This window comes from Pseudophryne corroboree, chromosome 5 (genome assembly GCF_028390025.1).
Source record: "Pseudophryne corroboree isolate aPseCor3 chromosome 5, aPseCor3.hap2, whole genome shotgun sequence".
NCBI classification, from domain to species: Eukaryota; Metazoa; Chordata; class Amphibia; order Anura; family Myobatrachidae; genus Pseudophryne; species Pseudophryne corroboree.
Window position 1 is genome coordinate 374903031 of NC_086448.1, and position 928176 is coordinate 375831206.

Below are 928176 nucleotides of genomic sequence, written 5' to 3' on the forward strand. Positions count from 1 at the left end.
GGGAGGACACTCACTACCAACTGGCCTGAGGGGAGACAATTTTGGAACTTACCGTACTTACTTTCAGGTTATCGGGGGGACACTTCTTACCATTGGGTTATTGAGGGCTTGAGAAGCCAGCATCTTGCTGCAAGGACAGTGCTTACAGGGGGTTGGGTATGGGTGACCGGCGCTTGGGATCCCGTCGGTCATCATATCGACGCCAGGGCAAGTGCAATGAAGCCCCTTGCAGGCTTGCCACGCTGTGGGCTCAGTGGCAAGCTGTGCTCCCCGCAGGTTCCATTCCCACTCTATAGGTGCCGTGGTCACCTACGAGTGGGAATAGTCTCTGCTAGTCAGCATGCCGACTGCCAGGATGTTGAGGGGGTGGGATGTAGGTGTCAGTATTGTGACCACTGGTCACATAACTACATCCGCTTACAGGACACAATCCAAGGTTTCCTGAGGCGTGGCTAACCCCAGTATGCAGGTGTTATAGATGGGACACACATCCCCATTATTGCCCACTGTGACAACCCTGTGGATTATTACAAAAGCTGGAATTCCATAGACTGTAGTGGAACACAAGTATTGGTAAGCATTTTTTTGGATAATGTGTATTTTAGATCCTCTGCAAATGTATATAGTCTTTTTTGTTTTTTTTCATTGAAAACTAATCTGCTTTTATTTTAGCTTCACAGATGTGTTCATTGGCTAGCCAGGATGAACACATGACCCCAGAATCCTTGTCAATTCGGATCTCTTCCAGATAGCAAAGACCAAGACATCAGGTGAATATGCTGTGACTTGTAAATATAATTCGGTTTTAGAAAACTTATATTATCTTCTAAAAATAACCATCATGTGTATATTGTTTGTGCCCATGTATTAGGCAATATACAGTAGATCGGATGCTGGACTGATGTAGCAAAATATTACGTGGAACGTGCTCCATAACATGTGCACTAAAGACTCAATGGACGTATTTAGATTGTGCAATGATTTACATAAAACATTTCAGTTAGCCCCATGTGATCATGCTTATGCCACCTCTGTAATATAGTATTTTTTTTAACAGTATTCTAAGACTGTGGATGGAGTGGAGATCCCATTTCACCTCATTGGGGATGCAGCATACCCTTGATGTCGCTGGCTGATGAAGGTCTACACCAAAAATCTACAGCTGAGCCCAGATAACATAGCCTTTACCCACACACTCAGTTCTGCACAGACAGCAGTGGAGAAAGCCTTTGGCCACTTAAAAGGACAATGTCGCTGTCTGATAAAGCAGAATGATGTGGACCTAAAGATCATCTCTGATGTTGTAGCTGCTTGCTGTATACTGCACAACACCTGTGAGCTACAAAAAGACCAATTCCTGCCAGAGAGGACTCGGATTTAGCAAACCCTCCTGTAGAATCTGCAGCTTATGTTGAGGAGCATAACTCCACAGAACACAGTCGTGCCACTCAACAGCCAACCTTCTGTCATTATTAATATAGATGACACAAAATTATTGGTTTGAAAATAAATCTGATTTATGTTAGTTCAATCACTGTTCACAATTTTAAACAAGCATACATTATAAGCATGTGTGTGAAAATTGGCAAAAGTGCTTTTTTTTTTGAAAGCACGTAGAATAGGATAAACACCAAATGAACAAAAATCTCTCCATACTTATAGACTAAAGACAAAAATTTGTATAAAAACATAAATAAAAAGGCCTACTATATTGTAGGATTCAGACTAAAGACAAGATTCAGTATGTGTTGCATTAGCTGGGTGGGTGTGTCGGCAGAAATGTGGGTGAGTTTGGGGCAGCTGCGTGACGTCACATATGGCTGCTGCGACCCTGGAAAATGGTTGCCCCGTGCCTGCCTTCGCAGCCTGGCTGTGGAGGCATCGGGGCTTCCACAATTCAAAAAAGTAAAACATTTTTTTTTTAAATAAAACTGTTGCATTTGTTGTACTGTGCACTACACCCCAGTATGCTGTAGTACCCCAGTGCATGTATGTAAAAGTGGTCTAACTCAACACAAAAATTGATGAGTTGCCAGTTAAAAAATGGATAACAATCAGTTTAGAGAAGAGCAGAAGCAGATAAAGGAAAATGTGTATAAGCTACTATACCGTTGGTACTATGTACCTTCTAGTTTAAAAGTGATGTATCCCGACATTTCAGATAGATGTTGGAGGGGTTGCACTACTGAAGGGACCTATATGCATATTTGGTTGACTTGCCCAATACTAGCGCCCTTATGGAGAGACATTGTTTGACTTCTCTCACTCCTCTTTGCCACTCCAATCCCACTGGACCCTAAATACCTCCTTCTGCCTTTAAAACTCCCAACTTTAACTAAGCATCAGAATAAGTTACTACGCCATGTAGGTACTGCTACAACATGCCAAATTGCAAAGGCATGGAAGCTGCCCTCCCCACCTTCCCTGCAATGTCGTCGCTTATATTTGCAACGTCTATAGAACGGAATATATAACTAGAATCATTAAGAAATCTGCCACGGCATTGATAAAGTCTGGGCACCTTGGCTTGCTTCTCAAAACGCCCCCTCCCCATTCTATAGCTAATTAATTTGTATTTCCCCCTTTTTGTGTAAGCTGCCCAGACCCCGCTACTTGGACCCCCCTCCTTTCATCTCTGTATGCCTCATTGCTCTTCATCTTGCCACACCGTAAACTTAGAGGATGCTCTCTTTTCTCGTACTAATCCTGTAATACTCAAAAAATAAAAACTTTACTCATATACTAGCTATATTTTTTGTGTATATCAGGGTACTGCAATTTTTCTGTTATTATGTGTCACACTGACTTGTCTATAATTGTGAATCGACCTGTCACGGACCTGTCGGTTGCTTCACCAGATAGGCCAATCTGAGAAGCGCCGTCTGTGATGTGGGGTTCACATTGGACACACGGGGTTATACAAACACATTTGCCACCACCAGCAACAGGGGATTTAGTGTCTAAACGCAAGGTAGCCTTTGCTTCTACGTGTCACACACACTGCAATAATTAGAAAAAATAGGTAGACATGGGCCACACGAGGCCTTGGTTTTTTTTTTTTTAAACAGAATCAGTACTAGAATTTAAATTTTAATTCCAAGAATACTTTAGAGTTTTAGTTACAAAAAGTGTTAAAGATTATTAAGAATATTTTAAAAAATACACACAAAGTACGGTACAATCTCAACAAAAATAAAGGGAAATAATAATGCAGAAGCCTAAACTTACAGACAAATCAAGGATCCGGCTGTGGGGATGACAAAGGTGTGTTTATCGGTTCACTGCTAGCCGCAGCTACATCCCGTGAAAATGAACACACAATGGGCCTAATTCAGACCTGATCGTAACTTTGTTAGCAGATGGGCAAAACCATATGCACTGCAGGGGGAAGGGGGGGGGGGGGGGAGAGAGATATAAAATGTGTAGATATTTTGGGTTGGTTAAATTGTTTTTGTGTAGGGTAAATACTGGCTGCTTTATATTTACACTGCAATTTAGATTTCAGTTTGAACACACCCCACCTAACTCTAAACTCTCTCTGCACATGTTATATCTGTCGCCCCCTCCATGCAGTGCACATGGTTTTGCCCATCTGCTAACAAAGTTGCTGCTACGATCAGGTCAGAATAAGGCCCCATGTACAGTGGAAGGGACAGTTATACCCTTCAGCTGCACTCACTTCCCCCCACCCTTGTGATTTTTAACCAGCTCAATGTCTTCCAAATACATTGGAGAGGAATTGGAAGGGGGGGGGGGGACACGGACATTCCTCTTTGCTTTATTATCTGACCCCAGATTGTTTGAAAATGTGAACTGACTGATACAGTCTTCCACCCCCAAACATTTATGATAGGATGAGAGACCAGAAACTCGAACATAAACTTCCTCTCCCACTTTATTGCTGGGTTTTGATCTTGTCCCTACTAAACACAGTGATGGCCTCAGGACATAGTGGCCTGGTGAAATGCACTCAGTGATAACCTCCTAGCTCTCCTGGGGTTATGTCCACAGTATTTACAACCTAGCAGAGGGAAATGTCACGCAGTTCACAGGAAATACATTTTATATCACACACAATAGGATAAATATATTCTGGGATCCGATCATGTGATGAATCCTGACACAACCAATAAAACGAAAACACCTACAATAAAGTAGCCCCCCTGGCGCTAATATAATTGAATTTAATTCATTCAAGTTCAATTAAATGTATATGTCCCAAATCTACATGCAGCTCACTGTAAGCAGGGGGACTTCTCAACCCCCTACCCGCACTAGAAAAGAAACCAAAAGAGAAAAAATACTGACAGCGCTTGTAGATTTCTTATTATAATAAAAAATTTATTTATTTTGTTCTATTTTTATTTTTCTGATAATACCATTGTAAGAATAAAATAAAATCCTTCCCTTACCTCTACAAACTAGTTTGCATGCAAAAATATATATAACTAAAAACCACAATGATGTATAATAAAAGGATGATCATAACACATCTAATATAACCATTCAGTGCTCTGCTCTTTATAGTAGCTTATCTAACCTTCTTAGTGCACATAAAATACAGCTGGATACAATTATTTCACAATGTTTCACTTCAATGCTACAAGCTGTATCAGCTACAGTCTGATGTTCAATCCCTTACTTTCACTCAGGCTGATACTGTATCCTTTCCTTAATGGATTAATAGTAAGGCATTTATTGTAAAAGCACTTAATCAGAAGGAAATCAATATTGTGGAAACTTGCTTTCAAGAGTTCATCTCACATGAAAATTTTCAGTAGCTTTTTATCCCCCTTTGAATTGACGCTGGTTTATTATTCAGCAGCAATAGATTAGTCACTTATGCATGCATGCATTTGGATTACTTATCTCGAAGCGGCAGAGTTGTTCCAATCTCACAGCGGATATTTTAAACATGGCCATGTTATGATTACCACTACTCCTCCTGGGTTCCGTTTTGTAGTACTCCCGGCTCTGGTGCCAAATACCCTTTTAAGGCGGGCCTTATCCGGAGACCATTCAGATTTTCTTCCCAGCACTGGAGGCAAGTAGATGGTAGAGTTGTCACAGGCAGGTCAGGTAAAGAGACGCGTTTCACCGCCTACATACATCGGTGGCTTCCTCAGTCAGATGTTTGAAGTCTGCCGCCCTGCTCCCTTTTATCCCCGAGATCTCTCTAGTGCGCCAACGCGCCTTTCTTGCGCTCCACGCCTCGTTCTCTAATTGTTCAATGGTAGTGCTCACAAATTTATCAGTGCATAATTACATGCAGCTCATTCGATTCACAGCTTATCAGCAACAGCTGCATATACTCCACTAATATCACACATTTATTTACTTCGGCAAGTAAGACTATATAGAGACTCAGCGGGCTCAAATTCCATTAATACCATGTGGGGTTATACACTCAAATTGATTATAATATATCACATTCATCTATCTAGGAGCAGAGCATCATTTAGCTAAAGTTACATTTAGATAAAATAACAACAGTACTTTCATATGGAACATATACACATAAATATATGAAGCTCATAGAGCTTCCTATTATTACACCATATATACCAATTTCATAATTCCTATTTCTCATCTAGGTGTATATATAGATATATAAATCTATAGATCTACATACCATTAAAACATTTAGATGGGGCAATAATTATACCCAAATTATTAACTCATTATACCTATTATATCAGGGATTCTACACATAAAAAAATCAGTTTCTATTTTGCACATCCAGTTAATCTTACTACTAGCTTTACCATAAATAAAATACCAACTAATAAATTATTTATATATATTTTTATCTACCATTTCATAATACAATCAATTTATTTAGGATGAGTCCCCAAAACTAAAGAGCAGAGCACTGAATGGTTATATTAGATGTGTTATGATCATCCTTTTATTATACATCATTGTGGTTTTTAGTTATATATATATATTTTTGCATGGAAACTAGTTGTAGAGGTAAGGGAAGGATTTTATTTTATTCTTACAATGGTATTAACAGAAAAATAACAATAGAACAAAATAAACAAATAAAATTATTATTATAATAAGAAATCTACAACCAATAAAACTCTTCTAAAAAAAAAAGAAAAAAAAAAGAGCAGAGCAGAAGCAGCACCCAAGTACTATCACTACAGCTGCTGCAACAAGTCAAGATGACGATACTAGTCATGAAACTTAATAGAAATTGGGGATGCTTGTGTGGAAGTGGAACAGAATGAGGGGGATGTGTGTGTACTACTACTCTCTGACAGTGAAGATGAGGATGTTGATAATGTTTGTGTAAGTCAGCCACCAGTGGCTGCAGTTCTTGCCTGTAATAAAAAGAAAGCCATTGTGATGCTTGGGCATAAGACCCAAAAAGCCACCTCTTGGGTGTGGAATTATTTTTAGCCAAATCCTGAAGGTATCCGCTCTATTTGTGAGGCTAAAGTTAGTAGAGGTAGAGACAATAGCCGTGTATACACCTCCATGTCACCTAATTTGTGGCGAGTTCATGAAATTTTTTCTAAAAGATTATAATGTCATTAATAACCTCATCTCAACAAAAAATGAGAACATTTCAGTTATAAACTTATGGGCAGAAGGAAGCAATAAGTTTACTTCTGCTTTCCAATGTTATATGCTAGGTATTCCTGTTACTTTGAGCATTGCAGAGATATTAACCAGCAAATTGGATGAGAGAGTACAAGACATCAAATACATAGATAGAAAAGTATCAGAAGGAGGAACTGCACCTTCCCTGGCATCAAACAATAAAAGAGCGAGTTCCAATGTCAGGTCCCTGATAGAAGAAAGTATTAGGTTTATTCCTATCCAACCGATTGGATTAGAAATACACCTGGAACAGTGTGTAGTTAGAGTACAAAGGAGTCACGATTACTCAGAATGCTTGTGATGAGTGTTTTTAGACTTGCAAGTGGGAGTAATCGATCTGTTTTCACTTTTTTCCACTTAAATGTCCCCTAAAATGACCCAAATATATACTTATACACATTTTTATGTATCTACTAATGATAGACATTTGGATCAGCCAATCTTAGCTGAATAATATTAAATGATTGTGTTATACACTGAAAGTTTGTGGAATTGTTCTAGTCTGTGTAAAATCTGGTTGTGGATTTAATTGGGAGAGGAATTCACTAATGTAGGGGGAAAATGAATAAATGTTAATTAATTAATTAATGGAAACAAAGTATAATGTTATAAATAGTTTTGGAATTTTGGCAAGATTATGTTTCTTTTAAGTATGGCAAACCAGAATTGAATACCTTTTTTACTTCTGTTTGTTGTCTTACATAGAACTAAAGCACCTGATATTTCCACAAGGTCTCCCATCCAAGTACTAACCAGGCCCAACTCTGCTTATCTTCCAAGACCAATGTGGCAAATAGAATGGAGCGCTTGTACATGTGATGTTACTGTAATGTATCTAAAATGTATGTAAAAATGTGTCTAAATGCAATACCTGTAAAAAAAAAAAAAAAAAAAAACCTATTGGGTCAGTTTTAATACACGTTTCAAGCTCTTTTGACGGAGTTATTGTAAGTCTGTATAATGATGCTGGGGGTTCTGATGTTTGGTCGGCTAGGATGCCTGCATGGTAGTGCAGTGGGTAAACTAATTTTCCCTATTGCTGCCTACCTTAATGGGTGAATCTCTGTCCCGCCAGCTGGTTCCCTCCGAGTTCATCTTGCAAGACAAACTCAGAGGGAACCAGCCCGCGGGACGGAGATAGACGGATATAGCACCCAAAATGTCAGCATCCGGGACCTTACCTTGTTGCCAGGGCTGCGGGTTCTGCTGTGCAGGCAGCGGCAGTGGAGGGCTGTTGCGGCGAGTCCACTTGCGGTGGGTAATAGACTGTGGTGGTCCACTAGCAGTGGTGGGATGCTGCTGGATGCAGGTGCACAATGAATGCAGGTGCCGGGAGGCCAGGGACAGGAAGCTGTCTAAACACTAGAAGTGTCTGCCTTACAGGAAGCCACCATGTTGGAGACCAATTCTGAAGTATGGTGCAGGCTCCTTGTTTTGTCCAGCCATTCCAGGGAGATCTCTCATTATAAAAGGGAGCTGGTACATGACAGGGGTGCCAGTGCTTCAGGTTACTACTTAGGTGTAGGTGCTACAGCTCTGTGCTCCCAGGATTACTTCTGTGTCTTGGTTACTCCCCGGTCCTGCTCTGCCATCATTTATAAGTTGCAGCAGCCCTGCCATTTCTAACCTACTGCCGCTTGTGAGAGGGCACCCGAGAACCCCGATCCAGTAAGGGTCACAGACAGTTCCCATGCTCTTTAGCCTCGTCTTTTAAACCACAGTCACAAATCTGCAGTTCATTATCTTCACCCTCGTCTTTCAAACCGCAGTCACAAGTCTGCAGTTCATTATCTTCAGTCTCGTCTTTCAAGCCACAGTCACAAGTCTGTAGTTCTTTATCCTCAGTCTCATTTTGTAACTACAACTCACTGACTTCTAACTCCACCTGTGTTCTCCATTGAGCTCTTGTTTCATGAGAAGGAACTATGGGGGTCATTCTGACCTGAATGCTCGCTGCAGTTCTTTGCAGTGCAGCGTTCAGGTCAGAACTGCGCATGCGCCGGCGCATGGCTGACAGCCAATGGCTGTCTTTGCCTAGCGATCTCCTCTGCCTGATTGACAGGCAGAGATGGTCGCTGGGCGGGAGGAGGTGGCACGACGGCGTTTGGCTGCCATTTTGTGGGTGCAGTCCGACCAACGCAGGTGTGGCCGGACAGTGCGGGGGGCGGGCCGCAGCAGCTGCGTGACGTCACGCACAACTGCTGCGAGCCGGGCAGTGATGAGTAGCTCCCGCCAGCACGCAAAAGCTGCGCTGGCCAGGAGCTACTCCTGAAGTACAAAAGCATCACCGCTGTGCAATGTTTTGTACTGCAGCGATGGGCAGGGACTGACATGCGGGGCGGGCTAGTCCTGTGCTGGGCATACCCCCGCATGTCTGTGTTTCTGATCGTAGCTGTGCTAAATTTAGCACAGCTACGATCAACTCAGAATGACCCCCTATATTCAGCCCCCACGCCTTCTTTATCCACAGGCAATCACTTCCTTCGGCCAATCTCAGTCGCCAGATCCTCAATTCCAGCCGAGCGTGACACAAAAGACTTAACAAAAACATTGGGTGGTATTGTGTCCAAACTTGGACTTTTTTTTAAAGGGGTAATCACTTACAAGGCAAAACCATACCCCTTTAAAAAAAATGTCCAACTTCGGACGGAATCCTGCATGTCGGCCAAACTTGGGCGGCATTACATCCTGCCCATTAACTTCAGTGTCTTCTTGGTGGAATGAACATCAGAACAGTAGGGGTATCATAAATAACAGTTAATTGTATACATTGTTTCCCTTTTGTTGTTCAATATTTTATTATTAGAAAAGGAATTGAACAACAAAAGGGAAACAATGTACACAATTTAGTTAGTACTTGGATGGGAGACCTCCTGGTAATACCAGGTGCTGTAGTTCTATGTATGTTAACAAACAGCAGAAGTAATGGAGCAACCTCCACTTTGGGGATCTATGTTTGTCGAATAATATCTAAATTCTGTGATATTTACATAATGTCAACTATTTTGGTCAGACCCAAACATAGGTGACAACGTGTGAGTATACAGGGCTGCCATCAGGGGGGACTGCTGGGTCCTGACCACGAGGGGGCCTGCATGGCAGTGGTGTGTATTGTATAGCACCGCAGGCTGTCAGAGGTGCAGCGCTGGCGGCATTTTGAATTTCAGTTGGAGCTCCTAAATGGCTGCCAGTCCATGTGCTCCGATTGGCTCATGGTCTGCTCCACAAAATACTACTGGTGCTGTCCTTCTATGGCTGTCTGTTTCGGACTCCTTCCCTGTGCTACTGCTATTGTCCCAGCACACCGCAGTTGTGCCTAGGGGGTTACACCCGCCATTCTGTGGCCTTGTCCCGGTAGCGGAAATCAGTACCTACAATGGTAAATTGTGGGAGCTGCAGGGGGAGCGGAAGGTGAAGGTTGGTCCTGCCTATTCTGGCTGTCCCGGACCCCACAATTTCTAATGGTAGAGTGAGTATGCACATGAAATAACAGTTTAAGAGCACACATTTTTTTACATTGTTACAATACATGTGGATTTAATGTTGATGGTGTTTTTATATGGTTAAGCGACTTATATCTGTGTTACAGAATAGTAAAATTACAATCTTACACATCACTATCAAAAGGAGGCCAGTCTCTAACCCTTGAAATTAGTGCTAGGATTAAAGCCAGATTAAATATGTCTATTTCTAAAGGTTAATTTAATATTTCACTAATATTCACTGATAAATAATACATTATGTGGAAGAAATCATACTTAATTTAAGAAAATCAACAGTTTATGTTTAACATGCTTTTTATCCTATTTATACATCGCTATATAATTTTAGAGGTATAACCATAAAAAAAATTTATGGTAAGAACTTACCGTTGTTAAATCTCTTTCTGCGAGGTACACTGGGCTCCACAAGGATTAACATCGGGGTGTAGAGTAGGATCTTGATCCGAGGCACCAACAGGCTCAAAGCTTTTGACTGTTCCCAAGATGCACAGCGCCGCCTCCTCTATAACCCCGCCTCTATGCACAGGGAGCTTAGTTTCGTAAACCAGCCCAATGCAGTAGCAGGTGCCAGAGACGACAATCGCTCGTAGCCAATTACACCACACCCTCACCGCAGGAGAGGGTGTCAGCGGCTATAACAATACCAACCCAAAGAAGCTAAGTGCGTCAGGGTGGGCGCCTTGTGGAGCCCAGTGTACCTTGCAGAAAGAGATTTAACAACGGTAAATTCTTACATAAATCTCGTTTTCTGCTGCAGGGTACACTGGGCTCCACAAGGATTAACATCGGGGATGTCCTAAAGCAGTTCCTTATGGGAGGGGACGCACTGTAGCGGGCACAAGAACCCTGCGTCCAAAGGAAGCATCCTGGGAAGCGGCGGTATCGAAGGCATAGAACCTATAGGCACAATAGTTCAAGGGTCGCAACACGGTGGGGGCGCCAAGAAGGTCCAACCGACCGAGTAGAATGGGCTTTATTGGTAGCAGGAATCGGACGACCAGCCTGTACATAAGCATGTGCAATCACCATTCTAATCCATCTGGCCAGGGTCTGCTTAAAAGCAGTACAGCCACGTTTGTGAAAACCAAACACGAAAAGAGAATCAGATTTCCTAATGAAGGAAGTTCTCTTCACATAGATACGGAAAGCCCATACTACATCCAAAGACCGCTCTTTGGTAGACAACTCAGGAGAATTAAAGGCCGGAACCACAATCTCCTGGTTAAGGTGGAAGAAAGATACCACCTTGGGTAAATAACCCGTCCGTGTTCTAAGAACCGCCCGGTCACGGTGAAAAATCAAATAAGGAGACTTATAGGATAAGGCACCTAAGTCCGAGACCCTTCTAGCTGAAGCAATAGCCAGCAAGAACAACACCTTAAGAGAAAGCCACTTAAGGTCAGCAGAAGAAAGAGGCTTAAACGGAGACTCTTGTAAGGCCTCCAAAACCACCAATAGATCCCAAGGGGCCACAGGTGGCACATAAGGAGGCTGAATCCATAACACACCCTGAGTGAACTTATGTACATCAGGCAGGGTAGCAATTTTTCTCTGAAACCAAACCGACAAGGCAGAGATGAGAACCTTGAGGGAGGCCAGGCGCAGGCCTAAGTCCAGGCCCTGTTGTAGAAAAGTCAATAGTTTGGCCGTACTAAACTTGAAAACGTCATGATTGTGAGGCGCACACCAAGTAAAGTAAGCATTCCAGACTCTATGGTAGATCCGAGCAGAAGCCGGCTTACGAGCCTTCAACATAGTTTGAACGACCGCCTCAGAAAAACCCTTGGCCCTCAGGATGGAAGCCTCAAGGGCCATGCCGTCAAAGCCAGACGGAACAAATCCTGGTAAACACAAGGGCCCTGAACGAGGAGGTCTGGTCACTGTGGAAGGAGAAGGGGACGTTCCCACGAGAGACCCAGGAGATCGGAGAACCAGTGCCGTCGGGGCCACGCTGGAGCAACCAGAAGCAGGTTTCCTCCTCCTTGCTTGAACTTCTGTAGTACTCTCGGCAGGAGTGACACCAGAGGGAACACGTACTTGTAGCTGAAAGGTCCATGGAATTGCCAGAGCATCCACAAACGCATCTTGAGGATCCCTTACCCTTGCTCCGAAGACCGGAACCCTGTGATTGTGTCGAGACGCCATCAGATCCACATCTGGAAGACCCCACATGTCCACTCTCCTGCATGCATGTCCTGACGACTGAGATAGTCCGCTTCCCAGTTCAGAACGCCCGGAATGAACACAGCGGATATGGCCGGCAGATGGCGCTCCACCCACTGAAGAATCCGTGACACTTCCCTCATTGCCATGTGGCTTCGAGTGACACCTTGATGATTTATGTATGCCACCGTGGTGGCGTTGTCCGACTGTACTTGAACAGGTCTGTTCTGTATTAGATACTGGGCCATTGTCAACGCATTGAAAACTGCCCGCAGATCCAGAATATTGATCGGGAGCAGAGACTCCTCCTTGGTCCACCGACCCTGAAGAGAGTGTTGTCCCAACCTCTCAGACTGGCATCCGTTGTCAGAACGACCCAGTCTGATATCCAGAAGGGATGGCCCCTGCTGAATTGTTGGTCCTGAAGCCACCAGCTGAGTGACAGACGGAACTCCGGAGACAAGGAGATCATGTGAGATCTGATCCGGTGAGGCAGACCGTCCCACTTGGTCAGAATTAACTTTTGCAGAGGGCGAGAGTGGAATTGAGCACACTCCACCATGTCGAAAGCCGACACCATGAGACCCAGCGCTTGCATTGCCGAATGTATCGACACTTGCGGATGAGATAGGAAGCATTGAATTCTGTCCTGGAGCTTCAGGACTTTCTCCTGAGACAGGAACAACCGTTGGTTGTGAGTGTCCAATAATGCTCCCAGATGTAACATGCTCCGAGCAGGAACCAGGGAGGATTTCTTCCAGTTGATCAGCTACCCGTGGGCTTTCATGCACTGGACAATCAGATCGAGATGACACAGGAGAAGTTCTGGGGAATTTGCCAGGATCAACAAATCGTCCAAGTACGGTAGGATCCTGACCCCTTGATGGCGGAGTGTAGCCGTCATGACCACCATTACTTTGGTGAAAACTCGCAGAGCCATTGCCAAACCAAAGGGTAATGCCCGAAATTGGTAATGAAGGTTGCCCACCGCAAACCGCAGGTACTGCTGATGAGATACCGCAATAGGAATATGTAGGTAGGCATCCTGTATATCCAGGGAGACAATATAGTCCCCAGGCTCCATGGCCAGAACAGTAGAGTGCAGCGTTTCCATACGAAACTTGGAGATCCGTACATGCTTGTTCAAGGACTTCAGATTGGGAATGGGCCGCGAGGACCCGTTCGGTTTCGAGACTAGAAACAGCGGTGAATAGAACCCCTTGCCCCTTTGAGCCAGAGGCACCTGTACTACCACTCCTGTGGTCAGGAGGGAATGTGCCACCGAGTGCAAAGTGTTTACTTTTGCCAGATCCAGAGGCACATCTGTCAGGCAAAATCGATGAGGGGGACAATTCTTGAAGGGTATGGCGTAACCTCGAGGACGAAAGAGCCGAGGGAAAGTACTTTTAGCCTTCTGTGCGGAAGGTGCCGTACTCGGTAGGCAAGCTGTTTTAACAGTAGCCAGGTCAGCCACAATCTTATTGAGGTCTTCTCCAAAGAGAATGTCTCCCTTGAAAGGAAGAACCTCCAGGGTTTTCATGAATTCCATATCCACCGACCAGGATCTCAACCAAAGAATACATCTAGTGAAGACGGACGTAGTAGCAGCCTTGGCCACGAGCACCTCGGCATCGGAGGCCACCTCCTTAAGGTACAGAGAAGCCGTGGCAATATTGGAAGGCAGTTCCGCCTCAGGTTCCTGAGCCCACGCCTCAACAGCTTCAGCAGCCCAAGTAGCTGCAATAGTTGGCCTACGCACAGCCCCCATTAGGGTATGAATTGCTTTTAAACAGCCCTCCACACATCGATCCGTCGGTTCCTTTAGAGAAGTGACGGTAGTTACTGGCAGAGCAGAGGAAACAACCATACGCGCCACATGAGAATCTACAGGCGGAGGGGTTTCCCAATTTTTACATACCTCCACAGAGAGAGGATAGCAAGCCAACAGTCTCTTATTCGGTGTAAATTTGGTCCCTGGATTTTCCCAGAATTCCTGCCGTATGTCAACCAGATGTTTAGAATGGGGTAAAACTTGTTTAACCACCTTCTTACGTTTAAACCTATCCAGTTTCTTGGAGACAGTCTCAGGCTCAGAATCATCCGACACCTGAAGAATGAGCCGTATTGCCTCAATGAAATCCGGACATCCACGAATGACTTCCCTTCCCCATCCGAAACATCAGTGTCATTGTCCATGGGGTCAGTATATGCACCGTCCTCATCAGAAGACGTGTCTGGAATAGCAGTGGATTGGGAGGAGGTAATGGCCCATTTAGCAAACGACTTAGTCTTAGGCGGGCGAGAGTGACACTTAGATTTAGTCATAAACCGGTTCAAATGCTGTAACTGAGTGGAAAGTTGATCCGCCCATGGCGGGTTCACAGCAGGGACCATAAACTGTTGCAGTGGCACAGCTGGTCCCACAGGGGGCTTCAATTTAGTCACAAGCGTGTTTAACAATGTGGCAAATGTAACCCAAGGTGGGACTTGTGATGCCCCAGGTGCTACCGACCCACTGAGGGGTAAGGAACCCAGTGAACCTGAACTCTCAGCTGCCATATTATCCTCCGTTACGCCCGCGGCCTCACTACCACGCAGTGTGGGAGAAGCCCCAGTGTCGTTGCCACGTGTAGCAGACATAACTATGTGCAAACCTGGTACAACGTGTAACAGCACTATACCTAGCAAGAACTCTCAGAAAGGGTGCCTAAGATAGCACAGACCGGGAGTTCAAGAGATATAGATTATATGGCGACTATAAATCACAAGTAAAAATACACCGGCAGTATATCTTGTGATACAATCCTATATTAACAAAGAAAAACCTGAAATACTTGGCCCCCTCAGGTATAGCAATATAGGAATAGCCCACTGAGTGAAATACCCTGCAAAAAGGCAACCACGCAGCAGCTACAAAAGCTACATATAGTCACAAGCGTACCATGCAGAAATTATGTACCATAAAACTGCACTGGACTAGCAATACAAAGTAATACTCAGTATGGCTATATGTGATAACAATAGATATAACAATGCACAGTAAGCACTGGATGTATATAACAGGGTGTTTGTACCACACAACCCTGAATATATGCACTCTAACACTGTCCCAGTGACAGGTAGAATACTTAAGTGTCCTGTAGGAAGTACAGCATTGGCAATTAGGCGGTTCCACAGAGGAGGATTTGCCCTAGCAGTCCCAGGAACAGCAACGGCTGCTGGCCGGGAGTGAGGGAGAAGGAAGCAGCTCCAGGGCGGGAACATTGCTGAAATGGCGTCCTAGGGATGGGGCCTCAGGTCCGACCTGCTCTCCCTGCTGGCATCCCCACCGGATGCTTGCGGGCAGTGTAAAATCGAAGGTTTATATTAAAATGTCCCCCTGACCTGTGCCCATGAGTCGACCCTGGTGGCTAGTGGAGCGGCTGGCCAGTATTCAGTGTCCATGCGCGGCCCACCTCCTACGGCCGCGCTGGATCGCGGTAAAAAGCGGGAACAGGAGCCCCTTACCTGCGGCCCCGTGATCCGGGAGACGGCAGCGTTGGAGTGACTCACTTTTAGAAGCAGCCGACACCTCCGCTGCAGTGACCCGGCTACCAGGGCGCGGGAGTATACAGCGCCGCTGGAGGTGATGGAGCTGAACGCAGGGAAGTCTATGAGACCTTGCCTGCAGCAGCCCTGTAGTATTCTTGTACAAGAATCTTCTTTTTCTGTAAAATGAAGCTCTGAATAGGCTGCCTAAGACAGCCTCCTCTGTTAAGTGCCTGCATACTGCATGGCACCAACTTACAAACTAAGCTCCCTGTGCATGGAGGCGGGGTTATAGAGGAGGCGGCACTGTGCATATTGGGAATAGTCAAAAGCTTTGAGCCTGTTGGTGCCTCGGATCAAGATCCTACTCTACACCCCAATGTTAATCCTTGTGGAGCCCAGTGTACCCCGCAGCAGAAATTATGTTTTAAATTACAACAATTATTACACATAGTGCCCCAAAATAAAGTAGCCAGTATTTATCCTGCACAGAAACAAAATGACCCACCCAAATCTAACTCATGTTACATCTGTCCCACCTGCAGTGAAACATGGTTTTTGCCCATTAGCGAAAGATTTTGCATTTTCGATCAACCCTGAATTAGGCACCAAGTTGCCGTGGGTTAATTTTTCCATTGAGACAATTAGTACTTGCTTCTGACTAGAGCTCATTCCTCCCAACAGTCCTCGGTAACTTTTAAGTGTGGATATTACCCATTGGTTCAGGAATATTCCCCTTGGTTCTCACTTGCAAACCGAGATCCAGTAGCAGCAGGGGTATATCCAGGGTTCCAAAAGAACAGCACTTGAGGGGATCCTGTAGGAGTATAGAAGTCAATTCCTGATTACAGACAGAGCCTTCATTCCCGGCCACAGGCATTGTACCCACTGCTATCTCTATCAATCTGGCAACAATTGGAACTCTATACTCCTACAGGACTATTCAGGGGACTATTCCTTAACCAATGGGTAATATTCACACTTAAAAGTTACTGAGGACTGTTTGGAGGAATGAGTCCTAGTCAGAAGCAAGTACTAATTGTCTTAATTGGGATATAAGTGGTCGAATCTAACTATCTGAGAGACTCTCAACTCCTTTTTTTTATATATATATATATATATATATATATATATATATATATATATATTTTTCTGAAGCCTATACTTTTTATGTATTTAATAATTTTTAGTCTTTACTGTAATAAATTCATGAAATAATCTTTTATTGAAAACTTTTATCCGTTTATTATTTGAAATTCAGCCAGCGCCAGTATACCTTTTTTTCCTGGATCTCTATTCCTTTAGGGACTAACCATCCCTATACAGGCTGCCGTTGACAGCGCACTCACTTATATTTAATTTTCTGTATTTTAACTTTTCCGTTGGCACACTTCTCCACTCTTACAACTGCTTTATACATTTACCTCTATAGTGTGTTATATTTAATTTTTATACTTACTGTTTCTCTGCAATGCCAGTAGGGGCTTGGCATTTTGCGATGTCGCACGGTCACTGACCTGCATCTCTACAACCTCCTCAATGGTGGCAGATATGCTGTCATCATGGGTGGCTGTTTTGTGCTCGCTGGTCTGTTGTCTCGTCAGCTATTAACAGGTGACGATGGACAGACTTAAATGCTTAGGAAGCTTATTTGTGTTCTGGCTGCTTTCACCAGCACTGAAGTTTAAACTGGATGACAGGCTAATAGGACTGCAGAGAGCTGTGTGTCCGGAGACATTTGTGCACAGGTCGTAATATTGCCATTCTATGCGGCCCGCACTGCTTTTCTGTCTGTTGTGGTCATGGACTCTCATAAAATGCTTTTGCAGGCCTTTCAGCTTATTTACAACCTGCTATTGTGTTCGGGTGACTCGACTGTGTGTCATCTGTCTGCAAATTTCCTCCCCCCCTAATGCACAGAAGCTCTTGGACATGCTGGGTATGGGTCCTTGGATAGACACAACTTAGGTCGACAGTCATTAGGTCGACCATGGAAGGTCGACAGGGACAATAGGTCAACATGTACTAAGTCGACAGGTCAAAAGGTCGACATGGTTTTTTTAAATGTTTTTGGTGTCGTTTTCTTCGTAAAGTGACGGGGAACCCCAACCATGTCCCCTCGCATGGCTCGCTTCACAATCGTAGTCCACGTGGATCGTTAAGTATGAAAAAAATCCCCAAAATTTGAAACTCATGTTGACCTAGTTGACCTAATGCATGTCGACCTTATGACTGTCGACCTAAGCTGTGTCAACATAATGACTGTATCCCGACATGCTCATCAATCCAGTTCACCATGCTGTGTCTCTGTGCAGTGTTTTCCTGGTCTCTGGCTGATGACATCATGTCAGAGTGTCCCAGGAAGCTCCAGACAGCTGCATTGTCTGAGTCCCAGGTTGGATAACCCAGGTCAGGTCCATTCAGACTTGCATTGGGACCTGGATCGATCCCAGGCTCAACCCTGGTAACTAACTGGGTAGAAATGGCAGGTTGCCAGTTTATTACTTTAGGATCCTTTCAGACTAAGCTAAATCCCAGGTTGCTGCACATTCATATGAAATAACCCGGGATTTTTAGGTTAGCCTGAAAGAGGTATAAGGAAACTCCTCCCTTTGTTTAGGTTTTCCGAATAAGTCCATCACCTAAGCGACTGTCTTGTTTCTGGGGACAGAGTAATGAATTGACTCAACAGTTGATGGTTGGACCCTGACCACTCAGAATGTTTAACTCAGTGGTTCCCAAACTATTATGTATCACAGAGCCCAAGAGTATCAGAATAATTTTCACGGCACCAATAGGCCAAAGGTTTTTTAATGAGAAATTTAGAAATAAATACGTAAATAGTGTCTATATGTCATCATTAGGTTTAATTGTGTGGTGAGAGACAAGATTAACTGCTGTTTGTCCACGTATTGTATGACTGACAGCCACCAGCATTGGTTTGGTCTATTACACGGACCATAAATAATTTGAATTGGTCCTGGACAACCAACCCAGGGCGCTCCAGGGGGCCTAGGTACACAGTTTGAGAACCACTGGTTTAACTTGAACAGCTTGAAATGGAATTCTGCATATTAAATTCTATTGAATAAAAATCCAATTTTCCCTAGGAGTTTCATACAACAAAGAACTGACAGATCCGAGTCCTAAAATTCTTCTGTCTTCTGAATGTCTTTTTTTTTCAAAAGGAAAAAAAAAACAAAAACAGAAACAACTCTGTCCAATTCTGTTTTGAACTTCAGACCCAAAAATTTGATCTGCCAACTGAGAATCAACCTGGGCTTTTTCCAGTTGATAACCGAGCTGTGGCACTGCAGCACTTTTAGTGCCCTTAAAAGATCTGTCTGGAGCAAAAATTATGACTCTGCTTTGAATAATAAATAGTCTAAATCGGAAATAATCTTTATTCTCTTTTTCCTTAAGAGACCTGTCATGACTACCATGACTTTTGTAAATACACAAGGAGCTGTTTGTTGCTAGACCAAAAGACAGGGTGTCAAGAAGTGGAAATGCCTTTCTCGGGCCACAAATCTTAGGAGACTCTGATGTCCTCCCAAACAGACATGATGATAGCAATCCTTGGTATCTATATATATATATGCCAAAACCTAGTCTGTCTCCTTTCTGTTTATAACGGACCTTACAGACTCCTTCTGAACTGGTCTATCCTTAGTTTTGTATTTAATTCCTTTAGATTTAAAATGGGTCTGTGTTACTCCCATGTGGATTTTGGACTAAAAATAGATTGGAATAAAAACCAATTTTTCTTTGACAAATAGGTACAGGGATGATTACCCCTGAATCCCGAAGGCTTTTTATGGCCTCACCTAACTAGAATGTCTGTCGTTTGCCCACTTTGTTGCAAAGAATCTTTTTGGGGATGGGCCCACGAAACGGATAACATAACCTTGTTCTGTTATATTCATTACCCACTTGTCTGTGAAAAACATCCTTCAAATTGCATCTGGAGGACAGTTCAATCCCTCCCTCAATTAAATATAAATTTATGAGTAAGATGATTAGAGTTCAACCTATAGTTCAGGCATTTTAAGTTCAAATATGAGGAGGGGTTTTTATAGTGCTAATTATTAGTTCATTAAGTGCTGGCACGTCAATACCACCAGCGCATAAAGTGGTCCTAGAGAGGTGGTGGTGGAACTCTTTCCCCCCCCCCAGCGCCCATGTAATGAAGGGATTGCGCGCACCCCAAAAAGGGGACGTGGTCTCAAAAAGAAAGGGGCATGGTCACACAATAGTATCCCCAAATAAAATTATTCTGCACAGTAGAACAATCTTATTCACATTACACCACATAGTAGTATCCCTTGTTCATGTTCTGACACACATTAGTGCCTCTTATTCACAAAGCCCAGAGTAGTAGCACCCCTAATACACATAATGCCCACAGTAGTAGCACTCCTAATACACTTAATGACCACAACAGTAGCACCCCTTATACAATGCCCACATTAGTAGTGCCATGTCCATTGTAGTGGTAGTGTCCATTATGTATAGCCCATAGTAGTGGAGCCCCTTAAGCAATGCCCCCAGTAGAAGTGCCCCCATACAATGCCCTTGTTAGTGCCACCAGTAGTAATACCCTTAGTGGTAATGCTCCTGTGTAGTATTACCCCTGTAGTAATTACCCCCAGTCATTTAGCCGCCTGTAGTTTAGCCCCCAGCAGTAATGCCCCTAGTAGTTATAGCCCCAGTGTAGTTTATCCTCCAGTGGTAATGCCCCCTGTAGTTATGCCTCCAGTAGTTTAGCCCCTCCCCCCTGTAGTTATGCCCCAGTAGTTTAGCCACCCTGTAGTTATGTCCCCTGTGGTAATGCCTCCAGTAGTTTAGCCACCCTGTAGTTATGTCCCCTGTGGTAATGCCCCCTGTAGTTATGCCCTCTGGAATTTAGCCTCTGTGGTAATGCCCCCTGTAATTTAGCCCCTGTAGTTACAGTCCTTGTAGTTATGCCCCCTCTGGTTACAGCCCCTGTATAAGCCACTTACACACACAAAAAAAAAAAGGATTTTAATACCTACCGGTAAATCCTTTTCTCCTAGTCCGTAGAGGATGCTGGGGACATCAAAAGGACCATGGGATATAGACGGGATCCGCAGGAGACATGGGCACTTTAAGACTTTAAATGGGTGTGAACTGGCTCCTCCCTCTATGCCCCTCCTCCAGACCTCAGTTATAGGAACTGTGCCCAGGGAGACAGACATTTCGAGGAAAAGGGTTTTTTGTTAACCAAGGGTGAGACACATACCAGCTCACACCATACACACCGTACAATATGGCTTTTAAGTAAATACCAGTTAACGGAATGAACTAAAATCAGCAACAGGCTGACCACAACCGAAACACAACCTTTGTGTAACATAAGCAAGAACTAAAGCAAGTACTGCAGCTAGAGTCCGCACAGAGACGGGCGCACAGCATCCTCTATGGACTAGGAGAAAAGGATTTACCGGTAGGTATTAAAATCCTATTTTCTCTTACGTCCTAGAGGATGCTGGGGACTCCAAAAGGACCATGGGGTTTATACCAAAGCTCCACACCGGGCGGGAGAGTGCGGACGACTCTGCAGCACCGATTGAGCAAACACGAGGTCCTTATCAGCCAGGGTATCAAACTTGTAGAACTTAGCAAAAGTGTTTGAACCTGACCAAGTAGCTGCTCTGCAAAGTTGAAGCGCCGAGACTCCTCGGGCAGCCGCCCAAGATGAGCCCACCTTCCTGGTAGAATGGGCATTCACAGACTTCGGTAACGGCAATCCAGCCGTAGAATGAGCATGCCGAATCGTATTACAGATCCAGCGTGCAATAGTCTGCTTGGAAGCAGGAGCCCCAAACAGAGCCTCTGATTTCCTAATCTGAGCTGTTCTGGCGACATAAATTTTCAAAGCTCTGACTACATCGAGAGACTTTGAAACAGCTTAGGCTTCCGTAGCCACAGGCACGACAATAGGTTGGTTTATGTGAAACGAAGAAACCACCTTTGGCAGAAATTGTTGACGAGTTCTCAACTCCGCTCTATCTTCATGGAAGATCAAATAGGGGCTCATGTGAGACAAAGCCGCTAAACACCCGCCTCGCGGACGCCAAGGCCAAAAGCATGACCACTTTCCAAGTGAGAAATTTCAACTCAACCTTTCGCAAAGGTTCAAACCAGTGTGACATAAGAAATTGCAACACCACGTCAAGGTCCCATGGTGCCACACAAACGGAGGTTGGATGCGCAGCACTCCTTTCACGAAAGTCTGAACCACTGGAAGGGCGGCCAATTCTTTTTGAAAGAAAATAGATAAAGCCGAAATCTGCACTTTAATGGAGCCTAATTTTAGGCCCGCATCCACACCTGTTTGCAAAAAATGGAGGAAACGACCCAGCTGAAATTCTTCCGTAGGAGCCTTCTTATATTCACACCAAGACACATACTTTCTCCAAATATGGTGTTAATGCTTCGCCGTAACCTCCTTTCTAGCCTTAATCAGAGTGGGGATGACTTCCCCAGGAATACCCTTGCGAGCTAGGATTTGGCGTTCAACCTCCACGCCGTCAAACGCAACCGTGGTAAGTCGTGGAACACGCACGGCCCTTGCAGTAACGGATCCTCTCTCAGAGGAAGAGGCCAGGGATCTCCTATGAGTAATTCCTGAAGATCCGGATATCAGGCCCTCCGTGGCCAATCTGGAACAATGAGTATCGCTTGAACCCTTGTTCTTCTTATGATCCTTATCACCTTTGGAATGAGCGGAAGTGGAGGGAACACATATACTGACTGAAACACCCACGGAGTTACCAGGGCGTCCACTGCACTGGCTTGAGGGTCCCTCGACCTGGAACAATATCTCTGAATCTTCTTGTTGAGGCGAGACGCCATCATGTCTATTTGAGGAATTCCCCAACGACTTGTCACTTCTGCAAAGACCTCTTGATGAAGAACCCACTCTCCTGGATGGAGATCGTGGCTGCTGAGGAAGTCTGCTTCCCAGTTGTCCACGGCCAGAAGGAAAACCGAAGACAGAGCGCTTACATGTTTTTCCGCCCAGCTAAGAACTTTTGTGGCCTCCGCCAGCGCCGCTCTGTTCTTTGTTCCACCCTGGCGGTTTATGTACGCCACTGCTGTTACGTTGTCCGACTGAATCAGGACAGGCAGACCGCGAAGAAGGTGTGCCGCTTGTAGAAGGCCGTTGTAGATGGCTCTTAATTCCAGAACGTTTATGTGCAGACAAGCTTCCTGGCTTGACCATTTTCCCTGGAAATGTTTTCCTTGTGTGACTGCTCCCCAGCCCCGGAGGCTTGCATCCGTGGTCACCAGGACCCAATCCTGGACCCCGAACCTGCGTCCCTCTTGGAAGTGAGAACTGTGAAGCCACCACAGGAGAGATATTCTGGTCCTGGAACATAGGCTTATTTTCCGGTGCGTGTGCAGGTGAGACCCGGACCACTTGTCCAACAGGTCCCACTGAAATACCCGGGCATGAAACCTGCCAAATGGAATGGCTTCGTAAGCTGCAACCATCTTCCCCAGCACCCGAGTGCATTGATGAATCGACACACTTGCCAGTTTCAGAATCTGCTTGACCATGGTCTGGATTTCCAGAGCTTTTTCCGCTGGGAGAAACACACTCTGCAGTTCCGTATCCAGGATCATGCCCAAGAAAGACAGCCGAGTTGTCGGAATCAACTGTGACTTTGTCAAATTTAGAATCCAACCATGTTGTTGCAGAACTGTCAGGGAGAGCGCAACGTTTCTTAGCAACTGCTCCTTTGATCTCGCCATAATCAGGAGATCGTCCAACTACGGGATAATTGTGACACCTTGTTTGCGTAGGAGCACCATCATTTCCGCCATCACTTTGGTGAAAACCCTCGGAGCCGTGGAAAGAGCAAACGGCAACGTTTGAAATTGGTAATGACAATCCTGAACAGCAAACCTCAGGAAAGCTTGATGTGGAGGATATATAGGGACATGTAAGTAAGTAGGCATCTTTGATGTCGACTGACGCCATAAAATCCCTCCCTTCCAGACTGGCGATCACTGCTCGAAGAGATTCCATCTTGAACTTGAAACTTTTCAAATATAGATTGAGGGATTTTAGGTACAGGATCGGTCTGACCGAGCCATCCGGCTTTGGGACGACAAACAGGCTCGAATAAAACCCTTCTCCCCGTTGTGACGGGGGTACCGTGACAATGACACGCTGTTGACACAGCTTTTGTATTGCAGCGCACACTACTTCCCTTTCTGGCAGAGAAACTGGCAAGGTTGATTTGAAAAATCGGTGGTGGTGGGGGGGGCACGTCTTAAAACTCCAGTTTGTACCCTTGGGACACTATTTCTAACACCCAAGGATCCAGGCCCGAGTGAAACCAGACCTGACTGAAGAGTTGGAGACGTGCCCCCACCGGTACGGACTCCCGTAGAGGAGCCCCAGCGTCATGCGGTGGACTTGGCAGAAGCAGGGGAGGACTTCTGCTCCTGGGAACCTGCCACAGCAGGTGATCTTTTTCCCCTTCCTCTACCTTTAGAGGCAAGGACGGACGACCCTCTTCCTTTCTTGTATTTATTGGGCCGAAAGGACTGCATCTGATAGTGAGGCGTCTTTTTCTGTTGTGCAGGGACACAAGGAAGAAATTATGACTTACCCACGGTAGCTGTAGACACCAGATCAGCGAGGCCGTCCGCAAACAAGACACCACCTTTATAGGGGAGAGCCTCCATAGCCTTCTTAGAGTCGGCATCAGCATTCCATTGATGAATCCACAGTGCTCTCTTGGCCGAGACTGCCATGGCATTGGCCCTTGATCCCAAGAGGCCAATATCCCTTGCTGCATCTTTTAGGTAAGCAGCAGCGTCCCTGATATAACCGAGAGACAAAAGAATGCTATCCCTATCCAGGGTATCCATGTCAGATGCCAAGTTATCTGCCCACTTACCAATAGCGCTACTCACCCATTGCGAAGCCACGGCAGGTCTGAGCAGCGCACCCGTAGTGACAAATGGATTTTAAGGTAGTTTCCTGCTCACAATCCGCAGGGTCCTTTAGGGCAGCCGTGTCCGGAGACGGAAGCGCCACCTTTTTGGACAGTCGTGAGAGAGCCTTGTCCACATTGGGAGATGACTCCCACTTTTCCCTGTCCTCAGAGGGGAATGGATATGCCATTAGAATTCTCTTGGTAATCTTCCACCTTTTGTCAGGAAATTCCCAAGCTTTTTCACAAAGAGTGTTCAGCTCATGAGAGGCGGGAAACGTCACCTCAGGTTTTTTCCCCTTATACAAACAAACCCTTGTATCAGGAATAGTAGGTACTTCTGTAATATGTAAAACGTCTTTAATTGCCACAATCATGTACTGAATACTCTTGACCAGTTTCGGATTTAAACTGGCCTCACTATAGTCGACACTGGAATCAGAGTCCGTGTCGGTATCAGTATCCGCCATCTGGGTAAATGAGAGCTTTTGTGACCCTGAGGGGATCTGGACCTGAGACAGGGCGTCCTCCATGGATTTTCTTCATGTTTGGGTCTGAGAATCAGATTTATCCAGCCTTTTAGTCAATAACGCCACATTTGCATTCAACGTGCTCAACATATCCACCCAATCAGCAGTCGGCGGTGCCGACAGTCACTCCCAGTGCTTTATCCGCCCCCACTGTAACCTCCTCCGGGGAGGAGCACTCAGCCTCAGACATGTCGACACACATGTACCGACACTCACCAACACACTGGCTATAGGGGACAGACCCACAGAAAGCCTGTTAGAGACACACAGAGGGAGTTTACCAGCTCACACCCCAGCGCCTATCCCAGTACTGAGACCAAATACACACTGCCTCAGACCTGTTTGCGCGATTTTTATCAAGTGATAATAGCACCAATTTATTGTGCCCCCCCCCCCGTTTTGCACCCTGTTACTTGTGCAGGAGTGTGGCGGTCCGGGCCAGCGTCTCTGCATCCTGTGAAGAGAAATTGGCGCTGGTAAGCTTTGAGGGCTAAGCCACGCCCCCTCACCGGCGTGCTTCAGTCCTGCTCAAATTCAAATTATTTATACTGGCGGGGGCTATATCGAGTGCCTAGGAACTTCCAATATATATATTTTGGCCAGTTATACTTTAAAAACTTCAATAATCATGCTGCCCAGGGCGCCCCCCTGCGCCCTGCAAGTGCCGCCGTATGTGTGTGTGGGAGCATGGCGCGCTGCGCGGTACCTCAGTACTGAAGTCTTCTGCTGTCACTGAAGTCTTCTTGTCTTCTTAATACTCACCCGGCTTCTATCTTCTGGCTCTGTGAGGGGGGTGACGTAGCGGTTCCGGGAACGAGCAGCAAGGCGCACCAAGTGATCGGACCCTCTGGAGCTAATGGTGTCCAGTAGCCTAAGAAGCAGAGCCTTTGAACTCACAGAAGTAGGTCTGCTTCTCTCCTCTCAGTCCCACGCTGCAGGGAGCCTGTTGCCAGCAGTGCTCCCTGAACACAAAAAACTAACAAAAAGTATTTTCTAGAGAAACTCTGTAGAGCTCCCCTAGTCTGTGTCCAGTCTCTCTGGGCACAGAATCTAACTGAGGTCTGGAGGAGGGGCATAGAGGGAGGAGCCAGTTCACAACCATTTAACGTCTTAAAGTGCCCATGTCTCCTGCGTACCCCGTCTATACCCCATGGTCCTTTTGGAGTCCCCAGCATCCTCTAGGACGTAAGAGAAAATAAGAATTTACTCACCGGTAATTCTATTTCTCGTAGTACGTAGTGGATGCTGGGAACTCCGTAAGGACCATGGGGAATAGACGGGCTCCGCAGGAGACTGGGCACTCTAAAGAAAAGATAAGGTACTATCTGGTGTGCACTGGCTCCTCCCTCTATGCCCCTCCTCCAGACCTCAGTTAGGGAAACTGTGCCTGGAAGAGCTGACATTACAAGGAAAGGAAATTTTGAATCCAAAGTAAGACTCATACCAGCCACACCAATCACACCGTACAACTTGTGATAACCTTACCCAGTTAACAGTATGAACAACTGAGCCTCACTCAACGGATGGCTCATAACAATAACCCTTAGTTAAGCCATAAATATATACACGTATTGCAGAAAGTCCGCACTTGGGACGGGCGCCCAGCATCCACTACGTACTACGAGAAATAGAATTACCGGTGAGTAAATTCTTATTTTCTCTGACGTCCTAGTGGATGCTGGAAACTCCGTAAGGACCATGGGGATTATACCAAAGCTCCCAAACGGGCGGGAGAGTGCGGATGACTCTGCAGCACCGAATGAGCAAACTCAAGGTCCTCCTCAGCCAGGGTATCAAACTTGTAGAACTTTGCAAATGTGTTTGAACCCGACCAAGTAGCCGCTCGGCAAAGCTGTAAAGCCGAGACCCCTCGGGCAGCCGCCCAAGAAGAGCCCACCTTCCTTGTGGAATGGGCTTTCACCGATTTTGTATGCGGCAATCCAGCCGCAGAATGAGCCTGCTGAATCGTGCTACAGATCCAGCGAGCAATAGTTTGCTTTGAAGCAGGAGCACCCAGCTTGTTGGGTGCATGCAAGATAAACAGCGAGTCAGTCTTCCTGACTCCAGCCATTCTGGAAACATATATTTTCAAAGCCCTGACTACGTCCAGCAACTTGGAGTCCTCCAAATCCCGAGTAGCCGCAGGCACCACAATAGGTTGGTTCAAATGAAACGATGACACCACCTTTGGGAGAAATTGGGGACGAGTCCTCAATTCTGCCCTGTCCATATGGAAGATCAGATATGGGCTTTTACATGACAAAGCCGCCAACTCCGACACACGCCTAGCCGATGCTAAGGCCAACAGCATGACCACTTTCCACGTGAGATACTTTAGTTCCACAATCTTAAGTGGCTCAAACCAGTGGGATTTCAGGAAATCCAACACAACGTTAAGATCCCAGGGTGCCACTGGTGGCACAAAAGGGGGCTGAATATGCAGCACTCCCTTAACAAATGTCTGAACCTCAGGCAGTGAAGCCAGTTCTCTTAGAAAGAAAATGGATAGGGCCGAAATCTGGACCTTTATGGACCCCAATTTTAGGCCCATAGTCACCCCTGACTGTAGGAAGTGCAGGCAACGACCCAGTTGGAATTCCTCTGTAGGGGCCTTCCTGGCCTCACACCAAGCAACATACTTCCGCCATATACGGTGATAATGCTTTGCTGTCACGTCTTTCCTAGCCTTTATCAGCGTAGGAATAACTTCATCCGGAATGCCTTTTTCCGCTAGGATCCGGCGTTCAACCGCCATGCCGTCAAACGCAGCCGCGGTAAGTCTTGAAACAGACAGGGCCCTTGTTGCAGCAGGTCCTGTCTGAGAGGCAGAGGCCATGGGTCCTCTGCGCGCATTTCTTGCAGTTCCGGGTACCAAGTCCTTCTTGGCCAGTCCGGAACAATGAGTATTGTTCTTATTCCTCTCTTTCTTACTATTCTCAGTACTTTTGGTATGAGAGGAAGAGGAGGAAACACATATACCGACTGGTACACCCACGGTGTCACTAGTGCGTCCACAGCTATCGCCTGAGGGTCTCTTGACCTGGCGCAATATTTTTTTAGCTTTTTGTTGAGGCGGGACGCCATCATGTCCACCTGTGGCCGTTCCCAACGGTTTACAATCTGCGTGAAGACTTCTGGATGAAGTCCCCACTCTCCCGGGTGGAGGTCGTGCCTGCTGAGGAAGTCTGCTTCCCAGCTGTCCACTCCCGGAATGAACACTGCTGACAGTGCTTGCACGCGATACTCCGCCCATCGCAGAATCTTTATGGCTTCCACCATTGCCATCCTGCTTCTTGTGCCGCCCTGGCGGTTTACATGAGCAACTGCCGTGATGTTGTCTGACTGAATCAGCACTGGCCGGTTTTGAAGCAGGGGCTCTGCTTGACTCAGGGCGTTGTAAATGGCCCTTGATTCCAGTATATTTATGTGTAGAGAAGTCTCCAGACTTGACCACAGCCCTTGGAAGTTTCTTCCCTGAGTGACTGCCCCCCATCCTTGGAGGCTTGCATCCGTGGTCACCAGGACCCAGTCCTGAATGCCGAACCTGCGGCCCTCGAGAAGGTGAGCACTGTGCAGCCACCACAGAAGAGACACCCTGGCCCTCGGGGACAGGGTGATCAGCCGATGCATCTGAAGATGCGATCCGGACCACTTGTCTAACAGATCCCACTGAAAAATCCTCGCATGGAACCTGCCGAAGGAAATGGCTTCGTATGAAGCCACCATTTTTCCCAGGACTCGCGTGCAGTGATGACAATCACTTGCTGGAAGTACAGCTTGTGAATTGCCGCCAGCACTACCTCCCTTTCCTTGGGGGAAGCTGGCAAGGCTGATTTGAGGTAACAGCAGGGGGGAGTCGCTTCGAATTCCAGCTTGTATCCCTGAGATACAATTTGTATAGCCCAGAGATCCACCTGTGAGCGAACCCACTGGCTGCAGAAGTTTCGGAGACGGGCCTCCACCGCACCTGGCTCCGCCTGTGGAGCCCCAACGTCATGCGGTGGACTTAGTGGAAGCAGGGGAGGACTTTTGTTCCTGGGAACTGGCTGCATGGTGCAGCTTCTTACCTCTACCCCTGCCTCTGACAAGAAAGGACGCGCCCCTGACCCTCTTGCCTTTTTGGGAACGAAAGTACTGCATTTGATAATACGGTGCTTTCTTAGGCTTTGAGGAAACCTGAGGCAAGAAAGTCGACTTTACAGCGGTCGCTGTAGACACGAGGTCCGACAGACCGTCCCCAAACAATTCCTCACCCTTATAAGGCAAAACCTCCATGTGTTTTTTAGAATCAGCATCTCCTGTCCATTGCAGAGTTCATAAGACCCTCCTCACAGAGATGGACATAGCATTAATTCTAGAGCCCAGCAGGCAAATGTCCCTCTGAGCATCCCGCATATATAAGACGACGTCTTTGATATGGCCCAGGGTTAGCAAAACAGTATCTCTGTCGAGGGAATCTATGTCGTCTAACAGAGTATCTGTCCACGCTGCTACAGCACTACACATCCAGGCTGAAGCAATAGCAGGTCTCAGTAGAGTACCAGAGTGTGTATACACTGACTTCAGGATAGCTTCCTGCTTTCTATCCGCAGGCTCCTTAAGGGCGGCCGTATCCTGAGACGGCAGGGCCACCTTTTTAGATAAGCGTGTCAGCGCCTTGTCCACCCGAGGGGATGTTTCCCAACGTAACCTGTCCGTTGGCGGGAAAGGGTACGCCATCAGTAACCTCTTAGAAATCACTAATTTCTTATCAGGGGAACTCCACTCTTCTTCACACAATTCATTTAATTCATCAGATGGGGGAAAAGTCACTGGTTGCTTTTTCTCCCCAAACATATAAACCCTCTTGGTATTAACAGGGTTACTCTCAGAAATGTGTAATACATCTTTCATTGCAATAATCATGTATCGGATGGCCTTGGTCATTTTAGACTGTAAATGTGCCTCATCATCGTCGACACTGGAGTCGGACTCCGTGTCGGCATCTGTGTCAACCATCTGAGATAGAGGGCGTTTATGAGCCCCTGACGGTTTCTGAGTCGCCTGGGCAGGCGCGGGCTGAGACCCCGGCTGTCCCAAGGCTGCAGCGTCATTAAACCTTTTATGTAAGGAGTTTACATTGTCATTTAAGACCTTCCACATATCCATCCAATCAGGTGTCGGCCCCAACGGGGGCGACACCACACTTATCTGCCCTTGCTCCGCCTCCACGTAACCTTCCTCAAACATGTCGACACAGCCGTACCGACACACCGCACACACACACAGGGAATGCTCAGACTGAGGACTGGACCGCACAAAGTCCGTTGGGGAGACAGAGAGAGAGAGTATGCCAGCACACACCACAGCGCTATATAACACAGGGATTTTCACTGCTAATAAGTGATTTACCCAATAGCTGCTTTTTTTGTATTATTTGCGCCTAAATTTGTGCCCCCCCTCTCTTTTTAACCCGTCTTGTACCTGGATACTGCAGGGGAGAGCCTGGGGAGCTGCTTCCAGCGGAGCTGTGAAGAGAAAATGGCGCTGGTGTGCTGAGGAAGAAGGCCCCGCCCCCTCAGTGGCGGGCTTCTGTCCCGCTTTCCATGTAAAAAAATGGCGGGGTTTTTTACATATACAGTGCTAGACTGTATATATGTATGTTTTTATGCCAAAGGTACTTCAATTGCAGCCCAGGGCGCCCCCCCCCCCCCCCAGCGCCCTGCACCCTACAGTGACCAGAGTGTGTAAGTGTGCTGGGAGCAATGGCGCACAGCTGCGGTGCTGTGCGCTACCTTAATGAAGACAGGAGTCTTCAGCCGCCGATTTCGTCGTCTTCAATCTTCTGTTCTTCTGGCTCTGCAAAGGGGACGGCGGCGCGGCTCCGGGAACGGACGATCGAGGACAGGTGCCTGTGTTCGAACCCTCTGGAGCTAATGGTGTCCAGTAGCCTAAGAAGCACAAACTAGCTGCAAGCAGGTAGGTTTGCTTCTCTCCCCTTAGTCCCACGTAGCAGTGAGTCTGTTGCCAGCAGAAGCTCACTGAAAATAAAAAACCTAATAAATACTTTCTTTACTAGTAAGCTCAGGAGAGCCCACTAGGAGCACCCAGCTCTGGCCGGGCACAGATTCTAACTGAGGTCTAGAGGAGGGGCATAGAGGGAGGAGTCAGTGCACACCAGATAGTACCTAATCTTTTCTTTAGAGTGCCCAGTCTCCTGCGGAGCCCGTCTATTCCCCATGGTCCTTACGGAGTTCCCAGCATCCACTAGGACGTCAGAGAAATAATAATACCTAAGCCCCGTTTCAAAATCGCTGCCGCCACCTGGCGCCCGCTCCTCGGAATTATGGGAGAGACATCACGACACTCTCCCATAGTGCACAGCCGCACACTGCCTGAGCCGGAGATCAGTAGTGAGCTCTGGCCTCCGTCTGCCGCTATGGAGAGGGAGCCGGGCGTCCGCTGGTAACACAATCTCAGTGGGCGCCTGGCATCTTCCTGCAGCACATATCGGATTAGGTGAGCCAGAGGAGACGGAACTGCAATCAGCCTCCAAATGGAACTGACGGCACACAGTTCCAGTTCACTTTTACCCCTGCATACCACACTAATCCCATGTGTAAGGAAGTATCCTCAGATGGAGTCAGAAAAAGAGAATTAACAGGTAAGAACCATAACTTGTTTTTACATTTATAGTCTGCGCCATCTTTAAGGGAGGCTCCGTCCAGAATAGGGAGGGCTGTGGCCTTAGATATTTGTTCTATAGGAACATCTACTCTTTGTGGACTGCTCTGTATGCAATATCATTATCTGGAATAGGATACATAAAAGGAAACCTGCACAGCACCCGATTCTCCCATGGTTCTGCAATTAACACAATTGCAGCAGAAGATAAAAACACTTCAACGTATTAGTTTTAAACAAATCATTAGATACATTTTCCTGATTATCACCATCACCTTGATAAAGGATCTGATAGACCGCTTTAACCAAATCATCTACACTCTGAACACCAGAACCTTTTTCAATACTCTTCTGGAGCAGAATCCTCAATACAACCTTCCTCTTCAGTGAAGACAGATTCAGAAAAACCACTTACTCTACACAATGCTACTTATGCAACTTAAGCCCTGCTGAAGCCTATCATTTTTCTAGTGAAAAGGACATCCTTTTTAAACTTAAACCTGTCCTTTCCATAGACTTAGCCCAGGATGGAACTTCCACAGGTGCTAATGCTAGCTGTGAACCATGTGCCACAGGGTGGCTCGTTTCTCGCGGATCTGTATTCTTGCTCAACTTTCAGATTTGGACACCTTTATATTACCTGCGAACATGTCATGGGTGCGATTTTGCATTGATTACGACTATTCGCGGCACCTACAACTGCTCAATGCATTTTCTATGAATCGCGGTTGCAACTATACGCACCCATGAACACGTATCATGGCAAACCTACTGCGAAAACTCGCAACCACAGGTAAGCTGAAGCGTGTCACATCTATACCTCAGTGTGTTACTCTTTTGGTTAAGGGTAGGCACAAAGCATCTACTCCAACTCTCAAACTTTCCAATAGGGTGAAAGAGGAGACCACTGCCGTTAACCCAAACACCCCCCCTTCAATAAGCAGGCTGGAATAGCCTGGTTCTACTTCCAGGTAAGCCAGATCCTAAGCGCGGCTCTTGCATGCCGCTGTTTCGCACACCCCATCCCCCTCCTGAGAGTCTCTGGTCCCCCCTTCATCTGCTGCCCCACCACACTCCTGTGCAGTGCCCCATTGACTTGACACCAGCCACCTGACCACCGCCCTTTCAGAAAGCTCACTGCTGCCAGCCTGATGCCCGGTATATGCCAAGCACATAATGAAACCTGTGGAAGAGTTTTTTTTTTTTTTTGGGGGGGGGGGGGGGGGGCTTATATACTCATACCTCCCAATATGACCCTCTCCAGGAGGGACAAAATGCTCTGCTTCTGGTCTTTATTCTTGATTTATGATTGCCGGCACCTGTGTTGAACAGGTTACTGGATAAGAAAGGTGTTTCAGGACAGGTGATGACAATCATAAATTAAGAGGGAAGTCCAGGAGCAGAGCATTCTGTCTGGAGAGGGTCATGTTGGGAGGTATTTATACCCATAAAACAGTTAGCTCGAATGCTGGCTCCTCAATCCCTCACTAACCCCATGGTAAAAAGTGTCCCCTATATGAAGGAGAGAGAAATGTTATAATTTCCCCACCTACCACAATCTAGCTACCGCAACTAATCCATCCAGCACTAGTATACCATGACAATAATAAAGGGGCAATAACCTGTGTTTTCAAGTGTATTGGTGACTAGGAACCGCTCTTCTGTCACCTGTGTATGCTGTGACTGCAAAGCATTGAATCTGTCTGGTATTTGTAACGCCACATGTCTGTATTACCATCTACAGAATAAACTGTGTTTTGCTTGCAACAATCTGCTAGGTGGTTTAAAAGAACCCACTAGGTGCCATTACGGCATCAATTCAATTATTGTCATGGTATAACCAAATGATTTTAGCTGATTAAATTCCTCCATTTTGTTTTACAGGTCGGATAGTCATTATCCGAATACCCAAAACCCGTATTATTTCGACCCTGTAGAGACATCAAGACGCGGCTGGCATCATAACGCCACTGGAGTCTGCGGCCAATCACATGCAGGAGGGGGAGTGGCTTTGCAACCAATCCCTCACTGTCACTGCTGCCAGGACCCATCGTAAACACGCCGGGTTCCCCGCTGATGTGCTGTTCCCACTGCTAACGTCCTGGACCCTTCCAAATAACAGTCGTCATTATCTGGAAATCCCATATCCGGAAAGCTCCTGGTCCTGAACATTCTGGATATGGGATACTTAACCTGTATTCATTTTATATAATCTGAAGTTGTGACGCTGACCCCACTCCACCTCTGAAACTCTGGTATGCTTTTAATAGTTATTCATGGTTTCTCCTTTAATTATTGTTGCATAGTTCTGTTGAGTTGTATGTTACCATGGACCAAACCCACTTCTTCGCTACTTTATTGCCTTTTTATCATACTAATTTCTACGTACTGTATTTTTTTTTCCATTTTTCCGAACCTTTCAATAAACAAATATGAAGCAAAAAACAAACAAAAACCCCCTAGGACGTGCGTTCCTCACATTTGATGGCAGCTACACTGGAATCACCTAGTGCTGGATGAAAATGTGATATTCATACCAGGCTCTGCAAGTTACTATACACAGACACCCATGGCCTGCAATATCACTGAGGAATGACACAAGGGAAATGGCAAGACTGAAACAGGAGTACAAAATATGCAAAAAGGACACTTACAGAAAGTAACAAAGAAAGTGACACAAAGGATGTGTTATTAGGCAAGTTGCTATAATGGGAGTGAGATAACTCAACAGATCAATCCCAAGAGGATATGGGCGCAGATGTATTAAGCCTGGAGAAGTGATAGAGCAGTAAACAAGAAGTGATAAGTGGAAGGCAATAACGCACCAGCCAATCAGCTTCTGTCATTTTTCAAACCCGTAATGATTGGCTGGTGCGTTATCACCTTCCACTTATCACTGCTTTATCACTTGTCTAGGCTTAATACATCTGCCCCAAGGAGGGTCTGAGACCATGAATGTGCTAGGGTTTGCACCTGGAAGCAGTGAAAATTAGGGCAATAATATCTGACCCAAGTTGAACAGAAGTAGCCATCTTTAAAGTCCTGGGGCTGGATGTATTGAAGTCCGAGTTTGCCGGAGGTGCGTGTTCACTGCTGAACTCTTTTTTTTAAAGTTGCAATCATGTACAAGGCAAAACCATGAATGCCTTTTTAATGATTGACATTTTTTTTAAAAAGTGGCTGAGTTCGGCCAGGAACCCATACCTTCGGCCAACTCGGACTCAATTACATCTGGCCCCTGGGATGCAAACCTAAGGACCATGAAAGGGCCTGTGTAATGGAGGAAGCACTGCATGTGCCAGTATGGTTGCTTGAGAGGATTACAGTACAGATGACCCTGGGCCTAATTCAGATCTGATCGCTGGGCTGCGTTTTTTGCTGCCCTGCGATCAGATAATCGCCGCCTACAGGGGGAGGGTAAAATCATTGTGCAAGTGTGCGTTCCTATGTGTAGCAGAAATGCTAAAAATCAGTTTGTGCAGTCACTGTGCAGCACAGGACTTACTTATCGAGTGTGATTGAATCCTGCTGATCGGGCCAAAGCTGACATCAGGCACCCTCCCTGAAAACGCTTGAGCCCGTCTGCATTTTTCCGGACACTCCCTGAAAACTGTCAGTTGCCACTCACAAACGGCCTCTTCCTGTCAATCATCTTGTGAATGCCCATGCGAATGTATCCTTTGCACCGTCCCGTCGCTGACCGCCGATGCCCGTTGTAGCCGTCCCACTCATCTGTGCATTGGTGCTCATACGCATGTGCATTTCGGATCTGATCGCCCGCCATGCGAAAACGCACAGCAGCAATCAGATCTGAATTAGGCCCCCTGTTTGCAATGTGCCAAGCTTTAAAAGAAAACAGGATTTTAATACCTACCGGTAAGTCCTTTTCTCTTAGTCCGTAGAGGATGCTGGGGATGCTTCAAGAACCATGGAGTATAGACGGGATCCGCAGGAGACATGGGCACACTATAAGACTTTGATTGGGTGTGAACTGGCTCCTCCCTCTATGCCCCTCCTCCAGACTCCAGTTATAGGAATTGTGCCCAGGGAGACGGACATTTCGAGGAAAAGGATTTATTGTTAACTAAGGGTGAGATACACACCAGCTCACACCACAAACACGCCGTACAACATGGCATTAACAGAATTCCAGTCAACGGCATGAACAAAATCAGCAACAGGCTGACCATAACTGAAACACAACCTTTGTGCAACACAAGCAATAACTATGAAACAAGTACTGCAGATAGTGTCCGCACTGGGACGGGCGCCCAGCATCCTCTACGGACTAAGAGAAAAGGATTTACCGGTAGGTATTAAAATCCTGTTTTCTCATACGTCCTAGATGATGCTTCAAGAACCATTGTGTTTATACCAAAGCTCTAGAACGGGCGGGAGAGTGCGGATGACTCTGAAGCACTGATTGACCAAACAAGAGGTCCTCCACAGCCAGGGTCTCAAACTTGTAAAACTTCGCAAAAGTGTTTGATCCCGACCAAGTAGCAGCTCGGCAAAGCTGTAATGCCGAGACCCCTCGGGCAGCCGCCCAGGATGAGCCCACCTTTCTGGTAGAATGGGCCTTCACCGATTTCGGTAACGGCAATCCTGCCGTAGAATGAGCCTGCTGAATTGTATTACAGATCCAGCGTGCAATAGTCTGCTTGGAAGCAGGAGCCCCAATCTTGTTGGGAGCCCATAGGACAAACAGAGCCTCTGTTTTCCTAATTTGAGCCGTTCAGGCGACATAGATTTTCAAAGCTCTGACCACATCGAGAGACTTCGATTCCGCCAAGGCGTCAGTAGCCACTGGCACCACAATAGGCTGGTTTACGTGAAACAATGAAACCACTTTTGGCAGAAATTGCTGACGAGTCCTCAACTCCGCTCTATCAGCATGGAAGATTAAATAGGGGCTTTTGTGAGACAAAGCTGCCAATTCAGATACCCGCCTTGTGGATGCCAAGGCCAACAACATGACTACTTTCCAAGTAAGGAATTTTAACTCAACCTTACGTAAAGGTTCAAATCAATGAGATTGCAGGAACTGCAACACCACATTAAGATCCCATGGTGCCACTGGGGGCACAAAGGAAGGTTGGATGTGCAGTACGCCTGAACTTCTGGAAGGGAGGCCAATTCTTTCTGAAAGAAAATTGATAAGGCCGAAATTTGTACTTTAATGGAGCCCAACTTTAGGCCCGCATCCACACCTGCTTGCAAAAAATGGAGCAAACGCCCCAGCTGAAATTCCTCCGTAGGAGCCTTCTTGGATTCACACCAAGATACATATTTTCTCCAAATACGGTGGTAATGCTTTGCCGTTACTTCTTTTCTAGCCTGAAGAAGTGTGAGGAAGTCTGCTTCCCAGTTGTCAATTCCTGGAATGAAGACTACTGACAGAGTGCTTGCATGTCTCTCCGCCCAGCGAAGAACTTTCGTGGCCTCCGCCATCGCCGCTCTGCTCTTTGTTCCGCCATGGCGGTTTATGTACGCCACTGCTGTTATGTTGTCTGACTGAATCAAGACGGGCAGACCGCAAAGAAGATGTTCTGCTTGCACAAGGCCGTTGTAAATGGCCCTTAATTCCAGAATGTTTATGTGCAGACAAGCTTCCCGGCTTGACCATTTTCCCTGGAAATTTCTCCCCTGTGTGACAGCTCCCCAGCCTCGGAGACTTGCATCCGTGGTCACCAGGATACAATCCTGAATCCCGAACCTGCGTCCCTCCAGAAGGTGAGAACTGAGCAGCCACCACAGAAGGGAGATCCTGGTCCTGGAAGATAGGATTATTTTCCGGTGCATGTCCAGGTGAGACCCGGACCACTTGTCCAACAGGTCCCACTGAAACACCCTGGCATGGAACCTGCCATACTGAATGGCCTCGTCGGCCGCCACCATCTTCCCCAGCAACCGAGTGCATTGAAGAATCGACACTCCTGCCGGTTTCAGAATCTGTTTTACCATGTTCTGTATTTCCAGAGCCTTTTCCAGTGGAAGAAAGACTCTCTGTAATTCTGTATCTAGAATCATACCCAGGAACAACAACCGCGTCGTAGGAACCAATTGTGATTTTGGCAAGTTTAGGAGTCAACCGTGTTGTTGCAGAATTGTCAGAGAGCGCAACGTTTTTTCAGCAGTTGCTCCTTGGATCTCGCCTTTATGAGGAGATCGTCCAAGTACGGGATAATTGTGATTCCCTGCTTGCGCAGGAGAACCATCATTTCCGCCATAACCTTGGTGAAAAGTCTCAGAGCCGTGGACAGACCAAACGGCAAAGTCTGAAATTGGTAATGACAATCCTGAACCGCAAACCTCAGGTAAGCCTGATGTGGAGGATATATAGGAACGTGTAAGTAGGCATCCTTTATGTCGAGCGACACCATAAAATCCCCTTCCTCCAGACTGGAGATCACTGCTCGGAGAGATTCCATCTTGAATTTGAATTTTTTTTTAGAAAGAAATTGAGGGATTTTAGGTTCAGAATCAGCCTGACTGAGCCATCCGGCTTTGGTACCACGAACAGACTCGAATAAAAACCTTCCCCCGTTGCGACGGGGGTACCGTGACAATGACTTGATTTTGACACAGTTTTAGTATCGCAGCGCATACCACCTCCCTTTCTGGAAGAGAAGCTGGCAAGGCTGATTTGAAAAATCGGTGAGGGGGCACGTCTTGAAACTCCAATTTGTACCCTTGGGTCACTATTTCTAATATCCTTGGATCCAGGACCGAGCGAGACCAGACATGAGTGAAGAGTTTGAGACGTGCCCCCACTGGTGCGGACTCCCGCAGAGGAGCCCCAGCGTCATGCGGTGGATTTGGTAGAAGCCGGGGAGGAATTCTGTTCCTGGGAACTTGCCACAGCCTGTGACCTTTTTCCCTTTCCTCTTCCTCTCGCAGCAAGGGAGGATCCTCGTCCTTTTTTGTATTTATTGGGCTGAAAGGACTGCATCTGACAGTGGGGCGTTTTCTTTTGTTGCGCAGGAACATAAGGTAAAAATGACGACTTACCCGCAGTAGCCGTAGATACCAGGTCAGTGAGGCCGTCACCAAACAAGACACTACCATTAAACATACAGACCCTTGTATCAGGAATAGCAGGGTCCTCCGTGATATGCAATACGTCTTTTATCGCCACAGTCATGTACTGAATGCTCTTAACCAGTTTAGGATTTAATCTGGCATCACTATAGTCGACACTGGAATCCGAATCCGTGTCGGTATCTGCTATCTGGGTAAATGCACATTTCTGTGACCCCGAATGGGTCTGAGCTTGTGACAGTGCATCTTCCATGGATTTCCTCCATGTCTGGTTCTTAGACTCTGATTTATCTAATCTCTTAGTCAACCGAGCCACATTTGCATTCAAAACGCTCAACATATTTACCAATCCAGCAGTCGGCGGTGCCGACAGAGTCATTCCCACAGATTTTTCTGTCCCCATTCCAGCCTCCTCCTGGGAAGAGCACTCAGCCTCAGACATGTCGACACACACGTACCGACACCTACAATCACACTGGGCTATAGGGGACAGACCCACAGCAAAGCCTGTTAGAAAGACACATAGGGAGTTTGCCAGCTCACAACCCAGCGCCCAACCCGGTACTGAAACTTTACATAAAATGCCTCAGACCTGCTAGCGCTTTTTTAATATATAGATAATAGCACCAAATCTACTGTGCCCCCCCTCCGTTTTGCACCCTGTTACTTGTACAGCAGTGTGGAGGTCAGGGCCAGCGTCTCTGGAGTTTATGTGAAGAGAAAATGGCTCTTGGTCAGAGCTGTGGGGATTAAGCCACGCCCCCTCACTGGCGCGCTTCGGTCCCGCTCAATTTAACATTTTTATACTGGAGGGGGTCTATATTGAGTGCCTAGGCACTTTACATATACTTTTGCCAGTCTTTCAGGTCCCCATGCTGCCCAGGGCGCCCCCCCTGCGCCCTGTCAGTGCCGCTGTGTGATCGGGAGCATGGCGCGCAGCGCAACCGCTGCGCGGTACCTCAGGACCTGAAGTCTTCTGCCGTCACTGAAGTCTTCTTTTACTCACCCGGCTTCTTTCTTCTGGCTCTGCAAGGGGGGTGACGGAGCGGCTCCGGAAACGAGCAGCTAGGCACACCAAGTAATCGAACCCTCTGGAGCTAATGGTGTTCAGTAGCCTAAGAAGTAGAGCCTTTGAACTCACAGAAGTAGGTCTGCTTCTCTCCCCTCAGTCCCTCGAAGCAGGGAGCCTGTTGCCAGCAGTGCTTCCAGAACATAAAAAAACCTAACAAAGTCTTTTTTTTTTTTTTACAGAGAAACTCAGTAGAGCTCCCCTGTTTGTGACCAGTCTCCCTGGGCACAGAATCTAACTGGAGTCTGGAGGAGGGGCATAGAGGGAGGAGCCAGTTCACACCCAATTAAAGTCTTACGGTGTGCCCATGTCTCCTGCGGATCCCGTCTATACCCCATGGTTCTTGAAGCATCCCCAGCATCCTCTAGGACGTATGAGAAAATACCACAAACATTGATATAGATGGGTCCACGTTTATCTTGACCTTTAATAGGATTAACTGAGACTGGACAGTCTGACTTAATCCCCTGCTGTATTGTTCTCTGTATTGTATTGCATCTGAGAACAATAGATGAAGGGTTTATGTTAATAAACCATGTTGTGCCTAGGCGCAGCAAACTAGCCAAGATAACCGTGGACCCATCTGTACATTTTTGAAAACATGATGGTTGTCCATGGTATCAAAGTGGAAGACTGGCCATGTTACTTGGTCCTTAACCTAACTGGATGGGTCCTCATAGCATGTCAGATGCTGAGCCCAACAGCATGTCAGCTATAAACAGAGGTGCACTGTATATTATTTGCATGATAAGCAGTAGACCTACTGACTGAAGAGGCGGCGCTTAGAAAAAAGTGAGATAGCTCCCACAAGGAATTTAATATCCAATAGCGGATAGCATTCTCCGGATGGCGGGAATGGAAACAGATTTCTTCCATGAAAGAGATGCAGGACTTATTAATACTGGAGCAATTGCTTTCAAAACTGGCTCCAGATGTAAAAGGAATGGCGAGGGATAGATAACCCCCCCCCCCAAAAAAAAAAATAGGTAAAAATAGGATGCTTAGATGGGAGAATCCCAACTGCAACGACCAAGAGGAACAATCAGATCCTGCTCAGTCAAATTACAGCAGCCGAGGAAACATCACTGTGGCACTTTGGTCACATTCAATGGGACTGTCCTAGCAGTCGTAGCCCAGCTCCTGGTCCGCAGCCTTTGGCCACAACCGTGGCTGCTTGTTAGGAGTTTACATATACTGCTGAAGTATTCTACCCTACCCAGAGGCAAAGGGAGTAGTGCATCAGTTTGAGACAATTGCGGGTGTGGGGATAGTTGCTGCAGCCACTATGCATATACTGTACATCTCCAGACCATGTGGGTAGGCTAGGCATAAGTGCCAAGGGCTGAGGGGTGCCGAAGCATTCATCACATTGGTTCAGTCTAACAGTCCAAGGTATTGTTTACTTAATAAGCAAAGGATTCACATTTCTACAATTGATGTTGGACATGCCTATGGCTGGAATTTGTTTGGATTGCAGCTAAGTGGAAAAAGTACTTATGAATGGACTCCAAGGAGAAGTTGTTTTGGGAAATGATTTAGACCACAGACTAACAAACCACTTTACCAGCGCCATAACACACAGTCAAACTAGAGTTGGCCAGTTAGATACCAGCCAGACTGGCACTGGAAGTATTAGAGGTGTTACCCAGTGCTGCCTCTAAATCGTTGCCAGTAAGTACACCCGATTCAAACCTGGCTTTGAGGTAAGGGGGATGTGGGGGAGGTGGACCAGATACAATTTAGATGTGCCCAGTAGACAGAGCCTTCTTTAGCGACCTTACACCGCTTAGCTAACCAACCCATAAGTAAAGGGCAACAGGCACAGGTAGCGTGGAAGAATTTGTTGTATCAGATAGATGAGGTGCCAATAGAAGGCAAAGCTCACAAGCAGTTTGTGGTGTCCCAAGAGTACAGGCTCTAGTTACTTAGTACTAGCTTATAATACACCAGTAGCTGGGCATATAGAAGTAAACCAGAGCCTGTTTATTAGTCAGCTTTTACTGGCCAGGCTTGACCCAGGATATGCTTAAATACTGCAACTCCTGCGAAGTTATGTTAGAGACTTGATGAAGCCCCTAGCAAAGTCCCATTAATATGTATACCAATCATTGAATAGCCTTTCCAGAGAGTAGTCATGGACATTGTTGGCTCAGCCGGACTGCAGGAGAAAATGGACTGATTTTGTGATGAGTCTAGTACTGCAAATGTATTATTTTACCATATCCCACTTAAAGAGCTACCAATAATAGGATTTTAATTACCTACCGGTAAATCCTTTTCTCGTAGTCCGTAGAGGATGCTGGGGTCCATTTAGTACCATGGGCTATAGACGGGTCCTTTGGGGGCCACTGGCATTTTAAGAGTTTATTAGTGTAGGCTGGCTCCTCCCTCTATGCCCCTCCTACCAGACTCAGTCTAGAAACTGTGCCCGAGGAGATGGACATACTGTACTTCGAAAGAAATACACAGATAGTGGTGAGATTCACACCAGCTCACACATAACAAAATAAAGCCAAGCTAACCAACTTGGAACAATTCAGCAATGGCTGAAACAACAATACTGAACCAAGTAACAATGCATGAATACGAAGCACTGGGCAGGCGCCCAGCATCCTCTACGGACTACGAGAAAAGGATTTACCGGTAGGTAATTAAAATCTTATTTTCTCTTGCATCCTAGAGGATGCTGGGGTCCATTTATTACCATGGGGATGTACCAAAGCTCCCAGTATGGGAGGGAGAGTGCCGAGGTTCCTGCAGAACAGACTGACCAAACTTTAGGCCAAAGTATCGAACTTGTAGAACTTAGCAAACATGTTCGACCCAGACCAAGTAGCTGTTTGGCAAAGCTGTAAAGCCGAGACACCCCGGGCAGCCGCCCAGGAAGAACCCACTTTACGAGTAGAGTGGGCCTTAACAGATTTTGGACACGGAAAGCCTGCCGTCAAATAAGCATGCTGTATAGTAAACCCGATCCAGCGAGAAATCGTCTGCTTAGAAGCAGGACACCCAACCTTGTTGGGATCATAAAGTACAAATAAAGCGTCCGACTTCCTGTGACGAGAAGCCACTGGCACTACAAATGATTGGTTGATATGAAAAGCCGACACAACCTTTGGAAGAAATTGCTGATGCGTTCTGAGCTCATGGAAAATCAAGTAGGGGCTCTTGCATGCTAATGCCCCCAGTTCTGATACACGTCTAGCAGAAGCCAATGCCAACACTGTGACCGCCTTCCAAGTAAGAAACATGACGTCCACCTCCTGTAAAGGTTCGAACCAATCCGATTGTAGGAACTGCAGCCCACATTAAGATCCCAAGGTGACGTAGAAGGCACAAAGGGTGGTTGGATGTCCAGAACCCCTTTCAAGAATGTCTGAACCTCAGGGAGGGCAGCCAATCATTTCTGTAAGAAAATGGACAAGGCCGAAATCTGGACCTTAATGGAGCCCAAGCGTAGGCCCACATCCACACCTGCATGCAGAAAGAGGAGAAACTGTCCCAGTTGAAACTCCACCGTTGGAAATTTCTTGGATTCACACCAAGACACATACTTTTTCCAAATCCGATGGTAATGTTTAGACGTAACCTCCTTCCTAGCTTGTATCAGCGTAGGAATGCCCTTTTTCGGAAAACCCTTCCGAGCTAAGATCTGGCGCTCAACATTCATGCTGTCAAACGTAGCCACAGTAAGTCTTGATAGGCGAACGGCCCCTGTTGCAGAAGGTCCTCGCGAAGAGATAGAGGCCCTGGATCCTCCAGCAGTAATTCCAGAAGATCCGCGTACCAAGCCCTCCTTGGCCAGTCCGGAGCAATGAGGATCGCCTTAACTCTTGTTCTTTATTAGTTTTATAATCTTTGGGATCAGTGGAAGGCACACATACACTGACTGGAACACCAGTGCGTCCACCGCCACTGCCTGTGGGTCTCTCGACCTGGAACAGTACCGGTGAAGCTTCTTGTTGAGGCGAGAGGCCATCATGTCTAACTGAGGTACGCCCCATCGACTTGTCACCTCTGCGAACACCTCCGGGTGGAGGCCCCATTCTCCTGGATGGAGATCGTGTCTGCTGAGGAAGTCCGCTTCCCAGTTGTCCACTCCCGGAATGAAGATTGCCGATAGCGCCACCGCGTGTTTTTCTGGCCAGGGGAGGATTCTTGTTACCTCTGACATTGCCGCTCTGCTCTTCGTTCCGCCCTGTCTGTTTATGGAGAACACTGCCATTACATTGTCCGACTGATCCTGAATGGCCTGATCTTGCAGAAGATGTGCCGCTTGTAGAAGGCCGTTGTATATGGCCCTTAGTTCCAGAATGTTTATCGGAAGGATGAATTCCAGCTTTGACCACTTTCCTTGGAAGTTATTCCCCTTGGGTGACCGCTCCCCAACTTCTGAGACTTGCATCCGTGGTTAGAAGGATCCAATTCTGAATCCCGAACCTGCGGCAACCTGCGGCCCTCGAGTAGGTGAGAAGTTTGCAGCCACCACAGAAGTGAAAATCTGGCTTTTAGCGACAGGCGTATCCGTCGATGCATGTGAAGATGTGATCCTGACCATTTGTCTAGGAGATCGAGTTGGAAGGACCTTGCATGGAATCTTCCATACGGAAGAGCCTCGTAGGGGGCTACCATCTTCCCCAGAAGGCGAATGCACTGATGACCTGATAACCGGGCTGGCTTCAGGACATACCGTACCATTGATTGGATCACCAACGCTTTCTCTACCAGTAGAAACACACTCTGCAGTTCCGTGTCGAGTATCATCCCAAGGAAGGGCAGTCTCCATGTCGGCTCCAAATGTGACTTTGGAAGGTTTAGGATCCACCCATGATCCTGGAGTAGTCGAGTTGAGAGAGCAATACTCTGCAACAACCTCTCCCTGGAAGATGCTTTTATCAGCAGATCATCCAGATATGGAATTATGTTCACTCCTTGCCTGCGGAGGAGTAGCATGACCTTGGTGAACAATCTCGGTGCTGTGGAGAGGCCAAAGGTAGTGCCTGGAACTGATAGTGACAATCCAGCAGCGCAAATCTGAGATAAGCCTGGTGAGGTGGCAGATCGGAAATTGAAGGTATGCATCCTTGATATCCAGGAATTCCCCCTCCTCCAGACCTAAGATCACCGCTCTCAGAGACTCCATCTTGACTTTGAATTCCCTCAAGTAGGGGATTAATTACTTTAGGTTTGATATCGACCTTACCAAACCGTCTGGTTTCGGTACCACAAACAGGTTTGAGTAATAACCCTTGTGTTTTAGGTGAGGTAGAACTGGAACAATAACATTTGTTTGGACCAATTTTCGAATGGCTTCCTGCAGGATAGCACTTTCTGTCAGCGAAACTGGTAAGCCTGATTTGAAGAATCTGAGAGGTGGGAGTTCCTGAATCTCCAGTCTGTAGCTCTGGGTATAAATTTCTGTCACCCAGGGGTCTAGGCAAGATGACGCCCAGATGTGACTGAAATCTTTTAGTCTCGCTCCCACTTGCACGATCTCCAGGCTGGGAGGTCCATCGTCATGCTGAAGAGTTTGAGGAAGCAGAACCTGGTTTCTGTTCCTGAGAACCTGTTGGTGCAGGTTTTCTGGATTTTCCCCGACCACCCCTAAAGAAGGTGGAAGGGCATTTGAATTTTTTAAATTTTGCGGTCCGAAAGGACTGCAGTGTAGACGTAGGATAAGATTTCCTAGTCAGTAGTGCTGTTGAGGGAAGAAACAGTTGCCGTGGAGATCCAAGCATCCCCAAACAGAGCCTGACCTGTGAAGGGTAGGTTCTCCACACTTTTCTTGGATTCTGCATCCGCAGTCCATTGGTGTAGCCAGAGTTCTCTGTGTGCAGAGACCGCCATGGAAGTAGCCCTTGCATTCAGCATGCCAAGATCCTTCATGGCCTCCACCATGAAGCCAGCAGAATCCTGTATGTGACGTAAAAATATACATTATGGTAAGAACTTGATAACGGTATTTCTCCTATGTCCACAGGTTTCCACAGGATAACAATGGGATATGATGGAGCGACAGCGGATTGGCACCAAACGATCACAAGCTTTTAGTCCTCCCAGGATGCAACGGGCTCGTCCATATATTCCCGCCCACTGGCTCAGGCAAATCAGTTGGATTCCAAAGCATTTAGGCAGGAGCATTATGTAGAACCCTATTCAGGGAAGAACACCACACATGCACACCCTTCCATGCAAGAGGGAAGAGTTTAGTGAGTATAAAGATCCTCAAATCAGGTGCGTCAGGGTGGGATCCCTGTGGAAACCTGTGGACATAGGAGAAATATGGTAAGAACTTACCGTTTATAACTGTAACGTATATTTCTCCGGCAGGGTCCACAGGTTATCCACAGGATAACAATGGGATTTCCCAAAGCAATTTTTAGTGTTGGGGACGCTCCTGATTAGACAGGAGAACCTTACGACCGAATTCAGCATCATGAGAGGCAAAAGTATCCAAGGCATCATGTCTAATGAATGTGTTAATGGAAGCCCATGTGGCTAGGGAGCGAAGCTTGAGAATATGCTTCTGAAATCGTCATTCGAAGCCATCTCGCTAGCGTCTGTTTAGTAGCAGGCCATTCCCTCTTGTGAAATCCGTAGAGAATGAAGAGAGAATCTGTCTTTCTGATGGCACTGGTACGATCCATGTAGATTCTTAATGCCCGGACTACGTCTAGCGACGCTTCTCCCGCAGAAGGTCCCGATACCTGAAAAGCCGGGACTACAATTTCTTCATTAAGGTGGAACTTAGATACCACTTTAGGAAGATAACCAGACCTAGTTCTGAGAACTGCTTTATCTGGATAAAAACTCAGAAAAGGAGATTTACATGACAGCGCTCCTAAATCCGATACTGTTCTAGCTGATGCAATAGTATGTAGAAAGAGAACTTTAGCTGTCAACCATTTAAGATCCACTTTATCGAGTGGTTCAAATGGAGCACCTTGAAGGGCTTTGAGAACCAGATTTAAATCCCAAGGCACTGAAGGAGGAACAAAAGGCGGTTGAATGCGCAGCAGTCCCTGGAAAAAAGTATGCACATCCTGTAAATTTTCAATTATCTTTGGAAACCATACAGTCAATGCTGATACTTGCACTCTCAAGGAAGCCACTTTCAGACACTTATCCATTCCTGCCTGAAGGAAATCTAAGACCCTGGATACTCTAAAAGATTTTGGGTCCATACTTTTTTCGCTGCACCAATGAATATAGGCTTGCCATATTTGATGATAAATGCGAGCTGAGGAGAGTTTCCTTGCTCTGAGCATAGTTTGAATTACCTGTTGTGATAATCCTCTTGACTTTAGGATAGAGGTTTCAACAGCCAAGCCGTCAAAGACAGTCGATACAGGTGCCTGTGATAACAAGGACCCTGCATCAGTAGATCTGGAGTAGAATTGGCGAATCCATCGACATCCTCTGCAGATCTATGTACCAATGCCTTCTGGGCCAAGCCGGAGCTATTAGAATCACGGCACCCTTTCCTTACTTTATTTTTCTCACCACCCTGGGTAACAGGGTGAACGGAGGAAACAGATTAGCCAGATGAAAGTCCCATTTCACTGACAAACGTCCACAAAGATCGCTCTGGGATCCTTTGTTCTTGACCCGTATACGGGTACTTTGTTGTTCAGACGGGATGCCATGAGATCTATTTCTGGCAAACCCCACTTGTCTACTAGAGTCTGGAAGACCTCTGGGTGTAGTGCCCATTCACTCTTCTGTCATTTAATGATGTTGACAGTAAAGGCAATATAGATTTTCGCACCAATCGAATGACGTGCGTATCTACCTTAGGAAGCACTTCTCTTTTTAAACAGTCCCCAGTTGGGAAAGGGTAATAGGAATCCCATTTTTTTTGGCATTTTATATTTTTTATTGGGTGTAGCCCAAGCGTCCTCCATGATTTCAGTCAGTTGATCTGACCCTAGAAACTCAACCCTAACTGTTTTGGGACGTTTAAACACAGGTGCCTTAGTTTTTAACATCGGCTCTGCTGAATCCTCTAAAGACAGAATAGCCTTCATTGCTCCAATTATCCTCTACTTGTTCTTCATATGCTGAAGCAGAGTATATAGATCTATCATCATCCTGTGTAGCCTGTGAAGTTGAGGATATATTTACACTCGGTTTATCAGCTTGCTTCCTTGGAGAAGCTGTTGGTGCTATACCATAAGAATTAATAGTGTATGGTTTTGAAGCTGTAGGGATTACCCGTTCAGTTATACTGGACAAGGTCTGTGCAAACACAGCCCAAGGTGGATCTACCTGCTGTTGAACAGGAACCTGCCTTGCAATACATTGAAACGCAAAACTATTTGTACACAACCCATCATGTGCCAGATCCTGAGAGGGTAATCCCACTTTGCAAGACAAACATGTTATGCGTGTTGGTGTTACTGTTAATGTAACCTCGTCACCTTTGCTGCTCTTAAACATGATAATCAGTTTTTCACAGAAAGCTACACGATTTGTGACTGTAATCACTTTACTTATATTTAAAGTGATATCAATCTGACCCCAACCAATGCACCAGCTCAGAAGAAACCACTGACAAACATACTGTATAAAAAGTCAGCATTCACACTAGCAGTCAGTCACGTTACATATATTAGTCATATGAGCATATTATCAACTACAAACACATTTCAAAGTATATAGGAGTACATAATCCTGAATTCTGTTCTATACAGATCTTTAACGTATTCAGATGCATTGCGAAGAAAACCACAGTAATGTACACAGACTCCTATGCAATAGGCACTAAAACTTAACTATTCATACTGACAAAGGCAGATAGAAATGCTGTATAACCCGTACTCAGTAGAGTGTGATACAGGGAGACTCACCCGACTTCCAACATTGATCAATACGCTGAGTGGATCCAGACGCTACTAGTGTACACTGCCACTCTGGTTACTTTTAGTGAACACAGACGCACTGTGTATGCAGATGCACCGATCATACAGACGCCTGTACTGCGACCGGGTCTCCTCACGGTAGCGCTTAGTGTATACAGACGCAGCGGCCTATGCTGTGACCGAGACCCCTCGTGGTAGCGTCTGAGACGGAAGTGAGGCAATCAGTTCATGGCAGGAGACCGACGGACTCTGGTCATGAACTGGGGGGAGGGGCGACCAGGAGAGCATCTGAATCCCCACCGCTGACATCAACCCTAGGGATCGCAGCCTCATGCTAATCCTGGTGCCTTATGATCCCCAAGGCCTAGCGCTGGAGCACCCGTGGTGGCGGCGTGCCAGCTACTGTTTGGTAGTCTCCTCCCAATATAGTGCGGCTGTGTCCGTTATTCCGCTTCTAAGTGGAACCGATGCCTTACCTTCTCCTCGTGCTCCGGCCACATCTGCTGGACATGCTAGTATATCCGACACAGACGCCAGTGGAGACAGCACTTTTACTGTGGGTAAGCGTTGTTGCGACCCGGCGGAGAGTTGTTGGAGCGACTCTTTCCCATATGCGTGTAAGACACTGTTAGGAAAGATCACTCAGAAAACGTAGTAAGACTATAAAAATAAATTAAGAAAGCTTAGGGCTGCCAAAAACAGCAGCCCTGCGACCATGGTCCGGCTCCTGCCGCACCAAAAAACTGATTTGCCTGAGCCAGTGGGCTCATATATGTATACATATATGGACAAGCCTGTTGCATCCTGGGAGGACTGAAAGCTTGTGATCATTTGGTGCCAATCCGCTGTCGCTCCATCATATCCCATTGTTATCCTGTGGATAACCTGTGGACCCTGCCGGAGAAACAAGTCAATGTCACTCCTATCCATAGTATCTAAGTCCTCTAGTAATGTGCCTGACCACTTTACTATGGCTTTAGAAATCCACGCAAAAGGAATAGTGGGCCGTAAAGACACGCCTGTATCAGTGTATAGTGATTTGAGCGTAGTCTCAATCTTGCGGTCAGCTGGCTCTTTTAAGGCGGTTGAACCAGGGACAGGTATAACCACCTTTTTAGACAACCTAGGTACAGAAGTATATACTATAGGTGGGTTTCCCCACTTCTTTCTATCCTCTTCAAGGAATGGGAAAGCAATGAGAATTCTTTAAGGGATCTGGAAATTTTTCTCTGGGTTTTCCCAGGATTTTTCAAATAAAGAATTTAACTCCTTAGAAGCAGGGAAGGTAAGCGAGAATTTCCTATTTTCTGTAAAAAAAAGGATTTTGATAACCTACCGGTAAATCCTTTTCTCCTAGTCCGTAGAATATGCTGGGGACGACATCAAAATCATGGGGTATAGACAGGATCCGCAGGAGACATGGGCACTCCAAAGACTTTTCATTGGGTGTGAACTGGCTCCTCCCTCTATGCCCCTATTCCAGACCTCAGTTGGAGGAACTGTGCCCAGGGAGACTGAAATTTTGAGGAAAGGAATTACTTAACTAGTGGTGAGATATCTACCAACTCACACCCTCAACCATGCCGCACACATGGCATTCAACATAACACACGCCAACAGACATGAACTAATTGCAGTAACATGCTGAAACCAAGATAACACAACTTGTGTAACTGTAATAACTAAACTGCACGTAAAGTACGCACTGGGACGGGCGCCCAGCATCCTCTACGGACTAGGAGGAAAGGATTTACCGGTAGGTTATCAAAATCCTATTTTCTCATACGTCCTAGAGGATGCTGGGGACGACATCAAGACAATGGGGTCTATACCAAAGCTCCAGTACAGGCGGGAGAGTGCGGATGACCCTGCAGCACTGATTGACCAAACTTTAGGTCCTCATCGGCCAGGGTGTCAAACTTGTAGAACTTAGCAAATAAGTTTGACCCTGACCAAGTAGCTGCTCGGCAAAGTTGTAATGCAGAGACCCCCCGGGCAGCCGCCCAGGATGAGCCCACCTTCCTAGTGGAGTGGGCCTTTACCGACGTCGGTAACGGCAATCCAGCCGTAGTATGAGCTTGCTGAATCGTATTTCTAATCCAACGTGCAATAGTCTGCTTGGAAGCAGGACAGCCTATCTTGTTGTGATCATACAGGACAAACAGAGCCTCTGTTTTCTGTATACGAGCTGTTCTAGCAACATAGATTTTCAAAGCTCTAATCACATCTAGAGACTTTGAATCATTGAATGTGTCAGTAACTACTGGCACCACAATAGGTTGGTTTATGTGAATAGCAGAAACCACCTTTGGAAGAAAATGTTGGCGAGTTCGCAACTCTGCCCTATCTTCATGGAAAATCAGGTAAGGGCTCTTGTGAGATAAGGCCCCCAATTCAGACACCCGCCTTGTGGATGCCAATGCCAAAAGCATCACCACTTTCCAAGTGAGAAACTTCAACTCTATCTTTTGTAGAGGCTCAAACCAATCCGATTGAAGGAACTGCAATACCACGTTAAGGTCCCATGGTGCCACCAGATGCACGAATGGAGGCTGGATGTGCAGAACCTCTTTCACGAAGGTCTGAACCTCTGGAAGAGAGGCCAATTGTTTTTGGAAGAACACGGACAAGGCCGAAACCTGGACCTTGATTGATCCCAATCGTAGGCCCGCCTCCACACCATCCTGCAAAAAATTGAGAAAACGTCCTAAGTGAAACTCTTCTGTAGGAGCCTTCTTGGATTCACACCAAGACACACATTTTCTCCAAATACGGTGGTAATGTTTTGACGTTACTCCCTTTCTGGCCTGAATAAGGGTGGGGATGACCTCCTTAGGAATACCCTTCCTGGCTAGGATACGGCGCTCAACAGCCATGCCGTCAAACGTAACCGCGGTAAATCTTGGTACACACACGGCCCCTGCTGCAGCAGGAGGAAGAGGCCGAGGATCTCCTATGAGTAACTGCTGAAGATCTGGGTACCAAGCCCTTCTTGGCCAGTCTGGGGCAATGAAGATTGCTCGAACCCTTGTCTTTCTTATGATCCTGAGTACTTTTAGGATCAGCGGAAGTGGAGGGAAAACATACACTGACGGAAACACCCAATGGGTCACCCGTGCATCCACTGCTACTGCTTGAGGGTCTCTCGACCTGGAACAGTATCTCTGAAGCTTCTTGTTGAGACGAGACGCCATCATGTCTATTTGAGGACCTCCCCAAAGACTTGTCACCTATGCGTAAGACTTCTTGGTGGAGGCCCCACTCTCCTGGATGGAGATTGTGTCTGCTGAGGAAGTCTGCTTCCCAGTTGTCTACTCCCGGAATGAATATTGCCGGCAGAGCTTGTAGATGTTTTTCTGCCCAGCGGAGGATTTTTGTCGCCTCTGCCATTGCCGCTCTGCTTTTCGTTCAGCCCTGCCTGTTTATGTATGCGACTGCTGTTACATTGTCCGCCTGGATCTGCACGGGACGGTCTTGAAGATGTACCGCTTGTTGAAGGCCGTTGTAAATGGCGCTTAGCTCCAGAACGTTTATGTGAAGGCAGGCTTCCTGTTGTGACCAACGTCCCAGCAAGTTTTCTCCCTAAGAGACTGCTCCCCAGCCTCGGAGACTTGCATCCGTGGTTACTAGGACCCGGTCCTGAATCCCGAAACTGCGTCCCTCTAGCAGGTGAGAGCTGTGCAACCACCACAGGAGCGAAATCCTGGTTTTTGACGACAGGATTATCTTCCGATGCATGTGTAGGTGGGATCCCGACCACTTGTCCAACAGGTCCCACTGGAATACTCTGGCATGGAACCTGCCAAACTGTATGGCCTCATAGGCCGCCACCATCTTCCCCAACAACCGAATGCACTGATGGATTGACACACTTGATGGTTTCAATATCTGTTTTACCATTTTCTGGATTTCCAGAGCCTTTTTTCAGCGGAAGAAATACTCTCTGGACTTCTGTGTCCAGAATCATCCCGAGGAAAGACAACCTTGTCGTCGGTTCCAACTGTGACTTTGGGTAATTTATGATCCACCCGTGTTGTTGGAGTATTGACAGGGAGTGGGATATGTTTTGTAATAACTGCTCCCTGGATCTCGCCTTTATCAGGAGGTCGTCCAGATAAGGGATTATATTGACTCCTTTCTGACGAAGGAGGACCATCATCTCCGCCATCACCTTGGTGAATACCCTCGGCGCCGTGGAGAGACCGAAAGGTAACGTCTGGAATTAGTAATGGCAATCCTGAATCACGAATCTCAGATAAGCCTGGTGAGGAGGATAAATGGGAACATGCAGGTAAGCATCCTTTATGTCCACCGACACCAAGTAGTCCCCCTCCTCCAGACTGGCAATCTCCGCCCGAAGTGATTCCATATTGAACTTGAACCCTTTCAGAAAGAAATTCAGATTTAGGATCGGTCTGACCGTCCGGATTCGGAAAAACAAAGAGGCTTGAATAAAAACCCCGCCCTTGTTGTGACAACGGTACCAGGACTATGACCTGGTCTTGACATAATTTTTGGATTGCCGCTGTTACTGCTTCTCTCTCTGGCGGAGAAGCTGGCAGGGTCGATTTGAAAAATCGGCATGGGGGAACGTCTTGAAACTCTAGTTTGTATCCCTGGGATACTATTTGCAACACCCAGGGGTCCAGGCCAGACAGAATCCAATCCTGGCTGAAGAGTTTGAGACGTGCCCCCACCCGAGCGGCCTCCCGCAAGGGAGTTCCAGCGTCATGCTGGGGATTTGGCAGAATTAGGGGTAGACTTTTGCTCTTGGGAACCTGGAGCCGGTGTGGGCTTCTTTCCCCATCCCCTACCTGCAAAGAAGGGGGAGCCTCTCGTCTTTTTGTATTTATTGGGCCGAAAGGACTGCATTTGCGGGTGATAGCTCTTTTTTGCCGGTGCAGAGGGCAAAAATGTTAACTTACCTGCGGTAGCCGCCAAAGCTAACGCATCCAGGCCATCGCCAAATAAGGCCTCACCTTTATATGGGAGAGCCTCCATGTTTCTTTTGGAATCTGCATCCGCGTTCCACTGGCGAATCCATAAGGCCCGCCTAGCCGATACTGCCATGGTAGCGGCTTGTGAATTTAAGAGTCCAATATCCTTCATTGCTTCCAGCATGGCAGTAAAGTATATAAATACCTACCAGATCACTGAGTCTATAATGCTGTATATTTGATTGTGTTGAATTATTTATTATTTAATATTTATTTATTAGTGTTATCTGCTTTAAGTTTTGAAATGTACTATACTAATTTTTAGAAAGTGAAAGGGTTTACTTCTTATCTTATAAATAGTAATATACACTTTATAGCACCCTGTACTTGTCAGAAGTGGAGGAGAGGACCAGCGTGTTCCCTGCAGCCCGAGGAGAGAGAGAAAATGGCGCTGAGTAGTGTGCTGGCTGCCTGAGGAAGAAGCTCCGCCCCCACAATGGCGCGTCCTTGCACAGTGTATTGACTTATTATTTATACTGGCGGGTGTAGGGCTGTGCCAGCGGCATCTTATGCCCCCTTTTAGCCAGTTTGAGGTATTTTTTTACTTGCTGCCCAGGGCGCTCCCCCCCGCGCCCTGCCTGTGTGTGCGGGCAGCAATGGCGCGCTGCGCTCCCGCCAGCCGCGTCGCACCTCAGCCGTCACTTACTTGATTGAAGATCATTCTTCTCATACTCACCTGTCTTCTGACTCTGTGAGGGGGGTGACGGCATGCTGTGTGAGTGAGCATCTAGACACGGCTAGCGTTCAGTTCCCTTCAGGAGCTAATGGTGTCCTGTCAGCCAGAAGCAGAGCCATGAAACTCTGAGGAAGTTGGTTCTGCTTCTGCCCCCTCAGTCCCACGAAGCAGGGAGTCTGATGCCAGCAGATCTCCCTGAAAATAAAAAACCTAACATAAGTCTTTTCAGAGAAACTCAGTAGAGCTCCTCAGAGTGCATCCAGTCGACCTGGGCACATTTCTAAAACTGAGGTCTGGAGGAGGGGCATAGAGGGAGGAGCCAGTTCACACCCAATGAAAGGTCTTTAGAGTGCCCATGTCTCCTGCGGATCCTGTCTATACCCCATGGTCTTGATGTCGTCCCCAGCATCCTCTAGGACGTATGAGAAACAGGATTCTTCTACTTCAGGGGTGGCCAACCAGTCAGACGAAAAGAGCCCGAAAGTATCTGCAGCTAAACCAAAGAGCTGGACATCATGTGCGCGCCGAAGGCGCGCGTGCAAAAAATAGGGTGTGGCCTGACGTTTGTAGGAGAATGATCATGTGTCGCACAGATCTACATAAAATACACTGAAACAAGCCAGCCTCCCCCCTTCACTCTGTGCTTCTCAGCATCCCACCTGTCTTTCAGCCTACCCCCTTCACGGCCTCACAGCGTCCCCATTCACTCTGTGCCTCTCAGCCTGCCCCCCTCATTAAATTAATTAATTGATAGAAGCCCCATTTAAATGACAAACTTGTGCCGCTATTAGTGCCAGCATGGATGGTCATTAATTATTAATATTGCCTCAATTAATATAAAAATATTACTTTCTATATAATTTAACAAGGAGACAAGGAGAGGGTGACTGGGAGATAGTGGGTGACAAGGAGAGGGTGATAGGAAGATAGTGAAAAGGAGAGGGTGACAGGGAGATAGAGGGTGACAAGGAGAGGGTGATAGGGAGATAGAGGGTGACCAGGAGAGGGTGATAGGGAGATAGTGACAAGGAGAGGATGACAGGGAGATACTGGGTGACAGGAGATGGTGAGTGACAAGGAGAAGGTGAGTGACAGGGAGAGGGTGGGTGACAAGGAGAGGGTGACAGAATTATAACTACAGTATAACACTCTCAAAATTGGGACAGTCCCTGTCTCTCACCTTGAACTCACAGCTGTGCTGGGGAGTGTACTCCAGGTTCCAGAGTGAGCGCAGGATCTTGGTCAGTCACCTCCTTCCGGTCCTGGCAGCGGTGTTAATGATGCAGGTGTTGTGTGGCTGCGGAGGCCAGGCCTGCCAAGCACACTGGGGCTGGGAGATGAGAGCTGCAGGGAGGCCGGCTGGCTGCGGAGTATGATTTGTCCCCGGGTGAAGGCTGCAGCAGACTAACCTCCCTCCTGCCCGAATAGCTTCTTCCCCAGGGAGATCTTCCTCTCCTTCACCCCGCTGCCACTTGCCGTGGCAGTGCCAGACAACTGCTCCTGCTTCCGCTCTGGGGACACCGCACACACAGTGCTACCCACAGCAGCAGCTACCAGCTCACGTGACTCTTGCTCACAGCTGCAGAGACCCAACCAACCAGCAGCACCTCTAAGTTCTCAGCGGCACACCAGGGTGCTGCAGCACACAGGGAACCACTGCAGCTTGTTCAGCAGTCCAGATGCCCTAGGCAATGGCCGGCTCTGTGAGGCTGTCAATTTCAGTGGGAGCCGCGCATACAGTATCGGGGAGCGGGAGGCAGGAGCCGCTGCTCAATAAAGAAAGAGCCGCGGGTTGGCCACCGCTGCTTTACTTGTTCAGGTACCTTCTCAGAAATATGTAAAACATCTCTAATGGCTTCAATCATTAGCTGCACCCCTTTAGCAAGGGATGCATCACCCCCCTGCATATCCCCATCACCGTCCCCTGTATCAGAGTCGGTATCAGTGTCAGCTTGCATTATCTGGGCAAGTGTACATTTTTCGGGTATGTAGGTGGGGTATTTGAAGAAGTAGTGGGAGCTGAATACTTAAAACCCTCTACAGATTTTCTCAAAAACTGCGTCTTTCTCATTATGCGACATCCTTGATGAATTCTGGGATATCATTCCCCTTAAAGAATCCACCCATGGGGGTTCGGATTCAGAAGGTTGGGAAATCACATTGCAGTCCTGAGTACATGGAATAGACTCCTCAGGAAAAAATACACACTCTGCAGTACACAGAGCCGTTAGACATGGTAATGTGGATATATACACTTATTCACACATACAGGAAAATGTCAGACACAGTTTCCCCCAGAGTACCTTCAGAGAGTCACAGAGTATGAGGAGCCAGCCACACAGAGCCCCTGTGGGCAGTTATTATGATAAAAGCCTGGCGCTGACTAACCAACCTTAATAGGTTAATTAGTATTAACTACACTCCCCCCCCCCCCCCCCCCCCTCCTGTCTATAATACCCTGGTACTGCAGAGGATAACTGGAGTTATGTGGGGGTCAGCACTCCCTGTCAGCGTCCTGCTTCAGTGATCTGCAGGGAGAAAATGGTGCTAATGAGTGCTGGATCCGCTCTGAGAAGCCCTGCCCCCTGTAATGGCACACGGCTTTCCGCACAATTAGATTATACTGGTCTGATGCTAGCAGCGGGATTAGCCCAATAGCAGTATTTACCAGTCTTAGGGTGATTGCGCTGGCCCAGGACGCCCCTCAGCAGCGTCTACATATGCATGTTGCTGAGCCTTCATGGAGCGCTTCATGTTAGAGCTGCGCTCCCACCCTTGTGCCGCCATTCCAGCCGGCGACCCGCTAACCGGGCCGCCGGCGCTGTACTCACCACTTTTCTTTCTTTGGGTTCTGTTAGGGGGTGGCCGCCGTGCTGTGGGAGTGAGCGGTCGCCTCATGGGCTTGCGAACAGCACCCTCAGGAGCTCAGTATCCTGTCAGCGGAGATAGAGAACTATTAACTTCAAGGAGTTGGTTCCTACTCCCCCCCCCCCCCCCCCCCCCCCCCAAGTCCCACAAAGCAGGGAGGCTGTTGTCAGCAGCCTTCCTGTACATAACAACTCTTAGAAAAAAAATAAAACTAGAAAAACTGATAGGAGCTACCCCAGCTATGACTGGCTCCTCCAGGCACATTTTCTAAACCGAGTCTGGTAGGAGGGGCATAGAGGGAGGGGCCAGCCCACACTATTAAACTCTTAAAGTGCCAGTGGCTCCCAAAGGACCCGTCTATACCCCATGGTACTAAATGGACCCCAGCATCCTCTAGGCTAGGACGTAAGAGAAATAGGAATGCGTAGGCACCTTCTTCAGAGAGCCAAAAGTCACTAACTGCCATAAGAGGACACTCACCGCCAACTGCAATGAAGGTAGGTCACAGAGAAGTCTGATTTCCCCACCTATAACAATCTGGCTACCACCCATAATTCATCCACCACTATTTACAACACTGGGAATAACAGAGGATAGAACCTGTGTTTACAACTGTATTGGTGACTATGAACTGCTCTTCAGTCACCTATGTATGATGTATCTGCAAAGCATCGCACCTGTCTGGTGTTTAACTCCATATCTCTGTACTGCCATCTACAGAATAAACTGTTGTATGAAACAATCTGCCTAGGTGATTTAAAAGAAATTACTCGGACTTACAGTCCTCAAAACGGTTTGATGCTGTCCGTATTATATAAATTTGGTACTGCAGCATAATATAGGTTTAATATTGGCTGCATTATAGGAGTTTGTTACTGGCTGCATTATAGTTTATTGAAGGTGGCAATATGGGTGTTTGATACAGGTTTTATCATGGAGGTTTGAAACTGCATTATATGGGTATGATCTGGCGGCATTAAAATAGGTTTAATACTTGCTGAATTATAAGGGTATGATACCAGCAGTATACTGCAAAATTGGATTGACACTGGAAGCAAGATGTAGGTTCATACTAACTGTATTTTAAGAGTTAATACTGATGCATTATATCAGTTTTATCAGACCACAGATTACTATTGCTGTGTTTAGTACTGGTGCTCAAAATAATTACCCTGATAGTTATTGATAGTTCGGAAATGGATATGACTTCATTAGTAAAATGGAAATTTGCTAATATGACCCTTTCTACCAACTATGTTTAACCAGACAACTTCTCAATTCTATGTATCCGTCATTAACATTAAATTACCAGCTTGCAGGCACATCATAATGATAACCCCCAAAAAGAGTTTCCAATGGGCAGTTAGGAACCCCTTAAGATTGTAATTGTTAATATATTATTTATAAAAAAATATCAAATAAAGTGTAGTGGTAGTTAGAAAAAACAAACAAACAAACAAACAAACAAACAAACAAACAAACCCCAAATGTAAATCTAAATGCCAGAAAACGTAGGTTTCAAACAGTACCACTATCATCCATCTCCCCATCAAGCAACTAAAGTTCCATCTCACTCCTTGAGTAGTTCCCAAAGGACCACAATCCTTTGTCTAAGTCAGTCATATGTACCTAAATAAAGCAGAAACATACAATACAAAATATATAAACAAGAATATATTGAAAATAATAAAATCATAATACACTATTGAAACAGTACTTTTTTTTTTTTTTTTACACAATAAAAAACACTGAAAGAACAAAGTTTTGAATCTCCTCCAGAAGAACATTCCAACGGCTTTAAAGGAACTGCAGTGTTTTTCTTTCTTCAAACTGTTTGTCCACTGCCAGTGAAAGTGCTTGGAGGAATTTTTCAATAGTAACTGCAGGAGACTTACAAGAAACATTAAAGAATAAAACAAAACCATTAGGTTGATTCCATTTCTAGATAGATAAATTTATATATATATATATATATATATATATATATATATATATATATATATACTCATTAAAAATGAATAAATAAAAATAAATTATATATATAAAAAGTTCCAAGAGTAACCACCAGAGGGATCAAGCTCAGATAGACCAGCACACTGCTTGAATGAAAGACGTTTTACTTATTTCAAAAAAGGTGCAAACTAAAATAGCAAGCATGTAGCACACATATCTGTAGCAGCATATGTAAATGAACAGTAGATACTTAACATTCCGACAGCTGTTTCGATTATCTTCTTCAGGGGAATGAATAAAGTGTCATAGTGCCGACCACTGCACACAATGCAGTGTCAGTTTTCAAAGTGTCTTGTGCCTAATGAGCCTGCCACAACAATACAATTTATAGTGAGAAGTGCTTACCTGGGAACTGTTTCTCCCGCCCGGTCACACGTGGACGCATCTGACGTCATCCAGAAGCGCCACCCAAGGACGCGCTCAGGAAATGGCGTCAGGGGAAGTGCATACCCGCAGCACCTCCTGTGTGAAACACCAGAAGGAGTTGGCCAGCCATCCCCCACACGGAAGTGAATACCTCCGAGAGTGCGACCACGTGACCCATGTCGCCAGGTCTCGCGCGTCATAACAGACGCACAGTAAATTACAACGTGCGGGAAGTGTCCGATCGGTCAAGAGTCCGAAAACCCGGAACCAAAAGTACACCATCCCAATTCCCGGGAGTGGAGAAAAGGTTCCCAGGTGTAAAAATACAAATCATAAAAAAAAAAATAACTACACAAACAATTAATCAATATATAAATAAATATTGGGCACATGGAGCGTATTAATGGTCAATCAAGAATGTATCAAATAACCCTAGGTAAGTACCGGTTATTACAAATTGACTATCAATAACCCTAAAGTCAAAAAGTGTGGCCTCACCTAATAAAGGGTAGATCCACAGCTCCATGTGTACCACTAAATAATACATAATAAACAATACATATATATGTATAGACATGAATACAAATACAACCTATTGAAACTATTAAGACTCAGGTAATGGATCCCATGCGATATCATAAAGAGGTCAAGGTTCACATGTGTTATAAACAAAAAAGAAAAGAAAAAAACACTAAATAGGTCACCAAGATCTTATTACAAAAATGGCACAAAAGAAAAATCTTCATTGAGACCAGCTGGTGTAACGGTATCCAGGCGACGGATCCACCGGCACTCTTGTTGTAGTAACAGTTTGTGGCGATCACCGCCTCTCTTGAGAGGAGGTACATGATCAATGGGCATAAATAATAGATCTTTAATATGATGTCCATGGTAAACAAAATGTTTTGCGACTGGTGGTGTTGAACTTTCAACTTTGGTGAACGCCTTTTTAATTGATGAACGATGTAAGGCTATGCGCTCTTTCAGCATTCTGATTGTCTTTCCAACATACAGTTTTTTACAGGGGCATTGGATCACATAAATCACATATCTCGTTTCACATGTTATGCGATACTTCAATCGAAACGTGTTGCCCTTGGTTGGATGCAGAAAACTGCTGCCTGTGTGCATATGCTTGCAATTAACACAGGAGCCACATTTGTGTGCTCCTGGTTTCAGTTGTAACCAACCGATTCCATGTTGTGACATCGGCACTATGTCAGAGTAGGTAATCTGATCCTTGAGGTTTGAGCTACGTTTGTAGCTAAACAACGGTAAATTGCCACAAAATTCCCCCATCAAGTTCATTGTCTCTAGTTTAGGGGTTTACCCTTTTCGCAACTTGTACGAGTAACACGAATAACCTCTGATGACGGAACATTACCAGGTGCTCTGGCTGATATGGGTAATAAATTCATTGAGAGGGGCTATGATCCCAAAAAGGTACATGAAGCAATTTCTAAATGTTTGAAGATCGGTCGGACAGAACTGATGAGATCTTAAACTAGAGACAATGAACTTGACGATTAGTCTTCTCTAGTACATACTCTATTGCTTCTGGTGTCACGAGACGAGCGATCTCAAAATACTGGCATATTTTGCAGGCTGATCCGACGATGGGGGAATTTTGTGGCAATTTACCGTTGTTTAGTTACAAACGTAGCTCAAACCTCAAGGATCAGATTACATACTGTGACAAGAACACTGGGATAGTGTTTGAGGGCAGGTATATTTGTCCCAGGTTCTTGTCTTACATGTTTTAGAAAATGTTAACTTCTAGGAAAAATGCTTTTTGTTTTGTCTGAACCTTTTCAGTTTGCTGTAAAAGCTGGGAAAAGGCTCTGAGAGAGAGATAAGGCGAGTTCTAGACATTGGGCCCAGTTCGGGTCTTTGGCCTCACAGAGGGCTAATCAGGGTTTCAGCTGTGTAAGAGTGATATAGTGCTTCTAACCTGATTAGTATGGGCAGACTGCCTGGGAAGGCTGCAGGATCTGTGTGTGAGAGACACGCTTTCTGATGCAAGTAAGCTATACAGTATGTACTGAAGAACTCTGTGTTTTGTTTAGTGACAGTTAGGAACATCTTATGTTTAGTTAGTGCCGGACAGGCAAGGTATTTTTATTTTGGGGTTTGTTTTATTTTCTGTTTCAATAAAACTGGCCGGGGTCAGTTGTACCAGAAACTGGACTTGTGTTGTTCCTCAGCTGCTGCGGGCTGCCATATTCCCCAGGAAAAGGCACCTTGCACCCCTACAGTGTTACAACTTGGTGGAGAATGCGAGCAGGCCGTTCTGCGCATAAGTGAAAGCAGCAGCTTTGTGAGGCCTGCAGAAAACGGTGGTTTATGCAGATACAGCCCAGTGTGAAGTTACTGAGACTCACCCCTGAGGGTTTGATATATGTCCTGGGTGAAAGCAGCTGCAAAGCCGCCTGAAAAATCTGTCGACATGGAGGATCTGCTTAAAGCCTTGCTGCAAGCTACAGCGGCTCAGCAGGAGGCCAACCGACAGCAGCAGGTGGCAATGGAGGAAAATTGGAGACTACAGCAGGTGGCAATGGAGGAAAATAAGAGACAACAGCAGGCAGTTGTTGATGAACTTTACAGGCAACAGCGTCAGGATAGAGAGGCCTTAACAGAAGTGGTGCAGAGACTTGCAGCTCGGGTTGGAGATGTGGCCGTCAGTGCTCCAACCAGCTCTAGTTCTATACGAGCCAGTCACTTCCTGCAGAAAATGACAGAGGCTGATGATGTGGAGGCCTATCTGACCACGTTTGAAAGGACTGCCGAGCGTGAGAACTGGCCGAAAGCACAGTGGGCCAGTCTGCTGGCACCTTTCCTGTCAGGTGAGCCCCAAAAAGCTTACTTTGATTTAAGCCCTGCTGAGGCTCGGGACTATGATAAACTAAAGACTGAGATCCTGACCCGCCTGGGAGTCACGCTGTCAGTACGAGCACAACGGGTGCACCGTTGGCTGTACGCCATGGAGAAGCCTCCGCGCTCCCAGATGCACGACCTTATTCAGCTAACAAAAAAATGGCTGCAGCCAGAGACATTAACTGGTCCCCAGATGGTGGAAAGAGTCGTCATGGACCGCTACTTGAGATCTTTGCCCATGGTCCTGCGCAAGTGGGTGAGCCATGGAAACCCGGGTACTGCTGACCAATTAGTGGACATGGTAGAGAGGTATTTGGCAGCAGAGGAACTACTGATGACCACCCAGCAACCCATAGGTCCTCGACAGCGCCCTTCAGTAAAGACTGGTAAGACTGTTCCGTGGGAAAACGTTGCTGGGCGGTTAAGAGAACGCAAGGCTGGAGAGACTGTAAACACTGGCCCTGGAAACAGGCCAATGGGGCTAGAACGGTCTATGCTGCCCAAATGGGTTGATAATCGTGTGGTTAAATGTTTTAGGTGTGGTATGCCAGGTCATGTTATTGCCAATTGCCCAGTCACGCAAGAACCCATGCAATGTGATGCTGCCTTTGAATGTCGCAGAATGTCTTTCTTTGCTAGGTTAGCTTGTACTGTGGTACCTTCACCTGAGCTGGAAAAACAAATGTGTGATGTGTTCTTAGAAGGTAACCGGGTAGAGGCCTTGCTAGATTCAGGAAGTTTAGTTACCCTCGTGAAAGCTGGGTTAGTGAACCCCTTAAAGGTCCAGCAAATACCTATTGGGGTAACTTGCATACATGGGGATACCCAACATTATGCCACTGCTGAGGTGAATATAGAAACTTGTTGTGGGTCAGCAATGGTTAAAGTGGGACTGGTCCCTACCTTGGTGCATGAGGCCATAATAGGGAGGGATTTTCCTCATTTTTGGAAACTGTGGGAATCACGGTTATCAACAGATGTGAGAAGTAAAAAGCCAGTTGATAATACCGGTGATTTTATGGATGTACGTGGGTCTTCGGAACTTTCTGGCCCTTTGCCTTTTGCTAGTTTGGCTGGGGAAGTGACAGATGGGGAGTCCAGTGAGGACCCTCTTGCCGGGAACAGAGACATAGTAGTTAGAACTGAAAGCGTGCCTGACCTGGAGGTAAAGAAGGATCTGTTTGCGTCTGAACAGTTAAAGGATCCTACCTTAATAAAGGCTAGAGAGAATGTTAAGATTGTTAATGGGGAACCTGTGGTACCAGGTGACAGGGTTACGTATCCCCACATGGCCATCTGTAATGAGCTCTTGTACCACATTGTCAAAAGGGGTGAGGATGTGGTGGAACAGCTGGTAGTTCCCCAGCCTTATCGGAGAACGGTACTAGATTTAGCTCATAGTCACGTTACCGCAGGACATTTAGGGGCAGAAAAAACCACTGAAAGAGTTTTACAAAGGTTCTTTTGGCCAGGGGTTTATAAAGAAGTGTCTGAATATTGTTCTTCCTGTCCTGAATGCCAGTATCATGCCCCTAGACCCCATTTCAGGAGCCCACTAGTTCCCATGCCTATTATAGAGGTCCCGTTTGACAGAATAGCCATGGATCTCGTGGGGCCCTTGTTAAAGTCTGCTCGGGGCCATCAGTATATCCTGGTAATTATGGACTATGCCACTCGATATCCTGAGGCTGTCCCTTTACGCACTATCACAACCAAGGCGATAGCTAGGGAGCTGGTGCAGGTATTTAGTAGAGTGGGAATACCAAAAGAAATTTTGACTGACCAAGGTACTCCATTTATGTCAAGGATCATGAAAGAATTGTGCAAGTTATTTAAGGTCACTCACCTCAGGACGTCCATCTACCATCCCCAAACTGACGGGTTGGTGGAAAGGTTTAATAAAACATTAAAAAGTATGTTAAAAAAGGTTGTTGAGAGAGATGGGAAAAACTGGGATTGTTTGTTGCCCTACTTGTTAATGGCCATCAGAGAAGTCCCTCAGTCCTCTACGGGGTTTTCTCCATTTGATTTGTTGTATGGTAGACACCCCAGAGGGCTGTTGGATATTGCCAAAGAGACGTGGGAAGGACAGCCCACTCCTTATAGAAGCGTTATTGAGCATGTAACACAAATGCAGGATAGGATTGCAGCCGTGGTACCTGTTGTCAGAGAGCACATGGAACAGGCCCAAAGTGCTCAACAGAGGGTCTATAACCGGAGTGCCAAGATACGGGAATTTGCTCCTGGAGATAGAGTTCTTGTTTTGGTACCCACTGTGGAAAGCAAATTCCTAGCTAAATGGCAGGGTCCATTTGAGATTAGGGAAAAAGTGAATGAGGTTAATTACAAAGTATACCAGCCGGGAAAGAGAAAACCCGAACAGATCTACCATGTTAACTTAATCAAACCCTGGAAAGATAGGTTGTCTCTGTCAGCGGAGCCTTGCCCTTCGGTGTCTTCACCCCAGTTGCTTCCCGCAGTGAAGGTGTCAGAGACATTATCAGCTGATCAGAACAATCAGGTTAAAGAATTTCTCATCCAAAATAGGGAGGTATTTTCAGAGCTGCCTGGCCGAACGACCATAATAAAACATGACATTGTCACAGAACCAGGGGTCAGGGTTCATTTAAAGCCATATAGGATTCCTGAAGCTCAGCGAGAAGCTATTTCTAAGGAAGTTAAAACCATGTTAGAACTTGGAGACATAGAGGAGTCTAACAGTGAGTGGTCCAGTCCCATAGTGCTCATCCCGAAGCCCCACGGTAGCATACGCTTCTGTAATGACTTTCGTAAGTTAAATGAGGTGTCCAAGTTTGACGCATACCCCATGCCCCGTGTGGATGAGCTTGTAGAAAGGCTGGGAACAGCCAGGTTTCTCACCACATTGGACCTGACCAAAGGTTACTGGCAAATACCTTTATCTGATAGCGCCAAAGAAAAAACAGCCTTTTCGGTTCCGGAGGGGCTGTACCAGTATAAGATGTTACCCTTTGGGTTGCATGGGGCTCCAGCAACCTTTCAACGGGCGATGGATAAAATTTTGAGGCCCCATAGAAAATATGCAGCTGCCTATTTGGATGATGTGGTAATTCACAGTACAGACTGGGGGTCCCATTTGGTTAAAGTACAAGCAGTACTGGACTCAATCAGAGAGGCAGGGTTAACTGCTAACCCAAAGAAGTGCTGCCTCGCAATGGAGGAGGTCAAATACTTGGGCTTCACCATAGGCAGAGGTCTGATTAGGCCCCAAATGAATAAAGTTGATGCTATTCAAAACTGGCCTCGTCCAGTGAATAAAAAACAGGTAAGGGCTTTTTTGGGAATTACTGGGTACTATAGACGGTTTATTCCTAATTTTGCGACCACAGCGGTGCCGTTGTCAGACCTTACCAAAGGGAAGCAGTCAAAGGTGGTGAAATGGAACCCTGATGCAGAAAAGGCGTTCCAAGCATTAAAAGTGGCTTTGTGTTCACAACCGGTGTTGATAACACCAGATTTTTCAAAAGAATTTGTGGTACAGACAGATGCCTCAGAGGTAGGGATAGGTGCTGTGCTGTCCCAAACCAGAGATGGGGACGAACACCCTATCATTTATTTGAGTAGGAAACTCAATGAGCATGAAAAAAGGTATGCCATTGTGGAAAAGGAGGCTTTGGCCATTAAGTGGGCACTAGATACCTTGAGATATTACCTCTTGGGTAGACAAATCAGACTAGTGACAGACCATGCCCCTTTAAAATGGATGTATGTAAATAGAGGCAAGAATGCTCGTGTAACTAGATGGTTTCTAGCGTTGCAGGACTTTAAGTTTACTGTCGAACATAGACCGGGAACACAATTGGCAGATGCATTGTCTCGCATCTTCTGTTTGGGGGCTACAAGTGTTCCGGCCCCTAGGTCGAAACAGGGGAGGGGGATATGTGACAAGAACACTGGGATAGTGTTTGAGGGCAGGTATATTTGTCCCAGGTTCTTGTCTTACATGTTTTAGAAAATGTTAACTTCTAGGAAAAATGCTTTTTGTTTTGTCTGAACCTTTTCAGTTTGCTGTAAAAGCTGGGAAAAGGCTCAGAGAGAGATAAGGCGAGTTCTAGACATTGGGCCCAGTTCGGGTCTTTGGCCTCACAGAGGGCTAATCAGGGTTTCAGCTGTGTAAGAGTGATATAGTGCTTCTAACCTGATTAGTATGGGCAGACTGCCTGGGAAGGCTGCAGGATCTGTGTGTGAGATACACGCTTTCTGATGCAAGTAAGCTATACAGTATGTACTGAAGAACTCTGTGTTTTGTTTAGTGACAGTTAGGAACATCTTATGTTTAGTTAGTGCCGGACAGGCAAGGTATTTTTATTTTGGGGTTTGTTTTATTTTCTGTTTCAATAAAACTGGCCGGGGTCAGTTGTACCAGAAACTGGACTTGTGTTGTTCCTCAGCTGCTGCGGGCTGCCATATTCCCCAGGAAAAGGCACCTTGCACCCCTACAGTGTTACAATACTCTGACATAGTGCCGATGTCACAACATGGAAGCGGTTGGTTACAACTGAAACCAGGAGCACACAAATGTGGCTCCTGTGTTAATTGCAAGCATATGCACACAGGCAGCAGTTTTCTACATCCAACCAAGGGTAACACGTTTCGATTGAAGTATCGTATGACATGTGAAACGAGATATGTGATTTATGTGATCCAATGCCCCTGTAAAAAACTGTATGTTGGAAAGACAATCAGAATGCTGAAAGAGCGCATAGCCTTAGATCGTTCATCAATTAAAAAGGCGTTCACCAAAGTTGAAAGTTCAACACCACCAGTCGCAAAACATTTTGTTTACCATGGACATCATATTAAAGATCTATTATTTATGCCCATTGATCATGTACCTCCTCTCAAGAGAGGCGGTGATCGCCACAAACTGTTACTACAACAAGAGTGCCAGTGTATCCGTCGCCTGGATACCCTTACACCAGCTGGTCTCAATGAAGATTTTTCTTTTGTGCCATTTCTGTAATAAGATCTTGGTGACCTATTTAGCGTTTTTTTCTTTTCTTTTTTGTTTATAACACATGTGAACCTTGACCTCTTTATGATATCGCATGGGATCCATTACCTGAGTCTTAATAGTTTCAATAGGTTGTATTTGTATTCATGTCTATACATATATATGTATTGTTTATTATGTATTATTTAGTGGTACACATGGAGCTGTGGATCTACCCTTTATTAGGTGAGGCCACACTTTTTGACTTTAGGGTTATTGATAGTTAATTTGTAATAACCGGTACTTAGCTAGGGTTATTTGATACATTCTTGATTGACCATTAATACGCTCCATGTGCCCAATATTTATTTATATATTGATTAATTGTTTGTGTAGTTATTTTTTTTTTTATGATTTGTATTTTTACACCTGGGAACCTTTTCTCCACTCCCCGGAATTGGGATGGTGTACTTTTGGTTCCGGGTTTTCGGACTCTTGACCGATCGGACGCTTCCCGCATGTTGTCATTTACTGTGCGTCTGTTATGACGCGCGAGACCTGGCGACATGGGTCACGTGGTCGCACTCTCGGAGGTATTCACTTCCGTGTGGGGGATGGCTGGCCGACTCCTTCTGGTGTTTCACACGGGAGGTGTTGCGGGTATGCACTTCCCCTGACGCCATTTCCTGAGCGCGTCCTTGGGTAGCGCTTCTGGATGACGTCAGATGCGTCCACGTGTGACCGGGCGGGAGAAACAGTTCCCAGGTAAGCACTTCTCACACTATAAATTGTATTGTTGTGGCAGGCTCATTAGGCACAAGACACTTTGAAAACTGACACTGCAGTGTGTGCAGTGGTCGGCACTATGACACTTTATTCATTCCCCTGAAGAAGATAATCGAAACAGCTGTCGGGATGTTAAGTATCTACTGTTCATTTACATATGCTGCTACAGATATGTGTGCTACATGCTTGCTATTTTAGTTTGCACCTTTTTTGAAATAAGTAAAACGTCTTTCACTCAAGCAGTGTGCTGGTCTATCTGAGCTTGATCCCTCTGGTGGTTACTCTTGAAACTTTTTGTATTATTTCTCTGACCTGGCACCGGCCTCAATTATATTTGAAAGTGTGAAGTGGCTTCTTCTGTGGATTTTCTATATATATACATATACACACACAATAGGATTTTAATACCTACCGGTAAATCCTTTTCTCCTAGTCCGTAGAGGATGCTGGGGACTCCAAAAGGACCATGGGGTATAGACGGGATCCGCAGAAGACATGGGCATTTTAAGACTTTAAATGGGTGTGAACTGGCTCCTCCCTCTATGCCCCTCCTCCAGACCTCAGTTATAGGAACTGTGCCCAGGGAGACGGACATTTCGAGGAAAAGGATTTTTGTTAACTAAAGGTGAGATACATACCAGCTCACACCACAACACACCGTACAACATGGCTTTTAAGAAATACCAGTGAACAGCATGAACTAAAAACAGCAACAGGCTGAACATAACCGAAACACAACCTCTGTGTAACAAAAGCAATAACTATCAACACTTACTGCAAATACAGTGCGCACAGGGACGGGCGCCCAACATCCTCTACGGACTAGGAGAAAAGGATATACCGGTAGGTATTAAAATCGTATTTTCTCATACGTCCTAGAGGATGCTGGGGACTCCAAAAGGACCATGGGGTTTATACCAAAGCTCCAGACCGGGCGGGAGAGTGCAGATGACTTTGCAGCACTGATTGAGCAAACATGAGGTCCTTATCAGCCAGGGTATCAAACTTGTAGAACTTAGCAAAAGTGTTTGAACCCGACCAAGTAGCTGTTCGGCAAAGTTGAAGCACCGAGACTCCTCGGGCAGCCGCCCAAGATGAGCCCACCTTCCTGGTAGAATGGGCCTTCACCGACCTCGGTAACGGCAATCCAGCCGTAGAATGAGCATGCCGAATCGTATTACAGATCCAGCGTGCAATAGTCTGCTTGGAAGCAGGAGCCCCAATTTTGTTGAGAGCATATAGGACAAACAGAGCCCTCTGATTTCCTAATCTGAGCCGTTCTAGCGACATAAATTTTCAAAGCTCTGATTACATCGAGAGACTTTGAATCAGCCAAGGCTTCCGTAGCCACAGGCACCACAATAGGTTGGTTTATGCGAAACGAAGAAACCACCTTTGGCAGAAATTGTTGACGAGTTCTCAATTCTGCTCTATCCACATGGAAGATCAAATAGGGGATCTTGTGAGACAAAGCCGCTAATTCAGACACCCGCCTTGCGGACGCCAAGGCCAAAAGCATGACCACTTTCCAAGTGACAAATTTTAACTCAACCTTTCGCAAAAGTTCAAACCAGTGTGACATAAGAAATTGCAACACCACGTCAAGGTCCCATGGTGCCACTGGAGGCACAAATGGAGGTTGGATGTGCAGCACACCTTTCACGAAAGTCTGAACTTCTGGAAGAGTGGCCAATTCTTTTTGAAAGAAAATAGATAAGGCCGAAATCTGCACTTTAATGGAGCCTAATTTTAGGCCCGCATCCACACCTGCCTGCAAAAAATGGAGAAATCGACCCAGCTGAAATTCTTCCGTAGGAGCCTTCTTGGATTCACACCAAGACACATACTTCCTCCAAATACGGTGATAATGCTGCACCGTAACCTCCTTTCTAGCGTTAAGCAGAGTGGAGATGACTACCCCGGGAATACCTTTCCGAACTTGGATTTGGCGTTCAACCGCCACGCCGTCAAACGCAACCACGGTAAGTCCTGGAACACACACGGCCCTTGCAGTAACAGATCCTCTCTCAGAGGAAGAGGCCAGGGATCTCCTATGAGTAATTCCTGAAGATCCGGATACCAGGCCCTCCGTGGCCAATCTGGAACAATGAGTATCGCCTGAACCCTTGTTCTTCTTATGATCCTTATCACTTTTGGAATGAGTGGAAGTGGAGGGAACACAAAGACCGACAGAAACACCCACGGAGTCACCAGGGCGTCCACTGCACTGGCTTGAGGGTCCCTCGACCTGGAACAATATCTCTGAAGCTTCTTGTTGAGGCGAGACGCCATCATGTCTATTTGAGGAATTCCCCAATGACTTGTCACTTCTGCAAAAACCTCTTGATGAAGAACCCACTCTCCTGGATGGAGATCGTGTCTGCTGAAGAAGTCTGCTTCCCAGTTGTCCACGCCCAGAATGAAGACCGCTGACAGAGCGCTTACATGTTTTTCCGCCCAGCGGAGAACTTTTGTGGCCTCCGCCATCGCCGCACTGCTCTTTGTTCCACCCTGGCGGTTTATGTACGCCACTGCTGTTATGTTGTCCGACTGAATCAGGACAGACAGACAGCGAAGGTGTTCCGCTTGTAGAAGGCCGTTGTAGATGGCTCTTAATTCCAGAACGTTTATGTGCAGTCAAGCTTCCTGGCTTGACCATTTTCCCTGGAAATTTTTTCCCTGTGTGACTGCTCCCCAGCCCCGGAGGCTTGCATCCGTGGTCAACAGGACCCAATCCTGGACCCCGAACCTGCGTCCATCTTGGAGGTGAGAACTTTGAAGCTACCACAGGAGAGAAATTCTGGTCCTGGAAGATAGGCTTATTTTTCGGTGCATGTGCAGGTGAGACCTGGACCACTTGTCCAACAGGTCCCACTGAAACACTCGGGCATGGAACCTGCCAAATGGAATGGCTTCGTAGGCTGGAACCATCTTCCCCAGCACCCGAGTGCATTGATGAATCGACACTCTTGCCGGTTTCAGAATCCCCTTGTCCAGGATCATGCCCAAGAAAGACAGCCGTGTTGTCGGAATCAACTGAGACTTTGGCAAATTTAGGATCCAACCATGTTGTTGCAGAACTGTCAGGGAGAGCGCAACGTTTCTTAGCAACTGCTCCTTTGATCTCGCCTTTATCAGGAGAACGTCCAAGTACAGGATAATTGTGACACCCTGCTTGCGTAGGAGCACCATCATTTCCGCCATTACTTTGGTGAAAATCCTCGGAGCCGTGGAAAGACCAAACGGCAACGTCTGAAATTGGTAATGACAATCCTGAACAGCAAACCTCAGGAAAGCTTGATGTGGAGGATATATTGGGACATGTAAGTAGGCATCTTTGATGTCAACTGACACCATAAAATCCCCCCCTTCCAAACTGGAGATCACTGCTCGAAGAGATTCCATCTTGAACTTGAAACTTTTCAAATATAGATTGAGGGACTTTAGGTCCAGGATCGGTCTGACCAAGCCATCTGGCTTTGGGAGGACGAACAGGCTCGAATAAAACCCTTCTCCCCGTTGTGACGGGGGTACCGTGACAATGACACGCTGTTGACACAGCTGTTGTATCGCAGCGCACACTACTTCCCTTTCTAGCAGAGAAACTGGCAAGGCTGATTTGAAAAATCGGTGGGGGGGGGGGGGGGGGGGCACGTCTTCAAACTCCAGTTTGTACCCTTGGGACACTATTTCTAACACCCAAGGATCCAGGCCCGAGTGAAACCAGACCTGACTGAAGAGTCTGAGACGTGCCCCCACCGGTACGGACTCCCGTAGAGGAGCCAAAGCGTCATGCGGTGGACTTGGCAGAAGCCGGGGAGGACTTCTGCTCCTGGGAACCTGCCACAGCAGGCAACCTTTTTCCCCTTCCTCTACCTTTAGAGGCAAGCACGGACGACCCTCTTCCTTTTTTGTATTTATTGGGCCGAAAGAACTGCATCTGATAGTGAGGCGTCTTTTTCTGTTGTGCAGGGACATAAGGAAGAAATGATGACTTACCCGCGGTAGCCGTAGACACCAGATCAGCGAGGCCGTCACCAAATAAGACACCACCCTTATACGGGAGAACCTCCATAGCTTTCTTAAGAGTCGGCATCAGCATTCCATTGATGAATCCACAGTGCTCTCCTGGCCGAGACTGCCATGGCATTGGCCCTTGATCCCAAGAGGCCAATATTCCTCGCCGCATCCTTTAGTTAAGCTGCAGCATCCCTGATATAACCAAGAGTCAAAAGAATGCTATCCCTATCCAGGGTATCTATATCAGATGCCAAGTTATCTGCCCACTTTTCAATAGCGCTACTCACCCATGCCGACGCAACGGCAGGTCTGAGCAGCGTACCCGTAGTGACATAAATGGATTTTAAGGTAGTTTCCTGCTTACGATCAGCAGGGTCCTTTAGGGCAGCCGTGTCAGGAGACGGAAGCGCCACCTTTTTGGACAGCCATGACAGAGCCTTGTCCACATTGGGGGATGACTCCCACTTTTCCCTGTCCTCAGAGGGGAATGGATATGCCATTAGAATTCTTTTGGGAATCTGCCACCTTTTGTCAGGAGTTCCCAAGCTTTTTCAAAAAGAGTCTTCAGCTCATGAGAGGGGGGAAACGTCACCTCAGGTTTTTTTTTACCCTTATACAAACAGACCCTTGTATCAGGAATAGTAGGTACTTCTGTAATATGTAATACGTCTTTAATTGCCACAATCATGTACTGAATACTCTTAACCAGTTTCGGATTTAAACTGGCCTCACTATAGTCGACACTGGAGTCAGAGTCCGTGTCGGTATCAGTATCTGTCATCTGGGTAAATGAACGCTTTTGTGACCCTGAGGGGGTCTGGACTTGAGACAAGGCGTCCTCCATGGATTTTCTCCATGTTTGGGTCTGAGAATCAGATTTATCCAGCCTTTTAGTCAATAACGCCACATTTGCATTCAACGTACTCAACATATCTACCCAATCAGCAGTCGGCGGTGCCGACAGAGTAACTCCCGGCGCCTCATCCGCCCCCACTGCAACTTCCTCCGGGGAGAAGCACTCAGCCTCAGACATGTCGACACACACGTACCGACATGCACAAACACACTGGCTATAGGGGACAGACCCACGGAAAGCCTGTTAGAGAAACACAGAGGGAGTTTACCAGCTCACACCCCAGCGCCTATACCGGTACTGAGACTTTATACACACAGTCTTAGACCTGTTAGCGCTTTTTTATCAAATGACAATAGCACCAATTTACTGTCCCCCCCCCCCCCGTTTTGCACTCTGTTACTTGTACAGAAGTGTGGAAGTCCGGGCCAGCGTCTCTGCATCTCCTGTGAAGAGAAAATGGCGCTGGTAAGCTCTGAGGGCTAAGCCACCCCCCTAACCGGCGCCTCAGTCCCGCTCAAATTAAAAATATTTATACTGGCGGGGGCTATATTTAGTGCCCAGGCACTCCTAATATATCTTTTTTTTTTTACCAGTGCCGACTTCAATAAACATGCTGCCCAGGGCGCCCCCCCTGCGCCCTGCAAGTGCCGCTGTATGTATGTGTGTGTGGGAGCATGGCGCGAAGCGTGACCGCTGCGCGGTACCTCAATACTGAAGTCTTCTGCCGTCACTGAAGTCTTCTTTTCTTCGTAATACTCACCCAGCTTCTATCTTCTGGCTCTGTGAGGGGGGTGACGGTGCGGCTCCGGGAACGAGCAGCTAGGTGCACCAAGTGATCGGACCCTCTGGAGCTAATGGTGTCCAGTAGCCTAAGAAACAGAGCCTTTGAATTCACAGAAGTAGGTCTGCTTCTCTCCCCCCAGTCCCGCGATGCAGGGAGCCTGTTGCTAGCAGTGCTCCCTGAACACAAAAAACCCAACAAAAGTCTTTTTTACAGAGAAACTCAGGGGAGCTCCCCTGTGAGTGTCCAGTCTCTCTGGGCACAGAATCTAACTGAGGTCTGGAGGAGGGGCATAGAGGGAGGAGCCAGTTCACACCTACTTAAAGTCTTAAAGTGCCCATGTCTCCTGCGGATCCCGTCTATACCCTATGGTCCTTTTGGAGTATATATATATATATATATATATATATATATATATATATATATACACACACATATACACATATATACACACAACCTGGGTTTAGAACTGGACCAAGAGGAAGCCCAAGGGAGGTGTTAGGACACACATATATATATATATATATATATATATATATATATATATATTGGTAGATGCTCAATTAGCTTAGTGATATCATTCAGGGGCTCGAAAGGGAGGGGTATTTCTAAGCAAGAAAAAAAGGCATTTGTTTCCCCCAGCACACTGAATGATAACCGTACCAAGATATAAATTCCACATAATAATAGAATTCAGAGATCTTCGTTACACATATTTGCGCAAATGTGTGAATAAGCCCCAAAGCCGCATCAAGGCGTCTCTGTATATTTGGGGTCCCTAGCGCTTTATCTAGGTGCAGGGTGTGGCACCCCAGGTGTTAGGACACAGCAGGTTGTCATTCGGCCTTAGCACGGCCGATTTTGGGTCCCTGGGGTTTGGATGGGAGTGTGCGGGCTCCCATCCATGCAGATCCGGGCCAGGTTTTGGAGCAAGCGATCCCAGCAATCAGGCACATCTGTGCCATACCTTTATAAAGTCCACTAGGGCAAGGGCTCAGCAGGACTCCTGATGCCAACAAGTGGCCAGGTGATAGAGGGCGCGCCAGTGGGATAGAGACAGGGAGCCTGAGATTTGTGTATATGCGGTTTGTGGACCGATGCCTGGTTAAGGTAACCGGTAAAATTGCTGTGATAAAGACCTGTTTACTGTGCTGTGGAAGTAAACAGACTTTTCCCTACAACTGTGTCAGCGTCTTGTCTGGTGGAAGGTCGCTTGTTACAAATTGGCACGCGCAGCGGGAACCCAGCGGCTGCAGGAGCCGGCGGAGCCGTGACAGTCTCCACAGACTCTGCAAACTTCCTCTGGTCAGGTTAGTAACCAGCCAGGGTGTGTGTGTCAATTGTTTTTATTTATTTTTTTTAAAAAGTGTTTTGTTTGTTTGTTGAATTGTGGTTTGGTGGTTTGTTAAGAGACACGAGGTTCATATATCGTGCATCCATCCCGTCTACGATGGAGGAGTTGTTAAGGGCCCTAACTAATGTGGCTGCGAGGCAACAATCCCAGATGCAGCTTCTCCAAACATAAGTTCAGCAGGAAACCCTGCACCTGATTCGTGATGAAGTGGGTCTCCTGCGACAGGATCACCAGGAGCCTAGGCCGTTGCAAAAGATGTGTCCCTCAGACGATGTAGAAGCCTACCTGGGGACCTTTGAGCACGCCTAGGATGGCCAGAGGATAGCTGCGCGAATAAGCTGGCCCCATGTAGAAGCCTACCTGGGGACCTTTGAGCGTGCGGCCGCGCACCTGGGATGGCCAGAGGATAGCTGGGCAACTAAGCTGGCCCCATATTTGACTGGGGATCCCCAAAAAACGTACCATGACCTCTCGGCGGACCAGGCATCCACCTATTTGCAGCTTAAAGCTGCCATACTGGGTGTCACATCGGCGTAACCAAGGCCTGCAAAGCCCAGCGGTTCCAGGACTGGTGTTGGACCGCGGCAGAGCATTCTCAAATCCAGCTGGCTGAACTTCTAAAAATGGTGTTGGCTTCAGCCGGAGAGGAATGGACTACTGTGTGCGGGTCTTACACAGAGGCGGGTTGTCCAGGCTGAACCCCAAAATATGGAGGACATAGCCGCCGCAATGGAGAGAGAGATATGCTGCACTGGGGAAAATAGCTAAGCCCTTAAACCGAGAGACTTGACCAGTTTCAAGACCCCGGACCTGTCTATCTCCGGAAACGGGGCCCCGGACCAATCCGGTCACCTGCCGTCCCTCTACGAAATATGAAGACAGCAACCACTGCCAAAGAACTATTGCTGATCTTCTCCTGCCTGGGCATACCCAAGGAGGTCCTCACTGACCAGGGGACCCTCCATATGTCCCAGCTGATGAGCGACTTATATCGGGTGCTGGGGGTTAGAGAGATTCACACCTAAGTGTATCATCCCCAGACTGTTGGCTTGGTGGAGAGATTTAACCATATACTCAAGCAGATGCTCAGGAGGGCAGTCACCCAAGACAAAATGGATTGGGACCAGCTCATACCTTTTCTAATGTTCGCCATCCGAGAGGTTCCCCAGTCCTCTACAGGCTTCAACCCCTTTGAGATGTTGTACAGCAGACAGCCCCGGGGAATCCTGGACCTCCTAAAGGAGGGATGAGAACAACAGACGTCCACGGAGCCAAATGTAGTACAGTTCGTCCACCAGCTCTATGGGCGGTTCCAGCAGATAGCTCCATTGGTCATGGACCATATGAATCAGGCCCAGTCTACACAGAAACGTCATTATGATGTCCCTGCTGAGAAACAGAGTTTTAACCCTGGGGGACAAGGTCTTGGTCCTGGTACCAACAGTGGAGGGAAAGCTGTACGCCCATTGGCAAGGGCCATATACAGTGCTTGAGGCTGTGGGGCCAGTGACTTATCGTGTAAGCCAACCGGGAAAGCAGAAGCCTACACAGATCTATCATACAAATCTGCTGAAGCCTTAGAAGGAAAGCTAAGAGTCAGCAATTGCAAGAATGGCCAAGCTCTTGGCATGTGCAGTCCCAATGGACAGATTTCTCGATGAGGTCAAGATGCGTCAAGCTCAAGACATGGTCAGGAGAAATTTAGATGTATTTTCGGCGATTCCAGGGAGGACTAAGATCATTGAGCGCGACATTGTTACTCCTCCGGGGGTAGTGGTCAATCTGCAGCCATACCAGATACCCGAGGCAAAGAGGAACGCAGTACGCAAAGAAGTGGAGGACATGTTACACCTGGAGGTTATTGAAGAATCCACCAGCGGGTGGAATAACCCCCATAGTGCTGGTTCCCAAGCTGTCTGGAGCATTGCGGTTCTGCAACGACTTCCGCAGGCTGAACCAGGTATCTAAATTCGATGCCTATCCCATGCCACGTATTGATGAGATGATCTAGCAACTGGCCCAAAGCCAATACTTAACCACTCTTGACCTTAAAGGCTATTGGCAGATTACCCTCACCGAGGCTGCAAAGGCGAAAACGGCATTTTCCACCACAGATGGCTGTTTCAGCATCAAGTTTTGCCTTTTGGTCTTCACGGGGCCCCGGGCACATTGCAGCGGGCTATGAATAAGCTCCTTCAGCCCCACCTAAAGTACAGAGCCACGTACCTACAGTAGATTACAATGTTGTCTTCAGCGATAACTGGGTGTCTCATCTGGCCAAAGTTAAAGTCGTATTAAAGACTCTGCGCTTCCACGGCTTCACGGCCAACCCAGAGAAGCGTGCGATAGGTATGTCGGAGGTTATGTACTTGGGGTACGTGGTGGGCTGGAGCCAAATCAAACCTCAGGTCAATAAGGTGGAAGCGGCTGCCACCTGGCCAAGGCCTGAGAGGAAGACCCAACTCAGGGTCTTCTTAGGCCTGGTGGGATATTACCGCAAGTTTGTCCCGAACTTTGCCACCAGAGCAGCTCCGCTCACTGATTGCTTGAAAAAGCAAAGTACGGACAAGCTTGTGTGGACGTTCCAGGTACATGAGGCCAGGAAGGACTTAAAAAGTGCCCTGTGTAAAGCACCAGTGTTGATAGCCCTGAACTTCGTAAAAAGGTTCATCCTGCAGACGGATGCTTCGGGAACAGGCCTCAGAGTAGTGTTGTCTCAGGAGGTAGGGGAGGAGGAGAGACCAGTCCTCTACCTCAGCAGGAAACAACTGACTAAGGAACAGCAATGTGCCACGGTGGAACAGGAATGCCTAGCTATCAAGTGGCCAGTAGAGACTCTGAAGTACTATCTCCTGGGATGGGAATTCACCTTAACCACCGATCACGCTCCGCTCCAATGGATGTGCCTAAATAAGGAGGCCAATGCCCGGGTAACATGGTGGTTCAAGGTCCAGCACAGAGCAGGAGGATTACAGGGCAACACTGATGCCCTTTCAAGAAAAGTTCCTCTCCTCAGAAGTTGCAGAGCCCTGTGGGGTAAAGACAGAGGAGGGGGGAGGGGAAGAATACTCAGAGAGGCCGACCCAAAAAGGGGTACGCCTGCTGATATTGGCGAGCAGGTACTGTATGTGCACCAAAGAAGAAATCAGCTTCACCCGTAGACTCAAAGCTTAGGGGGAGGATATGTAGCAGTCCAGTTCGGATGCCACCCTGGGTGTTTGCAGGACAGCAGGGCACAACAGTTCGGGTGCCCTGGGCTAATGCGATCTGGGTTTAGGACTGGACCAAGAGGAAGCAAAAGGCAGGTGTTAGGACACAGCAGGTTGTCATTTGGCCTTAGCACGGCCGATTTTGAGTCCTTGGGGTTTGGTTGGGAGAGAGAGTGGGCAGGCTCTCATCCATACAGATCGTTTTGGAGCAAGTGCTCCCAGCAATCAGGCACACCTGTGCCATACTTTTATGGATCCGAAACTCTGTGGGACTCTAGAAAGCCGGTCAACTCGATGAGTATATGTTACCTCTACAACCAGTGACTCTATATGTTTTAAACATTTTTTTGTTTGTGAGTGCATTTTTATTAAATTATTTTCCTTTAAGTGGGAGTCTGCACTATTGCTCTGCTTTATTCCTTACAGCAAAGCATTGAAAAGGTGTCAAAGGAATTTGTTTGAAACTGCTTATCCATTCAAGGCAGAGACCCAATATATGCTTCCGCTTCATTGATCTATTGTGAGTGCGGTGTGGAAATAAAAATTATATTTTATTGAACTGGATGTCTGCACTATTGCGTATATATTCTCTTTTTCAGTTTTATGATCTTATTGTTTGATGGTACTTGAGGAGCACATTTTTCCAAGTTAAAAAAAGGAAGTAACGCCAATTTACTATATATTTATTTATGTAAACATATCAACAGTTTTTGCGCAATAATACATTTAAACTTTTTGCTGTATCTGTGTGAAAAATTAGTGAATTTTTTCAGAAGTGTATATGCTGCAATTTTCTACTGTTTATTCAGCGCAGAAAATAAGAATTTACTTACCGATAATTCTATTTCTCATAGTCCGTAGTGAATGCTGGGGACTCCGTAAGGACCATGGGGAATAGCGGCTCCGCAGGAGACTGGGCACATCTAAAGAAAGCTTTAGGACTATCTGGTGTGCACTGGCTCCTCCCCCCATGACCCTCCTCCAAGCCTCAGTTAGGATACTGTGCCCGGACGAGCGTACACAATAAGGAAGGATTTTGAATCCCGGGTAAGACTCATACCAGCCACACCAATCACACCGTACAACTTGTGATCTGAACCCAGTTAACAGCATGATAACAGAGGAGCCTCTAGAAAAGATGGCTCACTACAGCAATAACCCGATTTTTTGGTAACAATAACTATGTACCAGTATTGCAGACAATCCGCACTTGGGATGGGCGCCCAGCATCCACTACGGACTATGAGAAATAGAATTATCGGTAAGTAAATTCTTATTTACTCTCACGTCCTAAGTGGATGCTGGGGACTCCGTAAGGACCATGGGGATTATACCAAAGCTCCCAAACGGGCGGGAGAGTGCGGATGACTCTGCAGCACCAAATGAGAGAACTCCAGGTCCTCCTCAGCCAGGATATCAATTTTGTAGAATTTTACAAACGTATTTGCTCCTGACCAAGTAGCTGCTCTGCAAAGTTGTAAAGCCGAGACCCCTCGGGCAGCCGCCCAAGATGAGCCCACCTTCCTTGTGGAGTGGGCATTTACAGATTTTTGGCTCTGGCAGGCCTGCCACAGAATGTGCAAGCTGAATTGTACTACAAATCCAACGAGCAATAGTCTGCTTAGAAGCAGGAGCACCCAGCTTGTTGGGTGCATACAGGATAAACAGCGAGTCAGATTTCCTGACTCCAGCCGTCCTGGAAACATATATTTTCAGGGCCCTGACAACGTCTAGCAACTTGGAGTCCTCCAAGTCCCTAGTAGCCGCAGGCACCACAAATAGGTTGGTTCAGGTGAACGCTGAAACCACCTTAGGGAGAAAACTGAGGACGAGTCCTCAATTCCGCCCTGTCCGAATGGAAAATCAGATAAGGGCTTTTTCAGGATAAAGCCGCCAATTCTGACACGCGCCTGGCCCAGGCCAGGGCCAACAGCATGGCCACTTTCCATGTGAGATATTTTAACTCCACAGATTTAAGTGGTTCAAACCAATGTGACTTTTGGAACCCAAAACTTCATTGAGATCCCAAAGTGCCACTGGAGGCACAAAAGGAGGCTGTATATGCAGTACCCCTTTTACAAACGTCTGAACTTCAGGGACTGAAGCTAGTTCTTTTTGGAAGAAAATTGACAGGGCCGAAATTTGAACCTTAATGGACCCCAATTTCAGGCCCATAGACACTCCTGTTTGCAGGAAATGTAGGAATCGACCCAGTTGAATTTCCTCCGTCGGGCCTTACTGGCCTCGCACCACGCAACATATTTTCGCCAATTGCGGTGATAATGTTTTTGCGGTTACATCCTTCCTGGCTTTGATCAGGATAGGGATGACTTCATCCGGAATGCCTTTTTTCCTTCAGGATCCGGCGTTCAACCGCCATGCCGTCAAACGCAGCCGCGGTAAGTCTTGGAACAGACAGGGTCCTTGCTGGAGCAGGTCCCTTCTTAGAGGTAGAGGCCACGGATCCTCCGTGAGCATCTCTTGAAGTTCCGGTTACCAAGTCCTTCTTGGCCAATCCGGAGCCACGAATATAGTGCTTACTCCTCTCCATCTTATCAATCTCAGTACCTTGGGTATGAGAGGCAGAGGAGGGAACACATACCCTGACTGGTACACCCACGGTGTTACCAGAGCGTCTACAGCTATTGCCTGAGGGTCCCTGGACCTGGCGCAATACCTGTCGAGTTTTTCCCAACGGTTTATAATCATGTGGAAGACTTCTGGATGAAGTCCCCACTCTCCCGGGTGGAGGTCGTGCTGAGGAAGTCTGCTTCCCAGTTGTCCACTCCCGGAATGAATACTGCCGACAGTGCTATCACATGATTTTCCGCCCAGCGAAGAATCCTTGCAGCTTCTGCCATTGCCCTCCTGCTTCTTGTGCCACCCTGTCTGTTTACGTGGGTGACTGCCGTGATGTTGTCCGACTGGATCAACACCGGCTGACCTTGAAGCAGAGGTCTTGCTAAGCTTAGAGCATTGTAAATGTCCCTTAGCTTCAGGATATTTATGTGAAGTGATGTCTCCAGGCTTGACCATAAGCCCTGGATATTCCTTCCCTGTGTGACTGCTCCCCAGCCTCGCAGGCTGGCATCCGTGGTCACCAGGACCCAGTCCTGAATGCCGAATCTGCGGCCCTCTAGAAAATGAGCACTCTGCAACCACCACAGGAGGGACACCCTTGTCCTTGGTGACAGGGTTATCCGCTGATGCATCTGAAGATGCGACCCGGACCATTTGTCCAGCAGGTCCCACTGGAAAGTTCTTGCGTGGAATCTGCCGAATGGGATTGCTTCGTAGGAAGCCACCATTTTACCCAGAACCCTTGTGCATTGATGCACTGAGACTTGGCTCGGTTTTAGGAGGTTCCTGACTAGCTCGGATAACTCCCTGGCTTTCTCCTCCGGGAGAAACACCTTTTTCTGGACTGTGTCCAGGATCATCCCTAGGTACAGAAGACAAGTCGTCGGAACCAGCTGCGATTTTGGAATATTGAGAATCCAATCGTGCTGCCGCAACACTACCTGAGATAGTGCTACACCGACCTCCAACTGTTCCGTGGATCTTACCCTTATCAGGGAATTGTCCAAGTAAGGGATAACTAAAATTCCCTTCCTTCGAAGGAATATCATCATTTCGGCCATTACCTTGGTAAAGACCCGGGGTGCCGTGGACCATCCATACGGCAGCGTCTGAACGGATAGTGACAGTTCTGTACCATAAACCTGAGGTACCCTTGGTGAGAAGGGTAAATTTTGACATGAAGGTAAGCATCCTTGATGTCCCGAGACATCATGTAGTCCCCTTCTTCCAGGTTCGCAATCACTGCTCTGAGTGACTCAATCTTGAATTTGAACCTCTGTATGTAAGTGTTCAAAGATTTTAGATTTAGAATCGGTCTCACCGAGCCGTCCGGCTTCGGTACCACAACAGTGTGGAATAATACCCCGTTCCCTGTTGCAGGAGGGGTATCTTGATTATCACCTGCTGGGAATACAGCTTGTGAATGGCTTCCAAAACTGTCTCCCTGTCAGAAGGAGACATCGGTAAAGCCGACTTTAGGAAACGGCGAGGGGGAGACGTCTCGAATTCTAATTTGTACCCCTGAGATATCACCTGAAGGATCCAGGGGTCTACTTGCGAGTGAGCCCACTGCGCGCTGAAATTCATTGAGACGGGCCCCCCACCGTGCCTGATTCTGCTTGTAAAGCCCCAGCGTATACTGAGGGCTTGGCAGAGGCGGGAGAGGGTTTCTGTTCCTGGGAACTGGCAAAATTCTGCAGCCCTTTTTTCTCTCCCTCTGTCACGGGGCAGAAATGAGGAACCTTTTGCCCGCTTGTCCACGAAAAGACTGCGCCTGATAATACGGCGTCTTCTCATGTTGAGAGGCGACCTGGGGTACAAACGTGGATTTCCCAGCTGTTGCCGTGGCCACCAGGTCTGAAAGACCGACCCCAAATAACTCCTCCCCTTAATAAGACAATACTTCCAAATGCCGTTTGGAATACGCATCACCTGACCACTGACGTGTCCATAACCCTCTACTGGTAGAAATGGATAACGCACTTAGACTTGATGCCAGTCGGCAAATATTCTGCTGTGCATCACGCATATATAGAAATGCATCTTTTAAATGCTCTATAGGCAAAAATATACTGTCCCTATCTAGGGTATCAATATTTTCAGTCAGGGAATCCGACCACGCCAACCCAGCACTGCACATCCAGGCTGAGGCGATTGCTGGTCGCAGTATAACACCAGTATGTGTGTAAATACATTTTAGGATACCCTCCTGCTTTCTATCAGCAGGATCCTTAAGGGCGGCCATCTCAGGAGAGGGTAGAGCCCTTACAAGCGTGTGAGCGCTTTATCCACCCTAGGGGTGTTTCCCAACGCACCCTAACCTCTGGCGGGAAAGGATATAATGCCAATAACATTTCAGAAATTATCAGTTGTTATCGGGGGAAAACCACGCATCATCACACATCTCATTTAATTTCTCAGATTCAGGAAAACTACAGGTAGTTTTTCCTCACCGAACATAATACCCCTTTTTGGTGGTACTCGTATTATCAGAAATGTGTAAAACATTTTTCATTGCCTCAATCATGTAACGTGTGGCCCTACTGGAAGTCACATTTGTCTCTTCACCATCGACACTGGAGTCAGTATCCGTGTCGGCGTCTATATCTGCCATCTGAGGTAACGGGCGCTTTAGAGCCCCTGACGGCCTATGAGACGTCTGGACAGGCACAAGCTGAGTAGCCGGCTGTCTCATGTCAACCATTGTCTTTTATACAGAGCTGACACTGTCACGTAATTTCTTCCAACAGTTCATCCACTCAGGTGTCAACCCCCTAGGGGGTGACATCACTATTACAGGCAATCTGCTCCGTCTCCACATCATTTTTCTCCTCATACATGTCGACACAAAAGTACCGACATACAGCACACACACAGTGAATGCTCTGATAGAGGACAGGACCCCACTAGCCCTTTGGGGAGACAGAGGGAGAGTTTGCCAGCACACACCAGAGCGCTATATATATACAGGGATAACCTTATATAAGTGTTTTTCCCCTTATAGCTGCTGTATAGTTAATACTGCGCCTAATTAGTGCCCCCCTCTCTTTTTTAACCCTTTCTGTAGTGTAGTGACTGCAGGGGAGAGCCAGGGAGCTTCCCTCCAACGGAGCTGTGAGGGAAAATGGCGCCAGTGTGCTGAGGAGATAGGCTCCTCCCCCTTATCGGCGGCCTTATCTCCCGTTTTTCTATGTATTCTGGCAGGGGTTAAATGCATCTATATAGCCCAGGAGCTATATGTGATGCATTTTTTTTGCCATCCAAGGTGTTTTTATTGCGTCTCAGGGCGCCACCCCCCCAGCGCCCTGCACCCTCAGTGACCGGAGTGTGAAGTGTGCTGAGAGCAATGGCGCACAGCTGCAGTGCTGTGCGCTACCTTGTTGAAGACAGGACGTCTTCTGCCGCCGATTTTCCGGACCTCTTCTGCCTTCTGGCTCTGTAAGGGGGCCGGCGGCGCGGCTCTGGGACCCATCCAAGCTGGGCCTGTGATCGTCCCTCTGGAGCTAATGTCCAGTAGCCTAAGAAGCCCAATCCACTCTGCACGCAGGTGAGTTCGCTTCTTCTCCCCTTAGTCCCTCGATGCAGTGAGCCGGTTGCCAGCAGGTCTCACTGAAAATAAAAAACCTAAACTAAAACTTTCACTAAGAAGCTCAGGAGAGCCCCTAGTGTGCACCCTTCTCGTTCAGGCACAGAGATCTAACTGAGGCTTGGAGGAGGGTCATGGGGAGAGGAACCAGTGCACACCAGATAGTCCTAAAGCTTTCTTTAGATGTGCCCAGTCTCCTGCGGAGCCGCTATTCCCCATGGTCCTTACAGAGACCCCAGCATCCACTTAGGACGTTAGAGAAACACACAGTATTTTTTGGTTGTATCTTTATCCATTCCTGCCTAAAGGAAAGCGAAGACCCTGGAATCTCTGAAAGACTTAGGGTCCATTTTCCGATCACTGCACCAATAGGATATATGAATATAGGTTTGCCATATTCGGTGATAAATGCGAGCTGAGGAAAGTTTCCTTGCTCTGAGCATAGTTTAAATTACCTGTTCTGAGAATCCTATTGACTTCAGGATAGAGAGGTTTCAAGAGCCACGCCGTCAAAGACAGTCGATCCAGATGTCTGTGATAACAAGGACCCTGCATCAGTAGATTTGGACGTTGAGGGAGCAGAAGTGGAGCATCCATCGACATCCTCTGCAGATCTGTGTACCAATGGCTTCTGGGCCAGGCTGGAGCTATTAGTATCAAGGCACCTTTCCCTTGCTTTATCTTTCTCACCACCCTTGGTAATAGGGTGATTGGAGGAAACACATAAGCCAGATGAAAGTCCCATCTCATCGACAGGGCATCCACAAAGATCGCGCTGGAATCCTTTGTTCTTGACCCATATGCGAGCACTTTGTTGTTCAGACGGGACGCCATGAGATCCATCTCTGGCAACCCCAACTTGTCTGCTAGAGTCTGGAAGACATCTGGGTGTAGATCCCATTTGCTTGCCCAAATGGCATGTCGACTGAGAAAGTCCGCTTCCCAGTTTAGGACTCCCAGAACAAACACTGCGGACAAGGCTGGAAGATGAAGTTAGTTCTGCCCACTTTAGTATGTGACTTACCTCCTTAATCGCATTTCGGCTGCAAGTTCCTCCCTGATGGTTGAGGTACGCTACTGCCGTCGCAATGTCTGAGCGGATCTGGACCAGTTTTCTCCGAAGAATGTCCTTTGCCTGAATCAGTGCCATGTATATGGTCCATTGCCCCTGGAAACACAACCTTCCTGACACTGCTCCCCAGCCCTGGGGACTGGAATCTGTCGTCAGAATTTCCCAATCTGATATTCAAAAGGGTCTCCCCTTGTCCAGATGGGATGTCTATAGCCACCAGGCTAATAACCTTACTTCTAACGTAAGAACTATAGTCTGTGTTTTTTGTCTGATGCAACCCATTCCATTTGGCAAGAATTAGACGCTGCAGAGGCCTCGAGTGGAATTGTGCATACTCCACCATGTCGAATGTTGACACCATCAAACCCATCACACGCATTGCTGCGTGAATGGATACCTTTTGACTGTGTAGCAAGTACTGAATCCTTGATTGAACCTTGGATATCTTGTTCTAAGGTAAAATTACTCTCTGAAGACTTGAATCCAGTACAGCCCCCAAGTGAGTCATCCACTGTGACGGAACCAGAGACGATTTTGCCCAATTTATGAGCCACCCATGCTTCTGCAGACACGCGATTGTCTGTTGCAGATGACATAGGAGCAATTCCTGCGACTGTGCCAGGATTAAAAGATCGTCGAGGTATGGAAAAATTCTTATCCCCTGCTGTCGGAGATAAGCTGCCATTACCACCATAATATTCGTAAATACTCTGGGGGCTGTGGCTAACCCAAAAGGTAGGGCCTGGAACTGAAAATGCTGTTGGAGGATAGCAGACCTGAGATAGCACTATATGCTATAGGAACATGTAGGTAAGCATCCTAAATGTTTTTTTGGGGACACTCCAAACTGGCGCAAAGCAGCTACGATGTTTCAGACTTCAGAAAATGTCACCACATTTAAACATCAATACAACATACCGAATTGTTAAATCTATATACACCATAAGCGCTAATGAACTATGTATCACATATAAGATATCACCATTACATCCCTTTTGATGAAATGAGGCGGTCTTTTGGCCGATCCTTCCAGTACGGAATGCCTTATAAGGAATCTCCAACATATGAAAACACAGAAAATGAGGAGACAAAAACAACCAATGTGTAGTAAATTCCTTCTCTTTTGCACACATATATGAATAATTACTATTAGTCACTATTATTCATATATCTGTGCAAAAGAGAAGGAATTTACTACACATTGGTTGTTTTTGTCTCACGTAATGGTGAAATCTTATATGTGATACATAGTTCATTAGCGCTTATGGTATATATAGATTTCAAAATTCGGTTTGTTGAATTGAGGTAAGCATCATGTATATCCAGGGATACCATATAATCCCCTGGCTCAATGGCCAAAATGATGGAACGTAAGGTCTCTATGTGAAACCGAGGTACCCAAATGTATTTGTTCAGCACTTTGAGATTCAGAATGGGCCGAAATGACCCATTTGGCTTCTGAACTAAAAACAAGTTGGAGTAAAAACCCTGTCCTCATTGTGCAGGAGGAACTGGAATGACTACTCCTGACTAAAGCAATTTCTGAACTGCCTCTTCAAAGCCCTGGCCTTCGTCTCTACCCGAGACGGCAGGTACAAAAAAACCTTCAAGGAGGGTACTTCTTGAAGGCAAAAACATAACCTAGAGATACCGCTTCATGCACTGAGGAATCTGTTGTAGACTGCGGCCAGATCTGTGCAAACTAAAGTCGTCGGCCCCCCACCCTGGGGTCCCCCAGGTGGAGGCACGCACCATCAGGTTGATGGCTTATTATCGGTTTTACCAACCAGTCCTCTGGTAGGCTTTTTAGTCTTACCAGACTTGTTGTATTGGGACTGCCTGCTATCACTTTTACCTTCAGCATTTCCCTGAAACCGAAAGGGCCGCAAGGCCAGAACTTTAGGTTTGAAATTGTATGTGGAAGGAAACTTGACCTTCTTGGAGTCTGCTTCTGACTTCAAAATATCGGTCAATTCTTTACCAAAAAGAATATCTCCAGATAAGGGCAAATATTCCAAAACCTTCTTGGATTCTGAATCAGCTTTCCACGTATGTAGCCATAGTGCTCTGCGAGCAGCTATTGTTGAAGCTGATGCCCTGGAGGCAATAGTACTCATATCCAATGCTGCTGCTTCCAAGAACATTGCAGCCTGTTTTATATGTGCTATATGGGATTTTTGCTCTCTAGATGCTATTGAAAAATCCCCCTCCAATGCATCAGCCCAGACAGCGACTGCCTCTGCCATCCAAGCTGAAGTGATGGCTGGCCTTATGACTGGCCCAGACAGGGAAAAAATGGTTTTTAGAAAACCATCCACTCTCCTATCCGTGATAGGATTTAATGATGTTGAAGGCAAAGTTAATGTATAGTTTCGCCCTAATCGAATCACATGCGTATCTACTTTAGTAACCACCTCCCTTTTTAAACAATCCCCAGCTGGAAAAGGATAATTGGAGTTCCAAACTTATTAGGCGTATCCCAAACCTGTTCCATGATTTCGGTCAGCTAATCTGACCCTGGAAACTCAGTCTTAACTGTTTTGGGACGTTGAAACACAGATGCCTTGGTTTTTAACACAGGCTTTGCTGAATCCTCTTAGAATGGCTTTCATTGCTTTAATTAATTTAGATATATCCATTGATCGGAGACCTTCCTCCTCCTTTTCACATGCCGAAGTAGAATTAATTGAGCTCTTATCCTCCGATTAATCCTCATCTGAACCATGTGTAGCCTGTGAGGATGAAGATTTACTTACCACTGGCTTATCAGCCTGTTTCTTTTGAGAGACTGCTGCTGGAAGTGATACACCACAGGTGGGAAGCTGCATGTAAGGGTTAATCGTGTAACCTATCCCCGGTACAGGAGTTGGAGGAATTATCTGTTCAGCTATACTGGATAAAGTCTGTGCAAACATAGCCCAAGGTGGTTCATCCTGCACCTGAAATTGCCTTGTATTTTTCAAGAACCCCTGGTAAAAGCTAAAATAATTTGCACACAAACCATCCTGAACCAGATCCTGAGAGGATAACACAGCTTTGCAAGACAAACATGATATGAGTGTTGGTGTTGCTGTGAGTATATCTTCTTCACCTTTGCTGCTCTTAAACATGATAAATAATCACTTCCACAGTGTACTACACAATTTGTGACTGTAATCACTTTAAGTTTTTTAAAGTGACATACAATCCGACCCTACCCCTGCACCAGCATTGAGTATCGGAATAAACAAAACTGACCGAATATAGTAAAGTCAGCAATCACACTAGCAGTCAACACACATGTTATACATTAATATAATAAGCAATATGAGCACATAATCAACTACATTTCAAGTATGTAGGAGAACATATTACTGAATCATGTTAAACAGATCTACCGTATTCAGACGCATTGTGAAAGAAAAAAAACTTTAAGTGTATGCAGACTCATATGCAATAGGCACTTTAACTATTCATACTCAAAAAGGTAGATAGATACTTTGTGCTGTATTACGCTTATTCAGAGTGGGATACAGGGAGACTCACCTCGCTTCCAGGACCGATCAATACGTTAGCGAACGTTGAGTGGATCCAGACGCTACTAGTGTACACTGCCGCTCCATGAACCTATAGTGAACACATACACTCCGTGAACACAGATGCACCAGTCACACAGCCGCCTATGCTGTGACTGGATCCCCTTTGTGTACAGCGTCTGAGACAGAAGCAGGAAACAGTTCATGGCGGGAGACTCGGAGGATACTGGTCATAAACCAGGGGGAGGGACGACCAGGAGAGCATCTGACTCCCCACTGCTGACATCAACCCTAGGGATCGTGGCCTCATACTATTCCTGGAGCCTCTGATTCCTACGGCCTAGTGCTGGTACACCCGAGGTGGCAGCCGCGTCAGCGACTGTTTGGTAGTCTACTCCCAAAACAGTGCGGCTGTGTCCGTATTCCCCTTCTAAGTGGAACCGATGCCTTACCTCCTCCCCATGTTCCAGCCACAGCCTGGTAACGTCTGCTGGACCTGCTAGTATATCCGACACAGACGCCCGCCAAAACAGCACTGTACTCATGGGTAAGCGTTGTCGCGACCCGGCGGAGAGTTGTTGGAGCAACTCTTTCTAAAGGTACGTATAAGACGCTGTTTAGAAAGATTGCTCAGAAAAAATAGTAAGACCATAAAAATAAAATAAGAAAGCTTAGGGCTGCTAAAACCAGGTCCGGCTCCCGACGCACCAAACAAAAAACTGATTTGCCTGAGCCAGGAGGCGGGGCTATATGACCGATTGGTGAAAATCCGCTGTCGCTTCATCAAATCGCATTGTTATCCTGTGGATAACCTGTGGACTCTGCCGGCGAAATATCAGCTGCTTTGAAGGTCCCAATGAGCACAGTGGCCTCCATAATCTGTAAATGGAATAAGATCGGAACCACCAGGACTCTTCCTATAGCTGGCCAGCCATCTAAACTGAGCGATTAGGGGAGAAGGGCCCTAGCCAGGGAGGTGACCAAGAACCAGATGGTCACTCTGCCAGAGCTACAACATTCCTCTGTGGAGAGAGGAGAACTTTCCGGAAGGACAACCATTTCAGCAGCAATCCACCAATAAGGCCTGTATGGTAGAGTGGCCAGATGGAAGCCACTCTTTAGTAAAAAGCACATGGCAGCCTGTTGGAGTTTGCCAAAATGCACCTGAAGGACTCTCAGACCATGAGAAACAAAATTCTCTGGTCTGACGAGACAAAGATTGAACTCTTTGGCATGAATGCCAGGCGTCATGCTTGGAGGAAACCAGGCACCACTCATCACCAGGCCAATACCATCCCTACAGTGAAGCATGGTGGTGGCAGCATCATGCTGAAGGGATGTTTTTCAGCAGCAGGAATTGGGAGACTAGTCAGGATAAAGTGAAAAGTGAATGCAGCAATGTACAGAGACATCCTGGATGAAAACCTGCTCCAGAGCGCTCTTGACCTCAGACTGGGGCGAGGGTTCATCTTTCAGTAGGACAACGACGCTAAGCACACAGCCAAGATATCAAAAAAGTGGCTTCAGGACAACTCTGTGAATGACATTGAGTGGCCCAGCCTGAGCCTAGACTTGAATCTGATTGAACATCTCTGGAGAAATCTGAAAATGGCTGTACACCGACACTTCCCATCCAACCTGACGGAGCTTGAGAGGTGCTGCAAAGAGGAATGGGTGAAACTGCCCATAGATATGTGTGCCAAGCTTGTGGCATCATTCAAAAAGACTTGAGGCTGTAATTGCTGCCAAGGGTGCATCAACAAAGTATTGAGCAAAGACTGTGAATACTTATGTACATGGGATTTCTTATTTTTTATTTTTAAAAAATTTGCAAAAATCTCAAAAAACTTTTTTCACATTGTCATTATGGGGTATTGTGTGTAGAATTTTGGAGAGAAAAAATATGACTTTATTCCATTTTGGAATAAGGCTGTAACATAACAAAATGTGGAAAAAGTGAAGCGCTGTGAATACTTTCCGGATGCACTGTGTGTGTACATACAGTACATTACAATTATGTTATGCTGAGGCAGTGCAAGAATACTAGTAGTAACATTTTATTTTCCTACAATGAAACAGTTCCTTTTTTGGCTACATCTACTAAAGCTGCTCTATGAATTACCACTTAGAGTGCCAATCATATGAACAGATGTTTGTATTTTTAATGATCCTTGAAGATGGATGAATACAACGCCTGTATTATATTTTTGAAATACTCTTTTTTTTTTTTGGTCTTAAAGAGATACTGTTGGTTGACCAGTGTATACAAGTGTTCTAAACCTCTATTTAGAAACAAAGCATTATATATTTACATATGTAATTATATACTTACTTGTACAAAAAGTGCATGTGCTAGAAAGGGAAGCTTCCGAAGTACTCTACCACTAAGACCTTCGCTTTTCCTGCACAAAACACAGAATTGGCAAAACTATTTTAATTAACTTAGTTAATTATGGATTAAAGTGAATGATTTCAAGTGTTTAATTTCTTTGGGAGTTATGGACATGGAATAAAGCTACTTCTATTAGTGTACATCATATTACTCAGTCTACCACAGAAGTTTAAGAGGTACATGTTAGGCCACATTGTGGCAAATCAAACACTTGTCATTTATACATAAGACATCAGTCATCCATCATGTTAACATTCTTCAGTTAATGCTGGTTTGATTAGCAGCAGCGGGAGAATGTGGTTTGGAATTACTCTAGTTTTGTAATAAGAAATGTAACTAAATGTATCTGTTATCCCATAGCAAAATTCTACAAAGGCCCCCTACACCCCAAGACTAGCTACTCACACTGCACAACCTATTGGTCTGTTATTAGGGTCTATCTGGAAGCTCCCACCTCTTAATCTACACATACATGGCTTTGCATCAATTATGAAGCTGTGAAGTGTAATCCTATAGGTTTATTCACGTAAAAAAAAATAGCAATTTAATACCTGCCGGTAATTCCTTTTCTCGCAGTCTGTAGTGGATACTGGGGAATACTAGATTACTATGGGGTATAGATCGAGTCCACTGGAGCCTAGCACTTTAAGAAACTAATAGTGTGTGCTGGCTCCTCCCCTCTATGCCCCTCCTAGCAGACTCAGTCTAGAACATAGTTTCTCAAACTCGGTCCTCAGGACCCCACACAGTGCATGTTTTGCAGGTCTCCTCACAGAATCACCAGTGAAATAATTAGCTCCACATGTGGACCTTTTAAAATGTGTCAGTGAGTAATTAATACACCTGTGCACATGCTGGGTTACCTGCAAAACATGCACTGTGTGGGGTCCTGAGGACCGAGTTTGAGAACCTCTGGTCTAGAAAACTGCCCGAGGAGACGGAAATACTTTGAGAGGATATAACACAAAAGCGGTGAGGTAATGAACCAACACACAAACAATAAGGAAAGCAACATTAACTAAAGGAGGATAGCAACGCTAATCAAATATGGAACAAGCAAAGCAACAGCAAACCCAACCATAACACTTACAACTACGGACTACGAGAAAAGGAATTGGAGGTAGGTATTAAATTCCTATTTTCTCTTACAGCCTAGTGGATACTGGGGAATACTAGATTACCATGGGGACGTCTCAAAGCTCCCAGAACAGGTGGGAGAGTGCTGAGACCCCTGCAAAACCGCCTGACCAAACTGAAGGTCATCTTTGGCCAAGGTGCCAAACCTGTAGAATTTAACAAAGGTGTTCACACCAGACCACGTTGCTGCACGGCACAACTGGAATGCGGAGACGCCCCAAGCAACCGCCCAGGAAGACCCCACCGACCTTGTGGAGTGGGCCTGAACAGAACTTGGCAGCGGCAGATCCGCCGAAGTATAGGGTTGTTGGATAGTCAATTTGAGCCAACGAGCAATGGACTGTTTGGAGGCAGGACGACCAATTTTCTTAGCATCATAAAGGACGAAAAGGGAGTCAGACTTCCTGTGACGAGTCGTCCTTTTGATGCAAATCCTCAAAGCCCGTACAACACCCAGGGACTTTGGAGCAACTGAAGCGCCGGATAGGACTGGAACCACAATAGGTTGATTCACATGAAAGGCTGAGACCACTTTCGGCAAAAAACGCGGGTGAGTTCTAAGCTCCGTTCTATCCTCGTAAAACACCAAGTAACGGCTCTTAGAGGAAAAGGCCCCCAATTCCGACACATGTCTTGCCGAAGCCCAGTAAGAGAACAGTCTTCCACGTCAGGTATTTCAAGTCCACCCTCTGCAAGGGTTCAAACTAATCCGAGTGGAGAAAGATCAACACCACACTGAGGTCCCACGGAGCAGTGGGAGGAACAAAGGGTGGATGAATGTGCACCCTTTAGAAAGGTCTGTACTTCAGGAAGTACCGCCAGTTGTTTCTGGAGGAAGATAGAGAGACGAAATCTGAACCTTAATGGAGCCTAATAATAGGCCATTATACGCTCCTGCTTACAGGAACAGTAGAAACCTGCCCAGACGAAATGCCACAGGAGAAAGTTTTTGACCCTCACACCAAGAAACATACTTCTTCCAAATACGGTGGTATTGTTTGGAGGTAACCACCTTACGGGCCTGAACCATAGTCAAAACTACTTTGGATGGAAGACACTTTCTGGTTAAAATTTCCCTCTCAACTTCCAGGCCATCAAACGTAGCCGCTGTAAGTCTGGATAGACGAACGGTCCTTGTTGAAGAATGTCCTTGAGAAGCAGCAGAGGCCAGTGTCCCTCCAACAACAGGGTCAGGAGGTCTGCATACCAGGCCCGTTGAAGCCAATCCGGGGGAATGAGAATTGCCTGAACCCTTTCCTTTTTGAGTTTTTATAGAACCCACTGGTGAACGAGTTGTTGAAACACCTGGGAGTGGAGGCCCTATTTTCCCGGATGGAGGTCATGCCTGCTTAGGAAATCAGCTTCCCAGTTGTCCACGCCTGGAATGCAAACGGCTGAGATGGCCCTTGTGTTGGCTTCTGCCCAGAGGAGTATTCTTGACACTTCTCACATTGCGGCCCCGCTTCTTGTTCCTCCTTGTCGGTTGATATACCCTACTGCCGTGGCGTTGTCCGACTGCACCTGGATGGCCCGATTCCGAAGGAGGGATGAGGCCTGTAGTAGAGCATTGTAAATTGCCCTGAGTTCCAGGATGTTGATCGCAAGAGCAGATTCCTGAAAGGACCATCCCCTGGAACTGCGCTCCTTGAGTCACAGCTCCCCCAACCTTGGATGCTGGCATCTGTTGCCAACAGCGTTAATGACTGGGTGTTGAAACTATGACCCTCCACCAGATGGGGGACTTGTAGCAGGGATATGTGGACTTAGGAGAAATACCGTTATAAACGGTAAATTCTTACCATAACGTATATTTCTCCGGCAGGGTCAACATGTTATCCAAGGATAACAATGGGATTTCCCAAAGCAATTTAGTGGTGGGGACGCTCCTGATTGTACAGGAGAATCCTTTGCCCGAATTCAGCGTCATGAGAGGCAAAGGTATCCAAGGCATAATGTCTAATGAATGTGTTAATGGTAGTCTATGTGGCTGCCTTACATATCTCTTCTGCTGAAGCACCACGTTGTGCTGCCCATGATGGACCTACCTTACGAGTAGAGTGAGCCGAGACATTAGCCGGAACCAGGAGATCAGCCTGAGAAAATGCTTCTGAAATAGTCATCCGAAGCCATCTTGCCAGCGTCTGCTCATCAGCAGGCCATCGTCTTTTGTGAAATCCGAAGAGAATGTAGAGAATCTGTCTTTCTGATGGCACTGGTACGATCTACATAGATCCTTAATGCACGGACCACATCCAGCAATGCACCTCCCGCAGAAAGGCCCGACACCTGGAAAGCTGGGACTACAAATTCTTCATTGAGGTGGAATTTAGACACCGCCTTCGGAAGATACCCAGATCTAGTTCTGAGAACTGCTTTATCTGGATAAAAATCAGAAATGGGGAATGACATGATGATGCCCCTAAATCTGATACTCTTCTAGCTGACGCCACAGCCAGTAGAAAGAGAACTTTAGCGTCAACCATTTAAGATCCACTTTATTAAGTGGTTCAAACGGGGCAACCTGAAGAGCTTTCAGCACTAGACTTAAGTCCCAAGGCACTGTAGGAGGAACAAAAGGAGGCTGAAAGCGCAGCAATCCCTGGAAAAAAGTACGCACATCCTGTAAATTGGCAATTGTCTTTTTGAACCATACAGTCAATGCCGACACTTGCACTCTCAAGGAAGTCACCTTCAAACCTTTATCCATTCCTGCCTGAAGGAATGCTAAGACCCTGGAAACTCTGAAAGATTTGGGGTCCACTTTACACTCACTGCACCAATGAATATAGGCTTACCATATTCGGTGATAAATGCGAGCTGAGGAAGATTTCCTTCCTCTGAGCATAGTTTGAATTACCTGTTGTGAGAATCCTCTTGACTTCAGGATAGAGGTTTCAAGAACCACGCCGTCAAAGACAGTTGATCCAGATGTCGGTCATAACAAGTACCCTGCATCAGTAGATCAGGACATTGAGGGAGCAGAAGTGGAACATCCAGCGACATCCTCTGTACTAATGCCTTCAGAGCCAAGCACCTGTTCCTTGCTTTATCTTTCTCACCACCCTGGGTAATAGGGTGATTGGAGGAAACACATAAGCCAGATGAAAATCCCATCTCACCGACAGGCCATCCACAAAGATCGCTCTGGGATCCTTTGTTCTTGACCCATATGTGAACACTTTGTTGAGACGCCATGAAATCAACCTTGCTTGTCTACTAGAGTCTGAAAGACCTCCGGGTGTAGAGCCCATTCGCTTGCCCGAATGGCGTGTTGAATGAGAAAGTCGGTTCCTAGTATAGGACTCCCGGAACGAACACTGTGGACAAGGCTGGATGATTAAATTCTGCCAACTTTAGTATGTGACTTAACTCCTTCATCACTTTTCGGCTGCGAGATCCTCCTTGATGGTTGAGGTACGCCACTGCAGTCACATTGTCTGAGCGGATCTGGACTGGTTTTCCCCGAAGAATGTCATTTTCCTGAATCAGTGCCATGTATATGGCCCGAAGTTCCAATATATTTAATGGCAGGCAACTTTCTTTCTTGGTCCATTGCACCTGGAAACACAACCTTCCTGACACTGCTCCCCAGCCCTGGAGACTGGCGTCTGTCGTCAGAATTTCCCAATCTGATATCCAAAAGGGTCTCCCCTTTTCCAGATGGGATGTCTGTAGCCAACAGGCTATTGACATTCTTAGTTCTATCGTAAGAAACAGTCTGTGTTTTCATCGTCTGATGCAACCCATTCCATTTGGCAAGAATCAGACACTGCAGAGGCCTCGAGTGGAATTGTGCATACTCCACCATGTCGAATGTTGACACCATCAAACCCATCACGCACATTGCTGCGTGAATGGATACCTTTTCACTGTGTAACAAGTCCTGAATCCTTGACTAGACCTTGGATATCTTGTTCAGAGGTAAAATTACTCTCTGAAGACTTGAATCCAGTACAGCCCCCAAGGGAGTCATCCGTTGTGACGGAACCAGAGACGATTTTGCCCAATTTATGAGCCACCCGTGCTTCTGCAGACACGTTATTGTCTGTTGCAGATGACATAAGAGCAAATCCTGCGTCTGTGCCAGGATTAAAAGATCATCGAGGTATGGAAATATTCTTATCCCCTGCTGGCGGAGATAAGCTGCCATTACCACCATAATCTCGGTAAATACTCTGGGGGCTGTGGCTAACCCAAAAGGTAGGGCCCGGAACTGAAAATGCTGTTGGAGGATAGCGAACCTGAGAAAGCCCTGGCCTTCGTCTCTACCCGAGACGGGCTGGTACAAAAAAAAACAACAACCTTTGAGGAGGGTGCTTCTTGAAGGCAAAACCATAACCTAGAGATACCGCTTCCTGCACCCAGGCATTTGTTGTAGACTTCTGCTAGATCTGTACAAACTGAAGAAGTCGGCCCCCCACCCTGGGGTCCCCCAGGTGGAGGCTTGCACCATCAGGCTGATGGTTTACTATCTGTTTTCCCAAACGGTCCTCTGGTAGCCCAGTGCTTTTTAGTCTTACCAAACTTGTTGTTTTGGGCCTGCAGGCCATCAAATTTTTCTTTAACTTTTCCTTGAGACTGAAAGGGCCGAAAAGCTAGAACTTTAGGTTTGAAATTGTATGTGGAAGGAAACTTGACCTTCTTGGAGTCTGCTTCTGACTCCAGAATATCGGTCAATTCTTTACCAAACAGAATATTTCCAGAAAAGGGCAGAGATTCCAAAACCTTCTTAGATTCTGAATCAGCTTTCCACGTACGTATCCAAGCTGCTCTGCGAGCAGCTATTGTTGAAGCTGATGCCCTGGAGGCAATAGTACCCATATCCAATGCTGCTTTTTCCAGGAACATTGCAGCCTGTTTTATATGAGCTATATGGGATTTTTGCTCTCGTGAAGCTATAGAAAAATCACCCTCCAATGCATCAGCCCAGGCAGCCACTGCCTTTGCCATCCATGTCTGGCATTATGACTGCCCCAGACAGGGAAAAAATGTTTTTTAGAAAACCATCCACTCTCCTATCCGTGACATAATTTAATGATGTTGAAGGCTAAGGTAATGTAGATTTTTACACTAATCGAATTACATGCGTATCTAAAGGAATTTTAAACTTCTTATTGGGCGTAGCTCAAGCCTCTTCCATAATTTCCGTCAGCTGATCTGACCCTGGAAACTCAGTCTTAACTGTTTTGGGACATTTAAACACAGGTGCCTTGGTTTTTAACACAGGCTTTGCTGAATCCTCTAAGGATAGAATGGCTTTCATTGCTTTAATTAACTCAGCTATATCCACTGAGCTGAGACCTTCCTCCTCCTCTTCATATGCCGAAGTAGAATAAATTGAGCTTTTCATCTTCCGATGAATCTTCATCTGAATCATGTGTAGCCTTTGAGGGTGAAGATTTACTTACCACCGGCCTATCAGCTTGTTTCTTTTGAGAAGCTGCTGCTGGAAGTGATACACCATAGGTGGGGAGCTGCATGTAAGGGTTAATAGTGTAACTTATCCCTGGTACAGGAGTTGGAGGAATTATACGTTCAGCTATACTGGATAAAGTCTGTGCAAACATAGCCCAAGGTGGATCCATCTGCACCTGAATCTGCCTTGTATTTTTCATTAACCCCTGGTAAGAGCTAAAACAATTTGCACACAAACCATCCTGAACCAGATCCTGAGAGGATAACACAGCTTTGCAAAACAAACATGATATGAGTGTTGGTGTTGCTGTGAGTGTACCTTCCTCACCTTTGCAGATCTTAGACATGATAAATAATCATCACTTCCACAGTGTACTACACAATTTGTGACTGTAATCACTTTAAATTTCTTAAGGGCCGTATAGACGGGCCGATGCGGGAGAGATGTGTGCTGAGCGAACCGCTTAGCACACATCTCTCCCGCCGCTCAGCACAGCGCGATCTGTGCTGAGCGTGCGGGGGGGGGGGCGCTCATTTCACCCAGCGGGTGAAGTGAGCGACCCGCTAGGCCAATCTAGCACCAGCGATAGCAATGAGCTGGGCTGCGCATCGCTATCGCTGTTAGGGCTACACACGGAGCGATCTTGCTGAAAATCTAAGCAATCTAGTCAGATAGCTTAGATTATCGCTCCGTGTGTACCTCCCTTTAAAGTGATATACAATCCAACTCTACCAATGCACCAGCATTGAGGATCGGAATAAACAAACTGACAGAAATATAGTAAAGTCAGCAAGCACACTAGCAGTCAGTCACATTTTATACATTAGTATAATAAGCAATAAGAGTACATCATCAACTACATTATAAGTATGTAGGAGAACATATTACATTGCAACATGTTTAAACAGATCTAACGTATTCAGACACAATGCGAAAGACACAGTAGATGTATACAGACTCATATGCAATAGGCACTTATCTAACTATTTGTACTCAAAAGGGTAGATAGAGACTTAGTGCTGTATAACCTGTACTGAGTAGAGTGGGATGCAGGGAGACCCAACTCGCTTCCAAGACCGATCAATACGTTAGCGAACGTCTGACTCCCCACTGCTGACATCAACCCTAGGGATCGTGGCCTCATACTATTCCTGGAGCCTCTGATCCCTAAGGCCTAGCACTGGTGCACCCGAGGTGGCAGCCGCATCAGTGACTGTTTGGTAGTATCCTCCCAAAACAGTGCGGTTGTGCCCGTATTCCCCTTCTAAGTGGAACAGATGCCTTACCTTCTCTCCGTGCTCCAGCCACAGCCTGCTAACGTCTGCTGGACCTGCTAGTATATCTGACACAGACGCCCGCCGAAACAGCACTATAGTCGTGGTTAAGCGTGGTCGCGACCCGGCAGAGAGTTGTTGGAGCGACTCTCTTTTAAGGTACGTATAAGATGCTGTTTAGAAAGATCACTCAAAAAAATAGTAAAACTATAAAAATAAAATAAGAAAGCTTAGGGCTGCTAAAACCAAAAGCCCTCTGACCATGGTCCGGCTCCTGCTGCACCAAACAAATAACTGTTTTGCTTGAGCAAGGACGCGGGGATATATGGACGGGCCTGTTGCATGCTGGGAGGCCGGAAAAGCTTTGACCGATTGGTGCAAATCCGCTGTCGCTTCATCATATCCCATTGTTATCCTGTGGATTACCTGTGGACCCTGCCGGAGAAATCTGTGCTTTCGGTGACAGGGATATATGCTGATGCATGTGCAGGTGAGATCTCGACCATTTGTCCAACAAATCTAGTTGAAACGGTCTCGCATGGAACCTGCCGTACTGTATCACATTGTAAGAGGCCACCATCTTGCCCAGTAAGTGGATGCAAAGATGAATCGAGACCACGTGAGGTTTTAGCACCGACCGGACCATAGACTGAATAATCAAGGCCTTGCCAATGGGAAGGTAGACCTTCTGAGACACCGTATCCAGGATCATCCCCAGGAACTGAATTCTCTTCCATCTTGAATTTGAACACCCGAAGATACGGGTTCAGAGTTTTGAGGTTCAAGACCGATGGTACAGAGCCGTCCGGCTTTGGAACCACAAAGAGACTGGAGTAAAACCCCTTTGTGTGCAGTTGAGGAGGCACTGGAACAGTAACTCCTGCAGAAAGCAGTTTTTGCACTGCCTGCTGTAAGGAAACCCTTGCTTCCTGTGAAGCTGGTAAGCCTGACCTAAAGAATCTGAGAGGAGGGAGTTCCTGAAATTCAAGCTGGTATCCTTGGGATATGAGGTCCTCACCCAAGGATCCTGGCATGACTCTGCCCATATGTGGGCGAAGTGTTGAAGGCGAGCACCTACCTGAAAGTCGCCTTGCTGCTGGGGCCAACCGTTGGCTTTGTGGAAGAGGATCTTGAGGCCTGTTCCGCAGGTCCAGCAGCTGCTGGCTTACGGGACTTACCGCGAGAACCTCTAGCAGCATTGGAGGCACCTCTGGCCCTGCCTCTGAATCTAGCCACCCAAAAGGACTGCAGGGGGAGGTCCAGGATAGGGACGCCTGGCAGGAGGCAGATACGTAGATTTACCTGCAGTTGCCTGAGATATCCACTTGTTCAGTTCTTCCCTGAACAAGGCATCACCTGTAAAAGGAAGGTTTACAGCTCTGTTTTTGGAATCGGCATCCACTGACCATTGACGCAGCCACAGGGCTCTACAAGCCGATACTGCCATAGCAGTGGAACGGCCATTAATGATACTAAGTTCCTTAAAGGCCTCACTCAAAGTTTGCAGCATCCTGGATGTGTTGTAGTAATTGTACTCTCTTCTTGAGGTAGTCTGAGCAACCCTTTCAAAATGTCATCAGACCATTTCAACATGGCTCTAGAAATCCAGACGCATACTATGGTATGGCGTTGGGCTACACCTGCTGCTGTATAAATTAATTTAAGAGTGGATTCAATTTTGCGTTCAGCTGAGTCTTTAAGGGAAACAGCTCCAGGTACAGGTAAAACAATCTTACGTGACAGCCAGGACACAGAGGTATACACTGTTGGCGGGGTTTCCCAGACTTTCCTATCCGCAACAGGGAAAGGGAATGAATTTAACACCCGATTAGGGGTAATAACAGGATTTTGATATCTACCGGTAAATCCTTTTCTTCTAGTCCGTAGAGGATGCTGGGGTCCACTTCATGACCATGGGGTATAGACGGTTCCGCAGGAGCCATGGGCACTCAAGACTTTTCAATGGGTGTGAACTGGCTACTCCCTCTATGCCCCTCCTCCAGACCTCAGTTATAGGAACTGTGCCCAGGGAGACGGACATTTTTACTTTAATACTAATGCTGAGATACATACCAGCTCACACCTCAACCATGCCGCACAACATGGCATTCAACATAACACACGCCAACAGGCATGAAGCAATTACAGCAAACATGCTGAAACTAATAAAACAGAACATGTGTAACTCTAATAAACAAAACTGCAGGTAAAGTACGCACTGGGACGGGCGCCCAGCATCCTCTACGGACTAGGAGAAAAGGATTTACCTGTAGGTATCAAAATCCTGTTTTCTCATACGTCCTAGAGGATGCTGGGGTCCACTTCATGACCACGGGGTTTATACCAAAGCTCCAGTATGGGCGGGAGAGTGCGGATGACCCTGCAGCACCGATTGACCGAACTTGAGGTCTTCATCGGCCAAGGTGTCAAACTTGTAGAATTTTGCAAATGTGTTTGATCCCGACTAAGTAGCTGTTCGGCAAAGTTGCAATGCCGAGACCCCACGGGCAGCCGCCCAGGATGAGCCCACCTTCCTAGTGGAATGGGCCTTCACCGACGTCGGTAATGGCAATCCAGCCGTAGTATGAGCGTGCTGAATCGTACTTCTGATCCAACGCGCAATAGTATGCTTGGAAGCAGGACACCCAATGTTGTTGGGAGCATACAGGACAAAGACTCTGTTTTCTGTATTCGCGCTGTTCTTGCGACATAAATCTTCAAAGCTTTAACCACATCTAGAGACTTTGACTTAATGAACGTGTCAGTAACTACTGGCACCACAATAGGTTGATTTATGTGGAAAGATGAAACCACCTTCGGAAGAAAATGTTGACGAGTTCTCAACTCTACCCTATCTTCATGGAAGATCAGGTAAGGGCTCTTGTGAGACAAGGCCCCCAACTCAAACACCCGCCGTGCGGATGCCAATGCCAAAAGCATCAAAACTTTCCAAGTGAGAAACTTCAACTATATCTCTTGTAGAGGCTCAAACCAATCCGATTGAAGAAACTGCAACACCACATTAAGGTCCCATGGTGCCAATGAAGGCACAAATGGAGGCTGGATGTGCAGAACCCCTTTCACGAAGGTCTGAACCTCTGGAAGAGAGGCCAATTTTTTTGGAAGAACACGGACAAGGCTGAAATCTGGACCTTGATTGACTCCAATCGGAGGCCCGCCTCCACACCAGCCTGCAGAAAATGGAGAAAATGTCCCAACTGAAACTCTTCCGTAGGAGCCTTCTTGGATTCACACCAAGACACATATTTTCTCCAAATACGGTGGTAATGTTGCGACGTTACTCCTTTCCTGGCCTGAATAAGGGTGGGGATGAATTCCTTGGGAATACCCTTACGGGCTAGGATCCAGCGCTCAACAGCCATGCCGTCAAACGTAGCCACAGTAAGTCTTGATACACGCATGGCCCCTGCTGCAGCAGGTCCTCGCAAAGAGGAAGATGCTGAGGATCTTCTATGAGCAACTCCTGAAAATCTGGGTACCAAGCCCTCCTTGGCCAGTCTGGGGCAATGAAGATTGCTCGAACTCTTGTTCTCCTTATGATACTGAGCAACTTTGGGATCAGCGGAAGTGGAGGGAAGACATACACCGACCGGAACACCCACTGGGCCAATAGCGCATCCACTGCTATTGCTTGAGGGTCTCTCGACCTGGAACAATATTTCTGAAGCTTCTTGTTGAGACGAGATGCCATCATGTCTACTTGAGGAACTCCCCAAAGACTTGTCACCTCTGCGAAGACTTCTTGGTGGAGGCCCCACTCTCCTGGATGGAGATCGTGTCTGCTGAGGAAGTCTGCTTCCCAGTTGTCTACTCCCGGAATGAAAATTGCCGACACAGCCTTTACATGTCTTTCTGCCCAGAGGAGTATCTTCGTCACCTCTGCCATTTCCGCTCTGCTTTTCGTTCCACCCTGCCTGTTTATGTACGTGACTGCTGTTACATTGTCCGACTGGATCTGCACGGAATGATCTTGAAGAAGATGTACCGCTTGTTGAAGGCCGTTGTAAATGGCTCTCAATTCCAGCACGTTTATGTGAAGGCAGGCTTCCTGACTTGACCATTTTCCTTGGAAGCTTTCCCCCTGAGTGACAGCTCCCCAGCCTCGGAGACTTGCATCCGTGGTTACCAGGACCCAGTCCTGAATCCCGAACCTGCATCCCTTTAGTAGGATTTAGCCACCACAGGAGCAAAATCCTGGCTTTTGACGACAGGATTATCTTCCGATGCATGTGTAGGTGGGATCCCGACCACTTGTCCAATAGGTCCCACTGGAATACCCTGGCATGGAACCTGCCAAACTGTATGGCCTCGTAGGCCGCCACCATCTTCCCCAACAACCGAATGCACTGATGGATCGACACACTCGATGGATTCAATATCTGTTTTACCATTTTCTGGCTTTCCAGAGCCTTTTCCACCTGAAGAAATACTCTCTGAACTTGTGTGTCCAGAATCATCCCGAGAAAAGACAATCTTGTCGTTGGTTCAAACTGTGACTTTGGATAAATTTATGATCCAACAGTGTTGTTGGAGTATTGACAGGAAGAGTGTGAGGTTTTAGAAGAGTGTGATGTTTTGTAACAACTGCTCCCTGGATCTCGCCTTTATCAGGAGATCGTCTAGATAAGGAATTATGTTGACTCCTTTTTGACGCAGGAGAACCATCATCTCTGCCATCACCTTGGTGAATACCCTCGGTGCCGTGGAGAGACCGAAAGGTAACGTCTGGAATTGGTAATGGCAATCCTGAACCGCGAATCTCAGATAAGCCTGGTGAGGAGGATAAATGGGAGCATGCAGGTAAGCATCGTTTATGTCTACAGACACCATGTAGTCCCCCTCCTCCAGACTGGAAATCACTGCCCTCAGTGATTCCATTTTGAACTTGAATCGTTTCAAGTAGAGATTCAGATTTTTCAGGTTTAGGACCGGTCTGACCGAGCCGCCCGGCTTCGGAATTACAAAAAGGCTTCAATAAAACCCCTCCCCTTGTTGTGACAAAGGTACCAGGACTATGACCTGATCCTGACATAATTTTTGGATTGCCGCTGTTACTGCTTCCCTTTCTGGAAGAGAAGCTGACAAGGTCGATTTGAAAAATCGGCACGGGGGAACGTCTTGAAACTCCAGCTTGTATCCCTGGGACACTATTTGCAACACCCAGGGATCCAGGCCAGACAGAATCCAACCTTGGCTGAACAGTTTGAGACGTGCCCCCACCCGAGTGGCCTCCCGCAAAGGAGCCCCAGCGTCATGCTGAAGATTTGGCAGAAGTAGGGGTAGACTTCTGCTCCTGGGAACCTGAAGCTGTTGTGGACTTCTTTCCCTTTCCCCTACCCGCAAAGAAGGGGGAACCTCTCGCTTTTTTGTATTTACTGGGCCGAAAGGACTGCATGTGCAGGTGATATGTCTTTTTTGCCGGTGCAGGCGCAGAGGGCAAAAATGTTGACTTGCCTGCGGTAGCCGCCGAGACTAACGCATCCAGTCCATCGCCAAATAAGGCCTCACCTTTATATGGGAGAGCCTCCACATTTCTTTTGGAAACTGTATCCGCGTTCCACTGGCGAATCCACAACGCCCGCCGAGCAGATACTGTCATGGTAGCGGCTTGTGAACTGAAGAGTCCAATATCTTTCATCGCTTCTAACATGTATGCGGCAGCGTCTTTGATATTCCCTAACTTAAGGAGTATCTCAACTTTATCAATCGTGTCAATTTCTGATGACACGCTTTCTGACCATTTTTCAATAGCGCGACTCACCCACGCACAAGCAATTGTGGGCCTGAGCAGCGTACCACTGGCAACATAAATGGATTTCATCTTTCGGTCTGCCGGCTCTTTTAGTGAAGCCGTGCCAGGTGCAGGGAGAATTACCTTCTTTGTCAACCTGGACAGTGCACTGTCTAACACAGGGGGTGACTCCCATTTTTTCCTGTCCTCAACCGGGAAAGGATAAGCTATCTGAATTCTCTTGGGAATACGAAATTTATTTTCGGGATTCCCCCACATCCCTTCAAAGAGTGTATTAAGCTCGTGGGAAGGAGGGAAAGTGACCTTAGATTTATTTTCTTAATAGAAATAAGCCTTCTCCTGAGGTACAGGAGTGGCTTCCGTGACTTCCAGAACTTCCCTTATAGCCACAATCATATATTGCATATTTTTTGCCAGTTTATGATCTATTTCTCTGGAGTCACTATCGTCGACACAAGAATCGGTGTCCGTGTCGGTATCAGTATTCACAATATTCGCAAATGGTCTCATATGTGACCCAGAAGGGTCACCTGCGGATGGAAGAACAGAGCCCTGAAAAATCACATCCTCCACAGATTTTCTCCAGCACTCAGCATGCGATTCAGACATCTAATTTCCTATTGATATGATGCATACTACCACCACATTACACTTCTGTGTCCCTAAAATGGTTTCCTCTGGAGAGGAACTCCCTGCCTCTGACATGTCTTACACACGTGTACAACACAGACACACTGGGACTTATATGGGACAGAACAACAGTAAAATCTGTCAGAGGGACACAGTTTAGGAGCAGCCAGTTCACAACCCCAGCGCCAGTATTGAATGCCTGTGAACACAGAATGCCCACTGACATGCAGCGCTTTTTACACAGTAAAACACACTTGTAAAGCACCAAATTCGCTTGGGCCCCCCCGTTTTGCACCTTGATACTTGTAGTCAGAAGTGAAGGAGGACCAGCGATGTCTCTGCAGCCTGAGGAGACAGAAAATGGCACTGAGCAGTGTGCTGGCTGCCTGAGGAAGAAGCTCCGCCCTTTTACCTCAGAAACTTTTCATAATATTTATACTGGCGGGGGTAGGGATGTGCCTGGGCATCTTATGCCTCCTTTTGCCAGTTTATAGAGGTGTTTTTGCTGCCCAGGGTGCCGCCCCCGCCCCCCCCCCCCCCCCGTGCCCTGCAGTGCCTGTGTGTGTGGGCAGCAATGGTGCGCTGTGCTCCCGCCAGCCGCGTTGTACCTCAGCAGTCACTTTTCTTGATAGAAGATCTGTCTTCTTCTACTCACCTGTCTTCTGACTTCTGGCTCTGTGAGGGGGGGTGACAGCGTGCTGTGGGAGTGAGCATCTAGACACGGCTAGCGTTCAGTACCCTCCAGGAGTTAATGGTGTCCTGTCAGCCAGAAGCAGAGCCATGAAACTCTTGAGGAAGTTGGTTCCTACTTCTGCCCCCTCAGTCCCACAAAGCAGGGAGACTGTTGCAAGCAGTTATCCCTGAAAACAAAAAACCTAACAAGTTTTTTCAGAGAAGCTCAGTAGAGCTCCCCTAGAGTGCATCCAGTCTGCCTGGAAACATTTCTAAAACTGAGGTCTGGAGGAGGGGCATAGAGGGAGGAGCCAGTTCCCACCCATTGAAAAGTCTTAAGAGTGCACATGGCTCCTGCGGAACCGTCTATACCCCATGGTCATGAAGTGGACCCCAGCATCCTCTAGGATGTATGAGAAAAATTTATTTTCAGGATATTCCATGATGCCCTAACTAGGGAATCTAATTCTTTAGAAACCGGGAAGGTTACAGAGGACTTTGGCTTAACATTAAAATACAATTCCTTTGCCTGCTCTTCCTCCTTATTAGGGATATTAAGCTCCTCTCTAATGGCATAAATGAGGGCTTCAACACCCGGGGACAGGTAATCATCCTGGTCCACCTCAGCCTCTCCCTCATAAAGTTAGTTCAGAATCACTCAGATTGTAACAATTGAGGGAGAGTGCATTTGTGAGAGACCAACAGGGGGGGCTGAAGAGCCTGTCTGTGGTCGGCAGCAGTTACCATAAACGTGTCCGTAGTTTGTTTCAGGGCTTGCCTTTCTTGCTTAGCCGTAGCCAACTCTGAATTAATATTGGAAAATAGGATTTTAAATCCTTTTCTCGTAGTCCATAAGGGATATTGGGGACAGATTAGTACGATGGGGTATAGACGGGTCCAAAGGAGCCAGTGCACTTTAAATTTCTTCAGCTGGGTGTGCTGGCTCCTCCCCTCTATGCCTTCTTCTACAGCTCAGTTATAGGTAAACAGTGCCCGAAGGAGAAGGAACATAACAAAAAGTGTGGTGAAAATTTCACACCAGCACACCAATATATAACTTAGCTATCAACAGCTGGCAACATTAACAGCAACAGCTGAACAGGAACACATACAGAGAACCTGCAGAAAGTCACTGCACAGAGGCGAGTGCCCAATATCCCTTATGGACTACAAGAAAAGGATTTACCGGTAGGTATTTAAAATCCTATTTTTTCTATCATCCATATGGGATATTGGAGACAGATTAATACGATGGGGATGTCCCAAAGCTTCCAGAACGGGCGGGAACGTGCAGAGACATCTGCAGCACCGCCCGCCCAAACTGGGTATCCTCTTTAGTCATCAAACTTGCAGAACTTCACAAAAAGTGTTCTTCCCCGACCAGGTGGCAACTCGGCATAGTTGCAGGGCCGAGAATCCACGTGCAGCTGCCCAGGAAGAGCACACCGATCTTGTAGAGTGGGCCTTCAGATACTGTGGAACCGGTTAGGCTGCCGACACACAGGCCTTTTGGATAGTAAGCCTAATCCAACAAGCAATGGATTGCTTAGAAGGGCAACCCTTTTTCTGCCCATCATAGAGCACGAACAAGGAATCCGTTTTTCTGATCCGAGCCGTCCTTTTGATATAAATTTTCAAGGCTCGCACAGCATCCAGTGCCTCAGGAGGAGCAGAAGTGTCAGAACTGGACGGAATCACGATAGGTTGACTCAAGTGAAACGTGGAGATCACCTTCGGCAGAAACTGCTGTCTAGTCCTGAGCTCCCCTCTGTTCTCGTAAAAGACCAAGTATGAACTTTTGCACGACAAGGCCTCCAATTCAGAGACACGCCCAGCAGAAGCCAGGGCCGGTAACATCACAGTTTCCACGTGAGGTACTTATCTTCTACTGTCGTCAGAGGTTCAAACCGGGGGGACAGTAGAAAACGTAACACTACATCCAGATCCCAAGGTGCCGTAGGCGGCACGAATGGAGGCTGTATGTGAAGCACCCCTTGCAAGAAGGTCTGAACTTCTGGCAAGAGAGCCAACTTCTGCTGAAAGAAGATGGGAAGAGCTGTAATCTGGACCTTAATGGATCCCAGACGTAAGCATTTATCCAATCCAGCCTGCAGGAATCGTAGGAACCTTCCCAAATTGAATTCTGCAGAGGGATATGTGCGTTTCTCTGCCAGATATGATGATAGTGTTTCGACATCACAGGTTTTCTGGCTTGCACCATAGTGGCATTGGCCTTTTTAGAAAGCCCTTTGTGAGCTAGGATGTTCCGCTCAACTTCCATGCCGCCAAACGAAGCCGCCGTTAGTCCGGGTAGACGAGCAGTCCTTGTTGAAGATCACTTTTTAGTGGTAGAGGCCAAGGGTCCTCTACGGGCATGTCCAGAAGAGCCGCGTACCACGTTCTTCTGGGCCAATCCGGGGCAATCAAGATTGCTTCCATTCTTTGATTTCTGATCCGCTTGAGCACCCTTGGGATCAGCGGAATCGGAGGAAACAGGTAGACCAGCTGGTAAGGCCAAGGCAATGTCAGCGCATCCACTGCACTTACCTAAGGGTCCCTGATTCGTGAGCAAAAGCAGCAAAGCTTCTTGGTGAGACGAGAGGCCATCAAGTCGATCTGTGAGCATCCCCACCTGTCCATGATTTGCTGAAACACCTGAGGGTGTAGTCCCCACTCCCCCCGGATGGTGGTTGTGGCAACTTAGGAAGTCCGCTTCCCAGTTGTCCACTCCCGGAATTAAGTTCGCAGACAGTGCTCTTGCATTTCTGTCTGCCCAGAGGAGTAGTCTTGACACTTCTCACATGCAGGTCCTGCTTTTTGTCCCTCCTTGTCGATTGATGTATGCCACCGCTGTGGCGTTGTCCGACTGCACCTGGGTCGCCTGATCCCAGAGTAGAGGGGATGCCTGAATCAGAGCATTGTAGATAGCCCGAAGTTCCAGAATGTTGATAGGAAGTAGGGCCTCTTGGGCAGACCACCTGCCCTGGAACTGCACCCCCTGGGTGACAGCTCTCCATTCTCTCAAGAGTCGCATCCGTCGTAAGGAGGATCCAATCCTGAATCTCAAAGTGTCGACCTTCCAGCAGGTTAGAAAACTGTAGCCACCACAGGAGAAAGATCCTGGCCTGGGGTTACAGCCGAATCTTCCGGTGCATCTTAAGATGGGAATCGGACCACTTGTTCAGGATGTCCAATTGAAACGGTCTGGCAGGAAACCTTCAGAATTGAATTGGCTCGTACGAGGCCACCATCTTTCCCAACAATTTTATGCAAAGATGAATAGAGACTCCAGCAGGTCGGAGCACCATGCAAACCATTTCTTGAAGTGTTCTTTTTCATCTTGGAGGAATACTTTCTGAGCTACAGTATCCAGTAGCATTCCCAGAAACAGGAGCCGTTGAGACGGTTCCAGGTGGGACTTCTGCAGAATGAGGATCCACACGTGGTGTGACAGAAGTTGGATAGTGCAATCTATATTGAGCAATAGAAGCTCCCTGGAGCTTGCTTTTATCAGGAGATCGTCCAGGTATGGAATTATATTGACTCCCTGGACCCCGAGTTGAAACATAATTTCCGCTATCACCTTCATGAACACCCTCGGAGCTGTAGATAGGCCTAAGGGCAATGCCTGAAACTGGTAGTGATCGTTCAGCAGGGCAAACCTCAGATAGGCCTGATGGGGAGGCCAGATTAGGATATGTAGGTAAGGGTCTTTGATATCCAGGGACACCAGGAATTCCTGTTCCTCTCTCAAAGATTCCATCTTGAATTTGAAAACCATCAGGTAAGGATTCAAGGACTTCAGATTCAGAATGGGTCTCACAGAACGGTCAGGTTTTGGTACTACGAACAGACTGGAGTAGTAACCTTGCCCTTGTTGTAGAAGGTGTACTGGAACAATGACCTGAGATTGGACCAACTAGGATTTGAAAAATCGTTGGGGAGGAGTATCGTCGAACTCCAGCTTGTAACCCTGAGAGATAAAGGTCCCTTACCCAAGCATCTTGGTAGGAACCGTCCCAGATGCAGCTGTAGTGACGTAACATTGCTCCCACTATGATATCCCCTCGGGGTGGGTGGGCACCGTCATGCTGAAGTCTTTGCAGAAGCAGAACTGGTGTTCTGGTCCTGAGATCCGGCAACTGCTGGTTTCTTAAGTTTACCTCTGGAGCCTCTAGCTGCGTTTGAGGCCCCTCTGGCCCTAGATCGAAATCTGGAGGACCGAAAGGACTGAGTAGACGTCCCGGGCAGGTACGTCTAGCAGGCAGAGCCCACGAAGGGAGAAACATGGATTTTCCAGCAGTAGCTTTGGAAATCCATGCGTCCAATTCACCTACAAAGAGCCATTCACCTGTGAAGGGAAGAGATTCCACATTATGTTTGGAGTCAGCATCAGCAATCCACTGATGCAACCATTGGGCTCTGCGCGCAGACACAGCCATAGCCGTGGTCCTAGCATTAATATGGCCAATCTTTTTAAGGGGGTCAGAGGACTCTTGCCATGTCCTGATTGTGATTCAGGAAAGTAACAGTATTAACTAAGGTCATATCACCCGAAAAATCTTCCTTCATTTGATTAGCTCAGGAATGAATTGCATGCGTCATCCAGCAACCTGCAATGACCGGCCTTTGAGCAACACCTGCAGCAATGTAAATAGATTTCACAGTGGTCTCAAATTTCCTATCTGCCGGGTCCTTTATCGTAAAGGAGCCCAGAGCAGGGAGTCTTATTTGCATTTGCAGTGAGCTAAGAGGACATATCAGACATCATACTTTTGATAGCCCCCAATCAGGAGGGCTCTAAACTCTCCCACACATTGATATCAGCATTCTGAGATGGCTGACTACCATATTGAAGCAGAACACAGTAAGAATACACAAAAAAAAAAATAATAAAAAAAAAAATATATATAACAAATATAGACAGAAACAAGCGCTGATTGTTACTTTGAAGTACAAATAGACATTAAAAACCACAAATGTGCTTGCAAAATCAAGTGCATTAAAATTAATGCTTAAAATTTCACTAGGTCCACCTTCAGATTTTTAAGGACCGCTGCTCCCCTTTGGTCAATCCGAATTCCCACGGATGTAATGTATCTGTTAAAAAAGCATATAAAGGGGGCGCTCCATAGTGCATAAAAGTATTTAATAAAATAACATGAACAAACGTACACAATGAGATTCAACTCGTACCGAAAGGCAACCAGTGTGGGCTGGTTACCACATGATTTCACAATGATCTCCCGGCAAAGGCTGGAACCAGAAGTCAACTAGTCCGTATTGGAATCCTCACCCCGCCGTCTGCCGCTGGAGGGCCGCGAGTAGGAACACACCAGCCGTGGACTTCGGGATTCAACAGCCCCAGGGAGTGCAAGCGTCAGTTGACTCCGCCTTAACGCGTTTCGTCATCGACTTAGTCAGAAGGCTGGAGTACCTGACGCTGTGGTCCTCTTTTATAGCTCAGACCCGTGATGTTCTACATGATTACAATTCATTTTACCTGAATAGCGGAATTGGACGCCCTAATCAAATCACATCCTTATTAGCTGACAAGTATTAATCATTAAAAAGAATTTTTAAACGTCACTTACATTCAGATAATATCTCCAAGGCAATAAATATGTAACTTTAGGTAAATACCAAGCAGCCATTAGGATTAATATAATCAATGCCTCCAACCCGCATTTCAGAATAACATTTATTAATTACATACAATAATATTACCTATATATACAGTATTACAATATTGCACTATCATCTGGATCCTAAACCTCTTTAGTAAACAATATATATTTTTAATAATATTATTTACTTTTTGTTCCTATGAGTATATTCCTGATCGACTAATTGAGAAATATTGCGGCCCACACTGTTTCCTAGGGAGCCTACAGGGAAGTGGACCTCTAATACAGTGATGCAGGCCAGACCAGGATGTTTCTCCTGTGGTAGTTGTACCACATGTCGATCTATGCTGACTGGGTCCTTTTTCAACCATCCCCATACAGGAAGAGTAATTAAAATGAGGTACCATTTACATTGTAAATTGGACCACAATGATTTACCTCCTCAAATGTCCATGTAGATTATGCTATGTTGGGCTCACCACACGGAACTTTAGAGACCGTATGGCAAATCACAGGTCATCCATCCACACAGCATTGCAGACTGGACAGACCGACAAACCGGTGGCTCGGCATTTTCTGCAGGCACGACATCAGGTAGCAAGCCTGAAATGTAGGCTTATAGATTGGATACCACCGAGATCCACCGGGGGCGATAGAACATTGGCCCTTAAACGCCGTGAAAGCTATTGGATACATGTTCTAGACACCGTGACTCCAAGAGGCCTTAATGAGGGTAATCCCCTCAATGTATTTTTATAGACCCCTGTACTGGGTACTGATTGGGTGGAGGGTGGTCTGTAGGTGTTACGCTTAACCATCAGTGACTGTAAACACTGGTGATTTGGTCACTCATGTTATAACTATATTGGGGTGATAGTATAAATACTGATGCCTGATATATTCCTGTGTATAATATTTAAAGTACATAGTGGTTCAGTACATCTTAAAAAAAAAATTATAATTTTTTTATCATTTATTATTCACTATTTTTCATTTTATATAAAAATTTTTTTTTTGAGTTTATGTATTTGTTTATTTTGTTTCAATAAGGGATAGTATGCATACATGGTTCGCACTTTCTGTGAACTTACCGGTCCTTGGTTGACTACACCTTCTGCATATATGCAGGTTATTTAATCATTGAATATGGGTACTTTTTCCAATCAGGCGACTAACCACAGGAGTCAGTCTTTGAATACTAACTTGCCAGTATATGGTCAGTCGAATGACGGAGGCTTTATTGTCAACGTCAGACAGTTAATGGATATTAGGACCGTTTTTGATTTGAGACATATATGGTACCCCTATTAATTGTACCTGAGGATTCCTTATGTATATATATATATATATATATATATATATATATATATATATATATATATATATATATATATTCCCCATGTGGCATATTTATTTTAGAGTTGAATTTTTCCTGTTGATGGCCGTAGAACCAGATTTGTAATATGTTGATAATGTAGCTAGTCTGCTTGTGAGGGGGGCTCGAACATGACGGCGCCCACGTTGCTGTGGAACGCATTTGGAAGCATAGTTCCGACCTGATGGAACGCACGGCGACGCGACTTCCGGTCGCGTATTCGCCGCTGTGGAACGCACCGCCACGTCACTTCCGCCTTGGTGGAACGCAGGGTGATGTGGCGGCCGGTCTCCGACCTGCGGGTGTCGTTGCCGGCGGTGTCTGGTGATGTGTGGGGACAGCGTGACTCGGGCTGGCTCTTGGCCCGTGTCTTTGGAGGGGGTTGCAGCTGTGGGTGGTTGGTTTATGCAGTCCTGAGGACCTGATGGTTTTTTCCCCCAGCACCGCGTCACTTCCGGCCGGCACGCTATTTAAATTCACTCTGTAGTCAGGAGAGTCATGCAGCTACACGCATGATGTCTCCAGTTCTGAGTAAGTTGATTATTACATTGTGGGTTGTTCTGAAGACTAATTTTGGATATGAATTAACCCTGGACCTCCTTGCAGCATTGTGAATTACTACATCCTTGGCTGCATCCAGGTGTGAGGATGGCTGTCTAATAGGTAACTTTTAAGTCTCTTTGTTTATGTATAAATTTGATGATACACCAGTTGGTGTTGGTAGAGTGGTAATTTCAAATTATATTTGTATTCCTTGTGTGTTTTAGTGGTATGGACAATAAGTCCTGTGTGGCCTGTCAGAGTTGTCCAATTGTAATATCATATGCAATTGATATTGTATAAGGCGGACGATATGTTACAGGTATGGGTCATCAACAATTGATTAGGTGGAGGTGATTCACCAGGGTGATAACTTTATATAGTGTACACACCCAGTTTTATCAGAATTTTAAATAAAAACTTTTTTTTCCATATTGTGGTGTGTGGTTTCCCAGGGACCGGTGAGGCTTGTAATTCTGATTGTGATTATTGTCTTTGCAGATATTTATCTTTTCTACTACTATCATTGAATATTTGACATGCTGTATCACCGGTCTTGAGAAAGGCCTATCAATAGGCCGAAACGTCAACATTAAAAACTACGGTGACATGTGATTGTTTCTGATTGATTGGTACTTATACAGCGAGAGTGCATCCCCACTTTGTGGACACTTTTTCTATATATATATATATATATATATATATATATATATATATATATATATATATATATATATATATATATATATAAAACAGGGGGGCTAGGGATACCGGCGACTAATGTGGCTAAAAGACCGTGTTTTAAAAAATGTTTTTTAAAAAATTGAAAGCCAAAAAATATATAAAAGCAAAAAGTTTTTAATACATGAGAGTAAAAAATGTTTGTAGTAAAAACACAGATTTCATATAAAACAAAGTACAAAAATATAAAAGGATAGGAAATTAACTTAACTTGAAAACACTGGGTGGTCAGTACAGGTCCAACGCGTTTCTTCTCAACAGACTTCTTCAAGGGGTAGGGACAGAATGAAGCTGTATGTCTATTTATACCCATATCACTTCGGTATGAGGTGATGACATCATAATGGATCATGTGATATGATCTGACAATAAGCACTGAAAGAACGTACAAAGCTCATTTTAAAACACATTTTAAAACATATCAGGGGTGGGATCCTCATCTGGCATGTCCATTATTGGTGAAAACGAGTTAGAAATAGTGTAAATAACGTTTAAAAACGTCCAGAATGCGGACGGGAGTTATTTCCACCACACTTCCGGTGACGGAGGACTCCATTCGTCACTTCCGCCCCACTTCCGGCGGCGATCGTGGCAGCTCCCGGCTTCCTGGATCTCAATGCGCATGCGCCCACGCGTGTTCTGTGTTGCTCATAGAGAGGGATGTTTTGTCTCTTCCAGCTCACTCGGGGAGAGTCCATTTTACATGGGTTTCTTGCCATATATTTCAATGAGGCTGCGGCGGCCATCTTTAAGTAGTCATGCAGACATTCCCAGAACACAGGCCACTCGGTTCCCATGGCGACATGTTGCATATATGGAATAATAAAAAACAAATGATAGAATCACCATAATATAATATAAATATTCAAATAAATACAGTTTTCATGGCTGCAGTTAAAAGTAGACATAGTCATAATAAAAAATAGACATAAGTCATTTAATATATTTTATAGTGCCAGTGCAGTGAAAGTGAATATCTTTAAGTGTTGTATCATTAAAGGTGATATTGGGCTCATCTAGATAGTGATGCCCGTGAGGGAATTAACAATATAAAAAATATATAATAAATTATATATATAAAATATATATATATATATATATATATATATATATATATATATATATATATATATATAATGTAAGATAGGTGCAAGGGAACGGGAGTGTGCAAATGGTAATCCAACGTGTTAGAATTAATTAATATCAAATGGGTGACAATAAAATACTGCAGTGCTTGGTCAATTATTTATTGGTGCTCGTCTGTCATCATTACAGTACCTGATCTTCCCAGGTAGTCTCCCTCCCTGGTATTGGTCAGGCCCGAACACTGCTTAGCTTCCAAGATCAGACGAGATTGGGCGTACCAGCGTGGTTTGACTGTATGTGAATTTTAACAGACATCAAAGTGCCAAAGACCCGGTTAAAAAATGTTTTGATTCAATAAAAGTGCTCATCAATAGGTCGATATGTATTATGCAACAACTGTTATCCTTACAGTACCTGATCTTCCCAGGTAGTCTCCCTCCCTGGTACTGGTCAGGCCCAGACACTGCTTAGCTTCCAAGATCAGGCGAGATTGGGCGTACCAGTGTGGTTTGACTGTACGCGGATTCAAACAGACACCATGATAACAAAGACCTGGTATTTTGAAACACTTGTTTAATATTTTTTAAAGTGCAAAACGTGTCTTATTGGATGACGTGGAATACAAAACAAGAAGGAAAGAAAAATGGTATGCAGAGGATAAGAGGAGTAGCGGATACTGCACCTTATAAAAAAGGTGCAATTTCATATCCCTCGTTCAGGCAAGCTGGATGTAGAGTACGCAACTGAAAGATCCAGTAGATTTCACGTCTGGAAAGTTTATTAACGAGGTCCCCTCCTCTTTCACCCAGGACCACGTGTTCAATAGCCTTGAACGTAATTTCCTCTGGATTGGAATCATGTTGTACCGCAAAATGTCTGGAAACTGCATGGCTCTCTACTTTGTTTTTGATATTTCTTATGTGCTCCTGGATCCGTAATTTCCGGGGTCTTTTTGTCTTTCCCACATATTTCATTTTACAGGTACATTCCAAAAGGTAAATCACAGATGTTGTATTGCAGTTCATAAAGTCCTTTATGTTGTATTCCTTTTTATCATCCGTATCACTAAATGTTTTCCTGTTTCGATGTAAGTATCTGCAGATGTTGCACTTTCCACATTTATATGATCCTGTACATTTCAGGCTCGGGGTCTTGTACAATGCTTCCTCTCTTAGCATACTTGGTGCAACAATGTCCTTCAAATTTCTTGTTTTTTTGAATATGAGTTCAGGTTGTGGCGGCAGAATCTCCTTAAGAACCGGGTCCATTAAAAGAATGTTCCAATGAGTTCTGAGTGACTTCCGTATTATTTTCTCATGCTGACTGAATGTGGTAATGAAGGCGACCGAGTCTTTTTTCTCCTCTCTGGTTTTATACGTTAATAATTCCTCTCTGTGGAGGCTTCTTGTCTTTCCCAGAGCTGCATTTAGAATGGGCTCAGGATAACTTTTATCCTCAAATCTTTTTCTGTAGACTTCAAGTTGGTCATCACAGTCTTTGGAGCTAGTGCAATTCCTTTTTATCCTTGAGAATTGGGATGCCGGGATATTGTTCTTCCACCTTTCCAGGTGGTTACTGTGATAGTGCAAGTAACTGTTCATGTCCACTTCCTTGATAAAATTTCTCGACGTGACCCTCCCATTCTCTCCAGATAAAATCAGATCCAGGTACTCCATAGATCTACTATCGACAGTTGAAGTAAAAGCAAGGTTCAAGTCGTTGGTTCCCAGAGTCCTGAGGAAATCATTAAAAGTTTCTGTTGAGCCGTCCAGATTATTAAAATGTCATCAATGTGTCTTTTGTACAATACCACATTCTCTTTAAAAGCTCTTGAGTTGTAAACATGTACTCTTTCCCAACTTCCCATAAACAAGTTGGCAAAACTCGGGGCAAACGTTCCCATTGCTGTACCGCAGCATTGTAAGTAAAACTGGTTTAAAAATGTTAAATAATTATGACTGAGGATAAAATGCATAAGATCACATATAAAATCCCTGTGGGTGCCAGTGAGGGAAGGGTTGCTTTCCAAAAACTCCCTACATGCGGATATGCCTTTCGAATGCTCAATACATGTATACAAAGATTGGACATCTACAGTCGCCCAAATGTATGAGTCTTTCCACTCCACCGTTCTTATTATATTAAGTACCGATGTAGTATCTTTCAAAAAAGATGGAAGCTCCTTCACATGTTTCTTTAAAAACACATCGACATACTCCGACAAGTTTGCGGTAAGCGACCCGATCCCTTTTTTTGAAAGATACTACATCAGTACCTAATATAATAAGAACGGTGGAGTGGAAAGACTCATACATTTGGGCGACTGTAGACGTCCAATCTTTGTATACATGTATTGAGCATTCGAAAAGCATATCCGCATGTAGGGAGTTTTTGGAAAGCGACCCTTCCCTCACTGGCACCCACAGGGATTTTATATGTGATCTTATGCATTTTATCCTCAGTCATAATTATTTAACATTTTTAAACCAGTTTTACTTACAATGCTGCGGTACAGCAATGGGAACGTTTGCCCCGAGTTTTGCCAACTTGTTTATGGGAAGTTGGGAAAATGTACATGTTTACAACTCAAGAGCTTTTAAGGAGAATGTGGTATTGTAGAAAAGATACATTGATGACATTTTAATCATCTGGGAAGGCTCAACAGAAACTTTTAATGATTTCCTCAGGACTCTGGGAACCAACGACTTGAACCTTGCTTTTACTTCAACTGTCGATAGTAGATCTGTGGTGTACCTGGATCTGATTTTATCTGGAGAGAATGGGAGGGTCACGTCGAGAAATTTTATCAAGGAAGTGGACATGAACAGTTACTTGCACTATCACAGTAACCACCTGGAAAGGTGGAAGAACAATATCCCGGCATCCCAATTCTCAAGGATAAAAAGGAATTGCACTAGCTCCAAAGACTGATGACCACCTTGAAGTCTACAGAAAAAGATTTGAAGATAAAAGTTACCCTGAGCCCATTCTAAATGCAGCTCTTGGAAAGACAAGAAGCCTCAACAGAGAGGAATTATTAACGTATAAAACCAGAGAGGAGAAAAAAGACTCGGTCGCCTTCATTACCACATACAGTCAGCATGAGAAAATAATACGGAAGTCACTCAGAACTCATTGGAACATTCTTTTAATGGACCCGGTTCTTAAGGAGATTCTACCGCCACAACCTGAACTCATATTCAAAAAAATCAAGAAATTTGAAGGACATTGTTGCACCAAGTATGCTAAGAGAGGAAGCATTGCAGACCACGAGCCTGAAATGTACAGGATCATATAAATGCGGAAAGTGCAACATCTGCAGATACTTACATCGAAACAGGAAAACATTTAGTGATACGGATGATAAAAAGGAATACAACATAAAGGACTTTATGAACTGCAATACAACATCTGTGATTTACCTTTTGGAATGTACCTGTAAAATGAAATATGTGGGAAAGACAAAAAGACCCCTGAAATTACGGATCCAGGAGCACATAAGAAATATAAAAAACGAAGTAGAGAGCCATGCAGTTTCCAGACATTTTGCGGTACAACATGATTCCAATCCAGAGGAAATTACGTTCAAGGCTATTGAACACGTGGTCCTGGGTGAAAGAGGAGGGGACCTCGTTAATAAACTTTCCAGACGTAAAATCTACTGGATCTTCCAGTTGCGTACTCTACATCCAGCTGGCCTGAACGAGGGATATGAAATTGCACCTTTTTTATAAGGTGCAGTATCCGCTACTCCTCTTATCCTCTGCATACCATTTTTCTTTCCTTCTTGTTTTGTATTCCACGTCATCCAATAAGACACGTTTTGCACTTTAAAAAATATTAAACAAGTGTTTCAAAATACCAGGTCTTTGTTATCATGGTGTCTGTTTGAATCCGCGTACAGTTAAACCACACTGGTACGCCCAATCTTGCCTGATCTTGGAAGCTAAGCAGTGTCTGGGCCTGACCAGTACCAAGGAGGGAGACTACCTGGGAAGATCAGGTACTGTAAGGATAACAGTTGTTGCATAATACATATCGACCTATTGATAAGCACTCTTATTGAATCAAATTTTTTTTTAACCGGGTCTTGGGCACTTTGATGTCTGTTAAAATTCACATACAGTCAAACCACGCTGGTACGCCCAATCTCGTCTGATCTTGGAAGCTAAGCAGTGTTCGGGCCTGACCAATACCAGGGAAGGAGACTACCTGGGAAGATCAGGTACTGTAATGATGACAGACGAGCACCAATAAATAATTGACCAAGCACTGCAGTATTTTATTGTCACCCATTTGATATTAATTAATTCTAACACATTGGATTACCATTTACACACTCCCGTTCCCTTGCACCTATCTTACATATATATATATATATATATATATGTGGGATTTCCCATAGTGACGAAACGCGTTGGGCGTGGCTTGCATCTGCAGACGAAGTCGGTCTCCAGTCTGGAACAGAGCAGACGGTCTCTCCGTGAAAAATACGCCGCCAGCAGAAGGTTCAGCCCGAGGCGACAGTTATCGGAGGACTGGCTAAGTGCATCAATTTTAACTTTCATGTACGTGGATATTTACATAGTAAAGTGTTACCTTTTATTACCATTCACCGGTGCGCTCTCCTTATTCTTGATAATATATATATATATATATATATATATATATATATATATATATATTTATTATATTGTTAATTCCCTCACGGGCATCACTATCTACTTCTAGATGAGCCCAATATCACCTTTTATGATATGACACTTAAAGATATTCACTTTCACTGCACTGGCACTGTAAAATATATTAAATGACTTATGTCTATTTTTTATTATGACTGTCTACTTTTAACTGCAGCCATGAAAACTATGCATTTATTTGAATATTTATATTATATTATGGTGATTCTATCATTTGTTTTTTATTATTCCATATATGCAACATGTCGCCATGGGAACCGAGTGGCCTGTGTTCTGGGAATGTCTGCATGACTACTTAAAGATGGCCGCCGCAGCCTCATTGAAATATATGGCAAGAAACCCACGTAAAATGGACTCTTCCCGAGTGAGCTGGAAGAGACAAAACATCCCTCTCTATGAGCAACACAGAACACCCGTGGGCGCATGCGCATTGAGATCCAGGAAGCCGGGAGCCGCCGCATGCGCGATCGCCGCCGGAAGTGGGGCGGAAGTGACGAATGGAGTCCTCAGTCATCGGAACTGTGGCGGAAATGACTCCCGTCCGCATTCTGGACGTTTTTAAACGTTATTTACACTGTTTCTAACTCGTTTTCACCAATAATGGACATGCAAGATGAGGATCCCACCCATGATATGTTTTAAAATGAGCTTTGTACGTTCTTTCAGTGCTTATTGTCAGATCATATCACATGATCCATTATGATGTCATCACCTCATACCTAAGTGATATGGGTATAAATAGACATACAGCTTCATTCTGTCCCTACCCCTTGAAGAAGTCTGTTGAGAAGAAACGCGTTGGGCCTGTACTGACCACCCAGTGTTTTCAAGTTAAGTTAATTTCCTATCCTTTTATGTTTTTGTACTTTGTTTTATATGAAATCTGTGTTTTTACTACAAACATTTTTTACTCTCATGTATTAGAAACTTTTTGCTTTTATATATTTTTTGGCTTTCAATTTTTTTAAAAACATTTTTTAAAACACGGTCTTTTAGCCACATTAGTCGCCGGTATCCCTATCCCCCCTGTTTTATGTATTTTTAACAACATTATACCATTGTTGTATTTTTAGGGTTTGGCTGACACCTTTTTATAAGGGAAAATGGGCTTTTAGTATTTTTTGTGTGGTGAAACTTTTAACGTTTACATAGCCTTACTGAGACTTTAATTTCACAAGTGGCGCTGTACTATTTTCTTGTGCATATATATATATATATATATATATACACTGCTCAAAAAAATAAAGGGAACACTAAAGTAACATCCTAGATCTGAATGAATGAAATAAGAATTTACTTACCGATAATTCTATTTCTCATAGTCTGTAGTGGATGCTGGGGACTCCGAAAGGACCATGGGGAATAGCGGCTCCGCAGGAGACTGGGCACAAAGTAAAAGCTTTAGGACTAGCTGGTGTGCACTGGCTCCTCCCCCTATGACCCTCCTCCAAGCCTCAGTTAGGATACTGTGCCCGGACGAGCGTACACAATAAGGAAGGATTTTGAATCCCGGGTAAGACTCATACCAGCCACACCAATCACACCGTACAACTTGTGATCTGAACCCAGTTAACAGCATGATAACAGAAGGAGCCTCTGAAAAGATGGCTCACAACAACAATAACCCGATTTTTGTAACAATAACTATGTACAAGTAATGCAGACAATCCGCACTTGGGATGGGCGCCCAGCATCCACTACGGACTATGAGAAATAGAATTATCGGTAAGTAAATTCTTATTTTCTCTAACGTCCTAGTGGATGCTGGGGACTCCGAAAGGACCATGGGGATTATACCAAAGCTCCCAAACGGGCGGGAGAGTGCGGATGACTCTGCAGCACCGAATGAGAGAACTCCAGGTCCTCCTCAGCCAGGGTATCAAATTTGTAGAATTTAGCAAACGTGTTTGCCCCTGACCAAGTAGCTGCTCGGCAAAGTTGTAAAGCCGAGACCCCTCGGGCAGCCGCCCAAGATGAGCCCACTTTCCGTGTGGAATGGGCTTTTACAGATTTTGGCTGTGGCAGGCCTGCCACAGAATGTGCAAGCTGAATTGTACTACAAATCCAACGAGCAATCGTCTGCTTAGAAGCAGGAGCACCCAGCTTGTTGGGTGCATACAGGATAAACAGCGAATCAGATTTTCTGACTCCAGCCGTCCTGGAAACATATATTTTCAGGGCCCTGACTACGTCCAGCAACTTGGAATCCTCCAAGTCCCTAGTAGCCGCAGGCACCACAATAGGCTGGTTTAAGTGAAATGCTGAAACCACCTTAGGAAGAAATTGAGGACGAGTCCTCAATTCTGCCCTGTCCGTATGAAAAATTAGGTAAGGGCTTTTATAGGATAAAGCCGCCAATTCTGAGACACGCCTGGCTGAAGCCAGGGCTAACAGCATTACCACTTTCCATGTGAGATATTTTAAGTCCACAGTGGTGAGTGGTTCAAACCAATGTGATTTTAGGAATCCCAAAACTACATTGAGATCCCAAGGTGCCACTGGAGGCACAAAAGGAGGCTGTATATGCAGTACTCCCTTGACAAACGTCTGAACTTCAGGAACAGAAGCCAGTTCTTTTTGGAAGAATATTGACAGGGCCGAAATTTGAACCTTAATGGACCCTAAATTGAGGCCCATAGACAGTCCTGTTTGCAGGAAATGCAGGAAACGACACAGTTGAAATTCCTCTGTAGGGGCCTTCCTGGCCTCGCACCACGCAACATATTTACGCCAAATACGGTGATAATGTTGTATGGTTACATCCTTCCTGGCTTTGATCAGGGTAGGGATGACTTCCTCCGGAATGCCTTTTTCCTTCAGGATCCGGCGTTCAACCGCCATGCCGTCAAACGCAGCCGCGGTAAGTCTTGGAACAGACATGGTCCCTGCTGGAGCAGGTCCTTTCTTAGAGGTAGAGGCCACGGGTCTTCCGTGAGCATCTCTTGAATTTCCGGGTACCAAGTCCTTCTTGGCCAATCCGGAGCCACGAGTATAGTCTTTACTCCTCTCCTTATGATTCTCAGTACTTTTGGTATGAGAGGAAGAGGAGGGAACACATACACTGACTGGTACACCCACGGTGTTACCAGAGCGTCCACAGCTATTGCCTGAGGGTCCCTTGACCTGGCGCAATATCTGTCCAGTTTTTTGTTGAGGCGGGACGCCATCATGTCCACCTTTGGTTTTTCCCAACGGTTCACAATCATGTGGAAGACTTCTGGGTGAAGTCCCCACTCCCCCGGGTGAAGATCGTGTCTGCTGAGGAAGTCTGCTTCCCAGTTGTCCACTCCCGGAATGAACACTGCTGACAGTGCTATCACATGATTCTCCGCCCAGCGAAGAATCCTTGCCACTTCCATCATTGCCCTCCTGCTTCTTGTGCCGCCCTGTCTGTTTACGTGGGCGACTGCCGTGATGTTGTCCGACTGGATCAACACCGGCTGACCCTGAAGCAGAGGTCTTGCCTGACTTAGGGCATTGTAAATGGCCCTTAGTTCCAGGATATTTATGTGAAGTGACGTTTCCATGCTTGACCACAAGCCCTGGAAATTTTTTCCCTGTGTGACTGCTCCCCAGCCTCTCAGGCTGGCATCCGTGGTCACCAGGACCCAATCCTGAATGCCGAATCTGCGGCCCTCTAGGAGATGAGCACTCTGTAACCACCACAGGAGAGACACCCTTGTCCTTGGATACAGGGTTATCCGCTGATGCATTTGAAGATGCGATCCGGACCATTTGTCCAGCAGATCCCACTGAAAAGTTCTTGCGTGGAATCTGCCGAATGGAATCGCTTCGTAAGAAGCCACCATCTTTCCCAGGACCCTTGTGCATTGATGTACTGACACTTGGCCTGGTCTTAGGAGGTTCCTGACTAGGTCGGATAACTCCTTGGCTTTCTCCTCCGGGAGAAACACCTTTTTCTGTACTGTGTCCAGAATCATCCCTAGGAACAGCAGACGTGTCGTCGGAATCAGCTGCGATTTTGGAATATTTAGAATCCATCCGTGCTGTCGTAGTACTACTTGAGATAGTGCTACTCCGACCTCTAACTGTTCTCTGGACCTTGCCCTTATCAGGAGATCGTCCAAGTAAGGGATAATTAAGACGCCTTTTCTTCGAAGAAGAATCATCATTTCGGCCATTACCTTGGTAAAGACCCGGGGTGCCGTGGACAATCCAAACGGCAGCGTCTGAAACTGATAGTGACAGTTCTGTACCACAAACCTGAGGTACCCTTGGTGAGAAGGGCAAATTGGGACATGGAGGTAAGCATCCTTGATGTCCAGAGACACCATATAGTCCCCTTCTTCCAGGTTCGCTATCACTGCTCTGAGTGACTCCATCTTGAACTTGAACCTTTTTATGTAAGTGTTCAAGGATTTCAGATTTAAAATGGGTCTCACCGAGCCGTCCGGCTTCGGTACCACAAACAGCGTGGAATAATACCCCTTTCCCTGTTGTAGGAGGGGTACCTTGATTATCACCTGCTGGGAATACAGCTTGTGAATGGCTTCCAATACCGCCTCCCTGTCGGGGGGAGACGTTGGTAAAGCAGACTTCAGGAACCGGCGAGGGGGAGACGTCTCGAATTCCAATTTGTACCCCTGAGATACTACCTGCAGGATCCAGGGGTCCACTTGCGAGTGAGCCCACTGCGCGCTGAAATTCTTGAGACGGGCCCCCACCGTGCCGGAGTCCGCTTGTAAGGCCCCAGCGTCATGCTGAGGACTTGGCAGAAGCGGGGGAGGGCTTCTGTTCGTGGGAAGAGGCTGTTTGCTGCAGTCTTTTTCCCCTTCCTCTGCCCCGGGGCAGATATGAGTGGCCTTTTGCCCGCTTGCCCTTATGGGGACAAAAGGACTGAGCCTGAAAAGACGGTATCTTTTTCTGCTGCGAGGTGACTTGGGGTAAAAAGGTGGATTTTCCAGCCGTTGCCGTGGCCACCAGGTCCGATAGACCGACCCCAAATAACTCCTCCCCTTTATACGTCAATACTTCCATATGCCGTTTGGAATCCGCATCCCCTGACCACTGTCGCGTCCATAATCCTCTTCTGGCAGAAATGGACATCGCACTTACTCTTGATGCCAGAGTGCAAATATCCCTCTGTGCATCTCGCATATATAGAAATGCATCCTTTAAATGCTCTATAGTCAATAATATATTGTCCCTGTCCAGGGTATCAATATTTTCAGTCAGGGAATCCGACCAAGCCACCCCAGCACTGCACATCCAGGCTGAGGCGATTGCTGGTCGCAGTATAATACCAGTATGTGTGTATATACTTTTAAGGATATTTTCCAGCTTCCTATCAGCTGGTTCCTTGAGGGCGGCCGTATCAGGAGACGGTAACGCCACTTGTTTTGATAAGCGTGTGAGCGCCTTATCTACGCTAGGGGGTGTTTCCCAACGCGCCCTAACCTCTGGCGGGAAAGGGTATAATGCCAATAATTTTTTAGAAATTAGCAGTTTTTTATCGGGGGAAACCCACGCTTCATCACACACCTCATTTAAGTCATCTGATTCAGGAAAAACTACGGGTAGTTTTTTCACACCCCACATAATACCCTTTTTTGTGGTACTTGTAGTATCAGAAATGTTCAAAACCTCCTTCATTGCCGTGATCATGTAACGTGTGGCCCTACTGGAAAATACGTTTGTTTCCTCACCGTCGACACTGGAGTCAGTGTCCGTATCAGTGTCTGTATCGACCTGAGGTAACGGGCGTTTTATAGCCCCTGACGGTGTTTGAGACGCCTGTACAGGTATTAACTGATTTGCCAACTGTCTCATGTCGTCAACAGTCTTTTGTAAAGTGCCGACACTATCACGTAATTCTTTCCATAAGACCATCCAGTCAGGTGTCGACTTCATAGGGGGTGACATCACTAACACAGGCAATTGCTCCGCCTCCACACCATTTTCCTCCTCATACATGTCGACACAGCGTACCGACACACAGCACACACACAGGGAATGCTCTGATAGAGGACAGGACCCCACTAGCCCTTTGGGGAGACAGAGGGAGAGTTTGCCAGCACACACCAGAGCGCTATATATATATATACAGGGATAACCTTATAAGTGTTTTTCCCTAATATAGCTGCTGTATATATTAATATGCCAATTTAGTGCCCCCCCTCTCTTGTTTTACCCTGTTTCTGTAGTGCAGGACTGCAGGGGAGAGTCAGGGAGCCTTCCTCCAACGGAGCTGTGAGGAAAAAATGGCGCTTGTGTGCTGAGGAGATAGGCTCCGCCCCTTTTTCGGCGGCCTTTCTCCCGCTTTTTTGTGGAAAACTGGCAGGGGTTAAATACATCCATATAGCCCAGGAGCTATATGTGATGTATTTTTAGCCATTTAAGGTATTTTCATTGCGTCCCAGGGCGCCCCCCCCCCCCAGCGCCCTGCACCCTCAGTGACCGGAGTGTGAAGTGTGCTGAGAGCAATGGCGCACAGCTGCGGTGCTGTGCGCTACCTTATTGAAGACAGGACGTCTTCTGCCGCCGATTTTCCGGACCTCTTCACTCTTCTGGCTCTGTAAGGGGGCCGGCGGCGCGGCTCCGGGACCCATCCATGGCTGGGCCTGTGATCGTCCCTCTGGAGCTAATGTCCAGTAGCCTAAGAAGCCCAATCCACTCTGCACGCAGGTGAGTTCGCTTCTTCTCCCCTTAGTCCCTCGATGCAGTGAGCCTGTTGCCAGCAGGTCTCACTGAAAATAAAAAAACCTATTTAAACTTTTACTCTAAGCAGCTCAGGAGAGCCACCTAGATTGCACCCTTCTCGTTCGGGCACAAAATCTTAACTGAGGCTTGGAGGAGGGTCATAGGGGGAGGAGCCAGTGCACACCAGCTAGTCCTAAAGCTTTTACTTTGTGCCCAGTCTCCTGCGGAGCCGCTATTCCCCATGGTCCTTTCGGAGTCCCCAGCATCCACTAGGACGTTAGAGAAATTCTTATTAAATACTTTGTTCTTTACATAGTTGAATGTGCTGACAACAAAATCACACAAAAAATAAGATTTTACTTACCGATAAATCTATTTCTCGTAGTCCGTAGTGGATGCTGGGGACTCCGTCAGGACCATGGGGTATAGCGGCTCCGCAGGAGACAGGGCACAAAAATAAAGCTTTAGGATCAGGTGGTGTGCACTGGCTCCTCCCCCTATGACCCTCCTCCAAGCCTCAGTTAGGATACTGTGCCCGGACGAGCATACACAATAAGGAAGGATAATGAATCCCGGGTAAGACTCATACCAGCCACACCAATCACACCGTACAACTTGTGATCTGAACCCAGTTAACAGTATGACAAACGTAGGAGCCTCTGAACAGACGGCTCACAACAATAACAACCCGATTTTTTTGTAACAATAACTATGTACAAGTATTGCAGACAATCCGCACTTGGGATGGGCGCCCAGCATCCACTACGGACTACGAGAAATAGATTTATCGGTAAGTAAAATCTTATTTTCTCTGACGTCCTAAGTGGATGCTGGGGACTCCGTCAGGACCATGGGGATTATACCAAAGCTCCCAAACGGGCGGGAGAGTGCGGATGACTCTGCAGCACCGAATGAGAGAACTCCAGGTCCTCTTTAGCCAGGGTATCAAATTTGTAGAATTTTACAAACGTGTTCTCCCCCGACCACGTAGCTGCTCGGCAGAGTTGTAATGCCGAGACCCCCCGGGCAGCCGCCCAGGATGAGCCCACTTTCCTTGTGGAATGGGCCTTGACAGATTTTGGTTGTGGCAAGCCTGCCACAGAATGTGCAAGTTGAATTGTGCTACAAATCCAACGAGCAATCGTCTGCTTAGAAGCAGGAGCACCCAGCTTGTTGGGTGCATACAATATAAACAGCGAGTCAGACTTTCTGACTCCAGCCGTTCTTGAAATATATATTTTCAATGCCCGGACCACGTCCAACAACTTGGAATCCTCCAAATCGTTAGTAGCCGCAGGCACCACAATAGGCTGGTTCAGGTGAAACGCTGACACCACCTTAGGCAGAAAATGAGGACGCGTCCGCAGTTCTGCCCTGTCCGAATGGAAAATCAGATATGGGCTTTTATAGGATAAAGCCGCCAATTCTGACACTCTCCTGGCTGAAGCCAGGGCCAGTAGCATGGTTACTTTCCATGTAAGATATTTCAAATCCGCCGATTTGAGTGGCTTAAACCAATGGGATTTGAGAAAATCCAAAACTACATTAAGGTCCCACGGAGCCACTGGGGGCACAACCGGGGGCTGTATATGTAGTACTCCTTTTACAAAAGTCTGGACTTCAGGAACTGAAGCCAATTCTTTCTGGAAGAAAATCGACAGGGCCGAAATTTGAACCTTAATGGACCCCAATTTGAGGCCCATAGACAATCCTGTTTGCAGGAAATGTAGGAATCGACCCAATTGAAATTCCTCCGTGGGGGCCTTCCTTGCCTCACACCACGCAACATATTTTCTCCAAATGCGGTGATAATGTTGTGCAGTCACCTCCTTCATGGCTTTTACCAGTGTAGGAATGACCTCTTCCGGAATGCCTTTTTCCCTTAGAATTCGGCGTTCAACCGCCACGCCGTCAAACGCAGCCGCGGTAAGTCTTGGAATAGACACGGTCCCTGCTGAAGCAGGTCCCGTCTTAGAGGTAGAGGCCACGGATCCTCCGTGAGCATCTCTTGAAGTTCCGGGTACCAAGTTCTTCTTGGCCAATCCGGAGCCACGAGTATTGTTCTTACTCCCCTTTGCCGTATAATTCTCAGTACTTTTGGTATGAGAGGCAGAGGAGGGAACACATACACTGACTGGAACACCCACGGTGTTACCAGAGCGTCCACAGCTATTGCCTGAGGGTCTCTTGACCTGGCGCAATACCTGTCCAGTTTTTTGTTGAGGCGGGACGCCATCATATCCACCTTTGGTTTTTCCCAACGGTTCACAATCATGTGGAAGACTTCTGGATGAAGTCCCCACTCTCCCGGGTGTAGATCGTGTCTGCTGAGGAAGTCTGCTTCCCAGTTGTCCACTCCCGGAATGACCACTGCTGACAGTGCTATCACATGATCTTCCGCCCAGCGAAGAATCCTTGCAGCTTCTGCCATTGCTGTCCTGCTTCTTGTGCCGCCCTGTCTGTTTACGTGGGCGACTGCCGTGATGTTGTCCGACTGGATCAACACCGGCTGACCCTGAAGCAGGGGTTTTGCCAGACTTAGAGCATTGTAAATCGCTCTTAGCTCCAGTATATTTATGTGAAAAGACATCTCCAGGCTTGACCATACTCCCTGGAAGTTACTTCCCTGTGTGACCGCTCCCCAGCCTCTCAGACTGGCATCCGTGGTCACCAGGACCCAGTCCTGTATGCCGAATCTGCGGCCCTCTAACAGATGAGCACTCTGCAACCACCACAGAAGAGACACCCTTGTCCGTGGTGATAAGGTTATCCGCTGGTGCATCTGCAGATGCGATCCGGACCATTTGTCCAACAGATCCCACTGAAAAGTTCGTGCGTGGAATCTGCCGAATGGAATCGCTTCGTAAGAAGCCACCATCTTTCCCAGGACTCTTGTGCATTGATGCACAGACACTTTTCCTGGTTTTAGGAGGTTCCTGACAAGTTTGGATAACTCCTTGGCTTTCTCCTCCGGAAGAAACACCTTTTTCTGAACCGTGTCCAGAATCATTCCCAGGAACAGCAGACGTGTTGTCGGTGTCAACTGAGATTTTGGAAAATTCAGAATCCACCCGTGTTGTTGCAGCACTAATTGGGTTAGTGCTACTCCGTCCTCCAGCTGTTCTCTGGACCTTGCCCTTATCAGGAGATCGTCCAAGTAAGGGATAATTAATACGCCTCTTCTTCGAAGAAGAATCATCATTTCGGCCATTACCTTGGTAAAGACCCGAGGTGCCGTGGACAATCCAAACGGCAGCGTCTGAAACTGATAATGACAGTTTTGCACCACGAACCTGAGGTACCCTGGATGTGAAGGGCAAATTGGGACATGCAGGTAAGCATCCTTTATGTCCAGGGACACCATAAAGTCCCCTTCTTCCAGATTCGCTATCACTGCTCTGAGTGACTCCATCTTGAATTTGAATTTCTGTATGTACAGGTTCAAAGATTTCAGATTTAGAATAGGTCTTACCGAGCCGTCCGGCTTCGGTACCACAAATAGCGTGGAGTAATACCCTTTTCCTTGTTGTAGGAGGGGTACCTTGACTATCACCTGCTGAGAAAACAGCTTGTGAATGGCTTCCAATACCGTCGCCCTGTCTGAGGGAGACGTTGGCAAAGCAGACTTTAGGAACCGGCGAGGGGGAGACTTCTCGAATTCCAACCTGTAACCCTGAGATACTACCTGCAGGATCCAGGGGTCCACCTGTGAGCAAGCCCACTGTGCGCTGAAATTCTTGAGTCGACCCCCCACCGCTCCTGAGTCCGCTTGTAAAGCCCCAGCGTCATGCTGAGGGCTTTGCAGAACCCTGGGAGGGCTTCTGTTCCTGGGCAGGGGCAGCTTGCTGTCCTCTCTTACCCCTTCCTCTGCCCCGGGGCAGATATGACTGTCCTTTTGCCCGCTTGTTCTTATAGGACCGAAAGGACTGCGGCTGAAAAGACGGTGTCTTTTTCTGTTGGGAGGGGGTCTGAGGTAAAAAGGTGGATTTTCCGGCAGTTGCCGTGGCCACCAGATCCGATAGACCGACGCCAAATAAGTCCTCCCCTTTATACGGCAATACTTCCATATGTCGTTTAGAATCCGCATCACCTGACCACTGTCGCGTCCATAAACTTCTTCTGGCAGATATGGACATCGCATTTACTCTCGATGCCAGAGTGCAAATATCCCTCTGAGCATCTCGCATATAAAGAAAAGCATCCTTTAATTGCTCTATAGTCAATAAAATACTGTCCCTATCCAGGGTATCAATATTTTCAGTCAGGGAATCCGACCAGACCACCCCAGCACTGCACATCCAGGCTGAGGCGATGGCTGGTCGCAGTATAACACCAGTATGTGTGTATATACTTTTTAGGGTAGTTTCCAGCCTCCTATCAGCTGGATCCTTGAGGGCGGCCGTATCAGGAGACGGTAACGCCACTTGTTTTGATAAGCGTGTGAGCGCCTTATCCACCCTAGGGGGTGTTTCCCAGCGCGCCCTAACCTCTGGCGGGAAAGGGTATAATGCCAATAACTTTTTTGAAATTAGCACTTTTCTATCTGGGTTAACCCACGCTTCATCACATACATCATTCAATTCCTCTGATTCAGGAAAAACTACAGGTAGTTTTTTCACCCCCCACATAATACCCCTTTTTGTGGTACTTGCAGTATCAGAGATATGCAAAGCCTCCTTCATTGCCGTGATCATATAACGTGTGGCCCTACTTGAAAATACGTTTGTTTCTTCACCGTCGACACTAGATTCAGTGTCCGTGTCTGGGTCTGTGTCGACCGACTGAGGTAAAGGGCGTTTTACAGCCCCTGACGGTGTCTGAGACGCCTGGGCAGGTACCAACTGGTTTTCCGGCCGTCTCATGTCGTCAACTGATTTTTGTAAAGTGCTGACATTATCACGTAATTCCATAAACAAAGCCATCCATTCCGGTGTCGACTCCCTGGGGGGTGACATCACCATTATCGGCAATTGCTCTGCCTCCACACCAACATCGTCCTCATACATGTCGACACACACGTACCGACACACAGCAGACACACAGGGAATGCTCTTATCGAAGACAGAACCCCACTAGCCCTTTGGGGAGACAGAGGGAGAGTTTGCCAGCACACACCCAAGCGCTATAATATATATGGGAACAACCTTATATAAGTGTTGTATCCTTATAGCAGCTTAAATATATAAAATATCGCCCAAAAAAGTGCCCCCCCTCTCTGTTTTACCCTGTTTCTGTAGTGCAGTGCAGGGGAGAGTCCTGGGAGCCTTCCTCACAGCGGAGCTGAGCAGGAAAATGGCGCTGTGTGCTGAGGAGAATAAGCCCCGCCCCCTATTCCGGCGGGCTTTTCTCCCGGAGTTTGAGATATCTGGCATGGGTTTAATACATCCATATAGCCTCAAGGGCTATATGTGATGTATTTTTTAGCCATAAAAGGTATTATACATTGCTGCCCAGGGCGCCCCCAGCAGCGCCCTGCACCCTCCGTGACCTATGGTGTGAAGTGTGTGACAACAATGGCGCACAGCTGCAGTGCTGTGCGCTACCTTCATGAAGACTGAAAAGCCTTCTGCCGCCGGTTTCTGGACCTTCAATCTTCAGCATCTGCAAGGGGGGTCGGCGGCGCGGCTCCGGGACGAACCCCAGGGTGAGACCTGTGTTCCGACTCCCTCTGGAGCTAATGGTGTCCAGTAGCCTAAGAAGCCAATCCATCCTGCACGCAGGTGAGTTGAACTTCTCTCCCCTAAGTCCCTCGATGCAGTGAGCCTGTTGCCAGCAGGACTCACTGAACATAAAAAAACCTAAAAACTTTTTCTAAGCAGCTCCTTAAGAGAGCCGCCTAGATTGCACCCTGCTCGGACGGGCACAAAAACCTAACTGAGGCTTGGAGGAGGGTCATAGGGGGAGGAGCCAGTGCACACCACCTGATCCTAAAGCTTTATTTTTGTGCCCTGTCTCCTGCGGAGCCGCTATACCCCATGGTCCTGACGGAGTCCCCAGCATCCACTTAGGACGTCAGAGGAATGATCAATGGAAATCAAATTTATTGACCCATGGAGGTCTGGATTTGGAGTCACACTCAAAATTAAAGTGGAAAAACACACTACAGGCTGATCCAACTTTGATGTAATGTCCTTAAAACAAGTCAAAATGAGGCTCAGTAGTGTGTGTGGCCTCCACGTGCCTGTATGACCTCCCTACAATGCCTGGGCATGCTCCTGATGAGGTGGCGGATGGTCTCCTGAGGGATCTCCTCCCAGACCTGGACTAAACCATCCAACTCCTGGGCAGTCTGTGGTGCAACGTGGCGTTGGTGGATGGAGCGAGACATGATGTCCCAGATGTGCTCAATTGGATTCAGGTCTGGGGAACGGGCGGGCCAGTCCATAGCATCAATGCCTTTGTCTTGCAGGAACTGCTGACACACTCCAGCCACATGAGGTCTAGCATTGTCTTGCATTAGGAGGAACACTACTGAGCCTCATTTTGACTTGTTTTAAGGACATTACATCAAAGCTGGATCAGCCTGTAGTGTGTTTTTCCACTTTAATTTTGAGTGTGACTCCAAATCCAGACCTCCATGGGTTAATCAATTTGATTTCCATTGATAATTTGTGTGTGATTTTGTTGTCAGCACATTCAACTATGTAAAGAACAAAGTATTTAATAAGAATATTTCATTCATTCAGATCTAGGATGTGTTATTTTAGTGTTCCCTTTATTTTTTTGAGCAGTGTATATCTATATCTATATATGTACACATCATAGGAGCAGATTATCAACTACGAACACATCTCAAAGCATGTAGGAGTACATATTACTGAATTCTGGTTCTATATAGATCTTTAAAGTATTCAGGTGCATTGCGAAGAAAACCACAGTATTGTACATAAAACTCATATGCAATAGGCACTAAAGTTAACTATTCATACTAACAAAAGTAGATAGAAATGTAGTGCTGTATAACCCGTACTCAGAGTAGGATACAGGGAGACATACCCCACTTCCAGGATCGATCAATACGTTAGCAAACCGCTGAGTGGATCCAGACGCTACTAGTGTACACTGCCGCTCCGGTATTTTTATTGGACACAGACGCCCAGTGAACATTAGTGCATGCAGACGCTCTGTCTGCGACCCAGTCTCTTAGCGGTCAAACTTTAGTGTATACAGACGCAGCGCCATGCTGCGACCGAGTTCCCTCGTTGTAGCGTCTGAGACGGTAGTGAGGCAATCAGTTCATGGCGGGAGACGCGACCAGGAGAGCGTCTGACTCCCCACTGCTGGCATCAACCCTAGGGATCGCAGCCTCAAACTAATCCTGACGCCTTCTGATCCCTACAGCCTAGCGCTAGAGCACCCGTGGTGATGGCGCGCCAGCTACTGTTTGGTAGTCTCCTCCCAAATCAGTGCGGCTGTGTCCGTATTCCCCCTTTAAGCGGAACAGATGCCTTACCTTCTCCCCGTGCTCCAGCCACAGCCTGGTAACGTCTGCTGGGCCTGCTAGTAACATCTGACACAGACGCCCGTCGAGACAGCATTTGTACTGTGGGTAAGCGTTGCTGCGACCCGGCGGGGAGTTGTTAGAGCAACTCTTTCCAATATGCGTGTAAGACGCTGTTAGGAAAGTTCACTCAAAAAAAGGTAAGACTATAAAAATAAATCAAATAAAGCTTAGGGCTGCCCAACACAGCAGCCCTGTGACCATGGTCCGGTTTCTGCTGCACCAAACAAAAACTGATTTGACTGAGTCAGTGGGCGGGATTATATGGACGAGCCCGGTGCATTCTGGGAGGCCTGAAAGCTTGTGATCGTTTGGTGCCAATCCGCTGTCGCTCCATCATATCCCAATGTTTTCCTGTGGATAACCTGTGGACCCTGCCGGAGATAAACTAAAATACATTTCTGAAGAAAACTCTCTGGAGAGTACCAGAATGCACCCGGCTCCTTGGGCACATTTTCTAAACGGAGACTGCTAGGAGGGGCATAGAGGGGAGGAGCCAGCACACACTGTTAGTTTCTTAAAGTGTCAGGCTCCAGTGGACCCGATCTATACCCCATGGTAAGCTAGTATTCCCCAGTATCCACTAGGATGTAAGAGAAAATAGTTTTTCTTTCTTTCTAACACTATTTTCCTATTGTCTCTGATCAATTACTTTACTATCTTCATCACTATAAAAAGTATTTCACATAAGGTGGATGAAAGGTCATTTAGTTTCCAGGCCATTTTCATATTGAATATAATACAAATCTATAAAGGCAGCCCTAGGGGTAATTAAGTTGTTCCTCTTTGGGGCAGGGTTCTCCACATTTTATATCTCCCTCATTTTCAGTGAGAATACTGTGAGTATAAAGTGCTAAAAACAGAAAGAAGATTGCTGCAGAGTATTTTTTTATCATTTCTATGTAGGATCTCAGCAGCAAAGTTTGAAAAAAATAGCGAGCACAAGCTTAATAAGTCTCTGCTGTGTAGTCAGCCAGACATGCAGTAAACAGAGAATTAGTTTAGTAGAATAGCTGGTTTTAGTTTATGCGTAACAGTCCTAAAAAGACATTTGCATATGAAAACTTTATCATGACAGACACATATGTACTTACTTGGAAATATCATTTAGCATTAAACTAAGTTTGGATACATTGTTTTCCACATAACCAATCATTTCCAGGTCTCTCAAAGTCAGCAGCTGCTGTCTAGGATAGATTATCTGACACTAAGTAAAACAAAATGAGGGACACTTATATTGTGCAACATCACAATATTCTTTATCCTTAGTAAAATATTTGTATAAAAAAAAATATGTAACAGCCATTAAGTACACTACATAACATAATTCTCCTTTATTTATATGGTGCCACAAGGGATCCGTAGCGCCCAATTACAAAGTACATAAACAAAACAAGAAAACAGTGACTTAAGATGGCCATAAATTAGAACTACTCGCAAACGACTCGCGGTACCACGCATTCGAGCATAAGTGAAATGTACACTATTTGCACTTTTACTAATATATTGTTCTGATGTGTCAAAATCATGCAATCGTCCCTAGAATTGTTCTTATGTATGGCCAACTTTACAGTTCAAGACAAAATAGGACAAGTACAGGGTACAGTATATAAACATATAAGTTTAATTTGCCGGCTGTCGGGATCCCAGCATTCAGAATACAGACAGCCAGCAATAGCAGTAGCCGGAATACCGGCGCAACAGGACTATTCCCAGCCCGACACACAGAGTGGGAAAAGAAGCTGTGGCAAGCGCAGCGAGCCACTGAGCCTGTAAAGGGACTCCTTGCGCTGTCACTGCTGCCAGCATACTGGTGGCCAGGATGCCGCTGACGGTATATTGACGGCCAGCATCCCAGCCACCGGTAAATCGTACTGAACCCAAACATAGCTGCATCAGCAGACAACACTGAAATAAAGTATCAGAGTGGCAGAAAACCGAGGGATCTGGTGCCATCGAAGGGAGTATGGAGTAGAAGATAGTTTAAGAGAAGGAAAAGCACATGGGATAATTACTATGCTCATCGGTTTACTGCAAGGTTTACTGAGATTTTTACCTTCATGAGTTCTTCTATGCAAGAAATAAAAATGTTGAAAATGGCAGCAGGAGATGGTGGGCCAATATATTGTTTTATATCTGCTCTGTCAACAAAAGCCACATCGATTTTCTCAGTAATGTTTGACGTTGTCAAGATAACTACATTTGGGTACCTAAATTAAATACAAAACATACACGTGTAAACCAAATTTGTTTGTGCTATAATTTACCAATATTCAAACAGATTTTTTCCAAATACTAAGGCCAGTGAAAGAAAATTCAAATGATTCCAGTAGAGGTTTGTTTGGGGTGGGTCCACCTCAGAGTACTAATGGGGTACATATGGTTTCGCTCATTCTCTGCATGCATCTGACCTGGTGGTAGTCATCCTAATGTCTATTAATTGCAGCCGTGTTGCATTTAACACATTACAGTACCTATCAGATTGTGGAGGTGGGGTTTTCTAAGGAAAAAACAAGGTAATTGTATCAGAGGAGTGGGCAATGGAGTGGGAATAGAGAAGCAGCTGTAATGATTAAAGTGCAGCGCACCTTACGTAAAAAGAAGGGAAGAGCTGACACAGTAAGTGTTCAGCTGGAGGTATGGAGTCTAGCTGGGGACAAACTTGGTACAATCACGAAGCAAAGGGATTCCCCCATGTACAGGATCATTAAAATATTTATGCTGTTGTAGGCATTGCCGTAACTAGACATTTTAACGCTGTGTGCAAGAAATGGCATCGCCGCCCCCCATTAATGTAAAATAGGGGCAGTGCGCGGCGTAGGCACACGCAAAAATTATAGGGGCATGACTTCATGGGGAAGGGGTGTGTCCACAAAATAATACCAATTCATATTACGGTACACAGTAGTCTTCATTATTCAAATTACGCCGCACATTAGCATCACTACACCAGCTAGAGCCCCTTTTACACATTACAGCGGATAGATTCCCCTTTTTACACATTACGGCAGACATTGTCCCCTTTTTACACATTACGGCAGCCAGACCCCCTTTTTATACATTATGGCAGACAGCGTTCCCCTTTTTACACATTATGGCAGACAGCGTTCCCCTTTTTACACATTATGGCACACAGCGTTCCCCTTTTTACACATTGTGGCACACAGCGTCCCCCTTTTTACACATTGTGGCAGCCAGCGCCCCCCCCCCCCTTTTTACACATTGTGGCAGCCAGCGCCCCCCCCCCCTTTTTTACACATTGTGGCAGCCAGCCCCCCCCCCCTTTTTACACATTGTGGCAGCCAGCGCCCCCCTTTTTACACATTATGGCAGCCAGCCTCACCCTTTTTACACATTATGGCAGCCAGCCTCACCCTTTTTACACATTATGGCAGCCAGCCTCCCCCTTTTTACACATTATGGCAGACAGCGTCCCCCTTTTGACCCATTATGGTAGCCAGTCTCCCCCTTTTTACACATTACTGCAGACAGCGTCCCCTTTTTACACATTACTGCAGACAGCGTCCCCTTTTTACACATTACGGCAGACAGCGACCCCCTTTTTACACATTACGGCAGACAGCGACCCCTTTTTACACATTACGGCAGACAGTCCCCCTTATTACACATTACGGCAGACAGACAGAATACATAGGGTAGCGCAATTACAATGCCACTGACTTTATGGAATTCGGGTAGTTGCACCCTCAGGGCGACTGCGCTGTGTGCCAGGTACACCTGGCACACACATAGCTACGGCCCTGGTTGTAGGAAAAGGGAAGCTAGGAACCTGAGGGTAACAAATATCATGGGTCAAATTATGTGGATATGTGATTGGGAGTGAGTGTTAGGGGTGAATAATTTTTCCTTCAAAGGAGCAAATCCAGTTATCTGTGAGGTGCTGCCAGAACGGATTCTGGCGCCATGTGTTTTTCTAGACTATTTCTGCTTGCAGGCTATGGAGGTGTGAGAAGAAATGAGGCCACTGTAATTCACCTATAGTGCAAGGGTCTATCTATAACCCCAAGGTCCAGATTTATCAAGCCTTGGAGAGTGATCAATTGCACTGTGATAAAGTACCAAACAACCAGCTGCTAAGGATTCAGTATGGGATCCCGACAGTCGGGTTCTCGGTGGTCATAAGAGTCTCGGATCCCGACGGCAAGCACAGCTTGTCCCCTCGTGGGCTCGCCGCCATTCAGGCTCGGTAATTTATTCCCCCTCGGTGAGTGGCGTGGACCACTCCCCGAGTGGGGAATCCGGGCCCCTGTTGGGATTCCCTTGGCTGTCAGGATTCCGGCGTCGGTCTCCTGACCACCGGGATCTTCAACAGCCGAGAAACTAACTGCTTCCCGCTTCAAACTGCCATGTTACAGGCTGTGTTTGAAAAATGACAGTAAGGAGCGGATTGGTTGGTACTTTATCATTGTGCAATTTATCACTCAAATTTTTATGACCCCAAGACTTTACTAAAATAAACTGCTGTAGAGGAAAAATGGATATATGGTTGACAGCAATATATACACTGCAGTGCAATAAAAACTACAGTACAGTATGTAGCGATTTCATAATACACAGAAGGCCACTGTTTATATTGACAGATACAAATGTTCATGCAATTCTTACATTTGTATCAATACTGAAATAAACAGCAGAAATAATTTCACCTGATTCAAACAGCTCAGTTATATCAACAGCTGTTTGCTATGGGTTGGATTCAAAACACCTATAAATAAAACTACATTCAAAACAGATACCAAAAACTTAGACAAGCAATATGACGACAGTCAAAATATCTAAAAGGACATGACAGAGTCAAAAGTTAGACCATCAATACTTAGATTGTTTGAAAAATCAACATGGTCAAAACTCAAAATGTTGACGTTACAAAACTGAGTGTCTAAATATAGACAGGTCACAATGTCGGCATGTATATCATTTAGTGTTCATTCTAGCACCCTGCAACTAATCAGTGAGGAGGGCATATTATAATTTTTAAGGGCAAAATTTTATACGTGATTTATCGCTACAACTACAGTAAAAAGGATTCAGATAAGCCTTACTGATGTATGGGCACATTATTTTAGTGTTCACGCAAGGCTGTTTTAGCAGGAGCGACGCATCCTGCCCGATTTTTAAATGGCAAAATGTGCCCTGTCCCTTTAGCGGCGCCTTGCTGAAACAGCCAGCCGCCACGTGAATAGATCTATTCACATTGTGGGTAGAGCTTGCCCAGCACCTTCATAGATACAGGGCTAGCCCCAATCAGTTATGCCGCGGGGTGTGGCATGCTACCATCAGTGATGTCGCAGGGACTGGCACGTCCCCATTAGTGACGTTGAGAGGGCTGGGCCTACCCTCATTATTGATGCTGATGGGCCTGCACTCCCTTCCCAGCTGTCTGCGCCCCCTTTCTGTGCGCACATGCAGCATACTGGCTATCGCCGCCCATCCCATCTACACTCCTGAGGTGAACACTAGGGGGGTCATTCCGAGTTGATCGCACATAGCAACTTTTTGCTGCTCATGCGATCAACTTGAAACCGCCTATGGGGGAGTGTATTTTAGCATAGCAGGGCTGCGAACACTTGTGCAGCCCTGCTATGCTAAAAAATATTCACGTAAAACTAGACTAGCCCTAGACCTACTTACCATTTGCGACGGATCCAGCGATGCAGGTCCCGGATTTGACGTCAGACATCCACCACCCAAGTGGGGATTCCGGGCGGCGGTATTTCACCGGGTGTCGGGATTCTGAGGTCTGTATGGAATCCGGTCTGAAGATCGGCAGTGCCTAGGTCGACAATGTTTAGGTCGAACACTATAAGTGGACAGTCACTAGGTCGACAGGGTTTCTAGGTCGACATGTTCTAGGTCGCAGGTCAAAAGGTCGACTTGAGTTTTTCACATTTTTTTTCTTTTTTGAACTTGGTGCACTAATTGGGCTTCCCGGCCACTGTACGGAGAAAACGACACCAAAACCCCCATGAAAAACTCATGTCGACCTTTTGACCTGTCGACATAGAAACCCTGTCGACCTAGTGACTGTCGACCTAAACATGTCGACATAGACACTGTCGATCTAATGATTCACACCCGACTGCAAACCTCTTTAGACCGAGAAGGAAAACAGCAGCAACACCTGTTACAACAACATACATGTATGCAGTTCTTATATAGTATTTTAACACAACTTAGTTTATACAATCCGTGTAATAAAAGGGGTGTAGTATGGTATGCCGGCGGCCAGGCTCCCGGCGACCAGCATACCGGCGCCGGGAGCCCAACCGCCGGCATACCGACAGCGTGGCAAGTGCAAATGAGCCCCTTGCGGGCTCGCCACGCTGCGGGCACGGTGGTGCGCTACGCGAGCCACACTATTTTATTCTCCCTCCAGGGGGGTCGTGGACCCCCACGAGGGAGAAAAAGTGTCGGTATGTCGGCTGTCGGGATTCCGGAGCCGGCATACTGTGCGCCAGGATCCCAACAGTCAGCATACTGAAGACCACCCTAATAAAACACCTTCAGAGTTCAGATAGAGGTGTCTAGACCTCCAGATGAATCCTAGATGTAGCAGGGGACCAGCGTTTAGCAGTCCCTGATAAAACTATACTCACAGGAGTACAGTTATATTTTAAAGAGGACCCATCATGTTTTTTTATTAATCTAAAATAATGATTTGCTGAAGTGCCGGTATGTGCAGTATGCCCATACAGTCACACAGTCTAAAGAGTGGCATTTTGCTTCAGAATTTGATAGTTGGAGAGTGACATAATATTTGTATAGGCTCTTTATGGTCCAGGTGAGGCAAACATTTTCTTCATTCCAGCAACAACTTGACATAATTAAAAAAAAAATATTGTTTGGTTATGTACAGTATAGAGAACGGAATCCTAAGAAAGTCAGGGAGACTGGCAAATGCCTATGGGGGTCATTTCCGAGTTGATCGCTCGCTAGCAACTTCTTGCAGCACTGCGATCAGATAGTCGTCGCCTATGGGGGAGTGTTTTTTTTAGCTTTGCAAGTGTGTGAACGCTTTTGCAGCAGACGGCACAAAAAAGTTTTTTTGCAGTTTTTGAGTAGCTCTGGACTTACTCAGCCGCTGCGATCACAGTCTTTTTGATCCCGGAATTGACGTCAGACACCTGCCCTGCAAACGCTTGGACACGCCTGCGTTTTTGCAAACACTCCCGTATGCGCAGTTTGCTGAGAATTAACCTGATCGCAGTGCTGCAAAAAGTTGCTAGCAAGCGATCAACTCGGAATGACCCCCTATTTCTCCAAAAGCAAATGCACTACCGGGCTATTTGTTAAGAAGATCTACCTTAGGAATAGAAATAGGGTAAAAAATAATCACTTTGGTAATAAACACATTTCATTGTCTGATCAGTGAACACAAATCTTACCTCTTGATCTGATCTATCTGTGTCAGAACAGCGTTCACTACACGAATAGCATCAGAAGGTTCAGTACCAGCTCTAGATGCACTCCGTGCTGCCGTGAGGCTTTCAACCTGCATGGAAACAATGTAATTAGTTCTGCAGATAGTAAATGACAAAACTAGTAGTTGTACCTTAATTCTACCTTTAAACAATATCTATAATAAGGAGATTTATGGTAGACTTATCATAGTTAAATCTCTTTCTGCGAGGTACACTGGGTTCCACAGGTAAAACATCGGGGTGTAGAGATGGATCTTGATTCACAGGCACCAACAGGCTAAAGCTTTAGACTGTCCCAGAATGCATTGCGGAGCCTCCTCTATAACCGCGCCTCCAGGCACTGTGAGCTCAGTTTTGTTAACCAGTCCAATGCAGAAGCAGGTAAAAGAGAAGGCAGATGTTAGTCACATAGAACCACGTTCTCACGAAGGGAGAAGGGACTAGCAGCTAATGCCATACAAACCCAAAGAAGCTAAGTGCGTCAGGGTGGGCGCCCTGTGGAACCCAGTGTATCTCGCAGAAAGATTTAACCATGGTAAGTCTACCATAAATCTCCTGTTCTGCAGCGCGGTACACTGTGTTCCACAGGGAATACATCGGTTATGTCCTAAAGCAGTTCCTCAAGGGAGTGGACACACCTTAGCGCAGGCCTGGCCAACCTGTGGCTCTCCAGCTGTTGTGAAACTACAATTCCCAACATGCCCTGCTACAGTTTTGCAATTAGAAAATGCTAAAATTGTGGAAGGGCATGCTGGGATGTGTAGTTTCACAGCAGCTGGAGAGCCACAGGTTGGCCAGGCCTGCCTTAGCGGGTATGAGAACACGGCGTCCAAAGGAAGCAACCTGGGAGGCGGAAGTATCAAAGGCATAGAACCTAATAAACGTGTTCACTGACGACCACGTAGCCGCCTTGCACAATTGTTCTGCGGACGCGCCATGACGGGCCGCCCAAGAAGGTCCAACAGACAGAGTAGAATGGGCTTTAATAGCAGCAGGAGCTGGGCGTCAAGCCAGCGCATAAGCTTGTGCAATCACCATTCTAATCCATCTGGCCAAGGTTTGCTTAGCACAAAGAGGGTATCTGACCTCCTGATAGAGGCAGTCCTCTCCACGGAGAGCCCGTACCACATCCAAAGACCGTTCTTTTGAGGAGAATTCAGAATAAATGAAGGCTGGAACCACAATCTCTTGATTAAAAGGTGAAAAGATGACACCACCTTAGGTAAATAACTAGGGAGAGTTCAAAGAACTGCTCGGTCACGATTAAATATCAAAAAGGGTGGACGACAGGACAAAGTGCTCAAGTCTAGCAGAGGCAACAGCCAGCAGAAACAGGACCTTGGCTGTGAGCCATTTAAGGTCCACTGACTCAAGAGGTTTGAATGGAGACTCTTCCAGGGCATTCAGAACAACAGACAAATCCCATGGAGCCACAGGAGGGACATAAGGAGGCAGAATCCGCAGTATGCCCTGAGCGAATGTATGAACGTCAGGTATAGACGCAATTTTTGTCTGACACCACACTGACAAGGAAGTACTAAACTTGGAAGCATCGTAATTCTTAGCAGTACCCCAAGTTAAGTAAGAATTCCAGGCCTTATAATAAGTCCGTGCAGAAGCTGGTTTGCGTTCCTTTAGCATAGTTTGGATAACCGCCTCGGAGAATTTTTTGGTCCTCAGGAAAGAAACTTCAAGAGCCACGCCACCAAAGCCAGTCTGGCCAGGTCTGGGTAGACACAAGGGCTCTGAACGAGGAGGTCTGGGCATTGAGGAGAAGAGAACACTCTATCGATAGACCTTGCAGGTCTGAGAAAATGCCGCCTGGGCCACCCTGGAGCGACTAGAAGTAGTATTCCTCCTTCTTGCATGAACTTCCGTATTACCCTGGGCAGAAGTGACACTGGAGGGAACATGTATGGCAGCCGAAAGTTCCATGGAATTGCCAGTGCGTCCATGAACACTGCTTGAGTATCCCTTGTTCATGATCTGAAGACCGGTACTTTGAGAGTGTGTCGTGACACCATCAGGTCTACATCTGATAAACCCCAATTGTTCACTAGGAGTTGAAAAACTTCTGGATGAAGACTCCACTCTCCAGCGTGTACGTCCTGACGAATGAGGAAATCCGCTTCCCAGTCGAGGACTCCTGGAATGAACACTGCCGATATTGCTGGCAGATGGCATTCCGCCCATCAAAGGATTTCTGACACTTCCATCAATGCCATGCGGCTTCGAGTGCCGCCTTGGCATTGTATACCACCGTGGTGGCGTTGTCCAATTGTACTGGAACAGGCCTGTTCCGTATCAGTGGCAGGGCAAGAGTCAAAGCATTGAACACTGCCCGCAATTCCAGAATATTTATCAGGAGGAGTGATTCCACCTTGGTCCACCGACAACGGAGAGAGTGTTGCTCCAGCACCGCTCCCCAACCCCTCAGACTGGCGTCCGTAGTCAGTAGGACCCAGTTGGGGATCCAGAAGGGAGGGCCCCTGCTCAACCGCTGGTCCTGTAACCACCAGCTCAGTGACAGACGAACCTAAGGAGTCAAGGATATCATTGGAGACCTGATCCGATGAGGCAGGCCATCCCACTAGGAAAGGATTAACCTTTTTTAGAGGGCGGGAATGAAAATGAGCATACTCTACCATGTCAAAAGCCGACACCATGAGGCCTAGTACTTGCATTGCCAAGTGTATCGACACTCTTGGGCGAGAGAGGAAGTATCTGATCCTGTCCTGAAGTTTCAGGACTTTCTCCGGAGACAGAAACAGTCCTTGGCTGTGTGTGATAGTGAATTGATAGTGAAGGATGCCAATAGCAAACCGCAGATACTGCTGATGCGATATGACAATAGGCATATGCAGGTAAGCACGTATATCCAGGGAAACCATATACAGTAGTCTCTGGGTTCCATGGCCAGTACAATTGAGCGCAGCGTTTCCATACAGAACTTGGACACTCTCACAAACTTGTTCAGAGATTTGAGGTTGAGAATAGGCTGGAAGGACTTACTGAGTTTCGGGACTAGAAACAGGGTCGAGCAGTATCCTCTGCCTCTCTGGGACAGAGGTACCAGCACTACCACTCCTGTATCCAGGAGGGAACGCACAACCATCTGTAGAGCTTGCGCCTTTAACGTATTCGAAGGGATAACCGTTGTGCAGAACTGGCGAGGGGGACGTCTCCTGAAAGAGACTGCGTACCCGTTAGAGACAACTTCTCGCATCCATGCATCTGAAGTGGTCATTAACCAAACCTGTATGAATCATAGAAGTCGGCCCTCCACCCTGGGATCCCCCAGGGGGAGGCGTGTTCCGTCATGCAGCAGGCTTGTCATTAGAAGCAGGCTGACGAGCAGCCCAGAATTGTTAGGCCTTGGGCTTAGTGGTTGTTGGGAGCACGAGACAATCTCAGGTATGTCTGACCTTCGCATTCCCTTAAGGCCGAAAGCAGAGAAAAGTGATACCTTTTGCCTTCTGCAGAAGGAGTAGCATTTGGGAGAAAGGCAATCATAGCAGCCGCCGATTCAGACCAAAATTTTAAATTTCCCAAATAAGATGTCCCTAGTAAAGGGGTAAACCTCCAAGGACTTTTGGAGTCCAGGTCCACCTTCTATGACCTCAACCACAGAATACGGCAAGCAAGGACAGATGTATTCGACGCCTTGGCAACTGTCAAAGTCAAAAATATTACATAGAGAGAACATACAAACTGCACACATTTAAGTCGCTATACTTGCAAATATGCGCAGCGAGCACAGCAATATATAGTAACACACGCATTTGCTCGGACATGGCACGGAGATGGATTCGGCGCTTGTTTCATACAGTACATGGTTATAATAATGTCGGGCACCAGACATCATGGAGATTTAGAATTGGCTGATGAATTGATGTCATGAATGTGTATTATTTGAACAGAACCAGATGCGCCCGTCATGTTTGGTATTGAAGCAAGCAGAATGATGTGTGGGTTAGTTTGATGCTTGTTGTGAAGTTGTGGGACATTGCAGCGGATAGATATGATTATATGCATAAAAGCTAAGATCACTTAGTTAGAACAATGAATGATCAAGCCAACCATTTACTAAGTTTTCAGGGCTGAACCTGATCAGCATATACAAAGAGAATAGTGACTCAATCATAAAGGAGAGAGAGAGAGACCCCTCCCCCAGGAACAGACACACAGGAGAATAGTTCCTGTCGGGGGGGGGGGGGGGGGTCGGGGTCAGTTGTGGGGGCCTCTGAGGACAGATATACTGTAACTCACTCACACAGCTACCTTACACACAGCAAGCATGGCTGGATCATCACCAGGCTCCTTACGAAAGGCTAAGTATCATAATCTCAATATCTCATGGCTGATTGGCATAGATTAGTTAGTTTGGAGATACAAATGGCTTAAGGTTAACGAGGTTTGGGCAGTTGTGTGATTGTTGGGTGTTTCTGTTGATACTCTGTGAAGTCTGTGATGAATTGGAACAGTAGACAATCTGTAGCATAGTATTTGTGGTATTTGTTTGCCTATGGTGATTTAAAATGGATTGTGCTGGTTTGTTATAATATATCTTGTAAATCATGAATAAGACCATGCAGTACTTTTGAATATGTGCTTGTAGCAATGGCAGGCTGATACTTGTGGGTACCTGGTGGTCTGGTCTTGTGATAGCTCATATGCTCTGGTTATTGAGATACTGTGTTTGCTTGAAATTGTGAAAGGTGATTTAGATGGTTTGGAATTGTAAAATCAGAACATATGCATTGTTTTGAGGCTTGGACATTTTGGAATAAAATGGAGTCTTGTGTCTTCTGCTATGTGATTGTGGTGTAGCAGAGAGTGCCATGTGTTTGGACCTGCAAATCTAAAATGGCTGCTGCCGGGTGTTTTCCCCTCCCCCTTTCAACCATGTGTTGCAGTCTTTGGAATCATGGGAGTTTTCTCAAAATGGAGTCTAGCTTCCATCCCATGCGGTATTCAGCATTGACTAACTGCGCAGCGATTGTCTCTCACATGTGTAGTTTTATCTGCAACCATATTGTTCTTACTGTTATTGTGAGCCATTTCTCTCTCTCTCTCTTCTCCTCTTTCTCACTTATTTTCCCTTAAAACGTAATTGTATTGTATTGTATTTCCTGTGTAGTTATCTGGTTAGGTAGTCTATGTTATATTGTAGTGTATGACTTGTATTGTATTAATTCTTTTGCAAGTATAACATTCATAATATATATATAAGGCGTTAGACCCTAAGCACGATATCTGTGTATTTCTTATAGTGTTAAGTATTCTCAGAGCGTCGGTGACGCTCGAACAGCATTCGAGTTAATAAGGTTATACTGTGTTGCATTTACACTCTATCACTACACTAAGGTTTTACTGCATAATATACTGTTTATGGTTTAGATATAAAGGTTTAACATTGTGAGCGTCAGCGCCGCTGGTGATCTCCTCGTGGTCCCGAGCGTCCGCTACGCTATAGCGAATCATTACTTTAGACGGCAGCCAATAGCGTGCCTGCCTGTGATCTCTTGGCCGTGAGCGAACGTGACGCTTGAGCGTCTCGACTACGGCTAAGCGATTGCTACGCAACGAGCGTACCCTTACGGTACTCCATACGTGAATAGCGTACAGTGTTCTTAGACCTCATAAAGGGTTTTATATAAGATAAATATTTAGCTTTATCAATTGGCGGCTCGCCCGTCCTTCACATATCTGCACTAGGTAATTTCAGCAGACATTATCCAGCAGCAAAGGGCGGGAGGTCATATTCCTCGTAGTGCTGTTTGGATAAGCGTCTGCTCCGCTTAGTAAAGGGTGCTGAAGGAATCCGGGACCGGAGGTAAGAACAAAACGATAGTGTCTTTTTAAAAACTGTTCATTTCTGTCTTGCGTACACACGCACGCATATCTGCATTTCTTTTCATTCGTGTATTTTCATATATCACTCTCCTGTTTGCCATTGTATAATTGATAAACGTACTAAGAGAGATTTGCCGCTATTTCATAGTTAAAGAGTAAAGGTAATACAGTTAAGGTATAGAAATACACACAGCTCTACCTAAAGGTAAAAGGAGAGATTGGTGTGGTGTGCGGTAGATGATCGAGGATCATCTACATTGATAAACGTGTTAGTTGTGTTACGGTGGACATTGGTTTTGTGTACACGTGTCTCTAACAAAGGGCTGAGACTCGCGTACGCAAAGGCCGACGCACGCAGCGTAAATTACGCAACGGAGCGTCTGGGTACGCCCACGTAACTCAAGTCACACGATAGTGTTGATTTTTAAATAGCGCAACAAGCGATAAATAGCGCAAACAGGCGATAAGTAGCGCAAATCTATTTTAAATTCGAAATTTAAATTAACAGATCCTTCTCCTAATTTGTAACACATCTGGTCTAAAGAGAAATTTCTGCGCAGAAATAGAAATAGAAACAAAAGTGTATATGTGGTGAGTGAGTGTTTGTTTTTACAATTTTGAGGATTGAACCAAAAGAAATCATCGAGTTCTCGTGAAGGTACATACGTGTAAGTGACATGCACGGTGGCTAGGGAGGCATCCTTGGTTAAACATAAAATTTGAGCATTAGAGTATAGCAGACCAGGAGGTCATACTGTAGCAGACCAGGAGGTCATAACAGACCAGGAGGTCTAGGTACAGCAGACAAGGAAGTCCGCTATAGAGTTCACAGGCACAACACCAAAAAAAGGGTTGGTGCAACACCCATATAGGCCATACAAGCTCTTGCTGAAGGAATTCGCAGCCGCAATTTTCGATTCCGCTGGTCGCTCCGTACATAAGATTAGTTGCTTATGTGCTGAACGATTGTACCGCACGTAATTGTGTGCATTAGTAAACCTGACCGGTACTATTTGTGTACGAAGGTCATAAACGCTATTTGTACATTCTAACGTGATTTGTGTAATTTTTTATTTTTTCAAAAAGGGAAGTTCGCTGGTCACTCAGGAATTATCTGACAACCACACCTTTACTGGAAAGGGTTAATGCTCTGCGGATCACACTCACATGTTCCATTAAACAAAGGTTAATAGGGGCCCTGGGTCGAGTACGCCAGCACTATATCAGTGTGATCAGGTCGTATTGGTCGGCGTGGGCGAGTGAGTGAGGTGCTCGGTAAACTTCACCGCCAACCTATCGTGAATATCTTGGTTTTTTGTAAGGGTCCGTAACACCTGCAAATTATGGGGGCCAGTTGTTCAGGAAGGGGGCGATCAACCTCGGTTCGGGTTGATTCTATAAACCGACCAGTCGGGTCGGCAAGGTACGTAATGTGTGAAAAATACGGAAGGCACACAGAAATTTTATGTGATGAATGGGAAAGAATGACAATGCATGACGGGGAGAAATTCCCAAGAATAGGTAGCTTCAGCCCAGAAGTGTTAATGAATTTAAGGAGAAGGATAGGTCTTATTAAACCAGCAAAGAGACGAATCAAACATTATGATTATTTGCAGTTATGGCAACAGGAAAGTGAATTGCAAAGAGATTTAATTGACTTATCTGACTCTTATCTTGAGAGGAGAGACATGGCAATGGAGAGGATTATGGTTGCGGAGAAAAGCACAAGGTAGAACAATAAAAACGCTCTTAGCAACTGTAGTATAGATGATAAGAATAAGTGTAATAAATGTAACAATGATAATTGTAATACTGTTAAATGTACAACTATTAACCTATGCAAGTTGCACCCCATGTCAAACTTCCCTCAGGAATACAAACAAGAAAGTGAGCCCAGAACAATGTCGGCACCTCTTCCAGAAGCCATCCTACAAGACATCCAGGTGGACGCGACCAAATCGGTAAAGGCAATAATCAAACCCCCTAACGGAGGGTCAGGTGAGGTCGTGTCCACAGGTACGTACAATGTTTTCTATCACGCACAAACAGATGTACCCCATATTGTAAGATCAACACAAAATGATGTAGTTGAGTTTGATCCGGTCAGGGTGATCGCAGTCCCCAATGGGAAGACTGACGATCAGGGAATCATTCCCGTCAAGGACAGTGCAATGCGCTGTCTCTGGTCCCGGACCGAATTGAGATCAATTATGTCTGAATTTCCTGATCCTAGGAAAAATCTAGTAGCATGTCAAAGGTTTGTTAAAGAACTAGGAAACTCCACAGAACTCACCAACAAAGAGTGGCGAGCAGTGCTGAGGACATGTTTGCCCTCCAGTGTTGACCCTGAAAAGTTCATTGCTGATTGTAAATTAGACACGGAGGCACCTTGTACGGAGGAACACAATCAGGAATGTATTAAGCAGATCAACCGACAGTTAGAAATATATTTCCCCGCCATTGTCGAGTGGAACAAAATCTTCTCCATAAGACAAAACGAAGGGGAAAGTATTTCCAATTATTTTTAATCGAGCACTGCAAGTAATGGCTAGGAACACTGGGATCACAGACATCAAAACAAGTGCACCACACAGAGAAGTAGCAGTATCTGTGCTAATGGATGGTTTAAAGGAAGTGTTGAGAGCAAAGATACAGATCACCAATCCATACTGGAGAGATAAATCAGTAACTGCATTAAGGGACTCTGCTGTTGGGCATGAGCAAACCAGCATCAAGCGAAGGGAAACAAAGAAGCCTCAGATCCCTGTGGTTAAGCCAAAGGTGACAAGGTGTTATAACTGCCAAAAGGAAGGTCATTTTGCAAGAGATTGCAGATCAGGAAGTAGACAAAATTCACATAAACCCCCTAGACAAAGATATGAGCAGGGTTATGACACACAAAATTATAAACAGGGATCATATAGAAAAAATTTTGAGCCACACCCATAATGTGCAATCAGGAAAGGTGATCATTAGGACTGATGGTAAGCCTGAGGTTATAGTTAATAAATTGGGAGGTCATTCCCTGAAGACACAGGAATGACCGGGTGAAACGTTGTAAATGTATCTGTGAAATGTTTCTTTTTTTCTCTCTCCCCATCTCTGACGATTATTGGTAGGATTCAAACATTGCATATATACTTGGTCTTTGCAGAAGTCTACCAAACCCCAGCATGACCTATCCGCACCAATGTATTCTGGCCAGATACAGACAATGGAATATGGAAGTGCTGGGGGGAGGGACTGCGCAAGGAAACCATTGGACATGTAGATATGACAGCCTGATGATCTGACAATGTTTTAGAAAATGTTTATGTTTGAAAAATGTTTTTTTTTTTTTTTTTTCTTTTCTGTTGTTTATTGATGTGTTATGTTATATATACATATATGAATTGTTCTCTCTCTCTTTTGTTTTTTTTCCTCTCCCTCTTCTCACTCATGTTTTATGTTTTAAAGACGGTATGTCACACCTCAGTTAGACAAATGGTAATGCAAGATTTTTTTTTTTGCTCCTTACAGAAAGATCGCTGGTTTGGAGGGAATATTGCATCACCGGAATGTTCGTTTGGAAGACTGAGAGGCAGCACCTTTTTGAGATGACAGCAGAACAAGAAGAACAACAAGACTAGAGAACTTAATTATCGTAACAAGTTTCTCTCCCCCTCAAACTGTTTTTCTGTACCCCCATTACAAATTTCTTCTTTTCTCCTCCTGTAAGATGGACTTGCCCCAAGAGACTGTGATATGGATTTTCCTGTTGACCATGATGTTGACCAGAGCAGTCTGTTCCGGCGAGAGTACCAGTGAGGTCGAGAAAGGATCCAGAAAGGTCCCGATGACTGAGAGACGGAGGTGTAAATTTCCAATAGCAATACAACCACCAAGCAAAAGGCGAGTACCAGAAACGATCTAGCCATGTTATTTGTAAACATTTTTCTTTTAAGGATTGTTAGCTGAAGAAAACTGTATCTGTAGGCTCTGTGACCATGTAGTTGAGGATGGGTGCATTAAGAAATGCCAATCCAATTTTAATATCCACATGGACCGTCATCCCTTGAGTGACTATCACTCTTTAGTGGGTAGCGTGTTAAATCAAACAGATTGTTGGGTATGCTCTCAAGTACCTCAAGGTCATAGCAAATCAGGACTAGTACCATTTCCTTTAACGATAGGGGAGGTACTTGAGCTAAAGGGTGGGAGACCGGTGGACAGGAGGTTTAATATCTCCAGCCCTCCTAGTTTGAAGCTCCACCAATACCATGTGGATAGGTCCCTATTATGTTTTAACATCTCCAATCCCCGAAAGCCGGGAAATTGGGAAGTGTCATGGAGTAACCAAACCATGACCTTTTCATATAGAGCAGATAGAATGCCAACAGATACAGAGCTTATACGCCACATAGCCGGTAAGGAAAAATCTTTCCGATATAGGTATACCCTAGGAAATAGGATCACGAGAGTTGGAGAGGTATCTCTAGGATACAGTGCACAGATCGTACAAACTGATAGGTGTACTAAACAGATGGGAGAATTAGGGTTAGGAGAGTTCACATGGAAGATGTGTAATATGGTAATGTCCTACTCCGTCCATATGTTCTCCCCGATGATGCATATTTCATATGCGGGAGGAAGGCGTATAAAGTGGCTTGCCCCAAACTCTGAAGGATTGTGTTATATTGGAAAAGTACTGCCTGAAGTAATGACTATCACATGACAAAATGAAAGACATACACCGTGGTGCCCAAGCTCCTTATACTCATACCCATTACGAGCACGTAGTTAAAAGGCAACTGACAGAGAGGACAGAGCATTTGGCCTCGGATATGATCCATGAATCCACCGGGATTCAGGTTCTACTTGCGTTAGACTTCACTCGCACCGCTCGAGAAGTGATGAACTATAGATACATCTCTGCGCTTGCAAATTTGTTAGATAATATCACTGAAATGTATGATGACACGTTTAGGTATACTGGAAGAGAACTTCAAGCTTATAAAACAGAACTGGTACAGCATAGAATGGTTCTCAATTACCTCACAGCAGTGACAGGCGGATATTGTGTCACACTGGCAACACAATACGGCGTGAAATGTTGCACATATATTACGAATAGCACCGAGGACCCGGTCGAGGTCATAGACCAAAAGATGGACGATATTCTCCAACTGAAGTGGGAATTTCGCAGGAGACACAATCTCACTCTTGCTGCTGTAGGTAATGAGCTGACTGGTTGAGTGTCATGGTTGAACCCGCGAAATTGGTTTTCTGGTTTAGGAGAATGGGCTCAAGGAGTCATAATGGATGTTGGGAAGTTTCTCCTATGTATCTTAGGTGTTGTCATATCAATTGGTTTGATATTTAGATGCGGTCAGGCTTTAATGAAGTGCAATCGTCGTACTAGGGTAATGAGTCTGAGGAGTGAGGAAACTGTAATTCCAATGGATTTGATTTATGACCCAAATGTAGAAACAATGATGTGATGAAAATGCGATTTCTACGGTCCGTTTCTTTCACCTGTTTTTCCGTTTCCTCCAAGGTAAAAAGACCCACTTGGACGAGGAATTTGATGAGCCGATATACAGACAACAGATGGATTAAAGAAGAAGTTTTGACAACCCGATACACAGATTTTTGATGAACTTTGCCATAGATCCCCAGTTTCCCTAGAAATTTTAAAATTACGCTAGCCCAACACTTTTGTAAATCTATGGACATTGACAAAGCTTTTGCTCGCACCTTATGGGCAAAAGCACAAAGAAGACTGCATTCAACAGACACCGAACAAGACTTCAACCGACAAATGTACATTAACCTGACATAGAATACCACTGCATTTACCATAAGTGTTCTTTATCTTCATCTCTACAACCTTCAGGTAATTACACACATAGTATAGGGAATACAGGCACAGATATCAGCAATCACATATTCCCCCATTCATGTATCATCAACTAAAATGTGCTCCCCATTTTGTTACAACCAAAATCCGAAAAGAGCTCGGTAAAGTTTGACAGCCCATCCACAGACCCGTACCACGGGATAAGAAGGAATTCAAATGTATACTTCGCAATACCTCGAAGCTTGATTTAAAACATGTACGGCACGATGATACATGACCCCCAAACATGGATTCATACACACATGCTTCTGCTATCTCACTAGGTCATACCCTCTTCACACCTTCTCTTCTCTCCTCCCTTACCCAATCATAGAAATGTATTTACATATGACATATATTTTTCTCTTTTTGAAATGTTTTAGGAAGTGGCAGTTATTGGTGACTGCCAAAGGGTGGACTGTCAAAGTCAAAAATATTACATAGAGAGAACATACAAACTGCACACATTTAAGTCGCTATACTTGCAAATATGCGCAGCGAGCACAGCAATATATAGTAACACACGCATTTGCTCGGACATGGCACGGAGATGGATTCGGCGCTTGTTTCATACAGTACATGGTTATAATAATGTCGGGCACCAGACATCATGGAGATTTAGAATTGGCTGATGAATTGATGTCATGAATGTGTATTATTTGAACAGAACCAGATGCGCCCGTCATGTTTGGTATTGAAGCAAGCAGAATGATGTGTGGGTTAGTTTGATGCTTGTTGTGAAGTTGTGGGACATTGCAGCGGATAGATATGATTATATGCATAAAAGCTAAGATCACTTAGTTAGAACAATGAATGATCAAGCCAACCATTTACTAAGTTTTCAGGGCTGAACCTGATCAGCATATACAAAGAGAATAGTGACTCAATCATAAAGGAGAGAGAGAGAGACCCCTCCCCCAGGAACAGACACACAGGAGAATAGTTCCTGTCGGGGGGGGGGGTCGGGGTCAGTTGTGGGGGCCTCTGAGGACAGATATACTGTAACTCACTCACACAGCTACCTTACACACAGCAAGCATGGCTGGATCATCACCAGGCTCCTTACGAAAGGCTAAGTATCATAATCTCAATATCTCATGGCTGATTGGCATAGATTAGTTAGTTTGGAGATACAAATGGCTTAAGGTTAACGAGGTTTGGGCAGTTGTGTGATTGTTGGGTGTTTCTGTTGATACTCTGTGAAGTCTGTGATGAATTGGAACAGTAGACAATCTGTAGCATAGTATTTGTGGTATTTGTTTGCCTATGGTGATTTAAAATGGATTGTGCTGGTTTGTTATAATATATCTTGCATGCAGGTACTTTTGAATATGTGCTTGTAGCAATGGCAGGCTGATACTTGTGGGTACCTGGTGGTCTGGTCTTGTGATAGCTCATATGCTCTGGTTATTGAGATACTGTGTTTGCTTGAAATTGTGAAAGGTGATTTAGATGGTTTGGAATTGTAAAATCAGAACATATGCATTGTTTTGAGGCTTGGACATTTTGGAATAAAATGGAGTCTTGTGTCTTCTGCTATGTGATTGTGGTGTAGCAGAGAGTGCCATGTGTTTGGACCTGCAAATCTAAAATGGCTGCTGCCGGGTGTTTTCCCCTCCCCCTTTCAACCATGTGTTGCAGTCTTTGGAATCATGGGAGTTTTCTCAAAATGGAGTCTAGCTTCCATCCCATGCGGTATTCAGCATTGACTAACTGCGCAGCGATTGTCTCTCACATGTGTAGTTTTATCTGCAACCATATTGTTCTTACTGTTATTGTGAGCCATTTCTCTCTCTCTCTCTCTCTCTCTCTTCTCCTCTTTCTCACTTATTTTCCCTTAAAACGTAATTGTATTGTATTGTATTTCCTGTGTAGTTATCTGGTTAGGTAGTCTATGTTATATTGTAGTGTATGACTTGTATTGTATTAATTCTTTTGCAAGTATAACATTCATAATATATATATAAGGCGTTAGACCCTAAGCACGATATCTGTGTATTTCTTATAGTGTTAAGTATTCTCAGAGCGTCGGTGACGCTCGAACAGCATTCGAGTTAATAAGGTTATACTGTGTTGCATTTACACTCTATCACTACACTAAGGTTTTACTGCATAATATACTGTTTATGGTTTAGATATAAAGGTTTAACATTGTGAGCGTCAGCGCCGCTGGTGATCTCCTCGTGGTCCCGAGCGTCCGCTACGCTATAGCGAATCATTACTTTAGACGGCAGCCAATAGCGTGCCTGCCTGTGATCTCTTGGCCGTGAGCGAACGTGACGCTTGAGCGTCTCGACTACGGCTAAGCGATTGCTACGCAACGAGCGTACCCTTACGGTACTCCATACGTGAATAGCGTACAGTGTTCTTAGACCTCATAAAGGGTTTTATATAAGATAAATATTTAGCTTTATCACAGCCGACACACGTGCCTCAGGGCCGCCTCCTGGTATAGAAAAAGGTGGCGGTGGTATTGTGAGACAGGGAATGTCTGGCATTGACAGATATATCCTCAGGCAGCTCTTCCTCTAATGCCTGATACGGTCATCAATCTATTTTGCAGCCCCAAGAGGACGCAACCGTGGTGTATATACAACACCCGTAAGAGAGTAATAGACTTCAGGCATCCCTCTACGTGCTTATCTGTCGGTTCCTACAGTGAGAGGACTGTGGTGAGAGGCAGAGTGGACGACACCCGATGGGTGACACATGAGTTCACTAGCAGTGAATTACCTACTTGTTATATAACACTGCAGGGGGAGGAAATCGAGCTAATACTCGTTGTAGACAGGGGGAATGTCTTCCCTGGATTAGACCAGGAGTCTTGTCTGATGTACACTTAATGGTCAGATCGTGGTAACAGATTTATTTACCCTCTGACATGTGAACATATCAGTTTGCTTAACCACATTAGGGGAATCCGCTTATCAGTGATTTGCAGGATTTGCTTCCCAGTAACCACAAGGGCAGTGGTGTAATTTAGCAATGGAAAATCCTTGTCAGAAACCTCTAATATAGGACAGGACAGCATGATCCCCTCTCTTCAGATAAAATATCAGAGAGCTTACTGGATAGGGAGGAGGAAGCAGCCCACTCAGATGACCCAGAGACACGATAGTGACCTGGAATAGGGTTTTGCCTGACCAAGGGATGAGTCATACACTACAACCAGAGAGGCAAAATTTTCCCGCCCAAAGCGGAGTAACCATGGGGACATCAGTGACTAATGTTACAGGTGGTCCCATAGGAGGCATAAAGCGTGCAACTAGAGTATCCAGTAGGTATGAGTACGCAGCCCAGGATGGCTCCTGATTGATTACAGGAGTTGCGGACTGACTGGGAGATGTATGAGACATAGTACACAGACCATCACACAAACTTCCCCCTCAGGTAAATCCGTTGCGCATGCTCTGCGGGATGCAGGAGTGCCCCCAGATTTACTGCCCTACATGTTACACATTATACACAAATGCAACAGAGCAGTTTAGTACGGTGAAGCCAGAGGGAGTACAATACCTGCAAATAAATCTGTTAGCATGTGACTGAGTACCCAGTACACAACACTTGCGAATAAATCCGGTAAAATGTGACTGAACACACGTAATAGGTAAATACTGTGACGCACCTAGTCCCCTAGGGTACAGTATATACAGTGATTGATATATGTGGAAAACACAGCAGATACAGGCACACAGTCACGAGATTATATATATATATATATATATATATATATATATATATATATATAGATATATATATAGATATATAGATATCTAACAATGCGCGGTCTGAGGCCGGAAATATATATCAGAAAACTCATTCAATATATTCTGGCACAGGTACACTTGTTCTTAACTAGCGCTGTCTTAATATTGACATGCAGAATACTTTAGTGTTTGTAAAACCACGGCGCTGATGTACAGGCGGGTTTACAAAGGAGACCTTGCCCTGCAGTTCCGGAGACCAGTCGCATCTATTTTAGAAAATGGCGCCCAACGTCTCAGTCAGGGATAGTGTGAGGCAGCTCCAGGGCGAGAACACCAGCAGTAGATGGCGCCCTGGGCCGGGGAAGAGGCTACAGATCAAGTGCCGGCTCCCCAATGCTGGACTTCACCACCTGGTACTATGGAGTCTTACTAAAATAGATACAAGTATACCCGACCTGTACTCCTATGCCCTGATGGATACAGTGGGGTCCCTGCCCAGTTACAGTGTCCACGCCAGCGTCACAGCACGTCTCCCTAGACTGCAATCGGAACGCGATTTAATGGCGGGTGATACTTCCTCCCTTCTGTAGCAGCCACGCGAACAAGGAGAGTGTCTGCGACCGTGTGCCTAGAGCTGGAGCATCTTCGCCATAAGTAGCCGGGAACAGAGCCAGCAGTTGTATGCGTCGCCGCAGGGGAGGTGATGGAGCCGCAGCACAGTATGTCACACTGACATATGAAGTGCTGCAGCCCTAAAGTCTTCTAAAAAGCTTTTTCAGGACTGCCTAGCGCAGTCCCCCTGTTAAGTGACCTGCTTCATGCAGGCACCAACTCTAAAACTATAGAGGTGGCCCCGGAATGCATTCTGGGACAGTCTAAAGCTTTAGCCTTTTGGTGCCTCTAGATCAAGATCCATCTCTACACCCCCAGATGTATTCCCTGTGGAACAGTGTACCCCGCTGAAGAAATTCCTTTTTTCCCTCAAGATTCTACACACAATACCCCATAATGACAACGTGAAAAAAGTTTTTTGAGATTTTTGCAAATTTATTACAAATAAACTAGGAAATCACATGTACATAAGTATTCACAGCATTTGCTCAATACTTCGTTGATGCACCTTTGGCAGCAATTACAGCATCAAGTCTTTTTTTGAATATGATGCCACAAGCTTGGCACACTTATCTTTGGGTAGTTTTGCCCATTCCTCTTTGCAGCACCTCTCAAGCTCCATCAGGTTGGATGGGGAGCGTCGGTGCACAACCATTCTCAGATCTCTATAGAGATGTTCAAATCGGATTCAAGTCTGGGCTCTGGCTGGGCAACTCAAGGACATTCACAGAGTTGTCCTGAAGCCACTCCTTTGATATCTTGGCTGTGTGCTTAGGGTCGTTGTCCTGCTGAAAGATGAACCATTGCCCCAGTCTGAGGTCAAGAGTGCTCTCTGGAGCAGGTTTTCATCCAGGATGTCGCTGTAGAATGCTGCATTAATTTTTCACTCTATCCTCACTAGTCTCCAAGTTCCTGCCGTTGAAAAACATCCCCACGGCATAACGCTGTCACCACCATGCTTCACTGTATGGTATTGGCCTGGTGATGTGCGGTGCCTAGTTTCCTCCAAACAATACGCCTGGCATTCACGCCAAAGAGTTCAATCTTTGTCTCATCAGACCAGAGAATTTTGTTTCTCATGGTCCGAGAGTACTTCAGGTGCATTTTGGAAAACTCCAGGCGGGCTGCCATGTGCTTTTTACTAAGGAGTGGCTTCCGTCTGGCCGCTCTACCATACAGGCCTGATTGGTGGATTGCTCCTGAGATGGTTGTCCTTCTGGAAGGTTCACCACTCTCCACAGAGTAATGGTGTAGCTCTGACTGAGTGACCATCGGGTTCTTGGTCACCTCCCTGACCAGGGCCCTTCTCCCCCAATCGCTCAGTTTAGACAGCCAGCCAGCTCTAGGAAGAGTCCTGGTGGTTCCAAACTTCTTCCATTTATGGATGATGGAGGCCACTGTGCTCATTGGGACCTTCAAAAGCAGCAGATATTTTTCTGTACCCATCCCCAGATTTGTGCCTCGAGACAATCCTGTCTCAGAGGTCTACAGACCATTCCTTTGACATCATGCTTGGTTTGTGCTCAGACATGCACTGTCAAGTGTGGGACCTTATATAGACAGGTGTGTGCCTTTCCAAATCATGTACAATTAACTGAATTTACCCCAGGTGGACTCCAATTAAGCTGTAGGAACATCTCAAGGGTGATCAGTGGAAACAGGATGCACCTGACCTCAATTTTAATGCTTCATGGCAAAGGCTGTGAATACTTATGTACGTGTGATTTCTTAGTTTTTTTATTTTTAAAAAATTAGCAAAAATCTCAAAAAAAAACTTTTGTTCACATTGTCATTATGAGGGAAAAAATAGGATTTTGGTTACCTACCGGTAAATCCTTTTCTCGTAGTCCGTAGAGGATGCTGGGGTCCACATTAGTACCATGGGGTATAGACGGGTCCACCAGGAGCCATTGGCACTTTAAGAGCTTGAGAGTGTGGGCTGGCTCCTTCCTCTATGCCCCTCCTACCAGACTCAGTCTAGAAACTGTGCCCGAGGAGACAGACATCTTCGAGAGAAGGATTTAATACAGATAGTGGCGAGATTCATACCAGCTCACACATACAAGGCACAACAAGCCAACTAGCTTGAAAAACTCAGCAACTTCTGAAACCGTACTTACCAAGTAACAATGCAGTACGTAACTAAACAAAGTTGTACTGCACCAGATAATGGTTGCAGGAAAACGAAGGGCTGGGCGGGCACCCAGCATCAACGGACTACGAGAATAGGATTTACCGGTAGGTAACCAAAATCCTATTTTCTCTTACGTCCTAGAGGATGCTGGGGTCCACTTTAGTACCATGGGGATGTACCAAAGCTCCCAGAACGGGAGGGAGAGCGCGGAGGCTCCTGCAGAACTGATTGACTGAACTTCAGATCATCAGAGGCCAAAGTATCGGACTTGTAGAACTTAGCAAACGTGTTCGACCCAGACCAAGTTGCAGCGCTGAGACACCCCGGGCAGCTGCCCAGGAAGACCCCACCTTACGAGTAGAGTGGGCCTTAACAGATTTTGGACACGGCAATACTGCCGTAGAATAAGCGTGCTGGACAGTGAACCTGATCCAGCGAAAGATCGTCTGCTTAGAAGCAGGACACACAATTTTCTTGGGGTCATATAGGACAAACAGAGAGTCCAACTTTCTGTGACGAGAAGTTCTCTTCACATATATCTTCAGAGCCCTTACAACATCCAAGGACTTTGATGTAATTGAGGAGTCAGTAGCCACTGGCACCACAATAGGTTGGTTGATATGAAATGCCGACACAACCTTCAGAAGTAACTGCTGACGTGTCTGGAGCTCAGCTCTATCTTCGTGGAAGATCAAGTAAGGGCTTTTACAGGATAAAGCCCCCAATTCAGACACGCATCTAGCAGAAGCTAAGACCAACAAAGAAATTTGACCTCAACCTCCTGTAGAGGCTCAAACCAATCCGACTGGAGGAACTGCAACACCACGTTAAGGTCCCAAGGTGCCGTAGGCGGTAGAAAGGAAGGTTAGATGTGCAGAACTCCCTTCAAAAAAGTCTGAACCTCAGGGTGGGCAGCCAATTGTTTCTGGAAGAAAATGGATAGGGCCGAAATCTAGACCTTCACAGATCCCAACCTCAGGGCCATATCCACACCAGCTTGCAGGAAGAGGAGAAAACGTCCGAGTTGAAACTCAACCGTAGGAAACTTCTTGGATTCACACCAAGAGACATATTTCTTCCAAACACGATGGTAATGTTTAGACGTTACCCCTTTCCTAGCCTGTATCAGGGTTGGAATGACCATTTTCGGAATGCCCTTCCGAGCAAGTATCAGGCGCTCAACTTCCATGCCGTCAAACATAGCCGCGGTAAGTCTTGATAGGCGAACGGTCCCTGCAGCAGCAGGTCCTCCCGAAGAGGAAGAGGCCTCGGCTCTTCTTGTAGTAGATCCAGAAGATCCGCATACCAAGTCCTTCTTGGCCAGTCTGGAGCAATGAGGATCACTCAAACTCTTGTTCTCCTTATGAGCTTTAGGATCCTTGGGATGAGTGGGAGTGGTGGAAACACGTACACTGACTGGAACACCCACGGAGACACCAGGGCGTCCACTACCACTGCCTGTGGGTCCCTCAACCTGGAACAATAGCGTCGAGGCTTCTTGTTGAGACGAGAGGCCATTATGTCTATTTGGGGTAGTCCCCGATGGTCTGTTATTTCCTTGAAGACCTCCGGATGGAGACCCCACTCCCCCGGATGGAGATCGTGTCTGATGAGGAAGTCTGCTTCCCAGTTGTCTACTCCTGGAATGAAGATTGCTGACAACGCCAAAGCGTGTTTTTCTACCCAGAGGAGGATTCTTGACACTTATGACATTGCAGCTCTGCGCTTCGTTCCGCCCTCTCTGTTTATGTAGGCCACTGTTGTGACATTGTCCGACTGCACTTGAATGGACCGATTTCTTAGAAGATGGGCCGCCTGAAGAAGACCGTTGTATACGGCTCTTAGTTCCAGAATGTTGATCGGCAGGCCGACTTCCAGAATTGACCACCTTCCTTGGAAGGTCTCCCCTTAATGACTTCGCCCCATCCCCGGAGGCTTGCATGCATGGTTAGAAGGATCCAGTCCTGAACCCCGAACCTGCGGCCCTCCAGAAGGTGAGGCAATTGGAGCCACCAGAGGAGCGAAATCCTGGTCTTTAGCGACAGACGAATTCTATGGTGCATGTGAGGATGAGATCCTGACCACTTGTCCAGGAGATCCAGTTGGAAGGCCCGAGCATGGAACCTCCCATACTGGAGAGCCTCGCAAGAGGCCACCATCTTCCCCAAAAGGCGAAAGCATTGATGAACCGACACCTGGGTGCTAGGCGCCGAGGGTCCGCCCGTCAGTGCGGCCCGGCGCCTAGCAACTAGGGACGCCGCATGCGGACAGCCGCCGGCTCCCTAGCAACGCTAGACGCCGGGCGCACAGAGCCGCTCAGACCCTAGCAACGGGGACGCCACTGTCGGACCGCGTTCCCCGTTGCTGGGTCTAGATTAATCACCTCATTGGTATCCTGGCCGTGCAGCATGCAGCTGCACGGCATGATTGTTAATTACCCTGTCTGGCTCCTGATTGGAGAGCTCCCAGTTAAAAGCACTCTCTGGACTTCTCACAGACGCCGGTAATAGCTTCCTGTTTGCTGTGTCTGTTGCAGAGAGTTTTCCAGTCCTGTCTAGCCGGTCGTTCCTGTCCTCAGTGGTCCAATACTCGGAAGTTGTCATCTTTTCCTGGAGTCCTGACCGAGCACCTTTAACATCCTGTGGTGTTCGTGAGTCGCGGCGTAGCCGTGTGTTGCGGCTTGACCGCTTACTATTTATTATTTGGTTACATTGTGTTTCGGAGCTTTTGCGGAGGATTCCGCTCCCACAAATCCACTCTGGTATCCAGCGGTGCTGGATAGGAGTAACGGATTCGTGGATTTTTGGTTGTCCTTTTCCCTGGCGGTTTGTCCGCACATACTTCTGGTTTAAGTTAGTTAGCTTGTAGCCCCTGGCCTGGTTGCTTAGTCAGAGGGCCCCTTGTTATCACCCTGTCTCGGATTTCCCTTTGTCTCCCATTAAGACCTGAGGGGGCATCGGAGTTGGGCAGACATAATCCGCCCTTCAAACGCGGCTGCCATGGGCTCAAGCAACCATAGTCTCGCAGGGGATTTCTGATAACACGGGCGAGACAACGGAGTTAGGGCGCCAGGGGTTACTAGGCTTTCCTGCTCCCGTAACCAGCATTCCATTCCAGTACTCTGACCTCCGTCATAAGATCACCTCTGGTCAGACGTACTGGTATCATAACACTGGGCTGGCTTCAGGACATCCCGTACTATTGTCTGTATCACCAACGCATTTTCCTCTGGAAGAAATACCCTCTGTACTTCCGTGTCGAGGATCATCCCCAGAAAAGACAACCTCCTGGTTAGTTCCAAGTGTGATTATGGAAGGTTCAGAAGCCAACTGTGGATTCTGAGGAGATCGGTCGTAATAGTAATGGACCGCAATAGTTTCTCCCTGGACGCTGCCTTTATCAGTAGATCGTCCAGATATGGAATGATATTCACCCCCTGCTTGCGAAGGAGAACCATCATCTCTGCCATCCCCTTGGTGAACACCTTCAGTGCTGTTGAGAGGCCAAATGGCAGGGCCTGGAAATGACCGTCCAACAAATCAAAGCGGAGATACGTCTGATGCGGCAGCCAGATCGGAATGTGGAGGTACGCATCCTTGATATCCAGGGATACCAGGAATTCCCCCTCTTCCTGACCTGATATTACCGCCCTTAGAGACTCCATCTTGAACTTCTTCAGAAAGGGGTTCAGTGATTTTAGGTTCAGAATGGGCCTGACCGAACCATCCTGTTTCGGTACCACGAAAAGGTTTGAATAGTAACCCTTGTTGTGCATATAAGGTGGTACAGGCACAATGACTTGTGACTCTACCAACTTCTGGATGGCGGCCTGTAGAACCGCCCTGTTCGCCAGCAGAGCTGGTAAAACCTGATTTGAAAAAAAAACGGTGAGGGGGGAGAATTTTAAATTCCAGCCTATACCCCTGGGTCACAATATCCAGCACCCAGGGATCCAGGCCGAATGACACCCAGACGTGACTGAACTGCCTGAATCTCGCTCCCACTGGCCCCACCTCCGGGACCAGCAGTCCACCGTCATGCGGAGGACTTGGGTGTACATGAAGTAGGTTTCTGTTCCTGGGAACCTGCCGTAGCAGGTTTCTTGGACTTGGGCCTACCTCCCCGAAAGAAGGTGTTGGACGGCCTGGCCTGTCTGGGCTTCGTAGTCCGAAAGGGCTGAGATGCGGGCGAAGAAAACGGTTTCTCGGAGCAGGTGTAGATGAGGGATGAGGGAAGAAAAGGAGACTTACCCGGTGTAGCCGTGGAAATCCACGCATCTAGCACTTCCCCAAAGAGAGCCTGACCTGTATACTGTAAGGACTCCACACCTTTCCTGGATTCGTCGGCAGACCATTGACGTAGCCACAGTCCTCGCCGCGCTGAGACCGACATGGAAGAAATTCCTGCAGCCATGGAACCCAGATCTTTCATGGATTCCACCAGAAATCCTGCGGAATCCTGAATGTTGCGCAAAAATAAGCCAACATGCTCCTTATCCATAGTATCCAAATCTTCAAGTAAGGTGCCAGACCATTTTACTATATGTTCCGGGCAACATCACCTTTTTTGAAAGTCTGGATACCGACGCGTCAACAATAGGCGGGTTTTCCCATTTTTTCCTATCCTCAACAGGGAAAGGAAATGCCACCTGGAATCTTTTCTCAGGGTTTTCCCAAGCCTTTTCAAAAATAGCATTCAATTCTTTTGACGCAGGGAAGGTTAGCGATGCTTTCTTATTTTCAGTGAAGTAAGCCTCCTCAACCTGCTCATGTGGTGTATCATTAATATTCAACACATCCCTAATGGCCTCTATCATCAACTGCACCCCCTTAGCAAGAGATGCTGTCCCTCGTACTCCCTTATCACCGTCAGAATCTGTATCGGTGTCATCCTGCATAAATTGTGCTAAAGGACGTTTATGGGAGTACACAGCAGGGAGACCTGAGGTACCAGAACTGGGCCAGACAGCTATATTCTGCAGCACCTGGGTAGCAGATTCATTCTGAGCAACCCATTCTGAAATCTGAGAAATCATAGTTTTCATAGAGGATAATTTCGGCTCCCTTGCTGGAATATGTGCTAAACCAGTGCTATCCTGATTACATGGAATGGGATCATCCTGAGAGGACATATCCTCTGCAGCATATGAGACAGAGTCCCTGGACATTGCTAGTGGTGACCACAGACACTCCACACAGACACACAGGGGATACAGACAGAGTTTCACCCCCAAGAATGGCAAGAGAGACACAAAGATTGGAGCCAACCCATACACAGCGCTATTATTATACTAAGGGAGACCCTTTATAAGCGCTGGCTGTGTAACTTAATAGGTTACACAGCCGTTTTGCAGCCCCCCCCCCCCCCCCCCCCCCCTACAACACCATGGTACCGTGTAGGATAGCTGGAGATTGCTTTGGAGGGACTTGCTTCCTTTCCTATACAGCGCTGTGCAGGCAGGAAAATGGCACTGAAACGCTGCTGGGTCCGCTCTGAGAAGCTCCGCCCCCCGTAATGGCGTCGTCTTCCCGCTCCTCCTAGGATTATACTGGCCTGAGGTATAATTCTGGCTGAGATTTGAGATCCCGACAGACTGTGGTGACCAGTGTAGGGTTAGGCGCTGATTCAGGGCACCCCTCACAGCGCCGCATTATTGTACCGCTGAGCCTCCCGGAGCGCAGTTAGTACTGCACTCCTAGCCTTATGCCGCCATCTTCACAGCGGCCCCCTGCTTGTCAGGGGGGTCGCTGTCTCACTCGCCACGATCTTCAGCTCTTTAAGGGGGTGGCGGCAGGCAGCTGGTGTGAGCGAACCCCTGTGGCGGGGAACGATCTATCCCCTCTGGAGCTCAGTGTCCAGTCAGCGGAGATGGTGGCTCAGACCCCGCAGAGCGGTCACTGCTCCCCCCCCTTAGCCCCACGCTGCAGGGAGGCTGTTGCCAGCAGCCTCCCTGTAAAATAAAAAAACTCTAAAATTAACCGTACTAGAAAAGCTCTGTAGAGCTCCCCTAGCTGTGACCGGCTCCCCCGGGCACATTTTCTAAACTGAGTCTGGTAGGAGGGGCATAGAAGGAGGAGCAAGCCCACACTCTCAAACTCTTAAAGTGCTAATGGCTCCTGGTGGACCAGTCTATACCCCATAGTACTAATGAGAACCCCAGCATCCTCTAGGATGTAAGAGAAAATGATTTATTCCATTTTGGAATTAGTCTGTAACATAACAAAATTAGAAAAAAAGTGAAGTGCGGTGAATACTTTTCGGCTGCACTGTATGGTAAGAAGATAACGAGATTTGATATTGGAATTGATTGTGGATTCCAAACTCCCATATTAGATTATATACTGCTCAAAAAAATAAAGGGAACACTTAAACAACACATCCTAGATCTGAATGAATAAAATATTCTTATTAAATACTTTGTTCTTTACATAGTTGAATGTGCTGACTACAAAATCACACACAAATTATCAATGGAGATCAAATTTATTAACCCATGGAGGTCTGGATTTGGAGTCACACTCAAAATTAAAGTGGAAAAACACACTACAGGCTGATCCACCTTTGATGTAATGTCCTTAAAACAAGTCAAAATGAGGCTCAGTACTGTGTGTGGCCTGCACGTGCCTGTATGACCTCCCTACAACGCCTGGGCATGCTCCTGATGAGGTGGCGGATGGTCTCCTGAGGGATCTCCTCCCAGACCTGAACTAAAGCATCCGCCAACTCCTGGACAGTCTGTGGTGCAACGTGGCGTTGGTGGATGGAGTGAGACAGGATGTCCCAGATGTGCTCAATTGGATTCAGGTCTGGGGAACGGGCGGGCCAGTCCATAGCATCAATGCCTTCGTCTTGCAGGAACTGCTGACACACTCCAGCCACATGAGGTCTAGCATCTTCTTGCATTAGGAGGAACCCAGGGCCAACAGCACCAGCATATGGTCTCACAAGGGATCTGAGGATCCCATCTCGGTACCTAATGGAAGTCAAGCTACAGTACCTCTGGCGAGCACATGGAGGGCTGTGCGGCCCCTTAAAGAAATGCCACCCCACACCATTACTGACCCACTGCCAAACCGGTCATGCTGGAGGATGTTGCAGACAGCAGAACGTTTTCCTTGGCGTCTGTCACATGTGCTCAGTGAGAAATCTGTGAGGAGCACAGGGCACCAGTGGCGAATTTGCCAATCTTGGTGTTCTCTGGCAAATGCCAAAGGTCCTGCACGGTGTTGGGCTGTAAGCACAACCCCCACCTGTGGACGTCGGGCCCTCATACCACCCTCATGGAGTCTGTTTCTGATCGTTTGAGTAGACACATGCACATTTGTGGCTTGCTGGAGGTCATTTTGCAGGGCTCTGGCAGTGCTCCTCCTGTTCCTCCTTGCACAAAGGCGGAGGTAGCGGTCCTGTTGCTGGGTTGTTGCCCTCCTACAGCCTCCTCCACGTCTCCTGATGTACTGGCCTGTCTCCTGGTAGCGCCTCCATGCTCTGGACACTACGCTGACAGACACAGCAAACCTTCTTGCCACAGCTCGCATTGATGTGCCATCCTGGATGAGCTGCACTACCTGAGCCACTTGTGTGGGTTGTAGACTCCGTCTCATGCTACCACTAGAGTGAAAGCACCGCCAGCTTTCAAAAGTGACCAAAACATCAGCCAGAAAGCATAGGAGCTGAGAAGTGGTCTGTGGTCACCACCTGCAGAACAACTCCTTTATTGGGGGTGTCTTGCTAATTGCCTATAATTTCCACCTGTTGTCTATTCCATTTGAACAGCAGCATGTGAAATTGATTGTCAATCAGTGTTGCTTCTTAAATGGACAGTTTGATTTCACAGAAGTGTGATTGACTTGGAGTTACATTGTGTTGTTTAAGTGTTCCCTTTATTTTTTTGAGCAGTGTATATAAAAATGTACTCATAAAAATAAAGAGCAAAAAACGAATATACAGCATGACAGACCCCTAATAAAACCACCTTCTTCAAAAACAATTCTGAAAGCATAAACTGATTAAGAATTGTTTTTTTTTTCAATTCTATTGTTTGGCCAGTTAAAAATTGAAGCCCACCTCACCTCATAAGTAGCACAACCCACAATTGTACACACCCCAATACACACGCCAATGTTTTATCTAAAAAAAATTGGTCTCATCTGATGATCTGGTTTTATGAGAGTCCTAAAAGTTCTGAGATGAGATGGTACAATATCTGGTAAACCTGGAAGTGTGAACTAGTGATGTGCACCGGAGATTTTTCGGGTTTTGTGTTTTGGATTCGGTTCCGCGGCCGTGTTTTAGATTCGGACGCGTTTTGGCAAAACCTCCCTGAAATTTTATTGTCGGATTCGGGTGTGTTTTGGATTCGGGTGTTTTTTTACAAAAAACCCTCAAAAACAGCTTAAATCATAGAATTTGGGGGTCATTTTGATCCCATAGTATTATTAACCTCAATAACCATAATTTACACTCATTTTCAGTCTATTCTGAACACCTCACAATATTATTTTTAGTCCTAAAATTTGCACCGAGGTCGCTGGATGGCTAAGCTAAGCGACACAAGTGGCCGACACAAACACCTGGCCCATCTAGGAGTGGCACTGCAGTGTCAGACAGGATGGCACTTCAAAAAAATAGTCCCCAAACAGCACATGATGCAAAGAAAAAAAAGAGGCACACCAAGGTCGCTGTGTGACTAAGCTAAGCGACACAAGTGGCCGACACAAACACCTGGCCCATCTAGGAGTGGCACTGCAGTGTCAGGCAGGATGGCACTTCAAAAAAATAGTCCCCAAACAGCACATGATGCAAAGAAAAAAAAGAGGCGCAATGAGGTCGCTGTGTGACTAAGCTAAGTGACACAAGTGGCCGACACAAACACCTGGCCCATCTAGGAGTGGCACTGCAGTTTTCTAGTGAGAGGATGAGTGCTTCCATCCTCATGTGAATCTGAACCACTAGCCATGAACATAGGCCAGGGCCTCAGCCGTTCCTTGCCACTCCGTGCCGTAAATGGCATATTGGCAAGTTTATGCTTCTCATCAGACGCTTTCAATTTTGATTTTTGGGTCATTTTACTGAACTTTTGTTTTTTGGATTTTACATGCTCTCTACTATGACATTGGGCATCGGCCTTGGCAGACGACGTTGATGGCATTTCATCGTCTCGGCCATGACTAGTGGCAGCAGCTTCAGCACGAGGTGGAAGTGGATCTTGATCTTTCCCTATTTTAACCTCCACATTTTTGCTCTCCATTTTTTAATGTGTGGAATTATATGCCAGTATCAATAGCAATGGCCTACTACTATATATACTGCGCACAACTGAAATGCACCACAGGTATGGATGGATAGTATACTTGACGACACAGAGGTAGGTAGAGCAGTGGCCTTCCGTACCGTACTGCTATATATACTGGTGGTCACTGTCAGCAAACTGCAAAACTAAAATGCACCACAGGTATAGAATCTAGATGGATAGTATACTTGAGGACACAGAGGCAGGTAGAGCAGTGGCCTTCCGTACCGTACTGCTATATATACTGGTGGTCACTGTCGGCAAACTGCAAAACTAAAATGCACCACAGGTATAGAATCTAGATGGATAGTATACTTGATGACACAGAGGTAGGTAGAGCAGTGGCCTTCCGTACCGTACTGCTATATATACTGGTGGTCACTGTCCGCAAAACTCTGCACTGTACTCCTCCTATATAATACTGCTGGTCCCCAGTCCCCACAATAAAGCAGTGTGAGCACAGACATATGCAGCACACTGAGCACAGATATGGAGCGTTTTTCAGGCAGACAACGTATAATACTGGTGGTCACTGGTCAGCAAAACTCTGCACTGTACTCCTCCTATATAATACTGCTGGTCCCCAGTCCCCACAATAAAGCAGTGTGAGCACAGATATATGCAGCACACTGAGCACAGATATGGAGCGTTTTTCAGGCAGAGAACGGATAAAACTGGTGGTCACTGATCAGCAAAACTCTGCACTGTACTCCTCTCCTATATAATACAGCTGCTCCCCAGTCCCCACAATTAAGCAATAAGCACAAATATTTGCATCAACATTAATAAACGGAGAGGACGCCAGCCACGTCCTCTCCCTAACATTTCCAATGCACGAGTGAAAAAGGCGGCGACGCGCGGCTGCTTATATAGAATCCGAATCTTGCGAGAATCCGACAGCGGGATGATGACGTTCGGGCGCGCTCGGGTTAACCGAGCCATACGGGAGAATCAGAGTATGCCTCGGACCCGTGTAAAATGGGTGAAGTTCGGGGGGGGTTCGGTTTCCGAGGAACCGAACCCGCTCATCACTAGTGTGAACACACTTCCAACCATCAACACAACTGATGAAAGCTCCTCCAGTCACAATTTTTCAGCAAGTGGTTTTGAGAAATAAGGATCACGGATAGACAGGTAGATTGTAATAATGTGTATGCATGAATCTGCACGTCCATCTGGACTTTCAGTCCAACGTGTAATTTTAAGTAGAAATGCATCTCAAGCATAACTGTACAAGTGTGTGTCTAGCTGCATCTGTAGGAAGACTGCAGCTGCTTTTTGGCATATCTGGCTTGTTGTGAGCTACATTACCATCTGCAGAATTGGTGGACCTCCTAAAGTTTTACTAATTTAAAACAATTATAATCTTCTATATGTGGCCCACTGTTTTGGATTAGCGTTATGACAATCCTAGAAGTTTATCTTAATTATTTTCACGTGTAGTGACTATTTCCCCTTCACCACACATTTAGCAGTTACAAATGGCTGTGCAACATTCCTTTTTCTCTTGTACATCCCATTTTGCACAAGGCATTACACCAGTTTCCACCGACAACTATCTTGCTAAGGTGATCCAGAGGGAATGTACAGTGCGTAATTGTAGGTATTAACTCTTTACCAATTGTAAAAAGAAAGGAAACACACAAATGCGATTCATGCATTCCCATCCGATTCTTATCATCTGCTCTTAGTACCGCTTAAAGAAGAGAATCCTACAACATTGCTACTGCCGAAAGTATTGACAGTGTTATAAAGTTGATCTTTCTGGCCTCTAATTCATCTATATGCCCTGCTTTCACAACAGATTTCATCTATGTGAGGACTGGAATATAGACTGCAGAATCACACCCCAAATCTGATCTGTAAACAAAAAAGGCATCTCCAACACATTACACTCTTGAGAGTAGGTATTTCTTTTGAACTGTGAGTGATGATTACCTATAAGAAGGCATGCCATGTCAAAACAGGTTAAGTACTCCTCCCTTATCTTAAAATACATACTTTAGCTAGACCAACTTTCCCAGTAACCAAAGACTGGACCTTAGCAGGTGGATGACTCAGAGGTCAGAATATTACAGGTAGAGTACAGATCTTCAGAAACCTTTTGTCTTTGTCCCATTTGTATAAAAGAGCCTAGATAACAGGTGTCTGCCATTTCTATCAGAGAAATACGTAGACTACTTTTTCAAATATAACATTTTTCAGCATCCTATTTCGGGTTTCCCTAATTTACTCTTTTCGGCTATAGTCTGTCGCATCACCGCTTGCAGATGAGAGGGCATAACTGTGTGGTAACGGGCTTTTGGAAATGTTTAGAAACTGCAATCTATGCAGAGTTGAGAATATGTAGAGATGCACCTATTTTCAGGGGCATCTCTTCTAACAAGGAAGGGGCTGGTGCAATTGTAAATAATGATGGCCTGCTATTGCACCATTTCTATGTATATGGGCAAATATCTCGATCTTTCATCAAGCACTAAAGACAGCTGACTTGCCTTCATCTCTACATCAGTCCCAGAGGCTTTAAAAAAATCTTTAACAAAGACAGTCCTGTATCAAGAAATTACATACCTCATCAATCAACACAAATACTAAAACATCTTTGTCAGCTGTCAGTTCATGAATCTTCTGAAACATCTTCGTCACCAACTTGCCACTCTGAAAAATATAAGAAAATTTAGATCAATGTATCTTCCAACTGAAAAAGCAAACATATGATTTGATCCAGATGTCCAATCATCAATACAGAATATAAAGGTCTTTTTACTAAGCCTTGGAGAGACAAAGTAGAAAGAGAGACAAAGGGGGTCATTCCGAGTTGAACGCTAGTTGCCGTTCGCAGCGATCAGGCTAAAAAACGGCATTTCTGAGCAGGCGTGTCATACGGGTACAATGAGTATCGTGGGTTTGCACAGAGTGTAACGAACATTCCAGTCGCACGCCCGAACGCAGGAAGATTGACATGAAGTGGGCGTTTCTGGGTGTCAACTGACCGTTTTCAGGGAGTGTTTAGAAAAACGCAGGCGTGGCAGAAAAAACGCAGGTGTGGCTGGGCGTTCGTTGGGCGGGTGTGTGACGTCAAAAGCCGTCCCTCCGTCGTTAGAATCAACGCACACGAAGAGTAAATAGAGGGCTGGTCTTGTTTAGAACAAAAAGATTTTGCAGGAGCTCTGCTGCACAAGCTTTCGCACTTCTGCAAAGCGAAAATACACTCCCCAGTGGGCGGCGACAATGCGTTTGTACGGTTGCTAAAAACTGGTGGTCATTTCGAGTTGATCGCTCGCTAGCAAAGTACCAACCAATTAGCTCGTAAGTGCCATGTTACAGGCTGTTTGTTGAAAAATGACAGGAGCTGGTTGGTACTTTATCTCTGTCCACTTTATCTTCTTCCAAGGCTTAGTAAATAGACCATATAGCAAAATTATAACACCTACAATTCAAATCAATGGTATAATTCAACAACCACACATATATTATTTACTTTAGAGCATAGGTTCTCAAACTCGGTTCTCAGGACCCCACACAGTGCATGTTTTGCAGGTCTCCTCACAGAATCACAAGGGAAATAATTAGCTCCACCTGTAGATCTTTTAAAATGTGTCAGTGAGTAATGAATACACCTGTGCTCCTGCTGGGTTACCTGCAAAACATGCACTGTGTGGGGTCCTGAGGACAGAGTTTGAGAACCTGTGCTTTAGACTGTCCCAGGGTGCATTGGGGCCTCCTCTATAACCCCGCCTCTAGGCACTGGAGCTCAGTTTCGTTAAACAGTCCAATGCAGTAGCAGGTAAAAGAGAAAGTAGATGTTAGTCACATAGAACCACATTCTTATGACAGGAGAAGGTACCAGCGGCTAATGCCATACAAGCCCATAGAAGCTAGGTGGGTCAGGGCGGGCGCCCTGTGAAACCAATGTACCTCGCAGAAAGATTTAACAATCGTAAGCCAACCATAAAGCTCATTTTCTGCAGCAGGGTACATTGGGTTCCACAGGGAAAACATAGGGGATGTCCTAAAGCAGTTCCTCATGGGAGGCGAAGCGCCGTAGCGGGTATGAGAACCCGGCATCCAAAGGAAGCAACCTGGGAGGCGGAAGTATCAAAGGCATAGAACCTAATGAACGTGTTCACTGAGGACCACGTAGCCGCTTTGCACAATTGTTCAGCGGACGCGCCTCAGCGGGCCGCCCAAAAAGGTCCAACAGACTGAGTAGAATGGGCCTTAATAGCAGCAGGAGCTGGCAGACCAGCCTGTGCATATGCTTGTGCAATCACAATTCTAATCCATCTGGCCAATGTTTTCTTCTTCGCAGGCCAGCCACGTTTGTGAAAACCAAAAAGTACAAAAAGATTATCTGACCTCCTAATAGAGGCAGTCTTCTCCACGTAAATACAGAGAGCCCGTACCACATAAAGACCGCTCTTTGGAAGACAAACCAGAAGAGATAAAAGCCGGAACCACAATCTCTTGGTTAAGGTGAAAAGATGACACCAGCTTAGGCAAATAACCAGTACGAGTTCTAAGAACTGCCCGGTCACTGTGAAATATAAGAAATGGTGGACAACAGGACAGAGTGCCTAGGTCTGACATCCTCCTAGCAGAGGCAATAGCCAGTAAGAACAGTACCTCGATTGTGAGCCATTTAAGGTCCACTGACTCAAGAGGTTCAAATAGAGACTCTTGCAGGGCATTCAGAACAACATGGAGCAACAGGAGGGACATAGGGAGGCTGAATCCGCAAAACACCCTGAGTGAAAGTATGAACGTCAGGAATAGATGCAATTTTCTCTGAAACCATACCGACAAGGCAGAGATATGAACCTTGAGGGAGGCAAGACGAAAGCCCAAGTACAGGCCTTGTTGCAAAACAGCCATAAGCATGGAAGTACTGAATTTGTATGCATCATAATTCTTAGCAGTACACCAGGTGAAGTAAGAATTCCAGACCCTATAATAAATCCGTGCAGATGCCGGTTTGCGTGCCTTCAGCATAGTTTGGATAACTGCCTTAGAGAATCCTTTGGCCCTCAGGAGTGAAGAATCAAGAGCCACGCCGTCAAAGCCAGTTTGGCCAAGTCCGGGTAGACACAAGGGCCCTAAACAAGGAGGTCTGGGCGTTGAGGAAGTAGAAGAGGTGGACAACAGGACAAAGCGCCCAAGTCTGACATCTTTCTAGCAGAGGCAATAGCCTGCAGAAAAAGGACCTTGGCTGTGAGCCATTTCAGGTCCACTGACTCAAGAGGTTCGAATGGAGACTCTTCCAGGGCATTCAGGACAACAGACAAATCCCATGGAGCCACAGGAGGGACATAAGGAGGCAGAATCCGCAGTACGCCCTGAGCGAATGTATGAACGTCAGGTATAGACGCAATTTTTCTCTGAAACCACACCGACAAGGCAGATATGTGAATCTTGAGGGAGGCCAGGCGCAATCCTAAATCCAGGCCTTGCTGCAAAAAAGCCAGAAGTCTGGAAGTACTAAACTTGGAAGCATGGCAATTCTTAGCAGCATACCAGGTTAAGTAAGAATTCCAGGCCTTATAATAAATCCGTGCAGGAGCTGGTTTGCGGGCCTTTAGCATAGTTTGGATAATCGCCTCTGAGACTTGTTTGGCCATCAGGAGTGAAACTTCAAGAGCCATGCCACCAAAGCCAGTCTGGCCAGGTCCGGGTAGACACAAGGGCCCTGAACGAGGAGGTGTGGGCGTTGAGAAGAAAAGAGAACACTATCGAAAGACCCTGCAGGTCTGAGAACCAATGCCTTAAACAACGTGTTTGTTGCAAAGAGGCAACAAAGAGAATAGATTGCTTTTTGGAGCACTCTTTTATAACAAAATGTAATATGTAAATCGATATATGATATGATTATAATAGTTTAAAACGTAACCTTTAATTATTCCTCCTAAAATAAAAGGGGTATTTTGAGTGGCATAAACTTATATGTATATGTCACTCTGTAAATGCATACATTCAATTGCATCCCCTGTAGAAGATATATCTATGTCTTAAATTAGATCAATATTATATATGTGGTGAAAATATTAGTCAATGTAATCAGGATATACCCCTCTGTATCTCAAATACAGACCAATAATTCATACCTGATAACCCACAATTAAATAATTGCAAAATTTGTTCATAATTTAAATTGTTAGTTAACACAGAATTATTCATAAGTTTCAATATGTTAATGAATCGCAGCCAACAAAAAGCATTTGATATTATTTCCAGTGAACAGATCAAAAATAATTTCTCTCTAAATCTGTATCTTAAACAGTCATGATTCAATTCCAGCTATATTTTCAGCTCAGTGCACTTGTGACATAAAGCCTATGTCTGAAATGTGTTACATTCCTAACTTGTATCATTCTTCACCAGGTTCCTAGATACATGTGTCAAATATGTTACATTTCTAGCTTATATCGTTTTCCAACAGGTTTCTGAACCAGTGTGTCAAAGTGATTTAATTCTGCTACCAATAATCCTAAATGACATTCCTCATGATAACATTGGTTATTCCACTCTGCCTGCATGTGTGGTTTCACATCCCTGTTGGTTTAAACAAAGATAATTCCTCCTGTCAAGTACTAACAGGTACACATGGGAACTTTTTGGTAAATTAACCGGTGTACTAGTAGCCCTAATTTTGCCCCCAATGTGGGCCAGTTTTCACTACCTCTACCATATTTAATCAAACACTTTCTACAAAAGAAACATGCATGGAATATTTTCAGAGAGTATTGATTCAGTGGTTCTACTGCAGTTCGTTATCATCTTAATGTAAACTTATTCATTTGATCAGCATGTGTCATATCCATTAACAAAATTAAGATGGACAACAAGGGCTATCCGGCATGGGGAGTTTGCATAGCAATGCTTCTTAATGCCTCTGCAGGTCAAACACTTAATGAATCATAAAGTATCACAGACACAAGGTATCATACTAAACTGCTGCACTGCAGTGTTGCTTTTTCTGATTACCATACTAGCAGTTTCATAAGTAATGTACTAATAGCAAGTCAAACACCAATTAATTCAATATTCTGGGGTACCCCTATAATAGGTGCAACAGCAAATGACCAACAGTGATCTTCATCAACTTTTGTCACTGTGTAGTAAGCTATTGCTATAGTTTATGCACTGTTCGTCTAAACCATAGGCAAAATGTGTCTTATGATAACATCACATATCTATATAGGACAATTGTGTCCATAGAACACAATTGTCAGGCTGACTGGTGATACGTACGTTCAGTCTCAGTCTGAGGATCGCAGCCGAACGGTCACGGCACCTCACAGCAGGGGGAATCCGCGTATAAAACACTGAATGAATGGTTAATCTGAGCTGCACTGGTAACATTGGTAGCTGAATATTGACGGATTGGTACTATGTCCCGCATTTCTGCATTACATACACCTGTTTGGGACATTTAGCTTTTGTTCACAGGCAATGAATGAAGCCTTACAAATTGCGATCATGTCCTATGTCTCTGACAGAAATAACCCTAACCTGTAACTGATTATATATGCAGCTTGGGTCCTCTGTATCATATATCCAATTGGCAGCCCCAATCTGAATTACGTCATTTTAGAGAACGTTGCCTGAACATTATAATCACATCAATACTAAGTAATTCCATCTAGGGGTTCATGATACATCTTGCACTATTGATCTGTTTTTCCTAGCGTTCACCTGTCTCCTGCTGGCGAATCTGGACCCTGCAATGCCAGTGGTAACAGGATCCACCTAACACCAGGTACAGGATGACAAAGTGACGCTGAATCTATTTTTCCATCAGCCCGGCAATCACCCTTACTCTCACCCAGTATCCGCTCGATGAAGATATTGGGCAGCAGATGAGGAAGACGACATCTCGGACTGTACTATTTTCTATGGACACAATTGTGCTATATAGATATGTGATGTTATCATAAGACACATTTTGCCTATGGTTTAGACGAACAGTGCATAAACTATAGCAATAGCTTACTACACAGTGACAAAAATTGATGAAGCTCACTGTTGGTCATTTGCTATTGCACCTATTATAGGGGTACCCCAGAATATTGAATTAATTGGTGTTTGACTTGCTATTAGTACATTACTTATGAAACTGCTAGTATGGTAATCAGAAAAAGCAACACTGCAGTGCAGCAGTTTAGTATGATACCTTGTGTCTGTGATACTTTATGATTCATTAAGTGTTTGACCTGCAGAGGCATTAAGAAGCATTGCTATGCAAACTCCCCATGCCGGATAGCCCTTGTTGTCCATCTTAATTTTGTTAATGGATATGACACATGCTGATCAAATGAATAAGTTTACATTAAGATGATAACGAACTGCAGTAGAACCACTGAATCAATACTCTCTGAAAATATTCCATGCATGTTTCTTTTGTAGAAAGTGTTTGATTAAATATGGTAGAGGTAGTGAAAACTGGCCCACATTGGGGGCAAAATTAGGGATACTAGTACACCGGTTAATTTACCAAAAAGTTCCCATGTGTACCTGTTAGTACTTGACAGGAGGAATTATCTTTGTTTAAACCAACAGGGATGTGAAACCACACATGCAGGCAGAGTGGAATAACCAATGTTATCATGAGGAATGTAATTTATGGTTATTGGTAGCAGAATGAAATCACTTTGACACACTGGTTCAGAAACCTGTTGGAAAACGATATAAGCTAGAAATGTAACATATTTGACACATGTATCTAGGAACCTGGTGAAGAATGATACAAGTTAGGAATGTAACACATTTCAGACATAGGCTTTATGTCACAAGTGCACTGAGCTGAAAATATAGCTGGAATTGAATCATGACTGTTTAAGATACAGATTTAGAGAAAAAAATATTTTTGATCTGTTCACTGGAAATAATATCAAATGCTTTTTGTTGGCTGCGATTCATTAACATATTGAAACTTATGAATAATTCTGTGTTAACTAACAATTTAAATTATGAACAAATTTTGCAATTATTTAATTGTGGGTTATCAGGTATGAATTATTGGTCTGTATTTGAGATACAGAGGGGTATATCCTGATTACATTGACTAATATTTTCACCACATATATAAAATTGATCTAATTTAAGACATAGATATATCTTCTACAGGGGATGCAATTGAATTTATGCATTTACAGAGTGACATATACATATAAATTTATGCCACTCAAAATACCCCTTTTATTTTAGGAGGAATAATGAAAGGTTACGTTTTAAACTATTATAATCATATCATATCGATTTACATATTAAAATTTGTTATAAAAGAGTGCTCCAAAAAGCAATCTATTCTCTTTGTTGCCTCTTTGCAACAAACACGTTGTTTAATGTTTGGTCTATTTTTGATTGCAGGAGCACCTCCAGCATCCCAAAGTTAAATCCCTGAGGAGGAATATAATTATTAGCTGGTTTTTGTTTCTAATGCACTATCGTAATTGAATAATGTGTGTCTGGTGCGGGACATAGAATACAATACCACTGAGAACCAATGCCATCTGGGCCATGCTGGAGCGACTAGAAGTAGTTTTCCTCCTTCTTGCTTGAACTTCCGTAGTACCCTAGAAGGAACACGTAGGGCAGCCGAAAGCTCCATGGAATTGCCAGTGCATTCATGAACGCTGCTTGAGGATCCTTGGTTCTTGATCCGAAGACCGGAACTTTGTGATTGTGTCGAGACGCCATCAGGTCTACATCTGGTATGCCCCACTTGTTCACTAGGAGTTGAAAGACTTCGTGATGAAGACTATACTCTCTGGCGTGCACGTCCTGACGACTGAGGAAATCTGCATCCCATGTGAGGACTCCCGGAATGAACACTGCCGACATTGCCGGCAGATGGCGTTTCGCCCAACAAAGGATTTTTGACACTTCCATCATTGCCATGCAGCTTCGAGTGCCGCCTTGATGGTTTATGTACGCCACCGTGGTGGCGTTGTCTGACCGTACTTGAACAGGCCTGCCCGCAAATCCAGAATGTTTATCGGGAGGAGTGATTCCTCCATGGTCCACAGACCCTGTAAAGAGTGTTGCACCAACACCGCGCCCCAACCCCTCAGAATGGCATCCGTAGTCAGTAGGACCCAGTTGGGGATACAGAAAGGATGGCCCCTGCTCAACTGGTGGTTCTGTAGCCACCAGGTCAGCGACAGACGAACCTCCGGAGTCAAGGAAATCATGTGAGACCTGATCCGATGAGGTAGGCCGTCCCACTTGGAAAGTATTAACCTTTGTAGAGGGCAGAAATGAAATTGAGCATACTCTACCATGTCGAAAGCCTAGTACTTGCATCGCCGAATCTATCAACACTTGCGGACGAGCTGTGGCTGTGTGTGTCCAGTAGTGCCCCCAGGTGCACCATGCTCCGAGCAGGGACCAGCAAGGACTTCTTCCAGTTGATGAGCCACCCATGGGCTGGTAGGAAGTTTACCGTCAGTTGTAGATAACTGAGGAGGACATCGTGGGAGTTTGCCAGAATCAGCAAGTCATCTAGATACGGCAGGATCCTGACTCCCTAGCGACGGCGATGAGCCGTCATCACGGTCATAACCTTGGTGAAGATCCGAGGGGCCGTGGCCAGTCCAAACGGCAGAGCCTGGAACTGATAGTGAAGGTTGCCAATTGCAAACCACAGATATTGCTGATGCGATATGGCAATAGGAATATGCAGGTAAGCATCTTGTATATCCAGGAATACCATATAGTCTCCGGGTTCCATAGCCAGGACAATTGAGCGCTATGTTTCCATACGGAGCTTGGACACTCTCACAAACTTGTTCAGTGATTTGAGGTTCAGTATAGGCCGGAAAGACCTCATGACTAGAAACAGGGTAAAGTAATATCCTGTGCCTTTCTGGGACAGAGGTACAGGCACTACCACTTCTGTATCCAGGAGGGAGTGCACAATCAGTTGTAGAACTTGCGCCTTCAATGAATCCAAAGGGATAACCGTTGTGCAGAACTGGCGAGGGGGATGTTTCTTGAAAGAGACTGCATACCCGCGAGACAACTTCTCGCACCCATGCGTTTGAAGTGGTCTTCAATCAGAACTGGGTGAATCGCAGAAGTCGGCCTCCCACCCTGGGGTCCCCCAGGGGGAGGTCCGCCCCGTCATGCAGCAGGCTTGTTATGTTTAGAAGCAGGGTGAAGGGCAGCCCAGGATTGTTTCGCTTTGGGCTTTGTGGTTTTGGGAGCATGAGATTGTCTCGGGTATGCCTGACCTTTTGCTTTCCCTTGAGGTCGAAAGAAGCGAAAAGGGGTACCTTTTGCCTTCTGTGCAGAAGGATTAGTATTTGGAAGAAAAGCTGTCTTAGCAGCCGCTAAGTCAGTCACAATTTTATTGAGATCTTTCCCAAATAGGATGTCCCCCTTAAAAGGGAGTACCTCCAGGGTCTTTTTGGAGTCCAGGTCCACCTTCTGTGACCTCAACTACAGAATATGGTGAGCTAGGATGGACGTAGTCGATGCCTTAGTCGCCAACACACCTGTCTCAGAGGACGCCTCCTGAATGTAATAGGTGGCGGTGGTAATATGAGACAGGTATTGCCTGGCAGTGTCAGACATATCCTGAGGCAGCTCCTCCTCTAATGCCTGAACCCATGCTTCAATTCCTTTTGCAGCCCAGGAGACTGCTATAGAGGGTCTAAGTACAGCACCTGTAAGGGAGTAAATAGACTTCAGGCAACCCTCCACACGCTTATCTGTCGGTTCCTTCAGTGAGGTGACAGTGGTGACCTGCAGAGTAGATGACACCACAAGGCGGGTGACACGGGAATCCACCGGCAGTGAATTTTCCCACTTGTTACACAACTCTGTAGGTAGAGGATAGCGAGCTAACATCCTTTTAGCTGGTAAGAATTTCTTCCCTGGAGAAGCCCAGGGTTCTTGTCGTATTTTCACAAGATGGTCAGAATGTGGTAAAAATGCTTTAGTTACCTTCTGACGTTTAAATGTATCAGGTATCTTAGACACCGTAGTGGGATCCACATCATCATCAATTTGTTTAATAGCAAACACTAGGTCAGGGACATCAACCTGAGTTATAGATTCCTCGTCAGAAGCAGCTGAGTCAGTGTCTGAAAGGACAGTATTCACCCCATCATCATCATCATCATCATCATCAGAGGAGGAATCCTCTGAGATATTAATGGATTGTGAGGAGGAAGTAGCAGAGTGTGACTTGGGGCTTATATCTAACCATGGATTGATTTAATTGCTGCAACTGGGTAGACACAAATTATCCACCCAAGGTGGGTTTACCATAGGGACAAGATGTGGCTGCAATGGCACAGGGGATCCCATAGGAGGCATAAGGTGTTGCACAAGCGTATTGAGCATAGTTGAGAACACCGCCCAAGGTGGCTCCTGATTGGTAACATGAGCAGCGGACAGACTGGGAGATGCATGGTACATAGTACACAGACGGTCATGCAAAACTTCCCCATCAGGCAAATCCTTGGCGCATGCACTGCAGGATGCTGGAGTATTCTCGGATTTTCCGCCCTTTGTGTTAGACATTTTTACAGTGAATGCAACCACAGAGCGTCTCAGTATGAAACAGCCAGACAGAGTACTAATACCTGCGGATAAATCCCCTAGTATGTGACTACGTACACAGTACACAAACACCAGTGACTAAATCCGGTAATATGCGACTGAGGACACAGTATAATACACTGTAATCGGTAAATACTGTGAAGCCCTATATGAGACCCTAGATATAGCTGGGATACACTGAAAGTGAGATCCACACAGCAGATACAGGCACACACAGTCACAGTAACAATGCATATAATTATTTTAGTCAGACAATAAAACTGCACTGGACTAGTGTATGTATGTATGTATATATATATATATATATATATATATATATATATAAAAAACAATGCACGGTCTGAGACCGGATGTATATATCAGAAAACCCGTACAATATATTCTGGCACATGTACACTTGTTCTTAACTAACGCTGTCTTAATAACGACATGTAGAATATTTAAGTGTTTGTAAGACCACGGCGCTGATGCTGATTGCAGAAGAACTGGGGGAAGGTTGGGTTTGAAGTGAGGTGAGTGATAGGGGGAGGGTGGTGAAAGAGACTAGGGAAGGGCAAGTCATAATAAGGCAGTGAAAAATAGGATTTTAATACCTACCGGTAAATACTTTTCTCTTAGTCCGTAGAGGATGCTGGGGACTCCGTAAGGACCATGGGGTATAGACGGGATCCGCAGGAGACAAGGGCACACTATAAGACTTTGAATGGGTGTGAACTGGCTCCTCCCTCTGTGCCTCTTGTCAAAGTCAGAAAAATATCTCTATGCACACTACCATATTTGCACCTCACACAGGTCCGTGCTGCGCATGCGTACGCTCTCCCGTACGTGCGCATACTCACAGTCGCGGGCACCCGCAGGCGCATGGTATGCGTATTTACGGTAGAGTTTATGCGATCGTAGCGTGCGACTCAATCATTACATATTTTCACTATATAATGTATTTTGTAGATCATGGTCCCTTTGATAGATTCTGCAAGTTTGGTTAATATAGAATGTTCATGAACAGAGAAATCCCTCTTTGTTTGATACGAAGGGTCAGACAGGAGTAATACAGTGGTGTTTAGTATCCATCGGAAGAATATTTAATTAGAAATATTCCGGTGTTGGTTTGAAGCAGATCAATCACTCGTGCGAATAGTTATGGACATAAGAAGTATATGAACATTTACTTTATTTGCACTTTATTACCCATGCGGCGGGAAACCCAGTTTCCCTCCCACCTGAGCTGTTGGAAATAGTCACAGCCCACCTGTATGAATCAACCTATGACCTTTTGTTATAATGCGAAGCCGAATTCCTGTGTCCAATGAACAATAAGATTGTAGGGACCATTGAATTGCATTGTGTGTGGGGCATAAATAGGCAGGCCGACCATATCCAGTTCACTCTCTTCAACGGTTCTCATTGCTGATAATCGGGAGCTGGATATCGAGGCGCATGCGATCGTTTCCCCTTGTGCGTAAGTGTTTCTCCGCAACTATATTGATCTTCTTGTTATTGTGGGCCAATCTCTCTCAATTTCTCTCTCCTTCTCTTTCTCACTCATTTTCCCTTAAATTGTATTGTATTGTATTTCCTGTGTAGTTATCTGGTTAGGTAGTCTATGTTATATTGTAGTGTATGACTTGTATTGTGTTTAACTCTTTTGCAAGTATAGCATTCATAATATATATTTTAGGCGTTGGACCCTGAGCACGGTATCTGTGTGTTTCTTATAGTATTAAGTATTCTCAGAGCGTCGGTGACGCTCAAACAGCTTTTAAGGTAATAAGGTTATACTGTGTTGCATTTACTCTCTAACATTACACTAAGGTTTTACTGCACAATACACTGTTTATGGTTTAGATACAAAGGTTTAATATAGTGAGCGTCAGCTCCGCTGGTGATCTCCTCGTGGTCCCGAGCGTTCGCTACGCTATAGCGAATCATTACTTTAGTTAACAGCCAATAACGTGCCTGCCTGTGATCTCTTGGCCGTGAGTGAACGTGACGCTTGAGCATCTCGATCACGGCAAAGCGATTGTTACGCAACTAGCGTACCCTTACGGTACTTCATACATAAATAGCGTACAGTGTTCTTAGACCTCATAAAGGGTATCATATACGATAAATATTTAGCTTTATCAATTGGCGGCTCGCCCTGTCCTTCACATATCTGCACTAGGTAATTTCAGCAGACATTATCCAGCAGCAAAGGGCGGGAGATCATATTCCTCGTAGTGCTGTTTGGATAAGCGTCTGCTTCTCTTAGTAAAGGGTGCTGAAGGAATCCGGGAACCGGAGGTAAGAACAAAACAATAGTGTCTTTTTAAAACGGTTTATTTTTCTGTCTTGCGTACACACGCACGCACACATATATATCTGCATTTCCTTTTCATTGGTGTATTTTCGTATGTCACTCTCCTGTTTGCCAGTTCTATAGTTGATAAACGTATAAATTGTGTTACGGTGGATCTTTGCTTTGCGTACACGTGTCTCTAACAAAAGACTGAGACTTGCGTATGCAATCCAAGGGCCGACGCACGCAGCGTATATTACGCAACGGAGCGTACGGGTACGCCCACGTAACTCAAATCACAAGTTTTTTTTCTCTCCTCTCAACGCGATAAGTAGCGCCACGCGGTAAATAACGCCAGGCGATAAATCGCACAAAATTTTTTTTAATTCCAAATTTAAATTAATAGATCCTTCTCCTAATTTGTAACACATCTGGTCTAAAGAGACATTTCTGCGCAGAAATAGAAATAGAAACAGAAGTGTATATGCGGTGAGTGAGTGTTTGTTTTTACAATTTTTAAGGTTGAACCACAAGAAAAGTCGAGTACTCGTGAGGTACATGCGTGTAAGTGACGTACATGGTGGCTAGGGAGGCATCCCTGGTTAAATATACAATTTGAGCATTAGAGTGTAGCAGACCAGGAGGTCATACTGTAACAGACCAGGAGGTCATAGCAGACCAACAGGTTCAGGTACAGCAGACAAGGAAGTCCGCTATACAGTCCACAGGCACAACACCAAGAAAGGGTTGGTGCAACACCCATATAGGCCATATAAGCTCTGGCTGAAGGAATTCGCAGCCGAAATTTTCGATTCCACTGGTCGCTCAGTACATAAGATTAGTTGCTTGTGTACTAAACGATTGTACCGCACGTAATTGTGTGCATTAGTAAACCTGACCGGTACTATTTGTGTACGAAGGTCATAAACGCTATTTGTACATTCTAACGTGATTTGTGTAACTTTTTTTATTTTAAGGGAAGTTCGCTGCTCACTCAGGAACTATCCAGCAACCAATAGTTACTGGAAAGAGTAAGTGTTCTTCGGAGCACCCTCACAGGTTCCAGTAAATAGAGGTTCAGGTCGCAGGGGCCCTAGGTCGAGTACGCCAGCACCATATCGGTGTGATCAGGTCGTATTGGTCGGCGTGGGCGAGTGAGTGGGGTACTCGGTAAACCGCCACCGTCAGCCTATTTTGGACATTTGGTTTGCGTAAGGGTTGGTTAAATAAAGCAACACCTTCGAACTATGGGGGCCACTTGTTCAGGTAGGGGGCGATCAACCTCGGTTCGGGTTGATTCAGTGAACCGACCAATTGGGTCGGCAAGGTATGTAATGTGTGAGAAATACGGAAGTCACACAGAAGCTTTATGTGATGAATGGGAGAGAATGACAGTACATGACGGGGAGAAATTCCCAAGAGTAGGTAGCTTCAGCACAGAAGTGTTAACGAATTTAAGGAGAAGGATATGTCTCATTAAATCAACAAAGAGACGAATCAAACATTACGATTATTTGCAGTTGTGGCAGCAGGAAGGTGACATACAGAGCGGATTGGCTCAGGCGGCGGGATCTGGCTCAATCAGAAAACTGATAGCCACGGCCCCACCGCCACCATACATATCAGGAGAGAAATTGGTTGCGGAGAATGACGCACTAAGGTGTAACACACAAACACTTAGCAACTGTATAAATGTTAAAGATAATGTTAACCAATTAACCAACACAAGTATTAACCCGTGCAAGTTGTACCCTGTTTTGAACTTTCCTCAGGAGTGTGATCAAGAAGACGAATCGGCAACAATTTCAGCGCTCTCTCTAGCAGCCACCATAGCAGAGACCACAGTAGGCACAGCTCCACCCACGAGATTAGTAACAAAGGCCCCTAGCGGAGGGATAGGTGAGGTCGTGTCTACAGGTAAGTACGGCACCATACACTATGCTGAAGCCATTTCACCACAGGCTGTAGAACCCACACAGAGTGATGTTGTTAGAGTTAATCCTGTTAGGGTAATAGCTGTTCCAAATGGGAAAACTGACACAACAGGGGTCACCCCTGTGAGGAACATTGCCATGTATAGCCCATTTTCCAGAATGGAATTAAGGACCATCGTGTCTGAATTCCCTGACCCTAGAAAAGATTTAGTTGCCAGTCAAAAATACATCAGAGACTTAGGTAACACTGTAGAGCCCAACAATAAAGACTGGCAGATATTGCGGAGAGCATGTTTACCCTCCAATGTTGACGCAACTCAATTTTTAGCTGATTGCGGATTAGATCAGGATGTACCTCTTACAGATGTGTACAACAAAGACAATGTAAAAAGAATAAACTTACAGTTAAAAGAGTATTTCCCAGCGGTAGTCAGATGGAACAAGATATTCTCCATTAAACAGAAGGAGTCAGAGACAGCTGCAGAGTATTTTCACAGAGCATTATCAGAAATGGCAAAATACACAGGCATAGAGGACATTAAAACAAACATAAACCATCGAGAAGTAGCAGTATCGGTACTGATGGATGGTTTAAAAGAGTCATTGAAGACTAGGGTACAGACCACACAACCATGTTGGCGAGGTCTGTCTGTGGCTACTTTGAGAGAGGCTGCTATTGATCACGATAGGAACATCACCAGACAAAGTGATAAGTTAATGGCCGTAAGTATACAGGCCCTGACCACAAGGCAGCCTTTGTTTGTATCACCAAACCCTGTGGGTAAGTCAAGTGTGGTTACTTGTTATTCTTGTCATAAACAGGGACACATGGCACGAGATTGTAGAGTAAAGAATGTGCGAAACTCATACCAACCCCCTAGACAACGACACGACACACGACATTGGGAGCAAGGTCCGCAGAAACGGAGTAATGAGCCACATGCAGGGGAAACAAAAAGATACCCCCCAAACAGAGATTGGCAAACCTCTGGTAGTTCCCAGCTAACTCCCTCACAAGTAGTTGCTGCCAGCGGGATTCAGGGAGGTCACCATACCCAATAGGGGTGTGGCCATACCTGTAATCTGCAGCCAGTAAAATTGATTGCAAGTCTTGGAAGTGAACCGGAAATTGCAATCAATGTAGCTGGTAAATCATTAAACTTTCTTGTAGACACAGGGGCGGCCAAATCAGTGATAAATTTGACAGTGGGCATGAGGACCACTGGTAGGACAATTCCAGCCGTGGGAGTAACAGGAGTAGTCCAGCATTACCCTGTTAGCAAACCAGCAGAGATTACAATAGGGCCTTTACATACCAAGCATTCCTTTTTGCTGGCTGCATCGGCACCGACCAATCTCCTGGGAAGAGACTTACTGTGTAAAATGGGGTGCGTCATTTATTGTACTCCTGAAGGTGTATTCTTGGACATACCTGAGAATCACGCTCAGGAAGTACGAGACATGTTAGACTCCCCGTCAAAATTAATGTCACATACCACTATGACAAATAGGACTCCCTCCCAAGTAGAAGAAATGACATCTCAGATACCAGAGTCACTTTGGACTAAAGATGGACAGGACACTGGATTAATGGCAAACGTAGCTCCGGTAGTTGTACAAGTGAAAGATGGTAGGATAGCTCCAAAAATCCCACAGTACCCTCTGAAGCCAGAGGTGGAGTTAGGAGTTTACCCAGTAATAGAGCGCTTGCTACAACAGGGCATTCTGGTAAGAACGTCCAGCACTGCTAATAGTCCCATCTTCCCTGTGAAAAAGAGTGGGGGGAGGGGTTACCGGCTAGTGCAGGATCTAAGGGGGATTAACAAAATAGTTGAGAGTCAGTTCCCCGTAGTGCCAAATCCAGCTGTCATCCTAATGCAAATCCCTCCCACTGCGAAATTTTTCACTGTTATTGACCTCTGCTCTGCTTTCTTTTCGGTACCTCTGCACCCTGACAGTCAATATTTGTTCGCATTTACATACAGAGGAGTCCAATACACATGGACTCGATTACCACAAGGATTCATAGATAGCCCAAGTATATTTTCTCAGGCTTTGCATGATTGTTTACAGTCTTTCCAACCAGTGAGTGGATCAGTATTAATACAGTACGTGGATGATCTACTACTGTGTTCTGATTCATTGGAGGCATCCCTGAAGGATACGAAACAGCTCCTGTTTCATCTTTCAGACACAGGACACAAGGTTTCCAAAGACAAGTTGCAATTATGCCAAACTAAGGTAAAATATTTGGGACACTGTTTAACACAAGGACTGAGACACCTGACCGCTGATAGAATTCAAGCAATTAGAGACATGACTCTGCCACAAACCCAGCAACAGATCAGAACATTTTTAGGAATGTGTGGGTATTGCCGTAATTGGATCCCAGGGTTTTCCATTTTAGCGTTACCTTTGCAGGAAATGGTCTCCTCAAACAAACCTGATCGGATTTCGCATACAGACGAGTCTGAGGCAGCATTTGAGAGACTTAAACAGTGCCTAACGCAGGCACCAGCATTAGGTATGCCGGACTATGGGAAACCCTTTGAACTATACGGAACAGAAAGTGCTGGTTGCGCGGCAGGCGTACTAACCCAAAAGCACGGTGATGCCAGCAGGCCAGTAGCATATTACAGCGCTCAGCTAGACACGGTAGCGCGATCCCTCCCCACATGCTTGCGCAGCGTTGCTGCGATAGCATTGCTAGTAACGAAAAGCGAAGACGTCGTGCTAGGTCACAACCTCACAATTCATACACCGCATGCAGTGTCAGCCTTGTTAAATTCTGCCCAAACCAGGCACGTCTCATCAGCGCGGTTTACAAGATGGGAATTGGCACTAATGGCCCCCGTAAACATCACCATAAGGAGATGCAGTGCATTAAATCCTGCAACATATCTCCCAAGTGTGTCTGGACAGACCCAAAGGGTGGAGGATGAGAGTACTGGGGAAGGAGGATTTAATACAAAGGAAGATACTCATGATTGTATAGAATATTTGACCCAAAATTTTACCGCAAGGCCTGACATCAGTGACAACCCACTGGAAGATGCAGAACTTACGTTCTACACGGACGGTAGTTGTCATAGACAGTCAGACTCGGGAGACTTGTGTACTGGATACGCAGTCGTAGATGACCAAGGCACCATAGAAGCGGAACCACTAGGCCCACCTCACTCAGCCCAGGTTGCTGAACTGGTCGCCCTAACCAGAGCATGTGAATTGGCTAAGGGCAAATCAGCCAATATCTACACCGATTCTAGATACGCATTCGGGGTAGTCCATGATTTCGGAGCCCTATGGCGCCTCAGAAATTTCATGACGGCAGCTGGTACACCGGTAGCGCATGCAGCTCACATAAAAAGGCTTCTAACAGCGATACAGGAACCCGACAGAGTGGCTGTTATCAAATGTAAAGCACATACATATAGCCAAGACCCAGTATCGCTTGGTAACAGCCGAGCAGACGAAGCAGCTAAGTTAGCAGCTGCTACCCCCAGACAGACAGACACCACACAACTGATGGTATTTAATACCATCAACACACAGAAGTTGTGTGAGATGCAAAATTTGTGTTCCACACAGGAAAAGGCAGTCTGGAAGGCAAAGGGATATGGCCAGGAGTCCTCAGGACTCTGGACGGATGGACATGGTAAACCAGTGGCCCCCAGAGCATATCTTCCATGTTTGGCTGAAGCAGCTCACGGGCTGACTCATCTAGGCAAGGAAGGGATGTGCAAGTTGGTAAGAGCATATTGGTGCGCCCCAGGATTCTCCTCTCATGCGAGTAAAAGAGCCATGTCATGCCTTACCTGTTTGAGAAAGAATATTGGAAAGGCAATACCTACAGAACCATCCCATATCCCACCTGCCGGCGGCCCTTTCCAGGTAATACAGATTGACTTCATTCAATTACCCCCTTGTCGAAATTTGAAATATGTACTTGTTTGTATAGATGTTTTCTCAAATTGGGTCGAAGCATTTCCGGCGGCCACAAATACCGCTATGTTTACTGCTAAGAAAATTGTGCAGGAATTTGTATGTAGATATGGTATCCCTAGAATTATCGAAAGTGATAGGGGTACCCATTTTACAGGTGATGTCTTTCAAGGAATGTGTAAATTGATGGGAATTGATAGCAAGCTGCACACTCCATACCGTCCACAGGCGAGTGCGAAAGTGGAAAGAGTGAACAGCACTATTAAAAATAAACTGAGTAAAGTGATGGCAGAGACAGGATTGACATGGCCAGAAGCTTTACCCATTGTACTGTACAGCATCAGAACCACTCCCAGGTCCCCTCTTAATCTGTCTCCCTTTGAAATCTTGTTTGGTCGACAACCGCATGTTATGATTAACCCTCAGGATGATTTGAAGTGTAACAATGAAGTAACTGTAAAATACTTGATTAACATGAGTAAACAGTTGAGGAATCAAAATGATAATCTGAAGTTAGTGATTCCTGATTTACCAGATAGTAATTGTCATGACATTGAACCTGGGGATTATGTAATGATACGGAATTTTCTACGCTCAGGTTGCCTTATTGACAGATGGGAAGGACCATACCAGGTCTTATTGACTAGCACTACAGCATTGAAGGTTGCTGAGAGAGAGACTTGGGTTCATTCGTCCCACTGTAAGAAGGTCGTTGATCCAGAGAAGTCCTGTGATAAGGAACAGACGGTAGAGGTTGTATCACTAGAGTGTCTGTTCCGGGAGGACTGAGGCGGCACCTGAGCATTGAAAATCACAAGACCAAAAGCAGTTGTCGATCCCCTGTTCCCTTTTATTGTTTTTCTCCAATTTCCCATCCCATCTCCCTCAATTATTTTTTCCCCCCTCTCATTTTTCTTCGTCTCCTCCTATAAGATGGACTTGCCCCAAGAGACTGTGATCCGGATTTTCCTGTTGACCATGATGTTGACCAGAGCAGTCTGTTCCGGCGAGAGTACCATGGAGGTCGAGAGAGGTTCTGGAATGGGTTCTGATGATAAAGATGGAGGCGTAGTTTTCCGAGAACAACATAATCAACAAGCAAAGGCGAGTATCAGAAAACGATCCGATAGCATTGACCATAGAAGGAATTGTGAAGGATTGTTAGCTGAAGAAAACTGTATCTGTAGGCTCTGTAACAATGTCATTGAGGATGGGTGCATTAAGAAATGCCAATCCAGTTTTAATATCCATATGGACCGGCATCCATTGAGTGACTATCACTCCTTAGTGGGTAATGTGTTAAACAAAACGGATTGTTGGGTATGCTCTCAAGTACCTCAGGGTCATAGCAAATCAGGGCTAGTACCATTTCCTTTAACGCTAGAGGAGGTACTTGAGTTAAATGGTGGGAGACCGGTGGACCGGAGGTTTAATATCTCCAGCCCTCCTAGTTTGAAGCTCCACCAATACCATGTGGATAGGTCCCTATTATGTTTCAACATCTCCAATCCCCGAAAACCGGGAAATTGGGAAGTGTCATGGAGTAACCACACCATGACCTTTTCGCATAGAGCAGATAGAATGCCTACAGATACAGAGCTTGTACGCCACATAGCCAGTAGAGGAAAATCTTTCCGGTATAGGTATACCTTAGGAAATAGGATTACTAAAGTTGGAGAGGTATCACCAGGATACTGTGCACATATCGTACAACCTGATACGTGTACTTAACAGATGGAAGAATTAGGGTTAGGAGATTTCACATGGAAGGTGTGTAATATGGTTATGTCCTACTCCGTCCCATATGTTCTCCCCGATGATGCATATTTCATATGCGGGAGAAAGGCGTACAAGTGGCTTGCCCCAAACTCTGAAGGATTGTGTTATATTGGAAAAGTACTGCCTGAAGTAATGACTGTATCACATGACAAAATGAAAGACATACACCGTGGTGCCCAAGCTCCTTATACTCACACCCATTACGAGCACGTTGTTAAAAGGCACCTGATAGAGAAGACAGAGCATCCGGCCTCTGATCTGATAAGTGAATCCACCGGGATTCAATTCTTAATCGCGTTAGATTTCACCCGCACCGCTAGAGGAGTGCTGAATTATAAATACATTTCTGCGCTCGCCAATTTGTTAGATAATATCACTGAAATGTATGATGACACGTTTAGGTATACTGGAAGAGAACTTCAGGCTTACAAAACAGAACTGGTACAGCATAGAATGGTTCTCAATTACCTCACAGCAGTGACAGGCGGATATTGTGTCACACTGGCAACACAATACGGCGTGAAATGTTGCACATATATTACGAATAGCACCGAGGATCCGGTCGAGGTCATAGACCAAAAGATGGACGATATTCTCCAATTGAAGTGGGAATTTCGCAGGAGACACAATCTCACTCTTGCTGCTGTAGGTAATGAGCTGACTGATTGGGTGTCATGGTTGAACCCGCGAAATTGGTTTTCTGGTTTAGGAGACTGGGCTCAAGGAGTCATAATGGATGTTGGGAAGTTTCTCCTATGTATCTTAGGTGTTGTCATATCGATTGGATTGATATTTAGATGCGGTCAGGCTTTAATGAAGTGCAATCATCGTACTAGGGTAATGAGTTTAAGGAGTGAGGAAACTGTAATTAACCTGGACTTGATTTATGACCCAAATGTAGAAACAATGATGTGATGAAAATGCGATTTCTACGGTCCGTTTCTTTCACCTGTTTTTCCGTTTCCTCCAAGGTAACAAGACCCACTTGGACGAGGAATTTAATGAGCCGATATACAGACAACAGAGGGATTAAAGAAGAAGTTTGACAACCTGATACACAGATTTTTGATGAACTATGCCATGGATCCCCAGTTTCCCTAGAAATTTTAAAATTACGCTAGCCCAACACTTTTGTAAATCTATGGACATTGACAGCTTTTGCTCGCACCTTATGGGCAAAAGCACAAAGAAGACTGCATTCAACAGACACCAAACAAGACCTCAATCGACGACTGTACATTTACCTGACATAGAATACCACCGCATTTACCGTAATTATGTCTTTTCTTCATTTCTACAACCCTCAGGTAATGACACACATAGTCGATAGGGAATACAGGCACAGATATCAGCAATCACATATCTCCCCCATTCATGTATCATCAACTAAAATGTGCTCCCCCATTTTGTTACAACCAAAGCCAAAAGGAGCTCGGTAAAGTTTGACAGCCCATCCACAGACCCGTACCACGGGATAAGAAGGAATTCACATGTATACTTCGCAATACCTCGAAGCTTGATTTAAAACACGTACGGCACGATGATACATGACCCCCAAGCACGGATTCATACACACATGCTTCTGCTATCTCACTAGGTCATACCCTTTTCCTACCATCTCCTCTCCTCCCTTACCCAACCATGTAAATGTATTAACCCCTAACATATATTTTTCTCCTTTTGAAATGTTTTCAGGAAGTGGCAGTTATTGTTGACTGCCAAAGGGTGGACTGTCAAAGTCAGAAAAATATCTCTATGCACACTACCATATTTGCACCTCACACAGGTCCGTGCTGCGCATGCGTACGCTCTCCCGTACGTGCGCATACTCACAGTCGCGGGCACCCGCAGGCGCATGGTATGCGTATTTACGGTAGAGTTTATGCGATCGTAGCGTGCGACTCAATCATTACATATTTTCACTATATAATGTATTTTGTAGATCATGGTCCCTTTGATAGATTCTGCAAGTTTGGTTAATATAGAATGTTCATGAACAGAGAAATCCCTCTTTGTTTGATACGAAGGGTCAGACAGGAGTAATACAGTGGTGTTTAGTATCCATCGGAAGAATATTTAATTAGAAATATTCCGGTGTTGGTTTGAAGCAGATCAATCGCTCGTGCGAATAGTTATGGACATAAGAAGTATATGAACATTTACTTTATTTGCACTTTATTACCCATGCGGCGGGAAACCCAGTTTCCCTCCCACCTGAGCTGTTGGAAATAGTCACAGCCCACCTGTATGAATCAACCTATGACCTTTTGTTATAATGCGAAGCCGAATTCCTGTGTCCAATGAACAATAAGATTGTAGGGACCATTGAATTGCATTGTGTGTGGGGCATAAATAGGCAGGCCGACCATATCCAGTTCACTCTCTTCAACGGTTCTCATTGCTGATAATCGGGAGCTGGATATCGAGGCGCATGCGATCGTTTCCCCTTGTGCGTAAGTGTTTCTCCGCAACTATATTGATCTTCTTGTTATTGTGGGCCAATCTCTCTCAATTTCTCTCTCTCTCTCTCCTTCTCTTTCTCACTCATTTTCCCTTAAATTGTATTGTATTGTATTTCCTGTGTAGTTATCTGGTTAGGTAGTCTATGTTATATTGTAGTGTATGACTTGTATTGTGTTTAACTCTTTTGCAAGTATAGCATTCATAATATATATTTTAGGCGTTGGACCCTGAGCACGGTATCTGTGTGTTTCTTATAGTATTAAGTATTCTCAGAGCGTCGGTGACGCTCAAACAGCTTTTAAGGTAATAAGGTTATACTGTGTTGCATTTACTCTCTAACATTACACTAAGGTTTTACTGCACAATACACTGTTTATGGTTTAGATACAAAGGTTTAATATAGTGAGCGTCAGCTCCGCTGGTGATCTCCTCGTGGTCCCGAGCGTTCGCTACGCTATAGCGAATCATTACTTTAGTTAACAGCCAATAACGTGCCTGCCTGTGATCTCTTGGCCGTGAGTGAACGTGACGCTTGAGCGTCTCGATCACGGCAAAGCGATTGTTACGCAACTAGCGTACCCTTACGGTACTTCATACATAAATAGCGTACAGTGTTCTTAGACCTCATAAAGGGTATCATATACGATAAATATTTAGCTTTATCACTCTCCTCCAAACTGTGCCCAGGGAGACTGACATTTCGAGGAAATAATTTATTGTTTAAGCACGGTGAGTGCCATACCAGCTTACACCTCGAACATACCGCAGAACGTAGTATTCAATAGAACACCAGCCAAGGGTATGAAAAATTACACAGCCACATGCTGAGAGAATATGTAACACAACCTGTGTGTCACCAATAAGAAGATACCGCATGCCATGGCATGAACAACGTCAGCAACAGCCTGACAGAAAAGAAACACCACAAAGTGTAACCATAACCAATAACTGCAGACAGTACGCACTGGGACGGGCGCCCAGCATCCTCTACGGACTAAGAGAAAAAGATTTACCGGTAGGTATTAAAATCCTATTTTCTGATATGTCCTAGAGGATGCTGGGGACTCCATAAGTACCATGGGGTTTATACCAAAGCTCCAGACCGGGCGGGAGAGTGCGGACGACTCTGCAGCACCGATTAAGCAAACATGAGCTCCCCATCAGCCAGGGTATCAAACTTGCAGAGCTTAGCAAAGGTGTTTGAACCCGACCAAGTAGCCGCTCGGCAAAGTTAAACCGCCGAGACACCTCGGGCATTCGCCCAAGAAGAGCCCATCTTCCTAGTATAATAGGTCTCCCCCGACTTCGGTAACGGCAATCCAGCCGTTGAACCAGCACGCCGAATCGTATCACAGATTCAGCGTGTAACAGACTGCATAGACGCAGGCGCCCCAATCACGCTGGGAGCATACCGGACAAACAGAGCCTCTGTTTACCCAATCTGAGCCCAACTGGCGACATAAATATTCAAAGCCCTGACTACATCGAGAGACTTTGAGTCAGCCAATGCTGAAGTTACCACAGGCATCAAAATAGGCAGGTTTCTGCGAAACACAGAAAACCCCTTTTGTCCGAACTATTATCCGAGTTCTCAATTCCGCTCTATCCACATGGAAGATCAAACAGGGGCTCTTGTGAGACAAAGCCGCTACTTCTGGCACCCGCCTTGCTAACGCCAAAGCCAAAAGCATGACCACTCTCCGAGAGAGAAATTTTAACACAACCTTTCATAAAGGTTCCAATCAGTGTGACACAAGAAAACGCAACACCACGTCAAGGTCCCAAGGTGCCAATGAGGGCACAAATGGAGGTTGGATGTGCAGTACTCCTTTCACAAAATCCGAACTTCCGGAAAGGTGGCCAATTCTTTTCTTGAAAGAAAATTTATGAAGGCCAAAACCGCACTGAAATGGAGCCTAACTTTAGGCCTGCAGCCACACCTGCTTGCAAAGAATGGAGAAGAACAACCCAGCTGAAAGTCTTCCGTAGTAGCCCTCTTGAATTCACACCAAGACACATATGTACGCCAAATACGGTGGTAAGGCTTTGCCGTTACTTCTTTTCTAGCCTGAAGAAGTGTGGAAAATGACTTCATAGGGAATACCCTTTCGGATTAGGATATGGCGTTCAACGCCACGCCGTCAACGCAGCCGCGGTAAGTCTTGATACACGCCCGGATCTTGCCGTAACAGTTCCTCACGTAGGGGAAGAGGCCAGGGATCCTCTATGAGTAAATCTCGAAGAACTGGATACCAAGCCCTCCTTGGCTAGACCGGAACAATGAGGATCGCCTGAACCTTTGTTCTTCTTACGTTTATCACCTTCAGTAAGAAGGAAAGCGGAGGGGACACATAGACCGACTGAAAACACCCAAGGTGTCACGAGGGCGTCCACTGCTATAGCTTGAGTGTCCCGTGACCTGGAACAATATCCCTGAGGTCTCTCGTTGAGGCGAGACGCCAACATGTTTAATTGAGGCACTCCTCAAAGACTTGTCACTTCTGTGAAAACTTCTCGATGACGACTGTATTTCTCCCGGATGGAGATCGCGTCTGCAGAGGAAATCTATTTCTCCGTCGTCTACATCCAGAACGAAGACTGCTAATATATCGTTTACCTGTCTTTTCGCCCAGCGGAAAACTTTTGCGGCTTCTGCCATTGCAGCTTTTCTCCTTGTTCCGCCCTAGCGGCTTACTTACGCCACTGCTGTCAAGTTGTCCGACAGAAATAACATGGGCAGATTACGAAGAATATGTTCGTCGAAAATAGCTCTTAATTTAAGAAAGCTTACTGCCGACAAGCTTTCCAGCTTGACCTTTTCCTCTGGAAATACTTCTCGTGGAAATACTGCTCCCCAGCCTCGGAGATCTTCATGCATGGACACCAGGATCTAATCCTGGATCCCGAACCTTCGTCTCTCTAGGAGGTGAGACTGTGCAGACACCACAGGAGCGATATCCTGGCCATTAGGATTATATTCCGATGCATGTGCAGGTGAGACCCGACCACATTTCCAACGGGTCCCGTGAAAACCACTGACCTGCTTACCGAAAAGGCCTCTTAGGCCGCACCCGTCTTCTTCATCAACGGAACATATTGATGGATTGTCACTGCAAATCTGATCCGACTCCGGATCCTCAGACCTCTTTCCACAGGAAAACACAGAACCTCAACCGTTCAGTATCTACTCTGATACCCACCTCCGACATCCTCGTCGTTGGGAACAACAGCCATTCCCTGTGTTGAAGAACATTCAGAGAGAAACAACGATTTGGAGCACTTGTTTCTTGACCTCGCCGTAATCAGGGGAGCGTCTCAGTACAGAACAACAATGGCTCTTACTATTGAAAGAAAACCATCATACTGCCAACACTCCGGTGAAATGGCAAAGACAATCCTGGATATTAACCCAGGTAGGCTGAATGCTGAGAAAAACGCATTTAAACCCTTTTTCTACCTTTACGTGCTGGAGATCCCTGGCCTGAGAGATTCCATCCTGTAGTTCAACTTCGTAAGTAGAAGTCCTTGTTTTTTTTTTGTTTTTTGTTTTTTTAACAGGGACAGCAGGACAAAGTCCTGAACCTGACGCAACTCTGGTATGGCGTTGCGTACCACCTCCCCTTCCAGAGGGGAATCTGTAAGATCTATTTGAAAAATCAGTGAGGGGCATCATCTGTAAACTCCAGTATGTCCCCCTTTGGATTCTATTATCAACTCCCAGGTCCAAGTCCATTCCCGGACTGACGGAAGAGTATTAGACGAGTTCCCAACGGTGTGGGCTCCAGCCAGATAGACCCAGCGACATGCGGTGGATATGGTAGAAACAGAAGACAATATCCGCTTCTGCGAACCTAACAAGGCTGCAGAGCTCTTACCTTTTCACCTTCCACTATCTGCACAGAAAGGGAAAAAAGAACGGCATCGAACCGGTTAAAATGACTGCATCCCACAAAAGAATGCGTCACCAATCATTGCGAGGGTATCTAACTCACGAAGGTAGACTTACCAGTGGTATTCGCAGAGAGTGACTTAACTGAGGCATCCCCAAACAGCGGTACACCGTCACAGGGAAAAACTCCAATCTCTCGGAGTCAGCCTCAGCATTCATCCGGCCACACCTACTGTAGACGCACGACAGCTTGCCGCAATGTTATAGAGAAGAACCAACATAAGAAACATCCCCTCTCTATCTAGGGTAATTCTATCGGATGTCTTTCCGAATACAAGCACTCCCCCATGCGCATGTAATGCAAATAACTTCAAAGCATAGAAATAAAATTTCTCTTACGTCCTAGAGGATGCTGGGGACTCCGTAAGGACCATGGGGAATAGACGGGCTCCGCAGGAGACATGGGCACTATAAAGAAACTTTAGAATGGGTGTGCACTGGCTCCTCCCTCTATGCCCCTCCTCCAGACCTCAGTTGGATACTGTGCCCAGAGGAGACTGGGTGCTTTCAGTGGAGCTCTCCTGAGTTTCTCTGTAATAAAGAATTTTGTTCGTTTTTTTATTTTCAGGGAGTCCTGCTGGCAAAAGGCTCCCTGCACCGTGGGACTGAGGAGAGAGAAGCAGACCTACTTTAGTGATAGGCTCTGCTTCTTAGGCTGCTGGACACCATTAGCTCCAGAGGGATCGGAACGCAGGTCTCACCCTAGCCGTTCGTCCCAGAGCCGCGCCGCCGTCCTCCTTGCAGAGCCGGAAGATAGAAGCCGGGTGAGTATACGAAGAAAGAAGACTTCACAGGCGGCAGAAGACTTCGGATATTCACTGAGGTAACGCTGCGCGCCATTGCTCCCACACACAGGCACGGATGGGTGCAGGGCGCAGGGGAAGGGGGGGGGGGGCGCCCTCGGCAGCAATAATCCTCTTGGCTGGCATAAACGGTATATTCAGCTATGGCATTATAATATACAATCCCCCTCCAGGTTTTTTTGTATTTTGAGTGGGACCGAAGCCCGCCGCTGAGGGGGCGGAGCTTGATCCCACAGCACTAACCAGCGCCATTTTCTCCACAGCACGCTTCTGAGGAGCTGGCTCCTCGTACTCTCCCCTGCTGAACACGGTGGCAGAGGGCTTTGAAGGGGGGGGGGCACATAATTTGGGCGCAGTCAATATATATATATATATATATATATAATGAACGCAGCATAGAAGGCACTCAGACTGTCACCAGGTAGAATTTTTTTTTCAATGTATTGGAAAATGTGCAAACATTTTCGAGGCCAAAGCCCCGTCCTCAGGCCAATAAACAAATTTACAGCAAGTGATAAAACATACTCACCCACCTAAATACCCGAAACCAAGTCCGTCTCTTGCTCCACGCCGTCCTCCGGAGCCACGTCCTGCGGAAGTCACCCCAGCCGCACTTCCGGTCACGGAGCCGCCGTCACCATAGAGACGCACAGTGTGCGTTCCACCAGGCCGGCTTCCTTCCTCCCCTGTGTTCAGCTGGGGATAACCAGCGCGTACCCGGCACCAAAGGCTGCGGGAATCCGAGAGGGACTAACAGAAAAAGAAAAACATAAGACATAAAAAACATACTAATTAAAAACAATTGAAGAAAAAGAAAAAATGCAGGAATGATGGAACAGATCTCTAAATCATAGACTAAGTGGAACTAAACTTTATATAAGACTATTCCAATTAATTTTATATATAATATAAAATGATCCCCAGTCTGCCGGCACTCAAATAACAATATTCAGCTGTTCCGGTGCCACTCCAAGAAATATCACATAATGAACACAGCATAGAAGGCACTCAGAGACTGTCACCAGGTAGAATTTTTTTTTCAATGTATTGGAAAATGTGCAAACGTTTTCGAGGCCAAAGCCCCGTCCTCAGGCCAAATCACAAATCTACAGCAAGTGATAAAACATACTCACCCACCTAAATACCCGACACCAAGTCCGTCTCTTGCTCCACGCCGTCCTCCGGAGCCACGTCCTGCGGAAGTCACCCCAGCCGCACTTCCGGTCACGGAGCCACCGTCACCATAGAGACGCACAGTGTGCGTTCCACCAGGCCGGCTTCCTTCCTCCCCTGTGTTCAGCTGGGGATAACCAGCGCGTACCCAGCACCAAAGGCTGCGGGAATCCGAGAGGGACTAACAGAAAAAGAAAGAAAAACATAAGACATAAAAAACATGCTAATTAACAATTGAAGAAAAAGAAAAAATGCAGGAATGATGGAACAGATCTCTAAATCATAGACTAAGTGGAACTAAACTTTATATAAGACTATTCCAATTAATTTTATCATTAAGTCCTCCAGGTTTAGTGGTCCCTAACCTAATAATCCACTCGGATTCTTTAATAAGAAGTTTACCAACAGATTTTGTTGTTTACCCGTTATATAGATGATGTATTTCTTTTGTGGACTGGGGGTGAGGAGAGCTTTCTTCAATTGATGTCTGATATTAACGGTTTAGAATCTCCTATCAAATTTACTTTCAGTTGTAGCCCTAGTGGTGCTAATTTTTTGGATGTGAATTTGTCAGTTGTGGAGGGTAGAATTGAGACCAAGGTTTTTGTAAAAACTACAGATAGGAACACATTACTTAGGGCTTCTAGTCATCATCCTCCGGCCCTCAAAAAAGGTCTTCCTTTGTCCCAAATGATGCGAGTTGCTCGCATCACAAGTGACCCTTTACTTCTTCCTGAAGCATTAGATCTTCAAGTAGCTAAATTTTCTAGTCGTGGTTATAATTTAGCCACGTTACAGGAACAAAAACTTAAAGTTTTGGGAATGGATAGATCTATATTACTTAACCCTGTTAGACGTAAAACTAAAAATATAATTCCATGGGTGAGTGAGTTTACGACGGCCAGCCCTATTATCCGTAGGCCCACTACTGCCCTTTGGCCCATTGTTAGTACAGACAAAGACCTTCCTATTTTCAATAAAATTAAACCAATGGTAGCCTATAAACGTGGAAGTAATCTCCGGGATAGATTGGTACATGCGGACATCTCTGGGTTGGGTAAGCCCAAACCCACCAATACTTATGTCAAGCCCCCGGGTTGTTACAGGTGCAATAATTGCATTACCTGTAATTATATGGTTGCTTGTAAACAATTTAAGCATCCCCATTTGAATAAGCTATATGATATCAGATTTGTCTTAACATGTAACACCCCTTATGTTGTCTATGTGGTGGTATGCCCTTGTGGGCTTTATTATATTGGTCAAACAATTCGAAAATTTAAGGAAAGAATGAAAGCCCACAGGTCGGCCATCAACATGACACTTAAGGGGAAGGATATCGATCAGCCGGTATCTCGACATTTCAAGGAAGCTGGACACCCCTTGGAATCCCTGAAATATGACATAATAGATTATGTACCTGAATCACTACGTAGGGGGGATCGGGCCAAAAAACTTCTTATTAAAGAATCCGAGTGGATTATTAGGTTAGGGACCACTAAACCTGGAGGACTTAATGATAAAATTAATTGGAATAGTCTTATATAAAGTTTAGTTCCACTTAGTCTATGATTTAGAGATCTGTTCCATCATTCCTGCATTTTTTCTTTTTCTTCAATTGTTAATTAGCATGTTTTTTATGTCTTATGTTTTTCTTTCTTTTTCTGTTAGTCCCTCTCGGATTCCCGCAGCCTTTGGTGCTGGGTACGCGCTGGTTATCCCCAGCTGAACACAGGGGAGGAAGGAAGCCGGCCTGGTGGAACGCACACTGTGCGTCTCTATGGTGACGGTGGCTCCGTGACCGGAAGTGCGGCTGGGGTGACTTCCGCAGGACGTGGCTCCGGAGGACGGCGTGGAGCAAGAGACGGACTTGGTGTCGGGTATTTAGGTGGGTGAGTATGTTTTATCACTTGCTGTAGATTTGTGATTTGGCCTGAGGACGGGGCTTTGGCCTCGAAAACGTTTGCACATTTTCCAATACATTGAAAAAAAAATTCTACCTGGTGACAGTCTCTGAGTGCCTTCTATGCTGTGTTCATTATGTGATATTTCTTGGAGTGGCACCGGAACAGCTGAATATTGTTATTTGAGTGCCGGCAGACTGGGGATCATTTTATATTATATTATATATATATATATATATATATATATATATATATATATATATACACATACACATATATATAAAAAAGCGCTACATATATCTGGGAATTGTGTTTCCAGGGTCATTGGCGCTGGGTGTGTGCTGGCATACTCTCGCTCTGTCTCTCCAAAGGGCCTTTTTGGGGAACTGTCTCCAGATTAGAGATTTCCCTGAGTGTGTGGGGTGTCGGTACATGTGTGTCGGCATGTCTGAAGCGGAAGGCTCTTCTAGGGAGGAGGTGGATCAAATGAGTGTGGTGTCTCCGTCGGCAATGCCGACTCCTGATTGGTTGGATATGTGGAATGTTTTAAATGCAAATGTGAATTTATTACACAAAAGGTTGGACAAAGCGGAGTCCAGGGTAAATACAGGGAGTCAATCCCTGCCTTTCACTATGTCACAGTGCCCTTCTGGGTCTCAAAAGCGCCCACTATCCCAAGTAGCAGACACTGATACCGACACGGATTCTGACTCCAGTGTCGACTATGATGATGCGAGGTTGCAGCCGAGATTGGCAAAAAGTATTCATTATATGATTATTGCAATAAAAGATGTGTTGCATATCACAGATGACCCCTCTGTACCTGACACGAGGGACCACATGTTTAAAGAAAAGAAACCCGAGGTTACTTTCCCCCTTTCACATGAGCTAAATGAGTTGTTTGAAAGGGCTTGGGAAACTCCAGACAAGAAACTGCAGATTCCCAAAAGGATTCTTATGGCGTATCCTTTCCCGGCTAAGGACAGGATACGGTGGGAATCCTCCCCGAGGGTGGACAAAGCATTGACACGCTTATTCAAAAAGGTGGCGCTGCCGTCTCAAGATACCGCAACCCTCAAGGATCCCGCGGATCGCAGGCAAGAGACTACCTTGAAGTCAATTTACACACATACTGGTACATTACTCAGACCGGCGATAGCGTCGGCTTGGGTTTGTAATGCTGTAGCAGCGTGGACAGATACCTTGTCTGCTGAAATTGATACACTAGATAAGGATACCGTTTTATTGACCTTGGGTCATATTAAGGATTCGGTCCTATATATGAGAGATGCTCAGAGAGACGTTGGCCTACTGGGTTCCAGAGCCAACGCCATGGCGATTTCTGCTAGGCGAGCCATGTGGACCAGACAATGGACGGGTGATGCCGACTCAAAGAAGCATATGGAGGTTTTGCCTTACAAGGGTGAGGACTTATTTGGGGAAGGTCTCACGGACTTGGTTTCCACAGCTACTGCAGGTAAATCCACTTTTTTACCTTATGTTTCTTCACAGCCAAAGAAAACGCCACATTATGAGATGCAGTCCTTTCGGCCGCATAAATCCAAGAGAGTACGAGGATCTTCCTTTCTCGCCAGAGGTAAGGGCAGAGGGAAAAAGCTGCCAACTACAGCTAGCTCCCAGGAACAGAAGTCCTCCCCGGCTTCTACAAAATCCACCGCATGACGCTGGGGCTCCGCTGAGGGAGTCCGCCCCAGTGGGGGCACGTCTTCGACTTTTCAGCCATGTCTGGATTCAATCACAGGTGGATCCCTGGGCAATAGACATTGTTTCCCAGGGTTACAAGCTGGAATTCGAAGAGGTGCCTCCTCGCCGGTTTTTCAAATCGGCCCTACCAGCTTCTTCCCCAGAGAGGGAAGTAGTTTTAAATGCAATTCAAAAACTGTGTCTTCAACAAGTGGTGGTCAAAGTTCCCCTGCTTCAACAGGGGACAGGGGTACTACTCAACCCTGTTTGTGGTCCCGAAACCGGACGGTTCGGTCAAACCCATTCTGAATTTAAAATCCTGAAACCTATACTTGAAAAGGTTCAAATTCAAGATGGAATCGCTCAGAGCAGTCATCGCCAACCTGGAGGGAGGGGGATTATATGGTGTCCCTGGACATAAAGGATGCATACCTTCATGTCCTCATATATCCTCCTCGTCAGGCGTTCCTGAGATTTGCTGTACAGGATTGTCATTACCAATTTCAGACGTTGCCGTTTGGGCTTTCCACGGCCCCGAGGATTTTCACCAAGGTAATGGCGGAAATGATGGTACTCCTGCGTAAGCAGGGAGTCACAATTATCCCGTACTTGGATGATCTCCTAATAAAAGCGAGATCGAGAGAACAGTAGCTGAACAACGTATCACTCTCCCTGAGGGTGTTGCAGCAGCACGGCAGGATTCTCAATCTACCAAAGTCACCGTTGGTTCCAACGACCCGTTTGCCTTTCTTAGGCATGATTCTGGACACGGAACAAAAAAGTGTTTTTCTCCCGATGGAAAAGGCCCAGGAACTCCAGAACGTGGTAAGGGACTTGTTAAAGCCAAAAAGGGTGTCGGCCCATCAATGCACTCGAGTTCTGGGAAAGATGGTGGCGCCTTACGAGGCCATTCCATTTGGCAGGTTCCATGCGAGGACCTTTCAGTGGTACGTTCTGGACAAGTGGTCTGGGTCACATCTACATATTCATCAGATGATCAGCCTGTCCCCCAGGGCCAGGGTATCTCTCTTGTGGTGGCTGCAGAGTGCTCACCTTCTAGAGGGTCGCAGGTTTGGCATTCAGGACTGGCTTCTGGTGACCATGGACACGAGCCTCCGAGGATGGGGAGCAGTCACACAGGGAAGAAACTTCCAGGGTCTGTGGTCAAGCCAGGAGGCTTATCTACAAATCAACATACTGGAATTGTGGGCCATATACAACGGCCTACGTCAAGCGGAGAATTTTCTTCGCGATCTACCGGTTCTGATTCAGTCAGACGTCACGGCAGTGGCTCATGTAAACCGCCAAGGTGGAACAAGGGGCAGAGTGGCAATGGCGGAAGCCACCAGAATTCTTCGCTGGGCGGAAAATCATGTAAGCGCTCTGACAGCAGTCTTCATTCCGGGAGTGGACAACTGGGAAGCAAACTTCCTCAGCAGACACGATCTCCATCCAGGAGAGTGGGGACTTCATCAAGAAGTCTTTGCAGAGATTGCAAGTCAGTGGGGACTGCCTCAAATAGACATGATGGTGTCACGCCTCAACAAAAAGCTCCCGAGGTATTGTGCCAGGTCAAGGGACCCTCAGGCGGTAGCAGTGGATGCCCTGGTGACTACGTGGGTGTTTCAGTCGGTCTATGTGTTCCCTCCTCTTCCTCTCATCTCAAAAATATTGAGAATCATAAGTCGAAAAGGAGTACAGGCAATTCTCATTGTTCCAGATTGGCCTCGAAGGGCCTGGTATCTGTATCTGCAGGAAATGCTCACAGAAGATCCGTGGCCTCTTCCTCTCAGAGAGGACCTGTTGCAATAGGGGCCCTGTCTGTTCCAAGACTTACCACGGCTACGTTTGACGGCACGGCGGTTGAACGCCGGATCCTAGCTGAAAAGGGCATTCCGGATGAGGTCATTCCTACTCTGATAAGGGATAGGAAGGAGGTGACAGCGAAACATTATCACCGTATCTGGAGGAAGTATGTGTCTTGGTGTGAGACCAAGAATGCTCCTTCGGAAGAATTCCATCTGGGCCGTTTTCTCCACTTCCTACAGACTGGAGTGAATTTGGGCTTAAAATTAGGTTCCATTAAGGTACAGATTTCAGGCCTGTCCATTTTCTTTCAGAAGGAATTGGCTTCTCTACCAGAAGTCCAGACTTTTGTGAAGGGAGTGCTGCATATCCAGCCCCCTTTTGTGGGACCTTAACGTGGTGTTACAGTTCCTTAAGTCTCACTGGTTTGAGCCTCTTCAAACCGTGGAATTAAAGTATCTCACTTGGAAAGTGGTTATGTTGTTGGCCTTGGCATCTGCAAGGCGAGTGTCTGAGTTGGCGGCTTTATCTCACAAAAGCCCCTATCTGATTTTCCATGTGGACAGAGCTGAGTTGCGGACTTGTCCTCAATTATTGCCTAATGTGGTTTCCTCTTTTCATATGAACCAACCTATTGTGGTGCCTGTGGCTATAAGGGACCAGGTGGATTCCGAGTCCCTTGATGTGGTCAGAGCATTGAAAATTTATGTAGCCAGAACAGCTAGGGTTAGGAAAACATAGACTCTTTTTGTCCTGTATGCAGCCAACAAGGTTGGCGCTCCTGCTTCTAAGCAGACTATTGCTCGCTGGATCTGTAACACGATTCAGCAGGCTCATTCTACGGCTGGATTGCCGTTACCTAATTCGGTGAAGGCCCATTCCACTAGGAAGGTGTGCTCTTCTTGGACGGCTGCTCGAGGCGTCTCGGCATTACAGCTTTGCCGAGCGGCGACTTGGTCGGGTTCAAACACTTTTGCAAAATTCTACAAGTTTGATACCCTGGCTGATGAGGACCTCATGTTTGCTCAACCGGTGCTGCAGAGTCATCCGCACTCTCCCACCCGTTTGGGAGCTTTGGTATAATCCCCATGGTCCTTACGGAGTCCCCAGCATCCTCTAGGACGTAAGAGAAAATAAGATTTTACTTACCGATAAATCTATTTCTCGTAGTCCGTAGTGGATGCTGGGGACTCCGTCAGGACCATGGGGAATAGCGGCTCCGCAGGAGACAGGGCACAAAACTAAAGCTTTAGGATCAGGTGGTGTGTACTGGCTCCTCCCCCTATGACCCTCCTCCAAGCCTCAGTTAGGATACTGTGCCCGGACGAGCGTACACAATAAGGAAGGATATTGAATCCCGGGTATGACTCATACCAGCCACACCAATCACACCGTATAACTTGTGATCTAAACCCAGTTAACAGTATGACAAACGTAGGAGCCTCTGAACAGACGGCTCACAACAAATAACCCGATTTTTTTGTAACAATAACTATGTACAAGTATTGCAGACAATCCGCACTTGGGATGGGCGCCCAGCATCCACTACGGACTACGAGAAATAGATTTATCGGTAAGTAAAATCTTATTTTCTCTGACGTCCTAAGTGGATGCTGGGGACTCCGTCAGGACCATGGGGATTATACCAAAGCTCCCAAACGGGCGGGAGAGTGCGGATGACTCTGCAGCACCGAATGAGAGAACTCCAGGTCCTCTTTAGCCAGGGTATCAAATTTGTAGAATTTTACAAACGTGTTCTCCCCCGACCACGTAGCTGCTCGGCAGAGTTGTAATGCCGAGACCCCTCGGGCAGCCGCCCAGGATGAGCCCACCTTCCTTGTGGAATGGGCCTTGACAGATTTAGGCTGTGGCAGGCCTGCCACAGAATGTGCAAGTTGAATTGTGCTACAAATCCAACGAGCAATCGTCTGCTTAGAAGCAGGAGCACCCAGCTTGTTGGGTGCATACAGTATAAACAGCGAGTCAGATTTTCTGACTCCAGCCGTCCTTGAAATGTATATTTTCAATGCCCTGACAACGTCCAGCAACTTGGAATCTTCCAAATCGCTAGTAGCCGCAGGCACCACAATAGGCTGGTTCAGGTGAAACGCTGACACCACCTTAGGCAGAAACTGAGGACGCGTCCGCAGTTCTGCCCTGTCCGAATGGAAAATCAAATATGGGCTCTTATACGATAAAGCCGCCAATTCTGATACTCTCCTGGCTGAAGCCAGGGCCAGTAGCATGGTTACTTTCCATGTAAGATATTTTTAAATCCACCGATTTGAGTGGCTCAAACCAATGGGATTTGAGAAAATCCAAAACTACATTCAGGTCCCACGGAGCCACTGGGGGCACAACCGGGGGCTGTATATGTAGTACTCCTTTTACAAAAGTCTGGACTTCAGGAACTGAAGCCAATTCTTTCTGGAAGAAAATCGACAGGGCCGAAATTTGAACCTTGATGGACCCCAATTTTAGGCCCATAGACAATCCTGTTTGCAGGAAATGTAGGAATCGACCCAGTTGAAATTCCTCCGTGGGGGCCTTCCTGGCCTCACACCACGCAACATATTTTCTCCAAATGCGGTGATAATGTTGTGCAGTCACCTCCTTCCTGGCTTTAACCAGTGTAGGAATGACCTCTTCTGGAATGCCTTTTTCCTTTAGAATTCGGCGTTCAACCGCCATGCCGTCAAACGCAGCCGCGGTAAGTATTGGAATAGACACGGTCCCTGCTGAATCAGGTCCCGTCTTAGAGGTAGAGGCCACGGATTTTCCGTGAGCATCTCCTGAAGTTCAGGGTACCAAGTTCTTCTTGGCCCATCCGGAGCCACGAGTATCGTTCTTACTCCCCTTTGCCGTATAATTCTCAGTACTTTGGGTATGAGAGGCAGAGGAGGAAACACATACACTGACTGGTACACCCACGGTGTTACCAGAGCGTCCACAGCTATTGCCTGAGGGTCTCTTGACCTGGCGCAATACCTGTCCAGTTTTTTGTTGAGGCGAGACGCCATCATATCCACCTTTGGTTTTTCCCAACGGTTCACAATCATGTGGAAGACTTCTGGATGAAGTCCCCACTCTCCCGGGTGTAGATCGTGTCTGCTGAGGAAGTCTGCTTCCCAGTTGTCTACTCCCGGAATGAACACTGCTGACAGTGCTATCACATGATCTTCCGCCCAGCGAAGAATCCTTGCAGCTTCTGCCATTGCTCTCCTGCTTCTTGTGCCGCCCTGTCTGTTTACGTGGGCGACTGCCGTGATGTTGTCCGACTGGATCAACACCGGCTGACCCTGAAGCAGGGGTTTTGCCAGGCTTAGAGCATTGTAAATTGCTATTAGCTCCAGTATATTTATATGAAGAGACATCTCCAGGCTTGACCATACTCCCTGGAAGTTTCTTCCCTGTGTGACCGCTCCCCAGCCTCTCAGACTGGCATCCGTGGTCACCAGGACCCAGTCCTGTATGCCGAATCTGCGGCCCTCTAACAGATGAGCACTCTGCAACCACCACAGAAGAGACACCCTTGTCCGTGGCGATAAGGTTATCCGCTGATGCATCTGCAGATGCGATCCGGACCATTTGTCCAGCAGATCCCACTGAAAAGTTCGTGCGTGGAATCTGCCGAATGGAATTGCTTCGTAAGAAGCCACCATCTTTCCCAGGACTCTTGTGCATTGATGCACAGACACTTTTCCTGGTTTTAGGAGGTTCCTGACAAGTTCGGATAACTCCTTGGCTTTCTCCTCCGGAAGAAACACCTTTTTCTGAACCGTGTCCAGAATCATTCCCAGGAACAGCAGACGTGTTGTCGGGGTCAACTGAGATTTTGGAAAATTCAGAATCCACCCGTGTTGTTGCAGCACTACTTGGGTTAGTGCTACTCCGTCCTCCAGCTGTTCTCTGGACCTTGCCCTTATCAGGAGATCGTCCAAGTAAGGGATAATTAATACGCCTCTTCTTCGCAGAAGAATCATCATTTCGGCCATTACCTTGGTAAAGACCCGAGGTGCCGTGGACAATCCAAACGGCAGCGTCTGAAACTGATAATGACAGTTTTGCACCACGAACCTGAGGTACCCTGGATGTGAAGGGCAAATTGGGACATGCAGGTAAGCATCCTTTATGTCCAGGGACACCATAAAGTCCCCTTCTTCCAGATTCGCTATAACTGCTCTGAGTGATTCCATCTTGAACTTGAATTTTTGCATGTACAGGTTCAAAGATTTCAGATTTAGAATAGGTCTTACCGAGCCGTCCGGCTTCGGTACCACAAATAGCGTGGAGTAATACCCCTTTCCCTGTTGTAGGAGGGGTACCTTGACTATCACCTGCTGAGAAAACAGCTTGTGAATGGCTTCCAATACCGTCGCCCTGTCTGAGGGAGACGTTGGCAAAGCAGACTTTAGGAACCGGCGAGGGGGAGACTTCTCGAATTCCAACCTGTAACCCTGAGATACTACCTGCAGGATCCAAGGGTCCACCTGTGAGCAAGCCCACTGTGCGCTGAAATTCCTGAGTCGACCCCCCACCGCTCCTGAGTCCGCTTGTACAGCCCCAGCGTCATGCTGAGGGCTTTGCAGAACCCTGGGAGGGCTTCTGTTCCTGGGCAGGGGCTGCTTGCTGCCCTCTCTTACCCCTTCCTCTGCCCCGGGGCAGATATGACTGTCCTTTTGCCCTCTTGTTCTTATAGGACCGAAAGGACTGCGGCTGAAAAGACGGTGTCTTTTTTTGTTGGGAGGGGGTCTGAGGTAAAAAGGAGGATTTTCCGGCAGTTGCCGTGGCCACCAGATCCGATAGACCTACGCCAAATAATTCCTCCCCTTTATACGGCAATACTTCCATATGTCGTTTGGAATCCGCATCACCTGACCACTGTCGCGTCCATAAACTTCTTCTGGCAGATATGGACATCGCACTTACTCTCGATGCCAGAGTGCAAATATCCCTCTGAGCATCTCGCATATAAAGAAAAGCATCCTTTAATTGCTCTATAGTCAATAAAATACTGTCCCTATCCAGGGTATCAATATTTTCAGTCAGGGAATCCGACCAGACCACCCCAGCACTGCACATCCAGGCTGAGGCGATGGCTGGTCGCAGTATAACACCAGAATGTGTGTATATACTCTTTAGGGTAGTTTCCAGCCTCCTATCAGCTGGATCCTTGAGGGCAGCCGTATCAGGAGACGGTAACGCCACTTGTTTTGATAAGCGTGTGAGCGCCTTATCCACCCTAGGGGGTGTTTCCCAGCGCGCCCTAACCTCTGGCGGGAAAGGGTATAATGCCAATAACTTTTTTGAAATTAGCACTTTTCTATCTGGGTTAACCCACGCTTCATCACATACATCATTCAATTCCTCTGATTCAGGAAAAACTACAGGTAGTTTTTTCACCCCCCACATAATACCCCTTTTTGTGGTACTTGCAGTATCAGAGATATGCAAAGCCTCCTTCATTGCCGTGATCATATAACGTGTGGCTCTACTTGAAAATACGTTTGCTTCTTCACCGTCGACACTAGATTCAGTGTCCGTGTCTGGGTCTGTGTCGACCGACTGAGGTAAAGGGCGTTTTACAGCCCCTGACGGTGTCTGAGACGCCTGGGCAGGTACCAACTGGTTCTCCGGCCGTCTCATGTCGTCAACTGATTTTTGTAATGTGCTGACATTATCACGTAATTCCATAAACAAAGCCATCCATTCCGGTGTCGACTCCCTGGGGGGTGACATCACCATTACCGGCAATTGCTCTGCCTCCACACCAACATCGTCCTCATGCATGTCGACACACACGTACCGACACACAGCAGACACACAGGGAATGCTCTTATCGAATACAGGACCCCACTAGCCCTTTAGGGAGACAGAGGGAGAGTTTGCCAGCACACACCCAAGCGCTATAATATATATGGGAACAACCTTATATAAGTGTTGTATCCTTATAGCAGCTTAAATATATAAAATATCGCCAAAAAAGTGCCCCCCCTCTCTGTTTTACCCTGTTTCTGTAGTGCAGTGCAGGGGAGAGTCCTGGGAGCCTTCCTCACAGCGGAGCTGAGCAGGAAAATGGCGCTGTGTGCTGAGGAGAATAAGCCCCGCCCCCTATTCCGGCGGGCTTTTCTCCCGTAGTTTGTAATATCTGGCAGGGGTTAAATACATCCATATAGCCTCAAGGGCTATATGTGATGTATTTTTTAGCCATAAAAAGGTATTTACATTGCTGCCCAGGGCGCCCCCAGCAGCGCCCTGCACCCTCCGTGACCGTTGGTGAGAAGTGTGTGACAAACAATGGCGCACAGCTGCAGTGCTGTGCGCTACCTTCAAGAAGACTGAAGAGCCTTCTGCCGCCGGTTTCTGGACCTTCAATCTTCAGCATCTGCAAGGGGGGTCGGCGGCGCGGCTCCGGGACGAACCCCAGGGTGAGACCTGTGTTCCGACTCCCTCTGGAGCTAATGGTGTCCAGTAGCCTAAGAAGCCAATCCATCCTGCACGCAGGTGAGTTGAACTTCTCTCCCCTAAGTCCCTCGATGCAGTGAGCCTGTTGCCAGCAGGACTCACTGAAAATAAAAAACCTAAAAACTTTTTCTAAGCAGCTCCTTAAGAGAGCCACCTAGATTGCACCCTGCTCGGACGGGCACAAAAACCTAACTGAGGCTTGGAGGAGGGTCATAGGGGGAGGAGCCAGTACACACCACCTGATCCTAAAGCTTTAGTTTTGAGCCCTGTCTCCTGCGGAGCCGCTATTCCCCATGGTCCTGACGGAGTCCCCAGCATCCACTTAGGACGTCAGAGAAAATAAGATTTTAAACCTACTGGTAAATATTTTTCTCCTAGTCCGTAGAGGATGCTGGGCGCCCGTCCCAGTGCGGACAACATTCGGCAAGACTTGTATATAGTTATTGCTTGCATAAGGGTTATGTTACAGTTTTGTTCAGTCTTTGACTGATGCTGTTCCGTTTCATACTGTTGACTGGTTCGTATATTCCAGGTTATACGGTGTGGATGGTGTGGGCTGGTGTGAATCTTGCCCTTGGATTAACAAAATCCTTTAGTCGTACTGTCCGTCTCCTCTGGGCACAGTTTCTCTAACTGAGGTCTGGAGGAGGGGCATAGAGGGAGGAGCAAGTGCAAACCCATTCTAAAGTTTCTTTATAGTGCCCATGTCTCCTGCGGAGCACTTCTATTCCCCATGGTCCTTACGGAGTCCCCAGCATCCTCTACGGACTAGGAGAAAAAGATTTACCGGTAGGTTTAAAATCTTATTATCACTTAGCTTCCTGTATACGATCCTTTGTGACAGGGCCCCGTGCCGATCAGGAGTTGACTTTCACAGTATTCTATCCACAGCAGGAAAAGAATAAACACTCGGACTCGTCGTGAGGATCTGAGACCAACTCGTCACGGCCGACCTAGAGCTTTATCAACAGAGCGACCAGCACATGAGAAGGAATACTTTTACTTCAGCATTCATTAGAACTTGCAATATGAATATACATATTTAAATACACATATACACACATATCCTCTATATAAACTATATATCATACATATAAGTATTTTGTCCAGAACCCCAGGGTCCCTAGTGACATTAATATGTGCTGAATGTGTACGACCATGTACCGAATGCCCAAGATGTGGATCTGACCAGGAAACCTTATGGTCGACATAAAATATAGAATTTTTTCGACAACAGGGAGTGGTAATTAGGTAAAAAACATTCTTACAACCCCGAGGGGTCCGAGGGAAGTATATACACATAAATTGAATATCATTCCCCCACAAATAAAGCACAACTGTGCCAGAGCTACAGGCCCATGGAACCGTACCCTATACAGGTATAGGTTATTGACTTCATGTTAATTTACCCCCAGTAATAACAGATGGTGCCGACAGGTCACCCACATACTACTGTGTCACCCATACAGTGTTTACTTTCGAAAAAGTATACAACTACCGACCTGTTGACACTTGATGTACAGACCCAAGTACCACCAGGAGTCGGCAATGCCGACAGAGGGATTCCCATAGCCAGCTCGTGGCAGAGCACACACACATGTCGACACATGAGTACTATAAGCTATCATGGGTATATGTGACAGGGAAAACACAGAATACCAGTACAACTCATTAACTAACACGCCCATTATAGTGTATAGTGCTATATTCTCTCTTTTGCACTAAAACCACCTTGCCCCCCCCCCCTCGTTTTCCACGGTTAGCTGCCTAACAGTGCTTTTTGGCGGGGACATGAGGAGAAAATGGCGCTGTAACAAGTTGTGAGGGCTAAGCACCCGCCCCCTCTCGGCGCGCTTCAGCCCCTCTAATAATATTCATATTTATACCGGCGGGGGTCCCTATACAGTGCCTATGCACTGTATACATCTTTTGCCAGTTGCAGGAAAGCGGTATATTGCTCCCAGGGCGCCCCCCCTGCGCTCTGCACCCTTGTAGAACAGTTGGTGTGTGGGTGCAATGGCACGCAGCGCGACCGCTGCGCTGTACCTCCGACCTGAAGTCTTCTGCCGTCACGGCTCCGGGAACAAGCAGCTAGGCGCACCAAGTGATCGAATCCTCTGGAGCGAATGGTGTCCAGTAGCCTAAGAAGCAGAGCCCTTAACTCAGAAGAAGTAGTTCTGACTTCTCTCCCAGTCTTTCCAGAGAAACTCAGTAGAGCTCCCCTAGTGTGTGTCCAGTCTCTCCTGGGCACAAAGTCTAACTGAGGTCTGGAGGAGGCGCATAGAGGGAGGAGCCAGTTCACACCCATTCAAAGTCTTATAGTGTGCCCATGTCTCCTGCGGATCCAGTCTATACCCCATGGTCCTTACGGAGTCCTCAGCATCCTCTAGGACGTATGAGAATCAACAACAGTGATACAGAGGCAAATTCTTAAAAGCAAAGACAGTAGTACAGAGTGGTATAGCAACTAAAGCAGAAACGTAAGCATAGACATAGACTTCAGCATAGACACCAAGTAAAAAAGGCAGCATGATAAAAAAATAAGATTTTACTTACCGGTAAATCTATTTCTCGTAGTCTGTAGTGGATGCTGGGGACTCCGTAAGGACCATGGGGAATAGACGGGCTTCGCAGGAGACAGGGAACTTTAAGAAAGAATTAGGAATACTGGTGTGCACTGGCTCCTCCCTCAGGAAACTGTGCCCGGAAGAGCTGACAGTACAAGGAAAGGATTTTGTAATCCAGGGTAAGACTCATACCAGCCACACCAATCACACCGTATAACTCGTGATAAACTTACCCAGTTAACAGTATGAATAACAACAGAGCATCAAATAACCCTGATGCAACCATAACATAACCCTTATTTAAGCAATAACTATGTACAAGTATTGCAGAAGAAGTCCGCACTTGGGACGGGCGCCCAGCATCCACTACGGACTACGAGAAATAGATTTACCGGTAAGTAAAATCTTATTTTCTCTAACGTCCTAGTGGATGCTGGGGACTCCGTAAGGACCATGGGGATTATACCAAAGCTCCCAAACGGGCGGGCGAGTGCGGATGACTCTGCAGCACTGAATGAGCAAACACAAGGTCCTCCTCAGCCAGGGTATCACACTTGTAGAACTTTGCAAAAGTGTTTGAACCTGACTAAGTAGCCGCTCGGCAAAGCTGTAATGCCGAGACCCATCGGGCAGCCACCCAAGAAGAGCCCACCTTCCTTGTGGAGTGGGCTTTTTCTGATTTTGGAAGCGGCAATCCAGCCGCAGAATGAGCCTGCTGAATCATGTTACAGATCCAGCGAGCAATAGTTTGCTTTGAAGCAGGAGCACCCAGCTTGTTGGATGCATACAGGATAAACAGCGACTCCGTTTTCCTGACTCTAGCCGTTCTGGCTACATAAATCTTCAAAGCCCTGACTACATCCAGTAACTCGGAATCCTCCAAGTCACGAGTAGCCACAGGCACCACAATAGGTTCATATGAAAAGATGACACCACATTTGGCAGAAATTGCGGACGAGTCCGCAATTCTGCCCTGTCCATATGGAAAACCAAAATAGGGGCTTTTATGTGACAAAGCCACCAATTCTGACACACGCCTAGCCGAAGCCAAGGCTAATAGCATGACCACCGTCCACGTGAGATATTTTAACTCCACGGTTTTAAGTGGCTCAAACCAGTGTGATTTCAGGAAACTCAACACCACGTAAAGATCCCAAGGTGCCACTGGAGGCACAAACGGGGGCTGAATATGCAGCCCTCCCTTTACAGACGTCTGAACTTCAGGTAGAGAAGCTAGATCTTTTTGAAAGAAAATGGATAGGGCCGAAATCTGGACCTTAATGGACCCCAATTTTAGGCCCAAAGTCACTCCCGACTATAGGAAGTGAAGGAAACGGCCCAGCTGGAATTCCTCTCTAGTGGCATTCCTGGCCTTACACCAAGCAACATATTTTCGCTGCATATGGTGATAATGTTTAGCCGTCACGTCCTTCCTAGCCTTTATTAGCGTAGGAATAACCTCATCCGGAATCCCTTTTTCTACTAGGATCCGGCGTTCACTGCCATGCCGTCAAACGCAGCCGCGGTAAGTCTTGGAACAGACAAGGTCCCTGCTGCAACAGATCCTGCCTTAGAAGCAGAGGCCATGGGTCCTCTGTGAGCATTTCTTGCAGCTCTGGATACCAAGTCCTTCTTGGCCAATCCGGAACAATGAGTATTGTTCTCACTCCTCTTTTTCTTATCATTCTCAGCACCTTGGGTATGAGAGGAAGAGGAGGAAACAAATAAACCGACTGGAACATCCACGGTGTCACCAGTGCGTCTACAGCTATCGCCTAAGGGTCTCTTGACCTGGCGCAATATCTCTGTAGCTTTTTGTTGAGTCGGGATGCCATCATATCCACCCGTGGCAATTCCCACCGACCTACAATCTGCGCGAAGACTTCTTGATGAAGTCCCCACTCTCCCGGGTGGAGGTCGTGCCTGCTGAGGAAGTCTGCTTCCCAGTTGTCCACTCCCGGAATGAACACTGTTGACAGTGCTCGTACGTGATTCTCCGCCCATCGAAGAATTCTGGTGGCTTCCTCCATCGCCACCCTGCTCCTTGTGCCGCCTTGGCGGTTTTCATGAGCCACTGCGGTGAGGTTGTCTGATTGAAGCAGCACCGATTGGTTGCGAAGCAGGGTCTCCGCTTGACTTAGGGCGTTGTATATGGCCCTTAGTTCCAGGATATTGATGTGAAGGCAAGTCTCCTGACTTGACCACAGCCGATTGGAAACTTCTTCCCTGAGTGACTGATCCCACCCTCAGAGGCTTGCATCCGTGGTCACCAGTACCCAGTCCTGAATGCCGAACCTGCGGCCCTCGAGAAGGTGAGTACTCTGCAGCCACCACAGAAGAGACACACTGGCCCTGGGGGATAGGGTGGTCAGCCGATGCATCTGTAGATGCGATCCGGACCACTTGTCCAACAGATACCATTGAAAAGGTCCTCGCATGGAACCTGCCGAAGGGAATGGCCTCGTATGACGCCACCATCTTTCCCAGGACTCTCGTACAGTGATGCACCGACACCTGTTTTGGTTTTAAGAGGTCACTGACCAGTGTCATGAGTTCCTGAGCCTTCTCCGTCGGGAGAAAAACCTTCTTCTGGTCTGCGTCCAGAATCATGCCCAGGAAGGGCAGACACGTCGTAGGAATCAGCTGCGACTTTGGAATATTCAGAATCCAGCCGTGCTGTTGTAACACTTCCCGAGAGCGTGCTCCACTAATCAGCAACTGCTCTCTGGACCTCGCCTTTATGAGGAGATCGTCCAAGTATGGGATAATTGTGACTCCTTGCTTTCGCAGGAGCACCATCATTACTGCCATTACCTTGGTAAATACTCTCGGTGCCGTGGACAGACCAAACGGCAACGTCTGGAATTGGTAATGACAATCCTGTACCACAAATCTGAGGTACTCCTGATGAGGTGGATAAACGGGGACATAAAGGTAAGCATCCATTATGTCCAGAGACACCATAAAATCCCTCTCCCTTGCGATGACCGCTCTGAGCGATTCCATCTTGAACTTGAACTTTTCAAGTATATGTTCAGGGATTTTAAATTCAATATGGGTCTAACCGAACCATCTGGTTTCGGGACTACAACATGGTCGAATAATACCCCCCTCCTTGTTGAAGGAGGGGAACCTTGACCACCACCTGTTGAAGATACAATTTGTGAATTGCAGTTAACCCTGTTTCCCTCCGGGGGGGGGGGGGCGGCAGGGCAGTCAGTGAGGAGGCATCTTCTCAAAGTCCAGCTAGTATCCCTGAGACACAATATCTATTGCCCAGGGTTCTAACAGGGAGTGAACCCACTTGTGGCTGAACTTCCGAAAGCGTGCCTCCACCGGGCCTAGCTCCGCCTGTGGAGCCCCAGCGACATGCGGTGGATTTTCGTAGAGGCCGGGGAGGACTTCTGTTACTGGGAACTAGCTGTGTTGTGCAGCTGGTTTCCTCTGCCCCCGCCTCTGGCAAGAAAGGACGCACCTCGGACTTTCTTGTTTCTTTGTTCGATAGGCTGCATTTGATAATGACGTGCTTTCCTAGGCTGTGCAGGAATACAAGGCAAAATATCAGAATTACCAGCTATAGCTGTGGAGACCAGGTCCGAGAACCTTTCTCCACACAATCCTCAGCCTTCCATATGTCACTTAAGTTGGCATCATCTGTCCATTGCATATTTTACAGGATACGTCAAGCAGAAATCGACATAGCTCCTCTGGGACCAAGTATACTCATGTCTCTTTGGGAATGTTTTATGATATATATCTCTTAAGACAGCATCTTTAATATATATATATATATATATATATATATATATATATATATCTATATATACATATATATATATATATATATATATACACACACACACACACACACACACACACACATACTAGGGTCTCAATTTCTGCTGATAAGGTACCTGTCCACGCCGCCACAGTGCTATAAACCCATGCCGACAATCGCCGGTCTGAGTAGTGTACCAAAATGTGCACGCTATCTGCAGGATCCCTGAGAATAACTAGGGCTACCTTTTGGGCAAACGTGACACCCTAGGGGAAGATTCCCATCACATCCTGGTCCTAGTGGGGAAAGGATACTGCCTGAGAATTCTTTGTGGGAAGCTGTAGTCTCTTGTCTGGAGATTCCCGCTCTTTTTCCTCATGAGAGGAGGGAAATTTACCTCAGCTTTCTTCCCCTCAAAATGTGTACCCTTGTGTCAGGGACAGATGAGTCATCAGTGATATGCAAATCATCTTTATTACAATAATCATATATTGAATACTTTACTGCCATTTTGGCTGTAACTTTGCATTATCGTAGTCGACACTGGAGTCAAACTCCGTGTCGATATCAGTGTCCATTATTTTGGATAGTGAGCATTGTGAGACTCTGAAGGTCTCTGCGCCATAGGGACAGACATGGGTAGATTTCCTGTCTGTTCTCTAATCTTTTGTGCAATAAATTCACCTTAGCACTTACACATATCCAAACAGGTGTCGGCGTTGTCGACGGAGACACCCTCTCACACACATATTAGCTCCATCTCCTCCTTAGTGGAGCCTTTTACCTCAGACATGTCGACACACACGTACCGACACACCACACACACAGGGGATGCTCTATTTGAAGACTGTTCCCCCACAAGGCCCTTTGGAGAGACAGAGAGAGAGTATGCCAGCACACACCCAGCGCTATATGACCCAGGAATCACACAGTAACGTAGTGTTAACCCAGTAGCTGCTGTATATATTGTTTTTACGCCAAATTTATGTGCCCCCCCCCTCTCTTTTATCGTGCTTCTGCAGGGGAGAGCCTGGGGAGCTTCCTCTCAGCGGAGCTGTGGAGAGAAATTGGCGCTGGTGAGTGCTGGGGAAGAAGCCCCGCCCCCTCAGCGGCGGGCTTCTGTCCCGCGATTTTGTGTAAAATAATGGCGGGGCTCATGCATATATACAGTGCCCAACTGTATATATGCTGCTTTTGCCAAGAGGTACCTAATTGCTGCCCAGGGCGAGCCCCCCCCTGCGTCTTGCACCCTACAGTGACCGGAGTGTGTGGGTTTAATGTGGGAGCAATGGCGCACAGCTGCAGTGCTGTGCGCTACCTCATATGAAGACTGGAGTCTTCTGCCGCCGCTTTTGACATCTTCTTGCTTCTCACGCCGGCTTCTGGCTCTGCGAGGGGGACGGCGGCGCGACTCTGGGATCGGACGACCAAGGGTGCGTTCCTGTGTTCGATCCCTCTGGAGCTAATGGTGTCCAGTAGCCTAAGAAGCATGACCTATCCGTAGTTAGTAGGTCTGCTTCTCTCCCCTCAGTCCCACGTAGCAGAGAGTCTGTTGCCAGCAGATCTCTCTGAAAATAAAAAATCCTAACAAAATACTTTCTTATTAGCAAGCTCAGGAGAGCTCACTAAAGTGCACCCAGCTCTGTCCGGGCACAGATTCTAACTGAGGTCTGGAGGAGAGGCATAGTGGGAGGAGCAGTGCACACCAGTATTCCTAATTCTTTCTTAAAGTGCCCTGTCTCCTGCGGAGCCCATCTATTCCCCATGGTCCTTACGGAGTCCCCAGCATCCACTAGGACGTTAGAGAAATAGGATTTTGGTACTTACCAGGTAAATCCTTTTCTTTGAATCCATAGGGGGCACTGGAGTACTCTAGGGATATGGACGGTTCCACAGGAACTAGGCACTGAATAAATTAAAATTTGAGAGTACTTCCCCCCTCCATATCCCAGAGTACCTCAGTGTTTTTTTACTGAGCCGAACAGGAGCTATAGAGGTTAATGGAGAATTACATATAACAAACGGACAACAATAAAGTTGACACAACGTTACTGACAACTATCAGTTGACACCAACCCGATAAACTTGCTAATTTGAACCAGTCGGTGAGAGTGTGTTACCATAAGATCCCCTGAACTTACCACAAGCCAGGTAAAACTGCTCTGGGTGGGCGTCCAGTGCCCCCTATGGATTCAAAGAAAAGGATTTACCTGGTAAGTACCAAAATCCTATTTTCTTTTTCATCCACTAGGGGTCACTGGAGTACTCTAGGGACGTACCATAGTTTCCCCCCTGGGCGGGAGAGCTGTTTGGCACCTGTAACACTAGACGGCCAAAGCTAGATGCTGATGCCGCAAAAGTATCAAACCTGTAAAAACGCACAAACGTGCACTGAAGACCATGTAGCCGCACTGCAAAGCTGTGTCGTAGAACTCCACGACCAGCTGCCCATGACATTCCCGAAGAACGTGTGGAATGAGCTGTTACTGATGTAGGCGGCTGTAACCTAACATGAAGGTAAGCCTGACGTATGGTCAGTTTTATCCATCTGGATAAGGTCTGCTTAGAAGGTGGCCAACCCATCTTGGCCGCATCATAGAGAATAACAACGTATCCGTCTTAGAAACTGTAGACGTTCGGAATACATAAACGCGTAATGCGCGTACCACAACCAAAATTCCAGAATCTCCTGTTAACACAGGAACTACTATTGGATGATTGATGTGAAAAGAGGACCCTACTTTTGGCAGGAAAGCGGGATTCGTCTAAAGTTCCGCTCTGTCATTATGAAACACTAAATACGGTGGCTTGCATGACAAGGCACCCAAAACTGAAACCCGCCCTGCCGAAGCTAAGGCTAGGAGAGAAATTGTTTCCCAAGTGAGAAACTTAATATCCACTTGTTGTAAGGGTTCGAAACAAAAAGACTATAAGAAATCTAAAACCAGATTCAAGTCCCATGGCGCAGTAAGTGGAGTGAAATGGAGGCTGTACTTTGAGGACACCCTGCATAAAGGTGTGTACCGACGGCAATAGAGCCAATCTTCTTTGAAAATAAACTGACAACGCAGATATCTGCACCTTTAGTGTGGATAAACGCCGACCTCCATCTAACCCCATCTATAGACATAACAAAAGACAGGATAACTTGAAAGATGATGTCGGAAACTTCCGAACTTCACACCAACCTATATAGGCACGCCAAATTCTGAAATAATGAGCTGCCGTAACCGGCTTCCTAGCTCGTAACATGGTTGCTATAACCTATTCTGGAATGCCCTCTCTTTTTAAGAGGGCTGTCTCAACAGCCACTCCGTCAAACGCAGCCGCGCTAAAATCGGAGAAAAAGAACGGAACCTGTTGTAACAGGTCCGGACGCAGTGGGAGCGGCCAAGGAACGTCCGCGAGTAGCCCGCGGAAATCCGAAAACCAAGCTCTCAGAGGCCAATGAGGCGCCACTAGTATGACTGTGACGGACTCTCTTTTGATCCGTTTTAGCAACAGAGGGAGCAGCGGAAAACGGTGGAAACAGATACACGAGACTGTATGGCCACGTGATTGTGAGAGCATCCACCGCCACTGCCTTCGGATCTCTCGTTCTGGACAAGTACTGGGGCGTTTGATAATTGTGGCGAGATGCCATCAGGTCCACTTGCGGGTAACCCTACTTCTGGACAAGCATGTGAAACACTTCTGGATTTAATGCACATCCAGTTGTCCACTCCCGGAATGAATACTGCCGACAAAATCACCTCGGCCCAATTGAGGACTCGAGCTACTTCCCGCATTGCCATGCGGCTTTTCGTTCCTCCTTGTTTGTTGATGTATGCGACCACCGTCGCATTGTCTGACTGCACCTGAACAGCCTGAGCCTGCAGCATGTGCACTGCTTGTCGTAGCGCATTGTAAATTGCCCGGAGTTCAAGGACATTTATAGACAGCACTCTTTCGTGATCCGCCCAGAGACCCTGGAGCTGAAATTTTTGAACTACAGCTCCCCAACCTCTGAGACTCGCGTCCGCCGTGAGAATTATCCAATTTCAGGCGCTGAACCGTTTCCCTGCGGTTAGATTCTGTACGTTGAGCCACCAGAGTAGAGACACCCTGGCCCTTGGAGACCACCTCACCCTGCGGTGAATCTGCAGAAGCGAGCCCGACCATTGTTTTTGGCATGCATTGCAGGCAGACACTGTACTCGTTAGGCCACAGCCAACCATTGCGAGCACATCCAGTTAAAAAGGACGTGAGTGAAGTCTTCCGAACTGAGGCGCTTCGAAAGCCGCCACCATAGTGTCTAATAGGCGAATGTACAAATGAACCGAGATTGTGCGAGGCTTGAGCACATATTGTACCAGATGACGAATGACCTGTACTTCTGTTCCGGTAGGTAAATTATTTGATTTACCGTATCGAGAATCATACCTAGGAATTGAAATCGTTGAGACGGAATCATTCAGGAATTCGCGTAGACAATGGTAGGAAATCAGATTTCCCCCCCCACTTGGTCTGCGATCTATTCTCGTTTGGAACGTAGCCAAAGTGGACGTTGTGCGCCACTAGCGAAGCTGAAACGCAAGAACCAACTGCCAACTTCACAGAAGCTGTAGGCAGCAAGAAGTGTAAGGTGGTCTTTATTTAGGGCAAACCTGAACTGGAGCGCCCTGCCACTAACAGCCTTGTTACCTCAAACCCTTACTAAAGCAGGGCGAAGCAACAGCCCTACTGCTGTGTAGGGTACACTCCGATAGGTAGTTAAACGCCCAATAATTGCAATTGTCTCTCATTGGAAATTGTTCAGCCTTCGCTGAGAACCTGACGTACTGGCCTGGTGCTATGAGGGCTGGAGGTGAATCGACCGCAACAATCTAGCTGAAACAGTAAATTTTTCCCTCTCAGGCAGTACATGCGCCCTCATTCCCCCCAAAGAGGACCGGTAAGGGTCTGTCTGTGCAGTCGAATTTATCCGACACACTGTGTGACCGACTCTGCAGTGAAGCTGCTTGTTTGATTATGCATTAGACTTAGTGATCATGTACCCCGACCAGTAAGTACACCACGGAAGTAATCTGTGTATAAACCTGCATTATCATGCATGTGGTTTCCAGCAGTAGTGAATCTTCCTGTAGAGACATGCTGTCAAAAACAATTAATAAATTAAATTCCTAACAACCCTCCGCTCCCCCAGAGGCTGAGTGTTGTAGGGCAGCAACCTCCAGCAAAGACCCAGGAAGTAACGTTAAAAATGGTGTCCTACCATGTTGTTGTTTTTTTTTATTATATATATTACACCTGTTAAACCAGGATCTGAACCAGTGTCCATGCAATCACAATGTTCACTGTGGGCGGGAAGCCTAACCACTTGGCTACAGAGCCACCTGTAAAAATAATAAGCAACGCTGCTGTTTAAACATCAACTCTGGTGATGAAATGGTTGATGTAGTGTCTTGCAATCCAGATGGTACCTGAACCCACAATCCCTGGTTTAGGAGGGCAGTGTCCTATCCATTAGGCCACTGGGGATCTGGGGAGGTGAGGCCTGAACTCACAATGTTTGCAGTGCTCAACAGATACTGTTTAATAAGCACTGTGTGCCGACCAACTGCGCCACTGTAGTCTTGCTTATTGCAAAATAGATTTTTAATGTCAGCATATTATATATATATATATATATATATATATATATATATATACACACACACACACACACACACACAACAATGTATATTCACACATACTCAGACCTTGTAAATATATATATATTTCATATATGCATACCATACACACATATATATTATATACCCATATACATATATCCAGATATATTCTGATTCAGAGGTATAATAATTCTTAGAAGTCTGAAACTAAATGTGACCACTCACAGGCATAAAAACCTGAGAAGTCTGCTGCTTAACCGCAGCTTAGTTAATGGGTCTCGTATACAGTGTGGCGTGGCTGTAGATTTAAAAATACCTACAGCACCTTGTATTCCCAGGTGGCTAACCAGGCCCAACACTGCTTAGCTTCTAAGATCAGATGAGATCGGGCGTATCCAATTGTGGTGTGGCTAAGTGAATTAAGCAAAGCTGCTGCAGGTGAGCCTGAACTCACAATGCTTGCAGTGCTCCACAGATACTGTTTTATAATCACCATGTGCTGACCAATTGTATAACACATCTTACTTTACAACAGTGAACAAAGCCAGTATTTGGCTGACCACAGCCATGATTCAGATTTGCAGTCTTTGATAATATCATTATAAACAGTTATGATAAAAATAATAGTAAGAGAAGTGAGTGTAGATCCATGTAATACACTGTTACAGACATGGTAGGGAAACTGCTTATTAGTCTTTGCTGGTGTCTTACTCATTATGCAGACAGACAATGCAAAATACAACTTGCGCGACTCAGTAAATAGCACTAAGGCACAGGTTCTCAAACTCGGTCCTCAGGACCCCACACAGTGCATGTTTTGCAGGTAACCCAGCAGGTACACAGGTGTATTCATTACTCACTGACATTTTAAAAGGTCCACAGGTGGAGTTAATTATTTCACTTGTGATTCTGTGAGGAGACCTGCAAAACGTGCACTGTGTGGGGTCCTGAGGACCGAGTTTGAGAACCTAATGCACTAAGGTGTCTCTATAAATATATATCTGGCCAAGTGCAGTGCACGCCAGCAATATGCCTGATCCCAAATTCCCCTTAACACCCCTGCCCCTTCAATGGAGGAGAGATGTAATACAGGAAATTCTGGAAATACAACAGGAAAAACAACAGGTAGCATGGTTAAATATGTCCTCATGCTTACAGTATAACACAAAGTGCAGACTTATAATTATGTAAGCAGATTTAATAAACATACTATGTTGCATTCAAATCTGCACATATAACATGTATCCTGTTTAACAAAGACTTAATAGCCTATTGTAACACATATGCAGCGCTGCTGTATTCTAGAAACATACTTCTTTTATCAACAAGAGTTGAACATGAGATTTTATCCAGTGACCCTGACATTTTCAGGGAACATCACTGTGGCAGCAAAGTTACTCACTAGGCTATGGAGCCTGCCTTTTACAAAAACTCTCATTTGTGTGCCCCCCCCCTGTGCTCCGTGTACCGTTCTCTATACACAGAGCCGGGCTATGGTGGATAGGGAGCCGGAAGCGGCATCGAGGGCCGGGGAGCGCACTGCATAGAGCCGTGGAGCGGCCTATGCATAAATCAACGTGGCCGGCGCGGCTCAGAGCGGCGGGGGACACAGCATAAACAGCGGCGGCGGGCGGCTGAAGGCAGCGGCCGGCGGCCACACACACACAGTATCCCACACAGTGGAGCGGCAGCGTGAGCCGACCGCCCCGTTAAACAGACCTGGACCCTGTGGTGAGGGCTATGACTGGGCTTCTCTGTAAGTTCCGTCCAGCCTTTACTGCAGGTTTTAGTCCTGCATGTGGTGGTGAGAGAGCTCTTTCAGAGAGGTCCGACACCCACAGCTGCTTCAGCAGCTTCCACTATCCCGGACCCTCGCCTTTCTGGAAGGGGGGAAGGGATGTGGAACATTGAAAAATCAAAAATAAATCCAATAATTGTGGAGAAACTCGACAGGCCTAGTTGCTCGGTGAGCACCGAAAAAACACTGAGATACTCTGGGATATGGAGGGGGGAAGTACTCTCAAATTTTAATTTATTCAGTGCCTAGTTCCTGTGGAACCGTCCATATCCCTAGAGTACTCCAGTGACCCCTAGTGGATGAAAAAGAAATGTAGCAGTAAAGTAAAGTAGTCATATTAATGATGCTGGCAGTTAAAATCAAAGGCAGGAGACTACCAAAGGTAAAGGCTGGGAGTAGCACAGCCTAGACAGATGCCACAAGATTGGGCAACAGAGACTCCTCAGGCCATGTCTGCTCTGACTAGCAGCTTGAACCTACTGTAATTTTAATTAAACACACTTCATATATACATTTTATTTACAGAATTTTATTATTTGCATATGATTGCTTATCTATGTGACTCATAACCATGCCTCCACTACACTGAGATTCCTCTCCTTAATGATTTCTGTATGTCTTTAACGCAAATATTACATATCATGGCTAACACAGTTCATACATTTCTATAGGTTTATTCACCCTGTTCTGTTCTCGCATCTCAAACAAACACATCAAATTCTGATATACTCATTCTTATTTACGGGTTTACGGAACAATATTGTAAGTGCTACTTTCTCTTTGATTTTATACAGAGGTGATATTTAAATAGAACCTATGTCCAGCAGAATACACTATAATGTAAGGGGAGGGCAAGAATAAAAATGTAGATTAAATGAAAAAAAAAATAAAAAAAAAATAGGATTTTAATATACCTACCGGTAAATCCTTTTCTCGTAGTCCGTAGAGGATGTTGGGGATAATCATAGACCATGGGGGTATAGACGGGTTCTGTGGAGCCTTGGGCACTATAAAATTTGAATAGTGTGGGTTGGCTCCTACCTCTATGCCCCTCCTTCAGACCTCAGCTTAGGAACTGTGCCCGAGGAGATGGACAACCTCGAGAGAGGATACTACAATGTTGTGTGGTGAGCTTTCACAAACTCACACTGAATTTTTTAACATGCAACCACATGTAACTCAACGAAAAAACATGTCAGTATACATGAACCAAAGAAGTGGCAGCAATGCGGTCATTACTTAACAAGTAACAACCGTGCAGGAAAACATCAGCACTGGGCGGGCGCCCAAAATCCTCTACGGACTACGAGAAAATAAGAATTTACTCACCGGTAATTCTGTTTCTCGTAGTCCGTAGTGGATGCTGGGAACTCCGTAAGGACCATGGGGAATAGCGGGCTCCGAAGGAGGCTGGGCACTCTAGAAAGATCTTAGACTACCTGGTGTGCACTGGCTCCTCCCACTATGACCCTCCTCCAAGCCTCAGTTAGGTACTGTGCCAAGACGAGCGTACACAATAAGGAAGGATTTTGAATCCCGGGTAAGACTCATACCAGCCACACCAATCACACCGAACAACTCGTGATATGAAACCCAGTTAACAGTATGAAACGATAGAGCCTCTCAACAGATGGCTCAACAATAACCCGATTTAGTTAACAATAACTATGTACAAGTATTGCAGATAGACCGCACTTGGGATGGGCGCCCAGCATCCACTACGGACTACGAGAAACAGAATTACCGGTGAGTAAATTCTTATTTTCTCTAACGTCCTAGTGGATGCTGGGAACTCCGTAAGGACCATGGGGATTATACCAAAGCTCCCAAACGGGCGGGAGAGTGCGGATGACTCTGCAGCACCGAATGAGAGAACTCCAGGTCCTCCTCAGCCAGGGTATCAAATTTATAGAATTTTGCAAACGTGTTTGCCCCTGACCAAGTAGCTGCTCGGCAAAGTTGTAAAGCCGAGACCCCTCGGGCAGCCGCCCAAGATGAGCCCACCTTCCTTGTGGAATGGGCATTGACAGATTTAGGCTGTGGCAGGCCTGCCACAGTATGTGCAAGTTGAATTGTACTACAAATCCAACGAGCAATAGTCTGCTTAGAAGCAGGAGCACCCAGCTTGTTGGGTGCATATAGGATAAACAGCGAGTCAGATTTTCTGACTCCAGCCGTCCTGGAAACATATATTTTCAGGGCCCTGACAACGTCTAGCAACTTGGAGTCCTCCAAATCCTTAGTAGCCGCAGGCACCACAATAGGCTGGTTCAGGTGAAACGCTGACACCACCTTAGGGAGAAACTGGGGACGAGTCCTCAATTCTGCCCTATCCATATGAAAAATCAGATAAGGGCTTTTACATGATAAAGCCGCCAATTCTGACACTCGCCTGGCTGATGCCAGGGCCAATAACATGACCACTTTCCACGTGAGATATTTCAGATCCACGGTTTTTAGTGGCTCAAACCAATGTGATTTCAAGAAATTCAACATCACGTTGAGATCCCACGGTGCCACAGGAGGCACAAATGGGGGCTGAATATGCAGCACTCCTTTCACAAATGTCTGAACTTCAGGTACTGAAGCTAGTTCCTTTTGAAAGAAAATCGACAGAGCCGAGATCTGTACTTTAATGGAGCCTAGTTTTAGGCCCATATTCACTCCTGCTTGCAGGAAATGCAGAAATCGACCCAGTTGAAATTCCTCTGTTGGGGCCTTTTTGGCCTCGCACCATGCAACATATTTCCGCCATATGCGGTGATAATGTTTTGCCGTAACATCTTTCCTGGCTTTAATAAGCGTAGGAATGACTTCCTCCGGAATGCCCTTTTCCTTCAGGATCCGGCGTTCAACCGCCATGCCGTCAAACGCAGCCGCGGTAAGTCTTGGAACAGACAGGGGCCCTGCTGTAGCAGGTCCTGTCTGAGCGGCAGGGACCAAGGGTCCTCTGAGATCATCTCTTGAAGTTCCGGGTACCACGCTCTTCTTGGCCAATCCGGAACCACGAGAATTGTGTTTACTCCTCGCTTTCTTATTATTCTCAGTACCTTTGGTATGAGAGGTAGAGGAGGGAACACATACACTGACCGGTACACCCACGGTGTCACTAGGGCGTCCACCGCTATCGCCTGAGGGTCTCTTGACCTGGCGCAATACTTCTCTAGTTTTTTGTTTATGTGGGACGCCATCATGTCCACCTGTGGACGACCCCATTGATTTACAATCATTTGGAAGACTTCTGGATGAAGTCCCCACTCTCCCGGGTGGAGGTCGTGCCTGCTGAGAAAGTCTGCTTCCCAGTTGTCCACTCCCGGGATGAACACTGCTGACAGTGCTAGTACATGATTCTCCGCCCATCGGAGAATTTTTGTGGCTTCTGCCATCGCCGTCCTGCTTCTTGTGCCGCCCTGTCGATTCACATGGGCGACTGCCGTGATGTTGTCTGACTGGATCAGCACCGGCTGGTGTAGGAGCAGGGATTTTGCTTGACTTAGGGCATTGTAAATGGCCCTTAGTTCCAGAATATTTATGTGAAGGGCAGTCTCCTGACTTGACCATAGTCCCTGGAAATTTCTTCCCTTTGTGACTGCCCCCCAGCCTCGTAGGCTGGCATCCGTGGTCACCAGGACCCAGTCCTGTATGCCGAATCTGCGGCCCTCCAGAAGATGAGCACTGTTCAGCCACCACAGAAGAGACACCCTGGTTCGTGGAGACAGGGTTATTAAACGATGCATCTGAAGATGCGATCCGGACCACTTGTCCAACAGGTTCCACTGAAAGATTCTGGCATGGAACCTGCCGAATGGAATTGCTTCGTAGGAAGCTACCATCTTTCCCAGGACTCGCGTGCAGTGATGCACCGATACCTGTTTTGGTTTTAGGAGGTCTCTGACTAGAGAAGACAACTCCCTGGCTTTCTCCTCCGGGAGAAACACTTTTTTCTGGGCCGTGTCCAGAATCATTCCCAGGAACATTAGACGTGTCGTGGGGACCAGCTGTGACTTTGGGATATTCAGAATCCAACCGTGCTGGCTCAGCACTTCCTGAGATAGTGCTACTCCCACTAACAACTGTTCCTTGGATCGTGCCTTTATTAGGAGATCGTCCAAGTATGGGATAATTAAAACTCCCTTTTTTCGAAGGAGTATCATCATTTCCGCCATAACCTTGGTAAATACCCTCGGTGCCGTGGAGAGTCCAAACGGCAGCGTCTGGAATTGGTAATGGCAATCCTGTACCACAAATCTGAGGTACTCCTGGTGAGAATTGTAAATGGGGACATGTAGGTAAGCATCCTTGATGTCCAGGGATACCATGTAATCCCCCTCGTCCAGGCTTGCAATAACCGCCCTGAGCGATTCCATCTTGAACTTGAATTTTTTTATGTATGTGTTCAAGGACTTCAAATTTAGAATGGGTCTCACCGAACAGTCCGGTTTCGGTACCACAAATAATGTGGAATAGTAACCCCGGCCTTGTTGGAGTAGGGGTACCTTGATTATCACCTGCTGGGAATACAGCTTGTGAATTGCCGCTAGCACTGCCTCCCTGTCTGAGGGAGCAATCGGCAAGGCGGATTTTAGGAAACGGCGGGGTGGAATTGCCTCGAATTCCAGTCTGTATCCTTGAGATACTATTTGAAGGATCCAGGGATCCACCTGTGAGCGAACCCACTGATCGCTGAAATTCCTGAGGCGGGCCCCCACCGTACCCGGCTCCGCTTGTGAAGCCCCACCGTCATGCGGCGGACTTGGAAGAGGAAGCGGGGGAGGACTTTTGTTCTTGGGAACCTGCTGTTTGCTGCAGCCTTTTTCCCCTGATTCTGCCTCTTGACAGAAAAGACCCTCCTTTTCCCCGCTTATTTTTCTGGGATCGAAAGGACTGAACCTGATAAAATGGCGCCTTCTTAGGCTGCGAGGGGACATGGGGTAAAAATGCTGACTTCCCAGACGTTGCTGTGGAAACTAGGTCGGAGAGACCATCCCCAAATAATTCCTCCCCTTTATAAGGCAAAACTTCCATGTGCCTTTTGGAATCTGCATCTCCAGTCCACTGGCGAGTCCATAAGCATCTCCTAGCAGAGATAGATAGTGCACTTACTTTAGATGCCAGCCGGCAGATTTCCCTCTGTGCATCTCTCATGTATAAGACTGAGTCTTTTATATGGTCAATTGTTAACAGGATCGTGTCTCTGTCTAGTGTGTCAATATTTTCTGACAGGTTATCTGACCATGCAGCGGCAGCACTGCACATCCAAGCTGACGCAATTGCTGGTCTGAGTATAATGCCTGAGTGTGTATATACAGACTTCAGGATCGCCTCCTGCCTTCTATCAGCAGGTTCCTTAAGGGCGGCCGTATCCTGGGACGGTAGTGCCACCTTTTTTGACAAACGTGTGAGCGCTTTATCCACCCTCGGGGGTGTTTCCCAACGTAACCTATCCTCTGGCGGGAAAGGGAACGCCATTAGTAATTTCTTAGGAATCACCAATTTCTTATCAGGGGAAGCCCACGCTTCTTCACACACTTCATTAAATTCATCTGACGGGGGAAAAACTACAGGTAGTTTTTTCTCCCCAAACAGAATACCCTTTTTTGTGGTACCTGGATGTAAATCAGAAATATTTAACACCTCTTTCATTGCCTCAATCATGCAGCGAATGGCCTTAACGGGCATTAAATTTGACTCATCGTCGTCGACACTGGCGTCAGTATCCGTGTCGACATCTACTTGTGCCACCTGAGATAACGGGCGTTTTAGAGCCCCTGATGACTTTTGAGACCCTTGGACCGGCACGAGCTGAAGACTCGGCTGTCCCACAGTCGGCATGTCGTCAAATTTTTTATGTAAGGAGTCTATACGTGCACTCATTTCTTGCCATAATACCATCCACTCAGGTGTCTGCCCCGCAGGGGGTGACATCTCTGCTAAAGGCATCTGCTCCCCCTCCACATCATCATCCTCCTCAAACATGTCGACACAGCCGTACCGACACACTCCACACACACAGGGAATGCTCAAATAGAGGACAGGACCCACAAAAGCCCTTTGGGGGGACAGAGTAAGAGTATGCCAGCACACATCAGAGCGCTATATATATACAGGGACTAACTGAGTTATGTCCCTAATAGCTGCTTATACTGTATACAATGCCAATTTAGTGCCCCCCCTCTCTTTTTCCCTCTTACTGTATTGTAGAAATGCAGGGAAGAGCCAGGGAGCTTCCTTCCAGCCGAGCTGTGAGGGAAAAATGGCGCCAGTGTGCTGAGGAGATAGGCTCCGCCCCTTTTTCGCAGCCTATTCTCCCGCTTATTTTGGGATTCTGGCAGGGGTATTTACCTCATATATAGCCCCAGGGGCTATATATTGAGGTATTTTAGCCAGCCAAGGTGTTTTTATTGCTGCCTCAGAGCGCCCCCCCCCAGCGCTCTGCACCCTCAGTGACCGGAGTGTGAAGTGTGTATGAGGAGCAATGGCGCACAGCTGCAGTGCTGTGCGCTACCTTGGTGAAGACAGGACGTCTTCATGCCGCCGATTTTCCGGACCATCTTCCTGCTTCTGGCTCTGTAAGGGGGACGGCGGCGCGGCTCCGGGACCGAACATCAAGGCTGGGCCTGCGGTCGATCCCTCTGGAGCTAATGGTGTCCAGTAGCCTAAGAAGCCCAATCCGGCTGCAAGCAGGCGAGTTCGCTTCTTCTCCCCTTAGTCCCTCGCTGCAGTGAGCCTGTTGCCAGCAGGTCTCACTGAAAAAAAACAACAAATTCTAAGACTATAACTTTCTAAGAGCTCAGGAGAGCCCCTAGTGTGCATCCAACCTCGGCCGGGCACGAAATCTAACTAAGGCTTGGAGGAGGGTCATAGTGGGAGGAGCCAGTGCACACCAGGTAGTCTAAGATCTTTCTAGAGTGCCCAGCCTCCTTCGGAGCCCGCTATTCCCCATGGTCCTTACGGAGTTCCCAGCATCCACTAGGACGTTAGAGAAAAAGGATTTACCAGTAGGTATATTAAAATCCTATTTTCTCTTACATCCTAGAGGATGTTGGGGATCATCATAGACCAGTGGTTCTCAAACTCGGTCCTCAGGACCCCACACAGTGCATGTTTTGCAGGTAACCCAGCAAGTGCACAGGTGTATTAATTACTCACTGGCACATTTTAAAAGGTCCACAGGTGGAGAAAATTATTTAACTTGTGATTCTGTGAGGAGACCTGCAAAACATGCACTGTGTGGGGTCCTGAGGACCGAGTTTGAGAACCTGTGTCATAGACCATTGGGTCCATACCAAAACTCCCCCTAGAGGAGGGAAAGTGCTGAAGTTCCCTGCAACACTGACTGACTACACTGGAGGTCATCAGAGGCCAAAGTATCAAACTTGTAGAACTTAACAAATGCGTTTGAGCCTGACCACGCAACTGCTCGGCAAAGATGAAGCGCAGACACACCCCGGGCACACGCCCAGGAAGAGCCCACTTTACCAGCACCCCCAATTTTATTGGGATCATGAAGCACAAACAATGCTTTCGACGTTGTAAGAGGAACAGTCCTCTTCAGATACCTTCAAAGCCCAGACCACGTCCAAGGACTTACTGAAGTAGAAATGTCAGTAGACACTGACACCACAACAGGTTGGTTGATATGAGAAACAGACGCAACCCTTGGAAGAAATAGTTGACACGTCCATAGCTCAATTCAAACCTCATAAAAAAATAAAGGAGGGCTCTTGTGAGACAGATCCTCTTTCACGTTCCCCCTGTTGACATCAGTCGACTTGCAATATACATGTAATAGCATGCTGCGAGGGACATGAGGGGTCTGAAGAAGTGTACAGATGGTATAAATATATCCTTTAACTGAGAAATTATAACTTAACTTCTCTAAATCCACGTCCTGGGGACCAGGAAACATGACACCGTCCTGTCTTTACTGACATGAAATACATTCTGCATTGTCTGACAGATATATATATATATATATATATATATATACACACATACCTTATATACGGTAATGTCACACACACACAGTTATACAGGGTATGCAAACAGTTTATATACGGATTAAACAGATAATTAGCAAATAGTTATCTCAGAGAATAATCAGAAATATACAGAAATATGAACCAGCCGAAGCTTTTTTATAACCTTATCGATTTGTTAAGAAATACATTAACATCATCACCAAATTACCTCCCCCCTTTACATAAAACACCCTGTTATCACAGTGAGTTATGAGGAGGAGGAGGCCAGCAGCTCTGCAGCACGTCCTGTGCGGCAGAGCTGCTGGCTTCTAAAATGGCGCCGGCGGGGCTGGAGCTGAAAAGAGAAGAAGGTCCACCCCGAAAATGGCTGGGACTCTCCCGCATTATTATTTATACTGGCCGGGGTTAATGTATACAGCGGCGTCTAACCGCTGTATACTGCATGACCAGACTTATAGGGAATATGTAGCCAGCTCAGAGCGCTCCCCCCCCCCCCCCCCAGCGCACTGCACCCAAAGGAATGCCTGTAGTGAGCCAGCGGAGCAGAGCCTAATACTGCTGTGCTCCGTCCCTTACTGCCGCCATAGAACCCCGGTTATCCCTTATGGATACCTGGGGTTTGTACTCACCACTCGACGACTTCTGGCAGTTTCAGGGGGTGGCGGCTGGTGCTACGGGAGTGAGCGTTCGCCATCAAGGGCTATGCGATCAGCACACTCAGGAGCTAAAAGTGTCCTGTCAGCGGGAGCAGGAGCCATGAAGTCTTTAGGTACTTGGTTCTTGCTACCCCCTCTGAGTCCCACAAAGCAGGGAAGCTGTTGCCAGCAGCTTCCCTGAAAAACTAAATTTAGAAAAAAATCTTCTTTCCTTCACTCCTCTCAGGAGCTCACAGGAAGTGCGTCCGGCTCTCTCGGGCACATTTTCTAAACTGAGGTCTGGAGGAGGGGCATAGAGGGAGGAGCCAAAACACTATTCAAATTTTATAGTGCCCAAGGCTCCACAGGACCCGTCTATACCCCCATGGTCTATGATGATCCCCAACATCCTCTAGGACGTAAGAGAAATAGGTGTATGAAATATATGCAATGACTAATAATTGATTAGGAGACTGAGCCGTTAAAATCTGAATACATAATGCCCCCCAAGGTTTAGCCAAAAAGTGGTGAAGTATTTGACAACAAACACTAGCGCATGCTATCAAGGATATATACCACCGAGTAAAGGTGCGTACACACCAGAGCGATATCGGAACGATGTGCCGATTCAGACACATCGTTCACAATATCATTCAGTGTGTACTAACAATGTCGCTGATGATGCATGCCTCCCGAATCATCAGTGATATCATCCTTCGACGTTGCATGATTTCGTATGGGACGGGAACAGACATCGGCAAGTGCATACGAACTTGCCGATGTCGGGAGCAATGGTGTGACAGAGAGGAGGAGCAGGGCCAGCTGACGACATGGAAGTGCGCATCATCAGTGACATTGTGCATGCACACAGGACGATATCGTGAACGATGTGTCCGAATTGGGAACATTGTTCCGATATAATTCCGGTGTGTACGTGCCTTAAGAAAAGCAGCACAAGATGCCCCACATATCCACAAGTAATAAATGATTAAAGCACTATCGTCTTCTGCATACTGCTAATTGGCAAGCAACCTCGTTTTCAGGTTGACAGCCAAAAGATAACGAGATTTATGGTAAGAACTTACCATTGTTAAATCTCTTTCTGCGAGGTAAACTGGGCTCCACAGGGAATGACATTGAGTGTAGAGTAGGATCTTGGTCCGAGGAACCAACAGGCTCAAAGTTTTGACTGTTCCCAGAATGCCTAGCGCCGCCTCATCTATAACCCCGCATCCGTGCACAGGAGCTCAGTTTTTGTTAACCAGTCCAATGCAGTAGCAGGCAAAAGAGACGACAACTGTTAGTAGCCACATACACCACATTCTCATGACAGGAGAAAGTGTCAGCGGCTAATGCCATACCAACCCAAAGAAGCTAAGTGAGTCAGGGTGGGCACCCTGTGGAGCCCAGTGTACCTCGCAGAAAGAGATTCAACAACGGTAAGTTCTTACCATAAATCTCGTTTTCTGCTGCGGGGTACACTGGGCTCCACAGGGAATGACATTGGGGATGTCCTAAAGCAGTTCCTTATGGGAGGGGATGCACTGTAGCGGGCACAAGAACCCAGCGTCCAAAGGAAGCATCCTGGGAGGCGGAAGTATTGAAGGCATAGAACCTTATGAACGCGTTCACGGAGGACCACGTAGCCGCCTTGCACAATTGTTCAAGGGTCGCACCACGGCGGGCCGCCCAAGAAGGTCCAACCGACCGAGTTGAATGGGCCTTTATGGTAGGAGGAGCTGGAAGGCCAGCCCGTACATAAGCATGTGCAATCACCATTCTAATCCAGCCATGTTTGTGAAAACCAAACAGTACAAAGAGAGAATCCGACTTCCTGATGGAGGCAGTTCTCTTCACGTAGATACGGAGAGCCGTACCACATCCAAAGACCGCTCTTTGGATGACAATTCAGGAGATGCAAAGGCCGGAACCACAATCTCCTGATTAAGGTGGAAAGAAGACACCACCTTAGGTAAATACCCGGGACATGTTCTAAGAACGGCCTGATCACGGTGAAAAATCAGATATGGTGACCTACAAGACAAGGCAACCAGATCTGACACCCTTCTAGCAGAGGCAATAACCAACAGAAACACCACCTTAAGAGAAAGCCACTTAAGGTCTGCAAATTCAAGAGGCTCAAACGGAGACCCTTGCAATGCCTCCAAAACCACCGACAAATCCCAAGTGGCCACAGGCGGGATATAAGGAGGCTGACTCCGTAACATACGTTCGTATGTACATCAGGTAAAGTCGCAATTTTTCTCTGGAACCAAACCGACAAGGCAGAAATATGAACCTTGATGGACGCCAGACGAAGACCCAAGTCCAGGCCCTGTTGTAGAAAGGCCAAAAGTTTTGCCGTACTAAACTTGTAAGCGTCATGATTGTTAAATGCGCATCAAGCAAAGTAAGAATTCCAGACCCTATGGTAAATCCGAGCAGAAGACGATTTCCGGCCCTTCAATATCGTTTGAATGACCGCCTCAGAAAATCCTTTTGCCCTCAAGACGGAAACTTCAAGAGCCATGCCGTCAAAGTCAACTGGGCTAAATCCCGATATATACAGGGACCCTGAACAAGGAGATCTGGGCGCTGCGGAAGTAGAAGAGGACGCTCTATCGATAGACCCTGAAGGTCTGAGATCCAATACCGTCTGGGCAACGCGGGAGCGATCAGAAGTAGGATTCCTTCTTCTTGCTTGAACTTCCTTATTACTCTGGGCAGGAGTGACACCAGAGGGAAAACATATAGAAACATAAACATAGAATTTGTCGGCAGATAAGAACCACTTGGCCCATCTAGTCTGCCCCTTTTTTTTTTTTTATATATTATTTTTTTTTTTATCACTAACCTTATTTGATCCTTATTTCTTTGTAAGGATATCCTTATGTCTATCCCATGCATGTTTAAATTGCTCTACTGTCTTAGCCTCTACCACCTCTGATGGGAGGCTATTCCACTTGTCCACTACCCTTTCTGTGAAATAATTTTTCCGCAAATTTCCCCTGAACCTCCCCCCCTCCAGTCTCAGTGCATGTCCTCGTGTCCTATTGCTTCTCTTCATTTGGAGAATGTTTCCCTCCTGGACTTTGTTAAAACCCTTCATATATTTGAAAGTTTCTATCATGTCGCCCCTTTCTCTTCTCTGCTCCAAACTATACATATTGAGATTTCTTAGTCTTTCTGGGTATGTTTTGTGATGTAGGCCATGCACCATTTTAGTTGCCCTCCTTTGTACAGTTTCTAATGTATTAATATCCTTTTGAAGATATGGCCTCCAGAACTGAATACAGTATTCTAGATGAGGCCGTACCAATGACCTATACAGTGGCATTATTACTTCTTTCTTTCTGCTGCTGATTCCTCTCCCAATGCAGCCAAGCATCTGACTAGCCTTCCTCATTGCCTTGTTACATTGCTTACCTGCCTTTAAGTCATCTGAAATAGTGACTCCTAGATCCCTTTCCTCCTCAGTAGTTTCCAGTATAGTGCCATTAATACTGTATTTAGCTATAGGATTTTTGAGACCCAAGTGCATGATTTTGCATTTTTTGGCATTAAACTGTAATTGCCAGACTCTTGACCATTCCTCTAGTCTACCTAGATCCTCAATCATTTGTTTTACCCCACCTGGTGTGTCTACCCTGTTGCATACCTTTGTGTCATCTGCAAAAAGGCATACTTTCCCTTTAATCCCATTTGCAATGTCACCAATAAAGATATTGAAAAGCACTGGTCCAAGTACAGATCCCTGGGGTACTCCACTGGTAACATTTCCCTCCTGTGAATGCACTCCATTTACCACAACTCTCTGTTTTCTATCCTTCAACCAAGATCTTATCCATTCAATAATCCTAATATCCAATCCCAAACTTTCAAGTTTATTTAGCAGTCTGCGATGTGGAACTGTGTCAAAAGCCTTACTAAAGTCAAGATAAGCTATATCCATGGCTCCACCTTTATCCATCACTTTAGTCACACAATCAAAAAAGTCAATAAGATTTGTTTGACATGATCTTCCCCCAGTGAATCCATGCTGTTTGGGATCCAGTAAATTGCCGGATTTGAGATGATCTACAACTCTTTCTTTTAAGAGTGTTTCCATCAATTTCCCTACTACTGATGTAAGACTCACTGGTCTGTAGTTGTTTGCCTCTTCCTTGCTTCCACTTTTGTGCAGTGGGACTACGTTTGCTCTTTTCCAGTCCCCTGGAATTTCTCCTGTAGCTAATGACTGGTTGAATAATTCTGTCAATGGTGCTACCAGCACCTCTTTAAGTTCTTTTAGTATCCTTGGATGTATCCCATCTGGCCCCATAGATTTGTCCACTTTCAGCTTTGAGAGTCAAAAGTTCCATGGATTTGCCAGTGCGTCCATGAATGCTCCTCGAGGATCGCTTGTCCTTGCTCCGAAGAACGGAACCTTGTGATTGTGTCGAGACGCCATCAGGTCCACATCTGGAAGGCCCCACCTGTCCACGAGAAGTTGAAACACTTCTGGGTGGAGGCTCCACTCTACGGCGTGTACGTCCTGACAACTGAGAAAGTCCTCCTCCCAGTTTAGGACCCCCGGAATGAACACTGCCGATATGGCTGGCAGATGGCGTTCTGCCCACTGAAGAATCTGTGATACTTCCCTCATTGCCATGCGGTTTCGAGTGCTGCCTTGATGATTGATGTACGCCACCAGGGTGGCATTGTCCGACTGTATTTGAACAGGTCTGTTTTGTATTAAATGCTGGGCCAAGTTCAGAGCATTGAACAACGCCCGCAGTTCCAGAATGTTTATCGGGAGGAGAGACTCCTCCTTGGTCCACCGACCCCGAAGGGAGTGTTGCTCCAACACCGCACCCCAACCTCTCAGACTGGCATCCGTTGTCAGAAGGACCCAGTTGGAGATCCAGAAGGGATCCCGTACCCAGGCATCAGAAGTGGTCTTCAACCATTCCTGGGTATACCCTAGAAGTCGGGCCCCCCACCCTGGGATGCCCCAGAGGGAGGCCCGCCCAGTCATGCGGCAGGCTTGTCAGTCTTAAAGGCAGGTTGACAGGCGTCCCTAGCCCGTTTGGGTTTGGAAGTGTGAACCTGTTTCGGGTACGCCTGACCTTTTGCTTTCCCTGAAGGACGAAAGGAGCGAAAAGGAGTACTCTTGGCCTTCGGCACCGAAGGAGTAGTACTAGGTAGACATGCCGAAAAGAATGTCTCCCTTAAAAGGGAGTACCTCCAGGGTTTTCTTAGAGTCCATGTCCACACACCAGGACCGTAACCAGAGAATCCGGCGAGCCAAAATGGACGTAGTAGAAGCCTTGGCCGCCAGAAGACCGGCATCAGAAGCCGCCTCCTTAATGTATTGAGACGCTGTGACAATATATGAAAAGCTTTGTCTAGCATGATCAGAAGCGTTGGAAGGCAACTCCGCCTCTAGCTCCTGAGCCCACGCTTCCACAGCCCATGTCGCTGCAATGGTGGGCCTATGCGCAGCACCGGTTAGGGTGTAAATTGCATTTAAACATCCCTCCACACGCTTATCAGTCAGCTCTCTCTGGGACGTGACGGTAGTTACAGGCTGAGCGGAGGATACCACCAGCCGTGCAACCTGCGAATCCACTGGCGGGGGCGTTTCCCAATTTTTACATAGCTCCACAGCAAGGGGGTAGCGAGCCAGCATCTTCTTGTGAGGCGTGGATTTCTTTCCTGGATTTCCCCAGGACTCCTGACGTATGTCAACTAAATGGTCAGAGTGAGGTAAAACTTGTTTAACAACTTTCTGACGTTTAAACCTGTCCGGTTTCTTAGGGGCAGCATCAGGCTCCGGGTCATCATCAACTTGAAGAATGAGCCTGATAGCCTCCAACAAGTCAGGAACATCCACCTGTGAAACAGCTGCATCAGAAGCATCGGGATCAGAATCTGTGGGGTCAGTATAAATGCCATCCTCATCAGATGAGGTGTCTGGGACGTTGGTGGATTGTGAGGAAGTAATTGCCCGCTTAGAGCACCTCTTGGACTTGAGCGGGCGAGGGTTAGACTTCTGAGTAGTCAGTGATTGGTTCAATGGCTGTAACTGATTGGACAGTTGATCTGCCCACAGCGGGGTTAACCGCGGGGACCATAAGCAATTGTACCGGTCCCATAGGGGGCGTTAGTCTAGTTACCAGCGTATTCAATAGCGTGGAGAAGGTAGCCCAAGGTGGATCATTTTGAACCCCCGTTGCTACAGTCCCACTGGGGGGGTAAGGAACCCCCAGAACCTGAACCGTCAGCTGCTATGTTATCCTGAAATGTGTCTGCAGCGTCAACACCATGCAATGTGGGATCAGCCAGAGAACAGTTGTCCTTTGTAGCTGACAATCAAAAGCTCAATGCAAGGCAACACAGTACAATAACAGCAGCACAGTACCTGACAAGAACCCCCTGTGCAGTGTATTTCAGCACAAACAGGGAATTCTAGAGGTATATGGTGACTAAAAATCACAGAGAAAAATACACACTGGAGTAAATCCTGTGAACTACCTATATTCAAAGACAAACCTGACGCACCTAGCCCCCTCAGGTTATAGAATATAGGGATAGCAATCTGAGTGAGATGCACGAAATGGAGGTCACACAGCAGCTATATGCACGCGCACACACACAGAGTCACAGTTTGTACAATGCAGAAATTATTACATGCAATAAAACTGCACTGGACTAGCAATACATAGTAGTACTCAGTATAGCTATACACTTAATAGATATAACAATGCACAGTAATGACTGGATGTATATATACTTGTACTAAATAACCCTGACTAAAAGCACTTTTTCTTAACTAACACGGTCAGCAGACATGTAGAATACTTAAGTGTCCTGTAAAATGCACAGCGCTGACAGGCAGGCGGCTTTACAGAGGAGGATTTGCCCAAACAGTCCCAGGATCAGCTCAGCTTGTCCTAATGGCGCCCAAACGCTGACAGGGAGTGAGGGAGAGAGAGAGTTATGCAGCTCCAGGGCGGGAACATTTACTCTAAATGGCGCCCTGGGGCTGGGGGATGGGCTACAGGTCAAAGCCTTATCCCCCTGCTGGATTTCACCACCGGGTACTGGGGGCTTAAATAAACTGTTTTATGAGAGAAAACTGACCTGTGCCCATGCCCTGGTGGTCTAGTGGGGTCCCTGTACTGCCATAGTGTCCATGCCAGCGCGCGGCCCGCCTCCCACCGGCCGCGCGGGATCGCGATTCGCAGCGGGTCCCGCCGAGGGGATCCACTTACCTGCTCTCTGAGTGCGGCCACGCGATCCAGGAGAACAGCGGTCATGTGTGTGACTAATTGGAAGAAAACCGGAGCCTCCGCTGTAGATACCCGGCAACCAGGGCGCGGGAGTGTACAGCGCCGCTGGGGCAGGTGATGGAGCTGGAGAAGGAGATGTCTGACTGACTAACACAGTCAGTGTCTCTACTGCAGCCCTTGAAGTCTTAATTTTTCTTTAAAAGCTTCTTCTCAAGGCTGCAGGAGCAGCCCCCCTGTTGTACGCCTGCTTACTGCATGGCAACAACTACAAAACTGAGCTCCTGTGCACGGAGGCGGGGTTATAGAGGAGGCGGCGCTAGGCATTCTGGGAACAGTCAAAGCTTTGAGCCTGTTGGTGCCTCGGATCAAGATTCCTACTCTACACCCAATGTCATTCCCTGTGGAGCCCAGTGTACCCCGCAGCAGAAATACACATTAAATAAACAACATACCTCTTCCCTAAACAGGGAGTAAATACTGAATGCAAATGGCCTCAACCCTAGCAAAGATATTAGAGGAAACAAACCTCTGACTAGGTCAGTCTGTGCAGTCTAGTCTTCTGATTCCTCACTATGGTGAGCGAAGGTAACCAATTTTGAGAAATACCTACCTAAGTGATCTGAACCTAGTAGAAGATCTCTTCTCAGTACAGGGCCCTTAATACAAACCTATTAGGCTACAGCAGGAGCAAAGTTTACAAAAGACAGACACTGTCTCAGGAAGATCCAAGCCCTCTGTGTGATGTCTATCATTTTAAGAAGTGCAAACACAGCCAGTTACTCTAGTTTTCCAGTAATTATTTTAACCTCCATGCATCTATACACAATTTGCCAGCACCTCCCACTGGAACCCAGACAGGTCACTGCAGCATTTTTTTGAATAAATGAAAAAAATACCTCTGAAAACCACTTTGAGAAAAGACTGTGGCTGTTGATTTCTACCAGCTGACCATATCTGTACCTACACAAACAAAACATTGAGAACAGAAATGCAGTAAGTTAGATGTTGGAACATAACTAATCATTTAATACAAACAATTTGTGCCAGGAAATATTCAAATAATGCGCTCTTGTTCAATATAACGCAGTTCTGATTAATATTATTTCAAAAGAAGTTCTTTGGGCTAGACTTATTAATCAGTGGATTAACAAGCCACCGCTTCTTAGTGGTTTGGCATGATAATTTTCAGCAATGATATTACTGTAAGTACAAAGTGCAGCTTGTTTTGCATTTAATATTATAGGTCAATGGTTCCCAACACTTGCTCAGATGCCCTAGGTTGGTAGTCTAGTACCAATTCATATTACTTATGGTCACTGTAAGGGATGCGGTTAATTTACTAGCAGTTGGGATCCCGGCTGTCTAAATCCAGACATCGCTCACGATCCCGAAATGGTCAGGAGAGACAGACACTGGAATTCCAACACGACCTAGCGCCGCGGTTAAGGCGTAGGAGAGAACAGAGGACCAGCTCACCCCTGTCGGCATATACACATTTGGGATCCCGGCATCTGTATTCTGACCACTGGGATCCCAGCTGCCGGCATTTCATACTGATTTCCATTTTAACAGGCGAAATCAGTGCTTGTAGTTTCCCATCATAAAATATGTAAACAAACAGAAGCAAATGCTGTTGACTATCTGTGCTTGAGATTGTCTATGTACGATTTTGACTAAGTGACAATTTTGACTATACTTTGTACTAGATAGTACACTAGATAGTCAAGATTTACTTGCCTGCACAGTCTATCTAGCCTTGCGATACCGACCCCACGGGAGCGTGCATCGGGACTGAACCTGTATCGCAAGCTGCCTGTGTACACACAGATATTTTCTTTCGATTTTGACTATATAGTCAAAATCGCAAGAAAAGTTAGTGCAGATCTTGCGATCCCGATGCGCGGTCCCGCAAGAAAAGATAGACTGTGCAGGCAAGTCAATCCTTGCTAGATCGGTGTACTATCTAGTTCATCTCACATGTCAATGACATCTCACATAAGCCAAAATCGTAAGCACACAGTCCATATCTCAAGAAAAGTTAGTCAAAATCTGTGCTATATGGGCTGTGGGGAGTTCAAGGGAAATCGCAAGTGAAAATCGGGCATAGCAAGGAACTCACCGTGTGTACACACCCACTTGAGATATGCACTAACTTTTCATAAGATTTTGACTATATAGTCAGATATCAAACTAAAGATCTTTCAACTTGCATTTGTTTCACTGAGCCTGTCGCTATAGTACATTATATACTGCTCAACATATCCAATCTCGCACTAAGTGGCCCTAAGAAAACTATCTGTAGGAGAATATTTTGCTAGTATAGGCTATAAGTTATTAGAAAATTAGTCTGTCTGCACTGCTTATCCTACACCAGGGGTGATCAACATGCGGACCTCCAGTTGCTGTGGAACTACATATCCTAATATGCCCTAATAGCAAAACTGTAGCAGGGCATGCTGGGATGCAATGTGTAGTTCCACAGCAGCTGGAGGGCCGCATGTTAAATAGCCCTGTCCAGATTAAATGCTGCATGGCACTACAAATGCCCTACATGTATATAAACAAAAATGTTCTCTGCAGTTATCCTCACTTCTGAAAATCTGTGCATATGTCTAGCATAAAAGTATGAGGCATTTGTTCATATTCTAACTAAAATATTTGAGTTTGCCAACCTCATATTTGCTCATTACTAGCAAGTAATGAGGAACAGTGATGAAGCATGCAAGTATAAATGTTCTTTTGTAGCAAGGATAAGCACTTACGAAAAATTGTATCCCAGATCCAAAATGCTTGGGACCAGAAGTATTTTGGATATCGGATTTTTCCGTATTTTGGAATAACTGCATACCATAATGAGATATCATGGCGATGGGACCCAAGTCTAAGCACAGAATGCATTTATGATTCATATACACCTTAGCCTGAAGGTAATTTTAGCCAATATGTTTAATAACTTTTTGTATTAAACAAAGTTTGTGTACATTGAGTCATCAGAAAACAAAGGTTTCACTATCTCACACTCGCTGAAAAAATTCCGTATTTCGGAATATTTGGATATGGGATACTCAATCTGTATTTGTCTGTAAGTATCGGTTATTAACCATTTTCAGTCAGGACTTGTACTAACAATAAAAATGTGAATATATTAATCACTTGGGGCGTGTTTATGTACCTCTACAAAGACCACATAAATAGACTTAAAATACAAAATGTATAACAAAAAACCAAAACCTGTGGTAGTAAATACACACATCCAATTTATCTTAAAATTACATAAAACTTACAAAACTAACTTACTAACTAAACATACTAAGCATGTGTTTTGTAAACTGTGGATCAGCTAAGTAATCATGTTCAACCTCCCAAATTAATTTTTGTTTTTTTACAAATGAAGAATTTTCGTTTAAAAATAATACATAATAAATAGTACAAGTAGAGTTTTTTCTTTATAAATTAAATTATGATTAATTAAAAAGTTAGGCGCTGTCAACTGCCTTTTTGGACTGTATCCATATGGAGCATTTATTTTGCAATGCAGCTGGATACATATATAATGTGAGATATATTGAGAGCAAGCTTATGTCTTTTCTGTTAAAAAACTTATTAGTTGACTATACAGAATTAAATTGCAATGAAATGGACTTCAGAACACATTAAAATGGTATAATTAATTCTCATTTATTTAGTGACTGCATATTACTCAGGGCTTTACAGAAAATATTTAACAATTCACAAGCCCCTGTCCCAACAGAGCCTATATGAGCTTAGAGGGGTTTTGTTTTATAGAAACAGAAAATATTTAAATTATTAGTAGTGTTTATTTTTAAAATACAACATAAAGTAGCTGCAAGGGAGTTTCATATTTATATTTTTCCCTGGAAGAGGATACCTATAGGACAGTCTGATGCTCAGCTTTTGAGCCAGTGCTTTGCACAGAGAAGTTTTCCCTGTTCCAGGTGGTCCTAGAGGAAAAAGAAACAAAACATCAATTACAAAACTTTCAGACGCTAATTTAATTGACCGTGGAAAAGATATTACAATGCTAGTTTGCTAAAATCATAGTACTACATGTAATTGTCATAAATAAACAAACAGATTCTTCAGATAATTGTTTTAAGATGAAGGTATATTTTAGCTATGTACATACTATTACTTGTACTGAAGGCGTAGTAATTGACCGTTCCAAAAAACAGTAAGGCAGCACGCTATATCCAAATCTGAAAGCATTATGAGCCACCACAAAAGTGACATGAATAGCTATGTAATTCGCCACCCTGCCTATTCAATTGAGGACAGTTTTTAAAACATTTTCACCAATGCCTTTTCACCTTTTTTTTTTTGTAAAAACGTAATTGCAAAAAATGCCTCAAAACAGTCGAAAACGGCCAGCATTTTCGCCGATGCAGGTTAGAAAACATGTGGATTTTTCTTCCTGCTAAATTTTCTGCCTAGCCGAAAAAACGGCCCTGCTGTTGAATAGGGCGAATACCCATTTGCCCTAAAAATTGTGAAAAGTCCCACTGTTTCCCCTAGGCGAAAAAGCGGACCTAATTGAATACCCCCCATAATGCGGATGCAGTCATGCCAGATAGAGAACATAGACAGATTTTAGTTATTCCAGAGATGCATAAAACAAGCAACACATTAGGTATATTACAGGTATATAAACTTAGTTTATTGTCTTATGCAGACAATTGGGCACCCCTGACTGATGTTAAGGCATTCTTTGATTGCTGTCTTGTTGAAATATTAAACTTTTTTAAGCATCAATTTCCTCACTGACTGGAACATCAATTTATTGATATTTAGCTGAATCCCTTTGTGTCCTTCTTTCTTGACAATATATCCTGTGGCAATGCCATAAGAACCAGAAATCAGAAAAAAATCACCCCAATGCCTAACAGAAGGTTTTCTATTCCTACAATATTATGCATCAAATGTAACATTTGTTCATAAATACAAAAGCACTTGGTACCAAAAAAAAGGATTTTGGCACCTACCGGTAAATCCTTTTCTCGTAGTCCGTAGAGGATGCTGGGTATAGATTAGTACCATGGGGTATAGATGGGTCCACCAGGAGCCATTGGCACTTTAAGAGTTTGAGTGTGTGGACTGGCTCCTCTCTCTATGCCCCTCCTACCAGACTCAGTCTAGAAACTGTGCCCGAGGAGACGTACATCTTCGAGAGGATTTAACAGAGATAGTTGCGAGATTCATACCAGCTCACACATATAAGGCACATCAAGCTAACTAAGCTTGAAACCTCAGCAACCGCTGAAACATTACTTACCAAGTAACAATGCAGTTCTCAACTAAAACGAAGTTGCACTGAACCAAATAACGATAGCAGGAAAATGAAGCGCTGGGCGGGCGCCCAGCATCCCCTACGGACTAAGAGAAAAGGATTTACCAGTAGGTAACCAAAATTCTATTTTCTCTTACGTCCTAGAGGATGCTGGGGTCCACATTAGTACCATGGGGATGTACCAAAGCTCCCAGAACAGGAGGGAGAGCGCGGAGGCTCCTGCAGAACTGATTAAACTTTAGGTCTTCAGAGGCCAAAGTATCGAACTTGTAGAACTTAGCAAACATATTCGACCCAGACCAAGATGCAGCTCGGCAAAGCTGTAAAGTCGAGACACCCCGGGCAGCCGCCCAGGAAGACTTCACCTTACGAGTAGAGTGGGCCTTGACAGACGTAGGACAATGCAATACTGCCGTAGAATACGCATGCTGGATAGTGAATCTGATCCAGCGAGAGATCGTCTGCTTAGAAGCAGGACACCCAATTCTCTTGGGATCATACAGGACAAACAGAGACCGATTTTCTGTGACGATCAGTCCTCTTCACATAGATTTTCAGAGCCCTTACAACATCCAAGGACATTGATGAAATTGAGGAGTCAGTAGCCACTGGCACCACAATAGGTTGGATGATATGAAATGCCGACACAACCTTTGGAAGAAACTGCGGACGTGTCCGGAGCTCAGCTGTATCTTCGTGGAAGATCAAGTATGGGCTTTTACAGGACAAAGCTCCCAACTCCGACACAAGTCTTGCAGAAGCTAAGGCCAACAACGTGACAGCCTTCCATGTAAGAAATTTGACCTCAACCTCCTGTAGAGGCTCGAACCAGTCCGATTGGAGGAACTGCAACACCACGTTAACATACCAAGGCGCCGTAGGCGGTACAAAGGGAGGCTGGATGTGCAGAACTCCCTTCAAAAAATCTGAACCTCAAATAGGGCAGCCAATTGTTTCTGGAAGAAAATGTATAAGGCCGAAATCTGGGCCGTCACAAATCCCAACCTCAGGCCCATATCCACACAAGCTTGTAGGAAGAGGAGAAACCATCCCAGTTGAAACTCCACCGCAGGAAATTTCTTGGACTCACACCAAGACACATTTTTTTCAAAATTTGATGGTAATGTTTAGACGTTACTCCTTTCCTAGCCTGCAGGAATAACCTTTTTTGGAATGCCCTTTCGAGCTAGTATCAGGAGTTCAACCTCCATGCCGTCAAACGTAGCTGCGGTAAAACTTGATAGGCGAACGGCCCCTGCTGCAGCAGGTCCTCCCGAAGTAGATCCAGAAGATCCGCGTACCAAGCCCTTCTTGGCCAGTCTGGAGCAATGAAGATCGCTTGAACTCTTGTTCTCCTAATGAGCTTTAGGACTCTTGGGATGAGTGGAAGTGGAGGAAACATGTACACCGACTGGAACACCCACGGAGTCACTAGGGCATCCACCGCTACTGCTTGCGGGTCCCTCGACCTGGAACAAAACTGCCGAAGCTTCTAGTTGAGACGAGAGGCCATCATGTCGATTTGGGGTACGCCACAAAGATCTGTTACCTACTTGAACACCTCTGGATGGAGACCCCACTCCCCTGGATGTAGATCGTGTCTGCGGTGGAAGTCCGCTTCCCAGTTGTCTACTCCCGGAATGAAGATTGCCGACAGCGCCAACGTGAGTTTTTCTGCCCAGAGGATGATTCTTGTTGCCTCTGACATTGCAGCTCTGCTCTTCGCTCCGCCCTGTCGGTTTATGTAAGCCAATGTCGTCACATTGTCCAACTGCACTTGAACGGCCTGATTTTGCAAAAGATGGGCCGCTTGAAGAAGACGGCTCTTAGTTCCAGAATGTTTATCGGCAGGCCGGTTTCCAGACTTGACCACCTTCCTTGGAAGGATTCCCCTTGAGTGACTGCGCCCCAGCCCCGGAGACTTGCATCCTTGGTTAGAAGGATCCAGTCCTGAATCCCGAACCTGCGGCCATCCAGAAGGTGAGGCAGTTGCAGCCACCAGAGGAGTGAAATCCTGGCCTTTGGTGACAGACGTATTCTCTGGTGCATGTGTAAATGGATCCCGACCACTTGTCCAGGAGATCCAGTTGGAAGGACCGAGCGTGAAACCTCCCATACTGCAGGACCTCGTAAGATGCCACCATCTTTCCCAGAAGGCGAATGCACTGATGAACAGACACCCGATGAACAGACACCCGGGTTGGCTTCAGGACATCCCGGACCATTGTTTGTATCACCAACACTTTTTCCTCTGGAAGAAACACCCTCTGCACTTCCATGTCGAGGATCATTCCCAGAAAGGACAACCTCCTGGTTGGTTCCAAATGTGATTTTGGAAGATTCAAGATCCAGCCATGTTCCCTGAGAAGCTGGGTCGTGAGAGCTATGGACCGTAACAGCTTCTCCTTGGACGATGCTTTTATCAGCAGATCGTCCAGATATGGAATTACGTTCACCCCCTGTCTGCGGAGGAGAATAATCATTTCCGCCATCACCTTGGTGAATACCCTTGGTGCTGTGGAGAGGCAGAATGGCAGGGCCTGAAACTGAAAATGACAGTCCAACAGTGCGAATCGAAGATAAGCTTGATGCGGCAGACAAATCGGAAAGTGGAGGTACGCATCCTTGATATCCAGGGATACCAGGAATTCCCCCTCCTCCAGACCTGATATCACTGCCCTCAGAGACTCCATTTAGAACTCGAACTCCCTCAGAAAAAGGTTCAGTGATTTTAAGTTCAGAATGGGCCTGACTGAACCATCCGGTTTTGGTACCACGAAAAGGTTTGAATAGTAACCTTTGTTTTGCATATGAGGTGGTGCTGGCACAATGACCTGTGCCTCCACCAACTTCTGGATGGCTTCTTGCAGGACAGTCCGCCAGCAGAGCTGGCAAACCTGATTTGAAAAATTGGTGAGGAGGAAGATCTTGAAATTCCAGGCTGTACCCCTGAGATACAATATCTTGCACCCAGGGGTCCAGGCTGGATGACACCCAGACGTTACTGAAATGCCTGAGTGTCGCTCCCACCGGCCCTACCTCCGGGGCGTGCAGTCCACCGTTATGCCGAGGACATTGGTGTACCTGAAGCAGGTTTCTGTTCCTAGGAACTTGAAGCCGTAGGTTTCTTGGACTTGAGCCGACCTCCCCGAAAGAAGGTGTTGGACGGCTTGGACTGTCTGGGCTTGAGAAAATGAAAGGACTGATGTAGCTGAAGAAAAGGGTTTCTTCGGAGTAGGTGTAGCTGAGGGAAGAAAGGATGACTTACCAGCCGTAGCCGTGGCTATCCACGCATCGAACGCTTCCCCAAATAGAGCCTGACCTGTGTAGGGTAGGGTCTCGCACTTCTCCTGAATTCCAAGTCGGCCTGACCACAGTCCTCGACGAGCTGATACAGACACGGAAGAAATTCCCGCAGCCATGGAACCCAGGACTTTCATGGATTCTACCAGAAATCCTGCCGAATCCTGAATGTTACGTAAAAACAATTCAACATCACATTTCTCCATGTATCCAAGTCTTCAAGTAACGTGCCTGACCACTTTACTATAGCTTTGGCAAACCAAGCACTGGCAATAGTGGGACATAATATTGCCCCAGAAGCCGTGTACATGGATTTGAGCGTATTATCAATTTTACGATCAGCCGGCTCTTTCAAGGCGGTAGATCATGGAACAGGTAAACCAACTGTTTTGAGAGTCTGGATAGTGACGCGTCAACAATAGGCGGGTTTTCCCATTTTTTCCTATCCTCTACCGGGAAAGGAAACGCTACCAGAAACCTTTTTGGTATCTGGAATTTTTTATCCGGGTTTTCCCAAGCCTTTTCAAAAATAGCATTTAATTCCTTTGACGCAGGGAAGGTTAGCGAGGCTTTCTTATTTTCAGTGAAGTAAGCCTCTTCAACCTACTCGGGTGTTGTATCAGCAATATTAAACACATCTCTAATAGCCTCTATCATCAACTGCACCCCTTTAGCAAGAGATGCTGCCCCCCCGCAACACATCCCAATCACCGTCTGTAGTATCAGAATCGGTATCATCCTGCATGATCTGTGCAAGAGCACGTTTATGTGAATATACAGCGGGGAGCCCTGATCCGAGGCACCAACAGTATAAATATTTGACTGTTCCCAGGATGCACCGCACCGCCTCCTCTATAACCCCGCCTCCAGGCACAGGAGCTCAGTTTCGTTAACCAGTCCAATGCAGTAGCAGGTAAAAGAGACGGCAGATGTTAGTCACATAGAACCATATTCTCACGACAGAAGAAGGGACCAGCAGCTAACCCAAAGAAGCTAAGTTTGTTGGGGTGGGCGCCCTGTGGAATCCAGTGTCTCTCGCTGAAATATTTAACTATGGTAAGTCTACCATAAATCTCCTTTTCTGCAGCGGGGTACATTGGGATTCCACAGGGAATACATGGGGGATGTCCTAAGGCAGTTCCTCATGGGAGGGGACGCACCGTAGTGGGCACAAGAACCCAGCGTCCAAAGGAAGCATCCTGGGAGGCGGAAGTATCAAAGGCATAGAACCTAATGAACGTGTTCACGGAGGACCACGTAGCCGCCTTGCACAATTGATCAGCGAACGAGCCACGGCGGGCCAACCAAGAAGGTCCAGCAGACAGAGTAGAATGGGCTTTAATAGCAGCAGGAGCTGGGAGTCTAGCCTACGCATAAGCTTGTGCAGTCACTATTCTAATCTATATGGCCAAGGTTTGCTTATTCGCAGGCCAGCCACGTTTGTGAAAACCAAAAAGAACAAAAAGGGTATCAGACCTTCGGATAGAGGCAGTCCTCTCCACGTGGATACGGAGAGCCCGTACCACATCCAAAGACCGTTCTTTGGAAGGCAAGCCAGAAGAGATAAAAGCCGGAACCACAATCTCTTGGTTAAGATGGAAAGAAGATACTACTTTAAGAAGATAACCGGGGTGAGTAGGAATAACTGCCCGGTCACGTTGAAAAATCAAAAAGGGTGGACGACAGGACAAAGCGCATAAGACCGACACCCTCCTAGCAATAGCCAGCAGAAACACAAACTTAAGCGTAAGGCATTTAAGGTCCACAGACTCAAGAGGTTCAAATGGAGACTCTTGTAGGGCATTTAAGACAACAGACAGATCCCATGGACCCAGAGGAGGGACATAGGGAGGCTGAATGCATAACACACAGAGTTAAAGTATGAACATCAGGAATAGACGCAAGATTTCACTGAAACCACACCAACAAAGCAGATATGTGAACCTTGAGGGAGGCCAGCCGAAGGCTTAAATCTAGGCCTTGTTGCAGAAAAGCCAAAAGCTTGAAGTTCTGAACGAATAGGCATCATAATTCTTAGCAGCACACCATGTGAAGTAAGAGCTCCAAACCCTGTAATAAATATGTGCAGAAGCCGGATTGCGGGCCTTCAACATAGTTTGAATAACCGCCCCGGAGAATCATTTGGCCCTTAGGAGTGAAGCTTCAAGAGCAAAGCCGTCAAAGCCAATATGGCCAGTTCCGGATAGACACAAGGCCCTGAACGAGGAGGTCTGGGCATTGAGGAAGTAGAAGAGGACAATATCGATAGACCCTGCAGCTCTGAGAACCAATGCAGCCTAGGCCACGCTGGAGCGACTAGAAGTAGTATTCCTTTCTTGCTTGAACTTCCATAGTACCCTGGGCAGGAGTGACACTGGAGGGAACACGTATGGCAGCCAAAAGATCCATGGAATTGACAGTGCGTCCACGAATGCTGCTTGAGGATCCTTTGTCCTTGATCCGAAGACCGGAACCATGTGATTGTGTCGAGAAGCCATCAGGTTTACATCTGGTAGGCCCCACTTGTCCACTAGGAGTTGAAAGACTTCCGGATGAAGACTCCACTCTCCGGCGTGAACATCCTGACGACTGAGGAAATCTGCTTTCCAGTTCAGGACTCCGGGAATGAACATTGCCGATATTGCTGGCAGATGGCGTTCCACCCAACAGAGGATTTTTGATACTTCCAACATTGCCATGCTGCTTAGAGTGCCACCTTGATGATTTATGTACGCCACCATGGTGACGTTGTCGGACTGTACATGAACAGGCCTGTTCTGTACCAGAGACAGGGCAAGCGTGAACGCATTGAACACTGCCCGCAATTCCAGAATGTTTATCGGGAGGAGAGATTCCTCCCTGGTCCACCGACCCTGGAGAGAGTGTTGCTCCAACACTGCGCCCCAACCCCGCAGACTGGCGTCCATTGTCAGAAGGACCCAGTTGGGGATCCAGAAGGGACGGCCCCTGCTCAACTGTTGGTCCTGTAGCCACCAGCTCAGTGACAGACAAACCGCAGGAGTCAAGGAGATCATTTGAGACCTGATCCGATGGGGTAGGCCGTCCCACTTGGGAAGGATTAACCTCTGCATAGGGTGGGAATGAAATTGAGTGTACTCCACCATGTCGAAAGCAGACACCATGAGGCCTAGTACTTGCATCGCCGAGTGTATCGACACTCTTGGGCGAGAGAGGAAGCAACTGATCCTGTCCTGAAGCTTCAGGACCTTCTCTGGAGACAGGATCAATCTCTGGCTGTGTGTGTCCAGCAGTGCCCCCAGGAGCACCATGCTTCGAGCAGGGTCCAGCGAGGACTTTTTCCAGTTGATGAGCCACACGTGGACCTGTAGGAATTGGACCGTCCGTTCCAGATGACTGAGGAGAACATATTGGGAGTATACCGTGATCAGCAAGTCGTCCAGATACGGCAGGATCCTGATTACCTGACGGCGGAGAAGGGCCGTCATCATGGCCATGACCTTGGTGAAGATCTGAGGGGCCGTGGCCAGATCAAATGGCAGAGCCTGGAACTGATAATGGAGGTTGTCAACATCAAACCGCAGATATTGTGGATGTGAAACGGCAATAGGTATACGCAGGTAAGCATCCTGTATGTCCAGGGTTACCCATATAGTCTTCGGGTTCCATGGCCAGTACAATAGAGCCCAGAGTTTCCGTACGGAATTTGTACACACTCAAATATTTGTTCAGTGCTTCGGAACTAGAAAAAGGGTTGAATAGTATCCCCTGCCTCTCTGGGACAGAGGTACCGGCACTACCACTCCTGCCTCCAGGGGGTATTGCACAACCAAGTGTAGAGCTTGCGCTTTCAACGGATCTGAAGGAATAACCGGCGAGTAGAACTGACGAGGAGTGTGTCTCTTGAAGGAGATTGCGTATCCGTGAGAGACAACTTCCCGCACCCAGGCGTCCGAGGTGGTCTTTAACCAGACCTGGGCGAACTGCAGAAGTCGGCCTCCCACCCTGGGGCCCCCCAGGGTAGGCCTGCCCCATCATGCAGCAGGCTTGTCTTGTTTAGAAGCAGGCTGACGGGCGGCCCAGGATTGTTTAGGTTTGGACTTAGTGGAATTGGAAGTACGAGCCTGTCTGGGGTATGTCTGACCCTTTGCCTTCCCTGGAGGTCGAAAGGAAAGAAAAAGTGGTAGTCTTTGCCTTCAGTGAAGAAGAATTAGTACTTGGGAGAAATACACAGTCTTAGCAATTGCCAAGTCAGTCACAATCTTATTCAGATCCTCCCCAAAAGAATGTCTCCCATAAAAGGGAGCACCTCCAAGGTCTTTTTGGAGTCTAGGTCCACCTTCCAGGACCTCAACCACAGCGAGACAGTATAGACGTAGTAGACGCCTTGGCTGCCATTACACCTGCCTCAGAGGCCGCCTACTAAATATGCTGGGAGGCTGTGGTAATATGAGACCGATATTGTCTGGCAGTGTCGCGGCCCAGGAGATTGCTATAGTGGGTCTATGTACAGCACCAGTAAAAGAGTAAATAGACTTCAGGCATCCCTCCACACGCTTATCCGTTGCTTTCTTCAGTCAGGTGACAGTGGTGACAGGCAGAGTAAATGACACCACAAGATGGGCGACATGAGAGTCCACCTGCAGTGGAGTTTCCCATTTGTTACTCAACTCCACAGGGATAGGATAACGAGCTAGCATCTCTTTAGATAGGGAAAATTTATTTCCTGGAGACGACCAGGATTCCCGATATATGTCAATTAAATGGTCAGAATGTAGCAAGACTACTTTAGTAACCTTATGACGTTTGAACTCATCAGGTTTCTTAGACGCAGTAGTGGGATCGATTTCATCATCAATTTGGAGAATCAGCTTAATAGCCTCCACTGGGTCAGGAACATCAACCTGGGTTGAAGATTCCTCATCAGAAGCATTATCCTATATATTAGTGGATTTTGAGGAAGAAATGGTTCACTTAGATGACCCCAGAGGGGCATGGGGTAGACTTCTGGTTAACCAAAGATTGATTAAAGCGGTATGAGGTGACCGAAATACACAGTATATAATGTGTAGAACTATCTATCTCCCTCTATATATCTAAATCTCTCTATCTATCTACTAGGCGATTCATCACGCCCTACGGGCACTCTTCACACCGTCGTAAGGGGCTTCGCCCCTATAACCTGTACATAAAGGTGAAGGGGTAGAATAGTAGTTGTATAATGTATTGTGGTGGAATGTGGCTTTTGGAGTTGTTGAAATTTTGCATGGCAAAATATTTGTTGGATTTGTGTGTGCGGGGTACAGGTGGTCAGGGTAGGTAGCTGGAAGTTGGGATGGGTGGGGGAGTTGTTCATGTGGAGTGTGTTGGGATGATGGAGGTAATTTGGGGTAGTGTGTAGTCATGTAGGAAGGGGGGGTTGGGAGTGTTTTGGGGGGGTGTAGAATGGGGGTGAAGGTGTATGGGGTAATGGTTGGGTTATGTATGTGTGGGTGATAGGTTAAATGGGGGTTGTGATTGTGAGTTGCAGGGGTTGTGGTGGGTTAGTTGTAGGTGTGGGTGGGGTTTGTGTTGGTGGGTAGGGGGTTGGTTGTGGTAGGAGTGTTTTATGATGTATGCAGTGACAGTGTATAGAGTGGGATGGTATGCTGTGTTGTGAATGTGGAGGATGTTTTTTGTGGAAAGCGGGGTGGGGATGGGTGTGATGTTTTAGAGGGACTGAAGAAAATGTAGTGTGTTAATGATGTGAGTGGTGGGAGGTTGATGGTAAAGTGTGTGTGAGGTAGGTTGGGTTTGCGTACAGGTAGGGTGAGAGGGGGTGTAGGGTGTGTGCATGGCACGTTTAAGGGGGAATTGATGGTGGTGTTGGGGGTGGGTGTATGTGGTGTAATGTTAGTTGGAATGGTTGGATGTTGTAGGTGTAGGTTGGCATTGGTCTGGAATGCGGGGGGGTGGGGGTGGAGGGATGGTGTTTGGTGGAGTGTTTTGTTTGAAGGGGTAGATGTGTTAGGCTGTATGTCCGTAAGAATATGTGGTTGGTGGGTGGCCAGAGTAAGGGTGGATGGTGTATGTGGTGCCGCAACTGTATTTTTTGGTGTAGGGGTGAGGGTTGGGGGAGTGGGACTGTGGTGCTGCACTTGGTGGAGTTGTATGTGTATGGTAAAGGGGTTGGGTGTGCAAAGGTGGGATGGTGTAGGAATGTTTGGATAGGGTGGTGTGTGCATTGAGTAGGCTAGGTGGTTGTGGAAGTGTACATTGAAGTGCAAGGTGGGATGGATTGATGTAAGGGGTGTGTTAGGTATTGTGCATGGTTGTTATATGGATGTGTTTATGAGGTGTGGTGGTTGAATAACAGTGGGGGGTGTTGTAGTGTGTTGAGTTTGTGGGTGTTTGTGGTTTGTGTTGAGAGGTGTCATTTGGCAGATGGTGAAGGTAGTGCTGTTGTGCAGGGGGTGGTGGATGGGTGTTTGTGTTTTGTAGGCTGTGTGGGAGATATGTGGTTATTGTGGTTGTGGAATGTCTGTGGTGTGCGTGTGGCTGTTGGGGAGGTGGTTGTGTTAGAAAAGAATGCAGCTGCATGGGTTAGGTTTTTTTTGTGCTGCTGGTGTAATTAGAGTAGTGATGTTACGATATGGTGGTAGGGTTGTGGAGTTACTGCAGTTTTGTTGGGTTGAGACAATTTATTGGTAGTAGAGGGATGGAGGTGTGTGTTTTCGCTATAGACTGCGGGTGGAGTTGGTTTTGTTTTGTGAGGGTTGTGAAGGGAAGGATTGTGGTGGAGTGTTACTTGTAAGGGGTGTGTAGTGTATGATGTTTTGTGATGTATGGAGCTGTGGTAATTGTGTGGAGTGGGTGTGCTGGGTGTATATGTTGTGTAGGAGTGATGGTGGTTGGAGGTGTAGTGTGGGATGTAGATGTGGGTTGGTAGGAGGGGGATGGAATTTGAAGTTTGCATGGGTGGAGGAGCTGCACATTGGATGGTTGGGTGTATGGTGGAGTGTTTTTTGGGTCTTGTGGTTTGTGCAGGGGAAGGGATGGGAAGGGTAGGGAAGGTTGTGAGCGTGTGGATTAGTTAGAAGGAGAAGGTTGTGTTTGGGTGGAGGGGTTTTTGGATGGGTGTTGTATTTGTGTTGTGTGTTTGGGTGGTAAGGGTTTATTGTGGGTGGGTGATGGTGTAGTGGTGTTTGGGGGGGTGTTGGAGAGGTGGTTGTCTGGGTTGTAGTGTGTGTGTTACATGTAGTGTTGGTGTGTTGTTTGGTTTATCGTAGTGAGCCGAGGGTGTTGGGGGCAGGAGTGGTGGTTATTGGGTGGTGGTGTATTGAGGCTGGGTAAGGTGTTTTGTGTGAACTGGGGGTGGGGAAGAAGGGTTGAGGGTGAAGAGTCTGGAGGGTGAGTGCGTGTGTGACAGGTAGAAGTGGTAGGAGTATGTGTGTGATGATAGTGACTTTGTCGTGCGTTGGGTGTACATAGTGTGTGATGTGTGTGGTCCGTAGTGGGGGTTGTAGGTTAAGGCACATGCATTAGAGGGATTTGTGGGCAGCAGACATCGGAGGCGGGTAGAGATGGTCTGAGGGTGATGGGTGCAGGAGTGGTGGGTGTTGGCTGGTGGTGTAGTCAAGATGGTTAAGGTGGTTTGTGTGAGGGGGGGCAGCATAAGGGGGAAGGGTGAAGAGGCAAGAGGGTGGTGCAGAGTGTGTGTGTGTGTGCTTTAGAAGTGGTAGCAGTATGTTGTGATAGTGAGTGTTTAGCTGAGGAGGGTGTGCATATTGTGTGGTGTTTGTGGTCATTTGGGGTGGGGGGAGATAAAATATAGTCATTTGAGGGGTTTAGGGTCAGCAGACAGCGGAGGCTGGTAGAGATGGTGTGAGGGTGATGGGTGTAGGAAAGCTGGTTAGTGGGTGCTGTTGTAGTCAAGATGGGTAAGGTGTTTTGTGTGAGGATGGGGGGGTGAGAAGGTGGAAGAGTGTGGAGGGTGAGTGTGTGTGTAAGGTTGAGGTGGTAGGAGTGTGTGGTTGATGATAGTGAGTGTTTACGTGAGGTGGGTGTAGAGATGGTTTGATGTTTTTGATCTGTTGTTGGGTGGGGTGGATGGGGTGTGGGGTGGGGTAAGCCACATGCATTAGTGGTGTGTGGGGGCAGCAAACAGAGGAGGCTGGTAGAGATGGTGTGGAGGCAGGTAAATAGGCAGGTGGGTATTGTGTGGGGCATGTTGAGCAAGGGGAGACCGGTAATTAGGATGGTGGGTATGGTGGCCGGTATTTGCAGAGAGCAGAGGGTGGGAAATAGGCAGGTGGGTATGGTGGGCGCCATGTCCATACAGCGGAGGGTGGTACATGTTCTGGTGGGTGTCATGTACACAAAGCGAAGGCAGGTAAATAGGCAAGTGGGTATGGTGCGGGGCATGTGTAGATAGCGGAGGGTGTAAATAGGCAGGTGGGTATGGGGTGCGGTATGTCGAAAGATTGTAGGCTGGTAAATGGGCAGGTGGGTATGGGGGTTGGCATGTTGAGACAGGGTAGTCTGGTAAATAGGCAGGTGGGTATGGTGTGTGGCATGGTGAGACAGGGGAGGCTGCTAAATGGCCAGGTGGGTATGGTGTTGGGCATGTTCAGACGACGGAGGCCTTGAAATTGGCAGGTGGTTATGTGGGTGGGCATGGCGAGAGAGCGGAGGATGGGAAATAGGCAGGTGTTATGTTGGGGGTCATGTTGAGTGGAGGCTGGAAAATAGGCAGGAGGGTAAGGTGGGTGGCATGTCCAGTAATGTGTAGCTCCAGTGTAGAGCAGCGTGTCTGTGGGTCCCGGGCAGCATGTACATGTGGGTGTAGGGGAGGGGGGGTTGTGTTTGCAGGGTGTGGGGTGTGGTTGGGTGCTGTACAGTGGGTGTTGTGTGGGGATGGTGGTTGGAAGGTGGTGGAGGGGGGGTTGTGGAGGCAAGCTGTGGTGTTGTGGGGTGTGGGTGGGTGCTGTAGAGTGGGTGTTGTGTGGGGCTGGAAGGTGGTGGAGGGGGGTTTGTGAAGGCAGATTCTGGTGGTGTGGGGTATGTGTGGGTGGTGTACAGTGGGTGTTGTGTGGTGCTGGGGGGGGAAAGGTGGGGGAGGTGGGGTTTGCTGCGGCAGGCTGTGGTGGTATGGGGTGTGGGTGTCTTGCATCTCCCGTTCTGTGCTGGATGTGAGCTGCTTCAGGTGGGAGGTGTGGAGGGGGGTAGCGGAGGCAGCGTGTGGCGGAGCAGCAGGCGCTCGGGCAGCGGGTCTTATGTGCGGCAGGAGGTGGGAGCTGTGGAGGAGGGCAGCGTGTGGCGGTGCGGGTGGCTGCCAGGCAGGGTTTTGTATGTGCGGTGGGAGATGTGTGGGGATATGGGGAGGGGGTAGGGTAGGCAGCGTGTGGCTGTGTGGGGGGTGGGCTGTTGGGTAGCGGGTGTTATGTGTGGCAGGAGGTGTGAGCTGTGGAGTGGGGTAGTGGAGGCAGCGTGTGGTGGTGCAGCAGGCTCCCGGGGCGCGGGTGTTATGTGCGGTGGGAGGTGTGGAGGTGTTTGGGAAGGCAACGTGTGGGGATAAGGCGTGCTTTGGGGGGTAGTGGTTTTTCTGTGCGGGTGAATCTGTGGAGTGGGGTAGCGAAGGCAGCATGTGGCGGTGCGTGTGGCTCTCGGTTAGCGGGTGTTATGTGCGGATGGAGGCGTGAGCTGTGGCCCCCCGCAGAGGCAGCGTGCAGTGGTGCGGGTCTGTGGATGTTATGTGCGGCAGGAGGTGGGAGCTGTGGAGGGGGGTAGCGTAGGCAGCGTGTGGGGTGCGTGAGTCTCCCGGTTAGCGGGTATTCGATGTGGAGGGGGGTCACTGCGGGTCCCGGCCAGCGGGTGTTTAATGCAGCAGGAGGGGGAAGCTGTGGAAGGGGGTGGCGTAGGCAGCAAGCGGGGTGCGGGCGGCTCCCGCCCAGCGGGTATGACATGCGGCAGGAGGGGGAAGCTGTGGATGGGTTTGTGGAGGCAGGGAGCGGGGTGCGGGCGGGTCTAGGCCAGCTAGTATAACATGCGGCAGGAGGGGGAAGCTGTGGATGGGTTTGTGGAGGCAGGGAGCGGGGTGCGGGCAGGTCCCGGGCCAGCGGGTATGACATGCGGCAGGAGGGGGAAGCTGTGGATGGGTTTGTGGAGAGAGTGATCGGGGTGCGGTCTGGTCCCGGCCAGCGGGTATTACATGCGGCAGGTGTTATGTGCGGGAGGAGGTGGGAGGTGTGAAGGGGGGTTAAGGAGGCAGCGTGTTGGGGTGGGGGGTGCGGGCTGCTGGCGTCCAGCGTATGATGTATGCGGCTGTAGGTGGGAGGTGTGGACGGGGTATTGCGTTGGCAGTCTGTGGGGGTGCGGGTAGTGGGATCAAGTTGGCAGTCTGTTAGGCAAGGTGGGTTTGGTGCGGGAGGGGTGTGTGGTACCGTGCACGGTGGGGCGTCTGTCCAGTGATGGTTGCCTCTGATGATGGATTGAGCCTGTTGTCCTGGGCAGTGGTCAGAAGCACGTGACTCCGGCCAGGGCTGTGACTCCACCCAGCGTTACGGCCAGGCACAGAATCAAGGAGTTAGCCTAATATATAGGAGATAGATAGAGATATATATATATATATATATATATATATATATATCTATATATCTCTATCTCTCTCTATCTATCTATATACACACATACACTGCTCCAAAAAATAAGATTTTACTCACCGGTAAATCTATTTCTCGTAGTCCGTAGTGGATGCTGGGGACTCCGTAAGGACCATGGGGAATAGACGGCTCCGCAGGAGACTGGGCACATCTAAAGAAAGATTTAGGACTATCTGGTGTGCACTGGCTCCTCCCCCTATGACCCTCCTCCTCAGTTAGGAACTGTGCCCGGAAGAGCTGACACAATAAGGAAGGATTTTTGAATCCCGGGTAAGACTCATACCAGCCACACCAATCACACCATATAACACGTGATAGGAACCCCGGTTAACAGTATGATAACAATTGGAGCCTCTGAAGAGATGGCTCACAACAAAACCCGATTTTTGTAACCATAACTATGTACAAGTATTGCAGACAATCCGCACTTGGGATGGGCGCCCAGCATCCACTACGGACTACGAGAAATAGATTTACCGGTGAGTAAAATCTTATTTTCTCTGACGTCCTAGTGGATGCTGGGGACTCCGTAAGGACCATGGGGATTATACCAAAGCTCCCAAACGGGCGGGAGAGTGCGGATGACTCTGCAGCACCGAATGAGAGAACTCCAGGTCCTCCTCAGCCAGGGAATCAAATTTGTAGAATTTAGCAAACGTGTTTGCCCCTGACCAAGTAGCTGCTCGGCAAAGTTGTAAAGCCGAGACCCCTCGGGCAGCCGCCCAAGATGAGCCCACCTTCCGTGTGGAATGGGCTTTTACAGATTTAGGCTGCGGTAAGCCTACCGCAGAATGCGCCAGCTGAATAGTGCTACAAATCCAGCGCGCAATAGACTGCTTAGAAGCAGGAGCACCCAGCTTGGTGGGTGCATACAGGATAAACAGCGAGTCAGTCTTTCTGACTCCAGCCGTCCTGGAAATATAAATTTTTAGGGCCCTGACTACGTCCAGCAACTTGGAATCCTCCAAGTCCCTAGTAGCCGCAGGCACCACAATAGGTTGGTTCAAGTGAAAAGCTGAGACCACCTTAGGGAGAAACTGAGGACGAGTCCTCAATTCTGCCCTATCCATATGGAAAATCAGATAAGGGCTTTTACAAGACAAAGCCGCCAATTCTGAAACCCGCCTGGCCGACGCCAAGGCCAATAGCATGACCACTTTCCACGTGAGATATTTTAATTCCACAGTCTTAAGTGGTTCGAACCAATGTGATTTCAGGAATGCCAAAACCACATTGAGATCCCAAGGTGCCACTGGGGGCACAAAAAGGAGGCTGAATATGCAGTACTCCTTTGACAAAAGTCTGAACTTCGGGCAGTGAAGCCAGTTCTGTCACAACTGAGGGCCTGAGCTGACGGGAGGCAGCCTCAGTTGTAGTGGCTGAGATGTAACAGAACCTGGGAGGTTTGTATCAGACCCCTAGACATGTAAGTAACATGTAGAATAACTGCCCGAAGGCGTGACCATGACAACCAGGATAAAAGTCAATGATGTTTATTATGACAAACTCCGTAACACAGCAGCAGTAAAAGGAAACATAAAAGTCAACAGAGGATAAATACAATTCCTGGGTACTACAGGGTGGCAAGGGCCACAGGCACTGGTAGTGTGAGACAGTTCTTATAATCTTCTAGTTGGAAAGTCCTTACCAGGCCTGACTGTAGCAATGGAGAGAACCCAGGATCGTACCAGCTGATGTTCCAGGAAAGGCTGGGCTGCTGAAGGTAAAACGGCTGCTGTGGATACTGGCTGGAACCAGACTGTTGTTGGTACGGAGTGGATCCTGGCTGGAACCAGTTAAATAATAAACGAACTTGAGAGCGATGAAATAATAATGAAGTTTGGAGTTTGAGAGCGGTGAAGTAATAATACCGGTGGAGAGTGGTAAACTGCAGAAAAGGACACCGGCCCTTTAAGAGAAGCTATACACTGCTGGAAGCTGGGCTGGAAGCAGGTGATTGTTTGAGAGCGGTGAAATAATAATACCGGTGGAGAGTGGTAAACTGCAGAAAGGACACCGGCCCTTTAAGAGAAGCTGTACACTGCTGGAAGCTGGGCTGGAAGCAGGTGATTGTTGTAGCTGGAAACAGGTGAGTCCAGAATGGATCGGAGAGTCAGGCTACACCGCAGATGGAATGCTGGTGCGGGTCTCTATAGCAGAAGTCTGGAGACAGGAGCTGGAACCTGGAAGACAACCACAGGAGAGAGACAAACTGGAACTAGGTTAGACAACCAAAGCACTGACGCCTTCCTTGCTCAGGCACAGCATACTTATACCTGCAGCAAGGAAGGGGTTGGCTAGGCAATTATGCAAATCAACAATACAGACAGCAGATTGGTGGAAATAATCAGATGACAAAATCCAAGATGGCTGCGCCCATGCAGACACTTGGAGGGAAGTTTGGTTTGTAATCCATGTGAGAATTGAAACAGTAATGGCGACGCCGGCCACAGGAGACAGGAGACGCCAGACTGACAAGCGCACATTTAACCACGCGGGCACAGCGGAGGCCGCGGCTGATGAAATCACCACTCTGACATTCTGCATGTGGAAACTCAGGAACAGCGGGATCCGGTCCTGGAACGCTGAGCCAGCCTTAGGAGGCATCTGAAGGGTAAGTAATGGCGTCCAGATACCCGGATCGTGACAAGTTCTTTTTGGAAGAAAATCGACAGAGCCGAAATCTGGACCTTTATGGACCCCAATTTGAGGCCCAACGTCACCCCTGCTTGCAGGAAGTGCAGGAATCGACCCAGTTGAAATTCCTCCGTCGGGGCCTTCATGGCCTCACACCAAGCAACATATTTTCGCCAAATGCGGTGATAATGTCTTGCGGTGACATCCTTCCTGGCTTTGATCAGGGTAGGGATGACTTCCTCCGGAATACCTTTTTCCTTCAGGATCCGGTGTTCAACCGCCATGCCGTCAAACGCAGCCGCGGTAAATCTTGGAACAGACAGGGTCCCTGCTGCAGCAGGTCTTGTCTGAGCGGCAGAGGCCAAGGGTCCTCTGTAAGCATCTCTTGAAGTTCCGGGTACCAAGCTCTTCTTGGCCAATCCGGAACCACGAGTATGGTTTTCACTCCTCGCCTTCTTATTATTCTCAGTACCTTGGGTATGAGAGGTAGAGGAGGAAACACATAAACCGACTGGTACACCCATGGTGTCACTAGAGCGTCCACCGCTATCGCCTGAGGGTCTCTTGACCGGGCGCAATATCTTTTCAACTTCTTGTTGAGGCGGGACGCCATCATGTCTACCTGTGGTTTTTCCCACCGGTTGACCAGCATTTGGAAGACTTCTGGATGAAGTCCCCATTCTCCCGGGTGGAGGTCGTGCCTGCTGAGGAAGTCTGCTTCCCAGTTGTCCACTCCCGGAATGAACACTGCCGTAAGTGCTAACACATGATTCTCTGCCCATCTGAGAATCCTTGTGGCTTCTGCCATCGCCATCCTGCTTCTCGTGCCGCCCTGTCTGTTTACATGGGCGACCGCCGTGATGTTGTCTGACTGGATCAGTACCGGCTGGTGTTGAAGCAGGGGTCTTGCCTGGCTTAGGGCATTGTAAATGGCCCTTAGCTCCAGGATATTTATGTGAAGAGAAATCTCCTGATTTGACCACGGTCCTTGGAAATTTCTTCCCTTTGTGACTGCCCCCCAGCCCCGAAGGCTGGTATCCGTGGTCAGAAGGACCCAGTCCTGTATTCCGAATCTGCGGCCCTCTAGTAGATGAGCCCTCTGCAGCCACCACAGCAGCGACACCCTGGTTCTGGCCGATAGGGTTATTCGCTGTTGCATCTGGAGATGGGACCCGGACCATTTGTCCAACAGGTCCCACTGGAACGTCCTTGCGTGGAACCTTCCGAATGGAATTGCTTCGTACGAAGCTACCATTTTTCCCAGGACTCGTGTGCATTGATGTACCGACACTTTTCCTGGTTTTAGGATGTCTCTGACCAGAGATGACAATTCCTCGGCTTTTTCCAGTGGAAGAAAAACTCTTTTCTGGTCTGTGTCCAGAATCATTCCCAGGAACAGAAGACGTGTCGTCGGGACCAGCTGTGACTTTGGAATGTTTAGAATCCAGCCGTGCTGTTGTAGCACTTCCTGAGAAAGTGCCACCCCCACTATCAACTGTTCTTTGGACTTCGCCTTCAGCAGGAGATCGTCCAAGTACGGGATAATTAAAACTCCCTTCTTGCGAAGGAGTATCATCATTTCGGCCATTACCTTGGTAAAGACCCTCGGTGCCGTGGATAACCCAAACGGCAGCATCTGGAACTGATAGTGACAGTCCTGTACCACAATCTGAGGTACTCCTGGTGCGGAGTCCAGGCTCGCAATAACCGCCCTGAGCGATTCCATCTTGAACTTGAACCTTTTGATATAAGTGTTCAAGGCTTTTAAATTTAAGATGGGTCTCACCGAACCGTCCGGTTTCGGTACCACAAACATTGTGGAGTAGTAACCCTTTCCTTGCTGAAGGAGGGGTACCTTGACGATCACTTTCTGTGAATACAGTTTTTGAATAGCCACCAACACTGCCTCCCTGGCAGAGGGAGTTGCCGGCAAGGCAGATTTTAGGAAACGGCGGGGGGGGGGGGGGGGGGGACGTCTCGAATTCCAGCCTGTACCCCTGAGATACTACTTGAAGGACCCAGGGATCCACTTGTGAGAGAGCCCACAGTGTGCTGAAAAACCTGAGACGTGCCCCCACCGATCCCGATTCCGCCTGAGCAGCCCCAGCGTCATGCTGTGGACTTACCGGACGCAGGGGAGGACTTCTGCTCCTGCGAACTAGCTGTGTGCTGCAGCTTTTTTCCCCCTTCCTCTGCCCCTCGGCAGAAAGGATGAGCCTCTAGCCCGCTTATTTTTCTGGGGCCGAAAGGACTGTACCTGATAATACGGTGCTTTCTTTTGCTGTGGGGTAGCCTGTGGCAAAAAAGTCGATTTCCCAGCAGTAGCTGTGGAAACGAGGTCTGAAAGACCTTCCCCAAAAAGTTCCACCCCTTTATAGGGTAAAACTTCCATATGCCGCTTGGAGTCGGCATCACCTGACCATTGCCTAGTCCATAACCCCCGTCTGGCGGCAATGGACATAGCGCTTATTTTTGATGCCAGCCGGCAATTATCCCTCTGTGCATCACGCATGTATAAGACCGCGTCTTTTATATGGTAAATCGTTAGCAAAATATTGTCCCTATCCATGGTATCAATGTTTTCCGACAGGGAGTCTGACCACGCAGCAGCAGCACTGTACATCCAAGCTGATGCAATAGCGGGTCTCAATATAATGCCAGTGTGTGTGTATATAGCTTTTAGGGTACTTTCCAGCTTTCTATCAGCAGGTTCTTTTAGGGCGGCCGTATCCGGAGACGGTAGTGCCACCTTCTTTGATAAGCGTGTCAGCGCTTTATCTACCCTAGGGGGTGTTTCCCAGCGTGACCTATCCTCTGGCGGGAAAGGGTACGCAGCCATTAACCGTTTAGAAATGATCAATTTCTTATCTGGGGAAGTCCACGCTTCCTCACACACCTCATTTAATTCGTCAGATGCAGGAAAAACTACTGGTAGTTTTTTCTCACCAAACATAATACGCTTTTTTGTGGTACCTGGGGTATCATCAGAAATGTGTAATACATTTTTCATAGCCTCAATCATATAACGGGTGGATCTATTGGAGGGTACACTCGTCTCATCATCGTCGACACTGGAGTCGGTATCCGTGTCGACATCTGTATCTGTCATCTGAGGTAGCGGGCGTTTTACAACCCCTGATGACATTTGAGACGCTTGGACAGGCACAAGCTGAGTAGCCGGCTGTCCTATGTCGTCAAACCTTTTATGTAAGGAGCTGACACTGTCACGTAATTCCTTCCATAAGTCCATCCACACTGGTGTCGACCCCGCAGGGGGTGACATCACATTCACAGGCATTTGCTCCGCCTCCACATCATTATCCTCATCATACATGTCGACACAGCAGTACCGACACACAGCAGACACACAGGGAATGCTCTTAGAGGACAGGACCCCACAAAGCCCTTTGGGGAGACAGAGGGAGAGTATGCCAGCACACACCAGGGCGCTATATAACACAGGGATATCACTATACAGAGTGTTTTCCCCTATAGCTGCCTATAATATATATATATTGCGCCTAAATTGTGCCCCCCCTCTCTTTTTTACCCTTTCTGTAGTGTATTGACTGCAGGGGAGAGCCAGGGAGCTTCCCTCCAACGGAGCTGTGAGGGAAAAATGGCGCCAGTGTGCTGAAGGAGATAGCTCCGCCCCTTTTTCGCTGACTTTCTCCCGCATTTTTATGGATTCTGGCAGGGGTTAAAAAGCACCTATATAGCCTCTGGGGCTATATATGGTGCCAGTTTGCCAGCCAAGGTGTCAGTATTGCTGCTCAGGGCGCCCCCCCCCAGCGCCCTGCACCCATCAGTGACCGGAGTGTGAGGTGTGCATGAGGAGCAATGGCGCACAGCTGCAGTGCTGTGCGCTACCTTGGAGAAGACAGAAGTCTTCAGCCGCCGATTTTCCGGACCACCTTCTTGCTTCTGGCTCTGTAAGGGGGACGGCGGCGCGGCTCCGGGAACGGACGACGAGGTCGGGTCCTGTGTTCGATCCCTCTGGAGCTAATGGTGTCCAGTAGCCTAAGAAGCCCAAGCTACCACCACTTAGGTAGGTTCGCTTCTTCTCCCCTTAGTCCCTCGATGCAGTGAGCCTGTTGCCAGCAGGTCTCACTGAAAATAAAAAACCTAACAAACACTTTCTTCCTAGGAGCTCAGGAGAGCCCCTAGTGTGCATCCAGCTCAGCCGGGCACAGAAATCTAACTGAGGCTTGGAGGAGGGTCATAGGGGGAGAAGCCAGTGCACACCAGATAGTCCTAAATCTTTCTTTAGATGTGCCCAGTCTCCTGCGGAGCCGTCTATTCCCCATGGTCCTTACGGAGTCCCCAGCATCCACTAGGACGTCAGAGAAAATAAAGGGAACACTTAAACAACACATCCTAGATCTGAATGAATGAAATATTTTGTTCTTTACATAGTTGAATGTGCTGACAACAAAATCACACAAAAATTATCAAAATTTTACATTAATTTAAATTAACAAAAATGTATTAACCCATGGAGGTCTGGATTTGGAGTCACACTCAAAATTAAAGTGGAAAAACACACTACAGGCTGATCCAACTTTGATGTAATGTCCTTAAAACAAGTCAAAATGAGGCTCAGTACTGTGTGTGGCCTCCACGTGCCTGTATGACCTCCCTACAACACCTGGGCATGCTCCTGATGAGGTGGCGGATGGTCTCCTGAGGGATCTCCTCCCAGACCTGGACTAAAGCATCCGCCAACTCCTGGACAGTCTGTGGTGCAACGTGGTGTTGGTGGATGGAGCGAGACATGATGTCCCAGATGTGCTCAATTGGATTCAGGTCTGGGGAACAGGCGGGCCAGTCCATAGCATCAATGCCTTCGTCTTGCAGGAACTGCTGACACACTCCAGCCACATTGTCTTGCATTAGCATTGCATTGCATAGCATTGTCTTGCATTAGGAGGAATCCAGGGCCAACCGCACCAGCATATGGTCTCACAAGGGGTCTGAGGATCTCATCTCGGTACCTAATGGCAGTCAGGCTACCTCTGTCGAGCACATGGAGAGCTGTGCGGCACCCAAAGAAATGCCACCCACACCATTACTGACCCACTGCCAAACCGGTCATGCTGGAGGATGTTGCAGGCAGCAGAATGTTCTCCTTGGCGTCTCCAGAATCTGTCACATCTGTCACGTGCTCAGTGTGAACCTGCTTTCATCTGTGAAGAGCACAGGGCGCCAGTGGCGAATTTGCCAATCTTGGTGTTCTCTGGCAAATGGCAAACGTCCTGCACGGTGTTGGGCTGTAAGCACAACCCTCACCTGTGGACGGCGGGCCCTCATGGAGTCTGTTTCTGATCATTTGAGTAGACACATGCACATTTGTGGCTTGCTGGAGGTCATTTTGCAGGGCTCTGGCAGTGCTCCTCCTGTTCCTCCTTGCACAAAGGCAGAGGTAGCGGTCCTGCTGCTGGGATGTTGCCCTCCTACGGCCTCCTCCACGTCTCCTGATGTACTGGCCTGTCTCCTGGTAGCGCCTCCATGCTCTGGACACTACGCTGACAGACGTATTGATGTGCTATCCTGGATGAGCTGCACTACCTGAGCCACTTGTGTGGGTTGTAGACTCCGTCTCATGCTACCACTAGAGTCAAAGCACCGCCAGCTTTCAAAAGTGACCAAAACATCAGCCAGAAAGCATAGGAGCTGAGAAGTGGTCTGTGATCACCACCTGCAGAACAACTCCTTTATTGGGGGTGTCTTGCCAATTGCCTATAATTTCCACCTGTTGTCTATTCCATTTGCACAGCATGTGAAATTGATTGTCAATCAGTGTTGGTTCCTAAGTGGACAGTTTGATTTCACAGAAGTGTGATTGACTTGGAGTTACATTGTGTTGTTTAAGTGTTCCCTTTATTTTATTTTGAGCAGTGTATATCTATATATGACCCTGATGCATCTAGCCCACCAGGGGTACAGAATACAGTGATAGCAAGACGTGCAATACACTAGAATGAAATCCACACAGCAGCTACAGGCACACTCAGTCACAGGTACAATGCAGAAGTTATTACAGATAAACAATAAAACTGCACTGGACTACTAAAACTACATATAGATAGGTATGTATATAGATATAACAATGCACAGTAGATACTGGATGTATATCACAGAATACTTGTACTAAATATTCAGGTAGCAGTGCACTTGTTCTTAACTAACACCGTCTAAAATGACATGTAGAATACTTAAGTGTCTGTAAATAAACAGCGCTGATGAGACAGGTGACTTTACAGAGGAGACAGTGCCCTGCAGTCCCGGAGATCAGCCCAGCTACTTGTGTGAAGATGGCGCCAAAATCTCTGTCAGGGAGTGAGGGAGAGTGAAATGCAGCTCCAGGATGAGAACACCAGCAATAGATGGTGCCCGGAGCTGGGGGAGGGGCTACAGGTCAGTGCCTTATCCCCTATGCTGGTCCTCACCACCGGGTACTGTGGAGCCTATGTTAAATGGATTTTAGTAAATCCAATCTGTGCTCCCTACCCTGGTGGATATAGTGGGGTCCCTGTGCAGTACAGCGTCCACGTCAGCGGTGCGGTCCTTCTCCTGGGACTGCGATTTACCGGCGGATCCCACCTGGAGAACCCTCTTAACTCTTCCCTGATGTGCAGTCACGCGATCCTGGAGAGCGTCAGCGGTTGTGTGCCTGAAGACCGGTGCACATCCGCTGCAAGTACCCGGGAACCTGGCCGCGGGAGTATGCAGCGATGCTGGGGAGGTGATGGAGCCTCAACACAGAATGTCAGAATGACAAACAGTGCTGCGGCCCTTGAAGTCTTCTTAAAAAGCTCTTTTCAGCGATGCCTAGCGCAGGCCCCGTTAGGGACCTGCGCTGCAGGCACCAACTTACAAACTGAGCTCCAGTGCCTGGAGTCGGGGTTATAGAGGAGGCGGTGTGGTGCATCATGGGAACAGTCAAAGCTTTAGCCTGCTGGTGCCTCAGATCAAGATCCAATTCTACACCCCGATTTAAATCCCTGTGGAATCCCACTGTACCCCGCTGCAGATAGGAGATTTATGGTAAGAACGTACCTTTGTTAAATCTCTTTCTGCGAGGTACACTGGATTCCACAGGGAATTACATTGGGGTGTAGAGTTGGACCTTGAGCCGAGCCACCAACAGGCTAAAAGCTTTGACTGTTCCCAGGATGCATAGCACCGCCTACTCTATATCCCTGCCTCCAGGCACTGGAGCTCAGTTTTGTTAACCAGTCCAATGCATTAGCAGGTTAGAGTCCAATGCATTAGCAGGTTAGAGAGACGACAACAGTTAGTAGCCACATACAACCACATTCTCACGAAAGGAGAGTGGGCGCCCTGTGGGATCCAGTGTGCCTCGCAAAAAAGATGTAACAAAGGTAAGTTCTTACCATAAATCTCCTTTTCTGCAGCGGGGTACACTGATTCCACAGGTAATTACATCGGGGATGTCCTAAAGCAGTTCCTCATGGGAAGGGACGCACTGTAGCAGGCACAAGAACCCGGCGTCCAAAAGGAGGCATCCTGGGAGGCGGTAGTATCAAAGGCATAGAACCTTATGAACGTGTTCACTAAAGACCACGTAGCGGCCTTGCACAATTGTTCAAGGGTCGCACCACGGCGGGCCGCCCAAGAAGGTCCAACAGACTGAGTAGAATGGGCTTTGATAGTAGCTGGAGCTGGAAATCCAGCCTGTACATAAGCATGTGCAATCACCATTGGAATCCAAAAACAAAACAATAGGAGCACGGCAAGTGATCTCAGGGATAAGAATTAAATAACACACTCTACTAGCGGCATGTACTGCAAGAAAATTTTAATATCACAATAAACACATAATTATCCCCCAATATAACAAAAAAATATAAAAAAACTAAATCTTTTTGTCCGTGTAAAGGACTAATGGATAATTTTTTTTGTTATATTGGGGGATAATTATGTGTTTATTGTGATATTAATATTTTCTTGCAGTACATGCCGCTAGTAGAGTGTGTTATTTAATTCTTATCCCTGAGATCACTAGCCGCGCTCCTATTGTTTTGTTTTTGTTTATTTACATATGAGAGGGTTTGCAAATACCTGTGTCTTGGAAGCAGAGGCAGGTTATCCAGAGATTGGAATATTTACATATAGAAAATTATATATTTCCATCAGCAGGTTAGCGCAAAACCTTTATATTTATTTGTTGTGACCATTCAAATACCATCTGGTCAAGGTCTGCTTATTAGCAGGCCAGCAACGTTTGTAAAAACGAAAAAAGAACAGAGAGAGAATCAGATCTCCTAAGCGAAGCTGTTCTCTTCACATAAATACAGAGAGCCCGTACCACATCCAAAGACCGCTCTTTGGAGGATAAATAAGGAGAGGTAAAGGCCAGAACCACAATCTCTTGGTTAAGGTGGAAAGATGACACCACCTTAGGCAGATAACCAGGGCGATGTCTAAGAACCACCCGGTTACGGTGAAAAATCAGAAAGGGTGACCGACAGGACAAGGCATCCAAGTCTGAAACCTGTCTAGCAGAGGCAATACCCAGCAAAAACAAGACCTTAAGAGTAAGCCACTTAAGGTCCACAGACTCGAGGTTCAAATGGAGACTCTTGTAGGGCATCCAGAACAACAGAAAATCCCAAGAAGCAACAGGAGGAACATAGGGAGGTTGAATCCGTAAAACACCCTGAGAGAAAGTATGAACGTTAGGCAGAGTCGCAATTTTTCTCTGAAACCACACAGACAGCCGAAAATATGAACCTTGAGGGAGGCCAGACGAAGGCCTAAGTCCAGGGCTTGTTGCAGAAAAGCCAAAAGTTTGGCAGTACTGAACCTGTATGCATCATAATTATTAGTCGCACACCAGGTGAAGAAAGAACTCCAGACCCTATAATAAATCAGAGGCGAAGCTGGATTACGGGCTTTCAATATAGTTTGAATGACCGCCTCAGAAAATCCCTTGGCCCTCAGAACTGAAGCTTCAAGAGCCACGCCGCCAAAGCCAGGTGGGCCAGATCCCGGTAGACACAAGGGCCCTGAACGAGGAGGTCTGGGCGTTGCGGAAGTAGAAGAGGACGCTCTATCGAGAGACACTGCAGGTCTGACAACCAATGCCGTCTGGGCCACACTGGAGCCATTAGAAGTAGTATTCCTCCTTCCTGCTTGAACGTCCTTATTACCCTGGGCAGGAGTGACACTGGAGGGAACACGTATGGCAGCCGAAAGTTCCATGGAATCGCCAGTGCGTCCACGAACGCTGCTTGAGGATCCCATGTCCTTGCTCCGAAGACCGGAACCTTGTGATTGTGTCGAGACGCCATCAGGTCTACATCTGGTAGGTCCCACTTGCCCACGAGGAGTTGAAATACTTCTGGATGAAGGCTACACTCTCTGGCGTGTACGTCCTGATGACTGAGGAAGCCCGCTTCCCAGTTGAGGACCGCCGAAATGAACACTGCCGATATGGCTGGCAGACGGCGTTGCGCCCATAGAAGAATCTTTGACACTTCCATCATTGCCATGCTGCTTCGAGTGCCGCCTTGATGATTTATGACTGTACTTGAACAGGAGGCAGGGCCAGTTTGAAAGCATTGAACAATGCCCGCAACTGCAGAATGTTTATCGGGAATAGAGATTCCTCCCTGGTCCACTGACACTGAAGAGAGTGTTGCTTGAACACCACGCCCCAAACCCACAGACTGGCATCCGTTGTTAGAATGACCCAGTTGGAGATCCAGAAGGGACGATCCCTGCTCAATTGCGTGTCCTGTAGCCAGCAGGTCAGCGACAAGCGAACCTCCAGAGTCAAGGAAATCATGCGAGTCCTGATCCGGTGAGGCCGGCCGTCCCATTTGGAAAGGATTAACCTCTGCAGAGGGCGGGAATGAATTTGAGCGTACTCCACCATGTCGAAAGCAGACACCATGAGGCTTAGTACTTGCATCGCCGAGGGTATCGACACACGTGGGCGAGATAGGAAGCATTTTATCTTGTCCTGAAGTTTCAGGACTTATACTGGAGACAAGAACAACCGTTAGTTGTGGGTGTCCAATAATGCCCCCAGGTGCACTATGCTCTGAGCAGGGACCAGTGAGGATTTCTTCCAGTTGATGAGTCACCCGTGGGCTTGCAGGAATTGGACCGCCAGTTCCAGATGACGGAGGAGAACCTCTGGAGAGTTTGCCAGGATTATTAAGTCGTCCAGATAAGGCAGGATCCTGATACCCTGACTGTGGAGAATAGCCGTCATGACCTTGGTGAAGATTCTTAAAGCCGTGTCAGACCAAAAGGTAAAGCCTGAAATTCCAGGGATACTATATAGTCCATGGGCTCCAAGGCCAGAACAATAGAGCGAAGAGTTTCCATACGGAATTTGGAAACTTTCACAAATTTGTTCAAAGACTTGAAGTTGAGAATGGGCCGGGAAGACCCATTCGGTTTCGGAACTAGAACAACGTTGAATAGTACCCCCTGCCTCTCTGAGCCAGAGGCACCGGCACTATCACCCCTGTGTCCAGGAGGGATTGTACCACCAGATGTAGAGTTTTTGCCTTTACCGGATCCGAAGGGATGTTTGTTGAGCAAAATTGGCGTGGGGGACGTTTCTTGAAAGAGATGGCGTATCCGTGAGTGACGACTTCCTTTACCCAGGCGTCTGAATTGGTCTGTAACCATACCTGAGCAAACGGCAGAAGTCGGCCTCCCACTCTGGGGTCCCCCAGAAGGAGGCCTGCCCTGTCATGCAGCAGGGCTTGTCTGTTTTGGAAGCAGGCTGACGGGCAGCTCAGGAATGTTTAGGTTTGGGCTTAGTGGATTTAGAAGTCCGAGCCTGTTTTGGGTAAGCCTGACCCTTTTCTTTACTTGGAGGTTGAAAGGATCGAATGGAAGTACTTTTAGCCTTCATAGCCGAAGGATTAGTACTAGGCAGACAGGCAGTCTTAGCGGATGCTAAGTCAGCAACAACCTTGTTGAAATCTTTCCCAAAAAGGATGTTTCCCTTAAAGGGGATCACCGCCAAGGTGTTTTTAGAGTACAGATCTACAGACCAGGACCGCAACCAGAGAATCCGGCTAGCCAGAATGGACATAGTAGACACTATGGCCGCCAGAACACCAGCATCAGATGCCGCCTCCTGAATATAATGAGAGGCTGTAATAATATTTGAAAGACACTGTCTAGCATTATCAGGAAAATCAGACAGTAGCTCCGCTTCAACTTCCTGAACCCAGGCTACAATAGCTTTTGCAGCCCAAGAAGCCGCAATAGTGGGCCTATGCACAGCTCCAGCAAGAGTGTAAATAGACTTGAAGCAACCCTCCACGCGCTTATCCGTTGGTTCCTTCAGAGAGGTGACAGTAGTGACAGACAGAGCAGATGACACCACCAGATGCGCGACCTGTGAGTCCACCGACGGCGGTGTTTCCCAATTTTTACTTAACTCGGCAGCGAGGGGATAATGAGCTAGCATCTTCTTAGACAGTGAGAATTTCTATCCTGGATGTTACCAGAATTCCGGACGTATGTCAATCAAATGGACAGAATGGGGTAAAACTAATTTAGTAACCTTCTGACGCTTGAACTTATCATCGTTTCTTAGAGGTATCTGGAGGTTCTGCATCATCATCAATTTGAAGAATCAGTCTGATAGCCTCCAAGAGGTCAGGAACATCCACCTGTGTAATAGATTCCCCATCAGAAGCATCTGCATCAGTGTCTGAGGGCTCAGTACATGCGCAATCTTCATCGGATGAGGTATCCGAAACGTGTGGATTGTGAGGAGGTAATGGACTGCTTAGAGCAGGCATGTCCAAACTGCGGCCCTCCAGCTGTTGAGAAACTACACATCCCATCATGCCCTGACATAGCTTTAGCATTCTCTGACAGAAAAACTGTGTCAGGGCATGCTGGGATATGTAGTTTCACAACAGCTGGAGGGCCGCAGTTTGGACATGCCTGGCTTAGAGGACCCCTTGGTCCTAGGCGGGTGAAGGTTAGGTTTTTGTTTAGCTAAAGACTGATTTAATTGCTGTAACTGAGTGAACAGATTATCTGCTCATGGCGGATTAACTGCAGGGACAATATGTGGCTGTAATGGCACAGGAAGTCCCACAGAGGGCGCAAGTCTAGTTACTAGCGTAGTCAGTAAATTAGAAAAGGCAGCTCAAGGTGGGTCTTGGTGCACCCGGTGCTGCAGACTGACTGAGGCATATAGACGCCCCAGTACCTGAACCCTCAGCTGCAATGTTTTCCTCCGAGCAATCCGTGGCGTCAGCACTGCATGGTGCAGGATCAGCCATGGATCTACCGCCCTGTTTAGCGGTCATTATTTGTAAGCGTAACCTTAGGGCGTAATAGTACAATGAAAGCAGACACGGTACCCGAAAAAAAAACCCTGTATAGTGCGACTGCAAAGCAGAGCACAGACAGAGAATTTAAGAGGTATATGGTGACTGAAACACACAGAGAAAAATACCAAAGTAGTATATCCTGTGAGACACTATATCATATGAGAACCCGGATGCACTTAGCCCCCTTCAGGGTACAGAATATAGGGATAGCAATATGTGTGAGATACATGGAATAGAGACCACACAGCCGCTATTGGCACACACAGTCACATGTACAATGCAGAAATTATTCCAAACAATAAAACTGCACTGGATTAGCAATACTAAGTAACTGCACTACTAAGTAAAGCTATGTATATATACAGATATAACAATGAACAGTAAAGACTGGATGTATATCACAGGGTACTTGTACTAAATAACCCTAGGTTATGCACTTGTTCTCAACTAACACTGTCTAGACGACATGTAGAATACTTAAGTGTCCTGTAAATGCACAGCGCTGATGAGGCAGGCGGCTTTACAGAGGAGACATTGCCCAGCAGTCCCAGAATCAGCTCAGCTTGTGTGTAATGTCGCCCAAACGCTGACAGGGAGTGAGGGAGGGAGAGAGAGAGAGATGCAGCTCCAGGGAGGGAACATTTGCAGTAAATGGCGGCTGGGGAGGGACTACAGGGCAGAGCCTTATCCCCTTGCTGGACTTCACCACCGGGTACTGCGGGGCCTATTTGAAATGGATTTTAAGAAATCCGACCTGTGCCCCTTGCCCTGGTGGTCTAGTGGGGTCCCTGTACGGGCACAGTGTCCAAGCCAGCTCGCGCAGTCCGTCTCTGGAGACCGCGCTGGATTGCGATTTCAGCGGGTCCAGTCTGGGGGACCCTCTTACATCCTCCCGAAGATGCGGACACGCGATCCAGGAGAGCAGCGGAGGGTGTGCGCCTTGAAGTGACCGGAGCCCTACACTGTAAGTACCTGGCAACCAGGGCGCAGGAGTATACAGCGCCACTGAGGGAGGTGAGGGAGCCGCAGCACGATATGTCAGACTGACATATAGCACTTCTAGGTGCCTGTGCTGCGGCCCTTGATGTCTTCTTTTCTTCAAAATGCTCTTATTAGGGTTGCCATGCACAGCCCTCCCTGTTTGCTGCCTGCACTGCAGGCACCAACTTACAACCTGAGCTCCAGTGCCTGGAGGCGGGGATATAGAGGAGGCGGCGCTATGCATCCTGGGAACAGTCAAAGCTTTTAGCCTGTTGGCGCCTCGGATCAAGATACAACTCTACACCCCGAAGTAATTCCCCGTGGAATCACAGTGTACCCCGCTGCAGAAAGTATCTTATATATAAACATTGTTTTGAATACTTGAAGCGCAGAGTTCTGTGATGAAGCTGCATGAAAACAGATAATGTTTGTGTCAACATTGCTGGTCTTGTGGACTCTGCATTCTGTTTATTTATTGGATTATGGAATGGTCTTTAACTCACTTAATTTAAGGACTAATGAACCAAATCGGTTTTGGAAGCCTTGAAGTGTTGATAGACCAAATCGAGTGGTGCCCAAACTTTTGGCCAATATATTCACCATTTTATATTTGCCATCTGTTAAATGTAACAAGTAATTGGTGCATTCACACTGCAGAATCATTGCGTGTCATTTCAGTGCCTGCAGTGCGCAGGTGTAGTACAGAACTTTCTGTATAGAGATTTGTGACTTACAGATTGAATCTATGTAAACGTCCTCATGTATCTTATGGTTAGAGGGAATTCATACAGACAGGGCCAGTTACAAACCACTCTAGCTACCTGTGACCAACAAGCTTTATACTTTTTCAAAATGTAGATGTGCAAGATGTGCTGGTAACACTGTACTATGTAAAGACAGTGCATACCTTTTATAAACTGCAATAGCAAGTTTAAAATAAACCTAAGCCTAAAATAAACTAATCAAAGTGTTTACAAAGACCGACCATGTAAATGTCAAGATAGGAAAAACAAAAAGTGATTTTTGCTGTATTACCCTTTCCACAAATTAAAAACAGAAAACTCAATACAAAAAGATAATACCAGAATTTACCATGCAAGAGGACCACTCTGTTCCAGGCAATCAAATTGTTATCAACGTTTTTGTCAGAAAAGAGAAGTGTTGTTGTGACATAATCTAAAAGCTAAAGAGAATATATTAATGTATATGGTTCTTAAACATATCTCCACTCTCGTTTGTTGTGATAACCTGCTTACATGCTTAGATATTTGCACATTTTAGAAAGACAGCAGAGTTCTTAACGACATTGTTCCCTATGTTTACTTAATAGATCACAAAGATATGACAATTATAAAAATAGCACAATGAATAATACATTTTTTTATAAACTGACACAATACTAAATAATTATCTTGGGATCAATCATACTAGGTGCCATTGCAACAGCTTGGAAACATAAGCAATGGCACCGCAAATGGCTTTTTTCACGGCCTGTTCTCGCTGATTTTTGTACGCAGCCCTACAGGGTTGTGAACAAATGTCATGAGAGTCTGGAGGTACCACAAGTGTAGCATATAGCCACACTTACTGACAGCTAATATCTTTGACCCCCTATAGTTTTGCCATCATTTGATGTTTTAATTGCAGATTTTAGTAGACACTACAAGGTTAAGCTGGTCACACATGACATATTAATGCCAATCTTATTGGGAAATTGGGTCAGTAGATATGCTTTTGGCCTGTTTGTTCAGTAAGCTTCTGACCATACTAACAGGTCCTAGTCATGCTAGGGCTATATGAATATCTTTCTTGATCATCAATGCCTTCACTCTCCTTATCTGTCAAAAATCCTAGTTACTTGGGTATAGAAGTAAAAATTCTTCCTTTAACAACTGACACGTTATTAATTGGGCAAAACAAATATGATTAACTTAACAGGTGTTCTATAATACTAATGTAGAGGCCAAGTCCAAAGTACTATCACAGCACAATGATCATCATTGCAATACAATATGCATATTACACCTCTTCATACATTGAACTCACATTTGATTTTACTTCACTGTCATATATCAAACTCTCCCACAGGCCATGAAAATCCACTGAAAGAAATAAAACATTTACTTACATTTAACAGATTCATTTGCACATATGTTTTGAAAAAACAAAACATTGCATTATTCCCTGCATTACACATTGTAGATCAATCATTCTCAACCCCGGCCCTCAAGGCACACTAACAGGCCAGGTTTTAGTGATATCCATGCTTGCACACAGGTGACTTAGGGGGTAATTCTGAGTTGATCGCAGCAGGATTTTTGTTAGCAGTTGGGCAAAACCATGTGCACTGCAGGGGAGGCAGATATAACGTGCAAAGAGTTAGATTTGGGTGGGTTATTTTGTTTCTGTGCAGGGTAAATACTGGCTGCTTTATTTTTACACTGCAATTTAGATTGCAGATTGAACACACCACACCCAAATCTAACTCTCTCTGCACATGTTATATCTGCCTCCCCTGCAGTGCACATGGTTTTGCCCAACTGCTAACAAAAATCTTGCTGCGATCAACTCAGAATTACCCCCTTAATTAGTACCTCAATCATTTTGATGTAACAATCTGAGCTGAAACCTGGATATCAGTAAAACCTGCACTGTTAGCGTGCCTTTAGGACAGAGGTTGGGAATGTCTGTTGTAGATAACGGTGAGTAACTTCAGTAAGACTTCCTAACTTAAATCTTTGTTATTTAATATATCCTCTTCATAGATAGATCTGTATGAATAAACTACACCTATGCCTTCCAAAAGAAATTTGTTTCATTTAACTTTTTAATAATAGCTTAAAATCTGTAGACATTAAATAATTGTGGTCATTTTAGCTTTGTACAGGATACACTAAGGCGTGTATTTACTAAGAGTACTGTTCTAAAACACAGCGCTTCCAATTGGGTTTATAAAAGGGCTACGCTTTTACTACCAAAACATAGGCGCTTAACAGAAGAGGGTCCATGTGCAGTCGCCATGTGGGTCCCCCCTCTCACAAGTACATATTCTAGCAGACTGTCACTGAGCTTTACCAATTCAGTTGGCTCCAATACACACTACTGGATGTAGTTCCAGACATTTCGATTTACACTTTTTGCACTAAGTCCTATGCAAAATGAAATACACTACATACAATTAATTTCAATACACCAATAGATAAGTAAATTTCTCTGTAAAGGATGGTATTCCCCGGAAAGCCACGCACCTAACAGCGAGGCCACACTCTCTAGCAATGAGGCCACGCCCCTTAATATTGGGCACGCAGGGCGCAAAAGTCCCTTTTCCTGAGATAAAGAAGTTGGAAGGTATGTTACAGTTGGATAATGTCTGATCCCTGAATATAAACAAATTACAACAACAAGGTTATGAGTTGCTCGCAGTGATATCAGACACATGCTCAATGTGGTTTTAAAACAGATTTATCAACACCGACTGTACACAGTTGAAGAACTCTGGTGTTCACCTTGTATCGTGATACTGTGAACATTTGTGAAAACATGTAAAGTAATCTTGTAAATGGCTCCCAGGAAGGCATTATAAACTGAAAAGTGATCTGCCATAGTCACTTTAAGAAATCCAGGGCATAGTTTGCGTAAACTTGCTTGCCTGGAGGTGGATTATCTTGGTGGTATACAGTGTACCCTCAAGAGATAGGCAGTAAACCGTGTACATGATAGCCCATGACATGGACAACGAGTGAACGCAAAACAGGAGGACAAATTTATCAGTGTGTTCCAACGGCTCATCAGCTCTGTGCTGCTCTGCCAAGGAAGAAAAGAATGTCAATTGCTACCATAAAATGCCACCTTGTATCCGGTGGATTGAAGGGATGTGTTGTAGCCCAAAAAACATTGCTTAAGCACATAAGCAAAAAGAAAAGGCTATTGTGGGCTAAAAAGCACAGGAGCTGGACCAATTGTCAGTGAAATAAGGTTCTTTTCACAGAGGAATCGACTTTTGAGTCTAGGAGGCACAAATTTGTTTGTCATGCGATAGACAAGCGTATGCTTCCTGCGTGCAATCAGCCCATGGTGAAGCACGGAGGAGGTTTCATTATGGTCTGGGGATGTTTCCCCTTGTTTCATGGACTCCAAATGCTACCACAACATCCTGGTGCTCCATGCTATCCCTTCTTTCATCTACCTAATTATTTGTGGTTTCACACTACGACAAGATAATGACAAAAAACATACCTCCAGTTTTTGCGAACAGTATGTTCAGTCAAAATGAACGTTATGGTAAGAACTTACCGTTATGTCCACAGGTATCCACAGGATAACATTGGGATATTGTCGAGCGACAGCGAAAATGGCACCAACATGGTCACAAGCTTTCTGGCCTCCCAGGATGCATTGGGGCCTCCACTATATAGTCCCGCCCACTGACTCAGTCAGATCAGTTCTTTCCACAGATATTTTAGGCAGGAACATTAGGGAGAGACCTGTACAGGCGATAAGAACACACATGCACACCCTTCCATACAAGGAAGAGGTTTTAGTGATTGTCTAGATCCTCAAATCAGATGCGTCAGGGTGGGATCCCTGTGGACATAAGAGAAATCACGTTATCAACGGTAAGTTCTTACCATAACGTTCATCTCTCTGGCTGGGTCCACAGGATTATCCACAGGATAACATTGTGATTTCCAAAGCCATTTTAGTGGTGGGGACGCTCCTGATTGCACAGGAGGACCTTTCGCCCGAAGTCTGCGTCATGAGAGGCAAAAGTATCCAAGGCATAATGTCTGATGAATGTGTTTATGGAAGACCATGTGGCTGCCTTACATATCTGTTCTGCTGATGCACCCTGTTGTGCTGCCCAAGAAGGACCTACCTTACGTGTAGAGTGTGCAGAAACATTAGCCGGAATAGGGAGATCTGCATGAGAATAAGCTTCAGATATTACCATTCGGAGCCATCTCGCCAGCGTCTGTTTACTAGCAGGCCATCCTCTTCTATGGAATCCGTAGAGGATGAAGAGGGAATCTGTTTTCCTGATGGCACTAGTACGATCTATGTAGATTTTTAAAGCACGGACCACGTCCAGCGACGCTTCTCCCGCAGATAGTCCCGATACCTGAAAGGCTGGGACTACAATCTCTTCATTCAGGTGAAACTTTGACACCACCTTTGGAAGATAACTAGATCTCGTTCTGAGAACTGCTCTGTCTGGAAAAAAAACTTAGGAAAGGAGGCTTACAAGATAATGCTCCTAAATCTGACACTCTTCTGGCTGACGCCATTGCCAGTAAAAAAAGAACTTTAACCGTTAACCACTTAAGATCTGCTCTCTCAAGTGGTTCAAATAGAGAACCCTGGAGAAATTTAAGAACTAAATTCAAATCCCAGGGTGCTGAAGAAGGAACAAATGGAGATTGAATATGTACTACTCCTTGGAGAAACGTACGTACATCCTGTAGGTCAGCAATCTTCTGCTGAAACCATACAGTCAACGCTGAGACTTGCACCCTCAAGGAAGCAACTTTCAACCCTTTATCCAATCCTGCCTGAAGGAAATCCAAAATCCTAGCTACTTTAAAAGATCTTGGATTGTAATTTTTTCCAGAACACCAATGAATATAGGCTTGCCATTTTCTATGATACACACGGGCCGAAGAAGGCTTTCTTGCTCTAAACATGGTTTGGATTACTTGATTTGAAAATCCTTTAGCCTCTAAGATAAAGGTTTCAACAGCCACGCCGTCAAAGACAGGCGATCCAGATGACTGTGACAACAAGGACCCTGCATTAATAGATCTGGACGTTGAGGGAGCAGTATCGGTGCTTCCACGGACATTCTCAACAGATCTGTGTACCAATGCCTTCTTGGCCAAGCTGGAGCTATTAGAATGATTGCTCCTTTTGCCTGTTTTATCTTTCTCACCACTCTGGGTAACAGAGATATCGGAGGGAACAGATATGCCAGCTGAAACCTCCATTCTACTGACAGTGCGTCTACTAGGACCGCTCCTGGGTCCCTTGTTCTTGATCCGTACCTCGGAACTTTGTTGTTTAGACGAGACGCCATAAGGTCTATCTCCGGTAGACCCCATCTGTTCACCAGTGTCTGAAACACTTCTGGGTGTAGTGCCCATTCGGTTTCCTGAATGGTGTGCCGACTGAGAAAATCTGCTTCCCAATTTAGTACACCCGGGACAAATACTGCTGACAATGCTGGAAGATGGAGTTCTGCCCATTTTAGAATGGGGGTTACTTCCTCCATCAGACTCTTGCTGTGAGTTCCTCCTTGATGATTGAGGTATGCTACTGCCGTCGCATTGTCTGAGCGGATCTGGACTGGTCTTCCTTGTAGATTGTCTTTTGCCTGAACCAGAGCCAAGTAAACGGCCCTTATCTTCAACAGATTTATCGGCAGGCGACCTTCCCTTGCGGTCCATTTTCCCTGGAACCATAGGCTTCCGAGTACCGCCCCCCAGCCTTGCAGGCTGGCATCTGTTGTCAGGACTTGCCACTCTTTAATCCAAAAGGGTCTCCCTTGTTTAAATGGTCTGTCTGTAGCCACCATGCTAGAGACCTTTTTACATTTACTGGAATCTTTATCATCTGCTTCTTCATCGTTTGATGATTTCCGTTCCATTTAGTCAAAATGAGATGCTGCAACGGTCTGGAGTGGAATTGCGCATATTCCACCATGTCGAAGGTTGATAACATCAGACCCAACAGTCGCATTGCTACATGGACTGACTGTCTGGGCTTGCAACGCTTCCTGAGCCATGACCTGCACCTTGACTATTTTCTTCTCTGGTAAGAGAACTCTCTGTAGGTCTGAATCCAATATGGCTCCCAAATGAACCATCCGCTGTGACGGATTCAGGGACGACTTCTCCCAATTTATGAGCCACCCGTGTCTCTGTAAACAAACTATCGTCTGATGGAGATGGCTCAACAGTAAATCTTGCGACTGTGCTAAGATTAATAGGTCGTCTATGTATGGGAATATTCTTATCCCTTGTTTGCGCAGACAAGCTGCCATAACCACCATTATCTTGGTAAACACCCTGGGTGCTGTAGCTAGCCCGAAGGGCAGAGCTTGGAACTGGAAGTGTTCCTTGAGGATGGCAAACCTGAGGTAACACTGATGTGATAGTGCTATAGGCACATGTAGGTAAGCATCCCGTACATCCAGAGATACCATATAGTCTCCCGGTTCCATAGCCAACATTATAGAGCGTAACGTCTCCATGTGGAACCTCGGGATCCATATGTAGTTGTTCAACATCTTCAGATTTAGAATTGGTCGATATGACCCATTTGGTTTCTGGATTAGAAACAGATTGGAGTAATACCCCTGTCCCTTTTGTGATGGAGGTACTGGGACAATCACACCTGACTGCAGTAATTTTTGGACTGCTTCTTGCAGGGCATTGGCCTTCGACTCTATATGAGACGGGCTGGTGCAAAAAAATCTTTGAGGAGGCTGCCTCCTGAATGGGAACCCATAACCCTGAGATACTACCTTCTGCACCCAGGCATCTGCTGTGGACTGTTGCCATATGTGTGCAAATTGCAGGAGTCAGCCCCCAACCCTGGAATCCTCCAGGCGGAGGCCCGTCTCTTCAGGCTGAGGGTTTCTGTTCAGGTTTGGAAGCTGGCTTTTTGCTAGCCCACTGCTTCCTACCCCTGGATTCAAACTGGGGTTGTTTAGGCTCCTCTTTAGCTTTCGCTTTGCTTTGCCAGCGAAATGAGCGAAATTTTAAACCCTTGGACTTAGGGTTATAGGTAGCCGGAAATCTGACCTTTTTCGATTCAGCCTCTGATTCTAGGATATCCGATAAAGGTTTTCCAAATAATATATTACCCACGAAAGGCAATGCTTCCAATTCTTTCTTGGACTCCGCATCCGCCTTCCAGGTCTGTAGCCAAACTGCTCTGCGAGCGACTACTGTCAAGGCTGAAGCTTTAGAAGCAACAGTGCCTACATCAATTGCTGCTTCTTCTAAATACTGGGCAGATTGTCTTAAACGGCAAAGACGATCCTCTTGCTCCCTAGTAGGAGAGGGGATGTCATTCTCTAGTTCCTCTATCCATTCGCCCATTGCCTTTGCTACCCAGGCCGAAGCCATAGCAGGTCTTACCACTGCTCCTACAAGAGAAAAAATATTTTTCAATAGGCTATCTACCCTTCTGTCTGTGACATCATTCAAAGAGGTAGATGACAGTGGTAAAGCAGATTTATGCACGAGTCGCAGAACATGTGCATCTACTTTTGGAGGAACTTCTCTCTTCGAACAATCCACAGCAGGAAATGGATAATAAGAATCCCATCTCTTAGGAATCTTGTACTTTTTACTGGGCACTGCCCAAGACTCATCCATCATTTCCGTCAACTCATCTGACGCTGGAAATTCAGCTTTCACTGATTTTGTTCGTTTGAATACAGGTGCTTTTGCTTTTAACGCTGTCTTGGCTGGCTCTTCCAGAGAAAGCACAGCCTTCACTGCATTAATAAGTTCAGCTACATCTTCTGAACTAAAGCTCTGCGACTGATCATCATACGGAGTTGAATCTATTGTTTCCGCATCATCATCCGATGTATCATCTTGTGTAGTCTGCCATACAGACGTATCTGTCTTAGTCTTACCTACCCCCTGGTTGCTTCTAGAAGCTACTGGAACCAAACCATAGGAAGGGAGCTGCATGTATGGGTTCATAGTGTAACCTAACCCTTGAGGTGGTGCTACCGGAGCTAACCTGTCCGCTATTGAAGACAGAGTCTTGGCGAACATATTCCATGGTGGCTCTACTGGAGGTTGAACTAACTCCTGTTTTTTACTTCGCTGAAAAGCGAAACAGTTTGCACACAAACCCTCATAAGTGACCAATTGATTCATATCAATTACCCCGGATTTACAAGATAAGAATGTTAGGGCTATGGGAGTGCTTGACAAATTCTCCTCATCACTTTTGCCGCTCACAGACATTTTATCTGATATTGACCACACAATTTTGTGACTGAAAAACACCCTATAATCAGTATATAGAGGTGAAATCAATCTGACCACAGTGCACCTGATTTGAGGGTCAGAACAGGACTGACATTACACAGAAAAGTCAGCACGCATACTAGCCGTCAGTCACATGTTAAAGCATTAGACATCGTCATATGAGAATACAACCTCCAAAATAACTTATACATAAGTAGGAAAATTGTACTTCTGTTTAACTGGTTCTTTTTTCAACATAACATGCAGAAAACACAGTAATATACAGGTCTAATATGCAATAGGTACTAAAAATTAACAATGCATACTAAGAAGTAGAAGGAATTTTTAGTACTGTAAACTCTGCCTCCGGAAAGCGGGATACAGGGAGACTCACCACACTTCCATATCCAAGCAAAGACGCTCATAAGACGCTGAGTGGATTCAGACGCTACTGATGTACACTGTCGCTCTTGATAACCGATAACGGACACGGACGCTCACTGACGGACACGGACGCTGAGCGAGTCCACGTGTATGCAGACGCTAAGGCCTGCGACTCGGTCGTGCGGGCTTTATCTCCAGTGTACACAACCGCAGCGTCTAAGCTGCGACCGAGTACCCTCGCGGTAGCGTCTGAGCCGGAAGTGAGGTCATTCAGTTCATGAAACGAGAGACACGCGGGAACTGGCCATGAACTCTGAGGAGGGACGGCCAGGAGAGCGCCTGAAACCCCCTGCTGACTTAAACTCCCAGGATCGCGGCCTCACCTAGTTCTGGCGCCTATGATCCCCAGAGCGTAGCGCTGTCACACCGGGATGTTCGGCGCATCAACACACTATTTGTAGTCTCCACCAAATCAGTGTAGCTGTGTCCTGACCCCTCTAGTAAGAGGAAGTCCATAGACTCACCGTCTCCCCATGCTCCGGCCACAGCCTGGTTACGTCTGCTGGACCTGCTAGAACATCCGACACAGACGCCCGTCGAGACAGCACTGATACCCGAAGGCAAGCGTTGTTGCGACCCGGTGGGGAGTTGTTAGAGCGACTCTTTCTAATATGCGTTTAAGACGCTGTTAAGAGAAGTCGCTCAAAAAACCAAAACAGTAAGTCTATAAAAATAAATTAATGAAAACTTAAGGCTGCTTTCACAGCAGCCCTGTGACCATGCGGCTTCCTGCCGCAACAAGCAAACAACTGATCTGACCGAGTCAGTGGGCGGGACTATATAGTGGAGGCCCCAATGCATCCTGGGAGGCCAGAAAGCTCGTAACCGTGTTGGTGCCATTTTCGCTGTCGCTCGACAATATCCCAATGTTATCCTGTGGATAATCCTGTGGACCCAGCCAGAGAAATAATCATTGTGGTAGACTTACCGTTGATAACGCTATTTCTCCTAAGTCCACAGTATCCATCAGGAAAACATTGGGATATGAGGTAGCGACAGCGAATTGGCACCAAACGATCAAAGCTTTCGGCCTCCCAGCATGCAACGGGCCCGTCCCTATATCCCCACCTCCTGACTCAGGCAAATCAGTTGTTTTTCCAAAGCTTAAGGCAGGAGCATCATAGAGAGCACTAATCAGACGAGCAGAACACACGTGCACACCGTTCCATACAAGAAGGAAGAGGTTAGTGAGTGAAAGGCCCCTCAAATAAGGTGCGTCAGGGTGGGATCCCTGTGGATTCTGCTGACTTAGGAGAAATAGCGTTATAAAACGGTAAGTCTACCATAACGATTATTTTTCTGGAAGGGTCCACAAATTATCCACAGTGGTGAGGACGCTCCTGCTTGGACAGGAGAAACCTTCGCCCGAATTCAGCGTCCTGAGAGGTAAAGGTATCAAAGGCATAATGTCTAATGAATGTGTTAATGGAAGACCATGTGGCTGCCTTACATATCTGTTCTGCTGAAGCACCACTTCGTGCTGCCCATGATGGACCTACTTTACGAGTAGAATGAGCAGAGACATTAGCCGGAACAGGGAGATCAATTTGAGAATATGCTTCTGAAATAGTCATTCGAAGCCACCTCACCAGTGTCTGCTTATCAGCAGGCTATCATCTCTTGTGAAATCTGTAGAGAACGAAGAGAGTATCTTTTTCTGATGGCACTGGTACGAACCACGTAGATCCTTAAGGCACGGACTACGTTCAACGATGCATCTCCCACAGAAAGGTCCAGCCTTTGGAATGCCGGGACTACAATTTCTTCGGTAAGGAGGAATTTAGACACCACCTTAGGAAGATAACCAGATTTGGTTCTAAGAACCGCTCTATCTGGATTAAAAAAAAAATCAATCAGAAAAGGAGGGCGACATAACAAAGCCCCTAACTATGAAACTCTTCTAGCTGAAGCAATAGCCAGTAGAAAGAGAACTTTAGCTGTCAATCATTTAAGATCCACTCGTTTTAATGGTTCAAATGGGGCAACCTGAAGGGCCTTTAGGACTAACCTTAAGTCCCAAGGCACTGTAGGAGGAACAAAAGGAGGTTGAATGTGCAGCATTTCCTGGAAATTAATGTGCACATCCTGTAGGTTAGCATTTTTCTTTTGGAACCATACAGTCAATGCTGACACTTGTACTATCAATGAAGCCACCCTTAGACCTTTGTCCATAGCTGCCTTAAAAAATGCGAGGACTGTGGAAACTTTAAAAAAACCTAGGGTTAAATTTCCGGTCACTGCACCATTGAATATAGCCTTTCCATATACGGTGGTAAACGCGAGGTAAGGAAGTGTTCCTTGCTCTGAGCATTGTTTGAATTACCTGTTGTGAGAATCCTATTGCTTTCAGGATGGAAGTCTCAAGAGCCACACCATCAAAGAGTCGATCCAGGTGATTGTGATAGCAAGGACCCTGAGACAGTAGATCTGGATGTTGAGGGAGTAGGTATGGAGCCTCCATCGACATCCTCTGCAGATCTGTGTACCAATGTCTTCTGGGCCAAGCCAGAGCTGTTCGTATCACGGCGCCCTTTCCTTGTTTTACCTATCGCATTACCCTGGGTAACAGGGTGATAAGTGAAAACACATAGGCCTAATGAAAGTCCCATCTCACTGACAGGGCATCCACAAATATCACTTTGGGATCCTTTGCTCTTGACCGTATGCGGGAAATTTGTTATTCTGACGGGACGCCATGAGATCTATCTCCAGAAACACCCATTTGTCTACCAAAATTTGTTAGACCTCTGGGTGTAAAGCCCCTACATTTGCATGAATGGCGTGTTGACTGAGAAAATCCGCTTCCCAGTTGTGTACTCCCGGAATGAACACTGTGAACAAGGCTGGATGATGAAGTTCTGCCCTCTTTAACATGTGACTTACCTCCTTCATTGCATTCTGGCTGCGAGTTCCTCCCTGATGGTTGAGGTACGCTACTGCCGTTGCATTGTCCGAGCGGATTTGGACTGGTTTCCCCTGAAGAATGTCCTTTGCCTGAATAACTGCCATATATATGGCCTGAAGTTCCAATATATTTATTGGCAGGCACTTTCTTCCTTGGCCCACTGCCCCTGGATGCAACTCCTTTCTGACACCGCTCCCCAGCCCTGAAGACTGGTAACCATTGTCAGAATTTCTCAATCGGATATCCAAAAGGGTCTCCCTTTGTCCAGATGGGATGTCTGTAGCCACCAGGCTTATGGCTACCTCAACCTTCAGAGAGAAACACGCAGCTAAACAGCAAGGAAGAAGGTAAGTCACATATTAAAGTGGACAGAGCTCTATCTTCCAGCCTTGTCCGCAGTATTCGTTCCAGGAGTCCTAACCTGAAGAGCAGACTTTCACAGTCGACACGCTATTCAGTTAAGCGAATAGGTTCTACACCCAAAAGTCTTTTCAGATTCAGGTAGACAAGTGGGGTTTGCAAGAGATAGATCTCATGACGTCCTATCGGCAAAAGACCCATATACGTGTCAGGAACAAGAGATCAGGTAGTGATCTTTGTGTACGTCTTTTTTTGACAAAATGGGAAATTCTTTTCACTTATGTGTATCCTCGGATCATCCTGCTACCCAGGAAAATACGCAAAAGTGCCGTATCTTTTTCCTGCAATCATCCTCCTAACAGGGTAGTGAGGAAGATAAAAGAAGCTAAAGGTGCCGTGATTCTAATAGCTCCAGCTTCGCCCAGTAGTCGTTGGTACACAGATGCGCAGAGAATGTCGATGGATGCTCCACTTCTGCTTCCTAAACGCCCAGATCTGCTAATGCAGGGTCCTTGTTATCACAGACATCCGGATCAACTGTTTTTTTATGGCGTGGCTCTTGAAATCTATATCCTGAAGTCAAGAGGATTCTCACAGGTAAATCAAACAATGTTCAGGGCAGGAAAGACTTCCTCGGCTCATATTTACCACTGAATATAGCAAGCCTATAATCACTGGTGTAATGGAAGAGTTATGGACCCAAAATCTTTCAGAATTCCCAGGGTTCTAGCATTCCTTCAGGCGGGAGTGGATAAAGGTTTAAGGATGGCTTCCTTGAGAGTGCAAGTGTCAGCATTCACTGCATAGTTACGAAAGAAAATTGCCAATTTTCAGGATGTGCGCACTTTTTCCTGGGAATGCTGTGTGTTCAACCTTCCTTTGTTCCGCCTGCGGTGCTTTGGAATGGCAGTCTAGTCCTCAAAGCTCTTCAAGTTGCTCCATTGGAACCACTTAAAAGAGTGGATCTTAAATGGTTAACAGCTAAAGTTCTCTTTCTGCTGACTATGGCATCAGCTAGAAGAGTATCAAATTTAGGAGCACTGTTATGTAAATCTCCTTTTCTGATGTTTATCCAGATAAAGTAGTTCTCAGAACTAGATCTGGGTATCTTCATAAGGTGGGGTCTAAGGTCTACCTTAATGAAGAAATTGTAATCCCGTTTTTTTCAGGTATCGGGACTTTCTTCGGGAGATGAGTTGCTGGACGTAGTCCGGGCATTAAGGGTCTACGTGGGTTGTACCAGTGCCGCCAGAAAGACAGATTCTCTCTTCATTCTCTACGAATTTCACATGAGAGGATGGCCTGCTACAGACGCTGGCAAGATGGCTTCGAATGACGATTTCAGAAGCATACTCTTAAGCTGATCTCCCTGTATCGGCTAATGTCTCTGTTCACTCTACTCGTAAGGTAGGTCCTTCATGGGCAGCACAGCATGGTGTTTCAGCAGGAACAGATATGTAAGGCAGCCACATGGACTTCCATTAACACACTCATAGACATTATGCCTTGGATACTTTTGCCTCTCATGACGCTGAATTCGGGCGAAGGGTTCTCCTACCAATCAGTAACGTCCCCACCACTAAAAATTGCTTTGGGAAATCCCATTGTTATCCTGTGGATAACCTGTGGACCCTGCCGGAGAAATATACGTTATGGTAAGAACTTACCATTGATAACGGTATTTCTCCTATGTCCACAGGGATCCCACCCTGACGCACCGGATTTGAGGATCTTTCTACTCACTAACCTCTTCCTTCTTGTACGGAAGGGTATGCATGTGTGTTCTTCTCGCCTGATTAGGGCTCTACATCATGCTTTGGAATCCAACTGATTTGCCTGAGCCAGTGGGCGGGGATATATGGACGGGCCCGTTGCATCCTGGGAGGACTGAAAGCTTGTGATCGTTTGGTGCCAATCCGCTATCGCTCCATCATATACCATTGTTATCCTGTGGACATAGGAGAAATACCGTTATCAACGGTAAGTTCTTACCATAATATATATTTTCCTATCCGTGACATCATTTACCACTGACCTGAGGCCTTCCTCCTAGTCTCTGTATGCAGACCCGGAGTGCGATGAGTCCTCATCTGAAACAGGTCTATGTGATTTATTTCCCACCGGCCTTTCAGCTTCTTTTGTTGAGAGGCTGCTAATTTCTGAGCTGGATGTGATAAACCAGAGGTGGAATGTTGCATGTAAGGGTTACTAGGATAAGCTATCCCTAGTATAGGAGCTGGCATTATCCGCTCAGCTATACTGGATAATGGGGGTCAATCCGAGTTGATCGCTCGCTAGCAGATTTTAGCAGCCATGCAAACGCTATGCCGCCGCCCACTGGGATTTTATTTTAGCTTAGAAGAAATGCGAACGGTTGTATCGCAGAGCGGCTACAAAAAATGTTTGTGTAGTTTCAGAGTAGATCAAAACCTACTCAACGTTTGCGATCACTTCAGACTATTCAGTTCCGGATTTGACGTCACAAACCCGCCCAGCCACGCCTGCGTTTTTTCTGGCACGCCTGTGTTTTTCCGCACACTCCCTGAAAACGGTCAATTGCCACCCAGAAACGCCCACTTCATGTCAATCACTCTGCGGCAAGCAGTGCGACTGAAATGCATTGCTAGACCCTGTGTAAAACGACATCTTTCGTTGTGCCCGTACGTAGCGCGTGCACATTGCGCTGCATGCACAGAAATGCCATTTTTTAGCCTGATCGCTGCAAACAAATGCAGCTAGCGATCAACTCGGAATGACCCCCAATGTCTGTGCAAAAGTAGCCCATGGGGGTTTAACTTGAACCTGTGCCTGCCTCGGATTTTTTAAGAGGCTTTGGTGAAAGCTAATACAATTTGCACATAATCCATTTTGAACCAGATCCTGAGAGGATAACCCAGCTTTACAAGACATGAACATGAAATGAGTGTTGGTGCTGCTGTGGAGAGTATCCTCCTCTCCCTTGCGTCTCTTAGACATGATAAATAAATCACACACCTTTACAGTGTTACTACACAATTTGTTACTGCAATCACTTTAAATTTTGTTGAAGTGACATACAATCCTTGCTTGGAACCAGCATTGTGGATCGGAATACACAGAAGACTGACAGAATTATTAGTTAAGTCAACAATCACTAGCAATCAGTCACAGGTTATACATTAGTATAATAAGCAATATGAGCACATAATCAATTACAGATACATTTCAGGTATGTAGGCGAAACATATTACTGCATTACCTTATATAGGCGTTTAAACGTATTCAGTCGCACAGCGAAAGAAACAGCAGTAATAGTTTATAGACTCATATGCATCAGGCACTTATCCAACTATTTGTACCAAAGGTAGATAGAGACCTAGTGCTGTGTCACCCGGCTCAGGAGAGTGGGATACAGGGAGACTTCACCCTGCTTCCAGGATCAATCAATACTTTAGTGAACGCTGAGTGGATCCAGATGCTATTAGTGTACACAATCGCCCGTGAACCTACAGTGAACACAGACACCCAAGTGAACACTGACGCACCAGCCACACAGCCACCAATGCTGCAACTGGGTCCTTTTAGATACAGTGTCTCAGACGGAAGCGGGAACTCAGTTCATGGCGGGAAACTCGGAGGAAACTGGTCATGAACCGGGCGGGGGGGGGGGGGGCAATAAAGGGAGCGGCTTACTCCCCACTGCTGAAATCAACCATAGGTATCGCGGCCTCATACTACCCCTGGAGGCTATGATCCCTGCGGCCAAGCGCTGGTGCACCCGAGGTGGCAGCCACGCAGCGACTGTTCGGTAGTCTCCATCCCGAAACAGTGCGATTGCATCTCGCACTTCCCCTTCTAAGCAGAACAGATACCTTACCTTCTCCCCGTGCTCCGGCCTGGTAATGTCTGCTGGACTTGCAAGTGCATCCTACAGAGACGCCCGCCGAAATAGCACTGTACAGGTGGGTAAGCGTTGTCGCGACCCAGAAGGGAGTTGTTGGAGTGACTCTTTCCAAAGTACGTTAAAGACGCTTTTTAGAAAGATCGCTCAAAAAACATAGTAAGACTATAAAAATAAAATCAAAAAGCTTATGGCTGCTAAAAACCAGCAGCCCATTGACCATGGTCCGGCTCCTGCCGCACCAAACAAAAAACTGATTTGTCTGAGCAAGGAGGCGGGGATATAGAGGCGGGGATATAGGGACGGGCCCGTTGCATGCTGGGAGGCTGAAAGCTTAGATGATTTGATGCCAATCCGCTGTCACTACCTCATATCACAACGTTATCCTGTGGATAACCTGTGGACCCTGCTGTTGAAATAATTATAACAGGTGCTAAAGAACAAGGTTTGGCCACCTCAGAGTCTTAACTGCAATCCAGATGAACTCCTTTGGGATCATCTGAACAGGTGTGTTAAAGATGTGCAAGTAACAGGCCACATTTGGGAGTTGCTACAATACAAGTGGGCTGCAATCAGAACTGAAACTTAAGACAATCTGACCAACAGAATGCCCCACGTTTGCACTGCTGTGATAGCTGCTAAAGGCAGATATTTTGAGGTCAGAAAAAAGGAAACCAAAACTAAATTTACTTGTAAAGAATGTGTACGAGTACAAAAAATGTTTTGTGTGTGAAAATAAATTCACTAGAAAAACTTTTTTTGTTCATTATTCCCGAAAAACCAACGTTTTGGGTAGCGTACTGAAATTAATGAGCTGTAGTGTAGATCTACTGTCGAGCAGTTAACTGTATAAAGACTTATTCCATCAATACAAACTCTACAAGCTACTTACTACTGCATGGATTTTCAGAAAAACTTATATATATGGTTTTTAAACCAACAGCATTACCAGAACACCTTTTGCCGTGAGTGGGCAGCGCCTCTTAGGTTTTAGACATGAAAGAACTAAGTTTAAAAAGAGATGAAATGAAATAGACGTTATGGTAAGAACTTACAGTTGATAACGTAATTTCTCTTATGTCCACAGGATAACATTGGGATATGCCGGAGCGACAGCGGAAATGGCACCAAACGGTCACGAGCTTTCTGGCCTCCCAGGATGCATCGGGGCTTCACCATATAATCCCGCCCACTGACTAAGTCAAATCAGTTCTTTCCACAGCGATTAGGCAGGAGCATCAGGTAGAAACCTATTTAGGCGATAAGAACACACATGCACACCCTTCCATACAAGAGGGAAGAGGTTTAGTGATTGTCAAGATCCTCAAATCAGGTGCATCAGGGTGGGACCCCTGTGGATACCTGTGGACATAAGAGAAATTACGTTATCAACGGTAAGTTCTTACCATAACATCTATTTCTCTGGCTGGGTCCACAGGTTATCCACAGGATAACATTAAGATTCCCAAAGCCAGTTTTAGTGGTGGGGACGCTCCTGATTACACAGGAGGACTTTTCGCCCGAATTCAGCGTCATGAGAGGCAAAAGTATCCAAGGCATAATGTCTACGAGTGTGTTAATGGAAGTCCATGTTGCTGCCTTACAAATCTGTTCTGCTGAAGCATCCTGTTGTGCTGCCCATGAAGGACCTACCTTACGTGTAAAGTGAGCAGAGACATTAGCCGGAGTAAGGAGATCTGCATGAGATTAAGCTTCTGATATTACCATTCGGAGCCATCTCGCCAGCGTCTGTTTACAAACAGGCCATCCTCTTCTATGAAATCCGTAGAGGATGAAGAGAGAATCTGTTTTTCTGATGGCACTAGTGCGATCTATGTAGATTCTTAATGCTCGGACTACGTCCAGCGACGCTTCTCCCGCAGAAAGTCCCGATACCTGAAAAGTTGGGACTACAATCTCTTCATTAAGGTGAAACTTTGAAACCACCTTTGGAAGATAACCAGATCTAGTTCTGAGAACTGCTCTATCTGGAAAAAAACTTAGGAAAGGAGACTTACACGACAGCGATTCCAAATCGGATACTCTTCTGGCTGACGCCATTGCCAGTAGAAAAAGTACTTTAGCCGTTAACCATTTAAGATCTGCTCTCTTAAGTGGTTCGAACGGAGGTCCCTGAAGGAATCTAAAAACTAGATTCAAATCCCAGGGAGCTGCAGGAGGAACAAATGGAGGTTGAATGTGTACAACTCCCTGAAAGGAAGTACGTACATCCTGTAAATCAGCAATCTTTCGCTGAAACCATACAGTTAACGCTGATACTTGAACTCTCATGGAAGCTACTTTCAACCCCTTATCCAATCCTGCTTGAAGGAAATCCAAAATCCTGGATACTTTAAAAGATCTTGGATTCAAGCTATTTTCAGTACACCAATGAATATAGGCTTGCAATATACGATGATAAACACGAGCAGAAGAAGGATTTCTTGCTCTAAGCATAGTTTGGATTACTTGTTTTGAAAATCCTCTGGCTTCTAAGATAGAGGTTTCAACAGCCACGCCGTCAAAGACAGACGATCCAAATGGCTGTGACAAGGACCCTGCATTAGCAGATCTGGACGTTGAGGGAGCAGTATCGGTGCTTCCACGGACATTCTCACTAGATCTGTGTACCAATGCCTTCTTGGCCAAGCTGGAGCTATTAGAATTATGGCTCTCTTTGCTTGCTTTATTTTTCTCACTACTCTGGGTAACAGATATTGGAGGGAACAGATACGCCAGATGAAATTTCCATTCTACTGACAGTGCGTCTACAAGGACCACTCTAGGATCCTTTGTTCTTGATCCGTACCTCGGAACTTTGTTGTTTAGATGAGACGCCATGAGATCTATCTCTGGTAGACCCCATCTGTTCACTATTGTCTGAAATACTTCTGGGTGTAATGCCCATTCTGTTTCCTGAATGGTGTGTCGACTGAGAAAATCCGCTTCCCAGTTCAGTATACCTGGGACAAACACTGCTGACAATGCTGGAAGATGAAGTTCTGCCCATCTTAGAATGGGAGTTACTTCCTCCATCAGTCTCTTGCTGTGAGTTCCTCCCTGATGATTGAGGTACGCTACTGCTGTCGCATTGTCTGAGCGAATCTGGACCGGTCTTCCTTGCAGACTGTCCTTTGCCTGAACTAGAGCCATATAAATGACCCTTAATTCCAACCGATTTATTGGCAGGTGACTTTTCCTTACGGTCCATTTTCCCTGGAACCAAAGGCTTCCGAGTACCGCACCCCAGCCTTGCATACTGGCATCTGTTGTCAGGACTTGCCATTCTTTTATCCAAAAGGGTCTCCCCTCGTTTAAATGGTCTGTCTGTAGCCACCATGCTAGAGACCTTTTAACGTTTACTGGAAACTTTATCATCTGCTTTTTTATCGTCTGATGATTTCCGTTCCATTTGGTCAGAATAAGGTGCTGTAAAGGTCTGGAGTGGAACTGCGCATATTCCACCATGTCATAGGTTGATACCATCAGACCCAACAGTCACATTGCTGCATGGACTGACATTGCCAGGGTGTGCAATGCTTCCTGAGTCATGACCTGCACCTTGACTATCTTTTTCTCTCGTAAGAAAACTTTCTGTAGACCTGAATCCAATATGGTCCCCAAATGAACCATCCGCTGTGACGGATTCAGAGACGACTTTTCCCAATTTATGAGCCACCCGTGTCTCTGTAAACAAACTATTGTCTGGTGAAGATGGCTCAAAAGTAACTCCTGCGAATGTGCTAGGATTAACAGGTTGTCGAGGTATGGGAATATTCTTATCCCCTGCTTGCGGAGATAAGCTGCCATAACCACCATAATTTTGGTAAACACCCTGGGTGCTGTTGCTAGCCCGAAGGGCAAGGCTTGGAACTGAAAATGTTCCTGGAGGATGGCAAACCTGAGGTAACACTGATGAGACCGTGCTATAGGCACATGTAGGTAAGCATCCCGTACATCCAGAGATACCATGTAATCTCCCGGTTCCATTGCCAGCATTATGGAGCGTAATGTCTCCATATGGAACCTTGGGATCCAAATGTATTTGTTTACCATTTTCAGATTGAGAATTGGTCAAAATGACCCATTTGGCTTCTGGATTAGAAATAGATTGGAGTAAAACCCCTGTCCCCTTTGTGATGGAGGTACTGGGACAATCACACCTGACTGCAGTCATTTTTGGACTGCTTCTTGCAGGGCATTGGCCTTCGACTCTATACAAAACGGGCTGGTGCAAAAAAATCTTTGAGGAGGCTGTCTCCTGAATGGGAACCCACACCCCTGAGATACCACCTTCTGCAATCAAGCATCTGTTGTCGACTGTTGCCATATGTGTGCAAAATGAAGGAGTCGGCCCCCAACCCTGGAATCCTCCAGGCAGAGGCCCGTCTCTTCAGGCTGATGGTTTCTGTTCAGGCTTTCTACTAGCGCATTGCTTCCTACCCCTGGCCGATCTATTGGACTGGGGTTGCTTAGACTCCTCTTTAGCTTTCGCTTTGCCTTGCCATCGAAATGGCCGAAACTTTGAACCCTTGGTCTTAGGGTTATAACTAGCCGGAAATCTGACCTTCTTTGATTCAGCTTCCGATTCTAGAATATCAGACAATTGTTTTCCAAACAATATATTACCAATGAAAGGCAATGCTTCCAATTCTTTCTTGGATTCCGCATCTGCTTTCTAGGTACGTAGCCAAACTGCTCTACGAGCGGCTACTGTCAAGGCTGAAGCTTTAGAAGCAATTGTACCCATATCAATTGCTGCTTCTTCCAAATATTGGGCGGCTTGTCTTAAACGGCTCAAATTATACTCTTGTTCCCTATTAGGAGAGAGGCCATTCTCTAGTTCCTCTATACATTCGCCCATTGCCTTTGCTATCCAGGCCGAAGCCATAGCAGGTCTTACCACTGCTCCTGAGAGAGAAAATATATTTCAAGAAGCCATCTACCCTTCTGTCTGTGACATCATTTAATGAGGTAGATGACAGTGGTAAAGCAGATTTATGCACAATTCGCAGTACATGTGCATCTACTTTCGGAGGAACTTCTCTTTTCTAACAATCCGCAGCTGGAAATGGATAATAAGAATCCCATCTTTTCGGAATCTTATACTTTTTACTGGGCGTCGCCCAGGATTCATCCATCAATTCCGTCAGCTCATCTGACGCTGGGAATTCAGTTTTAACTGTCTTTGTTAGTTTAAACACAGGTGTTTTAGATTTTGACACTGTTTTGGCTGAATCTTCCAAAGAGAGTCAGCCTTCATAGCATCAATAAGTTCAGCTACATCCTCTGAACTAAAACTCTGCGACTGATCATCATACGGAGTATTTGAACATACTGTATCATCTGTTGTATCATCTTATGTAGTCTGCCACAAAGATGCATCTGTCTTAGTCTTACCTGTCCTTGGTTACTTGTAGAGGCTACTGGTACCAAGCCGTAGGAAGGGAGCTGCATGTATGGGTTAATAGATGTAACCTAACCCCTGGGGTGGTGCTGCCGGAGTTAACCTGTCCGCTATTGAAGACAAAGTCTGTGCGAACATACTCCATGGTGGCTCTGCTGGTTGTTGAACCAAATCCTGTTTTTTACTTTGCTGAAAAGCAAAACAGTTCGCACACCACCCCTCATAAGTGACCAAATGGCCTATACCAATTAACCCTGTTTGCAAGATAAACATGTCAGGGATGTAGGAGTGCCTGAAAAATTCTCCTTGTCACTTTTGCCGCTCACAGATATGGTAATATTCTGTTAATGACTACACAATTTGTGACTGAAAATCGCCTATATATGGATATATAGAAGTGAGATCAATCTGACCACAACCGTGCACCTGAATTGAGGTTTAGAACAGGACTGACGACATAAAAAAGTCAGCACACATACTAGCAGTTAGTCACATGTTAAGGCATTAAACATTGTCATATGAGAATACAACCCCCATAACAACTTACAAGTAAGAAAATTGTACTTCTGTTTTTAACGGGGGGTTTTTCCAACCATAACATGCAGAAACAACAGTAATATACAGGTCTCATATGCAATATGCACTAAAATTAACAATTCATACTAACAAGTAGAGATAATTTTTAGTCCTGTATACCCTTCCTCCATAGAGAGCGGGATACAGGGAGACTCACCACACTTCCATATCCAAACAAATACGCTCGCAAGACGCTGAGTGGATTCAGACGCTACTGGTGTACACTGCCGTTCTGATAACTGATGCAAGACACGGACGCTCACTAACAGACACAGACGCTCAGTGAAATGCCACGTGTATGCAGATGCTAAGGCCTGCGACTCGGTCCGGCAATCTCTAGTGTACACAACTGCGGCGTCTAAGCTGCGACCGAGTACCCTCGTGGTAGCGTCTGAGACGGAAGTAAGGTCATTCAGTTCATGGACGGGAGACGTTCGGAAACTGGTAATGAACTTGGGGGAGGGGCGGCCAGGAGAGCGTCTGATTCCCCCCGTTGACTTAAACTTTAAGGATCGCGGCCTCAACCTAGTCCTGGCGCCTATGATCTCTAGAGCGTAGCGCTGTCGCACCAGAGAGTGTTCGGCGCATCAACACACTGTTTGTAGTCTCCACCAAAAGCAGATAGCTGTGTCCGGAACACCCTAGCAAGAGGAAATCCATAGACTTACCTTCCCCCCATGCTCCGGCCACAGCCTGGTTACGTCTGCTGGACCTGCTAGAACATCCGACACAGACGCCCGTCGAGACAGCACTGTACAGCGAAGGTAAGCGTTATTGCGACCCGGTGGGGAGTTGTTGGAGCGACTCTTTCTAATATGCATTTAAGACGCTGTTAAGAAAAGTCACTCAAAAAACATAGTAAGACTATACAAAAAACATAATAAAAGCTTCAGGCTGCTTTATTAACAGCAGCCCTGTGACCATGGTCTGGCTCCTGCTGCACCAAACAAAAAACTGATTTGACTGAGTCAGTGGGCGGGATTATATGGTGAAGACCCGATGCATCCTGGGAGGCCAGAAAGCTCGTGACCGTTTGGTGCCATTTCCGCTGTCGCTCCGGCATATCCCAATGTTATCCTGTGGATAACCTGTGGACCCAGCCAGAGACACAAGAAATTGTCCATAATCCACTACGTTTTCCCAGGTGGCATATTCCATAAGAACCTTGGTTGGGTTTATTCTGTTTGTGCTATATTTTAAATAAACATTTTTTGCACTGATGTTTCTTCATATCCGTTTGTTATAACATTTTTTATTAATTAATAACTGCCACTTTAAGTCATACTAAATCACATTTATTAATGTTCTATCTTTGTTTTCTGTATTTAAGGGTGAAAAAGAAGGTACACAACAACTATTCAGCGCTAGAGGGAAAACCACATTCACCAAGTGTAGTAAATTACACCACCACTTCAAACTCCTATGAATGTATTACCACTTATTATACTTATTTAAAATTTGATAATACAGTCCTGTTCGTCCTTAAGGTACCATAATTCATCTAAAGGACAAGAAACATACAATAATGGTGCAGATTGATTTAAAATTGAATAATTCGTTTTATTGCACGATGTACACTTACAAACAAGTGCTTTTTATAGTGTATTAGATCCACACAGGCAATGCAGCAAAGGACCTCAGGAGATTGCATTGGTAACTGGCTTGGAGTTCTTCAGCACACTGTGCTGCACTGTGGAGGGTGGAGACACATGACCAGTGCTGAAGCTCCAAGCAAGTGTGGCACAGTGTGCTGAAGAACTCCAAGCACTTGTTTGTAAGTGTACATCGTGCAATAAAATGAATTATTCAATTTTAAATCAATCTGCACCATTATTGTATGTTTCTTGTCCTTTAGATGAATTATGGTACCCTAAGGACGAATAGGACTGTATTATAAAATTTTAAATAAGTATAAATAGGATTTTGATAACCTACCGGTAAATCCTTTTCTCCTAGTCCGTAGAGGATGCTGGGGACGACATCAAGACCATGGGGTATAGACGGGATCCACAGGAGACATGGGCACTCCAAAGACTTTTCATTGGGTGTGAACTGGCTCCTCCCTCTATGCCCTTCCTCCAGACCTCAGTTGTAGGAACTGTGCCCAGGGAGACTGACATTTCGAGGAAAGGAATTACTTAGCTAGTGGTGAGATATCTACCAACTCACAGCCTCAACCATGCCGCCCACATGGCATTCAACATAACACACGCCAACAGGCATGAACTAATTGCAGCAACATGCTGAAACCAAGATAACACAACTTGTGTAACTGTAATAACTAAACTGCAGGTAAAGTACGCACTGGGACGGGTGCCCAGCATCCTCTACGGACTAGGAGAAAAGGATTTACCGGTAGGTTGTCAAAATCCTATTTTCTCATACGTCCTAGAGGATGCTGGGGACGACATCAAGACCATGGGGTCTATACCAAAGCTCCAGTACGGGCGGGAGAGTGCGGATGACCCTGCAGCACCGACTGACCAAACTTTAGGTCCTCATCGGCCAAGGTGTCAAACTTGTAGAACTTAGCAAATGTGTTTGATCCTGATCAAGTAGCTGCTCGGCAAAGTTGTAATGCCGAGACCCCCCGGGCAGCCGCCCAGGATGAGCCCACTTTCCTAGTGGAGTGGGCCTTTACCGACGTCGGTAGCGGCAATCCAGCCGTAGTATGAGCTTGCTGAATCGTATTTCTAATCCAAAGTGCAATAGTCTGTTTGGAAGCAGGACAGCCAATCTTGTTGTGATCATACAGGACAAACAGAGCCTCTGTTTTCCGTATACGAGCCGTTCTAGCAACATAGATTTTCAACGCTCTAACCACATCGAGACTTTGAATCAGTGAATGTGTCAGTAACTACTGGCACCACAATAGGTTGGTTTATGTGAAAAGCAGACACCACCTTAGGAAGAAAATGTTGTCGAGTTCGCAACTCTGCCCTTTCTTCATGGAAAATCAGGTAAGGGCTCTTGTGAGACAAGGCCCCCAATTCAGACACCCGCCTTGCGGATGCCAATGCCAAAAGCATCACCACTTTCCAAGTGAGAAACTTCAACTCTATCTTTTGTAGAGGCTCAAACCAATCCGATTGAAGGAACTGCAATACCACGTTAAGGTCCCATGGAGCCACGAATGGAGGCTGGATGTGCAGAACCCCTTTCACGAAGGTTTGAACCTTTGGAAGAGAGGCCAATTGTTTTTGGAAGAACACTGACAAGGCCGAAATCTGGACCTTGACTGATCCCAATCGTAGGCCCACCTCCACACCATCCTGCAAAAAATGGAGAAAACGTCCTAAGTGAAACTCTTCCGAAGGAGCCTTCTTGGATTCACACCAAGACACATATTTTCTCCAAATACGGTGGTAATGTTTTGACGTTACTCCCTTTCTGGCCTGAATAAGGGTGGGGATGACCTCCTTAGGAATACCCTTCCTGGCTAGGATACGGCGCTCAACAGCCATGCCGTCAAACTTACCCGCGGTAAGTCTTGGTACACATACAGCCCCTGCTGCAGCAGGTCCTCCCGAGGTGGAAGAGGCCAAGGATCTCCTATGAGTAACTGCTGAAGATCTGGGTACCAAGCCCTTCTTGGCCAGTCTGGGGCAATGAAGACTGCTCGAACCTTTGTCTTTCTTATGATCCCGAGTACTTTTGGGATCAGCGGAAGTGGAGGGAAAACATACACTGACGGAAACACCCAATGGGTCACCCGTGCATCCACTGCTACTGCTTGAGGGTTTCTCGACCTGGAACAGTATCTCTGAAGCTTCTTGTTGAGACGAGACGCCATCATGTCTATTTGAGGAAATCCCCAAAGACTTGTCACCTCTGCGAAGACTTCTTGGTGGAGGCCCCACGCTCCTGGATGGAGATCGTGTCTGCTGAGGAAGTCTACTTCCCAATTGTCTACTCCCGGAATGAAGATTGACGACAGAGCTTGTAGATGTTTTTCTGCCCAGCGGAGGATTTTTGTCGCCTCTGCCATTGCCGCTCTGCTTTTCGTTCCGCCCTGCCTGTTTATGTATGCGACTGCTGTTACATTGTCCGCCTGGATCTGCACGGGACGGTCTTGAAGAAGATGTACAGCTTGTTGAAGGCCGTTGTAAATGGCTCTTAGCTCCAGAAGGTTTATGTAAAGTCAGGCTTCCTGTTGTGACCAACGTCCCTGGAAGTTTTCTCCCTAAGAGACTGCTCCCCAGCCTCGGAGACTTGCATCTGTGGTTACTAAGACCCAGTCCTGAATCCCGACCCTGCGTCCCTCTTGCAGGCGAGAGCTGTGCAACCACCACGGGAGTGAAATCCTGGTTTTTGATGACAGGAATATCTTTCTGTGCATGTGTAGGTGTGACCCGACCATTTGTCCAACAGGTCCCACTGGAATACTCTGGCATGGAACCTGCCAAACTGTATGGCCTCATAGGCCACCACCATCTTCCCCAACAACCGAATGCACTGATGGATTGACACACTTGATGGTTTCAATATCTGTTTTACCATTTTCTGGATTTCCAGTAGAGATGAGCGCCGGAAATTTTTCGGGTTTTGTGTTTTGGTTTTGGGTTCGGTTCCGCGGCCGTGTTTTGGGTTCGACCGCGTTTTGGCAAAACCTAACCGAATTTTTTTTGTCGGATTCGGGTGTGTTTTGGATTCGGGTGTTTTTTTCCAAAAAACCTAAAAAACAGCTTAAATCATAGAATTTGGGGGTCATTTTGATCCCAAAGTATTATTAACCTCAAAAACCATCATTTCCACTCATTTTCAGTCTATTCTGAATACCTCACACCTCACAATATTATTTTTAGTCCTAAAATTTGCACCGAGGTCGCTGGATGACTAAGCTAAGCGACCCTAGTGGCCGACACAAACACCGGGCCCATCTAGGAGTGGCACTGCAGTGTCACGCAGGATGTCCCTTCCAAAAAACCCTCCCCAAACAGCACATGACGCAAAGAAAAAAAGAGGCGCAATGAGGTAGCTGTGTGAGTAAGATAAGCGACCCTAGTGGCCGACACAAACACCGGGCCCATCTAGGAGTGGCACTGCAGTGTCACGCAGGATGGCCCTTCCAAAAAACACTCCCCAAACAGCACATGACGCAAAGAAAAAAAGAGGCGCAATGAGGTAGCTGTGAGAGTAAGATAAGCGACCCTAGTGGCCGACACAAACACCGGGCCCATCTAGGAGTGGCACTGCAGTGTCACGCAGGATGTCCCTTCCAAAAAACCCTCCCCAAACAGCACATGACGCAAAGAAAAAAAGAGGCGCAATGAGGTAGCTGACTGTGTGAGTAAGATAAGCGACCCTAGTGGCCGACACAAACACCGGGCCCATCTAGGAGTGGCACTGCAGTGTCACGCAGGATGTCCCTTCCAAAAAACCCTCCCCAAACAGCACATGACGCAAAGAAAAAAAGAGGCGCAATGAGGTAGCTGACTGTGTGAGTAAGATAAGCGACCCTAGTGGCCGACACAAACACCGGGCCCATCTAGGAGTGGCACTGCAGTGTCACGCAGGATGGCCCTTCCAAAAAACACTCCCCAAACAGCACATGACGCAAAGAAAAAAAGAGGCGCAATGAGGTAGCTGTGAGAGTAAGATAAGCGACCCTAGTGGCCGACACAAACACCGGGCCCATCTAGGAGTGGCACTGCAGTGTCACGCAGGATGTCCCTTCCAAAAAACCCTCCCCAAACAGCACATGACGCAAAGAAAAAAAGAGGCGCAATGAGGTAGCTGACTGTGTGAGTAAGATAAGCGACCCTAGTGGCCGACACAAACACCGGGCCCATCTAGGAGTGGCACTGCAGTGTCACGCAGGATGTCCCTTCCAAAAAACCCTCCCCAAACAGCACATGACGCAAAGAAAAAAAGAGGCGCAATGAGGTAGCTGACTGTGTGAGTAAGATAAGCGACCCTAGTGGCCGACACAAACACCGGGCCCATCTAGGAGTGGCACTGCAGTGTCACGCAGGATGGCCCTTCCAAAAAACACTCCCCAAACAGCACATGACGCAAAGAAAAATTAAAGAAAAAAGAGGTGCAAGATGGAATTGTCCTTGGGCCCTCCCACCCACCCTTATGTTGTATAAACAGGACATGCACACTTTAACCAACCCATCATTTCAGTGACAGGGTCTGCCACACGACTGTGACTGAAATGACGGGTTGGTTTGGACCCCCACCAAAAAAGAAGCAATTAATCTCTCCTTGCACAAACTGGCTCTACAGAGGCAAGATGTCCACCTCATCATCATCCTCCGATATATCACCGTGTACATCCCCCTCCTCACAGATTATCAATTCGTCCCCACTGGAATCCACCATCTCAGCTCCCTGTGTACTTTGTGGAGGCAATTGCTGCTGGTCAATGTCTCCGCGGAGGAATTGATTATAATTCATTTTAATGAACATCATCTTCTCCACATTTTCTGGATGTAACCTCGTACGCCGATTGCTGACAAGGTGAGCGGCGGCACTAAACACTCTTTCGGAGTACACACTTGTGGAAGGGCAACTTAGGTAGAATAAAGCCAGTTTGTGCAAGGGCCTCCAAATTGCCTCTTTTTCCTGCCAGTATAAGTACGGACTGTGTGACGTGCCTACTTGGATGCGGTCACTCATATAATCCTCCACCATTCTTTCAATGTTGAGAGAATCATATGCAGTGACAGTAGACGACATGTCCGTAATCGTTGTCAGGTCCTTCAGTCCGGACCAGATGTCAGCATCAGCAGTCGCTCCAGACTGCCCTGCATCACCGCCAGCGGGTGGGCTCGGAATTCTGAGCCTTTTCCTCGCACCCCCAGTTGCGGGAGAATGTGAAGGAGGAGATGTTGACAGGTCGCGTTCCGCTTGACTTGACAATTTTCTCACCAGCAGGTCTTTCAACCCCAGCAGACTTGTGTCTGCCGGAAAGAGAGATCCTAGGCTTTAAATCTAGGATCGAGCACGGTGGCCAAAATGTAGTGCTCTGATTTCAACAGATTGACCACCCGTGAATCCTTGTTAAGCGAATTAAGGGCTCCATCCACAAGTCCCACATGCCTAGCGGAATCGCTCCGTGTTAGCTCCTCCTTCAATGTCTCCAGCTTCTTCTGCAAAAGCCTGATGAGGGGAATGACCTGACTCAGGCTGGCAGTGTCTGAACTGACTTCACGTGTGGCAAGTTCAAAGGGCATCAGAACCTTGCACAACGTTGAAATCATTCTCCACTGCGCTTGAGACAGGTGCATTCCACCTCCTATATCGTGCTCAATTGTATAGGCTTGAATGGCCTTTTGCTGCTCCTCCAACCTCTGAAGCATATAGAGGGTTGAATTCCACCTCGTTACCACTTCTTGCTTCAGATGATGGCAGGGCAGGTTCAGTAGTTTTTGGTGGTGCTCCAGTCTTCTGTACGTGGTGCCTGTACGCCGAAAGTGTCCCGCAATTCTTCTGGCCACCGACAGCATCTCTTGCACGCCCCTGTCGTTTTTTAAAAAATTCTGCACCACCAAATTCAAGGTATGTGCAAAACATGGGACGTGCTGGAATTTGCCCATATTTAATGCACACACAATATTGCTGGCGTTGTCCGATGCCACAAATCCACAGGAGAGTCCAATTGGGGTAAGCCATTCCGCGATGATCTTCCTCAGTTGCCGTAAGAGGTTTTCAGCTGTGTGCGTATTCTGGAAACCGGTGATACAAAGCGTAGCCTGCCTAGGAAAGAGTTGGCGTTTGCGAGATGCTGCTACTGGTGCCGCCGCTGCTGTTCTTGCGGCGGGAGTCCATACATCTACCCAGTGGGCTGTCACAGTCATATAGTCCTGACCCTGCCCTGCTCCACTTGTCCACATGTCCGTGGTTAAGTGGACATTGGGTACAACTGCATTTTTTAGGACACTGGTGAGTCTTTTTCTGACGTCCGTGTACATTCTCGGTATCGCCTGCCTAGAGAAGTGGAACCTAGATGGTATTTGGTAACGGGGGCACACTGCCTCAATAAATTGTCTAGTTCCCTGTGAACTAACGGCGGATACCGGACGCACGTCTAACACCAACATAGTTGTCAAGGCCTCAGTTATCCGCTTTGCAGCAGGATGACTGCTGTGATATTTCATCTTCCTCGCAAAGGACTGTTGAACAGTCAATTGCTTACTGGAAGTAGTACAAGTGGGCTTACGACTTCCCCTCTGGGATGACCATCGACTCCCAGCAGCAACAACAGCAGCGCCAGCAGCAGTAGGCGTTACACGCAAGGATGCATCGGAGGAATCCCAGGCAGGAGAGGAATCATCAGAATTGCCAGTGACATGGCCTGCAGGACTATTGGCATTCCTGGGGAAGGAGGAAATTGACACTGAGGGAGTTGGTGGGGTGGTTTGCGTGAGCTTGGTTACAAGAGGAAGGGATTTACTGGTCAGTGGACTGCTTCCGCTGTCGCCCAAAGTTTTTGAACTTGTCACTGACTTATTATGAATGCGCTGCAGGTGACGTATAAGGGAGGATGTTCCGAGGTGGTTAACGTCCTTACCCCTACTTATTACAGCTTGACAAAGGCAACACACGGCTTGACACCTGTTGTCCGCATTTCTGTTGAAATACTTCCACACCGAAGAGCTGATTTTTTTGGTATTTTCACCAGGCATGTCAACGGCCATATTCCTCCCACGGACAACAGGTGTCTCCCCGGGTGCCTGACTTAAACAAACCACCTCACCATCAGAATCCTCCTGGTCAATTTCCTCCCCAGCGCCAGCAACACCCATATCCTCCTCATCCTGGTGTACTTCAACACTGACATCTTCAATCTGACTATCAGGAACTGGACTGCGGGTGCTCCTTCCAGCACTTGCAGGGGGCGTGCAAATGGTGGAAGGCGCATGCTCTTCACGTCCAGTGTTGGGAAGGTCAGGCATCGCAACCGACACAATTGGACTCTCCTTGTGGATTTGGGATTTCGAAGAACGCACAGTTCTTTGCGGTGCTACTGCTTTTGCCAGCTTGAGTCTTTTCATTTTTCTAGCGAGAGGCTGAGTGCTTCCATCCTCATGTGAAGCTGAACCACTAGCCATGAACATAGGCCAGGGCCTCAGCCGTTCCTTGCCACTCCGTGTGGTAAATGGCATATTGGCAAGTTTACGCTTCTCCTCCGACAATTTTATTTTAGGTTTTGGAGTCCTTTTTTTACTGATATTTGGTGTTTTGGATTTGACATGCTCTGTACTATGACATTGGGCATCGGCCTTGGCAGACGACGTTGCTGGCATTTCATCGTCTCGGCCATGACTAGTGGCAGCAGCTTCAGCACGAGGTGGAAGTGGATCTTGATCTTTCCCTAATTTTGGAACCTCAACATTTTTGTTCTCCATATTTTAATAGGCACAACTAAAAGGCACCTCAGGTAAACAATGGAGATGGATGGATACTAGTATACAATTATGGATGGACTGCCGAGTGCCGACACAGAGGTAGCTACAGCCGTGGACTACCGTACTGTGTCTGCTGCTAATATAGACTGGATGATAATGAGATGTAGTATGTATAAAGAAGAAAAAAAAACCACGGGTAGGTGGTATACAATTATGGATGGACTGCCGAGTGCCGACACAGAGGTAGCTACAGCCGTGGACTACCGTACTGTGTCTGCTGCTAATATAGACTGGATGATAATGAGATGTAGTATGTATAAAGAAGAAAGAAAAAAAAACCACGGGTAGGTGGTATACAATTATGGATGGACTGCCGAGTGCCGACACAGAGGTAGCTACAGCCGTGGACTACCGTACTGTGTCTGCTGCTAATATAGACTGGATGATAATGAGATGTAGTATGTATAAAGAAGAAAGAAAAAAAAACCACGGGTAGGTGGTATACAATTATGGATGGACTGCCGAGTGCCGACACAGAGGTAGCTACAGCCGTGGACTACCGTACTGTGTCTGCTGCTAATATAGACTGGATGATAATGAGATGTAGTATGTATAAAGAAGAAAGAAAAAAAAACCACGGGTAGGTGGTATACAATTATGGATGGACTGCCGAGTGCCGACACAGAGGTAGCTACAGCCGTGGACTACCGTACTGTGTCTGCTGCTAATATAGACTGGATGATAATGAGATGTAGTATGTATAAAGAAGAAAGAAAAAAAAAACTACGGGTAGGTGGTGGTATACAATTATGGATGGACTGCCGAGTGCCGACACAGAGATAGCTACAGCCGTGGACTACCGTACTGTACTGTGTCTGCTGCTAATATAGACTGGATGATAATGAGATGTAGTATGTATAAAGAAGAAAGAAAAAAAAAACCACGGGTAGGTGGTATACAATTATGGATGGACTGCCGAGTGCCGACACAGAGGTAGCTACAGCCGTGAACTACCGTACTGTGTCTGCTGCTAGTATAGACTGGATGATAAATAATGATATAAAAAATATATATATATCACTACTGCAGCCGGACAGGTATATATTATATAATGACGGACCTGCTGGACACTGTCTGTCAGCAGAATGAGTTTTTTATAGAATAAAAAAACACCACACAAGTCACACGACGAGTGTTTAACTTTTTCAGGCAGACAATCACAATATACTGGTGGTCAGTGTGGTCAGGTCACTGGTCAGTCACACTGGCAGTGGCACTCTGGCAGCAAAAGTGTGCACTGTTTAATATGTACTCCTGGCTCCTGCTATAACCTATAACTGCTCCCCAGTCTCCCCCACAATTAAGCTGTGTGAGCACAGTCAGATATTATACATAGATGATGCAGCACACTGGGCTGAGCACAGATATGGTATGTGACTGAGTCACTGTGTATCGTTTTTTTCAGGCAGAGAACGGATTATATTAAATAATAATAAAACTGCACTGGTGGTCTCACTGGTCAGTCACTAGTATAACTAACTAACTACTATCAGCAAAATTCTGCACTCTCTGAGTATTCCTCCTAAGCTCCAGTAAATGAAGTGTCTCACTCTCACTCTCCTATCTATTTCTAAACGGAGAGGACGCCAGCCACGTCCTCTCCCTATCAATCTCAATGCACGTGTGAAAATGGCGGCGACGCGCGGCTCCTTATATAGAATCCGAGTCTCGCGATAGAATCCGAGCCTCGCGAGAATCCGACAGCGTGATGATGACGTTCGGGCGCGCTCGGGTTAACCGAGCAAGGCGGGAAGATCCGAGTCGCTCGGACCCGTGTAAAAAAACATGAAGTTCGGGCGGGTTCGGATTCAGAGGAACCGAACCCGCTCATCTCTAATTTCCAGAGCCTCTTCCACCAGAAGAAATACTCTCTGAACTTCTGTGTCCAGAATCATCCCGAAGAAAGACAACCTTGTCGTCGGTTCCAACTGTGATTTTGGGTAATTTATGATCCACCCGTGTTGTTGGAGTATTGACAGGGAGAGGAATATGTTTTGTAATAACTGCTCCCTGGATCTCGCCTTTATCAGGAGGTCGTCCAGATAAGGGATTATACTGACTCCTTTCTGACGAAGTAGGACCATCATCTCCGCCATCACCTTGGTGAATACCCTCGGCGCCGTGGAGAGACCGAAAGGTAACGTCTGGAATTGGTAATTGCAATCCTGAATCGCGAATCTCAGATAAGCCTGGTGAGGAGGATAAATGGGAACATGCAGGTAAGCATCCTTTATGTCCACCGACACCAAGTAGTCCCCCTCCTCCAGACTGGCGAAGTGATTCCATCTTGAACCTTTTCAGGAAGAAATACAGATCTTTTAGATTTAAGATCGGTCTAACCGAGCCGTCCGGCTTCGGAACAACAAAGAGGCTTGAATAAAAACCCAACCCTTGTTGTGACAACGGTACCAGGACTATGACCTGGTCTTGACATAATTTTTGGATTGCCACTGTTACTGCTTCTCTCTCTGGCGGAGAAGCTGGCAAGGTCGATTTGAAAAATTGGTATGGGGGGGGGGGGGGAACATCTTGAAACTCTAGTTTGTATCCCTGGGATACTATTTGCAACACCCAGGGGTCCAGGCCAGATAGAATCCAATCCTGGCTGAAGGGTTTGAGACGTGCCCCCACACTAGCGGCCTCCCACAAGAGAGTTCCAGCGTCATGCTGGAGATTTGGCAGAATTAGGGGTAGACTTTTGCTCTTGGGAACCTGGAGCCGGTGTGGGCTTCTTTCCCCTTTCCCTTCCTGCAAAGAAGGGGGAACCTCTCGTCTTTTTGTATTTATTGGGCAGAAAGTACTGCATTTGCGGGTGATAGGTTTTTGTTTTTTTTTGGTGCAGGCGCAGAGGGCAAAAATGTTGACTTACCTGCGGTAGCCGCCGAGACAAACGCATCCAGGCCATCGCCAAATAAGGCCTCACCTTTATATGGGAGAGCCTCCATGTTTCTTTTGGAATCTGCATCCGCGTTCCACTGGCGAATCCATAAGGCCCGCCTAGCTGATACTGCCATGGTAGCGGCTTGTGAACTCAAGAGTCCAATATCCTTCATTGCTTCCAGCATGTAGGCGGCAGCGTCCTTGATATTCCCTAACTTAAGGAGTATCTCATCTTTATCAATCATGTCAATTTCTGATGACACGCTTTCTGACCATTTTTCAATAGCGCGACTCACCCATGCGCAGGCAATAGTGGGCCTGAGCAGTGTACCATTGGTAACAAATGGATTTCAATGTCGTTTCCATTTTGCAGTCTGCCGGCTCTTTAAGAGAAGCCGTGCCAGGAGCAGGGAGAATTACCTTCTTTGTCAACCTGGAAAGTGCACTGTCTAACACAGGGGGTGACTCCCATTTTTTCCTGTCTTCAACCGGAAAAGGAAAAGCTATGTGAATCCTTTTGGGAATACAAATTTTTTTTAATCAGGATTCACCCACATTCCTTCAAACAGAGCATTTAGTTTGTGTGAAGGAGGGAACGTGACTTTGGATTTCTTTTCCTTACATAAATAAGCTTTCCCCTGAGGTACAGGAGTGCTTTCTGTAACCTCCAACACGTCCCTTATAGCCACAATCATATATTGTATACTTTTTGCCAATTTATGATCTCTCTCTCTGGATTCACTATCGTCGACACGAGAATCAGAATCCGTGTCGGTATCAGTGTTTACAACATTTGCAAATGGTCTCTTATGTGACCCAGAGGGGCTGCCCGCATAAGGAATAACAGCAACCTGAAAAATCACATCTTCCACAGATTTTCTCCAGCATGCAGCCTTAGATACAGACTTATCCAATCTACGGTTAATCAGATGCATACTGTCACGTAGCTCTTTCACCCATGCAGGCTCTCGGTGTGCCGGTAGCTCCACCACATTACAACTCTATGTCCCTAAAATGGCTTCCTCCGGGGAGGAACTCCCTGCATAAGACATGCCTCACACTTGTACAGCACTCACAGACACACTGGGACTTATTTGGGGACAGACCCACAGTAACAGAGGGACACAGTATAAGAGCAGCCAGCTCACAACCCCAGCGCCTGTATTTAATGTCTGTGAACACAGAATGCCCACTGACATGCAGCGCTCTTTACACAGTAAAACACATTTGTAAAGCACCCAAATCGCTTTGTGCCCCCCTTATTTACACCCTGAATACTTATAGTCAGAAGTGGAGGAGGACCAGCTATATCTCTGCAGCCTGAGGAGAGAGAGAGAAAATGGTGCTGAGCAGTGTGCTGGCTGCCTGAGGAAGAAGCTCCGCCCTTTTTACCTCAGAGACTGTTTGTAATATTTATACTGGCGGGGGTAGGGCTGTGCCTGGGCATCTTATGCCCCCTATTAGCCAGTTTATAGAGGTATTTTGCTGCCCAGGGCCTGTGTGTGGGCAGCAATGGAGCGCTGCGCTCCCGCCAGCCGCGTCGTACCTCAGCCGTCACTTACTTGATTGAAGTTTAATCTTCTCATACTCTCCTGTCTTCTGACTTCTGGCTCTGTGAGGGGGGTGACGGCGTGCTGTGGGAGTGACACGGCTAGCGTTCAGTTCCCTTCAGGAGCTAATGGTGTCCTGTCAGCCAGAAGCAGAGCCATGAAACTCTGAGGAAGTTGGTTCTGCTTCTGCCCCCTCAGTCCCACGAAGCAGGGAGTCTGATGCCAGCAGATCTCCCTGAAAATAAAAAACCTAACATAAGTCTTTTCAGAGCTCCTCAGTAGAGCTCCTCAGAGTGCATCCAGTCGACCTGGGCACATTTCTAAAACTGAGGTCTGGAGGAGGGGCATAGAGGGAGGAGCCAGTTCACACCCAATGAAAAATCTTTGGAGTGCCCATGTGTCCTGCGAATCCCGTCTATACCCCATGGTCTTGATGTCGTCCCCAGCATCCTCTAGGACAGGGCTGGCCAAACCAGTCCTCGAGATCTACCAACAGTTCATGTTTTCCAGGCCTCCTGGAGATCTGTAGAATTGTCAGTTAGGAATGAATGCAGCACATCTTAATTAGTAATGACTACACCTGTACACCAGCTAGGTGGTCTGGAAAATGTGAACTGTTGGTAGATCTCGAGGACTGGTTTGGCCAGCCCTGCTCTAGGACGAATGAGAAATAAGTGGTAATACATTCATAGGAGTTTGTGAAGTGGTGGTGTCATTTACTACACTTGGTGAATGTGGTTTTCCCTCTAGCGCTGAATAGTTGTTGTGTACCTTCTTTTTCACTCTTCGTATTTTGAGTAAATTGGTGCTTACTCACACACAGAAACTACAGCTGCATTGTGGGGGAATTTTGTGGCGCACCATTGTTGTAATCTTTGTTTTTCTGTATTTAAGACATTGTTTAGTTTACAGTAAATGATTATATTAGGTTGACTCCATTTTGGACCTGGGAGGAACTAACGACTTTCTCAGCGTAAAGAGGATAAAAAGACGCCGTACTAGACCTACAATACGTATAAGATCAGGTGTTATAATCAGAGAGAGAGCAACAAGCTCATAAGAATCTCCACTGAGGGGCAGAAAAGACAATAGCGGTAGCTTGCTGTGCTACCAATATTTATGAGAAATCTACAATTAGGGGTAGTCTGAGAACCATAGTTAGAAAGGACAAATTCAATACAAATACATATAATATACAATTGATATACACATATAGGGCCTAATTCAGACCTGATCGCAGCAGCAAAATTGTTCTCTAATGGGCAAAACCATGTGCACTACAGGTGCAGAGTTAAATTTGGGTGGGGTGTGTTCAATCTGAAATCTAAATTGCAGTGTAAAAATAAAGCAGCCAGTATTTACTCTGTACAGAAACAAAATAACCCACCCAAATTTCTCTGTACATGTTATATCAGCCCCCTCTACAGATAAAGGACTATGTGTAATTCCCTGTGCTTCCCTGTTTAAACATGTGACTGGGACAGCTTCACCACAGTGACATAACATGCAACGTAGGTCACAACAAAGATAAAAAAACTGAGCTTTATATTATGATGAAATGGTCCAGCGTCTGCTCCAGATTATTCATAAATTGCGAGATAGCAAATCCATTGGATGGATATCTGAAACAATATATGTGCTGCCCTCCCACAGGCTTAGTCAGCAATGTAGGGAAAAGCACACAAATAAAGAAGATAGTGCAGCAGTCTTCAATAAACAAGAATTTGCAGTGAGAATAGTAAGGATGGTGGTAGTGAGCTAAATGACCCCCATTTAGCTCACTACCACCATCCTTACTATGGAGGAGGGAGGAGGGAAAGAGCAGCCGGCAATGGTATTTACATGGGTTCTAAAAAGGGTATTTTTTATTCCCACTCAATGCTTGAACCATTTCAGTCTGGCTTCCGTCCTCAGCACTACACTGAAACTGACCTCATGAAAGTGTGCAATAAGCTCCTTGCTGCTAAATCCAGGGGCCACTACTCTCTGCTTATTCTCCTTCACCTCTCTGCTGCTTTTGACACTGTAGACCACCCTCTCCTCCTGCAAATCCTTTACTCCCTTGGTTTGTGCGATACTGCTCACTCCTGGGTGTCCTCCTATCTTTCAGACCGTTCCTTCTCTGTCTCCTCTCATGACTCTACCTACCCCCCCACTTCCTCTACCAGTAGGTGTCCCCCAAGGTTCTGTTCTTGGGCCTCTCCTTATCTCTCTCTACACATCCTCATTAGGCGAGCTCATTAGCTCTTTTGACTTAAAATATCATCTCTACGCTGATGATACTCAAATCTAACTGATCAAGAGCAAACCATTACGCAACTGAGGGAGATTCACAATCTCGAGCGAAGTTTAGACAGAACGGTGGAGGAGTTGCGGGAGGGGTCACTGGTAGAAAAGGATGATGATCAGGTAGCCAGCTGGGTCACAGTTAGAAGGAAGAAAAAGAGGGGAATGTTCGACATCTCCGAACTATCAAACCCAAACAAATTTTCCCGACTGGACAAGGAATCGGAGGATGATAGTGAAGAAATGACGGTGCCGGAGGAGCGGTCCCTCAGGCGCAGTTGGGATAAAAGATAGTGAGGTACCTAGTCAGATGGTGGTAGTAGGGGATTCTATCATCAGGAAGCCAGATAGGGCTATCTGCTACCGGGACAGTGATCGCCGTACAGTCTGTTGTCTCCCGGGTGCTCGGGTACGGCACATCGCGGACCGGGTAGATAGATTGTTGGGAGGGGCTGGGAAAGACCCGGCGGTCTTGGTGCACGTTGGCACCAATGACAAAGTTAGCAGAAGGTGGGATGTCCTTAAGAAAGACTATAGGGACTTAGGAAAGAAACTTAAGGCAAGGACATCTAAGGTAATATTCTCAGAAATATTACCCGTGCCACACGCTAGTCCAGGGAGGCAGTTGGAGATTAGGGAGGTAAATGTGTGGCTTAGGGATTGGTGCAGGAAAGAGGGGTTTGTGTTCCTGGAACACTGGGCGGACTTCTCAGTCAGGCGCCATCTCTTTTGTCGTGATGGATTGCACCTGACTGAGGAGGGGGCAGCAGTGCTGGGGGGGGGGGGGAAGGATGGTTAGAAGTTTGGAGGAGATTTTAAACTAGGAGCCTGGGGGGAGGGTTTAGCTAGAAACTACGGGTCATGCAGTGAGAATAGTGGGGATGGCGGTAGTAAACGAAATGGGGAAGAAGTTGGGGGGAGGGTAAGAGCAGGCGGTAAGGTTACTAACATGGGTACTAAAAGAGATTTTACCAAAGCACTAACCAATGACGATTAAAGGTCATCATTGCTACATAAGGTGAAAGATGTCCCTAACGCAAAAGAAAATACTTATCTTAGTTGTATGTATGTAAACGCTAGAAGCATTACTGGTAACAAGGGCGAACTAGAAATACTTGCAGCAAGCAAACAGTATGATATTATAGGCATTACTGAAACTTAGTAGGACGAATCTCATGATTGGACAGTCAATCTAGAGGGCTATACACTGTTTAGGAGAGACAGACTAAATAAAAAGGGTGGAGGGGTGTGTCTTTACGTAAAGCTGTTTTTAAAACCTGATATACGGGAAGATATTCAGGAGGGGACTGTAGACACTGTCGAGACATTATAGGTAGAAATTGCTTGCAGGGAAAAAGGAATAAAAAAGTTAGTATTGGGTGTATGCTATAGGCTGCCTGGTATTAACGTATCTGATGAGGAATTGTTACTAAAGCAAATTGAAAGAGCAGCAGGAGTAGGAGACATAGTAGTGATGGGAGATTTTAACTATCCAGAGATAAACTGGAAAAACGATTCATGTGACACTGCTAGGGGCAATATGTTTTTAAACACACTTAATGATAACTACTTAGTTCAACTAATTGAGGAACCAACTAGGTACAATGCAATCTTAGACCTGGTATTAACAAACAATGGGTATTTGGTATCAGGTATTATAGTAGGGGAACCCATAGGAAACAGCGACCACAATATGGTCACATTCAATATCAGTTTTCATAAACAGCCCTATACTGGCTCAACTAGGACTCTAAACTTTAGCAAAGCGAATTTTGAAAAGATGAGGGTATTTTTCAGGGATATTGAATGGGAAGGTTTGTTTTTGGGAAAAAATACTACGGAGAAATGGGAGGTACTAAAATTTCTGCTAGCTAAAAATACTATCAAATTTATTCCTACGAGCAGCAAAAAATAGGATTTTGGTACTTACCAGGCAAATCCTTTTCTTTGAATCCATAGGGGGCACTGGAGTACTCTTGGGATATGGACGGCTTCCACAGGAAGGCGGCACTGAATAAATTAATTTTGGAACTACTCCTCCCCTCCATATCCCAGAGTATCTCAGTGTTTTTTACTGAGCCGAACAGGAGCTATAGAGAGGTTAATGGAGAATTACATATAACATAACGGACAACAATAAAGTTGACACAACATTACTGACAACTAAACAGTTGACACAATAACCGATTAGAACTTGTTAATTTGAACCAGTCGGTGAGAATGTGTTACCATAAGATCTACTGAATTTACCCCAAACCAGGTAAACTGCTCTGGGTGGGCGTCCAGTGCCCCCTACGGATTCAAAGAAAAGGATTTACCTGGTAAGTACCAAAATCCTATTTTCTTTTTCATCCACTAGGGGTCACTGGAGTACTCTTGGGACGTACCAAAGTTTCCCCCGTGGGCAGGAGAGCTGTTTGGCACCTGAAACACTAGGCGGCCAAAGCTAGCTGCTGATGCCGCAAAAGTATCGAACTTGTAAAAGCGCACAAACGTGTGCACTGAAGACCATGTAGCCGCCCGGCAAAGCTGTGTCGTAGAAGCTCCACGACTCGCTGCCCATGACGTTCCCACAGCACGTGTGGAATGAGCTGTTACGGATGTAGGCGGCTGTAACCTAGCATGAAGGTAAGCCTGACGTATGGTCAGTTTAATCCATCTGGATAAGGTCTCCTTAAAATCTGGCCAACCCATCTTGGCAGCATCATAGAGAACAAACAACGTATCCGTCTTACGAACTGTAGACGTTCAAGATACATAAACGCGTAATACGCGTACCACACCCAACGTTCCAGAATCTCCTGTTAACACAGGAACTACTATTGGTTGATTGATGTGAAAAGATGACACTACCTTTGGTAGGAAAGCGGGATTCGTCCGAAGTTCCGCTCTATCATCATGAAACACCAAATACGGTGGCATGCACGACAAGGCACCCAAATCTGAAACACGCCTTGCTGAAGCTAAGGGAAAAAATTTTTCCAAGTGAGAAATTTAATATCCACTTGTTGTAAGTGTTCAAAGTGTAAGGACTGTAAGAAATCTAAAACCAGATTCAAGTCCCATGGCGCTGTAGGTGGAATGAATGGAGGCTGTACTCTGAGGACACCCTGCAGAAACGTGTGTACCGACGGCAATAGAGCCAATTTTCTTTGAAAGTAAATTGACAACGCAGTTATCTGCACTTTTAGTGTGGATAGACGCAGTCCTCCATCTAACCCCATCTGTAGAAATAACAAAAGACGGGATAACTTGAAAGATGATGTCGGAAACTTTCGAGCTTCACACCAACGTAACATGGTTGGTATAACCGATTCTGGAATGCCCTCTCTTCTTAAGAGGGTGGTCTCAACAGCCACCCCGTCAAACGCAGCCGCGCTAAATCGGGGTAAAGGAACGGACCCTGTTGTAACAGGTCCGGACGTAGTGGGAGCGGCCAAGGATAGTCTGCGAGTAGTCCGCGGAGATCCGAGAACCAAGCTCTCCGAGGCCAACTAGTATGACTGTGACGGACTCTCTTTTGATCCGTTTTAGGAATAGAGGGAGCAGCGGAAACGGTGGAAACAGATACACGAGGCTGTACGGCCACGCGACTGAGAGCATCCACCGCCACCGCCTTTGGATCTCTCGTTCTGGACACATACTGGGGCATTTGGTGATTGTGGCGAGATGCCATCAGATCCACCTGAGGGTAACCCCACCTCTGGACCAACATGTTAAACACTTCTGGGTTTAATGCCCATTCTCCTGGATGAAAATCCCGACGACTGAGATAATCCGCCTCCCTGTTGTCCACTCCCGGAATGAACACTGCCGACAATATCACTTAGTGATACTCGGCTCACCTGAGGATCCGAGCTACTTCCCGCATTGCCATGCGGCTTCTCGTTCCTCCTTGCTTGTTGATGTATGCGACCACCGTCGCATTGTCTGACTGCACCTGAACAGTCTGAAACCGAAACGTGTGCACTGCTTGTCGTAGCGCATTGTAAATTGCCCGGAGTTCCAGGACATTTATAGACAGCAATCTTTCGTGATCTGCCCAGAGACCCTGGAGCCGATAACTTTGAACTACAGCTCCCCAGCCTCTGAGACTCGCGTCTGTCGATAGAATTATCCAATTCCAGACACCGAACCGTTTCCCTGCGGTTAGATTGTGTACTTTGAGCCACCAGAGAAGAGACACTCTGGCCTGTGGCGACAACTTCACCCTGTGGTGAATCAGCAGATGCGAGCCTGACCACTGTGCTAGCACATCTAGTTGAAAAGGACGTGAGTGAAATCTTCTGAACTGAAGCGCTTCGAAAGCCGCCACCATTGTGCCTAAGAGGCGAATGCACAAATGTACCGAGACTGTGCGTGGCTTGAGTACTAATTGTACTAGATGACGAATGACCTGTACTTTCTGTTCTGGTAGGTAAATTCTTTGATTTACCGTATCGAGAATCATACCTAGGAATTGAAGTCGTTGAGACGGAATCAGATATGATTTCTTGAAATTGACTATCCAACCGTGCCGAACTAGTACATTGTATGTTAGCAACGCCTGTTGGAGAAGCATCTGTTGAGACGGAGCCTTGATGAGCAAATCGTCCAAATACGGAACAATTATTACTCCCAGGGATCTGAGATGAGCTATCATCACCGACATCACCTTGGTGAATACCCGAGGCGCTGACGAAAGGCCAAATGGTAGAGCCTGAAACTGGTAATGGTCTTGCCGTATTGCAAACCGCAAGAACCTCTGATGAGGTGGCCAAATCGGAATGTGTAGGTACGCATCTTTGAGATCCAGTGCAATCATGAATTCCTGTGGCTCTAAACCTGAAATTACTGACCGCAGAGATTCCATCTTGAATCTGTAGTAAGTGACGTACTGATTGAGACCTTTTAAGTTCAATATTGGCCTGACTGAGCCATCCGGCTTTGGTACCACAAACAGACTGGAATAATAACCCTGCACCTGTTGTTGTACAGGGACCGGAATCAAAACAGCTGCATTCAGCAGAGACTGAATGGCAATCTGCAGAACCGCCTTCTTGTCGTCCGACACAGGCAGACCCGTCTTGAAAAACCGCATTGGCGGAAGACAATTGAACTCTATTTTGTAACCCTTTAACACTAAATTGTGGATCCACCCATCTGTGGACGTCTGAAGCCACGCCCCCTGGAACGTCTGAAGGCGTGCTCCCACAATTGGAGATCCGAGATGGGCTGGGAGCCCGTCATGCCACTGGCTTGTTGGCGACCTTAGCGTCCTGACGACTTGTGTTGGTTTATTGGAAACCACGTCCCCGACCTCTTCTACCAAGTGTGGCCGCTCCTCTGCCGCGCCCACAAAAGGACTGAGGTCTAAAGGATTTGAACGCCGGACCAGAGTATTTGCGTCTAGGTACCGTTGGAGGCAATGGTAAGAAAACAGACTTTCCTCCCGTGGCCTCAGAAATCCATCTGTCCAATTCAGGACAGAACAACTTCTCGCCACCGTAAGGTAACGCCTCTATATCTTTTTTGACCTCCGCCTCCGCTTGCCAAGAACGTAGCCAGAGTGCTCGTCGTGTGTAACTAGCGATGATGAAAGGCGAGAAGTGAGCTGACAGACGTCAGTAGAAGCTGTACATAGATAGTCAGCAGCTTCCCAGATTTGATCAGCGAGAAGTATAAGATGATCGTCCTGTAGAGCAGACTTGAGCTCTTTTATCCATACCATTAGCGCCTTAGTTACCCAAATGCCAACCAACCCAGGTCTCAGCAGCACTCCTGCTGCTATATACATGGACTTTAGCATAATTCTATTTTACGGTCTGAAGGGTCTTTACGCGTAGTAGCAGTTGGTACTGGTATGGTTAATTTCTTTGTAAGTTTAGATACGGACGAATCCACCAATGGCGGATTCTCCCATGTAGCTGTCATGGACTCTGGAAACGGGTAACTCCACTTAAATCTGCGAGGTATAGAAAACCGTTTATCCGGATTCTTTCTTGTTTCTAGTAACATTTTATTAAGAGATTCCGAAACAGGAAAACACATTGAAGATCTCTGTCGTTTACTAAAGACGACTTCATCATTTGTCAAAGGCTCCTCAGTTTCTGTAAACTTCAGAGACTGACGCACCGCTCTGATGAGATTATCAATGCCTGGGCTGTCAAATCGTCACTATCTGACTGCTGGTCTATTTCGCCCTCCTCACCCTCATTCGCAGTGAGGTCTAGCATAGCAGAAACGGGCAAATCATAAGACAAAATAAACTTATCCTTTCCACCCAAGGTGGACTTGGACTTTTGGCAAGATTGAGACCTCTCCGGTAACTCCAGCGGTCTCATCTTAGACTCAGATCTTGCCGCTTCCCGCTCTTAACGAGTGGCAGCCAATTCTGATTGCAATCCAACCAGGACATTTGCAAGCATAGCTCATGGAGGGTCCGGGGATGAAACTGGCTTTAAAACCGGAGTGGAAATTGTATTTGTAGCTGAATTCACAAAATATACTGTTCATGTGGTAGATCCATCAGGCAACACTTTTACAGACATGGCAAGGAAATTGCTTTTTAGTCTTTGCTGGTGCCTTACTCATTATGCAGACAGACAATACAAACTACAAACACAGACAATTTGCACGACTCAGTAAATAGCACTAAGGTTCTTGTATGTATGTATATATATATATATATATATATATATATATATATATATATCTATCTATCTATCTATCTATCTGGCTATGTGCAGTGCACGCCAGTAATATGAAAAACCTGATCCCAAATTCCCCTAACACCCCTGCGCCTTTAGTGAAGTAGAGATGTAGTATAGGAACTCTGGCAACAGACAGGAAAAAAACAGGAAGCATGGTTAAATATGCCAAGTTTCCAGTATAACACAAAATGCAGATTATCCCCACTAAACTGCATATATATATCCTGATACCAAGGCTTAATAGCCAACTAAAAACCCCTGCAGCACTACTGCTGCTAATTGCATCTTCTATGTGCCGCCCCCCCCCCCCCCCCCCGTGCTGCGTGTACCGCTCAATGTACACGGAGCCGGGCTTACATGCGCTGAGAAGAGGCCGGGGAGCGCACAGCATAGAGCCATGGAGCGGCCTATGCACGCGCGGCTCCGGGTATCGGCGGGGACTTGGAAGCGGCGGCAGCGCTGGAAGCGGCGGCAGCGCTGGAAGCGGCGGCAGGCGGCTCTCTCCAATGCAGTTCCCCACACAGCGGGGCGGCAGCGTGAGCTGACCGCCCCAACCCAACATACCTGGACTCCCTGTAGTGAGGGCTATGACGGGGCTTCTTGTTCAAGCTCCGTCCAGCTTCCTGCAGGCAGTCCTGCACGTGTAGCAGCTTCCACTATCCCGGACCCACACCTATTGGAAGGGGGGAAGGGATGTGGAAATTGTTGAAAAACTTAGAAAAAATTCCAATGAATGTGGACAAACTCCCCAAGCCTTCTTGCTGCGTCGAGCACAGAAAAAACAATGAGGTACTCTGGGATATGGAGGGGAGGAGTAGTTCCAAAATTAAGTTATTCAGTGCCTTCTTCCTGTGGAAGCCGTCCATATCCCAAGAGTACTCCAGTGACCCCTAGTGGATGAAAAAGAAAAAGGAATAAAAATCATAAACCGATGTAGCTTAACAAAAAGATAAAGAAACTTATGGGCAAGAAAAGGCGAGCATTTAAAAAATACAAATCTAACGGGGAAGCAGAGTCATTTCAGCACTATAAGGAATGTAACAAAATATGCAAGAAGAAATAAGAGCGGCTAAAGTAGAAACAGAAAAACTAATAGCAAAGGAAAGCAAAGCGAATCCCAAAAAATTATTTAAATACATTAATAGCAAGAGATTAAAGAAGGAGAGTATAGGCCCTTTAAAAGACAAGTTGGGAGTCTTAAGCAAAAATGATAATGACATAGCGGACACACTGAGTTTTTTTCAACAGTATTAACTAGAGAAGACCCAATTCAGGGACTAACACATAATCTCAATAATGAGAATATCTCACTGATAGGTACTTATTTAAGCGAGGAAGTAGTCTGTGACCGATTAAAACATTTAAAGATTAATAAGTCACCAGGTTCCAATGGTATCCACCCAAGGCTTCTAATGGAGCTTCACTCTGAACTGGCAAAACCGCATTTTTTTTATCTCTAAGGATTCAGTAATATCAGGTATGGTTCCCAAAGACTGGCGTATAGCGGAAGTAGTGCCTATATTCAAAAAGGGAAGTAAAGCTGAACCAGGTAATTATAGACCAGTTAGTCTTACATCTATAGTGGGGAAAGTATTGGAAGGTAGAGATAGTATTCAGAAGTTCCTTGAAGTCAATAAGGTAATTAAAAGGAATCAACATGGGTTTATGAAGGACAGATCCTGTCAAACCAACGTACTTGGCTTTTATGAAACAGTAAGCGCAAACCTAGATCAGGGTAAAGAGGTGGATGTAATCTTTTTAGATTTTGCCAAAGCATTCGACATTACCACACATGAGACTTATCTACAAGCTACAAGAAACAGGGCTAGGAAGCACAATATGCACTTGGGCCAAAAACTGGTTAGATAATAGAGAGCAGCGTGTTGTGGTTAATGGATCTTTTTCAAATTGAACTGAAGTGCTAAGTGGTGTGCCGCAAGGCTCAGTATTAGGACCGCTATTGTTCAATATTTTCATTAACGACCTAACAGAAGGTCTAGAGAGCATGGTGTCAAGTTTTGCAGATGATACCAAATTGTGTAAAGTTATAAAGGCAGAGGGGGATGCCGAGTCGCTTCAGAACAACTTAGTTAAATTAGAAGCTTGGGCAGCGAAATGGAGAATGCACTTCAATACAGACAAGTGTAAGGTAATGCACTGTGGTAACAAGAACAAAAATAACACCTACCTACTAAATGGGGTAAAATTAGGGGATTCTGTACTGGAAAAGGACTTAGGTGTCCTCATAGATAGCAAACTAAGCAGTAGTACCCAAAGTAGGACTGCAGCAAAGAAGGCTAATAAGATATTAGCATGCATAAAACGGGGAATTGATGCTAGGGACGAGTGTATTATACTGCCATTATATAAATCACTTGTGAGGCCACACCTTGAATACTGTGTTCAATTCTGGGCACCTTACCAAAGGATATCCTGGAGCTAGAAAAGGTTCAGAGGGTGGCGACCAAACTAATTAGGGGTATGGAGACGCTGGAATACGAGGAACGGCTTGCAAGACTAGGCATGTTTACACTGGAAAAGAGGAGATTAAGAGGGGACATGATCAACATTTACAAATATATAAGGGGACAATATACAGATCTTGCGCAGGACCTGTTTTTGGTTAGATCAACACAGAGAACTCGTGGACACTTGCTCAGGTTAGAGGAGAGGAGATTCCGCACAATACGGCGTAAAGGCTTTTTTACGGTAAGGACGATACGTGTTTGGAATTCCCTGCCTGAGGGAGTTGTAATGGCCGACTCAGTCAACACCTTTAAGAATGGGTTAGATAAATTCCTAATGGATAAGGATATCCAGGGTTACGGGGCATAGTCACGCACTATGGTTATTATAAAAAAGAGGGGTAAAACGTAACGGCAGTCATCAACATCAGTCAAAATTTTATACAAAATAATCCTGCATAGGAGACCACAAATAGAATGAACTCGATGGACGTTTGTCTTTTTTCAACCTTAGATACTATGTTACCTTTCCTCCCCTGACCTCTCCCCTGCTCTCCTCTCTGCTATCTCCTCCTGGATGTCCCAGCGCTTTCTAAAACTTAACATGTCTAAGACTGAGATGATCATCTTCCCTCCCTCCCGCATAACCTCACCTCCCACAATTTCATTATCCACTGATGGCACAACTATCTCCTCTAGCCCCCAAGTGTGATGTCTTGGAGTAATCCTTGACTCCTCCTTCTCCTTCAACCACAAATTCAGTACCTTTCAAAAACCTGCCATTTCCATCTCAAAAACATCTCCAGGATCAGACCCTATCTCACCCAGGATGCTACTAAGACCCTCATCCACTCACTGGTCATCTCCAGATTGGACTACTGCAATCTCCTCCTATCTGGCCTCCCTCAAAAATGCCTATCTCCACTTCAATCTTTCCTCAATGCTGCTGCCTGTCTCATCTTCCTCACCAAACGTACTACATCCACATCCCCTCTCTTGCAGGACCTTCACTGGCTACCCTTTTCAAGCTTCTCACACTCGCCTACAAAGCCCTCACCCACTCTTCTCCCTCTTACATCTCTGACCTTATCTCTCTTTACATTCCCACCTGTCCTCTTTGCTTTGCTAATGCACGCCGTCTCTCTTGCCAACTGACTACCTCCTCCCACTACTACCTAGAAGATTTTGCATGTGCTGGTCCCTATCTCTGGAATGCTCTACCTCTCCTCATCCGACTCTTCACCTCTCTACAAAACTTCAAACGGGCTCTCAAGACCCACTTCACCAAACCCAGCCAAATCTTCTAACCCTCTTATCTATGCTCACTGTCTACCCCTTCTATGTCACTCTGGTCTGTTAGCCCCTCACCTTTTAGATTGTAAGCTCGCAAGAGTAGGGACTTCTTTCCTCATGTGCCTTTCCTTTTCTTACTTACACTATCTTATACTCCATACTCCCTTTGATGGCACCTAACCCTGGGTTTTCTATACCTGTCCTATATTGTCTTGAACTGTAAGTGCTTTTGTCTGTTTTGCTCATTTGATTATGTACTGTGTAATGGGCGCTGCGTATCCCTTGTGGCGCCATATAAATAAAGGACAATAATAATAATAATAAGTTATTGCCAAAACATTAACTAACAACAACAATTAAGTGTCATCATTACAGCATATAGAAAATGATGTACGTAGCATAAGGGAAAATACTTACGTCGGGGCGGAGAGTTTAGGCCGAAACATTGGGTTGATCAAAGAGAAGAGTTAGGTGGGCAGTATTAACTATGGTGGGAGCGAGAAGGACAGTCAGTAAGAGTAACTCTAGGCAGGTACTAGTAAACCATGATAGGATGGGGACTCCAAAAGGACCATGGGGTGTATACCAAAGCTCTAGAACGGGCGGGAGAGTGCGGACGACTCTGCAGCACCGATTGAGCAAACATGAGGTCCTCATCAGCCAGGGTATCAAACTTGTAAAACTTAGCAAAGGTGTTTGAACCCGACCACGTAGCTGCTCGGCACAGCTGAAGAGCCAAGACCCCTCGGGCAGCTGCCCAAGATAAGCCCACTTTCCTGGTAGAATGGGCATTTACTGACTTCGGCAACGGTAGCCCAGCCGAAGAATGAGCTTGCTGAATCGTATTACAAATCCAACGTGCAATAGTCTGCTTAGAAGCAGGATTTCCAATCTTGTTGGAAGCATACAGGACAAACAGAGCCTCTGTTTTCCTGGTAAGAGCCGTTCTGGCGATGTAAATTTTCAAAGCTCTTACAACATCAAGAGACTTTGGAACCGCCACAGCATCTGTAGCCACAGGCACCACAATAGGTTGGTTAATGTGAAACGAAGAAACCATCTTCGGCAGAAATTGTTGACGAGTCCTCAATTCCACTCTAACTGTTCATTTACATATTGGAGCTGATTGGCTGGTGCCTTTATCACCTTGCACATATCACTGGTTTATCACTTCCTTATGCCTTCTCCAGGTTAATACATCTGCCCCCGGACTCTTGTGAGACAAGGCCGCCAACTCTGACACTCGCCTGGCAGACGCCAGAGCCAAAAGCATGACCACTTTTCAAGTGAGAAACTTTAACTCAACCTTACGCAAAGGTTCAAACCAGTGAGACATAAGAAAGTGCAACACCACTTCAAGATCGCACGGCGCCACAAATGGAGGATGGATATGCAGCACTCCCTTCACGAAAGTCTGAATCTCTGGAAGGACGGGCAATTCTATTTGTAAGAAAATAGATAAAGCCGAAATCTGCCCTTTTATGGAACCCAATTTCAAGCCTACATCGACGCCTGCTTGCAAAAAATGGAGAAACCAACCAAAGTGAAAATCCTCTGCAGGAGATGCTCTGGTTTCACACCACGAAACATACTTTCTCCAAATACGGTGATAATGTTTCACCGTAACCTCCTTCCTAGCCTTAAGGAGAGTGGGAATGACCTCCCCAGGAATACCTTTTCGAGCTAAGATTTGGCGCTCAACTTCCACGCCATCAAACGCAGCCGCGGTAAGTCCGGAAACACGCAGGGCCCCTGCAGTAACAGGTCCTCTCTTAGAGGAAGCGGCCAAGGATCTTCCACAAGCAATTCCCGAAGATCCGGATACCAGGCCCTGCGTGGCCAATCTGGAACGACGAGAATCGCCTGAACTCTTGTTCGTCGTATGATCCCCAGCACTTTTGGAATGAGAGGAAGCGGAGGGAACACAGACACCGACTGAAACACCCACGGAGTCACCAGGGCGTCCACTGCACTGGCTTGGGGGTCCCGTGACCTGGAACAATGGGATCCAGTCTGAAGATCGACAGTGTCTAGGTCGACAATGTTTAGGTCGACCACTATAGGTCGACAGTCACTAGGTCGACATGGATGGAAGGTCGACATGTGCTAGGTCGACAGGTCTAAAGGTCGACATGAGTTTTTCACTTTTTTGGGGGGGATATTTTCATACTTAACGATCCATGTGGACTACGATTGGAACGGTAAAGTGTGCCGAGCGAAGCGAAAGCACCATGCCCGAAGCATGGCGAGCGAAGCGAGCTATGCGAGGGGACGTGGTGCACTAATTTGGGATCCCGGTCACTTTACGAAGAAAACGACACCAAAAAAAAAAAAAATCCTCATGTCGACCTAGAAACCCTGTCGACCTTCCATCCATGTCAACCTAGTGACTGTCGACCTATAGTGGTCGACCTAAACATTGTCGACCTAGACACGGTCGATAAAACGAACCACACCCGGAACAATACCTCTGCAGCTTCTCGTTGAGTAGAGATGCCATCATGTCTATCAGGGGAATTCCCCAACGCCTTGTCACTTCTGCAAATACCTCTTGATGAAGAGCCCACTCTCCCGGATGGAGATCGTATCTGCTGAGGAAGTCTGCTTCCCAGTTGTCCACGCCCGGCAGGAAGACTGCTGACAGAGCGCTCACGTGCTGTTCCGCCCTGCGAAGAATTCTTGTGGCCTCCGCCATAGCCGCCCTGCTCCTTGCTACGCCCTGGCGGTTTACGTACGCCACCGCTGTTATGTTGTCCGACTGGTGCAGGACAGGACGACCCTACAGAAGGCTCTTCGCTTGTAGCAGGCCGTTGTAAATGGCTCTTAACTCGAGAACATTTATGTGGAGAGAAGATTCCTGGTTTGACCATTTTTCCTGGAAATTTCTTCCTTGCGTGACTGCGCCCCAGCCTCTGAGACTTGCATCTGTTGTCAGCAGGACCCAGTCCAGGATTCCAAATAGGCGCACCTCTAGAAGGTGAGAGCTTTGCAGCCATCACAGGAGAGAAATCCTGGCCATGGAAGATAGACTTATTTTCCGGTACATGTGCAGGTGAGACCCGGACCATTTGTTCAGCAGATCCCACTGAAACACCCGGGCATGAAACCTGCCAAACGGAATGGCTTCGTTAGCCGCAACCATCTTCCCTAGAACCCGAGTACATTGATGAATCGACACACTTGTTGGCCTCAGAAGCTCCCTGACCATTGTCTGTATTTCCAGAGCTTTGTCTTCCGGAAGAAACACTCTTTAACTCCGTGTCTAGAATCATGCCCAGAAAGGGCAGCCGAGTGGCCGAGATCAACTGAGACTTTGGCAAATTTAGAACCCAACCGTGTTGTCGCAGAACCGACAGAGTAAGATCCACATTTCTTAACAACTGTTCCTTGGACCTAGCCTTTATCAGGAGATCGTCCAAGTACGGGATAATTGTAACCCCTTGCTTGCGAAGGAGAACCATCATTTCTGCCATGAACTTGGTGAAAAACCTCGGGCCCGTGGAAAGCCCAAACGGCAACGTCTGAAATTGGTAATGACAATCCTGCACCGCAAATCTTAGGAAGGCCTGATGCGGAGGATATATCGGGACGTGTAAGTAGGCATCCTTTATGTCGACTGACGCCATAAAATCACAGCTCGAAGAGATTCCATCTTGAACTTGAAAGTATGGATTTAGGGATTTTAGGTTCAGAATCGTTCTGACCGAACCGTCCGGCTTCGGTACGACAAAGAGGCTCGAATAGAACCCCACCCCCCGTTTGGACGGGGGAACGGGAACAATGACCCTCTGTTGACACAACTTTTGTATCGCAGCATTTACCACATCTCTTTCCGGAAGAGACACTGGCAAGGCCGAAATGAAAAAGCGGTGAGGGGGCATCTCCTGAAACTCCAGCCTGTACCCCTGAGACACTATGTCTAGGACCCAAGGATCCAGGGCTGATTGAACCCAGACCTGACTGAAGATCCGGAGACGTCCCCCCTCCGGCCCGGACTACCGCAGGGGAGCCCCAGCGTCATGCGGTGGACTTGGTAGAGGCGGGGGAGGACTTCTGGTCCTGGCTGCCTGATCCTGCAGGCGACTTCTTTCCCCTTCCTCCTCTACCCTTTGAAGCGAGGAAGCACGAGCCTTTTCCTCGTTTGTATTTATTAGGTCGAAAGGACGGCATTTGCTGATGGGGTGCCTTTTTCTGTTGTGTGGGACCATAAGGAAGAAAAGATGACTTACCCGCAGTCGCGGTAGACACCAGATCAGCCATGCCGTCACCAAACAAGACACTACCTTTGAAGGGAAGAGCTTCCATATTTTTCTTGGAGTCGGCATCAGCATTCCATTGATGGATCCACAGCGCCCTCCTGGCCGAGACAGCCATGGCATTGGCTCTTGATCCCAAGAGGCCAACATCCCTCGCCACATCCTTCAGATAATTTGCAGCATCCTTGATATAACCAAGAGTCAAAAGAATATTATCTTTATCAAGGGTATCCATACCAGAAGCTAAATTATCAGCCCATTTAGCAATAGCACTACTCACCCATACCGACGCCACAGCAGGTCTGAGCAATGCACCTGTATTTACGAAAATGGCCTTCAAAGACGTTTCCAGCTTGCGATCCGCCGTATCCTTGAGAGCCGCCGTGTCAAGGGATGGAAGCGCCACCTTCTTGGACAAACGGGATAGAGCCTTGTCGACATTCGGAGACGACTCCCATTTTTCCCTGTCATCAGAGGGGAAAGGATACGCCATGAAAATTCTCTTGGGAATCTCTTGTCCGGTGACTCCCAAGCCTTTTCACAAAGAGCATTCATTTCATGGGGGGAAACTTCACCTCAGGTTTTTTCCCTTTAAATAAGCAAATCCTTGTTTCCTGCTGTCAAAGTCGAAAAATATTGTAATGCATATACCCTGTACAAACCCCATGCACATGCCCGCTGCTCGTGCAATCAGTCCGCCGTACGTGCACATATCCGCAATTTGCGTAGGATCGCTCCTGCGATCATGCGCGTGGTATGGGTATTTACGGCGGAGTTTGTGAGCGCGTAGAGGGTTAATAGAACATTACATATTTAACCCAAATAGTGCATTTTGTACCCATAGTCCCCCTACACCACATCAGCGAGTATTTACAGTTTCAACAGTTCCAGGACTAAGGGATTCGCCTTTGCATGATAGGAAGGGTCAGATAAAGGTTGGAAGGTGATGTCTAGTATCCAGCTGTAGGGTATTTAAAGGGTAACATTCCGGTATTGGTTAGAGAAAGATCGCATGTTCCAGCGTATAGTTATGTGCAAAAGTAGAATATAGATATTAACTGTATTTACTGTATATTATGTATGCGGCGGGAATCCAGTGGATACCACCCACCAGAGCAGTTGGGGAAAGACAGCGCCCATCTTTTCAAATCAACCTATGATCTCTCCTGTAATGAATAGACACATCTCTGTGTCCAATGGACAATGAGATTACAGTGACCATTGTATTGTGTATGTAAGTTGTGTATAAAAAGCCCATTGTTGCCTGGCCGGTCAGAAGACTCTGAACGCTTTCTTCCTGACAAGCGGAGGACCGGCCGGGTTGCGCATGCGAACATTCTCACGTATGTACATTCTCTGTAGCCATTACTCTGTTTCAGATTTATCTTGTTAGCTTGTAGTGTATGATTTGTACTGTTTTACCTTTTGAAATAATCCATGGTGGCCTTAGAACCCTGTGGTTTCAACTACAAATCGGTGTTGTGTCTTCACTTTCCTGCTAGGGTTTAAAAGCATAGTTATCTGTATAAAGTTTATAAGTATTGATAAGGTGTACGCACTGCGGGTACTTTATACCGTCAGCGCTACTTAAGGGTTAAGGTATAACATCGTTGCAGTACTTTGCTGCTAAGGGTTTAAAGTGTAATCATATCATTGCATAGTATCACTAACAAGGTTTAAAAGTTATCAATTGTGTGTGCGCACGCTGTGCGTACTCTGTACACTCAGCGTGCCGTGTGTACGCCAAGTACGTACCACGTGCGGGACTCTGTACGCAAATAGCGTACAAAGTGCGTAGCACGTGTATTCAGTCTAGCGGCCATAGCGGCTCCACGGTAATAATGTATCTAGAGGTATAGCTTTATGGTTTAAGATAATATCGACATTATCAATTGGGTTATCGTCCGGTTTTTCCTCATACCCGCAGCTTAGCAGCTTTACGCAGACTTTATCTATCAGCAAAGGGCGGAAAGGTATCCCACGTAAGCCTTCTCTTGGTTGGTGGATACACTAGTGCTGATTAGATAAGAGTCTGCTCTGCATGGTTTGTAGGGATGCTGGTGGGACCCGTAAGGTAAGAACGCAAAGCTATTTTTAAAATCTGTAAATTTCTGTTTGGCGCCAAATGCGCACACAACACACACATACACCTGTATTTTGTACTTTGCATATCTGCTCGCATTATTGCCATAAGTATTGATTATTAGATTCATTTTGACCTGTACTGAGAAAATTTGTTGCTATTTAGTTAAAATATAGAGTTAATAGTTAAGGAAGTAAGTGTAAGACGCACACGCAGCCTGGCCTAGTTGTAAAGGTTTATACAGAAGAAATTGTGTGTTGTGTTAAGTGAGCGATTATAGTTAAATATCGTTTACATTTATAGAAGTGTGGGATTTGTAGTACTGCGGACGTACGGCCTTTGTACACGTGTCTCGGACAAAGTACGGGACTGCGGACGCAACATAAAGGTATACACACGTGGCGTGTTTACGCAACGTGCGTTAAAGTACGACCGCCAAGTACAAATCACACAATAGCATTGTTTTAGTTTAGGCGCGAGACGGTAGCCACGCGATAATAGCACAAATCAGTTTCCAATATTTAGTTTAAAAATCTTTTTTACTGTATTACCTCTGGAACTAAGGCTGTTTTATCTGAATGAAAGTTAATTTTCTGTACAGAAAAACCAAAGTGTATATGAGTGAACGAGCGTGAGTGTGCAAACAATAAAGGTTTTGTGGACCCAGGGAATTCGGGATCCCGTAGGAGACCGCACCAGGTGAGTGGACACTTGGTGGCGTGAGAGTGGCTTGCTCACGTTAACATTGATTAAAGTACAAAGGAGCAAAGTAGTAGATATCGCAGACCAAAGGTCAGCGAAGGTATAGAGTACCGCAGACCAAAGGTCAGCGAGGTTTTTGTTTAGAGAGCGCAGCCCAGGTGGTTGGCGTAGAACCCATATAGGCCCGTTCAGATACGCTCCGGCTGAGGTTTCGCAGCCTGAAAAACAATTCCGTTGGTCGCACGGCAGATAAGTAACAGTTACCTATACGCTGTGCGATTGGACCGCGCGTTCGTGGGTGCAAAACTTAGCTCAATGTGATACCCTTTTACGAGCTTTGCGTAAAATCGCGGGATCATTAGCGCTGGGTGTAGCATACGCAAGCGTGATTTGTGTAAAAAGTTTTTTTGTTTTAAGGGAGTTTCTCTGGTCACTCAGGAAATATCCAACAACCAATATTTACTGGGAAGGTTAAGTCACTCCCATACATTTCCAGTAAATAGAGGTTACACAGGGGCCCTAGGTTGGGTACGTACCGACGCTGACGACAGTGTTTAGGTGTATTGGCCAACGTGGGCGTGAGTGGGTGAGAGCACTCGTTGAACTTTCACCGTTGCCTTATTATTGAGTATTTTGTTTTTTTGTAGGAATTAGCTGAGAAGGCAATACCTGCAAAAGATGGGGGCCAGTTGCTCAAGTAAGGGACGATCAACCAGGGTTCAGGTTGATATTCCGCGGCCCAAGGGGTCGGCAAGGTAAATAATGTGTGAGAAATATGGATCACACGCAGAGGTTTTATGCAATGAATGGGAACGTATGACTGCGGAAGATGGGGAACCATTCCCTAAGGTAGGCAGTTTTAAACCAGAGGTGTTGCAGAATTTAAGGCTTAGGATATGTCTGTTAAAATCCCGAAAACAAAGGATCAGACACGCAAACTGTTTACATTTATGGCAACAAGAAGGTGATATGCAGAGGGAACTAGCTCACGCAGCCGGTTCCAACCCTAGCAGGAAACTGATTGCAACTGCACCACCACCACCATATATTACAGGGGAGAAAGTGGCTACAGACAATGGCATACTAATATATGATAAGAGTGAACTTGATAAATGTATTAATGTTAACCCATGCAAGTTGTATCCCGTCTTAAACTTCCCTCAGGACTGCGACCAAGAAGATGAGCCCAGCACGATATCGGCACTCTCTCTAGCAGCCACCATACAAGACACACAAGTGGGCACGGCCCAACCAGTAAGAACAGAAGCAAAGGCCCCTAGCGGAGGGACAGGAGAGGTCGTGTCCACAGGTAAGTACGGTACAGTACATTATGCAGAGACAATTGCACCTCACATTGTAGAAGCACCTCAGAATGATGTAATTGAACTAAATCCTGTCAGGGTGATCGCAGTCCCCAATGGGAAGACTGACGCTCAGGGAATCACTCCCGTCAGGAATATTGCTATGCATTGTCCTTGGTCCCGGACAGAATTGAGGACAATTATGTCTGAATTTCCCGATCCCAGAAAGGATCTAGCCACATGTCAGAGGTTTATCAGAGAATTCGGTAACGCCACCGAACCCACAAACAAAGACTGGCGGACAGTGCTACGGGCATGTTTGCCCTCCAATATTGACCCTATGAAATTCATTGCTGATTGTAAATTAGACGCAGAAGTACCTCTCACTGATGAGTACACTCAGGAGAATGTACGACAAATCAACCTGCAGTTAGGAGTATATTTCCCTACTGTTGTCAAGTGGAATAAAATCTTTTCCATAAGACAAAAAGAAAGTGAAACTGCTTCTGAATATTTCCATCGAGCACTGCAGGAAATGGCTAGATACACTGGGGTCGAGGACATTAAGGAAAATGTACATCATAGAGAGGTAGCTGTGTCAGTATTAATGGACGGCTTAAAAGAAACGTTGAGAACAAGGGTACAAACCACTCAACCTAACTGGAGAGGTATCTCGGTGGCTGCATTAAGAGAGCCCGCTATCGAGCACGATCGGAACATCATTAAGCACAGGGAGTCACAGGGGGATACGCTGATGACAGTAAGTATAAAAGCCCTGACAACAAAGCCACATCAGCCAAAACCCCAGACCCCTGATGGTAAGTCATATGTAGTAAAATGTTATAATTGCCAGAGGGAAGGACATTACGCACGGAACTGTAATTATAAAAACACACAACGTATATTCGACCCCCTAGACCAGAACATAACTCACAGCATAACACACGTAATTGGGATCAGGTATCGCACAGGAGGAATTATGAGCCACACGCAGGGGAAACAAGGAGGTACCCACCTAGGAGGGACTGGCAGACCTCTGGGAATTCTCAGATACCCCCCTCACATATTGTAGCTGCCAGCACGCTGCGGGAGGGTCACAACATACAATAGGGGTTAGGCCACACGTGTAGTTTGCAGCCAGTGAAGTTGATTGCTAGCCTTGGAAATGAACCCGAGGTTACAGTTGATGTAGCTGGTAAATCACTACCTTTCCTTGTAGATACAGGGGCGGCCAGGTCAGTGTTAAATTCAACGGTAGGTATGAAAAACACGGGTAAAACAATTTCAGCAATGGGGGTAACAGGAGTAGTGCAACACTACCCTTTAAGTAGACCAGCGGAGATTACGATAGGGCCTTTGCAGACCAAGCACTCCTTTTTGCTAGCTGCATCGGCTCCGACTAATCTACTTGGGAGAGATTTATTGTGTAAAATGAGGTGTGTCATATATTGTACTCCTGAGGGTGTCTTCTTAGATAAACCCGAGAATCACATTCAGGAAGTGCAGGATATGTTAGACACCCCACAAAGGTTAATGTCACACTCTGCTGTTATAGACAGATGTCCATCCAAGGTAGAGGAAATGATCTCCCAGATACCGGAATCCCTCTGGATCAAAGATGGACAAGACACTGGATTGATGGCAAATGTAGCTCCTGTAGTAGTGCAAGTAAAAGATGGTAGGATAGCTCCAAAAATCCCACAGTATCCTCTGAAGCCAGAGGTGGAATTAGGAGTGTACCCAGTCATAGAGCGCTTGCTACAACAGGGCATCCTAGTTAGGACGTCCAGCACTGCCAATAGTCCCATCTTCCCTGTGAAAAAGAGTGGGGGGAGGGGTTACAGGCTAGTGCAGGATCTAAGGGGGATAAACAAGATAGTTCAGAGCCAATTGCCCGTAGTGCCAAATCCAGCTGTCATCCTCATGCAAATTCCCCCTACTGCAAAATTTTTCACTGTCATTGACCTCTGTTCTGCTTTCTTTTCGGTCCCTCTGCACCCTGACAGCCAATATTTGTTTGCATTCACATACAGGGAAGTACAGTACACCTGGACTCGCCTACCCCAAGGTTTCATTGACAGCCCAAGTATTTTCTCCCAGGCTTTGCATGACTGTTTACAATCCTTTCAACCTGAGAGCGGATCAGTATTAATACAGTATGTAGATTACTTACTGCTGTGTTCAGATTCACTCGAGTCGTCCTTGAAAGACACGAAACAGCTTCTGTTTCACCTTTCTAATACGGGAAACAAGGTTTCAAAGGATAAGTTACAGTTGTGCCAGACCAAGGTAAAATATTTGGGACATTGCTTGACACAAGGACTTAGACATCTCACCGCTGATAGAATACAGGCGATTCGTGACATGACTCTGCCACAAACCCAGCAGCAGATCCGCACTTTCCTTGGAATGTGTGGGTACTGCCGAAACTGGATCCCAGGGTTCTCCATACTGGCTTTACCTTTGCAGGAAATGGTCTCCTCGAACAAACCAGATCGGATCTCTCACACAGATGAGTCCGAACTGGCATTTGAGAGACTTAAACAATGCCTATCACAGGCACCTGCATTAGGCATGCCAGATTATGGGAAACCTTTTGAGTTGTACGGTACGGAAAGTGCTGGGTGTGCGGCAGGTGTCCTAACCCAGAGACATGGTGATGCCAGCAGGCCGGTAGCTTACTACAGTGCACAGTTGGACACCGTAGCACGATCTCTCCCCACATGCTTGCGAAGTGTTGCAGCGATAGCCTTGCTAGTGAGTAAGAGCGAATATGTAGTGTTGGGAAAAACCTGACCATCCATACACCTCATGCAGTATCAGCCTTACTGAACTCTGCCCAAACCAGACATGTCTCATCAGCACGGTTTACAAGGTGGGAATTAGCACTAATGGCACCTGTAAACATCACCATAAAGAGATGCAGTGCACTAAATCCTGCAACTTATCTCCCAGGTGTGCCTGGCACAAAAGGGTGGAGGATGAGAATGATGGTGAAGGAGGATTTAGTATAGACACTGACACACATGATTGTATGGAATATCTGAACCAAACTTTCACTGCAAGACCCGACATTAGTGACAACCCACTGGAAGGCGTAGATTTTACTTTTTACACTGACGGTAATTGCCACAGACAGACGGACTCGGGAGACTTGTGTACTAGATACGCAGTCGTAGATGACAAAGGTATCATAGAAGATGAGCCCCTGGGCCCACCGCACTCAGCACAAGTTGCTGAGCTGGTCGCCCTAACCAGAGCGTGTGAATTGGCTAAGGGTAAGTCAGCCAATATAAATACAGATTCTAGGTATGCCTTTGTAGTGCATGATTTCGGGGCCCTATGGCGCCTCAGAAATTTCATGACGGCAGCTGGCACACCTGTAGCGCATGCATCCCATATAAAAAGGCTTCGAACAGCGATACAGGAACCTGACAGAGTGGCTGTTATCAAGTGCAAAGCCCACACTTACAGTCAAGACCCAGTGTCACTTGGTAACAGCCAGGCAGACGAAGCTGCTAAATCAGCAGCCAGCACCCCCATACAGACAAATATCACACAACTGACGGTATTCAATACCGTCAACACACAAAAATTTAAGTGAAATGCAAAATTTGTGTTCTCCACAGGAAAAGGCAGTCTGGAAGTCAAAAGGATATGGCGAGGAGTCCTCAGGACTCTGGACAGATGGACAAGGTAAGCCAGTAGCCCCCAGAGCATATCTTCCAAGCTTAGCTGAGGCGGCACACGGTCTGACTCATCTGGGTAAAAAAGGTATGTGTAAGCTGGCGAGAGCCTACTGGTGTGCGCCAGGATTCTCTTCTCATGTGGGTAAGAGAGCAATGACATGTCTTATCTGCTTGAGGAAGAATATTGGAAAGTCAATACCAACAGAACCATCCCATATCCCGCCAACAGACGGCCCTTTTCAGGTAATACAAATTGATTTCATACAGTTGCCACCCTGCAGAAATTTAAAATATGTGTTAGTTTGTATTGACGTGTTTTCAAATTGGGTAGAAGCGTTCCCCGCTGCCACAAATACTGCTACGTTTACTGCAAAGAAAATTGTGCAGGAATTTGTGTGCAGATATGGTATCCCTAGGATAATTGAAAGCGATAGGGGTACCCATTTTACAGGTGAAGTCTTTCAGGTAATGTGCAAACTGATGGGAATTAATAGTAAGCTGCATACTCCGTACCGCCCACAGGCAAGTGCGAAAGTGGAAAGAGTAAACAGCACTATTAAGAACAAGTTGAGCAAAGTGATGGCTGAAACTGGATTGTTATGGCCAGAAGCTTTGCCACTTGTATTGTACAGCATCAGAACCACTCCCAGGTCCCCCTTAACCTATCACCCTTTGAGATTCTTTTTGGTCGACAACCCCATGTAATGATTGACCCCCAGGATGATTTGAAATGCAATAATGAGGTGACTGTAAAATAAATGGTTAAGATGAGCTAGCAGTTGAGGAATCAAAACAGAAATCTAAAACTGGTGATTCCTGACCTACCAAACAGTAATTGTCATGACATTGAACCTGGGGATTATGTAATGATTCGAAATTTTCTACGCTCAGGTTGCCTCATTGACAGGTGGGAAGGACCGTACCAAGTCTTACTAACCAGCACGACAGCATTAAAAGTTGCTGAGAGAGAGACTTGGGTCCACTCGTCCCACTGTAAGAAGGTCGCTGACCCAGAGAGAGCCCGTGACAAAGAACAGAGTGTAGAGGAAATCGTATCACTGGAGTGCCTGTTCCGGGAAGGTTGAGAGGCAGGACTGTTGTCACGGCACCTGAGCACGGAGAACTACAAGACCAGAGGCGGTTGTCGCACCAAATTTCTTTTTCCTTTTTATTATTTTCTCCATCTCCCATTACCCTCCTTTCCCCCCCCTTCCTTGCTCCTTTTTCTCTCCCCTTAACAAGATGGACTTACCCCAAGAGACTGCATTCCAGGTTTTCCTGTTGACCCTGTTGTTGACCAGAACAGTCTGTTTCGGTGAGAGTACCAGAGAGGTCAAGAAAGGATCTGGAATGGGTTCTGATGGCAAGGACGGATTTGTAGAATTCCAAGAGCAACACATCCACCGAGCAAAGGCGAGTATCAGAAAACGATCTGGTAGTCAAGAAACTAGGAGGCACTGTGAAGGGTTATTGGCTGAGGAAAATTGTATTTGTAGAAACTGTGAAAACATAGTTGAGGACGGGTGCATCCAGAGATGTCAGTCCAGCCTTAATATCAACATGGACCGTCATCCATTGAGTGATTACCACTCATTAGTGGGTAAGGTTTTAAACCAAACAGAATGCTGGGTGTGCTCACAAGTACCTCAAGGTCAGAGCAAGTCAGGACTAGTACCGTATCCTTTAACAATAGATGAGGTACTTGAATTACAGGGTGGGAGACCGGTGGACAAGAAATGTAATATTTCTAGGCCCCCTAGTTTGAAGCTCCACCAATATCATGTGGATAGATCCTTAGTATGTTTCAACATTTCCAATTCCCGAAAGCCGGGAAATTGGGAAGTGACATGGAATAACCAAACCATGGCATTTTCACACAGAGCTGACAGAATGCCCGTAGACTCTGAACTTATACGCCAAATAGCCGACTGTGGAAGGTATTTTCGGTATAGGTATACTCTAGGAAGTTAGACCATGCGGGTTGGAGACGTATCACCAGGGTACTGTGCGCATATCAAACAGCCTGATACGTGTACTAAACAGATGAGAGAGTTAGGGATAGGATTTTTCACTTGGAAGGTTTGCAATATGGTAATGTCATATTCTGTCCCATATGTTCTCCCCGATGATGCATATTTCATATGTGGGAGGAAGGCTTATAAGTGGCTTGCCCCAAACTCAGAGGGATTGTGTTACATTGGAAGAGTGTTGCCAGAAGTTATGACCATAACCCATGATAAGATGAAAGACGTTCACCGCAATGCTCAAGCTCCTTACACTCATACTCACTATGAACACATCGTTAAGAGACACCTTATAGATAGGACAGAGCAGGCAGCCTCTGATTCGATCCACGAATCCACCGGGATTCAATTCCTACTCGCGCGTACCGCCAGAGGAATTATAAATTATAGGTATATCCACACGCTAGCGAAAATAATAGAGAATATCACCGAGATGTATGATGACACCTTCAGGTATACAGGGAGGGAGTTGCAAGCTTACAAAACGGAACTGATCCAGCACAGGATGGTCCTCAATTATATCACAGCGGTGACAGGCGTGTTCTGTGTCACTTTGGCAACTCAGTATGGTGTGAAGCGCTGCACGTATATCACAAACAGCACTGATGACCCAACTGGGGTCATAGATCAAAAAATGGATGATATCTTGCAGTTGAAGTGGGAGTTCCGGAGGAGACACAACCTTACCCTTACTGCTGTGAGTAATGAACTGACCGGCTGGGTCTCATGGTTGAACCCACGAAATTGGTTCTCAAGTTTAGGAGAATGGGCTCAAAATGTTATCGTGAGTGTAGGAAAGTTTCTCCTTTGTATCCTGGGCGTCGTCATAATGATTGGTTTGATATTTAGGTGTGTTCGAATTTTAACGCGGCGTAAGCACGGTACCAAAGTGATGAGTTTGAGGAGCGGGGCATTGTTACAGCAACTGATTTAATTTATGACCCATCAATAGAGACAATATTGTGATAAAACGTGATTCCACGGTCCGTTTCTTTCACCCGTTTTTCCTTTGTTTTCCCTCAGCAAAAATACACCCATCCGGAGAAGACTTCAATCAACACCCAAGAATGATTACGCAAATGTTATGTGAATGTATTTTTGATATGTTTCTTATCTTCATCTCTACAACCTTCAGGTAGTGACACACATAGTCGACAGGTGATATCTATATATTAGCATTCACATATGTTCCCCCTCCATGTATCATCATCTAAATGTGCACCCCATTTGTTGGAACAAGAAGCCGAAAAGAGCTCGGTAGTGTTTGTTGGCCCACTTGCAGACCCTTAATACGGGATGAGAAGGATTTAATGTATACTTCGCAATACCTCGAAGCTTATCTAGAACAGATACTGCACGATGATACATGCCCCTCAGACATGGATTCATACATACATGCTTTTACTATCTCACTAGGTCAAACATTTCCCACCTACACCTCTCCTCATACCATCCAATCATCTGTAGATATTGTATTGTATATTTTTCTGTTTAATGTTTAGATAGTGGCATTTATTGTTGACTGACAAAGGGTGGACTGTCAAAGTCGAAAAATATTGTAATGCATACACCATGTACTAACCCCATACACATGCCCGCTGCGCGTGCACTTATTCCGCCATGCGTGCACATATCCGCAATTTATGTAGGATCGCTCCCGCGATCATGCGCGTGGTATGGGTATTTACGGCGGAGTTTGTGAGCGCATAGAGGGTTATCAGAACATTACATATTTAACCCAAATAGTGCATTTTGTACACATAGTTCCCCTACACCACATCAGCAAGTATCAACAGTTTAAATGATTCCAGGACTAAGGGATTCGCCTTTGCATGATAGGAGGGGACAGACAAAGGTTATAAGGTGATGTCTAGTATCCAGCTGTAGGGTATTTTAAGGGTAACATTCCGGTGTTGGTTAGAGAAAGATTGCATGTCCCTGCGTATAGTTATGTGCCAAAGTAGAATATAGATATTAACTGTATTTACTGTATATTATGTATGCGGCGGGAATCCAGAGGATACCACCCTCAAGAGCAGCTGAGGAAGACATCGCCCACCTTTTCAAATCAACCTATGACCTCTCCTGTAATGTAAAGGTGGATCTTAGTGTCCAATAGACAAAGGGATTACAGTGACCATTGTATTGTATATGGAAGTTGTGTATAAAAAGCCTGCTGTTGCCTGGCCGGGCAGAAGTCTCTGAACGCTTTCTACCTGATAAGCGGAGGACCGGCCAAGTTGTGCAAGCGAACATTCTCACGTATGTACATTGACTGTAGCCATTATTCTGTTGTAGATTTATCTTGTTAGCCTGTAGTGTATAATTTGTACTGTTTTACCTTTTGAAATAATCCACGTGTGGCCTTAGAATCCTGTTGTTCAACTACATATCGGTGTGGTGTCCTCATTTCCCTGCTAGGGTTTAAAGCGTATTTAACTGTATAAGGTTTATAAGTATTGATAAGGTGTATGCACTGCGGGTACTTTATACCATCAGCGCTACTTAAGGTTTTAGGTATAACATCATTGCAGTGCTTTGCTGCATAAAGGTTTAAAGTGTAACCATATTATTACATTGTATTACTAATAAGGTTTAAAGGTTATCAGTTGTGTGTGCGCACGCTGTGCGTACTCTGTACACTCAGCGCGGAGTGTGTACGCCAAGTACGTACCACGTACGGGACTCTGCGCAAATAGCGTAGAGTGCGTAGCGCATGTATTCAGTCAAGCGGCTCCACGGTAAAAGTGTATCTAGAGGTTTAGCTTTATGGTTTAAAATATCAACATTATCAGGATCAACAAATCGCCCAAGTACGGTAGGATCCTGAACCCTTGACGGCGTAGTACAGCCGTCATTACCGCCATTACTTTGGTGAAAACACGGGGAGCAGTTGTCAAACCAAAAAGGTAACACCCGAAATTGGTAATGAAGGTTGCCCACCACAAACCTCAGGTACTGCTGATGAGACACTGCAATAGGAATATGTAGGTAGGCATACTGTATGTCCAGGGAGACCATATAGTCCCAAGGCTCCAAGCCAAGAACAACAGAGCGCAGAGTTTCCATACAAAACTTGGAGACCTGCACATACTTGTTCAAGGATTTCAGATTGAGAATGGGCCGCGAGTACCCGTTCGGTTTCGGGACTAGAAACAGCGGTGAATAGTACCCCTTGCCTCTCTGAGTCATAGGCACCTGTACTACCACTCCTGTGTTCAGGAGGGAATGTACCACCGAATGCAGAGTGTTTGCCATCGCCGGGTCCAGAGGAACATCTGTCAGGTAAAATCGATGAGGTTGATGATTCTTGAAGGGTACGGCGTAACCTCGAGTGACGACTTCCCTTACCCAGGCATCGGAAATGGTCTTCAACCATTCCTGGGCAAAACCTAGAAGTCAGCCCCCCACCCTGGGATCCCCCAGAGGGAGGCCCGCACAGTCATGCGGCAGGCTTGTCAGTTTTGGAAGCAGGCTGACGGGCAGCCCAGGCCCGCTTCGGTCTGGGCTTGGCAGGTCTGGAAGCACGAGCTTACTTTGGGTACGCCTGACCTTTTGCTTTACCTGGAGGACGAAAGGGCCGAGGGAAAGTACTTTTAGCCTTCTGCGTGGAAGGAGTCGTACTAGGTAGGCAAGCTGTTTTAGCAGTAGCCAGATCAGCCACAATCTTATTGAGGTCTTCTCTAAAGAGAATGTCTCCCTTGAAAGGAAGCACCTCCAGAGTTTTCTTGTAATCCATATCCACCGACCAGGATCTCAACCAAAGGATTTGTCTGGCCAAGACGGACGTAGTAGCAGCCTTGGCCGCCAGCACCCCGGCATCAGAGGCCGCCTCCTTAAGGTACAGAGAAGCTGTGGCAATATATGAGACACATTGTCGAGCATGCTCAGATGCGTTGGAAGGCAGCTCCGCCTCCAGCTCCCGAGCCCACGCCTCAACAGCTTCAGCAGCCCATGTTGCTGCAATGGTTGGTCTATGCACAGCCCCCGTTAGGGTGTAACTCGCTTTCAAACAACCCTCCACACGTCTATCCGTCGGCTCCTTCAGAGAGGTGACGGCAGTAACTGGCAGAGCAGAGGAAACTACCATGCCTGCCACATGAGAATCTACAGGCGGAGGAGTTTCCCAATTTTTACATAGCTCCGCAGAGAGAGGATAGCGAGCCAACAGTCTCTTATGCGGTGTGAATTTTGTTCCCGGGTTTTCCCAGGATTCCTGATGTATGTCAGCCAGGTGTTGAGAATGAGGTAAAACTTGTTTAACCACTTTCTTACGTTTAAATCTGTCCGGATTTTTAGAGATAGCCACAGGCTCAGGTTCATCAGAGACCTGAAGAATGAGCCTGATAGCCTCAATCAAATCAGGGACATCCACCATTGACTTCCCATCCCCATCAGAAACATCTGAGTCCGTGTCTGTGGGGTCAGTATATGCACCATCCTCCTCAGAGGATGTGTCTGGAACAGCAGTGGATTGTGAGGAAGTAGAGGCCCATTTAGAAGACGTCTTATTCTTAGGTGGGCGAGAGTGAGATTTAGACAGTGACGGGTTCAAGTGCTGTAACCGAGTTGAGATTTAATCCGCCCACGGCGGATTGACTACAGGGACCATAACTGCTGCATTGGCACAGGTGGTCCCACAGGGGGCTTCAGTTTAGTTACTAGCATATTTAACAGCATGGAAAAGGTAGCCCAAGGTGGGTCATTTGTTGCCCCCGGTGCTACAGACCCACTGGGGGGTAAGGAACCCCCTGAATCTAACTCTCTGCTGCCATATTTTCCTCAAAAGTGTCTGTAGCATCACCACCACACAATGTGGGAGAAGCCCCAGCTCCATTGCCTCGTGTAGCTGTCATAATAATAAGCACAATATCAGGCATAATCTTAGCAGCGTGAAGAAAAACTACCAAGGTAGAATTGGCGCTGACAGGTGCTGTGAAACTTCCAGCTGCTGAATATAAAGGGCTAGTCAGACCCCATGAGTGAAACAGAGAAATAGAGAAATTCAGCACTAAAGATAATAACAATCAATATTTATTAGACAAAGGTATTCCTAATCATATATATGGCATACATATAGGAAAAAATATATTATGTGTATAAATATACTGTTGCAACAGAAAAAGTTAAAAAATAAATATGAATAAAAAGCACCAATAGTGGTAGGGCAAGGAGCAACACTGCTAAATATTTTATAAAAAACGTTGTTAGAATTGCTGGGAAAATAATTTGAAAAAGCCTGGTTCTTAGGGAAATTTTTGTACCAAGATTACCAGTTCCACTTGAATGGATCCTCCAATAGGTTAGCACTCCTGTATAGCAATGGAGATCCTCTCACTGGTTAAATTTTCCCATGTTGGTACTAGGCTGCAAGTCAACCACAGCAGGGTCTTTCACAGAGGCTTGCCAAAGAGTGTCCCAAATGGACCGTGGTTCCCTATCGATGGGCAGCAGGCGGATAACAAAAAGTATAGGTCTCAGTCTGGTCACCGACGCGTTTCACTGCCTAAGCAGCTTTTTCAAGGTATAGGTGCAGTGTGCCATAAGCCCTTTATATAGCAGTGTTGATCACAATACCCCACAGGTGTGTAGAAATTAATTAATTCAAACATCATTCAAATTTAAAAGCTAACCTAGCTGTATTGAAGTATTAGTAGCTAGAAAGACAGTCCTACTAGATAATTACAAAAACGAAATTCAGAAAGTATTAAAAACTAACATTTTAATAATCCTAATATGGTCACATGATCGCTGATCCCGGAAGTAGGAAGCATTACAACATTCTATTTGGCCTGAGTGTCAAGACTCCTTTCATATTCTGAAAATGAACACACAATATAGCTAGTCACATACCAATCACATGATCTAGTTCCGGTCACGTGATCGAGCACCGATCACGTGATAAAGCAAATCCCACAGTTGCCTAGCAGCAGTGGTTGCTGTTAAACAATGGAGACGTTTGTTTTTTTTTACACTGAGCCACTTTATAAATTTTACCTGATGTTTACTTTATGCACCTTTAATGTTAAGCCAGGTGGCTTCCAAAAGCACAAGATGCACTTTCTATCCCCAGAGTGGGTCTTACTCTAAATAAGGTTTTTTTGATGAATTATAATATAGAATAAGACATAATGTCTTGGAAATTTCTGTCACGGAGTGCGGATTATTGGTCCCATTGTTGATCCTCTGTTTTGCTTACAGCATCACCGTGGTTACCAGCCAGGGACCCGTTTTGTCACTTCCGCAGAAAGTGACATACCCGGAAGTGAGGGAGGCGGAGCCAGGTATGCTGGTACTGCGGTGATGTGCAGTGGGAAGTCTCCTTGGGTGAGTGTCTATATATTCCACTTTCTGCACTGTTTGTTCATCCTGATGAAGGGGATTTGTTCCCCGAAACGTTGCTGTGATGTGACGATTTGAATACACACCTGTTTGCTTTTCAACAAATCTCTGAGTGCCGCCTCATTTTTATATATATATATATATATATATATATATATATATATATATATATATATATATATATATATATATATATATACACACACACATACACACACACACACACATACATATATATATATATATATATATATATATATACACATACATATATACATACATACACTGTCACAAGCAGACCAAGCAGAAATTACACAACCATAAAACTGCACTGGACTAGCAATACAGAGTAATACTCAGTATAGCTGTATATTTAAACAGTAGATATAACAAAACACAGTGGATAACGGATGTATATCACAGGGCGTTTGTACCACACAGCCGTGAATGTATGCACTCTTTCTTAACTAACACTAACCCTTGACAGGTAGAATACTTAAGTGTCCTGTAAAATGCACAGCCCTGGCGAGCAGGCGGCTTTACAGAGGAGGATTTGCCCCAGCAGTCCCAGGAACAGCGCAGCTCCGTCCGATGGCCGACAGGGAGTGAGGGAGAGATATGCAGCTCCAGGGCGGGAACATTTACGGGCTGGGGGAGGGACTACAGGTTAGGCCTTATCCCCCTGCTGGCTCTTTTATAAGAGAAAACCCCCCACCTGTGCCCCGGTGACTAGTGGAGCGGCTGCCCTTTACAGTGTCAATGACAGTGCGCGCGGCCCGCCTCCCACGGCCGTGCCGGATCGCGGTAATAGCGGTCCAAAGAGCCTTACCTCCCCTTGTACCTGCAGCCACGCGATCCCAGAGGGCAGCGGCGAGTGTGTGTGACTAACAGAAGGACACCGGAGCCTCGGCTGTAGTTACCCGGCAACCAGGGCGCGGGAGCATACAGCGCCGCTGGGGGAGTGATGGAGCTGCAGCCCTTGAAGTCTTCAAGTTTCTTCTTTCTTCTGAAATTTAGCTTATAAAATGGCCTGCAGGAGCAGCCCTCCTGTTGATTGCCTGCGTACTGCATGGAACCAACTTACAAACTGAACTCTTGTGCACGGAACAGGGTTATAGAGGAGGCGGCACTGTGCATCTTGGGAACAGTCAAAGCTTTGAGCCTGTTGGTGCCTCGGATCAAGATCCTACTCTACATCCTGATGTTAATCCTTGTGGAGCCCAGTTTACCTCGCAGCACAAAAATAATAATTGGGTTGTTTTTATGTTGTTTATGTGCCGCTGCCTTGCACCCTGTAAGACGGCTGAGGTGTTGCACTGTTAACCACTGGTGTTCTCCCAGGGCTGCAAAGCTGTATGCACTGAGCACTGGCGACCAGGAGCTTAGCTCCCAGTGCCCCAGCACTTCAGGCCTGTGGCGTCACATGGGAGCCTTTGTACCAAGAGCTATTACAACTGGGACTTGGATCCGAGGCTGCAGGACTGTGCGCCGATAGCTGGGGACCGGGAAATAAGCACCCAGCACTGAGAGGGGAATTGTGCATGAAGCTGCCTGCTGGGGGAACAGGGAAAGCTGGCTCCCAGTAGGGCGAATTGAGCCTTTAACCCACATGGGGAGAGCACAAGCACTTTTTAGGTTGCAGGAGGAACAACCCAGAACTGTGCTGCAGAGTGTTGAGTACCGGGAGAGAATCTCCTGGCCCTGCTAGCACTGGAAGGGGTAATCCCAGCACTGGGACAAGTGTAATAACTGTATAATTATCTAAATAAAATGTATTGTAACAGGTATGTACAGCACTGAGCTGGGAAAGCAGATCAGTGCCCACTCCTAGGTAAACAGAATGCCTTACCCTTGCAGCTTAAATATAAAAAAATGGTATGAGGAAATGCACAAAGGGCTCAATAACACAGCCAGCTTATTGGGTCAAAAGAGCTCCAAAGAGCTTCCATTCAGTGACCAGGAAACTTTGCCTAGGAATCTTGCTTATCCATCTCTGGTGCTCATATACGGCAACAGAAGGTGCTAGGAGGCCCCTAGTAGACTCCGGGAAGTAAATTTTGGCAGGAACTATTAACCCACTGTAAACGTGCCGGCACCTGGGCGGCAATTATCACTGCAGGTGGTCTTGTGCACAGAGGAGTGATCTCCTCTCTCCCCCCCCCACTGTTCATTAGTGACAATGTTAAAAGGTGTGCATGCCAGGCACATGCACTCTTCTTGATTAGGTAAAGACCACATGGTGTACTTACCCTCTGTTGTACTGTGTACTGGAACATGATAAAAATAGGGCATGTAACCCTTGAGTTGTATACATCTTCTGTTATATCAAGAATTGTACTTCTGCTGAACTTCAATATACTGTGGTACCAAAAATAAGAATTTACTTACCGATAATTCTATTTCTCGTAGTCCGTAGTGGATGCTGGGGACTCCGTAAGGACCATGGGGAATAGCGGCTCCGCAGGAGACTGGGCACAAAAGTAAAGCTTTAGAACTACCTGGTGTGCACTGGCTCCTCCCCCTATGACCCTCCTCCAAGCCTCAGTTAGGATACTGTGCCCGGACGAGCGTACACAATAAGGAAGGATTTTGAATCCCGGGTAAGACTCATACCAGCCACACCAATCACACCGTATAACTCGTGATCTAAACCCAGTTAACAGCATGATAACAGAGGAGCCTCTAGAAAAGACGGCTCACTACAGCAATAACACGATTTTTTTGTAATAACAACTATGTACCAGTATTGCAGACAATCCGCACTTGGGATGGGCGCCCAGCATCCACTACGGACTACGAGAAATAGAATTATCGGTAAGTAAATTCTTATTTTCTCTAACGTCCTAAGTGGATGCTGGGGACTCCGTAAGGACCATGGGGATTATACCAAAGCTCCCAAACGGGCGGGAGTGTGCGGATGACTCTGCAGCACCAATGAGAGAACTCCAGGTCCTCCTCAGCCAGGGTATCAATTTTGTAGAATTTTACAAACGTATTTGCTCCTGACCAAGTAGCTGCTCGGCAAAGTTGTAAAGCCGAGACCCCTCGGGCAGCCGCCCAAGATGAGCCCACCTTCCTTGTGGAGTGGGCATTTACAGATTTTTGGCTGTGGCAGGCCTGCCACAGAATGTGCAAGCTGAATTGTACTACAAATCCAACGAGCAATAGTCTGCTTAGAAGCAGGAGCACCCAGCTTGTTGGGTGCAAACAGGATAAACAGCGAGTCAGATTTTCTGACTCCTGCCGTCCTGGAAACATATATTTTCAGGGCCCTGACAACGTCTAGCAACTTGGAGTCCTCCAAGTCCCTAGTAGCCGCAGGCACCACAATAGGTTGGTTCAGGTGAAACGCTGAAACCACCTTAGGGAGAAACTGAGGACGAGTCCTCAATTCCGCCCTGTCCGAATGGAAAATCAGATAAGGGCTTTTACAGGATAAAGCCGCCAATTCTGACACGCGCCTGGCCCAGGCCAGGGCCAACAGCATGACCACTTTCCATGTGAGATATTTTAACTCCACAGATTTAAGTGGTTCAAACCAATGTGACTTTTGGAACCCAAAAACTACATTGAGATCCCAAGGTGCCACTGGAGGCACAAAAGGAGGCTGTATATGCAGTACCCCTTTTACAAACGTCTGAACTTCAGGGACTGAAGCTAGTTCTTTTTGGAAGAAAATTGACAGGGCCGAAATTTGAACCTTAATGGACCCCAATTTCAGGCCCATAGACACTCCTGTTTGCAGGAAATGTAGGAATCGACCCAGTTGAATTTCCTCCGTCGGGCCTTACTGGCCTCGCACCACGCAACATATTTTCGCCAAATGCGGTGGTAATGTTTTGCGGTTACATCCTTCCTGGCTTTGAGCAGGATAGGGATGACTTCATCCGGAATGCCTTTTTTCCTTCAGGATCCGGCGTTCAACCGCCATGCCGTCAAACGCAGCCGCGGTAAGTCTTGGAACAGACAGGGTCCTTGCTGGAGCAGGTCCCTTCTTAGAGGTAGAGGCCACGGATCGTCCGTGAGCATCTCTTGAAGTTCCGGTTACCAAGTCCTTCTTGGCCAATCCGGAGCCACGAATATAGTGTTTACTCCTCTCCATCTTATCAATCTCAGTACCTTGGGTATGAGAGGCAGAGGAGGGAACACATACACTGACTGGTACACCCACGGTGTTACCAGAGCGTCTACAGCTATTGCCTGAGGGTCCCTTGACCTGGCGCAATACCTGTCGAGTTTTTCCCAACGGTTTATAATCATGTGGAAGACTTCTGGGTGAAGTTCCCACTCTCCCGGGTGGAGGTCGTGTCTGCTGAGGAAGTCTGCTTCCCAGTTGTCCACTCCCGGAATGAATACTGCTGACAGTGCTATCACATGATTTTCCGCCCAGCGAAGAATCCTTGCAGCTTCTGCCATTGCCCTCCTGCTTCTTGTGCCACCCTGTCTGTTTACGTGGGTGACTGCCGTGATGTTGTCCGACGGGATCAACACCGGCTGACCTTGAAGCAGAGGTCTTGCTAAGCTTAGAGCATTGTAAATGGCCCTTAGCTTCAGGATATTTATGTGAAGTGATGTCTCCAGGCTTGACCATAAGCCCTGGAAATTCCTTCCCTGTGTGACTGCTCCCCAGCCTCGCAGGCTGGCATCCGTGGTCACCAGGACCCAGTCCTGAATGCCGAATCTGCGGCCCTCTAGAAGATGAGCATTCTGCAACCACCACAGGAGGGACACCCTCGTCCTTGGTGACAGGGTTATCCGCTGATGCATCTGAAGATGCGACCCGGACCATTTGTCCAGCAGGTCCCACTGGAAAGTTCTTGCGTGGAATCTGCCGAATGGGATTGCTTCGTAGGAAGCCACCATTTTACCCAGAACCCTTGTGCATTGATGCACTGAGAGTTGGCTCGGTTTTAGGAGGTTCCTGACTAGCTCGGATAACTCCCTGGCTTTCTCCTCCGGGAGAAACACCTTTTTCTGGACTGTGTCCAGGATCATCCCTAGGAACAGAAGACGAGTCGTCGGAACCAGCTGCGATTTTGGAATATTGAGAATCCAATCGTGCTGCCGCAACACTACCTGAGATAGTGCTACACCGACCTCGAACTGTTCCCTGGATCTTACCCTTATCAGGGAATCGTCCAAGTAAGGGATAACTAAAATTCCCTTCCTTCGAAGGAATATCATCATTTCGGCCATTACCTTGGTAAAGACCCGGGGGGGCCGTGGACCATCCATACGGCAGCGTCTGAACCGATAGTGACAGTTCTGTACCATAAACCTGAGGTACCCTTGGTGAGAAGGGTAAATTGGGACATGAAGGTAAGCATCCTTGATGTCCCGAGACATCATGTAGTCCCCTTCTTCCAGGTTCGCAATCACTGCTCTGAGTGACCCAATCTTGAATTTGAACCTCTGTATGTAAGTGTTCAAAGATTTTAGATTTAGAATCGGTCTCACCGAGCCGTCCGACTTCGGTACCACAACAGTGTGGAATAATACCCCGTTCCCTGTTGCACGAGGTGTACCTTGATTATCACCTGCTGGGAATACAGCTTGTGAATGGCTTCCAAAACTGTCTCCCTGTCAGAAGGAGACATCGGTAAAGCCGACTTTAGGAAACGGCGAGGGGGAGACGTCTTGAATTCCAATTTGTACCCCTGAGATATCACCTGAAGGATCCAGGGGTCTACTTGCGAGTGAGCCCACTGCGCGCTGAAATTCATTGAGACGGGCCCCCCACCGTGCCTGATTCTGCTTGTAAAGCCCCAGCGTCATACTGAGGGCTTGGCAGAGGCGGGAGAGGGTTTCTGTTCCTGGGAACTGGCTGATTTCTGCAGCCTTTTTCCTCTCCCTCTGTCACGGGGCAGAAATGAGGAACCTTTTGCCCGCTTGTCCACGAAAAGACTGCGCCTGATAATACGGCGTCTTCTCATGTTGAGAGGCGACCTGGGGTACAAACGTGGATTTCCCAGCTGTTGCCGTGGCCACCAGGTCTGAAAGACCGACCCCAAATAACTCCTCCCCTTAATAAGGCAATAATTCCAAATGCCGTTTGGAATCCGCATCACCTGACCACTGTCGTGTCCATAACCCTCTACTGGTAGAAATGGACAACGCACTTAGACTTGATGCCAGTCGGCAAATATTCCGCTGTGCATCACGCATATATAGAAATGCATCTTTTAAATGCTCTATAGGCAAAAATATACTGTCCCTACTAGGGTATCAATATTTTCAGTCAGGGAATCCGACCACGCCAACCCAGCACTGCACATCCAGGCTGAGGCGATTGCTGGTCGCAGTATAACACCAGTATGTGTGTAAATACCTTTTAGGATGCACTCCTGTTTTCTATCAGCAGGATCCTTAAGGGCGGCCATCTCAGGAGAGGGTAGAGCCCTTGTTCTTACAAGCGTGTGAGCGCTTTATCCACCCTAGGGGGTGTCTCCCAACGCACCCTAACCTCTGGCGGGAAAGGATATAATGCCAATAACATTTTAGAAATTATCAGTTGTTATCGGGGGAAAACCACGCATCATCACACACCTCATTTAATTTCTCAGATTCAGGAAAACTACAGGTAGTTTTTCCTCACCGAACATAATACCCCTTTTTGGTGGTACTCGTATTATCAGAAATGTGTAAAACATTTTTCATTGCCTCAATCATGTAACGTGTGGCCCTACTGGAAGTCACGTTTGTCTCTTCACCGTCGACACTGGAGTCAGTATCCGTGTCGGCGTCTATATCTGCCATCTGAGGTAACGGGCGCTTTAGAGCCCCTGACGGCCTATGAGACGTCTGGACAGGCACAAGCTGAGTAGCCGGCTGTCTCATGTCAACCACTGTCTTTTATACAGAGCTGACACTGTCACGTAATTCCTTCCAACAGTTCATCCACTCAGGTGTCGACCCCCTAGGCGGTGACATCACTATTACAGGCAATCTGCTCCGTCTCCACATCATTTTTCTCCTCATACATGTCGACACAAACGTACCGACATACAGCACACACACAGGGAATGCTCTGATAGAGGACAGGACCCCACTAGCCCTTTGGGGAGACAGAGGGAGAGTTTGCCAGCACACACCAGAGCGCTATATATATACAGGGATAACCTTATATAAGTGTTTTTCCCCTTATAGCTGCTGTATCTTTAATACTGCGCGTAATTAGTGCCCCCCCTCTCTTTTTTAACCCTTTCTGTAGTGTAGTGACTGCAGGGGAGAGCCAGGGAGCTTCCCTCCAACGGAGCTGTGAGGGAAAATGGCGCCAGTGTGCTGAGGAGATAGGCGCCGCCCCCTTATCGGCGGCCTTATCTCCCGTTTTTCTATGTATTCTGGCAGGGGTTAAATGCATCCATATAGCCCAGGAGCTATATGTGATGCATTTTTTTGCCATCCAAGGTGTTTTTATTGCGTCTCAGGGCGCCCCCCCCCCCCCAGCGCCCTGCACCCTCAGTGACCGGAGTGTGAAGTGTGCTGAGAGCAATGGCGCACAGCTGCAGTGCTGTGCGCTACCTTGTTGAAGACAGGACGTCTTCTGCCGCCGATTTTCCGGACCTCTTCTGTCTTCTGGCTCTGTAAGGGGGCCGGCGGCGCGGCTCTGGGACCCATCCATGGCTGGGCGTGTGTTCGTCCCTCTGGAGCTAATGTCCAGTAGCCTAAGAAGCCCAATCCACTCTGCACGCAGGTGAGTTCGCTTCTTCTCCCCTTAGTCCCTCGAAGCAGTGAGCCTGTTGCCAGCAGGTCTCACTGAAAATAAAAAACCTAAAAACTAAACTTTTCACTAAGCAGCTCAGGAGAGCCACCTAGTGTGCACCCTTCTCGTTCGGGCACAAAAATCTAACTGAGGCTTGGAGGAGGGTCATAGGGGGAGGAGCCAGTGCACACCAGGTAGTTCTAAAGCTTTACTTTTGTGCCCAGTCTCCTGCGGAGCCGCTATTCCCCATGGTCCTTACGGAGTCCCCAGCATCCACTTAGGACGTTAGAGAAAGTAACATTTGTCAGGGGAAGTCATTTTTTAAGACTTTGAGAAATAAACATCTTGCCTTTAAGAATACTGCATCTGTATCTTGTGACCAACAGAATTGTGCAAAATGCTATTCCGTTCTACAGCTCTTCTGGATTGAGCTTAATGTCGCCAAGCTCAAGCCCTCTGCCAGCTAGGGACTGGTCTATGGTGAGGGACCAGTGGGAATCAACTGACACCAATAAGGAGAAGTGGCAGTGCAGCGTGTCAATACATACACAGAAGTAGGCTGTTTTAAGTGCACATGGTAGGAGCCTTAATGTAGTAAGAGGTTCAAAGTGCCAATTGTAGGAGCTTGGTGGCATTACCCACCCCCCTGCCCAGTGGGTGCAGTCAGTAACAGGGGGTAACTGATGGTAAGAGGGAATCTCCTAATATCACAAATCGAGTGACATCAAACAAATCTGCAACGGGGTGCATCCAGTTACAGTCACAAGTACATATTGAAATGTATATTTAATATATATATATATATATATATATATATAATTTTTTTTTTAGAGAGAGAGAGAGAGAGAGAGAACTAAGATATAACACATGTTTGAAATTAATGAAAAGACTAGAGAAGAAAAAACAAAAAAAATAAATAAAATTTTAATTATCTACCGGTAAACCCTTTTCTTGTAGTCCATAAGGGATACTGGGGTTACTTAGTACGATGGGGTATAGATGGGGTCCAAAAGGAGCCGGTGCACTTTAAATTTCTTCAACTGGGTGTGCTGGCTCCTCCCCTCTATGCCCCGTCCCACAACCAGTCTAGGTAAAACTGTGCCCGAAGGAGAACGGACATACTTAAGAGAAGGAACATAACATAATAATGAGTGGTGAGATTCACACACCAGCACATTACAACATAAACCGACCGGCAACGGCTGGTAACAAAACAACAGCAACAGCTGAAACAGGTAAATTTTCATACATGAAAAACCTGCAGAAAACTCAACGCATTGAGGCTTGCGCCCAGTATCCCTTATGGACTACGAGAAAAGGATTTACCGGTACGTAATTAAAATCCTATTTTCTCCAGCATCCATAAGGGATACTGGGGTTACTTAGTACGATAGGGACGTCTCAAAGCTTCCAGGAGGGAACGTATGGAGACGTCTGCAGCATGGCCTGCCCAAACTGGGTATCGTCTTTGGCCAGGGTATCAAACTAGTAAAACTTCACAAAGGTGTTCTTCCCCGACCAGGTAGTAGCTCTGCATAGTTACAAGGTCGAGACTCAACGGGAAGCTGCTCAGGAAGAGACCCCACGGATCTTGTAGAGTGGGCCTTCAGAGAATGTGGAACAGGCAAGGCTGCCGACACATAGGCCTGTTGGACAGTCAGCCTAAGTCAATGAGCAATATACTGCATTGAAGCAGGGCAACTATTTTTCTGCGCACCATCGAGCACGAATAGGGAATCCGTCTTGCTGATCCGAGCCGTCCTCTCGATATAGATCTTCAAGGCTCGCACAGCATTCAATGCCTCAGGAGGGGCAGAAGTGCCAGAACTTGACGGAACCACAATAGGTTGGTTCAAGTGGAATGCAGAGACAACCTTCGGCAGGAACTGATGCCTAGTCCAGAGCTCTGCTCTGTCTTCGTAAAAGACCAAGTATGGACTTATACACGATAAGGCCCCCAATTCTGAGACACGCCTAGCAGAAGCCAGGGAGAGTAACATCACCGTCTTCCATGTAAGATACTTGTCTTCTATCATCATCAACGGTTCAAAACCAGGAGGACTGAAGAAATTCCAATACCACATTCAAATCCCAGGTGGACGGTGGCACAAAGGGAGGCTGTATGTGAAGTACCCCTTGCAAGAAGGTCTGAACTTAAGGCAACACTGCCAACTTCTTCAGGAAGAAAATAGAAAAGGCTAAAATCTGGACCTTAAAGGGAGCCCAGACGTACGCCCATATCCACTCCAGCCTGCAGGAAATGCAAGAAGCATCCCAGGTGAAAATCCACAGAAAGCTATGTGCGCTCCTCGCACCAAGAGACATATCTCCTCCAGATATGATGGAGGTGCTTTTATGTCACAGGCTACCTGGTCTGAACCAAGGATACAATAACCTTTTTGGAAAGGCCTTTGTGAGCTAGGATGTTCTGCTCAACGGCCATGCCGTCAAACGAAGCCGCCGTAAGTCCGGGAAGACGAACGGGCCCTGTTGAAGGTCTCTTCTCATGGTCTCAAGAGTCTTTGACGGACATGTCCCGAAGATCCGCGTACCATGCCCACCAAACCAAGGCCAGTATGGGGTAATCAGAGTTGCCTTGACTCTTTGATGCCTGATTCTCTTTAGCACCCTCCGGAGCAACAGAATCAGAGGAAACAGGTGGACCAATTGGTAAGACCATGTCGTTGTCAGTGAATCCACGACTTCGAAAAAAGGATAGAAACAAGTTTGAAGAAAAATGAGAAATTGTTAATAGAAAGAAAAGTAAGAAAATTTAATAGGAATAAGAAAAGAGAAGAGAATGATAGGGTAGAAATTGAAGAGGAAGATAGGGAGGAAGAAAATATGGATGAGGAATATATGTCACCGGCTAACTTTAGCGCCGTTAAATCTAAGATCCAACAGAGAGCACAGAATTTTCGTAAAAGAAGGACAAGTAGAGATTATGTACAACAAAGACTAAGGAGGAGTCCCAGTAGTGGCAGATATATAGACCCCCATCTAAGGCCACTATCACGCAACCAAAGGGATAATGTATATCAACCGAGAAATATCAACAAGGATTGGAGAAAAAAGGAGTATAATGAGGGAAGGTATGGTCAGAGAGATGGAAGAAACCTTCATTCATATACAGCAAATTACCAGATGAGAGAGGAAGAGAGGCCCTATAGAGATTTTAAATTGAAAAATAGATTTGAAATGTTACAGAATGGTACAGAATCCTCTCCTTTTTTGTTCAGGGAGAGGAGACGAGGTTATGCAAGATAAAAAGAAGGGGTTGCAGAGGGGGAAAACCTAATAAAAGAAGAAAGAAAAGGTTAAATAAGAGAAACAAAAAAAGAAAATGTTTATCCCTCCCCATACCCGAACCCCCAGTTCAAAATGAGAACATTAATAAGGGTAAAATTAGGATATTTAACCTCACTAGTCATCTATTAGAAAAAGAGGAGATCTCCCTCCTTGAAAAAAGGGCTAAAATTTGCCCCTTCGGTTTCACTGAATCAATTCAGTACATTTGTGGACCTTCAAAAGCTCATACGACAATTACGTTGAAATTTTTTTTTTTTTGAGAAAGGATCAGACAGAACCGAAGGAGTTAGAGACAACCCCATTTAGGCCTAAATCCGTCTTTAACCCCATCCATATGAGAGGAAATTTCCTAGAAACATTTCTTAAATTAGTCTCAGACGACTTAAGAGAGATAGATACCAAAGTACCAAAAAATAATCCCACTTTTAAGGAAAGGAGGGCATTAAAAAACCTACAAGGGAAAGAAGATTTAGTCATAAAACTGACAAAGGGGGGCGGGGGGAATAGTTGTTATGTCAAAGGAAGCGTATGATACAGAGGTAATGCGCCAACTAAGTGATGGAGAGACATATAGAAAGTTAAGGGCAGACCCCACCAATAGAATAGTTGACCAATTAGGCCTTTTGCTGAAAGAATATGAACAAAATGGTACCTTAGAAGAAAAGGAAGTCAAGTTTTTATTTAATAATGAACCGGTAATTCCAGTCCTCTATATTCTGCCCAAAATAAACAAAGACCCAGTGAACCCACCTGAAAGACCTATCGTATCTGGTATTGGGTCAATAACATTGAATTTATCGGAGTTTAATCGACCATTACTTACAGCCACTAGTAGCTAACTTTCCTTCGCATCTGAAAGATACCAGAGACTTCCTCAATGTTATTGAAAAAATAAGTTGGGAAGAAGGATACATTATGGTAGCGGCAGATGTCCGCTCACTTTATACTATTATTGCACATCAAGATGGCATACAGGCTATATCTAAAGCACTGCTACAAAGCGGACTAGATAATTCCTTACAAGATTTTATTAAGAAAGGAGTCCGTTTTATTTTAGAAAATAATTATTTTTCTTTTAATGGGATTTTTTATCAGCAAGAGGTTGGCACAGCTATGGACACCAGGTTCGCTCCAAGTTATGCCAACATTTTTAATGGGACAGTGGGAGGATATTACCATTTGGAATCACTGTCCCTTTGGAGCGAACCGGATGTCCTGGAAAAGGTATATAGACGTCTTTTTTATTTGTAAAGGAGGTGAAGAGAGTCTTAATGAATTTTTTAACTATTTAAACAGTATTGATCTTAACATCGGTTTTACTTTTGATGGTAGTAAAGAAAGGATGAATTTTTTAGATGTGACGGTGTTTGTAGATCAGGGACAGTTACAAACAAGGAATTTTAACAAACCGACGGATTTGGGGGCTTTTATTCAAGCCTCAAGCTGTTATCACCCAGATTGGCTGGGCTCAATTCCAGACGGACAATTTAGACGTCTGAAACGTAACTGTACAAATATGGAACTTTACCAGGTTACAGGCAGAATAGCTAAAATCTAAATTTGAAGCCTCCGGTTATGCTGCTGAAAAATTAGAATATACCAAAAACCATGTAGCAGGTATAGACAGAAAAGTATTATTAGAACCAAGGAAGAATAAAGATGAGCAAACTACTTCAAGATACGATTGGGCATTTGTGACTACATTTAATAGTATAAAGTTGTGGAAAAAAACACTAAAAAAACACTGGGGAATTGGGAAAAAAAAGACCCAGTCATAGGGACATTATTACCAAAAAACCCTAAATGTATTTTCAGAAGAGCACCCACCATTAAAACACGCCTGGTGAAAAGTACACAACCTCCAAAAAAAACAATGTGTACGATTAAGTCTAAAGGTTTTTTTTCGGTGTGGGTTATGCTTAGGATGTAGGGGAATAAAAGGGGAAGGTAGTAAAACTATGGAATTAAAAATAAATAAATAAACCTTTTAAAATAAATGATTTTATTACATGTAATACTTCTAATGTTGTATATGCTCTGGAATGCACTTGTGGATTGTGGTACGTAGGTCGCACGTCCAGGTCCCTAAAAATAAGAATAGGCGAGTACCTAAGAAATATAAGGAAAGGACTGACCACCCATGCACTTTGAGCATTTTAGAGTTCAACACAATAGCTGTACATCAGGTATCAAATGTTTTTATGGCTTAAGGCACATAAAAGGGATCATGGAGAAGAAAAGACTTGGATAAGCAATTGGCAATAGCAGAAATGAAAGCTATATATGAATTAGGGACCCTTAAACCAGAAGGCCTAAATGCCGATTTTGAAGTCAAATGGTTCCTTTAGTTTTTTTACCTTTGAATATGTGCACTTTATATATTTTTATATATTTTAGTATTATTACTTCCGTATTAGTTTAAATTCATTAATATAATTAGTTCATTCGTCTCTCCATTATGTATTGTCGTTTTTACCATATTATACCCTTTCATTATAGAACCTGCCAGCTGGATTTTTATTTTTTTAATGACGTCACCGGAAGTGACGTGAAGTTCTAGACAAAGGACTCCAATTGTATCCCTTTTTTATGACAATTCTGTATGAAACCGATGCAGAAGGATTGAGACGTTGATTCTGCTATATTAAAGTACATCCAGGAACTTCTTTTATTACTACTATTGAGATCGAGGACGGAAAGAAAGTGACGCAAGCGGGAGGAGGAAGTTCGGGTTTCTATGGTTACCGGCGAGACACGGACCACGGAGGAGTCGCGGTTGTCATAACTACACATTAGGCACGCAAGACGGAGACACGCCCGCTCTCAGTAAATGAACCATGGGACATGTAGTCAATGTTTGTATAGGGTTCAGCTGAGGATGGAGCGTTGTCATTGGACAGAGTGGATTTAAATAGTTAGGATTACAGAGTCAGTGTCAGTTGTTACTTGCACCTTGAAAAAGACCCTAGCAAAGGGTAGAAACGCGTTGGTGGATATCTGGAACTTCTAGCTTACCCAAAACAGTGGCGATTACCTGGATAGCTGCTTGCCTGTGGGGATATCCCAGGAATCTTTTCCCACGGACTTTCATGCTGTTATTGAACTGTTTTCAGTTCCAACATCTCCAGTAATTTGCTCTCTAAATTGGATATCTGACGGACTGCCTATTTCTAAAAGGGCTATTGCACATTTTATTCTGAATGTTATTTTAACCTATGCGTGTTCTTATATGTATTAAGCTATACTTCACTATATGAATCTTTCTCATTTTGCATATCGATACAACTACTCTGCAATGAGGAAATAATTGTTGGAGTCCAGCAAAGAACAGACTACCAAAGAGCGCTAGTTGAGTAATCCCTCTGCTTGTATTGTTATTTACACTTTTGTGTGAAGGGTGAAGGAAACCTTCAAAGGGGAATTACTAATAAGCAGCACTTCGTGCGCACGGAACTCACCACTATTGTATTTTTGCACAATCCACTGCCATCGCCTGAGGGTCCCGGGTTCTCAAACAATACCGGCGAAGCTTCTTGTGGAGCAGAGATGCCATCAAGTCGAACTGCGGGCAGCCCCACAGATCTGTGATCTGTTGAAACACCCGAGGATGGAGGCCCCAACTCTCCTGGGTGGAAGCCGGGACGATTTAGGAAGTCCGCTTCCCAGTTGCCCACCCCCGGAATAAGGATGGCTGACATTGTTCTTGCATTTCTTCCCGCCCAGAAGAGTATCCTTGACACTTCTAGCATGCAGGCTCTGCTCTTTGTTCCTCCCAGTCGATTGATGTATGCCACCGCCGTGGCGTTGTCCGACTGAAATTGAATGGCCTGATCCCAGAGCAGAAGAGAGGCCTGAAGTAGAGCATGGTAGATCGCCTGAAGTTCCAGAATGTTGATCGAAAGTAGGGCTTCGTGAGCTGACCACCTGCCGCGGAACTGAGCCCCACGGGTGACAGCTCCCCATCCTCTGACACTCGCCTCCGTTGTGAGGAGAAACCAATTCTGAATTTCGGAATATTCGACCTTTCACTAGGTGTGAGGACTGCATACACCACAAGAGGGAAATCCTGGCCTGAGAGGAGAGACGTATGATCCGATACATCTAAAGATGTGATCTGGACCACTTGCTCAGGAGATCCAATTGAAATGTTCTAGCATGGAACCTTCTGTACGTACTGGCATGACTCGTATGAGGATACCATCTTTCCCAACAGTCGTATGCAAAGATGGATAAAGATCTGACTAGGCCTTATAACCGCTCGGACCATCTCCTGGAGCATTGTCCTCACCTTGTCTTCTGGGAGGAATACCTTCTGAGCCTCCGTATCCAGAATCATTTCCAGGAACAGGAGCCACTGAGTTGGCTCCAGGTGATACATCTGCAAATTTAGAATCCACCCATGATGTGACAGAAGATGATAGTGCTGTTGATATTGACCAATGGAAGCTCCCTGGATCTCGCCGTTATCAAGAGATCCTTTAGGTCTCGGAGATGAAACTTCATTTCCGTCATCACCTTCATGAAGATCCTCGTAGCTGTGGACAGGCCAAAGGGCAGTGCCTGGAACTGGTAGTGGTCGTTCAACAGGGCAAACCGCATGTAAGCCTGGTGAGGTGGCCAAATCGTGATATGGAGATAAGCATCCTTATATCCAGCAAAACCATGAACCTGTTCATCCAGACCCGAAATCACTGCTCGCAAGAATTCCATCTTGAACTTGAAGACCTTTAGGTAAGAGTTCAAGCATTTTAGATTCAAAAGGAGTCTTACCGAACAGTCCAGCTTTGATACCACAAATAGGTTGGAGTAGTAACCCTCTCCCTGTTGTTGCAGTGGCACTGGAACAATGGCCTGGGACTAAACTAACTTCAGGATGGCCTGTGCAGTGTAACTCGCGTATCCTCCAAAACTGGTAAGCTTGATTTGAAAAATCGGTGGGGAGGAACACTGTCGAACTCCAGCTTGTAACCCTGAGAAATCAGCTCTTTTACCCAAGCATCCTGGCAAGAGTTTTTCCGGATGCGGCTGAAGTGACGCAACCGAACTCCCACCTCAAGGGTGGGGGGGACACTTTCATGCCGAGGCCTTGGTGGAAGCAGAGCTGTTGCTTTGTTCCTGAAAACTTGCAGCGGCTGGTTTTCTTGTCTTGCCTCTGGGGCCTCTTGCAGCATTTGAGGTGTCTCTGGCGTTTGACCTAAAGCTAGCGGCCCGAAAGGACTGCAAAGATGGCCCCAGGTAGGAGCGCCTGACCGGCGGGGCCCCCGAGAGGAGAAACGTGGATTTCCCAGCAGCAGCTTTCAAAATCCACAAATCCAACTCAACCCCGAACAGCCACTCTCCTGAAAAAGGAAGAGACTCTACACTGCGCTTAAAATCCGCGTCCGCTACCCACTGACGCAGCTACAAAGCTCTGCGCGTGCACACTGCCACGGCAGTAGTCCTTGCATTCATAGCACCTATCTCCTTGATAGAATCACACAGGACGCGTGCAGTATACTGAATGTGTTCTATCAGCGTAACCATATTCACTAGAGACATATCTCCCCCGCAAGGCCCTCTTAAATCTGGCCCGTCCAGGTGTGAATGGCATGTGTTATCCAGCAACCCACTGGATAACATGTCTTTGTGATACACCAGCTGCTGTGTAAATAGACTTTAATGTAGTCTCTATTTTCCAATCTCCAGGACCCTTTAAGGCAAAGGTGCCAAGGACTGGAAATACCACCTTTTTAGATAGGTGTGAGACTGATACGTCCACACCAGTGCGGTTTTCCCAAATTTCCTGCTTCTGGGGTAAATGGGAAAGTGCTTAGAAAGATTATTTTCACCTGGAACTTTTTATCAGGGTTCTGCCAGGCTATCTTAAACATGTCACCTAGTTCCTTTTTATCAGGAAAGGGGAAGCGAACCCTTTTCTGTGAGAAGAATGACTACTGTACTGCAGCGTCTTCCGCTGGGATTTTAACATATCCCTGATAGCAAGTATGAGGGATTCAATCACCTGTGCCGGAAATGGATCCTCCATAATAGGTTCCAGCTCCTCCCCCTTCATCAGATTTCGAGAGTAAGTCAGGCAGCCCACACTTATGTGGCCCTGAGCTATGGAGAGGGGTCTGTCTGTCATATGCCTTTTTAGACAGGACTGCTACAGCCTTCTGCAGCTGCTGTGTCTTTTGACTATTTGCAGAGAGATGAGAGGACATGTCCGCCATCATGGATTTTATAGAAACTACCCAGGATGGCTCTTAAAACTCCCCCCCCAGACTCCTCACTACGTTGAGTGGACAGGTGTAGGTAGATAGACAGTGTCTAGTTAGACAGTCAATAGATAGTTACCATTGGGTATATTTACTAAGATGGGAGTTCTATTTAAGATGGGATGTTGCCCATAGCAACCAATCAGATTCCAGGTATTATCTTCTAGAAGGTGCTAGATAAATGAGAAGTAAAATCTGATTGGTTGCTATGGGCAACATCCCATCATAAATAGAACTCCAATCTTAGTAAATTTACCCCCATATGTTAGACAGACATTAGGTCGACAGGGTAAAAAAGGTCAACAGGGTCTAAAGGTAGACATGGAAAAGGTAGACAGTACAAAAGGTCGACCGGGTCAAAAGATCGACACCATGTTTTATTGCATTTTTGTGGTTTGTGTGGATAGTTTTGTCATCTCGGACCCCCCCAATTGTAGAAAGGCATACGCTTGCCACACTTCAGGCTCGGTGGCTCTCTGCACTTGCCACAAGGTTTATAACCAACTCTAAAGGTGGGTACACACTATTAGATATATCTGCAGATCAATTGATCTGCAGATATATCTATGTACGGATCGGGCAGTGTGCTGTGCATACACACTGCCCGATCCGTCGGGGGACTGACGTCATGAACTGGGCGGGCGCTCGTGCCCACCCAGTTTACCTGTCAATCACCGCCGGCCGCCGCAGCATGTGTACGGGCGGTCGGCCGACCGCCCTGTACACACAGCGACGCGCCAATATATCGTTATATATATTGGCTGTCGGCTGTGCTGCGCGGCCAACGCGATACGTCTGTGAACGACGGAGTTCACAGACGTATCGCCCGTACACACTGGCCGACGGTCCCGCGATGTATCGGCCGTTCAAGAGAACGGCCGATATATCGACCAGTGTGTACGGGCCTTAAGAAGAAACTTGCACCAAGCACTAATAAATTGTAACAAATAATCATATATCCAAATTGATATTTTAATTTTATTAATTAACTGCGGGAGAGCCCTTGATTTGGGGTTAGCAAGTAAAAAAAAAAAAGCACCTGGACTCCCAAGTACAATTGACCAGAAAAACTCCAACAAATAGCCTCTTGCGCTATACTAAACATATGATATGGCTGAAAAAAATCCAATACATCAAACTTTATGTTGTATATGTATTATAAATTTATTCATATAAAAAAATCACAAGCTAAAGAGCTAGACCGGTCTTAATAATGAAAAATCTTATGCACTAAAATATATATTATTAAACTAAACGGAGGTGGATCTAAGCTTATTCTGTGCACAGTGTCACACACCAGAGGCGGCGTTCGCCGCGCTTACCCCTGCTGGTCGGTGTTGCGGCCTCTGCCTTCGGTGGGCCACGGGCTCCGGCGTCTGGTTGGCGCGGCTACCGGCAGTTCTCCGGGGCATGGGCGCCGCCATAACACCCGGCATCACGTGGACGGGGGGCAGGTGACGTCATCAGACTGCTCCGCCAATCCAGCGCTGGCGGGAGATTCAAAGTCAGACGCCGGACAGAGCTTCAGTGCCTGAGTATCGTCTTTCCCTGACGTAGATGCCAGTGCTCTTGTTCCCGGCAAGGATCTCTGCAGTTGTACTCCAGTGTCTCCGGCATTTCCAGCTGCCAGTTCGCTACACCGGCTCCAGTGTATTCAGCGGCCGGTAAATCTCTCTGCGTACCAGTCATCCGTGCTCCTAGAAATCAGCGTCTCAAGTCTCCGTTCTCAAGTTCCACAAACCCAACAGCGTCTCAGTCTCCGTTCTCAAGTTCTACAAACCAATAGCGTCAAAAACCCCTGCACTTCAGTTCTCCACACCATCAGCGTCTCAATCTCCGTTCTCAAGTTCTACAAATCCACAGCGTCTAAAACCCCTGCACTTCAATTCCTCACATCATCAGCGTCTCTGTCACCACTCACAAGTTCTTCAATCATCTGTGCTATTAATCATCATTCATAAGTTCCATAAGTTATCAGTGACTTTCAAACATCACCCACAGTTTCCTCAATTACCAGCATCCCCAATACTGCTCACTAAACTCTACAGTGGGTCTGGACATTTTCTCATTTATTCCTTTTTGGCATTTGACTTTAAGTTTTTCCTTTGCAATAAAGCAATTTAATATTTCATCAAACTCCACTGTCAGCGTCCTGTATGAGGAAATCCTATATCAGGCCTTCCCTTTTCCAGCTCAGTTGTGGTTCGCAACACCCTCAGTCTAGGCCAGTGACACACAGAAATGTATGTAATCTATAAACACATAAAACTCAGTCCATGAATTCAAGTCAATGGATAAAACCAATATCAGATGCTATAGAACCCATATAATAATCAAGTATCCATAGAAGATTACTTTGTATCACAGTTCCTTGTTAAATTACCACTCAGCAATGGGTGATACGCTACGTGTATACCGCTCCACGCTGGAGTCTTACATGCGGCTCCAGCCGGCGACGTCAGCGGGGGAGAGTCCCAATGTTTAGCGAGGTGGTCTCTGACTGCAGGAAATAGCACCAGTGCTGGCGCTTGTCAGTAGCGATCCTGCCCGACCTCAAAGCTCTGTGAGTCCACACCTCTCTGTGCCGCATGCAGGCACTTCCATACGGTTTCTCTTCTCCCAGTGCTCAAGCTGATAGCAATAACCGATAGCTGGTGCAGCATACGGGTCCAATAATATTGCAGGGGTCCGATATATAGTGAGAAGTAGGTGGAATTATGAAATTTCTCTTACGTCCCATTTGGTAAATAATGCTGCGATGAGACTGAGGAGTATGCGCTACATAGATAATTATTGAAGCAAAAACCCCACCTCCCTCAGCTCTTTAGATTTTAAATTTAGTGCCCGCAGAAGAGGCGCAAAGTATTTATGCTAGGTATTAATAGGTTTTATATCTAGTCCTTTTTTACCTGCAACTTAGTCACCTGAATCCCCTAATGGGAAAGGCACTGGAGGAGAGGGCTTTATGTTTGGCATAGTGTTGGTCATCAACCACCTATGTCTGCAACTATGGCAGAACCAGATGGTTTCCTGCCATAAATGGTAGCCATGGGCCCGACTCTTTGCAGTTCATGCACAAAAATACAGATGGTAAATCCAGTGATGCCAATACTGAATAGTCATCTACTATTGATATTTTTTCACCATCACCATTGAAGACGGACACCAATGGCCATCCCTAGTTTGGCACTATCATCTTGCCACTCTCCTAGCAGCCCAAGGGACACAAGCTTCTCCTGACTGGTTTGGAAATGTCACACGTCAGAATCTTCTGCTTGCAGCCATGCCAGAGGCTGGAGAGCGTAGTACCTATTTATCTCTATGTACTTAGTGAAGGTCATTGTAGGCAGCGATTTAGTAGTTAGTTTAGCTAGATTAGTTAGGATTTGTGTAGTAAACCTCACTTGCGCTCTCTATGTCCTGTTCAGGGTAGTTTTTGTATCTGACCAAAAAGTTGAGATTATTTTTCTAAAGTCTACTTTTTACATTACAGTACTAAGGTTTGTTTTTTTGTTGCTAGTGTCTTCAGTATGGTTTAAAAAAGAATAAAAAAAAATAAAACACAGAAGACATCTAGGTCTTGCACAGAGGTTTTTAATTATCCTTATTCTGTGAATTAACAGTATGTCTGGTAAGGGAGACAGACCTCCCAAATCTAAGCAGGGGGCTGAACATTTGGTACACTATGCTTGCTGAAATTGTTCTTCCAAACTTCCCGAAGGTAGCAAAGAGCTGGAGCCCCTTTTGTGCAGCTTCCAAGAATGAGATACTCTGCCTGAGGAGTTGTTACCATTCTGGGCGAAGGTGATGGCTTAATCCATTGAGAATCACGCACAAGAAGGTATGCGATGTACGCAGCCCGTATGAGGTTAGTGCTTCAGTTCCTCTTGCCCCACAACCAGCCCCCTACCTCTGAGGTAGTCCCACACATGGATAGACTTACTAAAGTCTGATCCCCATTAGAAACTTTTTTGAGATCTTCAATGGACGGTTCATGGAAACACCAGTCTCCAACTATGGCAGATGCCATACAAGCAGGAACAGATAATGCAGACTTTTTGATTCTGGTGGACAACTTGAAACAGACATTCATCTATGTAGGCCATTCATATTTGAATGTGATTTCTCTAATTTCAGGTATCTCTGCTCTATCTATTTTGGCCAGGAGATCACTCTGGCTATGCTCTTGGGAAGCGGGTGTGAATAAAAAAGAACAATGAATAGGTCAACCCCATATGGTCAACATGCATTAAGTTGTCAGGGTCAAAATGTCAACATGGAAAAGGATGACGGTATAAAAGGTAATTTTGTATATTTATCCATATCTAAGCCATACTATTGGAAACATTTTCCCTTTAAGAGCTTGCTTCGCTCACCGAAATTTGGGCAAGGTGACTTACTATGCTACAGCTGCACTGAGCACAGGATACTATTTGCTAATCGTAATCCATGTGGATGGTCATTTATGAAAAAATTGAAAGACAATGCAATAAAAACTTCAGTTGAACATGTGTGTGTTGCCCATTGTTATGTCAACCTTTAGCACATGGTGTCGACCTATTGACTACAGATCACCCAGAACCCTTGGCAAGCATATACAGAGTCTAAGAAGGCATTGGAGGCAGTCCTTTTTGTGGGGAGTCTTTGTTTGGGCCAGAACTTAAACGTATCATCACTTAGGCGACAGGAGGGAAGTTCCCTCCCTAGTGGTGTGATTCTCCCCCCCCCCCCCCAATTTTTTTTACTGTGTGTTGTTTCCGGGTGTAGTATTGTATGCCGGCGGCCGGGCTCCCGGCATACCGACAGCGTGGCGAGCGCAAATAAGCGCCTTGCGGGCTCACTGCGCTCGGTGGCACGCCACGCTATTTATTCTCCCTCCAGGGGGGTCGTGGACCCCCAAGAGGGAGATAAAGTGTCGGTATGCCGGCTGTTGGGATTCCGGCGCCGGTATACTGTGTGCCGGGATCCGACAGCCAGCAAACTGAAGACTACCCGTTGTTTCCACCTTTCGTAGGTTGTTTTTCTTTTGGCTTTGTAGATAAATAACAACTGAAGACCTGGAAGAGGTGGGCGGGTTTAGAGGTAGAGTTTCAGCTTCAATAGTTAACTATTCAGTGGCTACTCCTCAGTCTCTCCCTCACAACCCATTGTAGCAGTGTTTCTCGGACAGATGATTTCAAAGAATTGATTTTACAGAGATAACAAAAAATCAGTGTGTGTGTGTGTAAGCAGAATATTTTTATGAAAGCAATAGAATTTTTTTTTATAAATAATTGAAAGACATGTAATAAAATGTGCCATGTGTATACTGTAGGTCCTTAACATACAAAAGTGGAGACTTAAATTAGCCCAATTCATTAAATGGGGTTGAAAAAAGGTGTTAGCCTCAGGCTTTAACGGCCAGTACTAACAGGAGAGATGTGTGCTGAGCGATCTTAACACAGATCGCTCAGCACACATCTCTCCCCCCACTCAGCACAGCGCAATGTGTGCTGAGCGAGGGGGACGGATGGACGGGCCGCTCATTTCTCAGAGCGGGAGTAATTAGCGATGTGCTAGATTGAGCCTTTATGCAGGCCAATCTAGCATCAGCATTAGCGCCGCACGGGGCCGCGCATAGCTACCTCTGTGGAGGGTACACACGTAGAGATCAGTACTTAACTTCAAAGCAATCTAGTCAGATTGCTTAGAATTTAAGCACTGATCTCTCCGTGTGTACCTCCCTTAACAAATGGGGCTTTTCAATTACAGCCCTTTTTTCCCCTCGCCTGATAAATTTATGTTATCAAGTGTTAAAACAGAATATAGGATACACTCCCTCTATGTGTTAACAGGTTTATGGGAGCAGATAACAGGGATTTCTTTTCAAGTCTGCTCAGACACCCCCCCAAAAAAAATCCCTTTTAAGTGCAGCCTGCAGACTGCCTTTGGGATTCACTGAATAGCCCCAGGGAACAATTAGTCTGCGGTAAATTATGACATCCAATTGAATTCCTCCCTTAGAGAGCTTGTATTTAAATAACTGGTAGAGAATATGGCAAGAATAAATTGGTCATTCATATGAACATAACATATACTATATCCTCGAATTGGGCTCTTCATGCATTCTAGTTCGATATATAATTTGTGAAATGTAACTAGAAATCAGGAACAGTATATAAAAAGATAAATAAATTACTCACTGGCAGGCAGAAGCCAGTGGTTAGCTGCTACAATCTCCTCATTCCCTTCTTCCAAATTCTCTGCACTTGGTCCTTCCTCATTTAATTGAAAAATATGTACAAATACATTGCACTTGCTGAGATCAATAGGCTGCAACACAATAATAAAACAAATAGCTTTAGGAAATGTATTAAGTTACTAGCTTAATACAATGAACAGATTTAAAAATGAAAAAGTATCTGTTGAAGGCATATAAAAAACATTTGTCCAAGTGTGCTAAGTTACATCATTCAGGCAAAAAAAAAAAAAAAAAGGAGATTTATGGTAGACTTACCATGGTTAAATATCTTTCTGTGAGGTACATTGGTTCCACAGGGAAACATCGGGGTGTAGAGATTAATCTTAATCTAGGTACCAAAAGGCTAAAGCTTTAGACTGTCCCAAGGTATAAGAACCCGGCGTCCAAAGGAAGTATCTTGGGAGGCGGAAGTATCGAAGGCAAAGAACCTAATGAACGTGTTCACTGAGGACCATGTAGCCGCCTTGCACAATTGTTCAGCGGACGCGCCACGGCGGCCTGCCCAAGAAGGTCCAACAGACCAAGTAGAATGGGCTTTGATAGCAGCAGGAGCTGGGAGTCCAGCATGCGCATATGCTTGTGCAATCACCATTCTAATCCATCTGGCCAATGCTTGCTTATTTGCAGGCCAGGCACGTTTGCGAAAACCAAAAAGTACAAAAAGGGGACCTGACCTACTGATAGAGGCAGTACTCTCCACATAAATATGGAGAGCCCTTACCACATCCAAAGACTGCTCTTTGGAAGACAAATCAGAAGAGATAAAGGCCGAAACCACATTCTCTTGGTTAAGGTGAAAAGATAACACCACCTTAGGCAAATAACCAGGGCGAGTTCCAAGAACTGCACGGTATGGTGAAATATCAGGAAGGGTGGTTGACAGGAAAGAGCGCCTAGGTCTGACACCCTCCTAGCAGAAGCAATAGCCAGTAGGAACAGGACCGTGACCCATTTAAGGTCCACTGACTCAAGAGGTTCAAATGGAGACTATTGCAGGGTATTCAGGACAGACAGATCCCATGGAGCCACAGGTGGGACATAGGGAGGCTGAATCCACAAAACACCTTGAGTGAAAGTTTGAACGCCAGGAATAGACGCAATTTTTCTCTGACACCACACCGACAAGGCAAAGATATGAACCTTGAGGGAGGTCAGACGAAGGCCTAAGTCTAGGCCTTGTTGCAGAAAAGACAGAAGTCTGGAAGTACTGAATTTGTAAGCATTGTAATTTCTATCAGCACACAATGAGACATAAGAATTCCAGACCCTGTAATAAATCCGCGCAGATGCCGGTTTGCGGGCCTTCAGCATAGTTTGGATAACCGCCTCGGAGAATACTTTGGCCCTCAGGAGTGAAGATTCAAGAGCCACGCAGCCAAAGCCAGTCTGGCTAGGTCCGGGTAGACACAAGGGCTCTGAACGAGGAGGTCTGGGCATTGAGGAAGTAGAAGAGGATGCTCTATTGATAGACCCTGCAGGTCTGAGAACCAATGCCGTCTGGGTGATGGAGCGACTAGAAGTAGTATTCCTCCTTCTTGTTTGAACTTCCGCAGTACCCTGGGCAGGAGTGACACTGGAAGGAACACGTAAGGCAGCCGAAAGTTCCATGGAATTGCCAGAGCGTCCACGAACGCTACTTGAGGACACCTGGTTCTTGATCTGAATACCGAAACTTTGTGATTGTGTCGAGACGCCATCATGTCTACATCTGGTAGGCCCTACTTGTCCACTAGGAGTTGAAAGACTTCCTGATGAAAACTCCACTTTCCGGCATGCACGTCTTGACGAGGAAATCCGCTTCCCAGTTGAGGAATCCGGAATGAACACTGCAGATATTGCTGGCAAATGGCGCTCTGCCCAACGAAGGATGTTTGACACTTCCAGCATCGCCATGCGGCTTCGAATGCCACCTTGATGGTTTATGTATGCCACCGTGGTGGCGTTGTCTGACCATACTTGAACAGGCCTGTTCCGTATCAGAGGCAGGGCGAGAGACAAAGCATTGAACACCTCCCGATAAACATTCTGGATTTACGGGCAGAGTGATTCCTCCCTGGTCCACCAACCCTGGAAAGTGTTGCTCCAACATCGCGCCCCAAACCCTCAGACTGGCATCCGTAGTCAGTAGGACCCAGAAGGGACGGCCCCTCCTCAACTGCTGGTCCTGTAGCCACCAGGTCAGCAACAGACGAACCTCCGGAGTCAAGGAGACCATGCGAGACCTGATCCGATGAGGCAGGCCATCCCACTTGGCATGGATTAACCTTAAGAAATTTTCATTAGAAACTTCATATGTACATTAGTGAACTTTAGCCACATATACATTATATGTATTTGCATACAGTGGATTTTTGAGTCACTGTAGGTCAACATTGACCAATCTGTGTTTGTTTATGTCTGATTTTGACCACATTATTTTAAATGTATCTAATAAATGTTAAGTTTTAATTCCCTAATTATTACATATTTGATTATAATAAAAGAGTGCGCCACAAAGTAAGCTTTCTTTGGTAGATGACCGTCTTATGGTCATTCCCCTCTCTGTTCCCTTTTAGATACTGTATAATGCTTACAAGCGCACCTCCAGCTTAGTTATATATAGGTAAGGGCACTCTGCCCTTTTGATCTTCCTTTGAAGGCTGGTTTTTTAATTAATATCTTTTTTAATTTTTATTCTCATTGATAGAGCCTGTGCATAGCCCCATGGACTATACGTCTTTCTCCCTTTAAATATGGATTAACCTCTGCAGAGGGCGGGAATGAAATTGAGCGTACTCTACTATGTCGAATGCAGACACCATCAGGCCTAGTACTTGCATCGCCAAGTGTATCGACACTCTTGGGCGAGAAAGGAAGTATCTGATCCTGTCCTGAAGCTTCAGGACCTTCTCTGGAGACAGAAACAGTCGTTGGCTGTGCATGTCCAGCGATGCACCATGTTTTGAGCTTGGACTAGCGAGGACTTCTTCCAGTTGATGAGCCACCCATGGGCTTGGGGGAAGTTTACCGTCAGTTGAAGATGACTGAGGAGGACATCTTGGGAGTTTGTCAGAATAAGCAAATCGTCCATATACGGCAGGATGCTGACTCCTTGGCAATGGAGATGAGCCGCCATCACGGCCATAATCTTGGTGAAGATCCGAGGAGCCGTGGCCAGTCCAAACGGCAGAGCCTGGAAATGAAGTGTAGGTTGCTAATAGCAAACCGCAGATATTGCTGATGCGATATGGCAATAGGTATATGCAGGTAAGCATCCTGTATATCCAGGGATACCATATTGTCTCCAGGTTCCATGGCCAGTACAACTGAGCGCAATGTTTCTATATGGAACTTGGACACTCTCACAAACTTGTTAAGTGATTTGAGGTTGAGTATAGGCCGGAAGGACCCATTGGGTTTCGGTACTAGAAACAGGGTCGAGTGGTATCCTCTGCCTCTCTGGGACAGAGGTACCAGCACCACTACTCCTGTATCCAACGGATCCGAAGGGATAACTGTGGTGCCAAACTGGCTAGGGGGACGTCTCTTGAAAGAGACTGCGTACCCGTGAGACAACTTCTCGCACAAATGCGTCTGAAGTGGCCTTTAATCAGACCTGGGTGAATCACAGAAATCAGCCTCCCACCCTGAGGTCCCCCAGGGGGAGGCCCGTCATGCAGCAGGCTTGTCGTTTTTAGAAGCAGGCTGACCGGCAGCCCAGGATTGTTTTGCTTTGGGCTTTGTGTTTTTGGAAGCACGAGATTGTCTCGGGTAAGTCTGACCCTTTGCTTTCCCTTGAGGTCGAAAGGAGCGAAAAGTGGTACATTTTGCCTTCTGTGCAGAAGGAGTAGTATTAGGGAGAAAGGAAGTCTTAGCAGCCACAAAATAAACTACAATTTTATTGAAGTCTTCCCCAAATAAGATGTATCCCTTAAACGGGAGAACCTCCAAGATCTTTTTGCAGTCCAGGTCCACCTTCCATGACCTCAACAACAGAATACGGCGAGTCAGGATGGACACAGTCGATGCCTTGGCTGCCAACACACCCGCCTCAGAGGATGCCTCCTGAATGTAATAGGCGGCGGTGGCAATATGAGACAGGTATTGCCTGGTATTGTCAGATATATCCTGGGGCAACTCGTCCTCTAATGCCTGAACCCATGCTACAATTAATTTTGCAGCCCAGGAGGCTGATATAGTGGGTCTATGTACAGCATCTGTAAGGGAGTAAATAGACTTCAGGCATCCCTCCACATGCTTATCTGTTGGTTCCTTCAGTGAGGTGACAGGCAGAGATGACACCACCAGACGGGTGACATGGGAATCCACCGGCGGTGAATTTTCCCACTTGTTACACAACCCTGTAGGGAGAGGATATCGAGCTACCATCCGTTTAGACAGGGAGAATTTCTTCCCTGGAGTAATCCAGGGTTCTTGTCGTGTGTCCACTAAATGGTCAGAATGAGGTAATAATGTTTTAGTTACTTTATGACGTTTAAACTTATCAGGTTTTTTTTAGACACCGTAATGGAATCCTCATCATCATCTGATATTTGCAGGATCTGCTTAATAGCAATCACTAGGTCAGGGACATCAACCTGTGTTGTAGATTCCTTGTCAGAAGCAGCTGTGTCAGTGTGCTCCCCGTCCTCTTCAGAAGAATCTTCTGAAAGACTAGTGGATTGTGAGGAGGAAGTGGCCCGCTTAGATGACCCCGTAACACGAGAGTGGCTTGGGGCCGTCTTATGTCTAACCAAAGATTGATTCAATTGCTGCAACTGGGTAGACAAATTATCCACCCAAGGTGGATTTACCATAGGGACAATATGTGGCTGTAATGGTACAGGAGGTCCTATAGGGCATGTCACAAGCGTATTTAACATAGTTGAGAACGCCGCCCAAGGTGGCTCCTGATTGGTTACAGGAGCTGCAAACTGACTGGGAGATGTATGGCACATAGTACACAGACCATCATACAAAACTTCCCCCTCAGACAAAGCCTTTGCGCATGTGCTGCATGATGCAGCAGTGTCCTCGGATTTCCCGCCCTTTGTGTTAGACATTTTCAGTTATGCAACAGTGCGTTTTAGTATGATACAGCCAGACAGAGTACAATACCTGCAAATAAATTCCCTAGTATGTGACTGCGTACACAGTACCAGCGAATAAGTCCGGTATTATGCGACTGAGTCCCCAGTACACGACACCAGCGAATAAATCCAGTATAATATGACTGAGTACACAGAAGTATACACTATAATCGGTAAATACTGTAAAGCACTATATATGTGACCCAGATGCACCTAGTCCTTTAGGGTACAGAATACAGTGATAGACGAAGCTGGGATACACTGAAAGTGAAATCCACACAGCAGATACAGGCACACACAGTCACAGTGACAATGCATATAATTATTTTAGTCAGACAATAAAACTGCACTGGACTAGTGTGTGTGTGTTTTATATATATATATATATATATATATATATATATATATATATATATATATATATATATATATACATACACACACACACACACACACACACAGGTTGAGTATCCCATATCCAAATATTTCGAAATACGGAATATTCCGAAATACGGACTTTTTTGAGTGAGACTGAGATAGTGAAACTTTTGTTTTTTGATGCGCAATGTACACAAACTTTGTTTAATACTCAAAGTTATTAAAAATATTGTATTAAATGACCTTCAGGCTGTGTGCATAAGGTGTATATGAAACATAAATGAATTGTGTGAATGTACACACATTGTTTAATGCACAAAGTTATAAAAAATATTGGCTAAAATTACCTTCAGGCTGGGTGTATAAGGTGTATTTGAAACATAAATGCATTCTGTGCTTAGATTTAGGTCCCATCACCATAATATCTCATTATGGTATGCAATTACTCCAAAATACGGAAAAATTCGATATTCATAATTCTACTGGTCCCAAGCATTTTGGATAAGGGATACTCAATATATATAAATATATATATATATATATATATATATATATATATATATATATATATATATATATATATATATTTTTTTTTTTTTTTTGTTTTTTTTTGTTTTTATATATATATATATATATATATATATCCAGTTATTTATATAGCGCACACATATTCCGCAGCGCTTTACAGAGAATATTTGGCCATTCATATCAGTCCCTGCCCCAGTGGAGCTTACAATCTATATTCCCTACCACATGTACACGCACACATTCACGCTAGGGTTAATTTTGTTGACAGCCAATTAACCTTGTTTGTGGGAGGAAACCGGAGTACCCGGAGGAAACCCACGCAAGTACGGGGAGAATATACAAACTCCACACAGTTAGGGCCATGGTGGGAATCGAACCCATGACCTCAGTGCTGTGAGGCAGTAATGCCAACCATTACACCATCCGTACTGCCCAGTATATATATATATAATCTCAAAGCGCGGTCTCAGACCGGATGTATATATCAGAATACTCGTACACTATATTCTGGCAGAGGTACACTTGTTCTTAACTAACACTGTCTTTATATTGACATGTATCAGCCATGCGAACCAGGAGGGCGCAGAGACCGTTTGCCCAATGCCAGAGCGTCAACACCACAAGGGCTGCCCAGTGCAGCCCCCCTGTTAAGAGCACAAACTCTAAACTGAGCTAACAGTGCCTGGAGTCGGGGATATAGAGGAGGCCCCAATGCATCCTGGGATAGTCTAAAGCTTTAGCCTATTGGTGCCTGGATCAAGATCCATCTCTACACCCCGATTTTTCCCTGTGGAAACCAATGTACCCCGCTGCAGAAAACACACTGATACATATATCAGAAAATTTATAAAACCAAACAGCTATTAAATTACAGAACATCCATGGTTGACCCCTTTGTCTGTGGTGGAGGAGCGGGTCTCTAAATCATCTCTCACCTCCCTGGTGGTACTTGGTACACACACGTCTCTGAGAAATGTATTGCTCCGCCTCATACCAGTGTTGGAGGGTATGTGGCATGGTAAGTACCTCGCGAATACCTTTTACATTTTTGTGGCTCTCTCTATAACAGGATGGGGTTACCCATCTCCTATCAGAAGTTCTTAAGGTGCCATTCACCAAGACTCCCTGGTCTTTTCTTCTTGGATGCACACTGGAGGGATTCAATTAACACACTGATAAGCTTTCCCGACACATTTTGAATGTAGCGCTGTGTTTAATAGTAGTGTATTGACCCTCCTTCCAATCGGCAACTCATGAATAAAATCTGGCCCTGGGCATCCATGGATCAAAAATCTGTTTATTGAAATACCTGCCATAATTTTCTCATAGTTTGTATACAAATAACTCTACATACTATAGTGCTCCCCACTCTGGCTTTTTGGACCTCTTGATTTAATGGTGGTAGGACATCTCATTACTATTGTACTTTCATAGGAATTTTTACATATCACCCCTAGTCTACATTGTGGCCCCAGACTAGTCTTCTCCTTCTTCCCTCCCACTATCCACCTTTTCCTTTCCCTACTCTTACGTCCAACTCACATTTTATTTTGTATGTGTCACCTCTGACCTTTGCAGCCTTACATCTCAGTATTGAAAGATTTCCTTAGGGAATGTAATAGGGTGTGAGAATCAGGATGTGAGAGATTTTGTGAGTTTCCCTGTTTTAAAGTGGCAATCATTTACATGGCAAAATGAACCTGGTTTTGCCATGTAAATGATTGCCACTTTGAAAAATAAAAACAGGAAAACTCTCAAAATCTTTCACATTCTGATTCTCACACCCTATTACATCCAATGCCCTGGGGGAGGTAACAATCACACGGAAATATGCATATCTCTGGATGCCGGGTGTGCCAAGTGGGACCCCCTGTACCAATGTGTACTACACATCATACTCCCATTATAGATACACTGCTGAACCAACATTGGTTTAGTACTACTTACCTATCTCTGGCCTGTAAATTCCATTACAAACAATATTAGTTTCAAATTATGTGTTCGTTACATTCAGAGATTAGTCTGGACAAAGAACACTTCAATATGCGGCTAGTAACTTTTTTTTGTAAAACTTTAATGTTTTCAAAACAAATAAACACTGCTGTGCTAGTCTGAGTTTTTGTTTGCTATTAACACCACTTTATTGTCTTTCTCCTCCTGCCGTTTTGCATTTCTTTTGTGCAAGATACTGAATAGGCTCATGTGCAGAGATTAATTTGGGGATGTGCCTGAAAAAGTGTGTGTCAATTATCCTCAAATCACGATCTTTGCGCACCATACAACCTTTTCCTTAAAAGGAGTCTTAGGGGGGAGATTCAAATGTTTGAAAAGTCAGTTAGGAGTCTGTTTTTTCCTATCTAATAGACAGGAAAAAACAGACATCCAACCGATTTTCAAACATTTGAATCTCCCCCTTAATCTGCTACTTTAAAGCTTACATTTGTAAGTACTTAGTGCATCAATCTGCTAATAATTTAACATTAATGCGTTAAGACATAAAATGCTGGAAAAAGTACTGCGCATGCGTGGGTCATGTTCAGAGAGATCGCTTGCCGTCCCGCATTATTGACATGCTGCTGTGTTTGGAGGGTGGAGCAAGGGCAGCGTCGGGGGAAAGTTCTACAACATAGAGACATGCCATGCCGGGTGTAGTATGGTATGCCGGCGGCCTGGCTCCCGGCGACCAGCATACCGGCGCCGGGAACCCGACCGCCGGCATACCAACAGCGTGGCGAGCACTAATGAGCCCCTTGCGGGCACGGTGGCGCGCACTATTTTATTCTCCCTACAGGGGGATCGTGGACCCCACGAGGGAGAAAAAGTGTCGGTATGTCGGCTGTCGGGATTCCGGCGCCGGTATACTGTGCGCCGGGATCCAGACAGTCGGGATACTGAAGACCACCCGCCATGCCCTGCATCTTAGGACGCAAACTTCCAGAAGCAGCTGAGCAACTACGCCGGTCATTCTAAGTAAGCTGAGGCATACTCAAATTGTCAAGGACTTTGACCATTGCAACCGAAGGTACCAGTCGTGATCCAATGCGGTGTCTTCGGACACAGACCTCGGATCGGCAATGATGTCAGAGGTCTTCTGTCCTCAGAAGTCTCCCGTAGCACTAGAATATTTTCTCATCATAGCAGCAATAAGAATAGCATCCATCTCTGAATCAGGCTCTAGTAGCGGATTAATATGCAAAATTCTGAAATTTATTTTTAAGAATGGCAATTGCTTCCCGTGGTAGAGAACCCAAGAGACATCTGGGTGCAAAATGGATTAGTGTATGAGGATATATCTGGGTGTGCATTTGTGATGAAAATGTGACATTTACACACAGTCAGCAATATCAGAATTATATCATACCCAAGTGTATGAACGACCCTTGCATGGAACAACATGGCTGCTAAGCGGTGTCCCAAAGTTGACCCAAGTTTATCCAGGGAAATGGGGAAGGGGAAAATTATGTTCAGGGGCAGATAGGGATTTATCATCTTGTACCAGTCGTAACTGTTTTGGGGTGGAAAACAGCATCCTTCATTCTCAAACAAGACCTGGTCACGCTAGGCCAGGAGTAATAAGAGGACAATTACGGAGAATGGAATGTCTGTGTGCCATTTGGGCTAACGCCACCTCCTCAATCTATTGCAAGACAGCTATATGTAGATAGCACATAATCCCTGACATACCCAGTGTCCACCTGTGAGCTAATTAGATTTTTTTTTTAAAGTGGGAGGGAGGAGTGGAGCAGAACAAAAAGTATAATTCCCCCTCTCTCCGAAAGCTGGGTATTGATTTTCATGGGGAATCGGATTCAGCTACATTGGAGGTAAATCGATAAGCTCAACTGTGGAATCTTCCACATCAGAATATTTATTTCTTGTGTAAGTGTCTCCTATTATTTTTCTGAGATTTGTACTGTATTTCCGTCCATATTTGTAAACTTATTATAATCAAACCTTGATTATTTTGTTTGAATTAAGATAATGCTAGCGTATTCTCAGTATCTCTTGGTAAATCTACGAGCCTGTGCGGCCACAGCTACCAACGCAGTGTAAGTGTGTGTGCAATTAATAATTCTGGATACAGATAGCTGCAAAAGACTGTCTGGGGTCCATAAGTTCATGTTTTTTTTGCTGGTGGCAGTTACAGTGTTTACATTAACCAAACGTGCTGAGGTAATCATAAGTCACTGGGGGCGATTCTCAGATTGATGTATCTGGAAAATAGGCTGGCCAGTCGTAACAGCATTAAATGTTATCACTGATATTTAGTAAAAAGAAAACATTTTCATTTTGAGGCTGGAGTCGGAAACATTTATACAGACTCTCCAGCCCTGACCAAAAGTACTGAAAAATCTCAGGTTAAGAGAACACTGCTCTGTATATATTTAAATGTACTGTGAGATTTACATTAAAATGTTTATGTGCACATACGAGTGTATTAGAACACAGAGAGAAATAGACAAGAAATGAGATTGCGCTTCTAACTTTGACATATATTTATATAATCACAAATTAAAACCAATTACAATACATAGATACCAGCCAGTATCATAAAATGCACATATAATACATAAAAAAATATACAATATTATATTACATACCCCAGCTGCAGCAATATAATAATCACAGATCTAAGCATAGATAATCCGCACTAAATACTAGTACTTAGAATAGTTAATTCAATAGCAGTCCCAATAAGGCTTCAGCTAGGTAAAAAACTGGAATCCATGTTTGGAAATTAAGTAAGCAAAGTTAGTATAGCAACAAACTTTCTTCAAAGTGTTAGCACTTCCACAATGGTTAGTAGTTAGAGTTTATAGTTCATGCAATACAGCACATACGTGGAATGCAGCAGTAGAATGAAAATATCAGAACCAGCAGATATATAGAAAGCACCATGCGATGCAATCAATTAAATAGCTCTCCAAGTAAATAATTTCAGCAGGCAGCTTTTCTCCTGGGCTCATATGCTGGTAGGTAAAAGACTGGTTTCCTCCCCTTTGCATTGGGGTCTGCTGGTAACACTGTGGCCAGCCGTCTCCAATATGTTTAACAGAAGCAGATAAGTGCTGCTGTGTCGGCATTAGTGTCCTCTCTGAAACGCGTTTCTCCACCTCCAAAGGGGTGTCGGCGGCTTTCTCAGCCAGTATCTATGTATTGTAATTGGTTTTAATTTGTGATTATATAAATATATATCAAAGATAGAAGCGCAGTCTCATTTCTTGTCTATTTCTTTTGCAATTTGGGGATATTGGGATTAATTCCCAGAGATTAGCTGCTCTGACTTTGATTAGCGATGGCGCCAGAAAGAGATGGACAGAAGACGCTCTATATTAGACATACCAGAAACATACAGTAAGTGGCCCCTTGTTTGAAGTAGGGGCACACTCAAAAGAGGCCACTGATTCTGTTTTTCTTACTGCGTTATGACAAAAATATGACCAAAATAAGAGTCATGGTCTCTTTGAAAAGCTGTAACTGATTCTTTAAACAACGAATAGAGAAAGGAGAGGGAACAGAAATTCCTATTAATACATAACTAAATTGGTCTACCAAAAAGAACAAAACAAGGATGGACAAAGCAATCCAGCTTAGGGACAAATGCCATGACATTGGGTAGTGTTCGGCCGAAATCCGAAACACGTCCAGAACCCTCAGTAATAACACAAACAATAAAAGTAAAATTAGAAAACAGCTAGGAGGTAGTGCAATATCCTCAAGATGGATTAAGAGGAAGGGATTGCATGGCGAGTACAAGAATCAAGTATCCTCCTTTATCCATGTTTGGGCACACTGCTATGACATTAGAACTTTCCAAAGCAAGTCTAACAAAGAGGGAGCACGGTATCTTGCAAAGAAGTACGCAAAACCTTACGCCCAGAGCTAGCATTGCTAGAAGCAAAATTGTGAAATCTGTAAAATTGTGAAAGCGTGCACAGGTTGCAGGCCTGTGCAGCTATAACAGTGAGGCTCTATGGCGCACTGTCCAAAAAGGCCCAATTGCTGATGAAGAATGAGACCAGATGAAAGACAGAACAGGCTTATCTGAAAACTGACAGACCTGGCGGCTAGCAAAAATAATCTATCTAGCAATGGAACACTTTAATGCTGGCCAAGCCTACTTTGGGGCATCCACTAACAGAAAAAATGAGCTTTATGGTAAGAACTTACCGTTTTTTAATCTTTCTGTAAGGTACACTGGGCTCCACAAGCATTAACATCGGGGGGTGGAGAGTAGGATCTTGATCCGAGGCACCAACAGGCTCAAAGCTTTGAACATGTTCCCAAGATGCATAGCGCCGCATCCTATAACACCCTGCCTCCGTGCACAGAAGCTCAGTTTCGTTAACCTGCCAAATGCAGCAGCAGATACCAGAGACGACAACCGCTCGTAGCCAATTACACCATACACTCACCGCAGAAGAGGGTGTCAGCGGCTATGCCAATACCAACCCAAAAAAGCTAAGTGCGTCAGGGTGGGCGCATTGTGGAGCCGAGTGCATCACGCAGAAAGATTTAACAACGGTAAGTTCTTACCATAAATCTCATTTTCTGCTGCGGGGTACACTGGGCTCCACAAGGAATAACATCGGGGATGTCCTAAAGCAGTTCCTTATGGGAGGGGACGCATTGTAGCGGGCACAAGAACCCGGCGTCCAAAGGAAGCATCCTGGGAAGCGGCAGTATCAAAGGCTAAGAACCTAATATACGTGTTCCCCGAAGACCACGTAGCCGCCTTGCACAATTGTTCAAGGGTCGCACCACGGTGGGCCACCCAATAAGGTCCAACCGACCGAGAAAAATGGGCTTTGATGGTAGCAGGAACCGGACGACCAGCCTGTACATAAGCATGTGCAATCACCATTCTAATCCATCTGGCCAATGTCTGCTTAGAAGCAGGCCAGTCACGTTTGTGAAAACCAAACAAGAAAAGAGAATCGGATTTCCTAACGGAGGAAGTTCTCTTCACATAGATACGGAGAGCCCGTACCACATCCAAAGATCGCTCTTTGGAAGACAACTCAGGAGAATTAAAGGCCTGAACCACAATCTCCTGGTTAAGGTGGAAAGACACCACCTTGGGTAAATAACATGGGCGTGTCTGAAGAACCGCCCGGTCACTGTGAAAAATCAAATAGGGGGACTTATAGGATAAAGCACCCAAGTCCGAGACCTTTCTAGCTGAAGCAATAGCCAGCAAAAACAACACCTTAAGGGAAAGCCACTTAAGGTCAGCAGAGGTAAGAGGCTCAAACGGAGACTCTTGTAATGCCTCCAAAACCACCGACAGATTCCAAGGGGACACAGGTGGCACATAAGGAGGCTGAATCCTCAGAACACCCCGAGTGAAAGTATGGACATCATGCAGGGTAGCGATCTTTCTCTGAAACCAAACCGACAAGGCCGAGATGTGAAACTTGAGGGAAGCCAGACGCAGGCCTAAATCCAGGCCTTGTTGTAGAAAGGCCAATAATTTGGCCGTACTAAACTTGAAAATGTCATGATTGTGAGACGCACACAAAGTAAAGTAAGCATTCCAGACCCTATGGTATATCCGAGCAGAAGCCGGCTTACGGGCCTTCAACATAGTTTGAACGACTGCCTCAGAAAAACCCTTGGCCCTCAGGACGGAAGCTTCAAGAGCCATGCCGTCAAAGCCAGACGGGCCAAATCCTGGTAAACACAAGGGCCCTGAATGAGGAGATCTGGTCGTTGTGGAAGTAAAAGGGAACGATCCAATGAGAGGCCCTGTAGATCAGAGAACCAGTGCCGCCTGGGCCACGTTGGAGTGACTAGAAGTAGGTTTCCTCCTTCTTGCTTGAACTTCCGTATTACTCTGGGCAGGAGGGACACCGGAGGGAACACATATGGCAGCCAAAAGTTCCACGGGATTGATAGAGCATCCACGAACGCTGCTTGAGGATCCCTTGTCCGTGCTCCGAAGACCGGAACCTTGTGATTGTGTCGAGACGCCATCAGGTCCACATCTGGCAGACCCCACTTGTCCACGAGAAGTTGAAACACCTCCCGATGTAGGCTCCACTCTCCGGCGTGCACGTCCTGACGACTGAGATAGTCCGCCTCCCAGTTCAGAACGCCCGGAATAAACACTGCGGATATGGCCGGCAGATGGCGTTCTGCCCACTGAAGAATCCTGGATACTTCCCCCTTTGCCATGCGGCTTCGAGTGCCGCCCTGATGATTGATGTACGCCACCATGGTGGCGTTGTCCGATTGTACTTTAACAGGTCTGCACAGTATCAGATGCTGGGCCATTGTCAACGCATTGAACACTGCCCGCAGTTCCAGAATGTTTATCAGGAGTACAGACTCCTCCTCGGTCCACCGACCCTGGAGAGTGTGTTGTTCCAACACCACGCCCCAACCTCTCAGAGTGGCATCCGTTGTCAGCAGCATCCATTTGGATATCCAGAAGGGACGGCCCCTGCTCAATCGTTGGTCCTGAATCCACCAACTCAGGGACAGACGGACCTCCGGAGATAGGGAGATCATGTGAGATCTGATCCGGTGAGGCAGGCCATCCCACTTGGACAGAATCAACTTCTGCAGAGGGCGAGAATGGAATTGAGCATACTCCATTATGTCGAAAGCCGACACCATGAGACCTAGCACTTGCATCGCCGAATGGATCGACACTTGCGGACGAGATGGGAAGCATATGATCTTGTCCTGAAGCTTCAGGACTTTCTCCTGAGACAGGAACAACCGCTGGTTGTGGGTGTCCAATAACGCTCCCAGGTCAGAAAAAGGGAGGATTTCTTCCAATTGATCAGCCATCCGTGGGCTTGCATGCACTGGATTGTCAAATCAAGATGACACAAGAGAAGTTCTGAGGAACTCGCAAGGATCAACAAATCGTCTAGGTATGGTAGTATCCTGACCCCTTGACGGCGTAGCATGGCCGTCATGACCGCCATAACCTTGGTGAAGACTCGCGGAGCCGTTGTCAAACCAAAAGGTAACGCCCGAAATTGGTAATGAAAATTGCCCACTGCAAACCGTAGGTACTGCTGATGATATACCGCAATAGGAATATGCAGGTAGGCTTCCTGTATGTCCAGAGAGACCATATAGTCCCGAGGCTCCATGGCCAGAACAATAGAGCACAGCGTTTCCATACGGAACTTGGAAATGTGCACGCTTGTGCAAGGACTTCAGATTGAGAATGGGCCGCGAGGATCCGTTCGGTTTCGGGACTAGAACCCCTCGCCCCTATGAGTCAGAGGCACCTGTACCACCACTCCTGTGGACAGGAGGGAATGTACCACCGAGTGCAACGTGTTTGCTTTTGCCGGATCCAGGGGCACATCTGTTAGGCAAAATCGATGAGGTGGGCGATTCTTGAAGGGTATGGCGTAACCTCGAGCAACGACTTCCCTCACCCAGGAATCCAAAGTGGTCTTCAACCATTCCTGGGTAAAACCTAGAAGTCGGCCCCCTACCCTGAGATCCCCCAGAGGGAGGCCCGCCCCGTCATGTGGTCGGCTTATCAGTTTTTGTAGCTGGCTGACGGGCTGCCCAAGCATGCTTCAGTCTGGGCTTGGCAGGCCTGGAAGTACAGGCTTGCTTTGGGCACGCCTGACCTTTTGCTTTACCTGGACTATGAAAGGGCCGAGGAAAAGTACTTTCAATACTTACAATATCACAATGCTGTGTGTTATACTACATTAAGTCCGGGAGGATGCGATAAATAGTATTGGTGTGTGACACAAAGCTGGTATCAGTCATAAGAAACATTCCAAAGGGAGAGATCTCTGGGTATATGTCTGAATTTGTAAACATTAAAGTAGCAATATAGAACACACAGCATTGTGATACTGATCTGAACCAAGTCCCGCAAATACGGACAGTGTTGAATGAATACTCTAAGAGGGAATGACCCCAAATGCACTGCACAGACATTTACCTTACTGACATAGTGACTGACACTATAATCGGAATCATCCTATAGGTGACAGGAAATTTGATGCATCTATATAGAATATCATACCATTGCTCTGTATATTGCATTAAACAGTGTGAATATAGGTGTTGTGCATTACCTGTGGGAGGATTATAATCCCACTGGAGAAAGTGACATCTGTGTTATACAACATTAAGTCCGGGAGGATGCGATAAATAGTATTGGTGTGTGAGACAAAGCTGGTATCAGTCATGAGAAACATTCAGATACTGAAAATGTCAGAATTACCAGCACCAGATTGACTATTGCACAACTCACCTAATGTAAGTACAGACACTAAAAACAGGACACAAATTGTACGTATATAATTTGTTTATTGTGACAAGCATGTAGTTCAGTGGACGTATGCAACGCAGGAGTTCACATTTTTAACCACTTTTCCTAACTTTATTAACTTATTCTATAGTTTTAAGCAATAATAAGAATTTACTCACCGGTAATTCTATTTCTCGTAGTCCGTAGTGGATGCTGGGTACTCCGTAAGGACCATGGGGAATAGACGGGCTCCGCAGGAGACTGGGCACTCATAAAAGAAAGATTAGGTACTATATCTGGTGTGCACTGGCTCCTCCCTCTATGCCCCTCCTCCAGACCTCAGTTAAGGAACCTGTGCCCGGAAGAGCTGACATTACTAGGAAAGGATATGGAATCCAGGGTAAGACTCATACCAGCCACACCAATCACACTGTACAACTTGTGATAACCATACCCAGTTAACAGTATGAACAACAACTGAGCCTCAGTCAGCAGATGGCTCAAAACAATAACCCTTTAGGTAAGCAATAACTATATACATGTATTGCAGAGAGTCCGCACTTTGGGACGGGCTCCCAGCATCCACTACGGACTACGAGAAATAGAATTACCGGTGAGTAAATTCTTATTTTCTCTGATGTCCTAGTGGATGCTGGGTACTCCGTAAGGACCATGGGGATTATACCAAAGCTCCCAAACGGGCGGGAGAGTGCGGACGACTCTGCAGCACCGAATGAGCAAAGGCATGGTCCTCCTCAGCCAGGGTATCAAACTTGTAGAATTTAGCAAATGTGTTTGAACCCGACCAAGTAGCAGCTCGGCAAAGTTGTAAAGCAGAGACCCCTCGGGTAGCCGCCCAAGAAGAGCCCACCTTCCTCGTGGAATGGGCTTTTACTGATTTAGGATGCGGCAATCCTGCCGCAGAATGAGCTTGCTGAATCGTGTTACAGATCCAGCGCGCAATAGTTTGCTTTGAAGCAGGAGCACCCAGCTTGTTGGGCGCATGCAGGATAAACAGCGAGTCAGTCTTCCTGACTCCAGCCGTCCTGGCTACATAGATTTTCAAAGCCCCGACTACAACTAGTAACTTGGAGTCCTCCAAGTCCCGAGTAGCCGCAGGCACCACAATAGGTTGGTTCAAATGAAACGCTGATACCACCTTAGGGAGAAATTGGGGACGAGTCCTCAATTCTGCCCTGTCCATATGGAAGTTCAGATAAGGGCTTTTACACGACAAAGCCGCCAATTCTGACACACGCCTAGCCGAAGCTAAGGCCAATAGCATGACCACTTTCCACGTGAGATATTTTAGTTCCACGGTCTTAAGTGGCTCAAACCAGTGGGATTTCAGGAAATCCAACACAACGTTAAGATCCCAAGGTGCCACTGGAGGCACAAAAGGGGGCTGAATATGCAGCACTCCCTTAACAAACGTCTGAACTTCAGGTAGTGAAGCCAGTTCTTTTTGAAAGAAAATAGATAGGGCCGAAATCTGGACCTTTATGGATCCTAATTTTAGGCCCATAGTCACTCCTGACTGTAGGAAGTGCAGGAATCGACCCAACTGGAATTCCTCTGTAGGGGCCTTCCTGGCCTCACACCAAGCAACATATTTTCGCCATATACGGTGATAATGTTGTGCTGTCACATCTTTCCTAGCCTTTATCAGCGTAGGAATCACTTCATCTGGAATGCCCTTTTCCGTTAGGATCCGGCGTTCAACCGCCATGCCGTCAAACGCAGCCGCGGTAAGTCTTGGAACAGACAGGGTCCATCTGAGAGGCAGAGGCCATGGTTCCTCTGAGATCATTTCTTGTAGTTCTAGGTCCCAAGTTCTTCTTGGCCAATCCGGAACGATGAGTATAGTTCTTACTCCTCTCTTTCTTACAATCCTCAGTACCTTGGGTATGAGAGGAAGAGGAGGGAACACATAAACCGACTGGTACACCCACGGTGTCACTAGTGCGTCCACAGCTATCGCCTGAGGGTCTCTTGACCTGGCGCAATATTTTTTTAGCTTTTTGTTGAGGCGGGACGCCATCATGTCCACCTGTGGCCGTTCCCAACGGTTTACAATCTGCATGAAGACTTCTGGATGAAGTCCCCACTCTCCCGGGTGGAGGTCGTGCCTGCTGAGGAAGTCTGCTTCCCAGTTGTCCACTCCCGGAATGAACACTGCTGACAGTGCTAGCACGTGATTTTCCGCCCATCGGAGAATCCTTGTGGCTTCTGCCATCGCCATCCTGCTTCTTGTGCCGCCCTGGCGGTTTACATGGGCGACCGCAGTGATGTTGTCTGATTGAATCAGCACTGGTTGGTTTTGAAGCAGGGGCTCTGCTTGACTCAGGGCGTTGTAAATGGCCCTTAGTTCCAGTATATTTATGTGTAGTTAAGTCTCCTGACTTGACCACTGTCCCTGGAAGTTCCTTCCCTGAGTGACTGCCCCCCAGGATCCAGTCCTGTATGCCGAATCTGCGGCCCTCGAGAAGATGAGCACTCTGCAGCCACCACAGCAGAGACACCCTGGCCCTTGGGGACAGGGTGATCAACCGATGCATCTGAAGATGCGATCCGGACCATTTGTCTAACAGATCCCACTGAAAGATCCTTGAATGGAACCTGCCGAAGGGAATTGCTTCGTAAGAAGCCACCATCTTTCCCAGGACTCGCGTGCAGTGATGCACCGACACCTGTTTTGGTTTCAGGAGGTACCTGACCAGCGATGACCATTCCTGGGCCTTCTCCACCGGGAGAAACACCTTCTTCTGTTCTGTGTCCAGAATCATGACAAGGAAGAGCAGACGCGTCGCAGGAATCAGCTGCGACTTTGGGATATTCAGAATCCAGCCGTGCTGTTGCAACACGTACCGAGAAAGTGCTACGTTGACTAACAACTGCTCTCTGGACCTCGCCTTTATAAGTAGATCGTCCAAGTACGGGATAATTATAACTCCCTTCTTCCGAAGGAGTATCATCATTTCGGCCATTACCTTGGTAAATACCCTCGGTGCCGTGGACAGACCAAACGGCAACGTCTGGAATTGGTAATGACAGTCCTGTACCACAAATCTGAGGTACTCCTGGTGAGGTGGGTAAATGGGGACATGCAGATACGCGTCCTTGATGTCCAACGACACCATAAAATCCCCTTCTTCCAGGCTTGCAATAACCGCCCTGAGCGATTCCATTTTGAACTTGAACTTCCTTACATAAGTGTTCAAGGATTTTAAATTTAGAATGGGTCTCACCGAACCGTCCGGTTTCGGTACCACAAACATTGTGGAATAGTAACCCCGTCCCTGTTGAAGGAGGGGAACCTTGATAATCACCTGCTGAAGGTACAGCTTGTGAATAGCCGCCAGCACTACCTCCCTTTCCCTGGGAGCCGCTGGCAATGCTGATTTGAGGTAACGGCGAGGGGGAGTCGCATCGAACTCCAGCTTGTATCCCTGAGATACCACTTGTAGAACCCAGAGATCCACCTGTGAGCGAACCCACTGGTCGCTGAAGTTCCGGAGACGCGCCCCCACCGCACCCGGCTCCACCTGTGGAGCCCCAGCGTCATGCGGTGGACTTAGTGGAAGCAGGGGAGGATTTTTGTTCCTGGGAACTGGCTGTCTGGTGCAGCTTTTTTCCTCTACCCCTGCCTCTGGGCAGAAAGGATGCGCCTCTGACTCGCTTGCCTTTCTGAGGCCGAAAGGACTGTACTTGATAATACGGTGCTTTCTTAGGCTGTGAGGGAACCTGAGGTAAAAAAGTCGACTTCCCAGCTGTTGCTGTGGATACGAGGTCCGAGAGACCGTCCCCAAACAATTCCTCACCCTTATAAAGGCAAAACCTCCATGTGCCTTTTAGAATCAGCATCACCTGTCCACTGCCGAGTCCATAATACTCTCCTGGCAGAAATGGACATTGCATTAATTCTAGATGCCAGCCGGCAAATGTCCCTCTGTGCATCCCTCATATACAAGACGACGTCCTTTATATGCTCTATGGTTAGCAATATAGCATCCCTGTCGAGGGTATCAATGTTGTCTGACAGGGTATCAGACCATGCTGCTGCAGCACTACACATCCATGCTGAGGCAATAGCAGGTCTCAGTATAGTACCCGAGTGTGTATAAACAGACTTCAGGATAGCCTCCTGCTTCCTATCTGCAGGCTCCTTTAGGGCGGCCGTATCCTGAGACGGCAGTGCCACCCTTTTAGATAATCCTGTGAGCGCCTTGTCCACCCTAGGGGATGTCTCCCAGCGCAACCTATCCGTTGGCGGGAAAGGGTACGCCATCAGTAACATCTTAGAAACCACTAGTTTCTTATCAGGGGAACACCACGCTTCCTCACACAATTCATTTAATTCATCAGATGGGGGAAAAGTCACTGGCTGCTTTTTCTCCCCAAACATAATACCCTTTTTAGTGGTAACTGGGTTAATGTCAGAAATGTGCAACACATTTTTCATTGCCGTAATCATGCATCGGATGGCCCTTGTGGACTGTACATTTGTCTCATCCTCGTCTACACTAGAGTCAGACTCCGTGTCGACATCTGTGTCTGCCATCTGAGCTAGCGGGCGTTTTTGAGCCCCTGATGGTCTCTGAGACGCCTGGGCAGGCGCGGGCTGAGATGCCGGCTGTCCCAAGGCTGTTACGTCATCGAACCTTTTATGTAAAGAGTTGACACTGTCGGTTAATACCTTCCACATATCCATCCACTCTGGTGTCGGCCCCGTAGGGGGCGACATCACACTTATCGGCTCCTGCTCCGCCTCCACGTAGCCCTCCTCATCAAACATGTCGACACAGCCGTACCGACACACCGCACACACACAGGGAATGCTCTGAGGACAGGACCCCACAAAGTCCTTTGGGGAGACAGAGAGAGAGTATGCCAGCACACACCAGAGCGCTATATAACACAGGGATTTCCACTATACTGTGATTTTTCCCAATAGCTGCTAATACACAAATTGCGCCTAAATTTATGTGCCCCCCCTCTCTTTTTTACCCTTGTCGTACTGGATACTGCAGGGGAGAGCCTGGGGAGCGTCCTTCCAGCGGAGCTGTAAAGAGAAAACGGCGCTGGCTGTGCTGAGGAAGATAGCCACGCCCCCTCAGCGGCGGGCTTCTCCCGCTTTTTATAATGTTAATGGCGGGGGGTTTTGCACATATACAGTGTTATACACTGTATTATGTGCTAATTTATGCCAAAAGGTAAACTAATTGCTGCCCAGGGCGGTGCACCCAACAGTGACCGGAGTGTGTGGTGTGCTATGGGAGCAATGGCGCACAGCTGCAGTGCTGTGCGCTACCTTAATGAAGACAGGAGTCTTCAGCCGCCGTTTTTCATCTTTATCTTCCGTCTTCTGGCTCTTCCGTCTTCTGGCTCTGCAAGGGGGACGGCGGCGCGGCTCCGGGAACGGACGATCGAGGTCGGGCCCTGTGTTCGATCCCTCTGGAGCTAATGGTGTCCAGTAGCCTTAGAAGCACAAGCTAGCTGCAAGCAGGTAGGTTTGCTTCTCTCCCCTAAAATAAAATAAATAAAAAACCTAACAAATACTTTCTTTTCTAGTGAACTCAGGAGAGCCCACTAGGTGCATCCAGCTCTGGCCGGGCACAGATTCTACCTGAGGTCTGGAGGAGGGGCATAGAGGGAGGAGCCAGTGCACACCAGATATAGTACCTAATCTTTCTTTTAAGAGTGCCCAGTCTCCTGCGGAGCCCGTCTATTCCCCATGGTCCTTACGGAGTACCCAGCATCCACTAGGACGTCAGAGAAATTTCGCTAACATCTCCTTTTTAATATAATATGAATTAAAGGTTATTTTTTAAACAATTTAACATAAGTGCACCACTGTAAAGCAAAATTCCTCTGCTTTCCTCTCTTGGTTACTGTACAGAAACTGCCCTAGCTCCAGACACGCAGCAATTGCAATCAAATAGACTGCACGCTTGTCATCCTGATCTATGTAATTACAGCATAAGCTATAATCACATATGTAGAATCCTTAAACCTTGAAAGAGACTAGGGCATCACATCCTACCAAAATCAGCCTTATGCCAACCTACTGTAGTATACATATGATAAACACCATACCTCATTATCATTATGCAATCTTGTATTGTATAGAATATGTAAGACAGATGTCCATTCATTCTGGAAGGAGATGTAGTACATCATCAGCATTATATAACATAATACTGTATATAATCTTTTCTTCATGCATACTAGCCATCCAGTTGCTCATAGATGAGAAAGAATATGTAACATACTATACACATGATGTACTGTATACCATATAACATCAGTGTTATAACAGGATTTTAATACCTACCGGTAATTACTTTTCTTCTAGTCCATAGAGCAGGGATGGGGAACCTTCGGTCCTCCAGCTGTTGTTGAACTACACATCCCAGCATGCCCTGCAACAGTTTTAGCATGACCAAATGGCAAAACTGTAGCAAGGCATGCTGGTATGTGTATTTCAACAACAGCTGGAGGACCGAAGGTTCCCCATCCCTGCCATAGAGGATGCTGGGGTCCACTTCAGTACCATGGGGTATAGACTGTTCCGCAGGAGCCATGGGCACTTTAAGACTTTTCAAGGGTGTGAACTGGCTCCTCTCTCTATGCCCCTCCTCCAGACCTGTTATAGGAACTGTGCCCAGGGAGACGGACATTTTGAAGAAAGGATTTACTTTTATACTATTGGTGAGATTCATACCAGCTCACACCTCAACCATGCCGCACAACATGGCATTCAACATGACACATGCCAACAGGCATGAACCATTTACAGCAACATGCTGAAAACAAATTTAACACAACTTGTGTAACTATAATGAACAAACTGCAGGTAAAGTACGCACTGGGTCAGGTGCCCAGCATCTTCTACGGACTAGGAGAAAAGGATTTACCGGTAGGTATTAAAATCCTATTTTCTCATACGTCCTAGAGGATGCTGGGGTCCACTTCAGTACCATGGGGTTATACCAAAGCTCCAGTATGGGCGGGAGAGTGCGGATGACCCTGCAGCACCGATTGACCAAACTTGAGATCCTCATCGGCCCAATGTGTTTGACCCTGACCAAGTAGCTGCTCGGCAAAGTTGTAAAGCAGAGAATGAGCGTGCTGAATTGTCCCTCTGATCCAGTGCGCAATAGTCTGCTTAGAAGCAGGACACCCAATCTTGCTGGGAGCATACAGAACAAACAGAGCCTCTGTTTTCTGTAACCGAGCTGTTCTTGCAACATAAATCTTCAAAGCTCTAACCACATCTAGAGACTGTGACTCAGTGAAAGTGTCAGTAGCTACTGGCACCACAATAGGTTGGTTAATGTGGAAGGACGAAACCACCTTTGGAAGAAATTGTTGACGAGTTCTTAACTCTGCCCTATCTTCATGGAAAATCAGGTAAGGGCTCTTGTGAGACAAGGCCCCCAATACAGACACCCGCCTTGCGGATGCAAAGGCCAATAGCATCACCACTTTCCAAGTGAGAAACTTCAATTCTGTCTCCTGCAGAGGTTCAAACCAATCTTATTGAAGGAACTGCAACAACACAATAAGGTCCCATGGTGCCACTGGAGGCTGGATGTGCAGAACCCCTTTCACGAACGTCTGAACTTCTGGAAAGGAGGCCAATTGTTTTTGAAAGAAAACTGATAAGGCCAAAATCTGGACCTTGATTGACCCCAATCTAAAGCCTGCATCCACACCAGCCTGCAGAAAATGGAGAAAACGTGTCAACTGAAACTCTTTCGTAGGAGCCTTCTTGGATTCACACCAAGACACATATTTTCTCCAAATACAGTGGTAATGTTTAGACGTTACTCCTTTCCTGGCCTGAATACGAGTGGGGATGACTTCCTTGGGAATACACTTTCGGGCTAGCCATGCCATCAAACGTAGCCGCTGTAAGTCTTGATACACACACGGCCCCTGCTGTAGTAGGTCCTCTCGAGGAGGAAGAGGCCGACAATCTTCTATGAGCAACACCTGAAGATCTGGATACCAAGCCCTCCTTGGCCAGTCTGGGGCAATGAAAATTGCTCAAACTCTTGTTGTTCTTATTATTTTGAGAACTTTTGGAATCAGTGGAAGTGGAGGGAAAACATATACCGACCGAAACAGCCACTGGGTCACCAGTGCATCCACTGCTATTGCTTGAGGGTCTCTCGACCTGGAACAATATCTCGGAAGCCTCTTGTTTAGACGAGATGCCATCATGTGTACTTGAGGAACTCCCCCAAAAGACTTGTCACCTCTGCAAAGACTTCTTGGTGGAGGCCCCACTCTCCTGGATGGAGATCGTGTCTGCTGAGAAAGTCTGCTACCCAGTTGTCCACTCCCGGAATGAAAATTGCTGCCAGAGCTCTAACATGTCTTTCTGCCCAGAGGAGAATCCTTGTCACCTCTGCCATTGCCTCTCTGCTTTTCGTTCCACCTTGCCTGTTTATGTAAGCGACTGCCGTTACATTGTCCGACTGGATCTGCACGGGATAATCTTGAAGAAGATGTACCACTTGTTGAAGGCCGTTGTAAATGGTTCTCAATTCCAGAACGTTTATACGAAGGCAGGCTTCCTGACTTGACCATTTTCCTTGGAAACTTTCCCCCTGTGTGACAGCTCCCCCGCCTCGGAGACTTGCATCCGTGGTTATTAGGACCCAGTCGTGAATCCCAAACCTGCGTCCCTCTAGTAGGTGAGAACTGTGTAGCCACCACAGGAGCGAAATCCTGGCTTTGGGGGACAGGATTATTTTTCCTGTGTAGGTGGGATCCGGACCACTTGTCCAACAGGTCCCACTGGAATACTCTGGCATGAAATCGGCCAAACTGTATGGCCTCGTAGGCTGCTACGATCTTTCCCCAACAACCGAATGCATTGATGGATCGACACGCTTGTTGGTTTCAATATTTGTTTGACCACTTTCTGGATTTCCAGAGCCTTTTCCACTGGAAGAAATACTCTCCGTACTTCTGTGTCCAGAATCATCCCTAAAAAGGACAATCTTGTCGTCGGTTCCAACTGCGACTTTGGAAAATTCATGATCCAACCGTGTTGTTGGAGTATTGACAGGGAGAGTGCGATGTTCTGCACCAACTGTTCCCTGGATCTCGCTTCTATCAGGAGATCGTCCAGATAAGGAATTATATTGACTCTTTTTGATGAAGGAGGACCATTATCTCCGCCATCACCTTGGTGAATACCCTCGGTGCCGTGGAGAGTCCCAACGGCAACGTCTAGAACTGGTAATGGCAATCCTGTACTGCGAACCTCAGATAAGCTTGGCGAGGAGGATAAATGGGAACATGCAAGTAAGCATCCTTTATATCTACTGACACCATGAAGTCCCCCTCCTCCAGACTGGAAATCACTACCCTCAGGGATTCCATCTTGAACATGAACCTTTTCAGGTTTAAAATCGGTCTGACCGTAGTTCCGAAGCTGGACGGCTCGAAGAGGCTTGAATAAAAATCTTCTCCTTGCTGTGACAAGGGTACCAGGACAATGACCTGATCCTGACATAATTTCTGAATTGCAGTTGTTACTGCCTCTCTTCCTGGAAGAGAAGCTGGCAAGGTCGATTGGAAAAATCGGCATGGGGGAACATCCTGAAACTCTAGTTTGTACCCATGGGACACTATTTGTAAGACCCATGGGTCCAGGCCAGATTGAATCCAGATTTGGCTGAAAAGTTTCAGACGTGCTCCCACCCGAGCGGACTTCCGCAAGGGAGCCCCAGCGTCATGCTGCAGATTTGGCAGAAGCAGGGGTGGACTTCTGCTCCTGCGATCCGGAAGACGCTGTGGATTTCTTTCCTTTTCCCCTTCCCCTACCTGCAAAAAAGGGGGAACCTTTGGCCTTTTTTTATTTGTTGGGCCGACATGACTACATGTGAGAGTGATGTGTCTTTCGCCGGTGTAGGAGCATAAGGCAAGAATGTCGACTTACCTGCGGTAGCCGCCGAGACTAACGCCTCCAGCCCATCACCAAACAAGGCCTCCCCTGTATACGGGAGAGCCTCCATATTTCTTTTGGAATCTGCATCAGCATTCCACTGGCGAATCCACAACGCCCTCCGAGCCGATACTGCCATGGTAGTGATTCTTGATCCCAAGAGACCAATATATTTCATGGTTTCTAGTACGTACGCAGCAGCATCTTTGATATGACCTAACGTTAGGAGTATCTCGTCTCCATCTATTGTGTCAATATATAATGACAAGTTTTCTGACCACTTTTCAATAGCACTACTCACCCACGCACAGACAATGGTAGGCCTGAGTAGTGTCCCATTGGCCACATCAATAGATCACCTCACTCGCTTGCGGTCTGTCGGCTCCTTAATTGAAGCCAGTCCAGGCGCAGGGAGAAACACCTTTTCTCTTTTATGACAGGGCCCTGTCTAAAATGCGGGGTGACTCACACCTTTTGGAAAAAGGTAAGCTGCCTGAATTCCTTTTGGGAATCTGAAAATTCTTTTCAGGTTAAATCAGACTCCCTCCAAGAGACTGTTCAACTCCTGAGGTGGAGGGAAAATTACATTACTTCTTTACTAAAGTAAACCCTCTCCTTGTGGTAAAAGAGGGGGTTTCGTAATTTCTAACACCTCCTTTATAGCTAAAACATGTTTTGAATGCTTTTTGCTAACTTAGGATCTATTCCCCTGGAATCACTAGTGTCGACACATGAATCAGAGTCCGTGTCGGTATCAGTTAGTACTACTTGTGCAAATTTGTATGTGACCCAGAGGGGTCGCTGTGGATGAAAGGCAGAACTATTAAAAATCACATCTTCAACCGATTATATTCAGTTTTCCTGGTGTCATATTACACCTCTGTGTCTCTAACATGTCTCCCACAGAGGAAGAGTTCCCTGCCTGTCACACACGTGCACAACCACACCACAGACACTCCCGAACTTATAGGGGACAGACCCACAGTAAAATCTGTCAGAGGGACACAGATAGGATTTGCCAGTTCACAACCCAGCACCAGTAACACAATGTCTGTGAACACAAAATGCCCACTGACATGCAGCGCTTTTATAATGCTAATCACACAATTATATAGCACCAAATTCACTGTGCCCCCCCCCCCCCCCCTCTTGTGCACCCTGATACTTGTTCAGTAGTGGAGGAGGACCAGCGTTGTCTCTGCAGCCTGAGGAGAGAGAGAAAATGTCGCTGAGCAGTGTGCTGGCTGACTGAGGAGGAAGCTCCACTCTTAAATGGCGTGTTTCTCCTCAGCTTTTATGAGGTAATTTTTTTATACTGGCGGGGGTAGGACTGTGCCTCAGCAACTTATGCCCCTTATTTATGCCAGTTTCCATAGGTTTCATGCTGCCCAGGGCACCCCCCCCTGCAGTGCCTGTATATGTGTGGGCAACATGGCGCACTGCGCTCCCGCCAGCCGCGCGGTTCCTTTAGCCGTCACTTTCTTGATTGAAGATCTGTCTTCTAACACTCACCTGTCTTCTGACTTCTGGCTCTGTGAGGGGGGTGACGGCGTGCTGTGGGAGTGAGCATCTAGGCACGGCTAGCGTTCAGTTCCCTTCAGGAGCTAATGGTGTCCTGTCAGCCAGAAGCAGAGCCATGAAACTCTGAGGAAGTTGGTTCTACTTCTGCCCCCTCAGTCCCACGAAGCAGGGAGACTGTTGCCAGCGGTCCTCCCTGAAAATAAAAAACCTAACATAAGTCTTTTCAGAGAAACGCAGTAGAGCTCCTCTGGAGTGCATCCAGTCTGCCTGGGCACATTTCTAAAACTGAGGTCTGGAGGAGGGGCATAGAGGGAGTAGCCAGTTCACACCCTTGAAAAGTCTTAAAGTGCCCATGGCTCCTGAGGAACAGTCTATACCCCATGGTACTGAAGTGGACCCCAGCATCCTCTATGACGTATGTGAAATTAACATAAAAGGAACATCTGTTTTTGTGTGACTGAACACTGCAGCAGAAAAGCAGTGACAGTACCACCCAGTCATGGAATGCCCTTCAGACAGTGCAGTGAAGCAGGGAACGTGTGGCAAAGAGTCGCAGTCCAACGATACACCCACAGCAGGCCTTAACTACCTGCCGAAATCCAAGTTCTTTTTGAGATATGATCTGTTTAGGTAAATAGTGTTCCTTCTAGGCTGTTTTAGCAGGCTGCCGCACCCTGTCCATTTTTGAAATGTGAAAAAGCACCTTGCCCTTTTTCAGTGCACCCTGCTGGATCATAAATTGCCCCCTTGTATACAGAATTCAAGTCAGAGACCATGTTACAATGTAGTTGTCTTCTCCTTGCCCACCACTGAAATTGGAACACAATTTCTATCCTTGGCAAAGTGGATGGCAGAGGAGGGACTGTAAATGGCATCATTGCTGTGGCTGCCTGCATAACACAGCACTCTGACGAAGAGGGAAACAACAGGGTAAGCAGTGAGCATGTACTGCTTACAGTATTTCCCTAGTAGAAGAAAATACTTGTTTTGTACCTATATATATTTTAACCCTCTGCTTACATTTTCTGTTATATAACACAGAGATTATAACCACTCCAGCACTGGAGGAAACCTTTATTATCTACTTATTATTTATATGCTGCAGCCAATTTTTCAAGAAGACTGGACATATACAGTACTTTTTTTCAGTACAGATATTGGGTAGTTACATGGGTGTTTTATTTGTATGTAGGGGTAAATATATGTATAGAAACTATAAACATATGCGCTATGCTTTTTGCGCAAAGCACATCAAACATGTGCCCTTCTCAATGATCAGCACCCTGCCCTAAAAAAAAATCCTAGAATGAACACTAGTAAAACCCCAGACACTCTTAGCTAGTCATACAGTGAACTCCCTTAGTTGCTGGTAGCAGGACATGATAGAAAAGGAACCCATACCCAAGCCCTGTGCTGCTGGTGCACTGAGCCCTGCATATGATACATAGCCATTTGCCCTCTTCTAGACACTAAAATGCAAGTCCAGATGGAGAGAGCAGATATTATAGAGGGGAGCGGGTAGTGGGAGACAGAGCCTAACACCTGTTGTTTTAGCGCCTGATCTCCTGAGTCGACCCAGCATGGATGAAAGAGGAAAGTATATATTTGTCCAAGGTCCACCATTAGTGTCCTTCAACGCATGGGTGCATGTCCGTTTTGCATAAGAAACTATTCTAATAATCCCTAAATTGAGCTCTGCTAGTGCTTTATGTAATGCCTGTTTAAAGTGGCACAGTACCCACTCAAGGTTGTTTCTAAATTGCACACAATGCAGCTGTCCACAGAATCGAGCAATTGGTTGCTAATATGCATGGGTCTAGGTTGCTACGCACAGATGAGCAGTTGCAATTGAGACACCCGGTATCATTAATGTATTGGAAGTGTACTTTGCGTACCCAGGTGGTGATTGGGAGGTGGCTATTCAGAAGCACTAACATGTACGTATTAAGGGCGTCTTATGAGAGCATTGCATGGGTGTCACTAAAGTGGTTGCATACACAGACTGTTAATTGCTCACCGTAGGGCTGGTACAAGCTTCAGTGCAGTCTAAAGAAGCAGAATTACAGTGCCTAAAGATTCTGAAAGTGGACGCATCAGCCTTGCAGTTAGACACATGCTTGTACAGCAGGGGAAGGGATGATACTATCATTAGCATACAGTTGCAGAGTCGACTATAACAAAAGACTATAAAGTAGTTGCAGCAGAATAAGCCCCTTATGCAGTAATTAACGGCAGAATAATTACATTTTAGTCTGACCATTTGTCGTTATGCAGTAATTAACGGCAGAAGAATTATATTTTTAGTCTGGACCATTTGCCATAATCTAACAAACCACAGAAATAGAGAAAGCGGTTTCTAATTAAAAAATGGCAATACTCCCTTTGCAATTATGGAAAACGCTACATGAAGTCTAAGGTGTACAAATTGAGAAATTTAGAAACACATTATAAGTTTCAATTAGCAGTAGCATGTCTTACCTGTCTGTCTTTCACCTTTAACTCAGTATCTACAATAGCCACGGAATTCACATTTTTCACTAAAAAGAGGTCATCAAATTCTGTCCAGGTATAATCGCCAAATACAACACTGTGTCTATTTAATAACTGTATAACACGAACCCTTACATCTTCGGTTTTTGCAGTGCTAGAATTTAAAGGAACAATAAAATAAAACAAACAAAAAGACAAAATCAAACAAATCTAAAAAATCCACAAGTGATTAGTTTGCTATAGAAAGGAAATCTCATAGATAACCTGTGTTTTCCAAAAAACATGTAGTGTTAAGCAGAACGTACTTAAACCTGCAGAAAATGTGATGTCAGATTGGTTACATGTGTATTTTAACCCTATGAAAGAATTATTCGCGTTTCACACTTGAAAATCCCGGGTTTTTGCACATGAATGTGCTTCAACCCGTGATTTTCTTAAGTGTGTAAAAGACCAGCTCTATACCAGGGTCGGACTGAGACGCACTAATTTCTCAGCTAGTAGACCTGCCAATTTCCCACATGCTTGTAAATCTGAAAGGGGTATAACTCACTTGGGGAGATTCAAATGTTTGAAAAGTCGGTTGGGCGTCTGTGTTGTCCTGTCTATTAGATAGGAAAAAACAGACTCCCAACCAACTTTTCAAACATCTGAATCTCCCCCAAAGAATTGTGAGTGATATTTACTTTATTAAGTTTCTTATATGGCACAGCAAATTACATTGCACTTTACAAATAGAAACAACAGTGATTAAACAAAACTGAGAAAATAAGATTTTACTTACCGGTAAATCTATTTCTCGTAGTCCGTAGAGGATGCTGGGACTCCGTAAGGACCATGGGGATTAGACGGGCTCCGCAGGAGATAGGGTACTTTAAGAAAGCTTTGGACTCTGGGTGTGCACTGGCTCCTCCCTCTATGACCCTCCTCCAGACCTCAGTTAGAGAAACTGTGCCAAGAGGAAATGGACAGTACGAGGAAGGATTTTTGTAAATCTAAGGGCGAGATCCATACCAGCCACACCGTATAACTTGTGATAAACTTACCCAGTTTACAGTATGAACAACAACATAGCCACGGTTCAACCGAAGAACTATAACATAACCCTTATGTAAGCAATAACTATATACAAGTCTTGCAGAAGAAGTCCGCACTTGGGACGGGCGCCCAGCATCCTCTACGGACTACGAGAAATAGATTTACCGGTAAGTAAAATCTTATTTTCTCTAACGTCCTTGAGGATGCTGGGGACTCCGTAAGGACCATGGGGATTATACCAAAGCTCCCAAACGGGCGGGAGAGTGCGGATGACTCTGCAGCACCGATTGAGCAAACAGGAGGTCCTCCTCAGCCAGGGTATCAAACTTATAGAACTTTGCAAAGGTGTTTGTCCCCGACCAAGTAGCTGCTCGGCACAACTGTAATGCAGAGACCCCTCGGGCAGCCGCCCAAGAAGAGCCCACTTTCCTAGTGGAGTGGGCCTTAACCTATTTCGGTAACGGCAATCCTGCCGTAGAATGCACCTGCTGAATCGTGTTACAGATCCAGCGAGCAATAGTCTGCTTTGAAGCAGGAGCGCCAACCTTGTTGGCCGCATACAGAACGAACAAAGCTTCAGTCTTCCTGATTCTAGCCGTTCTGGTCACATAAATCTTCAAAGCCCTGACTACATCCAGGGACTCGGAATCCTCCAAGTCCCGTGTAGCCACAGGCACGACAATAGGTTGGTTCACATGAAAAGAGACCACTTTTGGCAGAAAGTGAGGGCGAGTCCTCAACTCTGCCCTATCCACGTGAAAAACCAAGTATGGGCTTTTATGTGATAAAGCCGCCAATTCGGAAACACGTCTTGCCGAAGCTAACGCCAACAACATGACCACTTTCCACGTGAGGTATTTCAACTCCACAGTTTGAGAGGTTCAAACCAAGGTGACTTGAGAAAACGTAACACCACGTTAAGATCCCAAGGCGCCACCGGAGGCACAAAGGGAGGCTGAATATGCAGCACTCCCTTCACAAAGGTCTGTACTTCAGGAATAGAGGCCAATTCTCTTTGAAAGAAAATGGATAAGGCCGAAATCTGGACCTTTATGGACCCTAACTTTAGGCCCAAAGTCACTCCTGTTTGAAGGAAGTGAAGTAGACTGCCCAAATGGAACTCCTCCGTAGGAGAAGCTCTGGCCTCACACCAAGAAACATATTTCCGCCATATACGGTGATAATGTTTTAACGTCACTTCTTTCCTAGCCTTGATCAGGGTAGGAATGACTTCCTCCGGAATCCCTTTTTCCGCTAGGATCCGGCGTTCAACCGCCATGCCGTCAAACGCAGCCACGGTAAGTCTTGGAACAGACAGGGCCCCTGCCGCAGCAGGTCCTGCCTTAGAGGAAGAGGCCACGGATCCCCTGCGAGCAACTCTTGCAGCTCCGGATACCAAGTCCTCCGTGGCCAATCCGGAACAATGAGTATTGTTCTGACCCTGCTTCTTCGTATTATTCTCAACACCTTGGGTATGAGAGGAAGAGGAGGAAACACATAGACCGATCTGAACACCCAAGGTGTCACCAGAGCGTCTACCGCTACCGCCTGAGGGTCCCTTGACCTGGCACAATACCGCTTTAGCTTTTTGTTGAGAGGGGATTCTATCATCAGGAAGGCAGATAAGGAAATCTGCTACCGGGACCGTGATCGCCGTACAGTCTGTTGTCTCCCGGGTGCTCGGGTACGGCACATCGCGGACTGGGTAGATAGACGTTGGCACCAATGACAAAGTTAGCGGAAGGTGGGATGTCCTTAAGAAAGACTATAGGGACTTAGGAAAGAAACTGAAGGCAAGTACATCTAAGGTAATATTCTCGGAATTATTACCCGTGCCACGCGCTAGTCCAGGGAGGCAGAGGGAGATTAGGGAGGTAAATGTGTGGCTTAGGGATTGGTGCAGGAAAGAGGGGTTTGTGTTCCTGGAACACTGGGCGGACTTCTCAGTCAGGCGCCATCTCCTTTGTCGTGACTGATTGCACCTGACTGAGGAGGGGGCAGCGGTGCTGGGGGGAAGGATGGTTAGAAGGTTGGAGGAGATTTTAAACTAGGTGCCTGGGAGGAGGGTTTAGCTAGAAACTACGGGTCATGCAGAGAGAATAGTGGGGATGGCGGTAGTAAACGAAATGGGGGAGAAGTTGGGGGGAGGGTAAGAGCAGGCGGTAAGGTTACTAACATTGGTACTAAAAGAGATTTTACCAAAGCACTAACCAATGACGATTACAGGTCATCATTGCTACATAAGGTGAAAGATGTCCCTAACGCAAGAGAAAATACTTATCTTAGTTGTATATATGTAAACGCCAGAAGCATTACTGGTAAAAAGGGTGAACTAGAAATACTTGCAGCAAGCAAACAGTATGATATTATAGGCATTACCGAAACTTGGTGGGATGAATCTCATGATTGGACAGTCAATCTAGAGGGCTATACACTGTTTAGGAGAGACAGACTAAATAAAAAGGGTGGAGGGGTGTGTCTTTATGTAAAGCCGTTTTTAAAACCTGATATACGGGAAGATATTCAGGAGGGGACTGTAGACACGGTCGAGACATGGGTAGAAATTGCACGCGGTGAAAAAGGAATAAAAAAAGTTATTATTGGGTGTATGCTATAGGCCGACTGGTATCAACGCATCTGATGAGGAATTGTTACTAAAGCAAATTGAAAGAGCAGCAGGAGTAGGAGACATAGTAGTGATGGGAGATTTTAACTATCCAGAGATCAACTGGAAAAACGATTCATGTGATACTGCTAGGGGCAATATGTTTTTAAACACACTTAATGATAACTACTTAGTCCAACTAATTGAGGAACCAACTAGGTACAATGCAATCTTAGACCTGGTATTAACAAACAATGGGGATTTGATATCAGGTATTATAGTAGGGGAACCAATTAGGAAACAGCGACCACAATATGGTCACATTCAATATCAGTTTCCATAAACAGCCCTATACTGGCTCAACTAGGACTCTAAACTTTAGCAAAGCAAATTTTGAAAAGATGAGGGTATTTTTCAGGGATATTGAATGGGAAGGTTTGTTTTTAGGAAAAAATACTACGGAGAAATGGGAGGTACTAAAAATCCTGCTAGCTAAAAATACACTCAAATTTATTCCTATGAGCAGCAAAAAAAGGAATCAAAATCATAAACCGATGTGGCTTAACAAAAAGATTAAGGAACTTATGGGCAAGAAAAGGCGAGCATTTAAAAAATACAAAACTGACGGGGAAGCAGAGTCATTTCAGCACTATAAGGAATGTAACAAAATTTGATAAAAGGAAATAAGAGCGGCTAAAGTAGAAACTGAAAAACTAGTAGCAAAGGAAAGCAAAGCGAATCCCAAAAAATTCTTTAAATACATTAATGGCAAGAGATTAAAGAAGGAGAGTATAGGCCCTTTAAAATACAAGTTGGGAGTCTTAAGCAAAAATTATAATGACATAGCGGACACACTAAATTAGTTTTTTTCAACAGTATTCACTAGAGAGGACCCAATTCAGGGACTGACACACAATCTCAATAATGAGATTATCCCACTGATAGGTACTTATTTAAGCGAGGAAGTAGTCTGTGACCGATTAACACATTTAAAGATTAATAAATCACCAGGGCCCGATGGTATTCACCAAAGGGTTCTAATGGAGCTTCACTCTGAACTGGCAAAACCGCTATCTTTGATCTTTAAGGATTCAGTTACTGCATATCAGGTATGGTTCCCAAAGACTGGCGTATAGCGGAAGTAGTGCCTATATTCAAAAAGGGAAGTAAAGCTGAACCAGGTAATTATAGACCAATATAGTGGGGAAAGTATTGGAAGGTATTCTAAGAAATAGTATTCAGAAGTTCCTTGAAGTCAATAAGGTCATTAAAAGGAATCAACATGGGTTTATGAAGGACAGATCCTGTCAAACCAACTTACTTCGCTTTTATGAAACAGTAAGCGCAAACCTAGATCAGGGTAAAGACGTGGATGTAATCTTTTTAGACTTTGCCAAAGCGTTCGATACTGTACCACACATGAGACTTATCTACAAGCTACAAGAATCAGGGCTAGGAAGAACAATATGCACTTGGGTCAAAAACTGGTTAGATAATAGGGAGCAGCGCGTTGTGGTTAATGGATCTTTTTCAACTTGGACTGAAGTGCTAAGTGGTGCGCTGCAAGGCTCAGTATTAGGACCGCTATTGTTCAATATTTTCATTAACGACCTAACAGAAGGTCTAGAGAGCATGGTGTCAATTTTTGCAGATGATAACAAAATTTTGTAAGGCTATAAATACAGAGGAGGATGCCGAGTCTCTTCAGAACGACTTAGTTAAATTAGAAGCATGGGCAGCCAAATGGAGAATGCGCTTCAACACAGACAAGTGTAAGGTAATGCACTGTGGTAACAAGAACAAAAATTAAACCTACCTACTAAATGGGGTAAAATTAGGGGATTCTGTACTGGAAAAGGACTTAGGTGTCCTCATAGATAGCAAGCTAAGCAGTAGTACCCAAAGTAGGACTGCAGCAAAGAAGGCTAATAAGATATTAGCATGCATAAAATGGGGTATTGATGCTAGGGACGAGAGTATTATACTTCCGTTATATAAATCACTAGTGAGGCCACACCTTGAATACTGTGTACAATTCTGGGCACCGTACTACAAAAAGGATATCCTGGAGCTAGAAAAGGTACAGAGGAGGGCGACCAAACTAATTAAGGGCATGGAGACGATGGAATACAAGGAAAGGCTTGAAAGACTAGGCATGTTTACATTGGAAAAGCGGAGACTAAGAGGGGATATGATCAACATCTACAAATATATAAGGGGACAATACACAGAGCTTGCGCGGGACCTGTTTTTGGTTAGATCAACACAGAGGACTCGTGGACACTCGCTCAGGTTAGAGGAGAGGAGATTCCGCACAATACGGCGTAAAGGCTTTTTCACGGTAAGGACAATACGTGTTTGGAATTCCCTGCCCGAGGGAGTTGTAATGGCGGAATCTGTCAAAACCTTTAAGTATGGGTTAGATAAATTCCTAATGGATAAGGATATCCAGGGGTATGGTGCATAGTCATGCATTATAGTTACTATAAATAGGGATAAAATGCAACGGCTGACAGCAGCATCAGTCAGAAATTTTAGTCAAATCATCATGCATAGGAGACCACAAATAGGTTGAACTCTATGGACAATTGTCTTTTTTCAACCTCAGATACTATGTTACTATGATGCCATCATGTCGATTTGAGGCAGTCCCCAACAATCCGTGATCTGTGCGAAGACTTCTTGATGAAGTCCCCACTCTCCCGGATGCAGGTCGTGCCTGCTGAGGAAGTCCGCCTCCCAGTTGTCCACCCCCGGGATGAACACCGCTGATAGCGCGCTTACATGGCCTCCCGCCCTGCGTAGAATCCTGGTCGCTTCTGCCATGGCCATTCTGCTCCATGTTCCGCCTTGGCGGTTTATATGAGCCACTGCCGTGACATTGTCTGACTGAATCAGAACCGGTTTTCTCCGAAGCAATTCCTCCGCTTGACGCAGGCATTGTATATGGCCCTCAACTCCAGGACGTTGATGTGGAGACAAGACTCTAGGCTTGACCAGAGACCTTGGAAATTTCTTCCCAGTGTCACTGCTCCCCAGCCTCGGAGGCTTGCGTCCGTGGTTACCAGGACCCAGTCCTGAATGCTGAACCTGCGACCTTCTAGTAGGTGAGCACTGTTCAGCCACCACAGGAGAGATACTCTGGTCCTGGGAAACAGGGTGATCCTTTGATGCATTTGTAAATTGGACCCGGACCACTTGTCCAAGAGGTCCCATTGAAAAGTCCTCGCATGGAACCTGCCGAAAAGGATGGCCTCGTAGGAAGCCACCATCTTCCCCAGTACCCGCGTGCAATGATGCACTGAAACCTTTTTTGGTTTTAATAGGTTCCTGACCATGGCTATGAGTTCCTGAACCTTTTCGATCGGAAGAAAAACCTTTTTCTGGTCTGTGTCTAGAATCAGCCCCAAAAAGGTCAGACGAGTTGTAGGGACTAGCTGGGACTTCGGTATATTGAGAATCCAGCCGTGTATCTGCAACGTCTTCATGGACAGAGACACGCTGTCCAGCAACCTCTCCCGAGATCTCGCCTTTATGAGGAGATCGTCCAAGTATGGGATAATTGTGACCCCCTGCCTGCGCAGGAGCACCATCATTTCCGCCATTACCTTGGTGAAAATTCTCAGGGCCGTGGAAAGCCCAAACGGCAACGTCTGAAATTGGTAGTGACAGTCCTGCACTGCAAATCTCAGGAACGCCTGATGCGGGGGGAATATCGGAACATGAAGGTAAGCATCCTTTATGTCCAGGGACACCATCCAATCCCCCCCCTCCAGGCTGGCGATGACCGCCCTGAGTGATTCCATTTTGAACTTGAACCTCTTCAAATAGAGGTTCAGGGATTTCAGGTTTAAAATGGGTCTGACCGAACCGTCCGGTTTCGGGACCACAAACAGGGTTGAGTAATATCCCTCTCCTTGCTGGAGATGAGGAACTGTGACAATCACCTGTTGAATATAAAATTTTTGGATTGCTGCCAACACTAGCTCCCTCTCTGACGGGGAAGCCGGCAGAGCAGATTTGAAAAATCGGTGAGGAGGCAAGTCTTCGAATTCCAGCCTGTATCCCTGAGAAACAATCTCTAATGCCCAGGGATCCACCTGCGAGTGAACCCAGACGTGGCTGAAAAACCGAACACGAGCCCCCACCAGATCTGCCTCCCCTCGGGAAGCCCCAGCGTCATGCGGTGGACTTTGCAGACGCAGGGGAGGACTTCTGCTCTTGGGAACTAGCTGTGTGCAGCTTTTTCCCCCTGCCTTTCCCTCTGGCAACAAAGGATGATCCACGTACCTTCTTGTTTTTATTGGAACGAAAGGACTGCATTTGATAATGAGGTGCCTTTTTTTGTATGCTGCGGGGGGACATAAGGTAAGAAATTTGACTTACCAGCCGTAGCCATAGAGACAAGATCCGAGAGGCCGTCTCCAAACAACTCCACCACTTTGTAAGGCAAGGACTCCATATGCCGCTTTGAATCGGCATCTCCCGTCCACTGTCGGGTCCACAAGAGCCGCCTAGCAGAAATAGACATAGCATTTTTTCTGGAGCTTAATAAACAAATGTCTCTCTGAGCATCCCTCATATACAAGGCAGCATCTCTGATATGCTCTATGGTCATTTGAATGGCGTCCCTATCTAAGGTGTTAATTTCCGTAGATAAGGAATCTGCCCATGCCACAACCGCACTACAAACCAAGGTCGACGCCATAGCCGGTCGAGCAATAGTACCAGAATGATTGTAAATGTGCTTTAAGGTAATTTCCTGCCTGCGATCAGCAGGTTCCTTGAGGGAAGCCGTAACCTGAGAAGGCAGTGCCACCTTTTTGGACAAATGTGTCAGCGCCTTGTCAACTTTTGGCGAAGATTCCCAGCGTATCCTATCAGTTTGTGGAAAAGGATACGCCATGAGAATCCTTTTGGGAACTTGTGGTCTCCTATCCGGAGATTCCCAAGCCTTTTCGCACAAGTCACTTAATTCAAATGAGGATGGAAAAGTGACTTCAGGCTTTTTCCCTTTATACATGTGTACCCTCGTGTCAGGGACAGGGGGTTCCTCAGTAATATGCAAAACCTCTTTAATGGCAATAATCATGTACCGTATACCCTTAGCCACCTTCGGCTGTAATTTTGCATCTTCATAGTCGACACTAGAGTCAGCATCTGTGTCATCGATCTGGGATATGGTGCGCTTCTGAGACCCCGAAGGACCTGGCGCCCCAGGGACAGGCATGGACTGGCTACCTGACTGATCCCTAGCTTCTGCCTTGTCTAACCTTTTATGCAATAGATTGACATTTGCATTCAAGACATTCAGCATATCCACCCATTCCGGTGGCGGCGTTGCCGACGGCGACCTGACATTCAAGCACTCCCCCTCCACATTAAGCGAGCCTTCCTCGTCAAACATGTCGACACACGCGTACCGACACTTCACACACACACAGGGAACCCCTTTCCTGAAGACAGTATCCCTGTCAAGGCCCTTTGGAGAGACAGAGAGAGAGCATGCCAGCACACACCCCAGCGCAATAACCCTGGAGACCAACACAAATTGTTTTCCCCCAGCAGCGCTGTATAATATGTAAACCGCCAATTATGTGCCCCCTCCCACCCTCTCTTTTAAGCACCCTTTCACCGTGTGTACGCAGGGGAGATTCCGGGGAGCTTCCTCTCAGCAGTGCTGTGGAGAGAAAATGGCGCTGGTGAGTGCTGAGGGAGAAGCCCCGCCCCCTCGGCGGCGGGCTTCTGTCCCGCTCAAACTTAGTAAAATATGGCGGGGGCTCTTTTATATACATGTACAGAGCCCACCTGTACATGTATATAGTCATTTTGCCATGCAGAGGTTTATATTGCTGCCTAGGGCGCCCCCCCCCCCCTTCCCCTGCGCCCTTACAGTGACCGGAGTATGTGAGGTGTATGGGAGCAATGACGCACAGCTGCAGTGCTGTGCGTTACCTCAGTGAAGCTGAAGGCTTCTGCCGCCTGACGACTTCTGTCTTCTGTACTTCTAGCTCTGTGAGGAGAACGGCGGCGCGGCTCCGGGGGTGGACGCCCAGTAAGAACCTGCGTTCACCCCCTCTGGAGCTAATGGTGTCCAATAGCCGAGGAAGCAGAGCCTATCTTTGACAAGAAGATCTGCTCCCCTCTCCTTAGTCCCTCGATGCAGGGAGCCTGTTGCCAGCAGTGCTCCCTGTGAAAAAGTAGTAAAAGGTAGAAAAAAAAATCCAAACAAAAATGCTTCTAGGCAGAGAACTCTGGAGAGCTCTCTGCAGTGCACCCATCTTGCTCTGGGCACAGTGTAAAACTGAGGTCTGGAGGAGGGGCATAGAGGGAGGAGCCAGTGCACACCCAGAGTCCAAAGCTTTCTTAAAGTGCCCTATCTCCTGCGGAGCCCGTCTAATCCCCATGGTCCTTACGGAGTCCCAGCATCCTCAAGGACGTTAGAGAAATAACAATAATAGAGGTAGGATATCTGGATGTGCCATTGAGATGCTGGTAAAAGCGCCATACATCACCCATAGGGGAGCGTTTTAAAAATAAGATTTTACTCACCGGTAAATCTATTTCTCGTAGTCCGTAGTGGATGCTGGGGACTTCGTAAGGACCATGGGGATTAGCGGCTCCGCAGGAGACTGGGCACAACTAAAGAAAGCTTTAGGACTACCTGGGGTGCACTGGCTCCTCCCACTAAGACCCTCCTCCAGACCTCAGTTAGGATACTGTGCCCGGAAGAGCTGACACAATAAGGAAGGATTTTTGAATCCCGGGTAAGACTCATACCAGCCACACCGTATAACTCGTGATACTATACCCAGTTAACAGTATGATAACAACTGAGCCTCTCAACAGATGGCTCAACAATAACCCTTTTAGGTAACAACAACTATATACAAGTATTGCAGACAGTCCGCACTTGGGACGGGCGCCCAGCATCCACTACGGACTACGAGAAATAGATTTACCGGTGAGTAAAATCTTATTTTCTCTGACGTCCTAGTGGATGCTGGGGACTCCGTAAGGACCATGGGGATTATACCAAAGCTCCCAAACGGGCGGGAGAGTGCGGATGACTCTGCAGCACCGAATGAGAGAACTCAAGGTCCTCCTCAGCCAGGGTATCAAATTTGTAGAATTTTGCAAACGTGTTTGCCCCTGACCAAGTAGCAGCTCGGCAAAGTTGTAAAGCCGAGACCCCTCGGGCAGCCGCCCAAGAAGAGCCCACCTTCCTCGTGGAATGGGCTTTTACCGATTTAGGCTGCGGCAGGCCGGCCGCAGAATGCGCAAGCTGAATTGTGCTACAAATCCAGCGAGCAATAGTCTGCTTTGAAGTAGGAGCCCCCAGCTTGTTGGGTGCATACAGGATAAATAGCGAGTCAGTTTTCCTGACTCCAGCCGTCCTGGAAACATAAATTTTCAAGGCCCTGACTACGTCCAGTAACTTGGAGTCCTCCAAGTCCCTAGTAGCCGCAGGCACCACGATAGGTTGGTTCAAGTGAAAAGCTGATACCACCTTAGGAAGAAACTGGGGACGAGTCCTCAATTCTGCCCTATCCATATGGAAAATCAAATAGGGGCTTTTACATGATAAAGCCGCCAATTCCGACACACGCCTAGCCGAAGCCAAGGCCAAAAGTATGACCACTTTCCACGTGAGATATTTTAAATCCACGGTTTTAAGTGGCTCAATCCAATGTGACTTTAGGAAACCCAACACCACGTTGAGGTCCCACGGTGCCACTGGAGGCACAAAAGGAGGCTGAATATGCAGCACTCCCTTGACAAATGTCTGAACTTCAGGCAGTGAAGCCAGTTCTTTTTGGAAGAAAATCGACAGAGCCGAAATCTGGACCTTAATGGAATTCAGTTTTAGGCCCATAGTCACCCCTGACTGTATGAAGTGCAGAAATCGACCCAGCTGAAATTCCTCCGTTGGGGCCTTCCTGGCCTCACACCACGCAACATATTTTCGCCATATGCGGTGATAATGTTGTACGGTTACATCTTTTCTAGCTTTAATGAGCGTAGGAATGACTTCCTCCGGAATACCCTTTTCTTTTAGGATCCGGTGTTCAACCGCCATGCCGTCAAACGCAGCCGCGGTAAGTCTTGGAACAGACGGTGCCCCTGCAGCAGCAGATCCTGTCTGAGCGGCAGAGGCCATGGGTCCTCTGAGATTAATTCTTGAAGTTCCGGGTACCAAGACCTTCTTGGCCAATCCGGAACAATGAGTATAGTTCTTAATCCTCTTTTCCTTATTATCCTCAGTACCTTGGGTATGAGAGGAAGAGGGGGGAACACATAAACCGACCGGTACACCCACTGTGTCACTAGAGCGTCCACAGCTATCGCCTGAGGGTCTCTTGACCTGGCGCAATATTTTTCTAGCTTTTTGTTTAGGCGGGACGCCATCATGTCCACCTGTGGCCTTTCCCAACGGTTTACAATCAGTTGGAAGACTTCTGGATGAAGTCCCCACTCTCCCGGGTGGAGATCGTGCCTGCTGAGGAAGTCTGCTTCCCAGTTGTCCACTCCCGGAATGAACACTGCTGACAGTGCTGACTTAGGGCATTGTAAATGGCCCTCAGTTCCAGAACATTTATGTGTAGGGAAGTCTCCTGACTTGACCAAAGTCCTTGGAAGTTTCTTCCCCGTGTGACTGCCCCCCAGCCTCGAAGGCTGGCATCCGTGGTCACCAGGACCCAAGTCCTGTATGCCGAATCTGCGGCCCTCTTTGAGATGAGCACTCTGCAGCCACCACAGCAGAGACACCCTGGTCCTTGGAGACAGGGTTATCAACAGATGCATTTGAAGATGCGATCCGGACCATTGGTCCAACAGGTCCCACTGAAAGGTTCTGGCATGGAACCTGCCGAATGGAATTGCTTCGTAGGAAGCTACCATCTTTCCCAGGACTCGCGTGCAGTGATGCACCGACACCTGTTTTGGTTTCAGGAGGCCTCTGACTAGAGATGACAGCTCCTTGGCTTTCTCCTCTGGGAGAAACACTTTTTTCTGGACTGTGTCCAGAATCATCCCCAGGAACAGTAGACGTGTCGCAGGAACCAGCTGTGACTTTGGAATATTCAGAATCCAACCGTGCTGGTGTAGCACCTCCTGAGATAGTGCTACGCCGACCAACAACTGCTCTCTGGACCTCGCCTTTATCAGGAGATCGTCCAAGTATGGGATAATTAAAACTCCCTTTTTTCGAAGGAGTATCATCATTTCGGCCATTACCTTGGTAAATACCCTCGGTGCCGTGGACAGGCCGAACGGCAACGTCTGGAATTGGTAATGACAATCCTGTACCACAAATCTGAGGTACGCCTGGTGAGGATGGTAAATGGGGACATGCAGGTAAGCATCCTTGATGTCCAGAGATACCATGTAATCCCCCTCTTCCAGGCTTGCAATAACCGCCCTGAGCGATTCCATCTTGAACTTGAATTTTTTTATATATGTGTTCAAGGATTTCAAATTTAAAATGGGTCTCACCGAACCGTCCGGTTTCGGTACCACAAACATTGTGGAATAGTAACCCCATCCTTGTTGAAGTAGGGGCACCTTGACTATCACCTGCTGGGAATACAGCTTGTGAATTGCCTCTATCACAGCCTCCCTGTCTGAGGGAGTCGTTGGCAAGGCAGATTTGAGGAAACGGCGGGGGGGAAATGTCTCGAATTCCAGCCTGTACCCCTGAGATACCACTTGAAGGATCCAGGGATCTACTTGTGAGCGAGCCCACTGATTGCTGAAGTTTTTGAGACGGGCCCCCACCGTACCTGTCTCCGCCTGTTGAGCCCCAGCGTCAGGCGGACTTAGCAGAAGAAGCGGGGGAGGACTTTTGTTCCTGGGAACTGGCTGTATGCTGCAGCTTTTTTCCCCTACCTCTGCCTCTGGGCAGAAAGGACGCGCCTCTACCCCGCCTGCTCTTTTGGGGACGAAAGGACTGTACCTGATAATACGGTGCTTTCTTTGGTTGTGAGGGGACATGTGGTAAAAATGCTGACTTCCCAGCTGTTGCTGTGGAAACTAGGTCCGAAAGACCATCCCCGAACAACTCCTCACCCTTATAAGGCAAAGCTTCCATGTGCCTTTTAGAATCTGCATCACCTGTCCACTGCCGAGTCCATAACCCTCTCCTGGCAGAAATGGACAGTGCACTTATTTTAGATGCCAGCCGGCAAATATCCCTCTGTGCATCTCTCATGTATAAGACAGCGTCTTTAATATGCTCTATGTTTAGCAATATAGTGTCCCTGTCTAGGGTGTCAATGTTTTCTGACAGGGAATCCGACCACGCAGCTGCAGCACTGCACATCCATGCTGAAGCAATAGCTGGTCTCAGTATAATACCAGTGTGCGTATATATAGCCTTCAGGAGAGCCTCCTGCTTTCTATCAGCAGGTTCCTTTAGGGCGGCCGTATCCGGAGACGGTAGTGCCACCTTTTTTGAGAAGCGTGTAAGCGCTTTATCCACCCTAGGGGGTGTTTCCCAACGTGACCTATCCTCTGGCGGGAAAGGGTACGCCATTAGTAACTTTTTAGAAATTACCAATTTTTTATCGGGGGAAGCCCACGCTACTTCACACACTTCATTTAATTCTTCAGAAGGGGGAAAAACTACTGGTAGTTTTTTCTCACCAAACATAATACCCTTTTTGTGGTACCTGGGGTCACATCAGAAATGTGTAAAACATTTTTCATTGCCTCAATCATAACGAGTGGCCCTATTGGACATTACATTAGTCTCTTCGTCGTCGACACTGGTATCAGTATCCGTGTCGACATCTGTGTCTGCCATCTGAGGTAGCGGGCGTTTTAGAGCCCCTGATGGCCTTTGAGACGTCTGGGCAGGCACGAGCTGAGAAGCCGGCTGTCCCGCATTTGGCATGTCGTCAAATTTTTTATGTAAGTAGTCGACACTTTCACGTAATTCCTTCTACAAGTCCATCCACTCAGGTGTCTGCCCCGCAGGGGGTGACAACACATTTATAGGCTCCTGCTCCTCCACATAAGCCTCCTCATCAAACATGTCGACACAGCCGTACCGACACACCGCACACACACAGGGAATGCTCTGACAGAAGACAGGACCCCACAAAGCCCTTTGGGGAGACAGAGAGAGTATGCCAGCACACACCAGAGCGCTATATAATACAGGGATTAACTAAATTATATCCCCTTATAGCTGCTATATGCATATTGCGCCTAAATTTAGTGCCCCCCCCCCCCCTCTCTTTTTTACCCTTTCTGTAGTGTAGACTGCAGGGGAGAGCCAGGGAGCTTCCTTCCAGCGGAGCTGTGAGGGAAAATGGCGCCAGTGTGCTGAGGGAGATAGCTCCGCCCCTTTTTCGGCTGACTTTTCTCCCGCTTTTTAATGGATTCTGGCAGGGGTATTTATCACATATATAGCCTCTGGGGCTATATATTGTGATATATTTGCCAGCCAAGGTGTTTTTATTGCTGCTCAGGGCGCCCCCCCCCCCCCCCAGCGCCCTGCACCCTCAGTGACCGGAGTGTGAAGTGTGTATGAGGAGCAATGGCGCACAGCTGCAGTGCTGTGCGCTACCTTGGTGAAGACTGATGTCTTCTGCCGCCGATTTTCCGGACTCTTCTTGCTTCTGGCTCTGTAAGGGGACCGCACATCAATGGCCGGTTCCATGCGGTCGATCCCTCTGGAGCTAATGGTGTCCAGTAGCCTAAGAAGCCCAAGCTACCACCAGTTAGGTAGGTTCGCTTCTTCTCCCCTTAGTCCCTCGCTGCAGTGAGTCTGTTGCCAGCAGATCTCACTGTAAAATAAAAAACCTAAAATATACTTTCTTTCTAGGAGCTCAGGAGAGCCCCTAGTGTGCATCCAGCTCAGCCGGGCACAGAAATCTAACTGAGGTCTGGAGGAGGGTCTTAGTGGGAGGAGCCAGTGCACACCAGGTAGTCCTAAAGCTTTCTTTAGTTGTGCCCAGTCTCCTGCGGAGCCGCTAATCCCCATGGTCCTTACGGAGTCCCCAGCATCCACTAGGACGTCAGAGAAATACACAATTGAGGGTGTACAGTCTATAGGGCAAGAGGGTGTTAATACTAGTATGTTATCAACTCTACTGCCTGCTATGCACAGCTATATAGTGCCTGATTCAGAGTAAGGAGCAAATGAAAAAGGAATAAACACGGAGATGCATGCAAAGAAGATATTGGCTACTTCTGCATGTATGAAACAAATAATGGGCAACTTTGTTTTTAAACAAAAACTCAGAATTAATCTAAATTTAAAATTAACACTATTACAATTTACAAATAAATGTTTTTGCACATGTCAAATCTGCCCACGTGCAATGCAACATGCTTTTGCCAATGTACACATTTTTTATTTTTTTTTATTTGCTCCAAACTCTGAATTAGGGCAACAGTGTGCAAGTCCTAACAGTGAAATGTACAAGTGTACAAAGATCCCAAGTATTACCAATTAAGTGTGTAGTATACATGTTATACAATGAAGTACGGAGATATAACATAAGAGTATGTGTCTTAGAAGGTCTAGAAGAATTATTTTTCACTCCTTTCACATTTTACAAATATCCAATCTCACAGTACAAACCTATTTGATTTTTGATGAACTTGCACATGCACTGGAAGAAGAGCATCAGCTAAAATAGGCAGAGCTTGTTTTAAATCCCCAGCTGCTTCATCCATCTTCCCGTGCTTTGTACTAGTCTCTGGATACATAAAAGAGAAAAGACAACATGTAAATGACATGAATAAAATGAGATTTATGGTAGACTTACCATGGTTAAATCTCTTTCTTCGAGGAACATTGGTTCCACAGGGAAACATCAGGGGGGAAGAGATGGATCTTGATCCAGGCACCAACAGTATAAAACTTTACACTGTCCCAGGATGCATTGAGGCCTCCTCTATAACCCCGCCTCCAGGCACTGTGAACTCAGTTTCGTTAACCAGACTAATGCAGGAGCAGGTAAAAGAGAAGGTAGATGTTAGTCACATAGAACCATGTTCTTACGACAGGAGAAGGGACTAGGGGCTAATGCCATACAAACCCATAGAAGCTAGGTGCGTCAGGGCGGGAGCCCTGTGGAACCAATGTACCTCGCAGAAAGAGATTTAACCATGGTAAGTCTACCATAAATCTCCTTTTCTGCAGTGGGGTACATTGGTTTCCACAGGGAAACATCGGGGATGTCCTAAAGCAGTTTTTCATGGGAGGGGACGTGCCGTAGCGGGTATGAGAACCCGGCGTCTAAAGGAAGCAACCTGAGAGGCTTTAGTATCAAAGGCATAAAACCTGATGAACGTGTTCACTGAGGACCACGTAGCCGCCTTGCACAATTGTTCAGAGGACGCACCTCCGCGGACCACCAAAGAAGGTCCAAAAGACCGAGTAGAATGGCCTTTAATAGCAGCAGGAGCTGGAAGACCAGCCTGTTCATATGTTTGTCCAATCACCATTCTAATCCACTTGGCCAATGTTTGCTTGTTCACAGGCCAGCCACGTTTGTGAAAACCAGAAAGTACAAAAAGGGTATCTGACCTCCTAATAGAGGCAGTCCTTTCCACGTAAATACGGAGAGTCCATACCACATCTAAAGACCGTTCTTTGGAGGACAAACCAGAAGAGATGAAAGCCGGAACCACAATCTCTTGGTTAAGGTGGAAAGATGACACCAACTTAGGTAGATAACCAGGCGAGTTCTAAGAACTGCCCAGTCATGGTGAAAAATCAGGAAGGGTGGACGACAGGACAAAGCACCTAAATCAGACACCCTCCTGGCAGAGGCAATAGCCAGTAGGAACAGGACCTTGACCGTGAGCCATTTGAAGTCCAACTCAAGAGGTTCAAAAGGAGACTCTTAAGACAATAGACAGATCCCATGGAGCCACAGGAGGCTGAATCCGTAAAACACCCTGAGTGAAAGTATTAACGTCAGGAATAGACGCAATTTTTCTCTGAAACCACACCGACAAGGCAGAGATATGAACCTTGAGGGAGGCCAGACGAATGCCTAAGTCCAGGCCTTATTGCAGAAACGCCAAAAGTCTGGAAATTCTTAGCAGCACACCAGGAGAAGTAAGAATTGCAAACCCTATGATAAGTCCGCGCAGATGACAGCTTGCGGGCCTTCAGTATAGTTTGGATAACTGCCTCGGAGAATCCCTTGGCCCTCAGCAGTGATGCTTCAAGAGCCACGCCGTCAAAGCCAGTCTGGCCAGGTCCGGGTAGACACAAGGGCCCTGAACGAGGTGGTCTGGGCATTAAGGAAGTAGAAGTGGACGCTCTATCGAGAGACCCTGCAGGTCTGAGAACCAATGCCATCTGGGCCACGCCGGAGCGACTAGAAGTAGTATTCCTCCTTCTTGTTTGAACTTCCGTAGCACCATGGGCAGGAGTGACACTGGAGGAAATACGTAGGACAGCCGAAAGTTCCATGGAATTGCCAGCGCATCCAAGAACGCTGCTTAGGATCCCTTGTCCTTGATCCGAAGACCGGAAATTTGTGATTGTGTCGAGATGCCATCAGGTCTACGTCTGGTAGGCCCCACTTGTCCACTAGGAGTTGAAAGACTCAGGATGAAGACTCTACTCTCCGGCGTGCACGTCCTGATGACTGAGGAAATCCACTTCCCAGTTGAGGACTCCCAGAATGAACACTACCGATATTGCTGGCAGATGGCTTTCCACCCAACGAAGGATTTTTGACACTTTCAGCATTGCCATGCAGCTTTGAGTGTCGCCTTGATGGTTTTTGTATGCCACCGTGGTGGCGTTATCGGACAGTACTTGAATAGGCCTGTTCTGTAACAGAGGCAGGGCGAGAGACAAAGCATTGAACACTGCCCGCAATTCCAGAATGTTAATCGAGAGGAGTGATTCCTTCTTGGTCCACCACAACTGGAAAGAGTGTTGCTCCAACACTGCGCCCCAACCCCTCAGACTGGCATCCGTAGTCCGTAGGACCCAGCTGGGGATCCAGAAGTTACAGCCCCTGCTCAACTGCTGTTCCTGTACTTATCAGGTCAGCGACAGACGAACCTCCGGAGTCAAGGAGATCATGTGAGACCTGATCCGACGAGGTAGGCCGTCCCACTTGGAAAGGATTAACCTCTGCAGAGGGCGTGAATGAAATTGAGCATACTCCACCATGTTGAAAGCAGACACCATAAAGCCTAGTACTTGCATCGCCGAGGTTATCTTGGGCGAGAGAGGAAGCATCTGATCCTGTCCGGGAGTTTCAGGGCCTTCTCTGGAGATGGAAACAGCCGATGACTGTGTGTGTCCAGAAGTGCCCCCAGTGCACCATGCTCCGAGCAGGGATCAGCGAGGACTTCTTCCAGTTGATTAGCCACCCGTGGGCTTGTAGGAAGTTTACAGTCAGTTGTAGATGACTGAGGAGGACATCTTGGGAGTTAGCCAGAATCAGCAAGTCGTCCAGAAGTCAGCAAGTCGTCCAGATACAGTAGAATTCTGACTCCCTGACGATGGAGATGAGCAGTTATCACGGACATAACCTTGGTGAAGATCCGAGGGGCCGTTGCAAGTCCAAACTACACAGCCTGAAATTGATAGTGGAGGTTGCCAATAGCAAATCGCAGATATTACTGATGCAATATGGAAATAGGAATATGCAGGTAAGCATCTTGTATATCCAGGGATACCACATAATCTCCAGGTTCCATGGCCAGAACAACTGAGCGCAGTGTTTCCATACGGAACTTGGACACTCTCACTAACCTGTTCAAAGATTTGAAGTTGAGTATATGCCGGAAAGACCCATTGGGTTTCGGGAAAAGAAAAAGGGTCGAGTAATATCCTCTGCCCTCTGAGACAGAGGTACCGGCACTACCACTCTTGTATACAGGAGGGAACGTAAAACCAGCTGTAGAGCTTGTGCCTTCAATGGATCTGAAGGGATAACTGTTACGCAGAACTGGCGACGACGGAGACTGCGTACCCGTGAGAGACAACTTCTCGCACCAATGCGTCTGAAGTGGTCTTCAACCAGACTTGGGTGAATCGCAGAAGTCGGTCTCCCACCCTGTGGTACCCCAGGGGGAGTCCCGTCCCGCCATGCGGCAGGCTTGTCCTGTTTAGAAGCAGGCTGATGGGCGGCCCAGGATTGTTTGGTCTTGGGCTTAGTGGTTTTGGGAGCACGAGGTTGTCTCGGGAATGCCTGACCTTTTGCTTTACATTGAGGCCGAAACGAGTTAAAAAGTGATACCTTTTGCCTTCTGTGCAGAAGGATTAGTATTCGGGAGAAATGCAGTCTTAGCAGCCGCTAAGTCAGTCACAATCTTCTTGAGATCTTCCCCAAATAGGATGTCTCCCTTAAAAGGGAGTACCTCCAAGGTCTTTTTGGAGTCCAGGTCCACCTTCCATGACCTCAACCACAGAATATGGCGAACCAGGATGGACGTAGTCGATGCCTTGACCGCCAACACACCTGCCTTAGAGGACGCCTCCTTAATGTAATAGGCGGCGGTGGTAATATGAGACCGGTATTGTCTGGCAGTGTCAGATATATATTGAGGCAGCTCTTCCTCCAATGCCTGAACCCATGTTTCAATTCCTTTTGCAGCCCAGGAGGCTGCTATAGTGGGTCTATGTACAGCACCTGTAAGGGAGTAAATAGACTTCAGGCAACCCTCCACACGCTTATCTGTCGGTTCCTTCAGTGAGGCGACAGTGGTGACTGCAAAGTAGATGACACCACGAGACGGGCGACATGAGAATCCACTGGTGGAGATTTTTCCCACTTGGTATACTCTCTCTTCTGAGTTGTGTAACGAGCTACCATCTTTTTAGACAGGGATAATTTTTCTTTCCTGGCGAAGATAAGGGTTCTTGACGTATGTCTACTAAATGGTCAGAATGCGGTAATAATATTTTAGTTACCCTTCTGACGTTTAAACTTATCAGAGTTCTTAGACACAGTAGTGGGATCCATCATCATCCATTTGTAGGATTTGCTTAATAGCAACCACTAAGCCAGGGACATCAACCGGAGTTGTAGATTCCTCGTCAGAAGCAGCTGAGTAGTGTCTGAAAGGACAGTATTCACCCCATCATCATCATCAGTATCTGACGGGTCAGTATAGTCCCCATCCTCATCAGAAGAATCTTTCGAGAGATTAGTGGATTGTGAGGAGGAAGTAGCCCACTTAGTTGCCCCCTTGACACCAGAGTGACTTAGGTTTATGTCTAACCAAAAATTTATTCAATTGCTGCAACTGGGTAGACAAATTATCCGTCCAAGTCGGATTTACCATAGGGACAATATGTGGCTGCAATGGCACAGGAGGTCCCATAGGGGGCATAAGGTGTGTCACAAGCATATTGAGCATAGTTGAGAACACCACCCAAGGTGGCTCCTGATTGGTTACAGGAGCTGCAGACTGACTGGGAAATGTATGGCACATATTACACAGACCATCATACAAAAAACTTTCCCCTCGGGCAAATCCCTGATGCATGCGCTGCATGATACAGGAGCCTCCGTGGATTTCCCGTCCTTTGTGTTAGACATTTTAGAGAATGTAACCGCAGAGCGTATGAGTACAATACTGCCAGACTACACTACCTGCGAATAAATCCCCTAGTATGTGACAGCAAACACAGTACACAACACCAGCGTCTAAATCCGGTACTATGTGACTGTGCACACAGCACACAACACCAGTGAATAAATACAGTAGTATTGGACACAATATAATACACCTGACGGTAAATATCGTGCAGCACTGTATAGGAGACCCTGACGCACCTAGTCCTTTAGGGTACAGAATACAGTTATAGCTATAGCCGGGATACACTGAAAGTAAAATCCACACTGCAGATACAGGCACACACAGTCACAGCGACAATGCAGATAATTTTTTTAGTAAGACAATAAAACTGCACTGGACTAGTGTGTGTGTGTGTATATATATATATATATATATATATATATATATGCACTGGACTAGTGTGTGTGTGTGTATATATATATATATATATATATATATATATATATATATGTGTGTGTGTGTGTGTGTGTGTGTGTGTGTGTGTGTGTGTGTGTGTGTGTGTGTGTGTGTGTGTGTGTGTGTGTGTGTGTGTGTGTGTGTGTGTGTGTATATATATATATATATATATATATATATATATATATATATAGAGAGAGAGAGAGAGAGAGAGAGAGAGAGAGAGAGAACCGAGGCGGCACTCAGAGACTTGTAACAGCAATCATATATTTGTGCAAATAGTGCAAATCATATCAACGTTTCGGGGCCCCTTCTTCAGGATAACAGAAGTGCCAAAAATTAGTGTTTAAATAGACAAGACAAACACTTACCCCCTGACCCCATCCAATCTGCAGCGTGTCCGTCTGGCCGCCCTTTCATGACTTCCGCCCGGCTGCTTGCGTCTCAGCGGGACCGGAAGTGACGTCGCGAGTGCGAGCCGCATTACCATGGCTACCACTCGAGGCTTTGCTCGCTGCCCGAGTGTCATGTCCTGGCCGCGTCACTCAAGCTGCCTCCAATGCGTCCGCCGATCCCGCAAGATCTGGAGCCCTGGCAAGGAAGACCTTTGCGTTACCATGGAAACGCTGTGAACTGTACAACAATACAAACAAAAGAAAAAACAGTAAAATAAGTGACATGTTAAGATGACTTTTGACAGTCAATGTTACATTAAAACATCTAAAAATGCTGGTGCAAACTCTACAATACAAACACTTAGGGACATCTGAAAGTGCAAACAGAAAAATGTACACAAACGGGTCCAATTGTTAAAAAAAGAAAGAAAAAGAACCTGCTTGATGTGACAAAAATTCCAAAATGGGCACCTCCTGTATAGCAGCTGGATCTAATGTTAATGTCTTATATTTTGAGAATAAACTATTAGTGACATCGACACAGAGCCCCCAAACTGAGTTTCACTAAGCGTGGTGTCGACAAGCTAGGACTTAACCACATTCACAAAAAATTGATTAATCCCAGATTGTCATTAAGCCCCCCAGGTTTCAAAGTGTTAAGCCTATGGATCCACATGGACTCCAGCTGTAATAGCTTACGTCCCCGATCACCCCCCCGTATTGACTCGGGGGACGTGATCGATGATGCGGTGTTTGAACGTGGCCATCGAATGTCTGAATGTCACGAAATGCTTGGCCACGGGCTGTTCCCCACTACCCGATGCCAAAGCATTCCGGATGGCTAGTCTGTGCTGTGCCATTCTGATTTTGAATTGGCATTCTGTTTTGCCGACATAATATCGCCCACATGGGCAGATGATGGCATAAATGACGAACTTCGTACTACATGTGAGGGGCCATTTGATTTTATACAACTTCCCTGAAAAGGGATGAGCTATGGTAGTCCCTGTTGACATGTGGGAACAAGTAGTACAACCAGTGCACTTGAAGCAACCATTACGTCTAGTGAGAAAATGTGTGGGATTCACTCTCAATTTTGCCATATCAGTTTTCACTAATATGTCCCTGATACTTTTTCCTTTTTTATAGCTGGGCAAGATGCGTTTATCGTGTAGCATCTTTAGCTCCGGATCTGATGTTACAATGGGCCACAGCTGATTTAGTTGGCGTTGCCTTTCCCTGCTTGTCACATCGTACTCACACACCCAAGGGATGATTTTAGACATGTCTTTGGTGTGCTTAGGTTTCACCAAAGCATCTCTCTGAGTAGCCTCTGCTTTCAGGCGGGCCGATCGTATTAATGACCGGGGGTAGCCTCTTGCCAGGAATCTATCTTCCATTTCCTTCAACTGACTTGTCTTAATGGAATCACTGTTGTTGGCCCTGCACACCCTCAGAAACTGGGAGTATGGAAGGCCCCTGACGGTAGATCTGGGGTGGAAGCTGTCGTATCGCAAAATCGTGTTGCGATCGGTTGGCTTTCTGTAAAGACATGTCAGGATTTTACCCTCCTGAATTTTAATAAAAATGTCCAGAAAGCAAATTTCGACTGGGCTACTGGTCATAGTAAGTTTAGCTGGGTTGTCAGATTGATTGTGTGAATCAATCAGCGCACCTAACTCCTGTATCTCACCTCGCCAAAAAATCAACACATCATCTATATATCTGTAATAAATAAACAATCTGTCGGCAATGGTTCTATTGGCTAGAAATAATTCACGTTCTGTTTCCCACATAAGGGCATCCGGAATGCTTTGGCATCGGGTAGTGAGGAACAGCCCGTGGCCAAGCATTTCGTGACATTCAGACATTCGATGGCCACGTTCAAACACCGCATCATCGATCACGTCCCCCGAGTCAATACGGGGGGGGGTGATCGGGGATGTAAGCTATTACAGCTGGAGTCCATGTGAATCCATAGGCTTAACACTTTGAAACCTGGGGGGCTTAATGACAATCTGGGATTAATCAATTTTTTGTGAATGTGGTTAAGTCCTAGCTTGTCGACACCACGCTTAGTGAAACTCAGTTTGGGGGCTCTGTGTCGATGTCACTAATAGTTTATTCTCAAAATATAAGACATTAACATTAGATCCAGCTGCTATACAGGAGGTGCCCATTTTAGAATTTTTGTCACATCAAGCAGGTTCTTTTTCTTTCTTTTTTTAACAAGGACCCGTTTGTGTACATTTTTCTGTTTGAACTTATAGATGTCCCTAAGTGTTTGTATTGTAGAGTTTGCACCAGCATTTTTAGATTGATGTTTTAATGTAACATTGACTGTCAAAAGTCATCTTAACATGTCACTTATTTTACTGTTTTTTCTTTTGTTTGTATTGTTGTACAGTTCACAGCGTTTCCATGGTAACGCAAAGGTCTTCCTTGCCAGGGCTCCAGATCTCGCGGGATCGGCGGACGCATTGGAGGCAGCTTGAGTGACACGGCCAGGACATGACACTCGGGCAGCGAGCAAAGCCTCGAGTGGTAGCCATGGTAACGGGGCTCGCACTCGCAACGTCACTTCCGGTCCCGCTGAGACGCGAGCAGCCGGGCAGAAGTCATGAAAGGGCGGCCAGACGGACGCTGCAGATTGGATGGGGTCAGGGGGTAAGTGTTTGTCTTGTCTATTTAAAACACTCATTTTTGGCACTTCTGTTATCCTGAAGGGGACCAGGTCCCCGAAACGTTGATATGATTTGCACTATTTGCACAAATATATGATTGCTGTTACAAGTCCCTGAGTGCCGCCTCGGTTCTTTCTCTGCATACCACCGGTTCCCGGTTGGGGAGGGCACCAGAGCAGCACCTGTCCAGCATTGGACTACATGGAGTGCCGGAGCAGCTGTTTATTTTATATATATATATATATATATATATATATATATATATATATATATATATATATATATATATATATATATATATATATATATATTTTTTTTTTTTTTTTTTTTTTTATACATCAATGCGTGGTCCGAGACCGGATGTATATACAGTGCATTAGTGTCATTAGGAAAGTGATGGAGGTTGCTGAAAAGCTGTTGAATTGATGATTTTGCACGCTTCATTAATGGTTGAAAAATTATATCAAGCATCTCATCATGTAAAAAAGTCTTTCCGGCATTTTGTCTTTAAAAATAGGATTTTGATTACCTACCGGTAAATCCTTTTCTCGTAGTTCGTAGGGGACACTGGGAATCCATTTAGTACCATGGGTATAGACGGGTAAACTAGGAGCCATGGGCACTTTAAGAAATTGATAGTGTGCGCTGGCTCCTCCCTCAATGCCCCTCATACCAGACTCAGTCTAGGAAACTGTGCCCGAGGAATCGGACATACTTTGAGAGAAGGATAGATAAGAGGTTAGATTTTGAACCAGCACACACAAAGCAAGGGGAAAGCTATGCTAACCAAACTTGAAACAGGAACAGCAACAGTTGAGCAAACCAGAATGCTTATCCAAGTAACAGTGCAGGAAGAACGAAGCACCGGGCGGGCACCCAGTATCCCCTACAGACTACGAGAAAAGGATTTACCGGTAGGTAATTAAAATACTAGGGGATACTGGGAATCCATTTAGTACCATGGAGAAGTACCAAAGCTCCCAAACCGGGTGGAAGAGTGCTGAGGTTCCAGCAGAACTGATTGACCAAAGTGAAGGTCCTCAGAGGCCAAAGTATCGAACTTGTAGAACTTAACAAACGTGTCCGAACCTGACGAAGTAGCTGCTCGACAGAGCTGTAAAGCCAAGACAACCCGGGCAGCCACCAAAGAAGAACCGACCTAGTAGAGTGGGCCTGTACAGATTTTGGAACCGGCACGCCTGGCGTGGAATAAGTATGCTGGATAGTGAGTCTGATCCAGCGCGCAATGGACTGCTTTGAAGCAGGACACACTTTTATTGGGATCATAGAGAACTTTGAAGTAGAAGAGGCGTCCGTAACAAGCAGAACCACAATAGGTTGGATTATGTGAAACACAGACACCCCCTTAGGAAGAAATTGCTGACGAGTTAGGAGTTCAGCTCTGTCCTCATGGGGAAAATTAGGTAGGTGGTCTTGTGAGACAACGCCCCTAGCTCCGACACTCGCCTTGCTGAAGCCAAGGGCAACAGTGTGACGGTCTTCCATGTAAGGTACTTTACGTCAAACTCCTGTGATAGTTCAAACCAGTCTGATTGGAGGAAATGCAGCAACAAATTGAGATCCCAAGGTACCGTGGGAGGCACAAAGGGAGGTTGGATGTTCAGAACACTTTTCAAGAACATCTGGACACAGGGAGAGAAGACAATTGTTTCTGAAAGAATATAGACAAGGCCGAAATCTGTACTTTTATGGTGCCTAGACGTAGGCCTACATCCACTCCAGACTGCAGAAAAAGCAGAAAACGTCCCAGATGAAATTCCACCTCAGAATATTATCTACTTTCACACCAAGAGATACATTTCTTCCAAATATGGTGGTAATGTTTAGACGTTACCCCTTCCTGGCTTGGATCATAGTCTCGATGACCTTGTCCGGAATCCCTCTCCTGGCTAGAATCAGCCGTTCAACATCCACGCCGTTAAATGTAGCTGCGGTAAGTCTTGATAGACGAATGGGTCCTGTTTCAGAAGATCCTCGCGAATAGGTAGAGGCCACGGATCTTCAAGCAGCATCTCGAGAAGATCCGCATACCAAGCCTTTCGTGGCCAGTCCGGAGCAATGAGGATTGCTTGAACCTTTTCCCTTTTTATTCTTTTTAGAATTCTTGTGATCAGAGGAAGTGGAGGAAACACGTACAGCAGCTGGAAGACCCACGGAGTTGTTAGAGCATCTACCGCCACTGCTTGTTGGTCCCTTGACCCGGAACAATACCGTTTGCGCTTCTTGTTGAATCGAGAGGCCATCATGTCGATTTGTGGATATCCCCCACGACGTATCAACCACTGAAACACTTCTGGGTGAAGGTCCCACTCCAACAGGTGCAGGTCGTGTCTGCTGAGGAAGTCTGCTTCCCAGTTGTTTACTCCCGGAATGAAGGCCGCTGACGCCGCCACAGTGTGTATTTCCACCCAGAGGAGAATTCTCGACACCTCTGACATTGAGGCTCTGCTTTTCGTTCTGCCCTGACGGTTTATGTACGTCACATTGTCCGACTGGACCTGAATGGCCCGATTCTAAAGAAGAGATGAGGCCTGCAGAAGGGTGTTGTATATAGCCCTGAGTTCCAGGATGTTTATTGGAAGGATGACTTCCTGACTTGACAATCTACCCTGAAACTGCACCCCCTGGGTGATTTCACCACAACCTCTGAGGCTTGTGTCTATGGTTAGCAGAATTCAATTCTGAATCCGAACCTACGACCCTCGACGAGGTGAGAAGTCTGTAGCCATCACAGGAGGGAGATCCTGGCTTTTGGCGACAGATGGATCCTCTGGTACGTGTGAAGATGCGATCCGGACCATTTGTCCAACATATTTAGCTGGAAGGGCCTCGCTTGAAACCTTCCGTACTGAAGAGGCCACTATTTCCCCCAGAAGGCGAATCAACAGATGCACCAAAATCCGGGTTGGCTTCAGGACAGCCCGAACCATCGACTGGATTACCATTGCCTTTTCCAAGGGAAGGAACACTTTGAGACTCTGTGTCCAGTATCATTCCCAGGAAAGGAAGCCTCTGTGTTGGTTCTAGGTGAGTTTTGGTAGGTTCAGAATCCATCCGTGATCCAGGATCAGGATCTGGTTGAGAGACCAATGCTGTCCAACAACTGCTCCCTGAACGGTGCCTTTATCAGAAGATCGTCCAGGTACGGAATTAATTCACTCCCTGTTTGCAGAGTAGAATCATCATCTCTGCCATCACTTTGGTGAACATCCTCGGTGCCGTGGAAAGACCAAATGGCAGGGCCTGAAACTGGTAGTGGCAGTCCTGCAGTGGAAACTGTAGATAAGCCTGATGAGGCAGCCAGATTGGAATGTGAAGGTACGCATCCTTGCTATCCAGAGACACTAGGAATTCCACCTCCTCCAGACCTGAGATCACCGCTCTCAGAGACTACATCTTGAATTTGAACACTCGTCAGTACAGGTTCAACGACTTGAGGATGAGAATCGGTCTTTCGGAACTGTCCGGTTTCGGTAATACAAACAAGCTGGAATAGTTCCCCTTGTTTTGCAGATGAGGTGGAACTGGAACAATAACCTGAGTCTGTACAAGTTTTTGAATGGCGTCCTCTAAAATTATACTTGCCTCTTGTGAAACTGGTAAGCCTGATTTGAAGAATCTGTGAGATGGGAGCTCCAGGAACTCCAGTCTGTAGCCCTGGGAAATAAGATCTATGACCCAGGGATCATGGCACGAACTTGTCCAGATGTGACTGAACAATTTTAGCCGGGCTCCCACATGCCAGTCTTCCAGGAATTGCGGTCCACCGTCATTCTGAAGGTCTTGAGCAAGCAGAGGTTGAGCCCTGTTCCTGTGAACCTGTAGTTACTGGTTTGCGTGGTTTACCTCAAGCGCCTCTGGTGGTTGTAAAAGAGCCTCTGGGTATGCTCCTAAACTTGGAAGTCCGATCCGAAAGTACTGTAAATTGGGACCTGATTAGGCCTTCTTAGCTGGAGGAGCTGCAGAAGGAAGGTAAATGGACTTATCCGCAGTAGCTTTGGAGATCCATTTATCTAGTTCATCTCCAAATAAGGCCTAGCCTGTGAAAAGGAGGCCTTCCAAGCCTTTCCTGGTGTCCGCATCCACAGTCCACTGGCATAGCCATAGACCCCAGCGTGCAGACACTGCCATAGCCATAGTGCGTGCATTAGGCAAGCCTATTTCTTTTTTGGCTTCCACCATAAAATTTGCAGTCCTGTATATGCTGCAGGAACACGATGACCTCCTCCTGAGGCACAGTGTCTAACCCTTCAATCAGGTTTCCCAACCATTTGGCAATGGCTCTTGTAATCCACCCACATTATATAGTGGGCCTCTGGGCCACCCCAGCAGCTGTATACAAGGATTAGAGCGCAGTCTCAATTTTACGATCAGCCGCGTCATTAAGGAATGCTGCACACGGGACAAGCAATACAATTTTTCGTAAAAGCCTGGAGACTGATACATCCACTATCGGTGGATTTTCCCATCCTCAGGAGGAAAAGGAAAATAGGATTTTAATTACCTACCGGTAAATCCTTTTCTCGTAGTCCGTAGAGGATGCTGGGGTCCATTTAGTACCATGGGGTATAGAGTGGCTCCCAAAGGACCCACTGGCACTTTAAAAGTTTAATAGTGTGAGCTGGCTCCTCCCTCTATGCCCCTCCTACCAGACTCAGTCTAGAAACTGTGCCCGAGACGGACATACTTCGAAAGACGGAAATACACAGATAGTGCATAGAGTCACACCAGCTCACACATAACAAAAAGGAAAGCCAAGCTAACCAAATTGGAACAATTCAGAGACGGCTGAAACAACAATACTGAACCAAGTAACAATGCAGGAATACGAAGCACTGGGCGGGTGCCCAGCATCCTCTACGGACTACGAGAAAAGGATTTACCGGTAGGTAATTAAAATCCTATTTTCTCTTACGTCCTAGAGGATACTGGGGTCCACATTAGTACCATGGGGATGTACCAAAGCTCCCAGTACAAAAGGGAGAGTGCTGAGGTTCCAGCAGAACAGATTGACCAAACTTTAGGCCAAAGTATCGAACTTGTAGAACTTCGCAAACGTGTTCGACCCTGACCAAGTAGCTGCTCGGCAAAGCTGTAAAGCAGAGACACCCCGGGCAGCCGCCTAAGAAGAACCCACTTTATGAGTAGAGTGGGCCTTAACAGATTTTGGACACGGCAAGCCTGCTGAAGAATAAGCATGCTGAATAGTAAACCTGATCCAACAAGAAATCGTCTACTTAGAAGCAGGACACCCAACCTTGTTGGAATCATAAAGGACGAACAAAGCGTCAGACTTCCTGTGACGAGAGGTTCTCTTCACATAAATCTTCAAATCCACAACCTTTGGAAGAAACTGCTTTGGAAGAAACTGCAGATGCGTTCTGAGCTCAGCTCTATCTTCATGGAAAATCAAATAGGGGCTCTTGCATGACAATGCCCCTAATTCTGACACACATCTAGCAGATGCCAATGCCAACAGTGTGACCGTCTTCCACGTAAGAATCTTGACGTTCACCTCCTGCAAAGGTTTGAACCAATCCGACTGCAGGAACTGCAGCACCACATTAAGAGCCCAAGGTGCGTAGGGTCCCTCAACCTGGAACAATACCGCTGATGCTTCTTGTTGAGATGAGAGGCAATCATGTCTATTTGAGGCACACCCCAAAGATCTGTTACCTCCGTGAACATCTGCGGATGGAGTTCCCACTCTCCTGGATGGAGATAGTCTCTGCTGAGGAAGTCCGCTTCCCAGTTGTCTACTCCCGGAATGAAGATTGCGGACAGCGCCAACGCGTGTTTTTTTGCGCAGAGGATGATTCTGGTTACCTCTGACATTGCAGCTCTGCTCTTCGTTCCGCCCTGTTGGTTTATGTAAGGCACTGTCGTTACATTGTTCGACTGCACTTGAATGGCTCAATCTCGTAGAAGATGGGCAACTTGGAGAAGACCGTTGTAGACGGCTCTTAGTTACAGAAAGTTTATTGGAAGGCTGGATTCCAGGCTTGACCACCGTCCTCGGAAGGTTTCCCCCTGAGTGACTGCGCCCCAGCCCGGAGACTTGCATCCGTGGTTAGAAGGATCCAGTCCTGAATCGCGAACCTGCGGCCCTCCAGAAGATGTGGTAGTTGCAGTCACCAGAGGAGTGAAATCCTGGCTTTCGGCGACAGACGTATCCTCTGGTGCATGTGTAGATGAGATCCCAACTACTTGTCCAGGAGATCCAGTTGGAAGGACCGAGCATGAAACCTTCCGTACTGTAGAGCCTCGTAAGAGGCCACCATCTCCCCCAGAAGGCGAATGCACTGATTAATCGAAACTTGGGCTGGCTTCAGGACATCCCCGATCATTGTTTGTATCACCAACGCTTTCTCCTCCAGGAGAAACACCCTCTGCACTTCCGCGTCGAGGATCATTCCCAGAAAAGACAACCTCCTGGACGGTTCCAAATGTTATTTTGGAACGTTCAGGATCCAACCGTGTTCCCTGAACAGACGAGTCGTGAGAACAATGGACTACAACATTTCCCTGGATGATGCCTTTATCAGCAGATCGTCCAGATATGGGATTATGTTCACCCCCTGTCTGCGGAGGAGAACCATCATCTCTGCCATCACCTCGGTGAACACCCTCGGTGCTATGGAGAGGCCGAATGACAGTGCCTGAAATTGATAGTGACTGTCCAACAGTGCAAATAAGAGATAAGCCTGGTGCGGCAGCCAAATTGGAATGTGGAGGTACGCATCCGGGGATACCAGAAACTCTCCCTCCTCCAGACCTGAAATCACTGCTCAGAGACTCCATTTTGAATTTGAACACCCTCAGGTAAGGGTTTAACGATTTCAAGTTCAAAATTGGTCTGACCGAACCATCCGGTTTCGGTACCACAAAAAGGTTTGAATAATAACCCTTGTTTTGCATATGAGGTGGATCTGGGACAATGACCTGTGACATTTCCAATTTTAAGATGGCTTCCTATAGGATATCCCTGTCTGTTAGCAAAGCTGGCAAGCCTGGTTTGAAGAATCGGTGAGGCGGGAGTCAAACGTCTGAGTCTCGCACCCACCAGCCCGTCCTCCAGGTTTTGTGGTCCACCGGCATGCTGAGGATTTTGAAGAACCAGAAGCAGGTCTCTGGTCCTGGGAGCCTGCGGGTGCAGGCTTTTTGGATTTTGTACGACCACCTCTAAAGAAAGTGGTAGGAGGCTTGGACTTTTTTGCCTCTGCGGTGCGAAAGGACTGCAGCACAGCTGAAGAAAATGGTTTCTTCGTAGAAGGTGTAGCAGAGGGAAGGAAAGGCGACTTACCCGCGGTTGCCGTGGAAATCCACGCATCAGACGCTTCCCCAAATAGAGCCTGTGTAGGGTAGGTTCTCCACACTTCTCCTGGAATCCGCGTCTGCGGACCATTGGCGTAGCCAGAGACCCCTGCGGGCTGAGACTGACATGGAAGATATCCGTGCAGTCAGCGTACCCAGGTCCTTCATGGATTCCACCATGAACCCCGCAGAATCCTGTATATTACGTAAAAACAATTCAATGTCACTCCTATCCATTGTATCCAAATCCTCTAGTAATGTGCCTGACCACTTTACTATGGCTTTAGAAATCCATGCACAGGCAATAGTGGGCCTTAAGCCCACTCCTGAAGCAGTGTAAATGGATTTGAACGTAGTGTTAATCTTACGATCAGCCGGTTCTTTTAACGCGGTAGATCCAGGAACAGGTAAAGCCACCTTTTTAGATAGTCTGGAGACAGATGCGTCAACAATGGGTGGGTTTTCCCATTTTTTCATAACTTCCTCAGGGAAGGGAAAAGCAACCAGAACCCTTTTTGGAATCTAGAATTTTTCTCCGGGTTTTCCCAGGATTTTTATTAATTCCTTAGACGCAGGGAAGGTTAGCGAGGCTCTTATTGTCAGTGAAGTAAGCCTCCTCAACCTGCTCAGGTGTTGTGTCATTAATGTTTAACACATCTCTTATGGCCTCAATCATGAGCTGGACCCCCATAGCAAGGGATGCCGCCCCCTCAGCACCTCCCCATCACCGTCTGCAGTATCCGAATCCGTGTCATCTTGCATAATTTGGGCAAGTGAACGTTTATGTGGGAATATGCTAGGGGATTTTCCAGGAATAGGGACAGAGCCTGACCTAACTGCCATAGACTTCTTCAACACCTGAGTTTCAGTCTCAGTGTTACCTACCCTAATAGATATCTGAGAGATCATTCCTTTGATTGAAGTTAACCAATCAGGATCAACAATAGGGATTTGAGACAAAGCATTACAATCCTGTGTACATGGAATGTATCCCTCCTGAGAGGAAACATCTTCTGCAGCATATGACACAGAGTCCCTAGACATGGCTATGTGAGATATTTAACACCCACATACACAGGGAAATGTCAGACACAGTTTCCCCCAAGTATGTCACAGAGACAGATTTGCGCCAACCCACACACAGCACTTTTTAAGGTAGAACTAATAAAACTACCAGCGCTATCTGCGTACCTTAATAGACTACATAGACTTTACATAGCCACCCCCCCCCCCCCCCCCCAACCTCTACAACCCCCTGGTACCGCGCAGGATAGCTGGAGTTGCTTGGTGGGACAGCTCTCCCTGTCAGCGTCTGTTGTACAGGAACTGGAGGCAGGAAAATGGCGCTGAACGCTGCTGTGTCCGCTCTGAGGAGAAGCACCGCCCCCTTAACATGGCGCTGCTTCCCGCTCTTCATGCTATTATACTGGCCTGAGGATTTCTGCTGGCAGCGATCCGGGGACCCTGACAGGCTTGCTGACCAGTGTAGGGTATAGGCGCTGGCTCAGGGAGCCCTTCACAGCGCTGCACTATGTACCGCTGAGCCCCGGAGAGCAGCGAGTACTGCGCTCTCTACCCTGTTACCGCCATCTTCACACCGGCACCAAGCTTGCCAGGGGGGCGGTGACTCACTCGCTCCCGAAGTGTTCTGGCTCTGTAAGGGGGTGGCAGCATGCTGCGGGAGTGAGCGGTCGCCTGGAGCGGCTAACAATCAGCACCCTCAGGGGCTCAGTGTCCTGTCAGCGGAGATAGTGGCTCAGACCCCGCAGGGCGGACACTACTACCCCTCTTAGTCCAACGAAGCAGGGAGGCTGTTGCCAGCAGTCTCCGTGTAAAATAATGAACTCTAAGAAAACTTTTACTAGAGAAACTCTAGAGAGCTCCCCTAGCTGTGACCGGCTACTCCAGGCACATTTTCTAAACGGTGATCCCCCTCTGTTGATTTTAGGATTCAAATTTGTTGCCCAAGACTCGTTAACCCTTGCAAAACTACAGCTACTTATTCAAAATAGTAAATCATAATATAGTGTATGTGCCCACTTTTCCAGCATATTTCATGCCCAAACTAGTGTTGGGCAAGGCAAAATACATGTGGGTCATATGCAAAAAATCCCCCTCTGTTGATTTCAGGATACAAATTTGTTGTCCGAGACTCGTTAACCCTTGCAAAACTACAGCTACTTATTCAAAATAGAAAATGTTGTTAAGGTGCTCACTTTGCCAGTGTATTTCATGCCCAAAACCTTGTTGGGCAAGGCAAAATACATGTGGGTCATATGCAAGTGACACCACTCTGTTGATTTTAGAATTCAAATTTGTTGCCCGAGAACCGTTAACCCTTGCAAAACTACAGCCAGTGATTGCAAAAACGCACTAGAGCGCGTATTTTACCAGATATTGAGTACCGGGTACTCAGTTTTTCAAAATCGGTTGGTCCCCGGGGACGCAATCCGGCTGCAGAGAGGACTAAAAAAGTGAAGGTGGAGCCAGCCGTGCAAAGGAGACATCATTTATTAAACCTGTAGCCTGGAGTGGCCTGGCAGCCGGCTGAGGACGTGGTAACCCCTAACTCCCTAACCTACCTCTAGTGCCAGCCCACCATGGACAGTGTTGATCGCGGAGCGAAGGGGTACGGCCTACTGCCCTGCCATACGATGAAACATCAAATCTGCAGGGACCCGGCCGTGTCTCTCCTGCTGCCTTAAGCTTGGGCCCGGAGACTTCCTGCATCTGCTGCGGGACCTGGACTTGCTATTACCCACGTACTGCTGTTATGGCCGGGAGTGCGGATGTCCTGACTGCTCTTGTTGGCTCTAACTGCATCCCGTTGTTACTCCCCTGCCTAGCCTGCCTGTGCTCCACTCACACTTTCTAAGAGCTGCTACAGACACTACAGCCAAGGTGTGTCCCGGGGGACAGATAGTGTGGACAGGCAGTGCTCCTGGTAACCACACTCTATTACACACTTCCTTCCCCCCCCAATCTTATGCGCTGTATATCCCTTTGTATATAGTGCAGTTATTTTCTGTTCACTCCCATTATTAAATTGTAAGGGGCTGTTTGCATCGTCTCCGACTAAGCTAATTTATCAAACACTACGATCTTTGTATTGCCTCATCTATCTCAGGCTGGTTTATTAATTTAGACCTGTAGCCAAACCTAGTGGAGGCGTTCCCGGGGGGCCCACACTTTAAAAAAACTAGATTTATGGTAGACTTACCATAGTTATATCTCTTTCTGCGAGGTACACTGGATTCCACAGGGAATAACATCTGGGTATAGAGATGGATCTTGATCCGAGGCACCAACAGGCTAAAGCTTTGACTGTTCCCAGGATGCATTGCACCGCTTCCTCTATAGCCCCGCCTCCAGGCACTGGAGCTCAGTTTCGTTAACCAGTCCAATGCAGTAGCAGGAAAAAGAAGGCAGATGTTAGTCACATAGAACCACATTCTCACGACAGGAGAAGGGACCAGTAGCTAATGCCATACAAACCCAAAGAAGCTAAGTGCGTCAGGGTGGGCGCCCTGTGGAATCCAGTATACCTCGCAGAAAGAGATTTAACTATGGTAAGTCTACCATAAATCTCCTTTTCTGCAGCGGGGTACACTGGTATTCCACAGGGAATAACATCGGGGATGTCCTAAAGCAGTTCCTCATGGGAGGGGATGCACTGTAGCAGGAACAAGAACCCGGTGTCCAAAGGAAGCATCCTGGAAGGCGGAAGTATTGAATGCATAGAACCTGATGAACGTGTTCACAGAGGACCACGTAGCTGCCTTGCACAATTGTTCGGCGGACGCGCCTCGGCAGGCCGCCCAAGAAGGTCCAACAGACCAAGTAGAATGGGCTTTGATAGCAGCAGGCGCTGGGAGACCAGCCTGCGCATAGGCTTGTGCAATCACCTGTCAAAGTCGAAAAATATCATGATTCACATGCCTTGTACTAACCCCAATGCACATATGCCCGCTGCCGTGCGTACGCATCCCCTCAGGTTGCGTAGGGGACGCTCCGTCTCCTGCGCATGGAGATGTGTATTTACGGCAGAGTTTGTAAGCGTCTAGCGAGCGACTCGATCGCAACATATTTAACCCATATAGTGTGTTTTATAGATAATATTCCCCTTAACAATGTCAGCAAGTATGTTTAGTTTAAACGGTTCTTGGACAGAGAGATCCCTCTTTGCATGATAGGAAGGGTCAAATAAAGGTTTAACAGTGGTGTCTAGTATCCAGCTGTAGGGTATTTTATGAGTAACATTCCGATGCTAGTTAGGAAAGGATCGCTCGCTCCTGCGTATAGTTATGTACAAAAGTAGTTTATGGACATTTACTGTATTTGCTGTTCATTATCCATGCGGCGGGAATCCTGAGGATACCTCCCACCTGAGCAGTTGGAGAAAGACACAGCCCACCTGTTCAAACCCACCTATGACCTTTTGTTATAATGCAGAGACACATTCCTGTGTCCAATGAGATTATAGGGACCATTGTATTGTTACTGTATGCTGTGTATATAAGGACCACCATTGCCTGGGCCAGTCACTCACTCTCTCTGAAAGGCTTTCTCATTGAATGCTGAGGGCTGGATCCAGGACGCGCTTGCGAATCATTCCCACGTATGTATTGTTCTCTGTAGCCATTTTATTATCCTTAGTGTTTGCCATTTATTCTCATTCTGTTTGCTTGTGTTTGTAATTGTATGCTATTGTTCATATTATTCCTTGTTATTCTGTTTAGATTTTGATGTTAGTTTTGTAGTGTATAAGCTGTACTGTTTTTCCCTTTTTACTCTAAAGAATCATCCACGAAGGTGTTAGAGCCGGAGTGGTTTTTAAATCCAAACCAGGTCTTGTGTTTTCACTAGTTACTGTAAAGGGTTTTCTTAGCGTCTCAATCGCTCAAACAGCTTTCATATTATCAAGGTTAATAAGCGTTACATCATTGTAGTATTGCATTGCTAAGGTTTTGAGTATAAGCATACCCTTACTGTGTGTTGTTAACAAGGTTTACTGTGTGTCACTCTGTGAGCGTCTGCGCCGCTCGTGTCTCACTCGCACGGCGCAGCGTCCGCTACGCCAATAGCGTAGCATTACGGTACTCGGGACGCCTTTAGCGTGTTCGATACTAAGCGTGAGTCTGAGCGTACGTGTCGCTCGTGCGTCGCGCCCACGGCCTAGCGTCTGCTACGCTAAGTGCGTACCCTTACGGTACTCTGTGCGCCAATAGCGTACTTAGTCCGTAAATAGTATATTGCTTACGTTTAAAGGTAATATTTGACATTATCACACCATTCTAATCCATCTGGCAACGGTCTGCAGTGATCGCGCGGAGCCTAAAAAAAAGTGGGTCCCAGGGACCCCTCACTTTTAAAAATTGGGGTCCTACCTGTCCTATTCTGGGTCCCATCGGAATGAAGGTTATTATTAATCTTATTAATGATTCAAATATGAAACCCCACAACTTGATTTGGACACTACAAAAGTGTTACAAGGGGAAGAAGGGGGTGACAGTGCTGCTGGGATGTAGTATACAGAAAACTGCTCCAGAGCTGTACCTAGACATTTTGGTGCCCTTTGGCAGAAAGTGAATTGGTGGTCCCCATCCCATATTGGAAAGTATGGACAGTGCGCGCCGAAGGCGCGCATAAAAAATGTAAGGGTCTGGCTTTGTGGGGAAGGGGCTTGGCCACATAATAGTACCAATTCACATTACACCACAGAGTAGCGCCGCTTAAACACATTACACCATGTAGAACCACCTATACACACTGCGCCAGGTAGAGCACATTAATACACATCGCACCAGTTAGAGCACATTATACACATTGCGCCAGGCAGAGCACATTATATATACACATTGCACCAGGTAGAGGCACCTATATACACACTGAGCCAGGTAGAGCACATTATACTCATTGCATCAGGTAGAACCACCTATATACATTGCGCCAGGCAAAGCACGTTATACACATTGCGCCAGGCAGAGCACGTTATACACATTGCGCCAGGCAGAGCACGTTATACACATTGCGCCAGGCAGTGCATGTTATACACATTGCGCTAGGCAGAGTACATTATACACTTTGCGCCAGGCAGAGCATGTTATACACATTGCGACAGGTAGAGAACGTTACACACATTGCAACAGGTAGAGAACGTTATATACATTACGCCAGGTAGAGCACGTTATACACATTGCGCCAGGTAGAGCAGTATATAATGGCCACTGTGGGTGTGCATGTGATGGTCACTCTGTGGGTATGTGTGGGGGGTGTATGTTGCCCACAGTGGAAGAATTTGGTGTGTTTATAATGGACACTGAGGAGGTATGGGCAGAGTGTATGATGGGCACTGCCCCATCCTCCATATCTGCATCATTAGCTGCCGACACTCTCTTCCCTCCCACACACATACGCTCCCTATGTTAGTTGATTATAAGTATAACTTGCTTAATCCACCAGGGAGTGCAGCCGTATGCAGCCAGAGAGACACAGGCTTCCTCAATGATTGCGCTGCGCTGGCTAGTGAGCAGCCACTGTGTGTCATAACACAGCCCGCCCCGGCGCCTGCTCGCAGCTGCTTCTTACTGTAGTTTGGAGCAGAACGGCGAGTACGCTGGCGGACAGGGAGGAGGGACGTCACGTCTCAGCCGCACTTGAATGGGGAGACATTGCCGGCAGCGCGATTGGATGGGGAGAAGCTGCGGGCAGCGCGATTGGACAGGGAGAAGCTGCGGGCAGCGCGATTGGACAGGGAGAAACTGCTGGCGGCGATTTAATGGCGAGAGAGGCACTGAAGAACGGTATTGGCAGAGACGCACTGGTCAGTTAGAGACAGCGCGTCCTACAGGGGAAGGGGGGTGGGGGGGAGGCAGTTATACACACAGGGGAAGGGGGTAAGTTATTACACACACAGGGGAAGGGGGGTGGGGGGAGGCAGTTATACTCACACAGGGGAAGGGGGGAAGTTATTACACACACAGGGGAAGGGGGAAAGTTATTACACACACACAGGGGAAGGGGGAAAGTTATTACACACACACAGGGGAAGGGGGAAAGTTATTACACACACAGGGGAAGGGGGGGGAGGCAGTTATACACACAGGGGAAGGGAGGAGGGGGCAGTTATTATACACACTGGTGAAAAGGGGAGGGGGGCAGTTCTTATATCCTTCCAGTATTACCCTGCTCCTGTGCCCTGTGGAGCTTCAACAGAGTATCGTGGAAGAGGGGAGCGAGTGACAGGGTTTAGATTACAATACAGAGCGGCAGGTTAGAGGGAATGAATGGGGCGGGTCTGGTCCTGCAGGAGCTTCCCCCTACTCCTCTCCAGCCCATATGACCCTCATGCTGTAGCACCCGCAGCCGCCTCTTGTCCCGCCACTTACCGCTGGCATCTTCCTGCTTCCTCCGCCGTCTGACTCCTGTAGCTCGCTTGGAGGGGCACCGTGGATTTCCTCAGCTCGCCCGCGGAGGTCACAGCCCTAGCTACAGCCCACACACACAGCAGGATGATTCCGGTCATGTGCGGCGCGCGCGGAGCAGACGGTGAGGGGAGGCGGGGCGGGAGAACACACACACACTCTCACAGGGTTTCCTCCCCTTCTAAGTTCCTCCCTCTGCTGCCGTGGAGACGGAATCTGACTGACAGCGCAGGACAGCGCTGCTGGTCAGAGCGCGTCCTGAGGGACCCTGGGTGTTTTTATTTTTGAGTCCCCACAATCAATTATTGGGTAAAATACGCGCCATAGCGCGTTTTTGCGATCACTGGTCTGCTTATTCGCAGGCCAGCCACGTTTGTGAAAACCAAAAAGTACAAAAAGGGTATCTGACCTCCCGAGGGAGGCAGTCCTCTCTACGTAAATACAGAGAGCCCGTACCACATCCAAAGACTGCTCTTTGGAGGACAAACCAGAAGAGATAAAGGCCGGAACCACAATCTCTTGGTTAAGATGAAAAGATACCACCTTATGTAGATAACCAGGGCGAGTTCGAAGAACTGCCCGGTCACGGTGAAAAAAAAAAATGTAAAAAAAAAATTAAAAATCAGAAAGGGTGGTGCCTAAGTCCGACACCCTCCTAGCAGAGGCAATAGCCAATAAAAATACGACTTTAAGTGTAACACATTTAAGATCCACAGGCTCAAGAGGATCGAATGGAGACTCTTGCAGGGCATTTAAGACAACAGACAGATCCCATGGAGCCATTGGAGGAACATAGGGAGGCTGAATCCATAAAATACCCTGAGTGAAAGTATGAACGTCAGGAATAGACGCAATTTTCCTCTGAAACCACACCGACAAGGCAGATATATGAAACTTGAGTGAGGCCAGACGAAGGCTGAAATTAAAAAAAATGTTGCAGAAAAGCCAAAAGCCTAGAAGTTTTGAATGAATAGGCATCATAATTCTTAGCAGCACACCACGTGAAACAAGAATTCCAGACCCTGTAATAAATCCGTGCAGAAGTCGGTTTGCGAGCCTTCAACATAGTTTGAATAATTACCTCAGAGAATCCCTTGGCCTTCAGGAGTGAAGCTTCAAGAGCCACGCCATCAAAGCCAGTCTGGCCAGGTCCGGGTAGACACGGGGCCCTGAACGAGGAGGTCTGGGCGTTGAGGAAGTAGAAGAGGACGCTCTATCGATAGACAATGCAGGTCTGAGAACCAATGCGGTCTGGGTCACGCTGGAGCGACTAGAATTAGTTTTCCTTTTCTTTGCTTGAACTTCCGAAGTACCCTGGGCAGGAGTAACACTGGAAGGAACACGTATGGCAGCTGAAAGTTCCAAGGAATTGCTAGGGCGTCCACAAACGCTGCTTGAGGATCCTTGTCCGTGATCCGAAGACCGTAACCTTGTGATTGTGTCGAGACACCATCAGGTCTACATCTGTTAGGCCCCACTTGTCCACTAGGAGTTGAAAAGCTTCCGGATGAAGACTCCACTCTCTGGTGTGAACGTCCTGGCGACTGAGGAAATCCTCTTCTCAGTTGAGGACTCCGGGGATGAACACTGCCGATATTGTTGGCAGATGGCGTTACGCCCAACGGAGGATTTTTGATACTTCCAGCATTGCCATGCAGCTTCGAGTGCCGCCTTGATGGTTTATGTACGCCACCGTGGTGGCGTTGTCTGACCGTACTTGAACAGGCCTGTTCTGTAGGGTCTGGGACTCCAGGTCGACAACAAAAAGGTCGACACCTTAGGTCGACGCCAATTGGTCGACACACCTTAGGTCGAAATGGACAAAAGGTCGACATGGACAAAATGTCGACAGGAACAAGGTCGACATGGAAAAAGGTCGACATGAGTTTTCTTTGTTTTTTTGGTGTCGTTTTCTTCGTAGAGTGACCGGGAACCCCAATTAGTGCACCGCTTCGCTCGCCATGCTTCGGGCATGGTGCCTTCGCTTCGCTCGGCATACTTTACCGTTCCAATCATAGTCCACATGGATCGTTAAGTATGAAAAAGTTCCAAAAAAGAAAAAAAATTGTGAAAAACGCATGTCGACCTTTTTCCATGTCGACCTTTTCTCCATGTCGACCTAAGGTGTGTCGACCAATTGGAGTCGACCTAAGGTGTGTCGACCTTTTTGTTGTCGACCTGGAGTCCGGATACCGTTCTGTACTAGAGGCAGGGCCAGTGTCAACGCATAGAACACCGCCTGCAATTCCAGAATGTTTATCGTGAGGAAGGACTCCTCCAGGGTCCACCGACCCTAGAGAGAGTGTTTCTCCAACACCACGCCCCAACCCCACAGACTGGCATCCGTTGTCAGGAGGACCCGGTTGGAGATCCAGAAGGGACGGCCCCTGCTCAACTCTTGGTCCTGTAGCCACCAGCTCAATGACAGACGGACCTCTGGAGTCAAGGAGATCATTTGAGACCTGATCCGATGAAGCAGGCCGGCCCACTTGGAAAGAATTAACCTCTGCATAGGGCGGGAATGAAATTGAGCGTACTCTACCATGTCGAAAGCCGACAACATAAGGCCTAGTACTTGCATCGCAGAGTGTATCAACACTCTTGGGAGAGAGAGGAAATAGCTGACCCTGTCCTGAAGTTTCAGGATTTTCTCTGGAGACAAAAACAATCGTTGGTTGTGTGTCTCCAGTAGTGCCCCCAGGTGCACCATGCTCCGAGCAGGGACCAGCGAGGACTTTTTCCAGTTGATGAGCCACCCGTCGGCTTGTAGGAATTGGACCGTCAGTTCCAGATGACTGAGGAGACCCTCTTGGGAGTTCGCAAGGATGAGCAAATTGTCCAGATACGGCAGGATCCTGATACCCTGACGGCGGAGAAGAGCAGTCATCACAGCCATGATCTTGGTCAAGATTTGAGGGGCCGTGGCCAATCCAAAAGACAGTGCCTGGAATTGATAATGTAGGTTGCCAATAGCAAACCACAGATATAGCTGATGCGACATTGGCAATAGGCATGTGCAGGTAAGCATCCTATATGTCCAGAGATACCATGAAGTCTTCGGCTTCCATGGCCAGCACTATAGAGCGAAGAGTTTCCATACGGAATTTGGATACTCTCTTGTTCAATAATTTGAGGTTGAGTATAGGCCGGAAGGACCCATTTGGCTTCGGAACTAGAAACAGGGTCGAATAGTAACCCCTGCCTCTCTGAGACAGAGGTACTGGCACTACCGCCCCTGTATCCAGGAGGGATTGTACAACCAAGTGTAGAACTTGCGCCTTTCACGGATCCGCAGGGATAACCGCTGCGCAAAACTGGTGAGGGAGATGTCTCTCTTTTTTTTTTTTTTTAAATAGAGTATTTTTATTCAACAAAATAGTTAACGATACGGACATTTCAGTGTACGCTGGGAAACACAATTGGCATTATACAATATACTGAGTCATATACCTCCCCAATCAGTATAGATACATACTAGACATTCCAGGAAGATACAGTTCCAATTACTTTCAACCCACAGTATACAGATTTTCTTAAGTCCGTAAACAGATCATGATCCGCATACTTAAAATTTTCAATTTTCTCCCCAAAATATTTTAGTAAACACCCCAACTAGCGGGCCAAACATAGCCCACAACCCCCCTGAGAAAGAAAACCTAAATAAACAACACAAAACCATCAAGCCTAGAGTTACACAATTATATGAGGTGAGGTACAATAGCAATGTAAATAGAATAAGGTAGAGGTGTCCGGCTCGGTACGAGGCCCAAGGAGCACACAACCGGTAGGGTCAATACACCCTAAATCTGAAGGGCAAGGGATGAGTATGTTGAGTTGATCCAAGGGGACCATATTTCCTCATATTTGGTAAGGGCAATATATATATATATATATATATATATATATATATATATATATATATATATATATATATATATATATATATATATATATATATATAAAGAAAGCAATAGATACAGCGCTGGTTATTTAGCATGGAACACAAGATTTTTATATGGATATGTAAGTAGAATCACAAGTCACTATAATAGTGTTCAAAGCACTAGATCCTCCTTGGATAATTCAGGATCGCTGCTCCCCTTAATCAGTCCGAACTCATACGAAGATAGATATCCGTCAATAAAACATATAGAGGGGGCGCTCCATAGTGCATAAACTTTTTTTATTTTAAAAACAAACACGAAGGTGCTTAAAACAAATGTAGCTATTACACTCGTACCGGAAGGCAACCAGGGTGGGCTGGTTACCACATGATTCCACAGAAAACCCAAACAGAACTGGAACAAGGATTGGACCAAATCGTGATAGAATCCTCCACCCGCCGGCGGCGATTTCCCCTGAGGCTTTATGGGCAGGATTACACACGTCCGTGACTACTTGCTCAGTCACCTGCAGGGATTTCGATACGTCACTCGACTCCGCCTTAACGCGTTTCGTCATCGACTTCGTCAGAAGGCTGGAGTCTGTGACGCTAGGATCAATATTTATCAATCCTCATCAAAATTACATCAATCCTGCATCCCTGCAGGTGACTGAGCAAGTAGTCACGGACGTGTGTAATCCTGCCCGTAAGCCTCAGGGGAAATCGCCGCCGGCAGGTGGAGGATTCTATCACGATTTGGTCCAATCCTTGTTCCAGTTCTGTTTGGGTTTTCTGTGGAATCATGTGGTAACCAGCCCACCCCGGTTGCCTTCCGGTACGAGTGTAATAGCTACATTTGTTTTAAGCACCTTCGTGTTTGTTTTTAAAATAAAAAAAGTTTATGCACTATGGAGCGCCCCCTCTATATGTTTTATTGACAGATATAGATATATATATATATATATATATATATATATATATATATATATATAGATATATATATATATCAGTCCTTCAATAGGGTGTCATTCACCAGAGCTTTAAATGTGGATACCGTAGAAGAATGCGGAGCCATCCATGTCCGCGCAATACACACCTTGGCGAGGGCACACAAACTACGGTCATACATGCCTTCCAGCCGAGACCCAGAGTCCGGTCCGCCCACCCCCAAAATACAAAATCTCGGAGTCAGCATATCTCTCTTTATCCCCGTATGTTCCAAAATCGACCCGACCCCCGCCCAAAACGCCTGCAAGGAAGGACATTCCCACACAAGGTGCCAGAAGGATCCTCCAGCAGCCCCGCATTCGGGACAACTGGCAACACCCCTAGCCCCATATCTGGTCAGTCTATTCGGCGTCATATATGACCTATGCAGAATAAAGAGTTGTATCTGTTGGAACCGTAGTGATTTGGTGACCCGGCTCGAGTTACCCAGCACAACCTCCCAATCCTCCACATCTATGGGGCCCAAGTCATGCTCCCAACGCTCCCGAAGCTTCGAGAGCGGGTCTGCATGAATTATTGTAAGAAGGTACGAGTAAGTGAAGGACATCACCTTGACTCGACCCAGTGACTGCAAAAAGGTTTTTATGGGGAAGGCGGGGGGAATCCCCGAACTGCGATTGCAAGGCGTGTCTGAGCTGTAGAAATCTATAAAAGTAAGAGCTCGGGAGACCAAACTCCTCCTTTAGTTGCTGAAACGATATCATTGCGCCAGCGCTATACAGTTGGGATATAGAAATTATGGAATACGGGGCCCATACCGCCCCACCCTCCAGAGACCCCAGTTCATGGAGTGATGTAGAGTGCCAAAGGGGAGTGTCCAGGTCCATACTATCATACCCGAGCAGACCCTTCATAGCTATCCAGATTTTCATGGCCTGAAAAACAATAGGAGCCAAAAATCTGGAAGCACTCCCTCCCACCAGAACCTGTGCCGGGGAGCGATCCGGATAACAACACATAAGAAACGCCCAGTATAAACCAGCATCCTCCCCTCCTCGGAGCCAAATACCTATATGTGTCAACTGGGCCGCATAGTAATATAGTTGGAAGTGAGACAAAGCTAAGCCTCCATCAACTTTTTGTCTGGTGAGGGTATTTAATTTTATTCTAGGCCTTTTATTGGCCCAGATCAGAGATGTTAATATACTATTTAATTTCTTAAAGAAGGCCGGAAAGATGTACACGGGATTGCGAGAGCACATACAATAGTTTGGGCAAAACTACCATCTTAATGAGGCTAACCCTACCAGTCATTGTCAGCGGGAGTTTACACCAAGCTCTTGACTTGTGTACAATTAGCTGTACAAGTGGGTCAAGATTCAAGGGTATAAAGTCCGAGGGGTCGTTAGTAACCTGCATTCCAAGATACTTAAAACTGGCCTGTCCAGCATAGCGGCAGGGAGAGCCTCAGGACCTGGGGAGGAGAGCCCATAATGGGCATTATAGATGGTTTGGACCAGTTTATGCGGAGACCAGAAAAGTCACCAAATTTCTCTATGACCTGCAACACGATTGGCATATCCACAACATAATCGTTGAGGAACAACAACAGGTCATCCGTATAAAGGGCTATTTTGTCGGTGCAGGGGCCCGTATCAACTCCCAAAATGTCCGGGTGCGACCTAACCAAGCAAGCCAGAGGCTCGATGGCTATGGCAAACAAGACAGGAGAAAGGAGGCAACCTTGTCTGATGCCCCGCGACAAAGAAAAGGAGGAAGAAATTTAGCTGTTGACCAAGATCCTGGCGCGCGGACTTTGATATAGCAGTTTGATCCATCATATAAAATTAGGGTCGATGCCCATACAGTCCATGACTCCCCACAGGTAGGACCATTCGACGCTGTCGAATGCCTTAGCCGCATCCAATGAAACCACAACTGCATCCGAGGGGAAGTCATGAGGAGCCTGCAAAATAGTGTACAGCCTGCGCAAATTAATGGACGTGGATTTCCCCGGCATGAAGCCGGATTGATCCGGATGTATTATAGATTTAATAACTAGGTTGAGCCGGACCGCAAGAATTTTTGCCAGGATCTTGGCATCGGTAGGGATAAGTGAGATCGGCCTGTAGGACTCCAAGAGTTTGGGATCCTTACCGGGCTTTGGGAGTACTATAATAATGGCCTCGGACATTGAGGGAGGAAGTTGATTAGTGGCAAATATATCAGCATACATCTCATGTAATTTAGAGCCAAAGAACTGTATGTACCATTTGTACAGCTCAGTGGGAATACTGTCGCTTCCCGGGGACTTGCCATTGGGAGACATCTCCACCGCCGCAGTTACCTCCTCCAAAGTCAAGGGCGCGTCCAGAACGTCCCGAGCCTCAGGGGAAAGTTTGGGAAGGGGTATATCGGTCAGATACATGTCTAAGGGGCCCTACACACTAGCCGAACCGCCGCCGAGCTGCCCGACGGCGGATATGGCCGACCCGGCGGCGGGGGGGCAGTGACGAGGGGAGTGAAGTTTCTTCACTCCCCCCGTCACGCGGCTCCATTGAAGTGCAGACAAATATGGACGAGATCGTCCATATTGGCCTGCATGCACAGCCGACGGGGGACCAGCGAAGAACGAGCGCGGGGCCGCGCATCGTTCATCGCTGGAGCCTCCACACTGAAAGATATAAACGAGTTCTCGTTCATTTATGAACGAGATCGTTCATATCTTTCAAAAAAAAATCGGCCAGTGTGTAGGGCCTATAAGTCCTCCATGGAGCACGTCAGCTGAGTGTCATAAACCTCTTTAAAGTAGGAGAGGAATAGCTGCACAATGTCAGGGGTGTTATCTACCGTGGAGCCGTCCGGACCAGACATCTGCACTATCGTGGTCCCAGGACGGTCATAATGCACCAAATGGGCCAGTAAGCTACCCGGTCTGTCCGCCTGCATATGGATATTAGTGGCCCTAAACAAAAGGGAGCGCGCATTTTTATCCGAAAGGAGAGCTAACCAGGCCTCCTGAGCCACCAGCCAGCAAGCCTTTAGCGCAGAGGTGCCCTCCGCTAAATAGCGGGTCTCTAGATCCCTGCATTCAACTTCAAGCTGCCTCTCGCCATCTTGCGGGCAGCAATTTTGCCAATCAGTGTACCGCATAAATAAGCTTTGAATGTATCCCATACAACTGGTGCCGGGGCCGAGCCCACATTATCCGCATAAAACCCCTCCCACTTGGACGTTAAATCCGGGCATTCGCCCAGCTGGGCCAACCAGTACGGATGCAGCGTCCAATATGACTGTCCTCTCCGGCATTCCCCATCCAGAGACAGCAGAAGGGGCGAATGGTCGGACACCCCCCGTGCCTCGTAATGAACATCTGTTATACTAGGTAAGAGCTCGGGCGAGACCAGGGCCAGGTCGATTCTAGAAAAGGAGCCATACGTACTGGAGAAGCAGGAGTATTGCCTAAGCGTAGGGTACCGAACCCTCCAGACATCCACCCATTGTATACTATGTAGAAAATCTGCAAACTTAGATTTAGATGTAGACGGGCCACCCCCCGCCCCTGAATCCCTAGAAGACCTCCATCTGTCCAAAGAGACATCCAACACATTATTAAAGTCCCCCAGACAAATGACAGGAGTATGAGGGGAAGAAGCAATAAATGAGGCGGGCTTCTGTAGGACATCATACGAGAACGGGGGAGGAATATACACAGACAATAGGAAGAAATTACGGGAGTTCAATTTACATTCTAGGAACACAAACCTACCATATGGGTCCGTATTTACCATGATCAATTCAAACTGTACAGTCTTTCTTTATCATAACCGACACCCCTCGGGAAGAGGAGGAGTGAGAGGAATGATATGCCCAACCCACCCAAGGCCTGCGGCGCGACAGCAGTCTATTGCCCTCTAAATGAGTGAGTTTCACTCAGGCAAATAATGTCCAGGCCATACTTCCTAATCATTTTAAATACGAGGGATCACTTTACCTTATTATTAATGCCCCGGACATTCCACACCAAGATTTTTAAGGCAGACATGACAACCAGTGTACCGTCCGAGACACATCACTCATATCTCCTACAAGGTGAAGAAGTCCCATTATCAACGCTACCCGGGCGTCTACCTGCCCGTACAGCGCTCCACCCCTGAAACCATATCGTCCGCAGGCCCCGAGCCAAACCCCTTTAAATAGCAAAACATCACCTCACAATTTGGCAAATATATAGAAACCAAAAAACTAAAAAAAGAAACAAAGATTACAGAGAAACAAGCAGCAGCCCCATAACATCCCCCCTCCCCGTATACCTCCCCGAACTGTGGCATACACATATCCCTAACAGAACCCTAACCCTGGAGATCCGAAAGCCTACGGCAGTACTATGCGCGGCATACAGATCCAAAAGACCCAATACAAAAACGTATGCGTATATAACACTATACAGCAAAGTCCAGAACCACTAAAACACGGGGAAGCTCCACGGACTTATACTTGCATACTGCAGGCCCATGTAGGAAGGAAGCTGGGTGTCAGTTCGGAGACAGCTGGCGGACACCTGCAGCATATCTGTCCAGCCAGGCCGCCGCCTCCCTCGGAGAGCTGAAGAACTTGCTTTCCCCATCTGCCACCATACGCAGCCTAGAGGGGAACAGCATCGAATAGGGGAGATTTAGGTTGCGAAGACGCCGCTTGATGGGCATAAACTGAGCCCGGTCTTTTTGGACATCCGCTGCAAAATCCGGAAACGCCGACACTCGGACACCGTTCCGAAGCAGGGGGCCCTTCGCACAGCCCAGGCGCAAGACAGAGTCCCGAACTTTATAGTGCAAAAACTTGGCAATAAATGTTCGTGGCGGGGCGCCTGGGGGCAAAGGCCTGAAAGGTACCCGGTGAGCCCGCTCCACTGCGAACTGGGATGTAAAGGATTCAGGGCCCTACACCTCTTTCAGCCAGGTCTCCAGGAATTCCTCAGGAAGTGCCCCTTTCTTCCTTTTCAGGTAGGCCCACGAATCTCACATTATTTCTGCGAAGTCGACCCTCCATATCCAGGAGTTTAGTTTGCAGCGTCAAGACTTGCTGTTTAACTGCATATACAGACCGCTGCAGAGGGCCGCTGAGGTCCTCCAGATTAGAGACCCGCGTCTCTGTTTCACCCACTCTCTCCTGGACTCGCTGGACGTCCTGGCGCAGCAATGATAGATCACACTGCACCTTCTCCATTTTGTCTGACAGGCGTTGTTCGCTGGCCGCTATGGCCTCCAGGACCTGTTGAATGGAAGGAGCAGATGCCTGCATGTTCGCACCAGAGTCGGCCCCGGCCGGGGGAGTCGGTCTGGTAGGAGGGGAGGGCTTAGGAGATGACTGTGTCAGCTGGGCAGCAGGCTGGCAGGCAAACTTCTCCAATTAAGCAGCGGCCGCACTCTTGCTTCCCCTCACCATAGTATCAAGGCCCAAGCTGCGCTCAAAGTCCTAATATTCAGTGTCAGAGAGTACAGCAGTGGATAATAAATACAATATCTGCAGCACTCCAGGGCCCAGGACATCCAGCAGTAATACAGAAAGGGGAAGAGGGACCAGAGGGCCCCAGTGGAATATATAGTGTAATATAGACTAGCAGAGATAGATAGATAGATAGATAGATAGATAGATAGATAGATAGATAGATAGATAGATAGGGCAGTATGGTCCTCCTCAGTTCCCTAAGCCCTGCACTGCCCTCAGAGACACAGCTTCATATAAGGAGGAAGTACACTGGAAGCTGCAGCCAAGATGGTCGCCGGGCCCACAGACTCTCCCCTCCTCAAGCAATTTCACTGACCTCAGGCACCAGAAGAATAAGAGTGTCCCGGTAAGGTATCCAGGGGGTGCGCCGCACACCTCAGGCGCTGTGGGATGCAGTCGTTGCCGCCGCGGGTCCGCACCGGCTCGGCGGAGCTCCGGAAATCGAGGCCGAGGATTCACTGGCGGCCTAGGCCCGAGATGCGGGCGGCGGCTGGCACGAGCTGGGAACTCCTGCAGGGGTCCTCCGGTGGTGCACGCCGCTTCCCCAAAGCTGGTAGTCAGGATTAGAGCCAGGAGGCAGCTTTAAATAGAGTCCAGGATGTTAGCAGGATATTTTGTCCAGGGAGCTCCTTAATCCTGCTGCCTACCCGCTTGCCGCCGTGGCCACGCCCGAGGGGGTTGTCTCTTGAAGGAGATTGCATACCCGTGAGAGACAAATTCTCGCACCCAAGCGTCCGAAGTTGACATTAACCAGGCCTGGGTGAACTGGGGGGAGGCCCGCCCAGTCATGCAGCAGGCTTGTCTTGTTTGGAAGCAGGCTGATGGGTGGCCCAGGATGGTTTAGATTTAGGCTTAGTGGTTTTGGAAGCACGAGCCTGCCGCGGATGCGCCTGACCCTTTGCTTTTCCTGGAGGTCGAAAGGAACGAAAGGTGGTACTCTTAGCCTTCGGAACAGAAGGATTAGTATTTGGGAGACAAGCAGTCTTGGCAGTAGCCAAGTCAGTTACAATCTTGTACAGATCCTCCCCAAATAGGATGTCTCCCTTAAAAGGGAGCACTTCCGAGGTCTTTTTGGAGTCCAGGTCCACCTTCCAAGTGTCCACGCCAGCAGCGCGGTCCGTCTCCTGGGACCGTGACCGGACCGCAATTTTGGCGGGTCTCTCCTGGGGGACCCTCTTACCTCCTACCTGATGTGCACCCACGCGATCCAGGAGAGCGTCAGCCATGTGTGCCTTAAGTCCAAGGCGCCTCCGCTACAAGTACCCGGGAACCAGGCCGCGGGAGTTTGCAGCACTGCTGGGGTAGGTGATGGAGCCGCAGCACACCATGTCAGAATGACATAGAAAGTGCTGCAGCCCTTGAAGTCTTCTTAAAAAGCTCTTTTCAGGGTTGCCTAGTGCAGGCCCCCCTGTTAGTGACCTGCTATGCTGGCACCAACAAACAAACTGAGCTCCAGTTCTGGAGGCGGGGCTATAGAGGCGGTGCAATGCATCCTGCGAACAGTAAAAGCTTTAGCCTGTTGGTGCCTCAGATGAAGATCCAACTCTACACCCCCAATGTTATTCCCTGTGGAATACCAGTGTACCCCGCTACAGAAAGTACGTATGCCCCCAACAGGGAGCCACCCACTAGTTCCTCCGGCGGCAAGCAGTAGTTGCAGCCTACGCCGATATTGGAGAGCTGCTGGAATCCCTATTCCCGTGACCTCAGTGCCACCATACAGTTCTCCACAGACCGCGCAGCTGTGCCACCGGCGGAGGGGAACTGGGAGGAGAGAGCCACCAGAGCGCACTGCCCCCTGGATCGGTGACCCCTAACAGAGGCCGGGACTGCCTTCTCCTCCTTACCCCGAGTACTGTCCGCCCTTAACTCCCTTCTTGCCCTCCAGCACTACACCAGCTGCTATCTACCCTTTGCCCCTAACTACCCCCCCAGCCCTGCCTGCCCTAGCCCCTTCAGCACTATCCCAACTGCTGTCTATATTTACCCCTCACTACTTCCAACACTGCCTGTCCTTACCCCCAGCTCTACCCTAACTTCTACCTCCAAGTCTAATCAACTTTTTCCTGCCTCTCCACCCATAATCTGTGATGTAACCCAGAAACTGTGGAGTAGGACCCAATTTTTTTAACGTAAAAAGTCCCTAGGACTCACATTATTTTCGCTCGTCGCGATCACTAACAGCTACTTATTCTAAACAGAAAATTATGGTGTCTATGCCAGTGTATTTCATGCCCAAACCAGTGTTGGGCAAGGCAAAATACATGTGGGTCTTATGCAGCTGACCACCCTCTGTTGATTTCAAGTGTCAAATTTGTTGCCCAAAAGTCATTAACCTCTGCAAAAGTACAGCTACTTATTCAAAATGGTAATTTATGGTGTATGTGACCACTTTGCCAGCATATTTCATGCCCAAACCATTGTCGGGCAAGGCAAAGTACATGTTAATCATATGCAACCCTCCTCTGTTGTTTTCATGTGTCAAATTTGTTGCCCAAGAGTCATTAACCCTTGCAAAACTGAATGATCAGAATAAGAAGCTGGAGCTTCAATAAGAAGCTAACTTCAGCCTCGTGATAAAGAGTATAATTTACACTGCCTGTCCATTGACAGATTATATATTAGACATATTTTTCACGAGGCTGAAGTTAGCTTCTTATTCACTTCTTATTCAAGCTCCAGCTTCTTATTCACTTCTTATTCGAACTCCAGCTTCTTATTCAGATCATTCAGTTTTGCAAGGGTTAACTAGTCTTGGGCCACAAATTTGACCCCTGAAATCAACAGAGAGTGGTCACTTACATATCACCCACTTGTATTTTGCTTGACCCAACGCTGTTTTGGGCATGATATACACTGGCAAAGTGGGCACACACCATATTTTGCCATTTTGAATAAGTAGCTGTAGTTTTGCAAGGGTTAACTAGTCTTAGGCCACAAATTTGACACCTGAAATCAACAGAGGGTGGTCACTTACATATCACAGACTTGTATTTTGTTTGGCCCAACGCTGTTTTGGGCATGAAATACACTGGCAAAGTGGGCACACACACCATTTTATAAATTGCCATTTTGAATAAGTAGCTGTAGTTTTGTAAGGGTTAACTAGTCTTGGGCCACAAATTTGACACCTGAAATCAACAGAGGGTGGTCACTTACATATCACTCACTTGTATTTTGCCTGGCCCAACACTGTTTTGGGCATGAAATACACTGGCAAAGTGGGCACACACACCATATTTTGCCATTTTGAATAAGTAGCTGTAGTTTTGCAAGGGTTAACTAATCTTGGGCCACACATTTGACACCTGAAATCAGGAGCCTGCAATACAGGCTCTGCGCACAAAGCTTTTCTTAAATTCTGCAAAGTAGTCTCTGCGGGACTAGGGGCTAATTCAGACTGCATCACTGCAGCGGCAACGATCGCAGTCTGAATTACTTTGTGGAGTGCGCACTCCGGGAGCCCAGTGAGATTCTATCCGCATCTCAGGGCTTCGATCGCCTCTGCCTGATTGACAGGCAGAGGCAGTCACGTGGTGGGAAGGGGCATGCCACCGGCTTTAGAACCACGGTCCGGAGAACGGAGGCCTATCTGGACCGTTGGGGGGGGTGGGGTGGCGGCCCGAGGCAGCTGAGTGGTGTTACACACAGCCTCTGCGACCCGGGATGTGGCGAGTAGCGGACTGCCAGCGTGCAGGAGCTTCGCTGGCAGGGAGCTGCTCATCAGGTACACAATCATCGACACCGTGCAATGGTTTTGTACCTGTGCGAGGGGGGGGCTAGGGCCAGTCATGCGGGGCGGACTAGCCCTGTGCTGGGCATCCACCCGCATGTCAGTACATGATTGTAGATGTGCTACATTTAGCACATCTGTGATTAGATCTTGTCTGGGGACTGTTTCCTCAGACATTCAGTGAATGATGCTGCCCTGTGGCAAATTCGCGCATGAACCCACGCAGTGGCGGAACAAGACCATGGTGGGTCCAGGTGCAACAAAATGCATATCCCCAGCCCCCCCAAGATCCAAAACATAATACAACAGATGTAAGCAACCGTGCGCACCCTCTTGGTAACCGGGTGAAAAGGTGGCAGATTTAAATACCACAATATTCCACTATGCCCTTCTTCTGCTGGGATTTCTAGTGTTTTAGTCCAAATACAGTCTCAACAGATGGACTCAAATGTCAATAATCTTGTTCCTCCAATCTTGATTTTCTCCTTTTTCCCGATGGGCAACCAATTCCGTATGGACCCAAAAAATTTGAAAAGAGAGGAGAATATAGAGTAGTATTGTTTTTATTCAATAATTTCATAAAAAGTATTAAGTATTTCCCACAAAAAATTATAATAGTAAAAACAAGTCTCATATACAGTATCCACCACAGACTAGGCTAGAATGCGTACCGGATTTTGTGGGGTGTCATGCAATGTCCACCCAAAACGGCATATTAGTAATTCTAGTTCTGGCCTAGTCTGTGGTGGATACTGTATATGAGACTTGTTTTTACGATTATAATTTTTTGTGGGAAATACTTAATACTTTTTATGAAATTATTGAATAAAAACAATACTACTCTATATTCTCCTCTCTTTTCAAATTTTTTGGGTCCATACGGAATTGGTTGCCCATCGGGAAAAAGGAGAAAATCAAGATTGGAGGAACAAGATTATTGACATTTGAGTCCATCTGTTGAGACTGTATTTGGACTAAAACACTAGAAATCCCGGCAGAAGAAGGGCATAGTGGAATATTGTGGTATTTAAATCTGCCACCTTTTCACCCGGTTACCAAGAGGGTGCGCACGGTTGCTTACATCTGTTGTATTATCTTGTAATTTTTGGTGGTTGGGATCACCTTAGCCACTGTTGCTGCACTTTTGAGTTGGGGCGCTGTTTTTTTGCAAACTTGTATTCTACTTAGATCCAAAACATGTGTGTCAAAAAATAAGATTTTACTCACCGGTAAATCTATTTCTCGTAGTCCGTAGTGGATGCTGGGGACTCCGTAAGGACCATGGGGAATAGACGGGCTCCGCAGGAGACTGGGCACTCTAAGAAAGATTTAGTACTACTGGTGTGCACTGGCTCCTCCCTCTATGCCCCTCCTCCAAACCTCAGTTAAGGAAACTGTGCCCGGAAGAGCCGACATTACAAGGAAAGGATTTTGGAATACAGGGTAAGACTCATACCAGTCACACCAATCACACCGTATAACTTGTGATAACTTACCCAGTCAACAGTATGAACAACAACAGAGCATCAACAATGGATGCCAACATAACGTAACCCTTTATTAAGCAATAACTATATACACGTATTGCAGAAAGTCCGCACTTGGGACGGGCGCCCAGCATCCACTACGGACTACGAGAAATAGATTTACCGGTGAGTAAAATCTTATTTTCTCTAACGTCCTAGTGGATGCTGGGGACTCCGTAAGGACCATGGGGATTATACCAAAGCCCCCAAGCGGGCGGGAGAGTGCGGATGACTCTGCAGCACTGAATGGGCAAACACAAGGTCCTCTTCAACCAGGGTATCAAACTTGTAGAACTTAGCAAATGTGTTTGAACCCGACTAAGTAGCTGCTCGGCAAAGCTGTAATGCCGAGACCCCTCGGGCAGCCGCCCAAGAAGAGCCCACTTTCCTTGTGGAATGGGCTTTCACCGATTTTGGATGCGGCAATCCAGCCGCAGAATGAGCCTGCTGAATCGTGCTACAGATCCAGCGAGCAATAGTTTGCTTTGAAGCGGGAGCACCCAGCTTGTTGGATGCATACAGGATAAACAGCGAGTCAGTCTTCCTGACTCCAGCCGTCCTGGCTACATTGATCTTCAAAGCGCTGACTACATCAAGTAACTTGGAATCCTCCAAGTCACGAGTAGCCGCAGGCACCACAATAGGTTGGTTCAAATGAAAAGATGACACCACCTTCGGCAGAAATTGCGGACGAGTCCGTAATTCTGCCCTGTCCATATGGAAAACCAGATAGGGGCTTTTACATGACAAAGCCGCCAATTCTGACACACGCCTAGCCGAAGCTAAGGCCAATAGCATGACCACCTTCCACGTGAGATACTTTAGCTCCACGGTCTTAAGTGGCTCAAACCAGTGGGATTTCAGGAAACCCAACACCACGTTGAGATCCCAAGGCGCCACTGGTGGCACAAAAGGGGGCTGAATATGCAGCACTCCCTTAACAAACGTCTGAACTTCAGGAAGAGAAGCCAGTTCCTTTTGAAAGAAAATGGATAGGGCCGAAATCTGGACCTTTATGGACCCCAACTTCAGGCCCATAGTCACTCCAGACTGTAGGAAGTGCAGGAACCGGCCCAGCTGGAATTCCTCTGTAGTGGCCTTCCTGGCCTCACACCAGGCAACATATTTTCGCCATATACGGTGATAGTGTTTTGCTGTCACGTCCTTCCTAGCCTTTATCAGCGTAAGAATAACTTCATCCGGAATGCCTTTTTCCGCTAGGATCCTGCGTTCAACCGCCAAGCCGTCAAATGCAGCCGCGGTAAGTCTTGGAACAGACAGGGCCCCTGTTGCAACAGGTCCTGTCTGAGAGGCAGAGGCCATGGGTCCTCTGTGAGCATTTCTTGCAGTTCCAGGTACCAAGTCCTTCTTGGCCAATCCGGAACAATGAGTATTGTTCTCACTCCTCTTTTTCTTACGATTCTCAGCACCTTGGGTATGAGAGGAAGAGGAGGAAACACATAGACCGACTGGAACACCCACGGTGTTACAAGTGCGTCCACAGCTATCGCCTGAGGGTCTCTTGACCTGGCGCAATACCTTTGTAGCTTTTTGTTGAGACGGGACGCCATCATGTCCACCTGTGGCAGTTCCCATCGATTTGTAATCTGAGTGAAGACTTCGTGATGAAGTCCCCACTCTCCCGGGTGGAGGTCGTGCCTGCTGAGGAAGTCTGCTTCCCAATTGTCCACTCCCGGAATGAACACTGCTGACAGTGCTTGCACGTGATTCTCCGCCCAACGAAGAATCCTGGTGGCTTCTGCCATCGCCACTCTGCTTCTTGTGCCGCCCTGGCTGTTTACATGAGCCACTGCGGTGAGGTTGTCTGACTTTATCAGCACCGGTTGGTTGCGAAGCAGAGGCTCCGCTTGACTCAGGGCGTTGTATATGGCCCTTAGTTCCAGGATATTTATGTGCAGACAAGCCTCCTGACTTGTCCACAACCCTTGGAAGTTTCTTCCCTGAGTGACTGCCCCCCATCCTCGGAGGCTCGCATCCGTGGTCACCAGGACCCAGTCCTGTTTGCCGAACCTGCGGCCCTCGAGAAGGTGAGCACTCTGTAGCCACCACAGAAGAGACACCCTGGCCCTCGGGGACAGGGTGATCAGCCGATGCATCTGAAGATGCGATCCGGACCACTTGTCCAACAGATCCCACTGAAAGATCCTCGCATGGAACCTGCCGAAGGGAATGGCTTCGTATGATGCCACCATCTTTCCCAGGACTCGCGTGCAGTGATGCACCGACACCTGTTTCGGTTTTAAGAGGTCTCTGACTACAGTCACGAGCTCTTGAGCCTTCTCCACCGGGAGAAACACCTTCTTCTGGTCCGTGTCCAGAATCATGCCCAGAAAAGGCAGACGCGTAGTAGGAATCAGCTGCGACTTTGGAATATTCAGAATCCAGCCGTGCTGTTGCAACACTTCCTGAGAGAGTGCTACGCTGATTAGCAACTGCTCTCTGGACCTCGCCTTTATGAGGAGATAGTCCAAGTATGGGATAATTGTGACTCCTTGCTTTCGAAGGAGCACCATCATTTCTGCCATTACCTTGGTAAATATTCTCGGTGCCGTGGAGAGCCCAAACGGCAATGTCTGGAATTGGTAATGACAGTCCTGTACCACAAATCTGAGGTACTCCTGATGAGGTGGATAAATGGGGACATGCAAGTAAGCATCCTTGATGTCCAGAGACACCATAAAATCCCCCTCTTCCAGGCTTGCAATGACCGCTCTGAGCGATTCCATTTTGAACTTGAATCTTTTCAGATAAATGTTCAGGGATTTTAAATTCAATATGGGTCTGACCGAACCGTCCGGTTTCGGTACCACAAACATTGTGGAATAGTATCCTCTTCCTTGTTGAAAGAGGGGAACCTTTACCACCACCTGCTGGAGATATAACTTGTGAATTGCCGCTAACACTACTTCCCTTTCTATGGGGGAAGCTGGCAGGGACGATATGAGGTAACGGTGACGGGGCATCACCGCGAATTCCAGCTTGTATCCCTTAGACACAATCTGTATAGCCCAGGGATCCACCTGTGAGCGAACCCACTGGTGGCTGAAATTTCGGAGACGCGCGCGCCCCCCCCACCCCCCCGCTCCTGGCTCCTGTGGAGCCCCAGCATCATATGCGGTGGATTTAGTGGAAGCCGGGGAGGACTTCTGTTCCTGGGAACTAGCTGTATGGTGCAGCTTCTTTCCTCTACCCCTGCCTCTGGCAAGAAAGGACGCACCTCTGACCTACTTGCTTCTCTGTGATCGAAAGGACTGCATTTGGTAATACGGTGCTTTCTTAGGCTGTGAGAGAATATATGGCAAAAAGCTTGACTTCCCAGCCGTAGCTGTGGAAACTAGGTCCGAGAGACCGTCCCCAAACAATTCCTCACCCTTGTAAGGTAACACCTCCATGTGCTTTTTAAAGTCGGCATCACCTGTCCATTGCCGAGTCCACAGGACCCTTCTGGCAGAAATTGACATTGCATTTATTCTAGAGCCCAGTAGGCTAATGTCCCTCTGGGCATCCATCATATATAGGACAGCGTCTTTTATATCCTTGTCTAAGGTATCCATTTCCTCAGACAGATTATCTGTCCATGCTGCTACAACACTACACATCCAGGCCGACGCAATTGCCGGCCTCAGTATAGTACCTGAGTGTGTATAAACAGACTTCAGGATACTTTCCTGCTTCCTATCTGCAGGATCCTTTAGGGCGGCCGTATCCTGTGACGGCAGGGCCACCATTTTAGATAAGCGTGTCAGAGCTTTATCTACCCTAGGGGAGGATTCCCAGCGCATCCTGTCCGTTGGCGGCAAAGGGTACGCCATCAGTAACCTTTTGGAAATCAGCACTTTCTTATCGGGGGAATCCCACGCTTTTTCACATAATTAATTTAACTCATGTGAAGGGGGAAAAGTCACCTCTTGCTTTATCTCCCCATACATATACACCCTTTTGTCAGGGACAGGGTTTACCTCTGATATGTGCAATACATCCTTCATTGCTATAATCATGTAGCGGATGGCTTTAGCCATTTTAGGCTGCAATTTTGCATCATCGTCATCGACACTGGAGTCAGAATCCGTGTCGATATCTGTGTCAACCATTTTGGATAGTGGGCGCTTCTGAGACTCCGACGGCCTCTGCACTGTAGGATCAGGCATGGGCTGAGACCCCGACTGTCCCAAGGCATCAGCTTTATCCAACCTTTTATTTAAGGAGTTTACATTATCATTTAACACCTTCCACATATCCATCCAATCAGGTGTCGGCGCAGTCACGTCATTCATCTGTACTTGCTCTGCCTCCACATAGCCCTCTTCGTCTAACATGTCGACACACGCGTACCGACACCACACACACAGGGGATGCTCTATATGAGGACAGGACCCCCACAAGGCCTTTTGGAGAGACAGAGAGAGAGTATGCCAGCACACACCCCAGCGCTATATGACCCAGGAATCACACAGTAACTTAGTGTTTACCCAGTAGCTGCTGTATATATATTAAATGCGCTAAATTTATGTGCCCCCCCTCTCTTTTTACCCTTTCTACCGTGAGTCTGCAGGGGAGAGCCTGGGGAGCTTCCTCTCAGCGGAGCTGTGGAGAGAAAATGGCACTGGTGAGTGCTGAGGAAGAAGGCCCCGCCCCCTCAGCGGCGGGCTTCTGTCCCGCGATTTTGTGTAAAATTAATGGAGGGGGCTCATGCATATAACAGTGTCCAACTGTATATATGCTGCTTTTGCCAGGAGGTATCTAATTGCTGCCCAGGGCCCCCCCCCCCTGCGTCCTGCACCCTACAGTGACCGGAGTGTGTGGGCGCAATGGCGCACAGCTGCAGTGCTGTGCGCTACCTCATATGAAGACAGGAGTCTTCTGCCACCGATTTTGACGTCTTCTTTCTTCAACCCTCCGGCTTCTGACTTCTGGCTCTGCGAGGGGGACGGCGGCGCGGCTCCGGACGACCAAGGTTAAGTTCCTGTGTTCGATCCCTCTGGAGCTAATGGTGTCCAGTAGCCTAAGAAGCGCAACCTAGCCGCAGTTAGTAGGTTTGCTTCTCTCCCCTCAGTCCCACGTAGCAGAGAGTCTGTTGCCAGCAGAAGCTCTCTGAAAATAAAAAACCTAACAAAATACTTTCTTATTAGCAAGCTCAGGAGAGCTCACTAAAATGCACCCAGCTCTGTCCGGGCACAGATTCTAACTGAGGTCTGGAGGAGGGGCATAGAGGGAGGAGCCAGTGCACACCAGTAGTACTAAATCTTTCTTAGAGTGCCCAGTCTCCTGCGGAGCCCGTCTATTCCCCATGGTCCTGACGAAGCTGCCATAGACGCAGTGAAACACGCGTGTAGGGCACGGCGTGTCCACGTGTGCCTTACCTTACGAAATGTTGAAAATGATTACATATGACTGTAACATGTTATTCAGTAATTTCCACCAACAGAATACTGACACTGAGTTAGATAGGAATAGATTAGTGGCAAGTTAATCTGACCAAATACAATAGAGAGAAATGTCTATTTGAACTGCTGTAAAGGGGGGTACTCACGGAGCGATCGCTGCTTAAAAATAAGAATTTACTTACCGATAATTCTATTTCTCGTAGTCCGTAGTGGATGCTGGGAACTCCGTAAGGACCATGGGGAATAGCGGCTCTCTGACGTCCTAGTGGATGCTGGGAACTCCGTAAGGACCATGGGGATTGTACCAAAGCTCCCAAACGGGCGGGAGAGTGCGGATGACTCTGCAGCACCGAATGAGAGAACTCCAGGTCCTCCTCAGCCAGGGTATCAAATTTGTAGAATTTAGCAAACGTGTTTGCCCCTGACCAAGTAGCTGCTCGGCAAAGTTGTAAAGCCGAGACCCCTCGGGCAGCCGCCCAAGATGAGCCCACTTTCCTTGTGGAATGGGCTTTTACAGATTTAGGCTGTGGTAGGCCTGCCACAGAATGAGCAAGCTGAATTGTACTACAAATCCAACGAGCAATAGTCTGCTTAGAAGCAGGAGCACCCAGCTTGTTGGGTGCATACAGGATAAACAGCGAGTCAGATTTTCTGACTCCAGCCATCCTGGAAACATATTTTCAGGGCCCTGACTACGTCCAGCAACTTGGAGTCCTCCAAGTCCCTAGTAGCCGCAGGTACCACAATAGGCTGGTTCAGGTGAAACGCTGAAACCACCTTAGGGAGAAATTGAGGACGAGTCCTCAATTCTGCCCTATTCGTATGAAAAATTAGGCAAGGGCTTTTATAGGATAAAGCCGCCAATTCTGACACGCGCCTGGCTGACGCCAGGGCCAACAGCATTACCACTTTCCATGTGAGATATTTTAAGTCCACAGTGGTGAGTGGTTCAAACCAATGTGATTTTAGGAACCCCAAAACCACATTGAGATCCCAAGGTGCCAGTGGAGGCACAAAAGGAGGCTGTATATGCAGCACCACTTTGACAAACGTCTGAACTTCAGGAACTGAAGCCAGTTCTTTTTGGAAGAAGATCGACAGGGCCGAAATTTGAACCTTAATGGACCCTAATTTTAGGCCCATAGACAGTCCTGTTTGCAGGAAATGCAGGAACCGACCCAGTTGAAATTCCTCTGTAGGGGCCTTCCTGGCCTCGCACCACGCAACATATTTACGCCAAATACGGTGATAATGCTGCACGGTTACATCCTTCCTGGCTTTGATCAGGGTAGGGATGACTTCATCCGGAATGCCTTTTTCCTTCAGGATCCGGCGTTCAACCGCCATGCCGTCAAACGCAGCCGCGGTAAGTCTTGAAACAGACAGGGTCCCTGCTGGAGCAGGTCCCTTCATAGAGGTAGAGGCCACGGGTCCTCCGTGAGCATCTCTTGAAGTTCCGGGTACCAAGTCCTTCTTGGCCAATCCGGAGCCACGAGTATAGTCCTTACTCCTCTCCTTCTTATGATTCTCAGTACCTTGGGTATGAGAGGCAGAGGAGGGAACACATACACTGACTGGTACACCCATGGTGTTACCAGAGCGTCCACAGCTATTGCCTGAGGGTCCCGTGACCTGGCGCAATACCTGTCTAGTTTTTTGTTGAGGCGGGACGCCATCATGTCCACCTTTGGTTTTTCCCAACGGTTCACAATCATGTGGAAGACTTCTGGGTGAAGTCCCCACTCTCCCGGGTGGAGGTCGTGCCTGCTGAGGAAGTCTGCTTCCCAGTTGTCCACTCCCGGAATGTACACTGCTGACAGTGCTATCACATGATTTTCCGCCCAGCGAAGAATCCTTGCAACTTCTGCCATTGCCCTCCTGCTTCTTGTGCCGCCCTGTCTGTTTACGTGGGCGACTGCCGTGATGTTGTCTGACTGAATCAGCACCGGCTGACCTTGAAGCAGAGGTCGTGCTAGGCTTAGAGCATTGTAGATGGCCCTTAGCTCCAGGATGTTTATGTGAAGTGATGTCTCCAGGCTTGACCACAAGCCCTGGAAATTTCTTCCTTGTGTGACTGCTCCCCAGCCTCTCAGGCTGGCATCCGTGGTCACCAGGACCCAGTCCTGAATGCCGAATCTGCGGCCCTCTAGAAGATGAGCCCTCTGCAACCACCACAGAAGAGACACCCTTGTCCTTGGGGACAGGGTTATCCGCTGATGCATCTGAAGATGCGATCCGGACCATTTGTCCAGCAGATCCCACTGGAACGTTCTTGCGTGGAATCTGCCGAATGGAATCGCTTCGTAGGAAGCTACCATCTTTCCCAGGACTCTTGTGCATTGATGCACTGAGACTTGCCCTGGTTTCAGGAGGTTTCTGACTAGGTCGGATAACTCCCTGGCTTTTTCCTCCGGAAGGAACACCTTTTTCTGGACTGTGTCCAGAATCATCCCTAGGAACAGAAGACGTGTCGTCGGAATCAGCTGCGATTTTGGGATATTTAGAATCCAGCCGTGCTGCCGTAGCACTACCTGAGATAGTGCTACTCCGACTACTAACTGTTCTCTGGATCTTGCCCTTATCAGGAGATCATCCAAGTAAGGGATAATTAAAACGCCTTTTCTTCGAAGAAGAATCATCATTTCGGCCATTACCTTGGTAAAGACCCGGGGTGCCGTGGATAATCCAAACGGCAGCGTCTGAAACTGATAGTGACAGTTTTGTACCACAAACCTGAGGTACCCTTGATGAGAAGGGTAAATGGGGACATGGAGGTAGGCATCTTTGATGTCCAGAGACACCATAAAGTCCCCCTCTTCCAGGTTCGCGATCACTGCTCTGAGTGACTCCATCTTGAACTTGAACCTTTGTATGTAAGTGTTCAAGGATTTCAGATTTAAAATAGGTCTTACCGAGCCGTCCGGCTTCGGTACCACAAACAGCGTTGAATAATACCCCTTCCCTTGTTGCAGGAGGGGTACCTTGATTATCACCTGCTGGGAATACAGCTTGTGAACTGCCTCCAATACTGCCTCCCTGTCGGAGGGAGACGTTGGTAAAGCAGACTTCAGGAACCGGCGAGGGGGAGACGTCTCGAACTCCAATTTGTACCCCTGAGATACTACTTGAAGGATCCAGGGGTCCACTTGCGAGTGAGCCCACTGCGCGCTGAAATTCTTGAGACGGGCCCCCACCGTGCCTGAGTCCGCTTGTAAGACCCCAGCGTCATGCTGAGGACTTGGCAGAAGCGGGGAAGGGCTTTTGTTCCTGGGAATTGGCTGTCTGTTGCAGTCTTTTTCCCCTTCCTCTGCCCCGGGGCAGAAAAGAGGAACCTTTTGCCCGCTTGCCCTTATGGGGACGAAAGGACTGAGCCGGATAAGACGGCGTCTTTTTATGTTGAGAGGCGACCTGGGGTAAAAATGTGGATTTCCCAGCAGTTGCCGTGGCCACCAGGTCAGATAGACCGACCCCAAATAACTCCTCCCCTTTATAAGGCAATATTTCCATATGCCGTTTAGAGTCCGCATCACCTGACCACTGTCGCGTCCATAATCCTCTTCTGGCAGAAATGGACAGCGCACTCACTCTTGATGCCAGAGTGGAAATATCCCTCTGTGCATCTCGCATATATAGAAATGCATCTTTTAAATGCTCTATAGTCAACAATATACTGTCCCTATCCAGGGTATCAATATTTTCAGTCAGGGAATCCGACCAAGCCACCCCAGCGCTGCACATCCAGGCTGAGGCGATTGCTGGTCGCAGTATAACACCAGTATGTGTGTATATACTTTTTAGGATATTCTCCAGTTTTCTGTCACCTGGTTCCTTGAGGGCGGCCGTATCAGGAGACGGTAACGCCACTTGTTTTGATAAGCGTGTGAGCGCTTTATCCACTCTAGGGGGTGTTTCCCAACGCACCCTAACCTCTGGCGGGAAAGGGTATAATGCCAATAACTTTTTAGAAATTATCAGTTTTTTATCAGGGGAAACCCACGCTTCATCACACACCTCATTTAATTCGTCTGATTCAGGAAAAAATAAGAATTTACTTACCGATAATTCTATTTCTCGGAGTCCGTAGTGGATGCTGGGGTTCCTGAAAGGACCATGGGGAATAGCGGCTCCGCAGGAGACAGGGCACAAAAAGTAAAGCTTTAGGATCAGGTGGTGTGCACTGGCTCCTCCCCCTATGACCCTCCTCCAAGCCTCAGTTAGGTACTGTGCCCGGACGAGCGTACACAATAAGGAAGGATTTATGAATCCCGGGTAAGACTCATACCAGCCACACCAATCACACTGTACAACCTGTGATCTGAAACCAGTTACAGTATGATAACAGCGGAGCCTCTGAAAGGATGGCTCACAACAATAATAACCCGATTTTTGTAACTATGTACAAGTAATGCAGATAATCCGCACTTGGGATGGGCGCCCAGCATCCACTACGGACTCCGAGAAATAGAGAAAATAAGAATTTACTTACCGATAATTCTATTTCTCGGAGTCCGTAGTGGATGCTGGGCGCCCATCCCAAGTGCGGATTATCTGCATTACTTGTACATAGTTACAAAAATCGGGTTATTATTGTTGTGAGCCATCCTTTCAGAGGCTCCGCTGTTATCATACTGTAACTGGTTTCAGATCACAGGTTGTACAGTGTGATTGGTGTGGCTGGTATGAGTCTTACCCGGGATTCATAAATCCTTCCTTATTGTGTACGCTCGTCCGGGCACAGTACCTAACTGAGGCTTGGAGGAGGGTCATAGGGGGAGGAGCCAGTGCACACCACCTGATCCTAAAGCTTTACTTTTTGTGCCCTGTCTCCTGCGGAGCCGCTATTCCCCATGGTCCTTTCAGGAACCCCAGCATCCACTACGGACTCCGAGAAATAGAATTATCGGTAAGTAAATTCTTATTTTCTCTATCGTCCTAGTGGATGCTGGGGTTCCTGAAAGGACCATGGGGATTATACCAAAGCTCCCAAACGGGCGGGAGAGTGCGGATGACTCTGCAGCACCGAATGAGAGAACTCCAGGTCCTCCTTAGCCAGGGTATCAAATTTGTAGGATTTTACAAACGTGTTTGCCCCTGACTAAATAGCCGCTCGGCAAAGTTGTAAAGCCGAGACCCCTCGGGCAGCCGCCCAAGATGAGCCCACCTTCCTTGTGGAATGGGCATTTACATATTTTGGCTGTGGCAGGCCTGCCACAGAATGTGCAAGCTGAATTGTATTACACATCCAACTAGCAAAAGTCTGCTTAAAAGCAAGAGCACCCAGTTTGTTGGGTGCATACAGGATAACAGCAAGTCAGTTTTCCTGACTCCAGCCGTCCTGGAACCTATATTTTCAGGGCCCTGACCACATCTAGCAACTTGGAGTCCTCCAAGTCCCTAGTAGGCGCAAGACACCACAATAAGCTGGTTCAGGTGAAACACTGACACCACCTTAGGGAGAGAACTGGGGACGAGTCCGCAGCTCTGCCCTGTCCGAATGGACAAACAGATATGGGCTTTTTTGAGAAAAAAACCACCAATTTGACACTCGCCTGGTCCAGGCCAGGTCCAAGAGCATGTTCACTTTCCATGTGAGATGCTTCAAATCCACAGATTTGACTGGTTTTAAACCAATGTGTTTTGAGGAATCCCAGAACTACGTTGAGATCCCACAGTGCCACTGGAGGCACAAAAGGGGGTTGTATATGCAATACTCCCTTGACAAACTTCTGGACTTCAGGAACTGAAGCCAATTCTTTCTGGAAGAAAAATCGACAGGGCCGAAATTTGAACCTTAATGGACCCCAATTTGAGGCCCATAGACACTCCTGTTTGCAAGAAATGCAGGAATCGACAGAGTTGAAATTTCTTCGTGGGGCCTTCCTGGCCTCACACCACGCAACATATTTTCGCCACATGTGGTGATAATGTTGTGCGGTCACCTCCTTACTGGCTTTGACCAGGGTAGGAATGACCTCTTCCTGAATGCCTTTTCCCTTAGGATCCGGCGTTCCACCGCCATGCCGTCAAACGCAGCTGCGGTAAGTCTTGGAACAGACATGGTACTTGCTGAAACAAGTCCCTTCTTAGCGGCAGAGGCCATAAGTCCTCTGTGAGCATCTCTTGAAGTTCCGGGTACCAAGTCCTTCTTGGCCAATCCGGAGCCATGAGTATAGTTCTTACTCCTCTACGTCTTATAATTCTCAGTACCTTAGGTATGAAAAGCAGAGGATGGAACACATACACCGACTGGTACACCCACGGTGTTACCAGAACGTCCACAGCTATTGCCTGAGGGTCTCTTAACCTGGCGCAATACCTGTCCCGTTTTTTTTTTTGTTCAGACGGGACGCCATCATGTCCACCTTTGGTAATTCCCAACGGTTTACAATTATGTGGAAAACTTCCCCATGAAGTTCCCACTCTGCCGGGTGGAGGTCGTGCCTACTGAGGAAGTCTGCTTCCCAGTTTCCATTCCCGGAATGAAACACTGCTGACAGTGCTATCACATGATTTTCCGCCCAGCGAAAAGTCCTTGCAGTTTTTGCCACTGCCCTCCTGCTTCTTGTGCCGCCCTGTCTATTTACGTGGGCGACTGCCGTGATGTTTTATCCCACTGGATCAATACCGGCTGACCTTGAAGCAGAGGTCTTGCTAAGCTTAGAGCATTATAAATTTACCCTTAGCTATATTTATGTGGAGAAAAATCTCCAGACTTGATCACACTCCCTGGAAATTTTTTCCTTGTGTGACTGCTCCCCAGCCTCTCGGGCTGGCCTCCGTGGTCACCAACATCCAAAACTGAATGCCGAATCTGCGGCCCTCTAGAAGATGAGCACTCTGTAACCACCACAGGAGAGACACCCTTGTCCTTGGATATAGGGTTATCCGCTGATGCATCTGAAGATGCGATCCGGACCATTTGTCCAGCAGATCCCACTGAAAAGTTCTTGCATGAAATCTGCCGACTGGAATTGCTTCGAAGGAAGTCACCATTTTTTTACCATGGCCCTTGTGCAATGATGCACTGATTTTAGGAGGTTCCTGACTAGCTCGGATAACTCCCTGGCTTTCTCTTCCGGGAGAAACACCTTTTTCTGGACTGTGTCCAGAATCATCCCTAAGCACAGGAGACTTGTTGTCGGGATCAGCTGCGATTTTGGAATATTTAGAATCCACCCCTGCTGTTGTAACAGTATCCGAGATAGTGCTACTCCGACCTCCAACTGTTCCCTGGACTTTGCCCTTATCAGGAGATCGTCCAAGTAAGGGATAATTAAGACGCCTTTTCTTCGAAGAAGAACCATCATTTCGGCCATTACCTTGGTAAAGACCCGGGGTGCCGTAGACAATCCAAACGGCAGCGTCTGAAACTGATAGTGACAGTTCTGTACCACGAACCTGAGGTACCCTTAGTGATAAGGGCAAATTTGGGACATGGAGGTAAGCATCCCTGATGTCTCGGGACACCAGATAGTCCCCTTCTTCCCGGTTCGTTATCACTGCTCTGAGTGACTCCATCTTGATTTGAACCTTTGTAAGTGTTCAAATTTTTTTAGATTTAGAATAGGTCTCACCTAGCCTTCTGGCTTCAGTACCACAATATAGTGTGGAATAATACCCCTTTTCTTGTTGTAGGAGGGGTAATTTTATTATCACCTGCTGGGAATACAGCTCGTGAATTTTTTCCCATACTGCCTCCTTGTCGGAGGGAGACCTTGGTAAAGCAGACTTCAGGAGCCTGCGCAGGGGAAACGTCTCGACATTCCAAACTGTACCCCTGGGATACTACTTGTAGGATCCAGGGGTCCTGTACGGTCTCAGCGTCATGCTGAGAGCTTGTCAGAAGCGGTGGAACGCTTCTGTTCCTGGGAATGGGCTGCCTGCTGCAGTCTTCTTCCCTTTCCTCTATCCCTGGGCAGATATGACTCTTATAGGGACGAAAGGACTGAAGCTGAAAAGACGGTGTCTTTTTCTGCAGAGATGTGACTTAGGGTAAAAACGGTGGATTTTCCAGCAGTTGCCGTGGCCACCAGGTCCGATGGACCGACCCCAAATAACTCCTCTTCCTTTATACGGCAATACACCTTTGTGCCGTTTGGAATCTGCATCACCTGACCACTGTCGTGTCCATAAACATCTTCTGGCAGATATGGACATCGCACTTACTCTTGATGCCAGAGTGCAAATATCCCTCTGTGCATCTCGCATATATAGAAATACATCCTTTAAATGCTCTATATTTTTAGTCAGGGAATCCGACCAAGCCACCCCAGCTCTGCCCATCCAGGCTGAGGCGATCGCTGGTCGCAGTATAACACCAGTATGTGTGTATATACTTTTTATGATATTTTTCCAGCCTCCTGTCAGCTGGCTCCTTGAGGACGGCCCTATCTATAGACGGTACCGCCACTTGTTCTGATAAGCGTGTGAGCGCCTTATCCACCCTAAGGGGTGTTTCCCAACGCGCCCTAACTTCTGGCGGGAAAGGGTATACCGCCCATATTTTCTATCGGGGGGAACCCACGCATCATCACACACTTCATTTAATTTATCTGATTCAGGAAAAACTACGGTAGTTTTTTCACATCCCACATAATACCCTCTTTTGTGGTACTTGTAGTATCAGAAATATGTAACCCTCCTTCATTGCCCTTAACGTGTGGCCCTAATAAGGAATACGTTTGTTTATTCACCGTCGACACTGGATTCAGTGTCCCTGTCTGTGTCGACCGACTAAAGTAAACGGGCGTTTTAAAAACCCTTGACGGTGTTTTTGAGACGTCTGGACCGGTACTAATTGTTTGTCGGCCGTCTCATGTCGTCAACCGACCTTGGCGCGTGTTGACATTATCACGTAATTCCCTAAATAAGCCATCCATTCCGGTGTCGACTCCCTAGAGAGTGACATCACCATTACAGGCAATTGCTCCGCCTCCTCACCAACATCGTCCTCATACATGTCGACACACACGTACCGACACACAGCACACACACAGGGAATGCTCTGATAGAGGACAGGACCCACTAGCCCTTTGGAGAGACAAAGGGAGAGTTTGCCAGCACACACCAAAAAAACGCTATAATTATATAGGGACAACCTTATATAAGTGTTTTCCCTTATAGCATCTTTTTATATATTTCTAACGCCAAATTAGTGCCCCCCCTCTCTGTTTTAACCCTGTTTCTGTAGTGCAGTGCAGGGGAGAGCCTGGGAGCCTTCCCTCCAGCCTTTCTGTGAGGGAAAATGGCGCTGTGTGCTGAGGAGATAGGCCCCGCCCCTTTTTCGGCGGCCTCGTCTCCCGCTCTTAACGGATTCTGGCAGGGGTTAAATATCTCCATATAGCCCCCGGAAGCTATATGTGAGGTATTTTTAGCCAAAAAAGGTTTTCATTTGCCTCCCAGGGCGCCCCCCTCCCAGCGCCCTGCACCCTCAGTGACTGCCGTGTGAAGTGTGCTGAGAGGAAAATGGCGCACAGCTGCAGTGCTGTGCGCTACCTTAAGAAGACTGAGGAGTCTTCTGCCGCCGATTCTGGACCTCTTCTCGTTTCAGCATTTGCAAGGGGGCCGGCGGCGAGGCTCCGGTGACCATCCAGGCTGTACCTGTGATCGTCCCTCTGGAGCTAATGTCCAGTAGCCAAGAAGCCAATCCATCCTGCACGCAGGTGAGTTCACTTCTTCTCCCCTAAGTCCCTCGTTGCAGTGATCCTGTTGCCAGCAGGACTCACTGTAAAATAAAAAACCTAAGCTAAACTTTTCTAAGCAGCTCTTTAGGAGAGCCACCTAGATTGCACCCTTCTCGGCCGGGCACAAAAATCTAACTGAGGCTTGGAGGAGGGTCATAGGGGGAGGAGCCAGTGCACACCACCTGATCCTAAAGCTTTACTTTTTGTGCCCTGTCTCCTGCGGAGCCGCTATTCCCCATGGTCCTTTCAGGAACCCCAGCATCCACTAGGACGATAGAGAAACTACAGGTAGTTTTTTCACACCCCACATAATACCCTTTTTAGTGGTACTTGCAGTATCAGAAATGTTTAACACCTCTCTCATTGCCGTGATCATGTAACGTGTGGCCCTACTGGAAGTCACGTTTGTCTACTCACCGTCGACACTGGAGTCAGTATCCGTGTCGACGTCAGTATCCACCACCTGAGGTAACGGCCTTTTTAGAGCCCCTGATGGTTTCTGAGACGCCTGGACAGGGACTAGCTGATTAGCCGGCTGTCTCATGTCATCAACTGTCTTTTGTAAGAAGCTGACACTGTCACGTAAATCCTTCCATAAAGCCATCCACTCAGGTGTCGACTCCCTAGGGGGTGACATCTCTATTATAGGCAATTGCTCCGCCTCCACATCATTTTCCTCCTCATACATGTCGACACAAACGTACCGACACACAGCACACGCACAGGGAATGCTCTGATAGAGGACAGGACCCCACTAGCCCTTTGGGGAGACAGAGGGAGAGTTTGCCAGCACACACCAGAGCGCTATATATAGATATAGGGACAACCTTATATAAGTGTTTCTCCCTTATAGCTGCTGTATTGTTAATAACCCGCCAATTAGTGCCCCCCTCTCTTTTTTACCCTGTTTCTGTAGTGCAGGACTGCAGGGGAGAGTCAGGGAGACGTCCTTCCAGCGGAGCTGTGAGGGAAAATGGCGCCTGTGTGCTGAGGAGATAGGCTCCGCCCCCTTCTCGGCGGCCTTTCTCCCGCTTTTTGTGAAAATCTGGCAGGGGTTAAAATTCATCCATATAGCCCAGGGGCTATATGTGATGTATTTTTAGCCAGCCAAGGCGTTTCTATTGCTGCTCAGGGCGCCCCCCCCTAGCGCCCTGCACCCTCAGTGACCGGAGTGTGAAGTGTGCTGAGAAGCAATGGCGCACAGCTGCAGTGCTGTGCGCTACCTTGTGGAAGACAGGATGTCTTCTGACGCCGATTTGCCGGACCTCTTCTTGCTTCTGGCTCTGTAAGGGGGCCGGCGGCGCGGCTCTGGGACCGAGCTCCAAGGCTGGGCCTGTGATCGGTCCCTCTGGAGCTAATGGTGTCCAGTAGCCTAAGAAGCCCAATCCACTCTGCACGCAGGCGAGTTCGCTTCTTCTCCCCTTAGTCCCTCGATGCAGTGAGCCTGTTGCCAGCAGGTCTCACTGAAAATAAAAAACCTAAACTAAAACTTTCACTAAGAAGCTCAGGAGAGCCCCTAGTGTGCACCCTTCTCGTTCGGGCACAAAAATCTAACTGAGGCTTGGAGGAGGGTCATGGGGGGAGGAGCCAGTGCACACCAGGTAGTACTAAAGCTTTCTATTTGTGCCCAGTCTCCTGCGGAGCCGCTATTCCCCATGGTCCTTACGGAGTTCCCAGCATCCACTAGAACGTCAGAGAAATCTAAGCAATCTGACTAGATTGCTTAGATTTTAAGCACGATCGCTCCGTGTGTAGCCCCCTCAGCGATAGCGATGCGCAGCCCCGCGCATCGCTATCGCTGCTGCTAGATTGGCCTGCATGCAGGCCAATCTAGCGGGTCGCTCACTTCACCCGCTGGGTGAAGTGAGCGGCCCCCCCGTCTCCCCCCGCACGCTCAGCACAGATTGCGCTGTGCTGAGCGCCGGGAGAGATGTGTGCTGAGCGGTTCGCTCAGCACACATCTCTCTGACATCGGCCAGTGAGTACTGGCCTTTAAGACCAACTAAACACTGTATGGATTGCATTACCTCTATGCACTACTAGTTGTATCATTGTGCTAACCACAATATATTTAGGAAGTATCTGTGGCATACTAATACACTGTGAGAGTTAGCAAGGCAGCTTTATGTCTCAGCAGGATATGCATATATAAATAATAAGAAATACAGCGTAACAAAATCCCTTCTGGCAACATTGAAAGGCTGAGAAGCAGCTGCATATGTCACCAGTAGTTGTATTTGCAACAGTATTTTTACTTAAGACTGTTAAAAATAGACAAATTTTTTCAAGTGAATCAAGTAGTTGGATGTACCAACAGCACACAATAGTCTATATTTTTTAACAGTTCAAGAGCAACAGATAATGAATTAAGCAGCAGCAGTATATTCCTTTGGCCTATTGTCTCCGACGGGTGGTCTTCTGTTTGCCGGCGGTCGGGCTCCCGGCGCTCAGTATACCGGCGCCGGGAGCCCGACAGCCGACATACCGACAATTATTTTCCCTCGTGGGGGTCCACGACCCCCATAGAGGGAGAATAAAATAGTGTGGCGCGCGTAGCGCGCCACCGTGCCCGTAGCGTGGCGAGCGCAGCGAGCCCGCAAGGGGCTCATTTGCGCTCGCCAAGCTGTCGGTAAGCCGGCGGTCGGGCTCCCGGCGCCGGGATGCTGGTCGCCGGGAGCCCGACCGCCGGCCAGCCGTAGTGAACCCGTCTCCGACACAGTGTTGAAATGAATCAATTTTATTTAGGAAATAGTTAAGGTACAATTATATGAAATTGATCATTGCCATATTCCCGAATATATACTATATTTAAGCATATAACTTATATTAAAAAATGCTAACATTGGAGGAATAGATGATAGACTTTTTTCATAGATGGTAAAATTCATTTATGAATTGATCAAAGATAGTTTAACTTGCTCCCACTCAGCCAAGGTCTATTCATTATATATTAAGACACGAGCCCCCTATCGGGCCCCCTCTTTTTTCTCCTTGTTATATAATAGGTCAATATCTATCCCCAGGACCTACTAGGACCATCATATATATAACAAACGGAATTAATATAGCTCACACCGGCAGAATTGCACTGTAAAATAATAAGGAATATTCCTTTAACAGTGCAGTGAGAAGCTCATAAAACCTCAAATATATGTAATATAGTAGTTGTCAGTAATAACTGACATGAGGTAGGACGAATTATACTGTCTGCTTTCTAGAATATTAGAGATTGCCATACCTCTTAAGAAAGCAGTACCGTTAACACTTATAAAGGAAGAGTGCTATATAGGATAACTGGAATTGCTACATTCCTCTAAGCAACTCTACCTGTCAATAATAGCTGACACGGAATCAGACAAAGCAAGCTGTCTCAGTAATTACATGTGCTTCCCAGTAGATTTGAGATTGCTATATCTCTAGGGAAAGCAACATCGATCCTATCGAAATCAGACCGATAAGGGTCTGATCAGCATTACAAAGGAAGAGGGCTATATTTGACCACTGGAATTGCCACATTCTTTATAGCAACCTCACTTGTAAGTACTCTATCAAATAAATAGACCCTATAATTGAATTGGAGCAACTTTCCTCTGTCGGGATAACAATAAATATAAAACATCCCAAGTTTGAAGATCCATTCCTCACATTATATATATTGAATTTATCCGTCTGTGGAAATATAATTGGGAATATAGCTTTAAGGGACATAGAGATATAGTGATCCCTTATGATTGGTCAGTTTCATAACTGTGTCACCAATAACACCACATTAAAGAATTATTTACATCAGTAATTGGTCAGTGTCATAACTGTGTCACTAACAATACCACATAACGTAGAATTGTTTACATCAACAACCTGATCACATACAGGATAATCTTGTGAAGGTGGCATAATAAGGAATCACACGTGGACACGCCTTTTAATCTTTCATTCACATCTCTTTATTTTCTGTATTCACTTATATGTTTGTTTTGTGATTTTAAACCTTATGTTTCACTGCGAGTTTGGGATAAAACATATAAATGTACATCTCATTTTAATACATATCTAATAAAGGTTACTTTTTAGTATATTATCATCTCTGTCTCAAGTGCGTCAACAGTACAGACTTCTCTTTGTCTTTTTCCCCACCCCAATTCTTCCTTACGGAGTCCCCAGCATCCACTAGGACGTTAGAGAAAATAGGGCATGGTCTCATTGAAAAGGGGTGTGGGCACACAATAGTACCACCAATTCAAATGATGCCACACAGTAGTGCAACCTTATTACATTACACCGATTTACATTACACTTAACAGTAGTACTCCTTATATACGTTACGCTACACAGTAGTGCTCCTGAAACACGTTATGCCACACAGTACTGCTTCTTATACGCATTACGCCACATAGTAGAGCTCCTTCTACACGTTACGCCACACAGTAGTGCTCCTTATACACATTACAACATACAGTAGTGCCTCTTATACATGTTACGCCAAACAGTAGTATTCTTAATATACGTTATACCACACAGTAGTGCTCCTGATACACGTTACTCCACCCAGTACTGCTCCTTATACATGTTACGCAACACAGTAGAGCTCCTTATACACATTATAACACACAGTAATGGTCCTTATACACTTTACGCCACACAATAGTGATCCTTATACACGTTACGCCACACAGTGGTGCTTCTTATAGACGTTACACCACACAGTAATACCCCTTATACAGGTTACGCCACACAGTAGAGCTCCTTATACACATTATGCCACACAGTAGAGCTACTTTTACACGTAACGCCAATATAGTAGGCACTACGGTAAAGTTTTAGGGTTAGGCTGCTGTGGGGGGAAGGGGGTGAGGCACTGGGGTGGTGGCTAGGGTTAGGCTGTGGGGAGGGGAAAAGGTTAAGGTTAGCTACTAGGGAAAGGTTTAGGGATAATGGGGAAAATACTCAGCAGAACACTGCTAAGACATCGCCAATGCAATGTGATCCAGAAAAAGGCACTGCTGTCACCGGTATAAAGTACGAAACTGCTATATCACAAGGGACTGTTTGTTGACAGTTCTTCATGTCGACATAATGAATATCAATATGATAACTGTCGACCAATTGTATCCAACTCCCACAAAAACTCAGGAGACTTCATACTGTATAAAGATGGGACAATTCCTTTGTACAAGGATACACAAGGCCCATGGAGACAGATGTCCACACTATGCATCATGCAGCCAGCAGCAGCACATGCACCCTGGGTGACAACACATGACCCTGTGCCTGGCTGCCTTATTGGGGTCACTCTATGCTGTGCTGTATGTTATATGTCACTGCACAGTCACCATTACTATTTGCAGAGAGACCAGCTTACTGTAACAACCCCGCCCACCACCTCCCAATCTCCGCCCCCTCAATGTAGGCTCCGCCTCTTCGAGGTCCGCAATTCTGAGTTTGCAGGATGAAATGTACAATTAGAAAAAATAAGAATTTACTTACCGATAATTCTATTTCTCATAGTCCGTAGTGGATGCTGGGACTCCGTCAGGACCATGGGGAATAGCGGGCTCCGCAGGAGACAGGGCACATCTAAAAAAGCTTTTAGGTCACATGGTGCGTACTGGCTCCTCCCCCTATGACCCTCCTCCAAGCCTCAGTTAGGTACTGTGCCCGGACGAGCGTACACAATAAGGAAGGATCTTGAATCCCGGGTAAGACTCATACCAGCCACACCAATCACACCGTACAACTTGTGATCTGAACCCAGTTAACAGTATGATAACACAAACGAAGTAGCCTCTGAACAGATGGCTCACAACAACAGTAATAACCCGATTTTTGTAACAATAACTATGTACAAGCATTGCAGACAATCCGCACTTGGGATGGGCGCCCAGCATCCACTACGGACTATGAGAAATAGAATTATCGGTAAGTAAATTCTTATTTTCTCTAACGTCCTAGTGGATGCTGGGACTCCGTCAGGACCATGGGGATTATACCAAAGCTCCCAAACGGGCGGGAGAGTGCGGATGACTCTGCAGCACCGAATGAGAGAACTCCAGGTCCTCTTTAGCCAGAGTATCAAATTTGTAAAATTTTACAAACGTGTTCTCCCCTGACCACGTAGCTGCTCGGCAAAGTTGTAATGCCGAGACTCCTCGGGCAGCCGCCCAGGATGAGCCCACTTTCCTTGTGGAATGGGCCTTTACAGATCTAGGCTGTGGCAGGCCTGCCACAGAATGTGCAAGTTGGATTGTACTACATATCCAACGTGCAATCGTCTGTTTAGACGCAGGAGCACCCAACTTGTTGGGTGCATACAATGTAAACAACGAGTCAGATTTTCTGACTCCAGCTGTCCTTGAAATATATATTTTTAATGCTCTGACAACGTCCAGTAACTTGGAGTCCTCCAAGTCGCTAGTAGCCGCAGGCACCACAATAGGCTGGTTCAAGTGAAATGCCGAAACCACCTTAGGGAGAAATTGAGGACGTGTCCTCAATTCTGCCCTGTCCGAATGGAATATCAGATATGGGCTTTTGTATGACAAAGCTGCCAACTCCGAAACTCTCCTGGCTGAAGCCAGGGCCAACAGCATGGTTACCTTCCATGTAAGGTATTTTAAATCTACCGATTTTAAAGGCTCAAACCAATGAGATTTGAGAAAATTTAGAACCACGTTCAAATCCCACGGTGCCACTGGAGGCACTATTGGGGGTTGTATATGTAGTACACCTTTGACAAAAGTTTGTACTTCAGGCACTGACGCCAATTCCTTCTGGAAGAAAATTGATAAGGCCGAAATTTGAACTTTAATGGACCCCAATTTGAGGCCCATAGACAATCCTGCTTGCAGGAAATGTAAGAATCGACCCAATTGAAATTCTTCCGTTGGAGCCTTCTTGGCCTCACACCACGCAACATATTTTCTCCAAATGCGGTGATAATGTTGTGCGGTCACTTCTTTCCTGGCTTTAATTAAAGTAGGAATAACTTCCTCAGGAATGCCCTTTTCTTTTAGAATCCGGCGTTCAACCGCCATGCCGTCAAACGCAGCCGCGGTAAGTCTTGGAACATACAAGGTCCCTGCTGAAGCAGATCCCTTCTTAGAGGTAGAGGCCACGGATCCTCCGTGAGCATCTCTTGAAGTTCCGGATACCAAGTTCTTCTTGGCCAGTCCGGAGCTACCAGTATTGTTCTTACTCCTCTTTTCCGTATAATTCTCAGTACCTTTGGTATGAGAGGCAGAGGAGGGAACACATACACTGACTGGTACACCCACGGTGTTACCAGAGCGTCCACAGCTATTGCCTGAGGGTCTCTTGACCTGGCGCAATACCTGTCCAATTTTTTGTTGAGGCGAGACGCCATCATGTCCACCTTTGGTTTTTCCCAACGGTTCACAATCATGTGGAAAACTTCTGGATGAAGTCCCCACTCTCCCGGGTGAAGGTCGTGTCTGCTGAGGAAATCTGCTTCCCAGTTGTCCACTCCCGGGATGAACACTGCTGACAGTGCTACGACATGATTCTCCGCCCAGCGCAGAATCCTTGCAGCTTCTGCCATTGCACTCCTGCTTCTCGTGCCGCCTTGTCGGTTTACGTGGGCGACTGCCGTGATGTTGTCGGACTGGATCAACACCGGCTGACCCTGAAGCAGCGATTTTGCCAGGCTTAGAGCATTGTAGATCGCTCTTAGCTCCAGTATATTTATGTGAAGAGACGTCTCCAGGTTTGACCACACGCCCTGGAAGTTTCTTCCCTTTGTGACTGCTCCCCAACCTCGTAGGCTGGCATCCGTAGTCACCAGGACCCAGTCCTGTATGCCGAATCTGCGGCCCACTAACAGATGGGCAGTCTGCAACCACCACAGGAGAGAGACAACCTTGTTCTCGGTGACAGTGTTATCCGCTGATGCATGTGCAGATGCGATCCGGACCATTTGTCCAGCAGATCCCACTGAAATGTTCGTGCATGGAATCTGCCGAATGGAATCGCTTCGTACGAAGCCACCATCTTTCCCAGGACTCTTGTGCATTGATGTACTGACACAGTTCCTGGTTTTAGGAGGTTCTTGACAAGTTCGGATAACTCCCTTGCTTTCTCTTCCGGGAGAAATACCTTTTTCTGAACCGTGTCCAGAATCATGCCCAGGAACAGCAGATGTGTTGTCGGGGTCAATTGAGATTTTGGAAGATTTAGAATCCACCCGTGTTGCTGAAGCACTACTTGTGTTAGCGCTACACCGACTTCCAGCTGTTCTCTGGACTTTGCCCTTATCAGGAGATCGTCCAAGTAAGGGATAATTAATACGCCTTTTCTTCGTAGAAGAACCATCATTTCGGTCATTACCTTGGTAAAGACCCGAGGGGCCGTGGACAACCCAAACGGCAGCGTTTGAAACTGATAATGACAGTCTTGTATCACGAACCTGAGATACCCTTGGTGTGAGGGGTAAATCGGGACATGTAGATAAGCATCTTTTATGTCCAAGGACACCATGAAGTCTCCTTCTTCCAGATTCGCTATCACTGCTCTGAGTGACTCCATCTTGAACTTGAATTTCTTTATGTACAGGTTCAAGGATTTCAGATTTAGAATAGGCCTTACCGAACCGTCCGGTTTCGGTACCACAAATAGTGTGGAATAATACCCCTTTCCCTGTTGTAGGAGGGGTACCTTGACTATCACCTGCTGAGAAAACAGCTTGTGAATGGCTTCCAAAACCGACGTCCTTTCTGAGGGAGACGTTGGTAAAGCAGACTTTAGGAACCGGCGAGGGGGAGACCTTTCGAACTCCAGCATGTAACCCTGAGATACTATCTGCAGGACCCACGGGTCCACTTGTGAGTGAACCCATTGATTGCTGAAAATCTTGAGTCGACCCCCCACCGTTCCTGAGTCCGCTTGTAAAGCCCCAGCGTCATGCTGATGGCTTTGTAGAAGCCGGGGCGGGCTTCTGTTCCTGGGCAGGGGCTGCTTGCTGCCCTTTCTTACCCTTTCCTCTGCCTCGCGGTAGATAAGACTGTCCTTTTGGTCGCTTTTTATAGGAGCGAAAGGACTGCGGCTGAAAAGACGGTGTCTTTTTCTGTTGGGAGGGGGTCTGAGGTAAAAAAGTGGATTTGCCGGCAGTTGCCGTGGCCACCAGGTCCGAAAGACCGACCCCAAACAATTCCTCTCCTTTATATGGCAATACTTCCATATGCCTCTTGGAATCCGCATCACCTGACCACTGTCGCGTCCATAAACTTCTTCTGGCAGATATGGACATCGCGCTTACTCTTGATGCTAGAGTACAAACATCCCTCTGAGCATCTCGCATATAAAGGAAAGCATCCTTTAATTGCTCTAGAGTCAATAAAATACTGTCCCTATCCAGGGTATCAATATTTTCGTTCAGAGAATCCAACCACACTACCCCAGCACTGCACATCCAGGCTGAGGCTATTGCCGGTCGCAGTATAACACCAGTATGTGTGTATATACTCTTCAGTGTAGTTTCCAGCCTCCTATCTGCTGGATCCTTGAGGGCGGCCGTATCAGGAGACGGCAACGCCACTTGCTTTGATAAACGTGTGAGCGCCTTATCCACCCTAGGGGGTGTTTCCCAGCGCGCCCTAACCTCTGGTGGGAAAGGGTATAATGCCAATAACTTCTTGGAAATTAGCAGTTTTCTATCGGGGTTAACCCACGCTTCATCACACACGTCATTCAATTCCTCTGATTCTGGAAAAAATACAGGTAGTTTTTTCACCCCCCACATAATACCCCTTTTTGAGGTACCAGCAGTATCAGAGATCTGCAAAGCCTCCTTCATTGCCGTGATCATATAACGTGTGGCCCTATTGGAAAATACGTTTGTTTCTTCACCGTCGACACTAGATTCATCTGTGTCGGTACCCTTGTCGACTGACTGAGGTAAAGGACGTTTTACAGCCCCTGACGGTGTCTGAGACGCCTGAACCGGTACTAACTGGTTTGCCGGGCGTCTTATTTCGTCAACTGACTTTTGTAATGTGCTGACATTATCACGTAATTCCATAACTAAAGCCATCCATTCCGGTGTCGACTCCCTAGGGGGTGACATTACCATCATCGGCAATTGCTCTGCCTCCACACCAACATCGTCCTCATACATGTCGACACACACGTACCGACACACAGCAGCCACACAGGGAATGCTCTAATCGAAGACAGGACCCCCCCTAGCCCTTTGGGGAGACAGAGGGAGAGTTTGCCAGCACACACCAAAAGCGCTATAAATGTATATAAACAACCCTAGAAGGTGTTGTTTACTATATATGCGCTCTTAATATATAAATATCGCCAATTTATGCCCCCCTTCTCTTTGTTACCCTGTTTCTGTAGTGCAGTGCAGGGGAGAGACCTGGGAGCCTTCCTCACCAGCGGAGCTGAGCAGGAAAATGGCGCTGAGTGCTGAGGAGAATAAGCTCCGCCCCTTTTTTGGCGGGCTTTCCCCCGGTTTTTAAGAAACTGGCCTGGGTTAAAATACATACATATAGCCTTAATGGCTATATGTGATGTATTTATTTTGCCACTAAAGGTAATTATATTGCTGCCCAGGGCGCCCCCAGCAGCGCCCTGCACCCTCCGTGACTGAGTCAGTGAGCCGTGTGACAACAATGGCGCACAGCTGCCGTGCTGTGCGCTACCTTCAAGAAGACTGAGGAGTCTTCTGCCGCCTGCTTTCCGGACCTCCGTTCTGCCGTCTCTTCAGCGTCTGTAAGGGGGATCGGCGGCGCGGCTCCGGGACGAACCCCAGGCTGACCTGTGTTCCGACTCCCTCTGGAGCTAAGTGTCCAGTAGCCTAAGACTCCAATCCATCCTGCACGCAGGTGAGTTGGAAATCTCTCCCCTAAGTCCCTCGATGCAGTGATCCTGTTGCCAGCAGGAATCACTGAGATTGAAACCTAAAAAAAAAAAAACTTTTCTAAACAGCTCTTTAGGAGAGCCACCTAGATTGCACCCTCTCGGACGGGCACAAAAACCTAACTGAGGCTTGGAGGAGGGTCATAGGGGGAGGAGCCAGTACGCACCATGTGACCTAAAAGCTTTTTTAGATGTGCCCTGTCTCCTGCGGAGCCCGCTATTCCCCATGGTCCTGACGGAGTCCCAGCATCCACTAGGACGTTAGAGAAATGTATAATAAAATAAAAATAAAACACACAGCTGCCTGACCGCCTTACAAGGAATGCTGCTGCACTACCTCAGATACTCTACAGTTTAGCCGCATGGTCACGTGATGCTCCGGCTCCGGTAGCAAAAAGAAACAGCTGGGCTGCCAGTGAATGAGAGGGGAAGATGGCCCCTTCTCCTTCTCCAGACTCCTCCACTGCATCCTCCTCCCCCTCTGGCCAGACTGCAGCTCTGCACACCAGCTCAGCCTCATTCTCTTTAGGGGAACCGGCGGCTTGAAGCGCGCCGGCAGATGGCATGTAATGAGTCAGTCTGACTCATTGTAGTGCCTCCGGCTGTGGGCCCCTTCATCGTGGAGGGGCCCTGGTGCATTGCACCGGTGGCACCGCTGCAAGTTCCACCCCTGAACCTACGATAATAGCCCACCAGACCAAAGAATATCCTGAGTTGCGACATACATTTTAGCTTAGGCCATGTGAAGATTGCTTCCACCTTGCTGGGTTGAGGTTTAACTTACCCTTGGCATACAATATACCCCAGATACTTTGCCTCCACAGTTATGATGGCACACTTCTCCAGGTTAGCTGTGAACCCTTGTGCCTGTAGAGACTGTAACACTGCATCCACCTTTGGAAGGTTCGACTGGAACAAACCCACTGTGGTAGAGAAGGCTGTTGTTGCTTTGGCAGCTTCCATCAGAGGAATTTGCCAGTACCCCTCCAGTAAATCTAGCGTAGTTAGATACTGGCTTATTGCTAAGTTTTGTACTAGTTCATCAACCCAGGGCATAGGATCGGAATCAAACCTGAGGAACTTTATTTAACTTTCCGAAGTCATTACAGAATCTCAAAGCTTCAAAAGGCTTGGGCTCTAAAAAAAAAATGGGATTATTCCATTCACTGTTTGACTACTCTATGACCCCCAAGCGCCGCATCACTTCCAGTTCCCGTTTTACTGCTGCCTGTTGGGCCTCAGATATACAATATGGCCTTTGACCCCCCCCCCTCCCCCTTCCCCCGGGTGGAGTAACATTGTCATGCTGTATGATTTGAGTTTTCCCCACAAGGGTAGAGAACACAACCTGGTACTGTGCTACTAAGTTTACCACTTCTTGTTTCTGGCTAGGACTCAAAGTTACTTCAGTAGGCACCTGACATTCTGGGGTTTTCATGGCCACTAAAGAGGGATGACTGGCACTTTCCAAGGCTTCAACAAATTCACATGTTAGACTTTTACCTCTTTCCTTCTACCTTCCTGCCGTACCTAGACACAAGTATCAGTACCTTGTTGCCCCTATTGAGAGTCCGGTTGACAGCAGTAACGCCATGACTGCGTTTTTGATCCTGTTGAGCTCTTACCATATGCTTGGTCAGAAGTGGCGCAATTTGCCTTAGACAGCCATACAATTGGGACACAAACTGAACGATGTTAGGCTCTTGGGACGGGATCAGTACTAAATCCCGCTGGACGGGATCCCGGCGGTCGAAATACCGACGCCGGAATTTCGACCACACAATCCCGACAGGGGTGGCGAGCAGAGCGCAACCCCTTGCGGGCTCGCTTCGCTCGCCACGCTGCAGGCACGGTGCCTTGCTATGCTCGGCACACTTTTATATTCTCCCTCTATGGGTGCCGTTGACACCCACGGAGGCAGAATATGTTGGGATTGTGCCGGTCGGGGTTCCAGCGTCGGTATTTCGACCGCCGGGATTCTGTCCGGCGGGATCTTGACCGCATCCCCTTGGGACAATTGCTGCTCCCACCCATCTTTTAATAGATCTAGTATCCCTCTGCGTTGTCTACCATAGAGGAGTTTGAAGGGTCTAAACCCCAAACAGTCTCTATATAAAGTCTCTGCATAAATAAAGGATAATAATAATAATAATAATAATAATAATAATAATAAAAAAGGTTTGGGGTACCTCTCAAACTGCCAACATTAGCTAAGGTAAGAGTAGGTCCTAATCTCGCTACTCCTGTGACACTGCCCTTTTCATCATCTGCATAAGGGTTCTGTTAAAGCATTCAACCAAGCCGTCTGTTTGCGGGTGGTAAACCGAAATGGTAATTCTATCCACCTTTAACAGGCGACACAGGTATTTCATTAATTTAGACACAAAAGGGGTACCTTAGTCGGTCAGGACCTCTATTGGTATTCCTAGACGGGTATACAGCATCAAGAACTCCCGGACAATAGTGCTAGATTTCATGTTACATAGTGGTATGGCCTCCGGGTACCCGGAGGAGTAGTCCACCGTCACCAATATATACTGATGCCCATGATCCGATTTTTCTACTGGCCATATCAGATCTATAAAAATTAGCTCAATAGGCATGGAAATTATAGTCAGGAAAACCAAGGTCGCCCTAAATTCTGTCTGGGGTGCATTCTTTTGGTACACTGGGCATTCCTGACAATATTTTTTTGCTGCAGCATGAATGCCTGGCCAGGAGAACCATAGCTGGATACGCTGGAGAGTTTTCCTCTCCCCTAAATGGCCACCCCATAAATGCATGTGAGCCGCCCTCAATACCAGCTGCTCATGTTTTCGGGAAATCAGCAACTAGTCTACCCTTTTACGTTGCAAATAAGTTACAAGGTAAAACAAATTGTTTTTCACATAAAGTAAGGTACACCTTCAGGTGGTAAAGCAGAGTTTACCTTACCATTTACCACTTCCACATTTTAAAAAGTATTGGACAAGTTGCCATCGTTATGTTGATCTCGCCTAAAGTCCTCCAAAGAGACTCTTTTGCAAATGGGGGACTAATGTGTCTCAATCACACTGGCAAGAGAGGGCTTTACAGTCATACAACCTTGGCTTCCAGTAGATCTTGGCCCCTGCGACAGTTTAACCTTTGTCTGTCTGCCAATGTCATGCCAGGTAACAAACTCCTGCAACAGTGGGAAGTCCTGACCCAGGATTAGTGGATAAGGAGGTTTGGAAGTTACTGTGACTACCATTTTTACTGGTCTTACTTTAATCACCACCGGCAGGTGCACTCATGGGCATTCTTCTATGTCACCAAGTATACATAGCATCTTTACCAGAAGTACAACCTGACCCAGGAAGAACCAGGTTAGCAGAGATGATAGACAATTCATTGCCAGTATCAACCAAGGCCCAGATATCCCAGCCTTCAATCTGTACCATCAGATGAAACGGTAGTTTCAGCTGGGGAAATAATTCCAGGCGCCATACTGAATACAGGTTGTGCTGTTTTCCCTGAGCTGCAATCCACTAGCTCACCCTGCTTTAGGAAGTACTGCTGTGCATGACTGGGCTCTCTGCACTCAAAACATATGACTGGAGACGGGCTGTTTGGTTTAACAATGGGGATCTGGGTATTGGGCTTAGGTACTGGCTGTAACCCTTGCTTGGCTTTATTAAAATTTCCCAGGGTCAGGTACCTCTCAATCACCACTACTATCTCCTCAATTGTCTGGGGGTCAGCCTGCAAAGGCCCAGTGTTTTACACCACGGTCTAACACCCGTATAGCCTGGTCTAGAGGGTATCCGGACTCCAAGTCGACAACAAAAAGGTCGACACACCTTAGGTCGCCGCCAATTGGTCGACACACCTTCGGACGACATGGACAAAAGGTTGACATGAGTTTTTCACAATTTTTTTTCTTTTTTGGAACCTTTTCATCCACGTGGACTACGATTGGAACGGTAATCTGTGCCGAGCAAAGCGGAGCGGAGTGAAGGCACCATGGGGGTCATTCCGAGTTGTTCGCTCGCAAGCTGCTTTTAGCAGCTTTGCACACGCTAAGCCGCCGCCTACTGGGAGTGAATCTTAGCTTATCAAAATTGCGAACGAAAGATTCTCAAAATTGCAAATAGACACTTCTTAGCAGTTTCTGAGTAGCTCCTGACTTACTCGGCATCTGCGATCAGTTCAGTCAGTTTCGTTCCTGGTTTGACGTCACAAACACACCCAGCGTTCGCCCAGACAGTCCTCCGTTTCTCCAGCCACTCCCGCGTTTTTCCCAGAAACGGTAGCGTTTTTTCGCACACACCCATAAAACGGCCAGTTTCCGCCCAGAAACACCCACTTCCTGTCAATCACATTACGATCACCAGAACGAAGAAAAAACCTTGTAATGCCTTGAGTAAAATACCTAACTGCATAGCAAATTTACTTGGCGCAGTCGAACTGCGGACATTGAGCATGCACATTAGCGACTAATCGCTCCATTGCGAGAAAAAAATAACGAGCGAACAACTCGGAATGACCCCCCATGACCGAAGCATGGCGAGCGAAGCGAGCCATGCGAGGGGACGCGGTGCACCAATTGGGGTTCCTAGTCACTCTACAAAGAAAACGACACAAAAAAAACCATAATAAATTCATGTCGACCTTTTTCCATGTCGACCTTGTTCTTGTCGACCTTTTGTGCATGTCGACCTAAGGTGTGTCAACCAATTGGCATCGACCTAAGGTGTGTCAACCTTTTTGTTGTCGACCTAGAGTCCCAGACCCGTCTAGAGCCATCACTTCCACTACCCACTGAGAAGAGTTTTTATCTGTCTGTAACCAGGTTTTACTCAGTTTGGCCAATTATGCCAGTTTGACCACTGGAGGCTCAGATGGGTTCAGCTGCAACTCATAATATTCTTGGGCTTTGCTGGGACCCGTCACCCCAATCCTGCTGAGTATAGCTTCCTTCAAGCAAGGATAGGAGCTGACTTCAGACAACTTTAACTCAACATACGCTCTCTGTGACTCCCCTGTGCGATAAGGAGCTAATCTAACCCTTGATTTCTGGCAGGGATGGGGAACCTTCGGCCCTCCAGTTGTTGTTGAACTACACATACCAGCATGCATTGCTACAGTTTTGCTATTTGGCCATACTAAAACTGTTGCAAGGCATGCTGGGATGTGTAGTTCAACAACAGCTGGAGGGCCGAAGGTTCCCCATCCCTGATTTCTGGTATCAAATATGTCGCCCAAGACTAGTTAACCCTTGCAAAACTACAGCTACATATTCAAAATGGTAAATTATAATATGGTGGTTGTGCCCACTTTCCCAGCGTATTTCATTCATAAATCAATGTTGGGCCAGGCAGAATACAAGTGGGTGATATGTAAGAGACCACATTCTGTTGATTGCAGGTCTCACAGTTGTGTCCCAAGACTAGTTAACCCTTGCAAAACTACAGCTACTTATTCAAAATGGCAAAATGTGGTGTGTGCGCCCATTTTGCAAGTGTATTTCATGCCCAAAACAGTGTTGGGCCAAACAAAATACAAGTGGGTGATATGTAAGTGACCACCCTCTGTTGATTTCAGGTGTCAAATTTGTGGCCCAAGACTAGTTAACCCTTGCAAAACTACAGCTACTTATTCAAAATGGCAAAATATGGTATGTGTGCCCACTTTGCCAGTGTATTTCATGCCCAAAACAGTGTTGGGCCAGGCAAAATACAAGTGGGTGATATGTAAGTGACCACCCTCTGTTGATTTCAGGTGTCAAAATTGTGGCCCAAGACTAGTTAACCCTTGCAAAACTACAGCTACTTATTCAAAATGGTAAAATATGGTGTTTGTGCCCACTTTGCCAGTGTATTTCATGCCCAAAACAGCATTGGGCCAGGCAAAATACAAGTGGGTCACATGCAAGTGACCACTCTCTGTTGATCTCAGGGGTCAAATTTGTGGCCCAAGACTAGTTAACCCTTGCAAAAATAAGAATTTACTTACCGATAATTCTATTTCTCATAGTCCGTAGTGGATGCTGGGGACTCCGTAAGGACCATGGGGAATAGCGGCTCCGCAGGAGACTGGGCACAAAAGTAAAAGATTTAGGACTACCTGGTGTGCACTGGCTCCTCCCCCTATGACCCTCCTCCAAGCCTCAGTTAGGATACTGTGCCCGGACGAGCGTTCACAATAAGGAAGGATATTGAATCCCGGGTAAGACTCATACCAGCCACACCAATCACACCGTACAACCTGTGATCTGAACCCAGTTAACAGCATGATAACAGAGGAGCCTCTAAAAAGATGGCTCACAACAATAACCCGATTTTTGTAACAATAACTATGTACAAGTATTGCAGACAATCCGCACTTGGGATGGGCGCCCAGCATCCACTACGGATTATGAGAAATAGAATTATTGGTAAGTAAATTCTTATTTTCTCTAACGTCCTAAGTGGATGCTGGGGACTCCGTAAGGACCATGGGGATTATACCAAAGCTCCCAAACGGGCGGGAGAGTGCGGATGACTCTGCAGCACCGAATGAGAGAACTCCAGGTCCTCCTCAGCCAGGGTATCAAATTTGTAGAATTTAGCAAACGTGTTTGCCCCTGACCAAGTAGCTGCTCGGCAAAGTTGTAAAGCCGAGACCCCTCGGGCAGCCACCCAAGAGGAGCCCACCTTCCTTGTGGAATGGGCATTTACAGATTTTGGCTGTGGCAGGCCTGCCACAGAATGTGCAAGCTGAATTGTACTGCAAATCCAACGAGCAATCGTCTGCTTAGAAGCAGGAGCACCCAGCTTGTTGGGTGCATACAGGATAAACAGCGAGTCAGATTTTCTGACTCCAGCCGTCCTGGAAACATATATTTTCAGGGCCCTGACTACGTCCAGCAACTTGGAATCCTCCAAGTCCCTAGTAGCCGCAGGCACCACAATAGGTTGGTTTAAGTGAAATGCTGAAAACACCTTAGGGAGAAATTGAGGACGAGTCCTCAATTCCGCCCTGTCCGAATGGAAAATCAGATAAGGGCTTTTACAGGATAAAGCCGCCAATTCTGACACGCGCCTGGCCCAGGCCAGGGCCAACAGCATGACCACTTTCCATGTGAGATATTTTAACTCCACAGATTTAAGTGGTTCAAACCAATGTGACTTTTGGAATCCAAAAAAAAAAAAAACTACATTGAGATCCCAAGTGCCACTGGAGGCACAAAAGGAGGCTGTATATGCAGTACCCCTTTTACAAACGTCTGAACTTCAGGGACTGAAGCTAGTTCTTTTTGGAAGAAAATTGACAGGGACGAAATTTGAACCTTAATGGACCCCAATTTCAGGCCCATAGACACTCCTGTTTGCAGGAAATGTAGGAATTGACCCAGTCGAATTTCCACCGTCGGGCCTTACTGGCCTCGCACCACGCAACATATTTTCGCCAATTGCGGTGATAATGTTTTTGCGGTTACATCCTTCCTGGCTTTGATCAGGATAGGGATGACTTCATCCGGAATGCCCTTTTTCCTTTAGGATCCGGCGTTCAACCGCCATGCCGTCAAACGCAGCCGCGGTAAGTCTTGGAACAGACAGGGTCCTTGCTGGAGCAGGTCCCTTCTTAGAGGTAGAGGCCACGGATCCTCCGTGAGCATCTCTTGAAGTTCCGGTTACCAAGTCCTTCTTGGCCAATCCGGAGCCACGAATATAGTGCTTACTCCTCACCATCTTATCAATCTCAGTACCTTGGGTATGAGAGGCAGAGGAGGAAACACATACCCTGACTGGTACACCCACGGTGTTACCAGAGCGTCTACAGCTATTGCCTGAGGGTCCCTGGACCTGGCGCAATACCTGTCGAGTTTTTCCCAACGGTTTATAATCCTGTGGAAGACTTCTGGGTGAAGTCCCCACTCTCCCCGGGTGGAGGTCGTGCTGAGGAAGTCTGCTTCCCAGTTGTCCACTCCCGGAATGAATACTGCCGACAGTGCTATTCCATGATTTTCCGCCCAGCGAAGAATCCTTGCAGCTTCTGTCATTGCCCTTCTGCTTCTTGTGCCACCCTGTCTGTTTACGTGGGTGACTGCCGTGATGTTGTCCGACTGGATCAACACCGGCTGTCCTTGAAGCAAAGGTCTTGCTAAGCTTAGAGCATTGTAAATGTCCCTTAGCTTCAGGATATTTATGTGAAGTGATGTCTCCAGGCTTGACCATAAGTCCTGGATATTCCTTCCCTGTGTAACTGCTCCCCAGCCTCGCAGGCTGGCATCCGTGGTTACCAGGACCCAGTCCTGAATGCCGAATCTGCGGCCCTCTAGAAGATGAGCACTCTGCAACCACCACAGGAGGGACACCCTTGTCCTTGGTGACAGGGTTATCCGCTGATGCATCTGAAGATGCGACCCGGACCATTTGTCCAGCAGGTCCCACTGGAAAGTTCTTGCGTGGAATCTGCCAAATGGGATTGCTTCGTAGGAAGCCCCCATTTTACCCAGAACCCTTGTGCATTGATGCACTGAGACTTGGCTCGGTTTGAGGAGGTTCCTGACTAGCTCGGATAACTCCCTGGCTTTCTCCTCCGGGAGAAACACCTTTTTCTGGACTGTGTCCAGGATCATCCCTAGGAACAGAAGACACGTCGACGGAACCAGCTGCGATTTTGGAATATTGAGAATCCAATCGTGCTGCCGCAACACTACCTGAGATAGTGCTACACCGACCTCCAACTGTTCCCTGGATCTTACCCTTATCAGGGAATCGTCCAAGTAAGGGATAACTAAAATTCCCTTCCTTCGAAGGAACATTATCATTTCGGCCATTACCTTGGTAAAGACCCGGGGTGCCGTGGACCATCCCTACGGCAGCGTCTGAACTGATAGTGACAGTTCTGTACCATAAACCTGAGGTACCCTTGGTGAGAAGGGTAAATTTTGACATGAAGGTAAGCATCCTTGATGTCCCGAGACATCATGTAGACCCCTTCTTCCAGGTTCGCAATCACTGCTCTGAGTGACTCAATCTTGAATTTGAACCTCTGTATGTAAGTGTTCAAAGATTTTAGAATCGGTCTCACCGAGCCGTCTGGCTTCGGTACCACAATAGTGTGGAATAATACCCCGTTCCCTGTTGCAGGAGGGGTACCTTGATTATCACCTGCTGGGAATACAGCTTGTGAATGGCTTCCAAAACTGCCTCCCTGTCAGAGGGAGACGTCGGTAAAGTCGACTTTTGGAAACGGCGAGGGGGAGACGTCTCGAATTCCAATATGTACCCCTGAGATATTACCTGAAGGATCCAGGGGTCTACTTGCGAGTGAGCCCACTGCGCACTGAAATTCATTGAGAACGGGCCCCCACCGTGCCTGAGCTTGTAAAGCCCTAGCGTCATACTGAGGGCTTGGCAGAGGCTGGAAAGGGTTTCTGTTCCTGGGAACTGGCTGATCTCTGCAGCCTTTTTCCTCTCCCTCTGTCACGAGCAGAAAAGAGGAACCTTTTGTCCGCTTGCCAACAAAGGACTGCGCCTGATAATACGGCGTCTTATTTTGAGAGGCGACCTGGGGTACAAACGTGGATTTCCCAGCTGTTGCCGTGGCCACCAGGTCTAAAAGACCGACCCCAAATGTCCCCTTTCAAAGGCAATACTTCCAAATGCCGTTTGGAATCCGCATCACCTGACCATTTTACTGGTAGAATTGGACAACGCACTTATACTTGATGCCAGTCGGCAATTATTCCGCTGTGCATCATGCATATATAGAAATGCATCTTTTAAATGCTCTATAGGCAATAATATACTATCCTTATCTAGGATATCAATATTTCCAGTCAGGGAATCCGACCATGCCAACCCAGCACTGCACCTCCAGGCTGAGGCGATAGCTGGTCGCAGTATAACACCAGTATGTGTGTAAATACCTTTTTTTGGATACCCTCCTGCTATCTATCAGCAGGATCCTTAAGGGCGGCCATCTCATGAGAGGGTAGAGCCCTTGTTCTTACAAGCGTGTGAGCGCCTTATCCCCCCTGGGGGGTGTTTCCCAATGCATCCTAACCTCTGGCGGGAAAGGGTATGCAGCCAATACTTTTTAAGAAATTATTAATTGTTATCGGGGGGAAACCCACGCATCATCACACATTTTATTTCTCAGATTCAGGAAAACTACAGGTAGTTTTTCCCTCACCGAACATAATACCCCTTTTTTGGTGGTACTCGTATTATCAGAAATGTATAAAACATTTTCCATTGTCTCAATCATGTAACGTGTGGCCCTACTGGAAATCACGGTTGTCTCTTCACCGTCGACACAGGAGTCAGTATCCGTGTCGGCGTCTGTATCTGCCATCTGCCTGACGGCCTATGAGACGTCTGGACAGGCACAAGCTGAGTAGCCGGCTGTCTCATGTCAACCACTGTTTTTTTATATAGAGCTGACACTGTCACGTAATTTTCAACAGTACATCCACTCAGGTGTCGACCCCCTAGGGGGTGACATCACTGTTACAGACACTCTGCTCCGCCTCCACATCATTTTCCTCCTCATACATGTCGACACACACGTACCGACACCCAGCACACACACAGGGAATGCTCTGATAGAGGACAGGAACCACTTAGCCCTTTGGGGAGACAGAGGGAGAGTTTGCCAGCACACACCAGAGCGCTATATATGTATAGGGACAACCTTACAATAAGTGTCTATCCCTTATAGCTGCTTATGTCTGTTATTTTGCCAAATAAGTGCCCCCCTCTCTTTTTTACCCTGTTTCTGTAGTTGCAGGATGCAGGGGAGATTCTGGGAGCCTTCCTACCAGCGGAGCTGTGTGGGAAAAATGGCGCTGTGTGCTGAGGAGATAGGCCCCGCCCCCTTCACGGCGGGCTCTTCTCCCGCTTTTTACTGGAAAACTGGCAGGGGTTAAATACATCCATATAGCCCAGGAGCTATATGTGATGTATTTTTCGCCAACTAAGGTAAATTCATTGCTTCCCAGGACGCCCCCCCCCAGCGTCCTGCACCCTCAGTGACCGGAGTGTGAAGTGTGCTGAGAGCAATGGCGCACAGCTGCAGTGTTGTGCGCTACCTTATGAAGACAGGAAAGTCTTCTGCCGCCGATTTATGGACCTCTTCTTGCTTCAGCATCTGTAAGGGGGCCGGCGGCGCGGCTCCGGGACCCATCCATGGCTGGGCCTGTGATCGTCCCTCTGGAGCTAATGTCCAGTAGCCTAAGAAACCCAATCCACTCTGCACGCAGGTGAGTTCGTTTCTCTCCCCTATGGGCTGTAACACACACTCCGGTTTTTCCCGGATGGCAAAAAGCCGGACAAACTTTGTCCGGCTTTTTGCCATCCGGGAGAAACCGGCAGTGTCTGTCACACAGGACGGCTTTGAGCCGTGTGTGATGCAGTGCGCATGCGCAGCATCAGACACGGCTGCAGAAGTAACCGTTGTGTGTGAAAGCTCCCCTTCACACACACGGTTCACTGGCTCCAAGGACGGCCCGGCCGCCGGACCTTCCAGTGGTGAGACCCGGCTGCAACCCGGCAGCCGGGCCGGGGCCGTGCAGTGTGAAGGGACCCTACCCCTCACACTGTTAACTACAATGCCGGCACGGGAAAAAGCCGTCCGGCTTTTTCCCGGCCGGCAACAACCGTGTAGTGTGTTTTAGCCCTAAGTCCCTCGATGCAGTGAGCCTGTTGCCAGCAGGTCTCACCGAAAATAAAAAACCTATTTAAACTTTTACTCTAAGCAGCTCAGGAGAGCCACCTAGATTGCACCCTTCTCGTTCGGGCACAAAATCTAACTGAGGCTTGGAGGAGGGTCATAGTGGGAGGAGCCAGTGCACACCAGCTAGTCCTAAAGCTTTTACTTTGTGCCCAGTCTCCTGCGGAGCCGCTATTCCCCATGGTCCTTTCGGAGTCCCCAGCATCCACTAGGACGTTAGAGAAATACGTTTGTTTCCTCACCGTCGACACTGGAGTCAGTGTCCGTGTCTGGGTCTGTGTCGACCATCTGAGGTAACGGGCGCTTTAGAGCCCCTGACGGTGTTTGAGACGCCTGGACAGGTATTAACTGTTTTTCCGGCTGTCTCATGTCGTCAACAGTCTTTTGTAAAGTGCTGACGCTATCACGTAATTCCTTCCATACGACCATCCAGTCAGGTGTCGACTCCCTAGGGGGTGACATCACTATTACAGGCAATTGCTCCGCCTCCATACCATTTTCCTCCTCATACATGTCGACACAACGTACCGACACACAGCACACACACAGGGAATGCTCTGATAGAGGACAGGACCCCACTAGCCCTTTGGGGAGACAGAGGGAGAGTTTGCCAGCACACACCAGAGCGCTATATATATATATATATATATATACATATACACACACAGGGATAACCTTATATAAGTGTTTTTCCCTTATATAGCTGCTGTATTATTAATCTGCCAAATTTGATGCCCCCCCTCTCTTGTTTTACCCTGTTTCTGTAGTGCAGGACTGCAGGGGAGAGTCAGGGAGCTTCCCTCCAACGGAGCTGTGAGGGAAAATGGCGCTTGTGTGCTGAGGAGATAGGCTCCGCCCCCTTCTCGGCGGCCTTTCTCCCGCTTTTTTAAGGAAAAACTGGCAGGGGTTAAATGCATCCATATAGCCCAGGAGCTATATGTGATGTATTTTTAGCCATCTAAGGTGTTTTTATTGCGTCTTAGGGCGCCCCCCCCCCAGCGCCCTGCACCCTCAGTGACCGGAGTGTGAAGTGTGCTGAGAGCAATGGCGCACAGCTGCGGTGCTGTGCGCTACCTTATTGAAGACAGGACGTCTTCTGCCGCCGATTTCCCGGACCTCTTCAGTCTTCTGGCTCTGTAAGGGGGCCGGCGGCGCGGCTCTGGGACCCATCCATGGCTGGGCCTGTGATCGTCCCTCTGGAGCTAATGTCCAGTAGCCTAAGAAGCCCAATCCACTCTGCACGCAGGTGAGTTCGCTTCTTCTCCCCTTAGTCCCTCGGTGCAGTGAGCCTGTTGCCAGCAGGTCTCACTGAAAATAAAAAACCTAAAACTAAACTTTTCACTAAGCAGCTCAGGAGAGCCACCTAGTGTGCACCCTTCTCGTTCGGGCACAAAAATCTAACTGGGGCTTGGAGGAGGGTCATAGGGGGAGGAGCCAGTGCACACCAGGTAGTCCTAAAGCTTTTACTTTTGTGCCCAGTCTCCTGCGGAGCCGCTATTCCCCATGGTCCTTACGGAGTCCCCAGCATCCACTTAGGACGTTAGAGAAACTACAGCTACTTATTCAAAATGGTAAAATATGGTGTGTGCCCACTTTGCCAGTGTATTTCATGCCCAAAACAGCGTTGGGCCAAGCAAAATACAAGTGGGTGATATGTAAGTGACCACCCTCTGCATACCCTCCAACTGTACCTTTTTAATAGGTACAGTAGCTTTTTTTCATGGTCTGTACCGATTTTTGCCTCTCCAAACTTCCATTGAAAGTATAGGAAAAGGGGCGTGGTCACGCCCCCCCCCCCACCCTTTACACGCGACCACGCCCCTTTTTGGATTTGTACCGATTTTTCTGTGTAAAATGTTGGAGGGTATGCCTCTGTTGATTTCAGGTGTCAAATTTGTGGCCCAAGACTAGTTAACCCTTGCAAAACTAATTTTTTTGAATAAGAAGCCGGAGCTCGAATAAGAAGCTGGCTGAATAAGAAGCTAACTTCAGCATCGTATATTTTTCTATATATCTATATACTTAAATGCATTTAAAAATAAGCCCCACGAAGTCACAAGGCAGTCACAGGACACTCACCTATCACCACCCTCCCAGACCGTCAGGTGGCACAGCAAGCAGGAGGACACGCACCCGTACTTAGCTATTCTGACTGATTGAAGCCGAATAATCAAATCTAGCGCGCGCCTTGGCTCTCAGGCACTAGAGGGGGCGGAGATCTCCTCATAGCCCATATGTCAACAAACAACTTTTGCTCAGAAAAGTGTCTCTGTCCCTGCAGTCAGTTACCAGGAGGCTCGTCCATTTTTCCGAAGACCAAGATCTATTGAAGGGAACGTCGTCGGCTACAGAATTAATAATCCATGCACAGTAAATTCTGTGATTAAGGCAGAACTATTAAAATTCGATGTGAATATTTACTTATATATATATATATATATATATACTTCTAGTGTACGTCGTCCCTGCTGACTTTATCCAGACTACGCGACAGGGGGGAACCAAAACACCCACACCCCTCTCGCGATAGCAGCCAATGGGTGGTTGTTCCTCGCCATCTTGTGTGTTGCCATTTCACATTTGTTACTGCTGTCCTATCAGGCTGCGGCCATAATTCTGTTTTGTTTCCAATTCCGCATTCCGGACGGTTTTGTTTTTTGTTTTTAAATCTGAGTAGTAGCAGCAGCAGGCCGGCTATGGGGAAGAAGCATAAGAAGCACCGGTCTGAGTGGCGGTCCTACGACGCCGGTGAGCTCGGCTCTCCCGGAGACCAATCCCAGTGTGTGTACCGATCGGGGTTACTCGGCGCTGTGCTGTACTTCTATACTCTGGGGGTGGCGTATGCTCTGTGTCTGCTTTTATGTCACTGTGTTTTTACACTCAGTTACAGCAATCTCAGTCTTCGGGGTCAATCCGATTAGGTGCGAGTTGGGACCTCCGAGTTCATGTTACACTGCGAATTATTTTCCAATCCAATTTCAAACTTGCATTGACTTTTCTGAAAAGCGGGTGGAAAGATAGTAAGGAAAATCTTTATTATAAATTGAAAAATGTCAGGACACAGTGCAGAACCCCTGGTGCTCCCTCCCACTGAATAATTGTGCCAAATTAGTGAGGCTTTAAATAGCTTTATTTGGCCAGTAAAGACATGTCAGGTTTTATGTGAATTTCTCTGTAAAGCTCAATAATGGGTTAAATGATGTGAGGCAGGTATGTGGAGGGGCTGTATGAATGGGAATTGGGGGTTTGAACTTGCAGATAAGAGGTGAATGTATGTGTATAAAAGCACTGAAATATTACTATACAGTAATTTTTCCCCAAATGCTGGAAATATTTAAATTTGATGAAAAACATGCTGTAATTTTTTCAATCGTTAATAAAAACTGCAAAAATCACCATTGTACACCTTATAAGAACCTCCAGTGCTTTCCTTATGGACACTAACAGCCTTCTATACGGCCCTGCTATAGCGGTTGTTAGTATTTTGGGGTCCTGGATATTTCCCCTACTTGCACTTCTCCCAGGTTGTATTTTGTAGAAAAGTCGAACAAACTGGCTGCGACTACAGCGAATTGTAATGTACACACGGTGAGATCCCTGCTATGTTCGATTTTGACTATGCGATTTCCCTTGAACTCCCCCAGAGCCCAGATAGCACAGATAGGACAGATTTTGACTATCTGTGCTTGAGATTTTGTCTATGTACGATTTTGACTAAGTGCCAATTTTGACTATACTTTATACTAGATAGTACACTAGATAGTCAAGATTGACTTGCCTGCACAGTCTATCTAGCCTTACGATACCGACCCCACAGGAGCGCGCATCGGGATCGAATCTGTATCGCAAGCTGCCTAGCACTATGAGATATGCACTAACTTTTCATAAGATTTTGACTATATAGTCAAAATCTTACAGATTTATCTCACTGTGTGTCATCACTGAAACATTTCACGGGTGCAGGCGTTTATGCGATGTATGTGAGTTTCATTAAATTCACTTGCGCCTACTTGGATTGACCCCTTCTTTTTATTGAGGTACTGTAATTATTATTATTATTATATATTTTATTTATTTTTCTAATTTATTTACAGTGGCTTACTAAACAAAATATTTACTTTATTTAAAAGTGTAATTTATTCCTTAATGAAGAAAGAAACATTTTAAACAAAATATTTAGATTTCTCTTAATCCTGTTTCAGGGATGCATAATTACTCTTTACTGTATAGTACAGTGGTTCCCAAACTGTGTGCCGTGGCACCCTGGGGTGCCTCGGGACACTTGTAGGGGTGCCTTGGATTGGTGGTCCAGGACCAATTAAAATTATTTATGGTCAATGTAATAGGCAAAACCGATGCTGGTGGCTGCTAATCATAAAATACGTGGACAAACAGAAGCAAATCTTGTCCCTCACCACACAATTTAACTTATGGATGACATATAAACACAATTTACTTCATTTAATATTTCTTTCTGAATTTCTCAATAAGAAGCTTTTGTCCATGAGGTGCCGTGAAAAAAATTCTGATGCTCGAGGGCGCCGTGATTCCAAGAAGTTTGGGAACCACTGGTATAGTATATGAATATTAGACCTTAGATGGTGACCATATAAAAGCTGGAGGCTGACATGTTTTTATACAGACTATAGAAACTTGATGTGATTTCTTCATGCATAATTTAGAGTTGCCATTACATATACAAATTGAGTCTCCCATATCCAAATTTCTGAAATTTTTGAGCGCGACTGAGATAGTGACACCTTTGCTTTCTGATGGTTCATTGTACACAAACCAGGGTTGGATAAAACCAGGTTTAAAAAAAAAACAACACCATTTTCTCTTACGTTCTAGACGCTGGGTTCCACATTAGTACCATGGGGTATAGACGGGCCACTAGGAGCCATTGGCACTTTAAGAGTGTGAGAGTGTGGTCTGGCTCCTCCCTCTATGCCTCTCCTACAGGTTAGAAAATGTGCCCGGAGGAGCCGGTCACAGCAAGGGGAGCTCTCCAGAGCTTCTCTAGTAAAAGTTTTTTTTAGAGTTTATTCTTTTACAGGGAGACTGCTGGCAACAGCCTCCCTGCTTCGTGGGACTAAGGCGGGGGAGTAGTGTCTGCCCTAAGGGTTATGAGCCACTATCTCCGCTGACAGGACACTGAGCTCCTGAAGGGATTTTTGGCGCCACAGGGGATCGCTCACCCCGGCAGCATGCCGCCACCCCCTTACAGAGTCAGAAGACTTGTGCCGTGTTAGTCACTGCCCCCCCTAGCAAGTGAGGAGCGGGTGTGAAGATGGCGGCAACAGGGTATGGAGCGCAGTACTAACTGCGTTCCGGGGCTCAGCGGTACATAGTGCGGCAGCCAAAAACGTGCTCTTGCCCTTATTATGCAGGATGACACTAATACCGACTCTGACACGGCAGATGGGGATGTACTGCGGGGGGCGGCATCTCTTGCAAAAGGGGTGCAGTTGATAGAGGCAATTAGAGATGTGTTGAATATTGCTGATAACACCTGAGCAGGTTGAGAAGGTTTACTTTACAGACAATAAGAAAGCCTCGCTAACTTTCCCTGCGTCTAAAGAATTAAATGCTATTTTTGAGAAAGCTTGGGGAAACCCAGAGAAAAAATTTCAGATCCCTAGAAGGGATGGGAAATGGGAAAATCCACCCATAGTTGACGCGTCTGTATCCAGACTCGCAAAAAAGGTGGTTTTACCTGTCCCAGGATCTACCGCGTTAAAAGAACCGGCTGATCGCAAAATTGACGCTACACTCATCCATATACACGGCTTCAGGGGTGATACTACGGCCTACTACTGCCTGTGCATGGATTTCCAAGGCTATAGTAAAGTGGTCAGGCACGTTACTTGAAGATTTCGATACAATGGATAAAGGTGATGTTGAATTGTTTTTACGTAACATTCAGGATTCTGCAGGATTTATGGTGGAATCCATGAAGGACCTGGGTTCGATGGCTGCAGGGATATCTTCCGTGTCTGTCTCGGCTCGCAGAGGACTTTGGTTGCGCCAGTGGTCTGCCGACGCGGAATCCAGGGGAGGTGTGGAGACCCTACCCTATACAGGACAGGCTCTCTTTGAGGAAGCGCTGGATGCGTGGATTTCCACAGCGACCGCGGGTAGGTCACCTTTTCTTCCCTCAGCTGCACCGGCTACGAAGAAATCTTTCACTTCTCCTGCATCACAGTCCTTTCGGGCTACTAAAGCAAGAAAGGCCAAGCCGTCTAAGGGGCCCTACTCATTTGACGATGCGCCGCTGAGGTGGCCGACGAGCGACCCTGCGGCGGGGTGGCAGTGACGGGGGGAGTGAAGTTTCTTCACTCCCCCCGTCACGCGGCTGCATTGAAGTGCAGGCAAATATGGACGAGATCGTCCATATTGGCCTGCATGCACAGCCGACGGGAGACCAGCGATGAACGAGCGCGGGGCCGCGCATCGTTCATCGCTGGAGTCTCCACACTGAAAGATATGAACGAGTTCTCGTTCATTTATGAACGAGATCGTTCATATCTTTCAGAAAATCGGCCAGTGTGTAGTGCCTATAAGACCTTCTTTAGGGGAGGTCGGCCAAACTCCAAGAAACCTGCCGCAGGTACCCAGGAACAGAAGCCTGCTTCAGGTACGCCTAAGTCCTCAGCATGACGGTGGACCGCGCGGCCTGGAGGTAGGGCCGGTGGGGGTGAGACTCAGGCATTTCAGCCACGTCTGGGTGTCGTCTGGCCTGGATCCCTAGGTACAGAATATTGTGTCACAGGTTGCAGTTTCAAGATCTCCCACCTCACCGGTTCTTCAAATCAGGCTTGCCAGTTTTGCTGGCAGACAGGGCTGTCTTACAGGAAGCCATCCAAAAGTTGGTAGGGTCACAGGTCATTGTACCAGTTCCTCCCCATTTGCAAAACAAGGGTTACAATTTGAACCTTTTCGTGGTACTGAAACCGGATGGTTCGGTCAGGCCCATTTTGAACTTAAAATCGCTAAACCCCTTTCTGAAGGAGTTCAAGTTCAAAATGGAGTCTTTGAGGGCGGTGATATCAGGTCTGGAGGAGGGGGAATTCCTGGTATCCCTGGATATCAAGGAGGCGTACCTCCACATTCCAATTTGGCCGCCGCAAGCTTTTCTCCGATTCGCACTGTTAGACAGTCATTTTCAGTTCCAGGCCTTGCCATTCGGCCTGTCCACAGCACCGAGGGTGCTCACCAAGGTGATGGCCGAGATGATGGTTCTCCTCCGTAGACAGGGGGTGAACATAATCCCATATCTAGACGATCTGCTGATAAAGGCATCATCCAGGGAAATGTTGTTGCAGTCCATTGTTCTCACGACTCGTCTGCTCATAGAACACTGTCGGATCCTGAACCTTCCAAAATCACATTTGGAATCGACCAGGAGGTTGTCTTTTCTGGGAATGATCCTCGACACGGAAGTGCAGAGGGTGTTTCTCCCAGTGGAGAAAGCGTTGGTGATACAAACAATGGTCCGGGATGTCACGAAACCAGCCCAGGTCTCGGTTCATCAGTGCATTCACCTTCTTGGGAAGATGGTGGCCTCTTACGACGCTCTGCCGTACAAGAGGTTTCATGCTCCACCCTTCCAACTGGATCTCCTAGACAAGTGGTCGGAATCTCATCTACACATGCACCAGAGAATACGTCTGTCGCCAAAGGCCAGGATTTCACTCCTCTGGTGGCTTCCATGACCTCACCTTCTAGAGGGCCGCAGGTTCGGGATTCAGGATTGGATCCTTCTAACCACGGATGCAAAATAGGCGCGCAGTCACTCAAAGGGGAAACATTCTCCAAGCGACCCATCTTCTGCAAGGTCATGCCATTCAGGTGCAGTCGGACAATGTAACGACGGTGGCTAACATAAACCGACAAGGTGGAACAAAGAGCAGAGCTGCAATGTCAGAGGTAACAAGAATCATCCTCTGGGCGGAAAAGCGCGCGTTGGCGCTGTCAGCAATCTTCATTCCGGGAGTAGACAACTGGGAAGCGGACTTCCTCAGCAGACACGATCTCCATCCAGGAGAGTGGGATCTCCATCCGGAGGTGTTCAGGGAGGTAACAGATCTTTGGGGTGTACCTCAAATAGACATGATGGTCTCTCGTCTCAACATGAATCTTCAGCGATATTGCTCCAGGTCAAGGGACCCGCAAGCCGTGGCGGCGGACGCCCTAGTTACTCCGTGGGTGTTCCATTCGGTGTACATGTTTCCTCCACTCCCTCTCATTCCAAGAGTTCTAAAGATCATAAGGAGAATAAGAGTTCAAGCGATCCTTATTGCTCCAGACTGGCCAAGAAGGACTTGGTACGTGGATCTACTGCTAGAAGAGCCGAGGCCTCTTCCTCTTCGGGAGGACCTGCTGCAGCAGGGGCTGTTCGCCTATCAAGACTTACCGCGGCTACGTTTGACGGCATGGAGGTTGAACGCCAGGTATTAGCTCGGAAGGGCATTTCAAACAAGGTTATTCCTACCCTGATACAGGCTAGGAAATGAGTAACGTCTAAACATTACCATAGTTTTTTGGAAAAAATATGTATCTTGGTGTGAGTCCAAGAGGTTTCCTACGGTGGAGTTTCAACTGGGATGGTTTCTCATCTTCCTACAAGCAGGTGTGGATATGGGCCTGAGGTTGGGATCCGTGAAGGTCCAGATTTCGGCCTTTTCCATTTTCTTCCAGAAACAGTCGGCTGCCCTCCGTGAGGTTCAGACCTTTTTGAAAGGAGTTCAGCACATCCAACCTCCCTTTGTACTGCGTCCTGGGATCTTAACGTGGTGTTGCAGTTCCTCCAGTTGGACTGGTTTGAGCCTCTACAGGAGGTTGAGGTCAAGTTTCTCACGTGGAAGGCTGTCATTTTGTTGGCTTTAGCTTCTGCTAGACGTGTGTCGGAGTTGGGGGCTTTGTCCTGTAACAGCCCTTACTTGATCTTCCATGAAGATAGAGCTGAGCTCCGGACACGTCAGCAGTTCCTTCCGAAGGTTGTGTCGGCATTTCATATCAACCAACCTATTGTGGTGCCAGTTGCGACTGACTCCTCAATTTCATCAAAGTCCTTAGATATTGTAATGGCTCCAAAGGTCTATGTGAAGGAGACTGCTTGTCACAGAAAATCGGACTCTCTATTTGCCTTGTATGATCCCAAGAAAATTGGGTGTCCTGCTTTTAAGCAGACGATCTCTCGCTGGATCAGGTTCAGTATCCAGCATGCGTATTCTACAGCAGGCTTGCCGTGTCCTACTTCTATTAAGGCCCACTCTACTCGTAAGGGGGGTTCTACCTGGGCAGCTGCCCGGGGTGTCTCGGCTTTACAGCTTTGCCTAGCGGCTACTTAGTCTGGGTCGAACACGTTTGCAAAGTTCTATAAGTTCGATACTTTGGCCTCTGAGGACCTAAAGTTTGGTCAGTCAGTTCTGCAGGAGCCTCCGTGCTCTTCCTACCATTCTTGGAGCTTTGGTACATCCCCATGGTACTAATGTGGACCCCAGCATCCTCTAGGACATAAGAGAAAATAGGATTTTAATTACCTACCGGTAAATCCTTTTCTCGTAGTCAGTAGAGGATTCTGGGCGTCCGCCCAGCGCTTTGTTTTCCTGCAGTGGTTATCTTGTTCAGTACAGCTTTGTTTTTAGTTGAAAACTGCCTTGTTACTTGGTAAGTAATGTTTCAGCGGTTGCAGAGTTTCAAGCTAGTTAGCTTGGTTTGCCTTGTATGTGTGAGCTGTTGTGAATCTCACCACTATCTGTGTACAATCCTTCTCTCGAAGATGTCCGTCTCCTCCGGGCACATTTTCTAAACCGAGTTTGGTAGGAGGGGCATAGAGGGAGGAGCCAGCCCACACTCTTAAACTCTTAAAGTGCCAATGGCTCCTAGTGGACCCGTCTATACCCCATGGTACTAATGTGGACCCCAGTCTCCTCTACGGACTACGAGAAAAGGATTTACCGGCAGGTAATTAAAATCCTATTTTTTTTTTTTTAAACCAAATGATTATTATATTTTTATTTATTTATTTATTGCTTTAATGTTTTAATGATTTTTTTTTTTTATCCTGTTTTAGAAACTTCAATCAATCATGTTTTAATGCTTTCTAACATTAATAATGTTATTAGGCTTTGATTTATTTTACATATTTCAGTAGGGAGGCGGTCAAGATCCCGCTGGACGGGATCCCAGCGGTCGAAATACCGACGCCGGAATCCCGATCAGCACAATCCCGACATATTCTCCCTCCGTGGGTGTCCACGACACACATAGAGGGAGAATATAATAGTGTGCTGAGCGTAGCGAGGCACCATGCCCGCAGTCTGGCGAGCGAAGCGGGGCTGCGTTCCGCTCGCCACCCCTGTCGGGATTCCGGCGTCGGTATTTCGACCGCCGGGATCTCGTCCAGCGGGATTTAGTACTGATCCCTTTCAGTAAAACCATTTTTTTTACAGCTTATTATTCCTATTACATCTGAATACTGTATATATGTAGATATTAATACATACAAAGTACACTCATAGATAGATTAAATTGAAAATAAGAACAAGTTAATGTTAAGCATTAGTCTTACTTATTATAATTAAATAAATATGAATAGTAATACAAAATGGAAAATGCAAAAGCACTTTTCAGAGAAACACATACATGCATACAAAAAGGAGTTGTTAAGCGTTGGCACCGGGCATGTCACTGGCATTAAACATTTAGTATAATAGGCTTTTTTTTTTTTAAGTCATGGTGCCATGCCTGTACTAATAGCATAATGAAAAATACAGTGTGGTTTTTATAAAAATAAATTTAAAAAAAAACATTGGTTTAAACCAACCAACCAACCCTGACACAAACTGTTCAATGTACAAAATTATAAAAAATATTGTGTAAAAAAAAAAAAAAAAATTACCTTCAGGCTTTGTGTATAAGGTGTATATGAAACATAAATACATTTTGTGCTTCGACTTGGTGCCCATCCCTGTTATATTTCATTATGGTATGCAAATGTTCCAAAATACAGAAAAATCCAATATACTGTTTGGATATGGGAGACTTAACCTGTATTTGGCTAATGAATTCTGATGAGATGACATTCAAATTCTTAGCTATGCAGATATTACAGACTAAATAGATATAACTGTCACTTATAATTTACATAAATCATTGTTCTGACAGAATAATAGAATTATATATTAAGGAATATTTAAAAACATAGTTTGGAGACAAGTTTAAGAGTAATTTAATTTGTACTTTTAAAATCTGTCTATGTAGATGTGGATTAGTCATTTGGAAATCCACTGTGTTGTCTATATTAAATTTTTTCCTGTGTTTAGACTATGTGGACAAGCCTTTGGAAAAACCTTTGAAACTGGTTCTTAAAGTTGGGGGAAGTGAAGTTACTGAACTGTCTGGCTCTGGACATGATTCTAGTTACTATGATGATCGATCAGATCATGAGCAACGTGAGCGACACAAGGAAAAAAAGAAGAAAAAGAAAAAAAAGTCAGAGAAAGACAAGCATCTGGATGATGAAGAAAGGAGACGGAGAAAGGTATGATATTGCCTGTTAGGTATATGTTGTTCATGTCCAATAAAAGTACAGTATTTGGCACCCCTCCCTTCCCTACGTAGGCACTAACGTACAGGGCCCTCCTCCATCATATTCCTCCCTAAAACTATTCTTGCTTCTGGTCCTTGTCTCCTAGTATCTTTTAATGACTCAGTGTGCTTGCCTCTTTATGGGTACAGGTTCATTGAGTATTGATTTGCCTTCCCCTTCCAATGACTCCTCTCCACTTGAGTGAAAGTCCCAGACCCTTATTCTCTTTTGTGCATCCTACCTAGTTTGTCAGTTTTATCGCCCTGTATTTTCCAACGATATGTGATTGTACATTTTCTGTACCACTGATCTGTCATGTTTTGTTGTTGTTGTGTATTCACCATGTATAGCGCTGCAGAAACTTTGTGGTGCCTTTAAAATAAAGAATAATTTTGCATATATTCGTGCAATTATAACTACCACATTCAGTAAGTGTAGCTTCGGCAAGTAAAAGAAAAACACTTTTTGCGCAGACATACAGTAGGATGGCTCATTTATCATGGAGAGACAGTAGGTAATATCTTTTTTAAAGCTGACATATGTAAAGAAATATTTCTTTAGCCTCAATTAAACTGATTAATGCCTTGTAACACCTGGGACATACGGCAAGAGAACTTCTTATTATAGATAACCCTCTGATTTCAATAAAACATAATTTTCTCTGACGTCCTAGTGGATGCTGGGAACTCCGTAAGGACCATGGGGAATAGCGGCTCCGCAGGAGACTGGGCACAAAAGTAAAGCTTTAGGACTACCTGGTGTGCACTGGCTCCTCCCCCTATGACCCTCCTCCAAGCCTCAGTTAGATTTTTGTGCCCGGCCGAGAAGGGTGCACACTAGGGGCTCTCCTGAGCTTCTTAGTGAAAGTTTAGTTTTAGGTTTTTTATTTTCAGTGAGACCTGCTGGCAACAGGCTCACTGCATCGAGGGACTAAGGGGAGAAGAAGCAAACCTGCCTGCTTGCAGCCAGCTTGGGCTTCTTAGGCTACTGGACACCATTAGCTCCAGAGGGACCGAACACAGGCCCAGCCTCGGAGTCCGGTCCCAGAGCCGCGCCGCCGGCCCCCTTACAGAGCCAGAAGCAAGAAGAGGTCCGGAAAAATCGGCGGCAGAAGACATCAGTCTTCAACAAGGTAGCGCACAGCACTGCAGCTGTGCGCCATTGCTCCTCAGGCACACTTCACACTCCGGTCACTGAGGGTGCAGGGCGCTAGGGGGGGGCGCCCTGAGCAGCAATGTAAAACACCTTGGCTGGCGAAAATACACCACATATAACCCCCAGGGCTATATGGATGTATTTTAACCCCTGCCAGAATTCACCAAAAAGCGTGAGAAAAGGCCGCCGAGAAGGGGGCGGAGCCTATCTCCTCAGCACACGGGCGCCATTTTCCATCACAGCTCCGCTGGAAGGACGTCTCCCTGACTCTCCCCTGCAGTCCTGCACTACAGAAAAGGGTAAAAAAGAGAGGGGGGGCACTAATTTGGCGCAGTTTTGATAATAACAGCAGCTATAAAGGGAAAAGCACGTTATATAGTGGTATTCCTGTCTATATATAGCGCTCTGGTGTGTGCTGTCATACTCTCCCTCTGTCTCCCCAAAGGGCTAGTGGGGTCCTGTCCTCTATCAGAGCATTCCCTGTGTGTGTGCGGTGTGTCGGTACGATTGTGTCGACATGTTTGAGGAGGAAAATGAGATGGAGGCGGAGCAATTGCCTATAATAGAGTTGTCACGCCCTAGGGAGTCGACACCTGAGTGGATGAGCTTATGGAAGGAATTGCGTGACAATGTCAGCTCTTTACGAAAGACAGTTGACGATATGAGACAGCCGGCTACTCGGCTTGTGCCTGTCCAGGGGTCTCAAACGCCATCAGGGGCTCTAAAACGCCCGTTACCTCAGATGGCAGACACAGACACGGATACTGACTCCAGTGTCGACGATGATGAGACAAATGTGACTTCCAGTAGGGCCACACGTTACATGATTGAGGCAATGAAAAATGTTTTGCATATTTCTGATAATACAAGTACCACTAAAAAGGGTATTATGTTTGGTGAGAAAAAACTGCCTGTAGTTTTTCCTGTATCCGAGGAATTAAATGAAGTGTGTGATGAGGCGTGGGTTTCCCCCGATAAAAAACTAATAATTCCTAAAAGGTTATTGGCATCATACCCTTTCCCGCCAGAGGATAGGGCACGTTGGGAAACACCCCCTAGGGTGGATAAAGCGTTAACACGCTTGTCTAAACAGGTGGCACTACCCTCTCCTGATACGGCCGCCCTAAAGGAACCTGCCGACAGAAAGCAGGAGAATATCCTAAAATGTATATACACTCACACGGGTGTTATACTGCGACCGGCAATCGCCTCAGCCTGGATGTGCAGTGCTGGGGTGGCTTGGTCGGATTCCCTGACTGAAAATATTGATACCCTAGATAGGGACAGTATATTACTGACTATAGAGCATTTAAAAGATGCATTTTTATATATGCGTGATGCGCAGAGGGATATTTGCCGACTGGCATCAAGAGTTAGCGCGCTGTCCATTTCTGCAAGAAGAGGGTTATGGACGCAGCAGTGGTCAGGTGATGCGGATTCCAAAAGGCACATGGAAGTATTGCCTTATAAGGGGGAGGAGTTATTTGGGGTAGGTCTATCAGACCTGGTAGCCACGGCAACTGCTGGAAAATCCACATTTTTACCCCAGGTAGCCTCTCAACATAAGAAGACGCCGTATTATCAGGCGCAGTCCTTTCGGCCCCATAAGGGCAAGCGGGCAAAAGGCTCCTCATTTCTGCCCCGTGGCAGAGGGAGAGGAAAAAGGCTGCAGCACACAGCCAGTTCCCAGGAACAGAAGCCCTCTCCCGCCTCCGCAAAGTCCTCAGCATGACGCTGGGGCTTTACAAGCGGACTCAGGCACGGTGGGGGCCCGTCTCAAGAAGTTCAGCGCGCAGTGGGCCCACTCGCAAGTGGACCCCTGGATCCTTCAGGTGGTATCTCAGGGGTACAAATTGGAATTCGAGACGTCTCCCCCTCGCCGTTTCCTAAAGTCTGCTTTACCGACGTCTCCCTCAGACAGGGAGGCAGTATTGCAAACCATTCACAAGCTGTATTCCCAGCAGGTGATAATCAAGGTACCCCTCCTGCAACAGGGAAAGGGGTATTATTCCACACTGTTTGTGGTACCGAAGCCGGACGGCTCGGTGAGACCAATTTTAAATCTAAAATCCTTGAACACTTACATACAGAGGTTCAAATTCAAGATGGAGTCACTCAGAGCAGTGATTGCAAACCTGGAAGAAGGGGATTATATGGTGTCTCTGGACATCAAAGATGCTTACCTACATGTCCCAATTTACCCTTCTCACCAAGGGTACCTCAGGTTTGTGGTACAGAATTGTCACTATCAGTTTCAGACGCTGCCGTTTGGCTTGTCCACGGCACCGCGGGTCTTTACCAAGGTAATGGCCGAAATGATGATACTCCTTTGAAGGAAGGGAGTTTTAGTTATCCCTTACTTGGACGATCTCCTGATAAGGGCAAGATCCAGGGAACAGTTGGAAGTCGGGGTAGCACTATCTCAGATAGTGTTGCGGCAGCACGGTTGGATTCTCAATATTCCAATATCGCAGCTGATCCCGACGACACGCCTTCTATTCCTAGGGATGATCCTGGACACAGTCCAGAAAAAGGATTTTCTCCCGGAGGAGAAAGCCAGGGAGTTATCCGAGCTAGTCAGAAATCTCCTAAAACCAGGCCAAGTCTCGGTGCATCAATGCACAAGGGTCCTGGGAAAAATGGTGGCTTCCTACGAAGCAATCCCATTCGGCAGATTCCACGCAAGAACCTTCCAGTGGGATCTGCTAGACAAATGGTCCGGGTCGCATCTTCAGATGCATCAGCGGATAATCTTGTCACCAAAGACAAGGGTGTCTCTCCTGTGGTGGTTGCAGAGTGCTCATCTTCTAGAGGGCCGCAGATTCGGCATTCAGGACTGGGTCCTGGTGACCACGGATGCCAGCCTGAGAGGCTGGGGAGCAGTCACACAGGGAAGAAATTTCCAGGGCTTGTGGTCAAGCCTGGAGACATCACTTCACATAAATATCCTGGAGCTAAGGGCCATCTACAATGCTCAAAGGCTAGCAAGACCTCTGCTTCAAGGTCAGCCGGTGCTGATCCAGTCAGACAACATCACGGCAGTCGCCCACGTAAACAGACAGGGCGGCACAAGAAGCAGGAGGGCAATGGCAGAAGCTGCAAGGATTCTTCGCTGGGCGGAAAATCATGTGATAGCACTGTCAGCAGTGTTCATTCCGGGAGTGGACAACTGGGAAGCAGACTTCCTCAGCAGGCACGACCTCCACCCGGGAGAGTGGGGACTTCATCCAGAAGTCTTTCACATGATTGTGAACCGTTGGGAAAAACCAAAGGTGGACATGATGGCGTCCCGCCTCAACAAAAAACTAGACAGGTATTGCGCCAGGTCAAGGGACCCTCAGGCAATAGCTGTGGACGCTCTGGTAACACCATGGGTGTACCAGTCAGTGTATGTGTTCCCTCCTCTGCCTCTCATACCCAAGGTACTGAGAATTATAAGACGGAGAGGAGTAAGAACTATACTCGTGGCTCCGGATTGGCCAAGAAGGACTTGGTACCCGGAACTTCAAGAGATGCTCACAGAGGACCCGTGGCCTCTACCTCTAAGAAGGGACCTGCTCCAGCAGGGACCCGGTCTGTTCCAAGACTTACCGCGGCTGTGTTTGACGGCATGGCGGTTGAACGCCGGATCCTGAAGGAAAAAGGCATTCCGGATGAAGTCATCCCTACCCTGATCAAAGCCAGGAAGGATGTAACCGCACAACATTATCACCGTATTTGGCGTAAATATGTTGCGTGGTGCGAGGCCAGGAAGGCCCCTACAGAGGAATTTCAACTGGGTCGTTTCCTGCATTTCCTGCAAACAGGACTGTCTATGGGCCTAAAATTAGGGTCTATTAAGGTTCAAATTTCGGCCCTGTCGATTTTCTTCCAGAAAGAACTGGCTTCAGTTCCTGAAGTTCAGACGTTTGTCAAGGGGGTACTGCATATACAGCCTCCTTTTGTGCCTCCAGTGGCACCTTGGGATCTCAATGTAGTTTTGGGGTTCCTAAAATCACATTGGTTTGAACCACTCACCACTGTGGACTTAAAATATCTCACATGGAAAGTGGTAATGCTGTTGGCCCTGGCTTCGGCCAGGCGTGTGTCAGAATTGGCGGCTTTATCCTATAAAAGCCCTTACCTGATTTTTCATACGGACAGGGCAGAATTGAGGACTCGTCCTCAATTTCTCCCTAAGGTTGTTTCAGCGTTTCACCTGAACCAGCCTATTGTGGTACCTGCGGCTACTAGGGACTTGGAGGACTCCAAGTTGCTGGATGTAGTCAGGGCCCTGAAAATATATGTTTCCAGGACGGCTGGAGTCAGAAAATCTGACTCGCTGTTTATCCTGTATGCACCCAACAAGCTGGGTGCTCCTGCTTCTAAGCAGACTATTGCTCGTTGGATTTGTAGTACAATTCAGCTTGCACATTCTGTGGCAGGCCTGCCACAGCCTAAATCTGTAAAAGCCCATTCCACACGGAAAGTGGGCTCATCTTGGGCGGCTGCCCGAGGGGTCTCGGCTTTACAACTTTGCCGAGCAGCTACTTGGTCAGGGGCAAACACGTTTGCTAAATTCTACAAATTTGATACCCTGGCTGAGGAGGACCTTGAGTTTGCTCATTCGGTGCTGCAGAGTCATCCGCACTCTCCCGCCCGTTTGGGAGCTTTGGTATAATACCCATGGTCCTTACGGAGTTCCCAGCATCCACTAGGACGTCAGAGAAAATAAGAATTTACTTACCAATAATTCTATTTCTCGTAGTCCGTAGTGGATGCTGGGCTCCCATCCCAAGTGCGGATTGTCTGCAATACTTGTACATAGTTGCTGTTACAAAAATCGGGTTTTTGTTGTTGTGAGCCATCTTTTCAGAGGCTCCGCTGTTATCATGCTGTTAACTGGGTTCAGATCACAGGTTGTACGGTGTGATTGGTGTGGCTGGTATGAGTCTTACCCGGGATTCAAAATCCTTCCTTATTGTGTACGCTCGTCCGGGCACAGTATCCTAACTGAGGCTTGGAGGAGGGTCATAGGGGGAGGAGCCAGTGCACACCAGGTAGTCCTAAAGCTTTACTTTTGTGCCCAGTCTCCTGCGGAGCCGCTATTCCCCATGGTCCTTACGGAGTTCCCAGCATCCACTACGGACTACGAGAAATAGAATTATCGGTAAGTAAATTCTTATTATTTATGACTGTTAATTATTTATTCTGTAATTTTTATATAAGTCTGTTTGACTTATTTTGTTCATAGAATTATATTTTGTGTATAATAAATTGCAGTGATTTTTGAAATCCATGTCCTAATTTTAAACTGTTACTTATTCAGTTTTTAATAGCATATTAAGCATGCACATTATGTGTACAGCACAATCGGGAACTCGCATGTAATTTATACCATGTCTGACCCAAGTTAGACCTGGGTCAGACACCATTATTACACTGCACTTTGGACCCAGGTTATTCCTGCCCCGTTCACTCTGAACCCATGTCTGCTCTACATACATACAGACACTCCCTTAAGGTGGACATCTGCACAAATCGGCAGTTTTTAAGCATAACTCAGGTAGTGCCGTTTACACAGCACCCTCATCTGGGTCCGTTCCTGTTAGCTACCAGGGTTGGATTCCCGGGTCACTCGACCTGGGCTATTTTTCAAGGATCCTTTTTTACGAGCCACAGCTTGGGTAGACCCAGCAATAACCCAGGTTATTGTGGCAGTGGAAAAGGGGTATGAGTCTCTAATTCCCCTTTCTCTTTCATCCACTAGGGGACACTGGAACAGTCTTATACAGTAGGGGTGTGAAAATTAGCATTGTCTTCACAGCCGGCTCCTCCCCTTTCACATCCCTCATCCCCCAGTTTGAAAAATTGTGCTGGAGGTACAGCACGTGGGAGCACTAGCTCCTGACAAAAATTCTAAAAGTATAAGTTGGCTGCGTCAACCTAATGAAAAGGGGGACAAAGCTGCATATCATTAGAGAGACAAAGTTCCCTATTGAAGGGAACTGCATCTCTCTTCAAGGAGATCCTAAAATACAACAAGTGAGTACTGTTTTTTTTTTTTTATAATAGGGGCCCATGTTAGGTTTTTTATTTTTATTGTTTTCCCCCTGCCAGCTTAAAGTTTCTTAAACATGAGGTCACCACAAACAGCGCGACGGCCAGTGGTCACCAAGGAATAGTGCGGGGCTGAAAGAGCACGCCGGGGGGATAGAAGTATGTCTCCCACACTATGCAAGCTGCTAACAAGCCGCTAGCGGTCCCGGAGCGCGCAGGAGACAGAGTGTGATCGTTCAGCCGCGTGAAGGGAGACGCATACTAGCGCCGCTACGGGACTTAGTCAGGGCCGTCCCAGAGCGCGCGCGGCTGGGGAGAAAGATGCTGCATTCCGCGTGGCTGAGGAGACAGTAGCCCGCACAATACGCGCCTCCCCGTATATATTTATATAACAATCTATATTAAAGAGCTGCAGTACATGTAAGCACTGGATAGGAGGGTACTATAGATACAGTTTACCAGTGTATAAAAGGGATTTGAGGTACCCAAAATTTTGCAGTGGCGGCTATTTTAATATTCCTGAGGGCGCCATTCTAAGGGGCAGGGATCAGCCCTCCCCCTCATATATATACCAAGAGGGCTCGTGATTGTAGCAAACAGCTCCCTCTGCTGGTGAAAACATAAATCTAGAAAAATACTGTGAGGCTCTCCTCCTGAACAAAATAATCCTACTTTACCATTTATATTTTCAAGGGACTTCTTTTACAAAGATCTGAGGAAAATACGAGGAATCAAGCGGATACCAACTCTACCATCGTAGCTGAGTTACAGTTGAGGTGTGAGGGTTGCAAGTTGGCTGGTGTTTAATTTTTTATTTTTCTCCTTCATCCACTACGGGCCACTGGAGCGTAGTTACAATGGGGAATAGTAGGCAGTAATTGGGAGCTGGCACTTTAAAAAACTCTAACCCAGTGGCTAGCTCCTCCCCTACTATCTCCCCTCCAAGCCAGTCTTAGTTTAGTGCCCAAGGGAGCTGGTTCACTTGGGTTTAGCTGAAGAATTTTTTCTTTTATTTTTTCTCTCACGCACAGACTGGCAGCTCTGCCACTGCCAGTCTGCACCGTGGGAGCTGCCGGCGGGGTCCCATCGCAGCTGCGTGCGGCTCGGGATGGGCCCCGGCTGAGGGAGACACTGAGCTCTCCTGAGCTGGCGGACACCGCTGCGTGCGGCGCGTGTCGGGGCCACTCCATCCAGCAGAAGATTCCGGCAGCGGTGAGTATTTGCGGCCGGACACCGCTGCGTGCGGCGTGTGTCGGGGCCACCCTCCACCACTGAAAGGTGAGTGTGTATTTCCCCCTCTTCCCCCCAGAGTGTTGGGGTGACAGGGGGGGTTTTGAAGAAAATTAATTTTACTATTAATGACTGGACAGGGGGACAGTGACAGAACACCCCTCCAGCACCCAATCCGCCCCCCCCCCCCCTCTTCCCTCGGATTATTTATTATTTATTTATTTATTTTAAAAAAACACAGCAGCACAGTGCCGCGCTCCCGACCGCCCGCCCGCCCTCCTCCCTGCTCGGATCCCCGCCAGCGCGGCTCACAGAGCCGCTACGGGGATCCGGCATAAGAACACACACAGCTTTAAATTTGGCGCCGTCGAGGAGGGGGCGGGGCTTAGTCCCGCTCTGCGCGCCCGGAAGTAGCGCGCGCTGGGGACCCGATCATTTCCGATCTGCAGCAGCGCGGGACGGAGGCCACAAGGGAGGCACAGTGAGCAGTTACAGTGGGGAAGGGGGGCACTCGGGGGCACTACAGGCACACTATTGATTTCCTTCAGCCTGTCAGTGCACAGTATCGTGCAGGACAGATCGGGCTGCATTCTTTTCCCTGCTTCCCTCCCCTCCCTCCCATTCTGCCTATTGCTGTCTTCCTGTGGGGGAAGGGTATCAAGTTTAGGTGCTGCCATGGCCAGCAAAGGCTCCAAGGCAACACAAAAGCATGGGCAGGTTTTAGGTGAGGAGTCACAGCCATCGGCTCAGCCCTCCTCAGAACCCCAGAGCGCCCCGACATGGACAACACAACTCACAGAGGTGATGTCCCTGCTGACTGGGGAACTTAAAGCCTCTCGGGAAGATAGGGAGGCGGCCCGGTTCCGACAGCTTGTCCCGGTACCGACGCCAGAACCTGCATGGGCAGTCTCATTGGCAAAGTCAGTGGAAGGGCTTTCCAGGGCTGTAATCCCTTCCCAAGCCCCATCCTTTAGCCCCCCTCAACAGGCTACAAAAAAGAGATTGCTAGCCTCTGTGTTGCAGGACTTTGATGATGATGATGATATGCCTCAATTAGATGAGGCGGAATTAGATGCACAGGATATACAGGATGTGGATATCCAGGATACTGAGGATGATCAGGTATATGGGGACTCTGAACCAGTAGCTCAAGGTATAGAGGCTCTTATTACTGCTATTCGCTCAGTGTTACAGGTGGAGGAGACGGAAGACACCTTACGCCCTTCAAGGTTTGGCACCGACCAATACCTGCCGGTGACTTTTCCAGTTTCGGAGGAGCTGGATGCGCTCATATTGACAGCCTGGAAGCATCCAGACGCGAAATTTCAGGTATCAAGAAAACTGTTGTCTTCCTATCCTTTTCCCGCAGATAGCAGAACGCGTTATGAGACCTCTCCGATTGTGGATCCTTCGATGTCTCATCTGTCCAAAAAGACGGTCCTGCCGGTTCCGGGGGCAACTTCACTTAAGGAGGCGTCAGATTGGAAGTTGGAATCTACCTTAAAGAATATTTACACTGCGGCAGGGGTTTTACATCGCCCGGCGCAGGTAGGTTGTTGGGCCAACAAGGCGATCGAAGCTTGGGCGGAACAATAGTCCTCTGAATTCGTGACGAATTACCGGCGGATCAATTGATAGAGTTGGCAGAACACATCCGTGAATCAGCCCTTTATCTTTGCGAAGCGTCCAAGGACATAGGTGTTCTCGGAGCTAGAATTTCCGCTTTAGCAATTGCGGCCCGCAGAGCTCTATGGCTCCGGCATTGGCATGTGGATACGGAATCCAAAAGGGCGGCAGAGGCGTTGCCCTTTACGGGTGAGTTTCTGTTTGGTAAAGATCTGGATGCCTGGATCTCTACGGCCACCGGGGGTAGGTCGGCTTATCTTCCTTCTGCTGCTCCAGCCGCTCGCAGACCATATAGGGGTCCCTCTTTTCGATCCTTTCGTGCCCCTTCCAGGTTTCGAGGACAGGCCAGGGGTGGAGCTTCTACCTTCCGTGGCCATAGAGGTAGAGGCGGCGGCAGGGGTAGAGGTTCCGCAGCCTCAGCCCAGTCAGACGTTAAGTCTTCTACCACTGCCACCGCATGACGGGCCTCCCTCCCACCTGGGAGATCACAGGGTGGGAGCTCGTTTGTGGGATTTCAAGGAGGTCTGGATACAGTCCTGCCCAGATGCTTGGGTCCGGGATCTCATCACTTGCGGTTACAAGCTTGTTTTTCAGGAACAACCGCCCCAGCGGTTCTTTACCACGGGTTTGCCAGTTTCCGACAACCGGGGAGTTGCCTTACAAGCCGCGGTCCAGAAGCTTCTATCTGCAAGGGTTGTGATCCCTGTTCCCTCACATCATCGGAAACAGGGCTATTACTCAAACCTGTTTCTAGTACCGAAGCTGGACGGCTCAGTCAGACCAATCCTGAACTTGAAAGATCTCAATCCGTATTTGAAGGTATTCAAGTTCAAGATGGAGTCTCTCCAGTCTGTTATTGCGGGGTTGGAAAAAGACGAGTTTCTGGCATCCTTAGACATCAAGGACGCATACTTACATGTTCCCATTTGGCCTCCTCATCAGGCTTTTCTCCGGTTCGCAATACAGGACGCTCATTTACAGTTCCAGGCCCTTCCTTTCGGTCTCTCTTCTGCTCCCAGAGTGTTCACAAAGGTCATGGCGGTCATGATGGCCCTACTTCGGAAGCAGGGTGTGACAATTGTTCCCTATCTGGACGATCTGCTAATAAAAGCAAGCTCAGCAGAACGGTTACTTCAGAATATCCGGATGACACAGGACCTTCTGATTCGACACGGGTGGATCCTGAATTTCCCGAAGTCTCACTTATGCCCCTCACAACGGCTGTTGTTTCTGGGAATGATTCTCGACACAGTCCATCAGAGGGTTTTCCTTCCGCAGGACAAGATACTGTCTCTGCAGACACTGGTAAGATTGGTCCTTCAACACCGTCGGGTGTCAGTGTATCTGTGCATTCGCCTGCTGGGAAAAGATGGTAGCAGCGTTCGAAGCTCTTCCGTACGGTCGCTTCCACTCTCGACCGCTTCAGCTGTGTCTTCTAAATCAGTGGTCAGGATCTCATCTGTTCCTTCATCAGCGGGTGACGCTATCTCCAAAGGCACGGTCGTCGCTGCTCTGGTGGCTCCAGTCGACCCATCTGTTGGAAGGAAGACGGTTCGGCATATGGGATTGGACTCTCCTCACCACGGACGCCAGTCTGCGAGGCTGGGGGGCAGTGACCCTGGGACATCGGTTTCAGGGGCGCTGGTCAATCCACGAATCCGGTCTCCCCATAAACATTCTCGAACTAAGGGCGGTGTACAACGCCCTGCTTCAGGCACATCACCTCCTGCGCGGTCAGAGTTCAGTCCGACAACACCACGACGGTAGCGTACATCAACCGTCAGGGCGGCACTCGCAGCCGCGCGGCGATGAGGGAGGTCACCAACATCCTTCTCTGGGCGGAAAAGTATGCTCTGTCCTTCTCGGCAATATTCATTCCGAGAGTGGACAATTGGGAAGCCGACTATCTAAGCCGACAGGACATGCACCCGGGAGAGTGGTCGCTACATCCCCAGGTGTTTTGGCAACTGGTACGTCGGTGGGGAAAACCACAGATCGACCTCATGGCATCCCGTCTGAACCATCAGTTGCCTCTTTATTACTCTCGGACAAGGGACCCGGCGGCGACGGCCGTGGATGCCCTCACGGCTCCTTGGAATTTCCGGTTCGTTTACCTCTTTCCTCCTTTACCGCTGTTGCCATAGGTTCTGCAACGCATCAAGAGGGAAGACGCTCTGGTTCTCCTAGTGGCTCCGGATTGGCCACGCAGGGTTTGGTACTCCACTCTGCATCTGTTGTCGGTGGCCGAGCCTTGGACCCTGCCACTACGAGACGACCTTCTACAACAGGGTCCTTTTCTTTATCCAGACTTACGCAGGCTACGTTTGACGGCGTGGCTGTTGAGAAAGCCATCTTGACAAGGAAGGGGATTCCTCGTACAGTTATACCTACTATGCTTAAGGCTAGAAAGTCAGTTACATCTTCTCACTACTACCGCATTTAGAAGGCTTATGTAGCATGGTGTGAACGTCGAGAATTTTCTCCTTCCGTGTATAGCTTAGCCCGTCTTCTCCGTTTTTTGCAGGCGGGTTTTTCAGCAGGCCTAAGACTGGGTTCGCTAAAAGTGCAGGTCTCTGCTCTTTCGGTTTTCTTCCAGAAAAGGTTAGCCTTGCTGCCTGAGGTTCAGACCTTCTTTCAAGGGGTTCTTCGAATACAGCCTCCCTTCCGTCCTCCGACAGCGCCATGGGACCTCAGTCTGGTCCTGTCTTTTCTGCAGTCTTCATTGTTTGAGCCCCTGGAATCGGTAGAGATAAAATATATCACCTGGAAGGTGGTTCTTCTCCTGGCTCTGGCTTCAGCTAGACGGGTGTCGGAACTGGGGGCTCTCTCTTGCAGGTCTCCTTACCTGGTGTTTCATGCGGATAGGGCCGAGCTTCGTACTCGTATGTCCTTTCTACCTAAGGTGGTGTCTGATTTTCACATCAATCAGCCGCTTGTCGTCCCTGCCCTCTCGGGGGACTCTCCGGATGCGAGATCATTGGACGTTGTAAGAGCGCTCAAGATCTATGTGGATAGGACTTCAGCTATTCGGAAGTCAGATTCCTTATTTGTTCTGTACGATGCTGCCCGCCGTGGTTGGCCGGCCTCTAAGCAAACCTTGTCTCGATGGATTCGACTGACCATCAGACAAGCTTATTTGGCAGCTTCTCGGGAACCTCCATCTTCCATTTCAGCACACTCCACGCGCTCTGTGGGACCTTCGTGGGCGGCTGCCCAGGGGGTCTCTATGACTACTTTATGTCGGGCGGCTACTTGGTCCGGCCGTCATACGTTTGTCAAATTCTACAAGTTTGACACTTTTGCGGCCTCTGCATCTCAGTTTGGCCGAGTGGTTTTACAGGACTCTCAGCGCTCTCCCACCCGTTCTGGGAGCTCTGGGACGTCCCCATTGTAACTACGCTCCAGTGGCCCCTAGTGGATGAAGGAGAAATCATGATTTTGGTACTTACCGATAAATCCCTTTCTCCGAGTCCACAGGGGCCACTGGACGCCCGCCCAGCGCTGTTCCTCCTTGTTTTTTGCTTAACGGTTTGCGGTTCAATAAATGACCGCTTGTTGAGTTCAGGTTAGCCTGTTTGTTGTTAGGTTCTATTCCAGGTTTAGTTTGAGTCATCCTGGTTGACTGGACGTCATTAACCTCCTCTACCTTAAGGTTTTCTTTATTATAGCTCTCCTTGGGCACAGTTTTACGTAGACTGGCTTGGAGGGGAGATAGTAGGGGAGGAGCTAGCCACTGGGTTAGAGTTTTTTAAAGTGCCAGCTCCCAATTACTGCCTACTATTCCCCATTGTAACTACGCTCCTGTGGACTCTGAGAAAGGGATTTATCGGTAAGTACCAAAATCCTGATATTTTTAGGCTGTTCCTTTGACAGTACAGGTTGAGTATCCCTTATCCAAAATGCTTGGGACCAGAGGTATTTTGGATATCTGATATTTCCGTATTTTGGAATAATTGCATACCATAATGAGATTTCTGCTGCAGGGAACACTGGGCTCCACAAGGATTGGACAATGGGGTGTGTAGAGTAGGATCTTGATCTGAGGCACCAACAGGCTCAAAGCTTTGACACTTCCAGAATGCACAGCGCCGCCTCCTCTATAACCCCGCCTCCCTGCACAGGAGCTCAGTTTTGTAAGTTGGTGCTGCAGTAAGCAGGCACTGAACAGAGGGGCTGCTCCAGGCAGCCCTAAGAAAAGCTTTTTATGAGGTAAAAAGTGAAGACTTCAAGGGCAGCAGCGGTGGTAAATGTCTTGTGACATTCACTGCTGCAGCTCCAGCTCTCCCCAGCGGCGCTGTACACTCCCGAGTCCTGGTTGCTGGGTACCTACAGTGGAGGCTCCGGTTTTCTTCACGTTAGACACACACGGCTGGGGCTCTCCAGGATTAGACCTGAAGCCCCTCCCCCAGCCCCAAGGCGCCATTTCTAGCAAGTGTTCCCGCCCTGGAGCTGCATATCTGTCTTTTCCTCACTCCCTGGCAGTGTCTGCGGCGCCATTATCCCTCAGCTCACTGTTCCTGGGACTGCTTGGGCAAATCCTCCTATGTAAAGCCGCCTGGTTGTCAGTGCTGTGACTTTACATGACACTTAAGTATTCTACCTGCCTTTTTTAGTCAGTGTTAGTAAGAAAGAGTGCATTTAGTCAGGGTTTTCTAGTACAATTACCCTGTGATATACATCCAGTTCTTACTGTGTACTGTTATATAATTTGTTATATAGCTGTGTAAGGGGTGTAGTATGGTATGCCGGCGGTCGGGCTCCTGGCGACCAGCATACCGGCGCCGGGAGCCCGACCGCCGGCTTACCGACAGTGTGGCGAGCGCAAATGAGCCCCTTGCGGGCTCGCTGCACTGGCCACGCTGCGGGCATGGTGGCGCGCTCCACGCTACTTTATTCTCCCTCCAGGGGGGTCGTGGACCCCCACGAGGGAGAATAAGTGTCGGTATGCCGGCTGTCGGGATTCCGGCGCCGGTATACTGTGCGCCGGGATCCCGACAGCCGGCATACTGAAGACCACCCCTGTGTAAGCTAGTCCAGTGCAGTATTATTGTCAGTAATAACCTCTGCATTGTACAAACTGTGACTATCTGTGTGTGCATTTGATAGCTGAGTGGTGTCCATTTCGTGTCTTTCACTCAACCTGCTATCCCTATATTCTATAACCTGAGGGGGCTTGGTGCGTCAGGTTTTATCTAATATAGGATTTTCACAAAGGTATACTGTATTACGTATTTTTCTCTGTGATTTAGTAAACATATCTCTCCTTTATCTCTGCTAGTGCTGACTACACTGTGCAGGGGTTTGGGTTTAGAGATATAGTGCTGCTGATAATTGTACTGTGCTACCTCATACTGCAAGTTATATCACGTCTGCTTCTGAGGGTAACGGTTCTGGGGCTGAACACACTGCCGGTGTTGCTGAAGCCACAGACCCATATGAGGAGAATATAGCAGCTGTGGGCTCTGGTTCTGGGGGCTCCTTGCCCCCCAGTGGGAGGGGGGGCACATACTGACCCACCGTGGGCCGATTTTTCCACACTTCTGCATACGCTAGTTCATAAACTAACACCCCCTATGGGACCCGCAATGCCGGTACAACCGTATGTGGTCCCTGCAGCTAACCCGCCGTGGGCGGACGATTTATCTGCTCAGTTAAAGAAGTTGAACCAGTCCCTGACTACTAAAAAGTCTGACCATCGCTCGCCTAAGTCCAGGGGAAGTCCTCTAAGCGAGCGCTTGTCTCCTCACAATCCACTGCTGTCACTGACACTTCGTCTGATGAAGACGGCACGTATACTGACCCCACAGGTTGTGACTCTGATACGGCTGATGGGGAGGGTAGTTCACATGTGGATGTTCCTGATCTTTTGGAGGCTATTAAGTTAATTCTACAGATTACGGATGACCCCGAGCCATCCGTCCCTCCTAAGAAACCAGATAGGTTCAAGCGTCAGAAGGTGGTTAAACAAGTTTTCTCTAACGTCCTAGAGGATGCTGGGGACTCCGTAAGGACCACGGGCAATAGACTGGCTCCGCAGGAGATAGGGCACTTTAAGAAAGCTTTGGATTCTGGGTGTGCTCTGGCTCCTCCCTCTATGTCCCTCCTCCAGACATCAGTTTTACACTGTGCCCAGAGGATGAAGGGCGCTCTGCAGGGAGCTCTCTTGAGTTCTTTGCTACAGAAAGCATTTTTGTTTGGATTTTTACTTTTTCACAGGGAGCACTGCTGGCAACAGGCTCCCTGCATCGAGGGACTGAGGAGAGAGGGGCAGACCTACTTAACTGATAGGATCTGCTTCCTCGGCTACTGGACACCATTAGCTTCAGAGGGGGTGAACACAGGTTCGTTCTGGGCGTCCACCCCCGGAGCCACGCCGCCGTTCTCCTCACAGAGCCAGAAGAACAGAAGCAAGAAGACGTCTCAGGCGGCAGAAGCCTTCAGCTTCACAGAGTGAACGCACAGCACTGCAGCTGTGCGTCATTGCTCTACATCACCTCACACACTCCGGTCACTGTATGGGTGCAGGGCGCAGGGGGGGGGGGCGCCCTGGGCAGCAATAATAACACCTCTTAGATGGCAAATAGGTATATACATGTACAGCTGGGCACTGTACATGTATATAATTGAGCCATCGCCATTTTACACGATTTTGAGCGGGACAGAAGCCTGCCGCCGAGGGGGCGGGGCTTCTCCCTCAGCACTCACCAGCGCCATTTCTCTCTCCACAGAACGCTGAGAGGAAGCTCCCCGGACTCTCCCCTGCTTACACACGGTGAAGGGAGTTTAAAAAGAGAGGGGGGGGGGGGGCACATAATTGGCGGATAAAGTATAATACAGCGCTGCTGGGGAAAAGCATTCTGTGTTGGTCTCCAGGTTGTTGCGCTGGGGTGTGTGCTGGCATACTCTCTCTCTGTCTCTCCAAAGGGCCTTTCAGGGGATACTGTCTTCAGAAAATGTTTACCTGGGTGTGTGCAGTGTGTCGGTACGTGTGTGTCGACATGTTTGATGAGGAAGGCTCGCTTAATGTGGAGGGGGAGTGCTTGAGTGTCAGGTCGCCGTCTGCAACGCCGACACCGGACTGGGTGGATATGCTGAATGTCTTGAATGCAAATGTAAATCTCCTGCATAAAAGATTAGACAAGGCTGAAGCTAGGGATCAGTCAGGTAGCCAGTCCGTGCCTGTCCCTGTGGTGTCAGGACCTTCAGGGTCTCAAAAGCGCCCCATATCCCAGGTCGCTGACACAGATACCGACACAGATACTGACTCTAGTGTCGACTATGAGGATGCAAAATTACAGCCGAAGGTGGCAAAAGGTATTCGGTACATTATTATTGCCATAAAAGAGGTTTTGCATATCACGGAGGAACCCCTTGTCCCTGACACGAGAGTTCACATGTATAAAGGGAAAAAGCCTGAGGTCACGTTTCCGTCCTCATTTGAGCTAAGCGAATTATGCGAAAAGGCTTGGGAATCTCCGGATAGGAGACTCCATGTTCCCAAAAGGATTCTCATGGCGTATCCTTTTCCATAGAAAGTTCGGATACGATGGGAATCTGCGCCTAAAGTAGACAAGGCGCTGACACGCTTATCCAAGAAGGTGGCACTGCCTTCTCCGGATACTGCTTCCCTCAAGGATCCTGCTGATCGCAAGCAGGAAATTACCATGAAGCACATTTACACACATTCAGGAACTATAGTTAGGCCGGCCATGGCGTCGGCCTGGGTTTGTAGTGCTGTCGTGGCATGGGCAGACTCCTTATCTACGGAGATGGACAACTTAGATAGGGATACCATTCTAATGACCATGGAGCATATCAGAGATGCTGCCTTGTATATGAGAGATGCTCAGAGAGACATTTGTTTACTAAGCTCTAGAATAAACGCTATGTCTATTTCTGCTAGGCGGCTCTTGTGGACCCGACAGTGGACGGGAGACGCCGACTCAAAGCGGCATATGGAGTCATTGCCTTACAAGGGGGAGGGGTTGTTTGGAGAAGGCCTCTTGGACCTAGTCGCTACGGCCGGTAAATCAAATTTTTTACCTTATGTTCCCCCGCAGCATTCTAAGAAGGTACCACATTATCAAATGCAGTCCTTTCATTCCAATAAAAACAAGAAGGTATGAGGATCGTCCTTCGTTGCCAGAGGTAAAGGCAAGGGAAAAAAGCTGCACTCAGCTAGTTCCCAGGAGCAGAAGTCCTCCCCTACTTCTGCAAACTCCACAGCATGACGCTGGGGCTTTCCGGGGGGGGGTCAGATCAAATGGGGGCACGTCTTCGTCTTTTCAGCCACGTCTGGGTTCAATCACAGGTGGATCCCTGGGCAATAGAGATTGTTTCCCAGGGATACAGACTGGAATTCGAAGACATGCCCCCTCGCCGGTTTTTCAAATCTGCTCTGCCGGCTTCCCCGTCAGAGAGGGGAGCTAGTGTTAGCGGCAATTCACAAATTGTACATTCAACAGGTGATAATCAAGGTTCCTCATCTCCAGCAAGGAGAGGGTTATTATTCATCCCTGTTTGTGGTACCGAAAACCGGACGGTTCGGTCAGACCCATTCTAAATCTAAAATCCCTGAACCTGTACTTGAAGAGGTTCAAGTTCAAAATGGAAGCGCTCAGAATGGTCATCGCCAGCCTGGAGGGAGGGGATTGGATGGTGTCCCTGGACATAAAGGATGCGTACCTTCATGTTCCGATTTTCCCCCCTCACCAGGAGTTTCTGAGATTTGCAGTACAGGATTGTCACTACCAATTTCAGACGTTGCCGTTTGGTCTTTCCACGGCCCCGAGAATTTTCACCAAGGTAATGGCGGAAATGATGGTGCTCCTGCGCAAGCAGGGAGTCACAATTATCCCGTACTTGGACGATCTCCTTATAAAGGCGAGATCTCGGGAGAAGTTGCTGGACAGCGTGTCTCTGTCCGTGAAGACGTTGCAGATGCACGGCTGGATTCTCAATTTACCGAAATCCCAGCTAGTACCTGCAACGCGTCTGACCTTTTTGGGCCTGATTCTAGACACAGACCAAAAAAAGTTTTTCTTCCGGCGGAGAAGGCTCAGGAGCTCATAGCCCTGGTCAGGAACCTTTTAAAGCCAAAAAAGGTTTCGGTGCATCATTGCACAAAGGTTCTGGGGAAGATGGTGGCTTCATACGAGGCCATCCCCTTCGACAGGTTCCATGCGAGGACTTTCCAATGGTACCTATTGGACAAATGGTCCGAGTCCCAACTACATATGCAGAAACGGATCACCCTGTCTCCCAGGGCCAGGGTATCTCTCCTGTGGTGGCTGCACAGTGCTCACCTCCTAGAGGGTCGCAGGTTCGGCATTCAGGACTGGATCCTGGTGACCACGGACGCGAGCCTCCGAGGTTGGTGGGCTGTCGCACTGGGAAGAAATTTCCAAGGTCTACAGTGGGAAGAAATTTCTAAGGTCTCTGGTCAAGCCTAGAGACTTGTCTCCACATCAATGTCCTGGAACTAAGGGCCATTTACAACGCCCTACGCCAGGCGGAGGAATGGCTTCAGAACAAACCGGTTCAGATCGTGGATCGGTGGGGACTGCCTCAAATAGACATGATGGCGTCCCGTCTCAACAAAATGCTAAGGAGGTATTGCGCCAGGTCAAGAGACCCTCAGGCGGTAGCGGTAGACGCTCTGGTGACACCATGGGTGTTCAGATCGGTCTATGTGTTTCCTCCTCTGCCTCTCATACCCAAGGTATTGAGATTAATAAGACTAAGAAGGGTCAGAACAATTCTCATTGTTCCAGATTGGCCAAGGAGGACTTGGTATCCAGATCTGCAAGAGTTGCTCACAGAAGATCCGTGGCCTCTTCCTCTAAGGCAGGACCTGCTGCAGCAGGGGCCCTGTCTGTTCCAAGACTTACCGCGGCTGCGTTTGATGGCATGGCGGTTGAACGCCGGATCCTAGCTGAAAAAGGGATTCCGGAGGAGGTCATTCCTACCCTGATCAAGACTAGGAAGGATGTGAAATCGAAACATTATCACCGTATATGACGGAAATATGTTTCTTGGTGTGAGGCCAGAGCTGCTCCTACGGAGGAGTTCCATTTGGGCCGTCTGCTTCACTTCCTTCAAACGGTAGTGAATTTGGGCCTAAAATTAGGGTCCATAAAGTTCCAAATTTCGGCCTTATCCATTTTCTTTCAAAGAGAATTGGCTTCTCTTCCTGAAGTGCAGTTTTTTGTGAAGGGAGTGCTGCATATTCAGCCTCCCTTTGTACCTCCGGTGGCGCCTTGGGATCTTAACGTGGTATTAAGTTTCCTCAAGTCACCTTGGTTTGAACCACTCAAAACAGTGGAGTTGAAATACCTCACTTGGAAAGTGGCCATGTTGTTGGCCTTAGCTTCTGCAAGGCGTGTTTCGGAATTAGCGGCTTTATCATATAAAAGCCCATACCTGATTTTTCAAGTGGATAGGGCAGAGTTGAGGACTCGTCCTCAATTTCTGCCCAAGGTGGTCTCATCTTTTCACATGAACCAACCTATTGTCGTGCCTGTGGCTACACGGGACTTAGAGGACTCTGCATGTGGTCAGGGCTTTGAAGATTTACGTGACCAGAACAGCTAGGATCGGGAAGACTGAAGCTCTATTTGTTCTGTATGCAGCCAACAAGGTTGGCGCTCCAGCTTCAAAGCAGACAATTGCTCGCTGGATCTGTAACACGATTCAGCTGGCGCATTATTCGGCAGGATTGCCATTGCCTAAATCGGTTAATTCCACTAGGAAGGTGGGCTCTTCTTGGGCGGCTGCCCGAGGGGTCTCGGCACTACAACTGTGCCGAGCTGCTACTTGGTCGGCGTCAAACACCTTTGCAAAGTTCTATAAGTTTGATACCCTGGCTGAGGAGGACCTCCTGTTTGCTCAATCGGTGCTGCAGAGTCATCCGCACTCTCCCGCCCGTTTGGGAGCTTTGGTATAATCCCCATGGTAATTACGGAGTCCCCAGCATCCACTAGGACGTTAGAGAAAATAGGATTTTACTTACCGGTAATTCTATTTCTCGTAGTCCGTAGAGGATGCTGGGCGCCCGTCCCAAGTGCGGACTTCTTCTGCAAGACTTGTATATAGTTATTGCTTACATAAGGGTTATGTTATAGTCGGTCTTGAACCGAGGCTATGTTACTTGTTCATACTGTTAACTGGGTAGTTTATCACAAGTTATATGGTGTGGCTGGTATGAATCTCGCCCTTAGGTTACATAAATCCTTTCCTCGTACTGTTCATATCCCCTGGGCACAGTTTCTCTAACTGAGGTCTGGAGGAGGTACATAGAGGGAGGAGCCAGTGCACACCCAGAATCCAAAGCTTTCTTAAAGTGCCCTATCTCCTGCGGAGCCCGTCTATTCCCCATGGTCCTTACGGAGTCCCCAGCATCCTCTACGGAGTACGAGAAATAGATTTACCGGTAAGTAAAATCCTATTTCTCTGACGTCCTAGTGGATGCTGGGAACTCCGTAAGGACCATGGGGAATAGACGGGCTCCGCAGGAGACTGGGCACTCTAAAGAAAAGATTAGGTACTATCTGGTGTGCACTGGCTCCTCCCTCTATGCCCCTCCTCCAGACCTCAGTTAGAATCTGTGCCCGGCCAGAGCTGGGTGCTCCTAGTGGGCTCTCCTGAGCTTACTAGTAAAGAAAGTATTTATTAGGTTTTTTATTTTCCGTGAGCTTCTGCTGGCAACAGACTCACTGCTACGTGGGACTAAGGGGAGAGAAGCAAACCTACCTGCTTGCAGCTAGTTTGTGCTTCTTAGGCTACTGGACACCATTAGCTCCAGAGGGTTCGAACACAGGCACCTGTCCTCGATCGTCCGTTCCTGGAGCCGCGCCGCCGTCCCACTTGCAGAGCCAGAAGAACAGAAGCTTGAAGACGACGAAATCGGCGGCTGAAGACTCCTGTCTTCATTAAGGTAGCGCACAGCACCGCAGCTGTGCGCCATTGCTCCCAGCACACTTACACACTCCGGTCACTGTAGGGTGCAGGGCGCTGGGGGGGGGGCCCTGGGCTGCAATTGAAGTTCCTTTGGCATAAAAACATACATATATACAGTCTAGCACTGTATATATGTAAAAACCCCCGCCATTTTTTTACATGGAAAGCGGGACAGAAGCCCACCACTGAGGGGGCGGGGCCTTCTTCCTCCGCACACCAGCGCCATTTTTTCTTCTCCGCTCCGCTGGAACCAGCTCCCCAGGCTCTCCCCTGCAGTATCCAGGTACAAGACAAGTTAAAAAGAGAGGGTGGGCACATAAATTTAGGCGCAAATAATACAAAAAAAGCAGCTATTGGGTAAATCACTTATTAGCAGTGAAAATCCCTGTGTTATATAGCGCTGTGGTGTGTGCTGGCATACTCTCTCTCTGTCTCCCCAAAGGACTTTGTGGTGTCCTGTCCTCAGTCTGAGCATTCCCTGTGTGTGTGCGGTGTGTCGGTACGGCTGTGTCGACATGTTTGATGAGGAAGGTTACGTGGAGGCGGAGCAAGGGCAGATAAGTGTGGTATCGCCCTTGTCGGGGCCGACACCTGATTGGATGGATATGTGGAAGGTCTTAAATGACAATATAAACTTCTTACATAAAAGGTTTGATGACGCTGCAGCCTTGGGACAGCCGGGGTCTCAGCCCGCGCCTGCCCAGGCGACTCAGAAACCGTCAGGGGCTCATAAACGCCCTCTATCTCAGATGGTTGACACAGATGCCGACACGGAGTCCGACTCCAGTGTCGACGATGAATGAGGCACATTTACAGTCTAAAAGACCAAGGCCATCCGCTACATGATGATTGCAATGAAAGATGTATTACACATTTCTGAGAGTAACCCTGTTAATACCAAGAGGGTTTATATGTTTGGGGAGAAAAAGCAACCATTGACTTTTCCCCCATCTGATGAATTAAATGAATTGTGTGAAGAAGCGTGGAGTTCCCCTGATAAGAAATTAGTGATTTCTAAGAGGTTACTGATGGCGTACCCTTTCCCGCCAACGGACAGGTTACGTTGGGAAACATCCCCTAGGGTGGACAAGGCGCTGACACGCTTATCTAAAAAGGTGGCCCTGCCGTCTCAGGATACGGCCTCCCTTAAGGAGCCTGCGGATAGAAAGCAGGAAGCTATCCTGAAGTCAGTGTATACACACTCTGGTACTCTACTGAGACCTGCTATTGCTTCAGCCTGGATGTGTAGTGCTGTAGCAGCGTGGACAGATACTCTGTTAGACGACATAGATTCCCTCGACAGAGATACTGTTTTGCTAGCCCTGGGCCATATCAAAGACGTCGTCTTATATATGCGGGATGCTCAGAGGGACATTTGCCTGCTGGGCTCTAGAATTAATGCTATGTCCATTTCTGCCAGGAGGGTCTTATGGACTCGGCAATGGACAGGAGATGCTGATTCTAAAAAACACATGGACATCCTTTCTTGCCAGAGGCAGGGGTAGAGGTAAGAAGCTGCACCATGCAGCCAGTTCCCAGGAACAAAAGTCCTCCCCTGCTTCCACTAGGTGGGTGGGGGCGCGTCTCCGAAACTTCAGCAGCCAGTGGGTTCGCTCACAGGTGGATCTCTGGGCTATACAAATTGTATCTCAGGGATACAAGCTGGAATTCAAAGCGACTCCCCCCCGCCGTTACCTCAAATCAGCCTTGCCAGCTTCCCCCATGGAAAGGGAGGTAGTGCTGGCGGCGATTCACAAGCTGTACCTCCAGCAAGTGATTGTCGGGGTCCCCCTCCTTCAACAGGGAAGGGTTTACTATTCCACAATGTTTGTGATACCGAAACCGGACGGTTCGGTGAGACCCATTCTGAATTTAAAGTCCTTGAACACTTATATAAAGAAATTCAAGTTCAAAATGGAATCGCTCAGAGCGGTTATTGCAAGCCTGGAAGAGGGGGATTTTATGGTGTCGCTGGACATCAAGGATGCTTACTTGCATGTCCCCATTTACCCACCTCACCAGGAGTACCTCAGATTTGTGGTACAGGACTGTCATTACCAATTCCAGACATTGCCGTTTGGCCTGTCCACGGCACCGAGAATATTTACCAAGGTAATGGCCGAAATGATGATACTCCTTCGGCAGAAGGGAGTTATAATTATCCCGTACTTGGACGATCTACTCATAAAGGCGAGGTCCAGGGAGCAGTTGTTGATCAGCGTAGCACTCTCTCAGGAAGTGTTACTACGGCACGGCTGGATTCTGAATGTTCCAAAGTCGCAGCTGATTCCTACGACGCGTCTGCTTTTCCTGGGCATGATTCTGGACACAGAACAGAAGAAGGTGTTTCTCCCGGTGGAGAAGGCCCAGGAATTAGCATCTCTGGTCAGGGACCTCCTGAAACCAAAACAGGTATCGGTGCATCACTGCACGCGAGTCCTGGGAAAGATGGTGGCTTCATACGAAGCCATTCCCTTCGGCAGGTTCCATGCGAGGATCTTTCAGTGGGATCTGTTGGACAAGTGGTCCAGATCGCATCTTCAGATGCATCGGCTGATCACCCTGTCCCCGAGGGCCAGGGTGTCTCTTCTGTGGTGGCTGCAGAGTGCTCTCGAGGGCCGCAGGTTCGGCATACAGGACTGGGTCCTGGTGACCACGGATGCAAGCCTCCGAGGATGGAGGGCAGTCACTCAGGGAAGAAACTTCCAAGGGCTGTGGTCAAGTCTGGAGACTTCTCTACACATAAATATACTGGAATTAAGGGCCATTTACAACGCCCTGAGTCAAGCAGAGCCCCTGCTTCAAAACCGGACAGTGCTGATTCAGTCAGACAACATCACGGCAGTCGCCCATGTAAACAGACAGGGCGTCACAAGAAGCAGGATGGCCATGGCGAAAGCCACAAAGATTCTACGATGGGCGGAGAATCACGTGCAAGCACTGTCAGCAGTGTTCATTCCGGGAGTGGACAACTGGGAAGCAGACTTCCTCAGCAGACACGACCTCCACCCGGGAGAGTGGGGACTTCATCAAGAAGTCTTCCAACTGATTGCAAACCGATGGGAACTGCCACAGGTGGACATGATGGCGTCCCGCCTCAACAAAAAGCTAAAAAGATATTGCGCCAGGTCAAGGGACCCTCAGGCGATAGCTGTGGACGCCCTAGTGACACCGTGGGTGTACCAGTCGGTATATGCGTTTCCTCCTCTTCCTCTCATACCAAAAGTACTGAGAATAGTAAGAAAGAGAGGAATAAGAACAATACTCATTGTTCCGGACTGGCCAAGAAGGCCTTGGTACCCGGAACTGCAAGAAATGCGCACAGATGACCCATGGCCTCTGCCTCTCAGACAGGACCTGCTGCAACAAGGGCCCTGTCTGTTCCAAGACTTACCGCGGCTGCGTTTGACGGCATGGCGGTTGAACGCCGGATCCTAGCGGAAAAAGGCATTCCGGATGAAGTTATTCCTACGCTGATAAAGGCTAGGAAAGACGTGACAGCAAAGCATTATCACCGTATATGGCGGAAGTATGTTGCTTGGTGTGAGGCCAGGAAGGCCCCTACAGAGGAATTCCAACTGGGTCGTTTCCTGCACTTCCTACAGTCAGGGGTGACTATGGGCCTAAAATTGGGGTCCATAAAGGTCCAGATTTCGGCCCTATTCATTTTCTTTCAAAAAGAACTGGCTTCACTGCCTGAGGTTCAGACATTTGTTAAGGGAGTGCTGCATATTCAGCCCCCTTTTGTGCCACCAGTGGCACCCTGGGATCTTAACGTTGTGTTGGATTTCCTGAAATCCCACTGGTTTGAGCCACTTAGGACCGTGGAACTAAAGTATCTCACGTGGAAAGTGGTCATGCTGTTGGCCTTAGTATCGGCTAGGCGTGTGTCAGAATTGGCGGCTTTGTCATGTAAAAGCCCATATCTGATCTTCCATATGGACAGGACAGAATTGAGGATTCGTCCTCAATTTCTCCCAAAGGTGGTGTCATCGTTTCATTTGAACCAACCTATTGTGGTGCCTGCGGCTACTCGGGACTTGGAGGACTCCAAGTTGCTGGACGTAGTCAGGGCTTTGAAAATATATATTTCCAGAACGGCTGGAGTCAGGAAGACTGACTCGCTGTTTATCTTGCATGCACCCAACAAGCTGGGTGCTCCTGCTTCAAAGCAAACTATTGCTCGCTGGATCTGTAGCACGATTCAGCAGGCTCATTCTGCGGCTGGATTGCCGCATCCAAAATCGGTGAAGGCCCATTCCACAAGGAAGGGTGGGCTCTTCTTGGGCGGCTGCCCGAGGGGTCTCGGCTTTACAGCTTTGCCGAGCGGCTACTTGGTCGGGTTCAAACACATTTGCAAAGTTCTGCAAGTTTGATACCCTGGCTGAGGAGGACCTTGTGTTTGCTCATTCTGTGCTGCAGAGTCATCCGCACTCTCCCGCCCGTTTGGGAGCTTTGGTATAATCCCCATGGTCCTTACGGAGTTCCCAGCATCCACTAGGACGTCAGAGAAAATAAGAATTTACTCACCGGTAATTCTATTTCTCGTAGTCCGTAGTGGATGCTGGGCGCCCGTCCCAAGTGCGGACTTTCTGCAATACGTGTATATAGTTATTGCTTAACTAAGGGTTATTGTTATGAGCCATCCGTTGAGTGAGGCTCAGTTGTTGTTCATACTGTTAACTGGTAAGGTTATCACAAGTTGTACGGTGTGATTGGTGTGGCTGGTATGAGTCTTACCCTGGATTCAAAATTTCCTTTCCTTGTAATGTCAGCTCTTCCGGGCACAGTTTCCCTAACTGAGGTCTGGAGGAGGGGCATAGAGGGAGGAGCCAGTGCACACCAGATAGTACCTAATCTTTTCTTTAGAGTGCCCAGTCTCCTGCGGAGTCCGTCTATTCCCCATGGTCCTTACGGAGTTCCCAGCATCCACTACGGACTACGAGAAATAGAATTACCGGTGAGTAAATTCTTATTTTTACCTCACTCGGACCACCTAGTGGATATACGTCAGGAACCCTGGGAAAACCCGGGTACGAAGTTTGTGCCTCACAAGAAGATGCTGGCTCGCTATCCCCTCGCGCCAGCGCTGTCTAAGAATTGTGAAACGCCTCCTCCAGTGGACTCACATGTGGCCAGGATGGTGGTTTCCTCAGCTCTGCCTGTCACTACCGTAAAAGAGCCTACGTATAAGCGTGTGGAGGGTTGTCTGAAAGCAATTTACACCCTCACGGGTGCTGCGCAAAGGCCCACTATTGTAGCTACATGGGCTGCCGAGGCTATTGAAGCGTGGGCCTTGGAGTTAGATACTGAAATTTCCTCTGACCATGCTAGACAATGCTTGTCATATATTGTCACAGCTTCTCGCTATATTAAAGAGGCGGCTTCGGATGCCGGTATCCTAGCAGCCAAGGCCTCTACTACGTCAGTCCTGGCTCGCCGGATATTGTGGCTGAGATCCTGGTCTATGGATCTGGACTCTAGAAAAACCCTGGAGGAACTCCCTTTCAAGGGAGATATTCTGTTTTGGGAGGACTTAAATAAGATAGTGGCTGACTTGGCAACTGCCAAAACTGCCTGTCTACCAAATACCGCTCCTTCTGTGTCGAAGGTTAAAGGTACGTCCTTTCGCCCTTCAGTAAAGCAAAAGGTCAGGCGTACCACAAGCAGGCCCGCACTTCCAAACCTGGTAAGCCGAAGCCCAAAAGAGCCTGGGCTGCCCGTAAGCCAGCTTCCAAGACCGATAAGCCTGCAGCATGACGGGGCGGGCCTCCCCCTGGGGGATCCCAGGGTGGGGGGCCGGTTTCTAGGGTATACCCAGGAATGGTTGAAAACCACTTCAGATGCCTGGGTACGGGAAGTCGTCACTCGAGGTTACGCCTTCAAAAACCGACCCACTCATCGATTTTGCCAGACAGACGTCCCGTCGGACCAGACAAAGGCAAACTCTCTGCATTCGGTGGTACAGACCCTCCTGGATACAGGAGTTGTAGTACAGGTGCCTCTTGCTCAGAGGGGCCGGGGGTACTGTTCTCCGCTGTTTCTAGTCCTGAAACCGAATGGATCCTCCCGGCCCATTCTCAACCTCAAGGCATTGAACAAGTTTGTGAAGGTTTCCAAGTTCCGTATGGAAACCCTTTGCTCTACAGTTCTGGCCTTGGAACCTGGGGACTACATGGTCTCCCTGGATATACAGGATGTTTACCTGCATATTCCTATAGCAGCGTCACATCAGCAATACCTGAGGTTCGCTATTGGCAACCTTCATTACCAGTTTCGGGCGTTACCTTTTGGTTTAACAACGGCTCCGCGAGTTTTCACCAAAGTAATGGTGGTGATGACGGTGGTACTCCGCCGTCAAGGGGTCAGGATACTGCCGTACCTGGACGACTTGTTAATCCTGGCAAATTCCCCAGAACGTCTCCTGTGTCATCTGGATATGACGGTCCGGTTTCTGCAAGACCACGGGTGGCTCATAAACTGGAAGAAATCCTCCCTGGTCCCTGCTCAGAGCATGGTGCACCTGGGAGCGCTATTGGACACTCGCAACCAGCGGTTGTTCTTGTCTCAGGAGAAATTCCTGAAGCTTCAGGACAGGATTCGTTGCTTCCTTTCTCGTCCGCAAGTGTCGATACATTCGGCGATGCAGGTGCTGGGCCTCATGGTCTCGGCATTCGACATGGTGGAGTATGCTCAATTCCCTTCTCGCCCCCACCAGAGGCTGATTCTAGCCAAGTGGGACGGCCTGCCTCACCGGATCAGGTCTCACATGATCTCATTGACTCCGGAGGTCCGTCTGTTGCTACTTTGGTGGCTCCGGGACCAACAATTGTGCAGGGGCCGTCCCTTCTGGATATCCAACTGGGTCCTGTTGACGACCGATGCCAGTCTAAGGGGTTGGGGCGCGGTGCTGGAGCAACACTCCCTTCGGGGTCAGTGGACCAAGGAGGAATCTCTCCTCTCGATCAACATTCTGGAATTGCGGGCGGTCTTCAATGCGTTGAACCTGGCCCAGCATTTAATTCAGAACCGTCCTGTTCAAATACAGTCGGACAACGCCACCACAGTGGCTTACATAAATCATCAAGGCGGCACTCGAAGCCGTTTGGCAATGAAGGAAGTCTCATGGATTCTACGTTGGGCGGAACGCCATCTACCGGCCATATCGGCAATATTCATTCCGGGAGTCCTGAATTGGGAAGCGGACTTTCTCAGTCGTCAGGACGTGCATGCCGGCGAGTGGAGGCTCCATCCAGAAGTGTTTCAACTCCTAGTGGAAAAGTGGGGTCTTCCAGATGTAGATCTGATGGCGTCTCGACACAATCACAAGGTTCCGGTCTTCGGAGCAAGGACAAGGGATCCTCAAGCAGCATTCGTGGATGCGCTGGCGGTGCCGTGGAGGTTTCGGCTGCCGTACGTGTTCCCTCCGGTGTCACTCCTGCCCAGGGTAAATCGGAAGTTCAAGCAAGAAAAAGGAATTCTGCTTCTCATAGCTCCAGCGTGGCCCAGACGGCCCTGGTTCTCAGACCTGCAAGGCCTATCGTCAGAGCGTCCACTTCTACTTCCACAACGCCCAGACCTCCTCGTTCAGGGCCCCTAGCACAGCTGTCTTTGACGGCGTGGCTCTTGAAGCTTCCGTCTTGAGGGCTAAGGGTTTTTCTGAAGAGGTCATTAAAACTATGTTGCGGGCTCGGAAACCGGCATCTGCTCGGATTTACCATAGGGTCTGGCATTCCTACTTTGTTTGGTGCGCATCTAATAATTATGACGCTTCCAAGCTTAGTACAGCCAAACGTTTGGCTTTTCTGCAGCAGGACCTAGATTTAGGCCTGCGTCTGGCCTCCCTCAAGGTTCATATTTCTGCCTTGTCGGTGTGGTTTCAGAGAAAAATTGCGACTTTACCTGATGTTCATACTTTTCACTCAGGGTGTGTTGCGTATCCAACCTCCCTATGTCCCGCCTGTGGCTCCTTGGGACTTGTCAGTGGTTTTGGAGGCGTTGCACGAGTCTCCATTTGAACCCCTGGGTTCAGCTGACCTTAAGTGGCTTTCCCTTAAGGTGGTGTTCTTGCTGGCTATTGCCTCTGCTAGAAGAGTTTCGGATCTGGGTGCCTTGTCTTGTAGTTCCCCATATCTAATTTTTCACCGTGACCGGGCGGTTCTTAGGACTCGTCCCGGATATTTACCTAAGGTGGTTTCTTCGTTCCACCTTAATCAGGAGATTGTGGTTCCGGCCTTTGTCTCTCCTGATTTGTCTCCCAAAGAGCGGTCTTTGGATGTGGTACGGGCTCTCTATATCTACGTGAAGAGAACTGTTTTTATTCAAAAATCTGATTCTCTCTTTGTTTTGTTTGGATTTCACAAACGTGGCTGGCCTGCTCACAAGCAGACCCTGGCCAGATGGATTAGAATGGTGATTGCACATGCTTATGTGAAGGCTGGTCTGTCAGCTCCTGCTCACATAACGGCCCATTCTACTCGGTCTGTTGGACCTTCTTGGGCGGCCCAACGTGGTGCAATCCTTGAACAATTGTGCAAGGCGGCTACGTGGTCCTCCGGGAACACATTCATAAGGTTCTATGCCTTCGATACTGCCACTTCCCAGGATGCTTCCTTTGGACACCGGGTTCTTGTGCCCGCTACAGTGCGTCCCCTACCATTAAAGAACTGCTTTAGGACATCCCCATTGTCCAATCCTTGTGGAGCCCAGTGTACCCCGCAGCAGCAAACGAGATTTATGGTAAGAACTTACCTTTTGTTAAATCTTTCTGCGAGGTACACTGGGCTCCACAAGGTGCCCACCCGGACGCACTTAGCTTCTTTGGGTTGGTATGGCATTAGCCGCTGACACTTCTCTTGTCGTGAGCGTGTGGTGTATGTGGCTACTAACCATTGTCGTCTCTTTTCCTGCTACTGCATTGGGCTGGTTAACTAAAAACTGAGCTCCTGTGCAGGGAGGCGGGGTTATAGAAGAGGCGGCGCTGTGCATTCTGGGAACAGTCAAAGCTTTGAGCCTGTTGGTGCCTCGGATCAAGATCCTACTCTACACCCCATTGTCCAATCCTTGTGGAGCCCAGTGTACCTCGCAGAAAGAGATTTAACAAAGGTAAGTTCTTACCATAAATCTCATTATCATGGCGATGGGACCCTAGTATAAGCACAGAATGCATTTATGTTTCATATACACCTTATACACACAGCCTGAAGTAAATTTTAGCCAATATTTTTTATAACTTCGTGCATTAAACAAAGTGTGTCTACATTCACACAATTAATTTATGTTTCTCTAACGTCCTAGTGGATGCTGGGGACTCCGTCAGGACCATGGGGAATAGCGGCTCCGCAGGAGACAGGGCACAAAAGCAAGCTTTTAGGATCACATGGTGTGTACTGGCTCCTCCCCCTATGACCCTCCTCCAAGCCTCAGTTAGGTTTTTGTGCCCGGCCGAGAAGGGTGCAATCTAGGTGGCTCTCTTAAAGAGTTACTTAGAAAAAGTTTTTAGGTTCTTTATTTTCAGTGAGTCCTGCTGGCAACAGGCTCACTGCATCGAGGGACTTAGGGGAGAGATTTTCAACTCACCTGCGTGCAGGATGGATTGGATTCTTAGGCTACTGGACATAGCTCCAGAGGGAGTCGGAACACAGGGCTCGCCCTGGGGTTCGTCCCGGAGCCGCGCCGCCGACCCCCCTTGCAGACGCTGAAGATGAAGAGGTCCGGAACCAGGCGGCAGAAGACTCTGTCTTCATCAGGTAGCGCACAGCACTGCAGCTGTGCGCCATTGTTGTCAGCACACTTCACACAGCGGTCACGGAGGGTGCAGGGCGCTGGGGGGGGGCGCCCTGGGCAGCAATGTATAATACCTGTATGGCGAAAAATACATCACATATAGCCCTTGAGGCTATATGGATGTATTTAACCCCTGCCAGATATCTAAAACTCCGGAGAAGAAGCCCGCCGAAAAGGGGGCGGGGCCTATTCTCCTCAGCACACAGCGCCATTTTCCCTCACAGAAAGGCTGGTGGGAAGGCTCCCATGCTCTCCCCTGCACTGCACTACAGAAACAGGGTTAAAACAGAGAGGGGGGGCACTGATTTGGCGATATGTATATATATTAAAATGCTATAAGGGAGGAACACTTATATAAAGGTTGTCCCTGGATAATTATAGCGTTTTGGTGTGTGCTGGCAAACTCTCCCTCTGTCTCCCCAAAGGGCTAGTGGGTCCTGTCCTCTATCAGAGCATTCCCTATGTGTGTGCTGTATGTCGGTACGTGTGTGTCGACATGTATGAGGAAAATATTGGTGAGGAGGCGGAGCAAATTGCCTGTAATGGTGATGTCACTCTCTAGGGAGTCGACACCGGAATGGATGGCTTATTTATGGAAATTACGTGACAATGTCAACACGCTGCAAGCCGGTTGACGACATGAGAGGGCCGGCGAACAAATTAGTATCTGTCCAGGCGTCTCAAACACAGTCAGGGGCTGTAAAATGCCCATTTACCTCAGTCGGTCGACACAGACCCAGACACGGACACTGATTTCAGTGTCGACGGTGAAGAAACAAACGTATTTTCTTTTAGGGCCACACGTTAAGGGCAATGAAGGAGGTGTTACATATTTCTGATACTCCAAGTACCACAAAAAAGGGTATTATGTGTGAGGTGAAAAAACTACCTGTAGTTTTTCCTGAATCAGATAAATTAAATGAAGTGTGTAATGATGCGTGGGTTTCCCCCGATAGAAAATTATTGGCGGTATACCCTTTCCCGCCAGAAGTTAAGGCGCGGTGGGAAACACCCCTCAGGGTGGATAAGGCGCTCACACGCTTATCAGAACAAGTGGCGGTACCATCTACGGATAGGGCCGTACTTAAGGAGCCAGCTGATAGGAGGCTGAAAAATATCCTAAAAAGTATACACACACATGCTGGTGTTATACTGCGACCAGCGATCGCCTCAGCCTGGATGTGCAGAGCTGAGGTGGCTTGGTCGGATTCCCTGACTAAAAATATTGATACCTTTGACAGGGACAGTATTTTATTGACTATAGAGCATTTAAAGGATGCATTTCTATATATGCGAGATGCGCAGAGGGATATTTGCACTCTGGCATCAAGAGTAAATGCGATGTCCATATCTGCAAGAAGATGTTTATGGACACGACAGTGGTCAGGTGATGCAGATTCCAAACGGCACAAAGATGTATTGCCGTATAAAGGGGAGGAGTTATTTGGGGTCGGTCCATGGGACCTGGTGGCCAGGGCAACTGCTGGAAAATCCACCGTTTTTTACCCTAAGTCACATCTCTGCAGAAAAAGACACCGTCTTTTCAGCCTCAGTCCTTTCGTCCCTATAAGAGTCATATCTGCCCAGGGATAGAGGAAAGGGAAGAAGACTGCAGCAGGCAGCCCATTCCCAGGAACAGAAGCCCTCCACCGCTTCTACCAAGTTCTCAGCATGACGCTGGGACCGTACAGGACCCCTGGATCCTACAAGTAGTATCCAAGGGGTACAGATTGGAATGTCGAGAGGTTTCCCCCCTCGCAGGTTCCTGTAGTCTGCTGTACCAATGTCTCCCTCCGACAGGGAGGCAGTATGGAAAACAATTCACAAGCTGTATTCCCAGCAGGTGATAATAAATTTACCCCTCCGACAACAAGGAAAGGGGTATTACTCCACACTATATGGTGGTACTGAAGGCTAGGTGAGACCTATTCTAAATCTTAAAAATTTGAACACTTACAAGGGTTCAAATCCAGATGGAGTCACTCAGAGCAGTGATAGCAAAGAACAAGGGGACTATATGGTGTCCCGGGACATCAGGGATGCTTACCTCCATGTCCCAAAATTTGCCTTTTCTCACCAAGGGTACCTCAGGTTCGTGGTACAGAACTGTCACTATCAGTTTCAAGACGATGCCGTTGGATTGTCCAAGGCACCCCGGGTCCTTACCAAGGTAATGACCGAAAGGAGGATTCGTCTTCAAAGAAAATGGACGACCTCCTGATAAGAACAAGGTCCAGAGAACAGTTGGAGGTCGGAGTAGCACTATCTCAAGTAGTTCTACGACAGCACGGGTGGATTCTAAATATTCCAAAACCGCAGTTGTTCCGACGACACGTCTGCTGGTCCTAGGGATGATTCTGGACACAGTCCAGAAGAAGGTGTTTCTCCCAGAGGAGAAAGCCAGGGAGTTATCCGAGCTAATCGGGATCCTCCTAAAACCAGGAAAAGTGTCAGTGCATCATTGCACAAGAGTCCTGGTAAAAATGGTGGCTTATTACGAAGCGCTTCCATTCGGCAGATTTCACGCAAGAACTCTTCAGTGGGATCTGCTGGACAAATGGTCCGGATCGCATCTTCAGATGCATCAGCGGATAACCCTATATCCAAGGACAAGGGTGTCTCTCCTGTGGTGATTACAGAGTGCTCATCTTCTAGAGGGCCGCAGATTCGGCATTCAGGATTGGATGCTCGTGACCACGGAGGCCAGCCTGAGAGGCTGGGGAGCAGTCACACAAGGAGTGTGATCAAGTCTGGAGAATTCTCTCCACATAAATATACTGGAGCTAAGAGCAAATTTATAATGCTCTAAGCTTAGCAAGACCTCTGCTTCAAGGTCAGCCGGTATTGATCCAGTGGGATAACATCACGGCAGTCGCCCACGTAAACAGAAAGGGCGGCACAAGAAGCAGGAGGGCAGTGGCAAAACTGCAAGGATTTTTCGCTAGGCGGAAAATCATGTGATAGCACTGTCAGCAGTGTTCATTCCGGGAGTGGACGACTGGGAAGCAGACTTCCTCAGCAGGCACGACCTCCACCCGGGAGAGTGGGAACTTCATCGGGAAGTTTTCCGCATGATTGTGAACCGTTGGGAAAGACCAAAGGTGGACATGATGGCGTCCCGCCCGAACAAAAAAATGGGACAGGTATTGCGCCAGGTCACGAGACCTTCAGGCGATAGCTGTGGACGTCCTGGTAACACCGTGGGTGTAACAGTCGATGTATGTGTTCCCTTCTCTGCTTCTCATAACCAAGGTATTGAGAATTATAAGACATAGAGGAGTAAGAACTATACTCGTGGCTCCGGATTGGCCAAGAGGGACTTGGTAACCGGAACTTCAAGAGATGCTCACAGAGGACTAATGGCCTTGGGAGCTAAGAAGGGATTTGCTTTCAGCAAGTACCATGTCTGTTCCAAGAGGAACCGTGGCATCGGCCTTTAAGAAAGGACCTGCTCCAGCAGGGACCTTGTCTGTTCCAAGACTTACCGCGACTGCCTTTGACGGCATGGCGGTTTGAACGCCGGATCCTAAGGGAAAAGGCATTCCGGAAGAGGTCATACCTACCCTGGTCAAAGCCAGGAAGGAGGTGACCGCACAACGTTATCACCACATGTGGTAAAAATATGTTGCGTGGGTGAGGCCAGGAAGGCCCCACGAAAAAATTTCAACTAGGTCGATTTCTGCACTTCCTGCAAACAGGAGTGTCTATGAGCCTCAAATTGGGGTCCATTAAGGTTCAAGTTTCGGCCCTATAGATTTTCTTCCAGAAAGAATTGGCTTCAGTTCCTGAAGTCCAGACGTTTGTCAAGGGAGTATTGCATATACAGCCCTTGTGTGCCTCCAGTGGCACCGTGGGATCTCAACGTAGTGTTGGGATTCCTCAAATCATATTGGTTTGAACCACTCAAATCTGTGGATTTGAAATATCTCACATGGAAAGTGACCATGCTGTTGGCCCTGGCCTCGGCCAGGCGATTGTCAAAATTGGCGGCTTTGTCTTACAAAAGCCCATATTTGATTTTCCATTCGGACAGGGCAGAACTGCGGACTCGTCCCCAGTTTCTTCCTAAGGTGGTGTCAGCGTTTCACCTGAAACAACCTATTGTGGTGCCTGCGGCTACTAGGGACTTGGAGGACTCCAAGTTGCTAGACGTTGTCAGGGCCCTGAAAATATATATATATATATATATATATATATATAATTCCAGGACGGCTGGAGTCAGAAAGTCTGACTTGCTGTTTATATTGTAGGCACCCAAAAAGCTGGGTGCTCCTGCTTCTAAGCAGACTATTGCTCGTTGGATTTGTAGTACAATTCAGCTTGCACATTCTGTGGCAGGCCTGCCACAGCCAAAATCTGTAAATGCCCATTCCACAAGGAAGGTGGGCTCATCTTGGGCGGCTGCCCGAGGGGTCTCGGCTTTACAACTTTGCCGAGCAGCTACTTGGTCAGGGGCAAACACGTTTGCTAAATTCTACAAATTTGATACCCTGGCTGAGGAGGACCTGGAGTTCTCTCATTCGGTGCTGCAGAGTCATCCGCACTCTCCCGCCCGTTTGGGAGCTTTGGTATAATCCCCATGGTCCTGACGGAGTCCCCAGCATCCACTAGGACGTTAGAGAAAATAAGATTTTACTTACCGATAAATCTATTTCTCATAGTCCGTAGTGGATGCTGGGCGCCCATCCCAAGTGCGGATTGTCTGCATTACTTGTACATAGTTATTGTTACAAAAAAATCGGGTTATTATTGTTGTGAGCCATCTTTTTTAGAGGCTACTTCATTGTTATCATACTGTTAACTGGGTTCAAATCACAAGTTGTACGGTGTGATTGGTGTGGCTGGTATGAGTCTTACCCGGGATTCAAGATCCTTCCTTATTGTGTACGCTCGTCCGGGCACAGTACCTAACTGAGGCTTGGAGGAGGGTCATAGGGGGAGGAGCCAGTACACACCATGTGATCCTAAAAGCTTGCTTTTGTGCCCTGTCTCCTGCGGAGCCGCTATTCCCCATGGTCCTGACGGAGTCCCCAGCATCCACTACGGACTATGAGAAATAGATTTATCGGTAAGTAAAATCTTATTTTCCTATACACCTTATACACACAGCCTGAAGGTCATTTAATACAATATTTTCTCTAACCTCCTAGAGGATGCTGGGACTCCGTAAGGACCATGGGGATAGACGGGCTCCGCAGGAGACATGAGCACTTTAAGAAAGACTTTGGATCTGGGTGTGCACTGGCTCCTCCCTCTATGCCCCTCCTCCAGACCTCAGTTTGATACTGTGCCCAGTGGAGACTGGGTGCATTTCAGGGAGCTCTCCTGAGTTTCCTGTAAAGAAAGTATTTTAGTTAGGTTTTTTATGTTCAGGGAGCCTGCTGGCAACAGACTCCCTGCATCGAGGGACTGAGGAGAGAGAAACAGACCCACTTCTCTGAGTTTCAGGGCTCTGTTTCTTAGGCTGCTGTACACCATTAGCTCCAGAGGGATCGGTACGCAGGTCTCACCCTCGCCGTCCATCCCAGAGCCACGCCGCCGTCCTCCTCGCAGAGCCGGAAGATAGAAGCCGGGTGAGTATGAGAGGAAAAGACTTCAGAGGCGGCAGAAGACAGCTTGATCTTCATAGAGGTAACGCACAGCAGTGAAGCTGTGCGCCATTGCTCCCATTCACCTCACACACATCGGTCACTGTAAGGGCGCAGGGGGGGCGCCCTGGGCAGCAATATAAACCTCTCCTGTGGCAAATGTACATATATACATGTACAGCTGGGCACTGAACATGTATATAAAGAGCCCCCGCCATATTTTTAAGAATTTTGAGCGGGACAGAAGTCCGCCGCCGAGGGGGCGGGGCTTCTCCCTCAGCACTCACCAGCGCCATTTTTCTCCACAGCACCGCTGAGAGGAAGCTCCCCGGACTCTCCCCTGCTTGATACCACAGTGAAGGAGGGTTTAAAAGTAGAGGGGGGGCACAGAATTGGCGCATATACATACTTGAAAAGCGCTACTGGGTAAACATTTGGTGTTTTTTCCTGGGTCATGTAGTGCTGGGGTGTGTGCTGGCATACTCTCTCTCTGTCTCTCCAAAGGGCCTGGTGTGGAACCTGTCTTCAGAAAAGAGCTTCCCTGTGTGTGTGTGTGTGTGTGTGTGTGTGTGTGTGTGTGTGTGTGTGGTGTGTCGGTACGCGTGTGTCGACATGTCTGAGGTTGAAGGCTCACCTAAGGAGGAGGGGGAGTGTATGAATGTAAGGTCTCCGTCAGCAGCGCCGAAACCTGACTGGATGGATATGTGGAATGTTTTAAGCGCTAATGTTAATTTATTGCACAAAAGAGTAGACAAAGCTGAAGCTAGGGTACAGTCAGGGAGTCAACCCATGTCTGTCCCAATGTCGCCGGGACCTTCGGGGTCTCGGAAGCGCCCACTATCCCAAATAGTAGACACAGATACCGACACGGATTCAGACTCCAGTGTCGACTACGATGATGCAAAATTACAGCCAAAAGTGGCTAAATGTATTCAATAATAAGAATTTACTCACCGGTAATTCTATTTCTCGTAGTCCGTAGTGGATGCTGGGAACTCCGTAAGGACCATGGGGAATAGACAGGCTCCGCAGGAGACTGGGCACTCTAAGAAAGAATTAGGACTACTGGTGTGCACTGGCTCCTCCCTCTATGCCCCTCCTCCAGACCTCCGTTAGGGAAACTGTGCCCGGAAGAGCTGACACAATAAGGAAAGGATTTGGAATCCCGGGTAAGACTCATACCAGCCACACCAATCACACCGTACAACTCGTGATACTATACCCAGTTAACAGTATGAATAACAACTGAGCCTCACGAACAGATGGCTCATAACAATAACCCTTTAGTTAGGCAATAACTATATACAAGCATTGCAGACAATCCGCACTTGGGATGGGCGCCCAGCATCCACTACGGACTACGAGAAATAGAATTACCGGTGAGTAAATTCTTATTTTCTCTGACGTCCTAGTGGATGCTGGGAACTCCGTAAGGACCATGGGGATTATACCAAAGCTCCCAAACGGGCGGGATAATGCGGATGACTCTGCAGCACCGAATGAGCAAACTCAAGGTCCTCCTCAGCCAGGGTATCAAACTTGTAGAATTTTGCAAACGTGTTTGATCCCGACCAGGTAGCAGCTTGGCAAAGTTGTAAAGCCGAGACCCCTCGGGCAGCCGCCCAAGAAGAGCCCACCTTCCTCGTGGAATGGGCTTTGACTGATTTAGGATGCGGCAGTCCAGCCGCAGAATGTGCAAGTTGAATCGTGGAGCAGATCCAGCGAGCAATAGTCTGCTTAGAAGCAGGAGCACCCAACTTGTTGGGTGCATGCAGGATAAACAGCGAGTCAGTCTTTCTGACTCTAGCCGTCCTGGAAACATAGATTTTCAGGGCCCGGACTACGTCCAGCAACTTGGAAGCCTCCAAGTCCCGAGTAGCCGCAGGCACCACAATAGGTTGGTTCAAATGAAACGCTGATACCACCTTAGGGAGGAATTGGGGACGCGTCCTCAATTCTGCTCTGTCCATATGGAAGATCAGATAGGGGCTTTTACAGGACAAAGCCGCCAATTCTGACACCCGCCTAGCCGAAGCCAAGGCCAAAAGCATGACCACTTTCCACGTGAGATATTTTAATTCCACGGTCTGAAGTGGCTCAAACCAATGTGAGTTTAGGAAATCCAACACAACGTTGAGATCCCAAGGTGCCACTGGGGGCACAAAAGGGGGCTGAATATGCAGCACTCCCTTAACAAACGTCTGAACTTCAGGCAGTGAAGCCAGTTCTTTTTGAAAGAAAATAGACAGGGCTGAAATCTGGACTTTAATGGATCCCAATTTTAGGCCCATAGTCACTCCTGACTGTAGGAAGTGCAGAAATCGACCCAGCTGAAATTCTTCTGTGGGGGCCTTCATAGCCTCACACCAAGCAACATATTTTCGCCATATGCGGTGATAATGCTTTGCTGTCACATCTTTCCTAGCTTTTATCAGCGTAGGAATGACTTCAACCGGAATGCCCTTTTCCATCAGGATCCGGCGTTCAACCGCCATGCCGTCAAACGCAGCCGCGGTAAGTCTTGGAACAGACAGGGCCCCTGCTGTAGCAGGTCCAGTCTGAGAGGCAGAGGCCAAGGGTCCTCTGAGATCATTTCTTGTAGTTCCGGGTACCAAGTCCTTCTTGGCCAATCCGGAACGATGAGTATAGTTCTTACTCCTCTCAATCTTATTATCCTCAGCACCTTTGGTATGAGAGGAGGGAACACATAAACCGACTGGTACACCCACGGTGTCACTAGAGCGTCCACAGCTATCGCCTGAGGGTCCCTTGACCTGGCGCAATATCTTTTTAGCTTTTTGTTTAGGCGGGACACCATCATGTCCACCTGTTGCCTTTCCCAACGGTTTACAATCAGTTGGAAGACTTCTGGATGAAGTCCCCACTCTCCCGGGTGGAGGTCTTGCCTGCTGAGGAAGTCTGCTTCCCAGTTGTCCACTCCCGGAATGAACACTGCTGACAGTGCTATCACGTGATTTTCCGCCCATCGGAGAATCCTTGTGGCTTCTGCCATCGCCATCCTGCTTCTTGTGCCGCCCTGTCTGTTTACATGGGCGACCGCCGTGATGTTGTCTGAGTGAATCAGCACCGGCTGGTTTTGAAGCAGGGGTCTTGCCTGACTTAGGGCATTGTAAATGGCCTTTAGTTCCAGAATATTTATGTGTAGGGAAGCCTCCTGACTCGACCATTGTCCTTGGAAGTTTCTTCCCTGCGTGACTGCCCCCCAACCTCGGAGGCTTGCATCCGTGGTCACCAGGACCCAGTCCTGTAAGCCTAATCTGCGGCCCTCCAGAAGATGAGCACTCTGCAGCCACCACAGCAGAGACACCCTGGCCCTCGGGGACAGGGTGATCAGCCGATGCATCTGAAGATGCGATCTGGACCACTTGTCTAACAGATCCCACTGAAAGATCCTTGCATGGAACCTGCCGAATGGAATTGCTTCGTAAGAAGCTACCATCTTTCCCAGGACTCGCGTGCAGTGATGCACCGACACCTGTTTTGGTTTCAGGAGGTCTCTGACCAGAGATGACAACTCCTTGGCCTTCTCCTCCGGGAGAAACACCTTCTCCTGTTCTGTGTCCAGAATCATACCCAGGAGCAGCAGACGCGTCGTAGGAACCAGCTGCGACTTTGGAATATTCAGAATCCAGCCGTGCTGTTGTAGCACTTCCTGAGATAGTGCTACTCCGACCAACAACTGCTCCCTGGACCTCGCCTTTATAAGGAGATCGTCCAAGTATGGGATAATTATAACTTCCTTCTTTCGAAGGAGTATCATCATTTCGGCCATTACCTTGGTAAATACCCTCGGTGCCGTGGACAGACCAAACGGCAACGTCTGGAATTGGTAAAGGCAGTCTTGTACCACAAAACGGAGGTACACCTGGTGAGGTGGGTAAATGGGGACATGCAGGTAAGCATCCTTGATGTCCAGTGATACCATGTAATCCCCTTCTTCCAGGCTTGCAATAACCGCCCTGAGCGATTCCATTTTGAACTTGAACCTTCTTATATAAGTGTTCAAGGATTTCAAATTTAGAATGGGTCTCACCGAACCGTCTGGTTTCGGTACCACAAACATTGTGGAATAGTAACCCCGTCCCTGTTGAAGGAGGGGAACTTTTATTATCACCTGCTGGAGGTACAGCTTGTGAATTGCCGCCAGCACTACCTCCCTGTCCGGGGAAGTAGCTGGCAAGGCTGATTTGAGGTAACGGCGATGGGGAGACGTCTCGAATTCCAGCTTGTATCCCTGAGATACCACTTGTAGAACCCATGGATCCACCTGTGAGCGAACCCACCGGTCGCTGAAGTTCCGGAGACGGGCCCCCACAGCACCTGGCTCCACCAGTGGAGCCCCAGCGTCATGCTGTGGATTTAGTGGAAGCAGGGGAGGATTTCTGTTCTTGGGAACTGGCTGCATGGTGCAGGTTTTTCACTCTACCCCTGCCTCTGGGCTGAAAGGACGCGCCTTTAACCCGCTTGCCTTTCTGGGGCCGAAAGGACTGTACCTGATAATACGGTGCTTTCTTTGGCTGTGAGGGAACCTGGGGTAAAAATGTCGACTTCCCAGCTGTCGCTGTGGAAACGAGGTCCGAGAGACCATCCCCAAACAATTCCTCACCCTTGTAAGGCAAAACCTCCATGTGCCTTTTAGAATCCGCATCACCTGTCCACTGCCGAGTCCATAATACTCTCCTGGCAGAAATGGACATTGCATTTATTCTAGATGCCAGCTGGCAAATATCCCTCTGTGCATCTCTCATGTATAAGACTACGTCTTTAATATGCTCTATGGTTAGCAATATAGTGTCCCTGTCAAGGGAATCAATATTATCAGACAGGGAATCAGACCACGCTGCTGCAGCACTGCACATCCATGCTGAAGCAATAGCAGGCCTCAGTATAGTACCTGAGTGTGTATATACAGACTTCAGGATAGCCTCCTGCTTTCTATCCGCAGGCTCCTTTAAGGCGGCCGTATCCTGAGACGGTAGTGCCACCTTTTTTAACAAGCGTGTGAGCGCTTTATCCACCCTCGGGGATGTCTCCCAACGTACCCTGTCCTCTGGCGGGAAAGGGTACGCCATTAGTAACTTTTTAGAAATCACTAGTTTTTTATCAGGGGAAGCCCACGCTTCTTCACACAATTCATTTAACTCATCTGAAGGGGGAAAAACCACTGGTTGCTTTTTCTCCCCAAACATAATACCCTTTTTAGTGGTACCTGGGTTAATGTCAGAAATGTGCAACACATTTTTCATTGCCGTAATCATGCAACGGATGGCCCTAGTGGAATGTACATTAGTCTCGTCGTCGTCGACACTGGAGTCAGATTCCTTGTCGACATCTGTGTCTGCCATCTGAGGTAGCGGGCGTTTTTGAGCCCCTGATGGCCTTTGAGACGCCTGGGCAGGCACTGGCTGAGACGCCTGGGCAGGCACTGGCTGAGAAGCCGGCTGTCCCACAGCTGTTATTTCATCGAACCTTTTATGTAAGGAGTTGACACTGTCGGTTAATACCTTCCACATATCCATCCACTCTGGTGTCGACCCCGCAGGGGGTGACATCACATTTATCGGCACCTGCTCCGCCTCCACATAAGCCTCCTCATCAAACATGTCGACACAGCCGTACTGACACACCGCACACACACAGGGAATGCTCTGACTGAGGACAGGACCCCACAAAGTCCTTTGGGGAGACAGAGAGAGAGTATGCCAGCACACACCACGGCGCTATATAAACAGGGATTTACACTACACAGAGTGATTTTCCCTATAGCAGCTATAATATACAGTTTTGCGCCTAAATTTAGTGCCCTCCCTCTCTTTTTTTTATTCTATTGAGCCTGGAAACTGCAGGGGAGAGCCTGGGGAGCGTCCTTCCAGCGGAGCTGTGAAGAGGAAATGGCGCCAGTGTGCTGAGGGAGATAGCCCCGCCCCTTTTTTGGCGGGCTTCTCCCGCTCTTTTATTAATATTATGGCAGGGGATTTTTACACATATATAGTTTATTAGACTATATTATGTGTTTTTTTGCCATTTTAAGGTACTCTAATTGCAGCCCAGGGCGCCCCCCCCAGCGCCCTGCACCCATCAGTGACCGGAGTATGTGGTGTGCATAGGGAGCAATGGTGCACAGCTGCAGTGCTGTGCGCTACCTTAATGAAGACCGGAGTCTTCAGCCGCCGATTTCCTGGACGTTCTTCTTGCTTCTGGCTCTGCAAGGGGGACGGCGGCGCGGCTTCGGGACCGGACGACCGAGGCTGGGCCTGTGTTCGATCCCTCTGGAGCTAATGGTGTCCAGTAGCCTAGAAGCCCAAGCTAGCTGCAAGCAGGTAGGTTCGCTTCTCTCCCCTAAGTCCCTCGTAGCAGTGAGTCTGTTTCCAGCAGATCTCACTGAAAATAAAAAACCTAATAAATACTTTCTTTACTAGAAGCTCAGGAGAGCCCCTAGTGTGCAACCAGCTCGAGCCGGGCACAGATTCTAACTGAGGTCTGGAGGAGGGGCATAGAGGGAGGAGCCAGTGCACACCAGTAGTCCTAATTCTTTCTTAGAGTGCCCAGTCTCCTGCGGAGCCCGTCTATTCCCCATGGTCCTTACGGAGTTCCCAGCATCCACCAGGACGTCAGAGAAATATGATTATTGCAATAAAAGATGTTTTGCATATCACTGAGGAACCCCCTGTCCCTGACACGAGGGTACACATGTATAATGGAAAGAAACCTGAGGTCACCTTTCCCTCCTCACATGAGCTGAACGAATTATGCGAAAAAACGTGGGAAACTCCAGACAAAAAACTGCAGATTCCCAAAAGGATTCTTATGGCGTATCCTTTCCCGCCAAAGGACAGAATCCGGTGGGAATCCTCCCCTAGGGTAGACAAGGCTTTGACACGCTTATCAAAAAAGATAGAGCTCCCGTCCCAAGATACGGCTACCCTCAAGGATCCTGCTGACCGCAAGCAGGAGGTTACCTTGAAGTCCATTTACACACATTCTGGTACGTTACTCAGACCGGCAATTGCGTCGGCCTGGGTTTGTAGTGCTGTAGCAGCATGGACAGATTCCTTATCAGCGGATATGGAGACCCTTGATAAGGATACCATTTTAATGACCCTAGGGCATATAAAAGATGCTGTCTTATATATGAGGGATGCTCAAAGAGACATTAGTTTACTGGGTTCCAGAATAAATGCTATGTCTATTTGCTAGGCGAGTCTTATGGACCTGACAGTGGACAGGTGATGCCGACTCAAAGAGGCATATGGAGTTCTTGCCTTACAAGGGTGTTGTTTGGAGAGGGCCTCTCGGACCTCGTCTCCACAGCTACGGCAGGTAAATCGAATTTTTTGCCTTATGTTCCCTCACAATCTAAGAAAGCGCCTCATTATCAAATGCAGTCCTTTCGTTCAAATAAAAGCAAAAGAGTACGTGGATCGTCCTTTCTTGCCAGAGGTAAGGGCAGAGGGAAAAAGCTGCACAACACAGCTAGTTCCCAGGAACAGAAGTCCTCCCCGGCCTCTGCAAAATCCACCGCATGACGCTGGGGCTCCCCTGAGGGAGTCCGCTCCAGTGGGGGCACGTCTTCGACTTTTCAGCCACATCTGGGTTCACTCACAGGTGGATCCCTGGGCAATAGAAATTGTTTCCCAGGGATACAAGCTGGAATTCGAAGAGGTGCCTCCTCGCCGGTTTTTCAAATCGGCGCTACCGACTTCTCCCCTGGAAAGGGAGATAGTGTTACATGCGATTCACAAATTGTGTCTTCAACAAGTGGTGGTCGAGGTTCCCCTGCTTCAAAGAGGGAAGGGGTACTACTCAACTCTGTTTGTGGTCCCGAAACCGGACAGTTCGGTCTGACCCATTTTGAATTTAAAATCCCTGAACCTTTACTTAAAACGGTTCAAATTCAAAATGGAATCGCACAGAGCGGTCATCGCCAGCCTGGAAGGGGGAGATTTTATGGTATCTCTAGACATAAAGGATGCATACCTGCATGTTCCCATATATCCTCCTCATCAGGCGTACCTGAGATTTGCGGTACAGGATTGTCATTACCAATTTCAGAAGTTGCCGTTTAGGCTTTCCACGGCCCCAAGAATTTTCACTAAGGTAATGGCGACACGGCTGGATTCTCAATATTCCAAAGTCGCAGCTGAATCCTACGACTCGTCTGCCCTTCTTGGGCATGATTCTGGACACAGACCAGAAAATGGTTTCTCTAACGTCCTAGAGGATGCTGGGGACTCCGTAAGGACCATGGGGATAGACGGGCTCCGCAGGAGACATGGGCACTTTAAGAAAGACTTTGGATCTGGGTGTGCACTGGCTCCTCCCTCTATGCCCCTCCTCCAGACCTCAGTTTGATACTGTGCCCAGTGGAGACTGGGTGCATTTCAGGAGCTCTCCTGAGTTTCCTGTAAAGAAAGTATTTTAGTTAGGTTTTTTATGTTCAGGGAGCCTACTGGCAACAGACTCCCTGCATCGAGGGACTGAGGAGAGAGAAACAGACCCACCTCTCTGAGTTTCAGGGCTCTGTTTCTTAGGCTACTTGACACCATTAGCTCCAGAGGGATCGGTACGCAGGTCTCACCCTAGCCGTCCATCCCAGAGCCGCGCCGCCGTCCTCGCAGGGGACGGAAGATTGAAGCCGGGTGAGTATTGAGGAAAAGAACATCAGAGGCGGCAGAAGACACCTTGATCTTCATAGAGGTAACGCACAGCACTGCAGCTGTGCGCCATTGCTCCCATTCACCTCACACACCTCGGTCACTGTAAGGGTGCAGGGCGCCCTGGGCAGCAATATAAACCTCTCCTGTGGCATATGTAGATATATACATGTACAGCTGGGCACTGTACATGTATATAAAGATCCCCCGCCATGTTATTGAGAAATTTGAGCGGGACAGAAGCCTGCCGCCGAGGGGGCGGGGCTTCTCCCTCAGCACTCACCAGCGCCATTTTTCTCCACAGCACCGCTGAGAGGAAGCTCCCCGGACTCTCCCCTGCTTAACACACGTTGAAAGAAGGGTTTTAAAGTAGAGGGGGGGCACATAACTGGCGCATATACATAACAAAAGCACTACTGGGTAAACATACTGTGTTTTTTCCTGGGTCATATAGCGCTGGGGTGTGTGCTGGCATACTCTCTCTCTGTCTCTCTAAAGGGCCTGGTGGGGAACCTGTCTTCAGAAAAGAGCTTCCCTGTGTGTGTGTGGTGCGTCGGTACGCGTGTGTCGACATGTCTGAGATTGAAGGCTCACCTAAGGAGGAGGGGGAGTGTATGAATGTTAGGTCTCCGTCGGCAGTGCAGACACCTGACTGGATGGATATGTGGAATGTTTTAAGTGCTAATATTTATTGCACAAAAGATTAGACAAAGCTGAAGCTGGGGTACAGTCAGGGAGTCAACCCATGCCTGTCCCAATGTCGCCGGGACCTTCGGGGTCTCAGAAGCGCCCACTATCCCAAATAGTTGACACGGATTCAGACTCCAGTGTCGACTACGATGATGCAAAATTACAGCCAAAGGTGGCTAAATGTATTCGATATATTATTATCGCAATAAAAGATGTTTTGCATATCACTGAAGAACCCCCTGTCCCTGACACGAGGGTACACATGTATAAGGGAAAGAAACCTGAGGTCACCTTTCCCTCCTCACATGAGCTGAACGAATTATGCGAAAAAGCGTGGGAAACTCCAGACAAAAAACTGCAGATTCCCAAAAGGATTCTAATAGCGTATCCTTTCCCGTCGCAGGACAGAATCCGGTGGGAATCCTCCCCTAGGGTAGATAAAGCTTTGACGCGCTAATCAAAAAAGATAGCGCTTCCATCCCAAGATACGGCTACCCTCAAGGATCCTGCTGACCGCAAGCAGGAGGTTACCTTAAAGTCCAATTACTCACATTCTGGTACGTTACTCAGACCGGCTATTGCGTCGGCCTGGGTTTGTAGTGCTGTAGCAGCATGGACAGACTCCTTATCAGCGGATATTGAGACCCTTGATAAGGATACCATTTTAATGACCCTAGGGCATATAAAAGATGCTGTCTTATATATGAGGGATGCTCAAAGAGACATTAGTTTACTGGGTTCCAGGATAAACGCTATGTCTATTTCTGCTAGGCGTGTCTTATAGACCCGACAGTGGTCAGGTGATGCCGACTCCAAGAGACATATGGAGTTGTTGCCTTACAAGGGTGAGGAATTGTTTGGAGAGGGCCTCTCGGACCTCGTCTCCACGGCTACGGCAGGTAAATCGAATTTCTCTGACGTCCTAAGTGGATGCTGGGACTCCGTAAGGACCATGGGGATTAGCGGCTCCACAGGAGACTGGGCACAACTAAAGAAAGCTTTAGGACTACCTGGTGTGCACTGGCTCCTCCCACTAAGACCCTCCTCCAGACCTCAGTTAGATTCTTGTGCCCGGCTGAGCTGGATGCACACTAGGGGCTCTCCTGAGCTCCTAGAAAGAAAGTATATTTTAGGTTTTTTATTTTACAGTGAGATCTGCTGGCAACAGACTCACTGCAGCGAGGAACTAAGGGGAGAAGAAGCGAACCTACCTAACTGGTGGTAGCTTGGGCTTCTTAGGCTACTGGACACCATTAGCTCCAGAGGGATCGGCCGCATGGAACCGGCCATTGATGTTCGGTCCCGGAGCCGCGCCGCCGGCCCCCTTACAGAGCCAGAAGCAAGAAGAGTCCGGAAAATCGGCGGCAGAAGACATCAGTCTTCACCAAGGTAGCGCACAGCACGGCAGCTGTGCGCCATTGCTCCTCATACACACTTCACACTCCGGTCACTGAGGGTGCAGGGCGCTGGGGGGGGGCGCCCTGAGCAGCAATAAAACACCTTGGCTGGCAAATATATCACAATATATAGCCCCAGAGGCTATATATGTGATAAATACCCCTGCCAGAATCCATAAAAAAGCGGGAGAAAAGTCCGCGAAAAAGGGGCGGAGCTATCTCCCTCAGCACACTGGCGCCATTTTCTCTTCACAGTGCAGCTGGAAGACAGCTCCCCAGGCTCTCCCCTGTAGTTTTCAGGCTCAAAGGGTTAAAAAGAGAGGGGGGGCACTAAATTTAGGCGCAATATTGTTTATACAAGCAGCTATTGGGGGAAAAATCACTCAGTTATAGTGTTAATCCCTGCATTATATAGCGCTCTGGTGTGTGCTGGCATACTCTCTCTCTCTGTCTCCCCAAAGGACTTTGTGGGGTCCGGTCCTCAGTCAGAGCATTCCCTGTGTGTGTGCTGTGTGTCGGTACGGCTGTGTCGACATGTGGGATGAGGAAGGTTACGTGGAGGTGGAGCAGAGGCCGATAAATGGGATGTCACCCCCTGTGGGGCCTACACCAGAGTGGATGGATAGGTGGAAGGTATTAACCGACAATGTCAACTCCTTATATAAAAGGCTGGATGACGTAACAGCTGTGGGACAGCCGGCTTCTCAGCCTGCGCCTGCCCAGACGTCTCAAAGGCCATCAGGGGCTCAAAAAAGCGCCCGTTACCTCAGATGGCAGACACAGATGTCGACACGGAGTCTGACTACAGTGTCGACGAGGTTGAGACATATACACAATCCACTAGGAACATCCGTTACATGATCTCGGCAATGAAAAATGTGTTACGCATTTCTGACATGAACCCAAGTACCACATAAAAGGGGTTTTATTTTTGGGGAGAAAAAGCAGCCAGTGTTTTGTTCCCCCATCAGATGAATGAATGAAGTGTGTAAAGTAGCGTGGGTTCCCCCGATAAGAAACTGGTAATTTCTAAAAAGTTACTGATGGCATACCCTTTCCCGCCAGAGGATAGGTCACGTTGGGAGATATCCCTTAGGGTGGATAAGGCGCTCACACGTTTGTCAAAAAAGGTGGCACTGCCGTTTTAGGAGACGGCCACCTTGAAGGAGCCTGCTGATAAAAAGCAGGAGGCTATCCTGAAGTCTGTATATACACACTCAGGTTATATACTGAGACCTGCAATTGCCTCAGCATAAATAGTGCTGCTGCAGTGTGGTCTGATACCCAGTCAGATAATATTAATACTCTAAGACAGGGATAATAGTTTGCTAACATAGAGCATATTAAAGACGTCGTCTTAGATCTAAAGGATGCACAGAGGGATATTTGCCGGCTGGCATCCAGAATTAATGCAATGTCCATTCTGCCAGGAGGGTATTAGAAACCCGGCAGTGGACAGGTGATGCTGCCTATAAAAGGCACATGGAGATTCTGCCTTATAAGGGTGAGGAATTGTTTGGGGATGGTCTCTGGGACCTCGTATCCACAGCAACAGCTGGGAAGAAATTTTTTTACCTCAGGTTTCCTCACAGCCTAAGAAAGCACTGTATTTTCAGGTACAGTCCTTTCGGCTTCAGAAAAGCAAGCGGGTCAAAGGCGCTTCCTTTCTGCACAGAGACAAGGGAAGAAGGAAAAAGCTGCACCAGCAGCCAGTTCCCAGGATCAAAAATCTTCCCCCGCTTCCTCTGAGTCCACCGCTTGACGTTGGGGCTCCACAGGTGGAGACAGGTGCGGTAGGGGCGCGTCTCGGGAACTTCAGGGACCAGTGGGCTTGCCCACAGGTGGATCCCTAGGTTCTGCAAATAGTATCACAGGGATACAGGCTGGAGTTCGAGGCGACTCCCCCTCGCCGTTACCTCACATCAGCTTTGCCTGCTGCCCTCGGAGAAAGGTAGTACTGGCGGCAATTTACAAGCTGTACTTCCAGCAGGTGAAATCAAGGTACCCCTACTTCAACAAGGCCGGGGTTACTATTCCAAAATGTTGTGGTACCGAAACCAGACGGTTCGGTGAGACCCATTCTAAAATTGAAAGCCTTGAACACTTATATACGAAGGTTCAAGTTCAAAATGGAATCGCTCAGGGCGATTATTGCAAGCCTGGAGAATTTCATGGTATCACTGGACATCAAGGATGCTTACCTGCATGTCCCTATTTACCCTCTTCACCAGGAGTACCTCAAAATTGTGGTACATGATTGTCATTACCAATTCCAGACGTTGCCGTTGGTCTGTCCCCGGCACAGAGGTATTTACCAAGGTAATGGCCGAAATAATTATCCCGTACTTGGACGATCTCCTTATAAAGGCGAGGTCCAGGGAGCAGTTGTTCGGCGGAGTAGCACTATCTCGGGAAGTGCTACAACAGCACGGCTGGATTCTGAATATTCCAAAGTCGCAGCTGGTTCCTACGACGCGTCTACTGTTCCTGGGTATGGTTCTGGACACAGAACAGGATAAAAAGGGTTTCTCCCAGAGGGGAAGTCCAAGGAGTTGTCGTCTCTAGACAGAGACCTCCAAATACGTATACAGGTGTCGGTGCATCAATGCACGCGAGCCCTGGGAAGGATGGTAGCTTCTTACGAAGAAATTCCATTCGCCAGGTCCCATGCAAGGATTTTCCAGTGGGATCTGTTGGACAAGTGGTCCGGGTCGCATCTTCAGATGCATCGGCGGATAACCCTGTCTACAAGGGCCAGGGTGTCGCTGTTGTGGTGGCTGCAGAGTGCTCATCTTCTAGGGGGCCGCAGATTCGGCATACAGGACTGGGTCCTGGTGACCACGGATGCCAGCCTTCGAGGCTGGGGGGCAGTCACACAGGGAAGAAACTTCCAAGGCTATGGAAAAGTCAGGAGACTTCCCTACACATAAATATTCTGGAACTAAGGGCCATTTACAATGCCCTAAGTCAGGCTAGTCCCCTGCTTCAACACCGGCCGGTGCTGATCCAGTCAGACAACATCACGGCGGTTGCTCATGTAAACCGACAGGGCGGCACAAGAAGCAGGATGGCGATGGCAGAAGCCACAAGGATAAATCATGTGTTAGCACTGTCAGCAGTGTTCATTCCCGGAGTGGACAACTGAGAAGCAGACTTTCTCAGAAGACACGACCTCCACCCGGGAGAGTGGGGACTTCATCCAGAAGTTTTCCAAATGATTGTACACCGTTGGGAAAGGCCACAGGTGGACATGATGGCGTCCCGCCTCAACAAAAAGCTACAAAGATATTGCGCCAGGTCAAGGGACCCTCAGGCGATAGCTGTGGACGCTCTGGTAACACCGTGGGTGTACCAGTCGGTGTATGTGTTCCCTTCTCTGCCTCTCTTACCCAGGCTAATGAGAATAATAAGAAGGAGAGGAGTAAGAACTATATTCATTGTTCCGGGTTGGCCAAGAAAAGCTTTGTAACCAGAACTCCAAGAAATGATCTCGGAGGACCCATGGCCTCTGCCGCTCAGACAGGACCTGCTGCAGCAGGGGGCCTGTCTGTTCCAAGACGTACCGCGGCTGCGTTTGACGGCATGGCGGTTGAACGCCGGATCCTGAAGGAAAAGGGCATTCCAGAGGAAGTTATCCCTACGCTATTTAAAGCTAGGAAAGAAGTGAACGCAAACCATTATCACCACATATGGTGGAAATATGTTGCGTGCTGTGAGGCCAGGAAGGCCCCAAAGGAGAAATTTCAGCTAGGTCGATTTCTGCACTTCCTACAGTCAGAGGTGACTATGGGCCTAAAATTGGGTTCCATGAAGGTCCAGATTTCGGCTCTATCGATTTTCTTCCAAAATAGAACTGGCTTCACTGCCTGAAGTTCGGACTTTTGTTAAGGGAGTGCTGCATAGTCAGCCCCCGTTTGTGCCTCAAGTGGCACCGTGGGATCTCAACGTGGTGTTGGATTTCCTGAAGTCGCATTGGGTTGAGCCACTCCGTGGAGCTACAATAACTCACGTGGAAAGTGGTCATGCTGTGGGCCGTGGCGTCGGCCAGGCGTGTATCAGAATTGGCGGCTTTGTCATACAAAAGTCTTATCTGTATTTTATATGGATAAGGCGGAATTGAGAACTCGTTCCCAATTCCTTCCTAAGGTGGTATCAGTTTTTCATGTGAACCAACCTATTGTGGTGCCTGCGGCTACTTGGGACTTGGAGGATTCCAAGTTACTGGACGTAGTCAGGGCCCTGAAAAGTATATGTTTCCAGGACGGCTGGAGTCAGGAAAACTGACTCGCTATTTATCCTGTATGCACCCAACAAGCTGGGTGCTCCTGCTTCTAAGCAGACTATTGCTCGCTGGATCTGTAGCACGATTCAACTTGCACATGCTGCGGCTGGACTGCCGCACCCTAAATCTGTAAAAGCCCATTCCACAAGGAAAGTGGGCTCTTCTTGGGCGGCTGCCCGAGGGGTCTCGGCTTTACAACTTTGCCGAGCTGTTACTTGGTCGGGTTCAAACATTTTTTGCAACAGTCTACAAGTTTGATACCCTGGCTGAGGAGGACCTAGAGTTTGCTCATTCGGTGCTGCAGAGTCATCCGCACTCTCCCGCCCGTTTGGGAGCTTTGGTATAATCCCCATGGTCCTTACGGAGTCCCAGCATCCACTTAGGACGTCAGAGAAAATAAGATTTTACTCACCGGTAAATCTATTTCTCGTAGTCCGTAGTGGATGCTGGGCGCCCATCCCAAGTGCGGATTGTCTGCAATACTTGTTTATAGTTATTGCCTAACTAAAGGGTTATTGTTGAGCCATCTGTTGAGAGGCTCAGTTATATTTCATACTGTTAACTGGGTATAGTATCACGAGTTATACGGTGTGATTGGTGTGGCTGGTATGAGTCTTACCCGGGATTCAAAATCCTTCCTATTTGTGTCAGCTCTTCCGGGCACAGTATCCTAACTGAGGTCTGGAGGAGGGTCTTAGTGGGAGGAGCCAGTGCACACCAGGTAGTCCTAAAGCTTTCTTTAGTTGTGCCCAGTCTCCTGCGGAGCCGCTAATCCCCATGGTCCTTACGGAGTCCCAGCATCCACTACGGACTACGAGAAATAGATTTACCCGTGAGTAAAATCTTATTTTTTTGCCATATATTCCCTCACAATCTAAAAAAGCGCCTCATTATCAAATGCAGTCCTTTCGTTCCAATAAAAGCAAGAGAGTACGTGGATCGTCCTTTCTTGCCTAAGGGCAGAGGGAGAAGCTGCATAACACAGCTAGTTCCCAGGAACAGAAGTCCTCCCCGGCCTCTGCAAAATCCACCGCATGACGCTGGGGCTCCCCTGAGGGAGTCCGCCCCAGTGGGGGCACGTCTTCGACTGTTCAGCCACATCTGGGTTCACTCACAGGTGGATCCCTGGGCAATAGAAATTTTTTCCCAGGGTTACAAGCTTGAATTCGAAGAGGTGCCGCCTCGCCGGTTTTTCAAATCGGCCCTACCGACTTCCCCCTGGAAAGGGAGGTAGTGTTACATGCAATTCACAAATTGTGTCTTCAACAAGTGGTGGTAGAGGTTCCCCTGCTTCAAAGAGGGAAGGGGTACTACTCAACCCTGTTTGTGGTCCCGAAACCGGACGGTTCGGTCAGACCCATTTTGAATTTAAAATCCCTGAACCTTTACTTAAAACGATTCAAGTTCAAGATGGAATCGCTCAGAGCGGTCATCGCCAGCCTGGAAGGGGGAGATTTTATGGTATCTCTGGACATAAAGGATGCATACCTGCATGTTCCCATATATCCTCCTCATCAGGCGTACCTGAGATTTGCGGTACAGGATTGTCATTACCAATTTCAGATGTTGCCGTTTGGGCTTTCCACGGCCCCGAGAATTTTCACCAAGATAATGGCGGAAATGATGGTGCTACTGCGTAAACAGGGTGTCACAATTATCCCGTACTTGGACGATCTCCTCATAAAAGCGAGATCATGGGAGAAGTTGCTGAACAGCGTCTCACTTTCACTGACTGTGTTACAGCGACACGACTGGATTATCAATATTCCAAAGTCTCAGCTGGATCCTACAACTCGTCTGCCCTTCTTGGGCATGATTCTGGACACAGACCAGAAGTGGATTTTTCTACCGACAGAAAAAGTGCAGGAACTCATGACTCTAGTCATGAACCTGTTGAAGCCAAAACAAGTGTCAATACGTCATTGCACTCAAGTCCTGGGAAAAATGGTGGCGACATACGAAGCCATTCCCAACGGCAGATTCCATGCAAGGACATTACAATGGGACCTATTGGAGAAATGGTCCGGGTCGCATCAGCGGATCACCCTGTCCCCCAGGGCCAGAGTATCTCTCCTGTGGTGGCTGAAAAGTGCTCACCTTCTAGAGGGCCGCAGGTTCGGCATTCAGGACTGGATCCTGGTGACCACGGACGCGAGCCTCTGAGGTTGGGGAGCAGTCGCACAGGGAAGAAATTTCCAAGGCCTTTGGTCAAGTCAAGAGACTTGTCTTCACATCAACATCCTGGAACTAAGGGCCATGTACAACGCCCTACGTCAAGCGGAGATCTTACTTCGCGATCGACCAGTTCTGATCCAGTCAGACAACGTCACCGCAGTAGCTCATGTAAACCGCCAAGGCGGCACAAGGAGCAGGGTGGCAATGGCGGAAGCCACCAGAATTCTTCGCTGGGTGGAGAATCATGTAAGCGCTCTGTCAGCAGTGTTCATTCCGGGAGTGGACAACTGGGAAGCATACTTCCTCAGCAGACACGACCTGCATCCGGGAGAGTGGGGACTTCCTCAAGAAGTCTTCGCGCAGATTGCAAGTCGGTGGGGACTGCCCCAAATAGACATGATGGCGTCCCGTCTCAACAAAAAGTTACAAAGGTATTGCGCCAGGTCAAGAGACCCTCAGGCGGTAGCTGTGGACGCCCTAGTGACACCGTGGGTGTTCCAGTCGGTCTATGTGTTTCCTCCTCTTCCTCTCATACCCAAGGTGTTGAGGATAATAAGAAAAAGAGGAGCGAGAACAATACTCATTGTTCCGGATTGGCCACGAAGGACCTGGTATCCGGATCTGCAGGAAATGCTCACAGAAGATCCGTGGCCTCTTCCTCTAAGGCAGGACCTGTTACAAGAAGGTCCCTGTCTGTTCCAAGACTTACCGCGGCTGCGTTTGACGGCATGGCGGTTGAACGCCGGATCCTAGCGGAAAACGGTATTCCGGATGAGGTTATTCCTACGTTAATAAAGGCTAGGAAGGACGTGACATCTAAACATTATCACCGAATATGGCGAAAATATGTTTCTTGGTGTGAGGCCAGGAATGCTCCTACGGAAGAATTCCATCTAGGCCGTTTTCTTCACTTCCTACAAACTGGAGTGAATTTGGGCCTAAAATTAGGCTCCATTAAAGTTCAGATTTCGGCCTTATCCATTTTCTTTCAAAAGGAATTGGCCTCTTTACCTGAAGTACAGACTTTTGTGAAGGGAGTACTGCATATTCAGCCTCCTTTTGTACCTCCGGTGGCGCCTTGGGACCTTAACGTGGTGTTAAGTTTCCTTAAGTCACATTGGTTTGAACAACTTAAAACAGTGGAGTTGAAATATCTCACTTGGAAGGTGGTCATGTTGTTAGCCTTGGCTTTGGCTAGGCGAGTTTCGGAATTGGCGGCTTTATCACATAAAAAGCCCCTATCTGGTTTTCCATATGGATAGAGCGGAATTGCGGACACGTCCTCAATTCCTACCTAAGGTGGTCTCATCCTTTCATATGAACCAACCTATTGTCGTGCCTGTGGCTACACGTGACTGGGAGGATTCCGAGTCCCTGGATGTGGTCAGGGCTTTGAAAATTTACGTGGCCAGAATGGCTAGGATCAGAAAAACAGAAGCACTGTTTGTCCTGTATGCAGCCAACAAGGTCGGTGGCCCTGCTTCAAAGCAGACTATTGCTCGCTGGATCTGTAACACGATTCAGCAGGCGCATTCTACGGCAGGATTGCCGTTTACCAAAATCGGTTAAGGCCCATTCCACTAGGAAGGTGGGCTCGTCTTGGGCGGCTGCCCAAGGGGTCTCGGCACTACAGCTGTGCCGAGCTGCTACTTGGTCGGGGTCAAACACCTTTACAAAGTTCTATAAGCTTGATACCCTGGCTGAGGAGGACCTCCTGTTTGCTCAATCGGTGCTGCAGAGTCATCCGCACTCTCCCGCCCGTTTGGGAGCTTTGGTATAATCCCCATGGTCCTTATGGAGTCCCAGCATCCTCTAGGACGTTAGAGAAAATAAGATTTTAAACCTACCGGTAAATCTTTTTCTCGTAGTCCGTAGAGGATGCTGGGCGTTCGTCCCAAGTGCGGACTACTTCTGCAAGACTTGTATTTAGTTATTGCTTAAATAAGGGTTATGTTATAGTTTCATCGGTCTTGGACTGAGGCTATGTCGTTTTCATACTGTTAACTGGTTAGTATATCACAAGTTATACGGTGTGATTGGTGTGGCTGGTATGAATCTTGCCCTTGGATTAACTAAAATCCTTTCCTCGTACTGTCCGTCTCCTCTGGGCACAGTTTCTCTAACTGAGGTCTGGAGGAGGGGCATAGAGGGAGGAGCCAGTGCACACCCAGATCCAAAGTCTTTCTTAAAGTTCCCATGTCTCCTGCGGAGCCCGTCTATCCCCATGGTCCTTACGGAGTCCCAGCATCCTCTACGGACTACGAGAAAAAGATTTTCCAGTAGGTTTAAAATCTTATTTTTAATAACTGTGTATTAAACAAAGTTTGTGTACATTGAGCCATCAGAAAACAAAGGTTTCACTACTCACTCTCACTCAAAGTCCGTATTTCGGAATATTTTGATATGGGATACTCAACCTGTATAAGGAAGGGAAAACTAGTTAGAGCCGGATCCGATACCTTTGCTTCCGTCATCTTTCACATTCTTTCTGTTCCTAGTTTAAAGGGTGAAAGCGCTGCATAGTACCCTGGTAGGGTGTTTAAACAACGTGTCTAAAGCACCAACCAAGACCTCCAAGACCTGTTAAGTTTGTACAAAATGTAACAAGAAGAGCACGCGGGTTGGCAGCTCCGGGGTGTGCGACTCCTGCTTGGACAAGGACGCTCTACCTGGGAGCTGTACTCTGGCTAGTTCATGGGAAGACAACCTTGCAGATAGAATCTCCAAGTAGATGGCAGAATCACGCAAGCAGCAATCGGAATGGGCTGCGCTATTCTCAAAGACGATGGAGGAATTTCTCATCAGGTTAACACCGCCCGCACAAGCAGAAACGAATGTGCGCAAGGCTGTTAAAAGACCTCTTCCTATTATACCGGAATCAGAGGAGGAAGAGGGTCTTCTCATTGAATGTGAGTTAATTGAATCTAACCTAGACGCCGATTTTCCGGAAGAGGACACGGCAATCTTGGGTCTTGATTCTTTAATTGACGCGGTAAAGGAGACCCTAAACTTTAAGGTAGAAGAAGTAAAGCAGCCAAAAGACTTTGAATTGTTCTAATCACAAAAACCGCATTTAGCAGTATTTACCATTCCTAAATCCCTCCAATCTCAAATGGAGGAGGCTTGGAAACAACCTGACAAACGCTTTCAATTTCCGAAGAGGTTTCAAGTAACTTATCCCCTACCTAAGGGTGTAATGGATAAGTGGGAGACTCCACCAGTAGTGGATGCTTCCCTAGGTTGTCGAAGAAGACAATCTTACCAATACCTAATGTAACGACTTTAAAGGATGCTTCAGATCGTAAGGTTGACACAGCTTTAAAGTCAATTTTTGTAGCAGCAGGTGCAGTACAGAGACCTACGATCGTCTGTGCTTGGGTCAACAAGGCTATGGGAGCATGGTCTGGACGTATTGTACAGGCTATTGAGGAGGAAAATAGCTTAGAAGAGATTACCCAACTGGCGGAACACATTCGAGAATCTGCTTCAAACTTGTGTCAAGCCTCAAAGGATATTAGCAGGATAGCATCGCGCATCGGCCATATCGGCTAGACCAGAGGTTCTCAAACTCGGTCCTCGGGGGCCCACACAGTGCATGTTTTGCAGGTCTCCTCACAGAATCGCAAGTGAAATAATTAGCTCCACCTGTGGACCTTTTAAAATGTGTTAGTGAGTAATTAATACACCTGTGCACCTGCTGGGTTACCTGCAAAACATGCACTGTGTGGGCTCCCGAGGACCGAGTTTGAGGACCTCTGGGCTAGACGGATTTTATGGCTCAGAGAATGGCAAGGAGACTCTGACACCAAGAAGGCCGTAGAATCCATCCCCTTTGGGGGTGAGATGCTTTTCGGTCCAGAGTTGAACAAGTGGATTTCGCAAGCTACAGCAGGGAAGTCCACCTTTCTACCTACTCTTTATACGAGAGCCACTCCACAGGTTAGGAGATGTTTAATTCATTTAGATCACAGTCCTTTCGAGCCCGTGGAAGAGGTTTCGGTACACAAGTACGTGGGGGCAGAGGTAGAGGCCGCTCACAGGCAGCAACCAGAAAGCAGGATAAACCTGCTGACAAAACCATGGCATGACGGCCTCCCAGCTCACCTGCACGTCTGGAAGGTTTTCCAGGACATCTAGGCCAAAACCTCACCAGAACTTTGGATAAACAACATAATCTCCCAGGGGTACAAAATGGATTTTCAACAGAGGCCTCACAGTCAGATTTTTACAACGGGATTGCCTCGGTGCCCTCAGAAAGCAAAAGAACTACTGACAGCAATTCCAACAATTGCTATGGTCAGAGGTCATTATTCCAGTTCCCGCCTCTCAGAGAGGAACGGGTTTCTATTCCAATCTTTTTGTCGTGCCAAAGCCAGACGGGACGGTCAGACCGATACTCAATTTAAAAGTTTGAAACCAGTTTCTAAGGGTCTACAAATTCAAGATGGAATTAATCCAGTCGGTCATTGCAGGCTTAGAACAAGGCGAGTTCATGGTATCCATGGACATAAAGGATTCATATTTGCATATTCCAATCTGGACTCCTTACCAGGCTTACTTAAGGTTTGCACTGGTGACGGATCACTACCAATTCAGGGCCTTGCGGTTCGGTCTATCATCAGCCCCAAGAATCTTTCGAAGATCATGGCAATCATGGTTGCAGGATTCAAACTGTTGGGGGTCACGATTATACCTTATCTAGACGATCTACTGATCAAGGCATCATCTCAGGAACAGCTGATCAAAGATGTTCAGACATCTCATCAATTTCTCATTCAACATGGGTGGATTGTGAATTTCCAGAAATCCAACCTCATGCCAATTCAACGGATTCAATTCCTCGGTCTCATCTTGGACACTGTACAATTGAGAGTATTCCTACTAGAGAACAAGGTCCAGGATCTACAGAGGTTAGTGGCTCAGGTACTAAGGACACAAACTGTTTCTCTACACCACTGTGTGCAACTTCTCGGGAAGTTTGTGGCGTCGTTCGAAGCTCTCCACTACGGCTTACTTCATTCCTGACCATTCCAGATGAACCTCATTGCTCAGGGAGCAGGTTCGCACTAGCTGTAGTGTGTTTTTCCACTTTAATTTTGAGGGTGACTCCAAATCCAGACCTCCATGGGTTAATAAATTTGATTTCCATTCATAATATTTGTGTGATTTTGTTGTCAGCACATTCAACTATGTAAAGAACAAAGTATTTAATAAGAATATTTCATTCATTCAGATCTAGGATGTGTTATTTTAGTGTTCCCTGTATTTTTTTGAGCAGTGTGTGTGTGTGTGTGTGTGTGTGTGTGTGTGTGTGTGTGTGTGTGTATATATATATATATATATATATATATATATACAGACGAAGAGAAATGGGAGCACTCACCAGTCTTCATTAGAGCAGAAGTTTTATTGTAAATTCATACCAGACAGAGCATCGACGTTTCGGTCCTCACTTGGACCTTTGTCAGGATTAATATACAATGGAACGAACAGACATATATACCCAGTGTATGCCCACCCACCAATTAATAAAAACCTATCACAGTGAAATACAATTTAACCCTTTAAAAGACACACATTAGTGGGTGATCGGTATTAAGCAAATGGCATATATCAAACAGACATGTAAACACACCTCTAGCTATGGATGTCTTCCCTGTGTCCATCTGTTCCCCATGCTGGATGGCGTGCGTTACACCGCCGCCATCAGCTCACATTAGAAATCTGGACGACTGGAGATTCAGCTCACGGCTGCGTCTCCCCCCGCCGTCATCACTTCCTGCCTGTGGAACGCATTTCCGCTCCCGGACCCGGAAGTGTATGCGTTCCACAGCCCAGCGATGCGTGTGCGGGCAGTGTATTAAATTGACCGCCTAATGATGGATCACATATCAATAGTAGCCAACAAATCTATGGGGATTCTAGAGGCTTTGTCACTCTCAAAGGAATAATCCTTAAAGAGTAATTGTTATAGTGCTTAATATAGAAGGACACAGGGTGTATACAACTCCACATCATCTCGGTGTAATTAGTAAAAACTCATGCTTTGTAAAATATACACAGCAAGGGATCTGCTGTATATATTTGTATACACATAAATAAATCCTAATACCAAACATATATTTATACCTAATAATGAAAAGCAATCCTTAAAAGAGGCTATAAACCCACTCGGAAGCGGACCGATTGCACAGAACCCAAAAACAGGGGAAAAAATATATAATAAAAAATATTAAAGAAAAAATAAAAAATGAAAAATGCCATATTTAATTCAAGAACACACCGTATTGAATGCCATCATTTAGGCCTTTTGGTCGAGTAGTGTCCAGTCGAAAAATCCAGCTTGCTTCACGTTTTAGAAGCATTTTACCACGGTCACCGCCCCTCCTCGGTTGGTCCACTCGATCAATAATCATGCTCCTCAATGATGCTAATGAGTGACGAGCTTCCACAAAGTGTCTGGCAACTGGTTTATCGGAGCTTCCACTCTCCAGTGCAGATCTAATTGATAAGCGGTGATTCGCCATCCTCTCCCGGAATGGGCGTATTGTTTTTCCCACATATATTAAGGAGCAGGGACATATGAGGATATATACCACAAAATCCGTGGTACATGTCACCCTGTGTCGTATATATATCTTTTTGCCAGTGTGGGGATGGTGGAAGAATTCACCAGTCATCATGCTCCTGCATGTTGTGCAATTAATGCATCTATAGCATCCCATCTTTCTAGGCTGTAACCACATCGCTGGAGGTTTTGGAGGTGCTCTGTCTGGTTGCATGAGAATGTCTTTCAGATTTTGTGCTCGTTTAAAACTCATCAGTGGCTTATCTGGTAATTTTTTGGTAAGCGACGGATCCGTCTGGACTACGGGCCAGACCTCCCTAAGGGCCCTCCGTATAATTGGACCAGCCGTATCGAATGTGGCGGTGACCACAAAAGGATTTGTAATCTTGTGTTTATTGTTGTTTCCTGTATGGAAAATTTTCTTTGCTTTTTTGAGACATCTGTTAACTATTCGTAGACTGTAGCCACGAGCCAAAAATCGATTCCTCATTTCCATTAGTTGAATTTCAGCCATCTCTTCATCAGAGTTGTTGCGTAAAACTCTCAGGAATTGAGAGATTGGTAAATTTTGTTTTAAAGGGCCAGGATGGTGGCTCCCAAAGTGCAATAAAGTGTTTCGGTCCGTAATCTTCCTAAAAAGCTTATAGCCATAACCCAGTTCAGTGGCATAAACACTTACATCTAAAAAATCAATAGTCTCCCTATGGTACTGCATTGTTAAGCGAATAGGAGAATCTAGATGATTCAGATGTTGTACCATTGCTAATAAAGACTCCTCAGAAGAAGTCCAAATCAGGAATATATCGTCGATAAATCGACGATAAAAAGCGATACTATCCCCAAACGGCGGGATGATGTTTTCATTTTCGTAAGCGTCCATAAATAAATTAGCATACGATGGTGCTATATTGCTACCCATCGCGGTACCCGCCGTCTGGAGATAGTACCGCCCCTGAAAAGAGAAATAATTATTAACCAGAGTCAACCTGAGTAACTCAATGAGAAAGTCAATGGGGGGTGGCCCTCTGTGTTTACCCATCAAAGCTCGTCTTATTGTCTCTATACCTGCTCCATGTGGGATTACGGTATAGAGAGAGGTGACGTCCATGGTGACCAGGATACCTTGTGACTCATGAGGCATTGATTTCAATAATTTTAGGAAATCATCTGTGTCTCGCACATAACTTTTGGTTTGTTTTACACAGGTTTGTAGAAAACTGTCCACAAATTGCGCTATCGGTGAAAATAGTGAGTTACGTGCCGAGATTATTGGTCGGCCCGGAGGCTTATCCAATGTTTTATGAATTTTGGGTAATAGATAAAGAATTGGACAGATTGGAAATTCCGTTTTAAGGAATGCCAAAATGTCCTCATCTATCCAGTTATTGTTCAAAGCATTTTGTAGCAGTGAATCAAGTTGGTTTTTAAAGGGTATAGTGGGATCACATAAGAGAGGTCTATATGTATCCCTATCCGCCAGTTGTCTATATGCCTCAGCCTCATAGTCACAGGTTTCCAAAACCACCACAGCGCCACCCTTATCAGCCGGTCTTACAGTGATAAGTGAATTGTTCTTAATTTCACCAATAGCCTTTCTCTCCAAAGGACTCAGATTATATCTAATTCTTGTCTGTTTTTTCATGGAGTCCCTTATATTATGATCCAACATCCTCGTGAAGGTTTTGATACTCGGGTTGTATGATTGGGGGTCATAAGTGCTCTTTTTCTTAAATGTACTGATCTCCATTGGTAATGGATCAGTTTGCTGAAACTTCTCAGCAAGTCTAAGTTTACGACTCAATTTATATTTATCAACAGACCAGCCAAAATCATTAAATTTAGGGGTAGGGATAAAACTAAGTCCCTTAGATAATAAACTCCTTTCAGCTTCTGTAAGTCTATGAGTCGACAAGTTAATCACTGACCCTTCTGATTCTTGTTCTGCCTCTTTTTCTCTTTTGTATTTGCCCCGCCGGAGGTGGGGCCTTCTGCGTTTAAAGATTGCCCCCCTGGTTTTGCCCGGGTACTGGCCCGTGGGAGTGGTGGTTTAGTGCTCGCTTGTGAATCAGACGAGTCTCTTTCCGAGGAGGAGACGCTATCAAATTGAGATTGGTTTTGTCTGTATCTAGTGTTCTTAAATGTATATGAGGAAGATTGTTCATTCCCTGTTAGCCATCTATATACCCTGTGATCTTTATAATCACGGTCAACCTTCTCTAATTTTGTTCTTTTAAAGGTGACTAGTTCTTTTCGATATTTGTCTATTTGTTGCTTCAGTTTAGTCACCCACTGTTGTGATAGATCACACTGGAGGGCCTCAATGGCCTTGGGTTTACATAGAGCAATCTCACCCCTCACCTTTTTCAAATCTGCTCCTACTTCCTCGATAACAAGGAGGAGTAAATCAAAGGAGCATTTGTTGAGAATTGAGCACCATTTACTACAAAAAACTGGGTTACTCCTGCCAATTGTGGGCACATTCTTAAGGCGAAAGCCCAGTGGGATTTGTTTTTTTCTAAAATAGTCGGACAAAAATTGTCCATGTAAGAGAAGATCTATCTCTCTTTTTTCTAAATTCAGCAATTTATGATAGGTGTCTATAGCATTTTCTGCCGGTAGACCCCCAAAATCACTGAATTCAGAAAGTACATGTTCTGCATCATCATCTGTTAATGCCAATAGATCATGTTCCGCTGAAAATAAGAGATCTGCAGATACCAAACCCTCCATCAAATACAAATCAACAAGACCAAAAAACCTTCACTTAATATGGTCTATGCCACTGAAATAGGTCACATGAAAAAATAAAAATAAAAATAAGATCAAAAAAATCAAAACAGTATATAGAGTTTTTTTACACCCCAACCACAGGAGAGGGGCAACCTCAAGCCAAAGGAGTATAAACAAAATACTTCAAACAAAAGTACTTAGATCCAAAGGATTGTCCTTTTCATAGGAAAAATATATAGACCTGAGTCAAATCCATCCATTCCAAACAGGAGAAATATTTGTGAGTTTATGAAGGAATAAATATGCTTCATCAAAATTCATAACGGGTGCAGGACTTATTTATCACAAAGACATCTTTGTAAAACAATATATCAAGCGTTGGGTCCACACTCACGTTCTCAAATTTCTTGCTGGGGTGCCTTCCAAAACTGGGGACCAATTAGTTTTTATTAATTGGTGGGTGGGCATACACTGGGTATATATGTCTGTTCGTTCCATTGTATATTAATCCTGACAAAGGTCCAAGTGAGGACCGAAACGTCGATGCTCTGTCTGGTATGAATTTACAATAAAACTTCTGCTCTAATGAAGACTGGTGAGTGCTCCCATTTCTCTTCGTCTGTGTATTACACTGGTGATTCTAATTAGATCCCCAGTTTTGGAAGGCACCCCAGCAAGAAATTTGAGAACGTGAGTGTGGACCCAACGCTTGATATATTGTTTTACAAAGATGTCTTTGTGATAAATAAGTCCTGCACCCGTTATGAATTTTGATGAAGCATATTTATTCCTTCATAAACTCACAAATATTTCTCCTGTTTGGAATGGATGGATTTGACTCAGGTCTATATATTTTTCCTATGAAAAGGACAATCCTTTGGATCTAAGTACTTTTGTTTGAAGTATTTTGTTTATACTCCTTTGGCTTGAGGTTGCCCCTCTCCTGTGGTTGGGGTGTAAAAAAAACTCTATATACTGTTTTTATTTTTTTTTATTTTTTTGATCTTATTTTTATTTTTTCATGTGACCTATTTCAGTGGCATAGACCATATTAAGTGAAGGTTTTTTGGTCTTGTTGATTTGTATTTGATGGAGGGTTTGGTATCTGCAGATCTCTTATTTTCAGCGGAACATGATCTATTGGCATTAACAGATGATGATGCAGAACATGTACTTTCTGAATTCAGTGATTTTGGGGGTCTACCGGCAGAAAATGCTATAGACACCTATCATAAATTGCTGAATTTAGAAAAAAGAGAGATAGATCTTCTCTTACATGGACAATTTTTGTCCGACTATTTTAGAAAAAAACAAATCCCACTGGGCTTTCGCCTTAAGAATGTGCCCACAATTGGCAGGAGTAACCCAGTTTTTTGTAGTAAATGGTGCTCAATTCTCAACAAATGCTCCTTTGATTTACTCCTCCTTGTTATCGAGGAAGTAGGAGCAGATTTGAAAAAGGTGAGGGGTGAGATTGCTCTATGTAAACCCAAGGCCATTGAGGCCCTCCAGTGTGATCTATCACAACAGTGGGTGACTAAACTGAAGCAACAAATAGACAAATATCGAAAAGAACTAGTCACCTTTAAAAGAACAAAATTAGAGAAGGTTGACCGTGATTATAAAGATCACAGGGTATATAGATGGCTAACAGGGAATGAACAATCTTCCTCATATACATTTAAGAACACTAGATACAGACAAAACCAATCTCAATTTGATAGCGTCTCCTCCTCGGAAAGAGACTCGTCTGATTCACAAGCGAGCACTAAACCACCACTCCCACGGGCCAGTACCCGGGCAAAACCAGGGGGGCAATCTTTAAACGCAGAAGGCCCCACCTCCGGCGGGGCAAATACAAAAGAGAAAAAGAGGCAGAACAAGAATCAGAAGGGTCAGTGATTAACTTGTCGACTCATAGACTTACAGAAGCTGAAAGGAGTTTATTATCTAAGGGACTTAGTTTTATCCCTACCCCTAAATTTAATGATTTTGGCTGGTCTGTTGATAAATATAAATTGAGTCGTAAACTTAGACTTGCTGAGAAGTTTCAGCAAACTGATCCATTACCAATGGAGATCAGTACATTTAAGAAAAAGAGCACTTATGACCCCCAATCATACAACCCGAGTATCAAAACCTTCACGAGGATGTTGGATCATAATATAAGGGACTCCATGAAAAAACAGACAAGAATTAGATATAATCTGAGTCCTTTGGAGAGAAAGGCTATTGGTGAAATTAAGAACAATTCACTTATCACTGTAAGACCGGCTGATAAGGGTGGCGCTGTGGTGGTTTTGGAAACCTGTGACTATGAGGCTGAGGCATATAGACAACTGGCGGATAGGGATACATATAGACCTCTCTTATGTGATCCCACTATACCCTTTAAAAACCAACTTGATTCACTGCTACAAAATGCTTTGAACAATAACTGGATAGATGAGGACATTTTGGCATTCCTTAAAACGGAATTTCCAATCTGTCCAATTCTTTATCTATTACCCAAAATTCATAAAACATTGGATAAGCCTCCGGGCCGACCAATAATCTCGGCACGTAACTCACTATTTTCACCGATAGCGCAATTTGTGGACAGTTTTCTACAAACCTGTGTAAAACAAACCAAAAGTTATGTGCGAGACACAGATGATTTCCTAAAATTATTGAAATCAATGCCTCATGAGTCACAAGGTATCCTGGTCACCATGGACGTCACCTCTCTCTATACCGTAATCCCACATGGAGCAGGTATAGAGACAATAAGACGAGCTTTGATGGGTAAACACAGAGGGCCACCCCCCATTGACTTTCTCATTGAGTTACTCAGGTTGACTCTGGTTAATAATTATTTCTCTTTTCAGGGGCGGTACTATCTCCAGACGGCGGGTACCGCGATGGGTAGCAATATAGCACCATCGTATGCTAATTTATTTATGGACGCTTACGAAAATGAAAACATCATCCCGCCGTTTGGGGATAGTATCGCTTTTTATCGTCGATTTATCGACGATATATTCCTGATTTGGACCTCTTCTGAGGAGTCTTTATTAGCAATGGTACAACATCTGAATCATCTAGATTCTCCTATTCGCTTAACAATGCAGTACCATAGGGAGACTATTGATTTTTTAGATGTAAGTGTTTATGCCACTGAACTGGGTTATGGCTATAAGCTTTTTAGGAAGATTACGGACCGAAACACTTTATTGCACTTTGGGAGCCACCATCCTGGCCCTTTAAAACAAAATTTACCAATCTCTCAATTCCTGAGAGTTTTACGCAACAACTCTGATGAAGAGATGGCTGAAATTCAACTAATGGAAATGAGGAATCGATTTTTGGCTCGTGGCTACAGTCTACGAATAGTTAACAGATGTCTCAAAAAAGCAAAGAAAATTTTCCATACAGGAAACAACAATAAACACAAGATTACAAATCCTTTTGTGGTCACCGCCACATTCGATACGGCTGGTCCAATTATACGGAGGGCCCTTAGGGAGGTCTGGCCCGTAGTCCAGACGGATCCGTCGCTTACCAAAAAATTACCAGATAAGCCACTGATGAGTTTTAAACGAGCACAAAATCTGAAAGACATTCTCATGCAACCAGACAGAGCACCTCCAAAACCTCCAGCGATGTGGTTACAGCCTAGAAAGATGGGATGCTATAGATGCATTAATTGCACAACATGCAGGAGCATGATGACTGGTGAATTCTTTCACCATCCCCACACTGGCAAAAAGATATATATACGACACAGGGTGACATGTACCACGGATTTTGTGGTATATATCCTCATATGTCCCTGCTCCTTAATATATGTGGGAAAAACAATACGCCCATTCCGGGAGAGGATGGCGAATCACCGCTTATCAATTAGATCTGCACTGGAGAGTGGAAGCTCCGATAAACCAGTTGCCAGACACTTTGTGGAAGCTCGTCACTCATTAGCATCATTGAGGAGCATGATTATTGATCGAGTGGACCAACCGAGGAGGGGCGGTGACCGTGGTAAAATGCTTCTAAAACGTGAAGCAAGCTGGATTTTTCGACTGGACACTACTCGACCAAAAGGCCTAAATGATGGCATTCAATACGGTGTGTTCTTGAATTAAATATGGCATTTTTCATTTTTTATTTTTTATTTTTTCTTTAATATTTTTTATTATATATTTTTTCCCCTGTTTTTGGGTTCTGTGCAATCGGTCCGCTTCCGAGTGGGTTTATAGCCTCTTTTAAGGATTGCTTTTCATTATTAGGTATAAATATATGTTTGGTATTAGGATTTATTTATGTGTATACAAATATATACAGCAGATCCCTTGCTGTGTATATTTTACAAAGCATGAGTTTTTACTAATTACACCGAGATGATGTGGAGTTGTATACACCCTGTGTCCTTCTATATTAAGCACTATAACAATTACTCTTTAAGGATTATTCCTTTGAGAGTGACAAAGCCTCTAGAATCCCCATAGATTTGTTGGCTACTATTGATATGTGATCCATCATTAGGCGGTCAATTTAATACACTGCCCGCACACGCATCGCTGGGCTGTGGAACGCATACACTTCCGGGTCCGGGAGCGGAAATGCGTTCCACAGGCAGGAAGTGATGACGGCGGGGGGAGACGCAGCCGTGAGCTGAATCTCCAGTCGTCCAGATTTCTAATGTGAGCTGATGGCGGCGGTGGAACGCACGCCATCCAGCATGGGGAACAGATGGACACAGGGAAGACATCCATAGCTAGAGGTGTGTTTACATGTCTGTTTGATATATGCCATTTGCTTAATACCGATCACCCACTAATGTGTGTCTTTTAAAGGGTTAAATTGTATTTCACTGTGATAGGTTTTTATTAATTGGTGGGTGGGCATACACTGGGTATATATGTCTGTTCGTTCCATTGTATATTAATCCTGACAAAGGTCCAAGTGAGGACCGAAACGTCGATGCTCTGTCTGGTATGAATTTACAATAAAACTTCTGCTCTAATGAAGACTGGTGAGTGCTCCCATTTCTCTTCGTCTGTGTATTACACTGGTGATTCTAATTAGATCCCCAGTTTTGGAAGGCACCCCAGCAAGAAATTTGAGAACGTGAGTGTGGACCCAACGCTTGATATATATATATATATATATATATATATATATATATATATATATATAATAAATAAAAACACCATGGGTTAGATGTGTTTAAACTAATGTGTACGAGAAAATCAATGTAATATTTTCGACTTCGACAACATCGAAGAATCAGACTTCCACTGCGCGTACGAACCTACTTGATTTGGCGGTCGTTGCACAGGAATCTCGCAGCAGGCGAGAGATTCGGCATTTGGGATTGGAGTTTTCTGACAACGGTGCCAGTCTCAGAGGTTGGGGTGCCGTCTTAGAGGAACATCAGTTTCAGGGCAGATTGACATTACTGGAGATCAGCCTACCCATAAACATTCTCGAACTGAGTCGTTTACAATGCGCTTCTCTTAGCTGAAGACCTAGTCATGGGTCAACACTTAAAGATACAGTCGGACAATGTCACAACGACTGCTTACATAAACCGTCAAGGAGGAACAAAGCGCAGGATGGCGTTAAAGGAAGCCACAAAGATTTTGTTGTGGGCATAAAGGCGACCATCCTCTCGGAAGTCTTCCTTCCAGGTGTGAAGAATTGGGAAACAGATTATCTCAGTCGCCAGGACATGCATCCGGGAGAGTGGTGCCTACATCCACGGATTTTCGGCATGGTGGTGAGGAGATGGGGTCTACCTCAAGTGGACCTAATGGCATCTCGGCAAAACCATCAGCTGCCCAGATATGTGTCCAGGACAAGAGATCCAGCAGCAGAAGGAGTGGACGCATTAACACTTCCTTGGTGTTACAGGAGGGTTTACATTTTTCCACCTTTCCCACTCATACCCAGGGTTCTGAAAAGGGTGAAACGGGAACGAGTGTGGGCAATTCTAATCGCACCAGATTGGCCCCGCCGGAGTTGGTACTCAAACCTGCGGGGGTTACTAGTGGACGATCCTTGGCGGTTACCTCAGAGAGAGGACCTGCTGTCTCAGGGACCGTTCCTACACCCAGACCTGAACAGGCTTCGTTTAATAGCGTGGCTATTGATAACCGGATCTTAAGAAACGGGGATACCAAAAACGGCCATTCCTACGATGATTGCCCCTAGGAAGCCAGTCACAGCCATGCACTACTACAGGATTTGGAAGAAGTACATGGACTGGTGTCAGGAACGTGAGTGGAATTCGACGAACTTCCACTTATCCAGACTTCTACTTTTCCTTCAAGCCGGTCTAGATGGAGGACTGAGGCTGGGCTCTCTGAAGGTTCAAATATCGGCTCTCTCCATCCTATTTCAACAGCGGTTAGCAACCTTGCAAGAGGTTCAAACCTTTTTACAGGGGGTTCTGAGGATACAACCCCCTTTTTCGTCCTCCCACTGTACCATGAGACTTAAATTTGCTGTTGGAATTTTTGAGATCACCAACTTTTGAACCGTTAGTAAGAACCTGAAATATCTCTCTTGGAAGTTCACGTTATTGCTTGCCTTGGCTTCGGCCAGGAGGGTTTCTGAGTTGGGAGCCTTATCGTGTAAGAGTCCCTTTTTAATTTTTCATGAGGATAGGCCAGAACTTCCTAAGGTTGTTTCGGGGTTTCACGTAAACCAGCCAATTGTGGTCCCATCTTTTCAGGGTCTCGCAGATGGGGACGTATACTTGGATGTTGTCCGAGCTTTACGGGTATACGTACAAGTTACGACGTCCTTCAGAAGGTCGGACTATTTGTTTGTTCTTTATGATGGTCCGAAAAAGGGTTGTCCGGCATCTAAGCAGTCTCTGTCTATATGGATTAGACTAACCATTAGGCAAGCTTATATTTCCTGTGGAAAACATGTTCCGGTTCAGACTGGTGCTCATACCAACAGATCAGTGGGTGCCTCATGGGCGGCTGCCGGAGGGGCTTCCACTACTCCACTTTGCAGGGCGGCGACGTGGTCTTCAGCCCACACGTTCACAAAATTTTTCAAGTTTGATACCTTTGTGTCCGGAGATTCTAAGTTCGGACGTTTGGTTTTGCAGGCCACCGACAGGACTCCCTCCCTTGGGGATCACTTTGGGATGTCTCCTACTGTATAAGACTGTTCTAGTGTCCCCTAGTGGATGAAAGAGAAAAGAGGATTTTGGTACTTACCGATAAATCCATTTCTCTGAATCCACTCGGGGACAGTGGATGCCCGCCTCGGTGCTGTCAACCTGCAGTGTTCAAAGTTCTTGTTCAAACAGTGTTAGTTTTTCTGTTAAGAGTTTCTTGGATGCTGTTTGATATGTTGTACGGTACTTTTCGGTTCCTCTCCATGTATCATGTCCTATTCTCTCAGTCAAATTTTCCAAACTGGGGGATGAGGGATGTGAAGAGGGAGGAGCCGGCTGTGCAGACAATGCTAATTTTTAGATTGTGCCACACCTCCGGTTGCAACCTTCACACCCCTACTGTATAAGACTGTTCCAGTGTCCCCGAGTGGATTCAGAGAAATGGACTTATCAGTAAGTACCAAAATCCTCTTTTCACACCGCCAATGCCGGATCCCACCCGGGAATTGGAAACGGGTACTTCCCATGAGGGATCTGTCGTTGGACGCTACTGCTGGCTTCGCCGGGCGTGTTGCTATAGGGATGGGGGGCGGAGCTGGCAGCGGGAGCGGCGTTGGGAGATGAGCTCATCTCCGCGCCGCCTCTTCCTGTTGTAGTGAACGGGTGACCCGGGAGCTCGTTTACGCTGCCACTGACCCGGTATTCAACCCGGGAATAACACTGCTTTATTCCCGGGTTGAATTACCTCGTCAGATGACCCGGGATTTCGACTATGGCACTGTCACACCGCACAGCGACCTGTGTCAGTCCGGCAATATGCCGGGTCGATACCGGGTTATTTGTGCGGTTTGAAAGGGGTATTACTAAGAGTGATTTATTAGTAATATCAGAAAATCTTGCATGTTAGTCCTTTTGAATTTATCTGCTTTGGTTTATTTACCCCTGATCAGCATACTACTGATCAGTCATTATTTGGTTTTGTGGAATTCATTTTTATGTTTTTTTCAGGAGGAGAAAAAGCGGAAACGAGAAAAAGAACAATGCGATTCAGATGGCGAAACAGAGTATTTTGAACCAGGGAAAAAGGTTGAAGTGGAAACCCCAACAGACCGTCCTGTCAGAGCTTGCAGAACGCACCCAGGTGAAATCTATATTTGGAGATTCTTTTGCTTTGTTTGTCAAATAAGTGATGTGAAATTTACCATATTCTGTCTTATAGCAGAAAATGAGAGTACCCCAATACAGCAGCTTTTGGAATATTTCCTTCGCCAGCTCCAAAGGTAAAGGATTATGTTTAATAGTATTTTGAAAAGACTTCCACTTTTTGTGTGAAAATCATTTTTTTAGAAAATAGTTTTTAAGTAAACTAATAAAATTATCAACAACTTTAAATTAGATGTGGAAAGACACTATGCTCTGCATGTTTTTTCATTTCCTAATTGTTAATAGCAGCCCATTTAATTTAACCTTAGTGAAATCCCTTGTCCAACGCACATAGGAAGTTTGGATGTTTATTGACTTTAGCTACTAAAAGAGGAATTCATCATGTACATACTGCCATATTAAGCACAGTCTTCATCCTCGTCTATATAGGTCAGCTGGCCTGATTCAGGTATGTTTGCAAACATGGTTTGTGTACCTGTGCAACGCAGGGTGTACTGAACATGTGTAGGACACTTTTTACACAGGTGCAGAATAGATCATGTGTGATTGCATGCAGTGATTCGTAAGCCAGAACCTGACTGACAGGTTGCCAGCGTTTGTTTTTTTTCTCTAACGTCCTAGTGGATGCTGGGGACTCCGTAAGGACCATGGGAATAGACTGGCTCCGCAGGAGACAGGGCACTTTAAGAAAGAATTTGGATACTGGTGTGCTCTGGCTCCTCCCTCTGTCCCTCCTCCAGACCTCAGTTTGAATCTGTGCCCGGACGAGCTGGGTGCTGTTTAGTGAGCTCTCCTGAGCTTGCTATAAGAAAGTATTTTGTTAGGTTTTCTTATTTTCAGGGAGATCTGCTGGCAACAGACTCCCTGCAGCGTGGGATTGAGGGGAGAGAAGCAGCCCTATTCTCTGAAGATAGATCCTGCTTCCTAGGCTACTGGACACCATTAGCTCCAGAGGGATCGTACACAGGATGTCACCCTTTGTCGTCCGATCCCGGGACCGCGCCGCCGTCCCCCTCGCAGAGCCGGAAGACAGAAGCCGGGTGAAAGAAGCAAGAAGACTTCAAAATCGGCGGCAGAAGACTCCAGTCTTCAAACTGAGGTAGCGCACAGCACTGCAGCTGTGCGCCATTGCTCCCACACTAAACCCACATACTCCGGTCACTGTAGGGTGCAGGGCGCAGGGGGAGGCGCCCTGGGCAGCAATTAGGACCTCTTGGCAATAGTTGGGCATATATACAGTTGGGCACTGTATATATGCATGAGCCCCCGCCATAATTTTACACAGAAACGCGGGACAGAAGCCCGCCGCTGAGGGGGCGGGGCTTCTTCCTCAGCACTCACCAGCGCCATTTTCTCTCCACAGCTCCGCTGAGAGGAAGCTCCCCAGGCTCTCCCCTGCAGATTCACAGTAGAAGAGGGTAAAAAGAGAGGGGGGGCACATAAATTAGGCGCAAAAACATTATATACAGCAGCTACTGGGTTAACACTAAGTTACTGTGTGATTCCTTTGACATATAGCGCTGGGGTGTGTGCTGGCATACTCTCTCTCTGTCTCTCCAAAGGGCCTTGTGGGGGAACTGTCTTCAAAAAGAGCATCCCCTGTGTGTGTGGTGTGTCGGTACGCTTGTGTCGACATGTTTGACGAGGAAGGCTATGTGGAAGCAGAGCGGGAGCAAATGAATGAGGCGCCGACACCTGATTGGATGGATATGTGGAAGGTTTTAAATGATAATGTTAATTCCTTGCATAAAAGGTTGGATAAAGCTGAAACCTTAGGACAGTCGGGGTCTCAGCCCATGCCTGATCCTATGTCGCAGAGGCCGTCAGGGTCTCAGAAGCGCCCACTATCCCAAATTGTTGACACAGATACTGACACGGATTCTGACTCCAGTGTCGACTATGATGATGCAAAGTTACAGCCTAAATTGGCTAAAGCTATACGTTATATGATTATAGCAATGAAGGAGGTGTTGCACATCACAGAGGAAACCCCAGTCCCTGACGAGGGTTCATATGTATGGGGAAAAAAGGCAGGTGGTGACCTTTCCCCCTTCACATGAGCTAAATGAGTTATGTGAAAAAGCTTGGGAATCTCCAGATAAAAAACTGCAGATTTCCAAACGGATGCTTATGGCGTATCCTTTCCCGCCAACGGACAGGCTACGCTGGGAATCCTCTTCTAGGGTGGACAAAGCTCTAACACGCTGTCAAAGTCAGAAAAATATCACGATGCACACTGCCATATTTGCACCTCATACAGGTCCGCGCTGCGCATGCGTGCGCTCTCCCGTGCATGCACATACTCGCTGTTGCGGGCACCCGCGGGCGCGCAGTTTGTGCATTTACGGTAGAGTTCATGTGTTCGTAGCGTGCGACTCAATCGTTACATATTTTCACTATATAATGTATTTTGTAGATTATGGTCCCTTTGATAGAATCTGAAAGTTTAGTTAATGTAGCATGTTCATGGACAGAGAAATCCCTCTTTGTTTGATACGAAGGGTCAGACAGGAGTAATACAGTGGTGTTTAGTATCCATCGGAAGAATATTTAATTAGCAATATTCCGGTGTTGGTTTGAAGCGGATTAATCGCTCGTGCGAATAGTTATGGACATAAGAAGTTTATGTCCATTTACTATTATTTGCACTTACTTATCCATGCGGCGGGAAACCTAGTTTCCCCCCCACCTGAGCAGTTGGAAATCGTCACAGCCCACCTGTATGAATCAACCTATGACCTTTTGTTATAGTGCGAGGAGGAATTCCTGTGTCCAATGAACAATGAGATTGTAGGGACCATTGAATTGTATTGTGTGTGGGGCATAAATAGACAAGCCGATCACATCCAGCTCTCACTCTTCAACGGTTCTCATTGCTGAGAATCGGGAGCTGGATGTCCAGAGGCGCATGCGATCGTTCCCCTTTGTGCGTAAGTTTTCTCCGCAATCATATTGTCTTTCTTGTTATTATGGGCCATATCTCTCTCTCTCTCTCTTCTCTTTCTCTCGTATTCTCTTAAACGTAATAGTATTGTATTGTATTTCATGTGTAGTTACCTGGTTAGTTAGTCTATGTTATATTGTAGTGTGTGACTTGTATTGTATTATTCTTTTTTTCAAGTATAACAATCATATAAGGCGTTAGACCCTAAGCCCGGTAGTTGTGTATTTATTATAGTGTTAAGTATTCACAGAGTGTCGGTGACGCTCAAACAGCTTTTAAGTTAATAAGGTTACACTGTGTTGCATCTACACCCTATCTCTACACTAAGGTTTTACAGCATATTACATTGTTTATGGTTTAGATTTAAAGGTTTAACATTGTGAGCGTCTGCGCCGCTCGTGATCTCCTCGTGGTCTCGAGCGTCCGCTACGCTGATAGCGTAACATTACGGTAGTCGCTCACCTATAAGTGTGCCCGATAACAACAGCGTATTCTCGCGAGCGTTTGTGTCGCTCGAGCGGCCCGCTCCCGATACAGCGTTCGCTACGCTATAGCGAACCATTATGTTAGTCGGCAGCCAATAGCGTGCCTGCCTGTGATCTCTTGGCCGTGAGCGAACGTGACGCTTGAGCGTCTCGACCTCGGCTAAGCGATCGCTACGCAACGTGCGTACCCTTACGGTACTCCATACGTCAATAGCGTACAGTGTTCTTAGGCCTCTTAAAGGGTTTTAAATAAGATAAATATTTAGCTTTATCAATTGGCGGCTCGTCCTGTCCTTCACATATCTCTGCTAGGTAATTTCAGCAGACATTATCCATCAGCAAAGGGCGGGAGATCATATTCTTCGCAGTGCTGACGGGATAAGCGTCTGCTTCGCTTAGTAAAGGGTGCTGAAGGAATCCGGAACCGGAGGTGAGAACAACACGCTAGTGTCTTTTAAAACTGTTTATTTCTGTCTTGCGTACACACGCACATATCTGCATTTCCTTTTCATTCGTGTATTTTCATATCACTCTCCTGTTTGCCATTTTATAATTGATAAAACGTGCTAAGAGAGATTTGTCGCTATTTCATAGTTAAAGTGTAAAAGTAATGCGTTAAGGGATAAAGTGTAAAGCACACGCAGCTCTACCTAAAGGTACAAGGAGAGATTGGTGTGGGGTTCAGTAGAGGATCGAGGATCATCTACATTGATAAACGTGTTAGTTGTGTTACGGTGGACATTGGTTTTGTGTACACGTGTCTCTAACAAAGGGCTGAGACTCGCGTACGCAAAGGCCGACGCACGCAGCGTAAATTACGCAACGGAGCGTCTGAGTACGCCCACGTAACTCAAGTCACACGATAGTGTTGATTTTCAACAGGCGATAAATAGCGCAACAGGCGATAAATAGCGCAACAGGCGATAAATAGCGCAAATCTATTTTAAATCCGAAATTTAAATTAACAGATCCTTCTCCAAATTTACAACACATCTGGTCTAAAGAAAAATTTCTGCGCAGAAATAGAAATAGAAACAAAAGTGTACATGTGATGAGTGAGTGTTTTTAAGTTTTACAATTTTGGGGATTGAACCACAGAAATCACCGAGTTCTCGTGAAGTACATACGTGTAAGTGACATACATGGTGGCTAGGGAGGCATCCCTGGTTAAACATAAAATTTGAGCATTAGAGTGTAGCAGACCAGGAGGTCATACTGTAACAGACCAGGAGGTCAGACCAGGAGGTCGCAAACAGACCAGGAGGTCCAGGTATAGCAGACAAGGAAGTCCGCTATAGAGACAAGGCACAACACCAAGAAGGGTTGATGCAACACCCATATAGGCCATAAAGCTCAGGCTGAAGGAATTCGCAGCTGCTGAATGTCGATTCCACTGGTCGCTCCGTACATAAGATTAGTTGCTTATGTACTGAACGATTGTACCGCACGTAATTGTGTGCATTAGTTAGTCTGACCAGTACCATTTGTGTACGAACCCGGTCATAAACACTATTTGTACATTCTGACGTGATTTGTGTAATTTTTTATTTTTAAAAGGGAAGTTCTCTGGTCACTCAGGAATTATCCAACAACCCCACAGTTACTGGAAAGGGTCAATGCTCTGCGGATCACACCCACATGTTCCAGTAAACGAAGGTTCATAGGGGCCCTGGGTCGAGTACGCCAGCACTATATCAGTGTGTGGGCGTATTGGTCGGCGTGGGCGAGTGAGTGGGGTGCTCGGTAAACCACCACCGTCAACCTATCTTTGAATATTTTGGTTTTTTGTAAGGGTTCGCTGCAAGCAACACCTGCAAATTATGGGGGCCAGTTGTTCAGGAAGAGGGCGATCAACCTCGGTTCGGGTTGATTCTATAAACCGACCAATCGGGTCGGCAAGGTACGTAATGTGTGAAAAATACGGCTCACACACAGAAGTTTTATGTGATGAATGGGAGAGAATGACAATGCATGACGGGGTGAAATTCCCAAGAGTAGGTAGCTTCAGCCCAGAAGTGTTAATGAATTTAAGGAGGAGGATATGTCTCATTAAATCAACAAAGAGACGAATCCAACATTATGATTATTTGCAGCTATGGCAACAGGATGGTGAAATACAGAGAGGATTGGCTCTGGCGGCGGGATCTAATCCTATCAAGAAACTGATAGCCACGGCCCCGCCGCCACCATACATATCAGGAGAGAAATTGGTTGCGGAGAATGACGCATCAGGGGGTAACAAGCAGGCACTTAGCAACTGTATAAATGTTAAGGATAATGTTAATAAGTTAACCAATGCAAGTATTAACCCGTGCAAGTTGTACCCTGTTTTGAACTTTCCCCAGGAGTGTGATCAAGAGGACGAATCGGCAACAATATCGGCTCTCTCTCTAGCAGCCACCATATCAGAAACAACAGTAGGCACGGCCCAACCCATAAGATTAGTAACAAAGCCCCCTAGCGGAGGGACAGGTGAGGTCGTATCAACGGGTAAGTACGGCACCATACACTATGCTGAAACCATTTCACCACAGACTGTAGAATCTACACAGAATGATGTTGTTAAATTTGCTCCCGTGAGGGTAATAGCTGTTCCAAATGGGAAAACGGACACTACAGGAGTCACTCCTATCAGGAACATTGCCATGTACAGCCCGTTTTCCCGAATGGAATTAAGAACCATAGTGTCTGAATTCCCTGATCCTAGAAAAGACTTAGTTGCTAGCCAGAAATACATCAGAGACCTAGGGAACACTTTAGAGCCCAATAACAAAGACTGGCAGATATTGCTGAGGGCATGTTTACCCTCCAATGTCGACGCAGCTCAATTCTTAGCTGACTGTGGACTGGATCAGGATGTACCTCTTACAGATGTGTACAACAAAGATAATGTAAAAAGGATAAATTTACAGTTAAAGGAGTATTTCCCAGCTGTAGCCAAATGGAATAGAATTTTTTCCATTAAACAAAAAGAGTCAGTAACAGCTGCTGATTATTTTCACCGGGCATTATTAGAAATGGCAAAATACACTGGCATAGAGGACATTAGGACCAATGCAAATCATCAAGAAGTAGCAGTATCTGTGCTAATGGATGGTTTAAAAGAAGCATTAAAGACAAGGGTACAGACCACGCAACCATGTTGGCGAGGTCTGTCAGTGGCTACTTTGAGAGAGGCTGCTATTGATCACGACCGGAATATCACCAGATACAGGGAGTCACAAGGTGATAAGTTAATGACCGTAAGTATACAGGCCCTGACCACAAAGCAGCCTTTGTATAGATCACCAAACCCTGTGGGTAAGTCAAATGTGGTAACATGTTATTTTTGTCATAAACAGGGACACATAGCACGAGACTGTAGAGCGAAAAATTCACAAAGATCATACCAACCCCCTAGACAACGACATGACACACGAAATTGGGATCAGGGTCCACAGAGACGGAGTTATGAGCCACATACAGGGGAAACAAAAAGATATCCCCCAACAGGAGACTGGCAAGTAGTTGCTGCCAGCGGGATTCAGGGAGGTCACCATACCCAATAGGGGTGTGGCCATACCTGGAATCTGCAGCCAGTAAAATTGATTGCAAATCTTGGAAGTGAACCCGAAATTGCAATCAATGTAGCTGGTAAATCATTAAACTTTCTTGTAGACACAGGGGCGGCCAAATCAGTGATAAATTCGACAGTGGGCATGAGAACCACTGGTAAGACAATTCCAGCCATAGGGGTAACGGGAGTAGTCCAGCACTACCCTGTTAGCAAACCAGCCGAGATTACAGTAGGGCCTTTACATACCAAGCATTCCTTTTTGCTGGCTGCATCGGCACCGACTAATCTCCTGGGAAGAGACTTATTGTGTAAAATGGGGTGCGTCATTTATTGTGCTCCTGAAGGTGTATTCTTGGACATACCTGAGAATCACGCTCAGGAAGTGCGAGACATGTTAGACTCCCCATCAAAATTAATGTCTCATACCATTATGACAAATAGGACTCCATCCCAAGTAGAAGAAATGACATCCCAGATACCAGAGTCACTTTGGACTAAAGATGGACAGGACACTGGATTAATGGCAAACGTAGCTCCGGTAGTTGTACAAGTAAAAGATGGTAGGATAGCTCCAAAAATCCCACAGTACCCTCTGAAGCCAGAGGTGGAGTTAGGAGTTTATCCCGTAATAGAGCGCTTGCTACAACAGGGCATTCTGGTAAGAACGTCCAGCACTGCCAATAGTCCCATCTTCCCTGTGAAAAAGAGTGGGGGGAGGGGTTACCGGCTAGTGCAGGATCTAAGGGGGATTAACAAAATAGTTGAGTCAGTTCCCCGTAGTGCCAAATCCAGCTGTCATCCTTATGCAAATCCCTCCCACTGCGAAATTTTTCACTGTTATTGACCTCTGCTCCGCTTTCTTTTCGGTACCTCTGCACCCTGACAGCCAATATTTGTTTGCATTCACATACAGAGGAGTCCAATACACATGGACTCGATTACCACAAGGTTTCATAGACAGTCCAAGTATATTTTCCCAGGCTTTGCATGATTGTTTACAGTCTTTCCAACCAGAGAGTGGATCAGTATTAATACAGTACGTGGATGATTTACTACTGTGTTCTGATTCATTGGAAGCATCCCTGAAGGATACGAAACAGCTCCTGTTTCATCTTTCAGACACAGGACACAAGGTTTCCAAAGACAAGTTGCAATTATGCCAAACTAAGGTAAAATATTTGGGACACTGTCTAACACAAGGACTGAGACACCTGACCGCTGATAGAATTCAAGCAATTAGAGACATGACTCTGCCACAAACCCAGCAACAGATCAGAACATTTTTAGGAATGTGTGGGTATTGCCGTAACTGGATCCCAGGGTTTTCCATTCTGGCGTTACCTTTGCAGGAGATGGTCTCCTCAAACAAACCAGATCGGATTTCGCATACAGACGAGTCCGAGATGGCATTTGAGAGACTTAAACAGTGCCTAACGCAGGCACCAGCATTAGGTATGCCAGACTATGGGAAACCCTTTGAGCTGTACGGAACAGAAAGTGCTGGTTGCGTGGCAGGCGTTTTAACCCAAAAGCACGGTGATGCCAGCAGGCCAGTAGCATACTACAGCGCTCAGCTAGATACAGTAGCGCGATCCCTCCCCACATGCTTGCGAAGCGTTGCTGCAATAGCATTGCTAGTAACGAAAAGCGAAGATGTAGTGCTAGGTCACAACCTCACAATTCATACACCACATGCAGTGTCAGCCTTGCTAAATTCTGCCCAAACCAGGCACGTCTCATCAGCGCGGTTTACAAGATGGGAATTGGCACTAATGGCCCCCGTAAACATCACCATAAGGAGATGCAGTGCATTAAATCCTGCAACATATCTCCCAGGTGTGCCTGGACAGGCACAAAGGGTGGAGGATGAGAGTGGTGGGGAAGGAGAATTTAACACAAAGGAGGACACACATGATTGTATGGAATATTTGACCCAAAATTTTACCGCAAGGCCTGACATCAGTGACAACCCACTGGAAGATGTAGATCTAACTTTCTACACGGACGGTAGTTGTCACAGACAGTCAGACTCGGGAGACTTGTGTACTGGATACGCAGTCGTAGATGACCAAGGCACCATAGAAGCGGAACCGCTAGGCCCACCTCACTCAGCCCAGGTTGCTGAACTGGTCGCCCTAACCAGAGCATGTGAATTGGCTAAGGGCAAATCAGCCAATATCTACACCGACTCTAGATACGCATTCGGGGTAGTCCATGATTTCGGAGCCCTATGGCGCCTCAGAAATTTCATGACGGCAGCTGGTACACCGGTAGCGCATGCAGCTCACATCAAAAGGCTTCTAACAGCGATACAGGAACCCGACAGAGTGGCTGTTATCAAGTGTAAAGCACACATATAGCCAAGACCCAGTATCACTTGGTAACAGTCGAGCAGACGAAGCAGCTAAGTTAGCAGCTGGTACCCCCAGACAGACAGACACCACACAACTGATGGTATTTAATACCATCAACACACAGAAGTTGTGTGAAATGCAAAATTTGTGTTCCACACAGGAAAAGGCAGTTTGGAAGGCAAAGGGATATGGCCAGGAGTCCTCAGGACTCTGGACGGATGGACAAGGTAAACCGGTGGCCCCCAGAGCATACCTCCCATGTTTAGCTGAGGCAGCTCACGGGCTGACTCATCTGGGCAAGGAAGGAATGTGCAAGTTGGTAAGAGCATATTGGTGCGCCCCAGGATTTTCATCTCATGCAAGTAAGAGAGCAATGTCATGCCTTACATGCTTGAGAAAGAATATCGGAAAGGCAATACCAACAGAACCATCTCATATCCCACCTACAGGCGGTCCCTTTCAGGTAATACAGATTGACTTTATTCAATTACCCCCTTGTCGAAATTTGAAATATGTACTTGTTTGTATAGATGTATTCTCAAATTGGGTCGAAGCATTTCCTGCGGCCACAAATACCGCTATGTTTACTGCTAAGAAAATTGTGCAGGAATTTGTATGTAGATATGGTATCCCTAGAATAATTGAAAGTGATAGGGGTACCCATTTTACAGGTGATGTCTTTCAAGGAATGTGTAAGTTGATGGGAATTGATAGCAAGCTGCACACTCCATACCGTCCACAGGCGAGTGCGAAGGTGGAAAGAGTGAACAGCACTATTAAAAATAAACTGAGCAAAGTTATGGCAGAGACAGGATTGACATGGCCAGAAGCTTTACCCATTGTACTATACAGCATCAGAACCACTCCCAGGTCCCCTCTTAATCTGTCTCCCTTTGAAATCTTGTTTGGTCGACAACCGCATGTTATGATTAACCCTCAGGATGATTTGAAGTGTAACAATGAAGTGACTGTAAAATACTTGATTAACATGAGTAAACAGCTAAGGAATCAAAATGATAATTCGAAGTTGGTGATTCCTGATTTACCAGATAGTAATTGTCATGACATTGAACCTGGGGATTATGTAATGATACGGAGTTTTCTACGCTCAGGTTGCCTTATTGACAGATGGGAAGGACCATACCAAGTCTTATTGACTAGCACTACAGCATTGAAGGTTGCCGAGAGAGAGACTTGGGTTCATTCGTCCCCTTGTAAGAAGGTTGCTGATCCAGAGAGGTCCCGTGATAAGGAACAGACGGTAGAGGAAGTTGTATCACTGGAGTGTCTGTTCCAGGAGGACTGAGGCGGCACCTGAGCATCGAGAATCACAAGATCAAAAGCAGTTGTCGATCCCCTGTTCCCTTTTATTGTTTTTCTCCACTTCCCATCCCCTCCCCCTCAAATTATTTTTTCCCCCTTCTCATTCTTCTTCGTTTCCTCCTAAGATGGACTTGCCTCAAGAGACTGTGATCCGGATCTTCCTGTTGACCATGATGTTGACCAGAGCAGTCTGTTCCGGCGAGAGTACCATGGAGGTCGAGAGAGGTTCTGGAATGGGTTCTGATGACAGAGATGGAGGCGTGGTTTTCCGAGAACAACATAATCAACAAGCAAAGGCGAGTATCAGAAAACGATCCGATAACATAGACCATAGAAGGAATTGTGAAGGATTGTTAGCTGAAGAAAACTGTATCTGTAGGCTCTGTGACAATGTGGTTGAGGATGGGTGCATCAAGAAATGCCAATCCAGTTTTAATATCCACATGGACCGGCATCCCTTGAGTGACTATCACTCCTTAGTGGGTAGTGTGTTAAATCAAACAGATTGTTGGGTATGCTCTCAAGTACCTCAAGGTCATAGCAAATCAGGACTAGTACCATTTCCTTTAACGATAGGGGAGGTACTTGAGCTAAGTGGTGGGAGGCCGGTGGACAGGAGGTTTAATATCTCCAGTCCTCCTAGTTTGAAGCTCCACCAATATCATGTGGATAGATCCCTAATATGTTTTAACATTTCCAATCCCCGAAAGCCGGGAAATTGGGAAGTGTCATGGAGTAACCAAACCATGACCTTTTCATATAGAGCAGATAGAATGCCGACAGATACAGAGCTTATACGCCACATAGCTGGTAGTGGAAAATATTTCCGATATAGGTATACCCTAGGAAGTAGGATTACGAGAGTTGGAGAGGTATCACCAGGATACTGTGCACATATCGTACAAGCTGATATGTGTACTAGACAGATGGGAGAATTAGGGTTAGGAGATTTCACATGGAAGATGTGTAATATGGTTATGTCCTACTCCGTCCCATATGTTCTCCCCGATGATGCATATTTCATATGCGGGAGGAAGGCGTATAAGTGGCTTGCCCCAAACTCTGAAGGATTGTGTTATATTGGAAAAGTATTGCCTGAAGTAATGACTGTATCACATGCCAAAATGAAAGATATACACCGTGTTGCCCAAGCTCCTTATACTCATACCCATTACGAGCACGTAGTTAAACGGCACCTGATAGAAAGAACAGAGCATCCGGCCTCTGACATGATCCATGAATCCACCGGGATTCAGTTTCTAATCGCGTTAGACATCACTCGCACCGCCAGAGGAGTGCTGAATTATAAATACATATCTGCGCTCGCAAATTTGTTAGACAATATCACAGAAATGTATGATGACACGTTTAGGTATACTGGAAGAGAACTTCAAGCTTATAAAACAGAACTAGTTTAGCATAGAATGATTCTCAATTATCTCACGGCAGTGACAGGTGGATATTGTGTCACACTGGCAACGCAGTACGGCGTGAAATGTTGCACATATATTACAAATAGTACCGAGGACCCGGTCGAGGTCATAGACCAAAAGATGGACGATATTCTCCAATTGAAGTGGGAATTTCGCAGGAGACACAATCTCACTCTTGCTGCTGTAGGTAATGAGCTGACTGGTTGGGTGTCATGGTTGAACCCGCGAAATTGGTTCTCTGGTTTAGGAGAATGGGCTCAAGGAGTCATAATGGATGTAGGGAAGTTTCTCCTATGTATCTTAGGTGTTATCATAACGATTGGCTTGATATTTAGATGCGGTCAGGCTTTAACGAAGTGTAAACGAAGTACCAGGGTGATGAGTTTAAGGAGTGAGGAAATTGTAATTCCAATGGATTTGATTTATGACCCAAATGTAGAAACAATGATGTGATGAAAATGCGATTTCTACGGTCCGTTTCTTTCACCTGTTTTTCCGTTTTCTCCAAGGTAAAAAGACCCACTTGGACGAGGAATTTGATGATCCTGTATACAGACAACTGATGGATTAAAGAAGAAGTTTTGACAACCTTATACACAGATATTTGATGAACTTTGCCATAGACCCCCAGTTTCCCTAGAAATTTTAAAATTACGCTAGCCCAACACTTTTGTAAGTCTATGGACATTGACAAAGCTTTTTGCCCACACGCCTTTTGGCAAAAGCACAAAGAAGACTGCATTCAACTGACACCGAACAAGACTTCAACCGACAAATGTTCATTTACCTGACATAGAATACCACTGCATTTACCGTAATTATGTCTTTTCTTCATCTCTACAACCTTCAGGTAATTACACACATAGTCGATAGGGAATACAGGCACAGATATCAGCAATCACATATTCCCCCATTCATGTATCATCAACTAAGATGTGCTCCCCATTTTGTTACAACCACAGCCGAAAAGAGCTCGGTAAAGTTTGACAGCCCATCCACAGACCCGTACCACGGGATAAGAAGGAATTCAAATGTATACTTCGCAATGCCTCGAAGCTTGATTTAAAACACGTACGGCACGATGATACATGACCCCCCAAACACGGATTCATACACACATGCTTCTGCTATCTCACTAGGTCATACCCTTTTCCTACCTTCTCCTCTCCTCCCCTACCCAACCATGTAAATGTATTAACACCTGACATATATTTTTCTCGTTTTGAAATGTTTTAGGAAGTGGCAGTTATTGTTGACTGCCAAAGGGTGGACTGTCAAAGTCAGAAAAATATCACGATGCACACTGCCATATTTGCACCTCATACAGGTCCGCGCTGCGCATGCGTGCGCTCTCCCGTGCGTGCACATACTCGCTGTTGCGGGCACCCGCGGGCGCGCAGTATGTGCATTTACGGTAGAGTTCATGTGTACGTAGCGTGCGACTCAATCGTTACATATTTTCACTATATAATGTATTTTGTAGATTATGGTCCCTTTGATAGAATCTGAAAGTTTAGTTAATGTAGCATGTTCATGGACAGAGAAATCCCTCTTTGTTTGATACGAAGGGTCAGACAGGAGTAATACAGTGGTGTTTAGTATCCATCGGAAGAATATTTAATTAGCAATATTCCGGTGTTGGTTTGAAGCGGATTAATCGCTCGTGCAAATAGTTATGGACATAAGAAGTTTATGTCCATTTACTATTATTTGCACTTACTTATCCATGCGGCGGGAAACCTAGTTTCCCACCCACCTGAGCAGTTGGAAATCGTCACAGCCCACCTGTATGAATCAACCTATGACCTTTTGTTATAGTGCGAGGAGGAATTCCTGTGTCCAATGAACAATGAGATTGTAGGGACCATTGAATTGTATTGTGTGTGGGGCATAAATAGACAAGCCGATCACATCCAGCTCTCACTCTTCAACGGTTCTCATTGCTGAGAATCGGGAGCTGGATGTCCAGAGGCGCATGCGATCGTTCCCCTTTGTGCGTAAGTTTTCTCCGCAATCATATTGTCTTTCTTGTTATTATGGGCCATATCTCTCTCTCTCTCTCTTCTCTTTCTCTCGTATTCTCTTAAACGTAATAGTATTGTATTGTATTTCATGTGTAGTTACCTGGTTAGTTAGTCTATGTTATATTGTAGTGTGTGACTTGTATTGTATTATTCTTTTTTTCAAGTATAACAATCATATAAGGCGTTAGACCCTAAGCCCGGTAGTTGTGTATTTATTATAGTGTTAAGTATTCACAGAGCGTCGGTGACGCTCAAACAGCTTTTAAGTTAATAAGGTTACACTGTGTTGCATCTACACCCTATCTCTACACTAAGGTTTTACAGCATATTACATTGTTTATGGTTTAGATTTAAAGGTTTAACATTGTGAGCGTCTGCGCCGCTCGTGATCTCCTCGTGGTCTCGAGCGTCCGCTACGCTGATAGCGTAACATTACGGTAGTCGCTCACCTATAAGTGTGCCCGATACCAACAGCGTATTCTCGCGAGCGTTTGTGTCGCTCGAGCGGCCCGCTCCCGATACAGCGTTCGCTACGCTATAGCGAACCATTATGTTAGTCGGCAGCCAATAGCGTGCCTGCCTGTGATCTCTTGGCCGTGAGCGAACGTGACGCTTGAGCGTCTCGACCTCGGCTAAGCGATCGCTACGCAACGTGCGTACCCTTACGGTACTCCATACGTCAATAGCGTACAGTGTTCTTAGGCCTCTTAAAGGGTTTTAAATAAGATAAATATTTAGCTTTATCAACGCTTATCCAAGAGGGTAGCCCTGCCGTCACAGGATACGGCCACCCTAAAAGATGCTGCAGTTAGAAAGCAAGAGGGTACCCTGAAGTCCATTTGTACACATTCAGGTACCTTACTAAGGCCGGCAATTGCGTCGGCCTGGGTGTGTAGTGCTGTAGCAGCATGGACGGATACCTTATCTGAGGATCTGGATACCTTGGACAAGGATACTATATTAATGACCCTGGGGCATATAAAAGACGCTGTCCTGTATATGAGAGATGCTCAAAGAGACATTAGCTTACTGGGCTCTAGAATAAATGCAATGTCGATTTCCTGTGGACTCGGCAATGGACAGGCGATGCCAACTCAAAAAGGCACATGGAGGTTTTACCTTACAAGGGTGTGGAATTGTTTGGGGAGGGTCTCTCGGACCTGGTCTTCACAGCTACTGCTGGAAAGTCAAATTTTTTGCCATATGTTCCCTCACAACCTAAGAAAGCACTGTATTACCAAATGCAGTCCTTTCGTTCACAAAAAGGCAAGAAAGTCCGAGGTGCGTCCTTTCTTGCCAGAGGCAGGGGCAGAGGAAAGAAGCTGCACAACACAGCTAGTTCCCAGGAACAGAAGTCCTCCCCGGCTTCCACTAAATCCACCGCATGACGCTGGGGCTCCACAGGCGGAGCTAGGCCTGGTGGGGGCGCGTCTCCGAAATTTCAGCCACAAGTGGGTTCACTACCAGGTGGATCCCTGGGCAATAGAGATTGTGTCTCAGGGATACAAGCTGGAATTCGAGGAGATGCCCCCTCACCGATACCTCAAATCGGCCCTGCCAGCTTCCTCCTTAGAGAGGGAAATAGTGTTAGCTGCAATTCACAAATTGTATCTTCAGCAGGTGGTGGTCAAGGTTCCCCTCCTTCAACAAGGAAAGGGTTATTATTCGACCATGTTTGTGGTACCGAAACCGTACGGTTCGGTCAGACCCATATTGAATTTAAAATCCCTGAACATATACCTGAAAAGGTTCAAGTTCAAGATGGAATCGCTCAGAGCGGTCATCGCAAGCCTGGAAGGGGGGGGATTTTATGGTGTCTCTGGACATAAAGGATGCATACCTTCATGTCCCCATTTATCCACCTCATCAGGCGTACCTCAGATTTGTGGTACAGGATTGTCATTACCAATTCCAGACGTTGCCGTTTGGTCTCTCCACGGCACCGAGAATATTTACCAAGGTAATGGCGGAAATGATGGTGCTCCTGCGAAAGCAGGGGGTCACAATTATCCCGTACTTGGACGATCTCCTCATAAAGGCGAGGTCCAGAGAGCAGTTGCTGATCAGCGTAGCACGCTCTCGGGAAGTGTTACAACAGCACGGCTGGATTCTAAATATTCCGAAGTCGCAGTTGATTCCTACGACTCGTCTGCCCTTCCTGGGCATGATTCTGGACACAGACCAGAAGAGGTTTTATCTCCCGATGGAGAAGGCTCAGGAGCTCATGACACTGGTCAGAGACCTATTAAAACCAAAACAGGTGTCGGTGCATCACTGCACGCGAGTCCTGGGAAAGATGGTGGCATCATACGAGGCCATTCCCTTCGGCAGGTTCCATGCGAGGACCTTTCAATGGGATCTGTTGGACAAGTGGTCCGGATCACATCTTCAGATGCACCGGCAGATCACCCTATCCCCCAGGGCCAGGGTGTCTCTCCTGTGGTGGCTGCAGAGTGCTCACCTTCTCGAGGGCCGCAGATTTGGCATTCAGGACTGGGTCCTGGTGACCACGGATGCAAGCCTCCGAGGGTGGGGGGCAGTCACACAGGGAAGAAATTTCCATTGTCTGTGGTCAAGTCAGGAGACTTGCCTTCACATCAATATCCTGGAACTAAGGGCCATATACAACGCCCTACGTCAAGCGTAGACCCTGCTTCGCGACCAGTCAGTCCTGATTCAGTCAGACAACATCACCGCAGTGGCTCATTTAAACCGCCAAGGCGGCACAAGGAGCAGGGTGGCGATGGCGGAAGCCACCAGAATTCTTTGCTGGGCGGAGAATCACGTAAGCGCACTGTCAGCAGTGTTCATTCCGGGAGTAGACAACTGGGAAGCAGACTACCTCAGCAAGTGGGGACTTCATCAAGAAGTCTTCACGCAGATTGCAAGTCGGTGGGAACTGCCACAGGTGGACATGATGGCATCCTGCCTCAACAGAAAAGCTACAGAGGTATTGCGCCAGGTCAAGAGACCCTCAGGCGATAGCTGTAGACGCACTAGTGACACCGTGGGTGTTCCAGTCGGTTTATGTATTTCCTCCTCTTCCTCTCATACCCAAGGTGCTGAGAATCATAAGAAAAAGAGGAGTGAGAACAATACTCATTGTTCCGGATTGGCCAAGAAGGACTTGGTATCCAGATCTGCAAGAAATGCTCACAGAGGACCCATGGCCTCTGCCTCTAAGACAGGACTTGTTGCAACAGGGGCCCTGTCTGTTCCAAGACTTACCGCGGCTGCGTTTGACGGCATGGCGGTTGAACTCCGGATCTAGCAGAAAAAGGCATTCCGGATGAAGTTATTCCTACGCTGATAAAGGCTAGGAAGGACGTGAGTTAAAATATCTCACGTGGAAGGTGATCATGCTATTAGCCTTGGCTTCGGCTAGGCGTGTGTCAGAATTAGCGGCTTTATCACATAAAAGCCCCTATCTGGTTTTCCATATGGACAGAGCAGAATTGAGGACCCGTCCACAATTTCTGCCTAAGGTGGTGTCATCTTTTCATATGAACCTACCTATTGTGGTGCCTGTGGCTACTCGTGACTTGGAGGATTCCGAGTTACTAGATGTGGTCAGGGCTTTGAAGGTTTATGTAGCCAGAACGGCTAGAGTAAGGAAAACGGAGTCGCTGTTTATCCTGTATGCATCCAACAAGCTGGGTGCTCCTGCTTCAAGCAGACTATTGCTCGCTAGATCTGTAACACGATTCAGCAGGCTCATTCTGCGGCTGGATTGCCGCTGCCAAAATCAGTTAAAGCCCACTCCACAAGGAAGGTGGGCTCTTCTTGGGCGGCTGCCCGAGGGGTCTCGGCATTACAGCTTTGCGGAGCAGCTACTTGGTCAGGTTCAAACACTTTTGCAAAGTTCTACAAGTTTGATACCCTGGCTGAGGAGGACCTTGTGTTTGCTCATTCGGTGCTGCAGAGTCATCCGTACTCTCCCGCCCGTTTGGGAGCTTTGGTATAATCCCCATGGTCCTTACGGAGTCCCCAGCATCCACTAGGATGTTAGAGAAAATAAGATTTTACTTACCGGTAAATCTATTTCTCGTAGTCCGTAGTGGATGCTGGGAGCCCGTCCCAAGTGCGGACTTCTTCTGCAATGCTTGTATATAGTTATTGCTTAAATAAGGGTTATGTTATAGTGCATCAGGGTTGATCTGATGCTCTGTTGTTGTTGTTCATACTGTTAACTGGGTAAGTTTATCACAAGTTATACGGTGTGATTGGTGTGGCTGGTATGAGTCTTGCCCTGGATACCAAAATCCTTTCCTTGTACTGTCAGCTCTTCCGGGCACAGTTTCTCTAACTGAGGTCTGGAGAAGGGACATAGAGGGAGCAGCCAGAGCACACCAGTATCCAAATTCTTTCTTAAAGTGCCCTGTCTCCTGCGGAGCCTGTCTATTCCCATGGTCCTTACGGAGTCCCCAGCATCCACTACGGACTACGAGAAATAGATTTACCGGTAAGTAAAATCTTATTTTTTGTTTATTTTTTTTTATTTTTATTTTTTTTGGGGGGTGGGGGTTTGAGTGCCAAGGCCAGGATCTGCATCTTTAATAGAGATTTTCCGGAACCAGCTGAGCAGTTCTGGCGGTCATTCTGTGACTGATACTGCCAACATCGATGCTTGGTCTTCGGACCCAGCAGTCGGATTGCAGCTCCTGGCAGGAGGAGTCTTTTATTTTATTTTTTTATTTTTTATATTCCTACAGACGCCTCCTGCTACTTTTAGTATTTTTAATCATTGCTGCTGTGTACAAAGGTGCAGCAGCTACAGTATGTGTTCTGTTTCTTTTTCATCCACTAGGGGTCACTGGAGTACTCTTGGGTTATGGACTGGGCGTAGCCGGAAATGGCACATATTTAAATATTTAAATTAGTAAGTGGCCATCCCCTCCATAATCCCATAGAGCCTTCAGTATTTTTCTGTGCCTCTAGCGGAAGGTACTGAGGACTGAATGTCCTGTGATTCTTCAAGCAAGATTATTTTTGGTTTTTCTACCTGATCCCTTCCCAACTTATCAGAGAAGTTCGGGTTAGGGATCATTGGTGCTGCATTAGCAGCAGATGGTCTGCCGGCGCTCATACAAAGGGCCCCGCCATTGACTAAAATCAGCGCAGCTGATTGCAGCCACGGGCTGCACAAGGACGCATGACGGCGCTTACAGGAAAGTCCCGTCATGGCCTCCGCAGGTGGTGCAGGTACTGAGCGGTAGGCAGCTCTCACTGCCGCCGCTCACTTACTTACTTTTTCGATCTATTGCGGCCGGTCAGCTTACGCTGCCGCCCATTATGTGGGGACTGTGTGTATTTATATACTGTAACTGTAAATGTTTCCCTGCTGCCTGCCACTTGTAAAATCCCTTGCTAATTCACACTTGCAGGGAGCCAGCGAGCGAACCCCGGCACTGCGCAGGCCGCTCGACGCTTCCTGGGTCACCCGGCGCCGCTGGCCGCTTGCAGGGGTAGCTAGCGAGCAGCTCCCGCCACTACCGCCGGAACGCTTGCCGCTCCCCGTCTCGCGATCCGTCCTCCTCCCTACCCTGGTACGGCTCTGATGGGGTATGCGGCCGAGCTGACCGCGGACAGCTGCTGCCGCGGCCCGCTCTGGCATCCGCTCACCAATCTCCGACGTGCAGTCGGTAAGACTTGCACTCCCCGTCTCCCGTCTGCTGAACAACGGGGGGGGGGGGGGGGGAGCAGTGTGGGGGAAATCGGCAGCCATAATAAAGGCTGCACCTGCAAATAATACTCTTCTGCAGGAGAGAGAGGGGGGGAGGAAGCCCGCAGGAGGCCCCAATAACTAAGCTGCGTTTAGGCAGCAAAATCATCAGGAATTTTAAGCCTGTGGCCAATATCCGAGTCTCTGTTACATATACAATATAACTGTTGTATGTGTATATATATATATATATATATATATATATATGTATATGTATGTATGTATATATATATATATGTGTGTGTGTGTGTGTATATGTGCTTGTGTGTTTACACACTGATAGTATACAGTGTCTGTGTATATACATGTGCATGTATTAATAATATATATCTATGTGTTTATATTTATTTATATATATATATATATATATATATGGAACTTGGTGTATCAGCAATCTTGCACTAAGCAAGCACATGGCTGGACACCATTTTAACATTACTTCCTGGTTCTTCCCAGGAAGTTGCTGCCCTACAACACTCGGCCTCTAGAGGAGCCGGGGTGTTGTTAGGAATTTTATTTTCTTGGTTTTGTACAGCACAAGATGAACACGTGTGCTGTAATGTAGATTTATACACACTTTATTTACGTGGTACTAAGTCACGGTACTAGTCTATCCTTCTGTACTTGTTTGTCCGTGTACATTAGGAGTAAGGCTAAGACATAGCAGCTTCGCTGCAGAGTCCGTCGGACAAATAAGACTGCACATACGCACTATTGCCGTTCCTCGTTGGGGGAGGCTGGCGTATATACTGACTGTGAACAATTGTTATTATTGTTTTCTAATTTGACAGTTTCAGAGATACCCGTCGCAGTGTGTCCTACAGTATACAGCAGTAGGGCTGTTGTTTAACCTGGTTTGGGCCCGGTTTCGGCTTAACAGGGCAGTGGTTGCATGGCAAAACCGTTCACGTTTGCCCTACAAGAAGCACACCTTACGCTTCTCGCTGATCACACTTGTGGATCTGCTCAATATCTAGGTACAGTTTCTGTGGACGTCAGCCAGTTTAGTTCTCGCTTTTCAGTTTCACTAGTGCGGCACGACGTGTGTGTTTTTTTTCGCTACGTGCTTAACAGGACGGTGTCCGTTTCTAAACGAGAATAGAAACTTTACCTTACGCTGCCCACATGTTTCGTCCTGTCTTGGACAAATTCCTGAATAAATAGATTCAGGATATAGTCGTTACATCTCGGTCCTTTCGGGCCCGTGCTACAGAAACAGCCACAGGCGGGTCAGGTGGTAGTGAACGTGGTTTTAGATAACCTCTACTTGTCTGATTGTCGTCAATATACGGTTAAAGTGCTGCCACCTACTTCCAGGCATCTTTAACCAGGGTTTCAGTGGCGTTTACAGCTAAGCCACTGAAAAGCCAGGGCTAGAATGAGTTTCCACGCCATCGCCGATCGTCAGTTGTGGGCATCCACAGTTGGGGGATCCGCAATTTTTGGGTTCGCAGTTTACCAGACAAAGGTTGATTGTTTTCCACCATTGCAATTTGCAAGACGGGTCTGCCTGGGTCATAAGACGCGGTTCTGCACACCACCATACAAGCTCTAGTAGATTGAGCACTTTGACTGCAGTCAACAACATTATTCCAGTTTGGGGTAGTTCCAAAGCTGGCTGAATCTTTCAGTCCGATACTGACCCTTCAGGTCAATCAGGGCGTCGCTTATACTACACATTCATGAATACCTGCAGTTGGTGACTACAGGTTGAAAATCACAGTGATTCTGGATTTCAACAAGAATAAGTACTTAGACGCATCAGGCCTACTTAAGTTGGCAGTAAAAACCATTCTCGTTTTCAAGCGCTACCGTTTTGGCTTCGTATGGCGCCTAGGGTTGTCACAAGTAATGGCTATCGTGATAGCTCATTCCTGGAAGTGACAACAGTTCAGTGTTTTGCAGATCTGCTCATTAAAGCTCCGTCTCAAAACTTCGTCATGCAACGGCCCTTACTAACGTACAAGGGTGTCGGTCAGCACGGTTAGAATGTTAACCTAGAGATATCAAGCCTCATTCCGTAACAACGGACTCATGCATAGGGATAATTCCGTGATTACACGGATTTACCTGCCTGAACATACTACACAAACTGTTCGTCATCACGTACAGTTCGTACGCAAGCCACGGACGGTCTTGATCCGTTTGGCCTTTTGCCTATTGGTAAGGAGAGTGACGTCTTTCGACGCACTCTACTTCGCAAGGAGTCACTCAGGTCAGTTTCACCTGGAAGTTCTTGCACGCTCCTACAAGTTCATCAAATAGTATGGTTGTCTCTAAGGGCCAGAGTTTCACTACTCTAGTGGCTCCAAGTACATAATTTTACCGCAGGGACAATGTTCGGCGTCTGGAATTGGATAATTCTAAATATGAACGCGAGTCTCAGAGGTTGGGGACCTGGGGTCCCAAATGATTAACTTCACAAATCACGGAGATTTCGGTCAAACGCGCTGCGGCAAGTGGGCCACATGCTCCGTTCTCAGACTGTCCAAGTGCGGTCAGACAACACAACGGCGATCGCATACATCACCGATCAAGGACGGAATCGAAGTCGCATGACCATGCGGCAAGTTGCTCCATGTTCATTCTGGGAGTGAACAGCTGGAAGGCAGCTTATTCCAGGACACTGAGCATTGAATTCTTAAGTGTTCCAGATGTTGGTCCAGCAGTGCAGTTACCCACAGGGGTATCTATTGGCATCTCGCAAAAACAAATAAAAAAAATAAAAAAAACATCCAAGTATGTGTCCATCCCAGTATGTGTCCAGTACAAGGGCTCCGAAGGCAGCAGCTGTAGATGCTCTGATGCTATCACAATCGCGTGGCTGTACAGCGTTGTGAATCTGTTACAACGGTTACGCTGCTTCCTCGGGTACTAAAAGGGATCATACAAGACTCCATGACAGTCATACTGGTGGCGCCACATTGGCCTCGGAGGCCATGATTCTTGGATCTCCGCGAACTACTCGCAGCCGATCCTTCACCGCTCTCGCCACGTCCGGACCTGGCCCACTAGGGTCAGTTCTTTTACCCCGATTTAGCGCGGCAGCGTTTGACGGGGTGGCCTTTCAAAGCGCTCTCAAGAACGGATGGCTTTCCAGAATCTGGTATACAAACCATGTTAGGGGCTGGGAAGCCAGTACGGCAGCTCATTATCACAAGGTTTAGCGTGCCTCTATAGGTTGGTGTGACGCTCAGAAGTTTCCAACATCATTTTCAAGTTATCCCGTCTTTTAATATTTTTACAGACTGGGTTTGGTGAAGGATTATATTCTACACTCAAGGTGCAGGTCTCGGCATGTCAATTTACCTGCAAAGGTGTTTGGCTCCTTTGCCGATTGTACACACTTTCCTGCACGGTGTCCTCAGACGACCTCCATTTATACCACCTACAGCGCCATGGGACGTGATCTGGTTTTACCACCCACAAGCAGTCCTTATGTCATACGTCAGGCTTAGCTTCATAATAGGCTACAACGCCTACATCAGGGTCAGACCATTCCAAACGTTCTAGTGAACGTCATAAGCGGGCTTCAACCGCCTACATCAGGGTCAGACCATTCCAAATGTTCTAGTGAACGTCATAAGCGGGCTTCAACCGCCTACATCAGTGTCAGACCATTCCATACGTTCTTTGGGAACGTCAGGAGCAGCAGGTCGTGGAGTTTCTACGAAACAGCGTAGACGAGCTGCTACATGGTCATCAGTGCATGACCATCAGTGCGCATGTTGGTGCGCTTTTACAGATTGGCTACGTTTGCGGCATCAGCATTTAGTTTTGGCCGTCTAGTGTTACAGGTGCCAAACTGCTCTCCCGCCCAAGGGGGAAACTTTGGTACGTCCCAAGAGTACTCCAGTGACCCCTAGTGGATGAAAAAGAAAATAGGATTTTGGTACTTACCAGGTAAATCCTTTTCTTTGAATCCATAGGGGGCACTGGACGCCCACCCAGAGCAGTTTACCTGTCTTGTGGTAAGGTCTGTGGATCTTATGGTAACACTTTATCACCAATGCATTCGATGTTATGGTATCAACTGATTGTTATCAGTTCCGTTATGTGTCAACTTTAGGGTTGACCATTATATTATAATGTTATAGGTTCATATAATGTTATATGTAATTCTCTATGGTTCATCCTCTCTATCACTCCTGTTCGGCCCAGTAAAAATACTGAAGGCTCTATGGGATTATGGAGGGGATGGCCACTTACTAATTTAAATATTTAAATATGTGCCATTTCCGGCTACGCCCAGTCCATAACCCAAGAGTACTCCAGTGCCCCCTATGGATTCAAAGAAAAGGATTTACCTGGTAAGTACCAAAATCCTATTATCCTTCTCTGAATTGGGCTTTCTGTAATTTAATAACTGTGCTTGACTTTAACCACATTCACCTGGTTTAAGCTACTCTTGTCTGTCATTTAAATGGGATCCAGTCTCTAGGTCGACAGTAACTAGGTTGACACTATTTAGGTCGACTATTGGTCGATTGTAACTAGGTCGACAGGGTCTCTAGGTCGACATGTTCTTTGTCGACAGGTCAAAAGGTTGACATGAGTTTTTCACAATTTTCTGTTTTTGAACTTTTTCATACTTAATGATCCACGTGAACTACGATTGGGAATAGTAACCTGCGGCGAGCGCAGCGGTAGCGAAGCGAGGCACCTTGCCCGAAGCATGTCGAGCGAAGCGACACAGTGCACTAATTGGGGTTCCCAGTCACTCTACGAAGAAAACGACACCAAAAAAAACATTAAAAAACTCATGTCAACCTAAAGACCCTGTCGACCTAGTTACTGTCGACCAATAGTGGTCGACCTAGTTACTATCTACCTTTCATACCACACCCCATTTAAATCCAGCATCTTCAGGTTTGTGGTGCATCATGAACTTCCATTCCTAGGCACATATGTCTAAGTTCCCAAATATCGAAAATATGGTAATTGTTATACAGTGTTACTTACTAATTGTGAGATATAGAATAGGGGTTTTCCTTTCCAAATACACATACGTTTTTGTTTCTTTTTCTCCACGCAAAAAATGACGACAAAGTAATCGTATCTTAAGGAGTTGAAAACATTTCTATAGAGACCATTTCTTCACGTCACTTTTTAGATCCTAGTGATGGTTTAAATTAGGCTAAAGGCATACGAAAAGTATGTTATGCTAAATTACAATTTTGCCAAAATAATTTAATGTATGCTATTTATTTTTTTATTTTTTTTAAAACATGTTTTTATTAATGCATCGCTCCACAATACGATACATTTGCATATAAAAGGAGAAAGGAGAAGGAAACGAAACATGTACAATGAATGCATAAGATTGATATCAGCATAGACATACGTTACAAAATGTGTTCTTCAAGACAGTATTTTGAAAATATTAGCAGTATTACCGTAACTTAAATCATTGTTTCCCAAATGGTGTTATCAAGAACAGATCTTAAATCATCCAAATAATAATAAATAAAATAAGAGAATGCTTGTCGCTCTGTTTCCACTCGGTCCGCGAGGAGGCCAGGTGTCAAGGACGCAATCCCTCTCCAATCATTACAAAGGCTCAAGTGTCTAGTAGTATAGGGGGGTAACCCATCACTATTCTTGTTTCATACCATTCTGTATTTTTAAGTGAGTATCTTATTCGCTTTTGATAATCCGCCGGAAGAGTTGCTATATAGCTCTCCCAGACACCGAAAAACCGCCCAACCAGTTTATCTTTATGTAATGTAGTGTCTTACTACTGCATTTGGAATAAATAATGTAATTTCTGTTTTAAACAAAGCTAGTGTGGGAAGGCTATGGAAAATCCAAGATTGTAATATAGCTTTGCGAGCTGCCGAACTAATGGCGAGTAATACATTTTTGCATCCTTTGGTAATTCTCTGTCTTTCTGTGAGAATTCCGAGCAAAGCCCATTCAACTGTTAATGGGACATAGTTAATTAATTGATCTGTTGCACAACGTATTACTTGGAGCCAAAATCTACACAGCATAGGGCAATTCCAGAAGCCGTGCAATAAATCCGCCCTCGGTGCGTTGCACTTTAGGCATGCATCCGAGTCTGACATATCCGTCAAGTATTGTCTATTTGGTGAGTAATATGCCCTATGGGTAATATTATAGTACATCTTATGATATTGCGCTGAAGGAATCAGTTTACAGGAATTTGTTACATTTTGTAATAGTTTATCACAGGTAAGAGTTGGCATGTCTAAAGTCCATTGTTGTAGACCTGACTTGGAGGTAGAGTGATCTATAGACATATGTAAAAATTTATAATGAAGTGATAAAGCCTTCTTAGTGGCACGGGGAGGTCTCAAAATATTATCTAGAGCGTTAGTCAAATCTGATGCAGATAAAGTTTTGAGCACTAGGCTGGTGTAATGCTGCATCTGAAAGAATGCTAATGGATAACTACTGATAAACGGGTAGGATTGTTGTGCCTGTGCAAACGTTTTAGGTTTGCCCCTGTTAAGATCAACCAAATCATTGACATTTTTCAGCCCTTCCCGATAAAACATTGTGAATGGGAAATCTGCCTCTCCATGCTGGAAGTCACTGTTTCCAAGAAACATCAAGTACAACGATTTGTGTGACCGAAGGTTCCGGGAGCGTCGTAAAATATGCCAGTAGCGAAAAACCGTCCACAATAGAGGATTCTCTTTCAAATCCTGATCATGCTCTGCCTCCATCCTATGTAGAAATGTTCCCTTCTTTCAAAAATTGGGCTTCCAATTGCGTATTTGCAAAAGTATCATTATCAGTTATCCAATCCCTTAAAAATCGTAACAGAGAAGCGTGGTTATAAAGTTGAATGTTTGGGAAATTTATGCCGCCGTTAAGTTTTGTTTGCTGTAGTTTCAGCATAGCAATGCGTGACTTCTTTTTATTCCAGATGAACTGTCTGAATAACATTACAATCCTAGATAAATCAGTCCTACTAATTATCACAGGCAGGGATTGTATTATGTATAATAAACATGGAAAAGTACATTGGGGTTTCCTATATATAATAAAAATTTGTTCCCAATTCGTATGCCTTGGTATGTGGATATGCCTTGGTATGTGGAGGATCCTTGAAGTATACGAAAGATAGGATAAATCAATACATTGAAAAGAAGCGGCGAAAGGGGACATCCCTACCTCTTACCCCTTTGCATGGTAATCGGGGTTCCCCGCCTGCCAGAAATCAGCAAAGAGGTCACTGGAGCCGTGTACAGATATTTGATCAGTCCTACAAATTTCTCATTAAATCCTCTGTGCAGCAATACATTGAATAGATGATGCCATGAGACCGTGTCAAAGGCTTTATGAGTATCCAGGCTCAATAACGTGCGTGGAGTTTTTTTTTATTAACTGAAGCTATGGTAGCTGCTGTAGCTGTCCTGATAGCAAAGACTCCCAGAGGAAGACCTAATTTGGTTAAAACACGTTGGAGAACAAGGACATCTAACCCACACCAGCAGACAGCGGGAAATTGCAAGGAGAGATCGGGAGCCACAGCGCTGACACATCACCGCACAGACGGACGGGCAGTAAGAGGATCCCTCAGGTGAGTCTCCGTTGTGGAGAGGTGTGCTTCTGTCACAAGTTCCGTTCAGACCCTGCGGCAGAGCACCCTCTCCCCCGACAACGACTGGCCCGGCGCACGGAGCTGACTCACGGGGAGATCGAAAAAGGACGAACCAAGAGAGGGCACGGACGCAGAGGTGTAAGTCAGTCCGGTGCCGCCAGGAGATCCCGCACCTGTGCCCCTTATCTTACGGCCGCAACGATAGTGCACCATCACTTTCATTAACGATAGAGGTACGGGACGCCGTCCTGTACTGAAGAAGAGACTTACAAGGACAATTCACAGTCCGGTCAGGACTAGGACATTTAATTTAATCTAATTTATCCACTATTATTGACGACTCATAAGAGAGTCAACATCTGTTGCTTAGACTTTTTATTCATTCACTCTGCTGGTCATTGACAATACCACAAGGGACTTACCATAAGCCACATTGTTAAAGACGGAGCACCTGTGAAGAATTCATTCACAAGTGCTCACGTGCATATTCTGTGATTCACAGACATTCTTGCATTACAAGTTTATCCTGCTGTAGGGGTTGAGCGCAGTTAGGCTTAGCGGCCATTTGTCAGATTATTAAAAAGAGGTTAAGGACACCCTTTAACTAGCAGCACATCCCAAACAGCGAAAATGAATCACCGCAGTGCTCAGATTACCCCTGGTATTACAGTCCTGATAGCTTTGACCGATTGGCGGCCGTGGACAAAGCCGAATTGGTGGTCAGTCAGCAAATCCGGGAGTGTTGTCTGTAACCTATTTGCCATTATTTTAGTAAAAAGTTTAAAATCCGAGTTAAGGAGGGTGATTGGTCTATAGGAATCTGTCGATAATGGGTCTCTGTTAGGTTTAGGGATCAAGGTTGTGTATGCCTGATAGAATGTGGGGTATCTGGGGGTCTCCCTATAAATTTTGTTTAATAATTCCAATAATGTTGGAACTAATTCCTGTTTCAGTAATTTATAGTATACACCCGTGAACCCATCAGGTCCAGGGGATTTGTGAGGAAATCATGCTTTTTATTTTTTATTTTAGGAAAGATCCCCATGGATTTTTTGCTTTTCCAGTGACCGATCAGATTGCCCCTGGTTATTTTATGATCATAAAGCATCCAATGGACTTTAGCACTATGAAAGATAAAATAGCATCAAACGAGTATAAATCCATCACAGAATTTAAGGTACGTGAAAGTGTATCAATATTTATGGGGGTGTTTCAAATGTTTTTTACTCTGGCATCCATAAGGGATACTAGGGTTTACTTAACACGATGGGGTATAGTAGGGGTCCAAAGGAGCCGGTGCACTTGAAATTTCTTCAACTGGGTGTGCTGGCTCCTCCCCTCTATGCCCCCTCCCACAGTCAGTTTAGAAAAAAGGGCCCTCAGGAGAGGATGCACCCTCTGGGAGCTCCAGAGGATTTTTCTTCAGTTTCTTTTAAACTGTATTGTTTTTGGTATACTGTCTGGGCAACAGTATGCCTGCACTTTGGGGGGCATACTGTCCTGAGAGGTTGTTCCGCGGGGCACTGCGCCTTGGCGGTCACTATCGCAGCATGCCATACACCCGTAACATAGCCTGAAGGTGAGAAGAGTGATGAGTACAAACCGGAGGCCCTGCTAGGGGGGTCCCCCAGTTCTTGGTGCTGCACAACGCAGGGGCGGCATACAGGACCCTCCTCAGGGGAAACCGCTATAGTACCCCTGTGTACACTGGCAGCGGTAGTGCAAACGAACAGCTATTGTGATGTTTGCACAGTGTATGGAGACTTTGCCAGTATAAAGATTCTATGTAGCTCCGGCGCCATTAGAGGGGGCGGAGCTTACTCAGAGCGGGACCAGCTGCATTTTGGCTCCTTCCTCTGCCTAAAGCAGCAGCAGCAAGGACACACGGCTCCTCCAGGCACTCTGGGATACACAGGAAACTGGTACAGGGCTGTATAACAAGGGGGAGACCGCTATTGTGCACAATCTAGTGTCCTAAATAGGACAAGTAATTTGGTTTTTACGGAGATACAAATATATTGAGCCTGCAGATTTCCTAAGTCTGACAGGCTGGGGTGTGCTGTCCTCCTCTCACTCTAGGTCTCCATCTCACATGCAGTAAGGGCAGGCTTGTTATTGTACGAGAGAGAGAGAGTGTCTGTGTGTGTGTGTGTGTGTGTGTGTGTGTGTGTGTGTGTGTGTGTGTGTGTGTGTGTGTGTGTGTGTGTGTGTGTGTGTGTGTGTGTAAGTGTTGTTACTGTAATTATGGTCAAGGTTTGTAACACCAGATTCTCCCCTTCTACCACTGGTTCCCTATCGTGTGACCAGTGCAGTCAGTCTTCCCAAGTTAGTGTGGACACTGGGGGGGAGGGTCAGGAGCCATCCTGGCTTGGTGCCATAAAGACTATGATGGCAGACATGTCATCTCAGTTTAATGCTAATAAACAGACAACGCAACAACTGCAACAGGCTGTTACAGACCTGGCTGCTAAGGCTGATGAAAGACAGCCTCCCCTCCCTAGTTCAGGGCCACTTAAACGGGCCTGCTTGCTCTACTCTCAGACTCTGATGAGGATACTCAGGAGGAGGGGGAGGAATTGGAACCTGATATAGAAGTTTTCACTTCTACACAGGGTATTGAGCCCCTCATTCTTGCTATCAGGGATGTGTTAAAAATCCCTTTGGAAGACGCTGCTGCACCGCAGTCGTTCTTCCTAGCGCAGGAAAGCTCAGCATCACCTTCCCTCATTCTCCGGAACTGGATGTGGTTTTTAAACAAGCCTAGAAAAATCCTGATAGGTTACAAGGAGGTTTTTACGCTCTTTCCCATTTACACCGGTAGGTAGGAAACATTGGGAAGAAGCCCCAGCCATAGATGTCTGTCTCCCGCCGCTCTAAAAAGGTGGTATTGCCGGCCCCTGGGTCTTTTCAGCTCAAGGACCCTGGGGATAGGAAAATAGTGACTACACTGAAATCTATGTACACTGCGGCTGGCATATCACAAAGGATTACTGGATGTCTCATGCTAACCATACCTGGGTGACTCAAATTCAAGAGGGCCTTGCAGGGGATATGCCCCTGGTCACTACGGTGACCTTCCTCAAACACATTCAAGACACTGCACACGTGCTGTGTGACTCTCTCTAGGAGATAGACACTATTAATGCTAGAACTGCTACCATGGCAGTATCGGCGAGCAGAGCTTTGTGGCTGCGTCAGTGGATTGCGGACGTGGATTCCAAGCGCAGTGTGGAGTATCTCCCTTTCTCAGGGGAGTGGCTCTTCGGGTTGAGTTAGATACATGGATTTCTAAGTTTACTGCAGGGAAATCCACGTTTCTCCCCTCCGGGGCCCCGTTGGCTAGGCGTTCCTACCTGGGGCCGTGTAATCAGACCTTTCGGACCACCAGATTGAGATCAAGTGCCAGAGATGCCTCCAATGCGGCAGGAGGCACCAGAGGTAAGACATGACAAATAAACTGCTGCCATTTCCCAGGAACATAGCACCAGTTTAGCTTCCACAAAAGCCTCAGCATGACTGTGCCTCCCTACCCCGAGGGGATCTCGAGGTGGGATCTCGTCTGCGTCACTTCAGCTGCATCTGGGATGGCTCCTGCCAGGATACCTGGTTAAGGGACCTAATTTCCCAGGGCTACAAGCTGGAGTTCGACAGCGCTCCTCCCCAATGATTTTTCAAATCAGGCTTACCAGCTTTGGAGGATACTTGGGTTACGCTGCAACAGGCCATCCTAAAGTTGGTCCAGTCCCAGGTCATTGTTCCAGTATCACTGCTGCAATGGGGAACGGGTCACTGCTCCAATCTGTTTGTGGTACGGAAACCGGATGGTTCGGTAAGGCCCATTCTGAATCTAAAATCCTTGAACCCTTGCCTCAAGGTTTTCAAGTTCAAGATGGAATCCTTGAGAGCAGTGATTTGCGAGCCTGGAGGAATGAGAGTTCATGGTCTCCCTGGATATAAAGGACGCTTATCTCCATTTCCCTATTTGGTCACCTCACCAGGCTTGCCTGCAGTTTGCCCTGCTGAACGATCACTACCAGTTCCAGACGCTACCCTTCAGCCTATCCACAGCTCCGAGGGTATTCACCAAGGTGATGGCGGAAATTATGTTCCAACTCCGGGTCCAGGGGATCAATATTTGTCCCTTAGCTGGACGATCTCTTGATAAAGGCAAGATCCAGAGAACTTTTCTTGCTCCATATAGAACGCACTGTACAACTTCTGTCACTCCATGGGTGGATCCTCAATTTACAGAAGTCCCACTTGGAGCCAACTCAGCGGCTCCTGTTCCTGGGAATGTGGCTAGATACTGTGGCCCTGAAAGCGTTCCTCCCAGAAGACAAAGCAAGAACACTTCAGGAGATGGTGCGATTAGTCCTACGGCCTCCTCGGATATCCATTCATCTTTGCATAAAGTTGTTGGGAAAGATGGTGGCCTCCTACGAAGCCATTCAATACGGAAGGTTCCATGCCAGAACATTTCAATTGGATCTCCTGAGCAAGTGGTCCGGATCACATCTTCAGATGCACCGGATAATTTGTCTGTCACCTCAGGCCAGGATCTCCCTCCTGTTGTGGTTGCAGTACTCCAACCTACTGGAAGGCCGCAGTTTTGGGATTCAGGATTGGATCCTCCTTACGACAGATGCGAGTCTGAAAGGATGGGGAGCTGTCACCCAAGGGGCTCAGTTCCAAGGCAGGTGGTCAACCCATGAAGCCCTTCTTCCAATCGACATTCTAGAACTTCGGGCGATTTGCAATGCTCTGCTTCAGGCCTCTCCTCTGCTCCTCAGGGATCGGGTGATCAAAGTTCAGTCGGACAACGCCACGGCAGTGGCTTACATAAAGCGACAAGGAGGGACAAAAGCAGAGCCTGCATGTAAGAGGTGTCAAAAATTCTCTGGGCAGAACGAAATGCAAGAGCAATGTACGCGATCTTAATTCCGGGGGTGGACAAATGGGAAGCGGACTTCCTCAGTCGCCACGTTCTCCACCCGGGAGAGTGGGGTCTCCACCACCTGGTGTATCAACAGATCATCGACTTGTGAGGCTGCCCACAGATAGAATTGATGGCTTCTCAACTCAACAGACGCGCTGTCTCCTTGGCCTTATCGGTTGGTCTACCGGTTTCTTCCGATTCCGTTGCTCCCGAGGGTGCTCAAACGAATCAGGAATCAGGGAGTCCAGGCAATTCTGATTGCCCCGAATTGGCCCTCGAAGGGAGTGGTACGCAGATCTTCTGGACATGTCCGTGACAGACCCTTGTCCTCTGCCACTGAGAAAAGATCTTCTGCAACAAGGCCCGTTCATCAACCAAGACTTGCGGCGACTTCGTTTGACGGCTTGGAGGTTGAGCAGAACATCCTAGCTCGCAAAGGCCATTCCAAGAAGGTTATTGCAACCATGGTTCATGCCAGAAAACCTGTAACGTCAAAACACTATCCTCATATTTGAAGGAGATATGTCTCCTGGTGCGAGGAACGCACATATCCACCTGCAGCGTTCCACTTAAGACGTCTTAAGTTTCCTGCAGGCTGATGTGGGTAAGGGCTTATGTCTGGGTTCCCTTAAGGTCCAGATTTCAGCTCTCTCTCAATTTTCTTCCAGAAGAAGTTGACAATGTTGCCAGAAGTTCAGGCCTTCTTGCAGGGAGTTCTCCACATACATTCTACATTTGTGCCACCCACGGCAACCTGGGACTTGAATGTCTTCCTGGTTTGAACCTTTGACGACAGTAGAAGACAAATACCTCACATGGAAGATGGTGATGTAGCTGGCCCTGGCTTCTGCTAGGTGTGTCTCAGAATTGGGGGTCTTATCGTGTAAAAGTCCGTAATTGGTCTTTTACAAGGACAGAGCTGAGCTCAGGACTATACAGCAGTTCCTGCCTAAGGTTGTCTTTGGATTCCACTTGAATCAACCGATTGTAGTCCCGTCTTGAAGATCTATGTCAAGAGAATGGCTCGGATCAGAAAGACTCATACCTTGTTCGTGCAATATGATGCGCAGAAAAAGGGTTGCCCTGCTTCGATGTAGTCCATTGCTCATTGGATTAGGTTGACTATCCAACAGGCCTATGTGTCGGCAGCCTTGTCTGTTCCACAGTCTCTGAAGGCCCACTCTACAAGATCCGTGGGGTCTTCCTGGGCTTCTGCCCAGAGAGTCTCGGCCTTGCAACTATGCCGAGCTGCTACCGGGTCGTAGAAGAACACCTTTGTGTAGTTCTATAAGTTTGTCTGGCCAAAGAGGATACCCAGTTGGGCAGGTGGTACTGCAGGCATCTCCGCATGTTCCCGCCCATTCTGGATGCTTTCAGATGTCCCCATCGTATTAATTAAATCCCAGTATCCCTTATTGGATGCCAGAGAAAACGGGATTTTAATACCTATCGGTAAATCCCTTTCTCGTAGTCCATAAGGGATACTAGGCGCCAGCCTCAGTGCGTTGACTTCTCTGCAGGTTTTTTCTTTTCCTAAAGTTACCTGTTCAGCTGTTGCTTTTTTTGTTCCAGCTGTTGCTGGTTGTTTTATGTTATGGTGTGCTGGTGTGTGAACCTCGCCACTCGTTGTTATGTTCTTTCAATTATGCTCTTTCTCCTTCGGACACTATTTTACTTATAACTGCCTGTGGGAGGGGGCATAGAGGGGAGGAGCCAGCACACCCAATTGAAGAAATTTAAAGTGCAACGGCTCCTAGCATTTGCACACATAGTTTTTAGAGTTTTGTTTGTGCTTTTTCTGTTCCTAGTTATGTTCTTCTCTCTGCCTATATTTATTTGGTTTTGATCTGAATTATCTTCTGTTTCTGTGGCTATGCTTCCTATTCCCTTTGCCTGCAGAAACAATACCTCTGTGTTGGGGGAGCAGATTTCTTTATTCCTGTTTGGTTCACTGCCCCCCTCTGTTAGTTTAAATAGTTGTTGTTGATGCATCCAAACTGTTCAGTTAGTATTCTCGTTCCCCTTGAAGATGGGTGCAAGCCGTCACTTTTGTATAAGCTCCTATCTTGCCAGACGGTGTGACTATGGCCTATAAATCCAAATCTCTCCGCGCTTGTGAGCCCTGTACACTGTGCTAGAGATAGCTCAGCTCATAGTGTACTGGCTTCTGTGTGATCGGAAGTCGGGCTGACCAATATTAAGCAGCACATACTGTAAGTTGCAACCTCCCTCACGATCCCAACTTTTACAGGAGTGTTATAAGCTGTTTACCAGATAACGCTCCTGCAACGGCCCTGCATACTCACTATTACAATAGTCACCCAGTTCACCTGATATCGGGTGTTCGGGCCATGGATTGTATACTGTAGGTGTGGTGTACTCAGCTTAAACTCAAAATAAATACTGGACACAACGCAAAAAGTGGCGCTTGGTATCCCAAACGGGACACTTTTTGCACATTTCTGCTTGCAACCTCAGGAGGGTATAAGCAGAGATGTGTCTCCTGTGGCTAATGGGCGCCCTAATGGAGCAACTATTGAATTGCCCTGTCAAGTGACCGCCATCGGGGGAAACAATTGAATCACCCCTTATGAATCAAGTGAAAGGTCATCTATGACATACAGTACCTGCAGTTATTTTTTTCGGGGCAAGTCACAAATGTTTCATTTTATTTCTTATAAAAAAAATAATAATAATTCTACCTTGCGCTTATCACATTCTTTTGAATGGCCAAATTTTTTTCTACAAAATAAGTTGTATAGAAATCCTTGGGAGGGGGGGGGGGGGGTTTACATTAGGTCAGTAAAGACTGTTTCAGAAGGGTAGCTCCTCAATTTCTATTTCACCCCCTTCCTTCCACATTTATGTTCTGTTTACAGTTGTTTCATAGGCACTATTTTTATTTTTTAATTGTTTATTTTTTTGATTCAGCAATATCAAGTACAGAACTGACACTTTCTTTTTCTTTTTTTTTTATATATATGTTTAATAGGGAGATTTTAAACTTATGTGTGACAATGCAATGACGTACAACCGGCCAGAGACTGTGTATTATAAGCTGGCAAAGAAGCTCTTGCATACAGGCTTCAAGATGATGAGTAAAGTAAGAACTTTATTAAATACTTGTATACGCATGTTTGTCATTTTTGTGTTACTCATCTTTGTAGTTTTCAGCTAAATATTGATATGAAAGTAATAAACAAATACAGTATAATGATAAAGGGATGAGTATCTTATGTAATTATTTGCTTTTTCTTTTTATACAAACCATAATTGATCAATTATGCTGTAAAGAGTACATTTGTGCATGTGGCCACCAAGGGGGGAATTCAGTTGATATCGCTGCCCGATCTCCATTCTAAAGTGATGGGAGATGGGAGCCATGTAAATCTACTAAACCCAACTAAACTAATGAGCATGATCGCAAAAAGTGCCTATGTGGTAACTTTTCGCACATTTCATCTTGCCTGCAAGGGGGGCTGCGAGATGAAATGTATCTTCCCGCGGCTTATCCTGTCTGTACGAAGCAACATATTAATTACTTTGTTGGGTTCCATCTAGTGGTGGCCGTGTGGAGAAACAATTTAGTTTACCCCCCCCCCCCAAGTGTCTACATGGCTGCTTAGAATGTGTTGAATTTCTTGAATATTGAACATATCAGGTTTTGTTTTTTTGATTGACCTCTAAAGCCCAGTACCCACGGGCCGATGCAGAAGAGATGTGTGCTGAGCGAACCGCTCAGCACACATCTCTCCTGCCGCTCAGCACAGCGCGATCTGTGCTGAGCGTGCGGGAGGAGCTGGGGGGGCCGCTCATTTCACCCAGCAGGTGAAGTGAGCGACCCGCTAGATTGGCCTGCATGCAGGCCAATCTAGCAGCAGCGATAGCGATGCGCGGCCCCGCACATCGCTATCGCCGAGGGGGCTACACACGGAGCGATCATGCTGATATTCTAAGCAATCTAGTCAGATTGCTTAGAATATCGCTCCGTGAGTACCCCCCTTAAGAGAGAACTATACAGGTAGGTCTCTGTAAGAGCGTTTTCTGCAGCGGGGTACACTGGTATTCCACAGGGAATAACATCGGGGTGTAGAGATGGATCTTGATCCGAGGCACCAACAGGCTAAAAACTTTGACTGTTCCCAGGATTCACCGCTTCCTCTATATAACCCCTCCTCCGTGCGCAATAGCTCAGTTTTAAAGTTGGTGCCTGCAGTGCAGGTCACTAACAGGTGGGGGCTGCCTTAGGCAGCCCTGAAGAAAATGAAGAAAAACTTTTACTATTATGCTGAGCCACAGCACTTCTACGTCTGGGAGATGTGCTGCGGCTCCATCACCTCCCCTTCGCGGCTCTGTATACTCCCGCGACCTGGTTCCCGGGTACTTACATCGGAGACGAACTGGTAGTTTGGCACACCGCCGCTGCTCATCTCCTGGATCGCGTGGCTGCTGGACTTAGGGAGGAGGTCAGAGGGTCCCCCCAGGTAAAATTGCGATTCGCGCGAGCTCATAGGAGATGGACCGCGCGACTGGCGTGGACACTGTACTGCTCAGTGACCCCACTATATCCACCAGGTCGATTTGGGAGCACAGGCATTTATTTTAGGCTCCTTACAGAACCGGTGGTGAAGTCCAGCATTGTGGGAATAGAGCGCTGCCTGCAGTCCCTCCCTCCAGCTTCAGGCGCTATTTCTTGCAGATGCTTCGGCTTTGGAGCTGCTTTCACTTTCCCCTCACTCCCTGCTGAGACTTGGCACATTATTAGCTGAAGGACTGCTCTCTATGGGATTGCTGGTTTCTGTCTCCTCTGTAAAGCCGCCTGTTCCAGCGCCGTGCTTATACAGGGCACTTAAGTGTTCTACCTGTCACTTGACTGTGTTAGTTAAGAAATAAGTGTGCTGCTGACAGAATAGGTGGTAAAATTATTCTGTGATATACATCCAGTACTGCTGTGCATTGTTATATCTCTGCATATATATAGCTGCTATTATATGTAAATTCCCTGCCCAGTGCAGTATTATTGTTGTGTACATTACTCCTGCATTGTGTTTGTGACTGAGTGTGCCATATAGCTGCTGTGTGTGATCTCCTTGTCAATTGTATCACACACTGTGAGGATAAGTGTGTCAGGGTCCACATTAATTTATGTATGTATGTATGTATGTGTGTTGTCGAAGTCAAAAAAAATTACATAAAGAGAACATACAAACTACACACATATAAGTCGCTATACTTGCAAATACGCGCAGCGAGCACAGCAATATATGGTAACACACGCATTTACACGGACATTCCACAGAGATGGATTCAACACTTATTTCATACAGTACATAATTATAATAATATCAAGCGCCAGACATCATGATGATTTAAAATTATATCTAAGGAAGTAATGTCATGTATGTGTATTATTTGAACGAAACAAGATAGACCGGTCATGTTTACTATTAAAACAACCAGATTAATGTGTAGATTCATTTGATATTTGTTATTAAGTTGTAGGACATTGCAACACGGAATTATGATTAAATGGATAAAAGCTGAAATCACTTTTATTAGAACAATAGATATTCCAAACAGGTAATGAACAGGAAACTCAGGCCAGCCCTTTGGATGTCTTCAAGGCTGAACCTGATTCGCATATACAAAGGGACTGGTGACTCATCGTGAATCCCTCCCCCAAAAACTAGATAACACATTGGGGGTAATTCCAAGTTGATCGCAGCAGGAAATTTTTTAGCAGTTGGGCAAAACCATGTGCACTGCGGGGGGGGGGGGGCAGATATAACATTTGCAGAGAGAGGTGGGTTATTTTATTTCTGTGCAGGGTAATACTGGCTTTTTTATTTTTTCACTGCAAATTAGATTGCAGATTGAACGCACCACACCCAAATCTAACTCTCTCTGCACATGTTATACCTGCCTCCCCTGCAGTGCACATGGTTTTGCCCAGTTGCTAACAGAATTCCTGCTGCGATCAACTTGGAATTACCCCCATTGATCACACGGGAGCTCAGTGGCTGTAAGGTCTGAGACGATGATGGACTTGCTGGCAGATCAGTTCCTGTATTTATTTACAGAGAGAGGGAGACATAAGATGCATTGGAGGGAATGGTAACTGTATGTGCTGGCATATAACTGTATGTAACTTTATGTATTAACTGCTTACTGTGTGAGTTGTAATCATGTAACTATGGGTATACTGTACTTTGTAATATATATTGAATCCATATCCTTTTTAATAACAAATATATACATCAATGAGCTTTGGAACTCACATAATGTGTGGGTGTATTGTTTTCTCTTATGGGATGCAGTGTTTTGCGATGTATAGCGCACATTCATGGGATATGGCAATAAGAGGTGCAGGCGTTTACAATATATATTAGAGCAGGCATTTTAAATATTTGTGAGAAATCAATTTGGCATTCATAGTGTGTATGTGTATATGTGTGTGTGTGTATATATATATATATATATATATATATATATATATAATATAGCTACCCCATACCGATTCATTTCACTGTTTGTGTCCTGCTTTTATTAGCACATAAATCAGGCGATTACGGTATTACTACTGTTTGGCTATATTGTTCTGTGTGCCCCGCGGCTACATTCCTCATAATGTCTGCCACACAGGGCATGAATTCCGTGGACTCTCCTGCATCAGGCAGTGCTGCTCCCACGGATTTTCCTGGAGGGGAACCTGGGTGCTGGGTCACTTACATCTCCCACTCCACCTGTGGCCCTCGTGGCCAACCAAGAGCCACCATGGGCTGCCTTCTCTTGTATGCTGCATTCTTTGGTACACGTCTTATGCCCCCTGTGGGACTACCTGTGCCATTGCAGCCACAAATTGTCCCTGTAGCTAATCAGCCTTGGGCGGACACACTATCTAACCAGATACAGGTTTTGAATTAATCCTTGGTTAAACAGAAGTCTACACCTCAGCCCTCTGGGGCTAAGGGGCCCTCTAAGCGTGTGATTTCCTCCTCTCAATCCACTCATGTTCCAGATACTACTTCTGATGAAGATGGGGCCTATACTGATCCGACTGATTCTGACTCAGTGGCCTCTGATGGGGAGCATGTCACTCAGGTTGATGTCCCTGAATTAGTGGAAGCTATCAAAATGGTTCTCCAGATTGATGATGAAGCTGATCCCACTACTGCATCAAAAAAGCCTGATAAATTCAAGCGTCAGAAGGTGGCAAAGGTAGTTTTTCCTCACTCTGACCTTTTGATTGACATACGTCAAGAGGCTTGGATCTCCCCAGGAAAGAAGTTTGCCCTGTCCAAGAAGATGTTGGCTCGTTTTCCTATCCCTGCGGAGTTGAGTAACAAGTGAAAAACTCCACCTCCGGTCGACTCTCATGTCGCCCGGATTGTGGTTTCCTCTTCTCTGCCTGCCACCATTGTCACCTCCCTGAAGGAGCCGACAGATAAGCGTGTGGAGGGATGCCTGAAGTGTATTTATTCCCTAACTGGGGCAATTCACAGGCTCACTATTGCGGCCTCCTTGGCTGCAAAAGCTATTGATGCGTGGGTTCAGGTTTTGGAAGAAGAGCTACCTCAGGGTATTTCTGGTATTTCCAAACAGTGTGTGTCTCACATTACCACCGCCTCCCATTATATTGAAGAGGCGTCCTCTGAGGCAGGTATTCTGGTGTCCAAGGCGTCCTTTATGTCTATTCTGGCTTTCCGGATTCTATGGTTGCGGTCCTGGAAGGTGGACCTAGATTCCAAGAGGACCCTGAAGGTATTCCCTTTTAAGGGAGACATCCTATTTGGAGAACATCTTAATAAGATCGTGACTGACTTAGCCTCTGCTAAGACTGCGTGCCTTCCTAACACTGCTCCTTCTGCTCCGAAAGCTAAAAGTTCTACTTTTCATTCCTTTCAGACTTCTGGTAAATCAATGGGTCAAGGGTACTCGAGCAAGCCTCATACTTCCAAGACCGGTAAGCTCAAATCTAAGCAATCCTGGGCTTCCCGTCAGCCTGCTTCCAAACAGGACAAACCTGCAGCATGACAGGACGGGCCTCCCCCTGGGGGACCGACTCCTGCAGTTCACCCATGTCTGGTTAAAGACCACTTCAGACGAATGGGTGCAGGAAGTTGTCTCTCACGGGTACGCGGTCTCCTTCAAGAGACGTCCCCCTTGCCAGTTTTGCGCAACGATCATCCCATCAGACCCGTTGAAGGCGCGAGCTCTACACTTGCATGTCCATTCCCTCCTGGACACAGGAGTGGTGATGCCGGTGCTGAACTCTCAAAAAGGGAGGGGCTACTACTCGACCCTGTTTCTAGTACTGAAACCCAATGGGTCTTTCCGCCCAATTTTCAACCTCAAGTCACTGAACAAGTTTGTGAGCGTTTCCAAGTTCCGTATGGAAACAGCGATCCGTTGTACTGGCCATGGAACCTGGGGAGTACATGGTATCCCTGGATATACAGGATGCTTACCTGCATATATACCTATTGCCATTTTGCATCAGCAATATCTGCGGTTTGCTATTGGCAACCTCCATTATCAATTCAGGGCTCTGCCGTTTAGACGGACTACGGTCCCTCGGATTTTCACCAAGGTCATTGACAGCTCATCTCCGTCAACAGGGAATCGGGATCCTGCTGTACCTGGATGACCTGCTGATCCTGGCGACCTCCCAAGATGTCCTCCTGAGTCATCTCCAGCTGACAGTGCAATTCCTCACAGCCCGTGGATGGCTGATCAATTGGAAAAAGTCCTCCCTTTTCCCTGTGCGGCGCATGGTGCACCTGGGAGCCCTACTGGATACGCTCAGCCAGAGGCTTTCTGTCTCCAGAGAAGGTCCTGAGGCTTCAGGACAGGATCAGATACTTCCTCTTTCGCCCAAAAGTGTCCATTCACTCGGCGATGCAAGTACTAGGCTTGATGGTGTCGACTTTCGTCAAGGGGGAGTATGCTCCATTCCATTCTCGCCCTCTCCAATGGTTAATCCTATCCAAGTGTGACGGTCTGCCTCAGCGACTCAGGTCTCAAATGATAATCCTGACTCCGGAGGTCCGCCTATCCCTGTCATGGTGGCTCCAGGATCAACAGTTAAGCAGGGGCCATCCCTTCTGGATTCCCAACTGGGTCCTCCTGACAAAGGACGCCAGTCTGAGGGGCTGGGGCGCGGTGTTCGAGCAACACTCTCTCCAGGGTCGCTGGACCAAGGAGGAGTCTCTCCTCCCCATCAACATTCTGGAACTGCGGGCAGTGTTCAACGCATTAACTTTAGCCCTGCCTCTGTTAAGGAATAGGCCTGTTCAGGTACAGACGGACAACACCACCACGGTGGCATACCTAAATCATCAAGGCGGCACTCAAAGCCGAAAAGCAATGATGGAAGTGTCCAGAATTCTTCAATGGGCGGAACGCCATCTGCCCGCAATATCGGCAATGTTTATTCCGGGTGTCCTCAACTGGGAAGCGGATTTCCTCAGTCGTCAGGACGTAGACGCCGGAGAGTGGAGTCTTCATCCGGAGGTGTTTTTTCAACTCCTATAGGACAAGTCGGACCTACCAGACATAGACATGATGGCGTCTCAACACAATCACAAAGTTCCGGTCTTTGGATCACGGACAAGGGATCCTCAAGCAGCGTTCTTGGACGCACTGGCAATCTCATGGAAATTTCGACTACCATACAAGTTCCCTCCGGTGTAGCTCCTGCCTACGGTTCTGCGGAAGTTCAAACAAGAAGGAGGAATGCTACTTCCAGTCGCTCCAGCTTGGCTTAGACGTCGTTGGTTCTCAAACCTGCAGGGTCTATCGGTGGAACGTCCTCTACTACTTCCTCAACGCAAAGACATCCTCGTTCAGGGCCGTTGTGTCTACCCAGACCTGGCCAGGCTGGCTTTGACGGCGTGGCTCTTGAAGCGTCACTCCAAAGGATTTTCTGAGGCGGCCATCCAAACTATGCTGTAGGCCTGCATACCGGCTTCGGCTCGGATTTACTACTGGGTCTGGAACTCTTACTTCACATGGTGTAAGAACTACGATGTATAGAAGTTCAGAACCTTGTGGCTTCTGGCCTTTCTGCAACATGGCCTGGACTTAGGCCTTCGTCTGGCCTCCCTCAAGGTTCATATTTCTGCCTTGTCGGTGTTGTTTCAGATTAAAATTGCGTCTATTCCTGACGTTCATACTTTCACTCTGGGTGTTTTGCAGATACAACCTCCCTATGTCCCTCCTGTGGCTCCATGGGATCTGTCTGTTCTTAATGGCCTGCAAGGGTCTCCCTTTGAACCTCTTGATTCTGTGGACCTGAAATGGCTTTCTATTAAGGTCCTGTTCCTGTTGGCTATTGCCTCTGCTAGAAGAGTGTCGGACTTGGACGCTTTGTCCTGTCGTCCGCCCTTCCAGGTATTTCATCGTGACCAGTTTGTTCTCTGTACTCGCCCTGGTTATCTGCCTAAGGTGGCTTCATCTTTCCACCTTAACCAAGAGATTGTGGTTCCGGCCTTTATCTCCCCTGGTTTGTCTTCCAAAGAAAGGTTTTTGGATGTGGTAAGGGCTCTCCGTATATATGTGGAGAGGACTGCCTCCATTCGGAGGTCTGACTCCCTCTTTAGTTTTCACAGACATGACTGGCCTGCAAACAAGTAATCTTTGGCCAGATGGATTAGAATGTTGATTGCGCAGGCTGGTCTCCAAGTTCCTGCTGCTATCCAGGCCCATTCTGCTCGGTCTGTTGGACCTTCTTGGGCGGCTCGCCGTGGCGCATCCGCAGAACAATTGTGCAAGGCGGCTATGTGGTCCTGTGAACACGTTCGTCAGGTTCTATGCCTTTGGTACTTCCGCCTCCTCAGGATGCCTCCTTTAAACGCCGGGTTCTTGTGCCCGCTACAGTGCATCCCCTCCCATGAGGAACTGCTTTAGGACATCCCCGATGTTATTCTCTGTGGAATACCAGTGTACCCCGCTGCAGAAAAGGAGATTTATGGTAGACTTACCATTGTTAAGTCTCTTACTGCGAGGTACACTGGATTCCACAGGGCGCCCACCCTGACGCACTTAACTTCTTTGTGTTTGTATGGCATTAGCCACTGGTTCCTTCTCTTGTCGTGAGAACGTGGTTCTATGTGACTAACATCTACCGTATCTATTACCTGCTACTGCATTGGACTGGTTAACAAAACTGAGCTCCTGTGCACGAATGAGGGGTTATATAGAGTAAGCGGGGCACCCTGAGAACAGTCCAAAGCTTTAGCCTGTTGGTGCCTCGGATCAAGATCAAACTCTACACACCGATGTTATTTCCTGTGGATTCCAGTGTACCTCGCAGAAAGAGATTTAACAATGGTAAGTCTACCATAAATCTCCTTTTCTAGTTGCATTTATAGAAAAAATATATGCTAACATTCCTGCTTTCCGAACAATGAGGGATGTTGGACAGTGAGAATCTTTATTTTCAAGTGTTAAAAAAAAAAAAAAAAAAAGTGTGTTCCTTTCAATGGAGTAACTCCTTTATTCTCGGTGAGCTGGAGCTGTGTTTAACACAGATAATTGTGGCAGATCACCATTACTCCATTTTCTGTGCTCCCCTGGGGGGTGGGGGGAGGTAAAATGGGCGATGTGTCAACAGGGCTTCCATGATTTTCCTACAGCACATCACGGCCATCGGTTTTTAATGAATTGCCTCCTAAGTTACTGGAAACCAATGCTCATGCTTGGTGACTTTCTTTAGCTTCCCTCTGGGACTGTATAGATGCAGTTGGCTAGTGAGGGTGTCAACATGCTTATGCCCCCTATTTGTCCCGTCCATTTCACTAGGAAGTGATGGGTTGTAAGAATGTGACCAGCTCTTCTAGGTCCGTGTGGACCCCCCCACATTTGGGGTTTCCCGGATGTATCAGAAGTGTAGGTAATGTTTTTTTCTTTCCTACAGAACATCTATGTTTTGTATGTGCTGTATTATTTACTAGTGCTTTTGATTATCTTTCATTATTTTTTTTTTTGGTTTGGGAGCTGTAAATGGGCCTGACAGACATTTTGGTGTCCATAATCATGACCAAATCATGCTGCATGAACATTCAAAAGTAGCATTATAGGATCGAGGTAACATCATTCCCATTCCACCCATTCATTCATCATAGCACCTTTTGCTATGAAGGGAAATATAAAGTTCCTGCCGCTCTGTCCTTTTTAATTCTAGGAACGGCTTTTAGCTTTGAAGCGCAGTATGTCGTTTATGCAGGACATGGATTTTTCTCAGCAGGCTGCTATGTTGGGGGATGAGGATACCACAGTTGAAGAACCTATTCCAGAGGTCACTATCCCAGTTCCAGTAGAGATTACTAAGAAAAAAAAGCCAAGCAAGGAAATTATTAGGTAAAATATCCCTATGAGGCTTTGTTGGTGGCAGGGTGCAGAAAATGTAATAGTTGTGTTATGATGATATACTAAACGTTTGTTCCTGCTTATAGGTATGCATATAAATCAGGACATGTTTCTTTGAGGTATATGGAACAGCACTGGCTTATTAGAGTGTGCATGGAAGCAGCAATTTTTGCTCTATCCAAAACATGTTTATGTAATTCTCTTTAACCTGTTTAGCAGTTCTTCTAAGACAGGACTCTGGTCAATCTGTGGATTTCCAGCTGTTGTGAAACTATGCATCCCAGCATGTCCTGCCACAGTTCTAGCATTTCCTAATAGTAAATGTGTTGCAGGGCATGCTGGGACTTGTAGTTTACCACAACTGGAGAGACACAGGTTGGCCAGCCTTGTTCTATGGGAACCCTGCAACACCTTTGCCTTATTTTTCCGATAACAGGTACAAACAGTGTAAGGTTACTTCAGATGTGTATACACAGGAGAAAAATACTGCCCATCACTGCTACATCTTATTTTACCAGCTTGTCATGTTTATACTGGCCTTTCCAATTTCCAGGCATCAGGCTGAATATAGTGGTAGATAAACATGACAAGCTATAAGCTTCGATTTAATATTTTTTCTCTTACGTCCTAGAGGATGCTGGGGGCCACATTAGTACCATGGGGTATAGACTGGTCCACTGGGAGCCACTATTTCATAGTGTGGACTGGCTCCTTCCTCTATGCCCCTCCTACCAGACCCAGTTTAGAAAATGTGCCCGGAGGAGCCGGTCACAGCTAAGGGAGCTCCTAGAGCTTCTTTAGTTTTATTTTTTTCTAAGAGTAATTTAGGCATCGGGAGGCAACTGGCTGCGTGGGACTTAGGGAGGGGGGGGGGAGTAGTGTCCAACCCTGAGAGGTTAATGGCCACTATCTCCGCTGACAGGACACTGAGCTCCTGAGGGTGATGACCGTTAGCCGCCCGATACGACCGCTCACTCCCGCAGCATGCCGCCACCCCCTAACAGAGCCAGAAGATTCCGGTGGTGAGTGAATGGCGGCAACAGGGTGGGATCGCAGTACTGATACTGCGCTCCGGAAGGCTCAGCGGTGCGGCGCTATGAGGGCGCCCTGGGCCAGCACAAATACCCTTACATTGGTCACTCAGGTTATCGGGGACTCCGGTAAACGCTGCTAGCATAATACCTCAGGCCAGTATAAAATTTCAAATAGTGCGGGAAGACGCGCCATGTTTGGGGGCGGAGCTTCACCTCAGAGCGGACCCAACCGCTCACCAGCTCCATTTTCTCCCTGCAGATCCACTTCCAGCGACGCTGACTGAGCACTGTCCCTCCACACGACTCCAGCTATCCTGTGTGGTACCAGGGGGTTGTAAAAGGGGGGGGGGATTCTGTAAATTCGTAGTGTAGTCTATTAAGCGTACACAGTCAGCGCCAGGCAGTTTCTTATATAACTGTCTCTGGGACGCTGTGTGTGCTGGCTCCAAACTGTGTCTCTTTCTGAAGGTACTTGGAATAAACTGTGTCTGACATTTTCGTGTGTGTGTGTGTGTGTGTGTGTGTGTGTGTGTAAATTCTCACATAACCATGTCCAGGGACTCTGTGTCTTATGCTGCAGAGGAGGTATCTTCTCCAGAGGAATCCATTCCATGTACCCAGGAATGTAATATCATGTCTCAGACTTCTGAACCTTAGCCACAATGGCTGGCTTCCATTAAGGGAATTATATCTCAGATTTCTACTAGGGTAGCCCGTACTGAGACTGAAACTCAGGTTTTAAGGAAGTCTATGGAAGTTTGGTCGGGTTCTATTCTCTTTATTCAAAATCCCCTAGCATATACCCAAAGAAACGTGCACTTGCCCGGATTATGCAAGCCGTTACCGAGGGGGTGCAGCTCATGATTGAGGCCATTAGGGATGTGTTACACATTACTGACACACCACCTGAGCAGGTTGAGGAGGCTTACTTCACAGACAATAAGAAAGCCTCGCTAACCTTCCCTGCGTCTAAAGAAAACCCCAGAGAAAAAAATTCCAGATCCCAAAAAGGGTTCTGGTTGCTTCTCGCTTCCCTGAGGAGGATAGGAAAAAATGGGAAAACCCACCCATGCATCTGTCCCTGGCTCTACCACGTTAAAAGAACTGGATGATCGTAATATTGACACTACGCTCAAATCCATATACACTGCTTCAGGAGTGGCGTTAAGGCCCACTATTGCCTGTGCATGGATTTCTAAAGCCATAGTAAAATGCTCAGGCACATTACTAGAGGACTTCGATACGATGGATAGAAGGGACATTGAACTGTTTTTACGTAACATACAGGATTCTGCGGGTTTCATGGTGGAGTCCATGAAGGACCCTGGGTACTCTGAATGCAAGGATATCTTCCATGGTTGTCTCAGCACGCAGGGGACTCTGGCTACGCCAATGGTCGGCAGACGCGGAATCCAGGAGAAGTGTGGAGAACCTACCCTTCACAGGTCAGGCTCTATTTGGGGAAGCGTTGGATGCGTGTATTTCCACGGTAATCGCGGGTAAGTCGACCTTTCTTCCCTCAGCTGCTCCTTCTACAAAAAAACCCTTTTCTCCATCAACATCGCAGTCCTTTTGGATCGCAAAGACAAAGTCCAAGCCTCCTACCACCTTCTTTAGAGGGGTCGGGCAAAATCCAAGAAGCCTGCACCTGCAGGTTCCCAGGACCAGAAACCTGCTTTTGGTTCCTCAAAATCCTCAGCATGACAGTGGACCGCACAGCCAGGAGAACGGGCTGGTGGGTGCGAGACGCAGATGTTTCAGCCACGTCTGGGTGTCGTCCGGCCTGGATCCCTGGATACAGGATCTTGTGTCCCAGGGGTACAGACTGGAGTTTCACGAACTCCCGTCTCACCAATTCTTCAAATCAGGTTTGCCAGCTTTACTGACAGAAAGAGCTATCCTGCAGTAAGCCATCCAAAAATTGAAAAGGTCAGAGGTCATTGTTCCAGTTCCACCTCATATGCAACACATGGGTTACTATTCAAACCTTTTCATGGTACTGAAACCGGATGGTTTGGTCAGACCGATTTTGAACTTGAAATCGTTGAACCCTTTCCTGAGGGAATTCAAAATGGAGTCTCTAAGAGCGGTGATCTCAGGTCTGGAGGAGGGAGAGTTTCTGGTATCCCTAGATATCAAGGATGCGTGCCGCCACAATCCAATTTGGCCACCGCATCAGGCTTATCTCAGATTTGACAAACAAAGAGGCAGTGCTTGCTGTAAACGGCGCCACACCCGTACAAGAATCAAATGGTAAATGGTACGTTCCTTTATGTGTAGAATGTCCTCATATTCCTCTTGCCCTCTACTCTCATGCCGTCAGCACATGTGGAGAGAACAGAGATGCACCATGTGTAGTAAAGTCAAAAATTTAATTCCACACACATATATGACATAGAAATGTAAAAGCAAATCCCCCTTTTTTATCATTGGATGAAACGGTTAAAAAGCTGTGCAATTACCAGAATCTCTGAGAACCAGTATTAGTAGTTCTCAGAAAAGCATGTAAATCATCAAAACGAGCCACCCGGGTAAGCAGTCTGGGATAAATGTTCTGGTTTCCTGACAGCAGATTTGCACTGTTAGACAGTCACTATCAGTTCCAGGCACTGCCATTTGGTCTCTCCACGGCACAGAGGGTGTTCACCAAGATTATGGCAGAGATGATGGTTCTCCTCTGCAGACAGGGAGTGAATATAATTCCATATATGGACGATCTGCTGATAAAGGTATCGTTTAGGGGGAAGTTGTTGCAATCTATTGCTCTAACGACTCATCTGCTCAGGGAACATGGTTGGCTCCTGAACCTTCCAAAGTCACATTTGAGAAGATTGTATTTCCTGGGGGATGAACCTCGACACGGAAGTGCAGAGGGTGTTTCTACCGGTAGAGAAAGCGTTGGTGATACAATCAATGGTCCGGGATGTCTTGAAGCCTACCCGGGTATCGGTTCATCAGTGCATTCGCCTTCTGGGGAAGGATGGTTGCCTCCTAGGAGGCTCTACAGTACGGAAGATTTCATGCTCGGTCCTTTCTACTAGATCTCCTAGACAAGTGGTCGGGATCTCACCTACACATGCACCAGAGGATACATCTGTCGCTGAAAGCAAAGATTTCACTCCTCTGGTGGCTGCAAATGCCTCACCTTCTGTAAGGCCGCACGTCCGGGGTACAGAACTGGATCCTTCTATCCACGGATGCAAGTCGCAGGGATTGGGGCAAAGTCACTCAAGGGGAAACCTTCCAAGGAAGGTGGTCAAGTCTGGAATCCATTCTTCCAATAAACATTCTGGAACTGAGAGCCGTATACAACGGTCTTCTCCAAGCGGCACATCTTCTACAAAATCAGGCCATTCAAGTACAGTTGGACAATGTGACGCCGGTGGCCTACATAAACCGACAGGGAGGCACAAAGAGCAGAGCTGCTATGTCAGAGGTAACAAGAATCCTCCTCTTGGCAGAAAAGCACGCAGTGGCGCTGTCAGCAATCTTCCTTCCAGGCCTGGACAACTGGGAAACAGACTTCCTCAGCATACACGATCTCCATCCAGAAGAATGGGGCCTCCATCAGGAGGTGTTCACAGAGGTGACCAGTCTTTGGGGCGTTCCTCAAATAGACATGATGGCCTCACGTCTTAACAAGAAACTTCGGAGGTACTGTTCCAGGTCGAGAGACCCACAAGCAGTGGCGGTGGATGCCCTGGTAACTCCTTGGGTGTTCAAGTCAGTGTATGTGTTCCCTCCACTTCCTCTCATTCCAAGAATTCTAAAACTCATAAAGAGAACAAGGGTTCAGGCAATTCTCATTGCTCCGGACTGGCCAAGGAGAATTTGGTACGCGGATCTTCTGGACTTACTGCTGGAAGATCTGAGGCCTCTTCCTCGCCAGGATCTTCTGCAACAGGGGCTGTTCGCTTATCAAGACTTACCGCGGCTACATTTGACGGCATGGAGGTTGAACGCTAGATCTTAACCCGAAATGGTATTCCGAGCAAGGTTATTCCTACCCTAATACAGGCAAGGAAAGGAGTAACATCTAAACATTATCATTGCGTTTGGGAAAAAAATATGGGTCTTGGTGTGAGTCCAAGAAGTTTCTTTCGGTGGCGTTTCATCTTGGCCGGTTTCTCCTCTTCCTACAAGCAGGTGTGGCTATGGGCCTGCGTTTGGGATCCATAAAGGTCCAGATTTCGGCTTTATCCATTTTCTTCCAGAAACAATTGGCTGCCCTCCCTGAGGTTCAGACTTTTTTGAAAGAGGTTCTGCACATCAAGTCTCCCTTTGTGGTGCCGATGGCACCCTGGGATCTTAACGTGTTGTTGCATTTCCTGCAATCAGATTGGTTTGAGCCTTTATAGGAGGCTGAGGTCATGTTTCTCACGTGGAAGGCTGTCACATTGTTGGCCTTAGATTCTGCTCAAAGTATGTCGAAATTGGGGGCTTTGTCCTGTAAAAGCCCCTACTTAATCTTCCATGAAGCTATAGCTGAGCTCGGCAAAGGTTGTGTCGGCTTTTCATATCAACCAACCTATTGTGGTGCCAGTAGCTACAGACTCTTCGATTTACATCAGAGTCCTTGGATGTTGTGAGGGCTTTGAAGATCTATGTGAAGAGGACTGCTCGTCACAGGAAATCGGACTCTGTTTATCCTTTATGATCCCAAGAAAATTGGGTGTCCTGCTTCTAAGTAAACGATTTCTCGCTGGATCAGGTTCACTATTAAGCATGCATATTCTACGGCAGGATTGCCGTGTCCAAAATCTGTTAAGGCCCACTCTGCTCGTAAGGCGGGTTCTTCCTGGGCGGCTGCCCGGGGGTGCCTCTGCTTTACAACTTTGCTGAGCGGCTACTTGGTCAGGGTCGAACACGTTTGCTAAGTTCTACAAGTTCGATACTTTGGCCTCTGAAGACCTATAGTTTGGTCAATCAGTTCTACAGGAGCCTCCGTGCTCTCTCCCTCCCGTACTGGGAGCTTTGGTACATCCCCGTGGTACTAATGTGGACCCCAGCATCCTCTAGGGCGTAAGAGAAAATAGGATTTTAATTACCTACCGGTAAATCCTTTTCTCGTAGTCCGTAGAGGATGCTGGGCGCCCTCCCAGCGCTTCGTTATCCTGCAGTGGTTACTTGGTTCAGTACTGCTTTGTTCTTAGTTACGTACTGCGTTGTTACTTAGTTCAGTAATGTTATTCAGCTTTTGCTGAGTTTTCAAGCTAGTTAGGTTGGTTTGCCTTGTTTGTGTGAGCTGGTGTGACTCTCGCCACTATCTGTGTAAAATCCTTCTCTCAAAGGGGGTAATTCCAAGTTGATCGCAGCAGGACATTTTTTAGCAGTTGGGCAAAACCATGTGCACTGCAGGGGAGGCAGATATAACATTTGCAGAGAGAGTTAGATTTGGGTGGGTTATTTTGTTTCTGTGCAGGGTAAATACTGGCTGCTTTATTTTTACACTGCAATTTAGATTGCAGATTGAACTCACCACACCCAAATCTATCCCTCTCTGCACATGTTAAATCTGCCTCCCCTGCAGTGCACATAGTTTTGCCCAACTGCTAAAAAATTTCCTGCTGCGATCAACTTGGAATTACCCCCAAAGTTATCCGTCTCCTCAGACACAGTTTCTAGACTGAGTCTGGTAGGAGGGGCATAGAGGAAGGAGCCAGCCCACACTATTAAACTCTTAAAGTGCCAGTGGCTCCTAGTGGACCCCATGGTACTAATGTGGACCCCAGAATCCTCTACGGACTACGAGAAAAGGATTTACCGGTAGGTAATTTAAAATCCTATTATATATAAAGGGTTGCGCTAGAAAACCATTTTGAACATACTCATTGCCAGTGTTTTGTTTTTTTTATAAAATAAATACTAGTTTATTATATTAAATTCATACACATATATATATATATATATATATATATATCACACTTTAAAAAAAATTGTTATATAAAATAAGCAGCACTTACTGTGACTTTCTACTCACCTGTCGAGAAAGTCAGTTAGTGACGAAACGCGTCTACGACTCCTTGTCTGAACCGGACAGTACTGGGGATCCCGCTGCAATCTGACTACAAAAGTCACAGTCAAAAAGCCTGGACGCAGCCGCTGATCCCGCTGTCAGCCTCGCGAGCCACCACTAACATTTAGCCGCTTTACCAGAGGACGCTCGGGAGCGATCATCTCCTCTAACCTTGGAATAGGTCCCACACCACCGGGATAGAGTGAGTAAGGGTTACTTGTACGGCCCGTCATCACTGAGCATATTTGCATTATACAAGGGATCACCTGCGAGTATAACTATATAAGTTCTAGGCCGGGATCATTATTTCTGCAGCGGGGTACACTGGTATTCCACAGGGAATAACATCGGGGTGTAGAGTTAGATCTTGATTCGAGGCACCAACAGGCTAAAGCTTTGACTGTTCACAGGATGCATTGCACTGCCTCCTCTATAACCCTGCCTCCAGGCACTGGAGCTCAGTTTGTAAGTTGGAGCCTGCAGTGCAGGTCACTAACAGGTGGGGCTGCACTAGGCAGCCCTGAAAAGAGCCTTTTTAAAAGACTTCAAGGGCCGCAGCACTATTTATGTCAGTCTGTCATAATGTGCTGCGGCTCCATCACCTCCCCCAGCAGCGCTGCATACTCTCGTGGCCTGGTTCCCGGGTACTTGCAGCGGAGGTGCACCGGACTTCAGACACACACTGCTGACGCTCTCCTGGATCGCGTGGCTGCACATCAGGGAGGAGGTAAGAGGGTCCCCCAGGTGGGACCTGCCGGTAAATTGTGGACACTGCACAGGGACCCCACTATATCCACCAGGGCAGGGAGCGCAGGATGGGTTTACTATAATCCATTTAATATAGGCTCCATAGTACTCGGTGGTGAAGTCCAGCAGAGGGGATAAGGCGCTGACCTGTAGCCCCTCCCCCAGCTCCGGGTGCCATCTACTGCTGGTGTTCCCGCCCTGGAGCTGCATCTCTCTCTCTCCTTCACTCCCTGACAGAGTTTTTTGGCGCCATCTTCACTACTAGCTGGGCTGATCTCCGGGACTACAGAGCTCTCTGTCTCTTCTGTAAAGCCGCCTTTCTCATCAGCGTTGTGTATTTACAGACACTTAAGTATTCTACATGTCATTTTAGACAGTGTTCGTTAAGAACAAGTGTACTGGTAGCTGAATATTTGGTACAACTATTCTGTGATATACATCCAGTATTTACTGTGCATTGTTATATCTATACTCATACATAGTTATATGTAAATTAGTAGTCCAGTGCAGTTTTATTGTTTATATGTAATAACTTCTGCATTGTACATGTGTGTGTATATACTATGGGGTAAATTTACTAAGATGGGAGTTCTATTTAAGATTGGATTTTGCCCATAGCAACCAATCAGATTCCAGGTATTATCTTCTAGAAGGTGCTAGATAAGTGAGAAGTAGAATCTGGTTGCTATGGGCAACATCCCATCTTAAATAGAACTCTCATCTTAGTAAATTTACCCCTATGTTTGTGTAGCTATATTGTACCATTACGCCCTACGGCTACATTCCCTATAATGTCTGCTACACAGGGCGGGACATCCGCAGACGCTTCTGCATCCTGCAGTATTTGCGCCACAAATTTTACCTGAGGGGAAGTTTTTGCTGCTGGTTCAGGTGCTGAGTGCCGTACACCCAGTCTACCTGCAGTACCCATGGCCAATCAAGACCCACCTTGGGCAGCGTTCTCAAGTATGCCGAGTACACTTGTAACACGTCTTGCACCCCCTCTGGGACCTCCTGTGCCATTGCAGCCACATATTGTCCCTGTAGTTAATCCGCCGTGGGCGGATACCCTGTCTACCCAGTTACAACAATTAAATCCGTCCATGGTTAGACAAAAGGTCTACCCCATGCCCGTCTGGGGCCAAGAGGTCATCTAAACGGGCCATTTCTTCCTCACAATCCACTAATATTTCGGATAATTCTTCTGATGATGATGGGGAATATACTGATCCGTTAGACACTGATAAAGTTGCTTCTGATGAGGAATTTACAACCCAGGTTGTTGATCCTGACCTGATGGAGGCTATTATATTAATTCTTCAAATAGATGATGACATTGAGCCTGCTACTGCGTCTAAGAAACCAGATAAGTTCAAACATCAGAAGGTTGCTATGGAAGTCTTACCATATTCTGATCACCTAATTGACATACGTCAGGAATCCTGGTCGTCGCCAGGAAAGAAGTTTTCCCTGTCTAAAAGATGCTAGCTTGTTATCTTATCCCTGTGGAGTTGAGTAACAAGTGGGAAACTCCACCGCCGGTGTACTCTCGCGTCGCCCATCTTGTGGTGTCATCTACTCTGCCTGTCACCTCACTGAAGGCACCGACAGATAAGCGTGTGGAGGGATGCTTGAAGTCTGTTTACTCCCTCACTGGTGCTGTACATAGACCCACTATGGCAGCCTCCTGGGCTGCGAAAGGTATCGAAGCATGGGTTCAGGCAATTGAGAATGAGCTGCATCAGGATTTTTCTGACACTGCCAGACAATATCTGTCTTATATTACCACAGCCTCCCACTATATTCAGGAGGCGGCCTCTGATGCAGGTGTAATGGCGGCCAAGGCATCTACTACGTCCTTCCTGGCTCGTCGAATTATGTCATTGAGCTCCTTGAAAGTGGACCTGGACTCCAAAAAGACCTTGGAGGTGCTAATTTTTAAGGGAGACATTCTATTTGGGGAAGATCTGAACAAGATTGTAACTGACTTGGCTACGGCCAAGACTGCGTGTTTCCCAAATACTAATCCTTGTGCTCCGAAGGCTAAGAGTACCACCTTTTGTTCCTTTCGACCTCCAGTAATAGCGAAGGGTCAGGCGTATCCGCGACAGGCTCGTACTTCCAAATCCACTAAGTCCAAACCTAAAAAATCCTGGGCCGCCCGTCAACCTGCTTCCAAACAAGACAAGCCTGCCGGTTAATGACCACTTACGGATGCCTGGTTGCGAGAAGTTGTCTCTCACGGGTACGCGATCTTTCAAGAGACGTCCCCCTTGCCAGTTTTGTACAACGGTTATCCCTGCGGATCCGTTAAAAGCGCAAGCTCTACACTTGGTTGTACAATCCCTCAGTAGTGCTAGTGCCGGTACCTCTGTCTCATACAGGCAACAAGTTTGTGAGAGTATCCAAATTCCATATGGAAACTCTGCGCTCTATAGTGCTGGCCATGGAATCCAAAGACTATATGGTATCCCTGGACAAACAGGATGCTTACCTGCACATACCTATTGCCATGTCGCATCAGCAACATCTGTGGTTTACTATTGGCAACCTACATTATCAATTCCAGGCACTGCCTTTTGAATTGGCTAGGGCCCCTCGTATCTTCACCAAGGTCATGGCCGTGATGACGGCTCTTCTCCGCCGTCGGGGAATCAGGATCCTGACATATCTGGACGACTTGCTGATCCTGGCAAACTCCCAAGAGGTTCTCCCCGTCATCTGGAATGGATGGTCCAATTCCAACAAGCCCACGGTTGGCTCATCAACTGGAAAAAGTCCTCGCTGGTCCCGTCTCGGAGCATGGTGCACCTGGGGGCACTACTGGACACACACACTCAATGATTGTTTTTGTCTCTAGAGAAAATCCTGAAACTTCAGGACAGGATCAGATATTTCCTCTCTCACCCAAGGGTGTCGATGCACTCAGCGATGCAAGTACTAGGCCTCATGTTGTTTGCTTTCGACATGGTAGAGTACGCTCAGTTTCATTCCCGCCCTCTGCAGAGGTTAATCCTTTCCAAGTGGGACGGCCTGCCTCATTGGATCAGGTCTCAAATGATCTCCTTGACTCCAGAGGTTCATCTGTCACTGAGCTGGTGGCTACAGGATCAACAGTTGAGCAGGGGCTGTCCTTTCTCGATCTCCAACTGGGTCCTCCTGACAACGGATGCCAGTCTGTGGGGTTGGCGCGTGGTGTTGGAGCAACACTTTCTCCATGGTCGGTGGACCAGGGAGGAACCTCTCCTCCCGATAAACATTCTAGAATTGCGAGCAGTGTTCAATGTGTTGACACTGGCCCTGCCTCTAGTACAGAACAGGCCTGTTCAAGTACAATCAGACAACGCCACAATGGTGGCGTACATAAACCATCAAGGCGGCACTTGAAGCCGCATGGCAATGATTGAAGTATCAAAGATCCTCCGTTGGGCGGAACGCCATCTGCCAGCAATATCAGCAGTGTCCATTCCCGGAGTCCTCAACTGGGAAGCGGATTTCCTCAGTCGTCAGGACGTTCACGCCGGAGAGTGGAGTCTTCATCCGGAAGTCTTTCAACTCCTATTGGACAAGTGGGGCCTACCAGATGTAGACCTGATGGCGTCTCGACACAATCACAAGGTTCCGGTCTTCGGAGCAAGGACAAGGGATCCTCAAGCAGCGTTCGTGGATGCACTGGCAATTCCATGGAACTTTCGCCTGCCATACAGTGTCACTCCTGCCCAGGGTACTGCGGAAGTTCAAGCAAAAAAGAGGGATACTACTTCTAGTCGCTCCAGCATGGCCCAGATGGCATTGGTTCTCAGACCTGCAGGGTCTCTCGATAGAGCACCCTCTCCTACTTCCTCAACGCCCAGACCTCCTCGTTCAGGGCCCTTGTGTCTACCCGGACCTGGCCAGACTGGCTTTGACTGCGTGGCTCTTGAAGATTCACTCCTGAGGGCCAAGGGATTCTCTGAGGCGATTATTAAAACTATGTTGAAAGCCTGTAAACCGGCTTCTGCATGGATTTATCATAGGGTCTGGAATTTTTCCTTCACCTGGTGTGCTGGTAAGAATTATGATGCATATACTTTCAAAATTTCCAGACTTTTGTCTTTTCTGCAACAGGTCCTGGACTTAGGCCTTCATCTGGCCTCCCTCACGGTTCATATATCTGCCTATTCAGTATGGTTTCAGAGGATGATTACGTCTATTCCTGACAGTCATACTTTCACTCAGGGCATTTTAAGGATTCAGCCTCCCTATGTCCCTCCTGTGGCTCCATGGGATCTGTTGTCTTAAATGCCCTGCAAGAGTCTCCATTCGAACCTCTTGAGTCTGTGGATCTTAAATGTCTTACACTTAAGGTCGTATTTTTATTGGCTATTGCCTCTGTTAGGAGGGTGTCGGACTTAGGCGCTTTGTCCTGTCGTCCACCCTTTCTAATTTTTCACTGTGACCGGGCAGTTCTTAGAACTCACCCTGGTTATCTGCCTAAGGTGGTATCATCTTTTCATCTTAAGCAAGAGATTGTGGTTCCGACCTTTAGCTCTTCTGGTTTGTCCTCCAAAGAGCGGACTTTGGATGTGGTACGGGCTCATACGTAGAGAAGACTGCCTCCCTCAGGAGGTCAGATACCCTTTTTGTACTTTTTGGTTTTCACAAACGTGGCTGGCCTGCAAATAACCAGACCTTGGCCAGATGGATTAGAATGGTGATTGCACAAGTCTATGCGCAGGCTGGTCTCCCAGCTCCTGCTGCTATCAAAGTATGCGAGTATTCTACTCTACTCCTGCTGCGAGTATTCTACTCGGTCTGTTGGACCTTCTTGGGCAGCCGCCATGGCGCGTCCGCTGAACAGTTGTGCAAGGCGGCTACATGGTCCCCTGTGAACACGTTCATCAAGTTCTCTGCCTTTGATACTTCCGCCTCCCAGGATGCTTCCTTTGGACGCCGGGTTCTTGTGCCCACTACAGTGCGTCCCCTCCCATGAGGAACTGCTTTAGGACATCCCTAATGTTATTCCCTGTGGAATACCAGTGTACCCCACTGCAGAAAAGGACATTTATGGTAGACTTACCATAATTAAATCTCTTTCTGCGAGGTACACTGGATTCCACAGGGTGTCCACCCTAACGCACTAAGCTTATTTGGGTTTATATGGCATTAGCCGCTGGTCCCTTCTCCTGTCGTGAGAATGTGGTTCTATGTGACTAACCTCTACCATCTCTCTTACCTGCTACTGCATTGTACTGGTTAACAAAACTGAGCTCCAGTACCTGGAGGCGGGGTTATAGAGGAGGCGGTGCAATGCATCCTGGTAACAGTCAAATCTTTAGCCTGTTGGTGCCTCGGATCAAGATCCAACTTTGCACCCCGATGTTATTCCCTGTGGAATCCAGTGTACCTCGCAGAAAGAGATTTAACTATGGTAAGTTTACTATAAATCTCCTTCTATTGACATTCAGACCTTATGATCCATACTGGACCTCAGTCTCAAAACGGTCATTTAACACCTGGTGTCAACTCAATCAAATTTGCTCATTCTGGGACAGCAATGGGGGTAATTCCAAGTTGATCGCAGCAGGAAATTTTTTAGCAGTTGGGCAAAACCATGTGCACTACAGGGGAGGCAAATATAACATGTGCAGAGAGAGTTAGATTTGAGTGGGTTATTTTGTTTCTGTGCAGGGTAAATACTGGCTGCTTTATTTTTACACTGCAATTTAGATTGCAGATTGAACTCACCCCACCCAAATCTAAATCTCTCTGCAAATGTTATTTCTCTTACGTCCTAGAGGATGCTGGGGACTCCGTAAGGACCATGGGGTATAGACGGGCTCCGCAGGAGATAAAGCACCTAAAAAGAACTTTGACTATGGGTGTGCACTGGCCCCTCCCTCTATGCCCCTCCTCCAGACCTCAGTTAGATCTTGTGCCCAGAGGAGAATGGGTGCACTGCAGAGAGCTCTCCAGAGTTTTCTGTGGAAAAATAATTTTGTTAGTTTTTTTATTTTCAGGGAGTCCTGTTGGCAACAGGCTCCCTGCATCGTGGGACCGAGGAGAGAGAAGCAGAGCTGGCTTGTTAAGTTGGGCACTGCTTCTAAGGCTACTGGACACCATTAGCTCCAGAGGGAGTCGGAACACAGGTCTCACCTGGGGTTCGTCCCGGAGCCGCGCCGCCGTCCTCCTCACAGATGCCGAAGATAGAAGCCGGGTGAGTATGAGAAGGCAAAGAAGACATCAGGCGGCAGAAGACATCAGATCTTCATGAGGTAAGCGCGCAGCGGTAAGCTGCGCGCCATTGCTCCCAGTCACACACACACAAGCAGGCACTGAAGGGTGCAGGGCACAGGGTGGGGCGCCCTGGGCAGCAATATTCCTCATATTTGGCATTGATAAGCATGGATTAGGCTGTGGCCCAGTAAATCCGGTAACCCCCGCCATTTTTCTATAGAAAGTTGATGGGACCGAAGCCCGACGCCGGGTGGGCGGGGCTTGATCCTCAGCACTAACCAGCGCCATTTTCTCCACAGAGACTGCATGAGGAAACGCTGGCTCCCTGTTCTCTCCCCTGCTGAGCTTCACAGGCTGGAAAAAAGAGGAGGGGGGCACTTTGACGATGCAGTGAGTGGAGATTACAATTATATACATATAACAGCGCTATCTGGTCATATATTCCAGTGTTTTTAAGCGCTGGGTGTATGCTGGCATACTCTATCTCTCTGTCTCTCCTAAGGGCCTGGTTGGGGTTTTGTCCCCTTATAGGTAACTCCCTGTGTGTGTGCGGTGTCGGTACGTGTGTGTGTCGACATGTCTGAGGCGGAAGGCTTCTCCAAGGAGGAGGTGGAGCAAATGAGTGGTGTGTCCCTGTCGGTTGTGCCGACTCCAGATTGGATGGACATGTGGCATACGTTGCATGCAAGTGTGGCATCTTTACATAAAAGGCTTGATAAGGCTGGTTTAGGGGGGACATCAGGCGGTCAATCCTCAGATTGGACCGACTCACAGGGCCCGTCGGGGTCTCAGAAGCGTCCCTTAACACAAGACACTACTACCGACACGGATTCTGATTCCAGTGTCGACTATGACGAAGTAAAATTGCACCCTTGGCTGACTAAAACCATTCAGTGTATGATTGTGGCAATAAGGGATGTGTTGCATATTGTGGATGAACCCTCGGTCCCCGACACAAGGGTACACATGTTTAAGGAAAAGAAACAGATTATTAATTTTCCCACATCGCATGAATTAAATGAGAAAAGCTTGGGAGACTCCGGATAAGAGACCGCAGATCCCCAAAATAATTTTTATGGCATACCCTTTCCCTAAGCAGGACAGGGAGATTTGGGAATCACCTCCCACTGTGGCCAAGGCCCTGACGCGCTTGTCCAAGAAAGTGGCGCTACCGTCTCCTGACACAGCGGCCCTTAAGGACCCTGCAGATCGCAGACAAGAAACTACCTTAAAGGGTATTTATTCTCATACGGGTGCTGTGTTAAGACCGACGATTGCGTCGGCATGGGTGTGTAGCGCAATTGCAGCTTGGACAGATGAGCTGACAGATCAATTTGATACTATGGATAAGGATACTATATTCCTAACTCTAGCCCATATAAAAGACGCAGTCTTATTTATGAGGGATGCTCAAAGGGACATTGGATTGCTAGCTTCTAGGGCCAATGCCATGTCTATCTCAGCGAGAAGATCCTTATGGACTCGCCAATGGACGGGTGATGCGGATTCCAAAAAACATATGGAAGTACTACCCTATAAGGGTGATGTATTGTTTGGGGATGGGCTGACGGACCTGGTTTCCACAGCTACAGCAGGTAAATCAAATTTTTTACCATATATTCCCCAACAGCAAAAGAAAGTAACACCCTATCAGATGCAATCCTTTCGGTCGCACAAGTCCAAAAGAGGTCGGGGATCCTCTTTCCTCGCCAGAGGTAAGGGCAGAGGCAAGAGAGCACCTGCTTCGGCAGGTGCCCAGGAACAAAAGTCCTCCCCGGCTGCTCCAAAACCCACAGCATGACGCTGGGACTCCCCTGAGGGAGTCCGCACCGGTGGGGGCACGTCTTCGACTTTTCAGTCAGGTCTGGGTCAGTTCGGACCTGAATCCCTGGGTGTTGGAAATAGTTTCCCAGGGTTACAAATTGGAATTCGAGGAGGTGCCCCCGCGCCGATTTTTCAAATCGGCCCTACCAGCTTCCACATCGGAAAGGGATGTAGTGTTAGCTGCAATTCAAACGCTGTGTATACAGCAAGTGATAATCAAGGTTCCCCTGCACCAGCAGGGAAGAGGTTACTATTCAGCCCTATTTGTGGTCCCGAAACCGGACGGTACGGTCAGACCGATTTTGAATCTAAAATCCCTAAACCTGTACATAAAAAGATTCAAATTCAAAATGGAATCTCTCAGAGCAATAATAGCCAACATGGGGGAGGGGCAGTTTATGGTGTCTCTGGACATAAAGGATGCGTACCTTCATGTCCCCATATATGCCCCCCATCAGGAATACCTGAGATTCGCTGTACAGGATTGTCGTTACCAATTTCAGACGTTGCCGTTTGGACTCTCCACGGCCCCGAGGATTTTCACCAAGATAATGGCGGAAATTATGGTGGTCCTGCGCAAGCATGGAGTCACAATTATCCCATACTTGGACGATCTCCTGATAAAAGCGAGATCAAGAGAGAAATTGCTGAGCAGTGTGGCGCTCTCTCTGAGAGTGCTCCAGCAACACGGTTGGATTCTAAATCTACCGAAGTCACAGTTGATTCCGACAACTCGACTACCGTTCCTAGGTATGATACTGGATACGGAACAAATGAAGGTCTTCCTTCCAATAGAGAAAGCCCAAGACATCCAGAACATGGTCAGAGACCTGCTAAAACCGAAAAGGGTGTCAGTTCACCAATGCGAGTTCTGGGGAAAATGGTGGCGGCCTACGAGGCCATTCCCTTTGGAAGGTTCCATGCAAGGACTTTTCAATGGGACCTTCTGGACAAGTGGTCCGGGTCCCATCTGCATTTACATAGGAAAATAACTCTGTCCCCAGGAACCAGAGTGTCCCTCCTGTGGTGGTTGCAAAGTGCTCACCTGCTGGAGGGTCGCCGGTTCGGGATTCAGGACTGGATCCTGGTTGCCACGGACGCGAGCCTCCGAGGATGGGGAGCGGTCACACAGGGAAAGACTTTTCAGGGTCTTTGGTCAGACCAGGAGTCCTGTCTACACATCAGTGTGTTGGAACTCAGGGCCATTTACAACGGCCTTCGACAAGCGGAGAGTTTTCTTCGAAACCTTCCGGTTCTGATTCAATCAGACAATGTCACAGCAGTGGCTCATGTGAACCGCCAAGGCGGGACAAGAAGCAGAGTCGCGATGGCGGAAGCCACAAGGATCCTTCGCTGGGCGGAAAATCATGTAAGCGCTCTGTCGGCTGTCTTCATTCCGGGAGTGGACAACTGGGAAGCAGACTTCCTCAGCAGACACGATCTCCATCCAGGAGAGTGGGTACTTCATCAAGAAGTTTTTGCAGACGTAACACGTTTTTGGGGAACTCCTCAAATAGACATGATGGCGTCGCGCCTCAACAAAAAACTTCGGAGGTATTGCGCCAGGTCTTGGGACCCTCAGGCAGTAGCAGTAGACGCACTGGTAACACCGTGGGTGTTCGAATCGGTCTACGTGTTCCCTCCTCTTCCTCACATCACGAAAGTGTTGAGGATCATGAGACGAAGAAGAGTACAGACGATACTCGTTATCCCAGACTGGCCTCGAAGGGCTTGGTACTCGGAACTACAAGCGATGCTCACAGGAGACCCCTGGCCTCTTCCTCTGAGGGAAGACCTGTTGCAGCAGGGGCCCTGTGTATTTCAAGACTTACCGCGGTTACGTTTGACGGCATGGCGGTTGAACGCCGAATCCTAGCAGAAAAGGGGATTCCGGAGAGGTCATCCCTACTTTAATAAAGGCTAGGAAGGAGGTGACGATAAAACATTATCACTGTATCTGGCGAAAGTATGTGTCTTGGTGTGAGACCAAGAATGCACCTACGGAAGATTTTCATTTGGGTCGTCTTCTCCACTTCCTACAGACAGGAGTGGATATGGGCCTGAAATTAGGCTCGGTTAAGGTACAGATTTTGGCCCTCTCGATTTTCTTTCAGAAGGAATTGGCTTCTCTTCCAGAAGTCCAGACGTTTGTAAAGGGAGTGCTGCACATCCAGCCCCCTTTTGTGCCTCCAGTGGCACCATGGGACCTGAACGTGGTGTTGCAGTTCCTAAAATCACTCTGGTTTGAACCGCTTAACAAGGTTGAGTTGAAATTTCTTACCTGGAAGGTGGTAATGTTGGTGGCCTTAGCATCAGCAAGGCGAGTGTCCGAATTGGCGGCTCTTATCACACAAGAGCCCCTACTTGATTTTTCATGTGGATCGAGCTGAATTGAGGACAAGTCCTCAATTTTTGCCTAAAGTGGTTTAGTCGTTCCATATGAATCAACCTATAGCCCTGTGGCTACCGGTGACCTGGAGGATTCCAGATCCCTGGACGTAGTCAGGGCCTTAAAAATTTATGTAGCCAGGACGGCTAGAATTAGGAAAACAGAGGCTCTGTTTGTCCTGTATGCGGCCAATAAGATTGGCGCTCCTGCTTCAAAGCAGACTATTGCTCGCTGGATCTGTAATACGATTCAGCAGGCTCACTCTACGGCTGGATTGCCGGTACCAAATTCGGTTAAGGCCCATTCCACTAGGAAGGTGGGCTCTTCTTGGGCGGCTGCCCGAGGCGTCTCGGCTTTACAACTTTGCCGAGCGGCGACGTGGTCGGGGTCAAACACTTTTGCTAAATTCTACAAGTTTGATACCGTGGCTGATGAGGACCTAGCGTTTACTCAGTCGGTGCTGCAGAGTCGTCCGCACTCTCCCGCCCGATTGGATGCTTTGGTATAAACCCCATGGTCCTTACGGAGTCCCCAGCATCCTCTAGGACGTAAGAGAAAATAAGATTTTAAACCTACCGGTAAATCTATTTCTCCTAGTCCGTAGAGGATGCTGGGCGCCCGTCCCAGTGCGGAAACTCTGCAAGACTTGTATATAGTTGTTGCTTACATAAGGGTTATGTTACAGTTGACATCGGTCTTGGACCGTTACTGTTGTTTTTTGTTCATACTGTTAACTGGTTATGTATGTTCCAGGTTACATGGTATGATTGGTGTGGGCTGGTATGAATCTTGCCCTTGGATTGCTAAATCCTGCCTTGTATTGTCCATCTCCTCTGGGCACAGTTCTCTAACTGAGGTCTGGAGGAGGGGCATAGAGGGAGGGGCCAGTGCACACCCATAGTCAGAGTTCTTTTTAGATGCCCTATCTCCTGCGGAGCCCGTCTATACCCCATGGTCCTTACGGAGTCCCCAGCATCCTCTACGGACTAGGAGAAATAGATTTACCGGTAGGTTTAAAATCTTATTATCTGCCTCTCCTGCAGTGCACATGGTTTTGCCCAACTGCTAAAAAATGTCCTGCTGCGATCAACTCAGAATTACCCCCAGTATCTTTTACCCAGCAATAAGATACATGCATAAAACAAACTGCAATATACTGGCATTAGTTAACACTAACTTGCTACGTTTTTGCCACATGCATATGTGTCTTTACGGTGCTGCTTATTTTATATAACAATTTTTTTTAATTTTTTTTTTATATGTGATTTTTTTAATATATATATATAATGTGTGTGTTTGTATGAATTTAATACGTATAATAAACTAGTATTTGTTTTATAAAAGACAACTGGCAATGAGTATTTTCAAAATGGTTTTCTAGAGCGACCCTTTATATATAAAATATTGCTTGTCTAATTGAAGCCTTTGCAGAGAGGTTTTCAGTGTTTGTCGCAATTAAACCATTTTTTTTGTGCTCTTATATGAAAGATCTATATATTTGCTTCTATTAACCATTTGCGCTACCAGGTCTATTTGTTTCTTTTTTGTATAAGCTAAGATTTGACTCGTACCTATACTATTAGACATTATGTTACAGCAAATGCTGTAGTAAAAGTTTTATATAGCACAAACCTAATCATATACTTATAGGATACACAACGTCTATCTCTAAAATATATTTCAATAATTTTAACATTCAAATCTTTATGTAAGTAATTGAAGAGTAAAAATAGAAGTTCAGGGGCGTGGCTTGGCTGGAGAAGAGAGCAGACGTGTCTCTGCTGCTCTCCTCTCTCCAGTGCTATAAACTTCAATAAATCAGGGTACTCACCCCCTGGATTTTCTTTCTGGGGGCTCCCTGTCCCTTCCTGTGTGTCCCCTGTGGTGTGTGCTGCGGAGCCGGGAGCGGTTTTCACCGCTCTTGCAGGTTGCAGCCTCCACACAGGCCGAAGCCGGGGACTCGCGTACTCCCGGCGCCCGCGTCTTGAGCTCCACGGTGCCCTCGCCATCTAGAGTCATGTCCGCCCCTGCCACTGCACACCCCAGCTCCATCGATGACGGTGACTCGCTTACGGTGGGTGCTATGAAATATCTCTTAACACAATTTAAGGATGAAGTCGCGGCAGAATTCAGAGCGACTATGAAGGAATGTCAGAGATCTATTGACGAGATAGGTGGCCGCACCGATCACCTAGAAACGAAAATGGGTGAAGTGGTGTCGTTGCACAACGACCTGATCTCTTCTCATGATCTGCTCCAAAATGAGGTCACGGCGCTCAGGGACAAACTCTCGGATATTGAGGACAGATCGAGACGTAACAATATAAAGCTACGTGGTGTCCCGGAAGCTGTCGCTAATGGCGCTTTAAAAGATTTTGCAGTTGACCCTTTCAGCAAACTCCTTCCTTCGGTCCGCTCAGTTGACTTTCTACTTGACCGTATCCATAGGCTCCCTAAAGCCAGGAACGCTCCTGATGGTGTCCCCCGGGATGTCCTGATGAGGTTACACTATTTCCACGTGAAGGAGGCGATCTTGAAAGCTGCTAGACCCTCGGATACTGCATCGGAGGCTTTGGGCTCACTTCAGATCTTCGGAGACCTGTCCCCTGCTACTTTGGTGAAACGGCGCTCTCTTTACCCCATCACATCAGTGCTACGTAAAGAGAACATTCTATACAGATGGGGATATCCCACTAAGTTGCTTATTTCTCGAGAGGGTTCTACTGTTGTCATAACGAATGTCGAGGAGGGTAAAAAGATCCTAGCATCATGGAACTCTGCAAGCTCTTCTACACACACCTCTCCCGAGCGGGGCCTTCAGCGGGACTGGGCCTCTTCGGCTGCAGAACTTTGAGTATTGTTTGATTTACTACAGTTGCATTGATTTCATGTCTTCTGATCGGTTTGTAGTGTCATACTTCTTACGTTGCACCAGTTCCTTAGCAACTGTTCGATGAGGGTGTCTATGTGATATCTGCGTGTTATTAGAATGTTCTTCAGTGATGCCTTCTCTCTGCCGATTTACTGTTTGCTGCCTGTCTCTGCTGTCCCGACTGCCACCCACATTTCTTTGTCGGCTGGGAACTCTACACGTGTTTCCTTTAATCCCGGTGGCTGTCGGGGGACCAGAGATGGAGGGCTAAGGAACTACATTTTGTTTAATTTTGGTTCGGGTGCGGGCAGATTGACCATTACCCCCCACAGTTTAACTCTGAGTCGCCATGGTTAGGCGTCCAAATGTGCCCCCGCGAGGGGTTATTGTTCTGTTTCTTTTTTCTGTTATCCTTCATCTTTTTTGTCCTTTCTTTCCCTTTTCCTCTCTTTTTGTCCGGAAACGTTACACACACTTTCTACTTGCCAGTTGGTTATCGATAGTTATGCAATCCCCGACAGTTTTACAATATGGTTAACATTGTTTCTATAAATGCAAAGGGTCTTAATTCCCCACACAAGAGGAGATTAGCACTTAATTATTTCCATAAACTTAAAGCTCAAATCATAGCCGTCCAAGAGACTCACTTTATTAAATCAGCCCCTCCAAGGTTTACTAATGGGAGATTCCCCCACTGCTATCTGGCCAACGGGCCAGCAAAGAAGGCGGGGGTGGCAATCTTGATATCTCAACACTGCGAGTTTTCCCTCACTTCGCAATACTGCGACCCTGAGGGGAGAATTCTAATTCTGGTTGGCACTCTTGAAAATAAAGAGGTGACATTAGTTTCTTGCTACGCTCCTAACACCAAGCAACTAGCATTTTGCAGGAAACTTTGCGCTAAGGGCGCTTTAGTCCTAATGGGGGACTTTAACTTGACCCTGGACCCTTTATTTGATAACTCTAGCAAGCGGCCCTCGCTCTCCAGTCAGCTCCATAGGAATGCAAAGGGCTTTAGCCAGCTACTGGCGGAATATGATCTTTTAGACCTCTGGCGCATTAAACATCCAATGGACAGAGATTACACGTTTTTCTCCCCGGTGCATAAATCCTCTTCTAGAATAGATCTAGCATTAGCAGACAAGTGGAGTCTTCAGTCCATCCGTAAAATCTCCATTCTCCCCATGTCCTGGTCGGATCACTCCCCACTATACATCGAATGGGACATAAATAGTAGAAAGGTTACCCTGGCCCCCTGGCGCTTAGGTAAACTCAGTCTCCTTCAGCCAGAGACCACGCAGGCGATCCAAACAACCTTGGATTATTATCTTTCTGAGAACTCTCCTCAGGAGACATCTATCTTCACATTCTGGTGCGCCCTCAAAGCTGTAACACGAGGTGCGGCGATTCAAACTGCTGCTAAGCTCAAAAGGGCATATCGTAAGAAATTTGAACAAGCTGAGCTCACAGTCGCTTCCCTGGAGAGTTCTCACAAGGCACATCCACACGATAAAGCCCTCCTTAAGTCATTGAAAGAAGCAAGGGAAGCGGTAAATGTTTTCTATCTAGCGGAGGTCCAACGCAACCTACATAGACTGAACCAAAAATTTTATGTTTATGGCAACAGGGCTGGTAGACTACTGGCGAGGAAGCTGAGGGGTAAGAAGGCGAAAGAAAAAAATCCATATTGTCCACTCAGATAGGGGCAAGAGAGTCTACGATCCTGACGAAATTGCAAATGTCTTTGCATCCTATTACTCTAAACTATACAACTTGAAGGGGGATTCTGCTACTTTTCAACCTACAGGCATAGATATTCAAAATTTTCTGAGTAACTTTCCTCTCCCCTCGCTGTCGTCGGAGTCTTGTAGCTCACTCAGTGCGCCTTGGACTTTAACCGAAGTCGAAAAGGCTATTGACTCCCTTCCAGCAGATAGGGCCCCGGGACCCGATGGTTACCCTTCTGGTTTCTATAAATCCTTTAAGGAGAACTTGGCCCCGGTGCTCTTGTCAGTGTTTAATGAAGCCTCAGAAGCTGGCCACTTCCCCAAAGAGATGCTGGAAGCTCAAATCATCACCATTCCCAAACCGGGAAAAAGCCCTACCTCAGTCCAAAATTTTAGACCAATTGCTTTATTAAATACGGATCTAAAAATGTATGCCAAATTAATTGCTAAGCGTATCAGTCCCCTTCTCCCTTCCCTTATCAACCCTGATCAAGTGGGCTTCATCTTAAACCGACAGGGCCCGGATAATACGCGTAGGGTGATTAATGTTATTGAACACTCTGCCAGTAGAAGAGAACCCCTCCTAGTTTTGTCTCTAGACGCCGAAAAGGCGTTCGATAGATTGAACTGGGAATTTATGAGATTAACTCTGGACAAATTTGGCTTCTCTGGAAGGATCTTAGACTCTATCCTGGCTCTATATTCCACACCCAGTGCGCGGGTCTTTGTTAACGGATGCCTTTCTTCACCCTTCAATATTTCTAATGGCACGCGACAGGGCTGTCCGCTATCTCCTCTTATTTTTGCATTGGCGATAGAACCCTTGGCTGCTTGCATTAGATCCCGGGACTCGATTAGAGGCCCGGTTATAGGGGGCATTTCCCATAAAATTAGCTTATTTGCGGACGATATTCTGCTATGTCTTTCTGACCCTGAGGCTTCCTTGCCAGTTCTTCATGACGTCCTTCAAAGCTATTCGGATGTTTCCTTTTATAAATTAAATACAAATAAAACTGAAGCCCTCCCGCTCAATATATCTCCGACTGTGGTCTCTGGATTGAAGAATTCGTACAAATATGCCCGGAAGTCCTACTCTTTGAGATATCTAGGGATTAATTTAACCAGAGAAGAAAATTTGATTGAGTGTAATTATGAGCATTTACGGAGCTGACTGGGGAGTGGATGCTACAGGAAGTGTCTTGGTTGGGTAGGATTGCTGCTGCCAAGATGGTCCTGTTGCCGAAATTAATGTACCTGTTTCGCGCCATACCAAGGCCCCTTCCCAAACTCTTCTATAAAAATTTAATCAGGTTCTGATCAGATATGTGTGGGGAGGCTCTAGACCGAAAATTGCAAAAAAACCCTCTTATTCTGCCCAAACTGTCTGGTGGGGTAGCTTTCCCAGATATAGAAAAATACCATGCTGCATGTCTGATGAGTCAGTCTGGAGACTGGTTCGACACCTCGAGTCTGAAACCTTGGGTTATCCTGGAAGCTTCATGCTTAGACGCGGTTTCTCTCCCTGACTTGTTTTGGTTACCACTGTCTGCTGCTCGGAGTAGGGCCGGATCCTGCAAGTCTATTAAAACGACCCTAGATTCATGGCATAAATTAGTGCTCTCTTCGGAAGAGATTAATTTACCTGCCCCCTGCCTGTCGTTATCTGCTCTTATGTCATCGATTCCTAATGTCTCCTTAGAGGAGTGGATTCGGAAGGGGCTTTCCACTGTGGGCGATTTATTTGTAGGAGACGTCTTGATGTCCTTTTCTCAATTGCAAGAGAGATTTGGGATTCGGACTCAAGATTTTTTCAAATACCTGCAGGTGAGAAGTTGGTTACACTCATGTACTCCCTCACATCTCCACAAACCTTCTCTTCCGGCTTATATTATAAGCCGATTGGAGACGTCCTCGCATAAATATGGGATTACGTGGTGGTACCAATTTCAATTGACTAACGGCCCCCAGACAAAATTAAAAGCTCAGACATTATGGGAAAGAGATTTGAATAGGTCCTTTGTTGATGCAGATTGGGACACTATATTTAGATCTTGTTTTAAAGTCTCCAAATGTGTTAACCACTCCGAAATGTTCTACAAGCTTATACAGAGGGCCTACTTCACCCCTGAAAGACAACACAGGATCTGGCCTGCACAATCTAAATCATGTTGGAGGAAATGCGGCTCTACGGGGGATATCTTTCATATCTTCTGGGCATGCCCTCATATACAACCACTTTGGAGAGAAGTTTTAAATATGGCTAGCATAGTGTTAGGGCTCAACATCCCTCTGGACCCAGCTCTAGCGCTATTCCATTTATATGTTGATCGCCTCTCCGCAGGTGATCGCTACGTCTTGGGACATATCTTGATAGCCACTAAAGCTGCTATAGCACAATTGTGGAAGTCTGAGAATATTCCTACCTTAGCGTCTATTCAAAATAAGATCCACAAACATTTCATTTCCGAAACAGCGGAGGCTAAATACTCTTCCTCGGCTAACTCTATCCACCTGAAATGGTAGGATGGTCCGACTATAGGAGTAGAGAAGGTAGGCTAACCGTGTATAGCTCTCCAATTGATGTGTCTGTGCTTTACCCCACCTATATTGACCTTTTCAAGAATGTTGTGCTATCAGGTATTCTCTAAGTTTATTGTATTTTAGTCCTTATTGCTTTTTCTTCTTCCATGTCTTTTCTCAGTGCTTTCTCCTTCTCTTGTAGCTGAACGCCTAATGTAGCCAATTGTATATTCATCCGTCTGTGCGCTGTTTGTATTTTGCATATGATAACCATTCCGGACTTCCCCTGTGTTTCCCTTACCTCTTTTTTCTGTTCCCCATTTCTGTGTGTAAACTCTTCAATAAAAATTTAATGTTTAAAAAAAAAAAAAAATAGAAGTTCAATGAGTTTTCCCAGCAGTAATTCAGAATACAGGGACTCTGTATACGGGGTTAGTATGCTCATTCATCCGTCCATAGAAGAGTATCCCTGGCACAACATAGTGAAATTGGGAAGTAAGTGCTCTCCTATTAGGTCAGGCTATTTCTTAAACCAAAAATGGCTAACCTCACAGAGGTAACTAATGCATGTAAGCAGTTAGGGGTACGACAGGAATAGATGTATGAAGAAGTGATAAGAATGGTGATGTGTGCCATGGTAGCCAATCGGCTTTAAAGTAGCAATTTAACAAGTGCATTCTGTAACATTATATGTAGCAGCTGATTGTAGGCAATAGCACACATCTCCATTCTTATCAGTTCTTCATACATCTACCCCTATGTACTGAGTCTTGGAGAGAGATAAAGTAGATTGAGATAAAGTACCAGCCAATCAGCTCCTTACTGCCATGTTACAGGCTTTGTTTGAAAAAAATCCATGTGCATGCATCCAACAGATTGGGTCAGGGATTCCTAGCTGATCTCAGGAAGGTGCAGGCTAAGTCCAGCTATTATGTGTAGCCGGCCGATTCTGCAGTCGACTGGGCCCTGTATCAGCAAGTGCATACACACTTAAGGGCCCTACACACTGGCAGATTTCACTGCATGATATGAACGTTCTCGTTCATATCGTGCAGTGTGTAGGCACCAACGATTAATGATGCGTGACTCCGCGCTAGTTAATCGTTGGTGCCCCGTCACTTATGCATGCAGGCCAATATGGACGAGATTGTCCATATTAGCATGCAGTGCTATGGAGCCAGGTGACGGAGGGAGTTAAGAAACTCCACTCCCCCCGTCACCCTTCCCCCCCCTCCCACCGCTGGGTCGCCCATCGGTCGTATCTGCCGTTGGGCAGCTCGGCGGTGGATTTGCCAGTGTGTAGTGTGTAGGGCCCATTACTAATGAAGGGGGGCGGCAGCAGAAGTGGCATCTCTAGCGATGTCTGCTGGTTGAACCTGCAGCAAGGTTGGGCAGAAGACATTTCTAATGAGCGCGCAAATCACGGGTATACACTGAACGATCCAGTCAATATGTCGTTTCAATTTGGCTGGAAACAACTTTGTGATGAGATTGCTCTAGTGCAGAGGTTCCCAAACTGTGTGCCTCGGGACTCTTTCAGAGGTGCCCTGGGTTGGTGGTCCAGGACCAATTCAAGTTATTCATGGCCAATATAATAGGCAAAACCAGTGCTGGTGGCTGCCAGTCATAAAATATGTGGCCAAACAGAAGCAAATCTTGTCCCTCACCACACAACTGACCCTAAGTATGACATATAAACACGATCTACTTAATATAATATTTCTTTCTAAATTTCTCAATAAGAAATTTTTGGCCTAGGGGTGCCGTGAAAAAAATTCTGATATTCTAGGGTGCCATGATTCAAAAAAGTTTGGAAAACACTGCTCTAGTGTGTCCCCAGCCTAACACAAGACTCCCTCACTTCTGATTTGTGGATATTTATAGTGGGCCTTGTGTTGAATCTGATTCTGCTGCAGCATTGCAGTGTATATGGATTACTTTGCAAAAAAAATTTACTTCATTGTTTTCGTCTTACTTACATATCTTTGATCTTTAAATGGTTTCTATTTATTGTTATCTATAGATGGTGCTGTATACCTAGTTAGCTCCTTATTCTTTTTGTGCTGTTTTGCTTTAAGTTTTCTATATAGGCAATCTTACTCTAGTACTTATTGCTAGTGCTGTATACACCCCTTTTGTAATGAGTAATACATGAAGAAGAAGAAAAAATTATAATAATTGGAGTTTGCCTTCAAAGTTGTTTTGTTATAAAATTATATTGTATACATTTGTTAAATCCATACTGGTTTATGTACAATATGGAGTTAATACTAGTTCTTTAAAGAATCACTAAACCTAAAGTATAAGTGGCCTTATAAAATGCTATTAATAAGACTCAAAGATATATATTAGATTTCCATACCTTGACTGCACTTGCCAGTGTTAGACATGCTATGTCAATTTGCACACACTTTGTAATTGTCTGCTTGAAAATATGTATTTCTATATCGTATAACTGAACATTGTTTTCTCTAGCATCCATAAGGGGTATTGGGGAGACTTAGTACAATGGGTATAGATGGGGTCCAAAGGAGCCAGTGTACTTTAAATTTCTTCACTGGGTGTGCTGGCTCCTCCCCTCTATGCCCCTTCCCACAGGCAGTTTAGAAAAAAGTGCCCTCAGGAGAGGATGCACATCTCTGCAGCTCCAGAGTTTTCTTCAATTTCTTTTAATCTTTTATCATTTTTGGTATGCTGTCTGGGCAACAGCATACCTGCACCGTGGGAGTTAGGGGGGCGGTCATCGACCTTGCGAGGTGTCAGAGCCGCTTCCCCTCTGCAGGACCACCGTCCTGAGAGGTTGTTTCAGCAGGGCACTGCGCCTTAGCTGTCGCAATCGCAGCATGCCACACACCGCTAACATATGCCTGAAGGTAACGTCTGTGGTGAGTACAAACCGGGGACCCCGCTAGGGTGGGTCCCCTGGTTCATAGTGCGGCTGAACGTAGGCGCGGCATTCGGGACCCTCCTGGGTGGGACCCGCTAGAATCCCCTATGTGAATTGGCTTGGACTAGCTTAAACTAACATTTGTGTGATGTTTTTAAGCATAATAGGAGACATTGCCAGTATAAAAATCACCCGTAGCTTTGGCGTCATTGAGGGGGCCAGAGCTACCTCAGAGCGGTACCAGAGGCATTTTGGCGCCTTCCTCTGCTTAATGCAGCAGCAGCAAGGAGACGCAGCTCTTCCTGACTCACAAGACACACTGGAAAACTGGTACAGGGTGTAGCAAAGGGGGAGAGCCGCTATTGTACACAATCTCCATACAGGACAGAAATCATTAGTGTTTCACTGTGTTATAGTTAGCTGACAGCCTCACTGGGGCTGTACAGCAGGGGTGTGCTGGTGTCTCTCTTTCTTTCTTTCTTTCTTTCTTTCTTTCTCTCTCTTTCTCTCTCTCTCTCTCTCCCCCCCCCCCCCCCCCTCTCACATACAGTAAGGGCAGGCTTGATAAGTATTATTGTTTGTGTGTATGTCATTGTGATTACAGTGAACATGGGTAAACACAAACTATGCAGTGTATGTGACACCAGATTCTCTCCTGTATCTACTGATTCTGTTTCATGTGAACAATGCAGCCAATCTTCACAAATCAGTGAAGGTGCTGGGCGAGAGGGTCCAGAGACCTCCTGGTTAGGGGCTCTTAAGACTATGATGTCTTAACTATGTCGTCACAACTCACTGCTAATGTTCAGAAAACTCAGCTACTACAACGGGTGTAGTATGGTATGTCGGCGGCCGTGCTCCCGGCGACCAGCATACCGGCGCCGGGAGCCCAACCGCTGGCATACCGACAGTGTGGCGAGCGCAAAGGAGCCCCTTGCGGGCTCGCTGCGGGCACGGTGGCGCGCCACGCTATTTATTCTCCCTCCAGGTGGGTCGTGGACCCCCATGAGGGAGAATAGCTGTCGGTATGCCTGGTGTCGCGATCCCGGCACCGGTATACTGTGCGCCGGGATCCCGACATTCGGCATACTGAAGACCACCCCTTACAACAAACTGTTGCAGACTTAGCTTCTAGAGCAGACATTACACAGCCCCTCGTCTCTAGCTCAGGACCACAAAAGCGTGGTTTACTTGCCCTACTGTCTGATTCAGATGAAGATTTACAGGAGGATGGGGATGATTTGGATCCCATTATTGGGGATTCCGCTTCTGCTCAGGCTATTGAACCCCTCATTCTGGCTATACAGGACATGTTATAGCTCCCTCTAGAGCAGGGGTGGGCAATTATTTCAGCTGGGGGGCCGCTTAACACTTCCAGCGAATATTCGAGGGCCACACACAAAATACTCAAAAAGAGTCCCCTTTTTACACATTACGGCAGACAGCGTGCCCTTTTTTTACACATTATGGCAGATAGCGTCCCCCTTTTTACACATTAAGGCAGACAGCATCCCTTTTTACACATTACAGCAGACAACGCCCCCGTTTTTACACATTACGGCAGACATTGTCCCCATTTTACACATTACGGCAGACAGCGTGCTCTTTTTACACATTATGGCAGATAGCGTCCCCCTTTTTACACATTAAGGCAGACAGCATCCCTTTTTACACATTACAGCAGACAGTGTCCCCTTTTTACACATTACGGCAGACAGCGTCCCCTTTTTACACATTACGGCAGACAGCGCCCCCTTTTTACACATTACCGCAGACATCGTCCCCCTTTTTACACATTACAGCAGACAGCGCCCCCGTTTTTACACATTACGGCAGACATCGTCCCCTTTTTACACATTAGGGCAGACATCGTCCCCTTTTTACACATTACGGCAGACAGCGTCCCCTTTTTACACATTACGGCAGACATCGTCCCCCTTTTTACACATTACGGCAGACATCGTCCCCCTTTTTACACATTACAGCAGACAGTGCCCCCGTTTTTACACATTACGGCAGACATCGTCCCCCTTTTTACACATTACGGCAGACAGCGTCCCACTTTTTTACATATTATGGCAGACAGCGTTCCCTTTTTACACACTAAGGCAGACAGTCCCTTACCCCCCCTCCCCCTCCCCTAAACCCATATTGCAGTTTTTAACTCCGCGGCCTCCCCACCCCTAAACCTATATGGCAGCTGAAGAGCTGATCCAGGGGCTGGCTGGACAGGGGGTTTACCTGTTTGTCACAGTGGCAGACGATCCCCACTGTCCGATGATCCGCGCTGCTGCTGCCGCCGCCTGGAGACACTGCTGATGTGGCCTCTCCTGCTCGCTGGCCACCGCTTCTTCTCCTCACTCAGCCGCCGCTCCTGCTCACTGCAGTGCCCGCCCCCCGTGCCGCCCAGCGCGCGCATGGTAACAGAGGAAATCCCGGTCAGCTGACCCTGTGACGTGACCGGGATTTCCTCAGCGGCGCTGCGTCTGAGAGCGGCCTGTCGGGCCGCTTGTCATTGCACTCTGGTGGGGCACAGCGGGCCAGGCACGATCGGTCCGGCCCGCGGGACGCATGTTGCCCACCCCTATTCTAGAGGATGCTGCATCACAGCAGTCGTTTTTCTTTACACAAAAGCAGCATAATGTCACTTTTCCCTGATCCTGCAGAGTTAGATGACCTATTTAAATTAGCCTGGAAAAACCCAGACAAAAGATACCAAGTGTCAACAAGATTTTTGCACACTTTCCCATTTGCTCCTGAAGGAAGGAAATACTGGGAAGAACCCCCGGGAGTTGACATATCGGTCTCTCCACTGTCAAAAAAGGTGGTGCTGCCTGCCCCGGCTCTGTTACCATAAAGGACCCTGGGGATGAAAAATAGAGACTACAGTAAAGTCTATCTACCACAGCAGCAGGTGTATTGCAAAGGCCGGTCATAGGGTTGCTGAATGACCCATGCCATTCACATGTGGGCTACTCAAATTCGGGAGGGCCTCTCCAGGAAAATGCATCTGGTCACTATGGTGACTCTCCTGAAGCACATTCAGGAACTGCACGCGTCCTGTGTGATTCGCACAAGGAGATGGGCAATATTAATGCTAGGACTTCTGCCATAGCAGTGTCGGCGCGCAGGGCCTTGTGGTTGCGTCAATGGATTGCTGACGCAGAATCCAAGCGCAGTGAGGGTTGAGTTGGATATGTGGATTTCGAAAGTTACTGCTGGGAAATTTACATTTCTCTTTTCTGGGGCCCCGCCGACTAGGCGTTCCTACCCGGGGCCATCTGTTCAGTCCTTTCGGTCTAACAGATTTCGATCTAGGGCCAGAGGTGCCTCCAATGCGATTAGAGGCACCAGAGGTAAGATAAAAAGAGCTGCAGACACCGGTTCTCAGGAACATAGCACCAGTTCTGCTTCCACTAAGTCCTCAGCATGACGGTGCCCACCCACCCCGAGGGGATCTCGAGGAGGGAGCTCGACTTTGTCACTTCAGCCACTTCTCAGGGCTACAAGCTGGAGTTCGACAGTGCTCCTCCCCAATGATTTTTCAAATCAAGCCTGCCAGCTTTGTAGGATACGCAAGTTACGCTGCAACAGGCCATCCTAAAGTTGGTCCAGTCCCACATCATTGTTGCAGTACCAATACCACAACGAGGCAAGGGTTATTACTCCAGCCTGTTTGTGGTACCGAAAACGGACGATTCGGTAAGGCCCATTTTGAATCTAAAGTCCTTGAACCCTTATCTAAGGGTTTTCAAGTTCAAAATGGAATCCTTGAGAGCAGTGATTACGGGCCTGGAAGTCCAGGAATTCATGGCCTCCTTGGATTTCAAGGATATCTACCTTCATATTCCAATTTGGCCACCTCATCAGGCTTATCTGAGGTTTGCCCTACTGTAGGATCACTACCAGTTCCAGGCACTACCCTTCGGCCTGTTCCCAACTTCCGAGTGTGTTCACAAAGGTAGTGGCGGAGATGATGTTCCATCTCCGGGTCCAGGGGGTCAACGTTGTCCCTTAACTGGACGATCTTCTGATAAAAGCAAGATCCAGGGAGCTTTTATTGCTCTATATCGACCACACTATCTAACTTCTCTCACACCATGGGTGGATTCTCAATTTACAGAAGTCCCACTTGGAGCCAACTCAGCAGCTCCTGTTCCTGGGGATGCTACTGGATACTGTGGTCCAGAAGGTGTTCCTCCTGGAGAACAAAGCGAGAACACTTCAGGAGACGGTCCTCATGGTACTCCGACCTGCTCGAGTATCCATCCATCTTTGCATAAGATTGTTGGGGAAGTTGGTTGCCTCATACGAGGCAATCCATTATGGGAGGTTCCACGCCAGAACATTTCAATTGGATCTCCTGAACAAGTGGTCCGGATCACATCTACAGATGCACTGGATGATTCGGCTGTCACCTCAGGCCAGGATTTCCCTCCTATGATGGCTGCAGTCCTCCAATCTCCTGGAAGGCCGGAATTTCGGGATTCAGGATTAGACCCTCCTCACAACGGATGCAAGTCTGAGAGGATGGGGAGCTGTCACCCAAGGTGCGCAGTTCCAGGGCAGGTGGTCATCCCACAAAGCCCTCCTTCCGATCAACATTCTGGAACTTCGGTCGATGTACAATGCTCTGCTTCAGGCCTCTACTTTCCTCAGGGATCACGCGATCCAAGTACAGTTGGACAACGCCACAGCAGTGGCGTACATCAATCGACAAGGAGGGATGAAAAGCAGAGCCTGCATACGAGAGGTGTCAAAGAAAGGTGTCTGGGCGGAGCAATGTCAGCAATCTTCATTCCGGGTGTGGACAACTGGGAAGCAGACTTCCTCAGTCGTCACGATCTCCACCTGCAGGTGGATAATCTGCAGGTATTCCAGCAGATTATCCACCGGTGGGGATGCCCACAAATAGACATGATGGCTTCTTGACTCAACAAGAAGCTTCACTGGTATTGCTCACGAACCAGGGACCCTCAGGTGAGGGCAGTGGATGCACTGACGTTGCCTTGGCCTTACCGGCTGGTCTACTGGTTTCCTCCGATTCCGTTGCTCCCAAGGGTGCTCAAGCGAATCAGAAATCAAGGAGTCCAGGCAATTCTGATTGGCCTCGAAGGGCGTGGTACACAGATCTTCTGGACATGTCCGTCGAAGACCCTTGGCCTCTACCACTAAGAAGATATCTTCTTCAACAAGGACCGTTCGTCTACCCGGACTTACGGCGACTTTGTTTGACGGCATGGAGGTTGAGCGGAACATCCTAGCTCACAAGGGCCTTTTCAAAAAGGTTATTACTACCATGGTTCAGGCCAGGAAACCTGTGACGTCAAAACACTATCATCATATCTGGAGACGATATGTCTCTTGGTGCGAGGAACGCACGTATCCACCTGCAGAGTTCCACTTGGGCTGTTTCTTACATTTCCTGCAGGCGGGTGTGGACAAGGGCTTACATCTGGGTTCCATTAACGTCCAGATTTCAGCTCTCTGCATCCTCTTCCAGAAGAAATTTGCACTGTTGCCAGAAGTTCAGACTTTCTTGCAAGGGGTACTCCATATACAACCTCCTTTTTTGTTTTTGTTTTTTTAAACTCTTTATTTATACCAGGAGAAACAAAGAAATATACAATACAGATTCAGTTGCATAATAAAATGTGAAAATCAGTCTCCATGGAAATATTTTTCAAATAATTTTGTGCACATTTAGACAAACATACAAAGATGTCTCCCAAGCGGGGACCATATACATAAAGAAAAAAGAACAGCGAGGAATAATGAGAGAGGAAAAAGGGGGGAACGAGGAGAGTAAGGGGAAAGACAGATAAAGAGAGAAAAAGAACAACAGGGCCGATCTATGCCATGAGAGGAAATGAACACCCAATGTAGCCAGGAATAGTGCATACACTGTACAATGTATATATAGACATTCGGTCTATGTACTGTTAAATAACAAATAGGGACCTGGGAGGGCAAGACTGCGCCCGGAGGTAGGGTCCAGGTGCAGCATGACCAGAAATTCAGAAGACGGGGACAAAAGAACGGTTTGAACATCATAGTGGGGGAGACATCGCAAGCAACCAGGGGCCCCAAACGAGTTCAAATTTGTGGGGACGTCATGTAGATAATAAGTGTTTTTTTCCATATTAGCAACAAACCAAATATAATTATTCAAAGCTGGGATAGTAGGAGCAGCGGAGGATTTCCAATTTTTAGCTATTAAATATTTAGCAGCCACTAATATATGGGAGAACAATTTATTCAACAGAGGGTCAAGATCTGGATGTGGACGGGCCAATAAAAACATCCACGGGTCCAGTTCAAGCGCTAGTCCAGATAAGGAGTTCAGTATATCGAGTACCCTATTCCAGAAGTTAACAATACGTGGACAGGTCCACCAAATATGGAAGAGAGTTCCACGTTGACCGCATCCCCGCCAACAGACCGGGGTGGCAGAGGTGAACATCCGAGATAGTTTGTCCGGGGTATAATACCACCGATAATACAGTTTATAGGATGTCTCCTTGAGTCGGGTAGAGATAGAACTTTTAGCAATACCCTCCCGTACTTCCTCCCAGCAGGCTTCGTCTGGTGGGGGACCTAGGTCCCTCTCCCACTCCCGCTCATGGCGAGTCTGCGGCCCCGAGGAAACGCCAACCAACATAGAATAGATTAGCGAGATTAGCCCTCTACATATGGGTTTTGTGGTACATAGAGACTCAAAAGAAGTAAGATCCTGCAGAGCGTCAGCTTGAGGCAGGGAGAGAAGGAAATGACGGAGCTGAAAATATTCAAAAAAGGGAGGGGATAGTGAGGAAAACTTACATTTGATATCGTCTATTGACATCCAATGGCATTGTAGAGAGATATCATGTACCACATGGATCCGGGAGTTAAACCAGGATGTGAACCGTTAGGGTGAGACCCCAGCGGGGAAATCAGGATTGTCCCAGAGGGGTGTGAGAGGGGAGCATGAGGAGGACAGATTATATTTCGTAAAAGATTTATGCCAAATAGAAAGATGGAATTTAAGGGAGGGGGAGGTGTTCGTTAGTGTTAACTGATGTGGTTTGCCCAGACACCATAGCGAAGCCAGTGAACGAAGTCCCAAAGAAAGTGCAGCAAAATCGACCCAGGCAATAGAGCCACGGGGCGCAAAGGAGGCCACCATTTGGCTTAGATGGCTAGCCAAGTAATAAAATTTGACATCAGGAAATCCTCGGCCCCCCTCCAAGCGAGGGAGCCGGAGCACAGTAAAGGCTATCCGTGGGGGTTTGTCGTTCCAGACAAACTTCACGAATGAGGCCTGGGCATCTCTAAGAACCCTCTCCGGAACCCTCACAGGTAAAGTTTGAAAAAGGTAGAGAAGTTGTGGCATAACTGTCATTTTAAGGGCAATAATCCTACCCAGCCAGGATATAATATGCATTCTCCATCTTGCCAAATCAGATTTGATCTTGGTCAATAACCACGGGAAATTTTCAGAATACAGAGCATTATAATGAGAAGTAATATAAACACCGAGGTATTTAATCTTAGTGGCCTGCCAACGAAGGTCATATGAGGACTGCAGGGAGCGTTTGAGATCTCCAGGTACATGTAATAGCATGGCTTCAGATTTAATAAAATTTATTTTATAGCCGACAGGGAACCATATTCCTCTATAATCTGATACAAGGCGGGGAGAGAAGACTGCGGCTGAGTAAGAGACAGCAATACATCGTCGGCAAAGAGCGAAATCTTAGACTCCTGCGAGCCCACCTTCACTCCCCGAATTCCGTCAGAGTTTCTTATCATAGCGGCCAGGGGTTCAATGACCATGGCAAACACCAGGGGGGAGAAAGGACACCCCCGTCTGGTGCCATTGGATAGCGGGAAAGCAGGGGATAAAATTCCGTTTGTGAGGACCTTAGCTATAGGGGAGGAGTAGAGGGCAGAGACCCCTGTCAAAAATTCCACTGATATCCCAAATGCCTGCAGAGTCTGAAATAAGAAAGGCCATGAAATACGATCAAACGCCTTTTCGGCGTCGAGAGAAAGGATAATAGATGGGGTTTGCCTGCAATTCAACAATTGGATAATATCAATCGCTCTCCTAGTGTTGTCCCTGGCCTGACGTCCAGGGATGAATCCCACCTGGTCATAATGTATCAGACCGGGGAGCACACCATTGAGGCGAGTAGCCAAAATTTTTGCGTAAATTTTAGTATCCAGATTCAATAAGGATATCTGCCGATAGTTAGCACAATTTCGTGGATCTCTGTCCTCCTTGTGGATGACTATAACTCTAGCCTCCAGCATATTACTTGGGAATTGGGTGCCATGTAGTACAGCATTGAACAGTACCCTGAGATGGGGGACCAAAAAGGGGGAAAAAATTTTATAGTATGAGGCCGAGAAGCCATCAGGGCCCGGAGCTTTAGAAGATTTAAGATTCCTCAGAACGGCAGTTATTTCTTCATAAGTGATATCTTTATTCAGCTCCGAAGAGTCGAAGTCAGATAGCCGAGGGAGATTGGCCCGATGCAAGAATTCTGATATTAAGGCATCAGGGGGGCCGGGGTCTGAGTTAGTTGAGTTTAAATTATAGAGTTTAGTATAATAGTCCCGGAACACCCTGTTTATACCCCCTGGGGCATACGTGACCTCACCAGATTCGGCGTGCACCGCCAGAATATTATTTTGTGACCGTTGTGCTCTAAGGCGGGAAGCCAGGATTCTATCGGCTTTGTCGCCCTTCTCATAGAAGGTCTGATTAAGCCTCTGGAGAGTCTTCGCCGTACGTTCTTACAGAGAGAGCGACATTGCCGTTCTCGCTACCAGCAGGGACTCTAGGTTAGATGGGGTAGGGGAGAGTTTATGTTGGCGCTCAAGGGCCTGGAGTTTAGTAGAAAGGGAAAGGAAGCTAGTTTCCCGGGACTTTTTAAGCCTAGATGCCTGACTAATCAAGTGACCGCGTAAAACAGCTTTATGTGCCTCCCATAGAGTAACAGGTGAAGTCCCCGGGACGTCGTTAAGGAGAAAATAGTCAGCAAGGCAGCTTTTAATCTGGTTAGTAACTTCCTGACTATGCAATAGGGAATCGTTCAAACGCCAGGAGGTAGGAGGGGGACGTGGGGCAATAGATTGGAGATCAACAGTGATCGGGCAGTGGTCGGACCAAATCATAGGGAGTATGCTAGTAGATTTAAGTTTAGAGGACAGATCCCGGCTGAGTAGGATCATGTCGATCCTAGAATAGGACTTATGTACAGAGGAAAAAGAGTATAGTCCCTAGTCAGAGGGTCAGTTAGTCTGAAAGAGTCAAATAGCAACTGGAGTTTCAGAAGATCTAGCAGAGCAAGAGATGCCGAGGATGGGCGGGGGTGGGTAGAAGAGCGAGGAGAAGGAGGGGAGGACCTATCCAACGAGGCGTCAAGCACCTCATTAAAATCGCCTGCAACGATGACTTCCCCTCTGCAGAGTCTAGTCAAATGTGCACTCAACCTCCTAAAGAATGTAGCCTGGTTTTGGTTCGGTGCGTAGACATTAACAAGGGTACACAGGATATCATTTAGCTTCCCAATAAGAATAAGCCATCTACCCGATTTATCCACATGACTGTCCAACAATTCAAACGTAAGGTGGGCAGCTATCAAAATGGAGACCCCCCTTTTCTTGTGTGTAGCATCACACGCATGAAATGTAAGAGGGTAGGCTTTAGATTTTAAATCAGGATAAAGGGATTTCTTAAAGTGGGTTTCTTGTAGGAAAACCAAATCACCTTTGGCCTGTTTAAGGGAGAGGAAAAGCTTGGTGCGTTTGTTAGGGCTGTTCAAACCTTAAACATTATGTGAATAGATTTTAAGAGCCATGGCCAGCGAGTTTTCGGAACGCCTCATTGCCTCCCTCCGGACACCGCAACCCTATAGCAAACCAGAGCAAAAACATTGTGAATATACATGGCAATCGGCGGACAACATTACACATTTGAACAAGAAAAAGAAAAGAACACAGAAACAGGGGGAGCAAAACACGGGAAAAGTAGGGAAGAGGGGAAGATTGGAGACCAGAAGGAACTACATCTGGTCTAGCGTGCCGGTCAGGGGACAACAAAAAGGGGTCACTAAGTGACAACAACGGGACATGGGTATAAGACCCAACTGTGGGGACGCGGCCCAGCCGGGCCAGGTGCATCAAGAGCAGCGGACACTTACCATTGTGTCCTGAGTCTAGGGACCAGTGTTAAGGGGATAAAGGAGTAAACAACAATTCCTAATCCCTACTACCACATAGGGTAGCTAGTAATGTAAAAGTGGCTATCTAAAGCTGAAAACAAACATTACCATAAGCGGAGGATAGCACTAACAAACAATAAAACAAAAAGTGTCAGTTCCAGCAGAGAGGGATACATTTCCCATAAGGGGAGCCTCAGCCCTATACTCTCCCTGTATACATGGCTACGGTGGTAAAAGCTAATTGGTTAGTTGGTTATGCCAGGTGTAAGGGGAGCCGGGCCAGTAGTGGAACGGAAACCGAGAGAAATTACATCTCCACAAGATAAGCATACGTAGAAGTAACAAAATACATAAATGAAACAGTATTTAAACATGTAAGGCATGAAGCGTTAGGGCCAGCAGAGGCGGATTTCCGTGCCGAGGGCACTCGCGACCAGTCTCTGTTCAGGGAGCGTCTCGAAGTGTCAGTCGACTCTACAGAAGAAGCCTCGCACATCCGCTGTGGAGACTCAGACAGGGTCGGAGGCGGGGAAATACCCAGGTTACGTAAGAGTCCTTTAGCTTCGGCTAGATCCCTAGCCGAGTGGAGGCGGTTATGATGCCACACAAGAATGCGAAAGGGGAAACCCCATCTATAGCGAATGCCACTGTCTCGAAGAGCCAAGGTAATGGGTCGGAATTATTTCCTTTTAAGCAGGGTGCTAGGAGCAATATCTTGGAATATTTAAAGAGAGTGTCCCAGGAAATCCAGCTTGGAAAGCTTCCTAGCCTCCCTAAGCAAGTCCTCTTTAGCCGAATAATAATGGCATCGCAGAATAACATCTCTGGGTTGAGCCTGATCCTGAGAGCGAGGTCGGAGAGCCCTGTGTGCCCTATCCAACAAAAGTTGGTCTGTCGGAGTTGAAGGCGACAGGTGCACAAAAATTTTCTTGAGGTAGTCGTGCAGGGACGTCATATCAACGTCTTCAGGGATACCCCGGATGCAGAGATTATTCCGGCGCGCCCTATTATCTTGGTCTTCTTGGCGTTCTAAGAATAAGTGCATTTTCTGCTTTAGGCCTTGAATTTCATCGCCTACTCCCTGTTGAAAAGCGACCACTTCATCCAGTTTAGACTCTTAAGTGGTCCGTCCTGTCTCCAAGGTCGGTAAAGTCATCTTTTAGAGAGGCAATGGCCGTATGTACCTCCGCCTGTACCGCCTGCACAGATTTCCTCGTCTCCTGAATTTCGCGGAAAAGCAGATGGAGATCCTTCCGGGTCAATGGAGAATGGTCTGAGTCCTCCGAGTCCGAAATGTCAGGTTGCGAGGAAGTCCCCTGTCCCGGAGATTTAGTATTTGAGTAGGCAAATTTTTTCAGGCTCTGGCTCAGGTCTGTGCCGTGTTGCTTTTTGTTACCTCTAGGCATGGTGGAACGTACGTGTAGGACAATGAGAGAGAATCACTGCATCACTGTGCTAGAAAAGTCCCGGTAGCAGGGATAGAACAGTGCAATTATTATGACATAGACGTTCCGAAGACTAAGGGCAGGTTCCAATGAATCACATTATGAGGGAAGCAGGTTCCCCCAAGCAGCCGAAATCAAACAGTAAAGCTACCAGCAGATGGAGCTCCAGCCTCAAATATCATAGGTGAAGCAAGGCATAGAACAGAGATAGCAGAGGCCTTCGCAGAATTTAAAGAACGGACCCAAGGGGTCCCCCCTGATCTCAATTGCTGCTGCCCGCGTAATTTGGTCCCCCACAGTGATAGAATGACGTGGTGCAGACAGACAGTGTCAGGGCAGAATGTAGTGCTAATGCAGACACAGACTACCTTCCTACACAGCCACATTAAAGCATGGTGGGGGCAATAGGCAGGATCTAATATGTGGTGACCCCCAGCCACGGTCCAGCCAGTGGCTAGGGCACCCCACCCCTACCTCCAGCCGCTGAAAGTGACAAGAGTGTCCCGGATTCCGGATCCAATATGGGCGCCGGCAGCCAAGGGAGCTGAGGCAATCCAAGCTCACCTCCACAAGCTCCGAGTGCAGGTCTCCCTGGGCGTCAGAGACCAGGAGGCAGCCGGCTTCAGTGCGGCAGAAGAGAGCCGCTTCCAGTACAATTTACCCGGTGGAAGGGCCGGCCGCCGGCTTCCAGGGACCCGCGGCGGTCGCCCCGGCAACCACAAGTTCCGTCTCACTAGACGGGAGCAGGCCGCCGTGCGCACCAGGTCCTCCAGCTCACCGGGCAGACAAGGAGCACCTCCCGGCGCACACGGAGGCTGCAGGCGGGACTCCGATGAGGAAAGCGGAGCTGTGCAAGGTGACGGTCGCTCCGCTGGGCCAGTCAGCTCACGTCCACCACGGCCGGGTCTCAGTGTAAATCCAGCCCCCGGCTTCTGCTAGGCGCGCAGGCCCCAACCCGCAAGGAGGCAGGAGGCCTCCCCCGGCTCCGGGACCCGACACACCGGGTGCAGGGGGAACTGGGGCAATAATCAGAGGGCAATTAGGCTGTGATAAGGGCTGGAATGAGGGCCAGAGAAGGCACTTTACACGCTGGCAGCTGGAGCTAAACACAGGCACGTCCGTCCAGCTTGCCTGCCAGGCCACGCCCCGTACAACCTCCTTTTGTGCCGCATACGGCACCCTGGGAGTTGATTGTGGTGTTGGAATTTCTACAGTCCTCCTGGTTTGAAACTGATGACGGTAGAAGACAAGGACCTCACGTGGAAGATGGTGATGTTACTGGCCCTGGCTTTTGCTAGACGTGTCTCATATCGGGGCCATATCGTGTAAAAGTCCATACTTGGTCTTTTACGAGGACAGAGCGGAGCGCAGGACAAGGCAGAAGTTCCTGCTGAAGGTTGTTTCTGTGTTTCACCTGAATCAACCTATTGTGGTTCCGTCCAGTTCTGTCACTTCTGCTCCTCCGGAGACATTGGATGCTGTGCGAGCCTTGAAGTTCTATATCAAGAGAGCTGCTCGGATCAGCAAGATGGATTCCTTGTTCGTGCTCTATGATGCACAGAAAAAGGGTTGTCCTGCTTCGAAGCAGTCCATTGCTTGTTGGCTTAGGTTTACTATCCAACAGGTCTATGCGTCGGCAGCCTTACCTGTTCCTAAGTCTCTGAAGGCCCACTCTACAAGATCAGTGGGCCCTTCCTGGGCGGCTGCCCGTGGAGTCTCGGCCTTGCTACTGTGCTGAGCTGCTACCTGGTCGGGGAAGAACACTTTTGTGAAGTTCTACAAGTTTGATACCCTGGCCAAAGAGGATACCCAGTTTGGGCAGGCGGTGCTTCAGACGTCTCTGCACATTCCCGCCCGTTCTGGATGCTTTGGGACATCCCCATCGTACTAAGGCCCTCATTCCGACCCGATCGCATGCTGCACTTCTTCGCAGCGGTGCGATCGGGTCTGGAATGCTCATGCGCGGCGACATCTGTAACCAGGCAACGACGCTGACAGCGAAGAAAGCGGTCGCAGCGGCGACCGCAAGAACATCGACAGCAGGGAGGCGTTCCGGGGCGTCAACTGACCGTTTGAAGCCGTTTTCGGGGAGTGGTAAGAAAAACGCAGGCGTGTCCAGGCGAACGGAGGGTGGATGTCTGACGTCAAAGCCGTGACCATCATTGCTGGACCTGTCGCACAGGGTAAGTATGTCCAGGGCTGGTCTTGTTTTGTGTGACTATTTTTTGGCATAGCATGGCTGCACAAGCGATCGCAGCCCTGCTATGCTAAAATACACTCCCTCTTAGGTGGAGATTAGTTGATCGCACCAGCAGCAAAAAGTTGCTTGGTGCGATCAACTCGGAATGAGGGCCTAAGTCTCCCCAATATCCCTTATGGATGCTGGAGAAAATAGGATTTTAATTACCTACCGGTAAATCCTTTTCTCGTAGTCCATAAGGGATTTTGGGCGCCCGCCTCAGTGCGTTGACTTTTCTGCGGGTTCTCTTTATGTGGTTACCTGTTCAGCTGTTGCGGTTGTTGTTTCCAGCTGTTGCTGGTTGTTACATGTTTGTGGTGTGCTGGTATTAAATCTCACCAGTCTTCGTTATGTTCCTTCTCTCATATATGTCCTTTCTCCTTCGGGCACTGTTTTACCTATAACTGCCTGTGGGAGGGGGCAAAGAGGGGAGGAGCCAGCACGCAAGATATATAAAGTGCATCTGCTTGTTTGAACCCCGTCTATAGCCATCGTACAAAGTCTCCCCAATATCCCTTATAGACTACGAGAAAAGGAGTTACCGGTATGTAATTTTAAAATCCTGTTTTTATACATTGTTTCAGGGTCATTGAGGATGATCAAAGGTATGTGATTATTTTTTATTTTTACTCTTGCTTTTTCATTTGCAAAATCTGTTTGCACTCTTGGTAGATCGAGGGATTTTCCGCTCTTTCATTTGTTTACAGTTCACTTTTTCCTTTTTCTTTTTTTTTTTTGGAATATGTTCTTGCCCAAAGTCCTGTCTTGTCTATTTTTGTTGGCTGTGTTGGATTAAGAATATCAAACAGTTAGATACATTCAGAGGGACAGTATAATAAAATGTCAATGTTGGTCAGTACTGTATACCGGAGTATCTGTAGTATTATGGGACAACAAAGTGGTTAGCATTGCTGTATCACCATTCTATTGTCATGAGTTTGATTCCTGACAAGGTTCCCATCTGAGAGCAGTTTGTATGGTCTCTCCGTGCTTGCGGGCTTCCCCCAGAGGCATATTCCAAAAACCTACTGCTAGGTTAATTGACTGCTAACTACAAAGTACCCTAGTGTTTGCACTTGTGTATTGTCCAAAGCACTGAATAGTGAATTACTTAAATGCAGCTGCACTGCTTCTACAAACTGCCAAAAGGCTTCATACAGATTTAATAAGTGCCAAGTATTTGAATATTGAGGCAGCAATTTAATTAAGAATAATTGCTGATATAACAATTACAGAAACCCCAGTTTGTAGTGCCATCATGCTTTTCTTTTTCTACAGCTGCTTTGCCAATTAATTATTTGGATTTCTCCAGACCTCACATACCCGCTAGAATGCAGTTGTTGCACCCAAAATCCACCCCTGTCCATGTAGGTAGGGAGGATGAGGTACAGATGTGTCCTCCTACATCTTGCCTCAATACCACATGCAGCGCGAGATGCCTGGCGTGAGTGATCCGGTAGTTCCTGGGCAGCTCTGCTATGTTACAGAGGTTTGAGACTAGAAGGGCTATTTAATGTGACTGCAGCAAGGATGTAGGAGGACACATCTGTATATGAGTCACTATGGAAATGAAACACATAAATATTTTAAAAAGGAATAAATCTATAAATTAAATATTTCATATTTTTCTACCTTGACCACTGGTTGGCAATTGAGTGCTCCTTCTCTCAGCTGTCTTGAGATTCCTTCACAAACTAGAAATGCATCAAGTTCGTGAGCAGGTGGAAAATATGGAGAGGCGTACATTACAAATGTGAAAGTTGGCCATACGCTGCAGACCAGCTGATAGTGATAGAAGAGGAGCCATCTGCCCCAATAGTTGGTGGCCCACACTGCACAGTATATAGAGGAGTTCTCCATTCAGCCTGAAGTTGGCGGAAAGACAGGCCTGGCAACTAAACCAAACAATACAGACAGGATTTCAGTAGTTTCCTGGGTGAACCACCTTTTTTTCAGTACCTTTCACTGGAAAATAATCATTCACACCAGTCATTTAGTTTGCACGTTTATCATGCAGTGTTGCAAGCTTAACTAGATATTAAGGCCCATATTTATCAAACCTTGTAGAGTAATAAAGTGCACAGTGTTTTCAAACACATCCTGCAACATGGCAGTTGGTTTGTATTTTATTACTGTGCAATTTATCGATCTCCAATGCTTGATAAATATGGGCCTAAAAGTCCAACTTCCTACCCCTTTAGAACCACCCCTTTCATTAACAAAACACTTTGTTGTGCTTCTGAGAATATTCTTTTACGATTAGCCTCCTTTATATCTTAAATTATAGATAAATGAAGCAACTTGTTATGTGTGTTGCTTTTTATTTATTTTTTAGTGTATTTTTTAAACCATTTTTGCCTGAGTTTCAAACTAATCTTTTAAAGTATTTTAAAATTACATTGTTGCTACGTATACGATACAAAAAAAATTATTTGATATTGAGAGCCATTTCGATAAAAAACATTGGGGTAGATGTATTAAGCCTGGAGAAGGGATAAAGAAGTGATAAGGCAGTGATAAGTGCAATCTGATAACGCACCAGCCAGTCAGCACCTAACTGTCCTTTTTCAAATCTGTACTGACTGGCTGGTGCATTATCACCTTGCTCTTATCACTGTTTAGCATATATGCTTATTTTATTTATTTTTTTCTCCAAGTTGTATTTTTGAGCCAGAAGGCAATGCATGCAGCTTAACAGACAGCACTGCAGAGGAACACGTATTAGCTCTGGTAGAGCATGCTGCGGATGAAGCAAGGGATAAGGTCAACAGATATTTACCGAATTGCAAGGTATCTTCTGTAATAAATAGATGGAATTTAATGATGTGGTTATGATATTATTAGGTGTAAAATAATGTAGTCTTAATTGGTGTTTAATATTTTCAGATTGGTTACCTTAAAAAGAATGTAGATGGAACGCTAATTTATACTGTGGTCAACTCTGATCCAGATGCTGAGGGTAAGTAGTGATATTTTATTTTGAATGTTTTGGGAGTAATGCATCTTTTTAGATTTTCAATCACATGTCATCTCTTCCTAACTGATTGATTCCTTCCAATCCCGCCTCCAGGATTTTGCCCATGCTGTTCCCTACCACTGGAACTCTCTCCCTATCTGTCTCTCCATCTCTCTAGGATTGATGGATGGTAGTCAGTCAAAAGGTGTACAGTCAATAAGTCAACGCAATATGGTCGACAAGTACTAAAGGTGGTCAGGGTCAAAAGGCAATAAGGTTTAGAAGGCAGACGTGACAATGGTCGACACTTGTTTTTGTGTTTTTACAACTTAATTTACCATACCAGTCACAAGCTATTACCTTTAGTAACCTTGTGATTGATTTGGGTTATATATGTTTAAACATACAAAATAACACCTTAAAATAAAAATCTTGTGTCGAGCATTTTCATGCCGACCTTTTTACCATGTCGACCTTTTGAATGTTTATCTGTTAATCTACCCCCCAAGGCCCACTATTTTATCAAACCCTTCCAGCTATCATCCTAACCCCACTGCTTCATTCTCTTCCTTGTAAGCTTTTACAAACATGGCCCTATTATGACCGCTACTGCAACAATGTTTATATGTACATTTCCTGCAATATTGTTTACTGTAAGTCACAGTTCTTGTTCTGTTAATACTTTTTCTGTTCATGTAGTTTGTAAGGTGCTGTAGACCCCTTGTGACACCATATAAACAAAGCGCAATAATAATCTAATACCTGCCTATCTGTTCTATAGCCTATTATTCACCATTTGCAGGTACTTAGGGCCTTATTCAGGTTTTTAGCAAACCATAAAAGTTAGCAATTGAGCAAAGCCATGTTGCACTGCAGGTGGGGCAGATGTAACATGTGCAGAGAGAGTTAGATTTGGGTGGGGTGTGTCCAAACTGAAATCTAAATTGCAGTGTAGAAATTAAGCAGCCAGTATTTACCCTGCACAGAAACAATATAACCCACTGAAATCTACATCTCTCTGCACATTACATCTGCCCTACCTGCACTGCAACATGATTTATAGGCAGCCCTAAAGAAAAAATAGAAGAAATTGAAGAAAGCTTTTATTAGAAGACTGAGCCGCAGCACTGTTATGTTCAGGGGACATGCTGTGCTGCGGCTCCATCACCTCCCCTATGCGGCGCTGTATACTCCTGCGGCCTGGTTCCCGGGTACTTACAGTGGAGCCGCACCGGTACTTTGGCACACTGCCGCAGCTCACCTCCAGGATCGCGTGGCTGCAGAACTTGGAGAGGAGGTAAGGGGGTCCCCCAGGTGGCACCCGCCGGGTGAAATCACGATTCACGCGTGGTCCATGGGAGACGGATCGCGCAGCTGGCGTGGACACTCTACTGCTCAGGGACCCCACTATATCCTCCAGGGCAGTCACGGAGCACAGGCATGTATTTCACAGGCTCCATATAGTACCGGTGGTGAAGTCCAGCATGGTGGGGATAGAGCGCTGCCTGTAGCCCCTCGCGCCATCTCCTGCAGATGCTCCCGCCCTGGAGCTGCTTTCACTTTCCCCTCACTCCCTGCTGAGACCTGGAGCCATTTTTCACTGAAGGGCTGCTCTCTATGGGATTGCTGGGTGCTGTCTCCTCTGTATAGCCGCCTGTTCCAGCGCAGTGCTTATACAGGGCACTTGAGTATTCTACCTGTCATTTTGACTGTGTTATTAGTTTAGAAATTAAGTGTGTTACTGACAGAATAGGTGGTTTGATTATTCTGTGATGTACATCCAGTACTGTTGTGCATTGTTATATCTGTCTGCATATACATAACTTCTGTTATATGTGAAGTGCCTGTCCTGTGCAGTATTATTGTTGTGTTCATTATTCCTGCATTGTGTTTGTGACTGAGTGTGCCATATAGCTGCTGTGTTTTTTCCTTTAGTGTATCACACCTCTGCTATCACTATATTCTGAGCCCCGTGAGGATGAGTGCGTCAGGGTTATATTGTTTGGCTATATTGTTCTGTGTGCCCCTCTGCTACATTCCTCATAATGTCTGCCACACTAGGTGGGAATTCCACGGATGCTCCTGCTTCAGTGCTGATCCCACGGATTTACCAGGGGGGAAACCTGCTGCTGGGGATGTGGGTGCTTGGTCCCTTACCACTCCCACTCCACCTGTGGCCCCCGTGGCCAATCAAGAGCCACCCTGGGCTACCTTCTCTTGTATGCTGCATTCTTTGGTACACGTCTTACGCCCCCTGTGGGACTTCCTGTGCCATTTCAGCCACAAATTGTCCCTGTAGCAAATCCGCCTTGGGCGGGCACACTATCTAACCAGATACAGGTTTTAAATAAATCTTTGGTTAAACAAAAGTCTACACCTCAGCCCTCTGGGGCTAAGGGGCCCTCTAAGCGTGTGGTTTCCTCCTCTCAATCCACTCATGTTTCAGATACTTCTGATGAGGTTGGGGCCTATACTGATCCGACTGATTCTGACTCTGCAGTCTATGATGGGGAGCATGTCACTCAGGTTGATGTTCCTGACTTAGTGGAAGCTATCAAAATGGTTCTCCAGATTGATGATGAAGCTGTTCCCACTATTGCATCAAAAAAGCCTGATAAATTCAAGCGTCAGAAAGTGGCTAAAGTAGTTTTTCCTCATTCTGACCTTTTAATTGACATACGTCAAGTGGCTTGGGTCTCCCCAGCAAAGAAGTTTGCCCTATCCAAGAAGATGTTGGCTCGTTTTCTTATCCCTGCGGAGTTGAGTAACAGGTTGGAAACTCCACCGCCAGTCGACTCTCATGTCGCCCGTATTGTGGTGTTCTTTTCTCTGCCTGTCACCACTGTCGCCTCCCTGAAGGAACCGACCGATAAGCGTGTGGAGGGTTGCCTGAAGTGTATTTATTCCTTAACTGGGCAATTCACAGTCCCACTATTGTGGCCTCCTGGGCTGCAAAAGCTATTGATGCGGTGGTTCAGGTTTTAGAGGAAGAGCTACCTCAGGATATTTCTGACATTGCCAAACAGTGCCTGTCTCATATTACCACCGCCTCCCATTATATTGAAGATGCGTCCTCTGAGGCAGGTATTCTGGTGTCCAAAGCATCCACTACGTCTATTTTGGCTCGCCGGATTCTGTGGTTGCGGTCCTGGAAGGTGGGCCTAGATTCCAAGAGGACTCTGGAGGTACTCCCTTTTAAGGGAGACATCCTATTTGGTGAAGATCTTAATAAGATTGTGACTGACTTAGCCTCTGCTAAGACTGCGTGCCTTCCTAATACTACTACTCCTGCTCCTAAAGCTAAAAGTACTACTTTTCGTTCCTTTCGCACTTCAGGTAAATCAAAGGGTCAGGTGTACTCGAGCAAGCCTCGTACTTCCAAGACCGGTAAGCCCAAATCTAAAGAAATTCTGGGCTGCCTGTCAGCCTGCTTCCAGACAGGACAAGCCTGCAGCATGACGGGACGGGCCTCCCACCTAGGGTGGGAGGCCGACTCCTGCAGTTCACCCAGGTCTGGTTATGGACCACTTCAGACATGTGGGTGCAGGATGTTGTCTCTCATGGGTACGCGGTCTCTTTCAAGAGATGCCTCCCTCGCCAGTTCTGCACAACGGTCATCCCATCAGACCCGTTGAAGGCGCAAGCTCTACGCTTGGTTGTCCAATCCCTCCTGGAGACAGGAGTGGTGGTGCCGGTGCCTATCTCTCAAAAAGGGAGGGGCTACTACTCGACCCTGTTTCTAGTACTGAAACCCAATGGGTCTTTCCGGCCAATTCTCAACCTCAAGTCACTGAACAAGTTTGTGAGAGTTTCCAAGTTCAGTATGGAAACACTGCGCTCCATTGTACTGGCCATGGAACCTGGGGACTACATGGTGTCCTTGGATATACAGGATGCTTACCTGCATATACCTATTGCCATTCCACATCAGCAATATCTGTGGTTTGCTGTTGGCAACCTCCATTATCAATTTAGTATTATCAATACCGTTTGGACTGATCATGGCCCCTCTGATTTTCACCAAGGTCATGGCCGTGATGACAGCTCTTCTGCGTCAACAAGGAATCAGGATCCTGTCGTATCTGGACGGCCTGCTGATCCTGGCACACTCCCAAGATGTCCTCCCGAGTCAACCTCCAGCTGACGGTGCAATTCCTCACAGCCCATGGGTGGCTGATCAATTGGAAAAAGTCCTCCCTGGTCCCTGCACATCGCATGGTGCACCTGGGGGCTCGACTGGATACGCACAGCCAGAGGTTGTTTCTGTCTCCAGAGAAGGTCCTGAGGCTTCAGGGCAGGATCAGATACTTCCTCTCTCGCTCAAGAGTGTCCGTTCATTTCGGCGATGCAAGTACTAGGCCTGATGGTGTCGACTTTCGTCAAGGTGGAATATGCTCAATTCCATTCCCGCCCTCTCCAACGGTTAATTGTATCCAAGTGGGACGGTCTGCTTTAGCGGACCAGGTCTCAAATGATAGTCCTGACCCCGGAGGTCCGCTTGTCCCTGTCCTGGTGGCTTCAGAATCAACAGTTAAGCAGGGGCCGTCCCTTCTGGATTCCCAACTGGGTCCTCCTGACAACGGACGCCAGTCTGAATGGCTGGGGAGCGGTGTTCGAGCAACACTCGCTCCAGGGTCGCTGGACCAAGGAGGAGTCTCTCCTCCTCTTCAACATTCTGGAACTGCGGGCAGTGTTCAACGCATTGACACTAGCACTGCCTCTGTTAAGGAACAGGCCTGTTAAAGTACAGACGGACAACACCACCGCGGTGGCGTACATAAATCATCAAGGCGGCACTCGAAGCCGAAAAGCAATGATGGAAGTGTCCAGAATTCTTCAATGGGCGGAACGCCATCTGCCAGCAATATCGGCAGTGTTCATTCTGGGTGTCCTCAACTGGGAAGCGTATTTCCTCAGACCTGCAGCGTCTATCAATGGAACGTCCTCTACTACTTCCTCAACGCCCAGACCTCCTTGTTCAGGGCCCTTGTGTCTACCTATACCTGGCCAGACTGACTTTGATGGCGTGGCTATTGAAGCGTCACTCCTGAGGGCCAAAGGTTTCTCTGAGGCGGTCATCCAAACTATGCTGAAGGCCCGTAAACTGGCTTCGGTTTGGATTTACTACAGGGTCTGGAACTCTTACTTCACCTGGTGTGCTGATGTATATGAGTTCAGAACCTCATGGCTTCTGACCTTTCTGCAACAAGGCCTGGACTTAGTCCTTCGTCTGGCCTCCCTCAAGGGGTTCATATTTCTGCCTTGTCGGTGTGGTTTCAGAGGAAAATTGCATCTATTCCTGACGTTCATGCTTTCACCCAGGGTGTTTTGTGGATACAACCTCCCTGTGGCTCATTGGTATCTGTCTGTTATCCTTAATGCCCTGCAAGTGTCTCTCTTTGAGCCTCTTGATTCTGTGGACCTGAAATGGCTTACTATTAAGATCCTGTTGCTGTTGGCTATTGCCTCTGCTAGAGTGTCGGACTTAGGCGCTTTGTCCTGTCGTCCGCCCTTCCTGATATTTCATCGTGACCGGGTTGTTCTCCGTACTCGCCCTGGTTATCTGCCTAAGGTGGCGTCATCTTTCCATCTTAACCAAGAGATTGTGGTTCCGGCCTTTTATCTCTCCTGATTTGTCTTCCAAAGAAAGGTCTTTGGATGTGGTATGGGCTCTCCGTATATATGTGGAGAGGAGTGCCTCCATTCGGAGGTCTGACTCCCTGTTCGTACTGTTTGGTTTTCACAGACGTGGCTGGCCTGCAAAGAAGCAAACTTTGGCCAGATGGATTAGACTGGTGATAATACACGCTTATGTGCAGGCTGGTCTCCCAGTTCCTGCTGCTATCAAGGCCCATTCTGCTCGGTCTGTTGGACCTTCTTGGGCAGCTCGCCGTGGTGCGTCCGCAGAACAATTGTGCAAGGTGGCTACGTGGTCCTCTGTGAACATGTTCATCAGGTTCTATGCCTTTGATACTTTCGCCTCCCAGGATGCCTCCTTTGGACGCCGGGTTCTTGTGCCCGCTACAGTGCGTCCCCTCCCATGAGGAACTGCTTTAGGACATCCCGATGTTATTCCCTGTGGAATACCAGTGTACCCCGCTGCAGAAAAGGAGATTTATGGTAGACTTACCATTGTTAAATCTCTTTCTGTGAGGTACACTGGAATCCACAGGGCACCCACCCTGACGCACTTAGCTTCTTTGGGTTTGTATGGCATTAGCCGCTGGTCCCTTCTCCTGTCGTGAGAACGTGGTTCTATGTGACTAACATCTACCGTCTCTTTACCTGCTACTGCATTGGACTGGTTAACAAAACTGAGCTCCTGTGCACGAAGGAGGGGTTATATAGAGGGAGGCGGTGCAGTGCATCCTTGGAACAGTCAAAGCTTTTAGACTGTTGGTGCCTCGGATCAAGGTCCAACTCTACACCCCGATGTTATTCCCTGTGTAATCCAGTGTACCTCGCAGAGAGAGATTTAACAATGGTAAGTCTACCATAAATCTCCTTTTTTAGTTTGCCAACAAACCTGAATAACCCTCTTAGTTTCAAAATTATATGAAAAAAAGTGTTTTAAAGCTTACTATTGCAGCACTCATTTGGCTATATAATGTCCTACTTTAGTTGACACGGTTGGCAAACTAATGCATCATTAAACAAAAAAAATGGTTCACTGATTCTGTGTTTTGTTTTTATTTGTTTGTTCCCCCTCTCCTCCCTTCCAATTTTTTTTTTTTTAAATAAAGTATTTTTATTTCGAAGGAGAGTAGTTTGCATACAGACATTGCATAACAAGAACACATTAAACACGTAATGACATGTCCTCATCGGGGAACAGCATTCACTTTCGACTTATTTTCAAACTATGTCATTTGCTCATAGGCGCATAGGAATGTACAGTTATATATACCATTATTTTGCATTATCCGTACACTCTAGTATTCATGAAATCACATTATACTTTGTTTTGTTCCCCCCCCCCCCTCAAATATAACTCTTACGGATAATCCGTCCGAGTAAAACCCTTTAAAAGAAAAGAAAACAATCAGAAACCAAACACAGAGAACCCCAGAAATAAAAAAATTAAAAAAACAAAGAGACAAAAAACATTATGGGGAAGAGGACGCATTGGGGGATACTAGCACTCTAAATCCTACCCTGTCCAGATGGGCACAGAGCCACTCTCTCATTCACAACCCATTGGGTGAGAGGGAAGCCTATGGCCCTAGAAGATCATAACTTGGCAAATCCAGGACCTGTTAGTAACCCTATCACCATTAAGTTGTAGGGTCTGGGACGGAGTATATGAATTCCAGCCATGGAGACCAAATTCTTTCAAATTTAGCGGAGGCATTGTGTTTCATATAAATGTATCGTTCCTTAAAAACAGTGTCGTTTATTAGTGCCTTAAGAGCGGGGAGTGTAGGGCCCTTAGGGGCCATCCATAGCCTCGCAATGCTCACCTTCGCCATTGCACATATGTTGCGAGCATATAGGCCCTCTGGACCAGACACAAAGTCAGAGCTACCCATTCCCAGGATGCAAAATTGCGGAGTAAGCATGGCCTCGTCCACCCCTGTGTTCCCCAGAATCGATCCGACCCCCGCCCAGAAAGCCCGCAGCACCGGACAATCCCAAATGAGGTGCCAAAAAGTACCTGCAGTCATCCCACACTTAGGGCAGTCACCCACATGACCCGTCCCGAATTTGGCCAGTCTGGCCGGGGTCATATATATTCTATGCAAAAGGAAGTATTGTATCTGTTGATACCTGATGGATTTGGTAACCGTGCACGGAGTTTCCAAAGCAAGGGCCCAGTTCTCTTCATCTATGGGGCCCAGATCCTGCTCCCATTTGACACGGAGACGTGTCAAAGGATCTATATGGAGTTTGGCGAGTAGATAACCATAAGCATGGGAAATCATCTTAACTCGACCCAGCATACTTACAAAGGTCTTAATGGGAAATGGTATAATTTTAGGGGGGGAATTGGCGAATTGGGACTGCAAGGCATGTCTGAGCTGGAGGTATCTAAAAAAATAGGAGTTAGGCAAATTAAACTCATCTTTTAGTTATTGGAAGGATTTGAGCGCATTATCCGTATAAAGGTGATTTATGGAAATCACTGATTTAGGGGCCCAAACTTCCCTCCCCTCGAGCGCATACAGTTCAGGGAGCCATTTAGAATACCAGAGGGGGGTGTCCGGGTCCAATCCATCAAATTTCAAAAGAATTTTTAGTGCCTGCCACACCTTCATGGCTTGGTATATAAGAGGAGGGAGGAACCGGGCCAAGCTCCCACTCAGCAACACCTGCAGGGGGGATAAGTCGGGGAAGTAGCATTGGACAAATACCCAGTGTAGAGAAGTGACGCCAGTATCCTGTACCCATGCACTAATATGAGACAGCTGAGCGGCATAGTAGTACATCTGAAAGTTTGGCAAGGCCAGACCTCCGTCGCTGCGCAGCCTGGTGAGAGTGTTCAGTTGTATTCTAGGACGTTTGCTAGCCCATATTAAAGAAGACAGGACACTATTCAATTTTCTAAAGAAGGATGGATGAATATATACAGGGGATTGCAGAACCACATATAGAATCTTAGGTAGTATTATCATTTTTACGAGGCTGACCCTGCCAGATACAGTCAATGGAAGCTTACACCAAGTCTTGGATTTTCGAGTAATTTGTTGCATGATCGGATCAAGGTTCAAAGGTGTAAAGTCAGAGGGGTCATTGGTTACCTGAATCCCAAGATATTTAAATTTCGCCGTCCAACATAGCGGTAGGGAGATTTTAGGAGCAGCAGGGGGGGGGCCAATCACAGGCATAATAGAGGACTTAGACCAGTTAATATGAAGGGCTGAATATACACCGAACTCCTCAATCAATTGCAACACTGTAGGCATAGACCTGGTGTAATCCTGCAGAAACAACAGCATGTCGTCAGCGTAAAGGGCAATCCTATCCTCACGAGGGCCGGTATGAATGCCCACCACGCCTGGGTGGGACCTTATTAGACAGGCCAAGGGTTCGATGGCCAGGGCAAACAAGGTTGGGGACAGAGGACATCCCTGCCTGGTCCCGCGAAACAGGCGGAACGAGGGAGAGATATAGCCATTCACTGAGATCCTGGCAGTCGGGTGCTGATAAAGCAATTTAATCCATTTTATAAAATTAGGCCCGAAACCCATAGCTGTCATGACCTCCCATAGATAGGACCACTCGATACTGTCAAATGCCTTGGCGGCATCCAGTGAGACCACTACCGAGTCAGAGGGGAAGTCATATGGGATTTGTAAGATGGTATATAATCTACGTAGGTTAATAGAAGTGGACATCCCTGGCATAAAGCCGGTCTGGTCGGAGTGGATAATGGAAGTAATTACGGTGTTGAGTCGAACTGCTAAAATCTTTGCCAGGATCTTAGCGTCAGTGGGAATCAATGATATCGGTCTATAGGATTCTGGGGATCTAGGGTCTTTTCCGGGCTTCGGGATCACTATAATAATCGCCTCCGCCATAGAGGGGGGAAGTTGATCATTAACAAAAATATCAGAATACAGGGCGTGAAGCCTAGGACTGAAGAAATCTATGTGGGTCTTGTATACCTCTGAGGGGATGCCATCATAGCCCGGTGCCTTGCCGCTGGGAGACAAGCCAATAGCCGCCGTTACCTCTTCCAGAGTTAAGGGTGCCTCCAGCATCTCAGAGGCCTCCGGGGGGAGTGTGGGTAGGGGAATATTACTTAAATAAGCGGAGAGGTCTGATGTCGAGTCTACCAGTTGTGAACTGTAGACCTCAGCATAGTAGGAGCGGAATAGCTGCGCAATTTCCGGCGTGGTGTTCACAAGGGCGCCATCGCTACCGGTCATCTGAGCAATTGTAGAACTTGGGCGGTCACTGTGCACCAATCGAGCCAACAGGCCACCTGGCCTATCGCCCTGCATGTAAATATTAGTAGCCTGAAATAGAAGCGAGCGCGAGTTTTTATCAGACAGATGAGTCACCCATGCCGACTGGGCCGCCAGCCAGCGTACCTTCAGCGCAGGGGTGCCATCCACCAAGTATCTAGATTCCAAATCCCTGGCGTCACTCTCAAGGGCTCGCTCTCTCTCCCTGCAGGACATTTTGAGGGCAGAAATACGTCTAATATACGTTCCCCTTAGGAATGCCTTAAATGAATCCCAAACCACTGTTCCGGGGGCCGAGCCTACATTGTCAGTAAAGTATCCCTCCCACTGAGTCACCTGGTCAGAGCAGTCACCTATTTGCAGCAGCCAGGAAGGATGCAGTTTCCAATAAGATTGACCCCTCTGGCTCACCATAGCGAGAGTCAACACCATAGGGGAGTGATCAGATATACCCCGGGCCTCGTATTGGACGTCAACCACCCTAGGGAGAAGAACGGGGGAGAGTAGGGTCAGATCGATCCTGGAGAACGAACCATGCGTGCCAGAGAAGCATGAAAACTGTCTAGTCGTAGGGTGCCGAGCTCTCCACACATCCACCCACTGCAAATTATTCAGAAAATCAGCAAATTTAGTAGGACTAGAGCGGACCCCAGCAGCCTGCGGAGAGCGCCATCTGTCTAAAGCTAAATTCATGACATTGTTAAAGTCACCCAAGCAGATTACCGGGGTGTCCGGAGAGGAGGCTATGAATGAAGCGGCCTGCTGTAGTACATCGTACGAGAATGGGGGGGGGGGATATAAACCGCCAGTATGTAGTAGGGTTGGGAACTTAGTCTACATTCAAGGAACACAAATCGACCGTATTTGTCAGTCTTGACCGATACCAGCTCAAATTGGACCGATTTCTTTATCAGGATTGACACACCCCTGGAGGAAGAGGAGTGAGAAGCGTGATAGGCCCAGCCCACCCAGGGTCTTCTAAGTGACAGTAACCTATTCCCCTCCAAGTGAGTCTCGCAGAGACATGCAACATCCGGCCCATATTTCCGAAGTGTAGTTAATACTAAGGAACGCTTTATCTTATTATTTAAACCTCGAACATTCCATGTCAGAAATTTCAAATTAGCCATAGATCTGGTAATATTCTATGTAGTAACCTAAAGATACAGTCCAGCGAATATTCCTGGAAATTGTTAGTGAGGGTAATAACAGTGCTATACTACTCAATCCCTGATTCTTAATCGACAGTATCCAATGCATCAGACATACTTCCCACATCAAAATGAATGTACTCCAAAACAAATTTAAGCATGAGAAAAATAACAAACTATAGAAAGAAAAATACTTGTGTAAGGCACAGCAACAAGCTGTTCGCTGAACTCTCCCCCCCTCCCCGTATACCACCCCTAACTTCGGCATACTTAAATCCCAAACTATCGTTTCTATCTCTCAAGGGCTAAATACTAAACAAAACCCTTAACCAAAGTCAAGCGATCAAGAGAAAGAAAAGAAAAGTCCTGAGCCACCAACGCCAAGGGGGGGCTCCCTGGACAATGGGTAGATGCCTCTGGTGGTCCCAACCGATCATTAGACAGTGCAGGGCCTCAATCCGGGGCCATCTGGCGCGCTCCCGGAGCATATCTGTCCAGCCATTGGGCCGCCTCTCTAGGGGAATTGAAGAATTTGGTTTCCCCGTCCGCTACCACCCGGAGTCGGGAGGGGAATAGCATAGAGTAGGAGACGTTCAGGTCTCTGAGGCGCCTCTTGATATGCATAAACTGGGCTCGATCCTTCTGGACTTCCGCGGCAAAATCAGGAAAAGCAGACACGGTAACCCCGTTTCTGGTAAGGGGGCCTTTTGTGCGTCCCAACCGGAGGACCGAGTCACGGTCCTTATAATGCAGAAATTTGGCGATGAAGGTGCGCGGAGGGGCGCCAGGAGGTAGAGGACGAGATGGTATCCGGTGTGCACGCTCCACCGTAAACTGTGCCGTGAAGGATTCAGCGCCGTGCAGTTCCTTAAGCCATGACTCCAGGAAGACCTCAGGCTGGGAGCCCTCCTCCTTCTCCGGCAGGCCCACAAATCGCACATTATTTCTACGCAGCCGACCCTCCATGTCTAGTAATTTGGATTGAAGGGATGTTACTTGCTGGGTTACCGTGGAAATAGATTGTTTCATAGGACCGCACATATCCTCCAGATTCGAGACACGGGTTTCTGCCTCTCCCACTCTCTCTCGTATGCGCTGGACGTCCTGCCGAAGCAGTGAGAGATCACACTGCACTTTCTCCATCTTATCTGAAAGACGCTGTTCCGATCCAGCTATTGCCTCCAGCACTTGTTGAAGAGATGGAGCTGCGGGTGTGTTAGGGGATTCAGCAGCTGTTGCAGATGGGGAGTAGGAGTGGGACGGAGAGGCCCCCTGCGAAGCGGCCTGCGAGGCCCGTTGGTTTAGTGGGTTAGGTTGTCTGGCAAATTTCTCCAGCTTCGCCGCAGCCGTGCGCTGGCCGTCCCGAACCATGACGGACAATAGGTAGTAACAGACACTCCGGTATAATCTCAGGTCAAAAGCGTAGAAGGAGACTTCAGCAATGAGTGAATTTTAGGGTTGTAATAAGCAGAAACACATCCGCAGCTGGTCTCCAAAGTAGTAGGCAAATGTAAAAGAAAGTACTGGCAGCGTCCCAGAATATAGGTGAGAGCAGGAGCGATGCAGTTATTTAGTATGTAAAATAAGACAGCAACTGAAGTCAAAGTGTAATTTGATCCCAGGAGGTAGAAGTCACTCACCAGTTACATATCAGTCAGCCTTTAAGTGAGAGTGTTCCCTCTATGACTGGAAGCAGCAGTCCAGAGCAGTGGGGCCGGGAATCTCCAAAATTGAGGCCGGGGATCCGGAGGAGGTATAGGCCGCAAATCCGGAAGTATGTCTCCTCGGCCGTACAGACCCCGGGGAGAGCGGGGAAATCGCCTGCCGGTGCCCTGCAGCGTAGGGAAGAAAAGCAGGGTATTCAGGCACACCAAAGGGGCCAGGATATTACAGGAGGATGTTTAATCCAGGGAGCTCCCGGGATCTGCTTCCTACTCCTGTGCTGCCGTGGCCACGCCTTCCTCCCTTCCAATTTAACGATTTTCCAGTATGCGGCCTTACATTACCAATATTTTACAGAGATTTACAGACAATTTTCAAAGATCAAATCTGCAAGTTTTGAAGGTGCCTGTTTACATAACGGTCCATAGATTGTCTGATTGTAACCATAACCTAACAAACTACTGTCCCAATTAATCAGTGATATCCAGCATGTTAGACGTGATTCACTGATTCCGATCACTTTTTGGTTAGAATTTGCGGTCTTTGAACACCATACTGTACATTGCTGATTTGTTTACACCATCATCTGCGAATTGCACAGGTACGTGCAGTCAGGGGAGGCAGTGCCTCCCCTGTGATTAATTATTTAAATAACACAAAGAAGATACTTATGACACATGTTCTGTGTCATAAGTATGTTCTTTATTTTATTCTAATAATTTTAGGGCTTTAAATAGGTTTGGGAGGCACTGATAGCAGTGCCTCCCGTAGATAATGGAAACTGGGATCGAGCGGGGGGTGGGGCCAAGAACTGGGCTGTAAAAGCCCATTGAAAAACATTGGCAAAGCGGCACCTATAGAAGTGCCTCGCTGACATCACTGTCAGCAAGGCAGAAATGATTGGACAGCGGATCCAGTGCTGGATCCGCTGGTCCAATCATCCATACGAGGCGGTGGGACAGTAAGCTGCTTTCCTCCCTTCAGCCCCCCCGTACTCCGTCACCTGCTGCTGCCTGCTGGCGATCATCCCTGGGACCCTGTGTAGAAGACAGCGGCGGCAGCGCTCCTGGAGCCGGCGTCTGTAAGGCAAGTGGTGAAAGTTGAGTAGCGGCGGCTGGAGCTCTCCTCCTCCAGCCTCAGCACCAGGTGTCTGTCTGCCCCGGAGCCGCGTCCAGAGTGCAGGGACAGCGAGAGGCGCCTGTGTTGAGTACAGCATCTCTCTCTCTCTATCTCTCTCTCTCTCCTGTGCATTGATGTATGTAAGCATAAGTTTCATTTTTACAGGTACCGGCCCTGATGGATTCTACTGGTGGACGTGATCGGCGTGGGATGTAGGTTAGTAATCTCTCTCTCATTTTTACAGGTACCCCTATTGGATTCTGCTGGACAAGTGGACGTGACCGTCGTGGGATGTAGGTAAGTATGTGTGAGTGTGTAAGTGTGTTTTTAATAAACTTTTACCTTCACGGTGTGTGTGTTTTGTTTTTATTTGGGTATTTTTGTTGTTGTAGAACTACAGGTACCAGCGGGCCCATTATTTCCTCGAACGCTGGTACTTGAGGTTCCCCAAGTACCAGCAAGCGGGGGAGGCTTGTTGGGCCTTGTAGTTCCACAACAAAAAACAATACTCTTTTGTTTTACACACATGGCTATCAGCCCGGCACCCACCGCCCAGGGGTGCTGGGGACAGCCTCGGGCTTCACCCCTGGCCCTTGGGTGTCTGGAGGGGGGGGACCCCTTGATTTAAGGGGTCCCCACTCCTCCAGGGAACCCCGGCCAGGGGTGACTAGTTGGGGGGGTTAATGCCACGGCCGCAGGGATCTACATAAATGTGTCCCCCCGGCTGTGGCATTATGCCCCTGGCTAGTGGAGCCCGGTGCTGGTTTTAAAAATACGGGGGACCCCTACATCTTTTGTCCCCCGTATTTTTGGAACCAGGACCGGACTAAGAGCCCGGTGCTGGTTGTCTAAATACGGGGAACCCCTGTCAAATTTTTTCCTGGTATTTAAACAACCAGGACCGGCTCAAAGAGCCCGAGGCTGGTTATACTTAGGAGGGGGGACCTCACACATTTTTTTTTTATTTTTTTTTTACATTTTTTAACCCATTCAGACCCTTTTCCATTAAGTTAATGGAAGCCCTGGACAACAAAATTGCATTCATGTCCTCCTCCCACTCCCTTCCCAAACACTAATTTTTTTTTTATTTTTTCTATACAAATGTACAATATATCACAAGTATGATGAGCAGGCAGGTAGCAGGCAATTGGCGGCATTGGACTGAGATGCAAATTAGTGGCGGAGGGCTGGGTCAGTTGATGGTGGATGAGTTTGTAAGCCATTGGCGGTGGCAGCAAGCAGCGGCTCAGGGCAAGTAGCGGGCATTGGCTCGGCGGCGGTAGGGGCCATCGTCAGGATTCGGCGGACATTATGGCTATAGTGCCTCACCAGCCACTGACCTCACCGCACGCCACTGGAATTGCAGAGTTGCCCCAATTAATTACTGGTGTATACTTTAGAGTATCTATTTATGTACGGTTTATTTATAAGCTGTGAAACATACCTAAGTAGCGAGGACATTTTTTTAAATGTATTTATTTTATTTTTGTAGAGGAAGAAACTCATCCAGTCGATTTAGGTTCTCTATCAAGTAAATTGTTACCAAGCTTTACTACATTGGGATTCAAAGATGATCGCAGGCATAAAGGTAAGAAGCAAGTAATACTGAAAGAGAATACCTGTATATTTCATGTGAATACTTGTTTTCTGGGGTTACATCTAGCTAATATAGGTATTTGGGTCTCTGTTAAGATAAAGGCGCAAAAACTAAAAATTGTTGTAGCTCTGTGATCCTATAATGGTGATTATAGAGGTGTAAGAGGTGGTTGAAGTGCAAAAACAAGAGGTCTAATAGAGGAAGGGATACTTATATTACTTATATTACTGACCTTATAGCCAAAATACTTCTGCTTTGGCTATGGCTTTCACTCTTTGGGCGTGATGTACCAATGAATCGCGGTACATCCTGCCACTTCGCATTGATACGAATTGCATATGTACTAAGATCAGCAGGGGATGCTGGGAGGGTTCTGTGACAGACCCCTTTCCATATCGCATTGCAGAAGACGCCCTATGGGGTAATGCCAGCAAAAGCGAGGTGGAGACCTGGCGTACGGAGGTAAGGACATAAGAAAATGTGGTAAAACCCCAAAAAACTGGGTTTTAACCACATTTTCACTTTCGTACATCCCCCACCCTTTGTCTTCAGACTAATCAGGGTGTTTAACGTGCATCCAGCTGTTTTGTGCTTGTAGTCTTTTATCGCTCCAAGTTATGGATCAGCAGCTACATTGTAAAGCTTCTGAAATTTATAAAATTTGCTATAGATTTTTCTTTTTAGTTACATTACTTTCTCTAACGTCCTAGGGGATACTGGGAAGTATTAGTACCATGGGGTATAGATCGGGTCCATTGGAGCCTGGCACTTTAAGAAATATTTAGTCTGTGCTGGCTCCTCCCCTCTATGCCCCTCCTGCAGTCTCAGTTTAGAAAAATGTGCCTAAGGAACCAGGTGCATTCTCTGGCGCTCCAGAGCGTTTTCTTCAGAAATTTGTTTTAGTTTAATATTTTCAGGCAGCACTGGTTGGCACCAGTCTGCCTGCATCGTGGAATTTGGGAGAGGGGGCACCGAACCAACCTCTTATAGTGTTAATGGTCCGGATCTCCGCTTACAAAACAGCTCTAGAGGTGCTGTTTCTTATACCCCCAGGGTGTGCGCGCACGTCGACAACATGCCGCCACCCCTAACAGATGCTGAAGACGCGGTGAGTACAGACACCGGGTCCCAGGTGACAGTGGCGGCACTTAGCTTCAGGCTGCGGTGCCCTCTGCGAACAACACACTGGCGCAAGTACAGGAAGGGGTTTTAACCCCGTTTTCTGCCATTATAATACATCTGAAGGGACCGCGCGCCATTGTGGGTGCTGAGCCTCCCGTAGAGCAGGACCAGTGGTGAATAGACGCCATTTCCTCCTGCTTTAGCCTACTGACTGCACGCAGGGAAGCGCTGCTCCTACACAGATCCTCCAGAGTCACTTTGTACAGGAGGATTTATAGAAAGGGGGGAGCATTTATAGTATCCAAAAACCAGTTACCTTATCTAAGGCTCTGCGTTATGCCCAGTAAAGTATTGCTTTAGCTGTGAGGCATTGTGTGCTGGTCTTATACCTCTCTTTCTCCGGCTGGGTCCACAGGTTATCCACAGGATAACATTGGGATATGCCGGAGCGACAGCGGAAATGGCACCAAATAGTCACAAGCTTTCTGGCCTCCCAGGATGCATCGGGGCTCCTCCATATAATCCTGCCCACCGACTCAGTCAAATCAGTTTTTTGTTTGGTGCGGCAGGAGCCGGACCATGGTCACAGGGCTGCTGTTAAGGCAGCCCTAAGCTTTTATTATTTTTTCTCTAACGTCCTAGTGGATGCTGGGGACTCCGTCAGGACCAGGGGGATAGCGGGCTCCGCAGGAGACAGGGCACATCTAAAAAGCTTTTTAGGTCACATGGTGTGTACTGGCTCCTCCCCCCATGACCCTCCTCCAAGCCTCAGTTAGGTTTTTGTGCCCGTCCGAGAAGGGTGCAAACTGGATGGCTCTCTTAAGGAGCTGTTTAGTAAAGTTTTTTTTTAGGTTTCTAATCAGTGATTCCTGCTGGCGACAGGATCACTGCAACGAGGGACTTAGGGGAGAGACTTGCAACTCACCTGCGTGCAGGAGGATTGAAGTTTTAGGCTACTGGACACTGAGCTCCAGAGGGAGTCGGAACACAGGTCAGCCTGGGGTTCGTCCCGGAGCCGCGCCGCCGATCCCCCTTACAGACGCTGAAGAAAGACGGCGGAACGGAGGTCCGGAAACAGGCGGCAGAAGACTTCACAGTCTTCAGAGAGGTAGCGCACAGCACTGCAGCTGTGCGCCATTGTTGCTACACGGCTCACTGACACGGTCACGGAGGGTGCAGGGCGCTGCTGGGGGCGCCCTGGGCAGCAATATAAATACCTATTTGGCAAATAAATACATCACATATAGCCATTAAGGCTATATGTATGTATTTAACCCAGGCCAGTTTTCCTAATAACCGGGAGAAAAGCCCGCCGTGAAAGGGGCGGAGCTTATTCTCCTCAGCACTCAGCGCCATTTTCCTGACCAGCTCCGCTGGTGAGGAAGGCTCCCACTCTCCCCTGCACTACAGAAACAGGGTTAAAGAGAAGGGGGGCATAAATTGGCGATATAATTATATATTAAGAGCCCATATATAGAAACAACACCTTCTAGGGTTGTTATATACATTATGGCGCTTTTGGTGTGTGCTGGCAAACTCTCCCTCTGTCTCCCCAAAGGGCTAGTGGGTCCTGTCCTCTATCAGAGCATTCCCTGTATGTGTGTGCTGTAGGTCGGTACGTGTGTGTCGACATGTATGAGGAAAATGTTGGTGAGGAGACGGAGAAAATTGCCTGTAATGGTGATGTCACTCTCTAGGGAGTCGACACCAGAATGGATGGCTTACTTATGGAATTACGTGATAATGTCAACACGCTGCAAGCCGGTTGACGACATGAGACAGCCGGCGGACAAATTAGTATCGGTCCAGGCGTCTCAGACACCGTCAGGGGCTTGTAAAAACGCCCATTTACCTCAGTCGGTCGACAGACACTGACACGGACACTGACCCCAGTGTCGACGGTGAAGAAACAAACGTATTTTTCCTTTAGGGCCACAAGTTACATGTTAAGGGCAATGAAGGAGGTGTTACGTATTTCTGATACCACAAGTACCACAAATAAGGGTATTTTGTAGGGTGGGAAAAAACTACTTGTAGTTTTGCCTAAATCAGATAAATTAAATGAAGTGTGTGATGATACGTGGGGTTCCTCCGACAGAAAGTTATGGGCGGTATACCCTTTTTCCCGCCAGTAGTAAGGGCGAGTTGGAAAACACACCTTAGGGTGGACAAGGCGCTCACACGCTTATAAAAAACATGGCGTTACCGTTTCCAGATACGGCCGCCCTCAAGGAGCCAGCTGATAGGAAGCTGGAAAATATCATAACAGTATATACACACATACTGGTGTTATACTACGACCAGCAATCGCCTCAGCCTGGATGTGCAGCGCTGAGGGGGCTTGGTCGGATTTCCTGACTGAAAATTTTGATACCCTTGACAGGGACAGGATTTTATTGTCTATAGAGCATTTTAAGGATGCATTTCTATATATGTGTGATGCGCAGAGGCATATTTGCATTCTGGCATCAAGAGTAAATGTGATGTACATATCTGCCAGACGAAGACACGACAGTGGTCAGGTGAGGCAGATTCCAGACGGCATATGGAAGTATTGCCGTATAAAGGGGCGGTCCATTGGACCTGGTGGCCATGGCAACAGCTGAAAAATCTACCTTTTGTTACCCCGAGTCACATATTGGCAGAAAAGGACACAGTCTTTTCAGTCTCAGTCCTTTCGTCCCCATACGGGCAGGCGGGCGAAGGCCAGTCATATCTGCCCAGGGGGAGAGGAAAGGGAAGAAGACTGCAGCAAGCAGCTCATTCCCAGGAACAGAAGCTCCTCGCGGCTTCTGCCAAGTCCGCAGCATAACGCTGGGGCCGTACAAGCGGACTCAGGTGCGGTAGGGGGTCATCTCAAGAGTTTCAGCAACACTCGCAAGGGAACTCCGGGATCCTACATGTAATATCCCAGGTGTACATTGGAAATTCGAGACGTCTCCCCCTCACACAATTCACAGGCTGTATTCCCAGCAGGTGATAATCAAAGTACCCTTCTTACAACAAGGAAGGGGGTAGTATTCCACACTATATTGTGGTACTGAAGCCAACCGGCTCGGTGAGATCTGAAATATTTGAACACTTACATACAAGCGTTCAAATCAAGATGGAGTCACTCGGAGCAGTGATAGCGAACCAGGAAGAAGGGGACGATATGATGTCACTGGATATCAGGGACGTTTACCTACAGGTCCAAATTTGCCCTTCTCACCAAGGGTACTTCAGGTTCCTGGTACAGAACTGTCACTATCAGTTCAGACGCTGCCGTTTGGATTGTCCACGGCGCCCCGGGTCTTTACCAAGGTAATGGCCGGAATGAGGATTTTTCTTAAAAGAAACATGGACGCTTTCCTGATAAGGGCAAGGTCCAGAGAACAGTTGGAGGTCGGAGTAGCACTATCTTAAGTAGTTCTACGACAGCACGAGTGGATTCTAAATATTCCAAAATCGCAGTTTTTTCCGACGACACGTCTACTGTTCCTAGGGAAGATTCTGGACACAGTCCAGAAAAACGTGTTTCTCCCAGTGGAGAAAACCAGGGAGTTATCCGAGCTAATCGGGATCCTCCTAAAACCAGGAAAAGTGTCAGTGCATCATTGCACAAGAGTCCTGGTAAAAATGGTGGCTTATTACGAAGCAATTCCATTCGGCAGATTTCCCGCAAGAACTCTTCAGTGGGATCTGCTGGACAAATGGTCCGGATCGCATCCTCAGATGCATCAGCGGATAACCCTATATCCAAGGAAAAGGGTGTCTCTCCTGTGGTGATTACAGAGTGCTCATCTTCTAGAGGGCCGCAGATTCGGCATTCAGGATTGGATGCCGGTGACCACGGAGGCCAGCCTGAGAGGCTGGGGAACAGTCACACAGGGAAAAAATTTCCAGGGAAGTGTGATTAAGTCTGGAGAATTCTCTCCGCATAAATAAGCTTAGAGCAAATTTATAATGCTCTAAACTTAGCTAGACCTCTGCTTCAAGGTCAGCCGGTATTGATCCAGTGGGATAACATCACGGCAGTCGCCCACGTAAACAGAAGGGCGGCACAAGAAGCAGGAGGGCAGTGAAAACTGCAAGGATTTTTCGCTAGGCGGAAAATCATGTGATAGCACTGTCAGCAGTGTTCTTTCCGGGAGTGGACGACTGGGAAGCAGACTTCCTCAGCAGGCATGACCTCCACCCGGGAGAGTGGAAACTTCATAGGGAAGTTTTTCAACATGATTGTGGACCGTTGGCAAAGACCAAAGGTGGACATGATGGCGTCCCGCCCGAACAAAAAACGGGACAGGTATTCCGCCAGGTCATGAGACCTTCAGGCGATAGCTGTGGATGTTCTGGTAACACCGTGGGTGTACCAGTCTGTGTATGTGTTCCCTCCTCTGTTTCTCATAACCAGGGTATTGAGAATTATAAGACATAGAGGAGTATGAACTATACTAGTGGCTCCGGATTGGCCAAGAGGGACTTGGTACCCGGAACTTCAAGAAATGCTCACAGAGGACTAAGGGCCTGGGGAGCTAAGAAGGGACTTGATTCAGCAAGTACCATGTCTATTCCAAGACTTACCACGGCTGCGTTTGACGGCATGGCGGTTGAATGCCGGATCCTGAGGGGAAAAGGCATTCCATAAGAGGTCATACCTACCTTGGTCACAGCCAGGAAGGAGGTGACCGCACAACGTCATCACCACATGTGGTAAAAATATGTTGCGTGGGTGAGGCCAGGAAGGCTCCACGACGGAAATTCAACTAGGTCGATTTCTACACTTCCTGAAAACAGGAGTGTTTTGGACCTCAAATTGGGGTTCATTAACATTTAAATTTCGGCCCTGTAGATTTTCTTACAGAAAGAATTGACTTCAGTTCCTGAAGTCCAGATTGTAAAGGATGTATTACATATACAGTTTTTTTGTGCCCCTAGGGGCACCGTGAGATCTCAACATAGTGTTGGGATTTCTTAAAATCATATTGGTTTGAACCGCTCAAATCTGTGGATTTGAAATATCTCACATGGAAAGTGACCATGCTGTTGACAAATATCTCACATGGGAAGTGACCATGTTGTTAGCCCTGGCCTCGGCCAGGCGATTGTCAGAATGGGCGGCTTTGTTTTACAAAAGCCCATATTAAAATTTTCCATTTGAACAGGACAGAACTGGGACTCGTCTCCAGTTTCTTCATAAAGGGGTGTCAGCGTTTTCACCTGAAACAACCTCTTGTGGTGCCTGCGGCTACTAGGGACTAGGAGGACTCCAAGTTACTAGACGTGGTCAGGGCCCTAAAAATATATATATATATATATAGTTAGGACGGCTGGAGTCAGAAAGTCTGACTTGCTGTTTATACTGTATACACCCAACAAGCTGGGTGCTCATGCTTCTAAGCAGTCTATTGCACGCTGGATTTGTAGTACAATTCAGCTTGCACATTCTGTGGCAGGCCTGCCACAGACGAAATATGTAGATGCCCATTCCACAAGGAAGGTGGGCTCATCCTGGGCGGCTGCCCGAGGAGTCTCGGCATTACAACTTTGCCGAGCAGCTACGTGGTCAGGGGAGAACACGTTTGTAAAATTTTACAAATTTTGATACTCTGGCTAAGGAGGACCTGGAGTTCTCTCATTCGGTGCTGCAGAGTCATCCGCACTCTCCCGCCCGTTTGGGAGCTTTGGTATAATCCCCATGGTCCTGACGGAGTCCCCAGCATCCACTAGGACGTTAGAGAAAATAAGAATTTACTTACCGATAATTCTATTTCTCGTAGTCCGTAGTGGATGCTGGGCGCCCATCCCAAGTGCGGATTGTCTGCAATGCTTGTACATAGTTATTGTTACAAAAATCGGGTTATTACTATTGTTGTGAGCCATCTTTTCGGAGGCTACTTCGTTTTGTTATCATACTGTTAACTGGGTTCAGATCACAAGTTGTACGGTGTGATTGGTGTGGCTGGTATGAGTCTTACCCGGGATTCAAGATCCTTCCTTATTGTGTACGCTCGTCCGGGCACAGTACCTAACTGAGGCTTGGAGGAGGGTCATGGGGGGAGGAGCCAGTACACACCATGTGACCTAAAAAGCTTTTTAGATGTGCCCTGTCTCCTGCGGAGCCCGCTATCCCCCTGGTCCTGACGGAGTCCCCAGCATCCACTACGGACTACGAGAAATAGAATTATCGGTAAGTAAATTCTTATTATTTTTATAATCTTACTATTTTTTGAGTGATCTTTCTTAACAGCGTCTTAGAAAGAGTCGCTCCAACAACTCTCCACCGGGTCGCAACAACGCTTACCTCCGGGTACTAGTGCTGTCTCGGCGGGCGTCTGTGACGGATGTTCTAGCAGGTCCAGCAGACGTTACCAGGCTGTGGCCGGAGCATGGGGAGAAGGTAAGGCTTCGGTTCCACTTACTAGGGTATTCCGGACACAGCCGCACTGTATTGGAGGAGACTACAAACTGTGGTTGATGCCCCGCCACTCTTAAGTGCTCCTGCGCTATGCTTTAGGGATCATAGGCGCCATGACTAGGTTGAGGCCGCAATTCCTGGAGTTGATGTCAGCAGGGGGAGGATAAGGAAGAAAAAGAAAGGAAAAGGATCGGTCTTCGGTGCACAAAGGTTTAAAATTTAACTTTTAATTAGTTGCTTAAAATATGACACGCTTGAACTTTAACGTGTTTGGCTGATCAACTGATATGCAAAATATTACAAAACACACAAATAACACATACGTGAAAATATGACAACACTTGTGAATCACAAACAAAAGAAAAGAAACAATCACATAAACATAAATTTGTTTAAAAATTGAGCGTCTGTTTTATGTCTGTCCTATTAAATCACTGTTTTAATATATAAATCAATCACTGCTGTCCTGTGTTTATTTATAATTTCTCTGACGTCCTAGTGCATGCTGGGAACTCCGTAAGGACCATGGGGAATAGACGGGCTCCGCAGGAGACTGGGCACTCTAAGAAAGAATTAGGACTACTGGTGTGCACTGGCTCCTCCCTCTATGCCCCTCCTCCAGACCTCAGTTAGAATCTGTGCCTGGCTCGAGCTGGTTGCACACTAGGGGCTCTCCTGAGCTTCTAGAAAAGAAAGTATTTATTAGGTTTTTTATTTTCAGTGAGATCTGCTGGCAACAGACTCACTGCTACGAGGGACTTAGGGGAGAGAAGCGAACCTACCTGCTTGCAGCTAGCTTGGGCTTCTAGGCTACTGGACACCATTAGCTCCAGAGGGATCGTACACAGGCCCAGCCTCGGTCGTCCGGTCCCGGAGCCGCGCCGCCGTCCCCCTTGCAGAGCCAGAAGCAAGAAGAACGTCCTGGAAATCGGCGGCTGAAGACTCCTGTCTTCATTAAGGTAGCGCACAGCACTGCAGCTGTGCGCCATTGCTCCCTATGCACACCACATACTCCGGTCACTGATGGGTGCAGGGCGCTGGGGGGGGCGCCCTGGGCTGCAATTAGAGTATTTTACATTGGCAAACAGCACATAATATAGTCTAATAAACTATATATGTGCAAAAATCCCCTGCCATAATATTAATATAAGAGCGGGAGAAGCCCACCGAAAAAGGGGCGGGGCTATCTCCCTCCGCACACTAACGCCATTTCCTCTTCACAGCTCCGCTGGAAGACCGCTCCCCAGGCTCTCTCCTGCAGTTTCCAGGCTCAAAGGGTAAAAAACGAGGGGGGGGGCACTAAATTTAGGCGCAAACTGTATTTGTATAGCTGCTATAGGGTAAATCACTTTTTGTTAGTGTAAATCCCTGTCTATATAGCGCTGTGGTGTGTGCTGGCATACTCTCTCTCTGTCTCCCCAAAGGACTTTGTGGGGTCCTGTCCTCAGTCAGAGCATTCCCTGTGTGTGTGCGGTTTGTCGGTACGGCTGTGTCGACATGTTTGATGAGGAGGCTTATGTGGAGGCGGAGCAGGTGCCGATAAATGTGATGTCACCCCCTGCGGGGACGACACCAGAGTGGATGGATATGTGGAAGGTTTTACACGACAGTGTCAACTCCTTACATAAAAGGTTCGATGACATAACAGCTGTGGGACAGCCGGCTTCTCAGCCAGTGCCTGCCCAGGCGTCTCAAAGGCCATCAGGGGCTCAAAAACGCCCGCTACCTCAGATGGCAGACACAGATGTCGACACGGAGTCTGACTCCAGTGTCGACGAGGACGAGACTAATGTACATTCCACTAGGGCCATCCGTTGCATGATTACGGCAATGAAAAATGTGTTGCACATTTCTGACATTAACCCAGGTACCACTAAAAAGGGAGAAAAAGCAACCAGTGGTTTTTCCCCCATCAGATGAGTTGAATGAAGTGTGTGAAGAAGCGTGGGCTTCCCCTGATAAGAAACTAGTGATTTCTAAAAGGTTACTGATGGCGTACCCTTTCCCGCCAGAGGACAGGTTACGTTGGGAGACATCCCCGAGGGTGGATAAAGCGCTCACACGCTTGTCAAAAAAGGTGGCACTGCCGTCTCAGGATACGGCCGCCTTAAAGGAGCCTGCGGATAGAAAGCAGGAGGCTATCCTGAAGTCTGTATATACACACTCAGGTACTATACTGAGACCTGCTATTGCTTCAGCATGGATGTGCAGTGCTGCAGCAGCGTGGTCTGATTCCCTGTCTGATAACATTGATTCCCTTGACAGGGACACTATATTGCTAACCATAGAGCATATTAAAGACGTAGTCTTATATATGAGAGATGCACAGAGGGATATTTGCCGGCTGGCATCTAGAATTAATGCAATGTCCATACAGGAGAGTATTATGGACTCGGCAGTGGACAGGTGATGCGGATTCTAAAAGGCACATGGAGGTTTTGCCTTACAAGGGTGAGGAATTGTTTGGGGATGGTCTCTCGGACCTCGTTTCCACAGCAACAGCTGGGAAGTCGACATTTTTACCTCAGGTTCCCTCACAGCCTAAGAAAGCACCGTATTATCAGGTACAGTCCTTTCGGCCCCAGAAAGGCAAGCGGGTTAAAGGCGCGTCCTTTCTGCCCAGAGGCAGGGGTAGAGGGAAAAAGCTGCACCATACAGCCAGTTCCCAAGAACAAAAATCCTCCCCTGCTTCCACTAATCCACCGCATGACGCTGGGGCTCCCCTGGTGGAGCCAGGTGCGGTGGGGGCCCGTCTCCGGAACTTCAGCGACCGGTGGGTTCGCTCACAGGTGGATCCCTGGGTTCTACAAGTGGTATCTCAGGGATACAAGCTGGAATTCGAGACGTCTCCCCCTCGCCGTTATCTCAAATCAGCCTTGCCAGCTACTCCCCAGGACAGTGAGGTAGTGCTGGCCTCAATTCACAAGCTGTACCTCCAGCAGGTGATTATAAAAGTTCCCCTCCTTCAACAGGGACGGGGTTACTATTCCACAATGTCTGTGGTACCGAAACCAGACGGTTCGGTGAGACCCATTCTAAATTTGAAATCCTTGAACACTTATATAAGGAAGTTCAAGTTCAAAATGGAATCGCTCAGGGCGGTTATTGCAAGCCTGGAAGAGGGGGATTACATGGTATCACTGGACATCAAGGATGCTTACCTACATGTCCCCATTTACCCACCTCACCAGGTGTACCTCCGTTTTGTGGTACAGGACTGCCATTACCAATTCCAGACGTTGCCGTTTGGTCTGTCCACGGCACCGAGGGTATTTACCAAAGTAATGGCCGAAATGATGATACTCCTTCGAAAGAAGGGAGTTATAATTATCCCGTACTTGGACGATCTCCTTATAAAGGCGAGGTCCAGGGAGCAGTTGTTGGTCGGAGTAGCACTATCTCAGGAAGTGCTACAACAGCACGGCTGGATCCTGAATATTCCAAAGTCGCAGCTGGTTCCTACGACGCGTCTGCTGTTCCTGGGTATGATTCTGGACACAGAACAGAAGAAGGTGTTTCTCCCGGAGGAGAAGGCCAAGGATTTGTCATCTCTGGTCAGAGACCTCCTGAAACCAAAACAGGTGTCGGTGCATCACTGCACGCGAGTCCTGGGAAAGATGGTAGCTTCTTACGAGGCAATTCCATTCGGCAGGTTCCATGCAAGGATCTTTCAGTGGGATCTGTTAGACAAGTGGTCCGGATCGCATCTTCAGATGCATCGGCTGATCACCCTGTCCCCGAGGGCCAGGGTGTCTCTGCTGTGGTGGCTGCAGAGTGCTCATCTTCTCGAGGGCCGCAGATTCGGCATACAGGACTGGGTCCTGGTGTGGTGACCACGGATGCAAGCCTCCGAGGTTGGGGGCAGTCACTCAGGGAAGAAACTTCCAAGGACAATGGTCGAGTCAGGAGGCTTCCCTACACATAAATATTCTGGAACTAAGGGCCATTTACAATGCCCTAAGTCAGGCAAGACCCCTGCTTCAAAACCAGCCGGTGCTGATTCAGTCAGACAACATCACGGCGGTCGCCCATGTAAACCGACAGGGCGGCACAAGAAGCAGGATGGCGATGGCAGAAGCCACAAGGATTCTCCGATGGGCGGAAAATCACGTGATAGCACTGTCAGCAGTGTTCATTCCGGGAGTGGACAACTGGGAAGCAGACTTCCTCAGCAGGCACGACCTCCACCCGGGAGAGTGGGGACTTCATCCAGAAGTCTTCCAGCTGATTGTAAATCGTTGGGAAAGGCCACAGGTGGACATGATGGCGTCCCGCCTCAACAAAAAGCTAAAAAGATATTGCGCCAGGTCAAGGGACCCTCAGGCGATAGCTGTGGACGCTCTAGTGACACCGTGGGTGTACCAGTCGGTTTATGTGTTCCCTCCTCTTCCTCTCATACCAAAGGTGCTGAGGATAATAAGAAAGAGAGGAGTAAGAACTATACTCATCGTTCCGGAGATTGGCCAAGAAGGTCTTGGTACCCGGAACTACAAGAAATGATCTCAGAGGACCCTTGGCCTCTGCCTCTCAGACAGGACCTGCTACAGCAGGGGCCCTGTCTGTTCCAATACTTAACGCGGCTGCGTTTGACGGCATGGCGGTTGAACGCCGGATCCTGATGGAAAAGGGCATTCCGGTTGAAGTCATTCCTACGCTGATAAAAGCTAGGAAGGATGTGACAGCAAAACATTATCACCGCATATGGCGAAAATATGTTGCTTGGTGTGAGGCTATGAAGGCCCCCACAGAAGAATTTCAGCTGGGTCGATTTCTGCACTTCCTACAGTCAGGAGTGACTATGGGCCTAAAATTGGGATCCATTAAAGTCCAGATTTCGGCCCTGTCTTTTTTCTTTCAAAAAAGAACTGGCTTCACTGCCTGAAGTTCAGACGTTTGTTAAGGGAGTGCTGCATATTCAGCCCCCTTTTGTGCCCCCAGTGGCACCTTGGGATCTCAACGTTGTGTTGGATTTCCTAAAATCACATTGGTTTGAGCCACTTCAGACCGTGGAATTGAAATATCACACGTGGAAAGTGGTCATGCTTTTGGCCTTGGCTTCAGCTAGGCGGGTGTCAGAATTGGCGGCTTTGTCCTGTAAAAGCCCCTATCTGATCTTCCATATGGACAGAGCAGAATTGAGGACTCGTCCCCAATTTCTTCCTAAGGTGGTATCAGCGTTTCATTTGAACCAACCTATTGTGGTGCCTGCGGCTACTTGGGACTTGGAGGCTTCCAAGTTGCTGGACGTAGTCCGGGCCCTGAAAATCTATGTTTCCAGGACGGCTAGAGTCAGAAAGACTGACTCGCTGTTTATCCTGCATGCACCCAACAAGCTGGGTGCTCCTGCTTCTAAGCAGACTATTGCTCTCTGGATCTGCTCCACGATTCAACTTGCACATTCTGCGGCTGGACTGCCGCATCCTAAATCAGTCAAAGCCCATTCCACGAGGAAGGTGGGCTCTTCTTGGGCGGCTGCCCGAGGGGTCTCGGCTTTACAACTTTACCGAGCTGCTACCTGGTCGGGATCAAACACGTTTGCAAAATTCTACAAGTTTGATACCCTGGCCGAGGAGGACCTTGAGTTTGCTCACTCGGTGCTGCAGAGTCATCCGCACTCTCCCGCCCGTTTGGGAGCTTTGGTATAATCCCCATGGTCCTTACGGAGTTCCCAGCATCCACTAGGACGTCGGAGAAAATAAGAATTTACTCACCGGTAATTCTATTTCTCGTAGTCCGTAGTGGATGCTGGGCGCCCGTCCCAAGTGCGGATTGTCTGCAATACTTGTATATAGTTATTGCTTAACTAAAGGGTTATTGTTATGAGCCATCTGTTCAGTGAGGCTCAGTTGTTATTCATACTGTTAACTGGGTATAGTTATCACGAGTTGTACGGTGTGATTGGTGTGGCTGGTATGAGTCTTACCCGGGATTCCAAATCCTTTCCTTGTAGTGTCAGCTCTTCCGGGCACAGTTTCCCTAACTGAGGTCTGGAGGAGGGGCATAGAGGGAGGAGCCAGTGCACACCAGTAGTCCTAATTCTTTCTTAGAGTGCCCAGTCTCCTGCGGAGCCCGTCTATTCCCCATGGTTCTTACGGAGTTCCCAGCATCCACTACGGACTACGAGAAATAGAATTACCGGTGAGTAAATTCTTATTTTCTCTAACGTCCTAGTGGATGCTGGGTACTCCGTAAGGACCATGGGGAATAGACGGGCTCCGCAGGAGACTGGGCACTCTAAGAAAGAATAAGGACTACTGGTGTGCACTGGCTCCTCCCTCTATGCCCCTCCTCCAGACCTCAGTTAGAATATGTGCCCGGACGGAGCTGGGTGCATTTTAGTGAGCTCTCCTGAGCTTGCTAATAAGAAAGTATTTTAGTTAGGTTTTTTATTTTCAGAGAGCTTCTGCTGGCAACAGACTCTCTGCTACGTGGGACTGAGGGGAGAGAAGCAAACCTACTAACTGCGGCTAGGTTGTGCTTCTTAGGCTACTGGACACCATTAGCTCCAGGATCGAACACAGGAACTTAACCTTGGTCGTCCATTCCCGGAGCCGCACCACTGTCCGCCTCGCAGAGCCAGAAGACAGAAGCCGGCGGGTGAAGCAAGAAGACGTCAAAATCGGCGGCAGAAGACTCCTGTCTTCATATGAGGTAGCGCACAGCACTGCAGCTGTGCGCCATTGCTCCCACATTACACCCACACACTCCGGTCACTGTAGGGCGCAGGGGGGGGGGGCGCCGGGGGGGGCGCCCTGGGCAGCAATTGAGTACCTCCTGGCGAATTGGGGCATATATACAGCTGGGCACTGTATATATGCATGAGCCCCCGCCATTATTTTTACACAAAATCGCAGGACAGAAGCCCGCCGCTGAGGGGGCGGGGCTTCTTCCTCAGCACTCACCAGCGCCATTTTCTCTCCACAGCTCCACTGAGAGGAAGCTCCCCAGGCTCTCCCCTGCAGACTCACGGTAGAAAGAGGGTAAAAAGAGAAGGGGGGCACATAAATTTAGCACAATAATCACAAATACAGCAGCTACTGGCTAAACACTAAGTTACTGTGTAATTCCTGGGTTATATAGCGCTGGGGTGTGTGCTGGCATACTCTCTCTCTGTCTCTCCATAAGGCCTTGTGGGGGTTCTGTCCTCAAATAGAGCATCCCCTGTGTGTGGGGTGTGTCAGTACGATTGTGTCGACATGTTTGACGAGGAAGGCTATGTGGAAGCAGAGCAGGTGTAGATGAATGAGGTGTCTCCGCCGACGGCGCCAACACCTGATTGGATGGATATGTGGAAGGTGTTAAATGATAATGTAAACTCCTTGCATAAAAGGTTGGATAAAGCTGAAGCCTTGGGACAGTTGGGGTCTCAACCCATGCCTGATCCTACAGCGCAGAGGCCTTCAGGGTCTCAGAAGCGCCCACTATCCCAAATTGTTGACACAGATGTCGACACGGATTCTGATTCCAGTGACGATGATGCAAAATTGCAGCCTAAAATGGCTAAAGCCATCCGCTACATGATTATAGCAATGAAGGATGTATTGCACATATCAGAGGAAAACCCTGTCCCGGACAAGAGGGTTTATATGTTTGGGGAGAAAAAGCAAGAGGTGGCTTTTCCCCCTTCACATGAGTTAAATGAGTTATGTGAAAAAGCGTGGGATTCTCCTGATAGGAAAGTGCTGATTTCCAAAAGGTTACTTATGGCAGGGATGCAGTCAGTTTACCTCCAATCAAAATACCGACGTTCAAAATCCCGACACCAATTGACCGATGGTCAAAATCCCGACAAGGTCAAAATCCCGACATTTAAAATACCGACATGGTCAAAATACCGACATGTAAAATGCCGACAGGTCAAAATACCGACATGAGTTTTTCATGAGTTTTTTCATTGAAACCGACTTGTTCATACTTTACCATCCCAGTGGACCTGGAGGGGGAATATAATAGTGTGCCGAGCGCAGCGAGGCACCGTGCCCGAAGCATGGCGAGCCATGCGAGGGGATGCGGTACACTTTATATGGTGTCCATGTTGACCTATGTCAACATACACACAAAAAAACATCTAAAAATGCATGTCGGTATTTTGACCTGTCGGCATTTTACATGTCGGTATTTTGACCTTGTCGGTATTTTAAATGTCGGTATTTTGTCCATGTCGGTATTTTGACCTTGTCGGGATTTTGACCATCGGTCAATTGGTGTCGGGATTTTGAACGTCGGTATTTTGATTGGAGGTATTTCATACCGATCCCTTATGGCATACCCTTTCCCGCCAACGGACAGGATACGCTGGGAATCCTCCCCTAGGGTAGACAAAGCTTTGACACGCTTATCTAAGAAGGTGGCCCTGCCGTCACAGGATACGGCCTCCCTAAAGGATCCTGCGGATAGGAAGCAGGAAGGTATCCTGAAGTCTGTTTATACACATTCAGGTACTCTACTGAGGCCAGCAATTGCGTCGGCCTGGATGTGTAGTGCTGTAGCAGCATGGACAGATACTCTGTCTGAGGAACTGGATACCTTGGACAAGGATACTATTTTACTGACCCTGGGGCATATAAAAGACGCTGTCCTATATATGAGGGATGCCCAGAGAGACATTTGCCTACTGGGCTCTAGAATAAATGCAATGTCAGTTTCTGCCAGAGGGGTCCTGTGGACTCGGCAATGGACAGGTGATGCAGACTCAAAAAAGCACATGGAGGTTTTACCTTATAAGGGTGAGGAATTGTTTGGGGACGGTCTCTCGGACCTAGTTTCCACAGCTACAGCTGGGAAGTCAAGTTTTTTGCCATATATTCCCTCACAACCTAAGAAAGCACTGTATTTCCAAATGCAGTCCTTTCGATCACAAAGAAGCAAGAAAGTTAGAGGTGCGTCCTTTCTTGCCAGAGGCAGGGGTAGAGGAAAGAAGCTGCACAATACAGCTAGTTCCCAGGAACAGAAGTCCTCCCCGGCTTCCACTAAATCCACCGCATGACGCTGGGGCTCCAAGGGTGGAGCCAGGAGCGGTGGGGGCGTGTCTCCGTCATTTCAGCCACCAGTGGGTTCGCTCACAGGTGGATCCCTGGGCTATACAGCTTGTGTCTCAGGGATACAAGCTGGAATTCGAAGTGATGCCCCCTCACCGTTACCTCAAATCGGCCCTGCCAGCTTCCCCCATAGAAAGGGAAGTAGTGTTAGCGGCAATTCACAAATTATATCTCCAGCAGGTGGTGGTAAAGGTTCCCCTCCTTCAACAGGGAAGGGGTTACTATTCCACAATGTTTGTGGTACCGAAACCGGACGGTTCGGTCAGACCCATATTGAATTTAAAATCCCTGAACATTTACCTGAAAAGGTTCAAGTTCAAGATGGAATCGCTCAGAGCGGTCATTGCAAGCCTGGAAGAGGGGGATTTTATGGTGTCTCTGGACATAAAGGATGCTTACCTGCATGTCCCCATTTATCCACCTCATCAGGAGTACCTCAGATTTGTGGTACAGGACTGTCATTACCAATTCCAGACGTTGCCGTTTGGTCTGTCCACGGCTCCGAGAATATTTACCAAGGTAATGGCGGAAATGATGGTGCTCCTACGAAAGCAAGGAGTCACAATTATCCCATACTTGGTCGATCTCCTCATAAAGGCGAGATCCAGAGAGCAGTTGCTGGTCAGCGTAGCACACTCTCAGGAAGTGTTGCAACAGCACGGCTGGATTCTGAATATTCCAAAGTCGCAGCTGATTCCTACGACGCGTCTGCCCTTCCTGGGCATGATTCTGGACACGGACCAGAAGAAGGTGTTTCTCCCGACGGAGAAGGCTCAGGAGCTCATGACTCTGGTCAGAGACCTCTTAAAACCGAAACAGGTGTCGGTGCATCACTGCACGCGAGTCCTGGGAAAGATGGTGGCATCATACGAGGCCATTCCCTTCGGCAGGTCCCATGCGAGGACCTTTCAATGGGGTCTGTTGGACAAGTGGTCCGGATCGCATCTTCAAATGCATCGGCTGCTCACCCTATCCCCCAGGGCCAGGGTGTCTCTTCTGTGGTGGCTGCAGAGTGCTCACCTACTAGAGGGCCGCAGGTTCGGCATACAGGACTGGGTCCTGGTGACCACGGATGCAAGCCTCCGAGGATGGGGGGCAGTCACTCAGGGAAGAAACCTCCAAGGGCTGTGGTCAAGTCAGGAGACTTGTCTGCACATAAATATCCTGGAACTAAAGGCCATATACAACACCCTGAGTCAAGCGGAGCCTCTGCTTCGCAACCAACCGGTGCTGATTCAGTCAGACAACATCACCGCAGTGTAAACCGCCAGGGCGGCACAAGAAGCAGGGTGGCGATGGCGGAAGCCACCAGAATTCTTCGTTGGGCGGAGAATCACGTGCAAGCACTGTCAGCAGTGTTTATTCCGGGAGTGGACAACTGGGAAGCAGACTTCCTCAGCAGGCACGACCTCCACCCGGGAGAGTGGGGGCTTCATCAGGAAGTCTTCACTCAGATTACAAATCGATGGGAACTGCCACAGGTGGACATGATGGCATCCCGCCTCAACAAAAAGCTACAAAGGTATTGCGCCAGGTCAAGAGACCCTCAGGCGATAGCTGTGGACGCACTAGTAACACCGTGGGTGTTCCAGTCGGTCTATGTGTTTCCTCCTCTTCCTCTCATACCCAAGGTGCTGAGAATCGTAAGAAAAAGAGGAGTGAGAACAATACTCATTGTTCCGGATTGGCCAAGAAGGACTTGGTACCCGGAACTGCAAGAAATGCTCACAGAGGACCCGTGGCCTCTGCCTCTCAGACAGGATCTGTTGCAACAGGGGCCCTGTCTGTTCCAAGACTTACCGTGGCTGCGTTTGACGGCATGGCGGTTGAACGCCGGATCTTAGCGGAAAAAGGCATTCCGGATGAAGTTATTCCTACGCTGATAAAGGCTAGGAAGGACGTGACTGCAAAACATTATCACTGTATATGGCGAAAATATGTTGCTTGGTGTGAGGCCAGGAAGGCCCCTACAGAGGAATTACAGCTGGGCCGGTTCCTGCACTTCCTACAGTCAGGAGTGACTATGGGCTTAAAATTAGGGTCCATAAAGGTCCAGATTTCGGCCCTATCCATTTTCTTTCAAAAGGAACTGGCTTCACTTCCTGAGGTTCAGACGTTTGTAAAGGGAGTGCTGCATATTCAGCCTCCTTTTGTGCCACCAGTGGCACCTTGGGATCTTAATGTGGTGTTGAGTTTCCTGAAATCTCACTGGTTTGAGCCACTTAAGACCGTGGAGCTAAAGTATCTCACGTGGAAAGTGGTCATGCTATTGGCCTTAGCTTCGGCTAGGCGTGTGTCAGAATTGGCGGCTTTGTCATGTAAAAGCCCATATCTGGTTTTCCATATGGACAGGGCAGAATTACGGACTCGTCCGCAATTTCTGCCGAAGGTGGAGTCATCTTTTCATTTTTACCAGCCTATTGTGGAGCCAGCGGGTACTCGTGACTTGGAGGATTCCAAGTTACTTGATGTAGTCAGGGCTTTGAAGATTTATGTAGCCAGAACGGCTGGAGTCAGGAAAACTGACTTGCTGTTTATCCTGTATGCATCCAACAAGCTGGGTGCTCCTGCTTCAAAGCAAACTATTGCTCGCTGGATCTGTAACACGATTCAGCAGGCTCATTCTGCGGCTGGTTTGCCCCATCCAAAATCTGTAAAAGCCCATTCCACAAGGAAAGTCGGCTCTTCTTGGGCGGCTGCCCGAGGGGTCTCGGCATTACAGCTTTGCGGAGCAGCTACTTGGTCAGGTTCAAACACTTTTGCAAAGTTTTACAAGTTTGATACCCTGGCTGAGGAGGACCTTGTGTTTGCCCATTCGGTGCTGCAGAGTCATCCGCACTCTCCCGCCCGTTTGGGAGCTTTGGTATGATCCCCATGGTCCTTACGGAGTCCCCAGCATCCACTAGGGCGTTAGAGAAAATAAGATTTTACTCACCGGTAAATCTATTTCTCGTAGTCCGTAGTGGATGCTGGGCGCCCGTCCCAAGTGCGGACTTCTTCTGCAATACGTGTATATAGTTATTGCTCAATAAAGGGTTATGTTATGTTAGCATCTGTTTTGTTTGATGCTCTGTTGTTGTTCATACTGTTAACTGGGTATGTTATCACGAGTTATACGGTGTGATTGGTGTGGCTGGTATGAGTCTTACCCTGGATTCCAAAATCCTTTCCTTGTAATGTCAGCTCTTCCGGGCACAGTTTCCTTAACTGAGGTCTGGAGGAGGGGCATAGAGGGAGGAGCCAGTGCACACCAGTAGTCCTAATTCTTTCTTAGAGTGCCCAGTCTCCTGCGGAGCCCGTCTATTCCCCATGGTCCTTACGGAGTCCCCAGCATCCACTACGGACTACGAGAAATAGATTTACCGGTGAGTAAAATCTTATTTTTTGTTGCACATTAGCACAATCGTGTTGGAGATGTTACTTGGATGTTTCTCTGGATGCCTTTGGCAGGATGCCCAGACTTCTTGGGGTTTTGATACAAATGAGATGTTGCGATATTTGATAATGATACAGTGTTCCTTGTGTCTCACAATATGCTAGTCAGCTAGGATGAGCTGTGTTGCTCAGATAAATATCTCATCCTATATCAGTCTGAAGATATGGAATTTCACAGTGCCTTGCACAGTCAGTGTTCAAATACTTCTCCAGACCTCAGTTTTATACTGTGCCCAGAGAAAGATGGGTGCACTGCAGAGAGCTCTCCAGAGTTCTCTGCCTAGAAACATTTTTGTTTGGATTTTTTTCTACCTTTTACTACTTTTTCACAGGGAGCACTGCTGGCAACAGGCTCCCTGCATCGAGGGACTGAGGAGAGAGGAGCAGACCTTCTTGTCAAAGATAGGCTCTGCTTCCTCGGCTACTGGACACCATTAGCTCCAGAGGGGGTGAACGCAGGTTCTTACTGTGCGTCCACCCCCGGAGCCACGCCGCCGTTCTCCTCACAGAGCTAGAAGTACAGAAGACAGAAGTTGTCAGGCGGCAGAAGCCTTCAGCTTCACTGAGGTAACGCACAGCACTGCAGCTGTGCGTCATTGCTCCCATACACCTCACATACTCCGGTCACTGTAAGGGTGCAGGGCGCAGGGGGGGGTGCCCTGGGCAGCAATATAAACCTCTACCTGGCAAACAGACAATATACATGTACAGGTGGGCTCTGTACATGTATATAAAAGAGCCCCCGCCATATTTTACTAAGTTTGAGCGGGACAGAAGCCCGCCGCCGAGGGGGCGGGGCTTCTCCCTCAGCACTCACCAGCGCCATTTTCTCTCCACAGCACTGCTGAGAGGAAGCTCCCCGGACTCTCCCCTGCTTACACACGGTGAAAGGGTGCTTAAAAGAGAGGGGGGGGGGCACATAATTGGCGGTTTACATATTATACAGCGCTGCTGGGGAAAAACATTTTATGTTGGTCTCCAGGGTCATTGCGCTGGGGTGTGTGCTGGCATACTCTCTCTCTGTCTCTCCAAAGGGCCTTGACAGGGATACGGTCTTCAGGAAAGGGGTTCCGTGTGTGTGTGTGTGTGTGTGTGTGTGTGAAGTGTGTCGGTACGTGTGTGTCGACATGTTTGACGAGGAAGGCTCGCTTAATGTGGAGGGGGAGTGCTTGAATGTCAGGTCGCCGTCGACAATGCCGACACCGGAATGGGTGGATATGCTTAATGTCTTGAATGCAAATGTCAATCTATTGCATAAAAGGTTAGACAAGGCAGAAGCTATGGATCAGTCAGGTAGCCAGTCCATGCCTGTCCCTGGGGCGCCAGGTCCTTCGGGGTCTCAGAAGCGCACAATATCCCAGATCGATGACACAGATACCGACACAGATACTGACTCTAGTGTCGACTATGAAGATGCAAAATTACAGCCGAAGGTGGCAAAGGGTATACGGTACATGATTATTGCCATTAAAGAGGTTTTGCATATTACTGAGGAACCCCCTGTCCCTGACACGAGGGTACACGTATAAAGGGAAAAAGCCTGAAGTCACTTTTCCATCCTCATTTGAATGAAGTGACTTGTGCGAAAAGGCTTGGGAATCTCCGGATAGGAGACCACAAGTTCCCAAAAGGATTCTCATGGCGTATCCTTTTCCACAAACTGATAGGATACGCTGGGAATCTTCGCCAAACGTTGACAAGGCGCTGACACGTTTGTCCAAAAAGGTGGCACTGCCTTCTCAGGATACGGCTTCCCTCAAGGAACCGTCTGATCGCAGGCAGGAAATTACCTTAAAGCACATTTACAATCATTCCGGTACTATTGCTCGACCGGCTATGGCGTCGGCCTGGGTTTGTAGTGCGGTTGAGGCATGGGCAGATTCCTTATCTACGGAAATTGACACCTTAAACAGGGATGCCATTCATTTGACCATAGAGCATATCAGAGATGCTGCCTTGTATATGAGGGATGCTCAGAGAGACATTTGTTTATTAAGCTTCAGAATAAATGCTATGTCTATTTCTGCTAGGCGGCTCTTGTGGACCCGACAGTGGACGGGAGATGCCGATTCAAAGCGGCATATGGAGTCCTTGCCTTACAAAGGGGTGGAGTTGTTTGGCGACGGCCTCTCGGATCTTGACTCTACGGCTACGGCTGGTAAGTCAAATTTCTTACCTTATGTCCCCCCGCAGTATACAAAAAAGGTACCTCATTATCAAATGCAGTCCTTTCGTTCCAATAAAAACAAGAAGGTACGTGGATCATCCTTTGTTGCCAGAGGGAAAGGCAGGGGAAATAAGTTGCACACAGCTAGTTCCCAAGAGCAGAAGTCCTCCCCTGCGTCTGCAAAGTCCACCGCATGACGCTGGGGCTTCCCGAGGGGAGGCAGATCTGGTGGGGGCTCGTCTTCGTTTTTTCTGCCACGTCTGGGTTCACTCACAGGTGGATCCCTGGGCATTAGAGATTGTTTCTCAGGGATACAGGCTGGAATTCGAAGACTTGCCTCCTCGCCGATTTTTCAAATCGGCTCTGCCGGCTTCCCCGTCAGAGAGGGAGCTAGTGTTGGCAGCAATCCAAAAATTGTATATTCAACAGGTGATTGTCACAGTTCCTCATCTCCAGCAAGGAGAGGGATATTACTCAACCCTGTTTGTGGTCCCGAAACCGGACGGTTCGGTCAGACCCATTTTAAACCTGAAATCTCTGAACCTGTACTTGAAGAGATTCAAGTTCAAAATGGAATCACTCAGGGTGGTCATCGCCAGCCTGGAGGGGGGGGGGGGATTGGATGGTGTCCCTGGACATAAAGGATGCTTACCTTCATGTTCCGATATTCCCCCCGCATCAGGCGTTCCTGAGATTTGCAGTGCAGGACTGTCACTACCAATTTCAGACGTTGCCGTTTGGGCTTTCCACGGCCCCGAGAATTTTCACCAAGGTAATGGCGGAAATGATGGTGCTCCTGCGCAGGCAGGGGGTCACAATTATCCCATACTTGGACGATCTCCTCATAAAGGCAAGATCTCGGGAGAGGTTGCTGGACAGCGTGTCTCTGTCCATGAAGACGTTGCAGATACACGGCTGGATTCTCAATATACCGAAGTCCTAGCTGGTCCCTACAACGCGTCTGACCTTTTTGGGGCTGATTCTAGACACAGACCAGAAAAAGGTTTTTCTTCGTATCGAAAAGGTTCAGGAACTCATAGCCATGGTCAGGAACCTATTAAAACCAAAAAAGGTTTCAGTGCATCAGTGCACGCGGGTCCTGGGGAAGATGGTGGCTTCCTACGAGGCCATCCCTTTCGGCAGGTTCCATGCAAGGACTTTTCAATGGGACCTCTTGGACAAGTGGTCCGGGTCCCATTTACAAATGCATCAAAGGATCACCCTGTCTCACAGGACCAGGGTATCTCTCCTGTGGTGGCTGAACAGTGCTCACCTACTAGAAGGTCGCAGGTTCGGCATTCCGGACTGGGTCCTGGTGACCACGGACGCAAGCCTCCGAGGCTGGGGAGCAGTGACACTGGGAAGAAATTTCCAAGGTCTCTGGTCAAGCCTAGAGTCTTGTCTCCACATCAACGTCCTGGAGTTGAGGGCCATATACAACGCCCTGCGTCAAGCGGAGGAATTGCTTCGGAGAAAACCGGTTCTGATTCAGTCAGACAATGTCACGGCAGTGGCTCATATAAACCGCCAGGGCGGAACAAGGAGCAGAATTGCCATGGCAGAAGCGACCAGGTTTCTACGCTGGGCAGAAGGCCATGTAAGCACACTGTCAGCGGTGTTAATCCCGGGGGTGGACAACTGGGAGGCGGACTTCCTCAGCAGGCACGACCTGCATCCGGGAGAGTGGGGACTTCATCAAGAAGTCTTCGCACAGATCATGGATCGTTGGGGACTGCCTCGAATCGACATGATGGCATCCCGTCTCAACAAGAAGCTAAAGCGGTATTGCGCCAGGTCAAGGGACCCTCAGGCGGTAGACGCTCTGGTGACACCTTGGGTGTTCAGATCGGTCTATGTGTTTCCTCCTCTTCCTCTCATACCCAAGGTGTTGAGAATAATAAGAAGAAGAAGCAGGCTCAGAACAATACTCATTGTTCCGGATTGGCCACGGAGAACTTGGTATCCGGAGCTGCAAGAGATGCTCGCAGGGGATCCGTGGCCTCTTCCTCTAAGGCAGGACCTGCTGCGGCAGGGGCCCTGTCTGTTCCAAGACTTACCGCGGCTGCGTTTGATGGCATGGCGGTTGAACGCCGGATCCTAGCGGAAAAAGGGATTCCGGAGGAAGTCATTCCTACCCTGATTAAGGCTAGGAAAGACGTGACGTTAAAACATTATCACCGTATATGGCGGAAATATGTTTCTTGGTGTGAGGCCAGAGCTGCTCCTACGGAAGAGTTCTATTTGGGCCGTCTACTTCACTTCCTTCAAACAGGAGTGACTTTGGGCCTAAAATTAGGGACCATAAAGGTCCAGATTTCGGCCTTATCCATTTTCTTTCAAAGAGAATTGGCCTCTATTCCTGAAGTACAGACCTTTGTGAAGGGGGTTCTGCATATTCAGCCTCCCTTAGTGCCTCCGGTGGCGCCTTGGGATCTTAACGTGGTGTTACGTTTCCTCAAGTCACCTTGGTTTGAACCACTCAAAACTGTGGAGTTGAAATACCTCATGTGGAAGGTAGTCATGTTGTTGGCGTTAGCTTCGGCAAGATGTGTTCCCGAATTAGCGGCTTTATCACATAAAAGCCCATACTTGGTTTTTCACGTGGATAGGGCAGAGTTGAGGACTCGCCCTCACTTTCTGCCAAAAGTGGTCTCATCTTTTCATGTGAACCAACCTATTGTCGTGCCTGTGGCTACACGGGACTTGGAGGATTCCGAGTCCCTGGATGTAGTTAGGGCTTTGAAGATTTATGTGACCAGAACGGCTAGAATCAGGAAGACTGAAGCTTTGTTCGTTCTGTATGCGGCCAACAAGGTTGGCGCTCCTGCTTCAAAGCAGACTATTGCTCGCTGGATCTGTAACAGCAGGCGCTGATCCGATTCAGCAGGCGCATTCTACGGCAGGATTGCCGTTACCAAAATCGGTTAAGGCCCACTCCACTAGGAAAGTGGGCTCTTCTTGGGCGGCTGCCCGAGGGGTCTCGGCATTACAGTTGTGCCGAGCAGCTACTTGGTCGGGGACAAACACCTTTGCAAAGTTCTATAAGTTTGATACCCTGGCTGAGGAGGACCTCCTGTTTGCTCAATCGGTGCTGCAGAGTCATCCGCACTCTCCCGCCCGTTTGGGAGCTTTGGTATAATCCCCATGGTCCTTACGGAGTCCCAGCATCCTCAAGGACGTTAGAGAAAATAAGATTTTACTTACCGGTAAATCTATTTCTCGTAGTCCGTAGTGGATGCTGGGTGCCCGTCCCAAGTGCGGACTTCTTCTGCAAGACTTGTATATAGTTATTGCTTACATAAGGGTTATGTTATAGTTTTTCGGTTGAACCGTGGCTATGTTGTTGTTCATACTGTTAACTGGGTAAGTTCATCACAAGTTATATGGTGTGATTGGTGTGGCTGGTATGGATCTCGCCCTTAGAGTTACAAAAATCCTTCCTCGTACTGTCCATCTCCTCTGGGCACAGTTTCCCTAACTGAGGTCTGGAGGAGGGGCATAGAGGGAGGAGCCAGTGCACACCCAGAGTCCAAAGCTTTCTTAAAGTACCCTATCTCCTGCGGAGCCCGTCTATTCCCCATGGTCCTTACGGAGTCCCAGCATCCTCTACGGACTACGAGAAATAGATTTACCGGTAAGTAAAATCTTATTATTTACCATGTCTGTGAGTGGCAAAAGTGACGAGGATACTTTATAAGGGACTCCTACACCCTTAACATGCTTATCTTGTAAAATAGGGATTTTGGATGGAATAGCCCAGTATCTTACTTATGAGGGGTTATGTGCAAACTATTTTGCGTATCGGCAAAGTAAAAAGCAGGTTCTGTTTCAGCAACCGGTAGAGCCACCATGGGGTGTGTTCGCACAGACTTTGTGTACAACAGCGGACAGATTAACACCTGCAGTACAACCCTGGGAATAGGTTACACTATTAACCCCTACATGCAGCTCCCTTCTTATGGTTTGGTTCCAACAGCTTCTACAAGTAGCCAGGCTATAACCAGGGTAGATACATCCATGTTACAAACTACACAAGATGATACGACAGATGAGGATACAGTGTATTCAAATACCCCATATGATGATCAGTCGGAGGGTTTCAGCTCAGAGGATATAGCTGAGCTTATTGATGCATTAAGGCTATTCTGTTTCTGGAGGAATCAGCCAAAGCAGTGTCAAAATCTAAAGCACCTGTGTTTAAACGTCCAAAAACAGTTAGGACTGAGTTTCCAGAGTCAGAATATTTGACAGAAATTATGGAAGGACCTTGGGCTACACCCAATAAGAAGTATAAGATTCCGAAAAAATGGGATTCTTACTATCCTTTCTCATACGTCCTAGAGGATGCTGGGGATGCTTAAAAAAACATGGGGTATAGACTAGAGATGAGCGCCGGAAATTTTTCGGGTTTTGTGTTTTGGTTTTGGGTTCGGTTCCGCGGCCGTGTTTTGGGTTCGACCGCGTTTTGGCAAAACCTCACCGAATTTTTTTTGTCGGATTCGGGTGTGTTTTGGATTCGGGTGTTTTTTTCAAAAAACCCTAAAAAACAGCTTAAATCATAGAATTTGGGGGTAATTTTGATCCCAAAGTATTATTAACCTCAAAAAACATAATTTACACTCATTTTCAGCCTATTCTGAACACATCACACCTCACAATATTATTTTTAGTCCTAAAATTTGCACCGAGGTCGCTGTGTGAGTAAGATAAGCGACCCTAGTGGCCGACACAAACACCGGGCCCATCTAGGAGTGGCACTGCAGTGTCACGCAGGATTTCCCTTCCAAAAAACCCTCCCCAAACAGCACATGACGCAAAGAAAAAAAGAGGCGCAATGAGGTAGCTGTGTGAGTAAGATTAGCGACCCTAGTGGCCGACACAAACACCGGGCCCATCTAGGAGTGGCACTGCAGTGTCACGCAGGATGTCCCTTCCAAAAAACCCTCCCCAAACAGCACATGACGCAAAGAAAAAAAGAGGCGCAATGAGGTAGCTGACTGTGTGAGAAAGATAAGCGACCCTAGTGGCCGACACAAACACCGGGCCCATCTAGGAGTGGCACTGCAGTGTCACGCAGGATGTCCCTTCCAAAAAACCCTCCCCAAACAGCACATGACGCAAAGAAAAAAAGAGGCGCAATGAGGTAGCTGACTGTGTGAGAAAGATAAGCGACCCTAGTGGCCGACACAAACACCGGGCCCATCTAGGAGTGGCACTGCAGTGTCACGCAGGATGTCCCTTCCAAAAAACCCTCCCCAAACAGCACATGACGCAAAGAAAAAAAGAGGCGCAATGAGGTAGCTGACTGTGTGAGAAAGATAAGCGACCCTAGTGGCCGACACAAACACCGGGCCCATCTAGGAGTGGCACTGCAGTGTCACGCAGGATGTCCCTTCCAAAAAACCCTCCCCAAACAGCACATGACGCAAAGAAAAAAAGAGGCGCAATGAGGTAGCTGTGTGAGAAAGATAAGCGACCCTAGTGGCCGACACAAACACCGGGCCCATCTAGGAGTGGCACTGCAGTGTCACGCAGGATGTCCCTTCCAAAAAACCCTCCCCAAACAGCACATGACGCAAAGAAAAAAAGAGGCGCAATGAGGTAGCTGTGTGAGTAAGATTAGCGACCCTAGTGGCCGACACAAACACCGGGCCCATCTAGGAGTGGCACTGCAGTGTCACGCAGGATGGCCCTTCCAAAAAACCCTCCCCAAACAGCACATGACGCAAAGAAAAAAAGAGGCGCAATGAGGTAGCTGACTGTGTGAGTAAGATTAGCGACCCTAGTGGCCGACACAAACACCGGGCACATCTAGGAGTGGCACTGCAGTGTCACGCAGGATGTCCCTTCCAAAAAACCCTCCCCAAACAGCACATGACGCAAAGAAAAAAAGAGGCGCAATGAGGTAGCTGTGTGAGTAAGATTAGCGACCCTAGTGGCCGACACAAACACCGGGCCCATCTAGGAGTGGCACTGCAGTGTCACGCAGGATGTCCCTTCCAAAAAACCCTCCCCAATCAGCACATGATGCAAAGAAAAAGAAAAGAAAAAAGAGGTGCAAGATGGAATTATCCTTGGGCCCTCCCACCCACCCTTATGTTGTATAAACAAAACAGGACATGCACACTTTAACCAACCCATCATTTCAGTGACAGGGTCTGCCACACGACTGTGACTGATATGACGGGTTGGTTTGGACCCCCCCCAAAAAAGAAGCAATTAATCTCTCCTTGCACAAACTGGCTCTACAGAGGCAAGATGTCCACCTCATCTTCACCCTCCGATATATCACCGTGTACATCCCCCTCCTCACAGATTATCAATTCGTCCCCACTGGAATCCACCATCTCAGCTCCCTGTGTACTTTGTGGAGGCAATTGCTGCTGGTCAATGTCTCCGCGGAGGAATTGATTATAATTCATTTTAATGAACATCATCTTCTCCACATTTTCTGGATGTAACCTCGTACGCCGATTGCTGACAAGGTGAGCGGCGGCACTAAACACTCTTTCGGAGTACACACTTGTGGGAGGGCAACTTAGGTAGAATAAAGCCAGTTTGTGCAAGGGCCTCCAAATTGCCTCTTTTTCCTGCCAGTATAAGTACGGACTGTGTGACGTGCCTACTTGGATGCGGTCACTCATATAATCCTCCACCATTCTATCAATGTTGAGAGAATCATATGCAGTGACAGTAGACGACATGTCCGTAATCGTTGTCAGGTCCTTCAGTCCGGACCAGATGTCAGCATCAGCAGTCGCTCCAGACTGCCCTGCATCACCGCCAGCGGGTGGGCTCGGAATTCTGAGCCTTTTCCTCGCACCCCCAGTTGCGGGAGAATGTGAAGGAGGAGATGTTGACAGGTCGCGTTCCGCTTGACTTGACAATTTTGTCTCCAGCAGGTCTTTCAACCCCAGCAGACCTGTGTCTGCCGGAAAGAGAGATCCAAGGTAGGCTTTAAATCTAGGATCGAGCACGGTGGCCAAAATGTAGTGCTCTGATTTCAACAGATTGACCACCCGTGAATCCTTGTTAAGCGAATTAAGGGCTGCATCCACAAGTCCCACATGCCTAGCGGAATCGCTCCGTGTTAGCTCCTTCTTCAATGCCTCCAGCTTCTTCTGCAAAAGCCTGATGAGGGGAATGACCTGACTCAGGCTGGCAGTGTCTGAACTGACTTCACGTGTGGCAAGTTCAAAGGGCATCAGAACCTTGCACAACGTTGAAATCATTCTCCACTGCACTTGAGACAGGTGCATTCCATCTCCTATATCGTGCTCAATTGTATAGGCTTGAATGGCCTTTTGCTGCTCCTCCAACCTCTGAAGCATATAGAGGGTTGAATTCCACCTCGTTACCACTTCTTGCTTCAGATGATGGCAGGGCAGGTTCAGTAGTTTTTGGTGGTGCTCCAGTCTTCTGTACGTGGTGCCTGTACGCCGAAAGTGTCCCGCAATTTTTCTGGCCACCGACAGCATCTCTTGCACGCCCCTGTCGTTTTTTAAAAAATTCTGCACCACCAAATTCAAGGTATGTGCAAAACATGGGACGTGCTGGAATTTGCCCATATTTAATGCACACACAATATTGCTGGCGTTGTCCGATGCCACAAATCCACAGGAGAGTCCAATTGGGGTAAGCCATTCCGCGATGATCTTCCTCAGTTGCCGTAAGAGGTTTTCAGCTGTGTGCGTATTCTGGAAAGCGGTGATACAAAGCGTAGCCTGCCTAGGAAAGAGTTGGCGTTTGCGAGATGCTGCTACTGGTGCCGCCGCTGCTGTTCTTGCGGCGGGAGTCCATACATCTACCCAGTGGGCTGTCACAGTCATATAGTCCTGACCCTGCCCTGCTCCACTTGTCCACATGTCGGTGGTTAAGTGGACATTGGGTACAACTGCATTTTTTAGGACACTGGTGAGTCTTTTTCTAAAGTCCGTGTACATTCTCGGTATCGCCTGCCTAGAGAAGTGGAACCTAGATGGTATTTGGTAACGGGGGCACACTGCCTCAATAAATTGTCTAGTTCCCTGTGAACTAACGGCGGATACCGGACGCACGTCTAACACCAACATAGTTGTCAAGGACTCAGTTATCCGCTTTGCAGTAGGATGACTGCTGTGATATTTCATCTTCCTCGCAAAGGACTGTTGAACAGTCAATTGCTTACTGGAAGTAGTACAAGTGGGCTTACGACTTCCCCTCTGGGATGACCATCGACTCCCAGCGGCAACAACAGCAGCGCCAGCAGCAGTAGGCGTTACACGCAAGGATGCATCGGAGGAATCCCAGGCAGGAGAGGACTCGTCAGACTTGCCAGTGACATGGCCTGCAGGACTATTGGCATTCCTGGGGAAGGAGGAAATTGACACTGAGGGAGTTGGTGGGGTGGTTTGCGTGAGCTTGGTTACAAGAGGAAGGGATTTACTGGTCAGTGGACTGCTTCCGCTGTCACCCAAAGTTTTTGAACTTGTCACTGACTTATTATGAATGCGCTGCAGGTGACGTATAAGGGAGGATGTTCCGAGGTGGTTAACGTCCTTACCCCTACTTATTACAGCTTGACAAAGGGAACACACGGCTTGACACCTGTTGTCCGCATTTCTGGTGAAATACCTCCACACCGAAGAGCTGATTTTTTTGGTATTTTCACCTGGCATGTCAACGGCCATATTCCTCCCACGGACAACAGGTGTCTCCCCGGGTGCCTGACTTAAACAAACCACCTCACCATCAGAATCCTCCTGGTCAATTTCCTCCCCAGCGCCAGCAACACCCATATCCTCCTCATCCTGGTGTACTTCAACACTGACATCTTCAATCTGACTATCAGGAACTGGACTGCGGGTGCTCCTTCCAGCACTTGCAGGGGGCATGCAAATAGTGGAAGGCGCATGCTCTTCACGTCCAGTGTTGGGAAGGTCAGGCATCGCAAACGACACAATTGGACTCTCCTTGTGGATTTGGGATTTCAAAGAACGCACAGTTCTTTGCGGTGCTTTTGCCAGCTTGAGTCTTTTCAGTTTTCTAGCGAGAGGCTGAGTGCTTCCATCCTCATGTGAAGCTGAACCACTAGCCATGAACATAGGCCAGGGCCTCAGCCGTTCCTTGCCACTCCGTGTGGTAAATGGCATATTGGCAAGTTTACGCTTCTCCTCCGACAATTTTATTTTAGGTTTTGGAGTCCTTTTTTTTCTGATATTTGGTGTTTTGGATTTGACATGCTCTGTACTATGACATTGGGCATCGGCCTTGGCAGACGACGTTGCTGGCATTTCATCGTCTCGGCCATGACTAGTGGCAGCAGCTTCAGCACGAGGTGGAAGTGGATCTTGATCTTTCCCTAATTTTGGAACCTCAACTTTTTTGTTCTCCATATTTTATAGGCAGAACTAAAAGGCACCTCAGGTAAACAATGGAGATGGATGGATTGGATACTAGTATACAATTATGGACGGACTGCCACGGTTAGGTGGTATAAAAAAACCACGGTTAGGTGGTATATATTATAATAATAATACAATTATGGATGGACGGACTGCCTGCCGACTGCCGACACAGAGGTAGCCACAGCCGTGAACTACCGCACTGTACACTGGTTGATAAAGAGATAGTAGTATACTCGTAACAACTAGTATGACACTATGACGACGGTATAAAGAATGAAAAAAAAACCACGGTTAGGTGGTATATATTATAATAATAATACAATTATGGATGGACGGACTGCCTGCCGACTGCCGACACAGAGGTAGCCACAGCCGTGAACTACCGCACTGTACACTGGTTGATAAAGAGATAGTAGTATACTCGTAACAACTAGTATGACACTATGACGACGGTATAAAGAATGAAAAAAAAACCACGGTTAGGTGGTATATATTATAATAATAATACAATTATGGATGGACGGACTGCCTGCCGACTGCCGACACAGAGGTAGCCACAGCCGTGAACTACCGCACTGTACACTGGTTGATAAAGAGATAGTAGTATACTCGTAACAACTAGTATGACACTATGACGACGGTATAAAGAATGAAAAAAAAACCACGGTTAGGTGGTATATATTATAATAATAATACAATTATGGATGGACGGACTGCCTGCCGACTGCCGACACAGAGGTAGCCACAGCCGTGAACTACCGCACTGTACACTGGTTGATAAAGAGATAGTAGTATACTCGTAACAACTAGTATGACACTATGACGACGGTATAAAGAAAGAAAAAAAAATACCACAGTTAGGTGGTATATATTATAATAATAATACAATTATGGATGGACGGACTGCCTGCCGACTGCCGACACAGAGGTAGCCACAGCCGTGAACTACCGCACTGTACACTGGTTGATAAAGAGATAGTAGTATACTCGTAACAACTAGTATGACACTATGACGACGGTATAAAGAATGAAAAAAAAACCACGGTTAGGTGGTATATATTATAATAATAATACAATTATGGATGGACGGACTGCCTGCCGACTGCCGACACAGAGGTAGCCACAGCCGTGAACTACCGCACTGTACACTGGTTGATAAAGAGATAGTAGTATACTCGTAACAACTAGTATGACACTATGACGACGGTATAAAGAATGAAAAAAAAACCACGGTTAGGTGGTATATATTATAATAATAATACAATTATGGATGGACGGGCCGACTGCCGACACAGAGGTAGCCACAGCCGTGAACTACCGCACTGTACACTGGTTGATAAAGAGATAGTAGTATACTCGTAACAACTAGTATGACACTATGACGACGGTATAAAGAATGAAAAAAAAACCACGGTTAGGTGGTATATATTATAATAATAATACAATTATGGATGGACGGACTGCCTGCCGACTGCCGACACAGAGGTAGCCACAGCCGTGAACTACCGCACTGTACACTGGTTGATAAAGAGATAGTAGTATACTCGTAACAACTAGTATGACACTATGACGGTATAAAGAATGAAAAAAAAACCACGGTTAGGTGGTATATATTATAATAATAATACAATTATGGATGGACGGACTGCCTGCCGACTGCCGACACAGAGGTAGCCACAGCCGTGAACTACCGCACTGTACACTGGTTGATAAAGAGATAGTAGTATACTCGTAACAACTAGTATGACACTATGACGACGGTATAAAGAAAGAAAAAAAAATACCACGGTTAGGTGGTATATATTGTAATACAATTATGGATGGACGGACTGCCTGCCGAGTTCCGACTGCCGACACAGAGGTAGCCACAGCCGTGAACTACCGCACTGTACTGTGTCTGCTGCTAATATAGACTGGTTGATAAAGAGATAGTATACAATACATACAACAATATACTACTATACTGGTGGTCAGGCACTGGTCACCACTAGTCACACTGGCAGTGGCACTCCTGCAGCAAAAGTGTGCACTGTTTAATTTTAAATTAATATAATATTATGTACTCCTGGGGGCTCCTGCTATAACAACCTGCAGTGCTCCCCAGTCTCCCCCACAATTATTATAAGCTTTGCCTTTTATACATTGATGTGCAGCACACTGGGCTGAGCTGAGTGCACACAGACTGAGTCACACTGTGTGACTGGCTGCTGCTGTGTATCGTTTTTTTTCAGGCAGAGAACGGATATAGCAGAGAACTGATATATTATATTAAAATAAATAAAAGTTAACTAACAACAACTGCACTGGTCACTGTGGTAAACTCTGTCTGACTCTGCACAATCTCTCTCTCTCTTCTAATCTAATTTCTAATGGAGAGGACGCCAGCCACGTCCTCTCCCTATCAATCTCAATGCACGTGTGAAAATGGCGGCGACGCGCGGCTCCTTATATAGAATCCGAGTCTCGCGAGAATCCGACAGCGTCATGATGACGTTCGGGCGCGCTCGGGTTAACCGAGCAAGGCGGGAGGATCCGAGTCTGCTCGGACCCGTGAAAAAAACATGAAGTTCGTGCGGGTTCGGTTTCAGAGAAACCGAACCCGCTCATCTCTAGTATAGACGGGATCCGCAGGAGACATGGGCACTTTAAGACTTTAAAAGGGGTGTGAACTGGCTCCTCCCTCTATGCCCCTCCTCCAGACTCCAGTTAGATTCTGTGCCCAGGGAGACTGGTCACACACAGGGGAGCTCTACTGAGTTTCTCTGAAAAAAGACTTTTGTTAGGTTTTTTATGTTCAGGGAGCTCTGCTGGCAACAGGCTCCCTGCTTCGTGGGACTGAGGGGAGAGAAGCAGACCTACTTCTGTGAGTTCAAAGGCTCTGCTTCTTAGGCTACTGGACACCATTAGCTCCAGAGGGTCCGATCACTTGGTACGCCTAGCTGCTCGTTCCCGGAGCTGCGCCGTCACCCCCCTTGCAGAGCCAGAAAAAAGAAGCCGGGTGAGTAAAAGAAGAATCGAAGACTTCAGTGACGGCAGAAGACTTCAGGTCTTGAGGTACCGCGCAGCGCGCCATGCTCCCACACACACAGCGTTACTAACAGGGTGCAGGGCGCAGAGGGGGCTCCCTGGGCAGCATGTAGACCTGAAATAAACTGGTAAAAGTTATATGAAAAGTGCCTGGCCCCTAAATATAGACTCCTGCCAGTCTAAATATGCTAAAATGAGCGGGACTGAAGCTCGCCGGTTAGGGGGCGCGGCTTAGCCCGCACAGCTCTGACCAGCGCCATTTTCTCTTCACACAAGCTGCAGAGACGCTGGCCCTGACCTCCACACTGCTGTACAAGTAACAGGGTGCACCGCCGACTGCTGAGTGGGTAAATATTTTGAGTGCTTTGAATGCAAATGTGGCTCGGTTAACTAAGAGATTAGATAAATCTGAGTCTAAGAACCAGACGGAGGAAATCCATGGAGGATGCATTGTCACAAGCTCAGACCCCTTCGGGGTCTCAGAAACGTGCATTTACCCAGATAGCAGATACAGATACCGACACGGACTCTGATTCCAGTGTCGACTATAGTGATGCCAGATTGAATCCTAAACTGGTTAAGAGCATTCAGTACATGATTGTGGTGCTAAAAGACGTATTGCATATCATGGAGGACCCTGCTGTTCCTGATACAAGGGTCTGTATGTTTAAAGGAAAGAAACCTGAGGTAACGTTTCCTCCCTCTCGTGAACTGAACGCTCTCTTTGAAAAGGCTTGGGAAAATCCTGACAAGAAGGTACAGGTTCCAAAAGAATTCCAGTGGCATATCCGTTCCCCTCTGGGGACAAGGAAAAGTGGGAGTCAACCCCCACAGTGGACAAAGCTTTATCCCGTCTGTCCAAAAAGCTGGCGCTTCCGTCTCCTGATACGGCAGCCCTAAAGGATCCTGCGGATCGTAAGCAGGAAAATACACTAAAATCCATTTGTCACTACAGGTTGGCTACTCAGGCCTGCCGTTGCTTCGGCATGGGTGAGTAGCGCTATTGAAAAGTGGGCATATAACTTGTCATCTGAGATAGATACCCTGGTCAGGGATAGCGTGCTTTTGACTTTGGGTCATATCAGGGACGCTGCAGCATATTTAAAAGAAGCTGCAAGGGATATTGGCCTTTTGGGATCAAGGGCCAATGCCGTGGCAGTCTCGGCTAGGAGGGCATTGTGGATTCATCAATGGAATGCTGATGCTGACTCGAAGAAGACTATAGAGTCTCTACCGTTTAACGGTAGTGTCTTGTTTGGTGACGGCCTCACTGACCTGGTATCTACGGCTACCGCGGGTAAGTTGTCATTTTTACCTTATGTTCCTGCGCAACAAAAGAAAACGCCCCACTATCAGATGCAGTCCTTTCGGCCCAATAAATACAATAAAGGACGAGGATCCTCCTTCCTTGCTGCGAGAGGAAGAGGAAAGGGAAAAATGTCACAGGCTGTGGCAAGTTCCCAAGAACAGAAGTCCTCCCCGGCTTCTACCAAATCCACCGCATGACGCTGGGGCTCCTCTGCGGGAGTCCGCACCAGTCTCAAACTCTTCAGTCAGGTCTGGGTTCGCTCGGCCCTGGATCCTTGGATATTAGAAATAGTAACCGAAGGGTACAAATTAGAGTTTCAAGACGTGCCCCCTTACCGATTTTTCAAATCGGCCTTGCCAGCTTCTCTTCCAGAAAGGGAGGTAGTATGCGCTGCGATACTAAAGCTGTGTCAAAATCAAGTCATTATCACTGTACCCCCGTCACAACAGGGGAAGGCTTTTATTAGAGTCTGTTCGTGGTACCGAAGCCGGATGGCTCAGTCAGACCGATTCTGAACCTAAAATCCCTCAATTTATTTCTAAAAAAATTAAAATTCAAGATGGAGTCTCTCCGAGCAGTGATCTCCAGTCTGGAGGAGGGGGATTTTATGGTGTCGGTCAACATAAAGGATGCCTACTTACCCGTCCCCATATATCCTCCACATTAGGCTTACCTGAGGTTTGCTGTTCAGGATCGTCATTACCAATTTCAGACGTTGCCGTTTGGTCTGTCCACAGCTCTCCGAGGATTTTCACCAAGGTTATGACGGATATGATAATTCTCCTGCGCAAGCAGGGCATCACAATTATCCTGTACTCCTCATAAAGGCGAGATCCAATGAGCAATTGCTCAAAAACATTGCGCTCTCACTGACGATTCTTCAACAACATGGTTGGCTCCTAAACTTGCCAAAATCACAGTTGGTTCCGACAACACGGCTGTCGTTCCTGGGTATGATTCTGGATACAGAATTACAGGGAGTTTTTCTTCCAGTGGAAAAGGCTCTGGAAATACAGAACATGGTAAAACAGATTCTGAAACCGGCAAGAGTGTCGATTCTTCAATGCACTTGGTTGCTGGGGAAGATGGTGGCGGCCTACGAGGCCATTCAGTATGGCAGGTTCCATGCCAGGGTGTTTCAGTCTGACCTGTTGGGCAAGTAGTCCGGGGCTCACCTGGACATGCACCGGAAAATACTCCAATCTTCCAGGACCAGGTTCTCCCTTCTGTGGTGGCTGCACAGTTCTCACCTTCTGGAGGGACGCAGGTTCGGGATTCAGGATTGGATCCTGGTGACCATAGATGCAAGTCTCCGAGGCTGGGGAGCAGTCACACGGGGGAGAAATTTTCAGGGAAAATGGTCAAGCCAGAAGCTTGTCTGCACATAAACATTCTGGAATTAAGGGCCATTTACAACGGCATTCTGCAAGCGGAACATCTTCTTTGCGGTCTGCCTGTCTTGATTCAGTCAGACAACATCACAGCAGTGACGTACATAAACCGCCAGGGTGGAACAAAGAGCAGAGCATATGAGACCTGTATATTACTGTGTTTTCTGCATGTTATGTTGAAGTTAAAACAGAAGTACAATGTTCCTACTTATATATAAGTTATTATGGAGGTTGTATTCTCATATGACAATGTCTAATGCTTTAACATGTGACTGACTGCTAGTATGTGTGCTGACCTTTCTGTGTAATGTCAGTCCTGTTGTGACCCTCAAATCAGGTGCACTGTGGTCAGATTGATGTCACCTCTATATACTGACATATAGGGTGTTTTTCAGTCACAAAGTGTGTAGTCGATAACAGGTTAATACCATGTCTATGAGCGGCAAACGTGATGAGGAGAATTTACCAAGCACTCCTATAACCCTAACATGCTTATCTTGTAAGTCAGGGGTAATTGATATGAATCAATTGGTCACTTATGAGGGTTTGTGTGCAAACTGTTTCGCTTTTCAGCGAAGTAAAAAACAGGAGTTAGTTCAACCTCCAGTAGAGCCACCATGGAATATGTTCGCAAAGACTCTGTCTTCAATAGCGGACAGGTTAGCTCTGGTAGCACCACCTCAAGGGTTAGGTTACACTATGAACCCATACATGCAGCTCCCTTCCTATGGTTTGGTTCCAGTAGCTTCTACAAGCAACCAAGGGTCAGGTAAGACTAAGACAGATATGTCTGTATGGCAGACTACACAAGATGATACATCGGATGATGATGCGGAAACAATAGATTTAACTCCGTATGATGATCAGTCGCAGAGCTTTAGTTCAGAAGATGTAGCTGAACTTATTAATGCAGTGAAGGCTGTGCTTTCTCTGGAAGAACCAGCCAAGACAGCGTTAAAAGCAAAAGCACCTGTATTCAAACGAACAAAGTCAGTGAAAGCTGAATTTCCAGTGTCAGATGAGTTGACGGAAATGATGGATGAGTCTTGGGCAGCGCCCAGTAAAAAGTATAAGATTCCTAAGAGATGGGATTCTTATTATCCATTTCCTGCTGGGGATTGTTCAAAGAGAGAAGTTCCTCCAAAAGTAGATGCACATGTTCTGCGACTCGTGCATAAATCTGCTTTACCACTGTCATCTACCTCTTTGAATGATGTCACAGACAGAAGGGTAGAGAGCCTATTGAAAAATATTTTTTCTCTTGTAGGAGCAGTTGTAAGACCTGCTATGGCTTCAGCCTGGGTAGCAAAGGCAATGGGCGAATGGATAGAGGAACTAGAGAATGACATCCCCTCTCCTACTAGGGAGCAAGAGGATCGTTTTTGCCGTTTAAGACAATCTGCCCAGTTTTTAGAAGAAGCAGCAATCGATGTAGGCACTGTTGCTTCTAAAGCTTCAGCCTTGGCAGTAGTCGCTCGCAGAGCAGTTTGGCTACGGACCTGGAAGGCAGATGCGGAATCCAAGAAGGAATTGGAAGCATTGCCTTTTGTGGGTAATATATTATTTGGAAAACCTTTATCGGATATCCTAGAAACAGAGGCTGAATCGAAAAAGGTCAGAAGTCCAAGGGTTTAAAATTTCGCTCTTTTCGTTGGCTAAGTAAAGCGAAAGCTAAAGAGGAGCCTAAGCAACCCCAGTTTAAATCCAGGAGTAGGAAGCAGTGGGCTAGCAAGAAGCCAGCTTCCAAACCTGAACAGAAACCCTCAGCCTGAAGAGACGGGCCTCCGCCTGGAGGATTCCAGGGTTGGGCGCCGACTCCTGCAATTTGCACACATATGGCAACAGTCAACAACAGATGCCTGGGTGCAGAAGGTAGTATCACAGGGGTATGGGTTCCCATTCAGGAGGCAGCCTCCTCAAAGATTTTTTTGCACCAGCCCGTCTCGTATAGAGTCGAAGGCCAGTGCCCTGCAAGAAGCAGTCCAAAAATGACTGCAGTCAGGTGTGATTGTCCCAGTACCTCCATCACAAAAGGGACAGGGGTATTACTCCAATCTATTTCTAATCCAGAAACCAAATGGGTCATATCGACCAATTCTAAATCTAAAAATGTTGAACAACTACATATGGATCCCGAAGTTCCACATGGAGACGTTGCGCTCCATAATGTTGGCTATGGAACCGGGAGACTACATGGTATCTCTGGATGTACGGGATGCTTACCTACATGTGCCTATAGCACTGTCACATCAGTGTTACCTCAGGTTTGCCATCCTCCAGGAACATTTCCAGTTCCAAGCTCTGCCTTTCGGGTTAGCTACAGCACCCAGGGTGTTTACCAAGATCATGGTGGTTATGGCAGCTTGTCTGCGCAAACAAGGGATAAGAATATTCCCATACCTAGACGACCTGTTAATCTTAGCACAGTCGCAAGATTTACTGTTGAGCCATCTCCAACAGACGATAGTTTGTTTACAGAGACACGGGTGACTCATAAATTGGGATTAGTCGTCCCTGAATCCGTCACAGCGGATGGTTCATTTGGGAGCCATATTGGATTCAGACCTACAGAGAGTTCTCTTCCCAGAGAAAAAAATAGTCAGGGTGCAGGTCATGGCTCAGGAAGCGTTGCAAGCCCAGACAATGTCAGTCCATGCAGCAATGCAAAAATCTACAAAGAAATATAAGTAGGCGCTGGTGTACTGGCTATGAGACACTGATGATATTAATACTGACTGCAGCTTCACTTATTTGAGGTGCTGAGCCTCAAAAAACAAAAATTAATAAAAACCACAGAGAGAAGCGCTGTCACTAAAGTATTAATATATTTTATTAAAAATGACCTTATTCATATATAAAAATTATGAGAAAACCTAAACATCCTGTGACTTTAAAAAATCTTTTAGCAGCAACACATCAAAACATGTAACAATTTGTATTCCTCACTAAGGTCTCCTTTGGAACAATGTATCAATCTACCCTTTATATAATGTATGGTAACTCTTGTGATTAACAGGAATTCCTTAGAGTAAGCTCCACGCGTGGGCTGATTGAAACACTTGAAACCATATATTGGTAGAGGGTTTAAAAGTTCATCCGTGATGTATATAGGGATTATTCACATTGATGTCATCCGCTCCATTATTTGTGAAATCCCTATTTAGCTCTTATTTCTCAATAATGCCGTCCAGAATTGATCAGCTTTTCTTATGAAGCTTATAATTGCACAATAACAGATTAAGCATGTGACGCTATTTTGGAGTCTGTTATTATACTTAACCCAACTTATGCAATGGGCAACAATTGTGTTATGTCCGTAGGGCGCCGGCTGCCCGCTCTGGGACACTGCAATAGAATGTGCAGGGCTTGTGAGAAATAATAGATAAAACGCTCACAGTCTCATTCAGATCGGCATAAAAATTCAAAGGCTATAATGCTCTCTCACCACTTTCCATCAAGCTTCACCTGGAGCATACTGCTAGCTGTCATAAGCTGAATCTCCGTTTGGTGCGGTGAGCCAAATGCCGAACAGATGCTGGGTGAGGCGCTGAGCAGCGGATGCTGTCGGGGACGTGCTGCAGAAATCAGTCTCTGTTCGTGATGGTTAGCTGGATGCCAAGCAGAATGTCGGGCAATGTAATCAGACGGATTGCTTGACGCGTTTCTCAGCCTCAATCCTGGGGCTGTTTCCCCATCAGTGTTACCTCAGGTTTGCCATCCTCCAGCAACATTTTCAGTTCCAGGCTTTTCCCTTTGGGCTAGCGACAGCCCCCAGGGTATTTACCAAGATTATGGTGGTTATGGCAGCTTATCTCCGCAAGCAGGAGATAAGAATTTTTCCATACCTCGACGATCTTTTAATCCTAGCACAATCCCAGGAATTACTCTTGAGCCATCTCCAACAGACAATAGTCTGTCTGCAAAGACACGGGTGGCTCATAAATTGGGAAAAGTCGTCTCTGAGTCCATCACAGCGGGATGGTTCATTCGGGGGCCATATTGGATTCAAGTCTACAAAGAATAATTTTACCTTGGAAAAAGATATCCAATGTGCAAGAAATGACTCAAGAGTTGTTGCACAGTCAGACAATATCGGTCCATGCAGCAATGCGACTGTTGGGTCTGATGGTATCAACGTTCGACATGGTGGAATATGCGCAATTCCACTCCAGACCGTTGCAGCATCTCATTTTGACCAAATGGAACGGAAATCATCAAACGATAAAGAAACAGATGATAAAGATTCCAGTAAATGTAAAAAGGTCTCTAGCGTGGTGGCTACAGACAGACCATTTAAACAAGGGGAGACCCTTTTGGATAAAAGAGTGGCAAGTCCTGTCGACAGATGCCAGCCTGCAAGGCTGGGGGGCGGTACTCGGAAGCCTATGGTTCCAAGGAAAATGGACCGCAAGGGAAGGTCGCCTGCCGATAAATCTGTTAGAAATAAGAGCCATTTACTTGGCTCTGGTTCAGGCAAAGGACAATCTACAAGGAAGACCAGTCCAGATCCGCTCAGACAATGCGACGGCAGTAGCAAACCTCAATCATCAAGGAGGAACTCACAGCAAGAGTCTGATGGAGGAAGTAACCCCCATTCTAAAATGGGCAGAACTCCATCTCCCAGCATTGTCAGCAGTATTTGTCCCGGGTGTACTAAATTGGGAAGCGGATTTTCTCAGTCGGCACACCATTCGGGAAACCGAATGGGCACTACACCCAGAAGTGTTTCAGACACTGGTGAACAGATGGGGTCTACCGGAGATAGACCTTATGGCGTCTCGTCTAAACAACAAAGTTCCGAGGTACGGATCAAGAACAAGGGACCCAGGAGCGGTCCTGATAGACGCACTGTCAGTAGAATGGAGGTTTCAGCTGGCGTATCTGTTCCCTCCAATATCTCTGTTACCCAGAGTAGTGAGAAAGATAAAACCGGCAAAAGGAGCAATCATTCTAATAGCTCCAGCTTGGCCAAGAAGGCATTGGTACACAGATCTGTTGAGAATGTCCGTGGAAGCACCGATACTGCTCCCTCAACGTCCAGATCTGTTAATGCTGGGTCCTTGTTGTCACAGTCATCTGGACCGCCTATCTTTGACGGCGTGGCTGCTGAAACCTCTATCTTAGAGGCTAAAGGATTTTCGAAACAGGTAATCGAAACTATGCTTAGAGCAAGAAAGCCTTCTTCGGCCCGTGTGTATCATAGAATATGGCAAGCCTATATTCATTGGTGTTCTGGAAGAAATTACAATCCGAGATCTTTTAAAGTAGCTAGGATTTTGGATTTCCTGCAGGCAGGATTGGATAAAGGGTTGAAGGTTGCTTCCTTGAGGGTGCAAGTCTCAGCGTTGACTGTATGGTTTCAGCAGAAGATTGCTGACCTACAGGATGTACGTACGTTTTTTCAAGGAGTAGTACATATTCAACCTCCATTTGTTCCTCCTGCAGTTCCCTGGGATTTGAATTTAGTTCTAAAATTTCTCCAGGGTCCTTTGTTTGAACCACTTGAGAGAACAGATCTTAAGTGGTTAACGGTTAAAGTACTTTTTTTTACTGGCAATGGCGTCAGCCAGAAGAGTGTCAGATTTAGGAGCATTATCTTGTAAGTCTCCTTTCCTAAGTTTTTTCCAGACAGAGCAGTTCTCAGAACGAGATCTAGTTATCTTCCAAAGGTGGTATCAAAGTTTCACCTGAATGGAGAGATTGTAGTCCCAGCCTTTCAGGTATCGGGACTATCTGCGGGAGAAGCATCGCTGGACGTGGTCCGGGCTTTAAAAATCTACATAGATCGTACTAGTGCCATCAGGAAAACAGATTCCCTCTTCATCCTCTACGGATTCCATAGGAGAGGTTGGTTTGCTAGTAAACAGACGCTGGCGAGATGGCTCCGAATGGTAATATCTGAAGCTTATTCTCATGCAGATCTCCCTATTCTGGCTAATGTCTCTGCACACTCTACACGTATGGTAGGTCCTTCATGGGCAGCACAACAGGGTGCTTCAGCAGAACAGATATGTAGGGCAGCCACATGGTCTTCCATAAACACATTCATCAGACATTATGCCTTGGATACTTTTGGCTTTCATGACGCAGACTTCAGGCGAAAGGTCCTCCTGTGCAATCAGGAGCGTCCCCACCACTAAAATGGCTTTGGGAATCCCAATGTTATCCTGTGGATAATCCTGTGGACCCAGCCAGAGAAATGATCGTTATGGTAAGAACTTACCGTTGATAACGTGATTTCTCTTATGTCCACAGGGATCCCACCCTGACGCATCTGATTTGAGGATCTAGACAATCACTAAAACCTCTTCCTTCTTGTATGCATGTGTGTTCTTATCGCCTGTACAGGTCTCTACCTAATGTTCCTGCCTAAAATCGCTGTGGAAAGAACTGATCTGACTGAGTCAGTGGGCGGGACTATATAGTGGAGGCCCCAATGCATCCTGCGAGGCCAGAAAGCTTGTGACCGTGTTGGTGCCATTTTCGCTGTCGCTCGACAATATCCCAATGTTATCCTGTGGACATAAGAGAAATCACGTTATCAACGGTAAGTTCTTTCCATAACGTTCATTTGTGCCCCCTGTGGCACCATGGGATCTTAATGTGGTGTTGCAGTTCCTGCAGTCTCATTGGTTTGAACCTTTGCGTAAGGTTGAGTTAAAATTCCTTACTTGGAATGTAGTCATGTTGTTGGCATCTGCAAGGCGGGTATCTGAGTTGGCGGCTTTGTCTCACAAAAGCCCCTATTTAATCTTCCATGCTGATAGAGCGGAGTTGAGAACTCGTCAGCGATTTCTGCCAAAAGTGGTTTCATAATTTCACGTAAACCAGCCTATTGTGGTGCTAGTGGCTACTGATGCCTTGGCGGATTCGAAGTCTCTCAATGTGGTCAGAGCTTTGAAGATCTATGTCGCCAGAACGGCGCAGATTAGGAAAACAGAGGCTCTGTTTGTCCGGTGGGCTCCCAACAAGATTGGGGCTCCTGTTTCCAAGCAGACACTGGATCTGTAATACGATTCAGCAGGCTCATTCTATGGCAGGATTGCTGTTACCGAAATCGGTAAAAACCCATTCTACCAGAAAGGTGGGCTCATCCTGGGCGGCTGCCCGAGGGGTCTCTGCATTACAGCTTTGCCGAGCTGCTACTTGGTCGGGTTCAAACACCGTTGCGAAGTTTTACAAGTTTGATACCCTGGCTGAGGAGGACCTCTTGTTTGGTCAATCGGTGCTGCAGAGTCACCCGCACTCTCCCACCCGTTATAGAGCTTTGGTATAAACCCCATGGTTTTTTAAGCATCCCCAGCATCCTCTAGGACGTATGAGAAAATAGGATTTTAATACCTACCGGTAAATCCTTTTCTCTTAGTCCGTAGAGGACGCTAAGCGCCCGTCCCAGTGCGGGCTTTATCTGCAGTTTGGTTATGGTTACACTCATGTTAAGTTCCGTCAGTCTGTGGCTGATGTTGGTCATGCCGTTGCATGCGTTGTTGTTGAATGCCATATTGTACGGCATGTTTGAGGTGTGAGCTGGTATGTATCTCACCTTAGTTTTTAAAAAAAAATATTAAATCCTTCGAAATGTCAGTCTCCCAGGGCACAGTTCCTATAACTGGAGTCTGGAGGTGGGGCATAGAGGGAGGAGCCAGTTCACACCTTTTTTAAAGTCTTAAAGTGCCCATGTCTCCTGCGGATACCGTCTATACCCCATGGTTCTTGAAGCATCCCCAGCATCCTCTACGGACTAAGAGAAAAGGATTTACCGGTAGGTATTAAAATCCTATTTTTCCAGCTACGGACTGTTCAAAAAGAGAAGTTCCTCCTAAAGTAGATGCACATGTTGTGCGACTAGTGCGTAGATCTATTTTACCATTGCCGTCTACCTCACTGAATGATGTCACCGATAGAAGAGTAGATGGTTTCTTGAAAAATATTTTTTCTCTCTCAGGGGCTGTTGTAAGGCCAGCTATGGCTTCAGCCTGGATGGCGAAAGCAATGGTAGAATGGGCGGAGGAACTAGAGAATGGCCTCTCCGCACCTACCAGGGAGTGGGAGACTCATCTAGGCCATATAAAACAAGCTGCGCAATAGTTGGAAGAAGCAGCAATTTATATAGGTACGATTGCTTCTAAAGCATCAGCCTTGACGGTAGCCGCTCGCAGAGCAATTTGGCTACGTACTTGAAAAGCGGATGCAGAATCCAAGAAAGTTCTGGAAGCTCTGCCTGTCGCTGGTGATATTCTGTTTGGAAAACAATTGACAGATATTCTAGAATCGGAAGCTGAATCCAAGAAGGTCAGGTTTCCGGCTAGTTATAACCCTAAGCCTAGGGGTTCGAAATTTCGCCCATTTCGATGTCAAGGCAGAGCAAAAGGGAAAGATAAATCTAAGCAACCCCAGTTCAATAAATCAACTAGGGGTATGAAGCAATGGGCCAATAGACGGCCAGCTTCCAAACCGGAACAGAAGCCATCAGTCTGAGGGTGCGGGCCTCCGCCTGGAGGATTCCAGGGTTGGGGGCCGACTCCTTCACTTTGCACACATATGGCAGCAGTTGACGACAGATGCTTTGGGTGCAGAAGGTGGTATTACTCGGTTATGGTTTCCGTTTCAAGAGGCAGCCGCCTCAGGTTTTTTTTGCACCAGCCCGTCTCGTATAGAGTCAAAGGCCAACGTCCTGCAAGAAGCAGTTCCGCAATTGCTTCAGTCTGGGGTAATTATCCCAGTCCCCCACACACAACGGGGACAGGGTTTTTACTCCAATCTATTTTTGATTCAGAAGCCAAATGGGTCATTCCAACCAATTCTCAATCTCAAAATGTTAAACAAATACACTTGGGTTCCAAAGTTACACATGGAGACGTTACGCACCATAGTTTTGGCCATGAAACCAGGAGATTACATGGTATCTCTAGATATACATGATGCTTACCTGCATGTGCTCATAGCGCGGTCCCATCAGTGTTACCTCAGGTTTGCCATCCTCCAGCAACATTTTCAGTTCCAGGCTTTTCCCTTTGGGCTAGCGACAGCCCCCAGGGTATTTACCAAGATTATGGTGGTTATGGCAGCTTATCTCCGCAAGCAGGAGATAAGAATTTTTCCATACCTCGACGATCTTTTAATCCTAGCACAATCCCAGGAATTACTCTTGAGCCATCTCCAACAGACAATAGTCTGTCTGCAAAGACACGGGTGGCTCATAAATTGGGAAAAGTCGTCTCTGAGTCCATCACAGCGGATGGTTCATTCGGGGGCCATATTGGATTCAAGTCTACAAAGAATAATTTTACCTTGGAAAAAGATCTCCAATGTGCAAGAAATGACTCAAGAGTTGTTGCACAGTCAGACAATATCGGTCCATGCAGCAATGCGACTGATGGGTCTGATGGTGTCAACATTAGACATGGTGGAATATGCACAATTCCATTCCAGACATCTACAGCACCTCATTCTGACCAAATGGAACGGAAGACATCAGACAATAAAAAGACAGATGATAAAGCTTCTAATAAACGTAAAAAGGTCACTAACTTGGTGGCTATAGACGGACCATCTAGACAAGTGGAGACCCTTTTGGATTACAGACTGGCAAATCCTGACAACAGATGCCAGTCTTCAGGGCTGGGGAGCGGTGTTCAAAGGTTTCTGGTTCCAGGGAAAATGGACCATAAAGAAAGGAAAGTTGCCTGCCAATAAATCTGTTGGAAATAAGGGCTATACATATGGCTCTGGTTCAGGCAAAGGACATTCTGCAAGGAAGACCAGTCCAGATCCGCTCAGACAATGCAACAGCAGTAGCGTACCTCAATCATCAGGGAGGAACTCACAGCAAAAGGTTGATGGAGGAAGTAACTCGCATACTAAGATGGGCAGAACTCCCATCTTCCGGCATTGTCCGCAGTGTTTGTTCCAGGAGTGCTGAACTGGGAAGCTGACTTTCTCAGTCGACACACCATTCAGGAAACCGAATGGGCGTTACACCCGGAAGTGTTTCAGACTCTAGTAAACAGATGGGGTCTGCCAGAGATAGATCTCATGGCGTCCCATCAGAACAACAAAGTTCCAATATACGGGTCAAGAACAAAGGATCCCGGGGCGATCCTTGTAGACGCACTGTCAGAGAAATGGGAATTTCATGTGGAATATCTGTTTCCTCCAATCTTCCTGTTACCCAGGGTGGTGAGGAAAATAAAGCAAGCAAAGGGAGCTATAATTCTAATAGCTCCAGCATGGCCCAGAAGACATTGGTACACAGATCTACTACTAATGATGTCCGTGGAAGCTCCATTACTTCTTCCTCAACTTCCAGATCTACTAATGCAGGGTCCTTGTTATCACAGCCATCTGGATCGTCTGTCTTTTTTGGCGTGGCTGTTGAGACCTCTATCCTAAAGTCGAGGATTTTCACACCAAGTAATTCAAACTATGCTTAGAGCAAGAAAACCTTCTTCAGCTCGTATTTATCATCGAATATGGCAAGCCTATATTCATTGGTGTAGTAAAAGAAGTATGGATCCAAGATCTATTAAAGTATTCAGGATTTTGGATTTCCTTCAAGCAGGATTGGATAAGGGGTTAAAAAGTAGCTTCCTTGAGAGTTCAGGTATCAGCATTAACTGTATGGTTTCAGAAAAAGATTGCTAACCTACAGGATGTGTGTAATTTCTTTCAGGGAGTGTTTCACATTCAACCTCCATTTGTTCCTCCTGCAGTTCCCTGGGATTTGAATCTGGTTCTTAAGAGCCTTCAGGGGCTCCGTTTGAACCACTTAAGAGAGCAGATCTTAAATGGTTGACGGATAAAGTTCTCTTTCTACTGACGATGGCGTCGGCTAGAAGAGTGTCAGATTTAGAAGCGTGTCCTTTTCTGATCTTTTAGCCAGATAAAGCAGTTCTCAGAACTAGATTTGGATATCTTCCGAAGGTGGTCTCAAAGTTTCACCTTAACAAAGAGATTGTAGTCCCGGCTTTTCATGTATCGGGACTTTTCTGCGGGAGAAGCGTTGCTGGACGTAGTCCGTGCTTTAAGAATCTACGTGGATCATACTAGTGCCATCAGAAAGACAGATTCTCTCTTCATTCTCTACGGATTTCACAAAAGAGGATGGCCTGCTAGTAAACAGACGCTGGCAAGATGGCTCCGAATGATAATTTCAGAAGCATATTCTTGTGCTGATCTCCCTGCTCCGGCTAATGTCTCTGCGCACTCTACACGTAAGGTAGGTCCATCATGGGCAGCACAACATGGTGCTTCAGCAGAACAGATTTGTAAGGCAGCCACATGGTCTTCCATTAACACTTTCATTAGACATTATGCCTTGGATACTTTTGCCTCTCATGATGCGGAATTCGGGCGAAGGGTTCTCCTGTCTAATCAGGAGCGTCCCCACCACTAAAAATGGCTTTGGGAATCCCAATATTATCCTGTGGATAACCTGTGGACCCAACCGGAGAAATATACGTTATGGTAAGAACTTACCGTTGATAATGGAATTTCTCCTATGTCCACAGGTATCCACAGGGATCCCATCCTGACGCACCTGATTTTAGGATCTTTACCTCCGATCCTGCAACACAAAGTTTTTCCCTTCTCCACTATGTAATCAATGCTCTCTCCCTTCTCAGGGAAGCAGTACACAGGAACCAGAGTGGTTAGAATCATTTAAAAGAATGATATCTACTATTAATTCTGAATTAGTAATACTTGGATCTGTAATTGCGCCTGAGGTGAAGATTGTAATACAATGGAATGGAATACAACTGAAACTATTTAGGAGTAACTTACTTTACTTAATCAATGAATGAAAATCTGTTCTAACAGATGATAATACATAAGCGAAAAAATGTGTTCTGTAACACAAATCATGGGGGTAATTCCAAGTTGATCGCAGCAGGAATTTAGTTAGCAACTGGGCAAAACCATGTGCACTGCAGGGGAGGCAGATTTAACATGTGCAGAGAGAGTTAGATTTGGGTGGGGTGTGTTCAATCTGCAATCTAATTTGCAGTGTAAAAATAAAGCAGCCAGGATTTACCCTGTACAGAAATAAAATAACCCACCCAAATCTAACTCACTCTGCACATGTTAAATCTGCCTCCCTTGCAGTGCACATGGTTTTGCCCACTTGCTAACTAAATTCCTGCTGCGATCAACTTGGAATTACCCCCCATGTGTGAGAATTAACAAAGGCAGGGGAAAAACATGGGACAGATGGAAACACAATAAAAAATATTTATAATATGACATGAAATGTAATTAGAGTCTGAATGCTGTCCACTCAGAGGGTGTCGTCCCACCTCTCTAATAAGTGGGTATAGTTTTTGTATTGGTAAAGCTTGAGTATCCCATATCCAAATTGCTTGGGACCAGAAATATTTTGGATATCGGATGTTTCCGTATTTTGGAATAATTGCATACCATAATGAGATATCATGACAATAGGACCCAAGTCTAAGCACAGAATGCATTTATGTTTCATATACACCTTATACACACACAGCCTGAAGGTCATATGTGTATTAAACAAAGTTTTTATACATTGAGCCATCAGAAAACAAATGTTTGACTATCTTAGTCTCGCATTTTAAAAATTCCGTATCTCGGAATATTTGGATATGGGATACTCAACCTGTAGTATAAGGGTCAGAGCTCTTTAAAATAATTCCACTGTAGATGGATTGATTAGATTGCAAAGGTGGGAGGAAATCGATGTTAACGGTCCTTAGATTAACTGTGGGGTACCCCCATATTGCTGGCGTGGGAACATAATTGGTGGTCAAGTGTTAGGACTCCGGACTCACCGTCCTCACCAGTGTCCTGGCAATGACCGGGATGGCGCTCTGTTACAAGTACATCGTGGTCACAGTCTTAGAAGGGAGAAGAGGACACAGCTTCCAGACCTAACAGGACTGTCCGCGGTGTCCTCACCCCTCTTACAGAGTCTTACCTGTGCCTCCAGATCCTTGTCCCAGTGTCCGCCTGCGTCTGTCTTCGCCGCACAAAGTTTTCCCCTTCTCCAGGGGGATCTCTACTATGTAATCAATGCTCTCTCCCTTCTCAGGGACGCAGTACACAGGAACCAGAGTGGTTAGAATAATTTAAAGGAATGCTAGCTAATATTAATTCTGAATTTGCTACTGCCTAACAGGAAAGGCAATTGCTAAAGAAATCTGTCTCCAAGGAATTAAACACACTTTTTTAAAGATGCGTGGGTTAATACTGACAAGAAATTTCCAACTCCCTAAGCGGTTGCTAAATTCCTTCCCTTTCCCCCATGAGGATAGGAAGGTATGGGAGAACCCTCCGCTTGTGGATACCTCAGTGTCTAGGCTGTCACGTAAGATTGTGCTGCCTGTACCTGGTGCTATCTCTCTAAAAGACCCTGCTGACCGTCGCACAGAGGCCCACCATTGCTTGTGGGTGGATCACAGGGGCCATGTTTAAGTGGTCTGGTAATATCATTGAGGGGTTTGACACTTTACCTCAGGATGAGATCCTGACTCTACTGCAACATATCCAGGATGCTGCTAACTTCATGAGTGAGGCAATCAAGGAGATAGGCCTCATTAATGCCCGATACACGGCTATGGCGGTCTCAGCCCGCATGGCTCTGCGGCTGCGACAATGGACAGCGGATGCTGATTCCAAGAAAGGTGTGGAAAATCTTCCCTACACAGGGGATGCAGTGTTTGGGGAGGAATTAAATAAATGTGTTTCTCAAGCAACGGCAGGTAAGTCCACCTATGCGCCTCCGGCTAGACGTCCTTACCCTGGTCCCTCTTTACAGTCCTTTTGTGTGGCCAGGTTTAGAGGCAGGGCCAGGGATGCCTCAAATGCGGCCAGAGGAAATAGAGGTAAATCTCACAGACCAGCGGCTGCTGGATCACTAGACCAGACCTCAGGTTCTTCCTCCACAAAGCTTTCCACGTGACGGTAGGCCCCAGCTACAGGCGAACTTTACTGTGGGTGCTCGGCTGCAATATTTTGCTCATGTATGGGCGGAGTCCTGCTTGGGACCCTTGGGTGAGGGATCTCATATCCCAAGGGTACCAGTTGGAATTTCAAGCACTCCCTCCTCACAGATTCTTCAGGTCAGGCTTACCATCTTCACCTGTAGCAAAAGTTACCTTGCAGGACGCAATTCAAAAACTTCTACCCACACATGTGATTGTTCCGGTCCCTCCTTTGCTCAGAATCAAGGTTTTTTTTCAAGCCTATTTGTGGTAACGAAACCGGACAGTTCGGTACGGCCAGTCTTGAACCTCAAATCTCTGAACCCGTATCTACAGGAGTTCAAATTCAAGATGGAATCTCTCAAAGCGGGGGTTTCTGTCATGGAGGAAGGGGATTTCCTGGTAACCATGGATATCAAGGATGCATATCTGCACATGCCAATATGGCCCCCACATCCAGTTTATCTCAGATTCACAATACAGGACCGCCACTTCCAGTTCCAGGCATTGCCCTTTGGCCTATCCACAGCACCGAGGGTGTTAACAAAAGTTATGGCGGAAATGATGCTGCAGCTACGCATGATGGGTGTGAACATAGTCCCTTACTTGGACGATCTCCTCATAAAGACGGTGACCAGACATCTTCTGTTACAAAGCATCAACTTGACTACACGTCTTCTTACGGACCATGGGTGGATCCTTAATTTCCAAAAATCACACCTGGAACCATCACAGATGCTTCAGTTCCTGGGGATGATACTGGACACTGTGTCTCAGAAAATTTTCCTCCCTACGAACAAAGCCTTGACAATTCAGGCTATGGTCTGCTCTGTGTTCAGACCCTGCAGGATCTCGGTGCACCTTTTGCATTCGACTACTGGGCAAAATGGTGGCCTCCTACGAGGCAATCCAATACGGCAGGTACCATGCCCATCCGTTCCAGCTGGATCTTTTGGACAAGTGGTCGGGGTCTCACCCCAACATGCACCAGAGGCTATCCCTATCGCCAAAAGCAATGATCTCCCTGTTATGGTGTCTACAAGTCTCTCACCTTGTGAAGGGTCGGAGTTTTGGTATCCAGTCTTGGTCTCTGCTGGCGACGTAAGGGAGCCTTGGTGGTTGGGGGGCTGTGACCCAGGGGGCACAGTTCCAAGGGAGGTGGTCGAGTCAGGAGTGTTCTCTTCTGATATATGTTCTGGAACTCAGGGCGATTTACTATGCTCTTCTGCAGGCATCCTCTCTCCCCCAACATCAAGCCAAACAGGTACAGTTGGACAACGCCACGGCGGTGGTGTACATAAACCAACAGGGCGGAACAAAAAGCAGGGCCGCAATGCGAGAAGTCTCAAGGATACTTCTCTGGGCAGAAGCCAATGCAAGGGCCATATCTGCCATATTCATTCCGTAGGTGGACAACTGGGAAGCAGACTTCCTCAGCAGGCATGATCTTCATCTGGGGAAATGGGGCCTTCACCCTCAGGTGTTTCAACAACTGGTTCAACCGTGGGGCTGGCCGCTGATAGACATGATGCAACAAGAAGCTCCGTCTCTAGTTTTCCAGGACGAGGGATCTGCAGGATGCAGCGGTGGACGCTCTGACGGCGCCCCGGACCTACCAGTTTGTCTATCTGTACCCTCCGATTCCTCTCATTCCCAGAGTTCTAAAAAGACTCGAAAGGGAAAGAGTTCAAGCAATTCTAATTGCCCCAGATTGGCCTCGCCGGGCCTGGTATGCGGACCTCCTAACAATGTCTCTCGAGGAGCCCTGGCCTCTACCGCTTCTAAAGAATCTTCTTCAGCATGGGCTGTTTGTCTATCCAGACTTACTAATGGCTTGGAAGTTGAGAGGGAGATTCTAGCCAGAAAAGGTCTTCCTTCCAGGGTCATCCCGACTATGGTCCAAGCCCGAAAGGTGGTCATGTCGAAGCATTACCACCGTATCTGGAAGAAGTATGTTTTCAACTTTCTCCCTATCCATTTTCTTCCAGAGACAGCTGGCTGTAATTCCGGAGGTACAAACGTTCCTGAAGGGTGTCCTTTTCATTCAGCGACCCTTTTCGTCCCTTCACTGCTCCATGGGTCCTGACCTTTCTCCAATCGGACTGGTTTGTACCTTTACACATGGTGGACTTGAAATATCTTACTTGGAAGACCGTCATATTGCTGGCATTGGCCTCTGCTAGGCATGTGTTGCTGGCTTTGGCCTCTGCTAGGCGTGTGTCGGAAATGGGGGCCTTATTCTGTAAGATAAGGCCCCCAATTCCGACACACGCCTAGCAGAGGCCAAAGCCAGCAACATGACGGTAAGAATAAGGCGGAGCTCAAGACTCGCCCGCAGTTTTTGTTGAAAGTGTTATCGGCTTTTCCCATTAATCAACAGATAGTGGTTCCGGTATTGTCTAACACTTCAGTTCCTTCAAAGTCTTTGGATGTGGTCTGGGCTTTCAGGATTTATGTCAAGAGGACAGCTCGTCACAGGAAGTCTGACATGCTTTTTGTCCTTTTACATTGCCACCAAAATTGGATGCCCTGCTTCTATAGATTGTAAGCTTGCGAGCAGGGCCTTCCTACCTCTGTCTGTCTGTTTTTACCCAGTTTTGTTCTATTTCTGTTGTTCTAATTGTAAAGCGCAACGGAATATGCTGCGCTATATAAGAAACTGTTAATAAATAAATAAGCAGTCCATTGCACGTTGGCTCAGGCTTGCTATCCAGCAGAATTATTCTTAGGCAGTGTTGCCTCTGCAGAGTTCTATTCAGGCCCACTCCACTAGGTCGGTGGGTTCCTCCTGGACGACTGCCCATGGTTTTTCGGCCTTACAGTTGTGCTGAGCTGCTACTTTGTCGGGTTCGAACACGTTTGTTAAGTTCTAGAAGTTCGATACCTTGGCTGGTGAAGACCTCCAGTTTGGTCAGGCGATTTTGCAGGGATCTCGGCACTCTCCCACCCATTCTGGGAGCTTTGGGACTTCCCCATGGTATGAATACTTCCCAGTATTCCCTAGGACGTTAGAGAATATAGGACTGTAATACCTACCGGTACCTACTGGTAATTCCTATTCTCGTAGTCCATAGGGGATTCTGGGCGCCTGCCTCAGTGCTTTGTTTTTCCTGCTTACTTGGTTGTAAGTTCTTGATTGTGTCTGCTATTGCTGTCCCTGATCCTGTTCTGGTTAGCGTTGCTATCTTTTTGTTCTGGTTAGCGTTGCTATCTTTTTGTTCTGGTTAGCGTTGCTATCCTTTGTTACTGTTGTGTGTTGGTTCGTTGCCTCACCGCTATTGTTGTATGTTTTCCTTCTCTCAAAGTATGTCCGTCTCCTTGGGCACAGTTTTCCTAGACCAGGCCTGGCCAACCTGTGGCTCTCCAGATGATATGAAACTACACATACCAGCATGCCCTACCACAATTTTATCATTCACTAACAGCAAAACTGTGGCAAAGCATGATGGGACTTGTAGTTTTACAACAGCTGGAGAGCCACAGGTTGGCCAGGCCTGTCCTAGACTGAACCTGCAGGAGGGGCATAGAGGGGAGGAGCCAGTACACACTGAAGATTTCTTAAAGTGTCAGGCTCCAATTGACCCGATCTATACCCCATGGTACTAATCCTTCCCAGTATCCCCTACGGACTACGAGAAAAGGAATTACCGGTAGGTATTAAATTCCTATTTTTTTCCCTCAGTCTCATTGTACAAAGAAAGTTACCTTTGGTAGGGGAGTACGTGTGTGTGTGTGGGGGGGAAGGGGGGGGGGGGGGTGCAGGGGTGTAGAGCTGTTACTTCCATAGGTTTATGAACAGTGAACAGACCCTGCATGTAACTACAGTATAAACTTTATTCCTCTTTCCTATAGTCACCTTTCTAAATAGTGCAAGCACAGCACTGTCATTACAAAATAATACACTCTTCCCAGACCTTAAACCGGATGAAATGGAGTTGATGTATGCAGGCTATGGTGACGACACGGGAATACAATGTGCATTAAGGTAGGTACTCCATTACTTAGAACTTACATACTGCAGCATTTAACACCGGAGGTATCAAGTATTTTTTTTTTTTAAGCTAAAGTAGCTATATGTATTTTATCAGTCGCAGCATTGTGAACACATTTATGTAAACAAATATTTCACTAATGGACCCTGTATGATTTTATTTTGAGAACTTCCACCTCTTTTTAGTCCTGCTTAGGGTCATATTTCATTTAATTGGCTCATGGATTAAACTGTAACTTCTGCAGTGGGGCACACTGGGGTTCCACAGGGAATAACATTGGGGTGTAGAGTTGGATATTGTTCCGTGGCACCAACAGGCTAAAAGCTTTGACTGTTTCCAAGATGCACAGCGCTGCCTCCTCTATAACCCCGCCTCCGTGCACAGGAGCTCAGTTTGTAAGTTGGTGCCTGCAGTGCAGGCAGCTAACAGCCCTGAAAAGAGCTTTTTTAGAAGACAGAAGACTTCAGGGGCCGCACAGGCACTTAAAAGTTCTGTATATCATTCTGACGTATCATGCTGCGGCTCCCTCACCTCCCTCAGCGGCGCTGTATACTCTCGCTCCCTGGTTGCCGGGTACTTACAACGGAGTGCTCCGGTTTCTCTTCAGGCACACACACCTGCCGCCGCTCTCCATGATCGTGTGGCTACGTTACAGGGAGGAGGCAAGAGGGTTCCCCAGGCGGGACCCGCTGTAAGCCGCGATCCGCCGTGGTCTGTAGGAGACGGCCACGTCTGGGACTGCTGGGCAGTCTCTCCTCTGTAAAGCCACCTGCATCATCAGCGCTGTGCATTTACAGGACACTTAAGTATTCTACATGTCATTTAGACAGTGTTAGTTAAGAACAAGTGCATTACTACAGGGATAGTTAGTACAAGTACCCTGTGATATACATCCAGTCTTTACTGTGCATTGTTATATTTATATACCTATATAGCTTTACTTAGTGGTTCAGTTTGTACTTAGTATTGCTAGTCCAGTGCAGTTTTATTGTTTGTAATAATATCTGCATTGTATATGTGACTGCGTGTGTGCCAATAGCTGCTGTGTGATTTCTATTTTGTGTATCTCACACATATTGCTATCCCTATTTCTGCTGCGGGGTACACTGGGCTCCACAAGGATTAACATTGGGGTGTAGAGTAGGATCTTGATCCGAGGCACCAACAGGCTCAAAACTTTGACTGTTCCCAAGATGCACAGCGCCGCCTCCTCTATAACCCCGCCTCCTTGCACAGGAGCTTAGTTTGTAAGTTGGTGCCATGCAGTAAGCAGGCAAGTAACAGGGGGTCTGCCTTTGCAGCCCATATTATAGCGTAAATTGAAGGAAGAAGAAAAACTCTGAAGACTTCAAGGGTTGCAGCTTTTATGTATGTCATAAGACATACTTTGCTGCAGCTCCATCACTCCCCCAGCGGCGCTGTATACTCCCACGCCCTGGTTGCCGGGTAACTACAGAGGAGGCTCCGGTGTTTTTCCGGTCAGTCACACACACCCGCCGCTGCCCTCCAGGATCGCGTGGCAGCAGGTTCAAGGAGAGGTAAGGGGTCTCTTTGGCCCGCTGTTAACCGCGATCCGGCGCGGCCGTGTGAGGCGGGCCGCGCACGCTAGCGTGAACACTGTAATCGGGCAGCCGCACCACTAGTCACCGGGACACTGGACACAGGTGGGTGTTTTTCCTCTCATTAAAACCCTGTTTTTACATAGCCCGCAGCGCCCGGTGGGGAATCCAGCAGTGGATAAGGCCTAACCTCTAGTCCCTCCCCCAGCCCCAGGGCACCATTTCAGTGAATGTTCCCGCCCTGGAGCTGCATATCTTTCCCTCACTCCCTGTCAGCCACCATCACAATGGAGCTGAGCTGTTCCTGGAATTGCTGGGGCAAATCCTCCTCTGTAAAGCCGCCTGATCGCCAGTGCTGTGCATTTTACAGGACACTTTAGTACTCTACCTGGCACTGGGACAGTGTTAGTTAAGAGAGAGTGCATACATTCAGGGTTGTGTGGGTACAAACACCCTGTGATAAACATCCAGTATCTACTGTGCTTTGTTATATCTATTGTTAACATATATAGCTATACTGATATAACCTGAGGAGGCTAAGTGTGTCAGGTTTTTTAAAGTAATATAGGTCTTAAACAAAATATACTTGCTGTGTATTTTTCTTTGTGATTTATAGTCACCATATATCTCTTGGATTCCCAGTTTGTGCTGACAGGAAAGTAACACTGCACTGAGAGTTCTTGCTAGGTATATCACTGGTAAGATTGTACCAGGTTGCCCAATATTGTGCGTGCTATTATGTCCGCTACACGAGGTAACGGAGCTGGGGCTCCTCCCACATTGCGTGGTGGTGATGCTGCGGACATTTTGGAGGAAAATATGGCAGCAGAGAGTTCAGTTTCTGGGGGTTCCTTACCCCCCAGTGGGTCCGTAGCGCCGGGGGCAACAAATTACCTACCTTGGGCTACCTTTTCCACGCTGTTAAACATGCTTGTAACTAAATTGGCACCCCCTGTGTGACCACCTGTGCCAATGCCGCAGTTTATGGTCCCTGCAATTAATCCGCCATGGGCAGATCAAATCTCCACTCAGTTACAGCAATTGAACCGGTCACTGACTAAATCTAAATCCCACTTTCGCCCACCTAAGACGTCTTCTAAACGGGCCATTACCTCCTCACAATGCACTGCTATCCCGGACACATCCTCTGAGGAAGATGGTGCATATACTGACCCCACAGACACTGACTCAGATGCTTCTGGTGGGGATGGGAAGTCAATGGTGGATGTCCCTGACTTGATTGAGGCTATCAGGCTCATTCTTCAGGTCTCTGATGAACCTGAGCCTGAGGCCGTCTCTAAAAAGCCGGACAGACTTAAACGTAAAAAGGTGCTTAAACAAGTTTTACCTCATTCTCAACACCTTGCTGACATACGTCAGGAGTCCTGGGAAAATCCGGGGATGAAATTCACAACGAATAAGAGACTGTTGGCTCCGCAGAGAGAGGATAGCGAGCCATGTAAAAATTGCGAAACTCCTCCGCCTGTAGATTCTCATGTGGCATGCATGGCAGTTTCCTCTGCTCTGCCAGTAACTACCATCGCCTCTCTGAAGGAACCGACGGATAGACATGTGGAGGGTTGTTTGAAAGCGATTTACACCCTAACGGGGGCTGTGCATAGGGCAACCATTGCAGCAACTTGGGCTGCTGAAGCTGTTGAGGTGTGGACTCAGGAGCTTGAGGCGGAGCTGCCTTCTAATGCATCTGAGCATGCTGGACAATGTCTCATATATTACAATGGCTTCCCTGTACCTTAAGGAGGCGACCTCCGATGCCGGGGTGCTGGCGGCCAAGGCTGCTACTACGTCCGTCTTGGCCAGACGTATCCTTTGGTTGAGATCCTGGTCGGTGGATATGGATTCCAAGAAAACCCTGGAGGTGCTTCCTTTCAAGGGAGACATTCTCTTTGGAGAAGACCTCAATAAGATTGTGGCTGATCTGGCTACTGCTAACACAGCTTGCCTACCTAGTACGGCTCCTTCCACACAGAAGGCTAAAAGTACTTTCCCTTTGCCCTTTCGTCCTCCAGGTAAAGCAAAAGGTCAGGCGTACCCAAAGCAAGCTCGTGCGTCCAGACCTTCCAAGCCCAGACCGAAGCGAGCCTGGGCTGCCCGTCAGCCTGCTTCCAAAACTGCCAATACTGCCGCATGATGGGGTGGGCCTCCCTCATGGGGATCCCAGGGTGGGGGGCCGACTACCAGGTTTTGTCCAGGAATGGTTGAAGACCACTTCAGATGCCTGGGTAAGGGAAGTCGTCACTCAAGGTTTTGTGGTATCCTTCAAGAATCGTTCCACTCATAGATTTTGCCTGACAGATGTTCCTCTGGACCCGTCAAGAGCCAACACTCTGCATTCGGTGGTATATTCCCTCCTGTCCACAGGAGTGGTGGTAAAGGTGCCTCTGGCTCAGAGAGGCAAGGGGTACTATTCACCGCTGTTTCTAGTCCCGAATCCGAACGGGTCCTCACGGCCCATTCTCAATCTGAAGTCCTTGAACCAAGTATGTGCGGGTCTCCAAGTTTCGTATGGAAACTCTGCTGTCTGTTGTTCTGGCCTTGGAGCCTGGGGACTATATGGTCTCCCTGGACATACAGGATGCCTACCTGCATATTCCTATTGCAGTGTCTCATCAGCAGTACCTCAGGTTTGCGGTGGGCAATCTTCATTACCAATTTCGGACGTTACCCTTTGGTTTGACAACGGCTTCCCGAGTTTTCACCAAAGTGATGGCTGTCATGATGGCTACACTCCGCCGTCAAGGGATGAGGATCCTACCGTACTTGGACGATTTGTTGATCCTGGCAAATTCCCCAGAAATTCTGCTTTCATCTAGATCTGACGGTCCAGTTCATGAAAGCCCACGGGTGGCTGATCAACTGGATGAAATCCTCCCTGGTTCCTGCTCGGAGCATGGTACACCTGGGTGCGTTATTGGATTCTCACAACCAACGGTTGTTCCTGTCTCAGGAGAAAGTCCTGAAGCTTCAGGGCAGGATTCGATGCTTCCTATCTCGTCCGCAAGTGTCGATACATTCGGCAATGCAAGTGCTAGGTCTTATGGTGTCAGCTTTCGACATGGTGGAGTATGCTCAATTCCATTCTCGCCCTCTGCAGAAGTTAATTCTGACCAAGTGGGATGGCCTGCCTCTCCCGATCAGATCTCACATGATCTCCTTGTCTCCGGAGGTCCGCCTGTCACTGAGCTGGTGGCTTCAGGATCAACGATTGAGCAGGGGCTGTCCCTTCTGGATACCCAACTGGGTCCTGCTGGCGACGGATGCCAGTCTGAGAGGTTGGGGCACGGTGTTGGAACAACACTCTCTTCAAGGTCGGTGGACCAAGGAGGAGTCTCTACTCCCGATATATATAGTGTTCAATGCGTTGACAATGGCCCGGCATCTAATACAGAACAGACCTATTCAAATACAATCATACAACGCCACCACGGTGGCGTATATCAATCATCAAGGTGGCACTCGAAGCCACATGGCAATGAGGGAAGTATCACTGATTCTTCAGTGGGCAGAACGCCATCTGCCGGCCATATCCACAGTGTTCATTCCGGGGGTCCTAAACTGGGAAGCGGACTTTCTCATTCGTCAGGACGTACACGCCGGAGAATGGAGCCTCCATCGAGAGGTGTTTCAAATTCTCGTGGACAAGTGGGGCCGGCCAGATGTGGACCTGATGGCGTCTCGACACAATCACAAGGTTCCAGTCTTCGGAGCAAGGATAAGGGATCCTCAAGCAGCGTTCATGGATGCTCTGTCAATCCCATGGAACTTTCGGCTGCCGTATGTGTTCCCTCCAGTGTCTCTACTGCCCAGAGTAATACGGAAGTTCAAGCAAGAAGGAGGAAATCTGCTTCTGATTGCTCCAGCGTGGCCCAGATGGCACTGGTTTTCCGATCTGCAGTGCCTCTCGCTAGATCGTCCCCTTCTACTTCCACAACGACCAGATCTCCTCGTTCAGGGCCCTTGTGTTTACCAGGACTTGGCCCGTCTGGCTTTGATGGCATGGCTCTTAAAGCTTCCGTCCTGAGGGCCAATGGTTTTTCTGAGGCGGTCGTTCAAACTATGTTGAAGGCCCGTAAGCCGGCTTCTGCTAGGATTTATCATAGGGTCTGGAATGCTTTCTTTACTTGTTGTGCGTCTCACAATCATGACGTTTTCAAGTTTAGCACGGCCAAACTGTTGGCCTTCCTACAACAGGGCCTGGACTTAGGCCTGCGTCTGGCCTCCCTCAAGGTTCACATTTATGCCTTGTTGGTTTGGTTTCAGAGAAAGATTGCTGCCCTTCCGGATGTTCATACATTCACTCAGAGTGTGTTGAGGATTTAGCCTCCTTATGTACCTCCTGTGGCCCCTTGGGATCTTTCGGTGGTACTGGAGGCCTTGCAAGAGTATCCATTTGAACCTCTTGCATCTGCTGACCTTAAGTGGCTTTCCCTTAAGGTGCTGTTTTTGCTGGCTATTGCTTCAGCTAGAAGGGTCTCGGACTTTGGTGCCTTATCCTGTAAGTCTCTCCATTTGTTTTTTCTTTGTGACCGGGCGGTTCTTAGAACGCGATTGGGTTATTTACCCAAGGTGGTGTCTTCCTTCCACCTTAACCAGGAGATTGTGGTTCCGGCCTTTAATTCTCCTGAGTTTTCTTCCAAAGAGCGGTCTTTGGATGTGGTACAGGCTCTCCGTATCTATGTAAAGAGAACGTCGTCCATTGGGAAATCTGATTCTCTGTTTGAACTGTTTGGTTTTCACAAACGTGGCTGGCCTGCTTCCAAGCAGACCCTGGCCAGATGGATTAGAGTGGTGATTACACATGCTTATATACAGGCTGATCGTCCAGCTCCTGCTACCATCAAAGCCCATTCTACTTGGTCGGTTGGACCTTCTTGGGCGGCCCACCGTGGTGCGACCCTTGAACAATTGTGCAAGGCGGCTACGTGGTCCTCGGGGAACACGTTTATAAGGTTCTATGCCTTCGATACTTCCGCCTCCCAGGATGCTTCCTTTAGCGAGCACAAGAACCCGGCGTCCAAAGTGCGTCCTTTCCCATAAGTAACTGCTTTAGGACATTCCAGATGTTAATCCTTGTAGAGCCCAGTGTACCCTGCAGCAGAAAACGAGATTTATGGTAAGAACTTACCGTTGTTAAATCTCTTTTTGCGTGGTACACTGGGCTCCACAAGGTGCCCACCCTGACGCACTTAGCTTCTTTGGGTTGGTGTGGCATAGCCGCTGTCACCCTCTCCTGTGGTGAGTGTGTGGTGTAATTGGCTACAAGCGATTGTCATCTCTGGTACCTGCTACTGCATTGGGCTGGTTAACGAAACTGAGCTCCTGTGCACGGAGGCCCGGTTACAGAGGAGGCGGCGCTGTGCATCTTGGGAACAGTCAAAGCTTTGAGCCTGTTGGTGCCTCGGATCAGGATCCTACTCTACACCCCGATGTTAGTCCTTGTGGAACCCAGTGTACCTCGCAGAAAGAGATTTAACAACTGTAAGTTCTTACCATAAATCTCGTTATTCTGTACCCTGAGGGGGGCTAAGTGCATCAGGGTTATCATATAATATAGTGTTTCACAGGATATACTACCTTGGTATTTTTCTCTGTGTTTTACAGTCACCACATACCTCTTAAATCCTCTGTTTGTTTGTGCTCTGCTTTGCAGTCACACTATACAGGGTTTTCTCTTATGTCCTAGAGGATGCTGGGGACTCCGTAAGGACCATAGGGACTAGACGGGCTCCGCAGGAGACGTGCAATAAAAAAGAACTTTAGGTAGGGGTGTGCACTGGCACCTCCCTCTATGCCCCTCCTCCAGACCTCAGTTTGATACTGTGCCCAGAGGAGACTGGGTGCATTACAGGGAGCTCTCCTGAGTTTCCTGGAGAAAAGTATTTTGTTAGGTTTTTTATTTTCAGGGAGACTTGCTGGCAACAGGCTCCCTGCATCGTGGGACAGAGGAGAGAGAAGCAGACCTACATAAATGTTAGGCTCTGCTTCTTAGGCTACTGGACACCATTAGCTCCAGAGGGAGTCAGAATGCAGGTCTCCCCTTGCGGTTCGTCCCGGAGCCGCGCCGCCGTCCCCCTCGCAGAGCCGGAAGATAGAAGCCGGGTGAGTATAGGAAGGCAGAAGACTTCAGAGGCGCAGAAGACTTCAGAGCTTCACCGAGGTAATGCGCAGCGGTAACGCTGTGCGCCATTGCTCCCACACAACACACACAGCGCACACTGTTGGGCGCAGGGGGGGCGCCCTGGGCAGCATTGTTATACCTCTAGGACTGGCTATATAGATATATTCACTTTATTTGGTGTTATTTATGAGAATTCCCCGCCAGTTTGTTTAAAAGAGCGGGACCGAAGCCCGCCACTGAGGGGGCGGAGCTTGTTCCTCAGCACTCACCAGCGCCATTTTCTCCACAGCACACTCTGAGAAGCTGGCTCCCCGGACTCTCCCCTGCTGATCACCGGTGACAGAGGGTTTTAAAGAAGAGGGGGGGGGGGGCATAATTGGCGCAGTATATATATATATATATATATAAAAGAGCGCTATATCTGGGTAATTTTTACCAGGGTTATTGGCGCTGGGTGTGTGCTGGCATACTCTCTCTCTGTCTCTCCAATGGGCCTTGTGGGGGATCTGTCTCCAGATTAGAGATTTCCGTGAGTGTGTGCAGTGTCGGTACGTGCGTGTCGGCATGTCTGAAGTGGAACGCTCTCCTAGGGATGAGGTGGAGCGCATGAGTGTGGTGTCTCCGTCGGCAACGCCGACACAGGACTGGTTGGATGTGTGGAATGTTTTAAATGCAAATGTAAATTTATTGCACAAACTTTTGGACAAAGCAGAGTCCAGGGATTATACATGGGGTCATGCCCTGCTTTTCCCTATGTCACAGGGGCCTTCTGGGTCTCAAAGACGCCCACTTTCTCCAGTAGTAGACACAGATACCGACACGGATTCTGAATCCAGTGTCTATTATGATGATGCAAGGTTGCAGCCAAAATTGGCAGAGTATTCATTATATGATTATTGCTATAAAGGATGTGCTGCCTATTATAGATGACCCCGCTGTACCTAATCCAAGGGTCCACATGTTTAAAGAAAAGAAGCCTGAGGTTACTTTTCCACCTTCTTTTGAATTAAATGAGTTATTTGTAAGTGGTTGGGAAACTCCAGACAAGAAACTGCAGATTCCCAAAAGGATTCTTATGGCATATCCTTTCCCGATCAAGCACATGATACGGTGGGAATCCTCCCCAAGGGTGGACAAAGCGTTGACGCACCTTTCCAAAAAAGTGGCGCTGCCGTCTCAGGATACCGCAACCCTCAGGGATCCTGCTGATCGCAAGCAGGAGACTACCTTGAAGTCAATTTACACACATACTGGTACATTACTCATGCCGGCAATAGCGTCGGCTTGGGTTTGTAGCGCTGTAATAGCATGGACCGATACCTTATCTGCTGATATTGATACGATGGATAAGGAAACTATTTTGTTGACCCTGGGCCATATTAAGGATGCGGTCCTTTATATGAGAGAGGCTCAGAGGGATGTCGGCATACTGGGATCCAGAGCGTACGCTATGGCGATTTCTGCCAGGCGAGCACTGTGGACCCGACAGTGGACGGGTGATGCAGACTCGAAATGGCATATGGAGGTTTTGCTTTACAAGGGTGAGGAACTGTTTGGGGAAGGCCTCACGGACCTAGTTTCCACGGCTATGGCAAGTAAATCAGCTTTTTTACCTTATGTTTCCTCACAGCCTAAGAAAGTGCCACATTATCAGATGCAGTCCTTTCGGTCGCATAAATCCAAGAGAGCTCGGGGATCTTCCTTTCTTGCCAGAGGTAAGGGCAAGGGGAAAAAGCTGCCAGCTACAGCCAGTTCCCAGGAACAGAAGTCCTCCCCGGCTTCTGCTAAATCCACCGCATGACGCTGGGGTTCCGCTCCAGTGGGGGCACGTCTTCCTCTTTTCAGCTAAGTCTGGGTTCACTCTCGGGTGGATCCCTGGGCAATAGACATTGTTACCCAGGGGTACAAGCTGGAATTCGAAGAGGTGCCTCCTCGCCGGTTTTTCAAATCGGCACTACCGACTTCTTCCCCAGAGAGGGAGGTTTTTGGCAGCAATTCAAAAGTTGTGCCTTCAACAAGTGGTGGTCAAAGTTCTCCTGCTGCAGTGGGGGATGGGCTATTACTCAACCCTGTTTGTGGTCCCGAAACCGGACGGTTCGGTCAGACCCATTCTGAATTTAAAATCCTTAAACCTATACTTAAAGAGGTTCAAGATGGAATCGCTCAGAGCGGTCATCGCAAGCCTGGAAGGGGGAGATTATATGGTGTCCCTAGACATAGAGGATGCATACCTTCATGTCCCCATATATCAACCTCATCAGGCGTTCCTGAGATTTGTTGTGCAGGATTGTCATTACCAATTTCAGACGTTGCTGTTTGGGCTTTCCACGGCCCCGAGGATTTTTACCAAATTAATGGCGGAAATTATGGTGCTCCTGCGCAAGCAGGGGGTCACCATTATCCCATACTTGGACGATCTCCTGATAAAAGCGAGATCGAGAGAACAGTTGCTGGACAGCGTATCACTCTCCCTGAGGGTGTTGCAACAACACGGTTGGATTCTCAATCTACCGAAATCACAGTTAGGTCCAACAACCCGATTGCCTTTCTTAGGCATGATTCTGGACACGGAACAAAAGAAGGTCTTTCTCCCGATTGAAAAGGCCCAGGAACTTCAGAGCTTGGTCAGAGACCTGTTAAAGCCAGACAGGGTGTCGGTACATCACTGCACTCGAGTTCTGTGAAAAATGGTGGCGTCTTACGAGGCCATTCCATTCGGCAGGTTCCATGCAAGGATTTTTCAGTGGGACCTTCTGGACAAGTGGTCCGGGTCACATCTACAGATTCATCAGATGATCCGCCTGTCCCCCAGGGCCAGGATATCTCTCCTGTGGTGGCTGCAGAGTGCTCACCTTCTAGAGGGTCGCAGGTTCGGCATTCAGGACTGGGTTCTGGTAACCACGGACGCGAGCCTCCGAGGATGGGGAGCAGTCACACAGGGAAGAAACTTCAAAGGTCTGTGGTCAAGCCAGGAGGCTTGTCTACACATCAACGTACTGGAATTAAGGGCCATATACAACGGCCTTCGTCAAGCGGATACTTTACTTCGAGGTCTACCGGTTCTGATTCAGTCAGACAACATCACAGCAGTGGCTCATGTAAACCGCCAAGGTGGCACAAGGAGCAGAGTGGCAATGGCAGAAGCCTCAAAGATTATTCGATGGGTAGAGAGTCATATAAGCTCTCTGACAGCAGTCTTCATTCCGGGAGTGGACAGCTGGGAAGCAGACTTCCTAAGCAGACACGATCTGCATCCAGGAGAGTGGGGACTTCATCAGGAAGTCTTCGCAGAGATTGCAAGTCAGTGGGGACTGCCTCAAATAGACATGATGGCTTCACGCCTCAACAAGAAACTTTCGAGATATTGCGCCAGGTCAAGGGACCCTCAGGCGATTGCAGTGGACGCACTGGTGACACCGTGAGTGTTTCAGTCAGTCTATGTGTTCCCTCCTCTTCCTCTCATCTCAAAGATACTGAGAATCATAAGACGAAGAGGGATTCAGACAATTCTCATTGTTCCAGATTGGCCTCGATGGGCCTGGTATCTGGATCTGCAGGAAATGCTCACAGAAGATCCGTGGCCTCTTCCTCTCAGGGAAGCCCTGTTACAACAAGGGCCCTGTCTGTTCCAGGACTTACCGCGACTGCGTTTGACGGCATGGCGGTTGAACGCAGGATCCTAGCGGAGAAGGGCATTCCAGATGAGGTCATTCCTACTCTGATGAAGGCTAGGAAGGAGGTGACATCCGAAATATTATCACCGTATCTGGAGGAAGTATGTGTCTTGGTGCGAAGCCAAGACGGCTCCTCCGGAAGAATTCCATCTGGGCCGTTTTCTCCACTTCCTGCAAACTGGAGTGAATTTGGGCCTATCCATTTTCTTTCAAAAGGAATTGGCTTTTCTTCCAGAAGTCCAGACTTTCGTGAAAGGGGTGCTGCATATCCAGCCTCCTTTTGTGCCTCCGGTGGCACCATGGGACCTTAACGGGGTGTTACAGTTTCTTAAGTCTCACTGGTTTGAACCTCTTCAAACAGTTGAATTGAAGTATCTTACTTGGAAGGTGGTCATGTTATTGGCCTTGGCTTCGGCGCGGTGAGTGTCGAAGTTGGCGGCTTTGTCTCACAAAAACCCTTATCTGATTTTACATGTGGATAGAGCTGAGTTGCGGACTCGTCCTCAATTTTTGCCTAAGGTGATTTCTTCTTTTCATATGAACCAACCTATTGTGGTGCCTGTGGCTACAAGGGACGTGGAGGATTCCGAGTCCCTAGATGTGGTCAGGGCATTGAAAATTTATGTGGCCAGAACAGCTCGGGTTAGGAAAACAGAGGCCCTATTTATCCTGTATGCAGCCAACAAAGTTGGCGCTCCTGCTTCTAAGCAGACTATTGCTCGCTGGATCTGTAACACGATTCAGCAGGCTCATTCTACGGCTGGATTGCCGTTACCGAATTCGGTAAAGGCTCATTCCACTAGGAAGGTGGGCTCTTCTTGGGCGGCTGCCCGAGGTGTCTCGGCATTACAACTTTGCCGAGCGGCGACTTGGTCAGGTTCAAACACTTTTGCGAAATTCTACAAGTTTGATACCTTGGCTGAGGAGGACCTCATGTTTGCTCATTCGGTGCTGCAGAGTCATCCGCACTCTCCCGCCCGTTTTGGAGCTTTCGTATAATCCCCATGGTCCTTACGGATTCCCCAGCATCCTCTAGGACGTAAGAGAAAATAAGATTTTAAACCTACCGGTAAATCTTTTTCTCCTAGTCCGTAGAGGATGCTGGGCGCTCGTCCCAGTGCGGACAACATCCTGCAAGACTTGTATATAGTTGTTGCTTACATAAGGGTTATGTTTCAGTTTGAATCAGTCTTGGACTGATACTGTTTCTCTAACGTCCTAGTGGATGCTGGGGACTCCGTAAGGACCATCGGGATAGACGGGCTCCGCAGGAGACATGGGCACTTTAAGAAAGAATTTAGGTTCTGGTGTGCACTGGCTCCTCCCTCTATGCCCCTCCTCCAGACCTCAGTTTGATACTGTGCCCAGACGAGCTGGGTGCTTTTCAGTGAGCTCTCCTGAGTTTGCTGAGAGAAAGTATTTTGTTAGGTTTTTTTATTTTCAGGGAGCTCTGCTGGCAACAGACTCCCTGCATCGTGGGACTGAGGGGAGAGAGAAGCATCCCTACTCTCCGAAGCTAGGTCCTGCTTCTTAGGCTACTGGACACCATTAGCTCCAGAGGGATCGTACGCAGGATCTCACCCTCGCCGTCCGATCCCAGAGCCGAGCCGCCGTCCCCCTCGCAGAGCCGGAAGACAGAAGCCGGGTGAGTATGAGAAGCAAAGAAGACTTCACAGGCGGCAGAAGACTCCGTTCTTCACTGAGGTAACGCACAGCACTGCAGCTGTGCGCCATTGCTCCCACACACCTCACATACTCCGGTCACTGTAAGGGTGCAGGGCGCAGGGTGGGGCGCCCTGGGCAGCATTTGGGACCTCTTTTGGCAAAAGTTAAATATATATACAGCTGGGCACTGTATATATGTATGAGCCCCCGCCAAAAATTGCATATTTAAGCGGGACAGAAGCCCGCCGCCGAGGGGGCAGAGCTTCTACCTCAGCACTCACCAGCGCCATTTTTTCTCCACAGCTCCGCTGAGAGGAAGCTCCCCAGGCTCTCCCCTGCAGATACACGGTAGAAGAGGGTAAAAAGAGAGGGGGGGGGCACATAATTAGGCGCAAAAAACAATATATAAACAGCAGCTACTGGGTTAACATTAAGTTACTGTGTTATTCCTGGGTTGATAGCGCTGGGGTGTGTGCTGGCATACTCTCTCTCTGTCTCTCCTAAGGGCCTTGTGGGGGAACTGTCTTCAAAAAGGGTATTCCCTGTGTGTGTGGTGTCGGTACGCTTGTGTCAACATGTCTTATGAGGAAGGCTAAGTGGAAGCAGAGCGGGAGCAAGTGAATGTGGTGTCTCCGCCAACGGCGCCGACACCTGATTGGATGGATATGTGGAAGGATTTAAATTATAATGTTAATTCCTTGCATAAAAGGTTAGAAAAAGCTGAAGCCTCAGGACAGTCAGGGTCCCAACCCGTGCCTGATCCTATGTCGCAGAGGCCGTCAGGGTCTCAGAAGTGCCCACTATCCCAAATTGTTGACACAGATACCGACATGGATTCTGACTCCAGTGTCGATTACGATGATGCAAAGTTACAGCCAAAATTGGCTAAATCCATCCGTTATATGATTATATCAATTAAGGATGTGTTGCACATCACAGAGGAAATCCCAGTCCCTGACAAGAGGGTACATATGTATGGAGAAAAGAAGCCGGAGGTAACCTTTCCCCCCTCACACGAGCTAAATGAGTTATGTGAAAAGGCTTGGGAATCTCCAGATAAAAAACTGCAGATTTCCAAACGGATTCTTATGGCGTATCCTTTCCCGTCAACGGACAGGTTACGCTGGGAATCCTCCCCTAAGGTGGACAAAGCTTTAACACGCTTATCCAAGAAGGTAGCCCTGCCGTCACAGGATACGGCTACCCTCAAAGATGCTGTGGATCGCAAACAGGAGGTTACCCTGAAGTCCATTTATACACATTCAGGTACCTTACTGAGGTCGGCGATCGCGTCTGCTTGGGTGTGTAGTGCTGTAGCAGCATGGACGGATACCGTGTCTGAGGAAATTGATACCTTAGACAAGGATACTATATTGTTGACCTTGGGGCATATTAAAGACGCTGTCCTATATATGAGAAATGCTCAAAGAGACATTAGTCTACTGGGTTCTAGAATAAATGCTATGTCAGTTTCTGCCAGAAGGGTCCTGTGGACTCGACAATGGACAGGTGATGCCTACTCAAAAAGGCATATGGAGGTTTTACCTTACAAGGGTGAGGTATTCTTTGGGAAGGGTCTCTCAGACCTGGTCTCCACAGCTACTGCTGAAAAGTCAAATTTTTTTGCCATATGTTTCCTCACAGCCTAAGAGAGCACCGTATTATCAAATGCAGTCCTTTCGATCACAGAAAAACAAAAAGTCCGAGGTGCGTCCTTTCTTGCCAGAGGCAGGGGCAGAGGAAAGAAGCTGCACAACACAGCTAGTTCCCAGGAACAGAAGTCCTCCCCAGCCTCTACAAAATCCACCGCATGACGCTGGGGCTCCACAAGCGGAGCTAGGCCCGGTGGGGGCACGTCTTCGAAATGTCAGCCACAAGTGGGTTCACTCCCAGTTGGATCCCTGGGCAATAGAGATTGTGTCTCAGGGATACAAGCTGGAATTCGAGGAGATGCCCCCTCACCGATACCTCAAATCGGCCCTGCCAGCTTCCCCCCACGAGAGGGAAATAGTGTTAACTGCAATTCACAAATTGTATCTTCAACAGGTGGTGGTCATGGTTCCCCTCCTTCAACAAGGAAGGGGTTATTATTCGACCATGTTTGTAGTCCCGAAACCGGACGGTTCGGTCAGACCCATATTGAATTTAAAATCCCTGAACATATACCTGAAAAGGTTCAAGTTCAAGATGGAATCACTGAGAACGGTCATCGCAAGCCTGGAAGGGGGGGATTTTATGGTGTCTCTGGAAATAAAGGATGCATACCTTCATGTCCCCATTTATCCACCTCATCAGGCGTACCTCAGATTTGTGGTACAGGATTGTCATTACCAATTTCAGACGTTGCCGTTTGGTCTCTCCACGGCACCGAGAATATTTACCAAGGTAATGGCGGAAATGATGGTACTCCTGCGGAAGCAAGGAGTCACAATTATCCCATACTTGGACGATCTCCTCATAAAAGCGAGATCAAGAGAGCAGTTGCTGATCAGCGTAGCACTTTCTCTGGAAGTGTTACGGCAACATGGCTGGATTCTAAATATTCCAAAGTCGCAGTTGGTTCCTACGACTCGTCTGCCTTTCCTGGTCATGATTCTAGACACAGACCAGAAAAGGGTTTATCTCCCGATGGAGAAAGCTCAGGAACTCATGACACTGGTCAGGAACCTATTAAAACCAAAACAGGTGTCAGTGCATCACTGCACTCGTGTCCTGGGAAAGATGGTGGCATCATACGAGGCCATTCCCTTCTGCAGGTTCCATGCGAGGACTTTTCAAAGGGACTTACTGGACAAGTGGTCCGGATCACATCTTCAGATGCGGTTAATCACCCTATCCCCCAGGGCCAGGGTGTCACTCCTGTGGTGGCTACAGAGCGCTTACCTTCTCGAGGGCTGCAGATTTGGCATTCAGGACTGGGTCCTGGTGACCACGGACGCAAGATTTCGGCCCTATCCATTTTCTTTCAAAAGGAGTTGGCTTCTCTACCTGAAGTTCAGACGTTTATAAAGGGAGTGCTGCATATTCAGCCTCCTTTTGTGCCTCCAGTGGCACCTTGGGATCTTAATGTGGTGTTGAGTTTCCTGAAATCCCACTGGTTTGAACCACTCAAAACGGTGGAGTTGAAATATCTCACGTGGAAGGTGGTCATGCTATTAGCCTTGGCTTCGGCTAGGCGTGTGTCAGAGTTGGCGGCTTTGTCACATAAAAGCCCCTATCTGGTTTTCCATGCGGATAGAGCAGAATTGCGGACCCGTCCACAATTTCTGCCGAAAGTGGTTTCATCCTTTCATATAAACCAACCTATTGTGGTGCCTGTGGCTACTACTGACTTGGAGGATTCCGAGTTACTTGATGTGGTCAGGGCTTTGAAGGTTTATGTAGCCAGAACGGCTAGGGTTAGGAAAACAGAGTCTTTCTTTATCCTGTATGCTTCCAACAAGCTTGGTGCTCCTGCTTCAAAGCAAACTATTGCTCGCTGGATCTGTAACGCGATTCAGCAGGCTCATTCTGCGGCTGGATTGCCACTGCCAAAATCAGTTAAGGCCCATTCCACTAGGAAGGTGGGCTCTTCTTGGGAGGCTGCCCGAGGGGTCTCGGCATTACAGCTTTGCCGAGCGGCTACTTGGTCAGGTTCAAACACTTTTGCAAAGTTCTACAAGTTTAATACCCTGGCTGAGGAGGACCTTGTAACATAGTAACATAGTATCTGAGGTTGAAAAAAGACAATTGTCCATCGAGTTCAACCTATTTGTGGTCTCCTATGCATGATGATTTGACTAAAATTTCTGACTGATGCTGCTGTCAGCCGTTGCATTTTATCCCTATTTATAGTAACTATAATGCATGACTATGCACCATACCCCTGGATATCCTTATCCATTAGGAATTTATCTAACCCATTCTTAAAGGTGTTGACAGATTCCGCCATTACAACTCCCTCGGGCAGGGAATTCCTTACCGTGAAAAAGCCTTTACGCCGTATTGTGCATAATCTCCTCTCCTCTAACCTGAGCGAGTGTCCACGAGTCCTCTGTGTTGATCTAACCAAAAACAGGTCCCGCGCAAGCTCTGTGTATTGTCCCCTTATATATTTGTAGATGTTGATCATATCCCCTCTTAGTCTCCGCTTTTCCAATGTAAACATGCCTAGTCTTTCAAGCCTTTCCTTGTAGTCCATCTTCTCCATGCCCTTAATTAGTTTGGTCGCCCTCCTCTGTACCTTTTCAAGCTCCAGGATATCCTTTTTGTAGTACGGTGCCCAGAATTGTACACAGTATTCAAGGTGTGGCCTCACTAGTGATTTATGTAACGGGAGTATAATACTCTCGTCCCTAGCATCAATACCCCGTTTTATGCATGCTAATATCTTATTAGCCTTCTTTGCTGCAGTCCTACTTTGGGTACTACTGCTTAGCTTGCTATCTATGAGGACACCTAAGTCCTTTTCCAGTACAGAATCCCCTAATTTTACCCCATTTAGTAGGTAGGTGTAATTTTTGTTTTTGTTACCACAGTGCATTACCGTACACTTGTCTGTGTTGAAGCGCATTCTCCATTTGGCTGCCCATGCTTCTAATTTAACTAAGTCGTTCTGAAGAGACTCGCCATCCTCCTCTGTATTTATAGCCTTACACAATTTGGTATCATCTTCAAAAATTGACACTATGCTCTCTAGACCTTCTGTTAGGTCGTTAATGAAAATATTGAACAATAGCGGTCCTAATACTGAGCCTTGCGGCACACCACTTAGCACTTCAGTCCAAGTTGAAAAAGATCCATTAACCACAACGCGCTGCTCCCTATTATCTAACCAGTTTTTGACCAAAGTGCATATTGTGCTTCCTAGCCCTGATTCTTGTAGATTGTAGATAAGTCTCATGTGTGGTACATTATCGAACGCTTTGGCAAAGTCTAAAAAGATTACATCCACGTCTTTACCCTGATCTAGGTTTGTGCTTACTGTTTCATAAAAGCCAAGTAAGTTGGTTTGACAGGATCTGTCCTTCATAAACCCATGTTGATTCCTTTTAATCACCTTATTGACTTCAAGGAACTTCTGAATACTATCTCTTAGAATTCCTTCCAATACTTTCCCCACTATAGATGTAAGACTAACTGGTCTATAATTACCTGGTTCAGCTTTACTTCCCTTTTTGAATATACGCACTACTTCCGCTATACGCCAGTCTTTGGGAACCATACCTGATATAACTGAATCCTTAAAGATCAAAGATAGCGGTTTTGCCAGTTCAGAGTGAATCTCCATTAGAACCCTTGGGTGAATACCATCGGGCCCTGGTGATTTATTAATCTTTAAATGTTTTAATCGGTCACAGACTACTTCCTCGCTTAAATAAGTACCTATCAGTGGGATATTCTCATTATTGAGATTGTGTGTCAGTCCCTGAAATGGGTCCTCTCTAGTGAATACTGTTGAAAAAAACTCATTTAGTGTGTCCGCTATGTCATTATCATTTTTGCTTAAGACTCCCAACTTGTCTTTTAAAGGGCCTATACTCTCCTTCTTTAATCTCTTGCTATTAATCTCTTGCTTGTGTTTGCTCAATCGGTGCTGCAGAGTCTTCCGCACTCTCCCGCCTGTTTGGGAGCTTTGGTATAATCCCCATGGTCCTTACGGAGTCCCCAGCATCCACTAGGACGTTAGAGAAAATAAGATTTTACTTACCGGTAAATCTATTTCTCGTAGTCCGTAGTGGATACTGGGCGCCCTTCCCAAGTGCGGACTTCTTCTGCAATACTTGTATATAGTTATTGCTTCAATAAAGGTTAAGTTATGGTTGCATCAGGGTTTGACCTGATGCTCTGTTATTTGTCATACTGTTAACTGGTTGTTATCACATGTTATACGGTGTGATTGGTGTGGCTGGTATGAATCTTGCCCTGGATTAGCAAAATCCTTTCCTTGTACTGTCAGCTCTTCTGGGCACAGTTTCTCTAACTGAGGTCTGGAGGAGGGGCATAGAGGGAGGAGCCAGTGCACACCAGAACCTACCATTAGATTTTCCTGATAATGCTAGACAGTGTCTTTCATATATTATTACAGCCTCTCATTATATTCAGGAGGCCGCATCTGATGCAGGTGTCCTGGCGGCCAAGGCGTCTACTACGTCCATTCTGGCTCGCCGGATTCTCTGGTCTGTAGATCTGGACTCTAAAAAGACCTTGGAGATGATCCCTTTTAAGGGAAACATTCTTTCTTTTACGTTCTAGAGGATGCCGGGGTCCACATTATTACCATGGGGTATAGGCGTGTCCACTAGGAGCCACTGGCACTTTAAGAGTTTGAGAATGTGGGCTGGCTCCTCCCTCTCTGCCCCTCCTACCAGACTCAGTTTAGAAAATGTGCCCATAGGAGTTCTCCATAGAAGTTCTTTTAGTTTTATTATTTTTGTTAGAGTTTAGGCACAGGGAGGCTGCTGGCAACAGCCTCCTTGCTTTGACGGACTAAGGGGGGGAGTAGTGTCCGACCTGCGGGGTCTAAGCCTTTCTCTCCGCTGACAGGACACTGAGCTCCTGACGGGATAAAATGTTTGCCGCCACAGGGGATCGCTCACCCCAGCAGCATGCCGCCACCCCCTTACAGAGCCAGAAGATCAGTGGCGAGTTAGTCACCGGCCCCCCTGGCAAGCGGGGAGCCGGTGTGAAGATGGTGGCAACAGGGTAGAGAGCACAGTACTAACTGCGCTCCAGGGCTCAGCGGTACATAGTGTGGCGCTGTGAGGGGGTGCCCTGAGCCAGCGCCTACACTGTCCAGCAAGCCTGTCAGGGTCCCAGGATTGCTGCCAGCAGAATTCCTCATGCCAGTATAATCTTCAGAAGAGTGGGAAGCAGCGCCATGAAAGGGGGCGGGCTTCTCCTCAGAGCGAACCCAGCAGTGTTCAGCGCAATTTTTCTGCCTGCAGACGCTGACAGGGGAGAGCTGTCCCTCCAGATCAACTCCAGCTGCCTTGCACGGTACCAAGGGGTTGTAGAAGGAGGGGGGGGAGGCTGTATATCTATACTGTGTAACCTATTAAGGTGCACAGTAAGCGATGGATAGGGGTTCCCTATATCCTGAAGTGCTGTGTGTGGGTTGGCTCCAATCTGTGTCCCTCTTGGCATTCTTAGGGGGGAAACTCTGTCTGCCCCTTCCGTGTGTGTGTGTGTGTGTGTGTGTGTGTGTGTGTGTGTGTGTGTGTGTGTGTGTGTGTGTCTGTGTGTGTTTATGGTCTCCATAAAACTATGTCCAGGGACTCTGTGTCATATGCTGCAGAAGATAATTCCTCTCAGGATGATCCCATTCCATGTAATCAGGATTGCACTGTTTTAGCGCAGGTCCATTTAAGAGAGCCTGAGTGGTTAGCCTCTATCAAAATACAAAAAATACAAGTAGCCGCGCTATCGGATTAATTAAACTGAAATAAGAAGGATTGAGTGAAATAAAATTAATCACAATTTAATTAGGCATAATAATAAAACACATTAAAAAACATATAAATTGGTCACTATTCAATGAACTTATGGTCAAATAGCTGCCTCTCTAGTGTAGTCCGTTCCTATTTGAATTGAACTGGTGGAGAAATGGGTGACTAAAAAATGGAGGTGGACCAAAGATAAAGTCCCACATGAATCGTTACCACATATATCCGCTGGAGGTGTAGTCCCTTGAGAATGTTTCTTTGATGTGCTCAAACCCAAGCAAGGTTGTTAGGGGTCCTCACTGCAACGCGGTATCCTCCTTTCTCTAACGTCCTAAGTGGATGCTGGGGACTCCGTAAGGACCATGGGGATTAGCGGCTCCGCAGGAGACTGGGCACATCTAAAGAAAGCTTTAGGACTAACTGGTGTGCACTGGCTCCTCCCCCTATGACCCTCCTCCAAGCCTCAGATTTCTGTGCCCGACGAGAAGGGTGCACACTAGGGGCTCTCCTGAGCTTCTTAGTGAAAGTTTTAGTTTAGGTTTGTTATTTTCAGTGAGACCTGCTGGCAACAGGCTCACTGCATCGAGGGACTAAGGGGAGAAGAAGCGAACTCACCTGCGTGCAGAGTGGATTGGGCTTCTTGGCTACTGGACATTAGCTCCAGAGGGACGATCACAGGCCCAGCCTGGATGGGTCCCGGAGCCGCGCCGCCGGCCCCCTTACAGAGCCAGAAGAGCGAAGAGGTCCGGAAAAATCGGCGGCAGAAGACGTTCCTGTCTTCAATAAGGTAGCGCACAGCACTGCAGCTGTGCGCCATTGCTCTCAGCACACTTCATACTCCGGTCACTGAGGGTGCAGGGCGCTGGGGGGGGCGCCCTGAGACGCAATAAAACATGATAAAAATACCTTACATGGCAAAAAATACATCACATATAGCTCCTGGGCTATATGGATGCATTTAACCCCTGCCAGAATATACAGAAAAACGGGAGATAAGGCCGCCGAAAAGGGGGCGGAGCCTATCTCCTCAGCACACTGGCGCCATTTTCCCTCACAGCTCAGTTGGAGGGAAGCTCCCTGGCTCTTCCCTGCAGTCACTACACTACAGAAAGGGTTAAAAAAAAGAGAGGGGGGCACTAATTAGGCGCAGTATTAAAACATACAGCAGCTATAAGGGGAAAAACACTTATATAAGGTTATCCCTGTATATATATATATATATATAGCGCTCTGGTGTGTGCTGGCATACTCTCCCTCTGTCTCCCCAAAGGGCTAGTGGGGTCCTGTCCTCTATCAGAGCATTCCCTGTGTGTGTGCTGTGTGTCGGTACGTTTGTGTCGACATGTATGAGGAGAAAAATGATGTGGAGACGGAGCAGAGTGTCTGTAACAGTGATGTCACCACCTAGGGGGTCGACACCTGAGTGGATGTACTGTTGAAAATTGCGTGACAGTGTCAGCTCTGTTTAAAAAAAAAAAACAGTGGTTGACATGAGACAGCCGGCTACTCAGCTTGTGCCTGTCCAGACGTCTCATAGGCCGTCAGGGGCTCTAAAGCGCCCGTTACCTCAGATGGCAGATACAGACGCCGACACTGATACTGACTCCTGTGTCGACGGTGAAGAGACAACCGTGATTTCCAGTAGGGCCACACGTTACATGATTGAGACAATGGAAAATGTTTTATACATTTCTGATAATACGAGTACCACCAAAAAGGGGTATTATGTTCGGTGAGGGAAAAACTACCTGTAGTTTTCCTGAATCTGAGAAATAAAATGAGGTGTGTGATGATGCGTGGGTTTCCCCCCGATAACAATTGATAATTTCTTAAAAAGTATTGGCTGTATACCCTTTCCTGCCAGAGGTTAGGGTGCGTTGGGAAACACCCCCTAGGGGGGATAAGGCGCTCACACGCTTGTAAGAACAAGGGCTCTACCCTCTCATGAGATGGCCGCCCTTAAGGATCCTGCTGATAGAAAGCAGGAGGGTATCCAAAAATGTATTCACACACATACTGGTGTTATACTGCGACCAGCAATCGCCTCAGCCTGGAGGTGCAGTGCTGGGTTGGCATGGTCGGATTCCCTGACTGGAAATATTGATATCCTAGATAAGGATAGTATATTATTGCCTATAGAGCATTTAAAAGATGCATTTCTATATATGCATGATGCACAGCGGAATATTTGCCGACTGGCATCAAGTATAAGTGCGTTGTCCAATTCTACCAGTAAAATGGTCAGGTGATGCGGATTCCAAACGGCATTTGGAAGTATTGCCTTTGAAAGGGGACATTTGGGGTCGGTCTTTTAGACCTGGTGGCCACGGCAACAACTGGGAAATCCACGTTTGTACCCCAGGTCGCCTCTCAAAATAAGACGCCGTATTATCAGGCGCAGTCCTTTGTTGGCAAGCGGACAAAAGGTTCCTCTTTTCTGCTCGTGACAGAGGGAGAGGAAAAAGGCTGAAGAGATTACCCAGTTCCCAGGAACAGAAACCCTTTCCCGCCTCTGCAAAGCCCTCAGTATGACGCTAGGGCCTTACAAGCTCAGGCACGGTGGGGGCCCGTTCTCAATGAATTTCAGTGCGCAGTGGGCTCACTCGCAAGTAGACCCCTGGATCCTTCAGGTAATATCTCAAGGGTACATATTGGAATTCGAGACGTCTCCCCCTCGCCGTTTCCAAAAGTCGGCTTTACCGACGTCTCCCTCTGACAGGGAGGCAGTTTTGGAAGCCATTCACAAGCTGTATTCCCAGCAGGTGATAATCAAGATACCCCTCCTGCAACAGGGAACGGGGTATTATTCCACACTATTGTGGTACCGAAGCCAGACGGCTCGGTGAGACCGATTCTAAATCTAAAATCTTTGAACACTTACATACAGAGGTTCAAATTCAAGATTGAGTCACTCAGAGCAGTGATTGCGAACCTGGAAGAAGGGGACTACATGATGTCTCGGGACATCAAGGATGCTTACCTTCATGTCAAAATTTACCCTTCTCACCAAGGGTACCTCAGGTTATGGTACAGAACTGTCACTATCAGTTCAGACGCTGCCGTAGGGATGGTCCACGGCACCCCGGGTCTTTACCAAGGTAATGGCCGAAATGATATCCCTTCGAAGGAAGGGAATTTTAGTTATCCCTTACTTGGACGATTCCCTGATAAGGGTAAGATCCAGGGAACAGTTGGAAGTCGGTGTAGCACTATCTCAGGTAGTGTTGCGGCAGCACGATTGGATTCTCAATATTCCAAAATCGCAGCTGGTTCCGACGACTTGTCTTCTGTTTCCTAGGGATGTTCCTGGACACAGTCCAGAAAAAAGGTGTTTCTCCTGGAAGAGAAAGCCAGGGAGTTATCCGAGCTAGTCAGGAACCTCCTAAAACCGAACCAAGTCTCAGTGCATCAATGCACAAGGGTTCTGGGTAAAAATGGTGGCTTCCTACGAAGCAATCCCATTCGTTAGATTCCACGCAAGAACTTTCCAGTGGAACCTACTGGACAAATGGTCCGGGTCGCATTTTCAGATGCATCAGCGGATAACCCTGTCACCAAGGACAAGGGTATCCATCCTGTGGTGGTTGCAGAGTGCTCATCTTCTAGAGGGCCGCAGATTCGGCATTCAGGACTGGGTCCTGGTGACCACGGATGCCAGCCTGCGAGGCTGGGGAGCAGTCACACAGGGAAGGAATATCCAGGGCTTAGGGTCAAGCCTGGATACATCACTTCACATAAAAATCCTGAAGCTAAGGGCCATTTACAATGCCCTAAGCTTAGCAAGACCTCTGCTTCAAGGTCAGCCGGTGTTGATCCAGTCGGACAACATCATGGCAGTCACCCACGTAAACAGACAGGGTGGCACAAGAAGCAGGAGGGCAATGGCAGAAGCTGCAGGGATTCTTCGCTGGGCGGCAAATCATGTGATAGCACTGTCAACAGTATTCATTCCGGGAGTGGACAACTGGGAAGCAGACTTCCTCAGCACGACCTCCACCCGGGAGAGTGGGGACTTCACCCAGAAGTCGTCCACATGATTAAAAAACTCGACAGGTATTGCGCCAGGTCAAGAGACCCTCAGGCAATAGTTGTAGACGCTCTGGTAACACCGTGGGTGTACCAGTCAGTGTATGTGTTCCCTCCTCTGCCTCTCATACCCAAGGTACTGAGATTGATAAGATGGAGAGGAGAAAGCACTATATTCGTGGCTCCGGATTGGCCAAGAAGGACTTGGTAACCGGAACTTCAAGAGATGCTCACGGAGGATCCGTGGCCTCTACCTCTAAGAAGGGACCTGCTCCAGCAAGGACCCTGTCTGTTCCAAGACTTACCGCGGCTGCGTTTGACGGCATGCCGGTTGAACACCGGATCCTGAAGGAAAAAAGGCATTCCGGATGAAGTCATCCATATCCTGATCTAAAGCCAGGAAGGATGTAACCGCAAAAACATTATCACCGCTATTGGCGAAAATATGTTGCGTAGTGCGAGGCCAGTAAGGCCCGACGGAGGAAATTCAACTGGGTCGATTCCTACATTTCCTGCAAACAGGAGTGTCTATGGGCCTGAAATTGGGGTCCATTAAGGTTCAGATTTCGGCCCTGTCAATTTTCTTCCAAAAAAGAACTAGCTTCAGTCCCTGAAGTTTAGACGTTTGTAAAAGGGGTACTGCATATACAGCCTCCTTTTGTGCCTCCAGTGGCAATTTGGGATCTCAATGTAGTTTGGGTTCCAAAAGTCACATTGGTTTGAACCACTTAAATCTGTGGAGTTAAAATATCTCACATGGAAAGTGGTCATGCTGTTGGCCCTGGCCTGGGCCAGGCGCGTGTCAGAATTGGCGGCTTTATCCTGTAAAAGCCCTTATCTGATTTTCCATTCGGACAGGGCGGAATTGAGGACTCGTCCTCAGTTTCTCCCTAAGGTGGTTCCAGCGTTTTCACCTGAACCAACCTATTGTGGTGCCTGCGGCTACTAGGGACTTGGAGGAATCCAAGTTGCTGGATGTTGTCAGGGCCCTGAAAATATGTTTCCAGGACGGCTGGAGTCAGGAAATCTGACTCGCTGTTTATCCTGTATGCACCCAACAAGCTGGGTGCTCCTGCTTCTAAGCAGACTATTGCTCGTTGGATTTGTAGTACAATTCAGCTTGCACATTCTGTGGCAGGCCTGCCACAGCTAAAATCTGTAAAAGCCCGTTCCACAAGGAAAGTGGGCTCATCTTGGGCGGCTGCCCGAGGGGTCTCGGCTTTACAACTTTGCCGAGCAGCTACTTGGTCAGGGGCAAACACGTTTGCTAAATTCTACAAATTTGATACCCTGGCTGAGGAGGACCTGGAGTTCTCTCATTCGGTGCTGCAGAGTCATCCGCACTCTCCCGCCCGTTTGGGAGCTTTGGTATAATCCCCATGGTCCTTACGGAGTCCCCAGCATCCACTTAGGACGTTAGAGAAAATAAGAATTTACTTACCGATAATTCTATTTCTCATAGTCCGTAGTGGATGCTGGGCGCCCATCCCAAGTGCGGATTGTCTGCAATACTTGTACATAGTTATTGTTACAAAAATCGGGTTATTATTGTTGGGAGCCATCTTTTCAGAGGCTCCTCTGTTATCATACTGTTAACTGGGTTCAGATCACAAGTTATACGGTGTGATTGGTGTGGCTGGTATGAGTCTTACCCGGGATTCAAAATCCTTCCTTATTGTGTACGCTCGTCCGGGCACAGTATCCTAACTGAGGCTTGGAGGAGGGTCATAGGGGGAGGAGCCAGTGCACACCAGTTAGTCCTAAAGCTTTCTTTAGATGTGCCCAGTCTCCTGCGGAGCCGCTAATCCCCATGGTCCTTACGGAGTCCCCAGCATCCACTACGGACTATGAGAAATAGAATTATCGGTAAGTAAATTCTTATTATTATGGAGAAGATTGGTGGTACTCCAGAGTTGTTTGTTCACCTCAATTCCTCTACAGGATTTAGAGTCCAGTCCTGGTCCGGACACACAAGGCAGCAAAGATTCCAATAGACAGTGACCATGCAAGCCTCCTGACGCGTTTCGCTGCAGGCACTGCAGCTTTTTCAAAGGAACCACCTTTTTGATACTTTAGCCTCTGAGGACCTTTGGTCAATCAGTTCTGCAGGAGCCTCTGCGCTCTCCCTCCCGTTTTGGGAGCTTTGGTACATTCCCATGGTACTAGTGTGGACCCCAGCATCCTCTAGGACGTAAGAGAAAATAGGATTTTAATTACCTACCGGAAAATCCTTTTCTCGTAGTCCGTAGAGGATGCTGGGCGTCCACCCAGCGCTTTGTGATCCTGCAGTGGTTCCTTGGTTCAGTACTGTTTTGTTACTTGGTTAAGCAATCTTGTTCAGCCGTTGCTGAGTTTTCAAACTGGTTATCTTGGTTTGCCTTGTATGTGTGAGCTGGTGTGAATCTCGCCACTATCTGTGTAAAATCCTTCTCTCGAAGTTGTCCGTCTCCTCGGGCACAGTTTCTAGACTGAGTCTCGTAGGAGGGGCATAGAGGGAGGAGCCAGCCCACACTCTCAAACTCTTATTGGCAGTGGCTCCTAGTAGACCCGTCTATACCCATGGTACTAATGTGGACCCCAGCATCCTCTACGGACTACGAGAAAAGGATTTACTGGTAGGTAATTCAAATCCTTTTTTTGGGGGAAGATCTCAACAAGATTGTTGCTGACTTGGTATCATCTAAGACTGCATGTCTGCCTAGTACGGTGGCGTACATAAATCATCAAGGCAGCACTCGAAGCCGTATGGCAATGATGGAAGTGTCAAAAATCCTTTCTTGGGCGGAACGCCATCTGCCAGCCATCTCGGCGGTGTTCATTCTGGGAGTCCTCAACTGGGAAGTGGACTTTCTAAGTCGTCAGGACGAACACGCTGGAGAGTGGAGCCTTCATCCAGAAGTCTTTCAACTCCTAGTGGACAAGTGGGGCCTACCAGATGTAGACCTGATGGCGTCTCGACACAATCACAAGGTTCCGGTCTTTGGAGCAAGGACAAGGGATCCACAAGCAGCGTTCGTGGACGCACTGGCAATTCCATGGAACTTTCGGCTGCCATACGTGTTCCCTCCGGTGTCTCTTCTGCCCAGGGTGATGAGGAAGTTCAAGCAAGAAGTAGGAATACTACTTCTAATCACTCCAGCGTGGCCCAGACGGCATTGTTTCTCAGACCTGCAGGGTCTCTCGATAGAGCGTCCTCTTCTACTTCCCCAGCGCCCAGACTTCCTCGTTCAGGGCCTTTGTGTCTACCAGGAATTGGCTCTGCTGGCTTTGACGGCGTGGCTCTTGAAGCTTCCGTACTGTGGGCCAAAGGATTTTCTGAGGCGGTCGTTCAAACGTTTTTGAAGGCCCGTAAACCGGCGTCTGCTCAGGTTTATTATAGGGTCTGGAATTCTTACTTCGCCTGGTGTGCGACAAACCATTATGACGCATATAAGTTCACTGCCAAGCTTTTGGCTTTCCTGCAACAGGGCCTGGACTTAGGCCTTCGTCTCGCCTCCCTCAAGGTTCATTTCTCTGACGTCCTAGTGGATGCTGGGAACTCCGTAAGGACCATGGGGAATAGCGGCTCCGCAGGAGACTGGGCACAAAAGTAAAGCTTTAGGACTACCTGGTGTGCACTGGCTCCTCCCCCTATGACCCTCCTCCAAGCCTCAGTTAGATTTTTGTGCCCGGCCGAGAAGGGTGCACACTAGGGGCTCTCCTGAGCTTCTTAGTGAAAGTTTAGTTTTAGGTTTTAGGTTTTTTATTTTCAGTGAGACCTGCTGGCAACAGGCTCACTGCATCGAGGGACTAAGGGGAGAAGAAGCGAACTCACCTGCGTGCAGAGTGGATTGGGCTTCTTAGGCTACTGGACACCATTAGCTCCAGAGGGACCGAACACAGGCCCAGCCTCGGAGTCCGGTCCCAGAGCCGCGCCGCCGGCCCCCTTACAGAGCCAGAAGCAAGAAGAGGTCCGGAAAATCGGCGGCAGAAGACATCCTGTCTTCACCAAGGTAGCGCACAGCACTGCAGCTGTGCGCCATTGCTCCTCAGCACACTTCGGTCACTGAGGGTGCAGGGCGCTAGGGGGGGGCGCCCTGAGCAGCAATATAAACACCTTGGCTGGCGAAAATACATCACATATAGCCCCCAGGGCTATATGGATGAATTTTAACCCCTGCCAGATTCCACAGAAAAACGGGAGAAAAGGCCGCCGAGAAGGGGGCGGAGCCTATCTCCTCAGCACACTGGCGCCATTTTCTCTCACAGCTCCGTTGGAGGGAAGCTCCCTGGCTCTCCCCTGCAGTTACTACACTACAGAAAGGGGTTAAAAAAGAGAGGGGGGCACTAATTAGGCGCAGTATAACAATACAGCAGCTATAAGGGGAAAAACACTTATATAAGGTTATCCCTGTATATATATATAGCGCTCTGGTGTGTGCTGGCATACTCTCCCTCTGTCTCCCCAAAGGGCTAGTGGGGTCCTGTCCTCTATCAGAGCATTCCCTGTGTGTGTGCTGTGTGTCGGTACGTTGTGTCGACATGTATGAGGAGGAAAATGTGGTGGAGGCGGAGCAATTGCCTGTAACAGAAATGTCACCCCCTAGGGAGTCGACACCTGAGTGGATGAGCTTATGGAAGGAATTATGTGACAGTGTCAGCTCTTTACAAAAGATTGATGACATGAGACAGGCGGCGACTCAGCCTGTGCCTGTCCAGGTGTCTCAAAAGCCATCAGGGGCTCTAAAACGCCCGTTACCGCAGATGGCAGATACAGACGCCGACACGGATACTGACTCCAGTGTCGACGATTAAGAGACGAATGTGACTTCCAGTAGGGCCACACGTTACATGATTGAGGCTATGGAAAATGTTTTTACACATTTCTGATAATACCAGTACCACTAAAAAGGGTATTATGTTGGGTGAGAAAAAACTGCCTGTAGTTTTTCCTGCATCTGAGGAATTAAATGAAGTGTGTGATGATGCGTGGGTTTCTCCCGATAAAAACTGTTAATTCCTAAAAAGTTATTAGCATCATACCCCTTCCCGCAGAGGATAGGGCACGTTGGGAAACACCCCCTAGGGTGAATAAAGCGCTCACACGCTTGTCTAAACAGGTGGCACTACCGTCCCCGGATACGGCCGCCCTTACGGAACCTGCTGACAGAAAGCAGTAAAATATCCTAAAATGTATATACACTCACACGGGTGTGATACTGCGACCAGCAATCGCCTCAGCCTGGATGTGCAGTGCTGGGGTGGCTTGGTCGGAAACCCTGACTGACAATATTGATACCCTAGATAGGGACAGTATATTACTGACTATAGAGCATTTAAAAGATGCATTTCTATATATGCGTGATGCACAGAGGGATATTTGCCGACTGGCATCAAGAGTAAGTGCGCTGTCCATTTCTGCCAGAAGAGGGTTATGGACAAGACAGTGGTCAGGTGATGCTGATTCCAAAGGCATATGGAAGTATCGCCTTATAAAAGGGAGGAGTTATTTGGGGTAGGTCTAACAGACCTGGTGGCCACGGCAACGGCTGGGAAATCCACATTTTTACCCCAGGTAGCCTCTCAACATAAGAAGACGCCGTATTATCAGGCGCAGTCCTTTGGGCCCCATAAGGGCAAGCGGGCAAAAGGCTCCTCATTTCTGCCCCGTGGCAGAGGGAGAGGAAAAAGGCTGCAGCAAACAGCCAGTTCCCAGGAACAGAAGCCCTCTCCCGTTTTCTGCCAAGTCCTCAGCATGACGCTGGGGCTTTACAAGCGGACTCAGGCACGGTGGGGGCCCGTCTCAAAAATTTCAGCGTGCAGTGGGCTCACTCACAGGTGGACCCCTGGATCCTTCAGGGAAAGGGGTATTATTCCACGCTGTTTGTGGTACCGAAACCGGACGGCTCGGTGAGACCTAATTTAAATCTGAAATCCTTGAACACTTACATACAAAGGTTCAAATTCAAGATGGAGTCACTCAGAGCGGTGATGGCAAACCTGGAAGAAGGGGATTATATGGTGTCTCTGGACATCAAGGATGCTTATCTCCATGTCCCAATTTACCCTTCTCACCAAGGGTACCTCAGGTTTGTTGTACAGAACTGTCACTATCAGTTTCAGACGCTGCCGTTTGGTTTGTCCACGGCACCCCGGGTCTTTACCAAAGTAATGGCCGAAATGATGATACTCCTTCGAAGGAAGGGAGTTTTAATTATCCCTTACTTGGACGATCTCCGGATAAGGGCAAGATCCAGGGAACAGTTGGTAGTCGGGGTAGCACTATCTCAAGTAGTGTTGCGGCAGCACGGTTAAATTCTTAATATTCCAAAATCGCAGCTGATCCCGACGACACGTCTTCTATTCCTAAGGATGATCCTGGACACAGTCCAGAAAAGGGTGTTTCTCCAGGAGGAGAAAGCCAGGGAGATATCCGAACTAGTCAGAAACCTCCTAAAACCAGGCCAAGCGTCAGTGCATCAGTGCACAAGGGTCCTGGGAAAAATGGTGGCTTCCTACGAAGCAATTCCATTCGGCAAGACCTCTGCTTCAAGGTCAGCCGGTGCTGATCCAGTCGGACAACATCACGGCAGTCGCCCACGTAGACAGACAGGGCGGCACAAGAAGCAGGAGGGCAATGGCAGAAGCTGCAAGGATTTTTCGCTGGGCGGAAAATCATGTGATAGCATTGTCAGCAGTGTTCATTCCGGGAGTGGACAACTGGGAAACAGACTTCCTCAGCAGAAGTTTTCCACATGATTGTAAACCGTTGGGAAAAACCAAAGGTGGACATGATGGCGTCCCGCCTAAACAAAAAATTGGACAGGTATTGCGCCAGGTCAAGGGACCCTCAGGCAATAGCTGTGGACGCTCTGGTAACACCGTGGGTGTACCAGTCAGTGTATGTGTTCCCTCCTCTTCCTCTCTTACCAAAAGTACTGAGAATTATGAGACGGAGGGGAGTAAGAACTATACTCGTGGCTCCGGATTGGCCAAGAAGGACTTGGTACCCGGAACTTCAAGAGATGCTCACGGAGGACCCGTGGCCTCTACCTCTAAGAAGGGACCTGCTCCATCAAGGACCCTATCTATTCCAAGACTTACCGCGGCTGCGTTTGACGGCAGGGCGGTTGAACGCCGGATTCTGAAGGAAAAAGGCATTCCGGATGAAGTCATCCCTACCCTGATCAAAGCCAGGAAGGATGTAACCGCAAAGCATTATCACCGCATTAGGCGAAAATATGTTGTGTGGTGCAAGGCCAGTAAGGCCCCGATGGAGGAATTTCAACTAGGTCGATTCCTGCATTTCCTGCAAACAGGATTGTCTATGGGCCTAAAATTGGGGTCCATTGAGGTTCAAATTTCGGCCCTATCCATTTTCTTCCAGAAAGAACTAGCTTCAGTTCCTGAAGTTCAGACGTTTGTAAAAGGGGTACTGCATATACAGCCTCCTTTTGTGCCTCCAGTGGCACCTTGGGATCTCAATGTAGTTTTGGGGTTCCTAAAGTCACAATGGTTTGAACCACTTGAATCTGTGGAGTTAAAATATCTCACATGGAAAGTGGTCATGCTGTTGGCCCTGGGCTCGGCCAGGCGCGTGTCAGAATTGGCGGCTTTATCCTGTAAAAGCCCTTATCTGATCTTCCATTCAGTCAGGGCGGAATTGAGGACTCGTCCTCATTTTCTCCCTAAGGTGGTTTCAGCGTTTCATCTGAACCAACCTATTGTGGTACCTGCGGCTACTAGTGACTTGGAGGACTCCAAGTTGTTGGACATAGTTAGGGCCCTGAAAATATATGTTTCCAGGACGGCTGGAGTCAGAAAATCTGACTCGCTGTTTATCCTGTATGCACCCAACAAGCTGGGTGCTCCTGCTTCTAAGCAGACTATTGCTCGTTGGATTTGTAATACAATTCAGCTTGCACATTCTGTGGCAGGCCTGCCACAGCCAAAATCTGTAAAAGCCCATTCCACAAGGAAGGTGGGCTCATCTTGGGCGGCTGCCCTGAGGGGTCTCGGCTTTACAACTTTGCCGAGCAGCTATTTGGTCAGGGGCAAACACGTTTGCTAAATTCTACAAATTTGATACCCTGGCTGAGGAGGACCTGGAGTTCTCTCATTCGGTGCTGCAGAGTCATCCGCACTCTCCCGCCCGTTTGGGAGCTTTGGTATAATCCCCATGGTCCTTACGGAGTTCCCAGCATCCACTAGGACGTCAGAGAAAATAAGAATTTACTTACCGATAATTCTATTTCTCGTAGTCCGTAGTGGATGCTGGGCGCCCATCCCAAGTGCAGATTGTCTGCAATACTTGTACATAGTTATTGTTAACTAAATCGGGTTATTGTTGTTGTGAGCCATCTATCTAGAGGCTCCTCTGTTATCATGCTGTTAACTGGGTTCAGATCACAGGTTGTACGGTGTGATTGGTGTGGCTGGTATGAGTCTTACCCGGGATTCATAAATCCTTCCTTATTGTGTACGCTCGTCCGGGCACAGTATCCTAACTGAGGCTTGGAGGAGGGTCATAGGGGGAGGAGCCAGTGCACACCAGGTAGTCCTAAAGCTTTACTTTTGTGCCCAGTCTCCTGCTGAGCCGCTATTCCCCATGGTCCTTACGGAGTTCCCAGCATCCACTACGGACTACGAGAAATAGAATTATCTGTAAGTAAATTCTTATTTTATTTTTTATTTATTTATTAACAGTTTCTTATATAGCGCAGCATATTCCGTTGCGCTTTACAATTAGAACAGTAGTAATAGAACAAAACTGGGTAAAAACAGACAGAGGTAGGAAGGCCCTGCTCGCAAGCTTACAATCTATAGGGAAATAGGCATAGATACACAAGGATAGATGCTACCTATTGCATAATGGTCCACCAGATTGCTAGGTTCTTAATGGGTTGTATGATGATACCCCACAAAGTTATCCAAGTGACAGGAGGGTGTGAGACTAAAGAAAGACAAGATATGTGATGTTATGAATATTCTACAGAGGATGTAATTAGATAGGGAAGCACTGAAGGTTATGTGGGTGGGTCTGGAATTTGATAGGCTTGTCTGAAGAGGTGAGTTTTCAGGGAACATTTAAAGGTTTGGAGACTAGAGGCGAGTCTTACTGTGCGTGGGAGGGCATTCCACAGAGTGGGTGAAGCCCGGATAAAGTCCTGTAATTTTGAGTGTGAACAAGTAATGCGTGTGGATGAGAGACGTAGATCTTGTGCAGAGCGGAGAGGTCGGGTAGGGAGATATTTTGAAATGAGTGAAGAGATGTATGTTGGTGCAGTTTGGTTAATAGCCTTGTATGTGAGTAAAAGTATTTTATATTTAATACGGTAGAATACCGGTAACCAATGGAGGGACTGACAGAGCGGATCTGCAGACGATGAACGAAGATTAGCCTTGCAGCTGCATTCAAAATGGATTGTAGTGGTGAGAGCCTATGTTTGGGAAGACCGGTCAGGAGACTATTACAATAACCAATGCGGGAGATAATGAGAGCATGGATTAGAGTTTTTGCTGTGTCTTGTGTAAGATAAGGGCGTATTTTGGATATGTTTCTTAGATGTATGTAACATGATCTTGAGACAGATTGAATGTGGGTAACAAAGGACAGTTCAGAGTCAAGAATGACACCTAGGCAGCGAGCTTGTGGGGTAGGGGTGATTGCAGAGTTCTCAACAGTGATAGAGATATCAGGTTGGAAACTACTATTGGCCGGTGGAAATATAATTACAGGTTGAGTATCCCATATCCAAATATTCCGAAATACGGAATATTCCGAAATACGGACTTTTTTGAGTGAGAGTGAGATAGTGAAACCTTTGTTTTTTGATGACTCAATGTACACAAACTTTGTTTAATACACAAAGTTATTAAAAATATTGTATTAAATGACCTTCAAGCTGTGTTTATAAGGTGTATATGAAACATAAATGAATTGTGTGAATGTACACACACTTTGTTTAATGTACAAAGTTATAAAAAATATTGGCTAAAATGACCTTCAGACTGTGTGTATAAGGTGTATATGAAACATAAATGCATTCTGTGCTTAGACTTGGGTCCCATCGCCATGATATCTCATTATGGTATGCAATTATTCCAAAATACGGAAAAATCCCATATCCAAAATACCTCTGGTCCCAAGCATTTTGGATAAGGGAGACTCAACCTGTAATTCTGTTTTGGAAATATTAAGTTTGAGGTGGCGAGATGTCATCCAAGATGAAATGGCAGAAAGGCATTCAGTGACACGGCCCAATACAGATGGTGACAAATCAGGGGAGGATAGGTAGATTTGAGTATCATCCGCATACAGATGGTACTGAAATCCGAAAGAGTTGATTAGTTTGCCAAGCGATGTGGTATAGATAGAGAAAAGCAGAGGACCTAGGACTGAGCCTTGCGGTACTCCAACTGAGAGAGGTAGCGAAGGAGAGGTGGAATCAGAGAAACGAACACTGAAGGAGCGATTAGATAGGTAGGATGAGAACCAAGACAGGGCTGTGTCCTGAATACCTAGGGATTGTAGTGTTTGTATGAGAAGAGAGTGGTCAACAGTGTCAAAAGCAGCAGAGAGATCAAGGAGAATAAGTAGAGAGTAATGTCCTTTAGATTTAGCAGTGACCAAATCATTCACTACCTTAGTCAGTGCCGTCTCTGTGGAGTGTTGGGCACGAAATCCTGACTGAAGTGGGTCCAGTAGGCTGTGTGAGTTAAGAAAGTGGTGAGGCGAGTGTAGGCAAGTCTCTCCAGTATCTTGGAGGGGCATGGGAGCTGAGAGATGGGACGGTAGTTAGAGAGAGAGTTCGGGTCAGAGTTTTGTTTTTTCAGAATGGGAGTAATCACTGCATGCTTGTATAGAGAAGGAAAGATACCAGTAGACAGGGAGAGATTACAGATTTTCGTTAAGGTTGGGATGAGCACAGTAGACAGAGCTTTACTAATTTGTGAGGGTATAGAGTCAAGGGGAGAGGTATTAGAGTAGGCAGATGAAAAGAGTGCAGATACTTCATCTTCATTTGTAGGATCAAAGGAAGAGAAGGTGTTAGAGGGTTCAGGCAGGGAATTAAGCAGGTCACTTGCTGTGGAAGAGCATACCATTTCATTTCGGATCTTGTCAATCTTGTCCTTGAAATAGGAAGCAAGATCTTGCGCACTGACAGTGGCTGGTGGGTTAGGTGAGGGAGGGACAAGAAGTGATTTAAATGTATTAAAAAGTCGCTTGGGGTTAGAGGCTTGAGCAGAGATGAGAGATTGAAAATATGTTTGTTTGGCAGTGTCCAGAGCAGTACGATAAGAGTGGTAGGTGGTCTTATATGTGAGAAAGTCACTTGAACTACGAGATTTACGCCACTGGCGTTCAACTTTTCGTGAGAGTTTTTGTAAGTGTCTAGTGTATTTAGAGTGCCACGGTTGACATCTAAGTCTACGTGGAGTGTGATGGGTAGCTGGAGCCACTTCATCAAGTGCTGTTACTAGAGTTTGGTTAAGGTGTGACACAGCAGTCTCTGGAGAGGTGAATGTAGAAATTGGTGAAAGCAGTGGTTGCAGAGAGGTAGATAGTTGTTGAAAATGAATAGCGTTAATATTTCTGCGGGTAAGAGGTGTCCCTGTAGACTTTAGGGACATGGAGTTTGAAGTAATGGAGGAGAGCATGCATGTGATAAGGTTGTGATCTGAGAGAGGGAAAGGAGTGTTAGTGAGTTCAGAAACAGAGCATAGTCTGGTGAATACAAGATCAAGGCAGTGGCCCTCCTGATGAGTAGGGGAGTCAGTCCATTGGGAGAGGCCAAGAGAGGAGGTTAGAGAGAGTAGTTTAGAGGCATGGGGAGATTGTGGACTGTCAATAGAGAGATTGAAATCACCCATAATGATGGTGGAGATGTCAGAGGATAGAAAGTGAGGGAGCCATGCAGAAAAATCTTCCAGAAACTTTTTGGGTTGCCCAGGTGGGCGATAGATAGCTGCAACACGCAGAGAGAAAGGGGTGAAAATTCTAATAGAGTGTACTTCAAAGGATGTAAATGTGAGTGAGGGAACAGGTGGTAAAACAATGTGCGTGTAAGATTTGGACAGTAATATTCCAACACCCCCTCCTTTGATGTTACCAGGCCTGGGGGGGGGTGTGAAGTGGAGGCCACCATGTGACAGTGCTGCAGGGGAGGCAGTGTCTGATTGTGTGAGCCAGGTTTCTGTTATAGCCAGCATATTGAATTTTCTTGCTATGAAAAGGTCATGAATAGCTGTTACTTTGTTGCAAACAGAGCGTGCATTCCATAAAGCACATTTTAGTGACTTGGAGGTAGATGGGAGACAAGTGATGTTGATAAGGTTTGTTGATTTTATATTCCGTTGTGAATCAGCTGAATGTGAGCGTGGTATGTGGATGGGACCTGGATTTGGGGATATGTCACCAGCTAGTAGAAGCAGAAGAAGAGAGAGATAGGTATAGTTGGGGGAGGTGTGTGATAGTTTCTTATGGTGACAGGTTGAGGATGTGACAGTTAGTGTACATAGATAGGTTAAAAGCTCATGAGTGTTAATAAGAGGGGAGTGGATTAATGAGGCTGCAATGTGTACAGAGCGATACATAACAGGAATAGTGAAGGACGATGTCATTTTATAGAGGATACCATGAAGTGCTATGAGGAAAAACAGTTTGTGGAGCATGGTGTTTATAAAGAGAAAAGTATAGATAGGAAAATGCTTATGGAAAATGTTAGTTAAATGGTAGATTTACCTGCTTTCCAATGTTTTTCAATGTTTGTTCAACTGTTGGTTTAACTGTTCTTTTTAAAATGTACTAACTTTGTAATTTCCAAACTTCGTATATATCTAAACTTCTGACAACTGCCCCATAACTGAATGCTAACATATACTAGTTCTAATTTACAAAGGCTTCAGCTGAAGCTAATTGGACATCTAATCAAAGGGCTTATATTACCCTGTGTTAAGTAAACACCAGTCCATGTATGCTAATAAACTCCACTCCACTGACCAGCATCTATACAAGAGATAATATCAGCTATAAGCAAGTACTAATATTCTACAAATACAATTACATACACTGCTAAAATATACATTGGTGTGAATAGAGATCAAGAGTTATAGTTTGCAGGAATCAGCAAGCAGAAATCAACATACTTTTGAAAATACAGCATGAATATGTATGTGGGTTAATGCAGAGGTGTAGATATCAGCAAGCAGAAATCAACATACTTTTGAAAATACAGCATGAAGATGTCTGTGGGTTAATGCAGAGGTGTAGGGATCAGCAAGCAGAAATCAACATACTTTTGAAAATACAGCATGAAGATGTCTGTGGGTTAATGCAGAGGTGTAGGGATCAGCAAGCAGAAATCAACATACTTTTGAAAATACAGCATGAAGATGTCTGTGGGTTAATGCAGAGGTGTAGGGATCAGCAAGCAGAAATCAACATACTTTTGAAAATACAGCATGAAGATGTCTGTGGGTTAATGCAGAGGTGTAGGGACCAGCAAGCAGAAATCAACATACCTGTGAGATGAAAAGATATATAGAAAGCTGATCAGTCCATATTCAGTGAGATATATGTAGACTAACTGTTGGTTTAACTGTTCTTTTTAAAATTTACTAACTTTGTAATTTCCAAACTTCGTATATTTCTAAACTTCTGACAACTGCCCCGCAGACAACTGCCCCATAACTGAATGCTAACATATGTTCATATTTCTACCTTGTCGATATGGTTTCAGAGAAAAATTGCGACTCTGCCTGATGTTCATACATTCACTCAGGGTATTTCACGGATTCAACTGCCCTATGTCCCGCCTGTGGCTGCTTGGGATTTGTCGGTAGTTCTGGACGCCTTACAAGAGTCTCCGTTTGAACCTCTTGAGTCTGTGGACCTTAAGTGGCTTACTCTTAAGGTCTTCTTGCTGGCTATTGTCTCTGCTAGATGGGTTTCATACTTGGATGCCTTGTCCTATAGGTCTCCCTTTTTTTATTTTTCATCGTGACCGGACTGTTCTTAGAACTCGTCCTGGTTATTTGCCTAAGGTGGTGTTATCTTTCCACCTTAACCAGGAAACTGTGGTTCCGGCATTTACCTCTCCAGGTTTATCCTCCAAAGAGCGGTCTTTGGATATGGTACGGGCTCTCCGTATTTATGTAAAGAGAACAGCTTCTCTTAGGAGATCTGATTCCCTCTTTGTCCTTTTTGGGTTTTCACAAACGTGGCTGACCTGCTAATAAGCAGACCATGGCGAGATGGATTAGAATGGTGATTGCACAAGCTTATGTACAGGCTGGTCTTCCAGCTCCTGTCACCATCAAAGCCCATTCTACTTGGTCTGTTGGACCTTCTTGGGCGGCCGGACGTGGTATGACCCTTGAACAATTGTGCAAGGCGGCTACGTGGTCCTCAGTGAACACGTTCATAAGGTTCTATGCCTTCGATACTTCCGCCTCCCAGGATGCTTCCTTTGGACGCAAGGTTCTTGTGCCCACTGCAGTGCGTACCCTCCCATGAGGAACTGCTTTAGGACTTCCTTGAAGTTATTCCCTGTGGAACCCCAGTGTACCCCACTGCAGAAAAGGAGATTTATGGTAAGAACTTACCTTTGTTAAATCTCTTTCTGCGAGGTACACTTGGTTCCACAAGGCGCCCACCGTGACGCACTTAGCTTCTTTGGGTTTGTATGGCATTAGCCGCTGGTACCTTCTCCTGCCGTGAGAATGTGTTACATGTGGCTACTAACAGTTGTTGTCTCTTTTACCTGCTACTGCATTGGATTTGGTTAACTAAACTGAGCTCCTGTGCACGGAGGAGGGGTTATAGAGGAGGCGGCGCTGTGCATCTTGGGAACAGTCAAAGCTTTTAGCCTGTTGGTGCCTCGGATCAAGATCCAACTCTACACCCCAATGTTATTCCCGGTGGAACCCAGTGTACCTCGCAGAAAGAGATTTAACAAAAGTAAGTTCTTACCATAAATCTCCTTATTTTTGTGTAGTCATCATAATATGCAGTTGTATATGACCTCATACAAGTTTTCATATTTGGCTAAAGCGTTTGAACGAGGTATCTGAAACCTATACCTTTTTACCTTTTTATCGTTTTTATTGTCCCTTCTAAGATTCATATATATTTAAATAACATTATTACCTACTGTATAACCTCACTCTGAGATACTCTGTAACATGAGTGCATACAGCTGGTCTGCAGCTACAGAAACCTCCAAACCACAAACATACAAAAACTTATTCATCAGAGGAGTACTTCACATTACATTGATAGACTGTACTGTAAACTGCCATGGTATTACATATTTTTGGTTTTAAACACATGTAGACTACTGAAGAAATGGATTGAACAAATCCTTCCCCATTAAAATCTTCATACTATAGCCATTTAAATGTTTTATTTTGATTTCAGTGATAAAACACTGTACATAAAATGTGAATCTATCACAGAGAAAAGCCACTGTAGTTTTTTTCCACGCTTGTTTTTGTGGGTTACAGTAGACCACACCTTCCTTACTTAGACAGTTATATGTAGGACACTCCAAGGAAATATGCAGATGAATTGTGAAGGCAGTTTGAATGGGTATAAGAATAACAAGCAGATTATGAGTGATTGTTTTGGACTTTTTGGATCTCTCTGTACTTACAATTTGTAAATTCTTCTTTCAGCTTACAAGAGTTTGCTAAAGACTCTGGAGGCTATGCAAATAAAATGGTGAATGACATGCTGGATCAGATAACAGAAGGAGATCATTCCAAAATTCTTTATCAATTAAAACAGGTACATTTTCTTAGTCATCTATAAATGATTCACCCATACACGTATGTTGGGTACATTTAATTTAGGTACCAGCTGTGGAATAAGTTCAGTTATAATTAAAGTGATTGATTTGGAGTTGACTGCGACAGAAGTTTATTTTTGGACAACCCCTCCCATATAGCATTCCTTGTTACATAAAGCTGAAAGCTTATTGTCAATCACATTAACAAAAACATTGCATACTGCTTGTCGTTCTTCAGTAAAACTCCATTGTAGAGTTATGGGGATTGAATCCTCCACTGCTAAGATCTTTGGTGCAAATTTAAGTACCCACTGTCAATTATTGGGCAGCTCTATATTGTTCCTGACTTCCCGATCCCATAGTAGAAATCATAAGAAACTACACCGTGAGCAAGTAATTGCTCAATGTATACGGGTGCCCACCAATCCGATAATCACTCTGTCAGATTGGCGCATTTATCGCCTAGTGTGTTCCCAGTTTAAGCCCACTGGTAACAGAGCAGCTGTCACAGTATGTGTTTTGATCATTGCACTGAAAGGAGAGAGGACAAGGAGTGTGTAGGTTGGAGAGTAATGGTTTGGTGATTTCTGTGCACTTTGGGTTGCTTGATCAGACACAAGGATATTTACCAACACAATGACAAACACTGAATACAGTTTAAAAATACTGTGAATGATACATACATCTTAACAGACTATGAAAATGGCCTAAACGCATTGGAAAACAAGAATATCATATCTTGGGCTGGAGAAGCAGGGAACAGGGTATGGTTAACTGGGACTGACTTATAGCACTTTGGGGCAGATGTATTAACCTGGAGACGGCATAAGGAAGTGATAAACCAGTGATATGTGCAAGGTGATAAAGGCACCAGCCAATCAGCTCCTAACTGTTAATTTACATAATGGAGCTGGTGCCTTTATCACCTCGCACATATCACTGCTTTATCACTTCCTTATGCCTTCTCCAGGATAATACATCTGCCCCTTTGTTTTGTTGTATTTACCAACTACACTCTAGTAGGAATAATGCACTTCAAATGTTTCAGAAATTTTGATTATTAGTGAATTATTGTAAGCATATTTCTCTGACGTCCTAGTGGATGCTGGGTACTCCGTAAGGACCAAGGGGGAACTGTCTTCAAATAGAGCATCCCCTGTGTGTGTGGTGTGTCGGTACGCGTGTGTCGACATGTCTGAGTTAAAAGGCTCCTCTAAGGAGGTGATAGAGCGGATAAGTGTGTGGGAGGGTGTCTCCGTCAACAACGCCGACACCTGTTTGGATATGTGTAAGTGCTGAGGTAAAATTATTGCACAAAAGGTTAGGGAACAGAAAGGAAATCTACCCTGGTCTGTCCCTATGTCACAGAGTCCTTCAGAGTCTCTCTATGTTCACTATCCAAAATAACAAAGTATCGACACGGAGTTTAACTCCACTGTCGACTACGATAATGCAAAGTTACAGCCAAGAGGGCTAAAAGATATTCAATATATGATTATTGGAATAAAAGATGATTTGCATATCACTGATGACTCCTCTGTCCCTGACACGAGAGTACACATGTTAAGGGGAAGAATGCTGAGGTAAATTTCCCTCCTCTCATGAGGAAAAAGAGCGGGAATCTCCAGACAAGAGACGGCAGCTTCCCACAAGAGAATTCTCAGGCTGTATCCTTTCCCCACTAGGGCCAGGATGTGTTGAGAATCTTCCCCTTGGGTGTCCTGTTTGCACTAGCTATTCTCAGGGATCCTGCAGATAGTGTGCACATTCTAGTATACTACCCAGACCGGCGATTGTGTCGGCATGGGTTTATAGCGCTGTGGCAGCGTGGACAGGTACCTTATCAGCAGAGATTGAGACCCTAGTATGCATATAAATATTTTAAGATGCTGTCTTAAGTGATAGATATATAATTATAAAGCATGCCCAAAGGGACATGAGTATACTGGGTCCTAGAGACAAAAGCTATGTAGATTTCTGCTTGACGTGTCCTGTAGAATATACATTGGACAGATGATGCCGACTTAAGAGGCATATGGAAGGCTGAGGATTGTGTGGAGAAAGGTTCTCGGGCCTGGTCTCCACAGCTATAGCTGGTAATTCTGATATTTTGCCTTATATTCCTGCACAGCCTAGGAAAGCACGACATTATTAAATGCAGCTTTTCGAATAAAGAAACAAGAAAGTCTGAGGTGCGTCCTTTCTTGTCAGAGCCGGGGGCAGAGGAAAGAAGCTGTACAACACAGCTAGTCCCCAGGAACAGAAGTCCTCCCCGGCCTCTACAAAAATCCACCGCATGTCGCTGGGGCTCCACAGGCGGAGCTAGGCCCGGTGTGGACACGCCTTCATAAGTTCAGCCACAAGTGGGTTCACTCCCTGTTAGATCCCTGGGCAATAGAAATTGTATTGCAGGGATACAGGCTGGACTGTGAGAAGATGCCCCCTCACCGAGGACCCGGCGGGCTTCCCCCCAAGAGAGGGAGCCAGTGTTAACTGCAATTCGTAAATTGTATCTTCAACAGGTGGTGGTCAAGGGTCCCCTCCTTCAACAAGAGGGTGTTATTATTCGACCATGTTATAATCCTGAAACCAGACGGTTCAGTTAGACCCATATTGAATTAAAATTCCTGAACATATACCTGAAAAGGTTCAGGTTCAAGATGGAATCGCTAAGAGCGGTCATTGCAAGCCTGAAATGAATCGGGACATAAGGGATGCATACCTTCGTGTCCCCATTTATCCACCTCATCAGGCGTACCTCAGAATTGCGGTACGGGATTGTCATTACCAATTTCACCAAGGTAATGGCAGGTATGATGGTGCTCCTGCGGAAGCAAGGTGTCACTATTATCACATACTTGGATGATCTCCTCATAAAAGCGACACACCACACACACAGGGGATGCTCTATTTGAAGACAGTTCCCCCTTGGTCCTTACCGAGTACCCAGCATCCACTACGGACTACGAGAAATAGAATTACCGGTGAGTAAATTCTTATTTTTTAATAAGTAATTCACATTTTTATAATCATATGCTAGATGCTTCATTTTTTGTCATTCTAATAACCTAAAGGCATTTATACAAGTGGATACTAAGTAAGCAGTTTTCCAGAGGGGACATGAACAAAGTGCTCAGTCTAATATTCATCTACCTTAAACTTTCCTGATTCTACAGTCAGGTGACTGTCAGCACGGACAGTATTTCTACACCATTACATCTTCAGTGACTTGTGGTGTAAAAGATAACACATGGGAACATACATGTTCTTAAGCCCAGTACCCACGGGCCGATGCAGGAGAGATGTGTGCTGAGCGAACCGCTCAGCACACATCTCTCCTGCCGCTCAGCACAGCTCGATCTGTGCTGAGCGTGCGGGGAGAGACGGGGGGCCGCTCATTTCATCCAGCGGGTGAAGTGAGCGACCCGCTAGATTGGCCTGCATGCAGGCCAATCTAGCAGCAGCGATAGCGATGTGCGGGGCCACGCATCGCTATCGCTGAGGGGGCTACACACGGAGCGATCATGACGATATTCTAAGCAATCTAGTCAGATTGCTTAGAATATCGCTCAGTGAGTACCCCCCTTTACAGTATTATGCTAAGTTTGTGGTTTACACTTCTCAAATGCCATTGTGAGTAGTTATGAAGATTCACCATAGAACATATTTGAACTTTCTGAACAGAAGTATTTGTGCTCAATTAAAATCCACTCAGACTTTTTAACTGTAATCATAATTCATATATATATAAATAAATGTGTGTATATGTGTATAATGTATCTCTATCTATCTATCTATCTATCTCACTCTCTCTCTCTCTCCAGGTCGAGTATCTCTTATCCGAAATTCAAAATCCCACATTTTTTGTTCCCCTACTGAGATGACACATATATTTATATATTATATTAAATATCTATATAATATATCTATATATACACATAATATGTAATATATATGTCATTATCTCAGTAGGGGACCCAAAAATTTGGGATTTTGGATAAGGGATACTCAACCTGTGTGTGTGTGTGTGTGTGTGTGTGTGTGTGTGTGTGTGTGTGTATAATAAATATGTATATATATATATATATATATGTGTTTGTTGAGTATCCCTTATTCAAAATCACACATTTTTGGTTCCCCTACTGAGATAATGACACATATACATACATACATATATATATATATATATATATATATATATATATATATATATATATATATATATATAGAAAAAAGAGATTCTCATGGGAGCTAGACCACCTCAGATGTCACAAACAGATGTATTTATTTTTAAAATTTAACAGTAAAAACTGTAACATTATATAAAAACATCAATAAAACATACAAATGGCTTTGTACCATAAATGAACAATACAGACTGATAGTTATCTTGACGAATTCTGTATTGGTGATATCCACAATTGGATCGAATATCAATTCTTCCAATAAAGCGTTCAGAAGTATGTTCAATTCATAAATGCGTGAATGCCCAACGCGTTTCGTCCATACAGGACTTCATCAGGGGTCGTAATCTGAGTGGTTGTTAGAAAGAGGGAAATAAACTATATGCTAATTACATTTATCACGATCTTACTAGATTTCAATTTTCTACTTACATACCAATATGGTCAAAGTTTGTAAGATTCAAAATCCCATCCAGCTTTTGCCGTGGGTGTGTACAATATTCTCAAAGATAGAAGATCTAAAAATGTCACCATCAGAATTGATATTAGATTAGAGTGACCATATACATGTACAACAGGAATTAGAAACAAAATCGAGGAAGGAGGAACAAACATAGTCGGGTGATGGAGGAATAGATGTAATAAACTCTCTACCAATGGCCATAATAATCACTTAATTAATCACCGTTGAGTGCAACAATATATTGCTTATTATCCAAAACAGAGATAATGGTAGATAAGTATATTCCATTATATCATAGGTAATCAAACAGAACTACTCACATTCCAATATTCGTGTCTATCATATAAAGTTCACCAATGTATATAAAAAGAAAAATTGCTGTGACAGTGACCTATGAATTGGAAATATAAAAAATATATATACACTGAAAATGACTAATCTTTAACAGCATTAATTATAAACAGCAGATTCTCACTTAAATTACATATATTAAAGCCTAACCATATGCAATATTTATTTTACAAATGGGATGAACCCAAATAGTTCTTATATATACAGTACAATTGCACTATTTATAAGGGACCATGTTGAACTCAATAGCTGATCAAAAATTGTATTTTTGTATAGATTCTAACACATGGTTATTATTAATCCCAAATTATGTCATACCCCATTCTCCAATATTTATGTTATACCTACTTCTAATGTTGGGTAATGACCAATTCAACAGCCATTATAAGTCAGGACAACGCCTAACATGCCTTATTGCAAAATTACAGCTCTAATTTAGATCTAATACTTATTTCTCATTGAACTGCAGAGTATTACATATTATAAACCCTGGATAGTTAAATTGCATTCATAATTATTCAAATTTGGTCTGATTTATGGAAATTGCTGCTATATCAAATTGATAGTAAGAAATCCAACACTGCAGCTGTATTGTTTCAATTTATAAATAATGAGGGAACGTCTAAAGCTCACCTTTTGGGTGTAAATTGACAAATCCAATTCTGAATGAGTATACTATAGTAGACTCAAACTGAGTCAATATCCTGGAAAAGAGATTAATTCATAAATGTGGGTTCTTTTTCCAATAATATCAAGGTGTCTATTAGTAATGGTACTTACCCTAGTGCTCTCTCAGGATTCTCATTCACAGCTATAACTCTGGGTGGGGACGGGGGCTGATATTTATACCTCCTATCATATGACCTCATTTCCTGTTAGGTAATTAACTACTTTTACTTATTTTTAATGCTCCCATCCAGTGTTCAGTCAGTCTGCAGCAATCATAATGTTAACTAATAGACCTTCTGCCTTATGAATTTCAAAACAAGTGAAATGTATTAGTATACTTTTACATTAACAGTACTGAACGCTTTTGCGTTCCATCGTCGCTGGCGGCGTGCGTTCCACGACCGCTACTTCCGGTTCCGGCGTGCGTTCCACAAACGCTACTTCCGGTTCCGGTGTGTGTTCCACATACGCTACTTCCGGTTCCGGCGTGCGTTCCAGCTGCTGCTGCTTCCGATTTCGATTGTGATGTCATGAATAGTCATTGCTTTGCAGCGCCCATCGTGTCTATAATTAACTGCTTTCTTATCCTATTTAGCTAATGTTACATGCAATCCATTTTGTTAAATTGTGATCTGTTATATTTTTCATATTTGATCAAAATGCTTAAGAGTGTTTTTTCTATTGATTAATCCTATTAGGTTGGGAATAATATATTATATAAAAGGACCAATAGATTACTAGAGTCCTCCTTTAGTATATTAAATTCTACTTGATCAATAAACAATTTTTCATTATTTTATTAATCTTTCAGTGATAATAAAATTTAACAATTAATTAAGTGCTAAGTGCTATTAAATTGTGTTGTTAGATTTCATTCTATATACCCTTAAAATATTTTTATAATAATCTGGCCTCAATAATCAATATTTAGATGTGCTCTGTGATTCCATCTGACCTAGACAGACTGTACATACTTAGCTAATTGACTGTGTAACCATTTAAAAAGCAGTTTAGATCAACATGATCCCCCATTTACAATTATTACCAATTGACAACATAAAATATCAATATGTCCCACTTTTATCACCAGCTTGTAATACGACATCATATCATGAAATGACCACAATTAGGTGGTTATAATATAGGATTATACAACTATGGTACAATTGTCCATTACATGGGAAGTGTTACACCGGAAACATTTAGATTTTATTATGTTAGGGCCCTTGTAAGCCCTATTAACTATTAAGCAGGGAAATTGGAAGATGATCAATTCAGATCTTAAAGGAAGGAAACTATATTTACATCTTCATTAAGGCCATTAAGGGCCAAAGTATTGAGTGTGTATATCCAGTACGTTTCACGTTTGGATAATCTCAAATCCCTACTTCCACCTCTTGGATCTGCTGGTATATGTTCTAAAACCGTCAATGAAAAATTGTCCCTCGTCACTATAGCATTATGCTTCTCAGCATAATGCCTTGAGAGACTATGAGAAAGAAACCTATTTTTAACATTTCTCATATGCTCCTGAATTCTTATCTTAGTTAGTCTTTTCGTCTTTCCTACGTATGTTAAACCACAATCACAAGTGATCTTGTACACAACATACTCTGTGTTGCAGTTGACCAAGTGCTTCAGCCTGTAACATCCCCGTGTGTGTGTGTGTGTGTGTGTGTGTGTGTATATAATAAATATATATATATATATATATATATATATATGTATATATATATATGTGTTTGTTGAGTATCCCTTATTCAAAATCACACATTTTTGGTTCCCCTACTGAGATAATGACACATATACATATATATATATATATATATATATATATCTATATAATATATCTGTATATATGTCATTATCTCAGCAGGGGACTCAAAAATGTGTGAATTTGTATAAGGGATACTCAACCTGTGTGTGTTTATAGATGTGTGAGTGTCTATATATATATATATATATATATATATATATTATAGTGGATGTATGCTGACACTCCTCCTGTAAACAGTGTTTGCTCTGGTGCCCTCCGATGAGTGGTGGATGCAAGGTAAACAAATACAGCGGCACTCGGATACAAGAACACCAACGTTTCGAGGCCACGCGCGCCTCTTTTTCATGGTTAGCAGACAAACATATATAATGGTAGATGCTCAATCAGCTTAATGATATCATTCAGGTGCTCGAAAGGGAGGGGTATTTCTAAGCAAGAAAAAAAGAGAGACATTGTTTCCCCCAACACCCTGAATGATTATAGTAATTAGATCTTAATCCCACATAATATTAGAATTCAGAGATCTTGGTTACACATATTTGCCAAATGTGTGAATAAGCCCCAAAGCCGCATCAAGGCGTCTCTGTATATTTGGGCTCCCTAGCGCTATATCTAGGTGCAGGGTGTGGCACCCCAAAACACCAGCATAAGCCAGAAAGCCCAGGGCAGCATACCAGTGAAAAAACTATAGTGTTAATAAATTAGTATTTAGGAAGCTGAAGCTATAAAGTAGGTGATACAAGAATGAAATGTAATAAAAATAGAGAAACAGTGATAAAAAATTTATAAGTCAAAAGTGTTAATAGAATGTAAAGGTATGCCACACTAAAGCCATCCAGCTCAGCCAGTCCAGAGGCACCACACCTCCATTACCCCAATCTAGGTCTATGATTAACCAGCAAGGAGCCACATGATAATTTGGAGATGACGTCAGCTCTGTTAGAGAGCAGGTTGCCATGGTGACGACGGCTTCGGTTACAAACGATACTGGTAAAGTGACAGTGTCTAATTTTTCAAAGGGGTGATAGATTCAGGCTTCGCAAGAACAGAAATACTCATTCGTTTAAAGAAGTGGCTGCTTGCGATATATTACGTCTCATCCAAAGACACTCCAAGACATTTATTCGTTTAGGCCAAGTGGATGTATGGTATTTAAATTGTAGATCCATTTCTGCTGCGGGGTCCACTGGGGTCCACAAGGATAGACATTGGGGTGTAGAGTAGGATCTTGAACCGAGGCACCAACAGGCTCAAAAGCTTTGACTGCTCCCAGAATGCATAGCGCCGCCTCCTCTATAACCCCACCTCCCTGCACAGGAGCTCAGTTTTGTAGTAGGTGCTTGCAGTAGCAGGCATGTTAACAGGAGGCTGCTCCAGGCAGCCTAAGAAGAGCTTTTTTTTTAAGAAAAAGTGAAGTCTACAAGGACTGCAGCGGCGGTTAGATGTCAGAAGACATTATCTGCTGCAGCTCCGTCTCTTCCCCAGCGGCGCTGTACACTCCCGTGCCCTGGTTGCCGGGTACATACAGCAAGAGGCTCCGGTTTTCTTCTGGTCAGACACACACGGCTGGGGCTCTCCGGGATCGCGTGGTCGCACTTTGGGAGGTGGTAAGTGGGTCCCGCGGTTTATCGCAGCCGGTGGGAGGCGCGCGCTGGCATGGACACTGTGACAGTACAGGGACCCCACTAGGCCACCAGTGCAAGGGCACAGGTCGGTTTTTCTTATAAACCGTTTTTCAAGCAGCCCACAGTACCGGTGGTTAAGTCCAGCAGGGGGAAAGGCTTGGACCTGTAGTCCCTCCCCCAGCCCCAGGGCGCCATTTAGAGTAAATGTTCCCGCCCTGTAGCTGCATATCTCTCTCTCTCACTCCCAGCAGTGTTTGGGCACCATTACACTCGGCAGCACTGTTCCTGAGTCAGCGCTGTGCATCTTACAGGACACTTAAGTATTCTACATGTCTGTTGACAGTGCTAGTTAAGAGAGAGTGCATTTAGTCAGGGTTATTTAGTACAAGTACCCTGTGATATACATCCAGTCTTTACTGTGCATTGTTATTTCTCTGACGTCCTAGTGGATGCTGGGAACTCCGTAAGGACCATGGGGAATAGACGGGCTCCGCAGGAGACTGGGCACTCTAAAGAAAAGATTAGGTACTATCTGGTGTACACTGGCTCCTCCCTCTATGCCCCTCCTCCAGACCTCAGTTAGAATCTGTGCCCGGCCAGAGCTGGGTGCTCCTAGTGGGCTCTCCTGAGCTTACTAGTAAAGAAAGTATTTATTAGGTTTTTTATTTTCAGTGAGCTTCTGCTGGCAACAGACTCACTGCTACGTGGGACTAAGGGGAGTGAAGCAAACCTACCTGCTTGCAGCTAGCTTGTGCTTCTTAAGCTACTGGACACCATTAGCTCCAGAGGGTTCGAACACAGGCACCTGTCCTCGATCGTCCGTTCCCGGAGCCGCGCCGCCGTCCCCCTCGCAGAGCCAGAAGAACAGAAGCTGGAAGACGACGAAATCGGCGGCAGAAGACTCCTGTCTTCATTTAAGGTAGCGCACAGCACCGCAGCTGTGCGCCATTGCTCCCAGCACACTTCGGTCACTGTAGGGTGCAGGGCGCTGTGGGGGGAGGGGGGGGGCCTGGGCAGCAATTGAAGTACCTTTTGGCAATAAAAATACATATATACAGTCTGGCACTGTATTTTTTTACACAGAAAGCGGGACAGAAGCCCGCCACTGAGGGGGGGGCGGGGCCTTCTTCCTCAGCACACCAGCGCCATTTTCTCTTCACAGCTCCGCTGGAAGCAGCTCCCCAGGCTCTCCCCTGCAGTATCCAGGTAAAAGAAGGGTAAAAAAGAGAGGGAGGGCACATAAATTTAGGCGCAAATAAAACATATAAGGCAGCTATTGGGTAATCACTTATTATAAGTGAAAATCCCTGTGTTAAATAGCGCTGTGGTGTGTGCTGGCATACTCTCTCTCTGTCTCCCCAAAGGACTTTGCGGGGTCCTGTCCTCAGTCTGAGCATTCCCTGTGTGTGTGTGCGATGTGTCGGTACGGCTGTGTCGACATGTTTGATGAGGAGGGTTACGTCTAGGCGGAGCAAGGGCAGATAAGTGTGGTGTCGCCCCCGTAGGGGCCGACACCTGATTGGATGGATATGTGGAAGGTCTTAAACGACAATGTAAGCTCCTTACATAAAAGGTTTGATGACGCTGCAGCCTTGGGACAGCCGGGGTCTCAGCCCGCGCCTGCCCAGGCGACTCAGAAACCGTCAGGGGCTCATAAACGCCCTCTATCTCAGATGGTTGACACAGATGTCGACACGGAGTCCGACTCAAGTGTCGACGATGATGAGGCACATTTACAGTCTAAAATGACCAAGGCCATCCGATACATGATTATTGCAATGAAAGATGTATTACACATTTCTGAGATTAACCCTGTTAATACCAAGAGGGTTTATATGTTTGGGGAGAAAAAGCAGCCAGTGACTTTTCCCCCATCTGATGAATTAAATGAATTATGTGAAGAAGCGTGGAGTTCCCCTGATAAGAAACTAGTGATTTCTAAGAGGTTACTGATAGCGTACCCTTTCCCGCCAACGGACAGGTTACGTTGGGAAACATCCCCTAGGGTGGACAAGGCGCTGACAAGCTTATTTAAAAAGGTGGCCCTGCCGTCTCAGGATACGGCCGCCCTAAAGGAGCCTGCGGATAGAAAGCAGGAAGCTATCCTGAAGTCAGTGTATACACACTCTGGTACTCTACTGAGACCTGCTATTGCTTCAGCCTGGATGTGTAGTGCTGTAGCAGCATGGACAGATACTCTGTCAGACGACATAGATTCCCTCGACAGGGATACTGTTTTGCTAACCCTGGGCCATATAACAGACGTCGTCTTATATATGCGGGATGCTCAGAGGGACATTTGCCTGCTGGGCTCTAGAATTAATGCTATGTCCATTTCTGCTAGGAGGGTCTTATGGACTCGGCAATGGACAGGAGATGCTGATTCTAAAAACACATGGAGGTTTTGCCTTATAAGGGTGAGGAATTGTTTGGGGACGGTCTATCGGACCTCGTGTCCACAGCGACAGCTGGAAAGTCGACTTTCTTGCCTCAGGTTTCCTCACAGCCTAAGAAAGCACCGTATTCTCAAATGCAGTCCTTTCGTTCTCAGAAAGGCAAGAGGGTCAGGGGCGCATCCTTTCTTGCCAGAGGCAGGGGTAGAGGTAAGAAGCTGCACCATGCAGCCAGTTCCCAGGAACAAAAGTCCTCCCCTGCTTCCACTAAGTCCACCGCATGACGTTGGGGCTCCACAGGCGGAGCCAGGTGCGGTGGGGGCGCTCACAGGTGGATCTCTGGGCTGTACAAATTGTATCTCAGGGATACAAGCTGGAATTCGAAGCGACTCCCCCCCGCCGTTACCTCAAATCAGCCTTGCCAGCTTCCCCCATGGAAAGGGAGGTAGTACTGGCGGCAATTCACAAGCTGTAACTCCAGCAAGTGATTATCAGGGTCCCCCTTCTTCAACAGGGAAGGGGTTACTATTCCACAATGTTTGTGGTACCGAAACCGGACGGTTCGGTGAGACCCATTCTGAATTTAAAATCCATGAACACTTATATAAAGAAATTCAAGTTCAAAATGGAATCGCTCAGAGCGGTTATTGCAAGCCTGGAAGAGGGGGATTTTATGGTGTCGCTGGACATCAAGGATGCTTACTTGCATGTCTCCATTTACCCACTTCACCAGGAGTACCTCAGGTTTGTGGTACAGGACTGTCATTACCAGTTCCAGACGTTGCCGTTTGGCCTGTCCACGGCACCGAGGATATTTACCAAGGTAATGGCCGAAATGATGATACTCCTTCGGAAGAAGGGAGTTATAGTTATCCCGTACTTGGACGATCTCCTCATAAAGGCGAGGTCCAGAGAGCAGTTGTTGATCAGCGTAGCACTCTCTCAGGAAGTGTTGCAACAGCACGGCTGGATTCTGAATGTTCCAAAGTCGCAGCTGATTCCTACGACGCGTCTGCTTTTCCTGGGCATGATTCTGGACACAGAACAGAAGAAGGTGTTTCTCCCGGTGGAGAAGGCCCAGGAATTAGCATCTCTGGTCAGGGACCTCCTGAAACCAAAACAGGTATCTGTGCATCACTGCACGCGAGTCCTGGGAAAGATGGTGGCTTCATACGAAGCCATGCCCTTCGGCAGGTTCCATGCAAGGATCTTTCAGTGGGATCTGTTGGACAAGTGGTCCGGATCGCATCTCCAGATGCATCGGCTGATCACCCTGTCCCCAAGGGCCAGGGTGTCTCTTCTGTGGTGGCTGCAGAGTGCTCACCTTCTCGAGGGCTGCAGGTTCGGCATACAGGACTGGGTCCTGTTGACCACGGATGCAAGCCTCCGAGGATGGGGGGCAGTCACTCAGGGAAGAAACTTCCAAGGGCTGTGGTCAAGTCTGGAGACTTCTCTACACATAAATATATTTGAACTTAGGGCCATTTACAACGCCCTGAGTCAAGCAGAGCCCCTGCTTCGAAACCGGCCAGTGCTGATTCAGTCAGACAACATCACGGCGGTTGCCCATGTAAACCGCCAGGGCGGCACAAGAAGCAGGATGGCAATGGCGGAAGCCACAAAGATTCTTCGGTGGGCGGAGAATCACGTGCAAGCACTGTCAGCAGTGTTCATTCCGGGAGTGGACAACTGGGAAGCAGACTTCAACAGCAGACACGACCTCCACCCGGGAGAGTGGGGACTTCATCAAGAAGTCTTCACACAGATTGCAAAGCGATGGGAACTGCCACAGGTGGACATGATGGCGTCCCGCCTCAACAAAAAGCTAAAAAGATATTGCGCCAGGTCACGGGACCCTCAGGCGATAGCTGTGGACGCCCTAGTGACACCGTGGGTGTACCAGTCGGTATATGTGTTTCCTCCTCTTCCTCTCATACCCAAGGTAATGAGAATAGTAAGAAAGAGAGGAATAAGAACAATACTCGTTGTTCCGGATTGGCCAAGAAGGACTTGGTACCCGGAACTGCAAGAAATGCGCACAGAGGACCCATGGCCTCTGCCTCTCAGACAGGACCTGCTGCAACAAGGGCCCTGTCTGTTCCAAGACTTACCGCGGCTGCGTTTGACGGCATGGCGGTTGAACGCCGGATCCTAGCGGAAAAAGGCATTCCGGATGAAGTTATTCCTACGCTGATAAAGGCTAGGAAGGACGTGACAGCAAAGCATTATCACCGTATATGGCGAAAATATGTTGCTTGGTGTGAGGCCAGGACGGCCCCTACAGAGGAATTCCAGCTGGGTCGATTCCTGCACTTCCTACAGTCCGCGGTGACTATGGGCCTAAAATTGGGGTCCATAAAGGTCCAGATTTCGGCCCTATCCATTTCCTTTCAAAAAGAACTGGCTTCACTACCTGAGGTTCAGACGTTTGTTAAGGGAGTGCTGCATATTCAGCCCCCTTTTGTGCCACCAGTGGCACCCTGGGATCTTAACGTTGTGTTGGATTTCCTGAAATCCCACTGGTTTGAACCACTTAAGACCGTGGAACTAAAGTATCTCACGTGGAAGTGGTCATGCTGTTGGCCTTAGCATCCGCTAGGCGTGTGTCGGAATTGGCGGCTTTGTCATGTAAAAGCCCATATCTGATCTTCCATATGGACAGGGCAGAATTGAGGACTCGTCCCCAATTTCTCCCTAAGGTGGTATCATCGTTTTATTTGACCAACCTATTGTGGTGCCTGCGGCTACTCGGGACTTGGAGGACTCCAAGTTGCTGGACGTAGTCAGGGCTTTGAAAATATATGTTTCCAGAACAGCTGGAGTCAGGAAGACTGACTCGCTGTTTATCCTGCATGCACCCAACAAGCTGGGTGCTCCTGCTTCAAAGCAAACTATTGCTCGCTGGATCTGAAGCACGATTCAGCTGGCTCATTCTGCGGCTGGATTGCCGCATCCAAAATCAGTAAAAGCCCATTCCACAAGGAAGGTGGGCTCTTCTTGGGCGGCTGCCCGAGGGGTCTCGGCTTTACAGCTTTGCCGAGCGGCTACTTGGTCGGGTTCAAACACCTTTGCAAAGTTCTACAAGTTTGATACCCTGGCTGAGGAGGACCTTGTGTTTGCTCATTCGGTGCTGCAGAGTCATCCGCACTCTCCCGCCCGTTTGGGAGCTTTGGTATAATCCCCATGGTCCTTACGGAGTTCCCAGCATCCACTAGGACGTCAGAGAAAATAAGAATTTACTCACCGGTAATTCTATTTCTCGTACTCCGTAGTGGATGCTGGGCGCCCGTCCCAAGTGCGGACTTTCTGCAATACGTGTATATAGTTATTGCTTAAATAAGGGTTATTGTTATGAACCATCCGTTGAGTGAGGCTCAGTTGTTGTTCATACTGTTAACTGGGTAAGGTTATCACAAGTTGTACGGTGTGATTGGTGTGGCTGGTATGAGTCTTACCCTGGATTCAAAATTTCCTTTCCTTGTAATGTCAGCTCTTCCGGGCACAGTTTCCCTAACTGAGGTCTGGAGGCGGGGCATAGAGGGAGGAGCCAGTGCACACCAGATAGTACCTAATCTTTTCTTTAGAGTGCCCAGTCTCCTGCGGAGCCCATCTATTCCCTATGGTCCTTACGGAGTTCCCAGCATCCACTACGGACTACGAGAAATAGAATTACCGGTGAGTAAATTCTTATTATCTATCTTATATACAGCTATATTGAATGGTTAGTCCAGTGCAGTGTTATTGCCTGTCATAACTTCGTAACTTCTGCATTGTACAACATTTCGTGTTTCTCACTCAGCTGGCTATCCCTATATTCTATAACCTGAGGGGGCTAGGTGCGTCAGGTTTATCATTAATATAGGATATTCACAAGATATACTCAGTGTGTATTTTTCTATGTGATTTTAGTCACCGTATCTCTCCTAAATTCCTGTTTGTGCTGACTACACTGCGCAGGGGTTTGGGTCAGGTATTGTGCTGCTGATATTGTACTGTGTTACCTTACATTGCGATTTATATCATGTCCGCTAAAAAGGGTAATGGTTCTGGGGCTGATCCCACTGGGAGTGGTGATGATGTCGCAGATACATTTGAGGAAAACGTAGCAGCTGAGGGTTTTGGTTTTGGGGGTTCCTTGCCCCCCAGTGGGACTGTAGCAACTGGGGTTCAGAATGACCCACCGTGGGCTACCTTCTCCACGCTACTGACTACGCTAGTTACTAAACTAACGCCCCCTATGGGACCTCCTGTGCCAGTGCAACCGTTCATGGTCCCCACGGTTAATCCGCCGTGGGCAGATCAATTGTCCAATCAGTTACAGCAATTGAACCATTCCCTGACTACTAAGAAGTCTAATCCTCGCCCGCCGAAGACCAAAGGGTCCTCTAAGCGGGCCATTACTTCCTCACAATCCACTGCTGTCCCTGACACCTCATCTGATGAGGATGGCGTTTATACTGACCCCACAGATTCCGATCCTGAGTTATCTGATGGGGAGGAAGTTTCACGAGTTGATGATCCTGATTTATTGGAGGCTATACGGCCAATTCTTCAGATTACAGATGAACCGGAACCGTCCGTTCCTCCAAAGAAACCGGATACGTTTAAGGGTCAGAAGGTGGTTAAACTAGTTTTACCCCACTCTGATCATCTGGTTGATATACGTCAGGAATCCTGGGAAAATACGGGAAAGAAGTTCTCGCCTCACAAGAAACTGCTTGCTCGCTATCCGCTCGCGCCGGAGCTGACCAAAAATTGGGAGACACCTCCGCCAGTGGATTCACATGTGGCAAGGATGGTGGCCTCCTCAGCTATACCTGTCACTACCGTTACGTCTCTAAAAGAGCCTACAGATAAGCGTGTGGAGGGTTGTCTAAAAGCGATTTATACCCTTGCGGGAGCTGTGCATAGGCCCACTATTGCAGCGACATGGGCTGCAGCTATTGAAGCATGGGCCCAGGAGTTGGAAGCTGAAATCTCTTCTGACCATGCTAGACAATGCTTGTCGTATATTGTCAAGGCTTCTCACTATGTTAAGGAGGCGGCTTCTGATGCCGGTTATCTGGCAGCCAAGGCTTCGACTACGTCAGTTCTAACTCGCCGGATCTTATGGCTGCAGTCCTGGTCTGTGGATCTGGACTCTAGAAAAACCCTGGAGGTACCCCACTTTTTTACGGGAAATATCCTTTTTGGAGAGGACTTAAATAAGATAGTGGCTGATTTGGCTTCTGCTAAAACAGCCTGTCTACCAAGTACTGCTCCTTCTGTACCGAAGGCTAAAAGTACTTCCTTCAGGAAAAGCAAAAGGTCAGGCGTACACCAAACAGGGTCGCACTTCCAAGTCTGGCAAGCCAAAGCCCAACCGTGCCAGCTTCCAAGACCGATAAGCATGACGGGGCGGACCTCCCACTGGGGGACCCCAGGGTGGGGGGCCGGCTTCTAGGGTATACCCAGGAATGGTTGAAGACCACTTCAGATGCCTGGGTACGAGAAGTCGTCACTCGATGTTATGCCATAGCCTTCAAAAACCGCCCCCACCTCGATTTTGCCTGACAGACGTCCCTTCATATCAAGTAAAGGCAAGGACTCTTCATTCGGTGGTACAGACCCTCCTGGAAACGGGAGTGGTAGTACAGGTGCCTCTTGCTCAGAGGGGCCAGGGGTACTATTCGCCGCTATTCCTAGTCCCGAAACCGAATGGGTCCTCCCGGCCCATTCTCAACCTCAAGGCATTGAACAAATTTGTGAAGGTGTCCAAGTTTCGTATGGAAACTCTTCGCTCTATTGTCCTGGCCTTGGAACCTGGGGATTATATGGTCTCCCTGGAAATACAGGATGCTTACCTGCATATCCCTATAGCAGTGTAGCATCAGCAGTACCTGAGGTTTGTGGTTGGCAACCTTCATTACCAATTTCGGGTGTTACCTTTTGGTTTGACCACGGCTCCACGAGTCTTCACCAAAGTCATGGCAGTAATGACGGCTGTTCTCCGCCGTCAAGGGGTCAGGATCCTACTTACCTAGACGACTTGTTGATCCTGGCAAATTCCCCCTGAAATTCTCCTACGTCATCTGGATCTGACGGTCCGGTTTCTGCAAGCCCACGGGTGGCTCATCAACTGGAAGAAATCTTCCCTGGTCCCTGCTCAGAGCATGGTGCACCTGGAAGCGTTATTGGACACTCACAACCAACGGTTGTTCTTGTTTCAGGAGAAAGTCCTGAAGCTTCAGGACAGGATTCGATGCTTCCTATCTCATCCGCAAGTGTCGATACATTCGGCGATGCAAGTGCTAGGCCTCATAGTGTCGGGCATTCGACATGGTGGAGTATGCTCAATTCCATTCTTGCCCTCTCCAGAGGCTAATTCTGGCCAAGTTGGACGGCCTACCTCACCGGATCAGGTCTCAATTGATCTCCTTGACTCCGGAGGTTCGTCTGTCACTGAGCTGGTGGCTCCAGGACCAACGGTTGTGCAGGGGTCGTCCCTTCTGGATATCCCACTGGGTCCTGCTGACGACGGATGCCAGTCTGCGAGGTTGGGGCGCAGTGTTGGAGCAACACTCCCTTCAGGGTCGGTGGACCAAGGAGAAGTCTCGCCTCCCAATCAATATTCTGGAATTGCGGGCGGTATTCAACTCATTGAACCTGGCCCAGCATTTAATACAGAACCGACCTGTTAAGGTACAGTAGGACAACGCCACCACAGTGGCTTACATAAATCATCAAGGCGGCTCTCGAAGCCGCTTGGCAATGAAGGAAGTATCACGGATTCTTCAATGGGTGGAGCGCCATCTACCGGCCATATCGGCGACATTCATTCCGGGGGTCCTGAATTGGGAAGCAGACTTTTTCAGTCAGGACGTACATGCCGGAGAGTGGGGCCTCCATCCAGAAGTGTTTCAACTCCTAGTGGAAAGGTGGGGCCTACCAGACGTAGACCTGATGGCGTCTCGACACAATCACAAGGTTCTGGTCTTCGGAACAAGGGATCCTCAAGCAGCGTTCGTGGATGCGCTGGCGGTTCCATGGAACTTTCGGCTGCCGTACGCGTTCCCTCCGGTGTCACTCCTGCCCAGGGTAATTCTGAAGTTCAAGCAGGAAGGAGGAATTCTGCTTCTCGTAGCTCCAGCGTGGCCCAGACGGCACTGGTTATCAGACCTGCAGGGCCTCTCGCTAGAGTGTCCCCTTCTACTTCCACAACGACCAGACCTCCTCGTTCAGGCCCCCTGTGTCTACCAGGACTTGGCCCGGCTGGCTTTGACGGCGTGTCTCTTGAAGCTTCCGTCTTGAGGGCTAGAGATTTTTCTGAGTCGGTCATCCAAACTATGCTGCGGGCCCGGAAACCGGCGTCTGCTCGGATTTACCAGAGGGTCTTGCATTCTTACTTTGTTTGGTGCGCATCTAACAATTATGACGCTTCCAAGTTTAGTACGGCCAAGCTTTTGGCTTTTCTTCCGCAGGGCCTGGACCTAGGCCTGCGTCTGGCTTCCATCAAGGTTCATATTTCTGCCTTGTCGGTGTGGTTTCAGAGAAGACTTGCGACCTTACCTGATGTGCATACCTTCACTCAGGGTATGTTGCGAATCCAACCTCCCTATGTCCCGCCTGTGGCTCCTTGGGATTTGTCGGTGGTTTTGGAGACGTTGCAAGGGTCTCCGTTTGAACCTCTTGAATCGGCTGACCTTAAGTGGCTTTCCCTTAAGGTGGTGTTTCTGCTGGCTATTGCCTTAGCTAGAAGAGTGTCAGATTTGGGTGCCTTGTCTTGTAGTTCCCCATATCTGATTGTTTACCGTGACCGGGCTGTTTTTCGGATTCGTCCCTTGTCTCTCCTGATTTGTCTCCCAAAGAGCGGTCTTTGGATGTGGTACGGGCTCTCCGTATCTATGTGAAGAGGACTGCTTCCATCCGGAAGTCTGATTCTCTCTTTGTTCTGTTTGGTTTTCACAAACGTGGCTGGCCTGCTCACAAGGAGACCTTGGCCAGGTGGATTAGAATGGTGATTGCACATGCTTATGTGAAGGCTGGTCTGTCCGCTCCTGCTCACATGAAGGCCTATTCTACCCGGTCGGTTGGACCTTCTTGGGTGGCCCGGCCGTGGTGTGTCCCTTGAACAATTGTGCAAGGCGGCTACGTGGTCCTCAGTGAACACGTTCATGAGGTTCTATGCCTTCGATACTGCCGCTTCCCAGGATGCTTCCTTTGGACGCCGGGTTCTTGTGCCCGCTACAGTGCGTCCCCTCCCATAAGGAACTGCTTTAGGACATCCCCAATGTCTATCCTTGTGGAGCCCAGTGTACCCCGCAGCAGAAAACGAGATTTATGGTAAGAACTTACCTTTGTTAAATCTCTTTCTGCGAGGTACACTGGGCTCTACAAGGCGCCCACCCTGACGCAATCAGGTTTTTTGGGTTGGTATGGCATTAGCCGCTGACACTTTCTCCTGGGGTGAAATTGTGATGTATGTGGCTACTAACTGTTGTCGTCTCTCTTACCTGATACTGCATTGGGCTGGTCAACTAAAAACTGAGCTCCTGTGCAGGGAGGTGGGGTTATAGAGGAGGCGGCGCTATGCATTCTGGGAGCAGTCAAAGCTTTTGAGCCTGTTGGTTCCTCGGATCAAGATCCTACTCTACACCCCAATGTCTATCTTTGTGGAGCCCAGTGTACCTCGCAGAAAGAGATTTAACAAAGGTAAGTTCATAGCATAAATCTCGTCTGTATAAGTTGTCCTGCCCGATCACCTCCTCCATATAGATCTTGGAATGCGGTCAATGATAATATGCTTAAAGTCTGCACGGGAATGGCTGGCTGATAGGTGGACACAGCCATGGACTTGTAACTTGATGCATTAATACAACTTATTTTCTTTAAAAATCCTTTGGAGTTCCGCTGAGCCTTTCAACGCTGTACACAGTTACTACAGAGGGCATCTACAGCAGCAGAAGGTTGAGTGCCGGTTCACCATATCCGCTATATAATCTCTCATTCATACATACATACATACATACATACATACAGTACCAGCCAAAAGTTTGGACACCCTTTCTCATTCAAATGAATATACACACACACACACACACACACACACACACACACAGTGATTGATAAGTACCCGTGTTTTAAGACAGATGGCGCCACTGACGTCAGACCTGTATATCATTGTTTCGTGTCATCTGTCAAACAACGAATGTCAGAATTTCAGACAAATTCATTGTGTACTTTTGTTTTGGTAGCTGTTGAAAGTGAGCAAGTTTGAGTTTTTTCTAACTATGGAGAAAGTGCAGTACCGATCGGTTTTGGATGGGAAGACATGTGAGGAAATCAAAGATAAGTTGGAAGCTGTTTATGTGGACCTTTTCACCTTCGATGACAACCATCAGATATTGCTTCAATGAATTCAAGCGTGGTCGTTCATCCGTCCTCGATGAAGAGCGTCCAGGTCGCCCAATTGAGCGGACTACGGATGAAATGGTTATCAAAATCCATGATATCGTATTTGGCAGACAGGCGAGTGAAGATCAGAGAGATTGTTGAGATCGTAGGCATCGCATTTGAACGTTTGCAGAATATCCTACATGAACATTTGGGCATGACAAAGCTATCGGTAAGATGGGTGTTGCGTTTGCTCACTGTGGACAACAAGCGAAATCAAATAACCACTTCGAAGCAGTGTTTGGACCTGTTTAAGCGCAATCCGAGAGTTTCTGCACCGTTTCGTGACTGTTGATGAAACACGGATCCATCACTACACGCCAGAAATGAAGGAACAGTCAGAACAGTAGACTTCATCCAGCGAACGTGCACCAAAGAAGGCGAAGACTGTTTCATCGGACGGAAAGGTCATGGCCACTGTTTTCTGGGATTCGAAAGGCATAATCTTCATCGACTATTTGGAAAAGGGAAGAACGATCACAGGGCAGTATTATGCTCAATTATTGGACAGATTCGACAACGCATTGAAATGGTCCCACTTGCTGTACCGCCACGCCAATGCGCCGGCACACTCGTCCCATGTCGCCACAGCGAAATTAGGCTACGGATTGCTGCGCACCCGCCGTATATTCCAGATTTGGCCCCCTGCGACTTCTTCCCATTTCCAAACAAGGAAAAATATACGTTATGGTAAGAACTTACCGTTGATAATGGTATTTTTCTTAAGTCCGCAGGTTCCACAGGATAACAATGGGATACGATGGAGCGACAGTGGATTGGCACCAAACGATCAAAAGCTTTCTGGCCTCCCAGGATGCAATGGGCCCGTCCATATATCTCGCCCACTGGCTCAGGCAAATCAGTTGTATTCCAAAGCATAAGAAAGGAGCATCATGTAGAGCCCTAATCAGGCGAGAAGAACACACATGCACACCCTTCCATACAATAAGAAAACGGTTAGTGAGTAGAAGGATCCTCAAATCAGGTGCGTCAGCGTGGGATCCCTGTGGAACCTGTGGACTTAGGAGAAATACCATTATCAACGGTAAGTTCTTACCATAACATATGTTTCTCTGGCAGGGTCCACAAGTTATCCACAGGATAACAATGGGATTTCCCAAAGCAATTTAGTGGTGGGCACGCTCCTGATTGGACAGGAGAGGCAGAAGTATCCAAGGCATAATATCTAATGAATGTGTTAATGGAAGACCATGTGGCTGCCCTACATATCTGTTCTGCTGAAGCACCATGTTGTGCTGCCCATGAAGGACCTACCTTACGAGTAGAGTGAGCAGAGATATTAGCAGGAACAGGGCGATCAGCTTGAGAATATGCTTCTGAAATAGTAATTTGAAGCCATCTTGCCAGCGTCTGTTTAGTAGCAGGCCATCCTCTCTTGTGAAATCCGTAGAGAATGAAGAGAGAATCTGTCTTTCTGATGGCACTGGTATGATCCACGTAGAATCTTAATGCCTGGACTACGTCCAGCGATGCATCACCCGCAGAAAGTCCTGATCCCTGAAAAGCCGGGACTACAAATTCTTAATTAAGGTGGAATTTAGACACCACCTTCGGAAGATACCCAGACCTAGTTCTGAGAACTACTTTATCTGGATAAAAAATCAGAAATAGGGAACTACATGACAGCGCTCCTAAATCTGATACTCTTCTAGCTGATGTCAAAGTCAGTAGAAAGAGTACTTTTGCTGTTAGCCATTTAAGATCCACCTTGTTAAGTGGTTCAAATGGGGCAACTTGAAGGGCTTTCAAGGCTAAACATAAGACTCATGGCACTGTAGGCAGAACAAAGGGAGGTTGAATGCGCAGCATTCCCTGGAAAAAAGTACGCACATCCTGTAAATTGGCAATTTTCTTTTGGAACCATACATTCAATGCCGATACCTGCACTCTAAAGGAAGCCACCTTCAAACCTTTATCCATTCCTGCCTGAAGGAATGCTAGGACCCTGGAAACTCTAAAAGATTTTGGGTCCATACCTCCTTCACTGCACCAATGAATATAGGCCTGCCATATTTGGTGATAAATACGAGCTGAGGTGGGTTTCCTTGCTCTGAGCATTGTTAAAATTATCTGTTTAGAGAATCCTCTTGACTTTAGGATAGAGGTCTCAGAAGCCAATCCGTCAAAGACAGTCAATTCAGATGTATGTGATAACAGGGACCCTGCATCAGTAGAGCATCCATCGACATTCTCTGCAGATCTGTGTACCAATGCCTTCTGGACCAAGCCGGAGCTATTAGAATCACGGCACCCTTTGCTTGCTTTATTTTTCTCACCACCCTGGGTAACAGGATGATCGGAGGAAACCGATAAACCAGATGAAAGTCCCATCTCACCGACAAGGCGTCCACAATGATCACTCCGGGATCCTTTGTTCTTGATCCGTATGTGGGCACTTTGTTGTTCAGACAGGATACCATGAGATCTATCTCTGTCAACTCCCATTTGTCTACTAGAGTCTGAAAGACCTCCGGATGTAGAGCCCATTCGCTTGCTTGAATGGTGTGTCGACTGAGAAAGTCCGCTTCCCAGTTTAGAACTCCCGGAACGAACACTGCGGACAAGGTTGGAAGATGGAGTTCTGCCCACTTTAGTATGTGACTTACCTCCTTCATTGCTTTTTGGCAGCGAGTTCCTCCCTGATGGTTGAGGTACGCTACTACCATTGCATTGTCCGAGCGGATCTGGACTGGTTTTCCTTGAAGAATGTTCTTTGCCTGAATCAGTGCCATGTATATGGCTCGAAGTTCTAACAGGTTTATTGGCAGGCAACTTTCTTCTCTGGTCCATTGTCCCTGGAACCATAATTTTCCAGACACTGCTCCCCAGCCCTGAAGACTGGCATCTCCCAATCTGATATCCAAAAGGGTCTCCCCTTGTCTAGATGGGATGTCTGTAGCCACCAGGCTAACGACTCTCTTACCTTTACTGAAAGTACCATAGTCTGTTTCTTTATTATCTTATGTACTCCATTCCATCTGGCCAGAATCAGATGCTGCAGGGGTTTTGAGTGGAATTGTGCATACTCCACCATGTCGAATGTTGACACCATCAAACCCATAACTCGCATTGCTGCGTGAATGGATACCGTTTGACTGTGTAACAAGTCCTGAATCTTTGACTGTACCTTGGATATCTTGTTCCGAGGTAAAAATACTTTCTGCAGACCTGAATTCAGTACAGCCCCCAAGTGAGTCATCCTTTGTGACTGCACCAGAGATGATTTTGCCCAATTTATGAGCCACCCGTGCCTCTGTAGACATGTTATTATCTGTTGTAGATGGCACAGGAGCAGTTCCTTTGATTGTGCTAGGATTAAAAGGTTTTTGAGGAATGGAAAAATTCTTATCCCCTGCTGTCGGAGACAAGCTGCCATAACCACCATAATCTTGGTAAATACTCTGGGGGCTGTGCCTAACCCAAAGGGTAGGGCTGGAACGGAAAATGTTGCTGGAGGATGGCGAATCTGAGATAACACTGATGGGACAGTGCTATAGGAACATGTAGGTAAGCATCCGGAATATCCAGGGATACCATATAATCCCTGGTTCCATGGCAAAAACTATGGAGCGTAAAGTCTCCATGTGGAACCTCTGTACCCAAATATATTTGTTTAGCATTTTGAGATTGAGAATGGGCCGAAATGACCCATTTGGCTTCTGAACCAAAAACAGGTTTGAGTAAAAAGCCCGTCCCGTTGTGCAGAGAACTGGAATGACTACTCCTGACTGAAGCAATTTCTGAACTGCTTCTTGTAAAGCCCTGGCCTTCGTCTCTATGCGAGACAGGCTGGTGCAGAAGAACCTTCGAGGAGGATGCTTCTTGAAGGGAAAACCATAACCTAGAGATACCGCTTCTTGCACCCAGGCATCTGTTGTAGACTGCCGCCAGATCTGTGCAAACTGAAGAAGTCGGCCCCCTACCCTGTGGTCCCTCAGGAGGAGGCCCACACCATCAGGCTGATGGCTTATCTTCTGGTTTGGAAGCTGGGCCTCTGGTACCCCAACGCTTTTTTGACTTACCAAACTTATTGTATTGGGGCTGCTTACGATCACTTTTTCCCTTTGCTTTTCCTTTAGACCGAGCGGGCCGGAAAACCGGACCCCTAGATTTGGGGTTATATGTGGAAGGAAACTTGACCTTCTTGGAGTCTGCTTCTGACTCCAGAATATCTGTCAATTCTTTACCAAACAGAATATTTCCAGAAAAAGGCAAAGATTCCAAAACCGTCTTAGATTCTGAATCCGCTTTCCATGTACGTAACCAAACTGCTGTGCGAGCAACAATTGTTGAGGCTGATACCCTAGAAGCAATAGTATCCATATCTAATGCAGCTTCTTCCAAGAATACTGCAGCCTGTTTAATATGAGCTATATAGGATTTTTACTCTCTAGAAGCTGATGAAAAATCACCTTCCAATTCATCAGCCCAGGCAGCCATTGCCTTTGCCATCCAAGCTGAAGCCATGGCTGGCCTTATGACTGCTCCAGACAGGAAAAATATGTTTTTTAGAAAACCATCCACTCTCCTAACAGTGACATCATTTAAGGATGTTGACGGCAAAGGCAATATAGATTTTCACAGTAATCGAATCACATGCGTATCTACTTTAGGAGCCGCATCCCTTTTTAAACCGTCCCCGGCTGGAAAAGGATAATTGGAATCCCATCTTTTAGGAATTCTATATTTTTTGTTGGGTGTTGCCCAAGCCTCTTCCATGATTTCCGTCAGCTGGTCTGACCCTGGAAACTCAGTCTTAACTGTTTTGGGACATTTAAACACAGGTGCCTTGGTTTTTAACACAGGCTCTGCTGAATCTTCTAAGGATAGAATGGCCCTCATTGCACTAATTAATTCAGCTATATCCACTGAGCTGAGACCTTCTTCCTCCTCTTCGTATATGTCGAAGTAGAGTAAACTGAGCTTTCATCTTCCAATGAATTGTCATGTGTAGCCTGTGAAGGTGAAGATTTACTTACTCTTGATTTATCAGCTTGTTTAATTTGAGAAGCTGCTGGGGGAAATTATATACCGTAGGTAGGGAGCTGCATGTATGGGTACCCCATTCCTGGTACAGAAGCTGTAGGAATTATCAATTCAGCTATACTGGACAAAGTCTGTGCAAACATAGCCCAAGGTGGATCCATCTGTACCTGACGTTGTACAGGGATCTGCCTTGTATTCTGCTGAAACGCAAAACAATTTGCACATAAACCATCCTGAACCAGATCCTGTGAGGATAATACAGTTTTGCAAGACAGACATGATATGAGTGTTGGTATTACTGTAAGTGTACCTTCGTCACCTTTGCCACTTAGACATGATAAATAATCAGCACTTTCACAGTGTACTACACAATTTGTGACTGTAATCACTTTAACCTTCTAAAGTGATATCAATATGACCCTACCCCTGCACCAGCATTGAGGATTAGAAGAACAAGTGACATATATTAAAGTCAGCAATCACACTTGCAGTCCGTCACATGTTGTATATTAGTCATATGAGCACATCAACTAGCAACACTTAAGTATGTAGGCGAACATTTACTGAATCATGTATAAACAGATCTAATGTATTCAGACGCAATGCAAAGACAACCACAGTAAATGTACACAGACTCATATGCAATAGGCACTTACCTTAACTATTCATACTAAAAAAGTATAGCCCGTACTCAATAGAGTGGATACAGGGAGACTCACCATGCTACTTGTGTACACTGCCACCCCAGGAACCTATAGTGAACACAGACGATTAGTGAACACAGATGCCCGGTCACACAGCCTCCTATGCTGCGACCGGATCCCCTCGTGGTAGCGCTCAGTGAACACAGGCGCTCAGTGAACACAGACAAACCGGTCACACAGCCACCTATGTTGCGACCGGGTCCCCTTGTGGTAGCAATCAGTGAACACAGACGCCCCGGTCACACAGCTGCATATGCTGCGACCGGGTCTCCTCGTGGTAGCGTCTGAGACGGAAGCGAGATAACAGTTCATAGCGGGAGACTCGGCAGAAACTGGTCATGAACCGGGGGGGGAAGGGCGAACAGAAGAGCGTCTGACTCTCCATGCTGACATCAATCCTAGGGATCGCGGTCTCATGCCATTCCTGGAGCCTATGATCCCTACGACCTAGTGCTGGAGCACCCGTGGTGGCGGTGCTTCATCTACTGTTTGTTAGTCTCCTTCCCAAAACAGTGCGGCTGTGTCCGTATTCCCCTTCTAAGCGGAACCGATGCCTTACCTTCTTCCCATGCTTCGGCCACAGCCTGATAACGTCTGATGGACCTGCTAGTATATCTGACACAGACGCCCGCCGAAACAGCACCGTACTCGTGGGTAAGCGTTGTTGCGACCCGACGGAGAGTTGTTGGAGCGACTCTTTCTAATATGCGTATAAGACGCTGTTTAGAAAAGTCACTCAAAAAACTAGTAAGACTATAACAATAAAATAGGAAAGCTTAGGGCTGCTAAAAAAAAACAGCAGCCCTCTGACCATGGTCCGGCTCATGCCGCACCAAACAAAAAACTGATTTGCCTGAGCCAGTGGGCGGTGATATGTGGACGGGCCCGTTGCATCCTGGGAGGCCAGAAAGCTTTTGAGCGTTTGTTGCCAATCCGCTGTCGCTCCATCATATCCCATTGTTATCCTGTGGACCCTGCCGGAGAAATGGCTCGGCGGAAAGAGATTCGCATCGCCGAGACTGAAGCCTATTTCGCAGAGTTCGACAAATCCTATTTTCTGCTGCAGGGTACACTGGGCTCCACAAGGATTAACATCGGGGTGTAGAGTAGGATCTTGATCCGAGGCACCAACAGGCTCAAAGCTTTGACTGTTCCCAAGATGCACAGCGCCGCCTCCTCTATAACCCCGCCTACGTGCACAGGAGCTCAGTTTGTAAGTTTGTGCCATGCAGTAAGCAGGCATTCAACAGGGGGCAGCCCATATTATAAGCTAATTTCGGAAGAAAAGAAGAAATCTGAAGACTTCAAGGGCTGCAGCTTAATGGATGTCAGACAGACATCCTCTGCTGCAGCTCCATCACTCCCCCAGCGGCGCTGTATACTCCCGCGCCCTGGTTGCCGGGCAACTACAGTGGCGGCTCCAGTGTACTTCTGGTCAGTCACACACACTCGCTGCTGCCCTCCGGGATCGCGTGGCCGGAGGTAAGGGGTCTATTTGGCCCGCTGTTATCGCAATCCAGAGCGGCTGTGGGTGGCAGGCCGCGCTTGCTGGCATGGGCACTGTAAAGGGCAGCCGCTCCACTAGCCATTGGGACACAGGGCACAGGTGGGGGGGGTTTCTCTCTCATAAAACCCTGTTTTTATTATAGCCCGCAGTGCCCAGTGGGGAAGCCACAGGCCTAACCTGTAGCCCCTCCCCCAGCCCCTGGGCGCCATTTGGGTAATTGTTCCCGCCCTGGAGCTGCATATCTCTCCCTCACTCCCTGTCAGCCGCCATCACATGGAGCTACGCTGTTCCTGGGACTGCTGGGGCAAATCCTCCTCTGTAAAGCCGCCTGCTCGCCAGTGCTGTGCATTTTACAGGACACCTAAGTATTCTACCTGTCACTGGGTTAGTGTTAGTTAAGAAAGAGTGCATACATTCAGGGTTGTGTGGCACAAACACCCTGTGATATACATCCAGTATCTACTGTGCTTTGTTATATCTATTGTTAACACACATAGCTTTACTGAGTATTACTTTGTATTGCCAGTCCAGTGCATGTTGGGGTCTGCGGATCCAGGTCAGCCAAATCCTCCAGGCCAGTATAATCTTCCTGAGAGCGGGAAGCCGGCGCCATTGAAGGGGGCGGAGCTTCTCCTCAGAGTGGACCCAGCAGCGTTCAGCGCCATTTTCTCAGCCTGCAGTCTCTATCCACTGGATCCAGGTCTCTCCAGAGCTTTCTCCAGCAGTCTGTACGGTACCAAGGGGCTGTAGAAGGGAGGGGAAGCTGCATATTAGGCTGTCACCTATTAAGGGGCACAGTCAGCGCTGGGAAGGGACTCCCTTTGCCTACAAAGCGCTGTGTGTGGGTTGGCTCCAATCTCTGTGTCTCTCTGACCTTCCTGGGGGGGGACTCTGCCTGCATAATACCGTGTGTGTGTGTGTGTGTGTGTGTGTGTGTGTGTGTGTGGTAACATGTCTAGGGACAATGTGTCATGTACTGCAGAGGATTTGTCCTCCCAGGAGGTCTCCATACCATGTAATCAGAATTGCACAGTTTTAGCGCAGATCCCGGCTAGAGAGCCAGAATGGTTAGTCTCTCTGAGGGGGACTATTTCCCAGATTTCTGATAGAGTGGCTAGGACTGAGCACGCCACTCAGGTCCTCCAGTCCTCTATGGTGGTATGGTCTGATTCTGCCTCCTCTGGTTCCCCGGCGGTACATTCTCATAAACGTGCACTTGCAATTATGCAGGATGACACGGACACCGACGCGGCAGACGGTGATGGGGAGGTTTTGCGGGGGGGCGGCATCACTTGCCAAGGGGGTGCAGTTGATGATTGAGGCTGTTAGGGATGTTTTACACATTTCAGACACAGCTCTGTAACAGGTGGAGGAGGCCTTCTTTACAGATAATAAGAAGCCCCCCCTCACCTTCCCGGCATCCAAGGAATTGAATGCTATCTTTGAAAAGGCATGGTAAACTCCGGAAAAGAAATTCCAGATTCCCAAGAGGGTGTTGGTGGCTTTTCCCTTCCCAGAGGAAAATAGGAAGAGGTGGGAGTCCCCGCCGATAGTCGACGCCTCAGTATCCAGGCTGTCCAAACAGGTAGTTTTACCAGTCCCGGGATCTACCGCCTTAAAGGACTCTGCAGATCGCAAGGTGGGTGCTACACTGAAATCCATTTACACGGCTTCTGGGGCTATATTGCGGCCTATTATAGCCTGTGCTTGGATTGCTAAAGCTATTGCCAGGTGGTCGATCACACTGCAGGAGGAATCGTCTACGCTGGACAAAGGTGACGTTGATTTGTTTTTGCATAATATTCAGGATTCTGCAGGGTTCCTGGTGGATTCCATGAAAGACCTGGGTTCCATGGCTGCGGGGATCTCCCCCATGTCCGTCTCGGCTCGCAGAGGTCTCTGGCTGCGCAACTGGTCTGCGGACGCGGAATCCAGGAAGTGTGTGGAAGGCCTTCCGTACAAAGGTCAGGCTCTATTTGGGGAGGCGCTGGATGCGTGGATTGCCACTGCTACCGCGGGTAAGTCTCCTTTTCTCCCCTCAGCTGCACCGGCTACGAAGAAGCCCTTTTCATCTAACACGTCACAGTACTTTCGGGCCGCGAGGCCTAGAAAGAATAAGCCTTCGAACACCTTCTTCAGCGGTGGTCGTGCCAAAGGAAAGAAACCCGCTCCCACAGGTTCCCAGACCCGCTTCTGATACCCCTAGGTCCTCCACATGATGGTGGACAGCTAGGCCTGGAGGAAGGTCAGGTGGGGGCAAGACTCAGACAGTTCAGTCACGTCTGGGTGTCGTCGGGTCTGGACCCCAGGGTTCTGGATATAGTGTCCAGGGTGTACAGACTGGAGTTTCAACAGCCCCGCCTCACCGTTTCTTCAAGTCAGGCTTACCAGCTTTGCTGGCGCAGTGGCGCACATGGGGGGTTTCTGAGTACCCAGAAACCCCCCTGACAGACCAATTTTGTTCCCCCACACAATAGAGCCGCCTGTCGCTGCTAGCGATTAAGCTCCGCCCCCAAGCAATGGCTCCACCCCCTCTGCAAACACCCGCAAATCGGGGGTTGTGCACTGAGAGCGTCTCACCTTGATGTGTGTCCACGCTGCTGCTGTGATCTCTCATCGCTCACCCTTCTCCAGGGGGAGTCAATGCTGCTGCTGTGTGCTCATGTTCCCACTTCCCAGAGGTACAGTACTTTATTTAATTCCTCCTTGAGTACAGTTTCAATCTTTAATATATATATATATATATATATATATATATTTTTTAATTTTTTTCCTCAAGATTGTATTTCCAGCATTCTAATGGGCCCTACACACTGGACGATAATACTGAAAGATATGAACGATCTCGTTCATTAATGAACGAGACACCGTTCATATCTTTCAGTATGGAGGCACCAGCGATGAACGATGCGCGGCCCCGCGCTCGTTCATTGCTGGTGCTCCGTCGCTTGTAAATGCAGGCCAATATGGATGAATTTGTCTCCATATTTGCCTGCACTGCTATGGTGACGGGGGGAGTGAAGAAACTTCAATCCCCCCGTCACTGCCCCCCCCCCCCTCCCGCCGCCAGTTCGCCCGTATCCGCCGTCAGGCAGCTCGGCGGCAGATCGCACAATGTGTAGGGCCCATAAGAGACGAATTAAAGCAACTTGTCGGGTGTCCAACTACCACCTAGTGGGGTGTAGTGAATATGTGTGTGTGTATATGTATGTATGTATGTATGTATGTATATGTGTGTATATATATATATATATATACACACACACTATACATACATATGTACACACATATATATATATATATATACACATATATGTGTTTGTGTATATATATATATATATATATATATACTGTATATGTATGTATGTATATGTGTGTGTGTGTGTGTGTGTATATATATATATATATATATATATATATATTAGTGTACCTATATATACATATGTTTACAGGGCCGTTTCTACAGATGATGGGCCCGTGTGCACCTCCGGGTGGGCCCCCTCCTCTGCACGGCACTGTAGACTCCGGCATTGTGGCTACCCTGCATGCGTGGTGGCCATTTTGGCTGAGATTTCTGGCGCAATCACAGCTCCCGGCGCTGGACTCCGGAAAGGTAAGTATTGAAATGGGTAAAATGGGTGCAGTGTGGGCCCCCCCCATGGACTTATTGCACCTATTATAGAAATGCCAATGCATGTTTAATGTTTGAAGGACCAGGTATATACTGGTTAACCTGAGTCTCAACCCCCATGCTTGGCTCCACCTCTCTCTGGAAACCCCCCTTGCAAATCCTGCATTTGCCCCTGCTGGCAGACAGGACAATTCTTCTGGAAGCCATCAGGAAATTGGTGGTGTGCAAAGAAAGATGTGACACTATGGTATGGTGCGCTAAAAAGTACCACTATGCAGCCAAATATGTGAATACAAAATCAGTAGGATTCCTCCAACCTCCACCACAACATGCACAGAACAACAATAGGTATCACTTATCCGGCGCTGTGATTTGTAGATCCGCCAGGGAAATACTGGTCTGACTCACTTCCGGAGTAATGTTAGTTATATCCGGATAATATGTGGGTAAAAAAAAAGGGTTTGTATAGTGAAGTACAGTAAAAACACCTTTTTAATTTACATATTATTACATAGAAAAAATCCTGCTCCACATAAAACAAATATACAGCGAATTCATCCAGCACAGATATAGTGAGCCAATTACCAGAGTTTTAGTTCAAAACAGCATAATATAGGTGAGTCCCGGGCACCCTCTGTGTTAGGAAATGCTGCAACCAATCGTCCGGTATCACCGTCACACGTCCGTCCTGGGTGGCCTCTGCTGTCACCTCTGACGCTTTTCCACCCCGATCTGGGGTCTTTTTCAAGGAGTGTATGAGTGGAGCTGTAAAACGTATGCATTTTAAACTTCCCTTACCCAATAGAGACCCTTGTGGTCCATCGCACTCCCGACGCAGCTGCTCAGGAAGCACGGTAGGATCCTGAATCTTCCAAAGTCTCATCTGGAGCCGACAAGGCGGCTGTCTTTCCTGGGAATGATCCTCGACACGGAAGTGCAGAGGGTTTTTCACCAGCAGAGAAAGCGTTGGTGATTCAAACAATGGTCCGGGAGGTCCTATGGCCTACCCGGGTATCGGTTCATTAATGTATATGCCTTCTGGGGAAGATGGTTGCCACCTACGAGGCTCTGTAGTATGGCAGGTTTCATGCTCGACCATTTCAACTGGTCGACCGTTTCAGCTGGACCTACTGGACCAGTAGTCGGGCTCTCACCTACACATGCACAAGAGGATTCGCCTGTGTCCGAAAGCCAGGATTTTCACTCCACTGGTGGCTGCAACTTCCACACCTTCTGGAAGGGAGAAGGTTCAGAATTCAAGACTGGATCCTGTTGACCACAGATGCAAGTCTAAGAGGTTGGGGAGCGGTCGCTCTGGGGGAGACCTTTCAAGGACGATGGTTGGCTCAAGAGTCACTTCTCCCAATAAACATCCTGGAACTCAGGGCCATTTACAATGCCCTACTACAAGCAGCACACCTTCTACAGAATCGGGCTGTTCAGGTGCAGTCGGACAACGTGACCACAGTGGCCTACATAAACCGACAAGGCGGAACGAAGAGCAGAGCTGCCATGGCAGAGGTGTCAAAGATCCTCGTCTGGGCAGAAAGGCACGTGGTGGCGATGTCGGCAATCTTCATTCCGGGCGTAGACAACTGGGAAGCAGACTTCCTCAGCAGACACGATCTCCATCCAGGGGAGTGGGGCCTCCATCCGGAGGTGTTTGAGGAGGTAACCGGTTGGAGGGGGTACCTCACATAGATATGATGGCCTCCCGCCTCAACAAGAAGCTACGGAGGTACTGTTCCAGGTCAAGAGACCCACAGGTAGTGGCGGTGGATGCACTGGGGACACCTTGGGTGTTCAAGTCAGTGTATGTGTTCCCTCCACTTCCTCTGATACCAAGAGTTCTTCATCTCGTGCGAGGAACGAAGGTTCTGGCAATCCTCATTGCTCCTGACTGGCCAAAGAGGGCTTGGTACGCGGACCTGCTGGATCTTCTGCTAGAAGATCCACGGCCTTTACCTCTTCGGGAGGATCTGCTTCTTCAGGGGCCGTTTGCTTATCAAGACTTACCGCGGCTTCGTTTGACGCTCGGAAGGGTATCCCGAGTGAAGTCATTCCTACCCTGATACAGGCCAGGAAGGGGTTAACGTCTAAGCATTACCATTGCATTTGGAAGAAATATGTTTCTTGGTGTGAGGCCAAGAAGTTTCCGGCGGTGGAGTTTCAACTTGGTCGTTTTCTCCTTTTTCTGCAAGCAAGGGTGGATATGGGGCTGAGACTGGGCTCCATCAAGGTCCAGTTCTCCGCTTTGTCCATCTTCTTCCAAAAACAATTGGCTGTTCTTCCTGAGGTTTAGACTCTTTTGAAAGGAGTTCTGCACATTCAGCCTCCCTTTGTGGCGGCTACGGCTCCATGGGATCTGGGTTTTGTGTTGCAGTTCCTACAATCTGCTTGGTTTGAGCCTCTTCAGGAGGCTGATCTCAAGTTTCTCACGTGGAAGGCGGTCACCTTGTTGGCCTTGGCTTCTGCGCGACGCGTGTCGGAATTGGGGTCTTTATCTTGTAAAAGCCCCTATCTGATTTTCCATGAAGACAGGGCGGAACTTGGGACTCGTCCACAGTTCCTGCCTAAGGTTGTGTCTGCTTTCCACATCAACCAGCCTATTGTGGTGCCAGTGGCTACGGGCTCCTCAATTAGGCCTTGGATGTAGTGAGGTCTTTGAGGATTTACGTGTAGAGGACGGCTCGTCATAGGAAAAGTGACTCTCTGTTTGTCCTCTATGATCCAAAGAAAATTGGATGTCCTGCTTCTAAGCAGTCTATTTCACGCTGGATCAGGTTCACTATCCAGCATGCTTATCCGAAATCCGTAAAGGCCCACTCTACTCGTAAAATGGGTTCTTCCTGTCTCGGCGATACAAATCTGCCGAGCAGCTACTTGGTCTGGGTTGAACACGTTTGCCAAGTTTTACAAGTTTGATACTTTGGCCTCTGATGACCTCAAGTTTGGTCAGGCAGTGTTGTAGGAGACTCCGCGCTCTCCCTCCCATACTGGGAGCTTTGGTACATCCCCATGGTACTAATATGGACCCCAGCATCCTCTAGGACGTTAGAGAAAATAGGATTTTGGTTACCTACCTGTAAATCCTTTTCTCGTAGTCCGTAGAGGATGCTGGGCGCCCGCCCAGTGCTTCATTTCCTGCATTGGTTTTATAGTTGTGTTACCTGGTTCCTATGTAAGTTCTGCATTATTTACTGTTTCAGCTGTTGCTGAGTTGTTCCGGCATGTTGGCCGGATTTTCAGGTTTGTGTGAGCTGGTATGAATCTCGCCACTATCTGTGTAATTCCTTCTCTCGAAGTATGTCGTCTCCTCGGGCACATTTTCTAGACTGAGTCTGGTAGGAGGGGCATAGAGGGAGGAGCCAGCCCACACTATTAAACTCTTAAAGTGCCAATAGCTCCTGGTGGACCCGTCTATACCCCATGGTACTAATATGGACCCCAGCATCCTCTACGGACTACGAGAAAATGATTTACCGGTAGGTAACCAAAATCCTATTTTACTTAATTCTCAACACCTGGCTGACATGCGTCAGGAATCATGGGAAAATCCGGGAACAAAATTCACACCGCATAAGGGGGGTAATTCTGAGTTGATCGCAGCAGGAATTTTGTTAGCAGTTGGGCAAAACCATGTGCACTGCAGGGGAGGAAGATATAACATGTGCAGAGAGAGTTAGATTTGGGTGTGGTGTGTTCAATCTGCAATCTAATTTGCAGTGTAAAAATAAAGCAGCCAGTATTTACCCTGCACAGAAACAAAATAACCCACCCAAATCTAACACTCACTGCACATGTTATATCTGCCTCCCCTGCAGTGCACATGGTTGTGCCCAACTGCTAACATAATTCCTGCTGCGATCAACTCAGAATTACCCCCAAGAGACGGTTGGCTCGCTATCCTCTCTCTGTGGAGCTATGTAAAAATTGGGAAACTCATCCGCCTGTAGATAAGCATGTGGCAAGCATGGTAGTTTCCTCAGCTCTGCCAGTAACTACATTCACCTCTCTGAAGGAACTGACGGATAGACATGTGGAGGGTTTTTTGAAAGCTATTTTCCCCCTAACGGGGGTTGTGCATACACCAACCATTGCAGCAACATGGGCTGTTGAGGTGTGGGCTCAGGAGCTGGAGGCGGAGCTGCCTTCCAACACTTCTGAGCATGCTCGACAATGTCTCTCATATATTGCCACGGCTTCTCAGTACCCTAAGGAGGCGGCTTCCGATGCCGGGGTGCTGGCGGCCAAGGCTGCCACTACGTCCATCTTGGCTCGATGTATCCTTTGGTTGAGATCCTGGTCGGTGGATATGGATTCTAAGAAAACCCTGGAGGTGCCTCCTTTCAAGGGATACATTCTTTTTGGCGAAGACCTAAATAAGATTGTGGCTGATCTGGCTACTATTAAAACAGCTTGCCTACCTAGTACGGCTCTTTCCGCACAGAAGGTTAAAAGTACTTTCCCTTGGCCCTTTCGTCCTCCAGGTAAAGCAAAAGGTCAGGTGTACCCAAAGCAAACTCGTGCTTCCAAAGGTTCACATTTCTACCTTGTCGGTTTGGTTTCAGAGAAAGATTGCTGCCCTTCCTGATGCTCATACCTTCACTCAGGGTGTGTGGCGGATTCAGCCTCCTTATGTGCCACCTGTGGCCCCTTGGGATCTGTCTGTGGTTCTGGAGGCCTTGCAAGAGTCTCCGTTTGAACCTCTTGCGTCTGCAGACCTTAAGCGGTTTTCCCTTAAGGTTTTGTTTTTGCTGACTATCGCTTTAGCTAGAAGGGTATCGGATTTAGGGGGACTTACAGAATAAGGCACCTATCTGATTTTTCACCGTGACCGGGCTGTTCTTAGAACACGTCCGGGTTATTTATCTAAGGTGGTGTCATCTTTCCACCTTAACCAGGAAGTTGTGGTTCTGGCATTTTCCTCTCCAGGTTTATCCTCCAAAGAGCGGTCTTTGGATGTGGTACGGGCTCTCCGTATTTATGTGAAGAGAACAGCTTCTCTTAGGAGATCAGATTCCCTCTTTGTCCTTTTTGGTTTTCACAAACGTGGCTGGCCTGCTAACAAGCAGACCTTGGCCAGATGGATTAGAATGGTGATTGCACATGCTTATGTACAGGCTGGTCTGCCAGCTCCTGCTACCATCAAAGCCCATTCTACTCGATCTGTTGGACCTTCTTGGGCGGCCCGCCGTGGTGCAACCCTTGAACAATTGTGCAAGGCGGCTACGTGGTCCTCAGTGAACACGTTCATACGGTTCTATGCCTTTGATACTTCCGCCTCCCAGGATGCTTTCTTTGGACGCCGGGTTCTTGTGCCCACTGCAGTGCGTCCCCTCCCATAAGGAACTGCTTTAGGACATCCCCGATGTTAATCCTTGTGGAGCCCAGTGTACCCCGCAGCAGAAAACGAGATTTATGGTAAGAACTTACCGTTGTTAAATCTCTTTCTGCTAGGTACACTGGGCTCTACAAGGCGCCCACCCTGACGCACTTGGCTTCTTTGGGTTGTTATGGCATTAGCCGCTGACACCCTCTCCTGCGGTGAGTGTGTGGTGTATTTGGCTATGAGCGATTGTCGTCTCTGGTACCTGCTACTGCATTGGACTGGTTAACGAAACTGAGCTCCTGTGCACGGAGGCAGGGTTATAGAGGACGCGACGCTGTGCATCTTGGGAACAGTCAAAGCTTTGAGCCTGTTGGTGCCTCAGATGAAGATCCTACTCTTCACCCCGATGTTAATCCTTGTGGAGCCCAGTGTACCTCGCAGAAAGAGATTTTACAACGGTAAGTTCTTAACCATAAATCTCGTTTTTTGGAGGGCTTGAAAAAGTTGGAATATTGTTGGGCCAAGTGTATCGATCTAAAAGGGGACTATGTTGAAAAAGAAATCTAAATTTTCCCAATAACATTTTTTTTCTTGCCTAACACGGGTACTTATCAATCACTCGTCGTACACACAGGACGAGAATCGGCACTCTATTGTCTTGACAATGAGAATAAGTCACATCAACAACATGCAGGTATGCAACGTTTCGGGCGTTTAATGCCAGTCGTCAGGCAACACAAACGTTTGTTTGTGCTGCCTGATGACTGGCATTAAACGCCCGATTCTCGTCCTAAATATACTGCTTTCAATTGCAGGTTTCAGGGCGGAAGTTCTGTTATGAATGAGAGTGCCAGCCTATCTATCTATCTATCTATCTATCTATCTATCTATCTATCTATCTATCTATCTATCTATCTATCTATCTATCATTCGTATATAATATATGAGGTTCAACTGCATTGATGTGACATGCATTCAGGAGGGAAGAAAAGGCAGGTGTGAGTACAGCTAGTGTCTGTAGAGGAGAGTCAGTCTGGAAGACTCTGCAGTCAGGACAGGCTGTGTCCTGTGTATCCTGCACAACTGGGGTTTGGCAAGCCAATCCTAGTTAAGTATGCTTGGAAGCTACTGAGGGTCAGGAGGCATGAGTCTATACCTGTAGGAGACAGGGAAGTCACCAAACTCTGGGACTGAGCGAATTGTGGCTGAGAAGAAGCCAGGTCTGTGAACCTGTTGAATGTGAGTAGGTCAGGAAGTGACTTACTGTACCTGTCAGAGACAGGACTGAGAATGTGAGCAGCTGTGGCAGCCAAGCCAGTCCAGAGCCTGTGTTGTACATGCAAAGAAGCAGGCAGTGACTTTATTTGTAGACTAGCTGCCCAAGGATAGTCAGGCGAAGAAGTTAGTCAGTGCCTTGAATGGAGGGCTATGTATTTGTTGTTTTATTTGTTGGTGGAGGACTATGTATTTGTTGTTTATTAGCCGGAACTGCTGGTCTCCCCTGTGCTGTGCACAGCAGTTGGTGCAGGCTGCTTGCTGCATAAGAGTGAAATGATTTCCGGTCAAGCAGCATAAGTGTTCCCTCCCCTGGGGGCGGCTGTTGAATATCCCATGGTCCAGTGTAACACAAGCCTTGCTGAAACAGAAAAGAGGATTTTTGGTCACTTACCATTGAATCCTTGTGTTGTGGGACACTGCAGAAGGAGAACCACCAACATAAGTGTTGAAGCTGTTTTGTACGTAGGTATGGGGTAAAATATCTACAAGCTGATGTTTATGACTAATCAGCATTTACTTGATACGGTTACATGCAGTTATTGCTGCACTATATGGGCGGTATTCAAATGATATATCAATCATTCTTCAATCTTCTTTTTAAAATGATCCCCGTTATCATGCCTATAGTAATCAGGTTTAACTGCGTTAAAGGATGGGCGTCTCGCTACACCGGAGGTAGTGAGCTGAAATGATGATACCACGCCCATCAGCAGAAACAGAACAGTTGTGGAAGGGGGCAGAAAGAATTGAATATCTCTCTATCTAATGTAAATATATTTCTCTATCGTCCTAGTGGATGCTGGGGTTCCTGAAAGGACCATGGGGGGGAATAGCGGCTCCGCAGGAGACAGGGCACAAAAAGTAAAGCTTTAGGATCAGGTGGTGTGCACTGGCTCCTCCCCCCATGACCCTCCTCCAAGCCAGTTAGATTTTGTGCCCGGCCGAGAAGGGTGCAATCTAGGTGGCTCTCCTAAAGAGCTGCTTAGGAAAGTTTAGCTTAGGTTTTTTATTTTACAGTGAGTCCTGCTGGCAACAGGATCACTGCAACGAGGGACTTAGGGGAGAAGAAGTGAACTCACCTGCGTGCAGGATGGATTGGCTTCTTGGCTACTGGACATCAGCTCCAGAGGGACGATCACAGGTACAGCCTGGATGGTCACCGGAGCCTTGCCGCCGGCCCCCTTGCAGATGCTGAAGTAAGAAGAGGTCCAGAATCGGCGGCAGAAGACTCCTCAGTCTTCTAAAGGTAGCGCACAGCACTGCAGCTGTGCGCCATTTTCCTCTCAGCACACTTCACACGGCAGTCACTGAGGGTGCAGGGCGCTGGGAGGGGGGCGCCCTGGGAGGCAAATGAATACCTATTTTGGCTAAAAATACCTCACATATAGCCTCCGGAGGCTATATGGAGATATTTAACCCCTGCCAGAATCCGTTAAGAGCGGGAGACGAGGCCGCCCGAAAAAGGGGCGGGGCCTATCTCCTCAGCACACAGCGCCATTTTCCCTCACAGAAAGGCTGGAGGGAAGGCTCCCAGGCTCTCCCCTGCACTGCACTACAGAAACAGGGTTAAAACAGAGAGGGGGGGCACTAATTTGGCGATATGCTTATATATATATTAAGATGCTATAAGGGAAAACACTTATATAAGGTTGTCCCTATATAATTATAGCGTTTTTGGTGTGTGCTGGCAAACTCTCCCTCTGTCTCTCCAAAGGGCTAGTGGGTCCTGTCCTCTATCAGAGCATTCCCTGTGTGTGTGCTGTGTGTCGGTACGTGTGTGTCGACAGGTAGGAGGACGATGTTGGTGAGGAGGCGGAGCAATTGCCTGTAATGGTGATGTCACTCTCTAGGGAGTCGACACCGGAATGGATGGCTTATTTAGGAAATTACGTGATAATGTCAACACGCTGCAAGGTCGGTTGACGACATGAGACGGCCGACAAACAATTAGTACGGTCCAGACGTCTCAAAAACACCGTCAAGGGTTTTTAAAACGCCCGTTTACTTTAGTCGGTCGACACAGACACAGACAGGGACACTGAATCCAGTGTCGACGGTGAATAAACAAACGTATTCCTTATTAGGGCCACACGTTAAAGGCAATGAAGGAGGTGTTACGTATTTCTGATACTACAAGTACCACAAAAGAGGGTATTATGTGGGATGTGAAAAAACTACCATAGTTTTTCCTGAATCAGATAAATTAAATAAAGTGTGTGATGATGCGTGGGTTCCCCCCGATAGAAAATTATGGGCGGTATACCCTTTCCCGCCAGAAGTTAGGGCGCGTTGGGAAACACCCCTTAAGGTGGATAAGGCGCTCACACGCTTATCAAAACAAGTGGCGGTACCGTCTATAGATAGGGCCGTCCTCAAGGACCAGCTGACAAGGCTGGAAAATATAATAAAAAGTATATACACACATACTGGTGTTATACTGCGGCCAGCGATCGCCTCAGCCTGGATGTGCAGAGCTAGGGTGGCTTGGTCGGATTCCCTGACTAAAAATATTGATACCCTTGACAGGGACAGTATTTTATTGACTATAGAGCATTTCTATATATGCGAGATGCACAGAGGGATATTTGCACTCTGGCATCATGAATAAACGCGATGTCCATAACTGCCAGAAGATGTTATGGACACGACAGTGGTCAGGTGATGCAGATTCCAAACGGCACAGTATGGCCGTATAAAGGAAGAGGACTTGTTTGGGGTCGGTCCATCGGACCTGGTGGTCACGGCAACTGCTGGAAAATCCACCGTTTTTTACCCTAAGTCACATCTCTGCAGAAAAAGACACCGTCTTTTCAGCCTCAGTCCTCTCGTCCCTATAAGATCATATCTGCCCAGGGATAGAGGAAAGGGAAGAAGACTGCAACAGGCAGCCTATTCCCAGGAACAGAAGCGTTCCACCGCGTCTGACAAGTTCTCAGCATGGCGCTGAGACCGTACAGGACCCCTGGATCCTACATGTAGTATCCCGGGGGTACAGATGGGAATGTCGAGACGTTTCCCCTTCGCAGGCTCCTGAAGTCTGCTTTACCAAGTCTCCCTCCGACAAGGAGGTAGTATGGGAAAAAATTCACAAGCTGTGTTCCCAGCAGGTGACAATTAAATTACCCCTCCTACTACAGAAAAGGGGTATTATTCCACACTATATTGTGGTACTGAAGCCAGAAGGCTAGGTGAGACTTATTCTAAATAAAAAAAAAAAAAAATTTTTTTTTGAACACTTACAAAGGTTCAAATTAAGATGAAGTCACTCAGAGCAGTGATAACGAACCAGGAAGAAGGGGACTATATAGTGTCCCGGGACATCAGGGATGCTTACCTCTATGTCCCAAATTTGCCCTTCTCACTAAGGGTACCTCAGGTTCGTGGTGCAGAACTGTCACTATCAGTTTCAGACGCTGCCGTTTGGATTGTCCACGGCACCCCGGGGTCTTTACCAAGGTAATGGCCGAATTGATGATTCTTCTTCGAAGAAAAGGCGTCTTAATTATCCCTTACTTGGACGATCTCCTGATAGGGGCATAGTCCAGGGAACAGTTGGAGGTCGGAGTAGCACTATCTCGGATACTGCTACAATCAGCACGGGTGGATTCTAAATATTCCAAAATCGCAGCTGATCCCGACGACACGTCTGCTGTGCCTAGGGATGATTCTGGACACAGTCCAGAAAAAGGTGTTTCTCCCGGAAGAGAAAGCCAGGGAGTTATCCGAGCAAGTCAGGAACCTCCTAAAAACAGTGCATCATTGCACAAGGGTCCTGGTAAAAATGGTGGCTTCCTACGAAGCAATTCCATTCGGCAGATTTCACGTAAGAACTTTTCAGTGGGATCTGCTGGACAAATGGTCCGGATCGCATCTTCAGATGCATCAGCGGATAACCCAATATCCAAGGACAAGGGTGTCTCTCCTGTGGTGGTTATAGAGTGCTCATCTTCTAGAGGGCCGCAGATTCGGCATTCAGGATTGGATGCTGGTAACCACGGAGCCCAGCCTGAGAGGCTGGGGAGCAGTCACACAAGGGAAAAATTTCCAGGGAGTGTGATCAAGTATGGAGACTTTTCTCCACATAAATATACTGGAGCTAAGGGTAAATTTATAATGCTCTAAGCTTAGCAAGACCTCTGCTTCAAGGTCAGCCGGTATTGATCCAGTGGGAAAAACATCACGGCAGTCGCCCACGTAAACAGACAGGGCGACACAAGAAGCAGGAGGGCAATGGCAGAAACTGCAAGGACTTTTCGCTGGGCGGAAAATCATGTGATAACACTGTCAGCAGTTTTTCATCCCGGGAATGGAAACTGGGAAGCAGACTTCCTCAGCACGACCTCCACCCGGGAGAGTGGAAACTTCATTGAGAAGTTTTTTCCACATGATTGTAAACCGTTGGGAAATACCAAAGGTGGACATGATGGCGTCCCGTCTGAACAAAAAACGGGACAGGTATTGCGCCAGGTCAAGGGACCCTCAGGCAATAGATGTGGACGTTCTGGTAACACCGTGGGTGTACCAGTCGGTGTATGTGTTCCCTCCTCTGCTTCTCATACCTAAGGTGCTGAGAATTATAAGACGTAGAGGAGTAAGAACTATACTCATGGCTCCGGATTGGCCAAGAAGGACTTGGTACCCGGAACTTCAAGAGATGCTTACAGAGGTCTTATGGCCTCTGCCGCTAAGAAGGGACTTGCTTCAGCAAGTACCATGTCTGTTCCAAGACTTACCGCAGCTGCGTTTGTCGGCATGGCGATGGAAAGCCGGATCCTAAGGGAAAAAAGGCATTCCGGAAGAGGTCATTCCTACCCTGGTCAAAGCCAGAAAGGAGGTGACCGCACAACATTATCACCACGTGTGGCGAAAATTTGTTGCGTGGTGTGAGGCCAGGAAGGCCCCACAAAGAAATTTCAACTCGGTCGTTTCCTGCATTTCCTGCAAACAGGAGTGTCTATGGGCCTCAAATTGGGGTCCATTAAGGTTCAAATTCGGCCCTGTAAATTTTCTTCCAGAAAGAATTGGCTTCAGTTCCTGAAGTCCAGAAGTTTGTCAAGGGAGTATTGCATATACAAACCCTTTTTTTTGTGCCTCCAGTGGCACTGTGGGATCTCAACGTAGTTCTGGGATTTCTCAAATCACATTGGTTTAAAACCAGTCAAATATGTGGATTTGCAGCATCTCACATAAAAAGTGACCATGCTCTTGGCCCTGGCCTGGACCAGGCGAGTGTCAAATTGGTGGTTTTTTTCTCAAAAAAGCCCATATCTGTTTGTCCATTCGGACAGGGCAGAGCTGCGGACTCGTCCCCAGTTTTCTCCCTAAGGTGGTGTCAGTGTTTCACCTGAACCAGCTTATTGTGGTGCCTTGCACCTACTAGGGACTTGGAGGACTCCAAGTTGCTAGAAGTTGTCAGGGCCCTGAAAATATATTCCAGGACAGCTGGAGTCAGAAAATCTGACTCGTTGTTTATACTGTATGCACCCAACAAGTTGGGTGCGCCTGCTTCTAAGCAGTCGATTGCTCGTTGGATTTGTAACACAATTCAACTTGCACATTCTGAGGCAGGCCTGCCACAGTCTAAATCGGTTAAGGCCCATTCCACAAGGAAGGTGGGCTCATCTTGGGCGGCTGCCCGAGAGGTCTCGGCATTACAACTCTGCCGAGCAGCTACGTGGTCAGGGGAGAACACGTTTGTAAAATTCTACAAATTTGATATCCTGGCAAAAGAGGACCTGGAGTTCTCTCATTCGGTGCTGCAGAGTCATCCGCACTCTCCCGCCCGTTTGGGAGCTTTGGTATAATCCCCATGGTCCTTTCAGGAACCCCAGCATCCACTAGGACGATAGAGAAAATAAGAATTTACTTACCGATAATTCTATTTCTCGGAGTCCGTAGTGGATGCTGGGCGCCCATCCCAAGTGCGGATTATCTGCAATACTTGTACATAGTTACAAAAATCGGGTTATTATTGTTGTGAGCCATCTTTTCAGAGGCTCCGCTGTTATCATACTGTTAACTGGGTTTAGATCACAAGTTGTACGGTGTGATTGGTGTGGCTGGTATGAGTCTTACCCGGGATTCAAAATTCCTCCCTTATTGTGTACGCTCGTCCGGGCACAGTACCTAACTGGCTTGGAGGAGGGTCATGGGGGGAGGAGCCAGTGCACACCACCTGATCCTAAAGCTTTACTTTTTGTGCCCTGTCTCCTGCGGAGCCGCTATTCCCCCCCATGGTCCTTTCAGGAACCCCAGCATCCACTACGGACTCCGAGAAATAGAATTATCGGTAAGTAAATTCTTATTATTGTGTGTGTGTGTGTGTGTGTGTGTGTGTGTGTGTGTGTAGATATAGATATATAATGTGTGTGTGTGTGTGTGTGTGTGTGTGTGTGTGTGTGTGTGTATATGTGTGCGTATATATATATATGTGTCCATAAAGCAGCACTCAACATTCATCAACTTAGCCGGGTGCCAGCCTAAGACCCTGTAGCAAGGGATCCAGTATACATACACTCCACGGCGACACCCTGGGCATGAAATAACTCCACAAGAGGCAGGGAGGAAAGATCAACTAATCTTGACAGGCAGCACCACTCAGTCTAAAGATGTGTATTTCACAGCATCACATAAATCCCAATGTTTTGTGGCACGCACGCCCCTTTGTCAATGTGAGTAGCCAATTATGTGATGTGCAGACCTATCAATTGCTTTGAGGTGAACTGTACGAAGTTTTGATGAGCATTGTTTTCTTTTCAAACCCCATTTGCAAATAAAGCAGAGATTTGTGAAATTTCCCATAAACAGGTTGTCTCATCTCTCCCATGGTAATTATCTACAACATAAATGGTTATTTTATATTGTATTTCATTATGGTACCATCAGCCAATAATAGTCTCCTTTATAACAGATCCATTTTGATACTTTTAGTTAGTGTAACTTGGTCATAATCTCAATAACAATGTATTTTTATGTTTTAGAGACGCAACATTCCAATAAGGTCACATGAAGATCTGAAAGTAAGTGCTTATATGCATTTTCTCTTACGTCCTAGAGGATGCTGGGGACTCCGTAAGGACCAGGGGGTATAGATGGGCTCCGTTGGAGATAGGGCACCTAAAAAGAACTTTGACTATGGGTGTGCACTGGCTCCTCCCTCTATGCCCCTCCTCCAGACCTCAGTTAGATCTTGTGCCCAGAGGAGAATGGGTGCACTGCAGAGAGCTCTCCAGAGTTTTCTGTAGAAAAATAATTTTGTTAGGTTTTTTATTTTCAGGGAGTCCTGTTGGCAACAGGCTCCCTGCATCGTGGGACTGAGGAGAGAGAAGCAGAGCTGGCTTGTCAAGTTGGGCACTGCTTCTAAGGCTACTGGACACCATTAGCTCCAGAGGGAGTCGGAACACAGGTCTCACCTGGGGTTCGTCCCGGAGCCGCGCCGCCGTCCTCCTCACAGATGCTGTAGATAGAAGCCAGATACAGAAGGCAGAAGACATCAGATCTTCATGAGGTAAGGCGCGCAGCGGTAAGCTGCGCGCCATTGCTCCCAGTCACACACACACAGAGCAGCACTGAAGGGTGCAGGGCGCAGGGGGGGGGGCGCCCTGGGCAGCAATAAACCTCGCATTTTGGCACAAATACAGTTGGATTAGACTGCGGAGGCAGTAAATCTATGATCCCCCGCCATTTTATTGAAAAATCACTGGGACTGAAGCCCGCCGTCGGGTGGGCGGGGCTTGATAATCAGCACTAACCAGCGCCATTTTCTCCACAGAAAGCTGCATGAGGAAAACGCTGGCTCCCTGGTCTCTCCCCTGCTGAACACAGGCTGGATAAAAGAGGAGGGGGGCACATTAGCGACGCAGTGAGTGGGAATTGGCAGAATATATATATAAAAAAGCGCTATCTGGACATATTTTTTCCAGTGTTTTTAAGCGCTGGTGTGTGCTGGCATACTCTTTCTCTGTCTCTCCTTAGGACCTGTTTGGGGTTTTGTCCCCTTATAGGTTAATCCCTGTATGTGTGGGGTGTCGGTACGTGTGTGTCGACATGTCTGAGGCGGAAGGCTTCTCCAAGGAGGAGGTGGAGCAAATGAGTGGTGTGTCCCCGTCGGTTGTGCCGACTCCAGATTGGATGGACATGTGGCATATGTTGAATGCAAGTGTGGCATCTTTACATAAAAGGCTTGATAAGGCTTGTTTAGGGGGGACATCAGGGGGTCAATCCTCAGATTGGACCGACTCACAGGGCCCGTCGGGGTCTCAAAAGCGTCCCTTAACACAAGACACTACTACCGACACGGATTCTGATTCCAGTGTCGACTATGACGAAGTAAAATTGCACCCTAGGGTGACTAAAACCATTCAGTGTATGATTGTGGCAATAAGGGATGTGTTGCATATTGTGGATGAACCCTCGGTCCTCGACACAAGGGTACACATGTTTAAGGAAAAGAAACAGATTATTAATTTTCCCACATCTCATGAATTAAATGAATTCTTTGGAAAAGCTTGGGAGACTCCGGATAAGAGACCGCAGATCCCCAAAAGAATTTATATGGCATACCCTTTCCCTAAGCAGGACAGGGAGATTTGGGAATCACCCCCCACTGTGGACAAGGCCCTGACGCGCTTGTCCAAGAAAGTGGCGCTACCGTCTCCTGACACGGCGGCCCTTAAGGACCCTGCAGATCGCAGGCAAGAAACTACCTTAAAGTGTATTTATTCTCATACGGGTGCTGTGTTAAGACCGACAATTGCGTCGGCATGGGTGTGTAGCGCAATTGCAGCTTGGACAGATGAGCTGACAGATCAAGTTGATAATATGGATAAGGCTACTATATTCCTAACTCTAGCCCATATTAAAGACGCAGTCTTATTTATGCTCAAAGGGACATTGGATTGCTAGCTTCTAGGGCCAATGCCATGTCTATCTCAGTGAGAAGATCCTAATGGACTCGCCAATGGACGGGTGATGCGGATTCCAAGAAACATATGGAAGTACTACCCTATAAGGGTGATGTATTGTTTGGGGATGGGCTGACGGACCTGGTTTCCACAGCTACAGCAGGTAAATCAAATTTTTTACCATATATTCCCCAACAGCAAAAGAAAGTAACACCCTATCAGATGCAGTCCTTTCGGTTGCACAAGTCCAAAAGAGGTCGGGGATCCTCTTTCCTCGCCAGAAGTAAGGGCAGAGGCAAGAGAGCACCTGCTTCGGCAGGTGCCCAGGAACAAAAGTCCTCCCCGGCTGCTCCAAAACCCACAGCATGACGCTGGGGCTCCCCTGAGGGAGTCCGCACCGGTGGGGGCACGTCTTCGACTTTTCAGTCAGGCCTGGGTCAGTTCGGACCTGAATCCCTGGGTGTTGGAAATAGTTTCCCAGGGTTACAAATTGGAATTCGAGGAGGTGCCCCCGCGCCGATTCTTCAAATCGGCCCTACCAGCTTTCACATCGGAAAGGGATGTAGTGTTAGCTGCAATTCAAACGCTGTGTATACAGCAAGTAATCAAGGTTCCCCTGCACCAGCAGGGAAGAGGTTACTATTCAACCCTATTTGTGGTCCCGAAACCGGACGGTTCGGTCAGACCTATTTTGAATCTGAAATCCCTAAACCTGTACATAAAAAGATTCAAATACAAAATGGAATCTCTCAGAGCGATAATAGCCAACATGGAGGAGGGGGAGTTTATGGTGTCTCTGGACATAAAGGATGCATACCTTTATGTCCCCATATATGCCCCCCATCAGGAATACCTGAGATTCGTTGTACAGGATTGTCATTACCAATTTCAGACGTTGCCGTTTGGACTCTCCACGGCCCCGAGGATTTTCACCAAGATAATGGCGGAAATTATGGTGGTCCTGCGCAAGCATGGAGTCACAATTATCCCATACTTGGACGATCTCCTGATAAAAGCGAGATCAAGTTAGAAATTGCTGAGCAGTGTGGCGCTCTCTCTGAGAGTGCTACAGCAACACGGTTGGATTCTAAATCTACCGAAGTCACAGTTGATTCCGACAACTCGACTACCGTTCCTAGGTATGATACTGGATACGGAACAAATGAAGGTCTTCCTCCCAATAGAGAAAGCCCAAGACATCCAGAACATGGTCAGAGACCTGCTAAAACCGAAAAGGGTGTCAGTTCACCAATGCACTCGAGTTCTGGGGAAAATGGTGGCGGCCTACGAGGCCATTCCCTTCGGAAGGTTCCATGCAAGGACTTTTCAATGGGACCTTCTGGACAAGTGGTCCGGGTCCCATCTGCACTTACATCGGAAAATAACTCTGTCCCCAGGGACCAGAGTGTCCCTCCTGTGGTGGTTGCAAAGTGCTCACCTCCTGGAGGGTCACAGGTTCGGAATTCAGGATTGGATCCTGGTTACCACGGACGCGAGCCTCTGAGGATGGGGAGCGGTCACACAGGGAAAGACTTTTCAGGGTCTTTGGTCAGACCAGGAGTCCTTTCTACACATCAATGTGTTGGAACTCAGGGCCATTTACAACGGCCTTCGACAAGCGGAGAGTTTTCTTCGAAACCTACCGGTTCTGATTCAATCAGACAATGTCACAGCAGTGGCTCATGTGAAGCAGAGTCGCGATGGCGGAAGCCACTAGGATCCTTCGCTGGGCGGAAAATCATGTAAGCGCTCTGTCGGCTGTCTTCATTCCGGGAGTGGACAACTGGGAAGCAGACTTCCTCGGCAGACACGATCTCCATCCAGGAGAGTGGGGACTTAATCAAGAAGTCTTTGCAGACGTAACACGTCTTTGGGGAACTCCTCAAATAGACATGATGGCGTCACGCCTCAACAAAAAACTTTGGAGGTATTGCACCAGGTCTCGGGACCCTCAGGCAGTAGCAGTAGACGCACTGGTAACACCGTGGGTGTTCGAATCGGTCTACGTGTTCCCTCCTCTTCCTCTCATCACGAAAGTGTTGAGGATCATAAGACGAAGAAGAGTACAGACGATACTCGTTGTCCCAGACTGGCCTCGAAGGGCCTGGTACTCGGATCTACAAGAGATGCTCACAGGAGATCCCTGGCCTCTTCCTCTGAGGGAAGACCTGTTGCAGCAGGGGCCCTGTGTATTTCAAGACTTACCGCGGTTACGTTTGACGGCATGGCTGTTGAACGCCGAATCCTAGCAAAAAAGGGGATTCCGGAAGAGGTCATCCCTACTTTAATAAAGGAAGGAGGTGACGGTAAAACATTATCACCGTATCTGGCGAAAGTATGTGTCTTGGTGTAAGACCAAGAATGCACCTACGGAAGATTTTCATCTGGGTCGTCTTCTCCACTTCCTACAGACAGGAGTGGATATGGGCCTGAAATTAGGCTCGGTTAAGATACAGATTTTGGCCCTCTCGATTTTCTTTCAGAAGGAATTGGCTTCTCTTCCAGAAGTCCAGACGTTTGTAAAGGGAGTGCTGCACATCCAGCCCCCCTTTTGTGCCTCCAGTGGCACCATGGGACCTGAACGTGGTGTTGCAGTTCCTAAAATCACACTTGTTTGAACCGCTTAACAAGGTTGAGTTGAAATTTCTTACCTGGAAGGTGGTCATGTTGTTGGCCTTAGCATCAGCAAGGCGAGTGTCAGAATTGGCGGCTTTGTCACACAAGAGCCCCTACTTGATTTTTCATGTGGATCGATCTGAATTGAGGACACGTCCGCAATTTTTGCCTAAAGTGGTTTCTTCGTTCCATATAAATCAACCTATTGTGGTGCCTGTGGCTACAGGTGACCTGGAGGATTCCAGATCCCTGGACGTAGTCAGGGCCTTAAAAATTTATGTAGCCAGGACGGCTAGAATTAGGAAAACAGAGGCTCTGTTTGTCCTGTATGCGGCCAATAAGATTGGCGCTCCTGCTTCGAAGCAGACTATTGCTCGCTGGATCTGTAACACGATTCAGCAGGCTTATGTTACGGCTGGATTGCCGTTACCGCATTCAGTAAAGGCCCATTCCACTAGGAAGGTGGGCTCTTCTTGGGCGGCTGCCCGAGGCGTCTCGGCATTACAACTTTGCCGAGCGGCGACTTGGTCGGGATCAAATACTTTTGCTAAATTCTACAAGTTTGATACCCTGGCTGATGAGGACCTAGCGTTTGCTCAGTCGGTGCTGCAGAGTCATACGCACTCTCCCGCCCGATTGGATGCTTTGGTATAAACCCCATGGTCCTTACGGAGTCCCCAGCATCCTCTAGGACGTAAGAGAAAATAAGATTTTAAACCTACCGGTAAATCTATTTCTCCTAGTCCGTAGAGGATGCTGGGCGCCCGTCCCAGTGCAGAAACTCTGCAAGACTTGTATATATTTGTTGCTTACATAAGGGTTATGTTACAGTTGACATCGGTCTTGGACCGTTACGGTCGTTTGTTCATAATGTTAACTGGTTATTTATGTTCCAGGTTACATGGTATGATTGGTGTGGGCTGGTATGAATCTTGCCCTTGGATTGCTAAATCCTGCTTGTATTGTCCATCTCCTCTGGGCACAGTTCTATAACTGAGGTCTGGAGGAGGGGCATAGAGGGAGGAGCCAATACACACCCATAGTCAAAGTTCTTTTTAGGTGCCCTATCTCCTGCGGAGCCCGTCTATACCCCTTGGTCCTTACGGAGTCCCCAGCATCCTCTACGGACTAGGAGAAATAGATTTACCGGTAGGTTTAAAATCTTATTTTCCAGTACATGCATTTTCCAGTCTATGGGCAACATCTCCACTTCTGTAAACTCGCACTTTAGTAAATATACCCCTTAATCTTTTAAATTCTTACTTAGTCTCTCTACCCTACACATAGTTGAATGTTTGATCTTTCGATGTCAGAAGAACATATATAATTCTATTTATTTTTAACTCTACTTTAGCTTGGAGACTCTTTAGGTGATGGCAGCAACTCGGTTCTTGATTTTATGTCCATGAAATCTTACGCTGATGTGTCTCTTGAAATGTCTATGCTAAATTCTTTAGGTATGTATAAATAGTGCTCTTTGATTACCCTTTTTTATTTTTTCTAATCGGATTTATTTCTATGATTTTTTTCAACAAGAACCATCCATTAACCCCTGACCCCACCCCCGAAAATATTTCACTTACATAGTACATAGGCAGCCTCTACCTTAAAAAGGTCATGGCGTAAACAAAAGGAAATATTATAGACTTACAGAATAGTGCGACATCCTGAAAGTTAATTAGTCGTAGCAGAACCACAATTAATAAAACAATCTACATGAACTCCTAAAAAAGGAAAATGATTGAAGGGTACAGTTTAGTGACCACATCTGAAGTCAGATTAGAGCAAATATCCATCAAAAAGAAGAATGAAATAAATAAAGATAAAGTGTAATTACAGTACCCTGTAGGTCTTAGTCGCCAGATGCCCCACCCCATCCATCAGCCTTTGGATCCTTGCCACCTATACTATAGGCTGAATCACTCTACACAGCCCAGATCCTTTCCAATTTTGACACGCTTAGTATATAGGGGAGCGTTCATGTCCCACTACATCATGCATTTAGCTTCACTATTCCTGTAAAGTGGGTCCTTTAAAGACCATCTGGGTTCTAGCTACACAGACCTTAACCAGGCCAAGGCATTAAGGATATATTGACTAATTGACCGATAACTCTATCTTTAAGGCCTAAACCAAAAGGATATATACCATGGTATATAAGAGGGAGTTTATTACCCATTCTCGTTATACATCTGGTAACCTTTTTCCAGAGTATCCTGACAGCAGGGCAATCCCACAGGACATGCCAAAAGTAAACATCAAAGGCCTTCTCAACATCAGAGTCCACCCCTCGTCTTCCAGTGAACCAAGATCAGATTCCCACATCTCCTTGAGCATCCCTGGTATCTGAGTTCTCAGTAAGCAGATCGGCTTAAATCATAGTAACTAGTTTCTTCTCACCAGCAACCTCAATGAGGATTTAATAGGGTTAATAACAATTACAGGCCCAGAGGAAGCTAACTGAGTGTGTAGAGCATGTCGCAATTGTAGGTACCTAAACAATATATAGCTTGGGAGACCAAACTCTCCCATGAGTTGCTGAACAGATTTTAGTTTTCATTACCCACTTTAATACTTGCTCTGTTTTTCTTATATTCTGCTGAGATATTTAAGTTTAACTAATAAGTACCAGCTACGTTGTTGCACATCCTGTATGTTAGGAATTCTTTATTTAGAATGTTAAAGTAATGATTTTCCATTTTTTCTTAACTCTATCTAAACCATCAGGAAAAGTGAAGAAGGAGGTTGACCATGATGATGGTCATCTTAACTTGGATGATGCAGCTAAACTTTTGCACGACTTCCATGAAGTACACAATGACAGAGTTGGATCTAGGCCATCTTCCAACATAAGTTCTTTATCCAACAACTCTGAAAGAGATCATCATCACCTAGGTTAGCTTGTTATGTCCTCTTAATTTGTTTTGTATTTTGTTATCTATTCTTTCAATGTGACTCTTTAAAATACTATGTTCTATAACAGAAACTTTATATAAAAGTTCTACTTACAGTTTAAAAATGATTTATCTTTATCATGAACACTTAAAATTTAGCAGTGGATCTTCTTTATATTGCTGAGATGCATAGCTATGTTTTAATCTCGTAGTTGACTCATTTCGTATAAATATATATGTGTGTGTGTGTGTGTGTGTGTGTGTGTGTGTGTGTGTGTGTGTGTGTGTGTGTGTGTGTGTATTTCTGCTGCGGGGTACACTGGGCTCCACAAGGATTAACATCGGGGTGTAGAGTAGGATCTTGATCCGAGGCACCAACAGGCTCAAAGCTTCTGACTGTTCCCAAGATGCACAGTGCCGCCTCCATGCACAGGAGCTCAGTTTGTAAGTTGGTGCCATGCAGTAAGCAGGCTTCCAACAGGGGGGCTGCCTCTTGCAGCCCATTTATAGCTTTTTTGAAGAAAAAAAGAAAGAAATACTTTGATGACTTCAAGGGCTGCAGTGTTTGTAGTCAGATAGACAATATTTGCTGCAGCTCCATCACCCCCAACGGCACTGTATACTCCCGCGCCCTGGTTTCCGGGTAACTACAGCGGAGGCTCCGGTGTTCTTCATGTTAGTCATACACATCTGCCGCTGCCCTCCAGGATCGTGTGGCCGCACATTCATGGGGAGGTAAGGGGTCTCTTTGGCTGCTGTTACCGCGATCCGGCGCGGCCGCGTGCTGGCGTGGATACTGTTGCTGGGCAGCTTCTCCACTAACCACCAGGGACATTGGGCACAGGTGGGGGTTTTTACCTCTGAAAAACACTGTTTTTTCTCACACGTCCTAGAGGATGCTGGAGACACTTCAAGAACCATGGGGTATAGACGGGATCCGCAGGAGACATGGGCACTTTAAGACTTTGGGTGTGAACTGGCTCCTCTCTCTATGCCACTCCTCCAGACTCCAGTTTAGATTTGTGCCCAGGGAGACTGGTCACACACAGGGGAGCTCTACTGAGTTTCTCTGAAAAGACTTTGGGGGTCATTCCGAGTTGTTCGCTCGCAAGCGGATTTTAGCAGATTTGCTCATGCTAAGCCGCCGCCTACTGGGAGTGAATCTTAGCATCTTAAAATTGCGAACGAAGTATTCGCAATATTGCGATTACACACCTCGTAGCAGTTTCTGAGTAGCTCCAGACTAACTCGGCATCTGCGATCATTTCAGTGCTTGTCGTTCCTGGTTTGACGTCACAAACACACCCAGCGTTCGCCCAGACACTCCCCCGTTTCTCCGGCCACTCCTGCGTTTTTTCCGGAAACGGTAGCGTTTTTTCCCACACGCCCATAAAACGGCCTGTTTCCGCCCAGTAACACCCATTTCCTGTCAATCACATTACGATCGCCAGAACGAAGAAAATGCCGTGAGTAAAATTCCTAACTGCATAGCAAATTTACTTGGACATTGCGCATGCGCACTAAGCGGAATATCGCTGCAATGCGAAGATTTTTACTGAGCGAACAACTCGGAATGACCCCCTTTGTTAGGTTTTTTATTTTCAGGGAGAACTGCTGCTTCGTGGGACTTAGGGGAGAGAAGTCAGACCTACTTCTGATGAGTTCAAAGGTTCTGCTTCTTGGCTACAGGACACCATTAGCTCCTGAGGGTTTGGAACACTAGGTACGCCTAGGGGTTCACTCCCAGAGCCCGCTGTCACCCCCCTTGCAGAGCCAGAAGTCAGAGTGGAAGAAGATAGAAGGACTTCAGTGACGGCTTCTGAGGTACCGCACAGCGATCGCGTTGCACGCCATGCTACCACACACAGCAGCACTACAGGGAGCAGGGCGCGGGGGGGGCGGCATGGGCAGCATAAAAAAATCCTCATACAAGCTGCAAGCTGGCAAAGTGGATAAGATGTGCCAAGGCACAAAATCCTGACCCCCGCCAGCGTTTTTATATTATAAAATAGCGGGCTGAAGCGCGCCATTGAGGGGGCGGGGCTTAGCCCTCACAGCTCTCAGCGCCATTTTCTCTCCACAAAAAAAGCTGTAGAGACGCTGGTCCGTGCCTCCACTCTGCTGTAACAAGTGACAGAGTGCAAAATGGGGGGGGTGGGGGGGAGAGTTAGGGACAGAAACGGCTGTGGGAGTGTCCATGTCGGCACCGCCGACTCCTGATTGGGTAAATGTGTTGAATGCCTTGAATGCTAATGTGGCTCTTATTAATAATAAGAGATTGGATAAATCTGAATCTCCGAACCAGGCATGGAAGAAATCTGTGGAGGATGTGTTGTCACAGGTCCAGACCCCCTCGGGGTCACATAAACGTTAATTTGCTTAATTAGCAGACGCAGATACCGACACGGACACTGATTCCAGTGTCGACTATAGTGATGCCATATTAGACCCAAATTGGCAAAGAATATTCAGTATAGAGAAAAATTCCAAGAATAGGCGCAGTAAAACCACCAGGTGCAGCTGAACTAGGTGCTAGAGGGGTAATCCACAACCACTCAATTACATAGAATACAGATTGGAAGCACACAGAAAAAATAGCGCACTTGGAGATAACATGTGATCATTTAACAAACGAATAATAATTAAAGCACAAATCACCCTTGTTTTTCTTATGACTTAAATGCTTCAACTTTGATCATAATCCAGCATCCAAATATTGAATCTAGAAAACAGGTGTTCTTGCCACACAGATTATATCAGTGTAGAAGAAAAAGAAAAGATATAAAAGCATATATCGAACTCCAGGTAGACAAGCGGGACTATTGATACATAGACTCCAGACATAGACGGACACCAGGATCTACCACCGGTAGGATTGGAACTCCGGACTCCATTCTCCCTCTTCCATTACTGCTCCATCTGGGAAGGTGATAGGAATCCTGTTTGTTTGCAGTTTGTCTACCTGGAGTTCGATATATGCTTTTATATCTTTTCTGTTTGTAAGTGCAACTAGTATTAAATTTTGTTACCTTTAATCAAGAACTACTGCACTATTATTTTCTCTCTCTCTTTACTTGGATACACTGCAAAGTGTCCAGGGATTAGAGGTTAGAGGTTAGAGGATGGTGTTTTTAAAGAAATACTACACTATATTCGTTTATGTGTGTTCCTTCTACACTGATATAATCTGTGTGGCAAGAACACCTGTTTTCTAGATTCAATATTTGGATGCTGGATTATGATCAAAGTTGAAGCATTCAAGTCATAAGAAAATCAAGGGTGATTTGTGCTTTAATTATTATTCGTTTGTTAAATGATCACATGTTATCTCCAAGTGCGCTATTTGTTCTGTGTGCTTCCAATCTGTAAAGAATATTCAGTACATGATTGTGGCAATAAAAGATATGTTAAATATCACTGAGGACCCTGCTGTTCCTGATACTAGGGTCTGTATGTATAAGGGAAAGAAACCTGAGGTAACATTTCCGCCCTCTCATGAACTGAATACTTTTTTTTAGAAAATGTGGGAAAATCCTGACAAAAAGTCTCTGATTCCCAAGAGGATTCAGGTGCCGTATCCGTTCCCCTCTGGGGATAGAGAAAAGTGGGAGTCTTCCCCCATTGTGGACAAGGCCCTATCACGGTTGTCTAAAAAGGTGGCTTTACCGTCTCCTGACACGGCAGCCCTTAAGGATCCTGCGGATCGTAGACAAGAAAGTACGTTAAAATCCGTTTACGTCACCACAGGTACACTGCTCAGACCGACCATTGCATCGGCGTGGGCGAGTAGTGCTATCGAAAAGTGGGCAGATAACTTGGCATATGATATAGATACCCTAGATAGGGATAGCATCCTGTTAACTCTGGGTTATATCAGGGACGCTGCGTCCTACCTAAAGGAGGAGGCGAGGGATATTGGCATTTTGGGAGCAAAAGCCAATGCCATGGCAATTTCAGCTAGGAGGGCATTGTGGATTCATCAATGGAATGCTGATGCTGACTCTAAGAAAGCTATGGAGTCCCTCCCATATAAAGGTGGTGTCTTGTTTGGTGACGGTCTCACTGAGCTGGTATCTACTGCTACCGCGGGTAAGTCATCTTTTTTGCCTTATGTTCCTCCACAACAAAAGAAAGGCCATTTTCAGATGCAGTCCTTTCGGCCAAATAAATAAAAAAAAGGCTGAGGTTATTCCTTCCTCGCTAATAGGGGAAGAGGTAAAGGTAAAAGATCTCCGGCCGTCGCAGGTTCCCAGGAGCAGAAGTCTTTCCCGGCTTCTGCCAAATCCACCGCATGACGCTGGGGCTCCACTGAGGGAGTCCGCACCGGTGGGGGCACGTCTCAAGCTCTTCAGTCAATTCTGGGCTCGTTCGGCCCTGGACCCATGGGTTTTAGAAATAGTGTCCCTGGGGTACAAACTGGAGTTTCAAGACGTTCCCCCTCACCAATTTTTCAAATCGGCCTTACCAACTTCTCTTCCGGACAGGCAGGTGGTATGCGTTGCAATACAAAAATTATGCCTAAATCAGGTCATTATCAGGGTTCCCCAGTCTCAACATGGAGAAGGTTTTTATTCCAGCCTGTTTGTGGTCCCGAAGCCGGACGGTTCGGTCAGACCAATTCTGAACCTAAAGTCCCTCAATCTTTTACCTAAGAAAATTAAAATTCAAGATGGAATCTCTCCCAGCAGTGATCTCCAGTCTGGAGGAAAGGGATTTCATGGTGTCGGTCGACATAAAGGATGCCTACTTACACATCACCATATATCCTCCGCATCAGGCTTACCTAAGGTTTGCTATTCAGGATTGTCATTACCAATTTCAGACGTTGCCGTTTGGTCTGTCCACGGCTCCGAGGATTTTCACCAAGGTAATGGCGGAAATGATGATTTTCCTTCGCAGGCAAGGAGTCACAATTATCCCTTACTTGGACGATCTCCTGATAAAGGTGAGATCCAAGGTCAAACTGGTCCAGGACATTACGCTATCCCTGACAGTTCTACAACAACATGGTTGGATCCTAAACTTGCCAAAGTCACAGTTGAATCCGACAAAACGGCTGTCGTTATTGGGAATGATTCTGGACACAGAATTACAGAAAGTGTTTCTTCCAGAAGAAAAAGCTCTGGAAATCCAGAGTTTCATCAAACAGATTCTGAAACCGGCGAGAGTTTTGATCCATCAATGCACTCGTTTGCTGGGAAAGATGGTGGCGGCCTACGAGGCCATTCAATTTGGCAGGTTCCATGCCAGAGTGTTTCAGTGGGACCTGTTGGACAAGTGGTACGGATCCCATCTACACATGCACCAGAAAATAATCATGTCCTCCAGGACCAGAATCTCACTCTTGTGGTGGCTGCACAGCTCTCACCTCCTAGAGGGACGCAGGTTCGGGATCCAGGACTGGATCCTAGTAACCACGGATGCGAGTCTCCGGTGCTGGGGAGCAGTCACACAGGGGGAAAACTTCCAGGGAAGATGGACAAGCCAGGAAGTTTGTCTACACATAAACATTCTAGAGTTAAGAGCCATTTACAACGGTCTTCTTCAAGCGGAACGTCTCCTTCTAAACCCATCCGTTCTAATCCAGTCGGTCAATATAACAGCAGTAGCGCACATAAAAGAGGCCACAAACGTTCTCCGCTGGGCGGAAAGACATACAAGGTCTCTGTCAGCAATCTTCATTCCAGGAGTGGACAACTGGGAAGCAGACTTCCTCAGCAGACACGATCTCCATCAAGGAGAGTGGGGTCTTTATCAAGAGGTCATTGCAGAAGTGACAAGACTGGGGAATTCCTCAGACATGATGGCGTCTTGCCTCAACAGGAAACTTCAGCGATATTGTTCCAGGTCGAGAGACCCTCAAGCAATAACAGTGGACGCTCTAGTGACACTGTGGGTGTTTTGGTCGGTGTACGTGTTTTCCTCCGCTTCCACTCATTCCAAAAGTGATAAAGATCATAAGAAGAACAAAGGTTCAAGCGATCCTCATTGTTCCAGATTGGCCAAGGAGGGCTTGGTATCCAGATCTTCAGGAATTACTCATAGGAGATCCCTGGCCTCTTCCTCTACAAGATGATCTGTTACAGCAGGTACCGTGCGTATATCACGACTTGCTGCGTTTGACGGCTTGGCGGTTGAACGCCGGATCCTAGCCCGAAAGGGTATTCCAATTGAAGTCATTCCCACACTTCTTCAGGCTAGAAAAGAAGTAACGGCAAAACATTATCACCATATTTGGAGAAAATGTATGTCTTGGTGTGAATCCAAGTCAGGCTCCATAAAAGTACAAATTTCAGCCTTATCAATTTTCTTTCAAAAAGAATTGGCCTCCCTTCCAGAAGTTTAGACTTTCGTGAAGGGCGTTTTGCACATCCAACCTCCTTTTGTGCCCCAGTGGCACCATGGGATCTTAATGTGGTGTTGCAGTTCCTTCAATCTCATTGGTTTGAACCTTTACAGAAGGTTGAGTTGAAATTTCTCACTTGGAAAGTGGTCATGTTATTGGCCTTAGCATCCGCAAGGCGGGTGTCTGAGTTAGCAGCTTTGTATCACAAGAGTCCGTATTTAATCTTCCATGAAGATAGAGCAGAGTTGAGGATTCGTCAACAATTATTGCCGAAGTTGGTTTCATCGTTTCACGTGAACCAGCCTATTGTGGTGCCGGTGGCTACTGACGTCTTTGCTGAATCAAAATCTCTCGATGTGGTCAGGGCTTTAAAGATTTATGTCACCAGAACGGCTCCACTTAGGAAAACTGAAGCTTTGTTTGTCCTGTATGCTTCCAACAGATTGGAAATCCTGCTTCCAAGCAGATTATTGCGCGCTGGATCTGTCATACGATTCGGTAGGCTCATTCGACGGCTGGATTGCTGTTACCGAAGTCAGTGAAGGCCCACTCTACCAGAAAGGTGGGCTCTTCCTGGGCGGCTGCCCAGGGGGTCTCTGCATTGCAACTCTGCCGAGCAGCTACTTGGTCAGGTTCAAACACTTTTGCGAAATTTTACAAGTTTGATACCCTGGATGAGGAGGACCTCATGTTTGGTCAATCGGTGCTGCAGAGTCATCCGCACTCTCCCGCCCATTCTGGAGCTTTGGTATAAACCCCATGGTTTTTGAAGTGTCCCCAGCATCCTCTAGGACAGGCATGTCAAACTCGCCCTCCAGCTGTTGTGAAACTACAAGTCCCAGCATGCTTTGCCAGCATACCTTCCACTGATTAGCTGGTGAAGCATGCTGGGACTTGTAGTTTCACAACAGCTGGATGACCATGAGTTTGACATGCCTGCTCTAGGACGTATGAGAAAATAGGATTTTAATACCTATCGGTAAATCCTTTTCTCTTAGTCCGTAGAGGATGCTGGGCACCTGTCCCAGTGCTGACTCTATCTGCAGTTTTTGCTTATTAGTTATTGGTTAGGTTACACACAGGTTGTGTTTCTGTTATAGTCAGCCTGTTGCTGACATGGTTCATGCCGTTGACTGGTTTTCTGTTAAATGCCATGTTGTACGGCGTGTTTGAGGTGTGAGCTGGTATGTATCCCACCTTAGTTAACAATAAATCCTTTTCCTCGAAATGTCCGTCTCCCTGGGCACAGTTCCTATAACTGGAGTCTGGAGGAGGGGCATAGAGGGAGGAGCCAGTTCACACCCATTCAAAGTCTTAAAGTGCCCATGTCTCCTGTGGATCCCGTCTATACCCCATTGTTCTTGAAGTGTCCCCAGCATCCTCTACGGACTAAGAGAAAAGGATTTACCGGTAGGTATTAAAATCCTATTTTTATGGCCCGCAAGCGCCCGGTGGGGATGCCAGCAGGGGGAGTAGGCCTAGCCTGTAGCCCCTCCCACAACCCCAGGGCGCCATTTCTTTTAATGTTTCCACCCTGGAGCTGCATATCTCACCCTCACTCCCTGTCAGCCGCCATCACAAACGGAGCTGTTCCTGGGACTGCTAGGGCAAATCCTCCTCTGTAAAGCCGCCTGATTGCCAGCGCTGTGCATTTTACAGGACACTTAAATATTCTACCTGTCACTGGGACAGTGTTAGTTAAGAAAGAGTGCATACATTCAGGGCTGTGTGGTACAAACACCCTGTGATATACATCCAGTATCTACTGTGCTTTGTTATATCTATTGTTAACACACATAGCTTTACTGAGTATTACTTTGTATTGCCAGTCCAGTGCAGTTTTATGGTGCATAATTTCTGCATGGTACGCTTGTGACTATATATGTGTGTGTGTATGTAGCTGCTGCGTGGCTGCCTTATTGGGTATTTCACTCAGCGTGCTATTCCTATATTCCATAACCTGTGGGGGCTAAGTGTATCAGGTTTTCTTATAATATAGGCTTTTTTTCACAAGATATACTTGCTGTGTGTTTACTTGTGATTTATAGTCACCCTATATATCTCTTGGATTCCCGGGAATTGTGCTGCCACAGTCACACTTCTTGCTAGGTATATCGCTGCTAAGAATTGTACCAGGTTGCCCAATATTGTGCTTACTATTATGTCAGCTACAAGAGGCAACGGAGCTGGGGCTTCTCCCACACTGCGTCGTGATGATGCTGCAGACATTTTGGAGGAGAATTTGGCATCAGAGAGTTCAGGTTCAGGGGCTTCCTTACCCCCCCAGTGTATCTGTAGCACTGGGGGCAACAAATGACCCACCTTGGGCTACCTTTTCCACGCTATTAAACACGCTTGTAACTAAATTGGTGCCCCCTGTGGGACCACCTGTGCCACTGCAGCAGTTTATGGTCCCTGCTATTTATCCGCCATGGGCAGATCAAATCTCTACTCAGTTACAGCATTTGAACTGGTCACTGACTAAATTGTGTCACTGTCACCCGCCTAAGACTAAGTAATCTTCTAAATGGGCCATAACTCTGAGGAGGATGGTGCATATCCCACAGACACTGACTCAGATGTCTCTGATGGGGAAGGGAAGTCATTGGTGGATGTCTCTGATCTGATTGAGGCAATTAGGCTCATTCTTCAGGTGTCTGATGATCCTGAGCCTGAGACTGTTTCTATAAAGCCGGATAGGTTTAAACGTAAGAGGGTGGTTAAACAAGTTTTACCTCATTCTGAACACCTGGTTGACACACTTCAGGAATCCTGGGAAAATTCGGGCACAAAATTCACACCAAATAAGAGACTGCTGGCTCACTATCCTCTCTCTGCGGAGATATGTAAGAATTGGGAAACTCCTCCGCCTGTAGATTCTCATGTGGCGTGCATGGTAGTTTCCTCTGCTCTGCCAGTAACTAGCGTCACCTCTCTGAAGGAACCCGACGGATAGATGTGTGGAGGGTTGTTTGAAAGCGATTTACATACTAGTGGGGGCTGTGCATAGACCATGGGCTGCTGAAGCTGTTGAGGTGTGGGCTCAGGAGCTTGAGGTGGAGCTGCCTACCAACGCATCTGAGCATGCTCGACAATGTCTCTCTTATGTTACCACGGCTTCTCTGTATCTTAAAGAGGCGGCCTCCGACGCCGGGGTGCTGGCGGCCAAGGCTGCTACTACGTCCGTCTTGGCTAGACGTATCGTGTGGTTGAGATCATGGTCGGTGGATATGGATTCCAAGAAAACCCTGGAGGTGCTTCCTTTCAAGAGAGACATTCTCTTTGGAGAAGACCTCAATAAGATTGTGGCTGATCTGGCTTCTGCTAAAAAAGCTTGCCTACCTAGTACGGCTCCTTCCGCACAGAAGGCTAAAAGTACTTTCCCTCTGCCCTTTCGTCCTCCAGGTAAAGCAAAGGGTCAGGCGTACCCAAAGCAAGCTCGTGCTTCCAGACCTGCCAAGCCCAGACCGAAACGAGCCTGGGCTGCCCGTCAGCCTGCTTCCAAAACTGACAAGCCTGCGCATGATGGGGCAGGCCTCCCTCTGGGGGATCCCAGGGTGGGGGACGACTTCTAGGTTTTGCCCAGGAATGGTTGAAGACCACTTCCGATGCCTGGGTAAGGGAAGTCGTCACTCGAGGTTACGCCGTACCCTTCAAGAATCGTCCCCCTCATTGTTTTTGCCTGACAGATGTTCCTCTGGACCCGACAAGGGCAAACACTCTGCATTTGGTGGTCCATTCCCTCCTGACCACAGGAGTGGTAGTAAGGTGCCTCTGACTCAGGCAAGGGGTACTATTCACCGCTATTTCTAGTCCCGAAACCGAATGGGTCCTCGCGGCACATTCTCAATCTGAAGTCCTTGAACAAGCATGTGCGGGTCTCCAAGTTTCATATGGAGACCCTGCGCTCTATTGTTCTAGCCTTGGAGCCTGGGGACTTTATGGTCTCCCTGGTCATACAGGATGCCTACCTGCATATTCCTATTGCAGTGTGTCATCAGCAGTACCTGAGGTTTGCGGTGGGCAATCTTCATTACCAATTTCGGGCGTTACCCTTTGGTTTGACAACGGCTCCCCGAGTTTTCACCAAAGTTATGGCAGTCATGACTGCTACACTCCGCCAGTAAGGGGTCAGGATCCTACCGTACTTTGACGATTTGTTGATCCTGGTGAATTCCCCAGAACTTCTCTTGTGTCATCTCGATCTGACGGTCCAGTGCATGAAAGCCCACGGGTGGCTGATCAACTGGAAGAAATCCTTCTTGGTTCCTGCTCGGAGCATGTTACATCTGGGAGCGTTATTGGACACTCACAACCAACGGTTGTTCTTGTCTCAGGAGAAAGTCCTGAAGCTTCAGGACAGGATTCGATGCTTCCTATCTCGTCCGCAAGTGTCGATACATTCGGCAATGCTAGTGCTAGGTCTCATGGTGTCGGCTTTCGACATGGTGGAGTATGCTCAATTCCATTCTCGCCCTCTGCAGAAGTTAATTCTGACTAAGTGGGACGGCTTGCCTCACCGGATCAGATCTCGCATGATCTCCTCGTCTCCGGAAGTCCGCCTGTCACTGAGCTGGTGGCTTCAGGACCATCGATTCAGCAGGGGCCGTCCCATCTGGATATCCAACTGGGTCCTGCTGACGACGGATGCCAGTCAGAGGGTTTTGGGCGCGGTGTTAGAACAACACTCTCTTCAGGTTCGTGGACCAAGGAGGAGTCTCTACTCCCAATAAATATTCTGGAACTGCGGGCAGTGTTCAATGCGTTGACAATGGCCCAGCATCTAATACAGAACAGACCTGTTCAAGTACAATCGGACAACGCCGCCACGGTGGCGTACATAAATCATCAAGGCGGCACTCGAAGCCGCATGGCAATGAGGGAAGTATCACGGATTCTTCAGTGGGCAGAGCGTCATCTGCCAGCCATATCAGCGGTCTTCATTCCGGGCATTCTGAACTGGGAAGCGGACTATCTCAGTCATCAGGACGTACACGCTAGCGAGTGGAGCCTCCATCCGGAGGTGTTTAAACATCTCGTGGACACGTGGGGCCTTCCAGATGTGGATCTGATGGCGTCTCGACACAATCACAAGGTTCTGGTCTTCAGAACAAGGACAAGGGATCCTCAAGCTGCGTTCGTGGACGCTCTGGTAATTCCATGGAACTTTCAGTTGCCGTATGTGTTCCCTCCGGTGTCGCTCCTGCCCAGAGTAATACGGAAGTTCAAGCAAGAAGGAGGAAACCTGCTTCTGGTCGCTCCAGCGTGGCCCAGGCGGCACTGGTTCTCCGATCTACAGGGTCTCTCGTTGGATCATCCCCTTCTACTTCCACAACGACCAGACCTCCTCGTTTAGGGCCCTTGTGTTTACTAGGATTTGGCCCGTCTGGCTTTGACGTCATGGCTCCTGAAGCTTCCATCCTGAGGGCCAAGGGTTTTTCTGAGGCGGTCGTTCAAACTATGTTGAAGGCCCGTAAGCCGGCTTCTGCTCAGATCTACCATAGGGTCTGGAATGCTTACTTTACTTGGTGTGCGTCTCACAATCATGACGTTTTCAAGTTTAGTATGGCCAAACTATTGGCCTTTCTACAATAGGGCTTGGACTTAGTCCTGCGTCTGGCCTCCCTCAAGGTTCACATCTCTGCCTTGTCGGTTTGGTTTCAGAGAGAAATTGCTACCCTACCTGATGTCCATACATTCACTCAGGGCGTGTTGCAGATTCAGCCTCCTTATGTGCCGCCTGTGGCCCCTTGGGAGCTGTCAGTGGTTTTGGAGGCCTTACAAGAGTCTCCGTTTGAGCCTTTTGCCTCTGCTGACCTTAAGTGGCTTTCCCTTAAAGTGCTATTTTTGCTGGCTATTGCTTCAGCTAGAAGGGTCTCGGACTTGGGTGCCTTATCCTGTCAGTCTCCCTATTTGATTTTTCACCATGACCGGGCGGTTCTTAGAACACGGCCAGGTTATTTACCTAAGGTGGTGTCTTCCTTCCTCCTTAACCAGGAGATTGTGGTTCCGACATTTAATTCCTCCTGAGTTGTCTACCAAAGAGCGGTCTTTGTACGTGGTACGGGCTCTCCGTATCTATGTTAAGATAACTTCCTCCATTAGGAAATCTGATTCTCTTTTTGTACTGTTTGGTTTTCACAAACGTGGCTGGCCTGCTTCCAAGCATACTCTGGCCAGATGGATTAGAATGGTGATTGCACATGCTTATGTACAGGCTGGTTCCTGCTATGATCAAAGCCCATTCTACTCGGTCGGTTGGACCTTCTTGGGCGGCCCACCGTGGTGCGACCCTTGAACAATTGTGCAAGGCGGCTACGTGGTCCTCAGGGAACACATTCATTAGGTTCTATGCCTTCGATACATCCGCCTCCCAGGATGTTTCCTTTGGACGCCGGGTTCTTGTGCCCACTACAGTGCGTCCCCTCCCATAAGGAACTGCTTTAGGACATCCCCGATGTTAATCCTTGTGGAGCCCAGTGTACTTCGCAGCAGAAAACGAGATTTATGGTAAGAACTTACCGTTGTTAAATCTCTTTCTGTTAGGTACACTGGGCTCCACAATGCGCCCACCCTGACGCACTTAGCTTCTTTGGGTTGGTATGGCATTGCCGCTGACACCCTCTCCTGTGGTGTGTGTGTGTGTGTGTGGTGTAATTGGCTACGAGCGATTGTCGTCTCGGGTACCTGCTACTGCATTGGGCTGGTTAACGAAACTGAGCTCCTGTGCACGGAGGCGGGGTTATAGAGGAGGCGGCGCTGTGCATCTTGGGAACAGTCAAAAGCTTTGAGCCTGTTGGTGGTGCCTCAGATCAAGATCCTACTCTACACCCCGATGTTAATCCTTGTGGAGCCCAGTGTACCTCGCAGAAAGATTTAACAATGGTAAGTTCTTACCATAAGCCTTGTTTGTTTGTTTGTTTGTTTGTTTGTTTGTTTGTTTTTTGCAATCATTCTGATGTTTTTCTTCTGCAATAGTTTATAGGATTTTGATTGTTTGGTTATTTATTTATTTATTTATTAACAGTTTCTTATATAGCGCAGCAAATTCCATTGCGCTTTACAATTGGAAATAACAATGATATAACAAACTGGGTGATAACAAACAGTCATAGAGGTCGGAAGGCCCTGCTCGCAAGCTTACAATCTATGGGGAAATAGGCATGTATACACAAGGAAAGGTGCTATCTATTGCATACTTGTTCGCCAGATTGCAAAGATTCTTGGTGGGCTGTATGATATGGTCATACAGCAATGATGAACCGGGTTCGAGAGGAAGGGAAAGTGAAGAATGAGAAGATATGTGTGGCCTGTACAGAGTGGATGCAGTTTGATAGGAAGGTTTATGAAATTTATGTGGGCGGTTCTGGAATTTGCTTGCCTAAAGAGGTGAGTTTTCAGGGAACGCTTGAAGGTTTGGAGAGTCACAGAGTGGGTGCAGCCCGATGAAAGTCCTGCAATCGTGAGTGGGAGCGAGTAATGAGTGTGGATGAGAGACGCAGGTCTTGTGAAGAGCGAAGAGGTCGGGTTGGGAGATATTTTGAGATAAGCGAAGTGATGTACGTTGGTGTAGTTTGGTTAATGGCCTTGTGTGTGAGTAAAAGTATTTTATATTGAATGCAGTAGAACACAGGTAACCAATGGGGGGACTGATAGCACTGTTGTGTTTATAGTACTTATGTCAAGCATCTGTGCTATGGAAAAGTTTTGTAGTGTGGATAGAGTTCAGCTGGTATTCAACATTTCTATAGATGCTGAATTTAAATTTTACCTTTTCTCTCCCGCCACCTTCTTTATAACCTCCTCACTCACAATTACAGGTAGCCCTTCTCGTCTCAGCATTGGAGAACAGCAAGACATACCAGATCCCTATGAGTTCCTCCAGTCTCCAGAACCTGACAACCCAAATTAAAAATTATGTCTATAGAGTTTTTGATATTTACTGTCTTTATTTTAATCTGTACATATTATTTCCCACTGATGAAGTTACTGTAAATAAAAACAAAACTATATAGGGCAAAGTGGAACTAAACCAAATTATTTGATAGTTTGCAGAGGAAGGTAAACTCCAACTTCTTCCCTTTCCTTGAATATCTGTATTTAGTGAGAAATTCATTTTTTTTTACTTTTTAAAATGAACATATTTCACCAACAAATTAAAAATCTAAAAAGGCCAATAGTTCTGATCAAAATGTAAGTGGTGCTTGGCTAGGCAGCCATTAGGGTCAGACATACTATTGTTACTTTGTTTTCCAGCAGTTTATATACCAACATTGTGTGCTATTTGTGTTCTAATTAGCCCCTGCTGTTCCCTGCTAGATACTGGTACGCCCCAGGACACCCACCAAGAGCCCTCTCCTGAAGATTCAGGCCTTCACACTCGAAGGACTCCCTACACGCTGCTTTAGCGACTTATGGGCTGCTCTCAATTAACATTCCATATCAGTTAATGTTGGGCCCCTACCGACTACAACCAGTGCCCCAGCTCCCGGTCTCGTTGACATCCCCAGTCCCTTCACTACCTTACTCATGGAACTGTATGCTTTCCTGCCATCTGCTTCATTACACCCAGTGCCTGTGGTAGCTGAAGATCTCGGGAATTGCCAACCTCTGGTGATCCTACAGTTCTGCCTGACACCCCCGACTGCCACACATTTGTCTGCTGGAAGAGAGCCCTCTTTAGGCCCCCATACACTACAGCGATATGTCTGAGGCTGAAGTCGGAGGCGATTTCACTTGAACTCTCCCGGGAGCTTCCCGGGACTGGTTCCATACGATTTGGTACATTTTGCATGCAATATATCTTATGCGATCCCAGCCATGTCTGTGGGAACTGACATATCACGAGTGCAGCACTAACGATCTAGGGGAGTCGATCCGACCCTCACAGGAACACTGATCGGAAACACATCCAAAATGCCCGATTTCATCTGATATATTGGCCCGAATGCCCGAAATTGGATGAAATAGTACATTTTCGTTCTAGTGTATGGGTCCCTTTTCCGCTGTCTGCTTCCATCCTGCCAGTCACGACCCTCTGATTGTTTACTCCTCCTGTTGCTCACTACAGTAAGCTGCAGTCGTTCATTTGGTGCTCTCCCCATCGCTGCTGCCATTTCAGCCTTCAAGCCTGGGGAGTCTCCCGCATACAGTACAGTTCTCCATCTTAACTCTGCAGTGTCTGTTACAACCTTTGTGTTCCCTGCTAAACTCTGTTGTCGACTGATTTTCAGAGTTCTACCGGGGACAAGTTCTCCTTGGCTCATTGGTGTCCTCAATATTTTCTACCACTGTGGAAGCCTTGTATAATATTTCAAAGCTGCTCTTTTTGAAACAAAACTTGGCTTTATTTGTCCTTCACATTTCTGTGCCTTGTACACGTTATGATATATTCTGACTTCCCCATCTTGTGTGTGGGCCAATTCTTGCTGGAGCACTGCTGTTTGACTATCATTTCTCATCTCTCCAAAGTCTATGACAGTGGCTAAGGACAAACAAAATCAGATTCTCAGTCCCTTGTGAACTATCATAAGAAATCTACTCCTGCCTTATCCCTTAAACCTCCAGCGATTCTGTCTGGCAGCGACTCTGATACTGACACAGATGAGGAGGACCTTCCATTCCAGCCCCCAAAGCTGATATTGCAGTTAACCTTTATGAAGTGAGACACATTAATCAAACCATTAAAGGTGCGAGTTAAAGCGATGTCTGATCTTACATAAGTTGTAACATTGATTTGTTAGAGATGCAAGAAAATAAATTTATGCAATTTCAGCAAGCATTTGACAAAAATTACCTTAATGCGGGTAAGCTTCACCTCTTTGAACTAAAATATGGAGATCCGCAGCAGGAGGTACAACTGGCGTATTTGCAACATCCCTAAGGACCCCCTGCTGGGCGACAACTTGCTGTGCCCGTTTTGTACAATATTTCAAAGCAAAAGAACAGATTTTCAAAGAAGCAAGGTCACGACTTTAGAGCCTGTTCTGATTCAACCTTTCTTATGTGGAGAAAGATGAGATGTGACACAGATTCTTTTTTTGCATTCCCACGTACAAGTTAATGGCAAGACTATAGCCCCTAAAAGCCTAGATGAAGCCCTGCAACTTCTTTGGGAATTCAACCTTTCCACTGTTGTGATCTCATCTCTCCCTGCTACCTATAGCACTACTGGAAATTTGCTACCCCAAAGACCCCCTGAAATGGGCATGGAAAAGCAATTTTTTTCCTCATAGTACCTGGTCTACCTTGCCTGCCTTGAATTGTTCTTGGTATAATCACCTCACATTTCTAATCTTGTACCCCCATTAAACACTGTCTGATTTGTATTGGACTTCACTCTTCAGTAACTAAGCCTCGCCATCTGACAACCATTTAAGTGTATTCCTTTTTTCTCTCTCCTTTAAGTTACACACCATGGGTTGCTCCATTTGATCCTGTCTGCAGACCCTTCAGTACGCCAACTCTACTGATCTTCATGATCTGACTTAAGTGCTTTCATACTAGTGGATGCTTGGATACTAGACTTGTATATGTTTTGATTTATTTAATTGCTATGTTTGTTTTGCCTATTTATGTATTGTAAATGTTTTTTATAAAAAAAAATGTATTGTTCTGTCGCGTACGCATTTCACTGTACTGTTCAGATATTCCAGTCTTTCACATCAGTGCCTATCCCACTTGAGCTTATAATCTATGTTCCCAATAAAAAGGAAATATACAAACTAGGGTTCATTTATTTATATTTTTTGTCAAAAGCTAGTTAACTTACCAGTTTGTTTTTGGTTTGTGGGAGGAAACTGGAAGAAGCCCATACAAATACAAAGAGAAAATACAAACTCCTCACAGATCAGCCATGACCAGGAATTGAATTGTCACCAAGGGCCTGATTCTGATTTGGAAATAAAGCAAAAGAGGATATTGGGGTCCACATTAGTACCATGGGATATAGATGGGTCCACTAGGAGCCTTGGGCACTTTATGAAATCAATAGTGTGCACTGGCTCCTCCCTCTATGCCCCTCCTACCAGACTCAATCTAGAAACTGTACCCGGAGGAGTTGGACAATCCTGAGGAAGGATTTAACAGAACAGTGGTGAGATCCGAACCAGCACACACAAACAAGAAAAAAGCCATGCTAACAAAACTTGAATAGGAACAGCAATAGGTGAACCAACCACAATACTTAAAGTAACAGAGCAGGAAACATGAAGCACTGGGCAGGCGCCCAGTATCCTCTATGGACTACGAGAAAAGGATTTACCGGTAGGTAATTAAAATCCTATTTTCTCTTACGTCCTAGAGCACACTGGGGTCCACATTAGTACCATGGGGATGTACCAAAGCTCCCAAACCGGGTGGGAGAGTGCTGAGGTTCCTGCAGAACTGATTGACCAAACTGAAGGTCCTCAGAGGCCAAAGTATCAAACTTGTAAAACTTAGCAAACGTGTTCTAACCCAACCAAGTAGCTGCTTGGCAGAGCTGTAAAGCCAAGACACCCCGGACAGCCAACCAGGAAGAACCCACCGACCTAGTAGAGTAGGCCTGTACTTTAGGAACCGGCAATCCTGCCATGGAATAAGCCTGCTGGATAGTAAGCCTGATCCAGCGAGCAATAAACTGCTTTGAAGCAGGACACCCAATTTTCTTGATCATAGAGAATTTAAATACATAAACTGTAAAAGGTTAAAAAAGGAGAATATAGGTCCATTAAAAGATGAATTTGAAGAATTGATAAATGATGACGAAATAAAAGCGGAAATACTGTACAAATTTTTTTCAACAGTATTCACCAGAGAAGAACTGATGGTGGGAGTAGAGCATAACAATTGTGACAGTAATGATCCATGGTTAGATACATGTTTAAGTGAAGAAGTAATCTGAGAGAGACTAGGCAAAATTAAGGTTAATAAATCACCTGGTCCTGATGGACTTCACCCGAGGGTTCTTATGGAGCTTAGTTCACAACTAGCACTACCCCTATAATTGAGTTCAATTAGATCAAGCATGGTACCGAAGGATTGGCGTATAGCTGAGGTAGTGTCATTATTTAAAAAGTGATCCAAAAATCTTAGTGGGGAAAATATTGGAAGGAATTCTAAGGGACAGCATACAGGAGTATCTACAGACCACTAGGATTATTAGCAAGAACTAGCATGGGTTTGTGAGGGACAGATCATGTCAGACTAACTTAATTAGCTTCTATGAGGAAGTGAGCAATAATCTTGATCAGGGAAAAGCAGTGGATGTGGTCTTCCTAGATTTTGCAAAAGCCTTCGATACAGTGCCTCACAGGAGACTGATCATCAAATTAAAGGAGCTTGGCCTAGAAAAAACTATTTGCACATGGATAAGCAACTGGTTAGATAGCAGGGTACAGCGAGTTGTGGTCAACGGAAAGTCCTCAACCTGGTCCCCAGTAGTCGGCGGAATACCACAAGGGTGTCACAGCCGGTAAAATTTGTGAATCCGTTGGATGTGTGCTAGCGGTAGAAGTGCATTCCTCTGCGAGGAGAAAACGAGGAGGACAAATGTAGTTTCTTCTCATATGCTTTTATTAACGGAAATACATATAAGAGCTGATATTCAAAGAACAAAGATGAAGAGTTCCAAGAGATTAGGTTGCAGAGTATTGAAAAGTCTGTATAATAAACGACTGTCTGATATGGCTAGTGAATACTGCAGAGTCTGCACGTTGGATAGTTAATTGTCGTGACTGAAGAACACTGAAGGGGTTTTGCAGAATGGATGATTGTTAGACGTGACTGAAGAACACAAGGGGTTTTGCAGAATGGATTATTGTTAGACGTGACTGAAGAATACTGAAGAGGTTTTGCAGAGTGGATGATTGTTAGACGTGACTGAAGAACACTGAAGTGGTTTTGCAGAATGGATGATTGTTAGACGTGACTGAAAAATACTGAAGTGGTTTTGCAGAATGGGTGATTGTTAGACATGACTGAAAAGCACTGTAGAACTGCTGGGAAATCCTCTACAGATAGACCTCCAGGAGACACTGTCCTAAGTGGCAAGCTGTGACCCGCGAGGCCGGGGTAACAACTGGTAGTTGTGCAGCAAACGACAGCTGAGGTGAGAGTTCCGTGGAGCTGAAAATCCAAGAGACACTGAAAGGCACACAGGTGGACCTGTGGGAGCGCAGAGCTAAAACACCTGTACTGGGACAGAAACATAAAGCACTGGCAAGGTTTGAAACCGGATTGCTCCCTTACCAGAGAGCTCAGCCTGTGATTGGCTGGAGGAGACAAGAGACCAAGTCCCATTGGCATACTATGAATTGGTCTCCAACATGGCGGCCCCCAGTACTGCAGACACGCCAGAGGAGGGGAGCTTGCTCAGGCAGCCTCCCTGCACAGTGCTCCAAAGCATGGGATCTTACACAGACAGCCTCCCTGCACAGTGCTCCAGTGACAGCAGGCCGCACAGTCACCAGCTCCCTCTCAGCTGCAGCACACCAGCGGCCCTCATAGACCTCCATCGCAGCAGCGCTAGCCATCTGACAGAGAGCCCCTGGAGATCATCACCGGAGGTGAGTCCCTGGTCTATGACAGAGGGTCTGTTCTCGGACCACTACTGTTCAACATATTTATCAATGACCTAGAAATAGGCCTGGAAAGCACAGTGTCAATCTTTGCAGATGATACTAAACTCTGTAAGGTAATTAACTCGGAATTGGATGTGGAGTCCTTGCAGAATGATCTATCTAAACTTGAACTCTGGGCGTCTAAATGGAAAATTAGGTTCAATACAGATAAATGCAAAGTTATGCATTTCGGGACTAAAAACAAACTCGCAGCCTACATATTAAATGGGGAATGCCTGGGTGAAACAGATTTGGAAAAAGATTTGGGGGTACTCTGATAATAGGCTTAATAACCATATACAATGTCAAAGCGCAGTAAAGTAGGCAAGTAAGGTGCTAGCGTGCATAAAACTGGGAATTGAGTCAAGGGACTCGGATGTAATCCTGCCGCTGTATAAAGCATTGATACGTCCGCACCTGGAATATTGTGTACAGTTTTGGGCACCACTGTATAAAAAAAGATATCTGTGAACTCGAAAGGGTTCAAAGGCGAGCTACTAAATTGATTAAAGGCCTAGAGGGACTGGATTATGAGGAAAGGCTTACTAGTTTGAATATGTATACACTAGAAAAGAGGCGTCTAAGAGGAGATATTATTAATATCTTCAAATATGTAAAGGGACATCACAAAGAGTTATCAGAGGAATTATTTATTAAAAGAACACAGTTTAGGACACGTGGGCACTCGCTGCGGCTGGAGGAGAGAAAATTCCGAACGCGACGGAGGAAAGGGTTCTTCACTGTTAGGGCAATTAGGATGTGGAATTCCCTGCCAGGGAAGGTGGTAATGGCAGACTATGTACATGGATTTAAAAAAGGAATGGATACATTTCTGAATGAAAATGATATCCAAGGTTATAATATTTAAGATACCACATGGTTAAATCAGGGGTTATATGAGTTGGTATCCGTTCACATGGTCGACCATGTTATGGTCGACAGTCATTAGGTCGAACACTATTGGTCGACATTGACATGGTCGACACGTGAAAATGGTCGACACATGAAAAGGTCGACATGCGTTTTTTTACTTTTTTTTTCTTTTGGGGAACTTTTCCATACTTTACGATCCACATGGACTACGATTGGAACGGTAATCTGTGCTGAGCGAAGCGGTAGCGGAGCGAAGGCACCATGCCCGAAGCAGGGCGAGCGAAGCGAGCCATGCGAGGGGATGCGGTGCACTAATTGGGGTTCCCAGTCACTTTACGCAAAAAAAGACACCAAAAAAAGTTAAACTCATGTCGACCTTTTCGTGTGTCAACTTTTCATGTGTCGACCATGTGTCCATGTCCCGCAATCGTGTGTTGACCTTTCATGTGTCGACCATGTGTCCATGTCCCGCGATCTGTACCTCTGTACCGCGATCTGGCGCGGCCTTGGACACTTATTGGGAAGCCGCTCCACTAGCCATCAGGGACATTGCGCACAGGCCTGGGGGGTTTTACTCTCTAAAAGCCCCGTTTTCAGAGCCCGCAACACCCGGAGGGAATACCAGCAGGGATAGAAGGCCTAACCTGTAGCCCCTCCCCCAGCCCCAGGGCACCATTTTTGTGAATGTTCATGCCCTGGAGCTGCGTATCTCTCCTTCACTCCCTGTCAGCAGCCATCACAAACAGAGCTGAGCTGTTCCTGGGACTGTTGGGGCAAATCCTCCTCTGTAAAGCCGCCTGATCGCCAGTGCTGTGCATTTTACAGGACACTTAAGTATTCTACCTGTCACTGGGAAAGTGTTAGTTAAGAAAGAGTGCATGCATTCAGGGTTTTGTGGTACAAACGCCCTGTGATATACATCCAGTATCTACTGTGCTTTGTTATATCTATTGTTAACACACATAGCTTTACTGAGTATTACTTTGTATTGCCAGTCCAGTGCAGTTTTATGGTGCATCATTTCTGCATGGTACGCTTGTGACTATATATGTGTGTGTGCATGTAGCTGCTGCGTGGCTGCCTTATTGGGTATTTCACTCAGCGTGCTATTACTATATTCCATAACCTGTGGGGGGCTAAGTGTATCAGGTTTTCTGTATAATATAGGATTTTTTTCACAAGATATATACTTGCTGTGTATTTTTACTTGTGATTTATAGTCACCTGATTGACATACGTCCGGAATCCTGGGAAAATCCGGGGACAAAATTCACAACTAATAAGAGATTGTTGGCTCGCTATCCTCTCTCTGCGGAGATATGTAAGAATTGGGAAACTCCTCCGCCTGTAGATTCTCATGTGGCGCGCAGGGTAGTTTCCTCTGCTCTACCAGTAACTACCGTCACCTCTCTGGAGGAACCGACGGATAAACGTGTGGAGGGTTGTTTGAAAGCGATTTGCACCCTAGCGGGAGCTGTGCATAGGCCAGCCATTGCAGCGACATGGGCTGCTGAAGCTGTTGAGGTGTGGGCTCAGGAGCTTGAGGCGGAGCTGCCTTCCAACGCATCTGAGCATGCTCGACAATGTCTCTCTTATATTACCACGGCTTCTCTGTACCTTAAGGAGGCGGCCTCCGATGCCGGGGTGCTGGCGGCCAAGGCTGCTACTACGTCCGTCTTGGCCAGATGTGTCCTTTGGTTGAGATCGTGGTCGGTGGATATGGATTCCAAGAAAACCCTGGAGGTGCTTCCTTTCAAGGGAGACATTCTCTTTGGAGAAGACCTCAATAAGATTGTGCACCACAAGGAAAATAATGGAAACTGAAACTTAACTAGCGCTCTTTAATTTCTGGTGATGCTCGTTTTCCCACAAAGGCTCCGTCACTCACAAGTGAGTATCTTACAAATGGGAATAAAAGGTGCATATAGTGAAATATCATTTTTAATAGTAAAACATATATAACACACAATCAATAAAAACCAGTGGATAATCAGAAATTGCACAAGTGCCTTCAAGCAATAGGAAGACAGGCTAATTACCAGGTAATTCAGAACTGTGGTTAAACAGTTCTGAAAGCGCATGGAAGATGGTATAAGGGATTTCCGGATAGTCCCACCCTGCAGGCATAAGCTCTTACTTGATACTGGTCCTTACGTCCGTCCCCAGGCTTGTCAGGAAACAACCAGCGCTTTTCCACCCCGGGCTGGGGTCTTTATCAAGGTTTAAAGTCTGAATGCTGCCCTTTCTCCTCATGCCGATATTTAAATACCAGAAACACCAATGAGAGTCCAAAACGCCCAGCTGGATCCTATACAAAATTACACACTACTAGTTCCATGATCCTCTGCTGGAAGCGTCTATAGCAAGTCCAATCCTGATCATGAAGAGGCGGGTAAGCGGGCTCGTTACCCGCTCGCCCGCACAGGTTCCCTTCCAGCGCTATACAGAGCTACATCACTTCTGGTCCTGTTGCTATAGAGACCGGTGTCTCAAACTCTCCAGACATCGGCGCCGTGTATCGCATCACCACAGGTCTCTCTACCCAGATTACATACCCACTGCACGGCACCCAGTAGAGCTGATATGTATACTTCCAACCACAATAGTCCTCTTATCTATCGATTAGAAACAGATAGGATCCCACCTCAATCGGTGCATAACGTCACTTCCTGTGACGTCATGTAAACAATGGGTGAAGTATTCCAATGTCCATACATCCTGTAATATAATTTAATAATGCAAAAAAAGTATCAGTAAGTCAACAACAGTGATACAGAAATAAAAAAAACATTTAAAAACCACATTTAGATATGTGTAGATAAAAAAAAAAATTTGAAACACACATATGGCTATCTCCTAATTAAGGGATTAAAAGAAGTTCCAAACGAGGCTGAATAAAACCTAATAGCAGATAAAAGGTAAAATTATTCTAAAGAAACCATTTGACCTCGAAGTCGGAGTTAATCCCTCCAGGCTTCAAAGTGCCAAATTCATGTAGCAACTGCATTTCCTTTTTTGCTAGTTGATTAGCAACATCCTTGCACCTCCAATTTCCTTTTACATGCTTAATACCACAGAACCGTCTAATGGCTGAAATATTGCTATGATGTGCAATCCTAAAGTGTTCTGATAGTGCATGTGTATTTAAACCTTTCCTTATGTTTCTCAGGTGCTCGCCAATACGGGTTTTTAATGCTCTTGAGGTGCGGCCAATATACCAAAGGCTGCACGTGCATTCTATCGCATACACAACGTTTGAAGAATTGCACGTAATAAATTCCGTTATTTTCCAATTCCGTTTGTTAATGGTAACTTCCATAATTTTACTGGTCTCTGACTGGATTCCTCTACACCCCAGATAGAGGCCACAGCTAAAAAAAAAACTTGGATTTTATTGTGCTCATAGCTTTCTTAAGAGGGTGGGCACTTTTAACAAGGCTGGTTTTTAATTTGGGTGCTTTTCTAAAAATGTATTTGGGTTTTCTGGGGATCCTCGCTCCAATAACAGGATCTTTCTTTAGTATCCCCCAATGCTTGGCTACAGTTTTCTCAATATTCCTATACTGGCTGTTGTATGAGGTTATAAAAGCCCATTTAAAATGAGGGTTACCTTTCTTATCAGTTACATCTTTTGGTTGCATTAAGGATTCTCTGTCTATTCTTGCTACCTTATTTCTGGCATCTAAAACCTTCTCTCTGTTATAGCCATATGCCTCAAATCTGGATTGCATCTCTTCTGCCTGTTTAACAAACATTTCTTCTTTAGTGCAATTTCTTTTAAGCCGTCTAAAGTGTCACTCAGGAATTGAACCCAACCAATGCGGGTGGTGACATACACTCTATCTAGACTCTCAAAAAAGGTGGTTTTACCTGTTCCAGGATCTACCATCTTAAAGGAGACGGATAATTGCAAAATTGATACTATGCTCAAATCCATATACACAGCTTCAGGGACGATACTACGGCCCACTATTGCCTGTGCATGGATTTCCAAAGCTATAGTAACGTGGTCAGGCACGTTACTTGAGGATTTGGATACTATGGATAAAAGTGAGGTAGAATTGTTTTTACGTAACATTCAGGATTCTGCAGGATTTATGGTGGAACCTGGGTTCAATGGCTGCAAGTATTTCTTCCATGTCTGTCTCAGCTCGTCGAGTACTGTGGCTGCGCCAGTGGTCTGCCGATGCGGAATCCAGGAGAGGTCTGGAGACCCTACCCTACACAGGTCAGGCTCTCTTTGGGGAAGCGTTGGATGAGTGGATCTCCACGGCTGCAGCGGGTAAGTCGCCCTTTCTTCCTTCAACTGCACCTGCTGTGAATAATTCTTTTCCTTCAGCGGCATCACAGTCCTTTCGTGTTACTAAAACAAGAAAGGCCAAACCGTCCAACACCTTCTTTAGAGGGGGTTGGCCAAAATCCAAGAAACCTGCTACTGCAGGTTCCCAGGAACAGAAACCTGCTTCTGGTACACCAAAGTCCTCAGCATGACGATGGTCTGTGCGGCCTGGAGGTAGGGCCGGTGGGGGCAAGACTCAGACAATTCAGTCACATCTGGGTGTCATCTGGCCTGGATCCCTGGTTACTAGATATTGAATTTCAAGCTCTCCCTCCTCACTGGTTCGTCAAATCAGGCTTGCCAGCTTTGCCAGCAGACAGGGCTACCCCACAGGAAGCCATCCAGAAGCTGGTGGAGGCACAGGTTATCATACCAGTTCCTCCCCAGTTGCAACACAAAGGTTACTATTCGAACCGTTTCGTGGTACCAAAACCGGATGGTTCGGTCAGGCCCATTCTGAACTTAAAATCACTTAACCCCTTTCTGAGGGAGTTCAAGTTCAAAATGGAGTCTCTAAGGGCAGTGATATCTGGTCTGGAGGAGGGGGAATTCCTGGAATCCCTGGATATCAAGGATGCGTACCTCCACATTCCGATTTGGCTGCCGCATCAAGCTTATCTTCGATTCGCACTGTTGGACAGTTTCAGTTCCAGGCCCTGCCATTCGGCCTCTTCACAGCACAGAGGGTATTCACCAAGGTGATGGCGGAAATGATTATTATTCTCCGCAGACATGGGGTGAAAATAATTCCATATTTGGACGATCTGCTGATAAAATCATCCAAGGAGAAGCTGTTACGGTCCATAGCTCTCGCGATGCAGCTTCTCAGGGAACATGAGAAAAATGTGTAGACAGGTGCGCTATCAACAGCTACTGGTGTTGGGGTGGTCAAAGTCCCCCAGAAAAATTTAAATAAATAGAAAGGTATGCCAGCGCTGATTGTTTTTGCTAATAAACAACAATTAGGCTTGTATTAATATGTATAAAATTAAAAATAATGTAAATCACATGTATTAATTATGTAAAGTGCCATTGATAATTATAGGCCACTGATAGCAATTGTTCCACTTAAGGGGGGTACTCACGGAGCGGTCGCTGCTTAAAATCTAAGCAATCTGACTAGATTGCTTAGATTTTAAGCAGCGGTCACTCCGTGTGTGCCCCTCACAGCGCTAGCGATGCGCAGCCCGTGCTGGTGCTGCGCATCGTGCTGGTGCTAGATTGGCCAGCATGCAGGCCAATCTAGCAGGTCGCTCACTTCACCTGCTGGGTGAAATGAGCGCCCCCCGCACGCTCAGCACACATCTCTCCCCACATTTGCCGGTGAGTACTGGCCTTTAGATTTAAATTGAGACCCACAATCTAGCAGGAATAGATGAGATTTGTATTCTTTTTACCAGAATGGTTGGTGGGAAAAAGCAGTCCCTTGTTCTCATCAGCTGGGATGTCCTTTAAATGCAGAGAATGTGTCCAACTTCTGGAGAAACCAAGATCTTTGGGAGATGGCACTCTCTTGGTGAAATCAGCTGGGATGTCCTTTGTGTGCTGATAGAGATTATTATTATTATTATTGTCCTTTATTTATATGGCGCCACAAGGGTTCCGCAGCGCCCAATTATAGAGTACATATGCACATAATCAAAACAGGAAAACAGTGACTTACAGTTGAAGACAATATAGGACAAGTACAGGGCAACTAAGCATAACTACACCAGTAAACATAGAGAAGTTCCAGGTGGCCAAAAAACTGCGGGATCTGGGCAGTTGAGGATTATTAAAGTAAGAAAAGTATAAGCACATGAGGGAAGCGGGCCCTACTCATGAGAGCTTACATTCTAAGGGGAGGGGTAGACAGACAGGGGTGACACAGATGGGGTACATAGAGAGCATGGAACAGAGGGTTAGGTTGAGATTTAGCTAGGCTTGGTAAAGAAATGGGTCTTAAGAGCCCGTTTGAAGTTTTGTAGAGAGGTGGAGAGTCTGAGGGGAAGAGGTAAAGAATTCCAGAGAAAGGGAGCAGCACGTGAAAAATCTTGGAGATAGGAGTGGGAGGTAGTAATCAGAAGACAGGAGAGTCGGCGTGCATTAGCAGAGCGAAGAGGACGGGTGGGAGAGTAAAGGGAGATAAGGTCAGAGATGTAGATGGGAGAGGAGTGGGTGAGAGCTTTGTAAGTGAGTGTGAGAAGTTTGAATTGGATTCTGAAAGGGAAGGGAAGACAGTGGAGGGCCTGTAGGAGAGGGGAGGTAGACGTAGTGCGTTTGGTGAAGGAAGATGAGCCGGGCAGCAGCATTGAGGATAGATTGGAGTGGAGAGAGGTAATTGTCAGGGAGGCCAGTTAGGAGGAGATTACAGTAGTCCAGTCTGGAAATAATCAGTGAGTGAATAATGATCTTAGTGGCATCCTGGGTGAGAAAAGGTCTGATTCTAGAAATGTTTTTGAGATGAAAATGACAGGTTTGTGAGAGGTGCTGAATGTGTGGTTTGAAGGAGAGGGAGGAGTCAAGGATTACGCCAAGACAGCGTACTTGGGGGCTAGGGGAGATAGTCGTGCCATCAATGGATAATGAGATTGTGGGAGGTGAGGCTGTGCGGGAGGGTGGGAAGATGATCAGCTCAGTCTTAGACATGTTGAGTTTAAGAAAGCGCTGAGACATCCAGGAAGAGATAGCAGAAAGACAGTTTGAGGTCCGAGTGAGGAGAGCCGTGGAGAGATCAGGGGAGGAGAGGTAGATTTGAGTGTCATCAGCATAGAGGTGGTATTGGAAGTTAAAAGAACTAATGAGTTCACCTAAAGAGGACGTATAGAGAGAGAAAAGAAGAGGACCAAGAACAGAGCCTTGGGGGACACCAACAGTTAGTGGAAGTGGGGGGGGAGGTAGCATCATGAGAGGAGACAGAGAAGGAACGATCAGAGAGGTAGGAGGACAGCCAGGAGAGGGCAGTATCACGCAGACCAAGAGAGTGAAGGATTTGCAGAAGGAGAGGGTGGTCCACAGTGTCAAAAGCAGCAGAGAGGTCAAGAAGAATAAGCAGCGAGTAGTGGCCCTTAGATTTGGCTGCATGGAGGTCATTGCAGACTTTTGTGAGGGCAGTTTCAGTGGAGTGGAGAGAACGGAAACCAGACTGGAATGGGTCAAGCAGTGAGTGAGAGGAAAGAAAGGCAGTGAGGCGATCATAGACAATACGCTGAAGAAGTTTGGAGGCAAAGGGGAGGAGAGAGATGGGTCGATAGTTGGAGAGAGTGTTAGGATCAAGGGTAGGTTTTTTAAGAATAGGGGAGACAAGAGCATGCTTGAAGGCAGAGTGGACAGTGCCTGATGAAAGGGATAGATTGAGATGGTGGGCAAGATGGGAACAGGCAGAAGGAGAGAGGTAGCGGAGGAGGTGGGAGGGGATAGGGTCGAGCGGGGAGGTTGTGGGGGGGGGAGGAACGGATGAGGGCCATGACTTCCTCGCCAGATACATGGGAAAAAGATGTCAGAGTTGGTAAGAGGGAAGGGGAGGGGTGGCAAGGGATGGGTGGTGGCTGGTCTGGTGGGATGTGATATCCTGACGTATGGAGTCAATCTTGGATGTGAAATAAGTGGCAAAGTCAAGAGCAGACAATGAGGAAGGGAGAGGAGGTGGTGGTGGGCAGAGGAGGGAGTTAACAGTGGCAAAGAGGCGCCGGTGGTTGGAAGACTGGGTAGAAATGAGGATTTTGAAGTATGATTGTTTAGCAAGGGAAAGGGCAGTACTGAAGGATGAGAGCATGAATTTGAAATGGAGGAAGTCTGCTTTAGAGCGTGATTTCCTCCACTGTCGCTCGGCAGTACGTGAGCATTTTTGTAGATATCTGGTGCATTTGTTGTGCCAGGGTTTAGGTGTTGATCTGCGAGGGTGAATAGTGGTTGGCGGAGCAACAGAGTCAAGGGCAGAAGTAAGAGATGCATTGTATAGGGATGTGGTTTGTTCAGGGCATGTGAGAGAGAGAAGAGGAGAGAGAAGGGAGTCAAACAGGGAGGATAGGGATGAGGTGTCAATAGCCTCAATGTTACGCTTCGTGATGGTAGCCTTAGGAGGGAGAGATGGGGAAGCAGAGATAGATAAGTTGAAAGAGAGCAAGTGGTGGTCAGAGAGGGGAAAAGGGGAATTGGAGAAATCAGAAATATCACAGCGGTGAGTGAAAACCAGATCCAGTGAGCTCCCGTTCACATGGGAGGGTGAGGTGGTCCACTGGGAGAGACCAAGTGAAGAGGTGAGGTTAAGGAGTTTAGAGGCAGGTGATTTTGTGGGGTTATCGATAGGGATGTTGAAATCACCTAGAATAATGGAGGGAATGTCAGAAGAGAGGAAGTGAGGTAGCCAGGAAGCAAAGTTGTCGAGGAATTTGGAGGAAATGCCAGGTGGACGGTAAATTACAGCAACTCGAAGATTAGTAGGTTGGTAGAGGCGTATTGCATGGACCTCAAATGTAGAGAATGTAAGAGAAGGTTCTGGAGGTATAAGTTGGTATGTGTAGCTTGAGGGTAAAAGGATCCCAACACCACCCCCATGGTGACCCCCGGGTCGGGGTGTGTGTGAGAATTTGAGGCCCCCAGCAGAGAGAGCAGCAGGAGAAGTGGTGTCATGAGGAGTAATCCAGGTTTCTGTTATGGCCAGGAGGTGCAGGGAGTTGGAAATGAAAAGGTCATGAGTGGGGGCCAGTTTGTTGCAAATAGATCTGGCATTCAAGAGTGCACAGGATAGGGGGTATGAGTTTGTGGGAGAGATGTGAATGAGATTATCAGGATTGCTGTAGAGTTGAGGTAGGAGTAATTTGGAAGGAAAGGATAAAGAGGGTGTGATGATGGTGCTGGGGCCTTGGCTAGGAAGGGAGACTGCATGAGTGAGACAGGGAGGGAGTGCAGTTTGATACTGGTGGAGGAGAGGTGAGGAGACAGGCAGAGGAGGGAGAGAGCAGGGTTGAGTGGTGGGGTATAAATAGTGTGAAGGGGCAGAAGTGAATTGCAATGGGGAAACAGAAGAGGGGTAGGGAGGCAGACAGAGGAGAGGATGAGATGTAGGAGACTGGGAGAGAGGGATAGAGGTGGTAACAGGGGACAGAATAAAGGATTAGAAAGACAATGAGTAATGGGGGTTGCCAGCCTGGCCATAGTGTGGATGGGGTGTAAACTGGTAGTAAAATGAGAATAGGAGGAGGAGTGGTGGCTGTATGAGAGAGCAGTGAAGTTTGCAGAAAGAAATACGATTTGCAAGTATTTAAAATGATGTTAATATCTACAGATTACCAGTAAATCAAATATTTGTTGATGTTAGATGGAAAATTACACAGTGTTGGCAAACCACAAATCAGTGTTACTTCATCAAATATGCTTCTCAATAAAACATTTGTTTTCCAGGTATTTGCAGGGTCAGAGTAAAAGTTGTATTGCAGGTGTTTTTGCAGAAAGTGAATGTATAGTTTCCTGGGTAAGTGAGGTTTGGAGAATAATAGGTGTGTACAAAAACAAGTATTGGTGGATTGTGATGATTTATTTGCTTTTGTTTGGAGTTTCCATGCAGTTTCCGTCCAGTATAAGTCCCAGACGAAACCCTTAGAAATGTTCCCCCTTTGAAATCTTTCTCCCAAAAATGAATCAGCTACGCTAATTCAGCTAAACTACACACTAATATAAAGCCCAAACATGTGTATGTAAGCACATTGATTGATTGGACCCTCCCCTAGCCCATCACCCATTTGGAGCAATAAAACTTAAACAAACAAATGGTGAGTAGGGATGAAACCATTACACATTCCCCAAATAACTACAAATAAAACTTGAATAAATCTGCTAATAATATTTAATACACTAGACATACCTATGGCTAGGCATTCATGATATTCCTATATGATAATTAGCAGATTCAGTACAGCTTGCTGGGGATTGTTGTTCCACTAGACATACCTATGGCTAGGCATTCATGATATTCCTATATGATAAATAGACTCAGTACAGCTTGCTGGGGATTGTTGTTCCACTAGACATACCTATGGCTAGGCATTCATGATATTCCTATATGATAATTAGCAGACTCAGTACAGCTTGCTGGGGATTGTTGTTCCACTAGATATACCTGGTAAGAGAACAATGAGATATGAGGTTACTTCATAGTCCATGCAAATTGATCACAAAGTAGTCCAGTATAAGTCCCAGACGAAACCCTTAGAAATTTTCTCCCTTTGAAATCTTTCTCCCAAAAATGAATCAGCTACGCTAATTCAGCTAAACTACATTTTCAAAAAGCTGCAGAAATGATGAAGGTGGGTCTCAGATTATGTCCTGATTCGCAGGATGGCTTGGGAGCGTGGATTCCAGACAATTGCGGCATCCGTGGCGTGCACGCCAAATCTAACTCTCTCTGCATATGTTACATCTGCCTTCCCTGCAGTGCACATGGTTTTGCCCAACTGCTAACAAATTTGCTGCTGCGATCAACTCTGAATTAGGCCCATAGGATCTAATTCAAGGTTGATTGCAAAATAACATTTTCCTCTAACGGGAAATGCCATGTGCAGTGCAGGTGGGTCAGATATAACGTGCAGAGTTAGATTTGGGTGCGGTGTGTCCAAATTGAAATCTAAATTGCAGTGTTAACATAAAGAAGCCAGTATTTACCCTGCACAGAAACAATATAACTCACCCAAATCTAACTCTTTCTGTACATGTTATATCTGCCCCCCCCTGCAGTGCACATGGTTTTGCCCATTAGAGGAAAATTTTATTTTGCACTCAACCTTGAATTAGGCCCATAATACAACCGATAAAAAACTGCACTAAAATAATTCACTGGAATGTTAGAGCCATACATAAATACAAGAATGTATCTTTGTGAAATACAAATGTATACAAATAATCAGAATAATATCACAATACCAATACACAGATATGGCAAGAATCCTTAAACCATATAGGTCTTTGTAATTAATAATGTAGATTAGAGTCTAGCTTTCTCCGGCAGGGTCCATAGGTTATCCACAGGATAACATTGGGATATGATGGAGCGACAGCGGATTGGCACCAAACGACCACAAGCTTTCAGGCCTCCCAGAATGCACCGGGCTCGTCCATATAATCCCGCCCACTGACTCCGTCAACTCAGTTTTTTGTTTGGTGCAGCAGAAACCGGACCATGGTCACGGGGCTGTTGTGTTGGGCAGCCCTAAGCTTTATTTGATTTATTTTTATAGTCTTACCTTTTTTTGAGTGAACTTTCCTAACAGCGTCTTACACGCATATTGGAAAGAGTCACTCCAGCAACTCTCCGACGGGTCGCAGCAACGCTTACCCACGGTACAAGTGCTGTCCCGACGGGCGTCTGTGTCATATGTTACTAGCAGGTCCAGCAGATGTTACCAGGCTGTGGCTGGAGCACGGGGAGAAGGTAAGGCATCGGTTCCGCTTCGAGTGGGAATACGGACACAGCCGCACTGATTTGGGAGGAGACTACCAAACAGTAGCTGGCGCGCCATCACCACGGGTGCTCTAGCGCTAGGCTGTAGGGATCAGAAGGCGCCAGGATTAGTTTGAGGCTGCGATCCCTAGGGTTGATGCCAGCAATGGGTAGTCAGACGCTCTCCTGGTCGCCCCTCCCCCCAGTTCATAACCAGTTTCTGAGCGTCTCCCGCCATGAACTGATTGCCTCACTTCCGTCTCAGACGCTACCACGAGGTAACTCGGTCGCAGCATGGCGCTGCGTCTGTATATACTAAAGTTTGACCGCTAAGAGACAGAGCGTCTGCATGCACTAACGTTCACTGAGTGTCTGTGTCCAATAAAAATACCGGAGCGGCAGTGTACACTAGTAGCGTCTGGATCCACTCAGCGGTTTGCTAACGTATTGATCGATCCTGGAAGTGGGGTGAGTCTCCCTGTATCCCACTCTACAGATTAAGGGTTATACAGCACTAAAATTCTATCTACCTTTGTAGTATGAATAGTTAACTTTAGTGCCAATTGCATATGAGTTTATGTACAATACTGTGGTTTCTTCGCAATGCGTCTGAATACTTTAAAGATCTGTATAGAACAGAACCAGTAATATGTACTCCTACATGCTTTGAGATGTGTTCGTAGTTGATCATCTGCTCATATGATGTGTGCATATATATATATGTATAATATGTGACTGACTGCTAGTGTGATACTGACTTAATAATAAATGATTGTCGGTTGATACTTCTGATCCTTAATGCAGGTGCATGGGAAGGGTGTAGAACACTGTGAAAGTGCTGAGTATTTATCATATCTAAGGGCAGCAATGTTGTTGTTCGGTTAAAACTGTATTATCCTATATGATTACAGGATGGTTATATGTAAAAATGATTTGCTTTTTAGCATAATACATTCCTGACTATATCAGGTATAGATAGACCCAATGAGGGCGATGTTTGCACAGACCTCGTACAGTTTAGCTGAAATGTTAATTCTTACAATATTAACACATGCTGCTCACTGATTGTGGTATATTCCCAACAGCATCTTCAATAAAACAAGCTGATGAACTGAATGTAAATAGATCATCGACTTCACATACTACACATTAAATCATCAGACGATGAAAGCTCCATATACTCTACTTCAACATACGAAGAACAGGTAAAAGATATCAGCTAAATGAATAAGCTGAATAAATGAGAGCAAAAATAGGCTATCTGTCAATAAGGCAGTAAAGTCTGGGGTAAAAATAAGGCACTTCTGTTTAAACGTCCCAAAAGAGCAGAATTCTGGAAAAAGGTTTGGGCCACACCCAATAAAGTAGAATACCCAGTAAATGGGATTCCGATATCTTTTTCAAGATAGGGACGGTTTTACATAGGGAAGTGCCTCCCAAAAATTAGATATGCATATCATTGGATAATGCAAAAATCTATACGGCCTCTGCCATCAAAAGAATAAGACCATATTGTCTTTGTATGGGGCAGTTACAAGGCCAGCCAGGACTTTACCTTGTAGTCTACAGCTACACCACACTGGATAGGCTCAATCTCAATAGATTTGGAGCTAGGCAGTGCTCGGCCTGATTAAGTTCTTCAATGGGAAACCATCTTGAAATACCAGGTGCTGTATGTACATTGGGCTGAGGTACTGGAAAATAAGTTTCAGCGCCGGCAAGGGAGAGAATCCCATGTAGCACACATGGGCACTAAGGTTCTAGGGCATCAGCAAAACAATCGCTGTTCTAGAACAGCTTGGTTCACGTATAGATGGGGGGCCACGGCTATCTTGAATAGTTCTTTGCCTAGGCACAACATAAACCCTTCATCGGTACATGGGAAGCTGATGCAGAATCAAGGAAGGTTCTGAAATTTCTTGCTTTGGCTGGAAGTTTCTGGTTGAATTAACAGTTATTCTGGAGTCAGAAACAGACTCCAGGAAGGTCACGTTCCCTTCCACATATAACCCCAAATATACGGGTCTGAATTGGCCTTGTCGGTCATAAAAGAACGTGACAGCCTTAATACACTTAGTTTTGTAAGGCAAATAAGCAAAGGTAACCACAGGTCAGCTTCGAAACCAGAAGCCATTAGTATGATGGTGCAGGTCTCCTTCTGGTGGATTCCAGAAGGATGGGGGGACCAACTTCTTCAGGCACAGATCTGATAGCCGGTATCTCTAGGGTTATACTTTCCCTTCTGGAACCATTCTCCTAAAATGTATTCGGTTTTAGCCCGTCTCGGGTAGAGACGTAGGCGAGGGATTTGCATGAAGCAATTCAGAAAACGTATTGTCATTCCAGTAATCCATGCACAATGGAGGGTTTATTCCCACCTGGGGTAAAAATCCCTCGCCCCATTATCATTTTCAAAACAAAGAAATTTTGGTAATACAGTTCACGTGGAGGCGGCTCCATAGTTGGGTGAGGAGCCAATATAATAAGTGGTATTCCTGGATAAATCAGGGACTTTACCTTCAGGCTCCTATAACACTGTCATTCAGTGTTAACTAAAAGTTACCATTCTTCAGCAAACAATATTGATTCACGCAGCAATGCGAATGGTGGGTTTGATGGAGTTAACAATACACATGATTGAGTGGGCATATTTCCACTCAAGACTTTTTCAGCATCTCCTCCATCTAAGGCCGCATTACACTGGATATGTCCAATCTCAATGAGGTTGGAAGTTAAGCAGTGTTGTACCGGGTTCAAATCTTCGGCCGCAAGACCGTCTGTGAATACCAGGTGGCGTAGATGGGCCAGTTGGACAGTGCACAAACAAGTGTGTGGTACTGGTAGAAAAAGGGTGAGAAGTAACCTGGGGGCTACAGACATTCCATCTAGATGAGAGGATTCCTTTTTCTTTTTGGATATCAGTTGGAGAAATCCTGACAACAAATACAAGTCGTTTCGACTATTGAAGCTATTTTTTCTGAAAAATATGATTCCGGGGATTATGGACCACATAAAAAACGTGCCTGCTAATAAATCTGTTAGCGCTTCAGGCCATGAGGGTCATTCCGAGTTGTTTGCTCGTTGCCGATTTTCGCTATACTGCGATTAGTCGCTTACTGCGCATGCGCAAGGTACGCAGAGCGCATGTGCTTAGTTATTTTACTAAAAACTTAAATGTTTTGCTGTGGCTTCTGTGGCGCTTTTCAGTCGCACTGGTGTTTGGTAAATGATTGACAGGAAAGGGGCGTTTCTGGGTGGTAACTCAGCGTTTTCCCGGCATTGGCTAAAAAACGCAGGCGTGTCAGAGAAAAACGCGGGAGTGTCTGGAGAAACGGGGGAATGGCTGGACGAACGCAGGGTGTGTTTGTGACGTCAAACCAGGAACGAAACGGCCTGAGCTGATCGCAGTGTAGGAGTAAGTCTCGAACTACTCAGAAACTGCTAAGAATTTTCTATTCGCAATTCTGCTAATCTTTCGTTCGCAATTCTGCTATGCTAAGATTCACTCCCAGAGGGCGGCGGCCTAGCGTGTGCAATGCTGCTAAAATCAGCTAGCGAGCGAACAACTCGGAATGACCCCCCATATACGGAGTCCTGATTCAGGCACGGGACATTCCTAAAGGAAGATCGGTCCAGATCCGCAAGGACAAGGAAAGGACAGTAGTGTACCCTTACTTTCAGACAAGAACACGCAGATAAATAGCGAGGAAGGAGGTAAATCACATATTAAAATGTGCAAAACTCCATCTTCCAGCATTGTCCTCAGGGTTTGTTCCGGAAGTCCAAAACGGAAGAGCTGATTTCTCAGTCGACATGCCATTCAGGTAAATGAATGGGCTTGCACCCTAAAGTCATTTCAGACTCGGGTAGACAAATGGGCTTGGCCAGAGATAATTCTCATGAAGTCCCATCTGAACAACAAAAGCCTTAATCGGGTCCGAAACAAAAGAGGTGATCTTGTGAATATTTTTTTAATGGGAATTTTATTTTCCTTATGTGTTTCTCAAATCATTCTGTAACTCAGGATAGTGAGGGAAACACAATAAAGATGCCGGGAGCCTAATAAGTCCCGGCTTGACCCAGAAGGGGTTGGTACACAAATCCACAGAAAATGTTGAATACCTTTTCTGTTTCCTCTACGTCCAGACTAAGACAGGGTCCTTGATTATCACAGATATCTGGATCAACTGTTTTAATGGCATGGCTTTTGAAATCTATATACTGAGATCCAGAGGATTCTCACAAGGAAAAACTTCCTTAACTCGTATTTATCACCAAATATGGCAAGCTTATATGCACTGGTGCAATAAGTGAGGTATGGACCCGAAATCTTGCAGAGTTTCCAGGGTTTTTGCCATTTCCTTTAAACAGAAATAAATGAAGGTTTAGCGGTGGCTTCTTTTAGATATACAAGTGTCAGCATTGACGGTACGGTTCCGAAAGAGAAATGCCAAATTGCAGAATGGGTGCACTTTTTCCAAGGGAATGCTACGCACTCAACCTTCCCCCTTTCCTATTACAGGGTCAGGGAATCTAAATCTAGTCCTCAAAGCCTGTCAAGTTGCTCTGTTTAAACCACTAAGTGAAGTGGGTTTTAAAGGGTTGACAGCTAAAGTTCTCATTCAGCTGACTATGGCATCAGTTAGAAGAAAGTCAGATTTAGGAGCACTTTCATGCTAATCTCCTTTTTCTGATGTTATCCAGATAAAGTAGTTCTCAGAACTAGGTCTGGGTATCTTCCTAAGGGGTGATCTACATTCCACCTTACCGAAGCTGTTATAGTCCCGGTTTTCGTTATTCGGGAATTTCTGCGGGAGATGCGTCGCTGGACGTAGTCCGGGCATTAAGTATTTACATTGTACCAGTGCCATTAGAAAGACAAATTCTCTTTTTATCCTCTACGGTTTTCACAAGAGGAGATGGCCTGCTACTAAACAGACGCTAGCAAGATGGCTTCGAATGATTATTTCAAAAGCATATTCTTAAGCTGATCTCCCTGTCCCGGCTAATGTCTCTTCTCACTTTACATGCAAGGAAGGTCTTTCATGGGTAACACAATATTGTGCTTGAGCAGAACAGATATGTAAGGTAGCCACATGGCTTCCAATAAACACATTCAATCAGACATTATGCATGGGATATCTTTGGCTCTCATGATGCTCAATTCGGGCATAGGGTTCTCCTATTAATCAGGAGCGTCCCCACCACTAAAAATTGCTTTGGGAAATCCCAATGTTATCCTGTGGATAACCTGTGGCCCCTGCCGGAGAAATATATACGTTTTAGTAAGAACTTACCGTTGATAATGGTATTTCTTCTAAGTCCACAGGTATCCACAGGGATCCCACCCTGACGCACCTGATTTGAGAATCTGTATACTCACTAAACTCTTTCCTCTTGCATGGAAGAGTGTGCATGAGGGTTTTTCGCCTGATTAGGGTTCTACATAATGCTACTGCCAACTGATTTGACTGAGTCAGTGGGCGGGATTATATGGACGAGCCCGGTGCATTCTGGGAGGCCTGAAAGCTTGTGATCGTTTGGTGTCAATCCGCTGTCGCTCCATCATATCCCAATGTTAACCTGTGGATACCTGTGGACTTAGGAGAAATACCGTTATTAACGGTAAGTTCTTACCATAAAATTTTATTGCTCTTCCGTGATGCCATTTTGTCTTTCATCAAGGTTGGGGGACACTGGACCATGGTTGTAGGTTGAGACTGAAGGAGCTGGAACTTAAAATTTGAACTGTAGCTTTAAGCCTAAGCTTCTCACTCCTGCGACCCCAACATAACATGCCAGTGTACTATAAGTGCCTGAGGAATTTTTTTTTTGAGGGGGGGTTCCACTCAGAAGCCCTTAGTAAGTAGATGGTTTTATTATGTTTTCGTTGTAAGTTTTAAAATGTATTTCTCTTACGTCCTAGAGGATGCTGGGGTCCATATTAGTACCATGGGGTATAGACGGGTCCACCAGGAGCCATTGGCACTTTAAGAGTTTTAAGAGTGTGTGCTGGCTCCTCCCTCTATGCCCCTCCTACCAGACTCGGTTTAGAAAATGTTCTTAGGTAAAGTTTAGTTTTCTTTATTTCAGAGTTTGTTTTTTTACAGGGAGGTTGCTGGCGACAGCCTCCCTGCAGCATGGGACTGAGGGGGGGAGCAGTGTCCGCCCTGCGGGGTCTTGAGCCACTGCCCCTGCTGACTGGACGTTGAGCTCCAGAGGGGTCTGATCGCGCCCCGCCGCAGGGGAACGCTCGCCCCGGCAGCCAGCCGCCACCCCCTCAGGATGCTGAAAATAGGCGAGTGAGTCACTGTCCCCCCTTGCGGGGGGACAGTGTGAATGTAGGCGGCTAGTGGGTAGGAGTGCACCCTGGACCAGCTCCGGACCCAAAACTGACCACAAGCAGCCAGCTTGAACTCCTCCGGCCAGTATAATCTGCATAGAGTCGGAAGACAGCACCATTGAGGGGGCGGAGCTCCTCAGAGCGGACCCAGCAGCGTTCAGCGCCATTTTCCAGCCTGCAGCTCACTGCCAGTGGATGCCAGGTCCCTCCTGCTCAACTCCAGCTATCTGTACGGTACCAGGGGGTTGTAGAAGGGGGGGGGGGGGGGACTGTGTTAAGGCTGTGTCACCTATTAAGGGACACAGTCAGTGCGGGTTTAAGGCTTCCCTATACTCTAACAGCGCTGTGTGTGGGTTGGCTCCAATCTCTGTGTCTCTCTGCCATTCTTGGGGGGGGGGGAACTCTGTCTGCCCACTACCCTGTGTGTTTGTGGGGTGTTTGAGGTTGTGTGTCAACATGTCTAGGGACACTGTTTAATGTGCTGCAGAGGAGTTGTCTTCCCAGGAAGACTCCGTTCCATGTAATCAGGATTGCACTGTTTAAGCGCAGATCCCAGCTAGAGAGCCAGAATGGTTAGTCTCTCTGAGGGGGACTATTTCTCAGATTTCTGATAGGGTTGCCAGGACTTAGCATGCCACTCAGGTCCTCCAGTCCTCTATGGTGGTGTGGTCTGATTCTGCCTCCCCGGGGTCCCCTGCGGTACGTTCTCAAAAACGTGCGCTGGCAATTATGCAGGATGACACGGATACCAACTCTGATGCTGCAGACGTCGATGGGGATGTGTTGAGGGGGACGCCATCACTTGCCAAGGGGGTGCAGTTGATGATTGAGGCTGTTAGGGATGTTTTACACATTTCGGACACAGCTCCGGAACAGGTGGAGGAGGCCTTTTTTACAGATAATAAGAAGCCCCCCCTCACCTTCCCGGCATCCAAAGAATTGAATGCTATTTTTGAAAAGGCATGGGAAACTCCGGAAAAGAAATCCCAGATTCCCAAGAGGGTCTTGGTAGCTTTTCCCTTCCCAGAGGAGGATAGGAAGAGATGGGAGTCCCCGCCGATAGTCGACGCCTTTGTCTCCAGGCTGTCAAAACAGGTGGTATTACCGATCCCGGGATCTACCGCATTAAAAGACCTGGCAGGTCGCAAGGTGGATGCTACGCTGAAATCCATTTACATGGTTTCAGGGGCTGTATTGCGGCCTACTATTGCCTGTGCTTGGATTGCTAAAGCTATTGCCAGGTGGTCAATCACTCTGCAGGAGGAATCGACTACGCTGGACAAAAGTGATGTTGATTTATTTTTACGTAATATTCAGGATTCTGCAGGGTTCCTGGTGGATTCCATGAAGGAAATGGGTTCCATGGCTGCGGGGATCTCCTCCATGTCCGTCTCGGCTCGCAGAGGTCTCTGGCTGCGCAACTGGTCTGCGGACGTGGAATCCAGGAAGTGTGTGGAAGGCCTACCATACAAGGGTCAGGCTCTCTTTGGGGAGGCGCTGGATGCGTGGATTGCCACGGCTACCGAGGGTAAGTCTCCTTTTCTCCACTCAGCTGCACCGGCTACGAAGAAGCCCTTTTCGTCTACCACGTCACAGTCCTTTCGGCCCGCGAGGCCTAGAAAGAATACGCCTTCGAACACCTTCAGAGGTGGTCGTGCCAAAAGAAAGAAACCTGCTCCCGCAGGTTTCCAGAGCCAGAAGCCCGCTTCTGATACCCCTAAGTCCTCCGCATGACGGTGGACAGCTAGGCCTGGAGGACGGTCAGGTGGGGGCAAGACTCCGGCAGTTCAGCCACTTCTGGGTGTCGTACGCCTCACCGTTTCTTCAAGTCAGGCTTGGCAGTGCAGCTGGCAGACCGGACAATTCTTCTGGTGGCCATCAAAAAATTGATGGTGTCAGAGGTCATTGTTCTGGTCCCATTTCAGCAGTGGAGCAAGGGTTATTGTTCGAACCTTTTTGTGGTACCGAAACCGGACGGATGGTTCGGTACGGCCTATTCTAAACTTAAAATCTTTGAATCCTTATCTCAGGGAGTTCAAATTCAAGATGGAATCTCTGACAGCTGTCATCTCAGGACTGTCTGAGGGGGAGTTCCTGGTGCCCTGGACATCAAGGATGCTTACCTCCACATTCCCATTTGGGCGCTGCATCAGGCATATCTCAGGTTTGCGCTGATGGACGATCACTATCAGTTCCAGGCGCTGCCGTTTGGCCTCTCCACAGCACCAAGGATCTTCACCAAGGTGATGGCAGAGATGATGGTTCTTCTCCGCAAACAGGGGGTGAACATAATTCCATATCTGAACGATCTCCTGATCAAGGCGTCGTCCAGGGAGCTGTTGTTGCATTCCATCGCACTCACGACACGGCTGCTCAGGATGCACGGTTGGGTCCTGAACCTTCCAAAGTCTCATCTGGAGCCGACAAGGCGGCTGTCTTTCCTGGGAATGATCCTCGATACGGAAGTGCAGAGGGTATTTTTATCCCGGTGGAGAAAGCGTTGGTGATTCAAGCAATGGTCCGGGAGGTCCTAAACCCTGCCCGGGTATCGGTTCATCAATGCATACGCCTTCTGGGGAAGATGGTTGCTGCCTACGAGGCTCTGCAGTATGGCAGGTTTCATGCTCGACCCTTTCAGCTGGACCTATTGGACCAGTGGTCGGGCTCTCACCTACACATGCACAAGAGGATACGCCTGTCTCCGAAAGCCAGGATTTCACTCCTCTGGTGGCTGCAACTTCCACACCTTCTGGAAGGGAGAAGGTTCGGAATTCTAGACTGGATCCTGTTGACCACAGATGCAAGTCTAAGAGGTTGGGGGGCAGTCGCTCTGGGGGAAACCTATCAGGGACGATGGTCGGATCAAGAGTCACTTCTCCCAATAAACATCCTGGAACTCAGGGCTGTTTACAACGCCCTTCTGCAAGCATCACACCTTCTACAGGATCGAGCTGTTCAGGTGCAGTTGGACAATGTGACCACAGTGGCCTACATAAACCGACAAGGCGGAACGAAGAGCAGGGCTGCCATGTCAGAGGTGTCAAAAATCCTCATCTGGACAGAAAGGCACGCAGTGGCGATGTCGGCAATCTTCATTCTGGGTGTAGACAACTGGGAAGCAGACTTCCTCAGCAGACATGAACTCCATCCAGGGGAGTGGGGCCTCCATCCAGAGGTTTTCGAGGAGGTAACCGGTTGATGGGGTGTTCCCCACATAGACATGATGGCCTCACGCATCAACAAGAAGCTACGGAGGTACTGTTCCAGGTCAAGAGACCCACAGGCAGTGGCGGTGGACGCACTGGTAACACCGTGGGTGTTCATGTCGGTGTATGTGTTCTGCACATCCAGCCTCCCTTTGTGGCGCCTACGGTTCCATGGGATCTTGTGGTGTTGCAATTCCTGCAATCTGCTTGGTTTGAGCCTCTACAGGAGGCTGATCTCAAATTTCTCATGTGGAAGGTGGTCACCTTGTTGGCCTTGGCTTCTGCACGACACGTGAAGACAGGGAGGAACTTAGGACTCGTCCACAGTTCCTACCTAAGGTTGTGTCAACCAACCTATTGTGGTGCCAGTGGCTACTGACTCCTCAATTACTTCAAAGGCCTTCGATGTAGTGAGGTATGAAGATTTACGTGGAGAGGATGGCTCGTCATAGGAAAAGTGACTCTCTGTTTGTCCTCTATGATCCCAATAAAATTGGATGTCCTGCTTCTAAGCAGTCGATTTCCCGCTGGATCAGGTTCACTATCCAGCATGCTTATTCCACGGCATGACTGCCGTGTCCGAGGGTGTCTCGGTGGTACAACTCTGCCGAGCAGCTACTTGGTCTGGGTCGAACACATTTGCCAAGTTTTACAAGTTCCATACTTTGGCCTATAATGACCTCAAGTTTGGTCAAGCAGTGTTGCAGGAGCCTCTGTGCTCTCCCTTCCGTACTAGGAGCCTTGGTACATCCCCATGGTACTAATATGGACCCCAGCATCCTCTAGGACGTTAGAGAAAATAGGATTTTGGTTACCTACCGGTAAATCCTTTTCTCGTAGTCCGTAGAGGATGCTGGGCGCCTGCCCAGCGCTTCATTTTCCTGCATTGGTTTTATGGTTCAGTGTTACCTGGTTCCTAGGTAAGTTCTGCGTTATTTACTGTTTCAGCTGTTGCTGAAGTTGTTCCGTCATGTTGGCCGGATTCTCATGTTTGTGTGAGCTGGTATGAATCTCGCCACTATCTGTGTAATTCCTTCTCTCGAAGTATGTTGTCTCCTCGGGCACAGTTTCTAGACTGAGTCTGGTAGGAGGGGCATAATGGGAGGAGCCAGCCCACACTATTAAACTCTTAAAGTGCCAATGGCTCCTGTTGGACCCGCCTATACCCCATGGTCCTGATATGGACCCCAGCATCCTCTACGGACTACGAGAAAAGGATTTACCGGTAGGTAACCAAAATCCTATTTTTCTAGTTAGACTGCGCTGTTTATCGCAACATGAGTGTAGCGGTGACTGACAAGTGGTACTCTAGTTTCATGAGAGGCCATCTGGACCCGGGTACAGGATGGGAGTGATATCCCGGATGGTGGCACTATCTTGCCAGGTTTCACTCACCGGGAGTGTGCCATATACAGGCAGCCCATTTTTGAAGCAGACGACACCGGGGTCTGAGTAGCACTAACAGCCGGAGAGTGCAGCTACATTACAGGGGGCAGCTCTTGCTGATCCCACTCATGCAGAGCCGCAAGTGGTACACCATAGGATGCTGGAGCTGCCTTTCCCCCAACTTCTTTATTACCTGTTTTTGCCTATGTAGGAGATTGTGCCATTGCTCAGTGACCTGTTTATTTTTCTTTTACCTGTTTGTGATTTGTTCTGCCTCTGTTCGCTATACTTAGGACCATGTGGGGATTATGACATACAAAGCATAATCAGTTGAGGCAAAAAAACACTACTATGGCTTTGTTTTTCGCTTGCATGCAGTGTGATGTTAAATTACTGTGTGGACAGGTGGACTCTGGGGCATTGTGCGCAGACTGTCAGGCGGTGCCTGGTTTTGTGCAGGCATCAGGAAGCGCCACATCTGCCCTGGTGAATGTTGTCTCTGACTTTGTGAAGCTAGGAGTACTTCAGCAAGAGGGTCAGATTAGGGTGGCTGCTGCGCCTGGTACCTCAGTGTGGGGAAGACTTTTTGTTACAGTACTCTCAGCAGTGTTCATTCTGGGAGTTGAATATTGGGAAGCGGATTTCCTCAGCAGAACCACATTTTTCCCATGAGAATGGTCTTTCCATCCAGAGGTCTTTCAGCAGTTGGTTTGGAAGTGGAGCCTTCTGCAGGTGGATCTCATGGCCTCCACACAACTTCAAGGTTGAACAGTTTTGTATGAGATCCAGGAACCTGATGACTTTCGTGGTGTAGCCACGACCATTCCATGGGATTTTCACCTGGCGTATCTGTTTCCCTCGATTCCAATGTTGCTTCTGGTACTCAAGAGGATCAAGGAACAAAGGATGACTGTAATCCTAGTGGCTGCGTAGGTGGTGGGACGCCGAAGTTATCAAAATGTCGGTAGGTCCCAGGTGGCATGTTTCACTATGACTAGACCTGCTGCTACAGGGTCTGTTTCTAAATGCAGACTTTCCTTGGTTAGCTTTAACGGCCTAGATTTTGCGAGTGAGCTTTTAAAGACTAATGTTTTTTCTCTATCGATGGTCCGTACTATTCTGCGGGCGGGGAAACCTGTTTGGACATATAATTACCACAGGGTATGGAAACTCTACATCTTCTGTGACTAGAGAAGAATTCATACCTCCCAGTTTCACCTTCATCATTTATTGGCCTTCCTTCAGGGAGGTTTAGAAGCTGGTTTAAAATTTTGTACTTTGAAATTACAAATTTCGTCCCTGACAATTTATTTCCATCCCTTCTTCCAGAGCTTTAAAGGTGTATTGTCAGATCCATGGGATCTTAATTTGGTCCTTGCAGCTCTCAAACAGGACCATTTGAACTTTTGGATTCAGCGAATCTTTACTTCGTTACATGGAAGCTGGGCTTCCTTATGGCCATTGCCTCGTCTTGGCATGTTTCCAAGTTGGGGCTTTTGTCTTTCAGGCCACCTTTATCTTATATATTCGATGGCAATAGAGCGGTTCTCTGAACTGTTCCTACGTTCCAGCTGAAAGTTATTTTGATTTTTCACTTAAACCCGGAAATTTAATTCCGAGTTTTTCCTCCATCAGCAACTTCCTGGGACTAGAATGATCTGGCTCTGTTAGATGTAGTTTGAATTCTGCGGATTTACTTGGACAAGACTTCTGCCCGCTGCACAGATTATTTACTTTTTCTGTACGATGCACAGAAAGTGGTTTGCAGGCTATAAAGCAGACCATTGTGCATTGGATCCTTTCAGTCATCATTCAGGCCTATTTTAGTTGCCCCAACCAGCACCAGACCAGTTGTCCGTGCAACAGGTCTGCTGTGCAGCTAGCTGGTCCTCTGTCCATACGTTTGCCCGTTTTTAGCATTTTCATGTTTTCGCTTCCAGAGACGCCCTCTTTGGAGAATTCTCCGATCAAGCAGCGTGAATGTTTGCTCCCCTGAAGGTGGCTGGTGAACATCCCATGGTTTAATGTCCCACAGCCTTGATGAAAGAGAAATTTTGATCACTTGCCGTTGAATCTTTTTCTCTGAATTGTGTCGGGGGACACTGCATTCCCCTCCTCATGCTCAGTCATGTGGTGTTTGGTTCTTGACTGTCTCTTCCGTACTGGTTTGTTTGAATGTTCTACCGGTTTCACTTGGATACTGCTTACGGGACTCAAGTAGTAATAGAATGCTGGGCTTACTTGGGGTAGAATCTGTTTAAAGCTACAGTTTAAGTGCCAGCTTGTGCAGTCACAACCTACAACCCATGGTCAGGGGAGGAAAGGTTTGTGTGTCATCAGCATAGAGATGCATTTGCAAGTCAAAAGAGCGAACAAGCTCGCCTAAAGAGGATGTATAGAGTGGGAAAAGAAGAGATCCAAGAATCTTGGGGGACACCTTAGGGGAAGTACAGGAGAGGCGGAGTTATGAGAGGAGACAGAAAAGGAGCTGTCAGATAAGTAGGAGGAAAGCCAGGAGAGAGCAGTATCACACAGACCAATAGAGTGAAGGATTTGCAGAAGAAGCAGGTGGTTCACAGTGCCAAAAGCAGGAGAGAGTTCAATGAGAATAAGCAGAGCGAAGTGGCCCTTGGATTTGGCAGCATGGAGGTCATTGCAGACTTTTGTGAGGGCAGTTTCAATGGAGTGGAGAGGAGAGAAGCCAGACTGAAATGAGTTAAGAAGGGAGTGGGAGGAAAGAAAGGCAGTAAGGTAGCTGTAGACAATACACTCAAATAGTTGGGAGTAGGGAGGCCAATCTCGGGCCTTTTTTTCAATACCGGGTATCAGGATTGAAAAATGATCAATCCCGGGATTCCCGGGATTTTGTTGAAGATTTTAAAATTAAAAACTTTATAGCCCCCACCCCGTTTTTGGACCCGCCCAGCCCACTGAACTACACACCATCCCCTGGGAGTGCAAGCAGGTTCACTTGCTTCAGGCGGTGGACGGCGAGGTGTGATCCGGGTGGCTGGCATCAGACTGCGCAGTGTGACCTCTGACTTCACGTCATGCTGCACAGTGCGCACAGCTGGGGGGCAAGGGGAGCCGGAAGAAGGGAGATGGGCAGCGTCTGAGCCTCCTGAGGAAGCTCAACGCTGCCTAGCATTGAAAAAACAAGGTGGCTTTCTAATCCCGAAATCCCCGGGATTGGAAGCGCTAATCCCAGTATTCAGTCCCGGCCAATTTTAGGCCTAATTCCCGAGATCCCACCAGTCCTGTTCCTGGGATTAGCCGCCCTAGTTTGGAGGCAAAAGGGAGGAGAGAGATGAGTCAGTAGTTGGAGAGAGTGTTAGGATCAAAGGGTAGGTTTTCTAACGATAGGGGAGACAAGGGCATGCTTTAAGCCTGAGGGGACAGTGTCTGATGAGAGGGAGATATTGAGGAGTTGAGTAAGATGGGAACAGGCAGAAGGAGAGAGGTAGTGGAGGAGGCTGGAGGGGGATAGGATCAAGTGGGGAGGTGGTTGGTGTGAGCATCGGATGAAGGCCATTACTTCATCTGCAGTTACAGGGAAAAAGTAGAAGTCAGAGTTAGTGAGATGGATGGGCAGGGGTGGACAGGGAGAGGACGGGGCAGGTTGTTGAGGGTCTGTTGGGATGTGATGTCCTGACATAATTTTGGATGTGAAGTAGGTGGCAAAGTCAAGGGCAGAGCGTGAAGAAGGGGGTCGAGGTGGGAGTGGTCAGGGGAGGGAGTTAACAGTGGCAAAGAGATACCGGGTTTTTTAAGTTTGGGAGGAGATTAGTTATTGAAGTATAACTGTTTAGAGACAGAAAGGGCAGTACTGTAGGATGAGAACATACATTTGAAATGGAGAAAGTTCGCTTTAGAGCACGAGTTCCTCTACTGAGTTCCTCTACTGATGCTCAGCGGTACGTGAACTATTTGGTGATTTGGAATGCCAGGGTTGGAGGTGTTGATCTGCTAAAGTGAATAGTGGTTGCTGGAGCAACAGAATCAAGAGCAGAAGTAATTGAAACATTGTATAGGGAAGTTGCTTGATCAGGAGAGAGAATTGAGTCAAGCAATGAGGATAAGGAAACTGATGATGGCCTCAGTGTTTCGATTGGGGATGGTAACCTTAAGAGGTAGACATGGAGAAGCAGAGTGATAAGTTAAGAGAGCAGGCATTGGACAGAGAGGAGAAATGGGTAGTTGGAAAAGTCAGAAATATTACAATGGTGAGTGAAGACCAGAGCAAGCGAGTTCCCATTCACATGGGAGGGTGAGGTGGTCCACTGGAGAGACCAAGCGATGATGTGAGGTTAAGGAGTTTAGGGGAAGAGGATTCTGTTGGGATATCAATTGGGCTGTTTAAATCACTTAAGTTAATAGAGTGAATATCTGAAGAGAGAAAGTGAGTGAGCCAGGAAGCAAAGTGATCGAGGAAAAATGGTGGGAATTCTAGGGGTGGGGGGTGAGGCGCCCAGCGGAAAGAGCAGTGGGAGAGGTAGTGTTAGAGGGGGAAACCCAGGTTTCAGTAATGGCTATTAGATTCAGGGAATTTGAGATAAAAAAAGTCATGGGTTGGGTCCAATTTGTTAGACAGATCTGGCATTCCAGAGGGCACAGAAGAGAGTTTGTGGGAGAGATGTGAATGAGATTATCAGGGTTGCTGTAGCATTGAGGTGATATTAACTTGGAGGGCAGGGATTGTGAGATAGTAGTGATGGTGCGTAGAGAGCCTGGGCAGTAGAGAGCCTGGCTGGGCCCGGATACTTATAAGGGAGATTGGCCTAATCTCGGGATGTGTGGCCCTGCAACAAAAAATAATTGTACTTTCAGCACCTCCCTGGCCACACTGCAGCCCAGCACACAGCATCGGGGGTTGGGCTGAGGAGAAGAGCTGCTGCCAGGTAAGGGGGGAAGGGACTTGGTCCCCCGCTGCACCCCACCATCAGACTTGGGCCCGGGTAAATAGTAAATGCCCCCACAACTCCTGGCACCACTGGGTGTGGGTGACTGAGCTAGGAAGGGAAACTGCAAGAGGTGGACAGGGAAGGAGTTCACAGTTATTTGGATGGGGGTGTGCTGGGATGACTGGGAGAGGAGGGAGGGAGCAGGGTTGAGTGGTGCGGTAGTAGGACCATGGTGGGGCAGAGGTTCATGAAAGTTTGGTAACCGGAGAGGAGGGGAAAGGAAACAGGGTTGGGGAGGAGAGAGGAGGAAGTGTAGGAGACTAGTGGGAAGGATAAAGGTGGGAACAGGGGGCAAGATACTGTATATGATTTGGTAGACACTGAGTGAAGTTGAAGAAAACCTGGACATAGGGGGTCATTCTGAGTTGTTCGCTATACTGCGATTAGTCGCTTACTGCGCACGCGCAAGGTTCGCAGAGCGCATGTGCTTAGTTATTTTACACAAAAGTTAGGTATTTTACTCACGGCATAACGAAGCTTTTTCATCGCTGTGCTGATCGTAGTGTGATTGACAGGAAGTGGGTGTTTCTGGGCGGAAACTGGCCGTTTTATGGGAGTGTGCGGAAAAACGCAGGCGTTCGAGTTGCAAAACGCAGGAGTGGCTGGAGAAACGGGGGAGTGGTTGGGCAAACGCTGGGTGTGTTTTTGACGTCAAACCAGGAACGAAAAGGACTGAGCTGGTCGCAATGGCTGAGTAAGTCTGGAGCTACTCAGAAACTGCTAAGAAATTTCTATTCGCAATTCTGCTAATCTTTCGTTCGCACTTCTGCTCAGCTAAGATACACTCCCAGAGGGCGGCGGCTTAGCGTGTGCAATGCTGCTAAAAGCAGCTAGCGAGCGAACAACTCGGAATCACCCCCATAGTGTGGAGTAGGTAAATAGAGGGAGGAAAACTGGAAGTAGGAATGGAGGCTGTAAGGGAGTCAAAGCAGATTTGTAGAAATGCAGTATAAGCACAACAGAAGAAAATTTAGGACCTTATTCATTAAGGATTGCAGTTTCTGCTAAAAAGCAGTTGCTGTGATCAAATAGATGCTGCCCAGAAATACAGAAAAAACGTCTATTGCAGAATTTGCAGATGCATCGCAATATGCGGGCTGATCTCAAAACTATACGTAATTACCGGAACATTGAACATTTTTCCTATATGCACCAGGCAAGGTCATCTACAATTCTTGCGACACAAGAGGCAGAAAGTGGTCATCGCTGACACCAGAGGCCCTCCTTATAAACGCCTGGGCATGCCTACGTTTTTCAGACCCATCCAGAAAACAACAGGTATCCGCCCAGAAATGCCAGATTGCGAATTACAAATTTGACAGTCCTTACTGAATAAGGTCCTTAGTTTGAAGTGAAACAAAAGCGTAGATAATATGGGTGCAGAAATTGATTTGGGCTGTAAGATATGAGAGGACGTGGGTGAGAGTTGTCACGCTCGGCGTAAGTTGGGGTTCCGACAACCGAGTTATGGCTGAATGTAATTCCTCCTGGGGTGGAGGCCAAACTAATTGTTAACGTTGGCCGGAGGACATAAAGGAAAAGGAGGACTCCGTAGGAAGGTAACTGTAGTTTTAATGAATAACAGGCTGTACACAAATATTGGAGAAATTGACGAAACTGGAAGAATTTGAGTCTATGGTTAAATGACTTGAAGAGTGAAGCTGAAGAACTCCGGTAAAGAAGAACTGAAGACTGTGATTAAAAGACAAGGCTGAAGGACTTGGAAGAAATGGAGACTTGTGATTTGTGATTGAAAGACAAGGCTGAAGATCTTGGACTTTGAAGAAATGAAGACGTCTGCGAGAACTGCTGTTAGCACCTGGAGCTCCTCTACGACCTGGGACCCCTTGAGCGCTTCCACGAGTGGCGACGGACTTAGACAGCAGGACTGCAGCAGCATTTAGTTAACCGATAGATGAGAGCAACCAGGGCACCAGAAGTACCCTGGGAGCACAGAGCTGGCGAACCTTTCACAAGGAGGTAACTTGAAGCACTGGCACTCTCCCTCTGAGCCAGCCCCCCTTTGTAAGGGGAGAACACGCAGGAAATGCTGGACACAGATTGGGAACTTCATTGGTAATGCTCTGGTCTCCAACATGGCTGCCCCCAGCACAGGAGACATACTCAGCTTTGAGCACACAGCTTTAGCCAGCTTCTGACTCTGACACACTATACTGTGGCACACTAGAGTACCTTACCCAGCGATCCCCGCGGCAGCACCCGGCACTCCAGACCCCCGGCAGCCGCACATCCGTCCAGGAGGACCCGCCGGCAGCAGCTCCCTGCCCCACCAGAGGTATGGCTCCGGAGCCTGACAAGAGTGGTCTCCTGTTTCACTTCATTTGAACGCTACAGTTATATGTCAGTTTTATCAAACTTTGGTGAGTCATACCTGATCACATATATACACCACAATGTGCAGGCACGTCGGCCAGCAACAACGGACATGGGTGGTCATTCCGAGTTGATCGCTTGCTAGCAGTTTTTAGCAGCCGTGCAAATGCTATGCCGCCGCCCACTGGGAATGTATTTTAGCTTAGCAGAAGTGCTAACGAATATATCGCAGAGCGGCTACAAAGTTTTATTGTGCAGTTTCAGAGTAGCTCAAAACCTACTCAGCGCTTGCGATCACTTCAGACTATTCAGTTCCTGTTTTGACGTCACAAACCCGCCCAGCCACGCTTGCGCTTTTCCTGCTACGCCTGCGTTTTTCCGAACACTCCCTTAAAACGGTCAGTTAACACCCAGAAACGCTCACTTCATGTCAATCACACTGCGGCCACCAGTGCGACTGAAATGCTTCGCTAGACCCTGTGCAAAACTACATTGTTCGTTGTGCTCGTACGACGCAAGTGCACATTGCGCCACATATGCGTGCGCAGAACAGACATTTTTTAGCCTGATCGCTGCGCTGCGAACAAATGCAGCTAGCGATCAACTCCAAATGACCCCCATAGTTGGTCAGTGACAGAATGGTGCGAAAATTCCGATCGCACGGGCATTCGCAAGGTGATTGACAGGAAGAGGACATTTGGGGATGGTAACTGACCATTTACTGGGAGTGTCCGTGAAAACGCAGGCGTTCCCAAGTGTTTTCAGGAAAGGTGTCTGACGTCCGCTCGGGCCCCGATCTGTCCGTTTTGATTGAACTGTAGGATTAAGTCCTGGGCTGTGCAGAGACTGCACACACTGGATTTTTGCAGCTCGGCGTACACATGCGTTCGCACACTTGCATGGCAAATTTACGTTCCCCCTTGGGCGGTGACTATCTGAAGGCAGGACAGCAAAGTTAGCAGCCCAGCGATCAGGTCTGAATTACCCCCTTAGATAAATATGCACACTTCGATAACATGCACAGCCTAGAGAATGGAACTTAAATAGAGAAATATAATTGGAATCTACAACCAGTCCCCACCCCTTGGAGTAAGCAAGATATACCACAGCACTAACAACTGGGTCTGTGCATTTCAAAACAAAAGAAAGTACATCAGAATGATAAACTATACAGCAATGTTTGAATTTGCATTACCTAGGAGTCAGTGACGTGCAGTGAGATCCGTGGCTAGGGAGGCACTGGCTAATAGCACCATCACCTCCTCTCCTCATCCACCCCCCCCCCCCCCCCTTCACACACACACAGTAAAAAAAATATATATATATATATATATTTATATATATATATATATTGAGTACCCCTTTCTCAACTAAAACCAGCACTAGGCTGAACCAGCCAGGGGGAGTAATGCCATAGTAGAGGAGACATTTGGTGTGGGATCCCACTGCCATCACATTAAACACCCCCCCAAACCAGTCAGCCCAGGGCTGGAATTTCTCAGAAAGTGGGGACCCCAAAATAGAAAAAAAGGGTCCCTTCTCCCAAGCAACAACCAGCAGTGGGCTGAAAGCCCAGTGATATGCCCCGCACACCTGGTGGCGGTGGGTGCGGGCTTCATGGTACGATAATATTGTTCTTTACAGGAGGCCTACAGGTCCCAGTAAGTCTGCCCAGCATGCAGGCACTTGGAGAACCATAAGTGCCTGCATGCCCGGACAATGAAGGCCCGCTGGTACCGCTAGTCCTCCTGTAAAGAAAATATTAAAATAAATACAAGACACGTTTAAAAAAAAAAAGTTTTATTATACTAGGTCTTAACCTGAGGGCGGCAGCCTTTAAGCTCTTTTTCATGGCCGCCGCTTCTCCAGGGCTTTCACGGCATCTTCACCTGGTGGGTGGCGGCCTTTAAGCTCTCTTTCATGGCTGGTGCCCATCCAGGACTTCCACAGCGTCTTCGCTCTTCAGGAGCTCTTCAGTGCTCCTCCTCCGCCATTGGACTGACAGCCGCTGCCTCACGCTAACACATAAGTCAGCCAGAGGGGGCGGGGTGATGATGCGGCGAGCCGTGATTGGCTCGCTGTGGCCATCTTAGATTTTAAACAAATCATGCTAAGGTGCCATTTTTAAAATTGGTACCTCTCCGCTGCCAAACTCTGCAGAAAGGCAGGCAGGGATCGCACTTCCGCCACATTCGCCCGCACCCACCCAGTGATGACAGCTGATCCAATGACTGATCCGCTGGCCAATCACATCTGACCTAAGTGACAGGGGTTTGCTTTCATGGGTTGAAAGCACGTCCCTGTGTCAAAGAGGCACTTCTAGGTGCCACTTTTCAATGGGCTTTTCCTACCAGTAGCATGGCCCCACCCCCAGCTCCGGCTCCTCTCCTACCCTCCCAAACCAGTTTTAAATGTAAAAATGATTGGATTTATATAAAGGAGATACTTATGACACGGAATCTGTGTTATACATATCTTCTTTATATTATCTTAATCATTAATGACAGGGGAAGCACTGCCTCCCCTGACTGCACATCCCTGCTTGGAGTTTCAAGCTGTACTTCAGAAGTATAAGGCAGCAGTATATGTTGAAAGCTGTAGTCAAATTACCTGTAGATGACAAGAGAAGAGGCCTCAATTCACAATTGTTATCAGCTGAAGATAAATTAACGCTGGTAGAACACTGAGGTAGTAACTAAGAAATTGTTTAAGAACATTTCAACACAGAGGACGGGAATAATTGAATGGGTGAATATATCTATTTAAAAGAGTATCCATCCTATCTTTGGGGAGTAGGATAACCACTGCCGCAAACCAGCAACGTAGGAAACCATAATGTAAAGCTATGGCCTGTTTGATTGCAGCAATACTTTTGACAACTGTTACCACCTCCTTTCAACAATCAGTTAGAAAAACTGAAGAATAAAATGAGCAAAATATTGTTTTTTTGAAGAAAAGCAAAAATTGAAAAACCAATACAGAGAAAACCGGTGAACAGCTAAATAGTAACACAGAGGTGATTATGAGGATCGATCTAGCAATTGGCATACCGACCTTAAAGCCAATATTTTTATACTACCTGCATTATGAGTTTGATAATTAAAATTATATGGGTTTACTACAAGTAGCAAATATTAGGATTTTAATTTCCTACCGGTAAATACTTTTCTCGTAGTCTGTAGAGGATACTGGGGTCCATTTAGTACCATGGGGTATAAACTGGTCCACTAGGAGTCATGGGCACTTTAAGAATTTGATAGTGTGGGCTGGCTCCTCCCTCTATACCCCCCTACCAGACTCAGTCTAGGAAACTGTGCCCGAGGAGATGGACATACTTCGAGAGAAGGATAGATAAGGATAGTGGTGAGATTTCGAACCAGCTCTCACACAACAAGAGGAAAGCCAAGATAACCAAACTTGAAACAGGAACAGCAACGGCTGAACCAACATTACTTAACTAAGTAAAAGTGCAGGACGAACGAAGCACTGGACGGGCGCCCAGTATCCTCTACAGACTACGAGAAAAGGATTTACCAGTAGGTAATTAAAATCCTATTTTCTTTTATGTCCTATAGGATACTGGGGTCCATTTAGTACCATGGGGGGATGTACCAAAGCTCCCAAACTGTGTGGGAGAGTGCTGAGGTTCCTGCAGAACTGATTGACCAAACTGAAGGTCCTCAGATGCCAAAGTATCGAACTTGTAGAACTTAGCAAACGTGTTCGAACCTGACCAAGTAGCTACTCGGCAGAGCTGTAAAGCCGAGACACCCGGGCAGCCACCCAGGAAGAACCCAATGACCTAGTAGACTGGGGCTGTACAGATTTTGGACATGGCAAACTTGCCGTGGAATAAGCATGCTGGATAGTAAGTCTGATCCAGCGTGCAATAATCTGTTTTGAAGCAGGACACCCAATTTTATTGGGATCATAAAGAACAAACAGCGAGTCTGTCTTCCTGTGACGAGCTGTTCTTTTCACATACACCTTCAAAGCCCTCACAACATCCAAAGACTTTGAAGTAGCAGAGGTGTCGATGACAACCGGGACCACAATAGGTTGGTTGATGTGAAATGCATACACCACCTTAGGAAGAAATTGCTGACGAGTTCTGAGTTCAGCTCTGTCCTCATGGAAAATTCCACCACAGAAAATTTTCTGCTCTCACACCAAGAGGCGTATTTCTTCCAATGGTAATGCTTAGACATTACCCCCTTCCTGGCTTGGATCATAGTGGGGATAACCTTGTTAGGGATCCATCTCCTGGCTAGAATCAGCCGTTCAACTTTCATGCCGTTAAACATAGCCACGGTAAGTTCTGATAGACGAATGGGCCTTGTTGTAGAAGATCCTCGCGAAGAGGTAGAAGCCACGGATCTTCGAGAAGCATCTCCAGAAGGTCCACGTACCAGTCCCTTCTTGGCCAGTCCAGAGCAATTAGAATTGCTTGAACCTTTTCCCTTTTTATTCTCTTTAGAATTCTTGGGATCAGAGGAAGTGGAGGAAACACGTACACCATCTGATAGACCCATGGAGTCGTCAGGGCGTCTACTGCCACGACCTGTGGGTCTCTCAACCTGGAACAATACCGCCTGAGCTTCTTGTTGAGACGAGGCCATCATGTCGATCTGTGGATATCCCCATTGACTTGTCAAGCACCTGAACATTTCCAGGTGAAGACCCAACTCCCCCGGGTGCAGGTCGTGTCTGCTGAGGAAGTCTGCTTCCCAGTTGTCTACTCCTGGAATAAAGACCGCTGACAATGCCACAGCGTGTTTTTCTGCCCAGAGGAGAATTCTTGACACCTCTGACATTGCTGCTCTGCTTTTCGTTCTGCCCTGTCGGTGTATGTATGTTACTGCCGTCACATTGTCCGACTGGACCTGAATGGCCCGATCTTGAAGATGTGAGGCCTGCAGAAGGGCGTTGTATATGGCCCTGAGTTCCAGAATGTTGATTAGAAGAACGACTTCTTGACTGGACCATCATCATTGAAACTGCACCACCTCAGCGACTGCTCCCCAACCTCTGTGGCTTGCATCTGTGGTTAGAAGAATCCAGTTCTGAATCACAAACCTCCGACCCTCGACGAAGTGAGAAGTCTGTAGCCACCACAGAAGGGAGATCCTGGCTTTTGGAGACAGACAGATCCTCTGGCGCATGTGAAGATGCAATCCGGACCATTTGTCCAACAGATCAAGCTGGAAGGGTCTTGATGAAACCTTCCATATTGAAGAGCCTCGTAAGAGGCCACCATTTTTCCCAGAAGGTGAATGCATAGATGCACCGATATCCGGGTTGGCTTCAGGACATCCCGAACCATCGACTGGATTACTAATGCTTTTTCCAACGGAAGGAACACCTTCTGCGACTCCGTATCCAGTATCATTCCCAGGAATGGGAGCCTCCGTGTTGACTCTAGGTGAGATTTCAGAAGGTTCAGAATCCACCCATGATCCTGGAGAAGTTTGGTTGAGAGAGCAATGCTGTCCAGCAACCTTTCCCTGGACGGTGCTTTTATCATGAGATCATCCAGGTACGGAATTATGTTCACTCCCGTTTGCGGAGTAAAAACATCATCTCTGCCATCACCTTGGTGAACACCCTCGGTGACGTGGAGAGGCCAAATGACAGGGCCTGGAACTGGTAGTGACAGTCCTGCAGTGCAAACCGTAGATTAGCCTGATGAGGCGGTCAATTCGGAATGTGAAGGTACGCATCCTTGATATCCAGAGACACTAGGAATTCCCCCTCCTCCAGACCTGAGATCACCGCTCTCAGAGACTCCATCTTAAATTTGAACACTCGTAAGTACGGGTTCAACGACTTTAGATTCAAAATTGTTCTTACCGAACCGTCCGGTTTCGGTACTACAAACAAGTTGGAAAGTACCCCTTGTTTAACTGATGAGGTGGAACTGGAACAATGACGTGAGTCTGTATCAGTTTTTGGATGGCATGTTGTAAAGTTATACTTGCCTCTTGTGAAACTGACAAGCCTGATTTGAAGAATCTGTGAGGAATTCCAGTCTGTAGCCCTCGGAAAGAAGATTTATGACCCAGGGATCCTGGCACGAATTTGACCAGATTTGACTGAAGAATTGTAGGCGTGTTCCAACCTGACAGCCTTCCAGGCATTGCGGTCCACCGTCATGCTGAAGTCTTTGAGGAAGCAGAGCCTGAGCTCTGTTCCTGAGTACGTGCTGTTGCTGGTTTACGTGGTTTACCTTTTGCACCGCTGGAGGACGTAGAAGCACCTCTGGATTTTCCCTTGAACTTGGCAGTTCGAAAGGACTGTAACTTAGAAGCTGAATAAGTCTTCTTGGTTAGGGGGACTGCAGAAGGAAGATACGTAGACTTAACCACAGTAGCTGTGGAGATCCATTTGTCTAATTCATCTCCGAACAAGGCCTCTCCTGTGAATGGTAGGCCTTCCATGCCTTTCCTGGAATCCGGGTCAGCAGTCCACTGGCATAGCCACAAGCCCCTGCTTGCCGACACTGCCATAGTTGTGGTGCGTGCGTTAAGCATGCCTATTTCCTTTATGGCTTCCACCATAAAGTTCGCAGAGTCCTGTATATGCTGCAGGAGTAAGACAACATACATACATACATACATACATACATAGTAACATAGTAACATAGTATCTGAGGTTGAAAAAAGACAATTGTCCATCGAGTTCAACCTATTTGTGGTGTCCTATGCATGATGATTTGACTAAAATTTCTGACTGATGCTGCTGTCAGCCATTGCATTTTATCCCTATTTATAGTAACTATAATGCATGACTATGCACCATACCCCTGGATATACTTATCCAATAGGAATTTATCCCAAGCTGATTCTGATTCTGATTCTGATTAAAGGTGTTGACAGATTCCGCCATTACAACTCCCTCGGGCAGGGAATTCCAAACATGTATTGTCCTTACCGTGAAAAAGCCTTTACGCCGTATTGTGCGGAATCTCCTTTCCTCTAACCTGAGCGAGTGTCCACGAGTCCTCTGTGTTGATCTAACCAAAAACAGGTCCCGCGCAAGCTCTGTGTATTGTTCCCTTATATATTTGTAGATGTTGATCATATCCCCTCTTAGTCTCCGCTTTTCCAATGTAAACATGCCTAGTCTTTCAAGCCTTTCCTTGTATTCCATCGTCTCCATGCCCTTAATTAGTTTGGTCGCCCTCCTCTGTACCTTTTCAAGCTCCAGGATATCCTTTTTGTAGTACGGTGCCCAGAACTGTACACAGTATTCAAGGTGTGGCCTCACTAGTGATTTATATAACGGGAGTATAATACTCTCGTCCCTAGCATCAATACCCCGTTTTATGCATGCTAATATCTTATTAGCCTTCTTTGCTGCAGTCCTACTTTGGGTACTACTGCTTAGCTTGCTATCTATGAGGACACCTAAGTCCTTTTCCAGTACAGAATCCCCTAATTTTACCCCATTTAGTAGGTAGGTGTAATTTTTGTTCTTGTTACCACAGTGCATTTCCTTACACTTGTCTGTGTTGAAGCGCATTCTCCATTTGGCTGCCCATGCTTCTAATTTAACTAAGTCGTTCTGAAGAGACTCGGCATCCTCCTCTGTATTTATAGCCTTACACAATTTGGTATCATCTGCAAAAATTGACACCATGCTCTCTAGACCTTCTGTTAGGTCGTTAATGAAAATATTGAACAATAGCGGTCCTAATACTGAGCCTTGCGGCACACCACTTAGCACTTCAGTCCAAGTTGAAAAAGATCCATTAACCACAACGCGCTGCTTCCTATTATCTAACCAGTTTTTGACCCAAGTGCATATTGTGCTTCCTAGCCCTGATTCTTGTAGCTTGTATATAAGTCTCATGTGTGGTACAGTATCGAACGCTTTGGCAAAGTCTAAAAAGATTACATCCATGTCTTTACCCTGATCTAGGTTTGCGCTTACTGTTTCATAAAAGCCAAGTAAGTTGGTTTGACAGGATCTGTCCTTCATAAACCCATGTTGATTCCTTTTAATGACCTTATTGGTTTCAAGGAACTTCTGAATACTATCTCTTAGAATACCTTCCAATACTTTCCCCACTATAGATGTAAGACTAACTGGTCTATAATTACCTGGTTCAGCTTTACTTCCCTTTTTGAATATAGGCACTACTTCCGCTATACGCCAGTCTTTGGGAACCATACCTGATATAACTGAATCCTCAAAGATCAAAGATAGCGGTTTTGCCAGTTCAGAGTGAAGCTCCATTAGAACCCTTGGATGAATACCATCGGGCCCTGGTGATTTATTAATCTTTAAATGTTTTAATCGGTCACAGACTACTTCCTCGCTTAAATAAGTACCTATCAGTGTGATATTGTCATTATTGAGATTGTGTGTCAGTCCCTGAATTGGGTCCTCTCTAGTGAATACTGTTGAAAAAAACTCATTTATCATCCGCTATGTCATTATCATTTTTGCTTAAGACTCCCAACTTGTCTTTCAAAGGGCCTATACTCTCCTTTTTTAATCTCTTGCTATTAATGTATTTAAAGATTTTTTTGTGATTCGCTTTGCTTTCCTTTGCTACTAGTTTTTCAGTTTCTACTTTAGCCGCTCTTATTTCCTTTTTGCAATTTTTGTTACATTCCTTATAGTGCTGAAATGACTCTGCTTCCCCGTCAGATTTGTATTTTTTAAATGCTCGCCTTTTCTTGCCCATAAGTTCCTTAATCTTTTTGTTAAGCCACATCGGTTTATGATTTTTATTCCCTTTTTTGCTACTCATAGGAATATATTTGAGTGTATTTTTAGCTAGCAGGAATTTTAGTACCTCCCATTTCTCCGTAGTATTTTTTCCTAAAAACAAACCTTCCCATTCAATATCCCTGAAAAATACCCTCATCTTTTAAAAATTTGCTTTGCTAAAGTTTAAAGTCCTAGTTGAGCCAGTATAGGGCTGTTTGTAGAAACTGATATTGAATGTGACCATATTGTGGTCGCTGATTCCTATGGGTTCCCCTACTATAATACCCGATACCAAATCCTGATTGTTTGTTAATACCAGGTCTAAGATTGCATTGTACCTAGTTGGTTCCTCAATTAGTTGGACTAGGTAGTTATCATTTAGTGTGTTTAAAAACATACTGCCCCTAGCAGTATCACATGAATCCTTTTTCCAGTTTATCTCTGGATAGTTAAAATCTCCCATCACTACTATGTCTCCTACTCCTGCTGCTTTTTCAATTTGCTTTAGTAACAATTCATCATCAGATGCGTTGATACCAGGCGGCCTATAGCATACACCCAATACTAACTGTTTTGTTCCTTTTTCCCCGCATGCAATTTCTACCCATAATGTCTCAACAGTGTCTACAGTCCCCTCCTGAATATCTTCCCATATATTAGGTTTTAAAAACGGCTTTACGTACAGACACACCCCTCCACCCTTTTTATTTAGTCTGTCTCTCCTAAAGAGTGTATAGCCCTCTAGATTGACTGTCCAATCATGAGATTAATCCCACCAAGTTTCAGTAATGCCTATAATATCATACTGTTTGCTTGCTGCAAGTATTTCTAGTTCACCCTTTTTACCAGTAATGCTTCTGGCGTTTACATACATACAACATCCCCCCTAGATAAGGAATCTAACCCCTCAATTAGGTAACCTGGCCATTTAGCAATGGCTTTAGTGATCCACGCACATGCAATAGTGGGTCTTTGGGCCACCCTAGCAGCTGTGTACAATGATTTGTGTGTAGTCTCAATTTTACGATCAGCCATGTCTTTCAGGGAGGCTGCACCAGGAACAGGTAATACAATTTTACGTAACAGCCTAGAGACTGATGCATCCACTATCTGTGGATTTTCCCATTTTTTCCTATCCTCCAGAGGAAAATGAAAAGATGAGAGTAACCTTTTAGGGATCTGAAACTTTTTATCAGATTAACCCATGGTTCTTCAAACAGGGTATTCAATTCCTTAGACGCAGGAAAAGTGACTGAGGACTCTTATTTTACATTAACATAAGATTTCTCACACTCCTCTGACACCTTATCAGGAATATGCAGAACTTCTCTGATAGCCTCTATAAGAGCCTCTATTCCCTGTGACAGAGCTGCATCCCCCCCGCCTCTGAGTCCAACTCCCCCTCCTCCATGTCTGACCTGTCAGAGTCAGACTGCAGAATATGGGCCAGAGATTGCTTTTGCAGACAAATGGGAGGGGATTGAGACGCTGTCTTGGGGACCGAGTCTCTGTTCATAAACTCATACACAGTCTGTTTTAAGTATTGCGTCTCTTTCTCATTGCGGGACAATTTTGTAGAAAGAGTTGAGATCATTCCCTTAAGACAGTGGTCAGGGAACAGGGGTAAATTACCCCAAATGGGGTAAAAAATGAATTTCCTGGGGGAAATGGACGGTCACGCTGCCGAGGCACAGCCCCGTCCAGGACCGGCTGGCTCGTGATGTGACGTGCTGCCGTCACACCGCGCTCCCTCCTGCCCGCCCTGCGCTGTGCTCCTGGATGGCCTGTGCTGTGTTCTTGGCATTAGGTCGACCACTGTTGGTCAACATTGGCATGGACAAATGGTCGACACATGAAAAGGTCGACATGTTTTTTTTTTTTTGTCGTTTTCTGAGTAGAGTGATGGGGAACCCTAATTAGTGCACCGCGTCCCCTCGCATGGCTCGCCATGCTTTGGGCAAGGTGCCTTGCTCCGCTACCGCTGCGCTCTGCACAGATTACCGTTCTCAATCGTAGTCCACGTGGATCGTAAAGTATGGAAAAGTTCCACAAAAGAAAAAAAAAATGTATGTCGACCCATTCATGTATCGACTATTTTCATGTGTCGACCATGTGTCCACGTTGACCATGTCAATGTCGACCAATAGTGGTCAACCTAATGACTGGCGACCATAACATGGTCGACCATCCTAACGGATACCCTTCCTTCCTCATCCATCTTTCTTACATTCATTCTGGTGTTTTGGGGAGAAAGTGTCAATTAACCCATTCATTGCCAAAAAATAATTGGCAGAAAGAAAAAAAGTATGTGTATATATATATATATATATATATATATATATAAAGGGTGTAGTGTGGTTTGCTGGTTTGCCGGCGATCGTTGTCCCGGTGACCAGCATACCAGCGCCGCCATACTGACAGCTGGGCAAGCGCAAATGAGCCTCTTGCGGGCTCGCTGCGGGCACAATGGCGCTATCTATTCTCCCTCCAGGGGGGTCATGGACCCCCAAGAGGGAGAAAAGATGTCAGTATGCCGGCTGTCATGATTCCGGCGCCGGTATGGTGGTCGCACACACACACACACACACACACACACACACACACACACACTCTCAGAAATGCCATATAAACAGTGATAACCAGTATATAAGCACAATAATATATGATTTCCTTCCTTTCAAATCAATGGGGTAACGGTGGCATATCTAAATATATTTTGGGGTAAAAGGTAGAAAAGTTCCCTGACCCCTGCATTAAGAGAATTAACCCATTCCGGTTCAGCCCCGCTAGCCTGTGAACCCTGAGTACCCAGTAGTGAACTCCCTAGTGAAGAGGAACACACTGCGGTGTAAGAAACACACTATTTGCCTGACATAATGTAAATGTGACAGCACACACACACACACACACACACAGGAAAGTTTAAGCACAATTAACCCACAAAGAGCCCTTCAGTGAGACACAGAGTTGTTTGTAGCCAGCCCCCACCGCGCCATTACTGCGAATGCCAAGTTTAGCCGGGTCGCAGACTAAGTACCCTGATAGGGGACTTAGTACACTAATAGTCGCTCTCCCCCTGCTATGATCCCCTGGTACCGCTGAGGTAATATGACACACTGGAGGAGCTGCGCATCCCTGTCCTCTCAGTGCTATGTCCACTGCAGAGGGAAAATTGTGCTAGTGAGCTGCTGGATCCTCTCATAGTGAAGCCCCACCCCTTCAATGGCACGTGGTCTTCCCGCTTTTTCTTTTTTATACAGGCTGAGGAGTCTGGTGCTTAAAATTGAAAGAACCGTTTTAAGGCTGTGGTGCCAGTATGAGTACTGTGTACAGTATACTTGGACGCAGTTGTGTACTGTGGTGGTCATTCCGAGTTGTTCGCTCGCAAGCTGCTTTTAGCAGCTTTGCACACGCTAAGCCGCCGCCTACTGGGAGTGAATCTTAGCATATTAAAATTGCGAACGAAAGATTAGCAGAATTGCGAATAGACACTTCTTAGCAGTTTCTGAGTAGCTCCAGACTTACTCGGCATCTGCGATCAGTTCAGTGCTTGTCGTTCCTGGTTTGACGTCACAAACACACCCAGCGTTCGCCCAGACACTCCTCCGTTTCTCCAGCCACTCCCGCGTTTTTCCCAGAAACGGTAGCGTTTTTTCGCACACACCCATAAAACGGCCTGTTTCCGCCCAGAAACACCCACTTCCTGTCAATCACATTACGATCACCAGAACGAAGAAAAAACCTCGTAAAGCACTAAACCACCCCATTGTTTGGCCAAGGTCATTCTAGAGTAAGCTATTTTTTTGGAGGACGATGAACTTGTTTTGCCACTGTGACAAAGATTGTGAGAATGGGGATAATAATTGTGAAGATACAGGGTTCCAAGTCACTCAGGCACTGTGGTAGATGAAAACCTAACAGTGGTTTACTGAACAGAATGGGTTATAAACAGTTCAGTACACTCCTGTATCCAATTCCACACAGCAATTCCCACTACAAACTCCTGACAGAACATTACTCTTTAGTCTAGGAGAAGAGAATCTCTGTCCAGCTCTCTCGGTAGCTCTACGTAAACTCCAGAAGCTTCATATTGCAGGGGTGTGTTTTACTTTCTTCTTTGTTTTAGGATCTCAAGGCATTGGAATACAATACATATTTTAATCAAGGTGATTATTACATCAGCCAGTGAGCCACCCTGTTTGGCCAGCTTACTGGTGGACAATAGGGATAAACAAAAGGGACAATAGTACCTTAAATCATTCAACCTTTGAGTGTCCACTGTGGTGTAAGTAAACAATAGAAAACTATGGATAACATGGATACATTACCTAGAGTATAAAAGATAACATAAGTGCATACAGTATATTACAATATTAAGGCTGATTCAAACACAGTATGGGGGTGAGCAGGGACATGTTATGGAGAATGAACAAACAGACAAAGTGAATGTATAGGGATATGTGGATAAAGAGTACATATCTGACATGGGAAATGAGGCATAATTATATGAATTGCCACAGACCTTATTTCCTCACATTCCTCCCCCACTTTTTAGACCCAATGTCCCGGGCGGGGGTAGTACGGCTGACCGGCGGTCAGGAGACCGCCGGTCAGCTTACCGACGCTGGGATCCTGGCAGCATACCGACGCCGGGATCCCGGCGGGAGGGGCGAGTGCAGCAAGCCCCTTGCGGGCCCGGTGGCGACCTGCGGTCGCCACGGGTTCTATTCCCACTCTATGGGTGTCGTGGACACCCACGAGTGGGAATAGTCCCTGTTGGTCGGCATGCCGACCATCGGGATAGTGAGCGGTCGGGATGGTGGAGGAGGTCATGTGACTGTCGGTCTCCCGACCGCCGGTCACATGAATACCCCCCGTCCCGGGCAAGTTGTAGGTACAGTCCTCAAAGTCCAAGCGAGGCTGTCTGGACAATCCAGTAAGTCTTTTTTTGGGGGTTTCGTGAGAGGGTGATTAGCAGTTCAAAAGTTTCTCCGCCACTTTTAAGTCTGTGTTCTCAGCAGAGAGGGGGGCTGACTGGATAAATCCCTGGGTACGTCAAGGTTTGGGGTCTGGTTCTGTGGTCTTTACCCTTTTTGTGAAAAAATAGGAATTTAATTCCTACCGGTAATTCCTTTTCTCGTACTCCATAGTGGATACTGGGGAACTGTACTTTAGTACCGTGGGGTATAGATTGGGTCCACTGGAGCCTGGCACTTTAAAACCCCTCTATGCCCCTCCTACCAGACTCAGTCTAGGAAAACTGTGCCATACCATGAGGGGAGAAACATATACAACAGCAGTGATGCAACAAGTTAAAACACAACCATAATTAACAAAGGAGCGCTAACTAGAAAAGAGGGTAGCAACATCCAGAACAACAAGGATAGCAAAGCTAACCCAACAAAACCAAGGGGCCGCAATGGCGGGTCAACCAAAACATAGCTAGTAAGCAGGATTCGAAGCACTGAGACGGGCACCCAGTATCCACTACGGACTATGAGAAAAGGAATTACCGGTACGTATTAAATTCCTATTTTCTCTAACATCCTAGTGGATACTGGGCAACTGTACTTTAGTACAGTGAGGAAGTCCCAAAGCTCCGAAAACAGGTGGGAGAGTGCCGAGACCCCTGTAAAACTGCCTGATCAAACTGAAAGTCATTCTTGGCCAAGGTGTCGAACCTATAGAACTTTACAAAATTGTTCCAACCAGACCAAGTAGAAGCTCGGCACAACTGCAAGGCCAAGACACTCTGGGCAGTTGCCCAGGAAGAACCCACCGACCTCGCCGAGTGGGCCTGAATAGACGTCGGCAATGGCAGAGCCAGTGAAGTATAGGCCTGTTGAATAGTCAACCTGAGCCAGCGAGCAACAGATTGCTTAGAAGCCAGCTGACCAATCTTGGTGGCATCATAAAGGACAAACAGCGAGTCAGATTTCCGATGATAAACCGTCCTCCTGACATGAATCCTCAGAGCCCTCACCTCATCCAAGGATCAGCCAATACCGGAAACACAGTAGGCTGATTCACGTGGAAAGCTGAAACCATCTTAGGCAAAAATTGAGGACGGGTTTCGGAGTTCAGCCCTATCCTCATTAAAAATCAAGTACGGCTCTTTCAGGATAAGGCCCTCAACTCAGAGACATGCCGTGCAGACGCCAATGCCAGCAACATGACAGTCTTCCAAGTGAGGAACTTCAATTCCACCTTTTGTAAAGGTTCAAACCAGTCCGACTGAAGAAAGGACAAAACCACATTGAGAGCCCACGGAGCCGTGGGAGGGACGAAAGGCGGTTGTAAATGGAGAGCCCCTTTCAGGAAAGTCTGCACCTCCGGGAACAACGCAAGTTGTTTCTGAAAGAAAATCGAGAGTGCCGAAATCTGTACTTTGATGGAGCCCAATCGTAGGCCCATATCCACACCTGCTTGTAGGAAAAGCAGAAAATTACCAATTCTAAATTCCACGGGAGAAACCTTTCTACCATCACACCAAGAAACATATTTCTTCCAGATACGGTGGTAGTGTTTTGACGTAACCATCTTCGGAGCCTTGTCATAATGGAAATAACCTTGGCGGGAAGGCCCTTTCTGGCTAACGTTTCTCTCTCAACTTCCAAGCCGTCAAACGTAGTAAGTCTGGATAGACGAACGGCCCTTGCTGAAGAAGATCTTGTTGAAGCGGCAGAGGCCAAGGTTCCTCCAAAAACATGGTCTGGAGGTCTGTGTACCAGGCCCGTCAAGGCCAATCCGGGGCAATTAGAATTGCCTGAACGTTTTCCCTTTTGAGTCTTTTTAGAACCCTTGGAATGAGTGGGACTGAAGGAAACAGGTAAACCAACTGGTAATTCCAAGGAGACATCAGCGCGTCCACTGCTACCACCTGCAGATCCCTCGTTCTGGAACAGTAACAGCGTAGCTTTTTGTTCAGGCGAGAAACATTACCTGTAAAGGGAAGATTTTCCACCCCTTTTTTTAAATCTGCATCCGCTGACCATTGACGCAACCACAGAGCTCTGCGTGCCGAAACTGCCACAGCAGTAGTACAGCCATTTATCTGACAATTGTTTAACAGCTTCGCTCATAGGCGGTCATTCCGAGTTGATAGCTCGCTAGCTATTTATTGCAGCGCAGCAATCAGATAGTCGCCGCCTTCACCCATAAATGCCCTCTTTCTGTCAATCACCTTGCGATCGGCTGTGCAAATGGATTCTTCGTTAAATCCATCGCTTAGCACCGATCCTCTTTGTACCCGTACAACGTGCCTTTTTTGCCGAGTTTTTACATGATCGCAGATCTGAAAAAAATAGCTAGCAAGTGATCAACTCGGATTGACCCCCATAAAGTTTGCAGCATCCTGTATATGTTGCAATAGCGTAATGATCTCATTCTGAGGCAGTGAGTCAAAACCATTAATAATGTTATCAGACCATTAGATCATTGCCCTAGCTATCCAACCACAAACTATTGTGGGACGTTGTGCTATGCCCGTTGCCATATATATTGCTTTGAGAGTGGTCTCAATTTTACGGTCAGCTGGGTCTTTCAGGGATATTGCCCCCGGCACCGGCAGCACCATTTTTCGGGACAGTCTGGACACAGATGTATCTACTGACGGGGTATTTTTCCATACCTTTCTGTCCTCAGTGGGGAGGGGAAAGGAAGATGACAATCGCTGAGGAGTTTTGAATTTCTTGTCAGGGTTCACCCATTCCTCCCTGGCTAGGGAGTTTAATTCCGTTGACACAAGAAATGTGGCTGGGGATTTTGGCTTTACATTAAAGTACAATTCTTCATCAGGTTCTGCCTCCTGATCGGGTATGTTAAGAACTTCCCTTACAGCATAAATGAGGGCCTCCACCCTGGGGACAGAGAGCTGTCCTCATCCATATCATCTGTTTCATCTAAATCATGCAAATCAGAATCAGACTGAGCACCTGTGGAAGTGAGCGTTTGTGAGGCTGAGAAGCCTTTCTGTTATCAGCAGCCTTAGCAACACAATCCACAGATTGTCTCAACACCTGTCTCTCTCCTAGCCGCAGCCAGCTCTGAATTTACATTCTAAATCATGCTCTTAAAAGTATCCAACCAGTCAGGTGCTTGGGAGCTGTTTCTTTTTGGGGATAATGAACACTGTTCACACTTGAGGGACCCCTCAGAAGAGGGGGTAGAATTACAAGCAGTACACATCAGTTTATCAGCAGACATGATGGACACAATGACAATGCAGCGAAAACTCACTGAAACACTCCCACACAGACCCCAGAGAGCCCCTGGAGTGATATACAGAAAAAGGAGACCAGCACACAAACACAGCAGCGCAGTGTATAGCTGAGTATGTGGCTCACACTATCCTATGTGCAGCGGCGCTACCCCTGATGTGCTCCCCCCTTGCTATGACCCCCTGGTATCAGTACAGAGTCTGTAACAGCCTGGGTCCATGTAGGAGTAGTGTGCATGCAGCCTTGTGATCGGCAGCAGCAGGAAATGGTGCCTTCCTGTCTCTGGTCCCGCTCTACAGGAAGCCCCGCCCCCGTAATGGCATGCTGTCCCTATTAGGTTATACTGTCTGAAACATATAAAAACATCAACAGAATGTGTACTGACAAATGCAGGGCACCCTGTAGAGCATAGCTCTTAGCTAGTGTGGTCCACGACGGGCAACACAGCTCGTGGCCCGTGACCGCCGTATGACAAGCCGCCAAACCGCACCAGGGACCCGCTAACTGGGACCCCGGTGTTAACACTCACCGCATCTGCGACTCTTCGGCATCTGCTAGAGGGTGGCGGCTTGCTGCTGGTGTGGGCACACACAGTGTGAGGTGTGAAACAGCACCTCAGGAGCATAGTGTCCTGTCAGCAGGGATTACGAAGCATTAACCCTCAGGAGGCTGGTTCGGTCCCCCCCTCTAAGTCCCACAAAGCAGGTAGACTAGTTGCCAACCAGTACTACCTGAAAAAAAACCCCACTAAAATACAAAATAAAGGAAACTCTCTGCAGCTCCTGAGGAATGCACCCCACTTTTCTAAACCAAGTCTGGTAGGAGGGGCATAGAAGGGGAGGAGCCAGCACACACATACACACACTAAAGTGCCAGGCTCCTGTGGACCCGATCTATTCTATACCCTACGGTACTAAAGTACAGTTCCCCAGTATCCACTAGGATGTTAGAGAAATGGAGAAATTTATAAGTTTGCAATGCCAAGCTCCACATTAGCAACTGTCCATTGGCCCTCATTCTGAGTTGATCGCTCGCTAGCTACTTTTTGCAGCCGTGCAAACGCATAGTCACCGCCCACGGGGGATTGTATTTTCGCTTTGCAAGAGTGCGATCGCATGTGCAGCCGAGCAGTACAAAAACATTTTGTGCAAAACAAGACCAGCCCTGAAGTTACTTATCCTGTGCGATGATCCCAGCGACGGAGGTCCCGGAATTGGCATCAGGTACCCGCCCTGCAAACGCCTGGTCACGCCTGCATTTTTCCTACCACTCCCAGAAAACGGTCAGTTGACACCCATAAATGCCCTCTTCCTGTCAATCTCCTTGTGATCGGATGTGCTAATGGAATTGTCGCTAGAGGCATTGCACAGCAACGATGCTGTTTGTACTCGTACAACGCACGTGCGCATTGCGGTGCATACACATGCGCAGTTTTGCAGTTTTTCTCTTACATCCTAGAGGATGCTGGGGACCCCGTAAGGACCATGGGGTATAGACGGGCTCCGCAGGAGACATGGGCACTATAAAGAACTTTTAGTATGGGTGTGCACTGGCTCCTCCCTCAATGCCCCTCCTCCAGACCTCAGTTAGATTCTGTGCCCAGAGGAGAATGGGTGCACTACAGGGGAGCTCTACTGAGTTTCTCTGATAAAATAATTTTATTAGGCTTTTTATTTTCAGGTAGCACTGCTGGCAACAGGCTACCTGCATCGTGGGACTGAGGAGAGAGAAGCAGACCTACTTAAGTGATAGGCCCTGCTTCTTAGGCTACTAGACACCATTAGCTCCAGAGGGATCGGAACGCAGGTCTCCCCCCGCCGTTTATCCCAGAACCGCGCCGCCGTCCTCCTCGCAGAGCCAGAAGATAGAAGCCGGGTGAGTATAAGAAGAAAGAAGGCTTCAAAGGCGGCAGATGACTTCAGATCTTCCGAGGTAAGCATGCAGCGGTAACGCTGCGCGCCATTGCTCCCACACATTACACACACTGACAGTCACTGATGGGTGCAGGGCGCAAGGGGGGTGCCCTGGGCAGCAATATAAACCTCTGGACTGGCATTTTAATATATGGGCTGCAGAGGCAGTAGATATATACATTCCCCGCCATTATTTGTACATTTGAGCGGGACCGAAGCCCGCCGCTGAGGGGGCGGAGCTTGGTCTCACAGCACTAACCAGCGCCATTTTCTCCACAGTGATCTGCAGAGAAGCTGGCTCCCCGGACTCTCCCCTGCTGAACGGTGATACAGGGCTGAAAAAGAGGGGGGGGGGGGCACATGTAGGCGGAGTGAGTGTATATCACAGTTAATATATATAAAAGCGCTTTATCTGGAAATTGGTTCCAGTGTTAGTTGGCGCTGGGTGTGTGCTGGCATACTCTCTCTCTGTCTCTCCAAAAGGCCTTGTTGGGGAACTGTCCCCTTATAGATATATCCGTGTGTGTGTGGGGGTGTCGGTACGCGTGTGTCGGCATGTCTGAAGTGGAAGGCTCGTCCAAGGAGGAGGTGGAGCAGGTGATTGTGGTGTGTCTATCGGCAACGCCGACTCATGATTGGTATGATATGTGGAATATTTTAAATGCAAATGTGACCTTATTACATAAGAGAATGGACAAAGCTGAGTCCAGGGAAACAGCAGGGAGTCAATCCACGGATTTGACTGGATCACAAGGCCCATCAGGGTCTCAAAAGCGTCCCCTATCCCAAATAGCAGACACTGATACCGACACGGATTCTGACTCCAGTGTCGACTATGATGAGGCAAGGTTACACCCAAAGTTAAGAAACAGATAATTCCAGCGCGTCACCACCCCCTAGCTTATACAATATGGGTCATATGTGCTGAAATAAGCAGCTCTCAACTGGACAGTACTGACCTGTCCGCACAAAAAAAACAGCACAAAGGATAATAATAGATTATCAAAGAGCGCATATAGCTTTATAGCTCAGATTTATTGCATATATATTAAAAAAATCAAATAAACACATGTACATATAAAATTGAATAAACAATCAATTAAAAATTCCCCCTGCTGCAGCGGATCATATTTTAAATAGACACTAGTGCTATGTCCAAATTTGTAGCGCTTGGTATAACCTTATTTTCAATTTAAAAAGTCCCGAACAGTGTGCAGTCCAATTTAAGAACAATTTAATGCCTACTGTTTCAATTCAGCTGCAGTAATTAACGGAGTGGAAAGCCTGCTGTTATCAGATACATAAGGAGATCTCTATTAGTAAGTGGAAAATACTTACAGCTGAATTGAAACAGTAGGCATTAAATTGTTCTTAAATTGGACTGCACACTGTTTGGGACTTTTTAAATTGAAAATAAGGTTATACCAAGCGCTACAAATTTGGACATAGCACTAGTGTCCATTTAAAATTTGATCCGCTGCAGCAGGGGGAATTTTTAATTGATTGTTTATTCAATTTTATATGTACATGTGTTTATTTGATTTTTTAATATATATGCAATAAATCTGCTATAAAGCTATATGCGCTCTCTGATAATCTATTATCCTTTGTGCTACACCCAAAGTTGGCCAAAAGTATTCATTATATGATTATGGCAATAAAAGATGTTTTGCATATCACAGATGTACCCTCTGTGCCTGACACGAGGGTGCGCATGTATAAGGAAAAGAAACCGGAGGTAACTTTTCCTCCATCTCATGAACTGAACAAATTATTTGAAAAAGCTTGGGAAACTCCAGACAAAAAACTGCACATTCCTAAGAGGATCCTTATGGCGTATCCTTTCCCTGCAAAGGACAGGGTACGGTGGGAATCCTCGCCCAGGGTGGACAAGGCTTTAACGCGTCTGTCCAAGAAGGTGGCGCAACAGTCTCCAGACACCGCAGCCCTCAAGGATCCTGTGGATCGTAGACAGGAAACTACCTTAAAATCTATTTATACACATATGGGTGCTTTGCTCAGGCCGGCAATAGCATTGGCATGGGTTTGTAGCGCAGTGGCAGCGTGGACAGATACCTTATTAGCTGACATTGATACCCTGGACAAGGATACCATTTTACTGACTTTAGGTCACATTAAAGACGCAGTCTTGTATATGAGAGACGCTCAAAGAGACGTGGGGCTGCTTGGTTCCAGAGCCAACGCCATGGCAGTTTCGGCGAGACGAGCTCTGTGGACCCGTCAATGGTCGGGTGATGCCGACTCAAAGAAGCATATGGAGGTTTTACCTTACAAGGGGGAAGTTTTGTTTGGGGATGGTCTCGCGGACCTGGTTTCCACAGCTACCGCGGGTAAATCTACATTTTTGCCTTTTGTTCCCCCACAGCAAAAGAAAACTCCACAATATCAGATGCAGTCCTTTCGGTCACATAAGTCCAGAAGAGGTTGGGGCTCCTCTTTCCTCGCCAGAGGTAAGGGTAGAGGTAAGAGAACACCTGCTTCGGCTAGTTCCCAAGAGCAGAAGTCCTCCCCGGTTTCTGCTAAATCCACCGCATGACGCTGGGGCTCCAGAGAGGGAGTCCGCGCCGGTGGGGGCACGTCTTCGACTCTTCAGCCAGGTCTGGGTTCTGTCAGACGTGGATCCTTGGGCGTTGGAAATTGTATCCCAAGGTTACAAACTGGAGTTCGAAGAGGTGCCCCCTCGCCGATTTTTCAAGTCGGCGTTGCCAGCCTCTTCCCCGGAGAGGGAAGTAGTATTAGATGCAATTCAAAAGCTGTGTCAACAGCAAGTGATTGTCAAGGTTCCCCTGGTCCAACAGGGAAAAGGGTACTATTCAACCCTGTTCGTGGTCCCGAAGCCGGATGGTTCGGTCAGACCCATTTTAAATCTAAAATCCCTAAACCTGTACTTGAAAAAGTTCAAATTCAAGATGGAATCACTCTGGGCTGTGATATCCAGTCTGGAAGGAGGGGATTTTATGGTGTCGCTGGACGTGAAGGATGCCTACCTTCATGTCCCCATATTTTCTCCTCATCAGGAGTACCTGAGGTTCGCGGTACAGGACTGTCATTACCAGTTTCAGCTGTTGCCGTTTGGGCTTTCCACGGCCCCGAGGATTTTCACCAAAGTGATGGCGGAAATGATGGTGCTCCTGCGCAGGCAGGGAGTCACAATTATCCCGTACTTGGATGATCTCCTGATAAAGGCAAGATCGAGAGATCAATTGCTGAAAAGCGTGTCACTCTCCCTGAGAGTGTTACAACAACACGGTTGGATTCTCAATCTGCCAAAGTCACAGTTGATTCCAACGACTCGACTATCATTCCTAGGCATGATTCTGGACACGGAACAGAGAGGGTTTTTCTACCAATGGAAAAAGCCCAGGATCTCCAGAACATGGTCAGGGACCTGCTAAAACCAAAAAGAATGTCTGTTCCTCAATGCACTCGAGTTCTGGGGAAAATGGTGGCAGCCTACGAGGCCATCCCCTTCAGCAGGTTCCATGCGAGGACGTTTCAGTGGGACCTTCTGGACAAGTGGTCAGGTTCCCATCTGCAACTACATCAAAAGATAAGCCTGTCCCCCAGGGCCAGGGTGTCTCTCCTGTGGTGGCTGCAGCGTGCTCACCTTCTAGAGGGTCGCAGGTTCGGCATTCAAGACTGGGTTCTGGTAACCACGGACGCGAGCCTCCGAGGATGGGGAGCAGTCACAAAAGGAAGAAATTTTCAGGGTCTATGGTTAAGCCAGGAGTCTTGTCTACACATCAACGTGCTGGAATTGAGGGCCATATACAACGGCCTACGACAAGCGGAGTATCTTCTTCGCGACCTACCAGTTCTGATTCAATCAGACAACGTCACAGCTGTGGCTCATGCAAACTGCCAAGGCGGGACAAGGAGCAAAGTGGCAATGGCGGAAGCCACCAGAATTCTGCGCTGGGCGGAAAATCACGTAAGCGTTCTGTCAGCAGTCTTCATACCGGGAATGGACAACTGGGAAGCAGACTTCCTCAGCAGACACGATCTCCATCCAGGAGAGTGGGGACTTCATCAAGAGGTCTTTGCAGAGATAACAAGTCGTTGGGGACTTCCTCAAATAGACATGATGGCGTCACGCCTCAACAAAAAGCTTCGGAGGTATTGTGCCAGGTCAAGGGACCCTCAGGCAGTAGCGGTAGACGCCCTAGTGACACCATGGGTGTTTCAGTCGGTCTATGTGTTCCCTCCTCTGCCTCTCATCTCAAAAGTGCTGAGAATCATAAGACGAAAAAGAGTACAGACAATACTCATTGTTCCAGATTGGCCTCGAAGGGCCTGGTATTCGGATCTTCAGGAGATGCTCACAGAAGATCCGTGGCCTCTTCCTCTCAGGGAAGACCTGTTGCAGCAGGGGCCTTGCATGTTCCAAGACTTACCGCTGTTGCGTTTGACGGCATGGCGGTTGAACACCGAATCCTAGCTGAGAAAGGTATTCCGGAGGAAGTTGTCCCTACTCTGATAAAGGCTAGGAAGGAGGTAACGGCGAAGCATTATCACCGTATCTGGAGGAAGTATGTATCTTGGTGTGAAACCAAGAATGCTCCTACGGAAGATTTCCATCTGGGCCGTTTTCTCCACTTCCTACAGACAGGAGTGGATATGGGCCTAAAGTTAGGCTCGATTAAGGTACAGATTTCGGCCCTATCTATATTCTTTCAGAAGGAATTGGCTTCTCTCCCAGAAGTCCAGACTTTTGTAAAGGGAGTGCTGCACATCCAGCCTCCTTTTGTGCCACCAGTGGCACCATGGGACCTTAACGTGGTGTTACAGTTCCTTAAATCACACTGGTTCGAACCCCTTCAAACAGTTGAATTAAGATTTCTCACCTGGAAAGTGGTCATGTTATTAGCCTTGGCATCTGCAAGGTGGGTGTCAGAGTTGGCGGCCTTGTCTCACAAGAGCCCCTACTTGATTTTTCCTGTGGATAGAGCGGAATTGAGGACTCGTCCTCCATTTGTGCCTAAGGTGGTTTCTTCATTTCATATGAACCAACCTATTGTGGTACCTGTGGCTACGAGTGACTTGGAGGACTCCAAGTCCCTGGATGTAGTCAGGGCCTTAAAAATCTATGTAGCCAGGACGGCTAGGGTTAGGAAGACAGAGGCTCTGTTTGTCCTGTATGCAGCCAACAAGGTTGGTGCGCCTGCTTCTAAGCAGACTATTGCTCGCTAGATCTGTCACACGATTCAGCAGGCTCATTCTACGGCTGGATTGCCGTTACCAAATTCGGTAAAGGCCCATTCCACTAGGAAGGTGGGCTCTTCTTGGGCGGCTGCCCGAGGCGTCTCGGCATTACAGTTGTGCCGAGCAGCTACTTGGTCGGGTTCAAACACTTTTGCAAAATTCTACAAGTTTGATACCCTGGCTGATGAGGACCTCGCGTTTGCTCAATCGGTGCTGCAGAGTCGTCCACACTCTCCCGCCCGGTTTGGAGCTTTGGTATAAACCCCATGGTCCTTACGGAGTCCCCGGCATCCTCTAGGACGTAAGAGAAAATAAGATTTTAAACCTACCGGTAAATCTTTTTCTCCTAGTCCGTCCCAGTGCGGACTAACTCTGCAAGACTTGTATATAGTTGTTGCTTACATAAGGGTTATGTTACAGTTGAGATCGGTCGTTGACTGATGCTGTTTTTGTTCATACTGTTAACTGGTTGCGTATATTCCAGGTTATACGGTGTGGTTGGTGTGGGCTGGTATGAATCTTGCCCTTAGATTACAAAATCCTTTCCTCATATTGTCCATCTCCTCTGGGTACAGTTTCTCTAACTGAGGTCTGGAGGAGGGGCATAGAGGGAGGAGCCAGTGCACACCCATACTAAAAGTTCTTTATAGTGCCCATGTCTACTGCGGAGCCCGTCTATACCCCATGGTCCTTACGGAGTCCCCAGCATCCTCTATGGACTAGGAGAAAAAGATTTACCGGTAGGTTTAAAATTTTATTTTTTGCCTGATCACTGCGCTGCGAAAATCTGCAGCGAGCGATCAACTCGGAATGACACCCATTGTCTCCTGATGTTCTATGCAAACCAACTGAGGGGATTATGGTCGGTGATGACAGAGAACTTATGCCCATAGTACCCGGCGGTCCCAAGGAAAGCTCGTACTTGCCTCTGATTGGTGGGTCGATGCCAATGCTGGATTGTGTCAATATTAGCTGGCCGAATGCTACCCCCACCAACTCGGTACCTCTGCCATTCCCATCTGACACTCGTTTGGTCTAATAGTCAGCTCTACTGTACAAATGAGTGCTAGAACCTGTGCCACATGTTGGATATGTTCCTCCCATGTTTTGCTGAATATGGCTAAATCATCCAGGTATGCCTGGGCAAACTGTTGACACCCTGTCAGCAGGCGATCCACCGTATGCTGAAATGTGGCCAGGACATTCTTCATTCTGAAGGGCATGGCAGAACTCAAACAGCCCAAATGGAGTGCTGAATGCATATCGCTCCTGTGCTTTCCTGGTAAGGGGTATCTGCCAATACCCCTTACTAAGATCCAGTGTGTACACATAGCGAGCTGCCCCCAACCTGTCTAAGAGCTCATCCACTCAGGGAATGGACTACACTGCACTAGCTGCCCATGGACTGTTGGTAAAGTGGGACTGATGTACCCCCCAATACCCCCTGCATCTGTTTAGACTGGGTGTTGTCTACCCCTAATTCCTTCTTGGATGAATCTAGCATGTTGGGAATGGGATCTGTCTATGTGTCATCCATGGGTGGGCAACAGATGGCCAAAACCCCCATCTCTCGCTCTACATAGGCCTTCAGCCAGTTAATGTAAAAAGGTACTGGTCCTATTCCATAATCTGTCCAAAGCTACTATGTAGTCTACCGGGTGGTATTCATGTGACCGGCGGTCAGGAGACCGACAGTCACATGATCTCCTCCACCATCCCGACGGCTCACTATCCCGATGGTCGGCATGCCGACCAACAGGGACTATTCCCACTCGTGGGTGTCCACGACACCCATAGAGTGGGAATAGAACCTGTGGCGACCACAGGTCGCCACCGAGCCCGCAAGGGGCTTGCTGCACTCGCCCCTCCCCGCCGGGATCCCGGCATCGGTAAGCTGACCGGCAGTCTCTTGACCGCCGGTCAGCCGTACTACACCCAGTCTACCTCCCCTCTCTGTTCTACCACTGAGTAAGGTCCGGCCCATGTTGCCTGCAACTTGTGCTTCCTGGCGGGCACCAAAACCATCACTTGCTGCGCTACTGTCAGTTTACGTTTACATGACTGCAGATCATAGTACTGGCGCTGACTCTCCTGTGCACCCTTAGTATGGTCATGTGCAAGTTGCATTAACCGCTGCACCCTCTCTCTCATTTTGGCCACACAGTCTAGAACTGTTTTCTCAGGTTCCTGGAAAGTCCCTTCCCAGCTTTCCTGGACTAAGTCAAGTATCCCTCGTACCCTTCGGGTAAACAGTAACTCAAATTGGGAAACCTGGTTGAGTCCTGTGGCACTTCACAATATACGAATATGCAGATAACCGCTGCTTCAAGGATTTCTCCCAGTCTCCCCCTTCTGATTCGGAATATGCACGCTTCAGAGTTGCATTGAATCTCTCACGTAGCCCATTTGTCTGGGGATGGTATGCAGTGGTTTGGTGTACCCCGAATGTGTCTCATAAGGTCTGGAGCACTTCTCCCTGGTCACTCACTATTTCCTGGGGAAAACCTTCATGCCTAAAAATATGCATCAGGGCCTGGGCAAAATGCTTGGCATCTATGGATATCAGTACCACTGCCTCTTGATATCTAGTCGCGTAGTCCATACATTGAAATGAGCAAATAACAATTGTATGGGATGAAAATGCAGAAAAAGGTGGAACAATTGCTTAATACAAGATAGAACTTTGTTCCAGTAACGACATGCCACGAATATAACTTACGTGTGGCATTACACTTAGGACAATTACCAGATTCTTCTGGGAACATGTAATGACGCTGTAACCAGACATGAGCTCAATGAAGAGTTTTCAAATGGACCTCTTGAAGAACAGAGAAACCTAATACATTTAGTATTTTGTTCGTGGGATGGATTAGAGATGGAAAATCAGTTACTTCAGATAATTCCTCAGACCATGCCAATGATAGGGTATTCCATAGACTGAGTCTTGTGCCCCCAAATCAGGGTAGAGATACCTAATGCGAAACACATTATAACCACAATCGTGATTAAACCCTCTATGTTAGCGGTTCACAAACGCAGTTCTCAAGGCAACCCAATGGTCCCGGTTTTAGGTTCAGCCATGCTTGACCACAGCTGACTTAATTAGCACCACAGTCAATTTGATTTAACCATCTGTGCTGAGCCATGGATATACCTAAAACTTGGACCTGTGTCTTGAGACCACGTTTGGGAACCTCTTCTCTATGTAAAGAGGAGGCTGAAGTTAACTTCTTATTCAGCCAGGTTCTTACTCACTTCTTGTTGGTGGTCCAGCTTCTTATTCAGAATATGTTCTATTAAAACAAATAAGGTTAGATCACTAAGTAAACATTGTATAAACAACAAATTGTGTCCCTTGTTCCACTTTAAAATGCATTTTGCCTTGATCAAGAAATATTTAGACATGAAATAGGACAGTAAAGTGGGCATAGACGCCAGATTTTGTAATTTTTAACTAGTAGTTGTGCAAGGGTTAAATAGCCTTATTCAAAAAACTTGACAACTGGAACCCACAGAGTGTGGTCACTTACATATCACCCACTTGCAATTTGCCTTGACCAAAAAAGATTAGGGCATGAAATAGTGTGGTAAAGCAAGCACATACACTAGATTTTTTTCATAATAAATAAGTAGCTGTAGTTCTGCAAGGATTACACAGTGTTGGTCAACAAATTTGACACTTACCCAACAGAGGGTACCCACTTACTTGTGACCCACTTGCACTTTCTCTGGTCTTTCATCCTTTTATTAATGTATTGTGATGACTTGGGGTAATTAGCTGGTAGAGGGGTGGTGCAGTGCCTAGGTCAGGCATTCCCAACCTTGGTCCCCAAGGCACACTATCAGGCCAAGTTTTAGTGATATCCATGCTTGAGCACAGGTGACTTAATTAGTACCTCAGTTATTTTGATTTAACCATCTGAGCTGCAGCCTGGATATCACTAAAACCTGCCTTGTGGACCGAGGTTGGGAATGCCTAGTCTAGGTGATTAGTTTTGGTCCACACACAGCTTTTTAGGTAAATAAATGCTGCTTTACTGTCAGCATAAATGAAACAATAAATAACAAACAGCCTAGCCCCGTGCAGAGCACTAACTCACTGCTTCACCCCGCACTATGGGGGTCATTCCGAGTTGTTCGCTCGTAGCCGATTTTCGCTATATTGCGATTAGTCGCTTACTGTGCATGCGTAAGGTTCGCAGAGCGCATGCGCTTAGTTATTTTACACAAAAGTTAGGTATTTTACTCACGGCATAACGAGGATTTTTCATCGTTCTGGTGATCGTACTGTGATTGACAGGAAGTGGGTGTTTCTGGGCGGAAACTTGCCGTTTTCTGGGCGTGTGCGAAAAAACGCTGGCGTTTCTGGGAAATACACGGGAGTGTCTGAAGAAACGGGGGAGTGTCTGGGCGAACGCTGGGTGTGTTTGTGACGTCAAATCAGGAACGAAACTGACTGAACTGATCGCAATGGCTGAGTAAGTCTGGAGCTACTCAGAAACTGCTAAAAAAATTCTATTCGCAATTCTGCGAATCTTTCGTTCGCAATTCTGCTAAGCTAAGATACACTCCCAGAGGGCGGCGGCTTAGCGTGTGCAATGCTGCTAAAAGCAGCTAGCGAGCGAACAACTCGGAATGAGGGCCTATACTTGGGCAGCTACAGTAGTCTGCATCACAAAGGCCCTCCAAAGTCTCAAAGTTTTGTCCCAGGCTTCTGCTTGGCTGGCTGCCTTAGCTTCACAAATGCAAGGTCAGAGTTTTCTGGGTCTCCCTGCCTCCTGCAGGTAAGGTGGCGGCTTCCTAGCCCCCACTGGCCTCTGGCAGCACACTGGGCTCTGATAAAGATCCCAACCTGGACTGTCTGACTGTAAGAACCTCAACTGGGCTCTGTCTCCACAGATAGCCTCAAGGTGTGGTCACACACCCTTTTTGTCCTTGTGTGGGTGGATCCCTACAGTCAAACACTGAATTACCTGCTCATTAAGGCAATTTACTGACATATGGCCATAGTATTTAATCATTCCAACAAATAAATGTCTCTTTCCTCTATGGGGAACACTGGAACCTAGTGGAGCTAGGGGAGATTGGGCACCAGACAATTAACTTTTTTAAGACTTTACAAACTCCTCCTTGCTTATCCCATACAAATACTTCTGTGGCATGCGCATGCACAATGTCTAGTCTGTGCATGTCAGTTTCAACTGGTGGGGATGAAGCAATGCCCGGAAGGCGTCACTGAAGCCGAAAAGGCAGTGCTGAGTCCCTATTGCTGGCAATGGGACCATACCGCTAGCGACATATAGATGGTGAGAGCATTACAGGGGCAAAGAGCTGTAAACCAAGTTTATCGCTGTTTGTTAAATACTGAAAGCAGGACATAACCCATTTAGCAACGGCTATATCTTGTTGCTATATGGAGCCCATAGTTTGCTATACATTATTATTTCTGTACTACAGTTTAAAAGGATACATTGATTTATTTTAAACTAGTGCTTTCCATTTAGGTTTTATTATCTTTTTTTTTTTAATGTGCTTTGCTATTTACACATGGTGAACCACCTATTTATTTGTAGTCTCTAGCATAGGGTTTAACTTTATAGGATTTTCAAGAGAACCACTTAACTTTTTTGTGCAGTCATCTCCAAATTCAGTGCTCTCATCATTCATACAGTCACCTCAGTGTTCTGTTTGTGCAGGTGTTGTATTCTATTAGAGCTGTAGAACACATTACTATCTCCTGTGTTGTACACATAAGGCCTAAAGGTGTGTACACATGGGGGTATATTTACTAAGATTCGTAATTTGGTTGAAGTTTAAACACGAATGACATCGGGAGTGATAATTTGCAACTTTTTGGGTTTTTTACGCCTCATTTACTATGCTGTCGTATTCTGCATTGTCGTGTTTTCCGATGTCGATGTCATTCGTAATTTCGGCCAGTGTTTTACGGTAGTGATTAGTAAAACACTGCCGAACTTAACACAATGAATCCCGGCCGGATCTGTGAGATCCGTGCAGGGCTTCATTGTGTACCTTAAAAAAAAGTGTTTAAAGTGTTAAAAATCAGAAAAAAAAATTGTGTGGGGTCCCCCCTCCTAAGCCTAACCAGCCTCGGGCTCTCTGAGCCGGTCCTGGTTGTAAATATACAGGGAAAAAATTGACATGGGCTCCCCTCTATTTTAACAACCAGCACCGGGCTCTGTGCCTGGTCCTGGTGTAAAAAATACGGGGGACAAAAGACGTAGGGGTCCCCCGTATTTTTAACACCAGCACTGGGCTCCACTAGTCAGCGAGATAATGCCACAGCTGGGGGATACTTTTATCCCTGCGGCCCTGGCATTAAATCACCAACTAGTCACCCCTGGCCGGGGTACCCTGGAGGAGTGGGGACCCCTTAAATCAAGGGGTCCCGCCCTTCAGCCACCCAAGGGCCATGGGTGAAGCCCAAGGCTGTCCCTCCCATCCAAGGGCGGCGGATGGGGGGCTGAAATGTCGAATTTGTCAAATGTCTAATTTCAAAAAGTCGAATTTGGAAAGTACGTTTTTTTGACGAAAAGTACTGAATTGCATTGTTGTTGTTTTTTTTGGGGGGGGGGGCGAAAATGTCCAGTTTTTCGACATTTTCGGGAATTCGACCGCAATTGCATATACCATAATGTGTTTATTTGAGTGCTATTTTTCTGTCCGTTAAATACATTTATTATATAGAATTGTTCATTTTCCTGTATGAGGTCTTGTATGAGCTATTCTACTATATGTTTAATAACAGCGGCATGGCGATCCTGCACTTGGCAAGCATGATTGACTGAGCAGGATCAAGGATTTCTATCCTTCCGTTAGCAATAGCCTTTGCATTGATCTTTTTTGCAATTTAGTTCTAACGGACAGATAGCCTATTTGCACAGATACATTTAGTCCTTACGGACAGACACATCAGTGTCAATCCATACCGCAGCCATACATTGTATTCATTTATAGCACTCTTGAGAGCATTGATATTTAGTTGAACTTTACATTTCTGATTGGTTCTCTCTGAAACATATGGTCACAAATCTATTTTTTTATTTTAGTGCTATTTTTCTGTCTGCTACATATATTTATCACATACAAGTGTTTACTTTCCTTGGTATGTCTTAAATGTGCAAATGTGAAAGCTTTCATAATCTGGTGTCCAAAGAAGGGATAATAGGGATATGTATAACGTTTCCTATTTTTCTGTGCAATCAGGAATGATCAATTGATAGCAATGCTGCTTTTGGAATTTACCCCATATAGGCAGATCAAATTTTTTATAATTTACAGGAACCTTCTTTTTCTCATTTCTGAGTTTGGACTAGAAGGGGGCGTAAGTAGTTCTCTCGTCGGATGCAATGACCTCTGTCATCATCCGACAGCAGAAACGAAGACACGCGTTCTGAGCCCTACCCTTTCTGCCTTTCCATTGGCTGGTGATTTTGGGGGGTCTCTCACTCCATATTCGATGCTTATTGGCAGATATGGAGCAGCAGAATCTCTGAATTACCTCTGGGAGCCATGCCTTTTCTATTTCCAAACTTATGGTTTTGCCATACACTACAATAAGAGGTTACGGGTTATTATCCCAAATACTTTTTCTATTATAGGTACCTCTTTTCCTGGTGTCATTGTATATGTTATTTGTTATGTGTATTTGTTTGTTTCATATTTCGCCTTTTAATGTTAATGTTATTGTGTTCTAACATTTTATCTTACCTTTAGAATAAAAGTTAGGTTTTAATATAATTTTTTTGAGCCTAACGGGAGTATAACTGTTTATCTTCATTGTGGGTCATACATTTAAGAGTTGCTTCCCATCCAGTGGCGTAACTACTGCCCCCGCAGTCCTCGCGGTGGCTTGGGGGCGAGGGGCTGCGGGGGCGCCACTGATTTACAGCAGACTGACATGCGGACGAGCGTCCGCATGTCAGTCTGCAGTCTCCTTCCCTCCGCCGCTTTTTGGAGGGACACAGAGGGCACAGCGCGCCTCCCTGTGTCCCTCCTGCTGCATCATCTCCGGCGGCCGCGGGTCTAATAGGGGAAAGTGCCGTCCGTGAGCTCTAATTGGCTCACGATCCGGCACTTCCCCCTATTAGACCCGCGGCCGCCGGAGATGATGCAGCAGGAGGGACACAGGAGAGGTGAGCTGTGCCCTCCGTGTCCCTCCAAAAAGCGGGGGGGGGGGGGGGGATATCTGGCACTGGGGGGAATATCTGGCACTGGGGGGAATATCTGGCACTGGGGCATATATGGCACTGGGGGGGAATATCTGGCACTGGGGGAATATCTGGCACTGGGGCATATATGGCACTGGGGGGAATATCTGGCACTGGGGGAATATCTGGCACTGGGGCATATATGGCACTGGGAGGAATATCTGGCACTGGGGCATATATGGCACTGGGGGGGAATATCTGGCACTGGGGGCATATATGGCACTGGGGGGGGGGGGGGAATATCTGGCACTGGGGGGAATATCTAGCACTGGGGCATATATGGCACTGGGGGGAATATCTGGCACTGGGGGCATATATGGCACTGGGGGGGAATATCTGGCACTGGGGGGAATATCTGGCACTGGGGCATATATGGCACTGGGGGGAATATCTGGCACTAGGGCATATATGGCACTGGGGGGGAATATCTGGCACTGGGGCATATATGGCACTGGGGGGAATATCTGGCACTGGGGGCATATATGGCACTGGGGGGGGGGGATATCTGGCACTGGGGGGAATATCTGGCACTGGGGCATATATGGCACTGGGGGGAATATCTGGCACTAGGGCATATATGGCACTGGGGGGGAATATCTGGCACGGGCATATATGGCACTGGGGGGGAATATCTGGCACTGGGGGCATATATGGCACTGGGTGGAATATCTGGCACTGGGGCATATATGGCACTGGGGGGAATATCTGGCACTGGGGCATATATGGCACTGGGGGGGGGGAATATCTGGCACTGGGGGCATATATGGCACGGGGGGAATATCGGGCACTGGGGACATATATGGCACTGGGGGGGAATATCTGGCACTGGGGGCATATGTGGCACTGGGGGCATATTTTGCACTGGGGGGGAATATATGGCACTATGGGCATATGTGGCACTGGGGGGCATATGTGGCACTGGGGGGGAATATCTGGCACTGGGGGCATATATGGCACTGGGGGGAATATCTGGCACTGGGGCATATATGGCACTGGGGGGGGAATATCTGGCACTGGGGGCATATATGGCACGGGGGGAATATCGGGCACTGGGGACATATATGGCACTGGGGGGGAATATCTGGCACTGGGGGCATATGTGGCACTGGGGGCATATTTTGCACTGGGGGGGAATATATGGCACTATGGGCATATGTGGCACTGGGGGGCATATGTGGCACTGGGGGGGAATATCTGGCACTGGGGGCATATATGGCACTGGGGGGGAATATCTGGCACTGGGGGCATATATGGCACGGGGGGAATATCTGGCACTGGGGGCATATATGGCACTGGGGGCATATATGGCACTGGGGGGGAATATCTGGCACTGGGGGCATATATGGCACTGGGGGGGAATATATGGCACTGGGGGCATATCTGGCACTGGGGGCATATGTGGCACTGGGGGGGAATATCTGGCACTGGGGGCATATGTGGCACTGGGGGGGTATATGTGTACCTGGCACATGGGGGGGGGCTATATTTGGCACTGGGGCATGTGAGTACCTGGCACCGTGGGGGAATATCTGGCACTGGGGACATATGTGGCACTGGGAGCACAGCCCTAGCAACAAGGACTACCTCCTAGCAACGAGCATGACACCCAGTGCATGAAACACCTGGCAACGAGCATGACACCCAGTGCATGAAACACCTGGCAACAAGCATGACACCCAGTGCATGAAACCCCTGGCAACGAGCATGACACCCTGAGCATGAAAACCCCTGGCACCGTGCATGGAACCAAGAGCATGAAACCCCTGGCAACGAGCATGACACCCAGTGCATGAAACCCCTGACAACGAGCAGGTAATTGAAAAGTAATTAGAAGCCTTACTGTAGGACTTAATGTGTAATGGGCATTACGGTGTGTGGCATAACGTATCACGGACATTGCGGTGTGTGTCATAATGTGTCACAGGCATTACGGTGAGTGGTATACTATATCGCGGGCATTGTGATATGTGGTATAATGTCTCAGGGTCATTGCAGTGTGTGGCATAATGTATCACGGACATTGCGGTGTGTGTCATAATGTGTCACAGACATTGTATGTGCTATAATGTATCAGGGGCATTGCAGTGTGTAGCATAATGTATAACGGGCATTGCGATTCCTGTCATAATGTGTCACAGGCATTACGTTGTGTGGCATAATGTGTCGGGGGCATTACAGTGTGTGCATATTGTGTCATGTGCATTATTGTGTGCGGCATAATGTCTAAGGGCCATTGCAGTATGTGGCATAATGTATACTGGGCATTACTATAAGGAGGAAAAATGACAAATAATGTAAGGGCCATGAATCAGGATTATTTTTCTTTCCTGTGGTGGCCAACGTATGGGCGTGCAGGTTGCAAAACTGGGGTATAAGGTAGTCTTTTCCTGCAATGCCACGCCCCTTTATGCGAAACCACGCCCATTCCAACAAAATCACGCCCTTTTTTGCCTCGCGCGCCTTCGGCGCGCGCATATTTATCCCTTTCTTGCTCCCAATTATGGAGCATGGAGGGGGGGGGGGGGGGGGGGCGGCGAAGAATTTTTTGGCTTGGGGGAGAAAAATTTCTAGTTACGCCACTGTTCCCATCATTAGAGTTCTTTCCCTCCCGTGAAAAGGAGGGGACTTTTTCTTACTGGAAGTGACCAAATGATGAATGTAAATAAAAGCTCTTTATCACTTATAAGTCCACATTTAGTCCTTTAATAATAAAACACCTAGTATAAAGATAAAAACATTAAAAATAAAATTAAGCATTAATATAGAGATAGCAGCATGAATTAGCGGTCAGTAAAATACATGAACTAAAAATGTCAATCTTGACTAGTGTACTATCTAGTACAAAGTACTAGTCAAAATTAGTACTTCGTCAAAATCACGCAGTCAAGATCGAAAGTACAGATAGTCAATATCGGTGCTACAAAATCTCAAGCACATTTCTGTGCTATCCGGACTCTGGGGGAGTTCAAGGGAAATCGCATAGTCAAAATCAGGCATAGCAGGGATCTCACCGTGTGTAGACACCTTGGCCCTCATTCCGAGTTGATCGCTCGGTATTTTTCATCGCATCGCAGTGAAATTCCGCTTAGTACGCATGCGCAATATTCGCACTGCGACTGCGCCAAGTAATTTTACAATGGAGATAGTATTTTTACTCACGGCTTTTTCATCGCTCCGGCGATCGTAATGTGATTGACAGGAAATGGGTGTTACTGGGCGGAAACAGGCCGTTTTATGGGCGTGCGGGAAAAAACGCTACCGTTTCCGGAAAAAACGCAGGAGTGGCCGGGGAAACGGGGGAGTGTCTGGGCGAACGCTGGGTGTGTTTGTGACGTCAAAACAGGAACGACAAGCACTGAACTGATCGCACAGGCAGAGTAAGTCTGAAGCTACTCTGAAACTGCTAAGTAGTTAGTAATCGCAATATTGCGAATACATCGGTCGCAATTTTAAGAAGCTAAGATTCACTCCCAGTAGGCGGCGGCTTAGCGTGTGTAACTCTGCTAAAATCGCCTTGCGAGCGATCAACTCGGAATGAGGGCCCTTAATTCAGACCTGACCGTAGCAGCAAATTTGTTAGCAGATGGGCTTGAGATACTGGAGAACTAGAAAACACTTGAAGAAACAAACGATGGTGACCGATGGCACTCTGTATCTCAAGAAGCAATCAATAGTAACCAATGGCACTCAGTACTTGAGACATTGAAGAACTAGAAGACACTTGAAATAGCAATCGATAGTAATCAATTAAATAACCAATGGCACTCAGTACTTGAGACATGGAAGAACTAGAAGACACCTGCAATAGTAATCGATGTTTGATTGATGTTGAAATACTCTGGTGAGCACACAGAGACACAGAGTGGAACCTGGAACTTGGACCACACAGCAGCATGCACTGAAGAAGGAAGTTGTTAAGGCGCCTTTCTGTTCCCAGGTTCCCACTTGCTATTGGTGAGAGTAATTAATTGGTGAGAGTGGTTACCCTGATGAAGCTATTGTGAAACGTATGTAGGACCTGAGCATCCTACGCGTCTGTTTCTCCTGTCGAAAGAAATGTATTAGAGATTTAATGTGTTTAGTATAGAAGAATGTCTAACTAAGTATAGCACCACATGATCTTAACGTGGAAATTGTAAAGTAATTGAGACCTGGACACCAGGTCCTTGCTGCGTGAATCAGACTATATAGAATATATATGGCATGTATATGAGTTGGGATAGGTAATTTATATGCGGTATCCGAGACAATATACTGCCTGAAGTGCAATATAGGCTACTCATATATACAAATGCCACTCAGTATCTAAGCGCCACTTTACTGTTATTATATCAGATCGCAAGTGAACAATCACTAATTATTACGGCGCCTCCATTAATGTTTGTATCAATCCCATCATAAACTCCATATCTGGGTGCCGTTGAATTACGATAGATTACAGCAGCTGGTTATACACAGTAAAGCCGCGGAATGCCTGCTATACACCTGACAGCAGCTTAATATGAATGGTGAATGGTGCCGCTGAATCACGATAGATCATAATAGCCGGTCACACATAGCCCAACCGCGGAATGCCCGGCACACATCTGACCGCAGCTTAATACAAATGGACCTTGGACTGGAACCCAATGATATCAGTGTACTTATATCAGCTAGACACTGATGTGAATTACTGTGTTTTGTATTCCTTGTATATAAGATCATCCCACATTCTGTGTAAACAATAAAGTGCTGTATATATACCATACTTATCCCTCTCCGACTGTTATAGATTTTACTGTATTACCATTGATGCAAATCTCTAGCTACATAATATAGCAACAAAGAGATTAATGCCCATGAATAATTTACTCTATCCTCTGTGATTACAATTATAAAACCTCTTACCAAATAATATAGGAGGTAGAGCTGAACACCTGACACTATAAGTGAGAGGTGAATTAATATATAATCTCATATATGTGAAAATAGGATTTTAATACCTACCGGTAAATCCTTTTCTCTTAGTCCGTAGAGGATGCTGGGGTCACATCAAGAACCATGGGGGGGGTATAGACGGGATCCGCAGGAGACATGGGCACTTTAAAACTTTCAAAGGGTGTGAACTGGCTCCTCCCTCTATGCCCCTCCTCCAGACTCCAGTTATAGGAACTGTGCCCAGGGAGACGGACATTTTGAGGAAAAGGATTTATTGTTAAACTAAGGTGAGATACATACCAGCTCATACCTCAAGCACGCCATACAACATGGCATTCAACATAACGCAAGTCAACGGCATGAACAACGTCAGCAACAGGCTGACTAAAAACGTAACACAACGTGTTGAAACGTAACAAAAAACTGCAGATACAGTACGCACTGGGATGGGCGCCCAGCATCCTCTACGGACTAAGAGAAAAGGATTTACCAGTAGGTATTAAAATCCTATTTTCTCGTACGTCCTAGAGGATGCTGGGGTCACATCAAGAACCATCGGGTTATACCAAAGCTCTAGAACGGGCGGGAGAGTGCGGATGACTCTGCAGCACCGATTGACCAAACATGAGGTCCTCATCAGTCAGGGTATCAAACTTGTAGAACTTTGCAAAGGTGTTTGATCCCGACCACGTAGCCGCTTGGCAAAGTTGTAATGCCGAGACCCCCCGGGCAGCCGCCCAGGACGAGCCCACCTTTCTGGTAGAATGGGCCTTCACCGAATACGGTAACGGTAATCCAGCCGTAGAATGAGCCTGCTGAATCGTATGACAGATCCAGCGCGCAATAGTCTGCTTGGAAGCAGGAGCCCCAATCTTGTTGTGAGCATACAGGACAAACAGAGCCTCCATTTTCCTAAACTGAGCCGTTCTGGCGACATAAATATTCAAAGCTCTTACTACATCGAGAAACTTAGATTCCAGCAAGGCGTCAGTAGCCACTGGCACCACAATAGGTTGGTTCAAGTGGAATGACGAAACCACTTTCGGCAGAAATTGCTGACGAGTCCTCAACTCTGCTCTATCTTCATGGAAGATCAAATAAGGGCTCTTGTGAGACAAGGCCGCTAATTCAGACACCCGCCTTGCGGATGCCAAGGCCATCAGCATGACCACTTTCCAAGTGAGGAATTATAACTATACCTTCTGTAAAGGTTCAAACCAATGAGATTGAAGGAATTGCAACACCACGTTAAGATCCCACGGTGCCACTGGGGGCACAAAGGGAGGTTGGATGTGCAACACGCCTTTCACGAAAGTCTGAACTTCTGGAAGGGAGGCCAATTGTTTTTGGAAAAAAACCTATAAGGCTGAAATTTGTACTTTAATTGAGACCAACTTTAGGCCCGCATCCACACCAGCTTATAGAAAATGGAGAAAACGTCCTAACTGAAATCCTTCCGTAGGAGCCTTCTTGGCTTCACACCAAGACACGTATTTTCTCCAAATACGGTGGTAATGTTTAGACATTACTCCTTTTCTGGCCTGAATAAGAGTGGGGATGACTTCCTTGGGAATACCGTTACGGGCTAGGATCCGGCCTTCAACCGCCAAGCCGTCAAACGAAGTCGCGGTAAGTCTTGGAACACGCACGGCCCCTGCTGTAACAGATCCTCCCTCAGAGGAAGAGGCCAGGGATCTCCTATGAGTAATTCCTGAAGATCTGGATACCAAGCCCTCCTTGGCCAGTCTGGAACAATGAGGATCGCTTGAACCTTTGTTCTTCTTATGATCTTTATCACTTTTGGAACGAGTGGAAGTGGAGGAAACACATACACCGACTGAAACATCCATGGTGTCACTAGGGCGTCCACTGCTATTGCTTGAGGGTCTCTCGACCTGGAACAATATCTCTGAAGTTTCTTGTTGAGGCGAGATGCCATCATGTCTATTTGAGGGATTCCCCAAAGACTTGTCACTTCTGCAAAGACCTCTTGATGAAGACCCCACTCTCCTGGATGGAGATCGTGTCTGCTGAGGAAGTCTGCTTCCCAGTTGTCCACTCCTGGAATGAAGATCGCTGACAGAGCGCTTGTATGTCTTTCCACCCAGCGGAGAACCTTTGTGGCCTCTGCCATTGCCGTTCTGCTCTTTGTTCCGCCTTGGTGGTTTACGTACGCTACTGCTGTTAAGTTGTCCGACTGAATCAAGACGGGCCGATTGCGAAGAAGATGTTCCGCTTGTAGAAGGCCGTTGTAAATGGAGCTTAACTCCAGAACGTTTATGTGTAGACAAATTTCCTGGCTTGACCATCTTCCCTTGAAGCTTTCCCCCTGTGTGACTGCTCCCCAGCCTCGGAGACTCGCATCCATGGTCACTAGGATCCAGTCCTGGATCCCGAACCTGAGTCCCTCTAGGAGGTGAGAGCTGTATAGCCACCACAGGAGTGAGATTCTGGTCTTGGAAGACAGGATTATCCTTCGGTGCATGTGCAGATGGGACCCGGACCACTGAAACACTCTGGCATGGAACCTGCCAAACTGAATGGCCTCGTAGGCCGCCACCATCTTCCCCAGCAACCGAGTGCATTGATGGATCGATACTCTTGCTGGTTTCAGAATTTGTTTGACCAGGTTCTGAATTTCCAGAGCCTTTTCCACTGGAAGAAAAACTTTATGTAATTCTGTGTCCATAATCATTCCCAAAAACGACAGCCATCTCGTCGGAACCAACTATGATTTTGGCAAGTTTAGGAGTCAACCATGTTGCTGCAGAATTGTCAGGGAGAGCGTAATGTTCTGCAGTAATTGGTCCCTGGATCTCGCCTTTATCAGGAGATCGTCCAAGTACGGGTTAATTGTGACACCTTGCTTGCGCAGGAGAATCATCATTTCGGCCATTACTTTGGTGAAAACCCTCGGCGCCGTGGACAGACCAAACGGCTACGTCTAAAATTGGTAATGACAACCCTTAACTGCAAACCTCAGGTAAGCCTGATGTGGAGGATAAATGGGAACATGTAAGTAGGCATCCTTTATGTCTACCGACACCATAAAATCCCCCTCCTCCAGACTGGAGATCACTGCCCGGAGAGATTCCATCTTGAATTTGAATTTTTTTTAGGTAGAAATTGAGGGATTTGAGGTTCAGGATTGGTCTGACTGAGCCGTCTGGCTTCGGGACCAAGAACAGGCTTGAATAAAAGCCTTCTCCCTGTTGCGACGGGGGAACCTTGACAATGACTTGATTGTGACCCAATTTTTGTATTGCTGCGCATACCACCTCCCTGTCCGGTAGAGAAGCTGGCAAGGCCGATTTGAAAAATCGGTGAGGGGGAACGTCTTGAAACTCCAGTCTGTACCCCTGGGACACAATTTCTAAAACCCATGGGTCCAGGGCCGAACGAGCCCAGAACTGACTGAAGAGCTTGAGACGTGCCCCCACCGGTGTGGACTCCCACAGAGGAGCCCCCAGCGTCATGCGGTGGATTTGGCAGAAGCCGGGGAGGACTACTGCTCCTGGGAACCGGCCACGGCCGGTGATCATTTACCCCTTCCCTTTCCTCTAGTAGCAAGGAAGGAAGACCCTCGGCCCTTTCTGTATTTATTTGGCCGAAAGGACTGAATCTGATAGTGGTGTGCTTTCTTTTGTGGTGCAGGCACATAAGGTAAAAATTATGACTTACCCGCGGTAGCCGTAGATACCAAGTCAGCGAGGCCGTCACCAAACAAACACCACCTTTATACGGTAGAGACTCCATAGCTTTCTTAGAGTCAGCATCAGAATTCCATTGATGAATCCACAATGCTCTCCTGAGACTGCTGAGACTGCCATGGCATTGGCCCTTGATCCCAAGAGGCTAATATCCCTCGCAGCTTCCTTTAGGTAGACTGCAGCGTCCCTGATATAACCCAGTGTCAAAAGAATGCTATCCCTATCCAGGGTATCTATTTCAGATGACAAGTTATCTGCCCATTTTTCGATAGCACTACTCACCCACGCAGATGCAATGGCTGGTCCGAGTAGCGTACCCGTGGTGACATAAATGGATTTCAATGTATTTTCCTGCCTACGATCCGCAGCATCCTTTAGGGCTGCCATGTCAGGGGACGGAAGAGACACCTTTTTGGACAGCCTTGATAAAGCTTTGACCACAATGGGGGGTGACTCCCATTTTTCCCTATCCCCAGAGTGAAACGGATACACCACTGGAATCCTTTTGGGAATCTGAAACTTTTTGTCAGGATTTTCCCAAACCTTTTCACAAAGCGTGTTCAGTTCATGAGAGGGAGGAAACGTTACCTCAGGTTTCTTTCCTTTATACATACAGACACTAGTATCAGGATCAGTGATATGTAATACGTCTTTTATTGCCACAATCATGTACTGAATGCTCTTTGCCAGTTTTGGATCTAATCTGGCCTCACTATAGTCGACACTTGAGTCAGTGTCCGTGTCGGTATCCGTGTCTGCCAGTTGGGAAAATGAATGCTTTTGTGACCCCGAGGGGGTCTGGACTTAAAACAATACATCCTCTACGGATTTCTTCCATGCCTGGTTCTGAGACTCATATTTATCCAATCTCTTATTTATCAGAGCCACATTAGCATTCAAAGCACTCAAAACATTCACCCAATCAGGTGTCGGCGGTGCCGACAGGGTCACTCCCACAGCTGTTTGTGTCCCTAATACAGTCTCCTCCTAGGAAGAGCACTCCGCCTCAGACATGCCGACACACGTGCACCCAACACACGCAGACACACTGGGCCTATAGGGGACAGACCCACAGTAAAGCCTGTCAGAGAGACACAGAGGGAGTTATTGCCAGCTCACACCCCAGCGCTCAATCCCGGTCTGAATAACCACAGAAAATGCCCGAGACCTGCAGCGCTTTTATAATGTACATATACTGCTCAAAAAAATAAAGGGAACATTAAAATAACACATCCTAGATCTGAATGAATGAAATATTCTTATTAAATACTTTGTTCTTTACATAGTTGAATGTGCTGACAACAAAATCACACAAAAATTATCAATGGAAATCAAATTTATTAACCCATGGAGGTCTGTATTTGGAGTTACACTCAAACGGGCGGGCCAGTCCATAGCATCAATGCCTTCGTCTTGCAGGAACTGCTGACACATTCCAGCCACATGAGGTCTAGCATTGTCTTGCATTAGGAGGAACCCAGGGCCAATCGCACCAGCATATGGTCTCACAAGGGGTCTGAGGATCTCATCTCGGTACCTAATGGCAGTCCCGCTACCTCTGGCGAGCACATGGAGGGCTGTGCGGCCCCCCAAAGAAATGCCACCCCACACCATTACTGACCCACTACCAAACCGGTCATGCTGGAGGATGTTGCAGGCAGCAGAACGTTCTCCTTGGCGTCTTCAGACTCTGTCACGTCTGTCACATGTGCTCAGTGAGAACCTGCTTTCACCTGTGAAGAGCACAGGGCGCCAGTGGCGAATTTGCCAATCTTGGTGTTCTCTGGCAAATGCCAAACATCCTGCACGGTGTTGGTCTGTAAGCACAACCCCCACCTGTGGACGTCAGGCCCTCATACCACCCTCATGGAGTCTGTTTCTGATCGTTTGAGTAGACACATGCACATTTGTGGCTTGCTGGAGGTCATTTTGCAGGGCTCTGGCAGTGCTCCTTCTGTTCCTCCTTGCACAAAGGCGGAGGTAGCGGTCCTGCTGCTGGGTTGTTGCCCTCCTACGGCCTCCTCCACGTCTCCTGATGTACTGGCCTGTCTCCTGGTAGCGCCTCCATGCTCTGGACACACTGACAGGCACAGCAAACCTTCTTGCCACAGCTCACATTGATGTGCCATCCTGGATGAGCTGCACTACCTGAGCCAGAGTGAAAGCCCTGCCAGCTTTCAAAAGTGACCAAAACATCAGCCAGAAAGCATAGGAGCTGAGAAGTGGTCTGTGGTCACCACCTGCAGAACAACTCCTTTATTGGGGGTGTCTTGCTAATTGCCTATAATTCCCACCTGTTGTCTATTCCATTTGCACAACTGCATGTGAAACTGATTGTCAATCAGTGTTGCTTCCTAAGTGGACAGTTTGATTTCACAGAAGTGTGATTGACTTGGAGTTACATAGGGTTAAGTGTTCCCTTTATTTTTTTGAGCAGTGTATAATGCACCAAAATAACTGTCCACCCCCCCCCCCCCCTTTTTCACCATGATACTTATGCAGCAGTGTGGGGAATGGCGCTGGGCTGTGTGGGCTAAGCTCCGCCCCCATAATGGCGCGCCTCATACCCGCTCTTTTTAAATACATTTTTATACTGGCGGGGGTTCGGACAGTGCCCTGGCACTATGTCCGCTCTTTCCAGTTAGTTATAGAGGTTAAATATGCTGCCCCCGCGCCCCGTGTAGTGGGAGCATGGCGCGCAGCGTGGGATCGCTGCGCGGTACCTCAAAGCCGTCACTGAAGTCTTTTCTTCTTACACTCACCTGACTTCTGGCTCTGCAAGGGGCATGACGGGAATGAGCCCCTAGGCGTACCTAGTGATCAAACCCTCAGGAGCTAATGGTGTCCTGTAGCCAAAGAAGCAGAGCCTTGAAACTCACAGAAGTAGGTCTGACTTCTCTCTCCTAAGTCCCACGACCGCAGTTCTCCATGAAAAAAAAAAAAACTAACATAAAGTCTTTTCAGAGAAACTCAGTAGAGCTCCTCAGACTGCATCCAGTCTGTCTGGGCACAGATTCTAAACTGGAGTCTGGAGGAGGGGCATAGAGGGAGGAGCCAGTTCACACCCTTTGAAAGTCTTAAAGTGCCCATGTCTCCTGCGGATCCCGTCTATACCCCCATGGTTCTTGATGTGACCCCAGCATCCTCTAGGACGTATGAGAAATACCACAGGAGCACCCCCCTTATATATAACGTGCCTGACACTACAAGTGAGAGGTGTTATTGTAGTACACTAACGAAAGATAATTGTGTACTACAGCTGGGAATTAATGTGGGATCCTATGGTAAAAGTCAAACATCTGACACTATACGTGAGACGAATTGACATTGCAGTGTGATATCTCAAGCAAGAGGATTAACGTTTAATGATAAAAAAGGGGCATCTTATTAGCATATTAGGAATCGTAAAATGTATATAGGGATTTGACATTACAAACAAAAGGCAAATTTTAGCCCTATATCTTCAAGAATCTACATACAGATATTATATACTAATAAGAGAGAGGTTATATAAATGAATGTGTGATGGACCCTACAAATTCAAGGGAATCATAACATACTGTGAAACGCAGGAATAATTTGCTACATTTTCCAAGAGTGCAACATACAATTATGTTTAGTAACAGAGTCCGGGCTCTGTGCCAGAAACATTCTTCTAGACATTGAAGTAATTATTTGAACACAATTGTATCTATGTGGATTATAAATATAAAATAACGTCAAAATAATACTGACACATATCAGGACAGTGATTTAATAGAACAGACGCTCAGTTTTTTAATAAATCTATGTTTATTTGATTTTCTTTTTTTGTAATTCAGTGTTGTCATACATTCACATATTTGTTATTTGTGGTTTTAATATTTCGCATATTAGCTAATCAGTAAAATACGTTAGAATACATCGTTATATTTCATTTTTAACGGAAACAATTAAAAGTTATATTTAACATTTTTGTGTACCATAAACAGATCCTTTTCTTTCCCTTTTTTTCCCCTTATTCTATATTGGTGAGAGTAATCAGCTGACAATTCCAGGTCTCCCTTTTGGGCATTGCTTTGACCAGCTAACCCTGTAGCATGGCTGCCCAGAGTCCTGTATACTCATGCATTCCACTACAGTTTATTCTGAGACAGAACAGCAGCATGTATCGCAGCCACCGGCCAGCGCCGTAGCTGTCTGACCAGGGCCGTCTTTTCGTATGGGCTCAATGGGCTCTTGCCCAAGGGCCCCAGGAGTCTAAGGGCCCTAGGCTGTTAGCTGAGGGTCCCCTCTTTCTAGTGGTACCAGATTTTTGAAAATCGGCACTGGGGAACCAGAGATATCTGACTTTGAAGCAGTGGTCCCCATCCAAGACTGTTAATTGCTCTTCCCAGCTAGATATCTTGGGTTCTATCTGACTCAGAGTTTTTCTGAGTGGACTATCCAAAATATGGGACCCCTTCCCTTTCAGTGGACACTGGCAGCTTGTCTCTACTATGCCCAGAACTGGAGATATAAGCCTTCAAGCAGCTGGTCCCTGCTCCAGCTCCACACATCTGGTTTGCAGTTTTATATTTTCACCAGTGGATTGCTCTGGATCCTGAACTCTGATCCCCAAGTCCCCAGTACCTCCTGAAAGGTGGCCCCAGTATCTCCTGGAAGGTGGGACTCTCTAGTTTTTTATCACATTCGAAGCTAAGAAATCTTTTTCCAGGAACTGTGGAGATATCTGCAGTCAAGCAAGCTGCCCTCCCACCGGAAAATGATGAATATTAAGCCCACTCCACTATCCACCCTTCCCCTGCGTTTTACACCCCCCCCCCCCCCCCCCCTATCACCCAGGAAGTCATGTACTGGGGCCACTTCATTCAGCCCAATATCCCCTTCTACAGTTTAGTATTCTCTCTCCCGCCCCATCTTCCACCATCTGTGCAGTAAAGGAGTAATTAGCAGAAATTACTGCTCCAGGTCCTACATGCTGAGCGGAAGATAGAACACCCCCTAACCGCTCACTGATGGCACCGCCCACACCTACCGCTGGAGGATGGGTAGGGGGCCCATTGCATTGCGGAGCCCAGGGGCCTACACTGCTGTTAAGACGGCCCTGTGTCTGACAGCATCCCTGACTTATGGAAGCCGACGTCGCAGTGAGTAATGGCTGGCTCTAGCCTGGATACTGACAGCAGAGGGTTGGACGCATCGCAATAAGTGTTTACTTTTCTCCAAACGTATCTTGACCTTTTATCCTTATTCCACGTTACCTCCCTATTTCATGCCCAAATCCTTGTTGGCCAAGGCAAAATGCAAGTGGGTGATATGTAAGTGCTCACCTTTTGTGGGTTCCAGGTGTCAAAATTGTTAACCAATGCTATTTAACCTCTGCCAAACTACTTATTAGAATTATTAAATCTAGTGCCTGTACCAATTTTACTGCCCTATATCATGGCCAAAACCTTGCTGACCAAGACCAACTGCAATTTAAATTGGTGTAAGGGACACATTTTTTTTTTTTTTTTAAAGAATGTTAACTTAGTAATCTAACCTTATTTAATTGTTTTAATATAACATGTTCTGAACAAGAAGCTGAAGCAGAAATTAATAAGTAGCTGGTGTCAAAAAAGAAGCTAACTTCAACCTCCTCTCCATGCAGACACTGGACACTACCAGGGCCGGTTCGAGCCCTCACTGCGCCCCGGGCAGGGAATGGGGGTGTGGC

The 928176-nt window shown here is 47.0% G+C and overlaps 2 protein-coding genes and 2 pseudogenes across 10 annotated transcripts; 2 read left to right on the forward strand and 2 right to left on the reverse strand.

Annotated features, from left to right (window-relative positions):
• Positions 1-59145: 59145 nt before the first annotated feature.
• Positions 59146-495837, reverse strand: TRIP13 (thyroid hormone receptor interactor 13). Its single transcript, XM_063922679.1, has 14 exons — positions 495570-495837; positions 417026-417143; positions 400782-400947; positions 370545-370674; positions 279603-279658; positions 278649-278739; positions 246257-246329; positions 243264-243327; positions 172484-172570; positions 142401-142507; positions 137051-137204; positions 136089-136201; positions 91803-91872; positions 59146-59376 (listed from the first exon to the last, which is right to left on the reverse strand). Exons 2-14 carry the CDS (start codon positions 417118-417120, stop codon positions 59284-59286), a joined length of 1299 nt encoding a protein of 432 aa, XP_063778749.1. The 5' UTR covers positions 417121-417143; positions 495570-495837; the 3' UTR covers positions 59146-59283.
• LOC134930512 (5S ribosomal RNA) lies at positions 116536-116654 on the reverse strand (annotated as a pseudogene).
• Positions 120252-120370, forward strand: LOC134930604 (5S ribosomal RNA; annotated as a pseudogene).
• Positions 495838-496001: 164 nt separating the features above from the next.
• BRD9 (bromodomain containing 9) lies at positions 496002-847814 on the forward strand. Of its 9 annotated transcripts, none has more exons than XM_063922671.1 (17): positions 496002-496238; positions 504821-505038; positions 577108-577240; positions 577319-577379; positions 605710-605854; positions 612606-612716; positions 621798-621973; positions 664697-664717; positions 666770-666902; positions 666999-667071; positions 682401-682496; positions 737582-737714; positions 777866-777977; positions 823312-823350; positions 829205-829307; positions 830578-830745; positions 844911-847814. In XM_063922671.1, exons 1-17 carry the CDS (start codon positions 496187-496189, stop codon positions 845000-845002), a joined length of 1866 nt encoding a protein of 621 aa, XP_063778741.1. In that variant the 5' UTR covers positions 496002-496186; the 3' UTR covers positions 845003-847814. The 9 variants fall into 9 exon arrangements, with proteins under 9 accessions (XP_063778741.1, XP_063778739.1, XP_063778740.1 ...); XM_063922669.1 differs by having other exon boundaries at positions 496003-496271; XM_063922670.1 differs by having other exon boundaries at positions 496003-496271; positions 577322-577379.
• The last annotated feature ends 80362 nt before the right edge of the window (positions 847815-928176 follow it).

Excerpts from the sequence above, each read along its gene's own strand:
- BRD9 (XM_063922669.1), top strand. The coding sequence starts at position 496,187 with ATGGGGAAGAAGCATAAGAAGCACCGGTCTGAGTGGCGGTCCTACGAC. Across the intron at positions 621,974-664,696 it reads CCAAGCAAGGAAATTATTAG|GGTCATTGAGGATGATCAAA; the intron begins GTAAAATATCCC and ends ACATTGTTTCAG. Across the intron at positions 830,746-844,910 it reads AAGAGATCATCATCACCTAG|GTAGCCCTTCTCGTCTCAGC; the intron begins GTTAGCTTGTTA and ends TCACAATTACAG.
- TRIP13 (XM_063922679.1), bottom strand. The coding sequence starts at position 417,120 with ATGGATGAAGCAGCTGGGGATTTAAAACAAGCTCTGCCTATTTTAGCT. Across the intron at positions 278,740-279,602 it reads ACAGTGAAGTAAAATCAAAT|CTTTTAGATTATGTCACAAC; the intron begins GTGAGTTCAATG and ends TATTCTCTTTAG. Across the intron at positions 246,330-278,648 it reads CAGAGTGGTCCTCTTGCATG|GACCACCTGGAACAGGGAAA; the intron begins GTAAATTCTGGT and ends TTTTTCCTCTAG.